Raw genomic sequence first — 1,153,433 nt, 5'->3', positions numbered from 1 at the left:
CCAAATGAGTTACCCAGTGGCAGATTCACCACATAGGGTACTCCCTTCCATTCTCTCAACGTTTAAGCGAGAGTAAAGTGGGAAAATTATGCTTTCCTCCGGGTCCTGACAAAAGCCTTCAGTATATTCGCCTTCTCGTCTATGAGTTTCTCTGGCCCAAGCTCTGCCCAGCCCTAGATTTAAGAGAGTTTAGAAAGTAAGTCTGATAAAAAGAGGGAAACAAGAGTTTATATGGAAAAAAATAATCATTTGAATAAGAAATTGTTATTGCAGACAGCATGTTGGATACTTTAGAGAAATCAAGGTTATGTAGGCAGCAAAGGATAGGGCGAGGCTGTATACCAATATCTGAAGCAGAAGGTGGTGGAAAGGATTCTCAAACCTAATGATCAGAAGAGTAATTAGTTCATTCATTGTCAGAAGCACTAACCTTGTAGTCCAGATTCAATGGGAGAGATGAACGTTTCCACGTCCCTCCAAATTCACCGGCAACCATACACGAGATAATATGTAGGTTAGCATTAGACCTGGGAAAGAGAAAGGAGAGAAGAGAGAAAGCAGAGACACTGGATACCACCACCCTGAGTCAACATTTGGCTGCCCACCGCCTTCAAAAGCTTATATGCTGACATCTAAAGACAAGACAAGAAAATATCTTTAATATCAAATCAATCTTCCTTTAGGATCGCATATATCCCATTACACATAATACACTTTCAGAATATCTCTGTGTTTCTGACTCTCTAAGTTCTGATGGTATCCTGAATTTCCCAAGAACTGAAACATAAACATTATCTCTGAAACATATGTCAAAAGTATTCTGAGCTATTGTTTGTCTTTCACTAAAGGCAATTACCTTTTGCTTTATGTGAACCTGCTCCCTGTTTCAAAAAATATATTTTTTCAAAAAACTTTACAATTTTTGCATCAAGAAAAAAAGTATCAAAGTTTCTGAAGTGAAAAGGATTAACGCTGTTCCTCGTGTAAGTCACCAAGGTGGAAAATTGAAAATTATAACCTTAAAGGATAGTTCTGAAACCACACTTTAGCATATACTTTGCCACCACAAATACAATTGTATTCCAAGAAATACTCATCTGCATTCAGTTCATACTTCTGACAGTTCCAAAGACAATCACAATCTGTTTCCAAGGTTTTCTAAAACTCTGGCAACAAGCTGCTGGCTACAGCAACAACGTTTCTCAATTGACTAGCAAGCATGCCCTGGACCATAAAAAACACATATTGGGTAACTTCAAAATATCCACTGATACTTGCTTACCTCATGAGAGTCCTGTGGCTTTAGGGGACTTGTGGGTTCTGTGACTATACTCAGGCATCTCACATGGTACATCTAGTGAAAATGCAAAGCCTCCCTCTAAGTGAGATCAACACACCGCATGCACTGCCAACATCTGATAGCACACTTCACCTGGCAGTTCTGAGTATGGTGCTCATACGCTCATTGAGAGTGAAGAGGTGAGTGCAGGCGACCTGTCGTGACTTTCAAGCACTAATGTCAGCTGTTAATTAATGTTCTGGTAAGTAAAAAGGACCATGAATAGATCAATGATACATATATAATCATATCCTCAAAAGAACCATCAATTTACTGAAAATTATCTGTCGAGTCAGTTTACCTGAGCTGTTCAGGTAGGACCTCCTAATGCAATCCTAGTTACCTAAATCCACAGTTGATTGATGACGAATGGCCCCGTGTCTCTCAATTGAGTTTTCCAAAGGCCACCTTAAAATCTAGAGATGCCAAGAAGCCAAGGGCAAATTCTTCTTAATCACAGCATCCTGGATTGAAAGGCATTTGAAAAAAAAAAACATTAGTCCAGTGGTCGAATTCCACTGTAAACCCTGGCTGTTCACAGCCCAAATGTTCCGCTCTGCTAATCAATCCTGAGTCCTGATTTTGGAGGAGATTTCCACACAGCGTGACCTGGACCAACTAGGGATAGTGGTCTCTAGTAGGTTATCCTGGTGCTGCCTTATCTTTTAGAAAGCAAGATGTGCTCAGTTTGATTCAAAGCCCAGGACATGCAGCCCATCAGGGCCATCAAGTTACTTATTTTCAGTAACACTGGTCCCCTCAGGATCAAGCATTCTGAAAGAGGATGAACCAGCAATACTATGGATTTGGCTGTGCATATTTCCCAGGGAGAGAATGTTTCATATGCAAATGTGTGGTTCACAAAGAAGATTTATCTTTATCTGTTCTATTTCATATTTCTATTCTATTCTCGACCCACAGTAATGGCATTAAGGCATCCCCTGAGTCCTTCATTGTTATATTAATGGATGGAGCCTTTGGATGCTACATTCAGCCTTGATTTCCCACGGCTCATTCCAACTTTTCTTTTAAGAGATGAACCTGTGCCACATACTTGCATTGACCACAATTTACATAGGCAAGTAGTGCCTAATCTAATCTAATGGCCTGGAAGACCAAATCCTGTAGATGAATATAATAACATTAGAGGAATGTTAATTAATTGCTCGGTGTCATGGTGGAGATTATGTAACAATGCAATAGACACATATTTGATGACTCTGTTGGATCTTCAGCCAGACAAGCCAGTAAGGACTGGTAAAGTTGTTAACCATAATAAAGAGTTGTAGCTGTAGTATGATTACTCATTCAACACTTTGGCACATAAGATATATTCGAAAGGGGCCTAAAAATGTCTAGATAGATGGATCAAATTTATACTACTGAAAAATCAGGAAGTTAGAACTTTTTGTGGTCTGCAGATATGATTTATTCCTTCAAAGGGGAGCCCTCTCCTTGTCAGGGTGAACCACAAAAAGTGAAAAATATAACCTGTGTTTAACCCTCTTGTAGCTTGGCATAAAAGCAGTCAGGCTTAACTCAGCGACAATGTGTAAGGAATTTATGCACCACTCAAATAGTAATAAAGTGAAAACACAACACAAGAAAACTTCCACACCAATTTGGAAAAATACTGTAAATATTAATACATTATTTGTTACCAAAATATCAAAAATGCAATCAGTAGAATCGTAGTTATGAATTTAAAAACTTTGATAGTGTAAAATAGCGCCTAAAAGATTAAAGCACCAACCGTGCACACCTAGTCGTACGAAACGAGGGCAAAGTCAATAGTTATGTCTGGCCAAGATGGAGTGCAGCTCAGATGCACAAAGTGGATTGGGCCTGGTTTCTGCTTACCTTCGGACTTAGAAGAAATTTCAAATAAAAATGTCTGAGAAGGTAAAGTTCAGTGGGATAAAGCAGCTGGCGATGTCAGAGGAGGCGTCGTCATTGTCCGGGAGCTGCTGTACAAAGTTGCAGTGAAGATACCTAGGTTTGGACTTAGTCTCTTTTTTGAAAGTCAAAAATCACCAGTGGAGGGAAGCTGCAGGCTGTAGCCCAAAAGGGCTCCAAAAGCCTGGATTCCCCTTCTGTGATGAGCCGCTAAACAGGATTTTTCTGGTGAGGTTAAGAACATAGCAGGAGCTGCCATGAAGTCAGGCCACATGGTGATGCACCTTAGGCGGATCGTTGAGCAAATAGGTCAGGGCAGTTTCTGTGCAAACGGTTTTGGATTTAGGCTATCTTGGCACCTTTAGCACCACTTCCAAGGGACCAGGACTGGAGGGGCACCACTTGGAGGGTCAGGACTAACTCACGCAGGGTCCAGCTGTGGGTTTAGAATGGTTGGAGTCTTTTCTTTTCCTGAGGCTCTGATCAGGAGACCAACCCACTAGCCCTTGGAGCAGAGGTGGGTGGAATTTGCTGAGTTTTACTGTGCAAAATTCCACGGACTTACATAAAATCTTCCTGAGATTACCGCTGAGTTCTGCGAGCGTCAGAATTTCGGCACATCGCTCTGATTTTTAGTTCCAGGGACATGTTCCATTCTGCAATATGAGGGCAAATGGCCCCACGCACCATGCAAGAGGGCGCTGCTTCTTTGTACCACTCAAGTAGATTTCCTATATGAGCAACAGATTTCTCAACGCAAATAGTAGAGACCTGCTGCGACCACCTGCATTGAGAAATCACACTAGAACTCATCCTATCGCTCAATTTTTCTTCCTCGCGCTCATCAACTTAACATAGGTGAGCCATGCAAGAGAAAAATCCACCATGCAGCAGTTTGCAGAGTTTTTCTGGAACTCCATGCTCCAGGCAGAGCACGGAGTGGGCAGAACTCTGCTGGTGGAGCAGAGTTTACCATCCACCCCTACCTTTAAGTCCTTCTAGAACTCCTGGGTTTATGTGGAAGAGTAGGACACAAGCAGCAGGGCAAACCTCTGGAGGCTCAGAGCAGGCTTCAGGCAGCAGGGCAGACCTACGTGGTGTAGCATAGCAGTCCTCTGAAGTACACCGCAGGCCACAGCATCAGGCAGTCTTCTGAGAGCCCTTCCGCAGGTCCAAGAGTAAACTGAATAGTGGGTCTGAGTCTCCTATGTTTATACTTGTTGCTCCTTTGAAGTGTCTGGAATTTCCTGCCTCTCAGCCTTGGTCCCAGTCTATCTGCAGGCCCAATAGGCTAGTGTGAAGTGATTTGTATTAGAGCAGGGCACAGACCTTTGAAGTGCGAGTGGGTCTATGCACAGTTCTGCCCTCCCCATCCTGCCTGAGATGGCACATCCAGGCACATCTTGTCTCGGTATTGTGTGGCTGTTTGGAAGGAATACACTAAGGCGAACTGTCAACTACACCCAGTCATGTGACCCAGGAACAGGCTGCAGGGACCAAATGGGTAGGACAAGAAAATACTAACTTTCTAAAAGTGACATTTTCAGAATTGTGACTTAAAATCCGATTTTAAAACTTACAATTACTCAGACACCAAACAAGACTTTCTTACCTGCTCCCAATCCCATTTCAGTCTTTATTTCGACATATTGTCATGAAAGACAAATTAAAAACACACATTTCATCATCTTATACATAAGAAAAGAGAAGCACGGTACAACATCAAATACAACCATAGAGCTACACATTTAAGTTAGACACGGAAGCATATCACGTAAACCAGGAACCACGGGAGTTCACTGCATAATTAATATTCCTACTCGGCCATTTAAAAAATAAATATCTGTCTTCCATAAAAACATACTAAAACTTTAGTAGTTAAAAATAAGAATACCACAATTATACTGGAATTAATTTTAGGGCGACTGGAGAGCTTTCAGTTTCCCAGCTCTTATTATCCACATCCATTTCAAGAATTTAGCTATCGCTATCACCATTATTTCAGAACAATCAGTTTGAAATATTCTCAATGCAGTGATCCCTGTCATAATACCCTTTTGAATGCAGACTGCTCTTATCCATTTATAACGGGGAACCTTGTATTCTGGGCAAATAAACAGAACGTGAGCTATGGTTTCCCGAAGTGTTATACAGAAAGGACACATTTGGTCATTTTTACTAGATGCCCATTTACAGGTAACCGTATTCAGCGGAAGGGTACCTACCCTAAACTGGTAGAATAGTTTCCTGTCATAGGGCATTGTAATCAAATCCCAATACATCTCATACCTGGGAGTATGTTTCAGCTCCATAGAAACTTTTGTATACGATGGAGCAGTATGTGACTGAAACTCCTCCTGGGATATAAATGACCAATAAACCTCTTTTAACTGTTGTTTTGTTGGGAATAATGTCTCCTGAGGGTTATCCCAAAGATCTCCCAAACCTAAAGACTTAAGGAGGGTTTTAACCTTTCTAAACCATATAATTTTCCCCCCAGTATCCATATCACGCGTTTCCAGAAGTGCTAAGGCATAGTGATGCAATTCTGGGGTCACCCACAGTCTTCTCCAGTATGCAACTGGTCTGAATCTGCAAATATTTTCTAGACTCTGACAGCCCAGATCCATACGCAGGGGTACGAGTGGTGTGGAAGGTGGAAGCCCAGTTATGCAGCGAAGGAATTTGCTATGTGCTTTTTGTAAACCTACAATGTTGGACGACCCCCACAGTTCCGCTCCATATAACATGGAGGATCTTACTTTAGAATCATAAATTCTTAATACTGGGGCTACAGGTTTAGTGGCTGACATCTTGAATTCTCTTAATAGGGCACCGGATAGTTGTGCGTGCTTAGAGATTAGATGGGCCACATGCGACTTCCACTGTAGCCTAGAGCCCAGTATAATACCCAGGTAGCTGAAACTATCTGTCTGCTCTAATGATTCCCCGTTCATAAAGACTCTGCCCCTGATGTTCCTATACCTATGCATAGTCATAAATTTAGTTTTAGAAACATTAACAGAGAGGCCGTAGTCATTACAAAATTTTTCAAAACAATCTATTGCCTTCTGAAGCCCTTCCTGGGTCTTTGACAATAGGAGGGTATCATCGGCAAACATTAACAGGGGAACGAGGATACCATTCTGTTTAGGTGGATCAGTTGTAGAGTCCCTGTAATAATCCATGACTCTGTTTATATATAGTGTAAATAATGTGGGAGCCAGCACACACCCTTGCCGCACACCCCTTTCCGTTGGAAAACTGGCGGTCACCTGGCTCTGGTTACCCCATCTGACCTGCGCGTAGTTATTTTCATGTAATTTTATCAAGACCACAAGCAGTTCCGGTGGGATACCCTGCTCGTGGAGCGCACTCCACAGCCTATCTCTTGGGACTAAGTCAAATGCAGCCTTTAGATCAACAAAGGCTGCATAAAGTGTACCACCCCCCAGAACCACCCATTTCCAGTATATAGTGGAAAATCTAAAAACTTGGTCTACCGTGCTGGTCATGGGTCGAAAGCCAGCCTGGAAGGTAGACATGACTCCCAAGTCCTCGATCCAATTCTGGACCCTGAGAAGTACCATTCTTGCCACGACCTTCTGAATATAGGCTATTAAACTAATTGGCCTGTAGTTTCCCGGGTCCGCTCGGTCACCCTTCTTAAAAATTGGTATAATTTCTGCTCCCCGCCAAATATCCGGCACAGTGTTACCTTTGGCAATAGTGTTTGCCAATAATTTGATGTAAGGGACCCAGACTGATTTGCTATGCAGAAACAAATCTGCAGGGATTTTATCTAAGCCTGGGGCCCTGCCCTTGGTTATTAGATTGAGGGCATCTTCAACATCTTTCTTGGTAAACACTAGCGTGGTTACTGATAAGGGACGGCATAAGAAGGCTGGGGCAGGTGTTTGGACAATGTTTGTATTAGCAAACTGGGACTTAAAGTGCTTGACCCAGTGTTCTGGCGGGACATAATTAACCGGGATTGGTTTTTGATTCCCCGAGCCCCACCTCACAAGATGCCAGAAGTCCGTCGAATCTCTGGACTTACTGGCTGCCAATAACTCCTCCCAGTGTTTGGTGTCCCACGCTTTTTTCGCGGTGTTTTGTGTCCTTTTATAATGGTTCCTTGCCACCTGAATAGCCTCCCTGTCAGTAGATCGCACTGCGTCAGCTAATAATTTATACGCGGTCCTGCAGTTTTTATCATACCATGAAACCGGTTTTCTTTTCCCCTTACCGGGGTTCCTCTTACTCTGAATACTAAAATATTTGCTTAATTTAAGAAAAAGGGTCGAGTGAATAAGGACTACCCTACTACAGTAATCCTCATGATCTGACTCCCCCTGTATTTCGGTGATTGCTTCTTTTACCAAGTCATTCATTTCACTAATGGTTTCAGGTTTGCCCAGGCACTCGGCCCATCTAACCCGCCGAGTGTCATTTGCCATGACGATATCATCTATTACATCATCTAATGCTAGCCCCAGCCCTTTATAAAGCTGTAGCTTAAGACTGAGAGGATTATGGTCACTTTCAATACGATGAATGCCAGTCATATCTCGTATTGAAGTCCAAAATTCAAGATTGACCAGAATATAGTCAATTCTACTAGTACTCAGTCCATTATTAAAAGTTGGATTACCCAACTCATCCCCTCGTGTCCTACCATTCACTGCACGCAGCCCATTTTCTAAACTAAAGGTCTTAAGTTGGAGGGCTGCCTGGGTCCACCGTTTGATAGGGGTTATACTATGGGGGGGAATTTGCCAACAGATATCCTCAGCCTCCGTGAGCTCTAGATCCATATGGTCCAGAGGCTCATAGGAGCAATTAAAATCACCACAGATTAATATATTGGCACCTCCCCTCCAGATGCTTAGATAATGTCCCAATGCCACAACAACTTCTGACGGTTTCCCTCCCGGCTTGCCCCTGGCGTAAACATTAAAAATGATGAGTTCACCAAATGAGGGAGATTTTAACTTAACCCCCAGAATATCCCTTGAATTAATTGCTAGTTGTGTAATTGAGAATCTATCATCCTGTTTTATACAGGTGGTCAATCCCCCCTTAGGTCTACCTTTATTTGTTTTAGTTGCAGCTACTGCAAAGTGAAGATACCCAGATCTATATTGGGGTTCTAATGCCCATGTTTCTTGCATATTGACAACCATATAGTTATCAATAAAGGAGGCCCAGTCCCTAGATGCCATCTTATTTTTAAGACCTGCCACATTCCACGAAACCAAAAACTGGCTCTCCACAATTCTATTTTGAGGATTGTGAACATTTGTAGTATCTTTCATGCCATTGGTGGCCTGAATTCCCACTGACTCCGATCCACTAATCTCCATTGGACAACCAATTTCATTGGCCATTCCTGAACAGTCACCAGGTGTAGAATATCCTATAGCTCCAGGGAGAGCATCATGGTGAATTAAACCGTGAGTTGTTACACCACCTAGACGACTACCTTGGTTATCTATTTGTGTACAATTATCATGGTTATTAGGTACATTAACACTGACACTGATCGGATCAGAATCTCCATCAGATAAACTTGGAACAATGGGTACAATCCCCTCCAAAACCTCGTCCAAAGCACCTCTAACCAAGAGGTGTACACCCACGATCTCCTCCCCGCCTAACTGTAGACTTCAATCACAGGCATCCAGACCGCTGAAGATGTCAAACCTGTTTGACAGCTCCAGCGGGGTGAATGGCACTGCATAGTCCATACTCCTATGTACAGCAACGTTTGGCCTGGTAGGTACTTTTTTCCACCCAGGAGGTTCTACAGCTGAAGCTACATACTGTACAAAGGCCGTGTTCCTATCAATCGGCATAGGGGGTAGGTTGGTAGTAGGAAGAGAGTAATCACGGGCAGGTTGGAAGGGAAATACCACAGATCTCGGATAGAAGTAAGTCAAAGCACGTGGAAAGATACTACTATTAAGATTTGCCTGAGGCCAATTCAGGATATATCGTACAGCATTGTGGTCTCTAAAATTGACCACAACCACATCCCCCCCAATATCTTTAGGTCTTCCACCCAACCATTGAAGACGGCGTACATGTATTATTTTGCCATCTATATTGCTGGCAATTGGCCTGTGTAATGTCAGCCAGTGAGTTATTTTGTTCTTTAGTTGGGAAAAACTCTCTCTCTTATTCACTGGAAGGTCTGGTACCCCTGTAAGAATCACTACATATGGTACGGCCTCTGGGGGAAGATCCGGTAGTGGTCTCCTAAACTGTTCCCCCCGTGTCTGCATGGGGCCCCCCTCCTCATATCTCATTAATCCATTCGGGCAACTGGCCAGATCTTTAAAAGATTTGTTGTCATTGATTATTGACTGGCAATTAGATTTAACTATTGCAGTGCACACAGGGGCATTTACCCGATTAATTGTGCCATTAGTGTGAGTTAAATTAGAGGCAGGAGCTATCCCATTCAGAGGACGACTACTGGAAGACGGGACATCTAGTGTGGGATTGTTTGGAATTGTGTTTAATACTGACACAATTTCTATAGACGATGGTCGGGAGTTATTGGCAGGGTTATCTACTAGGGAAGGGACTGACGCCAATTTAAACTCTGGATTAACTTGACTTGATGGACTTCTCTTCCGACCCAGCTCTGCTTCTATATTCCCTAGTCTATTCTCCATATTTTTCAATCTTTCTACTATAGCTAGAGTGTAGGTTTGCATAATAATCTCAATACTATCCAAGAGGTTGCTTGTATGTATTGAGTTAGACCTATTATCCTCCAAGCTGTGTTTAATGCTAGATTCCCCCTCAGTAGATGCAGAAGTTAACAGGGATATAGGAGCATTAACCATTCCAGTCACATCCGTAAGAACAGTGTCAGTCGTTGCATTAGTACTGGAGGGAATGGCCTTTTTCCCAAAGTCAGTAAAACTCTGCTTCAACTTATTGGGTTCCATCCTTTTACGTCTCCTCTTGGTAGGAGGTGGGCCGTGCTTAATAGTTTGTACTGGTTTCTTCAATCTTTGTCGTGCTGTCTTGGGGGGAGTAGGTGACACAACAATCAGAACTCCAGAAGTACTAGAAGTACAAAGAGTATTATGTGGTGAGGTAGAAGTGACTGTTCCAGCAGAGCTATTGCTAGGCACTTCACAGTCTCTCAGCAAATACGGGACACCATCTGTGGATAAGGTATTATTTGCAGAATCTAGGGCTAGGTCATCATTATAAATGGCAGCGGGGTTAGGCTCAGACAGTGCCCTCTTCTTAATATTTTCGATTGAGCGTCGGTGTTCTGCTCGGCGCTCTACAAGTGAGCGATCTGTCAAGCCTCCAGATGGGGTTCTAACAATGTAATTATCCAGGGTGCCATTCAATGGGGTCCCCACTCTGTTAACCACCGTAATTATCGGACTCAGCACATCCAGGGGCATGTTATGGACTTGGCAACCAAAAGACATAGCAGTAGAGTGAAATTGTGACTTACTGTGCACTCGCTTTGTTTCGATCACTATTTGGCCAGGGGGACGGGTCCAGTCCAGTCTCCTCAGGCCTCTGAGGGCCACAGAGGGCCCGCCCTTTGTCCGGGCTTCGTCCGGCACCCGCCCGCGAGCGTCCCGCGACGCGGAAGGAGCGGCGTTCTTATGAGCGCCTCCGGGCGCTTCAGTGATGTCGAGGGGCGCTAGGGCACCTGGGAGCTGTGGTCTCCCCTCACCAGGGCCGCGAGATGGTATGGCGGCAACAGCAACGGCAGGGAAACACACAGCGGAGCACCAGCGGGACCCAAGGTGAGCGAGTGAGGGCAGGGCACCAGCGGCTTCCCCCCCGCAAATTCAGGCTCTCGGCTGTGTCAGGGCTCCAAACTCGAACTTCCCGCTCCACCGAGGGAGCGGCGTTCTTTTGAGCGCCTCCGGGCGCTTCAGTGACGTCGAGGGGTGCTAGGGCGCCTGGGAGCTGTGGTCTCCCCTCACCAGGGCCGCGAGATGGTATGGCGGCAACGACAACGGCAGGGAAACACACAGCGGAGCACCAGCGGGACCCAAGGTGAGCGAGTGAGGGCAGGGCACCAGCGGCTTCCCCCCCGCAAATTCAGGCTCTCGGCTGTGTCAGGGCTCCAAACTCGAACTTAAAATCCGATTTTAAAACTTACAATTACTCAGACACCAAACAAGACTTTCTTACCTGCTCCCAATCAAAAGTTACTTGATTGTCGTAAGCAGGTAACTCAACGTTATCCTGTGGGTGAGGTAGGCCTCACAGTAATGAAAAATGAGTTTGTAGATTTTTCACTACCAGGACATGTAAACCTTAAAAGTACACACTAACTTTTTAATTACAATGCACCCTGCCCTTTGGACTGTCTAGGGCCTACTTTAAGGGTGACTTATATGTAATAAGAAGGAAGTCTAAGGCTTGACACGGGGGTTATTTTGCCAGGTCGAATTGGCAGTTTCAAAACTGCCAATGGGCTGCAATGGCAGACCAGGGACAGGTTTTAAGCAGTGACGGCCCGTGTAGGGCGTTTTACCGGGGCGGTGACGTGGCGCGTGCTGCATCGCATTTGACGATGCAGCGCGCGTACCGAAATTGGTTTCATTAATTTTTTTCGTAACTTACCTGAAATCGGCCGTTTGCCGCATTTTGCAACCCCCCACCCTGCCCCTCCTCTGCGCCACGTCACCGCCCTGGTAAAATGCCCTACACGGGCCATCACTGGTTTTAAGCACTGCTTAAGAGGGTGACACTATAAGTGCTGCAGGCCCACTAGTAGCATTATATTTACCAGCCCTGAATATATGTCATACCACTTTACTATAGGCTTTTAGGTAAATTTAATATGCCAATCAGGTGTAAGTCAACTTGACCATGTTTTAGGTAGTGAGCACAAGCACATAAACAGATCTCGCCCTTCTGAGCCTACTTGAGGCAGCGAGAGACGGCAGGTCAGCATGGAGAAGGTGACCATCTACACCGACCTCGCTAGCGCTAGCTGCGCTTTTTGCCTGCTTTTCTGATTTTAAATATCCCGTTTTGTATTTTATTTTATTTGTGTTATTCTCACCTTGTTTTTATCTGCACCGACCCCCCTGGCCTCATTCTTGCACCATAAAACCCCCCTGGGGACCATCTTCACTGCCTTTGGCGGGTCCGGGATCACGGGGTATCGGGGACTACCTTGAGCGCCATTTTGCATTGGGCTGGGGCACTCTCGCGCAATCTCGCGAGATCTCGCCCTTCTGAGCCTACTTGAGCCTTCTTTCGATCGCGCAGCGGTGTCGCGCAGCGGTGCGCCTTCGTCGCGCCTGAGTCCAGCCAGAGTCCTGCCCGTCTGCGCTCGTCCGCGCTAAGGCAGGGCTAGGGCAGGCGACTCTGGACCTCTCAGGATGATATCAGCTGAGAACCTGCGTTTTTTACGACACCAGGTATGTGACTGCTGCCTCGGCTCCTTGGATCCTCTCAGTGGTCCTTTCCAATGCCCCACTTGTCCTTTTAAACTTCCTATACCAATGTGCATTAATAGTCTCCAGCTGCGGCCCTCGCCGGACATTCAACCAGCCGATACCATAGGTACAGTTAACCAATCCATCCTTAAAGTTATGCATTTGAATGTTAGATCACTGTCTTGTCACTCCTAAGAAGTCCTCTCGCTGATTTCTGATGACAATCCGGACATTTTTTTCTTTACGGAAACTTGGCTGCACGACCAGTCCATGGCGGTCATTAATCTAGCCCTTCCTGCGGGCTACATTATGCACTCTCTCCCTCGCAAGGCCAGAGGTGGAGGTATTGCAGTTGCGGTAAAAACTTGCTACCCCTGCATCTGGAAACCTATCACCATAGCAGGTTGCGAGAGTGCTCTATTTAACATCTCAGTGAATCCCCATTTCACCTTCACGGGACTTCTAATTTATAGACCTCCTGGGCCTGACGCCGCTTTTCGTCAAAGCCTTCCGGAGGTAATTTCATCCTTAGCTCTAAAGACTGCCAACTTTACGATTATCGGCGACCTCAATCTGCATATGGACGCGCCACTTTCCAACTCGATCCATAGCTTGTTGGCTGATCTTGAGGCGTTCCAACTGATCCAAATGGTACAATCCCCTACTCATTCAGGCGGCCATCTATTGGATCCTGTTTTGACGAATCTTTCTACGAATATCTCAGTGCTCCATCCCAGACCCATGGCATGGACTGACCACCATCTCATTGAATTTCGTATTACAACCTTCCGCTCTCTTCCTAAAAACAATCCCTCAGCCAGTCTTAGACGCCCTTGGAGAAACTTAAATTTAGAGCATTTCCATCAGCTCCTGATGAAATTTCATCCTCTACCCCCTACTGAAGTTTCCCGCGGCTATGACAGCTTTTGCGAGTGGTTAAATAACGCATTAGATTCACTTATTCCGGCTAAGTGGAGTAAGACTAGATCTAGCCCTTCTAACCCCTGGTATAATGATTCCCTCATAACTCTTAAAATCTCCTGTAAAAAGGCAGAACGCGCGTGGCGCAAAACGTATGATACTGACCTCAAGGCAGCCTATAGGGCTTGCACTAGAGTGTATCATCGGGCCATATGTATGGCCAGGGCGGCTTTTTACTCTCAGGAGATCAAGAACAGCACCAACCCCACCAAGGTCATCTTCAGGGTGTGTAAGGACCTTACTAGCAAAAGGACTGATACTGCTGCCCTCCAACCCTCTATGACGCACTGTGAGGACTTAGCCTCATTTTTTGTCGAAAAGGTGGAGGCTATCTATAAGTCATTCGCCCAGCTTCCTATTGAGGAGACTAGCCCTACGGCAATGGTTCATAAACCATTACTGATTATTCCTAGTCCGACCTTGGATGAATTCTCTGCCTTGACGACTAAAGTTAAATCCGGTTCCCCGGACGACCCCATGAGACCCTTTCAATTCCGGGAATTCGCTGAAGGCTGCTTCCCTGCTCTTCATGGCCTTATTAATTTGTCCTTCAGCACGGGTAGTGTTCCTAAAGCTTGGAAACAGGCGACGGTTATTCCAATTCTTAAAAAACCCGCCCTTGATCCCACCAAGCCCGAACACTACCGACCCATTTCCCTTCTTCCTTGGCCAGCTAAATTAGCAGAAGCTCATGCTAATGCTATTCTATCTTCTCACCTGCAGGAAGCAAATATATTGGACAATTCCCAAAATGGGTTTCGTGCAGGCCACAGCACAGAAACTGCCCTCCTGGCTGTGGTGGAACACATCAGGCATCTGTTGGATCTGGGTCAGACGGCGGCACTGATCCTTTTGGATCTCAGTGCCGCCTTCGATACGGTGTCTCACCAGATTCTTTTACATCGCCTGATGGAAGCAGGAGTTGGAGAGGTGGCACTTGAGTGGTTTCGCTCCTTCCTTAAAGATCGAGCCTTCAAGGTTTCCACACCCCCTTTTGTTTCTGCTTCACGCCCCATTCTCCAGGGTGTTCCCCAAGGATCGGCCCTGAGCCCTACCTTGTTTAATTTATATGTTCAGCCATTAGCGGCGGTAGCCCACAGTTTTGGTCTCTCCTTAGTGTCATACGCCGATGACACGCAGTTGGCGGTGGCTCTTAATGGCGACTCCAACATGGATGCCCCCACCTTTCAGTCAGCTCTAAAAGCTGTGGCCGGCTGGATGGCGAACAATCGGCTTCAGCTTAATGCCTCTAAGACCGAGGTCATTATTTTTGGTAGGGAAAGTGAATTATGGGGAGATCAGTGGTGGCCCTCTGATCTTGGCCCCGTTCCCTCCCCTGTGACTGAGGTTAGAAACCTTGGGGTGTGGTTCGACCATAAGCTCTCCTTCACTTCCCACACAAAACGTGTGGCCGGCACCTGTTTTGGTACCCTGCAGTGTCTCCGACCAATCTTTAAGTTCTTCGATGCGGAGACCAGACAGATTATTGTCCAAGCCCTGGTTCTTACCAGACTAGATTATGCTAGCTCCCTGTTTCTGGGCCTTAATCAGGCCGAGCTATCTCGTCTTCAGAGAGTTCAGAATGCGGCAGCTAGGATGCTTGTTGGCCTTCCGAAGTCTGTCTCGGCCCGTCGGACTATCCAGGATCTCCATTGGCTGCCGGTGGGGCAGAGAATTAAGTTTAAAGCTCTTTGCTTAACTTTTAAGATTCTCAAAGCAGCCTCCCCTCCCATCCTTGCACAGACTATCCAGCACTATGTCCCTGCCAGAGCTCTTCGCTCTGCTGGATCTAATTTGGCCATTGTGCCACGCTTCAAAAAATCTAGGATGGGCGGACGCTCCTTCTCAGTGTTGGCGGCTACTCTCTGGAACTCTTTGCCTGCCCCTTTGCGCTCCCTTCCTGAGTTGCTTCCTTTCAGAAAGGCACTTAAAACCTTCCTTTTTACCACAATCTAGGCCCATCTTTTCCCCTTTTTTGTCGTGTTGTGTTATTATTCTCCAAAGCGCCGGGACGCCACTTTGCTGCGGCATCCGTGCGCTATACAAAAATCATATAACATAACATAACATAACATAACACTGGTTAGCAGTGGTAAAGTGAACAGAGTGCTAAGGCCAACACAAAATTTCAGAAATATATGAAGGTGAAGGCAAAATGTTTGGGGGAAGACCAACCTAAGGCTGACAGATCTAACACAGTCTCCCTATACTTTTTTGTTTTACTTAGTACAAGCACCCTAAGCTTTATTTTTTTACTTTTTTAGAGTTTTATATAGCGCGAACTAGACCTGTGACATCGGGTATCAGAGCGCTTTACATAGCACCAGTTTCACCACAGAAGGACACATTCATTTTTTTGATAGGCACCGGCAGATTAACTGATTTGCCCAGAATCACAGTGCAATGGTTATGCCCAGATCTGGGCCCCATAGCCTTTCTACTATAGTACTCAAGCTGAACCCTACGAAAGAGGTAAAATAAGTCTGAAACCTGTCCTGGGTTGTCTGGGTTTCCATTTGGAGTAGGCGTGCCCAGCAGTTTGGACCAGCCTGTTCCTATTACAGCATGATAAAGACTGGTTTGCAGATGGTTTCCCCTCTCTATAGTGACACAGTTTGCAAAAACCAATGCACTGGAATGTGTCACAAGGCAATTACCAATGGTTGAGATTAGTTCAAGCATTCCATCCATCGTTTTGTTGTTCTCATAAACATACTGAGCTTGAGCAGAGGACAGCCCCTCAGAAATATTCATGATTATCAAGTACCTATGACACACTGCCATTTGAACGTGTGCCATATCTCCAACAGTGAAGTACATATAGCATCTTGCCATGTTGAAGCCCGCCCCCATGCTTATCTCTGTACAGAAGCCATGGATGTAATCTCTGTGATAATCACCGAGGAAAGAGTCTCCAGTGTTAAAGCCAAAGCAAGTGTTAATTCCTGGCAAGGCTCCCCATCTAATTAAAATACAGCCTGGCTCTGAGCCTTATTTGTTTCAGTGGAAGCCGCCTGCAGCCCAAAGCGCACTCGCCAAATTACATTTTGGCGAGTTCCCAGTGGCAGACATAATTGGTATGTGGGAGAAAAAGACACCTGATACATACTGGGTTCTTTAGAACTGGCTTCTCCTTGCCACAAACCTGCTCATTTTCTCCTACTCTTTACATATCACCAAATTGTATTTTTGATCGTCATTGAAAATTGGAATATTTACAGATCTACATAGAGAAATGAGAAACCTACACACAGCTTTTACGCATGCATGCAAATTAAGAAATTTGCCTCCTTCAGGGTTTAAGAAAAGGGAATGATGTACTTTTTTTTAGTACACTATTCTTTTCATATTTACAAATAAGTAGTCCACACATGCAAAGACTTCCTAGTTCTTACACATATATTCAACATTGAAGTGATCTGCACACCCTTCTCCCTCTTATCTCTCTTATTAGGCCTGTTTTGTTGAAATGGAAGTTAATAGTGCATGTTAAGTGTATGAGGGAAACCCTAACATTTCCTTCCTTTCAGATATTTGTCACACTTTGCATCTCAGTTGACATGGCATTTAGTGTTTTTTCGGTGCATGATATGTTTTCGTGTTTCCATCAAAATGCGCACTCAGTCCATGCTCACATGACCGTAGTACATGTGCACCTCCATTTGTGAATCATTCGTGAATTGAAAATAGTTCCAGTTATACTTTCACTTCATACATTATTGGTGAATTAACTCCTAATGTTGAAAGACGTGGCATATTTATGGGGAGTGGCGTTTCTCTGCAAAGTTCACAGGCGGGTACATTTTCTCCTCGGCGTAGTGTTTCTACAGTGCGTGGTTCCGTTTTTTGTGGTCTTTGTCGAGTATGTATTCTGAACCAGTACATTGGTAACTGTTTCATTTCCCAATTTCATGCATGCTAGCTGTTTTTTTGTGAATAAACCTTACAGTCAACTGGGACTAGTATCCTTGACTAGCTCATTTCTATGGCGAGGTTAGTAAGGAAGATGTGAAAAGTAACAGCGTAGTCCTCTGACCTTTGCGTTTGTAAACAAATGAAGACTCACATTTACTAACGTTTTGCACCGGTGCTCGGGCAGTGTTTATTTAACATTTTAAAGACCCACGTGTGCAGTGTTAAATTGCTTTGTCTCGCGCCCACGCAATCCTTTAGTAAATGTGGGCATACGTTACTTATTTGTAAAACTGTTCAGTGAGAGCGTCGTACAGCACGGCAAGTCCCAGAGACCGGCATTGAACAGATCTGTGTTACACAAATTGGTCGAGCTGTCCAGGGTGCTGAAAGGCTGTATTTTTTTCTGGTACGGCCTGTACAGGTAGCAACTGAAAGAAAAGCTAATAAGCAGGAATAACAGAAGAAACTGTGCTCTGCTTTTATTTATAATAAATGTAATCTAATATTAATTTGCCTGTAAAGGATTCCGAGCTCATCTGCCGAACTGCGGCCTGATAGCAATAATATTAATAATAGCACAAAAACAGTCCAATTTTGTTCTCAGAACCCAGCTACCCCTTCAACCACTGGTTGACTGTACCTTTACCCCATTACGGATTTCTAATTTTTTTTGGGATCTATTTATCCATCCAACCATCCACTCCATCCATCCACTCCATCCATCTATCTATCTATCTATCTATCTATCTATCTATCTATCTATCTATCTATCTATCTATCTATCTATCTATCTATCTATCTATCTATCTATCTATCTATCTATCTATCTATCTGTCTGTCTGTCTGTCTGTCTGTCTGTCTGTCTGTCTGTCTGTCTGTCTGTCTGTCTGTCTGTCTGTCTGTCTGTCTGTCTGTCTGTCTGTCTGTCTGTCTGTCTGTCTGTCTGTCTGTCTGTCTGTCTGTCTGTCTGTCAGTCAGTCTGTCAGTCTGTCAGTCTGTCTGCCTGCCTGCCTGCCTGCCTGTCTGTCTGTCTGTCTGTCTGTCTACCTACCTGTCTGTCTGTCTGCCTGCCTGCCTGCCTGCCTGGCTATCTATCTATCCATCCATCCATCCATCCATCCATCCATCTATCTATCTATCTATCTATCTATCTATCTATCTATCTATCTATCTATCTATCTATCTATCTATCTATCTATCTATCTATCTATCTATCTATCTATCTATCTATCTATCTATCTATCTATCTGTCTGTCTGTCTGTCTGTCTGTCTGTCTGTCTGTCTGTCTGTCTGTCTGTCTGTCTATCTATCTCATTATTATTTGTAGTAGTATTATTGCATCTTTATCAGAAATTCTGCACATAGAATCAATGTGCAAGGAAACATTGGGTAAATGAGTCTTACAAATACAGTAAGAGGTGGTATTGTTTAGGTTTCTCAAGACTTCACAGCACACATCACCAACAGGCCTTATAATTGCACTTCTATGGATCACAATCTATTTTCTTAATCTCACGATTACCCCTCCCCACAACCCCTATGCCCCGAGAGTAGTAGAAAAAGCTTTATTGAGCCCCTTGAACTCTTAGTCCTATGACCAGAATCCCTTTATCTATTAGTCCTATGGAGCATAGGAAAAAGTGTAGCAGCAATATGTGTAAAGCAAACAAGGTTGATGTATTAAGTTTCCACTTTTTGACAACTGCCATCACATTCATTGTAGTATTAAATACATAATGTACAAGGAGCAAGACTTGAAGGACCCAAAATATCCCCTGCCTGACCAGTTCTTGGAAAATGACTCTAAAGTCAGATGTATAAATGCATGGTTTTACTTGATGAAGCAGATGAAGCAGAAAGTGACAGAATTGGGTCATTCTGGCAATTTGAGTGTACACACCAAGAGCTGAGTCAAGATTAAAGTCCAATGATTGAACAGTAGAGATCAAACTATAAAAGGTATCAGAGGAGATAAAATAAATATCCAAGAGAAGCTAATGGATTGAAAGGATTTCACAGGAATTATGGTTTTTATGATTTAATAGGTCAAAAAAACCTCACAAAGTTCTTTATGGGACAAGTGAGTCCTTCAAAAAGAGGACCTCGGTTAAAAATGATATCTTTAGATATAGTATGATTTAATAAAATTCTCGTGAAGGATGATAACACGTTTGAACTCCAGGTGCTCTAGCAGCTCCATGTAGGTCCTCATTTACAAGGCAGACAGAGCAGTATCCCCAGGGATGATAACACCTCACCCAATTTCAAGATGGGTCGGGTTCCCATAACAGAATTACTGCTGTTGAAATACCGGGCCCAGTTATAATTGGTGCACATCCACACCTGGTAAATTCACTAGGGCTCTGGGGCAGGCAGAGGGCACTGACACAGCCCTTCCCACACCTGATCCCCCCTAGTGCACCCTGCCACCGACACCCTCTCCACCCACAATTCTCTCACTGTAACACATTGTGCCCCCACTAAACTCACATTTAATACATGCTCAGATCAGGTGTAGGCCTGGGCTAAATTTCCGTTCCACTCGCGGAAATTCCGATAATTTGACATTTTCGCGTTCCGCGGAGAGAGCGAAAATGTCAAAATTTCCGCATTCCGCAGCTTAGCGATAATTTGTTTCTTGCTCGCGCTGTAAAATAATACATTCTCAAGCGCGCGATCGCCTTACCTGAATCCCCGTGTTCGCCGACAAGTTTTCCCGATCCGGTCACGTTCTCCACGAGATGTTGGATTGTTGGTAGCCATTTGCGCTGTTTCGTGACAGTTCGCGCCCGCAGTAATGTCATTGGTCGCGCGATCACGTCTTTCTTCTCGCAGAAAATACCGCGAACGGGCGGGAAAAAAACTTCCGCATCTTCGCGATATTTCCGCGTGTTTGTGGAGATTTTTAACATTTTCGCGATAATTTGCGAAAGTCACTTTCGCAAATTCCGCCCACCCCTAATCAGGTGACAAATTTTAGCAGAAACGTCCCTGGAATCAGTTTTGAGCTGGTAACTCCCATGTTAAAAGTGTATTCCATATTCAGATGACTTCAACTCTGAATGCCCTAAGGTAGAAAGGAAGACACTAGCTAGTATTGATAATTCTGTCCCTAGTATGTCTCACCCTTAAATCTGTACAGATCCTAATAATGACAATGAAAGTTTAAGAATTATGGTACAGAACTGTTAGCGCCATGAAACCTTCTGGTGACCGTGCGCTCTATAAATTTCTATTAACATAACATAACTGAACACCAAGGCACCAAGGCACACTGTACAGCATGGGAAGGAGGTCTAAGTAGGTGGGTAACATTTGGACCACGATGGATCTACTGGTCAAGAAATGAGAAAACACTGTCAAAGACAGATCCACCAATATACACAAGAACAGCCAACATGGAAGGGAGAAGCTAACATATCATGACATCAATAACATCACAAGCAGATAGAGATTACGGAGAACAGGCAGTCACTCACCCCTAAATATGCACACTCATGCTGTCTTTCGTGTACATTGATGATACTTGTTCCATGGCTGTCTCTGTGCTATATGCACATAAGAAACCACAATTACATTTTTAGACCTGTCAGACTTAGGGTGGTCTTTACCCAAACCGTTTGCCTTCCTCCTTCTGTTTGCTGATTTCATTTTTGCTGCCTTAGGACTTTGTGCAGTTTACCACCGCTGACTAGTGCTAAAGTGCATGTGCTCACTCAAAACATGGTAACATTGGCTTATTTGATTTACTTATAAGTTCCTAGTAAAGTGGTACTGCATGTACCAAAGGCCAGTAAATGAAATGCTACTGGTGGGCCTGCAGCACTGATTGTGCCACCCACTTAAGTAGCCTCTTTAAACATGCCCCAGGCCTGTCAGTGCCGCCCTTGAGTGCACTTCTTAAACTGCCTTTTCAACCTGGCAAAACAACCCTTTTGCCTGGCCCAATCCTTCCTTTTCAATGCATATAGGTCACTTCTAGGACAAGCAGTAGACAGACAAGAGGGCAGGGTTAAGTGTATCTAAAAATATAGACATGTTCTTTTAAGTTTTACATATCCTGGTAATGAAAAACTCTTACATTAGATTTTTACTACTGCAAGGCCTACTTTCTCCGTAGTCTAACATACGAGTTATCTTATTACATTTAATAAGCTGTAATTTCCAAAGGGGCGCAAGTAGCCAGTGCATGTTTGTTGTCTTTAAAAGTGTAATAAAAATCCTCTCTCATGGTAAAGTCAGATTTTACATTTCATGTTTGAAAATGCCACTTTTGGAAAGTTGGTATTTTCCTACCTTAGCCATTTAGTGCCTGTAGCTGACAGTTGGGGTTTGCGAAATCCTCCCACACAGCTATACACAAAAGAGAGCTTAGGTGTGCCCGGATAGGCCATCATTGGCAGGATGGGAGGGCAGGGCTGGACACAGTCCTACTCAATCAATCAATCAATCAATCAATCATGGAATTTGTATAGCGCACTACTCACCCGTAGGGTCTCAAGGCGCTGGGGGAGGGGGGGGGGGGGGGGGGAACGTTACTGCTCGAACAGCCAGGTCTTGAGTTGCTTCCTGAAGGCGAGGTGGTCCTGGGTTGTCCGGAGGTGGATGGGGAGGGAGTTCCATGTCTTGGCAGCCAGGTAGGAGAAGGATCTTCCTCCGGCGGTGGTTCTGCGGATGCGTGGAACGGCAGCGAGGGCGAGACTGGCGGAGCGGAGCTGGCGGGTGGGCGTGTGGAAGGTCAGGCGGGTGTTGATGAGCTTGGGGCCCAGGTCGTGGAGGGCCTTGTGTGCGTGGGTGAGGAGTCTGAACGTGATGCTCTTGCTGACAGGGAGCGAGTGCAGGTCTCTCAGGTGTCCGGAGATGTGGCTGTGCAGGGGGATGTCCAGGACGAGTCGTGCTGAGGCGTTCTGGATTCGTTGGAGTTTCCTCTGGAGTTTGGAGGTGGTGCCGGCGTAGAGGGTGTTTCCGTAGTCCAGCCGGCTGGTGACAAGTGCCTGGGTGACCGTCTTCCTAGTCTCGGTGGGGATCCACCGGAAGATCTTTCGAAGCATGCGCAAGGTGTTGAAGCATGAAGATGAGACGGCGTTGACTTGTCTGGTCATCGACAGGGAGGAGTCCAGGATGAAGCCCAGGTTGCGTGCATGGTCCGTTGGCTTGGGGGTGGTGCCCAGGGCAGGGGGCCACCAGGAGTCGTCCCAGGCTGAGGGTGAAGATCCCAGGATGAGGACCTCCGTCTTGTCAGAGTTCAGTTTCAGGCGGCTGTTCTTCATCCATTCGGCGACGTCTTTCATCCCTTCGTGTAGGCTGGCTCTGGCAGTGGCCGGGTCGTTGGTGAAGGAGAGGATCAGCTGGGTGTCGTCGGCGTAGGTGATGATCTTGAGGTTGTGTTGGCGTGCGATGGTTGCGAGGGGGCGCATGTAAACGTTGAAGAGGGTGGGGCTGAGCGATGATCCCTGTGGAACGCCGCAGATGACCTCGGTGGCCGCTGACTGGAACGGGGGAGGCGGACTCTTTGGGTTCTTCCGGCGAGGAATGAGATGATCCACCTCAGGGCCTTCTCCTGGATTCCAATGTTGTTCAGGCGTTGCACTAGGGTGCGGTGGCAGACAGTGTCGAATGATGCGGAGAGGTCCAAGAGGATGAGGGCCGCTGTTTCCCCGTTGTCCAGTAGGGCTCTGATGTTGTCTGTGGCCGCGATGAGGGTGGTCTCGGTGCTGTGGTTGGCTCAGAAGCCGGACTGCGAGTGGGTGAGGGATCCGTTCGTCTCGAGGAAGTCGGCTAGCTGTTTGTTGACGGTCTTCTCGATGACTTTGGCAGGGAACGGGAGGAGCGAGATGGGGCGGATGTTCTTGAGGTCGGTGGGGTCTGCTGAAGGTTTCTTCAGCAGGGCGCTGATCTCGGCATGTTTCCAGCACTCCGGGTAGGTGGTGGTGTCAAAGGAGGCGTTGATGATGTCGCGAAGGTGGGGTGCGATGATGCCGTTGGCCTTGTTGAAAATGTGGTGTGAGCAGGGGTCCGTGGGGGATCCGGAGTGGATAGTGTTCATTGTCCGGGTTGTGTCTTCAGTGCTGACCGGGGTCCAGGTGCGGAGGGTGGAGGTGGGGGGCATTGGTTCGGTGGTGGGGTTCGTGGTTGGAGGGCCGAAGCTGCTGTGTATGTCGGTGATCTTGTCGTGGAAGAAGGCGGCGAGTGAGTTGCAGAGGTCTTGCGAGGGAGTGATGTCGTTGTTTCCGGCGTCGGGGTTGGAGAGCTCTTTGACGATGTTGAAGAGTTCCTTGCTGTTGTGGGTGTTGTTGTCCAGACGTTCCTTGAAGGCTGTCTTCTTCATGACGCGGATCAGTTGATGGTGTTTGCGGATGGCGTGCTTGAGGGCAATCATGTTGTCTGTGGTCTGGTTGGTGCGCCAGGTAGCCTCCAGGGAGCGGCAGTTCTTCTTGGAGGTGATGAGTTCGTCGGTGAACCAAGATGCTTTCTTGCTGCCGTGTCTGCTGGGAGGGTTCTCCAGTGGTGCGAGGACGTCAGCGCAGTTGGTGATCCACTGTGTCAGGTAGTTGGCGGTTTCGTTGGGGTCCGTTGAGCTGGCGGGGGGTTCTGGCTGAGGGAGGCGGTGAGCTGCTTGTCGGTGATCTTGTTCCAGCTCCTGCGAGGGGCCTGTTGTGTGCGGTGGTGGGTCGTAGTCCTTCTGAAGCTGAAGTGGACGCATATGTGGTCGGTCCACTGGAGTTTGGTGGAGTGGCTGAAGGCGACGTACTTGCTGGATGAGAAGATTGGGTCGAGCGTGTGGCCGGCGTAGTGGGTGGGGGTGGTAACCAGTTGCTTGAGTCCGAGGTTGGCAAGGTTGTCCAGCAGGGAGGTGGTGTTGTGGTCCTTGCTGTTCTCCAGGTGGAAGTTGAGGTCCCCCAGGAGGATGTAGTCGGTGGAGTTGATGGCGTGCGGGCTGACGAAGTCTGTGATGTCTTCGCTGAATCGTGTGCGTGGTCCCGCTGGTCTGTAGATGAGGGTGCCTCTGAGCGTGGTCTTGGGGTCGATGTGTATCTGGAAGTGAAGGTGTTCGGCGGAGGTGAAGGGGTCATCCGAGTTAGTCGTGATGCGGATGGTGTTCTTGTGGATGATGGTGATGCCACCTCCCGTCTGGTTGATGCGGTCCCTCTGTAGCCGTCTGGGATGGCGATGGCGACGTCGGGTGAAGAGAAGGCGTTCATCCAGGTTTCCGTCAGGAAGGCGATGTCTTGTGCTGTCGAGTCGAGGAGGTTCCAGAGTTCGACGGCATGCCTGTGGACGGAGCGGGTGTTGAGCAGGATGCACATCAGATGGTTGTTGCTGGGGCTCGGTTTGGCTGGTGCGGTGCGGGTTTGGAGGCAGGTGAAGCGGCAGGTTTGGCAGGTGAAGGGTCCGTGGGTGCGTTTCGGGGTGGCTCGGTAGCAGGCGGTGTTTCTGCCGGCGTTGAGTGCGTGGAGGGTTGTGGTGTCGTAGGTGAGTCGGGTGCGCTGGCGTCGGCGAGGGCCAGGGGGTCTGGCATTGGGCGCGGTCCAGGCGCGGATGGGCGCAGACGGGCTTGCCTTAGGTGCGCCTTAGGCGCATCCGCTGCGCGCATCCGCTGCGCGGCCACTGCGCGGCCTCCATATAAGGGGGAGAGGGAGGGAGGAGAAGCTGGGAGGTGGGAGCGGGGAGGCCAATGGGAGAGGAGGGGGCGGGGCCGCAGTGGTCAGCAGCGGGAAAAAACGGGAAAAATGGTGGGAGAAACCGGCGAGGGACACGGGGGGAGGGGGGATACAGAAGAGAAGGGGAGAGAGGGGGCACATGGGGAACAAGGCTGGGAGCTGGGAGCAAGAAAAGGGGGTAGAGAAGAGAAGGGTTAGGGGTACAGCAGAGAGGCAGGAACCACAGAGGAGCAGTCAGCCAGCGGGGGTGACCGGGCAGCAGCAGGCAGCTGACACGGGTGCAGGAGCAGCAGGGTCACAGACACACAGGGGGCTGCGTGGCGGTGAGGGGAGCGACCTGCCTGGTGACAGTTGAATAGGTGGTGTGATGCCCCCATATAAAGAGCTGCATCTCCCCTGTCGTTAGTCTGGAGCCAGGGCAGGGAAGCAGGATGCCTGGGGACATTAAGAAACCCATACCAGTACTCATAAATCAACTTACTCATCCACAGAGACACTCACACACCCACTCACTCACTCAGCTACTCATACAACTAGTCTCTCACACATACAACCCCTCACACAGCAGCACACTCACCCATATGCCTACTACACACCCACTTATTCACCTATACAGACTCTCACACACCCAATCACTCACCCATACAACCAATCACACACTCATTCACACACCCACACCACTACTTGCATACCCATTCACACATCCATACAAGTACTCATATTTCTGCTCACTTACACATACAGCCAGTCACGCAGACACATGCTCTCCAATACAGCCACTCACACACCAACTCGGAACCAAACTCTCACTCAAAGAGCCACTCACTCACCCATACAGCACACTTACACACCCAGTCACTCACTCTTACAGCCATTCTGACACCCACTCACTCACCCATACAGTCACACACACATACTTACCCACCCATACAACCACTGACACAACCACTCACTCACCAATGTAGCCACTCACACAGCCACTCAGTCACCCACACAGCTACTCACACACCCCCTTATACACCCATACAGCCACTCAAACACCCACTCACATACCCATATAGCCACTGAGACACCCACTTACACAGATACACACAGTCACTAACACAGTGGTTCCCAAACATTTGACTCCTGAAGAACCCCACTGAATCACTACTGGAGGCCGGGGACCCCCAAGCAATTTTTACAATTTAAATTTCAAAAAATTAAAACAGTAATTCGCAAAAAATACACAAACAAGTACACACCAAACAAATACTTGCATTACTAAAGCTTTTATTATTTTATATTGAAAAAATGCAAAAATAAAAACATTTTAATGGGAAGGATGGTGCTGCATCTCGGCAACTAACTTTTCCATGTTTGGTTTTATTTCGGAAAGTTGAATCCTTAGGTCAGATTCTACATTTTGCAAGCGATTTCTCTTATTATTTTTAAGGTACATAAGATTTGAGAAAGCCTTCTCACATAAATATGTGGTGGGGAAAGGAAGCAAAACCTTAAGTGCCTTGCACGATAATTCAGGATAATCTGTTCGTACTTGCAGCCAAAAATTTGTCAGACTCAGAGACTTTTCCTTGAATTGAAGTTTAAGTGCACTATCTGTAGAGATTTCAATCAAACCGTTTTCTTCAGATGCTGTCAGCCCCATTAAATTGTCAATATCTACATTAAAAGGATCTTCAATCCAGTTTTTGCTTTCATCCGGAAGTGGAAAGTACTGACGAAAACTACACCGCATATCTTGGAGATGCTGGATAAAAATTTCTAAGACTTTGTTCGATAATTCATCATCAGCAGATTCCAAGAATGTCTTCAGGTTCTGAAAAGAATCAAAATTTCTTTGTGCTAAGCGACGAGCACATAAGTCTAACTTTTCTATCATTGCCTCAATCTTGTCTTCAACATTAAAAATTGTGGTACCTACTCCTTGCATACTCAAATTGAGTGCATTTAAATGGGTGAAGATGTCTACCATATATAGCATAGCTAACCAAGTATAGTCATGTAAGCCCTCATCAAGTGCAAATGGAGATTCCAGTTCAGTGACGAAAACTCTGATTTCATATCTTAATTCAAAAAGCCGAGACAAAACTCTACCACGTGACAGCCATTGGACTTCTGTATGCAGCAAAAGCTGATGATGATCACTATCAATGGACTGACAAAGCTGTTCAAAAAGCCTTGAATTTAGTGACCTAGCTTTGATAAAATTTACAATTTGGACTGACTCATTCAAGACCTTTTTTAATTCCTCTGGTATCTTCTTAGTGGCTAATGCTTCTCGATGAATGCAACAATGATGCCATACAACTGAAGGCTTAATTTCCCTTATTTGTGCTACAAGTCCAGTTAGTCTCCCAGACATGGCACGTGCCCCATCTGTGCTGATTCCTATGCATTTGGACCACTGAATTCCATTTGATGTCAGAAAGTCATTGAAACTGCTGAAGACCTCTTCAGCAGTGGTATGTATCAAATAGCGGCAGAACAGTATATCTTCACAAATGTTCCCCTCAAAATCGTATCTAACGTAACACAGGAGATGAGATTTATTTGCTATGTCCGTACTTTTATCTACTTGTAGGCTATAATGCAGACTTTTACAAATTCTTTTGACCAACAGTTCCTTCATGTTGTCTGAAAGTTTGTCAATTCGCTTTTTTTCAGTGATGTTAGATAATGGAACCAAATTTAAATCTTTTGCTGCTTTTTCTCCAACCATTGCTGTCACCATGGCTTTAGCAGAAGGTACTATTAGTTCTTCAGCAATTGTATGCGGTTTTCCAGCTTTTGCTATGAGCATGGACACTTCATATGAAGCTTTCAGAGCATTTTCATTAACAGATCCTGTTGCAGTTTTCTTAATTATTTTTCTACTTTTTAGTAGCTCTTGCTCCTTATTCTTGAAGAATTCTATGGATTTAGTTGCATGTTCTTTATGCTTAGTTTCCAAGTGTCTTTGTAATTTTGAAGGTTTCATGGCCTCATTTGACAAGCTTTCATAGCATAGCACGCATTGTGGTTGCTGTTCATGTTCTGAACCTGAACATGTGAAACCCAATGATAAATATTCACCATCGTACTTGCGAAACTTCCTTTTCTTTTCACTTAACTCCCTTTGTTTTGAGCATGAAGGCCCATCATTGATGTCTTCAGTGGATTTCGCTTAAGGTTAAGCCAGTGATCCATCATTGTTATGTTTTTTAGGATACCCACAGCTGACAAGTCTATTGAATCACATTCGGATATGGAATCATTTTCTAGCAAAGCTATTTGATAAAGCACGTATTTAGACCTTCACTACTTTATCTACTACAGGCTGCCCTCGTCAGATGTTTCCAGACTACATATGCTTTGATGTTGAGAGATGAAGCAGCGCCTAAAAGAAGATTTTAACACTGTATGAGCACTGCTTTCGAGGAAAAGACAGAGGACACTAGCAAATCATGTGCATGGATATGGCAATTTTATGTATTGAAACTTCAAGATAATTCCATTTGCTCAGTTTAATTAAACATAGCTCATTCATTGTGGAAGCAGTCCATTGTTGATTGCACAGAGAGGTTTGCACGATAGTATGGGAAAATATGAGCAGAGTTGGAGTTAAGCGAGAACACTTCAGAAAGTCATTTTGTCTGCTACACACTGGCCGTAACTGTGTTGAGGTTGAGATTAAATTCAAACCAGGATGTCACAGACGTTTCCTATGTGGCTTGCTGGCCGCCATGGCACATGGCATGAGCAGCTGATGTGACACCGAGAATAGTTAAATTAAATGCATACAAATACATGCCAACATTTTAGAAGAGGAAAGTGGGTTATTTAAAAAATATACTTGGGAGAAAGCATTTCCTCCATTTACATCTATTGAAGAAGAGGCGGGAGACAGCCTGATTCAGGTCTATTGGAATGTATGGATGCAGTGGTGTATTTAGCAGTACAAGGCTTCTGCTCTCAGCCATAACAAACACAAGGAGATGATAGACGGAGTGCTGAAACTTTTCGGACACTCCCTCCCAGCCACAGATCTGGGTTCAATCCATCATCGTTCCTTTTAGCTCACTTAGCCACCCCAGTTTGGACCCATTTGCATATCACTGGGTCCAAACTGGAATGGCATGGTGAGCAAAAAAACGATGGATTTAGGCCCAGATCTCTGTACTGGGGTGAATGTAAGACATTGTTCTGCATTCTGTACATCGATTGTTGTTTTGTGGCGTTGCGTTGTTCTCTTTCACTTCCATGAGGCGGATAACATAAATAAAAAAGGAAACACTTTTTAAATGTGTGCACGCGCTTTTAACGTATGCATATTTCATCAAGGCAGGGTTGTGTGTCCTGCGGGGCGAAAGTACTCAGTTTATGATGTGACATTGTGATGACAATCACGCTGCACCTGCTTTGGGTAAATACAGTTTTCAGAATAAGGATTACATCATGACACACATTGAATGCAAAATGTGCCATGAATAAACCATTTTAAAATAAACCATTTTAAAATAAATTCAATAAATTGGACTACACTTGCAGCCACACTTTTCATGAAACCAACCCTGAAGGCAGGAATAAACCATAATGTCACTGCCACCAGCACACAAGCTGATCACTCGTCACACACAAGAAGAATCATAAAAAGGCTGCTGTTAATTCATAGCTGCTGAGGTTTCAGATTGCTATGTGTGACTTGCAGAGGTATGTGTCGGTCCTAAGGCGGAAAGCCGGGACCCTGTGAGAGCGTCTGATGAGTTTGTGTTTTGTGCTTACTCCTTTTTAATTGTTCCTTGCACTTTTACTTGCTCACTATTGAGCCAGATTTCATTTCTCTCTATTGGCTCTGCGCACGCTGAGCTGACACTCACCTGTTTGACTCCTTCAGTCTTCCTTGAAGCGCCCATTGCAGACGATTAGGTTCTGCGTGAGGCGTCAACTTCGGCCGCCATCTTGAGTGAGGCGTGGAGCTGGCGAGCGGTCTAGTGCTCGGACCCTCCCGCCGCACAGCATAAAAACCTGGTAGTTTCTCCTCACTCGCTGACTTGCAGAGGTATGTGTCGGTCCTGAGGCGGAAAGCCGGGACCCTGTGAGAGCGTCTGATGAGTTCGTGTTTTGTGCTTACTCCTTTTTAATTGTTCCTTGCACTTTTACTTGCTCACTATTGAGCCAGATTTCATTTCTCTCTATTGGCTCTGCGCACGCTGAGCTGACACTCACCTGTTTGACTCCTTCAGTCTTCCTTGAAGCGCCCATTGCAGACGATTAGGTTCTGCGTGAGGCGTCAACTTCGGCCGCCATCTTGAGTGAGGCGTGGAGCTGGCGAGCGGTCTAGTGCTCGGACCCTCCCGCCGCACAGCATAAAAACCTGGTAGTTTCTCCTCACTCGCTGACTTGCAGAGGTATGTGTCGGTCCTGAGGCGGAAAGCCGGGACCCTGTGAGAGCGTCTGATGAGTTCGTGTTTTGTGCTTACTCCTTTTTAATTGTTCCTTGCACTTTTACTTGCTCACTATTGAGCCAGATTTCATTTCTCTCTATTGGCTCTGCGCACGCTGAGCTGACACTCACCTGTTTGACTCCTTCAGTCTTCCTTGAAGCGCCCATTGCAGACGATTAGGTTCTGCGTGAGGCGTCAACTTCGGCCGCCATCTTGAGTGAGGCGTGGAGCTGGCGAGCGGTCTAGTGCTCGGACCCTCCCGCCGCACAGCATAAAAACCTGGTAGTTTCTCCTCACTCGCTGACTTGCAGAGGTATGTGTCGGTCCTGAGGCGGAAAGCCGGGACCCTGTGAGAGCGTCTGATGAGTTCGTGTTTTGTGCTTACTCCTTTTTAATTGTTCCTTGCACTTTTACTTGCTCACTATTGAGCCAGATTTCATTTCTCTCTATTGGCTCTGCGCACGCTGAGCTGACACTCACCTGTTTGACTCCTTCATTCTTCCTTGAAGCGCCCATTGCAGACGATTAGGTTCTGCGTGAGGCGTCAACTTCGGCCGCCATCTTGAGTGAGGCGTGGAGCTGGCGAGCGGTCTAGTGCTCGGACCCTCCCGCCGCACAGCATAAAATGGTTCCCGGGCATAGGAGGCGCAGCGGACGGGCGCAGCGGGCGCGCCGGCGGCGCGCCGAAGGCTCGCCAAAGGCAAGCCCGTCTGTGCCCGTCCATGCCAGTTCCGGGCCTAGGGCCAGTTATACTGCCGGTTCTCATCCTATCCAAAGACACATCTGGTCCAGATCCCAACTGATGGCCTTGAACACACAAGCCTGTATTTCTCAGACACGCTACAACTTGAACTCCCCTTCCTGGCCTCATTTTAAATGTAAGCACTGCTCCTTCTCCGTTGTGAATATTAAATCTAGCCCTCCTCTCACACACATTTTTCCCACTCCTACCCGGATATACACGGCCGGCTTATTAAACTGCCGCTCTTTGCCGTGTCATTCTAGTGATATATGGCTACTACTATCTGAGACTTCATGGGATATACTCTTTCTTACAGAGACTTGGATTAAGGATTCCTCTAATCCAGATATCGCTCTGGCCACTCCCCCAGGATATCCCCTAACGGGAATTAGCCGCGAGGGAGGAAAAACCGGTGGTGGTATTGCTGTTATTCTACAAAATCATCTAACCATTACCTCGAGGAAAATCCCCAATCTAGGCTCTATAGAGGCACTTTATTTTTCCATCTCAGATACCTCCTCCGCCTTATTTTCAGGTGCCTTGGTATACTCCCCCCCTAATGTTGCCCAGCCCGCTATTGCTTCTTTGCTGGCGGCCATTGCTGATCACTCCCTTAAACATCCGCATTTCACGAAACTTGGAGATTTCAATCACCATATTGATGTTCACGATTGCATCCGTGCCAAGAATCTTCTTGATTCTATGCAAGGTCTGAATTTAACTCAAAAAGTCATAGGCCCCACTCACTCAGCAGGACACACCCTGGACTTAATTTTCTCCAGCTGGTCTGACCTTAAGGTTTTGTCACCATTGCCCCTTACATGGTCTGACCATTACCTGATTCCGTTTGAAATTTCCATTTATCTCCCATCCAAGCCGAATTTGACTATCAGGGACCAGGACAGAAAGTGCCACAAAGTTACCTATATGTCGCTGGAACAACGGCTTAGGAACAGTTCCGACATTCTAGTTGATGACCTCAATTCAGCCGTAGCTACTTTTAATAACGACCTGGCCGCTGCCATTGAACAAATTGCTCCTTTGCAGAACTTTTCCTCTCTACGCTCGAAGCCCTCAGCCCCTTGGTTTTCAACATTGTTACGGGATAACAGAAGCAAATGCAAAAAACTGGAACGCATTTGGCGCCGCTCTTACGACCATGAGTCCAAAGCCATCTATAGATCAGCACTTAAAGAGTTTCACAAACTTAAACGCACTGCTATGAAACAGTACTTTATGGACAAAATTAAAAAAGCTGAAAATTCCACCAAGACGCTCTTTAATATTGTCAAGGAATTCGCTAATCCATTGGCCATGACATGTTCTGTAGCCCCCAGTCAACTACTTAGCGATGGCCTGTCGGATTTCTTTTTTGAGAAAATCGCGAACATCACGGCTGCCATCCAACAGACTCCTACAGTTACTGTCCCAGAAAATGACATCACCTGCGCAACTACATTTACTTCATTTAATCCGCTGTCTGAAGATCACGCTATGTCCCTGCTTCTAAAATGTAAGTCTGGCTCTCCCCTTGATCCGGCTCCAGCTCAGACTCTGAACGAATTATCACCGCTACTGATCAAACCACTGCTAAAAATATGGAACGCATCGTTGCAATCAGGCTTTTTTCCTTCTCTGTGGAAACACGCTTTGTTGCTACCCATCTTGAAATAGCCGGGTGCCGACCCATCATGTTTCAGTAACTAACGGCCCATCTCACTTCTCCCTAAACCAGCAAAAGTACTAGAGAAGGCGGTACAGGAACAATTGTCGGATTATTTAGAATCTAATCATCTGTTACATGACACCCAGTCGGGATTCAGGCCAAACTTTAGTACCGAGTCAGCCCTGCTTGAAGCAACTGAATCTATTCGCGAATGTGTGGATAGAGGAGAGGAGGCCATGTTGGTCCTCCTCGACCTATCCGCAGCATTCGACACCATCTCTCATAACATCTTACTAAATCGTCTTCTGGAAGTGGGCATTGGCGGAACGCCGCTGGCCTGGGTGAAATCGTTTCTGACGGGCAGATCCCAACAGGTCACCCTGGGCTCTTTTGTGTCCACTGAGAAACCATTGATTTGGGGGGTACCCCAGGGCTCTGCCCTGAGCCCCCTCCTATTCAATGTGTATCTCAGGCCACTGGCGAAGGTGGTCGAATCTTGGGGCGTCAGAGTGATCTTCTATGCTGATGATACTCAGCTTGTGTTTTCATTCAAAGATCACTCTGAAAGCTCCCTAGTCAATTTTCGCCACTGCCTGGTTAACATCGCATCCTGGATGTCTGCCAACAACTTGAAATTGAACGCTGACAAAACGGAGGTTCTTTTCTTCAATCAGAAATCGACCATCCCTGCCAACATCTGGTGGCCAGCTGAACTTAATCCTCCTCCGGAGCCAGTTCAGACTGCTCGAAATTTGGGTTTTCAATTTGATACACAGCTTTCTTGCAAAACACAAATTAATAAAGTCTCCTCCTACTGCTTTGTAAAACTCCGTATGATAAAAAAAATCATCCCTTATCTACCTCTGGAGTCCCGCAGAACAGTGGTCCATGCCTTAATAACATCTCATTTAGACTATGCAAACAGTCTTTACATTGGGGCGCCAGCGTTCCTCATTAATCGTTTGCAGATAGTACAGAACTCCGCTGCCAGGCTGATCTGTAACATCCCATATCGCCACTCGATTTCACCCTATTTGGCCAAACTGCACTGGTTACCAGTGAACTATCGCATTCAGTTTAAAGCCCTAGTTCTTGCTTTTAGAGCACTTAATGGTCGTGGTCCTGCATATTTAAGGCAGAGACTCAGATTAACTCAGGCTCCCCGTAATCTGAGATCTAATCATCTTCACCTTATGTTCTGCCCACGATTCCGTCTGGCACGCATGGGAGGCAGGGCTTTTGCTGTAGCCACCTCCAGATTATGGAATCAATTACCGATGGAACTCAGATTTGCGACTTCTGAGCCTCTGTTTCGAAGACAACTGAAGACCTGGTTTTTCTCTCGCCTCTAGCTCCAATTTCCTCAGTTCTTCCTCCCTGACCGTCACATTCTCTTGTTGTCAGCGCCGGGACACCCCCGTTGGGGGTAGCTGAGCGCTTTATAAATTTCTAAATAAAATAAAAATAAAATAAAATTGTCATAAATACAGTGTAATTATGAGTGACATTTCAGCGACTAGGAGTGACACTTGCTCACAAGCAAAATAAAGCAATGAAGAGGAGGGAACCATAAATATCAGAAATTACACCAATATGAGCAACAGGAAAGGCTAAGTTAACTGCTTCAAAGCATAACAAACAATTGTTAAACAACTCATTTATCAGACTGTACCCAAAACTGCGGAAAATAGATCAAGCAGTCTGGAAGACGTTCATAATTTATTATAATCAGATGAGTGACTCGCAGACTCACTCGGTTGACGCTGACCACATGAGCTGTAATTGGGGCTGCATTAGAAAGCGGAGCGTGGGAGGCACTCTTTCACAGCTAGAGACAATTACAGCTGCACCATTCTTATAATCAAACATCTTGCTCTCCATGTCTGAAACTTGCCAGAGGAACAGGAAATCAGAAGCCTTCAGAAACTCCAGCCAAGTATTGACTCCATCACTGCCATCATCATTAGGACACCAGTAGAAGGGCATCACTAACTGTTGCATAGTGTTATATAAAGTTGCAGAGGAGAAATGGGTAGAGAACTAATGATGTTCAAGCATATCTGAGATACAAGGATTCTACTCTTTCTTCTTTTTAGTCAAGAAAAAGAACCAAAATAAGAAAATCTATCTATTCTAGAGATCTAAAAACTGCCCACAGATTGATCACGAGAGAGACATTCAGGATGTTTACAGTACACTATGTGCACTACACATTAACCTGATGTGTACATCATCCATGAATGGCTCACTTAATTAGCTATCTTGGAATTAGCCTCACATTAGTCCTGGTTGCTAAAATGCATAATTCCATAGTTAACCAAACTGGTGGTTACCTGCTATCCTTCTCCACCATGCCAAAACCCTTTTCTAATCTTACCAGTGTCATCTGTGTCGCTTTTAACCTCCCCTGACCCCCCCACCCCCAATCAAGAGTGGCAATGACAATCACTTCTTTTTCAGGCCTCCTAAAAGTAAACCTACTCTTGAATGTTCAGCTCACCACTAGTGTACAAAAAACTCACCGAAACAACTGCCTCACCTCACTACTGTGCCTCCCCTAGAACACCCACATCTCCTTTAAGCTCTTTCATCTCTTACAAAGACCACATCTCAAGGGAAGTGTTAAATATAGCGTCATGTGGGACGAGAGAGTTGCAGAATAATACAACAAACAACAAGGTGAAGGTGTGTGGCATTCTATAACCAGAAGTACGGACCTCCGCCCAAAAATAAAACTCCAGTAAATCACAGTCACCATACAACTGCAGTGCGGGTACATGGATTATTTCCAAGATATTTCCTACAAATACTTTCACATACCCGTTCGGCGCTAGCTAGAATATAGGCTTCACAGGGAAAAAAACGTGTTTTCTATCGACACCTTTCGAAAGGCACTCAATGAACGATTCATTTAAATGCACATTTTTGCTAGTTACATTTGTCTGCTAATACTCGCCTCCACAAGCATATTTTTAGAACAATACTGTTTTAAACACATAAAAGCATTGTTAAAATCTACACCTGCATTATCTATTATTAAATTTTAAAACACTCACGTGCTCATCGGGTGAAGTGCCCTCCTGCTGGTCCGAGGTGCCGGAATGCTGTTTAGCCTTGAAACGAGAGGCACAGCAGTAGTGGAGACAGGACATTGGGCGGCAAAATACTCCGGGGCTGGACACAAACGCGAGGGAACACACACTGCCGTTTTAGCGCACGCGCAACTATGAAAGAAGCCAATCACCCTTCAGCTTGCACCTAAAGCTGAAATGGTGATTGGCCCAATTTTGCTGTGGTTCCGCCGCCCCTGTGCTGTCATTCACAGGGCTTGTAGCGCATGGGCTCTTCAGTGTTTATGTCGGAAGGCACTCCAGTCCAGCGGATCCGCGGACCACAGTTTGGGAAACGCTGCACTAACATATGATAAGTTAATTGAAGTATCACTCATTAGTAGTACACCCAGTATACTAATTAGTATATATGTTTAACCCTCATAAATTCTTAGAAAACACTTACACTCACTGGATGATGTCATCAGTGATGTCATTTGAGATGTCATCCGTTACGTCACTGACTATGTCTTGGGAGATGTAATATGTGAGGTCATAAGCAATGCATTGCGAGGGTGTAAGTTCTAGTTATCTCAGGTAACTGTAACTTCTGAATTTCTATGGTTTTGTAGAGTGAAATCTGAACCTTACTATAATGTCCCTGTAACCTTTGATTACATATATATGTGTGAACAAGGTTTAGAAGTCTGTGTCCCGGGGGTTCATTGGATTCATCGATATAACGGGATTGATATCTATCTATCTATCTATATATATATATATATATATGTGTATATCCAATCGCACAGCGTCCTGTACGTTGGATAATAAACAAGAGAGAGCCCAGCATAACCCTTCAAACTGCTCCAGAATCATTCGTTGCAGAGCGTGAGAGAAGAAACCACCTGCCACCGGAGGCAAGGAACAAAACCTTTTGTCCGTGGTGGGAAGTGCACGCCGAAGGAAGCAGTTGAAGTGAAAATCTGACCAAACGCCCCACGAATACCGGGTAGCGCGCCGGCGTGCGGGGTCGGAGGACGCTGACATGACCGGGAGTCTCCCAGGTAAGAGCGTACTTTTAGTATTTGCGGGGGCAAGGTCACGAACGCTGCAGCGAGGTACAAAGCCCTCATCTAAGTACTTTTACTAGCAAAAAAGAAGCGCGAATTTACACAGGAGAAAAAAATCTTATATATTTCTCCAAACCTCTTTGGCTTGATAATATCAATCGCAATAGGGGGCCAATCAAACAACACATAGCCCCACTCTCATTCAAAACGAATAGTGGAGACAAGAGTCCTGAATATCAATATACATAGAATTGACTTAAAGCAACTAAGTGGGACAAGGAGACGCTATCGTTTTTTCAAACACATTATCACAATAAAGGGAAAGTAAGCGTCAATTTAATATGGAAGAGAGAGCGGCCAAACGTGTTTCAAAGGCCAAAAGTATGTTTCAAAGAGGTACCCCAAAGTCAAAAGAAGCTGATGAATCAAACAAAACAATGAAGTCCCTAACAACCACAATAAAACAGATATTCATACAACTTGAAAGATTATTGCGGAAGGAGATCTCTAGAAGTTGGGAAATCATTACTTTAGAGAAATATGTGGAATGTGAAATGGTACCAAGGGGTCTCCGCATATTTACTCTACCAAACCATCCAGACACGAAACCGGAAATGCTCGAGGAATGGGGCAAAAATAATATGGCCTGCTCGAAAAATATGATGTTAATCATCATAAAATATGCAAGAAAGGATGTGGAGGAACTACATGACAAAATAGCAGAGTTAGAAACTCAAATAAAGTCTTCAAATGAGGAGAACGAAATCATCAAAAAACTACAAGCAGACATGGAGCGAAACCTCGACAAATATGAGACTGAAGTACAAGAACGGAAACACCGAAAATTCCGTAGGGATGAAGATGATTATGAATATGGAACCATCTTCACCTTTGCTAAAAGGTGTGAGATATTCAAACAACAATGGGACAAGAAAACAACAAATCTTGGAGAAAAACAAACCAAATTACCAGTGAATCTGAATCAGATTTAAGCGAGGTAGAACAGAGGTCATTGGGATCACGTAAATTCTCTTTTTTAGAGGAAATTAAGATACTATATCAGGATCAACAAATACCAAAGGGCAAAACCCGGGGAAGAGGATTTGGAAGAATGAGATCAAGAGAAGGGGATTTTATCCATCAAGAGAACAGGAAGGAAGACAAGAAGAGGCAGCCAGAAAAAACGGAAGATACAATCTAAGGAACCGTACGGTAATGAGAAAATAACAAGATTAAAAGAACTAAAAAGTTAAAATGTAGTCATCAATCTGTCTCGATACCATCTGACAGAAGTGGAACATAGCCTTTGAATAAAGGACTATCTTTCTGTCCGGAAAAACATCAAGACCCAACTGAAACAAAAATAGATGTATATAGATACATAAGAAAATTTAAATTAAATGTTTTTTTTGCCAAGTTACCTCCAAAAACCGGAGGTCAAATAAGCCAAACACCTACATCAGAGGACTCTGAAACATACTCAATCTCTGAAATACCACATCTACGGGTCGCCTATGAGCTGGCAAATGAAATGGCCAACTCGCACACAACTGATACACAAATGTTGGAAGAGATGGGGGTGAACGCTAATAAATGGACACCAACACATTTCAAGAGAAAATCAAGATTCTGCCCGGCACTCCATCCTGGGAACAAAATTGACATATTCCATGATTTAGTTACAGAAGATCTTGATATCATGCAAAATGTCACAACTAAAAAACGTTGTGACAAAAATGAATGTGCAGCTATTGAAACACTCAGAAATAACAATCAAATAGAAATAAAACCAGCCGACAAAGGTGGGAACATCGTGGTAATGGAGAAAAAACACTATATGGAAGAAGCTAGGCGGTAATTAAATTAAGAAAAAAACTACAAGGTTCTAAAAAAGAACCCAATGAATGAACTAATGATGGATTTGAGAAATAAACTAGAACTTTGGCAGAACAAAGGTCTGATAACGGAAGACGAAAGGAATTTCCTAATGGTGGACAACTAGATAGTTCCAACTATATACTTTCTTCCAAAAGTCCGTAAGACACTCAACAAACCACCAGGGCGCCCGATTATCTCAAGCTGTGGCAGTCTATATGAAAATGTATCTACATATGTAGATTTCTTTCTGGCACCGATTGTTCCGACACTAAGTTCATATATCAAGGACACGGGGGATTTCCTCCGCACACTCATGGACACCCAATGGCAGCCTAACTATCTGCTAGTCACAATTGACGTGTTGTCACTGTACACTTGGATCATGATAAAGGTCTTAATGTCATCCAGTACTTTTTTTTTTTTTGGAATAACATTTTATTAATTTTGTCAAGTACACAGATATATTCACATTTATGTCCGCAGCACCATAGAACACTTTTATGAATAACATAGATAGGATTGCATTCACAATGTTAACACTTCTCTGAGTTCTTTCCGTCTTAATGTCAGGTCTATCAGCGGGGATGTACATAGGGACCCTCTATAACTATTCCACGCCTTCCATTTCGTTTCCCACTTTCTAGGGCACCCTCTAATGATAAACACTTCCTTTTCAGCTATCATGCATCTGTCGAGCTCCTGTACCCATACACGTATGGATGGTGTCCCAGCAGCCCCCCAGTGGCGTGCTATCTCTCGCTTGATCAAAGTGAAGCCTAGAGTTACCATTTGCTGCTCGATCTCGGTGAGGTCTGTAGCTTCCCATATATTAAGTAGGCCTACCTGAGGCGTGAGGGTCAGCGTTTTCCCCAGCGCGGTTTGAAGCTTAGTCGTAGCCCCCTCCCATATCGGTTTGATCGCAGGGCATTCCCATATCATGTGATAGAACGTGGCCTCCTGCCGACATCCCCTACTGCACAGTGAATCTTCCTTGGCCCCTATTCGTGCTAGGACCACCCCTGTCATATAGGACCTATGTAGAATCCGTAGTTGCATCAGTCAGTATCTGAGGGTAATCTCCGCACGTCTAGGAGACATCAATGCCTCCCTCCAGTCCTCTTCCTCAAGGGGTCCTATGTCCTGTTGCCACTTTTCTCAAAGCCTCTCGAGTTTATCAGGGAGGTTATTGCAAAGCTTTTTATAGGTCAGGGAGTGGGCCTTCGATTGCAGTTGGCCATCTAAGAGTCTGCCTTCCAGGGGCGACACGTCAGGAATGTTATGTAAGTTAGTAAACGCCATCCGGAGGGCATGTCGAACCTGAAGGTAGCGAAATAGCTCACCCTGCGCCATATGGTAGGTTCTCTTCAGTTCCTCAAAGCTGAGGATGGCACCTTTTTGTATCAGATCACCGACCTTTGAGATGCCAATCATGTCCCATTTGTCAAACCCTGGCTGGAAACAAAGGGTACCGAGTCCTTGCGTTTGCCATAGTGGCGCCGCTTTTGTGAGGGTGTTTGCCCATCCCAGTTGGGAATTCGCTCGGCGCCAAATGCTGACTGTATGTCTGTTTCCTGCCCTTGGAGTAGAGCACTCCCAGATATCCTGCACGTCCCGTTTGGTATTTATCTAATATGAACGCCGGGTCGTGGGGGGGTCGGTACATCCAATGATTTACCAACTGCGAGGCCCAATAATATGATTTCAGGTCCGGCAGGGCTATACCGCCATCGTACCACTCTTTGGTAAGCTTCCCCATCGATATCCTGGGGGCCCCTCCGTTCCATAGTGAAGTACGGACCTCGCCCTCTACCGCCGTAAAATAGGCATCTGGAACTGTGTTTGGGCAGTTTTGAAGGACGTACAGGAATCGCAGGAGAGCAAGCATTTTAAAGAGGGCAGCTCGGCCCACCAGGGAGAGCGGCAGGGACCACCAATGCTCGACATCAGATTTCAGCCGGGCCAGCGGGGGGCCAGATTGTGGCTGTAAAACAGAGCCGGGTTCGCCGTGACATATACTCCCAAGTATCGAAACCCATCTTCTGCCACCTCCACCTTACAATCAGCCGGGAGGGGAGGGACCTTCCCGTGGAGCATATACAATATGGATTTGGTCCAATTAATGGCGTATCCGGAATACCTACCAAAGTCAGTGAATATATCTAATACCACTCTGATGGATTGATAGGGGGAGGCAAGATAGAGTAGGATATCATCTGCATACAGTGATATTTTATCCTCCAAATCCGGTGCCCATTGCAACCCTCTTACCATGACGTCCCGCCGAATCCATGCCGCCAGTGGCTCAAGCATGAGGAAGAATATTAGCGGCGAGAGTGGGCAGCCCTGCCGGGTTCCTCTTCTTAGCTGGAAGGCCCTGGGTGTGTGATTATTAACCCGTATTTGACCCCATATGTCTTCATAGAGTAGTTGTACCCATTTTAAAAACTTAGGACCAAATCCGAAGCGCACTAGTACCTCAAATAGATATGGCCATTCTATGGAGTCAAAAGCCTTGGAGGCATCCAATGATAGGATTGCCGCATCCTCCTCTTAGAGGCTTTTCCGGGCCAGAACGTTCTGGAGACGACGAATGTTTAATGTCGTATTCCTCCCTGGCATGAAGCCAGATTGGTCCGGGTGTACCAGAGAGGAGATGACCGCAACCAACCTGGTGTCCAGTACTTTCGCCAGAATCTTGGCTTCTACACTGATCAGGGAAATTGGTCTATATGACCCACATTCGTCCCCGGGCTTTCCGGGTTTGCGAATCACAACTATAGTTGCTAGACGTTGGTCAGGCGGGAGTCTGCCCGCTTCACAGCTTTCGTTGTACATGGCCCGGAGATGTGGGGCTATCTGAGAACTCGTCACTTTAAGGAACTCAATAGGGGTGCCATTAGGTCCAATCGCCTTGCCTGAACGAATATGGGCAATGGCTTTCTGGATTTCCTCATCTGAGAGGTCACTATCCAGGGTGTGTCTATCTTCTTCAGGAAGGGTAGGCAGGACGCTATCCGCAAGAAGCTGTCGGAAGTCTTCTGCAGTGTATGTGGTGGATGGGGAGTAGACTTTCTCGAAGTACTCCACAAACTCTTCTGCTATGTCTTTGGGGTGTGTAACCGTCTCCACATTGGGCAGAGCTAGTCTCTGGACCCACCTATCTCCGTGATCCCTTTTCTCTAACCATGCTATTGTTTTTCCCGCCCTATCTCCCAGTTCATACAGTCTATGCTGCATATTCAGATGTTTAGTCATCATATGCTCCCTCGTCTTCAGCTTGTACTCCTCTCTCTTAAGTGCGAGGCAATTTTTGAAGCTAATCCTCCAACTGGAGAAGCGTTCTGCGTTTGTTACGTAGATAGCCGGTCTTCAATGCTAAGTCCCGCCCCTTCAGCACCACCTTAAATGCCTCCCAAATAGTAAGGGCCGATTCCACCGACCCCAGGTTTTCGTCAAAATAGTGTTTGGTACTATTGCAGAGGTCCTCTTTGATATCAGGCATTTTTAACAACCATGGGTCAATTACGATCATGGTCCGGGGTTGTCGTTCCCAGTGTGTGCATTCGATCCACACTGGGGAGTGGTCAGAGATTCATCTCGGGAGGACCCGAGGCTGCGAAAAACCTCCTGTTGTGGTCGCATACGTCAGGAAGTAATCAATGTGGGATGAGCTCTTGTGCGCATTTGAATAGTAAGTGAACCGCGGCACTAGCAGGTGCACCTCGCGTCCGATATCTACGAGGCCCATAGCCGTCATGAAGTCTAGCATGAGCCTATTTGGTTTAACCCCTGGCCGCTGCGGATGTCTGTCAGTAGTGTCGTCAATGGTGAGGTTATAGTCGCCGCCCAGAATCAAGGTGCCTGTGGGGAGGTCTATTAATATCTTGCCCAAGTCTGCTAGGGCGTCTTTACCTAATGCTGGTGGAAAGTATACTGAAATAATGTTTAATGCTCTCCCCTCCCATTGAGCCTCAAAGATAGCAAATCTACCCCGAGGGTCAGCCCATGTTCGGTGCACGATCAGTGCTAAGTTTTTCTTGACTAGAATACCTGTTCCTCGGGAACCTGTGGTGTAATCCACATGTACCAGAAGTTTATATCCCCATCGCGTGAGAGCTTTGCTTTTATTCCCAACTAGATGTGTCTCTTGAAGTAACACTACGTCTGGAGATTGGCGCTTGAAATACTGCTGTACCACCCCTCGCTTTATTTTATCTCCCATCCCATTGACGTTCCAGGTAAGGACGGAAAGTGTCACATCTCTATCACCCCCAGTCATCGTAGTAGTGGTATAGCCACGTGTGACGGTTTAACAATAGCGTTCGCAATCTGAATGGTATCTGGCGTCTCAGTGCTGCTATACCTCTGCGTTCAGTCCCTACTCTTTCCGGATGGCCAAAGCTGTCTATGATCATAAGCTTTCCTCTTAGCAAATTAACAAAACTCCCCTTTCTCACACCCCCTCCCAGTTCCCTCCCTTCCCTACCCTCCCCCCTCCCTGCCCCCCTGCCCGTGGATTTAAAACTACCCACTCCCCAACATGGCAGAGTGCCTCTCACCACCCCTAGACCGCGAAAAATTTTCGTGGGGTCAGCAGCTCCAGCCCGGCATAATCATATCACAATATTTATGGTTTGCCATCCACTGATATTATCTATTTAGTCTCTAGTCCATCACCCTGTCTTAGGGCCCTGCCCCCCACCCTCAGCATCGATATCCTCCGATCGTGTCCTGGGATAAGTATAGTTCCACCGTTTACCTTCCTCGATCTCACCTGCGGGTGCGGCAGGGCGCCTCCGCACTCATGTATCTCCCGGAGTAGCTGCTATGGGTTCTCCGGCTGGCTCCCAACCTCCGGGGCCTCGGGCACCAGCGGCGCCGGGCGATCCCCAGCCCGCCGACGTGGTCTGCCACTGCGTCCTAGCCTCTGATTGCCAGCTCCGGCCTTACCCTCCATCCAGTCTCATGCCTCCTCCGGGGACTCATAGAACCAGGTGGTCCCGCCCGATACTACCCTCAGTTTTGCCGGGAACATCATCGCATATTTGATTTCTCGCTCCCGCAGTTCCCACTTCACTGCTTGGAAGCTGCGTCTTTGGGCTTGTACCTTCGCAGTAAAGTCCAGGAAGAAGGCCACTTCACTATTTCCAACTTTCAGTGGGGGCCCAGCGCCTAGCTGCCTGCAAGATGCTGTCTCTGTCTCTGTAGTTGAATACTTTGGCAATAATCGGTCGTGGAGGGGCCCCCGGCCTAGGTCTTCCCCCGGGTACTCTATGTGCTCTCTCGATTGAAAAGTAGTTGGACAAGGCTCTATGTTTGAACTTCTAGGTGATTAGGTCTTCCACATACAGGTCCGTCGCTGGCCCTTCTTCCCGCTCCGGGATCCCAAGGATGCGCACATTGTTGCGATGCTCGCGACCTTCGTACTCATCAAGCTGCCTTGCCATTCGATTCTGCTTCTGTTGCATATCGGCCATTTGCGCTTGTAGTTCCGATGTGTCCACTTGTAAAGCGCCGGTCACTGTCTTTAGTTCTTGGACTTTTTCATCCATTTTCCGGAGATCTGCTCTGATCAAGGAGACCTCCACTGTCGCCGAATCCAATGAGGCACGCATTCCTTTTATAGCCGCCATAACATCATGCAGCGTCGGCTCTGGCCCCTTCTCGGAGCTGGACTGTGACAGATCCTTCTCCATCGGTGGTGATTCAGTTGCTTCACCTGTACTCGATCGGGCGAACTTAGCCAATTGCTTTTGTACATGCGTTTTAGTCCCTTTTCCTCCCGTTGCCATTTATGCGGGTCTCCCCCTGTCAGGGACGGCTCCGAGACCAGCACCGCTCCAAGCGAAGTCTTCCCCACCGACTGTGTATCCTATTGCCCCAAATGTACTTCCGGCATTTCGTAGTTAGTCCGCCCACCCTCGGCTTCGGGGCAACTAGGTGATCCCTCGACGTTTCACCCACAAATTGGCGTCCCGGGCAGGCGGCGCACAGTCCACTACGCTCTAAAGTCTACTGACTATCGAGCGCTCAGTGCCCCCACCCTCCCGCCAGACTTATTGCCCAGGTCTTCCGCCGGTTGTTGATCACCTCTGTCTCTGCATTGTCTCCGGCGCGCCACAAGTTTTGCCGCCTGTCTCAGGCCAATCATGCCCCAGCAGATGTCTTCAATGTGGTAGGAAAGGCCGAGGCTCTAGTCCCCGCTACCACTGCCATATATAGAGTCACACAGTCCAGCCTCGCCCCACGGTATCACCTCAATCCAGGGCCGATAAGGGGCAGTCCTTACCCGCAGGTTCCCTCGCCAGGTGTCCCAACGGAGATCGTAGGCCGCACGTCGCCGTCACTTCCTATACCACTATCGCCTCTGCGGTCCTCTCTCCGCTAAACGGCGAGCCCCCGGCTCCAGTCCTGGGCATCCATAATCCTCGGGGCCGTCAGCGCGGCATACAACGGCTTTCCCCCGTCTCCTGCGTCGGGCGGCTGTCTATTCCTGGGGCCTCTCAGCGCTCCTCGCCCCCACCAGGGAGCAAATGGATACCGGAGCATCAGCGGCGAAGGCGGCGCCCCAAGGCCCGCCGGGGGAGGCCCAGCAAAATAGGCCCCAAAGCCGGGGCCTCGGCCAAGAATCTAGGCTGCTCGGCGTTTCTGCCTCCGCGTCAGCTTCTTTCTGGACGGCTGTACGTAATTTTCCACTCGCCTTCACCAGCACTGATACCGGATGAGTCCCACCGGGGGGGGGGGGGGGAGCCGACGGGCTCTCAGCGCTTCCCCCCACAGCTCCGCTAGTAGCAGGGCGGCCTCGCGCCCCTCCCCGCCCGGACTCCGCTGCACTTTCGGCACCTGCCACGTCCCGCGACCACCTCGGGACCACATCAGCGCCGCCCCGCTGTCTTCCACCTGTCAGTACTTGTATCTGCTCCCTCGGGTCCCGGGCCGTGCCGCCTCGGGTATGAGCAAGCGATCCTTTCGGGGGGTCCCGGGTCAAGTTCTACAGCTCCAACTGGGGCAGGATTCTCGACAGGTATGGTGTATGGCTTCACGGTTCACATTCCTCGCATTTAGGCGTTTTGGATGGCACAGGATGAAACAATCCGACATGCGCGGCTCGGAGCTTGCTTAGGCGGCTGCCATCTCCGTCGGCTGCTAGCCACGCCCCCCCATCCAGTACTTTTTGAACCAAAGACCAGTCAGTGAATTACAACAGCCCAACGAGGAGCAAAACGCCCGATGATGAAGCATGACACCTCTCGGGGTGTGTGAGGGCAACAAGAGACAAGCTCTGCTTTTCCCTTCGACACATGGGTCTCTTCTAGCCTAGGACCCTCTTTACATTCCTTTCTTCTTCTTTATTGATTGAGTGGGTGATTACTCGCACCCCTCTGATGGAACAGTGCCTCCTGATTTGATTGACACAGTTGACACAAGGAGCACAGGCACTGGACCACAACAAGCTCCTGCCCCTCCCCTTTTTTCCTGATAGAGTGAATTACAACATACAAACATGCTAATAGACATGATAACGATGTGTCTGCATAACAATGTCTTCCTCTTGAACAAGAGATTCTATACACAATGCTGTGGTACTGCAATTGGAGTTTCTTTCTCTCCAAGCTATGCGAATCTCATGATGGGGTGGTGGGAGAGGAACATAGCTTGGAGAGAGGAAAAGGACCATCACACTATGAACATAGCCCTATGGCTACGATTCATAGATGATCTATTCCTGCTATGGAAAGGGACGGAAATTGAATTTCTAGATTATATAACTGTTCTTAACAAGAATGATGTGGGGCTCAAATTCACACACAATCTGAACTCAAAAGAAATTGAATTCTTGGACACTAAGATCTATGTCAAAGACAATCAGTTACACACAACGGTACATAATAAAAAAGACCGCAACTAACAGCCTACTACATGGATTGAGCTTCCATCCGCAATCATTGAAAAGAAGCATACCTTACGGGGAGTTCCTACGAATGAAGAGGAATTGCTCGGAACAGTTGGAAATGACGAGGACATTTGATGAAACAAAAATCCGATTTATGGAGAGGGGATACAAATATGCAGACATTAGACGTGGAGAGGAGAAAGCAAAAAAGAAAACAAGAGCCGTAACTCTGGTGAATAGAAAGGAAAAATCCTACAATGAGGGCAACATCAAAGAGAAGAAAACAGAAGGAAAGAACGAAGACCAACCACGCCTTATACTGACATATAGCAAAGAGAGCTTTAAGATTAAAAAAACACTAGCAAAATACTGGAGTATCTTGAAAAAAGATACAGACATTGGCAATACACTTGGGGACCGACCAATGGTATTGTACAGAAAAACATCAAGCTTATCTGACTCACTGGTAAGAAGTCACTTTGAAAATAAAAAACCTGAAACATGGCTCCAGGAAAGATCAAAAGGGTTTACCAAGTGCACAACATGCAAGGCTTGCAGAATTGGTAAAAATCTAAAGTCCCTAAAAGATCCAAGTGGAAGAATCTTTCAAATAAAAGAAACAATCACATGTGAATCAACCTATGTGGTATATGTTTTAGAATGCTTCTGTGGCCTGCAATACATAGGGAGTACCATCTGTCCCCTTAAAAAACGCGTTTTGGAACATACAAGAGCCATACAAAACACAGACCATACAAATGCCATGGCGAAACATCTGAGTACTCACCAAGGGAAAACATCGTTGGACATAAAATATTCTGGATTAGCGACGATCCCCCTACAAGAACGGAGGGGAACAGAACTCAAAAACTCAGGAGATTGGAATCAAGGCTGATCATAAGATTTAAAACAAAACAACCCCTGGGCATGAACGGGGACGAAGAGATGTATGTACATCTATGATAATTGAATTTTAACAAGAAGATGAAAGAATACACATCCAGTGGCATATGATAATGCATATGAAAAGGACATGAACACAGAACATCATACATACTGTGGACATTTATATCTGTCCCTTTGATCAACTCCCCTCTACCCTATTATTATTTTTTTTACTCTCTCAATTCTTCTCTCTTTCATTTACTTTTGGCCCATTTACTTTTATGTCATGATAAGAGTCGAAGTCTCCGATTATAAGTACTCATGTGAAACATTGAATGACCAATACAAATGCAGTGATTATAGTCACATTGCCTCGCTGGAGATCACAATATCACGACGGTCTAGTAAGGCACTCAGCCGTTATTGTACAGGACACTCAGTCCATATATGAGCCCTGATATTAGCCGAATACTAGAAAATCGGAACTTTGCTAACCCTGTGTCATGTGACACATTACGTGCGTGAGATTGAAATAAAATATCCCGCACTTTATCGGTTCTCATTAAATTACAAGTATGACCGTTGAGATGGCATGATCATACAGCCAGGTAAATGTGAACAATACAGGTGACTGTAAATATATACAATACATATTATTGTGTAAACTACCTTACCCACAATACCTCTTGCTTACCACATGTATAAATAATGAGAAATTGACAAAGGACTATGTCAAAACGACCGTGATCAAGAACAGAGTTCGAAACGCGTAGGAGATTGACGATTGAATAAAAAACATCTTTAAAGCCAAAAGGAGTGCTGAGTTAACTATCCATGTGGGATATTTATATATATATATATATATATATATATATATATATATATATATATATATATATATATATATATATATATATATATATATATATATATATATATATATATATATATATATATATATATATATTCACTTCTCCGATACCCATTGAGAAAGAGAGAGGCACTCGACTGCAAGCATTCAATCTATTTTATTTTCACCAGAACATAACACAAGGGTGCCTCCCCGACGTGTTTTGGTCTCCCGACCTTACTCCTGGGTGTAGCAGGCAAAGCAGCTTGTCACATGACTGCTATCCTTTATACAACAGCCCATCAGAGTTGCAGATGATGCATTATGATCTAAATAGGAAATCAAAATAATCATGTTTTCATAAAGTGCAATCTGACTTGAATACACCTTTATGTATAAATGTCACAGTTCTTATAATTACTTTCAATAGGTTAACCTTGGTAATGTCCTTTAAACAATCATTTTTCTTGCTGTCCCATGTATAGCCCTACTCCAAAGGCAAACACAGACTATAAGGTTACAGGGACCTTATAGTTAGGCTCATATTTCACTCGTACAAAACCAGTGAAATTCAGCAGGTATAGTTGCCTAAGCTAACTATAACATATGCCCCTGCAATGCACTGCTTATGATGTCACATATTACATCACTCATGACCTGGTCAATGACATCACTGATGACATCTCAAATGACACTGATGATAACTGCCGAATTTCACTGATTTTGTACGAGAACATTGCTCACCGAGCTACCTTGATGCCTAGAAGGATCTGCTCCTTGTCAGTGAAATATACCCAGCAGTGTGTCAGCTGCTGCAGGGTGTGAAGCACGTCAGTTTTGCAGTGTATACAGCACAGCACTGGCCCCCAAAGCACCCAAATCTCCTGTAGGGCATAGCCTTTAACAGGCATGCCACATGCAGTCGCTGCACCCGGAACACAAGTGCTGCCACCGCCGCCTTGCCAAAGATAGGGAGGGGCTACACCCCCACCCGTCACCCACCAGGGTTGTGGGTGGTTGATGCTGCACTGGGTGCTGCTGGAGTAACAGCAGCATTGCTGCCTGCTTCTGATATAGTGAGAACAGGGATGGGAAGGGAATCAAAAAAGTCAGAAAATAATCAAAATAACGTTTTAAAAAAGTGGCATTGGGATCAAAAATTGAGCTGAGTTGGATGGGATCGGGTCTAGGAGGACTAGGAGCAGAAACATCCTGAGGCAAAGCTAGACAGAGCAGGCTGGATGAAAGTAAAACAAAATGTGTAATCAGTTCTTGACGCCCTACACACTGTTAATACCCAGGTTCTGTGTCTGGAATTCAATTCAAATGGTTCGTTCAACACCCATAAGGGTTGGGCCAACAAAACCTTTCAAATAACATTCATTACATTTCCAGTATATGGATAAAGCGCTTGATTTATATAGCATAGGTATGCAATTGTACTGAGTCTGATAAAGAAGGACTTTTAGGACCAGCCACCAATGCGCTGGGTGCACCAGGAAACCGCCGTTCTCTGGCGGTGGTGCAGCGCAGAGGGCCTAAATATCATGCAAGGCTGGACCGCCACGGTCCGCAGAGGATAATGTAAGTTTCCCCTCCACAAGCCTTTTCATGGGGGCTCACCGCCGGAGGGGAAACAAAGGGGGCCATACAGGTCCCCAACGGCTCAGCGGCCTTGGGGTTGCATTCAGGGTGCACTACATGTGTCCCCTTGTTTTCATGCACCCCAAGTTCCAGGGCAGCATGCGGCCGTTCTAGAACTTCTTTTGTGTGTCCAATACGGTGCCTGTTTTCAGGGGGAGAGAAAGCTAAGGAAAGGAAAAGCCCCCCCAGAAACGAGCTTTTCTCATAATCTGGCAGGCGGTCCCTGCGCGGCTTTGGTGGTGCTGAGCTGGCGCAGAGCCGCCAAAATCATAATCGGCCCCTTAGTTCTTGTAGGCCAGGCTCTGCGATGACATCTCAAAACAAAATGGATGCGTGCTCTTGTGCACCATTGTGGTGCTATTTACTCAGATTTTTAAGCGTAGAGTGCACTACTAATGCAAAATCAGAGCGCGAGCAGCGGGACATACATTTTCTGCCCAGTGGCAAAACTCCTGTGGAATCTCGAGGAGTTTTTATGTAACTCACATGATCCCATGGAGTGAACTTCCACGAGTTCCGCCCAGGCCTATTAAATATGTAAGGTGTCTGGCTCAAAAAGTCACCCTGTGCGCAAGAATTGTAATACTTTTTAATCTATTTTCGTCAGTTACCTTTAATTAAAATCTGTGAATTGTGCAGCAGACGTTTTATGCAAAAAAACAGTATTCAAAAAGAACATTCTGCAGCTGCACAATTCTCTTTTTGCCACAAAATGATAATAATGGCCACACTTTCATATTGTGGTTATTTTAATTTCCTGATCATGGAGCGCCCAAATATTGTCATGCCACACATTGAAGCCATTTGTCTGCATTTTGTTCTTTCCTTTTTTTAGATATTTTAGTACTTGTGTGTAGTTGGTAAGAAAGCCTTTAAATTCCCTGCCATTTAATGTCTCTCAACCACTTGTTAGGTGTCCACTCTTAGTCCTTCCATCCTAAATGAACACCTATGTTTATAGAGATAAAATAAATTGAGACATGAGGAGAATTTAGGGGCATATCAGCAAGGCGATAGAATTATTGCCGCTTTTGCGGCCGTTTTCGGCCGAAAAGCGGCGATAATTTTATCGCCTAATTAGCAAGGTGACGCTAACGCGTGAAACCTTGCATTAGCGAACTAATTCCTAACGCCCAGCTTTGCATCCCTAATGAGATGCAAAGTGGGCGTTCCTGACCTGACATGACAGGAAAAATGTCGCTAAGCGACATTTCTCCTATCATCAAGCTCCACGCTATGGAGCATAGCGGCAAGAAAAGTAGCGATAACCCCTGGTATTGGTACTTTCCTTACGCCTGCTTCAGGACTGATTCAGCCATGATATCCTATGGAAGGTGGACATTATGCCTAAGTTTGTGGGGCCCTATCAACAAGCTAACACCCCATTGCATGAGATTATCGCTGGGTTTCCAGCGATAATCTCACGTTAGGCAGTTAGCGCGAGGATTTTTATCGCTTTTGAGATAAGCGTTACTAATAGCACGCTATCTCAGCGATAAAAATCCACGCTAGCCGGAGATAATTATCCTAGCGCTAAGTGCGCTTAGCGATAATTATCGCCGGTTGTTGCTGATATGCCCCTAAATGGGTCAGCAAAAAATGCAAACATTCATTCAAGAGGCTGTAATGGCAGAACATAAAACAAGGACTGGAAGCTCTGATAATTGTCTATGCATGAAAAAACAAGTATTTGTCATATATGAGTCAGTGAAGGAATACAAGTAATGAAGGGGAAGGACAGAGTAGGAAAACATACAAGAGAAAAAAGGAGACAACTTCTTTGCACTGCATGTTTGCATTCTGGCATGGTGTGGCAGTGACTAGTTACCTGTGTGTTCTCCAACAAATGTATCTCTCCAATCAGTAATGTAATATTGGTAGTGGTTAAAGGATTCAGGGGTCCTCTGCATAGGATTTGCAGTAAAGACCTGACATTGGGCATATAATTATGCCTGGGCAGAACTTGCAGAATTTCACTCTGTGGAATTCCGTAAAGTTATCCAAAAATTCTGTGAGATTATGCAGAATTCTGCAGATGAAAAATACTCTTTCTACCATTTGCGCAGTTTGAACGGCTCCAACGCAGCCATTTTGATCTACCTGCTTCTCCTCCTGGTCTGCGGTGCTCATACCTCAATTAAGTTTACATGATGATTACATAATAATTATATATATATATATATATATATATATATATATATATATATATATATATATATATATATATATATATAAGCACCAGCTCCAGTTTCCCTCCAGTCCCTGGATACCAACAAAAGGGCTCCGGTTTGAATTAAAAGAGATTCTCTTTATTTTTGTGGTTTCTGGTATTGGCAACGCGTTTCAACTGTATCCACAGGCTTGCTCACACCAACAACGCGATCGCCATTATTTTCATTTTTAAAACTACAAGTGCTCAATGGAAAACAGACTCCATCACACATAATATTCAATCCATTTACAGGGATTGTTACCGTGTATAACAATATAAATCATTTCAAATTCATGTTTTACATTCATAATTGTATGTTTCAGCTTCACAATCCTTTCAGGAAAAATTTCATTGACTTTAATATATTTGTACATTGCTTTTATTATATTTTATATTTAGGTTTCAGATTTTAGATTTTAGTGTCCACTTCATCCTGCACCTTACTGGCGTTCCTTAAAGAGTAGCATGTGCAAACCCTACTCAAATAGTCATGTGCAAATATCAGTTATCTAAAATCCATATTTAAATTCATACGTATTTTACATATTTACACAACTAATACCTTTCAAAAAAGTTCCTTGTTTTGGAGGGGTGTCGTGTAGCTTTCAGAAGAATGTTCAGTTTGGATAAACTGCCAGTGCACAATCAACTAAAATTTGTTTTTACCTAAATTCAAAGATGGTCAGTCCATGTTAATAATAAAACTGATAAAAGACTACATGAGTAAATGAATACTATTCAAATAGACGGTTGTTAAAGTGCTAGTGCAATGTGCAAAATGTAATGTGCAAATACAAATAGTACAATACAACGGATAACAATGGATAACAATGTAGTGCAAAATGTATTAAAGTGCTAGTGCTATGACCGTAATTTACTCATGAATCGTCCTCAATTCCATTTTGTTACGACCCTTTGACAGTTAGTAAAAGTGCTAGTGCATTTCAGAAATTGATACCTTCCAATCCGAAAGTAAATTTTATTACATCAATATTACCGCATATTGACATCAAAACTCCAAATGCTGAAAGCATCTTATTTCTTTCAATTATCATACAACCTACTCTTAACACGGCAAGTTCATTTCTTCTGGATATTACTAGTGGCTAAGGTGTACATGTAAATCCTCATCTGTATTCATGCCAGACTGGACTCTGGTGTTAAAAAGAATTATATATTTAGACTCCAGCTGCCTCAATTTCTTTTCTCTATTTCCACCCCTTCTCATTTTGGGTACCTGGTCTATAGCAAAATATGTCAGATCTTGCAATTTGCCTTTATGGACCTCATTGATATGACGTGCCACTGGGTAAGTTTTGTCGTTATTTTTTACTGCTCTCATATGTTGAAGGATGCCGATATGGACCATGCGGATGGTACTTCCTACATATAGCTTTGAGCAGGACCATTTTAAAATGTAAACCACATGATCACTTCGGCAATTCAAAAAGCATCTGATTTTCCATGGGTTCACCATCAGTGGGGACATTACAAGTTTGGTATTTTGGACGATCGTGCAGGCTTTCCACTTTTTACATTTGTAAAAGCCCGGATTTGCCTTTAACCAGGTTTCTCAAATGTTATTAATTCTGGACTGCTGTCCACCAACTCTTGCCTCATGGATTTAACTCTTTTGAAGGCTACCTGGGGTCTCCGTTTTACTACTGCACCCAGTATTGGATCACTTCGTATTAGATGCCAGTGACTACTCACACAATCTCTCACTTTTGTGTGGTAGGCACTGTATCCAGTGATTAATCTTGTTTCCTCCTTATTCTGTTTCTTAGTTACCCTTCTTTAAGTTTTAACAAGGTTTCTCTTTTGACACTGCTGACTTTGTGTAATGCTTGGCTCAGGACCTGCTCTTTGTAACCTCTTTCCCTGAATCTCTTTGTTAGATTGCTCTGCGCTTCCTCTAATGCCTGCCTCTCACTGTAATTTCTTTTCATCCTGAGATGCTCGGTGTAGGGGATGTTCATTTTTAGTTTAGTGGGGTGAAAGCTGTTCGCGTACAGGATCGAATTTTCTGCCTGTACGTGTATGTAGTGTGTTATCCCTTACATAAATCTCAATGTCTAAAAATGTTACATACATATATATCTATATATATATATATATATATTATCTACTGGCGGTCGCCATAGGAAATCTGAAAATTCTATTTTGAATAACCTTGGCGCCGGTTGACTTATCTTCGTGAAATTTTCAAAACTAATGGGGCGCTCCGCTCAGCTCCTACCCTGAAAGTCTCGGGGTGATTCGTCAAGCGGGGGCTGAGAAAAAAGGGTCCCAAAATGCATTTTCCCCATGCATTTTCCCATAGGACCTTTAGTCAAAGGTACAGCCCGAACGGCTGAACAGGATTACTTGAAATTTGGCAAAGAGGTAGTCCTCAGGTTAGGCATGTGCCTTTTGCATATATGGTGTCAATCTGTTCAGTAGTTCCTGAAAAAATTGCAGTTAAAAGTACATAAATATCTATAAGCGCGCACCGTGCGCGCACGGTGCGCGCACTATAACGTACGCGAGCGTAATTCTGATTGGTGGTTACATGTCAGTCAACATTCGAATCGGTCGAAATCAGGAAGTGTCGGCCGCCATTTTGTGTGTTTTGTGTGTGACAGTGAAAATTACATATATATTACATCACTCATGACATGGTCAGTGACATCACTCATGACATCACTGATGACATCTCAAATGACATCACTGATGACATCATCCAGTGAATATGTGTCTTTCTGAAAAATAAATATTTTTTATATATGTATATCTAAAGGTTAATGGAAGAATAAATGGGTAAATAAGTGTCTAAATGAATGTTTTTTTTGTAAAATTAATTGTATAACTGACTTATTAACAGTATCTTAGTGAATACAGTGATGTAATATGTGAAGTCATCAGCAGTGGATTGTGGTTGCATGAGTTATAGTTAGCTGAACTAACTATAACGGGGGAATTTCAATGGTTTTGTACGAGTGAAATGTCCAGCTAACTATAACATGTGTGAAACCTATGGTTTTTTCAGTGAATTTGCAAGGTTTTTGAAATGCTAATTCCTAACTATAACGTGTGTGAAACCTACGTTTTTTTCAGTGAATTTGCAAGGTTTTTTTAAATGCTAATTCCTAACTATAACGTGTGTGAAACCTATGGTTTTTTCAGTGAATTTGCAAGGTTTTTTAAATGCTAATTTATGTATGTATTATTATATTTTTTATATATTTACTTTACAATAAACTACCTATGTATATAGGTATAGATTGACTGTATCCTGTAATATGGAATGGCTCAGCTCTTTTTTTTTTAATTTGGATAAAGTTGAACAGCAAAGTTGATATCTTCTATAAACTTATAAACAGTTTAAAATGTTTTTGGTTTTTTTTAAGGGTTTTTCACGGTGCGCGCACCGTGCACGCACCCCGCGATTTTTTGAAAAAAATAAAATGTTTTTTCACCCTTCGGGGTCCTTCAGGGACCCCCTGACAAAGGCTAGGGGGTCAGGAACTCTCTACCCTGCCCCCTTTTCACGTTCTCCACCTTTCTTTTTCACTGTCACACACAAAATGGCGTCCGACACTTCCTGATTTCGACCGATTGGAATGTTGACTGACATCTAACCACCAATCAGAATTACGCTCGCGGACATTTGGTGCGCGCACCGTGCGTGCACCGTGCGCGCATATAGATATTTATGTACATTTAACTGCAATTTTTGCAGGAACTACTGAACAGATTGACACCATATATGCAAAAGGCACATGCCTGACCCGAGGACTACCTCTTTGCCAAATTTCAAGTAATTCTGTTCAGCCGTTCGGGCTGTACCTTTGACTAAAGGTCCTATGGGAAAATGCATGGGGAAAACGCATTTAGGGCCCCCCTTTTTTCTCAGCCCCCGCTCGACGAATCACCCCGAGACTTTCAGGGTAGGAGCTGAGCGGAGCGCCCCATTAGTTTTGAAAATTTCACAAAGATAAGTCAACCGGCGCCAAAGTTATTCAAAATAGAATTTTCAGATTTCCTATGGGAACTTGGTCCTAACTATAACTATCTACTGGCGACCGCCAGTAGATAATATATATATATATATATATATGCAACAAAGTTTGTCCAGAAAGAACGAGGCCGCACTCTACAGAAAGTATCTCAGAAAATCAATAATCTTAATCGCGGAATGATTCTTGCACACCCACTGAAGGGATAAAATGAAATGTTTTCGTAGTTTCCAAAAGACATTACATGTCCCAGCATGCCAATAGCAACGGACTCACCTGGGAGGCCTCAGCGTGGGGCTTGAAAAACAGAACTCATGAAGCCATGTAGGAGATTTGGAAGCGGATGCAAGGGTACCTTCGCTGCCTGTGAACAAGGGCTGATGCGGCCCGAAACGCGTCAGAAACTATGAAATATATCGGACGACATGCCAGTTTCACGCGTCATTAAACTCTGGATAGAGATACTTTCTGTAGAGTGCGGCCTCGTTCTTTCTGGACAAACTTTGTTGCATATATATATATATACATACAGATATATATATATATATATATGTATGTATATATATATAAAAAATATATATATATATTTTATATAAAGATTGATATGTGTGTCTAGATATATATGAAGATATATATATATATATATTACCTACTGCCGGTCGCCAGTAGGTAGTTATAGTTAGGACCTAGTTACCATAGGAAAATGGCAACATTCTATTCCTAATAACTTTGGCGTCGATTGACGAATCTTCAGGAAATTTTCAAAACTAATTCTTTGCTGAGATCAGCTCCTATGTTGAAAGTTTGTGGGTGATTCGTGAAGGGGGGCCGAGAAAAAAGATGGGTCCCAAAACGTGTTTTTTCAATGTTAATTTCCATAGGAAATTTTAGACAAGGCTACAGGTCGAACGGGGGAACGGAATTACCCCAAATTTGGCAGGGAGAAGGGTCTTGGTGTAGAAAGCACGCTTTTGTTTATTTGGTGTAAATCTGTTCAGTAGTTTTTTGAAAAGTATCGAAATTTACAGATATCGATATTTGGGAACTCTGCCATCTGATTGGCTGAGGCGTTACGAGCACGAGCTTGTTGCTGATTGGCTGTGAGCGGTGCGTGTGGTTGCAACAAGGAAGTGTTGGCCGCCATTTTGTGATTCCGTTGAAGCGAGTAAGGTAATAAAAGGGGGAAAAAAGGGGAAAAAAGTGGGAAGTAGGAAGGTAGGAGCACTGTAACCTCTGTAGGGTGTTTAGGGTGTGCTATAGAGGGGGTGCAAAGCAAAGTATTTACCCCTACCAGTGTGTAATTTGTTGGCTACGGAAATTAAGTGAGGTATTGGGTAGAGTTTGATGCGGGTAAGCTGAGCTGCTGCCGGAGTCGGGGATTAAAGCGTGAGCCCAAACTGTGTGTCATATACTGTGAAGTCATGTGCTCTGGCCGCTGTGCCACATCTGTGCAAGTAGTGTCAGCATGTAGTTATAGGTTCTTGGATGAACTTTTGTTTAGAACATTGTAGCTTGTGTATGGTGCTTAGGTGGTGTTGTATAGGGAGTGCGAAGGTAAATCAATATGGTATTTGAAGAGCGCAAACTACTCACCCCTATGGGTGAGTATAGCTGGGGATCAAAGCGAGAAGTCTGTGCTGCACAGTGAGATGGTCTGGCCACTGCGCCACAGCTGTGTGGAGAATAAATTTTGGCGAGGGTGCGGGAGTTGGCGTTATATGGCCCTAATATAGGGGGCCTAAGTTGTAAGTTATAGGGTGGCTCTAAAAAGAGCCCTTGTGTTCATTAGTTGGAGCTCCATATAAGTGCCGATGCACAGCTTCCAGTTATTCAGGAGAACTCGGTTTCCCTGATCTGTGAAGTGTACTCCATCACTTCTGTATATATCCGCCATATCAAAACGTATGTTGTTGTTGTATGTGGACCCCATTTTGTGGTCTCTGAGGTATGCAGAGACAGCTTTGTTGACTTTTTTCCGAGATTTTTCAATCTGAGGACAAAATTGTTTGGACCATTTCCACTTCTGTCTTTGGCATATATTGGAATATACAAAGACAGTTTGAGGCAAAAGTAACATCAATTGTCCAAAGGTGTTCTTCATAAGCATTTCCAAATCGACCCCAGTCAATGTGCCTAGGTCGTATCCACCACAGTGCACAATCATGAGGTCAGGGTGTTGGAGATGCCAACAGGTTTTAACCAAAGGCAACAATTGGTGCCACTTCAATCCTCTCTGTCCAAACCATTTAGGTGCCGATTCCGATCCTGTAAAACCCGGGTACGAATGGTCGTACGGAGCGTATTCTCCGTACGACTCGTACCCGGGAAATCCACCTTACAAACCAGCAAGTACGATTCGTACAGAAATACCATTTCCGTACGAATCGTAAAAAACACTGTACGGCTACAAAATACATACTATTCTGATCCTGGACAGCGCTTACGCGACGTCCGCACGGAGTCAGGCAGCGTTTTACGGACCAGCAAGTACGATTCGTACCTACGGCACTCCGCACGGCTATCTTTTTACGGGAGCCAAAAAGTGCCGGAAAAGCTAAGTACGCTGTGATGCACGACAAAAAGGGGGCCCGGTACGCGACGTACACGCCATCAACCACATCGTACGTGACATCATGTACGGTGCGTACCCCAACATTGCTTATGTACGGTGCGTATGTCCGCACCATACCCCCCCACCCGCGTATGTCCGCACCATACCCCAGGCGTACCCCAATCCTCGCGTATGTACGGTCCGTACATAAGCGAGGATTGGGGTACGCCTGGGGTACGGTGCGGACATACGCGGGTGGGGGGTACGGTGCGGACATACGCGGGTGGGGGTACGGTGCAGACATACACGGGTGGGGGGGTACGGTGCGGACATACACGGGTGGGGGAAGGCTGGGGGGGCGGTACGAGTCGTACCCCGGGCACAAGTGTACCCGGGGTAGGGGTCGTACAAAGTTCGCTCCGTACGGGACGTTTTCCATATGCTTGTGTTTTCGGAAGGGCGGTACGGATCGTACTTGCGCACTCGGACTTCAGTTTTACGATTTGTATGTAAAACTCGTAGACTTTTCCCGAAGCCATTCGTATGTATTTTTCACGTACGAATCGTACTTCACCGGTTGTACGGGACTTGTACGATTCGTACGTAAAAAAATACGGATACGAGTCATACGGTAATTATTTTTAACGGATCGGAATCGGCACCTGAATGTCCACATTTTGTAAACTTAGGTCTAAGTCAATATGTCTCTGTTCTGCATACCTCTTGCATCAGAAAACATAGCTATGTCCTACGATCCACACTAGCATTTTGAAGGTATGTCTGAAGGTATTGAAAGATGTCTGTAGCTCATGCAGTACCTTCGTAGAATAAGAGATATGTTTAAAGATGGGGAACTAGTTTCTTTTCGCATACAAAACAGTACCTGATTGGGAGATGAAAAGCATTGTTTTTTAAAAGTAGGGTGCACATTCGTTTTGTGGAAAAATATGTTTGTGATTGGTTAAGAAAAAGCAGTTTGCACGTACATATCATAGTACATAATATAGGATAAAATGTGCTCAACTCAACCACACCTGCTACTTGCATTTGGAAGGCACTGTTCGAACTTAAAACAATCGAGAACTTTTAACCTGCACGTGCCGTTAAATGTTTGAGAAAATGTTGCAAAAAAAATCGTTAGGTTTAAAAAAATTGATGAACTTTTAACCTCCACGTGTTGTAGAATGTTCTAGAAAGTGTGTTGATAGAATAAGTTGCATTTCTGACTTCGATGTGTACTTGAATACTAAAAAAACTAGTTATATGTAAAAGTAGAAAGACAGTAATAGAGAGAATTTTTGAAAGTTAAAAGAATCAAGGAACTATTGTAATTTGTTCTTGATTACCTACTGGAGGTTGCCAGTAGGTATTTATCACTGTTAACGGTCTGAAAGTGCGGTGTTGCTCAGAGTGGCATAGTGGTGATATGATATGGTGCTACACTCGGGTATGAAACCGAGAGTCTAAACCGTGAGGTCATTGCTGTAAAGTGATGTGATCTGGTGTTTGTAGCATACGTGTGCAAGTAGTGTTAGTAGGCGTTCATAACATACAGGGAGTGGGAAGCAAACTACTGACCGCTACTGTGTGTTGATAGTATACCGGGAGCGGGAAGCGAAGTAGTTACGCCTACCGGTGTGAAAACTTGGGGATGAAACGGAGCTGATTGCTGTAAAGTGATGGGCTCTCAGCGGTGTAGGATACTAGCCACTGTAGTATAAGTGTGTAAGTAGTGTTAGTATGCGTTTATAGTATATAGGGAGTGGGAAGCGAACTACTCATCCCTACTGGTGTGAAGACTCGGGGATTAAACCGTGAGCCTAAATTGTGAACTCATTGCTGTAAAGTGATGTGCTCTGGGCGCTGTAGCATACTTGTGGAAGAAGTGTTAGTTTACGTTTATACAATATAGGGAGTGGGAAGCGAAAGTCTTACCCCTACCGGTGTCAAGACTCGTGGATGAAACTATGAGCTCATTGCTGTAAAGTCATGTGCTCTGTGTAGTATTTCATTGTAAGTCATAGTAGAATGTTAGTATGTAATTCTACTGGAATCTAAGGGGCATATTATCAAGGAACAGCGTTAAAATTATCTCCACTTTAGCGACAGGAAACTGCCGCTAAAACAGCGATAATGGGCTTGATAATATGCCGTAGAGAATTCCAATAGAAGCCCATGTTGACACGAGAACATGGGCTTCTATTGGAATTCTCTACGGCATATTATCAAGCCCATTATCGCCGTTTTAGCTGCAGCTTCCTGCCACTAAAACGACGATAATTTTAACGCCATTCCTTGATAATATGGCCCTCAGTATGTAATGTTAGAATGTAGGGCTGTCATGAGGGGAACCTTGCGGAGTTTGTACACGGTGCTGGATTAGATGGTTGCTTTGCTGTCTGCTCCTGTTGGTGGTTGTTTCAGTTGTCTTGTTTTCTTGTAATAAATCTACTTATTGGATTCACTGCTGTCTGCCTCTTCACTACATAAATTTGGCGATGAGTGGGAGAAGGCAAAAAGAAGGAACCACTCAGCAATATTTCAAAATTGCTTGCGTTGTGCTGAAGACCCGTTTTGTTCGTGTAGCTGTTTCTACTCATGCCAGGGGTCGTCGGCTCATTGAACTGTCATCCGACTTCAGGTAGGATTTATATTTTTAGATTTTGCGCTTCCTCTGCTTCTTCACTACATTCTGGTCGCTGTACTACACGTGTGTAAGTAGTGTTAGTATGCATTTATACTAACAAATGCATCATGGTAGTAGGGAGGGCGACCTCTCAGGCGCAGCTCATGCAATGTCCCAGGGTGTGCATTCGCTGGACATTTGTGTTTGCTATTAGAGGGTGGTGCATGGCTTCCACCCTGTGATAGCCAATACTTGTTCAACTACTTGAAGCGAGAGGAGGAAAACCTTGTATTGCTGTAATAGAGGAGATGCAGATGGCAAAAATGGAGAGAAAAGAACAAAAAAAAAAACGGGGTCTCACCCGTTCTTTTAAATGAGGCCCCTGGTGGGTGGGTAATGTTCCGTGGCCAATCCAATTATTATATTGCGGGGTCTCTGTAGGACTGGGGATCTTAATGTCACATGTAAATTAGGTGCGGAAGGGCACAGAGACATTTTGCAGCCTAGGGGAGCGCCACCTTCCCGGGTATTGTCTACTAATTGTTCGGGGGGTCGAGGCCAACTGAAGTCCGGGGATCTCCACACTCCGGGTCTTTATTTAAATATGCAGGGTGAGCCTCGGCAGTCCCTGAAGCCTCGGTGGTCCTAGGCAGTGCCTTATTTGTTCTGTAATCACACAGGCAGTACTTATGGTGTTATAAATTGATACACTCATAGAACTCTTGCAGGTGTACAATTACCCAGGCTTCATTTGTCTAATAGTCAGTTAGATTATGTTTGGTAGGTGCACTCTAATATTAAATAATGTTAAAATCTCCTATAAACAGATGAATTTCACAATAAACAATAGACAAGTGTCGTCAGAAAAAGAAGACCTATATACTCAGTTATTTATTTGAAAAAATAAGTAACCTTTAGTAAAACAGAAATAAATAGAAATGTAACTTTAATAGAACAGTATAATAAAAAAAATACGTGGGTTGGACTCCAGTGGAAGCAGTGTAGGAAACCTGCAAGACAAAAATTAAACATAAGTATGTGTGCTATGTGGAAGAGGTAAACAAAGGTAGTCCGAATGAAAGGACCATAGTGAGAATGGAAGGGAGGGGGAGTGGGTGGAAGTGAGAAGGGGAGGGAGAGTCAAAAGAAGAGAGGGAGGAGGAGACAGAGCATCGGCCTATTGCACCCAGCCCTTAGTATTTACCCTCCGTCACCCGTTTGTCTAGGACGCTGGGGTCTGCGAGAAAGAGTGTGGTTCAGCAAGTCCTTACAATTAAATACATGAGGCCAGAGATTATGGGCCATATTATGAAGGAAGGGCAATAACATTATCGCCACTTTAGTGGCAGGAAACTGCCGCTAAAGCGGCGATAAGAGGTTGATAAAAAGCCCTTGTGAATTCTCTTAGAAGCCCAGGTTCTGGTGTGAACCTGGGCTTCTATGGGAATTTACAAGGGCATATTATCAACCCCTTATCGTCGCTTTAGCGGCAGTTTCCTGTCGCTAAAGTGGTGATAATGTTATCGCCGTTGTTTGATAATATAGTCCTGCATTATTAGCTACGGGAAAATCACTTGCATGCACCTGTGCACCCAGGGTGCTGCACCCCAACCGCTACCCCGCACTGTCCTCAATTGTAGGTCTTGCACACCAAGGCTTCACTGCTCAACTGCCACCACTGGTGTGTCCCACGACATGTTGGTGCATGCTTCTAGTCCGGAGTATGTTTGTACGATAGACCAGGTCTCCGGTCGGGGACGGTGTCTTGATACCACGATGGAAGGTGTCAGAATGCCAGGGCATCATTGCGGGGTCAGCTCCCGCTCCGCCCTTCTTGTGGCAATCAATGGAATGTCTGAAAAGGGAGAAATAATTTAATGGTGGAAACGTCTGGAGGTAAATGAAGGTTCATTTCAAGCTTGATAGAAAATAGGAGTTGAGTGCATCCTTTGTTTTTGAAGTACGATCTACCAACTGTTAGTGGTAATCGTGGTTCAATGAGAAGTTGGAGTGCATGAGAATACACAAGGTTAAATAATAATATGTTATGCCAACATTCACATACAAAGGAACAGAGCGCATGCTAGAAGCATAATGTGTGCGTGTAATGCAGTGGCGGGAGCATGTGAGCATGTACACTTAGTAAGGCGCTCACTACAGTGTCCTAAAAGCCAACGCCACGTGTCTGTAGGGCAGCGCTGCCCACTGGCTCAGGCCTACAGTATGGTCCAGCAGGTCCTTAAAATTAGACAGATGTGACTGAATGAGGTCAGAGATCACATCATTACGCACAGCAACATCTTTTTTTTCGTGCGCACTCAGGGTGATGCACCCCACCCCTCCCACAGAACTGCCCTCAACAGGTGTCTGTAGGGCAGCGCTGCCCGTAGGTTCAGGCCTACCTTATGGTATAGCAGGTCTTTAAAATGAGACAGAGATGTGACTGAATGAAGTCAAAGATCACATCATAACACATGGCAATATCGCTTATTCGCACTTGAGCAGTCTGGCTGATGCATCCCATCCCTCCCGCAGCACCGCGCTGAAGAGGTGTCTGTAGGGCAGCGCTGCCCGCTGGCTCAGGCCTACAGTACAGTCCAGCAGGTCCTTAAAATGAGACAGAGATGTGACTAAATGATGTCAAAGATCACATCATAACACATGGCAATATCGCTTATTCGCACATGAGAAGTCTGGCTGAAGCACCCCACCCCTCTCGCCGCAGCGCACTCAATTGGAGGTCCTGTGCCCCCAGGCCGCTCTGCTTACCTGCTGTCATTGTTGTGTGAGCAAACACTACAGGCAGCAGTGCTCACATGGATCCCTTTCATAGACGACGGGCAGTAGGGCTCACAATTTATAGCCTGTGTTGATTGCCAGGATGGAGTACACCTCATGGATCCATTTCTTTTTTTTATTACGCATTGTGATATGCGAGGTGGATGCGGCAAATCATTTGAGGTAGTGTGGAAGAAGAGGGACGTGTGGCATACGCAAAGTGGGCTGGGCTTGCGTACGCCAGGCCAGCGTAGAGGTGTGAATAATTATTCCGGGGACTTGGGCGTTGTTCAGTTCCTGCCTGGCCAGGAAGTGTACTTATGTGTGTTTCTTTTGGAGTTTTGACCTTGTAGAGTGTGCAATTTAGATTAGTGTAGCATGTGTCGGGAGGGCGGAAACTATAATTAATGAGATGGCATGTGATCTAGGATGTGCAGTCTGCCGTGGCTGATGATGATCCTTAGAGCCAGCAATACCCAGGCTGAAAGGCAGCACAATAATGTGGAGACACACACACCAGGGGCATCGTGTAACACATATTTGTTTTTTGATGGAACGTTTGAGATGCATGGCAATCACACATGGAAGGCTAATGTACAGAGCATGAATATTGATGAAGATGATCGTTGCATGTTGTGTGTAGTATAAGATATGTGTATACAGGAAAACACTTTTCAAAAAAGCTTTCTAAGCAGAAGAGGTGTCTCTCATCAAACGCTGTAGAGAGAATGAGTAAAATGGGTGGGGTCGTACAACTGTTACAATGAGAAATGTTATGAACCAATCAAATGCTTTTTTTTAAGGTCACATGGCAATCGTGCACCGAGCGCGCAAGGAGGCCGCACCCGACATGATTTTGACAAATTATATTTATCATAATAGTTTATTACAGTTAGAAACATATAAATGTTTAAAATAATTTAGATTTTCGTGTGCTCTCATATACTGTTTAAAGTTATTTAGATATACTTTTGAGACAAAAAAAAAAGGAAATGGCGTACCTGGCGCGATACTATACGTCTGTGACGTAACACAGGGCCTGGCAGCGTGTACTCGTCGAATACGCAACGCGCAGCAGGCGCGACCCCATATGTACATGACGTAACGCGTGGCTTGGTACTGCGTACCTGTCGGATACCAAAGTAGTATCTGGGGTGACTTCATGCATATATGATGTTACGCGGGACGCGGTGTCACGAACTCGTCGGATACGAAATCCGCATCATTTACGAGTTTAGCAATATGGCGGATCGGATTAGTGTGGTGATGGAGCTTGGTACGCTACCGGTATGGGAGTGCAGTTTTCTCCCCTAGATTTTTGGGGGAATATTTAAAACATTACATAATTTTTAAAGTTAAAAACAAGAAGTATAATAGAGTTCCAAAATATTGAAAAATATAATAGAAAAATATAGGTTTTATAAACATTAAAATATGAAATTAACAGTTAAAAAAACCTTTGAAATTCACTGAAAAAACCATAGGCTTTAGAGACGTTATAGTTAGGAATTAGCATTTAAAAAAAATTCACTAAAAAAACCATAGGTTTCAGGGACTTTATAGTTAGTTGAACATTTGACTCATATAAAACTAGAGAAATTCGCCTTTTATAGTTAGTTGAGCTAACTATAACTTGCGTGCCCGCAATGCACTGCTGATAATGTCACATATTACATCACTCATGACATGGTCAGCGACATCACTGATTACATCACTGATGACATCTCAAATGACATCACTCATGACATCATCCACGTGACAATCTGATGCACATACTGGTGCTCTAATATAAACTTTGATACACCCATTCTAAAATGCTGACTACTATTTTTGAAACCATACATAGAAGAATGCCCTATATTACATAACACTCACTATATCCTAGGTCTACACACACATCCAGTCACTTATACATGTAGTTACTCATCAATAGAGGACTATAACATGCACTCATACAGCTATACATGCAGTCACACGCTAACACTCATCCATAGAGTTACTCACATGCCTAGTCAGTAATGCAAAGAATGAATCACATACCCATTTAATCATGTATACAGTTATACACACCAACTTCGTTATTTTTAGATATACCACATCACTTATTTATACAGATACTAACACATATTTACTGTCTTATACAATCACTGATAGAAGCAGACACTTATTTATACACCCACTCTTGAAATAACTTAGTCTCACGTATACTCATTTATATGCTCCAACACTCACATATTGTGGCTTAAAACATATGTAGTTAGTCACAGATATACCACTGAGACATTTATTCACTCACCAACACACCCATAGGCACACTAACTCACCCATACAGCCCTTTCCAGATACACTTTTCAATTCATAAAACCACTGAATCTCCCACTCAGACATCTATGCACAGACTCATACACCCACCCACCCACACAGACACTCAGAGACCCATACAGATACTCAGACAACAAATCAATAACCTATATAGACACTAATGTAGGTATTCAGCAACCCATGCAGTTGCTTACACACCAATGGAGAAACTAATACAGACTTTTACACAGTTTAGTCACTAACCCATGCATTCAGTAAGATATGTTCAATCAATCACTTATACAGTCAGTCACACACTAACAAAATATTTCCTTTAGGCACCTGTAAATGCATTCATTCTTCAATACACTTTGGTATATATATATATAGAAAACAAATTTACATTTTATAGAAACACACATTCACTGGATGATGTCATGAATGATGTCATCAGTGATGTCATTTGAGATGTCATCAGTAATGTCACGAGTGATGTCATCAGTGATGTCACTGACCATGTCATGAGTGATGTAATATGTGACATCATCAGCAGTGCATTGTGGGCGCCGAAGTTATAGTTAGCTCAACTAACTATAACAGGCGAATTTCTCTGGTTTTATATCAGTCAAATGTTCATCTAACTAAAAAGTCCCTAAAACCTATACTTTTTTAGTGAATATATATATATATATATATATATATATATATATATATATATATATATATATATATATATATTATATATATATATATATATATATATATATATATATATATTCACTTAAAAAACTATAGGTTTCACACATGTTATAGTTAGCTGGGCATTTCACTTACATCACTGTATTTAGACACTTATTTACCCATGTCTTCTTCCATTAATTTTTAGCTATACATATATTACAAATATTTTTTTTCAGAAAAACACATATGTCATCAGTGATGTAATATCTGACGTCATCAGCAGAGGATTGCGGTCGCGTGAGTTATAGTTGCCTGCACTAACTATAACGGGGGAATTTCATTGGTTTTTCACGAGTGAAATGCCCAGCTAACTATACCATGTGTGAAACCTATGGTTTTTTAAGTGAATTTGCAAGGTTTTTTAAATGCTAATTCCTAACTATAACGTGTGTGAAACCTATGGTTTTTTCAGTGAATTTGTACGGTTTTTTAAATGCTAAGTTATGTATTTCTTTATTTATTATTTTTTACGCGCACTCCGCGATTTTTAATAAAAAAATTAAAATACATTTTTGCCCTTGGGGGTCCTTCTGGGACCCCCTGACCAAGGCTAGGGGGTCAGGAACTGTCCAGCCTGCCCCCTTTACACGTTATCCACCTTTGTTTTTCACCCCCTCAGACTGCGAGAGACAAAATGGCGGCCGACACTTCCTGGTTTCGACCGATTCGAATGTTTACTAAGATCTAACAACCAATCAGAATCGCGCTCGCGCACGGCGGCGTGCGCGTACGGTAAGCTTATGGTACGCGCTCGGAGCGCGCCTATAGATATATATATTGATTTAAATGCTATTTTCCCAGGAAATACTGAACAGATTTACACGAGACCTTCAAAAGGCACATCCCTGACCTGAGGGCTACCGCTCTGCCAAATTTCAAGTAATTCTGTTCAGCCGTTCGGGCTGTAGCTCGGACTAAAGGTCCTATGGAAAAATGCATGGGGAAAATGCGTTTTGGGACCCCCCTTTTTCTCAGCCTCCGCTTGACGAATCCCCCCGAGACTTTCAGGGAAGGAGCGGAGCGGAGCGCCCCACCTATTTTGAGAATTTCGCGAGGATTGTCAATCGGCGCCAAAGTTATTCAAAATAGAATGTTGCGGATTTCCTATGGAAACACGGTCCTAACTATAACTATCTACTGGCGACCGCCAGTAGATAATATATATACATATATATGTATATATTCCACCAATCCCGCTTCACACGAAAAACGGGCTGACACATGCTCAGGTACGATCCAGAGAAGCTTTATTTTCACCATCTTGGCACATCTTGCTGTGTTTAAAGGTTCGCCACTGCTGTAACACCTGGCAGACGCGTTTCGGCTTTGTTGCCTTCCTCAATGCCGCTGTGTGTGACAGAGACATGCGAACAGGGAATTTGAAAGGTTCACACATCAACTCCCATTGGAGGATACTCGTGGTCGTAGAGAGAGGACTGCGGGTTCAGGATAGTACTCACTCCGCCTGTTGTGTTTTGTCCCCTTTGACTCACGACACATCAAAATCCCTGTGTGCAGCAGGATGTTAGCCAAATTATGCTGCTAGCGTGGAAAGTACAGTCTGAATCCGGGGACATAGTTCAGTGACTGCATACCCTGCATGCGATAATGCTCTGACTCCGTCAGCTGTCAGGCTGCATTCTCCAACTGCTGCAAGCAGACGGTGATTTGGCTTCTCCAATCGTCCTTTCAGCAGACAATCTGCTGCTCTTTCCCCAGTGTACCAACACAAGTGCCGCTGCTGGGGGGGCGCCGCGATGCGTACCATCATACGCTCGAACCAAAGTTTTGTCGGCAAGTCGCGGAGCACCAGACCAAGAGGCGTGCCAGTAGTCAAGCGCCGACCGCTTGACTCATATATATATATATATTGCCATGCTGAATTGGGGTTTCCGTATATTTTGGATATCATTGAAGCCCAACCTGTTCTCTTGTGGCACAGGATTTGGATTTCCCCATAAACTGGCTTTAATTGTGATATTATTAGTGACAGCATGAAGCTGGATCGGGCTACTGAGATCCCATGGTTAAAAATACATAAATAATTTCATGTATGCTCTCAGTTACCCTGAGTACTATAATTCTCCAGGCTCCATAAATACTGTCCCCAGGAAAGAATTTAAAAGCATCTGTATGACACACCTGGAGGCAAATAGATTCACCCTTGAAGCAAATAAACCGTCGGTACAATCGCACCAATTGACATTAACTACTGACAGTATACAGCCATATATAAAGTACGCTTTAAGTGGTTACGACAGATTTATACTGACCCTTTTCAGATTTGAGATTTTCCATCGCTCGATAAGCTTCCCAGTAATAAATAATTGGTAAAATAAGCTATGCAGCTGCCCATGTGATAGACAGTCCCAGCAATCGACAATTCACATGGTTTTATTTTGTAAATTTTATAAAATGCAAAGAAGGAGATGGATTCTACCAATTTTAAGATTAGGGGAATGGTTACAATGTAGACCAGCATTTTTATCTTTGCCAATGTTTAGAAAATAAATGTTTTACAAATACAGATACCTCCTTTTTAAAAAAGTACTGGGAAATCCAGATAAACCATTTCTGTTTAAAATTATTTGGATTAATGTAACTGAAATCTTGTGATGAATCTAAACTCTGAGATATTGGATAATTTGTCACTATTGCTATGGATTGTATTTTTAGGTCTCGCTGAGCCAGTGCATGCGCTGCTTCGAGACATTTAGTATCAGGGTTTTCAAAGTGCTGCCTGGTGGCCTAGAGCTTGCATTCACGCGAGCGTGCGCGTGCAGCCGCCATCTTTTTTCTTTTCACTTTTCCACGGCCGTGTCACTTTCACGGCCGGGCAGCTATTGCTTGTGATGCTTGTTTAACTTTGTGTGCGCGGCCAATGCTTGTTTAAAGAGTGCATTGGCTTTGCAGGCCCCATACTTTTGTAAAATAGGACCGCCCCCCAAGCAGCCAGTCACTGAGTTTGTCCTTCATTGTGCTATGGGGCTCAGCTTCTCTGAGCACAGCAGTGTACAATCCAGGTTGTGTCTTAACATAGTACCTGCACTGGGGAACTTCGATTTCTGATCGCGATCGAATCGACCCGCCATTTTGTGCTCCGCTGCCATTTTGTGTTGCCATCACTCTGGCAGCACGGCGAGCAAAGTCTATTCTGCTTTTTCTGCAACCTGGTGTCGAAATACGCTTTCTGCCACTATTTACAAAGCTGGTGTTAGGACTGACCGAGTACACTAATCCCTGTCTGGCTTTCCTAATCCCCGTCTCAACTATCTGTTGATTCACACCATTCTTTCCTGACTTTATCTTATCCTCTGGCCTTCACTGTCTTCTGCTAGCATTCTCTCGTTTCACAACTGTCCTCCAACACACACAAACGTATCTCGCCACCTGCAAGTTAGTTATGAGTCTGTTGATGAATTAGCTTGAGGGAGGGGTGACAAACATAGTTGGAGGAGAGGTTTCTTCGAGTCATCTGACACTTTTGTTTTCCAATCTCTCCTATTGGTTCTATCCTGTTTTCCAACTTTCCTTATTGGCTCTTTCTTGTGTGTTCTGGGAGTGCTTTTGGTTAATGTATATGAACCTTATATAGTATAACACCCTGTGCGCCACAGAGTGAAGTGGCAGTCTCCTGAGAACCTACTTTGTGTACTTCTAGGATAACTGTACTAGCTGCAGCTAAATAAATCTGATCTTCTAACGCCGACAGAGTGTCCCGTGTCTCTGTGTAGCTGAGCAGGAGAACTCTGGAGGCTAGGGCGTACCCTGCGCCGCCAGAACCAAAAGGTTCTGGTTCTTCAGCACCCAACTATTTTATGGTCATTAGGAAAGAGCTAATGCAGACAAAAAGGCAAAAAACGTGGACTAGCCACAGCTAGAGTTTTCGTTAATGTTTTTGGATACGCACTCTTCAAATATATTCCTATTAGGGAAGCCAATTAAATTGTATTTAAAAAAAAGTCTAAGTGCTTCCATGTAAAACATTTTGGGTGAGTGCTTTTGACTTTTTCTGTACTTAAAACGCCTAACTGGAGCATTGGTCCCCAATCAACAGACGTGCTCTTTGAATCTAAGTTTGACGGTAGTGCAGACACAAGTAATGTCACCTTGAACCTGTTCTGCAGCTGTGGTCCTCAAATTCACATCGCAGGTGTATGGTTGCACCAAATTTATTTTCACTACTTACTTTCTACACAGTTATTCAGGATGTAATCTGTGACCTTTCTGGGAGGAAAAGTTAGCTTGATAGGTGTTGTCCCATTCAGATAATTCGGGTCTATCCCAAGTCTCGTTAGCAAACAAGGGTGAACGCCGCTTTAACCACTGGCAGCTGCCCAGGGCCTCTCCCCATCGCCAACATTTTCCCGCTTTAATGACAGCGAGGCTCTCCATCCATAGCTGCTATTACTGTTATGTAAATACGGGTACTTTTTTTACCCACCGCAGAAGCCTGGAAGGCCGAGTCAGCCTTGAGGGGGATGTGAACTTGAGACCCGTAGATCACCGCATGTCTCAGTGGCAAGCGTTTAACTCGCGAAACTAGTATTTGCGGTGTAGTACGGGTCGCGCGCACCCCTCGTGGTGGTGCCCTGAAGTCCAGAAGCAGCAGGGTGGCCCCAGCCGGGTGTACTCTTAACCCTTTCTGTATCCTTGGGTCTCAGCAGGAGGGGCCAGCTGTCTGTACCTGTGCCCATCCTCAGGCTGGCGCTTAAGACTTACCCTTCAGGGCACTTTGCGCCCCTTTGAAATGTGCACGGCCCATGTTATCCAGCAACAGGGACACCATGGTATTCACCTTGCAGGAAACACACGCTGTCTTTCTTGCCAGTGAAAATCTGCTGATTTATTTCATTAATGATAATGTGCAGTTTTTATGTAACTTTTCATACCACACTCTAGCTGCCTCTGAGCTCTGTAGAGATTATTAGTATTACACATTATCGTTTTTGGAAGACTGGGAATTAGATTCGAACTTGTGGTCTGCAGAGCACACGAATGTCAGTAGGAAGCTGGTAGTTGTGCAATATACAGGGTGCCTTCTTTGTGCCACCATGCATGCTCTTTGGCATAGAGCACATTCCCTGCTTTTAGGACACAGCCCCTGGCATGCACCACCTCACCAGCACTAGCTTCCCCGGGCCCTGCTTGTGATCTCTCCTGAATCTCATTCATTCCTCCTCATTTCACTGCCCTGAGATCACTACTTTGTAGACAAAGAGGCAATCACTACACACCACATACACTCGTTAACACACCCCTGGCACCCTTCATTTTCCCGTACTTCCTACCTCTGGGTCATGAGACCCTATGCCATTTCCTGGACCCGCACACACACGTGCTTCCTCCACCCTCTCTCTCTTCCTCCACCATCTCTCTCTCTCTACCTCTCTCTCTCTACCTCTCTCTCTCTCTACCTCTCTTCCTCCACCCTCTCTCTCTCTTTCTCTCTCTCTACCTCTCTCTACCTCTCTCTCTCCCTCTCTCTCTCCCTCTCTCTCTCTCTACCTCTCTCTCTACCTCTCTCTCTCTCTACCTCACGCTACCTCTCTACCTCTCTCTACCTCTCTCTCTACCTCTCTCTCTCTCTCTCTACCTCTACCTCTCTCTCCACGTCTCTCTCTCTACCTCTCTCTCTACCTCTCTCTACCTCTCTACCTCTACCTCGCTCTCTACCTCTTCCTCTACCTCTCCCTCTCTACCGCTCTACCCTTCTCTATCTCTCTCTCTACCTCTCTCTCTACCTCTCTACACCCCTCTCTCTACACACCTCTCTCTACACACCTCTCTCTACACACCTCCCTCTCTCTCTCTCAACACACCTCTCTCTCTCTACCTCTAAGTGGCAGCCGGAGCCTGATAGTACTGCTTGTCCTTTTAATTAAAAAAAACAAGCATTGGCATAGCCAATAGGTCTCGCCTTTAGGGCGTTACAAGTGTTTAACCATGCAACAGTTAATGTTGTTGCACCAAGGATATTGTGCTGCATAGCTAAATACTTATAAGGTCCCAAAAGCGAGACCTATTGGCATGAGTAATAGTTAGTTCAGGTAACTATAACTGCAGAATTTTTCCAGTTTTGTACTAGTGAAATGTGAGCCTAACTATACCGTCCTTGTAACCTCTGTTTTTTTCAGTGGATTTCTAAGGATTTTTTAATTACATTTACTCACTATAACGTCCCTGTAATGTTTGTTTTTGCAGTGGGTTTCTAAGGTTTTTTTAAAATTCTAGTTCCTAACTATTACGTCCCTGTAACATTTGGTTTTGACAGTGAATTTCTAAGTTTTTTTCATTCTATTTCCTAACTATAATGTCACTGTAACCATGCATGACTGACTGAGGATGTTCTTGGTGCATGGGTGGTTGAATGAGTGCATGAGTGGTGCAACCATGATTGAATGAGGATCTGAGAAGTACATGGATGATTACATTATTGAATGAGTAGTGCATGGATGATTGAATGAGTGTATGAGTGGTGCATGCATGATTGAATGAGGGTGTGAGTGGTGCATAGTTGATTGAAGGAGTGCATGAGTGGTGTATGGATGATTGAAGGAGTGGCACATGAATGATTGAATGAGTGCATAAGTGGTGCATGGACGATTGAATGAGTGCATGCGTGGTGCATGGATGATTGAATGAGTTCATAAGGGATGCATGTATGATTGAATGAGAGTGTGGTTGGTGCATGGTTGATTGAATGAGAGCATGAGTGCTAAATAGATGATTCAATGAGTACATTAGTGTTGAATGGTTGATTGAATGAGTGCATGAGTTTTCCAACGATAATTGAATGAGGGCATGAGTGGTACATGGCTGATTGAATGAGTGCATGAGTGGTGCATGTATGGTTGAATGAGTGCATTAGTTATGCATGGACGTTTGATTTAGTGCATCAATGGTGCATAGTTGAATAAATGAGTGCATGAGAGGTGCATGGATAATTGAATGAGGGTGTACGTGGTGTATTAATAATTGAATGAGTGTAGAGAGGTGTACGGATGATTGAGTAAGCGCATGAGAGGTGTATGGATTTTAAAATGAGTGCATAAGTGGTGCATGAGTGATTGAATGAGTGCATGAGTTGTGTATGGATGATTGAATTAGTGCAGAAGTAGCTTTTGACTACATCTGTAAGTGGGTGTGCAGGGTCATAGAGAAACTATGAGTGGGTGTAGGAGTTTCTGAATGGGTGTTTCACTGGGTGCATAAGTGTCTGTAACTGAGTGTGTGAGTGCTTAAGTAAAAGTCAGGGCAGGTGTGTAAAAATGTATATATACTTTTTTTACATTTTACCAATGCGTGCGAAGTTGTTGCAACAGTGGTGAAATCACTGCAGAGTTACACAAGGGGTCCGTGCTGACGATCACGGTGCTGTCACGAATATCGTGCATAGTCAGAAAAATCTATTTTAGACACATAACTTGTGTCATTAACACCCTCATTTGTCAAACATGGGGTCAGAGTACACACCCATTTGTCAAACATAGGGTCAGAGTACCTCCACCCTGACCCCTTATATCAGTTTTTGCAGACCTTTTCATCCCTGGGAACTATTCCCCAATTCATAAAATGGCAGCTGCAATTTTCTTTTCAAGTTGCGGCCAGCCAATCACATCATTGCTGTTGTCTCGAGTTGTCGCGGTTAATCGTGCTGTCTCCATGAAATATCCTCAGTCACAGATATCACCTACTTTTTCTTCTTAAATTTCTCAAAACATACTGAATGGATTTACATCAAATACTAAAAAGCACAATTAGCGTAACCAAATCTACCTTTCTACCAAATTTGGTGTAATTTCGTCCAGCAGTTGGGGCTGTAGCTGTGTTGACAGGTCCTATGGGAATTAACATTGCAAACTCACCCTTTTCATTGTTCTCAGCTTCTGCTTCATGAATCGCCTTGAAACTTTCTATGCGCAAAAAGATTTACTGGAGCGCTTTCTATGGAAAATGTTGTGGAGATTCATCAAACAGCGGCAAAGAGTCAAAAAATGCTTTTCATACCGAAACATGGTCCTAACTATAGTACCTACTGGCGACCCTAATATATAACAGAGGGCACGATAATTAAGCAAAGATATATCTATATATCTCTTCTATATATTTATACATATATTTAAAATGTTTAAAATAGGTAAAAGGATAGATATACACACATAAATAAACACAAGTAACACACATGTTGTTTACATTTGTAATTACATCAACAAATATATATATATATATATATATATATATATATATATATATATATATCGAAAACTTTTTCAACTCCTGCAACTTCCAGCCTCCAGGCGGCGAAGAAGGAGACCAGACCCCGCAGTATTTGAGGCAAGATGTTTTATTGTTCTAAAATCACCAACCCACGCACGACGCTTTTCGGGCTTCAAGAACCCTTGTTCACATGCCTATATATATATATATATATATATATATATATATATATATATATATATATATATATATATATATATATATATATATATTATCTACTGGCGGTCGCCAGTAGATAGTTATAGTTAGGACCGTGTTTCCATAGGAAATCCGCAACATTCTATTTGGAATAACTTTGGCGCCGGTTGACGAATCCTCGCGAATTTTTCAAAACTAATGGGGCGCTACGCTCGTCAAGCGGGGGCTGAGAAAAAAGGGGGGTCCCAAAACGCGTTTTCCCCATGCATTTTCCCATAGGACCTTTAGTCCGAGCTACAGCCCGAACGGCTGAACAGAATTACTTGAAATTGGGCAGAGAGGTAGTCCTCAGGTCAGGGATGTGCCTTTTGCAGGTCTGGTGTAAATCTGTTCAGTAGGTCCTGAGAAAATAGCATTTAAGTCAATATATATATCTGTAAGCGCGCTCCGTGCGCTTACGGTAAGCTTACCGTACGCGTACGGTGCCGTGCGCGAGCTCAATTCTGATTGGTGGTTACATGACTGTAAACATTCGAATCGGTCGAAATCAGAAAGTATCGGCCGCCATTTTCTGTCTCTCGCACTGAAAAACAAAGGTTGATAACATGAAAAGGGGGCAACGAAGAGAGTTGCAGACCCCCTAGCGTTCGTCAGGGGGTTCACGAAGGACCAAAAAGTATGAAAAATAAATGTAATAATTTTTTTAAAAAATCGCGGAGTGCGCGTACGGTAAGCTTACCGTACGCGTACGGTAAAAAAAAAAAACAATAAAACAATTAACAATCACATTTAATATATAAATCTAAGGACCCCCAAGGGAGAAAAAAACAATTGATATTTTATAAAAAATGGCGAGGCGTGCACGGTACGAAATGCGCAACGTGGGCGCTCGTTGCGCGAAGCGCTCCGAGTGCCCACAGCGCACGCATGGTGCACGAAGCGCACCGTGCGCGCAAAAATTAAAAATAAATACATAACTTAGCATTTAAAAAGCCGTACAAATTCACTGAAAAAACCATAGGTTTCACACACGTTATAGTTAGGAATTAGCATTTAAAAAACCTTGCAAATTCACTTAAAAAACCATAGGTTTCACACAAGTTATAGTTAGCTGTACATTTCACTCGTAAAAAACCAATGAAATTCCACGTTATAGTTAGATCAGGTAACTATAACTTGCGCGACCGCAATGCACAATGTGTCATTTCAGATGTCATCATTGATGTCATGAGTGATGTCACTGACCATGTCATAAGCGATGTAATATGTGACGTCATCAGCAGTTTATTGTGGGCGCGCAAGTTATAGTTACCTGATCTAACTATAACGTGGAATTTCATTGGTTTTTTACGAGTGAAATGTACAGCTAACTATAACTTGTGTGAAACCTATGGTTTTTTAAGTGAATATATATATATATATATATATATATATATATATATATGTATATATATACACATATATATATTACCTACTGGCGGTCGCCAGTAGATAGTTATAGTTAGGACCCTGTTTCCATAGGAAAACCGCAACATTCTATTTTGAATAACTTTGGCGCCGGTCGACGAATCCTCGCGAAATTTTCAAAATTCGTCAAGCGGGGGCTGAGATAAAAGGGGGGTCCCAAAACGCATTTTTCCCATGCATTTTTCCATAGGACCTTTAGACACAGCTACAGCCCGAACGGCTGAACAGAGTTACGTGAAATTTGGCAGAGAGGTAGTCCTCAGGTCAAGGAAGTGCCTTTTGTAGGTCTGGTGTAAATCTGTTCAGTAGTTACTGAGAAAATAGCCTTTAAATCAATATATATATCTGAGCCAGCTTACGGTGCGCTTACGGTGCGCTTACCGTACGCGTACGGTGACGTGCGCGAGCGCGAATCTGATTGGCTGTTAGATCTTAGTAAACATTCGAATCGGTCGAAACCAGGAAGTGGCGGCCGCCATTTTCTCTCTCGCACTCTGAGAGGGGGTTTAAAAACAAAGGGCATAAACATGTAAAGGGGCTGTTTAGACAGCTCCTAAGCACCTAACCATGTTCAGGGAGTCCCCAAAGATCCCCTAAGGCAAAAAACGGAATTTTTAATTTTTCGATAATTTCGGCGATTACGCTTACCGTACGCGTACGGTATAAATTTTTTTTAAAAAAAAACATCCATTCTCTCCCCACCCCATGTGCAAATGGTGCCCGAAGGGCACCATTTGTGCATAGCTTATTAGATAAGTCAAAAAAATTAAATATTACCTTTCACAACGAAGCGCATCATATGTCCTCCATGTGCGCACGGTGCACGAAGCGCATCAAGCGTACATGGCCCATCTAGCGTAACGTGGGCATGCGGTGCGCGTAGCGCACCGCGTGCCCACCGTGCGTGCACGGCACTAACTCCGTAAAGTGGGCGCGCGGTGCGCGAAGCGCACCGCGTGCTCACTGTGTGCGCACGGTGCGCGAAGCGCACCGTGCGTGCACGGAACGAACTGCGTTAAGTGGGGGCGCACGCCACGAATGGCGTAAAGTAACTTAGCATTTAAAAAACCGTACAAATTCACTGAAAAAACCATAGGTTTCACACACGTTATAGTTAGGAATTAGCATTTAAAAAACCTTGCAAATTCAGTGAAAAAACCATAGGTTTCACACATGTTATAGTTAGCTGGACATTTTATTGATAAAAAACTAATGAAATTCCCCCGTTATAGTTAGTGCAGGCAACTATAACTCACGCGACCGCAATCCTCTGCTGATGACATATGTGTCTTTATGAAAAAAAAATATTTGTAATATATGTATAGCTAAAATTTAATGGAAGAAGACATGGGCAAATAATTGTCTAAATACAGTATTAGCATCAGCAGAGGATTGCGGTCGCGTGAGTTATAGTTGCCTGCACTAACTATAACGGGGGAATTTCATTGGTTTTTTATCAATAAAATGTCCAGCTAACTATAACATGTGTGAAACCTATGGTTTTTCACTGAATTTGCAAGGTTTTTTAAATGCTAATTCCTAACTATAACGTGTGTGAAACCTATGTTTTTTTCAGTGAATATATATATACATATATATATATATATATATATATATATATATATATATATATATATATAAACGCTGCATCAAAAGCCTGTTTCCGAACTCATGGAGGGTGCACCAGAAAATGGGGATGGAACCCATTTGTTACACAACAACCAAAGCTCAATGGGTGCACTCACATGACGTGTCAAAATTCTTCGCATATGCGTTTCAGCGTTATGCTTTCCTCAGTGCGGTAAAAACATTTGACATACAGGCACATTGTTTAAATTATCCAATGATTTAATTGGTGCGTTCATGGCCAATGGAAGGGCAGCATCCTTCCCAGGACTACCATTGGACAGCCGGCAATTTTGAAAATCCTTGGCTTTGATGCTTAGTAAGTACAATTATTGAATGCATATAGATGTTAGGCACCCCCAATTAGTCCAGCCAAAACTCGATGTTACTCCAAGCTGCCATTTCAACAGTTCAATGTGCCGCAAAAGTCCTTTGCCTGCCGCCGGTTTTAATACACAGCGTACCGCAGGTGTCCGTCAAATGGCTGGGCAACCCTGAATTTGAATAATTCACGACCTTCTTGGTCGACGGGGTTGTGTCGGCGGCGGTTCAGTCAGGCTATTTTACAAATGCTCCAACTTTCCACCAAAAGCCTGTTTCCGAACTCACGGTGGGTGCACCAGAAAACGGGGATGGAACCTGTTTGTTACACAACAACCAAAGCTCAATGGGTGCACTCACAGGACGTGTCAAAATTCTTCGCAGATGCGTTTTAGCGTTATGCTTTCTTCAGTGCAGTAAAAACATTTGACATACAGGCACACTGTTTAAATTATCCAATGATTTAATTGGTGCGTTCATGGCCAATGGGAGGGCAGCATCCTCCCCAGGACTACCATTGGAGAGCCGGTAATTTTGAAAATCCTTGGCTTTGATGCTTAGTAAGTACAATTATTGAATGCACATACATGTTAGGCACCACCAATTAGTCCAGCCAAAACTTGATGTTACTCCAAGCTATAAATATATATATTCACTGAAAAAACCAAAGATACATTTAATGACTCACTTATAGAGTCAGTTACGCACCTAGAAAATCACCCATTCACACACTTATACACCCACTCATTCTTCCATAGGCCTTTCACTATAAATATATAAAACATATTTAAACTTTTCAGAACAACACACATTCACTGGATGATGTCATCAGTGATGTCATCAGTGATGTCATTTAAGATGTCATCAGTGATGTCATCAGTGATGTCACTGACCATGTCATGAGTGATGTAATATGTGACGTCATCAGCAGTGCATTGCGGGGGTGCGAGTTATAGTTAGCTGAACTAACTATAACAGGGGAATTTCTAGGGTTTTGTACGAGGGAAATGTCCAGCTAACTATAACGCCCATGAAACCTATAGTTTTTTCAGTGAATTTCTAAGGTTTTTTTAATGCCAATTCCTAACTATAACGCCCCTGAAACCTTTGGTTTTTTCAGTGAATTTAAAAGGTTTTTTAAATGCCAATTCCTAACTATAACGTGCATGAAACCTATGGTTTTTTCAGTGAATTTCAAAGGTTTTTTAAATGCTAATTCCTATCTTTAACTTATCTCTGAAGATATCATGAAAAGCATTCTTTTTTAAAAGTAGGGTGCACATTAGTTTTGTGGAAAAGCACCTTTGTGATTGGTTAAGAAAAATCAGTTTCAACGTGGAGTACATATCATAGGATAAAATTTGCTCAGCTCAACCACACCTGCTACTTGCATTTGGAAGGCACTGTTCAAACTTAAAACAATCGTCAACTTTTAACCTGCACGTGTCGTTAAATGTTCAAGAAAATGTTACAAAAAAATATCATAAAGTTTAAAAAAATTGATGAACTTTTAACCTGCACGTATTGTAGAATGTTCTAGAAAGTGTGTTGATAGAATACGTTGCACTTCTGACTTCTATATGTTGTTGAATATTTAAAAAAAACGGTTCATATGGAAAATTAAAAAGAAACCAATAGAAAAGTTTTGAAACCTAAAAGAATCAAGGAACTATTCTAATTTATTCATTAAATGTATTTATGTGTGCAGCAACAAAATTATAGACACAACAGCACTAGGAAGAGGAAGAAGCAGGGAGTGGGGGGGGAGGGGGGAGATGGGCAGAATGGCACACATGCACAATTAAGTACAACACACATATAGACTAACAATGGCACAAGTCACACAACCTGCCAACATCACACCACTGAACGAGCATAGAAGTGAAAACCACACTGCATTCATACAGGATGTGTACAAAGGCCAGTCGTTGGTGTTGTGGGATGTCTGCGACCGTGGTCATCATGGATGAGATGCCCAGCATATGGCACATGGTCGAGTTCACTGTGTGTTATGTTGCCAAACGGCTGCTATCCCTTCCACGAGCCCCCACACTTTTGTACGGTGAGCTGTTGTATCTCGTGCACTCGTACGGCACGCCATTGTAATGCCTATTTGCGCATGTCCTGCTACATTCCAACTACAAAACCACAGTGCCGTTTGGAAGTGGTGCATGCCACTTTACAACATCGACTGCTGCGGCTCTTGTAACAGGCCACACCAGAACACAGAGACACACTTACCGCACTTCCTGTACACGGACATGTCCGAGACACCCCGTTCCCCTTGCCGGATAGGCACACCCCTGAACTGACCTGTGAACGACAGACAATCACACGCCAGTTGTGCATGCAGGAGGATGTGTACGTAGCTACACATCCATGTTCACTGCCAACGCTGAGGTGACAGCACACTGTGATGTTGCAGGGCTCGTGCCTATCATGCTAAGACAATGACCACTGGGACACACTTACTAAGATGTGGGTTTGGGGGGCATTGGCGGTCCTGGAGTTGTTGAGATGAGTCTTCTGGCCCTCATGGGTATCCCTGTATCATGCTCATTGACTCTATGGCACCTGTGGGTGTTCTGGTGTGGCTCTTGGGTGTGTTCCCTTTCATGGTGCAGGCAGCTGTCCTGCTTAACACCAGCAGAAAGCAGGTGTAAAATCCCTGGTGCTAACGTGTCTTATCGCCGGAATTTGTTTCGCATTGCAATTGGTGTGAAATTTGTGATGTGATTTTTTTCGTGTGCAGAACAATATACGAACTGAGCAGTGTATCTCGTCAAGATCCAGCACCTGACGCACTATTCCCAATCAATTTAAATACAATGAGATTTCTTAATAGATTTTGTGTGTACACTGTAAGTACAGCCAATACCTCAGTGCAATACAATACAGGATTTTACTATTTAGAATAAATCGCAAAGGTGCTCCTCTTGTCTTTTTGCACGGGAACGGCTACTCTCCATTTCACTATCAGCACTTTAACAGAAGTAAAGTTGAGATAAATCTAACACACTATTCAGAAGTTGGTGCAAACTGCAGATATCACCAGTATTCCAGCGATAAGTGCCCCAACATTTAACACCATGGTGGACTCCATCAAATAACAGTAATAAGAACAAGAAAGAGTCACACAGCAGTTAAGAGAACAACCAAAAACATTATTAATTTTTTTTTCAAACTTTATTTTTTATAATAATAAATATATAAACGATAAACTATTTTCAAACTTTATTTTTTTATTAACATAAATATAAACTAATAAACAAAATGTAACAACAATAATACAAAACAACAAGGCGGAACACTCCTGTGGGAACCACGGATGTCGACGACAGACCTGGAAAATCAGACAGATTGTTAAAAAAAAAAAACATGGTATTCTCAACAAAATACCACAAGAAACAAATCACAGATATATAAAATGTATACAGCTAACAAAATTTTATAAGTTTAACTTACAAAAACTGTAAATGTTGCCGCTTTAAAATATTTACCGAATCTGAAGAAATTTTTTTGCAGAACGCACCACGCCCACAACGTTTTTCTTCAGTGGTGAAGAAATTTTTAACTTTTTCCAAGGGGCAAACAAAGACCAATGCCACCTTCTTCATTCGCAAGATTTGCCAAAGAGTTTTGTTACGAGGGGATCCTAACAAAAAATACTCGTGCGGCACAGCAAGTATGATGAAACACCTAAGGACCCTTTATCCAAACAATCTTGCATGAGAAGAGTGCAAACAGATGAGAAACACTCCTGTTCTGTATCTGTAAAAAAGAATCACAAATAAATGTATATTAATAACTTTCAAATTTATACTATTCCATTACTGTACAAACACATTTTATATAAAAACTGACTAAGAAACTATAGCCCTGAACCACAAGTGTGACGATCGTTAAAACACTATATGCACAGTGCATACTACTTTGAAGCAGTTCATGCCCTAAAGCCTACCTCACTAAAAGACTACATGCTAACTGACTAAATGATTACAGTACTATAAGGAGACACACTGGGTGAGTGACAGGGTGTTTGCTAGAAGAGTATGAATACTAACTAGGGAATTGAAGGTGTAAAACACAACTGTGTAGGTGATTAGAGGACTGCATCCATACTGCATAGGCATTTAAAGCAGTCCATGTGCTAAGGCCTGGCTCACTGCATGACTACTTGGGTACTGACTGAATGATTAGAGTACAGCAAGGAAAGTGCCTAGGTGAATTTATAAGTGCTAGGCTTTTCGCACAGGGAATGGATTAGTACTTGGTACTGAATGGGTCACTAGAGGAGTGCAAAGGCAGTCACAATTGCTGGACTGTATGGATACTGACTAGGAAATTGAAAGTGTGAAAGACAAGTGTCTAGGTGGTTAGTAAACTGCATGCATAGTGCATAGGGGTTTGAAGCAGTCCATGTGCTAAGGCCTGGCTCAGTGTATGAACACTTAGGCACTGACTGAATGATTAGAGTACTGCAAAGATAGTATCTTGGTGAATTTATAAGTGTTTGGGTTTTAGCACAGTGAATGGATTAGTACATGGTGCTGAATGGGTCACTAGAGGACTGCAAAGGGAGTGACAGGGTATTTCCTGGAAGTGTATGGATACTGACTAGGGAATTGAAGGTGAGAAAGACAATTGTGTAGGTGGTTAGAGGACTGCATGCATAGTGGATAAGGGTTTGAAGCAGTCCATATACTAAGGCCTGGGTCACTGGATGAGTACTTGGGTACTGACTGAATGATTAGAGTACTGCAAGGAGAGTGCCTGGGTGAATTTATTAGGGTTTGGCGCAGTGAATGGATTAGTACATGATGCTGAATGGGTCACTAGAGGAGTGCAAATGGAGTGACAGGGTGTTTGCTGGAAGTGAACGGATACTGAAATTGAAGGTGTGAAAGACAAGTGTGTAGGTGCTTAGAGGACTGCATGCATAGTGGATAGGGGTTTGAAGAAGTCCATGTGCTAAGACCTGGCTCAGTGCATGAATACTTAGGCAGTGACTGAATCATTAGAGTACTGGAAAGAGAGTGTCATGGTGAATTTATAAGTGTTTGGGTTTTGGCACAGTGAATGGATTAGTACATGCTGTTGAATGGGTATCTAGAAGACTGCAAAGGAAGAGACAGGATGTTTCCTGGAAGTGTATGGGTACTGACTAGGGAATTGAAGGTGTAAAAGACAAGTGTATAGTATGTTAGAACACTACATGCATACTGCATATACATTTGAAGCAGTCTATTTGGTACTTAGAAACTGACTAAATAATCAGACTACTTCTAGGACAGTGCTTAGGTAAAACTTTTACATTTTCAGTTCTGCCACAGTGAACAAAATACTACATGGCACAGCACCTTAGTTTCAAACCCTGACTCATTTTATCAATGCATAAGCAAAGACTACCTTCTAATGCTACTAAAACTTGACAACATGAGAGGTTTTAAATTAGTTATCTGCCAGCAAATACACGATGTTACCAAATGCTTCTCTCACAGTGGTTCTCAAATGCACACGGACTCACAGTGTAATTCTAGACAACAACCACTATACCTAGGAGTTTACCAAAAATCATTCACTACTGTGGAAGTGGTAAGCGAACTGCACACAATCTTCATATTTCAGGACTGCACTTTTTTGTCAAAGCCTGACTCATATAATCAAAGCATAAGCAAAGACTAGCTTCTAATGCTACTAAAACTTCACAACATGACCGGTTTTAAAACAGGTATATGTCAGCAAATACACGATGTTACCAAATGCTTCTCTCACAATCCTTACCCAAATGCACACAGACTCACAGTGGGATTTTAGACAAGCAACACTATCCTAGGAGTTTACCAAAACTCATCCACTACTCTGGAAAAGTTAATGGTACTGCACACAATCTACATATTTAAGTACACCATATCAGTGTCAAAGCATGACTCATTTAATCAACGCATAAGCAAAGACTGGATTCTAATCCTACTAAAACTTCACAACATATATATATATATAATGAAAGCATAAGCCATAACTGTCTTCTAATGCTACTAAAACTTGACAACATGACATGTTTTACAACACTTATCTGTCAGCAAATACACGATGTTACCAAACACTTCTCTCACAATCCTTACCCAAATGCACACAGACTCACAGTGTGATTTTAGACAATCAACACTATCCTAGGACTTTACCAAAACTCTATCACTACTGTGGAAGGGGTACGGGGACTGCACACAATCTACATATTTAAGTACAGCACATCAGTGTCAAAGCATGACTCATTTAATCAACATATAAGCAAAGACTGGATTCTAATGCTACTAAAACTTCACAACATGACAGATTTTAAAACAGTTATGTGTCAGTAAATACATGATGTGACCAAATGATTCTCTCACACTGATCCCAAATACACACCAACTCACAGTGTGATTCTAGACAAGCACCACTATCCCTATGAGTTTACTAAAACTCATTCACTACAGTGCAAGTGGTAAGGTAACTGCACACAATCTACATATTTCACGACTGCAATTTACTGTCAATGCCTGACTCATTTAATGAAAGCAGAAGCCATAACTGTCTTCTAATGCTTCTAAAACTTGACAACCTGACTGGTTTTAAAACAGTTATCTGTCAGCAAATACACAATGTTACCAAATGCTTCTCTCACAACCCTTACCCAAATGCACACAGACTCACAGTGTGATTTTAAACAATCAACACTATCCTAGGAGTTTACCAAAACTCATTCACTAGTCTGGAAGAGTTAATGGTACTGAACACAATCTACATATTTAAGTATAGCACATCAGTGTCAAAGCATGACTCATTTAATCAACGCATAAGCAAAGACTGGATTCTAATGCTACTAAAACTTCACAACATGACAGGTTTTAAAACAGTTATCTATAAGCAAATACATGATATCACCAAATGCTTCTCTCACACTGATCCAAAATACACACTAACTCACACTGTGATTCTAGACATGCACCACTATCCCTAGGAGTTTACCAAAACTCATTCACTACAGTGCAACTGGTAAGGGAACTGCACACAATCTACATATTTCAGGACCGCACTTTTCTGTCAAAGCCTGACTCATTTAATCAAATCATAAGCCATAACTGTATTCTAATGCTACTAAAATTTCACAACATGACAAGTTAAAACAGTTATCTGTCAGCAAATACACAATGTTACCAAATGCTTCTCTCACAGTGGTTCCCAAATGCACACAGACTCACTGTGTGATTCTAGACAAACAGCACTATCCCTTTTGGACTCTTTAGCAACTCCATTTCGAGAGAATGGATTTAAGTTGTGGGGTCAACTCCTGGAAGATTTCAACTTGATTTCATGGCAGAGAATGTCTGAGACAACTAACAATGCTGTTTCTAAATTTAAGTATTACCAACTGGCTAGTTGGGCAAAGACAATAGAAAAAAAGGGGGATCCAAACTCGGAGGTTGAAACAAGAATAAAATCAAGACCCAAAGCTCCTAAAGAAGTAGCAGAATGGTACTGGATATTTATTCAGGAAGAAGATGGGTCCCAGAAGGCATTGATGGAAAGCTGGAAGAGGGAACTGCCGAATAAAGACCAAGAAGTATTATGGCAAGTATCAATGGCTTACTTATGGCGTTATGTGAGATCTGCCCCATTAAGAAAAAAACATCTTTTTACTGTCCATAAGGCATACTGGACTCCCCGAAGGCTATCAAAGATGGGTAGTCGGTCAGAAAGAAAATGCCCGAAATGTGGTGAAAACAACGCGAATGAAGCACATATGTTCTGGCAGTGTCCCTCGATCCAGCTCTTCTGGGAGAAAGTGGGTAAGATTATTTCAGAGATAACGGCACAAGAATCTGAGGTGAGCTTCGATATTGTTATTTTTGGGGTTTTAACAGGATTGGCTGATAATGGGAGCTTTAATAACTATCAAAAAACGATTATCTTTGTTTTAATATTGTTGGCGAGAAGGAAATTGTGCATTAAGTGGATATTTCCATGCCCTCCGACAGAGGTGGAATGGATCCATTCAGTTCAAAGAGTGGCAAGTTTAGATCAAGCAATTAAGTTAAGTAAAAAGACAAAATTCTGGGAATTATGGGACAAATGGATAGGAACCTATAGAAATTAGTTAGAATATAGATATGATTGCTATCAATTTAGAATGTAGATATAAGGATTGGTTTCCAGATAGCTTTTCTCTGCTGCCATCTATTTTTTTTTTTTCTCTTTGGTAAAACCATTTGTCCTATGATTAAGAATATGCTGTATAGGCTTGTACACCTTCTGCCTATATCTCAATTTTTCGCCAATGTCAGTGAAGTTAGCCTTTTTCGACCGGGCAGGGGGGAAAAACCTTTATTAGGTTACTCTGTATGATCTAGATCATCTCCTCCTTATGGAGTGACTGGGTACCTCTGCCCTAGTAGAAATTGACTCCTTTCCTGATGGTTTCTTGCATATTGACAAATGAGGACAAAAAATATTTTTAAAAAAGGAGAATTTTTTTTTTTTTAAAACAACACTATCCCTTGCACTATATCAAAACACATTTCTTCACCTAGAAGTAGTACTACATTTTAGTATAGAAACATAACATAACTCATTTCACAAATTCATAAACAATGACTGGTTTCTAATTCTACCAAAATATAAAAACTGCACAGTTATCTGTTTACAAACACATGAAAACCACAAATGCTTATCACAGAATGGTTTCTACATGCACACACATTGTAGAGAAAAAAAAGTACTCCCTACACTTTAGCAGGAAAAATACATTAGTCTGATTAAAATCAAAATAGTCTACATACATCCCCTCACAATTAAATAACTTATCTTTCAAGTTCTTTTGTAGATTAAGGAGTATATCAATCACTCACCATATTTTCTTTTACAGAATCTCTGCACTGTGCACTTCTCAGCAAAAGCAAAGAATGAAAAAGTTTCCCTTTCATTTTCCACACATATACATGTAAACATCAAATCACAATCCTTCGCACATAAACTCAAAAGCAAACACACATTTCTATTGGTTAAATATTTCAACCCTTTCCAACTGAAATACATTTCAACCCTTCCCCCAATCTGCCTTCTGCCTGTTACCATAGAAACAGGTCATGGAACACTGCACTGAACTCACAGGTCACAAGTTCAGCACACAATGTTCCTACACAAGACAGGAAGTGTGCTTGACTTTTCAACATATCAGCTTATCATATATAATGTTCCTTACAATCTGTTTTTGTTAACCAATAACAATCATACCTTTAAAAAACAAAAATATACACCCTACCTTTCAGTGTAGAAAGTTGTCATACAACCATGATTTCCTGTCGTTTTAAAAAAAACGTTGCCGTGGATCCACGCACCCACCACGAGAGAATCCGTGTATCCAACACGATAGGATGCACACACCGTGCGCGTATTTCGCCGTTTATTTTTTTCAAAAAAGGGGGGCCCCAGGGGATCCTTCTGGGACCCCCTAAGCACCTCTAGAGGGTCAGAGTATTTCCACTCTGCCCCCTTTATATGTTTTACACACTTATTCCCCTTGCTTCTTCAGCCTCACTTCTACCGAGGCAGAAAATGGCCGCCAACAGTTCCTGGTTTCGAATGTAGAGAGACACTCGACAGCCAATTAGCATTCAGCGCGCGATCGGGAGGGTGCGCGCTCGGTTCGGGGAGGGTGCGCTTACGGTGCGGGTACGGTCCGCGGATCCTGACCCGGCAAGTCAACGCCGTGTCCGCGTCCTGCTTCAACACCCTCCGTATGCTCCGCAGGATCTTCAAATGGATCCCCCTCGACACGAGAAAAAACGTTACCCAGGCCCTCATCACCAACAGACTCGACTACGGGAACGCCCTCTACTCAGGAACTACAAACAAGCTCCTGAGACGACTCCAACGCATCCAGAACGCCTCGGCCCGACTCATCCTCGACGTCCCCCGCCGCAGCCACATCACACTCCACCTGAGAGGCCTGCACTGGCTCCCCGTCAACAAAAGGATCACCTTCAAGCTCCTAATCCACGCACACAAAGCACTGCACAACACCGGACCCACCTACCTCAACAACCGACTCAGCTTCCATACCCCCACCTGAAGCCTCCGCTCAGCCAACCTCACCCTCGCCACAGTCCCTCGCATCTGAAAAACCACTGCCGGCGGCAGATCCTTCTCCTACCTCGCCGCCAAGACCTGGAACACTCTCCCCACCATCCTACGACAGACCCAGGACCTGCTGGCCTTCAGAAGACTCCTCAAGACCTGGCTCTTCGACGAGTAGCACCCCCCCTCCCCAGTGCCTTGAGACCCTCTCGGGTATGTAGCGCGCTTTACAAATGCAGTGATTGATTGATTGATTGATCCTCCCCGGCCATAGATATCACTAACTTTTTTACCTTAATTTTCTCAGGAACTACTGAACAGATTCACATCATATATGCAAAAGGCACGAGTCCGAACTGAGGACTACCTCTTTGCCAAATTTGGTGTCATTCCGTTCAGCGGTTCGGGCTGTAGCTGCGACAAGTAGATCCTATGGGAAATTGCAAGGGGAAAACGCGTTTTGGGACCCCCCTTTTTTCTCTGCCCCCGCTTGACGGATGACCACGAAACTTTCAGGGTAGGAGCGGAGCGGAGCTGGCCAAAAGTTTGGAAAATTTCGCGAGGATTTGTCAACCGGCGCCAAAGATATTCCCAATATGTTGCGGATTTCCTATGGAAAATAGGTCCTAACTATAACTATCTACTGGCGACCGCCAGTAGATAATATATATATATATAGATATATATATATAGATATATATATCAAGTTTCACAAGTGTCCACACTTCAGGACGCACTCACCATCGGCAACTTCATTCCAGGCGGCAGCGCATACAACAATCCATGGGTAATATCATCAGCCTTACGCGTTTCAGACATCTCCTTTGTCCTTGATCACAGGCAGCAAGCGGCAGTTAAATAAAAGGCAAAAAGACGGCTGCTTAAATAACATCAGTTCCTTTATTGGCCCCAGGTGCAGCCTCATCAAATATCCACAGTGTCTTATGGGAGCAGTAGTCTTTATGTAAAGCCTCGATTCATATTAGGATTCATACTGCCACTTGAAATAATAAAAACAATTCCGCCATAAATGGGCTCCTCATGGAGTGTGTAATGCGTTGCCCAATAAATCAATGCCCTGCCAATGGTCCGACAACGGCTCGAAATTCACAGAGCCTCCGGGCCGCTTTATCTGCGGTGGTGCAGTCCCCACGGCTGGACTGCCGTGTTATTTACCAAGTTTCGCAAGTGTCCACACTTCAGGACGCACTCACCATCGGCAACTTAATTCCAGGCAGCAGCGCATACAACAATCCATGGGTAATATCATCAGCCTTACGTGTTTCAGACATCTCCTTTGTCCTTGATCACAGGCAGCAAGCGGCAGTTAAATAAAAGGCAAAAAGACGGCTGCTTAAATAACATCAGTTCCTTTATTGGCCCCAGGTGCAGCCTCATCAAATATCCACAGTGTCTTATGGGAGCAGTAGTCTTTATGTAAAGCCTCGATTCATATTAGGATTCATACTGCCACTTGAAATAATAAAAACAATTCCGCCATAAATGGGCTCCTCATGGAGTGTGTAATGCGTTGCCCAATAAATCAATGCCCTGCCAATGGTCCGACAACGGCTCGAAATTCACAGAGCCTCCGGGCCGCTTTATCTGCGGTGGTGCAGTCCCCACGGCTGGACTGCCGTGTTATTTACCAAGTTTCACAAGTGTCCACACTTCAGGACGCACTCACCATCGGCAACTTCATTCCAGGCAGCAGCGCATACAACAATCCATGGGTAATATCATCAGCCTTAGGCGTTTCAGACATCTCCTTTGTCCTTGATCACAGACAGCAAGCGGCAGTTAAATAAAAGGCAAAAAGACGGCTGCTTAAATAACATCAGTTCCTTTATTGGCCCCAGGTGCAGCCTCATCAAATATCCACAGTGTCTTATGGGAGCAGTAGTCTTTATGTAAAGCCTCGATTCATATTAGGATTCATACTGCCACTTGAAATAATAAAAACAATTCCGCCATAAATGGGCTCCTCATGGAGTGTGTAATGCGTTGCCCAATAAATCAATGCCCTGCCAATGGTCCGACAACGGCTCGAAATTCACAGAGCCTCCGGGCCGCTTTATCTGCGGTGGTGCAGTCCCCACGGCTGGACTGCTGTGTTATTTACCAAGTTTCACAAGTGTCCACACTTCAGGACGCACTCACCATCGGCAACTTCATTCCAGGCAGCAGTGTATACAACAATCCATGGGTAATATCATCAGCCTTACGCGTTTCAGACATCTCCTTTGTCCTTGATCACAGGCAGCAAGCGGCAGTTAAATAGAAGGCAAAAAGACGGCTGCTTAAATAACATCAGTTCCTTTATTGGCCCCAGGTGCAGCCTCATCAAATATCCACAGTGTCTTATGGGAGCAGTAGTCTTTATGTAAAGCCTCGATTCATATTAGGATTCATACTGCCACTTGAAATAATAAAAACAATTCCGCCATAAATGGGCTCCTCATGGAGTGTGTAATGCGTTGCCCAATAAATCAATGCCCTGCCAATGGTCCGACAACGGCTCGAAATTCACAGAGCCTCCGGGCCGCTTTATCTGCGGTGGTGCAGTCCCCACGGCTGGACTGCCGTGTTATTTACCAAGTTTCACAAGTGTCCACACTTCAGGACGCACTCACCATCGGCAACTTCATTCCAGGCAGCAGCGCATACAACAATCCATGGGTAATATCATCAGCCTGAGGCGTTTCAGACATCTCCTTTGTCCTTGATCACAGGCAGCAAGCGGCAGTTAAATAAAAGGCAAAAAGACGGCTGCTTAAATAACATCAGTTCCTTTATTGGCCCCAGGTGCAGCCTCATCAAATATCCACAGTGTCTTATGGGAGCAGTAGTCTTTATGTAAAGCCTCGATTCATATTAGGATTCATACTGCCACTTGAAATAATAAAAACAATTCCGCCATAAATGGGCTCCTCATGGAGTGTGTAATGCGTTGCCCAATAAATCAATGCCCTGCCAATGGTCCGACAACGGCTCGAAATTCACAGAGCCTCCGGGCCGCTTTATCTGCGGTGGTGCAGTCCCCACGGCTGGACTGCTGTGTTATTTACCAAGTTTCACAAGTGTCCACACTTCAGGACGCACTCACCATCGGCAACTTCATTCCAGGCAGCAGTGCATACAACAATCCATGGGTAATATCATCAGCCTTACGCGTTTCAGACATCTCCTTTGTCCTTGATCACAGGCAGCAAGCGGCAGTTAAATAGAAGGCAAAAAGACGGCTGCTTAAATAACATCAGTTCCTTTATTGGCCCCAGGTGCAGCCTCATCAAATATCCACAGTGTCTTATGGGAGCAGTAGTCTTTATGTAAAGCCTCGATTCATATTAGGATTCATACTGCCACTTGAAATAATAAAAACAATTCCGCCATAAATGGGCACCTCATGGAGTGTGTAATGCGTTGCCCAATAAATCAATGCCCTGCCAATGGTCCGACAACGGCTCGAAATTCACAGAGCCTCCGGGCCGCTTTATGTGCGGTGGTGCAGTCCCCACGGCTGGACTGCCGTGTTATTTACCAAGTTTCACAAGTGTCCACACTTCAGGACGCACTCACCATCGGCAACTTCACTCCAGGCAGCAGCGCATACAACAATCCATGGGTAATATCATCAGCCTTACGCGTTTCAGACATCTCCTTTGTCCTTGATCACAGGCAGCAAGCGGCAGTTAAATAAAAGGCAAAAAGACGGCTGCTTAAATAACATCAGTTCCTTTATTGGCCCCAGGTGCAGCCTCATCAAATATCCACAGTGTCTTATGGGAGCAGTAGTCTTTATGTAAAGCCTCGATTCATATTAGGATTCATACTGCCACTTGAAATAATAAAAACAATTCCGCCATAAATGGGCTCCTCATGGAGTGTGTAATCCGTTGCCCAATAAATCAATGCCCTGCCAATGGGCCGACAACGGCTCGAAATTCACAGAGCCTCCGGGCCGCTTTATCTGCGGTGGTGCAGTCCCCACGGCTGGACTGCCGTGTTATTTACCAAGTTTCACAAGTGTCCACACTTCAGGACGCACTCACCATCGGTAACTTCATTCCAGGCAGCAGCTCATACAACAATCCATGGGTAATATCATCAGCCTTACGCGTTTCAGACATCTCCTTTGTCCTTGATCACAGGCAGCAAGCGGCAGTTAAATAAAAGGCAAAAAGACGGCTGCTTAAATAACATCAGTTCCTTTATTGGCCCCAGGTGCAGTCTCATCAAATATCCACAGTGTCTTATGGGAGCAGTAGTCTTTATGTAAAGCCTCGATTCATATTAGGATTCATACTGCCACTTGAAATAATAAAAACAATTCCGCCATAAATGGGCTCCTCATGGAGTGTGTAATGCGTTGCCCAATAAATCAATGCCCTGCCAATGGTCCGACAACGGCTCGAAATTCACAGAGCCTCCGGGCCGCTTTATCTGCGGTGGTGCAGTCCCCGCTGGACTGCCGTGTTATTTACCAAGTTTCACAAGTGTCCACACTTCAGGACGCACTCACCATCGGCAACTTCATTCCAGGCAGCAGCGCATACAACAATCCATGGGTAATATCATCAGCCTGAGGCGTTTCAGACATCTCCTTTGTCCTTGATCACAGGCAGCAAGCGGCAGTTAAATAAAAGGCAAAAAGACGGCTGCTTAAATAACATCAGTTCCTTTATTGGCCCCAGGTGCAGCCTCATCAAATATCCACAGTGTCTTATGGGAGCAGTAGTCTTTATGTAAAGCCTCGATTCATATTAGGATTCATACTGCCACTTGAAATAATAAAAACAATTCCGCCATAAATGGGCTCCTCATGGAGTGTGTAATGCGTTGCCCAATAAATCAATGCCCTGCCAATGGTCCGACAACGGCTCGAAATTCACAGAGCCTCCGGGCCGCTTTATCTGCGGTGGTGCAGTCCCCACGGCTGGACTGCTGTGTTATTTACCAAGTTTCACAAGTGTCCACACTTCAGGACGCACTCACCATCGGCAACTTCATTCCAGGCAGCAGTGCATACAACAATCCATGGGTAATATCATCAGCCTTACGCGTTTCAGACATCTCCTTTGTCCTTGATCACAGGCAGCAAGCGGCAGTTAAATAGAAGGCAAAAAGACGGCTGCTTAAATAACATCAGTTCCTTTATTGGCCCCAGGTGCAGCCTCATCAAATATCCACAGTGTCTTATGGGAGCAGTAGTCTTTATGTAAAGCCTCGATTCATATTAGGATTCATACTGCCACTTGAAATAATAAAAACAATTCCGCCATAAATGGGCACCTCATGGAGTGTGTAATGCGTTGCCCAATAAATCAATGCCCTGCCAATGGTCCGACAACGGCTCGAAATTCACAGAGCCTCCGGGCCGCTTTATGTGCGGTGGTGCAGTCCCCACGGCTGGACTGCCGTGTTATTTACCAAGTTTCACAAGTGTCCACACTTCAGGACGCACTCACCATCGGCAACTTCACTCCAGGCAGCAGCGCATACAACAATCCATGGGTAATATCATCAGCCTTACGCGTTTCAGACATCTCCTTTGTCCTTGATCACAGGCAGCAAGCGGCAGTTAAATAAAAGGCAAAAAGACGGCTGCTTAAATAACATCAGTTCCTTTATTGGCCCCAGGTGCAGCCTCATCAAATATCCACAGTGTCTTATGGGAGCAGTAGTCTTTATGTAAAGCCTCGATTCATATTAGGATTCATACTGCCACTTGAAATAATAAAAACAATTCCGCCATAAATGGGCTCCTCATGGAGTGTGTAATCCGTTGCCCAATAAATCAATGCCCTGCCAATGGGCCGACAACGGCTCGAAATTCACAGAGCCTCCGGGCCGCTTTATCTGCGGTGGTGCAGTCCCCACGGCTGGACTGCCGTGTTATTTACCAAGTTTCACAAGTGTCCACACTTCAGGACGCACTCACCATCGGTAACTTCATTCCAGGCAGCAGCTCATACAACAATCCATGGGTAATATCATCAGCCTTACGCGTTTCAGACATCTCCTTTGTCCTTGATCACAGGCAGCAAGCGGCAGTTAAATAAAAGGCAAAAAGACGGCTGCTTAAATAACATCAGTTCCTTTATTGGCCCCAGGTGCAGTCTCATCAAATATCCACAGTGTCTTATGGGAGCAGTAGTCTTTATGTAAAGCCTCGATTCATATTAGGATTCATACTGCCACTTGAAATAATAAAAACAATTCCGCCATAAATGGGCTCCTCATGGAGTGTGTAATGCGTTGCCCAATAAATCAATGCCCTGCCAATGGTCCGACAACGGCTCGAAATTTACAGAGCCTCCGGGCCGCTTTATCTGCGGTGGTGCAGTCCCCACGGCTGGACTGCCGTGTTATTTACCAAGTTTCACAAGTGTCCACACTTCAGGACGCACTCACCATCGGCAACTTCATTCCAGGCAGCAGCGCATACAACAATCCATGGGTAATATCATCAGCCTTACGCGTTTCAGACATCTCCTTTGTCCTTGATCACAGGCAGCAAGCGGCAGTTAAATAAAAGGCAAAAAGACGGCTGCTTAAATAACATCACTTCCTTTATTGGCCCCAGGTGCAGCCTCATCAAATATCCACAGTGTCTTATGGGAGCAGTAGTCTTTATGTAAAGCCTCGATTCATATTAGGATTCATACTGCCACTTGAAATAATAAAAACAATTCCGCCATAAATGGGCTCCTCATGGAGTGTGTAATGCGTTGCCCAATAAATCAATGCCCTGCCAATGGTCCGACAACGGCTCGAAATTCACAGAGCCTCCGGGCCGCTTTATCTGCGGTGGTGCAGTCCCCGCTGGACTGCCGTGTTATTTACCAAGTTTCACAAGTGTCCACACTTCAGGACGCACTCACCATCTGCAACTTCATTCCAGGCAGCAGCGCATACAACAATCCATGGGTAATATCATCAGCCTTACGCGTTTCAGACATCTCCTTTGTCCTTGATCACAGGCAGCAAGCGGCAGTTAAATAAAAGGCAAAAAGACGGCTGCTTAAATAACATCTTTATGTATTGTTTTTATTATTTCAAGTGGCAGTATGAATCCTAATATGAATCGAGGCTTTACATAAAGACTACTGCTCCCATAAGACACTGTGGATATTTGATGAGGCTGCACCTGGGGCCAATAAAGGAACTGATGTTATTTAAGCAGCTGTCTTTTTGCCTTTTATTTAACTGCCGCTTGCTGCCTGTGATCAAGGACAAAGGAGATGTCTGAAACGCGTAAGGCTGATGATATTACCCATGGATTGTTGTATGTGCTGCTGCCTGGAATGAAGTTGCCGATGGTGAGTGCCTCCTGAAGTGTGGACACTTGTGAAACTTGGTAAATAACACAGCAGTCCAGCCGTGGGGACTGCACCACCGCAGATAAAGCGGCCCGGAGGCTCTGTGAATTTCGAGCCGTTGTCGGACCATTGGCAGGGCATTGATTTATTGGGCAACGCATTACACACTCCATGAGGAGCCCATTTATGGCGGAATTGTTTTTATTATTTCAAGTGGCAGTATGAATCCTAATATGAATCGAGGCTTTACATAAAGACTACTGCTCCCATAAGACACTGTGGAGATTTGATGAGGCTGCACCTGGAGCCAATAAAGGAACTGATGTTATTTAAGCAGCCGTCTTTTTCCCTTTTATTTAACTGCCGCTTGCTGCCTGTGATCAAGGACAAAGGAGATGTCTGAAACGCGTAAGGCTGATGATATTACCCATGGATTGTTGTATGCGCTGCTGCCTGGAATGAAGTTGCCGATGGTGAGTGCATCCTGAAGTGTGGACACTTGTGAAACTTGGTAAATAACACGGCAGTCCCGCCGTGGGGACTGCACCACCGCAGATAAAGCAGCCCGGAGGCTCTGTGAATTTCGAGCCGTTGTCGGACCATTGGCAGGGCATTGATTTATTGGGCAACGCATTACACACTCCATGAGGAGCCCATTTATGGCGGAATTGTTTTTATTATTTCAAGTGGCAGTATGAATCCTAAAATGAATCGAGGCTTTACATAAAGACTACTGCTCCCATAAGACACTGTGGATATTTGATGAGGCTGCACCTGGGGCCAATAAAGGAACTGATGTTATTTAAGTAGCCGTCTTTTTGCCTTTTATTTAACTGCCGCTTGCTGCCTGTGATCAAGGACAAAGGAGATGTCTGAAACGCGTAAGGCTGATGATATTACCCATGGATTGTTGTATGCGCTGCTGCCTGGAATGAAGTTGCCGATGGTGAGTGCATCCTGAAGTGTGGACACTTGTGAAACTTGATATATATATATATATAGATATATATAGATATATATAGATATATATAGATATATATTCACACGCCCAGTGATTCCAGCAGCGTAAACAGGAGAGCACTCACAGGTCCTTGCTTCTTTATTCGTGTAAACTGTAAAGCTAAAATTACATTTTGAACTATGCATGCTACTCCGCCCCCTTTGATGGTTTAAGTCAGACTCCATTTGCAATACATACTACACATTAACAATATTGGGACTGTATGAGCTGCATAAAGGCAGGCATGGCATTTATTTCACGCACCATAGGGCTGCAAACTTGATGTGCTGCTTCAAAGGAAGATGGCAGGTATGTGACTTAATTTTCAATGTTAATTTATCAAGATATGGTGCAATCCTGCTCTCGCACTATTCTGGTGCAACCAAATGCAGCAACCCTTGCATATTGGTGCCAAGGGTGCCACATACATGACACAGGACTCTGGATTGTTGGTGCTGGAAGGGGCTACCTCCCTGCACAAAAACAATCCTTATAGGCAAGGCAACCACAAACAACAAACCCCTGATAAATCTGGGCCCTGGGCTAGAAGTAGTGGTGCTTGGTGTCAGTCTGACTGGGTGGGTGTTGAACTGTAGGAGTGCATTGGATGTCAAATCAAAATCAAAATATTCGTTACCATGAAAGAGTTCATCAAACATACAATTAAAATGCAGTTAAGAATATTAATCATGACTATATGTGGTTAAAACAAGCAAGATAGACAATTCATAGTAATTTTTCAAAAAGGAATCAGTGAGCAAATTGCTCGAGTGCCAAAGTGCATGCAAATCAATTTAATAAAAGCTATTACATCCATGTAAAATAGGTTACTTTCAACTTGTATCAGTCTTGTTTAATTTATCAAATAGTCACCATAAATCAATAGACACTATATAGACTCATTGTTACACAGTCAAAAAAACCAAAGTAGGGAAATGCGTTATACGTAAAAAGATGTCATTCATTAACTGTGTGAAAAGCAGCATGTCGATCATTTTCCCACTAAATCACGCAGAGGTACCGCTGAGGAAATAAAATTAGGAATCATCTGGCAAATTTCTTCTGTTTGCAGAGCCAGTCCACCTTTCCTTATATTCAAAATGTTTAAAAGTGGGATGATAACATTTCTCCGTGGCCCTGAATAAAGCTGACAGCAGAATACAAAATGCACCATATTTTGTTTTGACTCTGAATCGCACGGGCATAATTGGAGCTCAGCGTCACAATACGCCTTGCGGGGATAGGAAACCAAAAGGTGGGCTATCCTGAACCTGAATCTGACCAAGTGAAATCTTGCCATATGACTTAGGGGGAACAATAAATAAGGTTCTATGTTGTCAGCGTAGACAAATGGCAAATACTCCTGCCTGGACTTTCTTCTTACCCAGCTCTATGTGCTCATTATCTAGTTTTAACATGGATGACAAATCCTTTTTCTGCTGCTGCTTGGATATATGTACCATTGTTTCTGGAGTGCTAAAACATTCCCCTCTGCCCACTCGTTCTAGCATTATCTTGAAGTGCCGAAACCAGGGAATCTCCTGTGTACATTCTAGGCTAAGACAATCTAATATTAATGCGCGAACAAACACCGAGTACCACAACATTATCGGGGCTATCTTTACACAATGCGTTAGCAGGATTGAACCTAGCTCCCTATGAAATAAGATAGATGGCAAGCTGCTAGGAACCGCCAAGAGGCGTCTGAGAAAATGATTTTCTGCTATCTGGAGGCATGTTAAGTTACCAAAGCATTGGATGTCAAATGAATGGTGCTGTCTGGATTCTGTTCCAGCGTGAGCTAGCCAAGCACTCAGCGATCGCTTGGGTTGATTTAAGAAGTGATCCCTAATCCTGTCCTGTCACTATTAAGATAAAAGTATATCAGGGTGCTAGCGTTTCTTTACTGTGCCTTTATGCATCTCATACAGTCCCAATTTTGTCAATGTGTAGTATGTATTGCAAAGGGAGTCTGACTTGGGCACTGTGGGCGGAGTAGCAATAATCATTCGTTGCAATGCATGCATAGTTTGAAATGTAATTTTAGCTTGAGAAAACTAGGAATAGGCTATCTGATTTAGAAAGTACAATGCTGTGCCTGTCAAATATTTTTTAGAGAATACCACTAGTCCTTTTTTTAATCTTCTTTATTTCTTACGTCAGCACCCAAGGGCAAGAGAGCATCATCACACGGCAAAAGAGCAACCACCTCCAGCTACATGGTAGGAGGGACTACCAGCACCACCACCAGTGCCTCAGACACGGCAGATGGTACTGCTGGCCATAGTAAGTCCTGTTTATTGTTTCTTAATTTTACCTCTCCCCACTAGTAAAATAATTTGCCCTTGTGTATTTTTCTCCCCATCTAATGTTGTTTATCCCTGCATTATCCTGATTTTCTTTATTTCCTATTTCCGCAGCTGTCTTTCTCCTGCCTGTAGCTATCTTCTGCTCTCTTTTTTAGTAAGCTTTCCCTCGCCACTCTGTTATATGTTGTGTGGTACTGTAAGACTAAGAGAACAGAGTTTTAGTACCGTGGAAGATCACAGCCCCAAGTAAACTATTATCCACCAAACATGTTGCCTGAGATGGATTTCTTCATTAAACAGTCAAAAATAGATAGAGTTGCCAAAGTCATGGACCCCCAATGGTGTCTTATTTATACAGTATGCCTGCAGTTTCCATGACAGTGCAGCATGGCAAAAAAGGAATCAGATGCCATTACCAACCAATACCATATGTCCACCATATGTCCTTCATTGACTATGTCCTTCCACCCCTTCATTGCACTTCACTCTCATCCTTTCGTATCCTTGTCCCGCCATTCGGAGAAAAAGGTTTTAGGTTGACTTTACTACCTGTTTTTTTAACATGTTGTCAACCAACAGACCTCCCAAAGGGATAGCTTTTTTAGAAGATACTGCTAACAGAACTTTTGTGAAATATTGCTGTTGTACTTTGTGCAAAATACTTACATAGGTGGCGAACCTGGTATCTAAAATGGGTAATTTATGTTTTCTTCAAGCTGCACAGACCAGCAGTGCTCCAGTCAGTGGCAGCAGCCAGACAGGGAGTGGGACAGAGGAGGCCAAGACAGTCGGAGGGGAGCAGTCCCAGCGATGGCAGGTAAAAGTGGTAAGTCACCTTGCTTGCAAATTGACAATACTGTATATGTTAAGCAAGGCAGATATCCCACCTATCACTTCCATGCCCACAACATTTCATCACTGTTAGAAATTGTTAGAAATTGGGGTCTCCAGTTGGCAATGGTTTGCACCATTGTCCAAGTAGGGACTCTTTTTCCTAGTCAGGTTAAGGGGTGTACACTCCTAAAATAACCCCTGCTTACCCCCTTGGTAGCTTGACTCGAGCAGACAGGCTTATCTCAGAGGCAGTGTGTAAAGCATTTGTGCACACATACAGTGATACAGTGAAAACACAACAAATGGACACCTCACCAGTTTAGAAAAATAAGTAATCTTTATCTAAACCAAACAAGACCAAAACACCAAAAATCCACAACACAGTAATGAACATTTTCTTCTTAGAAGGTAAAAACAGTTCTGTCCATAGCAACCTATAGATGCAACACTTTCCACACAAAGTACCTTGGATGCGTCAGTACTTTTAGTATGAGATGCATGTGTGAGGAAAACTGGCCTGTGAATAATCACATGAAACATTCCAGTGGCCCTAAAAGATCAGCAGTGTTCTGATACTGGGCCATCACTAGCAAGTGTTGGCACTGAGCATTACAATTTGTGTTTTTCATTTTCTTTTCTTTCTTGATATAGCTACTCGTTCAATTTGAGGTCGCCCAACCCAGCAGGAGATAACCACCCGTTGAATGGAGACCAACGTGGGGGATTATCACCAGCTGGTGGCTTTGGAGAATTAGGAGGCCCATGCCTCCAGTTACTCCCCTTAGCCTAGACCACCTACACCCGTCACACCAATGGGAGCGCCTACAGCAGCCAGTGTTCACTGATACCTCGTGGAACACCCCCTCTCGCTGTCGACATCAACAAATCGCCTCCTCCGCCGCACCCTACGTGAGCTGGCGTTGCTTCAGCGAGGCCAGCAGAATCTGGCCTAGGAAGTGGCCCACCCATATGGATGCCCTCTGAGGCTGTTTTTAAATTGACTAGGTGGGAGGGACTGCGTTCTTGTGGGTGGAGAGTGTGGTTATTCGGAATGGAAGTTGGGGAAAGAGTCAACATTATGGGACATTTGGGGGGGTATTTGCTTAGGGAGAGGGGTAGGCCTGTTGTGCTTGGAGAGGGTTGGTGTCCTTTGTGAAAAAACACTTTTTTTTCTTTCTAATGCATATCCCTCACTATGTGCCTTTTGTCTTTACACCACTTTTTAGGGTAGGATTGTGGTTTTTTTTTGTTTGTTGACTTTCTCTACCTGAAGTACCTTGTCATATATTTTTTTCTAGGTTTCTTTACTCACCTCTTCCTGCAGTCCAGTATACCCCACTACGAGAAAGAGAACAACAGACTAGGTCTGTTTCACTTATTGCTTGATGAGGTTTTGCCACTTTTGCAGCCCCCAGTCACTTATCATAGTGTATACTAGTTAGTTAATAATATCCATGATCTACTACCCTCTGTAACTATTGACCACTAGGGGGGTATGCTTAAAACATTCACAAAAATCTTAATCTTACTTATCTATCTCTGCATGCCGAAAAAAAATTCAGTAATAAGTAATAAGTTCCTAACTAGTTCACTTCTTAGTTCTTTCTTGAAGAGATGAACTGAAGGCTGCCTCCTCTCTCAATATTTCAAAACCCTTTTGCAGGGATTCCCAAAGGGCCTTCTTAATGGTGCTAGTAGTAGTGGGCTAGTGCTAACAAGGAAGACATCACAAGCGAGATCACACTCCCAACTATTCTGAATGAGGGGTACTCCAACTGAAGGATTATCCATCACAGGCAACTAGACTGATAAATTATGATAACCCACTTTATATTTTCGTTCAAAGACTGCGATCAGACCACCACCATGACAAATAACCCATACTACAAAAACTAGCAGTAGTAACTTCTAAGAAATCCGGGGAGCTAGTGTTTAATTTATTAAAACAATTAAAACAAAACTTACGAAATCCTCGAGTCATGAGTCAGGACTTAGGAGAAGGTTAGGTAGTTTAACTTTTAAGCAACACAAGGCCTGATTCAGAAAGGCTAAGTATGTTATACTTTTGGTGTTAGTTTACTCTTGCAGTGTAAGTTTACAACTAGTTACTTTTACATCACTAACTTTACGAGTAGTACATTTACATGTAGTAGGTTATCTGTATTACTTTAAAAGAAATTACGATTACTACTAGTCATTTACTATTCATAAGGTTACTTACTACTCATAAAGTTGCTGGGAGTTCAGTTAAACTGCAAGAGTGAACTTACTCCAAAAGTGTAAATTTACCTTTAAGAATCAGGCCACATAGTGCACACTAGTACTACCTACTATGGGACAAACATGGCAAAACGAAGACTCTGCACCATGATAATGTTGTTGTACCTTTTATGTTGGGGTGGGGCTGGAGGGGAAACATCCTTTACCACGCAGCCATTACAACGCGGTATGGTTACATCGTGGTTTTTACAACGAAAGTCGTTACACCGACTTGCACTGGAGGGCGCTCTAGACTAAGGAATAGTGTGAATTACTATTCCAACACCTTCCCTACTGTACGTAGACTAGAGTTGGAATAGTAATTCACACTATTCCCAAATCCAGCGCCCTCCAACGCAAGTCAATGTAACGACTTGCGTTGTCAAAACCGCGATGTAACATACCGCATTGTGATGGTACGCGTTGTACCATCATACATCCGGCTGGAGTGGGTATTGTTCAGGTAAGAACATCCCACAGTGAGTTGGTGTCGCTTTCACTAAATTTGCCCCGCCAAGTGTGTGATCCCTTTATGGTGTAAATTCTTAAGTCACACCTCAATATATCACACAACCTTGGAAAACAGGGTTAGCGGTTTGATGAATGGATGGGAATGGGGAGTTTGGGAAAGTTGTAACAAAGACAAACACAACAGCAACATTCATCAGTTAGATGAGCAGCACATCATCATGATATCTGTTGTGGGAAGAAAATGAAGGAATGATAGAGTTCAGTTAATAAATGCATTGTAATTGAAAACAATCCTTCGTGACCAGAGTCCCAAATTATAATCTAATAGTTCTGTCACCTGGGTTTGAAAAATACAAATAGGGAGGATACACACAGTTCTAAAATTTGTGATTGTTAAGAAAAGAAAAATGATACTGTAAATGAATGCCAAAATGGGCAGTGCATCTGCATTCTTCTTCTCGGAAAGACCAACTTGGGTGCATGGCTGAACCAGTTTGGTAAGACAGAGGGCTATGGAGCATTTATGCAGAAGAACAGAAGTCCTGTGTATTGCAAAACAGTAAATGTCAACATTTTAGAGTTAAAGAGAAAGTAAGCTTCATGGTGGATGAGGATCAAGAGGGCAGAGTAAAAGCACTGGATGGTGCAGTCATGTGTGATTAACTGAGAAGTGAGCACAATTTTACAACTAATCCATCCATTATTGGACATGTCTCCAGTTACAGTCCGCTCCCGACCACATCCACTGTGTTAGAGCAGTTTGACATTTGACACTGCACACTACTTAGCATTTCCCAATTGAACGCATCTCTCTCCAGTCCACAGGACATAAGCATTGTTCATAACTTCTTTCTTCTGACTTTTGAGTTAGTCCTGTCCTTCGTCCTAAATAAGAGTCCCGACCCAAGGCCTGTAGCGCTGTTGATGAACAAGAAGAGAAAAAGAATGTAAGGATTTTGTATAGTTTTGTTAACTAAAGTGACTGGTCTGGTCTGTGAAAAACCCGGAAAAAGAAGAAATACAGCAAGGAGTGGACCATGTAAATAATTATAGTGAAGTGTGAAAGGGCCAATCACATCAAACTCAATTAATCAATCAGCATTAGTGTACTTGGATTCAAGGTCTCAGTCAAAAAGCCAGGTCTTGGGGAAACGGCGGAAAGAGAGAATAAACGAGCAGAAAATGGCAAAACAAAGGACTGAAAAACAAGCAAGCAGAAAAGGCAAAAAAGAGGGCACAACAAAGCAAAAGACGAGCAGAGGATGCACAAGGTAGGCAGGCAGCACAGGGTAGAGGACTGCGGGCAAGCTGCACACAAGAACTGTCGCAGGGTATGCTGGCACGAGGACCTGCTCCCAGTAAGGCAATGGGCCCCAAACACTGCAAATCAAGCTTACAAATTAGTTGAACAACACCCTCACCATCTGCCACCACACAAATTGTCATCACTCCCACTCACTAAATATATCACTCATTGGTGGTGAAAAAGTTACCTGATCCGAGCATGGTTTACACATTTGTCTATTGTATCTCTTCTTTTCCCATCGAAGCAAAAATCAATGGCAGTCTTGAAAATTAATGATCTTTACTGGGGTATTCCAGCTAAGGTATGAAAAAAGAAGGATAGGGATAGGAGGCATTGGCCTCATGTCATTTTAAAAATATAGGGAGGCTTCTTCTGTGCACACTGGTCCATCTCCAGTCCAGTCCATACATGTGAGCAAATGGTGGGCTACATAAGTCAGACACTTATTATATTCATGTTCCTCTATCCATGTTCATTTTATTTCTTGCAAAGCAGTTTGACAATAATGTAAAAGTTCTATTGTGGCCTACTCAGTCAGGGATGTAGAGTTTGTCCTCAAACTCAAGGGGTTGACCCAGAAGTTGGTCAGCTAACACACTTGTGTCTAATCAATCACCCTCCTCCTCCTGCTGCAAATAATCATTTATCTAGGTTGTTGTAGACAATATAGGTCATGACAGCATCCCCCTAAGGCTCAAGATAGTTGGTAGAGGTATAATAATAATTAAGCGGTATAATACTCTCTTACAAGCAGATAAACAGGCTGGGTAAAAACTAAAGGCAGCAGTGAAAAGTAAAAGTGAAGCAAGAAAACTACTTCAGGCATATATTTTGATAAAATATAATACTTTTCCCTTTATTTGTTTACAAGCAAACCCACCCTGTCCACCTAAAACAGGCCCAACCCTCTCCCCAAACATATTGACCCAACCACCAATGTCCAAAAATGTAAAATGTCCAACGTAGAAGAAAAATCTGGTTCCAACTCACTTCCCACACTCTCCACCCACAAAAAGTCCTTCCCACATAAACAAAAAAATTGAAAAAGGACTAAAAGAGGTCATGGTTTATTTGTGTCTGGCGTTTGTACAGGCGTTGCCCCATCCTGATGAGCTGGCTCTCTATAGTGTCTAGCCGCTGCAGGATGCGCCGCAGCACTAAATTGCTGTCAGAGCGGGAGGGGGTGGCAGTAGTCACTGTGAGCTGGCAGTGGCACCAGTGATGGGATGGTCAAGAGGCTAAAGGCTGATGGGGACTGGCTACACTGGGACCCAGCTGAGACTGAGACGCAGCTATTTGTGCCTCTTCTTCCAGGATCACCAGTTGCCAGTATTCCTGCTGGATATGGTTCAGCCTCTGCTACCTCAGATGGGCCACTATCTCCTGCCTATTGGGTGCTATGTGTGGATCAGCAGGAGTAGCTATATTGAGACAAAGAAAAAGAAAAAAGACAAAGTGTAAATAATGCTTTGTGCAAACAATTGTTTCCAATTAGTGGGTGGCACAGTAGCAGTACATTGCTGGTCCCCTAAGGCAATTGTAATTTGATGTGATTATGATTAGGAGAGTCACAAGGCCAATTTCATGTTTTAATAACACATGCCTCGCATAAAAAGCACTGACTGTGGCAGAAAAGTATTAAGGCAGTATAAGAATAGCACAAACTGATTTGATTTTTTTTCTTCTGTAGACTTTTCAAGTAACTAAACAGAAACTTTGATTGGAAAAATAAATTACCTTTAGTTAATGAGTAAGTCATTGTGGTCAAAGGAGTACAAGTTGTGTGTTGTGCTAAATTAATGGAGCCATGCTCATTGCTAACCAGCTCGTCGGATATTTTGCTATTGTCTGCAGCTGGGGCAGCTGTTGTTGACAATTATCTATTTTTAAATCCATTTGCCCTGCTCTTCCCCAAATACCTTTCTCTTTCTACCCTGACTCCAAAGAGGCAGATGACTAATACATAAGATACTATGTCACACACCTCACATATCAAATGCAGATATTATCCTGTCTGCAGTGGGTAGACGTGGGGGGAAACTATGCACTGCACTATAGGGAAAGGAACGGGATATATAGATTGTATTTGGCACGTTTGTCACAGCGTAACCCATATTCCAAACTTGACATCAAATCATGTACTCATTTCCACTTTGATCACTGACCTCGCTCAACACCACATATTATTTCCAACAAATGTATTCATTGGACAGTAAGCAAAGGAAACTTGAATAACTCTATTGCAGTGTAGGGTAGAGGGATTAGGCGGGTAGGGTAGAGCTTTTGATATAAAATAGAGGGATCACTGTCACTACACTGATCATCGATTCGTCATCTTTGGCTTATTCAGTTGAAAGAAGTCAAAAAGGAAAAATCTGAACAGGCATAAAATAAATCCGTTATGGAAAATCATGAAATATGTTATGGAATCAATTCACATGGCTATAAAACCAAATGTGGCACATTCCAATAATCGATTTTTCATTTTTTTGGTAGGCTGGGATGGAAGAAGTTGAGAAAAAATAAAAGAGTGAAGTACTAAGAGGTGAATAGGTGGGCAAAGAGAAACTCACCTTGTGTGTTCGGTTTGCAATGCATAAACTGAAGCAGTTGCACATTGCACAGCCAACACTCCAGTCACGAATTGAACCATACTGCACTTTGGTCTGTCATGGGTGGCCCAGGGAGGGGGGGTGATAAATGATGATGGGTTGGATACATATACCTCACTTAACAAATACAGTGAGTCAAGTGAGTAGAACAAAAATTTAAAAATACCCCCCACTTTGAACCATAGCTTTGATGATAACCCTACATAACTAAAGCAAGTGAAGTAGGTGAGTAGCATCTCCCTCTCCATGAGAAGATTTGCCTTACTTATTCTTCCAAGCAATCCAAATATTTATTCATACTTTCATTCAAATTCACCCATAGCCACCATGACGTAAGCTTTACTTTCTCTCATCCAATCTTTCACCAACATTTCCAATCCAATATCCATCCATCCAATAGCCACCTTTTCTCCAAACCATCCATTCACCCATCCATCCAGTAAAAAATTTAGGGATTACAGTGGACAACAGATTGACCTTCAGTGACCATATAAGCTCAGTAGTATCCTCTCTCTTTCTGATACTGCAAATTCTAAGGAAAATAAAACCTTACCTCTCAGAAGTAAACTTCATGACGTTAGTTACAGTCCTTGCATTGGCACGACTCGACTATTGCAACAGTATTTACCTGAATGCCCAAAATAAGCATATCAATAGACTTCAGATAGCCCAAAATGCAGATGCCAGGCTATTGTCAGGCACTCCTAAATGTGTTTCTGTAAAAAAAGAACTAATTCGCTTACATTGGCTTCCTGTAAAACAAAGGGTTCGCTTTAAGGGCCTCTGTATAGCCTTCAAAGCTCTCAATGGTACTGGCCCTGACCATCTGAGGCAAAGAATCAAATGGTACACCCGCTCTAGGACCCTGCGGTCCACGGGAGCTAAAAATGTCCAAATCCCCATCTTTAAAAAAAGCAGCTGGGGAGGCAGGAGCTTTATTACCTGCACATCCAAAACCTGGAACGACTTGCCGTTCCACCTGAGGAAGGCTGCAGATCTCCTTTCTTTTAGAAACGGTTTGAAGACCTGGCTGTTTACTCATTGAACCTCGCCGACTAACGTTAGGTAGTGCTCAGCGCCAGAACACCTAAGGGTAATTGCGCGCTCTTTATAAATTCAACTAACATAACATAACATAACATGACTCAGTCATTGAAACACAATGAAGGGGTGGAATAATGGGCAATGAAAGACATATGGTGTTATTTGGCAAATGCAATGAAACCTCATACTTTTTTCCAGCCATGCTGCAGTGTCATGGGAACTGCTGGTATACTGTACAAATGAATTACACAGCACACAACATTTTAGAGGGGGTCCATGACTATGGCCACTCTCTCGTTAACTCAACTGTTAGAGCATGAGCAGGATAAAGAAAGCCTTCTCAACAAACATTCATGGCAAATATTATTTATAATGCTAGCTTGCTTGGGCCTGCAATCTTCACTGTAAACAGTAGAGTACCAAAAAGGTGTTCCTAGTCTTACAATACCACAAGATACATAAGAGAGAGGGAAAGATTATTACCAACAAAGCAGAAGATAAGTGAACTAGAGACTAGTACATACCAGAAACAGCAGCTACCAAAAAAAGCCATGTACTAAGGCAACAAATATAATGCAGGGATAACAGAGATGAAAAAAGGTTTAATAGGGGAGTTGGAAAAAGGGAGACAATAAAAAAAAATAAGCAAGGCAGAATTTAAAAGTAGCATAGTGGGCAGAGGAAAAAGAGGCAATCCATTGTACTTTACACTAGTGGGTTCGTAGCCCATCCTTGTCACCAAATGAAAGAAAAGCAGCAGGTAAGGGTGTCAGAGCAACTTTTTTTCTCACCAGAAACACCAGTCTTCAGGCAGCAACTCCCATCCTGGAACCCAGCACCAACATTCCAATATCCCAAGATTCTACCCTAAGCCCACAACAATCATAAAACCATAGAGAAATGATAATAATAAATGATAGGACTTACTGAGGTTGGCAGAGCACTCTGCAGCACCGCTGGTGGTCAGCGCCTCCTGATGACCAGCTACTGCTGGACACTCTGCAACGTTCCTCTTCTTGCACTTCGGTGCTGATGTAAGAAATGAAGAAGTTAAAAAAAATAGATTAATGATTTAGTAATCACCACAAACTTTTTATGACAGGCAAACACACTCAGATATTTGTACTTCTCTAAAACAGATCGCCTAAAGTACTAGTTTTGAGTCTATCGACTATCGTTGAGTTGCCCATATTAATCCTAAAATCCCCATTCCAAATTTCCTGAACAAAAACTGCTTTTGGAACTAATGCATTGCAGTGAATGAGCTTTGATTCTATTCTCATTTCTAGGCCCTACTCATTCCTCAACCCCCTTGATGAACCAACTCAGTTTTCTTTTTTTGCAATGCATAGATGCATACCACACATTGCTGTGAAAGAGCTTGGAACTGTCCGAGCTACATAAACAGTAACAGAGATGCTGACTCACTATATCACTGATTCACTATGGTGACAGGAGTGCAGAAGAGTCTGCAATGGCTTGTTAATTAATCAGCCAAAAGCGAGCGACAATGATGAGTACAATTAGGTAGTGCTGAGCATCTGCTTAGCAGTAACTGGGTCACATAATAATATTCTGTAACTTACCTCTGAGTTTGAGCTGCTATTCTGAAAACTAATGTTAGCATCGTAGAAACACAACAAATAAGTAAACCTCACAAGCCCTGGCATCTCGACACCGAGCAGGTCCTGCTCCCGATCAAGGATATCCGCCCAGCGGTGCTTCAGCTGCTGCTCAGTGTGCTGAGCCTGGCTGGTGTGCCTCACGCACCGGTGCACCCTTTCCCAGAGCAGCCAATGCTCCTGTGGGGGTATGCACTGCCGGGCCTGCAGCCAGCACGGAAGGGAGGTGAGGGAGGTAACAAACTAGTGCTGGCACCACTTCCTCGCTGAAGATTGCTTCGGGCTGCACACCTGGGCAGCGGTGCCGTCCACAAGGTAGCCTACCCTGCTCTGCCATGGCGCTGGGTGGGGCAAAGATTAGGGAAGAAAGGAAAGAAGAAAGAAAGATGAGGAAAAATAAACAAAATACAAATAGTAATGAAAAACACATTTTTTTTATCTGAAAAATACACAGACACAATAATGCAATAATAAAAATTAGGGCTAGGTAATTAGGAGGGCGGAGGATTGCCAAGATAACAGATGGTTTGAAAATTAGTCCCAGCACCATAAACAGAGTAGAAAACAAGATGGCCGCACCCATGAGAACTGCATGGCGCTGTTTGCGCACAAATTGGAATGCGAAGACATAATCTGGGTTGCGTAAAGCAAACAGTCATGCTGGCAAATCCGCCCACCCACTGAACTCCACATAGCACGGTGGAGTTTTTTAGCCACTTTGCTGAATTCAGAAGTAGTTCAAAAATCAGACAGGAGGGAGAAAGAAGAGGCTTAGATCCACTCAGCTTTCTTGTCTCAATAATCACAAAAATCAATTGGAGAGTGGATCACTAGTCCTGAAAGAACCAGGGTATTGCAAAGTCAGTACTTGGTACTGTTTAAGAAACCCTCATTTACGTTTAGCAAAAGATCGAGTGAAGCGGTATATCTTGGTTCTCCGCTCAATTGTTATCAACGTGACAGCATCACCATTGGGTTAATCCAATGCTTCCTCCACCCGGAGGTTGTACCACTGGTAGTCTCAGTAGTGATCGTGAATAAAAAAGTGAGGTGACGTGTGGTGAAAGAGTACTTGGTAAAAATCTCGTAAAACCAGTAAATGTCTTTAATAGTACTGGGTTCAAGATGGATTTTTTAAAAGATTGTATTGCAAGTGTGCACGTATAAGACTTGTTATGGTCTAGTGCACTATTAAAAAAGTGTCCATAAAAAGATCGACATGTTTCAGCCCTTATAAGCCCCGAAGGGTCAGGCGGGCTTTCTTCAGGACCTGGCGCAGTGATGAGTACCCTAATTTTTAGAGGGTCTCTTGTGAAAAAAGGGATGATGATTATTCCCTTGTATATACGTTCAACTAGAACCTGGTATCCCTTGTTGTGGGTTACAGCGGGTACTCTAGGGGCGTCGGTCTATGACCAGTGCTGACTCTGCCTCCTAGGACCCGGTGAAGAAGTAGTACAACTCTGCAAACTCCACCCGAGCCTAATTGCATGTGGCTGGTTCCAAACTGGAATGGTGAGGTGAGCAAAAAAACAATAAATTTAGGTTCAGATCTCTGTACTGGGGTTGAATGTTTGACATTGTACAGCATTCCATCCATCATTTGTTCTTTTTGCCTTCTTCTTTTGGCCTATGAAAAAAGCACACTGGCTGACTACACAAAATGGCTTCCAGCCACATGTTCAAACCACAACTAGCAAGAAAGCATGGACACAAAAGAACACATGCAGGCTTACGTCAAAAGCACACTGACCGCTACATGAAATGGTCATCCGTCAGAAGTTCAAACAACAACAAGCAAGGAGGCATGATCAACAAAGAACTCATGCAGGCCTATGGACACTGACTACACAAAATGGCCACTGGCCACGTGCTCAAACAACAACAAGCAAGAAGGCATGGACAACAAAGAACACATACAGGCCAGTGGCAAAAGCACACTAGGTACACAAAATGACCGCCAGCCATATGTTTAAACAACAAGCAAGGAGGCACGGACAGCGAAGAACACATGCAGCCTATGGCAAAAGCACAACAGCTGACTACACAAAATGGCTGCCGGCCACATGTTCAAACAACAACAAACAAGAAGACTTGGACAGCATAGAGCAAGTACAGGCCTATGGCAAAAGCACACTAGCTTGCTACACAAAATGGCTGCACGCCACATGTTCAAACAACAACAATTAAGAAGGCATCAACAACGAAGAGCACATGCAGGCCTATGGCAAAAGCTAATTCTGGCTACACAAAATGGTCGCTGACTCAGTGGCTGCACCTTCATTAAGGTAGAGGAGCATCGCCCCACTGCTTTTAAGCAGTATTACTAAAGGAAAAATAAAATGATAACAACTCTAAGTTATTATAATTTCATTTTTTCCTTGTTGCAGCAGCTTTGTGGGCAGGACGGGGTGGGGCTGCTCTGCTGACAGAGCAGGGGAGGAGTGGTTTGCATTCCCTAAATTGCGCATGAATTTTTGGCCGGTCCTATGGGGCCGGCCAAACATTCATGCGCTCTTTGCATGTTCTCCATGCAGACTGCATTACAGCCTGCATGGAGAGCATGCCGAGCTTCCCATTCTCTGGCAGCACTCAGACCAATCACACAGCTTGTGATTGGCTAGCAGGAGGCTGGGAGCCGGGTGCATCCTTCTTTCTGCTCTGGAAGTGGGGAAGAGGACCAAGAGGAGGCAGCGGCAATGGCGGGTGGCAGCGGGCGACAGGTAAGTGTGTCTTTTTTATCCATTACCTCCTCCCCTTTCCCCTGTGACCTGTCCCCCCACTGCCTTCAAATACTAACCACCACTGCGCCGACTACAAGTAACAGTAACAAGCAAGAAGACATGGAGAACAACAAAGAACGCATGCAGGCCTATGGCAAAAGCACACTGGCAGTGCTACTCAAGACGGCCGTGGGCCACATGTTCAAACAACAATATGCAAGAAGGCATGGACAACAAAGAGCACATTCAGGCGTATGGCAAAAGCACACTAGTTGGCTACATATAATGGCCACCCGCTACATGTTCAAACAACAAGAAATAAGTTACGGACAGCAAAGAACACTTGTAGGCCTATGGCAACAGCACACTGCTGGCTACACAAAATAGCAGGTTTATGGACACTAACTACACAAAATGGCCGCCAGCCACATGGCATGGAGAACAAAGACAAAATGGTGGCTTTTGGCAAACATACACATCCTGGCCAGGCAAAAAAATGCCACTAGGTCAGCAAACGAAGGAGGCATAGTAAACAAAGAAGACACTGCCATTAATTCAGCAATGCCAAAAACAAAAATTAGTAGCTATAAAAATCTTCAAACAACACATATCTTCCCAAGGCATCAAAATATTTCCCCACCAAAATACACTTTTTGCTGAAACAAATTTGAAATACAAAAAAAACCACATTTTGCATTTCATCCAATGCCATACCCAAATCATAGATGTTTTAAAACAATGTATGCCACAGAAACAATTGTTTCATACACCCAGTGCCTGGCACTGGTTGTATGGCCCATGGGCAGAAATCACATGGTAAAACAAATGCATAGTACAAATTTCACAAACACGGAGGAAAAATATTTCACTTTGCAACCTTTTTTCCTTATAGAAACTAAATAATTAAATGAAAAAATAGGCTCCTTCTGCAACTCAAAGCCACCCACCACAACCACACTCAAATTTAAAGATTTAATAAAAGGTACAAGTATATACTGATGCATGCCCTCTACCAAACAACACTCTTATCCAAAATGTCTGTAGCTTGCTTATTGTGATGTCACTAAGACAGCGCCCTTAAAATCCAATGGTATATGCCACAGAAATTGCAGAGAAAGAAAATGATCCTTTCACCTCAAAGTCCAAATGAAAAGTGATCAGGAGATGGACATACACCAGGAGGAGACCTCTGGACAGGGCGAGGAAGCTGGAACCTCTGTGGCAGTTTCTTCCTGCTAAAAATAAGTATAATAAAAAAGTGTGCTTTGCATTAAAAAATACCTGAAACATCCTTTCAGGTAGACTATTCACTCCAAAAAGTATTTTTGAGTTTATTTAGCTGCTTCTCGGGTAGAAAATCTACTCAAGAAGCAGCCCTGACCGCTCGGGACTGACAGCACTACAAAATGGCACCAGAATGCTCCCTGGTGACTAGAAATTGCACTAGAGGGCCAGCTGATCTCACCCGCAAGCAAAGTTGATGGAGCCTTTCGTTGTTCTCGAGATCATTGCAGTGCTCGAATGGCAGAACAATTCCGCCACTTGCAGATTGGCGGAATTAGGCTGGAACTCCGCATCACAAGCATAATGTGGAATTACCAAATTCCACCAATTTGCAAGCAGAATATTTTGTCTGGGCCTACATATAATAAGATTACTGGTCAGAAAGGAGGAATTGGCATTATTCCAGAACTTTATTTTGCATTGCTTGATTGACTAAATATGCCTGCCATGCCAAATCCTATAGATAATGATATCAAAACCAGAGCAATGTTTTAGCTTCGTCTCATGGTGGAGATTATTAAGTATTGCAGCAGTGACATACTTAGTCCCTCTTTTGGGTCCTTAGCCTGATCTGACCCCAGGTCAGTAGAGGCGGAGAAATTTGTTAACCATAATAAAAAGCTATAGGTTGAGTATTATTGCTCATTCTAGCAATTTGTTGGGTAAGATGGATTTGAAAGGGTTCTAATACTTTCTAGAGCAGTAGATAAAATAATAGACTACTTCAAAAGCTGAAAATTAGCACCTTTTGAGGTCCACAGACATGATTCCCCAAATTAAATTAATAGAGCTCAGTATATGCTCTGAAATCATGGACCTGAATAGGGACCTAAGTGATTGCAAGTGGCTGAAATCAGTATACGCATTCCACCCATTACTTATTTTGTTCTGTGTGAGGCACCCCAAGTGCAAAGGGTATGCCCAGACGTGGATCCCATATTGTTTGTGCTATATGACTCAAGATGCACACCACTAAAAAGGGCCAAATAAGAATGAAAACTGTCCTGGGTTGTCTGGATTCCCATTCATCGCAAACCTGCCCAGCATTTCCGGATCTGCCTGGTGGAGCAAGACTGATGCTGCTTTGAAAATGTTCCTCTCTATAGTGGCACCGTTTGCAAAATGATAGAATGAATGTCAGGGTTTGTGGTACCTTAGCCCATCCGCATTGTGCTCTGAAAATAAAAGGCATGGAATATGTGGAAAATGCCATGTACATGGAACTCGCCGTTGGTGGGCATGCTGGAAGGTTGCATCCTCTTCTATACTACAAGATGGATGCCAGGGTGATGATAGAAAACCCATAGTGGTGAGATCTCGTAAGACCGCTGTGGTTTGGCGGTCATATTCGAACTGTATTTAACCCAGGCCTGCTATTCGGTTCCTGGTTCTGGGTATTTGCCGTCAGTTCCTGTTCTCCATCTTCCTGGTTGAGCAGTAAGATCCATCTGTGCTTGTGGTCCTCCAGCAGTGTTCAAGGTAGAGAAGGAGCATTCCTTCTTTCATGCCGCACTGTCATAGGATGTTTTTTGGACATTTCCTCTCCGCAGTCGCCGGCCCTTGTTAGGTTACAGCACCTGTTCTTGTTCACCTTCATGTATTTCAGGAGTGCGTTTTATGCGGCTCTGCTCTCCTGCTGTGTCACTAGAAAGAGCCATTCAGACTTTGTGGCTCCTGAGTATTGCACATAATGGACTTGCACCAAATATTGTGGCGTTTCTTTATTGCACTCTCTGCTCTCAGGCCACATGCATAGGTTGAAGCCTGGTTACATATAGAGAGTGATATTTTTCATGCTGTAGCATTATACTTATGTAATTTTGAAATGCCATATGGTCCTATGGGGGTGCCCACATGAATTGTTGACTCATGTACACACACTGATTGTTGTGAATATTATTATGTTTGGTCAACAGTAGGCATGGGCGGTAAACTCTTCTCAACCAGCGGAGTTCTCCCACTCAGGGCTCCACTTGGAGCAACAAAGTTAGGCATAAAAACTCCACTGACCACCTGTGGAGTGGAGTTCAGCTTACCACCGGCAACCATGTGGTAGGCAGCCTGCCTTCTCCTCAGGCTAGAATCATGGAGAAGGCGATCCCAGGGATTTTTCCTCTGGTGGGAGGTGCCTGCTTCAGCAGAAATTAACTTTTCACCTCCAGCTCCCTCACAGTTATTAGGCAGAGCCTGGGACCTCACCTGATTCGTTGGCTAGTAAAAACAAATCCTCTCTAGCTGCGTGCTGATCTTTACTCCCTCCTCCTCTACGGCATCATCTTCCCCCCAGTCCCAAATTACTAGCCTGTGACCTTTTCCTGACTCAGAGAGGAGGCAGATTTTGGTGCCCGGGCAGCAGCTGGGATGGTGAGGCTGCAGGTGAATCTCTGGAAACAAAGTGTTTCCCACCTGGGAGCATGGACCATCAGTGTCCGCACCTGTGCCCCTGAAAATTCCAGAGGTAAACATGCTCCTGTCTCCTTTGTATACGGTAAAGATGATGCAGGTGTGTTTTGCACATATGCACATCATACCTGATCTTAATTTAGATATGCATGTTGCGCTTGCACGTCCAGTGGCTTGATTCTGTGGTGCTTATCCTCTTCATCCTCAACACCTTGTGCTCTACAAGGGGGTGAGAGAGCGGGAAAGGGCTTGGACGGTGCAGCTCTGTTGCCCCACATTTCAAGCACTAGCGGGGACTGTTCACAAAATTAGATACAGAGGAACTAAAGCAGCCCCTTTCATGCATTGTATTGTAATTGCTTTATTTAAAGTGCTTCATACCCCTCACAAGGTGCTGAAGTGCATCGAGGTATGAGTAGCATGTTTCATCTCAGAGTGATGATTGGTTCGAAGAGTGTTGAATTCCGAATAGCATACATGGATGGAATTTTATGGTGTTCCTGTGACCAGTGTGTTCTAATCCTGTTTTAGGTTGCAAAGCCTATGCGTGTGATAGTAGCAAGACTCATAAATGTGGGATAGAAAAGACTTTGGCCTGTTTTGCAGGTTTATCCCCAAGCTTTTTGCCTTTGCCTCTTATTTTTCTGTCCCTGTTTTTGTTGGCGTCAGGACTTTGGGCACTTTATCACTGCTAATCAGTGCTAAAGTGCATATGCTCTCTGTGTAAATTGTAATTATGATTGGTTATCCATGATTGGCATGTCTTATATATTGGTAAGTCCCTAATAAAGTGCATTGAGTGTGCCAGGGCCTGTAAATCAAATGCTACTAGTGAGCTTGAAGCACTAGTTGTGCCACCCACATGAGTAGCCCTGTAAATGCGTCTCATACTTACCACTGCAGTATCTGCATGTGCAGTTTTAAACTGCCACGTCGACCTGGCTATGCACCCACTTGCCAGGCCCTAACCTTCCCTTTTCTTACATGTAAGGCACCTCTCAGGTACTCCACAGATACCATGCATTCAGCATATATAACCTGCAATAGAGAGCCCTAAACAAATCCATAAAAAAGAGTTGTGTTTTATCCACGCCCGGGACCTGGCAGGTGCATGTACTCTTAAAATATTAAGTATCACACAGTCATTTTAATTTGTACAACGGTAACTCAAGTGGGTAATCATAACTGATATCCCTACCATACCAATAATTGACAGGAGTAACGTCAGGGCCAGACTGGCCATAGCGGGCACCAGGCGTTTCCCCGGTAGGCCGCTAGGGTGGGGGCCAGTTTTGGGCCCCTGGGGGCCGTTTTTGTTTCCACGGGTCGGCAATATTGGCCCCCTGTAACAAAATTGGCCAAAACCGGCCCTTGCAAACTGCTCAGCTACACTCCCCCTCACCCCAGGGAGGGCCAGCTCAGCTGTTTGCCAGGGCCGGTTTCTGTTCCCAGTCCGGCCCTGAGTAACAGTACCTTCCCAACTCCTCTGAATACAGCCCCCCTCATACAAAAGACATCACACGTGAACAGGTGATATAATGTAGAATGATACATGGGCTATCGGAGTCTGACTGGAGGACTACATCCCCCATGAGCAATCAGGAGTGGAAAAGATTTTGCGACATTTGGAATCGCTTCCACTCATACGTGTGCCTCATTGCGGTCACACGCTGAATACACAAAAGCTCGCTGCACCTGGAGCTTCTTCTACGAGCGGCATGGAGTGGACAAAGTTTTGGTAGTGCCGAGTGGTTTTCTTTTTGATGGAGTAAGTGGGGGCACTGCACGTTTGTGAGGGGTGGAGATGCACTATCAAGTGTGTTATAGAACTCTAAAGACTGTTAAATATTTAAAATAAAGATGGAATACTTATTCCAGTTGAAGGTAGCTCTACGGGTTAGTAAAATCAAGGTGGTGTTTATTAAGCTTGATGCAACATAAGGGGCACATATATTGGACAACGAAGAATTTCACCTCCACAAATTTGGCACAGACGCGAGCTAATAATAGCTATGCATCGATAGACCACATAGCGCCTCTGGGTCAAGAGATGGAAGAGCTATTCATGAAAACAAGAAGTTCTGACACAGACTTTCCTGTATAACTTGTCATGTGCATTAGGTAGTACATTTTTCTTATGTATCTGTCACCTTATGAATAGGAGTAAGATTATATTCAACATCAAAAAGCTGATTGTGAGACTCATAATAAGACATTCAAAGTAATGCACGAAATCCATGAAATGGGCAGGAAGAACAATTCCCTGTTTACCTTTTTGCATATCCCTCAGGAATATGTACAGAAAAGATGAAGAGTGGTTCAGTCAGCTGAATTCCCTTCTTGTATTTATTTAATTTAGAATCCAAAATAATGAAACATTTTTAGTCTTAGACATCTATAACCCTTTTCAAGAATTTACAGTGCACATAAAGGACAGTTAGAAGGTTTTCATCCCCTTCTTTGGTAGTGTGTGACTACAAAGGACACCACCCCCTCTCTGACCAGAATGCCAGTATCCCCTAATGTCTAGGGTAAAAAACATAGGAACTATCTCCAAATAATTATTGAGAGTTTTTAATGATATAGCCTAATGACAGGCTTGAGCAGGTCCTTCGGTCTTACCGCTATAGCTCACACAGAGTCCTCCATAGTCTGGAGACTGCGGATCAAGAGCACTTGCACGATCACGGCCTTTTATGTCATGAATATATCTATAATACATGACGTTTCCTGGTATTTTCCAGGTATTTGTAGAAAGGTTTCTATGTCCCCATAGAGCCTAATTTCCCTTTCTTTGTCTTTTCCTATATTACCAATTTAGGTTTCAAGTTCCTACTGTGAGGAAGTCACCCCACTGATTTCCACTGTTGAGCCCCACACCCTTTACCGTGGAGGACTTGCTCTTTAGCAGTGACATTCTTTTGATTCTCAACTGCAATTCTCGGGGTGAGACCTCAACAGAGGCCCCCGCATAATGGTTTAGAAAACATATTGCCTGAGGTGAATTCCGTGTGGGCGCTCACTGAATATACCGTATTCACTGTAGTGGGCGCACAGTTGGACCTGTGCCCTACTGTTGGTGGTTATTCCCCATATCTAGCATAATCGGAGTAAAGGTAAGCCATGTCCTATTGTTCCATAATGCTTCAGGTGGTTGTGTTACTAAAGGACTGAAGTAATTTGTACACTGTGGGTTATTTATGGTGATTCATGTGCTTACGCCTAATCTGATGTGCATTCTCGCACTTATGTGAGGATTCATGTGTTCCCTACCTCATTGCTGCCTTTCATGCCCTGAGAGTAGGATTTATGTTGTTTTTATCCTGCAATGATAGGATAATAAATATCAGTTCAGGACCTGCATAATGTGTACAATGATGGTGTAGGGGGGTTTTCATGATGTGTGCAACATATAAGTGTTTACTTTATTGCACTACCGGTCAGGTTATGACAATTGCCTAGTTGGCAAACTGATTTATGATTTATGTGATTGTGGTCTATGTATTATATACATAATATGAGATCTGTTTATGTAATCCTGTGTGGAGTCTCTTTTATGGTGTATTTATTGTGTTACTGGTGTGTGTGTTGTGCAAATGCTTTAATTATTAAATCAATGAGGACATTGTTCTGAGTTGGAGGTGGAAAAAGATATATACAACTGCTCAACGGAGAGATAGAAAGGTTAGAGAGTAGATTAGGAAGCGAGAGGAGAGTGAAAAGGAGAGAGGCAGAGGTATATTCCCGGTGTCAAGGATCCAGTCCCGAAGGGGAGGGCTCAATCTTGCCTCTTAGTTGCCCTCACACACCCCGAAGGATGTCATGCTTCATCATCGGGCTTTTTTGCTCCTTGTCGGGCCGGCGCTGCAATGCCCGACGGTCCCCCGAAGGGTCACTTTTACTATGGAGCACGGACATTGGACCGGAATTAGCTCCAGGTCCCCCCCTCCCTTTTTTTGTTGACATAGTGCAAATGCTTTACACATTGCGGCTACAATAAGCCTGACTACTCTGCCAAGCAACCAAGGGGGTGAGCAGGGGTTATCCTGGGTGTGTAACTCCCTTACCCTGATTAGAGTGATGGGTTCTGACTGCCTTAGGTGCATACCCTAGCCAACCAGAAACCCAATTTCTAACAGACTTCGCTAAGAGTGCATTCTAACTTTGGACATGACGTGCCTTTTCAGTGTGTGGCACGTGCTTCAGGCGCGTAACACAAACTGGGCTGTAATTAGGGCAGAGCAGAACTCCGTGGAATACCACAGAGTTTTTATGCAACACCGTGGAATTCTGCATAGTGCAACTCCGTGAACTTTGCCCACCTCTAGTCAGCAATTTGATTTTGTTAGTAGCTATTCTGGTCATACACTCCTCATGATTAGTTCTCAAACACCCACAAATGTATATTGATCTGCAGGTAACGGATTTATTATCAACAAACCCCTATGTGCACAGAGCAGTTCTCATTTATATGATTTGGTGTTATTTCTCTATGCACAGCTGTGTGATAATATAACTTCTTTACAAATTATTTAATGCTGATATTACTTGAATGATGCCTTCCAAATTGCACATGGGCACATAGTGTTGTGGTTGGATGTTTTTCTCTTTCAGGTCTCCTTCCCTGGTGTACCCACCCTAATTTCCTTTCCCCTGTCAAGCCACTCTGTTCTTCTGCTCAGTTCACTGATGAAATATTTTAACCACAAATATCGTGGGACATAAATATTGTGTCACAAATATCAAGCACAAAAATATTGTTATCCTATACTTATACCTGAAATATTGAATAAAACAATATTGTTATACACTAATATCAAATAGAAAAATATACTTTTTTAATATAAACGTTGTTAAACATAGTAAACTTAAATATAATAACATTAAACAGTAATATAAAGTAAAACAAATATATTAAAAAATTTAAGTTTATATATAAATGTTATACTTATTTAAAAATACTCATATATGTGTGTGTATGTCAGTCATATTAGCTTTATTTCGATAAAAACATATCTTAAAAGCTGTGGGACACAAGTTAAAAAGCTATATTGTAAAAAGTACAAAACATTTTGTCAAGTAATAAATGTACCCTGAGGGACTAAATAACATAATTCATCAAAAAATCCTTGTGATGGAATAATTGACAGTAACATTAAAAATAGTATTTACAAGATAAAATATATAAAAAATACAATTCACAGGGTGCAGGTAGCTCATAGCAGCAACAATACATAGAGATTGGCTTTCAGGGTTCTCGATCTGATGTTCCATGCCCAACTCAGGAATTTGGCCAAACCACACGCATGTAGGGCATGTGCATCAGATCTTAAGATGCGCAACGCCACTAAGTGGCTACGAGTACCCAACACCCTGCAGAGTGGTTTAAGCCATCGTTCCCCTATGTATGTGTGTGTATGTATATTTAACTATATATAAAAACTAATATTAGAATAATAATATATGCTACAATGTACTAATTGTTTTGTAAACTTAAAAAAATAACAAATATATATAGATATGTACACACACACACACAATAAATTACAAATTGTAACAAATAAACTGGAAAAAAATCTAAAAATCATTGCAATTTAATTACACATAACAAAGTAAACAAAATAAAAAATTACATTTCACAAAAAATATATTACATATTACAAACATTAATACATGAAAATAATATAATGTTAAATGCACAGAAACATCATAATGATATAAATTTAAATGATATACACAAAATTATAAAATTGTAAGAATAATACCTATACCATTCCCACTCCAATCTCTGCAACAACAAGGAACTCGTTGGACTCAGGAGTGGTAAAATTATATATTCCCACTCCAGTCTGTGCAACAGTATTGATAGCTTTTGACTCAGAGGGGGTAAAATGTACTATTCCCACTCCAGTCTGTGAAACAGCAGAGAAACTGTTGGATTGCAGAGGTGTTAAATTGACTATTGTAACTCTAGTTGATGCAACAGTAGGGAACGTGTTAGATTGGGGAGGGTAAAAAATAACAATTCCCACTCCAGTCAGTGCAACAGTAGGGAAAGGGTTGGACTCAGGAGGAATACAATTTACTATTCCCACTCCAGTCTGTGCAACAGTAAAGAGAGAGTAGTTCACTTCAAACAAATAAAAATATTTTAACAGCTACATTAAATAACAACAAATATAAATATTTAATTGTAAAATATATATGTATGAATAATAGGGATTGGTCCAAGGGAACAGTAATGAATTGAAAATAATGTTCTTTCAAAATCAGTAGAAATGTCAGTGGTCTTGAATGATATCTGTAACTGTTTTCAACCTCACTTTATTTCTTTTCAAAGTTGCTCTATGAAGTAATACATGACGATGATTTTTACACATTTTTTATTCTTTTGTTTTCACAGACTTGAAGATTGGTATTGATGACGAGTTCCTTATTCCTTATTTTGTTCTGTGTGAGGCCCCCTAAGTGCAAGTGACTATAAGTAAAACTGACTTGAAACTTTAATGAGACACATTGGCACAACATGACCCAATGCTTGCACAGCCGATCCTATCGCTGTTACGGGAAGGGAACAACATCGCCGCCATCGCGCGCCAAACCTCCGGGCCACGCTCACTTCCTGAGGCCACGCCTCCCCTCTCCCTATATCAATGTGCCTTCCTCGGATGCGCAGCGGACGTGCACAGCGGGCGCGCCGTATGCGCGCCGAAGGCGCGCCAAAGGGAAGCCCGTCTGCGCCCGTCCGCGCCAGGCCGGGCCCAGGGCCCACCAACCCTGGAGTCCACGCGTCTGGATCAAGAGTCTACTCACCTGATCTACTAATGTCCATGCGACCCCCTGTTAAGCAAAACTGCAAGATCTTACCAAATGACAGACATGATACCATCTCATGTTCATACTGTAACTTCCAACTCGATGTCCCCCAGCTCTGTCGGCCCATCTCCCAAGGCCATAAGCCGACACATACATGGCTTCTCGGTAGCCTAAACTGCAGATCCCTTGGCAAACATAAAAGAAATATATATGACCTCTTGTCTGACAATTTACTGGATGCCTTATTTCTCACAGAGACGTGGCTACACGCCAGCTCAGGCCCAGACATAGCCGAAACTCTTCCGCCCAATTATGCCATTGTCAGACAAGATCGAACCATTGGAGTAGGGGGCGGCATAGCAGTCATTTTCAAAAAATCCCTGCACTGTACCTTGGAACACGTTTCCTTAAATGCCTGTGAGATGGCCCTTTTTAAACTTCTACTCCACCCGAATTTCTCCTTCACGGGTCTCCTGATTTACCGACCACCTGGCCCGCTGCAATCCTGGGCCACGCAACTGGTGGATTGGATCACCTCGGTCAGAGTAAACTATAGCAACTTATCCATTATTGGAGACCTAAACATACATTTAGACGACCATCTGAACAAATCTGACATAAATTTAATTCACGATCTGGCTGCCATGAATCTCACCTTGTGGAATTCGGGAGCTTCACACAAAGGTGGTCATCTACTGGACCCAATTTTTTCCAGTTTTCCCCTGTCACTTAGCCACCCAGCCATGCCCCTACAGTGGTCAGATCACTTTCTTATTTACTTTAGTGTGTCTGACCATCTGAATTTTAGATCCTCCGGCAGGACAGGGCAGTCCGGCAAAAGAAACTGGAAGAAACTGGACATAACTTACTTTATGTCTGTATTAGACTCTGCTCCTCTGGATGAATTATTTAATACTGATGATATAGAGATTGTAGCCGCTAATATAAATAAATGGCTATTAGGAGCTCTAAACATCTGTCTCCCGTTGGCGCGCAAAAAATTCTCATCCCACAATGCTCCTGCGCCTTGGTACAACGAGGAACTGAAGGTAGCCAAATCCAAGTGCAAACGCTTGGAACGCCTTTGGAGGACGGACTACTCCCCTGCAGCCTGCCTGACTTACCGAAAAGAACTTAAGCTTTATCATAAAGCATGCTCCATGGCCAGAGCTACCTACGTGGCGAAATCTATTTCAGATGCCACCAACAAATCCAAAATTCTGTTTAAACTTGTAAGAGAATTAGCGGGCTCAAATACTGCAGCCAAACCCCTTCCACTGAATAATGCTCAATGTGAAGAATTGGCGCGTTTCTTCACAGACAAGATTGATACAATTCACCAGGACATACTAAAACAACACCAGACACAAGTAGTGACAGATCGGGACCTTGACCCGAAGATGGTTACCTTCTCTCCTGCGCCATACTTGTCTTACGAGCCACTTACAGTCTGGCCCGAGATAAATAATCAGGGTCTACAAGTCATTTTAGGGAAAGTAAATCTGGTTCTCCCAGTGACCCCCTCCCAATCTCTGTACTTAGACTTCTTGATACCCCACAACTTTCCATCATCTGCCAAGCTTTAAATCTATCCCTCTCCACAGCTAAGGTCCCAGCCATGTGGAAACATGCCATGGTCTCACCTCTCCTTAAGAAACCATCGGCAGATCCAAAAATCCTGGCCAACTTCTGCCCAATATCCCTCCTACCCGCTTTCTCCAAAGTTATGGAGAAACATGTCCATGGACACCTCGCTAGTTTTTCAGAGGCAAATAACATACTACATCCCTCCCAATCGGGTTTCCGCCCTGGCTTCTCAACTGAGACTACACTGCTTGGTGTGATGGAAAATCTTCGCCTCCTAGTTGATAGAGGTGACTCCGCTGCGCTGATCCTACTCGATCTCAGCGCAGCGTTCAATACCATCTCCCATGACATTTTGTTAAACTCACTTTCCACCATAGGTATCAGGGATAAAGCATTGGATTGGATATCATCTTTCCTAACTCTTAGGACGTTTCAAATTACCTCCAGTAACGCGACCTCGAATGTCCACCCATCCCCCCACGGTGTCCCTCAAGGCTCGGTATTAAGCCCTCTGCTTTTTAACCTATACGTTACTCCGCTTGCCCAGATCGCTGAAGTATCAGGTCTAAACATGTTTACCTATGCTGATGATTCACAGATCATATTTTCACTCTCAAATGGTGATCACGACTCCTCCTCCCTTCTGAAGTCTGGCCTTAGGAACATCTCCACCTGGATGAGTAAAAACATGCTCAAACTTAACGGTAGCAAAACGGAGGTTGTGATTCTGGGCCCAAATCAAAATCTTTGGAACCCTAGACACTGGCCATCCGAAATGGGCTCCCTACCCACTCCGTCACAAAAAGTTCGCAATCTAGGCATAATCATTGACAACGGCCTAACCATGGAGCCCCAAGTTATTAACCTGACATCCACCTGTTTTACCATTCTGAGGTGGCTCAGGAAAATCATTTGGATGCTACCTGACGACACCCAAAAGTCTGTGGTCAATGCACTAATCACCTCCCGTTTAGACTACGGAAATGTTCTTTATCTGGGGTCTTCACAGGCAATCATGCGTCGCCTACAATTGGTGCAGAATGCTGCAGCAAGATTGCTCTGCAAGTGCAACAGACGGGAACATATGTCCGGTCATCTTAAGGCACTCCATTGGCTACCAATCGTAAATAGGGTCAAATTTAAAACACTCAGCCTTATGCACAGAATTAAATGGGGCAATGCCCCAGTTATCTGCAAGTCCTTGTGCGAACTTACACTCCGGCTCGCTGTCTGAGATCTTCATATCAAGGTCTTTTCTGTGTACCCAAAGTTCGCTTAGCAAGGATGGGGGGCAGATCTTTTTCCCTGCTGGGTCCTAAGCTCTGGAATTCCCTTCCTCAGCACTTACGTTTGGAAATCAGCTATATTCGCTTTCGCAAAGCCATCAAGACCTGGCTCTTCTGCCAGTAATTTGCTCCATCCTCTCCTCTAAGTTTCTAGCTCTCTCAAGTGGTCAATATCTCTTAGCGCCGGGAAACCCTTTTTGGGTAGCTGTCGCGCTTTAAAAACATAATAAATAAATAAATAAATAAGTAAATGCTGTGCGTCTAGACTAATAACATAGAATGTCTATGAATATTGATCCCACTCGCCTGTTTAAACTATGTATAGGATGTTATTACCGAAGGGTGTAACGTGCGGGGCATTATTGAAAAATAGTTTAATACCGAGTGCACAAACTCGATGAATACGGAAAGTCTGTTTGCTATATCTATTATCTGTGCATGTCACATGCTTATTTAATCACTTCTGCACTGGCAAAATTTTAGTCGTGAACAAGAGGCGTGTGGCCTTAAAACGCGTAGGGTTGCCGGAGGAATAAAAACAACCGCTTGCAAAACGATTGTGTCCATGGCATGCTGTGTGGAAAAGTGGAACGCATTTGGATTGAGAGATAGGGGTTCACTACCCCACCACAGAATGCCGCCATCAAGAGGACCGGGTAAGGCGAATGCGCTTGTGCCTTGCGGTGGGATATATATATATATACATATATAGTTGGGTGTATTTTTAATTTTAAAAATACATATTGGTTACAATGTTTATTAAATATTTGAAATTTAAAAAAATATTAATAATATAATTAAAATAGCAAACTATAAGCCCTGATTACGATGATGGTCGGCAGTTCCGACACCACAATTAGGATGCAACTGCATATGGTGCAGTCACAAACTTCCATTTTTCAATGGGAGCTTGTGCGGTGGGCTGAAACAGCTCGCAGCACAAGCTCCCATTGAAAAACTTGAAATTTTTACACATCCATGCACTGTGTGGCACGGTGCAGGGATGTAGAGGGGGCATTACAGGTGCCCCCCAGGGCCACATGCGGAGGGCCTGGGGGAACGGGGCCCTGCTAGGTGCCCCTGAAGTCACTTTTTGACAGGGTTCCATGTCGGAAAGGCTGAAATGGAAATCCTGTCCGAAAGTGCCATCATAATCCCGATGGTGAAAACGCCGTACTTAAGGGATATGAGGCCTTTCCGACTGGTCAACAGGCTCCTTGCACCCATCAGAACCAAGTCCGATTCCCCAGCTGGTTTAAACTGCAACCACCATCATTGTAATACGGCGGTCGGAGTTTACACCTACAATGTCAGTCAGAAAGCCTCCGACAAGTGGTCGGAGGCCTTTCGTCTGACATTGTGATTATTTTCACAATTATAACAACCAACAAATATAATGTTACCATTCAAAAGCATAACACAATTAGCACATAACATAATGAATAACATTTTTTAAACAATAAGTAACTATGTTTGCATTTGTTAAAACTCCACTGGCTGCGAATTAGGCAATGGGTCAGATTTAAATCCCTTTGTATGGCCTTCAAGGCTCTGCATGACAGTGGACCATTCCATCTTATACTTCCAACAGAACTATTCGCTGCCTTAGAACGATGACTGTGATTGTACCTAAATTTAAAGGATCCAACTGGGGTGGTAAAAGCTTTGTTACCTGCACAGCTAGGGCATGGAATTAACTACCTTTCCATATACGGGCCTCCCCTGACCTGCTGTCGTTTAGGAAGCCCTTAAAAACCTGGCTAATCAGCAACTAGATTGAAACTGGGGCTTTATGTTATCCTGTTAGTACGGCTGTTTGAGCTTAGTGCCAGGACACCTCCGAGTAACTGTTGCGCTCTATAAATTTATATAACATAACTTAAATAACTTCGTACCCTATACCTCTACAAAGTAAACAACACACATCTAAAATATATCCAAAAAGTATAATGATTACAGATGTTTACATATTTAATTATGAATCAATCAATTAACTAATAACAAAATAGCAAAATAATGATATTTAACTAACTTCCCGCCCCTTTATCCATACAAACCAAGCAACGCAAACCTAATATATATTTTTTTTTAAATCTCAATTACATCATTTACATAATTAATGATCAATTATACAATAATACCAATTAACAAATAAAAAAGTAATTATAATTAATTAATTTCCCACCCTTTACCCCTACAAACACAACAACGCATACCTCATATATAACTTAAAACCTTTCCTAATTACACAATTTTCATAATTAATTTTCATTTAATTATAATTAAATTATGTATATATAATACCTTGGCATTTTCAAGCCCACCAGCATCTTTGTCTCCGTGTAGATGCCATAGATGCCGTGGATTTAATCTCTGTGATAATCACCAAGGACAGAATCCCCAGTGTTAAAGCCAAAGCAAATGCTAATGTCTGGCAGGGCTCTTCAAGTAATTAAAATGCAGCCTGCTCTCAGCCCTAGTTAGTTCAGTTACCGCCGTTTGAAGCCCATAAGCGCCTCACTAAATTACATTTTGGCAAGTTCCCAGTGGCAGGTATCATTGTCATGTGAAGAAAAAAACGGCACCTGATGAATGTTGATAAACTTTAGACCTCTTCTCCCTGCCACAACATCTGTCTATTTCACCTACTCTTTAAAATAGATACATAGGGGCCTATTAGGATGGCAGGCGGGCACCCTAACGGTGCTGGGAACGTCCACCAGTGGTGCGGTGGTCCCGCACTGGCAATTAGGATGCCACCGTGGCAGTGGCATCCTCTATTCCCAGCATTGTGGCGGGCGGTGCTCACAGCACCACCCGCCACAATGCTGGAATGCATGTCGTGCATTGGCATGCACAAGGAGCCAGGCACCGTGCGGTGCCTGCCACTTTGTCCGTGCCAATGCAGGGGGGTACCATAGGTACCCCTCATGTGCCCTCCCACCCCCCCAACATCCTGGGGGCCCACAACAGGCCCCCAACTGCAAAATCCGCATGCCTTTCTGTGGCGGCAACGCCGCCACGGAAAGGCTGCTTCCCGCTCCCATCGTAATATGGATGGCGGTGTCTAGCAGACACCGCCACCATATTCAACCCTTTTCCGCCCGGTCAACTCGTAGACCGGGCGAAAAAGCGGCGGACAGTCTTCCCATCCGTTGCGGTACCCCCCACCATCATAATATGGCAGGGGGAAATGGGAGGCGGGTGGGGGATGATGCCGGTCTGATCACCACTGCCATGCGGGCGTGGCAATCTGCCCAACATCATAATAGACCCCTTAGTTTTCAAAACAGATACAAATCCCTTTTTGAATGGGACTAAAAATTGGGATTATATAAAATTATGTATGTATTTATATGGTAATTCTAGCTATGAGGTAGCCGAGCAACGTACATGATCAAAGATAAGCATAAAGTCAACAAGCAATTGGAGAGGAAGCTACTTTGTGAATGGTTAATGCATTGTGATGTAGAGTTCTTTGAAGTGGTAAGTTTTTAAATCTTTCCTCATTTGGAGCAGAGTTGGCGTGGTCTTGATGAATATGGGGATGTTGTTCCAGATCCCGGGTGTATTGATGGAAAAGGCCTGATGTCTTATTTTTTTTTTCCTACACTTCTTAGTCTGCAGTCTCAAGGCGTCCTCGGTTCATGTGTACTGAGAATCACCAGAGATAATATGCTTGTCTGCAAGCTAAGGGGGGTTGTTGGTCGTGATGTCTTTGTAAATGAAGCAGCTTGTTTGAAGATGGTGCGAGACAGCAATGCAAGCCTCTTAAGTTCCATCAGAATGAGGGTGATGTGATATTATTTCATGAGGTCCTGGAAAGGATATTCTGCATTGTGTAGGATGCCCCTAAGGAGTGCTAGTGTGGAGTCTGGAAGGCTATGGATTAGGGCAATACCACCATCCAGATGCAAGAGTATGAGGGCTGAAGTTAATTTCTGGAACAAACAGTTTGACTTTCTTTAAAAGAGAGAGCTGGTACCCCAGGCCGTCTTTTTTTTTGTAGTGGTGGGCGGAATGTTCCGTTCCAAAGCTGGAATTGGTGGAATTTTGGCCACTCCGTGATACTCTTTAACGCAAAGTTTTAACAAAATTCCACCAATCATCGCATGGTGGAATTTTTCTCCCACAACGCTCCAGAATCTGTGAGCTGGAGAGCAAGGTTTTTTCATCCCATAGCACAATTTTCTAATGCGATCCATCACCAGCGTTTGTGAGCAGCTGCAGTCACAGGGGTGCAGTTCGAGCATATTTGTTGCCGCTCAGGTAGATTTTTTACTTGATCAGCAGCAAAATCAACACAAACAGTCCAGCACTCTTGTACCACACATGGCACCGTTCACATTGATTTTCAGTGCTGCTCACACTATCGGCACTAAATTGCAGAGCGAGCTGCATATTTTTTGCCTGTTGGAAGAGTTCCACCCACCCCTAGCTTTGTGCCATTGTAATAATTGAGGGTGAGTTTGGTGTCCAAGATGAATGCAAGTTCCTTCACATTCAGCAAAAGTGAGGGTTCAAAACTATGCAGGTTGATATCATTTAGCCAGCTTTGTACTGTATCCTTTTTGTTGTTCTCACCAAGTAACAGGAATTCTGTCTTGGTTGGGTTGAACTTAAGGTAGGCGCTGGACATACAGGTTGGAGTGATGTGCACATAGTGCTTCATGTGCTGAATGTCTGAAGCAGTCGAGACTTTCAAGAAGATTTGTGTGTCATGGGCATATTGTTAAATCTTGATGCTGTAATCTGAGAGTAGAGAACCAAGTTGATCCATCACATCCAGATCTACAAAGAAAAATGAGAAAGCTATACAGCTAAATTTAGACATTTGTATTGTTAATGTAATCTAAGCATTGCCTAATGGGCATAACTGTATGCTATTGGGGTACATTGGAGACACATATCTATTTTTCTAAGCGTGTACTTGTGTCATATATGTTATGCATTAATTGCGGAAGTTTAAGAGAAATGAATGATTGACATATGTTTGAGTACACTAGTCTTTTCATAATTATAAATAACTACTCCGCGCATGCATAGACTTCCAATGCAAACTATAACTGTAGTGATCTACAATCTTTTCTCCCAATTTGTACACTACTACGCCTGTTTTGTTGAGAGGGAACTAATTGTGCATTGTAGGAGAGTAGGATCTGCACTTATGTTGCCCCCACTTTTTTTCTGATGTATACACTGGTTTCTGGCTATAGTCTGGTAGGGTCCCTGCTAATCAGGGCCCCAGTCTCTCTGTTCTCTCTAAACGACTTGGTGTGCATATTAGATGCACTAGTGATTGGATACTGTTGTACCTTATGAGCCCCTAGTATATGGTACCCTAGGTACCAAGGGCATAGTTAATTCACAGGCCTACCAGGAGCTGCAGCATGTATTATGCCACCCCTGGGAAGCAGACTCATTCTGACACCACAGGCCTGCTACTGCGGCCTGGGTGAGGTAGTGTTAGCACTCCTCACTGAGGTATAGGTTTCTATATCTCACCATACACACACATATAAACCTATCAGTCACCCCTATGACAGGTCCTATCAATCCTGAGGGCAGGGTGCTTGGTTTACAATGTGAGGGGGTGCCTCTGCATGAGCAGGACCCCTCTGCAGCTGGCAGAGTCTATTCTCTGTGGCTGTTTTGAATGCGGTTAAACCATATACTCTTAAGTGCATTATAACCCAACGGTAAATGCTAACTTTGGAATGACTGCATCAAAACATGTCGTGTTTGCTGTCAAACAACTTGGAATCATACCCCCACACCAGTAACTGGTGTGGGAGTATGATCCCACCCTTCTAGAGGGGACGACATGTACCTACTGTGGTAACACGGTAGAAATCTGAATCACAAAATGGATGCCACCAGCACAGACACTGGACTGCCCTCCTGCTCCTGACCAAAACTCACAGTGGAGGAGGCCCAACAATAGGCATCCTGTCACAGGGAGGTGTCACTACCTTCCAGACGGGATTTAGTGTATTGGGGCTGGGTGGGTGCACTTCTAGAGTGCCTTGAAGTCCTGCACTGGGGGAGCAGTAGGCACCTCTGTGCAAATGCCAGCTCAAACCGGTTCAGGGGCTACCTGTCCCTGCTCTGGCATGAAACTGGACAAAGGGAAGTGGGTGTAACCACCCACTACCCTGACCCTCCCAGAGGAGTGGTCATAGAGCTAGTCCCTCCCCTACCTTCAGTATAAGATAGGGAAACTTTGCCATTGCAAGTTAGATAACCCTGGACGACACTTTACAAGAAGAATCCTGCCCCTTCGATGTTCCACTACCTTTGGAAGATGGAAGAACCTCCCTTGGAGTCAAGGAGTGACTCCCCTGCTTGGCAGGCACCAAAAACTCTAATCAACGGTCACACACTTTCCCGCTCCCGCAGGAGTCCGAAGTCCCTGGAGCCCTAGAAGTGGATTTCCTGACTTTTCGATGGCCATTGTGAGTCTCCAGCAAAGCTGTGGTGAGTGGACCCCACGAGTGACGAGGAACAACAATACCAAGGTACCTTGCACTATTGTCAAGTACAACCCCTTCACGACATTCCACGAACTTGTGCATTGGACCATTTGTGGCCCAAGCCTCCAGCAGGTTTTGCAGCGAAAATCAAAGGTCTACCCCATCCCAAGTGACCGTGGGCTCCTGTGAAGCATTTCCTCACAAGGCGTCTTCATGATCCCTTGTCCGTTGGCTTGTGGGTCCCCTGAAGACTATTCCTATAAACCAATGGGCTCCTCTGGTTGCTCCAGGCCTGCCCTCACTCACTCTTGCTGGGTGAGTCCCTCAGACCTTGCTGGTCTGCACCGCTGACTTTCTTTACATTCCACAAGACTTGCTGTTGCCAAGGCTTGTTGGCTCCAATCCAGTTGCCGACACCTCAGTAAGCCGCAGACATTGTGGGACACTCCGAATCCAGCTGCTGGTCATCGTCGATACTTCCTGGACCTCGTGAGCAAAGAGTCAAAACACCCTTGATCACCTGAAATCATCCAACTTCCGTGGGCATCCATCTTCCTGGCCCCGGGTCACTGGCAAGTGACTGTGAATACTGTCCCTTCTGCTTTCAGGTCATCTTCATCTTGAATCCAGCCTTGGATTCCACCGGACACTTCTTCAGTCTTCGCAAGCAGCAAATCTTCTTTGTCTTCCATAGAAAACAGCGACGCGACCCGACACCAAAAGACACCTCTGCACCCGGCTTCCCTGGGTGAGGTAACTCGTGCACTTCCGTGCCCTAGTGTGTGTTGGCCCTCAAATTACTTACCTTGTAAGTGGCTTGCTTGTAGACTTCCTCAAAGTACCCTAGAACTTTAAAAATCCACCCGCGACTTGCTCCATTGTAATCAATAGGGAACCCGCGGCTGTGTTCTCACACTGCACGCGTCTCTCGTGGGCCTTTTACTTACCTTCTTCTGCTGCATTAGTGAAGCCCCAGCGATTCTACAGGCCCTAGGCCTTGTCCCTCTGCAAGTCGACTTTCCAAAACCTCTTTTTTAGTATATGGTCTGGTACGCCCCTAGGGCCCCAGCCATATTTGTGCTTAACTTATTGTGAAACGTTGATATTTGAATGTGTTCTTGGCTTCTAATCTCATAAAGAGATTAGTAGAGTGTGTCTAGAAATAAATACATATATATTTGATATATATACCTGTGTGGTGTCCTTTCATTGGGTAATTCAAGAGATTATAAGGTAAAATAAGCTGCTTTACATTCCTCTGAGACTTAGCCTGCTCTCCACAGCTACCACTAGGATAGCTTTCTTTAAAAGGGTGTCTTAAACCTATCTACCATAAGAGTCGAATTGGACTGGTGCAAGGTGGCCACTAGAACTAGTGACCAGCATATGCCAGGCCAACTTCTCACATGCATGCTCAGTGAACTAGTGAAACCCAAACATTTCCCTCCTTCCGGATGTTGTTGATGTTTTGCATTTCGTGACCTTAGCATCTCCGTTGACATGGCGGGTTGGCAGTTTTTTCTTGTGCATAATCTCTGTCGGTGTTGCATAACTAATGCACACTCAGCCCACACTCACATGCCTGTAGTACATGGGCACCCACATTTTGTGGATCATCGTACCTTAAAAATAATTCTATGTCAAAGTTTTACTTCCGCCTCATAAATCCTTGATGAATCGACTCCTAATGTTGAAAAACGTGGTCTTTTTTGGCGAGTGGCTTTTCTCGGCAAAGTTCACAGTCGGGTGAATTTTCTCCTTAACGTAGCGGTTCTAAAGGGGTTTTCTCAGTCCTTTTTCTGATTTTCATCCATCTAGGTCTAGATAATGTCTAAGATTGACCTGTATGCAAATATTAATATTATTGAATATGCATTCTGAATCGGTGCAATGGATTTTTTTTTATTTGACTGATGGCTGCGTGTCAGCTAGGTGTTGGACATACATCTCACTGTCCCCAGGCATCTGTATCCTTCACTGGTGCATTTCTATAGAGAGGTTAGTAAGAAAGAAGTGACAAAGTAAGAGCAAAGTCCTCTAACGTTAGCATTTGTAAACAAACCTAGATCCACATTGCTAAACTTTGCTCAGTCAATGCATAAGAGTGTGCCAGTTTATTTATCATTTTAAAAGTTTCACGTGCGCAGTGCTAGATCGCTTTGCCTCGCACCCACGCAATCCTTTAGTAGATGTGGGCATAAACTACCGGTTTGTAAAACTGTTCAGGGAGCGCGTCGTACAACAGAGACCGGCATTGAACAGTTCTGTCTCTCACAAACGGGCCGCGCTGTCCATGGTGCTGAAACAGGCTGCTTTTGTGTTTAGAATGCGCTGTAGAGGCAGCGATTAAGAGAGAGAAACTAATACACAAGATTAGCGGAAGAGTCTGGTGTCTGTGTTTATTTTTAATTGCAATCTCATATTGATGTGGCTACAGAAGGCTCCGCGTGCATATGCTTCCGGGACCAATAATAATAAACATAAGAAGAAGAAGAATAGCACTGTAGCACCCATTTCCGCTCTCAGGACCTAGCAGCCCCTTCAATCACTTGCCGACTGTATCTTTGCCTTTAGCCCAGCACATATGTCTGCTGCCTTTAGGATACATTCGGAGTATGCTATATGCACTATATGGCAGGAGGGTGGAATCTGGCGTCCCACCAGCAACCGCAACGGTCCTCTCCATCTGCCATAAGCTAAAGAGAGAAATGGGATGGGGAGGAGACTATCTCTGAAGACGCCATTGTGGCATGGCATGAGGCTAGGTCCTCTGCCACGATTACCAGGGTTTAAAAACTGGGACAAAATAGGCACCTCCTCTGTGGATGATGCATGGGATGCAAACGGATTGTACCCTCTAAACACCTGCGGGTCGAAAATGGTATAGCGAGGTAGCAGACATTTAGATACCTACAACTGCACCATGAATTGCAAGTCAGAGCCCCCTCGGGGAGAGGAGACCAAAGAGGACCCCCCAGAAAGAAGGTTACTAGATGACTGCATGAATACGAAGCCTATCTCCCTCACCTATGGCACACTGAGGTGAAGCACACAGGGAGAACTAGAGCAGCTAAGGGCAGGGTGACAGAGAAACATTCGAGGATGACGATTGAAGGGATGCATTACAATTCCCAAGAGAAGTGGCCATAAAGATGAGCTTCCACGTAATCCAACTGAAAGTCCTTCATAGAATGTATTACACCCGAGTCCTGCACCCGAATCGGCAGGGCCAGGGACGATAAATGCATGCAGAACTGTGCTCAGAAAGGCACTTTCCTCCACATACTATGGGAATGCCCCAAAGTCCAAGGATATTGGGAGGGAGCTGTACGTAGAAGAGGCTATAGGACTATGTATTGATGTACACGCTCCCATAGTGCTACTGGGAATTTAACAGAATTCTAGTAGTGAAGAACGGAATCATGGCAAAGGGGTGGGGGGGCACAGTGTGCCCACATTTAAAAGACGGGAAAGAGGGAACAGACGTGTGTAAAGCATGGGGAAAAGCAGTGTATGGTGCAGAGGACTGCCTCAGAAAATGTGAATTAATATGGGAAGGAGGATGGGATACAGGGACATAGTGAAATGGAGGTCTGAAAAAAGACACAAAGAGAAGATAGAACAGAGATATCCCAAAGTGAGGAAGGCGGGGGGGGGGGGCAAAGGGACAAGATGGACGTACGACTACCCAGAACCATGACGAACTATGGCAAGATGTGCCCCAGGGAACTGTGTCTGTAATATGTACCTGTGGGCTGGTGTGAGGGAGGAGAAGTGTATGAGGGTCACTGCACTGCTTTGTGATTTGTTATTACCTGGCACCTTTGTGTCAATCTAAAACCCAAATAAATATTTAGGCGAACAGCATCTTTGTTAGAAATTTTGCACATAGAATCAATGTGGAACATTGGGTAGCTGGGTCTCAAAAATACAGTGGTGATGTTTAGGTACCTCAAAACCACAGAACACACGTAACCAACAGGCCTTCTGGCTGCACCTCTCCTATCGACCACAATCTATGTCCTTAATCCAATGATTGGTTGTCTCCTAAGCCCTTATGTCCTGAGTCCTGTAGAAAGAGCTTTATTGAGCCCCTTCAACTCTTAGGGGGTGAGTACGATGCCGTAGGAAATGTCTTTGACCCTCGGAGCCATTCCTACGGCATCATAATCAGCAGTTTCGATTCTTTTTTGACCGACCCATGTGGATGGAATCGGTCAGAAATTAATCTAAGCTTGATTTCAGAATGGCTTCGGACACGCCCGGAAAGCCCGTCTGCCATTCAGAAAGCCTCCTATACTCCCAAAGGCAGCTCTTTCCACCGAAGGGATTGCAATGTCAGATTCCGACAGCCTTTTTGTGCAGGCCTTTCAGACACAGAGAGGCTGTGGGAAGTCGACTTTGGGGGCCCCCACCAAGGCCCCCATGGGTGCAAGGCCTACGGATGGCAGCCAAGGGTGCACCTATGGTTGATCCCTGCACCCAGTGGCAGGCACCTTGAGGTGCCTGCCAAGGGGTGTAGGGATGAACTAAACCACTTCTCTTTACAATGAGAGCATGCATTCCGGTCAGAAGGCATGCTCCCAGTGTAAATAATAGGACTGCGACTGAACAGTGTTCGGTCGCATCCTAATTGCTGGGTTGGGACCGCCGACAGGAGGTCGGTCGGTCCCAGTACCCAATTGATGTCAGGTGGACTTAGATCTGTCCGACATCAAAATCGGCCACTTATTCGTATGATCAGCACCTCTTTATTTATCAGACCTATGGAACATAGGGAAAAAGTGTAATGTTGAGCAGAGTAAAGAAAACAAGATTGTTGTATTAAGTTTAAACAGCGTCAAATTTAACATCATATGAATTGTAGTATTAGATACATATTGTACAGAAGCAAGCATTAGAGTGGGATGACCCACAAATTTCTAATGTCCGACCACTGATTGGACGATGGAATCAAATTCAGACGTGGAAAAATATGGTTTTCTTTGATGAAGCAGAAAGCGACAGGATTTGGCTGATCTCGCAATTTGAGTGAATGTAGGGAGAACTGAGTCAAGCCTAGTGACGAAACAGTGGAGATCAAACCATAAGAAATATCATGACAAGACAGAATAAAGATCCAAGAAGAGCCAATGGATTTAATGAAGAAATCCTGTTTACAAGGATTGATTCTAATGGGTAAAAAAAATGACAACGTTATTTGTGGGACAAGGCAGTGTTTAAGATGGAGGATCTCAATTAAAGTTGATATCTTCAAGTAGCACTTGTTTCATTAGTATACTCATGAAGAAATATACACCTGCTACACCCCAGGTCCCAAAGCAGCTCTCTAAAGGCCCTCAGTACAAGTTAGATAGAGAAGTCTCCAGAGGGACGATACCACCCCACCCAATCCTAAGTGGGCCAGTGTTCCCGCAACAGAATTACTGGCGTGCCAATCCACACCTGGTAAAACCATCATGGATCTGGGGCAGGTAAAGCAATGAGAAATATGGACTTTTGCAAATTACAAAGGTTTTATTGACTGTAGTAAGGTCACACAAATATCTGGGCAGTGGGGTAAAGAGGCCCAGCTTAATGAGTCTCATATTCAGAAGGGGCAAAACAAACTTGTTTTTTACAGTGGGATTCCGAATGTCTTTATCTAGACTGGACTACGGCAACATCCTATACTTGGGAGCCAATAAGGATGTGACGCGCAGATTGCAAGTGGTGCAGAACGCGGCGGCCAGGCTGCTTTGTCAGATCCCGAGAATGGCCTCTGTTTCAAGCTCCCTTTGTGAGCTTCATTGGCTCAGGGTTGAGAATTGTGTAAAGTTCAAGACCCTGAGCTATATGTTTAAAGTGAAGTCTGGTAGTGCCCCTCAATATCTAAGGGCCATCGTCCATCCTTATATACCTTTGCGTTCTCTCCGTTCTTCTAAACAGGCTAAGTTTCTAGTTCCTAAGATTAAACGGTCTGAAATGGAGGTCGGTCTTTTGCTTCCTAGGACCTCATTTGTGGAATTCCCTTCCCCTATTTCTTAGGAAGGAAACTGTTTTCAGCAATTTTCGTAAACACTTGAAAGCGTGGTTATTTAATCAATAAATTGCTGATAGTTTAGTTTGCTTTTCTCCTTTTTCCTGTCTGGCGGCGCTGGGAAACCTTTTTGGTAGCTGTGCGCCTTATAAGATTAATAAATTAAATAAATAAATAATAAAAAAATAAAAAAATGTGATAGATCTTGTCCTTCTGTATAAACTCCAGTTACCCATAGAAACATGTTGTGTGCTTTGCATACATATTGCTTTTGAGCCCCTCACAGCATTTATTTTTTATGTATTCATTATAAATGCATTATTTCGTTTTATTGTATTTACTGCATAAAGTGATATTTTAATATAGGTTGATAGTGAATCGGTAGCTCATATCTTTTGTACTGAATATTATGATTTATTAAGTACATTAGATTTAGGCAAATGTGTAGGAGAAACTATTTTCTTTTTTTGCACACCTTACATTACAAATCATAATGTCTGTTTTTTCATAATAATGTTGAGAGATTCTATATAAGTTGGATGCAAAGGCATTTTAGTAGAGAAAGAATATTCAGATTTCTGAAGGAGCATCAAAGATGCAACCAATCTGCATAAAAGTCACACCCTTGCATGAGCATAATCTATATCCCAGGAATAGCACGACAAACAAATACAGATCCTGGCCTAGCTTCTGGAAGCAAGGGTGTAGAAGGAACAACATTGTTTACGTCATGTGGGAAAGGTACATGTGTGAGTAAGAGGCATTTGGGAAACTTGCTTTCTAGATCTTCTAAACACAAGCTTCAGAGAGCTGGAATGGAGATTGGAGTTGTGTCATGAGTTGCAGAAAATTTGGAGATCATCAGTTGAGAGTCCCAATGCTCCCCATATGGCTCCAATGATACTAGTGTGTATATAAGGTCCCAATAAGAAAAAAGGGAAAAGCGGGTTAAGCAATAGCACATGCATCTCACCTGGGCATCAACATAGCTCAACACTAGGGCGCATTTCTGAAGAATGCGGAAGGAAAATGACAGAGCTAATGACCAGAGCCACTGAAAAACTAGCATTGACAGGAGTCACTACAACCTCTATGCATTGTAACAGTCCCTTACAGCCCTAGAATTGCTTTACCTTTTATTACTGTTATGTGCTCCTTTATACCTCCTAAGTGCCACCTATCAGTTCTCCAAAGTGTCCATGATCTTCAGTCTAAAAGAAAATGTGGTAATGATTCTTTTGGATGAAACATGTGAGGCCAAACACTTTCCAAAATGCAAGTGGGGTGTGTGGTTTACTGTAAGGGGTGTGTTGTCTGAATGCTGACATGTGGGCTGAGGAGTTGATAGAAGGTGTAAATCAAGGATTGGCAAAGCTAATAGGCCTTGACTTTCGAATGTGGCATGGGCTATTGGCTTTGTCAATTAGTTTTTTTCCTCACAGATAGCAACCAAGGGCGCACATGTACAGAGACCATCTTGAAAGGCTTTCTCTTAAGCTTTTTGAAAAGGCATTTCACAATGGCTGTCATGCTTGTACATGCATTTTTGTACATTCATTGTGGCCCTCTTTAAATGCTTTTTTTTAAACAGTTTTAAAAAAAACAATCCAAGATGTCCACCTGGGCATCTGTATATATCCATAATGGTAGTCATCTTGGAATCTTCGGTTTTCAAAGTAAAACCAAATCTTTCCAAAATGGCTTCTGGGAATTCCCAGGAAAGTCATTGGCATTTCTCTAAGCATGGAAAAAATATGGAAGTCCATTCACTAAAATGCCTTGGGTGGTGGAGTGACTTCACACACCCTCTCCCACATAAACACCCTCTCACCCGCAAGCATGCACACAACCTACATTTAAAAGCATTTTATTACTTATCTCAGCTGCCAGAAAGGTAATTTTCCAGCTAACTGTACACTACTCGTATTAGACTCATAAGGAATAATGTACTATTATTCACTATGAGTGTAATAAAAAATTGACAGAAAACAAGGGAGAGTGGAGCACTAATCTTACGTCCATAAGGATGAGTTTGCTATGTTCCAGATATTGATTTTTCCTCCTCTGAGGCCAGGGGTCACAAAGGCAGTGCAAGGGGTTGCAAGGCACGAGCCAGGGGTCGCAAGTGCATTCCCCGGCAACCCCTAAATGATGTCCATGGGAAAAATGTAGGTTTTTTTGTGTGTGACATTTGAACTTCTCAGAAGAATTATGGGTTGTCTGCATATAATACATGGGAAGTCATTTGTGTTAAAAATGAAAGTGAGGTATCCCCTCATGATGCAATGCATGTGACATACCAGCTCACTGGATTACCTTTAAATCTTCTTAAGTAATGATGTGAACATTGCTAGCACAGTGCAAGCAGCACAATTCTGTGTGAACCAAGTCTCCAGCACACAAAAATTATGTGACCAGCAAACCAAAAAAAAGACTACAGGGCCCATTAGGATGGCGGTCGGAAATTCTCCCCGACCGCCATGGTAGCGGGAAAAGAACACCCGCAAGGACCGCGGCATAACCGCTGCTCCAATTAGGATGCTCCGCAGTCAAAATCCGACAGCGGCGGTCGGATTCTGGCGATCAACATTGCGGCGGCTGCTGCTGCCAGCAGCACCGCCACGGTGTTAAAAGGAGCATGTCATGCATGTCACTACACTGCGTGGCAGGCACTGCACAGTGCCTGCCACCTGGTACTGGGACATGTAGGGGGGTACCATGGGTACCCTACAGTGCACCCACACACCCCTCCAACACATTGGGGGCCCGCAATGGGCCCCCAGAGACATTCTCTGCATGCCTTTGCATTGGAGTTCCACCGCCGTGGAAAGGCTGGCTACCGCCGGCATCATAATTATGCCGGCGGAGCCTGGCCCTGCACCGGCATCATTGTACCGGTCCAGTTCCGCCCGCTAGGCATTCGTGCCGACTGATAGCGGCGGAAAAGTGGATGGCGGAGATTCTCACTGCCGCGGTCGTCACCGCCATGCTAATGGGACCAGCAGTTTTCAGGGTTACGATCGCAGGTGGATATCCGCCGCCGGTCCGGCGGTTGCCACAGCCGGCCCCTCAGCGGCCATCCGTGCGCCATCCTAATAGACCCCTATGTTGGATACGTATTACCCAATTACTGAAGTTTGCACCAAGTTACATTCATGTCAAAGTACACCCTTATCCCTAGGCATTATGTTTCTTGTAGGAAGACTTGTCCACCAGAGATCCCAGACAAAGACCCAAAGTCCTTGAAGCAAACACATGTATCATCTGATTTCTAGATGTTTGTGCTTCTTGTCTTTCTTTGCAAATACTGCTTGAATGTATGATAAAAAATAGATGTGAATAAAGAGAAATTTAAAAAATGCAGTTCCTTACTGTTTCTGCGATGGTTATATTTTAATTGATACCTTTTGAATTCTCTAATCTGTGTTTCTCCATTTTTGTGGAGTTGCACCTTTGTGTTTTTAACTTTTTAATTAAACCTCTATCACACTTCACTGGAGATTTGTACTGCTGCTAAGTTGGCAAGTTCTGTGTGAGGCGTTGTCCAGTCTTACATCTCTCAAGATTTACTGCTATAAATGCTGGGTCCCCTCATCGTTTGGAGTAGCACAGTTCTGGACACAAAACCAGTTGGATTTACACTTTCCATCCTGCGGCCTTCCGTGCAACATAAATAGTAATACTGATGGGGCGGATTCACCTTATAATCGATGGGACATTTCCTCGGAGAGCCTGAGCCAATGGGGGTCGGTTTTGAAAGCGAGGCCATTGGTGGCCGGTTTTGAAAGTCCCTGGCCGCTGTTGGTGCCTTAGTTGCTTTCTTCAACTCCTCAAGATTAATTGCAGCAAACACAGTGGTGGTCCAGGAGAGTGAGAGTGAGAGTGAGAGAGTGAGAGTGAGAGAGTGAGAGTGAGAGTGAGAGAGTGAGAGTGAGAGAGAGTGAGAGAGAGTGAGAGTGAGAGTGAGAGTGAGAGTGAGAGTGAGAGAGAGAGAGTGAGAGTGAGAGTGAGAGTGAAAGTAAGAGTCAGATAGAGAGAGTGAGAGTGTGAGAGAGAGTGAAAGTGAGAGTGAGAGTAACAGTTAGACAATGAGAGTGAAAGTGAGAGAGTGAGAGTGAGAGAGCGAGTGCGAGAGAGAGAGTGAGAGTGAGAGAGAGATTGCGAGAGAGTGAGTGAGAGAGAGTGAGAGTGAGAGTGAGAGAGTGAGAGTGAGAGAGAGAGAGTGAGAGTGAGAGTGAGAGTGAAAGTAAGAGTCAGATAGAGAGAGTGAGAGTGTGAGAGAGAGTGAAAGTGAGAGTGAGAGTAACAGTTAGACAATGAGAGTGAAAGTGAGAGAGTGAGAGTGAGAGTGAGAGAGTGAGAGTGAGAGTGAGAGAGTGAGAGTGAGAGAGAGTGAGAGAGAGTGAGAGTGAGAGTGAGAGTGAGAGTGAGAGAGAGAGAGTGAGAGTGAGAGTGAGAGTGAAAGTAAGAGTCAGATAGAGAGAGTGAGAGTGTGAGAGAGAGTGAAAGTGAGAGTGAGAGTAACAGTTAGACAATGAGAGTGAAAGTGAGAGAGTGAGAGTGAGAGAGCGAGTGCGAGAGAGAGAGTGAGAGTGAGAGAGAGATTGCGAGAGAGTGAGTGAGAGAGAGTGAGAGTGAGAGTGAGAGAGTGAGAGTGAGAGAGAGAGAGTGAGAGTGAGAGTGAGAGTGAAAGTAAGAGTCAGATAGAGAGAGTGAGAGTGTGAGAGAGAGTGAAAGTGAGAGTGAGAGTAACAGTTAGACAATGAGAGTGAAAGTGAGAGAGTGAGAGTGAGAGTGAGAGTGAGAGAGCGAGTGCGAGAGAGAGAGTGAGAGTGAGAGAGAGATTGCGAGAGAGTGAGTGAGAGTGAGAGAGAGAGAGAGAGGGTGAGAGTGAGAGTAAGAGTGAGAGAGTGAGAGAGCGGGAGTGAGAGAGAGAGACAGAGTGTGAGAGAGAGAGAGAGAGAGAGAGAGAGAGAGAGAGAGAGAGAGAGATGTGTCAAGGGAAGGGTGGCCAATGGTGTATGTGTTCATGGAGACCCTGAGCTCGACTGTGTAAGGCACCACGTGGCCTTGTGAGGTGTTTACGCGTCAGGTGTGTGTCCAAAGACTGTGAGGTCAGCTATAATTAAGCAAGGTTTAGAGAAAACCTTCACACAAGTCACTGCTTTTAGTTTGGTCAAGTAGATCTATATTTACTTTAAATAAGCAGTAAAATGATGGAATTTTGTAACCTAAACTTGAGTGACACTTTTTCCTGTACTCTGGCGAGAGAGACATATGCAGGCATATGGCACATTTCGTAGCACACATCTGTTAAATAACAAGTCTAAATACCTTATTTCTCCTCTTGAAATAGTACAGCTTGGCCACACTGCGCCTCTTCTTGCCGTTGAAATATGATGGGACAAATATTTTAAGTAGGGCAAAAAAACAATCCAGGGCGCATTCCTTGCACCTCATGCAGTCTTAGGGCAGCTCAGATTTAATATTGCTGCTTTTTAAAATCTAACCTAAATTGCCTGCAACTGTAGAACTACGAATCATAGTATTTTGAAACTTTACAGACATATCTTATGTGTATTGGTAAGGCCACTGCAATACCAAATTAAACAGCGGGGTTGGCTGAATAAAGCAGCAAGGAAAGGTAAATTAACTACCAATTATACAGCACCCCTTTCAAATATAAGCAGCTGCGCCGAACTGCATAGTACATTTTGGGGCAGATTTACAATAACTGGCGCATCCCTGCATATCAGCAGGGATGCGGCAGTTATTTTGCGTCAGGGCAGACACCTCTTGCGCCACCATGGATGCGCCGCATTTACAATGCGGTGCACCATGGGGCAAGAATAGACAGATGTGTGACGCATCTTCTGCCGTAAAGGTGACGCATTACTGGAGTCGCATCGCAAGCACGACGCAGCTCCAGCAAGGTTTGGGGTGCCCCTATGCTTAACATGCTGCATCAATCCTTACGCCTGCTTCAAGCAGGCGCAGGGTTTTGACGCAGCATGGCCGTAAAAGTGACTGAGTGAAATCTTGTATATTTCACTCAGCCAATTTTAGGAGGCGTTCCTGCGCCAGGATGCCCCCTCCCTGCGCCGGAACGCCCACATGTGGCACTTGGCTTTACAATGTGACGCATCTCCCTAGATGCGGCACGTTGTAAATACCCTGCTGCATGGCGCTGGCTTTGCGCCGCCGCTGCCTCACAAAAGTGACGCAACGGCGGTGCAATTGTGGCGTACGGGGCTTTTAAATCTGCCCCTCAATATTTACTATGCACATGTCACCTTGGGATTCAATACATAGGGCATTGGAGAAACATGCAACATACTTGTCTGAAATGCCTGGCGCTTTGAAAAATGTGTCTGACCTCTGATGTGTAAATAAGGACTTGAGTAAATAATGAAGAAAACATATTAATGAGGAAGAAGGGATCGGTCTTTGCACTCGGACTGAATTGTATTTAAATATTTTAGGGTATTTATTTATTGGTGTAATCACAAGTCATTCCCCTGGTTTGTTAGGAATGTTTGCTCTATCTGAAAAACAGTGTCACCGCTACAAAGAAATGTGGCCAATTAAGTTATGTAAAGTGTCTAGTACAAGAGTTAACGCTGTGTGCAGGGATTTACATACATATTGATTTTGAACTAGAACCTTTTTTTAAAAAAAAATCGGTGAAAAATGCAGCAGATGCTGGATTATATCATCAGTTAAAACAAATCCGTATTTACAAGGAAATGCACTAGTCGCAAAATCGTGTTTTTCTAGTGACCCCCAAGAATTGGTATACAAGGAAATAAGGGCCACACTTCTTTCATATTGTATTTCTTTTAACTTTTTGAAATTGGACCTTCCAAATATTGTCATGTCGCATCTTTACAGACTTCTATCGGTGTTCCGTTCTTTTCCTCTTGTGACATATTTTAGGATTTGTGTGTGCTTGGTACAGAAACCCCTTAAATTGCCCACAAACAATGCCTCCCCTCCTCTACCTCGGTATCTGCCCTGCGTCCTTTCATCCTGAATGAATACGTTTATAGAGAGAAATTAGACGGAGTCGTGGAGTCAACTTAGTAGGTTAACAATGAGTGCAAATGTCCATGTAAAAGGCTGTTATGGCCGGATATTGAACAGGGGATGGAAATCCATCACTCACGCTTTGATAAATTGCTCAGCATGAACCATGATATATTTTCGCAGATGAGTCAGTGACATAATACACATAATGAAGGGGGAAGGACAGAGGAGGAAAACAGCAATTAGAGATGAGGAGAGGAGTTCTTGGCAGTGCATGTTCACAGCCTGGCATGGCTCGGCAGTGCCTGGGTGCCAGGGTCTGCACGAGGGCCTGGGTAGGATTCCAGGAATCTATCTCCACAGGCTGTCGTGTTATTCACTTGTGGTTGCTGCGAGGGACAGCCCACTTATAGCAGTTCAATTAAAACTGCATCCAAAGCAGTCCAGGCACCTCGAATGTACCCACCTCTGGCCCCATCATAAGTTCATCATGAAGGCATAACCTTATGCTGCCTGTTTCCCACGTTGGACGGTCATGTTTTCACCACCTGTGCCCTGTGGGCCGAGAAGAAGCTAGAGATGTTCACAAGTAGTGCACACTAGCGAAAAAACTCCCCCTAATGTCCAGCTAATCTGAGCAGATTTAAAGATACTGCCCGGAATATAGTGCTTGCCAAACTCAAAACACTTTTAGGAGCTACAAAATCACATAATTAGTAATGCTTCAATAATATTTCTATAGGGAAAATTAAAGGATTTCTTTTAAAACTCACTTTTCAACAATGAGGTAGATCACATACAATGACCATAATGTAACCAGTTTATTCTGTATGATATAAAGTACACCCATCTACACATGATATTAATTTTGCAACTCATCGAGGAATTCTCTGACTACACAGAAGCACGAGGCTCCAGGATAAGTGCCTTTATTAGGTGACAGACCTGCAAGGCGACTTGTAATATCCTTTAAATGTGCAGAATAGGATTTTTATTCAATATAACATTCATTCCCTTGCCCCAAATTGTTTCATTTGTACTGCACTAGTTTAATTGAAATCATGTTTGAACTAAACCTGACTTTTTGACCAAAAGCACTTTGCATTCTGGGATTTTTTTTTATGCAAACGAACAATTTTAACATCTAAACAAGACACAGAATGTGACATGCTGGTGAAAATCCCATGGCTGGCTGAAGTCTCACATTCGACATGGAGTCACTTAAATGAAAAAGAGAAGTCTCCAAGAATTAAAAAGATTCCTTCGCCTGGGTATAAAGCTTGCACCATTCTTGAAATATGTAAGTGTCTATTGGAAGCAACATAGTCCAAAGTACTCTTTGGGAAGAGAGCATCCTGCCCCAAGTACTGCCACACTGCTCTTATATCCTTGTTTAGAATGAAGCTGGAGGCCCATGAAAGCCTTCTTGCTGCTCACACCTGATGGTGGGCTCACTGTGCCGCTCTGCTCTGCCCAGTGTGAGGAAAGAAGCGTGTCTGCCTGTGTTGCAATGCAGAGTTACTGCAATGAAGCCATGGCAAGAACCACTTACTGCAGAATGTGAGGGTGAACAGAGCTTTGAGTGAGTCTGGACTTTATAAGAAGCAGAGCCTTGAGTGGACCTGGGTATTATCAGGAGCAGAGCTTGGAGCTGAATAAACATGAACAGAGCTTTGAGTGAGTCTGGACTTTAAAAGAAGCAGATCCTTGAGTGGACCTGGGTACTATCAGGAGCAGAGCTTGGAGCTGAATAAACATGAACAGAGCTTTGAGTGAGTCTGGACTTTAAAAGAAGCAGAGCCTTGAGTGGACCTGGGTATTATCAGGAGCAGAGCTTGGAGCTGAATAAACATGACCAGAGCTTTGAGTGAGTCTGGACTTTATAAGAAGCAGAGCCTTGAGTGGACCTGGGTATTATCAGGAGCAGAGCTTGGAGCTGAATAAACATGAACAGAGCTTTGAGTGAGTCTGGACTTTAAAAGAAGCAGAGCCTTGAGTGGACCCGGGTATTATCAGGAGAAGAGCTTGGAGCTGAATAAACATGAACAGAGCTTTGAGTGAGTCTGGACTTTATAAGAAGCAGAGCCTTGAGTGGACCTGGGTATTATCAGGAGCAGAGCTTGGGGCTGAATAAACATGAACAGAGCTTCGAGTGAGTCTGGACTTTCTAAGAAGCAGAGCCTTGAGTGGACCTGGGTATTATCAGGAGCAGAGCTTGGGGCTGAATAAACATGAACAGAGCTTCGAGTGAGTCTGGACTTTCTAAGAAGCAGAGCCTTGAGTGGACCTGGGTATTATCAGGAGCAGAGCTTGGGGCTGAATAAACATGAACAGAGCTTTGAGTGAGTCTGGACTTTATAAGAAGCAGAGCCTTGAGTGGACCTGGGTATTATCAGGAACAGAGCTTGGAGCTGAATAAACATGAGCAGAGCTTTGAGTGAGTCTGGACTTTAAAAGAAGCAGATCCTTGAGTGGACCTGGGTATTATCAGGAGCAGAGCTTGGAGCTGAATAAACATGAACAGAGCTTTGAGTGAGTCTGGACTTTATAAGAAGCAGAGCCTTGAGTAGACCTGGGAATTATCAGGAGCAGAGCTTGGAGCTGAATAAACATGAACAGAGCTTTGAGTGAGTCTCTACACCATTAGGAGGAGGGCTCTGGGTGAGTCTGTGCTTTTCAGATCAGAGTTGTGAGTTATTTTGCGTACTGTCAAGAAGAACGCTCAGGGTGAGTTTATGTGTTATCAAGATGAGAGGTTTGAGTAGTCGGGGAAGTAATAAGTGTAGGTCTGTTACTAAGCCTGAGTATTATACAAAAGCACACACCTGACATACTATGTCAATTACCAAAATACATTTATTGATAGAATATTGGCACTATTAGTAAGAATAGTTACTAAGGGTCTAATTTAGAGCTTGGCGGATGGGTTACTCCATTACAAACGTGATGGAGAGCCGTCTGCCATATAAAAGGTGCCATATGCTATAATGCACTTGTAATATACCGAACAGAATATACCTCACATTAATGATGGAGAATAACATCCATCAAACTCTAAATATGCCCTAAATCTGTATTGATAGGAGAAGAAAGTTAAATCATTCAGTGCTATCAGAAGCAAAACTCTTCTCGGTGTTGAGCCTGGGTTATCAAGAGAAAGACCTAAAATGAATTCAACTAAATTCAATAGGATCACAGAGTGGATATGGGTATTATCAATAACATGTTTTTGAGGATTTCAAGATTGATCCTTTAGAAATGTTTATGACTGATCTAGTGATTTGAAGGTCAAGGATTCAAATCCGAACAAGGTAGACTCTGCTTTTCAGAGGTCACTAAATTGAGTACCTTAAACTAGGTAATAGTGGCAACTACTACTTACAGAGTTTGGCAATGGCAGAAGAGTGGCATGACGTTCAAAATAAAAACAAGTTTTTACTATAAGAGGTCTGGGTCAGTCCCTGCATTATCAAGAGTTCAGCTAGTAGTGATTGTGAGAATTATCCAAAATAAATCAATTTTACAGTATTATATCAAACAGGAACAGCACATCAGAATCTCACTGACTGAATACTTTATCTAAGCCTACAAAGATTAAACAAAGAAGATAATTTATAATGAATTCCCTTTCTTGTTCATCTCCGCATAATATGCCAATCATCAGTATTACCCTAAAAGCTTTCAGGTGACATAGATTACCCTGTTAAAAAGCATGTTCCAATTACTTTCATAAAACTCACTTTACTCCAGCGGAAAACTATGAAAAGAAAGTAATTCTATGACACAGTATTTGAATGCCATTATCTGCAGCTAAAGAATGATGATGGATTCAACCCAGATCTGTGACTGGGGGTGAGTGTCTGAAAAGTTTCAGCACTCCGTCCATCATCTCCATGTGTTTGCTTTATCTGCAGCTGAGTCAAACCATGAGCACTGTGTGGCCACCATTTCCTGAGGAACATTTTACCCTAGCACAGTCTTCTAATGGCCACTCTCCCATTGGACAGTATTACTAAGGACATTGTTGCTTGATGAACTGTATTTATGGTTACAGCCTTATTTGTGGTTCAGTTTTGTTTTATTGGATTTTTAACGTCTGCTGTGGCTCAGACAGAGAAAGACTTTGGTGTCGTCATATCTCAGTTAGTTCATTCTCTGTCTTGATCTCCAGGACAGGTCCTGCCCGGACTAGGGATGGAGCAAAAGGGCCTAATTTCAATGATCATGTAAGAACTAGGGGTGGGTGAAACTCGCTGAGTTTCACTCCATGGAATTCTACTGAGTTACATAAAAGCTCTGCGAGATTCAGTGGAGTTCTGCCAAAGGACATAAAAATGACATGTCGTACTGCTCGAGCTGCAATTTAGTGCCAGTAGCATGAGCAGTGCTGACAAATCAGGGCGAACAGCACCATATGGTGCGGAGCGCAAGTGTACGCCGGCATTCGACTTGATTTTGTTGCTGCTTGGATAGAAAATGTACTTGAGTGGCAGCAGATCTACTCGAGAAGCAGCCCTATGACCACAACTGCTTGCGCCCACAACCACCCACAATAGAAAATCGTGCTAGGGAATTCAAATTATGTGCGCGCTTGCCAGCTTAAATTTCTGGAGCATTGTGGGAAAAAAGTTCTGCCACACAGAGATTGGTGGAATTCGGCCAGAACTCCATGTAAAAAGAGTAGCAGAGTCACCTAATTCTGACAATTCCATGGGCAGAATGAAACATTCCTCCCACCCCTAGTATTAACTGTATCTCCAGTTATTCTTGGCACCCTCTGTGGCAGTTTATGACAGCTGCAATGAAGACTGGAGTCCTTTTCAGGTTTCAGTGTCGCCAACCCCCCGCTTTAGCTGCTAAATTGAGGGTTGTCCCTGGAACTGATAACCTGAGTCCCACTAAAATATTTGTTAGGTTTACACTGGTATCTTCTTTTGAAAACGGAAAAGTTGGATGGATGGATTTTTGTGATAAATGTGGTACAAATAGAAGCATTGATTGGTCAGTAGATGGCTGGAATGAAGAGGGAATGTATGTTGGGATGAAGAGATGGATGGATGATTAGATAGCAGGATAGAAAGGTGAAAGTTGAAAGTGGATGGGAGGATGAATTGATAGATGGAAAGTTGCAACTATCAAGGAGACCATTTTAGAAGGAGTCAGGCATTATTGCTTTGTTTGCTCACTGTCATTAGGTATTTGGTCAAAAGTGGGGGGCATTTAACATTCTGGCTACTCCCTTGCCCAGATGACATGGAAAATCCTACAAATGCACAAACATAAAGGACAGAAGAGGTGGGGGAATGCAAAGTCTAGGGATTTTAATGGTGAGTAAACATCAGGATCTCAGGTTGAGTTCAAAAGTCTATGAAAAGCATAACCAAGAAGAGTGACAAACTATTGATGCACCATGGGAAAGGTGCCAATATTGATCAAAACTTTGACACAGAATGCAAGGCTCTTTAAAGAGGGGATAAAACATGGGGCAAGATATATGACATAAAAATTCTATATAAACATGTACACATGTACGGGGTTCAAGAGGAATTCATAGGACACATTACATCCTCCAATTCACTATAATGCATACATAAAGCATTTTAGTCCTAGTGAGATGTCTTTTTACTTAGGGTAAGTTTATTGTTAGGAGAATATCAGTTGTTACCACACATGCCGTTCCCACACCTGCCTTTACCATAAATAGAGTGCAACACACTCACCGTTGCAACATGTTGTATTAAACCATGGTACACTGTGATGCCTTTGAAGTGGGGGTGACTACAAAGCAGGCCCTTGAAGTGCACAGGTCCCTCTTTCATTCCAGCCCTGGCTCCAGACTATAAGTAGTGGTAATCAGCCCTTTGTGTGGGAAACAGGACACTGCCTCTTCAGGTGTAAGTGTATTAAGGAATGCCCTCAGGTAACCTATCAGATGAGTAGGCCTCAAACTAGCCAAACACGAATCTAGCTATTTGTCACTACCAGGACATGTAGAACTTAAAAGTACATGTTATATAGTTTAGTTACACAGCACCCTGCCCTCTGGGCTACCTAGGGCCTACCTTTGAGATGACATGTGTAATAAAAGGGGAGTTTAACACTTGGCAAGAAGTTTTAAATGCCAATTCGAAGTGGCAGCAAACTGCACACACAGGCCCTGCAAAGGCAGGCCTGAGACACGTTTGAAAGGCTATTTGTGTAGGTGGCACAATCAGTGCTGCATATCCACTAGTAGCATTTAGGTTACAGGCTCTGGGTATATGGTATACCACTCTTAGATATGTCAGTTGTTTATATACCAATGTTACCATGTTTAGGGGAGAAGCACATGCACTTTAGCACTGATCAGCAGTGGAAAAGTGCTCAGAGTCCTATGGCCAACAAAAATACAGCTAAAAGAGGAGGCAAGAAGGCAAAAGGTTTGGGTGAAGATTGCCCTAAGATGACAAGTCAAACACACTACTTAACCATTTCAGATCTCGTACAAAAAGTTACCCTTTCTACTCCATATTCTGCATTCCTGCCAGATTTCATCTCCATCTGTTCAGCCATTTTCACAATAAGTCTGTTTACAGTAAACTCTATGACACACTACTCCACTCCACTGTGCGACACAACACTACACCTCATGACACGTCACTCCACTCCACAAAATGACACTCCACTTTACGACATGCCACTTCACTCTAGCACATGCCACTCCACTCTATGACATGACACCCCACTCTATAGCACTCCACACCACTCCACTCTATAATACGCCACTTAACTCTACCACAGGCTACACCACTCTATGACATGACACTCCACTCTATGATACTCCACTCTATGACATCCCAGTTCATTCTATGCCTCGCTACTCTGCCAACCTCCACTTTAAGAAGATGTACCAAATGCCACCCTGTAACATGCCACTCTACTCCACTCTACTGTATGACACACCACTCCACTGTACAACACACCATTCCATTCTATGACAGTTCACTCCACTGTACGATTCTCTACTGTATGCCACTCTACTCTACCCCACTCCACTCTATGCTATTCCACTCGATGACACTCCACTCTATGCCACTTCACTGTACACAACTCCACAGCACGCTATTCCACTGTATGCCACTCCACTGTTCACCACCCCACTCTATGCCACTCCGTTGTACGCTATTCCACTCTATGCTACTCCACACTGTGCCACTCCACTTTACACCACTCCACTCTACACTATTCCAATGTACAAAACTCCACTCTATGCCACTCCACTCTATGCTATTCCAATTTATTCCACTCCACTCTTTACCACTTCACTGTACACCACTCCACTCTATGCTATTGCATTGTACATTTCTCCACTCTATGCCACTGCGGTCTTTGCCACTCAACTATGCGCAATTCCACTCTACACCACTCCACTCTACGACACGCTACGGCACTCCAGTCTTTGCCACTCCACTGTAGGCCACTCCACTGTACTCTACAGCTTGTCACTCCACTTTAAGACCCTCCACTCTACTCTACAATGCTCCAGTCCACTCTACGCCACTCCACTCTACTCTACAACATGCTACTCCACTGTACGCCTCACCACTCTACACCACCTCACTCCATGAAATTTCACTGTGTGCCCAAAGCACTTTATACCACTCCACTGTATGTTATTCCACTGAATGCCACTCCACTCTACACCACTCCACTTAAAGCCACTCCACTCTATGCCACTCCAATCTACGCTATTCCATGCTACTCCACTCCACTCTAGCCACTTCAGTCTTCATCACTACAGTCTATGCCACTCCACTCTACACCACTCCACTCTATGCTACTCAACTCTACATCACTCCACTCTACTCTATTCCACTATATGGCACGTCATTCTATGCAACTCCAGTCTACACCACTCCACTGTATGCCACTCCACTCTATGCCACTTCACTCTATGCCACTCCACTCTAAGCTATTCCACCCTATGACACTACACTCTACTTTACGACACGCTCCGGCACTCCAGTCTTTGCCACTCCACTGTAGGCCACTCCACTGTACTCTACAGCTTGTCACTCCACTTTAAGACCCTCCACTCTACTCTACAATGCTCCAGTCCACTCTACGCCACTCCACTCTACTCTACAACATGCTACTCCTCTGTACGCCTCACCACTCTACACCACCTCACTCCATGATATTTCACTTTGTGCCCAATGCACTCTATACCACTCCACTGTATGCTATTCCACTGAATGCCACTCCACTCTACACCACTCCACTTAAAGCCACTCCACTCTATGCCACTCCAATCTACGTTATTCCATGCTACTCCACTCCACTCTAGCCACTTCAGTCTTCATCACTACAGTCTATGCCACTCCACTCTACACCACTCCACTCTATGCTACTCAACTCTACATCACTCCACTCTATGATATTCCACTGTACGTCACTCTCCTCTATGGCATTCCACTCTATGTCACTCAGCACTACGCTATTACACTGCCCGAAACTCCACTCTACACCACTTCACTCTATGCTATTCCACTCTATGTCACTCTATACTACACAACTCCACTGTGCTCTTTTTCATTGTACACCACTCTACTCCACTCCACTTTACGCTATTCCACTCTAGACCTCTCCACTCTATGCTGTTCCACTTTATGCCACTCCACTCTCTACCACTCCACTGTGTGCCACTCCATTCTACACTCCTCCATTCTACGCTATTCCACTCTACCCCATTCCACTCTATGCCACCCAATCTACACTATTCCACTCTACCCCACTCTACTCTATGCCACTCCACTCTATGCTATTCCACTTTATGCCATTCCACTCCACTCTACACCACTGCACTCTACAGTATTTCACGGTATGCCACTCCACTCCACACCACTCCATTGTATGGTATGTAACTCTACTGTATGACATGCTACTCAACTAAAGCCACTCCAGTCTATGGCACTCCACTGTATGGCACCCTCCTCTACAGCATGGCACTACACTCTACACCACTTTACTCTACAACATGCCAATTTATGACACTTTACTCAACTCTTTGCTAAACCACTCCACTGCACTCCAAACCTCTCTACTACATGATGTAACGCTCCACTTCATGATACTTTACTCCACTCTACACTGTACCACTCCTCTCTACTCCAGTCCACTTGACTCATCTGCACCCCATTTTACCCCATTTTACACTACTGGACAATATTCCAGTCTATGACACACAACTCCACTCGATGACATGCCACTCCATTCTATAACATGCCACTTCATTGTATGATGTACCACTCCACTCCACTCTACGACTCGCTACTCCACTCTATGCTATTTCACTCTACACCACTCAACTGTACACCACTCCCCTCTACACCACTCCATTTTATGCCACTCCATTTTATGCCACTCCATTCTATGCCAATCCACTCCACACCACTCCACTCTATGCCACTTCACCCTACATCACTCCACTCTACACTATTCCAATGCATGCCACTCTGCTCCACTTCACACCACTGCATGAGACGCTACTCCATTCTGCACAACTCCCTCTATGTCACCCCACCTTACTTTACTGGACTATACTCTATGAAACACTACTCCACTCAAGTCTAGTGTACTCCGCTACTTCACTCTACACCACTCCACTCCATGTTACTCTAGTCCATTCAACTCTATGGCACTCTATGCCACTCCACTCTACCACGCTATACCACACTCTACTCTAATCCACGCCACTCCACTCTAAAACATTCTAGTCCACTTTATGACACTCCACTCTACTCCTGTCTACAACACCTTCCATCACTCTACCTCATGCCATTCCACTCCACTGTCTGATATGCCACTCCACTCTATGACATTTTACTCCACTGTATGCTACACCATTCTAATCTACTTCACTTCACATCACTCTACTCTACAACATAATGCTCCACTCTATGACACTTTACTCCACTCTGTGCTACACAACTCCACTCAATTCTTCTCCACTCTATGCAACTCCAGTCTACGGTATTTTATATATGCCATTCTCCTCTATGCCACTCCACTCTACGCCACTCCAATCTATGCCACTCCACTCTACGCCACTCAACACTACACCATTGCACTGTGTGTCACTCCACTGTACGCGTTATCACTGTATGCCACTCCACTCTACGTTATTCCACTGTATGCCACTCCACTCTGCGCCACTCCACTGTATGCTATTCCACTCTACGTTACTCAACTCTTCGTTACTCCACTCTGCGCTATTCCGCTCTACCCCACTCAACCCCACACCAGCCTACTCTACGCTATTCCACTTTATACCACTCGACTCTACACCACTCCACTCTACAGTATTCCACTGTATGCCACACCACTGAACGCCAGTCCACTGTATGGTATTCCGCTGTATGCCACGCCACACTACTGTACAACATGCTACTCAACTCTACGGCATTCCAGTCTATGCCACACCACTGTATGCCACTCTACTCTACTCTACATGCCACACTACTCTACAACATGCCACTTCAATTTTTGACAGTTTACTCCACTCAGTGATAAACCACTCCACTCTACTGCACTCCATGCCACAACACTCAATGACATACCACTCCACTCTATGACACTTTACTCCTCCCTACACTACACCACTCCATTCTTCTCCACTCGCGTCTACTCAACTGCACCACACTTTACCCTACTCTATGTCACTGGATGACACTCCAGTCTATCGCACACCACTCCACTCTATGACATGCCACTCCACTATACAACTCACAACTCCACTTAACGACATGCCACTCCACTCAATGCTTTTCCACTCTACACCCCTCAACTCTACACAACTCCACTCTATGCCATTCCACTCTATTTCACTACATTCTATGATATTCCACCGGACGCTACTCCACTTCATGCCACTCCACTCTACACCACTCCACTCTATGCCACTCCACTCTATGCCCTGCCACTGTACACCTCTCCACTGAAACGCCACTCCACTCCGCACCACTCCACTCTATGTTATTCTACTAAACGCCACTCCACTCTACTCCACTCCAATCTAAGCCCCTCCAGTCTACACCATTCTACTCTAAGGAACTCTACTCTACTTTAGAATGCAGTACTCGCTCTATGCTACTCCAATCTACACCACGCCACTGTATCCCATTCCACTCTGTTCTAGGACCCACCACTCTGCTCTACACCACTCTACTATACTTGATGACATGATACTCCACTGTGTACCACTCCAGTCTACACAACTCCAGTCTACAGAAGTAGGCCTGGGCGGAGAGCACAGATTTCTACTCTGAGGAATTCCGGAAAGTGTCAGAAAAACTTTGCTGCTCTCCGCAGAGTTCCGCTAGTGGTGGAGTCTGTTAAGTCGCGTTGACCGCATTGATTATTAGTGCTGAGAGTTTTTCCTGCGCTGTAAAATCAGTACAAACTGCACTACACATCACGCCAGAGGGTGCTGCTGCTTTCTGATACTCAAATAGACATTCTACTCAAGCAACAGCTTCCTCAATGTGAGCGTACGATTTTGCAAAGCTAGCAGTCACAACCTGCTGTGACCATGTGAGTTGAGAAATCTCACCAGGAGGAGGTCAAGCATGCAATTTTTCTCGCAAGTGCTCGCCAACTTAACGTTGGCGTGCTGCTCAAGAGAAAAAACTCCGCTCCTCGTCAAATGGCGGAGTTTTGTGGTACTCCGCACAGAGCGCTGAGTGGGCAAAACTCTGCCAACTCCGCGAGTGGAGCAGAATTCTTCACCCACCCCTATAAACACAACTCCGCTCTATGCCACCTCTCTCTATTCCCCTCAAGGACACTCTCCTCCTCTCCACACTATCACACAATAATCCACTCTGTAGCACTCCACTGTACAACAGTGTACTCCAGTGTATGCCAGTGTACAGCACTCTGCTTTACTCTATGCCACTGTATGACACTCTACTCCATTCTACATGACTCCCTCTATGCCAATCCACCCCACTTTACTGCACTCTACTCTATGACACACTAATTCACTCTAGTCTACTATACTCCACTACTCCCCTCTACACCACTCCACTCTATGATACTCTATCCCACTCAACTCTATGACACTCTATGTCACTCCACTCTACCACACTATACTGCATTCTGCTCTACTCCACTCCACTCCACTTCGCTCTACAACACATTAATCCACTTTGTAGCACTCCACTGTACTCCACTCTACACCACTATCTAGCACTCTATGACTGCACTCTACTCTATGACACACTACTCCACTCTAGTTTACTGTACTCCACTACTCTACTCTACACTACTCCACTTTTCGCTACTCTATCCCACTCAATTCTACGACACTCTATGCCACTCTACTCTACCACACTATACAGCAGTCTACTCCACTCCACGCCACTCTACTCGTCTTAATGACACTCTACTCAGCTCAAGGACACTCTATGCCCCTCCACTCTACTACACACTACTCCACTTTATATCACTCCACTGTACAACAGTGTACTCCAGTGTATGTCACTGTACAACACTCTACCCTATTGTACGTGACTACCGCTCTGCCACGCCACCTCATTTTACTGCACTCTACTCTATGACACACTACTCCACTCTAGACTACTGTACTCCACTCTACACCACTCTACTTTATGCTACTCTTTACCACTGAACTCAACCACACACTATGATACTCCACTCTACCATACGCTATGCCACTCCACTCTAAAACATTGTAATCCACTCTGTGACACTCCACTCTACACCACCTCCCAGCGTACTACAACATGACAGTACAGTCCAGTCCACTGTACGGCACACCACTCCACTCTATGACAATTTACTCCACTGTATGCTACATCAGTCCAATCTACTTCACTCCACGCCACTCTACTCAACAACATAACACTCCACTCTATGACACTTTACTCCTCTCTACTCCACTTTATGATACTTTACACCACTCTACACCACTGTACGACACTCCACTCTACGTTACTCCACTCTACGACACTCTACGACACTCTACTCAGCTCTACGCAACTCAACTCTACAAGACTCTACTAAACTCTACTCCATACTCTGCCTTTACACTCCCCTGTACAACACTCTACGTCACTCTATGCCCCTATGCTCCACTGTACAATACTCTACTCCATTCTACGACACTTTTGAATGCTTTACTAGAATCCACTCCACTCTACTGTACAACTTGCCACTTCAGTTTATGACACTTTCTTCGACTCTGCGCTACACCACTCCATTCTACTGCACTCTGTGCAACTCTGCTCTATGACACATCACTTCATTCTATGACACTTTACACCATTATACGCTATGCCACTCCACTCTACTCCGCTCCACTCCACTCCATTCTATGACATTCACTATAACTCGCACCTTCTCCATGCACTGCTTACACCCTTTCATATTAAATCACTTATATGACCTGAAATCATTATATTCATAACATAACTTATGACATCCCAAATCGCATCATTTGCAAGAACAGAGTGCATGGCAGAGTGGCGACAGTGTAAATAGGCAGCCTGTGAGATTGTTGTTGCCTCGCCACTGGCTACTGTCTCTTTCCTTCTTGGTCAACACTTTCCCTACCTGCCACATCACCCCTAAGGTATGTATGTAGCACAAACGTTATCAAAATGGGGTGGAGTGCTGTACAGACATGCTGCCAGCGAGCACTTCGGGGTGAGCTGGGTTCTGGCGGCAGAAGTGAACTTTTACTGCATGGTGGTGTAGTGCTCTTTACAGAGGTACCTTTTCAGCTTATACCTGAACTGCATAATGGTTAGGAGCCACTGACGGAAGCAGAGACGCTGTTCAAGGTCCTAGATGCCACACCCTTCCCATACCAGTGGGCTGTCAACGCTGCCTGTTCGTTTCATCCTTCCCTCTTATTCTCTTTACTTTTCTCTTTCTCTCCTCTTTTCTCCCTAATTTGATTTTTTTTTACTTCTCTCACCCCTTTCTTATTCTGACTTTGTCCCTTGTCTTGTTCCATCCATCACTCAGACACTTCTCTGCTTGACCCAGCCCTCCTAGTCACCATGCACGGCAGGTGGGCTCTCCTCCCATGCACCCACGCCCCTCCCCCATCAGTAACCCTCTTGCCTCTCCCACCCCCTTCTCATTGGTTTCCTAACAGAAATAACCGTTACAGCTTCAATTCGCCTAAACCTTCAAGTTTCCAAGACGCCTTGTGTCATTTAATAAACCCGGGTGCTCTAAAATGGGCGCTTAATACAAGTAGAGAGCTGTATGCATTATATTTTTTTCAATTTGCAAAATGAAATCAAAACCTGGTCTCTTTCCGTCGCCTGGCGAAGAAAGACCCGGGCAGGCTGATCTGTCAAACACTGGAAATGCTGAGGAGCCCTTTCCTAACGATAATAAAACAATTTTCTCTTCTGCACAGAGAGCCTGCCAGTGAATTAGACAGCAGCTGTCACTCCATTTTAGCAGCGCTGTCAAGTAAAAGGTCTCAATCAAAACCTGGAATAGGAATGGAGAACACTATTTTTCCGCAAATTGAGGTCGTCTAGAACTATGCCCGTGGCAGGCAGAAGCCACCGCAGAGATTTCCCATTAGAAAGCAATGCACCGATTTCGACCAATCGGGAGCGCGCTCCTGCTGCAATGAGAGGCAGCAGCAGCACAGAGGCTGCCTGGGGCTCTTCTGACGTAGCCTGGTGCCTGACTGGCGGCCATATGGCTGGTCGCCTTCCTTCCCAAACTTCACGCCACCTCCTCTCGAGCTTCCTAAATTAAAGATTTCATTTCTAAAACCTTAATGTATTCGTTTTTTCCCGAGACTCCGCTATTGCTATCTATCTATTTATTTATTTATTTATTTATTCATTCATTCATTCGTTCATTGATTGTTAGGGATTCATAAACAGGAACAAGGTCATACCCATAGATGGCGTCAGAAGGATCTACATGAGAGAATGTGGTATTGGAGCAAGGGCAACAACTGCTGACAAAGCACATAGGTCTGCCTTTAATGTGTCACTTTAATGATTATGTGCACATACGATTTGTGCTGTGTGTCTGTATAACCTACCTCTTTTTGTGATGTGTGTGTTTGTGTGCGTGCATGTACATGTGCGCGTGGGCGTGGTCGTATGTGTGTGTGTGTGTGTGTGTGTGTGTGTGTGCCACTTGTTTTATTCCTCTAGCTTAAGGGGCTGCATGTGCATGGCACCATCGCCACAAGGTTTAGGAATAAAATGGCAACTTCACCACACTTTGACACATCACTGTGAAAATTAACACTGGCAACAACTTAGCTTCCATATGCCCTTATTTAGCACCAATATATATTTCATGGAAGATAGTGTCCTTTTACTGCACAATGGGGTTGTGCATAAAAAGCTGAGCTAAAGGCAAACTTGCAAAGAAAATGTTCTGCATACTTCTGCCATTGTGCATAAAACAGCTTTGAAGATGGCGCGGCGAAACATTGTTCATGTAGCTTCCAGTCTGGCTTAATTTGACTAAAGTGACAATGATATCACAATGTGATGAAAATGTTCTCATAATTCGAAAAAAACTTTGCACAAGAGAAGTGAAAGTTAAACCATGAAGCATCACAAATGGGGGGGATCGCCCCAAGTGTGCATTAGTAGGACATGAGCCTGTTTTGTTGAGTTTCTATTATCAGCACTATTACCCTTTCTCATTTCCATAGCACAAATAAACCCTTCTGGGTGATAAATCGCCCTAGACAAATAACTTAATATAATATGAAGTTGGCCCAAGCACCCCCCACGAAGGGTGTCTCTGGCATCAAAGGCTTGGCTTGGGGTCTCAGCGGGTTCTGGTGGTCCCCAAGGTTAAGCACAATCACATTAGTGGCTGAGGACTCTCTGTAAAAGGCCCCATCCACTGGAACCATTTACTGCTCCTTTAATGCTTGCTTTGGGATCAGTCTGTAATTACCTTGGTTTCAAGAAAGCCTTCAAATGTTCCTCTTCTGTTGCCCCATAAAATACTTCAAATGTCCTGCTTCCTAGAATAACTGGCTGTCCATGCAGCGCTTTGTCAAGTTTGTGTCATTTTCATTTTCAACTGTTTGTTGCACTTTAATTGGTATCTGCACACTTGTGCAAAACAAGATTGATTCAGTATCAACTATTTCAGGCTGAGTTGGTACCAAAAAATGGTTTTACATAACTGGTAAAATTGGGATGCAACAAAGTATACAGTTTAGGCATTGAGTCCTAAATGATTAGCAATTTATGTTATACATACACACTTGTGTTTATAAGCTGCATGAGTATCACCAATATAGGCGATGTGAACAATAAAGATTTCAGGTTCAACATCGCAAAAAAAGAAAAAACGCAAAAAACGAAAACATCATATCTGTAGTAGATGTATATGTTTCTAACAATACAGTCTGTCTGACATGGGAGATAATATTGTTGGTCAATATATCTGTGGTTAACGTATACTTAAATGTTTGATACATTTGGTGAAGTCTGCTTTCACTGTTTGTTACACGGAAGTCACAGGTCATGTGACTGATATTTAATTGTATGTTTCACTAAGCCTCAGCACTCGTGAGCAAGGAAACAAGTTTTCCGAAACGCGTAGAGTTGGAGATTGCCTGAAATAAAACTCTGCCTTAAAGCATTTGGGAGCCGTGAGACGTTGTTTTTTCCTGATATAAACTACAGTGATTGTTTGGATATATATATATATATATATATATATATATATATATATATATACGTCTTGCTCTCTCTCTCTCTCTATATATATATATATATATTTATTTAGAGAGAGCAAGATATTAGTATATATATATATATATATATATATATATATATATATATATAGATATATATATATATATATATATATATATATATATATATATATATATATAGATATATAGATGTACAGACACAGAAACACGTGTGTTCCAATATTCTTTGCATTTTTCTCTTATAGGTTATCCGTGACTTTTTTCTGTGCCCTCTACATGCCCATCCTAAAAATCATCTCTAGAGACACCCTTGCAGAGAAAGACTTATTGTTCAGATACTTCAGGCTTTTCCTTTTGATTCAGACCCTGCTGTCAGTTTCACTGCCCCATAACTCTCAGAACACATCCGTTTTATCTCAATGACGAGCGACAAAAGGATGCAGCATCTGGCACTAAGAAAGCTTCAAGCACTGAGTGTACTTCTGTCACTCAGCAGCTGTGTGCTACACCCCACTGCCTGCACTGTTCAGCTGAAAGGGGATCTGAGGCAAACAGTATGAGATTGAGGAGGCATTTGAAACCATTTCATATTCTGCATGGCTCCCTGGAGATTGCCACCTGCTTCTAAAGAGTCCTAGTAAGAGAAGATCAGCAAATGTCTAGTTGTAGAGAAGCCTGCTACAATGCAACATTGTTGTTTCAATTTATAAAACTCATAGGAAGAGCAGTGGCCACTGGGGAAGGGTGTAGGTCACTTAATCACACTTGATCAGATTTTTCAAAAGATGCTTTGTTGTTGCAGGACAGAACACACAAAAAGCATTCGCATCTCCTTTTGCCACACACACTATAATGTCATTGCCTTCAAACTAATGGCCCGATTTATAGTTTGGCGGAGAGAGTACTCCGCAAAGCTGATGGAGTACCCTCTTCACCAAACAGAAGGTCCGCCTGCTTGATTTACACATGGGTGGAATTTCAGCATGTAGACAGCAGAGACTACTCCGTCTCCATCACCCACATTCCACTCCACAGGCCCAAAAGAGTATGGGATGTTGGAGGTTTGGCGATTTGTCTGCCGACCAATTTATTGTGGGTGGACACATGGGCAGCTTTTATTGTTACAAACCACCACCCAAAACGTGGTGGTATGTAAAAGTAAAAACTTTTCATTGGCCCCCATGCCATGGGAGAACACTGCAATGGTGAGTGGGTCATTGCATTATTATTTTTTTAAACCAAATCCCAGTTTGGGATTTTGTTCTTGAAAATAAAAAAAGAAAATGAAAGTGTGCAGTGTGGTGCCATCATGTTGCGCGAGCCACATGGTCAACAGCACTTAATGCATTTACAGGAACCATCGTGACGACGGTTCCTGTATATGCAAGAGATGTCTGTTGGGCCAGCGGACATCTCTAAATTTGATGGGGAGAGTACCCTTGCCTTGGTGGAAGTAAAGTACTGTGTCATGGTGACAGTACTAACACCGTCCACCAAAGTCAAAATCAGGCCCCATAATATGAAGTAACTTGTACTTATCTGACCTCTCTAAACAAATCAACTAGGCTGGGTGGAGTTCACGGGTTCTACTCTGCGGAACTCCGCGAAGTGCCACAAAAAATCTGCCACACTCCGTGGATTTCTGCCAGCGTCGGAGTCTATTAAGTCAAACTACTCAAATTGATTTTGAGTGCTGGGAGTCTGTCCTGCACTGTAAAATCAATCAGCGAGAACAGCACTCTGTTTGGTGCTAGAGGGTGCTGCTGCTTTCAGCTGTGACCTGCCATGACCTTCCGTGCTGAGAAATCTCGCCAGCAGGAGGACTAGCACATGATTTTTTCTGGAAAGCACTCTCCAACTTAATGTTGTGGAACTGCGTGAGAGAAAAAACTCCGCTCCGCGTCACTTTGCTGAGTTTTGCGGAACTCCGCACAGAGCATGGAGTTGGCAAAACTCTGCAAACTCCGACAGTGGAGCAAAACACTTCACCTGTCCCCTCTCTTCTCCTAATTCCCCAACTTTCTCAACCTGTGCCTTTTTCGTGAGGCGTACCTGTACTGTGTCCCAGTCCTACCACTCCTACACCACCTTGCCAACCCTGTTTATCTATTCTATCTACTTGCCTTCCATAACCCTGAATTACCAGTGCCCTGGCTATCTTGTCTGCACTGTCTGCACTTGGACCCAGGTTGTGCCTCTCCCTTATACTCTATATTTCATGTACCATATTTCCTCAACTTATGATAATCTGTATATTTCCATGCCAATTTAGTTCTCATGTAGCTTTTGAATGCCACCAGGAACTCCTCCTCTGGACTCCCCCTCACTGTCATTTCAATGGCCACAATACCGTGTCTCCATGTCCATTGTCCACTACTCCCCCCTCACTTGTGTGAAAAACACCCTGGGACATTGTACCTACATAATACAAGATACTGAGATAGCACGGCACATGCACCCACTCAAATGTACCTATTGTGAATTCCGTCCTCCAATTCACTCTCTGAACAAATGCCCCACGTCACCAGTGGGAGCCCCGGTTGTTTCCTGATACCTACTAATCCACTGAGGTGCTTACACTGAATCTGTTACCTACCACACCACTCACAGCACCTTCACTGAAAGGACAATGAACTCAAACTACACCACAGTCCTTCATCCTAAACCAAAGGCTACCTTTACCCAGTACTTCACTTACACTCCCCTCCCCTTTACCAGAGCCCAAGACCACCACACTCTGACACACTATAACACTGTGCCACTTGATGTGACTGACAGCACTTGGAATGGTTCTGCATTAATTATTGAACATATCTGGAACACAGTCCATAGTTGACATTCATCATGCACTTTCAATGACACCAATCAACCTCTGTTGCTATCCCACTCTCCCGGCTGTAAAGAGTTAAAATTATAAGACAATTGCACAGGAGGACTTCTATCCATATGCAGGGCTGCTAGGGGCTGTGAGGGTATTTTACACTGTTGCCACAAACAAGTGTCCAGTTCACCAAAACAACAGATGAATCCTCATTTTTTCTTCGCCTGAAATCCTCATCGTAAAAGAATCACACCACAAAATAAACCTATTCTGTGCTGTCCATATCATGGCCAAATACTTAAATAGTGCTACACTCCTCTCCAGAAACCTTCACAGTAGATAGTGGCATGGATTAGGAACACTGATGACCAGGTCTCTGTGTTGGTGGGCACCTCTGGGTGCAGATCAGACTCCAAATCTTGTTTTTACCCCTCCTTGTACTATGTCTTTCTATGTCTGTTAAACATGTCAGCCTTAAGGCGGTATTCTCCCAAACCTTTTGACTGACTACTCCATTTTGCTGATCTTGTTTTTTGGTGGCCTTAGGACTCTGTGCACTTTACCACTGCTAACCAGTGCTAAAGTGCATGTGCTCACTCCCTAAAACATGGTAACCTTGGCATACACCCAACTGGCACATTTAATTTACTTGTAAGTCCCTAGTAAAGTGGTACTACATTTACAGAGGCCTGAAAATTAAATGCTACTAGTAGGCCTGCAGCACTGATTATGCCACTCACTTAAGTAGCCCTTTAAACATGCCTTAGGACTGTCATTGCATCCTGTGTGCATTTTTTAAGCTGCATTTTTACGTAGCAAAATAAACAAACAGACCTTTTGATAGGCCTAAAACCTTCCTTTTTAATACATTTACTTGACCCCCGGGGTATGGCCTAATAAGCCCATACGAGAGGGTGCAGTGTATTTAAAAAGTTGGACATTTAGTTTAAAATTTCACATGGCCAGATAATGAAAAATGCTTACATTTATTTTTCACTACTGCAAAACCTACCTCTCCCATTGGATTACAATGGGTTACCTTATTATATTTAATAAGTGCTAACTTTCAATTAGGAGCAAGTAGGAATATTGAGTTTGTTGTCTAAAGAACTGGAATTTGAAACCCTCTTTTATTAGTAAAGTCACATTTTAAATCACAATTCTGAAAATGGCACTTTTAGAAAATTGGAATTTTCTTGTCCTAACCATCTGGTTCCCTCAGCCTGTGTCCTGGGTCACATGATTAGGTGTAGGTGGCAGTTAGTCTTTGTGTATTGATCCCAGACCACGAGACAAAGGGGCACCAGGCATAAATATTGGACCCTCTGACCCAACTCTTCAGTACACCTCTGGACCTGTGGATGGCTCAGGAGGACTGATGTACTGCTCTGGCTGCAAGAAGGACTGCTATTCTGCTGCCCTGATGCTCTGCTGCCCTGTTGCCTGAGTGAGAAGAAATTGACTTGCATTTTAAACACAGGACCACCAGAGTGACTCCAAGGGCTAGTTGGCAGGCATCCTGATCAGATACTCAGGGACAGAAAAGGCTCCAGCCAGTCACCTCAAACCCAGCACCTGGACTCAGTCTGCTATGAGTTTTGCTGGCCAAGTGGTGCCACCCCAGCCCTGGCCCATTGAAGGTGGTCCTCAAGGTGCTCTGCCAGCCTAGCTGTGGTAGTTTGAGCAGAATCAATGCAGTGCAATGCATCTCCTCGCAGCTATGTGTTAGACCTGGCATCCTTGGTGTGGTTTCCCCTGTTTTGCTTCTGTCTCCTGTATTTCTGACTGTATGCTAGACTTCGTTTTTGCTAGTTTTTGAACTCTGGACACTTTATCTCTGCTGATCAGTGCTTAAGTGCAAGTGCACCCTGTGTAAATTGTGATTATGATTGGTTACACATGATGGACATATAAGATTTAATGGTAAATCCCTGGTAATGTGCACTGTCTATGCCAGGGCCTGTTAACCAACTGCTACTAGTCGGCCTGCAGCATTGATTGTGCCATCCACATGAGTAGCCCTGCAAACATGTCTCAGACCTGCCACTGCAGTGTCTGCAAGTGTAGTTTTCAACTGCTATGTCAGCCTGGCAAGTCCACCCCCTTGCCAGGCCCAAACCTTCCCTTTTTCTATATGTCAGATACCCTTACGGTAGGCCCAAGGTAGCCCCATGGGCACGGTGCAGTGTATGTGAAAGGTAGGACATGTACTGGTGTGTTTTACATGCCCTGATAGTGAAATACTGCAATTCCATTTTCACTATTGCAAAGACTGTCTCCCCCATAGGTTTTCATTTGAGCTTCCTTGTGACATCTTACAAGTGTATCTTTCAATTGGGATGAGATGGAAATTTGGTGCTTGGGTTCCCTGAACTCAGGATTTTAAAAAGACATCTTTCTGTAAGGTTTTTTTTATTAATTTGTGTGTTTGGAAATGCCACTTTTAGAAAGTGACACTGACATCTGAATCGGGCTGTGCCTGTTCTCCCACAATGCTGTCTCTGACATTGTATCACTGCGCTGTGGCTGAAGGATCGACACAGCGCCTTTTCACGGCTGGGAGAATTGACACAGCGCCTTTTCCGCCGCATCGACCTAAGCGCTTCCAGATTTTCCACACATCGCACCTGTGCTCCAAGTTTCCAGTCTCATCGCCCAGCAGTAAGGAGTCGCTTTCAGAATTCGATGCATTGTTCGATGCATTGTTTCACCTCACTCTAAGGAATCAACGCAACACTACTGCATACAGCAGAGCTGACACCTCCATTCCCCTGGGACTCAAGAATCGATGCATCGCTGTGTTTTCTGACTTTTCCCTCCTTTACGGCTGTTTTACATCTCAGATTTTGATGTATCAAAAGTACTTTGTCCTAAAATCTAAGTTCTATGGACAAAAATTGCTTAAACCTTTAAAACATGATATCTTTGCATCTGTATTTTGTATATTTGTTGTTTTGGTCTTGTTTGGTTTAGATAAACATTGGTTATTTTTCTAAACTGGCGTGGTGTCCATTTGTAGTGTTTTCACTGTGTTATTGTATGTCTTATGTATCAATGGTTTACACATTGCATCTGAGTTATACCTGACGGCTTGTGCCAAGCTACCAAGGGGGTGAGCAGGGGTTATCTTGGGTGTATAACTCCATTACCCAGACTAGAAGGAAAGGTCCATATTTGGATAGGGTGCAAACCACAGCCAACTAGGGACCCCCTTTCTAATTCTATGCTTCAGAACCGACGCTGCGTGATGAATCCCCGATGCAGGGCCATCCATCGCAGCCCGCAGGTCCTTGGAACTGCTGCTGTGCTGTGCATCCTTGACACAGGACTTTGCATCGCAAACCCCTCGTCAAAGGCATCCTCAATGATGACCCAGGCACTCGAGGAACATGTATGAAGTATGAGTCACCAGCATGGATCACACCTTGCACATGTTCAGGCAGTGGGACACAAAATGTGTGCATTTTCTGTTTAAATTGTTTGATTTTTGCATTCCTCTTCTGGGAGTCATCCATCTTATCTTTTTTTTCTGAGTTTTTATTACTTCTTTTAACGATCCATATGCTATGATTTTCCCACATTGCACTTCTTCAGGAGCATCACGTAAATCGCTCTGCAGAGTAAACCAACACCACACTATTCACACAAACAGAATATTAAAGCAAAACATATTATTAGCCAATTATTTTTCATCTAGGTCAGCAATCAGAAACTACATCAAAAACATCTTCTTCAAGAGCAAGGAAACCCAGACATGTTAATGCTTTCCCTAGGCTGATCCCTGTGGCGGCCGCTATTTACTGGGAGTGGTGAGGCAGGAGCACGGCGAGGATTGTAAATGAAAAAAAACCATTTACCTTCATGCCAGCCACCTGGCTGGCCAGCGGCAGCCTCTCGGTCCACCCGCCGCCGCCACCACCGCCTTTCGCTCCTGTAAGCAGGAACAAAAAGCACCCAGGCTCTTGATGCAATGCAGTGCTGCAATTGGTCTGAGCTCCGTGGATAAGTGCTCAGGCAGGGAATGGGAGCCTGGTGCATGTTCTGCACCCGGGCTGTAATGTAGCCTGTGTGCAGAACATGCAAAGTGTGCATGATTTTTTGGCGGGCCCGAGAGGGCCGGTCAAAGTGCCATTGCACACCTTGGAGTGGGCAAACCACTTCTCCCCTGCCCAGGTCTGGCAGTCCAACCTGTCCCACACCAGGAAAGGAAAACTAAAATGATAATAACGCTAGGTATTATCATTTTAGTGTTCTTTAACTACTGATCTGTGAGCAGTGGGGCGACGCTCCTCCGCCTTAGTGGAGGAGCCGCCACTGGCTGGTCCATTAAATTGTTTCGGGATCCCAATGATTGTGGTAGCTGCAAATATAAACAGTGGGTTTCCAGTTATGGAAAGAAGTGACATCATGAGAACAAAATGGTTAGAACGTCTCTGATATGAAACAGAAGTTCTACTTCTTAGAGACAAAGAGTGGAGACCTTCAATTCTCAGCTACTTTGGTGGTCATCTATGCCAGTTCTGTAGCGAGCAGCGTTTTGTGATTGTGAGTTGCTGCGAAGGTCAACAGTATGTATGAAAAAAAGCCATTTGTATATGAGTCATGCTAGAGATGTAGTGCTTAGAGACATGATACATGGTTGTCCTTATTTTCATGTATCCGCTGTAAGTGTATCGGAGTAATATGTGGTGTTGTTCTACACCTCTATGAACTGAGAGTTGGTGGGGCTGACTTTAGTGCAAGCTGGTCTGCTGTCTCAGATTACTTCATGTACTCACCACTCATGGCCACTCACTCCATTAAAAAACCCAGAACATGGTCCATCCCGAGAGAAACAGCTTAACACTCAGGGGCCGATCCACTGAAGACCTCCGCACGCGAGGCGGAGGCCCCGTAGTCTAGGCAGGGCGCCGCAATGGGTAACTGCAGTACGGAGGTCCCATCATGACTGCGCGGCCTCTGCCATGAGTGAGTAGGCTCTTTGTGAATCGAGCCCTCAAAGTCATGGCTCAAAGTCCCCGAAGAACCACTAGTTAAGGTTGTAGCTTAAAAACTGTGTCAAATCACCCTACAGCCTCCTGTTGAGCCTGAGACTAGCAATTGCTGAACACAGTTTTCATAAATCTTAGCAAAGTGAGATGTTTATTTCCACTAATGCAGTTATCCCTACAAAGTGCTAAGGTCAGCCGTGTTCCCTCTATAAAGAACTGGAAGAAATCAGGGATCGCAGAGCTCTGGAGATGGCCTTTCTTCGCTGTCTTCCGCGTGGTATGTATGCGCACCAGAGCCGTGCAGGAAATGCTGACAGCTACAGGTTTAGCCTGTAATAAACGCTTGCAATACCTCTCCCCGCACAGCCTCCAATTTCAGTTGAGCAGTGTGATTTAATAAAGCTGTCAAATAAAAAATATTGATTCGCTGTTTCCGCAGAGGAACTTCCGCCTGTCAATGGAGCCGCGGAGCAGCCGAGGTACCAGAGCTCAAAGCTGGCTGCGGCGCTGCTTTTACATGAAGCAGAACAAAACAGGCTTCACCCATTAACATACACAACAAGGATGCAAAGGCAGAGGAGAGATGGAGCTGGTACAAGAGTCAGAAGAGGACCTGGGACTGGAGAGTCATTGGATGAACCTGGTCTAGGCTGAAGTCTTTCACACTCATAGATGTGTGCCCTTGTGAGTTAGGCCCTAGGGAAAGGCGTGTGATCATGGACATCCATTGGCATTACATCTGTGCTGCCCCTGTAGTACTTCTGGTGCTGTCCTGCTACCCCTCTTGGCCCCTGGGCATCAAAGCGGCAGCAGGAACAGAAGGTACGGTGGCTTTCTCTTGCTTTCAACCCTTGCCTTTCCTCTAACAGCTCTGCAGCAGATAGGAGGTCCCTGAGGAGGGAGAGGTGCAACAGGGGGTCAACACTGTTCTGTCATCGGGGTCAAAGTGTGTGTGTGATGTCACCTCCACTAAACCGACGTGCGTGTGTGGGGTGGAGCGAGCCATGAGATACCCTACACTGAACAGATGATCACTTCCGGGTAAAAAAGTTTAAGCTTCCTACATGCAGCAGCTGCCTTTGGGCCCCATTTCTGCATTTTAGGGAATTGTCTAAGGCGTGTGTGTGAGTGCCATCTCAATGCCCTTTCAGCTGGTGGCCTTTTGTTCAAGCTGCCAGGAAGCAGGTCAGGTTTAAGGGGGAGGAAGCTGCATGGTGGACTAACCTTCTCAATGTGAGTGTGGCAGAGATCACCAATGCATTGAACTTATCCAACAGCTCCAGCGCCATCCATGCGCCAACTGGAACAAGAGCGATGGACTCCACATGCCTAAAAGGACATTCCGAGTGCCCATTAACCGATATCAAACAATTACCAAATGCAAAGTGCTGCTTAGCCTTTTCTAGATCCAGTGCTATATTTGCAAAATTATAAGTTCCAGGGCCCTGCCCAGAAGGCCACTGTAGCTTGCACCACCCATCGCCCCTGTCTGCGCTGCCTAAACAACCACTAATCATCTCTCTCGCCTGTGTGACAGATTAGCTTCTTCCAGGTCCCCAAAGTTTAAGGAATGGCTGGAGAGGCAGGTATTAGTCATTTGTAATGTATATTGTATTCATAAACAACCGATGATCTGCTCATCTCTAAATTAGACAAGCAACTCCACCAGGTGGCAAACTGTCCTAAATGCGGTGTTGACAATAAAGTGCTGGTGCCGAGCACCTGCAAACAATTAAGTGCCGGTGCTGAGCACCAGAAACCACCGGCTCAAATTAAGCACTGTGCAGACCTCTCATTTTCAAGAAAGTAAAGATATTTTGGATCTGCCCACTCGTACCTCTGATTGGTGTGGTACAGATACACAGATGTTCATGTCATGTTGTGTGAGCATGACTTGTGCTATTCTATGAGAACAGGTGTTAATTCCTGCACTTTGGTGATGCTGACAAACTGACCACCTTACATTTTAGTTTTCAGCAAATACGTATAAGGTCTCATAATGCCAGAGAAATTTTCCGAGATGAGGCTAGGACATATACAAGCAGGATATAAATCTAGGAGAGGCAGTGAGAGGCAGAAGTGTGCAAGAAGGTTTGTGGTCTGTGCTTTAAGTGAGCAGGGTCCCTCCGGGTCTCAGACCCAGTAATAATTAAAAACGGACATTGAGACCCTATATTGATGTTCTTGGCTTTAGTGGCAAAAACACTAATCAATTTCTGAACAATGAATACTTAATCTTGCATTCCCTAAGAGTTTTAGCTATTTTCAGGATGTTGTGTTTCTGTAGTTTTTTTTTCGTGTAACTTATTACTCTTATATAGTGCATACTTTGAAACTGAGTCCCCTCCATGTGTTCATAATGGGCCACAATTGAGAGCTTTGGTGTTGAGGCTAAAGGCAGTGCGAGTTTCCCACAGTGCCTGTCAGTGGGTTAAACAGGCCCTTTTACAGGCACCGGGTCAGAGCAGGATTAAAACTGTCTTGAAGGGCAGTTTAGAGTTCTCAAACTTAACTCATGCATGTTTAGGATGGCCACAACCATTCCAGTAACTGGTGGGATACAGTTAACTTTGTAGAGGTAATAGCAAAGTTCTGTGGTGTTGAACGTGCCAGAGAAGGTCAGAAAGCAGTGGTCCCACTCATTGGATGCAGTAAAGGTCATTTCCATGCCTGGCAGTGGTCTAGGGTGACTTTTACACATCAAGGGAGAAGAATTGGGATGGCTGCAAAGTTACTCCTCATGTAACAGTGATTGACTATGATGGTGCCTTAATATGAATGTCAGGGCCCTTCTTAAATCTTCAGTGGAAAGCCGAGATGCTGTGGACTTGCCTGGGGTGATCTTATGTTTTCACCAAGACCTTTAGTTGGAATTTTGTGGAGGGAATAAGAATTCAACATTTCCCAAATTGAAAAAAGTAGCAATGGACCTTTGGTTTGACTCTCTCAAGATGGGCGTCAGCTGATATTTTTGTAACTCTTGGCCCTATCTCACTATATAAAGGTCAGCAATGTCGGCCATCAGAATATCGCATTTGCTACATCACCTACCACTGCATCGCTACGATAAGTATATATTTAATATTTTTAATTCCACATCTACTACCCTTGGCAATTTTTGTGATAGTGGTTCTAGTGGATGCAATATTTTTGTCCTGCAATTTATCCAATGAACCATAGTGACCCCCCACACCTGGATCGCTAGCAAGTTAACATAACCTGCACTTCTATGAACTGAGAACCTTTGTCTTTTCCATAAAAAACGGTATTTTGTCACTCATTTATGGTCACCAGAGCTTTTGTTTTCGTCCCTTGCATGTATGATAGATAATGCACCTGTATTTGGTCTGGTGTACACGTCATTTTGCTGCAGATTTAATGGGTAACTTTCGCATATTCAACGCCAGGGGTAGTAAGCGCTATATAAATGCAATATTTCAGCAAAGAGCACCTGTCGCAGCTAAAAGGGTCATTGCTTGATGTGAAAGAACTGGAAGGAAACAGAGAAAATAAGTGCTGAGTGGTTGTGTGACAATCAAGTCTCCTGGAGCGTTTTTCACACAGCCTTGGCGTGCTCTTTTCATTCTGTTGCTGCTTGAAGCCTCCAGCACTTCTAAATGCAGGGAACTGTAAATGGGTTTAGACAGGACGGCTTTAGCGCTGGTGGCGCTCGGTGTGACAATGTTTGTTAGCACCCCCGATAACCTCCTTCTCCATGGATTCCCTCACTAGCTCCCTTCAACAGTGCCCCTCAAGTCTCCATAACCACCCTCTCTCTCTCACATGCTTCTCTTTTGCTTTATAGCGCCACTCATTCCAGTGCAAAATGTCAGAGCACTTTACATCACATACACATTACAGAGACAATCAATCATACGTGTGTAAATCAGTGTATAGGAAATGTTACATCAGATGGAGGACTTCAAGGTGTAGCAGTCACATTTCATCCACACTGGTAGGCAGTAGGATATTTTAAAAGTGCTTGGTCTGGAAAAGCACAAACAGAGGGGCAAATTTACAAGCCCCTTACGCCAGATTTGCGCCGCCGTTGCGCCACTTTTGTGACGCAGCGGCGGTGCAAAGCCAGCACCATGCTGCGGGCTATTTACAACATGACGCATCTAGGGAGATGCGTCACGTTGTAAAGCCCTTCACCACATGTGGGCGTTCCTGCACAGGTGGGGCGTTCCGGCTCAGGAACGCCTCCGAAAAGTGGCTGAGTGAAATCTACAAGATTTCACTCAGTCACTTTTACGGCCGCGCTGCGTCAAAACCCTGCGCCTGCTTGAAGCAGGCGTAAGGATTGACGCAGCATGTTGGGGACAGGGGCACCCTGAGCCTTGCTGGAGCTGCGTCGCGATTGCGACGCAACTCCAGCAATACGCCGCCTTTCTGCGGGGGGATGCGACACGCATCTGCCCATCTGTGCGCCACGGTGCATCAGTGGTGGCGCACGGGTGGGAAGATGCGTCGCAACTCTTCTGGCGCATCCCTGATGATTAGCAGAGATGCGCCAGAAGTAGTAAATCTGCCCCTAAGAATTCATAACGTAACACCATGGTTGGGGGTTGACTTTACTAATAAGAAATGATTACTACCCAACTGAACCCTTTCTGCGACATTAGGATAATGAAAGACTGGGGGGGGTGGGGGGGGATTATAACGCTCTAATCAGTACCTTGCAGTTTGCACGGAGCTCTTTGATGACAGTTAATAACTCACTATGCAATATTAGGATTTAAACTTATAAACTGCAAGTAATAAAAGGGCTCCCTGACAGAAGCAGAAACGCACTGACCTTTTTTCATCATCTGCACTTTGTGAACTGCATGGTACACGTTCTATGCAGCAGGTATTTTAACCTCCAGCGCTACTTTATGATGAGTCAAAACCTCCACTAGACAAACCTCCGTTCTCGCTCCAGGAAGAACATTAATCACCAGAGTTATCTTGATATGTTTAAGGTTGCCTGAAAATTGCTGTAGGCAAGGAACATGGCAGCAGGCGCTTTTAAAACCAGATTGGACTTGAAAGCATGCGTCCCCCAAAGTCAGTGCCTGGTGGGGTGGAACCGATCACACCGTCCTAGAGCCAGCCCTGGGTTTAGATACGAGATCTTGCATTTGCAGCCCTGACCAAGAATTGGAATTAACATAGGCAAATCTTTCAAAGACAGAGGGCCCTATTCACAAACGAGACAGCTGAAGATACCACTTGTGTATTTGTGAGCATTTACACAGAGGCGGCTGGTATTTAAGAGAGGTGGTGAAATGGGTCGTGGGGGGGAGGGCGGAGGAAATGAAAAAAAATGAAACACTTACCTGTGTGCTGCCACCGCCTCCCGGTCCTCTTTGCACGCTTCCAGGACTCCAGGGCAGGAAGCAGGAAGCACCCAGTTCCCAGGCTCCTCATAACCAGTCACAACACTGCAATGCAGCATTGTGATTGGTCTGAGTGCCGTAGTTCGGCGCTCAGCCGGGGACTAGTAGCTGGGCATGTTCTTCACCCAGGTTGTAATGCAGCCTGGGTGGAGACCATGCAAAATGAGCATGACGGTTTGGCTGGCCAGAGACGTCTGGCCAAAGCATCATGCGCACTTGGAGTGGGAACACCACACCTCCCCAGCCCTGCTCTGTGAGCAGAGCAGCCCCACCCCTACCCAGCTGAGCAAGGACGGAAAAATAAAATGATAATAACAATAGGTTATTATCATTGTATTTTTTCCTTTTTGACCTGCTCAGTGGGGTAACGCTCTCTTGCACCGCCTTTGCGGAGGAGCCGCCCCTGCATTCACAAACTGAAATCTGACCCCCTTTCCACCCTGGAAATGACAGAAAGTTACAAGGGTCTGGAGTACTCCTCCTTCAGAATGAGAAGGGGGAACAGTTCACCTCCAAGGAAGGGCTTTATAAATGGGCAAACGTTAGTTACACCGGTGGAGAAAAAGAAGGAAAGGAAAAATATACATTTGCACATTACGCTATGTACACCATGTAGAATTTTGTATAGTGAGCAAAGAGTGGGAGATGTAACGTGACAGTCACCTCCAATTACATCAGAGGCATTATGTTTTGGATCAACAACTAATGTGGGTGTATTTCAGATATGCAAATTTAGTATTGAAAAGTGTTACTAGCTCAATAATGCTGTGTTCTTGCTTAGACGTTCAGGGAAATTGGTTCTGTAATTAGGAAAGAGATGTTAAGGGAATTAAGGATAGGAACGAAGGCTATTCCTCGAAATAGATTTAATTAAGAATTAATTAGGAACTATGTAAAAAATAGAAATAGGTCGCCCTTCGGAGAAGGAAAGTGAACTATTATGTGAAAATGTGGCCACTGTCAGCTCTCCTGTTAACGTTAAACATAATTCTCCTAAAAATGTGCAGAAAACTAAGAAGTCCAATTAAGCAAAAAAATATTTTAAAACCACGACTAAGATGAATCTGATGATGAGCTCATATAGAAGACTGAACTAACTAGTGAATAAAAAGTGCAATAAATTGTTAGCCAAGAGGATAATATCACAGATCGCGGGTGCAAGGATATCTCAAAACAGAGATATAAAAGAGGGGCAGGTATCCCAAAAACAAAACTCAGCCAAAAAGCAAAATATTCTCTCTTGAAAATTAGACGTCAAGATCTAACCTATTTAATACCGTCTGGTTTACTGTAAGAAAACCAGGAATCTGGATAGTTCCCAAGGTCTCACGGTTGTAACGCAAGGGTTGACCCAAGTGAGAAGATTATGCACAAGGGCAATAAAAGGTGATTTGGAAAGTCAGTAGATCTTCAAAGGAGGCTGGTCTGAAGGAGAAAGACATTAACACAAAAAAAACAATAGCTAATTGCTCCCAGGTTTATATAGGCTGTGGCATCATTGATAAGGGAGCTGTATAAAGGATTAGGATCGAGAACCGACATCTTAGAAGAGTTCACGAGCTGCAAAAAAAAGATCCCTAGGTATGTGCAATAACCACAAAGCTCACTTTCATAAATTTGAATTTAAAATAATTGATTTATGCAAAAAGGAGCAGCACAAAAGTGCAGAAACCATATACAAACTCAATCCAAACCATCTATAATTTATGAAAACATCCATGATGGTATTCTGGGGCTAGAGTTGAGCGAATTAGATTACAGGTCATATGAACAACACATAAGACTAGCTTGGGGGTTTCAGAAAGAGTATCACAGACTACAAAACTGTTTACTGTGAGGCAAGAAGCCTCACAAATTTTCAATGAGAATTTAAGGATCTAGAAAAGCATCAATGAATCCTGGCGATCATTGTTGATGCCGTTCTTGTGGCCAGAATGGAGGCATCTGGCTAAGTAGCCCCATGTTCAAGTGGACGAAAGACAACATGGCAGGTCACTGCAAGGAGTCCACTCTTAGGCAGCCCACACCCATGCCTTGCTCCAGCATAAATCTCCATCTGTCTGCTCCCTGATGGTCTCTCTTTTGTAGCAAAACAATTCCCCTACATAACATCCAAAGTGAATACATGGTAAGTGCTAAAGTAAAGTCACTTCTCTTACATATGCCTTATCAGACCACTGCCTTTTCCCCATAAACTCCTTTCAAAGTATCCACACTTGTGCAGCCCCTTATTCAAGACTATTGTATTGCCCTAGGCTAAGAACAAATTGGCCTTGATCATCTAGTAAAGGTTCAACTGTTTCTGCACACCTATGCATATATACTTTCCTCTTTTACTCAAGATGGCATTTCCTCATTCCCCTTTCCAGGTTTTTCTCTCTGAATATTGTGTGTTTTTTATTCATTCGTATACATGTTCCTCAAATTTTTTCTGGCAAAAGCTATATCCCTGAATGCATACTATCATCTGAAAATCGGAAACCGAAAAGCAGTTTACCCTAAATCTCTTAAAAGATACTGTGTCATCACAGAGCATATATGTATTCACACGTATTCTGTTTATACAATGCGACGCGCCACCACAAAGGTGGTACCCGGACAGCAGAGATAGCCGACTGAGCCGGTTTGCAATGCGTGCACTGATGCATAATTGCATCTTGATGGGTGGTGCCTACAGCCTACAACCCACAAACACAGAACCTACACGCTACCACGTTGTTCCAGTCAGTGGAAGACCTTGGTCCTGCATGTTAAGCATGGGGAATGAGGCAAGGATCCTGCTAGGGAATTACAGGTAACCACAAAGTACTTTACTTACAGGAGCAAAATAGATAACTTTTTGACAATCTCATTTTACATAGTAGGGGGAGACACTTTGAAACTGGCTACATTAAATTAGGCTATGTTAGTATAATCTAGGCATAGCCATCGCTTTCATAAAGCATAACATACACCAGTAATAGTTTCTAGATGCCACAGTATGACAAAAAGTGTTGAATATGCAAAAAGGAACTGATGTGACAATAGTGGCTCACATTTTTTTTTAAGCAATTTCATTTTATTTTCGTTACAGTTTACACAAGTATTGTCGCATCTTTGGCACGATTATTGTATACATATACCTCAATTCTTTTGTCCATAGAGTCCATGGTGAGGTGGATGAATAGTGGATACGTCAGTTGATTGCTCCACTACTGTCATGGCGTGTCGAGGTGTGTTTGAATATGGCTCCTATAGTGACCAGCCTTCCTGGATGATTCCCGGTCTCTAGATCTACCGGTGCGAACAACTAACTGGGGATTGGAACCAGGGATGGGGGGGGTAGTTAAGGCAGGGCATGGGCCATCCCCAGTGGACCAGGGAGGTGTTGCATTATTATGGGCAATATGGGAGTTGTCCTGAGTAATGACGCTTGAGGGTCTGGGTGACTTGCATGAGTCTCTATCTTCCTGATAGTGCACTGCGCGTGGAGGTCATGGCGATGTCTGGGTGTGCCTAAGCGGTCATGGGTATCTCAGGGCATTTGGACTGCGCAACACGTCCTGAGGCAACCGCTGCCAGGGACGGTGATGGTGGTTGTTGGGAGTTTGTTGTATGGTATCAGAATTGGTGTAGTAGCTTGGCCCACTCCATGGATATGCTTTGCCTACGTATACCCCACACCTCCTCCTACCTTATTGTGTCTTCTTCCGCTGAGCCCCACTTGCCTACCACCCGATCCATGCTGCTATGAGGGTCCACTCTGGATCCTGCCAGTGCATTGTGATCACTCTCTTTGCCAGTAGGAGGGCTAAGAAGGCAAATTGTGTTCCTGGTGAGGAACCCTGTTATTTACCGTAGTGTGTCATGAATCGTGCAGCAATAGGGCTGTATCGTGTGGCATTGCCAAAACATGTGATTGAGTGTTGCATCCGGGGACTGGCACCTTGGGCACAAGAAGCGCATTCCGGGGTAGTACCGTTGGAGCCATGCCGGTGTTAGGTAGGCCAGGTGCAGCATGGAAAATTGTATGTTCTTAAACTGGGCATTTCTAGATACTTTCTTTGTGTATTCTAGAGCTTGTTCCCATTCCTTGTCATGCAGTGGTCATCCCAACTCCTCATCCCACTTCTGTCACAGTGGGGTGAGTGTAATGGTGGCAAGGTCCCGGATAGATTTATAAAGCCTGGTGATTAAGTGCCGGCCTGTGCCCATGAGGAGTATTTCATGGAGCACGTGGTGTGTTGCAGGCTCCCCCTCGGAGAGGTTCCAGAGATGTCGGCAACCTAGAACTATCTGTCTGTGCAGTAGGAATTCCCCCCGTACGAGACCAGTCTCTTCCGCCAGCTGGCACAATAGGAGCAGCCGGCCCTCTGTAAACAGGAATCCCACCTCAAGGATCGAGTGGTTCGTCCAGACTTGTTAACATCTGGGCTGAGTAATATCTGCTGTTTCGGGGTAGACTGACTAGGGGGATAAGGGGAATGTATAGGGGAATTCCACCTGACATTCGATGGAGGCGCCGAGTGTAGGCACGTGCCACTGCTACCTGTATAGGGTATGCTGATACAGGGTGGGCTCCTGGGAGCAGTAGCCGGCAGAGAGCTTGCACTGTCATTGGGCCTTCCTCTGAGATGGTCTCCCCCAAATGTCGCCCCGCTGTCCAGCGAGACAGCCATTGGAACTGCGCTGAACGGAAGTAAGCCTTGAAGGAGGGGGCTCCCAGCCCCCCTCGGTCTGTTGGTAGTTGCAGTTTTGTAAGGGCTACTCTGCGACGTCCATTTCCCCCATTTGAGGGAGCATAATAGTGTATCTAGTTCTCGGAAGAAGGAGTGAGGGGGAATGACTGGGATGTTGTCAAAGTGATAGAGGAATTGTGGCACCAGGATCATCTTTGCCAATGTAATCTTGCCTATTGGGGCTTGGGGTAGGTTCATCCAGAATTTTACACGGGTTCTGGCACCAGCCAGAGCTCTGCGGTGATTGCCCTCGAATAGGTCCAAGGAGGAATGGTAGAGTTTGATACCGAGGTAGCGCGGGGCGTGCTCACTCCAGGCTATTCTCGAGCCTCCCACACATATCTCAGTGGGGGGAAGGTTTGACTCAGTGGATATATGGTGGACTTCGCCCAGTTACCTTTCAAGCCTGATGCAGCTGTGAAGTCTGAAAGCATTGTCCAAATGGGGCTGAGGTCTGTTGTGATATCTCGTATATACAGCAGCAAGTCATCTGCATATAAGGATACACTATGTGTGATGCCTGCAATCGGAATGCCCCAGCTCTCTGCCTCCCGACACAGCCGGATCGCCAGAGGCTCCATCGCCATTGTGAACAACAGGGGGGAGAGGGGACATCCTTGGCGGGTGCCCCTCTCTATTTGAAAGGGCGATGAGATATATTTTCCCAGCCTCACGCTAGATGTAAGCTTTATATATAGTATTTTGTGTTCGCTCTGAAGACGGGACCAAGAACCTTCGGCGTCCCAAAAAGTAAGGCCAGGCCAGGGTACTGAATGCCTTTTACAGGTCTAGGATCAGACAGGCCGCCCTCGGGTAATAACTCTGTGCCCACGCCTGGAAGTCTGGGAATGTTTTGCGAGGTGCTCCTTCCTTGAACAAACCTGTTTTGATCTGGGTGTATTAATGGTGGGAGTGCCTGGGCTAGATGATCCACTAGGCTCTTACCCAGGATCTTGCAATTGGCAGATAGCAGCGTTATTGGCAGATAGGAGGCATGTTGCGACTGGTCCCTTTGAGGCTTCAGGAATGAAACTATTAGAGATTGCCAAAGGGAGCCAGGAAGTTTCCCTTCCTCCAATGCCGCTTTGTACCTGTCCGCTAGTTTTGGCGCTAACAATTTGCGAAGGTTCCATAATACTCCAAGGACAGGCCTTCTAGTCAGGGGGCTTTGTTCCGAGCCAGGGCCTTTATGGCTTGTTTCACATCCGGGGGTGTGATTTCCGCTTCAAGGAGTGATCTGTCCTCTATTGGGATCTGAGGTATGGTGAGGGGTGCCATGAACAGGTCGGCTATTCTTTGGCAAGCTTGTTCAGGGCATTTGTAGACCATTGTATAATGGTTCTGAAAGAGTCATAAAATATCTGTCTGGGAGTGTGCATTTCCCGTGGGGCTTATTATTTCGATAATAGGCTGCGTATCCTGGTTCTGATGAGCAAGCCAGGCCATAGTGCCCCTGATTTATCCCCCTCTCTATGCTGTTTCACCGCGTATAATTTGAAGTTGTATCTCCGCAGGTCTGCGAATTCTTCTGCATATGCCGTCTTGGCTTATGCGACTTGGAGTGGGGATGCCGACCCTGAGTCTGCTGCCTTAGTCATGGCCGCTAGTGTGTTTTCGGTTTCTTGAAGGCTTCAGTTGAGCATCCTGCACACTCCTGCGATCTATCTGATACATGCCTCTCGAGTGACTAGTTTAAAGGCGTCCCATTCTAATGCCCTAGTGGATGCTGTGTGGGCATTTTTCACAAAGTATTCTTTGATACAGTATTCCTGGTCATGACGAAACATAGAGCCCTCCAGGCATTCCCGCTGTAATTTCCATGTGGGGATCAGGGGAGCCTTGGGGGGTCGTCATTGGAAGGTTAGAAGATGTGCATCGTGATCAGAGACACATCTCCTGAGATAGTCAGTTTGCTGGATAATGGGTATTATAGTCGGCGAGCATAGAAACCGGTCGAGGCGCACACGTAGGTTATGGGGTACCAATTGAAGGAATATAGCCTAGACATAGGGTTCCGATTTCTCCACACGTCCGTCAAGGACCATTATTTCGCCCACACGCTGAAACACTCTACTTGCATGTGGGCAGCGGAGAGGGGGGCCAGGGGATGCAACCAATCTAAGGACAGATCCAGGACGCAATTATAGTCACCGCCTAAAATCCAAGGTGATGTTGTGAGTTGTGCCAGTTGTGTTGGCAGCAGGTTCTAGAACTTTCTCTGCTCAGTGGTCGGGCGTAGATGCTACAGAGGAGTATGGGTTGTCCATCTAGGAGCCCGCCCATGAGTGCATACCGACACTCCGTGTCCACCATCCTATGCGTTTCTCTAAATGGAGTACCCGGCCTGAGCCAGATCAACGCCCCACATGCGAACTCAGAGTATGTTGCAGCACAAAAGGTGCCCCGTCAGCGTTTTCGCATGCGCTTGAGTTGTTCGGCCTTTGAGAGATGGGTTTCCTGTAGCAGGAATATCTGCGCTTTCTGGCGCTTGGCGTAGGAGTAGACTGTATACCGCTTGCTCCCTGTGTCCATTCCGTGGGCATTTAGGGTTAGTAGACTAACGTTTGCAGTGGTAGCCATGCTATGGTGCATCCTGCACTGGGGGAGGGGTGGTGGGAGGCCCCCTGCGCTGTGCCTGATCCTGCCCCCCTAATGAAAGTAGTGTTGTGTGGGGAGGCCTGCCCTGCATGGGGTTATACTCACTATAATGGGAGGTAACTGAGGGGTTAAGGGAAAACTGTGGACCTGGTCCCAACTTTTTGGGCCTATGACAACCGGTGATACATCAAAACCAAGCATGGAGCTTAAATGCCAATGTGTTTTAGGGGCTGTGCACCAGTGACCCTGCCTTCCATGCCCTTTGTGGTCTGTATGTGTGGAGCTGGCGAGGCCCTTTGTGTCTCAATGAGAAGGGGAAAGTGTAAGGAAAACTGTGGTTTTGTGTCTTCGGTGTGGACTCCAATTTATGAGCTTTGTGGAAATTCAGCCTGGGGATAATTGAGTGGGAGAAGGGGAGCATGAGCATGAGGGACTGTTTCTCTCAAATTAGCATGTATGCTATCTGGGGGGTCACTAATGGTGGAGTTATCGAGTCTGCTCGGGATACGCTGGTTTCTCCGGAGTCGTCTTCGGACGAGAAGATGTGAAGGCCCTCCTCCTCTCCTCTTCCGAATATGCAGCAGTAGGATCCATTTCCGCCACTGTTTGGAGGGCTCTTTTTTGTTCAGCCATTATTTCCTCAATCTCGGGGGGACTTGTGGTGGGGCCTGGGCGCTGCTGCCCCTTTCGTTGTGAGATTCTTTCCCCTCGTCGGAGCCTGCTTTGTGTTTCTCATGTGTTTCAGGATATTTTTCCGGGTGTACCTTGCCCAGCACATTGAGTTCCAACCAATCGGGCGCTTCCTTTGGGTCTGAGAATAACTTTGTGTCGCCTTCATGTATTACTCTGAGAAGAGCTGGGAAGAGTAGTGAATATTGGAATCCCTTTTGACCGAGCATTCGTTTCACTTTCAGGAAGGATGCTTGTTGGCGTTGAATTGTCCTGGAATAATCCGGGAGATCATCACATGTTTATCTTCTACATGGAGCGGTTTGTGTTGCCTGACCACTCTCAACACTGCATCTCTGCCTCGAAAATGGAGTAGTTTCAGGAGCAGCGGTCGTGGAGGTGTCCCCGGTGGGTGTCGCCGAGCAGGAACCCTGTGTGCTCTTTCCACTGAGAAAAATGGAGTTCAGCGTCCAGAGTGAATGATTTGAGCCATGACTCCATGAACTGCACCGGGTTGGGCCCCTCTGCTCCCTCTGACAAGTTGATCACCCGAGTATTGCTGCATAGGGATCGTCCTTCCAGATTGCCTGCTCTTTCCTCCAATCTAAGGATTCGAGTTTTAAGATCACTTAAGCTTTCTTGCTGTGACTTGGCTAACGGTTGAAGAGTGGTGAGGGTTCTCTCTGCCACTTTATTGCCAAGCTTGTGGTGGTCATCCCGCAAAAGGTTAAGATCCGAGGATAGGGCGCCGAACCTATCTTCCATCGAGACTCTTGAATGTTCTATTGCAGATAGTACCCTGTCGAGTTTGTCGGACATCTCTTGCAAGGTGGCTGTTTCAGGTACGTGAGATTGAGCAGAGGCCTCCGGATGAGGGCACCGCATCACTATTAGTGTCTGCGACCCCATGTAGGTGCGCAAGCACCCCATTACATATCTTGTGGCTGGTCGGTGTCCCCGCCTCGATCTGCACCCAAGATAGTCAGCTCCGCTTTGGCCCGCTGCAATCTGGGCCTGGTGAGTCTCCTAGAGTCAGATAACTTTTGGAGTGTCAGATGCGGCCTGCACCACGGTATTTGCTGTTGGAAGAGCAAGGTGGCAGTAGGTGCCAAATTCTGCTTTCCCTTGGGTGCCCCGCGCAAGTTGCTCTACTGTGGCATGGGCCTCGTGGCCGTGTCGCTTGGGTGGTCCCCTTCGCGCTTGGCGGCTTCCTCGTCTTCTAGGGCCTTGGGTTGCCATTTGCCCACGCGCTCTGCCCTCTCATGGTCTCCCAGCAGGTGTTTCCCCTTGGCCTGTCCTATTTGGCCCCGATGAGGCGCTGTCTCACGTGTCACTTTTGCTGTCTTCCCAGTTCCTCGTCTCGGTCTGTGATGGACTGGCCAAGGGGTTATGGCTGGGAAAGCCACGGCCTGGCTGCTGATCTGTGTCCCACAGCTGTCTGGGTAGTACTCTAGGCTCAGTGGCGCTGAGTCGGGGGGGTCCCAGCACCGCCGTCTGCTGCTGTGGCGATCCGGTGAATTCCCCCACTCAGGCCAGTGTGTCTCTGTGCGTGTGCTTCCTGCTGATGCAACTTCTCACCTACGCCCAGGGCATGGCACTGAGCAGTGAGATGCGGGTAGTGTGCTGGCTTACTCCCATTAGGATTCCAGGTCAGACTTCTCCGCACCGACCAGGGTTCTTCAATAGTGCTCAGGCTCTGTGCACCCCTCCGTATTCCACGCCTCCCGGCAGCCCCCCTTGGGTGCACCCGGCATATCAACGCTCCCCCGCTGGGGATCGCCGCGGATTCCGGTGATGATGAGTCAGGCTTGGGGTTGTGGTTGACAGTCAAATCCTGGCTGGGCTCTTCCCGGTAGGTGGTTTCACGCTTCTCACTTCCACGGGGGGCCTGGCAGAGCAAGGACTCAAGGGCACCTTCTCCCTGCTACGAGGTCTACCCCTGCTTGTAGACCGTCTCCACACCCGTAGATTGGGCACCCGGTGCTGGGGGAGCAGGCGTCCTCCGGTGACCCAAATATGCCTGATGGAGGTCTGGTCTGGTTCCCTCTCTCTCTGTCAGCCTCCCCAGTCGAGTTATGCCCTGGTTCCGCTGGCTGCAGGCTGCAACTGCTGGTGCTAGCGCTGGTTGGCCTGCGCTACTTTAATCAGCCTCTCACCCTGCTATCCTTCGGTGACTGCAGGTTCCGGGCTTCGTTCCTAAGCAGGAGTGCTTCACCTCCCTCTGCGCTCTCTCACTTAGTGGCTCCTCGGTTGTGCTCCTTTTTGTTGCTTTTGTCCAGCAGGTAGGGTTTAACTACTTGCCACTAGGAGCCTCTGACCCGACGTCTCTGGCCCGCGGAAGCCGCCATTTTGGGTGTAACGGCAAGGCAGAGGTTCTCAGCGCTTCTGGCTGTGATGTCACTGCTCCTGCGCCGGCGGTCGCCAGGCACTCACAGGGCATGCGTACTGGGGCATGCTTCTATCCTCATGTACAGTGCCCTGCCGGCAAGGATGTATGATGTTTGATGGGATGGCATACGGAGCTCTACCCCAGCACGTCTGCCATCTTGGCTGGCTCGGCTACGCCCCCCCATGCCAAAAGTAGCTCACAGATTAGGATGATGGTGTCATGCAGATGATGGTAGCATTTCATTTAATGGAGTAGATCGATAACTCATATGGCAACAATCACTTTGCATAATGGAACCTGTCATGATGGAAAGTGGTATGGCAGTGGTGTTTTATATAGTGGGGTGAGAGAGGAATGTGGAGACTACTAACATGACAGTTATGCTTTACAGACGTGGTTGAGTTTGAAAACCGGCTTGTCAATGATGTTTTGCATCCTGGAAAATAGAAAATTACTATGCAGTAGAGTTTACATGCTGAGTCAGTATAGAAACTGACATGAGAATGTATATGTAACATATTAAGGAAATGTGGAATCTGGCAGGAAAGTAATGCTTAAAATAAAACAGGAAATGTACAAGCTGGCCTACCCCTATCGGTTTTTGCAATCTAGGTCAATGTGTAAACTGGACTACCAATGTGCAATATTTACACAGTGGCAACTGTCACCTTCGTAGTATTTCTAACCAAAAGGATGACTCTATTGCCTGATATGTGAGAATGCACGAACAGTAACCTACAGATAAAAAGGTAACTTGTACCAGTCATTTGAACTTTAGAAACATCACTGGCACTCTTTGCCACCACAGACACAATGAAAACCTCCTAGAGCAATGGGCATTCTCATGCCCAAATGGGCTACTCTTGCCATTTGAACCTTGGTGCTCATCAATTATAGGCTTGCATGTTTCAGTAGTAAACAAGGCAGGTTGACATATTATGCATCATGTTGTCACCTTATAGAATACTGTATCACATGGTTGGTCCACAGCATGTTGTCCAGTCACTAAGGCCCATAATCTAGGCTGTACCATGGATATACCCCTTTCTTTAGTATCATTGGTCAATAAAGTCATGTAAACTAGCGGTGTGCCAAATTTTCGCAATTTGCTTTCGCGTAACTACTCAAAATTACAGCAAAATTATTCCGAATTATATGTAGTTATGCAAACTACAAATCTGTCATTTTGTGCTATATTTTAGCACAAAATGCGTCCTCATGTCAATTTTTGTGCAAGGACACTTTTACACAAAAGCACAAAGAAAAACAGCTGCTCTTGTTCTTTTGTTCGTGTACATTTGTGTTAAGATGTTACCATGAATGTAATGTGAATATGCGGAGTGGCATATAGGCATAATTTAAATTTCACAAAACAAGCATAACATGAAATTCCCAAAATTATGTGAATTGCGACAGTGATCACTAAAATCCTTGCGCACAATTAGCCCTCTACGTCCTCTGACATTTCATGGTGTGGCAGGACAGGTGATAATATCCTCCCATCTGTACTACTGAAATGCCATTTACCTTTGTATTCTTGAAGACAACCCATTCAAAATCCAGATGCCAGGTTAATCCTTGGACTCAACAAATGAAGTTTGGTACTGTTTCATATCTAGAACATTCTTTCTTTGCCTGAATCCAAGAAACTAATGTTCACAGCTTTTTGAATGGGAAACAAACCTGTGTTTATAGTCTAGCCTGCCTTCCAGCCCTTGCACAGCTCTATATTCTCCTAGACATTTGCTGAGCCTCAGGCTGCTGTAAGGGTTTGAGTCGCGGGTACAGTTGGCAGATTACGCTATCATGGAATGAACTGTCCCTGTGTTTGGGCCTCCAACTCAACCAGATCAGTTCACTAAAGTCTTTGGAAATGTGGCTGTTCTAATGGTTTTCTATCCACCTGAAGTGGATGATATAAGTGCTAGGAGTGAGTAGCACTCGCAGATATTTACTCTGTGGAATTCCGTGCAGTTACATAACTCCTCTGCAAGTTCCACGAGTGGCGGAATTCTGGTCCGTTGCGCTGCTTGTGCTGATTTTCAGCACAGGAAGATTGTCCCTCACTGTAAAATCAGCATGAACTGCACCACATGGCATGCCAGAGGGTGCTGTTTCTTTCTGCCTCTTGAGTACAGCACTTTTTGCATAACAAATGGCAACTTTCTCAATACGAGCGGTAGTGACCTGCCATGACCGCCCGAACTGAGAAATCCCGTCAGGAGGCAGTGTAACCCTCATTTTTTTTGCACTCGCCAACTTAACGTTGGTGAGCCACATGTGAGAAAAAAACCTGCTGAATAGCGGTTGGCTAAGTTTTGGCTAAACTCCGTGCTAAAGTGGAGCAAGCACACAGAGTGGGCAAAACTCCGCAAACTCCGCTAGCGGGCAGAGTTTATATCCCACCCCTAGTAAGCTCCAAGACACCCAAGCATGGTAACAGTGCACTCTATAAACCTGCCAAAATCACAATAAAATTCAAATCAAACAATATAATTATCTACATCTTAGAATATTTTAGTAATGATAAGATACCTATTGGATGCACCTGTCATATGATGGCAGTACCCATTCTTTGGTTGCCTACATGCAAGAAACTAATGTTTGGTGCCTTGCGCATGGGATGCAAACCTGTATGTATAATCTACCCTTGCTTCCAGCCCTCACACATCTCTTTATTCTCCTAGACATTTGCTGAGGTAAGCCCCTCAGGCTGTCGTATGGGTTTAACTCGTGGGTACAGTTGGCAGATTATGCTATCATGGAATGAATTGCTCATGTGTTTGTGCATACAACTCAATTTGACCAGTTCACTAAAGTCTTTGAAAAAGTGGCTGCTCTAATGAGCTTCAATCATTCAAGGGCTGTTTTACACAAAGTACCACGGGCACCCAAGGGGTGTTTGCACTGACTTTGCAAGCCCCCGGGGCACTTTGGTATTACAGAAGTGGCTGCAGATGCTTGTGCGGTCCCTTTTTTAATATTGATAGCGCTGGCACACATAAAGCTCTAGCGCTATCTTCAGGGGGAGTTCCCTCATTTGCATGGGGCCGTGCCCCATGAAAATGAGGGTGTCCCTTTGTCTCTGCGCCCGCTCTGTATTACAGACGTGGGCACAGAGGCAAAGAAGCTCCCAGGAGGCGCCCTGACAGCGTGCAACCCAAAAGTGGTGGACTGCCCCCTGAGACAGCTCTCTGCACCCCCCAAAATCCTTGCAGACAGGTGCAGTCACTGACTACACCCACCTGCAAGGTGATCTCCAATCCCCCTTCAAAGTGCAGGCAGGTTGCCACTTGCACTGTGAAAACAAGGAACGGCTTTAAAGCGGCTGCTCCATTTTTCACCTGAATGCACTGCCCCCAGGGCAGCTCGAGTTTGCAGCTGCCCCCAGGGCAGTGCATTAATCATAACACAGTGCATTCTCCTTCATTGCGCTATACACACCTTTATAAAGGTGCACCCAGTAAATGAAGGAAAATGGCTGCATGTATAATGTGGCCCCTGAAGTGGATGATGTAAGCAGCAGGACACCCAAGGAGGGTAATTGTGAACTATATAAATGCTCCAAAATCACAATACAATTCAAATCAAACAATATAATTATCTTCATCTTACAATATTTCAGTAATGCGAAGATACGTATTGGATGACAATGTCATGTGATGGCAGCTCCCTTGTCAATAAGAGCATCGATACTTTTGGTATTCTATGACTTCACACATACATTGCCTAGGACTAGTAAACTGGCACATGTTGCCAATGCACAGCATTTACAACTGGTGTTACTTCTTTTGGGAAAGGATTCACAATTGGCTTTTTTCAGGGATTCACATATCACATGACCCTCTTTTTTATGGTCTGACTTGATGACGTAGTTATTCACAGGCAATTATGTGAGCATCATTAGAGAGGGGCTTTAGCTCCAGCCACATGTTGGGAGCCAGGATTACTTGTTTCGATTGGGCAGAAGTTGTGTTCTTCCACAAAGACAGTGCTACCCTCTAGAAACTCTGATCATTTTGTTTATTATTCCTGCTGCCTAAGCTTGGAAAACTAGATAGATAACATAGTTTTTCTCTGGCAGGAGCACAGATGAGAGGAGAGCAGTTATTAACCTACATGGATTTTTAGGTCTGGCTTGTCAGTGTAATTCTCATCTGACCATTTAACCTGCACCAATATGGTCCTTTGCTTTCATAGAAACACATAGCTATTCCCATGCTATTTATTTGTAATGCTTCACATTACCATACAACATTCCTTTAAAGCTAGACCTACGGCATTACCAATACTTTTTAGGTCTCGCCTGCGAACGCAGCGCGAAGCGCTGCTTTCGGCGAGATCTATTGTTGCTGACTTGCCTCGGAAGTGGGACAGGAGATGTGCACGCGCAGGCTTTTGGCGGATTTGAGTTGGTGTACGCGCCTCCAGCCACGCGGCGTGCACATCTCCTGTCCCTCTTCCCTCGCAAGCCAGCATTTAGTTTCACTTTCTACATATGGAGAATCCCACTCACCCGGTCTGCGGGGGGAATCCTTCTGAACGGCGGCTTCCGGAGCACTCCAGCTACACTACTGCCAGCACGACGCGGGGCTCTCTCCTTATGCATGGGAGCCCCGCACTGCTATCTGCCGCTCTTCACCCGGGCCCCCTCCTGGGACCCGGGACTTCAGCTCCCACACCGGCTGCACGCGAAAGTAACAGGTACTGCGCATGCGCGGGCAGCCCTCGCCTCCCAGGTCTCCTCCCCAGCCCGGAGCTGCTTTCTGTTTTGCTTTTTTTTTTTGGCAGTGAAGAGGCCCCGGCGACTGCCACGTTTTATCTGTTTACGCACGCAAGGGCGAACGTTAAAGGGAAGGATAGGAAGTGCTTTTTTGCAGGCTCCGGCCAAGCTCGCGCCAGCGACAGGACCCGTGCAACAGGTGATCTCTCCGCGCTCGAGGGTGGCAGTGCAACGCGCGTCTTGTGGTGTTTGTTAATACAAATAAGCTGCTGAGCCGAACTGTAATGAAGCAGATGTCAATGGGATTCGCGCAATTATGTGTTGTGTGTAGCGCTGTATGGAAGCCGTTTTAAATGCTATTCCGAAAAAATCATCGACCCACCAAGCAATCTAGGCCTTTTGTTTTTTTGCATATTTATATAGCGCGAACTCGACCCAAAGGTATCGGAGCGCTTTACACGAGCACCGTATTTACACTGGCACAGGGAGATTAAGTGTTTTGCCCAGAATCGCAGGATGTGGACGCAACCCCGAGGCTGGAACCCTTGTTTCCAGCACCAAAGTTGGCAGTCTAGCCGACGGACCACATCCTCTCCCCTGATAGTTTGACTTTGCACCGCTCTGTGAGTCACCTGTAACTGTTGTAATGCAACCCATTGCAATATTACAGACACACTACACATCACAACAGGTGTATATTGTGTTAAAAAAGCTCTCTTTTATTTAAGTCAGTAGTCTTGATATCAGCACTGGAAGAATGAAAGGATGAATAGGCATAACGCTTTGCAGAGAAACAAACTTATTACTAAGGTGCTGATTTACAATTGTGCAGACAGCGTACTCTGTCACAGATGTGGCGGAATACCCTGTCCCCCAAAGCCTTGCCCCTTCCACCTTATTTAGACTTGGGTAGACTATCAGCTTCCGTTGACGGAGCCGCTGTAGGCTCAATCGATGGAAAGCTTCCGCCGACGGCCTGATGGAGAAGGGGCCATTAGAGGAAAGACTTTCTACCCCTCTCCTTATTAAAGGTAAATCCTGCTGGTGAAGGACGAATAAAATAACAAGCATTTGCAATGAAATAGGTCTCGTAATTACGCAAGTTTGAGCTATTGGCATTATAAATGACAATGCCTTTTATTTTTGTGTCTGTTTGTAAAACATAAATAAAAGGCATTGTTATTTACAATGCCAATAGCTCAAACTTGCGTAAATGCGAGACCTATTGCATTGCAAATGCTTGTTTTGCTTGTTGTGAATCCATTGTAAATGGGGTGAGCAGAGTTTTAAAGATTTTTCTCTGCTCTGCAAATTCCACAAAGCTCTTTTCAAAACTTTTCAGGTTTTCTGTAGTTTAGCTGGCAAAGTTTTGAAAACGAAATTCCTGCAAACGCTCCTTCTTAAATACGTTTTGCATAAACCTTTGTCTCTTCAACACAAATCTAAATATGCAACATGTAAAAGTTGAAAATGTGTCACTTTTTGATATTTTGCAGAAAATTGTTTCTCGCATCTATACTTTTTATAACAACACATAACTTTCCTATAGACACGTCTGTTTTGCTGCTTTGAGAAAATTTTTCCTTCGCACTGGACATATGCTGGAGTATTTTAAGGTTTCATTACTTCTCAGTATATAAAACAAATGACTTTATAACAAATATATTTAAAAACTGGTGCAGTAAAATCCATTATTGTATGCAATTTGGAGGCCTGTGTGGAATTTCAACTACACCAAATATTCAGAGGAATTTTGGTAATTCTGTGTTACTTTTTGACGTGGAATTACCAATAATACATGATTATGTATACTCGCATAATTAAGAGTAATTTTTGGGGGGAAATCCTAATGCAAGAGTACATTTAGCGAATGCGAGCGGCTCCTTGTGCTGCTGTTTGCCCTGTTGCATTTAGTGCTATTTTCTTATCTTCCATTTTGAACACGAGGGTGCATTTTGTGCTACGAATCTGGTGCTAAATGCTGGAAGTAATTTGGGAGAAATTCCTACTCCAAGTGCACATTTACTCATGCATGCTCTTCATGTTCTGTTGCATTTGGCGCTATTTCTTAGTGCAAAATGCATCATTGTGTCCATGTTGGACATGAGGGGGAATGTATGCGCTAAGAAAACATTGCTAAATGCAGAATCTTGCTGAATCTTTGGGTAATTCCACGTGATTATGTTACAGGGAATTACGCAAGTTGTGCCCACCCATACCAATTTGTTGAAATAGACGTCCATTCCCAAGAGTCAGACTTGTGACAGCTGAGGGACATTTTGGGCAGTGCAATTTTGGGTGCCACCATTTCTAACACACACACAAGAGATGTGGCACATGCAGCACCAGTCAAAGTCCATTTACATAAGGTAACTATGAACAACTTGTGCAGCATAGTGCTGCAGACCTCTCATATACACTGAGAACATGTACACCACAGCTATAGTACAAGCTCTATTTACACACAGACAATGAGTAAACATATGCAACAACAAAGCCTGTTTTGCTCAAACATATATAAGGTACTGCTAAAGTAGCAGTCTGTAAAGTCTTTCAACCCAGAAACACAGAATATGTACTGTAGTGAGAGCAGCAGCCACCAACTGCTCATACTTCACTCAAACAGTGAACAGGTACAGCAGTGAGAACAGCAGTATAGTCTCCACTCACACAGAATAGTACTTCAGGGGCAGCATCTGTGCAGGCTTCACTAACACACAGAAGCTACAGAAATGACAGCAACAGTGCAAGCACATTCTCAGGCACGCAAACACACAAATACACATAGATAGATAGACACACATTGAACAACATGCAGAAGCATTATAAGCTTTACTCATGCCCAGAACTGGCACTGTATGTGCAGCGATAGAAATTCAAGCCTCTCTCCCACATGCAGAAATGTTACAATAAAAGCAAAGGCAACAACAGTGCAAAGTACCCTCACAAATGTAGAGCAGGTGAGCTAAGTTAACAGCAGGGCAAAAACAACTCAGGGACAGAACAAGTGCAAAGTAGGGAGGAGCACTTCAAGTATCCCTTACCTGCAGAAGAGATACAGCATTGTAAAAATTGTGTAATGCACACACAATTTCTTGCACACACAAATACAAACTCTTATTCTCTCTCGGCCGAGGGTTCAGCACTTGCACCTGCAGTGCAAGCTTCACACACACACAACTCAGGTGGATCTAAAGTATCAGCTGTCTCACACACACAAATTACCCATGGGCATCAGCCCCCTGAAGAAGGGCCAAAAAATGCATAGAGGACCAAATTAATCATGCAGACAAGAAATGTTTGCGTGAAGCAAATTTTTTTGCATCGCTTGAGTGCTTTCATTATGAATGATGCACATATTTCCTTACTTGTACTTGTGAAGAGTTAAATCTGAAATTGCACCCAAAGAGATATTTTAACTAGCAAAACTGTGGTGCCCTGGTGAACACTCTGGATGCATTCAGACCAGTTTTGGATTTTCTATTTCCAAACTATCCATTTTTGTCCCTATTATCAATGTCTGTCAGTCAAATAGCTTTATTTCGATAACAAGTATCACAAAAGCATCAACATTCTTACAGTCCATCAATAAAAATACGAGTTATCTTGAAAGCGATAATCGTAAAAATGTGCAAATCCATCAAAGCATAATAAGTTGTCACATTGCCAAATTAGTAACAATAACAAGCTATATCAAACAAATCCTTAGTTCATAGATAAAAATTATTTGGTTCCGACCTTAAATACTAACATAGAACATTTACATTTAAAATGGTTATTTAAAATGACAGTGCATTATAATTTGGGCAAGCAAATTGAGCTCGGATAAAAGATAAAATAAAACCATAGAGTTTCGTTAGACCGCCCTACGTAGGGATTTGTGCCTTACTATCCAGACGCAGCTTAGATACTTAGCCACGCCACAAGCAAACAGAGTTCTTGGATCAGACTTCAGAATGCGCAAAGCAGCACAATAGTCAGAAGTGCCCAGTTGTCTACAAATGGGTTTTAGCCATCTCGATCTTGCCTTTTTGTATGCTGGGCAAGCAAACATGAGATGGGCCACGCTCTCAGTCGGTGCCTCACAGCAGGGACAGCCCGCAACTGTGGGGTAGGGGGGGTTCCACTTTGCAGTTAGTTCATGGACCAAAAGTGAGTCCACCCTAAACTGTATATAAAACGCCCTATCTTGTGGTGTCTGGATAAAATCTAGATAGGGTTCTAAGAGCATATGTGCTGTGTAGCTAGAAATCTTCTGTAAGCCTTCCTGCTTTGGAATTGCTGAGCTCCTGCATGTCAACCCAGGCCCAATAGAGTGTTTTAAGCTCAACCTTGCTGGGTTGATTTTGACTTTCCCACGATTCTTTAAGGTCTAGGGCGATAAGTGATTTCTTAACATTTTTTATCCAGCTGACTCTTTGATTACCATCTAGGTTCATTACCTCTGTGAGCGCAGTAGCATAGTTCGAGAGTTTGGCAGTCTGCCATAGGCGGGCCCAGAAAAGCAGTGGCCGCAGCCTGGCTATGTCTCTGAATGAGCGTTTACCCATATCGCTCATCAGGGGTTTCAGTGGTACATTGCGGGGGAGCATCACTAGGTCTCTCAGAAACTTATGTTCGGACCTGCAGATTTCTTCTACATTGTCGAAACCCCGTAGTTCGGCAACGTAAAGGGCCAAACTAACTGCCTTTGCAGCATAAATCATGAGAGCCGGGGCCACTGGTCTGCTCCGTGAAGAGCGATGTTCTCTACCTAGTGCCCCAACCGCACGTTTGTGGTTCAAAAGCATTTTGTCAATGTGATGTCTCCAATGCATTTTTTCGGAGAGTCGAATGCCCAACTAATCAAACGTACTGACTCTCTCCAGGCGGGTTCCGTCTAAGGTGAGATTGTCTCTGAATGGTCTATAGGGGATAAACGTCATAAGTTTGGTCTTAGAAGTATTAATGACCAGCCCCCTAGATTTACAAAAGAGCTGAAATCTATCCAGGAGTCTTTGTAACCCTGCCGGGGTTTTAGCGATCAGCATGGTGTCACTGCAAACAGGAGAGTGGGCACCCTATCTCCTGCCAGGGCCGGGGCATCAGATGGAACCTCCTGGAGGAAGCTGACCACCCCGTTCACATTTAAGTCAATGAAGGCAAGATAAAGACTGCCCTTGCCAATCACGACTACCTTCCAATAAAGGAGGAGCAGCCTGAATGTCTGGTCAACCGTTCCTGTGTTGGCCCTAAATCCCGCCTGATATTGAGAGAAGACATTCTCGTCCTCCGCCCAATATTGGATTCTCTGCAGCAACACCCTGCCAACTACTTTTTTAATAGAAACAATCAAGCTGATTGGATGGTAGTTGGCAGGGTCCTCCCTAACACCTTTTTTTAAAAGTGGTACCACTTCTGCACCCTTCCATGCGTCAGTTACTGTGCATCCTTTAGCCATGGAAATGATTAAAAACATGATAAAACTTGCCCAATTATCAAGGATCTGCAAGAAAAAGATCCCCAGGAAGACCATCTGGTCCTGGGGCTTTAGCTGGGACTATTCTCTTCATAGCCGCTACTACTTCATCTAGTGTGAAGAGGTCAGAGATATGGATGGGACAGGTACTTAGTTGATCATGTGGCCCTTCTTTATAAATTGCATCTGTCCCAGAATAAAGTTTCCCAAAATGATCGTACCAATCTTGACTTGTAATATGATTGGGGATTAGATCAGGATCTTTCCTATCTGCCCGTCTGACAAGATTCCAGAAAAAGTTGGCATCCTTGGCTATCTTAGAGTCCTCTAAATTCTGCCAGTGGGATTCATACCACTTCAGCTTTGCATAAAGAAGAGCAGCTTTATATTCCTTTCTAGTAGTTTGTATCAGAGGACAATTTTTGATTTTAATTGCTAGAGCTAGAGCCTTTTTCTTTTGTCTGCATTCCCTAGTAAACCATGTCTGACAGCTTTTTTGGCATGTACTTGGTTTTCTGCAGTTAGTTGCTATTTGAAAGAAGGACCCTAACTCAGTGTTTCCCAAACTGTGGTCCGCGGACCCCTAGGGGTCCGTGAAACATTCCCAGGGGGTCCTCAGGCAGCAGTTTGAAAAGCAGTGCAAAGTTCCTTGTATAATTAGAAGTTTTCGAGCAACAATAAAAGTGTCAAGATAAGGCCAGTGATTAATGTTCCTGCTTTAGAGAGATGAGAGTTTTGTCTAGTGGCAGCTTTGATATATTTAATGTAGCACAGAGGGTTAATATGCCTATTGCAAAGAACGTGTACCTGCTTTTTTTTTTTTTAAACTGTTTTATCTGCATAGGCCAGCGGGTTACTGCTTTTGTCACAGATTCTTTAGTTACTGTGCAGTTTATAAGTGACAATCGTGATCTAGCACAGTGACCTATAAATTGGCATCAAAAAGATGTTTGCAAACTGCATGGTACAAGTTAGTAACTTATGTTTTTTCCCAGTCTTTCATTATCCTGATGCTGCTAAAAAGATTTATTTGAATTGAAATAAAGTTTTATTGTTAAAATCAATGCTAACCACTGTGTTATGTTCTGAATCCTGAGTTTCTTTAAAAATGCCTACCAGTATGAATGACACGTGGATCCTACAAATTTTCGTCGCCTTTGCCTTATATAACATTTTCTATACACTGGTTTACATGTATGATTCATTATCTCTATGGGGCAGATTTACAAGGAAAGTGACTCAGTGAGTGCTGCAAGTCATTTGGCTGCGCCGCACTTAGTCACTTTCAAAGCACAAGGATGCAACATTTTTACAACAATATGTTGCATCTCAGTGCTCTCCCTTTCACTGGTGCACAAACTGCTGCCATGCGCCGGCAGTGGCACCCTTGCACCATGGTGCAAGGATGCCTGCGTTGTGGGGAGATTGCTTATGTGCAGGTAGGGTTCCTGTTCTGCACATAAACAATCACTAGAGGGGATTTCATCTTTCTATGCATGCTGCAGAATGCAGCATGCATAGAAAGAGGAAAAAACGAGGAGAAATTTATAAATTTCTCCTTGTTGCACCTCCCTACGCCTCCCCTGGGAAAGCGTAGCATTCAGACGCATTTCCAGATTTACAATTTCTCGTAAATCTGGAAATGTGTCTGGTTTCATGGGTGTTGCGTGGGAACACTCACAGCAAAACCCATGAAACGCACCTTTCACGCAAAGTGCTGCGTGCAAAGGGGCCATATTTACAAGAACAGGAAAAGTCACGCTGGGTGGCTTTTCCTGTCCTTGTAAATATGGGGCACTGAAATGCGCCGCCGGAGAGTCACGTTTTGGGACGCACCGGTTGCGCAAGGGGCTTGTAAATTTTCCCCTATATGTGTGTGTTGCAAAGTGCTCTGACATCCTACAATGGTATGAGAGATGCTGTAAAACAAATGAAATCCATGTGATAGAGGGACTTATGGAGACATGAGAGGCACTGTTGGATGGTGATAATAAGGGAATCATTGAAGCACCCCAATAAAGATTGTCGTATCCTGGTGCATAGTAAGGTCATCATTTACTATTCTTTAAAAGCTAATACAATTCAATATATAATGATAAATGTGTTGTAGAACGCAATATTGTTTCCTAAATTTTCTTGGGGGAGAGCCTCCCAAAGCCCCCTTTGTAGTGGTTAGGCTTACTCACTGCACTTGGTGTGAGCCGTATGGGGACTGGTCTGAAAACATTTGCCAGGGCTGCTTTGGGTTTCCAGTCTGGCCCTGGCAGGAGCCTCATACTGAGAAATAAAACCAACCATAAAAGTTAGTCATGGAGATGCAGCACCAACCTTCCCAATAAAGTTTTTTGCAGATTCTTTCAATATAAAAAACTAAAATCCTTAGTAATTCGACTATTTGTTTTGTGTGCACGCCTGTGTTTAATTTTTTTGAATTACTGTTTTAATGTTTGAAATTTAAATCATTCAGATTGCTTAGGGGTCCCCGGCCTCCAGTTGTGACTCAATGGGGGTCTTCAGGAGTCAAAAGTTTGGGAACCACTGGCCTAACTGATCTATCGTTCTCCTATATAATTCTGGGACCTTCTCTATGCCATCTATTTTGCTAAATGCCTCCTGTAATTCAAGAGTGTTCTCGCTCAGGACATGCCTGATGCCAGCCATTTTTGTTTCTTGAGCAACAACTTTAGGCCATTTGAGGTACCTTCTGTAGCTGGAAGGGACCACTTCTTTGGTCGTCATAGAGGAGCCTACACTATAAACAGGACAAGGGGGGACCATGGGACCTTCATGATCAGACATAGTGGGACATAGTGGGTTATGGTCACTATCGGTAGTAGAAACCACTTCTATGTCGATCATGGTTCTCCAAAGTCTAATGTCTATTAAAATGTAATCAATTTGAGAGGGGCAACTGACTCTATTATATGTGTTGGCCCCTATGGCATCTGATGATGTTCTGCCATTGGTAGCCCGCAGTCCGAATTCTAAGGTAAGTGTGTTAAGCTGAATTGCTACCTGAGACCATTTTTTAATAGGGGGTATATTTAGAAGTGGAACACCAAACTTTGCATCATCTTCCTCTACCCCCAACAGGTCCTCAGAGCTTAGAGGCTCAAAGGTGCAGTTAAGGTCTCCTGCAACCATGACATATGAATCAGACGGGTAACCAGATAACTCCTGTTCCAAAGACGTGACTATAGGTGAAGATTTTAGATTTACCATCTGGTGCTCCCCTTATGTAAACATTGAACAACTCAAGATTTTCACTTCTTCTACTTCCCTTAATCGAAAGCCTCATTATACCTGGACCCGCACATCAATCTGCAATGATTCTACAGCCCATAACAATATTCACCCAGATAATAGGGCCTCCCGAAGGCCGCCCTCTCCCCATAGTGGTGGCTGGTATAAAAAAACAATATATAACCCGACTTATAGAGTGGGACTAGGCTCTGTGTTTCCTGGAAAATGCAGATGTCATGTCCCTCAATCAGATCGTTCCAGTCAGGTAATAACAATTTGCTATGAAGCCCTGCCACATTCCAGGAAATGATTTTGACCTGGGAGAGGGGGGCCTCATCACATAAAGGGGTTTGTTGGATCAAAGGTATTGGGGCAGAGGATAAGACGAGAGTATCAGTAGATGTTGCGGCTCCTTGACCCCTCAAATTTCAAACAGGATAGCTACTGCGGTTAACAGGTCCCAAACTAATTGATGGTTGTTTATGATCAGTGCATGGTTGCATAGTGTTAGGGGCACTTTGGTTGTTGTCTAAAGGGATAGGTTGCGGTTCCTGATGTGGTTTATGATCGTATCGTAGTCAATTGACAGCTTTGAGTGAGGTCCCCCCTAGTGTGGGCAACATTGGCACACTATCATGTGCCCTGGCAGCAGAAATTGTTGGAAAGCACCTAAGCTGAATGGCTGAAGAGTCTGGGGGGCAAGTTCGGTACTCCAGTGCCAAAAGATTTTCAGCCAGGTTGGGGTTAGTCAGGGTAAGTTCAATGCATTTTTGGCCCTATTCTCAATGCCAAGCTGCCACCAAAGCCACCCCAGGTGGGAGAGGTTACTTTGTCATTCTGGGGTCTGCACTGCTCACCATGCCCAACAATGGTGGAAGTCTCTTGTAATAAAGCCTCAAATGCAGCCCGATTACTAATCTGTGGCAGACTGCATTCTCTTAGGAGTAATGGGCAGGGCCGGAATGCGAACCCAAAGCAGCCCTATTTCTACCCAAAAAACCCTTTTTAGCAACATTAGGATAATGAAAGACTTGGAAACAAACATACATTTCTAAGCTGTACCATGAAGATTGCATGCAGCTCTTTGAGGACACTTTAGAGATCACTGTGCTAGATTATGATTGTAATTTATGAACTGCACAGTAACAAAAGGGTCTTTGTGACAAACAGTATCCCACTGAGCTATGCACATAAAATACTGTTCTGTGACCTGCATGGTAAACGTCTTTTGCAGCAGGCATATTTACCCTCTGCACTCCATTAGATAAGACAAAACTGCCACAAGACAAAACTCTGATCTCTCTCCAGCAGGTACACTAATCACCTGAGTTATCTTGACACTTTTATTGTTGTTTGAATGCTACTTGCTATACAAGGGATTCTGCAGCGGGTGCTTTCAAAGCTGCTGCACTGCTACTTAAATGGGCTCCAGTAACAGAACCAGCCACCCACCCTACCAGCCTCCCGGGGAAATGCCTGGTGCCCGGTACCAGGGCCAGACTGGGAACCCAAAGCAACCCTGGCATACTTCTGTCAGACCAGCTCCCATGTGGCACACAGTGAGAGAGTTTAGCCACTACAAAGGAGCTTGAGGGCGTTCTACCCCCAAGAAAATTTGGGACAACATGGTGCATTCTACAACACATTTTTCATTATATATTCAATTGTATTATTTTTTCAAGGATAGTAAATGATGGCTTTACAGTGCACCAGGATACAGCAGTCTATATTGGGACTCTTCAATAATTCCCTTAGAATCAGCCTCCAACAGTGCTCACATTTATAGGATTTGTTTTATATCACCTATCATACCAGTGTAAGGTGTCAGAGCATCTTACATCACACACACATACAGAGACAATGAATCATATGTGTGTAAATCAGTGTATAGAAAATGTTACACCAGACAGAGGGGACTACAAGGTGTAGGATTGACATGTCATCCATACTGGTAGCAAAAGACACAGAGATGATAGACAGAATGCAGAGAAAATCAAGAGATCTGGGTTAATTCCATCGTTCTTTTGCACACCATGCCACCCCAGTTTAGACCCAGCCATATGCAAATCATTCTTGACCCTGTACCTCAAGGGAACAGTTCAGCCCAAACTGCCAAGCAAGGTCCTCCCTGGACCGGAAAGAAGCATCCTGGGACCGGTTTCAGGGCATCGACCCTCCTCAGCCAGGCTAGCTTGAATCCGGTGGCCATGTCTGGGTGCGGTAGATGGGGGACTGCAAATTGGGATGTGCCAGTGAAGGATGGTGCAGGGAACAGAGATCTGACTGGACTAAATGACTTGGCCCTGCCTTTGCCTCCCCCTTCCTGATATGGACCATCACAAAATATCCGCTAAACTTTGAAACCTGCAAAGGTTTCTTTTATAGATGGCAGGCTTAGACGTAGAAAGTGGGATGTGACAACACCTGGTACCTGGACAAACATCACGCACATCCTGGTCACAAGCCAGCCGAACTATTGGCACGCCCTCTATGCCGGATTCAACAAAAAAACTCACCAGAAGACTGCAGACCATTCAAATCTTGGTGGCCACAATCACTCTCAACCTCACACGCTGCACTCATATCACACCACACCTGAAGGAGCTCCACTTGCTCCCCATTCACAAATGAGCACAATTCAAACTCCTCACCCATACTTTGAAGGTACCACATAGCACTGGTCCAGCAAACCTCAACAATCGCAACTGCTTCCACAAACCTTCCAGACACCTCTGCTCGTTCAGACTCCTACTTGCACAAAATCCACGCATACAGAAAACCAGATCCAGTGATCAAGCCTTCTCCTATATTGCTAAAGTGCTGAGTGGCCTCCTGCTACACATAAGAGCTTCCCCTTACTTGAATTCCACAAGAAGCTGAAGACCTGTCTTTTCGTGTAGTCCCACTAGCCCGTAGGTGTTTCTAAACTCACACCTGCTCAGCACCAGGATACCCTCCCTGGGGATAGTGTGGTCTACAAATCTGCATAACACAACATAACATGACATAATATAACATAATATCTTATCAGGGATTGAAGTGGAAATACACATACTTCGTAATCACTAAAAATGGTGAGAACCCTCTTGGCATAGAATAAGCCCTTTGCCCATGCTATAATAATGAGGCATGGTCATCTAGTACACTCACCATGCTGCTCTTCTCCTGGAGGATTCTGTCAGCAGCTGACCAAGTTGCACAACAGACACAACAACAATATGCTCAAAGTACCCAAATCCAGCACAATGAGGAGGACAACAGAAACCTCAGATGACCGGAGAATTTTGTTGGTTCTCAGTGGGGCCATCAGGGTTCTAGTGCACCCAGGCCATTCCCTTGCTCCAAAAAGCACCACAACATTCCCACACCGATGGCCACAATGGCATGATTAATTAACAGCGAAGATAGCACTGCATTGCAGAGATGATGCAAGGATATGTTATCACCTCCCTGAATAGCTCTCACTCTGCTTGAACCATCAGAGCAACACTCTGCTCCCAGGAGCCACAAGGCCAAAATGTAAAATATGAGCATTAAAGAAAATTGTTGAAAGCCTTAGATTCTAAAAGAACAAAATAGGTGGCATAAGATCTAGGGAACAGCTGTCAACTAAACAAAGGTTCTAGGCATGACAGTAGGTTGTGAAACTGGAAGCCATGATGGACCTGGATTGATCTGCATTGTCATCATCTCTGTACATTTTAATGGCTTCTCAATGCACAAACTCTGCTTGCTGTTCTACCTACTTAGTGGCATAGCAAGGATTCCCCTAGCCCCAGTACATTCTAGGACCACGGGCCACTGTACCACTTGGATGGCTATTAAAAGAGAATGGAAATTGGGTGTAGTAGGCCCCATGAACCCCTGGGTCTGGGAACCCCTGCACTTGCTTCACTGATGATATGTACTCCCTTGTTCAAGTGGATGCACACTCTTTCTGCAGCTGCCTTTATTTTCCAAATGCTGCTGTTCGTGATTGGCATTTTTGTATCTTCATCGTTTCCTTTGGTTTCAATAGATCTAAAGCTGCTTGAAAGGTGGTGGAATGCTGACCCTACACGAAACACAAACTTATGAAATATCAAGTCTAAAGATAATATTACTATAGGCTTGCTCAAAAATAAACATCTGGGGGCTCTCCCAGCTGCATACAGCATCTTTACCTTGCAGTGAGAATTGCTTTCGCCAACTAATGAGAAACCTTCTGAGGAATTAGCATTCAGAACAGGGACTAAAATATACCCAACGAGAAGGCCTTTTGCAGAGCAAAGCCTGTAATCTGCGATCAAAGGATTCTGGGTCAATGGATGCCACTCTGGGTCCAAAGATTAGTGTACGGTGTCATACAAATTCTTGGATTGCCTGGGGCAGTGCAGCTGCTTTATCGATTCGCATTCTCTTGAAGCATCGGGGCACGTGACTGGGTCATGCTGTCATATTTCTCTTTCAGCAATGTTCTTTTTTCCTCTTTCCTGAATTGGAGTTTTCGACCACACATAAGACTTTATTTTGTGGTTCATTGCATTTTTTAGGATATGTCTCTGCAATTCATGATGGAGGAAATGTGCAGTGTTTTTTTAGGATTATTCACTCTAATGAACTGAGACAGGTGGTGTGGGAATCGGATGCCTTTGCACAAATAATCACTTTTTGCAGGTTTTTCAACCATAGGTGCACAGATTCCACCCCGACCTTATGTCAATTCACCAACATGACAGTGGTAAAGGAAGTGACGTTAAAGGCTGACTCCAGATTACACCGCACAATGTGATATCACGTGAACCTTTGCTCCTAATGAGATCAGAGTTAAGTGCTGTTACAAGACACTTGGGGCCATATTAACAAGGGCTTTATCTCTTTAAAAGCCAAAGAAGCGGAGATAAAAATATCGCCCTATCAACAACAGGGTGCTAACATGCAAAATCGCATGTTAGCACCCTTTTTCACTACGCTTCCCTTTGCATCTCTAATGAGATGCAAAGTGGGCGTTCCAGAGCAAAATAATAGGAGAAATTTCGCTACGTAACATTTCTCCTATTATCAAGCTTCACGCTAACCCTGTTAGAGACAAAAAAAGCAGCGCTAACCACGGTTAACGCTGCTTTTTTACGTCTGCTAATTTTCAGATTTAGCCATGTAATCCTATGGGAGGTGGATTACATGGCTAAATCCACCATGGGCTATCAACAAGGATATCCCTATCCTTGTAGTTTTATCACTGCATTACCAGCGATAACCTCCCAAAATGCCGCTGTCGCTGGATTTTTTATGGCCTAGGCGGTTAGCGTTGTTAATAACGCGATAACAAGGCGATATTATCCAGCGATAGCCGGCGTTAAAAAAATTAACGCTATGCGCCCTTAGCGTTAATTTTCCCTGTTCCTTGTTAATATGCCCCTTGATTCTGATGCCACCGAAGTTAACAGAACCAGTAATAATTTCTAGAGTTTCCACCTTCGACTATGCAGGTTCAGTGATTCTCCGATAAGCACAACCATCACATACCAGGTGCCAGATTATAGGTGTATTTATATAGTGCTTCCTGTCCCTGACAGGGCCTCAAAGCACATTTGAGCAATGGTAGCGTGCCACTCTGTGGGTGCTTGGTTGCAAGAAAGCATGTTAAAGGCGTGGCCCACTGTGCAAGTGTTTTAATGTTGTGCGTGATGTCCAGAGCTGTTCTATCAAATTTACGTCTTAATGTCTAGTGAAGAGAAAGGACTAGGAATAGGGCTCTTGAATTGAATCATCGAACACTTGCTTGAGGGGTGAGCCGTGATGGAGGGTGAGATGGAGTACGTGGATGGAGGAACAGAACTTGTCTTGATGCTGCGGTTTGGATGTTTTGCAGTCTTTGAAGCAATAAGAGCAAGCCCTCAGGTAGAGTTTGTTTTCATTGTCAAGACAAAGTTTGATCATAGCCTTGCTTCTCTGTCTGGAGTTTCTAAGAGAAATCAACAGAATGAACAAAGCCTTAGGAAATGTGCCTGGGGTAGAAAGTGCTACTTTTGACTTGGATTGTTTGGGGTCCAAGCACGGGATGAAGGCCGTGATCACTCCCAGGTTTTTCACTTTCATGAATGTCATTGGTGGTATGATGAGTTCTTGGAGACACATAGCTGTAGGGTGGCAGTAATTCCATTATGCACTGTTCATGTTCTCTTGTTCGGACATTAGGGTATAAGGTTCCTCGGCATCTATTGATCAGTGGCTCAGACTCTATGCTAAAGTTCCAAGATGTCTCGGTCACATGGATTTCTAAAAATAAGCATAATGTGAGCAGCAGTGCATAATTTGTGAAAAAATGAAAGCGGGTGTCCTTGTCAGGAGGCCACTGCAGCCCTCACCACCCATTGCCCCTGCTAGCGCTGCCAGTGACAGTACCAACACAGGTACTATTACACTCCCACAAGAGTGACAATTCAGACTATTCCAGCCCCCTAAAGTTATATGAATGGCTTGGGGGCAGTATTTGTCATTTTTAAGGTATATGGAATTCGAAAACAACTGTTGTGCTCGTCTTTAAATTAAATAAACAGCCGTGTGGCCATCATAAGTGCCAGTATAGACAATTGTATGCTGGTGCCAGCACCAGACACTACGGGCTCAAATTGAGCACTGGAGTGAGTATCTGTAGCATAGCTGTAGCATTTTAGGTTGAAAGACTTGCCCGAGGGGACTTAGAAGAATCGAGGAAGTTTCATGAGATGATCAAACCTTAAGGTACACTAGAGTCGGTGCCAAAAGAAGCTGATGTAAATGGGATCAGTGTGATGTTACTGGATCTGTTAGTGATGAAGGAAAAGATGCGGGATGGTTCATTTCATGCCAAATCCTTCAGTCTTAATAGGAAGCCTCTGCTGGGTGGCCCAGTCAACCACGGTGGACTGGCAGGAAGGTCAATTCCATTTCGGCCCATCATGGTCAAGGAGAGATTGTTAGAAAAACTTTAAATCATTTATTTACCTTCCAAAACAAAACTATTTCAAAAGAACTAAAATGAAAAGACCCCTTCTCATGTGTCACACTGACTATTAACACAATTAGAGCCACCATATAAAAGTACCACATTGCACCATAAAAAGGTGATACAGGTGCAGCACACTGGAGTCATTTTCGGGTTAGTCGAATAGTTCCAGCACCTTGGACAGCAAGCAACGCATGGCTGCGCTCTCAGCGTCACAGGCACGAGGCGGGGAGGCTGCTGCACATAGAGAGAGGGTGCTTGGGAAGGGCGTGGCTCCACTCAACCGTGCACTCAAGCCAGCAGACATTTGTTGGTGCTATGCATACGGAAATCGTAACATATTGAAGGTGAGGCCGACGTTGATTAGTTGTGCGTTTTCTCTTGAGTTTATGAAAAATCTAACTTTGTATGTGGTAAGGAGAGGTATTAAGTTTTAATTACGTTATATTACAATTTCTATCTTTAAATGAAAAAACATTACTGACAATGTCATTGGAGATTTCAGGTGCGGGAATGCAGCAAATTGACCTTAATTGCAGTTAGGAGCGGATGGAATTGGTGGAGTTTCATTCTACGGAATTCCATGGGATTGCATTAAAATTCCATGAAATTCCACTGAATTCAGCGAAGGGGCACAGTGAGCACCACACTGTACACTGCATACCCTTTTGTGTTGTTACATACCTTTGTAAGGACACAGAAGGGTATCCCCTCCAGTGCACACTACTCATCGCCCTTACATACTTATGTAAGGACACCAAGGGGTATGCACTGCAGCGCATGCCCCTCAGTACCATTATATACTTATGTAAAAGCAACAAGGGGTATGCGCTGCAGTGCACTGCAGTGAAAGATGTCAGAGGCTTGTAGGGCTAGTATTCACATACCGGCTTTGAAAATTAGCTAGCACAGGCAGCTGTACTCAGGTGGGCGGGACGGGGAAGGGGGATACTGACTCCAAAGATCGGCTAATTTCGCATTGGTTGATTAAAAAAAATCACTCGCTGAGAAAGAAGCCAATAGCTGAAGTGCACAATGTTAATATTGCATCAACAATATCGTCTGACCCAAATATTTTGACAACAGTTTGTGATGACAAGAATATAAGACAGAATATTACAGGTAATATTATCGTGTATTTCGTGTTTTTCATTGTTTTAAAAATATAGTTGTATATAATATCACCTTAAAAAATATTTTACAATGTTTTATAACTGTGTCAAATTTTTAAGTAGTTTTATTGTTTTGACAATAATTTTCAAGCATTGTTTTTGAGTTTCTTTTATTTCTTTTAATGATTTGCAGGTTGTTGGTTTGTAGGGGATTAGGGTGGTAAGATATTCGGATATATTTTATTTTTTTAATACAAATTTTTGAAAATGTTAAATTTACTTGGCTATTAGATTACTAACTGAATTAATAATTTGAACATTATTTAATTTATAGTTTTTAAACGTTATTTTTTGTATTTGATTTGGCTTGATTACTAGTTAAGCAAACTATTTAACTGATCAAGTATTCTTTTTTGTAAATTGTCCATTATTTTTCATTTCTATTGCATAAATACCTTATTAATTATGTAAATTGTGTTATTTTGATTTAATTCATTTTAACGTGACTTTGTTTTAAGATTTAGGGGTCTATTAGTATGTCGGGTGGATTGCCACCGCCCGCATGGCGGTGGCAATCTGCCCGACATATTCCCCCGCCCGCCTCCCATTTCCCCCCTGCCATATTATGATTGCCGGGGTACCACAGTAGATGGGAAGACCGTCCGCCGCATTTCCGCATGGTCGACTGATCAACCGGGCGGAAAAGGGTTGCATATGGTGGCAGTGTCTGCTAGACATCGCCATCCCTATTACTATGGCAGCGGGAAGCAGCCTTTCCGTGGCGGCAAAGGCATGCGGTCCTCTCAATTGGGGGCCTGTTGCGGGCCCCCATGGTGTTGGTGGGGTAGGGGTGCACATGGGGGTATCTATGGTACCCCCCTGCATTTGCATGCACAAGTTGGCAGGCACCGCATGGTGCCTGTCACGTTGTGCATGCAATGCGCGACATGTATATATTGCATTGTGACAGGTGCTGCTTCCAGCACCGCCTGCCACAATGCAATGTATGCTGGATGCCACCGCCACCGTGGTGGTGGCATCCTAATTGCCATTGCGGGACCGCCGCACCACTGGCGGCCGGTCCCAGCACCGCTAGCCTCCGCCCGCCATCCTAATAGGCCCCTTAGTTTTTTTCAGCATTTTTTTATTTGCTGTATTCTATTTATCAATTTAGTTTTTGTTAGTATCATTTCAAATTCTCTTTTGTGGGTTGTTAGGATTGCAGAGGAGTGGAATGGGAAGCATTGTAACCTTCAACCCATAAACCTTGTGTTTTAAAAAAGAATTGCATTCATTTATGTATTGGTTAATGCATATTTTCTGTTCACTTTTATTTGTAAGTATTATATATATATATACATATATATATATATATATATATATATATATATATAAAAAGAAACACAAGGGTTGCCCCATTGAAGCCATCTCTCACGAGGGGGTAAGCACACTGATGCCCAAGGTGGCTGCAGTCACAGCATGTCACTCGCGCTTCTCCGTTTCAGCCCATTAACCATACGTGTTTCAAGCGTCTCTGCGCTCCTGTTCACTGGTAGGCTAACATCTCATTAATGCAGAGGAGCAGCAAACGTGTGGTAGGACTTCATTTATTCAATTAAACAAGCACCGCCCCAGTGGGCGTACTCATGGCTTTCTGGATATTGTAGTCCATTAGTTGTAGCCATGCCTGTAGTCCCATAATTACCCAGTTGGTTGTTTGCATGTTCCAACCATAATGATAAGCACGAATGAGTCAAAATTTGATAATTATTCACAGTAGATGAACACGCTGAGTAGACTCGCTGTGGTACACGCCAATATGTACCAAAGGCTCCGGTCCCCTTCGTTCCTCTTCAGGATCGCGTGTGCGGGCCTTAAGGATCCGCCTATTCCAGCGGCGGGACGGCTTCGCGGCTGGCCAGGCCGCTACACAAAGAAACACGAAGGTTGCCCCATTGAAGCATCTCTCACGAGGGGGTATGCACACTGATGCCCAAGGTGGCTGCAGTCACAGCATGTCACTCGCGCTTCTCCGTTTCAGCCCATTAACCATACGTGTTTCAAGCGTCTCTGCGCTCCTGTTCACTGGTAGGCTAACATCTCATTAATGCAGAGGAGCAGCAAACGTGTGGTAGGACATCATTTATTCAATTAAACAAGCACCGCCCCAGTGGGCGTACTCATGGCTTTCTGGATATTGTAGTCCATTAGTTGTAGCCATGCCTGTAGTCCCATAATTACCCGGTTGGGTGTTTGCATGTTCCAACCATAATGATAAGCACGAATGAGTCAAAATTTAATAATTATTCACAGTAGATGAACACGCTGAGTAGACTCGCTGTGGTACACGCCAATATGTACCAAAGGCTTCGGTCCCCTTCGTTCCTCTTCAGGATCGCGTGTGCGGGCCTTAAGGATCCGCCTATTCCAGCGGCGGGACGGCTTCGCGGCTGGCCAGGCCGCTACACAAAGAAACACGAAGGTTGCCCCATTGAAGCATCTCTCACGAGGGGGTGAGCACACTGATGCCCAAGGTGGCTGCAGTCACAGCATGTCACTCGCGCTTCTCCGTTTCAGCCCATTAACCATACGCGTTTCAAGCGTCTCTTCTCTCTTGATCACTGGTAGGCTAACATCTCATTAATGCAGAGGAGCAGCAAACGTGTGGTAGGACATCATTTATTCAATTAAACAAGCACGGCCCCAGTGGGCGTACTCATGGCTTTCTGGATATTGTAGTCCATTAGTTGTAGCCATGCCTGTAGTCCCATAATTACCCGGTTGGGTGTTTGCATGTTCCAACCATAATGATAAGCACGAATGAGTCAAAATTTGATAATTATTCACAGTAGATGAACACGCTGAGTAGACTCGCTGTGGTACACGCCAATATGTACCAAAGGCTCCGGTCCCCTTCGTTCTCCTTCAGGATCGCGTGTGCGGGCCTTAAGGATCCGCCTATTCCAGCGGCGGGACGGCTTCGCGGCTGGCCAGGCCGCTACACAAAGAAACACGAAGGTTGCCCCATTGAAGCATCTCTCACGAGGGGGTATGCACACTGATGCCCAAGGTGGCTGCAGTCACAGCATGTCACTCGCGCTTCTCCGTTTCAGCCCATTAACCATACGTGTTTCAAGCGTCCCTGCGCTCCTGTTCACTGGTAGGCTAACATCTCATTAATGCAGAAGAGCAGCAAACGTGTGGTAGGACATCATTTATTTAATTAAACAAGCACCGCCCCAGTGGGCGTACTCATGGCTTTCTGGATATTGTAGTCCATTAGTTGTAGCCATGCCTGTAGTCCCATAATTACCCGGTTGGGTGTTTGCATGTTCCAACCATAATGATAAGCACGAATGAGTCAAAATTTGATAATTATTCACAGTAGATGAACACGCTGAGTAGACTCGCTGTGGTACACGCCAATATGTACCAAAGGCTTCGGTCCCCTTCGTTCCTCTTCAGGATCGCGTGTGCGGGCCTTAAGGATCCGCCTATTCCAGCGGCGGGACGGCTTCGCGGCTGGCCAGGCCGCTACACAAAGAAACACGAAGGTTGCCCCATTGAAGCATCTCTCACGAGGGGGTAAGCACACTGATGCCCAAGGTGGCTGCAGTCACAGCATGTCACTCGCGCTTCTCCGTTTCAGCCCATTAACCATACGTGTTTCAAGCGTCTCTGCTCTCTTGATCACTGGTAGGCTAACATCTCATTAATGCAGAGGAGCAGCAAACGTGTGGTAGGACATCATTTATTCAATTAAACAAGCACGGCCCCAGTGGGCGTACTCATGGCTTTCTGGATATTGTAGTCCATTAGTTGTAGCCATGCCTGTAGTCCCATAATTACCCGGTTGGGTGTTTGCATGTTCCAACCATAATGATAAGCACGAATGAGTCAAAATTTGATAATTATTCACAGTAGATGAACACGCTGAGTAGACTCGCTGTGGTACACGCCAATATGTACCAAAGGCTCCGGTCCCCTTCGTTCCTCTTCAGGATCGCGTGTGCGGGCCTTAAGGATCCGCCTATTCCAGCGGCGGGACGGCTTCGCGGCTGGCCAGGCCGCTACACAAAGAAACACGAAGGTTGCCCCATTGAAGCATCTCTCACGAGGGGGTAAGCACACTGATGCCCAAGGTGGCTGCAGTCACAGCATGTCACTCGCGCTTCTCCGTTTCAGCCCATTAACCACACGCGTTTCAAGCGTCTCTGCTCTCTTGATCACTGGTAGGCTAACATCTCATTAATGCAGAGGAGCAGCAAACGTGTGGTAGGACATCATTTATTCAATTAAACAAGCACCGCCCCAGTGGGCGTACTCATGGCTTTCTGGATATTGTAGTCCATTAGTTGTAGCCATGCCTGTAGTCCCATAATTACCCGGTTGGGTGTTTGCATGTTCCAACCATAATGATAAGCACGAATGAGTCAAAATTTGATAATTATTCACAGTAGATGAACACGCTGAGTAGACTCGCTGTGGTACACGCCAATATGTACCAAAGGCTCCGGTCCCCTTCGTTCCTCTTCAGGATCGCGTGTGCGGGCCTTAAGGATCCGCCTATTCCAGCGGCGGGACGGCTTAGCGGCTGGACAGGCTGCTACACAAAGAAACACGAAGGTTGCCCCATTGAAGCCATCTCTCACGAGGGGGTAAGCACACTGATGCCCAAGGTGGCTGCAGTCACAGCATGTCACTCGCGCTTCTCCGTTTCAGCCCATTAACCATACGCGTTTCAAGCGTCTCTGCTCTCTTGATCACTGGTAGGCTAACATCTCATTAATGCAGAGGAGCAGCAAACGTGTGGTAGGACATCATTTATTCAATTAAACAAGCACCGCCCCAGTGGGCGTACTCATGGCTTTCTGGATATTGTAGTCCATTAGTTGTAGCCATGCCTGTAGTCCCATAATTACCCAGTTGGGTGTTTGCATGTTCCAACCATAATGATAAGCACGAATGAGTCAAAATTTGATAATTATTCACAGTAGATGAACACGCTGAGTAGACTCGCTGTGGTACACGCCAATATGTACCAAAGGCTCCAGTCCCCTTCGTTCCTCTTCAGGATCACGTGTGCGGGCCTTAAGGATCCACCTATTCCAGCAGCGGGACGGCTTCGCGGCTGGACAGGCCGCTACACAAAGAAACACGAAGGTTGCCCCATAGAGCATGACGGGCTGCGGTGCCACTGCCGGTGGCAAACGAGTGTGAAACCCCCTTGAGTGAGGCCTTCCAATGGGGCAACCTTTGTGTTTGATATAATATGCGGCTAGTCCGGTCGCGGAAGGCCCCGCCGCTTTAAGAGGAGCGGATCTACATTGCCCGTGATTTTGAGCAGTGAATTGAACGAGGAGGGCCTGAGCCGCAGGTATATTTGGTGTCATTGCGGCTCTCATCACGCTGTACTCTGCCCACTGGGGCTTGACATTTTTAACAATGGGAAATCCTGGCAACCACTGGGTAGTTGCACTTTGTCCAACAAGGAACTGCAAAGACCATAATGCTCCCTGATGACGCCCATTTGGGCGGGACTGAATTTCCAAATAAATTAAGTGCAAGTAATCAGCCTGTGTCTCCTGTTGTTTCAGCCAGTGATCAAGGGCGGGAGGTACGCCCGAAACGCGTTTGGCACGAGATGGAGTAAAGCATGACGGGCTGCGGTGCCACTGCCGGCGGCAAACGAGTGTGAAACCCCCTTGAGTGAGGCCTTCCAATGGGGCAACCTTTGTGTTTGATATAATATGTGGCTAGTCCGGTCAAGGAAGGCCCCGCCACTTTAAGAGGAGCGGATCTACATTGCCCGTGATTTTGAGCAGTGAATTGAACGAGGGGGGCCTGAGCCACAGGTATATATTGGTGTCATTGCGGCTCTCATCACGCTGTACTCTGCCCACTGGGGCTTGACATTTTTAACAATGGGAAATCCTGGCAACCACTGGGTAGTTGCACTTTGTCCAACAAGGAACTGCAAAGACCATAATGCTCCCTGATGACGCCCATTTGGGCGGGACTGAATTTGCAAATAAATTACGTGCAAGTAATCAGCCTGTGTCTCCTGTTGTTTCAGCCAGTGATCAAGGGCGGGAGGTACGCCCGAAACGCGTTTGGCACGAGATGGAGTAAAGCATGACGGGCTGCGGTGCCACTGCCGGCGGCAAACGAGCGTGAAACCCCCTTGAGTGAGGCCTTCCAATGGGGCAACCTTTGTGTTTGATATATATATATATAAATATAAATATATATATATATATATATATATATATATATATTCACTTCCCAAATTCTCCTTATACTGAGAAAATACTCGGACTCCAAAGTCGAATGCAAAGAAGATTTAATCACAAGTGCAGAACGACGCGTTTCGCCATTACGGCTTGTTCACGCTCAAACTCGTAATACACTACTCCATATTTAAATTACATAAATTAGAAGATGGACTAAACACACCGAAGTAGGGAAGATGTCTGTAAGGTTGGCGGCCATATTGTAACAGTAAAATACCGATAAACAGTAAGAAAATTAATTCAGCCTGTACATTATACATGAATATGAGGTATAAAGCAACTCGTCATTAGTTTATAGTAATGCGCAGGATATCGTATAACACATTTAAACCAAAATCGATAAACCTGTAGTGTAATAAACAAATCATTGACATTATAGCCCAAGTGGGCCGAAGTTCATAGATAACGCTAAACTCCAGGTCGGTACATCGGTTGCAATACACCATAAAGTGACCAGGTTGTACACGCTCAGGGTATAATAAAGTTTTCAAAATGTGGAATAGCATGGTTTGTCAAATCAGCAACGTACGAGATAACTAATTTCGTAGTCTTGTGTGAATATCAAAAGACTAATGGAATATATTAATCACAAACCTCACCAACCATCTTGCCCAAGTGGGCTTAGGTATATAAACACACCCAAAAAGCACACCTCTATACAGGTTCTATTCTGCTTGCAATAGCCATCATGAGTGCATGTATCTGGTGTCTAATAAAGTTATCGATTACCATGATACATCAACATTATATATACCCCAAAATTAGCAACCTCAGTAAGGATAAAAAGTATATATTCATATTCACGTATAAATTGCACATCAATCTTGGAATTCTGTCAGTCCATTTGCAGCCACAGATAAGAAACATTACATCCTAAATAAACATGTAAACATTTTTTACAATAACAATCAGCAACAGAACCAAATTGGAAGCTCATTTGTTGACATTGATGAAATAGGTCAATACGGGTTTGCACAAAGTTCATATTAGAAGAGGGGCAGAAGGTCAATCCTAAAGACCAGATCTCAATCTCTTGTTCAGAGAGAGACCGTTGGGATAAGTTGACAACTGTCATATTTTCTGTTGGCTTTTTCCCCTTGTTTCCATTCCCACTAAGGTTTTGTCTACGTTGCTTCTGCCTCTTCTTTGCTTGTAAGTTCCTCCTGTTCCCCAAACCCAGAGAGGAAAAACAAGAGAATATTAGATTCATCACGACCTTCTCAGAACAAGCCCAGGAGATACGCAGTATATTCAAGAAACACTGGCATGTACTCCTGACTGATGAACATCTCAAGGATGCTCTTGGGAGCAACCCCCAGATAACATTCAGAAAAGGACGTTCCCTGAAAGACGAACTCAGTCAGAACTACATCACAGAGATGGGGGCCCCCATATGTACTAACAATGGGGGATTTAGATGTTGTCACAAATGCAAAGCTTGTAAACACAGCAAAGACTGTGACAAGCTGGAAGTACCGAATTCTAAAAGAGAATTCACTATAAAGAAAAAACTCACATGCAACACCACATACTGCGTGTATGTCCTAATTTGTTCCTGTGAGAAATGGTACGTTGGTAGCACCAAACACACAGCTAAGAAAAGGGTATTGGAACATCTCCGTGCCATCAAGAACAACAATAGAGCATACCCCATTGCGAGGCACTTTTTTGATCGACACCTCCAGGATGAGACCAAGGCCAGGATGGTTGTGATTGATTCAGTAGATTTGGGATTAAGAGGGGGCAATAGAGAACTCTCCCTGAGGAAACTAGAATCCCGGTACATAGTGGATTTTGAAAGTGTAGCCCCTAAGGGTTTAAATATGAGTGAGGAACTGGCAGTACATCTGCACTGATGATGACAGAAGGGTTTGCAAGCAGTGTTGTTAAGCTGGTTTTAAAATTTTGTATTGTATTTTATTATAGATGGAGTCACACCGGGTGTTATACGAACTGTGCATACGAAGGTGGAAGCATTTGATTAGATATGCACTGTCATCAATGTCAACAAATGAGCTTCCAATTTGGTTCTGTTGCTGATTGTTATTGTAAAAAATGTTTACATGTTTATTTAGGATGTAATGTTTCTTATCTGTGGCTGCAAATGGACTGACAGAATTCCAAGATTGATGTGCAATTTATACGTGAATATGAATATATAATTTTTATCCTTACTGAGGTTGCTAATTTTGGGGTATATATAATGTTGATGTATCATGGTAATCGATAACTTTATTAGACACCAGATACATGCACTCATGATGGCTATTGCAAGCAGAATAGAACCTGTATAGAGGTGTGCTTTTTGGGTGTGTTTATATCAAATCAAATCAAAACTTTCTTTATTCGACCTCCCGAAGAAAGGTCATAAAAGATACATGTGCAAATACAGCAATATAAAAGCAAAGTTACTAAAAAAAAAACAATTTTACTTAATTAAAAAATACAGTAAACGAAGTATTACACAGCAATTTCATCACAATTTTAACATGACAATAAAGTAAAAAACATCTGGGAACAAGTATTTAAGATCATCCTAAATTTGGTCTATGTCTCATGATAAGTTTTAAGAAGTTTAATACAATATAAATCAGACTCTCGCCCTCCAATAATTGTAGGAAGAGTAGTGCTGGGCGGCAAGTTCTAAAGCCCTTCCTCTTTAGGACTGGGATAAGAAGTTTTCTCCGATGTTCCTCATAGAATTTACAAAAGAGAATGGTGTGAATAGTAGATTGGGAGGAAGTCCCGTCACAGGGGCAGGGCAATAAGATTTACTCCCAGGTACTTCCCAACGGGAAAAGAACTAGCCGGTGGAAAAGGTTCAGCCTAAACCTGACCAATAAGAACAATTCATATGATGTTATGTTTAAGGTTAGGTATGGTTGAATACCAAATGTAGACTGAACTATTAGACTATGTCTGACCGATTCTTTCATGATCTCTGTAGTTAATCGTAACTCTTCTAGATGGTCAGAGCAAAGGTTATGAAAGGACTTCCGAGAAATCTTGGAAATCGAGATAGGGTCAGCATAGTATTCTGGTAGCCCCAGATCCGTTAAAAAATGTTTAATGTAAACCAACCACTTAGATTTATGCACATTATCAAGGGCTAAACAGTCTTGAATGATTTTTTGAGTAAAAAACTGCTTTTTCCGATGACCAAATTCGGTGCCACAATAGCAACGGTTGGATTCTCGCCAGGTCAGTGATATAAGGGAGGCCCAATTCTAGATGGGAAGAATAATTTGCCGCGGAGGGTGGTAGAGCAAGCAGGTATCTCAGAAAGGTGTTTTCTACTGCCTGAATGGGGCCCACTGCTGCGTGGCCCCAGACTCCCGCTCCGTATAATGCCACCGATATACATTTAGCTTTATAGATTTTAATCATTTCGACCGGTGGTTTTCTACCTAACTTCCTAGAGAAATTTACGAGTGCGTTTGTCGTTCTCATAAAATGTAGTTTCCCAACCTCCACTGCCTGCTTCCAACTTAATTTGTGGTCCATCATGACACCTAAGTAGGGGTATTTGTCAGTGGTCAGTATTTCTTCATTTTTCAGGAATATGGATTTGGCTTTAGTTACTCCTTTTTTGCCTGCTTTCATGACAAAGGTTTTCCCTATGTTAATTTTTAGATCTAGCTTTGCCATAAAGGATGCATATTTGTTTAGGGCCCTTTGAAGTTCGATTGGAGTACGGGCCAGTATTACCGCGTCATCGGCGTACAAGAGAGCTGGTATGGGGCGATTGGCTGCCATGGGGAGGTCACGGGCTTCGTTCAACATCTCCTCCTCTAATCCATTCGTGTAAAGAGTGAAGAGGAATGGAGCCAGAACGCAGCCTTGTCTAATGCCCCTCTCTACACCAAATGGCGCTGTAAGTTCTCCTCCGGTCCCAAACCTTACTCTGGCTGTCGCGTTACTATAAAGTTCCCTCACAAAGGTAACTATAGTTTGATCCAGCCCCAATTCAAGCAGGATAGTCCATAGTTTGGAGTGGCTCACACAGTCGAATGCTGCCGATAAATCGACATAGACCATGAAGAGGGCTCCTGCCTTTATATTTACATATTTGTCTATCAATAACGAGAGATTTAAGGCTTGGTCTATTGTCCCCATGCCTGCTCGAAACCCAAATTGCAAATCAGACAAGATGTTATTTTCCTCTGCCCACTCCTGCATACGATCAAGAATTATCCTACCCATCATTTTCCCTGTGGAATCTAAAAGGGAAATGGGTCGATAGCAGGATACTGAGCTCCTGTCCCCTTTCTTGAAGATTGGGACCAAAATAGACTTCTTCCATGACTCAGGTATTCCAGCGATACACAGCGAATTTAATACCCTAGTTAGGAAGGGAATCCACAGATCGGTATGGATTTTGAAGAAGTCTATTGGTACTCCATCAGGACCTGGAGCCTTCCCTTTTTTACAAGCACTTAATGCCCGTGTAACCTGGTCTAGGGAAATGATCAGATTTTTAGGAGATGAGACCAATTGGTCATGGGAGCTGCTTTCGTCAATAGGGATTGATTGCTGGCCAGACATGAAAATCTTGGAGAAGTGCTCTATCCAATTCTTTTCGTCAATAGCCACCTCCATTCTTGGAGAACAATCGTTTTCCGACAGGAATGGAGATTTCACAACTTTCCAAAAAGCTGCGCTATTTTTACTGGAGCAACTATCATGCAGCTGGTCCCAGAGCTGCCTTTTTAGCTCTAGTTTCCTTAGTTTGATGGCGGATTTATAGGCCCTTCTCAGATCTGAAATCTCAATAGGATCTCTTACCGTTTTATGCAACGCTAGTTTTAATCTAGAATAAGCTGCCGTGCAGGAGTGATTGAACCAGCCCTGCTTGATCCCTGGGCGTTTCTTCTTTTTTACTGTGAGGGCTTTATTGATTGACTGCATCACAGTGGTGAAGTTAGTAATGACATCAACGTCTGAGGTGGTTACGTCCAGACAATTGATAATAGATGAATAAGCTTCAGTTATCACAGTATTAATAATTTCATTTGGATCGACCATGTCCCATTTAAGAGAATAGCCGTTAACTGTAGCTAGGGCTAGTGCATTTTCATCCAAAAGGCTTGCGATTTTAACGTCGGGCCTATCCAGAAGAGAGAGGCTGATACTAAGAGGATAGTGGTCGCCAAGGACAATCTGATGGATACAAAAAATAGTGTCCCTGGTTACTGCACCATTGGACAGTAGTATATAGTCGATGGTGGAATTGCATCCTCTCCCATGAAAGGTTGGGGCCATATTCAGGGTAGGGTTAGCAAAGTTGTTGGCAATTACCATATCTAATTTAAAGAAAATTTCATTAAAAGAATTACCAAGAATAGAATGTATAAAATGAGAGATGGGATGATCGAACTCGTCGGTTAAACCACATGTGACTTGATTTGCGGGACTACAAGGGTACAAATTAAAATCACCTCCCCATATGATGGTAGGCTCCTTAATTGATTTCTGTGTTATGGAAACTATCAGGGAGCAGATATTATTAATTACTTCTACTGCATCCAGGTCAGGAAGATTATTATAGAATGTTTACATGTTTATTTAGGATGTAATGTTTCTTATCTGTGGCTGAAAATGGACTGACAGAATTCCAAGATTGATGTGCAATTTATACGTGAATATGAATATATACTTTTTATCCTTACTGAGGTTGCTAATTTTGGGGTATATATAATGTTGATGTATCATGGTAATCGATAACTTTATTAGACACCAGATACATGCACTCATGATGGCTATTGCAAGCAGAATAGAACCTGTATAGAGGTGTGCTTTTTGGGTGTGTTTATATACCTAAGCCCACTTGGGCAAGATGGTTGGTGAGGTTTGTGATTAATATATTCCATTAGTCTTTTGATATTCACACGAGACTACGAACATTAGTTATCTCGTACGTTGCTGATTTGACAAACCATGCTATTCCACATTTTGAAAACTTTATTATACCCTGAGCGTGTACAACCTGGTCACTTTATGGTGTATTGCAACCGATGTACCGACCTGGAGTTTAGCGTTATCTATGAACTTCGGCCCACTTGGGCTATAATGTCAATGATTTGTTTATTACACTACAGGTTTATCGATTTTGGTTTAAATGTGTTATACGATATCCTGCGCATTACTATAAACTAATGACGAGTTGCTTTATACCTCATATTCATGTATAATGTACAGGCTGAATTAATTTTCTTACTGTTTATCGGTATTTTACTGTTACAATATGGCCGCCAACCTTACAGACATCTTCCCTACTTCGGTGTGTTTAGTCCATCTTCTAATTTATGTAATTTAAATATGGAGTAGTGTATTACGAGTTTGAGCGTGAACAAGCCGTAATGGCGAAACGCGTCGTTCTGCACTTGTGATTAAATCTTCTTTGCATTCGACTTTTGAGTCCGAGTATTTTCTCAGTATAAGGAGAATTTGGGAAGTGAATTAATTACGGAATACCGGTTTCCGGACTCGGACCGCCGCTGACAGACCGTAACTCGTTGGACCGGTACTTGTGGATGTTATATATATATATATATCACTGAAAAAACCATGGGTTTCACACACGTTATAGTTAGGAATTAGCATTTAAAAAACCTTAGAAATTCAGTGAAAAAACCATAGGTTTCACACATGTTATAGTTAGCTGGACATTTTACTCGTAAAAAACCAATGAAATTGCCCCGTTATAGTTAGTTCAGCTAACTATAACTCGCGCGCCCGCAATGCACTGCTGATGACGTCACATATTACATCACTCATGACATGGTCAGTGACATCACTCATGACATCACTGATGACATCTCAAATGACATCACTGATGACATCACTGATGACATCATCCAGTGAATGTGTGTTTTTCTGAAAATTAAATATGTTTTATATATGTATATCTCAAGGTCGATGGAAGAATAAATGGGTATATAAGTGTCTAAATGGATGATTTGTTTTTGAAAAATTGATTGTGTAACTGACTGATTAAGTGTATCTCTCACTTTGTGTATAAGTGGCTGCATGGGTTGGTGAGTAGCTACATGGGTGTCTATATAGGTTATTAGTTGTTTTTTTGAGTATCAGTCTGAGTGTCTGTATGGTATGGTGGGGGGTATTACGTAGTGCATAGATGCGTGAATGAGTGACTCACTGTTTGTATGTGTTGAAGACAGTATGTGTGCAAGACTGTATGGGTGGATGAGTGTGTGTATGGGTGTGTTAGTGAGTGAATGACTGTCTCAATAGTGTCTTCAGGAGTAACTACATATGTTTTAAACTAGTATATGTGACTATTGGTGTATATATGTGAGTATATGTGAGAGGGAGAGATTGAAAGAGTTCCTGTATGAATAAGTATGTGTTTCTGTAAGTGATTGTTTAAAAGACTAAGTATGTGTAAGTTTCCGTAGAAGTAAGTATGGTGGTGTGTGTATTACTGTATATGCAAGTAAATGTATGTTTTATTCTTTATTAGCATGAGTGACTATGTGTGTGAGTAACTCTATGGATGAGTGGCATTGTGTAACAGGATGTATAGATGTATGAGTACATATGATGAGTGAGTACATGTATGAGTGACTGTATAGGACTGTTGGTGAATGAGTGGATGTGTATGTGGATCTTAGAATTACTGAAGAGGTTGTTGTAACTGGTATTGGTATGTCCATTTTTTTGAAATTTTTAGTCTCTATTTTTGAATGTGTGTATCAAAGCTTATATTAAGGTGAGAGGAGGTCTGCCACTCTATCACAAGGATGATGTCATCAGTGATGTCATCAGTGATGTCATTTGAGATGTCATCAGTGATGTCATGAGTGATGTCACTGACCATGTCATGAGTGATGTAATATGTGACGTCATCAGCAGTGCATTGCGGGCGCGCGAGTTATAGTTAGCTGAACTAACTATAACGGGGCAATTTCATTGGTTTTTTACGAGTAAAATGTCCAGCTAACTATAACATGTGTGAAACCTATGGTTTTTTCACTGAATTTCTAAGGTTTTTTAAATGCTAATTCCTAACTATAACGTGTGTGAAACCCATGGTTTTTTCAGTGAATTTCTAAGGTTTTTTAAATGCTAATTCCTAACTATAACGTGTGTGAAACCCATGGTTTTTTCAGTGAATTTGCAAGGTTTTTTAAATGCTAATTCCTAACTATAACGTGTGTGAAACCCATGGTTTTTTCAGTGAATTTGCAAGGTTTTTTAAATGCTATTTTTTTTTTTTATTCTTCATTTTTTTCAAACATATTTTTAATTTAATTTTCTTATCTTTTATAAAGACTATGCTTAAATTTTTAAAATCCTTAAATATTTTTTTTATATATATTTTTTAAAATAAACATGTAAAATTTATTTCCAGATTTTTTTTTTTTTTTTTTTTTTTATAGTACGCGTACCGTAAGCTCACGGTAAGCGTACGGTTTACGCAACGTCCGTAATCTATCTACGCTGCTTGCGTATAGTTACGTACTTTGCGTAGCCGCGCGTACTGCGCGTGGGACGCGTGCGCGCTTACGCAACACGCGCACGTTACGCGGAAGTGCCGGGGAGTGACTGTTATGCGCATGCGCGCAAGCGCGTGTCTTTTTTACGCGCACGCGTACTTTTTGCCGTAAGCGCACCGTAAGCGTACCGTAAGCGTACGGTAGGTCATGTGATCATGAAACACAACTTTTGATTGGTTGAAAGTACTTTCAGTTCTAGAACTCTCCTACACCACACCCATTCCCCTCATTTCTGCTTGTGATCCCTTAGGAGAAGGAGCTGAGTTGTCTTTGGGATACGATGGCAGAACAGCAGAGCTCTTCTGAGAGTGAGGCTAGCACCAGCAGCACTGTCTTGAGGCAGAGAGCGAGGAAAGTAAAGCCTTCTTATGTTTGGGATTATTTTACTTTTCCAGAAGGCCAGCAAAAGGTGAATGCACCCTTAGTTACTTGCAAGCTGTGTCAGCGTGTACTTTCTAGAGGTAATCCTAACAGGAAGTATTCCTTTGGGAATCACACCATGAAGAGACACCTCCAGGATGTACACAAAAGGACACATGGTCATCTTTTTGGAGGTAACTCTTCAGAAAGACGAGCCAGTACATCCACAGCAGCTCAGCCTGGACCATCACCTGCAGGGCAGACTCCTTCTTCTGCAGGTCAGGTGAGCCCTTCATCTGTGGGGGGAGAATCTCCTTTTGCTGGCCCTCTGGAAATTAACCCTCGGTTTGCGAGGGTTGAAGTACGGTGCGCCACTTGTCACGATCTAATTACTTATAGGGAGACCAGTGTTTCCCTGGTGAACAGTAAAATAGATCAGCACACTTGTCGTACCGTCTAATATTCCCAATCTTTCTTTCCTCTGTCCCTGCATGAACACAACGGTTCTTTTAAGAGCCAACCTTATCTTTCATCTTTTTTTTACATATGTTTTTAAAAACTTTTTTTTTTTTTTTTTACCGTACGCGTACCTTTTTTTTTATTTTTTAAAAAAAACACTAAAAATCATTTATCACATTATAAAGTCCTTGAGAGACTACAATTTTTATTATTGACTTACCATACTCACTCAAAAAAATATTTATTCATTTGTTTTTTTAAAAAATAGTTTTTAAAATGGTTGTAGTTTCCGAAAATTTTCTATATCGATCTGAAAAAAAAGAAACAAGTATTAATATTTTTAAACCATTTTATAATACAGTACACATATTTACATTTTTTACCAAAAAATATTTTTGCCTTATTTTTGCTGTTTTCAGAATATATTGCATTTCACTATAAATTGTGAAAGCAATTGCATTCATCATTTTACAGCGGGCAAAAAAAAATAACAATCTCAAAGATTGTATTAAAAAAGCCCAGAATCTCTTCTCACTTAAACTTATCATTACAGAAATGCATATTATTCTAAAAAAATATCATCTAAAAACAATACTTTTTTCTTTAAAATACCGTCTGATATGTTTGTTTCAGAAGTATAATCACAAAATTATATCTCAAATAACTCCAAAATACATCTGATTTTATTTCCTTTAGGCCAAATAGTTTTTTGTTTTTTTTCCTGGAATAAATTTCCAAGGGAAAACCATTAAAATTCTAAAGTTTAATCTGTCCAGATCTCACCAATTCTCTGTAACATTTTGGTTCACGAAAATTTTTTGAATAATTTATTTAGTCCACAATAGAATTGCTTACTTTTCCACATGGCCAAATAGTAATTTTTTAAATCATTTTTGAAAAAATTTCCAATGGCAGTCCAATAGCATTCCAAAATTTAAAATGTGCAGAAGTTACCGATTATCTCTAAATTATTGGTTTTTCAAAATTGCATTAAAAATTAAAAAAGTCCACATTACAATTGGTTATCTTTCCTTTAGGCCAAATGATAATTTTAAAAATCTTTTTTCTACAAAATTGCAATGGTAATCCAGTAAAATGGTAAAATTATTTTGTCCAGATCTTGCCAAATCTCTCTAAAATTTAGGTTTCAGGAAGATTAGATAGGAATTTGCTAAATCAAAAGGCAAACGTTGTTTGAAAATCAATTGGGAATCATTACACAGTGTCCAGCCTTTTTCACATTTTAGATAAACTGTGTAATGTCCAGAAGTAACAGTAGGTCCATCATGGAAAATTATTGCAACAGTTACAAAAGTTTTTCCTGAAATTGATAATTGCTGTCCTGTAAACTTCTTTATTAAAGTATCCAATTTTGATCCATCAGCTCTACATCGTTGCATCATTAAAATTACATACTGTCCGTATTCCCTTAAAATTAATGTTGATAACATGTCAGAATTACACTCACCACATTTCATGCTATGATTAGCATCTTTAACTAATTTTGCAAAAGTGACTGTTTTACTCTCTGGCAATGTCAAATAAATAAACCTTTCATTATCAACAATAGAGCCACATATATTATAACAATTATCACAACTATGTTCCCATTTATAAGAGAGACCAAAAAAAATGTCAATGGGAACTCCTTCTTCTTCCACTACCTGAAGAAAATACATCAAAAATTCGTGTGCATCTTGCTGTTCATTTTGAGAAAACTGTGTTCGTCCTGAACATACATCTAAAAGTTTTCTAATATCAGTAGCACTTTCTATTTGAGTTTTATCTTTACTCAGCTTTTGAAAAAGGAGACTGAGCTCTGAACAGAATCTTTTTCCCTGATTTACTATTATCTGCTCTTGCAAACTTTCCAGATAAAATGCAACATTCAGCACTACATTAGCGTAGCAGTTGACACCAGAGCTATTTTCAAAATGACATCCTACAACCTGTTCTTCATTGTCCTTTTTCTTTTTGTTTGCAATTACATCACTCCTCTTTTTTTTCCTCTTCTCTACATCCTCATTACAGATATTCTCATTTCTCCTTTTACGAGAAACTACACGTTTCTCCAACACAGGATACTGACCTAAATGAGGAGCATAGCTTCTTCTTAATCTATTATACTCCTTTACACAGTTTGTATCAGCACTAACTTTTGAGTCATCAAAGTCTATCATGAATAAACCTGATAATGTTTTGACTCGTGACAAAGCTACATATGCCATACCTTCTTTGAACACAGTTGAACCAATGTTCACAAATGCACAATCTACAGTCAATCCTTGAGACTTGTGGATAGTTACAGCATATGCTAGTGAAAACGGAAACTGCTTCCTACGTACATATAAGTCTTTCACAAGCATGAAACGAACTGAACAACGACAAATGTCTTTAACTTCCTCTATCTGATCAAATTTTATTTTTAAACATTCAATTCCATCTTTTTTCTGATAATTAATAAAACCCACAACTCTTCCCATCGCTCCATTCACTAAGCCTTTCTCAACATCCAAATTTCTCCTTAAAAACACTCTACAGTTCATGCAAACATATAGATTTTTTTCTAATCCTGCTGTTTTGGAGATGTTCTTCTCTAGTGAGTCCAATTTATTTTTCAGTTTGCCTGTTACTGTGACAGTAATTCTTCCATCCTCAATTTTGTCCACTGCTTCCAATTTCCTGATGTCTTCCTTTTCCAATTTCAAAAGCTCCTCATTAAATATTGAGCATTCACGTAGAGTTGGCATTAAACAGATGACACTTTTGTTTTCTGCAATATTCTTGTATATTTTCTCTGCAACTATTTCTTCCTTTGGAAATAAATTATGTAGCAGCCGACTCTGTAATGCTTTTTTCCCAACTTCTGTGAGTAGTCCAATCCTGATATCTTTCAGAATACTTCCATATTCTTCATCGTTTGCTTGCCTCATATTAGTTGTAAGTTCCTTGTACTCAAAGAAGGACCAAATATTTGTATTTCCAATGCTTCCCAATGACTTCTTCGTGTCTTCATGTGTCACAGTATTAAACACTGGTTGTCCTTTAACTGGAGTAAGTTGCAAAAGATCCCCAAAAACTATGACGTGTTTTCCACCAAATAACACGTCATAGTCTGTCTTCAAAATTTGCTGCATTCTTAAATGCACAAAGGCAAGCATTAAGTTTGATACCATGCTCACCTCATCAATAATGAGAACTTGCATCTTCTTCAATACTCGTGAAACTTCCAAGGATGCTTCTCCAGTTAGCTTGTTGAATTGTATTTTGTTCTCATGCTCCACTGGTAACATTAGCAAACGATGTAAGGTGATTCCTTTTATGTTATATGCTGCTAACCCAGTTGGAGCAGTAACCACACAAGACAAAGTAGAATCCGTTTTTTGCTTTAGGTAGCTTCTGATGACTTTTATTAGGAAACTTTTTCCAGTTCCAGCTTGTCCGCTTACATACATCCTGATTGGATGAAATGATGTGCATGAGCACTCTTTTTTTTCATGTAGAAATCCGTGATCAATTTTGTTTTTGATCTCTTCATAAATTTGTTGCTGCTCTTGATTCAGTTGTCTTTCCAAATTTTCTAAGTCTATAAATTCTTCTTGAGCTTGATTCATAGCCGTTTCCACTTCATTCATGGCTATTGATGCTTCATTTTCAACGATTGGTTGTCCTAGGGGATCTTGACTGTGTGTTCCTGAACTTTGGCTGTCCTGAGAACTGTCTCTAGCTATTTCTGCTGCAATTGTAGTTTCCTGTTCAATTTCTTCATTTAACATTTGCAGATAAGTTGAGAATGTACTGCATTGTATGCTGTCTTTGCAAGCATTAAAAGAATCTTCATAGCTCTGGAATTCTCCCAGTAGTTCATCCTCTGTACGCCATGGTTTAAACAACTGTAAAAGAGCCAAGTAGTAAAATTCTTTCTTGTCGGTAGTGTCGCAACTCAGCTTCCGGTGATTTATCAAACTTCCTTTGGTTTGCTTCACCAAACATCCTTCTTCACCAACAACTTTATATTTTCCACTGTTGATGTCTTCTGCAGCTTTCCGTGAATAAATGTAGTTCTGTAACACTTCATAGAGACACATGTTCTCCAGATGATGACTTCTCTTGGGATAATATGTGTCCAACATGTTTGTTTTCAATATGTCTGTACTTTCTGGGTCATTCTCAGCCAAATATTCAATTTCTCCAACAGATTTCAGTACCCGATTTCTCATTGCTGCAAGGCCTAAACTTGCCCAAATTATTCTTCTTGACTTCGAGTAGAGACTTGCAGAAGATAACCTATCTGAACATTCGTAGGATCCAATTTCTCGATGCGATAACATCTTCAAACTGAAACTGTACAGCTTCTTACTGACAGTCTTCTCGTGAGAAATCTCTTCCCACATTTCCTTCAATTCTGTTTTTTCTGATTTCGTAATGTAAGACGTTACATATCGAGCAACAGCAATGGAATTGTCAGCAACATACTGTATATCCATGTTAGCGTTCCACATGGATAAAATGACTGGGTTGTAGTCATTTATATTTTTTGATTCTTCTTTTCTTTTAAGGTTGTAGGTATTCTTAGGTGATTTTCTTGTGATAGTATGTCTCACAGCTGACATAAAACTGTTGACTCTTCCATTTGTAAGAACAGGTCTAGGAAATCCAAATCGACATTTAGTGTAGTATTTTTCTTTGCTCTTGTATTTCCGTCGACAGTATTTTCCACACCGATGACTTTGGAAATGTAGAACTTGCTCCTTTAACTTGTTCTCTTCTGTGCTTTTAGGTATAGCACATGTTGCATATTCTTCAATGTAAGATAACACTGCTTCATCAGTATCAGTTCCAAACTTTGGGGCATCCTTGATCCACAGCAGCATATGAATATGAGGAGCACCTCTTGCCTGGTACTCTTTTCTCCAAAAGAAATCCACTACTTCTCCAAGAGGTGAATTTTTTTTATTGCAGATGAAGGACATCATAGCCTCAAATCTATGATTGAAATATCTGCAAACATTAACCGGATCCAATGAGCACAGTTCTCCTGCTGTCTTGTATTCGATGTTTTTAATGTTTGAATTGGCCTCTCGTAGAAAATCCAGTAAATCATCCCAAGCGTACTCGGCACAGCTTAGGGTAAGGAACCATGTTGGTGTTCCTAAATTGCGTAACATGCATTTTAGTTCACCATGGCGTCGGTACCAATATTCATTTGTCCCACGCTGACAAGCCATCAGATTGATCAGTTGTGTTTCCAAATGATCATCTCGGTGCTGCACTTTCTCCATAAAATCCTTAGCAGACACATTTTGTAAATGTACTCCACTTTTTAAAATGTGATTTACTGCATAAGACAGTGCAGACAAGTCGCTTTCAAATAAAAGATGGAACAAATAAGGAATACTTTGTCGAAATCTGGGATCTTCAGCATATAGTCTTGTAGTTCGATACTCTGAAGCTGGAATCTGTTCTGGACGTTCATCGTATCGTCCTCCTTTTCCTTTAGGAAACAGCTGGGGAAAACATCGAGCTTCCAAGCTCTCCTCCCATACACTCACGGGATTTCCTTTTGCTTTCTTCATCTGAAAGAGATCAATATTGTCTCCCATAACTTCTTTCGAATGGAGAGGATGTATGCTAAAATGTTCATAAATTTCTTCTTCCTTTGACTTGTCCACTTTTTCAATTTGTCCAGTTGGTGTTTCTGTGTCTCCTTGTAAATCTTCTTCTTCTTCTTCTTCTTCTATATAAATTGATTCATACCATTTGTTATTTTTTTTCAAATACAAATTTGCTCTTTGTACTTTCCGCACATCTACCAGCTCCTGCCAAATCTTCTTATTCTTTGTAGGTACACCATTAACCAGAATAATTAATGGTTCAGTTTCCAAAGTATCCGCATCAATAGTTTCCATATTTTTTTTCAAATCCAAGGGCAAATACACCACTCTACCTTTTAAACCTCTCAGTAAATCTGAAGGAGGTAATTTACCAGTTTTGGGCTCCATACGTACTATGGTCTGGAACGGATGAACACATTGAATGAGTATAGACTCATATGTATTTAATTCAGAAAGTTCAGCAGGAATAGCATCCAATTCTAAATTATTATGTACAGCTCTGGTCGGCATTCTATTTTCCTCTAACTTGTTGTAGCAGTATTTACAAATACGCTGATCTTCACCCAATTCAAAACAATTTTCAAGAAATATATATGTGGCAAAATCCATCCACTTATAATTATCTTCATTTTCACTCTTTCTGTAGAGATCAACATTCCTAGTTTGTTTTCTATAATGAGTTCTGCGGCAACAAATACAAGTAACATTTGGTCTTTCATTAGAGATTATTGCAAATTTTGTTATGTGATCATTAAATGTCTTACTTACACAAGGTTCTACATTCTCTTCCACTTCTGCCTCATTTACTGTGTCCTTCTCTGCACTGTTTTGTTCAGGACCAAAGTAACAAAACTGAATTTCATCAACAACCTTCTCTACATCTGATACCGTTCCTCGGAACAGAGCCCTATTCAATTCATTTAACTTTATTGCTGGACTTTTGGCAAAATACAACCGTCTCACAAACTTTCTCATTTCAGTATGATGAACAGCCAGCATCCTAAAATGATGGAAAACACTATTGCACACTTTTCTAGATAGACAAGCAAGAGAATGACCCTGCAAACCAGTATTCTCTCTCACTCTGCATGGATCCAGACTTTGAAGCACCTTAATCTTTTGTTTTACACTTTTTTTACTATATTCTCTTAGAAACTCTCGAAATCTGTCAATAGATTCCTGACGCACAGTGCAAATACTACTACAATTCCAAGTGTACACTGGGGCTTTAGGACGTCTCCCCATTGCCTCATCTGCCATCACTTGTACCTCATCTCTTGGAACCATTATCTCCTTCTCCATTATGCAACCATTTTTTACTTCGTATGAACGACCTCTGGTGTCAACCGCATGCAGCAAACTATTACTTTGAAAATAGCTCTCTTCATTAAAAAAAGGTTCACTACTTGAACTATGCATCCACTTTCCTAAAAACACTTTACAAAAGTTTGTTCTGTTCACTACTCTTTTGCTTTTGCTTTGTGATTTCAGTACATTAACCATTTTATCTAATGTACGCATCCTATTCAAAATTAATATGAATAGTTTCCTTTTTAATTCTAATGCTTTTGCTGCAATGGCTTCAATTTCTTTTTTTCTCTTGTAATATTTAGCCTTTTGCTTATATTTCTTTATATCCTTTATCAAATTGGACATAACTCTTCTCTGAAACATTTTTCTACGTATCTCTTTAAATGCTGTTTTTCTGTTTATGTTAAACTTTTCAATTGCAGAAGGTATATTTGCATTAACTAAATTCTCATTTTTTTGCTGTTCTCTATGTTTTGTTACATTTTTCCGAGAACAGACATTTTGTACATTTTTCTTTGTTTTGAATATTTTGTTTAGAAATTGTTTTTTTTGCTTACCAGAAGATTTTTTCTTTTTCCCAACATCAGCATCTTCTACTAACTTTGGTCCTCCAGTTGTCTTCAAATATAGTTTTTTTTTTAGCGTTTTTTGAACTCGAGATTTTGTAGGCATCTTAAATTTTGTTCACTGTTCTTCAGTAATACCTGAAAAAAACTAAAAAAAAAATCCTTTATTGTATTTAAATATATTACTACATATCTTTTCACAATAGTCACAAAACGAAATTTCTTTGCCAATTTGAATGCACACAAACTGCTCTTTTTTTTGGGCAAGTGAAAATCTCTTTTACAAACTGTCACATTATGAAACCAAGCTGTTTTTTCAGACCACCACCGTGTGTATTCTCTGTGACTGCCTACACTCCAGCAGGGGCAACCAGCCTTAGTGATGCTGAATGTATTTGCATTACAGACTTAAACCTGAAAACCCCACTCGCTTCTAATTACTGTGCATGACTATACATGGCAAGCACATGGGTGTGTGCTAAGCCTCTGCTTCTTCCCCCAAAAATTCGCTCCCCCTTTCCATCTACTGCAACTGTGAAATCACCAGAGCAAGACGCAATAAATCTCTGCCTATAATTCTTCTATGCACACAGAGTCATGTTTTCACATTAGTGCCAAAACGAAATTTCTTTGCCAATTTGAAAGCACACTTACTGCTCTTTTTTTTTCGGGCCAAGTGAAAATCTCTTTTTACAATTTGAAATCACTTTTACAGACTGACACATTCTGAAACCTTTTTTTTAAATTTATTTAAATGCACATGTCCAAGCTGTTTTTTTTTCAGACCACCACCGTGTGTATTCTCTGTGACTGCCTACACTCCAGCAGGGGCAACCAGCTTTAGTGATGCTGAATGTATTTGCATTACAGACTTAAACCTGAAAACCCCACTCGCTTCTAATTACTGTGCATGACTATACATGGCAAGCACATGGGTGTGTGCTAAGCCTCTGCTTCTTCCCCCAAAAATTCGCTCCCCCTTTCCATCTACTGCAACTGTGAAATCACCAGAGCAAGACGCAATAAATCTCTGCCTATAATTCTTCTATGCACACAGAGTCATGTTTTCACATTAGTGCCAAAACGAAATTTCTTTGCCAATTTGAAAGCACACTTACTGCTCTTTTTTTTTCGGGCCAAGTGAAAATCTCTTTTTACAATTTGAAATCACTTTTACAGACTGACACATTCTGAAACCTTTTTTTTAAATTTATTTAAATGCACATTTCCAAGCTGTTTTTTTTTCAGACCACCACCGTGTGTATTCTCTGTGACTGCCTACACTCCAGCAGGGGCAACCAGCCTTAGTGATGCTGAATGTATTTGCATTACAGACTTAAACCTGAAAACCCCACTCGCTTCTAATTACTGTGCATGACTATACATGGCAAGCACATGGGTGTGTGCTAAGCCTCTGCTTCTTCCCCCAAAAATTCGCTCCCCCTTTCCATCTACTGCAACTGTGAAATCACCAGAGCAAGACGCAATAAATCTCTGCCTATAATTCTTCTATGCACACAGAGTCATGTTTTCACATTAGTGCCAAAACGAAATTTCTTTGCCAATTTGAAAGCACACTTACTGCTCTTTTTTTTTCGGGCCAAGTGAAAATCTCTTTTTACAATTTGAAATCACTTTTACAGACTGACACATTCTGAAACCTTTTTTTTAAATTTATTTAAATGCACATGTCCAAGCTGTTTTTTTTTCAGACCACCACCGTGTGTATTCTCTGTGACTGCCTACACTCCAGCAGGGGCAACCAGCCTTAGTGATGCTGAATGTATTTGCATTACAGACTTAAACCTGAAAACCCCACTCGCTTCTAATTACTGTGCATGACTATACATGGCAAGCACATGGGTGTGTGCTAAGCCTCTGCTTCTTCCCTCAAAAATTCGCTCCCCCTTTCCATCTACTGCAACTGTGAAATCACCAGAGCAAGACGCAATAAATCTCTGCCTATAAGTCTTCTATGCACACAGAGTCATGTTTTCACATTAGTGCCAAAACGAAATTTCTTTGCCAATTTGAAAGCACACTTACTGCTCTTTTTTTTTCGGGCCAAGTGAAAATCTCTTTTTACAATTTGAAATCACTTTTACAGACTGACACATTCTGAAACCTTTTTTTTAAATTTATTTAAATGCACATTTCCAAGCTGTTTTTTTTTCAGACCACCACCGTGTGTATTCTCTGTGACTGCCTACACTCCAGCAGGGGCAACCAGCCTTAGTGATGCTGAATGTATTTGCATTACAGACTTAAACCTGAAAACCCCACTCGCTTCTAATTACTGTGCATGACTATACATGGCAAGCACATGGGTGTGTGCTAAGCCTCTGCTTCTTCCCCCAAAAATTCGCTCCCCCTTTCCATCTACTGCAACTGTGAAATCACCAGAGCAAGACGCAATAAATCTCTGCCTATAATTCTTCTATGCACACAGAGTCATGTTTTCACATTAGTGCCAAAACGAAATTTCTTTGCCAATTTGAAAGCACACTTACTGCTCTTTTTTTTTCGGGCCAAGTGAAAATCTCTTTTTACAATTTGAAATCACTTTTACAGACTGACACATTCTGAAACCTTTTTTTTAAATTTATTTAAATGCACATGTCCAAGCTGTTTTTTTTTCAGACCACCACCGTGTGTATTCTCTGTGACTGCCTACACTCCAGCAGGGGCAACCAGCCTTAGTGATGCTGAATGTATTTGCATTACAGACTTAAACCTGAAAACCCCACTCGCTTCTAATTACTGTGCATGACTATACATGGCAAGCACATGGGTGTGTGCTAAGCCTCTGCTTCTTCCCTCAAAAATTCGCTCCTCTTTTCCATCTACTGCAACTGTGAAATCACCAGAGCAAGACGCAATAAATCTCTGCCTATAATTCTTCTATGCACACAGAGTCATGTTTTCACATTAGTGCCAAAACGAAATTTCTTTGCCAATTTGAAAGCACACTTACTGCTCTTTTTTTTTCGGGCCAAGTGAAAATCTCTTTTTACAATTTGAAATCACTTTTACAGACTGACACATTCTGAAACCTTTTTTTTAAATTTATTTAAATGCACATTTCCAAGCTGTTTTTTTTTCAGACCACCACCGTGTGTATTCTCTGTGACTGCCTGCACTCCAGCAGGGGCAACCAGCCTTAGTGATGCTGAATGTATTTGCATTACAGACTTAAACCTGAAAACCCCACTCGCTTCTAATTACTGTGCATGACTATACATGGCAAGCACATGGGTGTGTGCTAAGCCTCTGCTTCTTCCCCCAAAAATTCGCTCCCCCTTTCCATCTACTGCAACTGTGAAATCACCAGAGCAAGACGCAATAAATCTCTGCCTATAATTCTTCTATGCACACAGAGTCATGTTTTCACATTAGTGCCAAAACGAAATTTCTTTGCCAATTTGAAAGCACACTTACTGCTCTTTTTTTTTCGGGCCAAGTGAAAATCTCTTTTTACAATTTGAAATCACTTTTACAGACTGACACATTCTGAAACCTTTTTTTTAAATTTATTTAAATGCACATGTCCAAGCTGTTTTTTTTTCAGACCACCACCGTGTGTATTCTCTGTGACTGCCTACACTCCAGCAGGGGCAACCAGTCTTAGTGATGCTGAATGTATTTGCATTACAGACTTAAACCTGAAAACCCCACTCGCTTCTAATTACTGTGCATGACTATACATGGCAAGCACATGGGTGTGTGCTAAGCCTCTGCTTCTTCCCCCAAAAATTCGCTCCCCCTTTCCATCTACTGCAACTGTGAAATCACCAGAGCAAGACGCAATAAATCTCTGCCTATAATTCTTCCATGCACACAGAGTCATGTTTTCACATTAGTGCCAAAACGAAATTTCTTTGCCAATTTGAAAGCACACTTACTGCTCTTTTTTTTTCGGGCCAAGTGAAAATCTCTTTTTACAATTTGAAATCACTTTTACAGACTGACACATTCTTAAACCTTTTTTTTAATTTTATTTAAATGCACATGTCCAAGCTGTTTTTTTTTTCAGACCACCACCGTGTGTATTCTCTGTGACTGCCTGCACTCCAGCAGGGGCAACCAGCCTTAGTGATGCTGAATGTATTTGCATTACAGACTTAAACCTGAAAACCCCACTCGCTTCTAATTACTGTGCATGACTATACATGGCAAGCACATGGGTGTGTGCTAAGCCTCTGCTTCTTCCCCCAAAAATTCGCTCCCCCTTTCCATCTACTGCAACTGTGAAATCACCAGAGCAAGACGCAATAAATCTCTGCCTATAATTCTTCTATGCACACAGAGTCATGTTTTCACATTAGTGCCAAAACGAAATTTCTTTGCCAATTTGAAAGCACACTTACTGCTCTTTTTTTTTCGGGCCAAGTGAAAATCTCTTTTTACAATTTGAAATCACTTTTACAGACTGACACATTCTGAAACCTTTTTTTTAAATTTATTTAAATGCACATGTCCAAGCTGTTTTTTTTTCAGACCACCACCGTGTGTATTCTCTGTGACTGCCTACACTCCAGCAGGGGCAACCAGCCTTAGTGATGCTGAATGTATTTGCATTACAGACTTAAACCTGAAAACCCCACTCGCTTCTAATTACTGTGCATGACTATACATGGCAAGCACATGGGTGTGTGCTAAGCCTCTGCTTCTTCCCCAAAAAATTCGCTCCCCCTTTCCATCTACTGCAACTGTGAAATCACCAGAGCAAGACGCAATAAATCTCTGCCTATAATTCTTCCATGCACACAGAGTCATGTTTTCACATTAGTGCCAAAACGAAATTTCTTTGCCAATTTGAAAGCACACTTACTGCTCTTTTTTTTTCGGGCCAAGTGAAAATCTCTTTTTACAATTTGAAATCACTTTTACAGACTGACACATTCTTAAACCTTTTTTTAATTTTATTTAAATGCACATGTCCAAGCTGGTTTTTTTTTCAGACCACCACCGTGTGTATTCTCTGTGACTGCCTACACTCCAGCAGGGGCAACCAGCCTTAGTGATGCTGAATGTATTTGCATTACAGACTTAAACCTGAAAACCCCACTCGCTTCTAATTACTGTGCATGACTATACATGGCAAGCACATGGGTGTGTGCTAAGCCTCTGCTTCTTCCCTCAAAAATTCGCTCCTCTTTTCCATCTACTGCAACTGTGAAATCACCAGAGCAAGACGCAATAAATCTCTGCCTATAATTCTTCTATGCACACAGAGTCATGTTTTCACATTAGTGCCAAAACGAAATTTCTTTGCCAATTTGAAAGCACACTTACTGCTCTTTTTTTTTCGGGCCAAGTGAAAATCTCTTTTTACAATTTGAAATCACTTTTACAGACTGACACATTCTGAAACCTTTTTTTTAAATTTATTTAAATGCACATGTCCAAGCTGTTTTTTTTTCAGACCACCACCGTGTGTATTCTCTGTGACTGCCTACACTCCAGCAGGGGCAACCAGCCTTAGTGATGCTGAATGTATTTGCATTACAGACTTAAACCTGAAAACCCCACTCGCTTCTAATTACTGTGCATGACTATACATGGCAAGCACATGGGTGTGTGCTAAGCCTCTGCTTCTTCCCCCAAAAATTCGCTCCCCCTTTCCATCTACTGCAACTGTGAAATCACCAGAACAAGACGCAATAAATCTCTGCCTATAATTCTTCCATGCACACAGAGTCATGTTTTCACATTAGTGCCAAAACGAAATTTCTTTGCCAATTTGAAAGCACACTTACTGCTCTTTTTTTTTCGCGCCAAGTGAAAATCTCTTTTTACAATTTGAAATCACTTTTACAGACTGACACATTCTTAAACCTTTTTTTTAATTTTATTTAAATGCACATGTCCAAGCTGTTTTTTTTTTCAGACCACCACCGTGTGTATTCTCTGTGACTGCCTACACTCCAGCAGGGGCAACCAGCCTTAGTGATGCTGAATGTATTTGCATTACAGACTTAAACCTGAAAACCCCACTCGCTTCTAATTACTGTGCATGACTATACATGGCAAGCACATGGGTGTGTGCTAAGCCTCTGCTTCTTCCCTCAAAAATTCGCTCCTCTTTTCCATCTACTGCAACTGTGAAATCACCAGAGCAAGACGCAATAAATCTCTGCCTATAATTCTTCTATGCACACAGAGTCATGTTTTCACATTAGTGCCAAAACGAAATTTCTTTGCCAATTTGAAAGCACACTTACTGCTCTTTTTTTTTCGGGCCAAGTGAAAATCACTTTTACAGACTGACACATTATGAAACCACCATGTGTAACTACAACAAAAACAATTCCCATTTCTATTATTCATTTCTTAAGTTACCACATACATCCCCTCTCAAACTGTAAACTCACCTTTATAATTAGTTAGTTGTGAAAGAAATGTGACACTCAAACAGCAGAATATCAGAGCCAGGATCTCTGTTGTGTTCACCTCTCTCCTCTCAGCAGAACCAGATAATGGCAAACTTTCCCTCTATTTTTCCACACATATACATGTAAGTTTCAAATCTCAGTGCTTCCCCCTTTTTTTCAAATGTAATGACACATTTCTATTGGTTGAAAACCAACCCTTTTCCAAAAGTACCCTGCCCCCAACTTGACTTCTGCCTAGTACCCTTCCCCCAACTTGACTTCTGCCTGCTACCATAGCAACAGCTCATGGAACACTGCTGTGTGCAGTTAGGTCAGAAGTTCGACACACAATGTTTCAATTCCACAGAGCAAGAGTGCTTGACTTTTCAAACCTAACAGCAAATCCATAGTACTGTTCTTTGGTTACACATTTTTTTGTACCAATACAAAACATGCTTGTATTAATTTTCACATACAGCCTAGTTTTTTTTCTAGAATGGTATGAAACAGCCAATCAGTTCTTTTTGTTTTGTAAAAAATATGTATGCCTCCATTTCCAAACTGTCTTTCTTTTCATATTGCCATTCTACTGAAAGACACCTCCTGAGTGCATCCAGTTCTCCTTTGAAGATGTTCACAGTGTGGATTGTAGGGCACAGCTATGTCTTCTGGAGTGAAAAGTTTGCAGAGAAAACAGATATGGTGAGAGACCTTGCTTTGCCAAATGTAGACATTAAATGGATTGGTCAGAGAGGGTTAAAGTGGCACCAATTGATGCCATTGGTGAAATCCTTCATTCAAATCCAACACCCTGACCTCATAATAGTGCACTGTGGTGGCAATGACCTAGGCACTTTGACTGGGGTAGGTCTGGAAATGCTTATGAAGGACACCTTTGCACAACTGTTTACACTTTTCCCTAAAACTGCCTTTGTGTTTTCCAACATATGCCAAAGGCAAAAATGGAACTGGTCCAATCATTTCTGTCCACAGATTGACAAAGCAAGAAAGCACGTCAACAAATCTGTTTCTGCTTTCCTCCGTGACTATGGTATGGGTGCCATTTACCACAACAACTTGCGTTACGACATGCAAGACATTTATAGAGGAGATGGTGTGCACTTCAATGATGAAGGGAACAGAGTCTTCCTCTTGAACCTTAGACTCTGCATCGGTACTTACTTGTAGGTACCACTAAAAAAATGACTCCATAAACACAACAGCTCTTTTTAGAGCTCCCTAATTTCTAAACTCTTAAATCTGCTTTTCATTTATTTATTTTTATTTTTTTTACCGTACGCTTACCGTAAGCTTACCGTACGCGTACCCCGTGATTTTTTTTAAAATCAATAAATGTTTTCTTTGTACTTTTCTGTCCTTCTTTGACCCCCTTACAATTGTTAGGGGGTCTGTAACTCTCCTCATTGCCCCCTTTCCTTGTTTTCACTCTTTTTTTTCAGAGTGAAATACACAAAATGGCGGCCGCCGCTTCCTGGTTTCGGCCGATTCGAATGTTTACTAAGATCTAAGAGCCAATCAGAATCGCGCTCGCGCACGCCACCGTACGCTTACCGTAAGCGTACGGTAAGCGTACCGTAAGCTGGCTCAGATATATATATTGATTTAAAGGCTATTTTCTCAGAATCTACTGAACAGATTTACACCAAACCTACAAAAGGCACTTCCTTGACCTAGGGACTACCTCTCTGCCAAATTTTGAGTAATTCTGTTCAGCCGTTCAGGCTGTAGCTCGTTCTAAAGGTCCTATGGAAAAATGCATGGGAAAAACGCGTTTTGGGACCCCCCTTTTATCTCAGCCCCCGCTTGACGAATCCCCCCGAGACTTTCAGGGTAGGAGCGGAGCGTAGCGCCCCACCTATTTTGAAAAATTCGCGAGGATTCGTCGACCGGCGCCAAAGTTATTCAAAATAGAATGTTGAGGTTTTCCTATGGAAACGTGGTCCTAACTATAACTACCTACTGGCGACCGCCAGTAGGTAATATATATATATATATATATATATAAAACATTACCTTCTTTATTTGCTCATTTTATGTAAATGTATCTTTAAATATGTAATATTTTCTAATTTCTTTTTTTTTAAAGTTATTATTCTTTTGAACCATTTTTAATCTAAACTTGCCTGTGTGGTTCGGTTGAGTCGTGCAATCGGGTGGCAGATTTCTTTGCAGAGAAGGTAGCAAGGATTGAGGGAGTTCCGATAGCGAGGGGAGGACCATCGTGGATGAGGCAGATTGCCTTTCCAGATTTGAGCTCCCCTACTGTGACGACCTAAAAGGCATAGCCTCAAGTATAAAATCCAGCTCACCTAGGTACCCCACTCCTCCTAACGTTCTAAGAGACAGCTTGGATATATTAGTAGCTTATATTAGGCACCTCCTTGAACTCTCCTTTGAGTCGGGAGTGGTTCCAAAACGATGGACAGAAGCGATTGTCCTCCCCATAAAAAAAAAGCCGAATGTGAGTGAGAGTCAACTGGAGAAACTTCTACCAGTCTCACTCCTGCCATACTTTGTGAAAATAGCCGAAAAAGTGGTCAATATACAACTGACTGACCACATTAACCGGCATAGCCTATTGCACGCTACGCAATCGGGTTTTTGAGCAACTTACTCGACTGAATCAGCATTACTCCTGTCAACTGAAATAATTTACAAACAGGTAGATGAGGGCCAAATGGTGGCGCTAGTTCTCTTGGACCGCAGTGCCGCATTCAACACTGTAGCCCATCCAATACTCCTACAGCGCCTCAGGATAGGCGGGCTGGATAAACTAGCCCTTGAATGGCTGAGGTCCTTTTTACAGGATCGTAGTTTTCAGGTGGCTCAGCGACCTCATTGCTCCAAGAACATGGTGCTTGCACAAGGGGTCCCACAGGGCTCTATATTAAGCCCCACCCTTTTAAATCTCTACATTGTCCCATTGGGGTAGATTATCTCTAAACATGGAATCAGTGTTGTGTCATATGCGGATGACACGCAACTGGTGGTCTCTTTGTCACAACCCCATGAAGAGACAGCCAACAATTTTTCTTCCTGCCTACAAGAGCAGGCTACCTGGATGACGAATAACTGCTTAAAATTAAATGGCAGCAAAACCGAGTTTCTGGTGGTGGGAAATGCCTCCTCAATCTGGTCCTTATCCTGGTGGCCGCAGCCTCTGGGCCCTACCCCTTCCCCCAGGAATCAGGTTAAGAACTTGGGGATATGGTTGGACCCCAAGCTCTCCTTTGAAAATCACACCAGAATTGTGGCTGGGAAGTATTTTGGAGAAATGAAATGACTCTGGAAAACTTTAGACATGCTGCCTGTGGCAGCGAGGAAAACCATAGTCAACGCACTGGTCACTTCCCACCTATACTGCAGGAATGTTCTATACCTGGGAGCAAGTAGTAAGTGATTGAGGAGACTTCAATGTGTTCAGAACGCGTCAACCCACCTTGTTCTAATGCTACCCAGGAGAACTTCCTCCAAGAATACCCTTGTCGCCCTTCACTGGCTCCCAGTGAGGGAGAGAGTACTCTTTAAAGCCCTGTGTGTTAGTCACCGTATTCCACAGGGGAAAGGGCCAAGCTACCTACACAACCTACTGTCCCCCTATACTCCATCTCGACAATTAAGATCATCAGGGACTGGACAGGTCATAGCCCCGGCTATTAAAAGAGCAAGAATGGGGGGCCGCTCCTTCAGCTACCTAGCCGTGAAACACTGGAACAATATGCCTCTCGAACTTTGGAAGAATCCGTCTGAAATAATTTTTCGGAAAAAATTGAAGATGTGGCTCTTCCGCCCTTAAGCTTTCCTTTAGCTATGTAACTTCCCGCCATGGATGAAGTCTAGCCGCAGCGCGGGGACACACTAGCTAGTGTAACCATGCACTTTACAAACGTGTTTATTATTATTTATCTCAATACTTAGAAAATTCACAGATACAGGGTAGTGATGGAGAACTGATCGCACCTCTTTCGTTATGTGCAAATTTAAGTAGAGAATTTGATTCATGTATGTTATTCAGGGTGCCGTTAGATATATTTGCATCCTCCTACCCAAAATGCAAAACCCACTCGAGCAAAAGCTCTCGTGTTACAAAAAAAAGCCAGAGACCCATGCACTCCTAAGGGCAATCTTCAAACAGTCACATATACATTTGTGATACAGTTCATATAGGACAAAGATATTCCACACTGCCAATTCCAACGTTATTCAGATGATGTTTATGTATTTTCTTTGGATGGTACAAGCAACAGCCTGGTACAAGCAACAGCCGACACGTGTTTCATCACGACGGTGACTTTTTTAAGGCTGTAACATATACATATACATTGAATCAGAAACAAAAATTTCATGATAAGTGAACAGCAAAAGGAAACAAAGTTACGTATTGAACCTAGACCTTCTCCACTGAGTATGTTATTTTTAAGGAATCACTATTTAGGAGTCGCAATTCCTTATGCATGTAGGAATTGCAAAATAAATAGCAATTCCTACAAATTCCCTTATAGTGAATCGCAAATTGCAATTTGCTATTAGGGAAAGCATTCCTGTTCATTCCTATGGGCCTAGAGGTCCATAGGAATAAATGGGAAAGAATTCCCAATTTTCGATTACCAAATAGGTAATCGCAAATTGCAAATGTATGTGCAAGGATGATGGGGGCCTAAGGCTCCCCTGATGCACCCCCAAAAGAGGTAAGTGTGCACATGTGGCACACACACATGCCCTAAGGGCATGTTTATGCGCCACATAGCACTTAGAAAAATGCAATTTTGTGCATTTTTCTAAGTATTTGCAAATTACCATCAACTTAAAGTCGATGGTAATTTGCAAATCCTTAATGCAAAGTCGTATTTTTACAATGCTTCATGCATTTCATTTAAGGAATCGCAAATTGAAATTCCCTAAATGCATTCATAAAATAGGTAATCACAAAAATTGCGATTACCTATTTTGCGAATGCATTTAGGTTTGATGTATCGGAAATGGCTTTTTAACGATCGCAAACGGGTTGATTCGCTGGTAAAAAGCTTGATGCATGTGCCCCCAAGTTTTCAATTGTCAACTGTAGATGCTGACTGCTGAAAGCAGCCAAAATATCTGGGTGAATTTCATGGAAGAATGAGCAGGCATCAGTGGAATTGTGTGTGGTATTCCCGATTCTCTAGGTAATTCATCATTTCTCAGTGATCTTCCACTTCTAATCCCAGGTAACTCAGCATCCTTGGCATTACTGGTATTCCTGGTGTCAATTATTCTGGAGAGCAGAATTGAAATGAAGGAGGAACTTAGAAATGAGACAAAGTAAGTCTAAAAACAAAGACACGGTTGACCTATGCTTAAACACAGATGTGAGTCCATCTGATCCTGCATAAAATGGAGCTGTGATCCAAATCAAAACATCGCTCTACATTTGCAACTTAAAGTATGTGTCCCTTCTTGTCAATTACTCTCCCTTTCATCAAGAGCCTGTCATGAACACTTTTTATACCATTTGCATATTTTACTTTCTATGTAATACCTATATGTACACAAGGCCAAATAAATAAAGATCTAAAAAAACATGTGGAACTCTTTACCCGTGATCTATTCATCCAAGCAGCCTTCCAAATACGTCCGCCTCATGCCCCGTCATGTCCCGTCATGCCCCATCATGCACCGTCATGCCAGCTATCCTAATGTCTGTCCAGCACTGGAAGATGAATAATATGACACTTCATTCACCTGATCAGATGTCTAACCTGCTTGCAATGCCTCATTCCCTTCTCATTGTAAACAAGAGCATTTTATAGTGTGAGCAGCTTCTATACGTACATGCAACTGCACACCTCAATATACTTTAACACGCAGTTACTGTGTCAATGTCTGCCTGCCACTTTCATGATGTATTGTGTCAAATGGGACTGGAGTGCTCACAAAAGCACTGTCATCTCCATGTCCCAGGATTTTCCAACAGTAATAGTCTTTAAAAAATTGACCAACTAAGGTGAATTGGCAAAGTGCATTATAAAAATCTAGTCTAAATTCGCATGTATCTAGTTAGACTATTACAATACAATTAGATTATGTTTGCACCATTAAGGTATGCAGACATGCGTCTCAAAAATATCCCCCCCACCACTCTATTGACCTGATTGTCACTTGCACTAAAGTTGCCAAACCTTGATCCATCTTCTCCTTCCCCTACTTTCAGTTTTCTTTAGAATTTACATTTTCAGAGAATTCTCTTTTCCCTACCACTTCCACCTTTTTTGTTATGCACATTCTCTGAAAAATGTCTTATTTCAGATTGTGATAGATTTTTGAAAATCATGCCAAATAAGCTTGCTCTCTCTTTGATGCCAATGCTTTGTTTACACCAGATAGATCCCTTTAGGTCTCCCGGGCTTGCAGTTCTATCCTTCTGTGCCCTGCCAAGGATAGAGAACCTATGGAAATCTAACAAATTCTTCCACTGGAAATAACATAGAGTCAGTATAGAGAGAAGCAGTCAGTCCTGTCAGAGAACCAGCATAAAGCTATTTACTCCTTACCGAGCCCCCAGTTAGTATGCACTTAAACTCTTGAATCAATCAATCAAGTGGCGCTTGTATAGCGTAACTTATCACCTGAGAGGGTATCCGGCCACTGTGCTGCAGGTATCAGTCAAAGAGCCAGATCTTGAGTCCCTTCTTGAAGTGAGTCAATGAGAATGAAGAGCAGAGGTGGAGTAGGATGGTGTTCCTGGACTTGGTGGCGAGGTGGGAGAAGGAGCATCCTCCAGAGCGGCATCGGTGGATGCAAGGTATCTGTGCGAGGGCGAGGTGTGCAGAACAGAGGTTCCTGGGAGGCCAGTGGAAATGCAGGCAGGACTTCATGTAGGCAGGTCCTTGGTTGTAAAGGGCTTTGTAGGAGTGGGTCAGAAGCTTGAATAGACATCTCTTCTGGATGCGGAGCCAGTGGAGGTCCTTCATGTGCAGAGTGATGTGGGCCCTATTGAGCAGGTTGAGGACCACTCTGGATACTGCGTTCTGGATCCTCTTCAGCCTTTTCATGAGTCTAGTGGTGGTGTCTGTTTAGAGTGTGTTGCCGTATTCCAGCCGGCCGGGGATGAGAGCTTCCATCACCGTTCTCCTGATGCTAATGGGGAGCCACTTGAAGACTTTGCGGAGCACGTGGAAGTTGGTCTTTGCCGAGGAGGGGTTTGCTGGGAGTGGGAGGAGCTGGGTATCGTTGGCATGGGAGATGATGTTGATGTCATGTGATCTGACAATGTCTGAGAGTGGTGTCTTGTAGATGTTGAAAAGGGTTGGACCGTGGGATGAGCCTTGAGGGACACAGCAGGTGGTGTTCTTTGGTTGTGAGGTGAAGGGAGGGAGGCGGACTCTCTGGGTGTGCCCGGTGAGAAATGGTGCCATCCATCTGAGCGCATCGTCTGTGATTATGATTTGGCGCAGTCGATTTATGTGTGTGGGGGGTGGGAGATGGTGTCGAAGGATGCAGAGAGGTCAAGCAGGATCAGGGCAGCTGATTCTCCTCTGTCGTGTAGAGTACAGATGTCATCTGTTGTGGCGTTTAGGGCTGTCTCGGTGCTGTGGTTGGCTCTAAAGCCTGATTGGGAGGGGTCCAGTGTGTTGTTTTTCTCCAGGTGTCTAGTGAGTTGGAGTTTGATGGCCTTCTCCAGGACCTTAGCGAGAAACGGGAGCAGTGAGATGGAACGGTAGAGCTGGAGCTTGCTGGGGTCTGCAGATGGTATCTTGAGGAGGGGTCTCACCTCTGCGTGTTTACAGGCATAGGGAAAGGTGGTTGTGGTGATGGAGGCATGGAGGATGGTGGTATGGCACAGATGAAAGCAACAGACAGACAATAAGGCAGAATGCCCTTCGGATCAGTCCTCTACCTGAAGATGCTCCTTTCTGCCCAGGAGCAAAATATCAGGGCTTTTTATAATGGTTTCCACAAGACAAAAAGCACTTGTTTCCCTTGGTGTCCGAAAGATGTGGTGACATTTAGAGCAATGTGTGGCCCACACATTACATACATGGAGAGTGTATGCATTGGTAAACATATGCAAACATCATGGATAAATAAAATTATCATAAGGCACAAAGTTTATACACTAATAAAATACATGCAGTTTGCTATAGGTTACAGCTAAAAACCTTAATGGGCACCAACTATAGATAAGATATACCACAGTAACATATTATATTGTGAATGATGCATTCATCATTGGACATGAGGGCATATGACAACTGTAATTAAGTGGATTCTTTCAAAGAATTCCAGCCACCTGCTGATAACATATTTACAAAGCCAAAGTAGTGATGGCATTGCAATACACAAGGGACTGTTTTATATCTCCCAAAAATTCGGAATCATCATACAGTAAATTATTTATCCCAATAGATGCATTGTTTTTTTCACTGCAGCGGAAGTTTTAAAAATATTTTAGTGAAGGTTTAAAAGTACGCCTGATGTTTGTTTTACTGGACATCAGCCCAGTTTTTCAGATTTCATTAATCTCATGAATTTCATTTTGATAGGTGCTGAGTGCAAGTTGAAACACAAACAAGCATTGGCAAAGTTCGTGTTGGCTGCCTACTTTTGGCCTTACCAATATTTCTGCTATTTGTGGATGTTTTTTGTGAAATTGGTCAAGCGAACTCTCAAAGAAGTAAGTCACTGACTTAGGTGGGCTGCGTCATTCCATTATCCTGTATCCTGTATCCTGTGGTGGGCGGGTCAAAAATGTACATGACAGAAGGAAAGACGACTGGATGAACAGCGCTGGGTGAAAACCTCCTATTTAGTAAGTACATTGTATATATAAGATTTTATTAAAATCAAGGGGGCAGATTTATAAGCCTCTTGCGCCACTTTTACGTCACTTTTGCCATGTTAAAAGTGACGCAAAAGTGGCGCAAGGGCCTTTTAAATCTGCCCCAAAGTGTTTTGCCTAACCTCAACCCTAAAAACGAGCTAGATCACACTCGGGGAAACAGGCCTTCCTCTCTGCATCTGCCGAACTGCAACCTGTGAATTTGCTTCCCCTCCATCGAGCTAAGTCTGTCTCTGGCCCAAAAAAGCTATTTCTCTATTGTATTATTTCTGCAAAACGTTCACAGCTTCATATGATTAAAACAGCAGACAGTTTATTTCTGCCTGGGGCAACCTTTGCACTTTAATAACAACATATTTCCCAAGCCTGTACCATTACGGTTAATTGTGCAATAGATTCAAATTAACTCGTTTTTAATGTGGTTAGAAAATCATTTCTGTTTCCTATTAGAAGATAATAGCCAATCCTCTGTTCCATCAGGGCAAGGGGTGATGCAAACACTGGGCGCTTTGGGATAAGGCTGGCATATACGCTTTAATTAGCCCAACCATCTCTACAAATAATTTAAGTCTGTGTCCTGAAGGCTAGATGCTCGAGGGTTTGATGATCTGCAGTGGGGCTGCAGCAATTTCCAGAGAGAGGGTGCTCGCCAATGGTGCCAGCCCATTAAATTTATAGGGTTTTAGAAATGTGCAGAAAATTAACAAACCACTTGCAACAATGGTGCATATCATATCCTGCAATCTGGAGCACATACTCAACTACAAACTGGTAAAATATGGTATTGTTTCAACAAAAGGTGGGAAGTTGTTTAATGCAACAGCAGTTCCCTTTACATAGGCATAAACAGGAAAGAGGATGAAGATTTAGGCAAGGAGCAGGGATGGACTAAGAACGCAAACCAGTCCCGGTTAATTGAGTCAGGCCAGCGGCGGGGCGGCGGGAAAGGGGGGTTGGTTGGGGCGGGGTGGGCGCGGAAAACACTACAGATGCTATTGTTACAGGGGCCCGTTATTGCAGTCATGCTGCAAAACCACCCCAAACCACTAGCAAAAATGGCCCCCAGCGGTCCAAAACTGGCCCCCACCCTGGCAGCCCACTGGGGAAAATCCCTGGCAATGAGTATTAACACAAGTTACAACAAGGAATGGTAAAGCAAATAGCCCTGGGTATTTTATAAGTGAAGGTGCTTCTTCAACGACTGGAAAGTTTAATGTGGTTGTTTGGCTGTGTCAGTGAGGGGGCAAATGTGAGAGAATGTGTCAAGGTTAAATGGACGAGGGAACTGGTAATCAAATGAATGAGCCAGTAGGTGAGTGCTTGAATGGATAAATAAGTGCATGGCCTGATAGCTAGATGACTGACTGAGTGCATGAATAGATGGGTTTATACTGACAGCTTATCTGTATTTATAGCTGAGGTCTCAGGTCAAGGCCGGCTTTATCGCTGGTGGTGCCTGATGCAACAATTTTTGTTGCCAACCCACAATTACCTCCTTCTTCACAGATTCCAACGGTGCTTCACGTCTCCATAGCCTTATCTCACATGTATTTCATTTGTTTTGTAGTGCCAATGTACGGTGTTAGACTACTTCAAATCACATACACAATTAACAGAGACAAAGAATCATGCAAGTGGGTAAATCAGTGTATGCGAAATGTCACATAAAACAGTAAGGAGTGCAAAGTGTAGGAGTCACATGTAGGGCCGGACTGGGAACCATAACCGGCCCTGGCAAAGTGCTCGGCCAGCCCACCGGGGGTTGGGGAGTGCTGCTGAGCTTTTTGCAAGGGCCGGTTTTAAACAATTTTGTTACAGGGGTCGATTTTGCAGCTACGCTGCAAAAACTGCCCCTGTTACAAAAACGGCTCCCCAGGGGTCCTAAACTGGCCCCCGCCCTTGTGGCCCACCGGGGGAATGCCTGGTGCCCGCTACGGCCAGTCCGGCCCTGGTGACATGACATCCATACTGGCAGGCAGTATACTTTAAAAGTGCTTGGTCTGTAGAAGCATACACTGCGGATTTAAAACATTTCACAGTGGTTGAGGTTGGCTTTACCAAAAAGAATTTTGTTGTGAAAGAATTGACTCTTTTTATCAACATCAGGATAATGAAAATCTGGGGGGAAAACATAATGTTAAAACTTATACCTTGTAGTTTGCTTGCAGCTCTATGATGACAGTTCAGAGATCACTGTGCTATAATAGGATTGTAATTTATGAACTTCAGGTAACAAAAGGGTTTTCCTGCTTAAACAGTAATCAACTGAGCTACCTACATAAAATACAATTCTGTGATCTGCATGGTACATGTTCTTTGCAGTAGGAACATTAGCCCTCTGTATTGCTTTAAAATGAGTCAAAACTGCCACTAGAAAAAACATCATCTCTTTCCAGCAGGTACATTAATCACCAGATGTACCTTGAAATTTTTATTGTTGCCTTAAAATTGCTGGGAAAGGAAATCTGCAGCAAGTGCTTTTAAACCCATGGAATATTTTAAAACACTGCTCCCCGAGCTCGGCGCCAGATGCGGTTGCACTGGTCACATCACCCTAAAGCTGGCCCTGCCTCAGGTGGCTGTAGGGACTTTATGGAAATAACAAGACTGCCACTGTGAACATCACATCAGGGCTGGTGTACTGTATCGTATTTCTTTACATTGTTACATTGTACAATATTCCATTGCACTATATTTTACTCCATTGCATTGTATAGTATTGCATTTGATAATATTGGGTTGGGTTGTATGGCAGTGCTGCTTTGTACTGTATTGGTATACTTTTGCTCTCTACAGTACCGTGCAACATATAGTACTGCAATTAATAGTACTATTGTGCAGTATTGAAATTGAATGGTCGCATCCATTGCTACATACAGGGGCCGATTCTGATCCTGGACTTTTATTTTACATACAAATCGGATCCGTATTTTTTTCCATACAAATCGTACAAGTCCCTTCCAACCCGTGTAGTACGATTCGTACGGGAAAAATACATACAGATCGGCCCGATCCTTACAAATTGGATCGGGAAAAGCTGTACGACACAGACTTGTAAAAAAGACCATACAATTTGTAAAAAGCTGTACAACCCGTCAAGTACGATTCAGACCGGGTTGTCAGCATGCGATTTGTATGGAAAATGGCCTGTATACGGGGAACGACTCATACCGGGCTACGAAGCGAACCCCTATACGCCTCGTACCCTGGTATGACTCGTTCTGGGGGTACGACTCGTACCGGGGTACGGGTCATATAGGGGTATGAGGCGTACAGGGGTCCCCCCACATGCGAGGTGTGTGTATGGAGCGCACCCCAACATTGTGCATGTACGCACCGTACATACGCAATTTTGGGGTCCGCACCGTACATACGCACTTTTGGGGTACGGTGCGTACACAAGCGATTTTGGGGTACGGTGCTTGTATGGTGCGTACACGACCAGTACCCCTTCAGCGCGTATATACGCACCGTACCCCACTTTCCGTGTCATCGGTACGCACCGTACATATGCACCGTACCCCTGTATTCATGGGGTGTACGACGCGTACATAGGGGGTCCGTCTCGTACTGTTTTCGGGGCGTACAATGTTTTCCCGGCACTTTTTGGCTCCTGTAAAAAAAGAGCCGTACGAAGTGCCGTTTGTACGAATCGTACTTCACGGGTTGTAAACTGCTGCCGGGAATACATGTGAATGTCGCGTACAGGGCTATCCGAATCGGAATCGCTTGTATATACGAGTTGTATGGTCTTTTTTACAATTTGTATGGAGAGCGTCTATTTGTACGGATCGTACTTCCTAGGTTGTAGAGGAATCCTTACAAGTACGAGTTGTATGGGGAAAACGCTCCATACCACGATTTGTACAGCGTTTTTCCAGGGTCGGAATCGGCCCCTAAGTGTCACATTGTTTAGCACTATGTTGGATTAGATAGAATGTTTGCATTGTATATTATTGCATTGTTCTGTACTGTGTTGTTGTATTGCATTGTATTGTATAATAGTGCTTTTTTATAGCATTGTCCAGTAAGGTATCAGTAAAAGACAGGTCCAGCTAATTGTGTGGGCAGTGAAGAGCAAAAGGAGATGACTGCTCATGTATGAAAAAGCAACAGGTGTCTGACAGAATTAGCCTTTGAGGCTGGCTGGAGAGGGGTTCAGAGACCAGACCAGGGAAAAGGGAGAGCTGAGCATCAAATCGTTCTGTACTCCAATGCAAATCGAGAATAGGCCCCATGTGAGGCCACTAGTTGTGCAAGATTTCTTCTAACCAGAAAAAGACCTACTTCAATATCAAAGTCAGTCTAAAAAAGACAACCAAAATTGAATAGTAACAAACATTGGTAAATCCAGTATGTCTCACTGTTAAAAGATTTTACTCAACCTTTTGGCTTTACTCCATAAATGACTGTAGAAATATAGCAACCTTATAAATTATAGGAGGTATGAAACAGAACAGAAACTCCATGTTGACTACAGCACAAGCACAAGTTTAAGAAGAATGCTTTGCTTTCCTCAAACAGAGTAAATACATCATATAAAATGTAGAAAGTGTAAAATGGAATGAGGTCGTTCTATTTCATTGAGCACATACTTTTATCTAATTGAATCAGCACCATTCCAAGATGGCTGCCAACTATATGACAAAAAGCCATTCCTGTCTTCAATTCCTGCAGCCCCTATGAAAATGAAGGTTTAAGGTTAATATTTTAAATATACATAGTCCATGAAAAAATCTTTCGTTAATATTAAGTTATTCTTTACTCTCCTCAAAAGAGTTTAACTTGAGAAATACATTATTAAGAAAGTTATGGTTATGAAACCTACCCAAATTGTCCTAATGTTGGCTAGTTATGGATATTTGAGAAAAACATTTTTTGCATAATAAACTATTTTTATAAAGGAATTGCTGTAAAAAAAGAAAAAATGATACAATATGTATATAAGAGTAATATTCAAAAAATATACAAATAGATCTGATATATAAATATACACAATTAGTGCCTCGTTTATGATGGCGGTTGGAGTTGCCTCTGGCTGACACCGTCTCAGTGTGTACCCCACCCAACCATAGGTCGGCCGTACCGCACACCGAATTAGGATGTGACCGCTCATGGTGCAGTCTCAAACTCCCATTTCTCTATGGGAGCTTGTGCGGTGGGCAGAAACCGCTGGCAGCACAAGCTCCCATGGAGAAATGGGAGTTTGTGTAAATCCCTGCAGCGTGCTGCAGGAACCTCACAGTGCCTCCCACATGGTGCAGGGATTTTCAAGGGGGCACCGTAGGCGCCCCACAGGTCCACAACCGGAGATCAGGAGGGAAGGGGGCCCTGCTAGGGGCCCCCACAGTCACTTTCTGACATGGAAAGGCTGTCAGAAACCGACATCATAATCCCGATGGCGGAAACGCCATCCTTAAGGAATTATGAGCGGTTTCCTTGAGCCCGTTGGAACCGAGTCAGTTTCCTGATGAAACAATGGAGTAATGGAGTAAATGAATAAACCTTTACATGCAAGCTATACTGGAGTGCACCTCTCTTTTGTTTCACAAGCCAGGAAACAAGTGAACTTTGTGTTCATCAGAGCTCACGTCTCAACGCGCACCGTTGCCACCAGGGCCAGAGGCAACAGTGAGAGGATTGTGGACTATATATATATAAATATATATATATATTTATATATTATCTACTGGCGGTCGCCAGTAGATAGTTATAGTTAGGACCGTGTTTCCATAGGAAATCCGCAACATTCTATTTGGAATAACTTTGGCGCCGGTTGACGAATCCTCGCGAAATGTTCAAAATAGGTGGGGCGCTCCGCTCCGCTCCTACCCTGAAAGTCTCGGGGGGATTCGTGAAGCTGGGGCTGAGAAAAAAGGGGGGTCCCAAAACGCGTTTTCCCCATGCAATTTTCCATAGGGACCTTTAGTCCAAGGTACAGCCCGAACGGCTGAACAGAATTTCTTGAAATTTGGCAGAGAGGTAGTCCTCAGCTCAGGGATGTGCCTTTTGCATATATGGAGTCAATCTGTTCAGTAGTTACTGAGAAAATTGCAGTTAAAAGCACATACATATCTATAGCCGCGCACCGTGCGCGCACCGTGCGAGCACCGTGCGCGCACCGTGCGAGCACCCTAACGTGCGCGAGCGTTATTCTGATTGGTGGTTACATGTTAGTCAACGTTCGAATCGGTCGAAATCAGGAAGTGTCGGCCGCCATTTTGTTTGTTTTCAGTGCGAGAGTGAAAAAGGAAGGTGGCGAACGTGAAAAGGGGGCAGGGTAGAGAGTTCCTGACCCCCTAGCCTTTGTCAGGGGGTCCCTGAAGGACCCCGAAGGCAGAAAAAAACATTTTAATTTTCTTTTAAAAAATCGCCGGGGTGCGCGCACCGTGCGCGCACGGAGAAAAAAAAAAATAATTAAAATATTTTAATACGTAGTTAATTGTAAAATAAATATATATAAAAAATAATAATACATACATAACTTAGCATTTAAAAAACCGTACAAATTCACTGAAAAAACCATAGGTTTCACACACGTTATAGTTAGGAATTAGCATTTTAAAAACCTTGCAAATTCACTTAAAAAACCATAGGTTTCACACATGTTATACTTAGGTGGATATTTCACTCGTAAATAACCAATGAAAATCCCCCGTTACAGTTAGTTCAGATAACTATAACTCGTGCGGCCGCGACTCTGTCACAAGGATGATGTCATCAGTGATGTCATGAGTGATGCCACTGACCATGTCATGAGTGATGTAATATGTGACATCATCAGCAGTGGACTGCGGTCGTGCGAGTTATAGTTATCTGAACTATCTATAACGGGGGAATTTCATTGTTTTTTACGAGTGAAACATCCACCTAACTATAACATGTGTGAAACCTATGGTTTTTTAAGTGAATATATATATATATATATATATTCAGTGAAAAAACCATAGGTTTCACACATGTTATAGTTAGCTGGACATTTTACTCGTAAAAAACCAATGAAATTGCCCCGTTATAGTTAGTTCAGCTAACTATAACTCGCGCGCCCGCAATGCACTGCTGATGACGTCACATATTACATCACTCATGACATGGTCAGTGACATCACTCATGACATCACTGATGACATCTCAAATGACATCACTGATGACATCACTGATGACATCATCCAGTGAATGTGTGTTTTTCTGAAAATTAAATATGTTTTATATATGTATATCTCAAGGTCGATGGAAGAATAAATGGGTATATAAGTGTCTAAATGGATGATTTGTTTTTGAAAAATTGATTGTGTAACTGACTGATTAAGTGTATCTCTCACTTTGTGTATAAGTGGCTGCATGGGTTGGTGAGTAGCTACATGGGTGTCTATATAGGTTATTAGTTGTTTTTTTGAGTATCAGTCTGAGTGTCTGTATGGTACGGTGGGGGGTATTACGTAGTGCATAGATGCGTGAATGAGTGACTCACTGTTTGTATGTGTTGAAGACAGTATGTGTGCAAGACTGTATGGGTGGATGAGTGTGTGTATGGGTGTGTTAGTGAGTGAATGACTGTCTCAATAGTGTCTTCAGGAGTAACTACATATGTTTTAAACTAGTATATGTGACTATTGGTGTATATATGTGAGTATATGTGAGAGGGAGAGATTGAAAGAGTTCCTGTATGAATAAGTATGTGTTTCTGTAAGTGATTGTTTAAAAGACTAAGTATGTGTAAGTTTCCGTAGAAGTAAGTATGGTGGTGTGTGTATTACTGTATATGCAAGTAAATGTATGTTTTATTCTTTATTAGCATGAGTGACTATGTGTGTGAGTAACTCTATGGATGAGTGGCATTGTGTAACAGGATGTATAGATGTATGAGTACATATGATGAGTGAGTACATGTATGAGTGACTGTATAGGACTGTTGGTGAATGAGTGGATGTGTATGTGGATCTTAGAATTACTGAAGAGGTTGTTGTAACTGGTATTGGTATGTCCATTTTTTTGAAATTTTTAGTCTCTATTTTTGAATGTGTGTATCAAAGCTTATATTAAGGTGAGAGGAGGTCTGCCACTCTATCACAAGGATGATGTCATCAGTGATGTCATCAGTGATGTCATTTGAGATGTCATCAGTGATGTCATGAGTGATGTCACTGACCATGTCATGAGTGATGTAATATGTGACGTCATCAGCAGTGCATTGCGGGCGCGCGAGTTATAGTTAGCTGAACTAACTATAACGGGGCAATTTCATTGGTTTTTTACGAGTAAAATGTCCAGCTAACTATAACATGTGTGAAACCTATGGTTTTTTCACTGAATTTCTAAGGTTTTTTAAATGCTAATTCCTAACTATAACGTGTGTGAAACCCATGGTTTTTTCAGTGAATTTCTAAGGTTTTTTAAATGCTAATTCCTAACTATAACGTGTGTGAAACCCATGGTTTTTTCAGTGAATTTGCAAGGTTTTTTAAATGCTAATTCCTAACTATAACGTGTGTGAAACCCATGGTTTTTTCAGTGAATTTGCAAGGTTTTTTAAATGCTATTTTTTTTTTTTATTCTTCATTTTTTTCAAACATATTTTTAATTTAATTTTCTTATCTTTTATAAAGACTATGCTTAAATTTTTAAAATCCTTAAATATTTTTTTTATATATATTTTTTAAAATAAACATGTAAAATTTATTTCCAGATTTTTTTTTTTTTTTTTTTTTTATTTTTTTATAGTACGCGTACCGTAAGCTCACGGTAAGCGTACGGTTTACGCAACGTCCGTAATCTATCTACGCTGCTTGCGTATAGTTACGTACTTTGCGTAGCCGCGCGTACTGCGCGTGGGACGCGTGCGCGCTTACGCAACACGCGCACGTTACGCGGAAGTGCCGGGGAGTGACTGTTATGCGCATGCGCGCAAGCGCGTGTCTTTTTTACGCGCACGCGTACTTTTTGCCGTAAGCGCACCGTAAGCGTACCGTAAGCGTACGGTAGGTCATGTGATCATGAAACACAACTTTTGATTGGTTGAAAGTACTTTCAGTTCTAGAACTCTCCTACACCACACCCATTCCCCTCATTTCTGCTTGTGATCCCTTAGGAGAAGGAGCTGAGTTGTCTTTGGGATACGATGGCAGAACAGCAGAGCTCTTCTGAGAGTGAGGCTAGCACCAGCAGCACTGTCTTGAGGCAGAGAGCGAGGAAAGTAAAGCCTTCTTATGTTTGGGATTATTTTACTTTTCCAGAAGGCCAGCAAAAGGTGAATGCACCCTTAGTTACTTGCAAGCTGTGTCAGCGTGTACTTTCTAGAGGTAATCCTAACAGGAAGTATTCCTTTGGGAATCACACCATGAAGAGACACCTCCAGGATGTACACAAAAGGACACATGGTCATCTTTTTGGAGGTAACTCTTCAGAAAGACGAGCCAGTACATCCACAGCAGCTCAGCCTGGACCATCACCTGCAGGGCAGACTCCTTCTTCTGCAGGTCAGGTGAGCCCTTCATCTGTGGGGGGAGAATCTCCTTTTGCTGGCCCTCTGGAAATTAACCCTCGGTTTGCGAGGGTTGAAGTACGGTGCGCCACTTGTCACGATCTAATTACTTATAGGGAGACCAGTGTTTCCCTGGTGAACAGTAAAATAGATCAGCACACTTGTCGTACCGTCTAATATTCCCAATCTTTCTTTCCTCTGTCCCTGCATGAACACAACGGTTCTTTTAAGAGCCAACCTTATCTTTCATCTTTTTTTTACATATGTTTTTAAAAACTTTTTTTTTTTTTTTTTACCGTACGCGTACGGTAAGCGTACCTTTTTTTTTATTTTTTAAAAAAAACACTAAAAATCATTTATCACATTATAAAGTCCTTGAGAGACTACAATTTTTATTATTGACTTACCATACTCACTCAAAAAAATATTTATTCATTTGTTTTTTTAAAAAATAGTTTTTAAAATGGTTGTAGTTTCCGAAAATTTTCTATATCGATCTGAAAAAAAAGAAACAAGTATTAATATTTTTAAACCATTTTATAATACAGTACACATATTTACATTTTTTACCAAAAAATATTTTTGCCTTATTTTTGCTGTTTTCAGAATATATTGCATTTCACTATAAATTGTGAAAGCAATTGCATTCATCATTTTACAGCGGGCAAAAAAAAATAACAATCTCAAAGATTGTATTAAAAAAGCCCAGAATCTCTTCTCACTTAAACTTATCATTACAGAAATGCATATTATTCTAAAAAAATATCATCTAAAAACAATACTTTTTTCTTTAAAATACCGTCTGATATGTTTGTTTCAGAAGTATAATCACAAAATTATATCTCAAATAACTCCAAAATACATCTGATTTTATTTCCTTTAGGCCAAATAGTTTTTTTTTTTTTTTCCTGGAATAAATTTCCAAGGGAAAACCATTAAAATTCTAAAGTTTAATCTGTCCAGATCTCACCAATTCTCTGTAACATTTTGGTTCACGAAAATTTTTTGAATAATTTATTTAGTCCACAATAGAATTGCTTACTTTTCCACATGGCCAAATAGTAATTTTTTAAATCATTTTTGAAAAAATTTCCAATGGCAGTCCAATAGCATTCCAAAATTTAAAATGTGCAGAAGTTACCGATTATCTCTAAATTATTGGTTTTTCAAAATTGCATTAAAAATTAAAAACGTCCACATTACAATTGGTTATCTTTCCTTTAGGCCAAATGATAATTTTAAAAATCTTTTTTCTACAAAATTGCAATGGTAATCCAGTAAAATGGTAAAATTATTTTGTCCAGATCTTGCCAAATCTCTCTAAAATTTAGGTTTCAGGAAGATTAGATAGGAATTTGCTAAATCAAAAGGCAAACGTTGTTTGAAAATCAATTGGGAATCATTACACAGTGTCCAGCCTTTTTCACATTTTAGATAAACTGTGTAATGTCCAGAAGTAACAGTAGGTCCATCATGGAAAATTATTGCAACAGTTACAAAAGTTTTTCCTGAAATTGATAATTGCTGTCCTGTAAACTTCTTTATTAAAGTATCCAATTTTGATTCATCAGCTCTACATCGTTGCATCATTAAAATTACATACTGTCCGTATTCCCTTAAAATTAATGTTGATAACATGTCAGAATTACACTCACCACATTTCATGCTATGATTAGCATCTTTAACTAATTTTGCAAAAGTGACTGTTTTACTCTCTGGCAATGTCAAATAAATAAACCTTTCATTATCAACAATAGAGCCACATATATTATAACAATTATCACAACTATGTTCCCATTTATAAGAGAGACCAAAAAAAATGTCAATGGGAACTCCTTCTTCTTCCACTACCTGAAGAAAATACATCAAAAATTCGTGTGCATCTTGCTGTTCATTTTGAGAAAACTGTGTTCGTCCTGAACATACATCTAAAAGTTTTCTAATATCAGTAGCACTTTCTATTTGAGTTTTATCTTTACTCAGCTTTTGAAAAAGGAGACTGAGCTCTGAACAGAATCTTTTTCCCTGATTTACTATTATCTGCTCTTGCAAACTTTCCAGATAAAATGCAACATTCAGCACTACATTAGCGTAGCAGTTGACACCAGAGCTATTTTCAAAATGACATCCTACAACCTGTTCTTCATTGTCCTTTTTCTTTTTGTTTGCAATTACATCACTCCTCTTTTTTTTCCTCTTCTCTACATCCTCATTACAGATATTCTCATTTCTCCTTTTACGAGAAACTACACGTTTCTCCAACACAGGATACTGACCTAAATGAGGAGCATAGCTTCTTCTTAATCTATTATACTCCTTTACACAGTTTGTATCAGCACTAACTTTTGAGTCATCAAAGTCTATCATGAATAAACCTGATAATGTTTTGACTCGTGACAAAGCTACATATGCCATACCTTCTTTGAACACAGTTGAACCAATGTTCACAAATGCACAATCTACAGTCAATCCTTGAGACTTGTGGATAGTTACAGCATATGCTAGTGAAAACGGAAACTGCTTCCTACGTACATATAAGTCTTTCACAAGCATGAAACGAACTGAACAACGACAAATGTCTTTAACTTCCTCTATCTGATCAAATTTTATTTTTAAACATTCAATTCCATCTTTTTTCTGATAATTAATAAAACCCACAACTCTTCCCATCGCTCCATTCACTAAGCCTTTCTCAACATCCAAATTTCTCCTTAAAAACACTCTACAGTTCATGCAAACATATAGATTTTTTTCTAATCCTGCTGTTTTGGAGATGTTCTTCTCTAGTGAGTCCAATTTATTTTTCAGTTTGCCTGTTACTGTGACAGTAATTCTTCCATCCTCAATTTTGTCCACTGCTTCCAATTTCCTGATGTCTTCCTTTTCCAATTTCAAAAGCTCCTCATTAAATATTGAGCATTCACGTAGAGTTGGCATTAAACAGATGACACTTTTGTTTTCTGCAATATTCTTGTATATTTTCTCTGCAACTATTTCTTCCTTTGGAAATAAATTATGTAGCAGCCGACTCTGTAATGCTTTTTTCCCAACTTCTGTGAGTAGTCCAATCCTGATATCTTTCAGAATACTTCCATATTCTTCATCGTTTGCTTGCCTCATATTAGTTGTAAGTTCCTTGTACTCAAAGAAGGACCAAATATTTGTATTTCCAATGCTTCCCAATGACTTCTTCGTGTCTTCATGTGTCACAGTATTAAACACTGGTTGTCCTTTAACTGGAGTAAGTTGCAAAAGATCCCCAAAAACTATGACGTGTTTTCCACCAAATAACACGTCATAGTCTGTCTTCAAAATTTGCTGCATTCTTAAATGCACAAAGGCAAGCATTAAGTTTGATACCATGCTCACCTCATCAATAATGAGAACTTGCATCTTCTTCAATACTCGTGAAACTTCCAAGGATGCTTCTCCAGTTAGCTTGTTGAATTGTATTTTGTTCTCATGCTCCACTGGTAACATTAGCAAACGATGTAAGGTGATTCCTTTTATGTTATATGCTGCTAACCCAGTTGGAGCAGTAACCACACAAGACAAAGTAGAATCCGTTTTTTGCTTTAGGTAGCTTCTGATGACTTTTATTAGGAAACTTTTTCCAGTTCCAGCTTGTCCGCTTACATACATCCTGATTGGATGAAATGATGTGCATGAGCACTCTTTTTTTTCATGTAGAAATCCGTGATCAATTTTGTTTTTGATCTCTTCATAAATTTGTTGCTGCTCTTGATTCAGTTGTCTTTCCAAATTTTCTAAGTCTATAAATTCTTCTTGAGCTTGATTCATAGCCGTTTCCACTTCATTCATGGCTATTGATGCTTCATTTTCAACGATTGGTTGTCCTAGGGGATCTTGACTGTGTGTTCCTGAACTTTGGCTGTCCTGAGAACTGTCTCTAGCTATTTCTGCTGCAATTGTAGTTTCCTGTTCAATTTCTTCATTTAACATTTGCAGATAAGTTGAGAATGTACTGCATTGTATGCTGTCTTTGCAAGCATTAAAAGAATCTTCATAGCTCTGGAATTCTCCCAGTAGTTCATCCTCTGTACGCCATGGTTTAAACAACTGTAAAAGAGCCAAGTAGTAAAATTCTTTCTTGTCGGTAGTGTCGCAACTCAGCTTCCGGTGATTTATCAAACTTCCTTTGGTTTGCTTCACCAAACATCCTTCTTCACCAACAACTTTATATTTTCCACTGTTGATGTCTTCTGCAGCTTTCCGTGAATAAATGTAGTTCTGTAACACTTCATAGAGACACATGTTCTCCAGATGATGACTTCTCTTGGGATAATATGTGTCCAACATGTTTGTTTTCAATATGTCTGTACTTTCTGGGTCATTCTCAGCCAAATATTCAATTTCTCCAACAGATTTCAGTACCCGATTTCTCATTGCTGCAAGGCCTAAACTTGCCCAAATTATTCTTCTTGACTTCGAGTAGAGACTTGCAGAAGATAACCTATCTGAACATTCGTAGGATCCAATTTCTCGATGCGATAACATCTTCAAACTGAAACTGTACAGCTTCTTACTGACAGTCTTCTCGTGAGAAATCTCTTCCCACATTTCCTTCAATTCTGTTTTTTCTGATTTCGTAATGTAAGACGTTACATATCGAGCAACAGCAATGGAATTGTCAGCAACATACTGTATATCCATGTTAGCGTTCCACATGGATAAAATGACTGGGTTGTAGTCATTTATATTTTTTGATTCTTCTTTTCTTTTAAGGTTGTAGGTATTCTTAGGTGATTTTCTTGTGATAGTATGTCTCACAGCTGACATAAAACTGTTGACTCTTCCATTTGTAAGAACAGGTCTAGGAAATCCAAATCGACATTTAGTGTAGTATTTTTCTTTGCTCTTGTATTTCCGTCGACAGTATTTTCCACACCGATGACTTTGGAAACGTAGAACTTGCTCCTTTAACTTGTTCTCTTCTGTGCTTTTAGGTATAGCACATGTTGCATATTCTTCAATGTAAGATAACACTGCTTCATCAGTATCAGTTCCAAACTTTGGGGCATCCTTGATCCACAGCAGCATATGAATATGAGGAGCACCTCTTGCCTGGTACTCTTTTCTCCAAAAGAAATCCACTACTTCTCCAAGAGGTGAATTTTTTTTATTGCAGATGAAGGACATCATAGCCTCAAATCTATGATTGAAATATCTGCAAACATTAACCGGATCCAATGAGCACAGTTCTCCTGCTGTCTTGTATTCGATGTTTTTAATGTTTGAATTGGCCTCTCGTAGAAAATCCAGTAAATCATCCCAAGCGTACTCGGCACAGCTTAGGGTAAGGAACCATGTTGGTGTTCCTAAATTGCGTAACATGCATTTTAGTTCACCATGGCGTCGGTACCAATATTCATTTGTCCCACGCTGACAAGCCATCAGATTGATCAGTTGTGTTTCCAAATGATCATCTCGGTGCTGCACTTTCTCCATAAAATCCTTAGCAGACACATTTTGTAAATGTACTCCACTTTTTAAAATGTGATTTACTGCATAAGACAGTGCAGACAAGTCGCTTTCAAATAAAAGATGGAACAAATAAGGAATACTTTGTCGAAATCTGGGATCTTCAGCATATAGTCTTGTAGTTCGATACTCTAAAGCTGGAATCTGTTCTGGACGTTCATCGTATCGTCCTCCTTTTCCTTTAGGAAACAGCTGGGGAAAACATCGAGCTTCCAAGCTCTCCTCCCATACACTCACGGGATTTCCTTTTGCTTTCTTCATCTGAAAGAGATCAATATTGTCTCCCATAACTTCTTTCGAATGGAGAGGATGTATGCTAAAATGTTCATAAATTTCTTCTTCCTTTGACTTGTCCACTTTTTCAATTTGTCCAGTTGGTGTTTCTGTGTCTCCTTGTAAATCTTCTTCTTCTTCTTCTTCTTCTATATAAATTGATTCATACCATTTGTTATTTTTTTTCAAATACAAATTTGCTCTTTGTACTTTCCGCACATCTACCAGCTCCTGCCAAATCTTCTTATTCTTTGTAGGTACACCATTAACCAGAATAATTAATGGTTCAGTTTCCAAAGTATCCGCATCAATAGTTTCCATATTTTTTTTCAAATCCAAGGGCAAATACACCACTCTACCTTTTAAACCTCTCAGTAAATCTGAAGGAGGTAATTTACCAGTTTTGGGCTCCATACGTACTATGGTCTGGAACGGATGAACACATTGAATGAGTATAGACTCATATGTATTTAATTCAGAAAGTTCAGCAGGAATAGCATCCAATTCTAAATTATTATGTACAGCTCTGGTCGGCATTCTATTTTCCTCTAACTTGTTGTAGCAGTATTTACAAATACGCTGATCTTCACCCAATTCAAAACAATTTTCAAGAAATATATATGTGGCAAAATCCATCCACTTATAATTATCTTCATTTTCACTCTTTCTGTAGAGATCAACATTCCTAGTTTGTTTTCTATAATGAGTTCTGCGGCAACAAATACAAGTAACATTTGGTCTTTCATTAGAGATTATTGCAAATTTTGTTATGTGATCATTAAATGTCTTACTTACACAAGGTTCTACATTCTCTTCCACTTCTGCCTCATTTACTGTGTCCTTCTCTGCACTGTTTTGTTCAGGACCAAAGTAACAAAACTGAATTTCATCAACAACCTTCTCTACATCTGATACCGTTCCTCGGAACAGAGCCCTATTCAATTCATTTAACTTTATTGCTGGACTTTTGGCAAAATACAACCGTCTCACAAACTTTCTCATTTCAGTATGATGAACAGCCAGCATCCTAAAATGATGGAAAACACTATTGCACACTTTTCTAGATAGACAAGCAAGAGAATGACCCTGCAAACCAGTATTCTCTCTCACTCTGCATGGATCCAGACTTTGAAGCACCTTAATCTTTTGTTTTACACTTTTTTTACTATATTCTCTTAGAAACTCTCGAAATCTGTCAATAGATTCCTGACGCACAGTGCAAATACTACTACAATTCCAAGTGTACACTGGGGCTTTAGGACGTCTCCCCATTGCCTCATCTGCCATCACTTGTACCTCATCTCTTGGAACCATTATCTCCTTCTCCATTATGCAACCATTTTTTACTTCGTATGAACGACCTCTGGTGTCAACTGCATGCAGCAAACTATTACTTTGAAAATAGCTCTCTTCATTAAAAAAAGGTTCACTACTTGAACTATGCATCCACTTTCCTAAAAACACTTTACAAAAGTTTGTTCTGTTCACTACTCTTTTGCTTTTGCTTTGTGATTTCAGTACATTAACCATTTTATCTAATGTACGCATCCTATTCAAAATTAATATGAATAGTTTCCTTTTTAATTCTAATGCTTTTGCTGCAATGGCTTCAATTTCTTTTTTTCTCTTGTAATATTTAGCCTTTTGCTTATATTTCTTTATATCCTTTATCAAATTGGACATAACTCTTCTCTGAAACATTTTTCTACGTATCTCTTTAAATGCTGTTTTTCTGTTTATGTTAAACTTTTCAATTGCAGAAGGTATATTTGCATTAACTAAATTCTCATTTTTTTGCTGTTCTCTATGTTTTGTTACATTTTTCCGAGAACAGACATTTTGTACATTTTTCTTTGTTTTGAATATTTTGTTTAGAAATTGTTTTTTTTGCTTACCAGAAGATTTTTTCTTTTTCCCAACATCAGCATCTTCTACTAACTTTGGTCCTCCAGTTGTCTTCAAATATAGTTTTTTTTTTAGCGTTTTTTGAACTCGAGATTTTGTAGGCATCTTAAATTTTGTTCACTGTTCTTCAGTAATACCTGAAAAAAACTAAAAAAAAAATCCTTTATTGTATTTAAATATATTACTACATATCTTTTCACAATAGTCACAAAACGAAATTTCTTTGCCAATTTGAATGCACACAAACTGCTCTTTTTTTTGGGCAAGTGAAAATCTCTTTTACAAACTGTCACATTATGAAACCAAGCTGTTTTTTCAGACCACCACCGTGTGTATTCTCTGTGACTGCCTACACTCCAGCAGGGGCAACCAGCTTTAGTGATGCTGAATGTATTTGCATTACAGACTTAAACCTGAAAACCCCACTCGCTTCTAATTACTGTGCATGACTATACATGGCAAGCACATGGGTGTGTGCTAAGCCTCTGCTTCTTCCCCCAAAAATTCGCTCCCCCTTTCCATCTACTGCAACTGTGAAATCACCAGAGCAAGACGCAATAAATCTCTGCCTATAATTCTTCTATGCACACAGAGTCATGTTTTCACATTAGTGCCAAAACGAAATTTCTTTGCCAATTTGAAAGCACACTTACTGCTCTTTTTTTTTCGGGCCAAGTGAAAATCTCTTTTTACAATTTGAAATCACTTTTACAGACTGACACATTCTGAAACCTTTTTTTTAAATTTATTTAAATGCACATTTCCAAGCTGTTTTTTTTTCAGACCACCACCGTGTGTATTCTCTGTGACTGCCTACACTCCAGCAGGGGCAACCAGCCTTAGTGATGCTGAATGTATTTGCATTACAGACTTAAACCTGAAAACCCCACTCGCTTCTAATTACTGTGCATGACTATACATGGCAAGCAGATGGGTGTGTGCTAAGCCTCTGCTTCTTCCCCCAAAAATTCGCTCCCCCTTTCCATCTACTGCAACTGTGAAATCACCAGAGCAAGACGCAATAAATCTCTGCCTATAATTCTTCTATGCACACAGAGTCATGTTTTCACATTAGTGCCAAAACGAAATTTCTTTGCCAATTTGAAAGCACACTTACTGCTCTTTTTTTTTCGGGCCAAGTGAAAATCTCTTTTTACAATTTGAAATCACTTTTACAGACTGACACATTCTGAAACCTTTTTTTTAAATTTATTTAAATGCACATGTCCAAGCTGTTTTTTTTTCAGACCACCACCGTGTGTATTCTCTGTGACTGCCTACACTCCAGCAGGGGCAACCAGCCTTAGTGATGCTGAATGTATTTGCATTACAGACTTAAACCTGAAAACCCCACTCGCTTCTAATTACTGTGCATGACTATACATGGCAAGCACATGGGTGTGTGCTAAGCCTCTGCTTCTTCCCTCAAATATTCGCTCCCCCTTTCCATCTACTGCAACTGTGAAATCACCAGAGCAAGACGCAATAAATCTCTGCCTATAATTCTTCTATGCACACAGAGTCATGTTTTCACATTAGTGCCAAAACGAAATTTCTTTGCCAATTTGAAAGCACACTTACTGCTCTTTTTTTTTCGGGCCAAGTGAAAATCTCTTTTTACAATTTGAAATCACTTTTACAGACTGACACATTCTGAAACCTTTTTTTTAAATTTATTTAAATGCACATTTCCAAGCTGTTTTTTTTTCAGACCACCACCGTGTGTATTCTCTGTGACTGCCTACACTCCAGCAGGGGCAACCAGCCTTAGTGATGCTGAATGTATTTGCATTACAGACTTAAACCTGAAAACCCCACTCGCTTCTAATTACTGTGCATGACTATACATGGCAAGCACATGGGTGTGTGCTAAGCCTCTGCTTCTTCCCCCAAAAATTCGCTCCCCCTTTCCATCTACTGCAACTGTGAAATCACCAGAGCAAGACGCAATAAATCTCTGCCTATAATTCTTCTATGCACACAGAGTCATGTTTTCACATTAGTGCCAAAACGAAATTTCTTTGCCAATTTGAAAGCACACTTACTGCTCTTTTTTTTTCGGGCCAAGTGAAAATCTCTTTTTACAATTTGAAATCACTTTTACAGACTGACACATTCTGAAACCTTTTTTTTAAATTTATTTAAATGCACATGTCCAAGCTGTGTTTTTTTCAGACCACCACCGTGTGTATTCTCTGTGACTGCCTACACTCCAGCAGGGGCAACCAGCCTTAGTGATGCTGAATGTATTTGCATTACAGACTTAAACCTGAAAACCCCACTCGCTTCTAATTACTGTGCATGACTATACATGGCAAGCACATGGGTGTGTGCTAAGCCTCTGCTTCTTCCCTCAAAAATTCGCTCCTCTTTTCCATCTACTGCAACTGTGAAATCACCAGAGCAAGACGCAATAAATCTCTGCCTATAATTCTTCTATGCACACAGAGTCATGTTTTCACATTAGTGCCAAAACGAAATTTCTTTGCCAATTTGAAAGCACACTTACTGCTCTTTTTTTTTCGGGCTAAGTGAAAATCTCTTTTTACAATTTGAAATCACTTTTACAGACTGACACATTCTGAAACCTTTTTTTTAAATTTATTTAAATGCACATTTCCAAGCTGTTTTTTTTTCAGACCACCACCGTGTGTATTCTCTGTGACTGCCTGCACTCCAGCAGGGGCAACCAGCCTTAGTGATGCTGAATGTATTTGCATTACAGACTTAAACCTGAAAACCCCACTCGCTTCTAATTACTGTGCATGACTATACATGGCAAGCACATGGGTGTGTGCTAAGCCTCTGCTTCTTCCCCCAAAAATTCGCTCCCCCTTTCCATCTACTGCAACTGTGAAATCACCAGAGCAAGACGCAATAAATCTCTGCCTATAATTCTTCTATGCACACAGAGTCATGTTTTCACATTAGTGCCAAAACGAAATTTCTTTGCCAATTTGAAAGCACACTTACTGCTCTTTTTTTTTCGGGCCAAGTGAAAATCTCTTTTTACAATTTGAAATCACTTTTACAGACTGACACATTCTGAAACCTTTTTTTTAAATTTATTTAAATGCACATGTCCAAGCTGTTTTTTTTTCAGACCACCACCGTGTGTATTCTCTGTGACTGCCTACACTCCAGCAGGGGCAACCAGTCTTAGTGATGCTGAATGTATTTGCATTACAGACTTAAACCTGAAAACCCCACTCGCTTCTAATTACTGTGCATGACTATACATGGCAAGCACATGGGTGTGTGCTAAGCCTCTGCTTCTTCCCCCAAAAATTCGCTCCCCCTTTCCATCTACTGCAACTGTGAAATCACCAGAGCAAGACGCAATAAATCTCTGCCTATAATTCTTCCATGCACACAGAGTCATGTTTTCACATTAGTGCCAAAACGAAATTTCTTTGCCAATTTGAAAGCACACTTACTGCTCTTTTTTTTTCGGGCCAAGTGAAAATCTCTTTTTACAATTTGAAATCACTTTTACAGACTGACACATTCTTAAACCTTTTTTTTAATTTTATTTAAATGCACATGTCCAAGCTGGTTTTTTTTTCAGACCACCACCGTGTGTATTCTCTGTGACTGCCTGCACTCCAGCAGGGGCAACCAGCCTTAGTGATGCTGAATGTATTTGCATTACAGACTTAAACCTGAAAACCCCACTCGCTTCTAATTACTGTGCATGACTATACATGGCAAGCACATGGGTGTGTGCTAAGCCTCTGCTTCTTCCCCCCAAAATTCGCTCCCCCTTTCCATCTACTGCAACTGTGAAATCACCAGAGCAAGACGCAATAAATCTCTGCCTATAATTCTTCTATGCACACAGAGTCATGTTTTCACATTAGTGCCAAAACGAAATTTCTTTGCCAATTTGAAAGCACACTTACTGCTCTTTTTTTTTCGGGCCAAGTGAAAATCTCTTTTTACAATTTGAAATCACTTTTACAGACTGACACATTCTGAAACCTTTTTTTTAAATTTATTTAAATGCACATGTCCAAGCTGTTTTTTTTTCAGACCACCACCGTGTGTATTCTCTGTGACTGCCTACACTCCAGCAGGGGCAACCAGCCTTAGTGATGCTGAATGTATTTGCATTACAGACTTAAACCTGAAAACCCCACTCGCTTCTAATTACTGTGCATGACTATACATGGCAAGCACATGGGTGTGTGCTAAGCCTCTGCTTCTTCCCCCAAAAATTCGCTCCCCCTTTCCATCTACTGCAACTGTGAAATCACCAGAGCAAGACGCAATAAATCTCTGCCTATAATTCTTCCATGCACACAGAGTCATGTTTTCACATTAGTGCCAAAACGAAATTTCTTTGCCAATTTGAAAGCACACTTACTGCTCTTTTTTTTTCGGGCCAAGTGAAAATCTCTTTTTACAATTTGAAATCACTTTTACAGACTGACACATTCTTAAACCTTTTTTTTAATTTTATTTAAATGCACATGTCCAAGCTGTTTTTTTTTTCAGACCACCACCGTGTGTATTCTCTGTGACTGCCTACACTCCAGCAGGGGCAACCAGCCTTAGTGATGCTGAATGTATTTGCATTACAGACTTAAACCTGAAAACCCCACTCGCTTCTAATTACTGTGCATGACTATACATGGCAAGCACATGGGTGTGTGCTAAGCCTCTGCTTCTTCCCTCAAAAATTCGCTCCTCTTTTCCATCTACTGCAACTGTGAAATCACCAGAGCAAGACGCAATAAATCTCTGCCTATAATTCTTCTATGCACACAGAGTCATGTTTTCACATTAGTGCCAAAACGAAATTTCTTTGCCAATTTGAAAGCACACTTACTGCTCTTTTTTTTTCGGGCCAAGTGAGAATCTCTTTTTACAATTTGAAATCACTTTTACAGACTGACACATTCTGAAACCTTTTTTTTAAATTTATTTAAATGCACATGTCCAAGCTGTTTTTTTTCAGACCACCACCGTGTGTATTCTCTGTGACTGCCTACACTCCAGCAGGGGCAACCAGCCTTAGTGATGCTGAATGTATTTGCATTACAGACTTAAACCTGAAAACCCCACTCACTTCTAATTACTGTGCATGACTATACATGGCAAGCACATGGGTGTGTGCTAAGCCTCTGCTTCTTCCCCCAAATATTCGCTCCCCCTTTCCATCTACTGCAACTGTGAAATCACCAGAACAAGACGCAATAAATCTCTGCCTATAATTCTTCCATGCACACAGAGTCATGTTTTCACATTAGTGCCAAAACGAAATTTCTTTGCCAATTTGAAAGCACACTTACTGCTCTTTTTTTTTCGGGCCAAGTGAAAATCTCTTTTTACAATTTGAAATCACTTTTACAGACTGACACATTCTTAAACCTTTTTTTTAATTTTATTTAAATGCACATGTCCAAGCTGTTTTTTTTTTCAGACCACCACCGTGTGTATTCTCTGTGACTGCCTACACTCCAGCAGGGGCAACCAGCCTTAGTGATGCTGAATGTATTTGCATTACAGACTTAAACCTGAAAACCCCACTCGCTTCTAATTACTGTGCATGACTATACATGGCAAGCACATGGATGTGTGCTAAGCCTCTGCTTCTTCCCTCAAAAATTCGCTCCTCTTTTCCATCTACTGCAACTGTGAAATCACCAGAGCAAGACGCAATAAATCTCTGCCTATAATTCTTCTATGCACACAGAGTCATGTTTTCACATTAGTGCCAAAACGAAATTTCTTTGCCAATTTGAAAGCACACTTACTGCTCTTTTTTTTCGGGCCAAGTGAAAATCACTTTTACAGACTGACACATTATGAAACCACCATGTGTAACTACAACAAAAACAATTCCCATTTCTATTATTCATTTCTTAAGTTACCACATACATCCCCTCTCAAACTGTAAACTCACCTTTATAATTAGTTAGTTGTGAAAGAAATGTGACACTCAAACAGCAGAATATCAGAGCCAGGATCTCTGTTGTGTTCACCTCTCTCCTCTCAGCAGAACCAGATAATGGCAAACTTTCCCTCTATTTTTCCACACATATACATGTAAGTTTCAAATCTCAGTGCTTCCCCCTTTTTTTCAAATGTAATGACACATTTCTATTGGTTGAAAACCAACCCTTTTCCAAAAGTACCCTGCCCCCAACTTGACTTCTGCCTAGTACCCTTCCCCCAACTTGACTTCTGCCTGCTACCATAGCAACAGCTCATGGAACACTGCTGTGTGCAGTTAGGTCAGAAGTTCGACACACAATGTTTCAATTCCACAGAGCAAGAGTGCTTGACTTTTCAAACCTAACAGCAAATCCATAGTACTGTTCTTTGGTTACACATTTTTTTGTACCAATACAAAACATGCTTGTATTAATTTTCACATACAGCCTAGTTTTTTTTCTAGAATGGTATGAAACAGCCAATCAGTTCTTTTTGTTTTGTAAAAAATATGTATGCCTCCATTTCCAAACTGTCTTTCTTTTCATATTGCCATTCTACTGAAAGACACCTCCTGAGTGCATCCAGTTCTCCTTTGAAGATGTTCACAGTGTGGATTGTAGGGCACAGCTATGTCTTCTGGAGTGAAAAGTTTGCAGAGAAAACAGATATGGTGAGAGACCTTGCTTTGCCAAATGTAGACATTAAATGGATTGGTCAGAGAGGGTTAAAGTGGCACCAATTGATGCCATTGGTGAAATCCTTCATTCAAATCCAACACCCTGACCTCATAATAGTGCACTGTGGTGGCAATGACCTAGGCACTTTGACTGGGGTAGGTCTGGAAATGCTTATGAAGGACACCTTTGCACAACTGTTTACACTTTTCCCTAAAACTGCCTTTGTGTTTTCCAACATATGCCAAAGGCAAAAATGGAACTGGTCCAATCATTTCTGTCCACAGATTGACAAAGCAAGAAAGCACGTCAACAAATCTGTTTCTGCTTTCCTCCGTGACTATGGTATGGGTGCCATTTACCACAACAACTTGCGTTACGACATGCAAGACATTTATAGAGGAGATGGTGTGCACTTCAATGATGAAGGGAACAGAGTCTTCCTCTTGAACCTTAGACTCTGCATCGGTACTTACTTGTAGGTACCACTAAAAAAATGACTCCATAAACACAACAGCTCTTTTTAGAGCTCCCTAATTTCTAAACTCTTAAATCTGCTTTTCATTTATTTATTTTTATTTTTTTTACCGTACGCTTACCGTAAGCTTACCGTACGCGTACCCCGTGATTTTTTTTAAAATCAATAAATGTTTTCTTTGTACTTTTCTGTCCTTCTTTGACCCCCTTACAATTGTTAGGGGGTCTGTAACTCTCCTCATTGCCCCCTTTCCTTGTTTTCACTCTTTTTTTTCAGAGTGAAATACACAAAATGGCGGCCGCCGCTTCCTGGTTTCGGCCGATTCGAATGTTTACTAAGATCTAAGAGCCAATCAGAATCGCGCTCACGCACGCCACCGTACGCTTACCGTAAGCGTACGGTAAGCGTACCGTAAGCTGGCTCAGATATATATATTGATTTAAAGGCTATTTTCTCAGAATCTACTGAACAGATTTACACCAAACCTACAAAAGGCACTTCCTTGACCTAGGGACTACCTCTCTGCCAAATTTTGAGTAATTCTGTTCAGCCGTTCAGGCTGTAGCTCGTTCTAAAGGTCCTATGGAAAAATGCATGGGAAAAACGCGTTTTGGGACCCCCCTTTTATCTCAGCCCCCGCTTGACGAATCCCCCCGAGACTTTCAGGGTAGGAGCGGAGCGTAGCGCCCCACCTATTTTGAAAAATTCGCGAGGATTCGTCGACCGGCGCCAAAGTTATTCAAAATAGAATGTTGAGGTTTTCCTATGGAAACGTGGTCCTAACTATAACTACCTACTGGCGACCGCCAGTAGGTAATATATATATATATATATATATATATATATATATATATATATATATATATATATATACACATATACATGTATGCATATTTGCCATTTTAAACAACTGCACTCTGGTGCATGGAGAATAAACATGGCAGCAGCAGCCTTTAACATAGGGTTGAGAGAAGAGTAAAACATGCTCTGTAACTAATAGGTAAGTATACTAGTACCTTGGCACTCATTTTTTCAAAGATTTGGAAATCCAAGCAGAAATGGTTGGTTCGAAAACCAATGTTTTTCTTCTGAAAGAATAAATATCAGTAGAAACTCCATTGGAAGAATTCATGTAGATTGGGTATGTGAGGAAAAAGATGTATACGGCAAAAAAGGAGATAAGACGAAGGAAGAGTCTTTGCATGTACTGCGGCAACACAGGCAGTTTTGCTCATAATTGCCCTTCCTGTAAAGGAAACAGATAGAGACAGACTTGGCTGACAGAGCAAGTCTGAGTCAATTGCACTCTTCCAGACCTGTCACCGATGAAGCTCATTTCGTCTACCAGTGTGTTTGTCACAAGAAGATGGCCCTAATTAGTCACCTGCGGAATTACCGGATATTTCATGGACAGTGACTTTCAGCAGACATAATCACTTCCCATTAAAATTTAAAAGTTGCAGAACCTATCAGGAATATTGATGGGAATGCATTACCTCTGAAGATGCATGCCGGGAAACTCTAATTATACTAACCCATTACAAAGACGTGGAATTATTGTTTTTGGTATAATTGATGGTCCATCATTCCTGTGGTTCTTGGTACACCGTGGTTACAACTACATGAGCCTTTAATTAGATGGAAGCAGAATTCTATTCAAACCATTGGTGATAGAAGCAAATTACCAGCAAGTCTCATTATCCTGGTCTTGAAAATTTCTGCTCAAAGTTCAGAGGACAATAACGTCTTTCAGCAAGCGCACGAGGGACATTAAACTTTCGATCAATGGCAATGGCTTCAAAAAGAACTACACTGCAGACAATTAGTAGATGAACTTCTCTGCCAAGAGCAACAGGTGTATAAATACCACAAGAAGAGATGTGAAAAAAAACTATTTCATGATGTCACAGCATCTCAATTTCAGAACATCCAGAGAAAGATAATGACATTTGTTAGAAGGAACTTTCAATTGTTTCATCAAGTGACTACCTTCAAAGTCTATAAGGAAAATTGTGCTTTGTGTGCCATTTAAAGGCGATCAAAACTCTCATGGCCTTTTACATCCTATACCAACACTTGTGAAACCCCAGTCACCCTGGACACAATATACTGCCTCAACACTTCAGCACAACATTGGATTGGAAACTTCACACCTGGATGTGAACCTGAGCTTTACTCCACAGTGCAAAGAGAGACAGAGACTTGATCTAGACCAAAAAGAGGCCTTTGCCTTCAGGCACTTCACAAACAATGTATCCCTGACTTGTTGATAGATCAACATTCAACGAGGAAATCTGACTTTTCTGGATACCTGCACCAAGGCCAGTGATGGTTACTGCCATAAGAGAGAGAGAGAGTAGAGACTCTCAGTTGCAGATTCCTGGTTTCTTCACCAAAAGCAGGGTGACCCTAATCTTCTTCCTGATGATCAAACACAAAACCCTTTTAAGGATTAGTGAACCCTTACTCAATATGTAAATCTGGAGATTTCTGGAAAGTCCTCATAATGATAATACCACACAGAGCTGAGGATGACTGTTCTGCTAGCACAGGATGCGCAGGCTATGTGGGTCAGCAGCTTCAAAGGGCTGAAGGCACGATGAACAAAGCTTAAAACTGGAGCATTGAAGCATATGGTTCCAGATATAATGAAAGAGGAAATAGAGGGAAAGAACTGCTGAGTAACAGATCAAAAAGAGCTAAAGTATGAGGACGAGGCCTGTCAGAAATAAGGTTACTGGTTGATGGGGTGAAACCCTACTCAAGAAGCAACCACAATCCTTGTCAGGGTGGGGCACAAGCAAATCCCAAACTAACCTGTGTTCAATTCTCTGGTAGCTTGCCGCAGAGCAGTCAGGCATAACTTAGAGGCAATTAGGAAAGTATTTATGCAGCATTTCAAACAGTAATAAAGTGACAAAACAACACAAGGAAAGTCCCACACCAATCAAGAAAAATAGAGTACATATTAGTAAAAATATCAAGAATAAAATTACAAAATCCAATCAGAGGACCAGAGATATGCAGGTTTAAGATTTCAGCAAAAATTGGACCAAAAAGCACAAAGCATCAATTGTGGCTATCTGGTCGCACAGGACCGGGGCAAAGTCATAAGTTCAGGCCAACCACGATGCAGCACAGGTCGGCTATGGGGACATAGTTAGGCCCACTGATCAAGAGCACCTTAAGTCCTGGTTGCAGAGGATTGTGAAGTCCCACATCGAGGATGTGTGGTGCAGCCAAGGAGATGCGTCAGTTCAGAGGAGCTGCAGAACTATGATGTGAGGTCCTGCATTATAGTCGAGGATCCCATTGATGAGGGCTTGCAATGCAAAGTCCATAATCGAAGATGTGCAATGCAGTCGAGGCAATGTGTCAACAAGGCGATGAATGGACCTGCGTCAGTGAAGCTTCACGCAGCGGTGGTTTTAATGTGGGTTGCAAGGTTGATGTGGAGCCCTTGCGTTGGATGAATTCTCACAGCAGAAGTGATGCATCATTTCTGCACAGGTTTGCACCGTGCAGCAGAGGGGAAGCGTCAGTTCTGCTGGATCCACAGATGGGCTGGCATAGCACCTTTAGGCCCACTTCCAAGGGTCCAGGACCAGTGTGGCACAACTTTGCAGAGTAGGACTCACAGATGGCAGAGTACAGCTGCTGGGTTCTAGGCTGTTGCCATCTGTCCCTTAGGCTCTAGTCAGGAGTTCAGCCAGACAGCCCTCAGAGTCACTCTGGGCTCCAGGATTCAACAGATGCAAGTCTAGTCCTTTCCACCCAGGCAAGAGGATAGCAGGGCAGCAGTCCTTCAGAGCAGCAGTCCAGCAGAGTATCAGTACTTTCAGCAGCTCAGCAGTCCTTCGTCTTTGCAGAGTATCCACAGGTCCAGGAGTGTACTGAGGAGTTGGTGTCTAAGGTCTGCCATTTATACCTGGGGCTTCCTTTGAAGCAGGAGAAGCTTCTAGAGGTTTCCCTTTGAAGTACCCAGGTATCCTGTCTTACCTATCCTAGCCCCCCACTAACTATAGGTGGTGTGCAGCCCTTGGTGGAGGGGCAGGGCACAACATGTTAAAGTGTATGTAGGGATGTACCCAGCTCCGCCCTCCCATCCTGCCTATTATGGCCCATCCAGACACACCTAAGCTCTCTATTGTGTGTGCCTGTCTAGGAGAAATACACAAAGCCCGACTGCCAGCTGTACCAAGTCATATGACCCAGAGACAGACTGCAGACTCTAAACCACTAAGGCAGAAAAATGCCAACATTCTAAAAGTGCCATTTTCAAAAGTGTTAGTTAAATTCCTACTTCACCATGAGAGGAATTTTCATTTAAATTCCAATAACACCAAACATGAACTTGTTACCTGCTCCTATTTGGAAATTATCACTTAATAGATATAATAAGGTAACTCCAATATTATTCAATGGGAGGGGCAGGCCTTCTAGTACTGAAAAACAAATGTAAGAGTTTTTCACTACCAGGCAGTGATACATTTGAGCTGGTTGTCTCTGGTGCTACGCACCGGTACTTAATTTTCAACATGACACTTATAACTATCTACCACATGATGCTGATGTTTTGCCTGATTTAGAGATGAGCACAGTAACATTTGTTTACTAATCCAATATATACATTAAAATGTCTAATACCTGCTGCCAAAGATATTCTAATAGCTTTTTGGGGCCAGGAACAGTCTGGAGAGTCACATTTGTAGGAGTGTGATGGTTAACAGCCATGTTGGTACTGTTATTGACAGCGCTGGTAGGGGCAATGGATGGTGTAAGCTGCAGTGGCCTCCTGATGAGGGCCCTGACACTTATTGTCTTTTACAAATTGGCATTTAAAACTAAAAAGTAAATGTCCAACTTTTTAAAAACACTGCACCCTATCCTCTGGGCTGCCAGGGCCTACCCTAAGGGTGACGTTTATGCATTAATAAGCAAAGTTCGGGGCTGGCAAAAGGTTTATTTTGACAGGTCGAAATGGCACTTTGAAACTGCACACACAGGCTGCAATGGCAGACATGAGACATGTTTAATGTGCTACCTAAGTGGGTGGCACAACCAGTGCTGGAGGCTCACTAGTAGCATTTAGGTTAGAGGCCCTAGGCACAGGAAGTGCCACTTTATTAGGAACTTACAAGTATAGTAAATATGCCAATTTGATATAAGCCTATTCTACCATGTTTTAAGGAGTGAGCACAGGCACTTTAGAACTGGTTAACAGCGGTAAAACGCACAGAGTCCTAAAGGCAAACTAAAACAAAGTCAGCAAAACAGGAGGAGGGAAGGCAAAACGTTAGGAGAAAACCACTCCAAAGATGCCAGGTCTTACAAAGCCGCAGACAGGAACATTGTTAAGCAAAAGAGAAGCAGGTTCTAATCTGCACAGTTCACTCGTAAAAAGTGAACTGACGAAGATGTGCATACATGTACTGAAGGAGTGCGCCATGTGTGAAGTATGCATGTCTGTGCTTGACAGGCTTACTGCACAATGTTTTAAAATGGCTATAAAAGCAGTTTGTACTCCTGCCACTTGATAGCAGGTATGAAAACAAGAAAGAGCCAGGACATGTGGGTGTATCTTTTAATTTACAGATTATGGGTGAAACACAATTTCTCATCCATCAAGTGGCAGACCTTTGTAGACATTCATCGCCTCCCTCCATTCTTACTTGCATTTATGTTCAGCTGAAGAATCCACATTCTATGATTTGAGAAGCTATGCTACTTAGGTAAACAATGTGTAATCAATGTGTAGTAAATGTGCAATGTATCTGGAGGATCCTGCGTGTCATAAGAGAAATCACGAAAGTATGATAGTATTGCCTAGGTGAGTGCTATGTGTATCATCGTTAGGGATGATTTGCTCACATAAATGATCACTTGGTGCATTAATTAGGGGACTTTATCTGTTTATCTAATTTGTACTTTGTTTGCTTTCTCCTTCCCCGTTGCTTATTCCTCCTGCGCTTCTGTTGCAGTCTGCAGATAGTTTTCTATACCCCATCTCCTGCTTGCTTTACTCTGTGTTGCTTACCACCTACTCATCCTCATCATCTGTGTTCCTTCCTCATGTACCTGTAATGATGTCATACCTTGATACCTTTCCGTAGACCACCAGGCAGTTCTTTCGCCTTTTTCAGGCTTCACTCTAGCTCCAGGTGCATTAGTACTGCACTCCCTAGTGCTGTCAGTACTTCATGTAGTATTGTCTTTAGCACTCCAGTTTTCAGTACATGCATTCTTATTCCTATTTTTCAGTCATCTTTGCTTTATCTATTTGTGAATTCCATTTATTACAACCCTCCTGTGGTTGTCAGTCCCTCTGCGGTAATGCTGTTCACTTGTCAGTAGTGTTGTCCATATCCTACAGCACTTTCCTGCGCCTCCCTCTCTACCCTGAAGTAGTTGTTGTTGCGTGTCTTTCATGTCCTTCCTAAATTTTCATTTGTAGATTTAGATTCTATTTTGTTATGAATCACTTACTATGCAAGTTCTATCCTTAAGTGCTGTCTTGCTAATAAGGATCCTCAGACCCTTCCTAGTCTGATCAATGCAAGTTACGTTGTCCTCCTAGTTCTGCTTGTTAACAGCTCAAGCCTAGTAGTTTTTCAGTAGCACTCACAGTTGTGTTATAACCAAACAACACAGACAGCTGCACTTGTTTATGTCCATTCGCTGTATGGGCCTATGGTTCATGTGCTAGCAAAGTGAGCCTCATCAACTTGCCCAAATGACCATTGTCTTCCTTCAACATTCTTCTTTATCCTCAGCCCATTCTACGCACATGTATAGGTACAGCCAGACATCTGTCATCAAATTAATTCCTTACCCTTTTCTGATCACTGTATAAATTGGTGTTTGCCTGTACATACTGCCTAAATGATTGTGTCTACATTGTTTTTTTGTCTGCGTCTTGTCTAGCTAATTCATCTATGGGTTTAAGAGATCTCATTCACAAACCAGGTAAAAGAACAATTCTTGTTTGTCTCTGCTTCAGAAATAGCAAGTTGTACCAAAGTAGAGAATGAGGGTGTTTCCCACAAAGGAGGACACTTAATATGCAACAAAAATTCGCCCCCTGCAGCTTTGTTGACTTTCTGGGTAGACGTGGATTAGTTGTCAAGGCTCAACTCAAGACCTGAAATGGAGGTACATGCTGTTCACTCACTTGCTATCGGGTACTCTAGGCACTCACCCTAATCCCCTATATGACTCACCTATAGCCAAATATCTGTACATGTGGAAAGAGCTCAAGAGGACTATATCAGGCCCACATGCCACAATACATGAAACCTAATTTTCATTAGGTGCCTCGATTGACCTTCAACGATGGTGGGTAAGTAGGCTACAAATACAATTCCAAGACAATGAACGGGTCTCGATTCTGAAAGATTACAACTCAGAGCTCCAAGAATCTCTCGTATGGAATGCAGTTACTTTAAAATTATCCACATTGGCACTGGTCACCAGAGAAGCTATGCAGGGCAAAACATAGTTTGAACCCAGGATACTGGCACTGTGGAGCATCAAAAGGTGACATTATACATATTCTGTGGCAAGGCCCTTTACTGCAGATGTATTGGCACCAATTCTGGGACTATTTCCCTCCAGCTCTCCACACTCAACAGAAGTTGTCACCTTACCTAGAGTTACTGCATGATACTTTTGAGTTACCCATCCTTTCTTATGTATTGATGTGTTGGGGTTCCACAGCCCTGGTGGTAGCTAAGATCTGTATCTTCCACTTATGGAAAACTAACAAAGTTCCCACCCTCAAAATGTGGCTGAAGGACATGTACAAAGAGATGTACTATGAGGAATTAACAGACAATTGAAGAATAGGCCGCTATAATTTGAGGAGGTCTGGGGGAATTGTCTCTACTAACTTCGGCAGAAGTTACTGATTCCTTCCAGCTCTGGAATGCTGGTAACACCCCCCTGGGCCCCACCCACTATTTCGCTTTTATACTCTGACACACGCCAACCACGCCACTGTCGCTCCTCTCAGAACCCTCTTGCAACTTATTTGATGATATTTGGAAATGTATAGTTTAGTGCCTATCCTTATTCTTTATTTTCCAAGAGTTAGACACAAGGTCTTAATCCGTAGCAATCTGATGAAAAGTCAATAGAGAAATGCAATAAAAAAAACAGCTAAAATAAGATGGTGTAGGGTTCAGTAGAGGTTCAATACAATACAGTTATGAGATCTGAATGTACAGCCCGAGCTGTTAGATTTTGTAAAAAAAAACAAGAAAAAGCACGGATAATAATATTTTAATGAATATATATGTGCATTAAACATGAAAGTAAAATAAGTGACAAAGCACCCACATCACTATAAACAATAAAAACGAGAATGTACCACCACTATGAATAATAATTACTATGAACGGACCGTGATCACCAGCTGTTCACAACCACCACTGTGCTCCATCCGAAAGAAACGCAAACAATCCATTGTAGCCACTGTAAATGGAAGAACGTCTCGCAAACTTGTATCGTTCGTAATTGTTTCTCAATGTGAAAATAAAAGCACATTGTAAAAAGGAGGATCACAATCCTCCCACCAAACTAGTAACTTTGTGTCTGGTTTGCAAAACCTTTACCATTTGGGACTCTTCCGATGCTGTGAACAGCCAAAGTAAAAGCAACACAGAGGTAAATCAAACGGTAATATTAAACTGAGACTACTATGGAAAACAAGAGTGTCTGGAGTGTTGGTGTTTTAGAGTTTAGAAAAGTAGTGTAAATGCAAAGGAAGCACAGCTACTTATGGCAAGGTTTCATGCGCAAGTTAAAACACAGTAATCCCTAAAGTCAAACATGCTGGTTATCAAATTGTGTGCTCCAAGGTAGAGGGAAGCCTCTAATACCCCCAAAGCTTTAGGACCAGAAGGACCAGTCCACCAATGTATAAACAATTTATCCTGAGCACCACTCCATGTATGAAAATCAAAGTCCAATCTGTCTTTGTTCCAACTCCGTTGTTTTATTCCTTCAATATTTCATTACACGTCTTCTCCAGATGCACATATAGCCAACACGTGTTTCGTCAGATAGGATGCGTCTGCATCTCTGACTTCCTCAGGGCTATAAATAAATCAATAACATATGTCTCAGTTACACAGGAACTATTACCTAATGTCCCCTACACCATAACACCCATGCAAAGGAGCTGGGAAGATAAACCTGCCCCTGGGGTTATTCCCTTTAAAATGGGATCTCTCAAGACCTGGAGCATCTTCATGATCAAGGTCAGCGGCTCCACACTCAAGAGGACAGGACGGATATGGCTTGTGGGCCCGGTGGGCAAAGGGCAGACAGAGGGACTACTAGTCTATCTCTTGGTCCAGGCAGCGTGTGGCCAGCGAGGTGGAACACTGCAGCAGGGACAAATGTTGGTATAAGGAGGAAATGACTCCGCCAGGCTGAGTGACCACTAAGCTCACTGGCACTTCAATCAGTTGGCTTCCTTAGCTAGCCCTCTTCGGGCCTGTAGTGAGAGCTGGAGATGGCTACTCAGCACTGTGGTCATGTCTCCGGTCTCCTCGGTTGACTCTGAGCGTCTTCATAGCCAATGTCAGCAGCGGCAACAGTGCAGGGCAGCATAGCTTCAGCGGGGCCTACAGGCATGTTCCCATTCAAGAGGAAATGGGCAACACTCTGCTTCAGATATGAAAGCATCAGGGTCCACGGAGGTCTTTCTCCAGGGTCCATGGAGGCCTTTCTCCGAGAAGGTGTTCAATAAGCACAACAAGCCCGAAGGAGAGCTCTACTTTAAAGTTCCAGATCCTGAGTGTTGGACAGGAGATCACTGCCAATCTGGTTTAGAGCACTACAAATATTTGTAAATTTAACACATTAGTTTGATGCAGATCTTACTTCCTCAAAGACCTTGCTGGGAAGGACTCCTATTGGCCTACTGCCAGAATGCACAGTGGTGGCCATTGCCTCCATGCAGTTTGCTATGCACATCCTCCAGGGACCTCCTCTGGTGGGAACAATTGTATTCCACTCAGGCAGTGTCTGGCGACAAAGGAAGTAGGAGACAAAAATACATTTAGGGTGAGCTTTTAGCACCTTGCAAATGCTATTCTCACATGATCAGCTAAGGTCAACCCTACTCACAAGTGCACCAATAGTAATCATGAACACATGCTCTGATTAGGATCATGGCAAAATCAATGTTTATAATATTCACAAACATTTTCACTCATAAAAGCGAATACACAAATGGGTCACCTTATACCCCATGGCTATGGAGTTAATTTAGAAAAGAAGGTTGTATCACCTCTGGGTAAAGCTGCCACACCCTAAACTAAAATGTTGCCTCCAACCTGAGCCAGTTTGGTGGAGGCTGAATAGTGTCTCCCCCCTTTAGACTACATAGTGAGGGGATGAATGGAAGGTCTTCTCTCATCTCTAATGGGCACAGGATCTATAGTTTGAATGGCTCTTGGGATCATGGTCATGTAAATCCCACACAAGTATGGTGAACACTTTTGAATACTCACAAACATTTGTAAGGATATTTCCCACCTTTATTTGCAGAGATAATGTTTAAATTGAAGACACAGAGAGAACTGCTATAGAAAGTGCGGGAAGGATAGCATATGTCAATCATCAATCACATCGGTTGTCTCGGGGAAGGGTGGAGGAAGAAAATATATTTTCGGGAACATAGTTTTAAGTGAGGAAATACATTTTTTCTAAACTGAATTGAAAAATGTGCCAAAGTCTTACACTGACGTATTTTAATCAATCCGTGAAATAAATGTAGTACAGCATATACACATATATCTGTTTGTTGTGCCAGTCATAAGCTACACATGCCTTTAGGTTAAGGAATTACCCCAACCTCCCCTCACCTGGTTCACCTCAATGGCTATTCTACTTGTTTAGATGCACAAGGAAGAGGCTGCAATTTGCACAAAAAACAGAGACATTAGTAGTGTGGCTATATTGATAACCACAATGATTATGACTTGTCATTTATATCCTGCTTGATATTGTAGTTTCTCTTGCAAAGCCCTGCATATAAAAGGTACTACAGCAATCCGGTGTGATAGCATTCTGCCTTTGACATTGGAAGGATGAAAGTCTGAGTTGGCCCTGACAGAATTTGTACTTGTGTCCTGCAAAACATTCAGATCCCAGCGACGATATCAGCTAGCTAAGTGACCATCAAAAGCCCTGCGTGTGGCACTCTCATTAATACTTGCAATTTAAGCATCAGGAAATGCTTGCTTTTGCATCCACTGTCTTTGTTTCAAAAGGAGTGGGCCTGTACTACAGAAGGGTTTGTCTATACTCTTTGTGGGGTACATCAGGGTCATAAAAATTTTACTCAGAGCAGCAAGACAACTTGCTGCCCTGTACTTTTTTTGGGGGGGAGTTTTATATAGCGCTTACAGACCCAAAAGGTATCAGCGTGCATAAAAGTATAAAAACATAAACAGTAGAATATAGTGCCTAGCATCTAGAGTACTAGAGGTAACATAGATCGCGGTCATTGACCAGATGCTGAGAGATGACGTTTGAGGAGAAGTTCTTTTAGTTGTCTCTTGAAGTTCGTGAAGGAGGGGTTAGTCCTGATGTGGGTAAGGAGAGAGTTCCAGATTTTGGGGGCATTCCCTGAGAAGGAGCGGGCGAGGGCTTTTTGTTTTTGTCTTTTTGGGGGGATTAAAGAGGAGTGAGTTGGAGCTTCTTATGTTTCTTGATTGTCCTGCTTTAGTGAGTTTGGCTACGAAGTAGTCGAGTTTGCCTATGTGTAAGGCTTTATGGGTGAGACAGGCAATTTTAAAAGCGAAGCGTGCTTTGATGGGTAGCCATTTAGGGCGGTTCTCATGGGGGCTATGTGTGTTTTAACCGTCCCAGTTAGTGTGGCATTTCCATAGTCAAGTCTGAAGAGAACTAAAGATTGGGTTGTGATTTTTAGGTCATTGGGGGTAAGAAAGGTTTGATTTTGTTGAGGAGTTTGAGTTTGTAGAGGTCGCCTTTTGCTGTGGAGTTTATGTGGAAACTCATGTTGAGACTTGAGTCTAGAGAGATCCATCGAGAGATTTCGCTGAGATTGCTGGAGTAAGTTTGCAGTTTAGAGAGTCAAGGTTGTTTATCCATTCTTGGATTTGAGGGGGTTGTTCATGATTGAAGAAAACAAGGATTTTAGTTTTTTTCTTGGTTGAGTTTGAGGTGGTTGAGTGTTAGCCAATTTTCTACTTTTGATAGTGTGGAGTTGAGTCGGAGGATGTCATTGAGGGAGGATATCTCGAGGTATAGCTGGATGTCATCAGCATAGAGGTGGTAGGCGATGTTTGCTTGTTTTAGAATGGTGGTGAGCGGTTCCATGTAAATGTTGAAGAGAGTGGTGGAGAGGACTGAGCCTTGGGGTACACCTCTAGTTGAGGAGTAGGTGTCAGACATTGAGTTTTTGATTTTTATGAATTGGGAGCAGTTATGTAGAAATGAGGAGAACCATTTTAGGACATTGCCATCTGCTTCGATACGCTTTTGTAGGGCGTCTAAGAGTAGCTTGTGGTCTACCGTGTCAAAAGCAGCTGATAGGTCGAGGAGGACAAGTAGGCAGCATCTGTTAGAGTCAAGGGAGTTGTAAATGTCACCGGTTATGCTCAGTATAGCGGTTTCCGTGCTGCATCCCTTTCTGAACCCAGATTGACGTGAGTCAAGTAGGCTGTTCAATTCCAGGTGTTAGTTCAGTTGGGCGAGAAAAAAAATTCTCCAAGATTTTAGCTAGGAAAGGAAGGTTGGTGATGGGCCTGAAGTTTTTGATGTCATTCGAGTTAGCATCTGTTTTTTTTAGAAGGGGGTGACTTGGCCTTGTTCGAGGCAGTCGGGCATCAGTCTGTTGCTTAGGGAGCTGTTGATAATCTTTGTCCACAGTGGGGTTAGGGTGAGGTTCTTAGCCAGGGAGGCGGGTAGAGGGACGGCATAGTGGTTGGAGGGTTTGGAGTTGGCATCACATTGGAAATGTCCTCTTCGGAGAGAGGTTTGAAGTCCTTTCAGTACTTGGGGCAGGTTGGGTGTCTAGGGGGTAGGCTTGTTTTGGAGGTTGACAGAAAAGGGGTCTCATCTTCTGGGAGCATGTCGTGAGCTGGGGTTGGGTTAGGTATGGTTATGGGTGAGGATTTGCTGTGCTGGGGTTGAAGGTGCTAGACTAGGGAGAGCTCAATGTTGGTGATTTTGTCATTGAAGAATTTGGCCAGGTTGTTACACTGAAGTTTGGAGGCAAGGGGGTTTACTTTACTGAGGCTTACTTTGGTAAGGCTTTGAGGTCTGTTTCGGGATGATGTTGAAAAGTTCTTTGGGGCAGTTTTTGGCTTTGTCTAGTGCGTTCCGGAAGAAGGAGGCTTTTTCCTTGATTATGTCCTTTTTGTAATTGCTGCATTCTTTTCTGAGCTGAAGGAGGTTGGTTGTGGATGGGTTTCCTCTGCAGAGTCTCTTGGCAGCTCTAACTGTTCTTCTTTCGGAGTTGAGGTCTTTGTTGAACCAGGCTCCGGAGAGGATGTCTCTGACTCTTTTCAGTTTCAGGGGGGCTAGTTGGTCGAGAGCAGTTGTCATTGTACTCTTGTAGAGTGTAGTGAGCTCGTCCGTGTTGAGGTTGTCTGTGGAGGGTGGGAGTAGTGAAGTTATGGTTTCTTCGAGGACAGGGAGGGGGATGGCATTGAGGTTTCTGCTCCTTTGATGGGTAATTTGTGTTTTGACTGAAGGAGCTACGGTTTGATTGATGTTGACTATAATGATGTGGTGGACTGACCAGTTGATTGGGAGGATGTTATTGATGGTTATTGTTTCGTTTTTGGCTATGATTACATCAAGGGTAGAACCTTTGTTGTGGGTTTGACCCTTGCAGTGTTGGGTGAGCTAAATTGTGAGAAGGAGTTCATTTAGTGACTATAACAGTGTCCTTTTCGTTATTCCAGGGATGGTTGAAGTCACTCAGGATGATGTTGTCGGTGTTGGCTAGGGAGCAATGTGTAAGTAGGTCTGATATTTCTTCTCTGAAGGCAGGAGAATTTCCTGGGAGGTGGTAGATGAGATGGCATTTTGTTACTTTGTTGTTTTAGCGTGTTATGATGTGTGTTTTGAGGTATTCGAAGGTGGAGAAGGAGTGGGTTTTGAATTCAACTAAGTTGATGTTCTCATGGATGATGGCAATGTCGCCACCGCGTTGGTCAATTCTGTCTTTTTTAATGATGGAGAAGCCAGGGGGGACTAGAAGGTCAAGGAACAGATAGGATGTGTCATTGAGCCAGATTTCGGTGAGGAACGTGATGTCAATGTCATGATTCAGTATGGCATCAGCCAACTCTATTGCGTGCTTGACTGCGGATCTGCAGTCAGTAAGCATGCAGTTTATCTTGCCGCTGTTGGAAAGGTTTTGGGAGGAGGGGGAGCTTGGGGAATGGTTGTACGTTGGGAGGGAGGTCTTGTAAATCTAGGTTGGTTGTTGGCTCTACCTATTCCTGTATGTTGGAGGGGGGGTTTTGGTAGCTCTGGGGTCGTAGGTTTTAGCGAGAGTCACTGCCTCTCTCAGAGACATCTCGGGATTCGCTCTTTCTTGGTCTGAGAGATTGGGTGTTGCTAGGGGTGGAGCGCCAACTGGTTGTCTGGTGATTGGGCATTTGAGGTGGCTCACGGATGCTTGTGGGAGAGGGGAGTATTGGGTGTTGGGCGGGGACGGGGGGGCTTTGGTGTTGAGAAGGATAGTGTTTATGCCCTACATGATTGTGTTGATTTGGCTATGGAGAAGGGATAGGTTTTCGGTTATGGTTATGAGGTGCTTGGGGGTCCTTGGTAAGAGGGTGTTGAGTTGTTTTTCTATCCATACAGTTAGTTCTGCCATTGATTCTAGGTTTGGGGTAGGGGTAGGAGTTGGGGGACAGATCCGACTGAGGGTGTAGGTTGGGACAGGAGGGTCGAGGGATGGTAGGGTTAGGGGGAGGGGAGGGGGTTTAGGGGGAGATTTAGCTGAGGGTGTAGGTTGGGACAGGAAGGTCGAGGGGTGGTAGGGCTAGGGGAGGGGAGCGGTTGGGGCAGATTCGGCTGAGGGTGTGGGTTGGGACAAGCGCAGGTAGGGAGATTGAGGTAGGTGTATTGGGTTGGCCGAGGGGGTAGGTCAGGACGTGATGTCTCTAGGTGGGAGGAGTGGTTGGGGGATGGGAGTGGAGGGTAAAGCGGGATCTGGCGAGGGGGTGGGGTGTAGGTCTGAGGAGTGGTTGGGGGAATGGGAGTGGAAGGTAGAGTGGGATCTGGTGAGGGGGTGTAGGTCTGAGGCATTCAGTGAATGAGGGCTTGCATCATGTTGCATGGTTGTTCTTTCTTGGATCGGGTTCTGGGGGTGTGCTGGGAGTGGGTGGGTGGTTGGACAGGGTAGAGATGAAGTTTCGCAGCTTGGGGAAGGCGAGTTCAAATTGGTGCAGGTTGAAGTCATAGGCTTGGACCATGACTTTGCCATTTCTGTATCCTGTTATGGTGGCGTTGATTCTGATGGGAGAGGACTTGGAGATAATCAGTATTTGGCCGTGGGGGATGTTGGTGGTTTTGGTAATTCGCAAGTGGTTAGCTAGGTTATTTCTCCATTTGGCCTGATGGGGGGTGTAGAAGATGAGATCTGTTTTTGTCTTGGCTTTGGGGGAGTTATGATAGAGGTCAGCTATGAGTGTTTCAGGGTGTAGTTTGAGTAGTCTGAATTTAAGGATTTTGGCGGTATTAGCTGAGAGGTTGGGTGGATAGGGGCCGTGGGGTTTCAGGTTGGTGAGAAGTAGGGGAGTGGGGGTTAATGGGGAGTTCTGGTGGGGTCTTATGTTGGTTGACTTCTTCCTGATTAAGGGGTGGAGAGGAAGGGGAAATATAGGTGGGGTTTCTAGGTTGATGAGTAACTGCAGGGATGGTGGCCACAGAAGGGTTGGGTATGGGACAGGACTAGGGTAGAGGGTCATTCAGGTGGAGGAGAGGTGAAGGGGAGGGTTCAGGTGGCTCCTGGGTTTAAGTAGGGTGAGTGACTTTGGGCATTTTCAGGTCTCGGTCCGAGCTGATTGGGGGGGGGGGGGATTGGAGGTGTAGGAGTGTGGTCATATGGACCATTCCTGGGGAAGGTAGACTGGTCTTAGTCTTTAGTATATTAGTTATAATATAAGAAATATATACAATATAAATATATGTAGGTAGAAAGTATGTTTCCTGTATTTGTTCACAGCCCATTAATCCTTCAGTGACAATTAAAGAGAGTCAGAACTGTTCCAAGATGGCTACCATTTGGTCGGGCTAGTTCGTTTAGCAGATGTAGTCTTTTGTCAGTTTCCAATTTGCCTATAATATATAGTCTTTTGTCGGTTTCCAGTGTTTTGTCCTCTTTCCCCTGCCATTTGTTAACAGGGTGATGGGATGGCTGCCATTTTGTAGTGAGAGGGAGAGAGGCAATGTGCTTATAGGGAGGGGAAATATTGCTTTCAATATGGCTGGTGCAGCAGTTCTGCCATGCCGTTAGCCATGACAGTTTCACAGACACAATCCAGTAGGGGAAATAGCAAGCCCAGGCTGCCAGACTAGATCTAAAAAAAAAAGGACCTGCCCAGCACTACACGTGCCGTTATAGGAGCCAGGCCTAGCTCAGGGTGTGGGGAAACGATGCTAATTAGTCGAGAAAACCACCGTTCAGTCAGAGTGGTTGGTCGGATCGGGCCAGCCACAATGCGGGCTCAAATCCCAACACTAAAGTTAACTAGAGGGGGATTGCTGTTTTCTTACCTCCGAGGATTGCCAATGGGGGAGGGGAGGCAGTCAACCGGTCAAACCGGTAGTGGGCAGTCAGAGGGGGCCAAGAACAGAGGCGTGGTGCCACATCGGCCAGAAGACACTGCATCAGCCGATCGACTCTGGGGCGTCTGTGGCGAGGATCGTCGGCGGCACGGAGCCCTCTCGGCGCTCATGCATTTCACAGGCAGGGAGGTCAGCGAGGCCCCAGGCAGGCCAAAAGGTGTCGTAGGTCTGTCTAAGCAATCACCCGCTGTTCTCTACGGTGTCACCATCAGCGGGGGTGGGGGGTTCCGTTCAGCTTCCAGGACGGGACACACATTGAGCTTTGCGGGTGGAGCCTATTGGGACTGCTCCGCTTCCTGTCAGGAGGAACGTGTGGCCAGAAACACTCTCGGGGCAGAATGTCTCCACGAGAACAGTCCCGCTGGGTCATAGTCACTCAGTGTTCGCGACCAGGATTAGGCTTATCCCTCAGCTCCTAGAAGCCCGTGGACTCCAAACCCCAGTGCGGCGATCGTCAACACCGCCGCCGATGAAAACTGAACCGGCGCACTATCCGGGGTCTCTCCTGTTGCGGAGTGGTGGGGTGATCAACCTGGCATTTCCCCGATGTGGGGCAAGGGGAAACTCACCCCGCATAAACTGCAGCGGGACTCTGCGTCCGCTCCAACCAGGACTCGGGAGGCTCGGAACTTCTCCTGTGTCAGAGGCAGTCTCGGGGAGGCGTCGAAAATCCTCTGGTAGGATTCTTGCTCCAAATCTCTACCTTTCAGGGTGTAACAGGGATGGCAGTGTTGCAGACACTCCGCTTGCCTCGTGGTTGTTGGGTGGAAGGGTGGATGGGGGGCATAACCAGGGATTTACACAAAAAAGTGATCCCAAGCCCCTGAGCTGCTAAGGAGAGCTCCGCTCGGTGGCCATCTTGCTTTGCCTGGACTGTGTCAAAGGGAGAGGGCAGGAATGCAGCATATTTATCTATCAAGATATGTTGCATTCCCAGTCTCACCCTGCACTGGCACACCGAGCCCGCCTAGCGCCCTGACTATGGGCGGGTCAGAATTTTCCTGCCCCTGGCCAAACGCCTGTTTGTGTAGGGATCAAAATGCGTATCTGTGTGCTACTTACCTCATCCGTTGTCCAAGCAAAGTACCAGAATGTTTTTAAATAAGTACAGATAGATATTTCTTAGAAGGAAGGATAACGATGCATAGGAAAGATCAGAGCTGTAAGGTCTCTTGTTTGTGTTCTTCTGGTAAACAAGAAAATACTCTGCCCCTCTTGAGGTTTAGATAATGGGTAAATATTTGAAAGAGGATTGCATGGGTGAAGGTGTTTTTTCAGGGGTGACTAATTGGCTCATGGAAAACTCTTAAAGTAAGCACTAATTAAAATAAGCAGACAACAGGAGCAGTCACTTATTAACAGCTGCCAACCACAGCAAAGCATGGCCACAGACCAGCAGAGAAAGGTTCACCGGAACAAGAGAGAAAGAGATGTCACTTCCTCCGACGCTCTGCCCCAGTGACAAATAGAGCTATTGAGGTCTGTTTCACCATTTGAATATGACTGGGCAGAGACCCGGTTCTATACAATTGTTAAATAGAATAAGAAAAGGAAAGGGCTGCTTGTCGTGCACTTTACTTGCTGCAGGCATGGTTCCACGCCCCCTACACTCCTGCACCCATCTGAGTGTTTCTTAGCCGGAGTCAGGAATTCATGTTAAGCTGGAAGTGTGCTTTTCGGATAGCAAGCAATAATTTGTATTAGAAATGGGTTCGGGCCAAACAAAAAAAAAAGACAGTGTACAAGTTCCAGCTAAAGAAAAAATTAGCTACAGGTCACTGATCCTACAAATGACTCCCAAAAGAGCCAAGATGCCTACACAGCAACTAATGACGCATGACGCCATTTTATTCAACTAATGCTAGGACTCAATAGCAGAGCCGCTCACTGTAACTGAGAACAGATTTATACGAGCAATAAGGCCTTCCACAGAGGTCTCCATCTTGGGCAATTGGCTGGACTAAAACAGGCTATTTGCCATGATGTTGCCCTTACAGCTGTGTTTCGAGGCTTAATAGGATCCTGCGGGGCTCATAATTGCAGGACGTTTTTGTGCCACAGACATGCGTCTCCTCTTAGAGAGGGGATAATCCCCTCCTCGGAGACAAGCTCATCAGCCCTGGGCAGGACAGGAGGGATGGCTTTAATCTGCTCATTTGTACAGCCTTTATGAAAGGGCTCTGTTCTCATTCCAGGGGTCACAGAGCTTACCTCCTGGAGACCCCCCCCCACCCCACCGCACCCACCTTCAACATCTCTGTCTTTTGTTTTAGGATGATTTTGTGTTACATCTTGACTTTTAATATTTTAATAAGACATTAAAGGGATGAAATCCAGACAGCAAGACTATTTTACGAACCAGTTGCCATCTTAAAATGGCTCTTTGTTCTGGCTTGTCTTTTCAGAGTCATTTTGTTTGTTATGTGTACTCTCACTTGTTTATTTGTGTGTTTTAGTAGGTTTTTAAATAGGACCTTGAAGCGTGTTGTTTTGCTACCTATATACATTTACTAAACAAACAAATAAACCTGTTTGTGGCTAATGGTAGACGTGGAGAACGTCGTGCTTTTAATGCAGTTAGGACAGCGATGTGTATATCACAAACTTTGATTACGACAAATTATGTCAAGTTCTCCAAACGCTATGAATAGTAATTTTCTTAATGACAAACGTCAACAGAGATGTTTCTCTATCTCCAGGAGAATTTTCCCCATTTCTGAGGCCCACATCTTCTGAGCAGGTGACAAAACAAGTAATGTGTAAATCCAAGTCCTGTGACTTGTAATATATAGAAATATAGGTGAACCTTTGACCTGAAGTGTTACAAGATATCTGGGGTGACCCTTGCTGGTTGTTACCTCCGGAAATGGCAGACGGGTGGTGCTTGGTTGTGCAGTCTTGGATCAACGTATTCTGTTGGGCCATGTCCCTCATTGCCATATTCCTCCCTGTTTTCCTGTTGTGTAACAGTGCCAGGAGTTGGGTGCACACTATCGGAGAGGTGTGGCGCAGCGGCCAGGGTGGATAACTCTGGAGGGCAGGATTCACGGTTCGATCGCCGGCGGCAACTTAGCTTAGCACGATGTGACTTTAGGCAACAGCTCACTTACTGACCCTTAGGGGTGAGTAGTTTACGCTTTACAAATACCAGATTTATCGATGACAGTGATGGCACATGTATGCAGTCCAGTGCGAGTAATTGTGAACAGGATATTATTTGATACAGCTGCGTTCCACATATCACCTATTCCCAAGGCCAAATTTGCTTAGGCAGTGGCGGAAATGTTTAATTGCGCATGTCTAGAAAAGACATAAAGGCTGTAGTTCCCAGAATGGGAGAGGGAGTATGGAAGACTGCTACAAGGGACAGTATCTTGCTACCAGAAGGATGTAACTTGAGTACAGATGGCGAACCCTCCCCAAAACAAATAATAAATTGTCTAGAGCACACCTGGAGAGTAACAACAAACAGGAAAGTATAGCCATATCCCATACCTATATCCCCTCTTCACCTTACTTGTGGGATCCTGCCCAAGGTGCATCTGCCCCGCCTTGGCTGTCTCTCATGCAGTGTCCAAGTGCATGGAGAAGGGTAGGCTACTGTTTCCCAGAAGTGAGGAGCTTATTTACTTCCTACACTCCAGTCCAGTGGTTAGCCGAATTCAAGCGGCAGCCAGTAGGGCAATAATTCGTAGAGGTTACTGGAAGTGAAATGACATCCTTGAAATCTTGAAAGCAGGCCTGCGGGGTAGTGAATTATGTTGTATCAGTAATAGACCTGTGGGCAGCATCTGTGAAAGCTTGTGGTGTCCTCTAAATCACTGGGACGTCGGATAGCAAGAGGGTGGGGTGCTATAGTTATATGTACCTTCTGTGCAATTCGCTTTTCTGTACTACCTCCCCAACCAATTTTATGAATGCAAAGTGTAAGGTAGACATCAACTGAGAAACGTGGGTTAAATTAGATCACCAGGAGGGGTTAGGTATTTTGGGGCGACTTCTAAGGTGTGAAAAGCAATCCGGGTATTTGAATATATATATAATGTCTGACATTAATGGCTTACTGTACGCTGCTGCTGAGCCAGGCGTATTAGTTGTAGGATAACATTTTTCATCCTTTACTCCTATTCAGAGCTGGCAACAAGCGTGTACGTGAGAGTGACACTTCGATCTGTTGGCACAGGGATTGCCGTTGCTGCTACCAGGTGATTCGCTGTTACACCACAGCTGATCTACCCAATCACTGACCATCATCAATTGGTATCCACAGAAACCAATGCTAGATTTCAAATGCCCAGAGCCTATACAGCCTTCAAACTGCTATTAGCATATACCATCACCCAGAGCACATGTGTTCAGCCTTCCTTTAAGAGTCTATTCTTTTGTGAAGGATGTTTTTGCAATCTAGGTTTTCATCTAGTCCCTCACATGAATCCAATATAGTTCATGCACGTTATACCCCAAGACTCTCAGGTTCTTCTCTTTATTGTTTCTAATTCTCTAATCTAATATACACACCACCCATTCCTAGCCTCATAACATGCATATAGCTTCATCAACTCCTTTCCATACATTTGCAATTCCTACTAGATATGACCTCTCCTCTTCCTCTTACAAAATGTGTATTTTTAAGGATTTTCATTGAAAATACAGAGGGACTCTCAAGAGTAAATCAGAGAGCACAGCAATTTGTGAAACTTTGCAAGGCATTTGCTTGCCATCTGTTGTAAAAATAATTGTACTGTATTCATGATATTGTAGTTTCCACAATTATTTTGGAAAATCAATCCATTTATTTACACTTGTAAGTTCAATGCATGGCCCCAATGCATCTCAAGACTATGCCTGTCCCTTCAACAGAACCCAAGTTGAAAAAGGTGCTATATCCACATCTACAAATTGAGGCGTGTAAGAAATTGGCTACTGGTTTGGAGCGGGGATGAAACCCTACTCAAGCATCAACCACAACCCTTGTTAGGGTGAGGCACAAGCAAACCCCAAATGAACCTGTGCTCAGACCTCTGGTAGCTTGACACAGAGCAGTTCGGCTTAACTTAGAGGCAATGTGTAAAGTATTATGCAGCACTTAACACACTAATAAAGTGAAAACACAAGAACAATCCCAGCCCAGTATAGAAAAATAGGGTACATTTCAATGAATAAACCAAAACTAAAATGACAAACATCCAATCAGTAGGAATGTAGATATGCAAGTTTAAAGAGTTCCACTGGGGACGAGAGCCTGGTTTGGCAGAACACCTTCAGGCCTATTTCTATTCATTCAGTGCTGGGGTGGCACCACTTGGGAGGGCATTACTCACAGATAGCAGAATTCAGGTGCTGGGTTTAAGGTTGTTGGAACCCTGTTATGTCCCTGAGGCTTCTCAGGAGGCCTGCCAAATAGCAGCTGGAGTTACTCCGGTGCCCTAGGTTCAGAGATGCCGGTCTAGTCCATCTCACCTAGGCAGTCCTTTGAGCAACACAGCAGTCTATCTTCCTGGAGGAGTCCAAGGGTCCACAAGTGTACTGAAAAGTTGGTGTCTGAGGTCCAATATAATTAGAACAGGAAGTGGGACAAGAATCTAGAAGTCCACAGATTTCCTGCTTCTCCTGCCCTGACTCCTGGCTAACTATAGGGGTATGCAGCCCTTAGTGTGGAGGCAGGATACAGCCTATTCAAGTGTAAGTAGAGCTGTGCCCAGCTCCACCCTCCCATTCTGCCAGTGATGGCCCACCCAGGCACATCCAAGCCTTATTTTGTGTGTGTCTGTCTAGGAGGAGTATACAACAAATTCTAACTGTCAGATACACCCACTCATGTGACCCAGGGGCAGGCTGGAACTCCAAGCACTAAATGGCTAGGGGAAGAATGGCAACTTTCTAAAAGTGTCATTTTCAAAATTGATATTTAAAATCTGACTTTATCTTAAGAGAGGATTTTTCATTGCAATTCCAAAGAGACCAAACATGAACTGGTACCTGTTCTCATTTGGAAGCCACAGCTTATTAAATGTAATCAGGTAACTACAATGCTAACCTATCGGAGAGGTAGACCTTGCAGTGGCGAAAAACAAATTTAAGAGTTTTTCACCACCAGGACATGTAAAACTTAAAAGCACATGCCCAACATTTTAAATACACTGCATCCTGCCATCTGTGCTTTCCAAGGCCTACCCTAGAGAAGACTTGTATGTAGTAAAAGTGAACGTTTCGGTCTGGCGATAGGTTTATCTTGCAAGGTTGAAATGATAGTTTAAAACTGCACACAAGTGGGTGGCACAATCAGTGCTGCAGATCCACTAGTAAGGGCCTGGGCACATGTAGTGTCACTTTACTAGGGACTTACATGTAAAGTAAATATGCCAATTGGGTGTAAACCAATTCTGCTAGGTCTTAAGGTGAGAACACAAGCACTTTCTCTCCGGTTGGCAGTGTTTAAGTGCACAGAGTCCTAAAAAACCCAAGAAATGGGTCCAGAAAACAGGAGGGTGAATGCAAAACATTTGGGGATCATCCTGCAGAAAGTGCCAAGTCCAACAAGAAAGAAAAAAAATGAAAAAAGAATATCACGTTTTTGTAAATACAAATAATTTCATAACGGGAAAACATGAGCAAAATGTAATAATTTAAATAAGTCAATATGATTGCGGTATCTCAAAGTCTCTGGAACTAATTGTTCAAAACCCTTTAAACTATACATAGTTAAGTCCATCATTTTTAGTGCAGCAAGAGAACAGCCAACAAAAACTCTAGCTGTGGGTCACAAAAACCAAATTATCTAATTGTCAATTATCTCTGCATACCATGTACCTTATCTACACATGAGTGAAATATTGTAGTGGGATCACGTTAATAACAACAAGTTTTGTCAACAGATTGCCCCTGACGAAGGGACACCTAAGTCCCGAAATGCATTGGGCTCACCTTTAAGCCATCTAGTGAACAATCAAATGTATTATGCAACATAGATTTTATTTTGTTAGTAATGCATCCAGTTGATGATGTAAATATTTATTGTAATGTTTGAACATTGATTTAACCACCTTTGTATACTTTCATTTTGTATATGAACTAATATACAATATATGCCTATCTGAGTTGGACCGTTGAGTTTGATTTTCTATGATAAGGTGATTATTTGTTCAGGGTCTGAGGTACCCCAAGCACAGTGCTCAGTGTCAACCATCAGTTGGTTGTGTTTTCACTTTCTAAAAGTGGCATTTCTAAATTAGTAATGTTAAAATCAACTTAACCAGTAATAAGAATTTATCATTACCATTTCAAATGTATGAAACACAATGCAGTCACTCCTTTCTAATCAGGAATTACAGCTTAAAAGTGTATTAAGGAATTCTCAATGCTATCCTAGGAGAAGTGTAGGCCTCACAGTAGCGAAAAAAGAGTTTGGGTGATTGTCATTACCAGGACATGGAAAACTTAACAGTGCATGTCCTACCTTTTATCTACACATCACCTTGCCCTATGGGTTACCTCGGGCATACCTTAGGGGTGACATATGTGTAGCACTTAAGTTACAGGCCCTGTGTATATGGTACACCACTTTACAAGGGACTTACAAGTAAACTAAATATGCCAATTGTGCATACATCAATGTTACCATGTTTAGAGGAAAGAGCACATGCTCTTTAGCATTACTTAGCAGTGGTAATGCGCTCAGAGTCCTAAAGCCAACAAAACAAAGGTCAGAAAAAGAAGAGGAGGACGGCAAAAGGTTTTGGGTGACCCTTCAGGGAGGGCCAATTTCCAACACTCTGAACAATTTTACCAATTGTATAGTACTAATATTGTTTACGTAATCAGGTGCCCTTGCCAACTCAATATTGGGCAAGCAACACAGAAGGTCAAATCCAGTATTCTACAACTCAAAAGAAGGACCAGATGTCACAAGGAAAATTCATCATTAGTGGACCATTTCACAGTGGACAGTCTCAAAGTGGACACACTAAAATGGCAAGTAACTAAACTGGTCACACCTAATCTATCAGGTGGCAATGTATAGAGATACTTGTGCTTCAGAGACAGCAAATGTATCGACCTCTTGAACTCTATGAATAAGGATCTCAATGTGTTAAAAACAGAAACCTCATACATTTGGTGGGGGAGGAGCCAGCCCATCATGGCCGCGTGGAGCTGATGCTCCGCGCTGAACCTTCTCCTTGACTTGCAGAGCGGGCATCCCACTGCGCTGTTTTTCTCACCTAAACGGCGTTGGTGAGACCGGAATGCGGGCTGACTCCAAGTGGATCCTTAGCGCCCTTCTCCGATCTGACATCTCAGAGAAACTATCCTTTACGTCCCCGCCCATGAAGAGGCCAAGATGAAGCCTGCCGAGCAGTAAGGTCTTGCCCAGTGCCATGGGAGCTGCTCCGTGTGGCCGCCAGCTTCCGTGTTCGCCCATCTATCAGTTCCCTCTCCCTGGGTCCACCTCTGAATCGGGGGACTATTCACTGTGGTCAACTGCCTGCATGACGAGCAGGACACCTGGAGGTTACACCGAGTCACAACTGAGGTGAGATCTCCCCTGGTGCCGGGGGGGAGGGGCGCGCTATCACCATACTGTCGCTGAAGTCTGGGCGATTGTGGTCAGTTGCACTGATGCTGCCAGTTGGCTATGAGGAGCGCTTCATTGTTAGGCCGTTTTTAGTCTCCTCGACGATCTCCTCGTGGATGGTGCCTGGCCCTAAAATGGCGGCAAAACGAGGACTATTCAGAGCATCTCATCCTCTCCTGGGGTGTTGCGCGAGGAGACCTGGGCATGCTGGATGATCGTTGCTGTACCTGTGCCAACTGATTGGGAGATGCCTATCATTATGGGGCCGCTTTTGTCTCCAAGACGATCTTTATATGGCAAATGGTTCTAATTGTCTCTGCCCCAGCGTTTTCGACCGGATCTTAAGATGGCCATCCTAACACTTCCTATCTGGGCCATAGAGATTCATGGGGACTGACTGAATCAGAATCTTGCAATGACTCGTACTCCCTGCCTGAGCTCTACATCGCCGACTCAGTGAGACCCTCTAGGATGCTCTTTCCTCCCCTGATCTTTAATCATTTATCTCCGTCGGGACCTACACCAGCCTTCACCCGTCCCTGTCCCCGCCCACCCACCAGTACCTTTAGCCTGCTAGCTTCCCTAGACAGCTGAGACCTAGCTATTTTTGTCCGATGCCCGGTGGAGCTACCTCGCGAGCTAAACGGGAGATGGACTTTGGACTCCCTCCTTGACCATTACCTACCCAGCCGGACTTTGGGCAAACTGTCCCGCGTCTCTCCTGACCTTATCTCCCCCTCTCCCTTCCCCCCACTCTCCACTCTTACTCTTTCCAGCTTCTGAACTTTTCCCTCACCTGCCCTTGCCCTTTGTCCCCACCCTGTTTTTCTGTGAACTTCTTCCCTCGCCACTTGAGACCGAACTATTTTGTCTGAAGCCCGATGGAGCTACCTGGTTTAGCTAAAGGGGAGACCAGCTAAAGGGGAGACGGGCTGTGGATTCCCTCCTTGGACGTCACCTACCCAGTCGGTCTTTAGACAGACTTCCTTTCGTCTCTACTGTTGTCTCTTCCCTCATCCTCCCTGTCTCACCTCCCCTTCCCCCCGCCACTACTTTTCTCTCACCTTTCTCTCCTCTCTTAATGTTTTGCTTATTTTTTGACGTAATACGTAATTGTTGATCTTTTTCTGTTACATTGTTGAGCCTTATGTAAAGCGCTCTGATACCTTCAGGTCTAGCCAGCGCTATATAAACCTCTTTAAATAAATACATTTGTAAAAATGTAATAGTGTAGTGACTCACACATTTTGCTTGTACAGAACAACACAGCCCTTTTCTCACGGTATATGTGTGTGTATATCCACATACCAAATTATTTTAATCCATGTTGCCTGTGTGTTTTTTTTATCGATAATAATTTGTGTGATGCATTTACATGTGGCACTAATTGAACTCGTACCTTCATAATGTTTTTGTAAACAACTGCATGGGTTTTCTTAATTACCAAAATCAGTAATGAAAATGTTTGCACTGTCACATTATTAAATATACTTGCCTTTGTTATTAGCATTTAATGTTCACAAAATCACATGCACCTTCTTAAGACCCCAATGTAGTCTGAGAGCTCTTAGTCCAATTTCTGCTCCCCCTAATCACAAGGTACCTGCTATCCTGTATTGGCTTTTATATGCATCTCTGGGCATGGTTTTTAGGTTGCTCTGGTAGCCGGGCAGTCATCTCCGCTCTGCACTTCCTCTGTGCTCTAGACTTGCAGAGCACTTGTGTGCATAGACTGCATCCTCCCAATTGGCACTCAACACTCGCCTGAGTTCTGTTGTGGTGGAACACGAACATTGATCACTCTTTACACACAACGCTTCCACATTTATAGGCATCCCTCTCCGTTGGAATATGTGTCCAACTAAATGCTTCCTTCTGGGTGCTCTGACATGGGATTTTTATTAGTCCCATCAACCCACTTCTCGAATCGATCCCACGAGCAGCATCGCAATCCAAATGTCGATTTCAACAAGGAGCATGTCCAACATTCAGTAACAGACACCTCCATAGGACCATAGCTACTAAAGTGGCCCATTACTGTCGCCCCCCTCCCCTACTCGACTTGAGCCACATCTTGGACATTGCTGAGCTCTCAAAACCAGTTCCTTTCAGGCCTTCCTCCTTGAGTTACACAGGATTTCTCACGACTTCTGTAACAGCCATTGATTTTCTGTTGCAACGCTAAGGGGGAATACAGTAACTTTATTTATTGGGCTACCTTCACGAGCACACTCTCCTCCCTTAAAGCTAAGCCTTCTCCATCTTTCCAACATGACAGGTCAACCATTTAGAAACAAAAGGCTCTGAGATAACCGTGTTAAATAGCAGTAGCCACTATCTATGAAAATGCCCTATAGTGACCACATTCTACCCTATGCCCTTGCAAAAAAGCCTCCAAGCTCCTACTTCAATTAGCTTATAAAAGCAAACCTTTCAATGGGAGGCCTGGCTTTCTCCCTTGCTACCAGAACCACCACCACCTCAGTCTTGGCATGTTGGATAATTCAATATTTGTGGAACCTAGAGTGGAGGCATTTAGTCACAACCTCCACATGCAACCAAATTGTCTCCTCGTTTCGCATCACTTTTTTAATATAATAATCTTCTCCCTTTTTTGCAAAGCATGAAAAAGTTTTGAATCAGCCTTATGGCTTGTAGAAAGTCTTTTATGACACAATTTGGACAAAACCCAAAGGATATTAAATATTGCCTCCAGGGAAACATCACCCAGTCTCAGGGTCTGTTCACTGAGGTGTTGTATAGTATGAAAGTTACATGCCCTTCAGACGTGAAGTCCTGCATTGTCTTCTCGACTTCAGAATAGTTGTCCAAATTGTTTTATCTTGATCTTAAATCGATAAAGTACTCTTTATGCCATAGACCACTTTTCTGCCATTATGAGAGAACAATGATACAGATTCAATGTAGGGAATGTACACCAAGTACATTTTCCTTGTTTTTCATATTGTGGTAGTTAATGAGGGCTAATTGGCATGTAATGACCACCTAGTCCCTGCCATGCTTGATTAGTGGATGAAACTATATAGTCTCAAGTGAGGTATGCCCTTACAGTATGGTTACACTACATATGTAGGCAAATATCAAACTTTCAACATATCCAAGACTGATGAAAAACCATGTTAAAAGTCTACAAGTCACTAAACTGTATTTTGTAAAGAGAACAATGGTCCACTTTTTTACATCATTTAACAAGTGGTCACAGGAAATTTAGTCTCCAGGGGCTGATAGACTATTAACTCAATGTTGCGAATGCAAAGGCTTTAGGGCCACATCCTCAGTCGCTCACATTCCTCTGTATTAGCGTATGTGTCGTGCGCTGGTTTGGTGTGGTGTGCAGAACAGGCTCCTCAAGGGCAGAACAATCCCACAGAAATCAGGACAGTTGGCCAGCTAGGTGGTTGTGGACATTTCATGACAGGTGTAACCTACGCATATAACTCAAGGGAAATTACTAAATGGTACAAATTGATACATTTAACTCATTCATGGAATGAGGCGATTCAATTTCACCGAACCGTTCATCCCCAGAGTTCTTCCAAGTTATATTCCACTTAGGTCTTCATTTAGTAAATAATATAAGAGTGAAAACGTGTTGAATGTAAAGGTGTGTAGTTGTAAATTCTGCCAACTCATTATTTGGAATACTGAGTTTATAAAAAAGAAAATAGGGGCACACCTACCAGGTTAAAGGTCTTGCAGAGTCATAGTGCTGTGAACCCCAACTCTGCAGCAGCCATTTATAGAGAATACTCATTGCCATAGGTCTTGACTACAAAATATGGGGGGAGCAGAACACGTGCCTCTCCCTAACGTATATTCAGTTAGGTAACACGTTGGAGTTGATTCACAAAGTTGTCACTTCATACAATTCGTACACTTGCATCTACAATTTTCATATAGTTACGTTTGGAGGATCTACAGGGTATGAACAGAAATCTATGAACATTTTGGATTTTGACTGTACACCACCTTGCATTAAATCTACTGTTGATTGTACGAAGGAAGACAAATCACCTGTTTTTTATTAAAATGTTTTTCTGCTTTCTCTCCATTTAGAAAACATTTTTACTTTTCTTGCGTACTCCTTGTGACAATAAATCAGAGGTAAGGTCACATTTACACACTAAATACACACTAATGCCGCCTTTTTTTTAGGGGTGGCCGGAATTTGCGAAAGCGACTTTCGCAAATTATCGCGAAAATGTTAAAAATCTCCGCAAACAAGCGGAAATATCGCGAAGATGCGGAAGTTTTTTTCCCGCCCGTTCGCGATATTTTCTGCATGGTTGTGGGTCGCTAACTTACCCCTGCGGTTGCTCGCGGGCGCAGCCATCTTGTTTTCAGTTGTCTCGCGGTGCATGATCGCGAGAAGAAAGACGTGATCGCGCGACGCATGACGTCACTGCGGACGCGAACTGTCGCGAGACAGCGCAAATGGCTAAAACAATACAACATCTCAAGGAGAACGCGACCGGATCGGGAAAACTTGTCGGCGAACGCGGGGATTCAGGTAAGGCGATCGCGCGCGCGCGCGAGAATGTATTATTTTACAGCGCGAGCAAGAACCAAATTATCGCAAAGCTGCGGAATGCGGAAATTTTGACATTTCCGTGCTCTCCGCGGAACGCGGAAATGCCAAATTATCGCAAATTCCGCGAACGGAACGGAAATTTTGCCCAGGCCGACTTTTTTTTAGAGAAACTCTTTGAACACATTGCAGAGACCTCTGTTTAGAAAAGATAGGAGAGGCTTGGGTGGAGGTCTCTCACGTTGGCATATAAGTATAATGTTGTTGTACATGAGCAGTGTAAGTAAGTAAGTCAGTAAAGTGTATTGCATAGTTAATAAAAAAACAATACAAATGTCGTGGTGCCAGCTCACTCTTCTACATATTTTTCTGATGGAAATTCATTAAAGGCCTAAGGGCCCGATTACAATCTTGGTGGATGGGATACTCTGTCCCAGACGTGACAGATATCTCGTATGCCAAATTACAAATTCCATAGGATATAATAGGATTGTAATTTGGCGGGCAGGATATCTGTCACGTTTGTGATGAAGTAACCCCGTCCATCAAGATTGTAATCAGCCCCTAAGTTTCCTATTACCTTAATGATGATGATGATGAGAAATTTATAGAGCGCGACAAATACCCTTAGGTGTCTAGGCGCTAACTGCAGTGCATTCAGTGCAGAGAAGGTAAGAGAATTAAACCGAGAACAACCAGGTTTTGAAAAAAAAGACAAGGAAGAAACAACAAAAGAGAAACAAAGATATTTAAAACAGGTTTTGTCATTGGAATGTATGATGTTACAACCAATACATTTACAATGCATGCCTTTACAATGCAGTTTTTACATCGCAACATCCTTTACAATGCATTCTTTTACATCTCATGCCATTACATCGCATTTTCAGAAACTATCTTTACAACACCTTCCTTTACATCGCATTATACCTTTACAACGCATACCATTACAGTGCATACTGTTACATCGCATTTAAGGTAAGTGTTGGATAGTATAGGGGTAATAATTACTATTCGAACTCCAGTGAGTGCAACAGTAGGGTAAGTGTTGGATAGTGTAGGGGTAAAAATTACTATTCTAACTCCAGTGAGAGCAGCAGTAGGGTAAGTGTTGGATAGTGTAGGGGTAAAAATTACTGTTCTAACTCCAGTAAGTGCAACAGTAGGGTAAGTGTTGGATAGTTGAGGGGTAAAAATTACTACTCTAACTCCAGTGAGTGCAACAGTAGGGTAAGTGTTGGATAGTGTAAGGGTACTATGCATTGTAATGATATGCATTGTAATGACTTGCGATATAATGCCTGCGTTGTAGTGACATGCGTTGTAATGACATGCAATGTAGTGACATGCGACGTAATGGCTGCATTGTAATGACATGTGATGTAAAGGATGTTGCGATGTAATGACTGCTATGTAAAGGTAGTGCGATATAATGACTGCGTTGTAAAGGTTGTTTCCCTTGCTACTGTAGTACTTCTAAAAGCATTAAAAAGTGAAGTTTATAGGCCTCTATATATCTTCTGTGGACACCACCACCTAGCTGTAGGTGCTCCAATATTCTGAATCCTGGCTTCATTCCATAGCCTAACATCTACTTTCAATGGTATAGCACCAGAGACGATTTGAGTTGTGCATGATTCCACTCATCCCCATCAAGGTGACAGGGTTCTCCAATGTTGTTGATCTTAACAATACTAAGGCAGAGCCTTGAAAAAGTCTCATCTGCAGGGATGAAACACGTATCAGCTGTTTGGGATCTTTGGATGTAACAAATGGACTCTGGTGCACTATAAGTGTTAAAACATAGGTATAAACTGTATTATTTTTTTAAGATTTCATTTATCATACATTTTTCCTCTTGCAGTACATGTTTGAAACCCCATGTTGGATGTGCTACCGTAATATTTTAAGATTTGTGCGCTTGGTGCTGTGTATTCACACTTCAGTGTATTTCAAGTCCCCACTGCATAAATTGACACCCCTGTGTGGCTTGAAGTCTCTCTTGGATTATCACTCTAATGAAAACTTAAACACCAAGAATAATCTACTTCTACAAATTGAGATTATCTTGGAGCACAATAAAATCGACCTCACCCACTTTCTAATGAGGTCTTACATATTCCAATGAGATGTTACAATCTGAACTATTGTCTTCCTTTAATATTACAGGACTTCCCCCTCAGATTACATTGTTGAGCTCAACACAGTCAACACTGATGTGTGGTGGGGACACAGCTGCCCTCCTCTCCTGCACAGTGACTTGTTGTGGATGTCACTCATCTGTTCATAAGCTGTGCTGTACATCAGGTAAAGATCCTATAACGCTGTGCCTGTGCTTAATTTGAACTGGTGGAGGGGAGCACTGGCCCTGCTTTTTGAGGACTGACATTTATTTTTCCTATTCAGACTTTCCTGAGAGCATGAGAGTGAAGAATACACAAAGGGGAAAGAAGGAGGAAGAAAAAAACAGAAAACTGTCGCAAAGGGAGATAACAAGAACCCACAAGAGTAAGCTAAATGGGCAGGGTGTGTCTGGCAGTAAATTAAAGAGACCTGAGGTGGATTCAAGACTATGCAGCCTTGGTATTCTGTGCGCTGATTTTTAATATTCCCTCCACAGGCTTCTGAGCAGAGCTTTGGTCACCGGCACTCATTCTTTCACAAATTAAGCACTGCAGCAGTGCTGCACGCTTACCATGATTTGCCTTTCACACAACACTCATTTAAGCAGAGTGACAATTATTTTTATCAAGCATCACAAGCATAAGGGAGAGGCAGATTGATTGCAAGTGAAATCCAGTCAAAACATGGTGACTGCTGAAGGAGTGAACAAACCCCTGAAGCGAAACACAACAGATCAATACATCAACAGACCACATTGTCACCGGAATCAAGAATGCCAGAACCATAAAGGAAGTCCAGATTCAGGAAGTACAAACGGTTGGAATGTGATATAAAAGGGCACTTAACACATTCTATGATGCATATCTAAGAGCTGTAAATACCACCAATTTATTAGAACTCAGTTTATACCTTCAGAAGGGTAAAAGGCTGAATTGTCCCTGCCAGAATTTGAACAGATCGTATGAGACATTAGCAGCAAGTTTGATCTCTACTTTCTGAGCTATTTTGCTACCTTGTTGGAAGATAGAGATTAGGGTGGGGGTTGGGAAGCTTTGACCTGGCCAAGTTATGAAGCTCCAGGCTTGAGAGGGAGAAGCAGGGTATTACATAGGCTGTGGTTTGCTTGGGAATATTCCACCTTGCACACTGTAGAGGAATGAATTAGCTCTTAAAGCCTGGATTGCTTTTTTTGTTAGCTCTGACGTTAACCAAAACCATTTGATTTTCCTAAAATAATATGTATAATATATTTACCTAAAGAGGTTTCCAGCCACCTCTCTTCACCCATTGGTCTGTTTTCACTCCCATTTTGCTTCTGCCCAGTACAGCATACAGCCTGGGGCAATGGATCAGCCTACTTAAGCCTCTGGCAACGCTTTTTTGAGTGACTGCATTTTGCTCTTTCACAGTGTACACATTCACAAAGAGTTCTCTATAGACCCAGTGTTACCTAATGGGAATAGTAGGACAAATTTGAAGTAAGCACATGGAACATTCCAGATCTATCAGTTACTGTCTCCTTCTAATGTTTTTGTAAATTCCCTTTGAAGAGGACTGTTGCTATTTCACAGCATACCATTTTATGTTTCTGGACTCCGGTCATAAATAGTGTTTTTAGTTCAAATAGTTTTATTAAGCATTTTTGAAATAAAATAGTGTTTTGATATATTTTGCCTACAACGAAAACCAAACTTTATTGTGTTTATTTTGCAGCACACGTGTAACAATGTTATTTAAACATAGGTGGGGTGTAATTTGGGTTCCTGTATCCAATACTTTATACTGTGAATCCTCTTTCCTTCCTTCTTTACATCTTCTTTCCTTCTTTTTTCTTTAATTTCATGCCTTGTTTTTCCTCCTTTCTTTTGCTTTCTTTACATCTTTTGTTCATTCTTTTTTCTTTTTTCCCTTTCTTTTTTCTTTTCTTTCTTTCCTTCTTTTCTTTCTTTTTTCCTCTCTTTCATTCTTTCCTTCCTCCTTTTTTAATTCTTTCTTTTTCTCTTTCTCTTTCTTTCCTTCTTTCTTTCTTTTCCTTTATCTTTCTTAATTTTTTGCCTTCTTTTTTCCTTCTTTCTTTTGCTTTCTTTCCATATTTTGTTCATTCTTAACTTCTTTCTTTTTGCTTTTCTTTTTTCTGACCTTCCTTCTTTTTTCTTCCTCTCTTTCATTCAGTCTTTCCTCCTTTCCTTCTTTTTTATTATTTCTTTTTTCTTTCCTTCTTTCTCTTTTGCCTTCTTTCATTCTTTCTTTCCTTCTTTCTTTTTTTGGTGCCTACTCACCTTTTTTCTTCCATTCTTCTTTCTTTCTTTTCATCTTTACTTTTTGCCTTCTTTCATTAATTCTTTGCTGTCATTGCTTTTTCTTTCATTTGCTCCTTTCTAAATTTAGAACTTTTATTTGTTACCTTCTTTACATTTTCCCTTTTTCTTTCTTTCCTACTTTCTTTGCCTTCTTTCATTCTTACTTTCGTTTTACCTTCTCTCTTTCTTTTTACCTTCTTTCCGTCTTCCTTTTCTTCTTTCTTTTCTTCTTTATTTGTTGCTTTCTTTCCATCTTTTTTTCCTTCTTTCAGTTGTTTCTTTCCTTCTTTCTTTGTTCTGCCTTCTTTGTTTCATTATTTCCTTCTTTATTTTTCCTACTTTCTTTCTTTCTCTCCTACTTTCTTTTTTCTTTCCACCCTTCTTTTGCCTTCTTTCCTTTTTGTCCCCGTCTTTTTTCTTTTTTGCCCTCTTTCCTTCTTTCTTTTTTGCCTTCTATATCTGTTTCTTTCCTTTCCTTTTCTGTCTAGCCTTATTTCCTTTTTTGTATCCTTCCTCTTTCTTTTGCCTTATTTCCTTCTTCCCTCCTTTCTTTCTCTTTGCCTTCCTTCCTTCATTTTTAGCCTCCACCCCTTCCTTTTTTTCATTCCTTCCTTTTTTTTCCTTCTTCCTTCCTTGTTTGTCTACCTTCCTTCCTTTTCTTCCTTCCTTAGTTTCTTACCTTCTTTCTTGCCTTCTTCATCAAATGCAAGGATAGTAGCCAATGCCAGACCAAATGCTTTTTTAGTTCTCTGCCAGCCAAGAGCTTTTGATTTTACTAAAAGTATGTATAATCCAGTTACTCATAGGTGTTTTCAGACAGACATCATCCATTAGTCTGTGATTGTGTCATTCACGTTTGTCTTCCACCCACTAAAGCATGCATCAAGGGTAAATGTTAGCCCACTTCAGCCCTAGACTGACTTCACTATGAGTTACTATATGCTGCTCTTTCACAAGAAGCACATCCACACAGAAGGTAATTCCTTTCAGTGCTGTGTGTAACATGGTAATGTTCACTTTTTTGAGACCTGAAAACACTTTTGCCATTAGCCATTGCTTTTTTTTTTAGATTTAATGGGGACCCTGCATCTTCCTGCACAATAAAGTTTTGAAAAAACCATGACAAAATAAAAATTGCCAAAGGACCGGCAGCCAACGTCACACCTCTTGTCTTTTCCAAATCCTAGTTAGACTGGGTGCCAAAATTTACAGCATAGAATATTTTATTCCTGATGTAAGACCAACATATTTTTTTTTATTTTCTTTTACAAGAAATCCAAGCTGTCTTTCAATATTAAAATTTGAATGATATTAGGCACTAATAGCTAGCTATCAAATCTATCAAGAGTGTAAACCATTCTGGTATTTAATGGATCATGCAACAAATTGCTTAACAGAAAGCGGCTGCAAACAGTCCACTAGGGCTGCATGAAGCAACACAGAAGTGGCACTACCTACTCTGGCCACCATAAAATGCGCTGTCTGTTGAAAAGCACATGTTCTTATTTCACATATTTTGCACATGCGTAATTCCACGAAATTTCAAAAATAATATAAAAAATTAAATGTAATCACACGAAATACAGAACCTGCATTTGGCACTACATTTTGGAAAGAGCACATATTCCCTTAAAAAAACCATAAGTGCTGCAACATCAGCAGTTCATGTTCTGCTCATTTTTGTTGTCCCTGCATTACTTTTTTGCCGCAAATAGCTACAAGGCGTTGCATAATAGCGTAATTTTGGGAGTTTTACGTAAATAGCATAACATGAAATTACCCAAATTATGCTTGATACCCGCATAATGTAAATCTTGCTCAGGTCGCTGAAAACCTTTATGTCCTACCAAGCCGTATTCTGACAGGACCACAAGCCGCAGACCTGCTATGCACTACAAGTACCATCTCAATCCACCGATCATTTGCAATATCTGTTCCATAAGCAGTTTTCAGAACTGTCCTGTGAGGTCAGGAACTCAAAACTTCTTGACTCAACTCAAGCCTCCTTCTGCTGTCACAGACGAACAATACACCTCCTGTAATTACAGAATTTGCCATGTTTTGCTACTTCGAATGCTCAATATACTGCACAGTTTCTCTAAATAAATGTTTGAGACCCTTCTGCAATGTTTGTACCTCCTGAAGCTCTCCCATACAGAAACTCTTAATTTGCTACACGTTGGTCCTCCTACTTTGACATTCACACACATGAGATGGGGTGATCACACATCAACCCCACACCCTGGCCCTCCAGTTTGAAAAACTTTCAACCAGCAAGCCATCCAGACAGCCAACAATACCATAAACCTAGACAGCAGCTCTGTACTCTTTCATAGGAAACCCATAACTCTGGAGTACACATCCAATTAATCTACACTCGGATGTTGTGGGTGGTTCCAAACCCCGACTCTCACATGGGGCTCACCACAGAATCAGCAAACACCGCTATGTCCGTTTCAGACAGTTGAGTGACAGCACAGGGTTGTCCAAAAAGATGATGCTTGAGCAACACAAAGACTGCTTAACATAACTGTGTATTTACATGTATGAATGTGTATCCTTGCTATGAAAGTGATACTGCTGGACTGTTGTAAGGAATGAATTAAACTTCATGTGTGAGCTAAGTTGTTACATTCTGTCCAGAATTCCACTCTCTGGCATTCTGTGGTATTTGACCCCAAGTCACTTACTTGCACCTGCAAGCCCACTCATCATCTGCAAGACCACTTAAGGGCTTGCTCTATATTTTGGTCTTGCTCTCAATTAGAGTAGTCAGTTCTGCTGGACTTGCATCACACCCAAAGATAACCCTGATTCGTAGTCAAAGAGGACATTTCTACTTGCCATGATACAGGGAGACTGGCACACATTCAGTTTTACATATACATGTGCACCTGGAAATAGGCAGTCTCTAGAAAATTCCACTAATCTCACTTGCCTTAGTGTGACAGCAGAGTATTCTGTGTTATCTTTGTACGTGTATAAAAGGATGACTTCTGTGAGAAGACATTGACCACAACACAATATGTTGGTGTCCACCTATTTCTGTCATGTAGGTAGGACTAGAATCCAGTGAATCTTTGTTCTACAACAGCCCTTGCAGGCATTACCACATAGTCCATTGTTTATATTACCAGCAGCAGCTTGGCTAAGATGCCCAATAATGGCCAATACACATTCCACCGGATATCTGTTGTCTCCTCCAGGGTGGAGCCTACAAAAGTGATTTTGTTGTCTGCATACCCTGGATCTGAATGTGGTATGGCCCTTCATTAAATACTATATTTCTGTCAGTGCCATGAACTATGGATTACCACTTGCTATTTGAGCCCAGTCATAGGAAAATCCTCAAATCTGACAAGCACCTACAGGACAGCTGATGGAGACAGCAAGCCAGGACTAGGATCATGCTTGTGCCATTTCGCTGGAGGCTGAGACCAGCCCAAGCTTAAAGGTCTCAAAGAACTGCCTGAAACAGCTGTTTTCTACGAAAAGAAGAGAAGATAGTGTACTGTGAAAGGAGCAGACCCTGGCTTGAGGACAATTGTGCAGGGGCTGCTCCTCAACTAAGGTGGAGGAGCGTCGCCCAACTGAGTATAAAAAAGAAGAAAATGACAATACAGCATAATTAAAAATGTTATGTTATTATCATTTTCTTTTTGAAACCAGCCAGGTTGGGGCGAGCTGGGCTTGCCTGGGTGAGGGAGGAGGAGTGGTTCCCGCTAGACTTGAGTGTGCATGAGGGTTTGGTGGGCTGTCTCGGGCAGGCCAAACCGTCATGTACACTTACAGCCTGGGTGGAGAACATGCCCAGCCTCCCAGTCCCCTTCTGAGTGCTGAACCACAGCTCTCAGACCAATCACAACGCTGTCTTACCAGTTCTGTGATTGGTCAGGGGTTTCTGGGATGATGGGTGCTTCCTGCTCCTGCGTTGGAGGAAGAGAGGCGGCGGCTGGCGATCAGTACGTTTTTTTTTTCTAAACACCGTCCCCTCTCCCGCCCCCACTACCGTTCCCAACCATACGCCACTGCAATTGTCAATACCCAACTGAGATTGCAGCCAGGAAAAAGGCCGAACTTTAGCCCTAAAATTCAGTTTGAGCAAGTCCCAGAACCATAAAGACCTTCTTCTTATTGACTATGAAAAAATTAAATAAGAACTGAAATACTTTTCATCTTCGTTCTGCCCCCATATCCTTGCGCTCCACCTCTATCTGTCTTCTTTCTTCATGCCTTGTCTCTTCTCTTCTCTTCTACATTTTGAATCCATGGTACTAACTTTGACACTTCCAATTTCCTTGAATTTCATATCACCCCCTCACTCGCACCTTTGAATTTCAACTTTTTTTACATCTGAAAATTCAAACGTTTCTCACATTCCTGTGCATAGATCTTCAAATCCTTCCTGTAGTCTTCTCTCATGCAGATTTATGCTCTTCTCTCATCTAGCACAGTCACACTATCTTGTTGGTTCCATTCTATTATCAATGGTACAATGCTATAATCACAGGGCTGCTACTCTGTTGGAGCCCCACTTAAATGCCCCCAAGCTGGAAAAACAATGTTGTCATTTATTGCCATCTTATTTTTCATGCTCCTGTCCTGAACCAAGCATCAGGGCAGGGTTTACTGAGAGCAGGGAGGAGGGTGGGCTCTATGTGCACTTTTCAAAGTGCACATGTACCTTTGGCTGGCCATTTTGAGAGGGCCAGTCTGACATGCACACTTTAAACCTGTAACCCAGCTGTCATAAGACAGCTGGATTTGTGCAAGTGCAGTTCTCCAGAGCGCTGTGAAGCTCTGAATGGGGATGCTCCCTCCAATCCCCAACTTTGTTTGAGAGAGGATGCATTAGCTGTAGCAGCTGCAGGGCCCGTGTGATTAACTCCATTTTGTGTGCCCCAAACCCCAATTGTGGATCTTTTCCTAGCCATGGCCAGTTGAGTGAAAACAAGGCTGGACCACATGGCTAAGCTGAATTTGAAGGCTTGTGTTGTCCCCATTATGGTCACTGGTATGACCACATATTAAAGTGGAGATTGTTCACCCATCAAAGTGGAGCCTTTGGGCTCTCCTGCCTCATGGAATTATTCTGGTCTATTTTCTCAGGCGGATGATTTTGGCATCCAGGTTGCTCCTTCACCTTCCTAGTCCTGATGAAGACCCGCGTTTGAGGCATTCAGTGGCCCCTTTCCCTCCCCAGGTGTTGGGTCAAAATATCGATGCTCTTTCATTAAGCCTGGATCATTTGGATATCTGTGCAGAGTGGCAATGGTAACTTAACAATGGACGACTTCTAGATGCGATATATGTTATTAGAAATTGTATACCAGACAAGCTACCATGTACAATAATATGATTTTCTAAAAGGTCTAAAGGACCCCCCTGCTTTTTTCTTTTCCATTTTCTACTCCTTATCCACACGAGCACCTTCTCTGAGCACTCATCTTTATCACTTTATCCATTTGTGGATCTAAGAGTTTTCGGTATAATGTGCAAATAAGAATGTTGTTTGAGACTGACTTTCAGAAATGCAATTATGTGTCTTAATCTTCTGGTTTTGAAATGTTGTCTGCTGCCCTAACCTCGTAACTGTGGATTGAATCTATGAGACTGTTTTCCTTCTTTTCCATATAGTGGTAGGAGATCTTTTGATATATTCAGTTCTCCTATGCCTCTTGTTGCTTTTATCGATCGGACCATTGTTTGTCTGTACCCTCCAATCAGGGAGCAGCTCTCAAGCATGAGAGCTGCACCAGGATTGGTAATGGGAGTTTCCAGGTATCCAAGCTGAAGTCACGAGAGTTCCGGAGCAGGTGATTCTGTCGTAATGTAAGTTTGCTTTTAATATATTTCAAGTTTATTTGCGCAAACTCGTTTATTTTGATATTTTTTAATTTTATTTGAGCGTGCGCACCCATCCTCCCGTTGACACCAGCTGCCATTATACAATCAGTCTGTATTCTACAGTGTACAAGCTGCAATTATACATTCTCCCCTGCTCTTCTTTCTCTTAAGTTGCACATTGGTTTTGAGTTTTATGTTTTTTCAACTCTATCCATGCTTTGGATCCTCCTTATCTGTAATCGATTACTTCCCTCTGATCCATGCATTTCCACTCTGCTCTCAAACCCAAGTTTGATTGGTTGCCCCTTCCAATGGTCCTGCCCCACCTTCTGCTCAGCCTCGTTATCATTCATTTTCTTTGGTTGCATAAACGCCTGTAACCTCCAGGTTATGTCTGTTCAATGAATTCTCCAGCTCTTAGAAGGGCCTCCGACCCTTGGGCTAATTAATTCCATTGTTAAGGCCAGTCCATTTGAGTGCTCGTGATAGAATTGTACAGAGGGTTCTGTACAAATTGTTCAAAGGCAGTAATGCAATAGTACTTGACAAAGGAACCTCGTATTAAGTGTACTTAAGGAGAGACAATTGTTATCTAAGGGCGCAAGTTAGTTATATTCAGATTTTACACAGCCTTTTATGGCTCTCGCTGGCTCTATACTGCGCAATTACCTCTGTGGGAATTTTCAGTGTAATTATTTTGTTTATTCAGAGTTAATCTTTCTCAGAAATTGTAGAAATTGATTCTCGCTGTATGAAGTATTATCAGCACTTTGTGGTCTAATGGTTGCATTCTTCAAATGCCAGCTTCAATATTCTAATTGATGCCCAAAGAGGCTTTCCAGCTGTGTTCTAAAAGACATTTGTATGTCACTATTAGCTTGCACCACACCTGCAGGTTTGGGCTCACGCTGGCCACGATTTAGCATTTTACCTGTTAAATGCTAATCCTAGAATGAGTTTGTGCTTCAGTACTTGCCTGGTTTAAATATTTGATGCAGGGGTTCACTTTAAGTATTTTTGCTAGCTGCCAACATGGCTGACCCTAGGGAGTTCCTTGCCAATCTGGTGGGAAAGGGCATGCCAAGAACACTTGTGTGCAAATCTAATGCCAGCTGAGCCGCTATGTTTTTGCAGCCCACTCGATACTGATTTACTTTCGCAGACACAAACCCCCATATTGGTAGGTTGTTTTTGTTCTGAAACAAAATGGCATTATCCCCCACTGACTAGGAGAACCCAGTCCGTGGTGGTCGCTGCTGATTTTTTCTTTGCTTGGGACCACTATGCGCGTAGGATCAATCAGCGTTGGGAGCCCACATAAAATAAAGTGGGAGATCTGACATTTACACAGCAGCAGCTTGGTGGCAGATAGGCCCCAGCTAAAGACTTTCATCACCAGAGGAAGCCTTCTTCCCCACCCTTGGAAACAAATCAGTTCACCTCCAAATGGCGAGTGGTAGCAAAAGTTTGGCATATGCATGGCGTCCACTGGTATACAGTGGATGTACCACACCCCCACGCTCTATATGACCCCCAAAGAATTTCTGAAGTTGGAAATGGTGGTAGACCAGGTGATAAGCCTTTGACGATTGATGACGGCTTCACTTAGGGATCAATTCTCAGGAGCCGTACAATACAGCAATGTCCTTTTCACATAGCCTCAACTACTGGGTGATTTCTCAAGCCAGTAATAAAGACCAGGAACCTGGGGAGTCCTCTTACCACATTGCGATTTTTCACATCAGTGCACTCAATGCTGTGGTCCAGGGCATGTGCTTTCAGCAAAACTAACTCCAAAAGGTGCTGCTCCCAGTGCACACCAAGCATCATGTTGAACTTGAAAGAACATTGATCCTGACAGATTGGACCATGGTAACACTGCTTAAACTGAGCTCCATGGACCCTTGATCCAGAAATCACACAGACATCAGTACAAGTCATAAAGCACATGCCAAAACCTCACACAACCCTTCCTTTTAAAGCATTCTCCTAGCTCGCAGTGGAGCAAAGAATACAACTGCTTACTGTGAGTCTGATTGTTAAAAAACGAATCCATACCTATAGGTATTTCCATGTTGCAAAGTCATCCAATGTGCCCTGTGCACCCCCATTTTTTGCTGACTGGTACTGGTGGTAACTAACTCTGACTGCCCCTGGGCTCTGCCTAACCAGGCACAGGGCCAGTGCTATGGTACAAACACAGTGAAAACACACACATACACGAGGGTACACTTTATGTTAGGGTACACTTATAATTGGCATGACTTACCCTATAAATCCATAGTACATGGGGAGGGAGATTAAAACTACCTTTAAGGTCCTAGTATAGGGCATGGCAGTTTAGAGGCCAGTAGCCCTTTCTGCACTTGCATGTGTGCACTGCTGAGAGCCTGAGGTCATTTTAAAAGCAGCCCTGTGTTGCAGCCCTGCTTTTAAATGTAAATTGTGCCCAAACTCGACTTTGGTGGTAGGGGCACTTATAAAGTGATAAACAACAATATTTCGACATATTAGGCACCCCCAGGGTCTCCCTTAGGTGTCCCAGGGGTGAGGGGTCATGTATGTATAAGGAGGGCCCTTATAAAAGAGGTTTTATATGCCCTGAGGACAGATAAATTACACATTTCACGTTCCCCATTGTAGTAAAGTGCTTCCCAAAATCTACCTTTGTGTGAGGACCACTGTGGAATGAGAATCAACACTATTTATGCATATTCAGGATCCTTGAAGTCTCCCCTCGGTGACCCAGTGGGAGGGGCTCCTGTAACCATAAGCAGGGTCCTTATAAAAGATGTTTCAAATGCCCTGGTTAAGGCAGGAATTTGCAGATGGTAAGGGGAAGAGAGCTATGGAAATGACCCATACTGAAGGTTGGTTTAAATTGTTCTTGCTCCGCTGCTGATAATTCAGCCATACTGAATTTAGGGGGAAATGGTGTTTTCTGGGAGAAGATTATGCCACACTTTGGAGTAAGTGGTCATGCTCCGGGGTGTTGCCCTTCTCCTCATTGGACAAGAGTGATCTTCTGCTTGACCCCAGAAAACACTGAATAAATATGTGAGAGGTGCAAAGCCTCTCAGATCTGCTGCTTGAAACTGAGAGAAGAAGAAGGCTTGCCAAGTTGGAAACTTGATTTGCATCACTAGGTCCTGCATTCTGACTGACTGCGCCTGGTGCATTATCTGGAACTACAGCCCTTTGGGTGCACCTTGCTTCAAGAGGAATAACGAGTCGACTCCCTGCAAGCTGCAGGTTTATAGAGTTCACCTGGACCATCACCATCAAGAATCCCCTGCCTGGAGCTGGTTTGTAAGGGTTTTGTCCAAGTGGATTGTGGGAACTAAATGCCCAAACTTTCAAAGACCATCTTGGAGATTCAGACCCTTGGATTGTGTTTTAGACACTTTGGACCCCCAAGAGGAGCAGGATCCCACCATGATCTGGCCTCCAACATATGGTCTTCAGCAAAGTTCTAAGGCTGACAACCTGTCTGAGGCTAAGGCTTTTACTAGGGGTGGGTGGAGTTCATGGAGTGACCAAATAACTCTGTGAAATTCCAATGAGTTCCGTGTGCAGGTGGAGTCTGCCACCCCTAGGGCTGAGTGACTGATGATGCAAAAATGGTAGTGTAGTCTTTGTAGAAAAGGTATGCAACTGATGGAGGCACAGCGAGTGGACCAACTGCATCAACACCGAGGCCAGGAAGACCTTAAGCTCCTCACAAAGACTTCCCTGCACCAACTCGAATTACAAAGTGCAGTTCCCAAAGTGCGAGGCAAAGAGGCAGGAGGAAAGAGCGATTAGAGGAGGCAGAAGAGAATTGACAGAAATATTAGTTTGGGAAGCAGCTGCATGAAGGAGGTTAGGGCTAAAGGCTGGAGAGCTTGTAATCCATTAATTAAATCCAGTGGAGCCAGAAGTATGTGTGCATTGTAACTTTTAAGGTAAGGAAAACTAAGAGGTGGGCGGGTGAAGGACATCAGACGAGGAGGACACAACAAAGAGTGTGAGATGGGGAAAGACGATGGAGAGTCTAGGCTTGAGGTAAAATGCGGATCAGAGAAACACAGGAATGTTCATCAACAATCTTTCGCTACATTACCTTGTGCGGTCAGACAGGGTGTGCCTAGGCTTTCAGCTAAAGCAACCACAGCGCCCTCCTCGGTTTAACTCTTACTGCCTGCTCCACTTCCTACAGACCTCCTCCCGCAGCACCATCTGGGTGGGGAGTAAATGCAGCCCCTCATTCTTGCACCCCCAGTTCGGTGCTCTACAAAAACTAGCTCACATTGGATTCATGGGGGTTGTGTGCATGGAAAGTGTCAGTGGTGCCTAGTAGATATGCAGCATTTACACTGCCAGCACCAAATTAACTGGCGACCACAAATGAAATCCCTGAACAGGTCCAGTGAGAAGTGCTAGTTCACATCCTCACACGCTTCCCAGCGTTACATTGGCTTGATTAGATCACTGCACATTACAAGCTAGCCAACGGATGGCCGCTGCCATGCTAGGATCAGGCATATACAAACAAGAGTGACAGTAAAACTCCGCCATGTGGCAGAGGCAGAGTTTTTGCCGAACTCCACGCTTCAAGCAGAGCGCGGTGTGACAAAAACTCAGTGAACTCCACCAGCAGAGTGGAGATTACCATCCAGGGCTAGCTTTTACCACTTGAAGGCCGCACATGGGGGCACCACCCTCATTTAACAAGGTGCCAAATTACCTACAGTCATCCTCTATACAGAACCTTGGTGTTCATGGGCTTGCTTTGTATTGACTGAACCTGGGTGTCTAAAGCCCCAATGCCAGTCCAGCCGCTCCATCCTGCCTCCTGCTGCACCATGCATGATGCAGGCCTAATAAAGCAAAGGCATGACTTTGCCCTTTTCGGCCGTTTTAAAAATGCAACATGTCTATCTTCTGATTGCACCTAATAAAGGGAGTTTCACCGGCTCCAAACTTTACCCATCATTTCATGAGTGACAGCTAACTCTAGGCCTGTATGCCTAGCCAACCTCAGAGGCACCATCCAACCTATTTCAGAGCTCAGCTCACGCCAAAAGGAAAAATCATTTTCAGAATAGTGAGTTAAAATCTGACTTTACCAATAAAGAGGATTTTGAATTAAAATTAATTTGAGTGTAAACACCATGGGCCTGGTTTAGGTATAGGCGGATTTGGTTCCGCTGTCATTTTTCTGTGGAATTCTTCATCCAACTACTAGGCAGTCTGTCTTCTCTACTTAGTTTATAGTGGGTTGATGGACGAAAGAATATCGGAGTGCCTCTGTCTGCCAGAATTTTCCTCCCACATTTACAGCCTCATAGGCAAAAGCGGCTGTTGGAGAGAATCCAGCCAATTACGATGTGCATTTTCATTAAGGAAACTGTGGGAAGAAAACCTCCAAACCTGAGTTGGCAGACTCAAAGGGATATGAGGTAGAAATTAACCTTTTTTTCTGTTTTCTACTTCAGACTCTGTCTTGAAACTGATTGTCCCTCTCCTTCCTTTGCTGCTGCTACTTGACCGCAAAGAAAATCAACTCCGTCGTCGCCAGGATCAAAGGTAAGCATCTTTTTTCTTGTTTCCCCATGAATCGTGTGCTTACATTTGCCCTGGCCTCGTGCATTTTTACATTACTCTTAAGTGTTCGTTTTACAACTTATCATAGTAAAATAAACAAACCGTTATCAACTCTTAAGAAATAAATTGCAATTTTAAAATTAAAAAATATGTCAAAATAAGTGAGATCATTCTATTGTGTACTTTTTTTAGTATTACCCCAAACAAATGTAAGAAAAAAAGGAGTAAGGGTAGGAGAGATTGTAGAGTAGTGGCTTTTGGAGATAGAGGGAGCTGGAGTGTATGTTTGGGAGTGGCATGTGGGTCAGGTGTATGTTATGTAGGTTTGAATGTGTGTTTTTTTGGCTGGTGTTGGATGATCTGGTGAGTGTGTGTGTCTGTGCTGCTTGTGTCTGTTGGAGTGGGTGCCTTCAAAGAAATGAGTGTGCTTGGGATTGGGGTTGACAGTTTAGATTTGGGTTGAGGGAGCGACGGCAGGTTGGGCTGATTGCGGGGCTGGGGTGAGTGATGAGGCTGCTATGCTATATGTTAAGAAAACACCTGAAAACTTACCTGCAATCGGCCGTATGCCGCATTTTGCAACCCCCCACCCTGCCCTTCCTCTGCCCCACGTCACCGCCCCGGTAACACGCCCTATACGGGCCGTTGCTGAAGCTGTGCAGGTGGGGGGCAAAAACACTCATTTTATGCAGACCGGGATTTGGTTTTCATCATCAGCCTTTGACCCAGATAAACAAAGAAAGAAAAGGGGGAAAGGAGGAGAACGATAAAAAAAAACTATTGACAACATGAAAAAGCAGGAATGAAGATGAGCCTGTAAGTCTGAGATAATGAAAAAAAAAAAGTGTGGTGGTGTAAAAGAGAGGCATGACGTAGAATCAAGACCAACCAGTCTTGGTATTCGGCAATCTGAGAATGCACTGGCAGTGGACTCTTAAAATAAACCCAGTACATACTTTCTAAAACATTGACCACCACACACTGGAGCTGCTCATGTCATCTAGGGGTGTGTCCTAAGGTCTGCTCCCCCCTCCCTAATGCCAACTGTGTGTGCAATAAAATATTATTTTGATGAACCTGTCTCCATGGGTAACAGGAAAAACACCGGAGGTCACCGAGCCGTTTTCAGACCCTGGTTTGGCTCAACTGGCCAAGCAAGCAGGGCAGAGGGAGAGAACAAGCCACAACATCTATTTTGTAATAAAAGATGATTTATTCCACAAATTCAACATAAAATGTAAAATTTTGAATTCAGCCTTGGACTAAATGTAGAATGCTCAAATTGTGAACCTGCATATAAATAAATATATTTGTGGATAGAACAGCCACCTTAAATGTTAGATCGTAAACTAAGAAACACTGTTCCTCATTCGCAGCTCTGAAAGTCATCGAGCTAGTACTATATAAAACAATAAAATATATAACATAAACATCGTTGTTTGTGAATGTATTTGCTGGAAAAGTTTGGAAACCAAAATCAATCAAAGCCAGACCTGGCAACTTCTGAAAATATTTTACTGTGTGCGAAGAGTGGGTGGGGCCTAGGAGGGCAGCGCTTAATGCCAAGCATTGCCGGAGGCATTACTAGCTGCTCCCAAAATCTACAACAACAAAAAAGGTTACCAAGACGAATCCGGGCTCGCCCGGCCGCTAACTCACCTCTTTTAGCACTGTTTTGACTGTTCAGGTTTACCGTCCAAGCGCAGAGATACCCGATTGGGGTGATTCAGCGCAACAAATCTATAATCTAAGACTGCCACCGACATCCTGGGGAGGTTTCATACGCCGCAAAGGCAAGGACATCCAATGTGCCGGGCCTCCAAGCACAAGCTGGAAACCCACTCATTGCAGGGTGTTTCCCGCTCATCTTGTTTTCCACCCTGTGATATTGGCTCTTCACAGGGGACCTCGTGTGAGTTGGTAGGTCTGTGAAGCTGATGCCACAGGTAACCGGAAGTGAGTTGTTGAATTCTGACAGGATTAAGTGTACAGCGCAGAGTGGGATATACCTTTAAGGAAATTGGAAGCTTTCTAAACAGGAAGTGCTGCTTAAAGGATGATTACATTGTCTCAGTTTGTTGCATGATATGTTTTCCTAGCATGCACATGCCTTGTTTTTTGCTGTATTTGTTATAATATCCATACACAACAACATAAGAAGCATTTGCACAGCTAAGAGATGAGGCTTGAATGTGCCGGCAGAGAGAAAACAAGCAATGGCACAGCCAGTAGGTCTTGGCAGTGCAAGAGCTATTGGCGTTGTCAATGTCAATGTATTTTACCCATATTATATAGCAGCACGGCTGCTGTTCAGCATGGCTGAAAGATTGAACGTCCTTGAAAAAAGTGCTTTAATTGGCGTGAACAGTGCCGGCCATGTCTTACCACATTTTTGTCTGGCAGCAGGGTGTGGGACAAACACAACAGCAAGAGGCGGGGCAAGTAACACAACACAGGAGGGGCTGGACAGCGGGTGGGAAGAAGGTAAACAAGCATTGGTAATGCATCGGTTTCGCCTATGTAATGAATAAAGAGCTGTTTTCATCAATCATCATACGGGAGAAGGAAAGAGCTCCCTGACAGACAACACAGGAGTAGAGAGGATGTAGCGTAGTAGCCATGGCTGCTAGACTTGAGAGCTGGGGATCCCGGTTCTAGTCTCGGCGACGCTGCGCAACATCCTGTGATTCTATGCCAATCACTTTCAATCAATCAATCAATCGGGGGAATTGAACGTGCTACTCACCCGTGAAAGTCTCAAGGCGCTGAGGTGGGGGGGGCACGCAGACCTGTCTAGCCGAAGAGCCAGGTCTTGAGGGTCTTCCTGAAGGTGTTCAGGGAGGGGGCGTGTTTGTTGTCCGCCGGTAGCTCGTTCCAGGACTTGGCCGTGATGTGAGAGAAGGGTGTTCATTCCAGGTCTTGGCCACGATATGAGAGAAGGATCTTCCGCCTGCTCTGGCTCTATGGATGCGCAGGGTTTCAGCCAATGCAAGGTTGGAAGTTCAGAGGTTTCTTTTGGGTATGTGGAAGTTGAGTCTGTCGTTGAGGTGTTTGGGTCTGTTTTTGTGTAGGCATTTGTAGGCGTGAGCAAGGATCTTGAAGGTGACTCTTTTCTAGGCCTGGGCGGTAAATTCCGTTCCGCTCGCGGAATTTGCGGAATTTCGGTAATTTCGCGTTCCGCGGAGAACGCGAAATTGCCCAAAATTCTGCTTTCCGCGTCTTCGCGAAATTTTTTCTTGTTTGCGTTCTCAAAATGCTTGTTCGCGAGATATTTCTTCCCGAGCACGCAAACAGCAACTGTGAACAGGAAAAAAGCATCGCGAACAAGCAATTCCGCGTGTTCGCGGAATTTCTGCATGTTCGCGGAGATTTTTTACCGTTTCGCGGAGATTTGCGTAACGCGATTACGCAAATTCCGCCCACCCCTACTCTTTTCTCCATGAGGAGCCAGTGAAGTAGATGTTGGCTGATGTGTTCGTGCCAGGGGATGCTGAGGACGAGTCTGGTGGCGGTGTTCTGTATTGTCTGGAGTTTTCGGAGTAGGGACTTGTTGATGTCATAAGTGCGTTTCCATAGTCTAGTCTGCTGGTGATGAGTGCGTGGATAACTGTCTTTCTTGACTCATTGGGGATTCATTTGAAGGTCTTACGGAGGATGCGGAGGGTGTTGAAGCAGCTGGAGGTGACGGCGTTGACCTGTCGGTTCATGGTGAGTGATGAATCGAGCACGATGTTGAGGTTTTTGGCGTGGTCTGAGGAGTTGGGTGGGCTCCTGAGGGCAGTCGACCACCAGGTGTTTTCCCATGCTGAAGGGGTGATTCCAAGGACGAGGACTTCTGTCTTCTCGGCGTTGAGCTTTAGGCAGCTGTTGGTCATCCAAACTGCGACGTCTTGCATTCCTTTCTGGAAGTTGAGTTTGGCGACGGTGGGGTCTTTGGTGAGGGAGAGGATGAGCTGGCTGTCGTCCTCGTAGGATATGATGTTGAGGCCGTGTTGTCAGATGAGGGCAGCAAGGGGGGCCATGTAGATGTTGAAGAGGGTCGGGTTCAGTGATGACCCCTGTGGGACTCCGCAGGTAATTTTCATGGGATCGGAGAGGTAGGGTGGCAGTCTGATCCTTTGACTTCTTTGGTGAGGAATCCAGTCCAGGGCTGTTCCTTGTACACCGGCGTTGTGTTGTCTGGTGGGAGACAGTGTCGAAAGAGGTTGATAGGTCGAGCAGGATAAGTGCTGTGGAATAGCCTTGGTACAGGAGTGTGCGGATGTCGCCTGTGGCGGCGAGTAGGGCGGTCTCAGTGCTGTGATTGCTTTGGAATCCGGATTGGGATGGGTCGAGGATGGCGTACTCTTCGATGAATCACGTTAGATCCCTGTTGACTGTTTTCCCTGCAACCTTGGCTGCGAAGGGGAGGAGCCGGGTGATAAATTGTCATACAAATTTTCTGCAATAGTAAAAGACAAAACTTTAGGAAAATATAGTTACACCAAAGCGGATGTTAACAATGTTTTGGCGGTGGGAAACTGATAAGAGAAAGCAGATGAGGAACAAGCATTGGTAAATGCAGGAAAATATGCTACAGTCAATAGAAATGGAGGAAAGGTATATGGCACGCATAGGAACCAATGAGAAGCCAGGAAAGAGAGAAGGCAGGATGAAAGTCTCGTTTAAGTTTATATTAAAAACAATAGATTTCTCAAACAATGTGCGAGCTCTATGCAGGCGAAACCTAAGAAGAAGGCATTTAGTATTTGATAAAACATTCCCTTCACTTTGCATAAATTTGACCAGCCCTGTTGTTAGCTGCATCACATTACACCAGCTATACTTCTTGGCCTCTGAAGTTAAGCAACAGCTTAACTTCACAGCTTAGGTGATAGCATGCTTCAGCTCCATTACAACAGATTGCCCATGTAGATACAAGGGCAAATGTATTGCAACAGAGTAGGGGTCCGTTCTGCCTTTGGCTAGTGGTCTTGCATATTTCAATTTACTGGCTTTATAAAACCAAGAAAACAGACAACACAAATGAAGGCGGGTAGGGGGGGAGATGAAATAAGGACTGGAGCGGATGGTGGGAGGAGAAGAAATGCACTTGGCAGAGGGGAGGGAGGGAAAAAAAGAGACATGGGCAGGTGGAAGGGGAGAAAAGTGATATGGATGGGGTGGGTGGGAGGGGAGAAAAGTGACATGGACGGGGCGGGTGGGAGGGGAGAAAAGTGACATGGACGCGAGAAAAGTGACATAAATGGGACAGGTGGAAGGGGAGAAAAGTGACATGGATGGGGCGGGTGGAAGGGTTTGAAAGAGACTTGGATGGGGTGCATGGAAGGGGAAAAAGCACATGGGCGGGTAGGAGGTGAAAAAAGCGACATGGACTGGTGGGAGGGGAAAAAGCGACATGGGCGAGGGGCGGGTGGGAGTTAAAAAAAGTGACATGGATGGGAGATATTGTAGGGAGCCTGAAAACAAATTAAAAAAAACAATAGTTATCACCCATGAGACAGCTATTGGCTTTGTCAATTCATTTGTAGCCACGTCATTCACAATTTCTGAAAGTAAAACAAAAGCGCTATGACAGCTATGAGTTACTTTTACTTTCAGCCATGCTGCACAGCGCTGCTGTACAACATGGCAAAAAAATTGAAAAAGCCAATAGCTCATTCGTAGGTGAGCCCTATTGGGTTTGTGACTGCTTGCTTATAATTGCTGTGTATTGTGGGAGTTGTAGTCCCCGCTTTACATTAGGGCATATCAAACTACCACTGTCAGAATGCCATAAAAAAACAGAACTGGTAAACTACTTGCACCTATCATGATATGGCACTGACACTACCAACAAAGCAGCATTTACTGACACACAAGACAGCCGATTCACTGGAGAGAAACTATAAATTTGCACTTTGTATCAAAAACAGCTGAGCTGGTCATGAAAGTTGGAAAAGCGTTCATTGCTATAAATATATTTTTAGGGAGCAACAGAAGAAAAGATGTGACATCATGCTGTGACCTTTTCCTGAAGCCCAAAGGGCTGTTAAGAAAAAAGTAAATAATAGACCGCACATTCTTCCCATCAGTGATTTGTTTTGTCCATTCGTCATGGCTGCATACATAGATAGACACAGCAGTTTCACTTCCCAGCAGGAGCTTAAATGCCGCTTTTTAGGGGGACTGCGCGTAAACAGGAGCAAGAATGAGAAAGTGAAAACCTACTGTAATACCTGTCATCCAGTCAGGGCATCCAAGCCGGAGAGAATGTCCATTGTAAGATGGCAAGGAGCGTCTACAGGCAACAGGCAGGGGGACAGCAACAAAATATAAGCATTGAAAATAAGTCCTACGATGCAGCCAGCACTGGATGTGTCATAGAATAGTGTTTCTTTTTCTTGTGGGAGGGGCAGAGTAAGCAATACAACCTGGGAGGTGGTGAGAAGGACAGGTCAAGCAGCACAACATGGGGGGGGGCAAGGGAGAGTGCGACAGGGAAAGACGGTCAGCAAACCCATGCACTCCTATGAAGCGCGCAACGAAAAGGAATGAAGTGCTGACACACAAAGCAAGCAGCGATGAGGGAAAGGGTGGGGGGATGGGTTAAGCAGTGAGGCTGGAGGGTTTTGACAGGATGGGCAAGCAACACCGAGACATTCATTTAAAATAAAAAAAATCCTCTCACTTTGAAGTCAGAGAAAGAAAAGTAAACAGTCGGCCTCAGAATACAGTGTCTGACATTTGACCTCGGTCTTTGAGTGCACAGCAAATGTGATGAGCTAAGAACAAGATTTACTGGCCTGTTTACAGAAATGGAGCTTGGAGCGGGTGAAAACAAGAGCGCTCATGTGAAGTGCTCAAAAACAAAGAAAAAAGTAGTTCCTAAAACAGTTTCTAAAATGGGATCAGTGGATACAAAGCAGTAATTGGACCATGCTCTTGTGGAGGGCTAAACAAAGGAAGAAACATGTGCATGCATGCCGTGGACCAATAGGGAGAAAGAATATGAGAGCGACGATGGAGCCAGCAAATGGGAAGCTTATTGTCAGGCTGAAGCCCACATATTGAATACAACAGTTTCTTTGAGACAAAGCATGCATTGTCTAGCCAATACCTAAACAGACTATTTGTACCTGCATTGACAGCCCGTACCACCATTGCACATTGGGATGTGGAAGAATCTGCCCAGACACAGCACAAACGTCTCTTCTTACTGTCTTTTGTACCAATATGTTTCCTGGTATTGTGTGTACAGAAAGACAAATTGTGCTTCTAAATAAGCTGCTAGGGTTGGGACATGGGAGAGTAAGATCCCTGCAATTGTGATTATGCTGGAAGGAGCCAAGAAAATACACTTCTGATCACTGCAGATCCAGAAAGCTGATTTCTAGGGGAAAAAAAGCCTGTGAATATTGTTACGTCATGCTGTTATGTGTTGCAGTCTAAGTAAGGGGAACAGTCTTTCATTTCAGTATTTATTAAGTACAAGATCCCAGATGAGTTGCTTAAATCCAGGTGATATGGTTCTTTCCTAGATGCGGCTGCTAACATACCATGAGTGTTTGTAAAGCGCGGGTTCACCGCGAAGGGTATCTTGGCACTGAGTACCAGATGCTTATTGTTGCCCAACTCAATGGTACTCATTTTATCGACCTCAGACGGATGAAAGGCTGAGTGGACCCACCAGGATTTGAACCTGTGACCATGAACTCAAACATGAGCCCCGACAGTCGACGCATTAGTCCACTAAGCCTCCAGACCCGGCTGCTGTGTCCACCTGAGTGCTTTCATGCCGCCATTTTCTAGCTCACTAGCAATTAAATCACGGCCTTAATTATCACTCCACAATGATTCAGTGATTTGCCTATCTTGTTGCACTGGCTGCACAGTTTTACCCACTTACCCGAGTGGAGGCTAAAATAAAATACAGGCAAAATCAATGTAATACATTTTTGTTACTTGTGTAATACGGGATGGCGCAACCTGCATTTGCGCCAGAGTAATTGTGCCGCAAACTAATTATCCAATACGTGTCTCCACCTTTTAGAAGTGAAAGACTGGGATAGGTTTCAATTAAAAATAGTTTGTTCCATTATATGTTACATTTGTAGCAAAAACTGAAATTTGCACACACCTTATGTGTGTGCTCTAAGGTTTCTTTTTTGTCAGAATTGTTTTTTGGGTTTCAAGAAAAAAAGAACACATCAGTGTGACAGGAGTACATCATGGTACAGAATGAAGATTATTACATCATATATTAATGGGGGTAGGGGAGAGAGGATTAGGCGGTAGCAGGGTGGGGGAGGAGAGAGAAAGGGGAGGGGGAGGGATGGAGGTAACATGACAATGCAGAAAGGTATATCAACATGAACAGTGTAGCAACTCGGATAACTCGATATGTGGTGGTACTTGGATTGTGGCAGTGAGCATCATAAATGGTGCCTTAGGTATTCCCCCCTGTGGTACCTATGCAATGGCTGCGTTGGTGAGTGCTCTGGATGGCAGAAGGAAGGGGGTCATGGGCTAGCGAGGGTCTCTGAGTTGAGGGGAATGTGAGAGAGGGGGATGGGGTGAGAGGATGGGGAGGAAGTGCGCTCCCTTGTCTAATCCAGGTGGGAGAGGTACCATAAGTCTCGGGCATTGGTGGTGGGTGTTAAGGTGGGGAGAGTAGTGTGTGGTGTGACGAGGGGGCTGGTTCTGTGGGTCGGTGTGGACGGAGATGTCATGTACTTCTAAGGAGGCGGTGTGGGTTGCATCCCCAAGAAGGAGTTTGGTGTGCCAGATTTTGGTTATGTGATGCTGGCTGCCCGAGTTGAATATAGGAGGGGTTGGTGTCTGCCTAAGCGTCCGTGGGCGGGAAAGGGAGTTGGGTGGTTATGGGTGGGAGGGTGACAGGGTGACAGGGTGACAGAGAAGGGGAGGGCAGGGCAGAGGGGAGATGGGGGTTTGAAAGGCAAGGAGAGGAAGAGATATGGAATAGCGGAAGGGAGTGAGAAAAGGGAGAAGGGGTGGGAGAAAGGTGAGGGAGGGGGTGTGTGTGATAGTGTGGATGAGGGTAGGGGATGAGAAGGTGGTGGGATGGGGAGGATTGACCTGATCAGTAGTTGTTGCATTCTGAACTAATGGCCCCGTACGGTGTGGATAGGGCAGTAGGGCATTAGAGTGTGGCCTTCCAGAAGAAGGTGGCCCATGTCTGCGCAAACATCTCTGCCTGATCCTGCATGCCGTAAATACTGTATTCGTGGGAGGCTGTTTGGATCATCGCCACCGTCCAATCCTCTTGTGGGGGCGGTGACCTCAATTGCTAAAGGATGCAAAGCTTACCTGTGGATAGCACAATGTGTAGGAGGTGGCGTTGTGGGCGAGTCATGTCCAGGGAGCCTCTGAAGTCCTGCAGGAGGATGACTGGAGGGGTGAGGGGAAGGCGGAGGGGAATTGACTCACCCAGGGTGTCCCCTACATAGGACCAAAAAGGTTGAATAGAGGGAAATTCACAAAGTATGTGGGAAAGGTCACAACATGTGTCTGGGCATCTCCAACACCTGGAGAGTGTTGCAGTAGGCCGGCCCTCTGTAGTTTACAGGGGTCCAGTAGAAATCATGAAGGGACTTAAAAAGGCAAAATTTTAGCTGTGCCTCCCGAGTTTCCTTGTCCAGGGCCTCAACGATTTCTATCCAGTCCTCTTCCTCAACTGTGAATTGTAGGCATGCCTGCCATTTTGCATGGAGGCCGTGTAGCAGAGGTTGTGAGAACAGGTGGTTCATCAGGGTTCCATATGGTCCCAACATCACTCCTTTGTGTCAGCCTCATACTGACAGATAGTCCGCTATCGGCGAGGTTTGCAGTGACCCAGGACGAGGACCAAGACATCCCTCAGGCAGTTTTGTAGCTGCAAATGCTGCCAGGCCTGCTGCGGGGTTAGGCCAAATTCCTCTCGCAATTGAGCGAAAGGTTTAATGTCGCCATCCAGAAGTACCTGGTCCAGGGTCCGTAAGCCCACTGCCTTCAATATGGGGCAGTGGAGTTTCTGGCTGACTATTTGGATGCTGTCATTGCCCCAGATTGGTGCCTTAGTGTGTAGGCAGTGGTTTATGCCCAGAAGGCAGTGTGCATGGTGTCATGCCTTATGTGTGGCCTGTATCACAGGGTGTGAAGGAGATAGTTGGGGGGTATAATCCCCAAATAGGGGACCAAGACCATCACCACAAGTGAGGAGTGATCTTTCCATTGTGACCCACTGCCGGGGGTCAGGCAGTTGTAGGAGAAAATAGACGAACTGGGAGAGGTGCAGGGCTAAGGAATAGTGTCCCACAGATGGTAGGCCCAAGCCACCACAGAAGCTGTGAGCCATGAGTTTGGACACAGCTAAGCAGGGGCGAGCGGAGCCCCAAACGAAGGCCAAAATTTGTGCATCGATGAGTCGTAGAGTAGTTAGCGGTACCACTATGGGCAGCATTCCCAAGGTATTGGTAAAGCGCTGCAGTGTGACCATTCTTACTGCTTGAACTCTACTCCACATGGAGAATCCCTGGAGGGACCATTTGTCAAAGTCTGATTTCATCTGCGTAATCAGGGGTGACAGATTATCGATTACCATTTCTTCCAGGTCTCTGTTGACCAGGACCCAGAGATATTTAAGTTGTGAGGATTTCCAACGGAAGGGGTAACCATGAATTGCTGCCCTCGTGGTGCCTGAGGAGAGTCGGAGGGCCTCGCTTGTATCCCGATTTACCTTGTAGCCTGTTAGGACCTCAAAGCCTTCTATGGCTTCTAGTAGGATAGGATAGGATAGGATAGGATAGGATAGGATATATGTTTATAGAGCGCTCGAATGCCGAGGCGTCTTGGCGCTGGTGTAAATGGAAGTGTTGCAGCCTACGTTACAAAGCCTATGTTAAGGCGAACAGTCAGGTCTTTAGTTCTTTCCTAAAGGATTGTCTGTTAGACTGAAATCGCAAGGTTGTTGGCAATTTATTCCACAGCTTTGCTGCACAATTAGAAAATGTTCTTCCACCCCATCTCACTCTCCTAATCCTATCAATGTGGAGAAAACCCAAAGTACTGGATCTTAAGGAACGGACTGGGGTATAGGGCCTGAACATTTTTTTAATATCTTTAGCTCCCCCCCTATAAAATGCTTTTGTGGACTAGGCATAACGCCTTAAATTCCACCCGTTGCTGAATGGGAAGCCTGTGGAGAGCTCTGATTCCAGCAGAGGTTGGTTTACCTCTAGGTATGTTTAATAGCAACCTCGCGGCGGCATTCTGCAATGATTGCAGCCTACTCATCTGGAGTTTGTTAATCCCCAGCAACAAGCCATTACAGTAATCACGCTTAGATAGTAGGAGAGCCACCACCACTGTCTTTTGTAATTCCTGCACAATGAAAGGAAAGATCTTTTTCAAAGTTTTTATTAAAAAGAAACAGGAGGAGTTGAGACTATTTACCTGAGCGGAGAAATTTAGTTGGCAATCAAAAATAACTCCAAGGTTTCTAACTTTAGAGACAGGACTGGGGCATTTTCATGCTCTCATTGGCCACCAGGAATCATTCCACAAGGGTCACCCCTGACCAAACTCAATGACCTCCATCTTGTCAGTGTTAATTTTTAGGAAACTATGGTTCATCCAAGTCATAATCTCTTCAAGGCACGCATGAAACCTGATAGCTGTATCTTCAAGCTGTTTGGCTATCGAGATTATAAGTTGGGAGTCATCTGCGTATGACACCAGGGCAAAACCATGCTTCCTAATAAGTCTGGCCAGGGGCATCACATAGATGTTAAACATTGCTGGTGACAACTCTGATCCCTGTGGGACCCCACAGGGCAGATGGAAACTGTCTGACTGCATGCCCTCCCAATGCAGGCTCTGCTCCCTCCCCTCCAAAAACGATGATAGGAGGGACAAAGGCAGGCCCCCGATCCCTACCTCCCGCAGCCGCTGTACTAACACCGTGTGGTTCACGGTGTCGAAAGCCGCCGATAAGTCTAGTAATATGAGGACTGCTTTGCCCCCTCTATCCACTATTCCTCGAATCTCCTCAGCTGCTACAATCAAGGCAGATTCGGTAGATTGGTATGATCGAAAGCCATGCCGAGTCGAGTCCAACAGATTGTTGGTGTCCAGGTACTCAGTTAGTGCCTTATTCATCGACTTCTCTAGAATTTTGGCTGCTATGGGCAGACCAGCTATCGGGCGGTAGTTCTTGGGCTCCATAGAATCTAAGGTAGGCTTTTTCAGAATAGGCCTAATCGTGACATTCTTCCAGCAGACTGGGTAGCTACCTGACTCCAGCACTTGATTTATTAGCGGGGTCAGTTCGTCTCCGATCATACTAGCAGCCAGATGCATAACCATGGCAGCGCAGGGATCTTTGGGTGAGCCCGATTTTATAGAAAGGAGGAGTTTACAGACCTCCTCTTTCGTAATTGCTGGGAAACTAGTCTAATATATCTGCCTCCACTTGTAGTGGATCTGGCTTATCTGGGCCCATTCGAACATTCAGAAGGTCATAATATATTATTTGAACCTTGTTCTGGAAAAACTTGGCCAGTTTATTGCACAAACTTTGATCTGGTTGGAGAGTGCTTGCCTGCTGAGATTTAGAGAGCAGACTAACTGTTTTAAAAAGTTCCTTAGGAGAGTTACCAGCTTCCTCAATTTTGGTAGTGTAGCATGATCTTTTTGCGGCAATAATTGCCTCTTTATACTGTTGGAGAGCAAGACTGTAGATTATTTTCTTATCTTTACTATAATCTTGTCTCCACAGACGCTCCGCTCTTCTACATTTTACTTTTAAGCCCTTCAATTCCGAGCTATACCAGGATGATGAAGGCTTAGGTCTCCTGACTGTCGACAATTTTTCCGCTGCCACACGATCAGCCGCCATCCGGAGCCATTCATTGAACCCAGAAGCTGCCTCATTTTTGTTTTTGACCAACGACAGAGGGACTTGGCCAAGAGCTGTTATCAGATAGTCGGCTTGAACTTTGTTCCAGCGCCTGGTCTTTACCTTCACTGGTTTTATTTGTGTTTGATGAGTTGACAGAAAAACCCTAATGTTAAAATAAATCGCATAGTGATCTGTCCATGGAAGGGGTACCACTCTCGACATACTCGTCTCTACATTAGTAGAAAGGACGCCGTCTAAAATGTGGACTGCCTGATGGGTAGGTTACAGAACTAACTGGCTAAAGCCAAAAGCTGCCAAATTGTCTAGTAATCTGCCTGTATCTGAGTTATTAATAAGTTCCAGGTGATAATTAAAATCACAGAGAATAATAAAAGGGTGGGGGTCTATATAAGATTCCAGGTGCATCATTAAAGCCTGCGAAAACGAGGACTTAGGTCCAGGAGGATGATAGATCAGGAGTCCCTGGAGGTTAAAGAGGTTGTTTAAATTAATAGTAAAATGCAGTGCTTCCGCCGGTAGATTCCTGATAGCCTCTACTCGCAATTTTAGGTGTTCTCGATGAATTATCGCTATACCCCCTCCTCGTCCTTCCTCCCTATCCTGTGAAGTGACTGCATAGTCCTTTGGTAGCACTACATTCCAGTCTGGACTCGAGGCACTATCTGTCCATGTCTCAGTAAGAAAAATTATATCAGGTTTTGTGCTTTGAATCAAGTCTTCAATCTGATATTTGTGTCTCCAAGCCTGCAAGTCGACGGCCCATGGCTGAGATTTCTTGTAGTATCTGCTCCATGGTGGCATCCGGTGCGGCGACCATAGTGGGAGGAGAGGGACTGGGTTCCGAGGAGGTAACGTTCTGGGTGTTGCTTGTGGAATGGCCCGGGTTAAGCGCTTCCATGAAGTACAGTAGGCACGCAGTCTTTCCAGTTGTTTAGTGCAAAATCATCCCCAGTCCACATGCGGGGTCTGCAAATCAGAAAGGTATGCCTCAGTTGCCTCCACCACTGTTTTGGCTTCGGTGAGGGAATGGAGAATGTCCTAGGGTGGAGTAGGTGCATGAGCCCGCCGGGTTCTTGTGAATTTTAGTGTCTATCACAGTCCAGACTGTGGAAAGGGGGGGACAAGGCCTGTGACAGGAAACAAAGGTAACAAGAGAGACTTGGGTGCAGCCGGTCTTTCTTTTTGGTGTTGGACAGGCCTCACCGCGCAGTGGCCACCATAAGAAGGGTAGGTGGGAGGGAGGAGCAGTTGGGAGACAGGAGCGGGACGAATGGGTGAGCGAGGGGGGCGGGGCCGCAGGGGAAGCAGCGGCGGGAAGGGGAAAGAAAGGCTGGAACACTGGAGGGCTACAGAGAGAAAAACGAGCAGGAAAAAGAACACACTACAAAAAAAGGAATACAACAGTAGAAAACAGAATACAAAAAAAGGAATTACAATAGTAGAAAACAGAACACCACAAAATAGAATACAACAGCAGACAAATAAAACAGGCCAAAAAAAGGAACAGAGGGAGCAGACAGATACTTACGGCTCACCACTGGGCCACCAGGGATGAGGCGCAGGCGGGAGCCTGCAGGTGGAGGAGGGCCTCAAAATCGCGGCAGCAGCGAGATGAGGGAGCAGAGACACAGGCACAGACAGGTGGAGCTGTGCGGCGTGGGGAGCGACATGACTGGATTTAATATCCTGGAGTCTGTGTGCATGCTTTATATAGGGTGCACACACCGCAGTGCCCTGCATTGTGACACATAAATCAAGCAGCAATGAGGGAGGGGGTGGGGTACGAGTCAAGCAGCAAAGTGAGAGGGGTGGGCAAGCAACACCGGGACATTAATTAAACATTAAAAAATCCTCACACTTTGAAGTCAGAGAAAGAAAAGTAAACAGGTACCCTTGCAAAACAGAGTCTGTCATTTGACCTCGGTCTTTGAATGAACAGCAAATGTGACATGATAAGAACAAGATTCACAGGCCTGTTTAAAGAAATGGAGCTTGGAGTGAGTGAAAATACAAGCGCTTGTGTGAAGTGCTCAAAAACGAAGAAAAAAATAGTTCCTAAAACAGGTCCTACAATGGGAGCAGTGGATGGATTGTAATAACTGGTCAATGCTCTTGGGCATGGCTAAACACAGGAAGAGGCATGATGCATGCATGCCAAGGACAAATGGGGAGAAAGAGTATGAGAGCGATGATGGAGCCAGAGAATGGGAATGGGAATCCAATGGTCGGGCTGAAGCCCACATATTGAATATAAAAGTCCCTTTGAGACCGTGCATACGCTGACTAGCCGAGACCTAAAAATGTGTGCTTATATTATTTATCTCATAAAAAGCCAGACATATTGACTCTTCCAAAAGCTTTTTTTATGTGAAACAGATTATGGAGGACAATGGTCAAGAGGAAGACGGAGGAAACAAAGAGGAAACTCTGGCAAATTATGTGTGTGTCTTTAGTGAAATTGTAGAACTGGATAAGGGCAGGAAAATCAAGTGGGTGGTGAGTTTGAAGGCCTCTCTCTCATCTTAGGGCTGTGATAAGTTTTGGAGTACAGAACCCCAAAAGATTCCCTTAACTAGAACACATCTAAAGGAAGTCTTCTGGGAGCATACTTGGGCTGTAGAAGTAAGAAGACCTAATTTGGGCCCTGTCACCTCAAAAATAGTAGTGGGTTTGAGAATTTCCTAGATTTTATTACAGCCCCTACAGCTAAGCAACTGTTAGTCAAGTTCCGACATGGTACCCTTCCTCTTAAGAATTTTACCAAGAACTGGAAGTCTATTATCGACTACAGTTCTGTATGCCCTGCCTGCCTTTGGGTTGAAGAAACCCTTATGCACTTTTTTTTCTTCTAAACGGGGCACGAACAACCTAGGTAACGATGGATAATCCCAGTTTGTAGGAATGTGGGTTTCAGACAATGTGTTGCAGCGTGCTGACGCTTCTGAAGTACATGTTTGTGTAGTTGCTAAGTTTTTACATCACAGCTGGTGCATTATGTCAAATGCACTGGCTTGACTATAACAGGTACTGTGAGCCTCTTAAACAAGCGTGTTAGCATGCAACGTGTAAATGGTCCCTTCTTTGTAGGCCCAATCCCACGTGAAGTCCTAATTTCTGCTTTGTTGATCTAAGTATTATTCTCCAATTCATTGGTGTGGTTACATGCATTTGTATGAAGAAATTTCCCTAACATATTTAAATTTGCTGTTAGACGAATTGCGCATTTATGAATCATACAAGTTCTAGCCTGTAGTTGTATAAAGGATTTTATTTAGTATATCTGTTCTCTGCTGATTATTTGTTTGCATTGAAATAGATATATTTATGATTTTTATTTTTTATACGTGCTCTCATGGCTTTTACTGAAATAAAGGTTATTGGTTGATTGGTTGATTGATTGAATGAGGAAACTCATAAAGGGAAAAACAGGAAATAAACTTGTTAAGTCAACAAGAAAGACCCTTACTGTGAAAGACCATTGTGCGAAAAAGAGAAAACACTCATGCGTCATGATAAAAGATTTGAAATGCATCCTGCAGTGAAAAGGCAAAACAAAGAGGTATTGCATTCTGTGTTCATTTGATTTATGACATAAATAATTCAATGTGCAATGATTCAGTGAATTTGTGAGCAGTAAAATAGTCCCTCTTGCACTGTAATTCAAGCACGCCGTAAGGGGTGGAATGACACAGCAAACAGCCACTAGCATGAAGTGGTAGAGGGGAGAAAGAGGAATATTGCTCTGTGCGGTGCCCATTCAACGTACATTTTAAAGTATTCGTAACAGCAGAAAGCTGTCCGTTCCTGCACAAAAACAATCATCCTGCAGCGTAGGCACCCTTGCAAAATGACGCAAGGGTGATTACGCTGGCACATGGCAGCCAGTTGTTGGTCGCCAGCACAGGGGAAAGCACAGGGATGCACCGTATTGTTGTTAATACCATGCATCCCAGCGATTTGGAAATTATGCAGCAGGGCGCAGCTAAATGGCTTACGGCACCACGCTGCGTCATTTTCTTATAGATGAGGAGCTCAGTACACAAGACTAACTTTGTCCAAGTTCTTTCCTCCTTTCAACAGTTCCCATCTGCCAGGAAAAGTTCCCTCATTTTCCAGAGTCTTGTCTTTTCATGGGACACAATTAAGTGGCACCGGGAGTGTGTAAATCTTACTCCCAGTAATAATATGTTGCTAATTGATCAAACCAAAGATACAGTTCAAGAGACCCCCCGCCATTCACAAGGTTATGAAGGAGGAAACAGGAAAACCAGGATTACTTGTAAGAAACCTCAATAGACACTACCTACAGTAATTAAATGTCATGGGTAGGGCTCGAATTTAGAATGACAGGAATTCACAGCAGCTACTTGGGACCAAAGAATAAGACAGGACTAAGACCACAGCTGTAGAAACATTTACTAGATACACTTATCGTTTGTGCTTTCAACTCTTGCAGTCAGCCCCAGAGGACATGCACACCAAGAGAGGTGGGTGAGTCCTGGACATTGCAACTTAAGTATGCTTTCTTTTATGGGTAGGATACTACTGAGGGGGGGTAACTGGTGTAATTCTCTCTAGCAGAATTACTCATAATTATCTCAAAACTACTCGTAATTATGTGCAATAATGTAAGATGCAAGATCCAGCATTTATCACTATTTAGCACAGAGTGAAATGCACCCTAGTGTCAACATAGGTCCAGTGGATGCATTTTATGCTAAGAAAATAGCACAAAATACTACAGGACATGAACAGCAGTACCTAGCAGCCGCTCATTCGCTCTCAGTTCACTGCTCCTGTGCTTCTGTGGTAGGATTTTTGACCTAAATTACTTTTAATTACTCAAGCAGGTGTAATTGTGCAATTTCTGTAATTTCACATCACAAGAATAATGCATATTTTTATATATTACTGTGATTACTCCGACATAATAAAATTTCACCCAGGCCTAGTTACTATACAGAGAACCGAACTTGAAGGTTATTGAGAACGAATGCTTTGGGATATTGTGGGCCATTCATCGGTTCCACCATTATTTGTTTGGCACTAGGTTTGTAGAGCAAACAGATCATAAGCCACTGAAGTTGTTAATAACTATGAAGGGGTGAGAATCCCAAGTTGATATGATGATCTAAATCTTTGCAAGGGTTACATTTTGTAGTGGGGCACAGAGCCCGATTGAGCCACAAGAATGCTGATGGAATTTCTTGCCGGCTTTATCGATCTGACGGCTTATCTAGGGGTGGGCGGTAATCTCCGCTTTGCCATCACAGTTCGCGGAGTGTTGCCACCCCATGCTCCAAGCAGAGCACAGAGTTTAGCAAAAACTCCTCTAAACACCACATGGCAGAGTTTATTGGCACCCACCCCTAATCTGCATTCCCAGCGGCATATTCCCAGCAAATTGTCATCTCAAGTAATGCAACTGCATTTGGTACCCGTGTCCTTAGGAGGATAGCCCTGCTGGTAGACATTTTCAGCCTCCGGTACACCAGCCATAGTAGGTACACTCTTGGAGGTAGATGTCCATTTTTAAGATCCGCTGCTAGAAGCTTGGCATGTGACGTCAACATGAGAGTATTCAAAATAGCTACTGTGCTGGTCACCACCTCTATGCCTCATGGGAGTTGTAATTTCCTGAGAGGCTCCTGTCAGAATTGGGGCATAATGAGGCTGGTGTGCTGTTCTCATTTGGGTGTCTTAAAATGTAATTTGTAAAATTCAGATGCAATGTTGCTTGGCATAGTGGGCCTTGTGCCTACCAAACACTATGAAGAGAGGTGCGTTATCTAAGAATACCTAATATTATTCACTGATGCTCCTTTATTATGAAAAACCACAAGCAATCACATATTAGCTGCTTATAGTAGCCATTAGCAGATGCCCGCTGCTCATTGAAAAATAAGTACCAGAGAAATAAAAAGGACAATAGCCATTGAAAATAAGCTAAAACATAAGCTCAACCCACTAATGATGTGAATAGGCTAATATCTAAATGTGCTTTAGGAACACTTACATCAATGTGCACCCTAGGAGCTGAGCTGCGGGTTGAGCAAGGAAAGCTGCGAAGGAGTCATCATCCGGCTGGGGGCAGAGCAGGCTGATCATGCAAGCCCTCAGCACCCTCCTCCTCCTCATAGGTTTGTCACACTGCTGGGAAGGGAGGTTCATGACCAAAGGGGTGATAGGGGGTGCAAGGCAGGGGGAAGAGTTCTCCACTGAGTCGAGAACACGCTGTTGTTGCCATCTGTTTTCTCGATTGAGCTGTCCACCTTTTAAATGTAGCAGAGCCTGGCTCACAAACACACAGCCTGGTAGGGGGCAGTACATGGACGTGTGCACTAAAAAACAGCGCTGGGCTCCGCTCACTACTGACAGGGTATGTGTGGTCAAAACATTGCATTCTTTAACACATAATCGGATGCTACTACTGGCCACATACTTTCCATTGTGTGGGGGCAGGTCTGCATATGCAGCTCTGGCTACAAGAAGACATCTTTCTGTGGCCTGATGATGTGCACCGTGTTCACTAAGCAGCCCATCCCGACAGCTGTACACTGGAGAGAATGTCAACATCAAGTGGGATGCGTATATCCTGCAGAGCTTCCCAGTTCAAATGCAATGCCAAATCTAAATATTGAAGCACATGTGTAAAACATAAGGAGTGGTGTAGCAAGTCTGTCGGTGGCCCTAATGCATGCTAAGAAATGACCACCCCTGCCGCTTGGATAGGAAAAGATAACCCGAATTGAGGGAAAGTGTCACCTTTGCACCTCTATGCCACTGCACCTACTGCACCAATCACGGCTACGCTCCAGTACAAATATGGGTGAAACTCCATGGAATCTTGTGGAGATTTCATGCAACTCCACGGTAAAACTCTGCAAGCTCCGCACACGCCTAGACTTAACCTCTCCAGGTTAGGATTTGACTCTGTACTCTGATCTGGGAGGGGCGTCTGTTGAGATGGAAAAAATGGTGTGGTGGTGTGAAGCCTGCCCTGAGTACCCCATCTGCAGTGATAGGGAACATTTCAGAAAGGAGACCAGGTTGACAAGAGAATCATAAAGAGCAGGGCAGGGACTTTAGAACATTTTGTTGAGCAGATATTAGTGAGGCTCACATCCTGGTGTGATCCTCAAGGCCCTCTCATGACTTGTGTTATGGGGCTATTAAAGCTAGGGCTGCTGTTACTGTGATAGACTGCTTCCTGGACAAAGGACAGGACAGGGGAGAGGGCACTTCAAAAGCAGCAACACCCACAACACGATTTTCAAAGACTAAGATACTAAGGGACTGATTTAGATAATGGTTGGAAGAGTTACTCCTTCACAACGGTGACGGATTTCCCGTCTGCTGAAATATAACTCCCATTATATCTTATGGGATTTATATTTCAGCGGCCGAAATATCCGTCACTGTTGTGACGGGGTAACCCATTACCTAAGATATAAATCAGGCCCTAAATCACATTTATCTCTAAAAAAGGTCAAATAAAGGAGAGCTTCGGGATTCCAAATGGTCAAACTGAAGCTGTATATAAGCATGGAGAACTGCAGAACAACTTCTGCTTCTTAGGGTTGCTGGCTGTATTAGTCTATGTTCAGCTTGCACCCATCTCCTCCCCGAGAAGCCCTGGAGTGCTCGACCCTCACTACCTTGGAGAGTCAAGTGATGAAGAGGTACTTTATTTAGTATATCTGTTCTCTGCTGATTATTTGTTTGCATTCAAATAGATACATTTATGAATGTTATTGTTTATACGTGCTCTCATTGCTTTTACTGAAATAAAGGTTATTGATTGATTGGTTGATTGATTGAAGGAGGAAACTCATAAAGGGAAAAACAGGAAATAAACCTGTAAAGTCAACAAGAAAGACCCTTACGGTGAAAGACCATTGTGGGAAAAAGAGAAAACACTCACGCGTCATGATTTAAAGATTTGAAATGCATCCTGCAGTGAAAAGGCAAAACAAAGAGGTATTGCATTCTGTGTTCATTTGATTTATGACATAAATAATTTAATGTGCAATGATTCAGTGAATTTGTGAGCAGTAAAATAGTCCCTCTTGCACTGTAATTCAAGCACGCCGTAGGGGGTTGAATGACACAGCAAACAGCCACTAGCATGAATTGGTAGAGGGGAGAAAGAGGAATATTGCTCTGTGCGGTGCCCATTCAACGTACATTTTAAAGTATTCGTAACAGCAGAAATCTGTCCGTTCCTGCACAAAAACAATCATCCTGCAGCGTAGGCACCCTTGCAAAATGACGCAAGGGTGATTACTCTGGCACATGGCAGCCAGTTGTTGGTCGCCAGCACAGGGGAAAGCACAGGGATGCACCGTATTGTTGTTAATACCATGCATCCCAGTGATTTGGAAATGATGCAGCAGGGTGCAGCTAAATGGCTTACGGCACCACGCTGCGTCATTTTCTTATAGATGAGGAGCTCAGTACACAAGACTAACTTTGTCCAAGTTCTTTCCTCCTTTCAACAGTTCCCATCTGCCAGGAAAAGTTCCCTCATTTTCCAGAGTCTTGTCTCTCCATGGGACACAATTAAGTGGCACTGGGAGTGTGTAAATCTTACTCCCAGTAATATTATGTTGCTAATTGATCAAACCAACCATACAGTTCAAGAGACCCCCCGCCATGCACACGGTTATGAAGGAGGAAACAGGAAAACCAGGATTACTTGTAAGAAACCTCAACAGACACTACCTAAAGTAACTTAATGTCATGGGTAGGGCTCGAATTTAGAATGACAGGAATTCACAGCAGCTACTTGGGACCAAAGAATAAGACAGGACTAAGACCACAGCTGTAGAAACATTTACTAGATACACTTATCGTTTGTGCTTTCAACTCATGCAGTCAGCCCCAGAGGACATGCACACCAAGAGAGGTGGGTGAGTCCTGGATATAGCAACTTAAGTATGCTTTCTTTTATTGGTAGGTTACTACTGAGGGGGGGTAACTGGTGTAATTCTCTCTAGCAGAATTACTCATAATTATCTCAAAACTACTCGTAATTATGTGCAATAATGTAAGATGCAAGATCCAGCATTTATCACTATTTAGCACAGTGTGAAATGCACCCTAGTGTCAACATAGGTCCAGTGGATGCATTTTATGCTAAGAAAATAGCACAAAATACTACAGGACATGAACAGCAGTAGCTAGCAGCCGCTAATTCGCTCTCAGTTCACTGCTCCTGTGCTTCTGTGGTAGGATTTTTGACCTAAATTACTTTTAATTACTCAAGCAGGTGTAATTGTGCAATTTCTGTAATTTCACATCACAAGAATAATGCATATTTTTATATATTACTGTGATTACTCCGACATAATAAACTTTCACCCAGGCCTAGTTACTATAGAGAGAACCGAACTGAAAGGCAATTAAGAAAGAGTGCTTTGGGATATTGTGGGCCATTCATCGGTTCCACCATTATTTGTTTGGTACTAGGTTTGTAGAGCAAACAGATCATAAGCCACTGAAGTGGTTAATAACTATGAAGGGGTGAGAATCCCAAGTTGATATGATGATCTAAATCTTTGCAAGGGTTACATTTTGTTAATGTTAATATAGAGGCGATTTCTAAAGCTCACGATTACCCGAAGGTGTCCTGGCGCTTGTAGTGGGGCACAGGCCCGATTGAGCCACAAGAAGGCTGAAGGAATTTCTTGCCGGCTTTATCGATCTGACAACTTATCTAGGGGTGGGCGGTAATCTCCGCTTCGCCATCACAGTTCGCAGAGTGTTGCCACCCCATGCCCCAAGCAGAGCACAGAGTTCAGCAAAAACTCCTCTAAACACCACATGGCAGAGTTTATTGGCACCCACCCCTAATCTGTATTCCCAGCAGCATATTTCCAGCAAATTGTCATCTCAAGTAGTGCAACTGCATTTGGTACCAGTGTCCTTAGGAGGATAGCCCTGCTGGTAGACATTTTCAGCCTCCGGTACACCAGCCATAGTAGGTACACTCTTGGTGGTAGATGTCCATTTTTAAGAACCGCTGCTAGAAGCTTGGCATGTGACGTCAACATGAGAGTATTCAAAATAGCTACTGTGCTGGTCACCACCTCTATGCCTCATGGGAGTTGTAATTTCCTGAGAGGCTCCTGTCAGAATTGGGGCTTAATGAGGCTGGTGTGCTGTTCTTATTTGGGTGTTTTAAAATGTAATTTGTAAAATTTAGATGCAATGTTGCTTGGCATAGTGGACCTTTTGCCTACCAAACACTATGAAGAGAGGTGCGTTATCTAAGAATACCTAATATTATTCATTGATGCTCCTTTATTATGAAAAACCACAAGCAATCACATATTAGCTGCTTATAGTAGCCATTAGCAGACCAGGTACGCAGCGGCAAATGCCCGCTGCTCATTGAAAAATAAGTACCAGAGAAATAAAAAGGACAATAGCCATTGAAAATAAGCTAAAACATAAGTTCAACCCACTAATGATGCGGATAGGCTAATATCTAAATGTGCTTTAGGAACACTTAGATCAATGTGCACCCTAGGAGCTGAGCTGCGGGTTGAGCAGGGAAAGCTGCGAAGGAGTCATCATGCGGCTGGGGGCAGAGCAGGCTGATCATGCAAGCCCTCAGCACCCTCCTCCTCCTCATAGGTTTGTCACACTGCTGGGAAGGGAGGTTCATGACCAAAGGGGTGATAGGGGGTGCAAGGCAGGGGGAAGGGTTCTCCACTGAGTCGAGAACACGCTGTTGTTGCCATCTGTTTTCTCGATTGAGCTGTCCACCTTTTAAATGTAGCAGAGCCTGGCTCACAAACACACAGGCTGGTAGGGGGCAGTACATGGACGTGTGCACTAAAAAACAGCGCTGGGCTCCGCTCACTACTGACAGGGTATGTGTGGTCAAAACATTGCATTCTTTAACACATAATCGGATGCTACTACTGGCCCATACTTTCCATTGTGTGGGGGCAGGTCCGCATATGCAGCTCTGGCTTCAAGAAGACATCTTTCTGTGGCCTGATGATGTGCACCGTGTTCACTAAGCAGCCCATCCCGACAGCTGTACAGTGGAGAGAGTGTCAACATCAAGTGGGATGCGTATATCCTGCAGAGCTTCCCAGTTCAAATGCAATGCCAAATCTAAATATTGAAGCACATGTGTAAAACATAAGGAGTGGTGTAGCAAGTCTGTCGGTGGCCCTAATGCATGCTAAGAAATGACCACCCCTGCCGCTTGGATAGGAAAAAATAACCCGAATTGAGGGAAAGTGTCACCTTTGCACCTCCATGCCACTGCACCTACTGCACCAATCACGGCTACGCTCCAGTACAAATATGGGTGAAACTCCACGGAATCTTGTGGAGATTTCATGCAACTCCACGGTAAAACTCTGCAAGCTCCGCACACGCCTAGACTTAACCTCTCCAGGTTAGGATTTGACTCTCTGTACTCTGATCTGGGAGGGGATTCTGTTGAGATGGAAAAAATTGTGTGATGGTGTGAAACCTGCCCTGAGTACCCCAGCTGCAGTGATAGGGGACATTTCAGAAAGGAGACCAGGTTGACAAGAGAATCATAAAGAGCAGGGCAGGGACTTTAGAACATTTTGTTGAGCAGATATTAGTGAGGCTCACATCCTGGTGTGATCCTCAAGGCCCTCTCATGACTTGTGTTATGGGGCTATTAAAGCTAGGGCTGCTGTTACTGTGATAGACTGCTTCCTGGACAAAGGACAGGACAGGGGAGAGGGCACTTCAAAAGCAGCAACACCCACAACACGATTTTCAAAGACTAAGACACTAAGGACCTGATCTAGCTAATGGTTGGAAGAGTTACTCCTTCACAACGGTGACGGATATCCCGTCTGCTGAAATATAACTCCCATTATATCTTATGGGATTTATATTTCAGCGGACGAAATATCCGTCACTTGTGACGGGGTAACTCATCAGCTAAGATATAAATCAGGCCCTAAATCACGTTTATATCTAAAAAAAAGTCATATAAAGGAGAGCTTCGGGATTCCAAATGGTCAAACTGAAGCTGTATATAAGCATGGAGAACTGCAGAACAACTTCTGCTTATTAGGGTTGCTGGCTGTATTTTGTGTGGTGAGTCTATGTTCAGCTTGCACCCATCTCCTCCCCGAGAAGCCCTGGAGTGCTCGACCCTCGCTACCTCGGAGAGTCAAGTGATGAAGAGGTACTTACCCAGTTGCTCAGAGCCCACAGACTTCAGAGGTAAAAGGTAAAGCCCTCTACCACCACAGTTGGGCCCCGTAGCTTCTGCTTGCCCCACGGCCCTCGAAGTTGGGTTTTGATAAATATAAACTGAAAAATCGAACAAGTTGAACAAGAAATCATGCAATAAATCTTGAGAAGTTAAAATGTGGGTCAGGGCCCACATGGATAATTTAATTCAATTTTCTATAGGACATTATTGTGGCTTTGTCTTAATGTGGGGAAATACATAAACAGCTATCAGATACTTCTGTAGGGTCTACCGTCGAAATTTGCCAACTATCAAATTCTAATTCCTGTTTCTCACAATGGTAATGTGACAGTCTCAATGTTTCAAGCCCTGAATTGGTCTCTTATTCCTGGTTAGATTATTAAAATTGATTTATCCTATTGTACAAGGGGCTATAGATCCATTTATCATTTTCCAAAAAAAGACACAGTACACAAGACTAACTTTGTCCCAGGTCTTTGGTCTTTTCAACAATTCTGATCTACCAGGAAGTTTCCCTAATTTCCCAGAAAACTATCTTTCTATGGGACACGATTAAGTGGCAAAGGGAGTGCCTAAATCTGATCTCCAGTAGTTTAAAGCATTATGTTGCTATTTGATCAAATGTTAGAAATAAATATTTCCCTTTGGAATTACTACACCAAATCGCCACCATATTGTGTCCCTTTTCCGCCCGGTCGACAATTCCACCGGCGGAAATGCGGCGGACCGTCTTCCTGTCCGCCGCGGTGCCCCCGCCATATTAATATGGTGGGGGAGAACCAGGGACATTTGGCGAGCGGATCGCCACCGCCGGCTCGGCGGTGGCGATCCACCTGCAATGGTAATAGGCCCCTTAGTATTTAAGCTATTTGATCAAACCAGCCATACAGCTGAAGAGACTTCTCGCCATTCACACAGTTACGATGATGGAGACAGAATACCTTGCTAGAAACCTCAGCAACCAAATGTCATGAATAGGGCTTGTATTTGGAATGACTACTATTCATAGCAGCTACTTGGGATTAAAGAACCAGACAGCAGTGAGACTGCAGCTGTTGATCCATTTACTAGATACACTTATCCTTTGTGCTCTCATCTCTTAAAGTCAGCCCAAGAAGAGATACTCAATAACAGGTGTGGGTGAAGCTGAGAGTCTTGAACTTCACAACCTCCCATTTGAAAAAAAGAATAAAATCTTTACCAGCTTTGCCATTCATGAAACTGTGGAAATGTAAAAAATAAATCAATAAAAATAAATTGGACGGCAAACAATATCCCTGTCCTGCAGCAGGGGTATTCGCCCATGAGCATGCTGTACTGCAGCCACTTACCTTTTGCTCAGCAGTGCTGTATTCTATCTCCTTTTTCAGCTATCAGAAATTCCAAGGAAGGACCTCTGGCAATGTAGAATATGTATAACGCAGCTGAGAGACAGTATTTCCCTGCAGTCGCTCAGGTGAATGTGAAGAAATTAAATTCTCTGCAGTCGATATCCCACACGTGTGGGTTTTTCAGGTATATATGGTATGATAAAGTGGAATATGTCCATCTCAGGTGACGTCCTTGACTTTGTAGATGTAGAAAATCAGTGGTCCAGTACTTAAATGTAACAGGGAGTTAAGTGGAAGACCAAACTACTCAAGGAACAGTAAAGCATCCCATGAGTGTCAACACAAATGATAAATAAAGCTCTTGGAAATGACCAGCTTTTGCGTGGCATGCCCCATGATTTTTGCATTTTTTCGCGGAGCCCATTTTTATTGGGCCTAGTACTCTGTACACTTTACTCCTACTAACCAGTGGTAAAGGGATTGTGCTCTACCTTTTAAACATGATTACATTGGCATACACATGTTTGGCACCTTTAATTTACTTAAAAGTTCCTAGTTTATGGTACTGCATGAACCCAGGTCCTGTCAACTAAATGCTACCAGTGAGCTGCAGCTCTCATTGTACACCCATTAAAGGAGCCCTGGTAAATATGTCCCAAGCCTGGCATTGTAGTCTAGATGTGAGTTTTAAACTTACATTTCCACCTGCAAAATAAACATTTTGCCAGGCCTAAACATTCCTTTTTAATGATTATAAGTCACCCCTAAGGCAGTCCCTAAATGCTCATTGGGCAGGGTGCATGGTATTTAAAAGATTGGTCATGTATATTTCAAGATTTACATGTCCTAGCAATGAAAAGCCTCCAAAGCTGTTTTTCACTCTGGCACGGCTGGCTCTCCTATAGACTAACACTGGTTTACCTGAAAACATTTAATAAGGGCTATATTTAGTTTGGGAGCAGCTAGAGGAATATTTAAAAGACTGATTGTAATAGTAATTTAAAATCCAACTTAATGGTAAAGTTGGATTTTGTATTACTATTTCGTAAATGACACTTTTAGAAATGTTCCTGCCTAAACCTAAACTTCTTTACTGCCAGTGTCCAGTGTCACCTGACCCCTAATGCTTCCCTACAGTGTTAAGTGTATTGCTCTTAGGCAGTGGACAAATGATCTAGTGTGTGGAGGGGTGTTCCTCTAATGAGCAGGATAGCCTAGGGGCTTTCCCAGCCCCTTCCTGACTTCAAAGGATGCATACCTTGTCACTGGCAGATGCAGCTCACACCTAAGCCTGCCTGCCTAGGTAGCCAACTTAGCCTCAAATCCATTCAGGGATAGAACTGACCAGAATTAGTTTGGGGGTGTTAGACAAAGGATTGTTCTCCACCCACAGGCTGGCACTGGGCATACAAGTGGACACCAAAGACCTCTCCTGCAACTAATTCTGGAATTGTGAAGAATCAGAAGCAGAAGGACTGCCCTGCTGTCTGAAGAACCTGAAGGAAGACTGGACCTGCTTATCTTGAATATAAGACCCCAAACGTGACTCCAGAGGCCTCTATCCCTGTAACTGCCCAGCTAGCCAGTTCAAACTGGACCTGCCCTGTACCCTACTGCTAGCATCTGTTGGAGTGAGTTCTAACCCCCAAGTGGTGTCTCCCTGATCCTAGACCCTTGACTGGTGTTGGAGGGTACCCAACCTGACCAAATTGCAAAAACTGAGGTTTTAAAAATGTTTTGCCAACTTTTCATCCAGAGAACTGGCGGGAGACAGGACCACCATCGAGCCAAAGCTGTTGAAATTGAATCACTGGTCAGAATTAACTTGCTGGTTCGTCCCACTAAAGGAGATCTGATTTCCAGAAAGGTTTCTAAGTCTGAACATAGAGAGCTTCACCAGGACCAAGAGCGAGCACCATTGCATCAACATCGAGGCCTTCCTGGGCACAGCCTTTGGCAGCTCTGACTTTTCCTGCATTCAACAATGACTGCATTGGGACCCCGCTCTTCTGCAACTCACCACTGTTGAGTCCCACTCCGGATTTAGCTTGCAGCTTGCCCCGCCGAAAACTCATCGATGATCACTTTTTCTCCATAAACGTTTCCAAGTCAGATGGTAAACCTTCCACAATGGACAAAGCTGGTCTCTGTATCGGACCTGCGCTCCATGACTTTTGACTTTGACCTGGTCTAGCGCAAGCAGATGACCGCAGTTGACACTTTGTGCTTTTTGTTGCTATTTTTTATTCAAACTTAAAAAATTCATATCTCCAGTTCCATATAGTGGATTTTGTCATTTTAGTGTCATTTTATTTCCTAACATTTACTTTATTTTTCTAAATCAGTTTGACATTTTGATTGTGTGTCCGTTTTCACCTTACTTCTGTTTTAGTACTGCATAAATGCTTTACATATTGCCTCTAAGTTATGCCTGACTGCATTGTGCCAGGCTACCAGAAGGTTAAACATATGTTTATTTAATTACTTGTGTTTCACCCTGGATTATTTGTTGAAGGGGTGTGTACACACTTCAATTAATTATCAAAAAGGTTATTACAAGGATCCTTGTGATTATTATTTAAAGTGGGTCCACACCCCTTCAACAAATAATTGAATTTCTTACAAAAAGATATTATGAAATAATAATGAGTACAAACGTTTCACAAATTAACTAATTCTGTGAGGAAACATTCCAATTTCATTTTCAGGCTTAGTTTATAAATGCAGAGAGTCTCAGATTTTGTGTTGTAGAAGACAGGTACATGTGAAGAAGGACTTGATTTCTCGCAAGCCTTGGTACTATGTTATTTCTGTGTTTGTTTTATTTGCAGTAAAAAGGTATCACAGTTACAGAAATCTTTCTCGGACAGACATCGCAAAAAACAACCTTTTTGAGAAATGTTAGTTCAGTCTTGGAGAACACTGGACTTTTTGTTTTGTCACTAGCAAGAGGCCACTATCACAGTTAAGCTGATAACATTCTGATACAGAGGCAGTTCAGGCAGAGAGAAAGAAGCCAATGCTCCAGTGTGTCCTATTTTAGAGGGCTGATATTTAGAAGAGGGTTCACAATACAAAAAGGCAAAAGACAAAGTTGAGAAAATACAGAGAAAAGCGAGTAAACCAGTCAACGAGTTTTATAGTAGGGAAAAGAGGAACAGGTCTGTATTCAAAAGCGAAGGGGAAGACAGGGCAACATGTAAGCTATTAACAATTATTAAGTACTCATCATTTAAAGTCATACACAGTAATACTAACGATAATGATTTCAAACAGAAAGTAGACCTTCAGGTAAGGTATTTGGGAAAAACATTTTAACCGCCGGGGCAGTTTGGCATGGGAGTTCATTGGGATTGGGTTTGAATAACAGGGTGGAATGATGAGGTTAGCAATGTAGTGAACATCCACACTCCCTTGCAGTGAGTTAGCCATGATGGCAGTCAAGATCCTTCTCAATACATTAATCTTGCTACATAATCGAACCTCTTAGCTTTCAGTATTTGTAGAAAGAAGCAGGTTGTGTTCCTCTCCACACGAGCCTAGGACACCTTTCCATCCCTTGAGACTTGCAGAGTCCCAGAAATGTTTTCACTTTAGGAAAGCAAGAAAAAGAATTTCTTACTCTACTCTCTGGTAAAGATGAGTTCTAGCGTGCAACACCATAGGAAAGACACATTCTAAAGCTCCTCTATCCAATGCGGTAAACAAAGGTTACACTTTTCAGATAGGAAAGTCGAATACATCTCCACTCTTCCACTGGGGAATTGAAGTTCAGTAATTCTACTCAGCCCCACGGGGTAGAAAAGTTGTAGATTTCAAGTCCAACCCTTGAAGAAGGTAATAGTGCTCCAGTTCCCTTACATAGGCCCATTCATTCAACCTTATGGGAAGGTCTACCTCAAGAACTGCACTTAATCCCATGTAGAAAATAAGTTTCAATTCCCAATCCACCATTTTGAAGGATAGCCTCCATTTAAGGGATCCGTTGCACTCCTTGTGACAGGTAATGTCTACAGCTTCACTCCACCTACTTTTAGGAAGACAAGTTGTACAATTCTACTCCAACTTGTGGGGAAGACAAGTTCTAGAATAACAATTTAACTCTATGGGTAAGAACATTCCAGAGATGAGAGTTCTACCCACCTGCAAAACCTTGAGATAAGTTAGTTTAAGGGTTCCACTTTAACCCATGGGTAAGGCATGATCTACAATTCATTTCCACCGAGTGTACAAAGCAAATTCTAAGCTTAGAGCACATAGAATTTATTCTGAAACGGCAGGTCCCCAAGGAGTAGGCTATTATGATGCCTTAATGCTGAAGTTGAGGTTGAACTAGTAGCATGTCAACAGGAAGTCTTTCATAACTGTGAATGTGAATATAGGGAAACAGTTGTTACATGGCAGTGGAGGATTGAACTGACAGCATGGCCACAAGAGCTCATTCAGTAACAGTGTTAGTGGGTTACAGGAAGGGACTGCAATACTAAAGAGGAGGACTAAACTGGATGCTGGAAGTTCAATTATAAAAAGGGACAGCAGGATCACAGTAAAGAGACTGAAATACTGCAGTATAGTGCTCACCTTCCAATGCCGTTGACAACATGTCTATGACAACCAGCAGAGTAACAGCTCTCTCTACAACAGAAAGTGAAACATTCCTTCCAGACAAAATGACTTTAGAGCTGACATTCAAGCCCATGTTATATTACCCCAGATGGGGATAACACCCTACTTTACTGCCTCCCAGGCAACACACAATATCACATTAAGGGCATAGTGCATGCTGCACAATGCGTCATCAATGGTCTGCAGAAATATGGTCACATCATCAACCCTAATGGAACTTCACTGGCTTCCCTTGCCAGGCGGCACTATCTACAAAACCAGCTGCACCAACTGAAAAAGCCATCGCAACCAGCAACCTGCCTATGTGGAGCTCAAGCTATCCTTCGTCAATGATTCTCAGCAATATGCGTTAGGGCACCATGAGGCAGGCAGTAAAGATTAAGGCTGGGCGGAGCTCGTGGAGTTGTACTGGAAAACTCAGTGAAATTCTGCAGAGTTCCGCACCCTGACGAAGCAACTGCACCAATTGAGATCCTCCTTGCTTGGTTTCTTGATGCATCCTTGCATGCAACCCTCCAGTGTAGTAGGGCTCCCGACCTTCCCTGAGCCTCCTTCACTTGGTGGGTATTGGTTGGCGGCTATCCATGGCAATGCAGCCCAGCTGACAGTCTCTCCAAGCCGCCACTGCCTTTCTGTTCTTGCTGGCTTAACACACTCAGCTGAATAGGGAGAAATCTGAGCCTCTGCTACTCCGGCTTGGATTCAATGCGGGAGCCTCAGCCAGCTTATAGCAGCAGCTAACCCCAAAACAAAGGACAGCAAGTACTGCAGTGCGCATATTGTATTGCGTGAAGGCATGCCTGATCCTATCATGGGATTTCGTCGTGACAAGCTCACCTTCACGCAATACGACATGCGCACTGCAGTTCTTGCTGTCCTTTGAGTTGGGGTTAGATGCTGCACTAAGCTGGCTGAGGCTCCCGCATTGAATCCGAGCTGGAGCAGCAGAGGCTCAGGTTTCTAGCTATTCAACGGAATGTGTGCAGCCAGCAGGAAAGCAGTGCGGCTAGTAGAACTGGCAGCCAGGCTGCGCCGCTGTGGATAGCCACTATCTGAGATCTGGCATTGGTAAACTCCGCTCTGCTGCGAGGGTGGCGTTTTTGCAAACTCCGCACTCTAAACGGAGTGCGGAGATCTAAAACTCTGCAAACTCTACTGGCAGAGCAGAGTTAACTGCCCACCCTTAGTAAAAATTTGCAAAGAAAAAAACTAAGGGAAATAATCCTCCTTTAGCTATGCACCCAGGAAGTACAATAACATACATGCATCTATCTGGACAGTGCCAACCCTGCTGCAATTTAAGAAAGAGCTGAAGAAACCTATTCTGTGAAAAACACTACTTCACAATGCAGGAACAGTCCACCTTTGCTCTTAGAACCCAGCTTCCCCTCTAATCACTCATTTACCATACCTTTGCTCTTGACCCTGTACAATGCTCCGCTGCCTTTCAGCTATGCAAATATCACATATATACATACAGACATCCATGTCTGAGGATAACCATCTAAAATGTGTTTAAATACAAGTTTGAGATGAACTGGATCCATAATCAATGGCCTCCGGGTGGCCCGTGAACAAAATGCTGGCAGTGGAGGTGCGGAAATAGATAGTAGCTGAAAATGAATTATAATATGAAGAATTTGTAAACAAAAGGGCCACATCTGCCTTCAGAGTGCGAGATGTACCATGTTGTTACTTAGCAATTTGGAATCTTTATTCTGAGATCAGGAACAAAAACAAATGCTACCCAAATTAGTATTAAATTCTGCTATCTTCTATCTCAGCTATTTGAAATGACCATTATGACGCTGGCTTGAAGTTCTAGATGTCAAAGTGGTAAAGGGATAGCCTGTGGAGGGAGTATGGAACTTTGTGTCTGATCCTAGCATAAAATAACATATTCATTTGCAATCTCAGTTTCAGACAACTTTATACCACTTTCACAGTATTGTGGATGTGGTGGCATTGTGAGACCCAGGAATGGGGGTTGATCAGCTTGCTTCATCATTCATGAAACGAGTGTTCAACTTGCCCTTCTTTCTAGTGGGACATAGCCAAATATAAACAGGCCTTTTGGCTTAAATGAAATTGTCTAGCCTGTGTGGAGACATTTGCTTTGCATGATGTTCATTTTTTGGACTAGCCCCTAATAAAGTGACATTCCTAGGCCAATCAACGCACATAGAAGGGGACCCTCTACAATGGTGATGAGTTCCTGAGGCAAGGAAAAGAACAACTACAATGTAAATCCTCATGCAACCATTCTATGAACCTACTGACACAATATTCCTTAATGAACAGAGCTAACCAACACATAAGTTTAAAAAACTATCAAAATTATTTTATTGTTAACATTTAAATTAGACAAACACATAAAATGTACATAAATATACATACAAAATGGATCTAAAATAATACAATCTAATCATCCACATCTATCATGACCCATTCTCGTACATGGAATTCACTCAATATTTTCTTATTGTTCAGATCCTAATAGGTATAGAAGATAACCTCTAAAAAATATACTTTTGTATCAATATTTAGAAGACAAGATATAACACATGGCAAAAAATCCAGAGGCCAATTATAATATATAAGTGATATTTATTATGTGGCTGGAGGGCTCAAAGCACTCAGAGGATCTTTATTTAAGCGTCTTTCAGCACAGAGGCCTTCATCAGGAGAGGCATGTTCAATTGGTTTGAAAAATACCTAAAAATATACAAAATTATATATAATAATTGATACAATGTGTGTAGCCATTAACTACACATCTGGGAACTACCCGTGCAAACCACCAATACAAAAACAACTCATAGTGATAGTTCACATATAACCCAAGTGTGGCACATATTCATGACCATGTGATCTACCCCTATAGCTAATAGTGGGTGCAGATGAAAATTTATAAATAAAGCATAAAATAAAAGATAACACCACACACACAACCACATTCCATACCTAGAGTGACATACATAGGAGAGAAAACCAAGGAGATTAAACCTCATGCGCTGCCATTTTTACGCCCTATTATGTTTTAAATCGACTTGTTTCCTGTGGTATGTAGAAAACAGGATCTATATAGTGATGCTTGCAACTGTTTATTCTGAAATACAAATGCATGCTAATGACTAAAGTCTTCGTATCCCCACTAGTGACTAAAGATATACAAAACATACCTCAAATAATTGAACGAGAATGGTCCTGGAGCGGTTCTAGTTTAATAGCGCCTGGTCTTAGGGTACTTGCCGAGCAGAACTTGAAACAATGCCAGATCGATCAAAAAGATTTATAATCCCCTATGCTGTAGAGGGTCTGCGTCCCTGTCACTTGACAATACTTAAAGGATCTTGAATATTAAATGACAGATGAAGATTGAATACAAACATCAAAACTACGTTATTCCTCATGTTAAAAAAAACAGAAGGACAGGCTTGATTACCCGAACGGCATGCCTGGATACAGATATCTAACACAAATATGTAATGCTTCCAAATGTGATTCTAGTTGATCTCTAATATTAAATAAAAACAGCGGACAACAATAAGCATGGCATCAATGCAATTTTCTATAGTACCATGCTATGGTAAACTAAAATGTCCGGGTGCAGGCATGTTTACCTTGTCTTTCTGATTGAGAGATGCCGGTACGGTACAGCCAAGTCCTCCACGTGATCAAAAAATCGCTCAACTCAGCCCGTCTGCCTTTTATGGTTCTGATGTTAGATATTGACGACGGACACTTTCCAGGTCGGTATAGAGATGTAAAGCAAACTCAAAACCCCTGGACTGGGCTTGAGCTCTCGATTCCATGGCTCAGAAGTTAATGTTCATAACTTCATGAGTACGGCTACTTTAAACTAACTATATTTTTATAGAAAAATAAAAAAAGGATGAAAAACCCTCATATCTCTGTAACTATCAATAAAAGAGGTTACGTTTTCCTTCTTTTAGTTCAGGAGCTAATGCATATTATTTCATAGGTGTAGCAACAGGAGAATAAGTATTTTAAAAACAAAACAGAGACCCTCCTGCCCATCAAAACTGGAACACATTTCGTATAGGAAAAAACATAGTAATATAGGTATCTGTTGTATTGTGGATAAGTGAGTCACATCCAAAAGGGTTATACAATGAGCAATGAAAATGAGCAGAATTAACCTGCATTGTGTCTAATTGCATTCTCCCATGGAATGTCATTGTTTAACCCTCATTTATGTGTGTCAAGGGTACAAATCCAGTATACTTCACTTCTTTTTCGTATCACCATAGGGTCAAATCCTTCTTTAGTTTCCGTTTTTTCAAGGATGAGCCACCTTATTTCCTCATTGTAATGTTCCACAAGGGAAGCTGTTAACATTTGAGTTCGAATGGCTGACCTGTGCTCAGTGAAATGGGTCGCTGTGGGGCATGCTGTTTCTCCCACATAGCTTTACCCACAAGGACATAGCAATAGGTACACAACATTCTTGGTCTTGCAGTTGATGAAACTTTTTAGGTGTACTGTGCATTTATTCAAAGTAAGTCAGGCTGTTTCAATTGCCATGTCACATACCTTACAGGTATTACATTTGTAATTACCTCTGACTCAGTTTTGTCCCAAAATGGAGGATTGAGTCCAATTGGTTTTGCTTGTCAGATGGGAGTGTATAATCAAATCTTTTATATTTTTGTTTTTGCCTATGTGCAAACAATGGGCTGGGGATTTGTTGAGTTTTGTCCATGCCTCTTTATAGAATGTACCAATTGGAACAAATGATCGTACAAACCTTCTTATTTAGTGATGAATGGCGTGTCACCCATACCAGTTTTTCATTTTTTGACCTTAAAGTATTATATAACAGATGTTCTCTGTCATAGAAGTGCGTTCTTTTGAATGCTTCTCGTACTAACCATCTTGGATAGCCTCTCGAAATAAACTTTTCTTTCATATTGTTGGCTGTAAGATCAAAATCCTTAAGGTTCATACAATTCCTTTGGAGCCTGAGAAACTGTCCAAAGGGGATACTTTGCCTTTGGGACCTGGGATGCAAACTCTCAACATGGAGCAATGTGTTTCTGGCTGTAGGTTTCACAAATATATCCATCTCCTAAAAATCATTATTGTGTTGTATCAGAATATAAAAATATTCTACCTGTTTGTGACTTTTGTGTGCTGTGAATTTCATGTTCAAGTCACACAAATTCAGCCAGATCAAAAACTCCTCTAGGGTGACCATGGTCCCAGTCCAGATAAATAACATGTTGTCTATAAATCTTACCAATGGCTTACAGATTCATAGAAGGGTGCCACCTCATTATGAATGAACGTTTGTTCGAATCTGGCCATGAAAATGTTTGCTACTGTGGGGGCACATGAGGCCCCCATGCTGACTCCTTTAATTTGTTTATGGCAGTCACCACCAAATTCAAATGTGCTCTCTTCAAGTAACCACATGTAAACTTTCCATGATAAATAAGAGGGGACCTTGTACATTATACCGTCTCTTGAACCAGCTAACTGCCTTAATGGCCTCAAGTTGAGGGATGTTACTATAGAGGGAGTCAATATCCAAGGTCACTAGGATTTTTTGGTTGCTATAATACGGTTGGCCCTCCACCTACTTAATGACATCTCTAGTGTCGTGGATATACAATGTTATTTTTAGAACATTATGACTTAAAATGGTGTCCACACATTTAGATAATAGTTCTGTCGCTGAACCTGTTGTCGTAACTATCGGACGATATGGTGGATCAGTCTCAGTCTTGTGGATCTTAGGAATTCCATAGATATTTGCCATTTTTGGATGTGTCACATTAAGGTGATTGGGTTCCTTTTCACATATGACCCCATCAGTAAGAGCTTTCATAGTCAACTGTTGGATTTTACGTTTCACTTTGGGTGTTGGATCTGTGTGAACAGGGTAATAATGTGATCAAATGTCCAAAAGTTCTGTCATTTTTCTAAAATGACTATCCCTCCTCTTTCATTACAATTTTTTATCGTGATTGATGTATTTCTACTTAGTTCTGTAAGTGCTTTCATTTCTTCTGCTTCTAAATCGTGAGGAGTATGAGGTATATAACTTGAAGCAGGTTAGTTTAAACATTCTAGGGGGGGTAGAAATGGCAGTGCATAAGGTTTTATTCTCCTTGGGTTTCTATCCTATCTATGCCACTCTAAGTATTGAATGTGGTTGTGCGTGTGGTGTTGGAGGTATGGAGGTAGATCACATGTTCATGAATAAGTGAAACACTTGGGTGATATATGTGAACTATCACTATGGGTTGTTTTTCGTATTGGTAGCTTGCACGGATAGTTCCCAGATGTGTAGATAATGGCCACACACATTGTACTAATTATCCTGCTTGATTTCCAGAGCTCTTATGTATATATATAATTTTGTATATTTTTAGGTATTTTTCAAACCAATTAAACATGGCTCTCCTGATGAAGGCCTCTTTGCCAAAACGCGCATAGAAAAAGTTCCTCTGTGTGCATTGTGCACTCCAGCCACATTATAAATATCAACTATATATGATAATTGGCCTCTGGATTTTTTGCCATGTGTTATATCTTGTCTTCTATCTATTGATTCGAAGGTATATTTCTTAGAGGTTATCTTCTATATCTATAAGAATCTGTACAATAAGAAAATATTGATGTATACATATATTGGAATCTAATTGTTCATTTGTGAGTAAATTCCATGCATGCGTATGGGTTATGAAAGATGTGGATGATTGGGTTGTATTGTTTTATTGCCATATTGTATGTATATTTATTTGCATGTTATGTGCTTGTCTAATTTAAATATGAACAATAAAATAATGTTGATAATTTTTTATAGTTATGTGTTGACGAGCTTTGTTCATTAAAGAATAATGTGTCAGTAGGTTTATAGAATGGTTGCCTGAGGAGTTACATTATAGTTATCCCTAAGCCAATCATCAAACTAATAGTGGCGGCTTTGTGGCTCCTTTAAACGTTTGGCTTATTGTCCCAGTATTACTGATTCATATCCACTCTCCTTGTAAGTGAACTAACGGCTTACATTCAGGTGTAGGCTTGTATCTGGTAAATATATATATATATATATATAAATATATACAAAATGTACCCTGCATGCTATTATCCCTGCTTTCAAGGACCCGATCGCTAGAAAATCTTGTATCACTAGTACCAAAGGGCTAGCAGTTATTTACCTCCAGTACAGTATAATACCTAATGCCATTCAAACCTACTGAAAGACAAGAATACAAATACAGGGGAAATGCAGGGAACCTTCGCATGGAAGGCCAACACATATTTTGTATCCATGCTTGTTGCTCCAATACATCCTGGTCCACTCTGGCACCATCCTGTCCTCACCCCTCCCCCACCACGTCCTGCATCCAACATATGATTTGTTCAGAGTATCTCTATGCCACCTATCAACAATATGGCATAGGTTTTCTCCCCACAAGTACAACATAGGGAACTTCCACTTAGAGGAGGGAGGAGTGATGGTAAAAGAGTCCACTGTAGAGTACACCTTAGCTGCTCTGTGGTCATGCAACCGCCTCCAATTTGAAGCAAAGACTTTACTTCCAGCAGACGCTTACTAGTAGAGTTAAGGCAGCTGTCAATCATCATTGCTACATTTCCAGTTCTGGCACGGAGCCCATCATCAATTTCTCCTGTATCTGGCTTGAAAGAATCTCCTGGATGCGACTGGCTTCTGGACCCTCACCTCCTCTTTGAGTTCCTGTTTGAGTTTGAGCTCCTCTTTGAGTTCCAATGAGCGACTGAACTGATGAATGAAGGGAGGAGGGTGGGACTAAGACCAGAGAGGCTTCACTGGGGTGAATTGAGAGCAGAGTCTGGAGAGTCCATCCGAGGACACCGAGGAGGAAAGGCTTTGTAGCTATAGTACTCCACCACTTGCTTGGGCACTTCAGCTAGCACACATTTTGCCAAGGCAGCTGGGGAAGCCTACAATACAAGACAGAAAACGGTTTATTACATACTTGCTACAACTGTGATTTCGAGTCTTATCAGTCAACAAACAATTTGGAGTTATTGTGAGGATTTCATGGTGGGAATGAATTTACCGCTGGGACATTGAATTCCCAGCTTATGTGTGCTGTGCGTTTTCAGACTTTGAAAATACAATGTTGTTTGCAAGTACTTCTGTAGTACTAAAGTAATGAAAACTGAACCCAGATACTACACACATTTATAGGCATTTTACATACATGGGGATTCATTGAGATAATCATGTCACTTTAGAGAATCCTACAAATAGGTACAAGTTCCAGTAGTTCTATTGGAATGGGTAACTTAGTTTTGTTTCAGTGACTATCTTTGTTCAAGAGTAGAGGTATGTAATCAATTTAATGGCTCGTGCTCAATGCAAATATTGTAATTATTTTACACTTGTAGGCACAATTTGTAGAGCTCTATGCACATGTAAGTCTAAATTACAAGCTTGATTTACCAGTGCAAGTTAGTCACAAAAAATGACTATGCTTTCATAGATCTATTTACTAACAAGCAAAACTACACCGTAATGGTGTAATATTGTGTGTTATAAATTCCATCTAAATGGTGGGGAGTGGGTGTTCCAATGTTGAGATAAACTGGAAAGTCAGTGTACATCCACAGTCTCTCATATTCACAAACTCTTTACTGACACATTCTCAACAAGAAAATGGTGGAAGGTTTACCCCTGACAACAAAAATAAATCCCTTTCAAAATAGAGCACCCTCAGAATTGGTGGCGGTGCAAAGGAAGAGGTTTCTCCACGTGGAAAAAAGAAATTCCAGAAGAGAAACAGTACATAAAAACAAAGGAGCAATTGCATACCTGGGAAGACATTTCACTATGTATGTTGCTTTCCTACCGCGACTTGTATGCTATCCTGGGCCCTCCTACAAGTCTTACTCGGGCACTCAGAATGCTTCTTCAACTGGTGCGGCAGGTGCCGACGGGCCTCCGCAATCGAACTTTCCTGCCTGCGCCCACCGGTACAATACTGGGGAACGTTGCTCCTCTCCTTGGGGGAATGCCCTGCAAAGATGACAGCAGCATCGCCATCTTTAGTCTTCTTCTTCCTGTTCCATGGCATTGTGGGACTTGGAAGGTACCTGTTCCAAGATGGCCACCATGTAATTCTTCACTATGACCCTGTTCCTAATCAAAGATGGTGGCACTGATTCTAGACTAATTTCCTGCTTTTTCCCTAGAAAAAGGAGGAAATCTATTTCTCCTTGTGTCATGCCACAATGCTTCGAATAGTAGATGTCGTCATGTTCCTTGCTTCTAATTCTTTTCCTGGGGACCTTTCTCCTGAAATCCCACCAGTTTCATTCTTCATTGTTTTTCCCTGTGCAGCCTCTGGATACCTGCACCTCTTTTCTAGTCCTTTGTTCTTCCTCAGCACTCTCCAAGTCCTAAACCCGGTTCTTCTCTTTGAAGGTGCTGGTTGTTCTCGTCAATGCGTTTTCAAACATCTGGAAACACGCCTCCATGAACTACAGGCTTCTTTTGCCATGTGGCTTTTTCCTCCTTGAGTCTCCTCACTGAAGGCACTACCTGCTTAACATATATTTGTTGGCAGAATCGTGGCTACTGGAAGGGGTCACCCTTATCTCAAGCAGACCAAGTCTTTGAAGGTCAGACTGTCCAGAGCTAAAAGGAACCATCATGGGTTCGTCCAAACGTCACCTAATTGAAAGTGCATAAATAAACACTATGTAAAACTACGCATGAGAAAATGCCTCAACATGTTTATAATCTGGCTTTCACAAAACTTTCAAGTAGTAATCTTAGAAACCTCAACTTTGAGAAGCTTCTATAAGTGTTCCTGGAAAGGTTTGTTAATTCTTGAAACAAGTAAATCTGCCCCTTTAAGAGGTACTGAACTCCATGTTCTAATTTATGACTTTCTTTCAGAACTGGTTCTTTTCACTGCACATACTAAGTGACATTTACAAACACAGTTTATTTATTTATTAATTTAAGGAGTTTTATAAAGTGCATACATGGCAACTTCAGAGCAACATGGGTCAGATGTACAGAGCATTTTTTAAGTCACAATTGCTCGATTCACAGAATCGGTCCATTCGTGACCACAACTTTTTTTTAATGGACAAACACCAAACTGTGATTCTACAGAATCACAATTTAGGTTTGCACTATGGTATTTGAAAGGGGTGTGTTTAGAACATCCCTTCCAAATTCCAAATAGTAGCGGCATGTATCATTGTTTTGCGACCGAAATGCGGTGGCAAAACATTCATATTTTGTCAACATCTCAAAGTAGGTGGTAACCCCTTACCCCAGGGACCACTTCCCCTTTGAGAATGTAAAAAAATTATGTTTAAGAGCACGCCTGCACTTAAAAAATGAAATTTAAATCATTTAGTTATATTTATTTAAATGAATCCCATTTTCCTGTAACAAAAACTGGATGTATTTTGAAAATTAATCACAGACAAGATGGTCTGCTGACCCCAAGAGGCTACCACCCCAGTGATGGCTATCATTCCTACTGAGTCTCAAACTGTGTCCTACTTCATTAATACTCATGAGGTAGGTTGATTTGTGACCCACTAGGAAATGATCATTTAAAAAATAAAAAAGTTCCATACATTAGGAATAGCGATTTCCAAATTTTGATTTGCGGAAAATCACAATTTGGAAATTGCTAGCCCCAATGTTAGCATATTTGGCCCCAAGAGTAAGGAAAAGCAAGGAACGAAAAGAAGGATAAGAAAGAAGGTGGTCATAGCTGTGAAATGTAAGGACTAGAGAATATAAGGATTTTTTTAAATTAGGTTGTATAAGCAGACTGAGGACAGGGTATGAAAATCAGTCCTGTAATTATTCTTTCATTGAGTTTCCTGCCCACAAAATGAATAACATGCAAATTAATTTTCCCTGTTCACTCTCTTTCAGTGTTTGACTACAGGCTGATACTTCCGCTCTCCCTCTATGTAGTCTGATCTCCCCAGGGTTCTGGGTAAAATAGGACAATTTTTCTGCTTTGCTGGATCATTTTTGTGCCTTCTTTGCACTTAAAATGAGTTGACACTGTTAGATTGCAGGGCATTGTGACTGAATTTTGGTATATTGATAATGGACTACATAATTTATATTTGGTGTGTAATTGAGTTCTTTATTTTCATTTTTAAGAATTTTCAGAAATTTAACACTGCGAGTATTCATTTACTTATTCTAATTGCTCTCATGCTACTGTCCCTTATGCCTTCATACACCACCCATAATCACCACCCATAGTTTAGGGCAGTGGCTCTTAACCTGTGGCCACGTACATCTGGGGGTCCACTAGACCTACACAGGGAGTCTGAGAATGCTTATAAAATGAAGTAATAATTACACATTGAAGAACTCATACATAAAAAGCATATTTGAACATTTAACGATTTCAAATACTCTTTCAATGTAAAGAGATTTGAAATAAGAAGCTAAAAATTAAGTTGGCATCCATATTTTGATTCTTGGGAGCACTTTAAGTACGGCTTACAGAAACTAGAACAGGCGATTGCTGTCTTCATATGAAGCAGCACTGATATGTGCCAACATATAGAGAGAATGCATTAGGTGCAAAAGAGACAAAGTGATATTCTATAGTCTAGAATATTGCTTTATCTTTCAGAAAAAACGAAATCTTGAAAACTTGAGCCTTCAGAATAAAACTAAAGTTTTAATTTTAGCATTTTCTTTTATTTGTTAATTAAATAAAATATTTTATCATTTGTACATTTGCTTGATTTATATTTGTTTCTGTACTTCTGTGTATTATTTTGAAGTTCAAATCATAGAAATTGCTTAGGTGAGGGTCCCCTTTTTCCAACAGTAATTCAGTGGGGGTATACAGTAGACTAATGTTAGTCCTGAGGAAGACCACTCACTTGTCTGGAATTAATTGTTTGCCGAAACATGTTGATTTAAGGATGCTGGAACATTGGGCTTCAATAGCATCCATTCTTCCCTTGTAATCTTTATCTGTGACCCCTAATAAAATGATATGGGTGACCGACCGACTAGTTTATGCGAATTACATAGTAGTTTCCAATCAAGTTGGAGCTCATTAATGCAATAACTTGCCCTGAATGTAAACAACTCCCTATGACAAAGTATGTCACTACTAGTTGGCGATGGCTTTTTTTCCATAGTAACACTTAAATAATAGGAGTCCTTGTGACAACTATGGTTTTGGTTTGCAATGTCATTTGTTTATGATAAATCTGCAAATTTCCAAGCAAATGGTTGATTATGGGGCAAGCGGGGCAAATTTGTATTTATTAGGCAAATTCTGCCAGTGGCTCTATATATCCTTCAACAGGTTAGTTAGAATTGTCTTATGTCAGGGTGTTGCAAAGTAACTCTTTATAATATGCACACAAACTACAATGCTTTTTTCAGAGAACTACGTTAATTTAAGGTTATGATAACGACTACTGGTGTATATAACAGTGTCTTGCTGACCTATGGTCCTTTAAGGTCAGGCAGACAAAATATAAGTTCTTATCTTCTTTCATATGATGCGTTAATTAAGACCAGATAACTGGAATGTTTGTCGGGTGACCTGTGGCCCTTTTTGTAGCACAAGGAAAATATAATTTATTTCATCATTCTTTCCAGGTAGGGAGAGATTAAATAAGGTTAATAGCCTAGAACAAGCGAGAGTTGTGGGCTTCTGGGAGGTGACTCAGTGTTAGAATATTCTGCTTTCTAGTCATTTACAAAAATGTAAACAGTTCCTAAATAATACATATGCTCCCAAGCGGCCTTGGTAAATTGCATTGCAATTTGTAAAGTGCGTGTGTTTTATTTGCTGTTCAGTTTTTTCTCTTAAAAAATACCCAAAGAATGAAAACTATCACCGTAAAATAGGGAGGATTTGCAGCTGGAGACAAGAAGTAGGCAAAAAGTTAATCCAGCGCAGCTGACACGGACGTCACGGTGGTCTATTTTCAGATATCTGTTTCAGAGCGCATTGAGATGTTAGCGACGCGGACTGTCGAGTTAAATCGCTGTGTTTTTAAGCAGGCGTGATATTGGAGAAATGCTGCATGTCAGGGCGAATTAGTTTTAGAAAATACACTGTTAAAAGCCGTGGGGAGAGTTTTGTTGGCAGAAGAAACTGGTGTCCCCGCCAAGGCGAGCATGAAAATTCCGATTTAGTAACCAAGGAAGTTTCAGAGTGTGGTTTAAACAATAGTAAAGGATTTCACAAAAGGGAGAATTGAAGACGTTCTCATGGTTGGACTGGCCTTTCGGTCAGTCTGCCACTGGCAGGTGGGCCAGCTGGAAAGGACCTGTTTTTTTGGCACTGTGGCCTGTGACGGAACCAAGAGGCACATGCATCAAGCATTTTTGCCGTCTTAAACAGGCCGTTTGAGAACTCAAAAAGTGCTTTTCAGATGCAGCTAACCCCAATTTGTGATTAGGTAACCTGTTACTGAATCGCAAAATGGGTTCGCGATTTGCTCTTAGGAAGAGGTGTGTTTAGGGCGTCCCTTCCTAATACCGAATCGCATCAGTATGTATGAAGGTTCTGTAACAGAAATGCAGTCGCAAAACATTCACATTTTACCACCTACTTCAAGTAGGTGTTAACCCATTCGCAAATGGGAAAAGATACCAAAGGGACCCCTTCCCCTTTATGAATGGTTGCAAAAGCATTTTTAAGAACAGGCAGTGGTCCCACGGACATCTGACTGGGCTTAAAAAATTAAAAGAAACTTTTCATTTTGCTTTTTGTAAAGCATCTCGTTTTCTTTGAAGGAAAACGGGCTGCGTTACAAAAAAAAGATTGCTTTATTTAAAAGCAATCACAGACATGGTGGTCTGCTGACCTCTGCAGGCCACCATCCCCGTGATTTTTGCGATTCCTTGGGGGTGCAAATTGCGATCTACCTCCTTAATATTAATGAGGTAGCGTGATTTGCAACCCCCTAGGAATCGCAATCTGAAACTCTTTGAGTTTCATGCATTGCAAATTGCGATTACCTAATTGTGATTCGCAGGAATCCGCAATTAGGTATTTGCAATGTACATTTTTGGTGCCTGTGCCCCCAAAAAACCCTGCCCGCACACTGGCCCTTTTAAAGCTCACACATCCATCTGCAAGTGCCAGAATACCCGAAAAGTCAGTCTAACGGTGGGTTTTGCTAGAGCTCTGCATTGAACGGTGCCTTCAAGGAAGCACTTTGGTCATTGTAAGATTACCACTTATTAACATTCTTGGGGAATTTTTCACTTTACCCACAATATTCTAAGAATGCAATTAAAATAGTAATTAGACTAATACATACTATTTTGGAGAAAGCTGCATTTTCCTCAAATATTCTAGGACTGCAGTTAGGATAGGAAATGTGCCTCCCAGTGTCTGCCACACCTACTGCTGCTGTGAGGGCACGCATCATTTACAGCCCACCTTTGTTTTTGGATCATTGCTTAGCATAGTGGACCAATGGAAGCCTTTGATACTGGTTTATTGTGGTTTATCAAATTATATTGACCAGAAAATAGGTTTTGAGGCACCAATGTATTAAGCTATGGTTTATGTATATCAAGATGTAGTAAAACAAGCATCAGTGTACTACTACACTTTTTTCTGTGTACTTAAACCTTTATTATCCAATCACAAGGTGTTATGGTAGAGCAGGCAGTTTTATGTGATTAGGTAGAGTGGTATCTATTAACAAAGCATGTTATACTGACATATGTAAAGCGTTATCTACTATTCTTTATCATATGTCTGTTGCAAATGATTAACTACACATTTTAGCAGACTTGTTTATTTTCATATATTATAACCTAATATCGGTACATTCTGGTGTAATATTCTGCAGTCACTGCGGATTTGACAGTGGTATCTGTACACTATAATTAGAACTACTGGAATTCTCTGGCATCCAAGGATACAAATATGAGCCACAGTTCGTGCAGCAAGGGAAGTCAATTTATGTGGCACATTCTTTGGCATTATGTTGTTGTTTTCAACTCACATTAATATAGAAGACCTCCAAGTACTATAGAATATTTTCAAATCCCATTGCAAATATTACTACCACATAATGCTTTTGCTTTACACTGTCCTCACTTAGGGCCTCATTAGGATGTCAGGTGGACCGCCAACAACAGGTCATCGGGGACGGTCGGCGCCACATCCAGAGAAATGGCCTGATGACCAGATTAAGATACCGGCAGTGAGAGCACATCAGACAGGGGGGAAGACCGCCACCTCTGACAGGCTCAAGGAGCCAGTCGGGATGGCCGTCAGACAGTAATCCCTACAATGAAGGGAGAGCCGGCGCTGGTACCGACATAGGGATTATGGTGCCATTTCCCACAGCCTTTTCATGGCGGTCCTACCACCATGGAAAGCCTATCGAAAAGGGACTTTGGGGGCCCAGAGCAGGGCCCCCATGCCACGTTGGCCTCCACTGTGTGGCCAGGGTGGCACATGTGGTGCCCCCCCAAACATCCATGCACCGTGTGCATGGATGTTTAAATACATGCCTGTAACTACTGCGGCTTGTGCTGCGGCCCATTTCCGGAGTGCAGCACAAGACACAATAGTAAAAGGCATGTTTCTGACCACCTACACAGCGGTCACATCATAATATGGTGGGTGGAGCTGCAGTCTACTTGTCAGCCAGTCTCCATCCTGCTACGATGGCGGCCAGACGCTTGTGCGATGGCCACTGTAATGAGGCCCTAATTATCAGAGTACAATAATTTCTATAAAGCATACAGAGTTGTAAAACAACCCTCCATTTTCACATCTTGTAAGGTTGTGCATATTGTATTCTGCAAATCCCCCCCAAAAATGTAAAACTCGTCTTCAGTTTCAGATGTATTTTACGTCCCACCATGAGACTCTGGGAGCACTTTCCCATCAAGAAACAGCCTGCAGTTCTTTATTGTTCAATACTTATATCAAATCTAATTGTAGTTAGTATATAGTGGATGTATGACGTAACAACGCGAGATTCAGTGATTGCGACTCCTCTGAGGCGGAAGCCGGAGGTCAGATTGTCAAGAAGTTTTTAAACTTGTATGCTTTATTTTGTGTGCTTTATTTACTATCATTCTGTGTTTTTAATCACAAGCTTTGCACTCACCCTGCACCGCCGCATCCATTGCCCGCTCCTCGCGCAGACGACTCGAATCTGACGCGTTGGAGGCAGGGCTTGCCGCCGCTGGGGGTTGAGTGTCTCAACGCACCTGTGCTGGGACGAGTCCCGCCCATGTGCTTACTTATTCTCCCACCCACCTGCTCGCCTTAGATTCAGTGATTGCGACTCCTCTGAGGCGGAAGCCGGAGGTCAGATTGTCAAGAAGTTTTTAAACTTGTATGCTTTATTTTGTGTGCTTTATTTACTAGCATTCTGTGTTTTTAATCACAAGCTTTGCACTCACCCTGCACCGCCGCATCCATTGCCCGCTCCTCGCGCAGACGACTCGAATCTGATGCGTTGGAGGCAGGGCTTGCCGCCGCTGGGGGTTGAGTGTCTCAACGCACCTGTGCTGGGATGAGTCCCTCCCTCTCCTACTCCTATATAACAAACGCTACTTCTCGACCGCACAGAGGGCGAGCGCAGCGGGCGCGCCGGCGGCGCGCCAAAGGCAAGCCCGTCTGCACCTGTCCGCGCCCTGAGGCGCCCGGCGGTCCGACACTCTGCCCATTTTGGGCTACCATTTTGGGCTACCATTTGGCAGCTTAGTCGCCTACTCCTCTGAGGAGCTTCATAGCCTTAACAATACTCCTCCTTCTTGCACACCTCTTGACTGTTCGCTCAAAACATCGTCAAAATACCCGCTCTGCAACTTTGCTTTTTCCGGTTACACTGCACCGTTAGTGCCATTAATCCCTCCCTACAAGTTCTGGAGTATTAACTGTCGATCTTTGCCTAAAAATAGAGACCACATCTTCGATCTGTTGTCTTCCACCCAGCCAGATGCCCTGTTCCTAACGGAAACCTGGCTTCATGCTAGCTCCGGCCCTGACGTAGCTTGCGCCTTGCCACCTGGTTATGTAATAGTCAGGCAAGACAGAGCCACCGGGAAAGGTGGGGGGGATAGCGATCATTTTTAAAGACATCCACTCCTGCTCTTTGGATGCGGTTCCCCTCCCAAACTGTGAAGCCGCACTTTTCAATATAGCATTTTCCCTCGACTGACGCTATCAGGCCTATTAATCTACCTCCCCCCTGACAAACCTACACAGTGGCTAACCTCATTTGCTGACTGCGTAGCCCCCCATGCTATGAAGGCAGCTAATTTCACCATCCTAGGAGACTTAAATCTCCATTTAGAGGACCCGCAGAACGGACTAAGTAGAACATTTCTATCAGATTGCGAGGCCATTAACTTAATACTTCTCAACCAAGTCCCTACCCATCAGGCAGGTCACTTACTTGACCCTGTCATCTCCAACATTCTGCTTGATTGTACTTCCCCTGCCCTCCCCCTTGATTGGTCCGATCATTATGCTATTCATTTCACTCTGCCTGCTGATCTCACAAAGTGTATGTCTCTTCCTGGCACTAGGAATATCCACAGAGCCTGGTCTAAGCTGAATATCTCGGCCTTTAACACCTCTCTTGTGGCCAGTTGCCCCGACATCAATCTGGTGTGCACCGCTTTGGCTCAAGAAGTATCCCACTGGCTAACTTCTAACATCAATCACCATTTGCCAGCGCGTCTCAGGCCACCAACTCCGCATCTCGCCCCCGCCCCTTGGTTCACGGATGATCTGAAAGTATCTAAATCCAAATGCAAACACTTGGAGAGGTCTTGGCGAAAAACCTATGCCCCAAATGATAAATTAATCTATCGTGCAGCACTCAGGCATTACCATCAAGCTTGCCAAAAGGCAAAAGCTCTGTTTGTCTCACAGTCTATCGAAAAGGCCATCAATCGGCCGAAAGCCCTCTTCTCCATGGTTAAGAAGTTAGCTGGCTCTAAGACTGTTCCCATTCCACCTGTGCTAGGGGAAGTGAAATGCAATGAAATTGCTGACTTTTTCATTTCCAAAGTCGAAACTATTCATAATGCCCTGTCCCGAGCCTCCCCTTTACCCCCTCCTGACCCCTCTACTTGGGCCCTACTGAGCCCGCAATCCCAGGAGACACTGATCTCTGAATGGCCCCTGCTAGATCCCAACTCGCTGCTTGCCTGTTTAACTAAGGTCAACTCAGGCTCCCCTCTAGACCCAATTCCCATGAACATCCTTCGACAACTTTCCCCTGATACTCTACTAATCATCCAAGAGCTCCTCAATTCCTCATCGTGAGAATCTACAGTCCCGGATGAATGGAAAAGAGCTCTGGTAGTGCCACTCTTGAAAAAACCCGGTGCAGACCCCAAGACGCTTGCCAACTTTCGGCCCATCTCTCTATTGCCTATGTTCTCAAAAATCCTGGAGAGACATATCAACTTACATCTTACATCTCATGTGGAGACCATAGGTTTTCCACATCCGTCCCAATCGGGTTTCCGCTCCCATTTCTCTACTGAAACAACCCTTTTGGGGGTCACTGAGAACCTACGCACCCGTCTCGATCATGGCGAGACAGCGGCGCTTATTCTTTTAGATTTAAGCGCCGCATTCGATACGGTCTCACACTCTATTCTTCTGAGAGCCTTGAGAACGGCTGGAGTGACCGGCCCTGCTCTTGCTTGGCTGGCCTCTTTTCTAGATCATCGCACCTTTCAGGTTGTCTCTTCCGGTTCTTCTTCTTCTGTTCGCCCATCGGCGTATGGTGTTCCGCAGGGGTCTTCACTGAGCCCAATGCTCTTTAATATCTACGTGAGACCCCTAGCTACCATCATGGAAGACTCCGGTCTTTCCTTCTACTCATACGCCGATGACACTCAGATTCTCTTCTCCCTTTCATCGGCCGCAGCTAATACTCCATCCGCTCTTAAACTTGGACTTAGCCGAGTGGCAGAGTGGATGCAGGCGAACCTCCTGAAACTGAACGGAGATAAGACAGAGGTGCTCATTCTGGGCAAGCAAAAGCACCTCTGGGGCCCTGCACATTGGCCGGCAGAAATGGGCCCACTACCCCTTCCAGTGACCCAGGTTCGCAATCTTGGCTTTGTCATGGATGAATCGCTCTCCATGCGACATCAAGTGGCTAAGGTAGCAGCCACTTGTTTTTCCATCCTGGGGTGGCTCCGCAAAATTTTGTGGATGCTCCCGGTATGGACAAGACGCCAGGTGGTCCAGGCTTTAGTCACCTCTCGCCTGGACTACGGCAATGTGCTCTACCTAGGTGCTACACAGGTGCTTCAGAGGAGACTTCAGCTTGTACAGAATTCAGCCGCGCGCCTCCTCTGTAAGGTCCCGTGGAGATCTTCAATTTCTCCTTTTCTTAGAGACCTTCATTGGCTCCGCATTACAAACCGTGTTAAATTCAAGGCCCTTTGTTTTCTGCATAAAATCAAGCAAGGGTCGGCTCCAGGTTATCTTAAGGCCCTGGTTCAACCATACTTTCCATCTCGCCCCCTCAGTTCATCAGCTCAGGGCAACTTTTTGATTCCCCGCTTCAAACTGACGAGAATGGGCGGTTGCTCTTTTTCTTGCGTTGCCCCTAGACTGTGGAACTCTCTCCCGGCTACGCTGAAACTTGAACCATCTCTACTGAAATTCCGCAAAGACCTCAAAACCTGGCTTTTCTCTCATTAACAACTGCGATGGGCAATCACTAACTCTTTCGGTGCCGGGAGACCCCTTGTGGGTAGCTGTGCGCCCTACAAATTCAACTACAAATACGAACAAATACAAATTACAACGCGTGCAGTTACATCGCAATCGTTACAACGACTGTGATGTTACTACGCTATGCCATTACAACGCAAGTCTTTACATCGACTTGCGCTAGATGGCGTGCTAACATTAAAAAAGCGTAATTTACTATTCCAACTCCAGTCCACTTAACAGTAGGGAAGGTGTTGGGATAGTAAACTACACTATTTGTAATGTTAGCACGCCATCTAGCGCAAGTCGATGTAAAGACTTGCGTTGTAATGGCATCGCGTGGTTACATCGCGTTCGTTGTAACGACCGAGATGTAACAGCATCGCGGTGTACTGACTGCGATGTTAACGATGTTTCCCGTATATAGTTTATGTTTCAACATATTAGAAAAGTTAAATGTTTAGGTTTGGTGCCCTGTAGAAATAACTATGTGGTTTCGAATGTGCACGAAAAAAATAGCAAAGAATGAGTTGTTATCTTCGTCTTGTTTCAATTACATCTAAATATGAAATTATTTTTTTCATGCTGCAGACTGAAGTCCTTTTCCAGACCACCAATTGGCGCATTGATGGTGTCTGGGCCATGGGTTCTCCTCTTCAGTATCTGAATACAGCAATCAACAGCTGAAAGAGAACCAGCTACCTTTTCCAAAGTGCTTGCCACTCTGTTGCACCAGGTGTGCAGTGGTTATTATTTGCTAAAGTTCAAACCCACAGAGTAAAATGCTGAAATTTGCTAATTATGCTGCAGATGTTGAACTGTGTGGCTAGTGTCTCAAATCAATAATCACACTGAAAATGTAGTGGCTCCAGAATCTCATAATTCTACCGGCCAGGGCCGAAATGGCCGTAGCGGGCACTGGGCGTTTCCCCGGTGGGCCACCAGGGTGGTGGCTGGTTTTGGACCCCTGGGCCGTTTTTGTTACCAGAGACGGCTGCAATATCGGCCCCCTGTAACAAAAGCAGCTGCAGTGTTTGCCACGTGCCCTTGCCACTGGTCTTGACTATAATGCAGGCTCTGTGCATTTTATAGCAGCTTGTGTAGTGCTGCAGGCTCTATCTTGTGTCATTTGAGCATTACTTAGTTTTATCTGTAAACAATAAGGTAGGATTCTGTGACATCATACAGTGATATATTTACAGTAAAGCGCAGTACTCTTTCATTTCTGTGGATTCTACAGTAGAACCTTTTCTAACAGTGTCAGATAGTGGTATCTGTATTGTAGAGGGCAGTACCCATTAGTATTGATGTATTTTATAGGGATATTTGTACCATATAAAAACAGCCAGTAGAATTATGCAGCAAAAGAGAACTACACTATGTAGTTGATCTGACTAAATTTTGCAGAAAGAAAAAGCAAATTAAGCAGCATAATGCAGAACATCTTGTGGCAGTATTATGCCACTATATTGTTGTTTAAACACATACCATTAGTATCAGTGGAGCACCTGGATACAGCTACCAGCAACTGAAAGGAGCCTAATTAACCTTCTACAACTACGGATCCTCATCTGTGGTTTTGGTCCATTTAAGCTAAAAACAATATAAAGTTGCCATTTTTCAAATTATGCAGCAAGTGGTGCATTATGTGGTAAGTGTGATAAAGCTCTAAATATACACAAAACATTGCAGCCTCAGAATAGCAATTGTCAAGTTACCCTAACACAGTCTTCTGTAGTCTGCATGCATTATGCAACAGCATCTTTACATTCTGGTGCAATATTTTATCTATATTATCAAGTGCTACTGAGACACTAACCAGGTTCACTGAAATTATGCGGCAGGGAGGACCAAATTGTGTGGCATGATTGAATACATTATTTGCAGAAAGAAAAGGCAAATTATGCAGCATAATTGCAGCACATTTTGTGATAGTATTACTCCATTATTTTGCCATTTTTTGTTTTTGCACACATTAACACTCTAAATTACCTCTCATTATTACCGGTGTAACATCCAAATACTGCAATAAGCAAGAAAAAGAAGATGGGTTAACGTTTGTGAAGTGCCTTTCACTTTACAGCAACACATGTTGCATCCCTGGTTACCCTTTGAACCGTTTGAGCTAGAAACACATTTTACTGTTAAAATCTGAAGGATTATGTGGCAAATGTGGCAACTCTATAATTATGTGGAGTCGCTGCAGCCACAACAATCACATAATTCCAGTGGGCCTGACTATAATCAGCATCACTGTCATGTTTTTATTCTGCAGCTGTGGCAAATTCCACAATATTAGGTATTTTTCACATGGGTCCTATCAACTCATGCAGAATGTAGATTCACTAAAAAAACGTTCTAGCTTTAACGGATCAAAAGTTATAAAGAATGCTGAGTGTGTAGTGCAGGATTGTGAAGAGGTGAGAATATCCTCCGGATGATGCTCATGTTCCAGAAGTACTAATGGTCCTTATGGATTGAGAGCTTTTGTCATCAAAAGGCGACAAAACTCATGGATGTTTAAGTACATGTAATACATGGTTGAAGGTAGTGTTGTGCTAGAATATTGGAACCAGCATTTAAATGCTGACTTTAAAAAAATAACAGGAGAAAAAAATCTTTTTCAATAGAATTTTAAGAAGTTAAAAGAATGTCATACATTAAGCCTCTATTTTAAGGTCTGGTGTATGAAATCTTGAAATCCATCCTAGTGAGAACGTCAAAATTAATATAGGCATGTGACTGGATTTATAACATAGAGGGCATCACATAATGAAAGGTGTGCACCACTTGTCACAAGAATTGTCAACATGAAGGGTTGTACACTGCATAGTGCATCCTTATAATTGTTCTAAATAAACTAATTTAATTTGAGAGTATTAAAATAACAAGGGCTATTTATTTCCTCGCAAAACAAAATTATGCTTCATTGTGAAATATTGTTGTTTAGTATATCTTCAGCCATGTCTACAGTTTTCCTTCTTAAAAATTTAGATTTTTCTAAATCAGCTTCACGTTTTTTGGCAGCACATACCAGTGTAAAATGTCTTTATAAGTAGGTGTGCACAAAGTAGTAATTAAACCCAAATGGCCCAGCAAATTTGGATAATTTCATAGATTACTCAACTTTTCAAACTGTTGGCATAGTTTAGCTTCTCCCTTCCTTGTGGATGTAAGTTCCGCCCAACAGGGATCAGGCATCTTGGTGCAGGGATTTGTTTACCCCCCGCTCTCACCAAAATGGTAATGGAGAAAAACAATGGCCACCGCTCAGCTGCATCACCGCCATTCACTTCTTCTTGAAGCCCACCCCAAAACTACTGGCAGCAGGGAGGAGGCAGAGTATGGCATCTCAGGTGGGTATAAGCTGGGGCACTGGAATTATGCAGCTGAGGAGGACCAAATTATGCAGCGTGGTTGACTAAATTATGAGAAAACTAAAGGCAAATTATGTGGCATACTGTGGCACATTTTCTGATGGATAGATCTATCTTTCTATGTGCAAAGTTCTCCGCCCGACTGTGCAATCTCCACAGCTGTAAACTTACCATTAAGTTGTGGTTTGGGAATACCCAAAAAATGTAAACTTACACAAAAGTGCAAGTGTACCTTTGTGAATCAGGCCTTCAGTATTGTATGGTGGTAGCGCATTGTACAGTGGTATCTCATCACTGTAGTGAAGTATCTAGTTCTTAACAATGGTATTTGCACATCTGCTGTAGTAAGAGTGGTATACTCAGTAATAACTATGCACTGCAGGGTAATATGCTGCTCTTTCAGTGTCCTGCTCTGTCGTACCGATTCGCTATTCTTCTGTATCTTTGAACTTACATTTTTAAATTCTCTGAAAGGTACAAACTGCACAATATCCCTCAGTGCTGGTTCGCCTTTCGGAGAGCGAAGAATACCATCATCGCCATCCAAGATCTGCATGTCGGTGAAGTCGGCGTTCCCCACCCCGACGATGATGATGGACATGGGGAGGTAGGATGCACGGACGATCGCCTCCCTGGTGTCGGCCATGTCAGTGACCACGCCATCCGTCAGAATCAACAGAATAAAATATTGCTATGGAGAAGAGCAAGAACAAGAGGTTGTGAGTAGAGAATAATCTTTGAAAAAGAAACCTAGAAAGTGTCTTCAATAAAATGTCAGACAAGAATGATCCTCGAGAACATAGACCAAGAACAATGGCTAGAGGGAGCTGGACCAGTAAAATGCTCAGGAGCAGGGATCAAAACAGCCTCCAGAGGGTGGAGGGAGGGGTTCGTTAGTGTGGCAGTGGTTCCTGTATTCTAGCAGCATGACAGTGGCCCCTACATCCTAAATGGCATGACTGTGGTCCCTATATCCCAACCGAGATGACCATGGACCCTGGATATAAAGTGGCATGACAGCCGTCCCTACTGCTTGACTAGCATGGCAGGGGTTCCTATATCCTAACAGGTATGACAGTTGTGCCTACATCCTACCAGACATGACAGCTGCCCCAACATTGTAAATAGCATGGCAGGGGTTCCTATATACTAACAGGTATGACAGTTGCACTTACATCCTAACAGACATGACAGCTGCCCCTACATTGTAAATAGCATGGCAGGGGTTCCTATATCCTAACTGGCATAAGGTTGTTCCCTACACCCCAACCCATGGAAATCAAGAGGAATAAAAAAGAGGAGAGGCCTCTTAAAGGGGACGGATCTAAGTAATTAAGGGCATGGCTTAAACATGCAAACTAGATTTCTATGATTCCCATAGTTTGTCACCAGACCAGTACTTTGGCTCCTCTCTCAGCTTTCTTGTATTGCATCCACCTGAAACCAGCCAGGACTATTGGCTTTGTCAAAGGTTGTTAGCTGTTTAAGAAAAATCTTTAACAACAATGATTTTGTTATAACTAATATTGAACCTGTTTCAATAAATTCAGAAACTGTGAGACTGAATTAACCAGTGCTGGGGTCTGTGGAAGGGGTAGTCGTCTTCAGAGTGTCTCAATAACTCCTGTTATGTTCTCTCGTTTAGACATGCACAACCTTTTTCTCTTCACATCTCCTCCATCTGCATATTTTACAGCTCACCTCTTTCCTCTTCCGGACCCTCTTTTCGCTCTCGCCGAAATACACTTCTTCACATCTTCTTCACTTCACCACCCCAAACACACACCGCACCCACCCACCTGTAAGCACTTCAATTTCATTTCATTTTGCCTTGTCAATATTTTGTCAGCTGTGTACCTCCTTCACATACATCTGCACAGAATCACAATTGCAACTGGAATATGTAACCATTGCTCTGAGCGCTCCGCAGAGAGGCCAAGGATTGGTTGACCAAGTATTCTGAGCACCTTTTGAACCCCGTGATAGGCACTGTGAGAAACTCCTACTGCTTTAGCCTCAACTTCAGAGCGCTCAATTGTAGCCCTTCATAAACACATGGAGGAGCCTCTGTTCTGTATGCACAAATACACAAAGAAATATACACAAGAAAAATAAGGAAACACAACATCTTTAAAATAGATGACACTCTTAGGGAATGCAAGATTAAGTAATACGTACAATATAAACAGGAACTAAATTGCTGACATGAATTACTTGAACGTTTTTTACATCTACAGAAATCGATCAGTGTTTTTGCCAGTAATGTTATGGGTATGAGTATAGGGTCCTAGGGGTACCCTTTTCAATGTCCATTGTTATTACTACTGGGTCTGAGACCTGGAGGGACCTGGCTCACTTAAAGCCCTACCCTCACTGGCATGACAGTGGACATGAGCGCCATTTGCTTCCTGTTGATACAGGTGTGCAAGGATTGATCCAAACGTATCCACACCTGTGACAATAACAGAGGCTCTTGAGCTCTGCATGAAATAACAATCAAGCATTGACAGCACCACGTTAACCCCAGCAGCACATCCAGGGAATGCCAAATGTGCCACATAGCACACTCTGACTTGCAACAGGTTGGATGCAACCATAGACCGCATTTGTTAACAACATGTCTGCTAACGAATAGGAATACTGAGTGGTTGGTACACTCTGTGGCAAGAAGGCATGATGGGAGACTCAGACAAGATGACCTCCATCATGAATTGCACCTCAAGGACTGCATCCTTTTAATGAATCTTTGAAAGTATAATGTTTTACACAAGGACAGGATGCTCGCAAAGGCCTCCACACTGGGGTTGTTTCCCCAAAATGAGTAAAAGCTCCTGTGTTCTCCATAGAGAACTTGAGGCCCGGGGCACTCTCTGGTGACTCCCTACAGGTCTTCCTCAGATGTGAGGGCAAGGCACAGGGACGGACTTCTGTGTCCTTCATTGTATGTTAGGGGTGTCCGTCACAGGTCCACGAGAACAGAACTCAGGCCTCAGAACTCAAGATAAGTTACCATGCTAGGGCTCTAAATGGGGATCATTTACATAGCCAGTGGTTTTTCTGAGAATATGGTGAAGGACACTTTGCTCCTGGATCAGCAATGGACAAACCTGGTCCAGGTTCTCTTTCTATCAGAAAACATAAACTTGATGCGCACCTGTCTGGGATGTTCACAACCCTGTGGTCAGTTCTTACCAGGCAGACGGTCAAAGTAAGATTGTCACCATGAAAGGTAAGCCACCATGAATGATGCCAACACTGTGATTTTCCAGCCTGGTCTTTCAGCTCAGGGCAGGGCCTCCACTCCACTTCAAGCAGATGTAGCAGCAGGAGGTAAAGACAACAGCAGGAGCATGGCAATTTTCATCCAGTCCCAACTGGTCACGATTTCTGCTGACCACGGGTCATCTGCAAGTATAGGTCATTAAGTTCCTGTAATCAAAGTTATGGGGTCCACAGGGGCCACATTGACCCTTTATGCCATTGCCCATTTCCTCGGTGGGCTGGGATGCTTGGAGGCAGATTTTGAAGTTCACAGCCTCTGCATTTGCCTCTGTCACTTTCCCCAACTCTCCAAGGTTAGCTGGGAGGGTATCATGAGAGAAAGAGGAATGAGGAAAACAAGAGATCAGAGAGGGAGAAGAGAGAATGGATGGATGGATGGAAAGAGAGAGAGATCAAGAAGAGGGGGGGGGAGTGGGACTTGGTTGAGCATTTCAACCAGGGCTACTTTTGATTCCCCCCCCCCCCAAGCCGGTCATGGGTTACTAGATTCTAATGGACGAGAAATCTGCCATCCACTTTTGCTTTTCAGGTGGTATTGCAAAGTGATAACCCATTCTCTGTATGTATGTAAGTATGTATAGAGTGCATACTTGTACAGGAACAATGGAGTGCCATACCTGGCCATCGGCCAAGATTAGGGCTGAAGATTAATTAGAGAACAGATGGGAGGGAGTTTACAGTAGTCAATATATGGCGGTAAGGGGGGCTTTAAGATGTAGCATTGTTTGAAGAGAGGAATTTTTAGCTCTTTACTGAATTGGAGGTGGGTTGAGGCAATTCTGATGTTCATGGTGACATTGTTCCAGATCTTAGGTGCACAGATGGAGAAGAACTGTTTCTTGTGCTTTTCATTTGTCCCATTTCTTTGTTGGTGTTCTGGCTACAAGTGAGTCGAGATCTCCCCAGCATGGTTGGTTTGTCAGGCGTAGATGATGCTCGTAGATCATGTGGGCATGCAAAGGGAGCTGTGCAGTTCCTTCGAGGCCAGGCTAATATGTTTGCACTTCTTCAGGTTTCTAATAAATGTAAACGTCCAGTATTTGTAAAGCATGAACAAGTACCCGAGGGCGGCAAGGTGCTGGGAACCGTTGGGAAAATTAAGCGAGCTATTGCCCAGAGTCACATGGTGCTGGGCTGATCTGCTGCCGGCTATTGAACCGTGAGCCCCTGGGTTCCAGAGTCAGCTGCCCTGGCTGATGCACCACACCTCTTCTAAGGCCGGCTGCAAAATTCACAATTGTCAAAGAGGGCCAGTAAGTTGTCTGGGAGGTTGTGGAACTTAGGGGGTGATTATGATGGTGGAGGGTCCGCCACAGCCAGCCATGCGGGGGCGGGCCCTCCGCCATCGGACAGCAATTTCCCCCCGCCATATTACGATGGCAGGGGGAATCTTTCTGGTACCGTGGCGGTCGCAAAGACCAACCGTTACGGCTCCGCCACAGGCAATTGTTCCGATTGCCTGGCGGACCGGCCTGCATGTTGAAAATGGTAGCGGTGCCTAGCAGGTACCGTCCGCCAAATTACAATGCTGGCTCAAGCCAGTTTTTCCATGGCCGTGAAACCGCCCTGGAAAGGATGGCGGGGATTGGCTTTGGGGGCCTGTTGCGGGCCCCCCTTGTGTTGGAGGGTGGTACAGCGGAGGGGTACCCATGATACCCCCTACATTTCTCTGCACTTAGTGGCAGGCACCATGTGGTTCCTGCCACGTAGTGCAGGGAAATGCCCGACATGGCTCTTTAGCATTGTGGGGGGTGCTGCAGCCAGCAGCACCCACCACAATGGTAAGCGGGCTGGATGTGACCGCCACCATGGCGTAATCTGTGGTGAGGGACCACCGCCTTACAGGCAGGCGGTCCCAATCAACGCTAAAATGGCGGGCAGACTCGAGTCCACCCGCCATCGTAATCACCCCCCATTGTGTTGCCTTAAAGGTGTGCAAAATTTGTTTAATTTGCTTTTGTAAATTTCAGGAAATCTCTGGAAATTTGTGCAAAATGACATGTAATTATATGAAATGAAAACCAGTCATTTAGCTCTTGTAGTTTAGCATGAAATCCATCAGTTTATCAACTTTTAAAGCAAGGATGAACTGCCCCCTAAAAAATATGCAGAAAACACACAATTGCCGCGAACAGTAGACGCTCATGTGCTGATTCTTCACGTTGTTCCCATGCACCCACTCTAAAAAGTTGCCACAAACATTGGTGTATTTATGCAATGTGACGTAATTTTGTGAATTTCATGTAATACGTAAATTCCTGAAAGTACATGAATTATGCTGGTGTAATTTAATTTCCGCCCAGGCCTAGTTGCTTTTATGCTGGTGCACGTCTACTAAGGCTTGGACAGCGATCTGAAGTCACGTTCAGAGAGGAAATATTTCGCTTTTTTCAAGAGAGAGAAAGAAATTGTCAAACTCAGTCATTTCAGCCAGTCTCAGTCTTCATCCACATAGTGCCCCAGGAGACATCTGAAATCCCCCTGTCCCGTTGAAGAAATTCTGCCTGCTGGAGGTGCATATTAATTTATTTACTGAAAAGAATCAATCGCAGGGTATTTGACCACTCAAAACTCAGGATGTTTGCCCAGGTTACGGTGTCTCTCCACATTGGCTTAAAGTTTGACATAGTGCAGTCATGTTCAGAGCTTTTTTCAGCAAAGCCAATTAAACAAACATACCCCAACTGGGAAGAGAGGAGTCTTAATTACTAATGGGAGTTTGGGAGAATTTTCAACCGAATGAACGCTCAAAGCAGCACAAAGCATTACAAATAGTGGATTTAGGGCAGTGAAAAAATCATATTTTTCCCCATCCTTCTGAAGTATGGGATTTCTTTTAAAGCCGGGAGCTTTTTTAATAATTCACAGAATTTCTCAGGCGTACACATGTTTGCGGCCCATTTTGGAGGGCTGTGAAATCCTAGCAGTCAGCAAAATAACTCGTACATCTTCTTTCATATAAGTCGGAGAACTTGCTCAAGGGAGGCTTGGCTGACGTGGAAAGTGCAATTCAATAATTAATATTCTCCCAATTAGACACTTTAATGGATGCGTTACCCAGGGGCTTCCGCTGTCTCTGAAAGGCAGGAAGAACGCTGAATAGAGAAAAAAATCATATAAACAAACATCATTGCCCACGTCTTCCCTACCTAGCTAATGCGGTGACCATGGAGCCGCCTGATGAATAATGCGCGAGGTCCCCTGTTAATGTCAATGTCAATCTTCAACTTTCTGACCTGTTTCTCAAAATGTGGATTTTTGTCCCCCCCCCCCCCCCCCCACACACACACTTTTGTGGTTTATGGACATTTTTTTCGAAAACCAATGATACCACCAATTTGCTACGTCCACACGTTGAGAGAAGAAATAAACGGATGTATGAATAAATGAATGGGTGGATGAATGAAATGCATTCATGTAGGGCACACACATACTGTCCTAATAGCCATATGGATTATTCAAAGAGGAGCGATTTATTGACGAAGCAAAATCTGAGATAATGGGCCTCCTGATTCCCTGCCAAGGCTTTCCAGGATCCTATGGAGGAGAAACTCAGGCGTCCCGCTTTTTGCCTCTTGGGTCTTATGGTTAGAAGAAGATTTTATCTAGCAGAAAGGAGCAGAGGGTGAACTTTGTAGATCATGTAACCCAACCCATTCACATGTAAGAGCCCCCTACAACAGACACAGGGGCCAATTAGGATGTCTGGCGGACAGCCCCTGCCGGGCCGGCGGTAGTAACCGCCGGGCCGGCGGGGGCGATCCGCCTGCCATTCACGCATGAATGACCCCCCCCGCCATATTATGATGGCTGGGGGGGTCTGCAGCGGACGGGAAGACCGTCCGCCACATTTCCGCCTGTCGGCGAGTCGACCGGGAGGAAAAGGGGCCTAACATGGTGCCATCCATATTAGCGTGCAGGCAGAGATGTGCCTTTCCATGGTGGTATTGCTGCCATGGAAAGGTATGCGGTCTTTGCCTATGGGCCCCCAGGTAGTTGGGGGGTGCACATGGGGGTACCTATGGTATCCCCCTGCATTGGCACGGACAAAGTGGCAGGCACCGCGCGGTGCCTGTCACCTTGTGCATGCCAATGCACAACGTGCATTCCCAGTATTGTGGTGGGCGGTGCTGTGAGCACCACCCGGCACAATGCTGGGAATAGGTAATACCACCGCCACAGAGGCGGTGGCATCCTAATTCCAGGTGCAGGACCGCCGTACCCCTTGCGGATGGTCCCGCATTCCGTTACGGTGGCGATCGTAATAGACCCCAAAGTGTCTAGAAGAACAGAAGATGATAAATACTTGCATTTGTATTTATTTATTTATTTATTTATTTATCATGGGTTATAAATACAGGAGAAGGGGGTAGCAGGAGGCTAGAGAGGAAGGAGCGAATGTTGTAAATATGTTTGCTACTACATTTGCCTTTTTCCTTGGAACATTTGTAAAGTATGCTTATTTATTACATTGATACAGATTACAGTAAAGGTACTTAGAAATTACAGCTATAGGTAATGATTGTTGGTGCCAAAAAAATCAGCAATATGAAGTGCTGAGGGCCACATCTACAAGCAAATGTGCAGTGCAGCGCCACAAGCCATTTAGATGCGCCGTGCTGTGTCATTTTCAAAGCACAAGGATGCGCTGTATTAACAACAATACGATGCACCCCTGTGCTTTCCCCTGCAATGGCGCATGATTGGCTGCCATGCGCCAGCACAGGTATCCTTTCGTATCCTTTCGTCATTTTGAAAGGGTACCTGCGCTGCTGGGGTCATTGTTTTTGAGCAGGAGAGGATACCTTTCATGCACAAAAATATTAATGAAATGTTCCTCTTTCTTTGCGAGCTGCAAAATGCAGCACGTACAGAAAGAGGAAAAAATAAATAGAAATAAAAGTATCTCTCCTCGTTGCGCCATTCCTACGCCTCCCCTGGGGAGGGGTAGAACTCTGACGCATTCCCAGTTTAATAAAATTTTGTAAATCTGAGAATGCCTCGAGTTCCATGGATGTTGCATAAGAACACCCACAGCACTACCCATGGAATGCCCCTTTCACGCAGAGTAATGGGTGAAAGAGGTCCATATTTACAAGTCCATAAAAAGTCACACAGGGTGACTTTACGTGGCCTTGTAGATATGGGCAAGCCCATTGCGCTGTCGGTGCGTCAAAAAAGTGACGGCACCGGCGGTACAATGGGCTTGTAAATGAGACCCTTAGCGTTTTCCCTCCCTTGCAGAAAGAGGTCCAATTAGGTACATTTTGGATTCTGGCTTGATTTCAGCAACAGTACAACAGTGACTCCAAGCATAACAAAATCACCCTAAAGGTGTAATGTGCAATAAAAGGCGTAATTTGAAATCTGTTGTTTTTATTATCATATTGTTCATTCTTACTTTGATCCATCCAGCCTTCTCATAGTATTCATCATCCACCCATTCATCTATGTCATACTAGCCAACCATCCATGCGCTACTCCTTCCACCCATCAATCGACCCACTCATCCATCCATACTCCCCCATCTATCCGATCAACTGCCCATCCATCTGTCCATCCATCCATGAATTACGAATACATTAGGACTCCTTTACTACAGTGCACTATTTTCTTCTTGGTATTGTGCAACAGAGCTGGTACTCCATGGGGGTGTTCTAAAATCCTTAGCCCTTGAGTGTGTAATGTTGGGTGCAGAAGTTAGCTTATTAGAGTATATTTCTAATTGTTTGATGCACAGGTGGGCTGGGTGGCCGAAGTGTGTTAAAATGTGAATTTCAAGATTGAGGTACTCCTAGTGACCTGCTGCTGTACCAGGGCTCCTACACATCTATCTTTTCTGGGTTTTAGGATGGATGACGTACCGATGCCTCCTTCGTCCTCTCCTCTCCCGCTGCCACTTTTGCCACCCTGGAGATGAGCGGTGCCACATTGGTTGGCCCGTAGAGTTGAATTTTCGGCAAGCAGTTCTGGTAGGATTCCACAATGCCCTGAATCCCTGAAGGAAAGACCAAGAAAACTGAAATGAGGAGCAGGGAGAACTCCACAAACCTTAGATTCAGAGAAGATGTTTCTGTTCCAACAAAAACAGATCGGTCAATCAGAAGTAGGTTTTATCTAGGTTTAAAAACATAAAAGCACACAAACATTTCATAGACTACATTTCTTCATGATTTGCTCAACAACTTGGCTATTTGTCTCAGTAGAGCAGTTCCAACACAAACCACACACCCTACTTAGTGACACAAAGGAAACTTCCAACCCAGAGCCATCGGCTCCTGCCTCTCCATCCAGAACACTGGCCAGCGTCCCAGGGTTGAAAATGGACCTGGTGGCGGGTGATGGAGAGGGACTACCACCATATAACCACTGTGAAGCAGGAAACTCAGTGGGCAAAGATATCAGTTGGTGCTTTAATTTGTTTATCAAATTGTCAACGGAGGAGGACAGAGATGCCAGACTAAGATGGTCTCTCGCTGCGTTGCTGTTGTTAGAATTCTGAGACCAACCAAGACTGCCAAGACCAACCTGAAGTCCCTTTCTCTGGAAATTATTCTTTTTTTCCAGTAAGAGTCTGATAATCGGATTTATATGTATTTTTGCCTTACTTTGAAAACGTTCTGAAAACTGTTGTACTTTACGTATGGAGTTTGTTGGTCATTGATGGTCACTTTGCCCTTGGTGCTGCCGCCTTCAGGTGGGCGTTGTGCTGCACCCATGCATCATTCAAATAACTGGTATGACCAAAGCTGCAGTGCCGGAGCACATACCTTCACATTCATCGTCATCGGGGTTGAAGTTGATGGCAAAATCATGAGAAACCTGCAATGGAAGAGAGCATCGTGTCAAAATAAAACGAGCATAGAAGACACATGGTAACAGGAACACAGGCAGTGGCCGGGTTTATCACGGACGAAGCAGATGTATCTGTTTCTCTTTCTCCAATGGGGACCTGTTGTTTGAGAGGCAGGGCCAGGTGCACTCTGGGAGAAAGTCAAGCATAGACCACCCTGACAAAGATATTGGCAAAAGAATCCTATTCTAAACTAATTGACCACCGTCTTGGGTAACATGCACAGTATGCTTTGAAAGTATTCCAAGTGATGTGTACTTGGAATGTTTACATCTAGGGGTGGGTGGTAGTCGCAGAGTTTCACTACGCGGAATTCTGCGGAGTTACATGACAACTCTGCGAGATTCTGCAGAGTTCTGCGAATGGATGGAAATTGGCAAGTTGTGCGGATATTTAGCGCTGGGGGCTTGTTCCGTGCTGCGAAATCAGTGCAAGTGGCACCACGTGGCACGCCAGAGGGCACTGCTTCTTTGCTGCCACTAGAGTAGATTTTCTATCTCACCTGGTGCCCTCCTAGCACCCAAAAATCACGCTTGGGATGTCACTTCTCGCTGGTCAGCTTGCAGTTGGCGAGCCACGTGCAAGAAAAAACTCCACCATGCAGCAGTTGGTGAAGTTTTGCCAGAACTCCGCGTTACAAGCATAATGAGGAGTGGACAAAACTCACCGAACCCCGCCGGTGGAGGGGAATTTATCACCCACCCCTAGTTTGCCCCCTGCCGGAATTCGAAGGTACTTAAAAGAGAACTACTTTTCAGGTGCTAATTTAAAGTATCCAAGAAATACTTTTAAGAGGTAGGTCCAGGAGAGTCAGAACCTTCGCAGATTTACAGGCCAATCACTATATTTGTTCATGTTTTCCATTCGAGATTTACATTTTGTAAATGTTCTTTACGTGGATATCCTGAAAATGTAGCATGGACCTCCTAGCCGTCCTGGACCTATGTTGTACACCCCTGATCTAAAACGCATATTATCTTTGTCTTTAACAAGTTGAAAAGTTTCCCAACGGCCCCAGGCTCGAAGCCCCATCAGCAAAGGTGAAACTGCGAGCAACAGTTTTGAGTTAAAACACCAGATAAATACATTATTCTGGTCACCCCAGAGCAAACACAGCCATGCGTGGATGTGTCCAGAAAACAGAACATAGGCAGTTCTTCATGAAGAATAAATGCTCATATGCCAGCCTGTGTTATTCCCACCACGCGCATGTGCATGCCTCCTGGAAGTGTGTATATTTTTGACTTTTTTAATTTTGATGGTTAGACAGACAAACCTTTATAAAAATCTTCTTCTGTGGCTCTCTCCTTAACAGTTCTACACCACACTTTCTTTGCCTCTTTGCAAATATTTTTTGCCAGGTTTTGGTGAATTTCGGAAATAAAATCCTAAAACAAACGCATGCATTTGTACTTGCTAAAATCTCTATTGCTAAACAGAACTTTGTTAAAGGCGGCATTTCACTGGAGCTTACTCTGAGGTTATAGCTATTTGGCATTGACACAGCACAAAACCTAGCGCCTCTCGAAGGAAAAACCCTCTTCCGTGAGGTACAGAAGGGGCTTTAACTGTTGACTAGGCATGAAAATGAGTGTCTGTGCAGAGACTGGAGCACAAAAACGAAAAACTATCAATGGATGGCCAGGACAGCAGCTCCATAACACAATATTGTACACAACGTTTAAAGAATAAAGCAGAAGAAACATACAATTGTGACTTTATTACACCTAGATTCTGGATGTCATCTGCTCTCCTCAAAGGGGCTATTGTGAACAAAGAGACACAAAACTAGCCCACTGGGAACCATGTAAACGGTGCGATTCATCACCCTGCACAGGGATTGGAAACAGGTTCCATACACAGTGGCAAAAATGACATTTAAATAAAATGCGAATCGTAGTCTCCAAAAACAAAATGTTTGTTGGCAGAAAGGCAGAGAGCGACTAAGAGTGAAGAACAGAAAACTAATTTAAATTAGAGATGATGTGTAGGCCTGCCGGCCATTAATCTGTTCAGCAAAGGAGAGACAGAATATGATTAAATTCCTAGAAATGCAATCTCAGATCAGAACAAATAAAAGAAAGCACAACGGATGGTCAATTCTTTGGAGTGCATAAAGACTAGTTGAGAATAATTTCCAGGAGAACATAATTGAGCTTTATTGAGAATTATTTAACAAAGTGCAGGCATTTAGAAAAGAGGCACCTGCAAGAATTTCGAGATATGAATGCTGAACAGTATGCACACATGCCCTGGCTTTATAAAGCGCTCCTGTTTTGGCTATGGTGTCAGTCGGTGTCAGTCTTTAATTTGAGCCGGTGTTTGCCAGGGCTCACCAGAGAATCTAGTTTTAGAGCTCCAGTACATAAATGAGGAGTTTAGGTTCATGATTGCAGTGATCACACAGTGATCAGTCATTTTGCACGTAAGCACCACTTCTGCTGCCTCAATTGTGCTAATTACGAGTGATACACAATTTTTTACAGAAGTGTGGCACCGCTACCAAAGAAAAGTGAAAATAGCATCCGCCCTCCCCCCACACCAGGCAGGAAGAGCCTCTGGCTTGCCCCCTAGTGGCTGAGTTGAGCAAGAGAGAGGCTGGCCACGTGCTCTCCTTCCTGCAGGTTGATCCTAGTGACATGAGACAAGTCATCTGGTCTGGCACTGTCTTGGTCAAATTTCATTTTTGAACTGCCAAAACAAACAGCAGCTCTCAAGCTAAACCGGGTAACTTATTTGGTCACCACAAATACCAGAATGCAAAGGAAAAACAGCACTGGAGGAGCTCGGATTTGATTCACCTCTGCATAACCCTGGTTACTGGAAACAAATGGAGCATGGAATCCATGCACTGATCATTCTACAGCGCTGCACAAACCTATGTAAGGATCAATGGAGGGCTGTGCATTGCAATAGGACTGACATAAACACCATGTCGCTGAAAGGTAACGTGATATGGGCGTCACTCACCAACGACCCCGCCACCGCCAGAGCCAACCTTCACGAAGGGATGAAAGAGGTAGCCGAATGGATGAAGAACAGCCGCCTGAAACTGAACTCGGACAAGACGGACGTCCTCATCCTGGGATCCTCACCCTCCGCCTGGGACGACTCCTGGTGGCCCCCCGCCCTAGGCAGCGCACCCAAACCAACAGACCACGCACGCAACCTGGGCTTCATCCTGGACTCCTCCCTCTCCATGACCAGACAAGTCAACGCCGTCTCCTCGTCGTGCTTCAACATCCTGCGCATGCTACATAAGATCTTCCGGTGGATCCCCACCGAGACCAGGAAGACGGTCACCCAGGCCCTCGTCACCAGCCGTCTGGACTACGGCAACTCCCTCTACGCCGGAACCACCGCCAAACTCCAGAAGAGACTCCAGCGGATCCAGAACGCCTCAGCACGACTCATCCTGGACATCCCCCATCGCAGCCACATCTCCGGACACCTGAGAGACCTGCACTGGCTCCCGGTCAACAAGAGAATCACCTTCCGACTCCTCACCCACGCACACAAAGCCCTACACAACCAAGGCCCAGGATACCGCAACAGCCGCCTCAACTTCTACGCTCCCAAACGCCAGCTTCGATCGACCGGCCACGCCCTCGCCGCCGTGCCCCACATCCGAAGATCCACCACAGGGGGACGGTCCTTCTCCTACCTCGCCGCCAAGACATGGAACTCCCTCCCGACCTACCTCCGCCTGACCCAGGACCACCTCGCCTTCAGTAAGCAACTCAAGACCTGGCTGTTCGAGCAGTAGCGGACCCCCCCTCCCCCAGCGCCTTGAGACCCTCTGGGTGAGTAGTGCGCTATATAAATGCTTGATTGATTGACTCGTGGTTGCAGTAGGCGCAACAAGACAATGATGACAGCTATCGCCTAAAAAAATCTTTGTGCCCTGGCATATTGCTGTTATTATTATTAAGGGTCCCTGTTTGCCGTTTTTACAGATTTTTATAGATAAATACAGACAGAAAACCATTTGTTTCCTTGTCTATATTTATTTTTAAATGTAGATTAAAACTGAAATTGGGTTGCCTTTGGGTGATTCTAGAAATCTCTGCTGTGACTGCCAGGCCAATAGCTGTGTGGATTGATAGGTAAGGGGTTCAAAAAGAAAGGGATTTTAGTAAAGAGGCTTTAACAGCAGTAGATGTGCACAAGGTTGAAACTGAAATTTGCATATTTTCACATAAGGCGCATTGATTTAACTTCTTCGGATGTTTGTAACACTGAAACCTGGCAGGCATTCAAGCAGGAGTTCATATTTATCTGTTAATAAATGTGGAAATATACCAGGTTCAGCCTTATTTTTTTCACAAAACCCAAAATAAATAAGGATAAATACAGATAAAATTACCCAAAAAATAAATATGGATAGACACAGACGGAAATGTCAAAATAATAAACACCATAAAACTGGGAGCCCTAATTATTATTAATATTATTATTAGTTGTAGTATTACTATTACTATTAGTATGAATGTATTTAGTTATGTATTTTTTTATTACAAATTAAACACAACAATTGCAAAATGCCATCATCCAAATTTCAGAGCTCTCAATTGTTGGCTCCATGTCTGAGTAGTTCACTTAGTCCAGGTTTTTTCAAAAAAATGTTTGCATTCTAATACTTGTAGTCTTATTTATTCTATCATAACCCAGGACTGTAAGTATTAGATTTTAGATAAACAATGAGCTCCTCAGGCATGAAATTTAGAAACATGAGGTCCCTATAATTTCCAGGTAGAACATTGGTGGTCTTTCCTTTTTTTGGGGTGCCGCTCGCCACAAAGGCACATCATATTCCTACTCTGGTTGTCTTCTTCATTTCAGTCCAGAGATTCCATGGAAATCATTGATGAGGTGTATTTTGGCTAGTTTCTACATTTTACACACGGCATAAAATGATCCTCAGTGGTGGTGTCTTCTCTGAGAAAGATGAAAATTGAATGAGCAAATTGTCTAACCTCCTCTTCTCCCTCTGACTCTGCCTTCCCTCAGCGGATTCTTACCTCATACTTTGGAGGAATCCTTGCGCCGAATCCTAAAGCTGAGAACTTCTTATCACTGGAGGGAGGAGAAAGAAAAGTTTAGACACGAAGAATAGCCACAAAAGTCCATATCATACCAGGACACGCGACGAACATGCAACAAAGCAATAGGTGTTTGGGCACGTACGCCAACATGTCTCATGACCTCACAAGTACCTCTGTCCATTTCTGCCTTCATGACCAATTTCACTTTGCATTCTGGGTCCACTGTCCACTCCCAATACCCATGACTCTAAAGGTTTTTCTCAATCAAATTAAATTAAATCGCTAATGGTTTCTGTGCAACCCAATCATGAAAGATAACATTAAAAAGACATTAAAGACGCTAAAAACCTATAAAAAGCCTGAACTTAAACAGCAATTCATAAACCATGCCTGATAGAAAAAAAAATGATATTTCGATATGATCTCCACATGCAAATTAGACACAATTTCCCTGCTTCTCACAACACTATTTAAATGCATACAAAGGCTGACCAAATAGGTAAAGTTGGCAAAGATTGTAAGACTATAGGAACAAGTCTACTTATAAAACCTAACATGCTGTTTTACAAAAAGTGCTGTTCATAATCTAAAACATTTACCCCCCCCCCCTCCAAAAAGAAAAGAAAACACTAAGTGCTTTGTGCAGAAAATCCATCACAAGGGCAGACCTTATGTTCTTTGAACCATTGACCAGTTTTCGAATTTGACACCAAAAAACTGTACAGTACTTAATCGGACGAGTTAGAATAAAACGAGGATGACTGGTTAAAACATATAAGAGATAAAACTGCATGCCTTCACCTATTGGAATTAGCCTGGTGGCTATGACTGTTTTCTTAGCCATTTCTCGATTTGCCTTGTTGCTCACACCAAGCTATTCAATGTATGCTTCAGTTCGATTATTGTAAGAATGGTGGTAATATTACCCTCAGTGATACCAAGGGTGTTATGACAACATCTAAGGAATTTTGGAAGGATAGTCAAGGGAGAGACAGTCAGTTATTAACGCCCTATTCAAAGAAGCGTCTGGTCTCATACAATCGGCGTACCAAAAGTGCACAGGCCTGGATCTAATTACATGCTCAGTATGCAAAGGCCTCCTTCCTATTTGGCAAACAAAACACAGGTATGGATTGAGCCATGGCAAGCCATCTTCTGACTACTGAATTTTCCGCCCTTTGCAGTGACTGACAGTCAGAATCGGGGCCCGACTGGCCGTATCGAGCATCAGGCGTTTCCCCAAAATGCTGGAAGGGTGGGGGCTGATTTTTCAGCAGTGGGGGCTGGTTTTGTTACTGGAGGCTGGTTTTTCAGCGCTGCTGCAATCTCGGCCCCCAGTAACAAAAGCACCAAGCAAGCAATTCTACCCTCCCGGAGGTAGACAGTGCTTTCCCAGGGGGTGGTCCGAGAAAATTGCCAGGGCTGGTTTGGGTTCTCAGGCCGGTCTTGGTCATTATAGCCCCAGATACTGAGCCATAAGTAGCAGCGGAAGCACTCTTGATATTGTATGTTGTGAGCATCTCGCTAATGGGCCTTGACCCCATTTTGGAGGCCACCCTGTAGATGTAGCAGTTTTATTTGGCTGCTGGGTCTTAATGTGCATATGAGGAACCCAATTCCTGATACCGTCAAACAAGATTTGGATATTGTTGATGACAAAATGGCTAGTTTTCTTAAGGTTTACCCTTAAACTTAGATGTGCCATAAATGTTGTGGAAGAGTTCAACAACAATTGTAGGCCATTGGCAAAAAGGACATTGTCATCTGCATATATAACAACAGGAATTGATCTGGTACCCATCCTAGGTAAATTAGTGGTAGAATTGAAAAGTGCACATACTAACCTGTTTATATAAAGCATAAGGGGCCAAGAGGCACCCCTGTCTTACTCCCCTATTCACTCAGAAATCTTTTGTACAATCTCACCCTGGGTCATAACGGATCTTAGCAGTAGCGTTCTGATAAAGATGCTTCAGAAGATGAATAATTTGCAGATCAGCTCCTAGAAAGCTTATTATGTACCATAGTTTGATTGACATATTGAAACTCACTGCTAAGGTCCATGAATCTTAGGTAGAGAAAGCCCTTCTTGGTCTGTGTGTATTTGCCCACTAACAGTTCCATGTTTAGACATTGTTCCAGGGTCCTCAGACACTTTCAAAAGCCATATTACTGATCTGAGATAATGGAGTGATCTTCGGCCCATGTTTCCAGTTTGTCCAAGCGCACCCTTCCCAAACATTGACAAAGATGTCCAGGAGAGAAATTGTCCGATAGCACTGTGGGTCAGATTTATCTCCCTTCTAAAGATAGGGACAATAGTTGAACTCATCCATTTGAGTGAAACACATCCTTGCTGTTGGCTATCTGGACTTTTGTTAGTAGTGGGGCCCATAATGCAAGTTTATCCGTAAACAAATCCATGGAAACCCCATCAGATCCAGTAGCTTTCCCTACTCGACTCTAAAGGTGAAACTACATGTCTCACAATGCAATGAGGCCACAACACGTCAGGGCATCAGAAGGTAATTTCGACAGCTTGGGGACATTTAAAAAGTCCACCACTCTGATCAAGGTCATTGAGGTGCCCCTAAAGTTTGAAGGGCCTTCTGGAGCTTATAAACTGCTCCCTCTGTAAAAGGTGTGGCCCTCACACGGTTTAAAGATAACTCCACATCACTGGGATACAGCTTTTCCAGCCCCAGCCTTCCTTTTACATGTTGGATTTTTTCAGGTGCTTTGGTCCAACTCAACTAAACTATGATAACTCCCAGAATGCACTTATCTGGTAATAGAAAAGTCAGAATTCGGAGAAAATGTTCACTGTGAAATAGCCATAAGGTGACACGTTTTCCATGTGGGCGATGCCTGGCCTTCTAACACATGTGGTGTGGGAGTTTGAAATATAAGAGTCCAGAAGACACAATGACCTTAAACACAATTTTTCCCATGACCTCTCCCCAAAGTAGAGTACTATGGACTGGGGAAAAAGGAGTCACCGGTCACTAGGATGCTGGTTGGAATTTGGTCCATGCTCCATATTGCTCTCAATCAGCTCAAGGTTGTGACGGTCACTTTGAGTCTGCCCTAATTTTGCAGCCAACATAACTAATCGTGCTCTGTCCTAACTTTTCGGCCAATGTAACTAAGCATGCTCAGTAGTGGGATTTCTGTTGCCCCATCCATTCCTTAGAGGTTCATGGGTTACTGCATCCATTTCCCTCCCCTGAAGTACTCCATCCCCACGCAGATGTCTTCCAGAAGCGCAAGCTACAGCGTCAGGAAGGTGTGGAACCTCACTGAGAAGTGCCAGATGACAAATGACTACAAAGCAAAACACCAACAGAGGGGAAGAAACAGGAGGGGGCACCAGGGACAGAGAGACAACAAAAAGGAACAAGAACAGCCTCACTAACTGGGTGTTAGTCTCACATCTTGAAACAAAAGTCACATTCATTGGATGAGCTTCCCTTCCTGAGAACAGTCTCACTCTTTGGGTCCTTTGGGGCTCAGCCATGCACAATGAACCTCTTTGGTTGGAATCTCATGTGCCGGAGTAAAAGCTCAGTCACTAGGTGTCACTTTGACTTCTTGGCACATGACGCTATTCATTCAGTATGGGTTTTCAGTCTGGGAGCGCTTTATTTATATATGTCGTTGTGTTTATGAAGTACTTTACACAATTGGGGAAGTTGTAACATATTGTGTACAACAAGTTGGAGATAACTTCAAATTACATTTCACATTTGAAATACATATGTCTTTAGACACAGAGAGATGAAATTATTCTGCTAGAATTTCATATAATTCACATCGGTCAAATGCCTCGGCAGGGATTCAAATCCAGATATACAGTTCCTTAGTCAACAGTATGGCCACTTGGACACATCTCCTCCCGTTTAATACTCATTGGCTGTGGGTTTTAGTTCTTGGAGCACGGTGTCACTCACTGGGAGTGGGTCTCACACATGCCTCACTCATTTAGTGTAAGGCCCACATCTTGGTGAAGAGACTCACTTGTTAATTGTGAATCGCTTATTTCTGAGTGCCATCTGTCTCCCTGGCTATTGTTATTATTATTGTTGTTATTATTATTATTGGTATTAGTATTTTTTATTGTTATTTGTATTGTTATTAAGTTATGGGAAATGCACAAAGAGATACATACCTCATAAATATATTATATTCCGGCAGAACATGTGCTATTAGTTAAACTTTTCAATTAAAGAATCAGCAAATAACTTTAATTTCTGAAATAGCAGCAAGAGTTTTTAGAAAGAATCCAACTTCTGAGTACACTTCCTCGGTATCTCACTGACCTTAAGAGCTGTGCTCCCAAGCCCTTAGTGCCAACCCTCTAAAATCTCACTCCTTTGGGACCTTAGCCTTGAGAGCTCTAATGATGAGGCCTTGTTTAAGGTCCATGGGGTCATGGAGTTACCAGTGGAACCTGCAGGAGTCAAACTGCTGAAAGCCCAGGGGCAGCTGCATCACATGCAAGACTCTCCATACCACAGACCAAACCCAACCCAAACAAGCTAATCATATCTGGGGGCAATGCCAGACTAGGAGACAAAACAATGCAAGAAGGAAAGACAGGGGGCAGACCTTCTCTGTTCCCGCACCTAAGATCTGGTACATCCCTACCAACATTACAATGGCACCAATACTCATACAGTTCAGCAAGAGGCCTCAAACTCATGTCTTGAAGGAGCACTACGGCTGAATACATTCAACGCTTCTTGGAATACTACACAACACCGCTTTACACCTACCGCCTGTATAAAGGTCTGTTGGTTTTCAGCAAGGGTAGCCCCATAGAAATGCTTACATATTCATACATACACACACACAGATGCTTTTACTTGGAGCGGTAGTAGGCTTCCTGTTGAAAAATGTTGTATACGCGCCTTTTGCCTGTGCCACGATTCAGGGGTAAAACCTGATTTAAACAAGACTGGGGGTAGAGAATAAAAAGTGACAGTGCAAAAGGACAGGTGGGATAACAGTAGACATAGTCAGGTGGGAGTGTGATGATGGAACTAAGAGGGAAGGGCGAACACAGATGGGAACAATAGAATGAGACAGTGGTGGAACAATGCAGAATGAAGAACGGAAAGAGACAGTGGTGGAACACTGCAGACGGAAGAATGAAAAGAGACCTTAGGAGGAACAATGCAGATGGAAGAATGAAAAGAGACAGTGGTGGACCGGATAGGCAGAAGAATGAAAAGAGACAGTGTTTGGACAATGCAGACGGAAAAAGGAAAAGAGACAGCAGTAGAGTAATGCAGAAGGTAGAATGAAAAGAGACAGTGCTTGGACAATACAGGCAGAAGAATGAAAAGAGACAGTGATTGAACAATGCAGATGGAAGAATGAAAGGAGACTGTGCTGGAAGAATGCAAAAGGAAGAATGAAAAGACACAGTGATGGAACACTGCAGATAGAAAAATGAAAAGCAAGATTGATGGGCCAATGTTTGCAGAAGAATGAAAAGAGACAGTGGTGGAGCAGTGTAGGCAGAAGAATGAAAAGAGATGGTGCTAGAACAATGCAGATGGGGGAATGAAAAGAGACAGTGGTGGAAAATGCAGATGGAAGAAAGAAAAGAGACAATGCTGAAACAAAGCAGGAAGAAGAATAACAAGAGACAATGCTGGAACAATGCAGGCAGAAGAATGAAAAGAGACAGTGCTGGGACAATGCAGGCAGAAGAATGAAAAGAGACGGTACTGGAACAATACAGACGGAAGAATGAAGAGAGAGTGCTGAGACAATGCAAAAGGAAAAATTAAACAAGACAGTGGCGGAACAATGCAGGCAGAAGAATTAAAAAGGCAGTGGTGGAACAATACAGACAGAAGAATGAAAAGCAACAGTGGTGAGCAATGCAGGCAGAAGAATGAAAAGAGAGAGTATTGGAACAATGCACACTGAAGAATTAAAAGAGACAGTGGAGGAATAATGCATACGAAAGAATGAAATGAAACAGTAGGTGAATAAAAATCAATCTGGGCATCCAGAGGGGCACAACTTTTTGCAGGAAGTGCACAGCAGAGGATGTGATGACCCACAATTCACAGAACGCAATCCACCTCTCACCAGAAAGAGTGAAAGCGCAAGAGGTTAAAGAATTGGCACACAGTGCCCTAAACAACATCTGCGTCATGATAAAATGTGTTTTTTTTATATAGCGCTCAGCACCACAATTCTGCCTTTTCTGAGCTTTGTAAAATGACCCATTTTAATTGGCCCTCAATTTAGCGACCTCAGAAGGATGGAACAGTGAGTTTGCCTTGCCGGGTTTGAAACTCATAAACTTCACGTTACAGCAGATGTCAACGACAAGCATTAATTCGCTGAGCAATTTTACCCTAAAAGGTGCATTAATGCAATAAAAAAAATATTCTCCTTTCTTAGAGACTGTAAGCTGACACATTTTGGATACAGCCCTAAGTAAAATTACATATCACTGTGAAGATCCCGTGTCTTCTTTGCATAGGAGGACAAAAGGTGAACTTGTTTACAGAATTCTCAGAAGTGTACTTGCTGAAAAGAAAAATGCAACCTTCTTATCTCATTTAGAAAAATAGCAAATGTCTTCTTTTCAGACTGGAAATCTTCTGCCACCAAAGTTCCTTTGAACATAGCGTTAAGCGTTTATTCATGGCCCTGACAGACAAGAATTCTTCTCTTTAAGCTGCATAAAACGTTCAAGTTTTTAGCTGTTTTGTGCCTACATCCAAAAATAAACCAATCACCAGAAAAGCAGAAATGCAAATGCTATCCTGTGTCAAGTAATTTCTTCCCATTGTCCTTAAACAGCCTGCCACAAAGAAGAGTTCAGCTAATTGCGCTCAATGCAGGAATCAGCGCTCAGACTGGTAGTTTAATCTGTATTATTTGCTTTGTTTCTGGGTGTTTTAGGACAAAAGGAAATAATGACTTGAAAGAAGAAGCCCGCGGCTGCCTCTCTCCCTTCTGTCTCCAGGATCATTCCTGGCCACTTGGCTGCCAGCTAATCAGCGAGCTGCCGCAGTCTAGCCCGTCTGCTGATGAGGCAACTAGGACCAAGTGTACACTGCGAGGAGGGCCACTCAGGTGACGGTCTGGGAGGGCTGGGGAAGAGACAGTCGGTTAGCACAGTAAAATGATTACAATCTTAGCTTTGTGCTCATTAGTCGATGAATCAAATCCCAGCTCAGCTAACTGACACAGTATGGGATCTTGGCCAAATCTCCAATTATAAGGCGATAGAAGCCCTAGCGCACTGAGAGCTCTTCAACAATGCATCTTGTTGACAGAAGAGAAGATAGAGAAAGAGGAGAGGGGGCAGCTTGCCTCCTGTGTCACTCTTTACCACGGGCCCTATTACGTATAGTGGTCCAGGGGCGCTGGGCACCTGCTTTTTGCACCTCTGTGGCATTATGGTATTGCAGAAGGGGCCTCTTCTGTAATACTGATAGTGTGATAGCCAGTGCGATTGTGAGAGGGCATTCACTCATTTGCAATGGGGGCACGGTCCGATGAAAATGAGGGAACCACTTTGGCTCTGAGCCCACACCGTAATACGGATGCGGGCACAAAGGCAAACATGCCCTTAGGAGGTGCACTGTCAATTAGCCTCAAAAGGTGGCGCACTGTTAGTGCGCACCGTGACGGCAGCCCTCCAGAGAGAGCGAAAAGAGGTCCCATGGGCCTATCATCCATCCCCATGCCAGAGGGTGCAGTCACTCACTGCACTGGCATACAAGCTGAGCTCTGCCCACCAGCACTGTGAAACACTGAGCGGCTTGCAAGCAGCCGTACATCTTTGACAGAATGCCATGCCTCCAGGGCAGTGCATTCATCATAATAGGGCACACTATCCCACGCTTTTGAAAGGTGCGACATGGCACAAACAGGGACAATGTCCCCTCATGTGTAATGTGGCCCAAAGACGCTTCTAGTCACTGGATAATTTTGGTCTCTGATGGTCTATGAGGACCAGCTGAAGAGATGTCTAATGACCAATAATGGGTGTTTAAAGGATGGGTGCTTGTGTCTCTAGATGAGCAGTGGGACCATCTACAGGCGGGCAAGTCAGAAAACTCATAGGGAGAGCCAACCCAGAGCCGAGCCAGGAACCTGGATTGGCTCTAAGAACCAAAACACTCATAAAAAGATTGGTACAAGCAATACAGAATAGGACCTATAAATACGCGGTAAAAACTCAGATTAAAAATGGGTAATTTCATGAACACTTATGTTTCAATTTACCACATCAGATTATATCACTTTATTGACATTTATTAAAAGTAAATATTTTTAGGGGTTGGAGCCTAGCTGTCTGTTTTTACAGGTACTCCACATCGGCTTTAACCTTGGGCCGAGTAGACCCATCGAGAGTGGGCGACAGACCCCGCAGTATGGTGGCCGAGAGAACACAGTGCCTGTAGGACTGATGTGGGTGGCCTTCAGGACTCCGAAGGCCAATGAGAGATCCAAACATCAATATGACAGGGCAGTTCCAAGATGGCAGCACCGGATAGAAAGGCAGGACAGTGAGACTTAGAAGATAAATGTGGAGCACAAACCTAGACAAAAGACAGCAGAGCTTTGCACAGAGTCAAAGGCAAAAATACAGACAACAAAGGCTTGCAGTGCCAGCTGGGTTCTAAGAGCAGAAGTGGACTGCTAAATGCACCATGATCTACTGCTCTTTAAAGAGGTAGTTCTTCAGCTCTTTCCCAAAATGGATCAGGTATGTTGTTCCCTGATGGATGCAGATATGTTGTTGCAGCATCTGATTGCATGAATTGAGAAGGCATGTTGACTTGTGTTTTATTTTTTACACATCTTTGCCTCCAATTTCATAGTGTGCTGGGAGCAGGAGTGACAAGAACCACTGGAGATGGTGGACTTGTCAGCAAGGTATGCAGGGATGCTTTGTAAATGTCCGGCTTTGTAAATGATGTGCCTGGTTTTCAAGATGGTGCAGGCCAGAAAGAGGTGCTAGTAGAGTTCCATCAGGATGACGGTGATGCGGTTCTATGTCTTCAGGCCATGGATGAGAAGTGCTACAGCATTTAGGGAGCCCTTAAGGGGAACAGTGTGGAATCTGGGAGAAAAAGGCACTACCATTTACTATATATGGTGACTAGGAAATATTACTCTAAAAATATGATATATTTTCTGGCTTGTTAAACAAGGAAGTCGGATTTTTGAGGTTGAATAGCTGCTAACTTTACTGCATGTTACTCACTCCTTTGCTTTCTATTGAGCTTAATAAAAAAAAGATTTAAATGTACACATTTTTAACTACTAACTTCTCCCTACCTCCAATACTCTGACAAAACTGCATGTCTGAACTGAAATAAGTCAGTTTATTTAGTGTTCTGTGTGTATGGCAGACACTGATCTTGTACGTGGTTCAACTTGTCTTTTAAAGCATATGTAGGCCTGTTTTTTATTTATGTAGCATATGTCCTGAACTGAATTTTTCAAGGTGGTCACAGATTTGAGGCTCCATTGAAGTGAAGGGATTTATGTAGGATCATACCATTTGGTCAATTGGGGAAGCTGCGACTAGGGCGTGAGCCCAATGTTCTTGTTCCGCATTGCGTTATTGAGCCACTAGATCTCATTCTCTGTCCATTTGCCAACCAAAGACAACAATTTATGTTCAATTATTTCTTGACCTCACTACAAGTATTGCATAATAATTCCATTTTAGTTGACATTTCATTCTTGAATAACCTTTAGCATAAGGGAAGGCTGAAGGAGCGTCAACACCTTAATTCCGACAATTACATTGATTAATGAAAACAATCAATGTGAAGTTGTCTCGTTCTATTTCCACTGGTCATCAGTGGGAGAATTTGACTTGCAGCTCAGCTGGGCTTCAGATAAGCATGAAAGATTCTTTGTGTGCTCAGATGTCATGTGTCTAGCTTTTTGTCTTTTAAAACTGCATTAGAGAGGGAAAACGGCAACGCCTAGGATGGTTGGTCCCCATAGGACTAGGGAGGAGCCAGTCTGGCTCAAGACTTGCTTGGCTTGCCTACCTCTGGAACCAAAAGTTGGTCTCTGAAGGTGCAACATATGTCTTCAGTGAGCTTGCTTGAGTGTTTGAGGACTAGCTGGAGCTTTCTTAGGGCTGAGGTGAATGAAGAAAGGCTGATGGTCTTCTTGAGGGCATGGTATTGGTAGCCTAGGACACACCAAGGTTCTGTGATGGCTATTTAGTACTGTTTAAGAGGCAGCTGGCAGTAGAGGAATTCCAAGGTTTTCTGAGACCATGCAGGAGGTGTCTGAGGGCACACCAACAAGAGTCTTTAACACCAGATTTGGAAAGTTTAAATATCAGCTGGTGGGATCTAAAGACAGGTCGGAAATGGCTAGTTAAGTCTATGGGCGGAATGGTGGTGTTTAAGGAGCAGGGTAAAGGCTGCTTGTTAATTTCCAAGGTCTGGTTGCGGATTACTAGGACTTGGCTTGGGTTTCTGAAGGGAGAGTGAGGGTGTCTAGAGGTTAGCAGAGGACACCTGAGGGACATCAGGGAGGGTAGCATTCCAACTAGGGATATCTGAAGCGGGCTGAAGGCTGGCTGAAGTAGCTAATGACCAATTAGTATTTCTGAAGGCTGCCTGAGATCGAAGCTCTCTGAGGTTTTGCTGATGCTCTCTGAGGGCTGGTTCGGGAAGTCTAAGTATGAGAGTAGACTGCCTGGGGGTGTCTTAAGGTAAACAAAAGGTTTCTTGAGTCCTGCTGAGTCTCTCTGAGAATTTGCTATTGGTGACGGTGGGCAAGGCAAGTGTCTCCAAGGGCTGTTAGCGTATGGTGAAGAAGCACCGAGGTGATCATGTCTGATAAAAATAAAACTGTGGGCCAGAAATGAGATGACAGAATCAGCTGGCTCTCTACAGGTAACCAAATTCTATTTGGGAGTCTCTGAACCGCTGACGGCAGCAAAGGGTGTCTATTGGCCAGCTAAGAGCCAGTGGGTGTTCAAATGCTGCCCAAATTGGTATTTGGTCACAAACCCTGTTGGAAATGGCCCTTCTTGCAGGGTTATCCCCAAACTTTTTGCTTCTTCCTCCTTTATTTTTTCTGACCCGTCGTTGTTGGCAATCGGACTCTGGGCACTTTACCACTGCTGATCAGTGCTAAAGTGCATATGCTCTCTGTATAAATTGTTATATTGATTGGTTATCCATGATTGGTATATTTGTTTCACCTGTTAGCCCCTAGTAAAGTGCACTGAGTGTGCCAGGGCTGGTGATTCAAATGCTACTAGTGGGCTGCAGCACTGATTGTGCCACCCACAGGGGTAGCCCTAAAATGATGTCTTAGGCCTGCTTGCAGTGCCTGTGTGCAGTCCAGGACTGCCATGTCGACCTGGCCAGTGCAACCACTGACCAGGCCTTATCCTTCCCTTTCTGTACATGTCAGGCATCCCTATGGTGGCCCTAAGTACCCCCCTGGGCTGGGTGCAGTGTATCTGAAAGGTAGGGCATGTACTGAGGTGTGTAACATGCCCTGGTAGTGAATTACAGCCATTTTCGTTTTTCACTGCTGAGAGGCTATCTTGCCCATAGGACAGAATGGGGGAGGCTGTTTACATGCCTATCTTCCCCTAAAGGCAGGATAGTATCTTTGTGTTCAGAATTTAATTATACATCTTTTTAGCAAGATGGTTTTTAAATCCACTGTGTGAGAATAGCACTTTTTAGAAAGTAGCTATTCTCCTGTTTAACCTTCCTGTGTGCCTGTGTGCAGATTGGCTGACTGGTGTCATGTGATGGGCTAGGTGGCTCCAGGAGTCTGGATGAGTCGGCAGCAAGGTGAATAGGGAGATCTGCTCTAGATGGGTGGGAGGAGTAGCCCCTGGGTTTGAGTAGGGCTGCCTCTGCCAGCACAATGCCGGCTCCACCCCCTGCTGGCTAGGCTGAGGACTCTGCCAGCACAAAGAAGGCTCCACCTCCTGCTGAGCGTCTAACAACCCTGCCCCTCACTCTGAAAGGAACCAGGTGCTCCAGGGCAGAGCACACCCAGGAACCGGTTTGAGCAGGGGAATCCCCCCACTGAAACAAAGAGAGACAAAGACTTGGAGGGGTATAAGAAGAGGACCCCAGACACCTAAACTTTAGATCAATGTGGAACTAAGAAGGAACCTCTGCCAAGGAGAAAGCTGAAAAGGACTGAAGAGGAGAAGACTGCCTGCTTGCTGTTTTGCTTTGCTTCCAAGGAGAGGGGAAGGACTTTGCTGTGTCCCCTTCTTTTGATTCTGATCTCCAAGGGCCTGAGGAGAGCTGGCTCCCTGTTAAGAAGTCCCAGGAACAAAAGGACTTCACCACCAGCTCCCCTGGAACTCTGCTGAGGGAGTTCTGACCTGCCTTGGAGTGCTTGCCTAGTCTTGGGGCCTGGCCAGTGGGTGTTCAAATGCTGCCCAAAATGGTATTTGGTCACAAACCCAAACTGTGATTTGGTAACATGTTACTGAATCGTAGTTTGGCTTTCATACATACCAAAATGTGTTTTTGCCATTGCAAACGCAAAATAGCTTAGTACTTCTGGCCGTAGGTTCTTTCAGTTTCACTTTGCTTCCACTGTACTTTGTAAAAGCCCTGGTACCTGGCAAACTCCATAGCTAATCCTCTGGGGTGATTTCCACAACACACAGGTCACAGCACGACTCTCTTAGTTTATTGCTACTTAAAACTTGTGTTGTTTCATTTTCATAGAGAAATATCACAGTAAATATATCTGTAAATTAGTTGTGTGTTTCAATTTGGAATGTTTGTGTGTACTTTCATATGTTTTCACTACACACTTTTAAATTCTGATTTCCATAATCTGATTCCATGTCTTCTCTGTTTTTGTTACTTTTTCCGGTTCTCAGTTTGATATGGCTCTACACGTCAACAATTCCAATTTATGTGGGAGAATCCCAATTGGTTAGTAGAAGCATTATGTTATTTTAGCTTCCTACCTCTCAAGACGTCCTCGACTCAAACAGATAATAATGGGAAATGATATTCCTCCCATTTTCTTCTCTATGTGACCCTTTAGGGTGTTAGCAAATGACAGCAAATTCATGCCAAATAAATGTTCTGGGAGCACGATCCTGATTGTCAAGAGGAAAATGGTATATGTAACATCTTCTGCCAGTTTTTACTTTTTTAAATCAATAGCACTTTGCACACTATGATTTTTGAGACCATGCTCACAATATAAAAAAGTGAAACATAAAAGGCACGGTCAGAATGTGGGGTTAACTAAAAGGCCTGGACTGCCTGCACTGGTCATAGAAGACGTGATACTAACTGGCAGCTGTTAAAAATGTTAATTCTTCATGTACTATACAGCATAGGTTCATCCCTGGTTACAGGTCGATGTGAAGATTGCTTTAATCTCTCTCTATGAGATTAGTTTGGTCTATTCTATTTAGAGGCTTAGTTTATACTTAAAATCCAGATGTTGGGCATAATATATGCACAGGAAAAACAGAACAGTTATACAGAATGCAAATTGCAGAGCTATAAGCAGAAATGCAGAGAAATAAAAAAGATAAGGAAGAGTAAATCTACATGCACCGACATATTCTTACCTTCACAATATAGTGGTAGCCGACATTCTGCACTCAATATTTCTGCAGGACAACATTAAAAACTCTAAAACTCCACAGTGCGGTACCATACCCTACATTCCAGTCACCAAGAGGAATACTAGCTCATACTTTACAAAGAAGAATCTATTGTTTCATAATTTATGGGTTTTGACAAAACTTCATGTACCAAAGAACACAGGGTCCGATTCACAGAACTAATCTGAGATAAAATCCTAAACTTACTACTTTTGGTATTCACAGAAGGCATTTAGTAGTAGTAAAGTTAGGACTCCTAACTTTACTACTACTAAACTGAGATAAAATCCTAAACTTACTACTTTTGGTATTCACAGAAGGCATTTCGTAGTAGTAAAGTTAGGACTCCTAACTTTACTACTACTAAACTGAGATAAAATCCTAAACTTACTACTTTTGGTATTCACAGAAGGTATTTAGTAGTAGTAAAGTTAAGACCTCCTAACTTTACTACTACTAAATGCCTTTTGTGAATACCGAAAGTCGTAAAGTTAGGATTTTGTCTCAGTTTACTAGTGGTAAAGTTAGGACTCCTAACTTTACTACTACTAAATGCCTTCTGTGAATTTCAAAAGTAGTAAGTTTAGGATTTTATCTCAGATTAGTTCTGTGAATCAGCCCCATAGATAGCAAACCCAATCAAAGGAACAGCTCACAGATCTGAAAGTTTCTAAGCAATTAGAAGGGCAAAGAGAAGTAAGCAATAACAACATAACTGAAGAAGAGGCAACGGCAGCCATTTGCCTCTGAAACTGAATAAATCTATGTTTAAACTCCTTTGAGAAGACAGGTAAAATCACAAACTATATGTCAAAAGCGCTTTTTAACTTTCTCCCTAAATGAGGTAAAGATCACTAACACTGTGTTTCTTGCATGGCTATTATCTTGTTAAATGTATAGGTTTAATTATTTTTTGTGATTGCACCAGCTATATGAAAAAGATCCTTCCAGGTCTATCATATTCAGGCGGGGTATGCGGAATTCACATGATTTGGTTTCATGTAATTACTCATACTTTTGGCAAATTTACACAAAATTATGCTCCAATATGCAAAATGCAAATCCATGATTTTGCGCTATATTTTAGTGCAAAGTGCATTCCACTGATTCTGACATGAGGGCAGGGCTTTAAGTGGAAGACACAATTGATGGACGGAATGCCGAACAAATCAAAGCATTGACCCCCATTCAAGAGATCTGGGTCCAATCCATCACTCTTTTGCTCACCAGGCCACCCTTTGGGCTTTAAGTGAGCCGGGTCTCACCAGCGCTGAGCACCGGCAGTTTTTTTAAGGGGGCCTCAAAACGGGTCTCTGTCGGGCTCTGTTTTTTGCCCTGGCACAGGCGGTCCGTGTGTTTTTTTCCGGACTGCAGTGACAGCAGGCACATCGATGTGCTCACACTGCTCACTTCTCACTAGTGGAGAAGTTACGGCATGACGTCATGTCAGGTGAGCGTTGTAGGGGAAGAGAAATCCTTTAAAGAGAGTAATATTCTCTCTGTATTTCCCTTCTCTGTTTGAAACTCAGAACATTGTCTTTGTGTCACCAGGGCTTTAAGTGGAAACTTTTTCAATATGATATACAAAACACAGTTGCTGCTTATTTATCCTATGCAACTAACTACCATTGACAAAGCCAATAGTCCTGACTTATTGTAGGTATGATATTACTTGTGTCATATATCTGGATGCAATGACAGAAACAGCAAAATACAAGTCCGGCGGCACACTATGCTAAGCACAGATTTTTAGTTTATTTGTTTTTAAGCCACACCCTTAATTACATTGGCCACGCCCCTTTGAGAGACCCCCCCAGATTTTTCATCCCACTTAAAGCCCTGCATGAGGGTGCATATAAAACAACCTATCAGTACATTTACTCAGCGAACAGCATGTTTCTCAGTAATGTTTTACTGCAAATGGCATGTAAGTACACAAAGTGCCATAATGGCATCATTTTGGGACTTTCCTATAACAAGCATAGCACGAAATTCCCAAAATTATGGTAATTGCGCTGGCGAAATTTAAACTTCACCAAGGCCTAATGCTGAGACCGAGCAGACATCATGTGAGGATGACAAGGCTTTGAAAACCTTAGGAAAACATGCCATTTCATTGTCAGGATTTAACATTTTACACCGTATTGGTGATTATAATATGTCCTGATGTGTGATGCCACTTCAATGGGTAGACCTGGGGTTCTTGACATCAACCCTGGACATCATGGGCTTGGGTCTGGAAAAAAATCCTTTGGTGTTTTTGTAAACTATCATAGTCCCTTGTATAGTTTCAGAGAGTGTACCACTCCAAGGCTCTCTTTACTTAAAATGCAGCTCAGACAAGGAATACCTACTATCTCCATTACTCCGCATTAGTGAGTTAAAACCGGTTAACGTTAATTAAAAAGGGAGAGCTATGCCGCTCGGACCTCGACTTTAAAGATATGCTGTTTGATGGTGAAATTATCCTACATTACTGATGGAATAATGTCACTGCCACATCTCCTTCATGAACTACCACCCTTTTCTTGGCAGGCACAAGATTTAAGGATAACTTGACAAAATTATGCAGGTAAATAACCCATCACTACTTTGAAATATCTGAACCAACTTGGACAGACGGACGACGCATGCAGTTATCTTCAGGATAGGCAAAACAAAGGTAGGTATTGTAAATACTTACTGTTTGCTTTCTATATGATAGTCTATGCTTCTTAATAACCAACCATACCTCACTTACCATACCCACCTAGCATAACTTCCATAGCTACCTACCAAGCCAACAATATCTTGCTTTCCATAAATAGCCCACCTGCCAACCTACAACACACCAGACCTTTCCTAACATACCGACGTACCATACCTAACCTGTTACAGGTTACCTACCTCCACCTTTTAAGTGCATATATATTACACCAGTCCTAAGGTGGGTAGGGGTTCTGAAAAACGGGCATGTTATCCCTAAGGAGAACCTAGGAATGGTTTAAGGTATTTCAGCCTGCTACAGAACTTGTGTCATACTCAAGAGATCTCTGTTGGTGGTCTGTGGTTATGCAGCCTACCTAGGGAAAGTGCTGATTGGAGCTTTTGAAGGACATGAAAATTTGAATGCCGTTGCTTCTTGAAAAACAGCGAGACCTATTGACGTGGCCAAGGCTCATTCTGCCTGTCGCATTTTATCATTATCCCTAATTCTCAGCTCTAGCACAATGTCTCTATCACCTCATAATGTTTTCACACTTCAATCAAAAAATGATCCGGTATCAGTGGTTGGGTATAATTGCACATCCAAAGAACAATCGCAAAAGGGTCCTTTGTTATACCACCACCATTATGGTAACAAATGTAAACACATTGGTGCTTCCACAGTATCATACACACTGCTACCAATAGGGTGTAAACCTGATTGGAACCCGGATTAGATTTCAATCATATCAATAAAAATACAATGATAATGGAGCGCACTCGAGCAGTAAGTATAGTGAATGTCAAGTGTTGTGCCAAAACAAGATAAGTCATGCATTCTTTATGTCATTCGATTTTATTGTCTGTTCCTCAAGTGTTCAGACAGATCTTAATTAAAAAACTATATACACCCCGAGCAGCCAACACGCATTACATCTATATAGACTTTTTCAAAGCTGCAATAATTCCAAAATGATAAATGAAATTACATTGAGTATATTTATTATATACATTTAATTAGAAGAAAAAACAACCCATTCATAACTTGCAGGCCGCAAGCATAGCAGAGTGAAAAGAATCCGTAACAAGGGAAACCAATGAAATAGAGGTGCTCTTTAGTGAAATAGAAAAAGGTGTATAGCAAGATGATAGATGCAATGTCAATTAGGAGGCCTATGGACAGCACTGTTGATGAATCCTGCTGGGACTACAAGATTTTAGGCATAATAGACATGCACACATTGTTGTGTAGAAATTATTGTGTAAGGCGCCCGAAGGCTAGGTGTACGGTGTAAACGTCCTATTGTGTAATTTGTTTTATGTAAATGTAGTATATAACGTATTAGCAATCAAGCCTACACAAACATAGCCCATTGTTATGCTTTCTTTCATCTTCACATAACACCATACAACACGTGATCACCACTGCAGTTGACTTCTTCCCTGTAACCAATAACTGTAAGCTGGCATTGAAAAGACTGAGACTTTCCAAGTAGCAAAGGACTTAGTGTACGTAACCTAGTCCACTTAGCTGTCCCAGGCCATCTTACTTACTATACAACCTCTCATGTTACCTGAATAGACTCTAACAACATCTGAATCTAATGCAATTTCATTATGAGAGAATCTTCAAATGTATTCTGTAGTAAAATGTTTCTTCGTGCTCTTTCCCCATTGGTGCACGTTCTGGAAATCAAGTTCTTGTTTAGTGACTATATGAAATCCTTTGTCTAAAGCCCTATAAAGGACCTGCTTTTCATCATTGTAGAGATCACTTTCCACCCACTTTATAGGGTGAATCTAAGCTGAATTTTCTATTGTACTTATGATTTATGTACTATTACACTAATTGGTTGATGGTCCTTCCTCTTTATTTCTGCTTTTAAATCTTTAAGTAAACTTTTCAAATTAGCCTCTGTTTGTCCTTCTTATTGAGAATCTCACAGCTCTATTCTAATGTATAAGATCACCTAGAGAGCGATGAGTCCAGTCGGGGGCACCAAAGTCTGTACAGAGACTACACCGCTTTCGGTTCAACCCGTTGGCGTGAATTGGACCAGTAAAGAGAGACACATTTGCATGCTGACAGATCTGGTTTCAGAGCTAATGGTTCAGATTGGATGCACCAACACTAACCTGCAGGTGGTCTGGAAGTGAACGAATTGCGAGAAGTGGTAGGACTGTGAACGTAAAAATAAAGATAAAAACCGAATAAAAATTATTGTCTAACGAGTGCCTCCAGATCTGTGGGTACTTGGCAGAGAAACAAATCTAACCAGGTCGTAGTCTTCAGACCTGCTCTGAAACAAAAGGTCATAGCACGCGATTGAAAACATTGCTCAAGGGTATATAGAGTATCTTCAACTAACAAAGAAGACCTTTCTATACTGCATGATGTAACTTACAGTGTACGGCTACGGCAGAGCCACTGTCTCCTTCTAACATATGTATGGTGCGTTACCACATAAGAAAATGCCAAAGTGTTTTGCACCATGAAAGGTGTCCAAGTAGCAGAGGTACATTGTTATAACTGTAGAAAAAATATATAAAACAGTATAGTTTAATAATAGCGAATGAGGTTTGTAAGAAGTAAGTTTGTATTTTTGAGTATGGGAAATTAAAATCATATAATAATTACAGAATCAAACGTACAGCTTGTTGCGGCAATGGTAAGAAGTAATTAGAACGACCAGCCAACAGAAAAACATATTTCATATTGTTGCTTAGGATCAGTAAGGCAGTTGAGAATTATTATACTAGCATGTATATGCCATGATAACTTCACTTCAAAATATATCAAAATAAAACATTGCTTGGAAGTACTAACGGCAAAGTCAGAACAAAAAATTCTAAAAGACTAAGAAGCAGTGATGCTAATCGATGTCTGTAAATTAACTAGAGAAGTGGCGTATCATCTTAATAGAGGACTGGTAAGATGCCCAAATAGCATAGTGTCCAGAAATAGTAAAAGGACTAACCCACCAGCCAGTCCGGGAAGTCCCACAAATGCAACCGCCATCATGTAATGATACCAGTCAATTGTAATAATACAAATTTCAAGGAACTGTATCGTAGTAGAATATACTTTTGATATCTTCATTAGCCCCTAAATATGACTGTATTGCACTGTTTTCTGAAAAATGCTTAATAAAAGGTCTGACAAGAATGCTAATTACGTTTTGGTTCAAGGAACCAGTCTCAGTACTGCACTAAATTCATTGCATGCTTTGTAGACATGAGGCTTGATTTAGAGTTTGGCCGACAGGATACTTCATCACAAATATGACGGATATCCTGTCTGCCGTATTACAAGTGTCACAGGAAATAATGCACTTGTAATAGGGCAGACATGATATCCTTCACATTTGTGATGGAGTATCCCATCCACCGAACTCTTAATCAGGCCCATGGTTTCCTATCTATAGTTACTTTAGCATATTTTACCCGTGTACCACCTCTACTCTTCTTTCTTCATCTTACTAACAACACTTGGGGAACTTAAATAAATATTTCATATTAAGAACAGCAAATTGCAGTCTAGGGATTGCTCTAATTTATATTATTGACCATGAATCTTTCCACTTTTTTCATTTCCTTTACATTTTTTAATAGATTATTTTATGAATATTTACAACAGAATTTGCTAGAATTTGTAATAATTCAATTGACATTGCTCTTTGCTGTTCCTTAGATTTTTTTTCTCTTCATTTTCTTTTTTCCTTCTATAGCTCTCCATTCACTGCGGGCTCTACTCTCTGCGTACCTAGCTTCGCTGCAGCTAAAAAGCCAATCTGCCGCTAAAGCGTCTTCAGTGGTGGCCACCTGCAATTAACACAGGTGTGGTGATAGGCACACTGACGGGCACTAATAAAACCCAGAGGTGCCCTTAGGCCCGAAGCCAATGCTCTGAATCATGGTCTGTTTTAAATTGTGTTTGTAATGGGCCACGATTGAGAGCTCCGGAGTTGAGACGTAAGGCAATCAAAATTTCTCACAGTGCCTGTCAGTGAATTAAAGCTACTTACTTAAAAAAAATATATATTTACTTACGTATTGCCTCGTGCTCCTCTTCATCTCTGCAGCACAGGATCCCAGAGCTCCAGAAAGCAACTCCCCTCTACCAATCTAGATGATTTTCTCAGAAGAATGAGAGAAGCACTAGGATTGACTGGAGCGCGCTGTTGAAGCTCCTTAAAGCACTGGGGTTCTGGCTTGCTCTCTACCCAGCTGTCTAAGACAGCTTGGGTTGGAGTGTTTAACCCCTTCGCCGCGGCACGAATTTTGCCGCGGCGCTGGGGTGGTTGGTTTGGGGGCAGCGCGGCGCCGCCATGCTCGTGACGGAACCACTCCGTCATGAGCCACGGGCGCGCTGTGCTCATGACGGAGTGGTTCCATCACGACTCCGCCCACTCGCGCTATTCGCCCGCACAGGCGGGGAATCAGCGCCGCGTGGGCAGAGCGGCCGCCAACGGCCGCAGCATGACGGAACCACTCCGTCATGAGCACACGGCGCCCGTGGCTCATGACGGAGTGGTTCCGTCATCAGCAGCGATGCGGTTAAAGTGCACATGTCAGGCTGCCCATCCCAAGACAGCCGGCCAAAGTGACATGCGCACTTTCAACTAAGTGCACAGCATTCCTCTCTGCTGCTGCCCCGCCCCAAGACTTGGCTGCTGCCAGCTTGAAAAATAAAATGGTAATAAATGTATATTATTTTGCATGTTTCCTGCTCTCCAGCGGAGGGGCGATGAGTCCTCTGCTCTTACGGGGGGGGGGGTAAAGCCGCTGTTTACCATTTGGATAGAAGATTTGAAAGATTTCCTAAAACGTAGGTGACTAGTTTCGGCTTTAAGGCTGATAGGAAAGGAGCTTCACAATGTTGCTGCCACTACAGAGAAAGCCCTGTCACCAAAACGAGCGGCTTTAGCACTGGGAATGACAATTAAACGCTGGGAATTCAAGCAAAGAGTGCGACTGGATGAGTGCCAGAGAATGTGTATCTCTTCCCTCTCTCTTTGCTGCTGTTTACTAACTTTACTTTCTAATCGTATCTTCACCATAAATTTCATTTAAACTCCACACCCTCCCCTTTTGTCTGTCTCTGGTTTGTTCTGTCTCTTTTTACCTTTTTCTGTCTATCTCTTATTTTCACTCTCGTCACTGTCATTCCTAGTTAATGGTTATTTCTCTGCCCTTCTGTATCTGTCCCTTTTTATTCACTGCTATTTTACAGTCTTTCACTCGCATCTGTTCCTTCCTTTCTGACATTTCTCAGCTCTTCTCTCCTTTCCTGTCTTTACTACAATTTCCTGCCTCTTCCTTCTCTTTCTTTCTCCCTTTCCCACTATTTCGCAACTTTTTCATCTCGGTCTTTCTCTCTTCACTATTCCACTTCCACCTCTTCCACTTTTGCTTGCATTTTGCAGCTTGTCCTGTACTTTTCTGTTTTCTTCCATTTAACCATTCCGTCTTTCTCTTCTCTGTGTATTCTCAACCATATTCTCAGCCATTTTCTCTGTCTAACAGAGTGGGGATTCGCAAATATGAGAAAGAAAGCCAAAGTCATCTAATGAACAGCCGAGGCTGGCTCTGAGAGAAATCACTTTCCTTTTTTTTCCTTTTTAAATAATTATTTAACACGTGACTCATCTGTATTCATGCCTGGGAGGGGGCGAACCATCACCAATTAGCAGCCAATTAACTTAGACTTTGTCATTTTGTTTATCAAGGAAAAGGAATTAGCTGGGGCAGGAAGGGGAGGGGGGCTCTTCCATTTTGTTCTTTCCCAATGTTTTCCTCTGTGAATAAATGTCAAAGCTGTCGTTCTGATGACAGAGCCAATGAGCGCGTGCTGCGGTCGGGATACAGCTTCAAGTAAGCAGCCAGAACCGACTCACAAGCTCTGCTTCAAAAGAGGCTTTTACACAAACCCGCGCTCACTGAAAGATGCCTTCAATGAAAGATGCAATTACCGACAGACTCATTTACCGTTAAATGTTTTCATTTGAAATAAAGTCGCAGAAAGAGGCAATCATCAAAAGATGTATCTATTTGAAGATTTTTTTTTCACAGAAGCGTTACTCCACTTGAAGATGCTTTTACTAAGAGAAACACTCGCAAAAATGTGCATTGACCAAAATGTCAAATCATAGACAGGTGTGTCCACCGAAAGATGTTTACATCGAAAGATGACATTACCGAAAGATGCATTCCATGGAAGCCGGATTGAATGAAAGATGTTTTCACTAACTGATGAGATGCCTTCTTCTACAGGTGAAGTCCCTGAAAGACGCGATCACCAGGGCTTTAAGTGGGCCGGGTCTCACCGGGTATGAGCACCGGCAGTTTTTTAAAGGGGGCCTCGAAACGGGAATCTATCAGGCTCAGTTTTTGCCCTGGCACAGGCGGTCCGTATTTTTCCGGACTGCAGTGTGACAGTAGGCACATGATGTGTGCGTGCTCGCATTGCTCACTTGTCACTAGTGGAGAAGTTACGGCGTGACGTCATGCCAGGTGAGTGTTGAAAGGGAAGGGAAATCCATTAAAGAGTAATTTTCTCTCTGGATTTCCCCTTCTCTTTGAAACTCAGGAAAAGCAACATTGTTGTGGTGTCACTTGGGCTTTAAGTGGAAGCTTTTTCAATATTACATACAAGCCATAGTTGCTGCTTAATTATCTTTTGCAACTAACAACCATTGACAAAGCCAATAGTCCTGACTTGTTGTAGGTATATGAGGTTTCTTGGTCTGTCAAATATCCGGATGCAATGACAAAAACAGCAAAATACAAGTCGGGCGGCACACTATGCTAAGCACAGATTTTTAGCTCAGGTGTTTTAAGCCAAACCCTTAACTACATTGGCCACGCCCCTTTGAGAGGCCCCCCAGTTTTTTTCATCCCACTTAAAACCCTGGTGATTACTGAAAGATGTGATTAGTGAAAGATGCATTTGCCGAAAGATGCATAGGCCAAACCATGCTTTGACCTGACATGTTTTCACAGAAAGATAATATTACTGAAAATATATTTAATAGAAGCTGAAACATCAGTTCACCAAAAAATGCATTTCCCAAATCGTACCAGCAGAGGAAAACTAATTGAGTGAATAACATATTCACCCAAAGATTTAACTACCAAAATATACCCCCACGGCTAGCTGAAATAAACAATCTATTTATTGAAAGCAACATTCCACAAATGATTCATTAAGTGAAAGATTAATTAAATTAATGAGAGATTCAATGACTAATGGATGTATTCGCCAAAAACACTATCAGAAATAGTAGCCGCCTAAAGAAGAGGTCACTAAAAGATAATGCCATTGAAAGCTGCTTCGACCAAAATAAGGATTTACCACTGATGGATTTAAAAGCACAACAAAATATATTGCACAAGATGGAGTCGCTGAAAGCTGTATTTATTGAAAAATTGAATGATCAAAATATGAATTGACCGAAACATACAGACAAAGAAATACATCATCATAAGATGCATTCACCGAAGGGTGTTCCGATATTTAGATGAATTCACCGAAATAAATATTAATCTTCAGATATATTCACCAAAGGGCACTATTTGAAAAAACCATTTACCAAAGTTGTGGTCAAAGAAATATGAATTCACTGAAAGATGAATTGTCCAAAAGATATAACTGAAGAAATAGGTATTGAAAAAAAGGAAGCATTTACTAAGAAATGCAATGACAGATATATTCTTTGAAAGCTGCATTCATTTGAAGATGGCATATTTGATTCATTCACAGACGAGACATAGGTATATGTATTCTACAAAAGATGAGTTCACTCAATGTTGCAAAAGATGAATTGAAGAAGTGGGTAGGAAGAAATAAACTGTGAACGTGGACTACACGACTCAGTGTTTCAGGACGTTATGCGGGTGTCAGCTAGACTGACTATAAAAGATGGATTTGACCCCCGAGGTTATACATAGATATATTGGACCTGTTTCTAGAGTCCTTCTTGATAAGCCGGATTTACTAGGGATTCGATAGCTATGAGTCTGGTCATGACAATTTCCTTAGAGGCGATTAGTTGTATCCAAGACTTAGGGTTTTCCCGATGCTGAGGTTAAGGGGATAACGATGGTTATCAAAGGGTAACTTGGAACAGCGGCAAGCTAAGCTCACTCATTAAGTCCAACACTTACACTTGGGAAGACCCCAAAATTTTGAGTTAGGGAGGCAGAAAGCAGTCGAAGGGAGAGTGGGCAACACCTCCAATTCCTTGAGGTTCAGAAGTAACTGATTCGATCATGCAGAATAGGCTCTGCCTAGGAGTCAGTGAGGCCTTTTGAAGCAGGAGTTGAGAAGCCAGTAGGCATCCGAGCCTTCCCCAATGTTGATTTCATGTACTACCAGTCTATAAATTGCATTGCCCGCAGAGTGATATGAGTTCCCTAATAGTACTCTGCTTTACAAAGATCCCAGAGATAACATCAGCAAGCCGTGTTGTGAGGAAAATGTTCTCAGAGAGTCCAGATGTCAAGGTCGGTAATAAGAGTGCTCAGATCAGCCACCCCCTCCTACCCCATTTTTTCCATTAAATGGAAGCAGCACCGTGATCCAGAAACTTCTCTTCGAACAGTAACATCACCTGGGATTACACCGCAATCCTTAACGTTGACAGGTTGATATACATGTGACTGTCTTATCCCAACTTCCATTGAAAGTGATGACAATCCCAAGAAGAGGGTGAGAAGGAGAGGAGGAACTTTGATGTCCAGTTACAATATTCTGACTAATGGTTTGTTGAATTGTAACAGGCAGGAGAGATGCTGCACATATAGTGTGAAAAATTGCCACTTATTACGTGCTCGCCCCCATTTCTTGTGGACTTTTATTGCTGGTTTTTAGACTCTACACATGGGGGCGCTGCTGTACAGTGTCCTTTGTATTTGCTATGAACTCTAAAACATGGCTGATCTGATGTAAACCTTTGTTTCCACAGCCAGCCTGGTTCAAATCCAGTGGGATAGAAGATACCCCCAGAACTAGTTTTGAGTGACCACAAAGGAGCCTGTGTACCCACCTCTGGGTGGGTACACAGGCTCTGTACAAGGGGGAAAGGGTTTTCTCATCTTGTATTCTAGGAGTAAGGTGCACTGTGGGATTACTTGCAGTAGGGCAGACACGAACTGCTAGGAATGTGGTTAGGTGTGCTGCTGCTGGTAACTTTGACCCCATTGGTTAGTAAGGAATCCAGAGTCACTCCCACCCACTTGCTAGTGCAACCATAAATGTGGCATTCCAAGGCACTCTCCTCAGAAAACTTTCCGGACCAGTGGAAAAACAGAAGATGGGCTGCACCAGCTGTTTGAGTCCTGTGAGAAGACCTAAAGGGCTTGACCTGCTCTTACGTCTACGCAGGGCAAAGAAGTGGACTTGCATGGCTACAGGGACACAACAAGCTTCAAGCAGCATTTTCTCTGAAGTGCCCACCTGGCCAATTACAACTAGACCTGAACTGGGCCCTGCTGGTGGCCTTTGCTTTTGTGATTCTTAACCCCTATGTTCTATTCCTGAGGTCCTGTGACCCTTGGCTGTGTTTAACTGAACTTCTCCTAAAACCGCTGAAAGGTTGACTTAACAAACCTTTTGTACTTCCAGCAGGAGGAGGACTATGACCAACCACTCAAACCAATCTCGGCACAGGGCAACTTCACTGGGCTGTAGAATAAGGTTTCTCCCTCTTGGGCCTTCTCTGCAGCAGCAAATCTGTATAAGCAGGCCCACAGCAAGAAGGTATCCTGTTTTGTGGAACTCATCATCGGATACAGCCTGTAGCCTAGTCCCACTGGAAGATTCTGAGCTCCAAAAAAGAGACAAAGTCCAAAATAAGTTTTGGTAAAAGTGCAAAAAATATCTGACTTATGAGAAGACCTTCCTGGTCACAAAATTGTAACTTTTCCTGCTCAGAGCTTTTCCTTCTAAAACTCTAAAAGCAATAGTTTCTTCTGGACCTTGTGCAATGGCTATTAGGCTTTGAAAGGACTTATTCGGATACAGCATGCAACCACGGCCCGCTGGAGGATTTTAACCTCCACTTCAGAAACAAAACCCTAAGTTAAAATCTTTGATCAGGATGGACCTGCTTGGTGTATCCAACCCGTACTCCATCACAGTCAGCTTGAAATCACACCTAGGCCCCAGTCACCCACCAACAGTGACTACTGATTGGTGTTTTACTTTTTCTTAGTGTTTTTTTCTTAAATCTTTAACAGTACATATCTCCAGCTCCCATTATTGGATTTCTGGCATTTTTGTATCATTATGTTTATTAACATTTTGGATAAATTGGATTATGTTTTTTAATGTGTTTTTTTGTTTACTTTTTAACTGTTTTGGTACTTCTAAATGCTTTACACATATTCTCTGAGCTAAGCCTCACTGATCTGTGCCATAGATACCAAGAGATGGGCTCAGGCTTACATTATTGAAACCTTTGCCTGGACATAAAAGGTTAGTGACTTTATTACTTGTGGTGTACTAACGTCCATACCGACTAATATTTCACTTTCTTACATATAGCAACTAAACTTCCAATAAGGGCACCAAACCTATAGGTGATGCATTTATAAAACTATACAGAGAAATCCAAATCAGGGAAAAATCTAAAACTACGGTATTGTTCTAGGATGGAGTTGTTTAGAGTATCATGAAATCAGGAAGAGTTACAGGCAAAGAAGAGAATAATAGAATGACTGAAGAGTCAAAATTCAAACCATGTTATTCTTATGTTTTGCCATTGAATTCTAGACAATACGGTACAGGACTCAGTAAAGACTCCTTAAATCATAACACAAGCATTACTCTTTTAAACCAGAACCATCAAATACAATATCTAAGGCTCTCGGGAAGATAGTTATGTTGTATTGTGTTGTTTTGCTTTATGTTTTATTAAGTTGTGTTAAAGCGCAATGTAAAGGATCACTTTGTCACCAATATGTCACTTGCATAGTATGTTAAACAAGATGCATGTTAGGACAGAACTAGCATCACTAGTGTTTGAATTTGTCAGAAATCCAGTATATTATTATATATTCTTTGGCAAACACTGGAATAGAAATTTCTTTCTACTTCTTGTTTTGCTTGAGGAGCCTTTGGCAACTGTGTCTCCAAAAGAGCCCTTAGATTCTATTAACTACTGGAGACTATCAGGCAATCTATCATGGCTGTATTATTCCTAGTCTTGTAATGGGTTATATGTTGTTAGCAATGTCCAAGAATTCAAATGATTCAGAATGGCAAAGTCTTGAGAGTAAATGTTAAAGAAGAGAGGTGACAAGGCCAGCCCCCAAGGAACTCCAGGGTTATTTCGCATTGTGATTTGATGTGAATGGTGAGAGCAAAAATACTAGAAACTATCAGAAAGAAATGGCTTTAACCATCTCAGAGCCTAATTAAGACTTTAGTGGAGAGGGTACTCCTTTGCAATAAAGTACCCTCTCTGCCAAAGCGAAGTTCTGCTCACCTCATTTAGAGTCAGGCAGAATTTTAGTATGTAGATGGCTTGCACCGCAGATGGCCTGACAGAGTAAGTGCTGTCATAGGTTTAGCCATGCGTCCGCCCGCTTTAGTAAGGACGCATGGCCAGTTTTTGTTTTTACATACCACCATAAAATATGTGTATTACAGCAAAAACCTTTAAATGAACCCCTCACCATAGGGGAAAACTCCAATGTATTTTCAAAAACAAAATCCCACTTTGTACCACATCTGTATCTCTTCTGAGCAGAAGAGGCACTGGAATGAGTCCAGTACACCAAAGAATTAAAGGAATCACAATCCCATCCAGGAGATTGTACTGAGAAGGTGATTTATAATTTGGCCTATAAGAGATCAGACCTTTTGGGTCCAAAGACAGCATTTAATTCAAAGCAGTTTGAACTACACCATGGGTGAGACAGCAATTGATTATGCCTGCAGTTGTAGGGTACTCTTTCTCCTGCTTGAAGACCTCTGAAAACATAAGATCTTAAAAGCTTTTAAACCGGGCTACAGTCTATGTTTTAGTGACTGGAATGAGAGAGTTTAAGCCTGGGGAGTGTGGTTATGTGAGATCATGGATGGGGCACACTGTTTGGCACTGATCTTCCATGACAATCAATGTTCTTTAAATATCAGCAGAAAAATATTGTTTTCCTTGCATTTCTTTAGTAGCCTGTTATCAATGAAGAGGAACACTTTGATTACACAAATTAGTTTTGAGAAATCATCATCTTTAAGGGATTGGGTTCATACAATTAAAATACATTCAACACTGTTTTCATTATTCTACATAAAACACAATCTCAGGTTTTAACTGTGGGGCACTGATAGTGACGATTGAATCTATGACATCACATCTATCTGGCTATCTGGACATCACAATGTCCCAAGTGGTATTTATTTTTCGACTTTCCCAGTTGACGTTCCCTCTCATCATGTCAATTTTTGTCTAATTCACTTTTTTTCCGGATATAGCCCCAAATTCATCATTCATTTTGTTGGAGAGTTCTATTGTTTGATATATACCTGACAAATGAAGTAGCGCACCAGGCTGCATTTTCCCCATATCACTTAATTCAAAAGTGAAATATTATCTTAGCTTGCTTTGAAGAAGCTGAACTAGAGGACATACATGAACAGGAAAAAATTGAAGACACTGGGCATCTCAGTCTTCTGCCTCTTTATTTATAATTGTAATCCAGTTGATGGTAGACCAGTCATTAGACAAGACGCAGACAAACCAGTTATGGTGCAATGTTTGCGTGACACTCATTACCTCCTACCCAAAAACGAATTTCCTCAGCATCATCCATAAATATTTGCAGTTGACTATATGGGCTAAGCAACCTATTTTTTGACTTAATTCTAGTTTCTAGAGGAAGACAATTGAGATTTTTTAAATGTGATGGTGATATAATCTGATTTCTTGGCTGCAGCACCCCTTTGGATTGTCTCATGGAGAATGGCTCTAAAGGGTAAAGGTTACAATTTGAAAACATCTGCATGTAATGTGTAGTGTGTTGTATAGTACTAACACTTGTACTGCTGTTCTGAAATCTGATGGCGAAATGGTGGATTTCACTTTTCTCAGCAGGGCTAATTAAAAGGAGTTGGGGGCATATTATCAAGAAATGGCGTTAAAATTATGGCGCTTTAGCGGCACAAAACTGTCACTAAAGCGGCGATAATGGGCTTGATAATATGCCTTTGAGAATTCCAATAGAAGCCCATGTTCTGGTGTCAACATGGGCTTCTATTGGAATTCTCACGGGCATATTATCAAGCCCATTATCACCGCTTTAGCGGCAGTTTTCTGCCGCTAAAGCAGCAATGATTTTAACGCCGTGCTTGATAATATGCCCCTTGGTTTTAGTCTGTTTGGAGATGTGTTCCATCATATTTTGAATTCGATCGACTATAAAACCAGAAGATTTGGTGAATGGGACTAGGAAGGGAGGGATTCACAGTGAAAGAGAACTGAGCCATTCTTCAATTAGTGGGGAGGGAGTCAATAAAGTAGCGAAATAACAATTCGGTGTTTGTGGGTTTCTGTTTTAAGAAGAATGTGTTTTAAGTAGAGTTTTAAGAAGAAAGATGAGTGCACCAAGAAAGAACCATTCAGCTCAATTTGCCTTCATGGAAATATGCTATCATGAAATATGTTAGTACTCAAAGACCCTGTTCTCCAAAAAAAGCTTTCAGTGAAAGATAAATTCATCAAAACATATATTCAACATAAGATACATTCACAAAAAGGAATATTCACTGAAGGATACACTCATAGAAAGCTACATATGTACAAACCAAAAGACACATTAGCTAAAAGATGCATTCACCAAAATGTATACTTCCCAAAACATTAAATTGTTAAAATGTGCATTCACTGAAAAGTGTATTACATTTATTGTAAGAAGTCTTTACTGAAGGATGCATTCACTAAAACAGAAATTTCTTTTCAAATACTTACACTAAAAATGCCCTCATGAAAAGAAGAATTCAACAATATCTGATCACTAAAAGAAGTAATAACAGAAGCATGTAATCACCGAAAGATGCATTTATTGAAAATATGTAACCAGAGAAAGATGTCCTTGCTTTATGATCTCATCACTCACAGATATGATCACTGAACAATGACAAAAGTTGTAATTTCTATTCCTGAAGGATAGAATCACCGCAGGAGGTATTCACTTAATGTTACAGACATAGAAATATGACTTCCCTGAAAAATGTGTCAAGTGATAGATGCCCTGACTGAATCATTCATACATGCAAAGATGCATTAACACAAAATATGCATCCCCCAAAAGAAATATTCCTAGAAAGATGCATTCGTCCAAACCTACATGCTTCGCAAGATACAAAGAATGAAAGAAGCATCTGTTGGCAGATGTTTCCAGCAGAGGATGAAATTAAAGATGAATCCATTAATCAGAGATGGTCACCAAAAGATTCTATGACTAAAGCATTAATTCACCGAAAGATGAATTTATTGGAAAATATGGAAACTACAAAATCCATTCAATAAAATGAATAGTCATCAAAGCATGTATTTGTCGAAAGATGTATTCACAAAATATTCATTCACTTAACAAAATATTTTTGAAAGATGCATTCACTGAAAGATTAAGTCACTGAAAGACGCATTCACTGAAAGATGCAAAGACTGAAAGACACATTCCGTGAAAGATGGGGTTACTTATAAATGGAGTCACTGAGAGATGCTTTACCTAATAGACAGTCACTGAAGGATGCATTACCGGGATATGGACTCACTGGAAGGTACACTAATTCATAGTTGCAGTCACTGAAAGATAGATTTCTCTATCTCCAACTGTGTTCACAATGTCCATTGCTTGGCAGTATTGATTCCTGGTGTGAATGATGGTAGCAGTGTTCTAACCTGATCTTTCTATTTAAAAAACCTGTATTTTTCTTGCCAAGCATTTAAAAAAAAGTGTGAGCGATATTGGGAAAGTGAGTAGAAACCTAATCAGGAATTGATTGCCTAACTTCTCATTCACTTTGGCAATGATCCTGTGACCATAAAAGATTCCTTAGTCTTGATTCAGTAATCTGTAGATGAGTCCCACATTAAAAACAAAATGAGCACTTCAAAAGCACACATATAAGGATGAATAATAAAGAGAGATGCTTTCTGACTCATGGAAAATTTCTTCCAATTACAACACAAGATGCAATATTTAGGGACCGATTACGATGTCGTTAGCAAACTCTTCTGACCGAATCGGTATCGGAATCGTTTCCGACCGACTCGGGTTCTGCAAGTCTGAAAGCGCAATTGCAATGCTTCCGTACATCGTTCGGTCTGACTCAAATTGACTCCAATGGGAGCCTGTGTTCCGAATTAGAACACATGCTCCCATTGAAAAAAGGGGGTGTTGGGAAAAACCATGCACTCTGTGATGGGCACCCCATGGTGCCTGCCACACTGTGCATGGTGGTAAGGAGGGGTCCTATGGGTACCCCACAGGCCCCAACCCGAGGCATCTGGGTGAAGGGGGACCTGTTACGGGCCCACAAAGTCAGATTCCGACAGCCGTTTCATGTCAGACAGATTGATTTGGAACGAATGTCCGAATTGGTCATCATAACCGCTCATTTGGAAACCATAGAGCTGTACGATTCGGGTCCGAAAGACTCGGGCTGTCCGAATCCCATTTGGAACTGATTCGGACAGCCCGAAAAGTTTCCTTGCATCATAATCAGTCATTCGGAAATGTGTCCAAATCGGTCGAAAACATAGGTTCCGAATCGGATTTGCCAAATCCGAATCCCACTCGGAACCTTTCTGGATAGCATCGTAATCGCCCCCTTAGTGTCAAAACTAGGTTGCCAGCCACTCTCATATGCCCCCTGGACCATTTAGTTTTAAACGTTGTTCAAGGTTTTCATCAGCAATGAAATGTATCATTTTTAACCCAGTGATCTGAGACTGAACACTCGATATTCCTAAGGCCTGATTTTGAGAAGGTTTAGTATATAATCCTGTCCCTCTATGATCTGGTCCTTTGGTCATGGGCTTCATCTTGATCGTCCTTGTGATTCTGATCCTCTCTGTCCTTTTCCTCCTCTCAATCGCATAGACCTATTGCTGCCTGGGGCGATCCCTGAGTTTGACGCCTGGTGCAGGTAAGAGCTGGGGGGGCAGCGGTCGGCAGACTACTTGTTCTTGGGGAGGGGGTGGCGGTCGACAGACGACTTGTCTCGGTGTGGTGGGAAGTTGAGAGATGACTTGCTCACCTCCACCACCCCCAAAAAGAGCGCCACCAGGGGGGGACCCCCACCCTAGCTACGCCACTGCCTCCTCCTTGTCCTCATCCTCCTCTACCTCCACCTCTTGGTCCTCCTTCTTTGACCTGTGTCCATCTCTCTCCTGCCACTGCCCCCTCCTTGTCACGTCCCTCTCTCCTATCAATGTCCCAGGTTTTTACTGCTCATCACTCCTGTCATAATTCCCTTTCCTTCCATTTTCCCCTCTATCTGAATTAGTAGCTGGTACCTCTGAAAGGCTTGCAGTGGTGGGCCAGATTCATCCTGACATGTTACTAACCCCCACTTACAGAGCACATGAGGATAATGTTTCCCCTCTGACCCCCACCCTACCCTGAGTTACTATCAGGCAACCTTACATGAAACTTATAGGAGCTGCCAGTCATATTACATTCTGCCCTCCACCCCACCTCAAACCTTGCCACCGGAATCTGCTCCAGGAGGACAATGGCGACCTAACAGTACAAGCATTATCTTCCTACGAATTAAGTCAAAAACACACTTAAATCAAGCAATGATGGTGATAAACCTATCACTATCATTGTAGGGCTGAAGGTTATTTCAGACACAACTGTCTTAAGAACAAGAGCCTGAGAGTTGTGACTGTTGTACTACTCGCACCCCCTCTCCAAGCTACCCTGGCCTACTCCTGGGATTGCCCCAAAGCTTCAAGACCTGGTTTTTGGGTTGAATTCTAATGTCAATTTAACCAGATAATGTAGATCTGATCCATAGTATTACTATTCTTACCTACACCCTAATCTGTCTATGCAGCGAGGCTATACCACCAACTCTCAGATCAACTCTCAGACTCTGATGTATGTGTATGTAAAACCAAGCCCTGCACCCAATTTCTTAAATTCTGAAAAGGCTAAGCAGCAACCTTAAGGGCAGCTGAGAAATCCCTGAAAATGTGTTGGTCATTTTCACGTGGCACCTCCGGGACCAGATACTACTGCAAGCTCCCTGTATACTAAGAAGCTACTTTTCAGGCTTTACTCATGGGAGGCGAGCTGGGAAGGCTTACCCCTTGAATGTGGTGTGAGATAGAGTTCTCTGATATATTGACAGTGCTTATTTTATAAAAGAGTAAGTGAAGGGGCTCAAACTTATATACAGAAGCCCAAGTTCGCACTAGGCGGGGTATCAAACATTAAGTATTCATTGTCTTGATTCCACCTCATTCTTCTTTAATCCACCACCGGACACTCTCTGCCTCTCTATCTCACACTTGCTGTTTCTTTTTCATCCCCGCTTCTTCCATTTTCACTGCTTTTCCATCTTTCTCTTCCTCTGTCTTTTCCCCCCTTTGTGTTTTTTCTCTCCTGTTGTGTATCAAAATTTGTTAAGCAAAAATAAGTGCCAGTCCTCAAAAGTGAGTGATGGTGCATCCCACCAGCAACCACAGGCTCAAATTAAGCACTGGTACTAGAACAAAGTACCATGAATATATGCGTTAAGACTATTTATTAAAGTATAACACTTGTATTTACAATTGAATGTTTAATAGCACAGTGTGAATGTTAGCCTCAGGTTGGGTATGTTCAACAGTCTTCAAAGTGTACTGTCCATCTCTCCCTGATGATTAGGGAGGTCCTCACCACACTAAAATGTTGGTCAGAATAATGAAGAAGATATTCTAACTTATGCTGTGAAGTTGTGAGGTCTGGTCTGGAGGGGCAGCTTTCAGGAAGTTATGCACAGAAACGCATAAAGTCCTATTGCTCAGTTTAGTTGGGCGCGTGTCTGTTCATTGATGCTGGTGGCGTCAGCGGGACCCTGAAACATGCGGTCAGAATGCTGGGCACCATATAGCTCTGTGAGTACTAGCGACTCACTTTCGACATCTTCTGGATTCTCCAATTTAAATCCCAGCAAAGCCAACTCAGCCTTCAGTGCTTGCGAGAACATCTGCTTCAAAAGTCACAAACTGGGTAACAGCAGCCTCTTTTATTTACAGCATAAAGACTTAGCACAAATGCAGCAGGAAGTGCTATAAACAACCATTGGCAAAATGAAAAGGTCTGGTTTTCATTCCAGTCCTAGTTACCACATAAAATAAAAGCTGCTGCGGAAGAAAAATGGGAAGATAACTGGTTGGTTTCTGCATATAATGCATCTATGGGAGAAATATTTGATGTGTGATAACTCAGTTTCTTTTAGACATATTAAATAGTCCATCATGCATTTCAATCCAAGCACTCTGTGGGAGGCGGAATGATACAGGAAAGAGCCAATAGTATGAGATGAGAGAAAAATACTCATCTGGGCGGAGTTAAAGCCCACTCTATATTCTAAAGAATTTAGTCGTGCCCCACCAAGAATCCTGCTGCACAGCCGCTAGAAAGGCACCACTGTCTGATATATGGGTGCAGGGCCCTCGATCAGCCCACGCAACCGCACAGTTAAGATCACCATCTCCCTGTTCCCAATGTGCATGGAGTTCATTTGTTCTTAGTACGTATTACACAAGCACTATATACACCCTTCCCTTCAGCTGCGTGCAGTGGGCTCGGGATGATGGCCTGAGTACGTGTCCCATCTATACAACCCCGCTGCTCGCTGCATTCAACCACGCGCGGTGATCTCTGTGCACCAGATTTGGGCGTCATTGTGGCTCTTGGTCAGCACTAACCCCGACCATTCCAGGTCCTACCCACCCAACCGGCCCTTTCACCACCTTTGAATGTGTGCATCCGGCTCTGGGCGCAAAGACTAGCTGGAAATTCATTGGGTGGGCCCATGCAATCATTGTGCAGTAGGCGGCTTTTTGCTGTGCTGCATTGTTTTTATTTTTTTGTTTTACCGCCAACATAGAGACTGTGTAAGCTAAGTCCAGTCTGCATGTGTCGAAATAACGAATGCACATTTGTTTTGTATTTTGGTGTTTGCAATTGACTGTACGATTTTTTTCGAGTGATCGTGCACGGTTACATATATATGCATAGGTGGAGCTTGGGCACTTAATAGTCACGTTACATATTTGCTTACATGTCCAAAAACACTGAACGACACGACATGGGACTGTTTCCCTAGGATGGAGTAGGAATGTACAGGAAGCTTCTCTATGGGAAACAAGACATTGTTTGCAAAAGTGACACATTTTGAGAGCTCCTCCTATAACTTTTGACCAATTTGACTAATCTGTAGCACATTAGGTATATTAATGGCTTGCCTTTGGAATTACATCTCTCCCAACATTGGTGCAAATTTGCATAAGGAGACCAAAGATACAAGGGTGCAAAAAAAGGGAGTTCGTATGAAGTGTGATGTCAACCTTAACCATAGAGTAAAATATAGAGACAGACAGACAGACATACGGATAGATAGATAGATAGATAGATAGATAGATAGATAGATAGATAGATAGATAGATAGATAGATAGATAGATAGATAGATAGATAGATAGATAGATAGATAGATAGATAGATAGATAGATAGATAGATAGATAGATAGATAACAGAAAAATGAAACGAAGCTAAAACAGAGAAAGAACAATTATATAAAATAAATACACACAAAAAGAACATGAAGGAGAAAGAGGGATCCAATGAGGTTGCAATTGCAGAGAGGGAGGGAGGAACGGTAGTTTTACTTGGAATTAGTGAAGCGGTAAGGGGGCTTATCCTCATTGACATATTGCATCCACGCACCTGCTGCTTTTACTTTGAATCACGCGGAAACCCCTTGATTAAGGGCTACTGGGGGTGGGAGCAATTCATAGGAATTGATTACGCTTTACTACAGAGCGGGAGAGTGGAAAGGCAAGGACATCATTTTACAGTAACACACTGAGCGAGAGGGGAAGGTAATAGCGCAGCCAGAGGGGCAGAAAACATTTAATATAATAGAGGAGTGAAAAATAGATAGGAAAGACTGGTACGAGTACAGTAGACTGAGAGAAGGAGGGAAAAGAAAATCAGCTGAGAAGAGAAAACTGAGCCAGAGAAGGCACTGATTTATGTCATTTATAACTCAAAATATTATTAAAAGTTGGGAAACTGTAAGAAATAAAACGTATGGGTGTGTGAAGTTGCATGGCCTCAAGACATATATATTTTTTAAAACAGATATCTAAGCTTAATGCATAGCTGTTCATAGTAAAAAAAAAAGAAGAATTGGGGGAAAATCAGGGCAATGGGGAGTAGGGACTCGAGCCACTCTGTATCCATCCACCTCATGCCCTCTTGTTCAAACAAAATCGCCAGTCCTGCTCATCCACTGCCCAACCTACCCAAAATCGACAGGGGCACTGCTGCACCATGCCCACCCTCCCCAGCACCAATTTGGTACCTGACCGTCCACCCAAAGCTTCTGCCTGCCCACTTATCACCCAGCAATGCTGTGGCTTCCATCCTCGTCACCTATTGGTGATTGCGGTAGGGTGTGTATTAGTAATGCAGCCTTCATCTTATCATTTCATGGCTCAGGCTGCTCCTGCCAAGGTCTGGAGTAGGAGATGGGAAGGAACTTGTTGCTACAAATGTCTATATGAAAGAAGTAGGACAACTTTTAAGTACTAATCGTAGCCTAAATGTGTCCCATTATCTCCAACTAAGCATGAATAGCAAAATAGTTATACATTCCTAGTAAATTGGCATCCATGCTATAAGGACCACAGTCACAAAAAACACACTGGGAAAGGGTAGGGTTTGGGCTCTTTACTTAAGGAAGGCTGGACCACACTTACAATCACATCATAAATATAAAACCTCGCGTGTAAAACACTTCGGCCTTTTTTGTATTAGTCATCAGAAGAAAATGTAATCGGTCGATCAGAACCAACATACATTGAAATACTTAAATCAAGTAAGTTACCAATCTCTTTTTCAGTGGATACACAGACCACACATAAGATACACAGCATTCCATTCTAAATGCGACTCCTCACCCGTGAATGACTGTGTGCAATTTAAAAGTAAATCCAGTTAGATTCACAAAAATGAGTATGCCCATGCCTCTGCTGCACCCCAGAACCTCAGCAGAGCTTGTAGACTACACACTACCGTAGTACTATATGTTTTCTCAGTAACAGGGTACCGTTAGCTGCCAAATCTTCTTACCTCATCAGTAAAAGTAGTTTGCATATCACTTCTGCCCAATAATGTTCACCATCTAATAGAGTCAAGTAGTATTTGGCCAATACTGCCTGCCGTCATTCTCACGTGGAGTGGCATGGTCACACATCTTCATCAAAGATCTACCAGTGCATCCTCTAGGAAGGTGGACAGTGATCCCGCCAAAGACACATTAAAGGCACATTTGCAGAGTGGGGACGGACCACCTCTTGCTGCCCAGTTGTTACCTCTTGTCCCTTTAATTAAACAACCACTTAACAAAATGCTGCCCCACTATGAATGCTTTGAACCTTTAGCCTTACTGTGCACTGTTGGTCAAACAGCAAGACTTTAAAATACTTTATTTAGACAATCAGGTCCATTAAAGTGACGACAACATCAAAAGAAAATCATCAAATCAAATGCATAAAAAGCAGTATGGCCATATACATCACAGTTTCTTCTTTAAAGGTGAGAGCATCTGTGATACGTAACAGACCATTATAAGAAAACATCAATAAGGTTTCAAGGTCTACTAACGGTGGTTATGGGACAATCGTTATTAGTTTAAAGGGATTGGAGCTGAGCGTAGGGATGTTACATTACAGGTTAATTCATTCCAAAAACAAAGAATTGACCAAAGACCAAAGTTATAAATGCAGAGTCATAAAGTGCCATGCGCAATTGTTAAAAATACAGAGATCACAAACAACTGTACTAAAAATGAACTGTGACACGCTATTTGCTCTGTACTGGTTTAAAAATGCAAATAAAAATATTTTAAAAAGAAAGGTTTTCTAGCATCAGAATCTAGATAATACATTTCTATTAAAGCAAGATAGTTGAAATTTGACAAAGAGTGAATAAAAGATGATGAGACAAGCAGTTCGCAACAAGTGGTTGAAGTGCAGTGATTAATTTAAGGGTTCTTGAGCTAAACATGATAACTTTTTCATTGCTGTACATAAAATCTAAAAGGAAGACTCTAGTTGTGACCTCAAGAATTATTCTAAAGTGCTAAATCATAAAGTGCCATGTGCTAACTATGGTCCTGGCTTTGGACGTACGCTAGAGTTGTAACTTTAAGACCCTAAAGGGTTTGGGCATGTGGCTAAATTCCTTAATGTTTTGTCCACGCTGTCCAAAAATGTTATCAAGTTGGCTATTACGTTTAGTGCGTATCAGTCAGCAGGAAATCAACAGCACCCTGTTTTGTCCATGTCCCTTGTTTGATAAAGCAGTGGTGGAGGAACCTTCTGCGTTCATGAGTTAACACAGAACATATACAGAGAAGGTGAGGGGTGACTCCAGAGATAAGCCACAGAGACGGCAAATGTTGCTGATAGGTCGGCTCCCCCATGAGGGCAGGAAATCTAATGAGGAGAAACATCCCATGCAAAGGAGGCAAAACGTGAATTTGTAATAGATTGAAAATGATTCGGTGATGTATTTTTGTGCCCCTCTATTGGCACACCTCTTGATAACAGGGTCTGCGTGTTTTCTTCTCGTGGTCAAACACCAAGTCCTGCCACTGAATGGGGTTAGAATTGCTCCGTTTGAGACCCTATCATCAATTAAACATCAACACAAAGTCTATGGCTTTGTTATTGAGCAGGAACTTAAATTCAATTTAGTGAGAGAAACTTGGCTTGAGGTAGATCCTGTATATCTACTCCTGGCTGCCATCAGTTTTCAAGGTTGTTCAAGAGAATCAATCTAAAGTTCAAGGAGGGGCTTCAACAATGATTGATAAGCCCTTCATTTGACTGAAGAAACTCCATTGCAAACCTATATTGAAATGTGAGCCCATACTTTTCAATTCAATTTTGGCCTCACTCACACTGAACATTTTGTTGCCTTTGTCCTGTTAACAGTCCGCTACAGCTTTAGAAGACACACTTGCTGGAGTCATGCTATCGTGTAATAATAATACAGTCTCGGTGATCCTTATATCAGGAGAGCAGATACAGAGCAGCCATCAATCAAACAACTTTAACTTATCTTTGAAGGCCTAAACATATTTCAGATCCTCAGAAGACTAATCGTTGATGCTGAATATACTTTAGATCATATATTTACCATCTTTGAGTTCCTGATTGTCCATGATCCTCTAATAATACTCTGTTCTGATCACTCGGCTAATCCATTCACTATGCTGTCTTTGTATTGTAGACAATCTATTTCTAGGGATCCCCTAACAAGTAACCATGGAAAGATATTGGTAACCAAGACTCTACTCGTGCCTTAATTAAGTCAGCTATACACATTAAAGGAAATTCTGACCTCTGTGAATAAATGTATTGGGCAAGATATATCGCTGAAAGAATATCTTGTTTCTTAGAACGATATACAAAATGGTTTACTACTGAAAAAGAGGGTGCTTACCCATATAAAATGCAATAGGAACGTAAGTGAAGAGAATACTAAGGTGAAACCGAGAAAATAGTTTACCTAAGGTACAAGTTTTATAAACAGTTGGTCTTCCCTGGGCTTATGCAAATATTTGGAGTACATTTCCACCTATCATGAAATTCATAAAGTATTCCAGGTCTCCTTCGAAAATCCTTCGATGGTCACAGTTTTACTGAGCAGTTCTAGAAGTCTTTGTGAATTCTATGTTACTTCAAATTCAAAAGTGGAAAGTTTACCGAAATGCATAGCATAAGAGACCCCACCTGTGGAAAGTGATTTCTCTGAATAGAGACACTCCTTTTCTTTTTCCCTTACAACACCATCAATTTTGGGTAGATTCCTTTGCCATACCCTCCATAATTAAGGATGTATTTACTTCTGCAGTTGAAAAGATTATTGATTGATTGAATTTATTGTTTAGTTAGTTAAAACCATAACAAACAATTTCACAATTCATGCTAAAACTAAAATTCTAAAAACAACATACCTCCCGGTCTACATTTTTGTAACATCATAGAAATTCGTATAGTTACTGAAGGTTACACTAAAAATACTTATTACAGGTAACATCTAAAACTACCTTATGTATACTTCTCATTAACCTAAAACTTATCCACCAACGTATTACACCGTGATGTACATTTAAGCGAGGGCAGAAGCATTATTGGTAGCAATCACCTTTAAACTGAAGGACCCTGGTTCTCATTTTGAACTCAGCAGATGCTAGAAACTTAACAAGTCTACCCCTGAGCATGGTTTCGTCTGGCTTGAAGCAAGCAATCATGACTTGCCTGCTGGAGGGTACACCACGCTCCAGGAAGGGAAGTCTCAAAAACTTCCTTCTCTTCTGCATTAGTGCAGGGCAGATACAAATAAAGTGCATTATGTCTTCTTTCGCTGCCCCGAATAAACGGCACTCAGCCGGAGCCTTTGACCTCTCCCATGGTGGTGGAGTAAATAATGAGACACCGAATCTGTGTCTCATGTATCTTAATTTTTGTAAAGAGCATAAGATTCACCAAAATAATTTTGCAGTTTCAGCACCATACAGTTAAGAACAATCATCCAGGCATGCAACCTCCTAGTTAAATTGACTTTGCCTTCAAGGAGAGAGATCTTCTGAACTAGCGAGTTTATTATTTTTTTTAAAACAGACTGAGAGAATTAACCATCCCAGAGCTCCCACAGATCTCCCATAGATGGAGTCTATTTATTGCTTCCGCCAGGTATAACTTTGCTGGGTTTAAAGGATTCTCAGTTATGGAAGCCCATAAAACTTCACTTATAGTCCCGCTATGTGCCAATGTCAGCCCATTATCGTTGAAAAAAGTAAATCTTGAACAATATCCAGGTAGAAGATGTCCCAAATATTTTTAAGTACCCACAAATTTGTAGGTCTGAGGTCGTCTGCCGATTTATGTAGGTGCCCCACCCTGCAATGTGCACATTCCATCACCCTCAACCAGACTTACTCACAGTGTAAGTAAATTCATTTACAAATGGAAACTTAATAAGTAGCAAACACATTAGTAAGTGAAAGGATCTGCCCATCTAATTTTGATTGATGTGCATGCATAGCTTTGTGAATCAAGTCCTAACAATGTACATCAACGTGGTTGCCTGACCAGGTCTAAGAATACACAGAAAGAGGACTGCTGAATCATTAAATAATTTTGGAAACAAAATGCCTTTATTGTTCAGGTCATTCATATGTTCTAGCTTATAAGACTTTAAAATCTTAAAATCCAGCAACAGATATAAGGAAAAGCAAGCACCTATCAAACAAAGCTGTGGTAAAGGAATTAGTGAGTAACCCATTGGCCAACACTCTTGGATCCAGTCCTAAAGGAAAGCCTGGAAGCGGACGCCAAAAGAATATATAGAATGCTAGTCACTACCAACAGCTAATCTGTCTCCAAAGCCCGTCTGTTCCTGGGGACCATATATACATTTCTGGCAACACTGCCAATAATTTCAGAACCACCATGGCATCTTATTAATAGTTATTGAACCCATGCTCAGTTATTTACACCTTTTAGGCTGACTCATGTTATTCCGCTTTGAAAAATGAAAGAAAAGTAGATCCTTTAAATTGGCTAACTTATGTCAAATTTCGAAACTTACTCTAACCATCGACATTGATGGAGTTAGATGAAATTGCCCAAATGTAAACATTTGTGAAGAATAACAACATCCTGGACCATGGCAAGGAAATATTTGTCCACCAAGATTGACAATGTGATCGCTGACATCTTGTACCATCTGAGAGGGAAGGTGGATGATGGAAATGTCATGGTGCTTATTCCCCTAAATCTGCCAGGCATCTTATTCACCATCAACCACAGCATTCAAGGATCTTGTCATGAGTAGTTTGCATCATCCTAGACCTCAGGGGCACCGGGTACGTCTATGATACAATCCAATTCTGGGACCCATCATTTGAGCACTGTAGTGCTTCAGGTCTCTCCACTGATCCAATCATATTTTTCAACAACTACTTACTGTGATTTACTATTCTTATTCTTACTTTTAGTGTAAATTTTCCAAATATCGCAGATGATACCCAAGTGTTGTTCCAGCTACTTGTATCAAGAAAGTTACCCTGGTAGACGTTTGCTAATCAGCTGAAAGATGAACCTACCGACAGTGACGATCAGGTTCTGCTGCAACTAAGATAATGGCCCCGGGAACAGTGACTTTCATGGCTATCCAAGTTGTTTCTGATAGTTTAAAATCTAGGGTTCTTGTTAATATAATTCTAGGGTTCTTGTCAAGTGAATGTCTCGCTGATACCTCAGACTGCGGCATAGGGCGAGAATGCCCACTTCCCTTTAAAACCAGTGGAGAAGATCCTCTCGCCACCAGCCTTTCCTCATAAAGTTCAACTAATAATTACATTGTTCTGTACACAGAAATGGTACATTTAGGACTTTCAACACGTTTGGTCTACCTCTATCAACATCAAAGACTGTAAATTAATGAGCATTCTTTCGACGGCTAGTAGCAACTTGTATGGGGTTCACAGTATCCTGCTTGAATTATACACTATTACTAACATTTTATGGGTTACAATTAACTGATACGAATTCCAGCTATGCACCCTAGGCTAATAGCAATAAGATTGTGCAAATAAGACCAAAGAAGCATTGGCAAAGCCATTCAGTCTGTAATTTCTTCCACACAAATGTATAATGCATTACAAGTATAAAAGAAAGAAAAGGCAAACATGGTGTTATCTAGCAGAGGTGTGTCGATAAGTTTTCCAAAAAGTAAATAAGTGAAAAAAGATCCATCTCTATGGTGTGTGTGTGCACGCATGTGTGTGCGGTCATGTGTTTATGTGTGTGTGTGTGTGTTGGTGTCTGTGTCTGTGTGTTGCATGTATAGCGTGCATCAAGCGATCACTCTTGTGATAAGAGTCCTGCTCTAAGGTAGACAAGGGGCCTAGAACTCACAGAGAACGTGCGGATGAATGGCACCGATACTGAAAGACTAAGGGGCCTAGGTCTGTAGAAACAACAAGACTAGAAATGAGGAGGAGAAAGGGAGAGAAAACAGAAAAGACTAAACGAGGGAGGAGGAAGCAACAGAGAAGATGATTTTGAGGTTAACAATACCTGTCGTAGTCCTGGCAGATCTCTCCTACAGCAATCAGCGCCTTCAGATACTCGTTGGGCTGGTAGGGGTTGATGTAATGCAAAGAGCAGCTGTTTCGAGGGTCTCCATTTGAGGCTGTGAAGTCAATGGCTACCTGGTGAAGAGAGAGCCAGCACTGATCAAGCAATCACACATAAGTGCAAGTGTACAGGTGGGGCGACGAGAGGGATTGCATATCAACATCCTGCAAGGCCCGGGAAGGGACCGGTGTTTTAATGCTATGGTTATCTCCTCTCATAATTGCAAGAGAAAGCTTCTCAATTCAGCCAGAGATTAAGATTTTTTCCACAACAGCATGTGCCAGCCATAGAGTTCATCATTACTACATTATTAAGTATAATAGTTTGCGGTAGAACTCTCTTTCTGACAAGATGTCTCCAGTTGTGGAGGCACTGTCCTGTGGAATCCAAAATTGCACAGCGGAAAAACTCAAACTGTAATCTGTTCTAAGCTGTAGGATCTTCTCATCCAAGGCTTGCAGTCTTCCTCATGCTGTCTTTACCAAACTAGTTTAAAAGGCTTTACCAATTTTTCCACCTCTGGTCTATGATTAAAATTCTATTTTCAAACCATAAACACAGTGAAGGCTCTTTCTAAGGTTTTATGTATCAAATCAACTGTGTGGTAATTGAACATGCAGTCATGAGACTAGCCAGTGATGTATTCTATCAAATTCTTGAAATTCGTTTGCCAGATCTTCTAATCTTAGCATGGTATCATTCCCACCCAGCAGAAATCTTTTCCCTCCACACCATTTTTGGAAAATAGTTCGGTTTAGGTCTTTCAATACTCTTGATCTAATGGGCAAATTGCACTGGAATTGGAAAGCTGGTTGACAATCAATACAGTCGTCAAATTGGCTACAAACCTAAATGCTGCTATGAAACATTGTAAAATATATTACTCCTTGCACCCCTCAGAAATTAGGTGAATTTAGCTAACGTGGTCTTCTTTTCTTCTTTGGCCCTATACAGAAGTTTACTTTTATAATTTAGTTTCTTGCATTGACTGTTATCCGACTTTACAATGGTAATGGATTTTAGAAAGACAAAGAGGAGAAACCTCGAGAGAAGGCTCCATATCTGAAGTGAACAAGATTTGTGGTCAAGCTGGGCTTCCCATTCCTCAGGGAGGAAATTCAGAAGCTGAGTTCATATACCAACTCTTCATCTTTCTCTTCTTGCATCAGACAGTATTATCGTTCAATTTTTCGCGCCCTCTAACCTGTGAATACATCTGACCTGTCGCTCGGTCTGGGGAGCAAGTAAAAGTAAATTCCCTTCTTCTCTTTCTCCCTCCTTTGCTTATTTCACACTCTCTTCATTCCTTCCTTTCTTAATTCCTTCCTTTCTTACTTTGTTCTGCCCATATTTTCTGCTCCCTTTTCTCCAAAGGGATCATATCCACAGTAAATAAAAGACATATATCACAATACATCAAACCATACACTTCCAAATAGGTAAGAGAATAAATACAGATAACTGGATAAATAAAGGCTCAGGGGTGTAGAGGAGCAGAACAATACAGAATGAAAAGTAGTAGTATACAAGCAGGAGGATGAGTAGTGCTAAAAAGTTATAAAAGGCAAGTATAAAGATGCATGGTGGCTAGAGCTCACATAGTGGTACTCCACGGAATTTCATGGAGTTAATGGAAAACTCAGTGAAATTCCACAGAGTTCTGTGGCCTGGGGGAGTGCCCCCTGCCCCTCTCCACCCCTGCACCCCTTGCTAAAGCCCTGGAACCCCGCCCCCTCCCGCGTAGTAGCCAAAGAGTAAAGATCAAAGAAGACTAAGAGATGACATACCTTTCTCCCGAATCGGTGTCCTGCTCCTGCTGCTGGGCCTGGCTCCACTCGGCTTCCGCTGCTCCAACTGAATTACAGGAAGAACTGCAGTGCGTATGGCGTACTGTGTGAAGGTATGCCTGACCCTATCATGGGATTTGATAGGGTCAGGCATGCCTTCATGCAGTACGCCATGGGCACTGCAGTTCTTCCTGTAATTCAACTGGAGCAGCGGAAGCCGAGTGGAGCCAGGCCCAGCAGCAGGAGCAGGACACCGATTTGGGAGGAAGGTAAGTCTCCCTGCGCCGGTGAAATCCGCTCCACTGAATAGGCGTAGTTTTTGCTGAACTTTGCCCTCCATGTGGAGTGCAGAGTAGCACAAACTCCGTAAACTCCGCCCACGGAGCAGAGATTACCGCCCAGATTTAATGGAGACTAAAAAGAGAGGCCCTTAGGATAAAGAGGATTGGTAGAAAGGTGAGGGGCTGCAGGGAACATATTATCATAGCGTATATAGAGGGGGAAAAGTAAAATACCTGAAAGTTCCACCTAAAAGTGCGCATCAGCACCTCTGGAGGTTTTGCACTTAAAGGAAGTTATTTATTCTGGCCAATGTGCTTCAGCATTTGTAACTTTGTAGTAACGGTTCAGCATACTTTCAATTAAAAGAAATTTTTTGATTTGCCTCATGGAACCCATAGACACATCTGTATCAAATTTGACATTCATTTAGGGTAGTTTTGCTCTTCGTGGACAGCCTTTTTTAGGTCTCGGCTCGAAGGCTGCGCTTGCGCAGTCTCGCTCCGAGATTTAATGTTTTGGAGAAGAGGGGCTTGAACCCGCCCCTCTTCTCTCCTCTTCTCCATTGGCTGGCCTCCTAAATGCTGGCCAGCCATTGGAGAAGAGGTTTGTCTCTCCGAACAGGTCCCGTCCTTTTCGGATTCGGGGGCGTGTTTTTTGCTACTTTTCTCATTATCTCCTCCAGCCAATGGCAAGAGGAGAGAACAGAAAAATATGCCCCCGAATCCGGAAACGCCGCTGCCTTTCTCCGAGGCATTTCGGCTTCGCCTCGGAGAAAGGCGGTGGTGTGCTTGTTTTTGTCTGCGTACAAGGCGGTTTGCAAGAGTTGGGCCATTTGTAACCCCCTCGGCGACTCGTATGCAAAATGAAGGGTGTCAGAGGTGCCCCTCCACCCCCTTGCCCCACCCTGCGCAAACCGCGTCAACCATCTGAGAGACGAATGAGTGTTGCACCCTGCTAGTGTGGAAGCTTCCGAGTGCCCTGGAAGTTGGTGTCTGTTTCTGCTCGTGCACTGTCGCCCTGTACACTGTCACAACAGACCGATAACAATTTATTTCAGGAAGTGCCCACGCATTCACCACTTTTGAACAGCTCAGCCTGCGACGATGATCCCTGCCCATACTCTTTGGATGCTGATTGTGACGAAACAAGGATGGTAGAGTTCTATGCCAGGCTTCACGCCAGGGTCACTTTGTGTGCTCCTCTGCAAATCTGGCGACCTTTGCTTTACCTGTAATCGTTGCGATCATCCAGAAAATAGATTTACTCTCATATTTCGAGCTGCACATTACTTTTTCTTGTACACTGCCCTAGGTCTCCCAGGATTTCTTCGTAATTCACAGGCCCCCTCTTTCATGTCATCAGACAAGGCCTTAAAGCTGTATGCTGTACTGCCCGAGACGGCGACAGGTGGTCCGGGGCCTTTCTCTGTTCTGTTTTGAGATTTTTGTGGGTTCGACTCACGACGCCACGTTTCCCGCCCCATGCAGCACCCATAGGCTGCTTGTCCCCAGACTGGCCTCATACCGGGAATTACGTGCGGTTACCCTCGGTCTGCGGCGTGTACAGGGATTGTCTGCCGTTGCTTGGTGAATTTCAGCTCCACACAAGAAGAGACGTGACCAGTGTGCCAGGAGCCGCATGTTAATTCTACAGGTCAACGATTCTTAACTTGTAGATTTCTGTGGCCTCCCACTTAATTACTACTGGAAGCCGGAGACACGCGCGTAAACAATTTGAACCTCAAAATACGGAAACAAGTATACATCGAACATACACAAATTAAGAAATATTTTATTTATTTCACAAATAAACGTGAGAATCAAAATTATTATTTTAATGCGAACGTTTAATCTTTTCCAAATCTAGTTTTATTTCTAGAACACTAAGCAGCATACTGGCCACTAGTATCTCCCGTTGTCTTTTTTCCCCATAAGGCATGCTCTCTTTTCGTCAACGCACAGCACTGCTGCTTCGGTTGAGGCCTCCAGTCGTCCCTATTTGAAATCCGCTTGCTGCACTTGTTCTACTCCCACAGATAAAGAGAATACGGACTTAATTTTTAGTTTTCAGTTTCAAATGCCATCACTTTTATTGAACGTTTTAAAACTTTCCATTTTGCTTTTCATTGATCTGCTGATACTTAATTTTATAATAAATAGTGCATGCTAATCCAAAGACTACAACTCCCAGAGTGCATCAGGAAGCTAAATGCAAGCCCAGCACTGAAAGCATGCTGCTGTGTCAACATGGGGCGATTTGGCCACCCCACCAAGTGGCAGAGGCCAGCATTTCATTACTTCTCCGCTTGCCTTTCATGGGCCTGAAGCTGCATAGGCTCTTGAGCGCTCTCAGGGAATGCACTGACCCTGTGGATAATTGCTAAGAAGTGAACTGGAACGCTGCACAGAGCTGCACAAAGTTCACCTGTGTTAATGCAGTTTCACTGCTGACGAGGAGCGAAGGAAAGGAACAGACTACCAGACTAAGAGAAACAACTGAGTACGAGGTGAGGCGTGGAGCAATGCCAATAGCTCTAACTTATACAATGCCGAAACCATTGCATTGTAAATGCTTGTTTAAAAAAACAATCAGCTAAGGATTTTACTGAGCATGGCAGGGGTATGAGTAATCGTGTGCATTGTGCAATGCACACCGTAACTTGCAAATTTCAGGACTTTTTGGATTTTGTGTGCTCTGAACCATAACTGACCTTTAACTGTGTTTTTCAGTGAATTTAATGTTAGTTTTATGATGTACTTTGTTCACTTTCCATATACCCATTCTGCACAGCATAAGGTCTTCAGCCAGGTTCTGTGCCCAACCCACTTTGGCTAGGATCAGAAGGGGCTGGTCTTAGGGCCTGCCGGACGTTGCATGGGCATTATTCTTTAGCTGTCAAATGTCATGCAGATTCATCAAACAGCACCAAAGTCATTAGCGAATGAAACTAATATTTCCCCCATTGATCTTTGCCCTGACAGACCTGGTCAAAACTAGACATAACCAACAGAAATCTAAGCATGCTAAATGTCTGCCAAATTGAGTGAAGAGTCATGTAAGGGTGCCACATTTATTATTAGCACATCAACACTTTTTTGACCCCCTCCCTTGATTCTGCCACTCCCCCCATGGATCTGCATGAAATCAAGAAAACAAAGACAGTCTAATCATGCAGAGACTCTGTTAAATGTTTGTGCCCATCCATCAAACTGCTAAATGTATTAGTAAATCAAAAATGTTTTGACCCCCCCATGCTTTTTATTAATTTCCCTTATGTTGCATGGATCCTGAGATACCTGCAGAGGTACGCATTCCTAACAGCCTGTCACATTTTCCTGCACAGATCTGCATGAAAGCTGGCACGTTGGACCATAGCTAACCACCAAGGGATGTATTGCATGCATGCATTACTACAGTGCTAAGATCACTTCCCAGTTTATTTTCATAGTATAGCAACACTGATTTTACAAAAACACCAAATGAAGAAAAAAGATTGGAAGGTGACCTTTGTGTGAACAGTCACTTAATCTCAGCTGTTGTAGAGCTCCTTCCAAACTCCACAAAATTTGCATACAAACAAGAAAGATACCAAAGCCTGTTCCCTCTGGTTATCATGCTATCTTCAGATTGAAAACGTCTCAAATGGTCCTGAGGCATTTTTAATCCCTGTACATCTTCAACAATACTGCCTCCTGCAACATGCTATATATCATACAAGTGATTCCTTTTTTTCATTTTAGGAAATCACCCTTGACCATACAGCATCATTTTTCAGAAGCATCACACCTAGTAACCATACTAATTCTATAATTCAGTTTAGCAAGCCCTGAGGAAGCAACAGTGTAATTAATAAGTTCCGAAACATGCATTGGCTTTAGTTCATTCCAAACAAAGATTTGAACAATAATAAACAGTATACAACCAATTTTGAAGAATTGTGACAATTTGTACTCCACTGACTTCGGTATCTGTCTTGTTTGTATGTGAAAAACACGGTTCACTGCCTCACAGATTGCATTTAAAGTTACTTTTCACATGGGAGCAGGTCTCCCAATAGTCAGGACTCCCCTTCAACGTAATTTTACCATGCTGCACAAATTTAACCCCTAGAATCCTGCTTTTAGATAAATACCATTTGATAAAAGAAATACGCAAGAATACATATGCCATGAAAAAATATATATATATATGTGAAAGTTCAAAGTATAATATGCTAGCAATCACGTTGAGGGAGACAATGGGCTACCCTTCACCTCTGGGCTCTCCTTACATAAAACAATCTATCTATCTATCCATCTATATATCTGTCTATATATCTCTCTATATATCTATCTATCTATCATGAGAAAATAGAGGGGGAAACGTATATAGAGAGGCAGGAGTTGGCCTAACGGTTAGGGCGTTCAACCTCGGACCTGGGGAAACTGGGTTCGAGTCTCGGTAATGACGCTAAACATCCTGTAATCCTGGGCAAATCATTTAATCTCCCCGTGACTAAAAACTTAATGTGTGTCCTCATGTAACGTAACTGGTGCTATGTAAAGCGCACTGATACCTGATTGGATTTGGGTCAAGTTTGCGCTATATAAAACTCTGCAAAAAAAAGTGAGGTGGGATTAAAAGAAAGACATGGCAACTAAAGAGGCAATATTAATGAAACTGCCTCTTAATATTAAACTGTGATATGAAAGTTTTATTCCCCAATTTCCATAAACTAAACCTAGATGAAGAGAGACAAAATATATTAGTGCCACAATGTCTGAACCTTATAAAGCGCTTTAGTAACTGTCGAACAGGACTGGTGAGATGCCTCTGCCTCCAATTTGAGAAAAACAAATTCCTTTGCATGCACATTTCTGTTATTTTCTGCCACATGTACAGGTTCTATTCCCTCATTCATTCAACCATTCTCTAGTTTTGTACTCATAATAGCTGTAGTCGTCAAGGTCTGGCCATCTAAGTGAAGAAACAAAGGAGTGAGGGTTAGTGTTTAGGTTAGAGTTAGGGTTAGTTTTATATATAGACTGACTTACGGTGAAGTTGATCTGGCATCCACCCATGATGTAATCGAGGAAGGAGTAAACTCTGTGAATCTAAATCCAAAGGAAACACAGCATTAAATGTGATGTGAGCAAGTTTCCTCTCCATGTTACCTGAGATGTTGGGGTTACAGGGAGAACTTGCAGCATTCCACACAATAACCTTGAGAATACTTGAAGTTTTTTTATGTCTGAGAAGTAAGCAGAGATATTTAAATGTATGGTAAAGAACACTTCGTTGCCTGGCTTGGGAACCCCTGGACCTTCCGATAGTTTCCCGCAAGGAAAGTAAGTACAAATTAGGATTTTTATGCCCCTCCCGCCAATCTAATCTACCTATGTACTAGCCTTATGTTACACAATAAGCCCTTAGAAGTGTGCAGCTCTACTTTTGCTCTTACTGCCCTTTGTCTGTTTTAGGCATTTAGGAATTATCTTCCAATTTATGTGCCCTCCACTTCTTCTGCATGGAACTTCGACTTATGTCGCCCTCCTTGAAATAAGACTTCTTACCTTACCTGAATCCTGACAATTTTCACAGTTCAAAGCAACCATCAGAGACATATCATTCATGGATATCAATTATAGGAGCTGCTGCTACCCCTTGCTCACTCTCTGGCTCCCCAAGCATAGTCCTTGCTGCCAGTGGTCTCAGGCGTCATGAATGCGTGGCGGGGAGAATAAGTATGGAGGACTCTATAAGCCCTATTCGCTCTCTGTATTTTCGACTCTCCTCCTTTCCATCAGTCGCTAAGGCAGTAAATAGGAAGCTGCTGAGAGCTACAGGGGCAAGGGGATAATACTGTGATGTTGGCAGGAGTCAAATGGTTTGGGGGGGTTGGTTTCATTAACCCAGACCAACAATCATGACATGATAGGAGATAAGAATGAAGATGTCACTTACTTTCAATTTTTTAAATTATTTAGAATAGAGAGTAGGCCTGGTTAAAATGATATTTACAATGGCAAAATTAATTACATTCCTGTATTTTGCATCACTTAAATTTGTGAAACTTCTCAAAATTACATAATATGCCATTTCACTTTTGTGTTTTCTTACCCAAATCCCCATCTGGCTTCAAAACGCTATGGAAGATACTAGCATGAGACTGGTTTGCAAAGAAAATGTCTCTCCAAGTTACATTTTCTACTGAAAACTTTCTCCTCCCTGTAATTTCCGACACTTTCTTATGCACGGTGAGCTCCCACGTGAAACAATATGATGCGAGATACCGGCAAATCACATTTCACTAATAAAGCCTAATTTTAAGTCATTTTCATGAGTTTTAAAAACATTGCGTGCATCAGGAAGGTATGAATCTTGACAGGCCATACTCATTCAGACATCCGTCTTTCTGGCATCAAAATAATAAGTACCAGTTCAGGGTGAAATAATAACTACCATCACTAAAGTATAAAAAAGACAATTGAGTGTGTGACATGTTATGTGTAGGATGAATATTAATATCTCTGCTGAGCACTGCTATTGGGCACATCCAGCAAATCACTTGAATGCAGGATTGTCAGAAGGTTTTGTGGGGCATAGGTCACAAACCTGATGGGAGGCCCCTTGTCTTGTTTTATTTTGACATCTAACAGCAGCTGAGGTTGCCTGCCATATTGAGAATATATCACAAAAATGGTCTAAACCTTGTTTTCTGATATGTAAATAGATTGAACAGTGGCTGCATAGTGCCCTGAAAAGAGTGGAACCTGGGGCAAAAAGCTGCAGCTGCTCTGGCATTTTTTCAGCCCTGCTTGGATCAGGAGGACAGTGTGTGCCTCCTGACTTGTACATAAGCCACTAACTTTTCTTCCTACATCTTTGTTTGCTGAAGATAGAGATTTGTTATGAATATTGTGTCTTTTCTATGCTGGGGATTTCTGTGCTTGAGTTACATTTGCCTTTCAAGCAATCTCAGTGCTGGACACGTGTGATTAATATGACATACTTAATTTATATTTTTCTGCAATATGATGATCAAGCTTACGTGAATATTTAGGCTAAACACTGACTGCTTCTTTTTCATTCGCTTGCTAATGATCTCTAAGAGTTTCTAAAATGTTGACAACTATGCATTTCATTTATTGTAGTTATTCAAAAGAAAATAATCTTGTAATAATTGAAAGAGCCTCAGGTCACTTTATGTTAATTGTTTTTGCTAAGTGTTTCCAGCAACAATGAGATTATGTTATAAAAACTGAGCACAGAGAGTAAAGAGTAATAGGAAATATTCACGCCAGGCTACTCTGGGACAGGACAAAAAGAAGCACACCTCTGTTCCCAAAATGAAGGCTACCAGGACGGGAGGCACTTAGACTTCGGTCACTGACTTATCAGTGGAGCTGGCCTTATGAGAAGGGAATAGCATGCCTTGCTATTTCATTGAATATAGAACTCTATTGCACAAACAGGTATGCAGGTGTGTACCATCTCTGAAACTCAAAATAAATTTAATTTTCTGCTGTGCTAGAATTAGATTAGTGCTTAGAAGTGGCAGAAAGAGGTTAGGATTGCTATAGATTTACAATACAATCACGTTGAAGTGGTTCCTCTTATTTACCCTTTTGGTTAACGATGATGCTGCCCTTTTATTTGTCTTCATTGTGGTTACTATTCATATTGTGTGCAGTAGACAAGGATTTTGATTTAAAACAAATCTTTAACATGTAAAAATCTATTGTGCATTTTCTAGTGCTCTTGTATGTGTTATTCAGTAATGAAAGAAAGTTTAGGAGTTCCATTAATATTCCCTGTAATGTCTCATGGAATTGATCATTGCGAGACACACATCTCACTCAAATAGGGCTCAGTGGATTGGGGAATGGTTGCAGTACAACTGGTTTTCTAGTTTAGGTTGGGACATTGACAAAATCCTTAGTTTTAGGAGGTCTAGAAAATCAACCTCAGTGTCTCTGGTGAAAAATTTAGAGAACATTTCAGACTGCCAGGTTCACCTTGCCTGTCCATGTCCTGACTCCTACAGTCATTCTCTGCATTCTGAATCGCTATCTTCTTTCTCACGCTAAACTTCATAAGATCTACACTTATGTTACATTGTGTAAAAATGAGAAACAAAATGCTAGCCTCTCTCACCTTCAGCTCTGTGAGGATCACAACGCCAGAATTCTTGTAATTTCTTTTCTTCACTTTATACTTGGGGTTCATACACTCCCACTGCACCTACACGGACAGTCAAGGAAACAGAGATGTAAGATGTGAGCAGCATGGAGAGATCTGAACAGCAGCTGGTAGACAGAGCTAGGCTTAAAAAATAGTGGCACATTTTAGCACACAGAGAACCAGAAGCAACAGCCAGATTTTTCTGGATTAAAAAAATAGGGTCAGCTTACATAGCATTCAGCAAGACCCTTAGACATAAACACACTGAAGTGGTGTCAATCATCCATTTGAGTGTGCAAATTAAGCAGTCTTTCTTCTTTGTTAGAGGGATGTTACAGATAACAAAAACTGCTAATAATTAAGATATAGTACATTCTATTTTACTTAAGCCATCTCATATCAAGGGGATATGATCTTGATTCAAAAATGCAATTGCTACAAATTTACTTTACCTCCAACAAATTTAATAAAAAAGGAGGGTAAATCTGTTAAAATTTCCTTTTTTGGCTATCAATGCAAAGCCCAAGTAATATGTAATGAGGGGAATAACAGGTAATTGTTATGTTACTTAAGGGAATTTCATGTCATTGCATACCTTCTGATCCTAATTGTGTCAAGTTGCCTCCAAACCAAAGTGTTCATAAAAGTCCTCACCCCCTGCCTTGTTTGGATGTCTCTGTGCCCCTTGGTTTATGCTGGAGGTGTCTGGTGGGACAAGACTATGCTGCACCAATGAGCTTTTACAAAGCTCCAAGATGTAATACCAGGTGTACAAGGCAACACGCATTAGACAGGTTAGAATCAGAGAGTTATTAGTGATCTGCAGTGGTTGATCCATTGCACTGGCAAACATTAGTTGATGATCATCCCAAGCTCTTCTGAATTGTGCCCAGTTGTGGAGAGTGATTCCATTAGGGTTCCATGTGGCAGTCAGATCAATGCATCTGTTGCCTGGGGCTGCCTACTATCAGGCTTTACCCAAAGAACTTGAGTTTGGTCTGATCTATTCAGGTCAAAAAGTAAACTTGCTTCAGAAGGAGCAATGTCGGGTTTGTTCTGGTTAATTTTCTGTGGGGTCTATGTGACCACCTGCTCCTTTGGGGAGTATTGTGCGTTGATTGTTCAGTGCTGGCATATACAAGGATGGTAACCATACCTTATTGTATTCTTGGTATGCGTCAATTTCTAGGTGGTCGGGATCCATGGCTAGTGTGGAACGGCCTTGGATAATCAGACAATTCTTTCTGTTACTGGAGGCAGGGCAGCGTTGAATAACTACCTTGTAGAGAGGTGATTAGCTCTCCGAAGGGTTTCACTTTCCTCCATAGTAGAGTGTCTGGAAAGCTCAAGCTACACTAAGCAGCATCAGGAATCTTGGGAAAGAACAGGCCACACAGCAAGCAGCACTTGGGGATAAGGAGACTGCATCACTGCTACTGCAGTAGAGAAACACAGACAATCAGGAGAAGATGGTCACCTAAGATGACGGATCCACTTTGTTGCAGCCTGACCGCACCACCTCTAATTGCATATACCATCTTTAACAGGATACACTGTAAATGTCTCCAATTGTGCCACTATCAGAGGGCATTACAAGGCTGTCTAAGTTTCAACAGTTTAGCAAAAATCTCAGGTGGTCTAATATGCTTGATTAAGATCAGAGACAATGACTGCCATGGTATAAAAGGCAATGGAAATTATTCAGTTAGTTGATTTATTAAACAGTTGAATGAGACCTTCAGATACATAGGTAGGTGACTAAGCTTTGCCCGGGTGTGAGAGTAAGAATGAAGGAGGAAGAGAAAAACTGAGAACAACTAAGAAGGCTGAAGGAGTTGAGTGGAGAGCTTAACGAGAATGCTAATATTCCACATTCGATGTTTCATGAGGATTATTTCTAAGTGACATGACTTTCAGCCAATGAGAAAAAAAAGTGCTGGGCAGATCTAATTAACATGAAAATATGGATGGCGCTCTCACAATAAGCAATAGGCATGAGCAGAAAGCCAGATGTAGTGGAATGAAGCAGTCATCGGTTGTGTTTACTGAATGAGACTGCTGAAGGAACACATTTGAAGTATTTTGTTAATGAGGAGAGTAGATAATTCATTAATCAAGGGACACCTCTTTCCCCTTGTAAGGTTTGTAAAACAGTGATGGAAACTAGGCAAGGGCACATGAGGAGAGGACTTTGAGAATCTTAAAAGCAAGTGACTAAGTGGGATTCACTCCTCAAAGAACTGGAGCAATTTCTCCAAACAAATGCAAAGGAAAAAACATGAAGATAAAGATAATACAAGGAGAGAGCCCCTGGTGGGTCAAGGGGCAAGTGTCTTGATTGTTTGAATCCTCCCAGGTTGTATAGTAAGTAGATGCAAACTGAAACTGTGTTATGTGAAGAAACAAAAGATGGAAGGGTGTTCAAGAGGGGAGAACAAATGGAATTGAAGGCGATACATGTTGGAAAATAGGAGGAATTGTTAGCATGGTGAGTTTGTGGCATAAACGGGGTTTCCACTAGGGGTGGGCATAACTTATGTAATTCAGTGTAGTGTAATCACGTGGAATTATCTAAGAAATCCCCGAGATTATGCATCATTATGCAAGTAGCGTAATCTTGCCCTTGGCGCTACTTCTTAGAGTAAAAAAGCCACCAAAATGGGGTTGAGGATGCATTTTGTCCTAAGAAATATCGCTAAATGCATTAGGACATGAATAGTGAGAGCGAGCAGCTGCTCACGCTTGCTAAATGTGGTCTTGTGGCAGGATTTTACCCCCCAATTTTTTCTTAAGTACGCAATCTGGAGTAATCACCCTATTATCGGTAATTCCACCTCAAAGAGTAACACAGTATTACTGAAATTGCTCCAATTTCTCCAGGGTAATTGATATTCCATCTGGTCCTAGTTTTTTTTACTAAAGTACAGGCAGGGAAAAGCTGTGAGGGAAGGTCGATGTAGTGACAACCTATCATTAATCCCTTGTGTGTGGAGAGGTTAAAATGGCATAAGCAAAGTACGCTCTGGGGGGGGGAGAAGATGGGCTAGAGTCCCTGCAGCTCCTCAACGGAGGAGGTGGTTGGGCCTGGACTGTGGGAGGAGCTGTAATTGAGATTAATGTTCAGGTAGGTGGGTTAGAAACACTGCCTTTGGACGCAAGACAGGAGGTGCAAGAAGATGATGAGGAATATTGCGAAGAAATACGGACGTGGGTGAAATACGGTAAGGTGGTGTTTATTGCTAGTGGTTGCCAGAGAGCATGGGTATGAGTGAACATATACTTTGGGTGAGGGAGGGTGTAGGGGCTATGGACTTTAGAGGGATGTGTGTCTGGTCGTGAGGAGAGCATGGGAAAAAGAGGGGTTGCGATCTGATTCCCCGCTACCATGCAGGCAATACCATAACGATGAAGGAGTGAGAACATTCTGCTACTGCCACATAAAATAAAAAAAATGGGCAATCCAGCATACTTCTAGAAATATGGGTGAATGTACAGATATGTTTTTAAAAACTACTGGAATACTCCTACAGGTAATCATTTCTAGTTGACCTGCTCACAAGAGGCACGTAAGACCTGCACTGCAGGTGGAGAGTTGAAACTCGAGGGAACCATGTGTAGTCCTTGCCTATGTGGCTGCTCGCCTCTGTCCCCCTCCCACGGGACTTTAAGGTCATTCATGGCTGGTTCTGTCCAAACCAAAAAATGGAGGTTGACGGTGGGTTGAGGACGGTGGTGGCGAGAAATTCCTCCCAAATGTGGTAGATCAAAGTATGGTAGAGTAAGGGCAGTGTATACCCCTCATAGGCACCCCCCTTATCTTGTTGAATGATACTGCCCAGATTGTTCTATGTCTGCTCTGATTACCTTGTCCAGTTGCTTTTAGTTAATTGCCACTTTTATTGCCACATTGATTACCCTGGTTCCTCGTGAGTAGGGTCCCCCATTGTATCTTGTTCTCGACATTAGAAACAGGCACCTAAAAATATACACATACCAGAAAATAATGCAATACAAAGAACTCAAAATTGAACTAGCCTTTCTTGCAGCCTAACTGTACAACCATTATTTATATAACATCCTCCGCAAAATATATTTAGGAGATGTCTGACTTGTTTTGTGACCAAAATGTCATAGTTTAGCATTTTCACAAAGACTTTCCAGAAGGATTTTCAAATTGTAGAAGGTTACAGCACATTTTATGACCTTTAGAAATCAAAGCACCTTATTTTCACCGATGGCCTTCTGCATTTCCTCGAATGTTGCATAAAATTCTCCAATGAAGTCGTGCTTTCCTCTGGAGTCGTAATCCCAGACAAGACACTAGGGGATCAAAGGCAAACAAAAGTTAATGAAATCCGATAGCGCATCATGGTGAAGCTGCAGCAAGAGAGTGGTGAGGAAACAGAGAAATCAATATTTTGAAAAGGATTAAATGGATAGAGCGAGTAAAAGAACATGAAGATGTAAAAATACCCTAGAGCTTTAGTAGGCAGCAAGAAAAAAGGAAGCCACGGAGAAGGCAGAAGTAATGTAGGAAAGCAGGCAGAAAGGGAGAAACAAAAGAAAGGAAGAGAAAGGAAAAGTACAGAAAGTAAGGAAAGAACGAATGAAGGAAACAGCGAGCGAAGGAAGGAACGATAGAAGGAAAGAAAGAACATAAGGAAACAAAGTAGCAATGTTGGAAGGAACGTAGGTGGGAAGGAAGGAAGCAATGACAGAAGAAAGAAAGAAAGCAAGAAAGAAAGAAAGAAAGAAAGAAAGAAAGAAAGAAAGAAAGAAAGAAAGAAAAAAGAAAGAAAGAAAGAAAGAAAGAAAGAAAGAAAACAAAGAAAGAAAGAAAAAGAAATGTGAGGAGGGAAGAGGTCGGGCAAATGAAAGGAGACGAGAGGAGAGAATAAGGCTGTCAGGGAATTAGGATGGTGGAAAGGAAAGGAAGAAAGACAGATAGCTGGATGGATGTGCAGAACTGTCTAACTAGCCTTCTGTTCCATGTAATTGATATGTACTAGGATTGCGTGCTCACGCCTTGCCTCCTTCTGAAGGAGATGGTCTGCGTCTCGTGTTTTTAAACACGTTCCACAGGTACCCTCCATTATCCTATTGACTGCCCACATGATACATTGGTCACGTTATTTGCATGTACGCTGTCGGTAATAGCAACTGATGTCTTCTATCCACCCCATGCCACAGAGAGTCCTCTATACTAAGTGGGTGAAGTCCCCTGAACAGCTGCGGCAGACACACTAGGGTCGAGCTAGGGACATTATGCACCCTCCCTCAGACCGCTGACCGGTTCTTGTTCCTTTCAGTAATTCTAACTCAAGGACAGAGCCACCAAAAAGATTGACCTGTAGCTGTCCTTTTAAGCTGGGCATAGATTTGGCACCAGGCACACCTTGCACAATGCACATCAAGGTGTATCATGAGATCTGCATAAGGTCACCATCCACCCCATGTGTAGTCAGCCTCATGTTAGAAAAAAACATAATTAAAAGATGCACACGTGCATACATAAAAAGGGGGTTCTGGGGCAACCCTCTTCATCCATTGGTCTATCTGCCTGCCATGCACATCTTGCCTAAGCCCACCAAGGAATACAGCTTGGGGCAATGGCCCAGCCTACTTCTGTCAGTCCTGTTCTTGCACTGTGAGCATTTTGCCTAATCACATGTGGACATCTCCTAAAAGGAAGTGCATTTTAGTGCCAGGGCAAGAGGACTAACAACTTACTTTGCGATTGTTTTTTCATTCCATGCTATATTATTTTTTCCTAGCCATTTTGTGTGTTTAAACTAGGACTTCAAGATATAGTAATTCAAAGCCAATAGTACAATTTCTTCAATAATAATCATATTTCTTCAGATAATAGGGCTTCCATCACTATTCTAAGTATCCCTGCATGCTTGAAAGTACCAGTACTGTTCTATGAAGATTATATGTGAATTCATTTAATATACAGCTTCATACCGCAAACTATTTACATCCATTGGTCTGCTCAAGTGGCATTCACATTTTCCTTCTGCCCATTACTGCATACAGCATGCTGCAGTGGGTCAGCCTACTTTATCCATTGGCTGTCTTGAGACATGAGTGACAGTATTTTCCCTGAACAGCAGGGATCTTCAGGGCCAGGGCTGGCCCTGGTTGGTGTGCCTGGGCAGCTGGGGCACTCTTTTTCAATATGTTTTAATATTTTTCATAAAGTGTTTTTGTATATTGTATATGCTTACAAAAAAAATACTTTTTAAATTGCATGCTTGCCAAGGTCATATCTATTGGCCTTGCCAATACTTGTTAATACTGGCAAGATATACAGAGGATGTCCACTATAAAGTCGACAAAGTCGTCCGTAGTTTGCCTGACCCATTCATCTGTGGAGTGTAAGAGTATATGCATTCCTGTAGTTTGGATGATCAACAGCTAGTCTATTATGAACGCCAAACCATGAGGAACAGTGTGCATAGCAATTCCTCTAAAAGCAGGGTGTCCAACATTGGTAAACAAGAGCTGGATCTATGCAAGATTTTGAACCTAGACACTATGTTTGTGGATGAAATCCATTGAGATTCATGAAATAAAAGTACATTGTGTGTGGGTATCCTTAAAATCTGGCATACGTTTAGCTTTTCTGGACTTAGGTTGGACTGTTCTGTAGACTCCAAGTAGCCTCATGAAATGAACAGGGCCGGCTCCTTTGGTAAGGCGGAAGAGCGTTGCCCCACTGCTCTCTGAACAGTGGAAAAGGGAGAATGAAATAATATTAACAACATTATTATAATTTTATTTTCCGCTGCTGTGGGACTGGGTCAGGGCGGGGCAGGGCTGGTGGCACAGGGAGGAGGAGTGAACCACTCTTCCAACCGTCATGCGGACTTAAGTGCATGAATCATGCACTTAAGTCCGCGTGACAGTTTGGCTGGCCATCTTGGGCCGAACCACAGCACTCAGACTAATCACAACTCTACATTGCAGCGTTGTGATTGGCTTAGCCTGTGTGCTTCCTACTTCTTCCTGACTCGGAGTCAGGGGGAGAAGCGGAGAGACGATGAGGACAACGATGGAAGAGGTAAGTGTTTAAAAAAAATATTTTTCCAGCTACCCCCATTCCCTAACAGCTGCCACTGGAAAGGAAGCTTGTTAAGGTTGAGGATCAAACCCTTGAACATTACTGTGGCCACTGTCAACTATGGAGTCCCAGTGTTATATGCATGCTGATGAAGAATCAATTGGAAATAATGAGCCGAGCCAGCCCAGGTCACATTGGTTTAAAAGATGTTTGCCCCACTGGGCTGTAAAGTGCAGACTGGGCTGTAGAAAGATGGCAGGAGTGTAAAGTTATGGAGAACAATGTGCAAAATGTTCTAATGCTTTTTAGAGCTAGGGTGGTTCAAGTGCCTGGAGTATGTGGCGAGGATGATTGTAAAGCAAACGTAGAAACAAATGTTGCACTCTTTTGTAAGCACATTATCCCAGTTAAAAGACCCTAAGGGTGTACAAAGTAGCAACGTTCTGTCCCACGCAATTTTCTCTAGCCTAAAAAAAAAAAGAAATCCTGCCGGTGCTCGGGGTGCAAGCATGTCACTCAGCAGCTGCCTACATTGAAAGAATAGCATGGCATACTTCCAATTTCTCTGCTGCAGGAAGTCGAAAGGAGGGAATTACAGCAGAGAAGGCACAGCTACAGAAGGAAGCTATTCTGTTTCTCTGTTGCATTGGGGCTATGGCAGACTCAGCTTCAAATGAATACATCAATTGAGTCTTAAATCAGAGTATGTATTTAAAAGATGATTGTTCACCAAAGGTGGTCCATTCAATCACATCTTGTTCCCATGTTTACTACCCTTTATGTGAATTTTTAGGGAGTGATGAAATTGAAAGAGGACAGAAGGGTGACTTTGCTCACAACACCAAACCAAAATGCATCATGTCATCAAATAAATCAAACACATCAATATAAAAAAATATTAAGCTTAAAAATAAACTACGTTAGATTCCTAATCACAAATATGGAACATTTAAATGTTATTTAATTTTTTTGGAACGATTTTGTAAATTACCTATAATAAATTAGGTATTTTGCAATACATTTTGTGGCCAGCAACATAAAAGCTCCTGAAGGTCAACAGCCTCATTTAGACCTGAAGCTACTGTGTGGATTTTTAAAATCCATCTGCTTTCTAAGTGTTAAATATAAGGCTATGTGGCCCCTTGCTTCCATGGTTTCACATAGTCAAGCCGTAAGATTTTCAATGTGTCTTTCTCAGAATAGCTTTCAGGAAAACATTTAGCTGCTGGACCTCTGAAAACGCTTTTTCTTTAAGCATGCATACTCCTCTTGACTGTAATCATGTAGAGCTCTAATAGTGCTAAGGGTGGGTGGAATGTTTGATTCTGCCTGCGTAATTGGTGGAATTTGGCAACTCTGCGTTGCTATTGTAATGCAAAGTTCCTGCAAAATTCCTCCAATTGATTGAGATTTGGTGTCGCCCAGTGTAATTTTCTAACGCAGACAGTCATGGGCCGTCATGAGTCATCAAGAGCGGTCAGAGGGCTGCTTCTTGAGTAGATTTCCTGCCGCTCAAGTAATTTTTCTACTTGACCGGCAGCTAAATCGACTTGAATGGCCTTGCACTCTTTCGCAGTGCATGGTGCCATTCGCGCAGATTTTTCAGCACTGCTGGCGCTACTGTGCGAGGTGCATATTTTGCATCTGTTAGGTAAATTTTCCGAATTACACAGGGTGAAGCTCCATGAGTTGCACCCACCCCTAAATAGTGCAGATAATATACATTTGTTGTCAAATAGCCTTTGAATAAATGTGCTACAATAGAGGTCTTACATTCGATAAAAATGGCTGTGTGTTTTTCATTTTTATTGTAATTAAATGATTTCCTTTTTTTAGAACAAAATTTACAAATGAAGGATATGTTGCAATCATTGAGACATTTTGGGTGGGGTGGGAATCTATTTATTTATTTATTACAGAGGCATAGTATTTTGAAAAAAACTATTGTATGAAATAATAATTTCCTTACATAAGGCAATAATCTGATGTGGTGAATAACAGACCAAAAGGCATGAGACTGAGGCGTGGACCATGCACGCTGTTCTATGGGACAAAGGCCAACAAAGATAGACAAGCATTGTGCAAATGTACATGGTTACACTTTAGGTTTTCTGTGACCGAGCTTGGATGCTTCAGGGAGACCTGGCATTTGGGCATTACTCGTGGTATCACAATATTTTTAAATAGAACTCTTGAAGGTGGGTCTGGTGGCAGCAGCCTGGGTAGTAAGCATGGGACACTCCACTGGAGAAGCCCAAAGCAGGATCGGGCTCAGGGGGGATCTGTACTGTGATCAACAGAAGTTAGGTAGATCACAGTGATCAATATGGAGTGTGGTGGGCAGGGGATTGTGGCAAGGAAAGGAGGCAAGTGAACCAAATGGTTTGAAAACTGGGTAAGTGGTAGTTTGAGCTGACATCTGTCATGCTAAATAATAATTTGAATTTCTTAGGTCAATTGAACTAGTGATGTTGCCAAGTTATGTCACTAAGCACTTCACAACTTTGCATAGTTTTTAAACTTAACAAGGTTTGTAAAGCACAAAGCAGGATAAGCTTTGCAACAAGGACGCTAGCAAAATGGGTGCCCCTTTCCACTAAGAAAGGAAGCGCAGCACCAGCAGCCTCGGCTTACTGTCTCCTGGTTTCAGACGAGCCATATACTGAACTTCAGCGACAAGAGTTCTGGAAAAAGGAGATGAGAGACAGAGAGAAAACAATTCCCTGCACCCATATGTCCCACTCCAGACTACACGGGATGAGTCAGGCAATGCAAAATATCACCTTGGGCAAAGTCGGGTAAAAAGCTGAGTATTTATAAAGCGTGAACCTAGCCCCGAGAGCAGATGCATGGCCTACATCTGAAGATACATGCAGGTATGTTGTCAATGAAAACTGAAGCTGATGAATGAAAAGACAAAGTTTCTTATGGTGAGAGGAAGGACCAGTGCATAGAAAAACCCCTCCCAATGGAGGAGTGTCCCCCCGTCCTCCTTTGAGCCCTGTTTTCCAGTCCTGCATCCCTTTCCCCAATAATCATTCTACTGACGACATGATATGGTGTATAGAAGGACGCAGTTTTATTAAACATGATAACATGATTCGTACATTTCACAACTTTTGGTTGGTCATTCAGAAACATCATGTTAATCTTACAACGTGCATTGTCCTCTAACATTTGTTGTTGTTCCCTTTGACAGCACTGTCCTTATTCGAGGTGCACCTTTAAGCTAGGTCTCTGTGTATGCAGTTCCAGGCTTCCCTTGCTACCGAATTTGTGGGCATCCGTTAGGACCTGCCCTGGCTGCAAGTGCTGTTCAGCTTGTTCTGGACCCTTGCTGGCCACTCGCCTGCTCCTCAGTGCCCCTGCCGTGTGGCATCCCAAGGACCCTGTGCAAGCATCTCATCTACTCTGCCTGTGTACTGTCATTCACCCACTCAGTGCCCCTGCCATGAGGCAACCCAAGGACACTGGGTGAGCAGCTCATCTACCTTCTGTAACTGTTTCCTATTGGGTATTTTACATGGGTTTCTACCACCATGTTACCTAAGGTTTTCCCGATCGGAGGCAGCTCCCCCGGCTCCCTTTTTTCCTCATTGCCCTGTTCACGAGAAACCAAGCTGTTCTAGGACTCCCACCACGTTATGTATGAACATGTCCATCGACACTCCTGTCAGGTGTACTCCGTCTTCCAGGTGGTATCCTGGGGACCCCAAGTTAATTAACCCATGTCTCCCAAAGCCCCGGCCATTGGCCCTGCATATTTGTGCCATAGTGATGTTCAGTTTGCGTCTGGATTTTTCGACTGCTCCAGGTTTCTGGCCCCCCTCCATGCCCTGCACACTATTATTTCTGACCAAATTACCTCTGCTGGGCAGATTAACCTGGCAATTGCTGCCAGATCCAACATCATTTTCTCCAGGAGGCATCTCCTCCCTATTGAGGCTAGGTCATATCCCCCGAGGTGGACCACTACTGCATCCGGACCGTCGTCTCGCTGCAGCGCCCTTTGTACTGAGGGGAGTAGATGGTCCCATTTCATCCCGGATTGACCCATCCAGGTCGCCTCGGTGTTTCAGAGCCAGATCCCCTTGAACTCGCGATGAGCCACTGCCCATTGTTGTGCCCGGGTTATGTAGGAGTGCCCCGCAATCCATACTTTCTTGCGGTCTTCTGGCGGACCTGTGGGGGGGTGTAGAAAGCCAAGCTTAGTGATCCGAAAGGCATATGTAATGTTTGAACGTGCTAGATTCCCATTGCCCTACTGCTTTGATTTGCTCTGTCCCAAACTCAGCCCCGCTGCCGTGGTTGCTGCCCCTATGCAGAAGGAATGGGACCCGAATTCCCTTGGTGAGAAACCTACCTTTAATAGGGCTTTTCGCATTACCGCTATGAATTGGAAACGGCTGAGGCATGGCCCTTCCCCATGTGCAAACAGGGGCCCCTGCGCCGGCCCATCCTTCAGCAAATATTCCTGTAACAGGCACACCGGGCAGCAGGATTTGTCTCTGATACATTCGATCCTAGTGTAGTCTCCTTTGCCCACCTGGTCTGTTTTTGATCGACGCAGGTGGATCACCATGTGCCCTGTTTCCAGCACAACGTCTGATTTGTGCAAGCAAGCAGTCCCAGGGGTCTGCCTGGTCTGGGCCACTATTTCACTGACACTGCAAGCCCCGAAAAATGCGAGCGCAAAGGACGCCTTGAATAACCTCAGCTCTTGATCCCCATTGCACACCTCCTCCAAAGTGCGCATCAACTTTTTAAAGGGCCTCCTGCGGACCCTTGTTGTGGACTGCAGTCACCCCAACCCTTCATGGCCATTCTACAGCAAAAGGAACACGTGGGGTCCTTCCCTGTTGCTAGTTTGCAGTAGTAGGCCACTCCGTTCAGGTGTGCCTGAGCGCAGGATTTGGTTTTTCCCATCTCAAACACCCACTCTATAAATGTGGTCACCTCATCTAGCCCTACCATTTGTATCCCTTTGCTTCCTGTTATGGTGGCAAAGGTTGCCCAACACATACGATATCAGCTCCCCAATTGTGCAGCCCAGACCCATGGTTCCTGCCATATGAGGGTGCTGTTAAAATTGGTCAAGAATTGTTCCCATTTTCCCAGGTCCTCTTTCACGCCTTGCGTCAAGAGCACCCTGAGGTGTTTCATTTACAAGCCCTTAGTCAACCAGGCCAGACACCTAGCAAAGGGGCGCACTACCGGTACGACCCTGATCGCGAAGTTCAGTTTGCCTGTAAGTTGCTATATTTCGCCTAGTGTCACTTTTTTCTGTCGCCGTAGCTGTTGTATGATTTGCCGTAGCTCAGCGACCTTCCCCTGGGGTAGTCTGCATTTCCCTGCCACGAGTCTAGTTCTATCCCCAGAAAGGACAATCTGGTGGTGGGGCCCTCTGTTTTCTCCTGTGCTAGGGGGACTCCCAATTCCTTTTCCAAGTCCATGAATAGGCAGAGGAGGTCCGCACACTCCCCAGTTCCAGCTTTACAGGTGAATAGGAAATCATCTAAGTAGTGAACCCGTCTCACAGCAGGATGGCGTGCACCCAGTTTCTATTCCAGAAAAATGCTAAAGGATTCAAAATAAGCGCAGGATATGGAACATCCCATGGGTAGACATTTGTCATAGTAATACTCCCCGTCTAGCTGGAAACCAAGAAGGTTGTGGCTGCTTGGATACACTGGCAGCAACCGAAATGCTGACTCTGACTATCTGTTTTTGCCAATAGTGCCCCTCCCCCCTGCTTGTCTGATTCGGTCTATCGAATCGTCCAGGGAGGCGTATGCTACCGAGCAGCTACCCTGTTCCAAGCAATCATTGACTGAGTCCCCATGCAGGTGTGACAGGTGGTGTATTAGACTGAATTTTCCTGCTTCATTCTTAGGTACCACTCCTAACGGTGAGACTATCATGTTTGGTAGTGGGGGGGGGGCAGGAATGGGCCTGACACTCTGCCCAGCTGGACCTCCTTGTCCATCTTCTGTCTAGCTGCCTCAGGGTTGTCTTGAACTGACTTTAAGTTGCGGCTGTACAGTGAGACCACCGGTCCTTTGTATGGGATGGGAAAACCCGCCGTGAACCCGTCCACCAATTGCTCTTTATCTGCCTTTTTTTGGGTAGGTATTTAATAGTGTTATCAGTCTCCTTGTGTTTATGGGGGTAGGCAACGATTGCCCCTTGATCGGCACTTACCACCCCCTCTTTGGTTGCCTCACCTTGGTCGTTACTTCTTTAGGTTGCCCTTCTCTCTGTTGGCACCTGCCACTTGCACCTTTCTGCATTGGACGGCAGGGTGGCTCCCCCACAGGACCCACAGCTGTGTTTGAACCTGCATGCATTTCCCCACTTGCATTCGCCCTTGTCATATTTCCAACAAGCTGCCATTCGGGTTATCCCTGCGCTCCCCCATTTACTGCCCGGCTAGGCCTTGTTCCTGAAACCTTGGCCCTGCCCTTCAAATTTTTCCTTTGAACCCTGAGGGACGAAAAGTGGGCTCCTGCATATCTATGCCTTCCCTGGCCCCCACCATGTGGGTCGTGAGGCCCTCCATATCTTGGCAATCACATTCCATTACTGGCCATGTCTGCATTTTCTCCCTGAAACCTTCATCGTACCGCAGCCAGGCCTGGTATGCCTCATGCACTTTCTGTTCATATAATATTAGCGCTGCTGCACTCTGGGGGAACTTCTAAATAAATATGCATGTCAGTGTCCTCAATGCTTTAGCCAGTTGTCTATTGACTTCTCCACCCTGGGCTTGCATATGACTCTTCTGTCCTCAGCCTTTTTATCTAGTGCTGTGAGGTCTAAACTTGCTTGCCGCACTTCTAGCAATGGAAATATGTCTATGTATTCTTTCTACCATATCCTCTCTTTCACTGCTAGTGGGATAAAGATTGCTAGACGCAGAAGTTTTGTGGTGGCAGGCGGATCACTCGGGGAAGGGCGTATGTATTCGCTTGACGGCTTCCCTCCCAGGTTCTGGCCCTCGCCTGCCCCAGCTGGCTGGCTCCCTTCTTGTTTTGGAATGTCAGCATGTTTAATTGGTCGGGGCCCTTTCTACCCGTTTGCCTTCCCTGCCCCCTTTCTCCCATGGGCTTTCCTGGTTACCTCCTGCTTTCTCCCTTTGCTCCTGATTTTCCCGTGCCCCCGCCCATAAGAGTGTCCCTGTCCTGGCCATTGCCACCAGGGCATCCAGGGAGATGTGTATGGCTGTATTGGTCCCCATGGTTCTCCCTGGTAACCAGAATGGCCCCCCCTCTCTGGTTCTCCGGACCGGGGGGCTGAAAGGGCCATGGCCTACCCGCAGCATAGTTGATTACCCCTAGCTGTGTGCCGTAATATGCTTTTAGCCCGGGTTCACCCCCTGTGTAACCGCATGCCCCAGCACTTTTTTGCGCCACCTGCCCCTTGCACTCAGCGCTAGCTGCTCACCAGTTCGTAGTTTGCCGCGTGCTTTGGGGGGGCCACCATGTTGGCCACAAACGCCGCCTCATCACTGCTACTCCTCTCGGTATACTAGTCGTTCACCATTTATGGTGGTGATGTCGCCGCCCTGGCGCCCTGCGCCTGCCTCCAACCCTTGTGTTAGGGGCTCGCCCCTTCCATGCTAGAGCTGCTGGGTTTTGCTGTGATGCCTTCTGCACCCCCTTCTTGACTGGCTTAGATGGGACCACATTGGTGGCTGCAAGCCTTTTCTTGCCTGGCCATGTGGGGGCACTATTGCCGGTCCCTGTGTTGGTTGGAACCTCTTCTTGGATGGCCCTTCCATTATCTGGCTGTCCATCCATGCTTTCCCCTTCATGGCCACCAAAGCCCTCGCTTTCTGTAACATTTCCTCCAAATCCCCATCCAGCTCTGGCCCTGAGTTGTCTCGGGGCCTCCTCATGTTTTTCCTGGGGATCCCGCCGGCTTCCGTCATTCCCCTCTAATGTGCCGGCACCTTCTTCGCCCTCATAGATCTCCCACGCTTCCCAGGCATTCTCCCTGCTGGGGCGTGAAGCCTATTTGCCGCTGTGTGGCTCTGCGCTCTTTTGTGTGCTTTCTTGATGCCCTGCACGTCTCTGTCCTTAAACCGGCCTTATCGCTTCTCCCGCCGGTGGTCCAACAAAGCAACAACTCCTGCAGTAACCACGCCCTCCAAAGTTCTATTGAGCCCAGGCGGAATGGGTATTCACGTGGCTGCAATCAACCTTTCACCCCTGGGACTCCGCTCGAACTGCAGGATTGGCCGCTTTGGGGAGAATCCTCTGTCCCCGATGTTCCCTGCTGAACCAAGCAACGTGAGGCTCCTTGCCCTTTAAATCCCACTCTGTTTGTGTGACGTGTATTTTTCCACCTGACCCGAGAAACCCCGCCCACCTTTGTTCCCTGTGGTAGAGGCAGACCGGCCCGCAGCTCCTCCGGTTCTTCTCGCCACCAGCTCATACAGGTCCCGCTGGACACCGAAGCCTTTACATTTTCAGGATCCGGGGGGGTTCACCCTGCTCTCGGCCCCCACCACCACGAGGCGCTAAACCCTGCAGTCCACCTGTTGTGGCCACCGATGCTGGGCCACCCTTGCTGTCGCCGCGTTCGCTGTGGGATGGCCGGTTTCAGCTGGCTCCAGCCGATTCTTCTGGACGCCGCAACTCCGATGGCAAGGCCCTGGAATCAGCCTCAGGTTCCGCTGCTCCTTGTTGCTGCAGAGCTCTTCCAGGCATCTTCTTCCCAGAATCTTCTTGCCACGGACACAGGTACGATTATTTTGATTCTCCTTCTTTCGGGGGGTTCATGTGCCTACTCAGGGTTTGCCACCCCTTCATGAACCCCCCCCCCCGGCTGCTTGCCACCTCCTTCTCTGATTGGGTGACTAGCGGTCAGTGTGGGGGCGACCAATCTGGTGCGCCCCCTTTTTGCAGGCTTGCAGCAGGGGGGGGTCTTGGCCCCGGGAGGCGTATGCCACGGGCCCCTACGGGGTCTATCTTCGCCTTCCCAGCCCGTGTTCCGATTGGTAGGAAGTTTGTAAAGAAAAGACTTTTTGAACCTTTTCTGTAATGTATTAGTGAATGGGAAACTATGACGTGCAGAAGGAGGTCATTCCATAATACTGGCCCTTATGGCAAATGATCTGTGAGTTGTTTGTGATGACTGTTTGTTGTTTTGACTTTCAACGTGGCAAGTGATGGGTTCTTAGTAGTATACGTGAACCAGTGATTAATTTGTAAACAATTAAATGCCAGGGTCCAAGGTGTTTCACATGGGTCACTACAGCAGGCCCTACCCACGTGTCACATTAAACTGTAGGTCTAAGTCCTAGTTTTATCAAGTTTTTAAGATATATATTAAATAGTTAAATGCTTCACAAATAAACTCTGCTAGAAAAACATACACATGGTGCCACCAAGTGGTGAATTTTCATATATATGTGATGGTGTTTACAAATAGGTGCTGCTGCAAAGCACCATCAAACACAAGCACAAATTAAGCATTGCGTGCCACTAGAGTCAGACATATTGAGTTGAGAGTCAATGTAATTAGGCTTTCCCAGACATAGTCCTTTATAGATCTTGCAACACACTTTGAAGCCAGATTCTGGCGAAGAGAGATAGCCAGCACAGTTCTTTGAGAGTGGGGGAGATTAGCTAAATCTTTTTACGGCTGGCAATATGCCAACCACTGCACAAGGCAGTGCTTTGATTGATGTCACTAAAGACTCTGGGAGACCAGTGATAAAAGCGTTGCCTTCGTCAATGTGTGACAAGGCAAGGGCCTGGACTTGGAAAAACATCGACTATGAAATGTATCCATCAAATATTATGGTTTTACATTCAACAGCAATTTTGGTGCAGGTCTTTCACGTACAAACCTAAACGCATGCTGGTATTAGATGAAGCAAACCTAATATTCGCGTTTAATTCTGCTATCCCAATAAACATATACAGGGTATGGGTTTAAGGCATAAAACAAGATGGCTGAAAAACTTGTACAGGATTTGAATAATTGCTTTTGGTGCACAGCTACAGTAATAAATATTTGCAATTCAATCAGTGATGTGTACAGATCGATAGTTGTGTCAAATTCAAAAGTTCTACATGCATCAAGCAACAAAATGAAGTCAATGTATATCTTTAAGGTGTAAATTATGGAGTAAATGGGAGGTGTTTTGTGTTCTTACTATAGCCTTGAAAATATGTTGGAATGGTGTGAAACACATGTCAGTTAAGTCTGGGAGGCTTTGATTGATGTTTATGGTTAAGTTGATAGTTGATGAAGTTTGATAACAGAAGAAGAATAAACATGAACTAAATACATTTTTGCACCAATCCTTCCTGTTTTTTTATATCTAAATGTTTATTCCCTCCTAAGAAAAGTATGTTACTTATCAAAACATTAGGGCCGGATGTATGAGTATTCCATATTGCGAGACGCAAATTGAGATGTTTTACTACTCGTAATTTGCGACTTGCAAAATGGAATGTACAACATTGTCTCAGACACTGTTTGCGATTCCTAATGGGGTCGCAAATGACCTGCCTCATCAATATTCATGAGGTAGGTTGCAATTTACGACCCATTGGGAATGGCCAGCACTCACAGGATGGTGGCATGCTGGGGTCAGCAGACCACTGTGTCTGTGACTGCATTTTAAATAAAGCAGTTTTTTTTGTAAATGCAGTCCATTTTCCTTAAGGAGAACGGGATGCATTTCAATAAGAAAAATGAAACGTTTCTGTTTCATTATTTAAGAGCAGGTAGTGGTCCCTGGGACCTCTGCCTGCTCCTAAAAAATGTTTTTGCTGCCCAACACAAACTTGAAGGTGTCCCCTGGGGACCCTTTCCTGTTTGTGACCGGCTTACCACCTACTTGACGCCCTCAGCATTCCCCTTCCTAATAGCGAGTCACAAATCCTATTTCTGATTTAGCGACTCGGTAATAGGTTACCGACTCACAAAATAGGTTTTGTACATACCACAACCTTTTTTAGCTGTCGCAAACAGGCCGAACGCCCGTGTGTGACTGCTAAATAGGGTTGTACATCTGGCCCTTAAACCCTACATTTTTGCTATTCGTATTCCAATGCTGGTAAAGTCCTGCTTTTGTTGCATGTTGTTGTTTTGATTCTAGACAATCAGCTAGTGGAAAAGAGTGTACAGCTTTGAATGCATTTTCCTATGTTTTAAGAAACCCATTAAAAAGATGGCTGCTCTTCGGCAGGACGCACACAAAAATAGGGTGCAACACCATCGAATCAGGAGCAGAGATGTGAGACAACCAATAGAGCCATCCAATCGTTAGCAAGGTGCTAACCCAACACTTACTCCAAATATATATAACAATTGTGTAGAGATGTCTTCATGATGAGATGGAATGTGAAACCATCTCTATGAATAGAATGTTATACTTTGAATGTGAGGGGTTAGAGTTGTGAAGCTGGAGAGCAGGCTGGAGGTGTTTCTTCTTTATCCTGTACTAAATAAAGACTTCATCAAATATCAAATTTATTAAAGGACTTATTTACATTAGCGACGAGGATGGGTGGACATCTTAAGGTGGACCACACTTCATATGAACGTTTTGGATCCTAAAACTGTCTACTTCTTACATGAAATTGAATATATTGCCTCCATAAAAAGCAGTTTGTTATTTTTGTTGTTATTTTAATTTGTTTTATAATTTCATTATTTTTACTTAACCCTGATTTACTTACAGGTGTTACATTGTGCTTGCCTTGACAGACTTTGACTTACATTTTATATTATTTAAGTATCTGTAATTATGGCTGATCGAAGTTTATCTGCACCACCAACTTTTCTTGCTACAACTGGTGATCCCCCCCCATTCCATGGAAAGAGTGGAAAAAATTATTTCTTACTTACGTACTAGCAACAGGTGCTGATAAGTATGGTCCAGTGCGTAGACAAGCCATTTTACTCATTTAGGAGTTGAAGGTAGGCATTTATACGAGGATCTTCCCGAAATTTCCTTGGGGATGGGGGATGGTCAGCCAAATACCGTTTATGAAATGACACTGCAAATGCTTGAGATTCATTTTATTACTAAAATTAATACTGTGTTAGAGAGACATAAATATTTTTGTTGTTTTCAGAAAGAAGATGAAGATATTGCAACCTATGTCGCTGCGTTAAGGGGGCTTTCGCTCACATGCAAGAATTGAGTGATTCTCTTATCCTGGATCAGATTGTAAGGTGTACCAATAACAAGAGGGTTAGAGAGAAACTTTTAATCAAAGATCCCACACTCGAAGAGGCTATTCAAATAGCTAAAGGGTTGGAGCACACAGATTTATGGATAAAAGAGATGGACAAATGCAATAGTTCATTGTCAGCTAAAGAACGTATTTCAAAAGTACCAGAAGTACATGCAGTTGTTAATGAAACCAAGAAAACAAAATCTGTTATGAATTTCCAATCTTCCAACAAACTTAATGATTCTGGGAGGTTTTCTTCTCCTACTGCTAGAGTTGATGCTAGAGTAGTGGGAGAAGGGAAATCTCCTTTTCCTACTATTAGAGTTGATACTACAGTAATTCAATGTTATCGCTGTGGTGCTCCTGGCCATATTGCTTCTAGCACTATCTGTATGGCCAGAAATGCTACATGTCGAGCTTGTGGCAGGAAAGGTCACATCGCTAAGGTTTGTAGAACTAAAACTCAGTTCACTCGAGTGCAAGAGGTGCAAGACACTTGTGAAAGTGTGCGTGAACTAATGTTAAGCGTAGAAGGTTGTGAGGAATTGGTGCACTCTGATTCACATTTATCAATTGAGGATGTTGCCAGGGAAAGTACAAACAAACTAGAAAAACCTAATTGTATTATAAACTTGGATGATTGTGGGGTTAAAATGTTAGTGGATTTGGGAAGTCTATATACTTTACTCTCTAGAGACACATTCTCCAAATTGTGGAAAGGGGAAGAGTTTATGTGGGATAAACCTGACATTCTAGCGGCTGGATATGGTGGGAAAATCATAGACATTGTGGGAATGAGATGGATGGTAATTTTTATTAATGGCAACAATGGATCTAATCTTTTAGGGTGGCATCACCAAAAGGATCTTAACATCATTCTTAATCCCAATGCCACTGAACCTGTCACTACTGTGGCTGTACATAATGTTGATGCATTTGAAACGGTTGTGCAGGAAAAGTATTCTAAAGTGTTTTCCGATCAACTGGGAAAGCTTAGAAACTTTTCTCATAGAATCATTTACAAAAATAATTCTACACCAGTTGTTCACAAGGTGAGGAGTGTGCCACATCTCATGAGAGAACCACTTCATGAAGAGCTTAAGAAACTTTTAAAGCAAAGAATAATAGAGCCCATTGAGGCCTCTGAATGGTTGGCACCCAATGTGGTTGCTCCTAAGGAAGGGGGAAAAATCTGTTTATGCGTGGATTTACGCGACTTAAATAAAAATATTTGGGTTGATAGGCAACCTTTACCCAATATCTCAGAAATGTTAACTGCTATGGGTGGTGGTGATGTATTAAGTGTGATCGACATGTCGGCTGCCTATCATTAAATAGATTTAAACGAGGAATCTAGGCATCTCACGTCCTTCGTAACACCGCTAGGGGCATTTTTTTACTGTGGGATGGCTTTTGGACTAGCATCTGCCTCAGCGGTGTTCCAGAGGGTGATGCAACAGATCTTTGAAGGGCTGAGAAGTGTCCTCTGTTTTCAAAATGATTTGCTAATTGTAGGAAGGGATGGTACACATCACGATGAAGTTTTGGATGAGGTGTTGAGAAGAATGGAAGAAAATGGACTGACAATTAAGAAGGAAAAATGGCAATTGAGGAAGAATTGTGTGATTTATTTGGGTCACAAAATATCTAAGATGGGGATCAAACCAAAAAAAAGCATTGTCTCTGCTGTAAAGAATGCTCCTATTCCCCTCAATAAGGATCAGTTGAAATCTTTCCTCAGTTTGGCGGATACTGTTCTAAGTTTGTGGAGGGTTTCACTGAAATTGTGGAACCCTTGAGACAATTGATGAAGAAGGGTGTTCTGTTTGTATGGAATGAGGCTTGTAGTGAGGCATTTGATAGAGTGAAAAGTTGTATTGCCCAGGCACCGACTCTTGGTAATTTCCATACGAATGCTAAAACGTTTATTGCTACCGATGCAAGGGCAGTTGGAATTGGAGCTGTGTTAACCCAGATTTATGATGGTCAAGAAAGAGTTATTGGATTCGCGTCTAGGAGGCTTCTGGATGCTGAAACATCCTACTCGGTTATTTGAAAAGGAGGCTCTAGCGTGTTGTTGGGGCATAAACCATTTTAGATACTTTGTGTGGGGTCTTCCTTTCAAGGTCCGTACTGACCACAAACCTCTTATTCATTTGTTTAAGGGAGGAAGAGGTTTAGAAGGAAGTGTTACTCCCAGGATTTCTAGGTGGATGTTGTCGGTGTTGGAGTGCAATTTTGAAGTAGAATATGTGAAGGGCTTGACAAATGTGGTTGCAGACTGTTTGTCCATGATGCCTCTTGATGAGGTGGAACTTGTGGAGGATGATGATGTGGTGGATAAGGAAATCAGCAAAGTAGGCAGTGAAAAAGAGGAATTGGCTCTTGATAAGGTAGAGTGGGCATCTGCCATGTGTGAGGACAACATTTTACAACAAGTTATGAAATTCGTATCTGAAGGTTGGGGGCAATCATGAGAATGATGTTTGTTTCAAGGGTTATCGTAATGTCCACGACGAATTGAGTGTGTGTCATGGGAAATTGTAAAGGAGGAGACAGTTTGTGCCACCAGCAGGGATCAGGAGGATCATTGATATTGCCCATGAGGGTCACCTGGGAAGGAATATGACTAAGAGGAGGATCCGGCAATCTTTCTGGTGGCCAGGAATGGACAATGATATTGAGGAGGTAGTGAAGGAATGTTATGCGTGTGCGAATAGCGACAAAACTAAAATCGTGAGGCAGCCTCCTTTGAGTTGCACTGCTTTTCCCAAATGCCCTTGGGAAAGAGTGGCAATTGATTTTTTGGGTCCAATTTCCAGACTTGGTTCTCTCAACAGGTTTATGATGGTTTTGGTGGACTACCATTCCAAGTGGTTTGTTATTGAAACTTCCGATTGTGTTGATACTGACAAGGTGGTAGGAGTTTAGAAGAGGATATTCATTAATGATGGCATTCCAAAGACTTTGGTGTCTGACAATGGGGTGCAGTTGCTATCAAAGAAGATGGTAGATTTCCTGAGTAAACTGGGAATCAAGCATGAGAGGGTTGCTTTGTTTAGGCCTCAGGCCAATGGATTAGTCTAGAGAATTCATTGTTTGATAATGTACAATATTCAACTCTCACTTTCCAATGGATTGTCCTGGTCAGAAGAATTAAAGAAATTGGTGTGGTCATATAGAGTGACGCCACATTCTGTGACTGGTGTGTCGCTGTTCGTCTCCCTCAAAGGGCGCGAACCTGGTGTAACAGAAGTACCGGGATGGCTTAAGGATAAGGAGTGTGTGTGGGTTGACCACGCCGCTGTTGAGAGTGATGTTTGTAAAAAGCAATGGGCTGCCACCGGTCATTATAATGACAGGAAAGCGGTTAAAATACCAGACATAAAGGAAGGTGATTGGGTTGCAACCAAAAGGAGTGGGGTGTTGATTAAAGGTGAAAGCACATTCTCTAAACCTTTGCCGGTAAGAACTGTAAAGAAGAATATTCTTATTTTAGCTGATGGCTCTGCTTGGAGCACAGGGAATGTCTGCAAATGTAATGCCCCTCAACAAATTCTCTGTGATTGATGTATGATTGGGGTGAACTGCTTTCAACCTGTAGAAACAGTCTTGTTTATGACAATTATATAGTTATGTATTCATGTTGTTTTGGGTTTGTTTCTTTTTGTACAAGGGGAAAGATGTATAGAGATGTCTTCATGATGAGATGGAATGTGGAACCATCTCTAGGAATAGAATGTTATACTTTGAATGTGGGGGGTTAGAGTTGTGAAGCTGGAGAGCAAGCTGGAGGTGTTTCTTCTTTATCCTGTACTAAATAAAGACGTCATGAAATATCAAATTTATTGAAGGACTTCTTTACAAATAGGTTTCCAGCATTTAGCTATAGCTGTTTGCAGCCAAGGCCTAAAACCGTCTGCTCTGCCTTGACTGTTTCTTTAGCATATGAGATGTCTGGGTTTAGGGAACAAATGAACAGCATCCAATGCAGTGAAATCCCCTCTCATGTCCTGTTTTTCTGAAGCCCATTTCCAGAGATCACACCTCCCCTCACACTAACATAGAAACATATAATTTGATGGCATATAAAGACCAAAAGACCCATTCAGTCTGCCAACACCTGACTATTCTTCACTCACAGACCCTAAGTGGTCCCCAGCTTTACTCTTGCTTAGCAATGATCGCCAAGCTTTGGGCGTGCTTACCCTCAGTTGCCTCCTTTCCTCACAGCAGCACAGAGAGCTGAGAGAAACCTTGAAGGACTCCCACACTGGATTCAGATTGTTCTTAACGACCTACAAAAATATAAAATATTGGTGCAGTTGTTTCATGTGACAGGACATCATATCAATCAATCAAACAAACCTGTAAGGCAAAATAATAAAGTCCAATTATATACATTTATCAATACATAGGGACAATATACAGGGCTTTACAAAGAAAATCCTTTCAATTTGACATCAAAAAAATACATAACAATCTATGCGTATGTTAAAAGTTAAACATTCCAAGAGTGCATCAGGAGACAAATGGTGATATAAATAGACAATGGCAAGTCTAGGTAAAATCATTCCTAGGCAGATCAAGTTCGTGTTCACAGCTATTTCTCAGTCTCACGGTGGCTTTCAGAAAGCTGACTACGTTCAAAATGATGTAATCCAAAAGCATTTTAAGATACAAGAGGACCGGTTGAACTTGAATAAAGTTTGCCCCACTTCAACAAAGGAACAATAAAAGGCTTTCTGGGAACCACATAAAAATTACAAAACATGGTAAAGTGTTCTGCGGAGACACCGTGTTGCAGATGCAGAGGCCAGAAATATAGCCCCCGTGATCTACCCGGAGAAGATGCTAATAGATAATGCACCAGATCCATCCTGAACCTAGTAAGTAGAAATCGGTCATACACACTAGGTACCACTGATAAGTAGGGCTCCATACCGGGGACTGTTTTCAGCAAGAAGTGATTACGTGCATATGTGTTTGTTAAAGACATCTGTTCTCTGTCCAAAGCTCTACATCTCATGAACTGACATCATATAATTCATTGATATTTGGGTGGTTGTCTTTTGGACATATTTGTGTCCTATACATGAAAAATACTTTTCCGATTGGTCAGTCTGTTTTCTTAGACCTGAAACCTAGGACACAGAGCCGAATGAGTGCCATAAAATTTTAGGACACCGATATGTACTGTCACTACAAGCAGGACTCAGGTGAGTACTGGGGAGGTCTTTGGGCCTCACTTCGGTTAGGTAGGAAAGTGCTCAATGGAAACAATACAGTGCAACACAATATGACATGATGCAATACAATATAAAAAAAACACTAAAAGTCTCTCCCTAGACAACACGCTTGGCTACCCACCTCTTTGGCCACAACAGTACATCTTCATTTTACCTGTCATCATACCACTACTGGAGACTGATATTTGTCAAGCTTGCACTTGTCAGTAGTCCCACACAGGAAACCTGTGAGTGGTCCCTTTGTGTCTAAGTGTGGTTTGTTTGATAAAACAAAACATCATCATCATCCACTTCCTAGATCCCTAGAAGTGCACTTATGTTTCTAGGGTCCCTTCCTTTAATGTATGTCAAATACCTTCCCATGACAAGATTGGTCACCATGATGTTAACCTTAATTAGAGGACTACAGATTAAGAGTATTTAGCATTTTAAAACAATGTTTACATTTCTTAATGTCTGTTTTATTGCCCGGCAGGCATGACAGAATGCTTAGGAATGCATTAGTTATTTTTAAATGTAGTCACGTGTACTATGTGTATATATGTAGTTGCAGGTAATTCAGCTTTCCTAAACAAATTAAAAAGATAAATTGATGGTTAACACATGATTTCTTCTTATTTTCAGTGCTGATTAAAAATAAAATTCAAAATGATAGACCTGCTGTCAGAGCATTAATCAACACACATGACGAGCTCACCCTTGCAAACCAATCCTTGATGCAAAATGTACCAATGAGTCCTCCCTAGTGTGTGAACATAAACATTGTAAATTCAGACTCTTATCAGTACAAAAAAGTTCCATAATATACATTACACATTTCCAGTCTTATTAATCTAACACCATCATGTGTGAATTCATTTGGTGATTGGCACCCAAGGCACGGCACCAACACATCATTGATAGATGAGATTGGCTTGTTGAAAGGACTTCATTTTATATATAGAATATAAATATACAAACACATGAATATACACCATAGGAGTGAAAATGAATGTGGTCCAATAACTCTTGTTATTTCACACATGTAATACTACAGTGCAAAGGTCATAACACAATTAATTATCAAATTTCATGAAATTCACATTAGAAAATCATTGATCACTGCCTTGTAAATTGCACAATACAGATTACTATACAGGTGAATCAAACTCTCCTAATAGACATAAGGTCTCTTCAATGTGATTTTTCCTTACTGCACAGATTTAACCATTTGAATCCTGTTGTTGTTAAATACAAATACACATGAAAAATGCCATGGCATAAACCATATATTCAAATATAATGTAACATACTATTTATTATCATTGTTGGGGGGGGACATCATGACCCAATCGAGGCTCACCACTCATGAGTCATGGGCCCTCCCCACCCTCAACACACATATGTGTATGAAGATATATGTACTGCAGAGGCAGTGATAGCACCTTTGTAATTATTGGTTAGGTCAGAGTTTCCATTGAATAGTCATTTTGAAAAGGTATTTTTTTGTTTCCCTAATAACAGTGGCACTGTTCAACAACTCTGCACAAAACTTTCCACAAAAAGCACATCCACTCTGGGTTCATCATGGAAAGTTTCATTCAGATCTGTCAAGTGGTGGGTTTGATAACTGATGGTTCCCATTTTAACTCCCATACAAATCTTTGCTCTTTGATGCAGAAAGGGTAGTTGTGCTGTGAAAGTACACTAAGCTTGAAATGTAAACAGGTTGAGAGCAGGGCCAAGTTACAGTTAAGTCCCTCTGCAGCCAGGATCAACCTATCCTGCACAGGTGTTGAAGCAACAAAAAAGGTGTAAAGAGGCTAAAGAGAGATTTACCACTCAGGATATAAACACAATGCTACTCCATCCTGCTAATGATGTTATTAAGGTAAAAGAAAGACATTTATAGCCACAGGCTATGAAGACCCTCGTAAAAATGGATCCTGATACTTTGAGAAGAGAAAAATCTCTAAATTGTTCTGGCACACTAAAGAGAGGTGCCCGAGCGCCACTAAGTTCCCAATGTGATGTGTGATATCAGTCTTTGAGAGTAAGTGTCACCACAATGCCAGGCGCCTTATCGACAACTGCTTGTCTGCCCCCATTGATTGATGGAGCTTCCACCTCACTCTCCTATTCTGCTCTGATCAGCTCCTTTGGGGCAGGATAGAGTTTCAGGCAGACGGCAGCCATCCTTGTCATGAGTGATACATGTAGTCTGACTGCCCCAGGCCTGACCTGACCTTCAGGAACACTTGCATATAGACTTATAACAGAGTTTGTCTTAACATGGACACATGCCCTTAAGACTAGGCACATATTACAGAACTCTAAACATCACAGGAAAGAGGACAGTGCTATCCTATGTTCACTGACAACCTCACAAAGAAAGGTACATCTATCTGACAAACTTAAGAAAACTGCACAGCTACAAACAAGTGTGCAAGGGCTTAATATTTTCACTGGACAAAGACATTTGCCTCTTGTTCGAAGTAATGAATGAATGTACCGCAGACTGAGGGGATATAAATGATAACAAAATATCATGCATTAATTCTGCTTGCTCCGCGACCGCAAAGGAATCCAATGGAATGGGGTGGCAGCCACTTCCTTGTTTTGGCGTTTTGGTGAAGTGGCAGAAGGGATGGGCGAAAAGTGCAGGAACACTAGCACCATGCCAAAGTGCAATAAAGGGCTTTTGCACTTTCCATTGGAAACTAGGTGGGAAGGAGTTGGCTGAATGTTGAAATATTGGCTACAGAGACATCGTGCGAGCAAAATATAATGTCAAAAATATTGAGGGCCAAAATATTCAGCATGTAAATGCATATAGATAAATAAGGATTTACTATTCCTAATTCTACATCTGCGTAACTTGAATAAATAGATATATATATATCATCAAGATACGTATATACAGAGTTAAGTAAACATATACTTACCTTCTTGGGGGCAGATTTACAAGCCCCTTGCGCCTCTTTTACGCCGCCGTTGCATCACTTTTGTGACGCAGCGGCGGTGCAAAACCAGCGCCATGCTGCGGGGTATTTACAACGTGACGCATCTGGGAGATGCGTCACGTTGTAAAGCCCTGTGCCAGAAGTAGGCGTTCCGACGCAGGGCCACCTCCTAAAAGTGGATGAGTGAAATCTACGAGATTTCACTCAGTCACTTTTAAGCCCATGCTGCGTCAAAACCCTGCGCCTGCTTGAAGCAGGCATAAGGATTGACGCAGCATTTCAAAGATAGGGCACCCCGGAGCCTTTCTGGAGCTGCGTCGCAACTCCAGCAATGCGCCGCCTTTACGGCACAGATGCGTCAAGCATCTGTCCGCTTTTGCCCCATGGCGCTCCGCATTGTAAATGCTGCGCATCCATGTTGGCAGAGCCGTGACGCACAATAACTGGCGCATCCCTGCTGATATGCAGGGATGCCCCAGTTATTGTAAATCTGCCCCTGGATATTTTAGCCTTCTATAACTTAGCCACGAAAGTTTGGTAACACATTATTCTGGAGTCGATTGTACGATAGAATATCAAGCCACTGGTTTCAGCGGATACCAGTATAGAATGCCACTGCTCCTAGGAAGGCATTAGGGTGCACCACAGCATTGCTTGATTTAAGCTGGTGGTTGCTGGTGGGGGCCACCAGCACTCAAGTTAAGGGACCTGCACTAATTTTTCCTATTCAAACACTTCCTGAGAGCAAGCCAGGGAAAAACACACAAACAGGAGGAAGTGAAAAACGGAAAACCACCCAAAAGGAAGAAAGCAGGAATCTGCAATAGTGTGATAAAGGAGCAGTGAGTGTCTGGCAGTAGATAAAAGAGGACCGGAAACACCCTTTACCACCCAGTCTAAAGCTTTACAATGCGGGAACTACAATGAACACGTCGTTACCACGCGGTCCTTTAGCACGCAAGTCGTTAAAACAACTTGCTTTAGGGAACGCGTTGTTGGTCTGGTGATGGATTTTAAGTCGTACACCTTCCCTCATGTTAAATATAGACTGGAGTTGCAATAGGAAATTATTCTATTCCAAACTCCACCGCTTCCCTGAGGCAAGTCGTTGTAACGATTTGCGTACTTAAGGAAAGCGTGGTAACAACACGTTCGTTATAATGGCATGCTTGGTAAAGACATGCATGGTCCGTCTTACAACCCTTACGAACAGCACTTTAGTCACTGGAACTCTTCATTTTACAAATGAAGTATGCGCCAGGAGGAGGTTAGCAGCACATCCGCCACACAGATTGAGGAAGCAGATTTGAGAGGTGAGAGAAAGTAGAGTGGTGGTTAGTATAAAGGGAGCCAATGCTCTTGTTCAGGGGGTGACACAGATTCCACCTCTACTGCTGCTATTGGCATGTCTGTTATGAAAGTGGTAAGTGGAGAGCTGCCAAAAGAAGGACATAGCTAGGTTTTTCACTACCAGGACATGTACAACTTAAAGGTACATGTCCAACTTCTTAAATATGCTGCACCCTGCCCTGTGGGTTTTTCAGGGCCTACCCCAAGGGTGGCTTATATGTATTAAAAGGAAGGTTTGGGCCTGGCAAAGGGTTTAATTTGCAAGGGCAAAATGGAAGTTTAAAATTGCACACACAGGCTGTAATGGCAGGTGTGAGACATGTTTAAAAGCCTACTTAAGTGGATGGCACAAGCAGTGCTGCAGGCCTGCTGTTAGCATTTATTTTAGGGTCCCTGGATACATATTGTATCACTTTACTAGGGACTTACAAGTAAATTAGCTAAGTCAATTTCACCATGATGAAAGGAGAGAGCACTGTGTGCAGATTCCTAATTGCCTACAAAAACGGGTTCAGAAAACAGATGGGTGAGGCAGAAAGTTTGGGGATGACCTAGCAGAAAGGGGTTCGTTCAACATGTAGCCTTGCCAATTGGTGCAATATTAAACCCAATGGAATCCTTTTTGTTGCTGTAGCTCCCCACAAAATGGTGGACTGAAGAAGCTGTGAGATCATTTTTTTTAAAATGTTTAAAAAATATATATTTTAGGAGTTTTATATAGCGCTGGCCAGACCCGAGGGTATCGGAGCTCTTTACATCAGATTATAATGCAGGAGTCCCAAAATAAGGCATAGGTATACATATTGGTTAATAAAGTCCCGGCGTGTGGTGCGACAAATGAGGTAAGGCAGTCCTGGGAGCCTGGCACCAAATCTTGAGCGGGACCATTTACAGGGAGGGGGTATCAGGGAAGGGCGTTGGGGCACTTGGAGGAGGTAGATGATGGTGACAAAGTGGCATGGTGCTGCAGAAAGTCCGCAAGTGCCCAACAGCGAGGGTTAACTGTTCGGGAAGACACAGTTGAGGAAGAGGTCTTATAGGAGTTTTTTTAATTTTACAAAGGACGGGATAGTCCTAATGTGTGCTGGGATGGAGTTCCAGATTTTGGGTGCGTTTCCAGCGAAGGATCGTGCAGTGGTTTTTTTGCTTGCGTGTTTTCATATGGATGAGCAGTAGGGAGTTGGAGCTCCTGAGGTTCCTTGTCTGGCCAGCCTTTTTTGAGTTTGGAAGCCAGGTATTCCGGTTTCCCTGTGTGGAGGGCTTTGTGAGTGAGACAGGCAGTTCTGAAGCTGGCACGCATCTCTACTGGGAGCCATTTTAGTTCTTTGAGTGCAGGTGCAATGTGCTAAAATTTCCTGACTCCGTTGACCATTCTGGCTGCTGCGTTTAGAGTAGTTTTGAGGGGGGCTAGGTGGGATTTTGCTGTACCAGTGAGGATAGCATTTCCATAGTCGAGTCTGGATATCACCAGGGATTGGGTGGCTTGTTTGAGGTCTTTGGGTGGGATGAAGGGTTTTATTTTGTTGAGAAGCTTCAGATTGAGGAAAGCATGCCTAATATGTCATCTTTGGGTGTTGGTGTAGCTCACCACAAAATAAATTGCATTCTTGTGGAGGTTACTGACTCTAACATAATAGCTGTGTCTGGTCAAGGTGCAGACTTTCCAACTTAGCCGCATCTTTCTGGCAGGCATCTGCCGAAAGAGACCTGAATGGGTCTGAACTAAAGGTAGTAAAATACCTGTTAGAAGGGACATGAATAGAAAGGCCAGGGCACAAAATGATGATGCCACTGTCAAAATGCTATGATATTATTTGACAGAAGACAGTAGCTTTCTTTACTCACATTTAATAATTGGCAGTCACAAACTGTGGGCACTTAGGGGCTGATTATGATGTCCGTGGGACCAACACTGATGTGCCGTCAATGTCGGACCCAACAATATATCTAACCGTGGTGAAATCACCACATTAGGATGCATTAGATTGGACCGCATTGGCTCAGGGACCGCCCGAGTGGTTGGGTGGTTGGTCGGATTGCATTCCCCACAATGGAGGTGGTGCTTTCCCAGGCACCACCGTGGGGATTACGATCCACCTTTCCGCCAGCTGTTTCACATCAGTTCTTCTGATGTGAAAAGGCTGGCAGAAAGGCTTTTTTGGAGCCCCTTGCAGGGTCCCTGTCCCCTGTGGCCCTCTGCTATGAGCCCTGGGGGGCACTTGTGGTCCCCCCTTAAACATCCCTGCATGGTGCGGCCACATAATACAGGGATGTTTTAAAACATGCCTCATTGCATTGGGACTTGTGCTGCAGCCCTTTTCTGAGCCGCTGCACAAGCCTCAATACAAAGAGGCATATTTACGACTATCTCCATGGCGGTCGGATCCTAATTTGGTGTGCGGACCACCGACTACCTGTCGGTCCCGTTCCAGCAACAATGGCTTTCGGACTCTCGTCCGACTGCCATCATAATTGGCCCCTTAGGCTCTCATATAGTTCCTTTCAGTAATTCTAATGTTTCCCTGTACTTTTACATACAGATTTCAGCTGTTTTCTGCAGCCACAAATTATGTGTGAAAACTGCTGTCACTGATCCTATTGGAATTTAGAGGCCACTCGTAATGAGGTCCTCAGTATACCAGTAAGTCATAGTCAGGATCGCTGGAATTATGCAGTTTTGGAGGAACAAAATATGTGTCACTGTTAACTAGTTATGCAGCAAAAAAAGGCAAATTATGTGGTACATTATGTTGCAGTATTATTTCACTATTTTTTCATTTTAGTACACATTAATACTGTCTGTGCAAAAGGTTCACCTTATTAGCACCAGACCAGCACCTAAAGCATCAATCAGCCACTACTGAAAAGTGACCTTTGAAAAGGGTCTGCCACAGTGTAGCACCATGTTTATCACTATGTTAATAGCTTTTAATCTATTTGAGTTAGACACACCTTTTTGTATACATTATGCAAAACACTGGATCATGTGTCACATACAGTAGATCCACAATCATGCTTAAAATGCTGTGGCTGCAGAAATGCATAATTCCAGTGGCCCTCCTTGTATTACTGACATCTAATCCTATACTAAGAGGGATTCAATTCAGGGTGGGCTAAAGATTTGGAGCAGGGAGTGTGAGCTCACATCGGTCATGCTTTCTTTCCACCTTTTCTGCCCAAAGCACACAGTCCTAGAAAAAGATACTCTTAGGTAAGGTTCTAAGTAGCATCCAGAAATAGCAACACATTTGTTGACATGGCTGTCCATGAAAGTACTATTGACCTGGCTGCGGACGATGACACGCTGGTCCTCTGCATTACCTCGGCAGTGTGGAGGACATCAATAGTTCATTTAGCAGAGGAGCATGCACGTGAGGTTTCCCCTCAAGTGGAGACCTGTAGGGGCAGACCCGGAATTGCTTCTGCTTCAGCCCTCACCTCTCCCCGCCTATCAGTGACATATGTGCACCCATGAGAAGCGGGTAAGGGCAGCTCTGAGTGTGTTCAGTTGGATATAACCGCCAGTCATCATCTCTCCATTTGAGGGAGGCATCACAGGAAAAGAGAGAGTCTTCCCTTTCCCGTGATGCCTTTTCAAACAGATATTTGCTCATGTGTCACAAGCACTTCATTATCCACAAGTAGATATCCCACTAAACATCAGGGATTTGTTGGGTTTTTGTTTGGGGGGAGCCTGTGCCATTGGTATGGGCTGTCCCCTAAGGGGGGCAAAAAAAATAATTTAGATTTTTTCATTTTTTTTCTTATAGCTTCATTGAAGAAGTTTTTTATGCTGCATCGTGGAGTCAGATTTATGCTTTTTCCCTTTTGATATTGTTATTGTTATCAAATTTAATACACATTATTTAAATCCATTGCACACAAACAACATTCAATTCCATGAGTACCTCTGCATTCTAACTAGACCAGAAAGTTTTGAGATAGAAACCAGAGATGGTGTTTCATTGGGTGACTGCTTTCCGGGCTCTAACTTAAATAATGGAAGAGAGCTCGGAGGCAGTGTCTGCTACTGAAACAGCATCTATGAAAGAGAGTGTGGGTTTAGAATCTGGATAGTTTTTCAGTCAGAGTCCTTTCCAATATTGACTCACCTTCAAGTGATTCTGAGAAACATGCCCATGGCAGTCTTGATGTCCCTTCGCAAGTACAATCTGTGCAGTGGAGAGTCAGTGAGAGGCTTGACCAATCAAGAACATAGGCAGAGACAGAACCCAGCATAGACAGTCTGCTCACATGGTAGCCTCCAAATTTAGTCAGGCACAAATCACTCCATTCACTGCAAATACTGGATGTGTGTAGGCCTGGGAGAAATTTAAATTACACCAAAACCGGTCTTAGGATGCTTCCTTTCCAGTCCAGGGAGAACCTGGACTGGCAGTTCGGGCTGGACTGTTCCCATGAGGAGCAGGGTCATGACTGAGTTGCATATGGCTGTATTTAAATTGCAATGGCGTGGGGAGTAAAAAAAACTATGGATTTAGGCCCAGATCTCTGTAATGGGGTGAATGTTTGACATTGTTCAACGTTCTGTCCATCAATTGTTCTTTTTGCACACTGTATAATTAAGCACCATTCACTGTAAAGATTTATTTTGAGCATGCCATCCACTACAATAATTTACTGCCAATGAACAGGAACAACATAACGCGTGCAGCGGTTGTTCACACTGCTTTTGCTTCTTTGCAATATTTTGTAGTGTGAAATGCACCCTTTCATCAAAAAATCATCAAGTGGCGTATTTCAAGCTAAAATATTGTTCTACATGCTGGATTTGCATTTCACTGAATTACCCATAATTTCATGCAATTTTGCTGACATTTTGAATAGTCATGTAAAAAACAAACTGTGCACATTTCACACATCCCTTGACATAGTCAATGGAGCAATCTGTTTTCATATTAACTGGTTTCATCTTTTTCTGGATGAAGACTTCCTTGATTAAATTGTACAGCAAACAAATTAACATGTCAAAGATTTCTGAGGGAGCATGGAGACCTATCTGGGGCCTCACAGTAGGGCACACTTGCACACTCTCACTTCAAGGAGTTGAAAAAAATTCTGGGCTTATCGTTGAACAAGTTTCTAGTACACAAACCAGCTGTACAGTCCCACCAATCAATTCTTAACGTTTGGGAAGCATCCAGATTCAAACTTATCATGAGTAGAGACAGGTTTTTGACTTTTTAGCAGTTGCTGTATTGCAATGAATATTCTGCTGCATTGCCCAGAGACCACCCAGACCATAACAGGCTGTTAAAAATGTGGCCTGTCATGGAACATTTGTCTGCCAAGTTTTGGGGGATTTAAACTCCTGGAAAGAATATATCAGTTGACAAGTCCTTCACCTTGTACAAAGGGAGACTGTTTTTCAGACATGTACATACCAAGCAAAATAGCTCCTTACAGCCTCAAGATGTACATGTTGTGCAACAGCTCTACTGGTTATGTGTACACCATACAGCCCAAGAGTACATACAGGGATAGACTCCACAAAAAATCCTGCTTATTTTCCTTCCGTGTTAGGAGTTAGTGAGAAGATTGTATGGGATCGTGCCCAAACTCTCCTTCATAAAGGTTAAATCATATATATATATATATCATGTGATCAAGATCCCTAGAGGATCGAAACGCGTCAGGCGAGTGCGAGGGAGCAAGGGGGAAGAACAATAAACTGATCTTCGCACGTACTTGTGGTCCGTCCTTCATTGGTGTTGATGGCCAGAAGCTGCAGCGGCGTATGAAGTTTAACGCATATATATATATATATATATATATATATATATATATATATATAGATGACAGCACTTCTCTGGTCATGGTTTGGGGTCAGTTGGAAGAAGTCCACAAAGCCACCTATATGCTTGATTACAACAAGTGCATGGGTGGAGTGGATAAAAATGATCAGGTTCTTTAACCACATAATCAAAATGATGAAGCTCACACATCAAATAAGAAGTTGGCCACTCTCCCAATTCACTTGATTCAACATGCATATATTGTCTATCGGCAGACTACCAAGGAAAGACTTATGTCCTTTCTTGAATTTCAATAGGCTATTATTGAAAGACTTAACACTGTAGCCTCTACTTCATCTTTTGTTGATGCTGTTGCAATGCTACAGGACTGTCAATTTACTGACAAAATTCCTGCAAGAGCAGAAGAGTCGCCAATATTGCCAATGCAGAATTTGTGCACAGCAAAGAGAGAGGCAGGAGAGTAGACAAGTGTTGGATTTAATGCTGCTAGTGTGTTAAAAGACATGTTTTTCTGAGCCTAAGGAGGCTGGCCCAGGGATGGAATAGTAAAGGAACATCTTGCATGCCCGCGGTATTAGTCAGAACTCCAAGCGAGACAGACACATTAAGAGGTACTGAAAGCTTAGCCTAGGCTTATTTTCACAGGAATCTCATGTTGGTAGAAGGCCGATGGTCATGGTAAGAGTGCACACAGATCACAGTGCCCAACACTAGGCACATAGGTCATACTTGTGACCTGTTTGCCAAATTCATCCTCAATCAGAATGTGGTGGATTTTCTGTCCACTGTACTACTAGTCAGTTAACTACACATAACAGTGATCAGGACATATGCCATGTTTTGAAGGAGTGCCTTCTTCATCAAACCCTTAGGACCGTAGTCTTTCTGGAAGTGATTTCTAGGAAACTTAGTAGAGCCTGCCCTAGCATGGTTACCCCTGTGTTACCCTGCAGATATGCACATACTTTCTAACAAATAGACCCCCAAAGGGACTCCCGGACACCCCCAACTTACTTCTGCTCACTGACAGGATTTGGAGTTAGTGCTGGAAGCGCACTAAAAGTGCATCAAAGACAGGTCATTCTGAGTTTAAGCAAGGTGCGACTTGCAAGTGTAAAGAAAGGTGCACCTGATAACATCACTGCATTAGGATTCTGGGTGAGGCAGACATGAACAGGCAGTTAAACATTAGCACAGACTTGTTTTCACAAGAGCGTAGGCAGTAGCCAGATTGGCATGGTAGGAGTGGAAGACACTAGCCCTCAACAGTGGCTGGCAGTAAGTGCGTAGTGGCAAATGTAAGACTTTTGGCTGATGGAATGCATGGCTCTTGGCTGGCAACATTTGTGGCTCTTAGCAGTAGAAATGGAAGGCAGTTGGTGAATGGTATATGTTGTTGTTGGTTGGCAGTGTGTGTGGCAGTTGGTTAGAAGAATGTGTGACTGTTGGCTGGCAGTATGTTTGCATAGGTTTGCTAGAGGTGTATTTTCATGAAAGTTGGGTGATAAATGGTTGAGTGGCAGTGTGACTGGTGTTTCAGTTCTGTGGATGTATGAAGGTGATGAACCTTGAATGAAGATGGTTTGTTGATGTGAGTGTTACGTGTGGGAGGAGCGTGGCTATTGGTGTGAATGGCTTTGTGTGGAGGGCAGGAAAGGTATGTGAATGTAATCTACAATGGTTGGTGCCTTGATGTGGCTTTACGGCTCACTACAACTAAGTGAAGAGTTCAATATTCTGATACTGTTATTAATATTTACTGTTTGGCCCTATTATTTCTGGTAGTTCCAAAATAACCCAAGATAAGCCTGCACTTCAGTAGGGGATGGACTCCGATGTAACATTAACAACACAAGACATTTTTTAAAACTGAACGCCCAGAGTAGTCTAGGGTGATGTAACTTGTGTGGATCCTACTTACTTACCCACAATGCCATGTAAACCACAAACTTTGCCTAAATGGTTAAAATCATGCACTTTTGTCACACTTCTGTGGCAGAAATATCCGGAGTCTCTGGGAATCCACAAAATTCCTACTACCCACCATTCACAGACTTCTCCACATAAAACACTAACCCACTTGTGTGCCTAGCATAGTACCTACGACATAAAAGACGCCAAAACACAATATGGAGACATTGGCAATGAAGATAGCCCAGGTATTTGGGTCTGGGCTCAACCGTCACACCGGGAAACTTTCCAAACCCTGACATTTGTGATAACTAAACACCGAGGGGAGTTTGTGTGGTGTGCATGCAAGGATCCCACATTGTTTTCTTCCCCACAATACCCAGCAAACCTCAAACTTTGCCTAGTGCTTCACGTTTTCCTTATATCTCTGCAAGTGAAAATTTGACAATCTGCCCCGATAAAAAACTACCCCACTTATGAAGCTGGGCGTAGTGCCTGCGACAGGAACAGATCAAACCAGGGACAATGTGAGCAATGTTGAGTGGTAGGAAGTTTGTGGATCCACACAGATTCAGGAAGTAGGTTGCCCTGGGTGTTGGCCGAGCCTAGACCCAAATACCACCACCAACTCCATCACCAAATCAGGTTTTGTTTTACAGGAAATGTTGATCTCCCCTTGTTGCATTTTGGGGCCTGTTGCGTCACAGGTGTCAGGCCGAGCTACACAAATGGGTTAGCATTTTTATTGGGACAAGTGTGAGAACAATCAGTGGTAGGAATTTTGTGGATTCATACAGATTCTGGAAGTTTTTCCACACAGACATAATGTGTGATTTTAGGCAACATTTGAAGTTTGCAGAGCATCCAGGGTAAGAAAAATTTATGGAATCCATGCAAGTGATGCCACCCTGGACAAAGCCAGATGTCTAGTTTCCAAAATTACCTAGGTTTGGTAGGTTTTCCTGGGTGATGCTCAAGCACAGGCGCAAATACAGTAGCTACCCTCACTGCAAAATCATCAGGTCTTTTAGGCCGACCCACACAAGTGGGTAGTTTTTTTTATTGGATGAAGTATGGGAACGTTGAGTGACAGGAATTTTGCAGATCCCTTCAGATTGCAGAAGTTTGCATCACAGAAATATAAGGAATATTTTATGCAAAGATTGAGGTTTGAAGGACAGTGTGGGTAAAAATATGTAACAGGTTCTACACAAGGCACACCACTGTGGACTCCCAAGGGTATCTAGTTTTCAAAAGATTTTGGGTTTGGTAGCTTTCGATGGGTGTTGGGCGGGCCCACACCTAAATTCCCCAGCTACCCCAACTCCAAATGAGGCAAATGTTTGACAGGAAATGCTGGCATTTCCACATTGTGTTTTGGGGCCTTTTGTGCCACAGACGCTAACCAGTTCCACAAGTGGTGTAGTGTTTTTATCAGGAGAAGTATTGAATTTCTCTACTAATCTGCATTATTTTGACAAGTAGTTTCCTTTAGAAAACTGTGAGCAATTTACAAAAATGACTCCTAGCTAATTTTGGAATTGTGTCTAGATTTCAGAAATCTATATCTTTCTGGGATCACACCAGTTTCCATCATAAACTGCAAGTAGGTTGAAACTCTAAAAAATAAGAAATATGACTACCAGTTAGAAAAAGGCAAAACCTGTGGTGAAAACATTTTTACTTTTGTTTACCACTCTGCGTCTTAAACGCAGGTAAGATGGTGATCCTAGTACAGCAAACATTTTGTTGATGTCATTTTTAGAGAGAAAAAATCATATGCTTACTTGCACAGCACTGTTTCCCATGTTTCAACAAAAAACAAAAGTTTGGTATATTTTTGCTATTTTCTTGCTATCTTCCAGTGGAATCCACAAACCCTGGTTACCTTTAGAATTTCCAAGATGTGGAAAAATATTATGCAAACGTGGCCTGGATATCTTATGTGGAAAAAAGTTTTGAAGGACTGAGCATGAGGTGCTCCAAACATGAAAAAAGACTCAGCACTGGGGGTGGAAACGCCTCAGCAGCTAAGGAGCTAAAATGGGGAACTCTGAAACAATCCGTTCAGCTGACATGCAAATATGATCAGTAAGGTAGAAACAGTAATCACAAAATAAAGTGCTCTAAGTAGAGTCTTAAATACTTGAGCTGTTTGTAATTCCGTTTTGTAATAAGCGGTATTCCCCAGTTGGATATTACCATGAGTATGAATATATATCAAGCTGTTATGCAGAAAATGTACATACAGCGTCGGTGTGATTTAAACTATGTAAATGAAGTACACGCTAAAGCCATTCAAATGAGCATGGAATTACTTTTCAAGTTCATTAGACCAACCACTAAAGGATGCAGTAATCTATAATTTTAGACACACACAGGACTAAGGAGCCATGTCATATTCGATGAATAACTAATATATAGTTATTATTTTTTGTCATTTGTTGTTGCAGGCCAACTGCCAAAGAACATTGGAGTGCTTCCAAGAACATCTGTATTACAGCGGAAGCAGCTGTAATAGGAAGAGCTGTACTTAAAACAATATTGCCTGTGTGGGTTCAGGTGGAGGCATTACAAGAGAAACTAAAGTGAGATAGCAAGGAGGTGAAACATGTAAATAATGCTGATATTACTTACAACATACATGTTTGTACATTTAAGGCTATAAATTCACACATATTCCCAAGCACATTAACAGGGATAACCTCTTACATAGTGAACATAATACATAATGAGTATAAGTATGTTAAGGTAGGTATGAAAAGTATATGCTAACATGACTCTATCCCTTCCACTTTTCACTGCTTCACGCCATGCACAAATTAAGCACATTCACATGTTTATCACAACATGCCTGGAGCAAACCTCTGAACTTCATCAATAACACCAAAACACTACCCACAGCAACTCCATTTAAAATACACACTTCCAACCATGCACAACTGAGTCATCTCTTACTCAGTCACCCTAAAAGCACTTTGAGGCATTGTAAAGGTATGGAAACACTCTATAACATCGACAACACAATACAATATTATATTACATTATATCAGATTATTTCTCATACTTGCAACTTTACCGGGAAATAAAGTGATTTGCATGTAATCATGTTTTAAACTTCTAGTTCCAGTACCATCAACTAAGACACTAAACAGCATCGCCTCCAGTAAGACCCCACACACGTCATTCAAGCACAAGGGCAAATGTTCATATGGAACCAAAGGCATTCACAGTAACACACTGTCAGGATTTCAGTGTGAGAGCGCAGAAAACTTATCTAATGTTTTCTTTGATCATATTTCCTGCCTCCATGCCCTACATGGCTCATTTATAGGCACAATATGAGCTAAATATAGGTATCTCTCATTTCAAGTGCACCAGTTATCATCCCCAGACAGATGGACAGACTGAGAGAGCTAAACAAGTCAATTTAACAGTGCCTTTGGTGTTTCCTAATGAATCACAGTCTGAATGGTTCAGCTGGATGGATCTTGTAGAATTTGCTCAAAATAACTCCTTATATAGTTTTCTGGGGAAATCTCCTTATTGCACTCATCCCCACTGGCTGCACATCTCCATTTCTTCATCCAAAATACCTTCAGTGTCTCAATTACTTCTTCAAATCCACCCAGGGCACCTGGAAAGCAGTACAGCAACATCAAGCGAAGGCCGAAGAGGTCAAAAGTGACAACTAGGTCACAGATTCAGAAAAGAGACAGGAGCAATTCACATAAAAGACAAGTCCATCTTACTCTAACACATAATTTGAAAATGAATTATTTTCTATGCAAGTGACAGAAATCTATATCCTAAAACTCATCAACTTCTACTGTCATAAAATGTCAAAAGAAATGCATAAGGGTGATACAGCCAAATATGTCTTCCAATTTCATCTACTAGAAAGAGGACCTCAGGCTTGAATAAATCAAAGACTACTAGGATGAATCAAATACATAAAAATGAATGGCACAATCAAAGTAAGGTGCTCAACAAGTGCCTCGAAATGTGTGCAATGTGTTCAAGCAGAAGACAGTATTCATACTCCAAGCCAATCACAATCACACAGCGACCCTTGGAGAGGTGAAGGAACCCAATTATGTAAATCAGTTCCCATCGAGCATCAGGTTCTCCATAGTTTGATGGAGGAGGCAATAGTCTCCTATTCCCCCGGCAGCAGACTTTGAGTGAACTTCCCAGTCCAGAACAGTAGCGCAATCTGCTTTGAGAGTCATAAAACACACGTGGGTCAGCTCCAAGGGGCCTTGGGATGTTTGTCCACCGAGCTAAAAAACAGTGTGCAGTCCAATGTGCACAGCACCTGGGTAGAATTTCACAGCAGGCTATCTTTGAGGGACTTTCTTTAGAATACAGAGGCCCTCATTCTGAGATTTGTGAGGAAACCACAATAGTAAAGCCTCACCGGGGTACCGAAGAATACCAGCCAATTATACTTCTCACCCTCAGGAATGGAGAATAACCAGAGCTGGTGTTAACTCATCGATTCCAGTATGATTCTCGTCCATGCAGGAGCCCTGATTAGACCTTTAACTGTCATTTATGACTGACCACTTAAAACTATACTTCCAATAATGAGGGTCTCAGTAAAAATAGCGCGCAATCACAAGCAAGACTAACAGCTCACCAGTTTAGGTTGCCGGGGGGTACACGAGTGAAAGAATAACTTAGGTAACAGCTATTATTAATGTAAAAATAAGCAAAAAAGCTTTCAAATAAAAAATATCACTGGACATAAGGGCGTGATGTAGGCCAGTTCTCCAACTATCAGTATTACAAGATGAAGTTCATGCGAAACAAGGCTGGAGCCAAAATTCCCCTGTATAGAAGTTTAAAAAGGCTCGTGGATATGTTCAAAGCCTTTAATCGGCATAAGAGCAAAATAGGGTTAAGTTGATCGAAGAAGGGTGCCTCTAATCCTAATATAGAATCCATATAACCACATGGAGCAATGTCAGTCTAGAGCAAAGTCTGTCCAGTAACACATAGAGCAGAGTTAATCTATAGTAAATTTACAGAAGCACCTGGGGTATTGCTAAAGTAGACTAGAACAAATTAAGCAAAACAAAACATGGAGCAATGTATATCAGATTGAAAACATTAACAGTAAGTCAATGAACCAAATATCTTTACGAAATTGAACATTGATTGTAACCAAAGCACCTCTTGAACCCTAAGAGCATTGTCAGTGGTTTGAAAGGCACCACTGATTATGTAAATCACTTCTGCAACATATATTTTGTGTGTTTGACCCTATTTGATTGCCAGCTGTTTTTGTTGATTTATAAGATTGGTTGTAGCCACCCTGTACATAGGAAAGGATAAAACATGATACAGTGTAAAGGCGCCCACATAGGGCTTACCACATGGGAAGGGAAGAAACTAAACGTGTAAATGAGGGCTGAACAAGGTTAATACAAGCAGTGGCGTAGGAAGGGGGTGCAGTGGGTGCGGGTCGCCGGGGGTCATCACTGAGGGGGGTGGAAAAATGGCAAAAATATGTGTTGTAAACCTATATGTTTGCCATTTTGTCAAGCCGGGGGTGACAAGAAATTTTCCGCACCGGGTACCACCTGACCTTGCTACGCCACTGAATACAAGGTTGTGCGTGATCGGCTTAAAGATAACAGTCAGTGTAGTTATAGTGAGAGGATGCAGGTAGGATCTTGAGTGAAAGCTCCACATGTGATACGAATGACATCTCCTGCGATTTACCAGTACACTTTAGTTACAAGAAGCTGGCACTCTGCACAGGCCTGCCAGTATAATCTTATCCACCTTATGCAACTCCCAATGCTCACCGCTCATTAACTCACTTCTCGCTTAAAATGTAAAATTGAAAACCCATTATTGGGTCTCGTTGGGATTCTGGTGCCTTAAAAAGAAGACTCATGGAGGGCATTAGCATTACAATAAGACTGATGAGCACGAGCCCTTGTTAGCAGAGTTTTATTGTGCAAAAATTCAGAAATTTCAGATTTGCTTCCCATGGATCCAGCAAAGCCAAATCCCTCTGGTTTTTCATAAGGGCTTGCATCGCTTAGTTTCCTGCCACCTGGGAAAGAAACAGCGTATACTCAATGAGTTCCTTGCATTGTACATTGCATCCTCAGTTACAAAAAGCACCCCCGATTGGCGATTGGCGGTCCATATCCGAAACCCCCCTGGCACAACTTTAATTTGCTTCAGATTTTGCATGAGTAACTCTCTCCAGAACTGACACAGGTGCATGATTAACTCGGAAGCCAGAGTCCTGGGACATAACTTTGAAGACCAGAAAGAGATCAAAACAGCATATATCAGTTGCAACACTGAAGCTTTCTCAGCATAGGTCCCTAAACTAATTTTCTATAAAGTAATAAATCTGTGTTTTGCTTTACCACCAGGGATGCTCCTTCGTATCCTTTCATCTAGTGAAAGATTTCTGTAATACTTTTCAGCTCAGTCTGCAGACCCTTGAGCTTGACCAGCTCTCCTTATAGAGATAACACAGGGACGGATAAAGAGAAGGATGCTTCATTATCACTTCAAATTCCTTTTTCATTGTAAAACCTAATGCAGCTGCTCTACACCATCAACACCACTGCAGCATGTAACAAAGCTCTGGAGCTACATGCAACTGCCAAACCTCCATTGAGTTACAGACTGGTACTGTCACTGAGACATGTGGCAAGGACTTCTGTTTATCTGTGGAGGTTGGGGAGGAGAGGACCTACCAGAGGTGGCTTCCCCGCTTTGGTGGAGGAGAGTCGCCATCCCCCTCACCCCGCCAGCAACTTCAAAAGTTGAAGAATAAAACAATTATAAAACAGATTTATGATCGTTTTATTTTTCAACTGCTCAGTACCGCATTCTGGGGGCAGAGCATCACGGAGGAAGTCACAAGGGGGAGTGGTAGTGCCCTGCTATCAGTGTGCATGTGGATTTGGGCGGCCATCTCAGGCCCGAGCTGCGTTGCCGGGTTGGAGACAGCAGGCAGAGACTCCTGGTCTTCCCGGAGTGCAAATCACAGGAGCTCAGGCCAATCCTAAAGCTGATCTCATTCATGAGAGGAGCTTCAGGATTGGCCGCAGGCGAGCCTGGGAACCTCTGCCTGCAGTGGAGCCACAAGAAGAGCAGAAGACTGGCGAGGCGGCGGGCTGCAGGCAGAAGGTAAGTTCTTTTATTTTTCTTCATTTTTTTTTCTTTGTTGTTCCCCCACCCCTGCCCCTGCTCCCACCCCCACCCCGCCACTCTGCCCTAACGCCAGCCGCTACTGGGACTAACCAATACAGCAGCAGCTCCGCCCATACTTTGGATACGCATTCAAGAGATGCTCCTACTTGGGTTATTACTCATGACTAAATATTTATGCAATATCAATAATTATGGGAAAGAGGACAGTAAGAGGTACTATTCATTCTGATCAACTCCAGAAATCCGAACAAAAAATACTAAACAGTCTTCTTATGCCCTAGCCCAGTAGGCTACCTTTGACTAAAAGAGTCCCGACAACAAGACAGCATGACACAATGTCTGAAACAAGCAAGCATACCTCTCGGCTCCAAAATCAAACGATGGACCTAGCCAATTATCATGTGATTGCAACCACTCCTGCCTTGCCGAGGTCATCAAAAAGACTGAAACAAATGATCTGTTTGCTGAAATGCAAAACCTCTTATTGAATTTAAATAATTATTTGTGTATTTTAATGATTACTTACGTCTGAGCAAGTATATATTGAATAAATATGTAGTGATCATTTAAAATAAATAAATACATAGAATAATATTTTGGGTTAAAGAAATCCAGGATTTAGGTCTAGTAGAAGCACCAAACCAGCTCCGTTGGATGTAAGGTAGTACCTGTTGGCCGCCACAGTGGATGTGAGTAAAGCATCACATTTAGGGATACAATCTATATTGTTGTCTATGATACATTATTAAAATCCTGCAGAAGGACGATGGGGTGCTCGAAGCATCCATATGATGCTTTACATCATTCTTGTTTTTATTACAGAATAACAAATTCACCAGTGAGAATTGTTAGCACCCACAACAAATTGTAGGGTTTACTTAGGTATACGCATTGTCACAAATACTTGGGGTTATTTATATTAAACACGGCCAGTACTAATAAAAGGCGATAACTCTTGGTTTAGTATTAAAAAATAAGTGATGACGTCCCCATAAAGAAATTGCTAGACCAGCTTAACTACCACATACAAGCAGAATACCAGCTAAGGTTTAAACTTTTAGGAGCGTTCAACGTCATCAAATGTTAGATCATGCAATGTATATCTGCCAGTAAGTTTTGCCTGTCAGTTTGTAACTCTTTTATAATAGTTTTCTTATAGGTTTTTTACAATAAGAAGTAGTCATCTTATTCATAATGCAATAAATAGTTATTACTTTAAAGGGAACGTTCCTTTAGAAAATAAATCTTTGATTACACAGTTCCTACTGAAAGCTGGATTCAAGCGATCCAGTGAATTTTAGGGCAATTTACAAGCTGCCTATAGGGCTAAGTAGATGGAAACAAACTTCAAGAAGTCATCTGCAAACATTTATGGAAAATAACGGCCTGCTCGACAACCATCAAGGGGCATTCATCCTGCAATGAGCAAGAAGGCTGCTGTGACCTCTGTTGTGCACAATCTAAAAAGGAATATGGATAGTGGCGGCGTCCATGCACTAGCATGCTTCTTGTATTAACTCTACAGGCAGTATTAAACACCGGTGATCACCCACTCCTGCTACAAGCTCAGCCCAGAATGTAGCACTACAGCAGATTGAATCTTTTTTTCTCTGACTGCAAGTAAGTATTCCAATGTGGGTGCTTTACTTCTGCCCCTAAAAGGAGTTATTTGGGGTTTTTCCAATGGACTTTCATGTCTCCCTTGGTATATAATCTTTAGTGGTGCTAGTGGATATCAAGCCTGTGTTCTACATGCATTTGTTTAGATGCATACTGACTACACACAGATCCTACTAACATCCAATATCCCATTCAGAATGACTTATGCCCCCTGCCAGCTCTAGAGGTGGTAACATGGGGGATGAATAATTCCTCAAAACCTAAGATCACGCTGACCAGGAGCAGTTTCTTACCTTGGAATTGCAGTCTGTGGCCTAATTTGGTAAAACCTTGCCTTGAACCTACTCAAGTGGTAAAATACATTTGCATGCTGCTTGACCTGGCTTATCCCTTAATCAGTCCTTCACAGCAAAATACAAAGTATGCTTTTACTATTTCTGAGTTTTGCTTACACTATTTCCCTTCCTTACGCTCCCTCAATAAACATTTGTGGTCATTGCCTTTGTCCAGTCAAGCATGGACTTTGAAAATGTGTCTATCTCAGCCTCTCCAAAAAAGAATAACCTTTCCACAGACAACAAAATATCCAGAATGCAGGACTAAGGACGGTGTTTGGACCAAATATATGTCTGCCAAATTCACGCCAACTTTATTGGTTTTTCTTCCGCAAGAGAATTTTTCTTTTATCTGTGTGCTTCATACATCACATTTTCTATGAGACTGGTTTTGTTTTTTCAGGATAAGATTTTCAAAGTTAAGCTCAACTTCTCAATGCCTTCAGGTTCTACCTACATTTAAAACTCAAGAGGGGGAAACAGATTCTTCAGAGTGTAAGACACCATGCTTTGGGCTCTAAAAAATCACTAAGGAGCAGATAGCAAAGTTAATAAAAACTTCCGCCCTTCAAAAGCTGAGGATCGAATAGTATTCCGAAGGACCTGGTAAAACTCGATATCCTGTTTTGGAGAACACTATTGAGCAATCTATTCTTAAAGGTTATTTCTACTGGAATGATTATTCCATCTTGGAAAGGAGCACTAGTTTACCAACTACATAAAAGGGGCTAAAATCAAACTTTTTTCGATTAATAGCCCTCTTGAACTTTCCGGGAAAATTATTCTCAAAATTATCATTATACTAATACGTACAATGGGCTTTTAATCAACACCAAATACCATTAACTCAAGCAGGATTTTGCCCTGGTTGCTCAACTGTGGACCATAATGTTCACTTATCCTTGCCTGTGAAAAAATCGGTCAACATGGACTATTCCACAGCCTTTGATATATGGAACAAGCTCAGAAACTGGGGGATCCAACACAATTGCACTTTGTAATTGAATTGCATACAGACGCATGGCTGCAGGTAAAAACTCACTGCAGATAATGCATTGTCAACTAAAATTGATACAGAAAATTGATGAAAACAAGGCTGTATCTTGGCTCTACTTCTATTCTAATTCTATATAGCCGACTTACCTGAATACCTTCGTACCGCCAAAACTTGAAACCCAAGGGATTACTCATCTGGCATGTGCCGATGTTCTGGTGATAATAAGGTCGTAAACTAGTAACGGCCTACTACAGTTACTAAATCGTTTAAATGACTCTAATCAGACAAACGGCCTAACAGCTAAACAATTGAAAGCAAAGGTCATGATATTTTTTAAAACAAAGGAAGAACATTGCCTGGGTAATGGGAGAAGCCATAATTGAAACAGTCAATAAATATGACTACCTCGACATCTCAGTGGACACTGGATTATCTTGGTGTAACCACCTGGCAAGCAGGAAACTCAAGTCAGTTACCACCACCAAATCTGGTTCGCCTCATTTTTTTGGTGCTAGAGCAATTGATTCATCTTTAAAAACATTGAGAATTAAGTTAATTCCTTTATTACTTTATGCATCGCCTGTTTTAAATGGCAAGAACATGAATAATCGTTACAAAATGTATATGCAGGGTATTCGACAACTCCTATTCTGCGAACTGCCACCCCTCATTCTGTTACAAGGTTGGAGCTGAATTTAAAATCTCTGACTTCATGATGGGGCCACATTGAACTATATTTGTAATAGTGCTGGGTCCTTTCCAAGAACTCTAAAATCTCTAATTTATGCTAAACTTTAAAAAATCTCAAACAAGGATATGGAACTGAACATTCCAACATTAAATGAGCTAAGTGAAGTTCACAATTTACCGGACCTAGATACCTTGGTTGAGGTAAGTCGGAATGGCACGTAAAAATGTAGTGCAAAGGGCCCTATTTACTAATAAAAGGGAGAATGGTCTTGCCTCACTTAGTAAGTATAGGCATACGGAGCTGGTATCCGAATCATATCTGTAGCCACATCAGGACTAGATCAGCTCCAGTCTGCATGGTGCGGTAAGAATGACATATTTAAGATTCCGAATACTCTATATACCCTTCTATGAATCTGAACAGTTGCGGCTCCTTCCTAAGGCGGAGGAGTGTTGCCCCACCGCTCTGTGAGCAGTGTAAAAAGGAAAACTAAAACGATAATTTATTCATTTTAGTTTACCATCTTACTCCGGGCATTGCGGGTGGGCCGGGCTGGCCAGTGCAGGGGGAGAAATGTAAAGGCACGCTCGAAAGTGGGCACGAAGGTTTAGACAAGGGATTCTGGGAGGCTCGAAGCTTCCTGTTGCGGCACTGAGGAAACAGAGCAGAGGTGGCAGCACCCAGTGGCAATCAGTTAAGTCAGTTTTAATTTTACTTTTTGTATTCCCGCGATCCGCTCTCCTATCCCCCACCCCTCGTCCCCCCGCCCTACCACACGCGCTTAGTAGCGGCCGCTACTGAATCTGAAGGAATTTAGAATCCGAGCTTGCAAGGTGTAGTATCCCCTCCAGCGACAACAGGACAGTCAGGCAAGTTTGAAGTATTTATTAAAGGAGAGCAGGTGTGGGAAGACAGCCTGTGATCTTTGTGAGTTTAAAAAAGAAACCATTGAGCACATACTATTTATTTGTCTTAAGCTCTCCCACCTTAGATGACTATACTAGCGACAACTTTTTTTAATGCAAAAAAACAGCGGGTAGCTATTGTTTTAGCCTTAAACGTAATGCAGGTATTATTAATTTTACTTTTTTTTTTATTTAGCCCATAAAATGCTGCAAAGTTGTGCCCAGTACGTTTGTAAGCCCATTTTAAAAATACTGCTATTTTTAAATGTCATATATGTACCGGCTGTCTTATACTATACCGGCTGTCTTATACTAAACCGGTAGGTCCAGCACTTGCCATATACAATGGGAAAATCAGGGCTTCCATAATTTATGGTGCAAAACTTTGGGGCTTTGATAACCTAGGCCCCTTAGTCCTGGTCCAAAATAAGTTTTTGAGATCTTTGACTGGCCTTCCCCATTCATCCCCCTCTTAAAATCCCTATTTTTAGATCTGTGATGTATTTCTATTGAGGAAGCAGCGGACTTTAGACCTCTCGCGTATTGGAGACGGCTTAGGACAACCCCTAAGTTAGTACCATATGCCAAAGCAGTTAAGCATATCAGAGAAGCTGATATGTCTTCAAAAATTACTTGGCTGAAAAAATCAAGAGCACGCTGGTCGACATGGGGCTTAGGCATTTGTGGGAGGACCCAGAAGGGAATCAGTTTTCATCTAAAAATGATTTTAAATCTCTTTATTGGGACATGGTTTGTCTTAAGTCCCTGTCACTGGTGGATAGTGCATCCCTGACGGGCCTCTTTTTAGATCATAAGTACGAATATAGATTGGAGGCCTATTGGGATGTCATTACGAGACCTAGTGACAGGAAACTGTATCACCAATTTAGAGTGGGTACCCTCCCCCTTAAAACCTTTACGGCAAAATGGGGAGATGGAGACACAAAATGCACTGTGTGTACATCTCAGGATGAGTCCATACTCCATGTATTGTTTGTATACCCTGTGCATAAGGGTCCTCGTAATAAATGGATAAAGCCGATCTGCCATAATATTGGCACAAGATCATCCCAAATAGCATTGCGTATCCTAAAGACAGATACAAGGGAATCTGTAGTCATAGCTATGACAACATTTTTGAGCTGGTCATGGGCCCTTAGAAGAAGTAGGCTCCATTTTGCATTAATGAAGAGGATAATATTATGTTGGATGTCTTCCCTCTGATGGTCATGTGGGAATATTGTCTCTTTTTTTATGTGGATCCCTTTTGATATATATATATATATTTTTAATATAACATAATTAATTTATTTCTTGTGGTACACACGGTTTTATATACACATGGTTTTATGTCATGTTTTTATACGTGTCTTTTATGATTGAAAAATTATCGAATAAAGACAAATTGAAATTGAAAGAAAATGTCATATATTTCTTATTGTAATCTACCTGATTAATACAATAAACGTTTGACTGACTGACACCATGCTTTGGAATGCTTTGCAGAGAGCACTAACAGAAGAAAGAAGGTGTCTTCTTTTAAGAGAAAGACTAATAGCCTTGTTGTTTGACTTTTAATATCGGTCGACCTTTCTCAGTTTGTAGTAGGACTTGCTGGCTCTTGTGTTATCTAACTAGAGAAACTGCGGAATGAATGAAAGCACACAACTGACGGCCATATTGCTATTAGAGTATGAAACCCTTTTTCTACACCATAAGTTAATTTGCATTTTGAGATTTTACACTTTTTTTACTCCAGGAGTGGAGAGAACACTATGGCAGTGATTATACCTTCACAAACTGTTCATGCTCTCACAGATAGCACTTTCCTCAGTCTTTGGAGGAGAAGACCACAATGTTGTGTCACACAATACCATCCCTAAGTATCAATATCTTGATGCCACCATTTTGGGGAGCCCATGGGCCAGCTGAACTCAGAACTCTTGCCACAATATCTCAATGTTCTGTGTTTGATAAAAATGATTGCTCAAGTGTTCCTCTGTGCATAATTAACAAGCATTTGCAATGCGATAAGTCTTGCATTCTTTAGAGTGTTTGAGCTATTGGCATTGTGAATGACAATGCCTTTTATTTATGTGTTGTTTTTAAAACGGATAAATAAAAGGCATTTTTATTTACAATGCCACTTGCTTAAACTCCCGCAAATGAGACCTATTGCATTCTAAATGCGTTCATCGTTTGTGATGTAAAGATTTTTTTTAAAACATTAGGATAGAGCGTGGCAGGACAAAGCTATTTGAGAAAATAGTGCTCGGAGGTTGTAATTAAAGCCTACTGAGTAACAACACAGGTAACAGGGGGTGTCGCCATGGGAGGTTACAAAATGAGACAAGGCGTACTAAGGAGGGACTACTAAGCCTATTGACCAATGAAAACCCAAAGTTTACAGTGGATAATGGCCCAAGCCAATGAAAAATATGGGCAGAGAGTGGGCGGAGCTTGTAGTCCATACCTGAATACAGCATGCCTGGCAGAGCAGCACATGCACTGCCCATGCTCGACCTAAGAAGAGTTCAGATTATACTGGAATGTGATCACAGATTCCAACAAAAATAATAAAAGAAAAATACTAATGTGGCTGAGCCATAATATAGCATCTCAGTGGCCCAGCTAGCCCAAAGTCTAGGCCTGTTGCTTGTATCGAAATCAGGTGTAACCAAAGACAGACAGAATGTAGAGGTAACACACTAGCAATCATAGCTTTGGTAGGTAAAGTTGTCATAACTAGAAGCCTATAATTTTAATGTCATATCTTCTCTCATACAGCCTTCACACATGCCATGGAAAGAGATGATGTATTCTGCCCATTTGTCTTCAAGGATAACTATTTCCATCTGATCTATATGTGCAAACTATGATGCGATTGGAAAAACAGATTGCATACTCATGCATCTACAAAGAAGCAAAGGGAAAGAACTAGCACTAACATGGACGATTGGAGAAGCAGGGCATTAGAATAAGTGGTTACTCATGAACCGTCTACGCAGTAGTGAGAAAGAAACAATGATATGACAAGGGCCATCAGAAAAAGCAGTGGGTAACCAGTCCTAACTGATAATCTATAGAAAAAGTAGTGAAAACAAATAATGCTAACTCATGGACTATTATAAGAAATTGGGTTATTAGTTGAGTGGGGTGAGAGCCCCACTCAAGTAATCAACAAAGTCCTTGTCATGGTGAACCACAAAAGTCATGAAATCAACCTGAGCTTAACACTTAACTGAGCTTAACTTGGCACAAAAGCATTCAGGCTTAACTAAGAGGCAACGTGTAAAGTATTTTTGCAGCACTCAAGCAGTAACAAAGTGAAAGCACAACCCAAGAAAATACCCAAACGAATTTTGAAAAATAGACTACATTGTATTTAATACAATGACACCAAAACAACAAAAATCCAATAAGTAGAACCGAAAATATGAATTTCTAACGTTTTCAGTACAAGTAGTGCCGAAAGGCACAAAGCGCCAATCACTGTTATCTGGTTGTGCTGGATAGGGTTAAAGTCAAAAGTTAAGGCTGACCTTGAAAGAGGGCCCGTCAGAAACAGGGACCAGGCTTGTCCCAGTGGAAAGTGTACCTTCTAACTTAGTACAGTGTCATGCAGGAAGCACTTGTCAATAAAGTCGCTGGCATCCGGGCTGCAGGCTGGATCCAGAGAGGTGCTTGTCGACAGCAGGTTTCTGAAGTCTTAGGCCTCTGTCGGAGCTTTAGGTTGGTGGTGCACTCATTGTCGTCACGAAAAGCTGGTCGATTATTGGAACTTCACGCAGGTGGGTATTGCGGGTTGTCAACGCCAAGAGCTCCAGGCAGTGAAGCCCAGTGTCTGTTGGGAAGATTGCATGGGCTGTCAGTTGCAGGTCTCATGTTGGCCTCAGTAAAGTCAGCTTGTGTTTCTGAGGAGACCAAGTATGATTGTTTTCAGCACATGGAGCCCAGAACCCCGGGTTTGTCACTTACAGTCCTGTTCTTGCCGTTTTTAGTGTTGAAGGAGCTCACTCTAGGGTCCAAGGCGTGGGGAGCACTCTTGGGGGTTAAGTCTCACTCCAGAAGAAACTAGCAGGCAGTGTTCAGGCAGGTCCAGTTGCTGCTGTTCAGTTGTGCAGTTGCAGGGAACTGCCTCTGGAAGATTAATGTGTCTCTGTAGCTAAAACAGGAGGTCAGTCAACTGACCCTTTGAGTCACTTCTGGGGTCCTGGGTTCAAGGCAAGCAGGAACAGTCTTTCTTCACGCTTCAGACAGCAGGGCAGTGCTTCTCGTGAGTCTCCACAGGTCCAGTAGTGTTGTGATGAGAGATTTGAGGGTGCCACTTTTATACTCCGTGCCAGTCTCTTTGCCTAACCCTAGACCAGTTCTTCTCACTTCTTTTTCCCATGGGTTTGGCTTCAATCTCTCTAGGGGAACAAAGGGCAGGCAGGCCCAGGTGTGGGTTGCATTTGCCATTAGCAGGACAGGCATCCTCAGAAGTCAATAAGGGACTGGTTATAGCCTTTGAAACTCAGGGACGGCTAAGTACAACCACTCAGGCCATCCTACTCGGGAGAGGAATACACTTTCCAACACCCAAAGCTCTTCTGTCCCCTGTCTGAAAGGAATGAACATCACACCACAGAAGAGCCATTACCAGTCATTTGACCCTGGCAGAAAGGCAGATTTGGTTTAAGCAAAAAAATGTCAACTTTATAAAAAACGGCATTTTCAAAATAGTAATTTAAAACCTGGCTTTACCATTGAAGATGATTTTAAAATTACAAGTCAAATGAGTGGAAGGAATATTTCTGCAGCTGTTCTCAAACTAAAGTTGTCACTTTTTAAATGTAATAAGGTAACCCAATGATAGTTTGTGGGAGAGCTAGCCTTGCTGCTGTGAAAAATGACTTTGGGCTTTTTCAGTGCCAGGGCATGTAAAGCCTAAGTACAAGTATCCTACTTTTTAAATACCATGCACTCTGCCCTATGAGCCTTCAGGAGCGACCTCATAGGTGGCTGGCAAGTGTTAAAAAGGAAGGTTTAGGCTTGGCAAAATGTTTCTTTTGCAGGATAAAATTGCAGTTTAAAACTGCACTACAGTCTGCAATGGCAGGGCTGAGACATGTTTTACAGTGCCTCTTTAGTGGGTGGCACAATGAGTGCTGCAGCCCACTAATAGCATTTAATTTACAGGCCTGGGTACATGAACTACCATTTACTATGGACGTATAAGTAAAATAAATGTGGCAGTCAGGTTTATACCAATTTTACCATATTTGGAAGGGAGAGCACAAGCACTTTACCATTGGTTACCAGGAGTAAATTGTGCAGAGTCCTACAGCCAATAAAAACTGGTTCAGCAGACAAAGGCAAAACATCTGTGGTGACCCTACATAAAGGACCAGGTCCAATAACTATCCAACAAAATGTGGGACACAATCAGTGGTGACTTATACGTAAGTTAAGTGGGTAAGACCTAGTGCTAACTTAAGGAAATGTAAGAATGCAGTGGGAAGAAAGCAAAAGCTCTAAGAGTCATGCTTATAGACAGCTTTTTCTCTGAAGCATCACAGTGGTTGTAAAATGTTGGACTGCTGAAGAATCAATGAGAAAGAAGTGTGCATACTCATGAACAAACTTGAAGATGCTGTTTGCCAGCATAGTGGTAACCAATTTCTCGGAAAATGTAGTGCCAAATAAGTCAGACTAACTCAAAGACTTTCATAGAAACAGAAGGAACTACTCAGTGCTTCCTGATGGACTATCAGAGAAGTAGTAGAAAAAACACTTATATAATGGACCATCAAAGAGGTAGTGGAATTAAATCAGTGCTAACTCACACATCTTGGAAGAAATAGTGGAAAAGAACTAGTTCTAACTCATGGACCATCAAAGAAGTAGTAAGACTGAATCAGATGTAACTTGAGTACCATCAAAGTAGTAGGAGAATTTAATCAGTACTAACTGATGTAGGAAATAAATAGTGCACCACTGAAGCAGCAATAGGAGAGAAAGAGGAATGTTAATGGATGAATGTCCAAAGAAGCTTTGGAAAGAAACACAGTTAACTCCGAGACTAATAAGGAGGAGGTGAGAAAGATAAGGGCCACCTGATGAACTCTCGAAGCACTGGTCTATACAAGTTGCTGCAACCTCTGAACTATACAGTAGATCCCTTTTTATTGATAAAATTCAGATTATTTAAATGATTTTTTTAACAACTGTGCGGGGAGCTCCATTTTGGGCACTGAGTAATGTCACTAAAGCTACAGGTGCTATGTACAAAAACATAAATTTCATACACAGTGGAAATGCTAAATACTTATTACTAAGCATTTGACCCCCCCCCCCCCCCCGGTGAACAGAGGAAAAATACATCTCATATTGATTCCCGTGTTATTAGCAATTGAAAGCATATAGAGTTATAGACGAGCAACAGTGAACAATGAGAGCCTCTGATGGATTCTGAGTGTTATCAAACAGACAAGAACGGAACTCGAGTTGTCTATGGTGTTAGGAAACTAAGGTAAGAAACATACTCATTATTCACTCATTACCCATCTATAATTGTATGTTATGTATGAATGAATGAATGAATGAATGAATGAATGAATGAATGAATGAATGAAACAAATCTTATATAGCGCTAATAAGCCCAATGGGCGTCAAGGCGCCTACCAAAAAATACTGACTATGGGATAAAAGGAACTTACTGGTAGGCCTTCTCAAAGTACCAGGTCTTAAGAGATTTCCTAAAAAGAACCAAAGAGGGTTGAGATTTAATCTCCATGGGAAGTGAATTCCAAAGTAACGGGGCAACGGCAGAAAAAGCTCTGCTACCCCATCTAACCTTCTTGGTTCGGGGGACTACCAGTTGATTAGCATCCGAGGAGCGAAGATATCTACTAGGAATGTAACGGGTCAGCAAAGACCCCAGAGCATCCGAGGGGCCGATGAGAAGGGCTCTGTATGTGAGGCATAGGAGTTTAAAAGAAATCCTGTGATGAATAGGGAGCCAGTGAAGATACTTCCTGGCAGCTGTAGCGGAGGAATCTTTTGGGAGAGCCAAAACGAATTTGGCAGCAGCATTTTGCACAACCTGGAGGCGCTGGATAAGATGTTTATTAATCTCCGAGTATAATGAATTACAGTAATCCAGCCTCGAACCAACAAGGGCAATCACAGTCTGCTTACGTGCCGATGGCGAAAGGTAATGGAGAATTTTTTTTAGGGTCATAATGACTCCCCAACAGGTAGATACCGTCCTGCTGACCTGCAAATCCATGGTCAACGAAGTATCAAAGATGACACCGAGATTTCGAGCCGACTTGGAGGGGGAAGGGCAGGTTCCTAGAGATGTAGGCCACCAATCATTAGACCAGATGTCCTGATCCTTACCGAAAACCAGGACCTCTGTTTTGTCGGCATTCAGCTTTAATGAGTTTAGGAACATCCACTCTGCCACCATCTGCATACATGACCTAAAACTAGCAGCGGAAGCGCTAACAGAGTGTGCTAGGGACACCATGATTTGAGTGTCGTCGGCATACGACACTACCTCCATCCCCTGAGATCTTACTAATCTCGCAAGGGGGGCCACATAGATGTTGAATAAAGTAGGGCTTAAGGCAGACCCTTGGGGCACCCCGCATTGCAAAGATTTGGCAGGGGAGAGGAACTCTCCCAGCATGACTCTTTGCTCTCTAGAATGTAAGAAAGAGTCAAGGAGATCCAAGGCCGAGCCAGCCACCCCTGCCTCCCTTAACCTAGAAGTTAGGATAGAGGGAGACAGGGTGTCAAACGCTGCGGTGAGATCAAGTAGGACCAAAATGGTCGTCTGGCCAGAGTCCACCCTACAACGAATATTATTGACCACCATAGTCAAAGCAGATTCAGTGCTATGAGATTTTCGGAATCCATGCTGAGAACTATCTAGGAACTCAGAGGAATCAAGGAAGGTGGATAGATGACGGTTAAGATGGGCTTCAAGCAACTTAGCAGGGGCAGGTAGCAAAGAAATCGGTCTAAAATTCTTCAATACTCCGGGATCGAGGGAAGACTTTTTAAGAAGAGGCTTCACTATAGCCTTTTTCCAAGCCAGGGGAAAAATACCTTGGATTAAAGCCTCGTTCATTACTTCCAGCAATGGGGGCAAAAGGATCTCCCTGCACTCCTTTAAGACTCTTAAGGGACAGGGGTCCACAGGAGAAGCAGACTTAGTTCTGTCAAGTAGGACATTAAGACCTTCAAGAGAGAGCGGCGGAAAAAGGACAAGTGACTTATTAGAGTCCTTACGCCAAAATTCTGAGGCCTTAATGTCCAAGAGGGAACCATCATCTAACAGGTTCCTTTGGGCTTCCAGGTCCCCATGAATGTCCGAGATTTTCTTATAGAAGAAATCAGAAATATTGTTACATAGCTCCTGTGAGTGCACCACTGGGTCAGGTGTCTGAAGGGAGCATAAGGAATCAACTATTTTGAACAATTCTTTAGACGAGGAAAGGGAAACCGTCAAATTGGAGAAATAGTCCTGTTTCTCTTTAATCACAGTAATTTTGTAGGTACGTAACGTCCGTTTATGATCATCTCTATCAGAGGGATCCCATGACTTACGCCATTTCCTTTCCTTGGCTCTACATGTTTGTCTAAGGAGTCTTAAAGATTCTGTGAACCAAGGTGCAGAGGGTTTCCGCCGAGCTACATATCGTAAAGAGGCGGGCGCAAGCGCATCAACTGCTCCAGTAATGGAATCAATGAGTTCCTGGGCTGCCTCGTCGACATCTCGCGTAAGCGGATCCCCAGCGCTTCTCATAAAAAGAGCGAGGGCTTCAGTGGTGATGTTTTTATAACTTCTTTTCCAACCTCTATTACTAGTGGCAGAACTACGATGCTCTTCAGCCAGAATTGTAAATTCCAGGGGCACTGCCAGATGGTCCGACCAAATCAGGGGAATAGGAGTGCCAGCTGAGAGTCTAGAATCGTTGGTAAAAACTCCATCTAATATATGGCCAGCCAAATGAGTAGAGCTTTTCACCAATTGGCTAAGCTCACACGCTCCTAGTGACTCAATCAGCTGAGATGTATCTCTTACTCCCAGATCGTCCAAATGGAAGTTTAAGTCCCCGAGAATAGTAATCTGCGATTTACCAAAATATGGTTCTAAAATTCGAAATAGATCGGAACAAAAACTAGTTCTGGGACCAGGCGGTCTATAGACAAGAATGCCAGTAAAAGAGGCTGTTGGAGAGGACGAGATACAAAAATACATTGCTCAAAGGAATCTGAGGGCTCTGAGAGCGATTTTGTCACACAGGAGAGTGGGGCTTTGCACAAAATTGCCAGCCCTCCCCCTCTTCGTCCTACTCTATCCTGTCTATGGATCGTAAAGCCTTCGGGGATTGCCAAGATTAGGTCATGTCCGGAGGAGTCAGACGCCCATGTTTCCATGACAAATACCCAGTCAGGTTGCCTGTCGGTCACAAACTCATGGAACGCTATGTTGTTCTTAATGAGCGACCTGGCGTTAATCAGAAAGCCCCTTCTAGATTGAGTAATGATCGGTACAGCTGAGAAGTTAGGAGGAAACTTCCCAACTATTTTAGGTGGGAGCAGTACCTCCCCACACGAGCGGCATGTTGAGACACATCTCAGGTCCTCAGGAGAGAGACCGAGGTGGCACGCAAGAGGCGGCGGTCTTAAAGTAAGCAGCTCACCTAATGAGTATTGTATCATTGTACTCTGCGGATCATAAGGGATATCAGCAACGAGCCCGCCCATCAGCACGTCCTCAGCGCGGACGGGCGCAGACGGGCTGAACTCAGGTGTAACTCCGGCGGAAGTCCGGCGACCCCGCTGCGCGAAACCGCTGCGCGACGGCATGACTCCCTTTTTGAGCGTCTATCCCCCTTAGGACAGCTAGAGCGTCCAAGCTCCACGCTCGACCCGTAGTACTCCCAAGATGGCGGCCTGACGTCTAAATGAGACCGGGAGGTGGACCCGCCCAACAGCGTTGAGTAAATAAGTTTTATAGTGCAAGTAAGGGGCCTAAAATCTAAAATCAGGGGCAAATCCAACCAATAATGTTGAAATTAAATAAAGAACAAGGAAGTTTTAAAAAGCCTAAGGCCAATAGTTCCGCATGCAAACGCTCGAGGAGCGCAGATGCAAGCACTGCGCACTACGTACAAATTCAAAAAGCTATCGGTCAGCAAGGGGAAGTGGACAGTTTACCTCCCTTTTGAGCGTCTATCCCCCTTAGGACAGCTAGAGCGTCCAAGCTCCACGCTCGACCCGTAGTACTCCCAAGATGGCGGCCTGACGTCTAAATGAGACCGGGAGGTGGACCCGCCCAACAGCGGTGAGTAAATAAGTTTTATAGTGCAAGTAAGGGGCCTAAAATCTAAAATCAGGGGCAAATCCAACCAATAATGTTGAAATTAAATAAAGAACAAGGAAGTTTTAAAAAGCCTAAGGCCAATAGTTCCGCATGCAAATGCTCGAGGAGCGCAGATGCAAGCACTGCGCACTACGTACAAATTCAAAAAGCTATCGGTCAGCAAGGGTATGATCCCCCCCCTGAATTATCAACCCCTGCTTTCAACTATTACACAGTGGAAGAGGACTATTGAGAAGTCATCAATAATATGACCTCTTCTCCATGACAACCACCGACCACCCTCTGTGCCTTCCCTCTTCTCCCATTGCTGTACTCTTAGCTCTCGATGGAAAAGAGAGCCTATTGCGACACGCACAGGCTCTTTGCGGGCTCTCTCATTGCAGCCTGGAATTCCTTTATTATGTAGTGACAATGGGAAGCAATGTTTGTCACCCACTGTTGCTAACGTCATAGAAGTGACCACAAAGATTTAGAATCTGGTGGTCAAAATGCTGCTCTCAATGTGAGCCATACATGACATAGAGATTCCTCAATTTCGGCTTGCTTGATGATCAGTAGGGTTTCGATAACACATTAAGGCGTCATTCACCGGACAACCCCTTTATAAATTCTGTTTAGATTTATAGCTTACATATTTGTAAGAATTGTAACACATCTGATCTGTGGTAAAAACCTATGCTATCAACAACTGTGGATTTGAAGTCCAGTTGTGCTCTATGCCATCTTATACACAGATACAAATTAAACTTGTTCTTCACTGCTCTTCTGATAGAGTGAGTTTGTGGCTGCTTCACAGGTTTTTCCCATTTCCCCCATGGTCTCATGAGGCTTAAGAGAAACTGTGACAAAGCACTCACAGATCTGCCACCTCCCCTGAGCCTCCAGACCTTCAAAGGATGTGGAGGAATATTGGATTATGAATCTTCATCTCTGCTGCTTCCCCTGAATGGTGAGACGAGGAAGTGGGAACCGCAGCTAATGCTGTGAGGCCACTACGCGCCACCTTCCCTCCTTTTCTCGGTCTGTCCAGACCTAGTGGCAAACAGTCGCTGCCTCTACATGTTCAGCAGCGGCTCTTGGTCATGGAGCGTTGTCGATCACTATGCCTACATCACTCCTAAGAGAGAGCGGGATGAGCTTGGTAAGGGAGTTAGGGGGCTAATGCCTCATGCGAGAAGGGGGATGGTGGACGGATGCCACGCATTCAGTTAATATTATATTGGAAACAATCCAGTTTTTGTATCTACAGTCCCACCCATTCAGTAGACCCCCTGTAAGCTGGTCCCATGGCAGCTGTGCGTGAGGGAGTCATAGTGAATAGCTACCCAGATAATATTTTCCCATATCTTTTAGTCAAATGAATGGAAACATGTTACCATTTAGAAGCTGTATCCTGAGTGGCACTGCACAAAAGACAGTCTTGTCTGTCTGGAGATAGCATCATGCAGAGCTAATTAGCAGTGCTGCCTTTGTGCCTGCAGAAAGGAACATTTCCACACCTTCTCCTGGATACTGAAGAAGCGCAGTGCACTTTTTTATGCTGTGAGTTTTATTTCTGATTTTCTGTACAAAAGCTGCTTTCCAGGTGATGGTGACCTTTCAGATGTCACTGGCTTTGTGATTTCCTTGTTCAGTCTTAGAACAAGTCACGCCCAGTGCTTCATTAGTTGCTAACATGCTCCTCTGAAAGCAGCGTGCAGGCGGGGGAGGAGTGTCTCGCGACAACATAGAGCAAGATGGCGATAATTACCAGGTGAATCTGTTACACAGCCACTAAAAGCATGGGAAGGTGCGCATGACTACCAAAGCTATGTTACCCAAATATTAATCAACACTATGTTTTCCAAGTGTGTGCGTGTGTATGTGTGTGCATGCGTGCATGTGTGTGTGTGTGCGCGTATATGCTTGCATTGTATGTATGTGGTTTACAACACTACAGGTTGTAATACTTGAGGAAATCCTGAACTTTATTGTAAGGTTATATTCATTATTCTAATGATTTTGATCTGGATGCCATTAAGGAAGTCAAAAAATATATTCAATAATGTCATTTGTGATGTTATCTTTTGGGCTGTGTGAAGTTTTTTAGGTAAGTGTAGTCTTTCTTAGATCCACATTATTAGCCGTGTCTGTACTTCGCGGAGTCCTCCTCTGTATTTTGTATGTGACTGAATACCTTGCTTGGCTTGTTCTTCCAAGTGGCTCATCTCACATTTTAAAAGCTCGCAAAAGTCCTGGTTTTCATCTTGCAGACAAGTTCACCATCTCTGGTGGTTCTCAGCACACCAGCAGCCAGGACACTACCATACTGCGGACTAAGGGTCTAATTATGAGTCTGGCAGTCCACGAAATGCCAGATTCATGAGGGCATGGCGGAGGCGGTCCTAGACCGCCCGATTACGAGTCAGGCAGTAGGGCCGCCACAATCCCTCCAAAATACCTCGAGTATAATGGGGTAACTCAGTGCCCTCAGAACCTGGGTGTATAGGAATGTGGAAAATGTTGGTTCTGTTGGGTAAACCCGACAGAACCAACATTGTCCACATTACAATTCCTCCGGAGCCGCAATATGCTTGGTGGGACTGCTGCAGTCCTGCCAACTAAATTCCGCGTTTCCTTTCTGCCAGTGGTGTCATGGACGTTCTTACTCCATATACACCGTGGCGGAGAGAAAACAAAGGGGGCCCAGCAGGGCCCCCTGTGGCTCATCAGCAAGCGGATATACACAGGGGACAACATGTACCCTGCTGTATCATTGGACCCCAGTTCCTGCAGTGCATGGACTTTAAAGTCCATACCTTCGAGAGACTGTTTTTGGCGTTCCCATTGTGGTGCCCATTTACAGGGCACCGCTGTGGGAATGTAAGAAAAAAAGCCCGCCAGACACAAGAATAACTCGTAATCTGGCAGGCGGTCTGACCACAGCTTTGGCAAAGTCGTAATTGGGCCCTAAGAGATATAAAATGAAAAACTATATAGCAGGCCTTATCCATCTACACACCCAGAATCTGGAACAACATCTCTGTATCGATCAGGACCACCCCAACACTGCTCTAATTTAGAAAAGAGTAGGAGACTCACCTCTCAAACGAAACACTATATCACAATGAATTAACCAACCACAACCCAGCTTCTCTTCTATTGCTCATTAACTTTATTGTCTTTGACTCTGCACAGTGCTCTGCTGCCGTTTGACTAGTATTGCTCTATCGATATACCATATATTACCTACTGGCGGCCGCCAGTAGGTAGTTATAGTTAGGACCTATTATCCATAGAAAATCCGCAACATTCTATTTGGAATAACTTTTGCGCCGGTTGACGAATCCTCGCAAAATGTTGAAAACTCGTGGCCCGCTCCGGTCTGCTCCTATCCTGAAAGTCTCGGGGTGATTCATCAAGCGGGGGCCGAGAAAACAGGGGGGTCCCAAAACGTGTTTTCCCCATGCAATTTTCCATAGGGACCTTTAGTCGCAGCTACAGCCCAAACTGCTGAACGGAATTACACCAAATTTGGCAAAAAGGTAGCCCTTGGTTGAGAGTCGTGCCTTTTGGTTAAATGGTGTAAATCCGTTCAGTAGTTCCTGAGAAAATCAAAATTAAAATCACATATATATCTGGACAGGGCCTAACCACACATCTCATTGTGAGATCTGATTGGCTGTCAGCACTTCATCCAAGAAGTGTTGGCAGCCATCTTGGGACCAATATATATGATAGCACCGCATTAAAAAGCATTGCAGTTAATAGAAGGTTTTAAGATTTTAGTTACATTATAAATCATTTGTTGATGGTACCCTACTCATTTTAGGAATTGTGGTGTGTTTTAAGGTGATTTTACCATGTGAAAAAGCCTTCTGCTGGGATATCATGAATCATGTTTGAGAGAAAACTATTTTCTCATGCTTTTCCCACAGAGGTTTGAAAGGTGATCTATAAGCTAAACTGAGAGCATATTTTCTGTAAATTCACATTATCTTTCTCAGTCATGTGAGAATGAAGTCTGACATTCTCAGTAAAACACTGACAGCAGAACCACCCCTTGCTCAGATGGCTCACTTATCACTCCTTAGCACAGCTATCTCTCACCTCTCACAAGCAGGAGAGTGATCCCTCACCTTTGACAGATGAATACATTCCTCTCATGGATAGCATGCCCCTCATTGCAGACAACAGAGCTATCCTTCATCGAACTGAAAGAGGAGAGCTACCTTTCGCCTGTAAAACAGCAGAGCTATCCCCCATTGGTCAGAGTCAGCAAGTATATGCCTTACTCCACAGAGCTATGTGAATCTGCCCAATTATGTATGTCAATGCCTTTTTGCCTGTTATGCACTCTGCCTGCCAATACCACTTCGTTTAACCCGGGTGGCCCAGGGTGTGAAGCCCAGAGAGCTCACAGATTGAAGAAAGAGAGCCACAGAACAGGGGGCCTTGGTGAAAGGGGATCACCAGGTTTGGCTCTGGGGTGTTCTGAAAACAAGGGGGCGGAAGGCATGGATACAGTGGTCAAAGGGACAGAGGGACTCTCTCGTTGACTTACACAGGGTTTTGAACACTAGACACGACAAAACAGGGTGGTGCACTCAGAAGTAACAGAATCAGTGGGAAATAGGGACAGATCTGTTTCAACTACAAGGAGAGAGGGAAACAAGCACTCATGTTCTTGAGCGGCATGTTTCCATTAGAACCTAAATCAGCGACAATTCTAGTCCATTTGAGGAATTTACAAACACTGAATGAGAAATATTTTGTCCCAAAGCCGTCTATGTCAGTTGTAAGGGCACAAGATGCATTGCTTCTACAGGACAGCATTGATAGAATGGACACTGGTTACATGGGGAGCTCCAAGACCAAAGCCGCTGCTGGAATCACCAAGCAAAGGCAACCCCTTTGTTCCAGACATTCCCACTGGTTAGGTTGCACTTTCAGAAGACTTACCTCCTCGTTAGAAACACCACTGTGAGGGCAACAACCCACAACCTCCAAACCATCCACCCACACTAATGAAGTTCAGAGGCAAAATCCTCTCGTGCAAAACATCTGGTGGATGAATCACAACCACAGGGTGATGTCTGCACAAAGCACCAAGAGGCCAAGTAGTTAGCGAGCATTGCATTGTACAAATACTGAGTAACATAACTTGAAATCTGTACCCTCGGATTGTGGATCCAAAAAGAGTCCACAGGCCAATAAGGGAAGTTTATAATTTTGGAGTTATCAAATGAGCCAGAAGATAAACGAGAATGTATAATCCTTCCTGATCCAGGCATGCTGACCATGACAGAGATCCGAAGACACCAGGACAAACTCTATTATATTATTTTGGGAACATATGACTATTTTTCTTGCCTCTGTGGCATATCCTGCTGCCAGAGACATGAGTGTGCCATGCTGCCTCACAATAACTGGATAGAACATTTTCCTTCAGCTAGTCAGTTTTCCTCAATTTACAAAATGGGTTGAACAGCTTTTTTTTGGACTACTTCAAACTTTTCCCCATTTGTCCAATTAGTAAAAAATATTTACTACAAAACATTTCTCCATGTAACCTGTTTCAATCATGGTTGGTGCATATTTACCATGGTAAGTTATTGGGCAAAGCCAAAGATTTGATTCACATTCAAAGTCACAGAGGATTTTTTTTCTGGGATTAAGACTGCAAAACCTCTGCCACATAATGACACCCACTTGTCCTGAAGTCAGAAGTCACCTTTGGCAGCCATCTGGTGTAACTGCAAATCCAGGTAGATTTTTTTTACATATCTCTAAAGAAAACTTTAAAACATGATATCTGTTGCATTATTTGCAAGACACGATTCACAGATCCAGTTTTGTTGGGAACTGGAAATCTGTTTGGCAGCAACTAGCTGAAGATTTTTGATCTGACAATAGCATATGTCAGAAATGCAGGAATTCCATCTTTGGGAAGAAACATGATGCTTTTTGTTAGTGGGTTAGTGGGTTGGACAAGCCTTTAGGGGAGGGAATATTAACAATTAACATCGTCATAACTTAAAATTGGTCCTTTGACTTGAAATGTGTCCTTTGGATCCACTACAACAACCCTTAGAAACTTGGACAAAGGACTGTGGACCAAGAGGTTGGCTCAGTACTAGGGAATGCTGTACTGTGCGTACAGCGTATGTATCACGCGTGGCACATACATAGGTAATCTCTTATGTGCATACACTCAGAGCATGACCATTGGCTAGAAAAAAAAGGGGGCAGGAAGAGGATAAAACTGGGTTCGACCTCCTCTACAAGTCTGTGTGCACAATGGACATGTGTACTGCAGACATGATACAGCCACAGGTAATGCCATATTGGCAAACACCGGGGCAGACTCATAGGCCACACCTTTGTGCACAGTACCTCCTGGTCAGAGGTAGAGGCTATACCGTGGGGACCTATGGACAGAAATAATGCATCAAGCACACAGGAGTATGTTATGCTTGAACAGTACCCTCAGCTTTTGAGTTCTATAGGATCATGTGTGAATAGCTCACCTAGTCCAGGTTTTTGTTTATACTCTAGGAATTACATCCCTGTCTATACCACTGTAAATTAAAGTCTAGGTATCCCAGAATGTAAGGCCAAAACATACACTTTATCAGTTTCTCTTGTAGCTAGGAAAAATGGGAAATCTGGTATGGTGGGAAGGTCATCTGCATTCTGCTTTAGGAATCTGGCCAAGCCTTGCATTCATTATTTACATGGCATAGGCACAGGCCATGCCCGGTTGGCACTACAGCCATGTGTTTGCCACAGGCCATGCCCAGTTAACAGTATGAACTTGTGTTCTGCCACAAGCTGTCTCCCATTGGCACACTATGGCATGGCGTTCTGACAGAGGCCATGACCCGATGATACAATGACCTAATTTCTGCATAAGCCATGCCCAATTGACACAATGTCCTGGTGTTCTGACACTGGCCGTGCCCAGTTGGGATGCAGCTTCAGGCCTTACCAGCCGCGGCCCGTGCAGGTAAGAGCTGTGGGGCCGGGTGGGGGGGGATTTCGACGTACGATGAGAACGGAAAAATATTTATTTATTTAATTTTCCCTCATCATCGTCCATCGAAATCCCCCCTCACCCAGCCCCACCGCTCCACCGCTCTTACCTGCATGGGCTGCAGATGGGCCTTAACCTGTTCACAGCGCACATGGCAAAGCTATAAACCATTCACTGAATGTAGTATGCACAGGGCATGTATGTAGACTATATCCTTTTTATGAGAAGGGCCAGACTGGCCATTGCATTCACCAGTCAATTTACCAGGAGGTTTGAGGAATGGATGGCGGATTCTTAAGGTCCACCAGCAAGCCACCACCAGCACTCTCTCCATCATACCAGAATTTGCTTTGGTTGACAACTTGCCTCATGCCTTCAGTCAGCAACCAGCACTTCTGTCTCACTTCCCAGGTCGGCCCTGGACCCATGCACCTGTCACCACTGCTCATTACACCCAGTGTGGGGGGACTGGTATGACCACATTTGCCTGGGCTCTCCTTGATACCCAGATCAGCCCTGTTTACAGTACAGAGGTAAAGCATGAACTTTGGGCTAGCAGTGTGAAGGGCCTAGGTTGGCCACAAGTTGTAGCTTTTACGTGGTATTCCTCATTGTCACAGCTGGAAGACTTTTAAAGCTGTTTCTCTGGCTGTCCAGTAATCTAGAGCTCCTGTCGCTTCAGGTAGATTGTAAGTTCCACTGCAGTTTGATTGTGAGTGGGAATGGTACTAGGTTTAAAAAAATGCCCTGAGATGAATTAGGGTAACCCGGTGCCCAACATGGAGAGTCCTGTAGAGATGTGAGTTCGTGTATGCCAACATTCTAAAAGTAGAAAGTGGAAAATTCTGAAAAATATTCGGAGAACTGCTTTTTTCCTATTGACTTATATTGAAGCAGAGTCAATTTTAGGTAGGCAACTGCTAAAATGCAGCCAATACCTGTTTAAAATATTGGGAGTCTCCCGACTGAATCATTGGCATATATGTGAGGATCACTGTTGCAATCTTATATGAGATGACATTTTATAGAGCGCACTGCTACTCCAAGAGATGTCCTCATGTGTGGGCAGCTCAGGTTTGTCAATGCCCACTTCCCCTGGCCTCAAAGTTAATGCTCACAAATGACACTATGGACATCATTCAGATGCCGCTGGGGGCCGCAGCCACGACCCCTGGTTTGCCTCTTGCAGCCCCTGGACCTGCCATTGCAACCCCCGGCCTCAGAGGTGGCAAAATTGGTGCTAGAAGCGCAGTGGCAGCTCATCCTTATGGACATTGATCGGGGCTTCACTCTCTCTGTTTTCTGTCAATTTTAGTATTACATTATTCACTATTAGTGTAATAAAACACGGAGTGCAATTTGCTGAACTAGGACCTTCTCTGGCAGCTGTGGTAAGTAAAATAATAATTTTAAATGTGCATTGTGTGCATTCTTGCAGGTGAGGGTGTGTTTATGTGAGAGAGAGTGTATGTAAGTGTGAACAGGGCTCGACTGGGAACCGAAACCAACCCTGGCAACCTGCTTGGCTGGCCCCCCTGAGGGCCAGGGGGTGCTGCCGACCTGTTTGCTAGGGTCGGTTTTGGTCAATTTTGTTAGAGGGGGTCGATATTGCCGGCCCCCGGTAACAAAAATCGCCCCCCGGGGTCCCAAAACCAGCCCCGACCTTGGCAGCCCACCGGGAAAACGCCAGGTGCCCACTACGGCCAGTCCGGCCCTGTGTGTGAATGTGTGTATATGTGTAAGCATGTGCCTGGGTGAATCTCAGATGGTGTGTGATGTTACTTCTGCTACCCCAGGCCTTTTGGTGAATTGACATCCATGTTTGAGACAGAGATAATATGCTGTTAAGACATAAGCTGCATCATGGTTCCATGCGGAAGTAGTACCGTCATATCCGACAAACTCGGCCCTGCTCTGTGGGTAAGGAGAGTGACTGCTGAAGAGCGCTGTAGAGTAAGGCCGAGAATTACGACACAGGAAAATTAGGGCTACAAAGGTGTCATTATTCTGTGTTCGGTTATTAATACATCTAACAATGCAACGTCATTATGTGGACATCGTCCCCTTAGGGTAACCACCGGGCCATTTTATTCCTGTATGGCCAGTATTTTATTGTCCGAGCTAGTACAATAAAAGTATGAAAGTCATCTATAGCTGGTATTTTTTCCTCTTATCAGTACACACTTAAAATAGGCAATATAAACCGAAAGCACTTTAAAATGTGCCTGGACCTTTCTTTATGATCCATGACTGATAAAGCAAACAAAGACAGGAAGCCATTTTAAAAATGAAGGGGGTGGTTTTATATAAAGCCCTATTTAAGTATCATGTCCGGACCTTTGCAACATTTTAAAACATAAACAAATGGCTGGTGTTTTTCTCTGTGAAAGTTGGCAATCCCACGTCTAAGTAACCACATCCGAGCTACAGATCCTGACTTCTTGGCTGGAGACATTGCCAATGCAATTAATATCCAGGACTTGGCAATGAAAGAGTTGCAGGCGCATACATTGGGTGCACCGCAGAGCTATGCAAACCCCAGCATGCCCTTCACTCCTATGTCCTACTCCTCCTGGCATGCTGTCACCTGTCAGCAGACCAGAAAGGGGACTGAGGGAGAGGAGATATGGAGAGCAAAGGAGGCAGACAGAAACACAAGGAGAGAGGCACACATTACAGGAGAGATGTGAGGCTTAGAGTCAGAATCCACTGACATTTTGGGCGGGGGGAGAATGGCTCAGGGATAAAGGGAGGAGGAAGGAAGGGATGGAAGATGTGAAGTAAGCATGGATGCAAGAATAGAAGAAAAATGGTGTAGGGGAAGGTGGAAAGATGAAAGGTAAGACAGTAAGGTCACAATATAGTCTGTGAGTCTGATCCACAACTGTCAAGTTACACTTTTGTGTACGTTTACTATTTTATTGGTATTCACAAACTACAAGACTCCACGCATAAGAAGATAGGCCTTGACTGTGGATCCTCCATAGTTCTAAAGATACTATTCGTTAAATTAAACTGGTAGGGCCCGATTCACAGAACTAACTTAAGACAAAATCCTAAACTTACTACTTTTGGTATTCACAGAAGTTAGGATTTTGTCTTATGTTTGTCTTAAGACAAACTTAAGACAGACTTAAGACAGACTTAAGACAAACTTAAGACAAACTTAAGACAGACTTAAGACAGACTTAAGTTAGGATTTTGTCTTAAGTTTGTCTTAATTCTGTCTTAAGTCTGTCTTAAGTCTGTCTTACATCTGTCTTAAGTCTGTCTTAAGTTTGTCTTAAGTCTGTCTTAAGTCTGTCTTAAGTTTGTCTTAAGACAAACTTAAGACAAAATCCTAACTTCTGTGAATACCAAAAGTAGTAAGTTTAGGATTTTGTCTTAACTTAGTTCTGTGAATCGGCCCCGTAGTTTGTGAATACCAAAAAATAGTGAACTTACACAAAAGTGAATCAAACAGCAGAAGACCTTCCAGCATTCCCTTTCCCTGAATGCCTGCATTCCCAGAAGGCCGACATTATTTTTAAAGCAGCCTCTTTCCCTTAAAGGGACAATCCACATTCAAAATCAAAAGCCATCATTCAGGGAATGGCATCAAGGGATAGTACCTTACTGTGGTCTCCTGGAATGCTGTCTTCTACTACTAATGCCAGCAGTCATCATTGTCAAGGTGGAAGCTGTTTCTCAAGGACAGTTTCCACTTTTCTAAAAAAAGAAGCACCCAATGTTGGGTCTCGAAATTTGCTCAATGGTCTTTGGCCGCAATCGTGGTCACCAAGTATTGATAAATCTCATTGAGAATGTCAGTGAGATTTGCAGTGCATTTCAGGCCCCTCCTATTTGCAATTCGTCATCAGTTGCAAAGTGTAGTTTGTGAGTTGTGAAAATGTTTCTGATTCACAAAGTACACTTCATTCTTTTACGGTTGCAAAGCCTGCGATAGGCTTTGGGGCACATGCATCAATGTAGGCTTTTGTGATTCCTTAATTGCGATTATTAAGGCATCACAATGAAGGAATTGCAAAAGCCTATACATGTAGGAATCGCTATAAAATTAGCGATTCCCAAACATTCCTTAATTGCGACTCGCAAATTGCAAGTCGCAATTAAGGAATGCCTTCCCATTCATTCCTATGGGCCTACAGGGCATGTGTGTGTGTAACCTACAACTTTGAAAATGTTTTTACAAATTACCATCAAGTACAAATTGATGGTAATTTGCGTCCCCTATTAGCAAAATCGCAATTTACGATTCCATCATGCATTGCATTTAAGGAATCACAATTTGCTATTCCTTAAATGCAATCGCAATTTAAGAAATCTCAATGTGATTTCTTAAATTGCGTGAGGCTGACAGGTTGATACATCGCAGAAGCCCTTTTTGCGGGCGCAAACGGACGTTTTTTGCAAACCGCACTGTCTGCGCTCGTAAAAATGGTTGATGCATGTACCTGTTTGTGATTACAAAAGGGTTTAGTACATTGAGCCTGAAGAGTAGCACGTTTTCCCTGCTTAAGCATTCTACGGTGCGTACTTTGGGCACATTTTGGGAGAGGGCGAGTGAGTGGCCATTCATCTCTCTAAGATGAGGAGCTTCATTCATTCTTCCTCCGCCTCACTTCATGACTGTGGCACCTCTAGCATCCCAAGCAGGCCCGGCAATGCAACCCTTCAGGAGGGCCCCATTTAGCCCAACACCAATGAATATCTGTGAGATATGGAAGACTAAGGGGCCCCATCATTTTTTATTATGCAAATTCAAGTCCAGAGCAAACCAGAGGGAGCTCACTTCTCTACCCTAAGGGGGTCTAGAGGGCTCTCTCATCAACTGTATAGGGCAGAAAATTAATCAGTGTGGCAAGGATGGGGTCATGTGACGGATAACCACTTGCACATCACTAAGTCCGCCACCACGTGAAAGGCTTGCAGCAACATTATAGTCATTCCCGTATGGAACCAATCAGAAGAAAGTCATGAAAGAAGAAAATAAACAAAGAATGAAGGAGGAAAGGGCAGTAAGGAGAACGGAGGGAAGGAAGCAGGGCATAGATGAATGCAGATAGGAAGAAGGAGCAAAAGCAGGGAAGGAAGGAAGTAAGGAAAGATCATGGGAAAAATAAAGGGTGGAAGGCAGAAGCATTAGTCTTGGATCCATGTTTAAAAATAATATACTTGACACCCTCACAAAATTAAAGGACTATTTACGTCTCCATTCCAAGCACTTTACATCTTTTAAGTTCTCACTGTATTTTCCATATTGATTTTTTGTTACAGAGCATATTGAAGGTTTTGAAAGGTAACGATCCAGGATTAAAAAAATTAGAAATTTCAAAATGTGTTTTTCAAATACATAACTAGCGTTCTTTGTCTAAATGAATTGCATGTAAGAAATATTGATGAATCTCGGAAAGAAAAAACGTTTGCGAAGGGAAATCATTTTTATCAATACATTTGACCAATTAGGAACCAAATTATTGACAAAACGTATGTCATTGGCTTCGTAAGGACCAGTGATGTCCAAGAAATCTTCTTCTGTTGAATATGATTATGCCAGGTGGAAGAGATGTGACGGATCACGTCATGAAACTAAGGGGCAGATTTACAAGCCCCTTGCACCGCTGGTGCGTCACGTTGCATGACGCACCGGTGGCGCAACCTGCTGCGTGATATTTACAAGCACACGTAAAGTCACCCTGTGTGAATTTAGCTGTGCTTGTAAGTATCGCCCCTATTCACGCCACACTTTGCGTGTTAGGGGCGTGACATGGGTGTTGCTGTGGGTGTTCCCATGCAACACACATGTCCACTGATGCATTTCCAGATTTACGAGCAATCGTACATCTAGAAATGCGTCAGAATGCTACACCACCTGGTGGCGTGGCGAGGTGCAACGAGGAGAATTATTTTCATTTCTCCTCGTTTTTTTCCTCTTTCAATGCGTGCTGCATTCTACAGCACACATTGGAAGAGGAAATCACCTCAAGTGTTTGTTTTTGTGCAGGAAGTTGCCGCTTGCTGCACAAAAACTATCCTCACAATACAGGCATCCTTGCACCGTGGTGTAAGGGTGCCTGCGCAGATGCATGGCAGCAATTTGTGTGCTTGTGCAGAGCGAAGCACAGAGATGCGACATATTGTTCAAAACTAATGCAGCGCAGCACAGCAAAATGACTTGTGGCATCGCGCTGCAGTAGTTTCTTGTAAATCTGCCCCGAAATTTTTTGAAAAGACGTGTAGAAAATAAAGTCTCACAGTATCTGACTCTCAGTTGATTCTAAACAACAAAATGACAGGAACAAAAGGGCAAGAAATAATGACTATTTTCCGTCAGCAGTGACACAGACCTGCACTTTGATGTCTTCCTTGATAATGACTCCCGCCTGGATAATTGAAACTACAATCCAAACAATCTTCCAAAACATTAGAAAAAATAGCGCTAAAAGCAGTGATGGAAACAATATTTTTTTACTCCCCACAGAGGTGCAATAACAGCGGAAATGTCACTGGAGAAAGAGATAATGTTGCCAACACAAATCCTCATCTCCTGTTAGCACTAAAATGATGAACTCCATGCCTTTGGGCACTCCTAGCTTTTTGCCCTGAGCTGCGCCCTCAGGGTAGCACTTTCCGCCACTCTAAATTACTACTTTTCAGCCATTTCTAAAAATGTTTGGGGAATGTACAACTTTCCCCAAAATATTCCAGGACTGGCACTGGAATACTAAATAAGCCTCCTGGAATAGTTGAGGGAAAGTTGAGCTTTCCCTAAATATTCTAGGACTGGAGTTGGAATAGTAATTTTGACCTTCCAGTGTCCCTCACGCCCAGTGTTGCCCCCAGGCCACAGTTCAGGGTAAGACACATGAACGAGTGCACCTAGTTTTTCCCGACTTTTTAAGGAGACAGGCCGCGCAACCATAATCATAGAGCATGGTGCATGCACCACTGTATTCAAATGAATTCAAAGAAAGCACACCCTCTCTATTTCTTTCGGTCATAGTTCTTCCTCCCTTATAGCAAGGTTAAATTACAATGATTGCCATAGATTGCCACAGATATAGTTATAGGAAGCTGGTGTTACCAATCTTATATTTATTGAAATGTTATATGTAAGGTGCCCCCTGCCCCTGTGACTGGGCCCTCACTATAAATATCACAAATAAAGCAACAAACACATTAAGAACAAAAATATAACTAAATATCAGCTGTAACAAATCTTCCCAACGTATGGACGGTCATCAAAGCAAATCTTCCTGACTTTTTGTCCCTTACAAAAAGATCAACAAACTCTCACCATTCAGGACAAATATCACCTGCATGGACGAACCCAGCCAGATCAAGTCTATAAACCTCACAAGCTTCACAAAAACACATGTTATCTGAAGATTTCAACCACCTCCGGAAAGGAGGGACCATGGAAAATCTTCCTGAATTTGATCTTTCTCAGCACTGCAATAGGGCTTCTGACAAAAAGGGATCCATTCTGGGCCTTATTATGGCTAAGGGGGATTTCATTCCAGCACCTGATCCTTCTATACCTATTGACTTGTAATATCACTGCCACAGCCCAGCTTCGTTACCATCACCCATCAAACAACAAGAGGCCACCCAGCAAACATGAGATAGTATCAAGAAGCCTCAGGATCTACATGCTGACACTCTCAACTCTTCCCTTTCAAGATAACAATTCTTTTACCAGAACACAATGACACAACTCTGCTGCTTGAGCACAATAACAACACATTCTTTCTTATACTAGACTTTCTATCACCTCTGACATCAAACTTAAAGCTCAAATGGATCAGGTCACCGGTTTCAAAATAACAGCCCTAAGTTTGTAAGAACTGCAAACGAAGACACCCCTTCCCTCTCACAGATGGGTGAAATCTCTTCCCTCTCACAGATGGGTGAAATCCCTTCCCTCTCACAGATGGGTGAAATCTCTTCCCTCTCACAGATGGGTGAAATCTCTTCCCTCTCACAGATGGGTGAAATCTCTTCCCTCTCACAGATGGGTGAAATCTCTTACCTCTCACAGATGGGTGAAGTCTCTTCCCTCTCACAGATGGGTGAAATCCCTTCCCTCTCACAGATGGGTGAAATCTCTTCCCTCTCACAAATGGGTGAAATCTCTTACCTCTCACAGATGGGTGAAGTCTCTTCCCTCTCACAGATGGGTGAAATCTCTTCCCTCTCACAGATGGGTGAAATCCCTTCCCTCTCACAGATGGGTGAAATCTCTTCCCTCTCACAGATGGGTGAAATCTCTTACCTCTCACAGATGGGTGAAGTCTCTTCCCTCTCACAGATGGGTGAAATCTCTTACCTCTCATTAGCTGATTGAATTCAAGGATGAAACAAAATAGTACAGAAGAGTCTCTATTCAAGGTTAATTTTTCTCACCTAAAATCCAAACACAACAGGGCTACAAATTGCCAGAAAGCGCTTTAACAAACAATTTTCAGAAATGCACGAAACGTCCCTACAGGAATCTAATTTAACACTACTGCAAGAGGTTTGAACAGAGAAAATCCTAAAGATCTGGAAAAATGCTTAATGCTCATGAACCCTCACCAAGCTTAGATAGATATGAACCTACAAAAGAAGGATCAGGTAGCCTACAAGAATATCTTTTCTCGTATCACTCCAGCCTACCTGAAAAAAAGGGATTGAAGGAATGAAACCATTACAGTCCTCATCTAACCCTACCCACCTCACCTGGTAAAAGAAACTAAGAACCCATCTCTGGTTCTTGATTATAAATCCATCCTACTCCTTAGATCTGTAGCGCTCTTTCATAAGAAAAGACACGTCCATCAGCTACTTAAAAAACAAATGCCTACCAGGACCCATATTACAGATAGGGCGTGCTTTCCATGCTTACGCCACGGCGCATTTTAAGGCGGGCGCGCCAGGTGCAAACATGGAAAGGGCGCCCTATAAGGAAAATGCAGTGTCCTCTGGGCAAAAGCGAACTTGCGCTGCCCTGCAGTGCATTCAAGAGAAATACGGAACAGCTGTTAAAAGGGGCTTTGTGCTTCTCTGCACGCCTGCACTTTTAAAATGGATTACAGATCCCCTTGCAGGCGGGAGCAGTGAGTGACTGCACCTGCCTGTAAGGGGATGTCTGGGAGGTCCATGGGACCCCCTTTATCCCTTTAGAGGGATGCATTTAGAAGGAGCACTGAAAGTGCACCACCATTTTGTAGCACACTTTCAGTGTGCCTTCTAAAGGCGCCTCTGCACCTACATCAGTAATATGGCATTGGTTGAGGCTACGCCCCCCATACAAATGAGGGTATACCCTCTAATGACAGCACATTCACTGTATGTGCTCCAGCACTATCTGTATTACAAAGGGCGCCAGACAAGCATCTGCGGCCCATTCTATAATACCAAAGTGCACCGAGGGCACATAAAGCAGGTCCAAACGCTCGTTGTGCCTCCAGGGCACTTGTGTAATATGGCCCCAGAAAATTACAGACCCACCACAATTATCTCTTTCTTAGCTAAGATATTAGAAATGAAGGGGCATATTTATGAAAACTACGTTGCAAGGCAGAGCTGCTGCACTCCCCTGCATCACAGGGAAAGGGCAGGAATGCAGCATGTTAATCCAATATGGTGCATTCCTCTCCTTTCCCCCTATGCTGATGCCATTTTGGCGGCCTAGCCCCAACGCAGGTAACCTTACACTTTGGTCCCTGTGTTGTAGGCAGGATTGTTTTTGGGCAGGAAAGGGCAACTTCCTGCACAAAAATAATCCATAGAGGTGTTTTCCCCTTTCTATGTATACTGCAGAATGCAGCACACATAGAAAGAGTAAAAAATTAGGAGAAATCAAGCTATTTCTCCTCGTTATGCCTCATCTGGGGAGGCCTATCTTTTTGGCAGATTCCCAGGTTTACCAGGTTTGGTAAATCTGGGAATGTGTCAAAAACCTTGGGATTTGCAGTCGAACACCCACCGCACCGCCCATGGAACGCCTTCCTTGCGCAGAGTAATGCAATACAGCGATTAACGCGAATATATGATGTTACTTAGCATACCGTTACTCCGCAGGTATTTACTTCGAAGTTTTTACTACACAAATACCATTACTACGCATGATTTTAGTGTGCATACTTTTACTTCGCAAATATATACAAATACATTAAAAATGCTTTTACTTCACAGTTAATTATTACGCATACCGTTACAAGGGGTTATTGGCACTTCAAAACAAAATATTAATGGTAATAGTAACCTATCCCCTGGCACGCACCCTGAACCCTAGAAATACCCCCTACACCCCAAAACCCTATCTCACCCTGACCCCTAAAAATATCCCAGTACCCCAAAACCTAAACGCACCCTGAACACTAAAATGACCCCCTATACCCCAAAACCCTAACCCACCCTGACCCCTAAAATTACCCCAGTACCCCAAAACCTAAATGCACCCTGAACCCCAAAAATACCCCCTACTCCCCAAAACCCTATCCCACCCTGACCCTTAAAAATATCCCAGCACCCCAAAACATCATACGCACCCTGAACCCTAAAAATACCTGCTACACCACAAAACCCTATCCCACCCTGACCCCTACAAATATCCCAGCACCCCAAAACCTAAATGCACCCTGAACCCCAAAAACTACCCCAGCACCCCAAAACCTTAAATGCACACTGAACCCTAAAAATACCCCCTACACCCCAAAACCCTAACCCACCCTGACCCCTAAAAATACCCCAGTACCGGAAAACTTTAATTTGCACAGTAACTCCATTATGCGTAGTAAGTGCATGCTAAGTAATGGAACATGCGTAGTAAATGCATGCTAAGTAATGGCATCTGCGAACTAAAATATGCATAGTAATGGTAATACGAAGTAATGACCGCGTAGTAAAGGTAGAATACCGATTAGCGCTACTTTGCATTTCTCCATAATTTTGAATCCACTCAAAGCCACACTCAGTGGCTTTGCGTGGCTTCATAAATACGACTTAGAGCTTTGCATCGTGCATGTACCATGTTGCATGGTGCAAGCATGAATATCCCTAAAGTGTCTCTAGAGAGGTAAAATAGTATAACACAAATCGCAAACCCATTGGATGACTTCCAATCATATTACAGATGAGGCAATAACATAGACTCAATGACTTTCAGGATTGTTGACGATACATATGATCATGACACAGAAGAATCCCGACCTTTACTGCTTGACCTATCTGCACATTCAACACAGTAGCCCATGACATCATTCTCCATACATTTAAATAAAGAATGGGCTTCAATGCACTGCCATAAAGTGGTTCCATTTATACCAGGAAAACAAATCTCAATGTGTCAAAATCGCAAACTCCATCTTAATCATAATCTCAGCCTCATTAAGTGTTCCTCAAGGTTCCATCCTTGCTCCCTTGTTGTCCTGCAATCTTCCATAAAATATGGGATTTCATTCCCCCACTATGTGTGTTGCCTGGAGATAAACAAGAAGATTAGTCCTGACATTTTAATAACACTTGGATGTGTTTAGCGCGGCTAATCACCTGTGAGGGTCTCTAGGTGCTGTCCATAGGCACTGGGAGATTAAGTGATTTGCTCAGAATCACAGGGTGTTGAGCCAACGCCGAGACTCAAACCTAGATCCCCCACCTCTGAAGGCAGCAACTTCGGCCATCATGCAAACTGTAAGATATACATGACCTGCTATCATGAGTGGAACTGAAACCAAACAAACAAAAAACTTAATTTCTGTTATTTTCACATGAGGAAAACTCAGAACTTCCTAATGAATGTGCTGGTTAACCAATGGATTTTGGTATCTTTTCTAACGCAGAAATAGCAAAATACTTGGGGGCTTATTTACAAGCCCATTGTGCCACCCTTGCTGCACTTTTCCTATGTTAAAAATGACGCAAAAGTGGCGCAAGGGGCTTGTAAATCTGCCCCTTGGTGTTTGTTGTAAAAGTAAGGTTCCACTTATGCTCACAAATAAACAAGTTGGTCAAAAACACCATTTACAACCAATGAGTAGTACGACGCATTGGCCCTTTTATTCCCAAATCTAAGTTTTTTTTCCCCAAAAAACGAAACAGAATAAGCCTACATTTTATGAAATGCACTTGAATGAACATGTACAATGTGAGCAGGCTAAGGTTTAAAAGTCATTTGAGATTCCACCATGGGACTGGTTAAAGGAGAACATATCTCACTGCTGCAATTTCACAGTTCTGCTCAAACCGGAATTTTGAAGAAATTTCTAGCTCCCAAAATCTCGTGAAATTTCAAAAAATTGCCTTACTTTAAATAAGCAAATTTCGTGAGATTTTACAGGCTTAACAAAACTTTCAGTAGGAGGTACATAAAACTTACTTTTCAGTTGCAAGCCAAAATTCATATTGACTTACAAGCGCGCCCAACTATTGGGCCTTCATTAAAATGCTTGATCACATCTCCCCACTTCTTACCTTTCTAAATTGCTCTCAACTGGATCTACAAGAGAACATGTGTTACATATATATTTTTTACATCACTCCACTACCAAGCATCTTGCAGAAAAAATGAAAGTCTCTGGTGGATACAAAGATCTCAGAACCAAATTTTCCTGTTTTTTAGACGCAGGAACTGGAGTGATAGCTCAGATCTGAAATGCACTAGGCACGCAGATCTAATGTGCCTCCTGCTTTTCCAACTTCATAAAACGCCAAAAAGACACCATCTTCACAGGTTTGTTCAGTGCAGTTTCAAAGTTTAGAGCCATGGGAACAAATTACCTCTAGAATCATTTCTGCTGTTTTCTTTTAATTTCCTGTTTTATCTCATCATATGTTAACTTTTCCTTATTTAATATTACACCTTCTATGCTATGGTACTGAGTATTCTGTTTTTATACTTTTTTTGTTATCACTGTAACAATCCCTAGCTATAAAATATTATATGCTTAAATGTGTTCTTTACCAATCAAATCCTCTTCCATTTTCAACCCAAGTTGCATCTACCAAAACTCTTGACCTAAGTACTATCTTCTACCTCTTCCTCTACATAATTTTCACCTATCTGTACCCGCAGCTTGGATTCTCTTTTCTTTTCCTCGCTGCACATGGCTCATGCTTGGCCCAAACCTTGCATCACTTTATTCTGCTCTATGCCCATCCATGAACACAGATGGTCAGTGAAGAACAAAAACACACTGAATTTGGGTGTCTCCGGAGACAGGTGCCTGAACCTGAAGCAAGTTTACATGCACTTATACAAAGTGAAGAGTTAGGTATAAGTGTTCCTTCTCAATTCTTTTTCCGAGCATTTGTAGTGGACAAAGTAGAGATTGTACATTTGTATGTGATACTCCCATATTGCAAACCTAGCCAAAAGGCAGAGAGGCACTGTACAAGGTCCAACATAATCAGAAATTCATCACCTGACACAAAACGTATCTGGTTTGTGGACGGTAAATGTATTGTATTGTGGTGTTATGTCCTTGAAAGAGGTGCACCTTCATCTCTCTCCTTAATTGGGTCAACATTGTGGGAGAGTGGGGGATACCTAATAAATACAGGGATGTTGTTCCAGATCCTGGGTTCATAGGTGAAAAAGGCCTTCTTCCTTGCTTTTTAGGTTGAAGCTTAATAGACAGCACAGCTGTTTGGTTTGCAAAGACATCTCTGGGTTTTTCTGAAAGCTTCCCCACTGCTTACCATTGGCTTTGTGACTTGTAACTCACATTTGCTTGCTTTCTATTTGATGGCTTTATTTGTTTTAGGCTGTCCAGCTTGAGTTAGTTCCTCCCGTAGAGCATTGCCTGTTCACCATCGCTCCTTGTATTCTTCCACGAGGGCTCACTTTCAGTTAACAGGCCTTTACAGTTTGTCACATTTTCTGTCCATTCAAAACCGAGACTGAATGTCAGGCTCCATCTTCTAGGGAGCTTGGTGTTTACCTTTCTTTCTCTGACTTCAAAAGTAACAGGTTCAAAGTGTGAAGATATTTGTGACAATCCTGCTGGGTACCCATATGAGGACAAACTGTGTTATTGTTTCTAACAGACAACAAAATTCAAATGTCTGTAAATGAACTGTGCAAATATTTCAGAATACATCAGAATTAGGAAAGCACAAATGAAGCACATGTTTTGGTAATACTGAAGTGTGGAGGAAACAAATATTTAGTTATGATCAAAACAAATCAATAAACTTGGTGATGCCATTTCCACACATTATCCTGTGTGTGCTGTATAGTTTGACCAGATAACCTGTGTGTACAAATGTGATGGTGGTTTCAATTGAAAATGTGTTGTCTTTAATTGCAGTGCTCTACCACACCATGAATACTCCTCTCTACACTACTCCACACTTTGACACTCTGCTCCACTCTATGCCAGTCCACTCTACAGCACTCTACTCCACTCTATGCTACGCCACTCCATTTTATACCACTCCACTCACTTCCACTCTATACCACTCTACTCTACTCCACACTACGTCACTCTACTCTACACCACTCTGCTTCACTCTACCTCACTCCACTCTTTGCAACTCTACTCCACTCTATGCCACTCCGCTCTATGCTTTTCCACTCTACGACACTCTATTTCACTCTACGTGTCTCCACTCTATGCCACTCCATTCTACTCTACTCTATGACACTCTATGACACTCTGTGCCACTTCAAAGTATGCCACTCTGCTAACCTCTATGACATTCCATTCTACGACACTCCACTCCATGATAGACCACTCTATAACTCTCTACTCCATTCCACTATACTCCATTCTGCTCTACGACACTCTACTCCACTCTACAACACTCTAGGCCACTTCACTTTAGGCCACTCCACTCTTTGCCACTCCACTCTATGCCACTCCTCTCTATGACACTGTGCTCTATAACACTCCATGACACTCTATGCCACTCCATGACATTCTATGCTGCTCTGTGCCACTTCACTCTATGCCACTCTATTACATTTCACTCTATGACACTCCACTCCACGATATGTCACTCTATATCCCTCTACTCCATTCCATTCTACTTTATTAAACTCTACCGTACTCCACTCTACAAAACTCTAGGCCACTTCACTCTAGGCCACTCTAATCTATCACACTCCACTCCACGACACTGCACTCTATAACACTCAACGACACTCGATGCTACCCCACGACTCTACAATCTATGACAGTCCACTCTACGACACACCACTCTACGGCAATCTATGACACTCTATGCCACTCTGCGCCACTTTACTCCACTGTATGCCACTCCATGCTACGCCACTCCACTCTATGACACTTTAATCCAGTCTAGACTACACCACTACATGGCACTCCACTCCACTCTACCTCACTTCATTCTGACACTTTACTCCCCTCTATGCTACGCCATTCTATGTCACTCCACTCTGCACCACTCAACTCTATGCTTCTCAACTCTACTGTACTCCACTCCACGTCACAACACTCTATGCCCCTTCACTCTCCACCCCCACTCTACGACACTGTACTCTACAACACTACACTCTATGCAACTCCACTCTACGCTACTTCACTCTATGCCACTGCACTCTATGACCCTCAACTCCACCCCACTCTACGTCATTCTATGAGACTCTACACCACTCTATGCCACTTCAATCTAGGCCAGTCTATGACACTCCACTCTACGACCCTTTACTCTATGTCCCTCCACTCTATGACCCTCCATGACATTCTATAACACTCCACTCAGTTCTACGACACTGCACTCTACCACATTCCATGGCACTCTCCTACACTCCACTCCATGCTACTCAATGCCTCTCTACCCCACACCAATCTACAACACTCTATGACACTTTACTCCAATCTACTCCACACCACACTGCACCAATACACTCCTATGACATTTTACTCCACTTTACTCTAAGCCACTCCACTCTTCTCCGCTCTGCAGCATTTCACTCTATGACACTTTAATCCACGATATGCTACGCCACTCTACATCCCTCCACACTACATCACTCCACTGCATGAGACTCTATGACACTCTACTCCACTCTATGCCACTCTACTTCACTCTATGCACTCTACGGCATTCCACTCCACTTTATAACACTCCACTCTATGAGACTCTACAGCACTCCCGCTACGAGACTCTTCTCCCCTCCACTCTATACTCCTCCACCCTATTCTCTTTCAAGCTATGCCCCTGCGCTCACTCATAACACTCACCTCCATTTCACTCTATGACACTCTACTCCACTCTGCGCCATTCCACTCTTTAACCCTCCACTCTACGACACTCTATGAGCCTCAACAGCTCTCATCTACAACACTCCACTCTTGGCCATGCCACTCCACACCACTACACTCTATGCCACACCACTCTAAGCCACCCCACCCACTCAACGGCACACTTTTCCACTCTACTCTATGATACGCCATGCTAAGCCACTCCACTCCACTCTACGTCACTCTATGACACTCCACACCATTCCACGCCAATCCACTCTATGACACTCTCTCCCAATCTACAACCCTTCACTCCACTCCATGACACTTTACTCCACTTCATGCTACACCACTTTACGCTCCTCCACTCTACAGCTCTCTACCCCACTCTCTGCCATGACATTCCCTGCCCATTTACTCCCCTCTATGCCGCTCTACTCCAAGCCCATCCACTCTACGCCTGTCTACTCTACGCCCCTCCACTCTATACTACTCTACATTCCGCCACTCTACTCCACTGCACTGTACTTCACTCTAATCCATAACACTGCACTGTACTCCACAACACTCCACTCTATGACAGTTCACTCTATGACACTCAATGACACTCTACATCACTTCATGACACGCTATGCCACTTCCCGACACTCTATGACACTCCACTCTATGCCAATCTAAACAATACTATGCAACTCCACTCCACGCCACTCTCCTCAACATACTTTTAACCATGCTCAACAGCAGCCACCCTGGTGTACAATATGGCTAAAACACATTAGAAAAGCCAATAACTCTTGCATAGGTGAGACCTATTGGCTTTGACAATGTTTGTTCTATTTTACACTTCTTAGTCTGTAGTCTGATGGTGTTCTAGCTGAGGGTGTGCCGAGAACCACCCGAGATGGTAAGCATGTCTGCAAGATAAGCGAGTGTGCTGGTTGTGATGGTATCTCATAAGGAAGGATGCAACTGCACTAAAAATACATTTTGACCCTCATGCACAACAATCTCTACATAAGCGATAAAATGTATATGAACTGCAAGAAGCAAAAAGGATGCACCAATGCTGAATTGTAAGTGTTTTCTTTAATAATGTTAATACAAGAAGCAAACACTCTCTTTCACATACATTCTTCCAGGCAGTTTTTTCTACTGCTTCTCTTGAACAGAAACGATTAACCGTTTACATTATCGCTAATAATTTATTTGCAGACGAGATATATTGTTAAGTTTCCCAAATTCAGTGTTCTGACATTCTTCAGGGCTTATTCACGCTTTATAAAGCAATAAAACGTGAGGTAATTTAAATAAATAAATCCACTCTCGATGCTGTCTGACAAGCACTCTTACTCTTGACATGCCTCGCTCGAGCCAGTCAGGAAGAAAAAGATCAACCAGTGCGCTGCTCTCAAGAGAGTCGGAGGACCGGAGGGCGCTGTGGCAGCTGGGGGAGGGGTCTGCTTGGAAACCATGAACTGTCAGTCAGCAGGCATCCATCTTGTGAGCCAGTGCCGCTGTTTGTGACAGGTGCCCGTCACTGGCTCTTTCCATCAGGGAGCAGCGCGCGGTCTGCCCAGCACGTGACAAGGGATGATGGCATTTCAGTCCCCCACTGCTTTAATATCACAACAACAGAACCACCACTAGAAGGACGGCAACATCTTTAGTGTGTCAATGTTAGCACCTTGCAGCCCGAGTGCTTGACTTCTAATAGAAAGAGTGTCAGCACTTCAATACTTCTAGTAGGATTACACTGGCACTTCCACACAGCACTTCATTACTTGAAATAGGGCAATACGGCACTTGTCAACAGAAATGCAATCATCCTAATGAGACTTTGCTGACACTTCACACCCGAAATGCAAATCGTCTTTTGAGATGATGTTGGCACTTCGACATCTTTAATCGGATAGTGCCGGCACTTGTCAACAACCTACAGTTCTGATTCGACAGTTTCGGCACTTATCAACAGCACACAACAGCAATACTTGTGTGATCCACCAACCGCGCCCTCGCTGACACCCTGTGCATCTGCAGAGCCAGTACAGGAGGAAGAGACTTCTCCCACATTGCGACCAAGACTTGGAACGAGCTCCCGATCGACATCAGACGCGCCCCCTCCCTGAGCGTCTTCAGAAAGACACTCAAAACTAACTGTGGGTGGAGAACTCCGTCCTGCCCGTGGAGTTTGCCGAGTTTTGCCTATTGCACGTTCCACGAAGAACACGGAATAGGCAAAACTCAGCACACTCGGCAGCGGGCGGAGTTGGCCCGCCTCCACGCCCCCTATTAATAATATAACTTAAAAGTACATTAAAGCAAGTTAAAAAGACTTACCTTTTAACCGCAATGTCCCCAGGCTACCCTTCTCCTCTTCTTCGCCAGTAGAAATACTGATAAGAAAACTGTGCATGCACGCACACCTGCGCATGCGCATTTCTCGTAAGAAATACGCATGCACGGGCATGTACACTTGCGCAGTTTTCTTATCAGTATTTCTAATGGCGAATAAGAGGAGAAGGGCAACCCTGGGACGCCGCGGTTAAAACGTAAGTATTTTTAACTTGCTTTAATGTACTTTTGAGTTATATATTAAAAGGAGGGTGGTGGCGGGCAGCATAGCAGAGCTACGCGGAGTTCCACGGAGTTTGTTGCCAACTCCGTGGCACTCCGCGTAGTCCCACTACACGAAGGGTTACTCAAAACCTGGCTTTTCAGCTGATCAACCACCCCCCCAGTGCCTTGAGACCCTCGCGGGTGAGTAGTGCGCTTACAATTCCCTGATTAATTGATTGATTGATTGATTGATTGATTGATACTTAAATATCTCTAATGATACAGGAGATTACCTGCAACAGAGCTTTTCTTCTGGTTAGTGCCAGAACTTGCAAGCAGCTGTGCATTACCTCTAAATGGACAACGCCGATACCTACAAACAGCATAGCGATTCATCTAAGGACACTTAACAGTTGCCAACTGTGCTGCAATGGTTCCAGTGTGACAACGCAGCACTACAAAGTAAGCAGGACCAACATTAGAGGCACCCCTGCAGTTCTGACTGTAAAGTGAGTCACTTTCAGGCGGCACTGCAGCAGCTTTAATTGAACAGTGCAACATGTTTAACAACACAACTACAATTCTTTTAATGGAAAAGCTACCAATACTAGCTGATAGTACGGCATTAACTTTAACTGGACAGTTCAGGCACTTAACTGGAATTACAAACGTTCTACCAAACATCACTCGCAGGGACTTCAAACAGCAATCAATTCACGTTTACAGGTGTATTTTCTTTTTGTGCATATCTGGGAATAATTTACACAGTCTAATATGGACTGTTTGCGGGGACCTTAGTCCATCATTTCTGTTTGAGAAATTCGAAACTTAAGAGATACAAAAATACAGAAAAAATGTACAATTTTGTTGATATTCATGTGATTAATTCATAATTATAATTTTGCATATTTCACCCCAAATAATACATCCGTACGCAGGTTTTTTGTGTAGAAGTGAGATGTTTGATATCGAGCGCATTCAGCAGGACGAGATTTTATTTCTGCTCCTTCTTGAACCACAATAGAAGAGAGACAGAACAGGTTAGCTAAAATTTACATTTTCGGGCCATGATTGACACTGGAAGAAAGTATATTACAAATTTGCAATAACAGTGTATCTACAGAGCAGAGGGCCGGTAATCAAAAGGCCTCATACCGAGTGGCCCATACTTAGAGAGGTAATACATCCCCTGGTAAATACAAAAACTTTGAGAAGCAGGATTTCCCGGGTAAGGTATTACCTCTGCATTCAAAGTTCTGCACCGCCGATGGAGGATTCCATAGTAATCCTACATGCTATCCCCCATTATAAGCTCAATATTCAGTGTGTGCGGTATTTTTCACCAGAAATATATGTGGGGAAAATTCAGCATTACCACCAATGCAGGATGTAGTGAGAGTTCAATGGGGAAGTGTCTCCTTGAGCTGACAGGTCAAATGTTACTAAAGGGCTGAGCAAGGAAGACGTCATGTCTCCTGTTGAGATGTGCAATGTCTTGTATTGCAGCTGGATCCTTTGAAGATGCTAGACCATATTCAGCCTTGATTCCAATCAGGCATTTTTCGTTATTACACGAATTTCAAGTCACTTTAAATTACTAGCCAGCATTACCCTTAAGCCACAAGATACATCAAATCAACAGTAGCACAGCTCAGTGTTCAACCACTGGCAGAGGCGTCAACAGTTGCCAAGCGCTGCATCCAGTGGACCAATGGTTTTCATAAGCTTGATCGATGAAGCACAGGGTGATATGTTGGAGAGTTCTACACTTTTATTTTGCTTTAGGGTCTGTCCCTTTCTTTCCCACGTGCTCCCTTAATGTCACACATGGGCACAATAGATGGCTATTGCATCAAAAAGGGTAAGAAAGAAGAGAGTAAGAAGTAGGAGCTCACTCACCTTCCCATATCAATGTTTCCGACAAAGAGAAGCAAGCAGGCTATCAAGTGCATTATTAATTCTTTCGAGATGCCCTTCACACTGGGTGTGAAAAAACGCCTTTAGGTTTCTTTAAAAGACCCCTCACCCACCAACCTAGGGCATTTCAAGAGAATTGATAAGGAACTTGGTAGCGTGCTTGCTTCTCTTTGCTGGAAATACTTGCTTCAACACTATATATGTACATCCATTGCATGCCAGATATGGGCACCTGGGCCACTGTCACTCACCTCTGTCCTGTAGACCAGCTGCTCAGTCTGATCATCATTCACTCGATAGATCTCCAGAAAGGGGTCAGATTTACTAAACAGATCCTAAAAAGAGAGAAAATGGAGAGATCAGCGCATCTGACACAAAACTGGCCACTGCCCACATAATATGGCATGTTAGTCCCAGACTTTCCAGTGACATTGGTGATGTAACACCCATTTGCATGATTCCTACTGGATCTTCAAGATGAGCAGGTTAAAACTGGAGACACAACTCAGGGTAAGTGTAGGTAGGTACTTACCCTACAAGAAAGCATTTAGGTGGACGTAATGACATCAATATTATGGTAGGTCGATGGCATTGACATTCGGCAAATCTTGAGATACCAGGAAACAATCCAAACTTGGTAGTCAAACTAGCAACCTTAATGCCATAGTTGAAGAAGTAGGATAAGTGGCTTTGGAAAGAAAACACTGAAGTTTTCATCCTGCTGCCTCACTTGACCAAAGATTTAGTGCCCTTGAGAGAATCACATTATCTGCCTACGTCTTAGTTCCCTTGTGTTTTGAAACAGGGTGCGTGTAGCACAAGCCTTAAGACTTGTCGTAGGTGCTATAAAAAGTGGACCATTTTGTTCACACCAGACCTTCCGTGAGGTTTTTCCATTTGCAAATTAGCCTTAAATTAGCCTTAAAACCATAGACATTACAGAAGTATCAGGAGTACTTCCAAATGTACTCAGACGACATGCTAATCCACTTATATAGAATAACACATCAAACAATTCTAAATCCCTGACCTCGTGTTTGACCATGTGCTCCATTTGATGAAACCGAACTTACTCTGCATTATTAGAGCTAAGATTGAGATAATCAATTTTGAGGTCAAGTTTGATTCTGAACTTTCATTCTCTCACCAAGTCCATGCATTGGTTAAAGGAATCAACCTCCAACTCGCCCTACTGTGAAATCCACCCACTACTCCAAACTAACCACTGTGTGGAGCTGACAGGAGCCCTTGTCCTGCCTTACCCCAATTACAGCCATATTGTCTACAGTGGTCTTCCCAAAAAACTCATTATCAAACTAAAAACTACAGAAAGAGGCATCCAGAAGATGGTTTAACCTTCTCAAGCGTGGCCACATCAAGCCACCATGGGAGCTCCTTTGTGGCTTCCAGTCAAAGGCAGGATCAACTGGAGGGTCTCTCCACCATCCATAAAGCATACTAGGGCACACTATACCCCAGCTAGAAACCTCTGATCTTCAACCACCCACTTGAACCTTTAATGATCGTTACAGATGATGAAACACAGAAGAAGAACCCTGGGAGTATAAGGTCCAAAACAGTGGAACACTTACCTTGAGATCTGAAACAAACTACAACTGTTTCAGAAGGTGCCTGAAAAAGGAACTATTGTCATCTGCTTTTTAAATGAATTCCACACAGACCAGAGGCTTTACTCGAGAAATGCCTGACACGGTAATCCACTCTAGTCAAATAGACTCTTTGTCATTTACTGTCATCTAGCTGTATACTTATCATCTGCACTAGCGCTCTGCTGTAACAGAAAGGTTACACACAGTGTTAAATAGTCATAAATAACTGATACATAAATATATTGGATAAAGGAGCCTACTATTGTATGTTACAAGGAAATTGCAAGTCACAAACGAGTTCCTTGATCTTACAGATAAAGTTCCTTCATGGTGCTTTCATTGTCTTAATAACGTAGGGAAGAAAACAGTAGAGGCAGTTGCAACCTCAGATAGAGTGTCACAAAAAATCAAGAGGTAAAGCCCTCTAAATGGCAAGAACTTTTACACTGGGATTTTTCTTCCAAATTGCAGATTTTGTGGGGAAAAATATGAAACAATGAGCAGTAAACGTAATTACCACAAATATTTTATGGTCATAATGTCGACCCAATTTATGGTTGTTTAATTCAGCATTACCACATTCTTAACCGAGTAAATCCACCTCAAATTAGACTTTTCCCCACAAATAGGTCAGCTATGTGATAGATCAACACACCATTAATCATGCTTACTACAGCATTGTAAATGACACTGTTGGCGTCATGCTCTCTTTCGTCCAAGACTTATCGGCTATGAAGATTATATTTTGAATATGTACCATAGAAATAAAAGAAATACTATGCAGCTCATAAGTTTTGGCAAGCAGCTGTTTTAGTTTAGTTAACCAAGGTTGTTAACTGAGGTGGCTTGTAAGACGTTTTAACATATCGACACAAATTGGTGCTCTCAATAAAAATTTCTGATGGCGCCCTATGCTTTTCTTTATATATAGTGCATGACTACCCAACTGGCCTCCCAGCGCTGGTAAACCTCGGCTATAAGATGATGGATACCTGATAGATGTTAGAATAGATGGGTTTTTAGGTAGCTTCCTGGTGCTAACTCCGGAGATGTCTAGCCTGATGTGGACAGGGTGTGTGCTCCTTAGGTTGGAGGCTAGAAATGTGTATAGGAACTTCTACCACCTCTTGCTTCTTGACCCTAGGGACAAGGATTAGTTTGTGACACTCCAATTGTAGGTTATGATTTGGTGCATAGAGGATTGGAGAAGTTAGATGAGATGGAGGCCTTTCTTATACATGGCGTGATAGACCAAACAGAGAGATTCAAATTGTATGCTCTTTTGGATTGGCAGCCAGTGACGCACTGGCAAAGCGGGGGCTGCTGATGTTCGTTTGGGAATATTAAAAAGTATATGTGCCACTGCATTCTGCGCTACTTGCAGACGGTTGGTTGATTATTTGGGACCGCCCAGGTACAGGAAGATACCATAATCCAGGCTTAAATTAATTCGACCCTGAACTACCACTCTGCGTGAAAGTACTAGGAGCCAGCGTAGTATATTTTCTAGGGCAATAAGATGTCCAAAGCAGCAGGCCCCTAACTTCTTGGCCTGGACTTCCATGGATAGCCTTTCGTCTATCCAGAACCCTAGGCTCTTTACTGCCGGGGGGGGAGTGGGGAGAGACCCTAAGTTGACTGGTAAGGTGAGTTCATTCTAAAGGGAGGGCTTGTTTCCTACAGTAAGGACCTCAATTTTATCTCTGTTCAATTTTGAACACCCATCCGTCATCCATTTGGTGTCATGGTTTAGTTGTGTTTTTTACAGCTGGCAAACAACGCGTAAAGAGTCTTTCTTTTCAGGTAGTGCTCAACAGACAGTTCACATTGTGCTTTGCAGGCCCCTGTCAGCAGGGCTGGACAGGCCTTTTTATTCCACTGATCATTACCACCTTGCAGGCCGGTTTTGAAAGCCCAGAGCCGCTCCTGGTGTCTCTGTCATTTTCCCCATCTCCAGGTTAACTACAGGAGGCAGGGGAAGACTTCAAGAGAAAGAAGAAAAGAACGAAGGAGGAGAATGTAGAGAGAAAGTGATCAGAGAGCGAGAAGAGAGAGATGGGAGAAGGAGAGACAGAGAGGGAGAGAATGATGGAAAGGGAGGTAAAGGGATAGGAGATGAAAAGAATGGAGTTGGTTTCAGCATTTTTGCCAGGGCTACCTTTGGTTAACCGGTCCAGCCCCTCCTGTCAGCGAGTTCTGGCAGCAGCACTGTGACATCGGCACTCAGCTCTAATACGTTATTACCATAGAATGGCGATGTCATTTTGTTATTGCAAATGAGCAGTGACATAACAACTACAATCTAATAGGGAAATTATTTTGAGGTTTTTAGCCAGACAGTGCTTGCCTCCCATGTACTGTAAAACTTTACTTACTAAAGTGTCTTTCTCTCACAATGATTTTGTTGTCAGGGGCAGTTTCTCTATAAGAGCATCGGGCTATTGCCTCCCTGTTTAGTTGCCACCCAGCCACATATTAAATGTATGATTCAATGTTTTATTTCCTGGCCGTAATGCTTTTATTTCAGCATGGCTTATTTAGGTGGCCTTCTGCAGTAATGAGGGCATATGTGGGTGGGTGAGGCATAATTGACGCAGGTTCAGCTGGGCCTAGGGGTGAAGTGTGCATATCAGGTTGGACAAGTGCCTTGGGGTGCCCAGCCCGGCATGCGCACTTAAACCCTTTCCTACCTGCGTAATGTTAAGAGCCCAGGGGATTTCAGCTACAGCCTCCAGGTCTCCTACAGAGTGCTGGGTTCACCTGACTGAGCCAACTCTCATGCTGCTCTCATGCTGTCTACTAACATAAACAGCAAGGGAGCAGCATGGAGACTGTTTCAGGAGATGTCAGGGGCGGCTCCTCCACTAGGGCAGAGGAGCGTCGCCCCACTGCTTTCTCGCAGTGCGAGAAGCAGAAATATAAAATGGTAAAACTACCATTTTATGTTTCTGCTTCTTGCACTGCAAGAAAGCAGAAGTGTTTAGTTGGGAGTGGTTAGGTGGGCGGGTCTGCTCTAGGGCAGGGGAGGAGTGGCTTGCTCATTGCTGAGGGTGCTGACTGTGTGGTCGGCCCTCTGGGGCCCGACCAAACCAGTCATGCGCACGCTGGCCTATCTAAAATGGCCTCCCCATAGGCGTCTGGCTGGTCGTTGTCCCGACAAATCACAACGCTGCCATTGCAGCATTGTGATTGGCTTAGAGGAGAGGAGGGAGGCTGCCTGCTTCCTGTTCCCCCATGAGAACTCCCGCGCTGCCCCCCCTCCCACCTGCAAATCATGCCGGCCGCAACAGGGAGACGTGCCTAAGCCTCTCTAGTCACTCACACGAGGAAGCGGGGATGAAAGGGACGAGCTGTACAACAACGCATTGTCACAAAAAGTGTGGTTTCTTACCAATGCATGAGCAGAAGCAGCTCAGGCGTTCTGAGAGAATATTCAGGTAAGAATCCTGCCGTCTCCTGAGGAAAGAGGTAGACATCGGCGGAGTTTGGGGAGTTTTGCTACGCATTACTCAGTGAAGTGACCAAAAAACTCCACCACGCTACACGGAGTTCCGCAAGCAGCAGAGTGTGTTACGTTGCGTCGTTCAAGCTGATTTTCAGGGCCAGGTGTTTGTCCCGCACTGTAAAATTAGCGCAAATGGCACCACACACAGGGCAAGAGGGCGCTGCTTCTTTCTGCGGCTTGAGTAGATGTTCTACTCAAAGAAATCTTGCCGTAAGGTTGACTGGAGTAAGATATTCCTAGCTCACATTTTCCCACGCGCAAGTGAGAATACAACTTCACTCTGCGGAATTTTTCAAAACTCTGCGCACTACGCGGATTGCAGAGTGGGTAAAACTCCACAAACTCTGCAAGCAGAGCCGGATTTCACAGCCAGGCCTAAAAACAGGCTAGTTTAAAAAAAAATAGCATATCTTCTGAACTAATGATGTCAATCAGCATGCACCGTGTTTTGGAGAAGTGTAAATATTAGAATAATGACACTGGGTCTTTCCGCCGGTTTCCCAATCCCTTATTGTTTTCTTCTTTATGAGCCTGAATGTCTCAATGCCACGAATCCTCGACATGTTTGTTTATTAACTTTACAACTGTGCTTAATGTTGTATAGCACAGCTCAATGGAACATGATCTATCCATGTAGTGCCGCCAAGATTCGAATTAATTGATGTGTGACTTATAGGTGATGAATTGCCTTGTCTTAAGTTAAGTACATGAACATTCAAACAACGGAGCGCTTACTTTGTCACCCTTCAGCCATGAATACATTTGTATGGCGTTTTTATTTAATTTTTTATGTTTTTGATCCTGCTGCAATCAAAAGGACGAAGCAATTCTCCAAGACCTATCATGAATTTGAGTAATTTCAGGGCTCATTCAACTTTCATTTTTCAAATTTTAACCACCTGTATACCGAATGTCTTAAAATTAGGATTTTTCTCAGTTTAGGAGTCCTAAAGTTAGGACTCCTAACTTTACTAATACTAAACAGAGAAAAATCCTAATTTAAGGCTTTCAGTATTCACAGAAGGCATTTAGGAGTCCTAAAGTTAGGAGTCCTAACTTTACTACTACTAAATTGAGAAAAATCCTAATTTTAAGACTTTCGGTATTCACAGAAGACATTTAGGAGTCCTAAAGTTAGGACTCCTAACTTCTGTGAATACCGAAATGAGTAAGTGTCTTCTGTGAATACCAAAATGAGTAAGGGCCTTCTGTGAATACCAAAATGGTAGTAAGTTTAGTATTTTGTCTTAAGTTAGTTCTGTGAATCGGGCCCCAGAGACATTAATACTGGACTGCAGGTGCACACCGTTTTAGTATGCTACTCATTTTTTAATTGGAAAGTATTTTCATATTTTGTTTGCAACTTACATCCTTATTGTTAATTAACAAACTCTTAATAAATGGCTCCTGCTGAACTGTCTCTGCTTTCTTCTTTTGTGTGGTTCAAACCCGTTTCAAAAGGTTATCCTCTAGTTGTGCACGTGCAGCTCACTCTTGACTATTTCAAGGGAGGTTTGTTTTGTTGGGAGCTTCAAGGGCTTTAGCTATATTTATTTTGTCCTACAGCAGCAAAGCAAACATATTGCTTTTCATGCCACATAACTAGCCGTAGAAGCATTCATTTAATGAAAGCTAGCAGAACTTGGGCTGCTTCGCTTAGCTGCATGTCCATGTCATGAGCTACTTTCAGTACTGTGCACAGTCTACATAAATGTGTGTGTGTGCTTAGTAAGAGATCATGAATTTTCGTTTTATTTTCAGCTATGAGCCACATAAATACTTAATTTATATAGTGCTTCTCAACAAGTTTCGAAATGTTGACAAACAGAACTTGCGTAATGCGAGATGTAGCATCACTGTTTTGCTGGTCGGACATGTGGTGCTAAACTGATAACTTGTATGGTGAGGGGAACATAGTTTATTGCAACACTAAAGCACTGCAGAAGAACTCTGCTTAAATAGAGCAGAGACTTACTCAGTTGGTGTTTTATTCATGTATGCTGCAGGTCCATGACAGTCCAGATCGCTAGACCCCGTGCACTTTCCATCAGCACCCTCAGGCCCAGAATGGAAGAGTAGCATGGGCATCAAAGAAAAGGCTGGGATTTTTCCCACTCCAGTCATGCACGCTCACCTCACAGCTGGATAACTCGACCCCAACCGGCGCCATTTCTCTGCTGTTTACCGTTGACCGTTCCAGTCCTGGAGCCCTCACCACATTCCATGCTTCATCAAGTATTTAATGTGTTTACATTTTTCAAGAGTACACATTCACAATTGCTCTAAAAACCTTCTTGCTTTCTCCAAATTGTTTTAAAAGGTCCGATTTGTCACTTATGTTTTACAAACGCTCTCGAGTGGAGAATCGACCAACCCCCCCCCCCCCCCCCCACCTCCCCCCCCATATAGTGGGTCGGGCTCACTCACAATGTAATATTCATCCTCAACTTTTACGCCTCACCACTTTGAAATGTCACCAGCCACCACTGAATGTAGTCCAACCTGTAAAAGCACCACTTTGAAATGTCACCAGCCACCACTGAATGTAGTCCAACCTGTTAAATCTCTGTCCACCTTGCTAGGCAGTGTTCATTTTTGCGGTCTATCATAATATATTTTTACTTGCCTGATTACTACCATGTGAAGGAACTACCAAGAGCCTTTTTCTAGAACCAGTGATCTCGCCTCAAGGGTCAGAAACCAAATCAAAAAGGTGAGTTTAGCAGACTTAGGCTCTACTATTGGGCTTCCCAGAGTATCGCAGTTAACAATTGGATATTTGGTATCAGAGATGATTTCCCCAAACAGACTGGAGCTAGACCGCCTCGACAAATTCTAGTTATTCTATTGACTGTGCGGCAAGGCAATTCCCAGAATTCTACCAGCGGTCACTAGACTACTGCTCCAATGCTGGCAGGACGCATTAAAACATAGCCATTGATACACCAGACACACCGTGATGTCCTCACTTTGGTGGGGCACCTGGTTTCTCAGCTGGCCGGACTAGACTGCTTTCATCATAGGGGTATGACAATTTTTCTCTGCTAGGGAATGTGTGCGGGCTGACAGTATCAGGACGTTCAAACATCTATCTATATACTTTCAATTGCATAGAACCCAATTTTTCTGATACCCCAACTAAGGTACGCACTAGGAAGTTACATAAGTAAACTGATTGCACATCCAGAAGTTAGTCCTTTCAAAGCTAAACTGGTTGTCGAGTCTTTGGGGAATAAGGAATTTCATGGCTATAGAAATCTCTAGTGTCCAATTCCGAGTGAGGTGTGAACTAGATCTCGGTACACTAGATGATGGTGTTTCTATGGATATTGGCCATCTCTACCCGATTACACCTCACTCAGTTCAAGCATTTACATAGATAATATTACATCCCCTCACAGCAATGGGGAATGGGGAAAGCAAGTAGCCTAGCTGGGGAGAGGATGTAGCCTAACCGCTAGGGCAGTCGATCTCAAATCTGGTGAACCGGGTTCGAGTCTCTGCAATGATGCTCAACATTCTGGGATTCTGGGCAATGCACTTAATCTCCCGTGCTTAACAGAAACGAATGTGTCCTTGTGTAACACAACTGGTGATTATGTAAAGCGCTCGGATACCTGATACCTTTGGGTCAAGTTTGTGCTATATAAAACTACGAAGAAAACAAAAAGTACTCCCAGTTGGCAGAGGTGCTTCTCTCCTCTTGGCACTTACTACCGCATGATATGGCAGTGCAGTGCCCCAGAGTTGCAAAATACTGCCATACAGTGAGCACAACACTGGGGAATGTGGTGGGAAGAAAGTTGGTTTCGGACCCCAAGGTAACAGTCTTAGGAATCAAGGATCACTTGGGTTGTGCATGTCACACATGCATTCTTAATGTGATTGGCCTTTTGATAGCCAATAGAGATCTGGCCCACCACTGGAGACAAGAAGATCCCCCAAACGATGGAGGAATAGGCTAGGGGCATAGACATCTGTGCTATGACAGAAGAACGTGTTTGTAAAGCTATTGGGGTGCAGAAGATATGTGCTGAAATATGGAACCATGGTTGAATTATTTCAATGAGGGCATGAGATGCTCTCGCTTCTTTACTGATCGACTGTCACTAAAATATATTTTTTTGTGTTCATGGTACATACATGCTCTGTTTTTTTCTTAAGTACTTGCAGACTTGTTAAAATGCCTGTTTATGACTCATTCCTTTTTCTGTTTTGCATTATCTTGTTGAATCATATAAAACCAATCAAAAAAGATTTCTAAAAAACAAGGGGAGTTCATTAGCAGTATGAACAATGTTATATTTTGGCAAACTAAGTGGAGTTCGTTCCTACTTTGAGAGCTGCTATTCTACACTGTGAATCTCCCTTTCTAAAAGGTAGGTAGGGCTTAGGAGCTGGTCTGTATTTGTTTACCATCTCTATAATTCTGTCCAAAGCCTTCTGTGGATCTCTTTGTGTTCAGCTGTTTGCTAGTTACCTAGAATTTAATAGGATGAGTAAAGGCAATTAATCCACGGAGTAAGGTAATAAAATCTCTGGGAGTGTGGAAGACAGTAATATAGACAATTGTCACCCACTCTGGTTTTATGAAAGCAACATGACTTTGGACTAAGTGACACATTTTAAAAGAGTACTCTTTTAAACTTATAGGGCCCAATTTAGTGCGGAGGATGGGTTACTTTGGCGCAAAGGGGACAGACATCCTGTCCACCCTATTACAAGTGCCATTGGGTATAATGCACTTGTGATCCAGCTGACAAGATATCCTTCACCTTTGTGATGGAGTAACCCGTGTGCCAAACTCTACACCAGGCCTATGTGCTTAATGTGGTTTTACCACTTGGTCACAGTTTTATGATCCTTGGAAAATCTTTTTTCCTGTGTCTTTGTTTCTTTATCTGTCAAAAGTTGGAGCACTAATAAACAGGCTTCTACCTTCATATGCTCATAAGTCACAGTATCATCCACAGAAATATTGTCTGACATAAATATTGTGTCCTGAATATACTTCATATAAATACTGTCATAATGGGTGTGAATTTTCTATTATCAATTCCGATGGGCATTATTTTGGTAAACGATATACAGAACACAATATTTATGTCAGAACAAATTCTGATAACAATATTCTGGTACTGTACACTCTTTGTTCAGTTTTTGTTAAAAAATGGATAATCGGGTTAATATAGACAGAGTTTGCCTTTTAATATTTTTGCTTTGTGCACAGGAGATTGTTGTTCTCCAGTTATGTCATTATGTTGTGATAATAAATTACTGTGCTGAAGCAATTCGATTTGCAGCTTGAACATTTCTTGGAAGCTAGATGTTGTTCTCCCAAAGAGAATGCTTTTATGTGCTAATTGGAGGCCATTTATTTATAAGTGTGAGATCTTATGCTAACGTCTCTGCTGAAAATCCCAGGCAAGCCTTAAGGTGGAGAAACAGGAACGAGAAAACATTTTCTTGAGATGATCCCATGCTAGAAGATTAATTGAACAACCAAGAGAGGAGGGATCGAAATGCAAACCTCACCATAGTTGTTCCATATAACACTGGGGAGCAGATCTCAGGTCACAGCCCTGCGCTTGGAGGTATAATGAGAACCCTTCATCTGTAGACTCAGAGGCAATGGTTTAAGCTTTGATTCCCATATATAACAATTCAATTGGTATCATAGATGTAATCTAGCTATAACCCAACTTTGCTTCTATCTGGCAACACAGCTTATTATCAACAAACTGATACACTGTCGTGCTTCCTTCCTTATGCTTCTACTGGATTACCAAAAAAATGCAAATACCCATTTTAATTAGGTGATTAGGCATTTAAAAATAGTGCAGAGTCTGATGGAACATGCATTAAGAACTTTGGATCCAATTTTGAGATTGGCAGAGAGGGAACTCTATTGCAATGTCGGTGGAGTACCCTCCATACCAAACACTCTTTCAGCCCACCCACTTTTGAGTCGGGCAACTGACTGGCTTATGCTGAGAGTAAAATTTACTCTGTCAGTGTAAACCTTTTTCCAACAGAGTAGGGGCCATTGGAGGAAGCACCTAACACTGTCTGTCCTATTTAGGTGTACAGTGTTACGTGCTTTTTTCCTGTCCGTCACCAACCGATACGACCTGGTAATGAGGGACAGGAAAAAATAAATAATCCCCTCACCAAGGGATAAAACGTCCATGGTGCGTGTGGGGAGGCATTAGTTTCATATATTTCAAAAACTTCTGCTTTTGGAGTTTGTTTTGAAAAATAAAAAAAATAACTTTGGCTATAATTTGGCAGCAGTCACTCAAGTATAAAGAAGCCGTCCATCCAACCTTTCCACTATTAAAAGACACTGCCACAGCGGCAGTTCCTGCCAATGTATAGAGATGCCTGCGGGCCGGATTATATCTCTCAGTTTGGCAGCCAGCTAAAGACAGGTAGGTGGACATAAAGTCCTCCGACTCCTTGTCTATCTTTACTCTGTCTGCCCAACGCTAAATCAGGCCCTATGTTCTATGTGAGAGTCACAGATTAAAGGTGCGTAAGGTAAGAAATCCTACATGCCATGAACTTGATCATGCAGGCTTGCTGCATATTAAGGCTGTAAACCAAATATATATATATATATGGGAAATAATGTTCAGCCAGCATTTCTGCTAGCATTGTGCATAATTCAAAAATATCTTCAGTGTGTAGGTGATTCCTCTTCTCTGGGGCAGACAAATGTAATTCATGAGTGGGAATTTAGATTTTGAATTGATTAGATTTATTGTTACTTATTAAATTGATTTGTTAGATTGGTTTGCTGGTTCATTGGGTGATTACATGAGTGATAACGTGGTTTCTTGAATGATTGATTGGATTGATTAAGGGATTAAATTATCAAAGATTCAAGCTCATCAAAGTGCTTCCCTCGCCAACCAAGGGTCCTGGGAGTGAAACTGAGGTCAGCGGCCGATGGGCAGTAGGTTGGAGATGAACTATAGGTGATAAGGAAGGAACTCCATAATTAAGGGGCTGGTTTAGAGTTTTGCGGACAGTACTCCTTCCGCCAAGGTGGTGGCAGACATTATCTCCACCACACTGATGAACACTGCCAAATTTAGAGATGAACGCCACCCCGTAGTTGTCTTTGTACATTAAATGAAACTGCTGTCACTGTGTCACAATGTTTGGTGGAAGCCACTGTTGCCTTCCACAAGCCTTTTGTTTTTTCAGAAATGTGTCTCTTAAAAACAAAAAAAAGTATGACCCCTACAACCTGAGAGTGGTCTGCTGGGGCGTGGGGGTCATTATTGATTTTTTTCTGTCAGTCACCAGCAGTGGTACCCTAACTGCCACACTGTAAATGAGACCCTGAATATTTTAAAGAAACAGGTAAGGAGTGCCCTTAAAGGAATACTAGGAAAATTAAGAACAACAAATAGTAACTAAAGTAATAGTAATATTTGTTATATAATGGCAATTTATAAACTGCACACCACATTCTTGGGTATGGAGGCTTTACCAATATGCACAATTCTTAACCAACTCAGTGTTACTGACTGGATTCTACTTTCTCTCCCTCACATAATTGAGGGAGTAAGAGCATTAAGTGATTGGTACAGAGGATAAGGCTATCGGGATCATGCCAGTGAATCACATAACCCCATAGGTGACTTTAAATCCAAAAAGACATTTATAGTTCAAAGACAGGACGTCCAAGCAGATTCAGTATTTGAAATGGAGCTGGCAAATGGGGTTTATGCTTACAGTGATGTGGTGATGGCATTGGAGCCGTAGTGCTGTCTCAGTGACTAGGTTCTTTACTACTTTTATTTTATTTTGAAGGCGGATAGTGTGTCATAGAAAAAGGTTATTTTTCAGTGGCCCCCAGGGCTGGACAGGCTTTTTATTCAATTGGGCATTTCCTTGTGGGGCTCGTTGGCGTTAATTCACCAAAATGCCAGGGGTGGAAGAAGTGACATCATGAAATTGTTCAATCATTGATGACATCGCAGGAAGTGATATTACATTACTTTTTGACCCCGATGATGTTAGAGGAGGTGTTGTTACATGACCTTTGACATAATGGCAGTAAGTTAGCAACACAGCAAAAAAGGAACAACTAATGAAAGATTACCTATTAAGTGCAAGATAAATAAAATAATGCAATAGATTTCTATAGCAGATACAAATGTATGTGTGTGTGTGTGTATATGCGACCCTTGACCCTGTCACCAGGCAGGTCACTCCCCTCACCGCCACGCAGCCCCCTGTGTGTCTGTGACCCTGCTGCTCCTGCACCTGTGTCAGCTGCCTGCTGCTGCCCGGTCACCCCCGCTGGCTGACTGTTCCTCTGTGGTTCCTGCCTCTCTGCTGTACCCCTAACCCTTCTCTTCTGTACCCCTTTTTCTTGCTCCCAGCCTTGTTCCCCTTGTGCCCCCTCTCTCCCCTTCTCTTCTGTATCCCCCCTTCCCCCAGTGTCCCTCGCCGGTTTCTCCCACCGTTTTTCCCGTTTTTTCCCGCCGCTGACCACTGCGGCCCCGCCCCCTCCTCTCCCATTGGTCTCCCCGCTCCCACCTCCCAGCTACTCCTCCCTCCCTCTCCCCCTTATATGGAGGCCGCGCAGCAGCCGCGCTGCCGGCGCGCCGCTGGCGCGCCTAAGGCAAGCCCGTCTGCGAACGTCCGCGCCTGGTCCGCGCCCAACGCCAGACCCCCTGGCCCTCACCGACGCCAGCGCACCCGACTCACCTATGACACCACAACCCTTCATCCACTCAACGCCGGCAGAAACACCGCCTGCTACCGAGCCACCCCGAAACGCACCCACGGACCCTTCACCTGCCAAACCTGCTGCTTCACCTGCCTCCGAACCCGCACCGCACCAGCCAAACCAAGCCCCAGCAACAACCATCTGATGTGCATCCTGCTCAACACCCGCTCTGTCCACAGGCATGCCGTCGAACTCTGGAACCTCCTCGACTCGACAGCACCAGACATCGCCTTCCTGACGGAAACCTGGATGAACGCCTCCTCAGCACCCGACGTCGCCATCGCCATCCCAGATGGCTACAAGATCACCAGGAGGGACCGCATCAACCAGACGGGAGGTGGCATCGCCATCATCCACAAGAACACCATCCGCATCACGACCAACTCGGATGACCCCTTCACCTCCGCCGCACACCTTCACTTCCAGATACACATCGACCCCAAGACCACGCTCAGAGGCACCCTCATCTACAGGCCACCGGGACCACGCACACGATTCAGCGAAGACATCACAGACTTCGTCAGCCCACACGCCATCAACTCCACCGACTACATCCTCCTGGGGGACCTCAACTTCCACCTGGAGAACAGCAAGGACCACAACACCGCCACCCTGCTGGACAACCTTGCCAACCTCGGACTCAAGCAACTGGTTACCACCCCCACCCACTACGCCGGCCACACGCTCGACCCAATCTTCTCATCCAGCAAGTACGTCGCCTTCAGCCACTCCACCAAACTCCAGTGGACTGACCACAGCTGCGTCCACTTCAGCTTCAGAAGGACTACGACCCACCAACGCACACAACAGGCCCCTCGCAGGAGCTGGAACAAGATCACCGACGAGCAGCTCACCGCCTCCCTCAGCCAGAACCCCCCCGTCAGCTCAACGGACCCCAACGAAGCCGCCAACTACCTCACACAGTGGATCACCAACTGCGCTGATGTCCTCGCACCACTGAAGAACCCTCCCAGCAGACACGGCAGCAAGAAAGCATCTTGATTCACCGACGAACTCATCACCTCCAAGAAGAACTGCCGCTCCCTGGAGGCTACCTGGCGCACCAACCAGACCACAGACAACATGATTGCCCTCAAGCACGCCACCCGCAAACACCACCAACTGATCCGCGCCACGAAGAAGACAGCCTTCAAGGAACATCTGGACAACAACACCCACAACAGCAAGGAACTCTTCAACATCGTCAAAGAGCTCTCCAACCCCGACGCCGGAAACAACGACATCACTCCCTCGCAAGACCTCTGCAACTGGATGTATGACGTTACAACGCATGCTATTACAACGCATACCTTTACAACGCATTTTTTACAACGCAACATCCACTACAACGCATTCCATTACAACGCAGGACAATACAACGCATTTTTAAAAACTACTTTTACAACGCATTCCATTACAACGCATACTACCTTTACAACGCATACCATTACAACGCATAAAATTACATTGCATTTAAGGTAAGTATTGGATAGTATAGGGGTAAAAATTACTATTCTTACTCCAGGGGGTGCAACAGTAGGGTAAGTGTTGGATAGTATAGGGGTAAAAATTACTATTCTAACTCCAGGGGGTGCACCAGTAGGGCAAGTGTTGGATAGTATAGGGGTAAAAATTACTATTTCTAACTCCAGGGGGTGCAACAGTAGGGCAAGTGTTGGATAGTATAGGGGTAAAAATTACTATTCTAACTCCAGGGGGTGCAACAGTAGGGCAAGTGTTGGATAGTATAGGGGTAAAAATTACTATTCTAACTCCAGGGGGTGCAAGAGTAGGGCAAGTGTTGGATAGTATAGGGGTAAAAATTACTATTCTAACTCCAGGGGGTGCAACAGTAGGGCAAGTGTTGGATAGTAGAGGGGTAAAAATTACTATTCTAACTCCAGGGGGTGCAACAGTAGGGTAAGTGTTGGATAGTGTAGGGGTTTTAATGTAATATTATGCGTTGTAATGGTATGCGTTGTAAAGGTAGTATGCGTTGTAATGGAATGCGTTGTAAAGGTAGTTTTTAAAAATGCGTTGTAGTGTCCTGCGTTGTAATGGAATGCGTTGTAGTGGATGTTGCGTTGTAAAAAATGCGTTGTAAGTGTAGTGCGTTGTAAAAGTTGCGTTGTAAAGGTTGTACACCCTGCAACTCACTCGCCGCCTTCTTCCACGACAAGATCACCGACATACACAGCAGCTTCGGCCCTCCAACCACGAACCCCACCACCGAACCAACGCCCCCCAACTCCACCCTCCGCACCTGGACCCCGGTCAGCACCGAAGACACAACCCGGACGATGAACACTATCCACTCTGGATCCCCCACGGACTCCTTCCCACACCACATTTTCAACAAGGCCAACGGCACCCCACCTTCGCGACATCATCAACGCCTCCTTCGACACCACCACCTACCCGGAGTGCTGGAAACACGCCGAGATCAGCGCCCTGCTGAAGAAACCTTCAGGAGACCCCACCGACCTCAAGAACTTCTGCCCCATCTCGCTCCTCCCGTTCCCTGCCAAAGTCATCGAGAAGACCGTCAACAAACAGCTAGCCGACTTCCTCGAGACGAACGGATCCCTCGACCACTCGCAGTCCGGCTTCCGAGCCAACCACAGCACGGAGACCACCCTCATCGCAGCCACAGACGACATCAGAGCCCTACTGGACAATGGGGAAACAGCGGCCCTCATCCTCTTGGACCTCTCCACAGCATTCAACACTGTCTGCCACCGCACCCTAGTGCAACGACTGAACAACACTGGAATCCAGGAGAAGGCCCTGAAGTGGATCATCTCATTCCTCGCCGGAAGAACCCAAAGAGTCCGCCTCCCCCCGTTCCAGTCAGCGGCCACCGAGGTCATCTGCGGCGTTCCACAGGGATCATCGCTCAGCCCCACCCTCTTCAACGTTTACATGCGCCCCCTCGCAACCATCGCACGCCAACACAACCTCAAGATCATCACCTACGCCGACGACACCCAGCTGATCCTCTCCCTCACCAACGACCCAGCCATGGCCAGAGCCAGCCTACACGAAGGGATGAAAGACGTCGCCGAATGGATGAAGAACAGCCGCCTGAAACTGAACTCTGACAAGACGGAGGTCCTCATCCTGGGATCATCACCCTCAGCCTGGGATGACTCCTAGTGGCCCCCTGCCCTGGGCACCACCCCCAAGCCAACGAACCACGCACGCAACCTGGGCTTCATCCTGGACTCCTCCCTGTCGATGACCAGACAAGTCAACGCCGTCTCATCTTCATGCTTCAACACCTTGCGCATGCTTTGAAAAATCTTCCGGTGGATCCCCACCGAGACTAGGAAGACGGTCACCCAGGCACTCGTCACCAGCCGGCTGGACTACGGAAACACCCTCTACGCCGGCACCACCGCCAAACTCCAGAGGAAACTCCAACGAATCCAGAACGCCTCAGCACGACTCGTCCTGGACATCCCCCTGCACAGCCACATCTCCGGACACCTGAGAGACCTGCACTGGCTCCCTGTCAGCAAGAGGATCACTTTCAGACTCCTCACCCATGCACACAAGGCCCTCCACGACCTGGGCCCCAAGCTCATCAACACCCGCCTGACCTTCCACACGCCCACCCGCCAGCTCCGCTCCGCCAGCCTCGCCCTCGCCGCCGTTCCACGCATCCGCAGAACCACCGCCGGAGGAAGATCCTTCTCCTACCTGGCTGCCAAGACATGGAACTCCCTCCCCATCCACCTCCGGACAACCCAGGACCACCTCGCCTTCAGGAAGCAACTCAGACCTGGCTGTTCGAGCAGTAACGTTCCCCCCCCCCCCCCCAGCGCCTTGAGACCCTACGGGTGAGTAGTGCGCTATACAAATTCCATGATTGATTGATTATATGTATGTGTGTGTGTGTATATATATATATATATTCACTTAAAAAACCATAGGTTTCACACATGTTATAGTTAGCTGGGCATTTTCCTCATGAAAAACCAATGAAATTCCCCCGTTATAGTTAGTGCAGGCAACTATAACTCACGCGACCGTAATCCGCTGCTGATGACGTCAGATATTACATCACTGTATTTACACATTTATATACCCATGTCTTCTTCCTTTTTTTTTAGCTATACATATATATTTTTTTTTTTTTCAGAAAGACACATATGTCATCAGTGATGTAATATCTGACGTCATCAGCAGCGGATTACGGTCGCGTGAGTTATAGTTGCCTGCACTAACTATAACGGGGGAATTTCATTGGTTTTTCATGAGGAAAATGCCCAGCTAACTATAACATGTGTGAAACCTATGGTTTTTTAAGTGAATTTGCAAGGTTTTTTAAATGCTAATTCCTAACTATAACGTGTGTGAAACCTATGGTTTTTTCAGTGAATTTGTACGGTTTTTTAAATGCTAATTTACTTTACGCCGTTCGTGCCATGCGCGCACGGTGCGCGCACGGTGGGCACGCGGTGCGCTTTGCGCTCCGCACGCCCACTTCACGCAGTTCGTTCCGTGCGCGCACGGTGAGCACGCGGTGCGCTTTGCGCACCTCGCGCCCACTTTACGCAGTTAGTGCCGTGCACGCACGGTGCACTTTGCGCACCGCGCGCCCACGTTACGCTTAATGGGCCATGTATGCACGGTGCACTTCGCGCCCCGTCCGCACAAGGAGGACACATGATACGCTTTGTTGTTAAGGCTTGTGGGATACTTTGTTGGTTATGAACTTTGCCGTGCACACATGCTGTGCTGCGCACAGCATGTGCACACGGGGGGGTGGATATTGCTATTTTATTTTAAAACATATATACCGTGCGCGCACGCTGCGCGAACCTCGCGGAATTTTTTTCATTGCGATAGTGCGCGCACGCTTCGCGCACTTGGCGATTTTCCGAAAAAAATTAAAAAAATTTAATTGCCCTAGGGGGACCTCCTGGGACCCCTTGACCCCTGCTAGGGGGTCAGGAACTGTTCAGCTTGCCCCCTTTACATGTTTTTCTCCTTTATGTTTCAACACCCTCTCAGTGCGAGAGACAAAATGGCGGCCGACACTTCCTGGTTTCGACCGATTCGAATGTTTACTAAGATGTAACAACCAATCAGAAGTGCGCTCGCGGATGGCCGAGTGCGCGCACTCTGCGCGCACGCTGCGCGTGTACGGATATATACATTGATTTAAATGCTATTTTCTCATAAAATACTGAACAGATTTACACCAAACCTGCAAAAGGCACCAAACAGACCTTATGGCTACCTCTCTGCCAAATTTCACGTAATTCTGTTCAGCCGTTCGGGCTGTAGCTGCGACTAAAGTCCCTATGGAAAAATCCATGGGGAAAACGTGTTTTGGGACCCCCCTTTTTTCTCGGCCCCCGCTTGACGAATCACCCCGAGACTTTCAGGGTAGGAGCGGAGCGGAGCGCCCCATTAGTTTTGAAAATTTCGCGAAGATTCGTCAATCGGCGCCAAAGTTATTCAAAATAGAATTTTGAGATTTCCTATGGAAACTCGGTCCTAACTATAACTATCTACTGGCGACCGCCAGTAGATAATATATATATATATATGTATATATATATATATATATATTTATATATATGGTACAAAAATACAGTTGTATCTTTCTAACTGCTTTAGAAACCTTTTATATAATACAGCACAATCCTTATCATTGCACATTATAAATGGCACCACCAGTTTTTTCTTTGGCACACTTGTGTATCCCCTAAAATCCCTTCTAGAGACAGTGAGGGTACAAACAAATTAATTCAACCATATTAGAAACAAAATGTAAGCAGGGCTAGTATGAGCCCCAGATTCCTTCAGTTCCTGCCACTACCTTTGTGATTTCTCAGGCCAGGGGTCGCAAAGGTTGTGTCAGGGGTGGTAAGGAGCCAGCAAGGGGTCGCAGCTGTGACACATGGTAACCCCTAAATGATGTCCATGGTGAGCTGAAGCCCTTGGAGACGGTTTTAAAATCCCATAGCTGTTTCTTGCGCCAGCGTCACTTTCCCCAGCCCCTCAATTGCAGCAGGTACAGGGAGGCTTCAAGACAGAGAGAAAGAGGAGAGGGGAGGGGAAGGTAGAGGGAAAGAAATTGGAGAGTAAGGAAGAGAGAGAGGAGAGATGGAGAGAATGAGAAAACAAGAATGGAGAGAGGGAGATTGCAGGAGGAGACATAAGGAGGCTGGTTTAAGTACTTTTGCCAGGGCTGCCATTGGTTCCCTGGACCGTCCCTGGACCCTCCCTGGACCCAAGAGCAGGACTTGGCTTTGGCCATGATTCACAGCTTGGTTTTAAAAAAGAGGGTGGAGATTTATTGAAATAGCATCTAAGGCCAGGGTGGAGTTTACAGGAGACTTTTTTTTTAATATAAATATTGGAAAATGTAGCCTCGCTTTTGTTTGCGCGTTAAGACTCTTTGATGTTAGGATGAAAAGCCTAATGTGGCACGGTTTACATTAAAGACGACTTTATAAATCTAGTATGTCGAGGCACAAAGGGTATGCGTTGGCCCACGGAATAACTATGTTTGTTCGGTGGGTCTGCCTCCGCCTTGGTGCTTACAGAGCCTCTATTTTCTTATTACCAGTAATGGACCAAGGAAATGATGCAGCTTTCCGGATGTTCTCATCTGATGTCGAGTGTGGTTGGGTGACTGATGGTGGCTAGTTTGTCCTGATGGATGTTAGCATTAAGCATAATACAGAATGATGCTCAGAGCAATAATTGTGCTTATTTGAATATTTCATGATGACTTGATGAAGTGAGAAATGATCAGAAGGGTACTTTCTGTAAGGAGAAATGAAATAAAGCTTTTACGATAACTCAGTTTCAGAGAAGATGTTTACCCGATTGAAGTGCAGGATGTGGTTACAGAGGGAGAGCTTGTTAAGGACTGCTGGTAAATGAGAAATTCTGTTCTTAATGTATTCAGAGTTCTTTTAAATAGGTGAAAGGCTAGGTAGAGATGCATTCAAGGTAGAGCTTCAAACATCATTGGTAAAGCGCATCACTGTCACCCCTAGGGGTATTTAGGAGCTGCTTCTCTGTCAAAGAGCCAGGTCTTGAGTCTCTTTCTGAAGTCTGCCAGCGAGGGGGCTGTACGGAGATGGAGGGGAAGGTCGTTCCAGGTCTTGGCAGTGGTGTAGGAGAAGGAGCGGCCAATGCTGCATCTGCAATGGATGTAGGGGGTGTGTGCGAGAAGATATGGTAGAAGTTCAGTCTATGGTTGATGCAGGCAGGTCCCAGGTCATGGAGGGCTTTGTAGGTGTGCTTAAGGATCTTGAACTGGCATCTCTTCTGGATGGGAAGCCAGTGGAGGTCTCTCGGGTGGAGGTGTGATGTGGGTTAGTTTGGGGGGTGCAGGAAGAGTCTGGTTGCAGCGTTCTGTATGACTGTCCCATGACAGTGATAACTGCATCAAATGCTTGCTACATATCTGCGTTCTTGTTATGTTTCTAGATAGAGAAACAATCTTAAATACAATGAACTAATTCCTGATTAGGAATTAACCAGGACGTAACATCGATGTTTAATAGAGTGGCCAATAGTTTATACTATTTTTGTCATGTTGTATCTATTTAGCAGTAAACCCTTGAAGAGCCAGCTGAGTGCTTTGTAGGTGGGTCTTTGCTAAGTGACTTTGCTTGGATGATAGGTGGTAGTTATTGGTCTTGACTTATCTTCCTGGCTTCTTTAGTGTAGAGGACGAGAAGTGCACCTTCTCCGCACGGTCCCCCCAGTGCTGAGGACGTGAAATCCGTCTGATGTTCACACTAGACACAAAGGACTGACAAGAAGTGTGCTGGGGATGCAGCAGGTTTTTGAGTCCACTCCTTATGCCGCCCGGATGCTGTCCTTTTGCACCGGCAATGTATTACAGACATGGGCGCAGAGGCAAAAAACCTGTCAGGACGTGCACTGATCTTGCTTCAGACAGAGGTGATATATAGTCAGACCTTGCCCCGAAGTTGCCTCTTGGGAGTCCTAGGGACCCCCAGGTGTTGCTGTCTTTAAAGAGAGGCCAGTTCGTTTTCAGTGAAAGATGGAGAAACAGTTTCAACCCATGGTCCTATCCTTCACAAATGTGCTCACCTCAGCACATGCACAAACTGTCAGGTTCCTGCATCTGCTGAGGGCACTGTTTCAATTTTGCAATTGATCTCACTGCTCCGATCTGTGTCAAGCGCACCTAATTACAAGTACACCAGGCGCATATAGGGGCAGTGCAGCCAATATTTAATATGAACCCTGAAATTTTTTTGTTTTTAATAAATGGGATGGGATCCCACCCTTTGTCACCGCCCTGACTTCTGGAGGCCAAATAGTTATTCTAACACCCTACCCAGGGGCATTGAGACTGAATACTGTAGCCATTCCCATGCTTTCTGAGAGGAAATTTTGATTTATTTGGGCATAGTTTTAACATACAGGACAACAGAGACCACAATTCTGCCTCCCACTGGTGGCAAATGACTATCTCACGCCTGGGCTAGGAACTGATGCCACTTCCTGGCATCGAATAGGCTTTCCCTTCTGTCCTCTGGGGCAAGAAGGTAGGAGGTGAATCCTCCAATATTCCCCCTATTGACTTGTGCTCGGGGCTGGTGGCTGTAGTTCAGTGCACGGATGGGCAAGTACCGCACTCTATTCTCTGTCTCACGTTTTGGCCAGATGGTCTGGTGGGATCTCTTACCCCATTCCCCCAAAGGGATAGGTAGGCCTATGGTCTGAGCTGTGGACTTTGAAACTGGGGAGCCAGGTTTGAGTCCCGGCATTGCCTAAACATCCTATGAGTCTTCGCAGATCACAGAATCTCCCCAATTACAAAAAGATAAAAATCTGGCCTGGTGTAATGTAACCTGGTGCACATGTAAAGTGCTTTAATACCCTAGGGCTAAGTTCATGCTATATAAAACTGCAAAACATTTTTTATTAAAAATTGTCCTACCGGACTACTGGGAATAATGAGAAAAGGATTGGGGTGTGCTGCTGGGCCATCTTGGCATCAGGTCCTAACCCCTGGTACCCAATATAATTTTTGCACCCCGGGGGAAGCCCATGTCAGCCCATGTGTCAAAGCAACACCTTAGAAATCTCAATTTCCTCTCACTTGCCATGGGAAACCAAAGAACTTACAAACTCTGGTCATTTCTGAAGCCTAGAGACTCACGGAAATCCAGAATGGTGTGACTTGTGTGGGTCCCAGCACATTTTCTTGCCCATAATTCCTTGTGAATGAGAAAGTATGGGTAAAAAAAGAAAAATTCCAATATTCATGGGACATAAAACCCTGGCACTTCCATGCAATGGCCAAGCCTTACCATCGCATGTTCCCACCCTTCTCTGTACTGGACTACTGCCACCCATGTTTTGGTGGACATAACACACATCAGAGGAACTTACCAAAATTGTAGCCACATAAAAACCACATTGACACCATATTGGCTTCACAAAGTCAAAGTTTAGACCGATTGCTGTTCTGGGCGATAGTCCACCCACATAAGTGGGGTGCTGTTTTTATCTGGAGACGTGGGGAAATGCTAGGTGGTAGGACTTTTTTTTAACCCTGCAGATTCTGGAACTTTCCCTCAGAGAAATATGAGGAACATCTTTTACTTCAGCTAAAGTTTGGCATTTGTAGGGCATTGGACAACATATGGGAATGCACCCCTGTCATACTGCCTTGGAATCTCTTAGGTGTCTAGCTTTCAGAAATATCTGATGTTAGGTTTCTTTGGGTGTTAGCCGAGCACAGGCCCAAATACCGCAGCTACCCATATCAACAATCTTCTTGTTTCCATGTTGCATTATTATTATTATTATTATTACATCTTGTAAAGCACAACGGCTACCTCCGACAGAGGTCTGCCGGCGCTGACAGTGATTGCAGGATGGAAGTACCTAGTGGAGGACGCTCTAAGGTAGGCTAAAAAGCCAGGGTTTCAGAGTCTTTCTGAATAAAGGTTCTGAGTTAGCCTTTCGAATGTGGTCCGGCATGGAGTTCCAGAGAGAGGTGGCTCTAAAAGCAAATGAGCGACTGCCGAGTCTAGCTTTTTTGAAGCGTGGAATAGCTAGGAGTCTCTGGTGATTCGATCTCAGAGTCCTATTTTGTTTATATTTGGGTAGTCTGAGTTTTATGTATTTGGGGCCAGTGTCTCTGGTAGACCTATGGGCAAGGGTCAGAGCCTTAAACTGGATCCTCTTTTTTACAGGCAGCCAGTGTAGGCTGCGCAGATGTGGTGAGATATGATGGCGGAGTAGTACGTTCCTGATGAGCCTGGCGGCCACATTTTGAATAATCTGCAGCTTTCTGATGAGGTAATCTGGGAGACCCAAGTATAGACTGTTGGTATAATCTAACTGTGAAGTGATCAGTGTGTGAACTACCATTTTCCTGCAGTCCATTGATAGGAGATGTAGGAACCTCCTTAGGGTTTTCAGCTTCCAGACGCATGAGGACGAGACTTGGCATATCTGGGCTTTCCCTGAGAGTGCGGAATCAAATTTGAACCCTAAATTTCTCGCAGACGGGACTGGCAGAGGAGGAGGATTAAGTTCAGTGGGCCACCAAAGTTCTGCTTTTGGTGGTGATGGCTGGTTAGAAAACAGCACTTCTGTTTTGTCCGTATTTAATTTTAAACAGTTGTCTGTCATCCAGGATGAGATGTTAATCAGACACTGTTTGAAGTTGGTGAAAACTGCCCCAGAGAGATCCCTAAAAGACAACACCAGCTGGGTGCCGTCAGCATATGAAACCACCTTGACACCATGTTGCTCGATGATTGAGGCAAGTGGGGCGAGATAAATATTAAAGAGGGTCGGGCCCAGGGCCGAGCCTTGAGGGACTCCACAAACCAGTAGGCGAGCGGAGGAGACATGAGGGCGTAGAAGGATTTTCTGGGTTCGGCCCTCGAGAAAGGAGCAAAACCAAGTTAGAACGGTGCCCCGCACGCCCATCTGCTCAAGCCTCTCCAAAAGGATCAGTTGTCCAGCAGCACTAACATTGAGTGATTACCCTGATCTAAGGTTTCTCGTATCGTTTCTGCTACTTCCAGTAGGGCAGTCTCTGTGCTGTAGCCAGACCTGAATCCTGATTGGGAGTCGTGTAAGAGGTTGTTGGATTCTAGGTATGCTGAGAGTTGTTTCTGTACTTCCTTCTCCAAGATCTTGGCTGGTGCTGGCAAGAGGGAGATTGGCCTGAAATTCTTTAATTCAGTCGAGTCAGCATCTACTTTTTTAAGAATGGGCTGTACTAGTGCAGTTTTCCAGAATGATGGATAGGTGCCTGTGTTTAAGGAAGCATTCCAGATCTGGTTTAGTGAGGGGTTCAGTAACGGGGCGAGAACAGTGAAAAACTTTGCTTGACACGGATCAATCAGGGATCCAGATTTGACTTTAACAAGTTGTTTAAGAGAGGCTTCAGGGCTGAACCGGTGAAATTCACGCCAAGTGTCTGAGCAGTGTAGTTTAGGTGGGGTCGGGGTAGGGGTTTTTGTTGGAATAAATGCAGAGTATATTACCTGGATTTTATCCTGAAAGAAGCCGGAGAGGACCTCAAACAAGGTGGCAGAAGGTGCTATGGTGCATTTCAAGGCCCCTGGCTTGATAAATCCTTGGACAATCCTAAATACTTATTTGGTAGAATTGTCAGAGGCTATAATTCGGTCAGCAAGAAAGCCCCTAATAGTCTTACATTTGAGCTTTTTAAATTGTTTTATTGCTGCTCTGTAAGCACTCTTAGTTTCAGTGTCATATGTTTCCCGCCATGTCCGTTCCAACTTTTTACAGAGACTTTTCTCCTTGCGGAGTTCATCTGTAAACCAGGGGGAGGATGGTTTGGTTCTAGTCATTTTCATATTTTTAATCGGGGCTATTTTATCAAGAGCAATGTTAACCAAGTCATTGAAAGAAGAAGCATCACAGCTGGGCTCCCTTGTGAGCAGCAGAGGGGTGTTTGAAATTACAGGTCTCATAGATTCCAGTGAGACATTTCTCCAGTTCCTTTTTTCTTCATATTTGGCTTTCACTGGGTCTCTGTGGCTCGGACCAGCAAAATTGAATGGTATTAGGCTGTGATCTGACCATGTGAGGGGGATAAGATCCGCCACATATAAAGTAGGGACATTGGTAAAGATCAGGTCAAGTATATGACCGGCTTTGTGAGTGGGAAGAGCAACCATTTGGGTAAGGTTTAATCCCTTTAAGGAGTCGGACAGCTAAGAGGCTAGGGGACAGTTATCATTGTACATGTGGACATTAAAGTCACCCAGGACAATAAACTTTGCGTGTCTCAGTGAAAGATCGGCGATCAAATCACAAATCGCAAACAGCTCAAACGGCTCAGAGTCCGGGGGCCTGTAGACCAGCAGTCCTGACACAGCAAAGGTGGGGGAGATTTTAATACTAAAGGACATTGCTTCAATTTGTCTGGTCCGATCAATTCTCGTAAATGAGATCTCCCTGTGTTCTCTTAGGATCATGGCAAGCCCACCCCCCCCCCATTCTGCTGCCTGTCCGGTTAACTGTGATTTTTCTATAGCCTTCTGGAATGGCCAGCAGTATATCAGGGTTGGAGCTTTCCCTCAACCATGTTACAGTGAGAATCATAAGGCCAAGAGTTTTTGATTCAAGTATTAGCCAGATGTCATCTCTATGTTTGGGGAGAGATCGACAATTGATTAGGTACGCATTGATGAAGGGCCCATCGGCTGGTGCACGTGCTGTGAATTACATTTCCGTACTAATGCCCTTATGTCTGCTTTCTTGGGTCTGTCCTTTACTAAGAGGAAATGAGCATGCCTTACAACACCACTCTTGGCCATCTCCGCCTAGTTTAAGAGTACTTGGATCAAGGCTTGTTGTCAAGGTGCAGTCTCCCGTGGACAGCTCAAGCAGTTGATGTCTGGACCAGACAGTTCTTATTGTACGGTCTGGCGGGCTAGCGTGGCTGGCGCTGGACGCGTGCTGGACGTGGACAGACGCAGACGGGCTTTCCTTCGGCACGCCGCTGTTCCATCTGCTTTAAATGTCCAGCGTGCGTTAGAAAAGCTCCGCCCACTATGGCATCAGGGTGCAGATGAGCTGCGTGTTGCTGCCAACCCTGCCCTCCCACAATCGGCAGCCTGTTGCGGTGGACTGGAGCGAGTGGCAGGTCAAAAAGTTCAAATTATGCAAAGTGCAAAACAGATTAAAACGATTTTAAAAGCACATAGTTTTACAATAAAAGCTTTGAGCCCCCAAGAGATTCCCCACTATCGATAGCCGCACAAGCAGTCCTACTGTGAAATGCTACGCGTCCGTTGTCCCATCGGCTTTCAATGGGCAGCGCACTTTAGAAAAGCTCCGCCCACTATGGTGTCAGAGTGCAGCTGAGCTGCGTGTTGCTGCCAACCCCGCCCTCCACGCAATCGGCAGCCTGCCGCGGTGGACCGGAGCGAGTGGCAGGTCAGAAAGTTCAAATTGTGCAAAGTGCAAAACAGATTAAAACGATTTTAAAAGCACAAAGTTTTACAATAAAAGCTTTGAGTCCCCAAGAGGTTCCCCACTATCTGTAGCCGTGCAAGCAGTCCTACCGTGAATCGCTACGCGTCCGCTGTCCCATTCGCTTTAAATGGGCAACGCGTGTTAAAAAAGCTCCGCCCACTATGGCGTCAGAGTGCAGCTGAGCTGCGTGTTGCTGCCAACCCCGCCCTCCACACAATCGGCAGCTTGCCGCGGTGGACCGGAGCGAGTGGCAGGTCAGAAAGTTCAAATTGTACAAAGTGCAAAACAGATTAAAAGCACATCGTTTTACAATAAAAGCTTTGAGCCCCCAAGAGATTCCCCACTATCGGTAGTCGCGCAAGCAGTCCTACTGTGACTCTCATTATGGGCAATTCCTCTTGCAGGCGTTAGGCCCTCCCACACAAGTGGGTTACCATTTTATGTTAGGAGAAGTGTGGAAATGCTGGGTGGGAGAAGCTTTGTCAATCGCAGATTCTGGAATTTCACTCACAGAAATGTCAAGACATTTCATGATTTTAGCCAAGGTTTTGATGTTTGCAGGGCATTCTAGGTGCAAAATGTAGTGTGTACATGCACACCACACTACCATGTACTCCCCTGGGAGTGTAGTTTTCAGAAATGTCTGGGATGGTAAGTTTTTATAGATGCCGACCAAGCCTGAGCCAAAATATCACAGCTACCCACATTGTCAAAAATAGTGAATTTTAAAGAAAGAATCTTGATATTTCCTTGTTGTATTTTGGAGTATTTCCTGGTGCATGTGATAGTCCTCTACACACATGTGGGGGTGCTGTTTTTATTGGGAGAAATAGGAGTATAAAGAATAGGAAAAAAATGTGTTATTATCAACTGAATTGTTCTCAATTTGAGGCTTCCAAATGTAAGCCAGTTCACAAGTGGGAGCATAGCTTGCAACATGCCTACTGAATCACACATGCCTACTGAGTCACATGATAGATCCCTACAACCAGAAGACTCTGATGGATGCAATGGTATATTACTTTTGCAGATTGGCAATTGGGACTAATAATTACAGATGGGATGATTATCAACTATTTCTAGTTTTTCCAACTAATTTACAGTAGTTTTTGATTCAACATTTAGTTTCTGTGGCAAAACCATGACCAATCTACACCTTGCTAAATTCAGAATGGTGTCTACATTTCATATATGAAACCCCGAAACCGGTCCTAGGATGCTTGTTTCCGGTCCAGGGAGGACCTGGCTTGGCAGTTCGGGCTGGACTGTTCCCATGAGGCACAGGGTCAAGACTGATTTGCATATGGCCAGGTCTAAACTGGGGTGGCATGGTGAGCAAAGGAAGGATGGATTTAACCCAGATCTCTTGACTGGGGGTGAATGTTTTGATTTGTTCTGCATTCCGTCCATCAATTGTGTGTCTTTTACATTTCATATATGTACAGGTTTCTGGGTTCACCCATCTGTTTCACACTACTTTTCCACCACAAGCTGCAAATAAGCATAAACAGTAAAAATAAGAAATATTGCCTGCCAATAGACAATTGCAAATGCTGTGGTGAAAAACAAATGTATAACTCTGCCTGTTCCTAAAAGGTAGGATGAGGGTGATCGTAGCACAGCAACGTAAGTTGCTGCCATTTAAATAATACAATGTTTCAATACCATTATTTTCCTACTTTAAAAACAAACCTTAAACGTTTGCTACATTTTGGCTATTTTCTTGGTTGCCTGCAGGTGAACAAACTCTGCATATTTTTGCAATCCTCAACATGTGGTCAACAAACACACACATTTGGCCTGGAATCTTTTGTGGGGAAAAAAAGTTATGAAGACTTAGGACCTGGTTACGATCTTGGCGGACAGGATCACAAACATGACGGATATCCCGTTCGCCAAAATACAATTCCATTATATCCCGTGGAAGTTGTAATACGGCGGACGGGGTATCCGTTACATTTGTGACAGAGTATCCAATACACCAAGATCGTAATCAAGCCCTAAATCATGAACTGCCCCACACATAAAAACAAGGCTTCAGCACTGAAATGGAGATTGACTCAGCCTTTAAGAGGGTAGGGTTTGCTGGTTGGATTGTTTGTTGATCTCTTCCACAAGACTGTTGTAGGTGACTTGGCTCGGATGCAGAAAGCCCCTGGTGTGGCCTTTAAGGAATATGAATGTGAATTGTGATTCTTGGACGACAAACTATCCCAAGAGGACAATTCAGGTTATTTTGAAAGGACATCTTGCAACATTTAAAAAACCCTTTGTTGTCAAGTGAATCAGCGAAATATTTGAATGATGGTACAAATAATTCTCTTCAAACAGAAGTAACTGTTCTCTCTCTTTCGCACTGCAATTGTACATGCAACCTTGTTGGGTCAATTCTCGGCTTTGACGTCAGGTGCCCTAAAACATGAGGTAATACAATAACCCCCCTCCTATTTCACGCTTGTTCAGCACTATGTGCTCTGCTGTTCTTTCATGCCTTCTGAAAAAATGCTTTGTGCTTCCAGGATTATAACAAAAAACATTCTTATGATAATTTCTCTGACAGACATCTTTTGATTACAGAGCCAGGAGTCAAGGAGGCGTGTTTCTAATTTCATTCAAGCCAGCGTATTCTGACTTCATGGCCCGGGGCGCTTCTAGAGATTATTAAAGATCAGAATCTATCACTCCCACTGTCTAGTTATCTCTGCTGAAATGCCATTGAATCTGAAGTAGCAAAGAAATTGGCTACCACTGTGAGTTATAAAACCTACAGCAATAAGAGTGTGGGAGTAAGGCAGATGGATGGAGAGCAGGCGTAGATGTACAGGGAAGTTTGTTAGGAAGGCTGGAGACATTTGGACCCAACTCACCTCATCTCCACACTGGCCATACTACTCACACACTACAAAATGCTATTCACAATGCTAAATGAGGAGACCATAGTTGCCACCTCGCCTACCTTTTCTGTGCAATGATCTCTGCCCCAGTTGGGGAGATCTCTGCACACTTTAATATACGCTTTAGTAGTAAATGTGGGAGGGACAGGAGAAGTAGGTGGAAAATGAGGAATACTTACCAATAAATGAGAGGAGATTAGGAAGGAGTGAGGAGGGTTTAATGGAGGTGTGAGGTGTGGATTAGAAAGGGAAATGTACGGACCCACAAAAGAGTAAGAAATTTTATGTTTTGGAAAAAGTGATTACGTTAATTTTAATTATTACTACATCAAAAAAAAAAAAGATTTTTTTATACGTAATAAATAAATATAAATTTGTTTTTAAATGAATCTTTAAAAAAATAATTTTCATTCAATTCAATATATTTAAATTAATTAGATATTTAATTTAAAATTATGCTACTAGTGCCCATAGCATTATTTATTTTCTTCTGTTTTCAGAATACTTGTACAAAATTGACTGACACAAATTTTTTATATAAACATATGTTTAGTATTTTTCTTTCAAAGTTTAGGAAACTTTTTAGATTTCCTTATACTTTACCATAGAGAGGCTCTGACCCAGTAGCAAAGACTTCCACCTACATGGGAAAATGTATTAATAGTAACTTTGCACTCTATAAATTGTCTCCTCCCCCTGATTCAGGGGATCGAGACATGTTAGTCTTTACTTTGTAGTAAATGTACACTTGAAAATGGTGTATAACCAAAAGGTATACATTTATGACAAACTATAAGAGTACATTTGCACATGTAGATTTACTCATGTATAAATTTACCTTTGTCAATAGACCGCAAAATTTCGATGTATGGAGACAGGAAAAAGAAAAGGCCTGTGTAGAAATAATCTGTACCCCGCAGAGCTATTTGCAGAATGACACAGAGACAGATTAATTTCTGTGGAAGTGATTGGTGGTCATGGAAAGAAACTAACTATGAATGAAGTCTGTGATGAAGCAGAAATGGTGTGATTCATGGAGCACTAAACTATAACGAGTGTGCTTTCAGGCTCACTATAATCTGATGTTCCTCTTTCCACAGTGATTAACCCCCATCAGAAAAACTCCATTGCATACTCTTCTCAGGACACCCATGTGGCACTCCTTGGCAAACTCTCTCATGTATGTGCAAGCAGGGTGAGACTGGCCGTACCGGGCATCGGGCTTTTCCCCGGGAGGCTGGAATGGTGGGGGCCGGTTTTTCAGCGGTGGTGGCCCGTTTTGTTACTGGGAGCCAGTTTTGCAGAGATGCTGCAATATCATCGCCCAGTAACAAAAGCAGCAAGTGTTTGCAGACTCCCAGGGCAGGCAGTACTTCCCCAGGGGCTGGTCACAGAATATTGCCGGGGCTGCTTTGGGCTATGTCCCCATCCTTCACTCACACCACTGGCTCCTGATATAGTCAAGGATAACATTTGCATTCCTCTGTTAGCCCATTGCTGTGTTCCTGGCAGTGCTCCATCTTTTATGTCTCAGAGGTTTGCTCCCACAACTCTCCTAGGACCCTGAGTATGTTTCTCTCTGGCCCTCATTACAAGAAGCCCAGTTATTGGTTTGTTATTTATCGCACCTGGAAAAGTCTGTTTCCACTAGTTTGGAATTTATCGAATGTGTAAATACCACCTGATTACCAGTTTTTGAGGAATAACATGCTTACCACACCAAAATCCTCATGTTCCAGTAAATAAATGGCATTTTCCTCTGATAAATATTGGCAGTTTTCACCTGTTGATGTTTATCACAAAAGTTATAACTATGATATGTGCAGGAATGACCATACTTCTCACAATTAACGGAACTGCTCTTAATGAGGGCATCTTTTTTTAGAAGACATGGCGTCGATAAGTCGCATTTTGGTGGTTATGCTTATCATGCCTTGCCACCTTCTCCTGCAATGTGTTAGAAATTAAAACCCACCTATTTATTCTCTGACTTCTGCGTTTTTTTCCCCAGTTAGTCTTTTCATCGCACCAACAAACATTTGGATGAATGTGCGCATCACAAAAGTATCAAACCTAACATAGTCAATTGCTATTCACGAAAATATGCAGATGGAGAGAACTAATGTAGACATGATTACAGATAGGAAAAGAGAACCTGGCCAAGGGGCGGGGGTAGAAGAGAAGGAGCGAGGTACAACATTGGACCATCGAGAAGACAAGGCGATACTAAAGATACTACCAATGTGCTCAGGCGTATATTCACATGATGACACATATCCCACAATGAGGCCAGTATTTCGGAAGTTTGGACTGGAGGACCACTTCCAGGAAGACACATGTCTCCAATGCCAGAGATTCAAGAAAATGAGATAATGCCTGAATTTTGGACCACATGTGAGGGGAATAAAGGCAGTCTGGGTAGCGTAGGGATGGGCAACTTGTATTAATCATCCTATATTTGTGTGCTCATAATATTTGGACATGCTGGATAATCCCTAGCCCCACATATATTGGGTCAACATCTGCCCAAACAGTGCTTCAAGGAACTACACCAAATGACTGATTGCTATAAGGGCAGTGGTGCTGGTTTCTTTTCAATTTCTCCGATTTTATTGTCTAGTCTCTCTTTCTCCTCCTGTGGTCCTCAGCTACTACTCTCTTTGCACCGAGTGGGTCTTAGTCTTGTGTTGTTTGTTCTTTCTTGACCTTCCTCTCAATAATCTCTATCTCCACCTCCTCTCCCTTTTAGTTTTTCTTCATTTATTTTCGATGTCTCCTCCCCCCGCACACCATCTGCTCCATTTTCACTTTCTTTCAATCCCTACTTGTACCAGTCTCTCACTAACGCGAGAAGTTGAGGTAGATCTACGATTAGAGTCTGGCTCCCACATCACTTTCTACTCATCCTTTCACCACTAATTTTTCTCTTTCCTCTCTAGTGGGCATAACAGCAAGGCTAGGCGATAAAATTATCGCCGCTTTAGCGTCCGTTTTCGGATGAAAAGCGGCGATAATTTTATCGCCCTTTCAGCATGGACACGCTAACGCGTGAATCCATGCCTTAGCGCCTGTTTACTGAACGCCCAGCTTTGCATCTCTAATGAGATGCAAAGCGGGCGTTCCTTCCCGAAATAACGGGAGAAATGTCGCTATCCGACATTTCTCCAATTATCAAGGGAATCGCTAAGAAGCATAGCGATAAGAAAAGTAGCGCTAATCATGGTTATCGCTGCTTTCCTTACGCCTGCTTTAATTCTGACTTATGCAAAAACAACAATTGATGGACAGAATGCAGAACAATGTCATACATTCACCCCAGTACAGAGATCTGGGCCTAAATCCATCGTTTTTTTGCTCACCATGCCATTCCAGTTTGAACCCAGCCATATGCAAATCAGTCTTGACCCTGTGCCTCATGGGAACAGTCCAGCCCGAACTGCCAAGCCAGGTCCTCCTTGGACTGGAAACAAGCATCCTAGGACCGGTTTCGGGGTTTCACCCCTCTTCAGCCAGGATAGCTTGATTCCAGTGGCATGGAGAGCACGGGACTCACGTCTGAGCATACCCGTCCCACTCGGGGTGACAAATGCAAAAACAACAATTGATGGACAGAATGCAGAACAATGTCATACATTCACCCCAGTACAGAGATCTGGGCCTAAATACATCGTTTTTTTGCTCACCATGCCATTCCAGTTTGAACCCAGCCATATGCAAATCAGTCTTGACCCTGTGCCTCATGGGAACAGTCCAGCCCGAACTGCCAAGCCAGGTCCTCCCTGGACTGGAAACAAGCATCCTAGGACCGGTTTTGGGTTTCACCCCTCTTCAGCCAGGATAGCTTGATTCCAGTGGCATGGAGAGCACGGGACTCACGTCTGAGCATACCCGTCCCACTCGGGGTGACAAATGCAAAAACAACAATTGAACGACAGAATGCAGAACAATGTCATACATTCACCCCAGTACAGAGATCTGGGCCTAAATCCATCGTTTTTTTGCTCACCATGCCATTCCAGTTTGAACCCAGCCATATGCAAATCAGTCTTGACCCTGTGCCTCATGGGACCCGTGCTCACTACGCCACTGGAGTCAAGCTATCCTGGCTGATGACGGCTGATAGCCAGAAACCGGTCCTAGGATGCTTGATTCTGGTCCAGGGAAGACATGGCTTGGCAGTTCGAGCTGGACTGTTCCCATGAGGCACAGGGTCAAGACTGATTTGCATATGGCCATGTCTAAACTGGGGTGGTGTAGTGGGCAAAAGAACGATGGATTTAACCCAGATCTCTTGACTGGGGGAGAATGTTTGCATTGTCAGCATTCCGTCCATCATTTGTTTTTTGTAACGCTTTTCGCCCTAAGTGGGATGGGTATTCCCAGACGTGGGACCCGTGCTCACTACGCCACTGGAGTCAAGCTATCCTGGCTGATGACGGCTGATAGCCAGAAACCGGTCCTAGGATGCTTGATTCTGGTCCAGGGAAGACATGGCTTGGCAGTTCGGGCTGGACTGTTCCCATGAGGCACAGGGTCAAGACTGATTTGCATATGGCCATGTCTAAACTGGGGTGGTGTAGTGGGCAAAAGAACGATGGATTTAACCCAGATCTCTTGACTGGGGTAGAATGTTTGCATTGTCAGCATTCCGTCCATCATTTGTTTTTTGTAACGCTTTTCGCCCTAAGTGGGATGGGTATTCCCAGACGTGGGACCCGTGCTCACTACGCCACTGGAGTCAAGCTATCCTGGCTGATGACGGCTGATAGCCAGAAACCGGTCCTAGGAAGCTTGATTCTGGTCCAGGGAAGACATGGCTTGGCAGTTCGGGCTGGACTGTTCCCATGAGGCACAGGGTCAAGACTGATTTGCATATGGCCATGTCTAAACTGGGGTGGTGTAGTGGGCAAAAGAACGATGGATTTAACCCAGATCTCTTGAGAATGTTTGCATTGTCAGCATTCCGTCCATCATTTGTTTTTTGTAACCCTTAATTCTGATTTAGCCATGTAATCCAATGGGAGGTGGATTACATGGCTAAGACCACCCTGTCCTATCAGCAAGGTATCGCCGGTCACAGTACGATTTTCAATCACACTGTTTTCCAGCTAACGCTTGCATCTCTATCGCTTTGGAGATAAGCGTTGCTGATAGCACGCTATCTCCGCGATAGAAAGCAGCGATAGCTGGCGATAATTATCCTAGTGCTAAGTGCGCTTAGCGATAATTATCGCCGGCCCTTGCTGATATGCCCCCTTGTTTCTCTACCTCAGCTGAACCTCTCCAATATTGTTCTTTCTACTCCGATGTTTTGCTTCTCTCACCAGTGCCTCTTCCTCCCCCTTTTCTTGAATGTTCCTTTTCTTCCTCCTTTCTTCATGATATCCCTTATTCAATGGTTTCTCCTGTATGTTCTATCTTTTTCTCCTATCCCCTGTGTCACTCACTCTGTTCCCCAGGCCTACGCCCTACTATTCCAGCACTTAGAACTCCACACATAAGTACTGCTGATGGACTTCTTTTAGCCCAATGATTTTGGAACTGCTCCTCCACAATCTCTGCTGATAGACCTCAGTCTTGTGTTGCATCATCCTTGCTATTGGAGAACATGGAAATGTAATGCGCAGTTTTGCTTTGCACCGTCAACACACATGGAATATAGGGAAACATCTCAATACTACTGAAATACGAACACACACAGCACTGCAGGTAAATCTACTTTGTGCTTCCCAACACCGATGATTCTAAAACAATGGATGCTGTTATTTGAAATGTATATATCAATGATAAAAACAAAACTACAAGACACACACTGCAAAGCTCCTCTAGCTAAGAAGCCACAGGTGAATGATGCCACACCTATATTTCTATAATGATGGTCGAATATTGAGTGACATACTTGTGATTCTGGCTTACTGAGTAGCATTGTTGGATTGTGTTTCAGGTCAAAGGGGCTCTGATTCAAATAATTTTCCTTTCCATCACCAGCTTGTCTGTCTTGAATGTTTCTCCATTCATTTCCCACAATGACAGAGGTCTACCTCTGACTGTGATCATGCTGCTCTGTTGCTTGCTTACCTGTTTGCCCGCCATTGTGTACGTTTTGTAGCCATCACACTCAGTGGTGTGACATCTTTTGGTGTTTATTTAAAAACAAGTCCTTGATGTGGCAGATACTGCTGATTTTGATTGCTTGCTTCATCAGTGAGTTGTTGCATGTCTTCAGCGCACATGGCTTCGGGTGTAGTGCAAAGAGACTGGTGCATACAGGGAAAACAAATTAGAGGGAGCATTGTGTTGTTGCAAATGGTGGCCTGTGTGTAAGAAAGCATCTGGCTCATCAAGATTAAAGTCTTTAATCTGATAGCTGACCAGTGCAGGACAAATGAGTACATCCCATCTCAGTATTGTCCTGGCAATGACTCCAGGCAAATGGTTCCCTCCACAAGCAGGAGACTAGGCGTTGAGAAGGACTACTCACAGTTGTCCAAGGAAAGCCCTTCTCAGGAATGGGATGCGAAGATCATTACCTGTTTATAAATTGAAGGACATCTTTGATAGTGACTGACTCCCTGGTCTTTGTGATGGAGCACTCTAAAGCTGCAGCAATACCAATGCAGACTGTATGACCAAACCACAGACAATGTGACCAACAGAAAATACAACAGCCAGGTCCACATTCCAGGATCCACCAATGAGGTTCAATATCCTCTCTGGCAAAGGGGCATAACTATTGAAGTGCGCCAGGGAGCTGGCTGGTGCCAAGAGCAGCCAGACTGATCGCTGCTTTAACAAGGACCCTGAGGACGGTCAGTGGCAAAACAAAACTTGAGGGGGAGGGGGGTCTGAAAAGCACATAGAGGGGGCGCCCTCCGACTCACTCAGGAGCTCTCAGGCCAGGGTACTGTACTGAGGGGGCCCCTGGAGCTCGGGCCCCCCACACTGCAGCTGGCTGCCGGGGCCTTTGTTACTCCACTGGGGACGGTGTAACTGAGTAGGAAATTGGAATGCGTTTGCTTGTTAGCGAGAATAGCTCAGAACATCTCTCACATCTTTTTACGTGACCTTTTTAGATTGGTATGGATGTAAAGGTCACAGCGAGGGATTTTAAAACTTTACAGAACATCCGGTAAAGGGTGAATCTCTGATTAAGCGCGTTGCTAGATGTACTATTTTGCATTTATTATGGAGCAGCAATTTAAGATGTTTTATACAGCAGCGGATTTAGTCCCTCTGGTTATTTTCAGAAACGCATTTTATTGACGATGATGGTTAGGAGTAGAAAAGAGTCCTTGACAAATTCTGTGTTTGATACGTGATGCGGTTGTAAGAATTATTTGCAATTTTGAAAAAGTTTAAATATGCAAACGTTCTATGTATTATCCCTTATATTTACTTGGCTTGGGTAAAGCTTTTTTGCTACAGATAAATAAAACAAGTCATATTTTCATTTCTAGCAGTTTATATATTAATACACATTGACAGTGTTGTTATTACTTTTTTAATTTTAATGTTTGCTGCTTGTTGGACATGGCCTTCTTAGGGGAGCATCCGTGAAACCTTTTGTGTTTTTTGTCCTTCTGGTCTTCGCCTACTCTCTGTTCGTGACCCTAGAACTCGGGGCATGCTCCCACTGTGCTGCAGTGGGAAGGTACGAGCACCCTCCCCACACTGGTTAGGAGCGAGGTGCTTGCGTGTTTGGCTAAGTGTCGTACCTGAGAGTGCCCTGTGAAAAGGTACACCAAATACCAAGGTTGGGTACAACATTGGCAAGTAGGGGGACGTGGCACTGATTATGCACTGTGGGACATGCCAGTATGTCTCCTACTCAGGTTGGCATCTCCACTGGTGAGCCAACCTGGAGGGGGTCTCTCCTACCACTAGAGCGGCTCTAGGGTACGTCCCGAGGGTGAAGCTTGTGGTAGGTCAATAGCCGGATGGGGTCCTGAGCGTCACCACTGCCTGAACAGGGGAGAGTTCCAAGGTGGGGTCTCCCTACCTCAGAGGTCAGTTCTCTTCCAAGGGACACCTCCCGAGATTGCCGAGGCCCCTTTGCAGCCGAGGCCCCTTTGAAGCCTTAGGGCCGGAGCCCTTCCCCACTGTTGCTGCAGTGTGGAAGTTGGCACACCCTTCCTACCTCTCATAGGAAGCGTTGCTTAGCTAAGGGGGTGAAACGGATTGTCTGCCTGTCATGACAAGCAGTGGGTGCACTAGCACCAAGGTTGTGTTGGGTCTAGGTCTGGCCAGATATTCCTAGTCAGCCTGAGCTCTTGCACCAGTGATGTTTCTAGGCTCCCACCACCAGTCTGTCAAGACGGGCTGGTGTGCATGTTGGCACCAAGGAAGTGCTTAGTATGAATCCAGACCGCCATTGTCAGCCGGATAGCGCACGATACCACGGGTGTCCTGGAGACCTGGGCCGCTTGCCTGCCACTGCAAGCCTGTGTGCGCACTGGTTCTTATGTGGAGCTTTGAGGCTCTGGGACCTTTTCCATTGTACTGTGTTGTGAAAGTGCAGGCGCCCTTCTGACACATGGCAGGAAGTGGTGCGGACATGATATTTGTAACCGCAGGCCAAGCCTGCCTATGCGCCCTGCATGCGCGCTTGCAGCCCTGGTGTGGTTAACCTACTTGTCCAACCTGCTATTGCACACCGGTGTGCACATGGATTCCCTAGGCAAAATCCGTTCCAATGGTAACAATGGGCTTGGCATATCTTGCATGGAAATTCCACCTATGGAAAGTGAACATTTCTATGCATTAAACTTTGTGTGCCATGGTATTTGACACCGGTCAACAATGGAGGCTGGGGGAGCACGTCTGGGCATTCCCCAGTGACAACCATAAAGCAATAGGCATGCAACTGAGTTCGCTGACCTCTGCCATTTGCGGGCCTAGCAGAATATTTGGGGAGGCAGAGATTGTGACACCTGGCCTCTAAGGACAGATCGCGGCCCCATAAAGATAGCGATCTGCATTCCACGGCTTCATGGCAGACAGGGCATAAAAATTAGGGGACACATCTGTGGTTCAAAGGAATACACTTTGAACCTTCCCCCAACTTCAAAGGCCCAATGGGGCATAACTATCTACTGCCACACCACTGAGGGAGAGAACTGCTTGTAGAGACGCAGGACTGGAGAGCCCGGACTGCATGGTGTACATTGCCAGAGGACTCTGTTGTGCACATGGAGGATAACTGCCCGTGGAAAGGACCACTTGTCTTCCTGAATAGTGGCTGGCCTGGGCTGACTACCTACTGACGTGTGGCACCCTGAAGTGAGATCCCAAGGACCAGTTGGCTGGTCCCCTGTTCTCTCTGAGGTCTCAGGGACATCAAAGATCTCCTACTAGGGGCTCACACCATCTACTTGTGACATCTGAAGAGCAGTGCCCTCTAAGGCCCCACATTGCCTACTGAAAGCTGGACAGCGTGGTGCAAGCTGGGAACTACAGAATCATGCCTGGAGACAGGAGTGCCTAGTGCAGAACTCAAGACATTGCTCGCATAAATGGTTTAGTGGTTCCGGTACTGCAGGGACTCCGGTATGCATAAGCATCTTGTTGGTGGTGAGTGGATTCAGCGGTTGCTGTATCCAAAGTGGCCAACTTTGACAACTGTGCCACATTTCTTTTGTGCACCAGGCTGACCGCATGCGGTGTCTGATTCACAGGTTGTGACCTTAGGAGGCGGGGGAAACACCCATTGCATAATCTCATTATACCTTGTGAGGAACTGCTCAACTTGCGCCTGTGTGTACGGAATTGCACATTTACTTTGTGTAACCTGATGTGTGTTGTGTAACTTATCTCGTCGTGTGCCAGACCCTGTGCCCGGATTGCCGGGGCACCACTTGGATCAATGTGTACCAGACGGGGTGCCTCCTTAAGCTGAGAAGCACCTATCTGTGTTGTTTCCCATTCACTGCGTGTTCCCTCAATGGCCCCATCACGGTAGACCAATGCTCTCTCCCCCTCTGGCCCATCTGAAGACTTTATGGTGCAAGTAGGAATAGGAGGAATTGACTAGGCTGGAGAGAGAAGGTTTAGGAGCAGGTCAAGAGACTGTGTGACCCCCATGTGCTTCGCAGAACTGAGCTGGTGCCAGAATGCCCTGGTGGACCCTTGTTTGAAACAATTGGTTGCTCGTGGCCCATTTCTGTTGTACAACTTGTTGGTGAACTTCCTGAGTGGTGCCAAAACCCCCTTTGTTTACTTCTACCTCTTGTTTATGCTTACTGTCTATCACCACCTGCTTGCCGTAGACCCAGATGAGGTGTGACCTCAGCCATAAGCAGCCTTGTGTCCAGAGGGAGGGGCTAGTGAACTATTATCCAGGGTGTATGGGACAGTAGGGGTGAACTGGAGGGTGGCAGGAGACTTGAGGCCGCAGGGTCTGCAGCATGTTATCTATTGACCTGCTTTGTATCAGTGGCAACGCATTAGGGTGTCAGCTGCGTATGAGTGTGAAATGTCAATACGAACCGGGCTGGTACCTGTTGCATTGCGTGGTGGTGCAAAGTGAGTGTGAGTGTGCATGAGTGACTGTCTGTGGACCACCTGTGCTTCACGACACTGGTTGGTGGTGTTGGTTTAAACGTTGTTCTCTTGCCAAAAGCACTTTAACTCTCAACAGAGGGTTTATCCACATGACCTCATCCTGTGGTGCTACTAAAAGTGTTATTATTCTGTATATGCACATAATTTTGATATCGTTGTATCCCAGGGTGCACCCTATAGTCATGTGAAATTGCATGATTAGGATTGTGAGGGTGGGCTGGTGGCCGACAACGTGTCACACTGCATAAGGTTGCTGTGTGGGGTTTAGAATAGGACTTTTCCCATGTGTGCATGTCATAGAGATCTGATCAACGAAAATAGAGTCTAGTACTGCTAGTAATAATGTCAAGTGTTATTTATGCCCAGAAATCCATGATATTCATTACTTTGTTTAAAGTGAGGGTTGAATATAAATGACATTTCTCGACGTTGTGTGTGAAGTCTCTCATTTTGTGTCATGCGGAAGATTTCTTGAGTTTGCGTGCTGTGTTCTTGCTTTGCACATTGCTTCCGAGGGACAGGTGACTGCTCAGTGCCAAGCTACTAAAGTGTGAGCACGGGTTGCACAGTGTATAATCACCTGCCCTTGACGGGAGCGGTGTGTTCTGCCTGGCTAGGGTACCCACTCAGCCAACCAGACAGTTCTGGTTCCTACACCACTGATCTGTTTTAGGTTCACACTTAAAGTGTCAAGTTAGTTGAATGTGCAAACACTACTAAGTCCCCAATTAGGGTTAGCTCAATTCATTGGAATATGAGCTGCAAATCGTGAGTGCACATATTGTAATTGCAAGCTGTGCGATAGGCCTCGCACCTCTACCTACATTTCGGCCGGTGAAACCTGAATAAATGTACAGGGGCACAAATGGCAGATAAAATACAGGACAATTGGATTTTGGAGCCGTAAGCACCAATATCTAGATTCTATGCCCCATTGCTAGTGCATTCGTTGTAATGTAATCTTGCACTTTGAAAAAATTCAGAATAGGAAGTGAGATATACTCTTTGTTGTTCTGTTGAAATCCATCCCTGTGATAAGTACTCTCCTTCCCGTCACCTCCCGGGAAAGGGGAAGGTGAGCTCTTGAGCCTGGTGCTCGGCCATCTTGACAACTCTTTAGAGTGAATGGAGCAAAATAAGCTTCATTGGTTCCATGCTTGTAGTCAGAGAAGCTCAGGGCCATCTATCAGAATAAAAGGTCTGATGTCTACTTATCCTTTTTTACTTTATTTTTATTTACCACAACTCATTAACTCAGACAGTCTCTGCATTATATAAGTATAAATCATTCTTCACTTTGTCAACTCTGCCGTGAGGGCTTAGCTGGCAGCACAGGGGCATATCGCAGGACCCTGCAGCCCCTGAATGCAAGCCTCCCCCAACCTTCCAGAGGGACCCAACCCTTCAGGGGGCCCCTATTCAGACGCAGGCCAATAGATATCTGTAAGATATAAGAGACTCAGGTCCCCCTCTTCCCAATCTGCAGGGGGGCTCTGTCATTTTGCTTTATGCCACTGTGGCAGTCAGTGACACAGTAAGGGTGCCATGGGCCCTAATACAAGCAAGGAAGTGGGCCACCCAAACTCTTTGTTTGGTTTGGAAAGCCTGTCATAATTGGGGTGCAGTAGGCCCTGTAACACAGCACAAGGTCACGCGCCGTGCTGTCACACACACACACGCATGCACGCCCTGACCCTATGTTGGAGGTCAGGGCGAGTTAAGAAATAAAGGCGGATCCCGCCCACACGACAGGTGACAGTGAGGAATTCTACCAGAGTTCAAGTTTGCAGACTTCTTTATTCGCGCTAGCACCACATGCTTGGGGCGGTCCAGCATGGGCCATCATTATAGTGATGACAAGGCTGGAGCTGATCCTACAGCCCGACTCCTTAGCCCCGGCTGTCTGACGATCCTCAGAACCCGCACTACGAGCCTTACATTGTGCTACCCACCTTCCAGCCCTGAGGGCGCACACTCCACTCCCATCAATGCCCAGGCCTCCACCGTCACGACCCGCACATACCAGCATGTGAAGAATCAGGTGTAAGTGCTAATTTTAATGCCAGCACCCTCTCATTGAAGGTCACTGCAGCACCCAGATCCTCACTTGCACGACTGCTCCTTTCGCTGTGAGTAATGGTTTTCCTGTCTGAACTTCAGCTTTGCAGTCTCCTACCTGTTGCGCCTCAACGACCCCCTGCTGCCAAATTTCCACTTCTCAGGCCTATGCCGCTATGAGCGTGGATCATCAAGACAGCATGTAGACAGCACCTCCGCAAGGCCTCATGTCTGCCCATGCTGTCAGAGGGACGTCCAACCTGCCTACTCCCCTCAGTGTGCTCAGCGCGCCTGCCACCACAATGCCCCAATGGTAAGCCTGGGTAGCTTGCATCAATAAGAATTTCAAGGCCACTAAAGAGACAGATGGCAAGAAGAAGCAATCCCTCTTGTTACAGTATGCAGGGGAGGAGATCTCCAAATTATTTCGCAACCTCCTCAACACTAGTGCTGTTGACGACTATAATGGTGCCGTCATGGCCCTGAATGCGCACTTTGACCTCCAAATGAACCCTGATTTTGAACGCTTCAAATTGCGGCAAGCTCACCAGCGTGAGGGCGAATTTATCAACCTCTTCTATACTGACCTCCGCGAGCCGGCAAGTACATGCATGGGAGATGATCCCCAGAAAGAAGTGCACACCCAGATTATACAAGGGTGCAGGCCAGTTATGCTGAAATAACATATACTTCGCCGGCCCCACCATGCCCCTCGACTATATGCTCGTGCTCACCTACTCCTATGAACTCTCTAACGACCGAGCTGAATAGATTGAACTTGCATTTCAAAAACTTTCAACCACACCAGAACCTGCCCCATGGCCCATCAAAGTGGACACAGCCACTACCCTCACAAGAGGACCTCCCTGCCTACCCAACAAGGTGTCAACACCTGGTAAAGACACCTCACAAAACTAGTGTGGAGGCTGCCATCTCTCTCCTTACTCACTCCACAAATGCACGCCTAGAGGCAAGACTTGTTCGGCATGTCTTCGGCCAGATCATTTCACCAAAGTCTGACAAAGGCGACACCGAATGGTTGCTCCCCGGGGCCGCAGCACACCATGCAACAAGGTGTAAGGGCAGTCACACATGACATCAGGCCCACTCTGGATGGTCGAACTACCCACGTCTTTCTCTGGGCAGAGTGATGTCTGAGGTGAGGACGATGAAGACATTTTCCTGATCTCATTTGCCCTGACGCCGGAGCAGCCAGCACTCCACATCAGCCCCACCTGCCAAGTCCTCATGGATAGCACCCCAACCACTTCACTCATTGACACAGGCACTTCTGTGAACATCGTTAAATTGCAACACTTCCACACCCTGGCTCCATGCCCAGCCTGCAGCCCACAACAGCATGTATCTTCGCGTACGGGAGCACAACCTCCATCCTGTTGGCAGGGCTGGTGTCTTCACCTGTGTTGCATCACATGGAACCCAGTCATGCCAAGCCAAATTCTTTGTCACCTCTGCAGACTGGGAAACACTCATCAGCTGTGACACCTCTCAGGAGACGTGAACAGACTTCTCCTCAACTTCCCCTGCCTATTCACTGGCCTGGACTGCCTAAAAGCTCCAGTAACTTTGTTTCATATCGACCCCTCAGTCTGCCCAGTGGCACTCCACCACCCTTTCATCTCTGTCCAGTAGGAGTCATTGAAAAAGTCTCTGGACCAACCCCATGGGTATCCCCCATGGTAGCCGCCAAGAAACCCAAGCAACCAGGCTGCGTCTGGATCTGCATGGACATTCACCTACCCAACCAGCAATTAAAAGAGAACAGCATAAATATCCCCCACTTTTGATGACCTTATAGCTGAGATCAATGGCTCGACCTGGTTCTCCAAACTATATCTGAACTCAGGCTACCATCAACCAGAGGTCCACAAGGATAGCAGATATATTTCAACATTCTCCACACATTTTGGCCTCCTCCGAACCGCCAGCTCAACTTCGGAATATCTTCGGCTGCAAAAGTCTTCCAAAATGCTATCCGAGAAATTCTGACAGGCCTTGAAGGTGTCATCAGCGTCATTCATGTGCCCACCCTTGAAAGCCATTGGCGGCACCTGCATGCCGCCCTCTCAAGGATTGAGGCTGCCGGCCTCACCCTCAACCATGCAAAATGTCAGTTTTTTCAAGAAGAAAGGAGGTTTTGGGCTATATCTTTTCCAAGGACGGTGTCAAGGTTTACCCATCCCAATGCTTCGACATAAGGGATGTGGCCAGACCATCACCTGCAGCAGAAGTGCAGAGTTTTCTGGGCCTCATAACCTACCATGGAAGATCTATCCCCAACTTAGCGACACTAGAGGACCCGTTAAAATGCCTCACCAAAGCATCAACACCATGGGCCCAACAGAAGAAGACGCCTTACAAGCAATAAAGAAAGCACTCCTCCAAGACACCGTAATGGCATACTTTGAGCCCATCAAAGAGTCTGAGCAAGTGGTCTATGCAGCCCCATTGGTCTGGGAGTCGTACTCCTGCAGCATGCCGGAGACAACTGCTGCCCCCTGTCGCATATGACAGCAGAGTTCTTCCAGAGATCGAAAAACGATATGCATTGCACACATCAAAAAAGAAGACTTCACCATCAAGTGAGGCTGTCATCTGTTCCACTTCTACTTGTACAGCACCCCTTCAGGTTCGTCATGGACCACAAACCACTGCTGTGTCTGTTTCCTGGGACTGCCACACACCAGCTGTCCCGGATCGAGGAATGGGCCCTGCAGGTTCAGAAGTATCAGCTCACCATGAGATACAAGCCAGGCTGCGGCATCCCGGTTGATTACCTTTCCAGATATCCACAGCAAGCGACAAGCAGTCCATTCACTCTTTCCCTTGAGGCAGACAGTGTGCTCACTCAATGGCAGAACTCACCTGCCCCAACACTGTCTCCCTTCAGGTAATCGCTGATTCCACCACACTGGACTCAGCACTCTAAAATGCACTGGAGGCGGGTGCCTCTTGGAAGTGGAGGGACTTCTTCCGGGACCTGGGGAGGGATGACAACTTCACCCAACAGGACCTGAGCACACTCAAATGTCAACCATGAACTCAGCACCACACCATCAGGGGTCCTCCTGTGTAGTCACCGGATCGTCATCCCTAAAGAACTGCATGTGACAATCTTCACCCTGACACACACAAGCCACCAAGGCTCCACGAAAACCAAAGGCATGGCTGGGGCAGAAGGTGTGGTTCCCCGCCTTGGATGCTGAAGTCACTGATATGGTTGCACAATGTCACTGGTGCCAAGCCAGCAGGCTACCAGACAAACCTCATCCAATTGCGACTGATGGCCCGAGGGAAGGGCCATGGTGTGACATCATCATGGACTTTGGAAGTTTACCTGAAGGGCAGCACATGCTGGTCATTTCAGATGATTTTTCCAAGTTCCCTTTTGTTGAGATAATACCAGGAAATGCCTTGACAAAGTCTTCACAACATTTGGGGTCCCCCACACTCTCAAAAGCGACAATGGACCCCCGTTGCAGAGTCTATATTTCAAGAAATATCTACAACTCCTGACCATTGAGCATAGGAAGAAAACACCTTGGTGGCCCCAAGCCAAAACTAGGGCCCTTTTGGGGAGTCCCAATCTCTAGACATCAGTTCGCAGAGCGGGGAGGATGGGTGGTGTGGTAAGTAATCTACAACTAGAATACGTCTCTACCAGATACATCATTACCGAAGGTAAGTACCTTATTCATTTGATAGAGACTCTAGTTATAGATTCCTTACCTTTCGAATAAATATCCCAGCAATACCATCCCCAGAGTAGGGTCTGCCAACCAAGATCATACCAAAAAGTCCTGGAGGACCGAACGGGCAAAGTATCCATCCAACCGGACTTGGCTGTCTATGTAGTAGTGTCTGGTAAACGCATGCAAGGACACCTACATAGCTACCTGAGAGATGTCAAGGACTGGAACTCCACGTGTTTATGTTGCTGTCGCCATTGCTCCGGTGGAATGGGCACGCAAACCCACAGGAGGGTCCTTCTTCGCTAAAGCAGAGCAAATCTTAATGCAAAGGACAACTTATCAGGAGATGTTCTGTTTCTGAACAGCCCAACCTTTCTTGTCACCCACATAGACAATGAAGAGTTGATCATCCACAAGAAGTCTTTTGTGTGATCAAGATAAAAAGACAATGCATGTTTTGGATCCAGACAGTGGAGTCTCTCCTCCTCCTTGGAGGGATGTGGGGGTGGATAAAAGGTGGGCAATGTGATAGAGCGTCCCACATGAAAAGGCGTAACGTCCTTAGGAATAAATGAAAGCTTGGTCTGAAGTACCACTTTATCCAGATAGACAGATAGAAAAGGGGACTTAGAAGGTAAAGCCTGCAGCTCACTCTTTCTGCGATCGGAGGTGATGGCAATAAGAAAGGCAGTTTTGAGAGTCAGCAACCTGAGGGGACAGTTATGAAGAGGCTCGAAGGGAGCACACATAAGAAAAGTAAGAACCAGATTTAAGTGCCATTGGGGCATTTGAAAAGGAGATGGAGGGAATATATGAGTACGGCCCTTAAATAATCTGTTAACGGTGGGAAACGTGAATAAAGAAGGCTGATATGGCAGCCGAAGAAAAGTAGAGATGGTTGCAAGATATCCCTTAAGAGTGCCCAAGGCAGATCCCTGCTGGGCCAATGAAAGTATATACAAGAGAACCTCTGAAAGAGGAGCAGAAAGGGGATCAAAAGCCTTTGCTATGCACCATGCCACAAATTTGTTCAATCTACAGGCGTGTACTGTTTTAGTGGAGGGACGCCTGACATGATAACATCACAGACTTTGGGCAGGAGGTCGAAAGCTGTCAACTACCACCGCTCAATCTCCATGCAAGAAGGTGGAGACTGGACAGATTTGGGTGAAGAACCCTCCCCTGTTGCTGTGACAAGATCCTCCAGAAGGGGCAGTCTGATTGGAGGATCGATGGCCATGCTCAGACGGTCATGGTACCAGACTCTGTGGGCCCGATCCAGAGCTACAAGCATGACTTGAGCTTGGTCGTACTTGATCTTCTTGAGCACTCTATGCACAAGTGGTACAGGCGGAAAGGGGTACAAGAAGCCAAAGCTCCACTCACGATGAAAAGCCTAGATGAGCGAGCGCCACCTTGGAAACTCCAATGTGTGAAAATGCTGACACTGCACGTTTTCCTCTGAGGCGAACAGATCTAACCAAGACTTGAGATGCCATTTGTGATCGACAGCTGAGTTTGTCCAACCTGGCATTCAAGGAGCCCACAAGGTGTTAAACCACCAGGGTTATGTCCTGATAATTCAGCCATGTCCAGATGCAGAGACCCTCTTGACACAGGGTCCACGACCCCACCCCACCCTGTTTGTTGCAGTACGACATGGTGGTTTTGTTGACGGTGAACACCCACACCACTTTCTTCCTGAGAGAGGGAAGAAATGCTTTTAGTGCCAGTCTGATCGCCCAGAGCTCCAAAAGGTAGATATGGAAACCATACTCTTCCGGAGACCTGGCACCAACGATTTCCACCTCTGCCATGTGGCCACCCCATCCCAGAAGTGAAGCATCTGTCACCACTGTTAGATCTGGCAGGGGAAGGGAGAGGGATCTGCCTCTGACCTAATATTGGTTTGTTAACCACTATTGCAGTTGGTGCGCAGTTCCCTCCCAGATCTGGACGTAGTCAGAAAGATTCCCCTGATGCTGCACCTACTGGAACTTCAGGTCCCACTGCAAAGCCCACATATGCCATCAGGTATGTTCCACCAGCAGAATACAGGAGGTCATGAGGCCCAGTAGCCTCAGAGTCATTCTCACTGAAATCCTGGATAGTCTGAAACATTGGTATCATAGCCCGAATGTCCTGGACTAGCTGCTCGGGAGATGAGGCCAGAAACTGCACTGTGTTTAGAACCGACCCGATGAAAGGGAGCATCTGAGAGGGAGTCAAGTGTGACTTTGGCATGTTGATAGTGAACCCCAGCGAATGCAGGTGGTCCGCCGTAGTCTGGGCGACAACAGCCTGGGGCGAGTCCGCCTTCAACAGTCAGTTGTCAAGATAGGGGAAGACTGGAACCCCTGATTTGGGCACAGAGCTGTGATCACCGCCATCACCTTTGTGAACACATGAGGAGCACTGGTAAGGCCAAAGAGAAGCACAGTGAACTGAAAGTGCTTGTGGTCCATCGGGAACTGAAGGTAATGTCCTTTGGCCGGCAGAACGAGGATATGAAATAAGCGTCCTCCAAGTCCAACACCACCAACCAGTCTCATGGGTCGAGTGCAGATAGAACTTGCTAAATGGTGCTAAAATACTTGCGCTCTCTCCTTTAAACATGGTAAAATGGACTTAAACCCAATTGGCACATTTAACTTTACTTGTAAATACCTAGTTGACTAGTACTCCATGTACCCAGGGCCTGTACACTAAATGCTACTAATGGGCCTGCAGCTCTCATTGTGCCACCGACTAAAGTAGCCTTTTTAAACATGTCTCAGGCCTGCCACTGCTGCCTGTGGAACTGTTTTAAACTGCCATTTTGACAAGGCAAAATAACCCTAAACCTTCCTTTTTTAATGCATGTAAGTTGCCCCGAAGGTAGGCCCTAAGCAGCTCATACGGCAGGATGCAACGTATTTATAAAGTTGAACATGTTTAGGACTACTTCTCCCGCAGGATAACATTGGGCTATCTTATTACATTTAATAAATGCTAACCTTTGTCTTGCAACAAGTAGAAATGTCATTTTTGGTCTCTAATGAATTGTAATTTAAAATCCTCTTTAATGGTAAAGTTGGGTTTTAAGCCACAATTCTGAAATTGGCAGTTTTAGTAAGTTTACATTTTCTTATACTATTTGGTGCTTGCGGCCTGTGTCCTGGGTCACATGATTAGGTGTAGTTGGCGGTTGGTCTTTGTGTATTTCTACCAGACAGTAAAACAAAGAGGGACTAGGTATAGGCAGGATGGGCCATCTGGCCAGGGTGGGAGGAGCGGAGCTGCTCTACCCACATACATTTCAAAGGATCTGCCTCAGCACACTAATAAAAAACTTGAAAACATGATCTTGTCATCTCAGGCCTACCTCTTGCAATCAAGGCAGGGGAAGGAGGAAATACCAGAACCAGACAGCAGAAAGAACTAGATGTTTCTCCCACTTCAAACTCCGGCACGATATAAATATTGGGACTTCAGACCAACAGTTCAGCACACTCCTGGACCAGGAGACATTACAGAAGGAGGACCGTCCTGCTGCCAGAGATCTGTCCTGCTGCTTGAGGCCTGCCCTCGATTTTCAGAAGGAAAACTGGATCTGCTCTCTTCAGTCCAGGCTGAATGATTCCAAGGGTCAGTTGGCCGACCTTTTGTTCTGAGCTACAGGGACACGGCAAGCTCAAGAGGCCTCCATGCAGCTGCTCAGCTGACCTTCTGCACTGGACCCGTCTGGACCTTCCTGAACTCTGCTGAACTTTTCTGGAATGAGTCCTTGATCTACAAGATGTGCCTCCTAAGGCCCTGGACCCTTGGTAGGCATCAGGGAGAAATCCAGCATGTTGTAATGCGAAGCCTGTAAAGTCTTGCTGAACAGCTGAAAGTTTCATCGGAACTGATGCTGAGTAACGCGAAGTTCCGCAAAGCCTCACCGCACAGCTGAAAGCTTCATTGTAACTGATGCTGAAAGACACAAAGCCCCAAAAAGCCTTTCTACACATCTTCATCAAAACTGACGCAGCGCAAAGCCCCAAAAAGCATTGCCGCACAGGTTCATGGAAACCGATGCCAGATGATACAAAGCCTCTCAAAGCAACTCAGTGCAGACCTTGCACCAAGAACATAAAGTACAGCTCTCAGAGACCAAACTGGGCCCTTTGCTCAGTCTGCATTCCATCACAATCGACCTGAACTTGTGACTTTGTTCTGGTCCAACACAAATAAATACCCTCAGTAGGCACTTTGCACCTTTTGGCCCTACTTTTATCTAAACCTTTAAAGTTCAATATCTCCAGTTTTAAATTTTGGATTTTTGTAATTTTTGTCTGAAATAATTTATTAAATCATAATCTATTATCTAAATTGGTTTGTGTTTTTTTTTGTGCTGTGTTTTCACTTGAACACTGTTTGTGTGCTTCTTAAATACTTTACACATTGCCTCGAAGTTAAGCCTGACTAATTTTGAGCCAAGCGACCAGAGGGTTAAGCATAGGTCAAATTAGTGACTTTTGTGATTCACTCTGACAAGGATAGTGACTAGAGAAAAAAGAACATTAGGAGAAAATGGAAAAGAAGAAATGGGATGGGAGAAGAAATGAGAAATGAAAGGAAGAACAAAATTAATGAAGGAATCGGAGGGGAGAGGCAGTAAGGAGATATAGAGAAGAGAGAGAATAAGACAGCAGGGTGATTTAATGTAGAGAGAGAAAGAGAGGGTAGAATGGAAAGGACAGATGGAGAAAGACAAGGAGAAAAAAAGACCTGCTACGCAGGTGAGAAAGAGGGAAGAAGGAAGAAGAAAAGTAAGAGGAGACAAATTGGGAGAAATTGAGGGGAGGAAAATGGAGGAGAAAAGGAGAGGGTGAAAAATAGCTGGGAAGGGAAAGAGTGAGATATGGGGTAGAGAGTAAGGATTTGAGGAAAGATGACACAAACATGCAAAAGTCAATATGAAAGCGAAAGAAAGGGACAAAAATAATGGTGGAGGTGAAAACAGGAAGAAAGGGGTGATGATTTAGAGAGAGCCCTAGAAGAACAAAGAGAAGATATAAAAATGAAAGAGTTAGAATTGCAGCAATATTAAATGGAGGTTCGGGCGATAGGATATGGCATAGATAGAAGAGGAGTGAAGATGAGGGAGAACTGGGAAGCTGGGAAGGTAAAGGGTAGAACGAGAGGGGAGTGTATGAAAATGCTAAGAAGATAAGAAATGAGAGGGGGTGCGCAAAGAGAGACTGGAAAGTTTTAGGGAAGTGAGGGACTGAAATGGAAACGTGATGAGATGAGAGCAGCCTGGAGATAGGAAGGAAAGACAGGTAGAACAGGAAATTCAGAGACCCGTAAGCAGCAGCGTAGCTATCATGAGAGCAGTACGCGCAGTGGTACTCTGACTATTCCTCAATTATGGCTGCTTAAAACCAACCTGTGAGGGAAGTGGCTCCTTTCGCTTCCATACATTGGGACCCTTACCATCTTTGGTACTCCATTGAGAAAAATAAAGGTTTTGTGCCTGAATGTGCTTATCTTTGTCCAAGACCTGGAACATTTGGCATGGATCGACACTGATGGCAGAAGATCTGAGACATTCATTAATATTAAAAGTGTGCCATTATTTTAATTATGAGGAGTGTTATAGCCACAGTGTAGTGTCAAGAGTAGATCTAGGTGAAATTTAAATTATACCGGCATGATTCACATAATTTTTTTAATTTTGCATTACACTTATGTGAAATTCCTGAAATTATGCCATTTTGACACAACAGAACAGCAGAAATCGATTGGTTGGTGTTCATCGTGCTTTTGTGTAAATGCATACTTCATGTCATAAATTTACAACAGGATGTATTCCACGCTAAAATATAGTGCCAAATTACAAATTTACATTTTTGCATAATATTGCTGAACTTTCACGTCATCACAAGAATTTCGCACATCCCTACTCAAAATATGTTGTATTCTAAATTTGCCTATGTTATAGCCAGTTTTTATCAAATTTCAGCTTTTTCCACAAGTACGTCTTCTATTGGACATCTTTTACTAATAGATGCCTTAAAACAATCCCTCATGTGCACATGTTTTTAGAACCTAAATTACCCTGAACAAATCTCTTTTGAGAGTCAAATCAAAAGCCAACTTCAGGATTCTTCAAAGATAGGCTGTGACATGTCCATTAGAATTCGGTCTGGATATTTTCTTTAGGATGACCATAGAATCATCAAACAGATGGCTCACTGTAACAGTAGTCGAGATTTGTGCAATGAAGATTTGTGTGGTGCACAGAAAAAGCAAGTATGCCCTTACTTTGATGCCATGCCAAAAAGAAAGTATATCGACAGAAGCTCAGAACATCATACATTAATTTGCCTAAAGTCATGCATTACATGACCAAATATATAGTAGATCTGTCTCGTACATGTCACTTAGATGTGCAATCCATTGGGGAAAAAGTAGTGTTTCAACCCCCAGCTAATACAAAGATATATTTACAGGGTGCAAGTTTTATTGCTATATCCTTGAGCATTCCTGGATCATTCATACTGGATTGGTTAATTTCCCCCTCTAGGATTTCATAGCATATCAATTACCCATCTGTGCTTGAAAATAAGCAATGTATCTGTTTATAACTCTTCCCAAGCCGTTTAAAGCACTGATGGCTTACCATAACCCAAATGTTGCTTGACTGGGAAGATAGACTAGAAACAATGGCTCAATTTGGTTTTAAATGAGAATAATAGATGTGTATTTAATGTTTATCTCTACATTGGATATATCTAACCTTTAGATACTGTTCAGACTTGCCTTCCAGGCTGTATGCAAAACTTGAGGAGGACCTTACAGCATTTAATATGTTTATTTTCTTTATTTTTCTCATATTAATCTCTCACACACCTGTACATCCTCCGCCACCCCCGCCCTTTCACAATCACGTCCAAGGAACTCAGAATGTGCAAGTTCCTCCATTAAACTCAGCTCCACTGGGGAGAGTAACAGTGAATATTGGAATGAAAATATAAACTCAGGAGATGAGGAGAAGGTGTGAATTCCTCATTTGTTATCATTCATTGGTTCGGGCTTTGCTCGTGAGGTCACAATGTTTCGCCTCCCTCTTAGCAAAGGCTGATTTTGGTGGGTTACTACTAATGGATTTTAATTGGACAGGATGCTGGTGATAGGATGTTATTGAAGTAACGATTGGAAAGGTAGAGGTGGCTCAAAATATGGTCATTAACTGTTATGAGTGTCTTTCAAGCTTGTTGGAAAAGCTTTGCTTCAGTAGATAATTATGGGAAATATACCAAGATCTTTGGCATCAATTTGTCTTTTGTCTGATGGCATGGCTGTGTTGTCAATGCATTCTTTGCTTATCACTTTCAAGATCAATGCCCTCTTCCGCCTTTAAAACGCACTCTGCCGATAGATTGGCCACTCAATCTTTCAGTTTAGAAATAATCTCACTGGTTTTGGAGGACCAGGGTTCTGAGAGTGCCAAGAACTCTGAGGGCACAGGCTCCCAGATACCTTCTGGATGAAACTTGGAGGTCTTTATTGAAAGACCTGTTGGTGCTGCCAAGGTTCATAAGATAGCTCTCAAGAGCAATATGGAGGGGGCTAGAGCAGGGAATTTGCTTCCTTTAAAATGTAGCCACAGCTGTTTTAGAACAGATTTAAGCATACCTTTTCTGAGAAGTTGTCAGTCAGTGATGCTGTCAAAGCACCTACATACCTGATTGGCCTGGTCCTGTATGAATGGTATGGAGTGGACTGAATTGATTTTCCGGATGCAGAAGTATTTGTTGCTGTTTCAACATCCTTTTTTCACTGCTTTTCAACTGTGCCTCTTTTTTCTCAAACATCTCTTTAAAATCAAACCTTCGGCACTCCCTTTTCACCATGGAGCAAGGCAAAGATGAAACCTTCCCATCTTGGGGTTATGTCATGTAGTTTGTTTCTGAGGTCTGTTGTCAAACCCAATAGCGTACCTGCAACAGTATTGGTGTTTTTTATACAGGTACAGAACGCTTACAGGGTGTCCATTAAAACTTCCAAAGTTAATTTGGCCATTCCTGGACTTAATGACAGGGCCTAGCATTGCTCCTTTTATTTTTTTGGTGGATTCCATTTTGATAGTCAAAGTCAACCTGATGAAGGAAGTCATCAGCAGGCGGGCATCATTCATTTTCACTATGGGTACATAGCTCATAATTTCGGTTTCCTCCATTGACTGTCATATTTTGACATGGGGAATCCACCCAAATTTCAGAGCCTTGTTCTAACAAGCTAATATAATTATATTTCCATAAGAAAAGAATCTTTGCACCATGTTGGAAGATGAAACAACCACTCACTTTTATAGACTCTACCAACAGACCCCGGTAAACTTCCCTAGAGCACACCTGCTGCTCACACCCAAAACATTATCACCAACTTCACCTTGGAACTGCCTCTAAATCATGTTCCATATTCCACCATTGTCCAGTTTCCAAATCAACCACATTAGCTCTACAATCTATCATCAGACTTCCTGTCCAAGTTTCAAAAAACCCTTCTTCACATTACTTGACATATTCACTCTGACAACATGCCTAAATGTGGATGCCCTTACATACCAAATTGTCATCCCTGCCTTTACTCATCTCATGACCTTCTTCTGACTTCACTAAATCTTTCCACCGTCACCCCTATTCTCTCTCCTTAATTTACCCACGCAGATTAGTCACAGCTACCTGTAACACATTTTAAAAGAGATTCTTATGGAGTTGTGTGAAATGATGTGATATGACCTAAGAATGGATCACATGGCATCTGTAAGGCCATTAAAAGTGACACTTCTGCAGCCTGATTCTGGGGCGGATGGAAGACACGCCAGGTTAGCTGTCTTTTCTGTTCTTTCCTGTACCTCTTACCATCCATGCTCAGCTTCCATTTTCTTGTCAGAGTTTTGCTTTTCTGTTGCCTGTTTAATCTGCTCGCTGAACTTGATATGTCACCTCTGCCGAGGTCGAAAATCCAGTTTAATTATTGCTTATCGCTGAGATATCAAAAACTTTGTTAGTCCATTGATTGGTGTGACGTGCCATCCTAAAAAGTTGTAATTCAAACTTTCACGGGTATATTTTTTTTTACATAGCTGCAAAGGTTTGAGATTGCTTATGTCTGACATTTCCATAATTTCAGTGTAATTATGAGTGACATTCAACGGCGACGAGTGACATTTTCTCGAGATCAAAATCAAGCAATTAAGACGAGGGCAACATATAAATATCCGAAGTTACACCCATTTGAGCAACGAGAAACTCTATAAAGATCTTAAAATTGCTGCAAAGCATCAGTGAACTAAAGACACTGCAGGATGGATGAGTGTGCGTGCCAGTCTTGCAACACTTCTCGCATCAGTGCCCCTTTTCTTTTCACACACTTTTATTAGTAATGTAACTGGTAGCGCCCCCTCTCGGTCCTTCATGAAATCATACGCATAATCATACACATGCTGTGTTCAGGGCCGGACTGGCCGTACCAGCACCGGGCAATTCCCCGGTGCGCCGCAAGGGTGGGGGCTGTTTTTGGGCCCCCTGGGGGCCGCTTTTGTTACAGGGCTGATTTTGCAGCATAGCTGCAAAATCAGCCCTGTAACAAAATCGTCCGAAAACCGGGCCTGGCAAAGAGCTCGGCCGCACCCCCAACGGAGGGGGGGGGGAGGGAGGGGGGCAGCCGAGCACTTTTGCCAGGGCCGATTTTGGATCCCAGTCTGACCCTGGCTGTGTTAGACATCATGACAAATGAACCAACTACGTGCGTGCGCCAAATAAAGTAGTGTGACAATAGACTTTTATCGAAAACAAGTGAAGTGCCCTCGTGTATCTATATCCTAACAAGCATTGGTAATGCATTGGTTTCGCTTATGTGATTAATAATAAGCTGTTTTTTGTTGTAAGTTGTAGTTTAGTGAGCAGTTGTGCAATATGTTACTGAAACCTTAACGCTTTCCAGGCCACTGCATTTTTTATTTTCTTTAGCAATGTCAGTATGTTGCGATCTGTGTTCCTCCTTTTCACACTTTTACGCAGATTCACAATTACAATTGCAGTTATCATGTTGACTCATAGGCGCGCACAATATATTGCCTTTCTCCATAAAAAAGTCATAAGACTTTAACGGAGTGTCATTGACTTACATTGCACAACTGCTCACTAACCTACAACTTACAACAACAAAAAAGCGTATTATTAATCACATAGGTGAAATCGATGCATTGCTAATGCTTGTTATATTCCTACAGTCAGTACACAATTTAGCACGTGTCCGTAGACCTAGGACTATAACACTGGCATCAAATGTAACGTACACTTGCCTGGAGGATAGTCAAGGAGCGAGAGTGTTTGCATAAAACTCTGGCTCACCCGATTCAAAGTGCACAATTGTTCACCACCTCTTTCATATATTTTAACAATTTCTCCAAGGGTTCATTAATTGAGGAGAAACTTTTGACAAACTTGGAATACAACTCACACTCCCCATAAAAGGCAATTGCTGTTCCTTATCTTTTGGTGTGGCCACTTCTTTTGAAACCATGCTTTGATCCTTGACTTGATAGCATCCTCAATTACAATACATCCCATCTACTCGATTTCAAGTTTGATATTATACTATCTGCTTTTTCATCTCCAAACCTCTCATTTCTCACACACATGAACCTACATCAAGTTTCCTGTCCTGCTGCACGGGGCTCACTGTGCACAACCTGTCTCTGTGGCAATGCTTAATTTGTAAAAATATAAGTGCTAGTGCCTTTGTCAGGAGGTCTCCGCAGCTCGCACCACCCATTGCCCGAGCAAGCACTCAAAATGACCATACCAACACAATTACTAACTAAAACACTCCTACAAGTGTGACAATCCATACCATTCCAGGCCACTAAAGCTATAAGAATAGCATGGGGGGGGAGGTAAAAGTCATTTTTAATGTATATTTAATCAGTAAACAACTGTTGGTGTGCTCATCTCTAAATCACACAAACAGCTGCACTATATGGCTGCCTGTCGTAAGTACAGGTGTTGACAACTAAATGTCGGTGCTGAGCACCGGAAACCACTGGCTCAAATTAAGCACTGCAAGACTGTGCTCAGAGGGCACAGTGTGTGGCATTCAGTCACGCCCTGTATCCAGGCCCCTCAGCCCCAGGGCTCTCTACACATGATTGCCTCAATTTCTAATGACTGGGACGATGAGGACGAAGGTGAAGGGGTAATGACATTTTCTCAGAAGTAGGCCTCTTTTCCCTTCTGAGGGATAGTTTGTGATGTGATGATAAATACCAATAAAAACACCTTGGTTAGGAATAACATTCAACCTAGTGGCTGAGAGAAACATTAACCATACCTGTGAAGTCGGAAAACTGTCCCCTCTGTGGAGGCAAAAAAAGTTTCTCAACTTCGCCAGAGACTTCACTCAGTTGAAGTTAATAAAGATTGTGGCCTGCCTAAGCAGGCGAGGCCTCTGGCTGCAAGGACATACTTCTAGCAATGGTGTTTTACTCACTGCTTCACAAGGGCCTCCTTAGGCATTTTGCAGCATTAGGTAAAATATGAAACAGCACTGCCTCGCGGCCACACCTTGCCGGTCCCACACTTTCAGTTCAGAAAGACGCGTGCTCAGATGCTAGGAGTCTGGACCATGCCACCCACAGCCCTGAGCACAAGGACTTTAGGATTTAGGAGAGCCACATCAGCAGGTAGGTACAAATCCGTTTTATTCAAGCGAGAGCCGACGCCCACTGTGGCAGGTGGAATCTATATAAAAGAGTGCTGATGTCACACACTGGTAATAGACTCTGTGCCTCTGAAGAAATGCTTTGTTAGCATGAAACGCGTCAGGCAGCTTTAAATCATGGCGATTGTTCACCCACTTTGCTGCAGCTTCTTGAATAAAACGGATTTGTACCTACCTGCTGGTGTGGCTCTCCTAAATGGGAAAACTTTTGTGTTTGGATTTGAAACGGCTGGTCCCGGTCGTGGGAGAAGCCCTGCCGCATTGTATGCGGTTCGCGCTGCAGTCACCCGACTGGCGGGGCTTATGGCAGTGAGGTCGTTTTCCTGAAGTAGTATGGTGCATCACAGTATGAGTAGAACTGTCTCCAAACCCACTGTGGTTTTATTTGTCCTGATGGTTACCGTGTGTGAATGACTCACTGGAGCAACACAAATTGCACTACAAGGACCATCGGGCTCAGCGAGAGCCGACGCCCACCGTGGCAGGTGGAATCTATATAAAAGAGTACTGATGTCACACACTGGTAATGAACTCTGTGCCTCTGAAGAAATGCTTTGTTAGCATGAAACGCGTCAGGCAGCTTTAAATCATGGCGATTGTTCACCCACTTTGCTGCAGCTTCTTGAATAAAACGGATTTGTACCTACCTGCTGATGTGGCTCTCCTAAATGGGAAAACTTTTGTGTTTCGATATATATATATATATGTATGTATATATATCTGCCTGCTTCTTCGTACACAAAGTACAAGCACTTGCGGGAGCTTATTAAACCCAAATTTATTGGGAAAACACACAAACAAGACGCATTTCGACGACTGCCTTCTTCTATATGCATACACTCATACTGTGCAACGCGCCAACTACTCACTGGAGATGGATAACAAGCACCACAGAGACCAGCAGGCAGTGTGCCTGCCACGCCCACTGGGGCGGACCTTCTGAGTGAATCCAGGTGCTTTCGAGTTGGGCGTAAGTAAAAGAGACTCAGCCTGTGACAAAGTGCTTAGAGGTAGTACGAAACGCATCGGCCTTTTCATAATGGTGAGGAGCCCCGACAACCTGGCTGTAGCCTGTGCAAATAAACGCAAAGTTTAAACCTACCTGTGTGTGGATTCCTTGAGGGGACAACTCTCTTTGTTTGGATATATATATATATATATATATATATATATATATATATATATATATATATATATATATTACCTACTGGCGGTCGCCAGTAGGTAGTTCTAGCTAGGACCCTGTTTCCATAGGAAAACCGCAACATTCTATTTTGAATAACTTTGGCGCCGGTCGACGAATCCTCGCCAAATTTTCAAAATAGGTGGGGCGTTGCGCTCCGCTCCTACCCTGAAAGTCTCGGGGGGATTCGTCAAGCGCGGGCTGAGATAAAAGGGGGGTCCCAAAACGCGTTTTTCCCATGCATTTTTCCATAGGACCTTTAGACACAGCTACAGCCCGAACGGCTGAACAGAGTTAAATGAAATTTGGCAGAGAGGTAGTCCTCAGGTCAAGGAAGTGCCTTTTGTAGGTTTGGTGTAAATCTGTTTAGTAGATTTTGAGAAAATAGCCTTTAAATCAATATATATATCTGAGCCAGCTTACGGTGCGCTTACGGTGCGCTTACCGTACGCGTACGGTGACGTGCGCGAGCGCGTTTCTGATTGGCCGTTAGATCTTAGTAAACATTCGAATCGGTCGAAACCAGGAAGCGGCGGCCGCCATTTTCTCTCTCGCACTCTGACAGGGGATTGAAAAACAAAGGGCAAAAACATGTAAAGGGGCTGTTTAGACAGCTCCCAAGCACCTAGCCATGTTGAGGGAGTCCCCAACGATCCCCCAAAGCAAAAAAGGCAATTTTAATTTTTTCAAAAATTTCGCCGATTATGCTTACCATACGCGTACGGTAAAAAATATTAAAAAAAATAAATAAGTATCCACACTCTCCCCACCCCATGTGCAAAAGGTGCCCGAAGGGCAACATTTGCGCATGGCATATAACAGCAAACAAAAACTAATATATTATCTGTCACAACGATGCTCATCATATGTCCTCCATGTGCGCACGGTGCGCGAAGCGCATCGTGCGTTCATGGCCCATCTAGCATAACGTGGGCACGCGGTGCACGGAACGAACTGCGTTAAGTGGGCGCGCACGCCACGAATGGCGTAAAGTAACTTAGCATTTAAAAAAACGTACAAATTCACTGAAAAAAACATAGGTTTCACACACGTTATAGTTAGGAATTAGCATTTAAAAAACCTTGCAAATTCACTGAAAAAACCATAGGTTTCACACATGTTATAGTTAGCTGGACATTTTACTGATAAAAAACCAATGAAATTCCACCTTATAGTTAGTGCAGGCAACTATAACTCACGCAACCGCAATCCTCTGCTGATGACATATGTGTCTTTATGAAAAAAAAATATTTGTAATATATGTATAGCTAAAATTTAATGGAAGAAGACATGGGCAAATAAGTGTCTAAATACAGTATTAGCATCAGCAGAGGATTGCGGTTGCGTGAGTTATAGTTGCCTGCACTAACTATAACGTGGAATTTCATTGGTTTTTTATCAGTAAAATGTCCAGCTAACTATAACATGTGTGAAACCTATGGTTTTTTCAGTGAATATATATATATATATATATCTATATATCTATATATATATATATATATATATATATATATATATATATATATATATTACCTACTGGCGGTCGCCAGTAGGTAGTTATAGTTAGGACCACGTTTCCATAGGAAATCCGCAACATTCTATTTTGAATAACTTTTGCGCCGGTCGACGAATCCTTGCGAATTTTTCAAAATAGGTGGGGCGCTACGCTCCGCTCCTACCCTGAAAGTCTCGGGGGGATTCGTCAAGCGGGGGCTGAGATAAAAGGGGGGTCCCAAAACGCGTTTTTCCCATGCATTTTTCCATAGGACCTTTAGACACAGCTACAGCCCGAACGTCTGAACAGAATTACTTGAAATTTGGCAGAGAGGTAGTCCTCAGGTCAAGGAAGTGCCTTTTGTAGGTTTGGTGTAAATCTGTTCAGTAGATTCTGAGAAAATAGCCTTTAAATCAATATATATATCTGAGCCAGCTTACGGTGCGCTTACGGTGCGCTTACCGTACGCGTACGGTGGCGTGCGCGAGCGCGATTCTGATTGGCCCTTACATCTTAGTAAACATTCGAATCGGTCAAAACCAGGAAGCGGCGGCCGCCATTTTCTCTCCCGCACTCTGAGGGGGGAGCTGATAAACAAATGCCAAAAACATATAAAGGGGCTGTTTAGACAGCGCCCATGCACATAACCATGTTAGTTGAGTCTTCAAAGATCCCCCAAGGCAAAAAACGGTAATTTTTTATTTTTCGAAAATTTTGCCGATTATGCTTACCGTACGCTTACGGTACGCGTACGGTAAAAAAAATTAAAAAAAAAAAATCCACACTCTCTCCACCCCGTGTGCAAATGGTGGCCGAAGGCCACCATTTGTGCATGGCATATAAGAGCACAGCATTTCCCCCAAAAATTTCAACAGATTACCTATCACAAGGAAGCGCATAATATGTCCTCCATGTGCGCACGGTGCGCGAAGCGCATCGTGCGTACATGGCCCATCTAGCGTAACGTGGGCACGCGGTGCGCATAGCGCACCGCGTGCCCACCATGCGTGCACGGCACTAACTGCGTAAAGTGGGCGCGCGGTGCGCGAAGCGCACCGCGTGCTCACTGTGCGCGCACGGTGCGCGATGCGCACCGTGCGCGCACGGAACGAACTGCGTTAAGTGGGCGCGCACGCCACGAATGGCGTAAAGTAACTTAGCATTTAAAAAACCGTACAAATTCACTGAAAAAACCATAGGTTTGACACACGTTATAGTTAGGAATTAGCATTTAAAAAACCTTGCAAATTCACTGAAAAAACCATAGGTTTCACACATGTTATAGTTAGCAGAAATTTTACTGATAAAAAACCAATGAAATTCCCCCGTTATAGTTAGTGCAGGAAACTATAACTCACGCGACCGCAATCTTCTGCTGATGACATATGTGTCTTTATGAAAAAAAAATATTTGAAATATATGTATAGCTAAAAATTTATGGAAGAAGACATGGGCAAATAAGTGTCTAAATACAGTATTAGCATCAGCAGAGGATTGCGGTCGCGTGAGTTATAGTTTCCTGCACTAACTATAACGGGGGAATTTCATTGGTTTTTTATCAGTAAAATTTCCGCTAACTATAACATGTGTGAAACCTATGGTTTTTTCAGTGAATATATATATATATATATATATATATATATATATATATATATATATATATATATTAGCAATGGATTTTCAGCATATTTTCAGCATATCTTTCACAGGAAATATAACATCACTCTTCAAAGCAAGAACAATTACCCTCTTCTCCATTTCAGACTTTGTAGATTAGCAGTGGTTTCACATTGGAAGACAGAGCCACACCAGAATGCCTGCCAGCAGGATACCACCACACCACCTACTGTACATTGACCTACTTTCATAACAAGATGCCTTTATTCCAGCCTTAGAATGATTCCCACCGTGCCCCCCGCAGCAAGGCAGTAATGCTTCTCTGATGGAGTGCACAGGAGCAGAGGAAGTGCTGAGATTTTAGAGGTGTTTGTAATAGTGTTAACTTATAGATTTTGGGGTCGTATGCGAGAAATATTTTGGGGGTGACCTTGTTTGAAACAACTTTGTATTGTAGTACCCATTTTCTGCTAATTCAAGTCCCATGATGCCAACCAATATTGAATTATATGTTAAAGGATGATATAGAGGAATAGAAAGAACTATGAAAGATCAAAATGTACTTTTCCAGGGGCCCCTTGGCAAAGTCAAAATGGGACAAAAAAATGCCGGGCACCAAAATAAAAGGGGCCCTCATTACGAAGAAGAGAGTTGAAAAAGTGGCCCACATTTGCAAACCAGACCAGTTTTGAACTTGTAAAGAGCGCTGTGTGGGTATTATGCAAAGTATGGGAGACCACATGCTTTTGTGTTTGTTGCAGGCAACAGCAAAAAAATCAGCCCATCTGCACATAAAACTGGCCACAAACTGCTAAAAAGCCAGCCCACAGAGTGATCTGTGAGACTAGCCCATTGGGCACTGCCTAATTCCCCTAATGTGCAGTCCGACCCTGCCGTATAGGTGGGAGCCCTGGGATATTATTCACTTTGCCCATGCCTTGAAACGTCTCTGGTTTGCAAATATGGTTGATTAACATAAGATCTAAAGGGTGTTACTTCAATCGATCCTCGGAGTCTGCCCAGCAGATTTCGTATGCCCCCTTTTGGAAGAAAAGATACTCTTGAGTGATGCTGTTGAAGGATGGAATGCAACTCTTCAGCCCTCGGCTCCCTAGCATATATTGAGCTGGTCCACATCAGGTGCAATACATACTTCTGCCCATGGGTCTTTTCTTATACCCTGCATCCTACCCTCAAGGTCTTGTTTTTTTAAAAACATTTCCTATAGAAAAGACAGTAACACTTTTGACGTAGTGTGTGGGCATAGAATATGAGACAAACGAAAAAATTACTTAAAATGTCTCTTGAAACTGGTGATCAGCTCTTACCAAAACCACAGTAGAGGGGGAGATTGCTGAGGCAAGCAGAATGGGCATGTTTTACCAGGATCTGTGCACTGATTGCTTCCAGCCTGCTCGCAGGTGTTTGTTGCTATGTGCAGTAAATGGCAATATCTGTTCAAGTGAAGATCTAGAGAAAACCAATCATAGAAGGGCTGAGGCATTCTCCCTTGAAGATGGCTGGTCTTAAGGTGGCGGCTTGTGGTGCATGGTACACATGAGATGGACTCCATGCCCAACCTGAATCTGTCATCTACATCCTCCAGACCCTCAGACACTGTCAGAGAAGGTATGATCATTTCACTTCTTTGAGAGCCACATCGGTTTGATGCAGTTAAAAAGGTGGCAACTATGAAACAAAACCTGCAGGTGTGAGGGAGGCGAATTCTCGTCTTTCCGAACCTCGGTGCTACAACTCAGTTGAAATGGAGTGAGTTTCAAGCAGTGAGGAACTAATTGCTGAATCATCAGTCTTAAATCCAGCATGCCTGAGGGTTGTGAGGAATGGCAATGAATGCGTGTTTTCGCAGGTGAACATGGTCCCCTCGATCTTGAAGACCATCAAATCTAGTGGTGGGTCAGCAGAGGCAGAAAAATTATAAGTGGTTGGTGGTAAAACTTTCTGGGGCGTGACACCCCCCCCCCCCCCCCAATTTCTCATTGATGCAAGTGCTCACTGAGGTCCTTGGAGGAACTCCCTTTAAGTTAACGTAAAGTGCAGGAGTGTTACATTTTCTTGCATACCTCCTAGGCCCCTTCCCTCATATGTTTCCTTGATATCAATATCAATCCCCGCTTCCCACACCTTCAATTAGCTTTTCCTCTCCTCCACTTCCACATGGGGAGCTGACGTTGTCTTTGGATGTAAAGAACATGTATCAGAAAGGAAAGTTGAACAGAGGTAAATCTTATCTTCCAATGAAGCAGGTAGGATTGATAGAAAAACTCTGTGTAATCTTTGGGGTTGATATTCCTGGGTAAAGAAGATGGCAGTACGGGTTGGAAAATTCTATTGATCTTCCATCAGAAAAAACAATTTCAAGTAAAACCAGAGTAGTCATGTAAGGATGGGTTCTTCAGCATATGTACAAAACCTCAATTGCAAAACCTTCACCACTGTGTTATCTACGTAATGCTTGATATCTGGTAGGGCTTTTGTAGAGTTATTTTTCTATGTGAGGCCCAACCATTTTTTACTGGGTTTCCTAGAAAATATGTGGGCAACCTCCAAATAGTCACAGGTTCCACAAGAGTCAGAAACCTTACTTGAGCCTTTGCCTGGATTGTGTAGACTCACACACAATTCAGATGTTTAATTTTATTTTGCATGACTTGAGCAGAAGGACCAGATTACATCAAAAGGTTTTTAGTTCTCGCCTACCAGACAGCGTAAGCAGCACGTGGGCTTACCGAAAACATACAACATTGTGTACCATTGGTTGGCTTTATTGTTACTCTCATTTGCTTTCTTCTTATTTGATAACTTTTCTTCCTCTTCTTGTGTTTGTTCCTCCTGCTAAGCAAAGTCTCCATTTAACTGTGCACTCCTCTAGTGCTTGTAAGGTCTGAGAATTCAAAAGGCCCCACAGTTGGTAATCAGAAAAACCATCAATGTGAATATCAACTTAAGTTTTTCCATGAGGATTGGCCATTGAAGGTCTTTAGATAACTGTTGCTGGGTGTGCCGGAGTGTTGGAGCATGAAAATGTGTGAGATTTGGTGTTCAGCGGCACAAAGTCTCACGTCCCTTTATACAGCCTTAAATGTTATTAGAATGCGAATGGTGATACACCTATTGACACTGCACATCATATACATGCTGCCTGTCTTAGTGATAACAATATCAATTGTCCACTGTTTCATGAGATTTCTTTGCACCCCTTTTCTCTCACTAAAAACAAAATGTCTGATTCGAATAGCAGGCACCAAGGTGTCATCCAGCTGGCCCTAGAGGTCTTGAAACAAGCCAATGTAATAGAAGCAGAGAAGCAAAAACTATATTGTTTAACACTAGTACAATTCATAATTGGAGCCGGGGTGATATACAGAGAACTGTAATGTTTCCCTATAAGGCCATAGCTTTGGAACATCAGGTAGGTTGGAGGTGCTCTGTGTTCCTTCCACACTAAAATCTGGATGCACCAAGTTGCTGGGAAATCCTACGTATTCCCTGTGAGATAGTAAGTACCATAAGTATCATATAAACTATATGTGCTGGTGCCAGTAGCGGTTGCGCTTATCTCATTATGTTTCACAATTCTAGGTATTTTGCTATATCACGTGTTTTAACAGCACTACAATTAAAAACAATATATTTTAGATTATTAAATACAGCTTTACTTCTGACTCTATTTTTGTCATTGTTTACCAATATTGTTGTAGGATGTCCCAAATTATTACAAATGTATTTGCTCAACATTGAGAAAACATCATTCCTTTTTCAATGATGAACGTGAAACACAGCTCTCTCCACTAAAAAACTATGCGTTTTTCCTACTTCCATAACTGCATTATTGGTATCCTAGCAATAGCAGGCCCTGCCAACACAGGTACAATAATTTTGGACAGCTGGAAGGGGAATATCCAAATATGCTTCTCTACCAATCACTGGATCTCAAATTTCATAAAGACATTGGAAAATTTGACATCAACATTGACCCAGACTCTTACTGATCTTAATATATGTATTATTGTGCTGACATCATTGTAGAACAAATACTTGAAGGAAAATGGTAGATCACACCAAGCTATATATTTATGTACAAAAGCAAATATGCACATAACAAAGTTCCGGATTTGTAAATCATTGGATCATGTTAATAGTTTACTTTGTAATAAATTTTGTTCCCAATTCTCCACTCCAATCGTGCATAATCCTTATTCCTGTGATTACCATTTATAGTATATTGATCATGTAGTATTGTGACTTATATTTCTTAGCAATTCTATAATGATAAATGGCATACATGGGCTCCTCCCATTCTCTAGTTACATAATTAGAAATTTTCCATGTGTGAAGTATTGCGAAGAATTTCTTCCTTAGTATTTTAGGGTTTCTACAAATTGCTCCCAAATAATTATCCGTTTATTATTTGCAAGATCCGCAATCTCCTGGGCTTTATGACTGTTCCTGTATTTTAATTAATGAAATGTAGGTGGAACTATCAGGTTTTCCCACGTGTACAATATATTTTGTATTACATATACATTTAATGCACATTTCCAGCTCAATCCATATTTAATTTGCATGTTTCCATTAACTTTGTACCCTTCAGAGCACCTGGCAAGGAATACCTTATCATCCAGCTTCTTCGCACAGAACGCAAGTTCGACGTAGCCATTATTCCCAGAAATCTCTTCTGCATTCACCTGGGAGAAGAACAAACAAAGAAACGTGGGTTAACAAAGAGCAGGAGTCACAATGAGCATTACATTGCATTAACAGCCTCCAAGCATTTGTGGAAAAAGGCATAGAGGAATTCAATGAATTCACAGCCATTGGTGTTAAAACTATTCACAACTAAGCACCTCTCCACTCAATGCTATTGAAAAGAAAACTCATTCAGCCTCCAGGTGCAGCTGTTCAAGAGGGTTCAACAAGAACACCCAACTCTTCTTTGCTTACTGCCATTTTAGAAATACTTATAAGTTCATTCAATACATCTCTAGACACAGATGTTTAAAAGACTTGCACAAGAACAATGACCCTTTATCTAGCTACTGATATTTGAGTGTGATGCTTATAAACACCCTGGCTGTCTCCAGTGAACTTATTTTAACTACAAAGCCATGATGATTATGAGTTTTGTTATTAGCCGTATTCCTGCCAAAGTATATGCTCACTCCTTTGTGAGAAGCTTCTTTCAAAATGTTGGTTTGATCTGGATAAAATATGTGCATTTCTTTTTTGTGTGGTTCTACACAGATCAGGTATTTTTGCTAAAGGCAAAGTAAGTATATTGGTGCAACCCAAAGTTAAATGTCTATTGACATTCTCAATCTGTAAAGAAAATTGTAAAAAAATTAAATTTTCTTATCATATTTTATTGTGTTGTCTTCCATAAAAATGGAGTATTTCTCTTTTTTTGCCCTTGTACGCAGACCATATATTTTTGTTCATGTTGTGTCACATACAAAGTTTATTTAAACCGTAGTCCATTAAGCACAGCAAAATATATACAAATAAAAGATAAAATAAAATAGAATCCAGTTCATTAAAAACACCTAAATAAAACTTCCCTTAACTTCACATAAAAGCCAGCCAATGTAACCATTCGATATTCATCCTGAGCATTGACCTGAGATTTTACCTTTACTAAAATAAAAACCACCCTACCTCACTTAAGAACACAGCAGCCCCTGAACACAAGAAAATGGTAAGGACCAATCCTTTAACTAAAAATTCAGTTTTCTGCTACACAGACCATATATTTTTGAAAACACCAAAGGAAGTGTATTGGTTCATTCCAAAGGTAAATTCTACTGAGATTCGTAATTTAAAAATAACAAAATGTCTTCGTAATACGGTATTGAGTTGTCTTTCAGAAAAGTATAAATAGTACATGGGTGATACTATCATTAAAGTCCTTACTCTTAACAATCTTAAAAATGTGGGCTTCAGCCTTAATAGGTGCTAGTCTTTTTTGCGTGTGATATTGTTCGGAAGACATTGATGAATCATTAATTATGGAATGCCTTCCATGAGTTGACAGCTATCATTCAATAGAACACGAGATAACATAGCAAAAACAGATAGATTCTGTCTCCTCTAAATGATCAGTGAATGTATAATGAACTTTGACTGAAGTTGATCTTTTCTTTTTTTTGCCTTAAATATTAAAAAAATTAGCACTTCTATTCTACCCTCCCTGTATCACAAAACGAAAACATAGTTTAGAAGGTACCCCAAAATGTATCTTCTAGTGGATTCCTTGATTGTGTGTCCAGGCGAGAGATTGTAGGTGAATAATGTGGGAAGTTGCAAAACAGGCCAACCAGCTATGGCATGCATAACTAGCTTTTTAAGTAATGTGGGAAGGACAGCCAGGTTTGCGCTACCGTCAGTTGGCGCCAGACAAAATCCCAGACTATAGTAAAGTAAAGCAAAAACTATATCATGCCAAAACGTGCACACTTTGTAGCAGACCTTTCGAGGCTTAGTCAGAAGACCTATAGACTTCGAAGAAAAGGGACTTTCTGGACAGTTTCATTAAATGTGCAAAAATATAGCATTTGTTTGGCCTCCTTCACTCAACTTCATGTGGCTGGTAGAGCCTAACCCGACCAAGTCCGCACTAGCCATTCTGGTGCTTTCATGGTGGGCTGGGGGTTCGGGCTGCTTTAAGAGCAGGACAACTTGGTATCACCCAACCATTGCCCCATCGCCAAGTCCTAGTTGCAGCCTTCTGCAGTGTGGACTAGTTTGAGATTGAAATTTCTGACAGGACAGATTTTGGTGTCCAGTCCAGCTCTGGCCTCATTACCTTGTTTGTCTGCATCTGACTGACCTGTGTTGAGATACTATGCATGGTTAGAGAATGCAGATTTCACTGGCACTGCAAAATGCACCAAATAGGTGCTCCGGTCATTTTGGATCAGAGAATTTTGGGTGGCAGACGCCAACAGGAGTACTATGCACCAGTATTATGCAGAACGATAGCATTCAACGTTGTAAAATGTTTCCGTAATATAACAAACCGTTCCAAGCTACTCTGTTTCGAGAAGACTGGAAGACTGAACAAATGATTACTAAACAATGTAGGATTTTTGTGAGCCCAGCTATGCATAGTTGGCAAGGACTATCGTATTGACCGTAGGTATGTTTTCCAAAGTCAATAATATGCATTCCTATTTTCCAACAGGGCATGGGGAGCTAGGACTTCATTTACACTCTAGTTGGCTGGCCACCAGTCCACCAGTGTTCAGTTCTTTGCAGATAGGTCGCAAACAGTAACAAGCATTCGCAAAGATTTATTGGTTTTGCTAATGTTTTGAGCTATGTTGCACATGGCTGAAAGTACTGTAAAAAACTGTATGACACAGCCAGCATTGTCGGCGTCATAGCACTTGCAAAATATTTTCAGTTATGCTGCACCGAAGAAAGCGCTGCTGTATAATATGGCTAAAAAAAACATTGACAAAGCCAAAAGGTCTTGCATAGGCGAGACCCATTGGCTTAGTATGGAATGGTAAGTAACACTTATTTATATAGTGTTTACAAGAGCTCAAGTGATCATGTTATAGAATGCCCTTTTCTAAGGTGTTAGTGTGTCCAGATTCAGAAGGATTGTAGGGCCATAGAAAAACAGTGAACATGTGCCGTATGAATTAACTGAATGTAACATAAGTCGTATGTAGACAGAAAAGTCCAATAGGTTACAGGTTTTATTACACTGATGCTTTTGGCTACGTTACTTTGGGTGCAATGGCTACAAAAGAACCTCAAAAGCACTCCTGACATTGGGTGCCTGTACCACTGCACCTGCTGCACCATTGAAACAATGACCCTAGTGATTTCAACGACAAATTAGAAAATCGTTTATATCCAGTAATATATGTGTTCCAAAAAACGCACAGTTGCAGACAGAATACATAATAATTGTGTAACTTAACATAAACACACAAGATTTAATAAAAAGTGCTTTTAAACTTATCCACCTCTCCAAAACATGTTGCCGCAGATGTCATAAATAAAGCAAATGCTTTACACACCTAACTGAAAACCAAGCATTGCTAAACTGTGTTACTATGTGGCTGGCTCTTTCCTGTGAAAAGAGCTTACCCTGTCCTTGACAGTGAATGTGTCATAAACTGTGTAAATTGGCCAAGATCACCATATGTTAGGCTGACACTGAGACTGAAATATGTTTTTTTACTATGCTCCTAAAAAGGCAGTTTCACAAATTAAATGGACTCACCAAAGAAAAGGTATTTTGCAAAACACGTTCAAATGTGGTGTGCAGTTTAGGAAAGAGATACCTTTTGAGATGGCTAAGTCTAAAATACTTATTTTCTACAAACAAAGGGCACAAGCAGGCTCCATAGAGAAAGTACGCTGCATTCCTCTTTCCTACAAACACGCTCACTTTCTAGTCAGCAAAAGCAAATTAAACACCAGGGTCCCACAAAAACACAGCTTGACATTTGACTTGAGTCTTTGAATGCCCAGCAAATGTGACAAGATACCAAGATGTAAAGGCTTGTTTACTGCAGAAAACGAGTTTCTGAAGAATACTGTAAACACAGCTTTTGCATGGGGAGGTACTAACTCAAGTTGCACAGCCTAATGCAAATAAAGCCAGCAAATGAAAAGCCAGAAAATGTGAGGTACAAACCACAAAGTCAATAGCAAGCAAAAGGTGGAATGCATACTAGGTCAACTTTCTGAAAGTTCCCAAGATGTCTTTCGCATAGTCAGACAGCTAAACTGTCTGGTAGGCTGCAACCCAAATATCAGTGTTGTAAGGTCTACCCTAAATGGAGGCCACACAGACTGGATTCTGCCAGGAAATGTCCATCAATATCTATATGCGGTCATTGGCCCTGCTAGCCAATAAATCATTACCTTCCAATGCTGTGCGACTCTAATTTGTTTGGGAGCTTTTCCAAGACATTCAATCACATGATGGAGCGTAAATGTTAAATGACGCTTGCCTCCATCAATTCTCACTATCAAAAAAGATTTTCAATAATTATTTTGTGATGAAAACTAGGCCTGGGTGGTAACTTCCGGTCCGCTCGTGGAATTTGCGGAATTTGGGTAATTTCGCGTTCCACGGAGAATGCGGAATTGCCCAAAATTCTGCGTTCTGCAGCTTCCCGGATTTTCTTTGCTTGTTCGCATTCTTAAAATGCGTGTTCGCGAGATATTTCGCCCCGAGCACGCAAACAGTGTTCGCGAACAGGAAAAAGCAGTGCGAACAAGCAATTCCGCGTGTTTGCGGAATTTCTGCATGCTCGCAGAGATTTTTTATCATTTCGCGGAGCTTTGCGTTGTGCGACTCAGCAAATTCCGCCCACCTCTAATGAAAACATGTACACTGGCTAAGTCGAAAAACGTGAGATATCATACTGCATCGTGAAAGCATGCAGAAGTGTTTGAAACATGAAAACGTTAAAACATGAACAAAGAGAGAAAAAATAAAGATATTTGCATATGTATGAAATCACGTTTGGAGAACTAAACCTTAGTCAACATAGAGAGTGTGGTGACGATAAGTGCAAAATGTATCAAAATGAAATAATGTCTGCATAATAAAGCTCTGGAAATGATTAGAATGCTTAATTTAGTAATAATTGATAGTATTCAAAATGGCAGCTTTGTCTAACGTTATCGAAACGTGTATTTTCAGAGTGGCACGTTCATATTTGTTTTGGAAAATGATGAACATGCAAATGATGTTATTCATTTTTTTAGTGGTGCCTAATATTGACATGTAACCTTTAGAGAAGGACAGTAATTGAATTAATCAAAAGAAGTCAAAATGCAACTATTAATGTGTGAATTATAATAATCATAACATGGTAATGGTTCAGAAAAATTTCATGTAGGCCTTAGATCCTTTTTCTCTCTTGCTCAAGATCCTCTGGCGCCTGGAGGTGCATAAAAGCAGTTGCAATATCCCTCTGCCCAGGACCCGATTTCACTGAGCTGGGGCACGGATTTCATCCCCCAGACTCCTCTGCTTCCTCCTGCATCATCCTCTGGCACCTGGGGGCGCGTAAAGGCAGTTGCAAATTCACGCTGTGCGGGCCGCACATGGGCAGAGTCCGGGCCAATGGTCCATGCCCGTCATTGACAGGAAGAGGCAGGGCTGGACCACCCCGTGGTCCTTCAGTTCAGAATTGACCGTGCATGACTCCGACCGGGTCTTGTAAGTTATTTTAAGAATTAGCATTGTTTGCGAGACTGTATGCCCTTCTTGGCACTTGTAAGTACAGCATATGAATACCAAGTACGATTACAAAAGCACCGATTATAAATTAATAGCCATTGCGGACCTTTTAAATTTGGGTTCCTGTTGCTGACCACGTGTGTTCATTCTGTTTATTCTGCTAATTTGTTGGCACGATTGGAAAAAGAAAGGCGACAAATAATCAGTAACCCCCAAAGAAAAAGCTTTCAGGGACTCCTTCATTAACGTTAATGAAATACCTGAGTGGGGCGATGGGGGCAATTGGGAAACAGATCACAACTGTGGAAGAGACGATAAACTAAGGTGGACTGGGGGTAGTACCAACCAAGGACAGTGAGGAAGTGGTAGATTCTCAAGGCCCATCATATTCAGAATGGCTGTGTCCATAATGTGTCGGATCATATAACAGCCAGGGACCTTGAATGCGACACACAGCCACCACCAAAATGCCCAAGAAATCCTGAGGGCACCCCAAATGAGACAAACAGGAGGAAAAACTACATTAAACACTCTATAATACTACCCACTGTAGCCAAGGGAAGATCACAGGGGAAAAAAACAGTCCAAAATCCCTCAGATAGAACCCACCAAAATATCTCCACTAGTGGAAGACCTAGACAGATTTTTACGAGATGCCCTAAAAATTACAGCTGATGGGCAAGGGTGGATATACATGACAGCCTAACTGATAAGCAAGAGGGGTCACTAAAGCCCATCAGAAAAGGTGCAATGACTAGCCCACAGACTGCCTCCATGGCAGCCAAGCAAACTATAGAGCTATATTGTAAGGAGTGCCGAACAAAGGTCGACTCAAAGACCTCGTAGAAGTCACCACGGCGACCTCACAATCCATCCAACCTGTTACAGGGAGGGACAACTTAAGAAGGGGTGATAATCCATCCACCCTTAGGAACACTGCTTCTAATATTATTAAACATCACAATCCATTGCAGAATCAAAATTGGAATCTCCCTGAGTTGGAATGTCTGAGCGTCCCGCCAGCAGCCACCCCCTACACAGTTGTGTTAGCTAATGTAACGAGAATAGCGGATCAGTAAACAGAACCCTGGGATGCCTTGAGAAATAAAGCATTCGACTGGATAGGTATGAAAACGGGCCTAACTCAGGCACTCTTTTCAGATTTTAAAATGGTCAGAAGAGTGAGCTGGATCGGTAGAGAATGTAAAATCTGACATGGTGAATGCATGGTATTGTCGTTTAAATCACTGCACCTGGTGGAAAACATTATCAGAAGAGCAGGCAGCCAGACGATCACCAGTAACGGTATTAACTTATTGCCATTGGATAATTTCTACCAGCCCCCGACTAATATAAGATCAAGACCAAGAATTTATCACGGGGCTCCATTTGAAAATGTACACTACGCAAATAACATTCCTGTCAATAATCGGGTCGATATCCTTCGAACATTAGTTGAGATAGATTGACATAAACTGACAGACAGGGGTGGAGCACTAGGTAAGATGCATATCTTAGGCACAGCCCCGGAAACATTAGAGTTCTGTGTTGAGACTGGGATGATTCCAGTTAAAGGATTAACAGCAGACACGCAACTAAGAACTTTACCCTCCCCATAGTATAGGCCCTGATATCTTACTGATTAATCCTGTCAAAAGGACAGATGGAGGAATTGGTCTAAACGCAGATATTTTACCCACAACCTTGCCCACCCCCCAAGGGAAAATGAAAATAACTACAAAGGTAACAATAACAGAGATGATCAATTTATAGTGTATTATTCTGGAATGTTGCAGGCTTATGGAAAAAAGTAGCAAACCCCCTCTGGTTGGACTATGTAGAGAAATTTAATGTCCAGTGCTTTGAGGAGACATGGGCAGAGGATCCAGTATACATCAATGGGTACAAGACCTCTCACACTGCAGCAATACCCTCGGCACAGGGGAGATCAAAGGGGGGGCTAACCACGAACATGTAAAACTATATGAATGTGAATGAGATTACCCTGGCAATCTCTGAAATCTATTACCAAATTATCACTATTGAAACTGATAAACATCACTCTATAGTTGCGATACATTTTTATAACAAAATCCTGTGAGTCTTGAGAAAAATTTGTACAGATCTTAATAATATACTTAACTGAACTATAAGAGATATGTGTGTCCTCTTGGGTGAAGATTTTAATACTGGGATATGCAAGTTTAATGGGGGGGGGGGGGAGTGTGGCATTTTATCTGATGACAACAATAATTACACTCATTTTCCAAATTCAAATTTGGGGACTGTCTAAATAAGATTTTGTTCATGTTTGATTTAGGTTTTGCTAATGACTTATGCACTCCCTCAGTACCTTTTGATGTTACGTTCAACGGGAGAGGTGCGAACTCGATCATTGATTATATAATCATATCCAACAGACATCCATCTGGGCTTAAAGGTTTTAAAATGCATAAAAATGCCTTAAGTGACAATTTCCCCCTGAGTTTGGCTATCCAACTGCCCAGAAATATGATAAATACTAAGGGCAAGACCGTGCACCTGGTTCAAGACATAGCTCTGAACAAAACTAATGGTTACTCACTTCGGTGGTCTAAAGTGGACCCACTAGAATTTACTAAGAAAATAGTACGTAAACATCAATCAGCCTTTATCGCTTGTCTTGATGAAGCAACTGCTCTCCCTGAGGTTTTAGAAGCCTTTGCACTGATCACCGAGGAATCAAGGAGGCACTAACAGTGGTAAAAGAAAAAGAACACAAGGGACAACAAGGCTGGTTTAATGCTAGATGTACGAAAGCATATACAAATCTGAAACACGCTCTACATGAAAAAAAACAAGAAATAGTGGAGAAGTAAAAGATTGTAGACAGGAATATAAACTGGCCTTGAAAGAGTGTAAGGATGACATCAAAAGGGAAGCTTGGATAGCCATACACGAAGCAACAAGGGCTCAAGATAATATGACTTTCTGGCGGGCAGTGAACGCTCCCACCTGGTACCTCATGATATTCCCACTATACAAATCGCTATAGGCGAAAACGAATGGGTGAAGCATTATTCAAGTATGTATACATCAACATTAGACAAGCCAACTATAGACAAAATGCAGCCAGTGCAGTAAATAATTGCCTCAAGGGTTTACCCAATTGATCTTCACATTACTTTAGACGAGGTAAATGTAGTGATTAAATCTAGAAAGGGGGGAAAAGCACCCGGCCCGGACGGCATACCCGTTGACATTTTTAAAGCCATCTTGCCACTATGGGGCCCACTGTTGACACAAGTGATAACAGCATGCTGCTCTTAAGGCCTTATTACAACATGATCTGCATCACTTTTTTTGGTACCGATCTTCAAGAAGGGGGACCAACAGAACCCAGCCTGCTACCGGCCAATATCACTCCTTGATTCCTTGGTTAAAGTGGTAGGGTGTATTGTACTCAACAGACTTCAGGATTGGGCTGAAAACAATAACGTATTATCTGAGTTGCAGTTTGGATTTCGGTCGGGCTTGGGTACAGTCGAGCAGGTCTTAAATTTAAATATTTTAATCAATCGGGAAGTTCACAGTGGACAAACAGGGCAGATTATATTTGGCCTTTGTAGACTTAACCACAGCATTTGACTGCATAGAACATGACAAACTATGGACCAAGCTGGCCAATATGGGTTTGAAAGCTTCACTCTTAAATTTTTTAAGGTAACTATACGCCAGGACAAAAGCAAGGGTGCATTAAGGGAGAAAGGGTGAATGCACTGCTCCATTCGCCAAAGAGAGGGGGTAAGACAGGGCTGCGTGAAATTGGTAACCGCCCTATACCACCCCATCTCTACACCGACGATGCTGTCTTGATGGCACGTACACAACTGGACCTCCAACGGGTGGTAACTAGCTATACCATGTATATGCAGATTCTGGGTTTCCGAGTTAACATCTCAAAGAGTATCATTATGAAGTGCGGGAGAAGAAGCACAAAATGTAGTGGCATACACATAGTTAATAATAAGATAGAACATACAAAGACATTCCCCTATCTAGGTGTCCTCTTCGACCACAAGGGTTCATGGTCCCAGGCAGTCAAAGCTAGGAAGCTTTTATTTCTGAAATCCACAGCTGCCCTAGCGAACTTTGCAAAAAAAATGGGAAAAAGACCTCCGGAAGAGTTGTGAAGCATATATAGGGCAAAATGTGTCACTCCTGGCATGTATGGCGCTGGCATATGGGGTTACGCTGATACTCAGCCCCTACAGCACTTCTCAGGGAAAGTAAATAAGTTGATTAGGACTGACAGTTCTTTTTTCACGAAGCACGTGCCACCCCTCTCGAAGATGATTATGAATATGAAATAAATGTTTTTACGCACACTGGTTTATCCATTTTCTCTTTTTTCACCTTCTCCAACAGGTTGTCCCTTTTGGTGTTGACAGCTCTCTTCCTAGCTTTTTTCACCACTCGTCTGGGGTATCCCCGATCTTGCAGTTTCTCCGCCAGTAGATCAGCTTCCTGGTGGAAGGTGGTGATGTCCGTGCTGTTGCGTCAGAGGCGGAAGAATTGTCCCACCGAGAAGTTCTCCCTCAGTGTTTTAGGGTGGAAACTTTCAAACGAGAGAAGTGATTTTTTTCACTCTGCTTGTGAAAAACCTGTGTGGAAAGTTTTCCATATTTAACTTCTATCAAGAGCTCCAGGAAGGGCAGTTCCGTTTTTGTTACTGTGGAGGTCAAATGTAGTAGATGATTCCTGTTGTGCAGCCACCCAAGAAATTCCTTGACTGAATCCTCATCACCCCTCCAGATCACTAGCACGTCATCTATAAATCTCCTCCACGGTTTGATGTTGTTGGTCATGGGGTTGTCCTCTTTATAGATGTTATTATTTTCGAATGCTCCCACATTAAGTCCTGCCAGACTGGGAGCAAATGTGCTCCCCATTGATGTTTCGTGGGTCTGGAGATATAACATGCCCTCAAATTCAAAGAAATTCCTTGTTAGGGCTATCTCTGCCAGGCTCAGTATGAATGCTCTCGGGGTTTGATAAGGCCAGTCTTCAAACAAAATATCTTCCACTACTCTTAGTGTCTCCTGTTGAGGGATGTTGGTGTAAAGTGCCTCAATATCCAACCCTAGCAGGAAATCCTGGTCCGGGTCAAAAGGTACCTCTTTAATGAGGTTCAACAATTCGCGTGTGTCCTGTAAATAGGCTTGTAGTTTCTGGACCGGGTGTATAAAAAAGAAATCGCTAAATTGCGACAACGGTTCTAATACGGAACCAATCCCAGACACAATCGGTCTACCAGGTGAAGGACGTGTTAGTTTGTGGATTTTTGGAAGTACGTAATAATATGGTGTAACAGGTGCTTCTTTCACAAGGAAATCTGCTTCCTGTTTAGAAATCCAATCATTCGTCAGACCTTCTTTAACAAGAGATGCTATGTCCTTGGCAATGTCAATAGTGGGGTCTGTTCAGGATTCTATAATTTCTTTCATCTGAGAGGAGATGTAGGCACTCATTTCTGTAGGCTGTTTCATCTTGTAGGACAATTGCGCCCCCTTTGTCTGCTGATTTTATGATTACGGAGTCATTTTCCTTCAACTGCTGTAATGCTTCTTTCTCTATTGGAGAGATTCATAAAAGGGCATCCTTCTGATCTTTTCAGGGATTCAAAATCATGGATAACAGCATGTTCAAAGGCTGCCACCTATACTGGCAGTGCTGCAATGGGTGCTGTGAAAGAAGATTTAAGGCGTAGTGATGTGTCGCCGGTTTTCTCACTCCTGTCATCCTTGACCTCAAAAAAGATCTTGAGCCTTATATTCCTGAAGAAGGCTGATAGTTCCTGCCTGATCTTAAAATGATTCAGCAAGTTTGTTGGGACCATTGTTATATACATAACATGTCGGAGCTAGACCCATTCAGATTGTAGCTCTTTTTATTGTGCAATACGAAGAAGACTCCTACTGTCAGCCTAGGCAGAAGCTAGCCATATAGAATTCCCTGCTTGTTGCTTTAGCATGTCCTGCTAGCTGAAGCCAGTCTTGGTGACTCCAGAACCATCTGAATTGACCATTAGGTCCAGAGATATTATCAAATGAAGTCATTGTACAACCAACCTCAGGAGCCTTGCGGGTGCCCTCAGTCCTTTGGTCCCTCCATTCACCAAAGCTTGTGGTGGTAACCCACCACTTTGGAGGTAGAGGCCCTTCAATTTCTGATAGATACTTTGGGTTCAAGTACCAATAGTTCCCATGCATTTCACTTAGACATTAGGATTGGTTTGACTCCTAACTGGTCTTCCCTAAACAGTGTCTATTCGCCAAGACAGCAGCTAGTCTATTCACGGTCGCTGCATTAAATGGACACTAAGGACCTGATTTCGAGTTTTGCGGACAAGGTGCTCCATCGCAATGGTGACTGTGTATCCTATCTGTTAAACCCTAAGAATTTCACCCAACAAATGTTAGAATTGGGTTTGGGGTGCATCTGAGACCTTGTGTGTTTTTTCTTTGCTTCCTTTTTTTAACCCCCACTTTTCAACATGAACATAAAAGGCAGATTAATATTAAAAATGTAGCTTTAAAGAATTATAAGGTTACCCACGATGGGTACTTTCCAGTAACCATGGAGACTGCAAAGCCTGGAAGCGACCTCCAACTATGTTCCTCCTATGGAAGAATTGCCCTGTTGTAGTCAGCTAACAAACTATCCATGATGATCCCTGCAAGTAGACTGGCACAGGTCCTGCCTGCCACTATACACAAAGATGAATCTGTGATCCTCCATCATAAGTAGCCCTTTCACAACATTATACGGATGGCTCATCTTCTCGACAAAGCCAACAACAGATGCCGAGAAATCCTTCAACAGGGTAAGTTGGATGTTGATGAGGAATGCCTTAGGAAATTTTTAGTAGGTAACTAAATAGTCAAAATGGTCATAGCAACATATCCAAAACCAAGAGCTCAGGTATCCATCAACAACATCTATTTGAGGGACTCCTGAGATGAAGTTGATCAAGACAGTGCTGACAACGTCACCGCTTCTATGTAATGACAATTGAGCTATTTGCCATGGCAGTGCAGCAATCAAGCATGATCTGGGATTACAGTTTGGCCAAAATCAGCACATGCAGAAAGTGGACTGCTCTCTATAACTTACTCCATTGCATCCATTCTCCATTGATTACTCTCTTGAAGGTCTATGGATAGGACTCAGGTTACCCAACCAATACTCTTAGAGCCGGTGCTCCCTTTAAATTGACAGACAAATTGTTGGAATATTTCAGGGTGCTCATAATTTTCACTCAAAGTGCTCCATGGGTTTGGTGAAGTTCACCAGCAGAGTACAAGATTCTTCTGATCAGGGGGTGCACATAAAGTGCATTCCCAGCCAAAGTCAAGTGCCTACTCCCCCTATGGGAGAGTAATGATGGCTGACAGCTGATTGCAGTTCTATGACACAGGTAGCTTTATGAACAAAAAGAGCTTCTTCCTTAAGAGATAGGGTCACGAGACAAGACCATCAGCTGATGTTACTTGTGATGACATGCTGGGAGCACACACTGTGTCCTGCTTGAGTAGAGTTTGCACTAAATAGACCCTTTAAAGCACATCTCTTGTGAACTATTCTACTCCTTCGTGAAACTGCATGGTAAATGTATCAATAAGGACTCCATCATCTAAATGATGAGCAGCACTCTCTGAAGATATCAGGCAATTAATAAAATACTAGGCGTGAAAATAGTACTGTTGACTACACAGACCTTTATTTTTTTTTTTGTAGACTAAAATGATTTACCAGCCTGTGTTACTCTACAGTTGCATACAAACTGAGAACTAGAAGTTTCTAGTTGAATTAGTCTCTCTCTGTTTGCTGAACCTGTTGTTAACAGTGGGATGGATGTCCTGATGGCTAGATGAGTGGGCGAGACCTGGTGGTCAGCGGTGCCTACCAAAGAACATCTGGCTGTGTGCAATGGCAGCCGCTCTCAGCGTGGGTGGTTATGTCTATCATATTCAAAGAACTCAACGTGCTCTTCTCACAACGAGCTCTTGAGTGTTAGAAATAGAACAATCATGATACAGAAATGCCACAAAAATTACAGAACATGGAAATGAGTATGCCTGGGTATAATTTAAAATGTTGGCATCATTTGTGTAATTTCGAGAATTTCATGATAATCTTGTGATGTAAAATTTCAGGAATTACGTCATTACACCAGTTCATGTAACTTATGCGCCATTCCCATCAAAGATTTACAGCGAATGATGCCATTCGCAATAAAAAGTTATTGCGAACGCCCAGAAACAACAGTAAAACCCTTAATTATGGATGCAAAGTGGGCATTATGAGGTGGGACCTGCACAATCAGCCATTGGACTCAATGAAAACCAATACCTACTGAAGTCACACAAAATTGTGTGACCTATCAGTGTGTAAATACTAACACCATAGGAAAACAGGCATGAGCAGTGGTGTTAGAAATGGGGGTCTCTAATTGGCATAGGTAGGTACCTTAGTCCAAGTAGGGACCCTTGCTTCTAGACAGGGTAAGGGGGATACACACTTCAGATAACCCCTACTCACCCCTTGGCAGCTTGGTACGAGCAGACAGGCTTATCCCAAAGGCAATGTGTAAAGTATTTGTGCTCAAAACACACAGTAATACAGTGAAAACACCACAAATGGACACCACACCAGTTTAGAAAAATAAAGTATCTTTATATAAATCAAACAAGACCAAAACGAGAAACAACCCAACATACATATATCAAAATATCACTTAGAAACAGTTACTTTTCAGAAATAGCACTTGTAGAAACAAATAGTAAAATGACATCAGGACAGGCATACATATAAAGTACGACGCCGACCGCGAGGTGCATGCCATTAGGCATGGAGCCACACGGACCCCCAAACAACAGTACCTTGGAAAACGAAGTCTAGGAATGATGCACGGCATTGTGGAGGTGAGGCGTTGTTGCCATGGTTGAGGCCGGTTCCCTGATTGCCACAGGGAGGCGAGACGCCATGTCAGTTCCGGTGAGGCAATGCGAAGTCGAAGACTTCATGAAGTCACCCTCTTTGGTTATCAGCTCTGCGATAATGGGATGCAGGCGCTGGCGGTGACGGCGTTGGTGCGAGCACGGGTGTTGGGGAGGCTGATAACTGCAGATGTCAGCAGGTGTCGAAGGGTATTGGAGCTTCAGTGAAGGCGGGGCGCTGCGTCGTGCACTTCACGAGCGGTGCCCCTGGCCTCAGTGCAGCTCACGGCATCACTGGTAGCGTCGCTGACGGCGTCTGACTTGTTTTTCTTGCTTTTTGTTTCTTCCAACAGCAGGGACAACCTCCCAGCAGTGGAGTTCAGGGGAGCTGGTGGTGAAGTATTTGTGTCCTTGAGACTTCAAGACAGGAGGCCAGCATACACAAGCCCTCAGAGATTCTTCTGCAAGCAGGTTCACAGAAAAGCTCCAGTCTTTGTCCTCTTCCTTGGCAGAAGAAGTCACTGTAGGCCAACCCAGCAAAGCACACAGCAAAGGGGCTGTACGCCTCCTTACAGCTCTCCAGCTCTTCTCCTTGGCAAAAGGTTCCTCTTGAGTCCAGAACTGATCTAATTCTCTGGGTTTAAGGTCCACTACTTATAGCCCATTTTGTCTTTGTTCTCTTTGTGGCAAGGGTATCCGAGCCCAGTTCAAACCAGTTCTGTCCTCTCTGGTGGAGCATCACTACAGGAGGTGGAGACAGCATTGTGCACAGGAGACACTGCCTATTCAGGGGTAAGTGAAACTCCTCCCACCACTCTAAATGCAGCCAACGTCTATTCAGCTCAGCTCTGAGTCACCAAGGAAAGGCAAGACATACCTCAACCTCCCACCCCCAGTGGCTGTCTACAGTGAATGCCCAGTCCCTGTCACTTCAAAACCAGACAGTCAACACACAAACAGCAGAGGCACACAAAATGGTTAAATAAGAAAATGCCTACTTTCTAAAAGTGACATTTTCAAACACAGAATTTAAAAACCATCTCTCTAAAAATATGTGTTATTAATTTCTGAGTTCAGAGAGCCTAAACTCCATTTCTCTATCTTGTCCCAATGGAATGTTATACTGATAAATTTCATCCATCATCTGTTCTTTTTGCACTGGGCAGCTTTAAGGGCATGGTGCAATGTGTTTAAAAAGCAGGACATGTACTTTTAAGTTAGCTCTTAAAAACGTTTATGCCTTGGTAGTGAAAAACTCTCAAATTCGTTTTTCACTATTGCAAGGCCTATATCTCTCACACGACAACATTGGGGTTACCTTATTACTTTTTATAAGTGTAATTTCCAAATGGGAAGATATAACTGGTTCATGTTTGGTGTCTCTGGAATCCTAATATTTAAAATCCTAACTTATGATGAAGTTGGATTTTAAGTTACAATTCTGAAAATTCTACTTTTTAGAAAGTTGGCCTTTTCTTGCCTTAGCCATTTGGTGCCTGCAGCCTGTCTCTGATCACATGACTGGTTGGGCTTTGTGTATTCCATCTAGGCAGCCACACACAATGGGAGCTTATGTGTGACTGTGTAGGCCATCCTGTCAGGTTTGGAGGGAGGAGCTGGACCCATCCTCACTTACACCTAAATAGGCAGTGTCCTGTTATCACATAAAGGACTGCCTACCCCCTGTAGTTAGTCTGGAGCCAGGGCTGACAGGTCAGGACATCTGTGAACTTCAAAGGCTTGTCTTTGAAGTCTCCCCCACTTCAAAGGCACCACTGGCTATAAGTTCTGGACCTCAGACACCACCTCTTCAGTACACTTCTTGACCTGGAAGAAGGACTGCTGTGCTGCTGAAGGACAGCCATTCTTCTGGACTATTGCTCTGGGACAACAGCTTTTCTGCTGTGCTGATCTGTGACCTTCTGCCCTCCTTGCCTAGGTGAGAGAAACTAGATCTGCATCACTTGAACCCAGAAACCAGAGTGACTCCAAGGACTAGTTGATTGGCCTCTGATCAGAAGCCTCAGGGACATAACAAGCTTCCAATAACCTTGCATCTGCACCTGGACTTTGCCATCTGTGAGTCTACCCTACCAAGTAGTACTACCCAGTCCTGGACCCTTAGTAGTGGGCCTAAGGGGCCTACCTGAGGGACTAACTCATCTTCTCTACTGCGTGATGAATACTCCAGCCGAACTGACCCTCTCCTCGGCTGAGCAGCGCATCCTCTGGCAAAACCATAGCATCATTGCTGTTGTGTGGATTGGGCCTGGAACAGAAGATCCGCATCACTCTTGCATCTTTGGAAACCAAGCAAAGCTGATAGCGTGCCGCATCTCCGACCCGGGTCATCATATCCCTCGTCAATGGCAGCTCAACAACGGCCTCTGCATCACAACCTCCAGCTCCTCGGAACCAATGCTTCGCCAGCTGCATGCTGCATCCTCATTGTCCGGACTATGCATTCCAAGCCCCGTCAATCCTCGACGATGATGCAACAGGACCTCACAACGCAGCCTCACCGCATCTCAGAACCAATGCATTGCTTTGAATGTGTGACGCTTCTTAGCCTCAGATTCACACAATGCTCCTCAATCAAGAATTAAGGTACTTTGTTCAGCGGGCCAAACCTGATCCCAGTAGTAGCCCACTCTCCATCGCGGTCGACCTGAAGTTGTGACTTTGTCCCGATCTGTCATGACCAGATATCCCTTGGTGCCGCTTTTGCATTTTGGCTCTATTTTTCCCTAAAACTTTCAAATTCAATATCGCCGGTTTCCCTGATTGAATTTTAGTTGAAATTTAGTTGTTTTGATTTATTTATTAAAATCTAACCTGGTGTGGGATCTTTTTGTGTGTTTTCGCGGTTTTTACAGTTTGAAGTGTTGCACAAACATTTTATATTGCCTCTAAATTTAGCCTGACTGCTCTGTGCCAAGCTACTAGAGGGTAAGCAATGGTTAATTTGGGGTTTGCCTGTCTCTTACCCTGACTCAGGTTGTGGTTGCTGCTTGACCAGAGCTCTTACCCCAGTTAACTAGTAATCCAATTTCTAACAATTTCGTAATCATTTAGGGACTAGTTTCTGACGTATTTTTTGACTCAGGCCCTAAGTATTTATCTTCTCTGCAATTCCATTATGTGTAGATAATGCCACTGCATGGGAAACTGCAGAGCAAAAATCTGCATTGATTTTTCAGCATGGAATTACAATACAAAATATGCCAGCAGCCACTTTACCATTTAAAAATTATTTATGTGGCTAATGCAAAAGAAAACCTGTATAAAATTAATGACAGTGGCATCGTAAAACAGACAGACATGTCATCTTCGTCCAAAAACAATTCCTGTTGTGTAGTTTCCATCCTACAGTAGGAACTGCGAGTTTGTAGACAGCATAACCGTTAGGATGGTGCCAGACTGATTTCACACACCGGTTTGACACCCTAGCACACGTAATATTCAAACTGTGGTTATTTTCCCATGTTATTCACAACACAAAATTAATCAATTTAGTCGAATTCTTTTCTTTTTCTCTCTTTGTCTTTAATCCAGTAAGATGTTCATATGCCAACACGTGTTTCGTCGCCTCTGTAATTTTATACACGCGACTTGTTCACGGCTAAATAAGAAAACAGTACGGTGGCTTAGGTTACATGCTTTAGGGACAGTGTTTACATTCATCTAATCAGAATAAATGTGATGGTGTCTGTACATGCATATGACACAGTGACTGTAACAGTCTTGGTTTAGGACCCAGATTGAAAAATTATTTTAACATTTCATTTCTTTTGATCCTAAATTGAAGAAAATGCACGTGAGTAGTGGAGATTGTATGTGACCGAATTAAATTCTATGTGTTTATCTTCCCGTGTTTCTTACCCTTCACCCAGGAATTGAGAATCAAACTTATATAGAAATGTCTACAATATCAATTCCAAAACACACTGTGACCAATAGCCTGAGTGAAGAAAACCACCACTTTCTTCATTCTATAATCCGACTCTAGAAACATGCAATAGAAGTCCAAAGAAAATCCAGAAAACCAACCTGAACAATAATACTGAGAGTAATCTGAGGGGAGAACAAAGAAACGCATATGCTATTATCAGTATACGTCAGTAATAAAGTGTGTAGAGGACTATTATATCCGTAACTCTAAATGAGTAAAAGCGTAATACATACTCCTATTGTGGCGATAATTCCAAGCCACAAAAATCCTGTGGCGTGGGGTACGGGATATATTCCGAAATACAGCAATATATATATGCTCCGTGTGGGCTGTCAATCAACACCCCTCCTTTGTCAATAGGCTTCACGTCTAGTTTGAAACAGAAACGAAAACAAGAAAATTCTTGTTTACTAACTAGCTCAATCATTGAGAGAAATATCCTTATATCAAGAGAAAACGGTACGTTCCGCGTTCTAACGTGTCATATTAAGTTCCCGTGTCAGTACATACTTTGACTTGTAATCTGGTCACTTTGTAGAAACGTCTCCCCACGCCGGTCTCCTCGTGTGCGAGTGCCGGTATTCCAAAGTGAAGTGTCTTAATACGAGCGTCTACGTGATCATGTGATCACGTAAACAGCGTGATCGCGTAGGTGTGTAAAAATCCGCGCCATGTTTGTATGGGCTGATTATAAAACGGTGTGCGATTTAAAAGCAAAACACGACCAAGGTCTAGATTATTAATTAGTTGTCCCTGGATTTGCTGTTTCAAACTACAATTATAGCGACAAGACCAGTGCATTATATTAATCAATATCTTAACAGTAGTCAAATATCGTCACCCCTAAATGTCTATTCATGGAGCTTAAGAAAGCAGCTGAAATCGGCATACTCTTGATATAAGGATATTTCTCTCAATGATTGAGCTAGTTAGTAAACAAGAATTTTCTTGTTTTCGTTTCTGTTTCAAACTAGAGGTGAAGCCTATGGACAAAGGAGGGGTGTTGATTGACAGCCCACACGGAGCATATATATATTGCTGTATTTCGGAAAATATCCCGTACCCCACGCCACAGGATTATTGTGGCTTGGAATTATCGCCACAATAGGAGTATGTATTACGCTTTTACTCATTTAGAGTTACGGATATAATAGTCCTCTACACACTTTATTACTGACGTATACTGATAATAGCATATGCGTGTCTTTGTTCTCCCCTCAGATTACTCTCAGTATTATTGTTCAGGTTGGTTTTCTGGATTTTCTTTGGACTTCTATTGCATGTTTCTAGAGTCGGGTTATAGAATGAAGGAAGTGGTGGTTTTCTTCACTCAGGCTATTGGTCACAGTGTGTTTTGGAATTGATATTGTAGACATTTCTATATAAGTTTGATTCTCAATTCCTGGGTGAAGGGTAAGAAACACGGGAAGATAAACACATAGAATTTAATTCGGTCACATACAATCTTCACTACTCACGTGCATTTTCTTCAATTTAGGAAAAAAAGATATGAAATGTTAAAATAATTTTTCAATCTGGGTCCTAAACCAAGATTGTTACAGTCACTGTGTCATATGCATGTACAGACACCATCACATTTATTCTGATTAGATGAATGTAAACACTGTCCCTAAAGCATGTAACCTAAGCCACCGTACTGTTTTCTTATTTAGCCGTGAACAAGTCGCGTGTATAAAATTACAGAGGCGACGAAACACGTGTTGGCATATGAACATCTTACTGGATTAAAGACAAAGAGAGAAAAAGAAAAGAATTTGACTAAATGGATTAATTTTGTGTTGTGAATAACATGGGAAAATAACCACAGTTTGAATATTACGTTTGCTAGGGTGTCAAACCATTGTATCTTGTTGCTTTTGCCACAATTATTTGGGGAGGCTGGTGGTTCTCCCTTACCCTATAGCACTGTCTAGAATTAGCAACTCACCTTTTATATTTGGAGTGGAACTACCTTTGGCGCCTAGATCCTATTACCTATACCACCTAGATCTTTCCCAAATGATTTCACACACCCCCTCAGGATATGTCGCCCTATAGGCCAGCTAGCTCACAGTACCACCCTAAGCACCCCTTCACCTAGACAGGTAGCAAATGGTTCTGGCAACCACTACCAATGACAACACTGATCCCCCAGGGATCATGGTAACAGATCTAGAACCCTTTTGCTCTGTCACTCGTGCTCTCTTTCTCTCAGAGAAATATACAAGGAATACTCATTGGGACGTTTTCAATGTTTATTGAACCAACGTGATTCCTGTATAAAATATATGTGCTTCATTGATCAATAGACAGAAGCAAATGAAAGTGATTATAAGTACTAGGACAGTGAACAGAATAAAAAGTTCCACCATCGAGCTAAGACAATGTATATATGCAGGCATATAAAACAATATAGAAATCTGGTGTACTGCTACTATGTGTCCCCTAACATTAGTGCTGAGGAGGTGTGTGTTCTGCCTAGAATTCACGTACTGGATGATCCAACCCCCGATACCTGAAAGGAGAAAATGTAAGTTTCCATCATGGTCACGAACTGGACATCCTTTGCAGAGATATCAGGAAGGTGCTGGGCCGAAGCTTCAGCATGTAGTGACTTCGCCAATGACAGCAAAGTGCTCCTCTAACTAAACCAGGAAATGCTTGTTTATTTATATTGAAAAGCATCCTTGCAAGTCCTGGGCAAGCCAGCCTTGCTATGGACTATAGATAGCTTTGCCGCCACATGAATGAAAAAATAGAATGACACTTGCACAACGCATCTCAAGGCCTTGTACATGGTGTTTAAGGAATTGTGATAATGTTCTCGCTAAGTGGAATCTGTAAGTGAAGCAGTTTTCAGAGAAACTAATCCAGTATTGTCATGCAAGCAAATGTGTGTAAAAGGTTATTGTGTGAAGTAGAAGGCAATGCAAGAAATGTGGACATAGTGGAAAATGGCATCGTTTCTACGTGGGCCGAACTAAGACACATGACATTCGAAAGACAGAATGACTATACTTTAGGAAGAGTAAAGTGCATGAATTTAACCACATTTCTAAATGTGTTTCTAGATTTAGCTGTATAATGTTCATCATATAATTTAATCCTTATAATAGCATTCTTTTACTCTTTGTAAAATACATGTATTTCCCTATTCAATGACTCAGTGCATAATAAAATATGTTTCTCAGATTTTAAAAATGTGTTACAACATTTATTACACTTACCATTGGGAGACATATCATAACACTAATTCTCTAAATGTCAATTGGTTGAAACGAAACAGCATATACACACCGTAGTTCTGAGTCCATAGATGTAATGCAACATAAAGGGATTGTTTTATGATTTGTTAACACCAAGAAACTAGAGTATGTAACCTCATCAGAGAAACAGCTAATGTGTTCATTTGACCACATGCCATTGTTTAGTACCAGCTTGAAGGAGGCTCTGTTAATCAAATAGTTGTTCAAAGTGTGCCACAGTCCAAATACATTGGGCCATTCAATGGCACCGGCCAATCCTATGGTCTTTGTTAATCACTTAAACGCAAGCTATCATTGGGTCTGGCATTAGCCAAGACTTTTTGATTTTAATGAAACTTTACTTAAATAGGCTTTCAGCCACCTCTTTTAATCCATTGGTCTGCTGTTGTGTCATTCATAGTTTACTTCCACCCACCACAGCATACAGCATACAATAGGTCTGCTTTCTTAAGCCACTGGTTAACTTAAGTGTGAGTGACTGCATTTTGGTCTTTCACAAGGAGCACATCTGCACACAAGGTAGTTCCTTTCAGTGCCAGGGTTTTTATTTTTACTTTAAAATTACTTTTTTGTCGTCTTTCTGTTTAGAGCCTGATGTGAGCATAGGGCACATTCCAGCTCAATCAGAGCCCATCTCATTCTAATGCTTTTGTAAATTCCTTTTGAGTAGTATTACTTATATGAATGCTGCTATTTTACATCAGCTCACAGGTACACCGAATCTAAGCTAGACAGTGTGCTTCATCTCTCTTGAAAACTGTATTTCTTTTCCTTCCTTTCTTTCCTTCCTTCATTACCTCTCTACCACCCTCCCTTTCTCCCTCCCTTCCTTCCTATTTTTTTAGAGAGTTTTATATAGTGCGAACTAGACCTGAGGATATCAGGTATCAGAGCGCTTTACTTGAGCACCAGTTTCCTTACAGGTGGACACATTAATTTGTTTTTTGTTAGGCGCTGGGAGATTAAGTGATTTGCCCAGAATCACAGGATGTTAAGCGTCATTCCCGAGACTCAAACCCAGTTCCCCAGCTTCGAGGTCAACCGCTCTAGCTGTAAGGTTACATCCTCTCCCCTTTCTCTTTCCCCTCCCATTTATCCTTCCTTTCTTCCTTCCTCCCTCTGTTCCTCCATCCATCTCTCCCTGCCTCCCTCCCTCAAATGCAAGAGGCTGGCAGCCAATGCTAAACAAACTGGCTTTTTTAGGTCTAAATTAGCCTAGACCTTTTGATTTTGATAAAATTATGTGTATAACATACTTACTTATATGGTTTTTAGCCAGATTTCATTCGTTAGTCTATGGTCACTTCATTCACATTTATTTTGCACCCACTGCAGCATGCGTCAAAGGGCAATCTGTCAGTCCACTTCAGCCACTGACTGACTTGATTATGACTTATGGCAGTCTTCCCTTTCAAAAGTAGCATATCCACATAAAAAGTAGTTTCCACTAATGCCAAGGAGTTATAGGTTAAGTTCTTCGTTTTGAGACCCAAAAAACATTTTTGCCATAAGCCAATTTTTAGATTGATGAGGGCCTGGAGCTTCCTGAACAATAAAGTATTAAAAAAATTATGAGAAAACAAAACAAGAATTGCCAAAAGGCTGGCAACCAACACCAGACATAGTGGCTTTGTCAATGCTTGTTTTACTGAAGGAAACATAAGTTACTTTCATCAGCCCTTTTGTCTCTCTCTCAAAAATCAGACAGAGACCTGCATGAGTCTCATTTCTGCTGCATAAAAATCAAATAACTCCAAATCAACTTTTCTATCCCAATAGCCTCCTGCACAAGTTCACCTCCACAACATCTAACCAATCCATCTTCTTTTGGGCCCAAACAACAATGTTGTACATTAACAAGGGACTACTTTGTCTCTGTCTGCCACAAAGCGGAGCAGCAATAAGCAATTTCCCATTTGATTCTTAAATATCAACAGTGCCTCATGAGAAATGTTAGACCTAGAATCTGGATTTATCCATCATAATCCATTTTCATAATATCATAATCTCAGATTTTCTGAAAATGGATTATACACTCACCTTGCCATGGATATCACATGTTGTTAGCCTATTGTTATACTTGAGTTTATATGAAGTGTGGGCAGCTCCAACTACCTGTTCAAAATCAATCCTAATGATAATCAAAAAGTGATATTGGGAGAAAGTTACTTTTGATTTTGTTAATCAATTTGTGGATGGCACATTGATACCATTCTATGTGTGACATAAAGTTTGACCAGGTAAGAAAATTAACTGGAACCAATGTATTAGGATACAAGAGGCCTATTTATATTCACTGTCAGTTGGAAGTTCTTGCATATGCTGTGTATAACAGGATTGATGCTTGAACTTTATGTAAGAGTACAGAATAGCTAAAAGTTAAATACTGGATATCCAATAGTGTTCCAAAAACTAGGAGTAAAAGAGGTTCCTAGTTTCATTTAAAGAAATGGTTATTTAATATATTTGTCAAAGAGGACTGGCATTTGTAAGACCCTGATGTATCAGTAATACATAGTTTTCCTCCAATCCAATCTAGCAGAGTGAGTGACAGCGATCTTGAACATTTTACTCGAGCAGCAGAGCTAGAAGCTGATAATTCGAATGTATCTATCTCACGAATCTTAATGATTGAGATCATCCCAGTACATTCTTTTGAAGTTACACTTATAAGACAAATGCCTTTTTTTAGCCAAGACCTTTTGATTTTAATGAAACTTTACTTAAATAGGCTTTCAGACACCTCTTTTAATCCATTGGTCTGCTGTTGTGTCATTCATAGTTTACTTCCACCCACCACAGCATACAGCATGCAATAGGTCTGCTTTCTTAAACCACTGGTTAACTTAAGTGTGAGTGACTGCATTTTGGTCTTTCACAAGGAGCACATCTGCACACAAGGTAGTTCCTTTCAGTGTCAGGGTTTTTATTTTTACTTTAAAATTACTTTTTTGTTGTCTTTCTGTTTAGAGCCTGATGTGAGCACAGGCCACATTCCAGCTCAATCAAAGCCCATCTCATTCTAATGCTTTTGTAAATTCCTTTTGAGTAGTATTACTTACATGAATGCTGCTATTCTACATCAGCTCACAGGTACACCGAATCTAAGCTAGACAGTGTGCTTCATCTATCTTGAAAACTGTATTTCTTTTCCTTCCTTTCTTTCCTATCTTCATTACCTCTCTACCACCCTCCCTCGCTCCCTCCCTTCCTTCCTTTTTTTTGGAGAGTTTTATATAGTGCGAACTAGACCTGAAGATATCAGGTATCAGAGCGCTTTACTTGAGCACCAGTTTCGTTACAGGTGGACACATTAATTTGTTTTTTGTTAGGCACTGGGAGATTAAGTGATTTGCCCAGAATCACAGGATGTTAAGCGTCATTCCCGAGACTCAAACCCAGTTCCCCAGCTTCGAGGTCAACCGCTCTAGCTGTAAGGTTACATCCTCTCCCCTTTCTCTTTCCCCTCCCATTTATCCTTCCTTTCTTCCTTCCTCCCTCTGTTCCTCCATCCATCTCTCCCTGCCTCCCTCCCTCAAATGCAAGAGGCTGGCAGCCAATGCTAAACAAACTGGTTTTTTTAGGTCTAAATTAGCCAAGACCTTTTGATTTTGATAAAATTATGTGTATAACATACTTACTTATATGGTTTTTAGCCAGATTTCATTCGTTAGTCTATGGTCACTTCATTCACATTTATTTTGCACCCACTGCAGCATGCGTCAAAGGGCAATCTGTCAGTCCACTTCAGCCACTGACTGACTTGATTATGACTTATGGTATTCTTCCCTTTCACAAGTAGCATATCCACATAAAAAGTAGTTTCCACTAATGCCAAGGAGTTATAGGTTAAGTTCTTCGTTTTGAGACCCAAAAAACATTTTTGCCATAAGCCAATTTTTAGATTGATGAGGGCCTGGAGCTTCCTGAACAATAAAGTATTAAAAAAATTATGAGAAAACAAAACAAGAATTGCCAAAAGGCTGGCAACCAACACCAGACATAGTGGCTTTCTCAGTGCTTGTTTTACTGAAGGAAACATAAGTTACTTTCATCAGCCCTTTTGTCTCTCTCTCAAAAATCAGACAGAGACCTGCATGAGTCTCATTTGTGCTGCATAAAAATTAAATAACTCCAAATCAACTTTTCTATCCCAATAGCCTCCTGCACAAGTTCCCCTCTACAACATCTAACCAATCCATCTTCTTTTGGGCCCAAACAACAATGTTGTACATTAACAAGGGGCTACTTTGTCTCTGTCTGCCACAAAGCGGAGCAGCAATAAGCAATTTCCCATTTGATTCTTAAATATCAACAGTGCCTCATGAGAAATGTTAGACCTAGAATCTGGATTTATCCATCATAATCCATTTTCATAATATCATAATCTCAGATTTTCTGAAAATGGATTATACACTCACCTTGCCATGGATATCACATGTTGTTAGCCTATTGTTATACTTGAGTTTATATGAAGTATGGGCAGCTCCAACTACCTGTTCAAAATCAATCCTAATGATAATCAAAAAGTGATATTGGGAGAAAGTTACTTTTGATTTTGTTAATCAATTTGTGGATGGCACATTGATACCATTCTATGTGTGACATAAAGTTTGACCAGGTAAGAAAATTAACTGGAACCAATGTATTAGGATACAAGAGGCCTATTTATATTCACTGTCAGTTGGAAGTTCTTGCATATGCTGTGTATAACAGGATTGATGCTTGAACTTTATGTAAGAGTACAGAATATCTAAAAGTTAAATACTGGATATCCAATAGTGTTTCAAAAACTAGGAGTAAAAGAGGTTCCTAGTTTCATTTAAAGAAATGGTTATTTAATATATTTGTCAAAGAGGACTGGCATTTGTAAGACCCTGATGTATCAGTAATACATAGTTTTCCTCCAATCCAATCTAGCAGAGTGAGTGACAGCGATCTTGAACATTTTACTCGAGCAGCAGAGCTAGAAGCTGATAATTCGAATGTATCTATCTCACGAATCTTAATGATTGAGATCATCCCAGTACATTCTTTTGAAGTTACACTTATAAGACAAATGCCTTTTTTTAGCCAAGACCTTTTGATTTTAATGAAACTTCACTTAAATAGGCTTTCAGCCACCTCTTTTAATCCATTGGTCTGCTGTTGTGTCATTCATAGTTTACTTCCACCCACCACAGCATACAGCACGCAATAGGTCTGCTTTCTTAAACCACTGGTTAACCTAAGTGTGAGTGACTGCATTTTGGTCTTTCACAAGGAGCACATCTGCACACAAGGTAGTTCCTTTCAGTGTCAGGGTTTTTATTTTTACTTTAAAATTACTTTTTTGTTGTCTTTCTGTTTAGAGCCTGATGTGAGCACAGGCCACATTCCAGCTCAATCAGAGCCCATCTTATTCTAATGCTTTTGTAAATTCCTTTTGAGTAGTAATACTTATATGAATGCTGCTATTCTACATCAGCTCACAGGTACACCGAATCTAAGCTAGACAGTGTGCTTCATCTATCTTGAAAACTGTATTTCTTTTCCTTCCTTTCTTTCCTTCCTTCATTACCTCTCTACCACCCTCCCTCTCTCCCTCCCTTCCTTCCTTTTTTTTTGGAGAGTTTTATATAGTGCGAACTAGACCTGAAGATATCAGGTATCAGAGCGCTTTACTTGAGCACCAGTTTCGTTACAGGTGGACACATTAATTTGTTTTTTGTTAGGCACTGGGAGATTAAGTGATTTGCCCAGAATCACAGGATGTTAAGCGTCATTCCGAGACTCAAACCCAGTTCCCCAGCTTCGAGGTCAACCGCTCTAGCTGTAAGGTTACATCCTCTCCACTTTCTCTTTCCCCTCCCATTTATCCTTCCTTTCTTCCTTCCTCCCTCTGTTCCTCCATCCATCTCTCCCTGCCTCCCTCCCTCAAATGCAAGAGGCTGGCAGCCAATGCTAAACAAACTGTTTTTTTTAGGTCTAAATTAGCCAAGACCTTTTGATTTTGATAAAATTATGTGTATAACATACTTACTTATATGGTTTTTAGCCAGATTTCATTCGTTAGTCTATGGTCACTTCATTCACATTTATTTTGCACCCACTGCAGCATGCGTCAAAGGGCAATCTGTCAGTCCACTTCAGCCACTGACTGACTTGATTATGACTTATGGTATTCTTCCCTTTCACAAGTAGCATATCCACATAAAAAGTAGTTTCCACTAATGCCAAGGAGTTATAGGTTAAGTTCTTCGTTTTGAGACCCAAAAAACATTTTTGCCATAAGCCAATTTTTAGATTGATGAGGGCCTGGAGCTTCCTGAACAATAAAGTATTAAAAAAATTATGAGAAAACAAAACAAGAATTGCCAAAAGGCTGGCAACCAACACCAGACATAGTGGCTTTCTCAGTGCTTGTTTTACTGAAGGAAACATAAGTTACTTTCATCAGCCCTTTTGTCTCTCTCTCAAAAATCAGACAGAGACCTGCATGAGTCTCATTTGTGCTGCATAAAAATCAAATAACTCCAAATCAACTTTTCTATCCCAATAGCCTCCTGCACAAGTTCCCCTCTACAACATCTAACCAATCCATCTTCTTTTGGGCCCAAACAACAATGTTGTACATTAACAAGGGGCTACTTTGTCTCTGTCTGCCACAAAGCGGAGCAGCAATAAGCAATTTCCCATTTGATTCTTAAATATCAACAGTGCCTCATGAGAAATGTTAGACCTAGAATCTGGATTTATCCATCATAATCCATTTTCATAATATCATAATCTCAGATTTTCTGAAAATGGATTATACACTCACCTTGCCATGGATATCACATGTTGTTAGCCTATTGTTATACTTGAGTTTATATGAAGTATGGGCAGCTCCAACTACCTGTTCAAAATCAATCCTAATGATAATCAAAAAGTGATATTGGGAGAAAGTTACTTTTGATTTTGTTAATCAATTTGTGGATGGCACATTGATACCATTCTATGTGTGACATAAAGTTTGACCAGGTAAGAAAATTAACTGGAACCAATGTATTAGGATACAAGAGGCCTATTTATATTCACTGTCAGTTGGAAGTTCTTGCATATGCTGTGTATAACAGGATTGATGCTTGAACTTTATGTAAGAGTACAGAATATCTAAAAGTTAAATACTGGATATCCAATAGTGTTTCAAAAACTAGGAGTAAAAGAGGTTCCTAGTTTCATTTAAAGAAATGGTTATTTAATATATTTGTCAAAGAGGACTGGCATTTGTAAGACCCTGATGTATCAGTAATACATAGTTTTCCTCCAATCCAATCTAGCAGAGTGAGTGACAGCGATCTTGAACATTTTACTCGAGCAGCAGAGCTAGAAGCTGATAATTCGAATGTATCTATCTCACGAATCTTAATGATTGAGATCATCCCAGTACATTCTTTTGAAGTTACACTTATAAGACAAATGCCTTTTTTTAGCCAAGACCTTTTGATTTTAATGAAACTTCACTTAAATAGGCTTTCAGCCACCTCTTTTAATCCATTGGTCTGCTGTTGTGTCATTCATAGTTTACTTCCACCCACCACAGCATACAGCACGCAATAGGTCTGCTTTCTTAAACCACTGGTTAACCTAAGTGTGAGTGACTGCATTTTGGTCTTTCACAAGGAGCACATCTGCACACAAGGTAGTTCCTTTCAGTGTCAGGGTTTTTATTTTTACTTTAAAATTACTTTTTTGTTGTCTTTCTGTTTAGAGCCTGATGTGAGCACAGGCCACATTCCAGCTCAATCAGAGCCCATCTTATTCTAATGCTTTTGTAAATTCCTTTTGAGTAGTAATACTTATATGAATGCTGCTATTCTACATCAGCTCACAGGTACACCGAATCTAAGCTAGACAGTGTGCTTCATCTATCTTGAAAACTGTATTTCTTTTCCTTCCTTTCTTTCCTTCCTTCATTACCTCTCTACCACCCTCCCTCTCTCCCTCCCTTCCTTCCTTTTTTTTTGGAGAGTTTTATATAGTGCGAACTAGACCTGAAGATATCAGGTATCAGAGCGCTTTACTTGAGCACCAGTTTCGTTACAGGTGGACACATTAATTTGTTTTTTGTTAGGCACTGGGAGATTAAGTGATTTGCCCAGAATCACAGGATGTTAAGCGTCATTCCCGAGACTCAAACCCAGTTCCCCAGCTTCGAGGTCAACCGCTCTAGCTGTAAGGTTACATCCTCTCCACTTTCTCTTTCCCCTCCCATTTATCCTTCCTTTCTTCCTTCCTCCCTCTGTTCCTCCATCCATCTCTCCCTGCCTCCCTCCCTCAAATGCAAGAGGCTGGCAGCCAATGCTAAACAAACTGGTTTTTTTAGGTCTAAATTAGCCAAGACCTTTTGATTTTGATAAAATTATGTGTATAACATACTTACTTATATGGTTTTTAGCCAGATTTCATTCGTTAGTCTATGGTCACTTCATTCACATTTATTTTGCACCCACTGCAGCATGCGTCAAAGGGCAATCTGTCAGTCCACTTCAGCCACTGACTGACTTGATTATGACTTATGGTATTCTTCCCTTTCACAAGTAGCATATCCACATAAAAAGTAGTTTCCACTAATGCCAAGGAGTTATAGGTTAAGTTCTTCGTTTTGAGACCCAAAAAACATTTTTGCCATAAGCCAATTTTTAGATTGATGAGGGCCTGGAGCTTCCTGAACAATAAAGTATTAAAAAAATTATGAGAAAACAAAACAAGAATTGCCAAAAGGCTGGCAACCAACACCAGACATAGTGGCTTTCTCAGTGCTTGTTTTACTGAAGGAAACATAAGTTACTTTCATCAGCCCTTTTGTCTCTCTCTCAAAAATCAGACAGAGACCTGCATGAGTCTCATTTGTGCTGCATAAAAATCAAATAACTCCAAATCAACTTTTCTATCCCAATAGCCTCCTGCACAAGTTCCCCTCTACAACATCTAACCAATCCATCTTCTTTTGGGCCCAAACAACAATGTTGTACATTAACAAGGGGCTACTTTGTCTCTGTCTGCCACAAAGCGGAGCAGCAATAAGCAATTTCCCATTTGATTCTTAAATATCAACAGTGCCTCATGAGAAATGTTAGACCTAGAATCTGGATTTATCCATCATAATCCATTTTCATAATATCATAATCTCAGATTTTCTGAAAATGGATTATACACTCACCTTGCCATGGATATCACATGTTGTTAGCCTATTGTTATACTTGAGTTTATATGAAGTATGGGCAGCTCCAACTACCTGTTCAAAATCAATCCTAATGATAATCAAAAAGTGATATTGGGAGAAAGTTACTTTTGATTTTGTTAATCAATTTGTGGATGGCACATTGATACCATTCTATGTGTGACATAAAGTTTGACCAGGTAAGAAAATTAACTGGAACCAATGTATTAGGATACAAGAGGCCTATTTATATTCACTGTCAGTTGGAAGTTCTTGCATATGCTGTGTATAACAGGATTGATGCTTGAACTTTATGTAAGAGTACAGAATATCTAAAAGTTAAATACTGGATATCCAATAGTGTTTCAAAAACTAGGAGTAAAAGAGGTTCCTAGTTTCATTTAAAGAAATGGTTATTTAATATATTTGTCAAAGAGGACTGGCATTTGTAAGACCCTGATGTATCAGTAGTACATAGTTTTCCTCCAATCCAATCTAGCAGAGTGAGTGACAGCGATCTTGAACATTTTACTCGAGCAGCAGAGCTAGAAGCTGATAATTCGAATGTATCTATCTCACGAATCTTAATGATTGAGATCATCCCAGTACATTCTTTTGAAGTTACACTTATAAGACAAATGCCTTTTTTTAGCCAAGACCTTTTGATTTTAATGAAACTTCACTTAAATAGGCTTTCAGCCACCTCTTTTAATCCATTGGTCTGCTGTTGTGTCATTCATAGTTTACTTCCACCCACCACAGCATACAGCACGCAATAGGTCTGCTTTCTTAAACCACTGGTTAACCTAAGTGTGAGTGACTGCATTTTGGTCTTTCACAAGGAGCACATCTGCACACAAGGTAGTTCCTTTCAGTGTCAGGGTTTTTATTTTTACTTTAAAATTACTTTTTTGTTGTCTTTCTGTTTAGAGCCTGATGTGAGCACAGGCCACATTCCAGCTCAATCAGAGCCCATCTTATTCTAATGCTTTTGTAAATTCCTTTTGAGTAGTAATACTTATATGAATGCTGCTATTCTACATCAGCTCACAGGTACACCGAATCTAAGCTAGACAGTGTGCTTCATCTATCTTGAAAACTGTATTTCTTTTCCTTCCTTTCTTTCCTTCCTTCATTACCTCTCTACCACCCTCCCTCTCTCCCTCCCTTCCTTCCTTTTTTTTTGGAGAGTTTTATATAGTGCGAACTAGACCTGAAGATATCAGGTATCAGGGCGCTTTACTTGAGCACCAGTTTCGTTACAGGTGGACACATTAATTTGTTTTTTGTTAGGCACTGGGAGATTAAGTGATTTGCCCAGAATCACAGGATGTTAAGCGTCATTCCCGAGACTCAAACCCAGTTCCCCAGCTTCGAGGTCAACCGCTCTAGCTGTAAGGTTACATCCTCTCCACTTTCTCTTTCCCCTCCCATTTATCCTTCCTTTCTTCCTTCCTCCCTCTGTTCCTCCATCCATCCCTCCCTGCCTCCCTCCCTCAAATGCAAGAGGCTGGCAGCCAATGCTAAACAAACTGGCTTTTTTAGGTCTAAATTAGCCAAGACCTTTTGATTTTGATAAAATTATGTGTATAACATACTTACTTATATGGTTTTTAGCCAGATTTCATTCGTTAGTCTATGGTCACTTCATTCACATTTATTTTGCACCCACTGCAGCATGCGTCAAAGGGCAATGTGTCAGTCCACTTCAGCCACTGACTGACTTGATTATGACTTATGGTATTCTTCCCTTTCACAAGTAGCATATCCACATAAAAAGTAGTTTTCACTAATGCCAAGGAGTTATAGGTTAAGTTCTTTGTTTTGAGACCAAAAAAACATTTTTGCCATAAGCCAATTTTTCGATTGATGAGGGCCTGGAGCTTCTTGAACAATAAAGTATTGAAAAAATTATGAGAAAACAAAACAAGAATTGCCAAAAGGCTGGCAACCAACACCAGACATAGTGGCTTTGTCAATGCTTGTTTTACTGAAGGAAACATATGTTACTTTCATCAGCCCTTTTGTCTCTCTCTCAAAAATCAGACAGAGACCTGCATGCAGAGCTCTCAGGACTGCATTGATTCCACATTCCAAATGGAATCTTCACTCATGATGCTTTTTGAAAATTCAGCTGTCATCTGTGCAGCCACAGAGCAAACCATCTTGTACTACCTGAGGAAGGTGGAAGCTAAAACGTTGTAGTGGAAATATATTTTTGTTCTTTGCTGAATCTATCTGTTTGAGTCACTTCTTTCTTGGATATATATATATATATATATATATATTCACTGAAAAAACCATAGGTTTCACACATGTTATAGTTAGCTGGACATTTCACTCGTAAAAAACCATTGAAATTCCCCCGTTATAGTTAGTTCAGCTAACTTTAACTCACGCGACCGCAATCCACTGCTGATGACGTCACATATTACATCACTCATGACATGGTCAGTGACATCACTCATGACATCACTGATGACATCTCAAATGACATCACTGATGACATCATCCTTGTGATAGAGTGGCGGTCGCGCAACTTATAGTTAACTGAACTAACTATAACGGGGGAATTTCAATGGTTTTTTTATGAGTGAAATGTCCAGCTAACTATAACATGTGTGAAACCTATGGTTTTTTCAGTGAATTTGCAAGGTTTTTAAAATGCTAATTCCTAACTATAACGTGTGTGAAACTTATGGTTTTTTAAGTGAATTTGCAAGGTTTTTTAAATGCTAATTTCTAACTATAACGTGTGTGAAACCTATGTTTTTTTTAGTGAATTTGTAAGGTTTTTTAAATGCTAATTTATGTATGTATTATCATATTTTTTATATATTTATTTTACAATAAACTACCTATGTATACAGTTATAGATTGACTGTATCCTGTAATATGGAATGGCTCAGCTCTTTTTTTTTTTATTTGGATAAAGTTGAACAGCATAGTTAATATCTTCTATAAACTTATAAACAGTTTAAAATGTTTTTTTTTTTAAGGGTTTTTCATGGTGCGTGCACCGGCAATTTTTTTTATTAAAGGAAATGTTTTTTTTTTATTTACGAGGTCCTTTAGGGACCCCAGAGAAGGTCTAGGGGGTCAGGGAGTGTCTTCCCTGCCTCCTTTTCATGTTTTAGAAATCGGGTTAAAAGTAATTCATTTCTGATGCGTGCATGCACCGTACGCGCATGCGTGCGAGCACCGTGCGCGCACGGTGCGCGCATACGTGCGAGCACCGTGCGCGCACGGCAAGTCATGTGATTACGAAACAACACTTTTCATTGGTTCATAGTAGTTTCTGTTCCAGAATCTTCAAACACCACACCCACTCCCCTCACTATTTCTCCTTATTTCCTGGGACAAGGAGCTGAACAGCTACTCTAGTAAAATCTTACTTGAAAATGGCAGAACAGCAGTCTACTTCAGGGAGTGAGGAGGAGACCTTTGTGGTACCACCAAGGAAGACCAAACAAAAAGACTCTTTCATCTGGAAATTCTTCACCTTTCCAGAGGGCCAAAAGAAGGTCAATGCCCCGAAGGTGACATGCACTATTTGTGGAACTGTCTTATCCAGAGGAGATCCCAGCAAGATATACTCCTTTAGTATTTATTCAATGCTGAGACACTTCAAGACAGTGCATCCTGTACCTTATGCTCGAGAGTCAATTAGAGGCCTAAGGGACAACCCTCCACCTGCTCAGCCGAGCACATCATCTGCGGCCGCATATTCTCCATGTACCAGGGCACTGGACATCCGACCACTTTTCCAGAAGGTGCACATACACTGTAATGTGTGCAATGCTGTTCTTTGCTACGGTGAGAGCAGTATTAACTTGATCGGAAACAAAATACAGCAGCACACATGCTCCAGCCCATAATTTTTTTCATTTATTGTTTTTGTTCCTGTTGAACAGTTTTTCATTACCAGTTTTTTTTTTGGGTGTTTTAAAAAAATCAAAAAAAATACTAAATTGTTAAAAAACTAAAAAAAAAATACAAAACAAAAAAGACAAAAAAAACAGTTCTTTTCAGAACTCACTTCACTTCTCCAAGAAGAGCTATATTCCTAATATACTGTGTTGTAATTTTATTGAATGAATGTGTAGTGTATACATGAATCATTGAAATGATTGAAATTACTGAGTAAAGAGGAGGAAAGGACAGACAGAATGAGTGAGAAAAGGAAAGTATGATCAGTCATGAAAGGGAAGTGAAAGACTGACTGCAACAAAGGGACTAAGGGTAGAGGATACAGGTAAGAAGAGTGAATGAGTAAGGGAATGGCAGTGAGTAATGGAGAGTGATGGAGGGGGAGTACTTACTTGTAGGTACAAAAAAACACTCAATGAACACAACGGCTCTTTTTAGAGCCAACCAACATCTAAACACTTAAACTTGATTTTTAATTCTATTTTTTGTATTAATTTTTTGCATCGCGCGATATTTATAAAATGTTTTTTTTTTTGGGACCTTAGGAGTCTTTCATGGTCCCCCTGAGAAGGCCTAGGGGGTCAGGGACTCTCTACCCTGCCCCCTTTTCACGTTCTCCACTTGTGTTTTTAGCTCTCTTCTGCCTCTAAAACTCAAAATGGCGGCTGGGGTGTGCGCGCACCGTGCGCGCACGCCGCGATTTAAAAAAAAAAAAAAATGGTCCTTCAGGGACACCCTGACAAAGGCTAGGGGGTCAGGAACTCTCTACCCTGCCCCCTTTTCACGTTCTCCACCTTTCTTTTTCACTGTCACACACAAAATGCCGTCCGACACTTCCTGATTTCGACCGATTCGAATGTTGACTGACATCTAACCACCAATCAGAATTACGCTCGCAGACATTTGGTGCGCGCACGGTGCGCGCACGGTGCGCGCACGGTGTGCGCATATAGATATTTATGTACTTTTAACTGAAATTTTCTCAGGAACTACTGAACAGATTGACACCATATATGCAAAAGGCACATGCCTGACCTGAGGACTACCTCTTTGCCAAATTTCAAGTAATTCTGTTCAGCCGTTCGGGCTGTACCTTCGACTAAAGGTCCTATGGGAAAATGCATGGGGAAAATGCGTTTTGGGACCCCCCTTTTTTCTCAGCCCCCGCTTGACGAATCACCCCGAGACTTTCAGGGTAGGAGCTGAGCGGAGCGCCCCATTAGTTTTGAAAATTTCACGAAGATAAGTCAACCAGCGCCAAAGTTATTCAAAATAGAATTTTCAGATTTCCTATGGGAACTTGGTCCTAACTATAACTATCTACTGGCGACCGCCAGTAGATAATATATATATATATATATATATATATATATATATTTTTTTTTTTTTCTAACAGCCCCTACGAAAAGAGCAGATGTGGGCACTCCCGGTAACCAGAAATTTGTTAATTCAGTCATAAGGCGATATCCATCCTGATGCGTTTCAGCTGGTCCTAGCCTTTTTCCAAGTCATTTTTTGTTAGATGTTTTCAAATTTAAAGGTACAGTGCACATAGATGTAGAAAAAACAATGTTGTTTGCTAACATGTCCCCCTCTGGAGGCATACTGTCTCTTAAACTGGTATAATACACATTCAAATCCAATTCCTATATTTTTTTACTTCTTTTTGAAGAAAAAGAAATGTATGCACTATTTTCATGATTTTTACAGAAAATGCTATGTTTAAATAAAAACAAGCCACCCTGGCATTATCATTTCATATCTAACATATCCTGGACTGGAAAGCATTTGGGAAGCCTATATATATAAAATCATATATATATATAGAAAACCGTACAAGATGAAAGTAGATTTTTTCAACATTTAGTCAGATTTTAAAGGACCTTCCCTAATGCCTCTAAGGCATTCGGTTTCATTTCATGTGAGCAATAGTTATCCAACACCTAAAACACAGCCTAAAATGCTCACAATCAGCACATTATAAACAGTCCACCCAAATAATTTTTCTAAGAGTCCTTAATCATGATTTCTTCCGGGTCCCAAGATCATTCTCGGTGCACAATTAACCACAGCATGCCATTGTTCCAGAAACCCAATCAGATTGACATCCTCAATAGCACACATTAGACCGATCTCTCATCTCTTTATGCTCACAACATGGCGACTTTGCCATATTGCTGGCAAGGAACAGCCAAACCAATAGCACTTTAATGTGCCACAGAATCACAGACTAACCACCATACATTCCCCGTCCGATTGCATCAAAATCAGCAAACTGAACTGTGAGGCATAAATAAAAATATTATTTATCTGTGTTTCAGAAAATCTACCCAATACCTTTTTTGTTTTCAGACATTCTCTAGAGTCCTCCTTCACTAATGCTTATTTGAGGCAACGCAACGCAACAGTGAGTCAATGTATGTATAATTGTTAGTGGCCTGCGTGTGCAGTGCTATATGACATTGCGTAGCATCAGCATGTAGAGCACGGGTAAGTAAATTAAGGCCCTAATATGAATGGCACTCAGGTGGTGTTTAGGAAGGTTGGGTTCTATTAGAATGAAAGTTATCGAGTGTGAGAAGAACTTTTTTCTGGAGAGACCAGAGACCAAAAATGGGAAAACTTTGCAATATTTACAAAGGGAAAATATTGGAAACTTAACAATAATTCATTGTTAAATAAAAGCTTTCCACATTAATAGCCTAACGTTTTATAAAATCAAAAAAGCAAATGAATCAGCAATTCACTCAATGTTTTAACACACAAATAAAGTGGTTGCACTGAGATTTTTTAAATATATGTGAATAAAATTTAACTGCTAAATCACAGACTATTAAATAGGTTTCAAAATTATGGCCAGGAAATAATCAAGCAATGGATAAAGGGTTCCCATGAAAGAGGGGTTCGGCGCTTTTCAAATGTTCATTCAGTGCTGCTTCTCGAGAGGTTCTGAGTGCATGTGTTGCTTTCAATGTCACATACCGTGAGGGTGGACTTCCCGGCGTACTTGCCATACTTCAGGAACAGGGCTTTGCTGATTTTCTTTTGTGCCACAATCTGAGAATAGAAAATAATAGATATGGTTAACCTTTGAGAAGCAGATCAAGGGCTCTGTGGGGGCGAAGCATACAATTATTGAGTGATCTTTTGAGCACTTGGTCTAGAAAAGGACTGTGTGCTGGAAATATGTTTTATTCTGTGAACGCTATGTTTAACTTAGGTGCTTAGACAATGCAGGCAAAGACTGTAAACACTGTACTATTTCAATTTTCTGATTAGTTAGTGCAGACTTACAGATTGTAACTGCTGCACCATCTGTATCATGTTCAGTTAATGCAGGCACAGACTGTAAACACTAAACTCTCTGAATAATGCCCATAGGGAACGTAGGCAGAAACTGATAGCACTACACTGCTGGTATTACATGATTAACTACTGCAGAAACAAACTGTAGACATTAAGCTCTTTGTATCGTCTGCTTAGTTAATGCAGACACAGGCTACTAATGTTAGATATGCATAGTAAATGCGGGCATATTGTAAACGCTGAGCTCTTTCGATCAAGTGCTTAGTTAATTCAGACACAGGCTGCTAACACTGCACTTCTGCTATCATGCGCTTCATTAATGCAGACACAAAGGGCATGATTACGATGTCAGGCGGACTTACGTCCGCCCCACACAGTTGTGGTCATGGAATCGACTGACCTCCGGTCAAAAGTCCCGACAACGCAATTACATTGCAACCGCATACTCCCATTTCTCTATGGGAGCTGGTGCTGCAGCCATAAACTGGCCGTAGCACAAGCTCCCATAGAGAAATGGGAGTCTGTGTAAATTCCTGCACCGTATGGCAGGCACCGTGGTGCAGGGATTTACAGGGGGACCCCAAACCCCAACCGGCGGCCGGGGGGGCATGGGGGGGGGGAAGCAGGTCCCACTAGCGGGCCCCAAAGGACCTCGCTGAGAGCAAATCCATGTCAGGGAGGCCGACATGGACTTGCTCTTGGAAAGTGCCATCATAATCACGAAGGCGGAAACGCCTTCCTCACGGGATTATGCAGCTCTTCCGACTGGTCAACGGGCTCCTATAACCCGTTGGAAGCCAGCCAGATTGACCACGGGTTTGAATTCCAAACGCAGTGACTGAAATATAGCGGTCGGAAGTCAAACAAGGCATGTTGGTCAGAAAGCCTCCGACCAGTGGTCAGAGACTTTCCAAGCAACATCCTATTTAGCCCCAAAGTGGTAAACACGGAGCTCTTTACATCTTATGCTTAGTTAATGCAGACACAGGCTGCTAGCACTGCACTGCTGGTATCATGTGCTTCATTAATGCAAACACACACTGTACACATGGGGCTTTTTGTATCATGTTCTAAGTTAAGGCAGACACAGGCTGCTAACGCTGCACCACCAGTAGCACATGCTTTATTAATGCAGACAAGGATTGTAAACATGGAACACTTTCAGTCATTTGCTTAGTTAATGCAGAAAATACAGGCTGCTAACACTGCACTGCTGGTATCAGGTGCTTCATTAAGGCAGACACAATCTGTAAACGCTGAACTCTTTATATCATGTGTTTAGTTAAAGCAGATACAGGCTGCAACATTACACTGCTGCTATCACATGCATAGTTACTGCAGACACAAACTGTAAACATGGAGCTCTTTGCATCATGTGCTTAGTTAATGCAGAGACGTGCTGCTAATACTGCACCACTGGTATCATGTGCTTCATTAATGCAGACACAAACTGTAAACATGGAGCTCTTTGCATCATGTGCTTAGTTAATGTAGAGACGGGCTGCTAATACTGCACCACTGGTATCATGTGCTTCATTAATGCCGGCACAAACTGTAAACATGGCACTCTTTGCATCATGTGCTTAGTTAATGCAGACACAGGCTTCTAACACTGGACTGTTGGTATTATGTGCTTCATTAATGCAGACACAGACTGTAAATGCTGAACTCTTTTTATAATGTGCTTAGTTAGTGCAGACACAGGCTGCTAACATTACACTGCTGCTATCACATGCTTAGTTAATGCAGACACAAACTGTAAACATGGAGCTCTTTCTATAATATGGTTAGTGTATGCAGATACGGGCTGCTAACATTACACTGCTGTATCACATGCTTAGTTAATGCCGACACAAACTGTAAACATGTAAACAAGGAGCTCTTTGTATCATGTGCTTAGTTAATGCAGAGACGGGCTGCTAATACTACACCACTGGTATCATGTGCTTCATTCATGCAGACACAAACTGTATACATGGCGCTCTTTGCATCATGTGCTTAGTTAATGCAGACACAGGCTTCTAACACTGGACTGTTGGTTTTATTTGCTTCATTAATGCAGAAACAGACTGTACATGCTGAACTCTTTTTATAATGTGCTTAGTTAGTGCAGACACAGGCTACTAACATTACACTGCTGCTATCACATGCTTAGTTAATGCAGACACAAACTGTAAACATGGAGCTCTTTCTATAATATGGTTAGTGTATGCAGATACGGGCTGCTAACATTACACTGCTGTATCACATGCTTAGTTAATGCCGACACAAACTGTAAACATGTAAACAAGGAGCTCTTTGTATCATGTGCTTAGTTAATGCAGAGACGGGCTGCTAATACTACACCACTGGTATCATGTGCTTCATTCATGCAGACACAAACTGTATACATGGCGCTCTTTGCATCATGTGCTTAGTTAATGCAGACACAGGCTTCTAACACTGGACTGTTGGTTTTATTTGCTTCATTAATGCAGAAACAGACTGTACATGCTGAACTCTTTTTATAATGTGCTTAGTTAGTGCAGACACAGGCTACTAACATTACACTGCTGCTATCACATGCTTAGTTAATGCAGACACAAACTGTAAACATGGAGCTCTTTCTATAATATGGTTAGTGTATGCAGATACGGGCTGCTAACATTACACTGCTGTATCACATGCTTAGTTAATGCCGACACAAACTGTAAACATGTAAACAAGGAGCTCTTTGTATCATGTGCTTATTCAATGCAGATCCTGGCTGCTAACACTGCACCACCCTATCACATGCTTCAGCAATGCAGACACAGATTGTAAACGCTGAACTCTTTCTGTCATGTGCTTAGTTAATTTAGACTTGGATTGCTGATACTGTGCTGCTTGCATAACATGCTTAGACATACACTCTAAACAGGGATTTTTATGATGAGATGGGAGGTTTTTTTATGACGAGGGAGGCGCATTATTTATAACATCCTTTATTCATCACTCTGCAGCACGGTAAATAACTATTGGAACACTAGACTACAACATGAAAATATAATAACAATATAACATTCCTGCACTGTAAGAAGCACACATCACACTAGCCTACACAGATGATAAATTCTAATACATTTCCAAATTTTCATCAACAGTGAAATAGCCAACAGCCAAATCTACATCTGTCTTTGTGGAAGGCTTCAAATCTTGGCAACAAGAAGCACCAGACTGCTAATGTTAGGGTTTTAATTGGTGCCCAGCCAGACCAGGTATGCTATAGATATTGGCAAGACCCTGCCTGCATTTGAAGGTGGCACACATGAACAGTAAATGCCGTTTGCAATTTACAGGTTGACACCATTTCTTTACAAACATGTCCTTCTTTGTTTTTCAAACCAAGATGTGTTCCATCTAAGTGGCTTGTCTTAGTAGCCTTTAGAGATAATGTTTGTGCACTGCTTCAGCCTTACCCATCCCAAAGTACAGCAATGGCCACTAAACGTGTAGGTTGCAGGCTTTGTATTCTAAACTATGCTAATTGCTCATCAAAACCTCCAAAACAAGCAAGACTGCATGGTGTGTTAAACATGCTCTGCTGATATCTGGTTTAGCTGGCAGATCACAAGTTCAAATCCTAGCTAGACTAACGCAGACTTTTATCCTTCTGAAATCATTATATTTGATACCATTACACTTAGTTACAATAACACCTGCCCCTTAAAACACAAAAAGGTACAAAAACTGCAATGTGTTATGCCTAAGAGCAAATTATTATACAATGTTGTACATCTAGTACGGGTGGTTTGCGAAAACGCGGGTAAAAAAAATCACGATTTATCTTGATCGATGACGCGCTTCTCCCGCGGCTCACACTAGTCACCGATTCATTATTTTTGGCGCCACGCACCCACTTACCCGCATTTTTGCAAACCACCCGTACTAGATGTAACTAATGTCAATTTCCTTTCCTTCATTTCATACCTGACCCGGCTACCTTGACGCTGCAATCCCATTCATATTGTAAATATATGCTCACTTCTTACTACTGCATGTCGATTGACATCTTGCCTCTGACTTAACGTATACTCGTAACGTTGGATCCAATTGAGATTATCTATGTTTTTTTTCACTCATGTCTATATAATCTGTTTCCTGCGTTTCATGATCGCGTCATCACTATATTACTTTTGGAACCCAAAATGAATTGTCCTAAAACTGTTGACTCTCTCGACTACCCTGCTCTCATATGACATGCAATTCCTTCTCACTCCCTCCCTAAATGACCGCCTGACTTATAACCCAAAAAATGTTTCGTTATTATGATGCTTTCGTAAATATGCACCTTGTCAACCGGTAACTGTTTTGATTTTGTCCTGCATACGCGCGCTGCCCTGAATTTCGTTATTATGATGCTCTCTTAAATATGCACCTTGTCAACCGGTAACTGTTTTGATTTTGTCCTGCATACGCGCGCTGCCCTGAATTGACATTTTACACTATATTACTTTCTTCAATCTCTGTTGCCATTATGTCTAAATTTGACTGTGCTTAAACTATCATGTTAATGTCAAAATTGTATTGTATGACATGGATTCCTGCAAATGCCAACCTCCCCGCCTAATATAACTATCTACCTTTCTTCTTCACCTTCAAAACGATTAAATATCCGAATCACATCCCCTATTCTTTCCATACTACTTAACTATTTTTTGCAAATCCGTTCCAATATACTCCTTTTAACCTCCACCTAACCTCCCTCTATCCCCCCACCCATATACTCTTCCTTTTAATCACACCTAAACTTCCTGTAACAACCTTTGCTAATTCCTCGCACCTCAACTCTGTTCCCTTTCCTCTTTCTTTCCCCTCTCCCGTCCCTTACTTCTTTTTACTTACCCTTTTCTTCTGTTCCCACCGAACACATCCTTGTATATCCTGTACACATGACTTAACCAACTCTGTGTAATTAACCCTTGCTGTAACACTGCCTATGTACAGCCCTGAGGAAGCCCTAGGCCTGATGGCCAGTTAGGGGGCGAAACACGTGTTGGCTGTGCCATCTCTTTTCTTTTCTAGCAGACGAATAAAAGCACAAATATTTTACCATCATCATCTGATCTACTTGCATCAATTGGATATTTTATCCTAATCAACTTAAAACTTATACTCTTGCCCGGATACACCTACAAAATCCTACTATATATGTATGCATGTATATATGTATGAATGTATGTATGTATGTATGTATATATATATATATATATATATATATATATATACATATATATATATATAGATATATAAAACATATTTAATTTTCAGAAAAACACACATTCACTGGATGATGTCATCAGTGATGTCATCAGTGATGTCATTTGAGATGTCATCAGTGATGTCATGAGTGATGTCACTGACCATGTCATGAGTGATGTAATATGTGACGTCATCAGCAGTGCATTGCGGGCGCGCGAGTTATAGTTAGCTTAACTAACTATAACGGGGAAATTTCATTGGTTTTTTACGAGTGAAATGTCCAGCTAACTATAACGTGTGTGAAACCTATGGTTTTTTCACTGAATTTGCAAGGTTTTTTAAATGCTAATTCCTAACTATAACGTGTGTGAAACCTATGGTTTTTTCACTGAATTTGCAAGGTTTTTTAAATGCTAATTCCTAACTATAACATGTGTGAAACCTATGGTTTTTTCAGTGAATTTGCAAGGTTTTTTAAATGCTAATTTCTAACTATAACGTGTTTGAAACCCATGGTTTTTTCAGTGAATTTGTATGGTTTTTTAAATGCTAATTCTTAGCTATAACATATGTGATTCCCATATTTTTTTTTATTGATTTTTTATGATTTTTTTATTATAAATTCTTATATTAAATGTGTTTTTTTTTTTAAAAAAAACAAGTTTTTTTTAAACTTTTTATTCTCTTAAAACACTATGTTTTTTTTCTAAAAAATCTGCAATATTTCAAGTTTTCTCTTTTTTTTTTTTACCAAACAGGTAAGATATATTAGTATAACTTTGAAAATATTTTTTTTTTTTTTTTTTTTTTTTTTAGTGCGCGTACGGTAAGCGTACGGTTTACGCAATGTCCGTAATTTATCTACTCTGTTTGCGTATAGTTACGCAATTTGCGTAGCCGCGCGTACTGCTCGTGGGGCGCGTAGGCGTGTACGCTACACGCGCACGTTACGCGGAAGTGTTGGGGAGTGACTGTTATGCGCATGCGCGTGAGCTCGTGTCTTTTTTACGCGCATGCGTACTTTTGCCGTAAGCGCACCGTAAGCGTAACGTACGCGCACGGTGGGTCATGTGATCATGAAACACAACTTTTGATTGGTTGAAACTACTTTCAGTTCTAGAACTCTCCTACACCACACCCATTCCCCTCATTTCTGCTTGTGATCCCTTAGGAGAAGGAGCTGGGTTGTCTTTGTGATACGATGGCAGAACAGCAGAGCTCTTCTGAGAGTGAGGCTAGCAGCACTACCTTGAGGCAGAGAAGGAGGAAACAAAAGACCTCTTTCATATGGGAGTATTTTACTTTTCCAGAGGACAAGAAAAAGGTAAATGCACCCTTAGTGACTTGTAAGCTGTGTGGCCGTGTACTTTCAAGAGGGAATCCCAACAAGAAGTATTCCTTCGGGAATCACACCATGTTGAGACACCTTAAAGATGTCCACAGAAGGACACATGCTCGACATACTGAAGGTAACCCTTCAGTAAGTCAACCAAGCACATCCACAGCAGCTCAGCCTGGTCCATCATCTGCAGGGCCGAGTCCATCTTCGGCAGGTCAGGTGAGCCCTTCATCTGTGGTGGGAGCATCTCCTTTTTCTACTCCTCTGGAAACAAACCATCGGTTTGTGAGGGTTGAAATACGGTGCGCCACTTGTCATGATCTAATTTGTCATAGGGAGACCAGTGTTTCCCTAGTGAACAATAAAATAGATCAGCACATTTGTCGTACCGACTAATATTCCCATTCTTTCTTTCCTCTGTCCCTGCATGAACACAACGGCTCTTGTAAGAGCCAACCTTACCTTTCAACTATTTTTTATATATGTTTTTAAAACTTTTTTTGATTTTTTTTTTACCGTACGCGTAAAAAACACTAAAAATCAATTATCACATTACAAGGTCCTTGAGAGACTACAATGAAAAACTGAAAATGTGATTGTGGAGAAGTGGAAAAAAGGGACCATGACATTTTTGACTTACCATACCCACTCAAAAAAATATTTATTAATTTAAATTTAATTTTAATTGCTTTAAATATGGTTCTAGTTTTCGAAAATTTTCTATCTCAATCTGAAAAAAAAGAAAAAAGTATTAATATTTAATAAAACATTTTATAATACAGTACACATATTTACATTTTTTTCAAAAAAATGTTTTGCCTTTTTTTTGCTGTTTTCAGAATATATTGCATTTCACTATAAATTGTGAAAGCAATTGCATTCATCATTTAACAGCGGGCAAAAAAAAAAATTAACAATCTCAAAGATTGTTTTAAAAAAGCCCACAATCTCTTTTTGCATAAACATAACTTTATAGAAATGCATAATATTCTTAAAAAATATCATCTAATATCAATACTTATTTCTTTAAAATACCGTCTGACATTTTTGTTTCAGAAGTATAATCACAAAAATATATGTCAAATAACTCCACAATACATCTGGTTCCATTTCCTTTAGGCCAAATAGTAATTTTAAAATTCTTTTTTGATTAAATTTCCAATGGTAATCCAATAAAAATCTAAAGTTTAAATTGTACAGATCTCACCGATTGTCTGTAACATTTTGGTTTCCGAAAGATTAATTAATAATTAAATAAGTCCACAATAGAATTTTTACCTTTCCGCATCGCCAAATAGTAATTTTAAAAATCTTTTTTGAATAAATTTCCAATGGCAATCCAATAACATTCCAAAATTTAAATTGTGCAGATGTTACCGATTTTGTCTAAATTTTTGGTTTTCCAAAGTTTCATTAAAAATTGAAAAAGTCCACATTACAATTGGTTACCTTTCCATTAGGCCAAATGATAATTTGTAAAATCATTTTTTTTGAAAATTCCAATGGTAATCCAATAAAATGGTAAAATTGTTTTGTACAGATGTTGCCAAATCTCTCTAAAATTTAGGTTTCAGGAAGATTAGATAGGAATTTGCTAAATCAAAAGGCAAACGTTGCTTAGAAATCAATTGGGAATCATTACACAGTGTCCAGCCTTTTTCACATTTAAGATAAACTGTGTAATGTCCAGAAGTTACAGTAGGTCCTTCATGGAAAATTATTGCAACTGTTACAAAAGTTTTTCCTGAAATTGATAATTGCTGTCCTGTAAACTTCTTTATTAAAGTATCTAATTTTGAACCATCAGCTTTACAGCGTTGCATCATTAAAATTACATATTGTCCGTATTCCTTTAAAATTAACGTTGAAAACATATCAGATTGACACTCACTGCATTCCATGCTATGATTAGCATCTTTAACTAATTTAGCAAAAGTGACTGTTTTACTTTCTGGCAATGTTAAATAAATAAACCTTTCAGAATCAACATTAGAGCCACATATATTGTAACAGTTTTCACAACTATGTTCCCATTTATAAGAGAGACCAAATACATTTTCAATGGGAACCCCTTCTTCTTCCAGTACCTGAAGAAAAAACATCAAGAATTCCTGTGCGTCTTGCTGTACATTTTGAGAAAACTGTGTTCATCCTGAACATACATCTAAAAGTTTTCTAATTTCAGTAGCACTTTCTATTTGAGTTTTATCATTACTCAGCTTTTGAAAAAGGAGACTCAACTCAGAACAGAATCTTTTTCCCTGATTTACTATTATCTGCTCTTGCACACTTTCCAGATAAAATGCAACATTCAGCACTACATTAGCGTAGCAGTTGACACCAGAGCTATTTTCAAAATGACATCCTACAACCTGTTCTTCATTTTCCTTTTTCTTTTTGCTTGCAATTACATCACTCCTCTTTTTTTTCCTCCTCTCTACATCTTCATTACAGATATTCTCATTTCTCCTTTTACGAGAAACTACACGTTTCTCCAACACAGGATACTGACCTAAATGAGGAGCATAGCTTCTTCTTAATCTATTATACTCCTTTACACAATTTGTATCAGCACTAACTTTTGAGTCATCAAAGTCTATCATGAATAAACCTGATAATGTTTTCACTCGTGACAAAGCAACATATGCCATACCTTCTTTGAACACAGTTGAACCAATGTTCACAAATGCACAATCTACAGTCAATCCTTGAGACTTGTGAATAGTTACAGCATATGCTAGAGAAAACGGAAACTGCTTCCTACGTACATATAAGTCTTTCACAAGCATGAAACGAACTGAACAACGACAAATGTCTTTAACTTCTTCTATCTAATCAAATTTTATTTTTAAACATTCAATTCCATCTTTTTTCTGATAATTAATAAAACCCACAACTCTTCCCATAGCTCCATTAACTAAACCTTTTTCAACATCCAAATTTCTCCTTAAAAATACTCTACAGTTCATGCAAACATATAGATTTTTTTCTAATCCAGCTGTTTTGGAAATGTTCTTCTCTAGTGAATCCAATTTATTTTTCAGTGTGCCTGTTAATGTGATAGTAATTCTTCCATCCTCAATTTTGTCCACTGCTTCCAATTTCCTGATATCTTCCTTTTCCAATTTCAAAAGCTCCTCATTGAATATTGAGCATTCACGTAGAGTTGGCATTAAGCAGATGACACTTTTCTTTTCTGCAATGTTCTTGTATATCTTCTCTGCAACTATTTCTTCCTTTGGAAATAAATTATGTAGCAACCGACTCTGTAATGCTTTTGTGCCTGCTTCAGTGAGTAGTCCAATCCTGATATCTTTCAGAATACTTCCATATTCTTCATCGTTTGCTTGCCTCATATTAGTAGTAAGTTCCTTGTACTCAAAGAAGGACCAAATATTTGCATTACCAATGCTTCCCAATGACTTCTTTGTGTCTTCATGTGTCACAGTATTAAACACTGGTTGTCCTTTAACTGGAGTAAGCTGTAGAAGATCCCCAAAAACTATGACATGTTTTCCACCAAATAACACGTCATAGTCTGTCCTTAGAATTTGCTGCATTCTTAAATGCACAAAGGCAAGCATTAAGTTTGATACCATGCTCACCTCATCAATAATGAGAACTTGCATCTTCTTCAATACTCTTGAAACTTCCAAGCATGCTTCTCCAGTTAGCTTGTTGTATTGTATTTTGTTCTCATGCTCCACTGGTAACATTAGCAAACGATGTAAGGTGATTCCTTTTATGTTATAGGCTGCTAACCCAGTTGGAGCAGTAACCACACAAGACAAAGTAGAATCCGTTTTTTGCTGTAGGTAGCTTCTGATGACTTTTATTAAGAAACTTTTTCCAGTTCCAGCTTGTCCACTTACATACATCCTGATTGGATGAAATGATGTGCATGAGCACTCTTTTTTTTCATGTTGAAATCCGTGATCAATTTTGCTTCTGATCTCTTCATAAATTTGTTGCTGCTCTTCATTCAGTTGTCTTTCCAAATTTTGTAAGTCTAGAAATTCTTCTTGAGCTTGATTCATAGCCGTTTCCACTTCATGAATGGCTATTGATGCTTCATTTTCAACGATTGGTTGTCCTAGTGGATCTTGACTGAGTGCTGCTGAACTTTGGCTGTCCTGAGAACTGTCTCTAGCTACTTCTGCTGCAATTGTAGTTTCCTGTTCAATTTCTTCATTTAACATTTGCAGATAAGTTGAGAATGTACTGCATTGTATGCTGTCTTTGCAAGCATTAAAAGAATCTTCATAGCTTTGAAATTCTCCCAGTAGTTCATCCTCTGTACGCCATGGTTTAAACAGCTGTAAAAGAGCCAAGTAGTAAAATTCCTTTTTGTCAGTAGTGTCGCAACTCAGCTTCCTGTGATTTATCAAACTTCCTTTTGTTTGCTTCACCAAACATCCTTCCTCACCAATGACTTTATATGTTCCATTGTTGATGTCTTCTGCGGCTTTCCGTGAATAAATGTAGTTCTGCAGCACTTCATAGAGACACATGTTCTCCAGATGATGACTTCTCTTGGGATAATATGTGTCCAACATGTTTGATTTCAAAATATCTGTACTTTCTGGGTCATTCTCGGCCAAATATTCAATTTCTCCAACAGATTTCAGTACCCGATTTCTCATTGCTGCAAGGCCTAAACTTGCCCAAATTATTCTTCTTGATTTCGAGTAGAGACTTGCAGAAGATAACCTATCTGAACATTCGTAGGATCCAATTTCTCGATGCGATAACATCTTTAAACTGAAACTGTACAGCTTCTTACTGACAGTCTTCTCGTGAGAAATCTCTTCCCACATTTCTTTCAATTCAGTTTTTTCTGATTTAGTAATGTAAGACGTTACATATCGAGCAACAGCAATGGAATTGTCAGCTACATACTGTATATCCATGTTAGCATTCCACATGGATAAAATGACTGGGTTGTAGTCATTTATATTTTTTGATTCTTCTTTTCTTTTAAGGTTGTAGGTATTCTTAGGTGATTTTCTTGTGATAGTATGTCTCACAGATGACATAAAACTGTTTACTCTTCCATTTGAAAGAACAGGTCTAGGAAATCCAAATCGACATTTAGTGTAGTATTTATCTTTGCTCTTGTATTTCCGTCGACAGTATTTTCCACAACGATGACTTTGGAAACGTAAAACTTGCTCCTTTAACTTTTTCTCTTCTGTGCTTTTTGGTATAGCACATGTTGCATATTCTTCAATGTAAGATAACACTGCTTCATCAGCATCTGTTCCAAACTTTGGGGCATCCTTGATCCACAACAGCATATGAATATGAGGAGCACCTCTTGCCTGGTACTCTTTTCTCCAAAAGAAATCCACTACTTCTCCTAGAGGTGTTTTTTTTTTATTGCAGATGAAGGACATCATAGCCTCAAATCTATGATTGAAATATCTGCAAACATTAACCGGATCCAATGAGCACAGTTCTCCTGCTGTCTTGTATTCGATGTTTTTAATGTTTGAATTTGCCTCTCATAGAAAATCCAGTAAATCATCCCAAGCGTACTCAGCACAGCTTAGGGTAAGGAACCATGTTGGTGTTCCTAAATTCCGTAACATGCATTTTAATTCACCATGGCGTCGGTACCAATATTCATTTGTCCCACGCTGACAAGCCATCAGATTGATCAGTTGTGTTTCCAAATGATCATCTCGGTGCTGCACTTTCTCCATAAAATCCTTAGCAGACACATTTTGTAAATGTACTCCACTTTTTAAAATGTGATTTACTGCATAAGACAGTGCAGACAAGTCGCTTTCAAATAAAAGATGGAACAAATAAGGAATACTTTGTCGAAATCTGGGATCTTCAGCATATAGTCTTGTAGTCCGATACTCAGAAGCTGGAATCTGTTCTGGACGTTCATCGTATCGTCCTCCTTTTCCTTTAGGAAACAGCTGGGGAAAACATCGAGCTTCCAAGCTCTCCTCCCATACACTCACGGGAGTTCCTTTTGCTTTCTTCATCTGAAACGGATCAATATTGTCTCCCATAACTTCTTTTGAATGAAGAGGATGTATGCTAAAATGTTCATAAATTTCTTCTTCCTTTGACTTGTCCACTTTTTCAATTTGTCCAGTTGGTGTTTCTGTGTCTTCTTGTAAATCTTCTTCTTATTCTTCTTCTATATAAATTGATTCATACCATTTGTTATTCCTTTTCAAATACAAATTTGCTCTTTGTACTTTCCGTACATCTACCAGCTCCTGCCAAATCTTCTTATTCTTTGTAGGTACACCATTAACCAGAATAACTAATGGTTCAGTTTCCAAAGTATCTGCATCAATAGTTTCCATATTTTTTTTCAAATCCAAGGGCAAATACACCACTCTACCTTTTAAACCTCTCAGTAAATCTGAAGGAGGTAATTTACCAGTTTTGGGCTCCATACGTACTATGGTCTGGAACGGATGAACACATTGAATAAGTATAGACTCATAAGTATTTAATTCAGAAAGTTCGGCAGGAATAACATCCAATTCTAAATTATTATGTACAGCTCTGGTCGGCATTCTATTTTCTTCTAATTTGTTGTAACAGTATTTACAAATACGCTGAACTTCACCCAATTCAAAACAATTTTCAAGAAATATATATGTGGCAAAATCCTTCCACTTATAATTATCTTCATTTTCACTTTTTCTATAGAGATCAACATACCTGGTTTGTTTTCTATAATGAGTTCTGCGGCAACAAATACAAGTAATATTTGGTCTTTCATTAGAGATTTTTTCAAATTTTGTTATGTGATCATTAAATGTCTTACTTACAAATGGTTCTACATTCTCTTCCACTTCTTCCTCATTTACTGTGTCCTTTTCTGCACTGTTTTGTTCAGGACCAAAGTAACAAAACTGAATTTCATCAACAACCTTCTCTACATCTGATACTGACCCACGGAACAGAGCCCTATTCAATTCATCTAACTTTAGTGCTGGACTTTTAGCAAAATACAACCGTCTCACAAACTTTCTCATTTCAGTATGATGAACAGCCAGCATCCTAAAATGATGGAAAACACTATTACACACTTTTCTAGATAGACAAGCCAGAGAATGACCCTGCAAACCAGTATTCTCTCTCACTCTGCATGGATCTAGACTTTGAAGCACCTTAATCTTCTGTTTTACACTTTTTTTACTATATTCTCTTAGAAACTCACGAAATGTATCAATAGATTCCTGACGCACAGTGCAAATACTACTACAATTCCAAGTGTACACTGGGGCTTTAGGACGTCTCCCCATAGCCTCATCCGCCATCACTTGTACCTCATCTCTTGGAACCATTATCTCCTTCTCCATTATGCAACCATTTTTCACTTCGTAAGCACGACCTCTGGTGTCAACTGCATGCAGCAAACTATTACTTTGAAAATAGCTCTCTTCATTAAAAAAAGGTTCACTACTTGAACTATGCATCACTTTTCCTAAAAACACTTTACAAAAGTTTGTTCTGTTCACTACTCTTTTCCTTTTGCTTTGTGATTTCAGTACATTAACCATTTTATCTAATGTACGCATCCTATTCAAAATTAAAATGAATAGTTTTCTTTTTAATTCTAATGCCTTTGCTGCAATGGCTTCAATTTCTTTTTTTCTCTTGTAAAATTTTGCCTTTTGCTTATATTTCTTCACATCCTTTATCAAATTGGAGATAACTCTTCTCTGAAACATTTTTCTACGTATCTCTTTAAACGCTGTTTTTCTGTTTAAGTTAATCTTTATAGTTACAGAAGGTATATTTGCATTAACTAAATTCTCAATTTTTTCCTGTCCTTTTCTATTGAAAACATTCTTTCCAGTACAGACATTTTGTACATTTTTCCTTTTTTTGAATATGTTCTTTAAAAAATCTTTTGTCTGCTTACCAGAAGATTTTTTCTTTTTCCCAACATGAGCATCTCCAACTAACTTAGGTCCTCCAGTTGTCTTCAAATATAGGTTTTTTTTGTGGTCTTTCTTTAGTCTGGATTTTGTAGGCATCTTAAATTTTGTTCACTGCTCTTCAGCAATACCTGAAAAAAACAAAAAAAAAATCCTTTATTTTATTTAAATATATTACTACATTTTTTATGTTCTTTAGAAATCTTAAAATACTATAAACCCCTTTCCTATAAATGAAAATCACAATAACACCTTCACAAATTAAATATCTAAAAATAATTCCTGTGTGCACACAAAGTCATGCTTTGAAATTAGACAGAAAACGAAATTTCTTTGCCAATTGCAAAGCATACTTTCTACTCTTTTTTTTGGCAAGTGATAAGTACTTTTACAGACTGACACATTTTGAATCCACTTTTCAGATTCTTAAAAAAGCACATGTCCAAACTGCTTTTTCAGACCAGCACCATGTGTAACCTGGGTGACTGACTACACTCCAGCAAGGGCAACCAGCCTTAGTGATGCTGAATGTATTTGCATTACTGACTGAAACCTCAAACCCCACTCGGTTGTGAATACTATGCATGATTCCAGAGGATAAGCAGCTGGGTGTGTGCTAAGAGTCTGCTTCTACACAAAAAAAATGGCTCACCCTTTCCATCTAATGCAAATGTGAAATCTCCAGAGCAATACGCAATAAATCACTGCCTGTAATTCCTCTTTGCACACAGAGTCATGTTTTCATATTAGTCACAAAACGAAATTTCTTTGCCAATTTGAAAGCACACTTACTTTTCTTTTTTTTGGCAAGTGATAAACACTTTTACAGACTGACACATCTTGAATCCACTTTTCAGATTCTGAAAACAGCACATGTCCAAACTGCTTTTTCAGACCAGCACCATGTGTAACCTGGGTGACTGCCTACACTCCAGCAAGGGCAACCAGCCTTACTGATGCTGTATGTATTTGCATTACTGACTGAAACCTCAAACCCCACTCGGTTGTGAATACTGTGCATGATTCCAGAGGATAAGCAGCTGGGTGTGTGCTAAGAGTCTGCTTCTACACAAAAAAAATGGCTCCCCCTTTCCATCCAATGCAACTGTGAAATCACCAGAGCAATACGCAATAAATCTCTGCCTGTAATTCCTCTTTGCACACAGAGTCATGTTTTCACATTAGTCACAAAACGAAATTTCTTTGCCAATTTGAAAGCACACTTACTAGTCTTTTTTTTGGCAAGTGATAAGTACTTTTACAGACTGACACATTTTGAATCCACTTTTCAGATTCTTAAAAAAGCACATGTCCAAACTGCTTTTTCAGACCAGCACCATGTGTAACCTGGGTGACTCACTACACTCCAGCAAGGGCAACCAGCCTTAGTGATGCTGAATGTATTTGCATTACTGACTGAAACCTCAAACCCCACTCGGTTGTGAATACTGTGCATGATTCCACAGGATAAGCAACTGGTTGTGTGGTAAGAGTCTGCTTCTGCACAAAAAAATGGCTCCCCCTTTCCATCTAATGCAACTGTGAAATCACCAGAGCAATACGCAATAAATCTCTGCCTGTAATTCCTCTTTGCACACAGAGTCATGTTTTCATATTAGTCACAAAACGAAATTTCTTTGCCAATTTGAAAGCACACTTACTACTCTTTTTTTTGGCAAGTGATAAACACTTTTACAGACTGACACATTTTGAATCCACTTTTTAGATTCTTAAAAAAGCACATGTCCAAACTGCTTTTTCAGACCAGCACCATGTGTAACCTGGGTGACTGACTACACTCCAGCAAGGGCAACCAGCCTTAGTGATGCTGAATGTATTTGCATTACTGACTGAAACCTCAAACCCCACTCGGTTGTGAATACTATGCATGATTCCAGAGGATAAGCAGCTGGGTGTGTGCTAAGAGTCTGCTTCTACACAAAAAAAATGGCTCACCCTTTCCATCTAATGCACATGTGAAATCTCCAGAGCAATACGCAAGAAATATCTGCCTGTAATTCCTATTTGCACACAGAGTCATGTTTTCACATTAGTCACAAAACGAAATTTCTTTGCCAATTTGAAAGCACACTTACTTTTCTTTTTTTTGGCAAGTGATACACACTTTTACAGACTGACACATTTTGAATCCACTTTTCAGATTCTTAAAAAAGCACATGTCCAAACTGCTTTTTCAGACCAGCACCATGTGTAACCTGGGTGACTGACTACACTCCAGCAAGGGCAACCAGCCTTAGTGATGCTGAATGTATTTGCATTACTGACTGAAACCTCAAACCCCACTCGGTTGTGAATACTGTGCATGATTCCACAGGATAAGCAGCTGGGTGTGTGCTAAGAGTCTGCTTCTGCACAAAAAAATGGCTCCCCCTTTCCATCTAATGCAACTGTGAAATCACCAGAGCAATACGCAATAAATCTCTGCCTGTAATTCCTCTTTGCACACAGAGTCATGTTTTCACATTAGTCACAAAACGAAATTTCTTTGCCAATTTGAAAGCACACTTACTAGTCTTTTTTTTGGCAAGTGATAAGTACTTTTACAGACTGACACATTTTGAATCCACTTTTCAGATTCTTAAAAAAGCACATGTCCAAACTGCTTTTTCAGACCAGCACCATATGTAACCTGGGTGACTCACTACACTCCAGCAAGGGCAACCAGCCTTAGTGATGCTGAATGTATTTGCATTACTGACTGAAACCTCAAACCCCACTCGGTTGTGAGTACTGTGCATGATTCCACAGGATAAGCAGCTGGGTGTGTGCTAAGAGTCTGCTTCTGCACAAAAAAATGGCTCCCCCTTTCCATCTAATGCAACTGTGAAATCACCAGAGCAATACGCAATAAATCTCTGCCTGTAATTCCTCTTTGCACACAGAGTCATGTTTTCATATTAGTCACAAAACGAAATTTCTTTGCCAATTTGAAAGCACACTTACTACTCTTTTTTTTGGCAAGTGATAAACACTTTTACAGACTGACACATTTTGAATCCACTTTTTAGATTCTTAAAAAAGCACATGTCCAAACTGCTTTTTCAGACCAGCACCATGTGTAACCTGGGTGACTCACTACACTCCAGCAAGGGCAACCAGCCTTACTGATGCTGTATGTATTTGCATTACTGACTGAAACCTCAAACCCCACTCGGTTGTGAATACTGTGCATGATTCCAGAGGATAAGCAGCTGGGTGTGTGCTAAGAGTCTGCTTCTACACAAAAAAAATGGCTCACCCTTTCCATCTAATGCAACTGTGAAATCACCAGAGCAATACGCAATAAATCTCTGCCTGTAATTCCTCTTTGCACACAGAGTCATGTTTTCACATTAGTCACAAAACGAAATTTCTTTGCCAATTTGAAAGCACACTGACTTTTCTTTTTTTTGGCAAGTGATAAACACTTTTACAGACTGACACATCTTGAATCCACTTTTCAGATTCTGAAAACAGCACATGTCCAAACTGCTTTTTCAAACCAGCACCATTTGTAACCTGGGTGACTGCCTACACTCCAGCAAGGGCAACCAGCCTTACTGATGCTGTATGTATTTGCATTACTGAGTGCAACCTCAAACCCTTAAAGTATTCCTTATTTTTACCAGTACACCTTAATTTATCGTGAAAACATAGTCCATATTATTTTACATGTTCCTCACATTTAAATTTCTCCCAAAACAGAAAATGATAAACACAACTTCAACAAAAGGAATTCCATTTCTATTATTCATTTCTTAATTTACCATATACATCCCCTCTCAAACTCTAAACTCACCTTTAAAATTAGTTAGTTGTGAAAGAAATGTGGCACTCAAACAGCAGATTATCAGAGCCAGGATCTCTGTTCTTTACACCTCTCTCCTCTCAGCAGAACCAGATAATGGCAAACTTTCCCTCTCTTTTTCCACACATATACATGTTAATTTCAAATCTCAGTGCTTCCCCCTTTTTTTCAAATGTAATCACACATTTATATTGGTTGAAAACCAACCCTTTTCCAAAAGTACCCTTCCCCCAACTTGACTTCTGCCTAGTACCCTTCCCCCAACTTGACTTCTGCCTGCTACCATAGCAACAGCTCATGGAACACTGCTGTGTGGAGTTAGGTCAGAAGTTCACCAAACAATGTTTCAATTCCACAGAGCAAGAGTGCTTGACTTTTCAAACCTAACAGCAAATCCATAGTACTGTTCTTTGGTAACACATTTTTCTGTACCAATACAAAACATGCTTCTATTAATTTACACATACAGCCTAGTTTTTATTCTAGAATGGTATGAAACAGCCAATCAGTTCTTTTTTTTTAAAAAAAATATGTATGCCTCCATTTCCAAACTGTCTTTCATTTCTTTTTACCATTCTACTGAATTTCACCTCCTGAGTGCATCCAGTTCTCCTTTGAAGATGTTCACAGTGTGGATTGTAGGGCACAGCTATGTCTTCTGGAGTGAAAAGTATGCAGAGAAAACAGATATGGTGAGAGACCTTGCTTTGCCAAATGTAGACATTAAATGGATTGGTCAGAGAGGGTTAAAGTGGCACCAATTGATGCCATTGGTGAAATCCTTCATGCAAATCCAACACCCTGACCTCATAATAGTGCACTGTGGTGGCAATGACCTAGGCACTTTGACTGGGGTAGGTCTGGAAATGCTTATGAAGGACACCTTTGCACAACTGTTTTCACTTTTCCCTAAAACTGCCTTTGTCTTTTCTAACATATGCCAAAGGCAAAAATGGAACTGGTCCAATCATTTTTGTCCGCAGATTGACAAAGCAAGAAAGCACGTCAACAAATCTGTTTCTGCTTTCCTCAGAGACTATGGTATGGGTTCCATTTACCACAACAACTTGCGTTACGACATGCAAGACATTTATAGAGGAGATGGTGTGCACTTCAATGATGAAGGGAACAGAGTCTTCCTCTTGAACCTTAGACTCTGCATCGGTACTTACTTGTAGGTACCACTAAAAAATCAAATCACTTCATAAACACAACGGCTCTTTTTAGAGCCCCCTAATATCTAAACTCTTATATCTGAATTTCATTTCTTTTTTTTTCTTTTTTTTTCTACCGTACGCGTACGTTGAGCTTACCGTACGCGTACCCCGCGATTTTTTTTAAAATCAATAAATGTTTTCTTTGTACTTTTCTGTCCTTCTTTGACCCCTTTACAAATGTTAGGGGGTCTGTAACTCTCTCCCTTGCCCCCTTTTCAAGATATCACCCTTTTTTTCTGAGTGAAACACACGAAATGGCGGCCGCCGCTTCCTGGTTTCGACCGATTCGAATGTTTACTAAGATCTAACAGCCAATCAGAATCGCGCTCGCGCACGCCACCGTACGCGTACGGTAAGCGCACCGTAAGCGCACCGTAAGCTGGCTCAGATATATAGATTGATTTAAAGGCTATTTTCTCTGAATCTACTGAACAGATTTACACCAAACCTACAAAAGGCACTTCCTTGACCTGAGGACTACCTCTCTGCCAAATTTCAAGTAATTCTGTTCAGCCGTTCGGGCTGTAGCTGTGTCTAAAGGTCCTATGGAAAAATGCATGGGAAAACGCGTTTTGGGACCCCCCTTTTATCTCAGCCCCCGCTTGACGAATCCCCCCAAGACTTTCAGGGTAGGAGCGGAGCGTAGCGCCCCACCTATTTTGAAAACTTCGCGAGGATTCGTCGACCGGCGCCAAAGTTATTCCAAATAGAATGTTGCGGATTTCCTATGGAAACGTGGTCCTAACTATAACTACCTACTGGCGACTGCCAGTAGGTGATATATATATATATATATATATATATATATATTATATATATATCACACACCAGAAAGACAGAATGGCCGCACTCTCGGGATAGTTGCAGTGAGTTTTAATTACCAGGGGTAACGCTGTCTTGTTCACACAGTTTGTGCATCAGAACTGCAATGTTTACGTAGGCTATGATTACACATGGCAATAGAAAGCATACTCCACATAACAGTACATTGCACATGTGAAGTGACAATAGAAGAATGAAATCAAACCGTGGCGGCCATCTTATAACGTAGTTGAACATAAATGTAATGGCACATAAGCGGTGAGAGAAAATCGTACATTAATCATTGTAATTCATAAATGGAAACAGAAATATCATGAAGGCAACAAATGTCGGTACAAAGTTCTCTATCAGCGTATAACTGATTGCGTCATCAGTATATATGAAAAAATATGCTTAAGGAGTAGCATGCAAACCAGCTATGGTTTCCATCTTGTTCAGAGTCGTAGTGGCTATTTAGGGCGCCACACGAGTACAAGGATATAAACAAAGTGCATCATCATGGTAAAGACAAATGAATTCACCGTAGGATACATGTAAAAAATACCAAGGTAGCTTGTGGCTAATATCAGAAAAGAGTATTAAACTAGCAGGCAAGATGCCCTAAGTCCACATTGAGCTGATGCCACATGAGTAAGTGAACAACTTACTATAATCTACAATAGTTCTGTGTAATCATAGGCACTACGACTCTGAACAAGATGGAAACCATAGCTTACACCACCGTGATCCCAGCAGGAGCATTGCTGAGTGTGATATATATATATATATATATATATATATATATATATATATATATATATATATATATATATATATATATATATATATATATATATATGCTGCAAACAACCATTCCTGAACCTCCTGGTATGGCGAAAAGGAACGAAGCAAACTCCTCTTGGTGGCAAAATAAATTGAATTTATTGATCTCTCAACTGCCTGTCATGACGCGTTTCGGCCGAAGCGTCGGCCTTGATCACATATGTATATATATATATTATCCGAACAGAACAGGAGCTCCTTCCGGAATCCACGGCCCGTTGGCAGGAGGTGCATGATGCCAGCAGAGCCAGCCAGCGATAAATGCCACTCAGGAGATGCCGATAATTTCAGGTTTAATGGTCAAAGGTAACGTGTTTCGACAGCAACACTGTCTTGATCACACCTACGTTTGCTGTTTTGGTTTAGCTCTATTTTTCTAGCCTGGTATGGGATATTTTTGTGTGGTGTTTTCACTGTTTGAAGTATTGCACAAATACTTTACACATTGCCTCTAAGTTAAGCCTGACTGAACTGTGCCAAGCTACCAGAGGGTAGAGCACAGGTTAATTTAGGGTTTGCTTGTGTCTTACCCTGACAGAGACTGTGGTTGCTGCTTGGCCAGGGCTCACATTCCAGTCAACCAACAACACAGTTTATATATATATATATATTCACTTAAAAAACCATAGGTTTCCCACATGTTATAGTTAGCTGGACATTTCACTCGTAAAAAACCATTGAAATTACCCCGTTATAGTTAGTTCAGATAACTATAACTCGCGCGCCCGCAATCCACTGCTGATGACGTCACATATTACATCACTCATGAATGGTCAGTGGCATCACTCATGACATCACTGATGACATCATCCTTGTGATAGAGTGGCGGTCGCGGGAGTTATAGTTATCTGAACTAACTATAACGGGGGAATTTCAATGGTTTTTTATGAGTGAAATGTCCAGCTAACTATAACATGTGTGAAACCTATGGTTTTTTAAGTGAATTTGCAAGGTTTTTTAAATGCTAATTCCTAACTATAACGTGTGTGAAACCTATGGTTTTTTAAGTGAATTTGTAAGGTTTTTTAAATGCTAAGTTATATTTTATTATATTTTTTATATATTTATTTTACAATAAGCTACCTATGTATATAGTTATAGATTGACTGTATCCTGTAATATGGAATGGCTCGTTAAAAATGTTTTTGTTTTTTTTAAGGTTTTTCACCGCGCACCCCGCGGTTTTTTGAAAAAAAAAAATAATGTTTTTTTCACCCTTTGGGGTCCTTCAGGGACCCCCTGACAAAGGCTAGGGGGTCAGGAACTCTCTACCCTGCCCCCTTTTCACGTTCTCCACCTTTCTTTTTCACTGTCACACACAAAACACACAAAATGGCGGCCGACACTTCCTGATTTCGACCGATTCGAATGTTGACTGACATGTAACCACCAATCAGAATTACGCTTGCGCACGTTATGGTGCGCGCAACGTGCGCGCACCGTGCGCGCACGGTGCGCGCCTATAGATATTTATGTACATTTAACTGCAATTTTCTCAGGAACTACTGAACAGATTTACACCATATATGCAAAAGGCACATGCCTGACCTGAGGACTACCTCTTTGCCAAATTTCAAGTAATTCTGTTCAGCCGTTCGGGCTGTACCTTCGACTAAAGGTCCTATGGGAAAATGCATGGGGAAAACGCGTTTTGGGACCCCTTCTTTTTTCTCAGCCCCCACTTGACGAATCACCCCGAGACTTTCAGGGTAGGAGCTGAGCGGAGCACCCCATTAGTTTTGAAAATTTCGCGGGGATTCGTCAACCGGCGCCAAAGTTATTCAAAATAGAATTTTCAGATTTCCTATGGAAACACGGTCCTAACTATAACTATCTACTGGCGACCGCCAGTAGATAATATAAATGTATATCAACCCAAAAACATTTCTCCTATGCTTGAAAGCGCACTCGACTGCAGGCATAATTTACACAAAACCAGCAATTTTTATCCAGAATGCATTTATTTTCACCTTACGCATTTCAGAGCCACAAGCCCCTTGTTCACAGGCCATTTCCCAAGTCTTGGCAGAAATGTTGAAATTCAAACCTGTCCCCATTAGTTGCAAGCAATTTATATTCCCTCGTGGGCATTCCCAATGGAAATAATTTAAACGCTTACTGGGACACGTAGTTTCCAACAATTGATTCTTCCCCTCTCGTGGGGTCTGCGAAGATCTGGCTAATTTTTAATGTCTTTTGAAATGTTATTTTAGCCCTCCAGTTGAATTCCCCCATGTGAACTTGTGTAGTGTGGTTTTAACCCCAGGACAGATTTCCCTCATAGTTTTGTCATTAATTCAAAAGACACGCCTTATCATGTTATGATTCCTTATATAAATTTAAAACATATTGCAGTATACGATGTCCTATTGATTACCTGGCAATAAGACAATGCTTGACACTATTGAAACAATTAAATAAATGTCACCACACACAAAAAAGTGGCATATTTAAATGGGAATATTAAAAATAATCAATTACATTAATTTACAAAGTTGAAAATCAGGCAAAACATTCGGAAAAAAGGCAATCAGAAGACTCCATGATAGATATTCTTTTAATATCTTCTCCTTTAGAAAAAAAAAAGTTGAAGGGTATTAGCCGTTATTTTCTGTATTTGACAGTAAAACAATAAGGACTGAATAATGAGAGCAAATCTGCACAGACCAACATGCTCAATCAATTGTTTATGATTCCCAAATGGAAGTGGTTTATTTTGTCCACCTGTCACCTTTGTATACATCAGGCCTCCAGGACAAATTTCAGCAGCATCCGGATCAAGAGGAAACAAGGACTGTGTGAAGATTTTCCTATGGGAATTTCCCACAATTCTCATTAAACTTTTGGGGCCAGATGTACGATCAATTTTAGCATGCGCAAACGGGTTAGCGACCAGTTTAAGCATGCTAAAATTGGTATGGCCATGTACTAACGCAATTTTGCGACTCACAGAAAAGTGTTTAGAGGCTCGCTATTTGGAAGGGGCGTTTCCTTCTGATCCAGCGCGAGACCGGGGAAAAAGAGGAATTTATATATATATATATATATATACACAACTATCCTCGCTGCATCGCAGACCCAACTTCACACTAGCTCATTCACACATGCAGTCATCGGTGGGGCCCATAACACCAACACTCACACATCTCCACTCTCGAGTCTGCACACAGGAGGGATGATGATATCGCGCTGGACATGTGGGGGGGTACCTTATAACCTATAGGGAAGAAAAGTCAATTTAGAGAATATACATTAACATTCGCCACCTATAGATTCTTAATCCCAAACATCAAGGCACTCCACCCACTTGGTCGACGGACCAATTAGTTGGATTGGTTGATGGTGATTTAGAACCAGCTAAAACACATTTTAAGACTCCGAATCCTTTATTCTCTTTAACGAAAAAACACAAACTCATAATTTCTGTTAATCAATATTTGTTTATCTAAATTTTGTTTGCAAATAATATTAGCATTTGTTTCATCAAAAGTTTTAGAATTTCTGGATCAATCAATTCAAATCGCAGGACATTATATTTACCTATTCTTGCTATCTGGATTTTCTCGGCTCTGCATAACCGAATTAGCCGTTAAATTGTCCAAATAAAGCAGGCCAAAGCTTAAGGTCCGAAAGTTCTTTGCTCAGCACGTTACAGTCCCAAAGATCTCCAAAGGACCAGAAGTCGTGCAAGCATCTGTCATCGCCAGCATAGACATCAGAAAATAGGAACAAGCCAGCAAGCCAGACCCCTCCCTATTTTACTACTCTTCTTATAATAAATTTCGGGATAACATGAAACATTTTTAGGCGGAGAAAGTCTGTGATTGGCTGATCGAAAATGTCCGATTTTTAGTCAGTTAGGTTTCTCATGGATTTTGCTGGTTCATTTCCGTAGATGACGTAGTCCTTATGCTACAATGTTTTGGGATAACTTGTAGGATCCAATTGTTCATTTAAACCAGTTTTTAGTGACTGGGTTTTGGCAGTCCACCAAGATCCTATCCTTGACCGAGGACATTGGGTGCTCGGGTCTTCAGGAAGTTCACTTAGCCATCCGAGTCTGCGCAGTAGGTATCGCGCTCACGAGACGGTGGCCACTTCTGAACTCGATTTTCGACTTCATTTTAGGGTAGGCCCAAATGCTAACTTAAGCAAAACAAACATAAAAGAATAATTAATACAAAGAAATGATAATTCTAATGTTAGACCCTCATTAATCCCTTTATGTATTAGTATTTTCCTGGCATATAGCGACATTTAAAGCGATAATATTCACCTTTAGGATCCAATCAGGAATGCAAACATCACATAAGCAACATAAATCATGCGATATCTATTATCACATGTACTACTGTTAATATGCGTACGTATCTTAGTTATTTGAGTTATTTTGCCATGCAAACTGCAATTTCCCACGTTTAATTTGTGTATGCAAAAGGTTAAATTAGTATACCACACCAAACCGTTAGTAAAATTATAATCAGTAGGTTATATAGTTAGTCTTTTCATGCACCATAGAGGAGGTATACAAAATTTTGTTCTACCTGCTCCATCACTTCCAAACAGCGACTCTCTAACCCATGTACTAATATTTTGTGACCCCAATTGTGGTCGCAAAACACTTGCAATTACCACCTACTTCAAGTAGGTGGTAATGCATTCGCACACAGGAAGAGGTCCCCAGGGGACCCCTTCTCCTTTGCAAATGCATTTAAAAATACTTTTTAAGGGCAGGCAGTGGTCCCAGGGCCCACTGCCTGCCCTTAAAAAATTAAACGAAAACTTTTCATTTTGATTTTTTTAAATGCATCCCATTTTCTTTTAAGGAAAACGTGCTGCATTTAAAAAAAAAAAACTGCTTTATTTAAAAGCAGTTCCATACATGGTGGTCTACTGAGCCCAGTAGGCCACCATCCCTGGGAGGGCCAGCCATTCCCAATCGGGTCGCATAATTTGAGTGCCTCATTGGGTTTCGCAATCAGTGTCTCTGACACTGTTGTAGATAATAAACTGCGACTTACAATTTGCGACTCGCAATCGAGCGCAAATTGCGAGTCGCAATTTACTAGGGTTGTACATCTGGCCCATAATTACTACATTTAGTTTTCAAGGTTTTCTCACTTTTCTGCATCTGGGTTTTCACATTGAAATCGAAATTTTCATGCATCCTTTAATATGCTTCACAAAGGGGCAAAGGATTTTAAGGATTACTCATAAGCTTATTGCAGTGCCAAGAAGCACTCATGTGGAAGACATTTTGAAAGAAATGGGGTCAAACAGTATATTTTACAGAATACAATTAGAAAAAAAGTTGCAAATTTACAGGATGTGTTCAGATGCATTCTCTGGAAATTATGCAAGGGAACAACCATTATCTTATAAGGTTTTCCAGGGATATAGGAGGACTCTTTAAAGAAGGATAGAAAAATAGTTATGCATTGATAACTCTACAACACAATTTTCAGATACATTTACTTAAAAAGCTATAGGATTAACTACAGTTCTGAAGGAGCACTTGTGAAAATCACATTCCTGTCTTAGTATGCTTGACAAGTCTGATCATTCAACGGCATATTGGCAGGTCAATTCCTATAAAACAAAGTGTAAAAAAATGCATCAAAAAGAGCATCCTTTAACCAGATTTACTTAAAAATTGACTAAGTGAAGAAATTTTATAGGCAGCATGCGTAATATGGAAGTGCAATTTGTCATTTTCACATTTTCTTTGCTGTCTTTCATTAATGCTAGCTTCCATCTTCTTTCAATTTTCGATTTTGATCTTTCCGTCCAGACTTTCAGTGATATACTATTTATAGCATAGACTAACGACAGTGTCATAAAGGCTTTCCCAATATAAATGAAGAAATGCCTACATATAAATTATGAATTAACAGACATGGCAACGAAAGCCCTCTGCATCACAGAAAAAGCATTATTAATAACTGCGGCTGTCTCAGAATTGATTATATAACGCTGATATCAGCTTTAAATATATTATGGATTTGCACTATTTTTTTTTTTCAAAGATCAACTCCTCCAATGCTTTTTATCTAAATGTCCATTTTTCATTTCAGATAAATGAACTCAACTCCTCCAGGCAAAATGTAATTTTTTTTTACATACCTAAATACCTATCGGCCAAATATGTGCTTATCATTTTCCTGAAAACCACAGCTTTGCTCTCTACATAGCAGTTTGCCATTGTCATCAGACAAACCCATATGAACTGAATTGGCCTCAATGACCATGTACGGCAAGCACCTGTCAGCAATGTATACCATATGTTACTTGTAGCCCTTAAATGTAACAGATCCACACCATATGCCAGGATATCCATCAGATGCCACCGGTGGATACAAGACCTCTGGTACATTTACCATCTCTGCATTCCCTATGCCATTGACGAGTGAAAGACTGGCATCCTTTGGGACGGAGCTAAACCTCATCCTCCATGAAGACCTTGGCTTTCAGTGGGTGCTGCTTGCCTCTGGCTCCTGCCAGCTGAATGGTGTGTTAAAAGGTCCAGAATATTGTGATTTCTACTTGAATAATTTATATACTGCACTTACCCTCTCAGGGTCTGATTCGCAAAGGTAAAGTGAGACAAAAGTCTAACTTTATGACTTTCGGTATTCACAAAGCGCATTTACTACTCGGAAATACCCTTTGTGAATACCGAAAGTCAAAAAGTTCAACTTTTGGGATTCAAAATTGGCATTTACGAGTAACCCCGGGAAGGTAACTCCGCTCCACCAACGGAGTTTGGGGATTTTTGCCTACTCCGCTCTCCGTTCCAAATGCAGAGTTTAGGCAAAAACTCCCCTCCGTGGCAGAGCGGAGTTAGCAAGACGCACAATGTAGTGTGTTTTCATAGAAGAAGGATGGCGAGGAGCAGGAAGGAGAGCGGCCAGGCAGAGGAGGAGGCAGCCACGCAGGTGCCTTATTTTTTAATTTTTTATTAATTTGGGAGGGGGTAGGGAGCATAGCGTAGCGTATTTCCACTGAGTTTTTTTCAAACTCCATGGAAATACGCATAGACGCACTACGCCTGCTATGCCCAGGCTTATTTACGAGTAGTAAATGCCCTTTGTGAATACCAAAAGTCGTAAAGTTAGACTTTCATCTCACTTCACCTTTGTGAATCGGGCCCTTAGTCTTCCCTGTACTGTCGGTATAGCAGGCAATTGATTGTGGATTGGGCTCCCTGACAAGATCTGTGGACCTCGCTCACCTGTGTACACTCAGCGGGTGCAGAAATTGTCTTCTCTGAACTTCTAAAGTAGTTGAATCTTTAGGAGCAGAGGACGGCAGTTGTGAGATGTGAGTGCAGAGAGTGGGAACAGCTTTCTGTCTATGATGATTGCACTTTGGAAAGGCTTGCAATGGTGGTGGTCATCATGAATTCCTGGAGTATATATCCCTCATGTTTCAAAGAGTTTCTTGCTTGGGAACTGAAATGTTTTGTTACTGCAGCTATAATGTTTACTATCAGATATTAGAACTTTTGGATACAGAGAGGTATTCTAGGACAATATTTGAGCTAACATATTTAAACTTTGATATAGTACTTTATTATTGAAGTCATCCTTCCAATGATTACAAACTATAACTCTGCACTTAATCTTTCGTTAGAGAACTGGAGGTACCCTGACTTGTACAGAGTTTGTTATCCTATGAGTGAAATATGGCACAAGGTGCTGAATCTTAAATTGTGGTCTGCGGACCCTCGAGGTCTGCAACACCTACTCAGGGGGGTCTGCAACTGTTTAGAAAACAAAGTAATGTTAGCAGATGAAATAATTATATACACAAATCAAAATGTAAAAATGAAAAAAGTTAAAATGTTCTGTATATGTGAAGTAATGTGAGCCTAAAAATTAACCTACTCCTCTTAGCTTGATTCATGCGAGCTGCACAACTACAGCAAACAGTAGTATGCAAGATTAGTGGCCTCAATTGAAGCACTAGTGCGTTCTGACAAAAAGACGGGATGCATTAGGAGTTTGGAAATAAAACCAAAATTTGAAAAGCTCCAAACTTCCCAATAAAATATTGATTTTTGTACATGTCTTTGTTTGTGCATTAAAGAAAACATTTCATGTGTGTATTTATTTGATGTAAATCAGTATCTGTAGTTTTGCGTGTTTTTTGATGCTCACATCATGAGCTTTTTTTAGGTTATAGCCTCAGGCTTCCAATAGTGATTCAGTGGAGGTCCACAGAAGTCAAACAATTATGAACTGCTGGCATAAGGTATTGGTAGTGGTGTGTGAAGTGACTGATTATTGGCAGGAGGAACTGAACAATACCAATATGTCTTCATTGTGTTGCAGCTTATGAACTTGTAACATTGAGAATCATTTGGGTCGCAGTCTAATTTATGAAAGTATTGAATGTAGTTTTCTACAGAGAGATCTGTATCATAGCAAAAGTTATTATTGCACTTACTTTAGTGGCTCTTTTGCATTTTACCTCTAAAAAGTCACAGGCTTCAACCAGTTAAAGAGGGTGAGAACTACAGAGATAGTGACTATGGAATACTTTATGGTAATAGTAAACTAGATTTAGAGTGATGCTCTGCTATTTTTCATGTTAGATATCAAAGCTTCTCTAGTACAGATCGAGCCCAGCTGTAAGACTTGGCAGGGGGAAGGTATCCATTGTCTCTGCCAAGTTTCATCATGTTTTTCCTTTCACTACACAGCCACAGCCAACATGTGTTTTGTGGTTTATACCGCTCTATCAAGGTTTGAAAATTAATCGTAAAGCTTTGTTAATTACGTGTGACCTCAAGCGGATTAATTATCCTTGTTTAGCTTTTTCTCAATTTAATAGCATTTACATCTTCCTCATTAGCAAAATCCTGTGATAAAGTACTCAGCAGACAAACTGTTTGATTTTCGTGATGATATAGTTTGTGTGCCTCTAAATACACTTGAAAATTGGCATTGACTGTTAACCAGAATCACACCAGGAGAGTAACTAATGCAGGAAGGCCAAGCACTGAGGTATGATACTGATATCCAAGTGTACTTTTACTGTATCTAATGCCTTTGTTCTTTCTCTCTAGTCCATTCTCCATTCTCCAAAGCTACTGCTGCCAAGCATAATATATTTGCACGGTTGGCAGTGGGTACAGTGAAATCTGGAGATTAGCATCGCTCCTGTTGTATCTAGGTTGCCAGGATAGTACAAACATGACAAGGCCACTGAAATGCTCTGTTGCCAAAGACTTGGTCTTCCATGTTGAAACCAAGCACTGCCCGCTGTGAAATCATTTGCTTCTATTGTTTACAGCACAGCTTCCTAGCTTCCACCTTACATCAGTCTAAAGTGAGATCCCTAGGGCGATCATCTCTTAGGCATCCTAGCCTTCCAGCTTCCACATGACAGCAGTCGAAAGAGATGTCCCTAGGCTATTCATTTCCTAGGCGTCCATTAAAAGGTTGAATTTAAGGACGTTATTTGAGAATGTCTAAAGCTGAGAGTGCTGGACTGGGCCACATCTCTTTGTTGGTATACCTTGCCAAAGAGAAATGTCTCAATGCTTTGCACTATTTGAGAGATTGGGGTAGGGGTTGAGAATGAGATACCATTGAATTTTAATAATATGTCAAATGTGGCCTTACTTGCCGCCAGGTCAACAGTAATCATTCCCAAAACATAGCAGAGTTCATTTGCGCTGATAATATACAGCTGCTAGTAATAAGGAAACCTCCCACACTGTCATCAAGCTTTATGTAGAACCTGTGCTTACAAAAGAGGTGATTAAGCAGCACTTTTACATTCCAGTTGTTCCACTTGTTGATAGTTGGCATCTCAATCCTGTTCCTGAATTGAAAAATGGATTGTTAAATGAAACCACAGTGGATTGTACCTATGTCATATAAGTGATATCTCCGTCCACAATACATTAATTTGTTTATATCAGAATGCAATGTGGATTGCACCAACTTGCTGCTTTTTAGGTAAACAGATTTTAATACTAGAATATTTTAAAATTAGATTAGATACAGGTTGTGCTTTAGTAAAGGAATTTAGTGCTTCTTGACTTTAATTTATTTAACAGGTATGTGGCTTTACCACACTGGGGGTGATATACTAGCTTTGGTTTCATATTTTCATTTACAACCCACAAATCAGTCAATTGTTCAATTTTTTTAATTTGATTATGCCACAATTGTATTTTATACTGAGACACAGATATCTACCAAATGCAACCTTAGTTGTCATATCATATTGGGAAATTATAGAGCCCTTAAAGTATTAGCATTATATTACACATATTAGAGTTTTAGTGTCCTTATTTGCCAGTCCCTCAGATAGTTTACATGCATTTACTTATACATGTAAATTGGCTTTTGTTAAACTAATCCCAGAAAGAAAAACAAATAGTATCTCTGAAAGCTAGATCTCTTATCAAGCCTAAAGCAAAAAGAGTGATGCCTGGAAAAAAGGTTAACATAGATTTTAAATAGTTCGCATAATTCATCTTAGGTCCTGTAATAGAGCAAACTAGATAGCAGACCATAAATACTATGAAACCTGAATGAATGATGCAATAAAAATGACAATATAGCCAATTCTTCTTCACAGGAATTTTGCAACACTCTTGGACATTTTTTCCATTAAAAAATTGCATACTTCAGACATAGAATTGAATCTGACTCTCTCTTTCTTAGATTCTAGCGCCACAGTGTCTCATGCAGCAAATAATAGACTCCTCATCATGGGGACCTCATTGTGGCTGATGAAAGCCTATGAAATAAATGTACCTCTGTTTTACATCCTCTAATTAATTACATTTTTGAAGTTTTAAATTTAATGTGAAAAGGCATTTTTTGAACAACAGCAGCCGACGCACGTTTCACCCCCTGGGCTTTTTTAAGGCTCTAATTCGAAATAATCATGTCTGATTGTTCACGACCCTGCTTTGTATAAGTTAGCCTCCATAATAAAAATTTCAGAACATTTAGTGAATGAGGTATCACCCCAGTCAGGTAGTGAAATGACTTGCTTTCAGAGTACTAGATCCTTTCCATGTGTTGCCTCACAGATACAAGGACCGCTTCATTCGTCCGCAAAATTGAGCAAGAGGGAGATTCTTCCTCAAGTGGCATGGATGTAAGTTGTCATAAAGTACTAAGCAATTTTTTGCCGTTGGTTTCTCATGAGTACTGGTTTTGAGGGTGCCCTAGTCAGTTATTATATTGAGGTCAAGGAATACTAGTTCCTTGCTGCTTAAAGTGTAAGTGAATTTCAAAAACTCGTTTTGTGTGTTAAGCCAGCTCCAAAATTGTTTAGAATTCAGGTCATTACCTTCCCAGATAACCAGCATGTTGTCAGTGAACATCTTTCATAGTGTTATATGTTTTAGGTAGGGGTTTAGAGGGCTTAAAATCTTCTGTGTTTCCAGATCATGGACGTATAAAACGGCAATGCTTGACACAAAGGTGCTGCCCATGCTGGTCCCATGCTTCTGCAAAAGCAGGGTACCTTCAAACCCAAAGAAATTGTTGTCAAGGCCCACTTACAGCACTGCATAACTACATTTCTGGGTCTTTGGTATTCCCCGTCTATTTCTAAGAGGACTTCCTCAATTATATCAAGAGTCCCTAACATGAATTTACACTGTAAATTGATTTAATCATAAATGGTATTGCTCGTACACATGAGTAAATCTGCTCCCAGGGTTGAGGAGTGCGTGATCTAAGATGGGGGCGGGGGTGGTCTTCTACACAGGTGATGGGTGCGATCTTGTGTATACTTACAAATCTTTGTAAATCACACTTTGAGATTTACTCCTGATAAAGTAAATCTGTTTTCAGGTTCATGAATGGGGGGTTAATACAGCCAAAATAGCTGAGCAAGTAGGAGAAGGACTTTCTCCCTGGGGAGAAAAATGAAAAACAAAGTGTGTGCTAATGTAAAGACCGTAATCCAATGCGCACGCTAAAATCATTAGCATGTCTTGATACTATTATACCATTGTGTTTTCATACATATTAGATGCAAGTTGAAAAATAAATATAATCTCTGTTAGTAATTATAGTTGGTTGAGTGTTCTTCTGTTCTTTATTGTTTAGTGCGATTTCCCAGCTAACACGTGTTTCGTCGTGGGTGATTTCCCAAACAACTTCTTCAGGGCTGATGAGTAGGTGGATGAACTCTATTGCGTTCTCCCCGCCGGTTCTACTTCCGTCCCGGCGGTGGTTGGGTTGACTTCCGGTCCCTTCTTTTATAATTTAGGTACCCATGAATATATATGCCTGATTTTGTTGATTTATGCATCTATAAAAGCTTATTAATGTATATTGTCCAGGGAAATGGTGACTGCAGCAGATTCGCTAAGGTTACTCGTGGATTTGTTTGTCAATTCCAAAGAGCACACAAAGTTACTACAAAAAGCAGACGTTAACTTGCTAAGGAAATTTACAGCTATTCGCTGCGACTGGAGCAATCTGATCGAATATCGAAAGGCTACTTTAAAACCTTACAGTACTCTTTTATAATCATATGCTTTTAATGAGTGTCACTTGGTTGTTTCACACAATTTCTATCGTGTTTGAATATTATGCTTAATAGAACATACAATTCATTTTTTTGTTTCATTTTTTATACATTGTGGATTTAATTATTTCTTGGCACGCACATTTAAAATAAAAATGCTGACTGTGTTGCTCTAGGTTTACTAGATGCTAAGATGCACACGGAGAAGACTGCATAGTAAAATCGCTGATTTTTACCTACATAATTTCTTTTTTTTTGTGGTTGTCCAATGGAAGGTATGACAATTCAGCTTCGTTTTATTGATATTTTTGTCCTCAAACACTAGATCTAAGTGCATATAAAGAGAGTTTAAAAATTTATAGGAAAGCTTATTACACAGGTCATTATAAATTAAATAATATTTAAAAATAAATATCATACATAATTTCATTTTACCAAACCACACGTTTCCACACACCATTAGCAACCCTTTCACAGCAGAAAAAGCCCAACCTATGCATTAAAATCACTTAACATTAAAATGCAATTTTGCAGGCTTGTTTACTCAATTGCTCAGAGCTCGTGCAGTCTGGGGATTCCCATAAGCAGGTGAAAAGCACATAGCCTCATTGATTCTTTTTAACTCTAGCCACCACACGATAATAGGACTTTATCTGTAATTGCTGCATTGTTTTTGTAGTGGACGAGTAAGTGGCCTACACTTTCCACAATATAGCCCTTGAAAAGGCAAACCCCACAAAAGGTAAGAAAATCCCACAATTTGAATTCCGAATAGCATACGTCAATTTTGCTAAAAAAAGACACCTACCACTCATGTATTCCCACCACACTGAGTAGATCACATACTGCAGGCTACCAAATGTCATGTGAAACCAGACTTTTTCATAAAAATCTTTCTAGAACTTATTTAAACGAACTCCGAATAAAACCTGGACACATATTTTTTGCCTGGAGCCCAGATCCCCCGAATTATCCATTATTTGTGGGATTCGGAAACTGTAGATTATTGGCAGTCTATTTTATAATTAAATGGAGGCGGTCTGGCACTAACATTATGTAAACCCTTTCACTTACAGCCCTTCTCATCGCTCCCGCAATGCTGCCTTCATCAGCATCATTTAGGGGTTGACATGAGTCACGACTGCGACCCCTGGCCTGTTCACTACGACCTGTGGAACTGCCTTTGCGACCCCTGGCCTCAGAGGTGGCAAAATCAGTGCCAAAAAGAAAGGGGCAGCTATGCCTTCTTTTTCAGCTCATTTTTTTTATTTACGCTAACACTGAATAATTGTATATTATTGACTATTAGTGTAATAAAAACTAGAGCATCTGGTAAGTAAAAAATGTTTTTAAGTGAATGTTGTGTGCATGCTTGAGCAGAGTGTGTGTTTGTGTGAGAGGGGGTGTTTATGTGGAAGCATGTGAGCATGTGTGTGAGTGAAAGTGGCAGTCAGTGATAGGATTGGCGAAACATGAGATTAAGTGTCACTAAGTGACTATCAGTGAGCCAGGGTGAGTGAGAATGATGGAGTGGACAGTAAGAGTGAGTGCAAGTCAGTGTAAGTGAGTAGCTGGAAGGTAATCAGTGTGACAAGGTGTTAGTGAGTGTAAGACGGAGTGCAATAGAGTGAGAATAAATGAGTGCAAGTGAGTGAGAATGGTTGAATAGGAGTGGGTAGGTGAGAATGAGTGTGAGTTAGTTAATGTAAATTAGCACGAGTAAGAATGTGGTATGCTTGCAAGTCTGCTTTTGGTCCTTGCAATATACTGGTGTTGGCATACTGGAGGCAATTAACAGACAGGGACCTGACATACTATAGATGTAGTTGATTAATTGGACAATGTAAGAAATTGGGCTACTGGTTGACTAGGGAGAGAGCCCTAGTCAAGCTGTAATCACAACCCTTGTCAGATTAAGGCAAAAGCAAGCCCCAAATAAACCTGTGCTTAATCCCCTGGTAGCTTGGCACAGAGCACTCAGGCTTAACTTAGAGGCAATGTATAACGTATTTGTGCATCCTTTCAAACAGTAACACAGTGAAAACAGCACACATAAAGTATCCAACACCAGGTTAGTAAATAGAGCTAAATTTGATCAAATCCAATCATGAGAACCAGAGTTATAAAGTTTTAAAGATTAAAGTTTTAACCAGCACCTAGAGGCATAAAGCACCAACCACGGCTATCTGGTCACGCTGGACGGAGTCAAAGTCACAAGTTCAGGCCGACTGTGATGGAGCACAGGTTGGCAACAGTCCCTAGATTAGTCCCGCTGAAGTTTACCTTCTCGGGTTTGTGCCAAGAGTCCCGTTCGGGGTGGATAGGGCCGCGAGGAATAAGGAGAGCACTGAGGGAGGCTGTTGGTATAGCACGCAGAGGCATCAAGGAAAGGTGAGCTGATGTTTCACATTGGCGGTCCCCCACAAGCAGTCGATGCTATAATGTGAAAAGTCAGGCTGGTGGCAGTTCATGTTGATTCTCAATTCGAGGAGCCGTCTCATGCGAACGGGCCTGTTCACAGTTTTGAACAGCCCAAAATCTTGATTTAAGCTCCCTGAGCCACCCAAGGGTCCAGAACCTGAGGGGGTACCACTTGGGGGTCAGGAGCTCACAGCAGCCTGGTCCAAGGGCTGGTTCAGGATATTGTGGAAGCTTTTATGTCCCTGAGGCTCATATCAGTAGGCAAACAGACTTGCCCTTGGAGTCACTATGGGGTCCTGGGTTCAAGATGATGTTGCAGGTCCAGTTCCTCCTTCCAGGCAAGAGGGCAGCAGGCCACATGTCAGCACAGCAGTGCAGCAGTTCCTTCAAAGCAGCAGTCCAGCAGAGTGACAGTCATTTCATCAGCACAGCAGTCCTTCTTCCTGGTACAGTACCTACAGGTCCAGAACTGTACTAAAGAGTTGGTGTCTGAGGTCCAATATTTATACCCAGTTGTGCCTTTGAAGTGGGGTAGAAGTATCTTAAGGGATGCCTTTGAAATAGACAGATGCCCTGCCTTCCTGGCACTGGCCCCAGACTAACTATAGGGGGTATGTAGCCCTTTGAAGGGAGGCAGGACACAGCCTATGCAAGTGCAAGCTGGGTTGGGCCCAGCTCCTCCCTACCATTCTGCCAGTGATTGCCCATCCAGTCACACCTAATCTTCCCATTCTATGCGGCTGCCTAGAAGGAATACACAAAGCCCAACAGTAAAGCTAAACCCAGTCATGTGGCCCAGAGACAGGCTGCAGGCACCAAATGGCTAAGGCAAGATAGTAGTTTCTCCCTCAACCATTTAGACTCCAGTTATTTTATACAGATCACATTGGGTCATCAGTTTGTGCACCCCGGGTCTGTTCGAATCTTCAGCCAATTTACTACGACCTATGGATTTTTAATTGAGGATCGATTGTTCGGATCCAAATAATGCTGCTGATATCATTGATGGCTGTGCCTCTCTGGGGCTCCCATGAATAGTGGATTTCCCCACTTACAGGCCTGTTCACACCCTTTCTTGTGTCTTTTCACTACTTTCCAATATTTTATCTTTAAAATCATTTGGCCCTCCCATGAACAGATAACTGTGCTATTTAATCTATCTGGGAGATCAAGTATTAGGTGTAAAAAAAGAGTCACATATGGTAGAAACCCACAGGGGATAATATTAGTTCTAAGTTTACAAACCCATTGATTTATGAACAAAACCTAAAAATTAGGTATACTAACTATACATTTTTTTATCACAAATAGGTTACATTTGTTAGCTTTGGTTAAAAGTAGCTTCTCCAGGTGGACAAGACTATTTGCTCCTTTGAGATTATACCGACCTCCTAAATAATGTGATCAGTTCTGGGATTTTCCCCTTGTCATGGATGAAAGCTTATATTAGGCCTATTCTGAAGAAATCCTCTTTAGACCCCACCGAAGTAAAAAACGATATCCTGTCTACCGCTTGCCAAAATCTTAGAAATATTGGTCAATAAAGAACTAACTTGCTATCTAGATTCCAATTAGCTCTTAGACTCCACCCAATATGGTTTCAAGCCACTTCACTCCATAGAATCTGCTCTGATCATGGCCACAGAGGAGATTCGAAAACAGTTGGATTGGGGGGGGGGGGGGGGGAGAACCGTCCTTATCCTACTTGACCTATCAGCAGCTTTTGACAGCGTTGACCATTCGGTGCTAACGTGGCAGCTGAAGGCAATAGGTATTAAACAGACTGCTCTAACCCAACTCTTCTCTTTTCTCTTTTCTCACATCAAGGAAGCAGAGGGTGTGCTGGGACAATTTTAAATCAGATAGATTTTGCCTCCCATGCGGGGTGCCACAAGGTTCAGCACTATCGGCAACCTTATTTAACATCTACGTCACCACTCTGGCCAAGCTAATCAGAGTGCATGGTTTCTCGCTGGTCACTTACGCTGATGACACTCAGATAGTTATATCTATCTCTTCGAGTGTTGAAATCACGGCTGGCAGTTTCCTTAACTGTCTGAAGTGCATTATGGGATGGATAAATCTGAATTTTCTGAAACTGAAGACAGATAAAACCGAGGTCTTGGAGTTTGGAAAAGGTCCACCCATATGGAATCAAGCATGGTGGCCAACTGAGGCAGGTAGCTGCCCCCTCCCATCTGCCAAGACCAGGAACTTGGGAGTGATGTTCGACGACCAGATAAACTTTACAGAGAAGATCAACCTCCTAACCTCCTCATGTTTTTCATTTTGAAGATCCTGTATAAGATTCTACCTTTCGTTCCCCAGGATCTAAGAAAAATGGTAATATCCTCACCAATTCTCTCAGAAATAGATTATGGCAATGCGCTGTTTTTGGGCATTGACAAGTACCAGGTAGTAAAACTTCCGTCTCTACAGAATGCCACAGCGCGAGTGTTGCTTAACATTCCTAATTACCACTCCATCTCTAGTAGCATCAGGCAACTTCATTGGCTTCCAATCCAACAGGGTGTCGAATTTACAGCCGTTTGCCTGAAACAGGCGATTGTTAATCCTTTTCTGAAAAAGCCAACTGCTGATCTGTAGACAATGATTAAATATCGGCTCAACTCTCAATTGCTAATAGTACAAAAAATAGTAGAAAAAGACAGCAAAGACAAATTACTGCCTTACCGATGACCAATGCATCCCTAGGTCCAACACAATCGGCTTCAGATCTATGCACAATACCAAAACAGCTTTGATTTCCCTGGTTGGTAATATCCGCCAGATTATGGATCAGGGTGGCAGAGAAGCATTGACTTTGTTGGATCTTTGATATGATTTCTCATGACATTGTAAATATCAGATTACATGAGTATGGAATACAAGGTCTAGTGCTGAACTAGGTTCAATCATGCATTAAAGATAGAAAGAAAGCCGTTAAAATATGTCTGACTTCAAGCCAATAAAACGAACAGGTCATTCTTATATTAACCTGGTGTTTGGTAGCCTTAACATGCATGCTATGTGTCATGGCTCTCTTAGACCCAGAAGTCTTTTTATTTAGAGTTGCATTTTTGCATATTTTCTGCATCTCACAGTAAATCATAGTCTCGCTCTGAATACTGCCAATCTATAGTATGATTTGAAGAAAGCCGTGAATTCAGCAATATGCTTATGTACCTGTATCTTCACCTCAAGGACTCCTCACATTTTGACCCTTGAGAAGATCCTGCCTCCTGTTTATTAGTTAGTTTAATTGAAATAGCAGTTTCTATCACATGTTTCAATGAATTTTTAGGGGGAATAAAGTGTATAACAACTTTCCAAAATTGAATAGAAATTAGCACTATATGCTCCAACTGGATTTTGAGCAGATGCTCTGGTCCATTTAAATGACAGTTGTCGCTTGTTATTTTGCTTGGCTGCTGGCTTGTTTTTGAATTAAGTGCACGTTAGACTTTTTGCCTCCTGACATTTTGTTTTATTTGGCACAGCTTGGGGTTGGGGGTATTTTTGCCACAGCTAAAGAAATTAAACTTGCTACCTTCTCAGTTAAGGACCAGTCAGAATCATCTATATTTTAGGGAAGCACTACAAATACTGGTTTACAATGATATTCTTTAATCCACCTGGTTGGTTGGATTCCTCATACTGATTACCAAGACACCCTTGAGGCAACTGTTGCACTCTAGAAATATTAATAACATAACATGACATAACATAATTACACATAGCACAGCATAACATCATATGTAACCTCTCGTTGTCTCTCTTTTATATATATTATGTGTATGTATATATATTTAAGAAAAGTGTGAAACATGGTAAACTGCAAAATTAAAAATGAACAGCAATGTGGACAAGAATGGACATGGGTATTATCATTGTAAAGATAAGCTCTTGTTTTCCATTGTCAAAGTAAAAACACTCATAAGCAATGGAAAGAGAAATGACTTTATGCCTTGCTCAAGAGATGACATGAAAACTGCAATTATCAACAGGCACCGTGATTGTAACCAATAGATAAACTCTGCACTAGAGCAGTATAATAACCAAATATCCTCAATTGCCCGTATGCAAGGACTCTTTAAATAGGAACAACAGATAATGATACCTAGGTTCAGGGAAAGAGGATACTCTAAGAAGGTATTAGATCAGGCAAAATCCAAAGTTAGCAAGATTAAGTGGTAAGAGCTACTTGTGAATCATAGAAAGGAACAGAGAGAAAGAATTGAGATAAGATTTATTACCACTTCCAATACAGGGGCAAATGATATCCTTATGATATTTAGAAAACATTGGTCAGTTTTACAGACTGACCCAGTTCTCAGTGATATTGATACAAATGTCCCAAGATTACATTTTGGAAGGGTCCCTCTTTGAGGGACAGATTGAGTAAAAACTATATAGTGAGTAAACCTGAAGCAGCTATTGTACAGAGGAGAGGATTTGTAAGGTGCAGGAATTACAAAGCCAGCAGATTCAGCAAGAATAGAATTGCAATTGTAACAGCTCTTGGAGAGGGAAAATGTATTAATATGTTTCTCACCTGTACTACGGATTATGTTATTTATATTCTGGTGTGCCCATGTGGGAAACAATATGTGGGTAGTTCCATGCACCAAGTAAAGAAAAGAGTATTGGAACAAACAAGGACTTTATAGAAGTTGGATAGACACTATTCAGTCAATCAATCAATCAAGAGGGATTTGTATAGCGCTGCTTGTCACCCATGAGAGCATCCAGGCACTTGCTGCTGGGCTCAGTAAAAAAACCTGGCCTTGAGCCCCTTAATGAAGTTAGTGAGAGAGGGAGCAGTGTGGAGATGGAGAGGGAGGGTGTTCCAGGCTTTTGCACCTAGATGGGAGAAGTATCTTCCTCTGGTGCGGCTGCGGGTTATGCCAGGTGTCTCTTAGAGGTGTGCGGAGCATAAGTTCCCTACGTGGTCGGTGGAAATACAGGCGGTGGTTCAGGTAGGGAAGTCCTAGGTCTTGGAGGGGTTTGTAGGCATGTGTCAACAGCTTGAAGTGGCATCTCTTCCGACTTGGAAGCCAGTGGAGATCCTTCAGGTACTGAGTGATGTGGGTTCTCTTGGGCAGGCAGGTTGAGGATCAGTCTTGCCGCTGTATTCTGGACTGATTGGAGTCTTTGCATGAAGATTGGAGGTGGTGCCTCCATAGAATGTGTTGCCGTAGTCTAGTCAACTGGTGATGAGGGCCTGTGTTACGGTCTTCCTGGTGCTGATGGGTAGCCACTTGAAGATCTTGCAGACCATTCAGAGCATGAGGAATCAGGCTGAGGCAATGGCGTTGACTTGTCATTTCATGGATAGTTCGCTGTTGAGGATGATGCCGAGTTTGCTGGTGTGGTCTTTAAGAAAGGGTGGGTCCGAGTTCTGCAGGCCACCAGGAGTCATCCCAGGGGGCGATGTGTTTGCCAAAGATGAGGACTTCCGTCTTGTCCATATTTAGCCTCAGGCAGTAATCCCTCTTCCAGGCAGAGACACTTTTCATGCAGTTGTGGAAGTTAGTCTTTGACATGGTGTCGTTGGCTGAGAGCGATAGGATGAGCTGGGTGTCATCAGCATAGGAGATGATGTTAATGTTGTGCGATCTGACGATGTCTGCAAGTGGTGACATGTAGACGATCGAAAGTTTTTGAGCTGAAAGGAGAGCCCCGGGGTATGCCACATATGTTGTGCTTGGCTTGCAATGTGAAAGGTGGTAGTCAGGCTCTGTGTGCATCTCTTGAGGAAGGATGCAATCCATCTGAGTGCGTCATCTGTGATGCCGACCTGGTGTAGTCATTCGATGAGTATGTGGTGGGAGACAGTGTCAAAAGCTGCAGAGAGGTCGAGAAGGATCAGGGTTGCAGATTCTCCTCTGTCGAGTAGGGTGCGGATGTCATTCGTTGCGGCGATCAGAGCTGTCTCAGTGCTGTGGTTGGTTCTGAAGCCTGATTGTGAGGAGTTCAGTAGTTTTTTCTTCTTCTGGTATTTTGTGAGTTGGAGGTTGATGACCTTCTCCAGAACTTTGGTAGGGAACGGGAGTAGCGAAATAGGCCGGTAGTTCTGGCGCTCACTGGGGTCTGCCGATAATTTCTTGAGGAGTCATCCGACCTCAGCGTGTTTCCACATGCCAGGGAAGGTGGCCATGGTTATCGAGGTGCTGAGGATGGTGGTGACATGGTGGCTAGTTTTGTCTTTTCCGAGGTTGAATATTCGGTGGGGCAGGGGTCGGTGGGTGCTCCTGAATGGATAGTGTTCAACAGAGTGGCAGTGTACGGAGTAGTGAGTTGTTCCCATGCGGCGAGTGGGTGGTCAGCAGAGGTGGTAAATCGGTGGCCGAAGAGGGTTGGGGGTTGAAGTCTTTATAGATGGTAGCTATCTTGTTGTGGAAGTGGTCAGCGAGGGCATTGCAGAATTCCTGTGATGCGGGGATAACATTTGTGAACAGGTGAACTACTTGACAATGGTGAGAATTCCTGGGTTTGGTTGGCACTCGTGTTGATCCGGCAAGTTGAGCCCTCTTTTTTTGCATCTTTGATCTATCGGTGGTAGTTGTTAATGGCTGCTTTGAGTGTGGCTCTGTCTGTGAGATCCCTGCTAGTGCGCCATCTTCTTTCAAGTTGTTTGCACCTGCTTTTTGGTGTGCAGAGTTCAAGGGTGTACCAGCTGGCTTGTTTGGAGGGTCTGTGTGTTTTGGCTGGTCTGGTGGGGGCAACTTGGTCAGTGGCGCTGGTGATCCAGTCGTTGAAGTTCTGTACTGCCTGGTTAACGTTGATGGTGTCTTTGGGCTGTGTAGTGCAGAGGGCGTCAATCTTTTGTTGCAGGGTGACTTTTGACCAGCTGCAAAAGGGGGCACTGTGTCCGTAAGGGGGGTGGGCAGGTCTGGCGATGGCGAAATGTACAATGAATTGGTCCAACCAGGTGAGTTCCGAGCTGTGTTGGTATTTGATTCTGTTTCTGGACGTAAAGATGGGGTTCAGCTTGTGTCCCACTTTGTGTGTGGGGTCTGTGACTAGCTGCTTGAGTCCGATGTTGTCTATCCTTTCAGGAGACTGGTGGCGCTGGTGTCGGTTGTGTCATCCAGGTGGAAGTTGAGGTCTCCCAGGAAGATGTGGTGTTTGGATTCAATGGCGAGCGGGGTGATGAAGTCAGCGATGGCGTTGCTGAGGTTGGTTCGCAGTCCTGGCGGTCTGTATGCGAAGGTGTCCTTGAAAGTGGTGTTATTGTCTATGTCGAGCTGGAAGTTCATATGTTCCATGATTGGTGTGATTTCATCGTTGGAGATGGTGCAGGTGATCGATTCGTTGTGTACAATAGCAATACCACTTCCGGGTCTGTTGGTGCGGTCGCAATGTTTTCATTTTGTATTGGTGGTGTGTTTGTATAACGATCCGGCGGGGAGCAGGAGGCAGGTGAGTTGTATTGGTGGGGTCTTGACTTCTGGTGCTGGTGTGGCATGGGTTGCTGTGGCAGTGATTGATGTTGGGATCGCAGTGAAATGGCAGCAGAGGCAGGAGAAGGGTCCCACTGCAAAGTGGGGTGAAGCAAGGCAGCAGTTGTTGTTGTGTCCGGGGTCTAAGGCTTGAAGATCAGCAGAGAAGTACTAGTGGGAGTGAGGAGGTCCAAGGTTCCTAGCGCTAGGCACGGTCGAGGCCCGGACGGGCGCAGATGGGCTTGCCTTTGGTGCCTCCCATTGGATGCCCTCAGTAATTCTCATAAAATCCATAGTGTCCTTCACATACAAACTTAAATCTTTGACAGAGGGAAACAAAAATAAATCAACAACAATTGAGGCATTTTCCAGAAGGCTCCCATTGGATGATACTATTGGATGCCCTGGTGGATCTAAAGCATTCTTGCAAAATTTCAGTAAGCAGTAAAAAGTTGGAATGTGTGGCTGATCAACTCCCTGATCTCTCCATCTGTCAAGTAAATCATAGAAAATGTTTATACTTTGTATATATTGCTCCCTTGTGATTGGTTGATTGCAGGTCCTGTCCCTGAATTGTCTCAGAGCCTCTCTTAAATATTGCTCCTTGGTCTGCAACACAATATTCCCCCTGTTATCCAGCGGTTTAATAACTATCGAAGTGTCATTCTTAAGGGCCACATAATTTGGCTTTCTGCCGATACTACAACCCGAATTGCATATTTTAAATAAATGAGAATAAGACAGGAACAACAGTTATTTTATGCTGAAATATCTATGGGATGCACTAACGAGATTTACAACATTTTGGTAAAGTGTACAGACAAATGGTATTTTGCCTATTACAAGATGGCAACCACGGATTTAATGAATGTAGTGGGATGCAATTGATTACGGTTGTACTATGCTAGTGCACAAGTAGTGTATTATCAATGATTTTAAAAATAATAAGCCTATCGTGGCTCATATTGTATCATGTGTTGTATATGAAATGCATTTTTTTTTTTATGAAATAGCTTGATGTTGTAGGTTAACCATTAGAGTATAAGATGGCTGTCAGTTTACCCACTATATGTCACTGATGTTGATTTTTTAAAGTGTGTCATCTCTGTTGATGAATTAATACTGTCGCCCAATCACAGCTATGTATGTATTTAAATGACTAAAAGGCACCAGCCTCTGTGACATTGACAAAGGCCATGCGTCGAAGCGCGTTTGCCTACATTTTCTTTTTCTGTTTTGTGGCCAATAAATTCTGGTTACGGCATTTCTCTATGAGTGCGTGATCTTTTGTTGGAGAAACAGATATAACGTGAGCACGCCCTCACACATTTATATATATATATATATGTTATATTATGTTATGGTATTTGTATTTATGGACAGTGGATTTTTATTGGGTATCTCATGTCAACACTGCACGCCAGCAGCGGGAGGGCCCATGGAGGGTCAGTGAATGTAAGGATTTGTGGTTGAAATATATGTGTGTACATATAAATATATATATTCACATATTTATATATATATATGTGTGTGTGTATATATATATATATACACACACACACACACACACACATGGATATATATAGTTATTATATAAATGTATAACTTTACGCTGAACAGACTAATCCCCATGACATACCTAATAATTGGACTGCTTTCATGGTTGGAGTAACATTGGGTAAATAATTATATATAACTGTGATTGGATGTTAAAATTACTTATCTGTTCAGAAATGACACTTTGCACATGTACTTTTATGCACTGCACTTTGTATGTATGCACCTTTTTTATTACACTGTGTTAGACCTCTCAGCCTCAGGGTTTTGCCTTCCTCCCCTTATTTTTGCTGATCTTGTTTTTACTGGCCTTAGGACTCTACACACTTTACCAGTGCTAACCAGTTCTAAAGTGCATGTGCTCACCCCCTAAAACTCGGTCACATTAGCTTATCCCCAAATGGCATCGTTAATTTGCTTGTAAGTCCTTAGTACAGTGGTTCTACATGTACCCAGGGCCTGTAAATGTAATGCTATTTGTGGGCCTGAAGCACTGATTGTGCCACCCACTTAAGTAGCCCTTTGAAACATTAATTGTGCTACCCACTTAAGAAGCACTTTAAAACTTGTCTCAGGTCTGCCATTGCAGCCTGTGTGTGCAGTTTTAATCTGTGGTTTCAACCTGGCAAAATAAATCTTTTTACCAGGCTCAAACCTTCCTTTTTAATACATATGTCACTCCTAGGGTATGCCCTGGACAGCACAGAGGGCAGGGTACAGTGTATTTAAAGAGTTGCACATGCACTGTTAAGTTTTACATATCCTAATAGTGAAAACTCTTAAATTCATTGTTCATTATCACAAGGTCTACTTCTCCTATAGGACATCATTAGAGTTACCTCATTACATTTAATAAGGTGTAACATCCAAATGGGAATAGGTAAGCACTTCATGTATGGATTCTTTGGAATTGTAATGAAAAATCCTCTCTTATGACAAAGTCAGATTTTGAATTACAATTTTGAAAATGCCACTTTTTGAAACTTGCTAACAAAATAGGGTTTTGGCTCTTATCAGTAAGGCTGAGCCCAATCAACATGAAACAAAAACCTTAATGCCAATACTGATTTTAATTTACTTTTTTATTTTCCAGTTAGGCGCATTTTAACCACTTAATGCAACATAGAAATGTCTGTTTAAATATCTTTTGTTTATTTTAATAAATTTCATATTTTGAAAAACTTTTTCATTTTGATGCTTTTTTACATACACGGTAACTTTTACACATAATTTATTGTAAAACATCACATCCAAATTTTACACAAAACAATTCATATACGACAATATTTTTCAAGATGTCAATTGAACACACAACAAATGATCATTAACAACATATAACAATGAATGACTGACAAATTGGACAAATTCAAAGACAAAAATTAAAAACAAGCATTTGCAATGCATTAGGTCTCGCATTTACGCGAGTTTGAGTTATAGACATTGCAAATAACAATGCCTATTGGCATTGTCATCTACAATGCCAATAGCTTTAACTCGTGTAACTGCGAGACCTATTGCATTGCAAATGCTTGTTATCTTAAGTCACGCCCTTAATTACATTGGCTACTCCCCTTTGAGAGACCCCCAGTTTTTTCATCCCACTTAAAGCCCTGCTTAACACTCATAAGGTCCCAAAGGCAAGACCTATTAGCTATGCCAATGCTTGTTTTTCAAAAATGCAGCCAGGAAGCTTCGCAGAAAGGTTTCATTTTTTCCAGTCAATGTTTTCGTTTTACAATGGAAAATAATTCTCACAACCTCCTTCTCTCAATGTAGATGTGTCAGTAAGTTTGCTACGTGGCGGATATTTCAATTACCTCTTCTGCAAAGTACCAAGGCATACATTTTGAAGCGATCTCGAAAGAACGTATTTCAGAAAACAAATATCGCCGAAGCCAACATACAGGCCTCCTACTTACTGCTCTTTTATATAATGTAGCGAACTGTAAAGCGAAGGTAGTACCTAAGGTCTTGATAAAGTAAATGTTTACTCTTCCTCGTAGTCCCTCCCACCTCTTCGCCTCAGAGCTGTGTGGCCGTAGTTTGAAAGTCTGGGACAGAGGAGATGTAATCTAGCCTTGATTAAGAAACTCAAGTGTACCCCCAGCGGGTGAAGCGAAGATTTGCCTGCTAATGTTCTGTGAACCGATGCTAATGAGACCTTCAATATGTAAATCTGGGAGTTCAAAGGGGACTACGGGGTAGAGAAGCTGCGGGTGGCAGCTCGTCGCCGAGTGAGTGTATTACTGCCAATTATCAGGGTCTTCTGATAAACCATGCCTGCTGTAGGATATAAGCTCTGCAGACTGCCCTCCCAGGGCGGTGTCCAGCCCGGCGAGAAAAGCCCCGGAGTCAGGAGAGGGGCATTTGTGGAGCTTTTCTGGCGTAATGTCCAGAGCTGCCGTCTTCAGAGGGAGGGAGCCAAGTTCGAGTCTGGGCATGGGCTCTAACAAAACAATTAATGAGTCATTGTGTAACGTAACTGCTGCTCATGTAAAGCCCTCCAATACTTTGGGGTCGAGTTCGTGCGATATAAAACTGCAATTTTTTTTTTTTTCTAAAAACAGAAGAACCATCCATCAAGGTGTCAGATGTCAGATGTGGCAACTTGGTCCCCTGATGTAGCGAAATGCACATACTGATGTTAATCTTCGTATGTGGGACACCGGGAGTAGACATCGAATTATCCTCCTATGGAGGAAGTGATGGGAGGTGCATACTGTATTAGGAGAGTCGTAAAAACGCTTTGTTATGATATAATAAAGCCAAGTCCCTAACAGCCTGTTGGACTGCGGTTGCTGCTCCAGAGTCATGTTTGCTGTACTGTGCAAACAACAGTGGCGTAATGCAAAACAAGCGCGCACTGAAGCTGACGAAGTGGGAGTGGGAGGGGGGAGTGGGGGCGGGCACGCAGGCTGCCAAATGGTGCGCTGAAAGTGATCGCGATCGCGATCACATCACGGCGAAAGTGAAAGCAAACGAGTGCTTTCAGGCCTCCAAATGGTGCGCGCGCCCGGACGGCGCACATGCACTGTATTTGGAGGCCTGAAAAGCCACTGTTTGCACTTCCAAAACTCGCTTACTATAAGTCTCGCCAGAGCAGCGCTAAAGCGCTGGTCAGGCGAGACCTAAAAAAGACAACACACATATGCCCTATTAGGTTGTACACTCTTATTTAAACTTTTTTTTGCAACCAAATATTTTAGGCATGTCCCAAACAGTGCTTTTAGTTTACAATTGTTTCAAGACTTTGATGTATTCAATCTTACTACTCGTGATCTATTCAGAAACAACAGGGGATACTTTCTTTCTATGCTGGATGCACTTATTGGGATATACCAAGGTTGACGTGTTTCAAAACCAATATTTAGTCATTAGGGTTCTCCTCAGTACCAAAATACCTGTAAACCAAAAATAGAAATTAAACTAAAGTTAACCTTAGGACTAGTTCTTAAAATCTTATTGATGCACCTCCTTTCACCAAATTCAGAATCTCTAATACTTTACCTATTTTTCGGAGATCAGCCGATCTCTTCTATTCGAATTTAATCAGGACCCTTTCTCCACTGTGGTCTTTGAAGAGTTCTAATATCGTCAAAAAGGGGGGGAAGAAGGGGGGGGGCGAAATAAGAAAGAAAAGAACAAGACTCTTCAGTTTTACGACCGTTTATGTCCCCTGGGTATCTTTTAGTACAACTGACTAAATTACTGGTCCAGCCAACTTACTTCTTTTTTCATAGAGCGGTGTATCCTGTGGTTGTTCCAAGTTCTTTTGAAAGATATTGAAGTCGCTTAAAGAGACAAAAGGGCCACTGGTTAGCATTGTATTTTATCTTGGTCGATCTAGCATAATGCCCTTCTCTTTGTCACAGCTTACCCTCAACATCAGTGATATTTTTCCAAATTGACGCCTGTGGACTGTCGTTTTTACTTCTTCTTTATGAATATTAATGAAAAGTCTGAGAAAGATATCCAAGTGTAATAGCTTCGAATCTACTTGTTGTTAAATTACCAAATGTAAATTGTATATCCCATTATGGAGTGTTTCACTTTATGAAATACGTGAGTTGCTCAATGTACCTCTTTGTTTTGGAGTCTAATCTGCTGCAAAAACCAGAGCTTCCTTGTGTATTCTTCGTTGTGCGACTAGGTATTAAGATGAACGCAAAAACGTAGGCATTTTAGTCAAAATTGGTTGTATATATGCATTGCTACTGTCGAATTTTCTGTGCCAAATGCACCGTTTCCGTTTAGTGTGGCTTGTGCCTTGAAAATGAGAACGTTTATGGCTAAATGCAGCCAGCATTTTTTCTGCTCTTACGGCACTTTAAGTGCCGAGTCCCGCAATTCGCAACTTATATCTTTGTGCAGAATGCGTTTTCTATGCTGATTACAACATTTTTTGTTGAGCGCGACTTTTACCTGTGGTGTTTTACAATAAATGATGTGTAAAAATGTACTGTGTATGTAATGAAAACTTTTTTCAAAATATTAAATTTATTAAAATAAACAAAAGATATTTAAACAGACGTTTCTAGGTTTCATCAAGTGGTTAAAATGCACCTAAATGAAAAATAAAAAAGTAAATTAACATCAATATTGGCATTCAGGTTGTTGTTTCACTTTTTGAAAGTTGGCAAATTCCTGCCATAGCCATTTGGTGCCTGTAGCCTGTCTCTGGGTCACATGGCTGGGTGTAGCTGACAGTTGGGCTTTGTGTATTCCTCCTAGACAGCCACATAGAACAGAGAGTTTCAGTGTGCCTGGATGGGCCATTCCTGGCAGGATGGAAGGGGAGAGCTGGGGACAGCCCAACTTACACTTCAGTAGGCTGTGATCTGCCTACACACACGAAGGGCTGTATAGCCTGTGTAGTTAGTTTGGAGCTAGGGAAGACTGGAAGCCTGTACACTTTAAAGAACATTTCTACACGCTTCTCCCACCTTCCAGAGGAAGGGCACCAGGTATAAATATTGGACCTCAGACACCACCTCTTTAGTACACTTCTGTGCCTGTCGATAATGTACTTGGAAGAAGGACTGCTGTGCTGCTGAAGGGACTACCACTCTGCTGGACTGCTGCCCCGAAGGAACTGCTACCCTGGTGTGCTGACCTTCTGCCTACTACCCTCCTGCATGGGTGAGAAGGGCTTGACCTGCATCTGTTGAACCCAGGACCCCAAAGTGACTCCAAGTGCTAGTGGGCTGGCCTCCTGACGAAGCCTCAGGGACAGAAGGCTCCAACAACCTTGAACTCGGCACCTGGACTCTGCCATCCGTGAGTTCTACCCTGCCAAGTCCTGGACCCTTGGAAATGGGTCTGAAGGTGCTCTGCCAGCCCATTTGTGGATCCAGCCGAAATGACACATCTCCTCTGCTCTGCGGCTCAACCATGAGCAGATTCAACACATCACCTCTACTGTGAGGATTCTCCCAACACATCACTTCTGCTGTGAGGATTCTCCCATTGCAAGGACTCTGTATCGACCTCGCAGTCCACATCTGAACCGCCACCTGTGTGAACCTTTCCTGGTGTACCCCTTGCATCACAAATCCGTTTTCGACTACAGCCTCGACGACGACACAGGTTATCGCATCACAGCCTCACAGCTCACCGGAGCTGATGCATCGCCTCTACTGCATGATGCATCCTTGACGGCAGCGTTCACATTGCAAGAACTCATCAACGGGATCCACAACAACGATGCAGGACCTTCACAGTACCGTACGCATCCTGGCAACAATCCGCAACCGGGACCTAATGTACTCTTGTTCTACAGGCCTAATGGGGTCCCTGTAGCCGACCCATGGTCCATCGCGGTCTACCTGAAATTGTGACTTTGTCCCGGTCCAAAGTGAAGAGATATCCACAGTTGGCGCCTTGTGCGTTTTGTTTCCATTTTCACTGAAATCTTAAAACCTGCCTATCTCTGGTTCTACTGATTGGATTTTTGTCATTTTGGTCTTGTTTTATTTATTAAACATTCCTCTATTGTCCTAAATTGGTGCAGGTCCTTTTGTGGTTTGTTGTCACTGTGTTAATGTTTGCACAAATATTTTACACATTGCCTCTAAGGTAAGCCTGCCTGTTCTGTGCGAAGTTACCAGGGGGTTGAGCATGGGTTAATTTGGAGTTTCTTTTTGTAGGTAGGATTTCAACCCCCTCAACCAGCAACCCAATTTCTTACACACTATCTTTCTCATCTTATGATTGCACTTATCACTTTAAGCAGACTTAACACTGTGAAATTATTTGGAATAAGATAGATTTGGGGAATAGTCTGTTCAGAGTAAAGTTATTCATTTGGATGTACTATTAAATAGATTAGAAAATGGGGATCATTCATAGTAACTCCAAGATGGTGCTGAATTGAGAACATAAGGATGTATGAAAAATATCCCTATTTCTATGATTATGAACGCATTGGTTGATTCCCACCCTTGATTAATTTATTTTACATTTGTTTTAGTAATATATAAAGTGCAAATCATGTATCGATATGTTCTACTGTAAAGTAAGAAAAGGATTATTGCAAAGTGAATTTTGTTAGAAAAATTACAAACAAACACATTGAACAATTAAGGGCCTAATTACGATGCAGTAAGAAACGGCTATGACAGTTGGTCAGAGCTGTTCCGACCGCATCGCAATATGCCGGTCGGATTCATCTCCAATCGACCCATTACGTCGGAGTCGGTCAGAAAGGATTGAAAATGGTCATTCCGACGTCCTTCCGACGGGCTCAGAGAGCCCGTCTACCAGTCGGCATGCGGCAAGTAATCCCGAGGGAGGCTCTTTCCACCGGGGGTTTATGGGGTCAGGTTTACACAGCCTTTCTGTGCTGGCCTTTCTGACACAGAAAGGCTGTCGGATCGTGACTTTGGGTGACCCCACCAGGGCTCCCTTGAGTGTGCGGCCTCCGCTTGGAGGCCGAGCCTGTTGATGCCTGCACCTTGTGGCAGGCACCTTGAATTGCCTGCCACGGGGTGCAGGGATGAACTGCACCTTGTATTTTACAATAGGAGCACGCATTCCAGCCAGAATGCATGCTCCTATTGTAAAGTATAGGAGTGCGACCGAGACGATGTCGGGCGGAGGAAACTCCCCCCGACATTGTAATGAGGCCCTAAGTCTGCTTTTGTTGTATATTTGTTGTGTTTTGTTTTGTTGTCTACTCCCATTTTTGCCGAAACTCATTGCAAGAAATAAACTTCACTGGCAGCTGCTCTCTGGAGTGCGGGTGTTCTTTCTGGATTCAGTATTTTTGAAATATTTACAACAGGCTCGTCACTTGCCTTCCCAGCACCTAAGCTGAAGGAGGTGAGCCGATTATTGCTGGAATATGTTGTTTTCATATCTATCTATCTGTCTATCTATCTATCTATCTATCTATCTATCTATCTATCTATCTATCTATCTATCTATCTATCTATCTATCTATCTATCTGTCTATCTGTCTATCTAGCTATCTAGCTATCTAGCTATCTAATCTGTAAATATATATTTATATATATAATATATATGATTAGTTTGCACAATATCTCTCTCTTGCCCAGCCTACCTGGTACGCTTTTGGCATGCTAAGTTTCATACTCATCAGTGCCGGGACAAAACGTTAGGTTTGAATAAAATTAATGATACATTTTCAATTTTTCCTTCAATAGGAAATGTTCTCAGCTATAACAAAATTGCCAAATGGTTTTACGCCAATCCCGACATTAAAGTAGAACTTCACTCGGCAACCTTCCTTTTTGTAATGTAAACCCACTCAGTAGTTTTGAGATATTTGCATTTAAACATGGTGTTATTCAGGCTTAAAATGGTTACATTTTAGAGATATATTGGCAGTCAAACCAGCAAGCATGAAAGACACAAATTCTGTCAATAACATTCGAATTTTTCATAAACTATGATGGGGTTATGAAGGGCTTGAAATATTTTTTGTGCCACCTTTCAATTTGGGAATTCACCTTAAACCCACGAGCTTCGCACCAGGCAAAATAATTGTCAGAGAGAAAAGGAGAGGCACTATGGCCACTTCTCAGCCACAATATGGGTAGAGAGGTACCCAGAGGAATAAAGCCATAGCTCAAAAAACAGAAAAACGCATTTGAAGGAGAATACATTAGTGAAATGCAAATCACAATGAAGAGCACAAAACTGCCATTTTGAATTCTGAAATAGATGCCATTTTCTTAAGCCTGTAAGTTTCTGTGAATACACAATTTCACTAACACATAAATAAAAGTGAATACAAATATAAGGCACCAGCTTAAAGGACAAAGAGAGTGGAATGGAGAAAGGAGCATGCAAATGATTGGGGAACAATTCTAAAATCATTTTCATACAAACCGACCTGACAAATAAATAATAATTCAGAAGCTTGGCTCAATGGTTTCAAGAAATTTCTGAATTTGAAAAAAAAGGTCAGGCCCTGCTTCCAACTACTATGAGGCACTGGTGTGAGGGCACAGGGACTGGCTACAGGTCAAGCCCATTGTCCAGCCCCACAGCATATGTCAGGAAGCCATGCTTGGAAGGAGTTAGACAGAAGGGTGTTGGACGCAGGCCTAATTAAGGGTCCGTCCTTTTCTTCAACCTCCACCATGCATGTCTAAAGGGGGTGTGCAGTGGGGAATGGACATAAACACAGAAAGAAATGAAGACTGTGGGCAGCAGACCCTGGTCACCATCCAACCCCATTATATTCAGGTGGTGGGAGCTTGACATGGGGTCCTTTTGCTAATATTCCTTACAACAAAAGATGGAAGCCACAGTTAGGCAATGGTACGGTTCAGGTAGTTCTACCAATATCACATTCTCTCAGGAAATACTTGGATAATCACAGAAAACACAGTGACAGCCATGTTATGGTCCCAAAACAAAACCTAAAAACCCTTAGATTGAACAGTGACAGTCCGCTACGCTAATCATATCTTACAACCCATCATGAAACCATAACGTGCCCCAGACTGACCTTCTCATGACCTCATTCATCACATGATGTGATATATGCCACTACAAACTGCATTAATGACATAACAGTGACATTTCATTTCACCTAAATATTGAAATTATCAGTGACATCAATACTGGTGCATTATAATTTCTAAAGATATTTGTTATTATTTAAGGAAGTTTTGTTTTCAGTCCAATTGTTTATTAGTATAAATATTGTGAGTTCACAAACCTCCCCACTTGAGAGTGGGATGTGGTTTGCATATGGTTTTCCCTATTGATCCACCTCCAATTTTCAGACATTGATTTGAGTCCGCACATTGTAGCACCCGACCAACAAGGATGCATGATGATACGGTTGTACACAATAACTTGGGATTACACACACTCCATCTTTGGACATAAAAGGTAAACTTCCTTTTTTCATACATTGATATTTTATCTTATAAATTTAGAATATCTGGAAAATCTGAAACTGCGGCAGATCTTTCTACTTAAATATAGAGCTGCATACAGGAACAGTTTCAGCAGGATTCATTTATTGTATCCTATCATCAAAATGCATATCTTTATATCCATATAATCATCAACAGCAATTTGTGCACCTTTTTTGTATGTACTTATTTTGAGGAAATGTAGTTAACCACAAAATATAATAAAATATGAGATGTCTGTGTCCTGCCTAGGTATGTTTCAGTTCACCATGGGGACTTCCGGGAAGCTGCTATCATAGCTACAAGCCCTATGGCTCTGCAGTGTGGAATACCTAGTCACGGTGTTGCAGTGTTCTAGATGCAGTTTTCCCTTTACAGAGGTAGCGTGTGCAGGCTTGGGCCCCACTAATGTGGTTACAGGTGCATGAAGGCTTGGGCCCCACTAATGTGGTCACAGGTGCATGCAGGCTTGTTTCCCACTGATGTGGTCACAGGTGCATGCATGCTTGCTCCCCACTGATATGGCTATGGTTGCATGCTGGCTTGCTCCCTACTGATGTGGTCACAGGTGCATGCAGGCGTGCTCCTCACTGATGTGGGTACAGGTGCATGCAGGCTTGCGCCCCATTTATGTGGTTACAGGTGCATGCAGGCTTGCTCCCAACAGATGTGGTTACAGGTGCATGCAAGCGTGTGCCCCACTGACGTGGGTACAGGTGCATGAAGGCTTGTTCCCCACTGATGTGGTCACAGGTGCATGCAGACTTGTTCCTCACTGATGTGGGTACAGGTGCATGCAGGCTTGTTCCTCACTGATGTGGGTACAGGTGCATGCAGGCTTGTTCCTCACTGATGTGGGTACAGGTGCATGCAGGCTTGTTCCCCACTGATGTGAGTTCAGGTGCAGGCAGGATTGTTCCCCACTGATGTGGTCACAGGTGCATGCAGGACTGTTCTTCATTGATGTGGTCAAAGAGCATGTGGGCTTGCATCCCACTGAGGTGGGTACCGGTGCATGCAGGCTTGTTCCCCACTCATGTGGTTACAGGTGCATGCAGTCTTGCTCCCCACTGATGTGGGTACAGGTGCATGCTGGCTTGTGCCCTACTGATGTGGTCACAGGTGCATGCAGGCTTGCTCCCCACTTATGTGGGTTCAGGTGCATGCAGGCTTGTGCCCCATTTATGTGGTTACAGTTGCATGCAGGCTTGTTCCCCACAAATGTGGTTACAGGTGCATGCAGGCTTGTGCCCCAATGATGTCATTACAGGTTCAGGCAGGCTTGTTCCCCACTGATGTGATCACCGGTGCATGCAGGCTTGTTCCCCACTGAATTGGTCACAGGTGCATGCAGGCTTGCTCCCCACTGATGTGGTTACAGGTGCACGCAGGGTTGTTCCCTGCGGATGTGGATACCGATGCATGCAGGCTTGTTCCCTACTGAATTGGCACAGGTGCATGCAGGCCTGTTCCTCACTGATGTTGGTGCAGGTGCATGCAGGCTTGTTCCCCACTGATGTGGGTAGAGGTGCATGCAGGCTTGCTCCCCACTGATGTGGTCACAGATGCATACAGGCGTGCTCCCCACTGATGTGGGTACAGGTGCATGCTGGCTTGTTCCCCACTGATGTGGGTAGAGGTGCATGCAGGCTTGCTCCCCACTGATCTGGTCACAGATGCATGCAGGCGTGCTCCCCACTGATGTGGGTACAGGTGCATGCAGGCTTGCTCCCCACTGATGTGGATACAGTTGCATGCAGGCTTGTGCCCCATTGATGTGGTTACTGGTGCATGACTAAATTTAGCAAAGAAGATGTGTTGTTTTTAGTACTGCATCCATTTATACTGTTGTCATAGGCGGTAGAATGTCACTTTGAGGGAATTCCACTGGTTTATGCTCTTGCTATGACACAGAGAATGTTGCAGAGACTGTGGAACTATCCAGACTTTACCTAATGTTTCATATTTTGTGATTGTGCACAAGTTTGGGTCTAGACAAAGTGATTTGATTTAAGTGACCTTGATGGAAAGCGGTGTCTGACATTTCTGGCATGGGTGTTCTTTTCCTTGTCTGCAATGCTGCAGATATGTGTGGTAAAGCCCTGCAGTCATTTACAGTGGCCTACTGCTTGTACATTTACAGAGACTGTAGGTGACTAAGCAACAAGGGGTCATTTTACACAAAATGTCCCGGGGGCTCAGCGGGCCTTTGCGCCCGCTTTGCGCACCCAGCGGGCACTTTCATATTACAGAATGGGCTGCAGACGCATTTGTAGCCCCTTCTATAATATCGATGGTGCTGGTGCACATAAAGAGCCAGCTCTATCTTCAGGGTGCATTCCCTCATTTACATGTGGAGTTTGCCTAATGCAAATGAGGGAATCCCTTTTTCTCTGCACCTTCGCTGTATTACTGTCAGTGCGCCTCCTGACTGCAGCCCTTTGGAGGGGGAAAAGGTGGTCCAGTGAATCCCCCAGACTGCCCCTTGCAGGCGGGTGCAGTCCCTGACTGCACCCGCCTGCAAGGGGATCTCTAATCCCCCTTCAAAGTGCAGGCGGTTTGCCTCCTGCACTGTGAAAACATGGAGCAGCTTCAAGGCAGCCCTTCAGTTTTTCACAGCAATACGCTGCCCCCCAGGTAGCGTGAACTCCCACCTTCCCTAGGGGGCTGCCCTGGGGCAGCACATTCACCATAATACGATGCATTTTCGCGGACTGCGCCACGCACACTTTGCAATCATGGAAAATGCACCATATGTGTAAAGTGGCCCTAGGAGTCTGAAGAAAGGGAGCACACAAAAGGCAAGTAGAAGTGGAAAGGTGAAAAACAGTTACGGGTTTCATTGTTGTCGTTCATTAAGGGGATGAGTTATAATAGCAGCAATTGAGAACTTTATCTTTGCACTCATATCTTTCTAAGTGAATTCAAAGTGTTATTGGTGGGAGGGTTTACCTGTCCCAGCGTGCACTCCACCCCACCGAGGAAATCATCATCACGGGGGCCGATGCTGCAGTGCCCATGGATGTCATACACTTCGAAGCGCAACTTCTGAACCTCCTCAAAGTAGTAGTCCACGGTAAAGACCTTGGAGAAGACAGGGTGCAGGTTACTCTTAATGACCTCCGTCCTGTCCACCTGGAAAGAGAAGCAGAAAAAGGTGAGTGTCAAACTATGACCTCATGAAGCAGTCAGGCAGTCAAGTGGTATGAAAGACGGTTATACAAGATGATGTGAATCTCACGTGCGGTCCCCCAAAGCATCACCTAATTTCGAGGACCAGAACTCAAGATGGCCAAGAGCAGTACATTCTTTCCAATGGTTATAACAAACCAAAGACCATCATGCATCTGCCTTGGAGCCCTTCTTAATGAGTGAACCATGAGTGTGGCATGGCTAATGGGATTCTTAGTTTACCTCCTACTCTATGAAGCCATGACTGGTTGGGCATGTTTACCAAGATCTTCCATTCCCATCATCGAGTTGAAGGCTCTCTGGGCTGTGTTTATATAGTGGTACATTCCATTTACCTACCTTAGTATGAAGCAACAATGGGTTGGACCCCTCTTGTGATACATTTTCTTCACCTCTCTCTTACTTAAGTCATGCTGGACTGAAAATGTCTATTGACACATTTGGTCATCCAACTACTATTAATATCACCTGGAGCAGAGCTTGTCAAGTAACCAGTTCATGGCACCTCCCTCTTATTGAAGTCATATTGGAATGTATGCGGATAATGGCAATTTTCTGTCACCTCACCCATTAATGAGGTACAATAGCTTGGGAATATTTAATGACTGTCAACCAAACAACTTACTGAAGCCATAATGGACTGGGCATGTGTTGTGATACATTGGCTTCAACCCCTGCTTCGATACATCCGGGGACATCCGCTGCAGAAAGTAGAAAAAATCTAGGGGGAATACGAGGGTTTACCCGCACCACCGGACCTAAATTACCAATTCCTACTGTAATTCCTCATTTCTCAGAGGAGCCTCATGGTTCCACATGTAATCCCTGATAAATCTGCCCCCTTCAATTACAGGTTCAATTTCCACAGTATCAGTAACTATTGGAAGGATGTGAACTTAACAAGGGCCAAAACCAGGCCACTCATAATGAGGGCCTTAGTTAAAACACTGAGGGTGTGTCATAGCTAGCAATACATTGCCATTATCTCCCTCAGTATCAAGGCTGTGTATGTCAATTGGGGCACACATTAATAAAAACAAAAACATATTTTTTAGATATATTTTTCTTATTAAAGATGGAATAAACAATTGATAAATACGTGATATTTAGGGGTAGAAAATATTATGTAGGAATTAAACTCAAAATGTATCCTAAAAGTGAAGCCTTATAATATAATACACATTTTTGTTGAACATTTATTTATTTAGATCTTTTATAAAACACTGGTCCTTGTCCATGGGTAGTTTAAAACACTGAATGACAAGACATAATTCTTAAAAAGCAATGCATAAGTCATGCAATGGCCTCGTGGCTGTACTCCTGTACAATTACTTACTTTAGCACAAAACTGCAACTCGCAGCAGCCACGTGTTATGCTCATGTCAACATTGCTCACAGGATGTGCCCGTCTCTGACACTAAGACGCTTCACGCTTTGGCACCTGAGAAATGAAGTCTGCAAATGTGCTTGCTCAGCAGAAACCTTTTACATTGCTGTCACCCAGGAATGCCTTTTCCTAGCTCCCAAGAGCTCTGCTAAGGCACCTGCTTATATTTTTGGCCAGAATTCAGTCATGTGATTAATACTAGAAACTTGTGCGCAGCCCGGTTTGAATTTGGGTCCTGTCTTCCCTTGGAGAGCATTTCTCGACTTCCAATTGGAGGGGATCACCTTTTGGAATTATTCTTTAATTCACAAGCTATTGATTGACTTTTTTTGCAATACACCTTTTATAGCAAATGAATCAGAGTTTTTTTCCACACTCAGTAGTACTTACACTCAGATACTTTTGATATGTCCGTATTGCGGCAGAGGCCGGTGCAGGTAAGCGCGGTGGGGTAGTGGGGCAGGGCGGGGTGCTGCGGGGGGGTATGTCGACAGATGACGGAATATGAATTATTTATTAATTTAATTTGCCCTATTCCATCGCCCATGGACATCCCCCTCACCCTGCCACGTCCCACCCCAATGCCCCACCGCACTTACCTGCACCAGCTGATGCTGCCTTATTGTTGTAGTGAACGCAATCTGTACACTATGTACATGCTGTTTCATGTACACCTGCCCTCTAGCTAGCATCAGTCTCTATGGAATGCTACATTTCTACAATAAATTGACTTTGAATTAAATGAACTACCTGACCAACCAGAAGGTGTAACTCATCACACCTTTAACCTTTTGCCATTACGCATCTCTAATGTTTTTTTTCCCTTTTCAAAAAGCTTTTGATGGTCACTGCCCCTGAAACCATAGATATGAATGTATCAAGCCAATGTTATGTTTGCCCTATCAAAACTCTGGAAGGTTGAAAGCTTCATTGACTATAATGAAGTGGCTGGTGGCCCATTATAGCTGGTACAGATCTGATCCAAATTTCCAATGTTTGTCTTTATGTTTATCCTATTTTAATTTTTTTTTAAACTACCCACAGTGGGTGAAATCTTCTAATTGCCTAATAGTCCTTTTGCCTTGGGCTACAAAATTAGTTAAACAACTTCATAATAAGCCATCCAATGTCACTCAAGCATATACCTCACCTTCAGGTAGCCCTTGGCAGCAGGGGCGGCTCCTCCACTAGGGCGGAGGAGCGTCACCCCACTGTTTTCTCTCAGTGCGAGAAGCAGAAACATAAAATGGTAATAACTTTCAGTTATTACCATTTTATGTTTGTTTGCGGGCAGGGCCTGGGAGGAGTGGTGTGCCCACTCCTAATTGCGCAAAGATTGTTTGGTCGGCCCTCTGTATTCCCAAACCAGTCATGCGCACTCTGCCCTTCTCCATGCAGGCTGCATGGAGAACCTGGCCCCCCATAAGCCCCTGGCTCGGCGGTGTCCTGACCAATGACAACGCTGCTTGCAGCATTGTGATTGGCTTTGGGGAGGGAGCCTGGCTGCCTGCTTCCTGTTCTTGTAACTGCCGGCCGTGACTGCTTGGCAGTAGGCTGTAACACTTGTATGAAGCTGAAATCTGATCCCAAAATATACAAAACAGTTAGATATAAAAGAAACTAGAATCTGGAAAAAATCCTTTCTATTTGAATTTTTAATCCAATGGAATTAATAAGAATGGAACTTGGTTTGAAATCAAGATGGATGGTTTCATGGATTGCCGCCTTTAAATGGTTCTTTGCAGTAAGCAGCACTCAATCCACGTTATTGATGCCCAGAATTCCAAGAAGGCTCATATCAAACAAATCTGGAGGAACACACAAATCTCTACATTCTGTATGGAATGTGTACGGAGGATGGAATGAGAGCTTACATGGGCAATCACTCGCGACATTAAAAACCCACAAATCATATTTAAAAAAAAGCATACACAAGATATCTGGGTAGGCTGATGCAGACAGTGTCAATGGATTCTGAGCTTTCAAGCCATGCCTCAATTAGTATAATGAATTGTACTCATAAATTGTCATATTATGATATGCAAAACTGATCTTTAATTAAAATTTACCAAAGAATAAGGTTTGGGCAGGCACCTGAGTTTCATCTAACTGGTGCATGGCATGAAATGATGGATATAAGCTTTCTTTGCAAGTTCTGCTAGTGAAATTGAGAATTCTGATGATAGACTCCTCGATTGTCCATTTTTTGATTGCCATAGAAACAATTATCCTTTTATACATCTGTCCATAAAAGTGGTTGCAGAGTATAAACAATTGCTGTGTTCTATCATGAATTGGAAAGATGCATTGAAAATTGAATGTTTGATTTCGTGTGTTGATATTTTCTTAATTAAGGTGTACATCTTTTAATGAACTTTTATACTGTTTAATGAGTGATTTTAGTTTTTGTGCTTCATAACAATCAGAAATAAATGAATAAAAATAGTTTTCCCCATTTATCTCGTAAAAAGAATTTAAAATAACACCCATGTCATGAAAACAATAGCTTTGTATTTTGCACACGCATAATGTATTTTCTTTCACTCCAGTTTTTGACTGTTTGGGGCTGTTTAAAACTCACCTCCTATGCCACAAATATCCTACCAACTTGAAAAAAGTAAATAAGAAGACTTCGCCGTATTTACTGTTGACAGATTTAACTTAAAGGTTTAAGTTAAATCTGCATGCTATGTATTGAGTTATCTATCCGAAAGGTCAGCCTGTCATCCCTCTGATCCTAATTAAATGAGGACTGCTCCCTTGGATTAATAATGCACCTCTGGTACTTACAGAGTTACATGACTAGGGCAATACATTCAGTTATTACTATAATACAGGCATTGCATCTGTATAGAAGACCTAGCTCTTGTCTATGAATCTCATTATTGTTTGATTTTCTTTGCCTCCTTTTTTCGGCAAGAATTCGGGCTTCTATGGTGATTTGCAAAAATGACCGCTTCTGATGCCCTGGAAGCCAAATTATTGTAGGGGGGACTTGCAAAGTATTTCTGTGCTGCTTCCAGGAACCATTCAATCAGTGCTTAATTTGAGCTTGTGGTTTGCAGAGCTCAGCCCCGGCACTTAATCTTCAACACCAGAACTTTTCATGAGCACCAGTTGAGTACACATTAATTTTTGGGGAGATTAAGTGATTAGCCTAGAATCACAGGATGTTGAGCCAACACCGAGACTCAAACCTAGTTCCCAGCTTTGAAGTCGGCAGCTCTGGTCATTACGCCACATCCTCTCCCCAATTTCGTTGTTAGTAGTCGGTTCTGTTTTAGGCAGCGCTAACAGGAGAAATGGGCTGGTGCAAGCTGCCGCCGGACAAGAGCCCCGGCACTTATTTTTGTACAACTTAACCACTGCCTTAATCTAAATACACATGTTGGTTTGCTTGGTGCCACTCATCCCTAAAGCTTGTGTTCATAATTAAAAATGGTGGCAGCTAGGAAGCTAGGTGAAAGGGAATTCCTAGGGACAATAAAGCAGGTCTATTTATCTGGAGTTTTAAAAACATTCATAAAACAAATTAGTAGATTTATTTTTTAACTTCTCACTATCGTAGCTATGAATCAATTTTGCATGTTATCTCCCTGGGACTTTACTATACATTTACAGAACTGGCATTCCCCCCAAAACTTCAAATATTTTAGAAGGACCCCTATTTGTTTTCTTCACAGTTTAGTACCTCGAAACCCTCTATTGTGGAGCTCAGAGTCTTCTGACGATCCTTCCAATTGATGCATTAAAAAGTGTCTGACTCTGTGTCAGCCCAGCTCACAAATAAATGTTAGATCCCGTTCTTGCCATGGCACGAAGAACATCAATGGTAAATGTGCCCAATAAAGCGTAAAGAAGCAGATCACTTCTGTGAACATTTTTTTGAGTATGAAAAGAACTCATGCAAGCAAAAGAGTGCTCTGTTCCTTGGAAGAATGAAAATTGCTTTTAGGACACAATGACTTCTTCATTGACTGATCCACAGAACCAGAAGTGGAAGGTACGAGACTCTCTTGTTTGAAGATTTCAAAAGCGTAGAAACCCTTGAAGTGCATTGTTTGGTAGGTATGGTTTCCCCGCCCAATTTTCCTGCCTTCTATCCAGCCAAAGTGATTGAGAAGGCCATCAACAAGCAACTCACAACCTACCTTGAATTTCAGCATCTTCTGGACAACACTTAGTCAGGATTCAGAAAGAATACTCGTCTGAGTTGGGTGTCAGGTGGTTTTGTGCATTCTATCTAGACAGCCACATACAAAGGGAGCTTAGGTGTGACTTGATGGGCCACCCAAAGCCTGATGCCCCATCCTGGGCAGGATGGGGGGGGGAGGCGTTGGGCACAGATTCACACTCCTGAATAGTCTGTGTCCTGTTCCCTCATAAAGGACTGCTTAGCCCCCTGTAGTGAATATGGACCCAGGGCAGAAAGGGAGGACCTCTGTCCTCATCAAAGACCTTTCTTTGAAGTCTCCTTTACTCAAAGGAACAACTGGGTATAAGTATTGGACCTCTGACACCACCACTTCAGTACACTTCTGGACCTGTGAAGACTCTGCCAGGAAGAAGAACTGCTGTACTCCTGATGGTTACTGAACTAATGCTTTGCTGGACTCCTGCCTCACTGTGAGTGCCTTGCTGTGCCTGCTTTGCCATGCTGCCCTCCTGTCTGTTGCGCCTCTGCCTGGATGAGAAGGACTGGATCTGTATCACTTGAATGCAGAATGACTCCAAGAGCTTGCTGGCTTGCCTCCTGATTGAAGTCTCAGGGATACAAAAGACTTCCAACTGACTTTTTACCGCACCTGGACTCTTGTCCTGTCAAGCGGTGCCAACCCAGTCCTGGACCCTTGGAAGTGGGTATGAAGTGCTGCTCCATTGTCAACTGTGCAGCGTATCGCCTCCATTTCTGACTCATCTTTGACTTTGCTCAGAGCCAACGCGCACCACCAACATCCTAAGGATGGTCGATGGTGCATAACTTCCTCTGCTTCTCACAAACAAGGTACTTTGCAGCGGGCCAAGGCTGGTCCCTGTATCCGACCCACGCTCCATCGCAGTCAGATTTGTCCCGGTCAAGCCATATGCTTTTAAACGCTACATTTTAGTTTATCGTTTAACAATTCACAACTCCTGTTCTGACTTCCCCCGACTAATACTGTGGCTCCTACTTGGACAGGGTGCATGCCTCTACCAACCAGAAAAACAATTTCTAACAATAGAATAACATAATAAGTATACCTACATGATACATTTAGGATCAGGGCTAGAAATACAACAGAAGATTCATACTTTCAGCCCGGAAACTGGACCTACATATCATGTGAAAAAGAAACGGTAGAGAAATTCCATACACTGTGCACCTGATGACCGCATTATAAGATACCTTGACATTTATGACTTACACAGGTGCAATATCATGTGCTTGTCACTGTAATGTACACAGAAGCTACATGGCTTTCTGTGAAATAGCACACACATGTAGAATATGCCAGAGACTGAAGTATTCTTTCACAAATCAACAAAACACAGGCATATAGAGCACAGTAACAGTGAAAGAACCACTACTTGTGTCATGTCACATCCGTATGCACTACATAATTATGCGGTACAACTCCTGCATTTTTCATCATTGACCATGTCCATGCCTGTCCTTTAGACGCCACTCACAAAAGAACACCTCTACACATGCATTTACCATTTAAGGATGTCTTTGGTTTAACAAGAATTCACATTGTTACAAGTTTTGCTTATGTGTAAGTGCTGTCACATTAGGTGGTGATGTCACACAACTCCTCAAAGTTTCCCAAGCAATCGACCCTCCTATTGTATGTCCTGATGAAGGAAACCTCATGCTGGGGACAGAACACAGGCACTTGTACAGGAAACGGAAGACATCCTGAATGATGCACACATTTCAAAAGGCATGGCTGCTTTATCCAAAAGTAGCTTCAATAACACATTCATTTTTGTTAGGCACGGGGAGAGCAAGTGATTTGCCCAGAATCACAGGATGTGAGCGTCATTGCAGAGACTCGAACCGGTACCCCAGATTTGAGGTTGACCGCCCTAGCCCTTAGACCACATCCTCGCCCCAAGATTGCCCTGGATAAGACTCCTGGAATTTTATAAGAGGTTTTTGGATCATCAGAACTACTGCTACAGTAGAGGAGGGAGGCTGAAGGCTTACTACTGATACACGCAGACTGCTGGATATGCAGGTGAACCCTTCCCTGCTATGGAGGTGCATCCAAACAAAACTAAGTCATATCTCGCAGGTATGGATGACTCATTGGTGGACATGAGGGACCCTTCTGGAGAACGCCTCTCTGGAAGCCATACAGGAAACACTTTCTGAGGTGTGTTCAGAAATGGCTAGCTCTGCCATGGATCGCATTCTGACCCTCCCTAATGATGTCCGGAAGTCACAAGAGGCTCTGGGTGCAAAGATAAGCCACCAATGTCACTGTTTGACAGAACACAGATATCACCACTCAGATGGTTCCCATGGTAACAGAGCATCAGTTCTCGCAGGATAGCTCAAGTAATGGAGTTCACATACCCACCCAAGACCTATTTAGAATCAGATACGTTTGACACAACTGTTTCCATTTTTGGCATCATCATCACCGACTGTGAGGGGCTGACAATGGTAGGGTCATACAGCTGTCCATCCACAGTCTGCGGCATCCATTATGGCTTGCATCCTGTGCAGGAATACAGACTGGTCACACGCCAGATAATGTGGCAGATCAGTCATTCAATTTATGATTTGAGCTATCATGGCGATGTGTAGCAGCATGTGCCAGCAACAATGATATGCTGTGTCATTCATTGTTCATGTAGAACTTACAAGTAAGGAAACTGAGAGTGATTTCGTGTGTCCTACTCTGTCCATTATGTGAGTCTGTGAAAGTGTTGGGCCTCAGTGAGTGCTGCCTTCACGAGACTGAATGTTGCTCTCTGGATCTCCACCAGAGCAATTATGCATGTATGCATCAGACAGATAACCAGTGTAAGGTGCATTACACAACAATCATGTTACAGATCATGTTGGGGTGGTAAAGAAGTCTATGACCAGAGAGGTCGAGGAATCTGACTCTGGACTTGAGTGTGCAAGAACATTGCTCCATGATGCCACATGTGTGCTGTGGTGTAGGCTCCTTCTGCCTAGGTTCCTGTAACACTGGTTCTCTGTGGTGAGAGCCACTAGTATTATGCGGCAAGGAAGAACCAACTGACTAAATGATGTGGCAAGAGACAGGAAATTATGCAGCCTAATGCTGCACATTTTGTGATAGTATTGCTTCATAATTTTGCCACATTTTCACAAGTTAATACTGTTTGGGGAAAGGTTTAATCTCGCTGGTACCACTTTACCATCTAAATACAGTAATAAGCAACTGAAAGACGACAATTCAACCTTTCCATAGGTCCTTCCACAGTGTGCAACATAGGTCTCTGTAGGTTTGGTAATTGTTGATCCATTTGAGCTAGAAACGAAACTTCTTTTGTTAAAATCTGAAGGTCGGTCAGTAGGTGATGGATTATGTGGCAAATACAGCAAATTCAAAATCATGCAGAATACGCTGCGGTTGCAGACTCGCATAATTCTAGTACCATGCGAATGGCATGGCAATGGGTACAGATTGCTGCAGGGTGCCTTTGAGGTGTTATCTACTCAAGGATTGTGATGGGAATGTGTGTCATACGTACCTAAGGATATGCCATCCCTGTAGACACTATATAGGTGCCAATTCCGATCCGGTAAAAAAATTCCCCGTCCGACTCGTATCCGGATTTTTTTCCGTCCGAATCGTCAAAGTAGCGTACAAACTGCCAAGTACGAATCGAACGGAAAAAAGTCCATACGAATCGCATTGGGAAGATTTCCCCACACGTCCTCGGGTCGGGAAAAGTCACCGACACGTCCCCGGGCGAGAAACCCACCGTGCGGAAAAATAAAGTCCGACTGCGCAAGTACGATCCCTCCCGTCCTCCCCATTACACAACCGTACGCAAAAAACACCGTCCGAACCGAACTCCCATAGCAACCATGGAGACATGTGCCCGCATACGCGCCGAACACCCCACCACCCCCCCCGCCCGCGTACGTACGCCCCGAACCCCCACCCGTGTATGTACGGACCGAACCCCCACCCCAGCAGAGTATGTACGCCCCGAACCCCCACCCGTGTATGTACGGACCGAACCCCCACCCGTGTATGTACGCACCCAACCCCCACCCCAGCAGTGTATGTACGCCCCGAACCCCCACCTGAGTATGTACGCACCGAACCACCACCCGTGTATGTATGCACCAAACCCCCACCCGTGCATGTACGCCCCCGAACCCCCACCCGTGTATGTACGCACCGAACCCCCACCCGTGTATGTACGCCCCCGAACCCCCCCCAGCCGTGTATGTACGCACCGAACCACCACCCGTGTATGTACGCCCCCGAACCCCCCCCCAGCCGAACCACCACCCGTGTATGTACGCACCAAACCCCCACCCCAGCCGTGTATGTACGCCCCGAACCCCCATCCGTGTATGTACGCACCAAACCCCCACCCCAGCAGAGTATGTACGCCCCGAACCCCCACCCGTGTATGTACGGACCGAACCCCCACCCGTGTATGTACGCACCCAACCCCCACCCCAGCAGTGTATGTACGCACCGAACCCCCACCCGTGTATGTACGCCCCCAAACCCCCAGCCGTGTATGTACGCACCGAACCACCACCCGTGTATGTACGCCCCCGAACCCCCCCCCAGCCGTGTATGTACGCACCGAACCACCACCCGTGTATGTACGCATCAAACCCCCACCCCAGCCGTGTATGTACGCCCCGAACCCCCACCCGTGTATGTACGCACCAAACCCCCACCCCAGCCGTGTATGTACGCCCCGAACCCCCACCCGTGTATGTACGGACCGAACCCCCACCCCAGCAGAGTATGTACGCCCCGAACCCCCACCCGTGTATGTACGGACCGAACCCCCACCCGTGTATGTACGCACCCAACCCCCACCCCAGCAGTGTATGTACGCCCCGAACCCCCACCTGAGTATGTACGCACCGAACCACCACCCGTGTATGTACGCACCAAACCCCCACCCGTGCATGTACGCCCCCGAACCCCCACCCGTGTATGTACGCACCGAACCACCACCCGTGTATGTACGCCCCCGAACCCCCCCCAGCCGTGTATGTATGCACCGAACCACCACCCGTGTATGTACGCCCCCGAACCCCCCCCAGCCGAACCACCACCCGTGTATGTACGCACCAAACCCCCACCCCAGCCGTGTATGTACGCCCCGAACCCCCATCCGTGTATGTACGCACCAAACCCCCACCCCAGCAGAGTATGTATGCCCCGAACCCCCACCCGTGTATGTACGGACCGAACCCCCACCCGTGTATGTACGCACCCAACCCCCACCCCAGCAGTGTATGTACGCACCGAACCCCCACCCGTGTATGTACGCCCCCGAACCCCCAGCCGTGTATGTACGCACCGAACCACCACCCGTGTATGTACGCCCCCGAACCCCCCCCAGCCGTGTATGTACGCACCGAACCACCACCCGTGTATGTACGCATCAAACCCCCACCCCAGCCGTGTATGTACGCCCCGAACCCCCACCCGTGTATGTACGCACCAAACCCCCACCCCAGCAGAGTATGTACGCACCGAACCCCCACCCGTGTATGTACGGACCGAACCCCCCCCCAGCCGTGTAAGTACGCACCGAACCACCACCCCACCAGGGAATGTACGGACCGCACCCCCACCAGTGCATGTACGGACCGTACTGACGCCAAAAAAACACGTACTGAACCCGGACAAACCATATTTACACAAGGAGAGTCAAGTAGAGTTTCCCCACACCACCAAACATGCCCAACAACCCCACAAACATCACATACACTCACCTGCAACTGCCAAACTGCCACACAGAGGCCCAAAACTCAATCACTCCTCATAACACACCCACACAAATTTCAAACACAGCCACACCCACAAATGGACCAATAAAAATGGACCACACACACAAACCATGAGCCTTTGCAACAGACCCACTGCTGCCAGAGCCCACAGACGACCCACACCACCATACTTGAACCTCACACTTGCATACCTTCACACAACCACCTACACAAACACCCCCTCATCACATTCACACACACACCTCCACTACCACACCCACACACCCACAGCCATCCACACCCACACCCCCACAACCATCCACACCCACACCCCACGCCATGTCCACCACCAAGAATCCAAAGTTCACAAAGGAGGAGCTGGAGATCCTTGTCGACGAAATCCTCAGAGTCGAGCCACAGCTCTTTGGGACATTGGTCAGACAGACCAGCATATCCGAAAAAACCGCCATGTGGCAGAGGATCGTCGATTCTGTGAATGCTGTTGGGACAACCAGAAGGACCAGGCACGAGTGCCAATCCAGGTGGTACGATCTGCGGAGGACGGTCAAGAGGAAGATGACTGACAATCACAACCAGGGGAACATCACTGGAGGAGGGCCGCCCCCCAGACCGGTACAATACCATCCCTGGGAGGAGAAGGTGATGTCCACGCTGGCGGTGGAGGGACTACACGGACTGCCAGGACTCCCAGACCCTGGTGAGTACACAAACAACTCACCTCACATGGGGGGGATGCCATACACAATCAATCATGCATGCCACCCCCCCCAAGCCACCACCGGACACAACAACACTCCACAAACACACACATGCCACTAGCGCCTCCATGCCCCATGCATCAATCAGGGCCATGCCAAGTCACAGGCCACACAAAACACCAACACAACACAGGATGTGGTCGATGCTGGGAGTGGGGGCAGCAAAACTAACATTGAGCAACTCACAAGCACACAACAATGCCCTCAGCCCATATGGCCCAGGGCACAGCCATACAAACTGTGTGTACCCACACAGTACTGTCTTGCCTGCAAATGGTGGCTGCCATGCAGGATGACATGGGTCTGAAGGCACAATTTGCACATAACAGCAGACAATGAAGATGCATCGCTCTGATAGAGTCTCAGCACACACCGCCACAGCAGCAGCCTACACTCAGACACACTGCCCAATGGGTGCCCGGAGAACAGGGACTAACTCACATGAACAAGCCAATGGCCATTCAAAGACCGGCTAACTGTGTGTGCCCAGGAAGCTGGCCTGAGGTGACAGAGAGTGACAAAGAGAGGGAGGGAGAGGGGGAATGAGAGGGAAGGAGACAGAGGGGGACACAGGGAGACAGACAGAGGGAGGGAGTAGGGTGACAGAGGGAGACCGACAGAGGGAGGGAGGAGGGTGACAGAGGGAGACCGACAGAGGGAGGGAGGAGGGTGACAGAGGGAGGGAGGAAGGGAGACACAGGGAGACTAAATCACCCTTGGGTGGTGTGGCCATGCCCACTCGTCAGCCGGTGGACTGTGTGCATGCAGACCAGGTCTGGCAGTGCCTCAACCCCCCCTTCCGTAGATGAAGACCGGTCCATGTGTCAATCTGTGCACGAGTCCATCCGTGCTGCAGGCACAGACCTAACCACACACCCAGTATACCCACCCACTGTGTCGGTAAGAACCCTGTCACAAATGCTTCAGTCCCCTACCTGCAACATTAAATTGCCTTGCCAAAACACCATTTGGCCACGTACAGTGCAACACGTGAGGCGCCTCTGCATGGCTCGCTACGCCCGCACACCACACTGCTGACTGTGTACCCAAATAGATGCATCAACTAAGATTGTGTCTCACACATGCGTAAAGCCCTGACAGCTGTGGCCAAGGGACATAGCCATGCACAAGTGCACTGTGAGAGGAATGCAGGACAGATCCAACTACCCAGAGGAAGAGTGCCAAATCAGAAATGCATGCAACATGGATGCCACATGTGACACCGTTAACATTGTCTCTCTCACACACAGGTCAACGTCGACGAACACCCCCCAACACTGGGGGGGAAGTCTCACAGGACCAGGCTCCGCGGGATGAGGACCCCACCGCCAGCGATGACTCTCACCACTCCGTGGATGACGCAGACCAACCTGGCCCCTCTGGTGTCCAACCACCTGCAGCACCTGCGTCAGGTACAACTGTGCCAACCACCACCCCCATTCCAGCCACATCCCAGGAGACGTCCAGGAGCCCTGCCCGCACACGACCACCCAGCCAGTCTGCCCAGGAGGGACACGGTCCTCCGGGCACCCAGGAGGAGGCAGGCGGCAACGCAGATGCCATCCCTCAGGGGTCCCGGAGACCCGATGCACCCACAACGGCAGGCCAGGTGCACGTGGGCAGGGGTGGCGGGAGTGGAGGACGGCGGAGGCGCGAACCTGACCAGGCAGCTCAGGACCCGGTAGTGTCCCAGGTCAGCAACATCCTGGATACATACCGGCGTGACACCAGGGGCATGGACCAGATTGCGTCCACTCTCAATGACATCAAGGGGACCCTCCAGGAGATGAAGACCCTGCAGTCCCAGCAACATGCCTGTCAACTGCAACACCAAGGAAGGATGGAGGATAGACAGGCTGAGCTCGTGGCGGTGCAAACCCAAATGACCGGTGTACTCCGTCGGATTGCCGACAACATGGGCAACCCTCCCTGTGGCACCAGGCGAAGGCCATTACCAGACACAGGGAGGGATCAGGAGGAGGAGGATTCATCCGACGGAGCGTCACAGACATCGTCACGGACTGCTTCCGAGGGTCCCCGCAGGAAGGTGGGTCGTCCACGAAAAAGACTGTGAGAGTCAGCAGAACATCACCATCTCCCAGGTCACCTGGCCTGGCACCTGGCCCTCTGGCCCAATAGCAGCACATGACATTCTCTGCCACATGGACTTGCTGGTCACTGTCTGACCTATGTTGACAAAGACTGTGGCATGGACTCTGACATTTTGCTACGGCAAGGATACCAACTCCCCCAGTGAACTTTGGATTCTACACTCCCGCTGTGCACCTCTTGTCATCCCCACAAACCCGTACCCCACCACAAATAAATTAATCACACTTACAAGATGATGCCGTGATTCTACATTATTACAATACATGTGTGTGTCGTACAGTCAAAGCATGCCTGATCTCAGAATTAACTCCAACCATCCAAACCGTGGGGTAGCAGTCTTGCCCAGGACACACATGGGTCCCAATGTCTCATCTGATACAAACATGGAGTACCATACTCACCTGTGCTGGGCCCAACCAGCTGAGTGGTTCCCGCACAACTGTGGCTACAGACACATTCAGGGGAGCAACAGTCATGCACAGAGGTCAGGGATCATGTGGAGTGACCTGGCTTGCCGCTCCCAGGTATGTCTAGACATGTGTCCCTACAATGTGCAGCATGCGTGCGTCAGGCGGATGTTGAGAATGGTGGCTAGGCCAAGGTTGGATGCATGGAGATGCCAGAATGCAGTTTAGGATCACAGTGCCACATGGTTGTGTTGGGGTTGTGGGCTGCATCATGAGTGTGGGCGTGGATCGAGAAGGTCATCCTGCAGCTGCCTGTGAAACATTCCCCCCATCCCGTTTGGACGTTGATGTGGCCTGGTTGCCCGACGCAGTAGCAGAGCTGTGCAGATGCACTCCGGATATGGACAAGTACCATGGGAGTCGTAAGGCACATGTCCGTAGACTGCAGGGTAGGATTCGACACGGATGTAGTAGTTGCCCTGGGGGATGGTCTCTCTTGCATTGAGGTGGATGTAACTGTGCATCTTGTGCATAATACAGTTCCCACTCCCTGACAAACCCCTAGCATCTTGTCACTCTACACATAGACACATATGCACCACCTATGAAAACTATGCCAGACCTGCCGCACGCACAGTGGCAACAGGGCACCATTGACAGGGAAGAGGCACCTTGGAGACAGAGGGACAAATTTATTAGTCATGTGTGTTGGAATGACAATGATACTCTGTCAACACATACACAGGTCATGTGGATGAATATGTGGGAGCAACACTGGCACCCCCCATTGCAACACAGATGCTGGCATCCCATTGACCTGGCACACAAGTGACGGATAACAGCTAAACACCCCCTGCTGCCACGGAGAGGCCGCTATACACCATTGAGGCCCTGATGGGGCAATCACACACCATGTCAACCCGGTGCAACCTGTATGTTTCCGAGGCCAGTGTTACACACAATGATGGCCTCATCACAATCCCCAATCCCCTGCCACATGACAGTCACCAAGTCTGAGCATGGCTCCAGGTGAAGCCTGCCCCATGTCATGTTCCCCATGTAGGATCACCATGTATGCAAATGGAACACACATGAACCGGAGAAGTGCACACAGACTACAAACAATTCACACACCCAAAACGACGTGAGGCATCCCTTACCCTAAGGAGATTTCAACACTTGCCCGTGCATGTGACGCTGAATCAGCACATGTTGCTGTGTTCATGAGGAGTAGCAGGAGCACAACAATGCCACCAGCAGACAGCATGCACATGGACCTGTGGAAGAGAGACACACAAGGATTCAGCACAAAGGAGCACATCCGCAAGCATGTACTCAACACGTATCATGTTGTTAACATGACAGGTGACAATGATGACCCTCAGACAACATCCTTCCATTGCGCCATCACTTGAGTGACACTTCAATACACACCACTGACTCACTTGGCAGACATGCAGATGGACACACACATTGCAACACATACCACACACGGCCCAATGCGTGCACACTCAGACACTGGAACTCACCACTAAGCAAAGAAGTTGCGTATGAGCCGACTCCGCATGTACTCCACAGCCTCCTCCTCCTCCACATCACTTGCCCCGTCACCAAGGCCTTCATCCTCCACGGGTGGATGGTCCTGGTCATCTTGATCCAGTATGAGTGGAACAGCTTCCTCCACTGCCATGTTGTGCAGCATGCAGCAGACGATGATGATCTTGCACACCTTCACCGGGGCATATGGGAGTGCTCCGCCGGTCTTGTGGAGGCACCGGAATCGGCTCTTCAGAAGTCCAAACGTCCTCTCAATGACTCTCCTGGTCCGCCCATGTGCGTTGTTGTAGCGGTGCTCGGCAGCCGTGCTGGGGTTGCGGACAGGCGTCATCAGCCATGGCATGTTTGGATAGCCAGCGTCCCCTACAAGGAAACATCATGGACAGAAGTGTGTCAGCACAGGCAGTGAGATTGGAAGATGACGCCAAACACTGAACTGCCAGAGTCTACCCACCAACAATACATGCTCGCTCGTTCCGCATCTGCAGCATCATTTCAGGCACCCTGCTACGCCTCATGATGAAGGCATCGTGTGCTGATCCTGGAAAGCGAACACAGACATGTGAAATCACCATGTTGGACAGACACACCACAAGGGCATTAATGGAGTGATAATGTTTGCGATTCCTATACACCACCTCCTGTGCCTGTGGTGGTACCAACGCAACATGTGTCCCATCTATGGACCCAATGACATGGGGCATCCCTCCCAGGGCATAGAACTCACGCTTGACATCTGTCAACTGCTCACGATTTGGGAATTTAATGTACTCATCCAGGTGAACCAACATGGCCTCTAAGAAATCATGCAGAACACGGCTGAACATCGTCTGGGACATGCCCCCGACATCAGCAATGGTATGTTGGAACGTACCCGTGGCAAGGAAATGTAGGGATGCCATCACCTTCAACTTGGGTGTCAGTGCACTGGGATACCTGTGGCGCGGGAGGAGTTGTGCTTCCAGCCGGCCAGTCAACTCATCAATCAACCGTTGGCTGAATCTGTAGCGGCGTATACAGTCCCGTTCATGCAGGGCAGCAATGTCTGGCATACGTCGAGGGAGAGGCGGAGCCCTGCAGTGAAATGGAAGGAACACCTAAGAGTGAGCACTGTACAACAACATCGTCAATGCACTGAGCACATGTTACACAGCCAATACACATATGCCACGTTGTGAGTCAGGTCTGTGCCACAGTTCCTGGACACGTACGCCAGTCAGGTGACACTCCTACCAAGGGACAGCCACTAACGGAGGGGGGCAAGATCACGATGACATGGCATGAGACTAGCTGTGGGCCAGTGTAAGTGAACATGCACACGCATCACAGGATTCACAGACATCCACACATGTGCAGAAGTAGTATGCGTATGGTACAGACAGGTAGTTGGATGCGAAATGCACTGGTCACATGTCATAGGAATAGGACAGGCCACACACATTGCCTTTGAGGAGTACATGTCGAGACAGAACATACATAGGGAGCATGTGGATAGGTACTTGTGTTGATACTCCGTGTAGTTGGATACATACACACCTCATGGCAAATCACATATGTGGGCTGGTGTGCGGAACAGTGTGCCATGCCCATCGACACACAGACACATGTTGGCAGCAGCAACTGCTGACGCATTGAACCACACACCTACAGCAAAATCATGGAAAGACATGCCACACACATGACATGGTTGCAGCGTGCAACGCAGCCATACACGTGTCATGTGTAATATTCCGTGTACCTGGCATCAGGGGACAGGTGCGGGTGTCCGTGACTGGGACATGCAAGTGACTCATGGCTCCACTAGTGTGTACGACATGCACACATGTCAAAGGAGTGCAGGGGATGTGTGGTACAATGCGCACCATCACACACGACATGTGTACACAGCTCATCGTACATGTGCTTTGCCCACACCTCAGGGGTAAAGTGCCACATCACATCCTGACACACCTGTGTCACACACATGTGGTATTGCACAGACAATGCATTGGTGTCCACCCTTGGCAATACCTGTCCGCTCCATTCCTGTCTGTGTGCCGCCTGTCACCACTGACAGTTGTGAAACGCACCGTACATACGCTCGGAGCGCGTGTATAGGGTCCCTGGGCCAATATATCCGCTGGCGTATGCGTACGCCACAGTAGTACGGACTGTACACGCGCTTGTGCGGTCCGGATCACAATATGGGCGCTGGCGTATGCGTACGCCACAGTAGTACGGACTGTACACGCGCTTGTGCGGTCCGGATCACAATATGGGCGCTGGCGTATGCGTACGCCACAGTAGTACGGACTGTACACGCGCTTGTACGGTCCGTACTACTGTGGCGTACGCATACGCCAGCGCCCATATTGTGATCCGGACCGCACAAGCGCTTGTACGGTCCGTACTACTGTGGCGTACGCATACGCCAGCGCCCATATTGTGATCCGGACCGCACAAGCGCTTGTACGGTCCGTACTACTGTGGCGTACGCATACGCCAGCGCCCATATTGTGATCCGGACCGCACAAGCGCTTGTACGGTCCGTACTACTGTGGCGTACGCATACGCCAGCGCCCATATTGTGATCCGGACCGCACAAGCGCTTGTACAGTCCGTACTACTGTGGCGTACGCATACGCCAGCGCCCATATTGTGATCCGGACCGTACAAGCGCTTGTACGGTCGGTATCACTGCTTGTGGGGTGCCCTAGGGCGTGGAACGCACCGTACCTGTGTGTAAATGTATGAAAACACATAGGGGACACATGAGGGACAAGTATAAGGGCCTAAATGCCTGATGGTTGCCATGGAGACTGAGTTAAATTTTTGAATTTGAGCACCAGGTGCACAGCAGAAGTCAGTTTGAAAGAATCTACATTGTTGCAATGTGGATGTTGACTTGACATCATTATCAAAACTGAAACCATGCAAAGCCACACACTGGTGTAGGTTTGAAGGGATTGGATGAAACGTAGGATGCTAATGTGACTGACCAATCAATCTGTGCTCCTATACATGAACAGGCCAGCCAGGCATATATAAGGCAGCCAGGTCCCATGAGAGAGCACTTGCCTGCACATCCATTCATCCATGACCACTGCTGCTGATAGTGATTCCTCTGGCACCATGTCCAGGACTGTGGAGAGGTCACAGCCATTCACCCAGGAGGAGAACCTTGCCCTGATAGATGTGATCCTCCCACAGTTCCAGAGCCTGTATGGTCGACCAGGGGTTCAGGTGAGTGCAGACTCCACTAGCTTAGACTGTGCCCCTTTTGTGTGACAGTGACTTCTGGCATTGTGTCCATGTGTGACAGACATGCACTGTTGTTTGGAGTGGGTCCCAGGGTGTGGAAGGCCTCATGTCACCCATGCAGAGCATGCTGTGTTTCCTGTGTGCACTCCTCACTTGCATAGTGCCTACTGTGACAATGAATGCAAGGTGCATGCCACATTCTGCCTGCATACTCCTCCTGGGGATGTTGGTTCCACAGTCCTGATGTGATCCTGTGTTCCCCCCAGTGTGACAGGTGTCAGTACCCATGGATGTGTGTTTGTTCAGTGTACCTGTGCTGTGAGTGTCCAAAGGCCGTGTTCGTCCCCTGCACATTGGTGTGTGTGTTAGTCCCCTGTCATGTGGGTGAGTGCATATGGGGAGTGTTGCACACAAGCAGCATGAGGGATGGATATGGCCTGGCCATCCGATGTGAGCAGGGAGCAGTGCTGTGTGCATGCCGTGCTGAGCCAGCCCCACACCTGTGACACCCCCGTCTACTGGCACATGGGCAGAGTGAGGTGTGTACCCGCAGTTGGCAATGCCATGTGATTGTCCTGTACCTGTGTGTGTCTGTGTACTCTGCTGAGGTAGCATCAGTGTGCTGGGGCAGGTGACTGCTGTGAGGTGCTGTACATAATCCTGGTGTAGCCTGTGAGGCACAGTGTGATCCCTGGTCAGTGAGTGTGTGGTACCCCTCATGCCACCCGTGTGCTTTCACTGGCACGTAGTGCATTTGGCCTTCCACAGTGGATAATGTCCCTATGACAAAGGTGCAATTAGTTGCATGCATACCATGGCCTGTTCATAATGAGGATTGTTCTATATGTGTGTCTCTGTGTCTTTGCTCATGTGGATTAATGTATTCTCTCTTTTGCATCCTCACAGGTAGGCGGCATTGCCAAGGGGGAGATCTGGAGGGAAGCCGTCAGTGCCGTGAGGGGTACAGAGGGTCGGAGGCGGAGCCTGTCTCAGGTGAGGAAACGCTGGCAGGACATCCGGTGCTGGACGAGGAGGATTGCACGGCTCCTGCTGGGGGACTCACCTGAGAGCCGTAAGAACCGTGGGCGCCGTCGTCTGACCCACATCCAGAAGCGTGTGCTGGCGGTGGTCTTCCCCGATATGGACAGGCGCCTACAGGAGAGGCAGCAGCAGGAAGGGGGTAGGTACATGTGTGTCAGTTGTGTGTCCCCAGCCAATGTAAGTGTGCAGTTGCATGGATACACTGCCAGGGTTTGATTGTGCAGTGCGTCAACTTCTCCACAAAGTAGCACAGTGCTGTTCTCACTCCCTCCCTTCCCCTCCTTGCAATGTGTTCCCTGGTCTGTCGCCACTCTTGCACAAGGTTATTTAGGCAGGCAGTTCATGCAGGTGCCCTATGCTATCAGCATCATGTGTGGGGGTGATGTGCCACAGGTATGGGGACCTTGCGTGTGCCATGGCCAATTTCAGTCATTGTGGTGTCCATGTCACTTGGCACTGATTGTGAATCACGACATAGGGGTGTGTCTCCAAAATGTACAGCCTTCCAGCATGCATGTCCAATTGTGTGCCCTCTGACATGATGTGCCTGAGTGGGAGGCCTGCTAAGTGCAGGGACGGTTGCTTAATTTGCAGTCATGTCCATCCTGGACCATGGAGGAGTGTGGGCACTACTGTGCCCTGGGGCACCTCTTCCTAGGTATCATGTGCGTCATCCAACAATATGGCCATTCACTGTGTCTTCGCCATGGGTTGCGTAGGGTGGCATTGTACCCTGGGCTCAACTGTTAGGACCTACAGGTTGCTACATGTGTCCACTGTACAGGGGGACCCATTTTGCTTGTGCATACTCACAGTGGGCATTACCTGTGTGTGTTGTTGAGACAATCTGATGATGTTTGCCTGTCAATGATGTGTGGACATGGCCACCAGGGGCTGTGTGTGTACAGTCATGAATTAGTGGAGGCCATGTGTTTCCATCCCAGAGTAAGAGGTGTACATACTTTCTCCGTCTCAATGAGATTGTCTCAGGTGTGGGTGGGTTGTGCGTACAAGGCCTACATGTCAGATGCTTCATCCTCCTTGCTGGGTTTAGCCTGTGTGTGATGTTTGACTGGACATACGCTCAAGGTGCAGTGACCCTGTCATGTGTGGCCTGGTTTCATGTATTGCCTTTGCAGCATGCGGCAAGAGTAAAGGTATATCATTCATGCTCATCCCTTTTTGACGACGCAGTGTGGTGCAGGTGCCGTGCACATTTGTCCCCAGAGGCTGACTCCTCTCTAAAATTTCAGGTGCAGTGATTTGCTGTTGTGTCATGATCTCCATTGTGTCTCAGTGGCATGGTGGGTCGAAAAACTGTGTGTTCCATGGCCTACATGTGTACATTGTTTTGTAGGTGTTACTCCTGTTGCTTTTCAGGCTATGCAATGTGACCTATGTATATTTGACTCATGTGACATAAGTGTACAGGTGTCTGATTTTCTCCTGTCTCTTCACCTTGCCCACAGCAGCGCCGGGGGACACGGAAGGAGACACTAGCACGGACCGGGAGGAGGGATTGAGCACCAGTGCCAGCAGTGCTGTCCTGTCTGCCACATGGAGTGGCACGGAGGCCGAAGGGAGTGAGGCAGAGGACCTGTTGACTGCCAACACAGACTATGACGCAGACGGGTCCGAGGCTGAGCTCCCAGAGGTGGCGGAGTCTGCCCCCCCAGCTGATGGCAGCCCTCCACATCCCCCCGCCACCTCAGGTTCCATCACCGGCCTCCCACATGCTCGTGGCCCTTCCCTCCGTGCTCGGTCCCCACATGTCTCCTTCCTGCCAGGCACCGCACCCCCTGCCCCTGTCACCACTGCTGCGGTGAGTGCGGAGTCTGTGGACATCCTGAGGCAGTTGCAGGTTGGTCAGACTGCGATGCTAAATGTCCTCCATGCCCACACCCAGGTGCTGACCCAGATGGAGGCATACATGGAGGGCATGTCGGCTGCGCAGTCTGACCAACGGCAGTTGCTGAGGTCCATAGACTCCACACTGACTGCAGCACTGGATCTCCTGCAGCGCTGCGTAACACCCCCTACCCCTGCCCCATCCCCAATTCCCACTCCCGTGCCTGTCCCACGCACATCCAGACGTCAGCGTGCACGCACCCCAACAGACACAGGCACCACACCACCAGGGAAGTCGAAGCGCACACCTCCTGTCACGCACACACAGGGTGAGGAAGGCACACCCACTGGGTCGGGGGGGAAACGTAGAACACGCAGCCACAGTGGGAGTCCGCATTCCACACAACCCACTCCCTCCAAATCCACTCCCCTTAGCTCTCCTGGCCAACAGTCAGTGACAGCATCATCCACTGCGAGTGTGCCCCCCAGCCCCAGGATGACACCACCCCGCAAGCGGTGGAGGCGGGACCCGGCCAGGGGAGTTGAGTCCCCCACCCTGTCCACACCCTCCCCCAGTGGCGCTGCGACCCATCCCTTTGCCCCCCCCCCTCCTTGGGGCCTGTGGTTGGATTGGGTGCGGGGGAGTCGCTGGGGGAACTTGCCGACGTGTGCAGCGCCATTCTGTCCTCCACCTTTGGCGCTGGCACCCCCCCTGTGGCAGATTCATCCCTCCCTGCACCCACAACACCTACCCTTTCCCCTCCTGTCCCTGCGGTGCCTGTTTCCACCCTCCCCCCTGATGCCCCCTCTTCTGTGGATGAAATGGACTTGTGAACTGTGCAGGCAAGCTAGGGGACACACGTCCCGATGTGTACCCCCCCCCCCGGACATTGCTGCTGGGCTGGCCCATGGCCCTTGTACATAGTGGACATTTTCTCTGATATATTTTCCTGCTGAATAAAGCCTTTTCTTTTTGTTTTGCACACTGATGCTTTCCTGGACTTGCTGTTGGTGCTGGTGCTCCCTGCGTTGGGGTGGTGATAATGTGTTAGGGGTCTGTGAAATGTTGGAGTGTGCTGCTCATGGGGTGTACCCTGCCATCTGCGTGCCATCACAAAGGTCTCTGCCAATGGTATTTGGTCATGTTTGCTCTCACTGTATGGTGACATTGTCCCAAGGTGTGTTCCATCCTCTGTGGCCCAGGCCATTTTCCCTGCAGGGTGTCTCCCAAATGCTGTGCTGTGCTGTGTCTACATTTCCTGGATGTGTGAGGGTTGCCGTTCAATATAGCCATGCTGGCTCAGCGATGGCTCCACCTGCATCTGGGGTTTCACCCTTGTAGGTCACTGAACTTGTTGATGGGGTATATTGTCCTATGTCTGGGCACTGCTGGGAGTGATAGGTACACACCCCTCCTGTGTCTGGGCACTGCTGGGAGTGATAGGCACACACCCCTCCTGTGTCTGGGCACTGCTGGGAGGACCCTGCACCCACCCCTCCTGTGTCTGGGCACTGCTGGGAGGACCCTGCACCCACCCCTCCTGGGTCTGGACACTGCTGGGAGGACTCTGCACCCACCCCTCCTGTGTCTGGGCACTGCTGGGGGTGTTTTGCACACCCCATTCTTATAGCAGGTTCGGTGCGTACATACCAGGGTGGGGTGGGGGTTCGGGGCGTACATACACGGCTGGGGGTTCGGGGCGTACATACCAGGGTGGGGTGGGGGTTCGGTGCGTACATACACGGCTGGGGGTTTGGTGCGTACATACACGGGTGGCGCTTGGGTGCGTACATACACGGGTGGGGGTTCAGGGCATACATACACGGCTGGGGGTTTTGTGCGTACATACACGGCTGGGGGTTCGGGGCGTACATACCAGGGTGGGGTGGGGGTTCGGGGCGTACATACACGGCTGGGGGTTTGGTGCGTACATACACGGGTGGCGCTTGGGTGCGTACATACACGGCTGGGGGTTTGGTGCGTACATACACGGGTGGCGCTTGGGTGCGTACATACAGGGGTGGGGGTTCGGGGCGTACATACACGGGTGGGGGTTCGGTGCGTACATACCAGGGTGGGGTGGGGGTTCGGGGCGTACATACACGGGTGGGGGTTTGGGGCGTACATACACGGCTGGGGGTTCGGGGCGTACATACCAGGGTGGGGGTTCGGTGCGTACATACACGGCTGGGGGTTTGGTGCGTACATACACGGGTGGCGCTTGGGTGCGTACATACACGGGTGGGGGTTTGGTGCGTACATACACGGGTGGCGCTTGGGTGCGTACATACACGGGTGGGGGTTCGGGGCGTACATACACGGGTGGCGCTTGGGTGCGTACATACACGGGTGGGGGTTCGGGGCGTACATACACGGGTGGCGCTTGGGTGCGTACATACACGGGTGGGGGTTCGGGGCGTACATACACGGCTGGGGGTTCGGGGCGTACATACCAGGGTGGGGTGGGGGTTCGGGGCGTACATACACGGCTGGGGGTTTGGTGCGTACATACACGGGTGGCGCTTGGGTGCGTACATACAGGGGTGGGGGTTCGGGGCGTACATACATGGGTGGGGGTTCGGTGCGTACATACCAGGGTGGGGTGGGGGTTCGGGGCGTACATACACGGGTGGGGGTTCGGGGCGTACATACACGGCTGGGGGTTCGGGGCGTACATACCAGGGTGGGGGTTCGGTGCGTACATACACGGCTGGGGGTTTGGTGCGTACATACACGGGTGGCGCTTGGGTGCGTACATACACGGGTGGGGGTTTGGTGCGTACATACACGGGTGGTGCTTGGGTGCGTACATACACGGGTGGGGGTTCGGGGCGTACATACACGGGTGGCGCTTGGGTGCGTACATACACGGGTGGGGGTTCGGGGCGTACATACACGGGTGGCGCTTGGGTGCGTACATACACGGGTGGGGGTTCGGGGCGTACATACACGGCTGGGGGTTCGGGGCGTACATACCAGGGTGGGGGTTCGGTGCGTACATACACGGCTGGGGGTTTGGTGCGTACATACACGGGTGGCGCTTGGGTGCGTACATACACGGGTGGGGGTTCGGGGCGTACATACACGGGTGGCGCTTGGGTGCGTACATACACGGGTGGGGGTTCAGGGCGTACATACACGGCTGGGGGTTTGGTGCGTACATACACGGGTGGCGCTTGGGTGCGTACATACAGGGGTGGGGGTTCGGGGCGTACATACACGGGTGGGGGTTCGGTGCGTACATACCAGGGTGGGGTGGGGGTTCGGGGCATACATACACGGGTGGGGGTTCGGGCGTACATGCACGGGTGGGGGTACGGGCCGTACTTCCACGGGTGGGAGTACGGTCCGTACATACCCCTGCCCACGCTCTGCGTGCCTGGGTACGGGCCGTACCCATGCCTTTGGTGGGTGGGTACGGTGCGTCCCACCATTGTTGCGGGGCCGTGGGGTCCGCACCGTACACAGGCCTTGGGGGCGTGGCTACGGGTCGTACCACGCGTACCCCTACATGACCCCAGCAATGCTGGTACGAGCTGTACCAAGGCCTTTCTGACGTGGGTACGGGCCGTACCGCTATTGTTGGAGTGACGTAGGGGGACGCGTGGTACGTTCCGTACCCACGCTCTTGCGGCCTGGGTAGGGTACGTTCCGGTTCGCGTGACCATCCACTTCCGTTGTGGCGGACGCTTGCGTTGCTGGCCTCGCCCCCACACCCTGGCAGTGTCCAGGCCCTGATGGTCAGGTATGTCCAGGCCATGTGTGATTTGGTACCATGTGTTGGTGTTGTGTGTCCTGCCCCTGCCCCCCCCTTTGCCCCTGGTTGTTGTGCTAACCTTCTGCGGCGTCTGCGTCGGTTCCTGTACGCCAGGTGGACTTCTAGGAGGGCAGGGATGGCACGTAGGTTCGGGTCCATGTCTGTTCGTCGCGTCCAGCTGCTCCTTGCGTGTGTCGTCCTGATTTCCCGGCAGTTTTTGGCAGCCGGTAAATATTTTCCGTGCGGGATGACGTCGGTTCGAATCGTACTTCCTGGTTCGTGAAACGTAGGCTGGATGCGTACCGACGTCACGTCGGCGCCTTTCAGGATCGGAATTGTGTTTAGTTTCTGTTCGGTCGGTGTTTTGTTCGATTCGTACGGAAATGGTGTTTCCGTATGAATCGTACTTGCATTTTCGGATGGATTTCGCACCGGGTACGAGTCGGACGGAGAAAAGGCTCCGTCCGACGGTTCGTACCCGGTTTTTACCGGATCGGAATTGGCACCTAAGTGTTGATTGGTGGCTTGGGGTCTGACCTGACTATGTAGCCATCAGTATGTAACCATGTGTAATTCATTGATACTGGACTACTACATTGGTAAAGCAGTAGTTGCCATCACAGATCGCCCGTACATCTAGTGACTGTGTTTCTGTAATGGCCTTTTGTATATCTGTGCCATGTCATCATGTGGTACCAATGTGGCATGCATACAGGTAGAGGTACCCATGGCTGACTGGGGTCTGGTTTGAGGTACCTGGTGTACTGTGGTGTGGACAGGATTGCATCAGCGTTTGCTTGTGCATGCAAAGTTCATTGCTGCTGCTACTTGACCTGCATGTCATACCCTTGCTTTGTGTCACGTGAGCATCCCAGCAAATGCTTAGTACATTTGGGCCCAAAAGTATTGGCATTCTGGCAGGGGCAGGGGCAAACCTGGCAAATCCAACCAATGACAGTGCCACTTTATCACATACCCCCTCCAATTCTTCTGCTACGTGGCTTGCTCAGCGTCCAAAAAATGGTGCAAAAGTAACCTTTCCTTGTTTTGAAGAGAATACACACTGTTTTTGTCCTTGGCAGGACCCGTTCATGCTTGAATCATTGCCTTTATCTTCAGAATCCTTGATCAAGAGATAAGGCTAGGTGAGGCCCTGAGTCCTCCATTGATACTTCCTGTGGCCAGCTGCTGCTTTCAGACACATGTGCTCAAGGAAATCTCTCAGTGAGAGAACTGACCAGGAAAGAAGCAAAGCGCCATGTTGAAGGAAGAGCGGTCTGCTGTTTGACCCTCTGGCTGCACAATCTCCTGTCTTGTACTGATTCATCATTCCAGGGGAGCTTCTGTCACGCTGATTCAAGGCAACAGATGCCACTTCAGACATCCCCCTCATTCTGCTGCCACATCAATAAACCTAAATCATATTTTTGCCTAAGTCTAGCGGTAACTTTACTCAGTCGGCCAACTCTCAGCCATAGATTTACCTGGTCAACTAGTGACGCGTCCGCCTCCCATCATTATACAAAACGCAGTAGGGACACTTAGGCGCTAGCCGCAAGGGTTCGGTAAAGGGATGAGTATTCCACCCCCACCAAAAACCAATGCCTCCATGTGCGATGTTCACCAGATGCAGAAAATACTTTCTGTTTTGACATTTTCTCTAGACAATTAGGTGTTTCATGTAGAAAAGGTGTTTCCCACACCGACTTCCACATGTGTCAGAACGTACCACATGTTTGTCATGTGATACATTTCAGCAGGATAAAACAGTCAAAATGTGTCAGGGGAAAATTGTAGAGATGCAGTGTTTACTATAGATCTCAGCTTTATGATCCATGTGAGGAACAGGAGTTTGCTCAAGGAGCAGAATTTATTCTCCCACCAGCAATCTGGGCCTCTGTAGCTCAGTGGGCAATTTTGAACTTCCATAGACCTTAATGAGCCCCTGCAATGACCCTTAGTTATAGAACCCAAACCTGAAATGTTACTGAATGGTTAATTAGGTTTTTCTTCTGTCTTATTTATGTGGGTGGGCATCACATTACTTGTTTCTTAGAGACACGGCCTATGGCTCATATTGTTTATGAAGGTGGTTGCAGCATTGAGGTCTACAGGGAGTCCAGGCTGTGATTTGATAGCACTGAGGGTCATTTCTTTGATTTGGGATGGGGGGAGTTTTTGTTCCAGGCAGCATCACAAATAAGGTATTTAGAGTTAAATATAGTTTTAGGGATGCTGAACTTGTTGAATAAGAACAAAGCTGGATTTTCCTGAGAACTACATTTGCCCTTTTCCATCCCTGCAGCTAATGACCATATGCCATCAGGACTGACTTCAGGGTGGTGTGACCGGTGCAGCTGCACCTGGCTCTGAGTTTAAGAGACGCTATATTTGCAATTAACGTATGGGTCTAAAAGCACCTGCTGCAGAGTTCCTTGAGTATTCATCAGGTTTCAGGCAACAATACAAATATCTAAATAATTCTGGTGATCAATTTTCCTGTTGGAGAGAGATGGGCTTTTGTCTAGTAGCTTTTTTGACTTACCATAAAGTAGCAAAGAGGGTTAATTACCTGCTTCAAAGAAAGCGTACCATGCAGATCACAGAACTGTATTTTATGTGAATAGCTCAATGGTTTACTGCTTTTGTCACAGAGATCCTTTTATTACTTGCAGTTCACAAATTGCAATCCTAATCTAGCGCAGTGACCTATGAACTGTCATCAAAGAGCTGGAGGCAAACTGCATGGTATGGGTTAGAACATTGTGTTTCTCCCCAGTCTTTCATTATCCTTGTGTTGCTAAAAAAGGATTGTTTGAGTAGAAATAAATTCTTATTAGTAAAGCCAACTCCAACCACTGTAGTAAGGTTTAAATCCTGAGTTTGTGCTTCTCCACACCAAACATTCCTAAAATATAATGGCTACCAGTATGGATGATGGGATTTCTACACCTTGTAATCCTCGTTGTTTTAGGTAGCATTTCCTATAGGCTGATTTACACACATATGATTCTCTGTTTAATATATGTGTGATGTGAAGTGCTCTGACACCCTACACTAGTATGAGTAGCATTATAAAACAAATAAAACGAATGTGAGAGAGAGGCTATTGCAAGATGAGGGGCACAGCTGGAGGGTGGAAGTAAGGGAATCTGAGGAAAAGGAGGTCATGGGCGGTGGCATCAAAAAAGATTGTCGCAGCTGGTGCCACAAACACTTCTGGCATGGACAGGACATATTCCGCAAAATGGGGTTAGCCCTGGTAATCCTACTGCATCCAGGCAAGAAATACATTCTGGGAATGAACAGCGATGCAGAGGAACAGATACACCAATAATTATATATAAGGGAAAAATTATATTAGTCCCTATCTATGAGTCCTAAATCTCTGTAATTTTTATTTCTTTAATTGTCAAACCAATACCGACTCCAAAAATGGTTGTAAAAAGCATATATTTCACATGGTTTTTACCACAAAATACATGAAAACAAATATACAGAAATACAAAAATACGTACATATATATATCAATAACCAATCTTTCCTGCCCGTTATATTCACATACGGGTGCAAAAGAAATGTGATTAAAAAAAGGCAATCCATGACAGAAAGAGACAGTAACATACACATTTGAGGGGATACATCAACCATCCACTTAATTTAAGGAACGTGTATACAGTAATCTTTTAAACATTAATCAAAATCTGATGGATTCTTCCGTGTTGTAGGATCACCGCGTTTCGGCCCATTCATTCGGGCCTCATCAGGACGGGAGAGGCAAGAAATGGTGATGCCCAGGCAAATCTGTAACGAGTTGTCACTGGAATCCCAAAAGAACTTCCAAAGTGTTAAAAAAGGGGGAGTGGCTCCTCTTAAGATCCTCCTCCAGGTCACTGTTGCTGAATGACTTTGCTCACAAACTTAATGCAGTCTGCAAACCTAGTAGAAATGGTCAGCTGCTATTGGTCAAAAGTCCCGTATGAAGAGGTTGTGTCAAAACGTCGCTCGTGTTTGTCAGGTAAATTATTTAATTCTTTTCGCGGTGACAGAGCTGCTCATGAAGGGTTTCCGCAGCGTCCTCCGTGTCGGAGATCCGATCACGTGTGGAATGGACAGGACAGCAGGTTGTGACAAGATTTATGTGCCCTGTTGTCATCAGAGTGGGAACGAGAAAGTACAAAGCCAGCCACTCTGCCAAGCGACTTCTTCTTTTTATGACTCCTGGAGCCACAGCCTGGGACTTCCGGAATCAGGCAAAGAAAGTGGCCCCAAGACAACTGTATGTGGCTGCTCTCTGTGTCCTGTGCGGCGGTAGGGGAGTTCTCACTGCAGCTTATTGACACTTTCTTCCAGTTTTCTCCTTTTATAGAAACACTTGACCAGCTTCACATGTAATTTTTTTTTTTAAATAATGCATGAAGTTGTGAGGTGTCAATCTTAGCAACTTGACACAGCTTTGGCATATTGTAAAATATACTTACAAACACCTCATTCTGTGCTTCACTCACTTTCACCACCAATGGAACTCTTGTGATCTGAAAATGTAAATATGTGCCAGCTTGCATTTGTGTTTTGCCAATGATGCTGGAGGTGTTAAATCTTTACTTGACTATATTTTTGTTAGGCTGGATATTTTCAACTAGTTTAACTACTATAGAATCAATCAGTTTACTGAACAGGGATTGACACCCACAAAATATAGACCTCAATTTAAACGCAAATTATAGTATTTCGGGTAGAGATGGTAAGAAGGACAGAACTGAGCATCAACTGAAAATACTAATAATGGCAAAATGGTTTAATGACTGTATGAATCAGTCAACTCCATTGGGTTAAATGTTGACTTCTATTTTGGCAAATAAATATTCAGAAATATTATGAAAACAAGGACTTTGACAATACAGAGGTCCTATAAGGCCTGCTATGGTTATTGTAATACCAGAGACTTTGAGCTCACAAAGAAGGCAAATGAAGCCTCAATGAGAGATTGTGCAACAGCTGAAATCACAGACAGCAAGGAAGGCTGCAAGAATGGGCCATATAACGGCACAATATAAAAATAAATCATCGCATCAAAAGACCGCTATCTGATGGAATAGGGCAAACTTTTGAAGGTAATTCGAATAGAAAATACAAGAAAGTATTGACAGCTGGGAGCCCCCAGCATAATTCTGGGACTAGTCGAGGTATAGAGGTGCCACCTAGAAGCCTGGGTTTTAGAGAGTGAAATATTCACTCAAATCACCTCAATTAATTCACCAAAGCTTGAAGCTCTGTTGGGAATGCTAATTCACAAATCCACCCTTTTGCATCCACAACTATATACCAAGACCTTTGTGTAGGTGGATGCAAGGCACCTTGGTCTCTGCCTGGCTCTTTAGCAGGTAGCATTCTGCAGCCGATTTACCAGCAGAAGCCTCATCAGTTATTTAATGCTCTCCAAAACAGGTCCCTGTTAGATGGCTCTGTAAAATGATGTACAGCCATCATAATGGAGATTTGAAAGGAGGGGGTAGAACGCAGAAATTGATTGCATGGTATCAACCGGATTTTGGCTCTACTGCCTCTGCTACTAAATGTATCATGTTTAGCAAAGATGGCAAAACAAACCAATGAGTGAGATCCACGTATATATTATAAAGACTAGACGTCTGCCTTTGACTTTGTTAATCCAAAAGTATTACATGTATTACACCCTCTTGCGAGGGAACAACTTCACTTGAGCACTTTTACTGTCCTCGCCTTGCCCCACATCACCCCCTATTCCATTGGGTCTAACCCTTAATAGGAGGATGCATGTGCAAAGATCTGCAAGTGGTCCTCATCTAGCTTCTAAAGCATAACAATTCCTGATATGGCTGCTTAAAATAAATTATTGGGTCTTACAAGCCAATGATGCATGGCTGATAATATTGTACCTTTGGGATCTGACCAGTGCCCCGGGTGGAGCCTCCATAGGCTATTGTATCAGAAACATAAGATAATGAGAACCTTTGTACTAAATTCCAAATATGCCAGCTTGTTCAGTTGTTAGTAAATAGAATCCTGCAAATGTCTACCATGATAAAGAATGTGGGCTGTACGAAATAATAATTTTGGAATGAAAGGTAAACTGTATGATAATTATCAGCATAAAACAATATAGTAACTCTCTATAGGATAAAGTGGGAGAATTCAATTGAAAACACTTTTGTTAATTCACCACACACATAGTTTACAAAGTTATGGAACACACTTAGGCCAAAAATGTTACAAACATTAGTCTTTGGTATCTCCAGTATCTCGTGTCGCTTTTTTTCACCTGAGCGCGCACCTCATATAAGGAAGTCTCACCACACGCTGCCAAGAAACGAGTTCAAGTAGAACATTCTCTGTGGAAACCCGCCTCATGATGATATCTCAAAAGCCTTTTGAATGCAAGATGTGCTGTATGGTGAAAATAAAATCATGCAACATCACATAAGGAGAAAGTTTACGAAATTTCACCACATTTGCGTACAGCGAAATTTGTGAACTTGTCAAATTTTGTAAGTAAATTAAAATATCTTCGAGGCTAAGTTACATTGAAACCAAATAATGATCTAGGATTTCCCTTTTTTTCTGTTTTATCAGTTGGAAAATATTTGTCTATGTTTATTAACATAGGTATATTTTATCGACCTCGTACATTCAATTTGTTACAATTGTAACTTTGCCTACAATTTGCTATTTCACTGCCGATGTTTAACTCTTTTTTTAGGATTGCAGTACTCTAAAAAGTGGAAATTCCAAACTTTGACTTTTTCCAGTGTTTATTTCGTATAACAAGTCACTCTTCTTATAAGTAAAGAATTGTATTACGAATTGTGACTTTTTACCTACTCAAATTTGTTTAGAGGCATATAGAAGCTACAGGTATAGTGTACAATCAGACACTTTCATCTCAATATAATTAGGAAGGTGGTACAAGCTCCTAGTCTGTCTGTTGAGGATGAAAGGGTGAGAGACGAAACAGGGTGCCTGTGGTTGAAAAGGGGATATTTAACTGTTTGTCTGCTGTTTTATATGTTCAGTACTGGAAGGAGACGCATGTAAATCACAGAATTTGTTTCACAAAAAATGGGCTAAATTTCACAACATTTTGCAATTTCAGAATCTGGAATTTACTTGTTGGTATTTTGAAGGACAACTAAACTCTATGGCATACCTTTTGTTCCAAAGTTCCTCGAAAGACCTACAGGAGCGGAATTTGAAGAAAAAATGTCTCCCATGAGACTTTTACAAAATTATGCAACATTTAGCAAATTTTAAACAAAGCAGATCTAACGAATATCAAGAATTCTGAGGATTAATAAATTGTGCCAGCCTAGACGAAGGTTAATTTTACTCTGGAAATATGCATTTGCCTGGGTAGTAGTTCTGAAGGGAAGGTGCAGCTACTCTGATTGGGGGACCTCCGAAATAATTGGTTTGCGTTTCTGGTTCTTTAGTGGCACCCTGGCTTCAGTTAGGTAGCCAGCAATTTGGTGGGTGCCCATTGTAATAACTTTAGCAGGTCTTGAAGATCAGGGTCCTTAAAAAAACTTTCATCTAAAAATTGAAGTCAAGAAAGAATGATATGGGACTGAATATTTGGTTTGTAGTAGATCTGATAAATATGCACTTTTCTTGAGACATTGACCCGCAGAAGACAGCATGTCTGTTTGTGTGAGGAGCACCGAACATTGTCTGGGCTATTGTCATTCACATGTCACGCGGATTCGCAATGGCCAGGAGAGCTGTCGCGCCCCATTAGTGACCTTGGGCTTCAGGTCAGCAGTAGGCCGCGTGCCTTGCACAGCCTGCCTTTGGCCATCAGAAAGTGGGCCAAGATAATGGCCTTCATATTCAGGATAAGTTTCTTGCTGGTCCTGGCAGTCTGACCGCAGTCGACGAACTGCCACAGCTCACACAGTGTGTCACTAATATCCTATCCATCGTTGAAGACACGTATGCATTTTCCATGTATGCAGATAATAAAACAACGAATATGAAATGATTTGCTAATGAGGATGGGGATAAATCAAAGCTGGCTATTTTGCATAATGCAAATGACATCCATTTGGTCATGAATAAAGTGGAAGAACAGAGCTGTGATCTGCGCAATGCCCATTTTACTGGAAGAAATAGTTTTACACATACCAATGCAATGGGAGTATTTTGGTGTTATGACCACTTGCCTGATCCTAAGATGGCTGCCAGTCAGTATACAGACTCATCAATGTACAGCTGCACGTTTGTGACCTAATGCATATGGCGCATCTGAGAAAAGCTCAAAAGTAAAGCTGTTTTCTAAAGTGCATGTTTTTCAGATCTACTACAAAACTAATACGTAGTGCCTAATTGCTTTCTTTCTTGCCTGTAAGTTTTAGATTAGTGGTTTCTAAAAATCTGATTTGGTGGATTTAGGACTTCATCACGTTTGTGGGTGGATTACCCTGCCTGCAATCTCCTGAATTAGGCCCTATTACTGTCTATACTTGGTTTCATCTCATGCCTCTTTCTCCCCCCACTCAGAATATCCTGGCACTTTTTCTTATTCATGCTGGTTTTTCTCGTTTTCTCTCCCTTTGTCACTATTTTCTTGGCTTTTTCTTCCATTTATTTTTTTTCTTTGCTACTATTCTCTCTCTTGCTGTGGGTCAAAGCCGGATGTAAGTCCCGGTTCTAAAACTAAGTGAAAGTGTCCACCAACTGCAACCATCTGCATCAATGAAGCACTAAATGGGACTCACTTCATGATCCCAATTCACAAAGGTAACTTTACATGTGCAGCTGTATATACTCATGCATAAATCTACTCCTGCACCTTGATGCAAGTCCACACTTTTTTACTATTCATCTTTACCAGGAGTAAATTTACAACTAAGTGCAGACTTACATGTCTCCAACCCCTGGCATTACGAGGTGGAGACAGCTCAGACAGAACTTACGTGTGCAAAGTTACTGCTAGTAACTTTTCACAAGTAGGCATAAATTGTGGACACCTTGTTGGAAATCTTCCTGTGTTAAAGCATGTGGAAAAATAATGAAGTTTATAAATTCTTAAAGAAAAAAGAATAAATATTTTAATGTAAAATAAAAATGTAAATTAATTAAATATAATTACTATTAAGCTAGAAGCAATACAATAAAATGTTACAGTACATTAACTCATCAAATTAAATGTTATTAAATAATTAAAATGTTTCTATTTGAAATAAAGATTTTCTAGCAAAATTTAAAAACACTTTCAGCAGTATGTTAATATTTAATTTATATTTAGTAAATGTATTCAAAAGCTGTATATACTTGTATTCATTTAATATAATTTAGGATTTCATTACAAGTTTAAAAGTTTTATGTAGTGATTTTTTAAATCATAAAATATTTAATTTATCATTTCATTTTATTTTTTTAAACAATTTCGTATATTTAATTTTATAATTCAGTTTATTGAGTATTGTTTCTTACAGGATGTTTTTTTAAGTACCTGCCTCTATTATTTTATGTGAGTGAGTTGCAGCATCTGAGGTTGGTCGTGAGTGGTGCTAGACTTATTCCAAAGCTGAGTTGGAATACATTTTCCACCCACTATCCCACGTCCCGCTCACATCTACACCTAATTGTACGCTTACATGTGTGGAGCTCTCCACTACCTTGGCCGAGATCTCCACGTATTAAAAATAGGAGAGCCGGCTGGGGCCCGTGACGTAGGAGTTCAGATAGGTGGTACAGGGACTCTGATAACCACTATGACCTCATTAGTGACCGGCGGCATGCATGGGTGGGTGGCTGGGGTGGGGGTTCTTGTTGGGATGGTTAGGGTTTAAGGGTGGGGGGGTGGGGTTGAGGTTTTCTTTATGTTGCAGCACAGTACTGGCCTGGACCATGTGGGGAGACGGATAGGCCTAGCATTTGGGCTATACGTGGGAGAATGAAGGAGATTTAGTTTTGCACCTTCGTGACATTTGGTAAAGCACTTCTGGGAACAGTCCCACCTGGGAGATCGCTAGAGCTTTTATTGTAAACATTTGTTCTACATCTTGACTATTTTGTCACTTTATCATGGTGCCCACAGGGCTGTATGTTTGTTTGTTGGAAAACAATAAAATTCTGTTTAAAAAAAAAAAAATGAAAAAATAGGAGAGGCAGAGTTCTGCGCATGTAGGATTGTGAATAGCATTTTGTAGAGCTACTACTATAGTACTACTTACATACTACAAAATGGAGTTTGTGAATAGGCCCCAGCGTCTGGGAGATTGCTCAAGCGATTCCTCAGACCTTCTTATTAACAGTCCCACAAGTCTTTCATTTATCGTCAATTAACCCCCTCCTATCTTAGAGCTGCTTGCCTGCTCTGCAGGTGCCAGATGTTCACATCCTGAGATGACACCAAGAATCAAAGGCTCGCCTGGGATTTGCTCTGATGAGCTGCTACCTGAGGGCAGGAGCTCCTACTGATCTGAACCGCAGACACTGCGGTGGAGTTTTCTAAGCTCTACTTTCAAAGGCGCGGTGAAAGAGCCAGGGAAGATTCTAGTAAAATTAGATTATCACAAGAACGATGCCGGTGTCGGAGCTGAGAGTCCGACAGTACCTTCCGATTGAAAGTACTGTTTCAACTCTGAAGTGAAACTGGTTTTTATTACCCACAGAAGAGTACTGTGGTGGAACTGACGCCGCGCCATGTGGCATGTCTGCAGCAGATACGCTCACATGGTTAGCAAAGAATTGGTCAAATTATGGGTAACCCCTTCAAATTGTTGCACTTAAAAAAAAACATATTAGACATTCAGTGAGGTCACCAGGAGGGGCTAGGTGAGCACTGTTCCCAGATGCATTCTTCCTGTCCCTCCAACCCCTGGTGCCCCATGACCCCTTGTGTCCCAACAGGGCTGGACTGGGTACACAAACCAGCCCTGGCATTTTAGCTGGACTGGCCCAGGGGGTGGGGAGCATCAGGACTGGACTGGGAACTGAAACCAGCCCTGGCAAAGAGCTTGGCCGGCCCCGGCGGGGGGGAGGGATTGGGTGCTATTGGAATTCCGGCCCGGTAACTATAACGGTCCCCCGGGGGTCTAAAACCAGCCCTCACCCTGGCAGCCCACCAGGGAAACACCCGGTGCCCGCTACAGCCAGTCCAGCCCTGGGGAGGATGCTAATGAGAAGCCCTGCTGCCGCTTTTGTTACAGGGGGTCGATATTGCAGCACTGCTGCAAAACCAGCCCCCTGTAACAAAAGCATCCCCCAATGCTCCAAAACCGGCCCCCACCCTTCCAGCCCACCGGGAAAATGCCCGGTGCCCGCTACGGCCAGTCCGGACCTGTGTACCATCCCCTTGGGTGAAACAAATACCCCAGGTAGCCCTGAGAAGTTTAAAACTGCAGAGTCTTGCGAGTCTCTCTATAAGTCTAAACTGGTGACACTCTGCTCCTGGTAAGGCCCCACCATATTGCATGCATCATATAACATGAGCATTACAGTGGTACATAGGACATACAGTGGTACAGTAGTACATATAAAATAAAATGAGATTGATGAGCAAAACATATGATTCTCATTCTTAAAAAAGGTATAAATAATAAATCACTATTTCACATTAGTTGCATACGGACATTCGAATGACAGAAACTAAAGGAGCATTAGTCAACGGTTTAAAATAACCTCGGGCAAAATATTTGATATTAATTTACAGACCTGTGACCAACAAACTCGGAAATTTAACAAACCACTGACTAGCTGCAAGTCAAACGAATATAGAAAGTAACATCAGAAGAATTGCTCATTTCACATGACAATATTATTGGATACACTACTTCGAGCTAACCATTACATCGCAAGGTACGTCTCAGGGCCAGATTGGCCATAGCAAGCCCTGGGCGTTTTCCCAGTGGGCCGGAAGAGTGTGGGCCAGTTTTGAACCTGTGGGGTTCGGAATTGTTACTGGGGCCCGGTTTTGCAGCAATGCTGCAATATCGCCCCCTGTAAAAAAAGCGGGAATGGTGCAGCAGGAACGGTGCTTCTCACTAGCCCCCCCTCCCCAGTGCTACCGGGGCTGGTCGACTAGATTGGCAGGGCTGGTTGCTGTTCCCAGTCCAGCCATGGTAAGCCTAGGTTAGTAGGGTGATTCTAGGCAGTGTACTGGATGGGATAGTATCAGGACCTCTGGAATTATACTGCAAGGTTGACTAAATTGAGTAGCAAGAAAAGGGAAATTATGCAACCTAATACGGCACATTTTCTGATGGCACTACGTCATGATTTTGTCATGTTTTCAAAAGGTAATACTGTCTGGGAAAAGGTTTCGCCTCATTAGCAGCAGTTTAACATCCAAACACAGTAAAAAGCAACTGAAAGATGACCAGTTAACCTTTGCATAGAGTCTTCCACTGCGCAGCAACACGGGGCATGCAATTTTAGTGGCGTTTGATCTGTTTGAGCTAGAAATATTTTTTAAGAGGAAAATCTGCAGATTATGCAGCAGATGATGGATTATGCGACAAACGAGGCAAATCTATAGTTATCCCTAAAATACGACAGCAGCAGAATAGCATCATTCCAGTGGTCCTGGATATCATCTATATAGCGCAATGTAACCCTGTCCAGGATATCTCAGAAAAATAAATGATTGTCAAGAAGGTAGTTGGGAGGTGCGAATGGTTCCTCCAGAGAATGGACGGGGTCTCCTTAGGCATCGAGGACAACAGAATCTACATCACCGAGGGTTGCAAGAGCCGCTCGGCATCACAGAGGGTTACAAGTGCTCGTACTTTCTGAGGGATATCTCTCCTTCTTTGTTCCTGTGACTTTTTGGGGACTTGTGAGCTGACTCTAAGCTGCCCTGGCAACACCTCCCTCACCACGCACTGGCAACCACTGGACAGTGCTTAATTTGTTAAAAAAAATAAGTGCCAGGCCCTCACCAGGAGGCCACTGTAGCTTGCACCACCCATTTCTCCGACTAGCGCCGATCACAAATATTGACTATGACACTCTTAAAAGTGTGACTATTCAGACTATTCCAGGCCCTCAAAGCTATAAGATTGGCATGAGCCTGGTAATAGTCATTTTAATGTATCTTGAATCAATAAGCATCTGTTGTTGTGCTCATCTCTAAATCTGACAGTCAGCGCCATCATGGTACCGACTGGCTATACGTACTGGTTGACAATTAAGTGCCGGTGCTGAGCACTGGAAACCACTGGCTCAATTTAAGCACTGCTGGACATCATTATCACCGCAGATCAGGAGTGGCCCCTGACCAGAGAGGTAAGAGTGAGACAGATGCAGAAAGAGTGCATGGCCAGAGGGTAACACACGCGTGAGAGGGACAGGAACGAATGTATTTTGACTGGGTCATGTCTAGGTCAGCCTCATCATGATAGCTCGGTCTGGGATGTAGGCAGAGGCTGGCGGCAGTTGGCTGTAGATCCTACATCAGTTTCTCAAGTTTTGTTATATACCACTTGATTCTACGCTTCGGCTGTTTTGAGGACTGTAATCGTAGGTGTTACTATTGCCCAGTTTAATGGTAATTTACTAACACCAGAAAGATAGACCTGGCTACACAGGATTCCCACTCAAGACCCATAACATTGCACAGAAGGCAGAGCAACCATCTAACTCTCTGAACCATCTTGAGCAGTTGTTTAACCACAAATTGGACGGCAAGAGAAACAGAGTTACCAAAATCTTGCACTGCAAGGTCAAAAGGTTGGAGAAGGTGAAATCCTCAGACTGTACTTGGGATGTTCTGGGTCTCTGTAGCAAAGATCCAGTTTAGTAGTTTAGAATCAAAATCAGAATTCCCTTCATTGGTCTGTGGACAGCCATAAAAGCGTGCAAAGCGCGCAAAAATAGCAATAAAACAGTTTAGTAGCTAAGCAGTTAGAGAATGCAGAGGGAGAATGCAGAGGGAGAAGCCCTAATTTCTAATTTCTAATCTGGGCATTCTCACTCAACCAAACTCTATGATCCCTGGAAAATTAATGTATCTACTGTCCCCTGACTCTTGTTATCCATCTGTAAACATTGTGAATATGTATGCAGAAGCTTAGGGCATAAAGAATATGTTTGTGCTTGGCTGTGTCTCTATGGGCGCCCAGGCATGGCAGGCATGCAATGGAGGGCTAGGCACTGGAAGCAGTGACCTGCTGGCCTCGCATAGCCATTTGAACACGCCTGGGATGTGGAACAGAAGGTCTAAAGTTACTAGGCATTGTCTCCATGTCAGGTAGCCCACTGAAGGGATGAGAGGCTGAACCCATGACTGGACGTCCTGAGAGTGTGAGCCAGAGATGTGGTCTTGGTGGTTAAGTAGCTGGCAACAGTTATACTAACATATACTAGCTTCCACACTGGACACAATTGTGTGATCGTGGGAAAACTAGTTCATCTCCTGGTCAGTGCCTCACTCCCTTACATTGCAATGATCAAATATGTAGTAAAATGCTGAAGACCTAAGGGTGACTCAAATATTCCTGTGACCCTCATGCTGCAGTGGGTCTGGCCTGACACCGGGGTTGTACTTGCACCGGGGCACTCCTGTGCACAGTGAGAACAGCACTCTCCTTTTAGGCAGTGGTTAAAGAGATAGGAAGACTGGAGTCACTGGCCACTCCTTGCGAGACCCATTCAGGTCTTTTGGTGACCATGGAGGACTGGTGAGTGGGGTGAGCCTGGACTTTTGGGGAACACACCGGAAGAACGTGTCACCCCTCAAGCCCTTCTTAAAGACTGGGTATATGAAATGTCTCATAAAACCAGCTCAGAAACTAGGAAAAAAGATGTTCCCTGCTGAACTCCTGTCTGCAAAATCTGCCACTCTCCACCAACTTGGCAAGGGTCTGATAAACACTCCAGTGGTTGTACAGGCCTCACAAACTAAACAAGAACTTTGATGCCTGCAAACATAAATGTATAGCATTGAAAATCGGACTCGGTACTTTAAACAACTTCGAAAAGCAATCATTGGTATTAAGAGGGTGAACCGAAATTGCTTTCACAGACTTAAAATATTTCTGTATTATACAATGTGTGTTCATGCGTGCTCTGGGAGGAAGGGGTGAAACGCTTGGAGCAAGTGGTACAGTGGCCTGGCCACCATTAAACTTTGGGGCAAATATACTAGAAGTGGGCGGAGTGCGGGGGTACGCCAAAATGTATAACGCCACGCTCTGTCAGTTTCAAAATGCAGGGATGTGCCGTATTTACAAGAATGTGTCACACCCCTGCGTTTCCCCTAGCACTGGCACTTTAAAAAGCTGCCTAGCACCAGCACAGGCACCCTTGGGCTATGTTGCAAGGGTGCCTGCGCTGCAGGGGCGATTGTTTATGTGCAGGAAGGGACAACTTCCTGCACATAAACAATATTTAAAGGCAATTTGCAGTTTCGATATGTGTTGCAGAATACAGCACACGTGGAAAGAGCAAAATACAAGGAGAAATGAAACATTTCTCCTCACACTGCCGGCTTAAGACCAGGTATTCCCTGGTGAAAGTTTTGGTGCTGCCCCATACCTTGTAAATCTGGGGCAGCGTCAAAAAGCAATGGATGTTGTGGCGGAACACCCACTGCAACACCCATTGGACGCCCCTTACACCCTAAGTGCTGCATGAATAGGGGCATTATTTACAAGGCAGCTTTAAGCCACTTTAACCCCTTCGACGCGCTTGACGGAACGGTTCCGTCATGCACGTCGGTTGGGCTGTGCTTATGACGGAACCGTTCCGTCATGGCCCCGCCCGCGTACGGAATCTTCAGCGTGGCGCGGAAATCCGCGCCGCGCTGAAGGGGTTAAGTGGTTTAACGCTGCCTTGTAAACAGCCACGGCCCGTATAGGGCGTGCTACCAGGGCGGTGACGTGGGGTGGGGGAGGGGCAGGGTGGGGGGTTGTAAAATGCGGAATACAGCCGATTTCAGGTAAGTAACAAAAAAAAAAAAACGAATTTCTTTGCGCGCGCTGCATCGCATTTGGCCGTGGCTGCTTGCAAATAAGGTGAATGACTTCACGTCACCAGAACGTCAAAAAAAGTGGTATTAACTCCTTAAAATATGCCCCACTCTGTTTGCTGTATTCAGACCTTAAGGAGATGAAAATCCAATTCCAGCCATGTACAGGAATGAATGGCATTAATTGAGGCATTATGTTTGTTTTTTGATGAAAAATAATAGCAGCAAACCAATGTAGGTAGCATATGTATGCAAAGGGCATGACATAGAACTGCTTTCCATTAATTTATTAACTATTCTGCACTGATATATATACATTCACACACATACACAGCACTATATAAAGAGATATTGCAGTGTCACAGCGGCGTTAACAGTGCTTTCATGTCAATGGCGCTCTAAACACGGTGGATGGGACATCCGCCACCTTTCGGCTGAGGTCTTGCCTCACTACGATCTAAGGAAGGCCCCAAGTATAGTATAGTGTGTGAAGTTATAGCAGGTGGGAGATGGAAATGCACAAAAACCGGGCGGGATTGGGGCCTGTATCAGACACTAATTTATGTTTAGCAACATACGTATGTGTGTGTGTATCTATGTATATATGCATGTATGAAGTTGAAGTTGAGTTTATTGTACAGTTAATTAAAACCTTTATAATCATGCATTAAATTTCTTTTTTGACTTTTTTTTTTTAGTGACTTAAAATAAATCGTTGTTAAAACACAATAAAAATTCGATAAAATGTGACCCAGAAGTAGTATTAAACAGCAAAAAACGAAGTATCTGGCAGGCTAGGAATGCAGAGTAAAGTGCAGGATGCAAGGCAGCAGTTGTTACTTCTACAGGATTCTTGTTAAAAGTCATGTGTTCTACTTGTCTTACGACGAAAAGAGATGCTGATTGCAGAGCGTCTGCTTGCTGCGGTTTTGCTATAAAGTAAGGCGATGTGCGCATAGCCGTGGAGTGCTAGGGGGAGCTGAAAGCTAGGTAGCTGTGGCTATAACTTGCTATAGCATAAAACAATGGAGCAGTGCGTACCCTGAGAGGTACCGTGAGGTGCCCAGCAGCGTTGGTCTGGTGCCTAGCAGCAGTTTGAATAGAGGGGCGGAGCTGAAAAGAATGCTTCATGCAGATAAAAGGTGAGAAGTGCTGGCAGCGGGTGCGGCATCTACTAGATTTTGGTGACGGGCGTCGGTGTTTGGCCTAACTTGCAACAGGGTAAAGTGCTATGTGCTGAAAGTGCTGTTTTATGAAAATCTTATTGTAGAGTAAGGAGCAATGCCTTCGTTGGAGATTGTTGGATACTGAGTGTAATGATATATGCGGAGACTTGCAATAGGGTTATATGCATGTATGTATGTATGTATAAGTGATTCTAGAGGACAAACCTGGCTGAAGAGCCACAAATCACTGAACAAGCTACAAGAGCCCTGAGTTATGATTCAGAATTGCTTCTAATGAAGTCGGATATGCATGGGCCGGTGAAGTGTGAAGCCTTGGATGTGGCAATGTAGTGTTCTGTGGACTCATGTCATCATAATTCATGCACAAAGACAGATCTAGAGACTAAATAGAGTCTAAAAGGTTACAAGAGCCAAGGAAAGGGACATACTGGGTGACTCCAGTTGTCCTAATGAACCATCAGTATCTATGTATAGCTTTATGTTTTATAATCATTTTGTGTAAGATCCACAGTATGAGTTCAATAGTCTCTGAAATTGAGTATATGTACATGAAGAAAATCTTACAACATCCGCCCCCACAAATGACAAAAACATATGCGGCATCCTTTCCAGAAACCAGTTGCACGTGCAACTTTGACTTACATGCACATACAGGCATTTTTGGAAGTAATCACCCAATTTTGCTGTTCTCAAAAGTTGGTTTTGCACTTGTAAAAGTATTTACCCACACAAAGATTTCTGGGTAAGTACATTTATGAGCAGGAAGGGGGGAGAAGGTGTTACAGAGTGGGAATGTCTTGTGACCTACAAACAAATACATTTATTGGTAATTACATACTCCTATCCAAACCCTTCCCAAGCTGGGAAGGGTTAGACATTCACTCCTGTAAAGAAAAATAATTAATTAATTGTCAGGGTGGGAAGGACACGGAAACCCATAACTGGTGGGAGTACACTAAATCGGTTTCTTTAGGAGTCAAATATTTTCACCTTGAAGAAAAACAGTGTTAAAGGTACCAAGAGCACCTGAACTTGCTTGCTTGGTTTCACACGTCAAGGAACATACCTGTATTTTTGTGCATGAAAAAATGGAAATTACCAGATTTCCTGAAAAACTGTGACTGTCGCAGGTTTCCTAGCATTACATTTTCTGATTGACAAAAAGTAGGAAGTTTGCTCTGTGGGAGGACAGGTCATCTCAATGACCTTCACGTCTTGACCTTGTAGCCTGGGTACATCGCCAGTGCTCCAGTTGAAAGGAGTGCCACAAGACGTGTCCTGCAGAAGACTGTCGAACAAGATGACTTTACATTTCAGAGAATCATCACGTTTTCTATTTCCCTGATTCGAATCATCTGTTATTCTGCCCTGCCATAGCATCATTAGGCAGGTCCTCCCACACACTCATTACATTATCGTGCGTCATCTATAATTATGAATAAGTGACACATCTTTGCAATACCAGAGGAAACATATGTAACAGAAAAGTTGTGATATGGAGCAGTTGCACAAGATCTGCCTGTCTGTGACAAACATGTACTTGATGTCACAGCTGTGGATTTGAGGCTCTAAATCTGCAGTCTACCATCAGAATGAACTTGGATGAAATTATTTTCTCTTTTTTCCCTCATTTCACATGTACCTTTTCATTTTTAAAGGTTCAGAGACTATACCCATCTTCTCCTTCTTCGTACCCACACTGAAACGTCATTCCCTCCCTCAGTGTGCCATTTGACCTGATGTTCCTGTTTTCCTGTCATGTTAGCTGGAAGCAAAAGATGTATTTTTTTCTAATTTGATTTCTTTCTAAAATATTTGCTTGAAAATTATTGGATCAGAAAAGAAAAAGTAATAGAGTGCAAATGAAATAGTAATATATTATATATATTTTTAAAATAAGTGATCAACGTTGAAAGAATTGTAACTTCTTTTCCTATATAGCAAACCATCACTCAAAATACTTTTCAATCAGTGGATAAATACCAAAGGTTTTCGCTTGCTCTTGACTCAAAGTCTGTTTTACAGTCTGATTACAGACATCCTCAGCTATCAGAAAGGCTTCGTATTATCTATTTTGTAAAAAAAAAAAAGAAAGTACTATACGAAGTACATCCGGATAGTGGGCTATAGACACCCCACTTGACCCATTGGCGTTCACATGATTGTTATGGTTTGCCCGTGAGCGGGTGGCTGTGCATCATGTCTATGGCATTTCGTGGGTGGGTAAATTGACACATTATGTTTTGGTGCTGCAGCCTCAAGTACTCCTTATGTTAGACTGTAGATGTGACATGATGTGTAGCTTGTAATTGAGAACCAATGTGTGTTCTTTAGTGTATCTATTTTGCTGACACAGCAACATTTCAGTTGCTTCTTTATATCTTTTTGATTTGATGGTCCATGCTGTTTGGGTGCCCTAGCCTAAGAATGATACAGAGCTGTCCACGAGCTGCCTTTGGGTGTTCATTTGTTTTACTTTCATTGCATAATAACATGTATGTACAACTCCTTTTTGTACAGAAAGTGAAAACGTGCACACAAATAGGCTTTCTTAAAGATGCTATGCAAAACACTGACCCTTTGCCAAAAGTTTGCAATATGCTGCAGTGTATGCCTCTCCAGTTACAATGAAAGTTTCAACATAGACTTCTTTTGAGTCCTTTTCATAACACTGATCTTTCAGGATACAGCTTAACGCTACCAATACAGTCTGTTCAGCAAAAGAGCTGTTCTTAGGTACAGCTGGCAAAAGCTTACTTGTTTGCTATAATTCATGTTATAGCAAAATGCTGGGACAATGAAGGGCCTTTTGGGTTGGTTTTAGCAATGAAACATTTTGCATCGTCTTCATTAGTGACAGTGCTAAAATGAGAACATCTCTGCAATCACTCTATAGGGCTTCCCTGATACATATATTACCCCCAGAAATTCCAGTGAGGTCATAGGGCTTCCACAGCTGGGAAAATAGCAGCAACCACAATCGACCACCACAGGAGGAACAACAGCTGTCACAACAGCAGTGACTACAGATGCTGCAACTGCAGTGAGAAGAAAAGCAAGCATAGTTGCCACCATATCAGGGATACAACATCAACTGTCAGCACAGAAGACACAACAGAAGCAACTACCATCACTGCATGGACTACAGCAGTACCATAGCTAGCATTAGGGCAAGTACAACAGCAGTAACATCCACTTGAGAGGGACAACAGTAATAAACAGATGTTACCATAGTAAAGACCACGTCTGCGTCCATGGTAGGGTCAATAGTCACATCAGCGAAGGCCACAATAGTAACTGTGTCTGTTCCCAAAGTAGTGACTATAACAGGAACCAGATCTACCACCACAGCAAGAAACACATTAGCAATAACAACTGTCATGATACGTCAACCACTTCTGGCTCACATCAGCAACAACAGCTGCCACCATGGCAGGGACAAAAACAGCTACCAACACAGGGAGGATGACAGAAGCAACAAACGCTGTAATCAGAACAGGGGGCCGAAGTAACAAACACACCTGCCACCATAGCACAGACAACAGCAGTATTGGGAATGGGTAAAGAGCCATGTACCACTGAGCCGAGTGCCCAATAGCTTACGAAATCCTGGCTTTTTGTTTGACTTGCACCATGCTAATCTAGTGTGTGCACAGAGACCTGTGCTTGGCCATGTTACTGAGAGGTACAGAACCTGTTCCATGACCTAGAGGGGCACACCAAGTGTACCCTAATAGCTGGCATAGAACTACCGTCCATGTACTGGGTTAATCACATAAAGCAGTAGTGACAGCATACAAAGCTCTGCAAATTACTATTTGCGACCAGATCATTTGTCTGTATCAAAGTAGAGTGAGGTCTACTGACAGCACTCGTATAAAGCTACACTTTAGGGAGCGCCCTAGACACTTGTGCTGATATCCCACATGCATGTCAAGTGTGTGTATATGCAGTGAATGTGTAGCATGTGTGGCAGTAGAAAGCTGTGCATGATGTGGGTTTGGGTACTTGAACCAGTGAGAACCATTTTGGATAGCCACTGGTTTGGCATGGCAAAAGATGGAGGATGGATACAGCTTCCAAAGGCAGTGGACGTTTATTGACTGGATCCATGACTGTTGGGTGAAGACCCTGACACTGAATTGAGCGAAGATAGAGACAGGGCAGCTCTTAGAATTGCAATGTTAGCAACAGGCAGGGGCTGGGGCAGGACACCAGTTTCTATTGTTCATGGTTTGGACGTTTCTAGGCAGGGCCGGCCATTTTTTGTCACTGATTACTGCTTCAGGCAGGCTGATGACAGCCAGGTGAGAGATTGCACAATTCATTGTGCCCTGGTTTTGGATACGCGTGCTTGGAGCTAGCATTATTGCTATGTGCTGTGACAGCCATCACTCTGCACAGTCTGTGCTTGAGAGACAGCCAGAAAATAACATTTGAAAGTGAACCATCCCAAACTGGGTCCTAAGCCGTAGACAGTGGATACATATCCCCTGTCTACAACATTAGTAAAGAAGTGGGACCCAAACTACCCCACTTTGTTCCAGTTCCCAGTTCATTTTGACCAGGGAAGGGAGTGATCCATAAAGTACTCGAAGGACTGATGTGTGTCTAGGGCTGAGCCTGCATGTCAGCAGTGGACATCATCTGAAGGCTGTAATTTTTACTAGAGGCACAGAGTATCTGCTTGTACCTATATGTCTGTCTGCCTACTTTCAGGGGGAAAAAGAGTACCTTTCTCTGCAGAAGAAAAGACTGTCCAAGAGGAGAAGCTCTTTGTGTTTCCTCTATGAGGAATACCCAGAAGAGCTTGCCATGGAAGTGAAATATAGGAGTGACTTGTATTGTATGGAGTCTCCCTGACCAGTTGCAGTGGTGAACAGTGCCATGCCACGCCATTCCAATAAGCGACATTGTGTCATTCCGCACTCTTTTATGTACCAAAAAACTGGTGCTCCCACTGCCTGGCATCAGAACTACTCTGAGAAGACCCGCTGCCATTGTGTAGCAGCCAAAATCCAGATTGAAGGTCGCAACTGCCCAATATGCCCACCAGCAGAAGACCCTGCCAACAGGAACCCATCTGCCACTGGCTTAAGAGGTCACAACTGCTGAAGCTGATCGCTGCTGTGCAGGCCCAGCTTATCACCACCAGAGATGCATAACCTGAGTGAGCATGGCACAGTAACTCTACATCACTAAAGCTGTTGCTACAAGAACAGGTGTGATGAGAACATCTGCCAGCATCACCAGAGCCGCAGCTCCATTGAGCACAGTCCACCTAAGAACAGACTGAAAGACGAGTGAACAAAGACATTTGCCATATGAATAATAGATGTTTTGCCCACATGAACATTTTGTGGCAAAAGCCATTGAACCTATCTATGCATAATCCAGAGTAAACTGCACCTGTGATTGATTAATCCTATGTATTATGACATGCAAGGGACAGTAGACATTAGAACTCATAGAGAGGGAAGAGAAAGCACACCAGAGAGGGTGTAGCACCTTACTGGAGATTATTGATGAGATTAACGCCTGGAACTATATCATTATTTAACTGTGTGGTATTTTGTTTTGATGTGAGATTAAAGTACTTTCTTTTAAACTAAAGATAATCACTGGACTGTTCAATACATTAATCTGTCTGTTAATAGACTCTTGATTTCCAATCTCTTGCCCACTGAGAATTCTTTGATCGCTCGCTCTTGCTAACCTGAGAGTCAAGTGCAGAAAGGGTGCAGTTTGCAGAGCCATAATACGGACTCCAAGACGCCACAGGCAAATTACCCCAATGACCATAGTTGTGGCCCATTAACTCCCATCTGCCCTGTGCTTCATGTCCCCAAACAGGGCCTGACAAGCAGTAACAGATGCTATAAGGAAGGCAGGGGCAGCATCAGTGATCATAGCTGTAGCCAAAGCAGGAACAACATGTGACACAACAGCATGGAGCACAGCAGAAACAACTGCCACCACAGTAGCTCCAAAAGCTACCACAACATCCCCTAACACAACTGCTCCCACAGCAGCAACAACATTGATAATAAAGCAGGGTCCATAGCAGTGTCCACAGCAGTAATGACAGCAGGGGCCAAAGCTGAAGTCACAGCCACCACCATGGCACGAGGCAAAGCAGTGACCAGAGCACAGAAGGGTCCACATGATCAACCAAAGCTGGCATAACAGCAGCAACAATGAGAGTTACACCAGCTTATATGACAACATGAAATCACTGTAGCAACAACAACTGTGACTACAGTCACCACCCACACAGCAACAGTAGCTGCACCAATTGTTGCAAGCACAACAGGGACAACTGCAGATAGAAATGATTCCACCCGAGCTGTACCCTCAGCAGGTACCACAGTAAAGGTCACAGCTGTCACCATGCCAGAGATTACAGCAGTGACCACAGCTGTAATCATAGCAAAGACAATAGCTGCCAATACAGTAGACACAAAAGCTACAACAAAAGCTGTAACCTCCTCAGCGGCTACTGCAGCAACTACAACAGCAGGGGCAACAGCAGCAACAAGAACTGTCAGAGCAGCGGGGACCACCACTGCCTCGATTGCAGTGATCACAGCCGGAACCCAGCAGTGACCAGTGACCAGTGACCACAGCTGCCTCCCTAGCATGGACAACAACTGCCAGGATAGAATAACAGCATCAACAACAGTTGTAGCCTTTGAAAAGCAAAAAGTGATCAGTGAAATTCTTGACTTCTCAGTCACTGAAAATGCCTCTTTTGCAGTGCACTGTACACATGTAGAAAATGTTTTGCTTTCTTCTTTGTTTTCTTCGATGGCTGTGCTGATGTTTGACTTTTTAGTTAAGTTATTATTTCAAGTTTGGTGGAGAGGTGACTATAAATTGGAACTGTCAGGTTGCAGATGGCAGAGATTCAACTTGCTCTACTATCAGAAACTCATGACCCGATGGCCCTTCGGCCACATGTCTGAAAGAACACGGTGGCAGTAGACCTGTCCCACTCAGAGCAGGACAGCCACCATTGATTTTCCCTGACCCGTTGCACCAAGCTTTTTCAATGCTATTGGAGAAAAATGAAGTACAGATAAAATATTTTTCAATCAGGTGATTAGATATGCTGTCTATAGCATCAGCTCAAGTTATTCTTCATACCCATGAGTCAGGTGGCCAATATACACTTTTGGGTGCATCATTGGATAGCCCCTTTTTACCCCGTAGTCCCCCTGACTGGACTGAAGGCTACGTTATAGGATGAAGGTGGCACAACCTTGTTGTTGAAACAGGTAGTCTGGAAAAGGTGACTAAATACCCATGTGAAGTATCCCCCGTCATGCCTCACTCTGATTGATGCTATGGAGGAGAGCCAAAGACATAGGACCAGACCTGCACAACCTTCCGACGAAGATGAAGAGCCACCAGAACACAACAGCTGCCTACAGTGATCTCCAAAGACTACACCCCTCCCAATGCATTGACCAGATATGAGAGCAAGCCTAAAACCAGCCATCTTTCTGTCAACCATCATTAATCTGGTCCCCTCAAAACTATTGAAATGTCCAGCAGCAGGCATACCAGAGAGGGAGGCAGCATGAAGGTCCTGGGGGGCTTAATCCATGGCAGGATTTCACAATATCCACTGGCTGTATAAATGCTTCCCATTTAGATTCAGTGCATTTTATTGCAACAGGAAATCCTAGAATCCGACATGGGCCTGTACCAATGGAACCTCTATTGGACATACCTGATGCCCACTGAGCCAGGTTTGATTAATTTTTGTACTATTTTCTCAAATACATTGTGCACAAGGTAAAGGATGTACCGTACGGAGCAATAGAGGCGAAACATCACTTGAATATTATCCTCAAAGAAGTTGCAAAACTGCCCCTTGAGGTCAATAAGAGCGAATGTGAGGAGTGCATATGGCTATTTAATAAAAGAAGGGACATGTATGAACCTTGGAGGACCCCACACTCAAAAGGTGCTTTGAAAGAGCACACATTGCCCAAGTAAACTTGTGTTGTTCCTGGTGCTTACAAAATAACTATATCATTTGCTTGACAGTTTTGACAGTCCGCTACTTCTTCCAGACTACAGCACAGGTGGTTGTGCATTGAATGTGCAGTTTGTCAATTGTTACCAAAATTGCAGCATCACCCTGATCCTGGATGTCAGGAATAGATGACTGAACATCTAGCAATGCTGTTTTATTATCTCTGCTAGGGTGAATGTTGGCTTTGATGATAACCTGAAAATTTGGTTGATCTATAAGTTCCTGTTGCTGATCTATGCACCTTTGTGTCACTTTGTGATAGAGCTAGCCTGGATTAAAATTCTTAAGAAGTAGTAATACGTAGACGCAATTCATTAATACATTCCCCAGTTAACTTTATAGGGCTTCCAATTCCTCAAAATGGGCCAAGTTTAGGCTTTTCATCGGCAAATAATAGTCATGCATTTATCAGATATTGAATTAAATCACACCTAGGGACCGATTCTGATCTCGTTAGAAAATCCCTCCTAACGACTCGGTCCCGAAGAGCTTTCCGAATGAATTGCGCTGTCAATCAGAACGACCGATTTTGATGTGTCCGTATAGTGACGGACTCAGTTCGGTCAGACTCCCATTGAATTCAATGGGAGTCTGTGTTCCGAACATGTACACAGGCTCCCATTGCAAAAAGAGGTGGGTGGGGAAAAGCGCCACACTGTGCATGCATGGAAAGGGAGGACCCATGGGTAACCCCCTGCAACCGATTCAGAGGGCCCCGGGTGAAGAGGGGACCTGCTACGGCCCCCTGAAGTCTGATTCCCATAGCCGTTTTGTCTTGTTAAAACCGAGTTGGTACGGAAGTCAGAATCGGGCATCATACTCGCTCGTTCGGACAACCAGCCTCATTGAGCTGAACGAATCGGCTCCGAACGAGTCGGACTGACTGATTCGGGTTCAGAATAGATGCGGTCGGCGCGGACGGCTTCCACGCATCATACTTGGTCAATGGGAATGGGGGACAATTCGGTCGGAAACATATGCTCCGAATCAGATTTGCTTCCTCCGAATCCCGCTTGGAGCCCTTCCGAACGACGTTAGAATCAACGTCCAAGTCATTGAATAACTGGTCCTAACAAGGTTCAAGACTGGATGCTGAAGTTCTCTGAGGAAGTTAAATAGTTGTTTCAGCCTCTATGATTTCCTGGATAACAAATACACTTTTCTTTGCAAAACGTTGTCATCATATTATTTGCAGGTTGTGTATTAAATTCAGCCAATGCATCTGTAAAAGGGTGATTTTCCAAGGGTGCTAGTACTACTGTGATTTGGTTTTAAAAACCCTCAATCTCAAATTCAGCTAGGCACCAATTATTAATTTCTTCCATCATATAAAGCTTTTGTTTGGGGGGGGGGGGCATTGGAAGTTCCTATACTATGCCACTTGGAATTTTAATAGCAAATTCTGCAAGATGCTTTGAGAGCTGAGAGTTGCCGCAGTGCTCATAAAACATGGATTTATGCTCTAGAACCTCTTATTTCTTGCAAAGACTTAAATGAACTCGGATCTCCACTCAAAATATTTGATATGATGTGACTGGTCAATAACCTCCTCATATACGTGCATGGTAAGATACTATTTCTAGAAGCCAATCAGGCATTTGTCCATTGACTTAAAAAAGGATGTCTTTTGAAAAAATTGGATCATGATTCATGAGAGCTCAAAGATCTACATTAGCTCCCGGTGGCAAAAGAGATAAAGTTTAAAGTTCAATCTTCATCAACTTTAAGACACTGATGGGCGGAAGTCCTAAATATCTTCTGGCCCTATTCCCACTATACTCCGAAGCATTACATGACCTGAGATACAGGAAGGCAAATCTGATCACAAAGGCTAGATTCATCTATAAGGAATATAGAAGAAGATAAGTCCTGTTAATGGTTGTACAAATGTTGGATTTGATGCAACCGGAGCTCAAGAGCATTTAAAGGTCACCCGCATTCAGAAACAAGCACTGGCAAAGTAAAAAATGCTGCAACCTATTGATTTTGCCAGTTGCTTTTCCTCAATGAAAAAGCTGGAGCTTACTTTTTACTTGTGTGCACCCCAGCCAGATCACGAAGAAAAACTGAACTCTTTGTTGCTGGTATTCTGTGGACCTGTTTATCATGCAAAAACATGCTTTCATCAGACCTCCTATGCAATCACCTAGACATTATGCATTTTATGCAGTGGAGTATCTACCTGCATTTACACTTAAAATAACACTTTTTCTATCGATCATTGTAGGATGAAAGCTCGCATTGGCCACAACATATAGTTGAGTATTGTTATAGTGCAAAAATCATGACACCCAAGGTACACCACAAAACCACCCGTAGGTATGCCTTGCCATGTGTAGGATATGTCATAACCAGCAACCATAAAACACTCACTTACATTTCACCCAACAACACCCATTACACAACACCTTTGCAATTACAGGTGAATAGGGTCATACCCAGATAGAACATGCTGGATTAAACCCTTACCCTCTTAGAGTACCAAAGCCACATAGTTGGCAAAGCACTGCCCACCAAGCAAAACCCACCTCACTAACATCACTACCATCACCTTAGAACTATTCAGATAAGATTGGCCAGAACATACCACACACTCACATACTATATACCTGCCACATACCTGACAATGGACAACTATCCTCCCGGTGCAACGGAAACAGCAAGGTTCTTCCACACACATATCCATACACACAACACACAACAAATTCCTTACCTGGATTAAATATCACCAATCAGAGGACATTTTAGAATTCAATGAAAAGGGCACCCAGATTCCAAAAGCACTACGGTGATATACAACTGGGAGAAATGTGCAATAAATTACAGACACCATAGCATAATAAAACTGTGACCAATGGGTTACACACAGATATTTTATCTCAAAACACATCTGGAGATATAGTTGGGGTGGCCAGGTAGCAGCTGGTATTGTTTTATGAAGAGTCTTACCAGCTTTCCTAAAATACAGATGGCCTTCTAACGATAAATCATTTCAAGAAATTGGTGCCTGAAGAGAAAAAGCTGTGAGAACAATGAAAGACTTTTTTATGGAGAAAATCTGCCAGCCGGGAGTATTAGCTGAGAAGAGATTCCATGCAAAAATATGTTGACTGAATATACCAGTGATGAAGGTGGGCCAGCAGTTAAAACAAGCATTGACAGAGGTAACAGGTCCCGCCTTTAGGCTTTTCCAATGCTTTTTGACAAAGCTGAAAAACTGGCAGTGGCCAATGCTGAAGAGCTTCAGCAAAAGTGTATATGTCATGTATGTGTCATGGATCTACTGTAGTCAAGCATGCATGTGCATCCCCACAAAGACAAATGCATGCTACATGATAAGGTAGCTATTTTGTTTTTTGCGTTAATTTACTGTTCCAACATGGCAGAAAGTCATTTGTGGTGGTAAATTAAAAAAATATAAAAAGGAGTAAAACAATGAATTTTATAAAAGAAAGGAGCAGCCTGGCACCAAAATGCAGCTGCTGGGCCCTACAAAAAGAACAAAATATTTTTTAAAAACATGCGGGCATGGCTATCTTACCAATCAAGATGGCGGTGGATCTGTGCTGCTCCGTCTCTCATAGAGCTTACTAACCACAAACAACACCTTTCTGTTTAAATCTGCAGGCTTTCTTTCCCGCCTGTCTGCTTCTTGGCATGTCTGAATCTCTGGGGAGGTCCATTTTTTTTTAGTTTTGCAGCCTGCTTGTTCGCGAACTGGTGTGGTGCTTTTCAGCTGTTGAGCGAGTGCGCACCATTTTGTGAGACGCTCCCCTCTCATCTGCTACATGATGAACCTCTCCTTTGCAGCCATGCACGGTTCATTACCTGCTGCCTGCATCTTCTGCTGATCCCATTTCACCTTGTGGTATTCCTGTGCTTATGTACATTTCTCTTTTGAGGCCCCTGAAGTTCTCAGAGCGGTGAGCTGTTTTCCACTGAGAGAGCAGCCACCATGTTATGCTATTCATCGTTTGCACTCTCTACATGAGGAAACACCTATATACGCCTGGGTATGTCCTCTTGATGCTGGTTCTCTCAGCTCTTGCTTCCTACTCATTAAATGTCATCTCATGCTTTGGATTTTTGTTACTTCCATAGGAGATACTTATGTGCCATTTTGAATATCATCCTTCGCATAGTTGCCTCTGAGGATTGCCTCCTATTGCTGTATTCTTTGCTCTTTGTTCCACCCTTGCTGCACTTCTTGTATATTCTGCTTTCAGCATTCAGCTGAAGTATTCTTCAGTGACCTTGCTTAACTTATATGAGCAGACTAAAATCCTTACAGAAGCTATCACGTCATAAAATACTCGACATCAAGATGGCTAATGATTCCCTCATCGGAGCTAAAGCTGCTTTATCTGGCACGAAGTCCAAGAGGGCTAAGAATGATCCTCCTTCCCCTAATTTGTCTTCTAATAATCCAGTCTTGGATACTATTCTTGATGAGGTGCGGGGTCTACAGCCCTTTATGAGTGCTACTAATGAAAAGCTGCAGCAGATTGAGGATAGATGTATTTCAAAGGAATGCTAAATGGTGGATCTGAAACAACGTGTCAGCTCCTAGCAGGACATATTTACAAAAATTCCATTACTTGAACAGGATATCTAGAAACTCAAAATCTACACAGAGGATTTAGAGAACAGGTACCGTTGCAACAACCTTTGGGCCATATTATCAAGAGCGGCAATAACATTATCACTGCTTTTTGGGCAGGAAACTGTCGCTAAAGCGGTGATAAGGGGCTTGATAATATGCCCTATAGAATTCCAATAGAAGCCCGGGTTTGATGTCCTTGACACCAGAACCTGGGCTTCTATTGGAATTCTATAGGGCATATTATCAAGCCCCTTATCGCCGCTTTAAAGTGGCGATAATGTTATCGCCGTTCTTCATAATATGGCCCTTTGTCTTTATGGTTTCCATGGTCTCTTGAGGGACCCAATCTACTTGATACCTTAAAGAAATTCCTTCCAGACTTTCTCGGCCTTTATAATGCTCCTCCTCTCAATTTGCAATGAGCACATTATCTGGGTTAACTTCATCCTCATTCCTCCAAACATCGTGACATTATTATGCTTTTTTTTAGAATTTACCGAACTTTTACCCATACTGAAAGCAACTGAATACAAACAACAACTTGTCTGGTCATAATATCTTCATTTCTCAAGAGCTCTCCAATGCAAGCCTCCCTGAGGCCATGGATGAGGCAACAAAATATTTGTTATGGCATTCTACACCCCTGCTTATGCACTTGATGAAGAAACTGCTAAATTCCTTGATGTTCCTTTAAAACGCAAATTGTTTCTCACAAGTTTTATGCCACAGGACTGTTGTCCAGAAACCCTAATATTTTTTGCATTCCTACCTTTACCTATATATGGCTTTCCTTTTTTGTACGCATAAAGGCACATGCATCAACCATTTTTGCGAGCGCAAACGGTGCAATTCACAAAAATCGGCCATTTGCGCCCGCAAAAAGGGCATTTGCGATGCATCAAGGTTCAAGGCACTTTGAAAATTCGTAATTATTTGCGATTTCTCAAATTGCGATTCCATTTACGGAATCGCAATTTGCGATTCCTTAAATGCAATGCTAGAACCACTTTAGAATAGCGATTTTGCTAATAGGGGGCACAAATTACCATGAAGTTGAACTTGATGGTAATTTGCAAAAACTTTGAAAAATGCACTTTAGTGCATTTTTCAAAGTTTCATGTTGCACACACCCATGCCCTTGGGGCATGTGTGTGCGCAACATGAGTGCACATCACTATTTCAGGGGTGCAACAGGATGTCATTTTGACACCCTTGCACCCTTGAAATTGCATGCGCAATTTACGAGTACCTATTGGTACTCGCAAATTGAGTATGTAATCTCCCATTCATTAGGAATGAGTGGGGAGCCATTCCTTAATTGCGACTAGCAATTTGCGAGTCGCAATTAAGGAATTTGTAGGAAGCGCTATTTTCTCAGCGATTCCTACATGCATAGGCGTTTGCTCTGCCTTAATAGCGAATCCTTATTTTTCGCTAATAAGGAATCGCAAATAGCATGTTTGATGCATGTGCCTGTTAATTTCTTTATGCTCTGTTGTCGGTCTTGTTATCGTGTCGACACGCCTCGTATCACTTTTCACTAGCTATTTACTCAAATCTGAAGCTTATCCTTGAGCTGTTCTTTTATCTCTTTGCTTCTGTATTCTCCTCTCCTACTCCTATTCTTCTTTTCTCAGATGTTATCAGTAAGTGCCTCTTTGTTAACTAACTATCCGTATTTGCCTTGTTTTTATTCCATGTGTTTTATAATCACAGATGTTTTTTTGTCTCCTCTCCCTTTTATGCAGCGTGTTAACCCTGTTCCTGTATTTTTTCCACTTGTTGCCAACATGTTTAACGTTGTCTCGTGAAATGTTCGTGGACTTGGGCATCCGATTAAGAAACAGAAATTAATCTCTCATTATTCCAAGTTTGATTCTCATGTTGCCTTTATACCAGAAACACATAGTAATGCTTCTTAATCTTTTAAACTAAAAAGACAATGGGTTGGTGAGGTTTTTTTCTCCATCAGTTGATTGCGAAGACGGTGTTGTTATTCTGCGCCATATATCCCTATAACTACATGTCTCTACTGAATGTGATACTGCTGGATTTTGGGTGGTGGTCAATGCTACTCTTGATTTTGTTTAGTGTTTAGTGCCCTGTTAAATGTAATCCTGAATTCTGGCACTCCATTAAAATAAAACTGGCTAATATTTCTAATCCTAATATCATTATGACTGGCGATTTTAACCAGTTGCTGGATCCTTTTACAGAGAAAAAATCTAAATACAGGTTTAAACCAGCTATATCACACACACAAAGCATTTGAATCAGCGATTACCTCTGGACCTATAATCCTGAAATGTCATTAATACACTGCCTAGAATTGATTATATTTTAGTGACTAAGTCGTCACTTCCTATTTTACAATCTGCTGAAACTGGCTCTATCTTTTTATCTTTTCATGCCCCAGGAATGAGCTCTTTAGATAGTTCGAAAATTACCTCCAAAGCTGGTAAATGGACATTTAATAACTCTTGACTATCAGCTAGTCAATTTATTACTGAAGCCACTGATTTTATAGAAGAGGTTTTCAATTTAATAATTCTAATGATACTTCTATTGCCAATAATTGGGATGCATTTAAAGCTTCATTTTGGGTTTTTACTATAGAGCCAGAGCAAAACGTTTAGCTGTTCACTATCCTCTTCTATTGAAACAAACTAAGATACTTGAACATGTTTATTTCACTTCCAAATTTCAATCTATTTCATGACTTGATTAAAGCTGAATCAGACCTCAATAAACTCACTTCTGTTGAGGCCTGTAATATTTTGCTTCAGGTCAAATGTAAATTTCATGGCTCTGAATAACACCGGTAAATTGCTTCCTATTTTACTTAAAAATTAAATCTGAGCCCAAAGTTTTTGGATCAATTCGAAATGATTTTGTTAACTCTGTATCAATCACAAATACCGAAATAGATCATTTGTTTCAATCTTTTTATATAACGCTTTACAATGAAGATACTGTACCTGGTGAACCTAATGTTCAGAAAATGTTGATGGTCTCCCTAAACCACCTGCCCGTACAGGCATTTTTACTGAGTTTGAGGCTGACATCACCCTCCAGGAGATTTTGAATACAATTAAATCTCTGAAAAAAGCAAAAGCATCCTGTCCCAGATGGGTTTTCTACTGAAAGGATTTCCTCCTTATCTCTATTTTCTGTTCCTAAATTATTAGAGCTTTTTAATTCCTTTGTGTTAAATTCTAAAGCCAGCAGCCACTTGTTGAAAGCCTCGATAAAAATGATCCCCAAGCCAGATAAAGAGCCAAAATTGTGTAAAAAGTATAGGCCCATTTACCTTATAAATTATGACTGGAAGATCTTAACCAAAATCCTAGTTTCCCATTTGGAATCAATTGTTCCTCTTCTCATTAAATCTGACCAATCATGTTTTGTAAAGGGAAGGCTTGCAGTTGATAATGCTAGGATGTTCTCCAATATTATCACTGTAGTTGGGCAGTCTACTTCCCCAATTGCAGCACTCTCATTGGATGCTGAAAAAGCCTTTGGCCATAATAATTGGCAATTTATGATTACCCCCCTTCACTGGTTTGGATTTGGGCCAAAATGTATTTCTTTTGTAAAGTTACTATACTCTAATCCTCAGGCTAGTGTTTTTGTTAATTGTTGTTGTTCTCTCTACTTTGATTTACATAGATGCACCAGGCAAGGTTGTCCTCTCTCCCCTTTATTATTTCTCCTATGTGTGGAACCTTTCCTGAAACTGATCCGCTGTAATGCCCTTGTATATGGCTTCAAGCATGGTTAAGTTAACTTCACATGTGGATGATATCCTACTATATATGTCCAACCCTCTGACTTCCTTGGATCAATTTTTATAGGAAATCTCCTTATACTCTAGCATCTTGGGATATAGACTTAATTTGAATAAAACCTAGGTTTTACCCCTCAATTCCCACTGTTATCAACAATACATGTTTGTTACCACCAACTTACATGATGTGCCTCAAAGATTAAATATTTTGGTGTTTGGTTTCCTCCCACTATTTGAGAATCACTTTGTCATAACTTTGACAAGTTAAAATCTAGAATACAAGTGGTATTTTTTACTTGGTCTCCATTACAATTACCACGGTGGGGAAGATTCAATACCATTAAAATGATGATTGTACCTCATTTACTATACACCATTTATATGCTACATTTTACAATTCCTAATTATTATTTTAAGCAAATTGACTCCACAAAGCATCTATGGAATAATAAAATTCCACGTATTGCTTTCTGTAACTCAAACACCCAAAATTTGGAGGGGTTGTAAGATTCAAAGATTTTAGACAATATCATTCCTCCTTTTTAATAAGGCAGTTTTCTGCTACCATTCATGATTGTCAGGATCAGCCCATACCAATGTGGATTATTTTGCAATGCTCAATACTAAATTATTTTTCTTTGAAAGATATTATTCATATGTCACACTGTACCTTTATCACCAAAAGTTATGTCTTAAAATACTCACATTTATAATTAAGAACAATATCATTTGATAAATTGACTTTTCAGTGGAAAGCACTCTGCCTACAGCGACCTGCCTGCATTTGTTCAAGGGGACTACAGGTCCCACAGCTCCCTTTGCCAGGAGGTGCCATCACTGCAAGGAAGGGGCCAGGCCCCCTGACGCACTTGAAGCACCGTGAGGACTTCCGCTGCACATTATGCATGCAAGAGGGGCCCCAGCAAAACCCAGGCTAAGGGTGGACCGCCTGCACCCGTCAGCAGCCAGAAGAGGCCAGGCCCCCTCTCTTGGTCCTCCGGCCACATTGTGTACATCTACCCATCAAGTTGCAGTCCACCCCTTGACCCTTGCAGCTCATAACTTACCCTGTATTGGAACTATGGGGAGAAGGAAAACTACACCTGGTGCCACTGTGGCGGACATGACAACAATTGATTCCTTCCTGGTGTGTACAGCAAGCGTCATTTCGAAGGAGATTGCACTCACCAAAAGGTGCCTCCAGTAAAAAATAAGAAGGGTGGGACCCAGTGTAAAAAAGGGATGCTTGACTTTAAGGGGTCTAAATTGAAGGAGGACAATTTCATTCCACCACTGATTCCCTATGCTCTAGGATAGAATGTGTATTCAAATTATACTTACAACCAGTATATGACCACCTTGATGAAATAGAGAAAAGTGTGTCCCATTTATTAACCCTGGCTAAAACCCACCCTACCCCTGAGGCCCCTTTGATTCCTTCGTACTCTCCTACTGCTTTAAGTCATACAGTCAGTAGGATACATGCTACCGTGTCCACTCAACCTATAGCTTCTAATGTCACTGACCTAAGGCCTGAGGGGGTTGTGCCAGTCCAGATTCACAAAAGAGAGGCACCATCCACCCAGAAACATGACCTTATTGCTCCCATTGTCCCCCCCCCCCCGGTGATGCCATCTGGACATACAGTTGGTAGGTAGCTGGGGGACCCTGCATCTAGAATGTACACGGAAGTAAGGGAGAAGCACAAGGGTCTCTTTGGCAGGGAACCCCAAGTTCTGAACCTCCCCAGGCAGCGTGCCCTTACGTTTTGATTCTGGTGAACGTCCCTAGCCCGATACAAACCCAGGCTGAGAACACAGGCCAGTTGATCTTAAAACTCTATCACTGGCTAACACAATTCAGAGGCTATGACCCTTTCTTAAGTGGTCACAATTTGACGGTAAGGAGGGTCAAGTGGGTAGGGCAATCTCACAAAACACTTCCTGGTGACAGTGCAGTAGTCAACTTCGACGATCCGAGAATTGTTGCAAAACTTCTATGGCAGCCCCCTACCTCAATAGTATCTCGGATACCTGTTGTTCCATCAGGGTTTTTCTATAAACCTCGCTATCCTGTTCCTCCCATTTCTGGTGCAGGCAGACCAATGCAGAGAGATCTTAATCCTCAAAACTGCATGCTTGGTCCACCGGGTGTCAGGTTGGGTAACAGATATTCACCCTTGGATGGGATGGAGGGGTGCGACTGACTGAACAATACACACAAAGAGGAGGTCTCCAATAGTGAGTGGGATTGCCAAACACAAACACAGGTGCTGGCAGATGCTGATGCGAGATTCCAATCTGTTAAAATCTTAGGCTTGCAGAAGGAAAATAGCAGGCCAGGACTGGGTTGGGATAGTGATTGGATATCATGTGATTTGCCTACAAGAAACCTTGGAGATTGGGCCAAGCTATTTAGATGGGCTTTATTCATTCCACACCTCAGCTATCCCTTCAAATGCCGGCAGAGTTAAAGGCGGTCTACTTACGCTTATTGCGAACACTTTTTCTGTGGAAGTGACCCCGTTTTTATAACGATTCCCCTTACTTTCATTGCCTTGTGTATGGAACCGCTAGGGGTTGGGTTCTGTTAATTGTCAACTATTATAATAACTTCTTTAATGGAAATACTTCACAGTGGCAGGAGCTCTTGAAACAACCCCATGGCCCATAGAGAATGACCATCCCAAGGTTTTCAAGTTACTTTGGGTAATTAATGATGTTGTGGACCCTGCAGGACGTCTTGACCCCACTTTTAGGCGGTTTGAAATGAATCCACAATGATTATATTATAGCCTCAGAGGCATTATGTACTTGGCTAGAAGACTCTGAGGTTATATTCTCGGGGTTCAGTGATCGTACAATGTTTTTCTGTTGCTTGAAACTAGAGGGGGTAATTAAATCTAGGGCAAGGGTGGGCCCTAAGCCAGTGCTAGGAAAGAAAAATGGCTTCACAATTAGATGGGAAAAGGTGAATAAAGTAAACTTCCTTCCAGATGTTCTCAACTGTAAACAGCCAGAGGTTTCTGTATGCCTGCACCCTGGAGTTATTCCATTGCAGGTCATCCCGACTTTCCTCGACATTATGGTCAGCATAAAGCTTGCCCTGTCACACAAATTTTGCCCGACTAAGCTGCATACTCAAGGTTGGTTTGATTCGGCCTGCACAAAAGCCTTGGCTAATTTATATCTGGCCTTGCGCACAGACCCAAAAGATAGGGAACTTGTCAGAAGACGACGCGCACAATATAAAGAGGCTCGTGCAGCTAGGGCAAAGGAGCTGAAGGAGTGGGCCTGGGAGGACCTTCGTACAGCTAGCATGGTTAAAGACAGTGCAGGTTTCTGGAAGGTCTAAAATGCCTCCTTTTTAGGGGCCCTAATACCCAATCTACAGACTTTACCCATATCAAAATCTAGGTGGATAGAACACTTATCAGTGATATATTCAAATTCCGATGAGTTGACTGAAGTTGACGATGCTAATGATCAAGGCATACACCTTAGCCTTTTGGTTATTGATTTAGCAGAAGTATTGAGAGCCCTGGGCAAGTTTAGCAGTGGTAAGCCTCCCGGCCCTGATGGGCCACCAGCAGGTGTTTTTATGAACTGTCAGGTCTTATGGGTTCCTATGCTCAGGAATGCTTTTAACATCATTGCAAGGGTGGGTCCATTGGTGATATGGAAAAAATCAATTATAGTTCCAATCTGTAAAAAGGGAAATAAGTCACAACCAAAGAACTAAAGGCCATTATCGCTACTTGATTCCACCTCTAGGGTAATGGGCTGTGTTCTGTTGTTCAGATTGGAAAAGTTGGCTTAGGCCAACAATATTTTAGTAGACATCCAGTATGGCTTCAGGAATGGGCTAGGCACCATTGATCAATACCTAAATCTGAGTATGTTATTAGGTAAATACCCCGTTGCCAAGAAAGGTACAATTTTCCTGGCATTCCTGGATCTAACGGCAACGTTCGAGTGTGTATCGCAGTCCAAGCTCTGGGCTCTCATATCTGAGATGGGCATAGAGGATGCTATTATTACCTTTAGCAGACAGATGTATTCGGAGACTAGCACCTGTGTGCGCTACAACCGGTAGGGGGATTGTACAAAGCCGTTTAAGATTAAAAGAGGGTGAGGCAAGGATGTGTCTTCGCCCCCTTTCTGTTCTCCTTGTACAATAATATAGTAGAAGCAGCCCCTGTGGGGAGACCCAGAGACATTAGGGGAGAGGATGTAGCCCTACGGCAGGAGCGGTCAGCCTCAAAGCTGGGGAACCGGGTTCGAGTCGTGGCAGGGAGGCTCAACTTTCTGTGATTCTGGGCAAATCACTTAATCTCCCCACGCCTAACAAAAATGAATGTGTCCATCTGTAACAAAACTGGTGCTCATGTAAAGCACTTTGATACCTGATATCTTCGGGACGAGTTTGTGCTATCTAAAACCAAAAAAAAAATAAGAAAATAATTTCATACAATGACATGCACCCCCTCCCAATACTCCGCTATGCGGACGATGTCGTGCTCATTGCAAGGGCTGGGCGAGCACTGCAGGGTCTAATAGAGGATTATACTGCTTTTATGAAGGAACTTGACCTATAGGTAATTGAGAGTAAAACTTTTCCCTTCACATGAGGAGGGAGACCAAAGAAGCTTCCTGTCTTTTGCATTAAGAATCATAGGGTGAGTAAAGCCACAAGCGTTTCATACTTTTGAATCCTCTTTGAGGTTAAGTACTCTTGGAAGCAGATGGTGTCTAATAGAGGGGCCATGTTAGAGAAGACAATTCTGGCTTTGTTAAGTTTTAGGAATAAACTAGGGATGAAACCTGTGCACCAGTTGTTGACCATCTATGCCACTAAATCCATAGCAATAGCCACATATGGGGCTGCCATTTGGGGCATGGTGGATGTTCATGAGATACAGTGTGTCGAGGATGCTTTTATAAAAACCTTTTAGCAAACCCACGCAGCTGCTTTAACATCATCTGCCATGGTGAATAAGGACTTTCCTATATTACTGATACAATCAAGCTAGCTCCCTTGCTTCTCTGGCACTCACTCTGGACAAGGGAAATTGTCTTGCTAATTCAAGGACTGCTGGAGGACTGTTTAAAACTACATTCTGCCCTTGATATACCCTGGATTTCACATGTAAAACTAATTTTGGAGGAAATAAGGCTCGCTGGTCTTTTTACTTTACCATTATCATGCCTTTCATGCAGTAAGATAAAGCTGAGGCAGGCATTTCTAGCCAAGGCCACTTCAAGAAGATTGGAGACTAATAAGAACAAAACTGCAGTCATTTTGTATAGTTTAATCCCCTCCTACATAGGCTTGGAACCCTACTTGTCTGCAATCCAGAATCAGCAGCATCACTTCATGCTTAAAAGATTTCATCTTAACAATTTACCTTTAATGCTGGGCTAACCTGAAAAAGTTAATCATTGAAGGAGCTTGGTTCTTGTCCGTGTGATGGCACTTCCACTCAAACCACTCTGAACATTATGTTCTTTTTCTTGCTGTGTGGAATACCTAGGAAAAACGTATTGTACCCCTCCTTAAAAGATATAACTTCAGAAAGTGCAGACCTGCTCAGTGTTTTCTGCAACAACTCTATGGCCCTTTGGTCTGCCGGACTGTTGCACTCTTCATCTGGCAATGTCTGAGGTTAAGAAGACGTGCCCTGTCGTGTAGAGATATTAGAGGGGACGGCACTGTAATTGCACTTTGTATATTTGGCACTTCAAGAACAAACACACACTTTATATTAATGCACCTATTGCAATTGTGGGATCTAGTTAGGCTCTACATCTTAGGGTAATAGGGCAGTAATTTTGAAAGAACCTTTATGTATATCACAGAAAGTTTTTAAAATTGTATGTAACTTTTTTAATGTAATGCCAGACTTCTGTACTTTTTATCTGGAAATGTCTAAAGGTTAAGAGATTGTGTCTTGCCATGATTAGAGGGGACAGTACTCTGATTGCATTTTGAATGTCTGGTATCTTAATGGTGCTTTTGCACTTTATATTAATGCACCTATTGCAACTGTGGAACCCAGCGAAGGAGTTACATCTTAGTAACAGAGCAGCAATTCTAAAGATGTTTTATCTCCACTTAAGAAAGGTTATTTCACCAGATGAAATGTTTTAAATCTTGTGGTTTTAATTGTATTCCCTGTAAAGGGGTACTTTATGATTTGATATTTTAGAGTTTTGGAATGGACTTTCTTATGAAGTCTCTATTGAACAGGGGGACTCTACGTCATACTTGGTGGTTAAAGTAATTTTAATTGCATCTTAATGTTTGCTTTAATTTATTACGTACGTTTTAGCTACGGAACCATACAAATAAAGTTTTGATTGACTGACTTTTGAGCAATGTTTCTTGTAGTCCTCTATTTGGTATAAAACATGTCTTAAAATACATAATAGATCTTTTTATTGGAAACATTGGAAGGAACAAGGTACTGTTGTGCCATTTCATTACTTGCAAATACAATATCAACACCTGACTCCTTTTTAGAGGAATATCAATTATCTTCTATACTATTCAGTTATTTCTCCAAGTATCACATAACTCCTGACTCATTACTACCAGTTCCAGTTGTAGCTCTTGATAATGTCTTACATGGTACAATTTCTAAAGCTGCACTTATTTATTAGACCTTACTAGCTCCACATTCCACTAGAACTGAAGGTCCTTTGGAACTGCTATGGAAAGATGATGTATCTATATCAATCAATCAATCAATCAATCAAATCAATCTTCATTCAACGATTAGTAAAATAATCATAAAAGCACATACAGAAAAAAACAATTTAAAACAATACCATATAAAAGTACATTCACAAAAAAGGCTAGATTTATCTATATCATTTTCTTCCCAATTTTGTGATAACTTGTGGCTTAAAATATTCATTACTTCTAAAGCAGCTCATATTACACAGTCATTCTTTTCTTTTTAATCAAAGAGATGTTGTTACACAGGAAATTGTTGCTAAACGAGGCTCCTCTGTCTCTCCTCTATGAAGGTCCTGTTCTAAATATAATGGTTCTATAGTTCACTTGTTATATGACTGTTGCCATGTTCAATCTTTTTGGACTTTAGTTGGCCTAAATGTTTAAAAACATTTACAATGTAACATTTCGTTTACACTGCAAAATGTTTTTCTAGGTTTTTTAGCACCTAATATTGATCGTTTACCTATTAAGGCTCTACTGTTAGATCTTTTCATTGCACTTGCTTTTAAAGCAATTCTCTCATGATGGAAAAGCTTAACAAAACTTTCTGTACTCATGTGGTGACATTGTGTCCGTGATGAACACAGAATGCATACGGTGTCATCCTCTACTTTACATTACAAGGTTAAATCTGATTTATATTAGTTACCCTTTGCTACTTTTCTTTCCTCACACTCCTCACTTTCTTAATTGATTTTTCTCCCTGTTTCCCTGTGTCTTTTCTCATCCTCCTTCATTCCTACTATTTTTCCCCTTTACTCTTTTTCCTTCCCTTTTTGTATAATAACGAAAAATGTAGTACCTTTTTTTAATTATGTTGGCAATTATTTTAATATATATCTCCTTACATGGTGTTATTTTTGTGTATCACAATTGCCTTTTGTAACTGCAATAAAATTATTTATCACTCGGTGATCGAGGCAATGGTGGAGTAAGTGGGAGGGTTGAGATTGGAAAGTAAATGCCCACAAACAGTGGCAGAAACGAGGTTACTATGGAGGAGCTGGGTCAGAAGGTGTGTGAATGAAAAAAAAAGGAAAAAAAAGCAAAGCAGGACAGTTAGAGGAGGAGGAAGCAACAAGCGAGTTTGGGAAGAGCAACATGGAGAGTGCTTCAGCAGGAGTTTAAGGGGGAACTGTACCTGCAGGAGAGAGCAACAAAACACATGCACTCCCAAGGAGTGCTGAAACAAAAATGATAGAAAGCAGTTTCATGATGTTGAGCTGTGGATGGATAAAAGCCATTAGCTCCATTTCAGGGTAAGGACAACCGCAAAAAGAGGAAGGAAAGTCAGTGACTAAGATGCAAACAAATGTGATCAGCAAGAAAGCCAACCAATAATGTTATGTTATGTTATGTTACTGAGACTTCTAAAGCGCTCTGTTACCCTGAGGTGTCCTGGCGCTGTGCACTACCTACCTAGAGAAAATCAGAGGTAACTGTTCATGTAAATAGCCATGTTTTTAATTCTTTCCTAAAAGGGAGGAGCTCAGTTGAGTTTCTAAGATGGAAAGGCAGGCTATTAGTGGCACAGTGACAAAAGCTCCTACCACCCCAACTGACCTTGCTATAGCGGGGAAGGATCACTTGTTTGGCTTGCGCAGAGCGCAAAACTCTTCCAGGAACATACCATTGTATCGCATGTTTCAAGAAATCAGGACCAACACCATTAAGGGCCTTAAAAACAATACACAAGGCCTTGAACTGTACCCGTTGCTTTACAGGGAGCCAGTGAAGAATTATGAGTCCCAACCTCGCAGAGACAAACTTGGGTGTACCTGTCAGCAGCCTAGCTGCCGCATTCTGCACTATCTGGAGTCTGACCAAATGTCTCTTCTGGATGTTGATATAGAGACTATTGCAGTAATCCAGACATGACAGAATGAGCGCTGTGATTGCTATCTTCAGGCTGTCTTCCAGGAGGAGGAATTTAATTTTCCTCCGAATTCTAAGAATTAAAAAACAGGATGAAACGACCCTACTGATTTGGTCACCGAAGGAAAGTTTCGAATCAAGGATCACTACCAGATTCTTTGCCCTTTCCACAGGGACTGGAAGCATGCCCATTGAAGTTGGCCACCAGTCAGGTGTCCAGAGGTTGGAGATGTTCCCAAAAATAATCACCTCGGTTTTACTTGCATTGAGTTTAAGGCAATTTGATGCCATCCAACCTGCGATCGCCTGCATACAGTCGTGGCATTTAGAACCAGTCTCAACCTCTGACCCATTCTGAAGGGACAACACATTTTGCGTATCGTCCACGTAAGAAGTTAAATGGAACCCGAAGGATCTAACCAAAACTACCAGTGGTGATACATTCACGTTAAATAAGGTAGGACTAAGAGAGGACCCTTGCGGCACTCCACAAGGGAGAGAGAAGGGCCTAGAACTATCTCTACCAAGGTCCACAGTTTGTGTTCTACTGGTCATGAAAGATTTCAAGAGATCCCAAGTCTTGCCTTGGACCCCAACCAAAGATAAGCGGTCCATCAAAACTTCATGATGGACCGTTTCAAAAGCGGCCGAAAGGTCCAGCATGATGAGTATGGCGACACCTCCCTGGTCCAAGGCCTCTCTGATCTCCTCCGTGGATTTGATCAATGCCAACTCGGTGCTGTGTTCCGCACGGAAACCAAACTGTGTAGTGTCTAGCAAAGAGTTAGTCTGAAGGAACAAGCTTAGTTGGCCATTCATGGCCTTCTCAATCATCTTTCCTGAGAAAGGGAGACGAAAGATAGGTCTATAATTACTCGTGTCCTTTGGATCCAGATTGGGTTACTTTAGTAGGGGAAGAATAGATGCTGTTTTCCAAGGTCCCGGAAAATGACCGGTAATAAAAATGGAACCAAACAATGGGATAAGAGCTTCCCCAATGATTTCTGGAACCTGTTTCAGTACAGAGGCTGGACATGGGTCCAGAGGGGAGCCTGATCGAATCTCTAGCAGTAGTTTAGTAACTCCGTGTAGATCCAGCGATGTAAAATGATCTAGTATGGGAGTAGGCCTGTTGTCCTTAAGGAGCCCTGTTATAAAGGCCTCATTGACGACAGTGGGCGTAAGAGTAAAAGAGGAAAAAATATTTTCGACCTTTTGTAGAAAAAAAGCAGCCAGAATCTCACATAGTTCAGGGTTGCTTTCTATCTTGGGGCTAGAGGGGGTAGTAAGCATGGAAATTGTTTTAAACAGAACTTTGGATGAAGATCCAGCATTCCTAATTTGTTCCCCGAAATATATCTTTTTAGTTTCAGAGAGCAGTTTTTTATAGTTGGAAAGGCTTACTTTAAAGACCTCTCTATCGGAGTTTTTGTACCCTCTCCTCCAGGCCCGCTCTAGCCTCTTACAGTCTAGTTTATGTGTTTTTAAATTTACTGTATACCACGGGGCAGATGGCGATGCCCGCTTGAGAATGCACCGTTTGCCCGGCACTCATTTCCTACAGACAGAATCCACCCATTCCGTGTAGGTGGCCGTAGCTTCCTCTACATTAGAAGATGGTGCGGGTAATGAGGCTTTCAAAAGATTTCCTAATGCTAGACTATCAATATTTTTCCAGTCCCTTGTAGTTGTAATGGCCTTAGCGAGAGGTTTGTGTTGATGGCGCTTAGCCTGTTTAAATTCAAATAAAATCGCCGCATGGTCAGTCCAGGTAAGTGGTACTGTTTCTGTGTAAATAGTATTAGGGTTATTGGAGAAAATACTGTCTAATGTATGTCATACGGAATGAGTGGGATCTGCCACAAGCTGCTTGAGGTCGCCGCCACTGAAGATTTGCTGCAGTCTTACATTGTCAGTATCGGTAAAATCTTCAAGGTGAAAATTAAAATCTCCCATAACCGTAAAAAACTTATCACACAGCCCTGCCTCTAAAAGTATTCCAATGGAATCGAAAAACACACCCCTAGGACCCGGAGGTCGGTAGAGGAGGATAGTGTTAAATGAGACATGATCAGATGTTTGAATATTAATTGACAATGCCTCACATGCCTGATTAGAAGCCTTAAAGTAAGAGGGCTTCAAAGAGTCATGATACATGATAATACACAATGCACTCATTCGACACCCACTGTAATTATTGATAATGTCCACTGTTTGTCTTTGGCAGAAGACAACTAGAAGCTGCCTGTGGATGAGGCCCAAATACCACAGCAGCAAACACAGTGAGCCTTAAATTTTATACAGCCAACAGCAGGCAACTAGAGTGAAGAACGCTGTTATAAGGTTGAATGATCAGAAAAATGGACTAGGAATAAAGTTCCAGCTACCTCATTCTGCATCGCCCGATTAAAGCGAGACTAAGGGACAAAATAGGGCTAAAATATATAGCACCAAGCTGCCAAGCTCTGTGCAGTGATCAGCAAAAATGCCTCAGGTAATGTTCATTGGTAATGCTTCCTGACAGAGAGAAAACATTTTGGAGCAGAAAAGTGTTTAAATGTGTGACAGATGGTGGTCTGGCAGTGAACGTGAAACTGTCCCTGTGGCTTCTGCTGTGACAATTTTCTGTTGCTGTAGAAGAATGGAGAGTCAGGCTGGTGGATAAAACAAAACAAGGTCTCTTGGGTGGCAGATCTTCCAATAGTTGTTGAGGTGTTATTTATAACTCACAGCCAACTCACTGTTAGGCTAGTGGCTTCTATTCTGTTATTTGCTACAGTGATTATTTTGTTGTGCTTGTTTGGAACCCCTGTGGGCCCATTTCTGCAGGGTAGCCAGGACTTCATTTGTTATAAAAAAAAATGAAATAAATGCAGGGCCCTGTTTTTTAGGTCAAGCTTCAAGGCCTGTTGTATTTAGTTTGTGGGCTTCAGCCCACCCATAGGCTTCTCATTTGTTCATGGCATGCATACGTCATGCCTCTTGCTGTGTTGAGCCCTCCCTGAGACCACAGGCCAATTACTAATCTCCATACACTGCAGCCATTTTAGGTAAGGATTTCGGGACTACTTTTTTAATTGGTTAGCAGTGCTTTTCACCAGTACTGTTGTTTACATTTGCTCCGAGAGGTTGGCGCCGCAATAACATTACCTGTTTATGGAAAGTGCTGTGCCTAGGTGTTTACCCTGCAGAGCTGGTCCAGTGCTATTTGTCACTCCCACAGGGGCCGTTTGCGGGTTTTACAGCCATCAGTTTGCATGTGTAGGTGCCCAGCTGGGCAGCAGCCATGGGGACCTGCCTTGGCACCAGGCCGTGAGCTCTTCCTGAGCACCTCACCCACAGCTCCGGCAGCGAGGAGAGCGGCCACTCTGGACCACAAACAGGTTGGGTGGGATGTGTGGAATACTGTGGGGTGGAGGGTGGCTGTCTGCTGTGTGTGTGTATGGTGTGTCTGCTGCCTGCTGTGTGTGTGTGTGTCTGCTGTGTATTTGTCAGTATGCTGTGTTTATGCGTGGTGTGTCTGGTGTGTGTGTGTGTGTGTGCGCGTGAGTGGGTGTGTGTGTGTGTGTGTGTGTGAACACCTCAGTCTTTCAGTATTGGGGGATGGGTCCGATGAATCCCTCTGCTCCGCTCCAGTCAATGTATGGCCATGTTCGGTGGAGTAAATGCCTGCACAGGCTGCTGCTGCCCTGTTTGCTCTCGGTGTGTCCAGGCCAGAAGGGACTGTGCTTTCCCTCAGGAGATGCTCCCCCTACAAGGAGCATTGATGAGCCAGCCCTCCCGAGGATAGCGCGGGCTTGTGTAAATACCGGTGCAGCCAACTGATCCCGGCCTGAGAACCGAGGCCGTAAAACGCCCTGCCTTGGCGAGTCTGCCTCTACCCTGACCTCCAGCGCTGCCTGATTCCTTCTGTGGGAGAGGGGTATGCACACGGGCATCTGTAGGCATTTTAATACAGTTGTTAATTCAACAGATTCCTAAATGACATGCTTACACCCACGTCTCAACAGAAGCACCTAGGATACATGTATTCCTTCCCCGCAGCACAGCAAATGTGCTTGGCTGCAGCTTGTAGGAGGAACATGAAAAATTCAACTTAATCATGTACTTCATAGCAATTGGGCAGTTTAAGGAGTTCTATTATTCAAGCATTTGAGTGCCTGGTGAAGGATGATGGTTGCTCACAAGAAGCCTGTGGTAACACCTACTTGATAAGTGCCTTCAGGCAATCAAGTCTACTGTGCGCTACATTTCAACACACCAACTACTAGCGCTTTAATTGTGTTTCAGGAAAACAAAAATTAATATTATAGCACAAGCTACCCACAAAATTGTACATAGGTGCTAATAGCAGGTGTTACTGTTGTTAAGTTCAACTACAGTTATTTTAACCACTGCATTTCCATCCTGTGGTCAGGACCAGGTTTCTACAGGAGGCCCCCAATCCACTGGTTATCTCACTGTCTTAGATATTACAGTTTTTCCATTTGGCTTTCCCCAGACCTGTGCATCATGAAGGCAGCTGACTATGAGCCGTCAGCTATGGATCCACCAGATAGGTTGGTGAATAATGAACTAGGGCCAAATGACGACAGGAGTGGGGTAGAAAATGTTGCTCACCTAAGGTGGCACAAATTCTAGTACAGGCTCTGCATTTTACCCCTGCATATGTGTGCACACTGGAACTACCATCACCAATTTCATATTTAGCTGCAGCAGGTGCTTTAACCTCCTGAGGTTTATATACAGGACACAGAAGGACGCAGAAATTTACATATACACAGACAGACATCTACAGGTACACGGTGACTTTACACACACAGATAAACATAGGTAAGCACAGACTGACAGAAATATACAGACACAACCATACAGAGATTCGCAGAGATGCACAGAGTAACACACAAACCTACACAGAGATATGCAGACAATGGAACATAAAAACACACATCAAAACATACATATGGTTCTACGCACTGCACACATGGATAGACACACATACAGATTAAACTCATAATAGACATACTCACTTAAAGACAAAGACACCCACACACACCAACACATACACTTGCATACAGACACAGGCATACAACAATAAACAAACGAACACTTGTCTACAGATACCGGAATACAATTGGGCACCCACAGGTATGCAAAAAGCCAACCGCTACAGAAATGCTACAATACAGTTGAACACACCCACACACAGACACACAGACTAATACATAGAGGCCCATGCACAGACCCATAAAGACACATACACTTACCCTTAAACACATGCAGACAGGACACTGACAGACACATAGCTGTGTATAGACACAGACACCAATAAAACCCAGACACATATACACACCCTCATGCTGAAGATACACATGGATATACTCACTGACACATGCAGACTGACATGTACACATATAAGGACACCTACAGAGACACACAGATACAGGAACATACAGACACATTTTGGTAACACAGAAACTAAGACAGACAAGCACATACGATATAAATGCTAATACAAATATGCAGACAAGACACATAGATAGATCAGTATGCACACAAAAGAAACATATCAAGACAGACAAACATACAAGCCACAAAGAAAGACAACATGGACAAAACCAACAGCTTTTCATTACCCGCCAACGCGGCAAGACCTATTTGGCTTTTCCAGTGTTTGTTTCTTCTGCATGGGAAAGGTTTCATGATCAAAGGTATTTCGCTTGCAAGACTATTCTAAAATATGGTACCCAGAGCTACAAAGTGTTGTTAATCAGCTCTATCTCTTGGCTGTTTTTAGTTATTATCAGGTCGGGCTGACTGTAGGCCAATCTGACATTGCCAGAAGGACTGGTCTGACAGGTCAGTGTGTGTGCTGTTCTTTTGGCTGTTTATGGGCCTGCTTTATTGTCTGGAGGGCCAATATTCTATTGACTTCCCTGATATTACCACAGACATTACCGGCATCAAGCACAAATGCATGCAGTCTCACAAACCTTACAAAACACCTCTACAGCCTGTCTGTACAAGTTTAAAACTGTCCTGATTTGCAGAATATGGGCCACTTTCTAACTATTTGATTCTCTAATCTGGTCCACTATTATTTTAGTGTCCAGGGCTATTTTCTGTAACAGTCCGACCCTGGGTATATTTTGGTACTATAAATTTATTTTTGCTCACAGATCTGTAGGAAACTCTTTCCAGATAATGGCATTAAAATGGATGCAACCACAGTCATTATATCCTACTAAGACCGTTAATAGATGCTAGATTCATCTTTTCCTCTTTCCTGGACCCGAAGAAAAAATCTCAGAATTGACTGTGCAAGCCTCACTTTAAGAATGACCGTAGCAGCATTGCAGAAATGATCTGGGAATTTCTAAATGGTTTTCCTTTTTCCCCTTTGTTTTCTGATTTGCGGTATTCTACTCTGGACAGGATATGTGCCAAGCCCTCTTGTTTTCTGTTCCGATTTCATAGCATCCTCATCAGTATGAGGCAGAAAAGACAGAGGTGCACAACAACATCAATCTACAACAGCATTGGACTTGGAATCAGGAGTTCATTCACAAACAATACTCCAATGCTGCAGATCTTTTCCCTATTTCTAGTACTTCTCCTAAACCATGAAGGTAACTAAGTACTTCTGGGCCAGCTGAAGCCTTTGAGCCGCATCCATTCATGAATGCTCATCAGGCGTTAATAGATTTGCTGATCACCGCCAGGTGTGAGTGTCGCCCCTTTTTCAAACCCAACCGGAAGAGTACCTTTGATAATATGGCACAGCTGATAAAACCTGCTTACCTGATCCAGTGATTATCCAGAAGAGTGATATGTAGTGGTGAGAGCAAGAAGTCCTGCGGCACTCCAGACTGGTAGATGTGACCTATTACTCCTTCCGGGGTCATGCAATATTCTGGAAACGACCATAAAGTCATTGCAACATTCTTGTGCAAGTTTACCAACATATTTCCTCAAACCAGTTGTGGCTTCATAATAAATATAACCCCATGTCTACCTTGGAATGGGATATGTCAGAAGTGGACGGGATGCCATAAGGACTGTGGCACGTGAACTTCACCAGTGTAGAAATGAATTCAAGTACATGGAAGGGAGGGACCCTACTAAGTCAGTTATGAACCAGTAGCACTGATCGACGGTAAGCAACATCCTAAACATGCTCATCATTCACTTCCGGTATTGATTTGCAATGTGGGTACCACAAGATTTGTTTTGTATAGGAGTTGCACATTGCCTCATCCAACAAAGTACTCTCCAAAAACGTCGAGCACGTTCATTGTGATATTTTGTTTAACATCCAACAAAAATTAGCATGCTTCCAGCCACTTCTCTGGAGAACATGTAGTGTAAAGAAGATGCCATGTACATCCTGGCATTTAACAAGTTTATAGGCTTTGTATGATAATGACTTACTTTAACTGTTAATTAATTCTTTATTAGTCTTTCAAAATTCACCACCCATCAGACAGTCTGTCATCAAAATGAATAAATTAGTTGCTGCTTACTGGCACAGCATCGCTGCTCACATTGTACAATCTTCAGCAGACAGATGAATAGGCTCAAGACAGTGTGTTTCCTCTCTGGGTCCTGGCACTGCAGTTCTGGACTTTGCTGGGGCACAATCTTGCACGTGTAACCCTACCGGTCAATTGTTTGGGGGACTGGGAGGTTAGCTGTCTGCCTAAGGGCAGGTGAGCAGTTAACTGGAGCAGTAAAGGATCTGCTGGCCAGGCAGACCTGTTTGACAGCATGTGAGCAGTCCTTGACTGAAAGATCAGGGTGGAAACAGAATTCCATGAATAAGAGGCTGCCATTCAAAGTGGGACTCAAGCCTGGCTGTCTTTATCAATATCCTGATTGGCCTCTTGTAGCTATTGATGGCCATACTATCTCTGAGTTACAAAGTGTGTGGAATCCTTGAGAGCACTCTTTCAGCTGAACTCAGCAGACTTGTGCAATTAACCTTCATCAATGAAGTGATGCCAAAAATGTACTGTTATGCGAGATACGTGACACCTAGTAGAGCTCTTTTTTGCTACAAGTTGACAGCTCAGTTGTTTTTCTACTAAACAACTCTTGCTTATACAATAAAAATCAAAATTTGTGGGTAGAGGCTGATCACAATTCAAGTAAATACATGGACCACGTGTATGTTGTCTTTTCAAATTAACGGTGATTATTGGTCCGTTCATATTCTTGTGTTTTGCATAGTTGGTTCAGGTAAATACATCTCTTTTTAGATATTGGGACGTTTGGATCTTAAAGTTGATGTATACCTACGCATTCTGGTTGGTTTTATCTTGTACGCATCTCAAAGCAATCATGTATAAAGATATGGAATAAGCTTAGGTTTATTCGAGGGCTTGTTGTTATTATACAAATAGTCACTGATGGATATTGTCACAAGTCTGTTGACTTAAGTGTCACTTAAGTGCTCCTGACCACTTTGGAAATATAATATACCTTATCGGGTATTGATTTTCCTGGTTTTCTGCTTTTCATCAGGCTAATCATTTCCGAACATGGTATTGGGTAAAAGTACCTTCTAGAGATTACTTCTTTGAATCAGAGGCCGATTTGGGATTTAAGAATGGCGTGAAACATTGCATAGGTAGATAGAATGGTTTAAATAATAACCAAATATAGGAAACTTAGAGATGTGCCAAAAAAATGTTTATACCGTATTAAAGTACATAATGGGATGGGATATTTTGCTTGATATCTTTCATGTTTATTTTTTGTAGAGAACTGGGTGACTTATAGAAAACGTTGACTATTGAATTCGAACCATATGAATCTTTAAGAAAAACATTGTATGCCATACATGAAAGGTATGGGATGTTTTTTATTATTACACTAATAGTGACAAAGAGTCTCTCTTCCTGCTTTCGCTATGCTTTATTTTAATCATGTCATTGATTTTCAATAGCTGTTATTAGCCATTTGACTCATGAATGGAATATGTTTAGAGACAAATACTGATCTTATGATTGTGTTTTATGAAATCAAGTCTCTTGACGGTTGAATAGTTTATGAACAACGTGAATAGGCTATAGTTGAAAATAAACATTTGTATATATGTTTGTAAATATTTGTACATATGTTTGTAAAAATATAAATATGTAGTAATGTATGTATGTTTTATTTTTTGAGTTTAGGCTCATTCTTTCATATATATAAAACAATGTTTTTAAAACAAGATTTAGAAGATTTATATAAAAAAATTAAAGAACTATATTTATGTGTATTTCTCTAATAGCCCTGAAGAAGTCTCTATGGAGACAAAACGCATTGGCTATGAGGACATGAAATGTGAAATGTAAAGAACTTCTACCTGTGAAAAATAAAGAAGAACATTTCTCTATGAAATATACATCTTGAGCTAGATGTCTTGGTTATTGGGCTACTGTTGTTGAATATCGATATGCCATGTCAACATAAATGTATATAGTGCTGAAACCTTTTGTATTGAACTCTTGCTTATACCTTCAGCATCCAAATGTTTTTTCCACCACATATCCAGTGCAGATTAGTAACCGAGAATATTATGAAAGTGGTCAAGGTCAGTCTTCTATCCAATAGCATCATCTAAGATACTTTCCAGTAGGATCATACTTTCCACTAATTGAGTAATCACAATGATACAATTTTTGATATATTACAAGAAAGATTAATTCTAGTTTTGCATTTACTTCTTTGTATATAGTTATATGCATTGATAATGTTGAAAGGCAGCAGAAAACAATTTGAAACAAAATGTACAAGTCGTAGGAATAGAAGTAGGCCCCATGTCACCAGTGACAGTGTTGTAACCTCGGCTTTCGTTTAACAAATTAATGCATTCAGAAGTGTTTCTTACATCATATCACTGCTACTGCAACACCAGACTACTGTGGTTTGTAAATAAATGCCCAATATTGGAACACTGTGTCTTTGGTGACATATAGTCTCATGGCGGCCCTAATTGGGCCATACAATTTTCCACACGACTCCACACAATGCCACTCCATAAAACGCCACTCAACTCAACTGCACTCCGCGCAATACCACTCCACTCTACTCAATGCCACTCCATGCCATGTACTCCACGCAACGCCATTTGACGCAACTACTCTCCACTCCACGCAACTCAACTCCACTCTACACAACTCAACACCACTCCACTCTATGCAACGCCACTCCACTCTAAACAACTGCACTCCACACAACTGCACTCCACTCTATGCCACACAACTCTAGTCTATGCCACTCCACTTCACTCTGCCACGCCACTCTACACTACACCACTCCATGCTACGCCATTCCACTCTGTGCAATGCCACTCCATGCAATGGCACCCCACTCCACACAACACGACTACACTCTATGGAACACCATTCTAAGCCACACCACTCTGCTCTACGAAACTCCACTCCAATCTATGCTACACCACTCCATGCAACTGCACTCCACTCTGCCCAAGGTCAAGCTACTCCACACAATGCCACTCTATGCCACGTCACTCCATGCCACTGCACATAACTTTACTCCATGCAACTCCACTCCACTCTACGTAACGTTATTCCACTCTATGCAATGCCACTACACTCTAAACAACTTCACTCCATGCAACTGACCTCCACTCTATGCCACGCAACTCCACTCCACGCCACTCCACGCCACGCAACTTCACTCAACACCACTCCACGCAACACAACTCCATGCAATGCCACTCCACTCTACGCAACCTCACTCTATGCCATGCCACTCCACTCTACGCTATGCTACTCCATGCAACTGCACTTCACTCTATGCAACACCAATCCACACTACACTATGCCACTCCATGCATCTCCACTCCACTCTACGCAATGCCACTCCACGCAACTGCACTCCACTCTATTCCACACCATTGCACTCTACACCACGGCACTCTACACAATGCCACTCCATAAAATGCCACTCCACTCCACTCTACAAAATGCCACTCCACGCAACTTTACTCCACTCTACACCATGCCACTCCACTCTACGTCACGCCACTCCACTACATGCCACTCCACTCACACAATCTACTTCGCTCTAGGCAACTCTACTCTGCAAACCTTTACTCCAATCTACGCAACACCCTTTACACCACTCAACTCTGCACCACTCCACAACACTCTATAGCATTCCGCAACACTCTACTCCACTCTAAATCTCTACTCCACTCTAACAGTCTACTCCACTCAACTCTACGCCCTTACACTACACAACACTATACTCCCTACATTGCACGCCGCAACACTACACGCCACTCAATAACACTCAACTCAACTCTACACCACTCTACTCCACACCACTCCATAAGACTACACTCTACTCAACTTTAGAACACTTCACTCCACGCCCCTTTACATCACAAACTTTTAGCCATACTGAATAGCAGCACACTAGAGTACAACATGGCTAAAGCATATTGGCAAAGCCATAGGCAAAACCTTTTGGCTATGCCAATGCTTGCTTCATGGTAGAAGTGCCGCTGTCACTGCTGAAGCCCAGGGCTGTTGAATACCAAGACTGCCTAGTCTTGATTCCACCTCATGCCTTTCTTCCACCACCCATCACTTCCAGCCTCTTTATTTCACTCTTGAAGGCTCTTTTTTCTTCCTTTGCCATTCCTGTCTCTGTCTTCCTCCTTCTTTCTTGCTGTTACTCATGGTCAAAGTCTGGTGAAGAAGAATACGCCCTGGTCTCCAAAAATGAGGCCCTACACCCACTAACAGCAACCAGTGGCACAAACTAAGCACTAAGATGCCACCCCCTGGTGCTCTTGGATCCCTGGCTCATCCACCACCATGTCCTGCTGGTGCAGGTGGTTTGAGGGTGGGCTTAGGAGCAACTAATTACCTGTGTGTGACTCACTAATCTACCAGTTTACCAGAAGAAGGTTAGCTGCTAGTTGCCCCCGTTCTCGCCTGTCGCATGACACACTCTGCCACTGGGCTGCCTACACTGCCATCTCGGTGGGCAGAAGGTGCCCAGCTGGCAGAGCTCTGATTGGACATGCTGGGGTATATATGTGCCTGTCAGTGGGCTCACATGTATTGTATTGTAATTGTATTTATATAGCGCTTACTACCCCTGACGAGGCGTCAAAGAGCTTTTTGGCGAGTAGCAATCTACTAAGGAACCCAAAAGGATTATTGGTGGATTAGTATAGTGAAATTTGAGTTAATTTGAAAGGTGGACATGGGAGTCTGTTAGTTGGATTGAAAAGGATAATGGGGATAGAAGAGGGAACAGTCTAGAAAGTGTTTATTGGGAGATCATAGTTGAAAGATATGGTCTGGGATGAGTATAAGGAGAGATGGAGGAGGGAAGAATCTCTAGAAATGGATTAGGGAGATCATAGTAGTAAAATGAGTTTTGGGATGAGTCAAAGGAGAGATAGGTGAGGAAAGAATTTAGAAGGGTTGTTTGGGAGATCATAGTATTAAATTGAGGTTTGTGGTGATCCAAATGTGACATATTCAACCAGCCCTTGCTGAGGCGCCTGCCTCACTCTATGTCAAAAGGGACAATTTCGTCAGTCCTGGGCTTTTGAGTGACAACCTAATGCATACTGAATGTGCTACTCTCGCACTGACCCATTTAACTAGTTAGACTAACTCACCTGATAGCAATGACCTGTTTGCAAAAAGTGCAAGACTGGAAATAGTTTTTGTGTGATGACAAGGCCCGGGAGAGGGACTCTAAGCATTGGCCTTTAACCAGCATCACATTGAATTCTGGGGCTTGTAGTTGCTATACCCAATAAAATGATGCTATGAATAGTCCCAGCATAGAAGGTGAGGTTGGCTAAATATTCAAACCTGGCTGAGGATGTTACTCATACCATGGGTCCTCTTGGCAGCTATGAAGACAGACGCGGGGAGGGGCAGGGGTGTCAAGGTGTTTCCATGACGCTGGCTGGCTGCACTACCCAAGTCGCCAACATTAAAGGGTGGAAGGAGGGGATTTCAGAGGCAAGTAGCAAAGCATAATTAACACGGATCATAACGAATTGTCAGCATGAAGAACGTCACTAGTGAAAGTGGGCACATCTGTGACACAAAATGAGAGATGCTTCCATACCTTTCATAAGGCATTGCATTGAATAGATTTTTAAGGAGCATAGAAATAAAAGAAAGACCCTCATTTCTAGTTTTCAGGACATCCGGTGAGGATAGCGAGGCGGAGGGGGCAGAGTCTCTGATTCCCACTGGCATCCCCGCATCAAAATCCGGCAATCAGAAGATTCGTCCCCGCAATGGGGAATAGCTAAACGTAACTGGGGAATGCCAGGTTCAATTGTGAAGGTTGTTCCCGTGACAATTGCTCTGAACTTTTCCACCTGTTTAGAACACAGAAGTATCTTCTGGACACAAAACGAAGGGTGGAGACTGCCAATCGTAATAATGGCTTACATGCGCAGTACTTGGTGGCCGCAGTGCCAGGACCCTCACCCACTACCTAGGTAGTCCTGCGTATTAATACTGGCTGTCGAGGGGGCATCAGAAACTGCTGTGCTCATTCAGACCTTGGCCTCTGTTCTGAGAGTGGCTCATCGGAATAGAAACGATCGGTACCGACTGCAGTGGTGTGATTTGGAGACATGGTAGGTCATCTCCTGTTCTAATCAGGGGCTGCCCTTGGATCACGAACTGGACTCCGTTTGATCAATATATAAGCTTTTGCAAATGCCAAATTCGTGTGCTAAATTAGGAGTGTCCAGCCTAGGTCCAGCAGGCTCACATCCATGACACATTTCCAGGAAACTCACTGTCTGTGTAAATGCTATTAATTTATTTTAGCAACCTTTTATGTGGCCGACCTGAAAACGTGGCCCATCCTTCTTTCTGGACTAACATTGGACACCCCTGGGCTATAGTGCTTGGAGAAGGCTCATATCTCAGCATGTGGTCAAAGAACAAACTTTGTTTCCTTATCCCAGTCTTACAGTTGTAGCGAGATAGCTTAGTTGGTTAAACACCTTCCCCAGAGACTTGTGTGTAATCAGATACCCAAAGGTTCGAGGCAGGGCTGCTTATTGTTTCATTCTTCTGGTGTAGATAAAAGGCCATCCTTCGGTTGGGTGATTGGACGTGCAAAGTTGGGCAACGATAGTTTATGTGCAGTAAAAGATAGGACATAGAAGATTTTTTTTTTTCTAGTTCCTTAGTCTCACCTCAATGCTTCAGGTCTAGCAATTCACATATAGTTACCCAGATTTATAGTGTATTTTGCCTTCCTTTCTCCCGCCCTCTCTTTACAAACTCTCACCTTCTCGTTTTAACCTCCCATCCATTAACCTTGTGCCTTCTCACTCCCCTTTTCAAACTAATTTCCTTTTATCGCCTCTCTTCCCCCATCATTTTACCTCCAGGCCTTTTATCTCTCCTCTTTACCTGCCCTCCCCCTTCCCTCTCTCTCTCCCTCCTGTGTCATTATTTTCCACTTTGCACTGTTGTATAATTGCTTTAACATCACAGCCACCTCTACAATACAATTCGTGTTGTTGTGTTTTTTTAATCTTTCTAATGAATCCCGCCACCAGCGCGTGCTTCCCCCACGGGGGTTGTTTGAAGTCTCCTCTGCACAGGCAGGTGTTTCTCGGTTTCCCCTTCCCCGCTGTTCCTTTTCTGTCAGGCGCGGATTCGTCTCAGAGGCGCTGCTCCCACACACTCCCTGGTGGGCGCTGCATGGACTTTTTTTTATATCACTTCTTTCCGTCACTGGATGTCTCTCATCATTGTGGCATTATCTCGCTGCTACCTCTCTCACGCACTACTTTCTCGTCTTTCTCTTCGTCTCTGTAGGTCTCCCTCTCACTTTCCCTCCCTCTCTCTGGTTCACTCTAATTCCATCTCTCTCTATGACTGGTAAATGTTTATGTATATCTCCCCTTGCCACGGCTTTTTTTCACTTGTCCTTTTCTGCCTCTCTTTCTGCCTGACAGGGTCGGAAGTAGTAAATCTGCAATGTATGGTAAGGCCTCACTTCCCACTGAAAATGTGTTTTAGGTGTGGCTACCGACAGCTTCAGTAGGATGGTACCTCATGTCATCAATAATCCCAAAAAGTACAATAAGAAGTACAGAGAAAGAGTGGCTTAGGAGCAGACACCGTCAGTCACTGGCTTTGATGTTTTTTCAGGGCTTGGCATTGCTTGGGTGAGCTGTTTATCAAGACCATTACATGTTGTAGATGGGTGCATTTATCTTCTCAGGGTCTACCAGACTCTATACACTAATTTGATAGGTGAAGTCCCAAAAGTCCAGTGAAAAGGGAGCAAATGGCTGTGCACAATTGGGGTAGGTTGCCCTGCTGGTTGAGGGCATGGTCTCACCAAAGCCAAACCCTTAGTCCAGCTCCAATGCACACAGGCAAAAGTCATGTAAAGCATGGTGTTGGCGCCTGAGTGGTCCAGCGTAGGTCCTGGTCCTGCCACCAATGAATTGTGCAGGTGGTTGAAGACCGCACACAGCGGTAGTTGGATGCCCTGCGGTCGGACACAGATCCCGCATCTAAAGATGCTCTGCTGAGTTTGAGCATTTTTTTGCTGCGAATGCAGAAGTGTTTACCACACCTTTAGGATATGTATGTTCTACATGCTCGAAGCATCTGTTGAAGCTCCCTGCATCATCAGACAGCAGATTGGATGGTATGCTATCATTCGCAGATGTTAGATGTGCTTATGACATCGATGACAACGGCGACTTCTTCTTCTAGTATTTTTTCCGCTTTCCAGATCCAAACAGAATTCATGTTTCGCACTGAGGTCCTGGTCACTGAGGCATAGTCAATACTAAATGTACTGCCATGCCTCGCATGAGGATTGGGTCACAAAGGAAACACATGACATGTCTGGCATACATTTTTTTGAAACCTTCTTAATAGATCCTGAAGGCGTTTTTAGTCTCGTCTACACTCTCTCCAAATCAGTTATTATGCTCTTTATCCTCAGTGTCAGCATCAGCAACCACTGTGATGCTGGTGATGCTGTCTCCTGAAGAAGCCATGGTCTTTGCAAATTAAAATTTACTGTCGAAGTGAAAAAAATCTGGATCAATAGAACTCAGACTTCCCCACAGTGAAATAGCTGAAATGTAATGTGCAATGGTGTACAATGACCGCATAATCACTCTTTTGTAGGGAGGATGAACACATATGTACTGAACAATATGATTAATGATTTTTCATCAATATCCTGCAGATCATCTGTGAACAGTCACATGGGCTGTGGGGAGACCTAGAGTTTTTCGAAGTCCGCGCACTCCGACTTTGCGGGCTGCAAACTATGAAAACAAACAGTATATGTAACATCATTATGTGTCCCTTGAAATACAATTGGAGGAGATTCAGCTAAAAAAATAAACGTTTTGCAGGTTAGTCCCGCAGTCTATGGGCTCTCAACCAAAAGCCTCACTCCCAGAGCCCCACCGGCAGTGGAGTGATATCCACTTGACGGCCAGTTCTGAAGATGCATGACTGGGCCTAAACTTTTGCTCAGATGATACCGACTGGTGCCATTGAATGCTGGGAGTGCTGAATACCAAGGCTACATAGTTTTCATTCCACCTCATGCCTCTTTTATCCACCACCAGACGCTCCCTGCCCCTTTATTCCACTCTTGGGGGTTCTTTTTCATCCCTGAACTCTGTCTTAATCACTCTTTTTCTGTCTTTCTACACCTCATTCTTTCCCCCTTTTCTGTTTTTCTCTCACTTGTTCTGTTTCAACGCCTTATGAGGAAAAATAAGTGCCGGTCTCCAAAAATAAGTACCGGTGAGCCACACCTGCAACCACCGTCTCAAATTAAGTACTATTGGCGGTCCCTGTATTTCCAGAGGAATCAGCAGATATTACTTGTAAAAAAACAGACATTAATGCATACAAACAAATTGGTCAAGACATTATTTTATTTGTATAAATAAATACAGTGCCCAGTACTTTTCTTATCTTGCCACTACACTGCTGAATGCCCGCCAGGTTTCCCAAATAGAAAGTCTGCCTTCTCTTGATTCCACCTCATGCCTCCACACTTCCTGTCTATTTGTATCACTTCTATTTTTATCACTGCTTTCTCCCTTTGGGATGGTTTTCCTATCATTTTCTTGTTCCTTCTTTCTCTCTTTTCTGCCTTTCTCGCCCTTGCTCTGGATCTAAGTCTGGTGCTGAAAAACAAGTTCTGGTCCCCAAAATTAAGCGCTGGTGCCAACCATCTACAATGACCATCACAAAAGGAATTGTTTGTTCCTTCGGGTACTGAATAGGTGATGCTTAGATGCACCTTAGTGGTTATAGGGTGCATTCATTGTGAATCCGCATAAAAATAACACACAAAATCTGCAGAAAGGAATGTCTAGTGGTCGTGTCTCTAGACCTATGAAAACTGTATCTGCGGTGGCAGAACTTCTTGTGTGGGCCAGTGACTTCCAGGCCAGGTCTTTGGGCTTTTGAAAGTGTTAAAGGGGGAGAAATGGTTTCATTATTTGAAAAGGAATACATTCTTCCAAAAACAGCTGGAGCTGGAGACCCAGACACTTCTTCATTTCCTATTGGAGAAATACCATGTCACACACCGGTGAAGAGGAAAGTGCTGAATCATCATATGCTTCTGCACCCCAAGAATAAGGAGGTGAAGAATATATCGTAGGCACTGGAGAAACATTGGAGGAAGCAGAAAATTCCCAGAAGAATTCAATTTTCTGGATTGTTTTGCCCATTCCCTAGGGGGAAAAGGTTCAAAGCAAAAAAGGTTACTTGAAGCTTTCTGACCAGGCTGTGAGCCAGGGACTCTCACTTGTATTTCTAAGGTGCATCAACATCCTGAGAGTTGAGGGTGAGCATGAAACATCATGTTTCTCATGATTGTTGATCATGAACTGGAAGACCAAAGAAAGATGCAGCAAAGTAATTCAAGCCAGGACAACAGAGCAGCCAGAGCAGAATGTCCCTGTGAAGGATCTGGCAGACAAAGGCTCTGAAATGGATCCACGTCTCCAGAGAGTCGCCATGTACTGCATGGACAGTAAACCAAAGCCCCGATGTGGAAAACAATACACTAGAATTCTTTCTGACATTCTATATTTCCACGTGCAGAATTTTCACAAGAAACGTATTTTCCCTTTCTTTCTGAAACATTGTGTAGCAGTTTAAAAAGTACCCATTTGCCCCTTAAGGGTACTGAAAAAAAACATTTGTTCTCCCATGCCCTGCCCACTTCCAGGTGGCTTCAGTATCCTGGCCTTGATCAATGGCTCCAGTACTCTGAGGAAAAATCCTCCTTGCACTTCCCAAATGGTCCAGGAGGGATATCTGATCCCAAGACCTTCACAAATGGCTTATTCGACCTCTTGAAATCAATACCTCAGGTCCTGTCTAGGCCTGGGTGAAATTTAACTTATGCTGGAGTAATTGGAGTCATTTTGGTAGTTCTGCGTTACTTTGATGCAGAAGTTCCGATAATAACATGATTACAGTGGCTCACATCATTTAGACTATTTTGGGTGACTAAAATTCTACCACAAGAGCAGATTTAGCCAGCACAAAGGGTTGCTTATGTTCTGTGGCATTTAATGCTATTTTCCGAGCACAAATTGCATCTTTGCGTCCATTTTGGATGCAAAGGTGCATTTTGGGCTAAGAAACTAAAAGAGTGCTAAGAAACTAGTGCTAAATGTACCATTACTCTTCCTGCGTAATCTCACTACTTACGCTCTAAATGCTGGGAGTAAATTGGGGGAAATTCCTATCCCAAGTGCACATTTAGCGAGCCGCTGCTCGCGCTCGCTATTCATGTTCTGTTGCATTTAGCTCTGTTTCTTTGCACAAAATGAATCCTGGGCATTTTTTCACTAATAAAATAGCGCTAATTGGGAATTACTCTTCTTCCATAATTCAATGTAATCTTGCGAATTATGCCCACCTCTACCCTTGCCTAAAGACTGTTGTGCTGCCCATCCAAAAGTCCCGTGTTTGCCCAAGGAGCCTCCGCACACATCAGATAGAATCATACCCTACCTTACCAGTGGCTGGAGATGGTTTCCCAGGCGATTGTGTACCCTTGTCGTGCTCAAGGACCAGGAAGAGTGTCCCTTCACAAATGACATACGCCTCTGCGTCATGATCATAACTGCAAAAATGACGCCGAGGCTGCTGTCATCTGCCCAAGTCCTCCTCGACCCTCAAAACCATGCCACTGAATGAGACCCGGCGTCACTGTTTGTAGCTGTCACCTGCCTAGTGCCTCTTTATCACATGGAAAAATATCCTTGTGAAGGATGTCTGGCACCTGACAGCTTTCCCAGTCCTCGGCCGCAGCATCAATCTCCTGTTTACAGCTGCGAAGAGGAAACAAGGACTGCTGTCAGTTATCTCAATAAGTGTATGTTTTAAAAATTCTAGCAGGATATTTGGACAGCAGTCAGATGCCCCGGCAGTTCTTCTCCTGCATACTTTTTATTAAGGAGGAAGACAAGAGCTATTGTCAGGTGGCCCTGATGACCTGGTTGCAATTGAAATGAGGCATCGGGCACTTGGCCGAGGCTTGGAAGGGGTGGTTTACTTCTCATGGTTCAGGGACCAACACAACCCCCTGTAACATTGGCTAATGGCTTCTGATGGTTTTCTATGCACTGGCAGTCCATAGGCAGCCCCTACTCAAGGCATCTTCCCAGAGGCTTTCAGGACAGGTTGGACCTTCCCACTCCTAAAGAAACCGACACTGGATCCTGAAGATCTCACCATCTACCAGGCCATCACTAACCTACCGTTCACTGGCAAAATCACTAAAAAACAGTCTACGTTCAAATTTAAGATAACATCAATGATAAACATCTCCTGCACGACTGCCAGTCTGGCTTCAGACCATGCTGCAGTGTTGAGAATATTACCTTACACATCGTAGACGATGCCCTTGTGACCACAGATGAAGATGTCGCCTGTCTCCTGATACTGCTGGGCCTCTCACCAGTCTTTGACACAGTCGACCATCTCACCCTCAGACCCACCCTGGAGTTTTGATTGTGATTAACTGGCAATGTGCTTCAAAGGTTCTCCTCCTACCTTTGCAACCAGGACCAGTTTGTTCACATGGGCACATCCATGTCCCAAAAGATTCCCATTAACGGCTGAGTCCCACAGAGTTCCAAACTGTCTCCTGTCATCTTCGATGTCTGCATGCACCTGGTTGGTGCTCTACTCACAGACACCATCAATATTCACCAATATGCAGATGACACACAGCTCTACTTGAAAGTCTGCTGGATTTTACACATCTAATGCCCCAAACATCACCTGCACATCACCAGACCAGGATGTCCATTGCCTAGCTACAACTTAACTCAACCAAGACAGAATTCCTGTTACTTGTCAAGAACAACAGATAATTAACAGTACAAACCTATCTCAATGACATGAACCTTGAAGGCTTCGATCCCCAACTTTCACTAAATGCCAATCCATTGGAGGCACCCTTCACACCAATCTCAACCCTCAAGGAACACATTGCCAGAAAAAAGATGGCCTGGTACCAACTCTCTCTTCTAAAGAAAGTAGACTAATTTCTTCCAGAAAGTGACTTCAGAACTGCTGTTCAAGCCCTTGTACTCTCACATCTTAATGATGGAAAGGCCCTGCTCCATTAGCTTCCAGACTCCACACTGGCACCTATGAGGGCATCCTGAAACCAGAAGCAAGTCTCCTCAAGGGTTTAAGAAATATGATCACATAACCCCCAGCCTGATGGAATGCCATCGGCTCCCCTTCGCAGCACACACCATCTTTAAAACAAGATGATTCATTTACAAAAACATCAAGACCAGCAACCTCCCTTATCTTGCAGACAAGCTCACCATTGCTGGCGGTTCTCAGCACACCCACAGCCAGGACACCCTCAAACTGCAGACTAAGAAGTGTAAAAACAAAAAAACAAAGCAGCAGGCCTTTTACATTTATGTACCCAGGATCTAGAACAGCATTTCCACATCCATCAGGACCGCCCCGAGTCTGTTCCAAATTTAGGAAGGAGTTGAAAACACACATCTTTCTCGAACACTACATCACAGTGCATTAACCATCCACAACCCAGCTACCGCTCCTATCACTTGTTGACTTCTTGCTTTTTTTTTACCCAGTACAGTGCTCCACTGTCTTTTGGCTAGGCTCACTCTAAATATACCATGTACATACATACATATATACATACATACAAATAGACATACATATATAGGTTGACTTTCATGAACTGTCCTCCCCTTGATGCCCCTTCTCAATTCACCATCCCTGAAGGCAGTATCCCCGATTACCCCTTTCCCTTAGCTTCCCTGCACCATGTTTCAACGTTATGATGTATGTATTTGTGCGAAAGAAACCACTATGCCATCCTGCAGCTTAATGCACTCCAATACCTGCAATGGCTCTGCTCCTTTACAAGTCCGCCGAAAGTGGTGGATGCAGTGATTTCTTGTCACTTCAATGGCTCCTGTGGCCTCACCTTCAAATACCACTGTACCATATCTGCCCTTTAGTGGTTTCACCACAAGATGCCAAACCCTAACAAGCATTGGTAAAGCCAATAGGTCTGGCTCATATGTTAACACATGCAGCATTAGGACGTTTGAGTGAGCTATACAAGAGGGAGCCAGCAGGAGCCGATGCCAAGGACTACAGCTGTGAAGCAGTCCCTCATGCAGTTCAATGCACACACTGGTGTGGAAGCAGAAGGATACACCCAAACAACCAATACAATTAGCCAAAAGATGAAAATTCTACTAGGCTGAGCAAAGACGTCTTGGACAAAGTCTCAAGCCAATCTGTGAAAGAGGCTGGTCGAAGAAAGGCAATGGTTGAAAGATGTGGCATATATTTTTAGCAATAGGCAGGGACTAGCTTTGGGGGAGTGGGGGTTGGGGTGTTTCACCCTGTAACACCCCTATACAGCCACATGTTGTCTTTCCTCACCACATTCAAACAATTCCCTCCATTATTGTGATAGGAAATCATCAAAGAAATGTTAAAACTCACTGGAAAAACTTTTGTTCAAGTTTAGCTAAGGCTGATAGTTTGCAATGTAAATCAGTAATATTCCAACGCAGGTAAAAAGCGGAAATATGTACAGCATCTCCACACAATAGCCAACGAGAAGACCAAGCACTGTGGTCTAAGGCCCACTTACTGCCATAGGATGACACATGACAAGCACATGAAGTCAGTGGATCATGTCCTTAATTAAACACACTTTCCCTAAATGCCTATATTTGCATTGACACTTTCGGAATTGCCAGCTGAATTCAATCCTGGTTCTATAAAATTTGCATCTCTATTATTTATCCTTTCACTCACTCGATCACACTCGCGCCCACTCCTTTACTGACATTTGTACTGAAGATTTCGCATTTCACATCAGCAATGCGTGTTAATGTCATGTTACTACTTTAACTTCCAGATGTTCATGATTTTGTGCATGGTGATCTTGCCCCTAATGCCCCCATCAATCTTAACTAAACTTTAACTAACGTTTTCTTCAGTAAATATACCTGTCTACGGGAAACAGCCTTCACAACAAGGTTTTTACCTCCTTGTGCCTTTAGCACGTATTTTTCAGCACGCATATTTTTACCGCGAAAATGCATTTACAACGCATGCCAATACCACGCATTTAAGGTTAGGTGGGGGGTGGGTGTCTCCCCCCACAAATACATTGTTTTTAAATCTAAAAACAATGCGTGGTATTGGCCTGCATTGTGCGTATTCGCGGTAAAAACATGCGCGCTAAAAAATGCGTGGCAAGTGCATGTGAAGTAATTACCTGCGTTGTACCATCGTACAACCCCTGTGTACTGGTCAGCACAGGCAGTACACCCAGTAATGTTTTCTGCAGCAGGTAAACCCTGACTGCCTCGGAGCTGCCTGAATGCAAGATTGAAAGTGATGAATGTAAGGGGGGATTGCAGCTTCTATTGAAGGCATGCACCAGATTCCTGTATACTTTGAGCACAAATGTCTTGAACAGCATGAAAGAGTTAATCAACGCACATTGAAGCTTCCAGTGGTGCACCAGACTTATGCTCCCACCCTGGATCAACAATACCAGATACACTCCCTCCCACTGGAGGGAGGGAGCTTTCATCGGTCTGTTGGGCATATTTTCAAGCACGGCGTTAAAATTATCGCCGCTTTAGCGGCAGAAAACTGCAGCTAAAGCGGTGATAATGGGCTTGATAATATGCCTGTGAGAATTCCATTAGAAGCCCATGTTGACATCAGAACATAATAATAATTTTAATGCCGTTTCTTGATAATATGCCCCTGACTGCTTAGACAACTGCTTAGAGAGAGAACTAGCAGCCTTAAGAACTTGCTTGTCCAGAGTGGGATTTCATTTGACCCCATCAAGAATAGTCCCGTCCCCACCAGACTGCCAAAAACACTGTGGCCCTCGTGCATGGACAAGGCCTACCTTTCCCACCCAATAAAGAACCCAGTAAAAGCGAGGGCATGGCCCCTGTTGCAGATAGACACCAGCCTGGAGGTTTGCCCATCCACTTCAGACTAACACGGTCAGCAGGGGGTGTGCAGATCAAAACTACCTGGAAGAAGCACTCCCCCACTGTAACCCTAGGACCCTCTACCACCTTGAGCGAACCATGCCCACAAGGCCCCTCCCTATCACATGTTGCTCGTGAGCCCCCACTCCGCCAATATTCTGAAAACATAGTGAATTTTACGACCCAATTTTCAAATAAATGTACTGAAGGTCAGCAGTCTGTCAAGATGAATTCAGACTTTGTGGGGGAAAAATCAGCAGCATTTTACAATTAAATCACTTTCATTTTTTGTATTGATGGCTTTAACCCATCATACATAATTGCTCTAATTTGCTCTTTTAACAACTATATATTGCTATGGTTTTTGCAATAACATAGCAACTTGACGGCTCTGTAATGACTCCTGGAAAATGAAGAGGAAGTCCAGTCTTTGTCCATTTGAGCCAAATGAGGACTGCTGCTGCTGGGTTAACAGAGAAAGAAGGAATGGGCTAGTGGGTGCAGAGCCATGACATAAAAGAACACACCGGCTGCCTTATCTCAGGGGTGAATAACACTTTGACTACCACAACAGGTTCTGCACAGAGGATACTTGTGAGAGACCCAATGTGAAGAATAGTTTAATAACAGCACTTGTATAAGTGAAATCTATTCACTAACTCAGTTGTCTCACACAACTGGGTTTTGGCCTGGTGCGTGCAAAACAAATGCCTGGACTTCCACTTCCAGGAGAATTTTGATTTTACTCAAGTCATAACTCTGTTATTTTCTGTAGAGCCTCAAGCACTTATACATGAAAAGTAAACCCATCTGATGCTCAGTTCCACTCTTCTCTCTCTCTTAACATCCGCATTCTAACACTAGTATCTTGAAAACTGAACTGTACCTCTCTGTCGCGGTCATTTCTCACTTTCCTTCCCTACGGCGGGGTCCCAACAGCCTTTTTTGATCTGGATATTGACGGGGCATCTGTAACACAGACCTATTGCCAAAGCTTCAGATTTTCCAACAATCAAGCTGGCATATAATGTTAAAATACATTATGCAACAAGCAGGGCGCATGAGGGGGCATAAAGGGTATATGTATAGAGAGACAAATGCAGATTGGTAGGGGTACTAATTGAGAGAAAACACAATATTTTGTAAAATAACCAACATTTTTAAAGTCCTTCACAAAGTGAGTCTGTGTTTTTGTCTGTTTTTATGTAAAACGTCTTGATGAAATATCCAACAGATACCACCCCATCTCCAACTGAAAGCACCTGTACCCAACTGTTTACCAGAAAATACATTTATTAGGGAGGGTCGAACACCCCAACCCCCACCTCCCTGAAGCTACGCCCCTGCCTATTGCTAAAAATATATGCCACCCCTTTCAACCATTGGTTTTCTTCAGCCAGCCTCTTTCACAGATTGGCTTGAGACTTTGTCAAAGACGTCTTGGCTCAGCCTAGTAGAGTTTTCATCTCTTGATTAATTATATTGGTGGTTTGGGTGTATCCTTCTGCTTCCCCTCCAGTGTGTGCATTGAACTGCATGAGGAACTGCTTCACAGCTGTAACCCTCTGCATCTGCTGGCTCTCTCTTGAAGAGCTCACTCTAACGTACTAATGCTGCATGTGGTAGCATAATAACCAAACCTATTGGCTTTACCAATGCTTGTTATGGTTTGGCATCTAGTGGTGAAGCCACTAAATGGCAGATATAGTACAATGATATTTAAAGGTGAGGCCACAGGAGCCCCGTCCTGAACCCTAAAAACTGTCCTGACATCCCTATAGTACCCAGACCCAGCCCCCTACCCAGTCCAAGGCATAAAACTTTCCTCAGCCCTTAACCCTTTTTTCCCTTAACCCGGCCCTGAGACTTAAAAACTGTCCCCATTCCCTCAAAACTACCCCAGCCCCCCCACCATGAGCCCTTAAAAACTGTCCCGTACATCCCAAAAGGACCCTGACCCAGACCCCCCGCACTGAGGCCTAAATTGCCCCCAGCCCTTAAAACTGTCCCTTTTCCCCTGCTCCGCCATGAGTCCTACAAACTGAGCCCAACATCCTAAAACCGACCCTAACCTCAGCCCCCCTGCCCTGAGCCCTACAAATCTGCCCCCACACCTGTGAAGTAACCCTGACCCAGCCCCCCCACGCTGAACCCTAAATCTGCTCTCTGCTTTATAAACAACCCCAAACCCCCGAGCCTTAAAAACTACCCCCACCCCTCCAAGACCCAGCCCCCCTTCTTCATCGTGTCCTCTCCCGATCCTTCCTTTACTGTCTTCCTGTGCTCATCCAGTGGCTCTGCATCTACACTGCGCATTGCCTTAACCACACATATGCGTGGTTAAGGCATATGCACGGGCAAGGCAAGTGTGGTTCGGCTTACGGGGAAACGGCACTTGTGGCTAAAACCCACGTTGTTAAAGCCGATTCATCCATTTGGATCTATGGAGTCCTCCACTTCCAGAATTATGGACATTCTCTACTCTTCCACACATAGGACCCTTAAGGTGGACTCTCCATGTGGCTAACATTGCTTGGATGAGCATACGCTTGTCTGAGTGATCAATGTAGAAAGCATGGAAATGTGCCATGTGTGCTAGAAATGGAAACAATTACTTGCAGAGGGATTGTTTGGCATTAATTCAGGTGCAGATAAACGTCAAGCTTCATGTTATAAAACAGTTAAGATACTGTCATATTTCAATGTACAAATGAAAGTCAAATCACCTCCTTAACAGAACCTGGACTACTCCGCAAGTAGGTTATACTTTCCAGTAACTAAACCAGCAAATGTAGACATGGCTGATATGTATTAAAATCAGCACTTCTCTTGAAGAGCATATAGTGGCAAATAACAAGGGGTTTCCATTGTTATGCAATTTGCAGAAAGCATTGTGGCCCAAGTAACAAGGGTTAGACTTATTTATTTATTTAGTGTTTTGTATAGCGCAAATAAGATCCAGAAATGGGTATCAGAGTGCTTCACATATCTATAGCATTGTAGTTTTAAACAGTAAAAATTGACACCTATAAACAGTTGCCGGGTATCTCAATAAAGAATTTTTAATCGAGGAAACATTTGTGCAGTCAATAGTACAGTTAGAAAGAACCTAGGTTATTAACTTATTATACATTCGTACTTGTTCTGGGTATTCACAATGGTGACATTTAGATGTAGCTGTCCTCAAATGGATATCTCAGTGTGAAATAAGGACAAGAGGACTGTGCCTAGCTATAGAATGAAGAGCTCCATCTAGAGTCAGGTAACGGATGAACTCACAGAGAGTATCACTCAGCAGGCTAGAGTAGGTCGGGGGATTGTCTGTTGGGGCTTCTAGAACATAGTATGAACGGGCTGCTGTGGATTGAGGGAGGAATTTGCTCAATAGGAAGGACTTAGCTTCTTTTTTGAATATTGAAGTAGATGAGATTTTTCTGATGCTCGGAGGGAGCGAGTTCCATATTCTTGGTTTCTATATTCTCTTGCTTTCTCTATTGTCTTCCAGTCTCCCTATCTCTGCCCCCGCTGCATCTATCAACCTTTTCTCCCGTACCCCGTTCAGTTTTCTGCTGCAGCTGTCTTCCCATTCCTGTCTTCCCTGCTCACTCTTGCCTTTTCTAGTTACTCTCCTTTCTTTCTCAAAGTCTTCATCCTTCTCTAGAACCTCTTCTCTTCTATCTTCTTTGTACGTCTCAATATTTTTATTCTTTCTCAGTCCTCTTCTTCATCGACCATGTATGGCAACTAAAACTATCTATTGGCTGTGCATGGCTTTTAACATTGACCACTATTCTTTTTGCTGTTCCCCAGTCCCAGAAGCCTGCTATCATGGGGACCTCCTGAAACTGGAGAAGTGCCCTACAATCATGGAACAAAGAAGTCAGTGCAAAGTGGCCATCATATCGCTGCAACTTGTCAACCCTTTTTGAACATTGCATTGGACGAGCTGAGGCTCGCAGCCAACAAGAAGAATTCGTCGGCGTTCATCCTTTTGGATCTTTCAGCTGCGTTTGACACGGTGAACCATGCCCAGTTGCTGACACGCGATCAGACGCTGGGAATTACTGGCATCGTATACCAGTGGATTGCCACCTTTCTGAAGGATGGGTCGCAAATGGTCCAACTAGGGGATTGTGTGTCAAGGAAAGGTGCTCTGCCATGTGGGGATCCGCAGGGCTCGGCGCTGTCCCCCCTGCTTTTTAACATCTATTTGCAGCCACTCGTGGAAGCTCTGGAAAAGTTAGAATGTCTGGTGTTCAATTACGCCGACGATCTGGAACTAATCTTGCGGATCAACAGTTCTACACAGGCACAGTCTAATGTACAGAATATCCTCCGGTTCACTATGAACTGGCTGACCACCAACTCACTGAAAGTAAATCCAGATAAGACAGAGGTACTAGCCATTATCACAGGGGTCAACCCTTGGTCCAATTCATTCTGGCCACAAGAGCTAGGCACTACTCCACCACCGTTGCCAGTTGTGAAGAGCCTGGGCATCAGGTTAGATAACAAGCTAACACTGAACAATCAGGTGACTGCTGTGGTGGGGAATTGTGTGGGCCTTATGAGGCTACTCCGGAAACTTGTCCCCCTCCTGTCATTCTCCACCATGCGTACCGTAGTGTCGGCACTAATTGTGTCATGACTGGACTACAGGAACGCGCTAAACATCGGGCTACCTGATAAACTATCAGGGAAGCTTCTGGTGGTTATGAACGATGCAGCGAGATTGATCTTCACACTTCCTAGAAGAGCACATGTCACACCATTTCTGCAACAACTGCATTGGCTTCCATTCATGAAGAGGGCTAGGTTTAAGGGCCTGTATATTGCACATAAAGCCCTGCATGGAACGGCACCTGATTACATCAAGGAACGGCTGAAGAGCTATGTGACAGGACAATGCCTCCGATCATCTGAGACAAGTTTGCTGGCCTGTACACGGTTTGATAGAGCCACCTTAGGGGGCTGAGCTTTCTCCGTGATGATACCTCAGCTTTGGAACAAGCTACCGGAGAGCTTGTGCAGGGAAGTTTCCCTTCTCCGCTTCAGGAGGTAACTAAAGACTTTTCTGTTTATTCAGGCTTTTGGTTAAGTCTCACCCAGATTGACTGAGCATCGGGTGTGTAGCCCTGGTATGGATTTATGTTTCTCACAAGCGCTTAGAGACCATTGGTGATTTGGCACTATATAAATGACAATAACATAACATAAGGCGTCATGGATTTAGTGGGATTTAACTGCTTTAGGGAACATAAAAACCTGTAGATGTCTACCACACTACTTTCACAGTGCGGTGTACTTCAATAGTTCTGGAAAAGAAAATGTTCCTGGTAAAAATACAGAAACATTTTCTTTTCCATAATCAAAGTGTAATTTGTTGATTTGCAGTATTGTGCAGTACACTGTGTGCACTGACATTACACAGCAAAACAAAAGTGGAAAGAGACCGCGCTAATGGAATCTGCTGGGATCCACAAGTGTTCTACCACACAGAATTCCTAAACTTCTCTAGATAACATTAGTACCCCACTTGTGTGACTGAGCTTTCGTCTGTAAAACCAAAGCCTCCTACAGCCCCTAAGACACAAGGAAAGATCAAGATTTTACCTTCCAAGTTGACCAATTCTGGCAGTGTGGGTAGCTTCACTGTGTAGGGCAGGGCTCACTCGGCACACAGGTAAATGTGCCAGGCCCAGACATTTCTGAAAACAAGGTACCCAGAGTAGTCAGGGGTGATGTAGCTTGCGTGGATCTCAATACATTTTTGCACCCAGAATGACTTGTAAACACCAAGGTTTGGCTAAATCACAGGCGTTCCTCATATTTATCTGCAGGAAAAGTGCAGAATCTCTGAGGATCCATAAAATTCTTACCACCCAGCGTTCCCACACTTGTCCCAATAGAATGCTACCCCAAAGGTTCACCAACTATTATGCATTTAGTACATTAATTACATAGGACTTCATAACAGAAATCCATTTGCTATGACCATAAATTAGATAAAGATAAAGCAGAGTTTTAAAGTAGTCAATAAGTTTCAAAAAGCATCTTCATACTACACAGATCTTAAAGTACAATACACAAAAATCAGAAAATGTTAGTCGATGTCCTGCAGAGATGTCTAGAGAAGTCAATTATGATACAAATGCTTTTAGCCTCAGATGCCCTGATTATGTGTCCGCGATATTTGCTTTAAGGAGATGAATCCTTAGCATGTAGACACTGGCAGGGTTACCTAGATATTGAGCCTTTTTTTAAGGATAATCTGGTATAGCAGCCTGTGCCAGGCTATATTGAGTCATGTCAGATTTAGACCATTGCTAGTTAGGCTATTTTCAGTCCTCTGCAGCATTAACCTAACAAACTATTTGGATCTTGCAACAAAATAAGAATCTGTAGAGCAGGTCCATATCTGACCAGGCTATAATTCACAACAGGCCAGTGAAGGCCTGAGCAATGTCAGTACCTGACGTGATAAATCTGCCCCATCAAAATAGGCTAATCAAAACACCATGCCATATTGAGATCTGGAATTTCCCGATTGGACTTCGCTTCTAAATGACTGGTGGGTTTAGGTAGTGGCAACCCCTTATGTATAAGGAATAGGAAATGTCATAACAGTTGCAGGCTTAAAAACAACATGATTAAATGTCCTATACAGTAATGCAATCTCTTCATACAGCAAATTCTTGTTTGACATACCATAAGTGAAAGTTGAGAAGGGAGTTCAGTTAATGCCCTTAGAATTCGTGGCCTCTCAGCTGTGACAGCAAACTAGTGTTGATATCAGCTTCTCACACACAATACTGTGGTGACCCTCAGGGGTTCCATCACATCCCCTATATTATTCAACATCTGCCTAACCTCCTTAACAAACCTGATTAAATCATTCAACCTCACCTGTTACAACTACGTGGAAGACACCCAAATACTTTTTATAAATTGATAGTCTGGAAGACCTCTACAGTTTAAAACTTGATGACTGTCTTTGGACCATAAACACATAGTGAATGAATAACAATCTAAAGGTTAATTCCATAAGGACAGAGCTTATGACCAGCAGACAATGGCAATGATACCAGCCTACCGCCATATGGGCTAAAAAACATGAGGACCCTCCAACAGTATCAATAGAAGTCTGAAACCTGGAGCTAACCATAGAGTCAAGCCTATGTGTGATACCACATATTAACATCATAAAACAGAGTGCCTTCTACACAATAAAAATACTACATTGCATCCTCCCATACCTTGGATGCCAATAGAAAATACAAGCCATCCTCACACTCTTAATCTCCAAGCTTGACTAAGCAAACAGCCTATACTTTGTCACACCCACATTCATTATACGCAAAAACAGAACTCATAGAAAATGATGCTGCAAGATTTATCTTCTGCCGTCACCCAAGAGAACACATGATTCCAGTCTTGCAATCACTCCACTGACTACCTATAGCAAAAAGGGCAATGTTCAAGGCACTTTACATTGTTCACAGAGCCTCCAAGGAAAAGGACCACAAATGCTTACAAGCTAAATTCAAGCAACACCGGCAAATCAGGACACTGCACTCCAGGCTTGCACCACTTATCATACCATCTTACTGTGAGACCTGAGAGCCTTAGGGTGGTCTCCTCCCCAACTTTTTGCCAATCTCCTCCAGTTTCTCACCTCATTTTTATTGGAATTAGGACTCAGCACTTTACCACTGCTAACCAGTGCTAAAGTGCTCGTGCCATCTCCCCTAACATGGTAACATTGGTTCATCCCCAATTTAAATGTAAGTCCCTAGTAAAATGGTACCCCTGTACCCAGGACCTGTAAATTAAACGCTACTAGTGTGCCTGCAGCATTGATTGTAGCCACCCACTGAAGTAGACCGTTGGCCACATCTCAGGCCTGCTACTGCAGAGCCTGTGTGGGCAGTTTACACTGTCATGTCGACCTGGCAAAATAAACCTTTTGCCAGGCCCAAACCTTCCCTTTTATACAAATAAGTCACCCCTCAGATAGACCCTGGACAACCCTGAGGGCAGGGTGTAGTGTATTTAAAAGCAAGGACATGTTCTTTTAAGTTTTACATGTCCTGATAGTGAAAAACGCCCAAAGTAATTTTGCACTGCTGCAAGGCCTATCTCCCCATAGGATAACATTGTGATTACTTTATTAAATTTTATAAGCGTAATTTCCAATTGGGATGAGATTAGACCACCAAGTTTGGTGTCTATGGGATCCTAATTTAAAATTCAAACTTATGCTGAAGTCGGATTTTAAATTACCATTCAGGAAATGCCACTTTTAGAAAGTTACAAGAGAAAAAATTCCAGATAGGTATCTGGAAAAACCGGGTGCACTACGTAATGTCGCTAAAAAAAGCGTACTAAACGTATTCAGCATTCAAAACAAACGTGATACCATAATAGACAAGGTTAATGAAACAATGACAGTACTCCGTCCTTAGTTCACAATATATCACTTGCAAAAACACAACTCCGAGCAAACGAAGATGATGTCATCTGTTTTAATTCTTGTTCATTGAAGAAAATCACTCATGTGAGTAGAAACAGAAAGTTGCTTAGAGTCAGCATGTCACGTTCTTATACTTCAAAATTAAATCTTCAACAAATCCCAATGCATTTCGGGCTATACATCTGAGCCCTTCGTCAGGGGAATCTACAAATATGAATAATACTCAATGTCATAAGAATATACTTCAGTGCAAGATAATGCGTTTAACAAATTCAATAGGGGTCAGGCTGTAAACGAACCAGGAAAATATGTAAGAAAATATATGAACCTAAACATTCTGAAAATAGCATTAAAAAACATTATACCAAAGTCAAAACAGATTGAAGAAGAATAGAGAACCAACCACCCATGCACTGTGCAACGTGACGATGATAAGGATAATAAAAAGGATAATAAAAAGTGGCCATACGTGGACGCGCTGTCAACTACATTAAATGTACCTTAAGGAATTGAATACTGTAAATGCGACACTCTCAGGAAGCCAACCAGTCAGCAAACGATGTCGTGCGAGTCAAAGATTAATGGTGTACGCATCACTATCTGCGAACAATAAAAACTGCTGAGTGAAGTGTGCACAAAAAAAAGAAACTACTGTAAAGTCAAGCGAAGCCTCAAAATGCGCTTACCAATAGTGTGCCTCTCTTTGGACTTGAACATCAACTGCGTACAAAAGAGTATCTCTAACATAAAAAATAAGTTCCACGACTCAACAACAGGGTCCAGTGTGCGTATGCTGAAATATAAATAAAACACAAACGTAAAAACTAACGCTTACCGACACTCTCCAGTTTTGACAAATTGCTTGAAGCAACTGAGACGCTAGTCACGAACTAGTGAAACATCGCGTCTCCGGGCATGAGGATAAGTCGTGTCGTCATAGCCATAAAAATAAAAAAAGGACAACACTGATATTTCACTCGGAACTCAATAGCTGACATTTTTAAGCTGAACGTGCCACTATATGAAAGACTTGCGAATTCTGACTAAATGAAGTGAATGAAATGAAAACCTGAGTGGCCACAAGTTTACGAAGTAATGTAACCAAAAAAGGACCCATAACCAATAATTGGCAGTGAAAACTGAAAAAAATATATAAAGAAAAGTGAAAAAAGGAAAAGAAAAAAGAGCGGTGAATACGAAAAAAGAGAAAACGAAGTAGGACTTAAACCATCCGAAAGGGGTGAAGCAAAACATTCTTAACATTCAATACATAATCATCAAAGAATAAACTGAAACAACTATTCTAATACAGGTACATCAACCTAGCTATGTGGGGCAACCAATGCGCAGTGAGAAACATCAAGGAAATACAATTTGAGAATGGCATTAGAGAAAACAAGCAAGTTCAAATTTATCATTTAACCCTTTTGGGACTAAAGTTTGCAAATACCAGATCCAGAATGATTCACGCTGTAAAAGAACTTTAGACAAGTCCCTGTCCAAACGGGGTTCAACCAATTCAAGGACACAGAACCTCAGTTGAGCAATAGAGTGATTCTTGTCTGACCAGTGTTTTGCTAATGGAGAGCTTAAGGCCTTGGTGCGTATTCTGCTCTTGTGCTCCGTAATGCGAGTCCAGGGTGCCCTCTCAGTTTTGCCCACATAATGTAAATCACAAGGACATTTGATGAGATAAATCACATGGTGACTGTTACAATTAGCATTGAAATTCAACTGTATCTTTTTGCCTGTCCATGGATGAGAAACATACTTACAAGAAATAACATTATCACAATGGGAGCAGTTCATGCATTTCATCATGCCTTTAAACACGGTATTCTCAACAGTGATGGTTTGATTCAAAATTTCTTTAAGATTGTTAGAATCACAATGCAAATATACCAGTACTATATTTGCATTGTGATTCACCTTACCTTCGATTACGCACTTTGTTTGACTTCGAAGATTTATTAACTTTAGCGATCGACATTGTGTGGACTGCCAACTATTACTACTACTTGTCCTTTTACAATTGAATTTGGATTCCTATTTCTTTACATCTTCATTCGATAGCCTTGAGAAAGTCTTGAGTACTGATTGGTACTGACGAAACACGTGTTGGCTGTGCTTTATCGTGGACATTGAATTTTCTAAGAAATAAAAGAATATCTGCCACTGACATCGAGTGGACCCTTCATCATATTTTATTTGATCTCGGACTGCCATACATGAACTTTTTGTTGTCTGATACTACTCATTTGATGATTGTACGACGACAGGTCCCCATTACTTGTGATTCAGCTGGACCTTTGCACAATATTTGTGGATGTGCTGTATTTGCTTTTGCTCTTCATTTCTAACTGGAAGGTTGTTCTTATATCTGCCTAATAAGCATTCTTGGGTGGTGGGTGCCTTTAGATAGCCAAGCACCCCGCTGGATACATAATATCTTTTCATTAAACTACTTCACGCCGTTAATTTCCTTCTTTATATGAATTTCTACATTGATGTGCAGGTTTTTCCCATTTGGGAACACTACTACCCCCTTCTCGTATAAGTTTGTACAAATCATGTGTATCAACATATTCATAATTATAATAAACAATTCAGCAGATAATATGCACATTAGTGCAAATGTTAGACAGGGTCCAAACATATTTCATCACATATCTGTAGCCCATTAGTCTATTCCCTGCACAGAGTGTGTAAATGGTATCAGTCAACCAACTTATAAGGCTATATTAGAACATTGGAATGTTGGGAGCTCCATTGAAAACAATGGAGTGCTCCGGGCTTATAATGGCTGGTATAAGCCCGGAGCACCAACATTCCAATGTGTCTTTGTTCACAGCTCTGGCTGTGAACAAAGACTTCAGGGAGCCTGAGGGGATTTGAATCCCCTCGCGCTCCCTGAAGGCTTCGTTTTGTTAGAACATTCTGCCCTCTAGTGGCAGAATGTTCTAATAGCCTTATAGCCCTTCGTAGCAGGGCTATACCGGCTTTAAAAGTCCCGCTGCTGTTGTTAAAGTCCCTCGCCTTCGGCTCGGGCCTTTAACGCTGCAGCGGGCCTTTAACAGCCGGTATAGCCCGCTACGGCGGGCTATAAGGCTATATTAGTTAATCAAGCCTAAATTATGCGGAATATCCAGGCCGTTTGTCTTACCCGCCACTTCATCAGTACCTTATGTACCTTTATCACCACTGATGTGCTATGGTGAGAAGAGGAAGTCCTCATGCTCCTTTTCTGCTTTGCTACAATAATGTGTGAACAATGGCCCGTTGCCTATTATTCACCTTCTTTTCGTATTAATCTTTTCGTATTAAAGCAGCCATGTTTATATACAATCAGGCCTGGCATGCTGTAACATGAAATGATATTATTATTATAAAGTCTTGCAAGACACGAGGCTACCAATGAAGTGGCAAACAACAAGTCATCTGGCAGCGATGTTATCCCTGCAGAATTGTATAAAACTGTATCTTTTGCGTAAGGACTGGAACCGCTCTTGCTCCAAGTATTTGAGTCTCTATTGAGGTACATTAGCATCCCTCAGTCTTGGCAAAATACAAACAAGGGGGCATATTATCAAGAAACGGCGTTAAAATTATCGCCGCTTTAGCGGCAGAAAACTGCCGCTAAAGCGGCAATAATGGGCTTGATAATATGCCCTTGAGAATTCCCATAGAAGCCCATGTTCTGGTGTCAACATGGGCTTCTATTGGAATTCTCTGCGGCATATTATCAAGCCCATTATCGCCGCTTTAGCGGCAGTTTTCTGCCGCTAAAGCGGCGATAATGTTAACGCCGTGCTTGATAATATGCCCCTTAGGGGCATATGTATCAAACGATTTTTTAATCGCAAACGCTGCGATTCGCAAAATTACAGCGTTTGCGATTAAAAAATCGCTAATCGGGATGTATGAGCCAATATCCCATTGCAAAATTAAGGAATTGCTAATGTAGCGATTTCTTAATTTTGCGTAAGCATTTAAGAAATCGCAAATTGCGATTTCTTAAATGATATGTAAAAAGCACCCAAGTTGTGCGAAGTATCCTTAAGAAATCGCAAATTACCACCAACTTCTAGTTGGTGGTAATTTGCGATTTCCTTTCAAAATGCACTTTTTTGAATTTTACAAGGTGCCACGTGGCGCTCATACATGCCCTTAGGGCATGTATGTGCGCCATATGCACACACATGCTCATTTCAGGGGTGCATCAGGGTGTCATCATGACACCCTTGCACCTTTGAAATTATTCACAAATTGCGATTAGCAAATTGCGAATCGCTATTTGAGAATTACTTCCCATTCATTCCTATGGGACTCCTGGCCCATAGAAATGAATGGGCAGGTATTCCTTAATTGCGATTTCGCTATTTGCTAATCGCAATTGAGGAATTTTAAGAAATCGCAAACATTTTGCAATTTTTTAAATACATCCCGTTTTGCAATTCTCAAATAGCGATTCTTTAAAAATCGCTTTTTGAGAATCGCAAATGGTGATGTTGATACATATGCCCCCTAGTCACCTAAATTTTAGAAAGACCCTACTTTGCATTCATCTTATTTGACAATATCCCTTCTTATTATTGATAAGAAGGGATTTACTAAGATATTAGTCATTTCTTCCGGGGCTGGTATCCATGTTCTTTTCCTAAGTGGGCAAACAATGCATCATAATATTATTATGCTGGCATTAATGGGCCATGCCCCATTCTACAATGGTCTTATGGCAATCATTTTTCTTGATGCGGAGAAAGCTTTTCATAGGGAAAGATCGGGATATTAATGGTCCTTTCTGAATTCCTTATGCATCCCACCTATATTTATCAAGAAAAGCTTATATCAGAAAGCAACAGGTGCATTAGTTCAGAATCAGACTCTGTCAACTACTTTTTATATTGAGAGTGGTAGGTAACAGGTAGGATTAATATCATTCTCCCTTTCCCCGTGCATCTAGAAACTTCTCCAGGGGCCCTATTGCACATAGAGCGCACTATACCTGTTTGCACCAAGGTGCACCTAAAAACGTGTGACCGGCGCAAGCAGGGAAAGTGCACCATAGTACATTGAATGCACTGCCTCCCTGGCAGCCGCAAAGTCATGCTGCTCTGTGAAAAACAGAGTGGCTTTGAAGCAGCTGCTCCATGTTTCACTGTGCAGGCGGCAACCCACCTGCACTTTTAAGAGGGGATAGACATCCCCTAGCAGGAGGGTTCTGTGAGTGACTGAACCTTCCTGCTAGGGGATGTCTGGGGGGTCCATAGGACCCCGTTCCCCTATCCAGAGGGCTGCCATCAGGGGGTGCACTGACAGTGCGCCACCTTTTAGGTAGCGCACTGATTTGCATATGGCTGGGTCTAAACTGGGTTGGCATGGTGAACAAAAGAACAATGGATTTAACCAAGATATCTTGACTGGGAGTGAATGTTTGATTTTCTCTGCATTCCGTCCATCATCTGTGTGTCTTTTGCTTTTTCGCTCTAAGTGTGCTGGGTATTCCCAGACATGGGTCACGGGCTCACTGTGCCACTGGTTCAAGATAGCCTGACTGGTGAGGGGTGATGCCCTGAAACTGGTCGCAGGATGCTTGTTTCTGGACCAGGAAGGACCTAGCTTGGCAGTTCGTGCTAGACTGTTACCATGAGGCACAGGGTCGAGGCTGATTTGCATATGGCTGAGTCTAAACTAGGGTGGCATGGTGAGCAAAAGAACGATGTATTTAACACAGATCTCTGGACTGGGGGTGAATGTTTGATTTGCTCTGCATTCCGTCCATCATCTGTGTCTCTTTTGCTTTCTTGCCGTCATGCGTGGGTATGCCTAGATGTGGGTCCCGGGCTCACTGTGCCTCTGGATTCTAGGTAGCCTGACTTATATGGGGTGATGCCCCGAAACCAGTCACAGGATGCTTGTTTCTGGTCCAGGGAGGAACTGATTTGGCAGTTTGGGCTGCACTTTTCCCATGAGGAACAGGGTCAAGGCTGATTTGCATATGGCTAAGTCTAAACTAGGGTAGCATGGTGAGCAAAAGAATGATGGATTTAACCCAGATCTCTGGACTGGGGGTGAATGTTTGATTTACTCTGCATTCCGTCCATCATCTGTGTGTCTTTTGCTTTCTTGCCCTCATGCGCAGGTATGCCCAGACGTGGGTCCCGGGCTCACTGTGCCTCTGGATTCAAGGCTGCCTGGCTAATATGGGGTGATGCCCCGAAACCAGTCACAGGATGCCTGTTTCTGGTCCAGGGAGGACCTGGTTTGGCAGTTCAGGCTGCAGTTTTCCCATAAGGGACAGGGTCAAGGCTTATTTGTATATGGCTTGGTCTAAACTGGGGTGATAAGGTGAGCAAAAGAATTATTGATTTAACCCAGATCTTTTGACTGGGGGTGAATGTTTGATTTCCTCTGCATTCAGTCCATCATCTGTGTGTCTTTTGCTTTCTTGCTCTCATGCGTGGGTATGCCCAGATGTGGGTTCTTAGCTCACTGTGCTTCTGGATTCAAGGTTGCCTGGCTGATATGGGGTGATGCCCCGAAACCAGTCACAGGATGCTTGTTTCTTGTCCAGGGAGGACCTGGTTTGGCAGTTCGGACTGCACTTTTCCCATGAGGCACAGGGTCAAGGCTTATTTGTATATGGCTAGGTCTAACTGGGGTGGTATGGTGAGCAAAAGAATGATGGATTTAACCCAGATCTCTTGACTGGGGGTGAATGTTTGATTTGCTCTGCAGTCAGTCCATCATCTGTGTTTCTTTCACATCTATAATTAGGCCTGGGCGCAGAGGCAAAGGATTTCCTCATTTACCTGGAGCCATGCCCCCATGCAAACGAGGGGCCACCCTCTGGTGATAGTGTATTACAGAAAGGGCCACACAAGCATCTGTGGCCCTTTGTGTAATTCCAAAGTGCCCCAAGGGCACGCAAAGCAGGCTCATATGCCCATTGCTCCCCCGGGGCACTTTCCATAATACAGCACCAGATGTATTAAGGAACTGTGGAGGAATCACTTCATGGTGACAATATTTCTATTTTCTCAAATAATGGCATTAGATTCTTACCAGATACGATTCAAATTACATCACCATAATTCACGTAATTTCTTGGAGTGAGTGTAACTAGTGTAATTTTTTCTAGAGTAATTCTTGTAATTACAGCAAAATTACTCATAATTATGTGGAATTATTGAAGAAGCGTAATTCAGCATTTAGCACTTTTTCCTTAGAGCAGAATACACACTCGTGTCCAAAATGGGCAGAGGATGCATTTAGAATGCTACAGGACATGAACAGCAGTAACCAGCAGCCATTCACTCTCTCTTAGTTTGTTGTTCATGTGCTCCCGCAGCAGGATGTTTGCCCCAAATTACTCTTAATTATTCAAGCTAGAGTAATTGTGTAATTTCAGTAATTTCACATTGCAAGAGTAATGCGTAATTACTGAAATTACAAAACCTACTCAGGCATAATTAAAATTGCGCCTAGGCCTAGTAGTTTTGGGAATTTGACACACGCTTGTAATGTGAAATTACCAAAATTACACCATTACTCTACATTTCATAATTACGTGCCATTTGTGCCAATATTTTACAGTATGCGTATGAGAATAACAGCCAGAAAGCAAGCGGCTGTTGCGAGTGCCATTTATGTTTTACACACTATTTTTATTTTCAGAAAAATATATTAGTGTACCAAAAATTGACGCAAGGAAGCATTTTGTGCTAAAATATTTTGCTAAATGACGTATTTGCATTTCGCGCAATTATACATTTTTAGAAATTGGGTCTCTCTTGTTGGCAGAAGTTTGCACATTGTCCAAGTAAATTAACCTGTGCTCACCCTCTCGTAGCTTGGAAAAGAGCAGGCAGGCTTAACTTATGAGGCAATGTGTAAAGTATATGTGAAACACACACACACACACTCACAGTAACACAATGAAAACACCAAAAAAATACACCACACAGGGTTAGAGAAATAGACAATAATTTTATGAGTAAATCAAGATCAAAACGACAGCAGAACTGGAGTTTTTAAGGAATAAACCAAAAATAGTGCTTAGAAGTCAATAGGGCTAAAAGGTTACTTGAGGTCGCGCTAGACCGGTGTAAATCCAAAGTTCGGGCCGACCACTATGGTGGGCAGGCCAGATACAGGACTCAAAAAGGTCCCTCTGACAAAGTACTTTGGATGGAACAAAGCGTCATCGCCGAGAGCCAGATGCATCGGTTTCGATTCACGCAGTCGAGTCAATGTGTGGAAATCGAGCCTCGCAATTGGGACCTCAGATCGGCACTGCGTCAGAGTCAAATCTCGTCGTCGGGACCTAGGATGGGCGCATCATCGTCAAAGAGCCACCCAGGGATGTCTTCGGATCGGCACTATGTCGAAGGGCACTGAGTAGCTTCCAATCGGCGCAGTGGTGATGATGCACCGAATTTGCTGCAAAACAGCTGCAGAACCCACTTCTGAGGCTCAGGACTTGAGGGGGCACCGCAGGCAAGGGTAGGACTCATATAAGGCAGAGTCTAGCAGCACCAGCTGAGTTGCAAGAAGTCTTGTCTAACCCTGATACTTCAGAAAAAAGGAGGCAAGCCAGCAAGCTCTTGGAGTCACTCTGGTTTCAAGTGAGATGGGTCCAATCTTTGACCTCAGCAGGGCAGAGTTCAGCAGGCAGCAGGGTGCAACTCAGAACAGAAATGAAGAAATTCCTGGGAATAGTCAGTCAAGCAGAGTGGCAATCCTTGTAGCACATCAGTTCTTACTCGTGGCAGAGTTCTTCACAGGTACAGTAGTGTACTGTCTTGGTAGGGTCGGAGCCCCAATACTTATGCCAAAATGTGTCTTTGAAGTGGGGGGTGACTTTAAAGCAGCTCCTTGAAGTGCACAAGTCCCTTTTCATTCCAGCCTGTCTGCCAGGCTATCTGTGGGGGTAATCCGGCCTTTGTGTGGGACACATGACATTGCCTATTCAGATGTAAGTGTTAGCTCCCACTCCCCCTTCCTAACCAGGAAGACCATCAGAATGCAGATGAGTCCTCTGTCACCCCCACCCTTCCTGTGTTTGTGGCTGTCTAGAGAGAATGCACAGTGTAGCTGCCACCCAGTCCAGACGTGTATTGGAGGCAGGCTGCAGGCACACAGAGCAAAGTTAAGAGCAGAGAAATGTCCACTTTCTAAAAGTGGCATTTCTAAAATAGTAATATCAAAATCCAACTTTACCACTAACGAGGATTTATCATTACCATTCCAAACATATGAAACATGATTTAGCTACTCCTTTCTAATCAGGAATAACAGCTTTAAAGAATTTTAAGGAGTTCTCAATGCTAGCCTATGAGAGGAGGAGGTCTCATAGTAGTAAAAAAGGAATTTAGCTGTCTGTCACTACCAGTACATGTAAAACTTAAAAGTATGTGTCATACCTTTTACGTACATAACACTCCTAGGGCCTATGTCACCATGTTTAGGGGTGAAGCACATGCACTTTACCACTTTTTAGCAGTGGTAAAGTGCTCAGAGTCCTAAGGCCAACGATAATATACAGCAAAAAGTGGAGATAAGCCGGCAAAAGGTTGGGGCAAGGCCACCCTAAGGATGACAGGTCTAACATACATATTTTCACATAATTTCCCAGAAATGTCACATATGTACACAAAAGTAATTTATGCAAATTTGACACACACCCTAGTTTTGAAAGACAATTTCTGAGATGACAGAACACTTCAGAGCAAGTTGGGGTAAAAATTAACCTTTTGGTATTTTCTCTATTGTTTACTCAATGTGAAACATCGGAGGGACACTTCTCTTGCTATTTGTGGCTTGTGCCCCGAACATATAAATGCATCATTACTTTAAACAATTTGATTACATACAAATACATCAATAGGGTACTCAATGCCCTATTAAATCACAGAAAGAACCAGGTCCACCTAGCCACACTATGAGTAACTCTCCATGTAAATATAGATATATACATCAGTGCAATATCTTGGGGTTGAACTTACTAGCCATTACGTCGGAGATGGTGTACTTATATAAAAAAAATACTAATCTTCTGCTGATGGTTACTGGTCAAGCCAATTTGGTACAGAACATTGTCGACCTGTACCTATTTCAGCTTTACTTTCAAATATACCCTTACCTTTCTTGAAAAGATTTAAAACATTGGGCACGGAGTGTTATTGGGCTCGATTTTGTATCCGTTGGGATTGAGAGTGTTTACGGCTTCTCTAGAATCATGGACCTCGGGTACCCAATTTTAGACACTCAGGACCCGACTCACAAAGGTAAACTCGCCTTTTCACAAAGGGATTTACTAGCAGTATCTTTACGAGTGCGAAGTCTCCACACATGAAAAGATTGGTCTTTTTATGTGCGGAGACTCAGCACTCATAGACATACTGCTCGTAAATCCTTTTGTGACTAGTAAAAAATAGTAAACTTACACAAAAATATAAGTTTCCCTTTGTAAATCAGGCCCTTATTGCTTTTGCCAAAACATTCAACTTAATCACTTACATTTGTTCAGTGGTCCCTTAAAATATGAGCTGATAAAACCTAAAATTACGCAAATAATTAAACAAATATGGGCGGATACCATTTATAAACTTCATTTACCAGATGTACCTTGTAACCCAATGAGCAGATGGTTCAGAATCTTGACAGCTGCAGACCCAGACAGATTTTACCACAGGACTCCCTAGTAAAGGTTAACCCTTTCCACTCTCTATCTCTATTACCGCTTTCATCCTAAGATTTATAAAACCCATCTCCTGAAACTCAACCCTGATCAGTGTATGTTTGGATTAATTTTATAAAATAGTCAATTTCCCACCGATTTCTACTAGATTTCAATCCATTCGTCAAAAAATAAACGTGATTCTAAAGACCAGTTCAGCTTTCAAGGTTGTGCACGACCACAGCGATACAGTTTGTCACAGCAAAATAGAGGACAGGCTTTTAGCAATAGTAGGTAAACCTCATGCTACAGCAGTAAAGACCTCACACATCTGCCTTCCCTCTGGCATGTTGCTGTCATTCATTCTAGTGCAGCCTCATCAGTGCCCAGGGGTCTGCGGGGTCTTTGCAGGCCAACTGTTGCTGACTGTTTCTACCCAAGCAGAGGGAATAATGGTTGATTTTTCTTGTTTGCCATACGGTCCATTTCACCTTTACTATGTCACCCCAAGTGCCAGGGGTACCAAATGGCAAGCCAGATGTAGCAATTGCTAGCCTTAACTATCCCCAATTGACACCCATGCTGAGGGTGCATCTCAAATCCTGGATTCATATTACAGATTAGTTACTCATTTTGTGATCATTTTCTATTTATGAATATTCAAATTGTATTAATTCTCTAAAGCAACGGTTCTTAACCTGTAATCTGGGGTTCCACAAAGCCTTCTCATGGGTTAAGCGATGGCTTAGAAATTCAATATTATTAACAGGTTAACAAAGTGGACATAAATAAAGAAGCAAATTGTAACATTAAGATAAAAAAGATTTTCTGTAAATATGAAGGAATTTGAATTTGGCGGGTAAAAATTAAGTTAGCACCCTCAGATTTATTTGTGAGAGCCGTGCAAATGCATCAAACAGAATACAGTATGGACTATGAGTGGCCTCAACTGAATTTAGAAAAGCTCAGAGCTTCCCATTAAAATGTACATTTTCATTTTTTATATTTGTTTGTGAATTGAATAACACATTTCATCATGAGTGTATTTACTTGATGAATGCTTGTGCCTGTATCTTTCGTGAATTGTTATGTGGTTCAAATCATCGGAAATGCTTAATTGGGGTCCCTGCCTTCTAATAATGACTCAGTGTGGGCCCCCAGGTTTCAGTAATGATTAAGTGGAGGTCCACAAAAGTCAAAAGGTTAAGAACTACTGGGCTAAAGTTTATTAGGCCTCATTAATTCTCTGTTCTTTATTCCACTCCATCATTGTTATTGCGTTTTGTACCCCTGTGGCTCCTTTTCTTTAACCTCTTAAGTGCAGTCGTCGGCCAAAGACCAAAAGCTGCACTACTTTTCCAGTGCACCTGGAGCGTTACCCGGCTTGTGTGGGGACTCCCATTGACCTTGGTTTGATTGTATCTGTCGCGGGCACTAGTCCCAGGTACACAAGTGGCACAGTGTTTTTATCAGCACAAGTGGGTTAACGCTGGGTGGTAGGATTTGTGTGGATTCCAGCAAATTCCTGAAGTATCTGTCACAGATTCACCCTAGATTCAACTAGGTGTCTAGGTTTCAAAAATTGTACAAGTTTGCTAGTTTTTCATAGAAGCCAGATGAGCTAGACCGCAAAATCCACAGCTACCTTTTACAAAAAAGGGTCCGTTTTGAGTTAAAAAATGTGATGTATTCATGTTACATTTGGGGCCATCTCCTGTTGCATTTATCTAGGCCTACCCACAGAAGTGAGGTGTCAGGAAAATGTGTGATTTCAGACATAGTTTGAGGTTTGCAGGGCATTATGGGTAAGAAAACTTCATGGAATCCATGCAAAGCACACCACCCTGGAATCCACTGGTTGTGTAGTTTTAAAAAACATCTGTGGTTGTAGGTTTGCATGGATGGCCCCACAGCACGGCCCCAAATACCACAACTACCCTAATTGCTTATCTCTCGATAAAGCTCTTTGGGGCCTTTTTTGTATCATAGTCTTGTGGCTTACTGTTCTTACCGGGGGTCAAGTGGGAAATCAGGGTATAGGAAATAGGTGGCTCCCCACAGAATCCAGACCTTTTCATCACAGAAATGTGAGGAAAATGTGTGTTTTTTACCAAAGTTTGACATTTGAAAGAACTTCTGGGTAAAATTACCCAGTGGAAAGCCAAGCAAGTCATGCACCCCTATACTCCCCTGATGTTCAATCTTTTAATAATGTGCAGGTTTGCTAGGTTTTGCAAAGTGCTGGCTAAGCTAGGGCCCAAAACCCACAGCTATCCACTTTGCAAAAAAAAGGGTCAGTTTTGTTGGGGAAAAATTTGATGTGTCCATGTTATATTTTGGGCCGTTTACTGTTGCTGGCACTAGGCCTACCCACACAAGTGAAGTAACATTCTTATCAGGAGACTTAAGGGGAATTCTGGGTGCAAGGACGTTTATGGATGCTAGCAGTTTCCAGAACTTTCCATCATGGAAATGTGAGGAAAAAGTTTTTTTAGTCAAAGTTTGAGTTTTGGGAGGGATACTGGGTAAAAAAAAAAGTGAGATCCAAACAAGTCACCCCACTCTGTATTTCCCCAGGTGTCTAGATTTCAAAAGTGCGCAGGTTTGCTAGGTTTCCCTAGGAGCCAAACGAGCTAGGGCCCAAAGTCCAAAGCTACCCACTTTGCAAAAAAGGGACAGTTTTGAGTTGCAAAAATTTGATTTATCCATGTGGCGTTTTGGGCTGTTTCTTGTCGCGGACACTAAGCCTACCCACACAAGTGAGGTACCATTTTTATCTGGAGAATTAGAGAAATGCTGGGTGGAAGGAAGTGTGTTGCTCCCTGCAGAATTCAGATCTTTCCATCACAGAAATATGAGGAAAATGTGTTGTTTTTATTTAAAGTTTGAGGTTTGAAAGGGATTCTGGGTGAGAGCCACAAAAGTCACACCACCCTAGATTCAACTAGGTGTCTAGGTTTTAATAATTGTACAGGTTTTCTAGTTTTTCATGGAAGCCAGATGAGCTAGACCGCCACATCCACAGCTACCTTTTACAAAAAGGTTCAGTTTTGAGTTTAAAAATGTGATGTAGTCATTATGCATTTTGGGCCATCTCCTGTTGCATTTATCTAGGCCTACCCACAGAAGTGAGGTGCCATTTTTCTCAAGGTACTTGGGGAAATGCTGGGTGGAAGGAGTTTTGTCTATTTTCTTGAACTCCTATAGGGAATTTCACAAGCCCTGGGTACCTTTTGAATCCCTGTGATGTTGGAAAAAAAGGACGCAAATTTAGCATGGATAACTCATGTTGAAAAAGGCTATGGAGCCCTAAGCCAGAACTACCTCAAATAGCCAAAAAAGGGTTCAGAACTGAGGGGAAAACACCCCAGCAGTTAAGAGGGTCAAATTTGTGTTTCTGTTTGACATTGAGTTTTGCAGTGTTAATTACACCCAGAACATAGATGACTGAGTGCTTTACAATCAGGTGGTAGATGCTAAAGTAGGCAGTGATGTTATAGAGAACGCAACAGAGAAAATGTAACATTTTAAAAATGCAGCAGAGGAGGCTACTATTTGATAATGAGTTAATAACACATTTAAATACCAGGACACAAACTCGAAAAATGTAGTTAAATCGTAAGTTAAACAGAAAAGGAAAAACAGCAGAAAAGCATTCAAAATGCAAAGGTAATTTATTTTTATGATGGTAATATACCTGTGCTGGTCGTGTCTGTGAAGAAGGATTTTTTTGATGCAATGCTTGAAGATTGAAAAAGATATATCATGAAGAATTGTGAATTGTGGACTTCTTGGAAGTAAAGACTTTGTGACACAGAAAGTTTTTGATTCTGAGATCTATGGTATCACCAGGGACTTTGATTTGTTTGTGCAAGATATTTCGGGGTGGCGAGCAGCAGTGCTTGTGAAAATCCCAGAGGCGCCAATTCGGAGAGGTTAGGACCGGGTAGGGCCGTCATTTGATTAAACTTTTCAGCACCGGATAAAAGGCGGGCGGACTCAGAGGGAAACGCTGATCTGAGGGAGCCAGTCAAACATTCGCACGAGTTTTCATAGTCAACATGTGAAATAACAAGAGATGGGACAGACATTAGTTTTTTCTGGTTTGGGTATAAAAGATCGAATGTGTTTTTGCTATCTGAGTAGGTAGGGTACACTTTTGGATCGATATTTTATGCGTGAGTCTTGAACCAAAAGAGAAATTTTGATGGAGTAGAACCCTTAACAGAATTCAGAAAAGGTCTGGGATACCACACATGCGCAATAATGGATGAATACCTACATGGTATGTAGTGCTACACGTATGCGTAATTTGCAGCTGAAGACTTACAGGGTATGTGGTGTTACACGTATGGACAGTCGTGTCTGAAGACCTACATGGTCTGTAGTGTTACACGTTTGCGTAATCGCTGCTCTAGACATACATTGTTGGTTCGTAGTGTTACACGTATGGATGGATATTCGTGGTTTAAGACCTACATTGTCTGTAGTGTTACATATTTGCGTAATCGCGGCTTAAAACCTACATGGGCTGTAGTGCTAGACGCATGCGTAATCATAAATGAAGATTTACATGGTGTATATAGTGTCACACGTATACGTAATTGTGGCTGAAGCTGTTACACGTATGCGTAATCCGGACTGACGACCTACATGGGCTGTAGTGCTAGACGCATGCGTAATCATAAATGAAGATTTACATGGTGTATATAGTGTCACAAGTATACGTAATTGAGGCTGAAGCTGTTACACGTATGCCTATTCGTGGCTGACGACCTACATGGTCTGTAGTGTTACACGTTTGCGTAATCGCTGCTCTAGACTAGGGGTGGGCGGAATTTGCGGAATTGCGTTACGCAAATCTCCGCGAAACGGTAAAAAATCTCCGCGAACATGCAGAAATTCCGCGAACACGCGAAATTGCATGTTCGCGATGCTTTTTTCCTGTTCACAATTGCTGTTTGCGTGCTCGGGGAGAAATATCTCGCGAACACACATTTTGAGAACGCGAACAAGCAAAAATTTCGCGAAATCGCGGAAAGCAGACTTTTGAGCAATTTCGCGCTCTCCGCGGAACACGAAATTACGCGAATTCCGCAAATTCCGCGAGCGGAACGGAATTTACCGCCCAGGCCTACTCTAGACATACATGGTTGGTGCGTAGTGTTACACGTATGGATGGATATTTGTGGCTTAAGATCTACATTGTCTGTAGTGTTACATATTTGCGTAATCGTGGCTTAAGACCTACATTGGCTGTAGTGCTAGACATATACGTAATCATAAATGAAGATTTACATGGTGTATATAGTGTCACACGTATACGTAATTGAGGCTGAAGCTGTTACACGTATGATTAATCGTGGCTGACGACCTACATGGTCTGTAGTGTTACAGCAGACAAGTAAACAGGTGGAAGACATGGGTTTACCTCCCTGCCCAGCTGCATCCATCTCTCTGTACCGTGGCCATTTCACGATTTTCAAAGTTTGTTATTTTATCATCTTTGTTCAGTCTGCGACACCTGCGCACAGCGCAGGTGGGGGTAGCCTGCAGCGCCCCCTCTTTATTCCCATTGTGTTTCCCGTCATTTTCTTAGCCCTATTCTTTTCATCTCCCACTTCAGAGTTGCATTAAATCAGTTTTGAGGGCGTGGAAGTTAATTTTGCACTGGAACATCCTTTGTGTGGAAAATGGGCCTTTTTCAAGCCCTTCGGTACATTCTCTCTGCTATTGTCTGGCGCTAAAAGGACGTTTTCTGACGAATGCTAGCATTGTGCGCTGTTGTCTCTCCCAGCGTGTGGGGTGGCGCACGTCTCATCCCCAAACAAGAGCCTGAAAGGCCTAAAATGGCCGACCGTCAGACTCCAGGTGTTAAAATTACTTAAAAAGAACATTCAACGCATGAGACTATTTGATTCAGGCAACAAAGTGGCGCGGTGATGTTCCACGCGGGTGAAACCTCGCATGCCTGGCTTCTGAATTGCGAGAACTCACCACGTCGCAATATGAAGACGATTGTGCGATGTAAACTCCGAGCTTCAATGGTTCGAACTCCTGATCAGGAGAATAAGACGATAATTCACTTATTGCTTGGAAAAGAAAGGGAAGAAAGTAAAGCTGGCAATTATAAAATATTTCACATAAAACTATTTTGATAAAACAGAATCATTTTAAAGAGGAAGATGAGTCATTTTCTTGAAGGTGGAACTTCCTGTAAGGTCCTTAATGGAGAGGGTCTGATGGAGTCCTTTTGAGACGGTACGCAATGCCCATAGGGCTAAAAGAGCACCGGAAACCACCGGCTCAAATTAAGCACTGCCCTGCCCTCACACAAGCACACCGCTCATCCTGCACGCACATGATACTCCACTCATCTGTCACTTTCATTGTTCACCCTTCACTCAAAACGATCACAATGCTCACCATGCACTCATGCTGTTACCTTGCACTCACACCGTTTATCCTGCTCTTACCCTGCGCTAACAGTAGCACACTGCTCACCATGCACTCACAGCGACCACACTGTACCCATGCTGGCAATTAACTGCCGGTGCTGAGCACCAGAAACCACTGGCACAAATTAAACACTGCCCTACTCTCACACAAGCACACTGCTCTATCTGCACGCACATGATACTCCACACACCTGTCACTTTCACCGTTCACCCTTCACTCAAAGTGATCACAATGCTCACCATGCACTCATGCTGGTACCCTGCACTCACACCGTTTATCCTCCTCTTACCCTGCGCTCACAGTAGCACACCGCTCACCCTGAACTCACAGCGACCACACTGTACCCATGCTGGCAATTAACTGCCAGTGCTGAGCACCGGAAACCACTGGCACAAATTAAACACTGCCCTACTCTCACACAAGCACACCGCTCTTCCTGCACGCACATGATACTCCACTCACCTGTCACTTTCATTGTTCACCCTACACTCAAACTGATCACACTGCTCACCATGCACTCATGCTGTTACTCTGCACTCACACCGTTCAGCCTCCTCTTATCCTGCTCTCCCACTAGCACACCACTCACCCTTGCACTCACAGCGACCACAATGCACTCATCCCACTCACCATGAACTCATGCCCTTCTCCCCCACTTACCCTGGAGTCACATGAGCACACCACTCACCCTGCACTCACATTGATCACACTGCACTCACTCTACTCACCATGCACTCCGGCTGCTCACCCCGTACCCACCCTGCATTCACACAAGCACACTAGTCACCCTGCATTAATGTAACACATCACTGACCTGTCACTCACATTTTATAATCTCACTCAAACAAGCACATCACTAACCACGCATTCATTCGTCCCACTCTGCACTTTCACCTGCACCCAAACTCATATGTTCACTCACCCTGCAGTCACTACTTTCATCTTACTCTCATACTGTTGCATCGCTCACCATGCACTCACATAGGCGCTTCTGTCACTCACACAGCTCACCCTTCACTCACATGGGCACAGAACTCACCAGGCACTCACACCACGCAAACAAGTATGTCACTTACCCTGGAGTCTCACCACTGAACCTGCACTCCCTCCTCTCACCCTGCACTCACATGGACAAACTTCTCAGCCTCCACTCATACAGGCACTCTGTTCATCCTGCCTGCACAAAGGGACAATAGTCTGCCGGAACTTACAGGGACACACCATCACCCTGCACTAATTACTCTCACCATGCACTCTACAGTCACTCTCACAGATCACCCTTCATTCTCGCCATTCACACAGCACCATACACAAGCACACCACTCACCCTGCATTTACACCGCTGACACTACCCTGCACTCACTCCTCAGTCTGCACGCTCCCCTCTCACCCAACTCTCACATTCAATTCATGCAGCTTACCCTCCACTCACATTTCTCACCCTCCACTCGCACCACTCACGCTGCACTCATTCACACTATTCACCATCATCTAGCACTTCTTTGAGCACACCTCTTACTCTGCACATAAAAAATTACACAACTCTCATGAATATACACATTTTACAAAGTCACCCACAGAATACCTGCTCTTTCCATAGAGCTAGATGGCTACTTAATTCCATCTGCAACAACAGGCCTGGAGAAAGAGGAGACAGTGGACTGAGAATGACGGATGGCACATGGAGGAAGAATATGGCTGAGGATTTTGGGTATGGTGCTGAACTGAGGACCATGTGACACCTTCAGCCAATCCTGGCTATCCATTCACAACAATACTTCATTTCGGGACATGCTTTTTTTTTTTACATCGTAAGTTGGCTCTGAAAATCCTAAAATGCAAAGTGTTACTGTATAAAGTCCATGGTTGCCGAAGAAGTCAAGCATTCCATAAAATCATTTGGATGCTGTGATATTACATTCTAGAAAGTGGAATAGTCCATTTTCAATACTGTAACTGCTTGATCCACATGTGAAACCAAATATATGCCCTGTGCATCTATAGTAAGGAAGTGCACTTTTCATTCACAGCATGCCTGTAACAAATATTGACAACGCAATATATTATTATTTTTTAACAGCGTATAGAGAATATATTTTTTAGTAAGCTTCACTAAAAGGCTAGACAGGTATAGCAGAAGCAACAGGGCAAGCTTTTCAAACAAAATAAAGGCGGGTTGACTAATGGAAGTGTGGGTGGCAGCATGTCTGTGTGTGAGTGCGACAGATCACAAATGTACGATAGAGTGCAAGAGATATAGTGAGAATGAGTGTGTGAGAGAATGTGTGTGAGTATGTGTTTGTGTGTAAGCGTATGTGTGTTATGCGTGCAAGTGTGCTGCTGGCCTTGCATACTGGAAGTTATTCTTGCCTTATGGACAAGGACACTAATAGCATATGAATGGGAGGTGTTACCTGTGGCAAACTGCAAGCCCTGATGTGTTTCCATTAAGACACCATCATTGGCTGTGGGGACTCAGACTGTCTAACTGAGAAAGCCGCTAGCCTGGTCTTACCCAGTGGCAAGGACACAGGACATGTGCCACCACACCTGCCGAAGACACTGACATGATGCACGTAATTCTTAGCATGTGGGGTGGATCTACAGCAAAATGTTGGAACTGATAGTTGAGGTAGTTCTTGTCAGAATATTTCTTCTACTTATTTTATAGGGGGTGGCAATAGCAAATGGCTGACCCTTGTATACCTGAGGTAATTTTTACAAGTAACCATGACTATGGCTGAAGTATCCATGGTCAACTTCTGGCACTGTCATATTGTATGTACTCTTAGGCATAAGAGATTCACCCATAATAAAATGATGCCCTTGGTATAGTGGAAGTAAATTCTGACTTATGACATTTGAAAGAAATGGGATCTACTTCTAGGAAAGACCAGGTGTCCCTGGTGCACCATGAAAGTACTGGAATATTTCATGAATGCCCTATAAGGTTCTGCGGAGTTTTAGCAAAGTTGACCTGAAAGGTAAAATAGTTTCTCTGGGGAGAAGCCCACTCTCCCCTAAAACACCTACACAAAATAGGTTAACTTGTTTTGCTTGCTGGAATTTGGGGGAAGTATCACACCCAATCACTTACATAGATCTTTAGTATGCAGAATTTGCAGGATGTTGAGGGGACAGTTTAAGAGTTGAGTGTGCACTGTCTCTGCAGAAAAGACAGGAGCAGAAATTTCTTAACGAAATAAAAGTATTGTCTCATTGTAAAATTGATATAATTGCTTACATTTAAAAAGTGGCTAAGCCTGTTGCTCTCTTAATCTATCTGAATTCTCCCTAGTTTATAGTCAAAAGTGAGCCATGGGGTCCAGGCTCTCTCAATAACTGTGAATCTGGCTCCCATGGCTTCGAAGAGATGCATGTGTGCGGGTGGCTGCAGGTGGGAGAGCAAACTTAGTGCATTATTGTAGCAGGAAGGATCAGCATGAGGCATGTTGGGGCTGTAGCAACAGGCATGTCCGTCAGAGTACTGGGATGGAAGTGCAGAACTAAGTTGCTTAGTCATCATAGCACAAACGTAAACGGAGAATATAAAAACCTGCACAGACACCTTTATAGCATTATTGCGGATGGCACAGACATTTTGAATGAGGGAACATCCTTAATGAAAACCTCTATTCACCAATAGGATTAGTCTATCAATAAAAACATGGCCCACAGTGTAGTTATGCACACAATGAGCATGTTATAATGCTTTAGGAATATTATTAGCCAATGCAGACTGCCACATCATTACGTTTTTTAAGGTGACTGAACTCCCCTCAAAATCCACAAGGAGAATGACATGCACTGATTTTCAATGGCAGCAAACACTTTCTGCCCAATCAAATATTGTACTCAAGGTAACCAACATGTTTGTGGAGACAAAGCCCCTCTGTAGTGACCCAATAGGACACACCTAGACCCTGCACTCCCAAGAGGAGGCAAATGCACGACTGTACCTTTAAACAACACGTTAAACAGCACTCTCAAATGATGAGGCGATAAAACAAAACCCAGCACTCTCTTAAGGTGAGGCAAGAAGACAAATTCAGGTGCATTTAAAGTGACATGCACATGTTTATTAATTCAATGATTTAGAAAGGAAGGCAAAATATATATATCAGTTAATGCAGACTCCCAAATATCAAATGACTCAAGTACAAAACCAGAATAAAATGCAGCATATATACATGTAGCAAAGAGCAAAGAAACTTTGAAATTATGTACATAAAGTAAGAAACACCTCACCGATCGATCATGCAACATCCTTGCCAACTCAAGCTGGAGAAGCCCTCTACAGCCCAGTAAGGAGTTTCATCGGGACCCAAATTCCGTCACTTCCACAGCAATATGTCCATTCTGTGGGAGCTTCTAACTGCATCCCGAAGGTCCCCAGCTATAATACTTTTACTCAATGTGAGGTGAAGATTCTAGAAACCTCGCCCCTTTCTATTGGAAAAAACAGCTGGCGGTACTGGTCTGTGTCAAGGTCAAGACGGAGGCTGGCCAGGCTCCCGTATTTTAACTCCGAGACAGAGCTGTACATTCTGCACATGCCCTGAAAGGCACCAAGCACGCATCCCACACAACATGTTCCAGTTCACTCTGATCGGTGAGGAGCGAAAAACAAGTGAAGAGCAAAAACATGCCCTCCCCACTTTGCAGCTACGTGTGAGCACAGAAAATGGAGTCTGTTGCACAAGATGGAATCAGAATGGAAAATGGAGTCAATTATGCCAAACGGAGCCAATGGTAAATATATCACTCAATATCAGTACACCCTCCCTTAGGTGTGCTTCTTAAAGCTCCTTTTCTGTTGATCCCATATGGTCAGGTGACTGCTGCGATGTGCATCCAGACCCAAATAAGTAAAACTCTGAATCTCAGAAGTTCTGAAACACATCCATTAACTAAGATGCTTTTTTTAAAAAGTGTATCACAACACTATAAAAGTAGCTCAACTTTTCCAGACTGATGCATGGAGTTATGTCAATGGTTGAAGAGTATTAGTCATTATCTAGAAACAATGTAGTGATTTTAATACACTCTTCTTTATTCAAAAACACAATTTACCAATGATTGCCAATAATCTTGCACAGTTCCTATCTGCACCAATTCTGCCTTTGATTAATTGAAATCCTAGTAAGTGGATGACAGTGACTAGAAGGAGGTAGGTAGTGCTCAGTTGCCCTGTCGGAATATGTATCTTTTCTAGGAGAGCATATTCATGCAACATAATATTTTTCATAATTTAATATGGGATAACTTATGGTTTGTTGACTTTGTACATGTTTAGTGGACTCCATTAAACGTGTCATTGCATGGATACTAAACTGATGCATATGTGTGCCTCAGTGTGTAATCATTGAACTAAATATATTCTTTCCAATAATTGCCCATGTCTGTATAGCAAACACCTACAGGAATAGTCACTGCTCAGCATTTATATGTTGAGTAGCATGGATATTTTCTTTTCTTCTGAAGAGCAACCCAGGAGTAGGGAGCAGGAAAACCTGAGTGTAACCAGGAATGCCATGAGACTTGATGCCTACCTTGCTTCAGAATAAACCTCCCTATGTCCTGGGAAGCTGACCCATCGCCTGAAGAGTAAACAGTGGTCAAGAAACCTTAACATGAGATAGGAGATCTGAACAGGGAGAGCCGATGATGGGCCTCAATGTCACAATGTAGTTCTGATGGGGCCAGAGGGCTTCCTCTGTACCATACCTGGGCTATTTAAAACCCCACAATCCAGAACAAGGCTCATGAACAAACTACTTAAAGGATCAGGAAAATAAGATATGAGGAGAAAAGAAATATACCTTTCTGTCCCTCTTGAACTTGTGAGACAACAAGAGAGTTAGAGGTGTCACATGGAACATATGTCGCTATTATAATTCGCTAATGCCCATTTAATCTCAGGTTTTGGTTGTTGTCTGATTATCCCGCTGCTTGCATGCCATGCATACAGGAGTCGTGGGTGAGGGTCTTGCCTCCACCAACAGTGTTATAAATGTATCTAAGAATATCAATAACCCTCCTTTAATTGATGAGCTGCAAACATCAATTAAGGGCACACTGGAGGTGGGAAGTCAGATCTGTCCTGGTAGGGTTATGGCTCACTCCTGCAGATAGGGCGACGAGCTACACTTATTGTCCTCGCAGCTCATTGACATTAATTTGTGTGTGTGTGTGTGTTATGTACATTATGTATTCCCTTCTCCGAATGCAATTTTGCAGAAGAGTCTTTCAGAGGTTGATCATCTTTATGGTAATTCACACCTGGTGACAGGGAGTTGGGTTTGCTTCCCTGCCTCCAGAAGTTAAATGACTTACATGAGGAACAGAGTGTGGGGTAATTCCAATTCCAAGGACGTGAGTTCCCCTCCCCATCCCTGTACCACACTGTGGGTTACCTGTTTTTAAGCATGATTCCTTTTATTTAGCAACCTCCCAAGCAGCAGTATTGGCTTTTTTATTTTGGGCATAACTTGTCTTTTCTGTTGCCGTCGCAGTGGTTGCATGGTTAGAGAATGACCCCATACCTCTTGATTGCAAGTGACCAAGGATTAACCTGAGTGAGGAAGCGGAGCAGCCTGGTTTCAAAGGTTGGGCAACGAACTGCTCACCATTTGTTCACTACTCCCTCCTTGGTGAGTTCTTATCCATTGCTTATTTTTTGCTTACTCCAGGCAGCTTATTGCAGGCTTAGAGATTGGATGGGACCTGTTAACGCCCTGGGAAAGATTGCAGGCGTAGTCTGGGGTATTTTGCGGGTGGTGAGGCCTATGTCTTTCTCATCCATTGACCTCACATCTCACTATCATTCATTTTTTTCTCACTCACCTGGGCCCTTTCTCTCATGAAATATATTACTATTGCTCCAAGCAGGATTATTTTCGGGGTTTTTTTGTGCGTGGAAGAGACTGACATCAAAATCGTGCCTTCTATATGGTGCATGTATTACTGTTTTGATTGTACGTTAAATATGATGTGTTATTGAAGGGTAAAGTTGCTCTAGTGTTCTTGACCTGTTAGTTTGACCCTAGAGTTGCTACCATAAGGGGCATCGGCAATGGGTGCCTGTTTCAAATGCTGTTGTATCAGCCTTAGCATACTGTTCTATGAGGCAGCTATCACCAATTACTGCACACAGACTGCTGATCAATGCCTTGCTGGTTTCCTTGGCAGAGGGTGGTGTAGAAGGTACTCGTTGCTTGCATACGAGAGGGCAAGACACTTTGGAAACAGCTCAGCTAACGCCTGGGATTTTCATAGATGTAAGAAGGAAAGCACAAAACTTCAGGAGGTGGAGAGTCCTCAATGACACCCCTTGACCATCTGCTGGAGGTCTGGACTCTCCTTTATAATCAATTTCCAATATTATGGTCCAAGAGACCATTTCGAACCCACCTGATGGGAAATTTAGAGTGGCCTAGTCCTCCTTGAAACCTGCCTCTTTAAGCTTGCATAATCCTTTCATGTCTAGTTGGTCTACTTCTGGGTTATCCAACATTGGTATTTGGGGGATGATCTATGTCACATTTTAAGAATATCTTCTCACTATGGAAGTTATTCCTACTTAGACACATTGTGTATACATTTATAGGGTGTTATGTAGTTTTCTACAGAGACGTTTTAAGGCATGAGCAAAGTGGGCTCTGGCACAGGGCACCAGCCTTTTAAGGGCCCCCTGATAGAGCCAACCACGTCTAGAGGGAGTCTTGTTCTGACGACCTTTAATAATTCTTAAATAGATTGTTTTAAATACCATGTACGTGCAACATCCAGAAAAAAGTTTCTTTTAGATCAAAACAGGACTTCACTTACAGGGCAGTGTGACCGGTGCAGCTGCACCTGGCGCTGACCAGGGGGTGCGTTGCGTTTTGAAATAACACTCTATAAAAGCTCCTGCTGCAGAGTTCCTTGAGTATACAGCAGTTTTCAGGCACCGATAAAAACATCAAGACAATTCTGTTGATTAATGTTCCAGCCATGGAGAGACATGTGTTTTGTCTAGTGGCAGGTTCTACTCATGATAAAGTAGCCCAGCGGGTTAATATGCTTGCTGCAAAGAACATGTACCACACAAACCACTGAACTATAATTTATGTGGATCCCTCATGCGGTTACTGCTTTTGTTACATATATTATTTTTTACTGTAGTTCGTAAGCTACGACACTACTATAGCATAGTGAGCTATGAACTGTCATAAAGAAGCTGCCTTCAAACAACATGTTATAGGTTGAAACTCGTGTTTTTCCCCAGTCTTTCATTATCCTAATGTTGCTATAAAGGGTTAATTTGTGTAGAAATATATTATTATTAGAAAAGCCAGTCACTGTGGTACATTTTAAATCCAGAGTTTGTGCTTCTCCAGACTAAACACTCTTGAAATATACTATCTATTATTGTCTTGACATGTGATTCCTACACCTGGTAATCCTCATTGTGTTATGTAACACTTTCTATAGGCTGATTTACACACATATGATTCATTGGCTCTGTATAATGCATGTATGATGTAAAGTGCTCTGACACCCTACACTGGTATGAGTAACGCTATAAAACAGAAGACATGCAAGTGAGAAAGGAGCTATGGGGAGATAAGGGGAAACTGTGGAGCATGGCAGTGAGAGAATTAATGGAGAAGGAGGTTTCAGTAGGCGCCATTAAATATTGTCACACTGGGCGTCACCAGCGCTAAAGCCAACCCTGCTCACATATGAGAAATGGGAGGGTGTCACAGAGATTATTTGAAGTAATATGAGTGAGCTGCTGCTGTGTTACAATATTGAAAACACGTCACTATCCCTGAATATTAGATGTAAACACATTTAGAATTTGGACATGTGTGCCTGTGCACTGTCAGGACCTGTCCAAAGAGGCCATGAAAGAGCTGAAATTGGATCATAAATTCAAAGCTGTTCGGAACAGGGGGCCCCAAAATACGTTTGGCCCGAGGCACACAAAATCCTTAAAATGTTCCTGGTTATCCTCTAAGCCTAGGATTAAACGTCGGCTCCTCTGGATATACAATAGACCACCCTGCTCTACTTGTTCATACAGGTTTGGTCCCATGTGTATGCTTAGAGGCTTTGGTGATTCAGTGCCCTCTAAAGCCTCAAATCAATTTGAAGCTAACATAGCATAAGTGAGTTGTTGTGAGCCATCCTTCTGGTGTTTAGAAACAGAGTTTTTTTTGCCCCGATGTTTCTTGCCCTTGAGATCCAATATTTTGACCTATGCTCTGGTTGAAGGCTACTGAAAAAGCCCCCCGACATGAGATCTGTACAAAGACGCATGCTTCAATTTCCTAAATTTTCATAGCTGTCTGTCGCATAAAAGAGCTCTCTGTGCTCAGGTTCCCTTTGAAGCTGGCAAGATTGCAGATGTGGGAAGCAGTAATTGAAGGTTAGATTAATCCCAGTCAATTCTAAAAACATGTGGCTTTAGATTGCATGGTTTTCCCAGCAGCCACTTCTGCAGGAACATATCCCTTGCAATACAATACAATATTTAATGTGGAACATGTCATTTAGAAACTGAAGTAAAAGCCAAATTTGCAGCAGGTACACTTATAGCCGTTGTGAGATTTGACAGATATTCTCTTCATTCTGAGTTGCAGTAAATTCCAAAAGCCCACATATTTCTGTCTGGAACCACCTAGACAGCACACAAGCTAATGGCTCTGCGTTCTAGCAAGTACTTCAAAGGGTCTCTTATATTAGGTGCAGGAGGAGAATGTAGTGTTTCCCTAGGGTTTTCACAGCAATGTTTGTTCCTAAATGGTATCTGACACCCTTTATAGTTGAAAGATCAAATTGAAGAAACTTTCTGGGGTGCAAATATGTGGGTTGATTAGATCGAGTGCAGACTGAGTATCGTTCAGGGTTCCCAGTGTTATGAACCCCAATGCACCCCAATATCTGCCTAGGTAGTTACACAACCCTTTGCCTACATCTGTCCTGCCATTGTTCTACATAACAGGTCTGGCACTGACCTTTTACATAGTTAGGTGCTACATAAATGTCATGTGGTTTCCTCTGAAAACTAGCCTCATGTCTTATGCATTAGGATTCTCAGTACCACAGCAGGATTACCATCTTCTGCTTAATAACTCTGTATAAGGGTCGCCTCCATCGTCATCCTTGCCCGACATGCCAATAGTACACATCTAGGTAGAACCACTAAGGGTTCCTTTCAGGTTTATAAACACTACATCTTTGTTGGGCAAGGCAGGGGAGAGAAAGACTTCCATGCTGACACGCGGACGCGAGACGCTGAGGTCCCTGCATGCAGACACTCCAGCCTGCAGTGGTCTGACATCCCTTGCGGGGTGTCCATCTTGAGCCCAAGACGGGGTCCTGTGCTCTCCCACATCAGGTAATGGGATTGGCTCTATCCTAAGTGGATTCTTGGCTATACACCTACATACATGCTAGGTACATTTAGGTACATCTAGCAAGGGTTGCATCGTAGGAGTAGTCATTATTACTGTCATGTATCTATATGCCTGCATACATCCATTGTTTTAGCACTATGGTAGAATTATACCTTTTCTTTACTCTGCTGGTGCTCATAATCATATATATCTGTTTCGGTCTAATGGTTGTTGCAGCACCCGCTTAGTGAAAACGCTCCCACAGTTTGTTCCGTATATCTCTCTGAGACCAAGTGAGCACGAGTGACTGAGTGAAAAGTACTGTACTGTTTCCATGATCCCTGAGGGGTCAGGATTGTCATGTTCGATAGTTGTCAGAAACAATTTGCTCCTTGGTAAGAGGAGCTCATAGTGGCACTGTGAGCTAGCTGGTCTACAGACTAACATATCCTTTGGGGTGTCTGGAATCCGTCTGGACACCAATCCCTTAGTTTATGTTGTCTAAGCATGCAGATCCTATATAGATGTGTAGGAACTACATGACACCAGGAGATGTAATCTTAGTGACAAGTGAGGTTTCTAAATCAGAGAAATCTCAGGGCTTCGAGCAATCAACACTCAAGGTACTTAGGTTAAATGAGAAACTGAAGGTCACTTAAGTGTTTCTCTGCGTAGACAGTCCAAATGTAATTGAGGAGAGGGTCAGTACAGTGCACCTGGATACATTGCAAAAGTTGCCACAGGCACAATAAATTATGAATGTCCAACTGAGTGTTGTGTGCAATCAACAGCTTTAATAACTCAAACCTTTCATTTATATTTACGTTATAACTAAGGCTGACCAACAGAAAGTACACAAAAACACAATAGTACATATCTGTCACTACACGAACATCTTACAGTGATGTTACATAAAGACAGTTCCTTCACTATGAGAAGGGCAATCACAAAGGAATTATTGAACACAGTAGTTGTAAACACAATAAAATCATAAAAACATGATCTCCGGGTAAGTATACTATCATTTTTCCACATAGTTCTGATGGTCTTTGTGCCTGAAGTTTGGACATACCCAAAACGAAAAAGATACACAACCCATGCAAGTGAAACAAATTCAGAATTTCAGGCTCGTAATTGCATCAGGTTTGTGAAATTTAACGTACACAGACACTGTTACTCAAAAATTGAGAATTGTGAGATTCCTGTCAAAATGTGGTATATTTTACCTATTTGGTTATGTTAAAAGATGCTTGTAAATGTAATCATTACAGTTCCCGACTCTGACCATTCTAAAGGGGTGGAATGAGAGAAAATAAAAGAAAGATGAAGGAAGAATTCTTCGAACCCAGGGGCTCCACCTTTGGTGACACTAGTCCTGGATGCCGACTAGCGGTCTCAGCCCAGCGCACCTGTCCATTGCCCTTCTCCACCCAGCACATTTCCTCAGCAGCTGCTCGGATTGTCCCGGCTGCCCAATTTTTGATGTAATGGACGTAAATGAACCACATGACAATAAAGAAATGTGTCCTATCATTTATGTAGGAAGTGCATGTCCATATAGAGGGTAGATAAAATATGCTTTTATTGAACATGCAAAAAGAGAAAAATGCTGCTTATTTCTACATAAATCTCCCATTTCTGTCATTCTTTCACTGCTTGCTAGGCCTCAATATTATTATTCCCTCCTTTTCCTTTCATAAAAAGAAATTACTTTTTGTAAATGCAGATTTAGCATTATAATTGAACTGTAGAACCTAACATATTCGTGAAATGTGCCGTTCGCTGCAAAATGTATTCTTCCCTTCCTCACACCTTATGACTTCATCGTATTCTAGATAGTTACCTCTGCCACATGCTTATAATGAACAAGTATACTGCTATAGATTTGAGTCTCATGATCTAACCAGGACATGCTAGATACGGATGTTTCATTTCATGGAGCAGTCCATTCTTACACAATGGGACACTGAACAGCTAACAGAGTAGGCTTGTAAAGGTTCTCATGAGTACCATCCTAAATGTGTCTTTTTGTGATACGCTGTAGTAACATAAAAATAACAACATGTCGACATTAACGTTTACCGTGGGAATCGAGAGAGAAGACGACGGACCCTCGGAAGATCCTTTCCTATTAGCTAGATACAATGCAACATTCAGAGTTTGCAACATGTTTTGTGCTGTTCTATATAGTAAGTGTTCCTTGTTAGAGAAGCGGTGCATTCTATGCACATCTTCCCCTGCCATGCCCTCTAGCACTTGGCTGTGCTACTCGCACAATATTCTGTAAGCTACTGCTAACAGTGATTTTCTGTTATTCTGATGCCTTTTTGGAGACCTACTCCATGCTGATCATAGATACTGCTATGATTAATTACTTCCAACAGATGTGAATTCTCATTCAGCAGTTAGAGGCAGGAGTGGGCATCCGATACAAGCAGTAGGTGCAAAGCTGCCAAATACATTTGTGGTACAGTAAAGCGTCAATCATCTATTCCACTGTGCAATGTCAATCCCCCTATCTGCCTTCCTTCTTTTTTTTTTTCAATTTTATATAGCGCGAACTCTACCTGAAGGTTTTGGAGCACTTTCAATGAGCACCAGTTACATTACACCAGGACATACTCATTTTTTTTGGTAGGCACGGGGAGAATACGTGATTTGCCGAGGATCACAGGATGTTGATCCAACGTCGACACCTGAACCTGGTTCCCTGGTGCCAAAGTCAGCAGCTCTGGCCCTTACCCCTCAAGGCTGCTTTGGCACTGTGCCAGAAATAGGTGCATCCCTTGAAAGAGCGCAGATTGGTAGGATCAAAAAAGCAGCCAATAGGTAAGGGCACACCAAGGTGAACACCGTTGTGAGACATTCAAAGAGTTGGTGGGTCAGCATGAACTATCTGATGGCCAAGATCCTGGTGCAAGGGTAAGGCTGCAATCAAGAGTCCACCAGATCACAGATAGAAGAAGGTGCTGCTGGTAAGTGAAATGTGCTCAGTTTTAAAAATGTTATTTAAAAATATGTATTTATACAAATTGGTTGCATAAAGGTTTACACTAATGCATTTTTATAGGAAACAGAAAACTAGTTTTGATTGCTGCCTGTGAAATCACATCAGTGTACAGCCAAATAGGTTGCTGTGGCATTGAAGCAAAGTACAGTAACTTTCCAAATTGCACGATGGCCTATTTCAGAGTCGGTGCAGGCTTTATTTTTTAAACAACTTTATTTAAAGAATTTAACAAGCTCTCACAAGTTGTCGCCTGATCACATTTCGTTCAAGAATATACTATAGGTACATCGGCATAGTACATTATAGATTATAGCTTTATAAAGGTTTGGGGAATGGTACTTTCTCATTTAATCTGCATTTGTTGATTTTCAAATCTTTTGCATTATAAACATTGTGATGGTGAGGGAGGGTGCTGGTAGTGTTGGTGGCTGTGAACACTGCTGGAGGATGTATGTCGTTACAACGCACACTTTTACAACGCATGCACTTACAACGCATTTTTTACAACGCAACATCCACTACAACGCATTCCATTACAACGCAGGACACTACAACGCATTTTTAAAAACTACCTTTACAACGCATTCCATTATATCGCATACTACCTTTACAACGCATACCATTACAACGCATAATATTACATTGCATTTAGGGTAAGTATTGGATAGTATAGGGGAACAAATTACTATTCTTACTCCAGGGGGTGCAACAGTAGGGTAAGTGTTGGATAGTATAGGGGTAAAAATTACTATTCTAACTCCAGGGGGTGCAACAGTAGGGCAAGTGTTGGATAGTATAGGGGTAAAAATTACTATTTCTAACTCCAGGGGGTGCAACAGTAGGGCAAGTGTTGGATAGTATAGGGGTAAACATTACTATTCTAACTCCAGGGGGTGCAACAGTAGGGCAAGTGTTGGATAGTATAGGGGTAAAAATTACTATTCTAACTCCAGGGGGTGCAACAGTAGGGTAAGTGTTGGATAGTATAGGGGTAAAAATTACTATTCTAACTCCAGGGGGTGCAACAGTAGGGCAAGTGTTTGATAGTATAGGGGTAAAAGTTACTATTCTAACTCCAGGGGGTGCTACAGTAGGGCAAGTGTTGGATAGTATAGGGGTAAAAATTACTATTCTAACTCCAGGGGGTGCAACAGTAGGGCAAGTGTTGGATAGTATAGGGGTAAAAATTACTATTCTAACTCCAGGGGGTGCAACACTAGGGCAAGTGTTGGATAGTATAGGGGTAAAAATTACTATTCTAACTCCAGGGGGTGCAACAGTAGGGCAAGTATTGGATAGTATAGGGGTAAAAATTACTATTCTAACTCCAGGGGGTGCAACAGTAGGGTAAGTGTTGGATAGTGTAGGGGTTTTAATGTAATATTATGCGTTGTAATGGTATGCGTTGTAAAGGTAGTATGCGTTGTAATGGAATGCGTTGTAAAGGTAGTTTTTAAAAATGCGTTGTAGTGTCCTGCGTTGTAATGGAATGCGTTGTAGTGGATGTTGCGTTGTAAAAAATGCGTTGTAAGTGTAGTGCGTTGTAAAAGTTGCGTTGTAAAGGTTGTATACCCTGCTGGATGATGATTACTGATAATAGTATGTGATGGTGTGCACTAGAAGTGACGGGAGCTTGAGGGCACAGGCATCTGATGAAGAGAGGAAGCCAGAACTGGACCCTCTGTTGGCCAAAACCCCAGTCACAAATGTATGACCTGGGACACTGGCAGTGAGGGTGAGTGGTCCACTGTCAGTGATGCTGATTTAGGGCATCCCTGAGACAGAGTCACATATAGTGACCTAAGTTCATAAATTGGTCTTGAGACAGGGCGTACTTGTCGGTTTTAATAGGGACTGGTGGAGGCTCCTGTTTGCAGCAGGAGATTGTAAGAAATTTGTAACTAAAACATTTCCCACAATGCCTCTTTTTCAGAATGTATTTGGTAGGCGCGGAATGGAAATTCAAGAAAGATGCTAAATATTTTTTGATAAATCCAGGGCACGTGAAACCTTGTAATCATGTTTTTAGATGCCTGAAAACATATAGGGCCATCTGCATGAACACATTATCCCATAGTCACAAAATGGGTAAAACCCTTTAATACATCTGATCAATAGCTTTTTAGCCACTGTTTAGGGCAATTGTGCTGAAAACCCACTGTTTTTCCACCACTTTTCAAAGGTTTCGTCGGTAGGGTTAACCCCAGTAGCCCCTCAAGATGACAAGGCTCACCTGACACACCACAAAGGTACTGCAATATCTCATTAGTGACCTTTCAACAACTCCATATTTTTGGTTCACTTATGTGAAAATTGTGCAGTGAAATACACCATTCGGGTCTAATTTTTTACAAATTTTCTCAAGAAGTGCACCATCCAAATTCTCAGAAAAAGTGGGCTTTGCTTGCTTGCACACTCCTATTCTAGGCAGGAATTTAAGCCTCGTCACTTTAAACCTTCACCATTTGTTATCGATTGCAAGCGGGTCTGCTACCAACCCTGAAGACAGCGAGCAGCCCATGGTGCAATGTTTGGCACCAGTGTTGGAGGTGGGCAGCAACAGGGATGGAAGCGGGCTGCAATGAGTAGTGGCGGCTCCATCACTAAGGCAGAGGAGCGTCGCCCCACTGCTGTTGAGCAGGAAAAAATGAAAAAATTAAATAATAACAAAGGTTATTATGGTTTTATTTTTCTTCGCTTACTTCCTGCAGCTGAGCCAATGGCGGCGACGTCCTTTCCGACACATTGACACAACCGCAGGAAGGAAGAGGAGTGGTTGCACTGCTTCAAGTGCGCATGAAGTTTGGCCAGTCATCTAAGGCTGGTCAAACCGTCATGCGTACTTAGATCTCTCCCTCTGAGCTGTGCTTTACAGCCGGGTGGATAACAAGCTGAGGGTCGCAGTCCCTTAATGAGCTCCTAACTAGGGCGCTCAAACCAATCCTGGAGCTGCTCTCATGCTGGGTAATACCAGCATCTGGATTGGAGTAGGAGACCCTGTGGCATGTCGGGAGCTGAGGAGCAGAGGCAAGAAGAGCACTGACACTGCAGAATGCACCTCAGCATTATTTTTAAAATTCTTTCCCCCCACACTGCCCTCTCCGCTCTGCCCTCCCCCGCGCTGCCCACCACATACATGTCATAACAGCCACCACTGACTATAAGAATGAAAATGGCCAGCAGTTTTCTATGGAATAGTTTGTGCACCTTTGAACTAATCTGCTCACAAAAAAATGCAATCAAGCTGACATCACAGGCTGGCAGTTCAGAGAATGTGATATACACCTACACACTAAAATAATATGACTGGCTCGGGGCACTTGGCTCAGGTAAGAAAGATATGAGAGGGGCGATGGATGACGAACGCCACAGACCTCCTGCCATAGTACTGACCAAATAGGCACAAATTCATGCTAAGCATTTTTGGAGGGAGACACAAGCAAAGACTAAGAAGCTGTATTTTGAGAGCAGGTAGAGTCTAAGAACAAGCAAACATGACCAAACTAAACTGACAGCCTCAAAAACAAAAATTGGCCAGTTCTGAGGATGGTGTTAAAGCACTCTACTGGAAATGAAGGTTAATCATTAGGCCACAGACAGTAAGATTGACGCTACAGCCATAAAAACTGGGTCAAAAGAAGAAATAGCTGGACAAACAATCCACTGGAATGGACTGGCTTACATGCCAGGCTATGAGGATGTATGTGCCGTCACTTATTCAACCCTCCCAGGACTCCCTCTTCCCATCCAGTACTTCCTCCTCCTAGTGTACAATTCCTTTTCCCACCTGACACTTCTTCTCAAAATGAGCCACCTCTTTCCATTTTATGCGTCCTCCTCCCAGCCTGCACTGCTTCTCTCCATCCTGTCCTACCTTTTCCTTCTCCTTGCATGCTCTCTGCCCACCTAGTAATCCCCTCGGCCCAAGTTGCATACCCACTGCCCACTTTGCATTGCCTTTTCACACCCTACACTACCTCTTCCACCTTGCAGTTCTTCATCCCATGTGCACTAGCTTTCTTCACCTGGTCCTAGATTCTCCCCCCCTCTAAGCCACTGGCACTTGCTCTCACCTTCCCTGCCAATGGTCTTCCCTCTCCCCATCCCTGTCACTCTCTCCCAGCCTCTGGAAATCTCTCTTCCTGCCCATGGCTCACTTTCGCTCTCTTGCTGCTGCTGCCATCCCTTCTGTATGCCAGTGGTACTCATGTGCCTGATCCCTGCTATGTCTTTACACCAGTGTAGCACCCCCACGTATCCAAACACCTGACTTCCACCCCAAGCACCACTCCATGCCCATCAACACCTCTCACTGTCACCACAAGAAATGGTCACATCACTACACATGTTGCCCGTACATGCCACCATAAATATTGTAATGTTGGTTTCTCGATGAAGCTCTTCAGATAGGAGGTGACCTTTCATTTTGTTGTACTGTCAGGTTTTTATGTAGTTCATATGGCTATTCTTTCCTGAGACATACAGTATTAAGTTTCACTGTTGCAGAGACTCTTCCACAAAGCGCAAAATGTAAAGAGATGTAATCTAAAATAACGAGACTGGCTTACTGTCCCAGTGTCACATAAGCACACCGAAAATGTGTAGATGTCACATAGATAGGCTGTCCTGTTTTCAGTCTTTACTTTATGTGGATTTCAATAGTGTTTATCAGTGTTTCCCAAACCTTTTGAAATCAGTGCGTACCAGTATTTATTCAGCTGCCTAACCCAAATAATAGACAAAAAACATGTTCTCCACTGTTTTAAAAACATATTATTTTTTGCAGTGATGATTTTAATGCACATATTTTAATTTAAAGGAGAATGCAGGCCATGTACTGTCTTCCCATTGACAGTGAGTCCAATGAGCTTATGTAAGACTGTTTTAAGCATAGAAAGTCTGTGTATTTCAATCTCACTCACACTTACATCCCGTTACCCTCTCTCACATCTCATTACATCTTACATTCACTTTGTTAGGACTCTGACTGGTTTGCAGGATTAGTAATGGATTAAAAAGTAAGAGTGCAGCCATTGTCCAGTACTTCACCTTAAACCAGGGCATGGTTTCGTCTCAGGCAACTTTGTGGGAGGACTTTAAGGCCTACGTACGGGGTGTAGTGGTCACAAAACATGTGGGAATCCTAAAAGATATTCGCAAGCAGGTTGCTTTTCAGGAGTCCTAGATCACGGCGGCAGAGGCCGGGCTGGCCGTGCTTCCTTCAAACAACTCTTGGAGCAGCAGAATTGACTGCTACAATAGTATACAGATTTGGCAGAGAGCAAGATCCATTGCCGAAGTAAATATGTGTTTGCTGGACAGTATGGGGAGGGAGAGCAACCAGAAAGAAGCTTCTCCAGGCTTCTATATATTGACCCTATCAGAACTAACATACCCTACAATGACACTGATGATAGGGTGTCCCTTATGGATAGTGAGATTAGATTATACTTAGTGAGTTAAAATGATACTGTACACATATGTATACACAAAGTGTGGGAAACCAGATGGCTCTAATCCGGATTACGTAGAAGACTTTGCCTTGGTGTGGCTGGAAGACTATCACCCACAGTAAATTTGTCTCTATTGGTCACGGAGGTGATTTGATATAGTTGATATGCAGGGCTGGTGTTAAACTGGGAAAAATGGATATGTTCCCACTTATGGACTCCACAGTCAGATACCTTAGCGTGCTCCTTCACAGGGAGATACAGACTGTGGTTCAATTAAACCATAGATAAATTAATCCAACAGATAACTCTGGCTCTGTCTCTCCCTCTCGCTGGCCGGGAGAATAGCTCTGACCGAAATGAATGTGCTGCCACATTTTTTGTACTTGTTTATGAATATTGCCATCCTATTCACTAGGAATGTCAACACTCTTAGGGCTTTGTTAATCGAATTGAAATGGAAAAATGAACCGACTTGTGTTATCTGGGAAAACGAGGACACTCCGGTTTGCATGGGGGTATCATCTGGATGCGCAATTTCCTTATATTATTCTGGTGCGGGAGTGGGCCAGTGACGTTCCTCTCTCGTCGGAGTTACCCAGAGCCTTTCAGAGACCCCAAGGCGAGGTGAGACAGTTGCCACAATAAGCTGGGCCTGGAGAGGCTTGTATCAGAAGTTGGAGGAGCCCTTCTTGTACTCGCTGGTGATACGTATTTCCAAAGATGCAATATTACCGCTCACAGCTAAAAGATTGGTACAAGGATCACTGGACAGAGCGGCACTGACAGAAATGTGGTATTTGCATACAGAGGTGCAGTTTCTTATGCTGAGCCAGTTTCATGCTAGGGGGAACCCCACAGCCTTAGATTGATTCATATATGTGTGCCTCCGGCAAACAGTAAGGTAATTTATCCCTGGGCTCTCAATGGAGCCTACCGAGTGTGCCCCTCTGACTCAACTTATTCGCTTGCAGGATTCTACTATGTTGTTGTCGAGATTGTACACCTCAGTAGTGCAGACCAGGTTTAGGCGACTAGCTTGAACATGCATGGCTTGCAAGACGGACCTAGGAATGTTTCTAACTGATGACAATGGACCTTCTATTGCATACAGACCAGGCTTATCTCCATCAATTATCATCATAAGCTACTTCATTTACGATTCTTACTCACAGCATACTCCACTCCAGCCGGGAAACATAGAATAGATCCCACAATGTGGGAAGGGCTATGATGAGTTTTCTACCTGGCATGGGAATGCCCACCAATCCATCAATTCTGGCACGCCGTAATAAGTAAGATAGCAGTATGACAGAACAACGGCTAGAACCACATCACTCTTGGGATATGTGCGGGGAATTGACCCTAAACACCAGACACTTGACGGCATTGGCTTTTTTATTAGCCAAATGCAGGGTGGACATGAACTGGGAAAAAACATAATCCCGACAGTGGAGGACTGGCTGGGGGATCTTATACCTGCAATAACTGAACCAAAACTTACATTACTCACATGCCACCCACTTCACAGACAAAATATATTCAGGCCCCCTTAGGAGATATTGTTGAGGCAAACCTACGTTTATTACATAGAATCTCCAATACAGCATCAGTCATCTCCAGCATCCTGGGAGGCTGGAGATGACTGACGCTGTATGAGAGATTCTATGCCATAATGCACTACTTGAAAGATATTGGTCTAGATACCATCCGAGGTGGAGACAGATTCTGGAGGGGACCTGCCTTATGGCACTCTTTACCTTGTGAAGGATGCCACACTGGGTAAAATGTTTGCTTTTTTCTGTAGTACAATCCACAGCACAGGATACTGAAATAGAATTGCAACTGTGCACATTCAACAGATGTTAAGGCTGTTTAACCCGCATGCTGCTGTCTTTTCATATTAAAATAAGTTTTAAAAAATTTAAAAGTGCAAGATTAAAATGTTTTGATAAACAAGTTCCTGACAACAGCTAGGAGTTATTCACCTACTCCCAAATGGATATTATTATGCTGCAAAGGTGGTCAACCCTGCCAGCAGCATAGTTCCTCGTGAAGCCTTTAGCATTTTTTATTATACCAGATTAGCCATGCATTCTAAGGCACCTGACATGTGATGCATTAAGCATGCTCACCAGTGTTTTTTGTACTCTTTGCCTAACTACAATAAGGCGATGCTCTTGTTGTGTGGACATTCATTGCTGCCAAATGTCAGGTCATGGTAAATATCTCACTTTGTCAGTCCTGACATTTTAACAGACATCACATTGCCTCCTGGGACTTGAAATGTTGCTGTTAACATTGTGCCAATCAGATCAAAAACATCATCAGTAAAGTGCAGTTGGGTAAAAGCCCATAATTAGCTGAAGATATCACACATAACAATGGAACACCTTGCAGCTTTGAATTTTGTTGGTATTTGAAAAGTCTTGTATTTTGTTTTCACAAGTATCCCATGGTGCATGGAGACAACACTCTTTTCATTGGTACCAATCACTACACCTTGCTTTCAATGTTTGAAGCCTTAGGTGTTTGGCAATTGACCTGCTTTCACTACTGACTTGTTAGAAAAGGAGACTGATGCATCAAAGGGTTTTACCCATTTTGTGTCTGTGAATGTGATAGTACATATTGGTCACGATCCTAATGAGCCAGCAATTTCACATATCAGTGAAAGGCAATACCACCTCCAAATGATCAAATATGATTTTACTATTCCCAGATTCTCTACAGTGTATAAAATAATGAGATCACACCTAAAAGATGCTTCTAACCCTGTGCCTTTCATTCAAGCACACGAAACTGAATGAAACCATAGGAAGAAGAAACGATATTTTATAGACATCCCTAAAGAACAAAATTTATGTGGTATAATCTTAGGCTAGGCTTTCTTGCTTCTACTTTCTATAACAAAGTTGTACAGAATTGGCGCCCTTCAAGAAGAAATAAAAATAACTGATTCACTCTCACTTTCCTTCCTTTGAACGGCATTTTATTTTATAGTGGTGCAGGTGTTTATCGGTGTTTGTGTGTTTTTTCACTGATGAGGGCTGTTTCCCTTTCAGTGGGGTTTTATCAGTTATTATAGGTTTAAACATAAAACAGGACAGGCTACACACAGTCAAGCTCAGCCTATGCCCACTCTCCACAGACACCTCTATCTGCAACGCAGCAGCAAATAAAAGTCACCAATGGCCTGATCATACCCATTCTTGTCAGCTATGCCAACCACTGAGGCACCATCATGGAGTGCCATTCACCCACTGACAGCCTGTCACCAGGAGCATTACCAGAAAGTGCACCACCTGCCACCCCCACCCTAAGCACTATAATTGTTCCTATCTGCAATGCCTCTGTGCCTTTTCGTACATTGCTGGTGGTAAGCACACCTGCCCTAGATTTTTGTAGCAGTTAATGCCATGTTTCTGTTTTTTATAGAAGGGAGACAATGCCCTTTCCTATAATTCTTAGACAGTTAATCCCCCTTCGTGGTTTTCAGCAGATGACAAATCCTCTTCCTCCTAGTTCTTAGGTAGTGTGTGCTCCCAATGCATGGCAATGGTAAATGCCCTTCCTTTAGTTTGTAGCAAGGTAGCGAGCAGACAAACACACTACCCCTGTCCTCACTCCATCACTCACCTCCCAGCCCACTACTTAGCAGTCAGTACTTTTATTGAAGTTTTTACCATCAAAGTTAGTGATGGCCACTCAGGCTTATGACATTTCTTCAACAAAAACATATGTTTGTTTACCAAGAAAAATCCATGATATGTTTAAAGTACTGCAAATGTGAAATGTGGGCATGAACTGAGGGTCTGTACTTGAGAGTGCAGTTACGAAAAGAGGTTTTCAAATATGATGAACTGCTGAACTGTTTCTTCAGAACTGGAGAGGACAGGCAGTGTGGAAAGAGGTGGTGTTCCGGTCTATCAAATTGCACAGTGGATTCAATGTGAGGTGCACTGTGCAATAGGTTGTGATTCACTGTTCTGTGGCTGCTTCATTTGCATCTATTGTCTTTATGATTATTTTAATATAATTGCTTGATCTCCTCAGATGTGTCTATAAATATAACCTTCTGTCCTGAATTTTGACAATCACTGCTCTGAATTCGCCTCCACACCAGGTGGTCACCAAAGGTACAGCTGCTTTTATGTTTGCAATCTTTATAGCAACAAAGGTGGAGAGGCCTGTAGAGAAGTTGGTCCAGGCTGGGGCATCTGAAATGCTGGAGCAGATGTACTCAGTCAGCACTAAGGTAGCTAACTGCCTCTTCCCCGAGCCCACCGGCCCTGCATGACATGCACATGTTTAGTTTTGTCTGACATCCCCTCATCCCCTTCTGTCTTCCTGTTTAATAAGCAGCTAGTCCTGCCACATATCCTACTGGCCCTTAAAAAATGTGACTGGCTCGCCCCAGCAGTCCACCAGCCATGCTAGATATGCCTCTTTGACATGCAACTGACTCCAGGTGTCATGGCCATTCCGGTAAATGGCCTGCCAGTAAGAATCCTTGCTGGTCATTCTGCCTCTGAACAGCATTGAATTCAAAGGAAAAACACGTTTCTTTGATTCATTTTTAATGTGAGGATAGCCTGGAAGGGCAAGCACTCAGCATGAGGTGAGAATGGAAGGGAGTGAAAAGGAGCCAGCCAGCCTGCACTGAGGGCTGGAAAGTCTGCTCAGATTCATTTGCAAGTTCTGTGTTATCTGGCTGACTCACCCTAGCAGTACTGGCACAACGTGTCGCTTCAGAGCATTTTCACGCTCTGAGCTCAGACACAGAGCAAGGAACACGACTAGAGTAAAAACAAACAGCAGAAGGATCACAGGAAGGGGAATTGGAGAGGAACAAGCATTCACAAAGCCAATAGGTCCAGCTTTCTCGTGCTTGCGCATTTAGCATTAGCACATTGGAGTGAGATGCACAGAGCCAGAAGGAGGGGACAGAGCGGGCTATAGTCGTAAAAATGTCCCTGGTGCAGTTCATTGTAAGTACTCGAGTGGAGGTGGCAGAATACAACCAAACAGCCAATAGTGTTAAGCGAAAGATGAATACCCGACTGAGCAACGTCTCAAGGGAATGGCTGAAAGCGACTTATCAAAGAAAGGGAGGACCCACAGCCCATTTTATGTATATTATGAATATTATTAGCAATAGGTCTGTTTGATAGCAAGGGAAAAAACAGTGAGAGAGCAGAGGGAAAGGAGGCATTGCATCTAACCTTATCTGGTTTACCCACCTGCCACTCCCTCTACCCGGCATCTATTCACCATCACAGTTTGAAACGGCAATCCCAACTGCATTACCACCGGCCAACAAATACATAAGGATAAGAGAGAAAGACACATAAATGCAAGAGATGATTTATTAAAGCAATAAGTGCAGGCTAAGATGACTTCGAACTTTGTTGGACAAACAACACCAGGAGAACAATTAACATGCCTCCTGCAGGACTGCGGTACACTCAGCACATATCTGTGAGAGGGCAAAAGGGAGCATTAGATCCAGTAACCAGTCAAATGGACGATTGTCCTCCGATGGTCCCAGCAGAGTGTCAGTGTCACAGTGTCAGTGACTCTTTGTTTGATCTAGTGTTTTTATATCAGTACTAGTGTTCCTCTGCAGGAAGAGTACTCTCATGTCAGTATCAAGGCCCTATAGCCTGAAAGATAGCCCGGATGACGAATGCATCCATTGTAGACAGCTGTGTGTAGGCTAAAGACTGCCGATTTGAATCCTGGATGGTCCACTCAGACTTTCATTCTTCTGAGGTCAATAAAATGACTACCACTGAGTTGGATAATAATTAACACATGTTATCAAATGGCACAGTATGTTATAAAAGTGTAGCAGTAATTATTATTGCTAATTATCCACTGTTAAGCAGCATGATGGCCTGATCATCTGGCTTAAAAAATCTCCGCCATCCCACAAAATCTTCCAGGCCACAGCACCACATGCCCTGTATGCCTGAACAAAACTGCTGTAGAGTGTCATATCTACAGTGTGTGGTTGGGAGGGTATTGTTATTGTTTTAGTCTATATGGGAAGTCTTCGTGTTGTGCGTGATGACTACTGTGGTGCGGTTATTGTGTCATGGGACGCAGTGCCTGCCCGTGTGATAAGTGAGGGTGACAGATAGTAATAATAACCAAACAGTGGAGGAGGTAGAAGTATTAGGGAAATAACCACTCAACATCCAACGTAAACCAAACACTTTTTGGTGGCAGTGGGGTCCCAGAAATGCTTGTGTCAATCAGGAGTCTTTAGGAGTTTTATGAGACACCCTCACCCCCTAGAATCCACTAGTGGCATACTTCGTCTTCGAGTCAACACTCGAGACACCTAGAGTGACTCAGTGGGCACTACATCTGTGGGGAGGCAGCACTTCTAAGTGTGAGGATTGGTGAGGATTGGTGAGGATTGGTGGGATCTGTGTAAGGTGTTTTTAAAATTACCCTTAAATTCCCTATTGACTTTATTCCTTCACTAAGGAATCAGGGTATGGGTAAAATCATGACAGGATTTAAATTGGGGACATGTCAATGGTCCTTTACATCAACAATCTATTGCGGTCTACATGTTTCAGTCACTCTGGTCCAAGAGGGTTTATTAAGGAATTTTTCCAGCTTCATCTAAATACGGTTCCTTTGTTTACGGTATGGGAGGCATTTAAAGCCACCTTTAGAGACCAGATCATATCATATAAGGCAAAAGCAGGTAATATTCAGAAACCAAAAATTCTGGCATTACAGACTGCTGTGGAAAAAGCTAGACTAAAAGTAGTTCTAACGGATACACCATTGCCTATTATAAAAGTGCAACAGCAAGAGTTAGATAGAGCCTAGGAGAAGCTGAAGGATTTTTTTCTATTAGAGAAGATTATGGGCAGTAGGGCCTATCAGCAGAAGGTCTATGAGGAAAGCCAGCAGATGGGAAGATTTCTGGCTTGGTCTACTAAATGTCAAAAAGCTGCTCAGTTAATTAACCAAATAAAAAATCCATCAACGGGTATATTAGAGGATGATAAAGATGCAATTGCTGAGGTGTTTCTTACACATTTTAATCAAATTTACACAGAAACTCAAGCAATAGATGAGCTAGCATTGAGGAGTTATTTCGAAGAATTAGAATTACCTTTATTATCACAACAGCTTTCTAAGACATTAAATGCCGAAATAGGAATTACGGACCAAGGCAGTGATTCTGATGATGGATGCCGAAAAGGCTTTTGATTTGGTAGACTGGAGAGCTTTATTTTTTATTTTGGATAAACTTGGTTTTCCGTCACAATTCATACAGATGCAAAAAAAGGTGTGTAGTTGTGCTGAAGCTAAAATCATTATTAAGGGCTCAGAAGTAGGCAAAGTTAATATTAAAAGTGGCACACGTCAGGGAAGCCCGTTGTCCCCCCTTTTATTTTCAATTTGTATTGACCCCCCGGCTGTCAGCATCTGGAAGAGCTTAATGATTTTGCCTCCAATTGAGGGGATGGCAAAAATTAAGCTATATGCGGATGACATTATTCTATATCTAAGAGCAGGGGCAGTCAATATACAGAATGCTCTTGATGAAATCCAGAAATTCACACAGGTTGGCGGACATAAAGTAAACCAAGCAAAAACTGAAATCCTAACATTTAATGTGATTCCCTCGGATATTCCATCTTCCCTTCAGTTAAAACCACCACATCCAGTTAGATATTTGGGGATACACGTTACAAATGATTATGGGCAACTATTTTCCTTAAATTATACTAGCATGCTCACGAAAGTGATAAAGCTATTAGACAAATGGTCTATGCTCCCACTATCATTAATAGGGAGGAGCTCTATGGTCAAAATGTTGGTGCTTCCTTTGTTTTTGTTTCTTTTTGACAATCTTCCTTTGAAAATCCAGAATTTATATTTTAAAGAGCCAGATCAAATAGTCAGGAAGTTCGTATGGAATAACAAACATCCCGGGGTTAAAATAGCTACATTACAATTAGATGTAACATCAGGAGGCTTGGCACTTCCACATTTTCCTACGTATTACCAGGCTTCCTTAGCTAACTTACTCTCCCAACTCAGCGAGGAAAAGCCGGTTTTTGATACTTTTCTGCTACTCACATGCTGAAGGAAAGTGCTATAACACTCCCCGTTTTTCTACGTTTGGCGAAACTTCAGAAGAAAACAAGGTACAAGGTGATACTGACATTAGCCGAAAGAACTCAGTTATTTTTTAAATCGCGAAATATCCCTATATTTCACGCATATACCCCTATACAGGATTGTGAAGCAGAAGGTCTCATACTGTCTAAAGGGCTTTATCAGGTATGGCAAGAGTTAGGTTTTCTCCAGCTAGGGAATGTTTATAATCTCGAAACATTAATTACCTGGGAAACAGATCGACCCCGAGCCAGTACATTGACTACTGGCCTTTTCTTAGTTTCTTACAGCTAGTTAATTTTCTTAAAATCAATTATTCTATGATGGGCGAAATGGCACATCAAATCACTAAGCAGATGGCAAATAAAATGGTGGGGGTTGGATGTTGGTATCGGCTGCTTCAACAAAAGGCCCATTCTGACGAGATCTTGACAAAAGAAAACCAAAAAAATCTACTCGGAGACTGGCTGTAAGTTTAATGTCAAAGAATGGAAACAGCTTAGTGAGTTAGCAAATAAAGCATTTAGAGGCGCTAACTATAAGAAAATGAGTTTTCTATCTTGGTGAATATTATATTGTACACCTGAAAGACTCTCCAAAATGTTTCAAACGAGCCCGAATCAATGTTTTCGGTGTAACAAAAATTGTAATGGTGGCTGGGTGCATATATTCTATGAATGTAATGTTTTGCAGCACTTCTGGAAGGCGATTTTTGCCGAGATGTCTCTGATTTTGTCCTTGCCAATTGAGCCATCAGCTATGTTGGTGTTATTTGGTTCATCAGGAGAAGTGAAGTGTTTCACAAAACATCAGCAGTATTTTACATTAATTTCTATCGCAGTTGAGCGCAAGGTAAATAGTTTTATTTATTTAATTACTTACTTTACTCCTGTCCGTCGTATGTCCGAGTCCACTACCCCCCGCCCTGCCCCTCCCCCACCCCACAGCACTCCCTCTGCGAGCTGCCACTGTCTATAACACTGATTTATTGGTTCTTTAGCCACATCCTGCTAATCCTTCTGCTCTGTGAAGATAAGGCCCACAATCTGCCTTTATATCAGAATTAGAAGATGAAAGAATACTGAGTCCTGCCAGCCAAGAAATATCAAACTCCTCCTCACCACACTAAAGCAGGTCCTGATGACTCTTGCCAACTTTGCTGAATCTTGGCAGTTGGTCCCATCAAGCTAACCCTTCCCAGTGAGAAGCTATGACCCTAAATCTCCCTTTACCAGCATTTGAAGATGAAAGTATGCTGAGCTCTGCCAGGCAGGAGAAAATCAAACTGCTGCCATCATATTAAGGTTGGTCACAGAGAGGAAATGAAAAGGTACAAAGGAATAGCATGAAAGGGAGATAAGACGAGAGAGCCACTTTGCAAAACAGAAAATACGAGAAAGCTACAAACAGAACTGGAGTAGGAAGGAGGAAGAGAAAGGAAATAAAATAGGATAAGAAGGGAGTAATGGCAAGGGATGAAATAAAACACATTGCAAAATAATGAAATTAACAATGTGCATAGATATCCATCCAGAAATGGCAAATGTGTAAATAAATGAAAGGGACATGAAGAGATCGAACAGAAGATATGAAAGAGGTAAATGAAAAGTAAAAACACAAGAGAGTAATAAAGACACATTACAAAAGAATAAGTGAAAGAAAGGATCGTAGAGAAAAAAGTGAAAAAGAGCACATTTCTAAAGAATGTCTCTAAAGAAAAACATGGAAAGTCAGAAGCGAGACAGGTGAAAGGGATGAATATGCAGAGGTATAAGGGGAACAAAAGATGCAAGGGAGCAGGTCACAGACACGGCAAAAGGAAATACATAAAAAGGCAATAAATACATGGAAGTTAGAAACAAAGGTGAAACAATAAGGAATCGATTAAATAAATCTGAAGGGAAATATGGGACATGGGGTGTCAAAAGAAATAGGGCTGGAAATGCTGAGGAGAAAAAATTCAGAAAGGGCAAGAATATGCCAAACTCGAATACTACCTAAATAGAAAAATTACATAAGAGGGAAAGATAAAAGAGGAAGAAAAAAAGCGAAGCCGACATAATAGGAGGGAATGAAGCGGCAAACACTTGTTCCTGGAAGGTTAGCATCCATCTGCTTCCTTCGACTTCAATGATTCACGCCATAATGGAGCGCCTTTCTTCTAACAGCCTGGAAACGCAACCGCGTCAGCTGTAGGGAGAAGGATCCAAGTAATTACCATGTACCATTCATGAAGAAATAATGAAAAAATATAAAAAGTATTCGCTGTCGGATTTGCCTGCGGCAAGTGAATTAAACTTAATAGTGATTTGTTTGCCTTGTGCACCTTTTCTGTGGCCTGGGTTTAGTGCATTGACAAGGGAAAGCTTAGGCTTCCATAGCCATCCATAGGGATGCTTCAGATCAGAGGAATACTTACACACGCCTGACGCGTGATCCCCATACATCCTGCATTACGCAGCGTTCTGATACATTATGTAGCGTTTAAGGCCCTTAGGCACTATTAGACTAGATCAGCTCTGGGTGTGAGGTGGAGGCATGGTAATGGTGAGGCATCGACGACCATTGACCCAGGTTTTGAAGGTTAGCTGGTTGGATTGATTTTCAAGGTCATTTGAAAGTCAGACGACTGGTAGTAAGTGGTAGAATGATCCTCCCAAGAAGCATTGAGAGAAGAAGGGTAATTGAAAGTAGATTGTGGGGGGTGGGGATTCACAGGTTTCTTCAAATGTTGGAGACAGAAAACCTAATTTTGACATTCTGGGTGACCTTTCTGTAGAGGTCTTTAGGTGTGATGGTGATGAGTCTAGACAAAATTTGCATTATGACCCCAGCCTAGCAGGGTTGGCAGGTGCAGTGTGGTATTGTAGGACAGAACCATAGATCTTGGTTGTGGTGAGGCAGGTGGGCCCCGCTTTGGCTCTTGGGGTCCTCGTTCATCATGGGACACGACCAGCTGCAGCATCACTTGGATGTTGCACATTCTGCTACACCTCCATTTTGGCCTTTCACCTCTCCATGAAAAAAAAACAAATGTCTTAGCCTGCAAGTGGATCCCTCAGAGGTCTGTTTCACAGTAAGGACTTATCTGCTGACAGGTCCTGCCATTGGTGGGTCTGAAATATGAGGGATGGTCTTTGGGAAGAAGATACAAGCACATCTTGTGGTCATGAATGTTTCCGCAGTGTCAGTTACTCTTGGAGGTCTCATTGCTTACTGTTGAGTTTATTCCTTTCATCTTGCTGATGGTTGAGCTATCAAAGGCTGAAATCACTGGTAACCAACAACGGCAGTTGCTGACTATAGAGCACAACCGGTTGTCCAGATGGCCGGTAATGAGCTGGGAACACAGAATTAGCAATTACTGGGGATCCAGCCTACCATACCTTCTTTATGGAGTATGCCACCCATGAGACAGGGGCAGGTCTGCCTTGGGCATCCCTCCAACCCAGCACCGGAGACTGTATCTTATTGGTTCATTGGGCTTCCAGAGGCCGGTTGGTCCAATGACTTTGGCATGTCTTGGTCATGTGGGACCCTGATATTTACTTTTTATCATAGGGCATCCACTTCAATTAGACTGCCTCCCACTCTGCCTTAATTGTCGTCTTCATTGTTCTGAGGATGTACAGTTAGTCTCCCGGCCCAGCCGGGAGGAAAAAGCACATCGAGCATGGTTTTTGGGTGATTTGGCAGGCTTTTCCACCCTTACCTAGGTATGACTGTCAGCACAGGTAATTAATGAGGGTTGATTGTCTCTCTTCTGAATTGAGCTATGAACTACTGGCTTTTCTTATTTTTTTGCAGTCGTGCATCAGTTTCTCCCTTAGTCCTAGCAGTTGGAGTTGATTTTGAGGTAGTGGTTCCCAAGTTGTAAGTTCCTTGCAACATATTTCTCGCTGCACTCAAAAACATTGCTCAGTGTGCTTTTTCTCCCAATTCTATGAAGGCAGTTTCTTTTATAAGAGTGCCATTTTGACTGGCCAAGTAGATTGGCATCGCCCACCCCAGAAGAGGAAAGAGTTTATCTCCCGGTAGCTGAAGAAGGAAACCAGTGCACTAACATTCCCCCTTCTTCAGGGAAGCACGTTGAGCCTTGGCATCAGTGATTGCTGAGCTCCAGGGAAAGGCATATATACCATATTGCCAACCTTTCAGTGGAATGCTCCCACATGTTGCCCTTCCTGGACCACTCATACTTAGTCAAGGTCTTCTTTTTTGGGGGCCACAAATGGGGCATACATTTTCCACTCCTCTTGTTCTGCGGTGACATCGGTGATGGCCAATAGCCTACGACTTGGCCAGCAACAACAGCACCACAGGCATTCACTTACCCATCTTTCAGCTGTCCCCTACTGGCGCACATATTACCCCTTCTAGCACAGTACGCAATCTGGGGGTGATGGTGGATCAGGACCTCCAACTGAATTCTCAGGTTAACAAAACGGTTGGCACTTGCTTCTCGCTAATCCGAGTGCTGAGAAAGATCCTCCCTTTTTTGCCTAACTCTGCTTAGAACGCAGGTTGTGAGATGCGTAATTCTCAGCTGGCTTGATTACTGCAACTCTCTATATCTGGGTGCGCCTAACACCCTTATCGGGAAGCTGTATAGAATACAGGCCATTGCAGCGAAACTCACTTTAAATAGGCAGTGAGGGACCTCAACCACATTAGCCTTGCGAGATTTGCATTGGCTGCCGATCCACCAGCGAATTCAATTCAAAGCTCTATGCACTGTCTTTAGGGCAGCTCATGGAATGGGCCCTAAGAACCTGCAAGGAAAATTCAGTTGGTATTCTCCAACTAGAAACCTTCGTTCTACTTCTGCATTTCTGATGAATGTAGTCAGGTTCAGGCGGTCCAGAACAGGTGGCAGATCCTTCTCTGCCGTTGCTTCTCGGCTATGGAACACTTTTCCTTTGGATCTACGTCAGGTCCAAAGTCTTATGGATTTCAGGAAAAAGTTGAAAACGTTTTTATTCCTTAGGCTGGAGTAATTTTTCTTTCTGATATTATCTCTCTTTTCCTCCCTTCCTGTGTCACACCTTAACTGCCCCTATTAACTTCTGGTGGGGACTCTCCTTTTTAAGCGCCAGGATACCCGTCGGATGATAGAGCGCTATATAAGCACCTCATTACATTACATTACATTACTTACCACTAGCTATCGACACCAGCATCCTCATAGACCAGCCAGCCTGCATGAAACCAGTATCCGGCTCCCTTCTGAGCCCAACATCACTAAAGCCACAAGGGGGGTGCGGGTCCACCAAGGTTAGTGCTTTTATGGCTGGCATGAAAAATATCCATCAACTGGACCTGGGCAAGAATACTTTTTCCATTCTGATTGAGTGGCGACTGTGCTCATGTGAGGTATCGGCAAAGAGTTGCATGGTATTATTGAAAATTTGAAAAGTGATAACGCTAAATCAGATTAAGGAAATTATGGAAAAGGTAAAGTAACTGGAGGCAAGAAATAGTAACATAGCTCAGCAAGTTAAGTAACGCCTGCAGAGGCCTGTTGTAGGTAGTATTGCTGATTGATTGAGAACCAGGGAGTTGGCCAGTACTGTCGACATCAGGAATTAAAACACTTGTTTGCACAGGGACTGAAATTAAGAGCTGAGTGATAATTAAAACACCTTCACGGTTTCCCCGTAATAGATTGTGGCAAACTAAACGTGCCAAAAACTCAGACCCCCGTGATGTTGCGGCCTGGGAGGTGCAGCAGAAAAAGCAAAAAAAAAATTGCGATCCCAAACCCCAACATTTGTGGGATTTTTGTGCGACAGGCAGAACATGTGCCTGTCACAAAAACATAGCTCGGTCCTTGGCCTGACACTACTGGAGAATCTGACAGGTCAGTCTGTGACCTGGCAGAGTGTCCATCAGTCTGTATGTACCTCGGAACAGATGGGTGTCTGATGACAGACAGAGCAAAAATTGCCCTCTCTGGCATCCGAGAATCACTATTCCAAAGTTGCACAGGGCAGCAGGGGGATAATGGAGTGGCAGGGGCACAGAAAACTCGGGAGCTGAGGGCAATGAGGGTAAGAGGAGGGGGGTTGAGTGTCTTTGTGTTGTTTGGAGAGGAGTGTTCCGGCCACAGGAGAGAGGAAGGGACTGGAAGGGGTGTAGTGGAAAGTACGTGGCATTATGGCCAGAGGTGCCGACTCGGAAACCAGGTTCAAGTCCCGGCGTCCGCTCAACAGCCTGTGATTCTGGGCAAATCGCTTCATCTCACCGTGCTTTAAAAAAAAAAACATGACCTCGCGCTAATGTAACTGGGGTGCATGTAAAGCACTCCATACTGGTTGTCTTTGCACTATATAAAATTGCAACAAAAAGAAAGGAGACAATGGGTGCCGGGTGCCACTAAACAAAGGGCAGCGGGCGGGAGGGGTCTCTGCGAGACAGGTAAGGAGAGAGGCAGGTACAAGAGGAGGGCTCTGTGCATTTTCAAGGAATTAACAGGTTAACAGGCAAACGACAGAAGAATGTATGCTAAATACTGTGTCTGTACTTTATATATCATTTGCCGGTTAAAAACTCAGAATAGGACGTATTATCCACCTCAAACTATTACCCCTAATGTGTAATGAGGGCTTTGAAAGTGTGAGGAATACAAAATGGAGTGCTTTAAAAAAAAGTATTAGAAAACACTGAAAGTGTGCTAATTGGGGGTCGGCGTTTTCAGAAATGGAAAGTGTTTTAACTGGCCTGGGCGAATGTGGAAATTAGTGCATAATTAATGTGGAATTGGGATTGTAGGGGATTGCAAAGTGTTCATAATGGACCAATAAAGAACACAGGAAAGCGACTAAGAAAATGCTAGGGCACAGTGAAATACTGCAAAGTAAATTGGTTGTTGCTACCACGTGGTCTTAAAATCCCAACAGTGTTTGACTAGTGTTATGGCCCTAAGCCACTTATATTTCCAGGAGCAAACATCATGCCTTTTTTTGCAAACAACCTGAATGCCATTTGACCTGGATTAGCTAGCTGTTTTGTGACTGGAAGGAGATGTCAAGTAGTTAGGTTTTTTACTTCTATTTCTAATTGAAATCTATTATTATTACTCTTAATGACAGCTAATTAAGATGTCTTAGGTGTATCATTTATCATATGAGTTGCATTAAATTTGCAATCTATATTGTAACCATTTCACCAACACCTGTACAACATGTTTGGTCACATTAAGAATGCCACTCACTGTTTTGTTTGGCAAGGAAATGTATCGCATTGCTCACAAAAGGCAGCAGGCCATAGTATATGGTGACCTCATCCTTCACAGAACAAGTACCTTCATTAATCTTTGCAGTTAATTACATTTCAGGGGTTGAAATGGGAATGTCCCCTGCACGGTGAACTATCATATACCCCTGGGTTTCCAACTGCATGTAAACTGGTATCCTGACTTTTATTTTGGCTCTGGTGTCACACTAATATATCTTCTGCAAAGAGGCCTAGCCAGTCCCTGACAATGCAAGAACTACAAACTGTCCTGTGACCTGGAGGGGCTCACGAAGCATGACTCATAGTAGACAGAGGGCTATTGTTCCTCTCCTAGATTTTGCAAATAAAGCAGTGGAGACAGTATGCAAAGTTTTGTGAATCCTTAGTGTTGTTACATTGTTTTATCTGTCAGTGAGAGGGAAGCCTACTGACCCCTCTCATGCAAAGTCCTTCTGTTGTGTGAAATGCAGGACCTCATGGTGACATTCTGTGTATATGTTGAGTGCAAGCATTTGTACAGTATGCATGCAATACATGTGTCATAGTAGGACTCTAGGTGTGAATGACTCTGAGTACGGAAGCACATGGAACACATTTGGATTCCTCTGGTTCGGCATGGCACAATAAGAAGAATGCGGGCAGCTCCCCTTCATGGTTGAAGGGTATTGTCTGAATTCCTGTGCCTGGAGGATGGAGATTTAGACACTGAAGTGAGGAGGTCGGAGAAAGGGCTACCTTTAGAAATTCTATGAAGATTGTATTAGGAATGGGCTGCTGATTGATTATTCTACGGCCCCACCATTTGTTTGATGGTAGAGATGAAGGGTGGGATGAATTTTGTATTGTTCAAAGTGAAGAAGCTTCTAGGTCAACCTACCCTTTTGTCTGTCCCTGTTTTTTTCAGGAATGTGGATGACACCAGGGTTCAGAAACCTCACACTTCGTTGTGGCCATATAATGGATGCTCCTGCTAGGAGACAGACTCAGTCCTACCTCCTGTTAGAAGCATCACTTTACACAAAGACTGTGCTTTGAGGGCAGCCTGAGAAGGAGACTTGACAGAGATGTTCTCCAAATCAGTTCTGAAGTTTGAGACAGTGAATTCACATCCTTTTTCTAGAAAATGTGTATACATGTCGGACCCAAGAAACCCCACTTGGTTCCAATTCCAACTTATTCAAGACGAAGGAAGAGAGTGCTCAGTAGAGTAACTCAGAGTGTTGTTGTGTGACCAGGGCTGGTCTCCTAGAGGTGAGGGGAAATCACCTGAAGACTGCTCTTTCTGCAGGAGGAGTTGAGGGTCTGCCTAATGTTGAGAATCTTAGCTAGTTGCTAAGAGAGGAGCACTGCCGTCTCGCCCTGGAGGAAGAGACACTGTCCAGAGAAGAAGTCAAGTATGGTCCTGGCATGGAGAACACCTGGAGAAAGTGGACTCCCTCAGAGAGTAAGCCAGGGCTACACATGTTTTAAAGTGAGGCCCTCGATCTCTCTTCAATTTTTGTGTAAAGCACTTCACCTAAAGTACTTCTCAAGTACCACCACCAATGTGACTCTCGACAGCCGTTGTGGGCCACATTTTGGTGCTGTTGTCGCAGACTCATCGAAAGACACAATGCTGCTAAGTGAGAGCCAATTGGCCTAGGAAGGCTGTAACTGCAGAAGCACATGCTTGTGAAACCATCAGCCTGGAGGAGGGTCACAACTACTATGCCATAAAAGTTGTCCGGCTCAGCCCAGGAGTGGGTCACAACTATCTCACCATAGGATCCACCTGTATGTACTCAGATGAAGGGTGCAACTGTTAAAAACACCAGGATCACTACGCCAAAGCCCACTGAGTTGCATTTGTCTGTCCCATGCAGATGCTGCATGTTAGACCTGGCACCATTGGCGTGGGTCTCCCTTCCATTTTTTGCTGTTGCCTCCTGTGTTTTTGTTATATGTTTTGCTGGTCTAGATGCTTTGGGCACTTTGCCACTGCTGTTCAGTGACAAAGTGCAAGTGCACCCTATTGTAAATTGCTGTAATGGATTAGTGACTCCATGATTGGCTTATTTGGTTTACTTGTCAGACCCTAGTACAGTGTATCGTGTGTGCCCAGGGCTTGTAAATAAAATGCTGCTGGTGGGCCTGCAGCACTGATTGTGCCACCCACCGGAGAAGCTTGTAAACTATGGCTCAGTCCTGCCATTGCAAAGCCTGTGTGCAGTCTGGGACTGCCATGTCGACTTGGCAAGTGCACACACTTGCCAGTCCCCTAACCATCCCTTTTCTACATGTTAGCCACCCCTAAGGTAGGCCCAAGGGCAGGGTGCATTGTATTTGAAAGGTAGGACATGCCCTGATGTGTGTGGCATGTCCTGATAGTGAACTACAGCCATTTTGGTTTTTCACTATTGCAAGACTACCTGCTCCCATAGGCCAGAGTGGGCAGTTTGATTATGACATCTTATAATCCTAACTCACCCAGGGAACAAGGTAGAAATTCGAGTTTAGTATGCCTGAACTCAGAATGATAAAATACACATTTTAGTAAAGTTGGTTTTAACATTCTGTGTTTGAAAATACCACTTTTAGAAAGTAGACATTTTCTTGCCTAACCATCCTGCCTGCCTCTGCTAGGTTGTGTATTCTATGTCTGGTTTGTGAGTGACAGGGGCTGGGGTGGCTCCAGGAGACAGGGTGAGTCAGCACTAGGCTGAATAGACCTATCTGCATTGGGAGTGGTGGGAGGAGTAGCACCTGGACCTGAATAGGGCTGTGCCTGCCTTCCACAATGCTGGCTCCACCTCCTGTGGTGCGTCTGATTACCCTGGCCCACACTGACAAAGGAAGAAGTTGTGCACTGGCAGAATGCACCCAGAACTGGTTTGAACTAGGGACAGACACTCTCTGCCTTCAGAGACAAAGGATTTGTGTGTATAAAAAGGGGAACTCAGAACTTTAGATCACTTCTGGGAATCAAGACAAACCTTTGTGGAAGAGAAGAACCAGTAAACGGAAGGAGGAGACTACCCCTGTGCTGCGTGTTTGGGGGTTGGCTTGCAGTGGTTGCTTCATTGCCAAAGAAAGGAGAAAAGGACGGAGCGTGCGGTCATCATCTTGAAGAAGATCTCCAAGGGCTTGAACTGTGATTGCCTCCTGCTTGAAGTCTCAGGGATACAAGACTTCCCCACCAGCTTCCCCCTGAATTCCCTTGCTGGAAATTGAAGTGCCTGCTGTTGTGTTGGGCCTTCTGAGAGACTGCGTGTCGCTGGGAGCTGGAAGTATGAATCAACGAAGAGGAAGTGTGTCGCCGCTGCAGCAGTTGCTGTCGAATCACCGAGTAAGCTTGCCGCCGCTGCCGTTATCACCATCGCATCGCCGAAGTGTGTTGCATCACCGGAGAAGAGTGCCGCTGCCGCAGAGGTTGCCGTCGCATCACCGGAGAAGCGTGTCGCAGGGCCTGTCGCAGCTCAGAAGTTCATCGAATCGCCGTACAGCCATCAGCTGTGCACGCATCACATCAACGTTGTCGCATCGTAACCAAGACATCATTTTGTCGCATTGCACCGGATCCTCACATTGCATCAAGGTGCCATCTTGTCGCATCGTACCGAAGAGCAGTAAAAAACTGACGCATCTCCTCCCCACACAGTAAGGAAGCGAGCATCAACTTCCCTGCGCAGCAGTAAGGAACTGATGCATCCACTCCCCTGAGTGAAAGGAACCGACGCATCACCTTCCCTGAGACCCTTTTTGTTTGTTCTGCGTTACGCATCCAAGGTACTTTGAGAGTTAAGTGTCACATTTGCAATCTAAAGTGAACTAAGCTATTTCCTACCATTTTAAAGTCTATTTTTGATTACAGTATGGTGGATTTTCGTTGTTTAGTCTTGTGATAAGTCTAGTAAAGATTACTTATTTTTCTAAACCTGGGTGGTGTCCATCTGTAGAGGTTTCACTGTATTACTGTATATGTTCACAAATGCTTTACACACTGCCTCTGAGATAAGCCTGCCTGCTCGTGCCAAGCTACCAAGGGGGTGAGCAGGGGTTATTTTAGGAGTGTAGCCCCTTACCCTGACTAGACACAAGGGTCCCTATTTGGTCAAAGGTACCTACCTCTGCCAACTAGAGACCCCCAAATCTAACACTGCATATGCTGACGATTCAGGCTGTGCCCAACAGTGGTGTAGCTAGACCTTTTGCTGCCCCTAGAGGTCCCTGAGTTTGCCACTCCATCACAGCCACATGTTAGAGCAGGGGGGTAGAGCGATTCCTGCGTTTGCCTCCCTGCGTCGGCCGCAGTTAATGCCCCAAAAACTCAGCCTCCCTCCTTTCTCCACCACAGGTGCCCAAACTCCCTCTCAACTCTGAAAGAAAAAACAAGTGAGTGCCATGGGCCTGCAGTCAGAACAGAGAAACTGCAACATGCTGACTAGAGTGCAAAGGCTTGAGATTAATTCTTACAACAACAATGGAGGTACAATAGAAGTGACTTATTGTGCATTTAAGCCTGTGAGGAACATTATTTGCACTTGAACCTAATTCATACCTCTGCCTACGACTGCTGTGAAGGTATAAGGAATAGGGTCACATGGGCAGAAAATAAGCATTGTGTAGAGGAGAGGTTAATTGGGCCTAACACTCTGTATATGCAAATTGGATTGTGGAGTATTTAGTTTTTCTGTTTCATTAAAAGTAATTTCTTTCACACAAAGCAAGCAGTGGGCTGCACAATGAGCTATTGTGTATCTTGGTTATTGAGTTCTGAGCTCATCTTCCCACACTACTTCACGGAAAAACCTTGCAATGCTCTCCCTTGCTGCACTAAGAGTCATGTGCAGAAAGGATTGTACATGCCTGATTTGCAGAGTCATAGTAGGAGAGACCCCCATATGCAAGTGACAGATGAACTCAACCGCAACAGCTGGGGCTCAGTAGCCCCTGTTTGATCTGTAGCCCCTGACTGCAGGGTTGGGAGTAGGCCATGCAGTTGGCATTCTTTGATGATCAAACCAACAAAAGTTGCAGTTTTTCCCTACTCGCTTAACAGAGGCAAACAATACAAAGTACCTACTATTTTGATTTTTAGTTAGACCCATCAGTGAATTTAAGGGCTGTGTTCAAATGCCAAGCAAATGCCAAACAGAATGTTCCAATCAGATGCAACAATGGGACAGGAAGGAAAATTATTTAGATCCAATAGATCAAAATATAAAAGGGATCCAACGGACGGTAAATGAACAGTACAAAGATAACATGGATAATAAAAGACATATTTTATGGCATTCTAGATGCTGAGAAGAAAAATCACCCAAAAGAATACATTAAAAGATTTGTTGCTAGATAATTTTAGAAGTGTATGAAGCAAGGCTGTTTCTTTACCATTTGGGTCGACTGAGAAGCGCCTTATTTCTTGTTATGTTATGTTAATGAGATTTATTGAGCGCGCGAATACCCGGAGGTGTCTTGGCGCTATGAACACAGTAAGCCCAGCCCGGTGTCTAATTCTGGAATAGCCAGGTTTTTAGCCCTTTCATGAAGATGGTGAGGGAGCTTGCACTTCTGAGCTCAATTGGCAGCATATTCCATAGTTTTGCGGTACCATAGGAGAAACTACGGCCGCCCCAACCTACGGATCAAATTCTCGGTACTTTAATGAGTCTAGCACCTGTGGAGCGTAGGTGTCCGGCGGTTCATACCAGAGAAAAAGATTTCTGAGAAAAGAAGGTCCTGTGTTGCTCAGTGCCTTATATGCTAAACATAGTGACTTAGATTTAATTTGTTGTGCCACCGGGAGCCAGTGAAGTATGTGGATCTCTTTGGTAACTGAATCATACTTAGGGATGTTTTCCAACAACCGAGCAGCTGTGTTTTGAACAGTCAGAAGCTTTTTTAGATATTGCTTCTGTATGCTCAGTTAGAGCCCATTACAATAATCCAGTTTTGACTGGACTAGTGTTGTTACCACCGTCTTTCTAGTGTCCAGAGGAATGTAAGGTAGGATCTTCTTTAATTTCTTTATGAGAACATAGGAAGCAGAGACGATGGCATTTGTCTAGTACGAGAGTGCTAGTTTGTTATCAACCCACACTCCCAAGTTTTATGCCTTTTGCGCTAGTTTTGGTGGTTCATCCATCTCCACCAGCCACCAGGGGTTGTCCCAACTGCGTTGCAGGTTACCGAAGATTATGACCTCGGTCTTCTCGTAGTTGAGTTTAAGACAGTGTGTTCCCATCCATCTGTTTATTTCTCTCATACAGTTCTGAAACTGTAGAGCAGGGAAAGCTTGACGTCTGTATGCTGCTATCACTATCTGGGTATCGTCAGCATAAGATGTCAAGCTAAACCTAAATTCTCGGATCAAAGGAGCAAGTTCCGAGACATAGACATTAAAAAGAGATGGGCTCAGAGAAGATCCCTGAGGAACTCCACACGGGAGGACATATGGCTCCGATTGATACCTATCTAACGTCACTGTTAGTCTCCTATCATTCAGAAAGGAGGAAAGGAGGGCTAGTGCCGCTCCCTTGACCCCCAGCGTCTCCAGGCGCTGCTGCAGGAGATTGTGATCAACAGTATCAAATATAAATCGAGGAGGACAAGGGCGGCTGTGCCCCCGCTATCCATCACAGCCCTGATTTCCTCAGTGGCTTTAATGAGTGCTGTTTCCGTACTGTGCTCGTGAAGGAAGCCAAACTGAGAATGATCAAGCAATTAGTTTTCCTGGATGAATTGGGATAACTGTCTATTCATAATTTTTTCGACTATTTTGGCTGGGAGTGGCAGCCGTGCTATGGGACGATAATTGTTTGGGTTAGACACATCCAGGTTGGGTTTTTTTAACAATGGGAAGATGGAGGAGTCATTCCATATAGATGGGAAGTTGCGTGAGCTGAACATAGAGTTGAAGATTTCTATGCGCTCAGAGCTCACCACTTCCGCTATCTCTTTCAAAAAAGCAGGTGGGCAAGGGTCGAAAGGAGACCCTGACTTAGGTTCTCTTATGTATTTTTCCACTGCATCTGATGATGTTGGAGAGAAACAATAAAGGGCGTTTCTCTTGGGTTCGGGGCTCCTAAGTGGTTTGGTGGGACAGTGGGCTGGCATGTCTTCGAAAGAGTTATAGATCTCCATAACTTTGGTTTTGAAGGCTACTGCGATCGCAAAACTTTTGATCGCCCATAACACATTCATTATTAGGTAGAGAGGCCAACTTGTCTACTACCCCAATCAATTTTTTGGAGGAGTTTTTAGCTTTCTCAATCTGTCTAGTGAACAAATCTTTTTTTTGAACTATCAGTAGGTTTTTATATTGGGTTAGCGCAATTTTATAAACCTCTTTATCTGTTGTGCCGTAGTTCGCTCTCCAGCAGCTTTCCAATCGACGGCACTTTTGTTTTTCCTCACGCAGAGTGTCCGAAAACCAGGAGGCCGAAGGAGAACTCCGATTCCCTGAGGTTTTCTTAGTGGACACCAAGACCTTAATCACTTCTTTGAGCCAGTCTGTGTATCTAGAGACAGCTAACTCAGGGGGAACATTCAGCAGTGGTCGTGTACTCTCCAAATGTGTTTGGAGAGTAGCTTTATCTACTTTATTCCAGGCTGTGTAGGTGAGAGAGTGGGTTATTGTTGTCCTACCCTGCCGGACAATAGGGACTGATAAGGCGAACTTGATTAAGGAATGGTCTGTCCATGTCAGTGGGTGAGTTTCTTTTAGTGTTAGTCTCTGCACAGAGGTAAAAATACCATCCAGTGTATTCCCTCCCTCGTGGGTGGGTGTTTGAACTAGCTGAGATAAGTCCAAGGCCCCCACTGTGTCTAGTAGGGCAACAGTCTCCTTGTCCCCATTATCTTCGAGATAAACATTGAAGTCTCTCATAATTGTGAACTCGTTACTGGTGAGAGTCAGTTCAAGAATACCCTCTAAATTCTGATTAAATGTGCTTCTAGCGCCAGGAGGGCGATAGAATAAAATGCCTCTAAAGGTTTTCCTAGGGCTGAGTTCGAAGGCAAACTGTAGGGCCTCATAGAAGGGGGTGGAAGCTAGATAAAAAATAGCTTCAAACTGCTCCCTAAAAATGATCGCTACTCCACCCCCTCTTTTTGCCAGCCTATCCACCCTAAAAGAACGAAATCCAATAGGGGTTGATGTTACAAAGTCCGGGTCCAAGGGAGCATCTGCATAGGTTTCTGTAATAAAAAGCATATCTAATTTAAAACTGGAAATCATGTGTGCAATTTCGCACTTGCGCTTAGTGATGGACCTGACATTGGTAAGGCTGCAGTGTATGTCAGTCATCGCTGAGTGTTTCGGCGAATCACTGTTCAGAGGAAGCAGGGGGGGAGTGGAGCGCTCTAGTAGTCTGTTGCAGTGGGAGTGAAAAACCACAAGAGCATATCGCCCTATCTCCACCAGGGGTCAAGATACAACACCTATTCTTGCCCTTTGAAACTGTAACAGTTCCTTATTTCATCAACAGTTCCTTTTTCATGCATGTCATCAAGACTGTCACATGCTGTAATACCGTATGAGATTTAGCTATCCCAGCCGAACTACTTATGTGTTGTCATTTGATAATGCATATTCACTTCTAAGCAACACGTGTGCACTGCACCCTAACTTCACTGATAAAGCACTTTCTGCCCAAATAATTGTAGCCTTTGTACTTGCTATGTGTACATAAAACAAACTCACATCTTTGGTGTAAGCACTTGTTCACAGCGGCGGCTCCTCTGCTAAGGCGGAGAGGCATTGCCTCACTGCTTCTGAACAGTGCAAAAAAGGAAAAATAAAATGCTAATAACAGCATGCTATTATCACTTTATTTTTCTCTATGGTGCCAGGTTGGGCAGGGCTGGGCTTCTGTCGCAGTGCAGAAGGAGGAGTGGTATGTGCACATTAAGTGTGCATGACGGTTTGGCCGGCCCTCTTGGGCTGGCCAAACCGTCATGCGCACTTAGCATGTTCTCCACCGGTCTGTAATGCACAGCCTTGGTGGAGATCTAGCACAGGCTCGCAGTCCCCTTCTGAGCACTGAACTAGGGGGCTCAGACCAATCATGACGCTGCTGTCATGGTGACAGTAGCATTTTGATTGGCTTAGGGGGGCCTGGGTGTTTCCTGCATCTGTGAGTGAGAAAGAGCAGAGGATGAGAAGTGTGCGGCGTGAACAGGTAAGTGATTTTTTTTTTTCATCCGCCCGCCACCCCCATTCTGCAGCAGCCACCACTGAATGTTCATATATTTCCATTGGTACCTCTATTTTGCATGAACGTTGACTATTCTACCAGTATGGCACTTGAATGCCTTTGCTGGTTTATGTACTTTTCCATTAAGGCTGTTGGAACCTCTTTTAACAGATTCTAAAGGATCACTCATTTGTTATAAACCTTAGTGGCCATCTTCCTAGGAATAAGAGAGGGGCCCTTTTTCGTTCCTGCCATTTATTTTATTCAAAGAAGCCACAATATCCCTGTAAAGCAACCTAGAACCAAGGACAGGAACTAACTGGAAGTAAGTGTGTTTAAAAAGTTACATACGCCCTCTCAGTCCTCAGCAAACCCTGAGTTCCGGCAGCACATCACACCACGGTGCGTGGATCCACACAAAGCCGAATTACAAGATGCACAGCACTGGGGTAAGAGTAAAATTGAATGCGATTGTACTGCTGCAGTGCATAGCCCCTTTGTCATTGTTTTCCTACCTTCCTCTGCCTCCTTCTTTATCCAGTTCTCTCTTTTTCTCATGCCTGATGGTGAAAAAGAAGTCAAATATGCCTAGCCCCCAAAATGAGCGCAGGTGGCCACTACCAGCAACTAGCCACACAAAATGAGTATTGTATCCCCCTCCTACAGCATTAGAGGCAAAATAACTGTTTAACTTCTGACCGTAAACACCCAAATAGTGGGCCCAAACAATTTAAAAGATCATTGACTAGATATAAATGTGGGGTGATCTGTGGGATATTTTTTCCAGTCATACATATTCATCCCATAAAGCCACAAAAGATGTCATCTGATCATTTGCTACTGTGGAAAGCATTACATAAAAAACAAAAGGAGCACATGGATCCTGGGTATGGAAAACATGGTTTGTGGGTGGTGGTCATGTCATCCAGTGAGATAGAGGAGTGTAGAATTTACAGTGGGAAGTATAATTGATCAAGTTGTCAATGATATACTTCGGATCACAGACCCACGTCTCCTCATCCGGATCAAAATCTCCACAAACTTTAATACTGTCTACCAAAAAGTCCTGCTTGGCACTACCACCTTTAGAAGGCGTTTCAAAAGCACCACCCTGCAATTGTTCTCATCCTGCTTAAAGAAGAGAGCCAAATTCATCTAGATGAGCTCTCCCAGGTCTGATCACATCTCTGCAGCATGTGGGATGCCACAGAGCTCCATCCTTTTGACAGCAACTTTCGATCAGTATATGGAGCCCCTCAGAGTCCTGCAGGCTAACTGTTGCCGTGATAGCCATCAATATTTGGGTGGTACCAAGCTCATTCTAAACGTGTCCTTTGGGTAAAATATTGACCAACAGAGTGACTGCATCACCACATTTCAAGTTTCATGTCAACAGCCTGCATCAAACTCTATTCTACAAACAAGGAATTTGGACTTATCACCTTTGACAGCGAGCAATAATGAACACAACTGGCTCTGTACACTGAATATTCAGAACCTTGCTCTTCAACTTCCCAACAGCGCTACCTCCCCGGGTTTCTACATAAATCTTTTCCTCTTCCTAAACACACAGAACAGAACACAAAAACTGAATGCCACCACTTCAGAACCACCATCCAATTAATGGTCTTGTCCCATCTGGAGAAAGTCCATACCCTACTAGCTGGCAATCCTGAGATACAGCTGACCCCCCTCCCAGGAGTATAATTAATAATGCGCCCATTTGATCAAAGGTCTTTGGAAGTATAGCAGATTTAACCTCAGAAGAAGAAATGTCTATATAATGGTTTGACCTCCCTTAGCACCTTCTGCCTGGATGCATAACATCCAAAGCTTGCTGCATATGTATGTTTGTATGTATGTATGTATACATGTGTTATTTGCATACCGTGAACCTATCCAAAGTGCATCAGTGTGCTGTACAGGGTCAATCTACAAGGTAGTTAACACAGTCACTCCACTGTCCTTGGCAACCAAGAATTTAACCTTTGGTGACTCATGCCACACCTACAATAGCAACATTGTACGGCTTTAGATTAAAATGTGCAGGAATGAACAGATAAGACATCAGATCTTGCTCTTAGTTCTCGGAAACTAAATGTTGGAATTCCACCCCAGACCACATCCTTCAGGTTCCTTCCCTTCTCAACTTCTTAAAGGATCTGATGATCTACCTAGTTAAACAACACCTAGTCACACAGAGGCGTCTTTGCTAGTAGACCCCTTCCACATACTGAATGACTAGGCCAGGGCAGCCACCATTCTTAAATAACCGCTAGCACATTCCATAGCCTTTACTTCTTCTCCTTGTCATTCACAAGCTGAGGGAGCACACACATGTGTTGTGCATTGCATTGAGCCGCAGTATGGTCAATGAAATTGACATTGTTAATCATGATGTATATTTACTCTTACATTGCAATCATATCTAAGTACAAAAATAGTCAAATTATGCTTGAGTAGAAGTTGCAAAACTTAATAACATTTTTTTTGCCCTTAGTAAAAACTCACTCAGAGTCTACTTGGAGTTAATAAGACTCTAAGGCAACCACATACATTCTTCTATTGAGCGATGTTATAGAGCAGCGATAGCTTACGTGAAGAAGAGGGCAACGAAAGAACTAAAAGGGGATATGTATGAGTCCTTGAAAATCTTAAAGCACAGGGATCATTTTCTATTCCTTGATTTGTTCGTTTCCGCCGGTCCTGTACCTCGTAGGGCACATGGGGTTCTGCGGGCTTCGACAGATAAAAGCATCACGCTGGGATAAAAAGGCATATTTGAGATTCCCGCAGTGTTGGTCTGATGAACTAAGAGAACAGGTGATGTACTTCTTTTCAAATGAGCACTCTTTCTAGTTCTGTTTCTTTTGGTCGAAGTGTGAATCCTTGATCACACTGAAGCAGATTGAAGGGATCATAACACAAGTGGGAAACATCAAGCACTACCTTGATGAACCGTTAATGATGTATCCATTTTCAAGAAAATTTGACTTTAGCATGTCAACGTGGATGCGTCAGCCTGGTGAATGTCTAGTTTTGTTGCATTGAATTTATCAGTTTCTTCACAGCCTGAATACCTGAGTCACTTTCTTCTATTATTTGCCTTCTCCTTGTCAATTTATTTTTTTATATGCATTCCTTTTCCATCCTCCTTATCCACTACATTTGTTCATTTTGGTGTAAGGTGAGTTTTCCGTATAATCCCCAACTCCCAACCCTGAACTTATCCATTTCTCAGGCCCTTTTTCTCTTTCTCATAATCTAAATACTCCTCTTTCTCTTCTTCTTTCAGACTCCTCTGTTCCTCCTACTTCTTCTGGTTGCAGAAGAAAGAAAAGAAAGATTACTACAACCCATTCGTTGTTACTTACTTTTGCTTTTCTTGTGTTTTTTTCAATAGACTTCAAATTGCAATGTATGTTTTGAATTGTGAAACGTTATTGTGACCTTTCAATTGATTTTTTTATATTCAGTGCTTTAATTCACTACTGGGGTCATTAGTTTTTTCTTCTTTTTTTCAATAAAATAGTGTTTAGTTAACTTGGTTTGAACATATAAGCATTTATTCATATGCAACGTTACTGTTTTTTTATATATAATTCTGCACATCATTGTGAGTATCGATATATTTTGTAATCAAATAAGGACGTTCTTACTTATTGTTCTGAATTAATCTTTAAACTCATGTTTGCTTCCTAAGTTTCATGCCTCTGGTAGGCCCAGAAGCCATTTTATTCAGAAAAGTATATTAGCATACTTCTGCAAAGGGTAACTTTGTTTTCAGTGTTGCCAACTAGAAGCAGCGTTTTAGGAGAACAATGAACTCAGTATTCCATTCATGAATGACATCTTCTCTTCAAGGACCTTGTACTTCCTCCATGAGAAAATCCTGTCACCTGTTCATTGAATAAGTTTTAGCCGAAAGTAATATGTTTCTGTCACATGCTTGGGGTTCATACACCTGTATTGCGAGAAAACATATATACACTGTCCTAAATTTCATGTATTTTAGCATTACATGCTCCATCTGGACATTTTTGGGAGAGAGATCTTTTTGGTTGAAATGACATTTGTCTCTTGGTTATTTGTTGTGCTGCTCATGGTTTTTGCATAAACCCAAGTTAGACATTTCGGCCTCCTGACATGTTGTGTCTTAGTGTAACACAAGGCATTTCTCAAAGCTGGGTGTTCTTTACTATTGGGTTGTCGGACTGTGTTTCTCAAATTTAGAAATTCATCAAGATGACATAATTTAAATGAAACATCGGATTATTAATGTTGCAGTAATTCAGTAATTCAGATACATTGAATAATCTGTCCATATCCCACAAGGAGTAGGCAATTACTAGAGACATGTGAGGAAGGGTTTTCACCAAATCAAACAAAATAATTAGGCGGTGTAATGCCTTATTCAACGGAATATTGTATAAGCCCTCAACCATTTGCCCGAAAGAAAATACCCTTATCAAGAACTACCTAACTAATCTGATATTAGCAAGAAACATTGCAGGAAACATCTTACAAAAATCGGACTCCTACAAAGACTAAATTAAATCCAGGGTAATGGCAAGCAATGTTAGTCAATCTCATATTGGAGTGGCTTCTGCTGCATGAAGAGCAGTAGTCCACTAGGAATCATGAGTTACCACAGTTTCTCTACTTACAAGTAACTCAGAAACTAACACACAACAAGTTCGGTTAACTACAACCAGCCAATGTCATGCAAATCAATGAGGTATATACCTGGACAGATCATGAGAGGGTCACTAGCTCTCTTGAAAGCCTGGCTAGCCCTGCAGTTGAGTTTATATGCCCTTCATGGCAAGAAACGTGCTTGCAACTAAACAGGAAATTCTACACAGCTTAGAAGAAAACAAAGCAACTCAAACTGACGATGGTGTGGTTTTTGGATCTTTGAACAACTAGGCAAAACAATAATGTGAAACATTATCTAAATGTAGCAAGAAGGAATCAACTCTTCCAATGAACCCAATACAAAGGGGGGTTATGCAGAAGTATTTAACTCTGTGGAGGCAAAAGCTATTTCTTAAAGTTATATAATAGACTGGAAAAGTCAAAACAATATGGGTAGAGGCAAAAGAAATTCAAAAGAAGCCCAAAAAGCAAAGTGTCTCCTTGTTATGGTTTCTTCAAAATTAAATTGTCTTCATGCTTTCACCATCAACAGAACATTTCTACAGCTGGCGCAGTTTATGGATCAAGTGTTTTTTCAATGCTATAATGTTTACAAATGATAAAATTACCAGAAAAAATCCCAATTTTGTAATATAAAATTAAGCTTGTTTATAAAAATATTGTCCATCGCAACAATCCACATAAGGGTCTATACATTGTTTAACTTATAAAATCACTACAGTTGTAATTTTAGATATCGACAGGCTTGCATGTATTAGGAAATCCTACATAAAGTAAAGAGTGTATAAATTCACTCAAAGAGCCCTGTGTCATTGATATATTCCACATACATATTCAGATCTCTCAATCAAGCAGACTAAATAATGATAGATTGAGAAATATAACCCAAAATTACTGCAGACGAACTAACAGACTATGCATTTGCTGAGCATTAATCTATACAGTTTTCTGGAGCAGCACTCACATGAGATAAAGTGCCCTATTCATACTCTAACCAAACTCTAACTAAAACACTTTTATTAGTTGAGTAGCTTCTATACACTAAGGTATATCAATTGAGGTCACCAATGATTTCTGAAATGCAAAAATATATAATGCTTGTCTAGTAATTTGATGATTAAGAAAACAATGTCATACATTAACAGACAAAAAACTAAAAATAAGTCTCAGCTCACCAGTCATAATTTTCAATGCACAGGTGGTATATTTCAGATCATGTAGAACACTTTTGTTTTATATCAAGTGTTCGAAGCAATCAGCTTCTAGATTTGCCCATGATACTATTAAATCAATAAAAACTAAATAACAAAATTATTTGAATGGTTAACTGTTCCCCTATTTGCTTTCAATGACATATGAAAGATATTCCTATCCAATCAGGACTTTGCACCATGTTCTCCAGTTTATAGGGGCACCAGTAATTCCATCTTAACATAGGCTATGCCACTGCTCGTCTATGTACCTAACTTGAGCCCAACAAAAAAGAGAAGAGAGAAAATCTGAGAAGTATCTTACTTACCTCCATTACTATGCAGTACAGAAAAGTATACTTCTTTCTGCATAATCCCTAAATTAATGTTTGTGGAATGGTTATCATTGCAATTCAGATTACTTTACAGATCAGTTTGAATAGCTATATTGACAACTTCCTAGTTTGAAAAACTTATATAAGATCCTTAATCTGGTCCCAATAGTGAACTAATATCCTTCACGTCAACCGCCCAGCCACCAGGATTTGTAAGCGACCACAGTCGTCATATCACTCCATTGTGTCAATTGCAGAAAAAACTTTTAAAACACTCCTCAGAACAGAACAAATTATATATGATCAGTAATGTTCGAAACCTTGTCGGCCTGATCACTATCCCTTCTTTCTCACCTCATGTCTCACGATTATTACTGTATGTAAAGTTCCATTATATTTGTTTCTTCAATCATCTATAAACAATGCAAGCAAATATAATCTCCTGCATAAATAGAGTCAAAAAGCATGCTAGACCCTGAATCTTTGTACCAGAACACTGTAGCATTATCATTGATTACTCCCTTATGCAACGCACATTGATCAAGATGTGTCCGATAAAAACACAGTCTATTTCTATCAATTAGATTGATTAGATAACAAATTGAGTTTTTGAACGGTATCTATGCTATCTGAATTAGACCTGTCACTAACAGAATTAAGCACATCCATCCACCTGTTCTCTTAGAAGTGGAGGTCTTCTTTAGACCCTGGTGGGTTGTACTCAGTTCTACCAAGGCAGTGGAGGGATGTACTCTGCTGCTCTCGAGGACTACAGCCTTCCATATTTAGAAATCATTGCCTGGCTGGAGGATAGCTCTGTGCCATCAGAGGAGCCATCACAATGGCAGCTACTCTTAAGGCACTGAAGAATTGCTAGGTGGAGGCACAGTAACATTTTTATTTTACAAACACAAAATCCAAAATAAAAACTAACATCCTTCATGCTGTGAGTTTTGGTGCAAATTTTTGTGTTTTCATGTTTGTGACTGCGTGGCTTTCCCTGATGAGCCCAAAAATGGAAATGAGAACCAACTGCCCTAAATAGGGTGTATGGTCCGTACTTGGACCAACGGCCCAACGTCTTTTGGGGCTGTCCAGCTAAGGTTTCTACCAATCTGAAAAATGTTTAAATGGTAAGTCATCATGATGTTTTAATTGATAATGCTTTAAAAATGTATCTTGATGTATATCGGATACCACATGCCATACATAACAATATCTTTCCCGCAGGAGAAGATGTGGATCATAAAGGAGCAGAGATTTGGGAAAAGTAGTTGAAAACTAAATCTAGTGATCCAAACACCAAATGTCTAAACTACAGATTGAGGTATAGTCAAGAGGAAGATTAGAGACTCCAAGACGGATGACAATACCAAAAAAACTATGACATGTTAGATATAAACTGTATGAAATAAACATCTAGACTATTTGTGAGCCTTGAGTAATCCTATGGTCTAGTTGTATAATCTAATTGAATAGATCATGTATGCTTACCTCAAGACCATATAAGTTTATTTTGTATGCATGACAAGTATATGTTTATGTTAAACTGCTTAAGTGTCTTATAAATTACTGAGTGTCCGCCATGGATATATTAATGAGGAAGCTGGAAACCTTTGGTGACTTCACATTGTACATTTATTTCCAAATACAATACAGAAGCTCAACAAGAAACGGACTGTGTTTATTAACTCATAAACAAAAACGCTATCGTGTGATCATACTCACATTCCACTCATCACGGCTCATGCCACAACACACTTACATATGACACACTAAAATATTCTAACCACTCTATACATTTGCTATGCAGTCACACATTCATCTGCAAACTTCGCCCACACTACTACACAAACACGGACATGAGCAATACACACATACCACAGTATCCATTTCCCAAATATTAATCATGTGTACACACAGCTGAGAGCCCTGAATATATTGAATATATATGACAGAACACCCCTTGAGTAAACTCATGTAGTCTTCAATTTATGGCATTCTTAGTAATACCAATAAAAAGTGATCTTTGGCTGTACAATGCATAGACCATTGACTACTAAGCTAATTGGAAAATGTGATCCTGCTCACGGGATTGGCGAAATTTGGCGACTCCACATGACTCTGGTAACACAGAGTTCCAGATGAATTCCGCCAATCGCTGCATGGTGAAATTTGTTCATCCGCGAGGCTCCAGAAATGCAAGCGTGCACTAGCGAGATTTGGCATGCCCTACTACAATTTACGACTGCTAGGAGGACTTCCAGCGAGACAACTACTTTTTTGAGTTCTATGCTGCTATTTCAAGTTGTCTCAGAGCTGCTTTGCTAGTGCCAGCACTCTTCTATTGCTACCCTGAACCCCTTGGGTAAATCATCAGCCAATCAGGAATCTCATACCATCAATGTGCAGATGATACTCAGCTCTGTTTGAAGGTCAGCTCTCCTGCCAAAATTGGCACCTTGCTTGAAACCTGAATAACTGAGCACCATCTTAAATTCAATGCTCATAAAACTGAGCTCTCTCTTATTTGGTTTCAACCCAACCACTCTTAGGTTTAACACTGGTTTGACTCTAGCAAATTTCTTAATCTATCAGTGATGATGGTAAATCTCTTGGCTACACTCTGGACTCCCGTTTTAATCTTCGCAAGCAAATCAATTCAATAGACAGCAGGGCAAATTAGCAACTTTGATTCATGGAATAAAACCATTCCCACCTGAGAATGATCTCAAAGATGTGGCTTAGCACTGCTACTCTCGAGGCTCAATTGGGGCAACAAAATTCTCATAGTCCTTCCTAAAATTCATCTTGCCACGCTGAACGTCTCATGCATGTTGCTGCTTGCTTGATCTACATGACTGGCCATTCTGAAGACCTCACTCCTAATTTGGCCCCCCAATAATTGAAGGGCAATATACAAATGTTCATGTCTGGAGCGCAAACTCCTAAATGCTGACCATTCTCACTAATTAGCTCAGAAGCTGGAAAGCTCTGGGGATCATCGACCATTGTAGCTTGGAGCGCCTCTTGCTTGAAACCCTTGCCTTTAATAAGAAATGCACCCTGAATCAGTGATTATAGAGTGCCGCATGCTGTTCTGCCTTCCTTGCGTACCATCTCATCCTTTCTCTCTTTAAAACAAGAGCCTAAACACTTTGTCAGCCCTGCCTCTTGGAATGCCAGACACAGCCTGGCTTTTCTATACCTTTGAACCCTAATGAATGTGGCTATCATTTCTTTCTTGATTTTACTTCATCCAGTGGGAGAAGTGCATCCATCTTTAGACATTTTCTTTTTAGACTTGTAAATGATATGCTCCCATTCGCTCATTGGCATAAAGAACAACCCCACAGTCCCTGCAGTCGGGATTAGGAGAAGGATGCCACACTGCTCCATGTCATCATGTACATTGTTTCCAGTCCTGGTCCATGGTGGATCTCTAATTTGGAGTAACAAAGAGTGCTCACGGCAGAAAGTGTGCAAGAATACAAAAGGATACCTGAATATGTGCAAAGTAGATATGTGCATCCTCTGAACACGATATACCTATGTAAATGCACATCATCTAGGGGGTATGTTCAACCATACCATATGGACTGCACATTCAGCAACCAGAGAGGACCCTGCTAACTCATGCTGGGTCCTCAACAAACTGATGTAGGCCAAATGGCCAGCTCATGGAGGCTGCACCATCAGACCTCTTGAGACCATATGTCTGCCTTTTGGAGTCTGGGCAGAGGTCCTATGCAGCCTTCGAGGTGAAAGACCATAATGGCATGGAAAGCCACTGGAGGTGAAATCGCCTACTCTTGCAAGCTGCACCGTTGGACCTCTTGAGGCTGTACGTCTAGCCAGTGGACTCAGGGCAGAGATCTCATGCAGCCATAGAGGTGTCAGGCAGCACCTCAGAGGTGGACGGTGAATGGCCCGCTCTTGAGAGATGCATGGCAGGTCAATGAGCTACAAAGTATGAGGGAGAATGGATACCTGGTCCTACTGGCTCTTGGCCTGGTGCTAAAGACAAAGGTCTGCACTCATAATTACACTTATCACCCAACTGGTGCCTTGTTAGCTACCTCCTGATAGACACAGGAAGCTTCTAAAGCTTCATATTAGTAAAAGACTCAACACATGAAGACTCACAACAAAAACAAAACACCTCGTCACTCCCAAATGGTCTTTATTTATTTCAGTGATGTGTAGTGATCCTCGTTACACTGAAATTGTCATCACACATCCCAATAAAGATTTGTGAATACATTTTCTTATTGTGATTCTCGTGTTTTTTTGGCCTGGTGTTACTGTGAGACTTTGTAGTGTTGCCTGTGTGTATAATGGGTCGGCCAAATTAGGCCCTATGGCCCCTGGAGTCTGCAAGCTCAGGCCACGAAGTGTGCAGAGTGACGTCATGGTTTACTGGGCCGTGAATGAGGAAGTGATAGATAGGCGTGGAGCCAGCACCAGTAACTGATGGTCCCTGAAGGCTACACGACAAAGACAGGACGAGTAACAACAATTGGCACAGGGAGGAAGGGAGGGAGGGAGACAGAGAAAGAGTGTGAGAGAGAATAAAGAGAGACAGGAAGAGAGGGACAGACACAGGGAAAGAGCAGAGATAATTAGACAAAGTCTGAGAGAGAAGAAAAGAGAATGAGAGATTCGAGAGAGACAGACAGAGAACGAAAAGGTGCGAGAATGAGACAAAGTCAGAGAGAGCAAAAGAGAGAGACTCGAGAGAGACAGAGAAAGAGAAGGAGAGAGAATGAGACAAATAAAGTGAGAGAGAGAGAAAGAAGACAGGAAGAGAGGGACAGACATAGAGAGAATGAGACAAAGTCTGAGAGAGAGGAAAAGAGAGTGAGAGATTCGAGAGATACAGACACAGAACGAAAAGGAGCGAGAATGAGACAAAGTCAGAGAGAGAGCAAAAGAGAGAGACTCGAGAGAGAAGGAGGGAGGGAGACAGAGAAAGAGTGTGAGAGAGAAAAAAGAGAGACAGAAAGAGAGGGACAGACACAGAGAGAATGAGACAAAATCTGAGAGAGAGGAAAAGAGAGTGAGAGATTCGAGAGAGACAGACAGAGAACGAAAAGGAGCGAGAATGAGACAAAGTCACAGAGACAGCAAAGGAGACTCGAGAGAGACAGAGAAAGAGAAGGAGGGAGAATGAACAAATAATGTAAGAGCGAGAGAAAGATAGAGAGAAAGACTCTACATGGATGCTGATGATGTTTGAGAAAAGCGCCATCCACCCGACTAGCTTGCCTTCAGAGCTCGTCACATTTTCATCAATGTTATTTAATCAATGTGCTTGATAATTTACTATTTCTACAAATGTCCACAGGGAGAAATATCCACCAAACCCTAAATCTACAGTGAAATTTAAATTGTGTCATGTTTTGGTCCATGTCACTGGCCTATTTGATTATACGTTTAAAGAATACCACGTGCCTCTCTCTCATTCAGCCAAAAATGGACCTGAAGGAGAACCCTGATCTGTCATTGTAAAATGTTCCCCAACCCATCTTTGCAAATCCCAAAACTACAAACACATTATTTGTTCCGTTCAGTTTTTATTGCGTTTTCAGGCAATCCTGGGCTGTACAAAAGACAATCAAGGAACTAAAGTGTTTAAGAAAAACATATACCCTGGAGTCATTTATCTGAAACAGTCATGAAATCATAACATTTAAACGTCATTTAATACATTAATTACCACCGCACTAGTCACGTTGTTCAAAGACGGAAGGCTCCTATTCCTCAGAAAAACTGAAAACAAGTTAATGTACCCACATAAAGAGACGCATAGATATTCTATACAAAAATGTATGCATTATTTCATTATTATCAGTAAATTTCATGGTAATCGTCAAAGAATAAATGAAGTAAAATAATCTGCCAAGCAACATATTCATTGCAAGTTAAAACACAGTAATAAAATATTAATCGGAGAAATTGTTAATTACTACATTCATTAGATACCCACTAGCTTCTAGCTGCTGGCTCCTAATGTCAAGTTAACATAGCGAGCTAAAATGATGCATGGTCTGTCTGTTAAGCCTACATCGTGAAAGTGCATGCCTTCAGACACTTCTACCATGTGGGAACCAGATAGGATTTAATAACTGGTTATGTAAATGCGTCAAAGAAGGGCATATTCAAAGAATGTGTTGAAGACATCCTGGTGCTAGGCCATAAGCCAGGATGATGGATTTTGCCATTATGGGGCGTGCCAGTGGGTGCTTTGTTCGCTAAGGCCCTGTTTATGAGTGGGTCAGAACTCTGGGTTGTGTGCAGTGTACAGCATTCAGTAATGACCAGGTGTGAAGTCCTCACTCTTTGTTACATTTTGGCAGGTCAAACCTACTGGAATATAAAAGGGGAAAAGTGTACTGCATATACTGTGACATGCAGGTCTTGATTCGGTAAGCACCAAAATCCACGTTATTCCCGAAACTCTGGAATAGGTGGAATATTTCACCGGGTGCAATAAATTGTGCCTTCCCTCTAACCCACTTGTAAACAGGGCCTTAGTTTGAATAGACTAAGGATCTGATTTCGATTTTGCCAGACAGGGTACTCTGCAGTAGCGGGCGGTGGTGGGAGTGCTGATGGGCGGGGGGGGGGGAGGGGTTTACTTACCTCCGTTGGGCCGTATTTCATAGTTTACTACCCCCCACCCTGCCCTCCCCCGCCCCGCAGCACTCCTACCACCGGCCGCAACTGGTTCTCTGCCACAAACGGAGTGGAGTACCCAGCCTGAAAAGCTGACGGTCGGTCTGCTATACCTAAGAGTCATGTGGGCCGCCATGTTTCTAACCACAGTGCCCCCCACTGCCTCTGTTGCCTGAAAACCCTTAGAGCGGTCTCATGTATATATTTTCTGATTGGTACCACCAAGGAAAGACATTTTCTGATTGTAACCACCAAGGAAAGCCTGCCGGTCCCCTAGAAAAAGAAACATATTGCAGCCGCTAAGTAAACTTTCGGTGCCATCAGAGGAGCTACCATGACAGAAGCTCCTCTGAAGGCACAGAGATCTCTACCGGGCCAACAGAGGTCTCTAAACAGGGTGATCAGCAGGGCCGGACTGGGAACCAAAACCGGCCCTGGCCAGTTTTGGCCGATTTCGTTACAGCAGCCGATATTGCAGCTATGCTGCAAAAACGGACCTGTAACAAAATCTGCCCCCAGGGGCCCAAAACCGGCCCCCAGTCCTGGTGGCCCACCGGGGAAATGCCCAGTCCGGCCCTGGTGATCAGCAATCGAGTTAGTAATCCGGTCAAGGTGGTGCTTGCAGGTACCTCATACGCTATAACAAGCAGCAGACTGCCTGCCAAACTATAAACCGCGCCCTAAATCTTAATCTTAGAAGGCTAAATCGCATTCTGGGTAACATAGGGGCCTATAAAGCTAAAACCACAAACAGTGTCATCCAGCTGAGCTCTATGATAGGTAATGGTAAATGATGATCTTCGGCAGATAGCTCCAAATATTACATATGGCATATTGTTTGTATTTTTATTGGGTGTTTTTAAGCAGCTTGTTTTCTCCACAGAGGCCAAATAATCAGCATAATGCAGCACACGCAATAGTTTCCAATTGCCACTTCAGAGTTCCATTATATACAGAAGTAGAGCAAAACAAGGTGGCTGCAACTTTGGCTGAAAAAGCCTGCGGAACAAGTACTGTTGAGAGTTTCTCACACTGCTTCTTAAATATCTTGAATCCCTTACTGTTGGAAATGGCCATCTTTTGCATGGCACTCTCCCAGATTTTCACCTTCTTGTGCCAATCTTATTTTTGTTGGCCATAGGACTCTGCGACTTTACATCAGCTAAACAGTTGTAAAGTGCTTGTGCTTATCCTTTTAAACATGATAAAATTGGCATCTGGCTAACTGGCACATTTAATTTACTTAGAAGTCCTTAGTATATGGAACCTCATGAACCCAGGGCCTGTATATTAAATGTTATTAGTGGGCTGCGGCACTCATTGTGCCACCCAACAAAGTAGCACTATAAAAGCATGTTGCCAGGCCTGCCACTGCAGCCTGAGTGTGCAGTTGTTGTTTTATTTTATTTATTTTAAAGGTTTTATATAGCGCAGGCTAGACCCGGAGGTATCAGAGCGCTTTACATGAGTATAAGATCATAGTTGCAGGTTACATCGTTACAAAGGTTACACAGTTATTAGAGCATGGCAACATAGTTACTTGTAAGGTCGAGATAAACAATAAGCACATATACGTAAGGGAAAAAGCAGGCAAGGGGAGAGATTCAGGGGAGGGGGTTAGGAGCAGGGGAAGTAGACAGAGAATGAAGGAGGGAAAGAGGAGGGGAGGGGCAGAGACACAGCGTGGAAAGAGGGGGGGGGCGATGGGGACACAAACCGGTAGACGAGTCAAAGCTGCGTCCAACGTCCAGAAAGCTGTGATCCCAGGGGAAGTGGTATAATTTCCCCATCTCTGTTGCGAGAGGCTCCCTTAACGCAGTGGACTCTCTCAGAGGGGTCTCTGAGACTCCAAGGCCTACATACTGGATCCTTCCCCAAAAAGGGGAGAGGGAGTGGTTTGGCAAGGGGGGCCATACCATACCTCAGTTGTGAGTGGTTCCCTTGGCGCTGTGGACTCTCTCAGCGGGTTCGCTCCAGAGACTCCAGAGTATAAATATTGGATCTTTCCCCAACAAGGGGAGAAGGAGTGGTTAGTCAAAGGGCACAAAGGACAGGGGGCTAGGCGGTGTAGCAGGTAAGGGGAGAGATTCGGGGGAGAGGGGATAGGAGCGAGCATTTTACATGAGGAACAGTAATGTTACAATTTTACATCAGTGACAAGTTACATAAGTATTAAGAAAAGCATTTAAAGAACATAGGGGACAAGGTTAATGGAGCAAGGAAGGGTATGGGTATAGGGTAAAGGGGTAGGAGGCAGAAAGGACGTAGAGACGAGACGAGCAGCGCAGGACAGGACTGGCACCGCAGGCCACACCCCTTGCCGCGCACCCTGCATCGTGCGGCGGGGACTAGTTAGGGCGCAAAAGTTAACAAGTGTCAGCAGGAGTTTCCGCATCCCAAGCAGCCGGCCAGACCTGCTAATTATGTGGCCATACAGTAAGCCCCGAGCCGGGAAAGGCGCGAGGGGCCAACGTGGCCGGCAGCGCGCAGGCACGGGACGAAGCAATCAAGCTCGCGGGCAGGGAAGACAACCAGTAGTTTGTGCAGCACAGGGCAATGTCGACACCACAATTAGTGCTCAGTGCAGTTGGCGATGTTCAGCACATTGGTGGAGGTGTTATACTGCGGGGGCCCAGCATTACTTGTTGGGGCTCACTCCTGTAGTCCAGCCAACCGGATCCGGTAGCGGGACTGTAGACTGGGGAAATCAAGGGCGGGAGGGCGTGAGGGGCTGAGATGGCCTGCAATGAGCAGGTCCGGTCGCAACGGATAAGCGCACAGGCAGGGGGAGCAGCCAGCATCCCAATACCCCGCCCAAGCAACAGCCCCCACCCTCCTCACCACTTCAATGTTCTGATATCGGGCGTCACAGACCTCCTGGAGTGAGACGTTGCTGGCGATCGCCCGGGCTGCCAGCAGCAACGTACGCGGCGGAATGCGTACACGAATCTCGGCGTGCAGGAGCGGAGCGCATCCAGGCCTCAGCGCACCGCGGCTCTGATGTACAGGCTGCGGTCTCGCCGCTCTCCAGGCGCCATCTTGGCATGGTGACTGGCCGGGACGTCAGGGTTCAGATATCCTTGTGGTGTGGGAGCCTCTATTTGGGCCGGGTTCAATTGCTGTTTTTAGACCTGACCTTTATTGTATGCGAATTTATCCAACTTTCCAGCATCCACTCCTCTCGGACCTCGGCCAGCCATCCAAGCCCGCAAAACAGGTGTCCCACCAGATGTATAAGGGGGAGGGCTGTAATCTCCACAGTCTGCCGCGTTATATGGTGCAACGCGCGGCCTTTCGGGTTTCCTGCCCTCTCACTCCACCGGCAGTACTGGGTAAAGAAGGATGTGCGACATTATTCGATATGACCCTTACAGGGGTGGTGCCATGAGGCCCCAGATATGTAGGCCCGTGTCCCTTCCTAGTGTGCAATGCCAGTCTATTGCCCCAGAGATGGGTCTGCGCGCATGAGGGTGAGTGGTCACGAGGGACAGTCCTGCAAGGCTATTGCGGTTAGCGCATGTGTTCCCTCGGGGCTTCGCCTGGAGTCCTCCCCATAGATATAAGTTCCAGCGGCGTCTCAGAGCGCCCTTCCTGCACCCTCACTCAGAGCTGTAGTGTGGCCACTGATATTCTCTTTAATAGGCACGGGGTGGCAGTGTGTGCTTTATATAATTTCTAGATGCCACATTAAGCGCGTTACCAATGACGCCACTGCCGTGACCCGATCCTCTCCTCAGGCAATCGCGCTGTAAGGCGCTCCCCCGCTGGTCAGACCCTGCAGCCGCACCACTACAAACGCCGCCTGGCTCACCCGGTATTGTGTTGTGGCAGTCAGCAGGGCCCGGTTGCCCTGTGGGTCCGTTAAACAAGGCAGCCTCCTGTTACAAGTGCCCTCCGCCTGCAGTGTGTCCTCGTGTTTGGCGCCGCCACTCTCTCCGAGATTGTGGCTAGCAGGCGCACTCAAGGTCCCAGCTCCCGCTCGGCTGGTAGGCCCTCCGGCGTCACCTCACCTATCTGGGCGGGCCCTTGACCCACAGAGTTCAGGAGCGTCGCGATCCACTCCGCCGGTGTTCCGATAGCAGCTCACCTCGTTTGAGCCGTATGCTGGCAGAATTAGTGCTCAGATTTATTTTGAAGGCTCCCTTGATCACGGAGCTCACTTAGGCAGCGGCCATCTTGCTTGGGGAAGCCGCGTCTCATCAAAGACGCGGCAGTTGTTAACTGCCATTTTGACCTAGCAAAACAAACTTTTTGCTAGGCCTAAACCTTCCTTTTAATACTTATAAGTTACCCTTAAGATAAGCCCTATATGTCCTTAGGGCAGGGTGCACGGTATTTAAACAGTAGGACATATATATTTCATGTTTTACATGCCCTTGTAGGGGAAAACCTCCAAAGTCATATTTCACTGGCTGGCTCTCCCATAGGTAAGCACTGGTTCACACTATTACCTTTAATACATGGTAAGTTCAGTTTGGGAGTAGCTAGAAAAATGGTTCAAGAACACATTATAATAGCCATTTAAAATCCATCCTAATGGTGAAGTTGGATTTTATATTACCATTTTGAAAATGCCACTTGGGAAAGTTGACATTTTCCTGCCTAAAACCAAAAGGATTTCCTACCACTGTCCAGTTGTCACCTGACCCGATGGCTCCCCTGTGGTTGTTCCCACAGAGTGGAAAAAGGGATATGGAAGATGGGAGGGAGACACCTGCCTTGACACAATGGCCAGGGGGCTCTGCTCAGCCCCTTTTCTGAGCTTGAAAGGACGGCTACCTTGCCACTGGCAGATGAAGCTCACACCTAGGCCTGCCACCACTTTGTCTCTTTAGTTATGATGGCATTAAACCCAATGGGTATAAAGGAACTAACAAGAACTGATCTAGGGGGTGGACAAAGGCTTGCCCGCCACTCACAAGCTGGCAGTGGGCATAAAAGTGGACCCCACAGACCTCTCCTCAGAACATTCCTGGACCTGTGAAGAATCGGAAGTAGGACTGCCCTGCTGTTTGAAGAACCTGAAGGAAGACTGGACCTTGTTGCATTGAATCCAGGACTCCAGAAAGCAACTGTCCACCTGACCAGTACCAACTGGACCTACCCTGGACTCTGCTGCTGGCCTTTCCTGGCATCCTACCCTCCAAGTGGTGCCTCCCAGGTTCTGGACCTTAGGCTGGTGTTAGAATATATTCCTCTGTCTCTAAACAGAAAAAAGTGAGACTTGGAGAATTTTTTCCAACATTTTGCCTGCAGAAGTGACAGAGACCAGGATAGCCATCGAAGCCACAGCCATCCACATTGATTTGCTGGTCAGCCTCAGCTTGCTGGTTCACTGAAGGAGGTTTGACCTCCAGAAAAGTTTCCAAGACCGAATGTAGAGGGCTTTATCTAGAATGAAGTCAAGCAGCAAATCATCAACGTTGATGCTTTCTTGGACATGGATTTTGGATTTTACCTGCTGTGAGCTTTCCCACCTTCATCTCTGACCATACATGGACCCTGATCTACAGCAACCCGCCGTCATCATACCCCGCTTCTGACCCAGATTTAAGCTCACCCTGCCGACGACTCGTCGAGGACTATTTGTTCTCCATAAAACTTTCTAAATCCAAATGTAAACTTTCCCCTGGGACAAAACAAGTCCCTATATCAAACAGGCATGCAGCTGTGGTCGGCCTTAACATTTGACTTTGACCCAGTCTAACATGACCAGATAACCACTGTTGGCAAATTGTGCTTTTTGATGCTATTTGTAATTCAAATTTCAAAAAATCATATATCTGGGTCTACTTAGTAGCTTTTTGTCATTTTGGTGTCATTGTCTTTATTAGTATATTCTTTATGTATCTAAATTGGTTTGGGATTTTTCTTCTGTTGTGTTTTCAATTTATTGGTGTTTGAGCACTGCATTGCCTCTAAATTAAGCCTGACAGCTTCGTACCAAGATACCAGAGGGTTAAGCACAGGATTATATAGTGACGTTTGTGGTTCACCCTGACAAGGGTTGTGATTATTACTTGTGGTGCTCTCACCCACTTCGACTAATACTTCAATTTCGTATATCTTAATATTTGGGGCTATCTATTTTTCTAAAAATCATGGAGAAGTAAGAAGGGCCCACTTGTGGCTGATAGGGCTGCCAGGCAGCCTCATGCACACCAAACTGCATGCATCCATTTCTGAACTTTCAAACAACACATCAGTGCTTGACGAGACCTTCAATGGTCATTTGTCTTGAATTAACAACTGTGCAAAGCCACCTGATTTTAATGAATTTTAAAATGATAACCTAGGAATGGACACTTGAGTATTCAGCGTGCATGAAATGGTCTGTTCTAGTAACCCTTATAATTTGGTGTTAATCTCTGTATTCTCAGGGACCACCTCAAACTATCCAGCAGAGGTGACCCATTATTTTGAGCTATGCCACTGCAATGGTGGTTCTGCCTTTTATTTTGCTTCCAGAATTGAACAAGCACTTGCAGTACAATGCATCTGGGTTGGCTTTAATACTCACAGCAGGCACACAGTGGTGCCATTTTTCATGTATCCTAAATTGTAGCCGATTTATCTTTGACATAACAGTATGGCTTACACAATGTAAACATCACAATATGCGGTACGTTGGAGTATTGATCTTTTTAGCTTGCTAACAGGGTAAAGCAATCAGTAGCTGGACGCTACAAACAAGATGCAGGAGATTTTCCTCTGGAACCACAGCAGAGCTGAGCACCCATTATAGAATTAAGACTACAAGCTCCATAGTTCAAAACAAAAAACTTGAGTTGGATTTGTTACTCTCATATGGACCTAGTAAACTTGTGATCTCTGCCTCGCCCTACTATCCACTTCCATATTTTTTGTCATGAAGCCTTTTACCTTTAATATTTTGAGCATGGCTGCATTTTGATTTCCAAAAGAATTTGACGAGGGATGGGTGTAATTCTGTGTAGCGTAATCACATAGAATTACCTAAAAATTACACAAGATTACCATGGAATTATGCAAGAAGAAGTAATTCTGCAGTGAACTCTGTTTTCTTAAAGCAAAAATGCCCCTGACATCCAAAATAGGCGGGAGAATGCATCTTTAGCTAAGAGTAGCACTAAATGCAACAGAACATGAATAGCGAGAGCAAGCAGCAGCTCACACTCGCTAAATGTGCACTTGAGGGTTGGAGTTTCCTCCAACGCACTCCCAACATTTAGAGCAGGTTTCGTAGCACAAAATTCACCCTCAAGTCCAAAATGGATACAACGATACATTTTGATCTAAGAACATAGCGCTGAATGGAACAGAACATATACAGCAGCATGAGAAGCCGCTTGCACTTGGTAAATGTGCTCTCGAAGTAGGATTGTTTCCCTCTAATAACTCTTAATTAAACATGTGGGTCTAATTCCATTATCGTTAAATCTGTGTCAAAGAGTAACGTGGAATTACCAACATCATGATTACTCAGACGTAATTAAAATTACTTTTGATCCCAGAATTGCCTTAAGAAATTGTTGGTTTGCAATTTTTATCATTTCCTTTCCTGATCTCCAACCTCAACCTATGAGTGTGGCCATTTCTACACATATAGAAAGAATGAGCACTGATGCGAGGGTTGTAAAATCACCAAAAACTGCCATTGTAAGGAAACCAAGACCTGAACAACTACTGCAGTGGAGTCAATGGACCTGGGGGCCAAAAGGACATTGTGAACATTAGTGAAGGAATTGCCTGTTAACATATCTGACATCAGATTTCAAGGTAGCATCATCAGTAAGAAATAACTTTGAATGTCTACTTCTATTCTCTCCAGAACTTGGATATGTACAGACTAAAGGTATCGTTTAGAGTTTGGCGAAATGGGAAAAATGTCATAAATTGGCAGTTCTCCCACCTAAACTAAACCATGGTTTCTCTTACTTCAATGAGAGGTGGGGGAACTACTGGATTTCCAACAGCCGAGCCTCAGCTTGTTCTGCAATCTGAACCCTCTGACGAGTGGCTCATCCACCATGGGGCTAATGCCTCAGAAGGACCATCCTAATAAGACAGACCTACTGATGTATATTTTATCTGCCAGGCCATGCTTTTTGCTTCGACGAACGGACAGGAATAATCAGCAATGGCCCCCATGTGTGGGAAGCAAACTCTCTGAGCATCATGGCCATTGCCTTTTTTTTGTATTTCAGAAACAACCACCAGCTTTCAGGGTTTAATTCTGAGATACATGAATAATCCTGCTAGCTGATATAGCATGGTGGCTAGCCGACATTATATTTCCAGATGGTTCTCCCACCATGTGAGTAGGAGCACTTTCAGCAAAAACATAACTCTAAATGACCCTGTAAGTAATTCCACCAATCAATCAATCACGAGTGTGTATAGCACGGCTACTCACCTGTGAGGGTCTCAAGGCACTGAGGGGGGCTGCTGATTCGTCTGGGTGTGTAAGGTACTTCTATGTATACACCACCATATGATTACAATGCTAGGAGTCCATACTCTGACAATGATTGTGTTGTTGTGGCCTTATATTTGATATCCCCCTTAAGAGACGCAGTATAGCAGTCTGGACGGTATGGTTAGAGTCTGTTAAACAAAAGGTTGGTGTATCCAGGATAAATAAAAAAACATTTCCTGGATTTTCTGGACTTGGTTACTCCAAATCACCAAGAACACTAGCTTGTTTAATGGAGCATTAGAAATAATGTGCATTTTCCCTGAGCAGATCAGTAGGGAGATTTGAAAGCCCAACCTACATGACAAGTAAATGAGCTTGTGTTATTGGAAACCCACGTGCATGTCTTTTTACCAAAAGATGATATGGTCCAATTTACATGCATGTATGTATATATGTATTTATTTATTTATTCACTTATTTTATGGCTATTTTACATAGCAGACTATATGTGCATAGTGAATGGGACTCTTGGCCCTTTAGGAGAATTCCTGACACTAATACAAACAAGGAAGAACAAGCATTTGCAATGCAATAGGTCTCACATTTACACCAATTTAAGCTATTGGCATTGTAAATGACAATGCATTTTATTTATGTTTCAAAAAGTAAAAGGCATTGTCATTTACCATGCCAATAGCTCAAACTCGCGTAAATGCGAGACCTGTAGCATTGCAAATGCTTCAATGACGCTTCCAACGCTGTTTCTGAGCAGTGGCGGTTCCTGCATGTGAGCGTTTGGGCGCCGCCCCCTAATTATTTTGCCCAGGCAGCTGTGAAGAAAAATGTACATGTTGTACTTACACTGCACTTAATTTCAGCCCGCGGCAGTTAGCTGTCCCTGCCGCGGGCCGCTCAATCATCACATGGCTTTCAGTCTGCCTGAGGCAGGCTTAGTGGGTGGGGTTAGAATGGAGCAGAAGACATTACACAGCCAGCGTTAACACCAACAGCACAATGCGCATGTCGGGTTGGCCGGGTGCCTTTCTCTGGCCAGCCCGACATTCGCAATTTTGACCAGCCTCGCCTCTACAATCAAGGAGCCGGGGCGATTGAAGCCGCAGCCTCCCGGTCTCCTCATGAGCGGCGAGTTGTCCTGCCCAGGCCAATCCAGACACTGCTTTAGCAGCGCCTGGATTGGCCGCTTTGGTGTCTCTAGACAGAGAACGCAGAGCCTGGGCATTTCCAAGAGCGTGCAGAGTATATTCACCAATCACTGCATGGCTTCATTGTGAAGTTGTGCAGTGATTGGTTATTGCTACCCTAGTTCAGCCTCTCTCTCTCCCCCTCCCCTCTCCGTGCATGAGCGCGTACGCTATTACACATAAGGGAGTGCAGAGAGAGAGAGAAGGAGTCGATAGGAGATCTTCCTGACCTCGTGGCCCGGCCTCCTGAACCTGATGCGAGGACTCGCGCAATTCGCACACAACTGCCAATAGGATAATCTCCGCTAGTTGGATAATCTAGCCTGGAAAAATCTCTCCGATCATGGCTGAGAGAAGAGTCGGACGTCAGGCAGCAGTGGTCGAAGTGGGGAAAAAAAAGTAGGGGAACTCTGGGCGGAGCATCAGGAGGCGGGAATAACAGAGGATTTGTTCAGTGGGTGGTGTCAGAGGTGAGGCTAAAAAGAGCAAAACATACCAATTTTTTGTATGTTTGGCATTTCACTGACCAGTTACAGTTTATAACGTTATTTAATACAGTCAATGGATACACGTTTATTTGAGGTTTAATATATGAGTCAATGATATTAAAATACATTTACAATGTGGGATATGTTTTCCATCACAGAATGTCCCAAATACGCTTAGATGTGGAACCAGACACCATTTGTCTACGAGCAATGCAGTTTCTTTCATCAGCACTTCTCCCTTTTTCTAACCATTTCTGAACATAACATTTGGGTTTAAATTCTATGACAGGAGGCCCGACGTGTTGGGAAGCACTGTTGATTACATCATTCTGAGCCCCTCGGTCAATGCAAAATTGTACTCCTACATTTTTGTATGTGCTTCATGCAACATGTCATGAAGCCAGCATTAGTTACCTTCTGGTTTCCTGTTACTGTATCTAGAAATAGCACTCAAAAATTAATATATACACCTAAAATAACCCAGACTTTTTGGTTTTGCAGATGCTTTTAGCAATATCAGATGAAAGAGAAACAATTATTATATTAGTAGCTTGTGAAATTACTACTCAAGTTAGTTAGCAATGAGACTTGCAAATGTATCAATTCTGAAATTATGAGACTCAAGCAGTTGTTGAGTCAGAAATAGGTAGTGGACCTCATATTATCTCAATCAGTTATTTTCTCCCCTTCAGACTAATATCATCTGCAGTCACTATTAGCCAACTTCATCCTTTGTCTCTCCACAAGCACTGTAGGTGTCTAGAAATACCACCCAACAGAGACTGCAAGTTCAAACATGAATGACAAAATATCCTAGTTTGCAAATGTTTTACACATAATTATAGCTCTGCAATATTTGCCACATAATACATCATCGGTTGCATAATCTGATGGTTTTAGCTAAAAAATTGTTTGTAGCTCAAACGGATCAAAACACGTGACTTGTGTTGCTGTGAAGTAGAAGGCCCTTTACAAAGGTTGACTGGTCACCATTGTCACTGCTGCACTTGTATGTTAAACTGGTATTAAATAGGCAAAAGCTTTGCAGAGACTGTTAGTATGTGTAAAATAGTCAGAATATTAAAGTATCCGAAAACGTACCACGCATTATGCTGCAGCCTTTCTTTGCTGCATAATTTAGTCAACACTGCAACATAATTTTGTCTTCCATTGCTGCATAATTGCAGTGGCCCCAAAGCAGGCAGCACAGGTGCTTGTGCAAGAAGCAGCGAGACCGTGAAGTTTGCGAACTTAGAGGCATATATACAGGAATGGTGGCGCAGGGCAGCGCAGCAAGTCTTTTTGCTGTGCTGCCCTGCGTCACAGGGAAAGGGCAGGAATGCGCCGTATTTATCCAATACGGTCCATTTCTGTCTTTTCCCCCTGCACTGGTGCTGTTTCTTAAGCCTAGCGCCAATGCAGGCACCCTGTTGCATGCAGGATTGTTTTTGTGCAGGGAGCAGCACCTTCCTGCACAAAAACAATCCTGAGAGGCTTTTTCCTCTTTCTATGTGTGCTGCACATATAGAAAGAGAAAAAAACAGGGAGAAATAAAGAAATTTCTCCTTGTTGTGCCCCCTTGGGGAGGCGTTAGATTTCAATACATTCCCAGGTTTACAAGTCCTTGTAAATCTAGGAATGCATCAAAAACCATGGGAGTTGCATGGGAACACCACCGCAACACGTCCCTTGTGCAGAGGAAGGCAAAGCGGCGATTTGCGCTGTGTCGCATTACTCCATATTTATGAAACCATTCAAAGCCATGAAAAGTGGCTAAGAGTGGCTTCATAATTATGACTTAGAGATATGTGTTGTGCATTTACCACGTTCCGTGGTGCAACCATGATGCAAGGTCCTCGTAAATATGCCCCTTGGTTTGGTGTGCGTGCATATCCTGCATTGTCCATCCCTGGTGAGTTTCACTACTACTGCTAGAACAAAGCCAATGGAGGCACCACTGGGTGAGGCGGACTGGCCTCAAGGGTCCTTTGACCTCAGTGACAAAGTCTCTGTTTATCTAGGGTGTGCTGCTCTGTAGACCTGTCTGCAAGACTGGAGGTGAACTTCAGTATGGTTTGTGGTGGACAGGGCTTCAAGGTTAACCCACACTGGCCACCGGATGGGTCCACCTGCTGGTGCTAAGAGACTAGGGCTTCTAAGGCCTAGTGAGGCCTTCTATTGTCTAGTAGGGGAATGTGAAACTATTGGTAATTAATAGAAGTGCAGTGAAGCAGTTCAGTTCAAAATCCGCTGATCACTTGTCTGTGATTGTTTTTTCAGGGCAGATTTTGTACATGGCTTCATGAGTAGGTTTATAAGGGTCGGTGCAGTGGGACAGAGATCATAATAATTTGTATGGGAACACTTGTGTTCTCTGTACATTGTAAGTTCTTGCTTTGTTTGCTGTTTTTACTTGTATATTGTGCTTTTCTTTGTATGTGCTTTTTTAACTGCAAATTTACTAAACAGCGCTCGGTATACAAGTTTGTCAAAGTTTGCTCTTCACAAACATAAACAAGCATTTACAGTGGAAAAGCTATTGGCATTGTAAATGACAAACCTTTTACCTGTGTTGGTTTTGAAAACAGATAAATAAAAGGCATTGGCTTTTACAATGCCAATAGGTAAAAATTTTGCAAATGTGAGACCTATTGCGTTGCAAATGCTTATTTTTAAAAGTGCCACGGTTTGGGCACAGTCTGCCAGGAATTCTACACTGGAGTGCTCTTGCTTTCCTTGTGGCGTTGTCAGTCTGGGTGAGCCCCAAAATAAAGGGCAGATGAGGTCAAGGGTGGGGCTGCCTATGCATCCTGAGGTGACCATTGTATTGGTCACAGTGGGGGCAGGCAGGGGGCCTAGTCACGAAAAGAGGTGTAAATCACACTGTAGCAGCAGGGGCACCAAAGGATGCCGTATTCGCTGCTGATTGATTGTTCCTACAGTGAAACACTTCTCCTACAGTGTTGTTGGGCAGGCTCCCGGCCTCAGACACAGAGGGCAAGGGGGAGGAGATCGTGGCAACTTGAGAGGCCTTCCTCAATGTGCATCACACAGGGCTGGACGATCACGCAATACTTTTTAGATTCGGACCATTCCTGCCGTCCTCGGACGCATTTTTAAAATGAAGAAGTAGTGTAACGGACTGGGTTAAATTTAAAAAGTAGGGGGCACGCCTTGCCCTTCCGATCCCGCCCACTTCTACCACTGTCATGCAGACCGGATTAATTTCAGAGACTGACTCTGTGAGTACAGTACACCGTGACTTCGATTGAAACTGGTGGTGAGTGTGTTGCTGTTTGTGTTCGACTTGGCCTTCTAGTTCTAGGCTGCCTAGTTGTATTGTGCATCGTCATCATCGCAGTCGCATGACACAACAACTAGGCAAGGCAGATAGTGTGTGTCAGCAGCGAGCCACAGCCCACCGTGTGTCTTCCCTCCCCAGACCCCAAGTGATATCGGAGTCAGACTGTAGACATCCATGTCTGTGAGAGTGTGACTCACTGTAAGATTTAGTCAATGAAATCAACTCGAGGGACGGTCACTCACGGGTCATTGAGTGACCGTCCCAGTAGGGAGAGGATGCAGCATGCCATTACTCACTGCCCTAATGGCCAGAGCAACGTTAACAACTTTGGAGGTGGTGTTGAGCCTCAGCCGACGACACAGAGACTCGAACTTGGCTCACTTGAGAACCAGGTTCGAGTATCGGCTTCTTCGGCTCATCATCCTGTGATTCTGGGCAAATCATTTAATCTCCCTATGCCTACCAAACAAGCATGTATGTGTCTGGCGCGCTCATGTAAAGCCGGCACCATGCTCCAATACTTTCGGGTGAGTTGCGTTTCCGCTAATAAAACACTAGTTTGAGACAGTGCAGCAGTGCAGGATAGACAGAAATGTTTCTGAAGCGTTTGGCCCTGCTGTCACGTCACCGGCACTGCACCTTCAAAAAGCATTAAAGGTGCGTGCCGGCAGGGCCTAGCTTCAGAAACATTTCTATCTACAAGGAATGTTATGTTTCCAAAGCTAGGGACCTGCTGGCTTGGCACGCACCTCCGAGAAGCATACAGGATGTGTACCAATGTTCCTGGCTTCAGAAACATTCCTATTGTAGGCACGCATCCTGTATGCTTCTCGGAGGTGCATAGAAAAGTTTCTGAAAAAGCATAATGCATGACATCATTCAGCCCGAATTCAATATCAGTCTGGGTGTTGAAGTTTCTGTATTCTTCTTCGGGCCAATTAATCTTACTGGATTGCTTTTGTACTATGCAACTCGTAATACGGAATTACGTTTCTTTGCACCCTGTTGCCTATGAAGAAATTATGTTTTTGATTTTGTGGCCAGGGCAGCCACTTCAAAGTGCAGGTTCGAAAGGCAAACATTAAGACAATAATATTTGACTTGGATGTTTAGCACAGCAGACACATGTATATTTGCGCCTTTGGTAAGTAAATTGATCTGTGCACATTTATGAATATATGGATTGTACCCAAATAGTGTATATTTCAAGTACATGACAACGGCCTTACCAGCCAGTCCTTTTGCATAAAGTAGCATCATCTAGAAAGGAAGAGATTGGGCACACCTTGAAGGGTCATTCACTGTTAGGAGGAATGATCTGGGGTTCTGAACTTTCATTATTATTAGAATTTGAAAAACTTTTCATATAACGTTTTTGCTTCTTTGGTTGCTGGCGAAATACTTGTAATTTACCTTATACAGAACATGCCGGTAATTTAAACCAGGGGGAGAATATACGCACTGCGTCCACGTGCCAATGCTCTTAGCTTCAGAAACCTATCAACAAGAGAGAAGCTAAGAGCATTAGAACGCAGCGTGTATGCTTCTTAGAGGTGTGTGCACACTAGAACTAAAAGCGCAAAGGCGCACAAGAAAAAAATTCACAATGTCTCACACACAGACAAATACGTATATTTATATGTGCAAGGATGCACAGACACACAATGGTGCACCTACACATGATTATACATGCACTGAATACGTTAATCTTAACATTTCTTGAATGCTGCTAGTTTGTGACCTGCTTAGTTTGATCAAAAATTCTGTGCGGTACTCATCATTGTTAGCTTGAAGTCTGTTATGAAGCTCTGTGGTTATACTTAATAAGCAGATACCCATGTTATTATATGACATCTCTTTATTAATGTAATAACTGCCCTTTCACAATTGCTTTATTAAATCTTGATTTCTCCAAATTGCTTGAAAATGCACCATTTGCCCACTCTTTTTTTTAAAATGGCACGGGGGAGAACCCCCCCGTAGGTCGCTCGGGTTCACTATTCTCGGTAGCCACGGTGCGCTCCGCCACAAATTCTACGCCCAACCACTTACAAATGTCACCAGCCACCACTGTTCCTGAGTGGTGTCCTAGTAAAGCTTGGAGCCACCGTTTTACCAAACTGGAACAGTCCCAGTGCTTTGTACTTTTCATGACCACGTGCAACATCGCCCCCGCTCCACTGCGAAAACTGATGTCCTAATGCGTCTAAAATCACACCATTTGTCACATGTGTCAGATTCGGATCGCAAACGCTAAGCCCTCTCTCAGCTTTCTGCTTTTCTATTAAGCCACTGTGATTTTTGGAGGAACGTTTTAAACTTCCCCTGTGAATTAGAGGGTGAACTTTTAAAGCATAGAAAATGTGTCAGTCACTGCAAAATGCATTTTCCTCGGTGCACTGCGCAGGGGGTGATGGAAACCGATGGAAACCATTCGGAGATGGGATGGAATAAAAACTCAGTTACACACTGCATGTGAAGATGGGCGATAAATCAAAAACTTGCGCATCCTTAATTACAGCACTGAAGCAGCGTGCTGCAGCTTCCTCCAGCACTACAGTGGCCTAACAGACCATCTTCGTTAATGGCCCAATTAGATGACCAGTAGCCCGTGGCTTTGTTTCTTCTGTGAAGACCTGAAGCTCTTATGTTTTGTCATCAAAAGCAAGCCTTGGCGCCACGCCGCTTTGTCACATTGAAACAGTTCCAGTGCATTGCGTTATTTCATGTCAAACAGCCCCGCACTCCGTGCTTCAGCATAACACGTGGCATATTCAGCTCTTAGAAAGGGTAAAAAACAGTACTATTAAGCGCTGTATAAAAGCAATTTCTTACTGTCATTCTGATAGGCACGGAGCACCCAGTCTGCACGACCTTTCTGAGGATGACATTTCAAGGCGTCAGGCTTTATGGAACAAATACCCCCAGCCACCGGTGCTTTTCCTAGCGCGAGCCACGCCGCACTAGTCTTACCTGGGACACCCTGAACTTGCACTCCGGAGCTTTGTTACCAGGAATATTTCCAGTAGCGGTCCGTGGAGGGAGTTCGGTGGGGCAGTGAGGCGGGGCGGGGGAGGGGCAGGGTGGGGAAATGTAAACACCGGCATATGGATGAACGGAGATAAGTACACATTTAAATAAATAAAACAAATTCCTTTGCGCGCGCTGCATCGCAAAATGCGGCGCAGCGCGCGCAACTAAATTTGTTTTATTTATTTAAATGTGTACTTACCTCCGTTCATCCATATTCCGGTGTTTACATTTCCCCACCCTGCCCCGCCCCGCCTCACTGCCCACTGAACTCCCTCCACGGACCGCTACTGAATATTTATTTTCTTACGAAATTGAACTATTTCCCACTACAAACAGCACAGTAGCAGTGGATTTTCCCATTACCGAAGAGCACAACAGCCTCCTAGCTTCCTGTCGTAAAACACCGGTTCAGCGCAGTATTTTATTAAAAAAAAAAATGTTAACGCTCAAGATTTTATTTTAGGTCGAGGGGCAATTCAAACCACGATCTGAACTGATGTGAGGCACTTTCTATCATGTCATCACAGAGGTGCACAAGTGGCGTAATTGGGGGGGGCCGCGAGCCCAGCCAGGGCAGGCTTTTAGGCAGTGCTACCTGGTGCCAAGAGCACGCCCCTCAGCCTCGAAAACAGGAAGCGCTGGGAGGGAGTTGTTGTGCGCTCGGTTGCTTTGTGACTAGGTTTGGTGCCACTATCTGACGGCAGTTTCTCCTTTTATGGAGTATTTCAGAGAAAGAGCAAAGCCCACTGAGCAAGAGCTGGGAACCTCACTGGGCTGGCTTTAGAGGACGGGGTCATGTGCTCAGTGGCTGACAGAGAAAGACATGGTATGTGCATGACAAAAAAAGACTAGCGCCCGGTATGTACGTGGCTAGAAGTGAATCACGCGCCATGTAAAAAAATAAGTAGGGAAAACAAAAAAGCTAAGTAAAATACCTTTTCCACAATGCACTGGTGATGTCAGCAGGCGGCTTGGAGGTCTCAGTGCGCACCATCCGTGCAGCGCGAGTCCATGGGAAACACGCCGGTCTCTGGGAAATGACTCAGCACACGGGTTTCCCAGCAACAAAGGCACGCTGAAGTGGATGCCTGCTTGTGCCCTAGGGGGACTACAGAGTGCATTCTGATAGAGAAGCACTGTAGGCGGTCCCTGCTTGTGCCCCAGGGAGACTGTAAATTGCATGCAATGCCGAAACAGCATGTGGCCCAAAACAAAACTGAGAGGCCGCGAGCCAGAAAAAATGAGCCCAATCCTCCTTAAAACAAAGCCCAAACCAACTAACATCCTACTTAAAAAAAAGTCCAAATTGTGGTTGACTTTGAAAATTGCTAAAAGCCTAAAAAATATAACCGTCAAAGAAGGAGGCATGACGAAAGACGTACCCCAATACAACTGTGTACTTAGGAGGAGATGGGAGGGAGGAAAACGATATTTAAGTGTAATCAGCTATGGTGCCAAAACTACACACAGGCAAACAGAAAAAGAGCAGGAAACCAAGAAAAAAAGTAGTCCCCCAGAGAACAGACAAAGAACTGTAGTGTAATGAGACAGTACTTAGTCCCTGCTGCATGGGAGGAACGGAAGAGAGAAAGGAGGGACAAAGAGGCAGGACTGACCACTTTCAAGCAAGGATTTTTGAAGGACACTGACACAAACAAATCGAAAGCTGGGGGATGGATTTAACCCAAGATAAGAAATTACAATAGGTCTCGAATGCTCAACCTAAAAATGTACACAGCTGGTGTTCGTTGCTTTAAATGTGTACACTAATCTGAGGCCATAGTCCTTTTAAATGAAAATTAGTCTATTGCACTATAATCTGCCATTGAAGCCTGATTAGTTGAGCGTTAACCAGGTGAGACATTGAAAGGGGATATGCGTCCAGTTGTGTAATAACCAACAAAATGAAAACACCAGTGGATTTCTCTATTCCTTTCACATCCCTTTGTGTTCGATCACCTTTCCTTCCCTAGACTGATAGACAGAGGGGCATTAAATGCCTGTATAAGCATTGCAGCTGTAACCTACTTTGGGATCCGGCATTAATAGAATCTATTCTTTGACTATATTCTCACTGACTACATGAAGAGCATATCTACCTTGATATCCCCTTTATTTTCTGGGGGGGGGGGGGGTGCATCACGCTTTCAGGGTGACATGGAGTATGCAGGCACGAGCGGAGAATATTACTCTTATATGACTGAATCTGTGTCGTTGCAATCAGCTGGATTTCAGAGATAGCATTCATCAAAGACACTTTCTGAAGTCTTCTGAAAGTCAGTCAGTAAGTAGGGATTTGTTCATCTAGATTAAGTTAGGGAATACCGGCATGGACATGACTTATGCTACACCAGTGAGCTCATCAAGAGGGTTGTTCTAGCCAGTCGGGTTTAATTTGATATGTCAGCTAACTCGCTTCAAATTGCAGAGCATTAGCCTTGTGAAAATTAACACTAAATGCATTTGAGGTGCATTAGCATCTTCTATAACCTAGTTAACCACCATATGAGTGGCTTAGACACATTTGAAATGGAATATTATAGGTTTTAAACTGTAAAAAATGTATCCTGTGGTATTACTATATTCATCTCAGGTTCTTAATTGGTTGACAGAGAATAACAGAGATTCTTCCACTATCAAAATGAAGACAACACACAGAGGTACCTTTTGTTCTCTCTGACAATGGTGTCTGTTTCCATTGTCCTACTGTTAGATGTAACAATCCTGTAGAAAGGCTGCTCGAAAATATTATTGGCGATATGAACTGTTGGAAAAGTGTGAGCTCAACCTACTCTGTCCACACATTGGGCGATTCAACTTGCTTGACGAGTTCCAATCGGGTTTCAAATTAGGACACATCACTGAAACAGTCATCCTGTATATTATGGGTGAAGCACTTAAACTCCAGGACCGAAGAGTTTCCCTCCTACTTATTCTCCTCGACCTTTCCTCAGCTTTCGACAAAGTGCATCACAACTATCTTTTAGAGGTTCTAGAACACGGAATGGGGTGGTCAGGAAATGTCCTCAAATGGTCCACCTCATTTATTCAAAATTGCTTACATCGAATAAAAGTGGGTGGCTCACTATTGCTCGCATCACCAATTAGACTTCGAATTTTTCAAGGATTCACAATCTCTCTCAAACTCTTCAATCTCTATATTGAACCACTGACGGAGATCCTCAAACAAGCAAACGTTTCATACCACATGCATCTGAATGACACTAAGCTGTACTCAAAAATATCCTTGCTGTGGGATATCTCCGACTAAACGACACATTAGTAAAATTCCAATCCTGGTTGACATGAAACCAACTCCCTAAAAAAACCCACCTGGATGCCATAAAATGTCAACCTGTTATCATCGAATCAACAAAATCACTTCAGACAACCCATGATAAGAACTTAACATGCAGGCACACATCAACTCCCTAAAAACAGAATTCTCACTCCTCTCCCCCACGCTACAGCTTCCACCGCCATTCATGAATAGATCGACCACCTGGGTGCCTTTAAATGTCAACCTGTTATCATCGAACCAACAAAATCACTTGAGCGAACCTGTGATGAGAACCTTAACATGCAGGCTCACATCAGCTCATCGACACGCATGCGCTCTTCTATCTCAACCTTCCCAAGAAGGAAAAACCATTTCTCGCACCAAGAGACTTAAAGAACGCAGCCCAATCCCTAGACTTAGCTAGACTAGACTACGGGAGTGCAACACCCACAGGTTTACCAAAATCACGAACTGCACCACTCTAGTCAACCCTCAATGCCGAAGCAAGACTGATAACAGGTAAAGACATTTCGGCCATACCACACCTTGCTCAAGTCTCTGCAATGGCTTCCCTTCGAAGCCACAATCCAGCTGAAAATAGTTTGCCTGACTTACAAAGTTCTGCACTATGATACACCCGTGAACCTAGCAGAAAAACGCACAATCTCAGGAGGCAGCCACTCCCTTCGGAGCACTAGTTCACCTTTGTAAAGCAGCACTCCAAGGTCGGATAGTTGATTTTAGAGACCTACCTGTAAAATTGCACATTTTGTCTTAAAACAAGTTTGTTCTTGTGTTTACACGTATGCAGTAAATATATTTATAAACTAGCAAGAACTAAAACGCTAGCGACAAAATAATTTAAAAAATACCACAACTTCGGTATGATGAAAACATACTGACCGCATAACTTTGACTTTGAAATGTTTCTGGCTAAAAAATCTAAACAATTGCAAACAGGAAGAGGAAAAATAGACAATGCAGAACCGAGATATACGTTTTTGAGATAGACAATGATGGAACGCATTCAGTACTGTGCTTTCAATGACGTCACAGCACATAAGAAGGTCCATAAGGAAGTCAATGTGCTCCCTTTTATTAGGAATTAACTGGAGAATAGCACTCCTCGGACTCCTCCTTGAACACACTATTTAAATTGGAGGAGACTTCTAGCAGGCTCATCAAACACAGTTTCTTGCAGCGCAGCAGGCAGTAATAGACAAGTTGCATGCGTTTTCTAACCCCCGAATTTCAAAGGTGCTTGTTTACTTTCTGAGATCTGCCGGTTAAATTAAAGAGTGCTTGCCTTCTGTTTGTGCCCGAGGCTTTGGCATCAAGAGAGCTGCAGGGTTGTGCATAGTGTCCCATGGAACGCATCTTTGTGACTGCATGCTCCTGTGCTTGGCTGTTTCCCATTGCCTTTCATCGACACGCGCTGGGCGGGAAAATACATACGGGGCTTTATCAAGGACGGTGAATGTATTATGCGTTCTATGCGTGGGGAGGAGCCATGACTCACAAGGAGGAGAAGCCTTGAGTGGATTCTAAAGCCCCTCAGTTCCCCCAACAATGCTAATAAAAATACATTTTCACTCTATGCATCTGCATATGTGGAGTATTTTTGTATGTATTGAACCAAAACCAGTCTAAAAGGGATTATACGTACACGGTGGGGTAAACTCGCAATGTAGAGACCTCCTGACTATTAGAAGAATTGTTTCCCTGAGTCAATTAATCGTAACATGCAATCCGTGAGGTAATAAACAGTCTTTGATTTCGTTGTATTGTGATAATGCATCTGTATATGGGTACACATATTCTAAATCATAACATAATATATTATTGTGCCACATTTATTTTAATTGTTTAAACACGCACACATATGTAGACACATAGATACACACACACACACACACACCTACACACCATGGCAGTGAAAATAAATGTGGTCCAATAAATCATCTTCAGCACATTCACACATATAGCCTCTAAAGGTCCCAGGGACCCAATCCCATGGGGCCGGCTCAGTTACTGTGTCCCGGGGACGCCCTCCCCGAAACATAGTAGTTTCGCTGCTGCACTAGTGCAGGAAGGGAAACATAGTAAAAGATATATATAAATATATATATAAATATATATGTATATATAAATATATATATATATATACACATATATATGTATGTGTGTATATATGTGTGTGTGTGTGTGTATATATATATTCACTGAAAAAACCATAGGTTTCAAACATGTTATAGTTAGCTGGACATTTTACTGATAAAAAACCAATGAAATTCCCCCGTTATAGTTACTGTAGGCAACTATAACTCACGCGACCGCAATCCTCTGCTGATGCTAATACTGTATTTAGACACTTATTTGCCCATATCTTCTTCCATTAAATTTTAGCTATACATATATTACAAATATTTTTTTTTCATAAAGACACATATGTCATCAGCAGAGGATTACGGTCGCGTGAGTTATAGTTGCCTACAGTAACTATAACGGGGGAATTTCATTGGTTTTTTATCAGTAAAATGTCCAGCTAACTATAACATGTTTGAAACCTATGGTTTTTTCAGTGAATTAGCAAGGTTTTTTAAATGCTATTTCCTAACTATAACGTGTGTGAAACCTATGGTTTTTTCAGTGAATTTGTACGGTTTTTTAAATGCTAAGTTACTTTACGCCATTTGTGGCGTGCGCGCCCACTTAACGCAGTTCGTTCCGTGCACGGTTTTTATCAACTTTAATAAGCCCTGTACATTTGGTGGCCTTCGGCCACCAAAAGCACAGGGGGTGAGGTCAATGTGGATAGTGTTTTTTTTATTTCGATTTTATAATTTCATGTTGCCAAAATTACGTTTTTTTTCTCTATTAATAAGCCCTGCACATTTGGTGGCCTGCGGCCACCAAAAGCACAGGGGGTGGGGTAAGTGTGGATAGTGTTTTTTTTATTTTTATTTTTTTACCGTAAGTGTACGGTAAGCTTACGGTAAGCGTACGGTAAGCGTACGGTAAGCGTACCCCGCGAAATTGCCGAAAAAAAAATAAAACCGTTTTTGCTCTTGGGGGATGTTTGGGGACTCCCTCAACATGACTATGTGGGAGGGAGTTGTCAAAACAGCCCCGTAACATGTTTTTGGCCATCATGTTTGATAAACAACACTCAGTGCGAGAGACAAAATGGCGGACGCCGCTTCCTGGTTTCGGCCGATTCGAATGTTTACTAAGATCTAAGAGCCAATCAGAATCGCGCTCGCGCACGCCACCGTAAGCTTACGGTAAGCGTACGGTAAGCGTACGGTAAGCGTACCGTAAGCGGGCTCAGATATATATATTGATTTAAAGGCTATTTTCTCAGAATCTACTGAACAGATTTACACCAAACCTACAAAAGGCACTTCCTTGACCTAGGGACTACCTCTCTGCCAAATTTCTAGTAATTCTGTTCAGCCGTTCGGGCTGTAGCTCGTTCTAAAGGTCCTATGGAAAAATGCATGGGAAAAACGCGTTTTGGGACCCCCCTTTTATCTCAGCCCCCGCTTGACGAATCCCCCCGAGACTTTCAGGGTAGGAGCGGAGCGTAGCGCCCCACCTATTTTGAGAAATTCGCGAGGATTCGTCGACCGGCGCCAAAGTTATTCAAAATAGAATGTTGAGGTTTTCCTATGGAAACGTGGTCCTAACTATAACTACCTACTGGCGACCGCCAGTAGGTAATACGTAATGGCGGAATTGGCTAAATAAAATACAGCACAAGAATTACTGGGTCTGCGCTCGTTTGTTTCATCAGGGAAAGAAAGTGAAGACGAGTTGCTGCATATATATATATATATATATATATATATATATATATATATATATATATATATATATATATATATATATATATATATATATATGTATATATATATATATATATTTATCCACACGCACCACGTCAGGTCAATGCACAGGCACATAATTGCTGAGTGTCTCAGTTTCTTGTATGGGAGGAGCGTTGTTTTATTGTCTTTCGACCTCAACCCCACCACAGCATTTTCATAAAATGAAGCCCGGCGGCTACCTGTCCACCCCTAAGAAAAATAGGGCAAGTGATACTTCTCCAACAATAGCAACGCCTATTAATAGCCTGGCTCTTGGGGAGGGAAGAATTGAAGTCCGGCCGACAAAGATGCAAACTCAATATCCTATTGATTCAATCTATATATACATATATATATATATATATATCCCAGAGCCCTTTGAAGTCTTATTCCGGTTGAAGGCGAAAGAATTCTGAGACAGGTTGGTCAATAGGACAATCGGAGAACATTCAGAAGGGCATTACTTCTAATAACCAGCAGTACTGGCGAGGATGCGACTGCATGGAGCATGGATGGCATTGTGAAATAACTTCAATCAATTAGGTTTCTTGCATAGCGCGACTACTCACCCGTTAGGGTCTCAAGGCGCTGAGTGGGGGGCGGGGTGGATCTGCAGTTCTGTCGAAAGTCGAATAGAGGAGGAAGAAATATAACTCTTATAGTCAGAACTTACAGCCTTTGACTCCAGAGAAGGCATCCTTACATCAACATATCAACATACCCTATAATCCGCAATTACGAATTGCTAAGCATGGCTTGAAAAACACATTATTTCATCATTTAATTGCCTACTTAACATTTTTACCAAGACGTCTAGTAGTTGTCAGAAAGACAAAAATAATTAGGTACGTAGAACAATTCCAGTGTAAACGGTGGTCCCCAGAGGGAAATCTCTGGAAAATAATTGGGAAATGGCTGGTACTCCATATATCACAGATGCAGAACAATTACTGGAGGATGTGACAGGGCCCTCCAAAGTCCCAGTATCTACTCATGTGCAAGTCGCTTAGCATGAAATAAAAGTTAAGAGGGCGTTTTGCTAACAAGCAAATTCAATTTTAGACCACTGGTGGTCCAATCATACCATTTACCACCGGTTTCACATTAAAGGGTCTATGTGCTAGACAAAAACTAGCTCTTTTATCTAGTCCTGCTTCTCTAACCAGCTCCAACAATAGGCATTCCAGAAGGCTTCTTTGTTTGATGATGTCTTCTTGAGCAGCAGGTCTTAACTAGAGGGCCGTGGCAGGGCCGGACTGGGAACAAAAACCGGCCCTGGCAAACTGGCTCAGCCGGCCCCCCCTGGGGTGAGAGGGAGTGCAGCCGAGCAGTTTGCGAAGGCCGGATTCGGCCGATTTTGTTAGAGGGTGCCGATATTACCGACCCCCGGTAACAAAAACGGTCCCCCAGGGGCCCAAAACCGGCCCCCACCCTAGCGGCCTACCGGGGAAACGCCCGGTGCCCCCTACCGCCAGTCCGGCCCTGGGCCGTGGACCCCAGGTATCCGCGATGCAAACTTATGGGGTCCGCAAATGTTTAGAAAATTAAGTAATATCGGCAGATTAATAAAGTACATATAACTAAAGAAGCAAACTGTAATACTGAAAAACTTTACACGCTCTGTAAATGCAAAGGTATTTGACATCAGAGTCTAATTATTAGGTTGGTATCCTGCACTTTATTTACTGGAGCAGCGCAAGTACAGCGAACAGACTACAGTATGGGCAAACAGTGGCCTCTCTTAAAGCACCTATAGAAAAGAACCTGCAGTAGGACCAAAAAAGACAAAGCGATATGCTAGAGTTTGGCATATCGCTTCATCTTTCAGAATTAAAAAACACATTTTGAAAAGCTACAGCCTTACCATTAAAAGTAAACATTTTATTTTCTATATTTGTTTACAAATCAAGTAAAATATTTCATCATTTGTGTATTTGTTTGATATTTACTTGTTTATGTGTTTTGTGTATTGTTTTGAGGTTCAAATCATAGAAACTGCTTCGGCTGAGGTTTCCCGATTTAATTTTTGATTCATTGGGGGGGGAGGTCTGTGGATTCCAACAGTGGGGGTCCACAGAAGTCAAAAGATTAAATACTGCTGCTTTTGAGAATTGAGTCCTACTGTGACATTTCTCATGGGATGGCCATTTAAGGTGTTTGCAGTAGGATAGTAAAGAGCACTGCACCTATAAGGGCTCTAGAGGACCTCTGTCTATAGACAATGGCTTGTAGGAATCTGTACACAAATGAAGGCCCAATGAACAGTTAGCGGAGTGGAAGTTGGACAGCTTTTGGCCAATGAAGCACACAGTAAGTCACCAGTTATTAACCCCTTCCCTGCTCATGACGGAACCGTTCCGTCATGAGCCACGGTTGGCGTGTGCTCATGACGGAACGGTTCCGTCATGACAATCCTGTTGGCGGCCGCTCCGCCTCCGCGGCGCTGTTTCCCCGCCTGTGCGAGGGGACAACGCAAATGGGCGGAGTCATGACGGAACCGTTCCGTCATGAGCACAGCTCAACTGTGGCTCATGACGGAGCGGCTCCGTCATGAGCACAGGCCCACCGCGCTGCCCCCCTGCCCCCCCCCAGCGCTGCAGCGGAATGTCCGCAGCAGCGAAGGGGTTAAACTTATTGCCCCATTAGAGAATGGGGCGTCACTGGCCCGGTGGCAACTGAGTACACTGTTATGTAAAGAATCATCTTCTACTTGCTACTTGATGAAAGCATACAGCAGGTAATTGCAACCAGAAATAGCCCACCTAGAGCTACTCCCTGAATGCACATAGCAAGTGTGAACTTGGTAATCAAGTGAGTGGTCTATGGGATACAGGGTTAAGGCATATGGTCCATTCTGCCCCAGATCCCTATTTATTCAGAGGCACTGGACTGTGTGGGAATCATTCACTCTCTAGAGGACAATCTGCCCCGGGGTCCCCAACCTCTTATGTCACAAAGGCTGCCGTAGGAGCGGACATTTCCATGAACCAATAATGGGACTGCAGAAAGAGGCACCTACCTCCATCCACTGGCCCTGGGACTGCATAAGGAGCACCACACATGGGTCCGACTTGTTCAGTGTATCCCGGTCCAGCAGGTTTTTGCAGCAGACTCGAAGCTCCACTTTTAAGACGCATCCTGAAGGGACCACCCCCAACGGGGACTGGGTGGCCAGATCTGAGATCTCATTGATATTCATGTTCCAATCCTAAGCCACAAGGACAGCAGGGTAAAACTGTTCTGTTTCCAGAAGAACACCTTGGTTCACTCACAAGCAGACTTTCCTTCAAAGGCTTAAGAGCAAATGCATCAGGTATACAACTAAGATGGCTCTTAACCACAGCGCAGTCCGTTCATTTGCGAGACATTGGAAACCAACTAGATATGAAGTTGGGAGATGTGCTTTAATAATTCCCCAGCATTTGCGTAGATCCTAGGGTTCGGGCTGAGCACCAGATGGAAATCGCTCCAATTAGCACCTTTCTTCTTCTTTGGCTTCGAGCAATGGCTCGCAAACCCATTCAACTAATATTGTTGTGTATCTCTTAAAATCGTTAGCAACTGGATGTTGTTTATGATAGCCGTTCTCCAAAGGAGAGATCAATGTCTTGGAAGAGATAGAAGATGTGCGAGCACGGTGCTTGGAAGAATGTCAGACAACCTCAGATCTTACATGTGAGATGAGTCCAGGGGGGATGTCACTGAACAAACACCGAAAAGAAGTTTGGGTTGTCTCTTAAGAGTAAAGAGGCTGTAAGTCGCTTAACGCTTGCAATGCTTTCTGACAGGTGTGGCTCTACGAGGTCTTCTCATGGAGTCAATCTTTCCTGCTGAGGCAGAGGAGAAGCCTCTGTTAAGAGTTGGTGTATTTACCGTGTCTCGGAGATCTCAACGTGTTTGCATTGATTTCAGTCGTGGTGTGCTGTCCGCGCCTGGATCAGCTTCAACTAGATAAGGATTCCAAGGTGGTTATCTGTAAGTAGAGAAGTTTTTGGTTAGTTGACAAGCCATACAAGTGATAAGCATCATACTTCAAAATTAATTTGATAGATCTCATAAGGGAAAATTCTGTATTGCAATTAGCGCTGTATGATGATTAGACAGTTAGGCTACCATATTCGATTGCTAAGTCCACACACTGGCCCTATTAAGCTTGCCCATCTGGTATACCAGAGGGCCAGACTATCCAGTAGGTCAATCCAACACTGACTCTCCTCTCTATTGAATTTTAAGATCTCAGGTCGCACTGTCCACTGCTCACATGGCCTTCGTACCCCTTATGATCGACTTTGCTTCATCACTTTGAACCGCGGTTCCAATATCTCATTTTTCCTTCCCTTCGGGATCACAAAGCAGTGATAGGCTTTGTATTATTTGGAAATCGCCATACCTTACGTGCTGTCTCCTCTAGCCTTTGAGGTATGAACTCGAAGAAGATCCATCTTTGTGCCTCTGCTCCCTCATTTGTTTTTGCTTAGAACATTTGGGGCCACATGTATCAAAGTTCCATTTTATATTCCCTAAATAGCACTATTTAGGGAATGCAAAATGGTATGTAAGAAAATAGAGATTCCTACAGAGTCACAATCGCAATTAGGGAATCGCTATTAGGAAATGTTACTTAGTTTGTTACTCTGTGCTTAAAGTACCATAGGTGCGAATGCTTTTGCATTACCTAATTTGTGTTACCTAATTGATAATCGCAAATTAGGAAATGCAAAACCAAGTGCGCCCGGAAACCTAAGGCTCCCCTGAAGAACCCCCCCCCCAAAAAATATGCACCTGTAAAGCTCACCCATGCCCTAGGGGCATGTGAGCGCTACATTGCACTTTGAAAAATGCATTTTTTAGGCATTTTCAAACATTGCACATGGTTACCATCGACTTGGAGTCGATGGTAATAGCAATTCCTAGATGCCCGATTTGCATTTAGGAAGAGCTTGATACATGTGCCTAGGGAATATGTGACGTTACAACGCATGCGATTACATTGCATGCCGTTGCAACTCAAAACTTTACCCCGACTTCCAGTCGGGGGAGTGCTGGAAGTTGGAATAGATTAATTTTCTATTCCGACTCCAGTGTGTGCAACAGTAGGGAAGGTGTTGGAGTTAAATCCAACACCTTCTACCCACTGCTGCACACCTTTTGCGTTGCAACGGCATGCGATGTAATCGCATGCGTTGCAACGATTGCGTCGAAAAGGCTGTTTCCCGTGCCCAGGGAATCGCAAATTGCGATTCCCTATTTGAAGTCGGAATTTTAGGTAATCGCAGAAAATTATGATTACCTAAAATGCACTCCCAAAGCCTTTCATACATCTTGAAAGACTAGTTTGCATTCATAAACGGTCAAATTTAGCAATTTGCACCGTTTGCGAATGCACGATAGGTTGATACATGTGACCCTTGGTATTTTGGCCTTTGCACTGGAAGTGGCCCGCTGAGTTATCCCAGCCGCATTTGCCTTGTTTGAAAGAATAACAATTTTTATTCGCCAAAGTGTCACAACTGTAACTGCGGTAAAACAGCTCTCTCTGGACAGGACCCCTGACTATTTCCAAAAGATTAGCTATACAGAGAAGGAGTGAAGGATATATTTGTCCCACCTCCTCCCAAAATATAGTTTGTGATTTTAGATTAAATATTGTTTTCCAACAACCCCTCCTGCAGAGCATACTTCTTCTGTGTCAAATGTAATTAAGCCTTAAATCTGTAGCCTTCAACGGTTATGTGCAAGCACAATCAAATTTGAAGGCCTTGATAATCCAGGCTTAAAAAACAGCTGTGGAGATAAATTACTATCACCATCACTCTTTTAACAGTTTTGGAATACAAGATACATTCTGCCTGAGCTTTGCTGAAATGTAATCCACAGGGCATACCCATTTCTGTGTGTGATCACAGTGGCCAGACAATGCCCAGCAGAGTACCACCTTTTATAGTTGTGTAAGCACTGCTGACGTTTTGGGATGAGCGGTTGTTCAGGTGGGGAGATTATCAGCCGCGGTCCGTGCAGGTAAGAGCGGTGGGGCCAGTGGTATCACTGGGGTTGGTGTCACCCGGTACGGGTAACTCATGGTGTCACCCCCTCATGACTTACCGCATGGACCTCCTCCGCTCCGAGTCCGCCAGTGGACACAGTTGGCAAATAACGGGACCATACAGAATCCTTAGTAACGTTTGTAAATGTAGGTCCTATATTTACAAAATGTGCCTGTTCACAACAGTGTGATAATGACTCATTAATCAGGTTGTACAGTGGGCTACCTGCTAGTCAACAGTTTATTGGAATTTATAATATCATAGGTATGGTACTTTGTACTGGTGTGGTGTTCCCACTATCCAGCAACATGATATATCAGTGGTCAAAGTGGGAGGAAAAAAAGTAGGGGAACTTTGGGCAGAGAATCAGAGGGTGGGAATAACCCAAGGATTGGATCAGTGGGCGGAGCCAGAGGTGTGACCAGAATGCGCAAACATTCCAATTTTTTGTATTTGTTTGGATTCACTGCCCAGTTTTATCAACCAATAGAGACACATGATTATTTAAGGTTATAAGGAGTTATTGACAGTAAAATGTATTCACAAAGTGGGATATGCTTCTAATCATGGAATGTCCCCAAATACGATAAAATGTGGAAGCACAAGCCATTTGTCTCCGAGCTGTGGAGTTTCTGTCATCAGCACTTCTCCCTTTTCCAAAACAGCAGTTCTAACATGAATGGCTAAAAATCCTAGTTTGCAAATGTTTTCTAAATAATAATGGCTCTGCCATATTTGCCTCATAATGCAAGATCTGCAGCATGATCTGACCATTTAAACTAATAAATTGTTTGTAGCTCAAACGTATCAAAAGTTAATAAAAAATTTGACTTGTGTTGCTGCGGAGTAGATGACAGTTATTAGCTCACTGTTCTATGTTAGGATTTTAACTTATAAACTGCAAGTAACAAAAGGATCTCTCTGACAAAAGCAGTAGGCCACTGGCCTATTTACATTATGTGCACTTTGTGATCTGCATGGTACATGTTCTTTGCAGCAGGTACATTAACCCTCTGAGCTACCTTTCCATGAGCCAAATCTTCCATTAGACAAAATTCCGATCTCTCTCTAGGAAGAACATTAATCACCAGAGTCATCATGACATTTTTATTGTTCCCGAAAATTGCTGGAGGCCAGGAAGGAGGCAGCAAGCGCTTTTAAAACCATAATATACTTGCAAAAATGATGCCTCCACCTAAAGTCAGCACCTGGTGCGGTCACACCGGTTGCACCACCCTAGGGCTGGCCCTTCTCAAGGGTCCTGTAATCTCAGTGACAGGGTCACTGTTGTTCTAGGGTGTGCTGCTTCATAGGCCTACCTGCAAGACTGGAGGTGAACTTCAGTATGAATAGTGGTGGACAAGCCTTGAAGGTTAACATACACTTGTCATGCTAGGGTCCACCTGCTGGTGCTACGACACCGGGGCTTCTAATGTCTTGCGAAGCCTTCTAAAATCTAGCATGAGCTAGTGCTCTCTCAGGAGAGTGGTCTGGTGGACTGGTTATTAAGGCTGAACCTGGTTCCCCGGTTCCAAATTCAGCAGCTCTGGCCATTGTGCCACATCCTCTCCCCCACTGAACACCATACTGCCCCACTGAGGAAAAACTCAAACTGCCTTCAACTACAACCCAATTGTTGCCAGCTATAAACACCTGGCGGCTCAATTTAAATTACGCACTGGGCAAGAGCAATGTGTGGCCTACAAGAAAAAAGTGACAGCATCCTGGAAAAAGCAAATAATCATAGGGAATGCAAAATTTTGCAAACCATGTGAAATGTAAGCAGGAACAACATGGTTACCTTAACTCTTTTACACTCACTATTCAGAAATCAGTGAGTGCTTTTGCCTGAAAAGTTAAGGACATGACAACAGGGCCCTGAATGGACCCATTTCAATGGCCATTGCTTATATCCTTACAAAACGTAAGCAGTATGGTAAAAAAATACAACATCCCTAGATGCAGAGCAGCAGTACAAATTTTGTTTTTCAATCCTCACATTGCAGAACCTCCAGGATTGGTGCACTAGTTCCAAGCCGAGGGAAAAAATAGCCAAAAGACAACAAAAATAGCGCTTCATTGGCAAACTCTGTAAAAGTGGCGCTAATGTGTTTGGGTGTGAATAAAATCAATCTGGCCAGTTTGATACCACTCTGTCTTACTTTATTTAGTTATTTCTTTTACATATTTTTAAACTTTTATTCCCGATGCAGCACTTTGGAATTAAATGTCAGAAAAGTACGTCATTGATTTCCCAGCAAAAGTGTTTTTCTTTTTTGGATTCATTTCACAGGGAAGCAAATAAAAGAAAGGAGAGGAAAGAGAGTGAGAACCCCGTCTTGTAGCCACTGTTTTCAGTAAGAGAAGAACTGCCGGGCTAGCTGGCGAGAGGCCTCAGCATGGACACAGAGCTGCTGTGCCTGAAAGTCGTCTTTGCAGGCCTCCCGACAGCTCAAAAGATGGGCCCACAACTCGGTGATCAGTGATCAGAGGCAGCCAACCTCGCTCCGCACTGCCTCCGCCGTCCGCCCTGCACCCTGCTCAAGATGTCTCTCACTCACAACTCGCACAGCACAGGCAGCATAACCGCTTGATCACTCACAATCATATCAATTGATGTGGGAGAGACTCACCTGCTGTGTTGGTGGCAGACGGGGGGCTACGTTGGCGGGCGGCCCAGAAACTGGTGGTTAAGACAGTGCCTGACATGGAGTTAACCACTCATTCATGTTGGGGAGGAGCCGCTCTCATAGACCGTTACGCATCGACTGCAATTTTGACCAAACTCACGTGGGCAGTGTCTCATTGCTCTGAAGGGTAGAGGCAGTTAGTATCATATTGTCGGGATCATTTTAATTAGAGGTTCCCCATGCTGCGTAGGTGCAGTTCTGCCGATGGACTTACTTTTTAGGTCTGTTTTCAGGTTGAGAGACTTTCAGTTGAGTGAGTGATTGCATGCATTCACCTAGTGTTCCTTGCAGAGAGCGGCGTCTCGAGGCGCTGGAGAATATTATCTGGTTCTGGGAACTCACATTTGGAACCTGTGCTGGGTTTGGGTGACGCATTTGCAGAGCTTTAAGTGGGATTAAAAAACGCAATGGGGCGTGGCCGATGCAATTAAGGGCTTGGCTTAAAACCACCTAAACTAGACTTAGGTGCCGATTACGATCCTGTAAAAAATTTCCCCGTACGACTCGTATCCGGTCTTTTTACCGTACGAATCGTACAAGTGCCGTACAAACTGCCAAGTACGATTCGCATGGGAAAAAGTCCGTACGAATCGCATTGGGAATAATTCCCCACACGTCCTCGGGTCGGAAAAAGTGTCCGACACCTCTCCGGACGATTTACCGTACAAACGTGAAAAGTGAAGTCCGAGCGCGGAAGTACGATCCATCCCGTACGTCCGATGTTACAACCGTATGGAAAATGCACCGTACGGACCGAACTCCCATAGCAACCATGGAGACATGTGCCCGCATACGCGCCCAACACCCCCCAGCCCCCGTGTACGTAAGCGCCGACCCCCCCAGCCCCCGTATGTACGCGCCGACCCCCCCGTGTATGCACGGTGCGTACCCCCTGTGTATGTATGGAGCGTACCCCCGTGTACGTACGAGTCGTATCCCCGTGTATGTACGGTGCGTACCCCCAGCGCACCCCCCGCTCCCCCATAGTGACGCCGCTGGGTGGGGCCAGGTTGGGGGGAGGATTCAACAGACGACCACAATGGAAAATTAAATAAATCATTGATTTTCCCTCGTCGTTGTCAGTCGAAATCCCCCACCGCTCTTACCTGCACGGGCCACGGCTGGAGATTATTCTTGACATCTAGAGGGCTGAACTGGAAGGTCCAGGGTAGAAGTCGAAAATGTTCAGTACATTCATCTCAGGGATAGGTTTGAGGCAACAAATGATATTTCTGGACCAGAATCACATCGCTTTGCTTCCACTCAAAGCGTGGTAAGCCTGGGGATTCTGGTAGCATTAACTAGGAGATCCTCGACTAGGGGCAAACACTTAATGACTTATGCTCTAAAACACCCTCCCTGACTGACCAAGTAAAGAATCTGCCTGAAACTAAAGAGAAAAAAGAGATCCTCAGCCAGCTGCACCAAAGATTCCCTGACAGGAATATTATGAGAGTTGTTGACATCTCTAACTTGAATTTTTGGTCCAGGATTTTGCTCTAGGGCTGGTTGCTATAGTCTCCTACTAATCCATAGGACTAATGGCTTTCACAGTTTTGCCAGAAAAGCTTAGGTACTGTTGTGGAACTACCCACCTATAGCTGATGGATGGAGAGGCGCGTAGAAGCTGCTGCTTGCCTAGCACGATCCCAGTTCATCAAATCAAAATGAACATTTCTCTTGGGCCTGAAAGTAAAGAAATGGAACCCTCCTGTAACTGACAAAAGTGGACTGGAGCCCGAGGGGTCAGCACTGAAGAATATTTAACTATTCTTCAAGGTAGCAGTTCCCACAGGACCTATACAAAAAGTTGGGACTTGGAAATAATATATATTTATAATTGAAAATATTTTACTTCTGATGACAGGGACCCCCTGTCCAATTTAGCCGCAAAGGCTGATATCTATGAGTCTTTATCTTATCAGATCTCAAGCTGCCACAGGTCTGCTTATTGGGGGAGACTTTTCTTGCAATAGCTTCCAGCCTTACCCCACTGAAGAACTTTGACCCCCAGAAACGTTCCCAAGTCTGAAGGTAAAATCTTTCAGCTGGATCAACTATCAACCTCCACCCAGTGACTTACTGCTGGGGCACAGAGAGTGCCTGCGTCCAGGTCAGCCACTTGGAAAACACTTGGACAAGTTAGTACCTTAGTGCATTTCCCACAGGTAAATAATGAAAAAAGTGTCCAATGCTTCTTAGGTGACATTTGGTCCTTTGTGAGTTGTGATGCCAGGATCTGACTTGCTGCATCCTTATCACATGCATGTTCTCTCAGGAATTCCTCCCTTCATATGTCATATAGTTTGATCCTGTGGTAGAGCAGTCAAAACCCCTGTTTCTAGCCAGGCCTAGCAGCCTAAATCTATACATAAACCATAGTATAACCGGGTCTGATGGCTTAGTGGACTAATGCATCTACTGCCGGGGCCTGTGTTTGACCTCATGGTCACAGGTTAAATTCCCAGGGGGTCCACTCAGCCTTTTATCCTTTCTGAGGTCAATACAATGAGTACCATTGAGTTGGGAAACAATAAACATCCGTTATTCAGCGCCAAGATGCCCCTTTGGGGGTGAACGTGAGCTTTACAAATATACGTTATGTTATAGGACAGCACGTGGCAATAAAACAATTCCAAGGCCCATACGTGGCAAATTCTTTACTCAGACCAGACTCTGGTTAAAAATGATTTTTGACACCTATATCTAAGCTGCTCCTAGTCCCTGGACAGCCAACCCAACTTTCAACACAAGGCTCTTCGTTTTGTTTACAAGTTTCAAGCTAGGAATGTTAATGTAGAATACACAGAAATATGAATAGATCAGATCCTATTTTCTGCCATAATTCCTTCCCATAATCTTAAACCAAAGAGTGCACATTGCTTTTTTTGTGTCTGACCCTATCTTTGTGAAACCATGCTGTCTTGAATTCAGAGTACTACACCAGCTCTTGAGCCCTTTCCCCCATGAATAAACATTCTTGTGCCAACATCAGTGTACTGGCGCGTGACAAACATCTCAGGTCATTATTTAAAGTGATGGCAAAAACCCTCAGATTAAGCTTTCTTGTAAATGCTGGTTGCACCTCAATGCCACTGATGTGACCTCTAATGTAACCGAAGTAGGATAGCTGCTGCAAAAGTGCTCTGTATGGTTTCAGAGAGCACGAGGAACCCAAGGAGAGTCCATTAGCAAGAGACAATAGCCTCGTGGGTGAAGAAAACGAGAAGGCTTTTAACATCAGACTTTATTGCCTATTATGTTGGGATTTCAGAATCCACATTTTCAAGAGCAGTCGTATAATAGTAGTGCACAGCGAAGATGCAATCATCACCTTGAATAATCTCTCAATTATACAGACAGAATGTCTTTTTAACAAAGCAAAAAGCATGTTTCTAAAAATCTACATTCTCAACTACATCATTATTTTTTTCTACAGATAGCAAAGCAGTATAGTCTGCAATTTCACTTATTGTTCTTAATCAATAATACAGTGTTTGGAAAACCATAAAACAAAGTTTTCTCTGATTATTTGCCGAAACTTTTCACATCCCATGCCCATGTGACCCAACCTCCTCACATTGTGTATGTGTCTTAACCCTGGGCGTAGTTCGCGAAGTAGCACTTCGCGAAGCTACGCAAAGTGCAGTTCGCACTACGCGAGCTACGCGTAGCACTTTGCGAACTGCGTAGTACCTTGTTCGCACTGTGCCAGATGTCGTTTTCAATGATTGCACAGTGCGGACAAGCAACCGGCACTGTGCAATCATTGAAAATGGCATCTTGCACAGTGCGAGCTGTAGTTTTCTGCTGCTCGAGTAGATTTTTACTCGAGCGGCAGCTTTCTCAACGCGAACTGGTAGTTTCTCATCGCGAGCGGTCGCGAGCATTCGCGACCACTCGCAATGAGAAACCTGACCTCCTCGCGTTGGGAATCTAGCCGGGAGGTTTATTTTCCATGCAAGCGATCGCCAACTTGATGTTGCTGATCGCGAGCAAGGAAAAAGTCTCGCCAGGATGTCATTTTGCTTGCTCGCGGTCGCCAACTTGACGTTGAGGACCGTGAGCACACAAAAAATGACCGCAGCACTACGTAACACTACGCTACGCGTGTTCGCACTGTGCTACGTGCAATTCGCGTAGTGCGAAGTAGTGCGAACTTCGCAAACTACGCAAGCGTAGCGTAGTGCTTTGCCCAGGCAAACAGGCACATGCATCAAGCACAAAACCGGTCGCAAACGGGCAGATTCTCAGAATCTGCCCCTTTGCGACCGGTATTTTTGCATTTGGGATGCATCATCCCAAATGCACAAATTGCTATTTAAGGAATCTCAAAATAGCGATTCCTTAAATAGCGATAGCATTTAAGGAATCCCTAATTGAGATTCCTTAAATGCAATGCATTACAGTTTTAAAAATAGCGATTTCACTATTAGCGTGAGCAAATTACCATGAAGCTGGACTTCATGGTAATTTGCGAAAACGTAGAAAAATGCACTTATTTGCATTTTACTAAGTTTCATGTTGCGCACACACATGCCCTTAGAGCATGTGTGTATGCAACATATGTGCAGAGTTAACATACATGGGTGCAATAGGGTGTCATTTTGGGATGTATGTCGTTACAACGCACACTTTTACAACGCATGCACTTACAACGCATTTTTTACAACGCACAATCCATTACAACGCATGACATTACAACGCAGGACACTACAACGCATTTTTAAAAACTACCTTTACAACGCATTTCCATTACAACGCATACCACCTTTACAACGCATACCATTACAACGCATAATATTAAATTGCATTTAAGGTAAGTATTAGATAGTAAAAATTACTATTCTAACTCCAGGGGGTGCAACAGTAGGGTAAATGTTGGATAGTATAGGGGTAAAAATTACTATTCTAACTCCAGGGGGTGCAACAGTAGGGAAAGTGTTGGATAGTATAGGGGTAAAAATTACTATTCTAACTCCAGGGGGTGCAACAGTAGGGTAAGTGTTGGATAGTATAGGGGTAAAAATTACTATTCTAACTCCAGGGGGTGCAACAGTAGGGTAAGTGTTGGATAGTATAGGGGTAAAATTACTATTCTAACTCCAGGGGGTGCAACAGTAGGGTAAGTGTTGGATAGTATAGGGGTAAAAATTACTATTCTAACTCCAGGGGGTGCAACAGTAGAGTAAGTGTTGGTTAGTATAGGGGTAAAAATTACTATTCTAACTCCAGGGGGTGCAACAGTAGGGTAAGTGTTGGATAGTATAGGGGTAAAAATTACTATTCTAACTCCAGGGGGTGCAACAGTAGGGTAAGTGTTGGATAGTATAGGGGTAAAAATTACTATTCTAACTCCAGGGGGTGCAACAGTAGGGTAAGTGTTGGATAGTATAGGGGTAAAAATTACTATTCTAACTCCAGGGGGTGCAACAGTAGGGTAAGTGTTGGATAGTATAGGGGTAAAAATTACTATTCTAACTCCAGGGGGTGCAACAGTAGGGTAAGTGTTGGATAGTATAGGGGTAAAAATTACTATTCTAACTCCAGGGGGTGCAACAGTAGGGTAAGTGTTGGATAGTATAGGGGTAAAAATTACTATTCTAACTCCAGGGGGTGCAACAGTAGGGTAAGTGTTGGATAGTATAGGGGTAAAAATTACTATTCTAACTCCAGGGGGTGCAACAGTAGGGTAAGTGTTGGATAGTATAGGGGTAAAAATTACTATATTATGCGTTGTAATGGTATGCGTTGTAATGGTAGTATGCGTTGTAATGGAATGCGTTGTAAAGGTAGTTTTTAAAAATGCGTTGTAGTGTCATGCGTTGTAATGTCATGCGTTGTAATGGATTGTGCGTTGTAAAAAATGCGTTGTAAGTGTAGTGCGTTGTAAAAGTTGCGTTGTAAAGGTTGTTCCCCGTCATTTTGACACCCTTGCACCATCGAAATTGTGGGAGCAATTTGCGAGTACCTACTGGTACTCGCAAATTGCTCCCGCAATCTCTAATTCATTCCTATGGGCCTGGAGGCCCATAGGAATGAATGGGAAGACATTCCTTAATTGTGACTCGCAATTTGCTAGTCGCAATTAAGGAATTTGTGGGAATCGCTATTTCTTTAGCGATTCCTACATGCATAGGGTTTTGCTATTCCTTAATTGCGATTCCTTAATAATCGCAATTAAGGAATCGCAAAACCCTATGATGATGCATGTGCCTGTAAGTCCCAAACTCCTCTCACCGTCTATCAGCCATGGTCCGTGCAGGAAACAGCGGTGGGGCAGTGGGGCTGTGTAAGGGGGGATTCTGAGGGACGATTCAGAGGGAAAATTAAATAAATAATTAATTTTCCCTCCGCATCGTCCTTCGGAATCTCCTCTCACTGCCCCATGGACCGCAGCTGCCGTCTATACACCGCATATCTCATCACACTCAATTCAAGTCCTAGCGCTTTGTAATGTCTGCTCATGTTACGCAAGCTCTCACGGTGTGTGTCTCTTTTCCCAAGGTACCTCTCAGTGACTCTCAGTGCCTCTCAGTGCCTCTTCTTAGAAATGTAGCTCCTCACACTGACTGTTAAAGTTCCCCATTCTATCTCATATTATCTCCTTACAAACATTAGGTTTCCAGACACTAACTGCCCAACCCATCTGCCTGCATTCCTTCTATGTGCCCCACCACTTCTCCCCACCTCGCTTACCCCTAAGTGCCCACACGGAACCCGAACCCCATATACTGTACGTATTAAGTTGTGCAGTGAGATACATAGATGCTTTCAGTTACTTTCATATAGTTTGTTCATTAAATGGAAAATAAATTGCCTTCCTCTTTAGAGCCACAGAATTAGAATATAAGTGAGAGAAATGATTCTGAAACCTCACAAATGTTATGTTCTCCCCTAGAAGACTGTGCATTGCATTTCTACTTTCTTTATTTCTATATCTACTTTAAAAATTACCTACGTCTAATCTCGGCAAATCCTATGTCCGCAATCTCACACTTCCGGATGCTGAGGCTCGTGCCCTCCAATCTCAATCCCCCTTGCAGTGGTCCAGCCGCTCCCTCCAATACGTGGGGATCTAGCTGACTCCACGAGTGGAAGAGCTTTATGAGGCCAATTTTCCAGCCGCCCTCTGTCAACGTGAAAATTATCTTAAACAGTGGAAGCCCCAATTCATTTCTTAGCTTGGCCGCATTCACACTGTCAAGATGACGCTATTACGCAAATTATTGTAACTTTTTCAGGCCCATTGACTTAGATGCAACCTTTCTTCCCAAAGTTAAATCGCTACTTACCCGGTTCATTTGGCAGGGTGGGCGAGCCCGCTTATCTTTCTCCATAATGAGGCGTTTGCAGGCAAAGGGTGGGGTGGGGCTGCCGGACATTGGATTATATTACAAAGCTACCCAATTGCGGATAGTGATAGAGTGGTTCAAGAGGGAGTCGGGAAGCATTGGCTCCATATGGACAGGGGAGTGGCAGGGAGGACAATATGGGACCTAATCTGGAAACCCAAGAGGGAGCGTCCCGCGAACGTGTACATTAGCACCCCCACGCGCACCGTATTGAAAGTATGGGACTCGGTATCCGGAGGCGAGGGGTGGACCACATTCCCTTCCCCATGCACCCAAATTCACTTTAATCCAGCCTTCCAGCCGGCCCTGCACGAAGGCCCATTTGATACCTGGAGAGAGGGAGGCTGTCTCATGCTTGATCACCTATTCCACAACCACGACATCCTCACCTTTGATAGCTGCAGACAGGACTTCCATTTACCACCAGAAGAACACTTTCACTACCTTCAACTTCGACATTGGGCCCTCACCCCCCATATAAGAGACAGCGCCACGAGGGAGAAAACGGATTTTGAGAAGTATATGAAAACGGTGGGCTCCATGAAAGGGGTGATCTCTTTTCTCTATAACTATCTGCTCTCCAACACACACTCGGCTCAACCAAGATACATGTCCATGTGGGAGGGGGTGCTGCAACGAGATATCCAGGACAGGGAATGGATGGCACTGTGGCCCGATATAGCGAAATTCAATCACTCCCTAGAACTTCAGGAAGCACACTTAAAAACCCTAATGGACTGGTACCTTGTCCCCACCATGCTCAAGCAAATCTTCCCGAACACGACTGATAGATGCTGGAGGGGTTGTGGGCTACTGGGGGATTTCCAATATTTCTGGTGGGATTGTCCCACCGTACGTCCTTTCTGGGAGGAAATCTTAGCACAAATTGAAATCATGCTGGGATATCCAATACCGACCACCATGGAAAAAGTTCTTCTGGGCCTCCGGGATCCCTCCTTAGAACACCAGACTAGGGCCGACAAGGCTATCATGTGGACGTGCAAAGGGGCGGGCGAAAGTGACAATACTGGCGGCCTGGAAGAAGAGGTCAGCTCCTTCCCTCGCAATATGGCATGCGCGACTTAGGAAACTTCTCTGTCTGGAAAGAATGGCAGATATATTCCACGATGACTATAAAAGCTTTGAATATAAATGGGGACAATTAGTCACCTTCCTTACGAAGGGCCTGCCCTCTGCGGTGTGTCCTCTGTCAATCCGAGACATGCATCTCTTTCAATTCTAACATACTACACCCTGGCCCAGTCGGTCTCTCAGCTTTCATATGTAGTATCACCATATACATATTTTGTTATTGGGTGGTGGGTGGGGGGCTAGGAGTTTGGGGGAATTTTTTTGTTTTGTTTTAATCGTTTGGAATATTACTTTTTTCGGGGAGTGCCTTCCGGATTGGAAGGTTGCAGTGTAAATTTGTCATGACTTAATGGACTGTGAGAACCTCTTTGGTGAACAGGACATACTGTGCCTATGTACTTTCTGAAACTGTACAGACCACTTTAGATTTGTTTTGTTCTGCAGATGGGCATGGAGATGTCCGAGTATACATTCTCTGCTTTGTTTTCTCTCATGACAGTGTGCATTGTATTTTCTAACACTGATACTCCTGTTGTTGTGAAGCACCCGATGTCTCTTCTACAAAATGCCAATAAACATACGTTTGATAAAAAAATTGCCTTCTTCTGATAGAGAAAAAAAAGCAATGGACTGGCTTGCTTGGATTAATTTCACCTGCTATTAATTTCTAGGGCTGTATTCTATCTAGTCCATTAATTTATTGCCCATCATCACACTATAGACAAGGGACAGCCATATGCAAATCACTCTTGGTCAGTGTCAACTGGGAATAGTCCATTCGACAGTCAGGTCAGGTATATCCAGATAAGATCGCAAACACAAGCATATGATGGACGGAGCGCTGAAACTTTTCGGACACTCATCCCCAGTCATAGATCTGAGTTGAATTCATCATTATTCTTTAGCTTACTTCGCCATCCCCGTTCAGACCCAGCCATGTGCAAATCAGCCTTGACCCTGTTCTTTGTGGGAACAATCCAGCAAAAACTGCAAAGCGAGGTCTTCACTGGACCCGAAACAAGCATTCTGGGACCGGTTTTGGGGTAACACTCCTCATCAGCCAGGCTAGCTTGAATCCAGTGGCAAAGTAAGCAAGGGACCCATGGCTGGGCATACCCTGCCAACTTAGGGCAGTCAAACCAAGCACAAGGAGTTGAAGGACTGAGCACTGAAACTTTTCAGACACTCACCCGATTCACAGATCTGGGTTGAATCCATCATCGTTCTTTAGTTAACTTCGCCACCCTAGTTCAGACTCAGCCATATGCAAATCAGTCTTGACCCTGTTCCTCATGGGAATAGTCCAGCCCAAACTGCCAATCCAGGTCTTAACTGCACCGGAAATAAGCATCCTGGGACCAGTTTCGGGTTAATACACCTCGTCAGCCAGGCTAGCTTGAATCCGATGATGGATTCAACCCACATTTGTGACTGGGGGTGAGTGTCTGAAAAGTTTCAGCTCTCCGTCCATCATCTCCTTGTGTTTGTTTAGTTTGCCCAAGCTGGCAGGGTATGCCCAGACATGTGTCCCTTGCTCACTTTGCCACTGGATTCAAGCTAGCCTGGCTGATGAGGGGTGTTACCCTGTAATCGGTCCCAGGATGCTTGCTTACTTTCCAGGGAAGACCAGTTTCAGATTTTTGGGCCTCATCACAGAAGGGCAACTTGAGCCAATATGCTCAGTGTGCCATAGAAATCAAGCTGATTCTGACTGATGAGGCCCAAACAGGTCAGAAGTGGTCTGGGATTGCTTGTTTCCCATTCAGAGGGGGCTTGGACCAGCAGTTCTGGATAAACTGTTCCTATTACATCAGGACCAAGCTTGATTTTCATGAGAGTGTTTCTTGCCTGGAGTGACACATTCTGCAAGTAAATTGGACAGGAATACAGTTCAGAATAATTACCAAATATCTGAGATTAATTCAAACATTCCACTCATCAGCTTTTTGCTTTCCTCCTTACCACTAAAAGGGCTACTTACTGCTCATGCATGTCTCCATGGTCCCTAAGAGGAAGTGTGTTCCTTCCTTCCCCTTCACCTCTTTCATTCCCCAGTTTATTTTTACTTACAGTCCTAGCCGACTACCCTACCTTCACATCCAACGCTGCTTCAAGAATGTGCCGGTTCATTCAGGAGAGAGCCTGGCTTGATGGAAATCATAATCCACCAATCTCTGTGAAAGGACTTCCAGGGAGGAAGTATAGTTAGAGCAACCTACTGATCAGTCCGTAATAGGGAAAAAGGGGCATGGTGTAAGCGTAGGTGTGCAAGAGAAGACCCCCACACCAGCGAGGATATGTGACTGAAGAATGCCTATGCACATCTGAAGTAGATGTTGATGGCATGAGCGATTTGAGGGTTGGAGCGGCAAGGCATATAATAACAAATGGCATAATTTGTGCCTGTGGTTTCCGCTGCTTGGCACTGGCACTTAATTGTCAGCACCAGCTCTACGCGTTTCGGAGATCCCTTACCCTTGATCACGGGCATGAAATGGGCGGAAGCAGAAACATTATTGAAAAAGCGGTCAAATATCTATCATCTGGTACAATATTTTGACCACATGGTGGCGCTGTCTTTTTCATTTTGGGATGAGCATAGCAACTGTGTTTATTAAGTCAATATACATTGAACATGAATAATACCAGCCTCTCATGCCATTATTATAGCTTTGTGAGCCCTAAATTAGTCAGAATTGTCATACTTGTAGGAGTGCAATGCTTAGGTATTATGCTGCTACAGCCATTGGCAGCACTGGCAGGATATGGGTGGTGCAGGCTGCAGTGGTCTTTCAAGAAGGGCCCAGGCACTTCATTTTTTACAAATTAGGCACTGAATCATATATATAGATAACATTGTTGAAAGCATTCACAGGGAGCGAAGGCAGCTTGAACTCACTGGGTACTTCGGAAGAGATAGCAATAATGAGCACCAAAGGGACAAGAAAACATCCGGATGCCCAGACGACAGAAAGGCAAAGCAACAGTAGCGATGGAACCAATTGGCCCAAGTGTTACAAAGACGCCTGGAACAGGTAGGTGAAGTTCAAGTTACTCTTTTATTACGGCCTCCACTCTGGAACCTCTAACACGTCGCTGTCAAGGCACAGCTCACGAACTCTGCCAGTCAGGCTGCACTTGTTAACATTCCAAGGCAGCCTCTGGCTCAACTGTAGGAACATTCCAAAGGGTAGAATGAGGAAGGGGGGCACAAAGAGAGTGAGGGAGAGACCAAAGAAGGTACATAGAAATACAATAGTGCAAATAGTAAAAGTGGGTGAATTATAACACATCTTCCCCCCATAAAACAATGAAGGAGAGAAAAATAATTCTATTGCATAACAAAGTCTTCTTTATGCCATTTGGGCGAAACAATAGGTCTTCTGGTACAGCTCCTAGGAGGAGTGACAGAGTCTTCGGGTCCCCCAAATGTTAGGGAGTTTTCATGAGTGGTGTTCTCTGGGTTCGGGCATTTAGCCAACCGGTCCATGCTCCAGTTTTGCCCATTCTCTAGAACCACAGTGTTGTTTTTGATCTCTACTATTCTTCTGGGTTCATAGAACTTCGATTCATGATCACCTGCGAGAGTGGGTTTTTTCACAGCAACCCAATCTCCTACAGACCATTCTCATTTTTTTGTTCCAAGCTTATGATCATATCGGTCTTTGTAGTTGGCTTGATGGGAAGCTATTTTAGGTTTGGCCTTGTCAAAAGAGTGTGCAGTTACCTCTCCACCCCCTATCCAGGTAGGAAAGAATTTAGTACTGGGTTTTCTTCTCCTGAGTGATGAGAAAGGGGATATCCCGGTGACCAAGTTGGGGGTGGTGTGGTATGCCCAGAGCATATCTTGAATAGAGCGTTCAACAGGTAGGTTGCTGATGCAAGCTAGCTGTATGTTCTCCTTTACCATTCTGTTAACTCTTTCGACTAAGCCGTTTGCACGAGGACAGTACAGAGCTATTTTTAAGTGGGTTATGGCTAAGCTGGTTAGGAAGTTGAACATGGCTGACGAGGTGAATTGTACACCGTTGTCCGTGACCAGGGTGGCCGGAATGCCTTCAGTGGTGAAAGTGTCTCACAAAACATTGATCAGGGATTCGGTAGTTGTTTGGTGTACCATTTTAATGACTACCCAGTGAGGGTGAAAATCCGTCAGAACAAACGCAAATCTTTTGGTGACACCTCTCTTATTGATCGGCCGGATAATGTCGAGTGCCAGTTTTTCCCATGGTTTGTCCGGAATGGGAACTGGGGAAAGAGGTGACATCTGGGTTTGTTTAGTTTTGTCACTGTTGGCGCATATGGTGCAGTTCTTGACTTTGGTCTCAACCATAGAGTCCATGTTGGGGAATCAATAGTGCTCTCTGAGTCTATTTTTTGTAAGGCTTCTCCCTAGGTGGCCCTCATGAACCAAGTCTATTATTTTGTCTTTCAAACCTTCTGGGGGATGATTTTGTTATTTCTCCATATGTAACCATTGTTCAAGTTGATCTCATGTCTTACTTCCCAGAATTTGTCTAGGTCTTGGCTGACACTTTTACGCGAAGCTGGCCAACCTTGAATAGTATACTCTTTAAGACAGGAATGTGTGGCATCTTGGGTCATGCACTCGAACCATTCAGCTTGCTTTATTGTGGAGGAGTGGACCAGTAAAATGGGAAATTCATATGTTTCAAAGTTTTCTGAAAGACCTAATGGTGCCCTCGAAAGGAAGTCAGCTGCGGTGTTATGGTCGCCCGTGACATATTAAAGTTTAAAAACGAAGCTTTTCAGGCCTAATACCCATCTAGCTACCCTAGGTGGACTGTAAGCTGAGCCTTTAGACCTGAACATGTAAATAAGGGGCTTGTGATCGGTGCGAACAGTGAACTTGATCCCTCACAGGTAGAATTTAAAATGTTAATAGCACAAAAGCAGGCCAAGGCTTCCCTCTCTACGACGGAATACTTCCTTTCTGAATTGTTGAGAGTGCGGGAAGCGAAAGCAACAATGCATTCTCTCCCACCAATGACTTGAGAGAGGGTTGCTCCTAGCCCTTTATTGCTGGTGTCGGTGGTTAGAATGGTTTTCCTGGAAGGGTCGAAAGTGCATAAGTGAGGGGCATTTAAAATGCTTCTTTTAATGTTGTCAAAGGCTGCCTGGTGCACCTCTAGCCATTTGAAGGGAGTATGGTGTTTGGTGAGATCCCTAAGATCGGTTGAAATATCAGAAAAGTTCTTAACATATTTGGCCATGTATTCTGCAAGACCCAGGAAGGATATTAATTCTTGCTTGGTGATGGCTGCATTAGTTTTTTCTAGAGCATCAAGGAGGCTTAATTTGGGTTTAAATTTGTCCCTGGATATAGTGTGCCCAAGGTAATCAACAGTTCCCACCCCAATTTGGCATTTTTCCTCTTTAAGGGTAAGACCCGCCTCTTTGAATCTCTCTAGGACTGTCCTGAGAGAGGAGCCATGTTCATCAGGAGTTGCTCCGTAGATCAAGACATCGTCTTGGAAGCACACCGTCAAGTATGTGCTGAATTATTTTTTGAAACACCGCTGCCGCTGAAGCGAGTCCAAACGACATTCTGAGGAACATGTATGACCCCATTGAACTGGTAAAAGCCATTAATTCTCCGGAGTCAGGGTGTAATTCTACCTGGTGGTGAGCGCTTGAACGGTCTAGTACACTAAAGCAGGTGGCCTCCCCCATGGTACTAAAAACCTTATGGATGCATGGAAGTGGGTGTCTTTCAATGATGATGTTATCATTAAGGTCTCTGAGGTCTATGCATAATCTAATGTCATTCCCGTGAGCTTTCTTGGCAATGACCACGGGTGCGACCCATGCGGTGCAGTCCACTGGTTGTATAACACCAAGGGACTGTAGTCTGGCCAGTTCCGTTTTAAGGGGTTCCCACATAAAGTGAGGTATGGGCCTCGTTTTGTGTGCAATAGGTTTGGCATTGGGTTTCAATTTTATTTTATGTTGTAAATTCTTAAGGAGTCCTAGATCAGAAGTGAAAACCTCAGGGAACTCTTTGACAAAGGTTTATGCCTGGGCGGAAAAATCAAAGGTGAGAACTTGCTCTGGGTTGTTAGGGTCCAGTTTTATGCCTAACTCTTTTTGGTGTTGCCAACCCAGGAGATTGGACCCCTCCTCAACTATGTAGACTTTACCAAGGGTGACACAGTCTTTGAATGAAATGTGGGTTTTGACCATGCCCTTCAAAGGGATAGATTCTCTGGTGTAGCTACTCGGAGAGATGTCAGGTTTAGTTAATTCACTTTCTTTACAGAGGTTCATATTCTTAAAGTCAGTAATATTCACAAAGGTGAAAGGGGAACAAGAATCCGCAAACATGTTGATTTTCTTGCCATCCAACCATACTTCGCATTGTGGGTAGTTTATTTGTTTGGCGGTGCTGGAGTCGCGGACTTGGAAGACAATCTTCTTCACTGACTGAATTTTCTGCTTAGGAGTGACCGCCGTACTGACTTGTTTAGTATGACAAACTCTAGCAAGATGGCCTTTCTTATTGCATTTCTTGCAGATAGCTGATATAGCATGGCAATTGGGATTGTTGGCAAGGTGGTTGCTACTACCGCACCGGTAACATTTAAGTCTGTTAGGGTTGTTGTCACAAGTAGAGCTGGGGCTTTTAGCATTTTTAATTTTGCAAATATTGTTTTCCTTGATAGTGTCATCATTCTCTGATTCAACAATTTCTGACACCTGGCTCTGGACTGAGTGGGAGTGTTCGGGTAGCACAGGATAAGATCTAATCTCTTTCATGCAGAGGGCGGTATGTTCAATAGATTTAGCCAACTCGATCGCTTCTTGTACATTAGGTTGTTTTTGCAGCAATTTTTCTTGGATTCTACTGTTATTGGTGCACCTCACCATCTGATCCCTAATAAGGGAGTCGTTGAGATCTCCGAATTGGCATAGCTCACTTAGGCCTCTCAGCACAGCTACACAGCTGGAGATGCTTTCATGTTTAACTTGGACCCTACAGAAGAACTTGTGGCATTCCAGCACAATGTTGACTTTGTCTCCAAAGTGAATTTCCAATTTTATTAAAGATGATTCGTAAGCATTTTCATCTTCTTCTAGGTCAGGTTCTGGTAGGGTATCAAAGACTTTCCTCCCATGGGTACCCAGATTGTGAAGGAGAATGTGTTTTCTTCTTAAAGCACTGTCACGGCACAGCTCATGAACTCTGCCAGTCAGGCTGCACTTGTCAACATTCCAAGGCAGCCTCTGGCTCAACTGTAGGAACATTCCAAAGGGTAGAATGAGGAAGGAGGGCACAAAGAGAGAGAGGGAGAGACCAAAGAAGGTACATGGAAATACAATAGTGCAAATTGTAAAAGTGGGTGAATTATAGCATCATGATATTGGAGCATAGGTTTATAATGAAGGAAACAGAGGTAAGGCAACAAGAGGCCAGGTGGAACATAAATGACGGAAGGGAACAAATAACAAATGTGGAAGGATGCAATGGGGGGATGAACTAAGTGAGAGAGGGAGATGGGTAATAAGCAGAAAGTTGCCAGGCTGCATCTTGCTAGTTTGCAGCTCTTTTATAGAACAAGCATTGGCATAGCCAATAGGTCTCGCTTTCTGGACCTTCTAAGTATTTAATTATGCAGCACAATATCCTTTGTGCAACAACATTAATCGTTGAATGGCTAAACCTTTATAAGGTGCCCAAGGTGACACCTATTGGCTATGCCAATGGTTTTTTTGGTGGGGGGCCTAAATAACAGGACGGTGAAGGATAGTTAGTTAGAGTGAGTGAGAGAGTTAGTAAGTGAGAGAGAGTTAGTTGGTGTTTTAGTGAGAGAGTAAGTTAGTTAGTGAGAGAGTGAGAGTTAGTGAGTAAGTGAGAAAGTGAGAGTCACTGAGAGAGTGATAGAGTCAGTTAGTGAGAGAGGCATTTAGTTAGTGAGAGTTTGAGAGTTAGTTAGTGAGAGTGAGAGTCAGTTAGTGAGAGTGAATGAGAGTGAGAGAGTGAGTTAGTTTGTTATTGAGTGAAAGAGAGTTAGTGGGATAATAGGTTAGTGCGAGTGAATAAGTGTTTTAGCGAGAGTGAGTTATTTTTTCAGCGAGAGTGATTTTGTTTTTTAGCGAGAGTTAGTTTATGAATCCTGGGGATTCATAAACAAGAGATCAGTTAATTCATAATGGGTAGTGAGTGGAATATCGGCAGATTACCACACGAGAGCTCCACATAGCTGTGTGTGGGACTGGCAGGCTGCACCCTCAGGGGGGAGTCAGAATGTAACAGAATGATTAAATCCACACTATAAAGCCTCCTGTAAACTGGTGATCTACAGTTTAACACACTTGTCTGATTTATATAGGTGGAAATGTATACTGGAATTACTGTATGTAATGACTGATGCACAAGAGTAATCAATCCAATGTGAGAATGTGGCAACTGGCTATTTGTTTGTTATTTCTGTTTACAAATGCCAATAAATAAAAAAATAAAAAATAAATGTTACTATTCATTCATTTAGTAATTTATTTTAGTTTTTTATATAGGAGGGAGGTGTATGGTAAAGTACTTATTATGTCACGTTTAACAATTCCGTGTTCTTTTCTGTTTGAGTACGCTGCCAGGCACAACCTAGCTTTGTAACCATCTTTATTGCATCATGGTGTTTTCATGTAACTTGGGTTCGACATTCCAGAGCAGTTGCTTGAGCGTCTGCCATCTATGTGGATGCTCCAATAAAGCTTTTTCGTAAACTTATATAATTGTGGAGAGTCTTAACTACCACAGTATGGTAATGTCAGTACAGAATAATTCCTAGTGAACTACCCATCAAGGAATGATGAAAGGCTGAGTCAGTTTGGTAGGTTTTTAACGCTCTCGCGCTCTCTCTCCCTGCTAAGGTTTTCAAACCACTAGAATATAGATACAACTCTGTGGCCAACACATGGCCCCATAAAGACAAGAAAGCTTTCACAACGGACGAAAGGGAAAGCGGACCGTGCTTGTTTTAAATGCTAAGGGCCTGCTACCCGGGCCCACGCGGCGGGCCTAGGGGGCATTTATGTTTTTAAATGTTTAGGTCCCGCCGCGCACGGGGCACGGCCAAGGGGGCATTTATTTTTATTAAGTTCCCCAAAACGTAATAAAAATAAATGTCGAAAGCAAAATAAAATGCACAAAAATGCCGCAAAATGTCCATGTTTGTGGTGCAAAATGTGCTGATCCATGTCGCAATATCGTGGCCGGGTCTGTCTCATGCCCCCATCAACATAATCCAACTCTATTTGGGACTGGGGAGAGTCTGACAAGAGATTTTTTTTAGTTCGTTTTCAGGTTGTTTCATTTTATAAATGAATTCACCTTTGTTTCCTGCACCTCTCCAACAGCCCAACTTCGGTACTGCGGTCCTGGTTGGGACTTCGGGAGTCTATGCATTCAGCGCCCTGGGCTCCAGCCTCCCGGAGCAGACCTCTCCCGCCGATGTGACCGTCTCAGAAAGCTGGCTGCTGAGTGGCGATCGTTTCCGTCCAGAACACGGTTACAATGGACTCTCGACGTCAGGTCATTATTACCTCACAACATTGTGGGTGAAACCATGTACCGGTGCTTGTAGGGGGAGCCGAGCAAAGTCGAAAAACCAAGTTTATCTACCTCCACAAGCCTCTTAAAACGGATCAATCCCCTTAACCTTTGTGGGAAGCCGCGCACCCGCTGGTTCTAGCTCTGCGCTGGTCTCGATGCGCCTCTTCTACAGAGGGGGTTCCGCCCATGTAGGCTCCCCCGTTTCCATGTCCACGAAGTTTCGTGACATCACAGAGCAGTGCCCACATGCGTGATATCACCAGTGCCTACTTGTCGACATTCTGTGACCGAAAAGGTTATTATTTTTGGAGGTTTCAAACAGGTATTTAACATAATGACGGCATCGTTGTACTTGGCATATATGGCTTTTGACCGTTGTGCTTTACACATCTGAGTCACAATAAGTATATTACACACAACGTCTTAACCCACTCACCTATTTTTAATAGCAGGAAAATATAGCCAGGAAGATTGTTCAGCGGGTTAAAAATTCGACTCTAGAAAAGTGTGCACCTCAATAAGTTTGATTAAACTGCTCCAACAAGTTCCTGATTGCAAAGATATGGTAAGGAAAGCAGTGTTCCTGTCAAGTGGAGTCAGTCACCTAGTAGTCTCATGTTCTCATAGATGACCAGTGAACACAAGAGGGACCCCCTGCTGCCTCATTTCATTCACTACCATCAGTAAGGGCCCAGATTTCTCACCGCCCACACCCAGGTTGCTATCTGAGCACCCTGGGCGTAGTGGAATTTGGCGCCTTCGCTGATGGTAGTGAATGAAACAAGGCAGCAGGGGGTCCCACTTGTGTTCACTGGTCAGTACCTGGATGAGCAGGGACTGGTCCCGGAACACAAACATCCCCGGACCTCCCCCAGCTCACCTATACCACCGATAGCTCAGCTGCCTCGTGCAGATGATGGTTCTGTGGTGTGCCAGCAGGGATCAGAGGGTGAAGGGAGGGCAAGGAAGGCGGCTAAAGGGGGTGTTAAAAACATTGTCCGCCTTATGATAGTGTAGGACTAAAATCACTTTAAACTGGCAAATCAGACAGAAACTAACAGGTAGGGACACGGGCAATGCTGGAGCAAGATGAGAAGGGCGCTGCTGTTGGAATAACCTTAATGCACACAGCTCCATGCGCCCCTCAGAAAACTGGCACCTGGGCCAGCCCGCCCCCGCTAACCGCCGGCCCTGCAGGTCCTGATTATACCTCTCCTCATCTCCATTCCAGTTCCTCTCTCCCATGATCATCCACCCACCCCGATCCCAGCAGCCTTATACTGAAGGGAAGAGAGTCTTGAAACACGGGGATTGTTTTAACGGAAGGTATCAGAGGCGAGTACGCATCAAAAGTTCATTCAAGAACAAAAACGTGACAGTTATGGGGACCTCAAGTCTATCGATCACAAAGCACCGGCTTCAACTGCTCGGCCACACGTCACCAACTTCCACCTCGCGCGCCCCCAGCGCACGCGACCACTCAGGCACAACCTCCTGACATTCAAACACACCAAGCACCACATTAAACATCTCCTTTCTTCTAACAAGACAAACACATGACAGACATGCACACATGTACACGTACAAACGAAACACAAACGGCAGAACAGCAAAACTACTCAACATACAGGTGCCACAAGCTTTATTAGATTGATTAGTGATTCTTGGATATTCACATAACCATATACATTTGTCAGTAATCCCGGTGTCTGGTGAGTAAGCGTCCATGTAAATTGATTTAAGTTTAGGAATCGTAGTTAATGGTAATGGTTGTGGTGTGCTGAATGGTTAACACTGCAAGGCATGTTGGGAAGTTTGCATTATCCACCTGCAGGTTGTTTTGGGAGTACTTTAACTTTTAACTCCATATGGAGCCTAGTTCGTGTTTAAGGAAGAGCGTGTACTACCCATCTACATGTTGTTGTGTAGACACAATCTAGGTGTGCGTGCCAAAGTGTCTGGATATGGGAAAGAGCAGTGTCCTATCGTAAGAGATACAAGTGTAGCACACTCATAAGTGTGTTGGTGCAAACTAGGGGAAAAAGTAGAATCCCCCACTATTGGTTGTATGGGGATGTACCCAATATTGTTCAAAATTTGAATTTGAGAGGAGCAGCAAAATACCCTCCAAAAACATGACACCTTTTGAACTGATATCTGCAACTCAGTTCACCGTCGGTCACTTTGTGAATAAGTCCACAGTGAGAAACAGAAAAGGCTTGGAATGTTCACCACTTATTGGGCCAACTAAGTCTGTAACAACTTCCTCCCACGGATGCTTAGGAGACTCCTTAAGTGCATGGGTGGAGTGCCTAACTTCAATACCTTGAGCAAACAAGAGCAGGTTAGGAGCAACTGGTTCAACTGGAGCAGCTTGGGGGGTACAGCAGCAACAGTAACAGGGAAGAGTGGTGTAGTGTAGTGCAGTGTGCACTGAACGGCATTAGGAGGAGCAGAGGAGCGGGGAATTGGGGTTGTGTGGGGGAAGTGGGGGTGGTTTGGGCTGCACTGTGCTGGGCTGAGAAGGGGGAGCTCCACGCTTCATATCTTTTCCATGTTCTCAGTCACAGTCCCAGGTCCTGATCTCAGCACTGATCACAACTCAAGCCACACTTACACTTGTACCTACCTCTCCTGCCCCCCGCCTCCTGCATCCCGCTGCCTGCCTATTGCCTCCTGCCCCATTAAAATAGAGTGTTAGACTGCTGGTAACCCCCACAGCCACACAAGGTGGTCTACATCATTTTAAGTGACCCTAAAGGCTCAAATATCCTCAAATTCGCTCTGATACAGCAACATGGGAAATGACTTACCATTAAGGGACTCCCTGGATTGTTGAACAGTTTGCTGAGACCCATCCATTTAACCTTCCACCTTTCGTCAGCGATCAGTGCCTGTGCCAGACCCAATGTCAGGGTCAGGTTTTTTCTAAAGATCAGTTGCACTGGTCACTGGTTACGCCACCGGCCACCAAGACGCACAGTACAGCAAAGATAATGTACACAAGCGTACGGACGAACAACTGGCGATTGCCGAAAACTGCTGAAGAGTGTGCCCTCTAGTATCTACACAGGTTTCAGTTGCAAAAAACACATCAAGCCCTCCCACATCAGACCATCAAGGCACACTATGAGATCAGGCCGTGTACGAGGGGGGCCTACTCATAAAAGCAACTCAAGGAAGCGGAGATGGAAGTCCCAGTTAAAAAAGGACCCTACGGATGAATTGCAGTCAAAAAATATGGTGGAACCACAGTTAAACAGCTCCCTAATAGTATTGGGCACCGATACAGCCAATACAAGGGGCGTCGTATTGGGAAGGGGAGACAAATGCTTTGATGTATTGTCCATTCCTCTTTCAGCCAAAAATTCACACTAAATTCTGTTTTAAAAACAAGCATTGGCAGAGCCAATAGGTCTCGCCTTTTGGACCTTATAAGTGTTTAGCCATGCAGCAGTTGATGTTGTCCCACCAAGGATATTGTGTTGCAAAACTAAATCCTTAAAAGGTCCCAAAGGCGAGACCTATTGGCTATGCCAATGCTTGTTCGTCTTTCTCTTCCTCCATCTCCCGGCTTTGTTTGTTTTTCCCTCTCTTGCTCTTAGTAAATGTCTGATGCAGAAAAATAAGTATCCAAAAATGAGTGCCAGTGGCCCTCACCGGCAATCACCGGCTCAAATTAAGCACTGGGCAGAATCGAAGCCTTGCACTTGTGTCTCTTTTCCTGCCACGACGTGACAGCAGCCAGCTCCATATCAGCTGTAATACATTCTGCACAGAATAACCTGTGAGCCCTTCATTCGTCACTTCCATGAGGATGTGTCAGTTTCCACACGACAGGCAGGTGACTGGCCTCTTGCACTTCAGAGAACACCTGTGAGCCCCTCCGCACGCAGGCACGAGCCTGTCACTCCCCCGCACATCCTTTTAGCTCTGTCTCCTCTCTGACAAGCTATTGTCGAGCAGGACAAGCAGGGCGGGCTGTCTGTCCATGCGATCCGTGCTCGCCGGCCTTGTTCCGTGTACTGCAATTATTATGCGTGCGTGTCTCCTCCACAGCTACTGATCAGAGAGGCAAATCCACTTTCAGACGCGTCCTTCAGAAACGCTGCCGGAAAAACGAGCTGAGAAATTACATATATTTCGTGCGATGAAACTATACAATTTCTTGCCGCTCTCGGGTTTGCGGGGAGAGTGAGCCGGAACTAATTCATTCAAATGATGCTAAAATGCGCAGACCGTGAGAGACATGCAATTTAAGACAGCGCCGTTCTGTTACAAGGTACAAATGGATTGGAATAATAACACAAGATGCAAATGATGCACTGCTTTGAATTGCTGATAGACTATCACCGACCAGCTCTAAAATGCTTGTATGCGTGCGCATGAGTGTATGTGTGCGCATGCGCACAGTTGCGGGCATGCATGTGTGCATGCTTAGCAGTATCGTAGCTAGTGTGTCAATTGTCCCAGTGCCAGAAAGGGAACAGCCCCCTCCCTGTTGTTTGAACTCTAAAATGCAACAATATCCAGTCCACAGTGGACCACGCATGCCCCTGGGCCCCGGTTCACTGCACCTGCTGCACCAATGGAAGTTACGCCCCCTGATGCTTGGCGATATTGAAATGATCCACAAAAATTGGTACTTGAGTCCGAGACATCTTCAAATGCTCAGCCCATGTGCTTACACACGCATATGAGGCACCCCTGTGAGCTGTTCCTGCAGTGCTGACAGTAGTAAAGAAGTAGGCCTGGGTGGTAAATTATGCTCCGCTTGCGGAATTCGCGGAATTTGGGTAATTTTGCGTTCAGCGGAGAAAGTGGAATTGCCCAAAATTCTGCGTTCCGCGGCTTCGCAGAATTTTTTGCTTGTTCACGTTCTCAAAATGCGTGTTTGCAAGATATTTTCCCCCGAGCACGCAAACAGAGTTCGCGAACAGGAAAAAAGCATTGCGAACAAGCAATTCCGCATTTTCGTGAAATTTCTGTGTGCGTGCGGAGATTTTATTACCATTTCGCGGAGCTTTGCGTAGCGCGACTACGCAAATTCCGCCCACCCCTATAAAGTAGGCCTTATTCACACTAGCCAGTAACAAGACTGTAATGGAACTGTGTACTGGGCTAGTTTTGTTCTTTTGGATATGTCTACCAGCAAATACACACCTCCACCCCCTCTCCCCAAAACTAGTATTCCTTGAGCAGGGTTGAATTGGGATTAAAAATCAGCCCGGGCACGCTAAAAAAAAGTGGCCCACATTTGCATATTGCCTTTCCGCAAAACACCGCTTCGGCGAAGTTTTATAAAAAAAGGGGGTAGGGGGTCTCTGACAGAGGCATGTTTTCTTAACTTTACACAGATAAAAAAGAATTGCATGGATTAGTTCCAACGGGTGAAACACACCTGAAAAACAAGTGAGGCCACATTTGCTCAGGCCCGCTGCCCCCGCTCAATATGCATACATTAATTGGCCAGCCCAGTGAGAGAAAGGGAGTGACACCTCTGCCCGTTGTTAAAAGGGAGGTAATGGAAACCCATCGGTCTCCAGAAAGGCCACTCAAGCACCCACTGGTCCGCTGGCGGCATCCGAACAACATAGACACCGCTCAAATCGGCCCCCCAGGCTGCCCAAAAAAGCAGCCCTGAGCTGGAGCTCGGATACCGGCCCCTTGGCCATTGCCCAAGTGCCCGCCTTACCAATCCGACCCTTTCCTTGAGCAGTGAAACAGATAGTCCGCCAACAGTTCTCCCCTCCCAGAGTGAAGCCTCCTCCTGTCATGCCAGTGACCAGTACCCCTGACACATGAAGTTGCTCTACAGAGACATTATACACCCACCTGTGCCAGTCTACAATGGTCTCATAAAGGAAACCAGGGCAGAGAGCCCACTAAATTGGGACACCAAAGTGCAAAGGATGCTCTCCCAGGACAGGGGAAGCACATGGATTTTACAAAAGTGCAATGTCTCATAATTTGATAGAGGCGGACACCAGAGAAGGATAAGGAATAGCATTCCACGGCTAGTACTTTGTTCAAGGTTTTGACTCTCCACTGTGGAGGTCCTGTCTACCAGCCTCAAGAGAAATGACTTTGAAGATGCATGAGTGGAACCATGGCTCTGGGTCACTACTATTACTCCAGATTTGACCTAAGTTTGGCAGGAGCCATAAGACTGCCTCACTGCTGAACACACACAGAGGCGCAAACATGACATGTATGATAAAGGAGCTGAACTGAAACTTCCAGGAAGATTGCCCTACACCATGATCAGAAAGTCAAAGTCCAGGTGGCGAGAAAAACCTGAGAGGGGAAATCTCCGCAGACTGAGGCTGTCTAGAAGCCACAAGGTCATCCCATCCAGCTGCCCAGGGGAATCACGATAATATCTGGGGTCAGGAGCTGAAGGCTGGGTTCATATCTCGGTCGCTGCAGGAGGTCACACTAATTCTCAACCATTGGAATCAGCTGCCTAGCTGCTCCAGTTCTGAGTATATCACTTAAAGTTTCAGTCAAGATCCCCATTGTCCAGGCCAGTTGCCACTGGTCACTGGACCGTTTTGTGCCTGTCGCTCTCCATTCATGGGTGCCCCACCACCTGAATGTTCAACTGGCCATTTCAGAGATAGATACGTCCCTTCTTCCTTGACCATATACAAAGGGCCACCTGGTGGGTGCAGTCCCATTAGCCAGCCACTGGCCTTTATAGATGCCCCGTGGGCTACGGGTGGGACTGGCAATTTCTGATTGGCTGAGGTGAGGCCCTAGCCAGGCAGAACCTACTGCTCCCATCAGGGGTGGGTGATTACACTCACTGTATAACCTGCGCTCTCCCTTGGGTAGCTTGGCACTGAGCAGTCAGGCTTATTATCACAGAGGCAATGTGTAAAGAATTGGCACCGCACTCACTAGGCATCACAAAAGAGACTTCACACATGATGTAAGTAAAAAGCGTTTGTACTCAACACACAAAATAATCAGCATAACATTAATGATCATATATTTCTGGGCGTAAGTCACACTTAGAAAAATTACTAGCAGTTCTAGGCCCAACTGTGTTGAAAGGGCATCAACAATATGCACACTTGGGAAAGATCCTATTCTAACCACCCACCCAATTAGGGCAAAATGTCTGGTGCGCAGTGATATTAGTCGCACCAGGCAATTCCGGCTTCCCACAATTAGGAGCCACACTCTCAGTACCTCCCTGGAAAGGAGACACAATGCCTGGTTCGCATTGATACGGGTCGCACCAGACCAGTCCGGTCACACACAACGAAGAGTTGCAAAGTCCGTACCTCCCTGGAAATGAGGCACAACGCCTGGTGCGCGTTGATACTGGTCGCACCAGGCAATTCCAGTCACACACACAGGGGCAAGTTTAGCAATTCCACACAAGGTAGAATGAGGCACTACTATGGTTACGCCCCCACCTCTGAGGGTCACAACCTGGTAAATGGACACCGCACGCAATGAGTTTGCAGTTGCGGAATGATCCACGAAGCAGGCCACACTGGATCATGCAATCAGTGAATCTACTCACCACCAACAAGATGCTTATGAGTGCCGAGGTCTCCACGATGTAGGGGCCACACGCCTAAGATGTGAGCAAGACTTCTGGGTCCCCACACAAGGCAATCTGGTCTCCAGGCACAATTCTTAGTTCCACGCTCATGCCACGCTACCAGTTGGGATGCAATAGACAATGTGGGAACTTAAGAGGGAACCACTCCCCAGGTGTCACAAGTAGATGGTGTGGGTCTCTCGCAGTAGATCTTTGATGCCCCTGAGACCTCCGGAAGAACAAGGGGCAAGCCAACAAGCTCTTGAAAAGCACACTTGAGGGTGCTCCACAGCAACAGGTAGTCAACCCAGGCATTCGACTCTTCATGAAAGGCGCCCGGTCTCTTTCAATGGTAGTAATCCTCCTTGCGCACAACAGATTCCTCTGGCACTGTGCACCGCGCAGTTTCAGATTCTCTGGCCCCACATCCCCACAAGTGTATTCTGCCCTGTTGAAGTATGGCATCAGTAGTTATACTGTTGTGTGCCTTTAAAGTTGGAGGAGGTTCAGAGGGTCTTCTTTGAACTAGGGGTGTGCGGAATTTGCGTAGTCGCGCTAGGCAATGCTCCGCGAAACGGTAAAAATTCTCCGCGAGCATTCAGAAATTCCGTGAACACGCTGAATTGCTTGTTCGCAATGCTTTTTTCCTGTTCGTGAACGCTGTTTGCGTGCTCGTGGGGAAATATCTTGCGAACACGCATTTTGAGAAAGTGAACAAGCAAAAAATTCTGCGAAGCCGCGGAACGCAGAATTTTGGGCAATTCTGCGTTCTCCGCGGAACGCAAAATTACCCAAATTTCGCAAATTCCGTGAGCGGAACGGAATTTACCTCCCAGGCCTACTTTGAACCACAGATGCCTCCCCTGAATTTCAGTCCTGTCTGACATTAGGCCGCAGAATGCAAATCTTAGTGGGGCCTAGATCTGGCTTTCAGAGGCCAAGTGTCATAACCTCTTGCTCCAATCTATCCAGCCAGGCCCTCAAATGGCATAGGTCTGTCGTTCCAGTTGCATGCCCAATGTTTTATAGCTGTGGAATGCCCAGATGTGCTACCCCAGCCTCCAGCGTGGTAAGGAATTCAAACTAAAATGCACACAAAGAGCTTTAGAGCAGAGAAATGCTTACTTTCTAGAAGGGGCATTCATAAACTAGTAATGACAAAACCACATTTACCACAGGAAAGGGTTTGTCATTGCAAATCCAATGATAGGAAACATGACGAGGCAATCCACTATTGCAGCCTGAAGTAATTTCAACCCTTTCCCCAGGCTAGCCTATGGGAAGAGCAAGCCTCATAGGTAGTATGGGTATTCTCTAAGGGTGGGTGAAGTTTGCGGAGTTCTACAATGCAGAATTCCACAGAGTTACCTAAAAACTCTGTGAAATTCCACAGAGCTCCGCTCACCCGTAGTGACAACAACTCGAGAAGTTCTCACACTGAGGTCTTAAAGTACACAATTACTACTCATTACAGCTGCCCATGTGCCAGAAGATTTTGTAAGCAGGTGCAGAAACATAGCTCTATAACATTGTTTTAAATTAAAAAGATAAAAACAGCTTCAGGGTTATGTTTTTTGCATTCATCCTGTCAGCTCCAGTCTGCCCTTTACTTGAAGTTGACACCATGTTTATCCTCGCGCCAAGCACTCCAAAGCCTGTATTCGGATGTCACTGTGGCACGTCAAGGGCAGAAAACCTCCACCCAATCAGTGTGGACATGTGTCACGCATTGCATATTGCCTGAAAAATATACACTGTTTGTTCTGGTTGCCTGGACTGCTTTAGGGAGTTTGAGGAAGTGGCATTATAACTCTGTCAAACAGTTGTCCTTTTGTTATGCTCATTGTTACCGACCAATAAAGTGCTTCTAAAAACGGTTTAATATTGCGGCAACATTGACATAAAGACAAAGGGTAAATTTGATTGAATTAGTTTGTACCACAAAGGAACGTTTCAGAGTTGTATCTCATGAGTTAGGGAGCCTGTTGGACTGTCGCAACCGGCTCGTAATCCATATGGATGGCGGTTTACGCCGTCCAGATTACAATGCACGGTTTCCAGCAGGGTTTCCATGCCGGCCTTTCTGACATGGAAACCCTGTCGGAAAGCGTGTTTGGGGGCCCCTAGCAGGGCCCCCTTTCCCTTGAGGCATCCGGTTGGGAGCCGAGGGGGCACACATTAGTGCCCCCCATTAACCCCTGCACCCTGTGACAGGCACCTTGCGGTGCCTGTCATGGGGTTCAGGGAGTAACACAATCTCCCATTTCTCTATGGGATCTTGTGTTACAGCCTGTTTACGGCCGTAACACAAGTTCCCAAAGAGAAATGGGAGAATGAAACCGCACCATCATAATGAGGCGGGCCAACCGCCGACCACAGGTCAGTCGGTCTCATATCTGCCACGGCGTTGGTCGGAGGAAACTGACCGACATCGTAATAGGCCCCTAAGTCTTGGACCATATTTACTTAAATAAATACAAATCAGTAAAGGCTCTGAGCTGTGTGTACCCCCCTTTCTTTGGATGAGTTACCTTCTCTTACCTTGTCTTCTGGTGCTGATGGTTAAACTAGGCATGTACCATTTCCTTACAGAACAGCCCAGTACCTTCAGACTTTCAAGTTCAAGTTCAAGAATTGCACTTATAGGTCTGCACTCTTCCTTAAATGCACTTGACCTTGGTTGAGGCACAACCTTAGTTGCTCTTGGTTCACTTTGCCATGACTACCCAGTATAAAAGAATAACCAGTCACAGCCTCGTTTTGTCCCTATACCTGTTGAAATTGGAGCAGCGTAATTTTAGCTCAACCCTACATATGTAATATATATACATTTATGCGCTCATATATGACATTCATAATCAAAGTGTAGTTTAACTTCATTAATGTGTGTGCTACATGTAAATGAATCAGCTTACACCCAAAGGTGTATTAGGTTGATAAATAAACTAATGTAACCATATTCATTACATATTCACATTTGATAATGATTATTTGCTTTCCACTGATTTACAATACAGTAGCGTGCATTCATTTTGATTCTCTAGTTAACTTAGCTTGAAATTAGGCATTAGCTGAAAATGTTTGCTGTAATTCTGCCAGTATGCTGTTTTCTTTCTTTTGCAGGTGTGACCTAGTGCTTCTCTTTAGCTAGGGAAAGGCTTATCTTTATGTATTGGACGGCTGATACTCAGGCCTGGGAGAGAAAAGTTGGAAATCAAAGTGAAGCAATGATGGTGTGAGAAAACCTCCTGTTCACAGTCTACCAAGAGGATGCAACACTCAAGGACAACAGATGTGTACCTCATTGTTTGGAGATGGGAACTTAGGGTGTCTGTTGACTCCCGGTTGAATGACAGAACATCGACCTCAAAAATATAGATGTAAAAAACATTGAGGGAAAAATATAGAATACAAAAATATCAACTGCCTATTCTTAAAAAGGTAAGTACAAAAATATCAAAAATATGTAATGTGCAAAAATATAGTTGTAATAAATATCGATTTTTAAATATATATGATTTAAAATATTAAAAGAAACATATATTAAATACTAACATTAATTTATTAAAATAAAATATATTTAACTGTATATTTTAACAAACTAAACTTACTTTAAAAAATGTAAACACACATATATGTATATATATTTGTGAACATATATATATATAAAAATATAAATAAACGTATATTTTAAATAGTAATATAATTTAAAAAAAATTAAATAATATATAGTAAAAAAGATATGCATACATATTTAAATATACCAAAACATGACATATTAGACTAGAAAAACTATTTTATTTAAAACAAAAGGTAAAAAACACATATTTTTACAATTTATTACATATAATTTACCAACCAAAACTATTGACATTTTTTAATGTTATTATTATAATAAATCAAACATATAATTATATAAATTACAACATAGAATAGATAATCAAAAATTAAAATAAATACACATACAATTCCCACTACATTATACTAAATAATATATAAAAATAAGAACTCCCACCCAACACAAAACAACAGTAACAAAATGTTTTACATCACAAAAAAATAAGATTTTCTACTCTAACTACAATAAATATAAAATTAATTAAAATTTAACATTGGAAAATTCTAGAATTTACTATTCCCAGTAAAGCTAACACAACAATAAATATTATAATTAACAAAAGAAATTAATATTCCAACTCCACTCAGTGCAACATTAGGGAACGTGTTGGATTGCAGAGGGGTACATTTACTATTCGCACTCCAGTCAGTGCAACAATAGGGAAGGTGTTGAATTGCAGAGGGGACGTTTTTAATATTTCCACTCCAGTCAGTGCAACGGTAGGGAAATTGTTGGATTGCGGAGGGGTAAAATGTACTATTCCCACTCCAGTCAGTGCAACGGTAGGGAAAGTGTTGGATTGGAAAGGGTTAATTAAATTAAATGAAATTAAATTAAAAGAACATTTGTAAAGAGCATGGCTACCAGAAGGCCTCCCAGCGCTAGGCAAAAACTCCAGATTTGATGAAACAGCAGAATTCAGGGGAACAGGAAAGTTTTGAGTTGTTTCCGGAAAGCAAGATGACCAGTCTCTTTCCGGAGGTGAAGGGGCAGAGCATTCCAAAGTCTGACGGCATTCAGGGAGAAAAGTCTACCGCCACTTCTGGCTCGCTTGATTCTAGGGATGTTGACCAGGTGAAGTTCATCCGAGCAAAGTTCTCTCCTTGCTTTATAAGGCTGAATTACAGCCAAGAGAAGAGGAGGACCAATCCCCTGCAAAGACCTGCGGATGATACAAAGAGATTTAAAGATGACTCGTTCTTTTACTGGGAGCCAGTGTAGGAGGTGAAGGGCTGGTTTTGTGGATAGGAATTTGGGTGTTCCCGTTAGCAGTCTGGCTGCGCAGTTCTGGGCAATCTGTAGTTTATTAATCACAGAGCTAGGGGCTCCCAAGTAAAGTCCATTGAAATAGTCCAACCTGGAAAGTAGGAGAGACTGCACCATAGTTTTCTTGGCTTCGGGAGGGAGCAAGGGAAGCACTTTTCTGGCCATTCTAATCAGGCCAAAACAAGTTGCTATTGTCTTTCTAGCTTGTGTTTTGAAAGTCAAACTACGATCTAACCAGATGCCCAGGCTCTTTATTTCTGGCTTGGGTGTGGGTACCGGGCCCATGCATACTGGCCAGAGTGCTCTAAGTGTCGTTTTGTCGAAGTTGCCCAGAGTCTTGATCTCTGTCTTTTCTCCATTTAATTTCAGATGTGATGACCCCATCCATTTTACAACTTCCGTAAGGCATGCTTCAGAGTCGAGGAGTAATGTGTGGGTTGATTTAATGCTACGACCAATTGGGTGTCGTCGGTATAGGTGACCATATGGATCCCAAAAGGAGCCATGATCGAGGCTAGAAGGGCCATATATGTGTTAAAGAACGTAGGGTTCAACGATGAGCCCTACGGTACACCACATCGGAGAGACCTAGGTTTGGAGCACACGCCTTCTCCAAAGACCTGAAATGATCGTCCTTCCAAGAAGGAGCGAAGCCAACTTAGAGCAGTTCCGGCTACTCCCAAGGTGATGAGACGATAAATCAGAACTTGGTGGTTCACCGTGTCGAATGCCACGCTCAGGTCCAAAAGTATGATGGCCGCTGAGCCTCCAGCATCTAATATTTTTCTGCTTTCTTCCACCACTGTTAGCAGGGCAGGTTCCGTGCTCTGCCGAGGGCAGACGCCTGTCTGGGATGAATGAAATAGATTACAAGTTTTGAGGAAATTTTAAAGAATGTGATTAGCATATTTCTCCGTGATTTTTGCGATTCCAGGTAGAAGAGAGATAGGGCGAGTGTTGTCCAGGTCTGCAGGGTCCAGCTGGGTTTTTTTTAAGTAGGGTTTTGACCATCGCTCCTTTCCAGAGGGGAGGGACTGTTTCTGTGCTAAGTGAGATGTTGATAACCTGGGTGATCGTGGGGCCAATAGTAGCTGCTGCTTTTAATAGGATGCTCATAGGAGCTGGGTCTCTTGGTGATCCGCTTTTGACTGTCGACATTAAAGTCAGGGGAGTTTCTAGGGGGAGTGGGGGAAAGAGCTCCAGGTGATGTGTAGTGGAGGGGGAGTCAAGAGGAAAGTTTGAGCATAGAGGATCGGTAAGGGGGAGTGTTTTGATGATGTTCTGAATTTTTTGAGTAAAAAAACTCAGCCTGCTTTTCGCAATGAGTACCGTGAGGATCCGAGGGAGCTGGAGGAACTGAGCTTTTAAGGAGCCTTTTTATGATGGAAAAGGTCTCTCTGGGAGAATTGGAGGCTAGCCGGATTTTTTCCTCATAGGACGCCTAAGCCTTCTTCATCTCAGCTCTGTATTTACATATGGCCTTTCTGTAGGTGATCATTTGTATCGGATGCAAAGTCTTTCCTCCACCGTCTTTCTAAAATTTTACAACTCTGTTTCAGAGTGCGTAATTCGGCTGAGTACCAAGGCGATCTAAGTGGCCCATTCTTTTTTATGATCCGGGCTTTAGGGAGGACCTGGTCCAATGAATCCTCTATCCAGCTGCAGAAGTTATTATACATTGCAACTGGGCAGGGGACCGACTGAGGTCTGTTCATTTCCAATTCTAGAATCCATTTTTCCTGGGGGAGCTTGGACCAAGGTCGGATGAGGGTCTGTACTGGATGGGCGCAGGGTGGGTATTTGAGGATGCCAGACTAAGGGCACCAGATGGTGGTCAGACCAAGGAATAGGGATAGGGTCATTTCCCTGGAGATTCTCCAAGTTTGAAAACACAGGGTCAAGACAATGTCCCTGCTCATGTGTAGGTAGAAGAACTTTTTGCACAAGCTGGAGTGCCGCGAGGTCATTACCTAGTTCAGCTGCTGCGGTAGACCCAGGATCATTAAAATGTAGATTCAGATCACTGAGGAGCGTAAAATTAGTGGAAGTGCCAGCTAGATTGATGGCTGTTTCGAACAGGGAGTTACTAAAGGAGCCGACTGCACCTGGGGGGCGGCAGATCAGAATACCTGAGAGCAAGAGGAGAGGGGAGAATTCCAAAAGAAAATGTACATTCTCGCAATCCCGGAGAGGACTGCCAAGTAGGCGGCTAGTGAGGTGGTCCTTATAGATGATTGCAATTCCCCCACCTTTACTTGTGGTTCTGTCCATCCTTTGAATTGCATACCCTTGGGGCAGAGTTTGTACTATGTCAGGTTCAGAACTAGCGTTGAGCCAGGTTTCAGTTATAAATAGAGCCTCTGGGGCAAAATCTTGAAGTAGGAATGAAATTTCCGTAGCGTGTTTGGAGAAAGATCTACAATTTAGAAGCAAAATCTTATGTGTGACACTTGAAGGGGGGGTGGACGGAGATGATGGAGAAGGTGAAAGGGCAATGAGGGCACTTAGATAAGGAGTATTCTGCCTGCATATGATGGAGGCAGATGTCCTTGGGTTCGTAATTAAACTGCCGCAGAATTGTGCTAGAATACCTAATGCGTGCTGAGGGAAAAGGTGCAGTGGTCCTGGCCCCTGGCCCCGGTCGCGCGCGGATGGGCGCAGACGGGCTTGCCTTAGACGCACCCGCTGCGCGCGTCCACTGCGCGGTCACGTCATGGGCAGGATTTATGCACCCTCCTCCGACGCCGGGAACAGCATCTAGACCGCCGCCACGTGCGTCTGAGGTGCTATAAACCGGAAGTGGTGCACTGGACCTTCCTACCCGCCGAGCATTGAACACAGATCGTGCCGGGTTAAATTGACTATTCTCACTCCAGTCAGTGCAACGGTAGGGAAAGTGTTGTATTGTGGAGGGGTAAAATTCACTACTCCCACTCCAGTCAGTGCAACATAATATATATATATATATATATATATATATATATATATATATATATATATATATATATATATATTCCAAAATTATGTTGGCTGTTCCCAAGCCACTTGTACGGCGGGCACTCGGCAGGGGTAGCCACCCCCAACAGATCCACTCGAAACCGCTGCGTCTCACTTTCCCCTCACGGGACGAAAGAACACTGGAGCCGAGGCCACTATAGAATGCGTGTTTATTAACACCAGGTCCGACGCGTTTCGGAGTTACAAGTCACTCCTTTCTCACGGGCAACAGACTGTGGTATTTTTTTGTATTTAAAACGCAAGTGCCGGTCACGTGCCATAGACATAGATAACATACTTAAATTCATCTTCATTCATTGCGTTTTTTGACATTACAATTATAATCATATGGCCATTGATTCAAGCGATATTTCATCACCAGATAAATAATAATATACATGGAACTTAAAGCAACTTCATCCTTTGCATGAAGTAATTCAACATACAAAAAACTTTATCAAGGCGCAAGTGCGCACACAAACAAAAATGGAAAGCTTAAACCTTCATGGTGCCGTCTCATTGAAAACAATAATTTAAGACATATTACCGCCCCAGTGGGCACAAATTCCAAGTAACCACAAGGAACCAAATTGGTCCCCAATACACACCCATTGAGTACTCACTGTTGGAATCACAATAATACTCACTAGGTTACGGAAATCAAGTACCCCAAACCAATGTCAATTTCTGACTATCGGTACTGTCCATTCACATCATCCTGCCCAAGTGGGCTTGAATTTACATAATGTTAGTCAGTATCATGACCATAAGTACATCAAATCATGTGAAAAACACATTACAGTGAGTTGTTTTCTCCAATGCAGTTGAAAGTTTTATGCAGTAATCCCCGCTATAGTCACAGTTCCATAGGCCACCTGCAAGATGAATAAAAAGACGTTGACACAACTAAAACAAGTGCACTGACCAAATAAATTTAACACAAAAAGTTAAAAACACATGGAGATCAGTACCAAAACCCGCTGTAAATGACAATTACAAGTGTACTGAAAGTTCCTCATCAAGGTTGAGACCTTCTGGGGCCATAGTATTGTATTTTATGATTATTTTGGACTCCAGTCTTCTAAGCTCCCTCGTCCTGTTACCACCCCTGCGTCTCGCTGGGATGTGGTCCAGGACAACAAACCTCAGAAGATTCGGATTCTGTCCATGAAATTCAAAGAAATGTCTTGCGATGGGATAAGTTCTATCATTCTTAGTGATAGCTCTGCGGTGTTCTAATATTCTGACCTTGCATTTGTGGATGGTACTGCCCACATAAAACTTGTTGCAGGGACATCTAAGTGCATACACTGCATACTCTGTGTTGCAGTTCAGATGTTTCTGAATAATCATGGGCAATTGATCTTTGGAGAGTTTGATGGACTTACAGTTATTACTGAATTTACATGCCTTGCATTTATTGCATGTAAAAAATCCTTTTATGTCACTTTTTTTAACATCAATCAACATGCTTCTGCAAAGTGTGTCACATAATGATTTTGGTTTCTTAAACGTGAGGGCAGGATATTCACCTACATGTTCACATAAGTCTTCATCATTACGTAAGATTTCCCAAAATTTATTGAGACTTTTTCTCATTTCCCAGGCTTGAGTGTTGTAAGTTGTTATGAACCTGATAGGTTCATTCACTTCTTCCTCTTTGTCATCACTAGTCGGGAATAATAATTCTTGCCTATTCAGCTTATCCACTTTCTCAGCTGCTTGATTCACTACAGTGGCATCATAACCTCTCGACAAAAATCTTTCGGTCATAATTGTTTTCTCCGTGAGGTAATTGTCGTCCTCGCTACAATTCCTGCGAGCTCTTAAAAGTTCTCCATAAGGGATACTACGTATTAGTTTTTTGGGGTGACAGCTGCTGGCATGCAATAAGCTATTGCCTGAAGTTGCCTTCCTAAATAGCTTAGTGCACAGTTTGTTGTTTTTAATCATAACTAGAAGATCAAGGAATTCGAGTTCTCTGGCATTGATGGTACTGGTAAATGAGAGATTAAACTCATTTACGTTCAGGGCCTTGACAAACTCTTCAGCTTCCTCCTCTGTACCATTCCAGATACAGAAGATATCATCAATGTATCTCAGCCAGAGGACGACGTGGGTTTTGAATAATCCGATTTTGTTGATTACCTGCTCCTCCCACCAGCCGAGGTACAAGCCTGCAAAGCTGGGGGCGAAGCAGGTACCCATCGCCGTCCCCTGTATTTGTTTGTACATACAATCATCAAAGATGAAGAAATTTTTACTCAAACACAACTGAATCATATCCAGTATCATTTCAGTGTGAAAGAGAAAGGACAGTGATCTTTGTTTTAAGAAAGATCTGCATGCCTGAATCCCTAAGGCCTGAGGGATGCAGGTATACAGACTACTTACATCCAAACTCATTAAAAGGTAATCTGACTTCCAAGCGATATTCCCAATCAACCTTAAAAAATCACTAGTATCCTTGACATACGAAGGAAGGGATTGGACCAGGGGTTGTAGAAAGTAATCTACATATTTAGATGTGTTTTCCAAGAGACTCTCACGTGAAGACACAATAGGTCTCCCTGGTGGATATGTGGCGTTTTTGTGTATCTTCGGGAGGAGGTAAAGAACCGGGATTTTGGGATTTTTGCAATGCAAAAATTTGTATTCTTCGTCGCTAATCAGTTTTTTCTCTCTCCACAGTGACAATTTCTTTCCAACTTCCCTGACTGCTTCATCATATTCAGTTTTGTTGGATTGGCTATATCTTGTGCCATCCGACAGTTGTGCTTTACCTTCCTCAAGGTACATGGAACGTGGCCAGATTACCACGTTACCCCCTTTGTCAGATTTTTTTATGACAATATCAGTGTGTGCTTCAAGCTCCTGTATGGCTAGCCTTTGTTTAGTGGTCAAATTTGACTTATTGGTTATTTTACGTTTGGAAAGTTTTTTCAATTCACCAATCATTCCTTTTTCAAAACAAAAAATAGCCTCGCTAGTGACTTGAGGTACAAATGTGGATTTTGCTTTAAAATTAGTTTTACCACCCCTTTCAACATTAAGATCTGTATTCCCCAAATTAATGCACGGGTCTTCAGAAAAACCGGCCACCTCGGCAAGCTCATGCACTGTCTGTAAAGTTTCGACATCATCTATATTGAGGTCAAGAACCATTTCGGGTGGTGTAACTTTCTTACTGCTCTTGTTAATAGCAAACCATTTTTTCAATTTCAGCTTCCTAATGAAGAAAAACAAATCAATGCGTGCCTCATATATATGTGTGTGTATATATATAAAACAGCAGTCCACTTATACTGTTGTTGGGTCTTTGATTCCTGAGAGCGCGCGGATTGAAAAAGTGATTATTGCGAAATTGAATTAGCCGGTTATCACCGCCGGCGTGCGTGCCACTTTCCACGGGTCCACTCAAGTCCGGAAGGAGTTGTTCATGGTATGATATATATATATATATATTTATTACCTACTGGCGGTCGCCAGTAGGTAGTTATAGTTAGGACCCCTTTTCCATAGGAAATCCGCAACATTCTATTTTGAATAACTTTGGCGCCGGTCGATGAATCCTCGCGAATTTCTCAAAATAGGTGGGGCGCTACGCTCCGCTCCTACCCTGAAAGTCTCGGGGGGATCCGTCAAGCGGGGGCTGAGATAAAAGGGGGGTCCCAAAACGCGTTTTTCCCATGCATTTTTCCATAGGACCTTTAGAACGAGCTACAGCCCGAACGGCTGAACAGAATTACTCGAAATTTGGCAGAGAGGTAGTCCCTAGGTCAAGGAAGTGCCTTTTGTAGGTTTGGTGTAAATCTGTTCAGTAGATTCTGAGAAAATAGCCTTTAAATCAATATATATATCTGAGCCCGCTTACGGTACGCTTACCGTACGCTTACCGTAAGCGTACGGTGGCGTGCGCGAGCGCGATTCTGATTGGCTCTTAGATCTTAGTAAACATTCGAATCGGCCGAAACCAGGAAGCGGCGGCCGCCATTTTGTGTATTTCACTCTGAAAAAAAAGAGTGAAAACAAGAAAAGGGGGCAATGAGGAGAGTTACAGACCCCCTAACATTTGTAAGGGGGTCAAAGAAGGACAGAAAAGTACAAAAAAAACATTTATTGATTTTTAAAAAAATCACGGGGTACGCGTACGGTAAGCTTACGGTAAGCGTACGGTAAAAAAAATAAAAATAAATAAATGAAAAGCAGATTTAAGAGTTTAGATATTAGGGAGCTCTAAAAAGAGCTGTTGTGTTTATGAAGTCATTTTTTTAGTGGTACCTACAAGTAAGTACCGATGCAGAGTCTAAGGTTCAAAAGGAAGACTCTGTTCCCTTCATCATTGAAGTGCACACCATCTCCTCTATAAATGTCTTGCATGTCATAACGCAAGTTGTTGTGGTAAATGGCACCCATACCATAGTCAAGGAGGAAAGCAGAAACAGATTTGTTGACGTGCTTTCTTGCTTTGTCAATCTGTGGACAGAAATGATTGGACCAGTTCCATTTTTGCCTTTGGCATATGTTGGAAAACACAAAGGCAGTTTTAGGGAAAAGTGAAAACAGTTGTGCAAAGGTGTCCTTCATAAGCATTTCCAGACCTACCCCAGTCAAAGTGCCTAGGTCATTGCCACCACAGTGCACTATTATGAGGTCAGGGTGTTGGATTTGCATGAAGGATTTCACCAATGGCATCAATTGGTGCCACTTTAACCCTCTCTGACCAATCCATTTAATGTCTACATTTGGCAAAGCAAGGTCTCTCACCATATCTGTTTTCTCTGCAAACTTTTCACTCCAGAAGACATAGCTGTGCCCTACAATCCACACTGTGAACATCTTCAAAGGAGATCTGGATGCACTCAGGAGGTGTCTTTCAGTAGAATGGCAATATGAAAAGAAAGACAGTTTGGAAATGGAGGCATACATATTTTTTTCAAAACAAAAAGAACTGATTGGCTGTTTCATACCATTCTAGAATAAAAACTAGGCTGTATGTGTAAATTAATAGAAGCATGTTTTGTATTGGTACAAAAAAATGTGTAACCAAAGAACAGTACTATGGATTTGCTGTTAGGTTTGAAAAGTCAAGCACTCTTGCTCTGTGGAATTGAAACATTGTTTGGCGAACTTCTGACCTAACTCAACACAGCAGTGTTCCATGAGCTGTTGCTATGGTAGCAGGCAGAAGTCAAGTTGGGGGAAGGGTACTAGGCAGAAGTCAAGTTGGGGGAAGGGTACTTTTGGAAAAGGGTTGGTTTTCAACCAATAGAAATGTGTGATTGCATTTGAAAAAAAGGGGGAAGCACTGAGATTTGAAACTTCGAAAACTAGAACCATTTTTAAAACTATTTTTTTTAAAAACAAATGAATAAATATTTTTTTGAGTGAGTATGGTAAGTCAATAATAATAATTGTAGTCTCTCAAGGACCTTGTAATGTGATAATTGATTTTTAGTGTTTTTTTTAAAAAATAAAAAAAAAGTACGCGCACCGTACGCGTACGGTAAAAAAAAAAAAAAAAGTTTTAAAAAACATATGTAAAAAAAAGATGAAAGATAAGGTTGGCTCTTAAAAGAACCGTTGTGTTCATGCAGGGACAGAGGAAAGGAAGCATGGGAAAATTATTCAAAGCGACAAATGTGCTGATCTATTTTGTTGTTCACTAGGGAAACACTGGTCTACCTATAGCAAATTAGATCTTGACAAAATGTGCATCGAATATCAACCTTCCGAAATCGAGGGTTGATTTCCAGAGGGCCAGCAAAAGGAGATTCTCCCCCCACAGATGAAGGGCTCACCTGACCTGCAGAAGAAGGAGTCAGCCCTGCAGATGATGGTCCAGGATGAGCTGCTGTGGATGTACTGGCTTGTCTTTCTGAAGAGTTACCTCCAAAAAGATGACCATGTGTTCTTCTGTGTACATCCTGGAGGTGTCTCTTCATGGTGTGATTCCCAAAGGAATACTTCCTGTTAGGATTACCTCTAGAAAGTACACGCTTACACAGCTTACAAGTCACTAAGGGTGCATTTACCTTTTGCTGGCCTTCAGGAAAAGTAAAATAATCCCATACATAAGAGGGCTTTTGTTTCCTCGATCTCTGCCTCAAGACAGTGCTGCTAGTGCTAGCCTCACTCTCAGAAGAGCTCTGCTGTTCTGCCATTGTATCCCAAAGACAAACCAGCTCCTTCTCCCAAGGGATCACAAGCAGAAATGAGGGGAATGGGTGTGGTGTAGGAGAGTTCTAGAACTGAAAGTAGTTTCAACCAATCAAAAGTTGTGTTTCATGATCACATGACCTACCGTACGCTTACGGTACGCTTACGGTACGCTTACGGCAAAAGTGCGCATGCACGCAAAAAAGACACGCGCTTGCGCGCATGCGCATAACAGTCACTACCCGACACTTCCGCGTAACGTGCGCGTGTAGCGTACACGCGTACGCGTCCCACGCGGAGTACGCGCGGCTACGCAAATTGCGTAACTATACGCAAGCAGCGTAGGAAAATTACGGACGTTGCGTAAACCGTACGCTTACCGTGAGCTTACGGTACGCGTACTAAAAAAATAAAAAAAAAAATAGAAAAAAAGTACTGCAAATAAATTTTACATGTTTATTTTAAAAAATATATAAAAAAAACATATTAAAGAATTAAAAAAATTAAATCATAGTCTTTATAAAAGGTAAGAAAATTAAAATAAAAATATGTTAGAAAAAATAGAAGAAAAAAAAAAATTTGCATTTAAAAAACCTTGCAAATTCACTGAAAAAACCATGGGTTTCACACACGTTATAGTTAGGAATTAGCATTTAAAAAACCTTAGAAATTCAGTGAAAAAACCATAGGTTTCACACACGTTATAGTTAGGAATTAGCATTTAAAAAACCTTAGAAATTCAGTGAAAAAACCATAGGTTTCACACATGTTATAGTTAGCTGGACATTTTACTCGTAAAAAACCAATGAAATTCCCCCATTATAGTTAGTTCAGCTAACTATAACTCGCGCGCCCGCAATGCACTGCTGATGACGTCACATATTACATCACTCATGACATGGTCAGTGACATCACTCATGACATCACTGATGACATCTCAAATGACATCACTGATGACATCACTGATGACATCATCCTTGTGATAGAGTGGCAGACCTCCTCTTCCCCTAATATAACCTTTGACACACACATTCAAAAATAGAGACTAAAATTTACAAAACAATGGACATACCAATAACAGTTACAACAACCTCTTCAGTAATTCTAAGATCCACATACACATCCACTCATTCACCAACAGTCCAATACAGTCACTCATACATGTACTCACTTATCATATGTACTCATACACCTATACATCCTGTTACACAATGCCACTCATCCATAGAGCAACTCACACACATAGTCACTCATGCTAATAAAGAATCAAACATACATTTACTTGCATATACAGTTATACACACACCACCACACTTACTTCTACGGAAACTTACACATACTTAGTCTTTTAAACAATCACTTATAGAAACACATACTTATTCATACAGGAACTCTTTCAATCTCTCACTCTCACATATATTCACATATATACACCAATAGTCACATATACTAGTTTTAAACATATGTAGTTACTCATAAAGACACTATTGAGACAGTCATTCACTCACTAACACACCCATACACACACTCATCCACCCATGCAGTCCTGCACACATGCTCTGTTCAACACATACAAACAGTGAGTCACTCATTCATGCACCTATGCACTACGTAATACCCCCCACCGAACCATGCAGACACTCAGACTGATACTCAAAAAACCAACTAATAACCTATATAGACACCCATGTAGCTACTCACCAACCCATGCAGCCACTTATACACAAAGTGAGAGACTGATACAGATATTTACATATTTAAACATTACTCACTAAGCCATGTATTCACTATGATACACTTAATCAGTCAGTTACACAATCAATTTTTCAAAAACAAATCATCCATTTAGACACTTATATACCCATTTATTCTTCCATCGACCTTGAGATATACATATATAAAACATATTTAATTTTCAGAAAAACCCACATTCACTGGATGATGTCATCAGTGATGTCATTTGAGATGTCATCAGTGATGTCATGAGTGATGTCACTGACCATGTCATGAGTGATGTAATATGTGACGTCATCAGCAGTGCATTGCAGGCGCGCGAGTTATAGTTAGCTGAACTAACTATAATGGGGGAATTTCATTGGTTTTTTACGAGTAAAATGTCCAGCTAACTATAACATGTGTGAAACCTATGGTTTTTTCACTGAATATATATATATATATATCTTTCCACAAAATGAAAATAATTTTAAAAAAATAATACATTGTAATATATGTTAAATAAAAAATACAAATATATGTAATATTTAAAATGTAAAATTAAAGTACTTCCCACCCCATACCCCTACAAAACCCACATCCCACATCTAAATTAAAATAAAATTCACCTTCACAATAAACATAATTATATATCAATTAAACAAATATTATTTATGAAAAACTAAATATAAATTCATTAAAATTACTTAACTTCCCACTCTTTACCCCATAAACCCCACAACCCCCTACTAAAATTAAACTAAAGAAACAAATAACACAATTAAATTAATTAATTTGCAATTAAATAATTATTAGTATTTAACAAGTAATTAGCAAATAAAATAAAATATTTTACTCCCCACCCTTTACTCCACAGCCCAAAAGTAAAAAGCTTTTAATTAAACAATTAACATAATGAATTATCAATTGATTAATCAATATTCATTACTTATTAATTATTAAAAAATAAATAACTTCCCACCTTTTACCCCTATAAACCCCACAACCCACACCTAAAAAAAATTAGACAATTAACATAATCAATTATAAAATTAATGAATTAATATTGATTAACAACTAATTATTGCTAAATTAAAAACAAATTACTTCCCACCCTTTAACCCTATAACCCCACAACCTGCACCTAAAAAATGGAAAAATTACACAATTACCATAATTAATTATCAATTAATTTATATTAATTTACAACTAATTACTAGTTAATAAAAAAAGTATTACTTTCCACCACTATAAACACCACAACCCGCAAAAACATTTACATTAAAAAAATTCATAGAACTGACAAAATTAAATAAATATTAAAAAAAGAATATTAATTAAAAAATAATCATTCATACATTATAATTAAATTGCTTCTCCATACACCTATAAACCCACAACCCACTACAGAACTAAAAAACACAAAATTAAATTAAATTTCATAACTACTAAAAATGTAACTAATATAGTAAGAAACATAAACAATATTTAACAAAATAATGATGTCCTATACATTTAAACCCTTCTATGCGCGCGGAATTTCCGCGCTGTGCGTGTGGTTACATTATTGGGCGGGGATTCGGACGGCCGGGAGCCATCGTGCGCACACGCTCACCATGACGCGTGACGGCTCCCGGCCGTCACGAGCACGGAAGAGGTTAAAATATATACAGAAAATATATACAATATTATATTAAAAATTATATATATGATATATACAAAAAAACATAATAATTAAAAAATGATATTTTAATCAACTAAAAATCGATATTACTTACCTTAAAATCAATATTCTTTACAATGATATTCTAGCACTCAATATTTCCATTTCACGAAATTTTTCATTCAATATTACGGTCTGTAGAAATTTTTCATTCAATATTACGGTCTGTAGAAATTTTTAAATCAATATTCTGTCTCATCACCTTGACTCTCCTCAAATGGGGTTATGAGATTGGCTCCTAGTGGTGGTAACGAGCTATGGATGTTCTAGAAACTGTTAGTTGTCAGGCAGATGTCTCTTTGCTGGGTTTCCCCAAGTGTAAGGCTTTATGCTGAACACTCACTTACCCCGAACTTCTACTGATGATTTTAACCTTGCTGACACCGTCATTGCCTCCTTTTTATGAATCATTTAGTTTTATTTGTCGTAGCCTATGTTTAGACTAGAAAGGGAAAGTTTCTTTATGGAACACCTGATCATGTCAATCTGTTTCCTTTGCATTGTGGTTGTTACTTTTTTGTATCTCATTTTATTACAACGTAGCTTACTGGAACATTTTGGTTTCAAGACTGTATAGTTGTATATTTTACATCTGTTCCTGCTTTGCATATACACTAGTTGGATAAATATTTTAAAATAAACTTTCATGGTTGAGATAACTGATTCTTGTTCTTCATTGTGAAGTCGCATTGGTTTCACAGAGATTGAAATGTATTTCTGATGCTAGTCCACTCTCAACGCTTCAAGTCGATATTAAAGGTCCAAACAACCAATGCGGGAATTTGTTTGATGATTTCACCAAGAGTGTGATGTTCAGATATCCACTGTCCACCAATTTTGAATTTGAATTTTAAAATATTTATACAGCGCACGTACACCCAAAGGTTTCATGGCGCTACAGTAGGCAGAGTCTCTGAGGTCATGGAGCGGGGAGAGAAAATGAGGAGAATTTATGAGAGGAATGCTTTGGAAAAAAGAAAGGTTTTTAAGGCCTTTCGAAAGGGCTGGTATTGATTGGAAGTTCTGAGTTGCATCGGAAGGGAGTTCCAGAACACAGGGGCGAGGGTGGAGAATTTAGACCCTCCCCATTTCTTACGACGGAAGCGAGGAACTGTGAGTAGGTGGTGAGAAGAGGAGCGAAGTTCCCTGGGGGGGACATAAGGTATGATCTGCGAGGAAATAAAAGCAGGGGACCTGCCAAGCTGGGCCTGAAAGGCGAGACAGCCCACCTTAAAAAGGGAGCGTTCGCGCACAGGGAGCCAGTGCAGGGATTTCAAAAGGGAAGTGGCGTGATGGGATTTTGTCAGGTTGTATACCAAGCGGGCCGCTTGGTTTTGGACCAGCTGGAGACGACGTACGCTATAGGCTGGCATGCCATGGTAAAGAGCGTTGGCATAATCCAAGCGGGAGATGACCATGGCCAGTACAATAAGTTTCAGGGCTGTGAAGGAGAAGAAGCGGGAGACTTTGCGGATAGTGCGGAGGGATAGAAAAGAGGAGGAAACCACCGAGCTCACCTGGGAGTGCATAGTGAGTTGATCATTGATTTTTATGCCCAGGGTTTTGACGGAGGAGGTAGGGGGTGGGGGAGGACCAAGTGAGGAGGGCCAGAAGAGGGGGGACCAGGGACTGGAGCAACCACCTGTCAGAACAAGCTCTGTCTTATCTGGATTTAGTTTCAGGTGGTTGTGATTCATCCAGTCCCGGATGAAAAGCATGGTGGATTGGAATTTGGATTTGGAGTCAGGGGAGTGAGACAGAGAAAAAATGAGCTGGAGGTCATCCGCATAATTATATACGGAGACCTCCATCTGTTGAAGAGCAAAGATGAGGGGGGCTATATACAAATTAAACAGTAGGGGGGAAAGGGAGGAGCCCTGGGGGACCCCGCACACTACCTTCCGTGGTTCAGCCCAGAAGTCCCCCAGGCGAACTGCCTGGGTGCGACCGCTTAGAAAGGAGGACAGCCAGACCAAGGCGGTGCCTCCGATCCCCGCCGCTCCGACACGGGAGAGTAAGATGGAGTGATCTACCGTGTCGAATGCGGCCGAGAGATCGAGTAGCACCAGGGCCTGGGGGATGCCAGTGTCCATTCCCTCTCTAAGGTTGTCCAGTACAGAAAGCACGACCGACTCGGTGGAGTGAGCCGGTCGAAAGCCGGCCTGACGGGGCGCCAGGATTCGGTTTGCTTCCACGTAGGAAGATAGTGCTTTGGTGACATGCCGCTCCAGGACTTTCCCTAGGAAGGGGAGGAGGGAGATGGGGCGGTAGTTAGCAGGGACGGAAAGATCTGATCCAGGTTTTTTTAGAATGGGCAAGATTATGGCAGATTTGAGAGCGGGGGTGACCACGCCTTGGGCCAAGGAACTGTTAAGAAAGGTGAGGGGGGATAGCGGACAGTTGGTGAAGACATGAGCAAGAATATGAGCAGGACAAGGGTCGTGAGGGGAGCCAGATTTGACCAGAGGGAGGAGGGAAAGGAAAGAATCTTCTGTTAAAGGAGGGAATGAGTGAAGGCGGGCGTCTATCGGGGGACAAGGAGGGACTCGGAAAGAGGGGGAAGGGGGAGGAATATTGGCCCTGATTGTCGCAATTTTGTCCAAAAAGTAGGAATTCAGGGTATCACAAAGAGGTTGAGAGGGGGAGGGTGTAAGGGTGGTTCGATCAGAGTATGCGAGTTTCTTAATGATGGCAAAAATTTCTCTGGATTTGTTCTCCGCAACTAGGATTTTGGAGGAGAAGTACTCTTTTTTGGTGGACAGTATGGATTTCTTATATTGCTGCAAAAGGGAAGTGTAGTGTGATTTAAGCTGAGGGCAGTACTGTCTTCTCCATGCTCGTTCTGCGTGGCGGACCGCTAGTTTTTGTGCCTTCAGATCGTTATTGAACCACAGGTTGGAATCATTAGTCCGTTTGGAGGAAATGCGCCTCAGGGGAGCGATGGAATCGCAGGCTAAGAGTAGCCACGAGTTGATGGAATTAGCTTGATCCGCTGAGGGCAGGCCGGACAGATCGAGGCAGGAGGAGGAGAGAGAGGAGGCCAAGGCAGCCAGGTCTACCCGCCCCCAGGAACGGGCCCAGATGTTTTTGGGGTGCGAGGACTTGATAGGCGGTCCGAGTTGAGAAGAGAAAGAGATCAATGAGTGATCAGACCAGGGGCAGGGAGAGATGGACAGAGAAGAAATAGGGCAGTTCAGAGACCAGATTTGGTCGAGCGTGTGTCCATGAATATGGGTCGGGGTATTGATATGCGAGATGAAATTAAGAGAGCGTAAGGTTTCAGAAAATTTCTGGGAAGTGGAGCATTCAGCTGGGTCGGAAGGCCAGAAATTAAAATCACCCAGGAGCAGGACGGATGAATTGTTTACAGCTAGGGAGGCCACCAGTTCTTGAAATCCATCCAAGAAGGTAGGCGACGGTTGAGGAGGGCGGTACATAGGAAGGCAGGTGAGGGGAGTATGGTAACAAAGAGAGCGAGCGACTAAGAAGTCGGCCGTGCCTATCGAGGGAAAACTGATAGGTTGGAATGGTAGATCCTTTCTGGTGATCAGGGCAACACCCCCTCCGGATTTACCCATTGGGCGGTCAGCCCGGAGGGCATAGTAGGTGACTGGAAGGGAGGCAAGGAGATTAGGGAGGGAGCTGTCGCGGAACCAGGTCTCCGTAAGGAATAGGAGGTCTGGTTTATGGATATCAAGCAAAACTGACAGTTCGTGGCAATGCTTAACCGCGGACCGCGTGTTGAGGTAGAATATGGTAAGTGGGACCTGACTGGGGCCGGCTGGGGGATTAGGACGGGGAGGAGAGGGCAGGGGCGGAATGAGAGGGGCGATCGGAGTTGCTGCGACTGTGATGCCCAGATTCTTGATATGGATGGTCAGGGAGGCTTCAATGGGCCTGCTGGCTTGAAGAGCGAGTAGCTGTGCCGATGAATATTGTAATGGGCCGGGCAGGAGAAGGGGCCTAGGCCCTAGGCGCGTTTGGTCGCGGACGGGCGCAGACGGGCTTGCCTTAAGCGCGCCTTCAGCGCGCAATCGGCGCGCCCGCTGCGCTCGTCCGCTGCGCGTCCGGTAATGGCACATGATTTATGGGAGTTGAGGGAAGGGGAACATGGGTGTGGCCTCCGAGAGGGGGCGTGGCCTCGGCGCTCGCCAAAGTGGCGTGAAGTATTGTCCAAAGGTCGGTGACCTCCCGCCGCAGCGATGAATCGGCTGCGCGGGGACCCAGAAATGAGCAGGTAAAGTAGGTTTTATTAAAAGCAAGTACACGAGTAAAATACACACAATTCTCTCTATTAATCAGGGTAAAATTGCTAAAGGTCTGCTCCCGGCTTCCGCCTCAGGAGGACTCGCAAGACTGGGTAGGACGCTCGTGAACAGCGTCTATTTAAATGCGCTGAAAGTGGGCGTGGCCTCCGAGAGGGGGCGTGGCCTCGGCGCTCGCCAAAGTGGCGTGAAGTATTGTCCAAAGGTCGGTGACCTCCCGCCGCAGCGATGAATCGGCTGCGCGGGGAACCAGAAATGAGCAGGTAAAGTAGGTTTTATTAAAAGCAAGTACACGAGTAAAATACACACAATTCTCTCTATTAATCAGGGTAAAATTGCTAAAGGTCTGCTCCCGGCTTCCGCCTCAGGAGGACTCGCAAGACTGGGCAGGACGCTCGTGAACAGCGTCTATTTAAATGCGCTGAAAGTGGGCGTGGCCTCCGAGAGGGGGCGTGGCCTCGGCGCTCGCCAAAGTGGCGTGAAGTATTGTCCAAAGGTCGGTGACCTCCCGCCGCAGCGATGAATCGGCTGCGCGGGGAACCAGAAATGAGCAGGTAAAGTAGGTTTTATTAAAAGCAAGTACACGAGTAAAATACACACAATTCTCTCTATTAATCAGGGTAAAATTGCTAAAGGTCTGCTCCCGGCTTCCGCCTCAGGAGGACTCGCAAGACTGGGCAGGACGCTCGTGAACAGCGTCTATTTAAATGCGCTGAAAGTGGGCGTGGCCTCCGAGAGGGGGCGTGGCCTCGGCGCTCGCCAAAGTGGCGTGAAGTATTGTCCAAAGGTCGGTGACCTCCCGCCGCAGCGATGAATCGGCTGCGCGGGGAACCAGAAATGAGCAGGTAAAGTAGGTTTTATTAAAAGCAAGTACACGAGTAAAATACACACAATTCTCTCTATTAATCAGGGTAAAATTGCTAAAGGTCTGCTCCCGGCTTCCGCCTCAGGAGGACTCGCAAGACTGTTGTCGACTCGAAGCAATGTTATAGTGCAGGTGTCAGTCTCTGGAGCATCCATGGACACAAGCACACACCCCATCATCGGGGACATTGGAAGTTGAAAGCATGTACAGATCTGAACTCAATGTCCCAGCTCTGAAGAACATGGGAGGAAAAGCTGCATAATCTATGGGCCCAGTATTGTGCCCTTTCATCACCTTGGTGCCGATTACGATCCGGTAAAAAAATTCCCCGTACGACTCGTATCCGGTCTTTTTACCGTACGAATCGTACAAGTGCCGTACAAACTGCCAATTCCGATTCGCATGGGAAAAAGTCCATACGAATCGCATTGGGAATGATTCCCCACACGTCCTCGGGTCGGAAAATGTGTCCGACGCGTCCACGGACGATTTACCGTACAAATGTGAAAAGTGAAGTCCGACCGCGGAATTACGATCCATCCCGTACGTCTGATGTTACAACCGTATGGAAAAAACACCGTCCGCACCGAACTCCCATAGCAACCATGGAGACATGTGCCCGCATACGCGCCCGACACTCCCCCCAGCCCTCCTATGTACGAGTCGAAACCCCCCCTCCCGGCCCCCGTATGTACGCGCCGACCCCCCCCAGCCCCCGTATGTACACGCCGACCCCCCAGCCCCCGTACGTTCGAGTCGTACCCCCCCAGCCCCCGTACGTTCGAGTCGTACCCCCGTGTATGTACACCCGTGTACGTGTCGTACCCCCGTGTATGTACACCCGTGTACGTGTCGTACCCCCGTGTATGTACACCCGTGTACGTGTCATACCCCCGTGTATGTACACCCGTGTACGTGTCGTACCCCCCCGTGTATGTACACCCGTGTACGTTCGAGTCGTACCCCCACCCGTGTATGTACGGTGCGTACCCCCATTCACGGGGGGGTACAACACGTACACGGGTGTACATACACGGGGGGTACAACACGTACACGGGTGTACATACACGGGTGAGGGTACGACTCGAACGTACACGGGTGTACATACACGGGGGGTACGACACGTACACGGGTGTACATACACGGGGGTTCGACACGTACACGGGTGTACATACACGGGGGGTATGACTCGAACGTACGGGGGCTGAGGGGGGGTACGACTCGAACGTACGGGGGCTGGGGGGGTCGGCGCATACATACGGGGGCTGGGGGGGGGTACGACTCGAACGTACGGGGGCTGGGGGGGGTCGGCGCGTACATACGGGGGCTGGGGGGGTCGGCGCATACATACGGGGGCTGGGGGGGGGAAACGGCTCGTACCAGGCCACCTACTCTGGTCATTTCGCGCCGTACTTCGCTTTTCCGGCACTTTTTGGGTGCCGTGAAAATATTGCCGTCCGGACTGCTGTCGGTTCGAATCGTACTTCCTGGGTCGTGAAACGCTGCCTGAAAGCGTCCCGACGTCACGTCGCAGCATTCCCGGATCACATTCGTATGTATATTTTCGTCGGTCGGTGTTTTTTACGATTCGTACGGAAATGGTGTTTCCGTGCGAATCGTAATTCCATGTTTGTAAAGTTTTACGACCGGGTACGAGTCGGACGGAGAAAACACTCCGACCGACGGTTCGTACCCGCTTTTTACCGGATCGTAATCGGCACCAAGTGTCAGATGTATCAATACAACAGCTGGGGGTGTGTTAGTGGCCTGGGGCGCAACATGTGTGTGTCCTCTCTTTCTGTGCCCCAGGGCACTATTATATTACAGAAGGGTCCCCCGATGCTTGTGTGGCCCCTTCTGTAATAATGATAATGCTGGTGCACATGTAGCACCAGCGCTATCTTGAGAGGGCATGCCCTCATTTGGATGGAGCCCAGGCTCTATGCAAATGAGGGAATCACTAGATCTGTTCTTGAGCCCTATTATGTAATGGACGGGGCACAAATAGGCCCTTTGGAGGCACACTGAAAGTGAACCACACAAAGATTGTGCAGTGCTATGGCGCCGCCTGATGGGCCCCCCAAAACATCCCCCTGCAGGTGGGAAAAGTCACTCAATACAACCCCATCTGGAAGATCTCTGTCCCTTCTTTTAAATGCATGCAGCTGCTGCCTGCACTGTGAAACACGGAGCAGTTTGTAAGCAGTCATTCCATTTTCTATTAAGGGGCCAATTACGATGTTGTTCTGAAAGCATTTCGACTAAATCAGTCTCAACATGGTTTCCAACCAAATCGGATTCTGGGAGTCTGACCGATTATGATTGTACCGAACACCGTTCAGTCGGACTCCCATTGACTATAAAGGGACTCCTGTGTACCGAAGGGTGCTTGCGGAAAATTGTGCATCCTGTGGCGGGCACCCCATGGTGACTGCCACACTGTGCATGCTTGGAAAGGGGGGAACCGAGGTAACCCCATGGGCACCATTATGAGACCTCCGTGTGAAGGGGGCCTGTTACAGGCCAACAAAGTCAGATTCCGACAGCCGATCCGTGTCGGAACAACCAATTCGGAATGGCTGTCCGAATCTGACATCGTTATCACTCGGTTGGAAACGCGGTGCGTAGACCTGTACGAGTCAACTCCGACCAACTCGGTTACTCCGAATGCTATTCGGAAACGAGTCAGAAAGTGCGAGTGGTTTCCAACCATCGTAATTGGTCTTTCCAAAATGTGTCTGAGTCGGTCGGAATGGAGGGTTCCGAATCGGATTTGGATGAACCAAATACCATTCGGAGCCCTTCCAAATGACATTGTAATTGCCTCCTAAATGTGTTGTTCTCTTAGCAGTCGCAAGTTGCGGCTGCCCTGCAGGCAGCGCATTCTTGATAAGAGGGTGCCCTGTCTCTACCACTCTCTGTTTCTACCAGACGCACCTTTTGAAAGTTGTGCACCTGGGACTGACCGGGACAATTCACACATTTGTCCCCTGGCGTGGGAGTTGTATGATGCCTCACTAGTTATTTGAAATGCAACTACTCATGGATCAAAGTCTTAGTGGAATATCACCAGGTGTCGTATCGTGATGGGTTTTACTGCAACAGCCCAGAGTCCAGTGCCTATTTTATGTGCCTTTAGGGGCAAATTATCAAAGACGGCGTTAAAATTATCACCGGTTTAGCGGCAGAAAACTGCTGCTAAAGCGGCGATAATGTGCTTGATAATATGCCCTGGAGAATTCCAATAGAAGCCCATGTTCACACCAGAACATGGACTTCTATTGGAATTCTCCAGGGCATATTATCAAGCCCATTATCGCCGCTTTAGCGGCAGTTGTCTGCCGCTAAATCGGCGATAATGTTTAACGCTGTCCTTGATAATATGCCCCGTGGTGCGGAAAGTGAATTAATTTACCCAGATATTTCTGTAAGTCGGTGATCAAGGTTTGCCTCTTTCTGGTTCTGAGCTGGAGTGTCTGAAAATAAAGCACGAATCCAGTTAAATTAATTCATTTTACGCGCTGCATGTTCATAAAACTGGCGCTAAGCTATGCACTGCTCTAGCAGGGTCCATTAGGATACAACCGCTGGAAGTGAAAATACCGCGAGCGATATAATTAAATGCTTCTGGGTTGAGAAGTTGGATTCAAAGATGCCTGACTCAGTTTCCGGAGCAAAGATGTTGTGAGACATTGCAAAGTGAAAAGCATCTAGCTGTTCTTTCCATCCACTGATTCACAGAAAAAGCCGCTCTGTACTGACTTCCCTGAATTCGATGATTTCGGCAGAATCCATCTCGTGAAGTGTCATTGTGTCAGGCAGGGTGTCCTCACAAGCAAGAGGCTTTTACCACGTGCTTGGCAGAAGACCAGAGCTATGGAGGGGCACAGGGCAAAAAATGGGGCAGACCCCACAGAACAAAAGGCCAGGCGACCAGACCCAACTCAGCGGAGCTTCCCCCCTACACTAGAAAGGTACCATCGGGTGTCTTAAGAACAGGGATGTAAGCGGACTGCATTACACACCACAAATCAACCACATTATGTATGTTTGCCCAGTGTCTGTAATGTTATGTTATGTTATGTTAATTAATTTATAAAGCGCAACGGTTACCCTGGGTGTCCTGGCGCTGGTTACCAATTCCTACTAGCCAATTACCATGGAGTCGGACTGTCGTTGAGCAACTTTAATGAATAAACAACCAGGTTTTTAATGCCCTTCTAAAGGACAACAGATCTGACATATTTCTGAGCTGGGCCGGGAGATCATTCCACGCCTTAGCTGCCCCAAAAACAAATCTTCGGCCTCCCCAGGAAACCTTTTTTATCTTCGGGACCATTACAGTTTTAGCACCTAACGAACGTAGATTTCTTGTAGGTATATACCACTTTAACTGCTTCTGCAGATAATCTGGCCCGGTCCCATGAAGTGCTTTAAAAACCGTACTCAACGTTTTAAAAAGTATCCTCTTCCTGACTGGGAGCCAGTGTAGCTTTTGAATTTCCTTGGAGATCGCCGCAAATTTAGGGGTCCCGGTAAGCAATCTGGCGGCTGCATTTTGTAGCCTTTGTAATTTGTTCAGTAAACGTTCCTGAATGTTTAAATAGAGGCTGTTTCAGTAGTGGAGCTTTGACATCACCAAGGCAGAGACCACTATTTTCTGACTCCCTGCTGGCAGGAAAGGCAGATCTTTTTTCCCCTAAATTCAGCTTGTCATCCACAATTACTCCCAAATGTTTTACTTTTTGAACTGGGACTGGGAGATTCCCCATAATGACAGGCCACCAATTTGCATTCCAAAAATTTGGAGCATTTCCAAAAATTATAACCTCTGTTTTATCAGAGTTCAGCTTCAGGCAGTTTTCCGCCATCCAATGACTCACTGCCATCATGCAATCATGAAAGCCGTTTTCCACACCGCCCTCCATTCCTGGCTGCAAGGATACCACAATTTGGGTATCATCTGCGTAGGATGTCAGATCGAAACCCAAGGTCTTAATAATGGGGGCAAGTGAGGAAACGTAGACATTAAACAGGGTCGGACTCAAGGATGATCCCTGAGGGACCCCGCAAGGCAACATAAACGGCCTTGAGCAGAACTCACCCATGGAGACCACCTGGGATCTATCAGCAAGGAAGGATTTTATGAGATTCCAGGCCTTGTCCTGAAGTCCGCATGCCCTTAGTCGGTCCATCAAACGCTCATGGTGGACCGTGTCAAAAGCAGTGGACAGATCTAACAAATATCAGAGCGGCCCTTCCACCAATATCCACAGCCCTTCTGATCTCATCCGTGGTCTTCAAAAGTGCAGATTCTGTGCTATGACCACTTCGAAAGCCATATTGTGTTTCATCCAGCGTCTGGGTTCTATGGAGGAAGGCCCCTAATTGTATATTTAGTGCCTTTTCAACCCTTTGAGCTGGTAAAGGGAGCCTAGATATAGGGCGAAAGTTTGAGGGGTCAGCGTTGGGCTTTTTTAGAAGGGGTAAGATTGCTGCCTTTTTCCAAAGCCTGGGAAAACAACCGGTATCAATCATAGCATTAAACACTGGGGTGAGAGCCTTACTCAGTGGTTCTGCTACTGATTTTAAAAGTGTTACAAACGTTGGGCCTGGTTTACAGAGCTATTTATATCCGTGGACATATGTTTACTAGCAAAAATGGCACAACTTATGCCTCTCTGGAATCTACAAAGGATATCTGGCAGGTGTAAATGGCTTTGCTACTGCTTGATTGTTCAGCACGACTGCATACAATGATGCAGTAGTAAACCCCATGCAAAGGGTGGGAAGAGGGAAAACTTGTAAGTTTGTAGGAATTCACAAATTCCTCACCAATCCCTTCCCACCTAGGAAACGGTCAAAGATTTACTTAAGGTGGACCGTGGATCAGAGGGGGCGTAGGAGAAAGGGAATATGTTTTCCAGCAGTTTAAAAAAAACAAGCATTGGCAAAGCCAATAGGTCTCGCCTTCTCAAGAGCTATTTGCCAATGAGTTTTATCCATGTTGTATACCAGCATGGATACTGTTCAGCATGGCTAAAAGGTAGTAGTGTAGAGGAGAGTTGTGTGGAATGTCGTAGAGTGGAATGGCAAAGAGTGGAGTAGAATGTTGTGGCATAGAGTGTCCTGTGTGGGAGTGGCATAGAGTGGAGTTACGTACAGTGGAGTGGCATAGAGTAGAGTGGCCTCGTGTAGAATGCATTGGCGTGGAGTATAGTGGTGTAGAGTACAGCGGCATAGTATTCAGCGGTGTACAATGCAGTGGCATAGACTAGAGTGTAGGTACTCTTAATACGGCCCGCTGGACGCCAGCGGACCGGCAGGCCTTCATTAGCGGCCTACAGACATTGCCTTGCCATTTCTACATTTCCAGTGAGGCCGCTTGTAAACACAGAAGATGGCTGCAGGAGCATACGTAGTGAATACGTATTCAATATGTATTCACTACGTATGTGCCTGCTGCCATCTTCTGTGTTTACTGCCGGCCTCTGTGCCCGCCTGTGTGTCACACATGGCACCGGCGGGAATCTTCCCAAAAGGACCTTCAAAAGTCAGCTGTAAGCGCTTTCACACCTGACTTTTAAAGGACCTTTTGGGAAGCTTCCTGTTTCTGTGTTGCTGACGACGTCCTCTTCGCCTGCAGCCTCTTCAACTCCCGCAACCTCTTCTGCAGCCGCATCAGCTTCATCTTCAAATGTGTCACAGATATTATTTGCAGTAATATTAGTGAACTGATGATGTGTTACAATATTGATTACACACATCCCTATCCCTGAACATTGCATGTAAACACATTTAGAATTTGGACAATTGCGCCTGTATACTGTCAGTGCACTGGCCTAAGAGGGCATGAAAGAGCTGAAAATAAATCATAAATTCAAACCTGTTCTGAACAGGGGCCCCCAAGATAGTTTTGTCCCAGCGTCCCCAAAATCCTTAAGCTGTCCCTGTTTTTTCTCCACTCCTGCTGTATGTATATATATATATATATATTCACTTAAAAAACCATAGGTTTCACACACGTTATAGTTAGGAATTAGCATTTAAAAAACCTTGCAAATTCACTTAAAAACCATAGGTTTCACAAATGTTATAGTTAGGTGGACATTTCACTCGTAAAAAAACAATGAAATTTCCCCGTTATAGTTAGTTCAGATAACTATAACTCGCGTGCCCGCAATCCACTGCTGATGACTTCACATATTACATCACTCATAACATGGAGTGGCGGTCGCGCGAGTTATAGTTATCTGAACTAACTATAACGGGGGAATTTCATTGGTTTTTTTACGAGTGAAATGTCCACCTAACTATAACATGTGTGAAACCTATGGTTTTTTAAGTGAACTTGCAAGGTTTTTTAAATGCTAATTCCTAACTATAACATGTGTGAAACCTATAGTTTTTTAAGTGAATTTGTACGTTTTTTAAATGCTAAGTTATGTATGTATTATTATATATTTTTTTTAAGGTTTTTCACCGTGCGCACACCGTGCGCGCAACCCGCGATTTTTCGGTGTGCGCACGGTGCACGCACCCCGCGATTTAAAAAAAAAAAAATGTTTTTTTCACCGTTCGGGGTCCTTCAGGGACCCCCTGACAAAGGCTAGGGGGTCAGGAACTCTCTACCCTGCCCCCTTTTCACGTTCGCCACCTCTCTTTTTCAGTGTCGCACCCAAAACAAACAAAATGGCGGCTGACACTTCCTGGATTCGACCGATTCGAACGTTGACTGACATGTAACCACCAATCAGAATTACGCTCGCGCACGTAAGGGTGAGCGCACGGTGCGCGCACGGTGCGCGCTTATAGATATTTATGTACTTTTAACTGCAATTTTCTCAGGAACTACTGAACAGATTGACTCCATATATGCAAAAGGCACATGCCTGACCTGAGGACTACCTCTCTGCCAAATTTCAAGTAATTCTGTTCAGCCGTTCGGGCTGTACCTTCGACTAAAGGTGCTATGGGAAAATGCATGGAGAAAACGCGTTTTGGGACCCCCCTTTTTTCTCAGCCCCCGCTTGACGAATCACCCCAAGACTTTCAGGGTAGGAGCTGAGCGGAGGGCCCCATTAGTTTTGAAAAATTCGCGAGGATTCATCAACCGGCGCCAAAGTTATTCAAAATAGAATTTTGAGATTTCCTATGGAATCTTGGTCCTAACTATAACTATCTACTGGCGCCCGCCAGTAGATAATATATATATATATATATATATATATATATATATATATATATATATATATATATATATATATATCCAGCAATAAGTAGCACTCAAGGCAGCAGCTTGCCGGAAACAGCCTTTATTGGTATGGAAGAGTTTGCCTGTCGACTCCTATGACAGCTGACTCGTCGTAATGCCTGACGCGTTTCAAAGGTAAGACCCTCTTCCTCAAAGGCTGACGAAGACAGAACAGTGCGAGCCGATAAAAGTTCCCACTTATATTAGTAATGATGGCACGCCCCCAAATGGGCAGTTCACATGAAACAGTGCATTCTGGGAAAAGTATTCTCGGCAAAATCAGTCCGCCAATCGGTGCACATTGAATTTCCCTAGTAAAAGCCCTCAATGGGCCTCGATAGGCACGCTGTGGAGCAGAGAGGAGTGGTGCTGAGTAGAGTGGCGTAGAGTGCAGTGGCATAGAGTAGAGTGGCAGAGTGCAGTGGCATAGAGTGGTGGAGAGTGGAGTGGCATTCAGTGAAGTGATGCAGAATGCAGTGGCATTGAGTGCAGTCGCATAGAGTAAAGTGGCATAGAGTAGAGTGGTGTAGAGGAGAGTGCAGTGGCATGGAGGGGCATAGAGTTGCATAGAGCAGATTAGACTGGTGGAGAGTGCATTGACACAGAGTGTTGCAGGGTATAGTAAAATAGAGTGCAATGGCATAGAGTGCAGCAGCATAGGTTTCATTGGTGTAAAGTTCAGCATCGTACAATGCAGTGGCATAGATTAGAGTGGTGCATAGTAGAGTGCAGTGGTGCAGAGTGGAGTAGTGCAGAATAGAGTGGTGCAGAGTAGAGTGGCATTGACTAAAGTGGAATAGAGTGCAGTGGTGCAGAGTAGAGTGGCACAGAATGCAGTAGCATAGAGTGGTGTAGAGTAGAGTGGCATAGAGTGGTGCAGAGTGAAATATAGTGCCATAGAGTGTAGTGGCATATAGTGCAATGGCGTAGGGTGGAGTACTGCAGACTGCAGTGGCATAGAGTGGAATGATGCAGAGTAGAGTGGCACAGAGATGAGTGACAGAGACACCAGTGACGTAGAGTGCATCGGCTTAGAGTACAGTGGCGTAGAGTAGAGTTGGGTTGAGTAGAGTGGTGTAGAGTGCAGTGGCTCTGAGTACAGTGGCACAGACTAGTGTGCATGCCACAGAGTGCAGTGGCATAGAGTAGAGTGGACTAGTGTAGAGTGCATTGGAGTAGACTGTTGCATCATAGAATTTAGCTGCATACAATGCAGCATCGTAGAATACAGTGGTGTAGATTAGAGTGGTGCATAGTAGAGTGCAGTGGTGCAGAGAAGAGTGGCAGAGAGTGTAGTGCTGTAGAGTGGAGTGATGTAAAGTGCAGTGGCATACAGTGGAGTGGTGCTGAGTGCAGTGGCAGAGTAGAGTGGCATAGAATGCATTGGCATAAAGTGCATTAGAGCTGAGTGGCATAGAGTTCAGTGGCAGAGAGTGCAGTGTTTCAGAGTAGAGTGTTGTAGAGTACAGTGGTGTAGAGTGCAGTGGCATAGATTACAGTGGTACAGAGTAGAGTGCAGTTGTGTAGAGTGCATTGGCATATATTGCAGTGGTTTAGAGTAGAGTGGAGCAGAATAGAGTGGCATGGAGTAAAGTGGCAGCTAGTGGTGTAGAGTGTAGTGGCATAGAGTGTAGCGGCGAGGAGAAGATTATTTCAGACTAGATTGAAGTGGCATAGTGCAACCCCGGGAGGGTAACTCCACTCCGCCAGTCGAGTTTCCGGAGTTTTGCCTACTCCGCGTTCCGTTGCAAACGCGGAGCTTAAGCACAACTCTGACTCCATGGCAGGGCGGAGTTAGCTAGCCCCTCCACCCTCCCAAACAAATTATAATATTTGAAAAAGTCACTTACCTGCCATGACTGCATCCTCTTCGCCATGGCCGTTCTTCTTCCTCATCCTCGCTGTCCTTCTTCTTAGATAACCCCTATGTTGTACATCTTGCATGCGCGAAGAAGGACAGCGAAGACAAGGAAAGAGAGGGGCCATGGTGAGGAGGAGGCAGGTAAGTGACTTTTTTAAACATTATAATTAATTTCAAGGGGGAGGGTTTGTAACGGAGCGAAGTTCCACAAAGTTGCTTTCCAACTCCATGGAACTTCACGTAGAGGCACTACGCCTGCTCTGCCCACCCTTAGCGCAGAGTCGAGTGATGCAGGATAGATTGCACTGGTGCAGCGGCATACAATTCAGTGGTGTACAATGCAGCGATGTAGAATGCAGTGGGATAGCTCAGAGTGGTGCATCATAGAGTGCAGTGGTGCAGAGAGAAGTGGTGCTGAGTAGAGTGGCGTAGAGGGCAGTGGCATAGAGTAGAGTGGCAGAGTGCAGTGGCATAGAGTGGTGGAGAGTGGAGTGGCATTCAGTGAAGTGATGCAGAATGCAGTGGCATAGAGTGCAGTGGTGTAGAGTAGAGTGGCATAGAGCAGTGTGGGAGAGTGCAGTGGCAGAGAGTGGTGCAGAGTGGAGTGGCATAGAGTGAAGTGATGCAGAATGCAGTGACATAGTGCAATAATGAAGAGTAGAGTGGCGTAGATTGCATTGGTATAGAGTGCAGTAGTGCAGAGTAGAGAGGCATAGAGTTAAGTGGTGGAGAGTGCAGTGTTGCAGAGTAGAGTATTGCAGAGTAGAGTGTCGTAGAGTGCAGTGGTGTAGAGTGAAGTGGTAGAGAGTAGAGTGCAGTGGCATAGAGTGCAGTTGTGTAGAATGCATTGTCACACATTGGAGTCGTTTAGAGTGAAGTGGTGTAGAGTAGAGTGGTATAAAGTGGAGTGGTATTGAGCAGTGAGGTGCAGAGAGGTGTGGAGTGCAGTGGCATAGAGTAGATAGGTTCAGAGTAGAGTGAAGTGGCATAGAGTGGGGTGCAGCAGCGTAGAGTGCCATACAGTGTAATGGCTTTGAGTAAAGGGGTATAGAGTGCAGTAGCATAGAGTGCAGTCGTGGAGAGGGGATTAGAGTGGCATACCGTGGGTTGGCATAGAGTGCAGAGGTGTGAAGTTGAGCATTAAAGAGGAAAGTGCATTGGCATAGAGTCTATTGGCATGGAGTGCAGTGGCGTAGAGTGCAGTGTTGCAGAGTGGCATAGAGTGGAGTGGCATAGAGAGGAGTTGAGGCATAGAATGAAGTGGTGCAAAGCGGTGTAGAGTGCAGTGGCACAAAGTGCTATGGTGTGGTGTAAAGTGGAGTGGTGCAGAGTAGTGTGCAGTGACGTGAAATGGTGCAGAGTAGAGTGGAGTGGAGTATAGAAGAGCATGCATGGTGTAGTACAACACTGCCACTACAGACAACACATTTTCATTTGAAATGGCAATTACATTTGCACAGACATACAGTTTTACTAAAAAAAAATGATACAGCGCACAAATGGTAATGTGTGAAAATGGCATCATCTAGTGTATTGATTTGTTTTTATTCTATTAATGTATTTGTTTCCAACACACTCCAAAATTAACAAAAATGTGCTTCATTTGTGTGCTACTAATTCTGAAATACTTGCACTGTTCATTTAAATGTTGTGTGCTAGAATGAAAACCTTTCCTACCCCTGGTATCCAGCAAGATTTTCACATAGATCCTCTTACTTTGAAGCAGGGCCGGCTTTAGCGTTGGTGGCGCCCGGTGCGACAATAATATTTGGCGCCCCCACACCCCATGACCACCTCCTCAGATTCTCTCACGACCACTGGGTAAAAGTGTCCCTCATCTCACCAATCATAAGTTATTGCTAAACACAGCGCCCCCCCCTGAGGTCAGCGCCCCCACCACAGGTCAGCACCCAGTGTGGCCGCACCAGTCGCACTGCCCTAAAGCCAGCCCTGCTTTGAAGTCATAGAAAGAAAAGTAAACACCAAGCTCCCTTGGAAGACAGAGCCTGACATTTGACCTCTGTCTTTGAAAGCACAGCAAATGTGACAAGATAAGAACAAGGTTTACAAGCCTGTTTACAGAAAGGAGCGCTTGTGGAAGAATACAAGTGAACTAATGTGAAAAGGCTTTGCTCCTTGGGAGGGACAAACTCAACCTGGAGAGCCTTAAGCAAATATAGCCAGCAAATAGAAAGCCAAAAAATGTGAGTTGCAAACCACAAAACCAATGGTAAGCCGCGGGCGGAATGTATTCCCAGGGAAGCTTTCTGAATGTCCCTAAGATGTCTTTAGCAAACCAGACAGCGGTGCTGCCTGATTGGCTTCTACCTAGAAACATGGATTTGCACATCAGGCTGCATTTTACCAATGTGAAGTTATACCCTGTGCATTAGGAAAACAGCGGATGCAACATAGCATTACCAGTACTTTGGAAAACTGTGACTGACACTGCTTTCCAGACATACTATTGAGAACTCACAATATTTGTACATTTACACTTGTGCAAAGAAAAATCCTTATGGGCGTAAATATATGAGTTTTCTCTGTGACTATGGCCCTCTCTTTTTATCTTCTTTAATGAACCTATTGAAGCAGTTTAAGAGGGAAGATTGGGGAGCAGCCTTTTCCAACACTGTACATTATTTTCAATCCTCTGGTACAACTACCACCAAACACAAAGGCATCTGACAGTTGGTGCAACCAGCCTCTTTGCTCATACCAAGGAAGGGCAAATCCAATGATACTCAAACACCCCTAAAGGCCCCAGTTCACCCAACCAAACCAGCCCTTGGAAGACACCCTGTTTGAGCCCTGGAAGACCAAAGCCAACAGATGTTTGTATCAGATGTCTCACCAGCGAATAACTTTTTCTGTGATAGCTGTCAAATGTTTTTGGTGTGTTTTTGCTGGCCTTTAATACATCTTACTACCATGGCATCAACTATTGGGTCCTCCAGCAGAACCCTTGGCCGCATCTGGGAGAAGGTTGACCCTAAGAAGGACCCTACCTGTGATTGGTGGTAGAGAACTTGTTATTTATAGGGGTAAAGGGGTGACATTTTCCAGCTTCCCTCTTTGCAACCTCCAATAGTTCCCTCTCTCTTACAGCACATGAATACAATAGATGTTGGTTCAAGTGTGCTCTGTTTCTGGGTGTGTGCACCCATGGATGGGTGGGGGGTGGGTGTGTGTGTGCGTGTGTGTGTGTGTGTGTGTGTGTGTGTGTGTGTGTGTGTGGGTGGGTGTGCGTGTGTGTGGTTTTTTTTTATAAAGAGTGTGGGTCTATAAGTTACAGATGGTAGCCTTCCCCCCAACAGCGGCACCCCTGGCCTTTGGGTTTCTGTATGATAGAGGTTCCATGAAACTTCCCTTGGTCAGGTAATCGTTTTTTGTTTGTTATACCCATCCCCCACACCTTCTTCATTTCTCTTAACAGGGTGAAATACACAAAATAATCTACTTGCCTAGGAGGAAGCCTGCCAAATCTGTCCAGCAACAACAGGAAGCAAACGTATAATAGGGATTTTTAGGTCAATCCTAGGCAGCGCACATGCGTTGTCTGCAAGACCTGCTGTAATCTCTATACGGAGTGTGATCCCATCTCCTGCTTGCCATTAGTTCACACCCCATTGCTCTTCTTTAGTGGCTCCTTATTAGTTGGTGCTCATGATACATCATTTCCGTTTTTTACTGAGGAGCACCGACCAACTACAGTTTACTTACACTGTAAAGTGTTTCAGTGGTCCTTTAGGGACTACTTTTTTTAAATTTCCTGCTAGACATGGTGCTGCTTCATGGGCCACCATGCACAGAACTTAAGTATGTACGGGCGCCACGCTTGATGTTTTGGCACACGCCCGCTTTCATGATTTTTTTTATTACCTTGACGCCCGCTTCACAGGCCACCATGCGCATACGTTTTACATGCACTTTATATTTTAGCATGCCGCTGCATAACCCACTATCTGCTATGTAATTTGCAAATGTCAACTAATATAATTTCTAACTCAACAAATCAAAAGTTATTAAAAAGGAAGCCTCACACTTAATACCGCATAGGGCAGACCTTTTGCAAGGGTTAACTGGTTACTTTTTACGAGACGCGGCCGGCATGGCTCACAGGTGGGGGGGTGGTCGCGGGTCGTGCGCAGTGGGGGGACTGCCGAGTGGTCGTGAGAAAAAGGGGGTCGAACAGGGAGGAGGGGTTTAAATAATAATAAAAAAATCAATTAAATGTACATTTCCTGGGTCCCGCGTCGTCACTGCTGGGAGTACTCCTGCTTACCTGCCTCCATAGGAAGAGGAAGCAGGCAGCCTCCTCCCCTCCCATAAGCCAATCTCAAAGCTGCAATGGCAGAGTTGTGATTGGTTGGGACACCAACCACACAGGCATCTATGGGGAGGCCATTTTCTCCATATAGGCTGCATGTAGCCTACATGGAGAAAAGAGAGAGTGCGCATTACTGGTTTGCTCAGCCCCAGAGGGCCGACCAAACAGTCAGGACCCGCAGCATTGGGCTAGCCACTCCTCCCCTGCCCTCGAGCAGACCCGCCCACTCGCCCGCCCCCCACCAAAACCCTTCTGCTTTTGCGCAGTGCGAGACGCAGAAACATAAAATGGTATTTATAATAAGCAGTGGAGCGACGCTCCTCCGCCCACATGGAGAGGCCGCCCCTGCTTTTTACTTGCTGGTCGCTGCACTCAAGTCTGCATAATTTGCCTTTTCTTGCTGCATAACTGTGTCATATATTTGGTCCTCCCTTGCTGCATAATCCCAGTGCTGATATATATATATATACATATATACATATATATATACATAAAATACATATATACATATATATATATATCATCTACTGGCCAGTAGATAGTTATAGTTAGGACCGAGTTCCCATAGGAAATCTGAAAATTCTATTTTGAATAACTTTGGCGCTGGTTGACGAATCCTTGTGAAATTTTCAAAACGAATGGGGCGCTCCGCTCAGCTCCTACCCTGAAAGTCTCGGGGTGATTCGTCAAGCGGGGGCTGAGAAAAAAGGGGGGTCCCAAAACACGTTTTCCCCATGCATTTTCCCATAGGAAGGTACAGCCCGAACGGCTGAACAGAATTACTTGAAATTTGGCAAAGAGGTAGTCCTCAGGTCAGGCATGTGCTTTTTGCATATATGGTGTCAATCTGTTCAGTAGTTCCTGAGAAAATTGCAGTTAAAAGTACATAAATATCTATATGCGCGCACCAAATGTCCGCAAGCGTAATTCTGATTGGTGGTTAGATGTCAGTCAACATTCGAATTGGTCGAAATCAGGAAGTGTCGGACGCAATTTTGTGTGTGAGAGTGAAAAAGAAAGGTGGAGAACGTGAAAAGGGGGCAGGGTAGCGAGTTCCTGACCCCCTAGCCTTTGTCAGGGGGTCCCTGAAGGACTCCGAAGGGTGAAAAAAACATTTTATTTTTTTTTAAAAAATCGCGGGGTGCGCGCACAGAGCGTGCACGGCGCGCGCACCGTGAAAATCCCTTAAAGAAAAAAAAAACATTTTAAACTGTTTATAAGTTTATAGAAGATATTAACTATGCTGTTCAACTTTATCCAAATTCAAAATAAAAGAGCTGAGCCATTCCATATTAAAGGATACAGTCAATCTATAACTATATACATAGGCAGTTTATTGTAAAATAAATATATACAAAATATAATAATACATACATAAATTAGCATTTAAAAAACCTTACAAATTCACTAAAAAAAACATAGGTTTCACACATGTTATAGTTAGCTGGACATTTCACTCGTAAAAAACCATTGAAATTCCCCCGTTATAGTTAGTTCAGCTAACTATAACTCGCGCGACCGCAATCCACTGCTGATGACGTCACATATTACATCACTCATGACATGGTCAGTGACATCACTCATGACATCACTGATGACATCTCAAATGACATCACTGATGACATCATCCAGTGAATTTGTGTCTTTCTGAAAAATAAATATTTTTTATATATGTATATCTAAAGGTTAATGGAAGAATAAATGGGTAAATAAGTGTCTAAATGGATGTTTTTTTTTGTAAAATTAATTGTATAACTGACTTATTAACAGTATCTTAGTGAATACAGTGATGTAATATGTGACGTCATCAGCAGTGGATTGCGGTCGCGCGAGTTATAGTTAGCTGAACTAACTATAACGGGGCAATTTCATTGGTTTTTTACGAGTGAAATATCCACCTAACTATAACCTGTGTGAAACCTATGGTTTTTAAGTGAATTTGCAAGGTTTTTAAAATGCTAATTCCTAACTATAACGTGTGTGAAACCTATGTTTTTTTAGTGAATTTGTAAGGTTTTTTAAATGCTAAGTTATGTATTTATTATTTATGTTTTTTTCAAGGTTTTTCACCGTGTGTGCACCGTGCGCTTAGCGCTCCGTGCACGCGCTTTGGGGACACGGTGCGCGCACCCCGCGATTTACAAAAAAAAAAAAATGTTTTTTGCCCCTAGGGGGTCCTTCTGTGACCCCCTGACAAAGGCTAGGGGGTCAGGATCTCTCTTCCCTGCCCCCTTTTCACGTTTTCCACCTTTTTTCCCCCTTTCCTTTTCAGTGCGAGAGACAAAATGGTGGCCGACACTTCCTGATTTCGACCGATTGGAATGTTTACCGACATCTAACAACCAATCAGAATTTCGCTCGCGCACGGTACCGTGCGCGCACGTGCGCGCACAGTGCGCGCCCGGTGCGCGCGTATAGGTATTTATATGCTTTTAAATGCTATTTTCTCAAGAAATACTGAACAGATTGACACCAGACCTGCAAAAGGCACTTCCCTGACCTGAGGACTACCTCTCTGCCAAATTTCAAGTAATTCTGTTCAGCCGTTCGGGCTGTACCTTCGACTAAAGGTCCTATGGAAAAATGCATGGGGAAAACGCGTTTTGGGACCCCCCTTTTTACTCGGCCCCCGCTTGACGAATTACCCCGAGACTTTCAGGGTGGGAGCTGAGCGGAGCGCCCCATTTGTTTTGAAAATATCGCGAGGATTCGTCAACCGGCGCCACAGTTATTCAAAATAGAATTTTCAAATTTCCTATGGAAACACGGTCCTAACTATAACTATCTACTGGCGACCACCAGTAGATAATGTATATACGCTCACACACACTTTTGTGCAAGCTGACTAGGAGCCAGTTGACCACCAGTTTAGGTCATCACTGTGAGTCTCATGTCAGCAAGTGGTCTTACATTATCAGGGGATTGGGGATTGGGACCAGAAATGATAAGCCTTTAACCTGCCATTACACTGGAAACAATGATCTGAGTACCCAGGTCACCAACACAGCAGCATCAAATCCACCACATCTGCTCCATGAAACCACTCCATGGTATATCTCCCAAAGGAGAGGAACAATGGTCTGTGTGGTCTATCTTAGCCCTTCATGGTTTCCATTATTGGAGTTCCATAAAGCCCGGGCTAGTTCCCCGCACCCGGAAAAGGGATCGTATTGGGATCACAATTAGGCCTGTGCACCCCCCAAAACAAGGCCCACATTCCCAGATTGTTCCTTTCATGGTTCACCATGTGCTTAGTCTGATTGGACTCCTTTTTAGAGAAATGTTTGTTAAATTAGAATATATGACGTTGCAACACATGCATTTACAACGCGGTCAGTACACTGATCGCGTTGTTATCATGCGTACCATTACAACACAAGTCATTATAACAACTTGCTGTAGGGGGCTCTGGAGTTTGGAATAGTATAATTTACTATTCCAACTCCAGTCTGTGCAACAGTAGAGAAGGTGTTGGATTGCAAATCCAACACCTAAAGCCCCCTACAGCAAGTCGTTGTAATGACTTGCGTTGTAATGGTATGCGTGGTAACAACACGGTCATTGTACTGACCACGTTGTAATGGCACCGCGTTGTACTGACAGTGTTGTAAACGCTGTTTCCCATTAAATTAAGCATTTTAAAGCTTATAGAACCAGTAACATTGGTGAAAACTAGAAGCACTGCAGTTTGGCAGACTGGCAGGGTGAAATACAATTGCCCAATGGCCACAACCCATGATCTGGCTAGGGTTGGCAACTAGCCGATTTTTTACATGCATTACTGGTATTTTAATGTCCTGGCTGGTATGAAAATGAAGAAAATCACTCAAAGCTGGTATTTTTTTTCTGATCAGAATGTACTTTAATAGTAAATGTAATGCAAAATGACATTAAAATGTGTTCCGAAGGTGACTGATAGTTAAACCAGATAAAGACAGAAGAGCCATGTTAATAAGGAATAAGGATGTTTTTATATAGAGAATCCTCTTTAATTACCATGTTCAATCCTTTGCAGAATCTGGTTGGTTATTTTTTGTTTTTGTACTTTTATATAGCGTGAACTTGGCCCAAAGGCATTGGAGTGATTTACATGAGCACTAGTTACATTGCACAAGATCAAATTAATTTTTATTTCAGGCCTTGAGAGATTAAGTGATTTGACCAGAATCACTGGATGCTGAGCTAAGGTTGGTACTTGAGTGTTTTTATATCCTCTTCATTTTTCTCTCTCACAGCGATGCCTATGCAAATGCACACCCCCTCCACCGAGGCCTAAAAGGCACTGTGGCCGAGGTGACCCTCAGTAAGGCCTCTGCATACTCCTCCGCCAACGCCCACCTTGGCCAGAATGTGGTTGCCAGTGAGGAGGGATCAGGACAACAACGTTTCTGCTGGGCCGAGTGGGACTCAACTGTGGCCAAGTTGAGAATGGCCCAAGGGCCAGTGCAACACCTGGCCCCTCGCCTGGCTTAGGTGGAGGGAAGGTGTGACAGAGGTGAAGACACATTACAGTGGCCTGGTGGGACCTGAAAGACAGTAGTGGTCTGTGGGCCAGTTGACTGAGGCCCTGAAAAAAGACGCTCTGGTGGTCCTTAGGCACCTGACCTTCGCCCAATGCCCGATTGCCTGTCTTCCCAATCTGACCCTGCCTCCAACCATGCAAGACTTGCCCGCTCATCTCAGAATCTGTAGAGATGACCAGCACTTGAAGGAGTGGTCTTGCCTTCCCTTGTGCGCGCAGATGTTTTTTTACCAGCTTCAGCTAGAGACATTGTAAGGCCTAGGCAAAGTGGGCAATTGTTCAGGGCCCCCACCTTCCAAAGGGCGCCCTGTTGAAAATGAAATTTCTCTCTTTTTGGTTTCTGTCTATTCTATTTCCCTATCTAAACATCTCTATCTCTGACTCTGTCTATCTACCCAGTTTCATTTTAAGGACGTATTTCAACAGTTTCAGCAGTTTATGTATGATCTTGTTATAGTTTAACATATAATTTAGTTTTGGTTGGCATCATATATTCTTGAATCAGGAAACTGGTAATAAAATTCAAATTTCTTACATAAAGGGGACCCTAAAATGTGTCTTGCTGGTAGCCCTCAAAATCCTTATGCTGACACTATTTTGAGTGGCGTGTCACTGGACAGATAAAATTGGGTTTTTGGGGGTTTTTTTTGCTCGAAAATCAAAAACAAAATCTAATAGAGAATACAGCAATAACGAAGATAATATGGCTGCGTTGTGTGGTTGGAGCCAAAACAGCTGTGCCAAGTGCCACGCATCTCTTGTTAGATTAACACTTTTTGTGTTCTGGCTTGACAGCGTAGCTGTCACTAGACAATTATGTGGGTACCACTAGAGAGGGGCTTTGGCTCCGCCCACATGTTGGGATACAGGAGTACATGTTTTGATTGGGCAGAGGTTGTGTGCTTCCACAAAAAGTGCTTGCCCTCTACCAAGCTGTTATAATTTTGTTTATTTTGCCAGCTGCCTGACCTTGACATTTCAGGGGCACCCACATGTCATTGTAATGCTATTAAAGTGTCTTAGTTAAATAGATAATTTATGGTGTTTTTCTCTGACAGCACAAGAGAAGAGGGCAGTCATTAACCTATGTGGAGTCTTAGGTCTGTTTTGATAGTACAACTGTCACCAAACCTTTTAACCTACACCAATATTATTCTGCAGTTCTTTGCTTCAACATAAATACATATCCATTCAAAGCTGCAGCCTGCACGCGTTCTTCCTTGCAGCACTAGCAGCAGTGGGACATGTTGCAGCTGAGATATTAGGTGCAGGTTTGGTTTTAGTGATTATTTTTTTAATAATCAATTTTATTAGCATTTTGAAAGACAATCAAACAAAATTACAGCACACAGCTTACAAAGTAAGTCAGCAGGTTTTAGTGATTATTGAGGTATACAGCATGGTGTGAGGTTCTCTCTCTGCCTCTTGGTGGGTCTTGACTGGTTCTGCCTCCTGTTTGATCGCTGTGGAGTCCCGCCTACCCAGCCTGTAGATTCATTATCCCAAAAGATAAAAGGTTTCACTTTGCCTTTGTGTGACATTTATTGTTTTTTAATCTGACTCCGGATATAAAAATAGAAGCATAATACAATAGGCCTGGCGCTATGCTTAACAAAGAGGTTGTGTGGAGCATGAATGTTGTGTACACTTTTGTAGGGATGTGTGTGGTAGGTGTAGTTGTGCCTTTCCTATGGCCTTGATTATGGTGTGACTGGTCCAAGCTACATAAAACAGGATAATAATAACGTATTCGTTCACTTTATTACATTACATTACAAAACTGCTTTCTTCTGTTTCAAATAATTTGTCACTCAAAGTCTCATACATTAATGCTTGAAATGTCTAAAATACAAATGCTAAAAGAATGAAATTATCACGCATAAGCAATTAAAAACTTGGCAGATATGCAAAGGGTGGCATAGGAAACAGACATGGTAATAGAAACAAAGAGAAGGGATGAAATGTAAATCTTGAAGAGGCACATAAAGTGTGAGCACAAAAAAAATAGAGGAAAGAAGAAAAGAAAGATGGGAGCAAAAAAGAAATCAGAAGACTAAAAATTTGTAAAGCACGAAAGAAAAATGTAAAGAAGGAAAGAAAAATGAGAAGTAGAAAACAGAAGGAAAGAAAGAAGGGAAGAAGTCAACTTTCCTTGGCAGAAGAATTCCTACATGCCTTTCTTAAAAGCTCAGGACCCCATGCTTCACTCACTCACTCACTCACTCAGTGGTAGCCATGTAGTGGGGTCGTTTATTACGTCTCTCCTAATAGACATACTGCTAGCTTACAGTGGGCTTACAGCTCGCCGATTTTTTACCATTGGTTGGCTTCAATGCCACTCTCATTTGCTGGCATGCTATTCATTAGCGTGTTTGATCTTTCTTTCCTCTCCCTCTGTTTGTCCCTCTCCTGGAGCATGGATAATTTTTCACGACTACTTTTTTATTTTTGTTTGAGCGCTTTACGACAGTGCATGTGTTTTCCAGCAGTCTCCCTAGTCAATCAGGGAATAGTGTATCGCGCTACTCACCTGTGAGGGTCTCAAGGCACTGGGGGGTACAGCTTCGAGTCAGCCGAAGAGCCAGGTCTTGAGGCTCTTCCTGAAGGTGTGCAGCATGGGGGAGAGTCTGATGTTGATGAGGAGCTCGTTCCAGGCCTTTGTCGCGACGTAGGAGAAGGTTCTTCCACCTGCTCTGGTTCTGCGGATGCACAGGGTTTCTGCTAGGGTGAGGTTGGCGGAGCAGAGGTTTCTCTTGGGTACGTGGAAGGAGACTCTTCCGTTGAGGTATTTGGGTCCGGTGTTGTGGAGGGATTTGTAGGCGTGGGTGAGTAGCTTGAAGGTTGCTCTCTTTTCAACGGGGAGCCAGTGGAGGTCTCGCAGGTGTTGGGTGATGTGATCATGTCGTGGGACGCCGAGGACGAGTCTGGCCACGGTATTCTGGATGGTCTGGAGTTTGCGCAGCTGGGTTTTGTTGATTCCAGCGTATAGGGCGTTTCCGTAGTCCAGTCTGCTTGTTATGAGTGCATGGGTGATGTTCTTTCTAAATTCAGGGGGGGGGATCCATTTGAAGGACTTGCGAAGGATGCGGAGGGTGTTGAAGCAGGTTTAGGTGATGGCGTTGATCTGATGGGTCATGGTGAGGGAGGAGTCGAGTATGATGCCGAGGTTCCAGGCATGGTCTGTTGGGGTGGGGGGGTTGCCGAGGGTGGTGGGCCACCAGGTGTTGTCCCAAGCTGAGGGGAGTGGGTCCGAGTACGAGGACTTCAGTCTTCTCCGAGTTGAGCTTCAGACAGCTGCTGCTCATCCAGGATGCAACGTCTTTCATTCCTTCCTGGAAGCTGAGTCAGGTGGTGTTGGGTTCCTTTTTGAGGGAGAGGATGAGCTGGGTGTTGTCGGTGTAGGATACTATGCTGAGTCCATGCTGTCTGATGATGGCGGCGAAGAGGGCCATGTAGATGTTGAAGAGCGTGTGACTGAGCGATGATCCTTGGGGTACTCCGAGTTGATCTCTGTTGGTTCAGGGAGGAAGGGTGGGAGTCTGATCATTTGGGTTCTGCCAGCGAAGAAGGAACGGAGTCAGTTGAGGGCGGTCCCCTGTATGCTGTCATGGAGTCTGGCTGCAAGAGTGCGGTGGGAGACGTTGTCGAAGGCTGCAGAGAGTTCTAGTAGGATGAGGGCCGCGGTGTGGCCTTGCTCGAGTAGCGTGCAGATGTCTTCTGTGGCGGCGAGGATGGCATTTTCGGTGCGGTGGTTGCTGCAGAATCTGGATTGGGAGGGGTCGAGAATGGTGTTCTCTTCGATGAAGTTTGTCAGTTGGGCATTGACGATCTTCTCAATGACTTTGGCTGCGAAGGGCAGAAGAGAGAAAACGGGCACAACGGCGGACCAGTAGAAGAGCAAGGCTCTCCCACTGGACCACCAGGGATGATGCGCAGGCAGGAGCCTGCGGGTGGAGGAGGGCCTCGAACACCTACCGAGCAGAGAGGTGAAAGGGGCAGCTGCACAACAGCAGAGCTGCAGGAGCGGAGAGCTAGGTCTCTGACCAGGAGGTCTAATGTCTTGCTCAGACGCCCGCGCAGCGGCCGCCAATAAATAGGGGGAGGGGAAGTGCAGCTGGGAGGCGGGAGTGGGAACCCGGCAAGGGGGGGGCCTGCAGGGCAGCAGCAGCGAAAAACAGGCACGGAGGGTACAAAGAGGAACAGAGGCAGAAAATAAACAAGCATTGGCATAGCCAATAGGTCTCCCTTTTGGGACCTTATAAGTATTTAGTTATGCAACTGTTGCATAGTTACACACTTATAAGGTCCCAAAAGCGAGACCTATTGGCTATGCCAATGCTTGTTACGACTTCCAGGTCACACGTGCTCATTTTGTCAGTCTCCAAAGCAGAGCAGGGTGCGATCACCGTCTTCCAAGTGTCGCTTCTCTCTGCAGACCACATCAGGCAATCTGCAGGCAATTTTCAAGTCATTTTCATGATGACAGGTAGAGCTCAGCTTGAGTTTCATTAGCCGTTTTACGGCGCATGAATCAGAGAAGGAAACGCAGAAGTCTTTCAGAGCCAACTAAGTAAATTCAACGGGGAGTTAAGGGTTCAGCTGACGAGACCCGAGTTTGATTTTACAAGGTGGGATTTAGGAGGGGAGGCGGGGGGAGGAATGCAACAGTTTAATTACCGCAACGTAAAGATGTGATGAAAACACGGAAAACAAACTTTAACAAACTCGTGTTTTAATAAAACGGCCCAGGCGCGTCGGAAAGCTAGCCGAGCAAATGGCAGCAGTGCTGAAAATTAGAAACCTGCCATTAATTGGCTTTATTTGAGAATGCAATGCATCTACACATCAAAACATCAAACAAGCATTGGCATAGCCAATAGGTCTCGTTTTTGGGCCTTATAAGTATTTAGTTATGCAACTGTTGCATAGTTAAACACTTATAAGGTCCCAAAAGCGAAACCTATTGGCTATGCCAATGCTTGTTACGACTTCCAGGTCACACGTGCTCATTTTGTCAGTCTCCAAAGCGGAGCAGGGTGCGATCACCGTCTTCCAAGTGTCGCTTCTCTCTGCAGACCACATCAGGCAATCTGCAGGCAATTTTCAGGTCATTTTCATGATGACAGGTAGAGCTCAGCTTGAGTTTCATTAGCCGTTTTACGGCGCACGAATCAGAAAAGGAAACGCAGAAGTCTTTCGGAGCCAACTAAGTAAATTCAACGGGGAGTTAAGGGTTCAGCTGACGAGACCCGAGTTTGATTTTACAAGGTGGGATTTAGGAGGGGAGGCGGGGGGAGGAATGCAACAGTTTAATTACCGCAACGTAAAGATGTGAGGAAAACACGGAAAACAAACTTTAACAAACACGTGTTTTAATAAAACGGCCCAGGCGCATTGGACAGCTAGCCAAACAAATGGCAGCAGTTCTTAAAATTAGAAACCTGCCGTTAATTGGCTTTATTTGAGAATGCAATGCATCTACACATCAAAAAAAGGATTCATGGTTTCATTTAGATAAAGGTAGCTTAAAACGTGCAATGCCCTCCCGTGAACCACGTCACATCACAGCTATTTGCTGAGTTAACAATTGATGTCCTCAGTGGCCGCGCGGCTCACTGAGGACATCAAAGCGGCCGTGAAAGTGATCACGCAGTGCTTTTCAGGCTGCCAAATGGTGCGCACGCCCGGCGCACATGCACTGTATTTGGAGGCCTGAAAAGCACTCGTTTGCACTTCCAGATCCCCCTTAAACACAAGCATTGGCATAGCCAATAGGTCTCGCCTTTGGACCTCATAAGTGTTTAGTTATCCAGCACAATATCCTTGGTGCAACAACATCAAGTGTTGCATGACTAAACACTTATAAGGTCCCAAAGGCGAGACCTATTGGCTATGCCAATGCTTGTTTAAACGTTAGTGACCCTCGACACAGCCTCGAAAAGTTAGTATCAATGCATCTGATATTTCTATTACACAAACTAGGTTTCGTTTTGAAGCAGAATTCTGCAAGTCGTGAGAGGAGGATACGCCTCCCTTACCAGGGGATAGATGTCTTGTTAGAAGGTGGTCCTATCTATCCCAAAAAGCTGGGGCAAGGAGACTTTCTGAACATCTTCAGCCATGATGAGAGACCGGACAAGGAACCTACTCCAAAACTGAATCGCAGGATTCACGACAAAAATAGAACGACAGACTCATTCCCAAGGACTTTCACACTAAAAAACTTGTGTATTCGCGGCCTTATTGAAACATCTTGAAATAACGCAGACTTACTGTAATAAATTAAGAAAAAGGGTCTAAAGCGTCCAAATTGTTGACGAAACAAAACATTCTCATTACAAAGCACATATATATATATATATATAAATATTATGTAATACGTATATCTATTGAATATTTTAAAAGCAAATATGTGCAGTCTTCTTTCACAACGCACCTTTTTTTATTTGAAAAAAAATGGAGTTCCATCCTTAATTGAAAGGGGTCTATTAGCAGATGTGTTCCATTTGTGTTTGTCATACTTAGGAAATATCATGTGTTTATATGTGACCGCATGCCGTCCCTTACTCACAAGCGTGGCTCACCGAAATAGCGTGTGAATATTTCTTCTAAAGCAGCTTGCTTTCCGAGACCAAGCAGGTTCAGAGGTGAAAGTTTGCCAACATAGCGCTATCCATGGGCTATTCCCGGGTGGGTTGCTCGGTACAGCGGCAGCTGTTGCCCCGGCTGCAGGCGCATTTCTGCGTCTTGCCTCGGGTGACCTGCCGCTCCCGCCTACGCCCACTGTCCTGTCCTTAGCCGGGCTGCGACATTACAGCTCGGTGGCTGGGGGACAAAGAAAGCAGCTGGTGGTCCTGGGGATTCCCAACCCGTTGCTTTGGATCCGAAGCCATGTCCACTATTTTCTGATTCGTTCTTACTTCAACCGCAACTTCAGCATCCAGGAGTTCAATCAGGGAGCCCGGCAGGGAAGTGTCACGGGAAGGGAACAATGTGACACACATGCTTAACTAGTAAAGTCACTTTTTTGTAGTCTTATTAAACCAAGTATAAAACTAGGGCTACAAGTCTCGGAATTGTAATGCAAACAAAAGAGAGTATAAAGGGAGTGGTGCTCGCGGGGCCCGAAAGTGATCGCGATCAAGCGTGCAGCGAGCGATGCGCTTAATGACCATAAGGAATGCCATATGGCGCCTCTGCTCAAGTGCTCAGACCGGCCCACTTAAAGCCCTGTGCGTTGCTATCTGTACTCGACACTGCTCCTGTAGTTTATGCTCCTCTATCAGTGTCTGGCTGAGAAGGCACTGCCCCTACGTTAAGAGCTTTGCTCTAAAATTGTAATGCCATGCAGGCGGCGGGGATTGTATCACTTTATCCTCCTCCTGCAGTTGAATCTCTCTATCGCTGGTGCCCGGTTTTTCCTAATGGGATTGCTCTTCCACACCCCAAAGCACCTATGGCTGGCATGCAAGTGGGTGCGCATATATGGCTCTGTTAATATAACGGTGCTCCTGGAGCTAACAGTGTCTATGCATCGTGCGCACACTTATGTCTACCATACATGCAGCATATGCCCCTTAATAGTTGGCAGAGCTTTCTATTTCTCACCCACGGGGAAGATGTGCGCGAAGAACGTCAGAACTAAGCAGATCATGGCGGTAGCTTGAACAAAAGGGAAAGCATGAAACGTGTGCGCGCACATTGAACTCAAATGCACTACAGCCGTGAGCGGAGCACGTATCCCTAAAAGGCGGAGCGCAAAGCGAAAACACAAGTGCTCACCAGGCAGCCACGGCAGAACAACAAAAGAACGCACGCAAAGTGAAAGTAATCGTTTCGCGGGCGCTTTGATGTTCTCAGTGGCCGCGTGGCTCACTGAGAACATCAAAGCACCCGCGAAATGTACAGCAGGCTGCCAAATGGTGCGCGCGCCAGGCGCACATGCACTGAAGTTGGCGGCCTGAAAGCACTGGTTTGCACTTCCAGATCCCACTTTTACAAAAGCTCTCGCGAGAGCAGCGCTAAAGCGCTGGCTCAGGCGAGACTTAAAAAAGGATTCATGGTTTCATTTAGATAAAGGTAGCTTAAAACGTGCAATGCCCTCCCGTGAACCACGTCACATCACAGCTATTTGCTGAGTTAACAATTGATGTCCTCAGTGGCCGCGCGGCTCATGGAGGACATCAAAGCAGCCGTGAAAGTGATCACGCAGTGCTTTTCAGGCTGCCAAATGGTGCACGCACCCGGCGCACATGCACTGTATTTGGAGGCCTGAAAAGCACTCATTTGCACTTCCAGATCCCCCTTTAACAAAAGCTCTCGCGAGAGCAGCGCTAAAGCGCTGGCTCAGGCGAGACCTAATAAAGGGGGCGAAATAGAATTAAAAACTGAAAATTGAAACACAAAAGGCCTAAAAGACAGACAAAGACAGAAAACGGGCACAACATGAAGACAGACAACAGCAGACCAGCAGAAGAGCAAGGCTCTCCCACTGGACCACCAAGGATGAGGCGCAGGCATGAGCCTGCGGGTGGAGGAGGGCCTAGAACACCTACCTAGCAGAGAGGTGAAAGGGGCAGTGGCAGTGGCACAACAGCGGAGCTGCAGGGGCAGAGAGCTAGGTCTCTGACCAGGAGGTCAGAGGTCTTGCTCCCTAGTGTGCTTCTTTTCCCCTCTCTACACTGCTCTTGCTTTCCAGTGTGGTTCTAGTGCACCACGCTCCCTGATGTACTTGCCCTCATGTGCTCCTCCTTCCACATCGATGTCTAGCCCTTATGCTTCTCCTCGCTCCCAGCTCCACAGTGCTCTCTCCCTCTTTCTTTCTCTCTCTCTATTTCTTTCTTTCTTTCTCTCTCTCTCTCTCCTGTTTTTTCTCTTCTCTACCCTCCCTACCCCACGCTACTCTCCCTCTCGCCCACTGGCTCCACTGCACACTCCTTGTTACGTATCCCCCACCTGCACCCTCCTTGTTGCTTACCCCCACCTGCATCATCCGTGTTGCTTCCAGCATCCTGTGTTGCTTCAGCGCCCACTTGCCCCCGTGTTTCTTCCCCCCGCCCGTGTCGATTCCCCTGATCAGCTTTACCCCCATGTTGCTTCCACGATCGCCCACAAGTGTTGCTTCTCTCACCCGCTTTAAAAAAATGATTTTGCACTTTCTTTATCTTTTTATCAGCTAGTCCGAGTTGGATTGGCAAATAAAAAGGGGGAAAAAGTGGCTGTATCATTTCATAGGCGCACACATTCGTAGTGTGCGCCGCTACAAAATGAGGCTTTTTTTCTAATTTAGCAATTTAGCTATACTGCACAGCATTGCAGACCCTGTACAACACGGCTGAAAGGTATTGGCAATGCAAATAGGCCCCAAAAGTGAGACCTCTTTGGTTTTGCCAGTGCTTGTTTGCCTGACTAATACTTTAGCTGTGTGTCTGCCTGCAGGGCCTTCCTGCAACATGGCTCATGCTTCCTGACCTGTGAATCACAACTCTTTCACATCAACATGTCTGCCCATTACGTCTTTTCTACAAGCGACCAGGGCCGCCTTGCCTCGGACAAGGAGACTTTATGCTAAAATCCCACACCTGCAATATTCTGCCACAGTGGGCCCGTGCAGCCCGCTCTAAATATGGCCCATACTGCCAGGTCTTGGACAACCCCACACTGTGCTTCCATGGGTAATGGGTCAACATTCTCAAGTAGCCTGAGCCTCCAGGTATCCACCTCACCACTAAACACAGGTCAATGACAGGCCACCAGTAACAGGGTGGCACTCTTCCACAACCCCGACACCCGCCAGTCACTGTGGGATCTTTCCTAGCCATGTTCCCACTGTACGCAGACTAATATAACGCCTTTGCCCAGGGAGATAAACCATTTACAAGCCACCGCACCCCCAACTATTTACCTCAGCCTCACACCACCTGTCATTCGCCAACCTAACAAGTCTGTTGTCATGCCAACTATGTGATGCCCCACCACAAGCCTCAATTACCAGTATATGTCATTCCAAGGATGTCCAACTGCCCAAGGAGGGTAATACTCCCAGTCTAAAAAATGCAAACAAACTAATGCACAGCTTCGGGCATCCATCAAAGCAATGGCATCTTCAGAGGTTCAGCCAATAGGAGACATCAAATAGGAAGACATTTATTCCAGACCCTAGAAAATACCGGAGCATCAGTGTATGTTATACTGTGGGCACTATACCTCGCTGCATCTCCTTCACCAGCCCTCTCAAAAAAGCAACCTAACGATATGCAAGTGTCTCACCTCTCACCCTGAAAGGGTGCTTTTGCTGTAAAGTTACTGTTACCCACTGTAATCATAAACAACCCCAAAAAATGTCACATAAAACCAGACTTTGTGTTGACTTGGGCATACCAAACAAGATCAGCATATATCACCCACAATTGATGACATTTTCCTGGAGCTTCATGCAACACTCTGTTTTCAAAACTTGGTTAAACTTCAGGCTACCACCAGTTAGAACTAGACGCGGCATCAAGGCCAATTACAACCTTTTCCGCGCACATGGGCGTCCGTCGCTACAAAAGACTGACTTATAATATGTCATCTGCCGCCGAAGTGTTCCGGAGCACCATCAAGTAATTACTGGTAGACCTACAAAGAGTCCTTAATGTCAATGATGACATTCTAGTTAATGCCACCAATGAACAAGAACATCGGGCCAGACTATCCGCGCTGCTCCAATTCCCCCATGACATAGGTCTCATACTCAGCAGCGACAAATGTCAATTTTTGATGTGACGCATAGAGTTCTTCGGATACAGTTTCTCCGAAGAAATCTCCCTTGACCCAATCAACGTAACAGATATAAGAAAGGCGACAGTGCCATGCTCTGCGACAGAAACAAGAAGCTTCCTGGGCTTGTCAATTACTGCTGCAGACTTATTCAGTATCTTTCGATGAACATGCAACCACCACAAGAATTGCCAGGGTCAAATGTAACCTTGGCCTAGACGGCTACACATCAAGGAGCATTTGACAGGGCATAGAGCACACAATGCCCCACAGTCAATATCTGTTGATGCTAGTGAGGAATGACAACATCCTTATGAGCAATGAATAAGCATAACAGCAAGGTGCAATCCCCCAACAGAGCAGAGTTATTCCCAGATGAAAAGAGGAGAACCAACCTTTGAGTGGGTGCCTCTCTACCTCATACTATACCCAATGCGGCTTTGATTCACACAGGCATTCACAAACCTCAACCTACATCTTTACCATGGTATTATCAAAGTCACGTACCTGTATTAATTAGGGGTGGGCGAAGAATTCCGCTCCGCTGGTGGAGTTTACAGAGATTTTGCCCACTCCACACACTGTGCGGAGCTCCCAAAAACTCAGCGAAGTGACGCGGAGCAAAGTTTTTTCTCTCAAGCAGCTTGCCAACTTTAAGTTGGGGAGCACTCGTGAAAAAAACTGCGCGCTAGACCTCCTCCCGGGGAGATTTCTCAATGCGGGTGGTCGCTGCAGGTCATGGCAGGTGGCGACCACTCAAATTGAAAAATATGCTGCTCGCTTTGAGGAAGCTGCTTCTCGAGTAGTGGCAGAAAGCCACAGCGCCCTCTGGTGTGACGCGTAGTGCCATTCCATCTGATTTTACAGCACAGGACAAACTCCCGGCACTAAAAATCAGTGAGAGCAGCATGACTTAACAGGCACTGCTGCTGGCAGAACTTGCCGAAGTATTTCCGGCACTTCGCTAAGGTCCGCAGAGTAAAACGCCATGAACTCCGCCCAGGCCTAATATTAATCGAAGGTTGCTGCAATTATATCAAGTGGCAAATTCCAGTGGTGTGGCGAATCCTGCTGACTCCCTCTACTGCACCTATGATTTCCCAAACAACATAATGTGCATGACACATGTTTTCAGAACACCACTTCAATTTCATACAATGAAATGTACTTCCAAAGGCTAAAACACTACATGGGTTAACCCAGAACACCACTAAAGATGACTACCTTAAACTAGCCATGGAAGTATGCATGACATACAAATGGGACACGTTTTCCAAGTCCTTGCAAGGTAGCACTCCATTTTGTTTTTTGTTTGATCTGTTTATGAAGATTTTTTCATAATACAATTACAGTTCAATATCAGGCATTATAGCAGTACAAGGGTGATAATAACTCACTTAGTAACAAAATAAGACACGTTGAGGAGCACAATATAGTTGGTCTGAGAGGGGTATGCATCCCCTTGGATCTGGGAGTGACTGGCATATACGGCACGGGAAAGAAAGCTATCTCCTAAGACACGCAGTCAGTGTGCAACTGTAATGACCATAACAGTCCATTTTAATGATATCAAACACGTATAAACTAATTAACAATCAGTCAGTGATAACTTTATTTCGGTCATAAGACCATAAAAGTACACATAAGTACATCAGCAAATACAATAAGACAATAAATAAGCATAAAAAATTAAAAGAGGAGTTAAACTACAAGTTATCAGTGAAAGAGGAATAAGTACAAAAATTAATTTAAAAAAATTCGTCTCCTACGCCACATGCTGTATAGATAGCGAGATACTGCAAAGACAGTTGGGGGGTGGGTGTCATAAGTTAAAGACCTACGAGCCTGCATAAAATAACGAAATCCCAAGTTCCTGCAGATGGGAATCAACCAACGTTTTCTGATTACATAGTAGGCAGGACAGAAGAACAACACATGTGCAACAGTCTCCGTTTTATAATTACATGCAGGACAAATTTCCTGGTTCTGCGTCTGCCACTTAGATGAGAAGGACCTAACCGGTAGGGTACCATGTCTTAACTGAATGTATAGTTTTCGGGCAAGTGGAGGTTCAATTTGGTCCATAAATTCCTTAAGTTTTGGGTCTGGTTTAACTATGAGGAACTCTGAAGTCATCCTACCCACCGCTGTAGAACTCGAAAGTGATTGAGAATTCTGTATACATATCAGAGAGAGGAGTTATTTCTTTGATAGCCCAGAACAGTAGGTTTCCGGGGTTCCCCACAGTTCTGGCAGTCCTAGACAAATACTAACTGCATTAATATGCTGGAGCCAAGGGATCTTTTTGTGTTTAAGGACAAAGGACAGGCCAAATCTCAGCAAATTCTGTTCTATATGAGGCCAGTTCAGGGACTGACCACAACCTCTTCCAGTACAAGATTGGTCTGGCACTTATGATCTCCTCTATTGGGACTAAACCAAGGTCAAATCTAAAGGGGATCAAAGGATTGCTAGAAGGGAGCCCTACAAGAGTTCTTAAAAAGGACTGCTCAGCCTTTATGCGGGTCCCTGTCTGCTTATGTCCCCAAAGTTCAGCCCCATAAATTGCAGCCACTCTGGCCTACCGACAGTAAATCTCCAAAGCAGGGGACACTGGTTTGTGAGTTGATTTTTTAAAAACTTTGTTTAGACCCCCCACCAACTGAGAGAGCTTGAGTGTCGACTTAGCAATCTGCGCATTCCAGTTAAAGTTCTCAGTTAAAGTAACGCCCAAATAAACAAAGGTTTTAACCCTTTCAAGGGGAGTGCCAAGTAGAACTGGATTTGGGCGCACCCGCTTCGGGGGGTTGAAAATCATAAATTTTGTTTTCCCCAGATTGATTTCCAATCCCCGCAGCTCGCAGAACTTCACAAAACCATCCAGTGTATTTTGAATGCCCGATGATGTTCTAGACAGCAACAAAGTGCCGTCTGCAAACATCAGAGCGGGCACTCGACCTGTAACCAATTTAGGGGCATCATTGTTTACCACACAATTCAGATGGTCCACAAGACCATTAATATAGAGGCTGAATAGTGTGGGAGCCAACACACACCCTTGGCGGACACCTTTTTGGACAGGAAATCGGTCAGTAAGACCACCATGCTTGCCACACCTTACCTGGGCGAAATTATTTTCATGGAGCCTAGATAGGACGGCCAGTAAATAGGGCGGAAGACCCAAGTCTGCTAAGACCTGCCACAATTAAGCTCGTGGAACTAGATCAAAAGCTGCCCGCAGGTCCACAAACACAAGGTAGAGGCTGCCACCCTCCACCATAGCTGTTTTCCAGTGCAAGACCTGCAGGCGAAAGATCTGATCAAGAGTGGAGGTACCAGCCCTAAAACCTGCCTGGAATGTAGACAGAATCCCATTCTCCTCAATCCACCCCAGGACCCTGTCCAGGAGAACCCTCCCCATTAGTTTTTGCGAAGTATCAATTAGGCTAATGGGCCTATAATTAGAGGGAGTTAATGGGCAGCCCTTTTTTAGAATGGGCACAATTTCTGCTCCTAGCCAGGTGGGGGGGCACATCATCCCCCTGCAAGATACGGTTAAATAGGACGACCAAATAGGGGGCCCATATCTTTGGTTGTGCCCTAAACAGGTCCCCAGGCAATTTATCAAGGCCAGGAGCCTTATTAGGGAGCATTTTTCCTATCGCTGTTTCTACCTCAACCAGGGTAAAAAGTTCAGATGGAGCACAACATACAAGAGGTAGCGGAGGTTCAGGAGTACTAACAGACAAACCATCATAATCAGGGGTGCCATATAGATCACCAAAGTGGCTTTCCCAGATTGAGGAGGCAATATTGGGGGCAGGAGCGTGGAATTGCCCACTAACTCCAGTTGCTACGATGGACCAAAATAATTTGGCGTCATTGCGACTAAGCGCAAAACCCAACTCCTCCCACACTGCAGCCTCCCTTTCCTTCTTCGCATCGCTGATTGCCGTTTTATACAGGGAGCAATTTACCCTGATGGCTTCTCTGTCGTTGGTTTTTAAGACCAGCAACAGAGCCTTTTTGGCCATGCGACAAGTCGTGTTGAACCACCGAGCTGTTGCGGTCCGGGGCTGAATTACCCTCTTTACTGGATACAGGATACCTTTTAGAGCAACAACCAGTTGGCCATGAATATCAGTTGAGCTGCCCAAAGGGCCAACTCTCCCCATCTCTTCAATGAATGGTATGATGATCTCATACAGTTCCGCAAGTTTACTGTCGGACATTTGAAATTCTGGCCATTTGACCCTCCTTCTGCAGATTGTAATCAATGGGTCAGTGACTTGGTTCTCATCCGGGGGAGGGTTTTTTAGTCCAAAGCTCCCCGGTTTAAGGGTCAAAGCTAGAGCATTATGGTCACTGTCAAACCTCTCAATGACCACAAACTCATAAAGCCTGTCCCAATGCCTTGCTTCAATAAAGATGTAGTCAATTATCGAGGTATGATTTAATCTATTGAACGTTACTTTCCCAGGTCTATCTGGCTTCACCCTTCCATTGCATGCTCGTAACGATGCAGCTAAGGAGAGCGACTGCAGTTGCAAGACAGGGGGGTCCAGACCTTAACCAAAGGGGTCAGCGGGTCTGGAATATTCCATAGTAAATCCACTTCATCTGAGTCTCCTACATTTGGATCCCAAAGGGGCTCAAAATGGCAATTAAAGTCCCCACCCAAGATTAACACAGTTGAGGAGTCAAGTGACTGTATGAGGTTAGACAGTGCAGTAATAGCCTCAGATTCAAGGCCCCACTTAATTGGCCTTGAGTAAACATTTATCAAAGCGATATTTGGGCCATTTATTGGGTCCAGCAGAACAAGTTGTACGTCCAGAGAATTAGTTGGAATTTTTAGTGCCTTCACTCCTAGATACGTGCCAACCCATATGGACAGCCCGCCCGAGGGCCTGCCCCTACTGCTCATACTTGCCAGAATGTCGTATGTTGCAAAGCCCGGGACCACACTCTCTTTGAGCATCCAAGTTTCTTGCAACATACAAATGTCAAATGAGGCAATAAACGCACCCCACTCAGGAATGGACAATTTATTCTTGAGACCCGCCACATTCCACGAGAGAATTTTAACATGTTCAACATCAGTAGCATGCTTAGGTGTTAGGGAGTCCAAGGAACCATTGGAATCGCTCAAGGTGAAGATCCCAGCACCAGCCCCCTGCTCAGGTATGCAATTTGAGAGAGAACGAAAGATAAGGGAAGGAGTAGATGGGGACTCGGCAGATGATTCTGATGTCAAGATCCCCTCTAGTGGTCTGAATCGTTCAATTGGGTCAAATTTACCAATATGCAGTGGTCTAAGATTATTGATTGGGTCAGATTGGACAGTAGCGAGGGGTAAGTTGGTCAATGGCCACATCTGTCAATCACAACCGTCGAGGCCAGAAAGGGCTTCAAATCGATTTAAGGCTTCAAACGGCGTGAATGGTACCAGGTGGTCCATCCTCCCGTTTCTACTCCCATAGCTCCTGGGCGGTACAATGTCCCACCTTGGTACGTTATCAAAGGTCATTGGTTTGAAATTAGGTTCCAACATTGTGTGCCCATTATTATAAAATACACGTGGGTTAGTCTGTGGGAAGACAAGAGCCCCAGAGTCCCCAACTCTGGTCCCTTGGGTTCTGGGGTAAAAATAGGTGAGTTCAAAAGGGGCGATAGAATTACCAGGATTCCCTACTGACCCGTTTAGAATATGTCTAACGGCCTCTGAAATTAATAACAATGAAATCCCCCTTAATGTCCTTCACCCTACTTCCCAGCCAGGGGAGTCGGCGAACATGAAGGATCTCGCCGTTAATGTTATGAGGGAGGGGACGATTTTGACTCAGCCAATGTACAGTTTTATTTTTGAGCTGAGAAAACCCTTCCCTCTTACCATCCGGAAGTATTGGGACTCCCGCTAGTACAACCACATAGGGGACAGCTTCTGGCGGTAGTTCAACTTGAGGCTCCTTACGTTTCGCGTCCTTAGCAGTGCTAGAGCTCCTACTCTCATCACCCATGTTTCCTGCGCCCTGTTTTTCCCCAACCCTCTGGGTTTCGCTAGCAACAAGCGAAGCCGATTGCCTTGCAGGTTTAGGGAGTATTAGCCTCTGTTGTTTAAAATCTGTGATCGTGCTAACTTTGGTTGGGCCTTCACGCGCAGCAGTAAAAGAAGAAGGCATGGTGGCTACGGGAGAATGGGCCAGGACCGCTTGGTCCTTAACCTGCCCAGCTTTACTACTAATGGCCAGCTCTATATTCCCTAGCCTTTCCTCAACCCTCTTCAACCTCTCGATAATTGGTAACATGAATGACCTTATGAGATGTTCGATACTTTCCAAAGGGTCAGTAAACTGTACTTCCTTTGGAGGACAATGCAAAGAGGTGCCTAATTCCGCTAATGTTGGTACTGTAGTTGAAGCAGCCTTTGGAGTTGGTGCAATTACTATGGGGGCCTTTGAGATAGATACAGCTGGTTTAACAGCCTTAGTGTTTTTCCCAAAATCAGAATGGCTGATCCTGGGTCTACATGGGTCTCCGCCCTTCTTCCTCCTTTTATTTGGTGGTGGGCCAAGAGCTTTGGACAACGATTTCCTATTCTTCTTTTTCGTGATCACCACATTTGGCAGGGAAGGGTTAACTATCGCTTCTACTTCTAATAGGGAATCGCTAGGAGGAGGGATGGTGTTTGCATGTGAACTATCAGACGAATTAGGTAAAGAAAATGAAGGAGATAACTCCCGCAAAAGTACGGGAACACGATCTATAGAGAGCAAGTCATCAATTTCAATAGAGGGGCTTACATCAGGCAAAATGGCTTGTTGTGATAGATCTATAAGGGGCCTATTCTTCATACATTCGACTGACTGGCGGCGCTCGGCCCGGCGCTCAGCTAATGTGTCCTCCCTCCCTAGATCCATGGGAACCTTGCTAAAATAACGGTCTAATGTGCCTTTAGCAAAACCTCCAGCCTTAACAGATGTCAAATGTTCATGACTCAAGGCCATAATGGGTTAATGAAAGAATGTACAATAAATGTCCCTCACGTAGGCAAGAGAGTGGCCCCAGCCCAGCCTCTTCTGGCCTCTGAGGGCCACAGAGGGCCCGCCCTTTGCCCGGGCTTAGCCCGGCGTCCCGCTCGCGTCCGGCGAGACGGGAATAGGAGCTGATGAAATAAGGCGTATGACAGGCCGTGGGCGGGGCTAGCAGGGGGCGCCGGCAAGATCTCCTATGCCGTGCAAGGACTCCTGGTCAAGCGAGTCCCTGCAGCGTTACTTCCCCGTGATGACCTATCAGGCCCCAGGCACACACACAGTCCGTGGACCGCCCCTCCACAGGACCCACAGCGCGAAGCGGCACCCGCGAAGCGGCACCCGCGAAGCGGCACCCGCGAAGCGGGTGCGGCAAGCAGTGGCGGCAGGTCAACAAGGAGGCTCCAACAACAGCAAGAGTCCACAGGTTAGGTGATTCCTCGTTCGGCGTGTCACGATTCCCGCAGGTGATGAGGATTCCGTGCAATTTCTGCAATTTTTCAGGCCGTGGGCGGGGCTAGCAGGGGGCGCCGGCAAGATCTCCTATGCCGTGCAGGGACTCCTGGTCAAGCGAGTCCCTGCAGCGTTACTTCCCCGTGATGACCTATCAGGCCCCAGGCACACACAGAGTCCGTGGACCGCCCCTCCACAGGACCCACAGCGCGAAGCGGCACCCGCAAAGCGGGTGCGGCAAGCAGTGGCGGCAGGTCAACAAGGAGGCTCCAACAACAGCAAGGGTCCACAGGTTAGGTGATTCTAATTAACAGTGAGCAACCAGCTAGCTTAGAGGGAACAGGGATAAAGATTATGGGGAGGATTAGGACAGGATGGGATGGGGGTGAAGGGGAAACAAGGAGTGTTCGCTGCCTCTCGATACAATACCAATTCGCCTTGAGTGAGTTACCATCTTCACAATCAAAGTCAAGCGTCACTTACCACACATCTCAATATATGCACGGTGGCACTCCATACAGAAGATGGGTGCTCAGGGCACTGGCACAGGTCTGCTCCACCACGAACTGTCAATCACACCACAATAAATACTGCCATAAGACACCAGGACCATGGCACTCCAACCACTGAGGTACTCTTTGGTCACACTTCCCCACGAAAGCCACCAAGGGGTCATTAAAACAAAGACCTTGCTTCAAGGAAAAATATAGCTCCCTGGCATGGTTGCAACTAAGCCGTAGGCAGTTGTACATAATGCCAGGTCTCAATGCTCACAAAACCACCAACCCCCATAATCGCCAAGCCTCTTTGCCCCCTTGCCCAACGTCAGTATGGACTGCCATGACCTGCCGGATGGCCAACAAACCACAATTGACTTTTCTCTGTAGCCTTTTGCTTAAGTCTTGCAATCAATGGCAAAAGAACATGTGATGTCTACACTGGACAAGATCTGCAGCATCATGAGCACGCCAATGGTGCTAAAATCTGACAACGCCCCACCTAGGAGCCTAGGTAGATGGAGAAGGTTCAGTGGTACCCAGGGCAGAGCGATACCAAGGGGCGTAGCAAACCTGAATGATACCTGTTTTACTACCAAACCAAGGGATGGAGGGGGGCAGTTTTCTTACTTTCATTAAGGCCCATGGCAACCCTGCTACAGTGTTAGTCAATAACCCGAGCTGCCTTCTGCCAATAGACGGGTTTCTATGACAACCTCGTCACTCCCCACTAGACACATGCCAATGGAGAAGTGGAACGGTTTGAGTTAACCTTACAAAAACATTACAAATAGCATGGGTGGCTTGTGATGGGCACCACAAAACTGCTATGAACAGATTGTGCAACCCCACACCCTGTTTAGCGGTTACCCAGAAACCCTTCTACTGGGGATGCAACACAGGTGAATATTCCCCAAAAAACAAGGTTTAAAAAAGCACTTTAGTGACATGGGAAAGGAGAGGAGAGAACCTCACAATGCCACTGCATGCTAGACAAGTCTAACAACAATCCAGTCATGTGATATAGGCCTTCACTAGCTTAGGGCTGGTCACCCTATTTTCACCCAAAATGGGATTGTAAGTTAGGCGAAAAATACACCGTTAATGCGGGAATTTGCCCTAGTAATTTGCAGCAAGTAAAATCTGCAAATTGCTAGGACAAATTGCACACAATTTGGGTTTGCACCCTCCACAGTAGGTCAAAATTCGGCATAAATTGCACATCATTACTAACTCCTTTGGATATGTCAGAATTCAGAGCAAAGTGTGGATCTTTTAAATACCACCCCCTGTGGAAGCAGTAATTAGCGGATGCAGAAAAAAGACCACTCCATTTTGACCAAAGGTCTTTTTTCCGCAACAAGCAGGAAAAACTCTGGATCGCAATAATAAGAAAAGGGCACAAAGTAAAGAAACACAAAGGAAAGCAGAAAAGACCATCTAGAGATATACCATGATGAACTGTCAGCTGTAGACCCTTAGAGCAGAGCCCTTCTTTTTATGCACCTGAGTTTTCTAACGTGCATTTATTTAACCCGATATTTCTCTACATTAGTGCATAATTTTCATATTTCAAATCTTGGAACCGAAAGAGGCAAACACTCAGCTGCAGCGCTTGCAGGTAAGAGTGGTGCGGCGGGGCTGGGGTGGGACCGAGTCGGCGATACGGCGAGCGCAAGTTAAGTGGTTTTATTTATTTATTTATTTTATGTTCCCTAACCCGTCATATGTCAACTTACACCACCCACCCTTACCCCACCTCTTCACCACGCTTACATACAAGGACCGCGGCTGCAAACACTGCTCACTGTTTCGAAGCTGTCCAGTGATAGTGCGCTTTATAAATATACATTAAATAACAAAAATCAGAAAAAAAACAGGTTAAATGAATGCATTTTAGACAGTGCAGGTGCATTAAAATATGCGCTGGGCTCTGCGCTGAGAGAGACCAGCTGATCATCATGAGTTTTGCTGGCGCAGCTCAGAGCTGAGCGCTGTTTTTATGCGTCTAAGGTGCAATAACTCTCCTAGTTAGTGCTTTATTTTCAGACAGCACAGCTCAGAAACAGAGAAAGGCCGGGTCAGACTGACCTATAGAGCCATCAGGCAGTGCCCGAAGGACTGGTCGAAATGTCAGTGTGTAGGCCGGGTTTGTGCTGTGTTGAGGCCTATTTTATGGTCTGGAGGGACGCTTTTTACTGTTGACTTCCCTGATTTTAAACCATACATTACCTGCAGCAAGCTCAAATCCATGGAGTTTTCCATACCTTCCCAAACGCATATACAGCATTTCACTATGAGTTAAAAACTGCCCCAATTTGCAAACATGGGTCATTTTTATTTCACTATAGGGGGCCACTTTTATTTCACTATTCGGGCCACTTTTATTTCACTAATGGGGGCATTTTTATTTCACTACTAATGGGGTCCATGCTTAATTTGTGCCAGGGCCTATTTTCTGTCCCAGATGACTGTTTTTGAGTTGTCTTCTCTGAAAATAAACATTAACTCAACAAAATAGCCAGTTAAAGGAATTTATTTTACTTACTGCAAGCACATAAAATCAAGAGCTAGGGTCTGCTCTGAGCCAGCAAAGCCCATCATAATACAGCCCCTGAAGGATTATATACGCTGATGCAAGAGACACTAGTAGCTCATGTTAGAAGGGGGGCGATGTAAGGTGAAGCGCACATGTGCTTGAGTGCCTCTCAATAGATGGCAGGGTGGCCACCATTTTATGTCATTCCTGTGACCTGACTCCTATGACAGTGAGTTTTGTGGTTGATATATATTTTTATTTTCGTTGTTTTATATAGCGCAAAAGTGACTCGATGGTATATGGTATTAGAGCGCTTTACATGAGTACCAGTTCCGTTACACAAGGACACATTCGTTTATGTTATGCACACGGAGAGTAAATGATTTGCCCAGAATCATAGGATGTTGAGCATCAATGCTGAGACTCGAGCCAGGTTCCCCAGATTTGAGATCGACCGCCCTAGCCGTTAGGCCACATCCTCTCCCACCAGTCGCTTACCACCTTTTTAAACGAAACCGGTACCATTTAGTTGACTGACAACCATCCCTGTTATTTACAGTGCTGAGAAGCTGCAAGACAGTGAGAGTAGGTGGTGTGTAAAAACAGGTCTTGTGGGTGGCAAGCTTAAAGCACAGCGTTGACTACACAGGGAAAAGGAGGGTTCTGGGAGGGAAACGTAATGCTCTATAACAAACGTCACCATCCTGCCAGGCCTGCCCCATTATAGCATGTGAAAGGTGCAAATAAATCTCAGGTGCATCCTGGCTGCTCTTTTTTGTTTAGTAAGCACTGGTGATGTAGTGGGGACATTCATCACAGTTTGTGCACAATAAGCAACTTTTTGTAAGTATGTTGGTATCATGTTACCAGCCGTAGAGTTTGTTCTGGTAGCAGAATGCCTCACTCATGCTATGCAGAACCCTCTGTCATTAAAGTACTGAGAGACTTCCACAGGCTGCACTGGCATAATACCTTTATCCTGACCTCCAGGTCTAAGTGACCATCTATGCCACTGGACTTCAACTAAGGGCCTCCTTATGCGTAAGCAGGGCTCCTGGTTTTATGGTGTTTATTTTTCGACGATTTCGATTTGTATTCATCCATATTTATTTTTTGCCCATCTTATTGGTATTAATCCATATTTGTTTTGTGAACAGGTGATGTGATAACTCGTATATTTCCACATTTATTTAACATGCATGCATACATTGAGGCCTGTCGGGTTTTAGCAAATTACACAGCCAAAAATAATAAACGCACATAAAAATATTAACATATTAGCAGAAATACATCAATCAAGATATGCAGTAATTTAGGCAAATCGCATCGAGCTTTGCAACTCCCCATGCTGCCAATATGTAGAGCTAATGGCCGGAAAGTCATTCATCGCAGCATGGAGAGTCACTCAACAGAAGCCAGATTATCTGTATTTTTCTGCTTTAAAAAATGTTTCTATCAGTATTTGTCTGTGAAAATCAGTAAAAATGGAAAACAGGAATCCCTATGCATAAGCCAGGGTAACATGTGCTTGATCTTGTGTAACTTCAAGCACAATTGTAATGTGTAACGCTCTGTTTCGCATAATTTTTCGCCATTTTTCATAATTTCCACAAGGGATATTCCACTGGTTTCTCCCGTGCTTGCGTGTGAGAGCCCCTGGCTTCTCAATGGTACATGTCACAGCCCCAGCAGGAGTTCCAAGGTCTGTGGAGCCATCCCTGGCCTGGGATGTTTCCTCTTGAGATCTCAGCAACTGAAAGCAGCCAAAATCTCTGGGTGAAATAACCAATACCCTCAGTAACTCATTTCTCTGGGGATTCTCAGGTTCGACCAGAATTCCACTTTTATTAATCTACCCTTAATAGGCCCTATGTAGTGTCAACTGCTCACCCAGGGGCAGATTTACAAGCCCCTTGCGCCACTTTTGCGTCACTTTTCCCTTGTTAAAAGTGACGCAAAAGTGGCGCAAGGGGCTTGTAAATCTGCCCCCCAGTATTTAACTCGCACCCTTCAAGCCTCACCTGCAGCTCTCCAGGTAATTTTCTCCTTACATCCTACATTTTTAATAGAATGTATTTAATTGTTTTCATCAGAAACATAGTAAATCCAGTAATTATGGAGGATGATAAAGTCACAGGTCACCCGCATGTAATACCATTCCAAGTATAATGACTAAATTAGAAACACAAACAAGAACATTCTCAGAAATAATACCAGTGTTAACAGGGGGGACGTCCAATGAAGAAAAACAAGTTGTGTCTTCCAAATGCTCGACAAGATATCCAATGAGTCTGTAGTGTGATCGGAGTGTGGCCAACGCAAGGGTGAGGACGGATTTCACTTAATTGCAGTCATACATCCAGTGGTTAATTTGTAAAAAAAAAGAAGAAGTCCCGGGGGTCTAGTCAAGAGGCAGCTTGCACCAGACTGTTAGCTGTTAGCGCTGCCTAAAACAGAACCAACCATGTAAGTAGGGAGAGGATGTGGCGTAACAGCCAGAGCTGCCGACTTCGGCGCTGGCGAACCAGGTTCGAGTCTTGGTGTCGGCTCAACATCCTGTGATTCTGGGCAAATCACGTACTCCTCCCATGCCTACCATAAAGGAATGTGTTCTTAACTGGTGCTCATGAAAAGCGCTGGTGTTGATGATTAAGTGCCGGTGCAGAGCACCGGAAACCACTGGCTCAAATTAAGCACTACATATATCCCTCCACAAGGCAGGTGTCTCTCCCCTGAATCGCTTATCTTCCTCAGCATATGACTTCCACCTGTAACAGGCCGGCCTTCCCACCACCAGGGGTTGACGTCCCGGAAATATGTGGGCGCCCCGTTGTGTGCTCGAAGTTAACCCCTGGGATCCCACTCCTCCAAATGCCCGAATGTAAGGTCCAAGGCACATTTCTAATCCCAAAGAGAGAAGCATAATGTGCAGGGCTGGATTAACACCTTTAGAGGCGCTAAACACTTAAAAGATTTTGGTGCCCCCATATATATCTAATTCAAAGTATAAACAATAACCCATAAAATAACATTTTATGTTTCAAAATAAAAAAACTTACAGTAAGATGGAAAATAATGTTTATTTTTGTACACTTACACTTCACTTATAGGTTCAACTGCACCATTTGCAGTTTTGCACCATATGGTCAGGGCACTGGAATTATGCGCCAATGTTGGGGCAAATTATGCAGCAGGGTTCAGTAGATTATGCAGCAAGAAAAGGCAAAATATGCTGCATTATGCAGCACCTTTTAGGAAAGTATTACTTCATTATTTTGACATTTTCAAACTTGTCCACACTGTCTGGGCATTAGTTACACCTCTTTAATACCAGTGAAACACCCAAATATAGAAATAAGCTACAGAAAGACCAGTCAACGTTTGTAAAGGGTATTTCACTGCATGGCAACTTGATTTGAAGTTTTTTTGTCAACTTTTGAACTGTTTGAGCTAGAAACAAAATTTTTTGTTGTTAAAATCTGCAGCAGATGATGCATTATGTGGCAAATGCGGCAAATCTATAATTATGTGAAAATCGCTGCGGCCTCACAATCGCATAATTCTAGTGGCCCTGCATATGGTGCATATGGTCCATGGTAAATATGGCAATGGACTTGCACGTTCTTATTTCGCTTAATGGTTAATCCAGCCCTGATAACGTGAGCCCCTTAATGCGTGGACTGATGATGCATGTCATGATCCCTGAGTTCGGTCGTACGACTCACTCAGGGTGTGTGAGTAGCCTTTGTTTGCTCCAAATTTCTGATACAGATCTCCCAGCACCCACTTCCTGTTGCACCAGTCCCTCTTGGGCGCAGCCCCACGATCACCATGGCCTCAGCATGTCACCATTTTGCTTACGTACTACTTATTATGTCACCAAAAGGCAGCTTCAAATCACCGTGCTTTGTCGTCTGCATCTGTCGGTCTAAAATATGAACATAACATCACTGCTGCTCAGGGCTGTAGGGTGGTGCGACCGGTGCAGCCGCACCTAGCGCTGACTGATATGTTTAGAAAAACCAGGGACTTTCAAGAAAAGCACCCACTGCAGAGTTCCTCGTGTGCCCAGACGTTTTCAGGCAACAATAAAAACGTCAAGACAACTCTGGTGATTAAACTCTCTTTAAATATACTGCCTACCAGTATTGTGACATGTGACTCCTGCCCCTTGTAATCCTATCTTACATAACATTTCCTATACACTGATTTACACACGTGTGAATCATTGCCTCTGTATGATGTGTGTGATGTAAGGTGCTCCGACTCCCTACAACTGGTATGAGTAGCGCTATAAAACAAATGAACAGTAAGTGAGAGAGGGCCTATGGAGAGATGAGGGGCACTGACAGAGCGTGGCAGTGAGGGAACTCATGGAGGGGGGGGGTTTGGGGGGGGGGGTGGGGAGGCATCACAGATTGTCGCGCTGGGCGCAACCAGCGCTAAAGCCAACCCCGCTCTTGTGGCCTAGTAAGGGGACAGGGTGTGGGGTTAAGAGATACCTCACTGCACGAAACAGAACCCCTCATTTCAAGCGAAGACAGAGATGGGTCGGCTCTGCGCATCTGTACATTTCCCACACATTCCAAGTGGCACGGCGGGTTCCCGACTCCCCTCTTCGCTCACAGCCCCTGGCTCTTGGACAATGTACCTTGGTGAACAAGGATGACAATGAGGGTTTATTTATCTGCAAGGCCGCGTTGTGCCAAAACTGCATTGACAAGGCACTGGAGAAGGTAGTCACGAATCCACCAACCACTCACATAGAGAAAGTCCATCCTGAATGATTTTCAGTCCAGCGTCCAATCTGATTGTGGCGCAGCAGGTACAGAAGTAAAGGTCAGGGCAGACCGCCTCATGGCCAGAGGCAAAGAATGCACATGCGCACTTATCATTTTGAACGTACTGGTCACATTTGATATAATGACTACCACAACATTCGACTTACTGACTCAATATGCTGACTGGTCTAGCTTGGTTTAGAACACCCCTAAAATACCGCACCCGCAGTGGCTTAGCAAGGTGAGGGAGGTCCGCCCCGGGCGCGCGAGTTTTGGCGGCAGCGAATACAATAAAATTAGATACTAGAAATATATACCTGTGATTATATTCTAGCGCCTAGAAATGGCAAATGCGCAATTTGAAGTGCTACATACAAATACAAGTTATTCAGAGCTATATTGTGCTTGCAGCGCCAAGTGACTGATCCGTCTGTCCTCTAGGCGCTTCTCTCGCGGACACACTGGTAAACTGTCTTCGAGCTGCAGGCCTGGAGCAGCTCTTTCAGGCTTCTGGAGTTGTTGTTGCCGTACGAATACACTGTTATCATAGCCAGTACCGAGGCGTCCCCCTCGCAGACGAGCCCCATCCATCCCGTGCCAGGGGGACAGCGGGTACACATCCGGCGCCAGTTCTGAAGGCGGCATGAGCACGCGGCCAGGCTGCCAGCAGCCCAGTCACTCGCGCTAATCAGTTACATTGTTTTCGTAAGATGTCGCGCTCATGGTGCCAAGTCCTCATTACCGACCGAGGCTACGTTGATTCTACTCAAGCCGTGCCAGGAAGATAGAGTGACTTGCCCAAGATCACTCGTAGAGCCATTCTGGCTCTGGGGAAGCGTGATTTCAAGCGGACTGCCTCCTCTACTGAACCCCACTGGCGCTTTTATGTAGTGCTTTAAATGGGCAGGTGCTGTCCGGTACTGAGCATTTGCACTTTTTCAATTTGAAATGGGGAGTATCTGCACTTCTCAGCACTGCTTCCATCCATTTAATGGGAGAGTACCGGCACTTCTCAGGAGAAAACAGGTGCTCTGTAAAGTGGGTACACGCACTCATATATTTCCATTTAAAGCACTGCTTTATGCGAAGTCAATCCCACAGAGTTCTCGACGTATGCATTTTTTACTACAGCACTGAACCCCTCTATTGGTCATCTAGGGGTGGTGGAGGGCAGCTCACCCCAGGTCCTTAGGTGACTGTCTCCAGTCCTGAAAGTTTCACCTACAAATCATTGTTTTTGTGTCTGCTAGACTGTTTAGTTCCATGGAAGCAATCCCAGACTACAACACCCATAATGCATTAGGCTATCACACAAAGTTCCAGGCCTGGAACAGTGCCTGTACTGACCTGGATTGAGGTGGTCACCCTATCGGCAGCTGTGGTGCCTGGGGCCCCTCATCCAAGGGTCTGAACCCCTGCTCACTTTCCATCCAGTGAATAAGCAGTGTGGGGAGTGCAACAAATAGGACTGACCCTCTATTCCCCCGCCCCCCTCCCTTCAGAACCACTGCATACCGTGGTGAAGCTGGGTGAGCTTGGTTCACTGTGGCAGAGGGCTCACCTGAAAGGAGGGAGCCCTTAATCTCCTAGTGCCCTGGACAGGCCAGTGGTATCCCCACACCAGTGCCATCCTACACCAGGGAGAATGGGACAAGACGGCGTGCCAACCAGGTGGAAGGCGTGTCCACCCAGCATCAGATTTTACCAAAGAAGAGACACATGTTCAAAGTTTCTGCCCTTTTATTGCTTACTCACCCCAAACAAATCAGTTAGGGTCGAGGAAATGGAATGCAAGTCTTTGCACAACTGAAGGGATCCCATTAAGGGGGCGCATTCTGAGGACTGTGGAAAACTCCTGGATCTTTAGCAGCAAAGGAAAATACATGCATAGATGTATTTAAAACTACCTGGAAGCAAGCATAAGCATTTGTCATGGTATTGTTTATCTTCACTCTTCTGGCTATTGTATGTGTATTTTACAGGGATCTCAAAGCATCAAGTGTGAAACAGTTGAGGACATCTTAGCGCCCAATGTCTTGCATGTAAAGTGGGTCCTGGTGAGATACTTTCATTTGGGGGAGTGCGGGGTCCATGCTGGTCTGGATAGGAGATTCAGTAGCCCCATGGTATGCACACAGTGTAAACCAGACCCTGAGGTCCAGGGGAACCTTTAAAAAACAGCTGCTTTGCACAGAAGGAAAGAGGCACATCAGTTATCGCACGAGTGCACATCCAGGTGGGTATTCTTCTGAACACAATATTGTATGTATTGTCGTCTAACTCTTTCACTCAGTGAGGTCACGTTCATACGTGTGAATAATTAATTGTTGATGAAAAACATATCTCCCACATGCTTTGCCTCTCCCTTGAAGCATCATTGATTCAACCTGCCCAGTCATTTGGCCCCCCACTCCAGCATCATTCCAGTGGACCTGTTTACAGAAGTAGGCCTAGCCCTGGCTTCCATCAGAGCAGGCATGCAAAAGATGCAGCCTTCCATGAGCAACAGTCTTGGTTTGGACCAGGGCAGGCGGCTACCAAGCAGCTCTATGGTGGTTCCCCGTCGAATGTCTGCTGAGGAGTGAGTGAGATAGAACGGAACACCAATACCAAATACTGCCAGAAGAGTGAGTGAGTACCGAAGTGGATCACAGAATTGCACACACCAATGCCGGCTACTGCCAGAAGAGTGGGTGAGTACGAAGAGGACCACAGAATTGCACACACCAATGCCGGCTACTGCCAGAAGAGTGTGTGAGTACCAGAGATGGCTACAGAATTGTAAACACCAATGTCGGCTTCTGCCAGAAGAGTGTGTGAGTACCAAAGAGGACTACAGAATTGTACACTTTAATGCCAGCCTCTGTGAGAAGAGTGTGAGTACCAAAGAGGACCACAGAATTGTACTCACCAATGCCAGCTCCAGCCAGAAGAGTGTGTGAGTACCAAAGATGGCTACAGAATTGTATACACCAATGCCGGCTACTGCCAGAAGAGTGTGTGAGTACCAGAGATGGCTACAGAATTGTATACACCAATGCCGGCTACTTCCAGAAGAGTGTGTAAGTACCAGAGATGGCTACAGAATTGTACACACCTATGCCGGATGGCCAGAAGAGTGTGTGAGTACCAAAGAGAACCACATAATTGTACACACTAATGTCTGCTTCTGTCAGAGGAGTAGGGGGAGTGCTGGACATATCTGCATTATTGTACACACCAATAGAGGCTTCTGTCAGAGGTGTGAGTGACATAGAATGGAACACCAATAACAAATACTGCCAGAAGAGTGGGTGAGTACCAAAGAGGACTACAGAATTGTACACACCAATTCCGGGTTCTGAGAGAAGAGTGTGAGTACCAGAGATGGCTACAGAATTGTACACACCAATACCAACAACTGCTAGAAGATTGTGTGAGTACCAGAGATGGCTACAGAATTGTACACACCAATGCCGGCCTCTGCCAGAAGAGTGTGTGAGTACCAGAGATGGCTACAGAATTGTGCACACAAATGCCGGCTTCTGTCAGAAGAGTGTGTGAGTACCAGAGATGGCTACAGAATTGTGCACACCAATGCCGGCTTCTGTCAGAAGAGTGTGTGAGTACCAAAGAGAACCACAGAATTGTACAAACCAAAACCAACAACTACCAGAAGAGTGGGTGAGTACAGAAGAGGACCACAGAATTGCACACACCAATGCCGGCTTCTGCCAGAAGAGTGGGTGAGTACAGAAGAGGACCACAGATTACCACCAATACCAGCTTCTGCCAGAAGAAAGAATGACTACAGAAGAGGTCTATAGAACTGTATAACAACACAACGTCTGCCAGAAGAAAGGGTGAGTACAGAAGAGGTCTACAGAACTGTACACTAAAACAATTTCCACCAGAAGAAAAGGTGAGTACAGAAAAGGCCTATAGAACTGTACACCAATACAACTTCTGCCAGAAGAAGTAAAGAAGAACTAGAGAACCACAGAATTTTACACACCAAACCAACCTCTGCCAGAAGACCAGGCGAGTAACGGAAGAGGACCACAGATTACCACCAATACCAGCTTCTGCCAGAAGAAAGAATGACTACAGAAGAGGTCTATAGAACTGTATAACAACGCAACTTCTGCCAGAAGAAAGGGTGAGTACAGAAGAGGTCTACAGAACTGTACACTAAAACAATTTCCACCAGAAGAAAAGGTGAGTACAGAAAAGGCCTATAGAACTGTACACCAATACAACTTCTGCCAGAAGAAGTAAAGAAGAACTAGAGAACCACAGAATTTTACACACCAAACCAACCTCTGCCAGAAGAGCAGGCGAGTAACAGAAGAGGACTACAGAAATATGCATATCAATATCAACTTCCACCTCAATACAGGAGTGATGAATCCCTACGAGGACTATACTAGTTTACGCCCTAATGATGGTATATTGTAGAACACTAGAATAGTACAGAAGATGTCTATGGTATTGTACATTTCAATACCAGCTTCTGCAAGAAGATTAGGAGATTGCCAAAGGTGCCTACACTAATGTACACACCAACACTCTCTTTGGCTAGAAGAGTGGTCGATTACCAAAGGTGTCTGCACTAATGGGGTCATCTGACAATGGAAAGTATGAAACAGGTCTAATGTATTGTACACTACTGTACCGGCTTGGGGCAGAAGAATGAGGCAGTGCCAAAGAAGCGTACGGCACTGGGCAGACCATCTGCTGGAACAGTGCGAAGAGGTAGTGATGAGGTCTACACCACCCTACACCCTACCACTGGCTTCAGGCAGAAGAGGCCTATGGCATTACACCCTACTATACCCTCTACTGCCAGAAGAGGTCCATGGCATTGTACAAATATGTATACCATCTTCTGACAGAAGAAGTCTATGGTATTGTACACTACTATATCCGCTTCTGCCAGAAGAGGCCCATGGCATTGTACTAATATATATACCCGCTTCTGAAAGAAGAAGTCTATGGTATTGTACACTACAATACCCGCTTCTGGCAGAAGAAGTCTATGGTATTGTACACTACTATACACGCTTCTGACAGGAGGCCTATGGTATTATACACTACTATACCCGCTTCTGACAAAAAAGATCTATGGTATTGTACACTACTATACCCGCTTCTGACAGAAGAGGCCCATGGCATTGTACAACTATATATACCCGCTTCTGACAGAAGAAGTCTATGGTATTGTACACTACTATACCTGCTTCTGGCAGAAGAAGTCTATGGTATTGTACGCTACTATACCCACTTCTGACAGGAGGCCTATGTATTATACAAGAGTATATCCGCTTCTGACAGGAGGCCTGTGGTATTGTACACTACTATACCCGCTTCTGACAAAAAAGACCTAAGGTATTGTACACTACTATACCCACTTCTGCCAAAAGAGGCCCATGGCATTGTACAAATATATATACCCGCTTCTGACAGAAGAAGTCTATGGTATTGTACACTACTATACCTGCTTCTGCCAGAAGAGGCCTATGGTATTGTACCCTACTATACACGCTTCTGACATGAGGCCTATGTATTGTACAAGAATATATCCGCTTCTGACAGGAGGCCTACGGTATTCTATACTACTATACCCGCTTCTGACAAAAAAGACCTAAGGTATTGTACACTACTATACCCGCTTCTGACAGAAGAAGTCTATGGTATTGTACACTACTATACCCACTTCTGCCAGAAGAGGCCCATGGCATTGTACAAATATATATACCCGCTTCTGACAGAAGAAGTCTATGGTATTGTACACTACTATACCCGCTTCTGTCAGAAGAGGCCTATGGTATTGTACCCTACTATACCCGCTTCTGACAGGAGGTCTACGGTATTGTACCCTACTATACCCACTTCTGCCAGAAGAGGCCCATGGCATTGTACAAATATATATACCCGCTTCTGCCAGAAGAAGTCTATGGTATTGTACCCAACTATACCCGCTTCTGACAGAAGAAGTCTATGGTATTGTACCCAACTATACCCGCTTCTGACAAAAGAAGTCTATGGTTTTGTACCCAACTATACCCGCTCCTGGCAGAAGAGGCCTAAGGTATTGTACAAGAGTATATCCTCTTCTGATAGGAGGCCTATGGTATTGTACACTACTATACCCACTTCTGACAGAAAAATACCTATGGTATTGTGCACTACTATACCAGCGGGATGAGGGCGGGAGCCCACGGTTGATGCTGTCTCCAAGGAAAGGTCCCCTGTGTCCAGCACCAGTCAGAACAGTGCGATCGGAGCCTGCTGCGACCCTGGGGGTTGCCACGTCCTTCCGCGGCTCTCGCTGCCAGCTGCCCTTGTCTCAGCCTGGGTCCAGTGCTCCTGCCATGGGGCGCAGGCTCCCTGGGCTATCAGAGCACATTGAGAGGTGTGACGGGGGATTGCTTTTACTTGTTGCATGCTGAATTGGAAATTAATGTGGCAATTTAATGTTGCGCCGGCCTCGACCCACACTGCACGCCCCTCTCATGGCGCCCATGTCATTGTCTGGAATCGCATGACGCCCTAATTGCTTGTGATGCGTGGGCTGGACTCGTAACTGAAACACTAGCCTTTTTGGGCTGGATAAAGCGGTCAGTTGCCGCATGGTTTGTGAGTGTGGCCTCCAAACAAGTTGCTAAAAAAAAAAAAAAACACTGACATAAAGAAAGGACTTTAAACAAGCCATGATCTAAACTCTTACTAAATCAAGTAACAGGTCTACATCCTAGCCCCAGCATAGGAGCTTCACCTAGTGGCACAACCGTCAACTGTGACTTTTTTGTTGTTGCACAAACATCCTGAAACTTGAATACTATATGGTCACCCCTTGTTCTACACCATAGCCCCAGCATAGAAGCGCCATCTAGTGGCATAACTTTCAACTGCGACTCTCTTTCATAACCTTTCTGAATCTTTTATGTTCAGAGATCAGCTGTAATTAAATCCACTCCCTTAAATCAGCTACAGGATTTTCTATCAGCCCTTAAATATCACCACCTCTCCCATATTACCAATCATATACACACCCACTCAACTCAGATTCACCCCCCTACCTTCTTTATCCCCCCTTCATCATGATTCCACACTCCCCAAACTCCAATAAGGCATCACATGACAACGTCTTGGAATGATATGGTCTCAATCCCTACCTCATAATATTCTTTCCTAAATTCTCCAAACACGCTGCGAAAAGCTATAAGCACAAACTGCTCAAAGAACATCCAGAAAGTTTAATAACAGAAATTTAACCCAGTACAACAAACGGAGGCCTTAAAACGTACTTTATCTTCTTCACCAAGAAGCCAGCCAAATGAAAACCAAACATCTTACAACTCTTGCATGTAACCAAAACAATTAACCTTCCATATGGATCCAAACTTACTATATCCCCATCCCGAAACTTTGGTGGGGAACTGTCCATAACCATATGCACAAATGGGAACATCCTAATACAAGCCTCCAAACAGAATGTCGCCATTTTTGACTGCCACTTCCCCGTTCTCTGCACCGCCATGCCTTCTGCTCACAGCTCTCCACTTTCTCCTTCCCCTAAACCACATATCTCCACATTCTCACCTCTCTCAAGAGAACCTACTCCGCCACAAACCTTAAGCACTAACAAACATCCACTCCCCTTTGCATCCCTGTCCATCCTGAAACCCCGAGAAGCTAAAACCAAACTGCAAGAATTGCTGTCTCCGCCATTAGGGCTCATGTCCCTTACACCCGATTCCTCACAGACCTCCGACTACATTAGACTAGTTCCTCCTAAAGCCGTCTCCCAGATCTCAATGACCTCCAGTCAACCTCACTCTCCACTATCTGATCTAACCTCCTCCCAACCTATGCCTATACTTTCATGACTTGAACTCAAAATCAACTTAACATTAGAAGAAATCGCTTCCATTTGGATTGACACCAAGATGCACTTAATTCCATTCTCTAACCACACAACTCTGGCAAACACTAATCCTGACACAATCATGCACTCACACTCCTCGCTATACCCGTTGGTCAAGTAACCCCTTCACTCAGTACCACCTCACACCAAGGAGAACCACTGATGGAATGTCACAGCTAGAAGCAGGAGTGCTGAGCAACTCCTACAACAATGCTCCCAGACAACCTTGCTAGTCTACGATTCTGGCCATTATTGGCACGAGTAGGATGCTGCCTACCTATCCCTCCTCCCAATCCCCGTCCTTCTATCTTCCATCCAACCTGATAAATCTCAACAGAGGAGATCACCCAAGATAAACTGCCCTTAAACTGCAGGTCATCAGTCAAGCACGCCACTGAAATTGCAGAAGTTATACATTTACATGATACTGACATCTGCTTTCTGACTGAATCCTACCTTAATGGCCACTCATCCCCCATCATTGACCTCCTCACTCCTTCGGACTTCTCAATCATTCCTTGTGACCGGTAGAGCCGTGCTGGTGGAGGACTTGCTATCATACATACATCTGACCTGTTCCTAAAACCCTTTTGAACCACTGAATACTCCACCTTTGTATATCTAGGAGTCAAACTCTCTTCCAAAGGCTCTAATCCTTTGAACTTCCATGCCATCTATCAACCCCCAGGAGAAAACAACAATTCTTTGAAGATTAAACAGACTTGATAATGCTAAACTCCCTGAATGAATCTACCAACATTATTCTTAGAGACTTAAACTTGCACTTAAACGATACTGAAGCTACAACAATATAAGCCTTATACACCCTCCTCGAATTAAATGGCCTCACAACATTTTACAAAGAGCAAACTCATACCAAAGGCTTGACCCTCGATGCAACCATTGCCAAATATAATTCCTTATCCCTCCACTCCATCCTACCCATGGATTGGACTAACCACCACCTTATCTTATTTACACTTAATAAGATCCAACCAAAGTAACCAACCCTAACTAATCATCCTAAACACTGGGTGGTCAATTTACACCAAATCTCCCAATCAGAATTTGAATCCTTAATCAGTTTTTACCCCTCCTGACCTAATTTCAACTGATGGCTTCACCTCCCACTACAACAATAAAATGGCTGAAGTTCTTAATACTGTCGCCCATTTAAAACAAAACAAAACAAAAAAACACGAATCGTCCCAAGATCCTGGTTTAATAAAGACCTTAATATGGAAAGACAACAATTTAGTCTGACTGAGAGAATCTGGTGACAACATCCCTCCCTGAACAATCTCTCCCTCCTCCGAGCCAAACACCTAAAATACAAGAAACACATCCACAGAAAGAAATCTTTCTTTTGAGCTCAACCAGACTGCTCTAGAAACAAACCTAAAGACCTTTTCAATATTATCAAACAACAAACTTCCACGTTCCCCAGCATGCATATGTAACATCTGTAGAGTGCTGTGAGGAGTTTGCAAAAATATTTGCAGAACAAAAATAACAAATATCGAACTTTCTCTCATCCCCACCACTTCCTCACTACCCCTACCTCTGCCTGTTCCCAAATCAAAGATGATCACAACACCACCTCATCGCCGACTAACGAACATCTCCTTATAACTGTCCCTAAGACTAGCCAGAACACCAACAAAATACAGCACCAACAAAATGCATCCTGGACCAAGTTTAGGTTTAGGTTTAGGGATTTATAAAGCGCATGGCTATCCTCTGGCATCCCAGCGCTATAACAGGTAAGGGCAGTTAACTGGGGTGAGAGTAAAGGGAACAGCCAAGTTTTAAGTTTCTTTTTAAAAGACTGTTCATTTCCGATCAATCGCAACTCTGGGTCCATGCTGTTCCAGAGTTTGGGCACCAGGTGTGAGAATGATCTCCCCCCCACCTTGACCTTTTAATTCTGGTAATGTTCATCAGAAAGTTCGACCCTGATCTGAGACAACGGTGGGGTGAGTAGGGGGAGATCAAAGTATGTAACATGGCTGAGCCTCTACCATACATGGCTCTGTGTGCCAGGCAGAGGGATTTGAATTTAATCCTGGTCTGAACGGGAAGCCAAAGCAGCTATCTCAAGGACTCTCTAACTCTAACTCTCTAAGTTTGACGATATCTTGGAAGAAGAGGTCATCAAAATACTTTCTTGCACAAAACCATCATCTCACCTCTCGGATCCTCTTTCTTCCTCTCTAGCCAAAACTCTTAGGCATATCATCTCCTCTACATGGACAAGACTCATTAACTTTTCATTATCCAGAGGGTCGATTCTGGCCTCCCTTAAACTCAGAAAAATCAACCCCCTTATCAAAAAGCCAGAACCCGGCCCAAACAACCGAAACAACTATATACCAATAAGCAACCTCCCTCTCCTCACCAAAACCATTGAAAAATGTGTGCTTTCGCAATTAAACACCAACATTGATGTCACTCAAATTACATGAGGCCTTCCAATCTGGTCTCAGGAAAGGCTGTAGCACGGAAACTGCAATCCTGAACATGATCGCTGACATTTACAGATCTCTTCATGATGGTAAGGTCTGCCTCCTAATCCCCCTCGACCTCTCAGCAGCTTTTCATATGGTCAGCCACAGCATCCTGCTGAACACCCTCTCACAGCGTGCAGGCATCAACAGACCTGTCCTACAGTGGTTTGACTCATACCTTAACCAAATATGTCACCTAATCAAGCTAAACAATGCCACCTCACAAGCAGCTCCAGCCCCACAAGGAGACCCCCAAGGATCAATCCTGTCCTCTGCCTTATTCAACTTCTACATGGAACCCCTCACAGACATCTTGAAATAGGCCAGCCCGCGTACCATCTCTATGCAGACGATACTTAACTCTACATCAAAATCAAACTATCTCGCTAACAAACTTTCAAAAACTGGACAGAAGAGGCCCCTGTGAAGTTCGAACAATCTACTCCTTGTTCCTTTTAAATTCAAAAAAGAAAAATAACTTGCCCATTTGTTCTCTGGAAATGCACCTAGAATTTGGAATACCCTACCCCAGGAGCTACGTGACAATCAATCATTCCTCTACTCCTGTAAAAAATGTAAATTATTTCTTCTCAACAAATATCTGAACACTCCCTCTTAAAACACTCTCTCTACTGCCTCACATTCTCCCGCTGAACAACTTTAATCTGTCCACCACTACCTCTGGATCAGCGGATCAGTTTCTCCTCCTTCAACTGAGAAACCCAACATCTCTGCCTCCGGAATTACTATACTTCTACTATTCCACGTTTGCTTTGTACTTCCCCATATATTTACTATTTGTTTGTGCTCTCCTTGTAAATTGTGTGCCTATCCAAGCTTTGTGAAGCGCTCTGACACCCCCCGGGTCAAGTCTGCGCTACGTAAAACTAAAAAAATACAACAAAAACAAATATGGTATCCCCGGGATGAGCAGGAGCCTTAGGTTGCACCTACTGGTGGCACTAAGTTAATGCAAAATGCCTGAAATTTACCTTTCATAACTGCATGGTGGTGAGTGCTCCAGAAGTTACATTTGTATTTTATTTGCATTTTTCTGAGGGTAGGGGTAAAGGACATACATTAAGGGAATAGGAGGCAGTCGCCTAGGCAGCCCCTCAAAATATTAAATATGGCCCCATTAAGAGTGAGAAGACTGTGTCAAAATGACACTTCCTGTCAGGCACCAGAAATCTTTACCCCACCCTGAAAATGAGGTGCATGAAGCCCGAATGTACACGCTTCTGTCACCTAATAGAGAGTGCCGAAGGGGGGACTGAACATCACTTTGGTGAAAAATGTGCACTTCCATTAGCAGAGAAAGTAGTGCTTTGAACGGGCCGGTAAGGAGTACCGGCACTTTTTTATTTTGAGAGGGAGAGTACCGGCACTTCTCAAGAGAGAACTAATACTTTCAATTGGAGAGTACCAGCACTTCTCAGAAACAAGCAGGTACTCTGGTACAGAGTACCTGCACTTCTATTTTTCTATTTCAAGCACTGGAAGAAAGAGCTGTGGCTGTCCACACACCTTTCGACCTGTGTGTTTCAAGGAGCAGACCTGGGTCCTCCCACTCCATAGACCAGTGGGGGTCCACTCTATGTCCAGGAGGGCCAGATATGGACCAGGACAGTTACTTAGGAGAAATGGCATTTAATTTATCTAGACGGAACTCATACGGCACCTGGTTGTCATGAAAATCTGGCACGGATCCAGCAGTCCTCGAGGTACTTAGGACACCCCTTGTTTATATATAGTGCAAACTCAACCCGAGGTATAGGAGCGCTTTACATTAGGACTAGTTACATTACACAAGAACACATTCTTCCTTGGTAGGCACGGGGAGAATGAGTGATTTGCCCAGGATCACAGGATGTTGAGCCGAGACTCGAACCTGGTTCTCCAGTTCTAAAGTCGGCAGCTCTGGCCTTTATTCCACATCCTTGCTTTAACAGCTTGTGTATAACAGTATTGCAGGCTAAAAAAAAACTTCTGCGACCTATGCTGTTTAGTATGAAAGCTGGAGCCTTACAGAGAAATTAGATAGCAAACCAAAGTAATCGAGGAAGAATGGATTCTCCCAGCAGAAGGGGGGGGGGGGGGTGGGGGGTGCCACTGCCTGGTATCCGGCTCCTCTGTATGTAACAGCACCGCAAGACTTGACATATATCTATAAATGCTGCAATACCATACAGCTGTTCCGCCACAGGGCGTCTGTTCTCAGTCTCTGCGATATGGCATAATTAATATTTAATAATATACGCATCACTGTGTACTGTATCTAGTTACAACCAAAACCCGTGCAGGATGATTCACCTAGCATATCGCTGACCCCTGGGGCATAGGCTGGAGTAATCTGTGCAAGCGTGAGGGATAGCTCTGCTGTTTGTGACGTGATTCGCGTAGAATGTATTCACAGCCTCATGGCACCATCCTGAATGTTTGCTGTCTTGGAAGAGATAGTAAAAGATCTACTGATAGCTCTGCTGTCTCATGAATCCAATGCAAAAACAACAGTTGATGGACAGAATGCAGAACAATGTCATACATTCACCCCAGTACAGAGATCAGGACCTTAATCCATAATCCATCCTTTTTTTGCTCACCATGCCAATCCAGTTTGAACCCAGACATATGCAACTCAGTCTTGACCCTGTGCCCAATGGGAACAGTCCAGCCCGAACTGCCAAGCCAGGTCCTCCCTGGACTGGAAACAAGCATCCTAGGACCGGTTTCGGGGTTTCACCCCTCATCAGCCAGGATAGCTTGACTCCAGTGGCATGGAGAGCACGGGACCCACGTCTGGGCATACCCATCCCACTCAGGGTGACAAATGCAAAAAGAACAGTTGATGGACAGAATGCAGAGCAATGTCATACATTCACCCCAGTACAGAGATCTGGGCCTAAATCCATCATTTTTTTGCTCACCACGCCATCTGAATGTTTGTTGTCTCGGAAGAGATGGTGAAAGATCTACTGATAGCTCTGCTGTCTCATGAATCCAAGGCTGAGCCCATCGCTTCTGTGGATCTGGAATGCACAATCTGTGTTTAGTTGTTGATCATCTTCGCCGCCCAGGGTATCAGAAAGCGTTATTCGTACACTTTCATTGGATAGCTCTGCTGTCTCGTGTATCAGACCGCACAAGCTGTGCACACTTGGAGTGGTAGCTAGATTGTGTAAAAATCTGAATGCACCATCTGTGAACAGTTAGGGGTACTTCTGCAGTGTAAGGTGTCAGCTTTAACAATCTGCGCTAATTGTTGGGGGAGCGCTGTTGTCTGGGACACCGGCCTTGACACTGTGTGCACATATATGGGATAGCTCTGCTGTCTGGGGAATCAGCCTGCACATCATGTGCACATACAGGGAATAGCCCTGCTGCCCGGTGTATCAGCCTGTGCATCGCTTGCACCTGTAGGGGATAGTTCTGCTGTCTAAGGTATGAGCCTGTACATTGTGTCCATGTGTCCGTGATAGCTCTGCTGCCTGGGGCATCAGCCGGTACACTGTGTGCACATGCAGGGGATAACTCTGCTGTCTAATGTCTGAGCACGTCCATTGTGTGGCCTTGTGGAGGATAGCTCTGCTGTCTAATGTATGAGCCTGTTCATTGTGTGCGCGTGTAGAGGATAGCTCTGCTGTCTAATGTACTGTGAAGGTGTCCATTGTATGCACATGCAGGGGATAACTCTACTATCTAATGTATGAGCAAGTCCACTGTGTGCACATGTAGAGGGTAGCGCTGCTGTCTACTGTAGTATGAACATGTCCATTGTGTGCGCATGTAGAGGATGGCTCTGCTGTCTAAAGTCAGAGCCTGCCCATTGTGTGCGCATGTTGAGGATAGCTCTGCTGTCTAATGTATGAGCATGCCCACTGTGTGCACATGTAGAGGATAGCTTTGCTGTCTAATGTATGAGCCTGTCCTTTGTGTGCACATGCAGAGGATAGGTCTGCTGTCTAATGTCCGACCATGTCCATTGTGTGCGCATGTAGAGGATACCTCTGCTGTTCAAGGTACCATGAACGTGTCCACTGTGTGTGCATGTAGAGGATAGGTCTGATGTCTAATGTATGAGCCCGCCCACTGTGTGCACATGTAGAGGATAGCTCTGCTGTCTAATATATAAGCCTGTCCATTGTGTGCACATGTAGGGGATAGCTCTGCTGTCTAATGTATGAGCCTGTCCATTGTGTGCACATGTAGAGGATAGCTCTGCTGTCTAATATATAAGCCTGTCCATTGTGTGCACATGTAGGGGATAGCTCTGCTGTCTAATGTATGAGCCTGTCCATTGTGTGTCTATGTAGAGGATAGGTCTGCTGTCTAATGTATGAGCCTTTTCATTGTGTGCACATGTATAGGATAGCTCTGCTGTCTAATGTAGTATTAATGTGTCCATTGTGTGTACATGTAGAGTATAGCTCTGCTGTCCAATTTCCGAGCCTGTCCATTGTGTGCGCATGTAGATGATAGCTCTGCTGCCTAATGTATGAGCCTGCCCGCTGTGTGCACATGTAGAGGATAGCTCTGCTGTCTAATGTAGTATTAACGTGCACATTGTGTGTGCATGTAGAGGATAGCTCTGATTTCTGATATATAAAACCTGTCCATTGTGTGCACATGTAGAGGATAGCTCTGCTGTCTAATATACCATGAATGTGTCCATTGTGTGTGCATGTAGAGGATAGCTCGGATTTCTGATATATAAAACCTGTCTATTGTCTGCACATATAGAGGATAGCTCTGCTGTCTAATGTATGAGCCTGTCCATTGTGTGCACATGTAGAGGATAGCTCTGCTGTCTAATGTACTATGAACGTGTTCATTGTGTGCAAATGTAGAGGATAGCTCTGCTGTCTAATGTATGAGCCTGTCCATTGTGTGGGCATGTAGAGGATAGCTCAGCTGTCCAATGCACCATGAACGTGTCCATTGTGTGTGCATCTAGAGTATAGTTCTGCTGTCTAATTTCCGAGCCTATCCATTGTGTGCACATATAGAGGATAGCTCTGCTGCCTAATGTATGAGCCCGCCCCCTGTGTGCACATGTAGAGGATAGCTCTGCTGTCTAATGTAGTATTAACGTGTCCATGTAGAGGATAGCTCTGATTTCTGATATATAAAACCTGTCCATTGTGTGCACATATAGAGGTTCGTTCTGCTGTCTAATGTATGAGCCTATCCATTGTGTGCACATGTAGAGGATAGCTCTGCTGTCTAATGTACTATGAACGTGTCCATTGTGTGTGCATGTAGAGGATAGCTCTGATTTCTGATATATAAAACCTGTCCATTGTGTGCACATATAGAGGTTAGTTCTGCTGTCTAATGTATGAGCCTATCCATTGTGTGCACATGTAGAGGATAGCTCTGCTGTCTAATGTACTATGAACGTGTTCATTGTGTGCAAATGTAGAGAATAGCTCTGCTGTCTAATGTATGAGTCTGTCCATTGTGTGGGCATGTAGAGGATAGCTCTGCTGTCCAATGCACCATGAACTTGTCCATTGTGTGTGCATCTAGAGTATAGCTCTGCTGTCTAATTTCCGATCCTATCCATTGTGTGCACATATAGAGGATAGCTCTGCTGCCTAATGTATGAGCCCGCCCCCTGTGTGCACTTGTAGAGGATAGCTCTGCTGTCTAATGTAGTATTAACGTGTCCATGTAGAGGATAGCTCTGATTTCTGATATATAAAACCTGTCCATTGTGTGCACATATAGAGGTTAGTTCTGCTGTCTAATGTATGAGCCTGTCCATTGTGTGCACATGTAGAGGATTTGCGCTGCTGTCTAATATATAAGCCTGTCCATTGTGTGCACATGTAGAGGATAGCTCTGCTGTCTAATGTACTATGAACGTGTCCATTGTGTGCAAATGTAGAGGATAGCTTTGCTCTCTAGTGTATTATGAACATGTCCATTGTGTGCGCATGAAGAGGATGGCTCTGCTGTCTAATGTCTGAGCCGGTCCATTGTGTGCGCATGTAGAGGATAGCTCCGCTGTCTCATGTATGAGCCTGTGCATTGTATGCACATGTAGGGGATATCTCAGCTGTCTAATGTATGAGCCTGTCCATTATATGCACATGTAAGGAATAGCTCTGCTGCCTGAGTATCGGCCTGAACATTATGTGGATAGCTCTGCTGTCTAAGTTATCAGCCTGTATGTACATTGTGCGTACAAATATGGGATAGCTCTGCTCTCCTAAGTAGCAGCCTGCACGTTGTGTGCGCATGTAGGTGGATAGCTCTGCTGTGCATAGCAGAAACAGTAAAATGTTAAGTGTGTCAGCTTGTGTGTGTGAGAGAGCCGTCGGCTGCGTACTCACGCAGCAGGCACGGAGTGCAGTCAGGGAGGGTCGACCTCGTGGTTCGAGAGCAGGCACAGTCAGTACACTGGCGAGGAAAGGCCGGCTTCATCATTCAACAAGAGGCGGCATATCTGAAGTTAGGGGCGCAGCCGACATTCCCTATTCAGTATCGAACACCCCTGTACATTTGGGGGAGAGCTCGGCACAATAAGTACATCTGGGGAAGAGTGAAGTAGGCCCAATCTGTAAATGTGTGGGACGGATAATCTTTATAAGTCCACCGCAGGCACAGTTTGCACACGTGGAGGGGGGTTCGCCTTCTTCGTTCATCCGCAGTCACAATCATGATTTTGGGGGTGCGATAATCGTAATTATGCAGGCAGTATCATCTGTAAATTTGAGGGAGGTTCATATTCTCTCAGCAGCATCCGGTGTGTGCGGGGAGTCGACCTAAGCAGTTCAGCAGCAGGCACAACCTGCACTAGTGTACTGAATTAAGCAGCAGGCAGAATGGGTCGGATGTGGGGGAGGAGCGACCTGAGCGCATTTCAGCATCAGGCACAGTCCGCACTTCATGGGGGAGGGGAGGCTTGAAATGCTGGCAGCAGGTACCATTTGCACATCAGGGGGAGAGCTCAGCTTCTTAATTCTCCAGCAGGCACAAGAGGTGTAGTTGGAGGGCAGAGGGGAGTCGGATTCCATAATTTACCAGTAGACATGGTTTATACCATGGGTACTGGCAAACATTTTCCCAGGGGCTAAAAAGTTTGGTGTGTGGTGTGATTCAGGGTTACACAGTTACCAGCAGGTTGGAGGCTGGTAGGGCTGAGCAGGGGGCAAAGGTGGGTGTATGAGATGCAAAACATGTATCTAGTTGCTGATTTGTACAATGTGAAACCAAAAAACTTGGGATCAGTCCCGGCTTCCCCACTTTACCAAATTGTGTGATCCTAGGCAATTGTTTTATTTCACTTTCCCTACTTTTTCTTCATTATCACATATAAGATTACCTCAAAATGCAGCACTTCAGGATGTGAGTTGTGCAAAACCTTCTCTTGTGTTTGATTTAATAGACTATAATGCTGCTCGTGTACAATAGCAACCCAGGTCACCCATAGGGTGCACATCACAACTGACTCGCCTCTTAGTTCACTATTGGCATTGTTGTCAAGGTGGAGGGAAGCATTGTCAGGTTACGGGAGGGGAAAGCATAAATGTTTCTAAATTGATGTTTGAAAACTATCACTTAAAAAAAAAATCTTCTCAATGCACTGATATAATCTAATGTATTACGGAGAAACGGTTTTAAAGAGACATCATCCAATTTCTTCATGCTCGCTGCAAGATATTTGTTAAAATATATGGTGTAAACGGTGCAGGACACCCTAGTTACTTCCTTTCTTTATTTTAAATTGCCTTCAAATAAATGCTTGTCTGATTATTTTTCCATCTTTTTAATGTTACTGCTGAGTGTACAGCAGTCCAGTGCTGCTGTTCACCAGGGGGGCACAGGAAAAGGTCAGGAGGGCTGCATGGGGCCAACGGTCATGCTTTGAGTATCACTGGTTTCTACATTTTGGACTCAGTTCAGCTTCTATGCCCATCAGCCGACACCATTTACACGCTAGGGGGACCAATGTGATTCAAGGTTTCTCATGCAGGCACACTTTGTACACTTTGGTAGAGTTCTTCGTGGGCAGACACAATTTCTACACTTGAGTGAGAGACGAGGTTCATGTTTCACAAGCAGACACGATTTCCACACTTGTGGGAGAGCTGTGATTCACATTTCACCTATACACACTATAAGGAGTAGGGAGTGAATGCACGTGGTGTTGTGATATAATGTGGAAACGTGCTGTGTGTTTTAATACTGCCCTCACTCACACCGAAGTGTGACATGCTTCACATTTAACCAACACTTGAGGAAGGCATGAGGCTCATTCATGTTTCACAAGCATACACGATTTCCACACTTGTGGGAGAGCTGTGCTTCACATTTCACCAACAGACACAATTTCTACACTTCGGGAGACATTGGGTTCATGCTTCACAAGGAGACATGGTTTCCACACTTGTGGGAGAGCTGTGCTACACATTTCACCAACAGACACAATTTCTACACTTGGGGAGAGTTTGGGTTCCTGTTTCACAAGCAGACACTGTTTCTACACTTGTGGGAGAGTTGTGCTTCATATTTCACCAATGGACACAATTTCTAAACTTGGGGAGAGTTTGGGTTCATGTTTCACAAGCAGACACGGTTTCCACACTTGTGGGAGAGCTGTGCTTCACATTTCACCAACAGACAAAATTTCTAAACTTTGGGAGAGATTGGGTTCATGTTTCACAAGCAAGCATAGTTTCCACACTTGAGGGAGACATGAGGCTTATTCATGTTTCACAAGCAGACACGATTTCCACACTTGTGTGAGAGCTGTGCTTCACATTTCACAAACAGACACAATCTCTACACTTGAGGAGAGATGGGGTTCATGTTTTACAAGCAGACACGATTTCCACACTTGTGGGAGAGCTGTGATTCACATTTCACCAACAGACACAATTTCTAAACTTGGGGAGAGATTGGGTTCATGTTTCACAAGCAAACACGGTATCCACATTTGTGGGAGAGTTGTGCTTCACATTTCACCAACAGACACAATCTCTACACTTGGGAAGAGATTGGGTTCATGTTTTACAAGCAGACACGGTTTCCACACTTGTGTGAGAGCTGTGCTTCACATTTCACCAACAGACACCATTTCTACACACACTATAAGGAGTAGGGAGTGAACGCACGTGGTGTTGTGATATAATGTGGAAATGTGCTGTGTGTTTTAATACTGCCCTCTCTGACACCGAAATGTGACATGCTTCACATTTCACCAACACTTGAGGGAGGCATGAGGCTCATTCATGTTTCACAAGCAGACACGATTTCCACATTTGTGGGAGAGCTGTGCCTCACATTTCACCAACAGATACAATATCTACACTAGGGCAGAGATTGGGTTCATGTTTCACAAGCAGACACGATTTCCACACTTGTGGGAGGGCTGTGCTTCAGATTTCACAAACAGACACAATTTCTACACTTGGACAGAGATTGGGTTCATGTTTCACAAGCAGACACGATGTCCACACTTGTGGGAGAGCTGTGCTTCACATTTCACCAACAGACACAATTTCTACACTTGGACAGAGGTTGGGTTCATGTTTCACAAGCAGACACGATGTCCACACTTGTGGGAGAGCTATGCTTCACATTTCATCAACAGACACAATTTCTAAACTTGGGGAGAGATTGGGTTCATGTTTCACTAGCAAACACGATTTCCACACTTTTAGGAAAGTTGTGCTTCACATTTCACCAACAGACACAATCTCTACACTTGGAGAGAGTTTGGGTTCATGTTTCACAAGCAGACACGATGTCCACACTTGTGGGAGAGCTGTGCTTCACATTTCACCAACAGACACAATCTTTACACTTGGAGAGAGATTGGGTTCATGTTTTACAAGCAGACACGGTTTCACACTTGTGTGAGAGCTGTGCTTCACATTTCACCAACGGACACAATTTGAAACTTGGGGAGAGATTGGGTTCATGTTTCACAAGCAGACACGGTTTCACACTTGTGTGAGAGCTGTGCTTCACATTTCACCAACGGACACAATTTGAAACTTGTGGAGAGATTGGGTTCATGTTTCACAAGCAAACACGATTCCACACTTGTGTGAGAGCTGTGCTTCACATTTCACCAACAGACACAATTTGAAACTTGTGGAGAGATTGGGTTCATGTTTTACAATCAGACACGGTTTCACACTTGTGTGAGAGCTGTGCTTCACATTTCACCAGCAGACACTGAGAACTGCGCTTCATGTTTGTCACGCAGACACAATCTCCACACTTAGGAAGGTTTATGCTTCTCAGGCAAACACAATTTCCGCAAGGGCTGTGCGTCACATTTCACCACCAAGTGTAATTGTCTCACTTGAGAAGGGTTGAAAGTCATATATTATCAGCAGGCACTATCCACACTTGGGAGAGTTGTACGTCATACTTCATCAAGTGACACACTTTGCACACTTGGGGAGAGCTGAGTATTCTCCATATTCAAGTTGCGAGCACAATCTGTGCACAATCTGTGCATGGGAGAGGTCAGCTTCACACTTGATCCACAGGTTTAATTCATGTGTTTGGGTTACACTTGCGTTTCCTAATCCACCTCCATCCACAGCCTTCTTGAATACAGAGTATACTTTTGCTGCAGCAGCTGCTCGTACACACTTCGTAGGGTTTCCGCCCTCACAGACAGGCTGCACCTTCGGCGTTCACGCGCATGACCGTCATCAGCGGCGCGTGCAGCCTGACCAACCGAGAGCTCGCTCCCTGCTCGGGTGTGCTGTCTGAGGCAGCCGCGTGCAGCAACTAGGTGTACTCCACGTGCATACATCACATGGGTGTAGCAGGAGCAGTGGCACCGGACCCTATTATGGCTGTATTTTACAATTCAACTACAGCAGCTGGGGGGAGGGGCATTCCCTTCCTTGCTCATGACACACCGGTTACGCCACTTTTGGGTATAGCTCTGCGGTCTTAAATCCACACCGTGTACAATCTATGTACACAAAGACAGTGCTACTGCCTCGGGAGTGAGTGAGTGAAGCCGGTGATGGTGGGGAGGGGGGTGGGGGGGGTTGGGGGTCGCTCTGCTGTCAGACTCCCGCCTGCACGATCTAGGCACGTTTCGCTTTAAGGGCATAGCTTATAGCTTTCTTGTTAAATATAAAAAGAGTGGACGCGAGCGGGCACCATCCATGTGCCCGTGAAGGATTGCTCAGCTGTGTGGGGCATCAGTGGGAATATTAAGGGTTCTCCGATGAACGAAACTTCAGCCTGCACCATTTATGTGCTGCGAGGGAACGCCCTGCTGTTGTATCCACTTCTGTGTGTTACCATTAGACGCTCTCCATACACCGTCTGTGGACCGTGAGAGACAGCTCTGCTGTCCTGTGTATATGTAACCGATACCACCCAAATGGTGCCGGTGGTGGTCTCGAGAGGCTGTTTCAAACTCCCCAAAGTAGACGAACAAAGCTCTACTCTTTGAAACACACTAAAGCGCTTAAGCGTGCAATCTTCTCGTAAAGCGCCCCGATGCCCTGTTCTCCGTGATTCGATTTCATCTCTTGATACTTTTTTACTTGGGTTATGCTTCTAAACTGAAGTACGGTTTGAAGAAACGCGAAGTCTTCAAAGCCTTGTCAGGGGATAGTAAGCGCTATTTAAATACAATTTGCAATTACACTGGTGATTATTTAAAACACCGAATTAAAAAAAAGTTACAGCCAGGACATTTTAAAGTAGAAAGAAAAGCTTCAAAGGCGGATATACCAAAACAGAGACTCCGTCGTATCATAGCATCTGTGCGCGTCCAGGACACTTCTTCCCCTCCCAGACAGTTCTTTCATCCCCAGCGAGTTTTTCTGCCATCTATTACGTCCATCAGGTAGATTTGTGATACAGGTGTTATAACCTGTCCTTACAGAGTCTGCTTTAAAGCGCCTCATGCAGCTATGCCGATGCGGAACATTCACCGATCCGTTCGAGGGTGACACACTCCTCCGCTTCTAGGCGCTGCAACAAAGAACGCAAAACTCCATCCTAGCAATATTTCACTCGCCATCTTGTGCCAACACTAGTTTCTGTAACAATGAACCCTCAAGTCACATCTTGCTGTAACTTCTGCTCCAGATGTTCAGAATATTGGCACTTTGGCACGTTAGAAATCTCGCTCTCCCTTCGGCTGCCTCGTGGCATGCTCTGGTTTAAATGCGGTGTTTCTTACCTGCTCCGCGGTGCCCTGGGGGTCCCGACGCCGCTGGCAGCCTCGCTGTGTCCAGGGCGCAGCAGCAGCTGAGGCTCCGGGCTCCGACAGCACCACCTCTACCGGCGCGGAGTGCAGCACTGTGTTGCCAGCCGCCAGCGCCCGCACACGCTGCACTGCGCCGCTTCTCCCCTAGGGGGAGACGGAGGCCACTTAACGCGTGCACTGCCAGGCGCATGCAAAAGGAGATATTTCAGTAATTTCCACCCCAGTCTCCCCGGGCCCCCATGCAGCAATTTACAGAGGAAATGTTCACACCTTCGTGTGTCCCAGCGTTCGCAAAACATCTGCTGCCCTGAGGGTGCAACTAAGACAAGAAACTCAAGGCAGCGATAAGGACCCGTGTTTTAACCCCGGCACTCAGCCACAAGACCACAGCATAAACTCTTGACCCTGCCCACTGGAGACTTGGCCTTTCATCCCGGCACTTGATCGACACATCGTGTGAACCCGGGCGCACCACTTTACCTCCTGCGAATTATGAAGGAGGCCTGAGGGGTTGCTGTACTATCCAGTGTCTCATGTCCCTGACGCTTCTGCTGCAAAAACATTGCAAGCCTTGCTGTCTGGGGTTCATATAACCAAAGGAGATGCGATCTGTTAAAACGGAGGCAGACTTGTCCAGAATGTCTGTTTCCTCACTCATCTAAAAGGTGTGATCGTGTGATAAGCGCTGTTTGGGGCCATGCTCCCAAGCGGCGATGCTGTGGCCAAACTACTGAGCGGCACCAAGTTGCGAAAAGCGGCCAACAACTGTGTTTAATTTTATCAACTGAATGGGAGTCCTCCAGCAGCAAAATTATATTTTGCCCTGAGAATGAAATATCCTTGCATTATTACAGGAGAGTCACTGGATACGGCCACTCTCTAGTTTCTTTAACAAAAATCATTCATATTCACTCACCACCTTCCCAACATTCCTTCGACGATTAGCTGGTGAGAAGGTGCAGAACGTAAACCTACTGTAACCTGCTGGTTTTCGGTTTTAATTCTGGCAGGCCTGGGTTGGCCTTTCATCCCTTCAAATTCAATAATCTGAAATGTTTGATAGTAATATCTGTTACGTACAGCGGGAGAAAGTCCTGAGAAAGGAAAGAAAGAGCTTTGAAAGGCAACTGTCCCCAGGGGACATGTCACCCTTTGGAAATCATGACGGAAGGCGCAGGGAGAGCCGGTTAGTAATCGGAAGGGATGCGGCCCCAGACAGCCTATACCCACTTCTCGAGGCAGTGGCTTCAAACAGAAATAAACCGGGACAATCCATGCAGCCTGTGCAGGATAATCCTTGCGCAGCAGTCAGATTATGAACATGAGATATGTCAGTGCTTAATTTGAGCCGGTGGTTTCCGGTGTTTGGTACCAGCACCGTTATTTGTGACAGTCTGCCTTGTGTATGGTGGTGCTGTTTGTCTTATTTAAAGATGAGAGCAACAGTTGTTTATTAATTCAATATACATTAAAAATGACTAATACCTACCGCCCAAGCCTTTCCTATAGCTTTGGGGGCTTTGAACAGTCTGAACTGTTACACTTGCAGGAAGGAGTGTGATGGTTGGTAGCTGTACTGGCACTGTTATTGCAGCATGGAAGGGGCAATGGGTGGTGCAAGCTGCAGGGACAAGACAAGGGCCCTGTTACTTACATTTAATTTTTACAAATTAAGCACTGGATGTGCCTGTGGGTGTCCAGCATTTATTTACATAGGAGGCTGTGAGGGAGAAGCAGTAGGCGCTAAACGTTTTCTTAGGAGCCCACTGCTGGCACTGCCAAGTTTGCCGAATACCAAGGCTTCCTAGTTTTGATTTCATCTCATGCGCTTTCACCCACCACCCCAAACTCCTGGCTCTTTATCTAGGATAACCAAATGTTGAGAAGCTAAAACCGGGACAGGTCGGACATAAAAGTAGGACTAAAGCCTGTAGTCTTACTTCTATGTCTGGCATGTCCCAGTTAATGTGTAGCCTTGCAAATGTGAGTATGTGTAATGTGTATACATAAATATATATATATATATATATATATATACATACACACACACACACATATATTTTTTTTTATTTCGTAAAGGCACTTCCTCATTTTAGAACAAATAAAGCTCGCAATCCAGGATGTTGCTTGTCAGACAAAAAATGTAATCAGCCGATTAAACTTTTTGTCTGAGAAGCAACATCCTGGAGTGCGAGTATTCTTTGTGTAAATACAAGAACATTTCTGTTGAATTTATAAGCGGGTTTGTGCCTACTGCTCTGCACTGACCCCACGTGATGGACGAAGTCTGATGGTGAAAAATAAGTTCTGGCCCCCAAAAATAAGCGCCGGTGCCCACCATCTGCACAAATTTAATAGTGGAGGGCATGCAGTTCACAGCTCTACAAACATGTTTATGTACGCTGCAGGTAAAAAGGGGAATGTGATCCCGTAAACCAAAGGAGCCCTACACCAGCAGGGGTGCCCCTAAAGACTTAGTGCAGATGGTAGGCCTGGCATTAGACTGGCTAGGCTAATGATGTGCTATGCACAAAACACTAGTTTGTGGCTCTTCCTGATGCCTGCTTTACTGTGGCACTGCCTCTCTCCAGGTGGCATCACTACCTGTACCAAACAATCTGAACTGTATGTGCCATGACGGCGAACTAGAGTGCATATTACTAGAAATGTGAAAAGGGCAATTCCAAATTAAAAAGGAGAAAGTACGTCAGGACAGATATTTGTCCTCAGAGGTGGCTTAGCATGGTGTCCTTCTGATATATCAACCATGAGTGAGATGCATGTGCAAGATTCAAATTCATGTTTTCAAAGTCCAAAAAGCATTTGCAAAGGCAACAGATGTGGCCCTTGTTTAGTGTGTACCCAAAAAGACACAAGATAGAGGCACTTATGCATGCATACCCAAGTGAACTCACATACCATATATCTAGAATGACATAGAGATGCACAGCAAAATACCTACAGGAAAAACACACATAATTCAACAGACACTGAGGCATGAGTACACACAGACCAGCAGACATAAAGATACACAGAGGCACGTTAAACATACCTTAGACCACTCAAACTATCAAACATTGGTGCATATTGACAAGTAAGCCCCAGTGAATATACAGAAACACTTACAAACAATCAAACACATGCACCTTTTCATATAAGCACCGCAATAAGGGCAAATGCAAAGGAACAATACACAAGCAAGTAGACATAAAACCATAGACTGCATGTACACAGGTTGACACAAACAGATGTGTGGGTAATGCATGACTGAGTGGCTGTGTGGTGAGTGAGATGTTTCTGCCAATAACAGACTTTCCTGGTGGAGGTAGGTGCATCCACACTCCACCGGCATGTCCTGGAGCTGTGATTTTGTACATTGAGCTTCTTAGTTTAGTAACACGGTGTTAGTGAGTGTGATGGTGGAGCTTGAGTGTGATAGCATAATGGTAGTGAGTGTGAGGTGGTAAGTGCAAGAGCTGCCACAGTGACAGTGTGTAAATGCAACAATAGTCGGTGTGACGCTGTGGGTTTTATAGTGTGCATGACTGCTTGCGAGGCTAGACTGCCACACAATCACAGAGCCAGGATACCTTCCCAGGTGATACTGCACTCTACAAATACAAGCACCATAACACATAACAGAACACATGGTGGGACGCTGTGAGTATGATCTGAATTTCCACACTTTGTTCAGCCACATACAAGAACAGCCCACACATGCTTACAGATGAGCCCCCAGGGACATCATAAGGATTTTGGGAGACTGTGGGCTAAACTAATTTTGGGGGCCCCTGTCCAGCACAGGTTTGAATTCAAGATCTAATTTCAGCTCGTTCATACCCGCTTTGGCCAGGTAACTAACTGTGCACAGACACACTCGTCCAAATTCTAAATCTGTTTACATGTAAAAATTATGGAAAGTGATAGGCGGTTTCAATATTGTAACACAGCAGTATCTCACTAATATTACTGCAGATAATCTTCGTGACCCCCTCCCATTACTCATATTTGAGGTCCTGTTTTGATCTAAAAGAAACTTTTTTTATGGATGTTGCATGAAACATAAACACAACTTTATCTGCAAAAATGTCTGTTATAGACTCTGACACATCGCCCACCATTGGTTTAAGAATTATTCAAGGTCACCAGAGCACGATTTTCTGTAGAACAGAGATGGCTCTATCCGGCCAACCCTGAAAGGCTGGGGCCCGGGGCCAGAGACCACTTTGCTCATGTCTTAAAACGTCTCTGATCCCCTGTGAATAGTTCACACTCTTCCAGAGCCAGATAAACCAACCAGCATCACTGGCATCCCTGAAGATATTTTCCATACACAGTGTTCCTGAGCATTTAGGAATATTAACATTGACAATCTTTTGTTACTGGATTGACAACCATGTTTTGCAGTACCTAGATTTAGCCTTTACTGCAACACAGATACTATCTTAAGACAGACACTTATACCTTTCAGGTGTTCACTAATTTAGGAATTGAATTGTACTTGCGTCCTTGTTGAACATTTACTTCCCTTTCCTTGAAAATAAGTTTCAGAGGTGCACCACATTTACAACATTTACAAAGATTGAAAAATATTTCCACAAAGCTCCATAGCTGATATAAATCTTCTCTTTATTCTTTTTTTCTTTAAAAATGCTTCATATATACACAATGAAATCAGCCAACGCGTTTCGTCCATAAACAAATGGACTTCTTCTGGGCACACCAATAGATAGAAATTGTTCTGCTCGATTTTCCTGGCCTTCTTGTGTTAACAAGTGATTGAATATGACTTCAGTCTCTTACCATTCAAGCCTAAGGGCTAGAGTAGTGAATGGAGCCTATTTACTAGGCACTTTGACATGATTCTGTGCTCTTCCCCATAGATCAGGGCTTGCACATATAGCCTAGGGGATAGATTCGTTAGTATTAGGGATAACCTGTCCTGTATAAGAGGGTATTTCATGGAGCCGTGCTGAATTGCGGCCTGGTAGGCCTCAAACGGGAGGGACTCCATCTTTCTTTCTGCTCCGGCAGCTTGGGATTCTTCTAGGTCAAATGCAATGTTTTAGTTATGAGGTGTTATTCGCTTGGAGAGAACCGGTTCAGGCCGGCCCTTATCGAAGGATTGTATTTTTCTTCATGCCGAAGACACTACATCAGGCCGGCCGGCTGGGAACGTGTCCTTGGTACGGGGAGGTACAAGAATTTGGTGGGCGGCAGGTTACGGGCCGGAATTTTCCATGAGGAAATGCACCTCTCTATTAGTGAAAGTTTGAGGCAGTTACATGTTCAGTCCGTAAGCGGCATCTAGCCGTTAGCAGTAGAGCTACTACTTATTCCAGGGAAGACAGACGCCATCTTGAAGGCGGAGAAGAACTGAGAGATAGATGCTTTCCTAACAGAATAACCAGAGAGGAGAGAGTAGCCGATAAGGAAGAGGTCCCAGTGACTCGGAGAAGGGTGATTCCAGGCGAGCCGAGGCACAGACGAGAAGGGAGCCTAGATGACCACTGAGTGCAGGCTACATACTACTAAGGTGATGTCGACCCTTTCTTATTAGAGTGTACAACTTAATCTTTCACTTTTCTTTGCAGGTTATGTGTTATATCGTAATGTTATGTGATTGTATGTGCAATGAGTAATAAAGTATCCAGTTTGTAGTGAACCAACATATGCTGTGTGTTCTTGTATAAGAGGGTAGCCTATTCTTCTAGTCAGCTGCGGCTACATGAACAGATGTTAACCCTGATCAGGTAAGTGGTAACTGAATAAGGGAAAGAGGAGCCCCTCAAACCTGAGAACAGGCTATGCCCGAACTGGCAATCCTTGTGTGATCTGATGAATAGTGAGACTGATTCCCTTTTTGTATGTTATGGTGATCATAGGATGAACTGTCGTATGAGACTGCCGTCTAGGTAGAGAGGTCTGGATTCGTAGGGGATCGCGAGGCCGCCAACTGTGCTGAGACTGCCGTCTGGGTAGAGAGGTCTGGGTTCGTATGGGACCGCGAGGCCGCCACTTGTGATACTGTCGTATGGGCAGAGAGGTCTGGGTTTGTATGGGACCGCGAGGCCGCCACTTGTGATACTGTCGTATGGGCAGAGAGGTCTGGATCCGTATGGGATCGCGAGGCCGCCGATTGTGCTGAGACTGCCGTCTGGGTAGAGAGGTCTGGGTTCGTATGGGACCGCGAGGCCGCCACTTGTGATACTGTCGTATGGGCAGAGAGGTCTGGGTTCGTATGGGACCGCGAGGCCGCCACTTGTGATACTGTCGTATGGGCAGAGAGGTCTGGATCCGTATGGGATCGCGAGGCCGCCGATTGTGCTGAGACTGCCGTCTGGGTAGAGAGGTCTGGGTTCGTATGGGACCGCGAGGCCGCCACTTGTGATACTGTCGTATGGGCAGAGAGGTCTGGGTTCGTATGGGACCGCGAGACCGCCACTTATGAGATCTTGGTATGCATAGTAGGAATCCCCTGTCCTTAGGTGATAGATATATGTGGTTGTAGGATTGTAAATAGGTTCTAGGGAGGGGGTAACGTTCTGGCTGGGTTAGTGAGGCTCTGATGAGCGGGTTCTATCTGATCCGAAAACCCAAGCAGAACATTTGGCGTCACGAACCGTTTACGAAACCTGTGTGCGTTGTGGTTGTATTGTGTTTGCCTTTGGCGCGTGCGTGGTTTTGTTTGTATATTATTTGTATCTACCTGCGTATAATTTTCTTTTCTCTTTCTTCTTTTTCTTTTTCTCTTTTTCTTTCTTTTCAAAAATGTTTTCTAGAAAGTCGAAATCTGCTTTTAAGTTGCCCGTTGATATTCCCGGTTGGGATTCAACGCCTTATGAAGCCTTAGCCCGTGAGTGGGCTGATTCTACTGGTTTGAGTGAGAATTGGAATTCTTTTTTGGAGCTGGCGGAGCCGGCTAATGTGATTACTTGCTTACAGAAGGCGCCGGTATCTAAGGGTGATGAGCTTCCCGTTTTAGGGCGCAGAGGTTGGATTGTTCTGTCTGCGTACAGGCTTCTCCATGAGAGGTTGTTGAAGTTGCAGAACTTGCATAAGGATTTGGAAGCGAACTTTGTTGAGATTCAGAATGCTCATACTTTGTTACGGTGTCAAAATAAGTTGCTTGCTGACAAACTTGAGACGTACCAAACTATTGCCGAGAGAGCGGCTGTGCGAATTGCTCGTTATAAATACAAGAATCGGCGTGGTCGGGTTTCGACGCGGAAGGTGCGTCTGGTCGTGGCGAAAGCCGGACTGGATTGGAATCCTGATGAATGGGATGGTAATATCTGGAACTCGAGTGATTCTCCTTGCTCGGGTGAGGAGTCTGCCAAGCGCGAGTCCTCTCGCTCCGGCCGTGCTTGTAAATCTGCTTCTTGCGCCTCTGATGGTGCACCCCATGATTGCGCTCGTCCTTCGAGCGGGGTCGACGCTTCTTCCACTGATTGTTCCTCTACGTGTACTGGTCGAGCTCCTTGTGATGCTCATCCCGCGGTCTCGGCGCATCCAGTTTTTCGACGGAAGGTGCAGCAGGCTCCCGGTGCTCCGAATGGTATTGCTTTAGACTCTTTGGAGGATTTTACTCAACAAGAAATTAGTGATATTTTGCAGCGATTTCGGCAACGAGTTGGTGAGCCCTTGCTCACATGGATGGTGCGCCTTTATGAACTGGGCGCTGCTGTCATTATGTTGGATGCTGGCGATTGTTTGAAGTTTTGTTCCTTGAGTTCGGATTCTACTGTACAGGATCATTTTCGTAACTTTAATGGTGGTGGTCAAATTTCTTTGCTTCAATTGGCGACTGAGGGTTGTAATCAAAAATATCCTACTGAGTCTGACTGGCCTGTGAATGACAAACCGTGGTATACTTTGCGCGATGCTGCGCAACGTCTCAAAGAGGAGGTGATGAAAACGGCAATTTTTCTGAATACTGCTGACCGGTTGCTTGATGCTTTCTTGACATCTTCTGTGCGGAATCGTATTATTCGTTCTTCCCCTGTTGCTTATAAGCAGGTCATGATGACTTTATTGATTAATCAGACTGGTAACATGTTATCTGTGGTGCTGGAATCGGTACGCCAACTCGGTGAGTTGGGTGAGTGGTTTAAACCTGAACGGCAGTCCCGGCCTGACACTCGTACTCCTGGTGAAAATAAATTTACTAGACGTGATATGTTTCTTGCTCTTCTGGCTGATGGTGTGCGTAAGGAGGACATTGATGGTGAGACTACTTCTCGTTTGTGGGAAATGTTTCGCAAACGTGGCTTGGATCGAAAGGAGGGTGCCCGGCGTGTTCGGACAACTGAGTGTGATCGTGGTTTTTCTGACGGTAGCGGTGATGACGACCGCCGTGGGCGCTCTGATCGTCGTGATGATCGACGTTATGCGCGTGATTTGTCCCCCCGTCGTGAGAGAGACAGGGAGAGAGAGGGGGAAAGAGAGAGGGGGAGAGATGATTATGTTAACAGCAGACGTAGAGATGATAGGGATCAATCCCCTGAGTTGAGAAGGAGAGAGGATCGACACATATTGGCCGATCGAAACCCGCAGTACAATGCAGGGAACAGTAATCCATTTCGTAATGGAGATGGATATGAACAGCAGGTATCGATACCTAGGAACCGTGAGAGTCTTTATCCTGATTTATCCTGGTACACAGAACACAATAAAAAGGACTAGGAAATAGGTCAAGCTCCAGTACACAGATGGGCTCACAGAGATAATAGACCCTATGTAGATATTGATATTTATTGGAGACATCGTAATATCCAAAGGGCCCGAGAATTGGTAGATACAGGAGCGGAGGCCACTCTTATTCATGGAAAATCAAAGAAGTTTAAAGGTCAGCCTTTTACAATTACCGGATTAGGTGGAAAGGAAACTCCCGCAGTTCAAACCTTACTTGAAATGAGAATAGGTAGAATTCCTAGAAAAGAATACTCTGTATTAGTGGTGCCACTCTTAGAATTCATAATTGGAATTGATATTTTGAAAGGAATGACTTTGCACTTAGATGATGGATGTTACCAATTTGGAACTAAACATTATATATCGTCCAGGCCTGTACGGGTTGGTCGCTTAAGAATGCCCCCCATAAAAGTTCCTCAGGCGACAAAAGTGGTTCGTCAGAAGCAGTATCGTATTCCAGGTGGTCATGAAGAGATTAGTACCACTATTCAGGAGTTGGTGGATGCAGGAGTTATAACCCCAGTTACTTCTGCTTGGAATAATCCTGTTTGGCCTGTACGTAAGAGTGATAATTCTTGGCGCATGACTGTTGATTATCGAGAATTGAATAGACACACACCCTCTTTGACTGTTGCAGTACCGGATGTTATTACCCTAATTGAAAGAATCCAGAAACATCCAGGTACATGGTATGCATCCATTGATATTGCTAATGCTTTCTTTTCGATTCCGATTGCCCCTGAGTGTCAGGAACAATTCAGTTTTACGTGGAACGGGCGTCAAATGACGTTTAGAAGTCTTCCTCAGGGCTATGTGCATAGTCCTACGATATGTCACCGGCTGGTGGCAGAGCATCTGGCTGAGGTACCAGTTCATCCACAAATTCAGATATGTCACTATATTGATGATATTTTGATCCAAGGTGAATCACAAGAGGAAGTTCAGACCCAATTGAATACTATTAAAACATTGGAATTGATTATGATGTATTATGGTGTGCCATTCCAAATTCAATCTGATAATGCATCCCATTTTCGTGGAAGATTGGTACAGGAATTCTGTGTGGAAAACAATATTGAATGGGTATTTCATATTCCATATTATCCACAGGCCTCGGGTCTTGTGGAGAGGTTGAATGGCCTGCTAAAAGACCAACTTCGCAAATTAACAGATGACAAGTATAAGAATTGGCGAGATTTTTTGCCTCAAGCGCTATTGATTTTGAATAACCGTCCTTTTCTAAATGCTGAATCCCCACTTATGCGTTTGTTTCCTCCGAATGTTGATGCTAAACCTAACGAGATCAGAGAGACTGTGATGTACTGGGAGATTACTCCCGGAGCTTTAGCTCCATGCAGAGCGACCCCAGGGTCGGCAGGTTTAGACTTGCATGCCATGGATGACACCATTATAAAAAGTAAAGATCGAGTCATCATTGAAACAGGTGTTGGTGTTCAGATACCACCTGGAAATTTCAGATTAATTGCCCCTAGATCGGGGCTGGCTGTAAAAGGTATTCAGGTGCTTGGAGGAATCATTGATAGTGACTATCAGGGAGAGATTAAGGTGCTCCTGCTGAATAGCAGTGAGGTTGACTTACTGATACATAAAACTGACCGAGTGGCTCAATTGCTAATAATGCCTGTCTTCAGTGGTGAGATGGTAAAAGGCACTGCCCCAACGTTGCTAACTGTACGAGGCCAGAAAGGTTTTGGCTCCACAGATAATCCTGGGGCCAGAGTTTGGGTGCAGTCGCCTAAGAATCCCCCTGAACAAGCAGAGGTCATTGCAACCGGTCAAGATAATACCATTTTAGTTATGAGACCAGGGAAAGATAGCTGGGAAGCAGTCCCGGCTGACAAATGTTACTACGAGAATGAATAATGCCTGTATTTGATTCTCTTTCAGATCATTCTTTGGACTGTTGCTGCAGGATGTGTCGGTGTCGGACTGTTTTCGGGCTGGTGCGACGAGAGAGGAGGGATCCCATCAACCCGGGATGAGTTGAAAACCCGAGTGTCGCGTTCCTTTGCTGCGTGGGATTCGTCATCGAACTTTTGGACTTCACTAGCGAAACGGGTGACTAGCGCCCCTCATTTCTGCTTGACACCGATGAGATCAGTAAACGACATTTTGGCAACTTGTTTGGTTGCTGTCCCTGCATCGTTGGAGACTTTGACTCATATTTTCAATATATCAACCGCTCGCCCCAATGTTCTTCTGGGCGATTTCTCTACCCATCAGTATTGCCCCTTGTGTACTGAACTGTCAGATCCGCTACCCCCCATCCAGTCCCAAATAGTTACTTATAATATCACACAAGGTGATTTGTGTTTCTTCCTTACGTGTAATCCTAGTGCAATTTCGGAATGTATGCGTTTAAAACTGAAAGGTGCCACCTCATTCACCACTCATGAACGGACTTTGTGCTTTCAAAGGACACCGAAAACATGTACTTCTGTTCAGAACAACATGACTTGTAAGAGTATGGTAGTTGCCCCCAGTCATTATCGCACGATGTTACTACCTGCCGGATGGCTTTTCTCATGTGGTAATACTTCCTGGCCATATGTCCCCGCAAATATTTCTGGAGGCCCTTGTGCCATTACTAGACTAAGCTTGCTCATGTTTTCATCACATCCGAATGCCAACTCTCGTGTGATTCGAGATACAGTGAGGTTACAGGAGGATTGTGACTCATCTTTGCATTTATATTCTAAGTCCGAATACCTTAGCCTGGCTATTTCAATTATTGGTGTTCCTGCTTTGGCTGTTTATAATGCAAAATCTATTGAGAAAATGGCCTGCTGGATGGTGAAATCCATTAATAATACTTCTACAGTCCTGTCGGACATGCTATTAGACGCCCAGGGTGAACGAAGGGCTATCTTGCAAAATCGAGCGGCCATTGATTATCTTTTGCTTAAACATGGACACGATTGTTCTGATTTTGAGGGTCTTTGTTGTTTTAACTTGTCTGATCATACACAATCCATTCGAGCTCACATTAATAAGCTACATGACTTAACAGAAGAAGTTAGAAAACACATTGACCAGGGCTGGTTTGACTGGCTCTTTAATTGGTTACCTGATTTACATATGTTACGTCAAATATTAGGAGGTATTTTGATTACTATCGGCATTTTGATTTCCATCTGTTGCTTTATTCAGTGTATTCCTTCACTACTTCAATTCTGCACACCTGGTAATAGACATAGATCAGTTAGTTTTGTTTCATATTATTCTTCCACGGATGTTAGTTCTGTTTAATGAATGTATAATAGACTGAAGTCAAGGGTGAAATGTTCTGCTCGATTTTCCTGGCCTTCTTGTGTTAACAAGTGATTGAATATGACTTCAGTCTCTTACCATTCAAGCCTAAGGGCTAGAGTAGTGAATGGAGCCTATTTACTAGGCACTTTGACAGGATTCTGTGCTCTTCCCCATAGATCAGGGCTTGCACATATAGCCTAGGGGATAGATTTGTTAGTATTAGGGATAACCTGTCCTGTATAAGAGGGTATTTCATGGAGCCGTGCTGAATTGCGGCCTGGTAGGCCTCAAACGGGAGGGACTCCATCTTTCTTTCTGCTCCGGCAGCTTGGGATTCTTCTAGGTCAAATGCAATGTTTTAGTTATGAGGTGTTATTCGCTTGGAGAGAACCGGTTCAGGCCGGCCCTTATCGAAGGATTGTATTTTTCTTCATGCCGAAGACACTACATCAGGCCGGCCGGCTGGGAACGTGTCCTTGGTACGGGGAGGTACAAGAATTTGGTGGGCGGCAGGTTACGGGCCGGAATTTTCCATGAGGAAATGCACCTCTATATTAGTGAAAGTTTGAGGCAGTTACATGTTCAGTCCGTAGGCGGCATCTAGCCGTTAGCAGTAGAGCTACTACTTATTCCAGGGAAGACAGATGCCATCTTGAAGGCGGAGAAGAACTGAGAGACAGATGCTTTCCTAACAGAATAACCAGAGAGGAGAGAGTAGCCGATAAGGAAGAGGTCCCAGTGACTCGGAGAAGGGTGATTCCAGGCGAGCCGAGGCACAGACGAGAAGGGAGCCTAGATGACCACTGAGTGCAGGCTACATACTACTAAGGTGATGTCGACCCTTTCTTATTAGAGTGTACAACTTAATCTTTCACTTTTCTTTGCAGGTTATGTGTTATATCGTAATGTTATGTGATTGTATGTGCAATGAGTAATAAAGTATCCAGTTTGTAGTGAACCAACATATGCTGTGTGTTCTTGTATAAGAGGGTAGCCTATTCTTCTAGTCAGCTGCGGCTACATGAACAGATGTTAACCCTGATCAGGTAAGTGGTAACTGAATAAGGGAAAGAGGAGCCCCTCAAACCTGAGAACAGGCTATGCCCGAACTGGCAATCCTTGTGTGATCTGATGAATAGTGAGACTGATTCCCTTTTTGTATGTTATGGTGATCATAGGATGAACTGTCGTATGAGACTGCCGTCTAGGTAGAGAGGTCTGGATTCGTAGGGGATCGCGATGCCGCCAACTGTGCTGAGACTGCCGTCTGGGTAGAGAGGTCTGGGTTCGTATGGGACCGCGAGGCCGCCACTTGTGATACTGTCGTATGGGCAGAGAGGTCTGGGTTCGTATGGGACCGCGAGGCCGCCACTTGTGATACTGTCGTATGGGCAGAGAGGTCTGGATCCGTATGGGATCGCGAGGCCGCCGATTGTGCTGAGACTGCCGTCTGGGTAGAGAGGTCTGGGTTCGTATGGGACCGCGAGGCCGCCACTTGTGATACTGTCGTATGGGCAGAGAGGTCTGGGTTCGTATGGGACCGCGAGGCCGCCACTTGTGATACTGTCGTATGGGCAGAGAGGTCTGGATCCGTATGGGATCGCGAGGCCGCCGATTGTGCTGAGACTGCCGTCTGGGTAGAGAGGTCTGGGTTCGTATGGGACCGCGAGGCCGCCACTTGTGATACTGTCGTATGGGCAGAGAGGTCTGGGTTCGTATGGGACCGCGAGACCGCCACTTATGAGATCTTGGTATGCATAGTAGGAATCCCCTGTCCTTAGGTGATAGATATATGTGGTTGTAGGATTGTAAATAGGTTCTAGGGAGGGGGTAACGTTCTGGCTGGGTTAGTGAGGCTCTGATGAGCGGGTTCTATCTGATCCGAAAACCCAAGCAGAACAGAAATTCAATTGGGTAATCCGTTCTCACAACAACAACCTGTTATTTGCATATGATTCATTTCCCATTCCAGTTGTAAGTCTTCCTGGAATATTTAGTCAACGTATTACAGAATGAAATCCTCCATTCTATTCATTAGTCCATTGGCCATTTACATCTTTTATTTACTTTTAAACAAATGGAAGAAAGAAGGTTAATCTGCCCATCATCAAGCACTGAAATTGGAGCTAAGGGGGAAACCGAACCAATCCTCTCAGCCCGCACGCCAAGAGAGATGAAGGCGTTTCCTTGTTAATGTACCTAAATGAGGCAACTCCCTAGCAGTGCATCTAAAACCAATTCATGCTCTTGAATAAATCTCCTGTACTGACTTTGCAGTTAATGGTCAATTGCATGAAGGAGTCAATGGGGACAAATCTTGGGGTATTTGTCTGAAAGACTCTCTAGAGGTGCAGATCTTGGAAGAAAGCACAAATTGGTTGTCATCTGCCCGTTAAGTATAGTCTTGAAAATCTACAGGATGTAGGCAGTAGCAGCAGCTATCTACAGAGCAAGACTTTGTGGTTACACCGATGTCAGAGAAAATAATGGAAAATCGGTTGGTAAGGTGACTCTTGCAACAAAGACCTGGTGGAAGCTTGCTTCTTTATGGATAGAGCTAGGCTTTGAGCCTACTGCCGATACCATCGTGCTCCGCCTTGTGATATAGTGGCGTGAATTATACACAAACCCTCAGGCTGGTGCTTATCTTGGATCCACCCGAGAGCCAGCTTCCAGTCATTGGATGGCACATGTCACATGCTGTCTTACAGAAGTGGAACGTGGCCAAATTTGTGAAAACCTCAGCCTTCTTAAAGCTGACAATGTGGACCAACTAAAGGAGAGAATTGGATCTCCAGGAATTAGAGCGAACCTGGTTTTTAGGCTTATTTGGATCTGATGCAACCTAAAGCAGACTTGGAATTCTTCCAGCTAGAGCCCACTGGGCCAAATGGGACAAGTCAAGATGCAAAGAAGTGCTCTATGACTGCTGTAGGGCATCCATCCTACATTTAGTCTCCTCAGCAATAAACCAAATGCATTGCACAATAAATAGCTGCTCCTAATATTTAAGTGTTATAGCACCACTGGCAATAATGATGCATTTGCACATTATTTTAGTACAGGGCATGTTTTGATTTATTATGAGATGGATTCATACATTTGGCAGGCCTGACTGCTCAGGGCCGGCTTAGGGCAGTGCGACCGGTGTCGCCACACTGGGCGCTGACTTGGAGGGGGCCACTGACCTCATGGGGGGGGCCTGTGTTAGCAATAACTTCAGATTTAAAACACCTGCTTCTGAGTTCCTTGTGCGTCCAGCTTTTAGACAGCAATAAAAATGTCAAGATAACTCTGGTGATTAATGTTTAGATCAGAGTTTTGTCTAGTGGCAGCTTTCAATTGACATAAAGTTCTGCAGAGAGTTGATATGCCTGCTGGAAAGAACAGATCTGTATGTTATGTTGATAGCTGAGTATATTAGTAAAGCAAGCCTTTACCAGGGCTTTAAAACAACAAATAAAATGTATGTGAGAGAGGGCTATGGAGATATATGGGGCACTTTTGCCAGTTGGTAGTGAGGGAATCAGAGGAGGAGGTCATGAGGTGGGAGGGGACACCAAAAAAGATTGTCACGCCGAGCCCAGTGTCTGCTCTCCAGCAGTACAGAAGAGTAACATTTGTAATGGTGATGTGGTTCTTGTACAGGCCCTACCCTCAATGACTCCAGTAATGTGGGACTTTGTCTGTAACTTGAAAATGTGTTCTACAAAATAAATATTTTTTATGTGATATTTGGAGCACTGACCTAACAAGGAGTGTTTCACTTTTATGTTAATTGTTACAGTTCTTTTTTTGAAAAATGATTTTGATTGATTAACCTGTAGGGTGTTTTTTGCAGTTTTATTTGGCTCAAGATTTGTCCAAGGGCATTAGGGTGCCTACCATGAGAATTCGATGTTACACATTTTTGGGCACACGGAATATACGTGATTTGCCCAAATTCACAAGATGTTGAACAAAAACCAGGAAACGAACCTGGTTCCCTAGTTCCAAAGTCACCAGTTCTATCCTTTAAACAGCATCCCCTCGGATTGTCTTTGTATTATTGTTATGGCTATGCTGAGAACAATAAATACAATTAACTCTTCAGGTGGAAATAATTCTTATTTAAAGAATGATCAATGAGTAACTTTTTTAAATCACACTTTAAGAAAACTCCCTTAAGGTATACTTGAGAAAAATAAAAGTGACAGAGTCAATTTGATTTAGCTGACTGATTTTGCATGAAATGCTCTAGAGCCAAGGGTTAACTTTCCCATTTAAAACTAGTGACCTAAAGTACCCAGTAAGAGATTGACAAGCATAAAAATATAAATAATGGTAACCCTACTTATATTTTAATCGTTTGGTTTGTGCTAGAAAGAAAATAAAGTTTTTTTCTGAGTAGTTTATCTCACTCCTGCCTTACATATGAATTACAACTGAATATACATCCAAGCTGGATTCACAAATGGCTTTGTGCGAATAGCTATGTCCTCCTATCCATGCTTAGCTGTTTCTTACTCATGACTTTCCAGGAGTAAGTCATTTTTAATCAAGGGATAAACCTTCTGTTCTATGCATATGCAGATCGTATCCCTGGAAATTCATGAGAAAGTAACGATTAGGTAACACCGGAGTAAGACTTTGTAACTTATACAAAACATTTGTGAAGCAGGCCTGAGAAATCAGGAGTAATTCAAATCTCAAACAGGAGTAAAATACAAGAACTCGCAGAAATAGCTTTGTAAATCAGAACTTGATATTCAGGGGACATTCACACCTAATACACAAAGGTGTAAGACACAACTACCACCAAACAAAACGTTGTGAATTGGCCCTAAGGGGGTTCCTGACAGTAAATGTGACTTACTCCAGACTTAGGTATGACTTACTCCTGAATTCCTAGTTACAAGTTGCACCTACTCGTGCAAAAGAAAGCTTTGTGGCCTTGCCCTTTGGGTGTAGCCCATAGCGTCAATGATCACATTTCCCATCCTTTCTGCTGCAAATTATATAGTAATCAAGCCTTCGACACGCCAATAGGTGACAACCTTGTATTCACCAATAGTGTGAATTAAAGACTGCTGATGGCTTTTGGCCCTTGTCTTCCGACATAAGCAACTCTTAGCCATTGAGTTGACATTTGCCTATTTATGTATAGAAACACATTTCAGCATTGATGATGCTTCAGTCACTAAATTTATGAAGATCCACGTTTCTGAGGAAGGGGAGGAGGGGTGTTGGGCTGAAGAGTGCTGTCCTGGTTCTTGCTGAAGGAATGACCCAGTTTCTGTCCAGTATTCTGATCCCAGTCTGCTCCAACCTGCTCCAGCCTTCAGCTTCTTTCCTGCCCTTCTCCTTCCAGGTTACAGAAAGCCCAAGTCAATCGGGAGAGACAAGATGTGATTGAACTTTCATGTGCCAGTGAGCTGCTGAATAGATGAGTGGACGATACTCTTCATCAGAGCCAGTGAAGAAGTAGGAGACCCTAACATCCCGCAGCACCCCCTGCATGCAAGCCTAGTTGACTGACATCAGTTTCCAGTACAGGTGTTGAATGGTCATTAGCTTCTGTTTAATTTGACTTACTTTAAACTGGAATGGCATGGGGAGCAAACAAACAATGGATTTAGGCCCAGATCACTGTACTGGGGTGAATGTATGACATCGATCTGCATTCTGTCCATCAATTGTTCTTTTTGCATCTGTCACTCGAGTGGGACGGGTATGCCCAGACGTGGGTCCTGTGCTCTCCATGCCACTGCAGTCAAAGTATCCTGGCTGATGAGGGGTGAAACCCCATAATCGGTCCTAGGATGCTTGTTTCCAGTCCAGAGAGGACCTGGCCTGGCAGTTTGGGCTGGACTGTTCCCACTGGGCACAGGGTCAAGACTGATTTGCATATGGCTGGGTTCAAACTGGAATGGCATGGGGAGCAAAAAAATGATGGATTTAGGCCCAGATCACTGTACTGGGGTGAATGTATGACATTGTTCTGTATTCTGTCCATCAATTGTTCTTTTTGCATTTGTCACCCGAGTGGGACGGGTATGCCCAGACATGGGCCCCGTGCTCTCGATGCCACTGGAATTAAGCTATCCTGGCTGATGAGGGGTGAAATCCCAAAATCGGTCCTAGGATGCATGTTTCCAGTCCAGGGAGGACCTGGCCTGGCAGTTCAGGCTGGACTGTTCCCATTGGGCACTAGGTCAAGACTGATTTGCATATGGCTGGGTTCAAACTGGAATGGCATGGGGAGCAAAAAAATGATGGATTTAGGCCCAGATCGCTGTACTGGGGTGAATGTATGACATTGTTCTGTATTCTGTCCATCAATTCTTCTTTTTGCATTTGTCACCCCAAGTGGGACGGATATGCCCAGACGTGGGTCCCGTGTTCTCCATGCCACTGGAGTAAAGCTATCCTGGTTGATGAGGGGTGAAACCCCAAAACCGGTCCTAAGATGCTTGTTTCCAGTCCAGGGAGGACCTGTTCTGGCTGTTCGGGCTGGACTGTTCCCATTGGGCATAGGGTCAAGACTGATATGCTTCAGGCTGAGTTTAAACTGGAATGGAATGGGGAGCAAAAAAATAATGGATTTAGGCCCAGATCGCTGTACTGGGGTGAATGTATGACATCGATCTGCATTCTGTCTATCAATTGTTCTTTTTGCAAGGAAATTGACTTGGCAGAGAGGTGCCTGTCCCTTGATCTGGGCGAGGGGTTGAGAAATCCATCTTCGAGTCTGGAACACCATCCCCTTGCTGTCTCTGATGTGGGCTCCAGTCGTCTTGACAGTTTGCCTCTCGCTGCAGATACAGCCCAAGCCCAGCTGTTGCCCCTATGTAGCTTGCCAAATAGTTTGCCAAGCTGCATTGCTTTTATGAGCACTAATACTTGTAGTCACTCAGTCAGGAAGAAAAGGGAAAGCAAACAGGGGGCTGTGTTTGTGCCAGCTATGAAACACAGGTCGGCAGCTCACTCTTGGACAACTCCCGCATTGTGGCAGGGTCCACACCTTTGCAGTCAGAGCCAACATCCTCAATTTATGTTGGGGGGAACAGTAGAGTGCCAAACTTTGATTGGGAATGCGCCATGGAGAAAGTTACATCTAATGTGGCCTCATCAATTGTTCCATTAGTGGATAGAATATGCTCGCTAGAGGATGTTATTTCAGATCTTTTAGGCAAACTTAACGTATTGTTGGCAAATCCAGTACCTACCCAGCCCTCTGCCCAGCACCCAGCTTTCTAATACTAACTGGGTCGGTTCTGATGCGGCTAGTTGTACTGCTGACCCAAGGTCCTTGTCTTCTACTGGTTCCTTTCCTACTACCAGTAACGAGGCCACGTCTTCATTGGGTAAAGAATATGAAAATCTTGAGGACTGGATTAGATGGTTATGGTCAACGAGTGGTAGGAGTAAATAATAGCCCCATTACAAACCAGCGCCCCGCAGAGACAACCTCGTTCTACTGCTCCTTCCGTACTAAACCTTGTCTGTACTTGCCCCCTGATTGTTGTCCTTATGTGGCGGTAATGATTGGAGTCCTGCCTCTTCCTTCAACTGGGGAGGAGTCGTTTTTATAGTTTAAAAACAAAGTGTGCCACTGGCTGACTCGACATACTGACTTTTTCATCTCTGAGTACAATTACATTTTATTAGTGAAGAGAGTTGGGTGGATTGGTCACTCATCGAAGCATGTAGAGGGAGACTGTGCCATTATAAACTGTAGACATCCGGGCTTGGCCCGGCGCCTAACCCAATCTGGATCTAGAATCAGCAAGCAGGAGTAGCTGCTAGTGTGTTTCCCTTAGGTTTTTTCTACAAACAGATTCATTCGCTTAACTGGCTTCAACAGTAGCGATTGAGGCTTTACCTCTATGGGAGAGGGTAGGTTGTTAGCCCCTGATGGAACTATGGGTATGAGTTCCAGATCAAATCTTGTATTTCCTCCTGTAGATGATGGTCTTCAGCATATTCCTACTCCTGCGCCTACTGATGATCCTGCGGCCATTGTATCTACTTATACAAAGATTGTCTCTTGGAATCATGCAGGCATTAAGAATAAACTTTCTTGCCCAGACTGGTGTACGTTTGTTGATCAATTTGACATTTGTCTGTTCCAGGAGACATGGGCTATATCCCCTCAGCTTCGAGCTGATTTTGCTTGTTTTGACTGGCCTGCTACGTCATCAGGGAAAGGCAGGCCTTCAGGGGGTCTTATTATCCGAGTCAAAACAACCTTGGTATGCTCAATAAAGTCATCGATGTTGCCTCCCCTGATGTTCCATGTGTTACTCTGCAGTTCCCTTCTGGTGAAGTTTATTGTATCTATAATGTTTATTGTGGGCCTTGAGGTAGCAAGGCTAATTTAGGTATCATCGATTCCATTAATGCCCACTTCTTGTCTCTCCGTTCTGATTATTTTTTAATTGTCGCAGGAGATTTTAATTGCAAATTAGAGCCCCTTGGTATTTATTCGGATGCCCTGAGCTGTGAGGAAGGTGTAGCTTGGGCAGTGCCTTCACTCTCCCTTCCACCCGTTAAGAAGTGGTCAGCTGTTGCCCTACCGTTAAACGCCTTCACATTGAGCACTTGCTTATGAGCTTGTTTTGGGAGAGTGTTATCTTATAAGGAGGGGAGCCACACTTTTAATCGCCAGGACAGCACTAGCCTTATTGATCATAGCCTTTTGGATATCAGATTATGGCATTTAATGATAGATATGGAGGTGATCCCTTGGTAGGATAGTGACCACAATGCTCTGGATCTCACTCTGAAAACACTGGGTTCCATTAAAACTAGTCCCAATATTGAACGGTTCGATAGAAGGCTCACACCCTCAAGTAACTGTAACAGGTTAAAATGGAGCATAGTGGTAAACTCTCCGGGTGTTCGGAGGCTGATTTATGAATGGTCGCTTCTGGGCTAGAAGTTGTGCTGGCCATGGGGGCGACACTTCGGGATTCTGCCTCCTTAATAATAATAACCCGGTATTTGTAAAGCACAAACTAAACACCCCTCAGGGTCTCAAGGCGCTGGAGGCAATGGGGGAGATTAAGCGAGCTATTGCTCAGAGTCACATGGTGCTGGGCTGAGCAACCGCTGGGGATCGAACCGTGAGCTCCATGCTCCGGAGTCAGCCACTCTGGCCATGCGCCACACCTCTCCCTTATGAGTATTAGCTAGTCTTAATGCCATTCACAACTCCATGTTCGCTTCTCTCAAGAACCTGTTCCTGGTCGAATCTAGGTGCCTCCCTGAAACGGAAAGAGAGGTATCCTGGTATACGAAAGCATGCAGAACTGCAAGACGTGCTCTATCTAACGCAATTAAAGGTGGGAACTGGACTTTAATTCAGGTCCTTACATAAAGCCTCAATATCAAGGACCAAGAGAGATTGGGATTTGGCTAAATGGGAGGCCCTGCCAATTGCAGTTAAAGGGAAAGATCATTGCTCCTTCTGGCGCATCTTGGCCAATAGGGGCTCAGCGGCAGTCACTCAAGTGGCATGCAGGATTCCTGCAGCTGCTTGAGTAGAACACTTTTCTAAGCTATACACGTACGATGTGGATGTGGACCCTGATGAGTGTGGCCCTGCAGGGGCACCTGGTCTTGGAGAGGGGAAACAGCCTTTACACCGCAACCGTTACAACGCATGCATTTACCCCGCATGCTGTTGAAACCAAAAAGGTGTGTAGTAGTGGGTAGACCGTGTTGGATTTAACTCCAACACCTTTCCTACTGTTGCACACACTGGAGTTTGAATAGAAAATTAATCTATTCCAACTTCCAGCGCACCCCGACAGCAAGTCGGGGTAAAGTTTGCCATTGCAACGGCATGCAGGGTCATGGCATGCGTTGTAACGTCACATAACCCTAGGAGAAGAAAGCGGGATAATTGATGGTCACCCGGGCGGTGTGGGTATGGTTTGCATTAAACATGAGTCAGTTGAGCCACTTGTCACTTAAGCAGGCGGCTGCATATTTGGTATGCCCCTGGGTGCTGTGAATTTAATTTTATTCATGTTCGATTACTTAAAATCATTACATGTAAACAACAGAACACAGCGGTTTCCTTAGTGCAATAAAAGCAATATTTAAAATCTAATCAGAAAATGCAATCTGTAGTGTTTCTTAAACAAAAGGCAGCATTTGTGAGCGGCATTACAATTCTTAAAAGTGAGAGGTGCTTGCATTGCAGCAAATAAGGCCACAAGGGCCGGGCTAACTCTGCTTGTGTCCCTTAGGGTGAAAGAAAAAGTGCATGAGACAACTTGAAGCTAGCACATTGTCACCTTGCTAATGTGTTAACAACTTTAAAACTCTTAAAAGAGAAAGCATCATGGGTATTGTCTCTTCTGGTCTTGTGTCCCAGTTACTCTGTATATAAGGTCCATAGGATTAGTGTAAGAAACACAGAGAAAGCAAAGTGTTCATGTTGCAATGCTCCTGGCCGCCAGAGCTGGAATAACTTCACATGGGTCCCTTGGGATACTCAATGTGCCCTGTCTCTAGACCCCTGGGAGGGAAAGGAGAAAGTTCATATAGCGCACAGAGGCTGGACCATTATCACCATGTTGAGACGTTAAGTGCGGATCGGATAGCGTCTGTGAATTTCTCCAACCTAGGTAGGGTCTTTGGGGAGTTAACGGAGAAACACAGGTCCGTTGCCCCAGTATAAAGTAACAAGCAGACGGTGGCGGTCATGTGAGAGTTTTGGGGCAACAGCACAACAGGTGGAGCCAGGATTCTCTGCGGTAGATGCATAATATACAAGATGCTCCCTCATCCCGCATCGCCCAGCAGGGTTAAAGTCCCTAATAGGTAGGGCGAGGAGCCTCATGAATATTATTTTCCTGCGTGCATGGGTTGTAAGAGCTTCCTGAAAGTAAGGCTGGGCCTTCCCCGGTGTATAAGTGGTGTCCAATGCCACCAAGGTGGAACTGCAACTGAGCCTTTTGATATCCCATTCAAATATGGTTTTCATAACCTGCCCATTCACTGCTTTTTCCCAGGCTGGAAATGGTGTATCCTGGCTGTGCCAGTTGACAGCCTGATTACCTCTGCTAGCGGTGATTGCCCTGGGGAGCCCGCCTCCTCAAAGATTGTTTTAAGTTGTGCTTTAAGAGTGATCTCTGGGGCCTGCAGGGTCCTAATATAGTATTTTACTAGATCCCAATGGCACATGAGGTCCGGATTGCCAAGGCCCAGCTCCAGTCTCAGCCTTTCTTTTCTGGCATGCCTGGGGAGCATAGAAGATTTATTTGTAAGCTGAGATTTGAGAGTTCATGAGATGCATATCCGGTGTGCCGGGGAAGGCTGAGTGGGATAGTTTACAGCTGGGATCAGTTTTGCTCTCAGGACTTTCAGCATTTGTTCCGCTGTGGGATTGCATAGGCGGCAATTTGAAATTTCACGCTGTGGATGACTCCAGCCCTAAGATACTGTAGATGGGCCAATAGTTTGGCCCCTTCAGTGAACCATACACCTAAGTAGTTGTAGTTTGCAGTTGTTGCTATATGTAGATCTCCTGGCTGCCAATGTGCTTGTTTCTTGTGTGGGTATTTGGCAAAGAAGACAATGTTGGTCTTTCCCTGGTTCATCTGAAGTTTAAGTGATTGTAGCAATGGAGAGCAATGAAGGCTCTTTGTAGGTCTGCTCTAGAATGGTCCATGATTGCAATATTATCTGTGGACTGCAGAATTGGAAGACGCACCCTGCTTAGACTTGGTGTGATTAAACTGGCTCTGTCCAGTGCATTACCCAGCTCGGCCATATAGAGGTTGATAAGAAGGGGGGCCAGCACTCAGCCCTGTTTAATCCAGTTACTGGTTGGCACCTTGGCAGTTTCTGTGGTAGGACTTCTTTTTATCCGAACCTAGGCCCCCTGATCTTGGCATATTATGTCCCTGAGGAGCTTGGGGGAATTTCACCCACAGCTTCCCCAATCCCCCCTATCGAAAGCTGCGATGTAGTCAACTAAGCAGCAGAACAATGGAGGTTTCTTGCTCCGTGAGCTCAGTACGACAGGCACACCAGTGCTATGATATTGTCCATCGTGGAGCTTTCGGTCCTAAATCCAGATTGTAAAAAGGAGGATTATTTTTTCTGTTGCCCAAACTTCCAGCTCTTCCAATAGATTGCTGACATAAACTTTTGCTTCTAGGTCTAAGAGGGCAATGAGCCAGTAGTTTGCATGATTTGAGTGGTCTCGATTTTTGTAAATAGGGAAAAGGATTGACCCTCTCCATGAGGTTGGAATCTTTGTGGTAGCAAAGGCATAGTTATAGAGAATACCGGACCATAAATCTGGTGCAGATTTGTAAACAGAGGCGGGGATCCCGTTCTGTCCCAGAGCACCATTATTCCTCATTTTGTTTATGGTACCTGCTGCTGTGACCTCTGTGATAGGAGGATCTTGTTGACCTGGGAGGACTGAGGCAGGAGATGGGTAGAGGGATGTTGTTTCTGTTACTTGGTCATTTGTGTATAACTGCTTGACGTAAATGACCCACACCCTTTTCCCCATGCCATTCTCCTTTGTCTGGGCAAAGTGCTGGAACTGTTTGCCCGTCATAGTTTTTGCCACCTCTTCCTCTGGCTGCCGGGGCCCTTTGGAGAATGCAGTAGCGGCCCGTGGTGGGAGTGCTGCCGGGCGCTGAAGTGGGGCAGGGCAGGGTGGGGGGTAGTAAACTACGGATTACGGCTGATTAGAGGTAAGTAAACATATAAATAAATAAAACAAATTTCGTTGCTCGCGCTACATCGCATTTGGCGATGCTGCCAGCGCAACAAAATTAGTTTTATTTATTTATATGTTTACTTACCTCTAATTGGCCGCAATCCGTAGTTCACTACCCCCCACCCTGCCCCTCCCCTGCCCCACGTCAGCGCCCGGCAGCACTCCCACCAAGGGTCGCTACTGGGAAAATGCTCTTGCTTGTGGCCAGTTCCTTTGTTATCGGGAAAGGGGCAGGTGTTCGAATGGAGAAGTTCTTTCTCAGGGGGGTCTTCCTCGATCCATTCTCCAGAGGCAACTGAAGCTCTGTGAAAAGTTTCTCCTAGTGCCCCGAGGTGTCAGTATGCCAGGTGGTTTAGAGGGTAATCTTTTTTTTTTGCATTCCAAACAAAAAGGTTATCCCCCAAGATTCGCTGACCATTTAATTCTTGGGAGGTCCTTGTGGCGTTCTTCCCCGGTTTGTTCCCCAAGTGACAGTAGTTGTGGTATCTAGTTGCAGGGTTGCACGCCGGGGTCTGAGATCACTCTCATCCCTATTGTCTACTTCGAAGGTGTAACGCTTAGGGGATAGCAATTTGCTGATGAAAATACAGTCAATGATGGATAAGTTCCTAAAAGTTGGAAGACTTTACCATTGGGGGTCGTGGTCTTCTTTTAGAGATTGCGCAGAGACTAATCTATAGTTGTTAAGATGGCTCTAAAGAGGTGCGGCATCTGCAGATGGGCTGGCATATTTGCAAAGCTTGCCCGGGGTCCTGATGTTGAAGTTCTCAGCAATTATTGGTGATTGAGAGTCATATTTGCTTAATTACTCTTCAACTGTGGTTACAAGAGAGTTTAAGGTCTGTTTTTTGATGCTGTGCGGGTTTGACATAGCAGTTGATTAACAGCAGTCGGAAGGGTTGGGATTCATACTTTAGATCTTTGATGAGCAGTGCTTGGAGTGTATGCAAATCGATGAGTATTTCAGTGGCCTCGATTTTTTGCCCATGTTTGATGAAGATAGAAAGTCTGCCAGATGGTCGGCCAAAGATGTTGTGTTTTATTGCTGGGGTGTGAAATTCATAATGTCCTGCAAACAACGTGGTTCCAGTGGCCCAGGTCTCCTGGAAGCATAGAATGTCTCCATGATGAAGGGAGTCAAGAACTGAGTCGTCCTCTGTAGGTTTCTTAAGGCATGCCACGTTCCAAGAGATGTTTGTTGGATGCGGGCTGAGGACTGCCACCCTGGAATGTTTGCCTTGCATCCAAGTGTTGATGGTATTAGGGATGCAGTCGAAAAGGGCTTCAGGCAGTGGGAGCCCAATGACCGAGTTCATTGTCAGCCGTGGGGTCCCAAGGATGCACAGCCCTTTGATCATTTGTGCATGTTATTCTGAAGGCATTGAGAGTCTTGAGTTCAGGTTGGTGTTTGCTGACATCATTAGTGCTATCTGTTCAGCACAAAATGGAATACGCCCCCTTATTCTAAGAAAGGGCATAAAGCATGTGAGGATGTTTCTCTGGTTGGAGGTGTTTGATGTCTATCTCCCATTCAGCCAACTAGGGTTCTTCCTCAAGCACGGTGGCCTGATGGGATTGTTCACGAAGTCCTATCAACGTTGACTCACCGTGGGTGTCACATGGGAGATTCTGGAGCCTGACCCAGGTGAGATTGTCCGAACGGATGTAGTGACAGATGGTGCATGTTTGAATAGGTGGAGTATGTTGCACCTATTTAGAATGTTGTGTGGCCCTTTGATAGAATATCTGGGGATTAACACTGTCTCCAGTGTGCTCATCCAGCCTTTGTGGTGACGGGTTCCTGTGCTTGGACTCTGTGTGCCAGGAAGGTGCTTGGTGGAGCAGTGCCCAGGACCTCCGCTGCTGCAGTCATATTTTGAATGGGGCTGGAGATTAACTAAACATTGGACTGATGATAAGTCGATGTGAACATGTTGATGGGAGCCCTAGCGGTATGCCCGCTAGAGTCTATACTTGGCTCATGGGTGGGAGCCGCCTGAGTGCTGGCGTCAACCCTCTCCTTGCTTATCAGTTGAAGCGGTAGGATCTCAGGATCCAAGCTTACAGGTCCAGGATCTTGCCTTTCCTCTATGCTCTTTGAAGATGGGAGAGTCTTAGTGTCAGGTCCTTCTACTGCAATGGCTTTCATGTTGTTGGTGCCGGGCCTTGAGATGAATATCGGATACAGCTGGACAGGGTTGTTTGCTGCAAAGGAAGCTGATTCTGGGTAGTTGTCAGGGACGCTACTCTTTTGGTCGCTGTAGCCCGTTTGTGCTGTTTTCTTAGTTGTTTCTTGGCCATCCTGGGGAGTGGCATGCCTGGCTGCATTAAGCTGAGTGGGGCCTCCATGTTATCCTTTCCAGTTGGCTGGGCGCTGGTGGTGGGGCAAGAATCCATGGGGCTGGTTAATCAGTTGTCATGAGAAGATGGGCACAAGATGCCAGGGTTTGGCTGGGGACTGTCTCTTGAGATTATTATTGAATTGTGACCCTTCTGAGTTTTCTACCACCAAGGTTTGATTGCATTGGGCAGATGGCCTGTAGCTGCCAGGGTGCCGACTTTGCCCCTTACTGTGGCATCCAGTTCAGTTAGAACAGCAGGAAGAGTTGCCCATCTGTCAATGATAGCTGCGCATGAACAAGAGCACGACCTGTCTTCCAGATTGCATTGGATTTTATTTCCATTGAGGTCCATCTTAGCGCTCAGGTCTACTAGGCGCTGTGCGTTTAACTGAATGAGGTCTTTCTGTAGCTCCATTTTGGTGGACTGCCATATCAGTGCTCTGGCCATGGAGTTTTGTGCTGCACTACTGAAGGTCAATTGCAGGTTCTCCATCCTATTGGTATCTTGTGTATCAAGAAATGATTGCCTTGTTGCTTCTGGCGTTCTAAACAACTTCAGAGTGAGCTCCAACGTTCCTTCTATTTTGGACTCCAAGTTATGAAGGATGGATGCAGAAAGTTCTCCCAAGTCATTGTCTTGTTTAGATGCACCTGTCATGGTTGTTCTAGGTCTTAGTAACTCAGGGGAGGTGGTCTGAGTTGAGGCCTAGAAAGTGGGTAAAAACTGATGATGGATTTGTGAAGTGATTACTTGAGCATTTTTAGAGGATGTTTGTTCCTGCTCCAGCGTCTCCAAGGCATGGGAGTTGGAAAATGTGTTGAGGGACTGCCGGAGTTTTGATAGGTCATTCCCTAGAGCACCGCGTACCCTTGGGCAGCAGTGCCACCTTCGTTTCCCAGTTGAAGTGCACAGATCATGCAGAACTGGGGTGTTGCTTGGGCTATCTGTGCGTGGTGCCACCTCTTTGCCGTCAGGGTTGCTGGTAGAGGATGCAGCTGACAAGTCCCTGTTAGAGAGTGGAGTTTGAAAAAACACATGATAAGGCCTGTTAAAGCCTTACGAGGTGTCTTGGGGGCTGGGTGTGCCTGGGCTGTACTCCGAGTACTCCGTGTGGAAGCTGGGGGGGCTTTCTCCTCAGTGGCTAACTTAGACATGGTGGTAGGTTTCCTTCTGTACATGCTGTAATTAATCAGATTTTGCTGTGTGCGCTCATGTGTTGCATGCTACTGAGTGACTTTTGCCTGAGTGATGCAGCTGGTGAGTGATCTTACGCAAAAAGAACAATTGATGTACAGAATGCAGAAAAATGTCATACATTCACCCCAGTACAGAGATCTGGGCCTAAATCCATCATTTTTTTGCTCCCCATGCCATTCCAGTTTGAACCCAGCCATATGCAAATCAGTCTTGACCCTGTGCCCAATGGGAACAGTGCAGCCCGGACAGCCAGCCCAGGTCCTCCCTGGACCAGAAACATGCATCCTAGGACCGGTTTCGGGGTTTCACCCCTCATCAGCCAGGATAGCTTGACTGCAGTGGCATGGAGAGCACGGGACCCACGTCAGGGCATACCCGTCCTACTCAGGGTGACAAATGCAAAAAGAACAATTGATGGACAGAATGCATAACAATGACAGTAGGCAAGACTGCTGAGGCCCACCTGCGCGTTCACCTGGGCAGATTTGATGAGGCTTGGAGGAATCCAGGGGAGTTAGGTGCGCAGCCACACGGTTGACTCTTTCAAGGGTGAGCCCACACTTGCTTTTAGTCAGCAGTGTACCAAGATGAGGCCATCAGGGCTGAGTCCAGGGTTGTGGGCTAGAGCAGGACTTGCTGTTATGCGTTTCTATAATAAGGCAGGGGAGCTCACAGAGAAACACAAACTTCATCAGAGCCTGGTCCGACAGTTTCTGTTCCCCTCCAGCTCAACCCTGCAGCTGCAACCCTAGTTCTGCTGCAACGCCTCATGAAGACCTCCACAGGCCTCTGCCCCCGCTGCCGCTGTTGTCTAGCAAGTCAGGCATGAACTTGGGTGGGGAGGCCAGGGACAGTATAAATGATGGATTGAGGCAGTGTCTTTGCTGGACTGCGCAGGCTTATAGACTTCTTGGGCGGGATGACGGCTCCCTTATCTTCCCAGGGAAGTCCAATACAGTTAACAGCACTTCCAGGGGCATTCTCATCTTTTCCTCCACCTTCTTGGTGACTTTATCTTCCCAAGTCGGCCCTGTCAACTCACACAACATGGCAAGTTAGTGCAGTCAGAGGATGGAGGGTGCGGAAAGGCAGAGAGGTGGGCGCAGTCGTGGCTCTTGGGGCTCTTAAGGCACCCAAACCGCAACAAGCGTGACCTCCCCTGGGTCCCGTTTCAAAGCTGAAAGTCTCCACGCTGATGCTGGTGGTGGCGGCTCTTGGGAAGGCTGGGTCGTGGCAGCAAGCCCCTATGCTCCATGCAGCAAACCTCCACACTAGTGCTGGTGCAGATGCTGACGAGAGAGCGAATGCGAGTGCTCTGGCCTCTACATCTCTCTAGGCTCTAGCATCGGAAGCGGCACAATGAGAAGACAGCAGGAGACCACTGGTGGTCTTCTAATACTTAGGTGTGGAGGCCTGACAGCAGGAAAGAAGTCAGGGGGGGAGGTCCGAGCGGGGCTTACCAGATACTTCCACAAGCCGCACCCAGTCTTAGCTGGGCTGCTTCTGCGGGGTGCTGGGGTTGGGTTCTCTCTCTGTGGTAGCTGACTACAGCCACTGGGCTACCCTCGGAGAAGTCAGGGGAAAGCAGTCACGAAAAAACACTGCTGAAGACTCGGCGCTCTGTTCGGAGCACAGTGACTGCCGCTCTCCCTCTGAGAAATCTAGGGGCGTCAGTCACGGAAAACACCACATAAGGGTCGGCGCACTCATGTCCGAGCTCTGTGGCTGACGGAACACTCAGCTCCACCCCTCAATGTGTAGAATTTAGCTTGTAGTGTCAGAGAACAATGACATTGTGACTGTGGATGCTTATACAACCAGCCAGGGTGTTTGCGATATTAGGCCAATTTCTGCTAGCGAAGTCAGAAAGGTCATTGACCAGATTACTCCTAGTAAAGCACCCGGATTGGATAAGATCCCAGGGGACACGCAGCAGCCAGAATGGTGCTACAGCTCCCTAAATGGAGCTTTGTATCAGCCACATTAAAAAGACTCCAGTGGCTACCAACACATTAAAAAAAATGGTTTAAGACCATGTTGCTAGTCTTTAGCGATTTCAAGGCTACGGGCCCCAAATATCTCACATCCAGATTCAGCCATCACAAGACCTTGAGAACATTGAGATCCTCTAGTGCAAATTTGCCGAAGCCTCCGTCCTTCAGAATAAAAACTCAAGGTGGAAAATCCTTTATGGTGCTGGGCACCAAAGCTTGAAACCAACTGCTAATGCACCTCTAATTTATGGACACAGAAGATGCATTGAAATAAACCCTGAAAACCTGGCTGTTCAAGCCCCCGACACACTCTGTCATGCCCTCATTTAACTGATTCATTCAGTTCCATGACAAGATTCACAGACCTACTTATTACAGCACCCGGATGCACATCTATGAGTGGTGGTGTGTGTTAGAAATTCCCTATTCGGGGCGTGGCCAACTGCAGAGAAGAATGGCCACACGCTAGCGTGGCTCCGACCTCATCTACCGCCAGAAACGGACTATCCGCCACATTATCCGGCCACTGGAGACATGCACAGTGTAGGAGTTGTGCGGGGAGCGGGAGCGCCTGCCCTTGGGATTCAGATCGCGACCGGGAAGTGAAGTGGGCACCGGCGGCATCGCGGCCTGCGACGCACGCCGCAGCTGTGGACTCGAGTGAACGCCGATCCTGAAAAAGAAACAGTCAGGCCGCGCGGACGCACCCGTACCTGAGCTGCTGCTCCTGGTGATCAGCACCTCACTGAGAAACCACCACAGCCGCACTGGCCGTAACTGAGGCAAGTGTGCTGTTTTCCTTACTGCCAGTACCCCCGCTTGCTGCATTAAAAGGGGGCTAACAGTCAGAACACTGCGGGCCATTATGGGCCGGGCTGTGATGCACTTCCTGCAATAGGGGGAAATGGCCCAACAGATCAAGGTTTCCCTCCAGAGATCCATCAAGTGCCCCGTCAAGCAGATGCAGGGAATATTGACCTCCGGCTCCAAGGCACGAATACTGGACAGTGCACACATCGTGCCCCCCAATGGCAAATTTACCACAACACACCCCTCCACATGAGAAAGAGGGTGGCGTAACACACGGTGAGTGGCACACCTATCCATCAGCCATGAACTGGTATAGAAAGGCTGTAGAGACCTGAAGCGGCGGGGTGGCTGCCACGATAAATACGATTTTGGGCACATTAAGGGCATCACGACTGGTCACTGGGGAAAAGCCGACAGGCCACGGGAGCAACACCCTGGTAGGCGGCGGTGAATACCCCAGACGGCAGGAAGAAACTACTCAGCCCAACTATGATGACGTTAAAGAAGGGCCACGGATCAGATCAACAAAAAATGTATAAATTACCCTGGCAGAAATCGGAGGAGGAGGGGGTGGCAGGACATTGTGCTATGCAGGAAGCTCCACAACAACAAGTGGACCAAGATTCCCCCACATTGCGCTACGTAATGGCGGTGATCACTGGTGTGCGCACATCACTGGAGGGTCGTGTTGACGCTGTCTCCTCAGACATTTCGCTATTATGGGCAGACCTCTGGAAACTGTTCTCTAGGGTCAAAGAGGTGGAAGAGGTCACTCAAGCGTTGGAAGCTGACATGTCAACACTCAAGAAACAAATCTCCGACCTACAATCTCAAACCAAGTCTCTGACAGAGCAACTGGACAACTATGAGGGACGCTCGAGGTGTAATAATGTTCGCATTTTGGGTGTGCCGGAAAGGGCAGAAGGTCCAGCAATGGATCTTTTTGTAGAAGACCTCATAACTACCCACCTGCAACCCATAAACCTTTACAACTACTTCTCAATCGAGCGAGCTCACCGCGTGCCGGGGGAAAACCTAAACCGGGCGCACCCCCGATCAATCCTGGCATGGGTGTTCAACTTTCAGAACTGGGACATCATCCTTCAAACGGCTAGTAGTTCACCACCACTCAAATACAAGAACAACACTATCTCCTTTTTCCCGGACTTTACCGCAAAGGTACAGAGACAACGACGGTCCCTCCTGGAAGTCAAAAAGGCACTTTGAGAGCGGGGCATAAAATACGCAATGCTCTTTCCGGTGGAACAAAGAGTTGAGAACGGTGGCAAAAGCTGGTTCTTTGCAGATCCGGGTGGGGCCCGTGGCTGGCTGGATATATGGCGACGCGTGAGAGACAAGGGACATTCAGACCGGCAGGATAGACGGCCAGGGACAATGCAGAAAGGGCAAGACCCCACACATGGAGACACTGTTCAGCATGCCAAGGGTGGCTCGTGGCTTGGTTCTACTATATTCAAGGCCGCAACTGGGGTAGTAGACATACCCTGAGAGAAAAGAGAAACTGCGACTTCCACAGGTAGCATTTGGCATACTGCTCCAGGGATATTCTCTTTCAGCACACACCCTCCAGGGCAATCAATCTGGGACAGAGTGCGGTCCACACGATGATGAACTGAATTGTGGCGATGGACAAGAGGAGCGGATGAGTATAGACTAACTTTATGCATTGTCTCCTGCGACATACAATATGACTGCCTATGGCAGGGGGGATGAGGAGGGTTGCTACCACAACACCTCCACTATAGGGCGGGGAGGGCGACGGGCACTCTACACTGTTGGAGAGGCAGGCCACGGGACACCGTCATGCAGGGAGGCAGGGAGGGGGGGATATGTTGAAATTGTTTATGTTCTTATTTTAGGGTTCATATTAGTCTTGTACAGCAATGCCATATTTCTACGACATCACAAGTTACAATCCACGCTCATACTGGAGTGTTAGATGATCTGATGATAGAGGTGCCTCCATACACTATCGATGGGTTGTCTTCAAATTACGTAACAGAGCAGACCTGTCCACAGACCTGTAGCACGAACATGCACATACTACACCAATAGGGTGAGCCCAGCGGTACAGATCCTTCACTTCTGCTACACACACGTCATCTTTCCCCCTCCACAATATGGGACCACATGTAGAACTTAAGTTCCTGACATGGAATGTCAACGGTCTGGGGGACAAAATCAAATGGGGATAGCCCTCCAATACCTAAAGAGACAGGCATTGGACGTTGTCCTCCTCCAGGAAATACACCTGGTTGGCAATTCCTGTAAGGCCCTGAACAGGTGGGGGTATCAGTTGATCGTACATGCTGGGTTCACATCGGACTCAAGGGGGACTGGGGTGCATATATGGAAGGGTTGTCCCTACATGGCTCACAAGACCTGGTCAGATGGGCAAGGTAGATTTGCTGCTGTATCCAGTACCTGGGAAGGGAAGGCACTCACTGTAATTTCGATATATGTCCCCCCTGGGCTGCAGCCCTCCACTCTGCAAGACATCGGAAAGTTTCTCCTTGATCTCCCACTGGCACTGGGGGGGTGACTTTAATCTCACAGTAGACAGTGCACTGGATCACCTGCCCCCGCGTAGAGACCCTACGGTGGGACCCCTGCTTGCTGAAGTCCTATCCGCCATGGGCCTGGTCGACATATGGTGGTGACTTAACCCCACTACTACACAATTGACATTTCATTCTGGGGCTCATAATAGCCAGTCACGTATTGACTACATGTTCACGCATGCTCAAGACATCGATGAATTCTCTGAATCCCACTACTTGCGCTTGGAATCTCAGACCACTCTCCCATTCTTACCAAGATGGCACTTGGCTCCCAACCCCGGTGCACTACCCTGACCATAAACCCTTGGGTGCCCAAGATACCACACATTAAAGATGCGTTAATCAAAGATACCGAGCGATACTTTCAGGAAATTGTTGGCTCGGTCACCTCAGCCCAAATCCTGTGGGGCGTGTTCGGTGCGGTGGTAAAGGGGAGAGCCCTCGCTCTGATGGTAGGCCACAAGAGGGAACTAACAAAACATATAACGCAACAAGAGGTAGATATCCTATAGAGGGAAATTACACTGGTACAAACCCCCGACCATGATGCGCAACAGTCATCGGCGGTCATGAGACTAGACTACAAACAACTCCTCACAGAGACGGCAAAGACGAAATACAAATCAACCTGTCATGAAATATAAAAATATGGGGAAAGAACAGGCAAGCTTCTTGCCTGTCTGGGAAAAATGAGCAGTTATCGAGATGGATGCACTGACTGCTCGGACAAACGGTGAGGAAATTACTGATCCCCAGCGGATAGCGGACATGTTCGCAACCTATTTTGAATCAGTATATACATCAACCGAGACGATCACACCGCTGGCGGCTGGGGACCTGCTTTTGACTATCAAAGTCACTTGTTTGTCTCCTGAAGAAAGAGTCTCCCTCAAGGGAGAACCTACAGAGGAGGAAATCCAGCTGGCGATTCGTGACGTCCGATCAGGTAAGGCAATGCGACGTAATGGGCTCCCGATTGAATTCTTCAAACCAATGGCCTACAAATTGTCCACCTATTTGCACCAAACGTACCTCAAAAGTTTTGCAGAAGGGATGCTGCCAAAAGAGATTAGATTGGCCTCAATCGTGGTGATCCACAAACAGGGCAAGCCACCTGATGACTACACGGCGTACAGACCTATTTCCCTTCTTACAGTAGAAGCTAAAATACTAGAAAACTACTGGCCAACAGGCTCATACACCATATCACTGGTCTGATACACCCAGACCAGTCAGGCTTTATGCCTGGACGGAACACTGCCCTGAATTTGCAGCGACTAAACGGGGTGCTGGGTAGACAGCAAACGATCAGGGAGGACGCAGCACTACTGTCCCTGGATGCCAAGATGGCATTTAATACCATCAAATGGAATTTCCTGTTCGCAGTTCTGGAGAGGATGGGATTCGGACCCAAATTTGTGAAGAGGGTTCAATTACTATATGCATGCCCGATCACCCAGGTCGTGTTGAACCGACATATCTCTAGACAGTTCCAACTGGGAAGGGGATCCCGAGAAGGTTGTCCCCTATCGCCCCTAATATTTGCCTTGGTGCTGGAGCCACTAGCGGTCTGGGTGAGAGGAGATCCTTGGACTTAAATGGACAGTGGATCATGAAGACTGCATCTCGCTGTATGCGGACTACATACTGTTATACATTGGCCTCACCATCATCCACCCTCCACCGTATCCTTCACATTTTTCACATATTTGGCACTCACTCAGGGTACACAAATAATTGGTCTGAATCTCAGCTATTCATACTCTGGGGGTCACTGCCGCGTAATACAAGAGGATATGGCATACCTGTTTCATCCGGGGGCTTTCGCTTTCTAGGTATATATATCACAACCGACTCAGCCCAATTCCATGAAGCAAACCTGCAGGAACCTCTGAGACGCTTCCGCGCCGATGTTAAACACTGGCGTTCTCTCCCCCTGACTCTTTTGGGATGTGCGGCCCTTTTTAAAATACTAGGGCTGCCCCGCTTTCTTTACGTGTTGCAGAACACTCCTGATAGAATCCCTGACTCCTACTTCACTAACATCGACAATGCCGTGCGCGCTATGCTATGGGGCGGCCCGGCGCCTCAGATCGCCAGGAAAAAGCTATCGGCGGGATGGTATGGAGGGGGCATAGCACTACCTGACATCAAATTATACTATCAAGCTTCTCAACTAGTCGTGATTAACCGATGGGCACACAGGAGAGGGGAGGATCCAAACTTCCACACCGACTGGTGGCTCATGGGGCAGGGCGGGTATAACAAGGCACTATACACACACCCCTGAAAATTAAAGCTCACCGTACCAACTGCGCACAAAATCGAAATATGGCATAGTGTAAATAAACAAATGAGCTGGCACAATAGAAACACACTTGCCACTCCACTCTGGGAGCCCGAACCCCTGGGTCGCCTGCCCCGGATTTGATAAGTGGGACCTGATCGGCATCTCAACGGTGGGGGACATATGGAACTCAGGGAAGCTAGCCAATTTCACAGATCTCCAGAAGAAATATGAGCTTGCACAGACCGAAACTTTTAGATATTTACACATCTGCCAGGCACTCAAAGTGGTGCTGCCAAGGGGCGACCCATTTCCAGAGGCCTCCCCATTACAGGACAGGTTACTTTTGGATCCCATGAATAAAAAGGCCATATCCCTCACATACAAAAAATTTATCAAAAACCGCCTGGGCCCTTTAGCCCGTCTGCGGCAACACTGGGAGTCAGACCTGGGTGTGCTCGAGGAGGATGATTGGCGCGATGCCTTGGCCTCCCCTAGACAGGTGGCCATCCCCATGAGACTACGTCTGTTCCAACTGAAGATTCTACATCGAGCTTATCTAGATGCAAGCGTTTTAGTCAAAATGGGCAGATTGGCAGATAGCTCTTGTCTCAGATGATGTCACCAGGAGGGGTCCTTTTTTTCACATTATCTGGGACTGCCCAATGGCCCGATCATACTGGGATGCTATCACTAAACAAATGGAGAGGGCGGGGTTAAGACACTGACGGCCTTCCCAAAACTTGCCTATTGAATGTGTGGGATGCCACTGACCTTACACAGACTGAGAAAGCATGGGCCTTGTTGGGATGGGCCATTGCAAAACGCAACATCACACAGAAAAGGGGCGTGGGAGCAATGCCTAGCATTCGAGATTGGGCAGTGACCATGGACAGAGCCATGATAGCCAAAAAATATATCTTTAGGCACAGGGGATGCCCCAAAAATGGGACCATAAGTGGGGTGTGTGGAATAAATAAAGGGGAGATATATGTGTGTCACCAACAGTCGAACTGCGGCGTGATAGAATGAGACTTGATAATGTACTTGTTACTGATGGGTCACCCCAAAATGGAGGACTGTGAAGTTATTAAGGTAATGTTGAATAGTTCATAATGTCTGTATACCTAGAGGTGGGTCTGTTGACTCCTTTGCAAGCTTGTTTTAGGGACGGAACTAGCACCATTGATCAGGTGTTGTGCCTCAAATTAATTTTGTGGAAATATGTCACTTTAGGGTGTGTATGCCTTTATATAATTTTTGTAGATCTTCTGTCCGCTTTCGATCTTCTACCAAGGGACCCTCTGTGGAAGGTCTTATTGAATTTGGGTGCTCCTAAATATTTTGTCGATCCCATCATCAAGCTTCACCATAATAACTACGTGCATGTTGGATGTGGTTCCCTTGGCAAATTCATTGACCCCATCCCTGAAAGCAGGGGTGTGAGGCAAGGGTGTGTGCTTGACACAACCCTCTTTTTACTATATATCAATGAACTGTGCGATCATGACACTCCGAGTCTTGCAAATGGGAGCGTTCTAGCGCTCCTGTTTGCAGACTACACTCTTTTCGTTTCAAAATCCCCTATGGGAAGCCAAAAGCTCCTAAATCAATTCAGAATTTTCTGCAAACAGAAAGGCCTGGAAAGTATCCTTACCAAATCAAAGTAAATGGTTTTCTATCCCTGCCCGATGGCCCGTTCACATCCAGTTCTTCATGGAATCCCCCTGGAAAGTGTTTGTACCTTTGATTATTTAGGGGTCACTCTTACAGAGCAATTTGATTGGACCCCACATAGTCAGAAATGCAGACTCAAGTAGGAGCAATACACAGGGGTTTTGTGAGGGCCTTGCAAGGCTCTACATTTCGCCCAGTTTTCCCAGCCCTTCAAATCTATAATCTGCGAACCTTTGGAGCGTCATTGTATGGTGTGGAGCTTTGGGGCCACGTGAATGTTGGCGATATGGAGCTAGTCGAGAACCAGTTCCTGCGCCTCCTCACTAACCTCCTTGTCAGCACCCCTCTCTTCCCCCTTTGGTTAGACCCAGGCTATATATTACTTATTAATAAAGTGGGTCTTCGACCATTTCTGTACTGGAAAAGCCATTGAGCATGTGCAGATCTTGTGTCATACCGACAGGGGCTGGAGGAGTTTTTGAGGCTACCTGGGGCTACTAGGATCCCGTGGTTCCGGTTTATAGCATGCCGCCTTACTGAGCAGGGATGGGAGCATCTCTGGTCTACCCCTGGGATCGCATGTGGGATTTCGAAGTCCATCCTCAAAGGTTTGCACCGGCGCTTTGTAGATCCTGTGCTCCTTAGGAATGGAAGGGTGGGTTCTCTCATTACTGCTTTCCTTGAGTTTAAAGATGTTTATTCCTTTGAGGGTTTTGTGGATAAGATTGAGCCCCCTCTCGCCAAAGCACGTTATATGAAATTCTGGTTTGGGAGCTAACCAATACGCTCAGCTACAGTGCAATGGCAGCATTCCTCTTCTGATGCACATGAGTCCTGTCCCTTCTACCCCAGGTCAAGGAATCAATCGATCATGTTGTTATTTTTTGCCCATTTTATCATGGGCACAGAAGGAAGTGGATTCTACCACTTTGTTGTAACCTGGAGACTAGAGATATTAGAACAGCAATCAGGATTATGAGAACTGATACCACTCAACCAATTGTATTTGCTGTTTCCAGTTTTTTTGTAAAATATGTGGAGGACTCGACAAAAAAAGCCAGCCTCTTGAAGAATGCCACTCTAAGAACAGGTACCGACGTGTGCCATGACCCTGTGCTGCTAAGTTATGATTGCATGTATTTTATTCTGCTCTAATGCTCTTCCCTTTTAGATTATGAATGCAACTATTTAAATCTTGCTATTGAAAGAATTTTATGCATTTTAACGAATGTAAATTACATGCTTTTATCCTATTGTATTCGATTGATGCCTTCCACTTTTATGTGCTTTTATGGCAACTTTCCAGAACAAACATGTGTGATGATGATGATGGAAGTCAATACAAGTTCTAGCCGGAGAGCCCCCTTCACTGTTGCCGGGGTAGTTCTAGCCTTGTTTCCACAGCTATTCTTTGGAGGGTCTTGAGTTGGACAGAAAACCCTGAGCTTTTATTGATTCTTACGAAAAGAACCGTTTTAATTCTATTACCCTTTATAGGTGTTTCAAACACCTCTTACTGAATGCATGACAAATGCAGGAATTTTGTGTTTTTATTTGTATCTGCTGCCAATATCTATGTTTTAATCTAAAAAAGAATGCACAAAATAGCTCTGCCAATAATTTACTGTGGGGCGGGGGGAGGGGAGTTCTGAATGTCACCTATGCTATTTCATAGTCAGTTATTTTTCAGTAACATATTTTGACTTGAAGCTATTGTGTGTCAGCTATTGATGGTTGTGCAGCTCTAGGTCGTCGAATTATTGAGTGGGCTATATAAAACTGCAGCATCGCCCTGCATGCATACATTAATCCGTCCATACAATTTAAACACATAAAATGGCTCATGACTGTAAAAATAAAAACAACTCAACTGGGCCATAACTCGAGATTCAAACTCGGAGCACTTATTTATAGCTAGAATACCATTTGCTTTGTATGTTTATGCTAAAGGGACTGAACATTGTGATAATACAATTAAAATTCTGCTCACATGTACAGACACCAAAGATTATCATGTGATTAATTTATTTTAAAAAACATTTAAAAGTGCAAGGGTCCAGAGTTTTCCATAGCACACTGCTGAATGCTGGCATTGCTGAATGCGGAGGCCACCTATTCTTGATTCCACCCATGCCTCTTTTTGCTACCTCTCTGCACTTCTTGTCTCTTTGTCTTATTCTTTCAGGTTCTTTTTCATACCAGCTTGCTCCCTTTTGGCTCTCGTTTACTATTTTTATATTCCTCCTTTTTTTCCCTTTTCTTCCATTTTCTCTAGTGCTCTGGTTTAAAATCTGAGAATGAAAAATAAACCCCAAACTGAATGCCAGTTCCTACCACCTGCAACCACCTACACATATTAATCAATGCGTGAATGTAGAGTTACAATACAGATAAATGAATTGGCCTACTGTGTCTTTTGAAACTGATCTTACAATTAGGTCTCCACTCTCCACACTTTCCTGAAATTCAACCAGTATAGGGCTGAATCGACTTGATGCAGAGCTCAAACCTGGGAACCTAAGGCAGAAATGTGGAACATAAGGCTGAAATATGTAGAAGGCCTTCTAGATACCCACCCAAGGCACTATGAGTTTGTAATTGTTTTTAGGTGTATACTGAGCAGGAATGTCCACTGGCATCTGTGTGTGGGCAAAAGTGTCCTTAGTGTAGATAAAGCCGGTCTTTAAGATCTTTTGAAATGTTAGAAAATGTTGCTTTTTCCATTATGCACTGGTAACAAATTCCAGAGTTGTCCAACTGTTATGGAGAATGCCCAGCCTCCTCTGTGTTTAACTTTAAGCTTGAGAATCGTTGACAGCAGTAGGTCTGAGAATTCTCAATTCTGGGCTGGGGCATAAAGACAGGACCTCTTGGACAAATGAGAAGTTCTCCAGCAGGGGAAAAAAAATGAACACAACATTGTGCCTTACGGATCAAAGGGTTTTATTCACTCTGTGTCTATTTGGAAAAAAAGTTGACACATAAGGGCCACAGTGCCTTAAATGTTACCTACTCCTGAACAGGGATCAATTGCAGATGAGCTAGTGCCCCTGAAACCTATTCTTGTTTCTTTAGTTGCAGCAAAAATCATGCTGCTGGATTTAGTATTACTTGTATCTTTTTGATTGTCATGTGCCCAAGTAAGGCCTGATAGGAATTAGTACCGTTCTTGCTTTAACACAATCCTTTTCCTACTGTTGCCTTCTCTTTGCCATATCGGCGTTTGACACACATTTGCATTTGTGCCGCGTAGAAACATCGACCTTGCTGACACCGAACACTTCATGAGAATACTGTCACACTGCCTTGACATTAGGTGCAAGGCCTCTCACAAGTGTAATTCAAATGTGTTTATTATTACATCCATATGGCGGCACCGCTATCTGTAGAACACAAACAATGGTTGCCTGATCACAATCTCACCCGAGGCACGGATGTTATTTCTATATATAGCCTTTTGTTTCCTAGCATAATCAGAGGAGACACTTCTGCTGATCTCTACGGGGCCCTGCATGCTGAATCCTTCGCCTAGCAGCTGACTGACATCTCCATGAGGGGTGTCCGGTTTGTGACCAAGACGCAGTCATACACTCTTACCCATGAGGTAAAGGGGTTAGAAAATCCACAAGGGAGCTTCTTGGCAGATCATACATTCACACCCCAGACACGTTGGTTAGGGTTAGCCTCACAGGGGTATGCTCAATTGTTAAAATCTTTTATATGTATGCATATATAACCTGTCTCATCAAGATGGTGGAACTCTTTGTTTTATTCTCTGTGTTGACACTCATTATAACTTTATCTGCTTCTGTCTATTAATCGGCGCAGCCCATATATTCTATGCAAGAATCACTACGGTTCAATAAATATTGAAAATGGCCCTCTGTGTATTCTTTGTATATTTCTCTGAGCAAAGCATGAGTGACTGAGCGAAAGTTTGAAGTCTGTCACCACGGTTCCTGAGGGAACAGAGTTGTCATGTTCAGTGGTTGACAGCACTGTTTGCGCCCTGTTCAGGTTTAGGGGGCTAATGGTGGCACTGCAAGCTAGCTGGTCTGAGCGACACAATATCCCACGGGGTGCATGGAATCAGCCTGGCAACATCCTAAGTTTATGTCATCCGAAAACCTCCAGTTCCTACTGATTGGTGGAAACTACACAATAGATTAACGCTCTTGGCTTGTCCTGATAATCAGCATTGCAATAGATGAAGTGAGGTAAGAAAAAGACATTACTATCATGACACTGCTTCGAAACACAAAAACATGGAGAACAGATGCTGGTACTCTTAGATGCTAAAAGCATGTTTCTATATCTAAATTTGTTTGAGTGCCATCAATAAATCAGTCCAAATCCATACACCTATGGTTTTTTTCCTTAATAACAGATGTAGGTGGTGCATCCAAGGCACTAGGCCACAGCTGATATGGCTATAAAAGTGGCTCACGACATGGCAATAAGGTTTCCATTTTGTTTTGAACAGTTGTAGCACATCCTGGAGTTACCTGCAATATGCATCTCTGAAAGATTACAATGTCAATTTTTAGATCTTTCCCCAGATTTAACAAGGTCTGCATCTCATTGCATACTTGAACAAGAGCCGCAAAACCAAAAGGCCTCACTTTTTTTAACAGGCACTGCAAAAGCTAATAGGTTTTACTAGTAACTGAAAATGCAGTGGTGTTGCACATTACGTCCCACTCATGACTGTTTTTATATTCTGCATTTGGTGCTCAGCAGTGTGGATGAGGACTTGTGTTTAAAAAGTACACCTTTCAGTAAATGAATTAAGATTGTAAAAATCCTCTAAATTACCTTAGAACAAAACTTTTTGAGTTTGATACTTGGAATTTTAACTAAACTGTTTTGAATCCGTTGTTTTGATTTTTCCAAATTGTTTTAAGTCTGTTGTGCCTAGTGGTTGTGACCCAAAACTAGGGAACCATGGAGCTGGACCCTAAAGGCCTCAAGAGGAGGGTGAGGATGGTGCCTCTTCCATTTTCTCTAGTGTTAGCCATATCATTCCAGATGGTGGGAGAGGGCAAGGGTCCCTTATTCAGGAACCACAACTGTCCCTTGCAGAGAGACAGCTTGAGGCTCAATTAGCTTTGAAAGCTTTGGAGCAGAGGAAACTGGAATTGGCTGAGAAAAGATGGGAGAGGGAGGAGGCGTTCAAAAGAAATGTCGGCAGTGAAAATGATGAAGATTTTGAAATGTCATGGGGTGGTGGATTTGATCAAAAACTACCCAAGGGTATAGTACCCAAGTACACCAAGGGGGGGTGGCATTTATAAGTGGCTAGCAGCCTTTGAGAGGGCCCTTAGAATGAGTAGGGTCCACTCTAAGTATTGGGGTGCACTCCTGTGGGAGTTGATTCCATTAGCGGGGAGGGATAGGCTTCTGACCCTGAGGGGGTGGATGCAGAATCATACCAGCAGATGAAGGCATGCTTAGTCAAGCGATTTGGTCTGACTCCAGAGCAATACAGGGTGACGTTTAGAGAAACCCAGAAAGTGAGTTCAAAGTCTTGGGTAGACTTTGTGGACGTTTCAGTGAAGGCAGTGGAAGACTGGATTGTTGGTAACAAAGTTGACACATATGAGGAATTGTATAGTTCGTTTTTGAAAGAACATATTTTGACTCATTGTGCACAAGAAAGGAGGAAAAGCCCAGGGAAAAGAAGGTAAAAAATCTAAGGAGTCCTCAAAAGACCCACAAAAACCTGAACAAGGAGGGAGGCCCGAGCCCACCCAAATTCAAAGGGACGGGATATCAGGGAAAGAACGGTAGGTTTTTTTGATCCCTCAAAGGTGGGTAAGTGCTTTGACTGTAACCAGCCAGGGCACAGAAAGGGAGATGCTGTATGGACCAAGAGGCTCCCCCCTAAGGGGCCATCCACAGGGATTGCCAGTGTAAGTGTAGTGGTGGAGAATGGGCCCCAGAGAGGGGTAGTCAGGTGATGGAAGCAACCTTAGTGTCCCTGGGTGGGGTGAATATTGCAACCCTTGATGCCTTACCACCAAACAGGCAGAGGCCTAAAATGAATGGGACCAAGGTTGAGGCTATCAAAGACACAGGAGCTAGTGTTACTATGGTACTAGATGAGCTGGTGCCCCCAGGGAGGTTGCTACCTGGTGAGTTTCACCAGGTGACCTATGCAGATAGCACTACCAAACTCGATCCTATGGCTGTGGTGGATTTGGAATGGGGAGGTGTGACAGGCCCTATGACGGTAGCTGTGTCTAAGGTGCTCCCAGTCCAGCATTTACTGGGCAATGATCTTGAAGCCTCCGAGTGGTCAGAGGTGGAGAAAGGACTCCATATGAAAATATTGGAGCTCCCTAAGTGGGAATGTGCTGTGAGTAGGTCACAGACTAGACAGAAGGGAGGGGCTGGATGCTTGGATCCTGGAACAAAGGGCCAAGCATCCAAGGACAAGGGTATTTGGCCTGGTGAGCCAGCCCAGGGAACTCCAGAGGTGCAGGAAGAATCTAACCCTGATGGGGAGGATCTGGCCTCTGAGGGAAGGACTCCCTCCCTGCCAGAGCTGTCAGATTTGACAGAACTGACAGGAGCAGGTGGACCCACCTGTCAGACTCTAGTTACGGTACTCAACTACACAGGAACAGAGATGCTAGTTCCCAAATCCACCCCGACAGCAATCCAGAGCTTAGTGTGACAAGTCTCTAGAGTGGCTATCTTGGGGGAAGGGGGAAATTGGATAAAATAACAAAAGAGAGAAGAGACTGTTCTGTGGCTTCCTTCAGGAGTCCGTCCAGCAGACTTCGATTGCTGAAGTGGTAACCTGTAGACAAGAGTTATTGTTATCATAAACCTTCAGTCCTTAACCTCTCTTATCTCTTAACCCCTATTGCCTTGTTTCCTTACCATGCCAATTCCAGAACTCTGCTTCTCTTCTATTTCTTTTATTTCTTTTCTGTGTGTGCCTTTTATTCCTTAACTATATTCTTCGTCTGCAATTAAAAAGGAAATAGCTAGTACCCAAAGTTTATCTGCCTCATGTGAATCTTTCTCCCTGTGCTTCTTACTTACTTTACTATTTTTCTTTTTACTCTCCTATGTTTTATCTTCCTTGGTATCTGCTTTAGTTCACAGTTTTCTTTTCTTTTTGCACACCTGCAATATATTTACATTTATCTGTTAAGAACTTCTGCTCTCTTTTAACTTGGTACTATCTATTTTAAGTTGTTATTCTACTTACTGAGTTTGAGGTATTTTCCTATTTGTAATTATTCATCTGTGTATTTTATGTTTTATCTTCTTATTCTTTTCGTGGTGGTATTTTACTCTCTTTTCTTATCTACTGTCCGACGACTTATTTCTGTGGTAAGTATTGTTTTATCTTATTCTAATTATTTGTAGTTGCTCAAGCGTTCTAACATGTATTGTAATTCTCTCTTCGTTTTTTTAGGACTTGGTGTTACAACTCGTTACCTCTGTGGAGAATTACAGTAAAGCCACTTTCCTCACAGTAAGTTCTATAACTCTATTGATATCAGTAATTTACTTCAGTTCTCTAACGTGACAAATATACACTCGTTAACTTAGCTTAGTTTTTTTTCTTTTTCTTCTGATGCTCCTGTAGACGCTGCTTTCTCTCCCTGATGACTCGGTGCGAAATCTTCACAAACTGAGACTTGCTGTTCTCCTCACACGTCACTCTACTTCATTGAACTCGGATTTCTAATTGTATCTAAGGACTTCCAAAGCCCTTCAGAAATAATTCTGAAAAGCCTTGAAACAAAACTGAAACACTTTTTGTCAGCGCGCTCTGAGGTGCGCACCTGACTCTCTAGAATTCTTGGTGAAGTGCGCAGTTCCTAAGCAGCGCGAGCCTCACCTAGGATTCCAGCGCGTTCTCTGCCAAACACTAGAACGCTAACAGCTACTCGGTTCTGGTGGCCTTTTCTGGCGCCATTTCCGAGTCAGCTCCACCCATGTACCTTCCATTGCTCGGGGTGTACAAACTTTGAGTCTTCGATGCGCAATTAAACCTATCTGTAATCTTGGGGTCCTGACAGTACCCTCCAACAAGGTAGGTTCTCTCCTCTGGGGTTTAGTTGGTGATCGTAGGTGAAAGGCCTTAACTAATCTTGGAGCATGGACATCTTCCTCTCGTTCCCAAGATCTTTCCTCGGGCCCATAACTTTTCCAGTCCACCAAATAGTATAACTTCCCTTTTTGCATTTTGGAGTCTAGAATTTCCTTGACTTCAAATTCAGTACCAGTCTCTAGCTGAAGAGGCCTTGGAGGCAGGTTTTTTCGTAGATTTTCTGGAGCCTTCTTCAACAGGGATATGTGGAAAACTGGATGTATTTTCAACCTGGGTGGCAATTGAACTCGGTAAGTCACCGGATTTATTTTCTCCTCTACCAGATATGGACCAATAAATCTCGGTTGAAACTTCCGATTACCTTTCAATCTCAAATTCTTAGTACTTAACCAAACTCTGTTTCCTATTTCCAATGAGGGGCCTACTCGTCTCTTTCTGTTTGCATAACTCTTATATTTTTCTTTAGCTAGTTCAAGATTTTCAATTGCCCTCTTATGTACCTGATCTAACTGTTTTAGGATCTCCTCCACCGCCGGAACTGAGATCTCGGTTTGCCTGAGGGTTACGTTGGGATGCCTTCCATAATTCATAAAGAAAGGGGAATACCCAGTGGAAACATTCTTTGCATTATTATGGGCGAACTCTGCAGCCCACAAATAGTCCGACCAATTTCCTTCTTGTTTCAAAAGAAACAATCTCAAATACTGTTCAAGTTCTTGGTTCACCCTCTCGGTTTGACCATCAGTTTCTGGGTGGTAACTAGTGGAAAAACGGACTTCTGTACCCAAACCTTCCATGAAAGATTTCCAAAAGTGGGAAATGAACTGTGGACCCCTATCTGTGATTACTATTTTAGGGATTCCATGTATTTTTACTATTTGAGCACTAAAATGAGTCGCCAACTGCTTAGCGGTTGGCACTCCCTTTAAAGCTGTGAAATGAGCCATTTTAGAAAGGGAATCTACCACTACTAAGATGGTATTGTAGCCCTGACTAAGGGGTAAGTCAGTAATGAGGTCTAATGTAACAGTGTGCCAAGGATAAGGTGGAGTGGGTAAGGGCATAAGTAAACCTTTTGGGACCTGCCTTTTGGATTTTCCCTGAGCACAAATCTCGCAAGTCTTAACATATTGCTCAATACTCTTCGACATTTCAGGCCACCAATAGTGTCGCTGGAGCAGTTCTCTGGTCTTTGCCTATCCCTTATGTCCTGCCAACTTTGCATCGTGGCATTCCTTGATAATCTGTTGCTGCAACTCCTTAGTGGGAATATACAGAGCTCCTTGGAAGTAGGGCAACTGATTATGAACCTCTCTTCCTTCCTTCTTCGCCCACTCTTTCAAGGTCTTTTCATCCATTGCGTCAGAGATACCCTGTTCAAGATCAACTGAAGTGATTGCTCCAATAATCTTTTCACTTGGGATAATGGATTGATTTCCTAGAGGTGTCTTTTGATTTTCTGTGTCTATCCTAGACAAGGCATCTGCTTTTCCGTTCTGGGCCCCTGGTCGATAAGTAATGACGAAATCGTAATAAGCAAAGTACAGCGACCATCGCAATTGTCTTGGTGTTGAGGTTCTGGCTGTTTTTAGAATTTTAAAATTTCTATGGTCTGTATATACTGTGACTTGATGCTGTGCCCCCATTAAATGATGTCTCCAATCTTTGAATGCATCTTTTATGGCCAATAGCTCCTTCTCTGTGATTGTATAGTTTATTTCTGCCAGAGTTAATTTTCTTGACCTACAGGCGACTGGATGTAGCTGCCCCGTTTGCTTGCTTCGTTGGGACAAAATTCCTCTCACCGCCTGATCAGAGGCATCGGTTTCCACATAAAATGGTTCAGTCGGATCTGCATGTTGTAGGATTGGGGCTGATGTAAAACTTCCCTTTAGGGATCGGAAGGCTTCTTCAGCTTCAGTTGTCCATTCAAATTTGACCCCTTTTGTCAATAGACGGGTGAGTGGCAAAATCTTATGCGAAAATTCTCCAATGAATCTCCGGTAAAAATTGGCAAAACCAATAAAGCTTTGTACTTCTTTGACGCTCTCAGGGGACTTCTAATTGATCACCGCTTCGATCTTCTTGCGGTCCAAAAGAATGCCCGTTGGTGAAATTACAAAACCCAAAAATTCAACCTGAGAGACACTGAAAGCACACTTCTCTAGCTTTACAAACAGTCTGTTTTCTCTCAGCTTCTGTAAGACCTTTCTAACCTGATCCTGATGTTCTTCCTTGTTCTCAGAGTAAATAAGGATGTCATCAATGTACACCAGTGCACACTGGTCGATGAATTCCTTCAATACGTCGTTAATGAAGTGTTGAAAGGCTGCAGGAGCGTTACATAGCCCATAGGGCATAACCTGATATTCAAATAGGCCGAACCTCGTTCTGAAGGCTGTCTTCCACTCATCGCCCTCCTTCATTCTCACCAGATGATACGCTCCCCTCAGATCCAACTTCGTGTAAATTGTTGCTCCTTTCACTTGATCTAGCAAAACAGATATTAGCGGCAATGGATAACGGTTCTTTTTTGTAATCTTATTGATGGCTCTGTAGTCGATGCAAGTCCTCATATCTCCTTCTTTCTTTGGCACAAAAATAGGGGCGAGGAGACTGGGGACTGCGAGGGACGAATGAAGCCGTTTGCTAGATACTTATCCAAATACTCTTTTAAGTGATGGTGTTCTTTTTCCGTAAGGGCATACACACGGCTGCAAGGTAGATTTGAACTGGGTTCTATCTCAATTTTACAATCGTAAGGTCTGTGGAGTGGTAATTGTTCTGCCTCCACTTCATTGAATACGTCTTCAAAATCTCGATATTCCTCTGGTATGTCTTGTACATGGATTACACAAATTGATCCTCCCGTCTGACACAACGAATGTGCAGGATTCACCTCTTGCTCCTTCAGCTGGCCTCTGAAACAATTTCCCAAACAATAATCTGATTCCATCTTAATGGCTCTGGTACTCCAGTTGATTGTTGGATTATGTTCAGTAAGCCAGGGAAGCCCAAGGATCAACTGGAATTGGGGGGCATCAATCAAGTTAAACTGGATCTTCTCCTCATGTCCGTCATTCGAGATCGGATGAATTAATTCTGTGTGACTGATTATTGGACCTGAGGACAGATTGGTTCCATCCACAGCCCTAACGGGCTCAGCTTTTAACTTTTTGATGGCTTCAATTCCCACCTTGATCGCAAACCTTAGATCGCAAAAGTTTCCGGTGGCTCCTGAGTCGATCATCACTGAGACTTCCCTCAGCGTCACGTGTCGAAATCTGATTTCCATTGATAAAGTTAGATGTGGCGCTGCAGACTGTAGAGTATTGGCCACCCTATGTTCTTTTGGAGTCTGATCGAAAATCGCATCCACCTGTTCAACTCCTCCAACAGATGGTGCCTTTAGTTTTCCTTCGGCTTGAAACTTCCCTTGGGTTTCTTTGGACACACACGCACAAAATGACCTCCCGATCCACAGTACATGCATAGATTGTTGGTTCTTCTCTTTTCCTTCTCTTCTTTGGAAAGAGGATCCCGTGTTGTACCAATCTGCATTGGTTCGATGCCCTGCTGACCTTCATTGCTTCGTCCTCCTTCCGACCTTACTCGATCAAATCTTGGAATCACTGACTTGAAATCTTTCCTTTTTTCACCTTTTCTTTCCCCATGATGGAAATCGATTTCCAGCACTAAATCCACCAACGCTGAGATTTCTGTGGGTCTATTGGGTATTCCGGCCAGTGCATCCTTTAGCTCATCTCTTAAACCTCGATAAAACACCGCTGCTCTCTTACTCTCAGGCCAGTTGGTTTCCACCACTAGTTTATTGAATTGAGCCAAATAAGAGACCACATCGCGGTTCCCCTGTTTCAGGTCGAGTAGCTCGTTGTCTACGGCTTGGGATATCCGCCTTCTGTCAAATATTCGAAGAAACTCTTCTTTGAAGTTCTCATAATTCCGCAATATGGGATCGTCTTTTGAAATCAGAGGCAAAGACCAGGATGCTGCATCCCCACTTAAGTATGACAACACAAAGGCCACTCGAGACTGAGCATCTGGAAAAATGGAAGGGCGGCACATGAAGTGTAATGAGCACTGCGTAATGAATATTTGAGCCTTCTGCGGATCCCCACTAAAACGCTCGGGTGCCGCTAATGGAATGACAGGTGAGAGGGAGTGAATCACCTGAGTTGTCATCCTATTAGTCCCTTCTGTCAATGAAGCTTGAGCGTCTGACCCAGAACCAAAAGGTTGTCTAAGCCTTTGCGCCAATTCTGCGGTTTCTTTGCTAGAATTTACTACTTCTAATCTGAGGCTCTGGTTTTCCTCTCGGACTGCACTTAACTCTTTTTGTATGGTATCTAATATTGTTCCTAAACCTTGTACGTCTATTCCCTCAGCCATCTCTGTTCGGGTGTAAAATGCAACGTGGGCACTTCACTCTGTCAGACTCTAGTTACAGTACTCAACTACACAGGAACAGAGATGCTAGTTCCCAAATCCACCCCGACAGCAATCCAGAGCTTAGTGTGACAAGTCTCTAGAGTGGCTATCTTGGGGGAAGGGGGAAATTGGATAAAATAACAAAAGAGAGAAGAGACTGTTCTGTGTCTTCCTTCAGGAGTCCGTCCAGCAGACTTCGATTGCTGAAGTGGTAACCTGTAGACAAGAGTTATTGTTATCATAAACCTTTAGTCCTTAACCTCTCTTATCTCTTAACCCCTATTGCCTTGTTTCCTTACCATGCCAATTCCAGAACTCTGCTTCTCTTCTATTTCTTTTATTTCTTTTCTGTGTGTGCCTTTTATTCCTTAACTATATTCTTCGTCTGCAATTAAAAAGGAAATAGCTAGTACCCAAAGTGCCTCATGTGAATCTTTCTCCCTGTGCTTCTTACTTACTTTACTATTTTTCTTTTCACTCTCCTATGTTTTATCTTCCTTGGTATCTGCTTTAGTTCACAGTTTTCTTTTCTTTTTTGCACACCTGCAATATATTTACATTTATCTGTTAAGAACTTCTGCTCTCTTTTAACTTGGTACTATCTATTTTAATTTGTTATTCTACTTACTGAGTTTGAGGTCTTTTCCTATTTGTAATTATTCATCTGTGTATTTTATGTTTTCTCTTCTTATTCTTTTCGTGGTGGTATTTTACTCTCTGTTCTTATCTACTGTCCGACGACTTATTTCGGTGGTAAGTATTGTTTTATCTTATTCTAATTATTTGTAGTTGCTCAAGCGTTCTAACATGTATTGTAATTCTCTCTTCATTTTTTTTGGGACTTGCCGTTACAACTCGTTACCTCTGTGGAGAATTACAGTAAAGCCACTTTCCTCACAGTAAGTTCTATAACTCTATTGATATCAGTAATTTACTTCAGTTCTCTGACATGACAAATATACACTCGTTAACTTAGCTTCGTTTTTTTCTTTTTCTTCTGATGCTCATGTAGACGCTGCTTTCTCTCCCTGATGACTCGGTGCGAAATCTTCACAAACCGAGACTTGCTGTTCTCCTCACACGTCACTCTACTTCATTGAACTCGGATTTCTAATTGTATCTAAGGACTTCCAAAGCCCTTCAGAAATAATTCTGAAAAGCCTTCAAACAAAACTGAAACACTTTTTGTCAGCGCGCTCTGAGGTGCGCACCTGACTCTCTAGAATTCTTGGTGAAGTGCGCAGTTCCTAAGCAGCGCGAGTCTCACCTAGGATTCCAGCGCGTTCTCTGCCAAACACTAGAATTGCTAACAGCTACTCGGTTCTGGTGGCCTTTTCTGGCGCCATTTCCGAGTCAGCTCCACCCATGTACCTTCCATTGCTCGGGGTGTACAAACTTTGAGTCTTCGATGCGCAATTAAACCTATCTGTAATCTTGGGGTCCTGACACCCCCAGAGAGGAGTTCAGTAAGGGACAGAGAGACTGTTCCACCCTTGAGAGCTTGAGGCAGATTGCCTCTAATCAAGAGGAGGGGGATGACAGTGGGTTTCATAGAATCTACTGGGAAGATGGACTGCTTTATACTGAGGCCAGAAACCTCAAGGAGAGGGCTACCAGGAGGTTGGCGGTGCCCCAGATGTACAGAGATTTCATCCTGACTTGAGGTCATGAAATTCCCTCGGCAGGACATTTGAGACAGACAAAGACATGGTACCGGTTGGTGAACCCTTTCTACTGGCCCAATATGTCTGAAAAGGTAAAGGAGTTTTGCAGCTCCTGTGTCACCTGTCAGGCCAGTGGCAAGGCAGGGGGCAAAACAAATGCCATCGGTCAGTTTTATAATACGGCCCTATGAAATGAGTTCCGCTCTTTGACACGGTTGTGCAAAGACTACATAACATCTACAGACGTGGATGTATCCCTCAATTCAACAGGTATTAATATAGATCATATGATTATAAAGAGAAGTACGTTTGGAGGAATGAAAATCTCCAAGGGTCTGTATTCTATAATAATGAGCTAACCAGTATGAATGGTTGTTTGTGAGTTCACCAGGATAACAACACTGTTAAACAATAACAAAAGCAAATGTCTTAATTTTCTGTTCGTTAATGCTGTTGTGTGTTTTTGGTCATTTGCTATGTGGAACCGACGAAGTCTGGCAGGAGAGTATTTACAAGTATAACCAATTTACGTGGGGTGTATTATAATTGTTTTGGGAAATGTATAGATTCTATAAATGTTATTACTTTTCTTTTTTTTATTGACAGTTCATACTATGTATTTCCTTGATTTAGATTGAAAGCACATCTCTTTGGAGATTTTAACGTTTGTCCTGAAGAAGGTGGTCTTTTATTTTGTGACTTCCACCGAAACGCGTCGACGCATGTTCTAGAAGGCAGCCTAGAGATTGTGGGGACATCTGTTTTCTGAACAATTAAGTATTGGAAAATATGTCAAGGAGAACAGTTGATCCGGATCTTTTGTCTTCCTCTTTTAGCCGATAAGAAAGTACCTTTCTTACATGTTCTCCCCATTTTGCACATTATGCATAAAATGAATATTAGGCTTTTTAATGTTTTTAACCAGTGAAATTTATTTATGTTAATGTTTTTGACTATCTACTGTTACCGTGATGATAAAAAAATGTTTTTGTCATATTGAAATAAACATCTGTTATGTATGAGAACATTTTATCGTGTCCAGGTTCAGGTGTCTTGTTCTGGTGACTGAATGGTTTGGTTGTGAGCCACTGTGCAATTTTATAGACGTGCCGAAAGGGGGAATACTTGTTTTTGACTATTTTCTCCTAAAATGTACAGACAAGAAGTTATGAGACTTTCTTGTTTGTAAGCCCAGATTCAGCCTTCCAGTGGTCTGTCCTGATTGGTCAGAGTTAAATGGATTAGCCAGGCTCCTTTGAAGAGGTGATAAAGAGCCCCTGGGGTTAACCAGCTCTGCTGGTAGGGCAGTGTTCTGTTACATAGGAATGCCAGGGCAGGAGGAGGAGTTGTTAACAATGGACTTCAAGGGAAGGGGAAGCCACAAGTGTCATTTACAACTCTACTCTTTTGAACCCGGCCGGATGCAAGGCTTAAGGAAGGAAAGAGCAGATGCAAATGGGAGAGACTATATTAGCAATCCTAGGGGTGTGTTTAGCCAGCTCTTCTCTCCCTGCTGGAAAATCTGCCATTATGAATTTGGAAGAATTGGTGCACTCTGGGACAAAATAGTGCCACACTTTGCAGGATGTGGTCATACCTTTGGATGGTACTCTGCAGCCCATTGGACAGGAGTGACCTCCTGCTTGACCCACATAAATTGGCATAAGTATCTGAGAGGGGCAGAGCCTCTCAGATCTGCTGCTTGAAACTTAAGAAAGCAAGATGGGCCATGCTGAGAAGTTTGATGTGCATTTCCTAAGGCCTGCACTCTGAAGATTGCACCTTCTGCACCATCTAGACTACAGCCCTGTGGACTACCTTGCCATATAAGGACCAAAGAGTGTACTCCCTGTAACCTACAGGTTAACAGAGCTCACCTGGAACATCACCACCAAGACTCCTCAATCTGAAGAACTACCCGTGGATTTGTAAGGGTTTTGTTCAAATGGATTGTGGGAACTGAAGTCCTCAAGTTTCAAGGACCATCTTAGAGATTCCAGACCCTCGGAGTGAGTTTGAGATACTTTGGGACCCATTGGGGAACTTTAGGAAGAAGTTCCATAAGTTTGGGGAACTTTGAAGCAACTTTGGAAAAAAGCTCCATCAGTGGACCGACTCAACCTGGTAAGCCAAGCTACCTGCCTTCAACTGCGAGTCAGCCGCTGACAACCTGGTAAGCCAAGCTGCCTGCTGTCTACTGCGAGTTGGCCTGCTGTCCAGGTTTGTCCGCTGAAAAGCTCCGTAGGTCCTACTTCCAGAGTTTGACTGGCTGAGAGCTTTGAGAGACCCTGGGAAAAAAAGCTCCAGAAATGTTTCTAAGTCAGAAGGTAACAACTTTGACCGAGACCTACCGCGAGGCGTAGCTGCCCAGGGCTCCATCCCGGTCGGCCTTAAACTTTGACTTTGACCCGGTCTATCGCGACCAGATGTCCCAATAAGGCATTATAGGTTTGTATGTGCTAGATAATGCCAAATCTTTGAAAATTCTTATCTCCGGTTCCCTACATTGGATTTATGTCATTTTGGTGTCATTTTAAAGATAACAATATTTCCTATTTTTATTAATTGGTGTTGGATTTTTATTGTGCATCGTATCTTAATTATTTACTGAATTGGTGTTTTTAAATGCTTTACATACTGTCTTTGAAGTTAAGCCTGCCGGCTAGCAGCCAAGCTACCAAGGGTTGAGCATAATTTTCTAAGCCTTATTTTGAACCCTACACTCTGTTAGTGGCCTTATTGCCAGTGGCAGATATACATTTGCTCCTACCAATAATACACTTTCTAACACTGCACATTCCAAAAGCAAGATATTTAAATGAGTAGAAATCATGCAAAAATACTTCAGCTAAATGAAGCATTCAAATGCCCTTGGGGTTTGAAAAACTGCAATCAGGACTTTCCAGGTGCAGGCTGCAGTACCTTATTCTGTTACTAAAGGTCCCTCGAATCAGGCACGTCTTTCCTGGAGAAGGATGCAGTACCTTAGGCCTCTACTAGAGGTCCCTCCATCCAGATACAAGTCCTTTCTGTAGCAGACTGTGATACCATAGTCTGGTACTTGAGGTCACTAGAGTAAGACACAAGTCCTTATTGGTGGCAGTACCATATGCAGTTACTAGAGGTCCCATAGGTATCCTCCACTACACCCTTAATCTCTAGCTACCAAAGATTTAGGAACAGAGCCAATGCCCTTGAATGTTTCCTTTTGTTGAAGGTGGAAAGCAACAAGGGCAAAAACCCCAACTGTGCTTAGTTTTCAGCTGGTTCAATCACAGAGAGCGCATGGATTCAGCATAAATTTGCCTATTCCATTTTTTCAAGTCAAATGATTTGTACCTTTTTTTGAGTAATTAATAAATAGCCTAACGCTGGGTTATCATCGTGTGATAGCCATTGTCAAGGATTTGAGTGTAAGAAGCGTACATAATAATGATAGGTGTTGCCATAGTTTCTAAAACAACTCTTCAGCTGTTTTCCAGAATGTATTTTGTGCAAGGCGCCATCAATGTGTAGGAACAGAATGATGGCGATAGAGAGGAAGATAGGGAACGTGAATGGACAGCAGACTGCCTGCACTACTAAAAGTAGGACTACTTCTCAAAGCCCATCACCAAAACCTAATGGGAACTGTAATGGTAGAAAGTAACCTTCGAGGAAATGCCAAGGGATTGAAGGACAGCCCATTTGATCAATGCCTTGAAAAAATACATGCGAGCCAATGGCTCAAGAGGGCTGGCCCCAAGCCCACCCTCTCTCTATACTGCCCATTGTACTTTTATCCTGAAATGAGGTTGAAATAAAGCCTTCTACTGGGAGACCTAATAATAAATATCCAACTGAGGGAATTACATAAACTAACTAAATCGTTTTAGGAAAAACAGGGATCAGACTTAGTACCGGTCAGGAAAGTGAGTGACGAGGGAGCGAGATTGGTTGCTTCCGTTTCCTTAGAAGTTGCATGGCCCTTATGTTGGACTTGGCCCTTTTTGCAGGGTCATACCCAAAAGTTTTGCCTTCACCCTCCTGTTTTCTAAAACCATTTTTGTTTTGTTTTTAGGACTTTGCGCCCTTTACCACTGCTAACCAGTGTTAAAGTGCTTTGTGCTTTCTCTTTTAAACATAGGGAAATGTGCTTATTCCCAATTGGCATAATTAATTTACTTATAAATCCCTAGCAAAGTTGTACTATATGTACCCAGGGCCTGTAAACTAAATGCTTCTAGTGGGACTGCAGCACCGATTGTGCCACCCACTTAAGCATACCTTACACATGTCTCAGGCCTGCAATTGCAGCATGTGGGTGCAGTTTAAAACTCCCATTTCAACCTGGCAGGATAAACCTTTTGCCAGGCCTAAACCTTACATTTTTGTATATAAAAGTCACCCCTAGGGTAGGCCTTAAACAGGCCATGGGGCAGGGTGCAGTATATTTAAAAAGTCCAGCATATCATTTTAACTTTTATATGTCCTGGTAGTGAAAAAAACTCAAATTTCTTATTCACTTGTGTAAGGCCTGCCTCTCCCATGGAATAACATTGGGTCAACTTATTACACAGAATAATTGATAACTTTCAGTTGGGAGCAGGCAGGAATATTGAGTTTTGTGTCTAAAGAATTGTAATTTAAAACCCTTTATAATTGTAAAGTCACAATTATGAAAAAGCCACTTTCAGAAAGTTGGCATTTTCTTGCCTTAACCATTTGGTGCACGTAGGCTGTTTCCCGGGTCATGTGACTAGGTGTAGCTGGCAGTTGGTCTTTGTGTATTGCTACCAGACAGTGAGACAAAGGAGCGTGGTGTTGGCAGGATGGGCTATCACTGACTTGATGATGGGGAGGAGCTGCACCTACCACACTTGAACATCACAAAGGCTCTGCCTGAGCACACTCACAAAGGGTTTGACACTAGTCTATTGTGACCCAAGACAAGCTGTGGCTAGGACAGGGAGGGTGGAAATTTCAAACACCTCTGAGGCTTGAAACTTCCAGAACATTCTTCTACTTCAAAGTGGGTGCCAGGTATAAATATTGGAGCCCCATACGTAACTCTTCAGTATACCTCTGGACCTGTGGGAGACTCAGTATGACTGTTGTGCTGCTCTGCAAGTAGGACTGCAACTATTTTACCCTGCTGCCCGATGCCCTGCTTCCTGAGTGAAAGGACTGGACCTGCATCTTGAACCCAGGACCACTAGAGTGACTCTACGGGGTAGTTGGCTGGCCTCCTGATTAGAGCAATAGGGACAGAAAAGGCTCCATCCACCTTGGACCCAGTGGCTGGGCTCTGTCTACTGTGATTCCTACCCCCAGTTGGTGCCACCCCATTCCTGGACCATTGGATATGGGCCTGAAGGTGCTCTGCCAGCCCAGCTGTGGTCCTGTAAGGAGAACCTTACAGCTGCATCAGAACCACCGCAACACAATGCATTCCCAATGTTCGACTTCACATCGCAGCCTCGCAGCTCCTTGGGCTCACTGTTGTATAACACATCCCCAACACGGAATCTCTCAATGGTCCGCAACCAGGATTTAAGGTACTCTTGTTCAGTCTGCCTAACTTGGTCCCTGTATCTGGCCATGCTCCATCCTGGTCGGCCTCAACTTGGGACTTTGTCCCGGTTCGGCATGACCAGATAACCACAGTTTGCCCTTTGTGCTTCTAGGCACTATTTTTACTTAAAACTTTGAAATTGTATATCTACGGTTCTACAGATTAGAGTTTTGTCATTTTGGTGTCAAATAATTTATTAAATTGTAATCTATTTTTATAAACAGTTGTGAGATTTTTCTTATGTTGTGTTTTCACTTTATTACTGGTTGAAATGCCACATAAATACCTTACACATTGCCTTTAAATTAAGCCTGGCTGCTTTGTGCCAAACTATCAGAGGATTAAGCATAAATTAATTTGAGGTTTGCTGTTACTTCACCTGAACAGACATTGTGGTTGGTGCTAGAGTAGAGTTTTGCCCCCTCAACCAGTAACCCAATTTCCAACACCTTCTAAAGCAATTCCCCCAGTATCTATGTTGCACTGCCTAAACTTACCACAAAGGAAATGAAATAGCGTGTGTGAAAATGTTTTGTGATCCAGCCAACAAAGGACAATCAAATGTCCCCTCATGTCTCTCATCAAAATCACAAACAATGTTGTGAGCTTCTCATAATAACTGATGTCATGAATTCTGGGCGCCCAACATAAGTTCAGATCAAGGGCGCCAAGGTCCAGGAGTATAACCACTGAACCCAAATGATGCCTCTCTTTTACTACCCAACCAGGGCAAGGGGCCCTTTGACCTGCTTGTGTTAGGCCCATTGCCAAAGGGCTAGATCCATGCCATTATGTACATGACTTCCATTTAGATTCATTGCATATAAAGGACCATAGGCGCAAGGCGGCCATAGCATGACTAAACAGATGTGAGTAGTAGAAAGTAGATTACAAGCAAAAGCAGAGATAATAGAAGAAGAAAAATAATGATGTGAATACACTTAAAGTATCACAAAGAAAGCAAAAATGTAGACAAACAGGAAAAACTAGTTAACATAAAGAAACATATAAAGAAAAAATGGAATGGTGCATCCATAAACGAATGGAACAATGAGTCTTCAAGTTCATTCTTTAGAAGAATTCTTGCTTTATTCAAATCCAGTTTTTGAAATTATGAGATCCAAAAATTAAAACATCCAGCCAACGTGTTCCGTTCAAGTTCTATTGAACTTCCTCAGGCTTTTCCTTGTAGCTTGTAATGCATCAATCTATGGTATCCATGTATAGATAACCGTGGATCACATTTAGTCCTTCAGTCTAAAGTAACCTTCCATATCAGATTTATCAACCTCTTGTATGAACTTGTAATCGATGTAGGGTTATCAATTTCCCCTATCCAATACGGGCATTTCCTTGGAGGGCTGAAGCCACGGGAGGTGGTTTCTGTGGCGGAGGGCCGGTGTCATCGATCCATAATTATCTATACATGGATACCATAGATTGATGCAATACAAGCTACAAGGAAAAGCCCTGAGGAAGTTCAATAGAACTTGAATGAAACACGTTGGCTGGAGCTTTTCATTTTTGGATCTCATAATTTCAAAAACTTTGATTTGAATAAAGCCAGAATTTTTCTAATGAATGGACTTGAAGACTCGTTGTTCTACTCGTTTATGGGTGCAGCATTCAATTTTTTCTTTCGAAGCATTCTGCTTCGTAGTAATTTCACACAACGGCTTATATTGGGATAGAAGTGCACCATACTACATACTATTTGGAACTGTGTGTGAGGTGCAGGTGAGAAGTCCGCCGTTGATGTGTATTTTCCTTTGCCTTTGCTAACACAAAGAAGCAACTAAGGTGGCTATGTGAGTTATCATAGTAGGGGACTTCAAGAGACGAAGACAGCCAGGAATGGTGTGAAGATTTTCAGAAGTCTGGCAAAATAGAATCCTGCCTGCAGGAGTACTAGCCTTGCATATAAAGGTGGACATTGTGGGACCTATTGCATTAACATAATTACAACTCTAGGTGGTGCCCTAACGGTGCTGTTACCTTGCTTAACCAAACACCTAACCCTGTAAATAGGACAGGTAAAGACAGATTGTAGTGACCAGAGAGTAGTCTAAGCAGATTAATGAGGATGGGACTACAGGGTGAGTTAACTGAAGCAGTGGAGAACATTTTGAAACCATACCCAAGCATGCAAAGCAAGATAGACCCTTTCCAAAGCACGTCGTTGTTTACGACCACGGAAAATACCTGTAGTTCATTTAGCAGGGTGATTCAGCAAATTGGGACTTTCACAAGCATTTTTTACACAAATGCTATTTGTGCAGTCACTCACGAGGAAAGACTAAGCAATGTATACACTCTCATGCAACATGTTCACAGGTACTCAAGCACCCGGCTATTTTACATAAAAGACATTCTCTCATTCCTGATACCTGTTGGTCATGTTCATCCTCTTCTGCTGACCTAAAACTCCTGCTCTTTACATGTCCGCATCTCTGCACTTTTTGGGAAAGTGTTTGGTCTCAAATTAACTTCAGTTTTGATTCTAGAATCTCTTTTTCAATTGTTCATTTATTTTTGGGAAGTTTATCACCCGCGTGGGATAATTATACACATAATATAAAGATTGTAGATCTGTCTATAGCTGTTGCCTTCCAACAGATCACCAAAAATTGGAAACATTTTACTAAGCTATCCTTTCAGGCATGGTGGTATGCTATATGCTACAATCATAGATTAGACACTGCTTTTGTCCATCCTATTCATTTAGCTACAAGACACCTAATTTTATGGTCACCTGTCACAAAACACATTGAGATTCAAACCACATCCTGTGCACCCGTATGAGTTAATATTTCAAATTATATGTTAATGTCATTGGTATATTCAAAAGAGAAATGATGACAAGGTCGACAACAATGAAAAGTTTTTTTGAATTATATTGTCGGTTTTCTTCCAAGTGTAACATGAAAGGAAAAACCAGCCTACACGTGTTTCGTCACCATGGGTAATAACCCGTGACTCTTCAGGACTGAAAGGACATCAAAATTTGCGGGATCGTAAGACCGGTGATAATTCCAACCCGTCTGAGCAGGTCTATGCGTGAGTTGAACGTGGGAAACGTAGGGAACACGGTTAAGTGACTCCCCCATGGATCATAAAGTTGAAAGACGGGCAGGTGCAGCCGTCTTTATTGCTTCCTGTGCCTGTGTGTCTGGGAAAAGCAGGGTGAGTGCCGTCTTGCTTGTTCCGGATACGGATCCGTTTATTGTTGTCGACCTTGTCATCATTTCTCTTTTGAATATACCAATGACATTAACATATAATTTGAAATATTAACTCATACGTGTGCACAGGATTTGGTTTGAATTTCACTAGGTGGGCATGTGCCCGCTTGTTTTCAGGGTTTGTTTGGGTTTCCCCTGACCTAGTAGCACCGTTCCAACTATATACAATGGGGCAGATTTATGTTTCTTGGCGCATCCCTGCAAATCAGCAAGGATGCGCCAGGAATGATGCATCACGCAAGTTTACCCTTGCGCCACACATGATGCGCCGCATTTACAATGCAAAACCAAAGGAAATGATGGACAGAGTGTTGAACATTGCAAGCACTCACCCCCAGTCAACTGATCTGGGTTTAATCCACCACCGTTCTTTAGCCCACTCTGCCACCCCAGTTCAGACATGGCCATATGCAAATCAGTCTGACCCTGTGCCTCATGGGAACAGTCCAGCCCGAACTGCCAAGCCATGTCTTCCCTGGACCGGAAACAAGCTTCCTAGGACCGGTTTCTGGCATTTCAGCCGTCTTCAGCCAGGCTTGCTTGAATTCAGTGCCAAAGTGAGCAAGGGACTCACGTCTAAGCATGCCCTGCCAACTTATGGCGAACAAAGCAAAACCAAAGGAAATGATGGACAGAGTGTTGAACATTGCAAGCACTCACCCCCAGTCAACTGATCTGGGTTTAATCCACCACCGTTCTTTAGCCCACTCTGCCACCCCAGTTCAGACATGGCCATATGCAAATCAGTCTGACCCTGTGCCTCATGGGAACAGTCCAGCCCGAACTGCCAAGCCATGTCTTCCCTGGACCGGAAAAAAGCTTCCTAGGACCGGTTTCTGGCATTTCAGCCGTCTTCAGCCAGGCTTGCTTGAATTCAGTGGCAAAGTGAGCAAGGGACTCACGTCTAAGCATACCCTGCCAACTTATGGCGAACAAAGCAAAACCAAAGGAAATGATGGACAGAGTGTTGAACATTGCAAGCACTCACCCCCAGTCAACTGATCTGGGTTTAATCCACCACCGTTCTTTAGCCCACTCTGCCACCCCAGTTCAGACATGGCCATATGCAAATCAGTCTGACCCTGTGCCTCATGGGAACAGTCCAGCCCGAACTGCCAAGCCATGTCTTCCCTGGACCGGAAACAAGCTTCCTAGGACCGGTTTCTGGCATTTCAGCCGTCTTCAGCCAGGCTTGCTTGAATTCAGTGGCAAAGTGAGCAAGGGACTCACGTCTAAGCATACCCTGCCAACCCATGGCGAACAAAGCAAAACCAAAGGAAATGATGGACAGAGTGTTGAACATTGCAAGCACTCACCCCCAGTCAACTGATCTGGGTTTAATCCACCATCGTTCTTTAGCCCACTCTGCCACCCCAGTTCAGACATGGCCATATGCAAATCAGTCTGACCCTGTGCCTCATGGGAACAGTCCAGCCCGAACTGCCAAGCCATGTCTTCCCTGGACCGGAAACAAGCTTCCTAGGACCGGTTTCTGGCATTTCAGCCGTCTTCAGCCAGGCTTGCTTGAATTCAGTGGCAAAGTGAGCAAGGGACTCACGTCTAAGCATACCCTGCCAACTTATGGCGAACAAAGCAAAACCAAAGGAAATGATGGACAGAGTGTTGAACATTGCAAGCACTCACCCCCAGTCAACTGATCTGGGTTTAATCCACCACCGTTCTTTAGCCCACTCTGCCACCCCAGTTCAGACATGGCCATATGCAAATCAGTCTGACCCTGTGCCTCATGGGAACAGTCCATCCCGAACTGCCAAGCCATGTCTTCCCTGGACCGGAAACAAGCTTCCTAGGACCGGTTTCTGGCATTTCAGCCGTCTTCAGCCAGGCTTGCTTGAATTCAGTGGCAAAGTGAGCAAGGGACTCACGTCTAAGCATACCCTGCCACCTTATGGCGAACAAAGCAAAACCAAAGGAAATGATGGACAGAGTGTTGAACATTGCAAGCACTCACCCCCAGTCAACTGATCTGGGTTTAATCCACCACCGTTCTTTAGCCCACTCTGCCACCCCAGTTCAGACATGGCCATATGCAAATCAGTCTGACCCTGTGCCTCATGGGAACAGTCCAGCCCGAACTGCCAAGCCATGTCTTCCCTGGACCGCAAACAAGCTTCCTAGGACCGGTTTCTGGCATTTCAGCCGTCTTCAGCCAGGCTTGCTTGAATTCAGTGGCAAAGTGAGCAAGGGACTCACGTCTAAGCATACCCTGCCAACTTATGGCGAACAAAGCAAAACCAAAGTAAATGATGGACAGAGTGTTGAACATTGCAAGCACTCACCCCCAGTCAACTGATCTGGGTTTAATCCACCACCGTTCTTCAGCCCACTCTGCCACCCCAGTTCAGACATGGCCATATGCAAATCAGTCTGACCCTGTGCCTCATGGGAACAGTCCAGCCCGAACTGCCAAGCCATGTCTTCCCTGGACCGGAAACAAGCTTCCTAGGACCGGTTTCTGGCATGAACCTGTACAAAACACATTGAGGCCAGTGCTAGAAAATCTTTCTTTCCAACTCCTTTCCAACAAGAAGTTGCCCATCCTCCGTGACATTCCTCAATTTAGCAACATATCGTTTTGCATCCGTTTATGTCATTTTTATCTACTTTATAAAGGTTACAGTATTTTAAGAATTTTACTATTATTTCTTTTCATTCGTACTAGCATTCCAATTCAGTTATGTATATTTGGCATTTTTACTTAACAAGTTATATTTAATTTATAATTGCTCATTCATATGATTATATATTGCTTATTGTATCTTTGTATACTTATACTTTCTGTTTCTTTACTAAACTTTTTTTTTTTTAACTAAAAAAAAGAGTAAGGAAGGAGTGCAGGTACTTAATATAATATTAATCCACATTTGTAAAGCGCGAACAATCACCCTTAAGGGTCTCTAGGCGCTGGGGGCCGTCGGGAAGATTAAGCAAACTATTGCCCTGAGACACATGGTGCTGGGCTAATCTGGTGCCGGGGATCGAACCGTGATCCCCAGATACCGGAGTCAGTCGCCCTGGCCGCGGCGCCACACCTTTGGACTTGCATTCAAAGCCACCTAACACGAGAGAAAACCGTGTGAGCGTAGTGGCGTAGCAATGGCACAAAACTCTGTAGTCTACGCAAGCATAACACAAACTTTAAAAAGCCATTACCAAAATTGTTATTTTTTTTCTCTGCAGCAGCAAACCATGTCTGGGCCTGTATTGTAAGAAAACTGTGTGGGGCTTCCTCGTGGCTGCTTGACCGACAGCTCTAGCTCTTTTGTTTTAGGTTGGCCTATTAAAGTCAATAAGATTCCAGGCAGGTCCGTGCTTCTGACGTCACTGACTGTGCAAGCTGCTGGCCTTTACAGGCATAAGCCTGTCCAGACATCCTCCAATGCCCGTCCAGCTGAGTGCACCTCTGTCCCTGGGGAGTGGCTTCAATGGTGCAGCAGGTGCAGTGGTACCGGGGCACAGCGGTGTGAGGTGCCCTCCGGTTCCCATTTATGGCTGTGTTAGCTCTACTAAACTGTGGCCTGGGGACCATTTCGTCTGCATGCGCGAGGCGAGGGCCCACGGCGCCCTTGCTCCGCCGCTGCTCGCGCAGGTCTGTGTCACAGTGATCACAGGCTCGGCTGGAATCACCACAGGACATCCTTAGCGCTGGCTGGTCTCCCAGGGCCGCCCAGCTGGCTCTTGTCAACACGTGGTGCACCCGAGGTTAAGGCTGTCAGCTGCATCGATCGGGATTTGAAGGGATTGGAAGCAATAAAAAGCGTATTAGAGGGGCCTCTGAAATGAATCACGAGTCGGGGGACTGGACTCTGCAGGGACAGCCCTGCAGAGTGACCCCCGCGCGCTCGCTGCCGCGCGGAGGTGCAGGCCGCCGGCTTTACTTCAATACTTCACGTGAGTAGACGTTCTGGAGAGAAGCCGTTCATAAACCTCACTGTGAGCCACAGGGAGAAGGGTTCATGTTTAGAGGTGCCACAATTGGCCGCTGTTTGTTGGGAGCCCAGGTAACTAACTCCACAGTAGCAGCATTCTTTTTGCGTTAAGAACCCCCCTCGACCGACCCCTTGCCGGGGCTCAGCACCCCAGAAACACTGCAAGAATACTCAGCACTATATGTATCATAGCATGTTACCGTTGGAGTGCTCCCTGCCTTCTCATCGTAAGCATCTTTTGGGGGCATTTCTTGTTATTTGGCACCGCCTTCTGGTGCGCTGCCGCCAAAATAGCTACCTTAGCTCGCCAGCCCTCTGACGACTCTAGTATCCCATTTGCAATAAGTGCCTATGTTAGTTTTTAGGTCTCGCCTGACCCAGCGCATGCGCTGGTCTGGCGAGACTTATTGAGAGGGCTCCAAAAAGTGCTACCAGGCCAGCATAGAGCTACAGTGCATGTGCGCGGGCACGCGCGCCGCGCTTTACCGCGATTAGTTTCACTTTCGGGGCCGCACGGCCGCTTTGATGTTTGATCGCGATCACTTTCACTTTCGCGGCCGCTTGGCATAGCCAATAGGTCTCGCTTTTGGGACCTTATAAGTATTTAGTTATGCAACTGTTGGATGGCTAAACACTTATAAGGTCCCAAAGGCGAGACCTATTGGCTATGCCAATGCTTGTTAATAGAAGTTTCCAGTGTTAAAAAAAACCAACGGGATTATAGCGAACCACTTAGATAGAGTTTACGCATTACGTCTGATTTACCACAAAGTAAGCAGAAGAAATGCACGTTTAAAAAAAAAAAGAAACAACACTACAATACAGAACCGGAAGAAGGTGTTGTGTCTATTGCCTTAATTGGGATTCACATCTTTAGAAATAGAAGAAAGACAACTGCCATGTTCTCCGCAAAGCAACCAGCTACTGAGATAGAAAAAGTCCCCAAACAGATGTAAGAGTGGACGGCATGTTCCCTATTAGAGTATGCACACTGAACGAGGACTAAAATAAACTCCTCAAAAAAGCCAATGGATTTAGAAATAAAAAAAATGGAAGGTCCGTTTACTGTTGGATGCTACAGCCATAATGCCACACTGACCCATTGGGTGTGTTGCCCTGACTTACAGAATCAAGGAGGTCCAGGTGTAGGCCATGCTTCCAGGATTACCAACCAACTATGTACATGAGGTCCGTTAAAATGAATTGCATAAAGATCTATTGTATGTGGATATTCTGCCATGGAAGCTTAGACCCAAAGAATGAGAGAGAGAAGAGGTAGAAGAAACACAACCAGTTCATTGAATTCCACCTGTGAAAGCAGAAGGAATATGAGAGCCTGCAGCTCATATCCAGGAACCAGCTCACAGGCTCTGTGCTCAGCATGGATGGCATCAACAATGCACACAGAGGCAGGAAACACAGATTTCCGAAGACAGTCTTTGTACATAAAACCTTTTCATTTCTTGATGTTTTAATTGGAATCTTGAGCGATGAAGTCCTATTTCTGAAGTTTGCCTCCATTCCTGTGCGTTAAAGCCATTGACTTGTTGCCAACATTTTATACCAGATAAACTGAGTGCAAAATGTCTGTTTTAATCATATCACTGTATATTTATTTCAAATCTGATTCTTTATGTGATGCGAGACTCATATATTACTGACCCTAACTCAGTCTTACCAGCCCTTTATAGACACTGGTCTTTTGAACAAGTTTTGGCAAAGCCAACAGGCCTCGTCTGTGATCCGACAGTACAGCACTATCGGCTATGCTAATGTTTTTTTGTTTACATGGCTATGCACGGCGCCCATTTTCTAAGGCTGTGTATTTTGCGTTAAGAAAAACAATTCTCAGATGGCCACCCTGTACGTGTGTGTCTGCATGGCCTGAATGGATTTCCAGAAGGGAAAAAAGAGCATTCAACGTTGGCAGCATTGGTGTGCACCTGCATGCACATGTATGGGGCATCCATATTGGGATGGTTTAATACTCATTCAAAGATGGCGGCTGACCGATAAAGTGGCAGCGGGTATATGGGACGCAACATGTGTGGGTGGGTAAGCGGGCACTAGGAGAAGGTAATACTGAACTAAAGGTAGTGGGGAGGGAAAGAAGGAGGGAGCAGCGATAGCAGAAAGAAACAAGCATTTGCAATGCAATAGGTCTCGCATTTACGCAAGTTTGAGCTACTGGCACTGTAAATGGCAACGCCTTTTATTTATGTTTTGGTTTTCAAAACATAAATAAAAGGCATTGTCATTTACAATGCCAGTAGCTTAAACTTCGTAAATGCGAGACCTATTGCATTGCAAATGCTTATTAATGTATGTTGTACTTTTTTGGTGCCTTTGAATGACAGACTAAAGATTTTATGAGGACTGTAAATGTTGCCAAAACATGGGCTGGTAAGACCTCTCCTGCTGTGTGCTACAGCACGGCGTGGTACAGTGCGTTCTCTGATGTTTGGTAAACAGATAATTCTATGTACAGAGGCCTCGGTTTCTTCTAACCTCCCACTCTGTAAAAAACAAGCACAGGTAGTATCCGATTCCTCCTGATAAGTGTATGGCCAGTGCATGCCCATGCTTTCACACTCTGAGAGAAACTGCAAGGCTCAGTGTCTTTTGCGATCAGTTAAAGTTTTTGTGAAGCTAATATGTCCCACAGGATGCTACTGGGATATGGCACATAGATGGGTCAGTCACTGTGCACAGCCATTAGCTTGGGTTCTATACTGGCAGGGAAGGAGTAGAACTTATTCAATTTGTAAGCTAAGCCAATGAGCAATGTGCTGTAGAGCCAAAAGGGATCAAACTCAGATAGTGATAGATCAGTCAGACCTCCAAACCTTACCAACTAGAGGTACCGATAAAGAAATCTGAGACAGGAAACTGGAAACAGTGTGCCAGCTGGGCTTGTAACTTCATATCATCAATCTAGAAACAGCCTATCTATTTAACAGGAAATAGAAGTGTCAAGTAAATTACTGGATTATTAGCTGGATTTATTTGCATGCAGCAGACAAGAAGTCAGCACCGAACAGCACAGTAAAAAAGAAACGTGCATGGTCTTAACCAGCAAAGTAAAGTAAACGTACAGTTTGTATTCAATTATAAAAAGGTAATCTGTGTCGTTTTATACAATAATGAAAGGAAATGACAGTGTTCATTTATTAAAGAAACCATGCATGCTTTCCATTAACGTGCTGTCATTAAAGTGATAAAATGAGCAACTCCAGAAACAGAATGCTCTGCTCTGTTTATTCAGCAACGAAAAGGAATGCGCACATCACTGGTCAACAACATTGAGGAATCTCCACGGATGAAAACAGCCCGAAGTGAAATAGCTAACTCAGGATCCTACCTCCGAGCTTGGGAAGTAAACAGTGATGAGCGGAAGTGGAACTGCCTGGCCCTCAGATGTGTGGGTGGAGTACAGGGTGGCTCGACTTCACTCCATACGAGTAAAATGATAAACACATTACATAAAGATTAATGCATTTCATTAACTTTTCTTGTGAAAATGAGCTTGCCTTACTACGTTTACACTGCGAGTGACAACTCTAATGAAGGTTCGAAATGAGGGGAAAGTTATGGAAAAGGCAGGTCCGTGTTTTTCTAAACCAGCAGGGCGAGGGGGCCTCTTCTATGGCTCATGTGCACTAGTGAATGAGGCTTACCAGTACCTTCAGTCGTTAAACCTTCAGAGGGCATAAAAGGCAGAAAGGCCCTCTGCACCATGCTACGGGCTACTATTTGACTGTGTGATGGTAGGGAACCCACCTCCCTACTATTTTTGAGGGCAGAGGGGATTCTGGGACTCTCAAATGGACACACGTGTGTTCCATTCTAGCGATTGATGTCTCCTGCTACATGGAAGCAGTAATGTTTTGAAAGGCTCTTAGTGAACACAGTAAAGGGCGCCATGCTAGTGGCGTAACGAAACATGAGGAGTTAAGTCTGCTAAGTCCATAAAATGGTCACTCAAGCCATGACAGACTGAGTGCAAAGTGGCTCATAACGCATGACTAGGAGACAGAAGGCCCCCTGCACGGGTAATGCTACGTGCACAGTTTGCAAACATTTAAAATACATTTTCTTTTTCGGAAGTTAAACACTTTTCAGACTTGTTCCACTATTCAGTGACGTTCATAGGCAATCTCATTTCCTCAAAACATGTCGTGACTAACCGCATAACGATGCTCTAATTTACAGGCAGCCTCACTTTAAACATTGCTAAGCTAACATCCAGAATGTCACCTCTCAAAGACACTCAACAATCAGATGTTTCCCGATGCCGAGCGCTCAATGTAATGTAGTTGGCAAAGTTTTTTTATTTGTTCGTGTCTTAAAGCCTTGATTGGCTGGCTCTCTGACACAGAGGATCGTGCGTCTATGATGATTTAATGGGTGGTGTCGAATTGGGGATGATTTGCCGCAGCAATGCACAAAGGGCAAATACTGCGATTCGGAAATCATTTTACATTGCATTATACTTTTGGCTTCTACTATTAAACACGTCAATGCGATATTTTTTCACTCGGATTTAGTTTCCGCATTTCGGTGTCCTGCATCGAGTTTGTTTGTATATAAGCATATTTCTCAGTATGTTTCAGTCAATGCAGTTTTTCGTATGCCCAACAGAGTGTGCTGCTTTCGCCGCTGTCGGGAGAAAGCATATGAACAGCAGGCGACCCGATCATTAAGCTGTGTTATGGCAAACTGTACACATGTGAAGCTCCCTTCACTATCCACCTCTCTTAACGAGGGTAAAGAGAATGTCTCAGTGAGCCTTGTGCTCGGCTGGCGCTTCGGGCATGTTTACTACGGGAACACATGGGAATGCAAAGCCATTAATCAAGCAGGATGGCTCTGTCTCCCTTCACGCCCAGGGAGGAGGGAGATGCGAGCAGAGCATCAAAGGGCTGGGTGAGAAGGGAGGGGGGAATGCAAGGGTCAAAGCGGCGAAAGTGAAAGTAATCGAGCAGAGCATCAAAGGGCTGGGTGAGAAGGGAGGGGGGAATGCAATGAGGAGAGGAGCAGCTGTGCACGTGCATGTGATCGTGCACTCAAGGTTTAGGCCAGCCAAAAGACTGTGGGTAGCACTTTGAAAATCCCACATATAAAATGTCTCTTCGAGCCTTTGGCTCGCGAGACCTAAAAAAGGACAGAGAGACAGAGGGAATAATAATAGTCCTTCCTGCACTGTGATACAAGGTCCTGATAGCTAATCCAATCAAACCACAGTAAGACCGAACTGCTCCTTGGGTGAGACAAAAATGAAAACAGGAAGAAAAGCCATTGAATCAAAAGAGGGAACTGACATAGACAGGAAAGCCATCGAATCATGAGTAACCAGCGGATCCATAGCCTTCCTTAAGTCTATATGGGATACAATAGGTCTGGTGCCACCAGGGAGGGCTTAAATCAGCCATGTTTAAAAGGCCTAATTGTCACTGAAGCCCAGGCCTTAGATGTCTTTGTCAGCGTAACACGCTTATTGCATGCCTTTTGTCTGCTGAAACATGCTTGCTGGCAGCTTTCAATATTGGGATAGTTCATCTTTTCATTTGTGCTTTACAACAGTTGCCAATAATCTACTTGTGTATTTTGTCCTTTGAATGTGTTCTGCTCTCTCCTTCTGTCCTGATCGCACAGGAAGTACATACATGTGGTTTAAAATGTCATGGGCAGCAGACATGAAGGCCAATATACCACCCAGCTACTCCCCCACCCCTCCAATAGTCCTACACTTATCTGCCTGACATTCTTGTAAAATTTAGAATTATGCAACATTTGCACTAAAATCTATTCCAGACACTGCCATTGATGTGATATGATGAGGTGGGGCTGTTTTACAAGTGTGCAAGCCAGAAAATTCACAGGGAAAGCCAAGCCGGGGGTCTGGCTGACCCTCAAGAACCAAAGTAGCAGCTGAATCATTTAAATCATGCAACATAAGATAAGTAAAAAAATATAAGAGTACTTTTTAAAATAAAAAAATAGGTAATTTTCTGATTAGACGACATGACTGCATTGAGTGGAACTTATAAAACTCAGAGGGGCTTATTTACAAGCCCCTTGCGCCACCGGTGCGTCGGCGGTGCGAGAGGCTTGTAAATAAGCCCTATCATTTCTAAATGTAATCTCTGGAGAAAAAAAATGTAATGGCCTAAAGTCAGTTAGGGTGGCAAGTAAGAATTACATTTATGGTGTGCCATGCATAGATGGCCAACATTGATTACAGAACAACATTAGGAGGATGCATTTTGAATGACTTAATTTGGTTTTATTGCTCAAAACATAAGGCCTGATTTAGACTTTGGCAGATGTTACGCAGTCCATCAAGGTGGCGGATGACAAAACCGCTGCTACCCTGACGTACTACCGTCCACTAACTTTAAAGCTGATCGCCGACCCAGCAGTCATCTCTGTGCATTGAAAGGAACCATTATCACAGTGGTCTCCTTCAAGATGCGAAATGTTTGATAGACCGCCACCATCAGTTTTGACGAACCGGGCCCGTAAAGCAGTTCGCCCAAGATCACATAATTAAGTGAGGAAGCTGGACTTTGGGCCACATGCACAATAGTTCAGCCTCAAAACTTATCTCTTTCTGGCTCTAGTTTTAAAGCATAAGTTAATGCTTTGTGAATAGTTGCCTTTAAAGACCTTTTTCAGTACATTCTATAAAGCTGACTTGCAGACTATTCAAACTACAGGATGAATCAACCATAGGCAACTAAGAAATCTTCCTAGAAACAAGCTCGAAAGCTAAATATGACTCAAACAATAAAAGACAAGTGCACAAAAGAGAGTGAATGGCTGCAAACTTAATACAAAGGAATCCAGCGGATAACATACATTAAAGATGCATCTCTGTTGTTCTCCTCAATTCAAAAATAAATGTAAGCAAAATAGAGAGAGCCCCCCCCACCCCCCCCCCGTGTGTCAGCCTGAGATAGCTTCCCAGGATGAGGACCGTCTTATCGCAGCTGCACCGAGGGGCAGATTTACAAGCCCTTTGCGCCACTTTTGCGTCACTTTTAACATGGGAAAAGTGACGCAAAAGTGGCGCAAGGAGCTTGTAAATCTGCCCCGAGTACTTTACGGGTCTTTAAAAGACCATTTACTTGTTAAAGAGGGTTTGTTGTGCTTTCACCCCTTCTTAGAGCCCCTGCATCTCCACCTTGCCCCTATTGCTGGAAGAATTAGACACCCCCCTCCCCGCCCCCCCAAATGTGGCTCTAGTTGCACCTCTGTATAGAGGCATACAAGGGAGAAAGAAGGAAGAAGGGAAGGCAACGGGAGAGAGCGAAGATGTAAAAGAGCCTGCCAGAGTGAGATGAAGAGACAGCAAGTGTAGGGCGGTGGAAGAAAGATCCATTGGGCGGAATCAAGAACAGACAGCCTTGGTGCTTGGAGTCCTAAAAAAACGTTGTCCCCTAAAGTTATATTTGTAAAAATATACATAAATTGAGCACTGTCCAGGGGGGAAATGCCAGGCACACCTCGCCCGCCCCAGGGCTGCCGAGGGCAAAGAGATAACCATTAAAATGACATACCGCCTTCCTGCTGAAATAACGCAAAAGCGTCTGTACCGCCTCGTCAGTTTGAGCACTGAACAGCAGCAGGGAGACGGCGCTGCAGGACTGGGGGCTCCAAGGGAATCGGTGATGGCTGAGCTCCCTCTACTGGCCGTAGCTGCAACTGACTCGCAGAGAAACAGCTCAAATGCTGACAGTGGTGCCTCACATGGATTAGAGGGAAACAATAAGTGTGCAGATGGGGTGGAAAAAATCAGAGATGGCAAAGAAAGCTGCAGTGACCCAGAGAGCAGCAGACAGCATCTAACAACCAATCTCTTCATTCACCCAAGAACCAACAAACATGAACAAAGAGGCTCTCTGGTCGTGTATCCCTTTTTAAAAATCAGCATCCTCTTTGCCAAAGTAATATTTCCTTTTTGTCTACTGCTCTGCTTCCAAGGGTTTCCTCTAAAAGGCTGTTGTAATTCTTGAAATAAGCTCGATGACTTATTAGGAACTAAACAGACGTGCTGAATGCATATATTGTTTCATGTTCGCTTTCATATGCCCCAAGAACCATAAAAAGGTAACACTATTCCATCTGCGTAATTGAAGAAAACTACTCTCCTCTAAGGAACCAAACACGATTCTAGCAGAATTCCGCACAATCTGGAGTGACAAAACACATGAACAACCCAACCTTAATCCTTCTGTGACAAAATGATCACGGAATTGATCTAAAAAATTGAAAAGATAAAAAAATGACCTAACAAGAATACAGAAAACACTACCCAAACACACTACCCAAACACTACCCAAACACACTACCCAAACACATGGCATAACCATTGTAGAAAGAGACAATATCAATCTCCCACCACTGAACACTTTAAAAATAAAATCTGAAAAATATTTCTCAACATTATCATCACAAGTAGACCATCAGGATCACATTCAAACCTGGCCCCTCCAAAAGTCTTTAAAGATTTCGTTCATACAGCCAGTGCAGTGGAGGTCACTAGAAGGAAACCCAACACGTCCTTCTAATTAGGTTCATTCCCACCCAAGCTAAAACCTGATCATTTAGACCCCTCCTCAAAAAGAAAAGCATTGAGCCATCCAACCCAGAAAAATACATTAAAAATCTCAAATGGCCCATTCCTAAGAAAAATATGTGAAAGAGCATTGTTTCTCAAATTTCAAAATTTCCAGAAAAAAATGACTTGATGTCAGACCAGCAATCCAGTCTCATCCCAGGCCCCTCCAAAAAAATCAAGAGAAGTAAAAAACTAAGAGGTAACTGTGGATTCAAACATAGCCTTGATATCACAAGTCAGCAGGGTAATAATGAACACCTTCTACGCAATGAAAACACTGTCTTGCATCTTCCCAAAACCTGGATACCAAGAAAAGCGACATGTTTTCCTCACACTTAAGCTTGACTAGGCCAACATCCTATACCTTGGTGCAATTCATTTTACCATACGCAAAATACAGTTAAGCCAAAATCCTGCCACTAGACTCCTTCACCTTCACCCAGGAGAACGCATGACTCAATTCCTGCAACCACTCCACTGGCTACCTTTAGCTAGAAGATCAAAGTTCAGGCCACTCCGCATCATTAAAGAGCCTTGAAGGAAAAGGACCAATATACCTACAAGTTGAATTCTATAAATGCACACAAAACAGGACTCTGAGTTCTGGGCTTGTAGTGCAGAACATCATACCCCCTTATTATAAAGAAATCCATAAGAGGCACTGCTTTCTCTGTACAAGCTGCCATGGTCTCAAACTCGCTATTTCCAAGACAACTACTTCATTTAATAATCCTGGGATAGAGCTCAGAATGATGATCAATGGTTCAAGTACAATCTACAATGTATAGCCCACAGATGTGGAACAGACTAACCAGCACACTACTTTCAATTACGGGTGGGAGGAACTCATGCAGTTTTACTCTGCCAAATTCCACCCAGTTACAGAAAAACTCAGCAAGACTCCATGGAATTCTACCAATGGGCGGAAAATATGCAGCTCGCGCTGCAATTTAGTACCAGTAGCATGAGCATCGCTGAAAATCAGCACGAACGGCACCACGCATTGCCCAAGAGCACACAGCCATTCAAATTGATTTTGCTGCTGCTCAAATAGTAAGTAAGTAAGTAAAGTATTTATTGTTTGATTATTTAAAATCTTACAATATTTGAATCATCAAAAATTCATATTATAGTAATACATTTAGTGATAAAAAATATAAGTTTAGGATAAAAATACACATTATTAGATAAATCAAAATCATCCATATTATAAAAACAACAATTAATAACACTTACTTCGTAATACCGATAAATCATTCATTATTACCCTATGTTATCTTTTCTGATCAGTCTGAAGGATCTTATTTCTTTCTTATCGTTAATATAAACTTTGTATAAGCCAAATAGAAAATCTACTTGAGTGGCTGCAAATCTACTCAAATGGCAGCCCTTTGACCATGAACATTCTCGAATGTCCACATTAGAAATCGACATAGAGGACGCCAAATTTTGCTCGCCAGCTCGGAGAGTCTGGAGTCTTGTGTAATTTGGCCAGAACTCTGTGTTAAATAGTAATGCGGAGTGGCCAAAAGTCCGCTAATTCCACGGGCGGAAAAACCCCTACTTTCAATATCCACATAACTTATGAAGGGCTGACTTATTGTTGGCTTTGGTATTATATAGTAATATCAATTAATATATTGGCATTACTAAGGCATATACTATTGGCAAATGCCCTTGTGGGCCCGCACTACTGCTTTCACCATATCACACAGAAGTCTGTAGCCAATTGCTATTCATACAGCTGTACAATAACTCCCTTATACCATATAATCCACCTATAGTTACATTAGACAGATCTGCTATAGGTTTTATCCATCACCCAGTCCTGTAACAGCCTATAAAAAAAGTCATTACCAACTCAACCTTTATGGAATAACTGAAGAGATCTGACACATACTGCCAGCGATTGGCGGACTCCAATCTACGACACCACTGCAGGGTCCAACTGGCTGCATACTATGACCACTTCTTATATGGGATCATGGTAATACATTCCATATCAGCAGTTCTCCTCACCATTTCTCCTTCCAACCATTCCTGTTCAGTAACATAAACTTTCAAGAAAATATCTCTGCATAGACAGCACAGCTCAGTAACCAGCAAAGTGGACAATAAACAAAAGAAATGCCATAAAAGAATCGGCAGAGCTGTTCAAAGCTGCCAGCTCACTGAAAGCCATAAATTGCATGCCTTTCTCACACCTCTTCATCCACCACACTGCTAAGCACTGCACCCAATAACATGACCACTGTAACTTGGTGATCGTGGTGCACAACATGGAAACACTACCCAAACAGGATCAAAGACAACCCCTTTCCAACTACACACCCTACATGGCGCATCATGCTGCTCACGTAGGAAAGTGCTTCAGTGCCCCACATAGGAGTAGTAAGCACTATATAAATACTGCAATGCAATACAAACCATCCTACACCTCAAGCCTCCTGCTGAAATTTGCACCCTATTCCATAGATTACGATTACAAATCATTTATAATACATTTTTCATTGTAGAACAATGAGACAAGGCAGGACCAGTGTCATTTCCAGATCATGTAGCGCTTCAAAGACTGGAGTGGATGCTTATAGAGCTCAGGAAACATTCAATTCCCCAAACTGACCCTCATTTCTTTTATTCATAACTGATAAGTCCCAAACAACGCCTCATTGCTAAGGGGCAATGTCTGAGTCCATTACATAGATGGAACCCTGACTGAGATGCATACGCTTAAGGGTCTTGCCTTGACCCTCACGACTCAGGGGCCCTCACCAACACCTTCACAGTTCAGCGATCTTGCTGTATTTCCTCATACCTGAGGGACCTTGGCCAAAACAGTCACAGCTGAGAGACCTTGGCTATGATGTTCTAATATTAAGAGCTCTGACCAAGAGCCTCACACATCAGGCACCCTGAATGAGAACCATATAATTTACAGACATTAACACAGACCCTCAGATGTGAAGGACTCTGGCTAAGACCCTCATCTCAGAGGGACCCTTCACAGCTGAGAGATCCTTACTTAGATCTGCACATTTGTTGAATAGTGACGAATACACTCATATCCAGAGAACACTTACCCTCAAAGTAAGAAATCCTGGATAAGACTCTCAAATTGGAAGAACAGCACAAGGTTCCTTCTTAGACTGTCCCATCCGAGGGACCATGGCTGAGACCTCTCAAACATGAGGGTGCAGGGCAATGTTTCAAAGGCTTGATGGTCTCAGTCAGGGTCCATCTCATGTAATAGTCTAGGTAAGAGTCTATCAGGTGTGAGGGTTGTGGCCAGGGCCTCATAGTCATGAGGGTCTCAGTCAGAGTTCCTCAAATGTGGTCTGGATGTTTGTGAGGACCTCATGCAGGTCCCATCTAAAGGAAGGGCCTTGAAAAGGGTCTCTCAGGTTCCTATATGTCAGCTATGGCTCCTCACATGAGAGGAGTCTCTGTCAGAGCCCTTAGTCAAGACCTCCTTCATATGGGGACTTCAGTCAGGCCCTCTCAGATGGGACTGATAATGGGTTTTGAACCTTCAAAAGGAGGTTCACTGGCCTTTCAGGGGTACCAGCCTGTCTGGAAACAATACAGGGCCAGGGTGTGTTGTGAAAGGCAGAGTTCTGGAATATTATTTCGATCTCCACAACTCAGCAGGGTGCATTTTTAGGGCAGATATGAGAGCAGGAGAGGCTGGGTGTATATGAACGTGGAAATACAGGACCATATATAAAGGGCCCTTAGAGGACAGGGAGCAGTGACAAACACGTGACAGGGCTTGTTTCAATAATTAGAGCAGCCTTAATGATGAAACCAGGCACAACAGGCACAAATGTTGATTTGGCAAACAGTTGGATGCAGACAATAAACATTGAACTAAAACTATTGAAGAAAGTAAATTTGCTGTTCCATGAAGAAAAACATTTTTTTCTGTTTGACTTAAACATTAACGAAAGTACTTTCAATTGGCTGTGCATTTTCCTATTTTTTCACAAACATAATCGCTTTGAAACAGGTTAAGGAAGCCACAGTTCAAAGAATATTATCTTATGGATGAAATGTCTCCATTTAGCACCAATATTCGTTTACGTAGGCTGTAATGTCTTTTCTGGAAGCAATTTTATAATAATATAATGAGTCCTTCGATTGAAGCAATACATACAAAAAATTACGTTAATTGCCATCAAATACAAAATGTACAATAATATAATTTGATATTAGTTTAGTCTTTCTCTCGCTCCTGGTAATACACTGCGAAATTACATTTGGACTGAGCTGAAAAAGGATAAGATTCATAAACTGTAATCTTACAAAAATCAATGTCACATCTAGCATGAATTGAATTTAACAAAAGAAAATTGTGTGTGTCCTCCTACTAAAATATTGACAGGAGTTAATGTATATAATTATGGACTACAGCCAAGTGACAGATAAAGGCCACAGTTAAGAAATCCTCCATTTATGTCATCTGACCGTGTGTGAAGGAAAATGGAAAGATCCAGTGTTATGTGAAGGTTACTTTTGATCCTTCTGTTAATCTATATATATTTTTTAATTTAAAACAGTAACTTTGCCTTTACCTTCAGATATTTCAGAAAATAGATGTATTACTTCCAAGGAGCGACTTTGCCCTTTATGCAGCCATGAGGTGAAGAGTTTAACTCATTAGGTCTCGCCTGACCCAGCGCATGCGCTGGTCTGGCGAGACATTTTGTGAGGGCTCCAAAAAGTGCTACCAGGCCAGCCTAGAGCTACAGTGCATGTGTGCGGGCACACGCGCCGGGCTTGACCGAGGTTACTTTCACATTCGCGGCCCCCACGGCCGCTTTGATGTTTGATCGCGATCACTTTCGCGGCCGCACGGCCGCTTGGCATAGCCAATAGGTCTCGCTTTTGGGACCTTATAAGTATTTAGTTATGCAACTGTTGCATGGCTAAACACTGATAAGGTCCCAAAGGCGAGACCTATTGGCTATGCCAATGCTTGTTTTTTGTTGGTATGTAAACTAGGATGTCTTTTTAGAGTTTGGCGGAGTGGGTGCGCCACTGTAAATTGGCATCTGACAAGCTCAGAGTTCCCCCGCTCTATTTAGAGTTGGGGGTAGCACTAGCTTTCCAGTGCTGGAGCCCCGTCTGACTCTACCCCTGGAATCCTTTTCCTGGTGGCCCATCAGCAAAGGTCACAGTGGTGGTTGCTAGAGTGGGACGAGCCTCACTTGTTTTTCCTACTAGGACCACCATGAGCCGAGGTAGGAACAACAATCGATGGACCCCAGACACAGGAAGAAAACTCCCTACGGGACTGGACTATTGTGTTTTTTTTCTTCTGAAAACAAATTGCCGCCTTGGGTGGGCAGTCCTCTGGTAGGGGAGTGGAGTCAATGACCTCCGTTGACCTTGCAAGGCTATTGGACCATCCACCAGGGTCCAAATGGCTAAGACATGCATGTAACAAGGACATAAAACCTGTAATTTTAAATAATCCTATGTAGAGGGCAAAGGAGCTCTTAAGATTTTTTAATTCACCAAAGACTGATAATATATATCTTCCCTTCTTTTGATATTTTAAAGATTTTTTTAATCGTTCAGATACTAAACTGTATTGTTTCCAGTTTCTATCAAACAATATATAATAATTATTATTATGACAATAATAATAATCACCATCAGCATAATGATAATAATAATAATACCAATGAAAATAACAATAATAATAATAATAATAATAACCATACTATTAAAAATAATAATAATACCAATAACAATAATAATAATAATAATAATGATAATAATAATAATAATAATAATAGTAGTAATAATAATAATTGGATTTTAAAATGGAAGAAAATCACTTTTAAAGACAAGCATGCTCCATCATATACCAAGAGGCCAATAGAAAATGCTAACCACTTACAGGCTGACAGACTACCAAGGTCCCAAATACAAAAAGACACGTATAGACAGAATCTTTATCAGACACCTAGAGATTAATGGTCACTGTCAGACACCAATGGGCAACAGATGGGATCAGGCACCCATGAACCAAAAGACACAATCAGACACCCAAAGACCAATGAACAGTCATGAATAACAGGCACTGTTCAATGCGTAACTGTGTCCAGAGCACATTCCTGACCATGCTTCTACTCTACGAAGATACAGAGCATGAGACATTTGCAATGCCAATCAATCAATCAATCAATCAGCCAGTAAACCAATAAAGCTAGATTGTAATTAACTGAGAGAGAAATAGTGCATCTGCAACAGAATGGTAGCAACCTTTAAGAACTTAGTGTAATGTGCAGAGAGGACACTCCTCAATCTGTGTCTGACTCATATATGTCCCAGACGCTGAAGCTAATACGTCATCTCTGGTTGTTCCAGTGCTTAATTTGAGCAGGTGGTTTCTGGTGCTCAGCCCTGGCACTTAATTGTCAACACCGGCTTTAGTGACAGTCCATCACATGGTGGCGCTGTCTAATTTTAAGATGAGCGCAACCACATTGTTTAATAAGTCAATATACATTAACAAAAGAACAATACCTGCTGCTCATGCCGCTTTTGGTACAGAAAACAGTGGTCCTAGACCTATCTATTCGCAAAGGATTCCTTCAATAGACAGTTTATTATTCAATAAGAGTTAATTAAAGTACTGAGATGTGCAACAACCATTGTTTTCAAAAAGACATGTATTTATTAATCACAAATTTTAGAGACAGTAAACATATTTCTTAATTATATTGGAAAAAGGAGCAAGCAACGGACTGGCCGGGGCATATGGGGGAACATGCTTGGTAAGATGAAGTGTGCATTTCAGGCACGTCGGGGCAACCCTCAGGAGAAGAGGCATGTCAGAGGGGGCTCGCACCAGGGGGTGGAGAAGTGGATGAGGAGCGCCCTCGAGAGGAGGGAATCAACTGCCCTGTATCCTCCAAATAGCAGCCCACCAACCAGCAAGAAAGCCACTGTAACTGGGCTACCAGGTAATAGTGTTTAAAGTTAGGCGCCCTGAGGCTGCCCCTCCCTGGGGGGAGCTGGAGCTTCACAATATCCGCTCAGCTCGTGACCCATGCCAGAAGAGATCTCCTAGCAGGGCAAGCAATTCCTGAAACAAGTAATAAGGGAGGGAAAGGGGGAAATTTACAAAATATTGAAGGAGGCGAGGGAGGATGCTCATCTTAGAGATCACCACACAGCCAGACACCGGCAAGGGTAGCAACACCCAGAACGGCATGGACAGGCGAACCAAGGCAACAGTCGCCATCACATTGCCCTCCAGAAGGTCCGGACTTGTGTGCTCCACCAAAATCCCTGACCAACAAACCGTGGTGGGCTCCCATAGGACTTGCCACCCCCCCCCCCCACCCAGATCAATGACCCTTGAATCCAACCCCTGCTCCAGCGGAAACAACCAGGACTTATCCCAATTAACTGATAGCCCCAACACCCGCACAAATTCCGCTAGCAACAATGCAACTGCGGAGAGGTCGGAGTCTACATCCCAGATATATAGCAGGACATCGTCCGCATACAAACAGGCAACATGGGTTCTGTCATGCAGGGGAACACCCCAGCCTAGTCCCCCCTCCCGTGCCTAAGAGGCCAATGGTGCCAAGGCAAATAGCAAGGTTGAGAGAGGACAGCCCTACCAGGTATCACGCACAACCTTGAAAGGCCCTGATATCGCTCACCCAAAATAGGTGCTAGGTGTGGGGAAGGTATAGAGGAGTCGGATAAGCCTGGTGATGTAAGGACTGAGATCAAACTTCACAGGACCACAAAGAGGTAATCCAAGACAGTGTTAAAATAACCACCTTACAACCATGGCAAGTGTGCCCACCAAGACAAAACCAAGGAAAGGCGGTGAAGGAACCTAAGCTGTTTGGTTTTGGGGGCATATATACACCCCACAGGACATGGTTATCATTAAGGCATGTCTCCAGGAGTACATATCTACCCTCCGGATCAATCTCCCAATGTAATACCTCAAGTGGGGTCCCTGGTCTCACCCAGATGAAGGCCCCCACACGTAGGCTGAGAAATTAGTGGTGAAGACTTCCCCCCATGATGACTGCTGAGGGAATTGAAGGACTTTCAGATGTCCAGTACTACCGCTGCTCCTCTAGGCCAATGGCCATGTACAGCCTCCATGATCCTGAAAGCCAGTGAATGCCTAGGGAAGTGTTCCTCCTTGGGATAAATCCATTTTGATCACTATGGATTAAGCATGGCAGTACTGACTGGACCCTGCAGGCCAATATCAGGCTTAAGATCTTATAGTCTATGTTCAGGAATGTTATAGGGCAGCACGATGCGAGGTCTAACTTGTGGAGATTCACAGGGCGGACCCCAACCACCGCCTGTATATTTTCACCCCATAGCACAGCCTGGAAGGACTCCCCCTCCACTCTCGGCAAATAGGCCGTACCCTTGTAACAGCCAAAGAATTCCTGAATTTTAGTGGAAGTGTATTTCAAAACAGGGGCTACTGAAGAATCCCATGGGAGAGCCGCCACGTGGGTATCCGGGAAGAAATCCTACCCAAGTTGAGATCCACGAGCAATAAACTATGATCAGGCAACTTCCTACCCAGATAATACGAGGCTGTAATAAAGGGGGCACAGTGAGCGTGAGCACACTATGTGATCTAGCCTTGCATAAACCCTATGCATAGAGGAATAAAAGGAACAGAGTCTGGTGCCTGAACTTTGGTGGCACTATACGTCCGGGAGCTCCCATTGCTGCAGCCAAGCCTGCAGACTTGCTGCATTAGGAACTGTATGGGTGGAGGTAGCAGAGCGTGAGAGTGGTCCAGCACCGGATCCAAGACAGTGTTAAAATCATCACCTTACAACCATGGCAAGTGTGCCCACCAAGACAAAACCAAAGAAAGGCGGTGCAGGAACCTAAGCTGTTTGGTTTTGGGGGCATATATACACCCGACGGGTCATAGTTACCATTAAGGCAGGTCTCCAGGAGTACATATCTACCCTCCGGATCAATCTCCTGATGTAATACCTCAAGTGGGGTCCCTGGTCTCACCCATAAGCAGGCCCCCACACGTAGGCTGAGAAATTAGTGGTGAAGACTTTCCCCCACCATCTCTTCTGCAGCCTGACCCCTCCACTCAAGAAATGGCTTATACAACACGGGCTGAGCCATGCGTGCCGTTTTCCCGCAAACATAACAACGCTGGACTGAACCACACATCTGCCTTAACCTCACAGATGCGTGGTTAAGACAAATATCGGTCTAGTGTTCCCAGATGGGTGTGGTGAAGAAGAGGAAGCATCAAAACAGGATGCTCCAGGCGCAGACAGGTAAGTGGGACTGGGGCTGGGTTTGAGGGGGTAGTTTTTGGGGGTGGGGTTGGCTTAAGGGCTCAGGGCAGGGGAGGTGGGGGTGTTTTTTTTATAAGGGACCAGGGTTTTTAGGGCTCAGGGCAGGGAGAGAGGCAATTTTAAGGGCTGGGACGGGGTTTGGGGAGGGTTTAGGGGTGGGGTCAGTTTTAGGGCTCAGGGCGGGAGAATTGGGGTAGTTTTTGGAAGGGGCAGGGTTTTAGGGCACAAGGCGGGGGAAGGGGTAGTTAAAAGGGCAGGGGCTGAGTTTGTGGGGGAGTATTTAGGGTTGAGGGTCGGTTTTAGGGCTCAGTGTGGGAGAAAGGGGTAGTTTTATGGCCAGGGTAGGTTTGAGTCCTCAGGGCAGTGGGCGAGGTAGCTGATTTTAGGGCTTAGGGAGGGGAGGGTGGATTAGGGTAGTGGTAATCTGTACCATGCATATCCCTTTACCAATCATGCATTTACCACAATATTACGTGGTAAAGGTGTGCATGGTCAAGGCATGCATGGTAAAGGAATGAGTGGTTTAGGCGCATTTGTGTTTCGGATGGCATTGCAGAGACACACGTGGGTCAGCCATGCATGCCTCTGTCAAATTACCCCTCCACTCTAGTGATGTGAGACTTCTCCGGGAAGGCTGTCTCTATGCCCTTCTGCTTGAGAAAGGTATGTACGCAATAGCGTTTTCCCGGGTATGCATGCCTCCGATATTCCAAGAAATAACTTTATACTTCTGGGGCATCATGATATCCTCTGGTGGCCCACCCACTCCTCTTCAACAGGGAGCCAACAGAAGCAAGAAGACACTTGAACAGAGTAGGGCAACAGTCCCCCCCACCTCCCTCCCCGGAAACAGGGTCAGGAGATTGCTTGCATAGCACACAAGAACCGTACAATAAAAGATAAAACAAACCATGAATACTGGGGGCCACAAGGCAATGGCCAGCTGCCCAAACAAAATCACCAAACCACCTGAAGAGAGGAAGGTTGAATGCACAGCAGCACCTGGCTGCTCACGGTGAAGGTCCAATGAGGAGTAAACCAGGCAAAAAGGGGAGGGTGCCCCAGCCTAGTGAATCAGGTGGCCAAACCCTCCAGTTCATGGGACTAGAGGATGAGGAGTATTCAGGGTGATGAGAGCTGTAGCACAGTGACAGACTCCATCAGCGAATATCTGTGTGGGTTGCGGAAGAGGCCGAATGATCCATCGAAGGATTTCAGAAAGTCAACGCAACCGTCAATGCAGAAAGGCAGCCATTCTCCACCTGTTCAGAAGAGGGTGTGGCATGGAACTGTGTCTGGCCCAGCCAGCTGTGCCCAGAGCAACAGCGAAGCCCTAGCTGCTTTCCAGGCCAATCTGCCCGGTCGGCAGAGGCTGACAGGGTAGACAAAAATGCTTCAGTCCACTCCCATGCACCCGTGGGTTTGTGGAAGAAGTAGGGTTTACTTTCCCGCAACACCATAAGCCTCGGGTGGAACAGTAAGGCATGTTTAAGGCCCAGATCACGCAGCGGTGCTTAACTCCCAGGAAGGAGGCCTGCTGGCACTGAACCACTAAGGTAAAGTCTGGGAAATGTTGGATGCAATGGATGCAATGGTTGCCCCTCAGATCAATAGGCGGTCCACCCTGAGAACAGTGTTTCTGACCTTGAAATGCAGCATTTTGGAAACAATGGGCCTTGTGGGATCCCGGGGATGGGGTTGCACCCATTCTGCCCTCTCAAATAGAAAAGAACAGAGTACATTCCTCTCCGGAGATCAGTTCCTTAAACCACCCCTCCTGGTAGGTGACCATGTATGGGCCCTCACTGTTCTCTGTGAGACCAAACAAGTGGATATTGCTGCATCGCGCTCGACTCTCTGCATCCTCCGCCTGAGTATGTAAGATCTGTACTCGATCTTTAAGGTCCCACATCTGCTTCTGAAGATCCAACACCAGGGGCTGAAGTCCACCAAGGGATACTCAGTAAGGGTAACCTTCTCAACCAATTTTCTGTGGTCCTGTTGGAGAAGGTTGCATCTATGGTGATCGTCTCCACCTTTGTCTTCAGGCGAAGGTGCAAAGTCTTGATGGCAGCCAGGATTATATCAAGCTTATCCGGGGCAGAAGAGGCTGCAGGGAGGTCTCTGTCTTGGCTGGGGGACCTGGTTGAGGAGTAGGCCTGGGCTGAGTTCTGCCGAGCTACGCGAAGTTCCGCAATAGGTGGAGTGCCTTACCTTGCACTGTTCACACTGAATTTTAGTGCCGGGTGTTTGTCCAGCGTTGTAAAATCAGTGCGAACGGTATCATGCATAGCGCAAGAGGGTGCTGCTTCTTTCGGCTGCTCAAGTAGAAGTTTTTCTCGAGTGGCAGCTTCCTCAACATGAATGGAAGATTTCTCAACGCAAGCAGTAGTGACCATCCACGGCCGCCCGTATGTTCAGAAATATTGCTGGGAAGAGGTCTAGCATTGGATTTTCCTCTCTCATGTTCACCAACTTAACGTTGGCGTGCACTAGCAAGGAAAGAATTCTGCACCACGGAGCAGAGTTTTTCAGAAATCCGAGAGCTCCGCGAAGTGTAAAAAACTCTCCAAACAGAGCTGAGTTTAAGGCCCAGGCCTATTGAGGATGACATTGAGGGCAGTGGTGTCTTTGCTGGTTTTGTATGCCCCATGGTGCCAGTCCCAAACTCGACAAGGTTGCTCTGGCACACACAGCAGCCCCCTCACTCCAAGGAGGAACAGAAAGGTGCAGGGCAGATCCCCCGTTCAATACACAAATGTCCAGAAGGGGAGGGGTCTGCTTACCCCACAAAATGATCCCTCAATGGAGGTCAGAGCAGCACGAGCAGCCCCCACAAGATCAGGGAGGGCAAAGGTGAACCTGCAGGGATTAGCCCCCAAATATTGTGCCAAGCAGTCCCCCAATCAAGGCATGGGGGTGAGAGAAGCAGTGAGCTATGCAGTGGCAGAATAAGACAGTGGGGCAGGTGTTCCACAGTAAGAACCAGACTTTGAGGGACCCAAAGGTACAGGGCCCCATACGTGTCAATGCAGGGACCCTCCGCAGGCTCTGATGACTCCCAGTGCTGTTCCCACCGCCACAAAGCTGGTGGATCAAAACATAAAGGGCAGGGGCCCCAGATGAGGTGCCTCCCTTCTGCCCGGTGGCACTAAGCCCACCCATGGCAATGCATCCCTCCTGCACTGTCATGATGTGAGGCCTGCCTCCCTGTGGTGGCCCTAGCTCTTTCTGGCCACCTATTGCAGCCTCCAGGGGTCCCGGGAAAGCTGCCAATGCAGTTCCCGGCTGGCACGGGACCCACATCTGGTATGCGCTGGCCATGCCCCCGTGGCCTCGAAGGAGTCAAAGTTTAAGGAAGAGCTGCTCAGGATCCGGGCTGCCCCTCCTGGATGTCCCTCATTGCCTCTGTAGACACCCCACCCCTCCGCCCCTTGTGGGTGGCAAGGTGCCAGGCCACCCAGTGTCAAGGATTATACCTGATTTGGAGGCCGGGGCCCAGAACTCCCATTTCAAGCAGTCGCCATGCTGCAGGCGGGTGCCATGCCCCTACCTTAATGACACATTTCTTCAAAGTAGGTAGATGTGAGTTAAATATAGTAAATCTATACCTCCCTCTGTGCACTTACCTACTCGATATTTTGGATTTCAACATTCTGGTCACGATATTGTAACCACTCGATATTCTTGCTCGGCCAGTATCAGCCTTTCAGACCTAATGGAAACAGAAGAGGGCCACAAATTATGTACTCACCGATGAGGGCTAGAAACACACAGAAAAAAATATATCAGAGCCCTCAAAATAGAACCTGCAAAAGATAGGGTACACCATGCGGTTTCTGCCTGTTAGAATGGGGAACCCCTGGTTGGCACAGGTAGGTACTTGTGACAAGCAGCGGTCCCTTCTTCTATTCAGGGCAAGAGAATTACCCCTTCAGAACAACCCCTGCTCACCCTATAGGTAGTGTGGCGCGAGCAGTCAGGGCTAAACTTCAGGGCGCTAAGTCAGTTAAGCATTTATGACGACACACAGTAAATCACAACGATCCCCCACAAATGGACGCCAGGCATGAGTTGTATCAAAAATACGTATACTTTATGTAAAAGTTTCTCTACTATGCAGGCTTAGTACAAGACCATAAATAACGGTTGGGAACTGGGAGCCACAAGATGATAATTAGGCACTTAGTCTTTTCTTTGATCGCGTCGTGGTGATCTTTCGAGTTCGTCCGGTCACGGTGATGCGCAGGGCACCCTAGGCACAGTGAGGCGGGGAAATCAGAACGTTGCGGACCCCGAGTCCGAGAGAGTGTTCACTGTACCTGGGAGCGTGTGATGTGTGGGACAAGTCTTCGGTGGTGGGGTGCAGGTTCTGCACCTCGAGGGACTCCGGATCTAGAACCAGCGGGCGGCTTTCAGTGGACAGGCGCGGCCCAGGGCCTCTGACACGGACGGTGCGAGAGGTCACTTCAGGGGGCGGCGCGGTCTGACTCTTCGTGGAGGTGAAGCGGGGCGGCCGGGTACGTGCGACGTACGGGCGGCTGTCTGAGGCTTGAGTTCGCGTTCCAAGTAGAAATCCGGCGGGAGGGCGAGGGGGCACCCAGCACGCTCCAGTAGCAGGCAGGTGACAGGGAAGCGGGCGGCCAGACCCGATGGGTCAAGAGCGACTCAGGTAGAGCGGGGCTCTCGGCGAGTGGAGGCGGCCAGGCTTCTGGGTGTCACGGCCCTTGGAGGGGGTGAAGGTGCGCCGAGCACTTCGGCGGGAGAAAGCACACGACTCGATTCTTCAGACGAGCGGAGACACGGTGAACCCACTGGTCCAGGGGTTCAGTTCAGGGGGCAAGCTCGATCAAGCCCTTGGAGATTGCTGTGAGCACAAGTCTTTGAGTCAATAGATAAAGCAAGTCTTTTGCAGGTTTCTTATCTCTTATTTGGCAGGTCTGTGGTATGTGTCATAGGTGTATGGCGCTTCAGAGAAAGTGCACAAGTTTACCAAATCTCTAATATGACGGTGCTGAAAGGTGTAGAGAAACCACACACTCTACAGATGTAAGCCAAAGCTTAACGTTACTTGTTACTGAAGCCTCAGCACACGTAAATGATATATTTCTCGTTGTCAAATTCATACATGAAATTATGAGTACATAAAAGACAAATCATACGACAGAATACAGTCTTCTTCTTGTCTTCTTTATTAAGACTGGTTCTGGTGAGGTATCGAGGTTACAGCCATTCACAGCCAACACGTGTTTCGTCGCATCGGGAGTGTGCTCCCACGACTTCCTCAAGGCTCTCTTCGTATTCTTGGAAATTTTGAATTGTGGTTATAATTTCGGCCCACAAGGGGGTCTATGTCCAAAGGTGGGAACGAGGGATTCCACAGATCTGTCAGAGAGGTGTTCGTGTTTGGCACTTCTCTGGCGTGTTTCTACAATTCAAGTGCCCTCGTCCTCACAAAGGTCCGCTAAATGCAAACGTTGGGTTCGCCGAGTGTGGCAACCCACTTGCCACACTCGGCGAACCCAACGTTTGCATTTAGCGGACCTTTGTGAGGACGAGGGCACTTGAATTGTAGAAACACGCCAGAGAAGTGCCAAACACGAACACCTCTCTGACAGATCTGTGGAATCCCTCGTTCCCACCTTTGGACATAGACCCCCTTGTGGGCCGAAATTATAACCACAATTAAAAATTTCCAAGAATACGAAGAGAGCCTTGAGGAAGTCGTGGGAGCACACTCCCGATGCGACGAAACACGTGTTGGCTGTGAATGGCTGTAACCTCGATACCTCACCAGAACCCGTCTTAATAAAGAAGACAAGAAGAAGACTGTATTCTGTCGTATGATTTGTCTTTTATGTACTCATAATTTCATGTATGAATTTGACAACGAGAAATATATCATTTACGTGTGCTGAGGCTTCAGTAACAGGTTTCTTATCTCCTTTGGCAGTGAGGCAACCACTGCAGGTAAGTCCTCCAGACTTAGGAACAGCATTTCCTCCTTCAGCTTCAGGTTCCTCCTCCTCAGGCAGAGCGTTCGTCTTGGTCACAAGCAGGATCTGATTTCTTAGGAGCAGGGCTCCTACATTTATACTCAGTTTCTTTTGTCTTTACAGGCCAGGGGGGCCTTTGCATAATCCTAGTCCAGTTCTTTTCAGTGAGGAGCACTTTGTTATTGAGACTCTGGCTTCTTCTTTCAGCAGGCAGGGCAGAGACATCAGACGCTCCCCAGGGGGTGGAGCCAGCATTGTGGAGGCAGAGCACTGTCCCATTCAGAGTCAAGGTGCACTCCTCCCACCTATCCTGGTGTAATCTTTCTACTCACCACCTGGTAGCCCCAGCCTGTCTCCTGGAACTTCCCAGCCCTGTCACTCAAGCTACACACAAAGAAGATAGCCCTCCCCTCCAGAGGCGGACTGAAATGGTTAAGCAAGCAAATGCTAACTTTCTAAAAGTAGCATTTGCAAACCCAGGATATTAAAATAAACGTTACTAAAAGATGTATTTTATTATTCTGAGTTCAGGCATACTAAACACGAATTTCTACCATGCTTCCTGAGCCTGCTAGGATTATAGAGTGTTATAATCTAGCAGCCCATTCTGGCCTATGGAGAGCAGGTAGCCTTACAATAGTGAAAAACGAAAATGGCTGTAATTGACTATTAGGACATGCCACACACCTCAGGGCATGTCCTACCTTATCCTTACAATGCACCCTGCCCTAGGGCCTACCATAGGGGTGACTAATATGAAGGTAAGGGAAGGTTTAGGGACTGGCAAGTGGGGACACTTGCCCAGTCAGCATGACAGTACCAGACTGCATGCAGGTTCTGCAATGGCAGACCTTAGACACATTTTACCCCGCTGCTTCTGTGGTTGGCACAACCAGTGCAGCAAGCCCACTAGCAGCATTTGGATATACAAGCCCTTGGCACCCCTGGTGCACTCTACTAGGGACTGATAGTAAACCAAATAAGCCAAACATGGAAGTCAATTCACATAATACATTTTACCATAGGGAGCACTTGCACTGTGGCACTGGATGGCAGTGGCACAGTGCCCTGAGCAGCTAACACCAGCACAAAAATACATTGAGGCACAAACAAAAATGGAAGGGTGACCCACGCCAATGGTGCCAGGTCTAACACTGCCTCTCTGGCCATTCCAAAGAAATACTTTATATTCATCTGTATTGTTTTGTAGTGTATTCTACTGCACTGCGTGGTATTCCTCTGTACTGTGTCTTTGTTGCAATGTGTTGTGTTTTGACAAGGGCTCTGTTGTATGGAATACTTCATAATATTCCTGTGTATTGTTCTGTAAAGTGCTGTGTTGTATTTCAATTGCAGTGTGCAGGGTTGCATCGCTTGTAGCACGCTGTATCACAGTGCTTTACACTGTATGTAATTGCTATTGCATAGTGCTGCACTCTGTCGTATATTGTATTGCATCGTAGTGTGTGCTGCGTGTTATTCCACTGTTTATTTTATTGCACTGCATTCTGTTGATCCATATTAAGCGGCGCTGAACTATGTTGCGTTTTACTGCAGTGGGTATCACTATACAGTGGTATAGTCCTATATACTGCATTTTTCTGTACGTCGTGATGTTGCCTTGTTTTAACTAGACTGTGCTGTATTTTGCTGCTCTCTTTTGTGTTTCTCTGCCCTGCGTGGCATGGTGCTGATTTGTAGTGCTGGACCGCACCAGAAAGCAGCCAGTGAAGCCGGTGCCTGCTTGCGCCCTGGAAAAGCGCTGTCCAAGGTGCTGAATCCTCTCGCCAGAGCTGGAGCCTGCTCTCGTCAGACTCAGCCTAACGCCTCGCGCAGTCACGTGTGATCGGGAAGGTGTGTGGCGCGCGCAGCAGGTCGCTGGATCAAATCAAAGCTGGGATAACATGGCCTTTTATCCTGACGAGGAGCAGGGCCTTGTGAGGTAAAGAAACACTCGTTAACAGAGCGCGTTAAGAGGGGGAAGGGGAAGTAGAGGGTTATGAGCGAATGAGGGAGGGCAATTAGGAGCGATAGGATGGAGATAATGTGCAATTGAGTGTTGGGGAGAGAGGGCAAGAGTGGGGGGACTGAGTCAGGGAGAGGTAAGCAGTGTGTGAATTAGTGTGACTGAGGGAGGGGAAAGCTACAAGGGAGGGGGGGCACTGTGGAGCGAGCGGAAGCGGGCCCGTGGAGGAGTGGAAGTTTAAAGAGGTGGCGAATGGGAGCATCTGTGCTGGTATCTGCCTCGGTCTGCAGATGTGGCACAAAGTGCAACCCGGAATAGAGGATGCTCGAAACGCCACGTGTGCCACAAGGCACTTGGAGTCACATGGACGAAGCATTTCTGCGGTCATTTCCGACCACAAAAATGCTTTAAAATATGTACAAAATACAAATTGTGTTTGCGATTCTGTATTTGGATGGTGTGTGTTTAGGGCTTCCCTTCCAAATACCGAATCTGAATGGGATATATGAATATTTTGCAACCGAATTACAGTCGCAAAACATTCGCACTTTACCACTGACTCACAGTTGTAACCCGTTTGCAAGCAGGCAGGTTTTCCCTATGGAAGCCCTTTCCCTTTAAGAATGGGAATCAAACATTTTTTAAGAGCAAGCAATGGTCTCAATGACCACTGCCTACTCTTAAAAAATGAAAAGCAAACTTCCTATTTTTTTTAAAAACGGGCTGCAGTAAAAAAAAAAAAAAAAGTTATCATAGACATGGTGGCCTGCTGACCCCATCAGGCCAACATCACTGTGATTTTTGCAATTCCTAATGTGTCTCAAACTGAGACCTACCTCGTTAATATTCATGAGGTAGATCTATTTGCGATCCACTAGGAATCGCACAAATCGCAAAAATTTAGTACATTGGTGTTTGTGATTACTAAACAGCGAATCGCAAAAAATTGCTATCTGGTAATCACAAACACTAATGTTAGTACATCTGGCCCAAGGTCTCATCTTCATGGGACAAGAGTACACGCCTGCTGGTGAGAGGGGCCTTAGGGGTCTCCAGCTCGTGAGATGAGGTGTAGCAAAGCAATTCACTGAGCACAGAGAGAAGGAGCGTAGGTTTAGTTTTAGTCACCTAGGGGTGTGAGCCCACATATTGGAGTGGGGCAAAGTCTTCAGCCCTGGCACTGATAGTGTCAAGCCAAGTAAGTGCCATGTAGCACCCAACACAGAACCAAACACACACAATTACTGGTAAGAAAAAAGAGGTAGGTATAATGGAAGGTGGCGGTGGAAGGTACTAGGGAATGGGTATTAGGAGAATACAGGCAGCGGAATAACTCATAGGCTGTATGAAAGGCTAGAGGGACTACGGTATAGGTAAGGTTAGAGTATTGGGAGTATAGCATAGGTAGTGGTAAATGTACAAGTGAAAGGGTAGCATTATGCAGATATAAGTGCGGGTAAAGGTGGCAGGGTTTAGCTACGAGGGTACAGGAAGGGGTACATGTGCTAGGGAATCCGTAGAGGTTTCGAGGGTATCGATAATGGTAGGAGCACTAGGGTATAATAGGGTAAAGGTACGAGGATATAGTTAGGGGTAGAACTGCTAGGAAATAGGGAATGTAGAGGTACTATGGTGTAGGTAGGGGTTGAGCTACCAGGGTGTAAAAAATGGCAGTGATGTTAAGGAATGCTGTGTTTTTCCCCTCAAAACTGTGTTTATTGGTTTTCAGGTCAGTACTCAAACAGTCCATATACAATGTATCAGGCTATCTAATGATTACATCTTTAATACAATACACAGTTTGCAGAATGTAAGAGCCTTACTTTACAATAGTATTTCTCTGTACTTCCCTTGAATACATCATTTTAAATCTCCTCCCTCTTACCAAAACTCCCGTAAACCTAACTGTGGTACATGGAAGTGGCCTTTATTATGTATCCTAGAGTCTTCTGTGGAGGTCCCTGAAGGGTCACCAAGATAGGGAGTTGTGGTGCTTTCCCCCTTTCCTTTGAGTCTTCCCTCAGGTCACGTCGATTTAGAATTGAAACAGGTGCAGTGCTCTTGTGCGTGTGGGACATGTGCAAAGAGGCAAACCTGCGGAGAGATAGCTCACCAGAGGGGCACATATACATTTTTGTAGGAGTTTGTGACAATATCCGCCATCCGTTCCATTGTGACCGCTCGCAATAATCTGGCATGCCATTGCGTAAATGAGGGTGCGGATGGGCACTTCCATGCGGCTGCCACCGCCATCTTCGCCGCCCCCAGACATAGCTACATTACTGCTTTGTCACTGATTGTCTGATAGCAGAGATTGTCGTTGAACAACCCCAACAGGATCATTTTGGGGTCGTTTGGTGTCGGGTATCCTAGTATAGTTTTCATCTGAGCAAGAATTTCAGTCCAGAAGGGGCGGATGTTCGGGCAGTCCCACAAGATATGTTTAAAGTCCCCCAACAAGCTGCAGCCCCTCCAGCACAGATCAGATGACTGGGGAAAGATTTTCTTGAGTTTAGTGGGGTATAAGTAGCAGTCGTACATGAGCTTATAATATGCTCCCCTCAACCCCATGGAGTGATTACACTGCGGGATGTTTCACCATAACCGTGACCATTTAGAATCTGAAATGGGTTCCCCTAGTGTTTGTTTCCAATGATACACGTTGTGGCCTTACCGGGGCCTATGTGGAGAGCAACTGTGCATATAGAAAGGAGATATAGCCCTTGGCACCACTGCCTCTTTTGGCGAATTTCTCCAAGGGGGTCAAATCCCTGGTGGCTGCCTCCCTTATGTTCATCTGCATGGCCCACTGTTTAAGTCGGGTATATCTGAATAGTTCAGTGTCCGTAAGTTGAAAGTTGTGTTTGCATTGATCAAACGTTTTAATGTCCCCATACTGGAACATGTCTGTGATCGTCAAGCAGTCGCCCTGCCGCCACACCTTGTATGGACCCAGTCGTTTTTTGGGAGAAAAAGCCGGTTTGAGATGTATGAGTGTAAAAATGGAGGGAAAAGTGGTCCAGCCCTTCTGCCAATTTATGTCATCCCAATCTTGCAATGTGGTCCTTCTGGGTGTGCTTAGGTATACGTTTGCAGGGCGATCAATTTTGGGTTTTCAGATTAAATCCCAAATGTATTTTCCTGCCACCTCCCTACCCATATGTAGCCAGTGTTTATCGGATTCCCTCGCAAACCATTCCGGTATCACCTGGAGTTGGGCCGCCTTGTAGTAAGTCCGGCAGTGCGATTGCCCACCGCCGATTTAGAAGCACGCAGCACATGGTAAGGGAGTCAAGCTCTTTGTTCCTGCCAGATAAACTGTGTCACTATAGCCCCCTGTCCAGTGCGATAGGCAGACCCTTAAACAAATAGAGAAGCCTAGCTAATACCGTCATCTTCACTGCCTGTATGCACCCTATCCATGACAGATGTAGCGATGCCCATCGTTTCAAGTCTGCTTTCAATTGGTGTATCAGCGGGGGATAATTAGCTTTATATAGCCCCTCTAGGCGTGGGGTTATTTTTAAGCCAAGGTAAGTTATGTCTTTCTTGGCCCATTGGAAGGTCGTAGTTGCCTCCAGGGATTCCTTGTCAACCTGTGATAAATTTAAATCAAGTATAAAAGATTTGGTTAGATTGACTCGAAAACCCACCACCCTTTCGAACATCGTCAGAGGGGCAGCAATGTTTGGGGTGAAGTCAGAGTGAGCAGGACATCGTCCACAAATAGGGAGATTTTATGTTCTGTGGCCCCAAAATGGACCCCTCGTATCTCCTTTGTGGAGCGTATATTAGCGGCTAGTGGTTCGATACTCAGTGCAAATAAAAGGGTGACAGCGGGCCCCCCTGTCTAGTTTCTCGCCCTAGAGAAAAAAGGTTTGAGCTCACTCCATTGACTAGTACCCTTGCAGTTGGGGTGATGTAGTTTGCCTTGACCATGTTAATGAATTGGTCTCTAATGCCGAACCTCCGAAGTGTGGAGTTGAGGAAGGCCCAGTCTAAAGCCTTTTCAGCATCTAGATCTACTAGGATCGCCGGGACCCCATTTTTGTAATTTTCTCAATTAGGTGTATGACCCTTCGAATCTTGTCATGCGTTAGCCGGCCCTTGATAAACTCTGATTGGTCGGGGTGTATTAATTCAGGGAGTAGGGTGTCAAATCGTGTGGCTAGTACTTTGGAATAGAGTTTGGCATCAAGTTTAAAAGGGCAATTGGTCTGTACAAGCTGCATTGTCTTGGGTTTTTGCCCTGTTTAGGTAGTACGGAGATTATTGCTTTGTTCATCGTGGGTGTTACCGCTCCTGTGGATGCCATGTGGTTGAATATGGCCGCCAAGTGAGGGACGAGATCCAATCCTAATGTTTTATAAAAGTGGGCCGTCAACCTGTTCGGCCCAGGGGCCTTGTGCGGTTTCTGGACCCTCAATGCTGCCCAGACCTCCTCCTCCTCTGTGATCGGGCTCCCTATCCACTTGTTTTGTGCTGTTGATACTTGGGGTAGGGCAAAATACATCTCTCTGATCAAATATGCCTGCTGGGCTTGTGCTGTTGGGTGCTCTGCCGTGTATAGTGATTCATAGAAGCTCCCAAAGATCTGTGACTTGTCAGTATCTGACCCCGTGGTCCCTTCCGAGTCGTCCTCGATTTCCCCAATATATTCTTTTTCTCTTTTGACTTGTGATTGTCGTGCTAAGTGTGAGCCTGCTATGTTACCCTGATTGTAGCCTATCCGCTGCAGTCGCAGGAGGGGAAGTTCTGCTCAATTGGTATATACGGCATTGAGTTTCCCCTTTAATACTGTCACCTTGCGTTGGTGGGCTAGGGTCAGATTTTCTTTGTGCGACTTTTCGGCCGTGATAAGTTCAGACGCAAGTGTCTCCATCTTAGCGGCTCTCTGTTTATTCACGAAGGAGTTCAGGGCTATACACTGCCCTCTTATCACCGCTTTAAATGTGTCCCATGTGATGGAGGGAGATGTGTCCCCCGTGTTATTGTGTTGGAAGTAGTCTTTTATTGAGAAGCGAAGTTCGACCCGCAAAAGTCTATCTCAAGTTAGAGAGGTGGGGAAGAACCAATGTCTTTATTTTGGCTGCTCAGTCTAGAGTCGTTTCTAAGGGCGCATGATCTGAGAGTGTTATAAGATGTAAGGTAGCTGTATGAATGGCCTGTACCAGAGTGTTGCTCACAAAGATGTAGTCTATGCATGAGTAGCTTCTGTGCGAATGTGAGAAGAAGGTGCATTCTCTGTCCCACGGGTGCAGTGATCGTCAGGAGTCCACTAGCCCCAGTTCCTCAAATTTCTCTCTCAGTGTTTTAGAGAAGCTGCCCATGTTTTGACGGGTGGCATGTGTGCTATCTAAATTGGGGTCCCATGTGAGGTTAAGATCCACCAGAATTATGATTTTACCTTCTGCAAAGCCTCCCAATGTGTCTAAAAATGACTGTATGAAAGGGGTTTTATTGGTATTGGGAGCATAAAGTGTGGTAAAGGTACATAGCTGGCCCCGCAGGTGGCCTTTTACTATGACAATCCGTCCTTCTCTGTTGACTTTATATCCCGTTGGGGTGAATTCTAGTGATTTGTGGAACATTAGCACCACCCCGTTATGTTTGGAGGCTGTGGATGATTTATGTATAAGGGGGTAGTCTCTGAGGCATAATCTGTGTTCTTCTGACTTCTTCAAATGTGTTTCCTGTAGGGTCACTATGTTATTTCTCCTGTCTGTGATGTATTTCCAAATTTTATGGTGTTTCGCGGGGAAATTCAGGCCCTTCACATTCCAGGTTACTGTGGTGATTACCATATTTCTACCTCGTGGTGGGCTCGCTAGCTAATTTTGTCACGCCCGTTTTCTCTGGTCCCCCGCCCCCTACCAGTACGGGGAAAACTGTTCCCTCCCTCACGACCCCTCCACTTTTTCCCCTGATGTTGGTGTTCCATGTACCATTATAGAACATTTAACTTTAAACTTAACATAGCAACATGAATTAACATTACTGTGTCATTGAACCATTACTGGTGTTCTACTCTGGTCGCTTCTTGGCAGGCCTCCACTGGCGTAAAGTAACTTGGCACTCTGTTTGCTGGACCTTCTTTGGTGGCATAGAGGCGGCCCAACAGCGGTAATGTGATGTCTAGGCCATTAGGCCAGGTAGCACTCAAGCCTTGACCCCCGATGGTTTTCTTCAGCTTCACTCCGAGCTTCTTTGCTGTCCGACGTGGAGTTTCAATTTGCCACCAAGAAACGGATGGAGTCTCTCTTGCCTGGTATTCCCCGCTGTGCCAGTACCCTTGCTGTTAAAAGTCTAGCGCCTACCTCCAGTTGCGCATCGTTTAGGACTCATTACCTGATTCGAGCCTTTTTCCCCCTACGCCTGGGGTCTCAGCATAGGCTCCCTGCGGGAACCCCTCATGCTCTCAGTGCCTTGTGTGCTGCCCTTTCGTTTGTGGCTGTGGGAGCTTCTGGTTATTTCCTCCCCTCTCTTCAATTGAACCGCTGGTCCCATTAGGCCCTCTTTACTCGGTGGCACCCCCCCCCCACCCCCTTTTCCTCTTCGCCATATGTAGCGGCTCTCTTCATGTCCAGTTCAGACCATGCCCTGGTGGAGAGTGAGGGCCCGGGCTCTGCGCGTCATGTCTTTCTTAGAGGCATCGGGTAGGCTCATTATCTCTTTTTGCTCGGTGCCCCCATTTCAGTCGTGGCAGGCAATCTCATCTGCTGGTAGCGGGTTAGCAGATCGGGTGTCGACCGCCGCTATGTGTTTGCCCTCTCTGCCTGTTGCTGCTCTACAAGTCCCGACCCAGTGCCATTTTGTAGTCAGGCATGAGCTGACTCTATTTACAGGCCAATCCCCGGTTGTGCTTCCCGCCGCTCCCGCAGCCTGTCCCCGTGCTTTGCCTCCCCTCCAGTCACAGTACACACCTTCAGTGTTTTTCTCGCATCCGGCTGCTTATGGACGTTTGTGTCTCCGCTCTTCGCCACTTCGTGGCGGTGAGTGTAGGTCGCCCCACCGATGCTCCTGATTCTTCGTCTTTATGAGGGGGGGGTCGCTTTCAGTCCCTGCCACTGACCTCAATGCATTCCGATTGCCCCCATCTCTTGAACATTGTCTCCCAGACTCCTTATGGTTGGGTTGCCACTTGGTGCTCTTTTTCGGTTGCGGCCTTCGATGGTCACCGCGTTCCTTGTAGCAATCTAGCGGCATCCATCAATTTCTGCAGGGTTTTCATGCTTCGGCTGGGGGCTACTGTGTCTGCGTCGCCCTCCGATTCGTATTCTTGTCTTTAAGGTTGTTTGCAGTCCATTTTTCCCATGGTTTTGTTTCATCTGCCGCGGAGCCCTCGTGGATTACGTCCACTTGACCATCTTGGTTGGCCACACCAGGGATGCTGTTTATGACATTAGGTTATAGGTAGGGGAAGAATCCCTAGGTATAGACATTTGTAAGGTATTATGGTATAGGTAAGTGCATAGATACTAGGATATTGGTATAGGCATAGGTATGAGGGTCTTGGCAACGGTAGAGGACAGAAGAAAAATCATAATTCATGGAGAAGTAGGGATGAGCTTGCTGGAGTGTAGGGAAATGGACGAGAAGAGCAAAGATGCCTTCCACCCCAAATAAGAAAAACACATGAGAGATCTAATATCAAAAAGGCGGGGATGGCTTGCTTACCCAATAAACGGGAAAAAGAGATCGATGTGATCCTTAAAAAAATCATTTTTTCAACCTAAAATTGTCTTAACCAGGATGTGTTTTACATCCAAGGAATGCCATCCAAGTGTAAAAATGTGATCAAAGCTGGTTATTGGAGATTGTTCCCCAGAGAAGGATCCCTTAAAGAGCAATCCCTACCCCAGAGATGTCCTCTCTCATGCCCCTTCCCCCATCCTGGTACCTGGTCCCGTGTCTCCATCCTTTCCCACCCTGGTGCCTTGTCCCATGTCTCCATCCTTTCCCACCCTGGTGCCTGGTCCCATGTCTCCATCCTTCCCCACCCAGGTGCCTAGTCCCATGTCTCCATCCTTCCCCACCCTGGTCCCATGTCTCCATCCTTCCCCACCCTGGTGCCTGGTCCCATGTCTCCATCCTTCCCCACCTGGTGCCTGGTCCCATGTCTCCATCCTTCCCCATCCTGGTGCCTGGTCCAATGTCTCCATCCTTCCCCAACCTGATGCCTGGTCCCATGTCTCCATCCTTTCCCACCCTGGTGCCTGGCCCCATGTCTCCATCCTTCCTCACCGTGATTCCTGGTCCCATGTCTCCATCCTACCCCACCCTGGTGCCTGGTTCCATGTCTCCATCCTTCCCCACCCTGATGCCTGGTCCCATGTCTCCATCCTTTCCCACCGTGATGCCTGGTCCCATGTCTCCATCCTTCCCCACCCTGGTGCCTGGTCCCTTGTCTTCATCCTTCCCCCACCCAGGTGCCTGGCCCACTGTCTCCATTTTTCCCCACCCTGGTGCCTGGTCCCATGTCTCCATCTTTCCCACCCTGGTGCCGGTCCCATGTCTCCATCCGTTCCCACCCTGGTTCCTGGTCCCATGACTCCATCTTTCCCACCTTGGTGCCTGGTCCCATGTCTCAATCCTTTCCCACCCTGATGCTGAGTCCACTACTTCCCACCACAAACCCTTGTGCAAGCGCAGGCACCCTCAGTCTCTGTGGAGCTGCCTATCCCCTGTCGCAAACTACCTACTGCAAGGCAAGCCAGACCTTGTTCCCTGTAACTGGCATAAAATCAATAATTCACCTTCTAGACTACCTTGTAAAAATGTACGTTTCTTGGTCTGTGTATCTTTGGAGCTCAGAAGTGGGCAATGTTTATGCTTTTTACTCAACAAGCTTGTAATTGTTTGAAGGAGGGAAATATCCCTGGCACAGCAAGCAGTACCTTGACCTGGTTTATAAATCGGTATCTAGGGCTAAATGTGTCTTATCAGGAATGCACAGGCACCTGTTCAGTTAACGTCAGAGAAAAGGATGATTTATATTGCGTGCAACTACTGTAAGAAATTGGTTCCCTGGAGGGGCGTCACTGGCAGCCTCCGTCTGAAGGTCATCAGGTTTGCGAGAAGAATTCCTACTGGCTGATACCTTTGGGCCCTAATACTGGGACCAGAAATTAGCATTTCCCTCTTCCTCCTTTGGAGCTGAGGCTACAGAACCGCTGGGCTTCTGGGAATTAGACACAGGCTTAACTATGTCTGCCTTATGCCCTCTATAAGCTTTCAGCTTCAAAGCACCGGAGCCAAACACAAACCAACACACAGGCATTGCACGCACAGACAACACATGCACAACTACCTGTACACACCACTGTGTGTGGGAGGGAAACTTGCCCTTCTTTGTGCACGTGCTCCACCTCTTTGCACCCTGTACCCTCTACCTCATAGAGTCAATCCATTAACTTCAGCAGCATATAACACAAGTAAAGCTTTGACAACAAGAGAGCAAGCTTCCCTAACGCAAGGAACAGTTACACGACAGGTGAAGCAGTGACAGCAGGACAAGAGTCTATGTGTGTACCACACTCTGTGGCCACCACTGCCATGTGCTGCCATCACCTTATGCAAAAGGAACAGATGATGGACCGAATGCTGAATTAATCAAACATTCACCCCCAGTCGGCGGGGAGAACATGGCGGATGGCTAACGCTCTGGTCGAGAGCTCCGTCGAGGGAGGTGTATAGATGATTCGTTAATACGCTAAAAAGGCTCGAGCATTTCTTAACTTCAAGGCTCCTAAGAATTCCGGAGCAGGAAAAGACTTACTTTTTTGCTGAAATCCAGTTGCGAGCTGCGAGTGCGGGAATCAATACGCTGGTAATCTGAATTTAAGCGGCCGGGGAAGTCAGGAAGCAGGACGGAGGTGAAAGCCGAGGCGGATGCGGGACCTGGTGGAAAGCCGCGTCCCAACACTCTGAGGGCGATCAGGAGGCGGGGAGACGTCTGGACGGCGGCTGTGGAAGGACTGCAATCCCAGAGGAAAGCTGCAAAAAAAGTAAGTTACAGAAGCCCCCCAAGTAGCCTATTTACAAACATTGGTAGGGCGATCACAAGTGTAGAAGCAGAGCGGGATTGTAAAGTCAAAACAAAAGAGACTAACGAATCTTATGAGCTACATAAGGATCACAAAGAATATAAAGAAAATAAAGTCTCAAAGCCTTAAGAGTGCATGAATCCAATAAAGAGGAGGGGAAGGGGCAAACGAGGGGCTTAATTGGTCTCCAAGGTTGGCACGGAATCCCAACACGGGGAAGTGCCGGTCCCCACTGACGTAATTTCTCAAGACTTCCCCAAAGAAGATAGCATATAATTAAGCTGAGTGGAAAGAAAAGGGACCACGTAGAGCCATACTCAAGATATAAGGTACGCGCTAAGAAATAGAAGTTGGGCTCCTGCTCCTGGAGATAACCATATGGATCAATTGCCCTCACCCGAAGAAGAACAAGAATCTGTAACGTTTTCGAAGGTCAATAGAGTTAATAAAAAACAAAGAGGACAAAGGACAAAGGATGACAAATCTAAAAGTAACATCTTTCTCTTCGTACCTTTTTTAAAGTTCAGGAGAAGTCAGTGCCTAAAAACGTGATATTAGATGAAAGGAATAAGAATAAAGTGACTTTATCCACACAAAAGTCAATACTTTCTCCTAAGATAACTCCAATGGAAACCTCAAACCGGTTTCAAGCTCTCATGAGACCCTATGGAAGAAAATGGCCCAGAGGCGGAAGAGGGGCCAGAGAGTGGAAATAATCTACTCCAAAGATCTTTGAACAAGGACTCGGATTCAGAGTTACCTACGCAGGCTGAACTTGGGAACCTGATGGGGTCACTCTTTAAAGAAATGAAGTTAAGTTTCGCCAAGTCTGAAAAAAACCAAGAGCGAATGCAAGCAACATGTGAGGCGCTGGAGTCAAAGGTCAATGCCTTAGTGGATCGAGTGTCTGCCATAGAAAATACACTGGAGCAGACCAGGGCAGAGGTGAAATCCTGCCAAAGCGATATCAATAAATTAAGATCAAATGAAAAAGAGTTCAGAGACAAAGTTGAAACTTTAGAGAATAATTCAAGATGGAACAATTTACGAATATTAAATATCCCTGAAAGCTCTGAAGGGCAGAATGCAAAAAACTTCATAGTCCAACTGCTAAAATAAATCTCTCCAGAGCTAGATGAAAAAACCCTAGAAGATGACATTCAAAGGGTACATAGAGACTCTTTTAGATTGAATAAATCAAGGAAAAATCAGCGAAGAATACTTGCTAATTTTAAAACTTATACGTTAAAGGAAAGTATTCTAAATAAGGCTTTAAAGGTAGGCACTCTCTCCAAAGATGGTTATAACTACAAAATTCACTCTGATATCTCTAAGGCAACATCAGACAGACAGTGGGCTCTTGTGAATTTTATGCAAGACTTGAGAGTTGCAGGAGCAACGGTCCAATTGAAATTTCAGGGTGAGATAAGGTGGACGTTAGACCGTACACTTTTGCTAGACCAACAATTTGTCGGAACATTGAGGGACGCAACAACAAACTATTTTCAAATTAATATAAATGGAGAAGCATCTAGCCATGTAGTCTGGGATGCTTATAAAGCAGTAATTAGGGGAAATATGATTGGTCTAGCTGCAAAAAGGAATAAGGAGGTTAGGCACCAAATTAGCCAGCTAGAGGCGGATTTATCAGATAGGCAAAAAAGGTGTGAAGCTGCAACAATGGAGGAAGAGCAAGAAAAAGCGATAGAAGAAATCTCTAAAAAGAAGTATGACCTATCACTTTATCTGGAAGGAAGAGTAAGAAAAAGATGGGAGGCCAGCACTCTGTCAAATTATGAATATGGGGAGAATAGCGGAAAGCTTCTAGCATGGAAAATAAAAACTGAATCGAACAGAAACAAAATTATGGCTGTATATAGGGGTCGGGACGAGATAAAAATAGAAGACAGGACTGGTATAGAAGAGGCATTTGTAGACTTCTTTCAGTTACTGTATGAGGAAGATTTAACAACTTCTGGACCTGCAGTAGACTCCTATTTAAAGGACTCACAAATTACTAAGTTGGACGTAGTCCTTTGCGAATCACTAAATGCAACAATCACGATCGAGGAGGTCTTGAAGGCGATAGACAGATTAAAAAAAGGGAAAGCAGCAGGCCCAGACGCCATTCCAAAAGAGCTTTACCCAGTTCTAAAAGACTCTTTGGCCCAGTATTTAGTGAACCTTTTTAACTCAAATTTCCTAGAAGGTCCACCGCTCCCAAAATCATGAAATGAGGCCACTATTAGCTTGATCTTGAAACCTGGCAAAGACCCCCTTAAATGTGAGTCGTATAGACATATATCCCTCCTGAACAACGACTACAAAATCTTCACGCAGATTTTAGCAACTAGACTGGGATCCATTATGGATAAACTAATCCATAATGACCAAAAAGGTTTTATTAGGGGGAGACAGTTACATGAGCTTACTCACCAACTTATTGGAGCTATAGATATCGCCACTCTGGAACAGACTCCCCTTGCGGTTCTTACATTTGATGCTGCTAAAGCATTTGATTGTGTGAACTGGTCATTCCTACAGGCTGCTATTTCTCATTATGGTTTGGAGGCAAACTTTTTAAGAGCAGTAAAAAACATATATATGGTCCCAGTAGCAAACATCCTCATAAATGGAAGTCTATCGAAGGAATTTCAGATTAAAAGAGGTACGAGGCAGGGTTACCTGCTCTCGCCCCACCTTTTCAATCTATATATAGAATCCCTAGCCAATATGCTTAGAATGTCCCAGGGAATTATTCCATTTAAATTCAAAGGTGGGCTATGAAAGTGGCATTATATGCCGATGATCTAATGATCTACACTAGTGATTTATATAAGTCTCTCTTTACCATAACAAGATTGCTAACAGATTTTGGGAATATCTCCGGTTATCAAGTTAACCATCAAAAGACGGAAACTATGTGCTGGAATATGAACTCAGCAATGACGGGACTTTAGAACAGTATTAAATACTTGGGGATAGAAATCTTAAAGAATATTGACGAAATCGCCCAAGCAAATCTGAATTCAAAAGTAAAGGAAATGAGAAAATTACTAAAATCATGGAGTTGTCTATCTCTTACATTTATGGGGAAAGCTAATGTTATTAAAATGACGATCCTGCCTAAATTTATGTTTTTATTTAATGCCATCCCCTTGGAGTTTAAATCCCAATGGTTAAAGAAGATCCAAAGCGAAATCAATACCTTTATCTGGGCCTCTAAAGGCGTAAGGATAGCATGGAGAAAGCTATGCCAGAGGAAATATCGAGGCGGTATTGCAAGTTCAGACCTTTTGGCATATTATAGAGCCTTCCAATTTAAGAATATAAGAATTATTTTTAGATCACATGAGCTTTATTCCTCCTACTGGAAAGTTGCAACCTCTGACGACTAATGTCTTTTTAAGTTCGGGCATCCGAAGTACTTTAAAAAAAATCAAATCAAAGGGGCTAGGAGCAGCGTACAAACTATGGTACGAAATAAGAAAGGCATGGTAGATTCCTTATTATAGCAGCTCAGCGCCAATCTGGAACTCGCCTGGAACCCCTGACTGCTTTAAAGACTCCCTAGCAGGCCCGCTGAAGAAAGCAGGAATATCGAAATGGGGTGAACTTTACGAAGGTGGAAATCTACACAGTTGGGATATACTATCAGAAAAAACCAATGGGGAAATATCAAGGTTTAAGTAGTTGGTGAGCTGGTCAAAGGAACAAGAGGAAAATCTAGAATCCACTAGGAAATTGGAGGAAGAAATCCAAAAATACTCAGCCCGGAAAGAGGTATCGATTTGAAATGGTACTGGCATTTAATTCAGAAAGAAGAAGACGAATTTACTACACCAGGTGACATTTGGAATAAAGTCTTCCCAGCTCAAGACTTGCAACAGAAATGACAAGTATCATGCACTTTTTTATGGTTATTGTTTCTGCACCTCTTAGGAAAAATCATCTTTTTACTTTACATAGGTCTTACTGGACGCCTGAGAAGTTATCTAAAATGAACAATCAGGCGATGAAATTATGCCCTACATGCCATGAGCCAAAAGCGAATGATATCCATATGTTCCATCTGTGTGCCCATCTTGATATATTTTGGGAGAAAGTTGGTAAGATTATTAATAAGGCGCTAGAAACAAACATTAAGGTAAGCACATTTACTGTTATTTTTGGCAATTTGGATAGTCATGATCCTACTATTATTTTGAGTAAAACCCAAAGATACTTATTATTTGTATTGATTTTATTAGCTAGACGCGAGGTGTGTGTAAATTGGATTCTTCCCCCCCCCCCCCCCCCCAAAGTAGCAGACTGGCTTCGCTCAGAAGATAAGGTTAGGAAATTAGATACATCTAGAGGGAAGAGTAAACTAACAAAATACTGGGAGCTTTGGGACAAGAATGTTTTGGAAGGGTAGGAAGGGGTATCCAATGATTTTACCCAATGCGACCCAACAAAGTCAGGTGAACTATCATGGCGGATCCGTGGTGGAAAAACCCAATCGAATTTGAAGGTTCTTCAAGACATGGTCTCACCTCGCTACTTAAGGGCGGTTCCAATATACCTAGCACAGGGTGACCTTGTTTACCATAACCTTTTAAATCGCATAAATGAGGACAAAAAAAAAACATTCACCCCCAGTCACAGATCTAGGTTAAATCCATCATTCTTTTTGCACACCATGCAGGTCCAGTGTAGACCCAGCCATATGGAAACCAGTCTTGACCCTGTTTGCCATGGGAACAGTCCAGCCCGAACTGCCAGACCAGGTCTTCCCTGGACAAGAAACAAGCATCCTGGGACCGGTTTCAAGGTAACACCCCTCATCAGCCAGGCTAGCTTGAATCTGGTGGCGTAGCGAGCACGTGACCTATGTCTGGGCAAACCCTTCCCACTTAAGGCGACAATTGCAAAAAGAACAAATCAATAATACACATTTCATACAAGCTTCTACATAAATACTGCACTACACAACACCACAATCTTCTCTTTAAAGACTACAAATGCACTCATGCATAGCTGATGGCACCAGGGTTTAATTACAACAACTCATCAACTGTGCTGGAGGGCATTTGCATTCTCTGAAGAGAGAATCACAACTTTGTATATGTAATTGGGGAGGTTTGTCACCCAGAGATTCTTTGAAGCATGGGCAAAGTGGGCAATTAATCTGGACCCCCATCTCTCAAGTCCATCCCTGGTATTCTTTCTCTCTTTTAATCTCTTTTATTTTCTTTCTCAATCCCCCATCTACCTCTAACTCTGTCTTTTTCTACCTATCCTTCCCTTAACACCCTGTCTTTCTATGTATCTTTCCTTTTCTCTTCGTCATCTTTCTCTCTCTGCATCTAACCTCACCCCTCTTTACCTCTGCCTCTCTCTGCTTCCTACCCTTGCTCCCTACACTCTTCTAACTCATTCTTCACCTCCCCTCCCTCTTGCTACCTTGTCTTTGCCTCTACTTCTGCCCCACCGGTCTCTACGTAAACTCAGTCTTTAACTCTGCCTTGTTACACATTATCTCTACCTGACGAATCACTAAATCCTCACACTTCTCTGTTAATTCCTCTCTCACTGTCTCAGACTACTTCTATGACACATCTCTGTACCACTCTCCACCTTTTATGTTCCGCTTCCTGTATTATGTGTGTATCCTTTCTTCACTTCTCCCATTCTGTCACCTTTCACTATTCTTCTCTATTTATCTCTGCATTTCTACGTCCCACCCATCTCTCTTAGCTCAGATCTCTCAGCCTCCCTCCTCTCTCTCAACTGCACATCTTACAATCGATCCTCTCGCACAATCTCACTTCTCGGCCAGTCTCTGTGCTCATCTCTGCCCTCCTCTCCCTACCTTACCTCCCGCTCTGTTCTTCACCCTTCACTGTGCACCACACCGCACTGTCGCCATCATCTCCCTATCTAGCATCCACTTTCCTTCAACCACACCCCTTTCGCTCAACCTTATACCTCTCTTTACCCCACCTATCTCTACCTGTCTATGCATCAACTCTTTTCATTTTTTCTCGCTTCTCTCTCTACCTACCAACTCTTTCTCACCATTGTCCCTACCTCATTTCTCTAAGTCACATCTCACTCACTTCCTCATCTATTTCTACCCCAGTCCCTCTCGCTCTCCTTCCTTTCCTATCCTGTCAATTTACATCACCATTCATTGCCTACCTCACCTCTCCACCTCCCCTGTCTTCCACTCTTCCCTTCACCTCTCTCACTGTCTTACTTCTTTCTTACTACACCTCTCCTTCTCTACCTCTTGTTTTCTGTCATTACCTCTCTCATCTTTCTGTGACCCTTTCCCAGTATCAACCCACTCTCACTTCCTCACCCATCCCTTTACGTCTTCCTCTCTTTATGCACTTCTCTATATCACCTCTTACTCTCTACCTCTTCACCTCAACCACTCTCTACCTGTTTTTCACCCTCAACTCTCTTTCACTTTCTCACTGCTGCCTCTTTGCTCCACCTCTTTTCTCTCAACACCTCTTTCTGCCCTTCAGCACTCTTGCTCTACATTTCTTTCTGCCTCTCTACCCCTGACATGTCATTCTGCGCCTTGCTTCTCATTTAACTCTTTCTTTTCCTCACCCCAATTTCTCTAGCTTGCACCTCTACACACTTCTCGCACTGCCCCAATTCTACCTGCCATTCACTACTTCTCTATGCCTCCAGTACTCTCTTTCTACTTTAGCTCTCTGTCTAACTCACCCCTATTGTACACTACCACTCCCTAAAGTTTCTCCACCATATTTCTTGGTGTTTCTGCCTCTAACGGGCATCTCTAGAGGAGGGTCAGATAGGACCTGTGCCCTGGCTCCATTTCTCCTGCCCCACCAATTGGGCCCCACCGCCACGTGTCTGGATACTGCAGCATGCCACACACATATTAATATGCTTCGTTATCACAACATCAACATACATTACTCCATATATGTTGTCTTTTTTTATTTTTATTTTAATAAAAAAGCCCTCTTGGCTTTGTGAGAGTTTGTCTACACTTTCGACCTCTGCCTGGCGCTTGGGGCTGTGGTGCCCTGGCAGAATCTGGGCTCTGGATATAAAAAATGAGCTGAAGGCAGAATCAGAGTCATGTGCGCTGCTTGCCTTGAGCAAGTCTGTCTGTACAGAGCGTTGTTCTCTGTTCAGCCCTGCTACTGCTCAGACATTCAGTCAAAATAAAACAAACAAGCATTGGCATAGCCAATAGGTCTCGCCTTTGGGACCTTTTAAGTGTTTAGCCATGCAGCACATTATCCTGGGTTCTACAACGTCTACAGTTAAGAGTCTGTTTTATTGTGTTGGAGGTGGCAATGTATACCTCACACACTGCGGGGCATTCCCACCTCATGCTGGTCAATGGGCACTGGCTTGCCCGCTTACCGTCTGTTAGGTCACCTCCTACAGAGTTGTGTGTATTCACCAAGCCTCTGGACTGAAAAACAGAGCAGGCCGAGCTTTAATGTCAATGTGCAAAATGTACCCAGCGTTAGTTCTCCGCAACGAACGCAGAACCTGCTGAACTATCTCTCCACCAACAAACACAAGGAAAAATATTTTTGCATTTTAAAAAAAAAACTGTACGAAAGGAATATGTTTCGTAGAGACGCATCTGATAAAAACAATATATAATATAAAATCTGAGGTCTTGGAAGCCACCACATCTTGTGATAAAAGCTCCGCTGAATAGAGAAACCACTTTAAAAAGAAAATGACAGTTAGAGAGCGGAAAAGAAAACAGATTTCAAAAGAGCCACAAAGAAAACAAAAGCACACTGGCAACAGCAATGAAATGTGTAATTTAATTATAAAGAAATGCACGTTCAAAAAAGTGAAACCGTGTAATTAAATACACAGTCGTCTCAAAGATTAAACCATGAGCAGACAAAAATATGGTTATGTCAAAAGCTTGCAATTCATGACCGCAGAGCACAGACACTTCAAAGGAATTATAAAATTTGCGAAAAGGATTTTATTTTGATCGCCGAATTCTCGAGGCTTGGGGGATGATAATGCAACAGCTGCCTTCATTTGAAATTATCTTACACAAATGTTTATGGAGGCAACAAGGGGTCAAGCATGAACCGAATATGTTTCCAGCAAAATAATAAACAAAATATCAAAAGCACACTGGAGATCCCCAGACTACGTATCTGTCCCCACCCACACAGAACTCTGCAGTCCGGGGAACAGTTCATTTGGGATGATAACCAGAGCAAGACCTCAGTTTGCTACTTAAAGAAGTACATCAAGGTGCCACTCGGTGCACAGTGTGATCATAGACAGATGAGGTACAAAGAAAGTTTGCAACGGGGGTGAGCGGAAGCCATGCTAAAGCGCTGCTTTAATAGGCAGTGCTGTGTGTGACTGAATATAAAAGAAGCCACGAACAGCATGTGGTGCATGCTTCACCAGGACATTCATTAGCACCTACAATTTTATCCATTTGTGTGAATCATCTAGTCACATACAATACGCCAGGTAAATATGCTGGAATAGTTCAAGACTCACAGCTGAAGTGTTGGGTGGTCCCGGAATGAGCGCGTCTTTCACTTAACTTCAATGTCAGCGCTGTTTATGTGTCTAGTTCTCGTGGCGATTAGTGGGCCAAGCAAAAAAAGAGTGCGCGGGAAGGAATCTATGTTAAACAAGCGAAAGTAAGTTGTACTTTACCGGTGCTCCTCAGCCTCGAAAGGAAGAGACATATCGGCTGCAGGACGAGACAGGAGGCAGAAAAGAAGAGCGACGCTGGACTGCACCAATGATAAGTAGGCGGAGGGAAGATAGTAAGTTTATTGATAACAGCAGGTCTTGCAGACAGTGCATGCGCGCTGTAGCTCGACCTAAAAAGGCACGTAGACGCATTTTCCACACGTCTCTCACATTCCCCTTGGAGATGATCTCTTTGGACTTGTGATGTCTCCGTGGGCGTTCTCTTTTCAGCGTCTTAAATAGAATGGATTTTTCCAGATGGATATGACGCTCCACAACCTAAAGAATCGATGCCCAGGGCCTGACCATACAACGTAGATTATATCAGTCATTGCCTGCGCCCAGGTACGAAGTACAAAGATAGTTACTGTTGTTTGCAACCACAAGGCATTTTGCATCAAAAATGAAGTTGCAGAATGAGTCAGACTGGGTCAATGGGGAGCAGGGGACATTACCAGAAAGGTCGGTGCCATGAAGGGCCCCGATATCGCTCCACCAAAGCGGGTCCTAGCTGTGGGGAATGTATAGAGGAGTCAGATAAGCTTGGTGATGTAAGGACCAAGATCAAACTTCCACAGGACCACAAAGAGGTAATGATCGCTGAAGGAATCAGGTGACTTTCAGATGTCCAGTACTAGCCCTGCTGCTCTAGGCCAACAGTCCTTTACAACCTCCTTGAGCCTTAATAGCCCACGAACACTCAGGGAAGTGTCTCTCCCTGGGATAAATCAATTTTGATTGCTAAGGATCAAGCACGGAAGTACTGACTGGACCCTGCAGTCCAATATCAGGCTTACGATCTTATGGTCTATGTTTAGGATTGCAATAGAGCAGCAGGATGCGAGGTCTAATTGGTCCCTTCCCGGTCTGAGCAACGAGGCTATACAGAAATCACTCAGCGTGGCCAGAAGGGTTCCAGCGGCAAGCACACATCCATAGAGTTGGAAGTTTCGCAGGACCAGCGTGCTCTGAAAAGACTTGTAAAATTCAGATGGGAGACCACCAGTCCCAGGTGACTTCCCAGAGGCCAGGGCAGTGATTGCCTCTCATATCTCCTGGATTGCAAGGGGGGCATCAAGATCCACCTGCTCAAATGGGGTAAGCCAGGGGAGCTGCATAGAGTCCAGAAACTCCCCTAGGACCAGTAATGGGGTCTCCGGTGTGGGGTTATAAAGGGTTCATATATTAGGTTGTAAAGGCCTCATGAATCTATTGTTGGGCGTGAAGGAAGCTACGGTCTGAAGCCTTGATGTTATCGAGCTTGACTGCCTCTAACTTGTGGAGGATCACAGGGCGGACCCCATACATGACCTGTATACTTTCTCCCTGTAGCACAACTTTGAAGGCCTCCCACCCCACTATCGGGGAATAGACCGTACCCTTGTTATGGCCATTGTATTTCAGGATTTTAGTGGTGAGTGTATCCCAAAACAGGGGGTCCACAATCAATCATAGGCATTTGTATAGCGCACTGCTCACCCGGAGGGTCTCAAGGCGCTGGGGGGGGGGGGAACGCTACTGCTTGAACAGCCAGGTCTTGAGTTGCTTCTTGAAGGCGAGATGGTCTTGCGTTGTCTGGAGGTGGATGGGGAGGGAGTTCCATGTCTTGGCTGCCAGGTAGGAGAAGGATGGCTCTGCGGATGCGGGGGACGGTGGCGAGAGCGAGGCTGGCGGAGCGGAGCTGGCGGGTGGGCTTGTGGAAGGTCAGGCGGCTGTTGAGGAACTTGGGGCCCAGGTCGTGGAGGGCCTTGTGTGCGTGGGTGAGGAGTCGGAACGTGATTCTTTTGTTGACGGGGAGCCAGTGCAGGTCTCTCAGGTGTCCGGAGATGTGGCTGTGTCGGGGGATGTCGAGGATGAGTCGTGCTGAGGCGTTCTGGATCCGTTGGAGTTTCTTCTGGAGTTTGGCGGCGGTGCCGGCGTAGAGGGCGTTCCCGTAGTCCAGCCGACTGGTGACGAGGGCCTGGGTGACCGTCTTCCTGGTCTCGGTGGGGATCCACCGGAAGATCTTTCGAAGCATGCGCAGGGTGTTGAAGCATGAAGACGAGACGGCGTTGACTTGTCGGGTCATCGAGAGGGAGGAGTCCAGGATGAAGCCTAGGTTGCGTGCGTGGTCGTTTGGCTTGGGGGTGGCTCCCAGGGTGGGGGGCCACCAGGAGTCGTCCCAGGCGGAGGGTGATGATCCCAGGATGAGGACCTCCGTCTTGTCTGAGTTCAGTTTCAGGCGGCTGTTCTTCATCCATTCGGCGACGTCTTTCATCCCTTCGTGTAGGCTGGCTCTGGCGGCGTCCAGGTCGCTGGTGAGGGAGAGGATCAGCTGGGTGTCGTCGGCGTAGGTGATGATCTTGAGGTTGTGTTGACGTGCGATGGATGCGAGGGGGCTCATGTAGACGTTGAAGAGGGTGGGGCTGAGCGATGACCCTTGTGGAACGCCGCAGATGACTTCGGTGGCCGCTGACCGGAACGGGGGAAGGCGGACTCTCTGGGTTCTTCCGGCGAGGAATGAGGTGATCCACTCCAGGGCCTTCTCCTGGATGCCGGTGTTGTTCAGGCGCTGTACCAGGGTGCGGTGGCAAACAGTGTCGAACGCTGCGGAGAGGTCCAGGAGGATGAGGGTCGCAGTTTCCCCGTTGTCCATTAGGGATCTGATGTCGTCTGTGGCTGCGATGAGGGCGGTCTCCGTGCTGTGGTTGGCTCGGAAGCCGGATTGCGAGTGGTCGAGGGATCCGTTGGTCTCGAGGAAGGCGGCTAGCTGTCTGTTGACGGTCTTCTCGATGACTTTGGCAGGAAACGGGAGGAGCGAGATGGGGCGGTAGTTCTTGAGGTCGGAGGGGTCTGCAGTTGGTTTCTTCAGCAGGGCACTGATCTCGGCGTGTTTCCAGAACTCCGGGAAGGTGGCGGTGTTGAAGGAGGTGTTGATGATGTCGCGGAGGTGGGGTGCGATGATGTGGTCGGCCGTGTTGAAGATGTGGTGTGGGCAGGGGTCCGTAGGGGATCCGGAGTGGATGGTGTTCATTGTGCGTGTTGTGTCTTTGGTGCTGACTGGGGTCCAGGTGCGGAGGGTGGCGGTGGGGGGCATCGGTTCGGTGGTGGGGTTCGTGGTTGGTGGGCCGAAGCTGTTGTGAATGTTGGCGATCTTGTCATGGAAGAAGGCTGCGAGGGAGTCGCAGAGGTCTTGCGAGGGAGTGATGTCATTTTTTCCGGCGTCGGGGTTGGAGAGCTCTTTGACGATGCTGAAGAGTTCCTTGCTGTTGTGGGTGTTATTGTCCAGTCGTTCCTTGAAGGCTGTCTTCTTTGTGGCGCGGATCAGTTGGTGGTGTTTGCGGGTGGTGTGTTTGAGAGCCGTCATGTTGTCTGTGGTCTGGTTGGTGCGCCAGGTGTTCTCCAGGGAGCGGCAGTTCTTCTTGGAGGTGATGAGCTCATCGGTGAACCAGGAGGCTTTCTTGCTGCCGCGTCTGCTGGGGGGGTTCTTCTTCAGTGGTGCGAGGGCATCTGCGCAGTTGGTTATCCACTGTGTGAGGTTGTTGGTGGCTTCGTTGGGGTCCGTTGAGCTGGTGGGGGGGTTCTGGCTGAGGAAGGTGGTGAGCTGGTCGCCGGTGATCTTGTTCCAGCTCCTGCGGGGGGCTTGTTGAGGGTGGTGGTGGGTCGTCGTTTTACTGAAGCTGAAGTGGACGCAGCTGTGGTCAGTCCACTGGAGATTGGTGGAGTGGCTGAAGGTGACGTATTTGCTGGATGAGAAGACTGGGTCAAGCGTGTGGCCGGCACAGTGGGTGGGGGTGGTTACCAATTGCTTGAGTCCGAGGTTGGCCAGGTTGTCCAGCAGAGCAGTGCTGTTGCGGTCCTTGTTGTCCTCCAGGTGGAAGTTGAGGTCCCCCAGGAGGATGTAGTCGGTGGAATTGATGGCGTGCGGGCTGACGAAGTCTGTGATGTCTTCGCTGAACTGTGTGCGTGGTCCCGGTGGTCTGTAGACGAGGGTGCCTCTGAGCGTGGTCTTGGGGTCGGTGTGTATCTGGAAGTGGAGGTGTTCGGCGGAGGTGAAGGTGTCATCGGAGTTGGTCGTGATGCGGATGGTGTTCTTGTGGATGATGGCGATGCCTCCTCCTGTCTGGTTGACGCGGTCCTTCCTGGTGATTTTGTAGCCTTCTGGGACGGCGATGGCGACGTCGGGCGCTGAGGAGGCGTTCATCCAGGTTTCCGTCAGGAAGGTGATGTCTGGTGCTGTCGAGTCGAGGAGGTTCCAGAGTTCGACGGCATGCCTGTGAACGGAGCGGGTGTTGAGCAGGATGCACATCAGGTGTTTGTTGCTGGGGCTCGGTTTAGCAGGTGCGGTGTTGGGTCGGAGGCCGGTGAAGCGGCAGGTCAGGCAGGTGAAGGGTCCGTGGGTGCGTCTCGGGGTGGCTCGGTAGCAGGCGGTGTTTCGGCCGGCGTTGAGTGCATGGAGGGTTTTGGTGTCGTAGATGTGCAGGGTGTGCTGGCGAGGGCGAGGACCAGGGGGTCTGGCGCTAGGCGCGGTCCAGACGCAGACGGGCTTACCTTTGGCGCACCTTCGGCGATCAATCGGCACTCCCGCTGCGCGCGTCCGCTGCCCGGTCACTCTGGGGGCGTCATAAGTAAGGAGCCGGGAGGGAGGAGCAGCTGGGTGGCGGGAGCGGGGCGGCGAATGGAATCACAGGGGTCGGGGCCGCAGGGAGGCAGCGGAGGGAAATTCCCAGGAGCAGCGGGAAATTCCCAGGAGCAGCGGGAAATTCCCAGGAGCAGCGGGCAGCGAGCGAAGGAATCTGCAGGCAGGAGGCTGCAAAGGCAGGCAGGAGCGGCAGCAGTGAGTGGGGCGACCAAGCCCTGTGGAGGGCTGAGCGGTCACAAGAACCCCAAGAACCCCCAGGGACAACTGCCACATGGGGATCTCCGATACCCATGTGGCAGATCTGCCACTAGTAAACTATGATCAGACAAATCCCTACCCAGATAATACAGGGCTGTGATAAGGGGGCAAAGGGAGTGAGAGCACACTATATGATCCAGATACCCATAAATCCTATGCATAGAGGAATAAAAGTATTAGCATCCGGTGCCAGGATTGTGGTACCATTATGTGTCCGAGAGCTACCATTGCCACAGCCAGGGCTGCAGACTTCGCTGCATTAGCAACCGTGGGGGTGGAGGGCAGCAGAAGGTGGGATCGGTCCAAAATGTGATCCAAGACTGAATTAAAGTCACTACCCAACAACCATGGCAAGTGGGCCCACCAAGAGAAAACTAGGGAAAGGCGGTGCAGGAACCTATGCTGATTGGTGTTGGGGGCATATATACACCCCAACAGGACATGGTTTCCATAAAGACGTGCCTCCAGGAGCACATATCTACCCTCCCAATCAATCTCCTCAAGCGGGTTCCCTGTCCTCACCCAGATGAAGTACCCCCTAATGCAGGCCGAGAAATCAGTGATGTAGACTTACCCCGCTATCTTTTCTGAAGCCTAACCCCCTCCACTCATGTGATGTGAGACTCCTGTGTGAGGCTATGTGGATGCCCTTCCGCTTGTGAAAGGTATGTACGCAAAAGCTTTTGGCCAGAGTATGCATGCTTTGGATGCTCCAAGAAAGAACCTTGTACTTCTGAGGCATCGTGATATCCAATGGTGTCCCACCCCTCCTATTCCCACAGAGAGCCAACAGCAGCAAAAAGACAATTGCACAGAGAAGGGCAATAGGGCCCACCCCCGGAAACAGGGCCAGGAGATTGCTTGCATCAGATCAGACCACTGACACACAAGAACCAAACAATAAAAAAGAAAACAAACCAAAAATACTGGGGCCACGAGGCAACGGCCAGCTGATCAAACAAAATCCCCAAATCATCCAAAGAGAGGCAAGTTGAATGCACGGCAGCACCTGACCGCTAACGGTGAAGGTCCAAGGAGGAGCAAACCAGGCAACAAGTGGAGGGGCGCGCAGCCTAGTGAAGTCAGACGGCTGAACCCTCCAGTTCATGGGATTAGAGGATGTGGAGTGTCTGGGGCGAGGAAGGCCGTAGCACAGCAACGGAGTCCCTCAGATTCAGAGAGTATCATCAGCTTTTTGAAGGGTCGCCCTTGTGGGTGTGCTACCGTTGGAGACTGGGGGGGGGGGGGCAACAAAGCCACCTGCGTCCAAAAGGGCTGAGGAAGATGCCAAATGATTCATCGTAGAATTTTGGAAAGTCGACGCAACCTCCAAAGTAGAAAGGCGGCCATCCTCCACCTGTTCAGAAGTGGGTGAGGCATGGATCTGTGGCTGGCTCGGCCGGCTGTGCCCATAGAGACAGAGATGACCTAGCCACCTTCCAGGCAGATCCGCCTGGTCCCCAGGAGTCAGCGGGGTTGGCAAAAATGTTTCAGTTCACTCCCATGAATCCGAGGGTTCCTGGAAGAAATAGGATTTACTGTTTTGCTACACCTTAAGCCTGGAGGAGAACAGTAAGGCATATTTTAGGCCCAGATAACGCAGCTGGTGCTTAACTCCCAGGCCCGCTGGCACTGAACCATTAAGGTAAAGTCCAGGAAATGTAGGATGTAGTGGTTGTCCCTCAGAAGCAGAGCAGATAGGCGAGCTGCCAGGAGAACAGTGTTTCTGTCCTGGAAATGCAACATTTTGGCAACAATGGGCCTCAGGGGGATCCACGGGGGCAGACAAGCTCTCTCAATGGAAAAGAAGAGGGTACATTCTTCTGCTGGGATCAGTTACTTAAACCACCCCTCCAGGTAGGTGACATGTTCTGGCCTTCACTGTTCTCCAGGAGACCAATAATGCGGATATTGCGGCATCGCACTCAACCCTTGGTATCCTCTGTCCACGTATCTAAGATCTGTACATCCTTGATGTCCCACATCTGCTTCTGAAGTTCCAACACCAGGGGCTGCTGGTTCGCCAAGGAGAGATCAGTAAAGGTAACCCGCTCAACCAATTTTCTGTGGTCCTGTTGGAGAAGGTTGCATCTATGGTGATCGATTCCACCTTCGTCTTCAGGCTAAGGTACGAAGTCTCGATGGCAGCCAGGATTATATCAAGCTTATCCAGGACACAGGAGGCCCCAGTGGGGTCTCTGTCTTGGCTGGGGGACCTGGTCAAGGATGACATTGAGGGCAGTGGTGTCTTTGCTGGTTTTATATACGCCCCATGGTGCCAGTCCCAAACTCCATGAGGTTACCCTCGCCTGCACAGTGCCCCCTCCCTCCAAGGGGGTACAGAAGGGTGAGGGAAGATGCCCCGGTCAATCCTCAAATGTCCAGAAGGGAGGGGCCTGCTTACCCCCACCAAGAAATCCCTCCATGGAGGGCTGGACAGCACAAGCAGCCACCACCAGAGCAGGGAGACCAACGGTAAAGCTGTGGGGGTTTGCCCCCAAATATTGTGCCAAGCAGGCCCCCAATCAAGGCAGGGGGATGAAAGAAGCAGGAAGCCAGGCAGCAACAGGATAACGCAGCCGAGCAGGTGTTCCACAGATAGGACCAGTCTTCGGAGGGGCACGGAGTCAGAGGGCTCCACACATGTCAATGCAGGAACCCCCCACAAGCTCTGATGATCCAGTGTGCTGGGCCCACCTCCACAAAACTGCTGGATCAAAGCTGTTAGAAATGGGATTTCTGGCTGGCTAGGGCTTGCGCCAAAGCCAGACAGAAACCACCACTCTAGTCAGGGCAAGGAAGTTACACGCCAAAGATAACCCCTGCTCACCCCCTTGGTAGCTTGGCACGAGCAGTCAGGCTTATCTCTGAGGCGATGTGTAAAGCGTTTGCGCGCGCACCCAGCAACAACACCCAAGGCCCACCACAAAGGAAACTCCACACAAGGTATTCTATAAAAATAGCCTTTGTATTATACACAACACATTAGATAAAAACAACATACTCTACAATGTGCCAACAGGCACGGGCAGAATTTACAAGGGATTATATGTACAGGGGACAGGGCCACATGGACCACTGTCCGGAATTAGCACTTTTAGAACATAACACAAATTACCAAGTGTACATGTAGAACATAACCAGTATCTACTGGCGCAATAATGACCTCAGCGTCATCACACTAGCATCAGGTATAAAACCTATCCTGCATCCATCACAGGGGCATAAACCACATTATGCAATTCTCGCAAGTCTAACGCCTTAGACCTAGCCACCTAAGTATACCTACACTAGGGGCGTACATAACACAGGGAAGTACATTCTCCCTACCATCAACCTAAACAAGGTAAAACAACCTCCTAGGCAGAAATCCTATCTAGAGGTATGAAATACAGGGAGCGCAAAATATACTATACACAGTACATTTCCCAACCCCATAAGCATGAACACAAGGTGCGCAAAACATACTACACCGTACATTTCCTAGCACCAAAAGCATGAACACAGGGTGCGCAAAACATACTACACCGTACATTTCCTAGCACCCAAATCACATCAGAGTCCAGGTTGCGCCAGAACCTAAACGTAGCAGCTGCCCACTACTTGCTGGGCAGCTGGAGACAAAGCAGGGCCTAAACGCTGCAGCTGGCACTAAGTGCTGCGCAGCTGGGGAAGGCAAATAGCGGCAGGGGCTCTCATTAGCCCTTCAAAACAAACTGCGCCCATCCTTGGAGCCCTTTAGACTCTAGAAACAGCATGCCCCCATAGCGCTGGAGCCACCGAGGCTCAAAGACAATTATGCCCCATCGTTGGAGCCCCTCTGGGCTCTGAAAACAAGTAGGCCCGTTGGAGCCATGCCGGCTCGAGAAACAGTCGTGCCCACAAGGGGGCGGGGTGCCGCCTAAACACATCATGCCCACGTTGGAGCCACATAGGCTCTAGAGATAACCTGCGCCAATCAAAGAAAAAGAACTTGCCCCCGTAATCATAGGAGCGAAGGGGCGCTCAAGCAAACATGCCTGCCTCGGTGGAGCGGCCCGCTGCCAGACGGGGCCGCTCTGATACTGCCTCCCCCCCACCCGGACTCTCTCGCACTCACCGGCTGGGGGAGGCGGAGGCAGGAGGCGGTCTCCGGGGACTCCGGAGCGGCGCCTCACATGCTGGGCTCTCTCCTCGCCCGGTCCCTCTGGTGGGACCGGGACTTCTCTGTACTGGCGGGGCTCTCTCACCTCATGAGAGCCCCGTCCCTGGATGCGCCGGCCTTCGCCCGGTCCCCCATCTCGGGACCGGGACTTCACTGGTGGAGCCTGCGAGGCTCCGGGGCAAATGGCGGCACTTCCGCTTCCGTCCCGCGGCCCCGCCCACAACCAGGCGGGCCGCGGACGGCAGCGGTGATTTTCAAAGGCGGCTCGGGCCGCGGCGGTGACTCCAGAACGGCTCAGATGCGGGGTGGGCACCCGCAGATAACGATGAAGCGAGGTGGGCTCTCGCTAGGAGCTCAATCGCGGGGTGGGCACCCGCAATTTAGAAACAGGATGAAGCGGGGTGGGCTCCCGCTCGACCAGGCAAATGTGGGGGAATCCCTACGCTGGGGATTCCCTCCCTCTACGGTGAGGTGCAGCCCGGTGCTGCGACAATCCAGCGCTTCCTAAAAGAAATAAAGCACCACAGCGCTCCCAGGGCGCTAAAAACGGCTGCCTGAAGTCTCTAAAGTCCTGGAGGCACAAAGAGATGGAGCAAAAAGCTCCCAGCAAAGAGGCCTTTAGAAAGTATGGGGCAATGGCAAAGAATGGTCCCAGAAGTCCTCCAGCGTCCAGGGCATCAGGGGCTGGGCAGGGCCCAGGGAGGCAAGCCTTCCCCTGAGCCCCAGCAGCAGCACGCCCCTGGCAGATTCAAGTGCAGAACAAGAACATTTTGTAAGGGGACACAGCCCCTTTTTATACACCAAATCCCTTTGTTCTGGGTTCAGGGTGAGGGGGAAAACCAGTCGCAGCTGGTTGGGGAGCACCCTTGATGTGCTCAGCCCCTCACTCTATTCATTGGCAGGGCTAGGGTCGTCAGCCGCACCGCAGGGGGCGGGGCCAGCATTGTGTGTGGAAAACCCTGTCCTATTCAGGACCCAGGTGTACTCCTCCCACCCATCTAGCTGCTGATCTCCCCATTCACCACTGGGTGACTCATCCTGACTCTGGGGAATCCCTAGCCCGTCACATGACATGATCAGCCAATCACGCGACAGACACACTGCACACAGAAGTGCCCACTTCCAGAAGTGGCACTTCCACACCAGGTACCTGCACGCCGCACACATCATCGCGCAGCATTCACTCCCACGAGTCCGCACATACCAAACTCGGGCCTGCACATCCCACGCATCAGGAACTACTAGGGACACATACATTCCCCATGCATTCCTATGGGAGGGCAGGCCTATCTCACCACATGCACTCAGAGCGCGCACGCACTTTACCCTGGGACACAGGGAAAGTGCGCATAAACCAAAAAATCACCACACCAAGTCACCAATAAAAAGCAAAAAGTTCAGGGGTGAACCTGCCAGAAGGGCCAAGTCCAACACAACCCCCTTCCAGCCAAAACGCAGGGCAGACCAATCACCACCGTGATGGACTTCCCTGCTTGGGGCGATAGAACACGGACGCAGGCCCGCACTGCAGGGACACTCTCCGGTTCTACGCCATTCTCAATCAACATGGTTCCATCTGAAAAAAACACAACCGAAAAGAACTCAGGCCCAACTAGGCTACCCCACTGGTACTACCTAGTTGTCCACGGCCAGGACCAGGCCCTAGGCCACCCAGATACCACTGGTCCTTGCCAAACCCAGAGTGGAGGGTAGTAACCCCTGGCATACAAGCCATTCTCCACTCTCCCTCTCAGTGTAGTTCCCATCTACCACTGATCCTTCAACCTAGGGTCCGCACCCTCAGGCTGACCAGAGGTCACGGGCAAGAATGCCCCACCCTACCTCTACTTCTGGGGTTCCGCACCCTCCCAGGGAAGCACCCACCAGAACACAACTCTCCCACCAGTTTAGGACCTCTCTCCACCAACTGGTCTACCACCTGGGATCCAAGGGGTCAGAGGCGAGGACTCCCTCCCTCTGCACCCCCTTCCACTGTAGAGCAGGGTCTCTTCACTTAAGATGAGCCCCACCTGCCCTCAGGACTACAGCCGCCCTTACGTCCAGATCCGGAAACACCGACTACTGGCTCCCCAACCGAGGGACGTACCCTTTGGTCAGATGCCTGGCGAACCAGGACTTAACGAGGGTGACACATAACTAATGGGTCGTGTGACAGTCTGCCTGGCGCTGATCTCACTACCTCCTGTCCATCTGACAGTGCGTGCAGACCCCCCAGGACAGAAGTGGCGACACCACGGTCACTCAGTGGCGACACAGCCCTCCTGGCTGGTCCCTGACCTACTGGTTCCCACTGGGGAATCCCTCCCCCTCTCACCCCTCCCTCTGGACTTCCGCACCCTCCCAACTGGAGCGGTACCGCCAGACACCAGGACTACTGGAGCTCTGATTACAGACGCTCCACGTCCTCTAGACACTGGGAGATCCTCCTCAAATGACCTATTGGTACAGCCTAGGCCCCCGACCTGATGTTCCCTAAAGAAACCATCCAGGCCCTGACACTGGGTTTCGGGCACCTGGAGACACGCAGTCCCACCCACTCCTTCTCCGCAGAGACAGGACGTGAGCCCCTACACCGAGACCTAGCTGGGCTACTCTGAACCTCTTCCACCACGCTGGGCTGGAAGACACCTCAGCCACTACTTTTGGAATCACTCCCCAATGCAAGTTCCCTATCCCAGAGAACTCACACCCAATCAACCAGCAAGCTCCTTATTTCAGAGAACTCACATCATTCATCCACATACACACCCCCCAGACTAGTAAGACAGTTTCTACCGCCCCTGATTTCTCAACCTGACCACCACGTGACACAGGTGCTATTACTCTGGGAACTGGGAATGGGACAGACAGATTCGAGCTCTTGAGGCGGAAGCCGAGAGCGTCTTGTGTTCGACTTTTTTAAAACATTTACAACTGCACTGTGATTTTATCTTTTGTGTTGCACTCGCACTCTTGGTGCCTACCTGCTGTCACGCTGCTGCTACAGCGCTGCCGTTGACCTGAACCGGCAAACTTGCTCACACCGCCATTCCGGCGAGGACGGAGGCCACGCCCCTTTCTGAGGCGACGCCCCTGACTCCGCCCTATAAATAGTATTGCTTACTAGCACCGCGCGTCAGACAGATTCGAGCTCTTGAGGCGGAAGCCGAGAGCGTCTTGTGTTCGACTTTTTTAAAACATTTACAACTGCACTGTGATTTTATCTTTTGTGTTGCACTCGCACTCTTGGTGCCTACCTGCTGTCACGCTGCTGCTACAGCGCTGCCGTTGACCTGAACCGGCAAACTTGCTCACACCGCCATTCCGGCGAGGACGGAGGCCACGCCCCTTTCTGAGGCGACGCCCCTGACTCCGCCCTATAAATAGTATTGCTTACTAGCACCGCGCGTCAGACAGATTCGAGCTCTTGAGGCGGAAGCCGAGAGCGTCTTGTGTTCGACTTTTTTAAAACATTTACAACTGCACTGTGATTTTATCTTTTGTGTTGCACTCGCACTCTTGGTGCCTACCTGCTGTCACGCTGCTGCTACAGCGCTGCCGTTGACCTGAACCGGCAAACTTGCTCACACCGCCATTCCGGCGAGGACGGAGGCCACGCCCCTTTCTGAGGCGACGCCCCTGACTCCGCCCTATAAATAGTATTGCTTACTAGCACCGCGCGTCAGACAGATTCGAGCTCTTGAGGCGGAAGCCGAGAGCGTCTTGTGTTCGACTTTTTTAAAACATTTACAACTGCACTGTGATTTTATCTTTTGTGTTGCACTCGCACTCTTGGTGCCTACCTGCTGTCACGCTGCTGCTACAGCGCTGCCGTTGACCTGAACCGGCAAACTTGCTCACACCGCCATTCCGGCGAGGACGGAGGCCACGCCCCTTTCTGAGGCGACGCCCCTGACTCCGCCCCTTCACGCCTTTATATAATGTGCATTCCCCGGACGCGCAGCGGACGAGCGCAGCGGGCGCGCCGCCTGCGCGCCGAAGGCGCGCCAAAGGCGAGCCCGTCTGCGCCCGTCCGCGCCAGGACGGGCCTGAGGGCATGCCATGCTGCCCAGCCTATTACATATTCCCCCCAAGCACTCAGAGACCTTCTGCACACCGTCACTCTACCATCTCCTACGACCTTGCATCGTATTATGTCATCAGGCCTATCGCGCCCTAACCAACTCCTTATCAAGGGCCGTATACCCTTAGCATTGCCACCAGCGAACACCACATCCCTCAGGGTTTCTTATCTTAATACCCGCTCAATGGTGAAGCACTCTGAGGATATTTTTATCCTGCTAACCAGCTCGACCCCTGACATACTCTTACTGACAGAAACATGGCTCACCTCAGAGTCCACGCCGGATATTCTGGCAGCCCTCCCCCCCGATTACTACATCCTTCGCGCCGACCGCCCTGGCGACCGGCCTGGGGGTGGAGTAGCGGCCATTATCTCCAAGCGTCTGATATCCTTATCCTCTTACTCCCTTCCGCTACCTGAGGTGGAGAACCTAATCATCAGCGTGCAAACGGACGTTGGTCCCCTCACTTTCTTTCTACTTTATCGGCCCCCACACCCCATGCCATCTTTTCCCACCATTCTTAGTGAACATCTGTCTTCCCTTCTCATATCGCACTCCCACCTCGCCATTTTTGGCGATCTGAACTACTGGTTTGGCGACAGTCACGCCGGCCCTCATGCTACTGAGCTTTTTGAGACGCTCAAAAGCCTGAACCTTGTCCAGCATGTCTCCGAACCTACTCACATCAAGGGACATGTTTTGGACCAGATCTGGACTTGCAACCTGGAGTTGTCTCCACCAGTCATACGTCTGTGTGCCTGGTCTGACCATCACTTGGTAGACACCATCATCACGGCTGCTGCTCAGGCCCCTGTTCCCTTGATGGCCGGCGGCCTTGCCCGCAAATGGAGTTCATATGACTCCCAGGGATTTCTCATTGCCCTGGCTGACTCCTGCCCGGCGATCTCTGACTCTATTGACACGGATAGGCTAGAATATAACGTGGCCACCTGGCTTGAGTCGGCCAGCGATTTGTTTGCTCCCTTGGTCAAATTCCCCTGCACCAGACACAGGAACTCTCACAGATGGTTTTCCGACGACCTCAAAGCCCGGAAACTCAAAACTCGCCAGTTGGAACGCATCTGGAGACACGATTATTCTGACCTAGCCAAACAATCTTACCTGATTGCCCGTAAAGAATTTAAGTCAGCTATCCGTTCAGCAAAAACCGAACACTTCGCCAGTAGGATCTCCCTGGCAGCTAACAAATCTAAGGAGGTGTTCAGAGTTTTGAACGAGTTAACCACAGACGACAGGACCCTACCAGCCCAGACCCCTACACAGGAGGCCTGTGACACCCTGAACTCGTTCTTTCTAGAAAAAATCTCCACAATTAAAAAATCCATTCCTTCACTTTCCCAACTGTCACTACCGGATACATCCCTTAATAACACATTGTCCTTCACTTCTTTCCCGGCTCTAGACTCTTCTTCTCTGGCGGAACTAGCCACTCGTGTAAAATCCGGTTCCCCAAATGATTGCTGCCCACCGTCCGTTCTGCGGAGCATATGTCTCAATTTACCTGACAGTATCCTTCATCTTCTTAATAGCTCCCTCAGTAGCGGCGTCTGCCCCACTTCCTTCAAGGAAGCCATTCTGGTTCCCCTACTAAAAAAACCTGGCGCCGACATGTTGGAGCCATCAAACTACCGCCCCATCTCCCTTCTCCCTTATTTCTCTAAACTTATGGAGGCTCACGTCACTCGCTGCCTATCCAGGTTTATAGAATCCTCTGGCTACCTTGTACCAACTCAGGCCGGCTTCAGACCCGCCCATTCTACTGAAGCCGTTATCCTGGCAGTCCTTGACACACTCAGAGGCAACGCGGACGCGGGAAAACCCCAAGCCCTCGTCCTACTGGATCTGTCGGCCGCGTTCGACACGGTGGATCATGACATCCTTCTCCACCGTGTCGGGCAGGCGGGCATCCAGGGCGTTGCTTTCGAGTGGGTCAGGTCCTTTCTCACGGGGAGAACACAGGCGGTCCGCCTTGGTCCCTACACTGCAAAGAAAACTCTCACATCCTGTGGTGTTCCCCAAGGCTCTTCCCTTTCCCCGCTCCTTTTTAATCTTTACCTCCGACCACTTATTCAATCACTCCTGAAATGGGACATCGTCACTTATAACTACGCTGACGATCTCCAGATCATCTTCCCCCTCAACTCACCAAATGCCATCAAAACTTTTCATGGAGCCATGACTCATATCCAACTCTGGATGAACCAGAACCAATTGAAGCTGAACCCCGGTAAAACTGAGCTCCTACTTCCTGGACTCAGCTCCACCTACTGGGGTCCACAGTTCTGGCCTCCAGAGTTCGGCTCCCCCCCTGTCCCTGCAAAAACAGTAAAAAGTCTAGGTGTCATCATTGACACCGAGCTTTCTCTCAGGGCTCAGGTGGGTGCGGTGGTTTCCTCCTGTATGTTTCAACTTCGGAGGATCCGCAAAATCCGCCACTTTCTCCCCCCGGCAGCACTCACCCAAACTGTCATCTCGCTGGTACTCTCCCGTCTGGATTTTTCTAACGCTATCTATCACGGTCTCCCACAATACCTGACTCAACGCCTCCAAATTGTCCAGAACCAGGCCGCCCGCTTGATCCATGGAACACCCAGATGGCAATCAGCCAAACCTTTGCTTGTGAATTTGCACTGGCTCCCGGTTGAGCGAAGGGCTGCCTTCAAGGTGGCTTGTCTTACCTTCAAGGCACTTCATTGCCCTTCCCCTGCCTTCCTGAAATCCACCATCCACCCTTACTGTCCCACACGCCATCTTCGATCCGCCCACCTTGACTTGTTGATCATCCCCAGGGGCAAAACCAAGAGATTCGGCGGAAGCCGGTTCTCCCAGTTGGCCCCTGGACTTTGGAACACCCTCCCTCTTTCTATCAAATCCTGCTCTTCCTTCCTTAACTTCAGGAAAATGTTAAAAACTTTTTTTTTCCCTACCCTCACGTAGATTCTTTTTCCTCTACTTCCTCCTCACTCTGCTCTGTTCTGTCTACCAGCGCCAGGAAGCTTCGGTGTCAGTGCGCTTTACAAGCAACACTTAACATAACATAACATAACATAACATAACATTCACATTCATCCAGCGCATTACACATTCATCCCCAAACCCCTCCCAAGACTGGTAAGACAGTTTCTACCGCCCCTGATTTCTCAGCCTGACCACCACGTGACACAGGTACCACTACCCCGGGAACTGGGAATGGGAATACATGCACTGGACACACATCTGCTGCCACCACTGGATCCCACCCTCTGGTGAATCCAGAAAACACAATGCACTAAGGGGGATGATCTACCCTCCCGAGCTAGGGACACCTAACTCACAGTGCACAAGAACACATTTCCAAAGAAATGACATTTAAAAGCAAACTTTAAAACAATAATCCCTATACCATGTGATTTATCTAAATGCAGAGTTTTGTAGTGCGGCCAGTTGCTGCTGCGGTACAGCGCAAACGCAAGTCCAAATCCCACCGCTGATCACCAATGTTAGAAATGGGATTTCTGGCTGGCTAGGGCTTGCGCCAAAGCCAGACAGAAACCACCACTCTAGTCAGGGCAAGGAAGTTACACGCCAAAGATAACCCCTGCTCACCCCCTTGGTAGCTTGGCACGAGCAGTCAGGCGTATCTCTGAGGCGATGTGTAAAGCGTTTGCGCGCGCACCCAGCAACAACACCCAAGGCCCACCACAAAGGAAACTCCACACAAGGTATTCTATAAAAATAGCCTTTGTATTATACACAACACATTAGATAAAAACAACACACTCTACAATGTGCCAACAGGCACGGGCAGAATTTACAAGGGATTATATGTACAGGGGACAGGGCCACATGGACCACTGTCCGGAATTAGCACTTTTAGAACATAACACAAATTACCAAGTGTACATGTAGAACATAACCAGTATCTACTGGCGCAATAATGACCTCAGCGTCATCACACTAGCATCAGGTATAAAACCTATCCTGCATCCATCACAGGGGCATAAACCACATTATGCAATTCTCGCAAGTCTAACGCCTTAGACCTAGCCACCTAAGTATACCTACACTAGGGGCGTACATAACACAGGGAAGTACATTCTCCCTACCATCAACCTAAACAAGGTAAAACAACCTCCTAGGCAGAAATCCTATCTAGAGGTATGAAATACAGGGAGCGCAAAATATACTATACACAGTACATTTCCCAACCCCATAAGCATGAACACAAGGTGCGCAAAACATACTACACCGTACATTTCCTAGCACCAAAAGCATGAACACAGGGTGCGCAAAACATACTACACCGTACATTTCCTAGCACCCAAATCACATCAGAGTCCAGGTTGCGCCAGAACCTAAACGTAGCAGCTGCCCACTACTTGCTGGGCAGCTGGGGACAAAGCAGGGCCTAAACGCTGCAGCTGGCACTAAGTGCTGCGCAGCTGGGGAAGGCAAATAGCGGCAGGGGCTCTCATTAGCCCTTCAAAACAAACTGCGCCCATCCTTGGAGCCCTTTAGACTCTAGAAACAGCATGCCCCCATAGCGCTGGAGCCACCGAGGCTCAAAGACAATTATGCCCCATCGTTGGAGCCCCTCTGGGCTCTGAAAACAAGTAGGCCCGTTGGAGCCATGCCGGCTCGAGAAACAGTCGTGCCCACAAGGGGGCGGGGTGCCGCCTAAACCCATCATGCCCACGTTGGAGCCACATAGGCTCTAGAGATAACCTGCGCCAATCAAAGAAAAAGAACTTGCCCCCGTAATCGTAGGAGCGAAGGGGCGCTCAAGCAAACATGCCTGCCTCGGTGGAGCGGCCCGCTGCCAGACGGGGCCGCTCTGATACTGCCTCCTCCCCCACCCGGACTCTCTCGCACTCACCGGCTGGGGGAGGCGGAGGCAGGAGGCGGTCTCCGGGGACTCCGGAGCGGCGCCTCACATGCTGGGCTCTCTCCTCGCCCGGTCCCTCTGGTGGGACCGGGACTTCTCTGTACTGGCGGGGCTCTCTCACCTCATGAGAGCCCCGTCCCTGGATGCGCCGGCCTTCGCCCGGTCCCCCATCTCGGGACCGGGACTTCACTGGTGGAGCCTGCGAGGCTCCGGGGCAAATGGCGGCACTTCCGCTTCCGTCCCGCGGCCCCGCCCACAACCAGGCGGGCCGCGGACGGCAGCGGTGATTTTCAAAGGCGGCTCGGGCCGCGGCGGTGACTCCAGAACGGCTCAGATGCGGGGTGGGCACCCGCAGATAACGATGAAGCGAGGTGGGCTCTCGCTAGGAGCTCAATCGCGGGGTGGGCACCCGCAATTTAGAAACAGGATGAAGCGGGGTGGGCTCCCGCTCGACCAGGCAAATGTGGGGGAATCCCTACGCTGGGGATTCCCTCCCTCTACGGTGAGGTGCAGCCCGGTGCTGCGACAATCCAGCGCTTCCTAAAAGAAATAAAGCACCACAGCGCTCCCAGGGCGCTAAAAACGGCTGCCTGAAGTCTCTAAAGTCCTGGAGGCACAAAGAGATGGAGCAAAAAGCTCCCAGCAAAGAGGCCTTTAGAAAGTATGGGGCAATGGCAAAGAATGGTCCCAGAAGTCCTCCAGCGTCCAGGGCATCAGGGGCTGGGCAGGGCCCAGGGAGGCAAGCCTTCCCCTGAGCCCCAGCAGCAGCACGCCCCTGGCAGATTCAAGTGCAGAACAAGAACATTTTGTAAGGGGACACAGCCCCTTTTTATACACCAAATCCCTTTGTTCTGGGTTCAGGGTGAGGGGGAAAACCAGTCGCAGCTGGTTGGGGAGCACCCTTGATGTGCTCAGCCCCTCACTCTATTCATTGGCAGGGCTAGGGTCGTCAGCCGCACCGCAGGGGGCGGGGCCAGCATTGTGTGTGGAAAACCCTGTCCTATTCAGGACCCAGGTGTACTCCTCCCACCCATCTAGCTGCTGATCTCCCCATTCACCACTGGGTGACTCATCCTGACTCTGGGGAATCCCTAGCCCGTCACATGACATGATCAGCCAATCACGCGACAGACACACTGCACACAGAAGTGCCCACTTCCAGAAGTGGCACTTCCACACCAGGTACCTGCACGCCGCACACATCATCGCGCAGCATTCACTCCCACGAGTCCGCACATACCAAACTCGGGCCTGCACACCCCACGCATCAGGAACTACTAGGGACACATACATTCCCCATGCATTCCTATGGGAGGGCAGGCCTATCTCACCACATGCACTCAGAGCGCGCACGCACTTTACCCTGGGACACAGGGAAAGTGCGCATAAACCAAAAAATCACCACACCAAGTCACCAATAAAAAGCAAAAAGTTCAGGGGTGAACCTGCCAGAAGGGCCAAGTCCAACAAAAGCCTAGAGGACAGAGGCCCCTTCGAGGTGCCTCCCCCTTGCCTGGTAGCACTAGGCCCACCCCACACAATACATCCCTTCAGGTATCAGGCCCCGAGCCGGGGACCACCACTGTCATCATGTGGGGCCAACCTCACCCTGACAGCCCTCCTTTCTCTTTCTGCCCACCTCCAGCGGCCTCCAGAGGTCCCAGGGGAGCTGCTGACGCAGAGACTGGCTGGCACTGGAGCTGCATACGGCGTGCGCAGGCCGTGCCTCCGAGGCCATGGAGGAGCGTGATCCCAATTTGAGGGAGAGCTGCTTAGGATCGGGGCTACCCACCTGGATGTCCCTCATTACCTCTGTAGAATCCCCCCACACGGGTGGCGAGGGGCCAGGCCACCAAGTAGTCGGCGACTATGGGCGATTTGGCAGGTGGGGCCCGGAGCTCCAAATTCAAGCAGCCACCATGCTGCACAACGATACCACACCCCTACTATAAATATACCTTGATGATACAAATCTTCAAGATAGGTAGATGTAAGTTAAAGATAGTTAATCTATACCTCATGCTGTTTACTTACATCCTCGATGTTTTAGATTTCAATATTCTGGTCACGATATTGGAATCACTCGATATTCCTGCTTTGATATGCCAGACTGCAATCCCGTATCAGCCATGTAGACGTAATGGAAACAGAAGAGGGCCTCAAATTATGCACTTCACCGGATTATTATTATTATTTTTTTGAATTTATAAAGCGCGACTTTCACCCAGCGGGCATCTTGGCGCTGGTAAATCATTGAAGGGAAGTGGAACTGGCTCTTTTTTTGGAGTGGGCTATCTCTCTATGCTTTTATCTATTTCCAAGGGTAGAGCCAAGTTTCTAGATCCTTCCTGAAGCTCAAGAGGTTTGTGTTGGTTCTAAGGGGGAGGGGGAGTTTAATGAGGCTAGGAACACACACAAAAATACAACAGTGCCCTCGAAATAGAGCTTGTGAAAGTTTGTGTTTATTCAATGTGGTTTCTGCCTCTCCGGACATTCCAAAGAGATACTTTATATTCATCTGCATTGTTTTGTGGTTCACTCTGCTGCACTGTATGGTACTGCTCTGTACTCCGTCTTTGTGTTTCATTGTGTTGTGTTTGACATGTACTCTGTTGTATAGAATACTTCATGGTATTCCCGGGGATTAAGTGCTGCGTTGTATTTCAATTGTTGTAGCGTGCAGGGTTGCATCGCTTTAGCGCGCTGTATCAACATTGGTCTGTACTGCCTGGTTTTGTAATGCAATGTTTTGTACTGCATTACATTGCACTGAATTCTTCTACACTGTATGTTATTGCTATTGTATTGTACTGTGCCCTCTCTTATTTTGCATTGCGTCGTAGTGCGTGCTGCGTGTTATTCTACTGTTTATTAATTTATTGCACTGCATTCTGTTGTTCCAAATTATGCGTTGTTGAACTATATTGCGTTTTACTGCACTGTATAGCACTGTACAGTGTGAAAGTACTACATACTGCATTTTTCGGTACGTCGTGATGTTGCCTTGTTTTAAATAGACTGTGGTGTATTTTGCTGCTCTGTGTTGTGTTTTGTGTTTCTCTGTACTGCGTGGCATGGTGCTGATTTGTAGTGCTGGACCGCACCAGAAGACAGCTTGTGAAGCCTGTGTCTGCTTGCTCCCTGCAGTAGCGCTGTCCATGGTGCTGAACCCGTTCCTCCTCGCTCCCTGCAGTAGCGCTGTCCATGGTGCTGAACCCTCTCGCAGTGCTGAAGCCTGCACTCGTCAGACTCAGCCTAACGCCTCGCGCAGTCACGTGAGATCGGGAATGTGTGTGGCGCGCGCAGCAGGTTGCTGGATCAAATCAAGGCTGGTATAACATAGCCTTGTATCCTGACGAGGTCGTCTCAAGGAGCAGCGCCTCGTGAGGTAAAGAGACATTCGCCAATAGCGCGTTCACACATTGCTAGATAAAAGCAGTTCGCAGCATATGCGAACGCTCTTGCTCAAAACTAAAGAAAGGGGGAGAAATGAGAAATGAGGATCATAGAAGAGAAGTGGAGAGGGCGGAAGGGACGCAGGAAAGGAATTTCAAAGCTGACAAAGAGCTGAGGAGGGAACGAGAACGAAGTCTATGTGTGAGACAGAGAGCGAGAGGGAAAGAGAGAGTAAATGAGGGGGAAGGAAAAAGAAAGAGGGTTATGAGCGAATGATGAAGTGCAATAAGGAGCGATGGGATGGAGATAATGTGCAATTGAGAGTTGGAGAGAGAGGGCAAGAGGGGGGAATTGAGACAGGGCGAGGTAAGCAGTGGGTGAGTTAGCGTGACTGAGGGAGGAGAAAGCTATAAGGGAAAGGCATTGAGGAGCGAGCGGAAGGTGGCCCGTGGAGGAGTGGAAGTTTAAAGAGGTGGCGAATGGGAGCATCTGTGCTGGTATCTGCCTCGGTCTGCCGCTGTGACACTAAGTGCAACCCGAAATAGAAGATGCTCGAGACGCCACGCGCCACAAGGCACTTGGAGACACATGGACGAATCATTTCTGCGGTCATTTCCGACCACAAAAATGCTTTAAAACATGTACAAAATACAAATTGTGATTCAGTAACGTGTTACCGATTCACAATTTGTGTTTGCGATTCGGTATTTGGAAGAGGCGTGTTTAGAGCTTCCCTTCCAAATGCAGAATCTGATTCGGAAATATGAATATTTTGCGACCAAATAACAGTCGCAAACATTTGCACTTAGGAAGGGGTCCCCAAGGCAACCCTTCCCCTTCAAGAATGGGAAACAAATATTTTTTAAGAGCAAACTGCTGCCTACCAAGGACTACTGCTTACTCTTAAGAAATGAAAAGAAAGTGCATCCAAATGGGCTGCAGTTGAAAAAAAAAGATCGCTTTATTTAAAAGCAATCAGCGCCCAAGACCCTCATGGGTGAGTAGGCGCTTTACAATTCCCTGATTGATTGATTGAATCACAGACATGGTGGCCTTCTGACGCCATCAGCCAACATCACTGTGATTTTTGCGATCCGTAATATAGCAAACTGAGACCTACCTCATTAATATTCATGAGGTAGGTCTCAGGTTACGACCCAATAGGAATCGCAAAAAGTGTAAAACACACTTGAGTGCCTGCGATTAACATACAGCGAATCTAAAACAATTGCTATCTGGTAAAGGCAAACACTAATGTTAGTACATCTGGCCCATGGTCTCACCTGCTAGTGAGAGGGGCCTTAGTATTCTCCAGCTCGTGAGTTGAGGTGCAGCAAAGCAGTTCACTGAGCACTGAGAGCAGGAGCGTACGTTTAGTTTTAGTGCCTTAGGGATGTGAGCCCACATGTTGCAGTGGATCCAAGTCTTCTGCTCTGGCACTGATAGCATCAAGCCAAGTAAGTGCATGTGGCACCCAATACAGAACCAAACGCACACAAATACTGGTCAGAAAAAAGATATAGGCATAATGGAAGGTGGCGGGGGATGGTACTAGGGAATAGGTAGTGGTAGAAGCAGAATATAGGCAGTGGTAGAGCTCGTAGCCTGTATGAAAGGCTAGAGGTTCTTCGGTACAGGTAGGGTTAGAGCAGTGCTTAATTTGAGTGGGTGGTTTCCGGTGCTTGGCACAGACACTTAATAGTCAACACTGGCGCTTAAGACAGTTTGCTGCATGGTGGAGCTGTTTGTCTGATATAGATCCGATCCATTCCTACAGCTTTGAGGGCCTGGAATAGTTTGAATTGTCACATTTCCAAGGTTTCACAGTAGTTGTGTTGGTTCTATCAGATGACACTGACAGAAGCACTGGACTGGTAAAAGCTGCAGTGGCCTCCTGACGAGAGCCCCAGCACTTACTTTTTCACAAATTAAGCACTGGGTTAGAGGTACTAGAGTATTAGGAGCACTGGTCGGAGCAGAAGAACCTTTGTACAGTCAGGCGTAGATGTACTAGACCATAGGTAGTGGTAAATGTACACGGGTAATTGTAATATTACGCAGATATAAGTAGGGGTAAAGGTGCCACGGTTTAGATACTAGGATACAGGAAGGAGTAGATGTGCTAGGGAATCCGTAGAGGTTCCGAGGGTATTGATAAAGGTAAAAGCACTAGGGTATAATAGGGTAAAGTTACGAGGATATAGGTAGGGGTAGAACTGCTAGGTAGTGACGAAGTACTAGGGTGTAGGTAGGGGGTTGAGCTACTATGGTGTAAACAATGGCAGCAATGTTAAGGGATGTTGTTTTATGACATTGGGGTATAGGTAGGAGAAGAAGCCCTAGTTATAGGCAGTGGCAACAGTAGCTACCTTAATACCCTTGCCACTCAGTAGCGTCCCATGGAGGGAGTGCCGCAGGGCGGTGGGGCGGGGCGGGGGAGGGACAGGGTGGGGGCCAAATGCGTTTCAGAGCGCGCAATGAAATTCATTTTATTTACTTAGTTACATCACTCCGGTCGGCCGTGAGCCGGAGATTACTACCCCCCACCCTGCCCCTCCCCGCCCCACCGCCCCACAGCACTCCATCCATGGGCGGCTACTGAGTGGCGAGGGTATTAAGGTATAGGTAAGTGTAGAGATACTAGGATATTGGTATAGGCAGAGGTATGAGGGTCTAGGCAACAGTAGAGGACAGAAGAAAAAAACATAATTCAGGGAGAAGTGAGGATGAGCGTGCTGGAGTGTAGGGAAAGGGACGAGAAGAGCAAAGACGCCTTGCACCCCAAACAAAAAGGGGGTGGGGAGGACTCGTTTCCACCATGAAAAGGAAAACAAGAGATCGATGTAATCCTGAAACAAAATCTGACTACAGGCATTTTTTCGACCTAAATAGTCTTAACCAGGATGTGTTGAACATCCAGAGAATGCCATTGATTTGTAAAAATCTTATTAAAGCTGGTTATTGGATATTGTTACCCAGAGAAGGATCCCTTAAGGAGCCATCCCTACCCCAGCGATGTCTCCTGTCATGCCCCTTTCCCCACCCCGGTGCCTGGACCCATGTCTCCATCCTTCCCCACCCTGGTTCCTGGTCCCATGACTCCATCTTTCCCACCCTGGTGCTTGGTCCCATGTCTCCATCCTTTCCCACCATCTAGTGACTGGTCATTGTTATTTTTAATTCAATCTTGTATAGCGCATATATACCGGCAGGTCCCATAGCGCTCAGACAGAGGAAAAAACAAGACAACGGAAACAGGCTGGGTCCTTAGATACTGAAAGATTTCACACCAGATCAAACGCTTCTCTGAAAAGGAGGGTTTTAAGTTTTGTACGAAAGGGGAGAAGTCTAGATTCCTTCCGTAGCTCTCCGGGCAACTGATTCCAAAGTTGAGGCAGGAGGATCGAAAAGGCTCTCCCTCCATTAGATGCGAGGTTAAAACGAGGACATATTAGTCTACTGGCTTCTGCTGAGCGCAGCACCCGTCCTGGCACGTATTTGAGTACACGTTCTTTTATGTACTCAGGGGCATGTCCATAGAGGGCTTTGTGTGTGATACACAGACCCTTGAACTTGGCTCTTTGCCTAATGGGTAACCAGTGCAGTTCACTCAGCAGAGGGGTAGCATGAGCTCTTCTAGGTAATCTAAAAATGAGCCTGGCTGCATCGTTCAAAACTATCTGCAGTTTATTTGTCAACTTCTGAGGTAACCCAACATATAGTGCATTTCCGTAGTCAAGTCTGGAGACTATCGTAGCAGCTACTATTGTCTTCATGGTCGAGACCGAGAGGAGGGGAACAAGTTTCCTCAGCTGTCGCAGCAGACCGACACAAGTACCGACCACCGCGTTAACCTGGTTAGTCATAGAAAGCTCAGAGTCGATCTTTATACCCAGACTTTTCACCACAGCTACTGGCATGGGGGGGTCCTAACTCCTGAGGCCAAAAAAGATCATTCCAGGGGTTACCTTTAGTTGGAATGGCAAGGACCTCTGTTTTATCAGGATTGATTTTTAAAGAGTTAGCTGCCATCCAGCCAACCGTGAACCTGAGTATGCTCTGAGCAGACTGTTGAGCAAGGGTCGAGTTCTCAATCCTTAGGATAAGCTGAGTGTCATCCGCATAGTTGAACACTCTGCAGTCCATTTTGACTAGCGCGGTCACCAGGGGCTGCAGGTATATATTAAAGAGAAGGGGGGATAGTGCGGATCCTTGAGGGACCCCGCAAGATATGTTGCCCTTGTCTGATACCTGCTCGGCCAATTGGACCCTCTGCGTTCGTCCTGATAGAAAGGATTCTAGCCATTTATGGACCTGTCCTTGAATGCCCAGGTCTGCCAGACGAGAGAGTAGTTTTTGGTGGCAGACAGTGTCGAACGCCGCTGACAGATCAAATAAAATCAGGGCGTTCGATTCTTTAATATCGGCTTTTCGTCTGAATTCATCCACGACCGACAGCATAACCAACTCAGTACTATGGTGGGCTCTGAAGCCTGCCTGGTGGACCTGGAGAATCTCATGCTTTTCCAGAAATGCTGAAAGAGTTATCAGAACATGTTTCTCTAAGACCTTCGCCAGAAAGGGAAGCTGAGAGATAGGCCTATAGTTCTTAAGTATGGTCCTGTCAGCACCTGTTTTCTTTAGAAGTGGAATAACTCTGGCCTCCTTCATATTAACAGGGACCTGACCGATTGTCAGGGATTGACTGGTCCCATGTCTCAATACATACCCCACCCTGGTGCCTGGTCCCATGTCTCCATCCTTCCCTACCCTGGTCCCATGTCTCCATCCTTCCCCACCCTGGTGCCTGCTCCTACGTCTCCATCCTTCCCCACCCTGGTGCCTGGTCCCATGTCTCCATCCTTTCCCACCCTGGTGCTGAGCCTACTACTTCCCACCACAAACCCTTGTGCAGGTGCAGGCACCCACAGTCTCTACGAAACTGCCTATTCCCTGTCGCTAACCACCTACTGCTGGGCATGCCAGCTTTGGTTTCCTGTAACTGGCCCAAAATCAATAGTTTACCTTCTAGACTATCTTGTAATAATTTACGTTTCTTGGTCTGTGTATCTTTGGCGCTCAAGGACGGGATAATTTTTATGCTTTTTAGTGAACTGACTTGCAATTGTTTGAAGGAGGGAAATATCCCTGGCACAGCAAGCAGAGCCTAGACCTGGTTTATAAATTGGTGTCTACGCCTGAATATGTCTGATCCGGATAGCACAGACACCTGTTCAGTTAATGTCACAGAAAAGGATGATTTATATTGCGGATAACTAATTTAAGTAATTGGTTCCCTGGAGGGGCATCACTGGCAGCCTCCGTCTGAAGGTCATGCAGTTTTGCAAGAAAGATTCCTACTGGCTGATACCTTTGGGCCCTAAAATTGAGACCAGGACTTAGCATTTCCCTCTTCCTCCTTTGGAGGGAGATGATCTGATTTTTGCCTTCCCCCAAGCTGAGGCTTCAGAACCTTTGGCCTTCTGGGAATATGACACAAGCGTAATTAGCTTTACCTTATGCCCTCTTTCAATTTTCAGCTTCAAAGAACCCGAGCCAGCCACAAACCAACACTCGGGCATTGCACGCACAGACAACACACACACAGCTACCTGTACACATCTCTGTGTGCGAGAGGGGGACCTGCCCTTCTTTGTGTACAGCTCCACCTCTTTGCACCTCGCACCCCTTTCCCTCATAGAGTTAATCGCTTTGGCCTCAGCAGAATATAATACAGGTATAGCTTTGGCAACAAGAGCGCAAGCTTCCCTAACCCAAAGAACATTTACACGACAGGTGAAGCAGTGACAGCAGGGCAAGATTCCCACTGTGAATCCCAAGCTTTGGCCACCACTGCCATGTGCTGCCATCACCTTATGCAAATAGAACAGATGATGAACGGAATGCTGAATTAATCAAACATTCACCCTCAGTCACAGATCTGGGTTAAATCCTTTGGTTTATTTGCACGCCACACCGTTCCAGTTTAGACCCAGCCATATGCAAATCAGTCTTGACCCGAACTGCCAGGCCATGTCTTCCTTTGACCAAAAACAAACATCCTGGGACCAGTTTCGGGATAACAGCCCTCATCAGCCAGGCTACCTTGAATCTGGTGGGGTAGCGAGCATGGGACCCATGTCTGGGCATACCCTTCCCACTTTGGACGACAAATGCAAAAAGAACAAATGAATAATGCACACTTCATACAAGCTTGTACATAAATACTGCACTACACAACACTGCAATCTTCTCTTTAAAGACTACAAAAACACTCATGCATAGCTGATGCCACCAGGGTTTAATTACATCAACTCATCAACTGGGCTGGATGGCATGTGTATTCTTTAAAGAGAGGAACACAGCCTTGTATACGTAATTGGGATGGTTTGTCACCCAGAGAATCTTTAAGGCAAGGACAAAGTGGGCAATTAATCTGGAGCCCCACCTCCCAAGTCCCTTTCGGTATTCTTACTCTCTTCTATTTTTCTTTCTCAATCTCTCACCCCGTCTAGCTTTAACTCTGATTGGCTTTTTCTACCTATCCTTCCCTCAACACCCTATCTTTGTATATATCTTTCCTTCTCTCCTTGCCCATTTCTTGCTCCATCATCTCTCTCTCTTTATCTGGCCTCACCCCTCTTTACCTCTGTCTCTCTCTATTTCCTACCCTTCCTCCCTACCCTGTTCTAATGTATTCTTCACCTCCCCTCCCTCTTGCTACCATGCTACTGCCTCTCCTACTGCCCCGCCTGTCTCTACGTAACTTCAATCTGTTACTCTGCTGTGTTATGCATTCACTTCCTCACCAATCACTAAATCCTTACCTTTCTCTCAGCTCATTTCTTTATCACGGTCTCTGACTACTTCCATGACACTTTTCTGTACCACCCTCTACCTTTTTGTGCCTCACTTCCTTTTAGACCAGGCACCATTGGCGTGGGTCTCCCTTGCATTTTTTTCCTTTGACTCCTGTGTTTTTGCTGTGTGTTGGACTCCGTTTTGCTGGTCTAGATGCTTTGGGCACTTTGCCACTGCTGTTCAGTGGCAACGTGCAAGTGCTCCCATTGTAAATTGTTGTTATGGATTGGTGTTTCCATGATTGGCTGATTTGATTTACTAGTCACTCCCTATTACAGTCTACTGTATGTGCCCAGGGCCTGTAAATTAAAGGCTGCTAGTGGACTGCAGCACTGGTTGTGCCACCCACATAAGCAGCCTGTAAATGTAACTCAGGCCTGCCATTGCAGAGGCTGTGGGCAGTCTAGGGCTGCCATGTCAACTTGGCAAGTGCACCCACTTGCCAGGCCCTAACCTTCCCTTTTCTTACATGTTAGTCACCCCTAAGGTAGATCTAAGGTACCCCCGTGGGCAGGGTACAGTGTATGTGAAAGTTAGGACATGCCCTGATGTGTGTGGCATGTCCTGATAGTGAAATACTGCCAATTTCATTTTTCACTATTGCAAGGCTATCTGTTTCCATAGAATAGAATGGGAAGTTTACTTATAACATTTTATAAACATAACTACCCCTGGGAACAAGATAGGAAAATAAAGTTTGATATGCCTGAACTCAGAATGTTAAGATGCATCTTCCAGTGAGAGTGAATTTTACATTCTGTGTTTGAAAATACCACTTTTAGAAAGTAGGTAGTTTCTTACTTAGCTGACCAGTGTGCCTATGCTAGGATGTGTGGATTTACAGTCTGGGTTTGGAGTGTCAGGGGCTGGGGCTGGGGAGGTGCAGTGGCTCCGGAGAGTCTGATGAGTCATGACTGGGCTGAATAGACCTTGGCTGCATTTAGAGTAGGGGGAAGAGATTTCTTTTCACCTGAATGGGCCTGGTCTGCCTTCCACAATGCTGTCTCCACCTCCTGCCAGGAAGCTGCACCAGAGAGGATAGAACTGGGTTTGACCAAGCACAGGGCTTCTCTGCCACCAGAGAACAAAGGATTTTTTAGTATAAATATTTGGGCCCAGACCCCAAAACTTTAGATCATTTCTGGGAATCAAGAGGAACCTTTGCCAAGGAGAAGAGCCGGAGAAGCTGAGGAGGAACACTGCCCCTGTGCTGCTTGCTGTCTGGGGTTGGCCTCCAGTAGCTACTTGCTGCCAACGAAAGGAAAAAAGGACTTTGGTGTTTGCTGTGTCCCCTGTTTGAGGAAGATCTCCAAGGGCTTGAATTGAGCTTGCCTCCTGTTCTGAAGTCTCAGGGACACAAAGACTTCACCACCAACTCCCCTGAACTTCCTTGCTGAGAGTTCTGACCTGCTAAGAGGTGTTTGCTGTTGTTTTGGACCTCTGGAGGCTGTTTGCCACTGGGAGCTGGGAAAAGTAATGCAACTTCTAGAAGCGAGAGGCATCAACACCTTTTTCCAATGCATCACTGAAGAAATCGTCGCAGCTCCTGCTGCGGCTCGAGAAATCACCACACGCCGCATTGAGTGCACCGATTTCCAAAGTCCGAGATCACCACACCGATTTCGATGCAAGGCCTGCTGTGCGGCTGCAGGAACCCACGCATCATTCCGGATGGTCGCATGAGCTCTTCTAGGTAATCTAAAAATGAGCCTGGCTGCATCGTTCAAAACTATCTGCAGTTTATTTGTCAACTTCTGAGGTAACCCAACATATAGTGCATTTCCGTAGTCAAGTCTGGAGACTATCGTAGCAGCTACTATTGTCTTCATGGTCGAGACCGAGAGGAGGGGAACAAGTTTCCTCAGCTGTCGCAGCAGACCGACACAAGTACCGACCACCGCGTTAACCTGGTTAGTCATAGAAAGCTCAGAGTCGATCTTTATACCCAGACTTTTCACCACAGCTACTGGCATGGGGGGGTCCTAACTCCTGAGGCCAAAAAAGATCATTCCAGGGGTTACCTTTAGTTGGAATGGCAAGGACCTCCGTTTTATCAGGATTGATTTTTAAAGAGTTAGCTGCCATCCAGCCAACCGTGAACCTGAGTATGCTCTGAGCAGACTGTTGAGCAAGGGTCGAGTTCTCAATCCTTAGGATAAGCTGAGTGTCATCTGCATAGTTGAACACTCTGCAGTCCATTTTGACTAGCGCGGTCACTAGGGGCTGCAGGTATATATTAAAGAGAAGGGGGGATAGTGCGGATCCTTGAGGGACCCCGCAAGATATGTTGCCCTTGTCTGATACCTGCTCGGCCAATTGGACCCTCTGCGCTCGTCCTGATAGAAAGGATTCTAGCCATTTATGGACCTGTCCTTGAATGCCCAGGTCTGCCAGACGAGAGAGTAGTTTTTGGTGGCAGACTGTGTCGAACGCCGCTGACAGATCAAATAAAATCAGGGCGTTCGATTCTTTAATATCGGCTTTTCGTCTGAATTCATCCACGACCGACAGCATAACCAACTCAGTACTATGGTGGGCTCTGAAGCCTGCCTGGTGGACCTGGAGAATCTCATGCTTTTCCAGAAATGCTGAAAGAGTTATCAGAACATGTTTCTCTAAGACCTTCGCCAGAAAGGGAAGCTGAGAGATAGGCCTATAGTTCTTAAGTATGGTCCTGTCAGCACCTGTTTTCTTTAGAAGTGGAATAACTCTGGCCTCCTTCATATTAACAGGGACCTGACCGATTGTCAGGGATTGACTGGTCCCATGTCTCAATACGTACCCCACCCTGGTGCCTGGTCCCATGTCTCCATCCTTCCCTACCCTGGTCCCATGTCTCCATCCTTCCCCACCCTGGTGCCTGCTCCTACGTCTCCATCCTTCCCCACCCTGGTGCCTGGTCCCATGTCTTCATCCTTCCCCCACCCTGGTGCCTGGTCCCATGTCTCCATCCTTTCCCACCCTGGTGCTGAGCCTACTACTTCCCACCACAAACCCTTGTGCAGGTGCAGGCACCCACAGTCTCTACGAAACTGCCTATTCCCTGTCGCTAACCACCTACTGCTGGGCATGCCAGCTTTGGTTTCCTGTAACTGGCCCAAAATCAATAGTTTACCTTCTAGACTATCTTGTAATAATTTACGTTTCTTGGTCTGTGTATCTTTGGCACTCAAGGACGGGATAATTTTTATGCTTTTTAGTGAACTGACTTGCAATTGTTTGAAGGAGGGAAATATCCCTGGCACAGCAAGCAGAGCCTAGACCTGGTTTATAAATTGGTATCTACGCCTGAATATGTCTGATCCGGATAGCACAGACACCTGTTCAGTTAATGTCACAGAAAAGGATGATTTATATTGCGGATAACTAATTTAAGTAATTGGTTCCCTGGAGGGGCGTCACTGGCAGCCTTCGTCTGAAGGTCATGCAGTTTTGCAAGAAAGATTCCTACTGGCTGATACCTTTGGGCCCTAAAATTGAGACCAGGACTTAGCATTTCCCTCTTCCTCCTTTGGAGGGAGATGATCTGATTTTTGCCTTCCCCCAAGCTGAGGCTTCAGAACCTTTGGCCTTCTGGGAATATGACACAAGCGTAATTAGCTTTACCTTATGCCCTCTTTCAATTTTCAGCTTCAAAGAACCCGAGCCAGCCACAAACCAACACTCGGGCATTGCACGCACAGACAACACACACACAGCTACCTGTACACATCTCTGTGTGCGAGAGGGGAACCTGCCCTTCTTTGTGTACAGCTCCACCTCTTTGCACCTCGCACCCCTTTCCCTCATAGAGTTAATCGCTTTGGCCTCAGCAGAATATAATACAGGTATAGCTTTGGCAACAAGAGCGCAAGCTTCCCTAACCCAAAGAACATTTACACGACAGGTGAAGCAGTGACAGCAGGGCAAGATTCCCACTGTGAATCCCAAGCTTTGGCCACCACTGCCATGTGCTGCCATCACCTTATGCAAATAGAACAGATGATGAACGGAATGCTGAATTAATCAAACATTTACCCTCAGTCACAGATCTGGGTTAAATCCTTTGGTTTATTTGCACGCCACACCGTTCCAGTTTAGACCCAGCCATATGCAAATCAGTCTTGACCCGAACTGCCAGGCCATGTCTTCCTTTGACCAAAAACAAACATCCTGGGACCAGTTTCGGGATAACAGCCCTCATCAGCCAGGCTACCTTGAATCTGGTGGGGTAGCGAGCATGGGACCCATGTCTGGGCATACCCTTCCCACTTTGGACGACAAATGCAAAAAGAACAAATGAATAATGCACACTTCATACAAGCTTGTATATAAATACTGCACTACACAACACTGCAATCTTCTCTTTAAAGACTACAAAAACACTCATGCATAGCTGATGCCACCAGGGTTTAATTACATCAACTCATCAACTGGGCTGGATGGCATGTGTATTCTTTAAAGAGAGGAACACAGCCTTGTTTACGTAATTGGGATGGTTTGTCACCCAGAGAATCTTTAAGGCAAGGACAAAGTGGGCAATTAATCTGGAGCCCCACCTCCCAAGTCCCTTTCGGTATTCTTTCTCTCTTCTATTTTTCTTTCTCAATCTCTCACCCCGTCTAGCTTTAACTCTGATTGTCTTTTTCTACCTATCCTTCCCTCAACACCCTATCTTTGTATATATCTTTCCTTCTCTCCTTGCCCATTTCTTGCTCCATCATCTCTCTCTCTTTATCTGGCCTCACCCCTCTTTACCTCTGTCTCTCTCTATTTCCTACCCTTCCTCCCTACCCTGTTCTAATGTATTCTTCACCTCCCCTCCCTCTTGCTACCATGCTACTGCCTCTCCTACTGCCCCGCCTGTCTCTACGTAACTTCAATCTGTTACTCTGCTGTGTTATGCATTCACTTCCTCACCAATCACTAAATCCTTACCCTTCTCTCAGCTCATTTCTTTATCACGGTCTCTGACTACTTCCATGACACTTTTCTGTACCACCCTCTACCTTTTTGTGCCTCACTTCCTGTTAGACCAGGCACCATTGGAGTGGGTCTCCCTTGCATTTTTTGCCTTTGCCTCCTGTGTGTTTGCTGTGTGTTGGACTCCGTTTTGCTGGTCTAGATGCTTTGGGCACTTTGCCACTGCTGTTCAGTGGCAACGTGCAAGTGCTCCCATTGTAAATTGTTGTTATGGATTGGTGTTTCCATGATTGGCTGATTTGATTTACTAGTCAGTCCCTAT

The 1,153,433-nt window shown here is 44.0% G+C and overlaps 2 protein-coding genes across 2 annotated transcripts; both read right to left on the bottom strand.

Moving 5' to 3' along the window:
- Positions 1-26,548: 26,548 nt before the first annotated feature.
- On the bottom strand, positions 26,549-28,216 carry LOC146780102 (zinc finger BED domain-containing protein 5-like). The gene has a single exon (XM_085637115.1). The coding sequence runs from the start codon at positions 28,214-28,216 to the stop codon at positions 26,549-26,551; it is 1,668 nt and encodes a 555-aa protein (XP_085493241.1).
- A 325,408-nt stretch (positions 28,217-353,624) lies between these two features.
- Positions 353,625-1,010,828, bottom strand: LOC146780101 (copine-7-like). Its single transcript, XM_085636916.1, has 16 exons — positions 1,010,720-1,010,828; positions 889,199-890,152; positions 688,650-688,832; positions 630,902-630,976; positions 593,007-593,081; positions 526,001-526,084; positions 462,925-463,014; positions 443,672-443,770; positions 439,424-439,510; positions 436,321-436,380; positions 429,159-429,292; positions 385,432-385,486; positions 380,328-380,379; positions 379,422-379,555; positions 370,730-370,966; positions 353,625-355,145 (listed from the first exon to the last, which is right to left on the bottom strand). Exons 2-16 carry the CDS (start codon positions 889,376-889,378, stop codon positions 355,008-355,010), a joined length of 1,683 nt encoding a protein of 560 aa, XP_085493042.1. The 5' UTR covers positions 889,379-890,152; positions 1,010,720-1,010,828; the 3' UTR covers positions 353,625-355,007.
- Between the last annotated feature and the right edge of the window lie 142,605 nt (positions 1,010,829-1,153,433).

This window comes from Triturus cristatus, chromosome 12 (genome assembly GCF_964204655.1).
Source record: "Triturus cristatus chromosome 12, aTriCri1.1, whole genome shotgun sequence".
Classification (NCBI taxonomy): domain Eukaryota; kingdom Metazoa; phylum Chordata; class Amphibia; order Caudata; family Salamandridae; genus Triturus; species Triturus cristatus.
This window is presented reverse-complemented; position numbering and strand designations above follow the sequence as displayed.

Bases quoted from the DNA above. Each gene is read 5' to 3' on its own strand.
- LOC146780101 (XM_085636916.1), bottom strand. From the start codon at position 889,378: ATGAATATCAATGAGATCTCAGATCTGGCCACCCAGTCCCCGTTGGGG. The intron at 526,085-593,006 runs GTATTCCTTGCC...CTCTCTTTTTAG, and splicing joins CGAAGAAGCTGGATGATAAG to GATCTGTTTAGTAAATCTGA. The intron at 379,556-380,327 runs GTATGTGCTCCG...TCTTTCCTTCAG, and splicing joins CGATGACGATGAATGTGAAG to GGATTCAGGGCATTGTGGAA.
- LOC146780102 (XM_085637115.1), bottom strand. From the start codon at position 28,216: ATGAAACCTTCAAAATTACAAAGACACTTGGAAACTAAGCATAAAGAA.